The sequence below is a fragment of the Melanotaenia boesemani genome, chromosome 5, assembly GCF_017639745.1.
Source record: "Melanotaenia boesemani isolate fMelBoe1 chromosome 5, fMelBoe1.pri, whole genome shotgun sequence".
Lineage (NCBI taxonomy): Eukaryota > Metazoa > Chordata > Actinopteri > Atheriniformes > Melanotaeniidae > Melanotaenia > Melanotaenia boesemani.
In genome coordinates this window covers 32,792,638-33,946,070 of record NC_055686.1, presented here as the reverse complement: position 1 = coordinate 33,946,070, position 1,153,433 = coordinate 32,792,638, and the positions used below count along the sequence as shown (strand labels likewise).

Genomic DNA, 1,153,433 nt, shown 5'->3' with positions numbered 1-1,153,433 from the left:
GTCGAGGACCCTGGAAAGGCGGTCGTCATGCAGGGCAGTCGACGCGCCATGCACCACGATGTCATCCAGGTATAGGACCACACCTGGGATGCCCGCAAAAATGGTGGACATGATCTTCTGGAAACAGCTGGGGGCCAAGCTGAGACCGAAAGGCATGCGGGTGTAACGAAAGACCCCCATATGGGTCACCAAAGCGGTGAGGTTGCAGCTATCCGGGTGTAACGGAACCTGTAGATAGCCCTGGCGTAGGTCAAGCTTGGAGAAGACCGTGGACCCGTGGAACTTAGCTGACAGTTCCTCCGTGGTGGGTAGCGGGTATCTGTCCGGTATGACCGCTCTATTCACTTGTCTGAGGTCCACGCAGGGGCGTAAACCGCCTGATTTTTTCTTTGCCACCATCAGATTGGATATCCAGGGTGAGGCGTTGACTTGTTCAATAATGCTGGAGTCCAGTAGTTTGTGTAACTCTGCCGTGATGTCGTCGCATAGGGCAAGGGGCAGCCGGCAAAGTGGTTGGATGACGGGACACACGGCTGGGTCTATGAGAGGCTGGTGGTTGAAGGCAGTGAGACAGCCCGGCAAAGAGCGACGGCCAACGTGCCAGGGCGTGGCAACGGTCAGAATAGTGGAGCCCGCATTGTCCATGATAGAAAAGCCCAGGGCACAGAATAAGTCAAAACCGAGGAGGTTGGCGCCCTGGCAGGACACCTGAAAGGTGAACGCTGGGAGGACTCGGGGGCCGTAATTTACTGTGAGGGTAATGGTCCCCACCATGCCAATTTTAGCGTTCCCGTAGCCGTACAAGTCAACGGAGTCCGCTACGATCGGGTGGTTGGGAAATAAACGTCGGACCATAGGCTCACTAAGCAGGGATCTCGACGCAGCCGTGTCCAGCAGCAATGGTAAAGGCACACTGTCCAGTTCCACCGTGCACCACTTAAATGGTTTGGCGCCAGAGCCCACGGAGTGAATGGTGATGGGGATCGATGTCCGGGTCATGCTGGTTCTCGAGTTTTGTGATTGTGATTAGGCTTGCCGCATCTTCGGCACCGCTGGCCCGTGGCTGGGCAGGTTGGGGCGCGTGTGTGATGAGAAGAAGATCCGCAGTTACCACAGGGTTGGGGAGCAGTGGCGCCCTGAAAGCCCGCAATATTCACCGCTAGGTCATCCTGGGGTGAAGGAGGAGAGGAGGGGGGTTGCGGGATTGCAAGGGCCACAGATCGTGTCAGTGTAGCAGGGTGGGCCAGGGCCGGGTCGGGCTTTGGTAACTGCGATGATAGCAGAGCCGCAGACTCCAATTGGAAAGCCATATCAACTGCTTTTGAGAGAGATAGGTCATCTGGTGACATAAACAGTTTTTCCCGCAGCTTCGGGTTGGTCATGTGCTTCGCCAATTGATCCCGAATCATCTCGTCCTCCATGGTTCCAAACTTGCAGGGGCCGGCTAAGCATCGGAGGTCCGCCACGTAATGGCGGACTGACTCACCGGGTTGTTGATGGCGCTGGCGGAAGAGGATGCGTCGGACCACCACGCTCTGTGGGGCGGCGAAATGGCCAGCCAGTAGCGTGACACAGTCCGCGTAGGTCCGTGCAGGGCCGAGCGTGCGGAAGACACGTTGTCCCTCAACGCCCAGGCCGTGGATAAGCATCGCCGTTAGCCGGTCGTCTGGAGCATCAGCTAGGCCAATGGAAGGACTCATAGCAGCGAGGCCATGGAATCAGAGGTTCGCCAGGCAGGGCGAGAAACGGGGGTAAAGGTGAGAACAGATGCTCCATCCTCGTCGCCAATCTTATGTCCAGAAGACACGGACCACAGCGTTACTGTCAATTAGCTTTATTTAGCCTCGTGGCTCACAACAACACAACAACTTCCGGCCGGAAGTTCCCTCACACACGTGTCACACCGTTACGACGCCGTGCTTAACCGTACACCACAATGTTCATTTAAAGTAAATATTTCTTTGTCATTAAAGGACTATGCATTCAGTAAAATGAGGAAGCGTGTCTGCCTGCAGTTTTACCAAAAGTCAGACTACAATCACTACTGCAAAGACAGGTATTTTGTCAGAAATGAGAGCAACGAGGGCTATTTTTGATCTGCTCCTAAAATAGTGCTCAACTAGAAACCCTATAAGAGTGCAGACCTCCGCCAATGTAAATACATTCATTCATTTAGCCAATGATTTTGGGCATTAGGTTTTGAGTTAGAAACTCTAAATCATCCCTATCTTCTCATGGGCTGTCGAAAACCTACATCAGAACCCGACAGTCACGTGACAACGAATAGCTCGCCAGTGAAACGCTCATCGTACCGCCCATATTATAATGTGCAACTTATTCTCATAGTTTAAAGTTTTAAAGGCACAACTAATAGCAGTAGGACTGAACGAATGGCCTTATATCAATCCGCCATCACATTGTGAAGGAGCTGCTAACAAGAAACATGGAGAACTTTACAAACACCGTTTGTTATTGTTACTGTAACCAGACATTATTTAGTATTTTTGCCATCTATACAAAAACATCCATGAGTTTAAAACAGTAATATCATAATAAATGTTTTACTCACTAGTCACAAAATGATCTGAACAAATTGTTAAATATTTAGAAGAAATCCAAGGTACCATCAGTATTGAAAAGCTTGATAGCCACTAGCCAGTTCTTTCTGAATTTGTATCTTTTCAGTAGCATGATTTCTTGCTGTCTGTGTGCCAGCCACAACACAGCATGTTTAAAGAAACTGTGTGAAAATGAAAGAAAAATCTATGAGGATCAACTCTGAAAATCCAATGGTGTTGTGCTTTAGCAACGTAATGTTTTTACAAAGACCAGATTTCACCGATGTTCCCAGATGTTTGCACCTTCCCTATGCCTGTAAAGAATTCTTTAAAATATTGCCTTGATCCAGGCAGTGATCCGGATCACTCCCAAAATCAAATCATTTGTATCTTAATCCATTTAGAAGATTTCCTGCAAATTTCATCAAAATCCGCCCATTAATTTTTGAGTTATGTTGCTAACAACAGACAGAGAAACTAATGCAGCTGAAAGCCTAACCTCTGCCATGGTAGAGGTAATAAAAAGCCGATCATGTGAGGAATATGAATTTCTTACAGGACTCTATCTATCAACCTATTTGTTGTGAACAGTTGTAGACCATCTCACTCAGGTGCATCTATAAGGGTATGCGCTGCTCGCAGGTAGCTGAAGAAAAGATGACTTCTGTGTTATAGATGATTTTGTAGGGGAGAAGTGTATCATAAATATTTCTAAGATAATCTAAAATCATATATTTTATTGAGGCCCTTTTACAGAGTCCATGTTTGATTAGAATAATTCAATACAGAAAAGCCATGTTCATTTTTTTTTTCCTGTTTTGTCATGTTTTGATCCCCATTAGCTGCAGCCAACAACCCCCGTTGTTCTTCCTCGGCTCCAGAATAAAATTATGTATATTTTGTGTGCACTTGGTAGCAGAAACAACACAGACATATTAACCACTAAACATGGTTAAACATTTAATTATTGACATATCCATTACATAAGGGGCACCCTTAGCATTTATGCTAAATATAAAGTGCATGTGTCTACCAGTCATCACAGCACCGAGATGCTCTAAGATCTTCTAATAACATCCGCCTGAGCACAGATAGCTGAAACATTTCAGTCCTGGTGCTGCTAGATCCCAGTGCTCCATTTGACATGGTCAACCATAACATCTTACTAGACCGGCTGAAAAACTGGAAAAACAGGGACTACTTTGTGTCTATAGGTAACTAAAAATCTGAGCGAACCAAAATAACCTGTGGAGTTCTCCAAGGCTCCATCCCGGGGCCACTGCTGTTCAACATCTACATGCTGACATTTGCAACAAAATATGTTACCACAGTTATGCTGATGACACACAAATCTACATAACCATCTCACCAGGAGATTACAGTCTGTTTCAAACTCTGATCAACTGCATCGATCTAATTAAAGATTGGATGTACCAGAACTTCCTTCAGTTAAATGAAGACAAAACTGTAATAATAGTTTTTGGAGCCAAAGAAGAAAGATTAAAAGTAAGTACTCAGCTTCAAACAGCTAAGTTCAAAACTAACAACCAAGCCAGAAATCTGGGAGTTGTCATGGACTAAGACCTGAATTTCAGCAGTTATATTAAGACAGTTATGAAGTCAGCCTATTATCACATAAAGAACGTATCGAAGATTAAAGGACTGATGACTCAGCAGGATTAAGAAAAACTTGTCCCTGTATTTATTTTTAGTAGACTGGACTACTGTAATGCTGTTTGTGTATTAGCTTTTGATTGTGTAAGGTTGGTTAAAGCAGTGAGACTGAACTGAAATAACTGAATTGTGCAAAGAAAAACTAAAACAATTAGCTGCAACATAGAAGCTAAGAAATATCATAAAGGTGATACAACTACTGAGACAAGTGCTACCTTTTACCAACTTAGCATTTATGCTACATTTTCTGATGTTTACCTTGTTAAGACTACTCTACCCTCTCTCTTTCTTTATTTCATCAGAGGAGCTTAATGTAGATTTTTATCTCGTCCCCACTACCTTAATTTTAGTTTCTCACCCATCCTTCAGTCAACTCCTCCCTAATGATACATCATCACAAGATACAAGTTGATATGATCCATATTCAAACAACTCACAAGTTCAACCAGTTTTGTGTCAACTAGCTTTTTAAAAGTCCCAGAAGTACTGGCTCCATCAATAAAACCGAATGACTCTTAATAATGTCTACCAGAAAAAATAAACACACTTGTTTAAAGTATTTAGACAAAGAGCAGCAGTGTTGTTCACTGTGTTTCTCTTGCTGGACGTCAGGCCACGAGATGAGCCCTGACAGCTCATATGACCAGAGATGTGTGGCTTTAAAACAGAATGTGTTATTCATAACGGCTCTACCTCCTCATGTGGACTATGCTGAGCAATGCGAGTGTGTTTGTGTCTCTTTAGTGTAAATTTCTGACCACAAAAATCCTGCATGAACATTCAGTTTGAGATTGAAGCCCACAAGAGGACCTTTACTCCAATATTATTCAGTAAATTAGGACATTTTTAAAACACACTGAACCCATTTTAGACTTTACCATCAGTAAAACATTTATTTCTGATAATCTTAACACCTATCAGGATGTATTCGGGCTAAGTCACAATGAAATTACACTATGTATGGAGACCAATTTTGGGCACATTTCACAGACATGCATACACCTTAACAGTACTAATACACTCTGCCTGAGATTTTATTTAGCAAATTCATGCAACACACAGCACTTTTTATTACATGCTGTGGATCGCAGAGTTCCAGGTCAACTTATTACAAGCATCCATAACCCTGTTTTTAAAAGGACACAGCCCCCCATTTTGGGGGGGCTTATTTTCATAGAGGGGGTTTCTGGATCAGGTAGCCCCACTTTGGGAAAAGTTCCGAGCAGAACAAGACTGTTTCACTTTTGATACACGTTTTGGACCAAGGAAAAACCCAAGTAAGTAACATTCTGTTTTTTGAGGAATGTGGATATAACTGAGGCTTTGGATGGGTGCAGACATTACAGTTGCATGGGGAAAGTGGGTTCTGAAACATAAAAATGACAATATGAATCTAAGTGTTAACTACAGCTCATATAAACACCAGAAAGGTAATATAGTCTTATTCAGCTTAAGGTCAATTGTTGTAAGACTGCTGTGCATGTGTGCCGAGTGGGTATTTACTTGAAGCAATTAAACAGTTTAGAAAAGTAGTGAGAAAATGTCACCTTGGGACTTTCACCCAAGGAAATCAATGCATTCAGGTTTATTTTTACAAAACTTAGGAGACAAGTTCAGTTAAAAGATGTCAAATTTATTTCGAAATAAAATCAAGTAAGAAAATAAGTAAAACCAGGATAAAATGCAGCTAAGCTTGCTAGCTGTGGAGCAGACCCAAAAATTAAGGGCACTTAAAAAAACACTCACTCAGTGCCACCTAAACCAGCTTGTATCATTCACATGCACACGGCTAATGATGAGAGACGCCACCACCAAGCAAGAAAGCCCAGCTGCAAAAAATAAAAAGAACAAAATTGCTAAGAACAAAAATGCTCGTGCCTTGTTTGTTACTGTCGACAGGCTAACTAATCCTACTGTGTCAGTAACATCAGAACTTCTATCCAACTGGGCCTGTAATGAGTTTGCTTCTTTCTTTTCTGACAAAATTCAGAAAATCAGCCAGTGCTTCCATGCCAGGGGCAGAACATATGTCATCATTGTGTCCACTCGGAGACACGAACACCATGACAAACTTTTCTCCAATGTCCTAAAAACCTGGATGAGATCATCAGCCATCTGAAAACCACCACTTGCTGTCTAGATGCCTTGCCAACTGGGTTTTTTTAATGAATGTTTCAGGATGCATGGCCTCAGATATCTTACAGACTTTAAACATGTCTCTGCTTTCAGGTGTCTTCCCACAGACCCTAAAAACAGCCACAGGTCAATATCAAACCTCCCCTTACTTAGTAAGATAACAGAAAAATCTGTTTTTCAACAGCTGCACAGCTTCCTGACACTAAATAACTGTTTTGATGTTTACCAGTCAGGTTTTCAACCACACCACAGCACTAAAACTGTTCTAGTTAAGGTCTTCTAATGACATTCGCCTGAGCACAGATAGCGGAAACATTTCAGTCCTGGTACTGCTAGATCTCAGTGCTGCATTTGGCATGGTCAAACATGGGGCAGCAGTGGCTTAGGCGGTAGAGCCTGTTAGAAATAACTAAAAAAAAGAAAGAAAAAAAGTGCATATCAGTATGACGGAAGGTTTATAACCTTCGATGGAGTTTACCAGAACTCTGTTATGATATTTATCCTGGTATCTTAGAATTAAATTAGAGCTAAAGTGACAAAAACACTTATGTACTTAATGTCTGAATCTACTCTCTGAAACTTACTACAATTCCACAAAAAATATTCTGACCAAAAAATTGTTATTTAACTTTTTTTTTTTTGCCAGATATCAGAATCTGAAGTAATTATAAGCATTTCAGATCATTTTGGCCACATGTTCTGCAGTCTTGCAACATAGCTGGATTCTTGATAGCTGTATGATTACAATCATGAGACAAACAATCTTTCTAGGGCTCAAAACAAATCCAGTGTGGCAGAAAACCCAAACGTTTGGAGTAATCAGCATCTTGTACCTATAGCTCTGTAGGCGAAATTTCCATGTGATGATGGTCTGCAGTGGTAGCTTCTATTACTGAGGAGTTTTGTGTGGTTCCAGTTGCTTCTGGTTAAAGTTGTCTTAACTTTGAGAGAAAGATGCTTCTTCCATCCTCTTGTCTTTTAGAGAGTGTCCGCTATTTCCCAAACAGTTTCAGTGGGAGATTCCCCAAACAAATGTGTCTGTGAAACAAACCATGTGGAGAGTCGGGAAAAGGCATGCTGGGAGAAAAGGGCAACCATAATTGCTCTTACTTACAGAGAAATAAGCATTTAATTCCTGTATCCTAAATGTACAGTTTTCTACAAGAACAAAGGTTTAAAAATCATTATGTAACAACTAAAAGTAACGTCATTATTCTTTCATCAACCTTGTGGTTTAAGGAATTAAACATCCATCCATTTCTTTACTGCTTAGTCGAATTCAGGGTCACGGGGAAGCTGGACCCTAATCCCAGCAATTACAGGCAGGAATGAAATATTTTGGTTATTGTTAGGAGGCTGTGGACTGCATGGGGATGTGCTGATTTGCTCCAGAGAACTGATCAGTCAGTTTGTGGCTTGCAACATGAATGCTCCTGATATTAAGTTTAAACACCGAAAGTGCTTTGCAGTGTTGCATATTTGCCTTCAGCGGTCAGCAGCTCAGAAGCACCACAAGGGACTGTCCTCTCACCATATATCTTCTCACTGTTCACCTCAGATCACCTGTCATCTGCAGAAATACTCTGATTACTCTGCAGTTGTGGGGAGTATCAGTGACGGACAAGAAGCTGAGTACAGAGAACTGGTCAATCAATTAGTAAGATGGTGCAGAAACAATCACCTCATCTTGAATACAAAAAACAGAACTTCATGCAGCCATGTTGATTGCATAATGGCTCACTGTTACCAGGGTTCCCTTGCTAAAAAGGTTTTTAATCTCAATGGGACTTTCCTGGTTAAATAAAGGTTAAATAAATAAAAATAAAAACAGATGATTGTTGAGTTCAGGAGGAACAGGGGTAATCAAAGCACTGTTTACATCCTGGGAGAAGAGGTGGAGGTGGTGGAGGAATACAAGTACCTGGGAGTTCAGCTGGACAACAGACTGGACTGGAAATGCAACACAGAAGCTTCTAGATGAAGAGGCAGAGCAGGCTCTACTTCCGGAGGAAGCTGGGATCCTTCAATGTCCTTTTATAAGTCTGTTGTGAAAAGTGCAGTCAGCTATGCAGCATCAGAACCAGAGACTGAACGAACTGATCGAAAAGGCTGGTTCTGTGCTGAGGATAGTCGCTGGAGCTGATTGTCCAGAGAAGATGCTGCACAAGCTGCAGAAAGTAATAATAAACCATTCTTTACATCATCTACACAACACAGTGAAGAAACAACAAAATGTGCTCAGTGTGAGGCTTCATTAACTCCAGTGTAAGACAGAAAGATCCTGCCATCGCCCTCCGGAACAAATTTTCTTCTAATTAACTACTGTTTTTATTTAAAAAAAATAAATAAATAAAATACTACATTATTGCAATTCCCCTCTGGGATTAATAAAGTAATTTCATTTCATTCATTCACACTCACTTCATGTTCAGGTTCTACATGCAGAGACGCTGAGAATCAAACTACAACCTCCACAATTAAAAGAACTTTAGCTCCTGAGCTAAAGTAAGAATTTATCAATGCATTAAACAATCAGGTAATAGCATCCCGGCATATGGATATTTCACACTCTCAACAGGACTTAAAAAAGGCTGTAAAGACACATCTGTGGTTTTCTAAACTTTGCGCAACTCGTTAAATCTGGAGATTTTAATCATAGTATGATAAAACTTTTGGTAATTGTAGAAAGTGGTTACGAATACAAACTATGAAAAAACAACATGCATTTGTGGTATATCTGTTACACCCTTGATGTGGCTTGAAACTGCACCAGCGTAAACTTGTCACCCCACCACACCCTGCTCCTTTCCACCTGTATCTCCTGACCCCAGGGCCGCATCGTCTTCTCTGGACACTTAATCCCCATAAGCCTCCATAATGCCCCTGGACAGAGAAAGGAAGTGGAGAGGGGAGAGTTTGAGCTTAATGACCTCAAAAGCCGATTACAGGACAAACACGTTTCACAAACAACACTACAAGGCCTCGAACTGAGTGTGGACAGAGAGATCAGCTTCCCTCACATGAAGAAGGAAGGCCAACAATCGACATAGATGCAGCTCCGGTTGAGAGAGACGGAACTGCAAATGTTTGGCATACAATTTTCTGAAGAGGAGAAAGAGGGATATCATCTGCCACTAGAGAGCAGCACAGGCATTCGGTAATTACACAACTGGAGAAAGTGTGTTACTTGGCCAAAGCTCCCTGTTGGGCTGATGGAGCGATGACCTGGCTTAAAGACAGAAAAATATCACTGAGGTGGATTAAGAGGCAGCATTACAGAAGATTAACAAAGTAGCTCGTCCAACCGCAGCCCCTTCACTGTCTTCTGTCCTCCAAATCCTTCTGTTGTTTTGTGACACGTGACACCCTGAAAAGAATCAGTTGCAAAGACATTTCAGGTCAAATATCAGGTTCACTGTGAAGCATCAGTGTTTACCTGTAGAGCAGCTGCTGTAATTACAGTGCAGCCATGTGGATTTATAGAGATCATTAGCATATGCATTGATTTTAACCCCAAAATGCATCCCTTTCAAGGTTGTAATACTTTAAAAGCAGTTTTTCAAAGGAAACAGCTTTGCTATTTTGCATAAAAAATGATCTAAAAACATAAACTTATTGTCTTTTTTTCTCTGGAAAAATATTTATTCACACTACGAGGGGAGTAAACATTTATTTTTTAAGTTTAATGAAAGTTATTTGCTAATTACATAATGAAAACTTGTTAAAATACAACTGTTGCACTAAGGAAACTAAATATTTTATATTAGTATGTACATGTTGCATTAAGGCAACAGTGAGCCATTATGGAATTAACATGGCTGCATGAAATGTTGGTATTGTGTGTCTATATTTACTGTTAATATCCATATTATTCATCATAGTTTTTGTTCTTATTTTTATAATTTGACAGATAAAAATTTGATGTGTAATAACGTCAATCTCAGGCCATTACTATGTTCTGTGGTCTAATATTACTGTCTCATTTGCTCATAATTTCCACACATTTTCCTCCATTTACTGAAGTAATTCAGGCATGTTTCTGCCTCTAGAAAAAATAAAACACCGTAGATAAAAAAACTGCTTGATGTAGTAATTTAAGAATTGAGCAGCAACTTCATGACACAGAAAACTGAAGCAGACGTTCATTAAAAAGAGAAAATGATGCTCAAACTCTGGAATTTGACCAGTTCTTGTTTAGGAAAAGGTTGTGATTTTTGCTTGGATGCACAGTTTTTGTTAAGTTGGAAAAATTATGCTTGTGTTCTTCTAGACATTCATTTTAATAGGTTATTCCACAATTATCCAACACTGCCTCCAGGCAACACTCAGACATGAAACCCTTTCAAAAACTTCCTTTTATATTTATTCTACATTTAAATTTTTACAATATCATTATATAATCGTACATGTTTCTGAAATAAATGTTATTTAACATTTTTATTAAGCATCTCTTTTTCATTTTAGGAACCCCTAAAAACTTATTCAAGAGAAAAAATGGAATTATATAATTTCTTTAGATTATTTTTATTAAGTCTATTTTAAGACATGAAAACACAAAGTAAACTTGTTCTAACTGGCAATATAACAAATGCAACAAAGGATTAAAGCACTCAAGTTCAAAACAGTCCCGCCTGTGACTGCTAAGAAGTTGGTTTTTAAGAAGCCACATAATGTGAGACTGACTTTGTTGCATCAGACACAAAGCCACAGCGCTGTCCCCCTTGCTTGTGTTTTTGCAGTTGTCCTCTTCCGCTGCATGCATCTGTTAGGGCGAAACTGTTTCTATCATCAGAGACTCACAAGTGCTTTCTTACTTGCTTTCTCAATTAGAACATGTTTAAATGACTTAATGTGAACACAACAGCATGAAAATAGCACATTGTGACTTGATGACAGAAAAGACAGGATGTGATACGAGTTCTAAGACCCTGTCAGCTTTGTAGTTGTAATTACACCTACAGCTGCCCTGTTACTGAATATTTTCAGCCTCTTCACTGATCAGCTTACTGTTTTCTTACATCAGACTTTTTTGTAATGACATGTTTAATCATTTGGGGATTGAGAATGATAATTGCTGCAGTTTTGCAAGTGGAAAACCACAAAAAGTGTGTCCGTTCTTACTCAGTACAAGATTTCAGCTGCTCAACAGTCTGTGGTTTTTGTTGTGCGAGTGTCCTCTTTAAGATGCAGAAGTAAAACTTTTCAACCAGACAACACAATGCTGTGTGTTGCTAAAGACATGCTGATGCTGTTTGCTTTCTCCACAGGAGAACTTTAATTTTAGCCAATTTCCCAGCATAGATGTTATCTCTAATGGCCATTTCCCCTCCTCCCCATTTGTGGGTGTTCCCATCAGGATTTTCCAAAGGCAAGTAGCGCATAAGTAGCCGAGCCAAAAATCGTGACATGTCAAGATAGGCCATTTTTTACCATAATTTGACATCAAGGAATGAGTCATGAGAGCAACTCCCGCCATCTTTAAAACCCCTGAGCTGCAACTGGATAACAACCCTGACAGCAGCGGCAGCAGAGATGGCATTTCAAAGACAATCACCATGGTTACCATGGTCCAGCACAGAGGTGGCCACCTTTTTGTGCTTGTTGGCCGGAGAAAAAATCCATGGCAAGCGGGACGGCACAACTTGTAATGAGAAGGTTTGTTAGCAACTGGTGGAGTTAATGGTGGCTCATGTTGTTGTTCTGTGTGTGTGTCGCAAACAAATGATTTCACAATATTTACTAGCTGCCCTGGTAAGATGACCCGACCACTCTGAACATGGCCTCAGTTGCCCTCTATTGTTGTGGGAACAATCGAAACCGGGGTGGTGTGGTGTCTGCTAAATTAATGTAGGGCTAAATGCTGTTACATACACCGCGAGAACTTTTTCTTTGTTCTTGAGGCCACAAGAACAAAATTACATCATATTGCTCTTGCAGACGTGAAAAGGGATAGTTCTTAACACAACAGCTGGCCAGAACTTTCTTCTCATGAGCCTCCAAGAACTATTGTGTGATTGGTCGGACATTTGAAGTGGGCGTGGTTAACGTGGAAAAGAATGAAGTGGAAAGTTGTGTGTTCTGCATTTCCCCTGATCCCCTTTGTAGTTTTTATGAACAGCTGATCGAGGTGCTGAGAAAGTACATAAATGTATACAACAAGTACGATTTAAAAACACGGACAACCCCGCCCTGCCATTGGGCAAAGTTTCGGTTAAACATCAGCTGTTCATTGGACATAAAAACTCAGACATCCCCCTACAGTTCTCCCCGACCCATCACAGACGAAGGTTCTTGTGGAGTATGAAATTATCGGACCAATAAGAAGTTTTTTTTCGTTCTTGCAGCGTCGAGAACATAAACAAAGTTCTGACTTCTGGCAGAGTATGTAAAAAGCTTAAGTGGGCACTAGTGGGAAAGGGCCATTAGTGAAGTGAATAGTAAATCTGTCAGATGATGCTGTGGTTCTAACGTCAGGATTTTAATTAAACAGAGCAACAAACTGAAAATGCTCTACACAGCTGGAAGACGACGGGCAAGTCTTGACGGGTTGTTTTAAGTCATAATGTCTGATACTTTTAGCTGCCTGACAAATCAAACAAAAGAATGAGAAAAGCTTTAAGCTGCATTAACCCTTGTAGGGTGCTTTAATTTAATTTCCTTTCAGGTTATCGGAGGATAAAAAGGGTCCCCTCCCAAAATCTGATATTATAAAAAAAGAATAATTATAATACAGAAAATAATTTTCTGTTTTTTTCTTTTTTTTTCACCAATGTTTCAATCAATCAATTTTCTAACACAAATGAGTTCATTTTCTATGTAATAGATTTTGGATGGTTGAGATCAGTTATTGAGAAATGGCAAAATGGCACAATGTCATGGTTACTGGTTACCATTTAACAGACTTAACTTGGCATTTAAAGGATTAAAATAATTTGAATTTTACATGTTGAACCTTTTTTTGGCAAAAATTCACAGTTCAATCTAAACTTTATCATGCTTATATTATGATATTGTATACTTTTAACAATAATATGTGAATAATTTAATATAAACAGGCTTTTTTGTTACACCATTAAATTCCTAAAATGCAACTCTGAATGTCTTTTAGCAGGTATTACTATTTTTCTACTTGTTTATACTAAATTATGAACTGTTTTAATTTTATTAAACAGTATCAGTATGATTGAACATGGCTAATAAAGCACATCAATAAATAGTTAATAATAGATTTCAGGAGCAAAAAGTTTTCTTGACACACATGGAAACTAGAATAAAATTTAAACTCCACACAACACAAATTCCATCCATGCACCTCTTAGTGGTGCATTATCTAAATTTCTTGTTTCTAAATTCTATCATTTAGTATTATTAGGTTGACAGTTTAGCTTGCCTGGACACGGTTTTAATTTGATAATCAAATGAAGAGTATTGTTTAAGTTGGCTGGTTTCATTTTCACTCAGGCACTAAACAGGAGCAGGAAAGACTGGTTTGCTCTGAGATAAGTTAGCTCTGTATTATCTGCACTATTTACAACTGTCTTCATGTCCTTTTTGCTCTTTCTGGTAAAGGTGAGGCTCCTTTAGGGAGCTCTGCACCAGCAGACAACTGTCATTGCAAACTCACCACATTCTTATTGCTTTCTAGTAAATCAAATTAAATTTTTCTGGCTCAAGCATTTGGCTAGCTTGCTGGCTGGCAAATTATGCCTCCGCCTTATCTTGTGTTTGCAGAGAGATCTCCCCAGACTCTTAAATCTTTTACAGAATTATCCAGTAGAGGTGCTCAAATGACAAAATCTTTTGCAATCTTGCATTGACAATTTTTATCTTTTTAACTTATTGATGATTCTCTAAAGAAGTTTGGCAAAAAAAATAAATAAATACTGAGCCAGAATACATTCTTGAAATAAACCAAGGCTTTATATCTAATACTGACACCCTTACCTGTTACTCAATCTACTGGTTGTTAAATCTTACAGATTTGTATTAAATTTTTTTAAGCTTTTCTTTCTGTCGAATTCACTGGCATCAAATTTCAACTTTATATTCTCCATTTAAAATATAGTTGATCAGTGAAGACATAAAAATGATTTAAACTGTACTCGAGTCTGTTCAATAAAGGTTCAAATAGATTACAGGTTTAAGTTTTTGTTGCATTGTAGAAAACCTGCCAGTCAATTTGGAAAAATAAAGGAAATATAACATGTACTCCTGAAACCTCTTTCCCTTGTTATCTCTTTTCATTGATGTGAATATCTTTTTATTATTATACCAATGTTATATTTAAGACATGACAACAAGGAACAGGTAGATTAAACCATTTATTCAGTTATTACAAAGGAACAATAAGTTCTGGGGATTTTACATCATTGTTGGCACCATTGAGTCCCAGGGTGCGGTCGTCATGCTCACTTTTTGCCAAAGTGATCGTGGGCTGCTAAGGTGAGAGATGCAACCAACACCACATACTCAGTGAAGTCCACCTCAGAGTCGCCATCCAAATCCAGACCTTTCAGCAGCTTGTCCACTTGTTCTGGGTTCTTTGCTGCCTGTGTGAGCAAACAAAAGCCAGTTAGTAATATGGGTTAAAGTTTTGCAGAAGATCCTCAAGCTTACATTTAAAATCCCATTAAATTTTAAGATATTTGAAGAAATAATTCAGATAAATTCATGAAAGTTCATGTCTTTTACTCAGAAATGACATTCAAGCATGAAATCAGTTTTTGTAAAACACCCAAATTAGCACAGCTACAGTTTATTTTCTCATTGCCATCAAAATTAGGTGTTTATTATAGAAATGTGTCATTTTGATGTGATAATATATGATAAAAAAGCTGATCAAATGTAATTCAATGCTAAGGTTTTGCACAGTACCTTAATCAGCGCAGGCAACTCCTTTTCCACCAAAGCCTTCAGCTCAGTTTTGGTCAGCGTGTCCTTCTTTCCTTCACGACCTGCGTATGTATCAAAAACCTTTATCATGAGGGCCATGGCTGTCTCAAGCTGACTCATGGTTGCTGTTTGATGGTTGGATCACTTGGTTCTGAGGAAAACTGGAGAGCTTGACAAGCTGACGGAGAAGTGGATATGCAGGGACTGAACAAAGAGAGAGGAGGCTGTTTTTATATCACGCTGGTGTTTACAGTGGGTGGTGTCTCCAACTGTTCAGGCATGTCTTTTGCCTTACAACGCCCAGTGTACACATTCTCAAAAGGCTCTTTTAGTCCTTATTCAAGGTGAGGCTGTGTAATTACTTCCTTCATTCCTCTATTCACCCATTATGCTCTAAAACGTTAGTGTGACCAGTTTTACTGGTTTTATTGTTTTTAGTCTGGTTTTACTCATTTTGAGCCTTTTGTCAAAGTTGAACTGTGTGTCCACACTTTTTTAAAAGTGGTTTAAATACTGCGGTTTTGATAATGAAAAGTTTTAGTCAGAAAACCAGAGAGGGCTAGAAATGGCTGCCTCAGGACTTCCAAATGAAAGCTTGGAACTAACAAGCAGATCACCAACCTTAAAGAAGACACGTGAAAGCTATCAGAGGAAATAAGGTCTAAGAATGAAAGGGTGAGCTGTCGATGTACATAACATCACCAAAAGCTGCTCTCCAGGATACTGTGCCATGGGGTCCTGCTACCTCGCCCCAGCCTTATTCCAGCTTCACATCGAAACATTTGCCACTTTGGACCAAAGTTAACCTGCTGCACCAAAAAAAAGTGTTTTGGCCTCATTCTATTTAACCGCTTTAAAGGTTTCATCCTTACAAGAAGATGGCGCTCCACTACCCAGCTGTGACTCTGGCTGCCTGAACTGCCGGTTCAGCGCCAACCAGCACTGAGTCCCAACAGTAAACCCAGAGCTCATCCTCGGCGAGGTGTCGAGCAACCCACCTGTTTTATGTATTACAGTTTATAGACCACCAAAAACCTCCCAACCACACACAACATGTGTATATTTTCAGCAGAATAGATTACCGCAACGCCCTGCCCTCTGGTTGTCCTAAACAGAGTATTTCAGGTTTATAATTACTCTATAATTGAGCTGCATGTGTGCTGAATAGGACCTGAGGGTGTGAACACATCACACCAGTTTTAAAATCTATGTGTTACTAGTGTGTGTGGGTGTGTGTGTTTGTGTTTGTGTGTGTACTTGTATGTAGGTATGCATGTGTGTGTGTGTTTGTGTGTGTGTGTGTGTGCATGTGTGTGTGTGTGCATGTGTGTGAGACAATCAAAGAATGTATGATTGCATGCTCTAACTTGAGTGTGTGATGGCTTGTGTTTCAAATGTTTAAAAATAGTAGGAAAACACTTTTTCTTGTTGTATAAAAACAGCTTCATAAATTGAGTTTGATTTGACTTAATAAAATTTGCCATAATTTCCCAATAAAATCCCAATAAATGTTCTGAGCAACCTCTGATTGAGACTTTGTGTTGGCTGTTGTGGTTGCTTTGTTTTTTTTTACCTGTGTATGATAGTGAAACAAGATTAAACCCATTCTAATGTGGTTGGTGGCTGTCTGTACTTCTGCATTAGGGTGAACATAAACAGCTTTCATGCACACAAGTTTGTGTTTCGGCTTGTTTTCTCTTTTTCTACCTGGTTTCCTGTAAATAGGGTCCTATTAAAGTATTCTTTAATAAAAATCACTCTGTGTTCACAAAACCAACAAGTCAGCCCATCTTAAAAGGGAATAAACATGAAAAATTGTGCAAGTATCGTACAAATAATTACTACAGGATGCATAATGGGCTAAATCCAAGGCCGGCTTTACGCAGGGGCAAGAGGGGGCAGTGCCCCCTCAAACAAACATTCTGCCCCCTCAATCAAATGCGCCGAAATGGGCAAATCTCTCCAAACGCTCTCTCCCCTCTGTACTGAACTCTGTGTGTCGGAGCTTCACAGGATCCATTGTACTGTCTTCAACAAGTCCTTCCCACCACCACAGAAAACAACCAATCAGTGTTTAGTATGCAAATGAGTTGACATACAGCCTGATCTTGCGGTGTCATATTTCTCCCCCTCGTAGAGAGAGCGGCTGCTGAGCTCCAGCGGTAAAACTTATAGAGTAAAGCTCTGTTAAATGTGTTGTAGCGATACTGAATAAATACTTATAATAACAGACGTATTTATTGCATCTATTCTGTCAACTGGGGTTTGTTTCTGTTCTATTTAAACGTGTCTACGCCTGTTAGTAGGAGCAGTGATCAATCACGCACGGGCCATAGATGTGACTGCCTCCTCGGTACTAGACTGAGGGAAAATGAGCTGCGCATATGAGACCCCTCAAGCTCCGCCCAGCCTTTAGTTCAGCATGCTAGTTTGAAGAAAAAAATAACAGAAAGTTTCACTCTACATTCCCGCTGCTTTCAGCAGTTCAGCTCAGAGCTTCATGTATGCCTTGTTGGTTCTTAAAATTTTGATGAAGGATCATTTAGTTTTTACTCATTTTCATTTATTATTATCATTATTTCCCCCTGAAGGTTCACTGCCTTATTTTGGTAGGGGGTTTAATTTTTTGCTCTGTTATTGTTGTGCTTGATAGTTATGATTCTTTAATCATTATGGTCTATATACAGACAGAAACAAACACACAGATAGTTGAGTTTATTGTTATTAGTTTCAAATTTATTCAAAATGCTTAGACATCTAATGGCTGTCCAATAGGGCAATTGTTATTTTGTTGGTTGTTAAAGCTTTGATAATGGATCATTCTTTTCTTTTTTCTTACTTCATTTTGTTATTGATATTTTCTGTTCCCCCCCTGAGGGATTGCCACCTTATTGTGGTCAGGGGGTTTGCGTGCCTCAGTGACTCTAAGAGCTATACCAGCAGGAGCTTTGGTTTCAGGTGGGACACCCAAGCTGGACAGGTCTTAGAGTAGAGGCCTGACAAAGTGCAATCCATTTCTTTGAAGTTGGACTCCACTAACAGCACAGTTCCGTTAAAGAAACACTTAAAAAACAACAACAAGAAAATGCTGAAGTATGTACTCATAATGCCCCCTTCAAATTTATGCCTGCCCCCTCATGTATGCATTCCTAGAACCGGCCCTGGCTAAATCATGTATGATTTTACCAAGCTACATGAACATTACAGTTGAGGCATCACTAAAAGCTCTTAAAAGGCCTTAAGTGAGTGAGTATAAGCGCCAGGTTCAGGTTAAATGCAGCATATTAAAAACACTGCACTACGCTACACTTTCTGATGTGGTGAATATATTTATTCAGTGTTTGCTAACTGAGGAAAGTGTGCCATAGTATGAGAACAGGGGGTTGCAGATGGTTAACACTTTTGTAGATCAGTGCAGTATGCATACACTTAACATGGTGGTAATGGGGGCAGCTTTTATTTGTTATTGCTCTCAGTGTTACTGTGTTACTCTAGAGCAGTAGTTCTCAACCTGGGGGTTGTGAGATAATTTCAGGGGGTTGCCAAATGATTGTAAGAAATAAATAGCCTACATTTATCAAATAAATTTAGGCTTTTTACCAGGGCTGTTAAAATTAAACCATTAATGAAGAGATAAATCTTTTTTTCAATCAGTACTTTAATTTTTTAAACACATTAACGCATAAAAACAAAGTTAGTACACATGCCATATTAAATATTTGACATTACTCCACAAGAGAGGCTGATTTTGGGAATGTAGACGCCTTGTCACAGCAATGAACCACCAAAAACCACTTTATCCTCCTTATTTATGAAGCTTCTGACAGTTTTCCTGCCTTACATTTAGAGGATGGCTGAGAAATGACCCATCTGATACATCACACAATTAATCACTAAGTCGTCAGAAGGGGGCGGAGGTCGTGAACACCATCGTATGTTACCCTGGGGATCATGGCTCAAAAAAAACGGGTCGAGTGTCTCTGTATTAGAAAATGTCTTGATAAAAATAGGCCCTCATTGAGATTGTGTTGGATTTAGTAAAGATTCATTTTACTTTATAAGACATTGTTTTTGGCCTTGTCCTATTATTTCTCAGCACGAGAAATACTATGTGGTTGGTGAGCATGTGAACAAGCTAAAAGGTATGTGTCTCACGCCCAATGCCATAGAGTTAATAACTCTTTAGTTATAAAGGATTAGTCATACCCCCAGGAGAAACGGTGTTCTCAAGCTCATAGGTTGCTAACGCTCAAAGTTTAGCATCAGATCATGTCTAATTCTAGTGCGCACTAACCAGGGATTCACTATCAGTTTCTAATATAAAACACATTAATATAAAGTTTGAACAACATGGGAACTATTTGCTCTCTTGTTAGCTAGCTGAAATGTGACTACTAAAGTGTTTCATTGATTAGAATGGAAACTTTATTTACCTTTGTCTCTCACTGTAATCTGTGTTTGTGAATGTGTTTCTGTGAGTGAGCCACGCTTGAGTTCATGCAGCTGACACACCTTCCCTGATTTACCTCAATACCATCTGTAGCTTAGCAACCACAGCCCTCCTCCCACCCTCATTTACTCAGGGTGCTATTTGCATTTGCAGGATAACTTTGTTTTGTTTTGTTTTTTCTTTTGCTTGCCCCACCCCCATCCCAGTATTATGGAATCTATGTAATCTTGCTGGACCTGAGTGGAGGGGACAGAAAAACGAGGACAGCAAAAACAAGCAAAAAGGAAAGCAGAAAGAGGAGACAAAGACACAACAGACAGAAGGCAAAAATCCTTCAGTCCAACCTAACACCACACAGCCAGCTGCTACACCTGTACAGAAAAAAATTGTTACAGCTTTTGCATCAAAACAAAGCTGACAATCACCAGGAGTTTCTAAAAAATAATCAAATCAACAACAAAAATTAAGGGAAAAAATAACAAAAAACAAACATCTATCACAACAACAACCAAGTACCAGATATACACTCACAGAAAATGCAGAGGATGAGGAATGAGGAGTGATCAGAAATGAGTGTGATCATGGAAATGTGACAACACATCTCTGGAGGCTAAAGGCATACTAGGGCGATCAGCAGCAATCCTGGAGCACAAACCCAAGCCACTCCACCACAAAGACCACCCCAGACCCACCCAGAGGGCAGTAGAGGAGAGCCCCAGCCAGAGCCCCCCACGGTCACGTGGCACATGCCCCGGCAGACCAAACCCGACCCCGCCAGGCACCAGCCATCCAGGGCGGCCAGAGCGAAGGGCCCAAGGCCCCAATCCATCCATGCTTTAAAAAACCAAAGCCTGTGGTGGTTTCTAGTTTTATACGCAATTCTGGCACCCTTAGCTGTTACCAGTTAATCTCCTGGTTGGTAAATCTTGCAAGATTGTTATTCATTTTTAAAGCTTTTCTTACTGTCAAACTTTTTTTAGGCTCACTGGCATCAAATTTAAGCTTTTTCATGTTGTCTATTTGAAATAAAGTTCATTAGTGAAGACTCTAAAAATTATTTGAATTGTACTTGAGTTTGTTGAACAAAGGTTCAAATTATGGGTTTAAGTTTTTGTGGCATTGTAGAAAACCTGCTGGCCTCTCTGAAAATATAGTTTGAATGTCATTTATAGGAAGAAGCTTGAGATACTTTGCTAAAATGTCAAGGTAGTGTGTGTTAAGGAACCAAAACCTTCCTCTGTTTACACTGTATCGTAGTATAGTAATCTAGAGTAACCTGTTATGAGTTTAATTCCTTATCATCCAATGATGTTTAAATTATTCAGCCAGAGCAGGGATCACCAACTCTGCTCCTTGAGAGCCGGAGTCCTGCAGGTATTGGATGTTTCTCTACTGCAGCATCTGATTCAAAATAAATTAATCTCTAAAAGTTTGTTGTCAAGTTCTTCACAATCCTGTTAATGATCCATTCATTTGAATCAGCTATGCTGCTGCAGGGACACATCCAATACCTGCAGGCCCTCGAGGACTGGAGTTGGTGATCCCTGGTATAGAGGAAGTACTCCAGCAACCTCTTTCCCTTCTTGACTCTCTTTACATTTATTTGAATATGTTATTCTAATTATTATGATATCACTTTTATATTCAAGACATGACAACAAGGAACAGGTAGGTTAAACCATTTATTCAGTTATTACAAAGGAACAATAAGTTCTGGGGATTTACATCATTGTTGGCATCATTGAGTCCCAGGGTGTGGTTGTTATGCTCACTTTTTGGCACAGCGATCGTGGGCTGCAGAGGTGATAGCTGCTACCATCACCACATATTCACTGAAGTCCACCTCAGAGTCGCCGTTAAAATCCAGATCTTTCATCAGCTTGTCCACTTCTTGTGGGTTCTTTGCTGCCTGTGTGAGCAAACAAAAGCCAGTTAGTAATATTGGTTACAGTTTTGCAGGAGATCATCAAGCTTGTTTAAATTCCTATTAAATTTGAAGATATTTGAAGAAATACTTCAGATAAATCCATTAAAGTTCATGTCTTTTTTACTCAGAAATGGCATTCATTTGTTTGTCAAGTACAAAATCTCATTAACATTAAAATTAGGTGTTTATTATAGAAATGTGTCATTTTGATGTGATAATATATGATAAAAAAGCTGATCAATTGTAATTCAATGCTAAGGTTGTGCACAGTACCTTAATCAGCGCAGGCAACTCCTTTTCCAGCAAAGCCTTCAGCTCAGCTTTGCTCAGTGTGTCCTTCTTTCCTTCACGACCTGCGTATGTATCAAAAACCTTCATCATGAGGCCCATGGCTGTCTCAAGCTGACTCATGGTTGCTGTTTGATGGTTGGATCACTTGGTTCTGAGAAAAACTGGAGAGCTTGACAAGTTGATGGAGCCGTGGATATGCAGGGACTGAACAAAGAGAGAGGAGGCTGCTTTTATATCACACTGGTGTTTACAGTGGGTGGTGTCTCCAAACTGTCAAGGTAAGTCCTCAGCCTCACAACGCCCAGTATACACAAAGGCTCCTTTAGTCATGTACTTGATTCAAGGTGAGGCCCTTGGATTAACTTAGCCATTATTGACAAAGATTTGTAAAGCTACATGCAAAATTATAATAAATCATGGCTGTCTGTACGTCTGCAGTAGAGCGGAGGAGTGAATGCAGAAGAACATGTGGCTAGAAAGAACAACACGTTGGCTTTTTTAAACTATTTTAGTTACAAGAAACATGACGCACAACAAACACAGTACTCTGCAAGACATCTTGAATATTTGTATTAAGCACCAGAAGAAAAATGGCACACTAAAATCTGGAGTTAGCTAAAAAACACTAACATTGAAGACACACTGTGTACCTTTCCAACTTTAAAACTCTGCATTCTGGACTTGTTTGATGGCACAGTTGACATCATGTGCATTTCTGGAGCCGCCGCTGCCCAGCGGCCCACAGCACTGGTAGGATGTAAGATGGATGTCGAATTAGCCGTCGATAGGGGGCGCATCACTGAGAAAATCTGCAAAAGTTCTGTAGTGTGTCAACAGATGTCTGTGCTTGAGAGTTATGTGAGTGAAACTGTGTGTAAGAAAAAAATCAAAGCGGCATCAAATTTTAATTTATCACAAGTCATATTGTCAAACATTTTGTACAGTGTTATATTTAATATATGCTATACTATACACAACTTGCCCTGGACTTTACCAGTATAATGGTAATGAAGAGAGACCAGTATGTCGTCAAAATATCAGCATCTGACAGTATGAAGCCAAACAGGTTCCAACACCACTTGGAGACTTCTCATTCTGAGCACAAAGAAAAGCTCACTGACTACTTCAGAAATAAACATCTTAACTGTCGTAAATAGCAGAGTTGCTTTATCAAAGCAGCATCCGTCTCATCAAACGTTCAACTTACCTCATATGAAGTAGTTTGCCTGGTCTATGAAGCCTCACACTGCAGCAGGGGAATTAACACTTCCTTCCACCACTGATATGGTTTGAAACTAAAGACACTATTCCTCTGCCAAATTAAAGGGGGGACTTGACATTACTGTTGTTGATAAAAGGGGCCCTGCAGAAAACCTTTGGGAACCACTGTGTTACTGAATCTCTAATGTAAGAAGTCACAGCTCACTCTAAATATTATAAAATTGCAAATTAATACTAGACCATATTTCTGGATTTTCTACCCCAGTAAAGTTAAGAACTTTGTGATTACAAATAATGACATAAGACAAATGGCGACACGTGCAGGTGCTGCAGCTCATAGCTTTCCACGTCTCTTAGTGTTCTTCACATCCTAATGTTTGTCATTGCATTTTTCTGCAGTTCTGTCAGGCAGATTTTGTGAAGTCGATTAGAACTGATTGACATCGACTTTTGCACGACATATGTATTTCTCATGACTATCAGAGGATCCAGAGGAAGATTCCTCCAGACATTGCTAGATCACTGAACTCACAGTGTAAGCTGGCCCAGCAGGCGGAGATGATGGTGAAGGGAGCAGACACGAAGATGCCGAGCAGGGCCACAGGCTAGGCCAAGGAAGCGACCGGCCAATCCTGCACTCCTGAGCATTTTCCCTATGACTAGTCATAGTAAACAAACAACTGAGCATTTTAATCATGCAGGACTAAAGTCAGTGCTTCTTTCAGTCTGTGAACTGTGGCACAAAGAGGAGTGCCATGTGGAATGTGGATCAAAATGCAGGCTGACATAGGGCGGGAGGCAGGCTGGTACAAGAATACAATGGTTTTAATAACAAAACAGAACTACACACAGATGTCACTGGTGAAAAGACGATGGGAAAACACGACAACAAACTGCCAAACTGAAAAGGAAACCCAGGGGTGTACACATACAGGTAGACTAACGAGTAATAACAAATCAAATCAGCAGAACTAATGAACAGATAGCAAAACTGAATGTAATACACAAAGGAAATAAGTTACAAAATACAACAGAAAACCAGACAGAACAGTCAAAGAAAACCTATGACAGTAAAACAATGACAACTAAACCAAAAACCCCAGAGACCATAACAGGGAGAACATCTTTGATCAACAACATCCAACATGCATACAAAACTGTCTCTTTCCCCCATCTTGGGCAGTCAGACCACCTTCCTCTGCTCTTATGTACAGTATACAGTATATACACTGTGCTACTTCGTACTGTACCCACACTGTTGCAACAATGCAATTTCTCCACTGATGAAAGTTTTTTTATTCACATTTTTATTCTTATCTAAGCCAGCTACAACTACCATCACAATATACCCTGAGGGGGCTGTATCTCAACTTCAGGACTGTTTTTATAACACACGATGGGACTTCTTCAACCAGGGTGACCTGCAAGAATTTAATGAGCCTGTGTTGTTCTGTGCTGCACAGACAATGTCACAATCAAGAAAACCATCCGTAGGTTTCCCAACTAAAAACCATGGATAAAAAGTAAGGTCAAAAAGCTCCGTAAGGAACTCAGGAGACAAAGTTCTGTATGCCGCTGCAAGACCTAAACTAAAGACAGGCATTAAGGAGGATAAACTGGTTTACAAGAATATGACTGAGGATCCCCTAACAGACAAAAACACTCGGAGGGTGTGGCAGCACCTACAGCAGATCTCAACAACAAAGGCAGATCTGACAGCACTACACTCTCTGATGCCTCCCTGCGCTGAGATCAGTTAATCCCAGAAAGGCAGCCGGACCAGATGGGATCCAGTTAAGTTCTGCAAGCAGGTGCTACCCAGCTCCCAGGAGTATTTACACAAATCTTCCACATTTTTCGTGCACTAGTGGTGGTACCACCCTGTCTAAAATCTGCTACCATCATCTCAGTCCGATAAAGACAGCCAATGAAGATCTAAATGATTACAGACCAATCACACTCTCCCCTGTAATCATGAAATGTTTTGAGAAACTGGTCCTCCACCACAATTATTCCTGTCTCCCACTTCATTTCGACTCATATCACTTTGCCCATAGAGAAACAGTTATTCTTAAACTGCCATAGAAACTACAATCCACACCGTCCTGAGCATCTTAAGAGTTGCATTCAACACAATCATCCCAGACATCCTGATCTACAAACGGCTGGACCTTGGCCTCTCCCCTTCCATCTGCACCTGGATCAAACAGTTCCTGACAGACCCCCACAGCGAGTCAAATCCGGCTCCCATTTCTCCTCTATCACCTTCAGCACCGGCTTCCCACAGGGCTGTGTGTTAAGTCCTCTCCTCTATTCCCTCTATACCCATGACTGTTTTCCTGCCCACTAAACCAATCACACCATTAAATCTGTGGGTGACACAACCATCATCAGGCTTGTCTCTGGAGGGGACGAGGCAGCATGCAGGGACGGGACAGTCGAAAGTGGTGTGTGGTAAATAATTTGATCCTTAACACCATCAAAACAAAGGAGATGATACTGGACAGGAAGAAATGTGATGCACCACCTCTCCCTCTCTGCATCAGTGGTGTGGGTGTGGAAAGAGTGCCGTGCTTTAAATTCCTTGAAACTGAGGACCTCTCCTGGTCATAAAACATGTCTGCCATGACTAGTTCTAGTTAAATAAAGGTTTAAATAAATAAATAAAGATATTAACCTCCACCACCTTGAACATCCTTGGCTCATTCTTCTTCAGAATCTTGAAATTTCCCCACTGGGATAAATAAAATATTTATCATTTCATTTAATTTCAAATACAAAAAACCAAAACCCTAATGGCAGAGTACTCGCTACGATTATTTGGTCTCATTTTACATGCTGTCGTGTTAGATAGTGAAATTACAACATTTCGATTTTTCCCCAAAAATCAGCTTTTTGCTACAGCTGAGGCAGATGTAGCTATGATACGCTAAGTCTTTGAATGGAACCAAACTCAAGCAAACCTTTTAACTAATGTCCTATATATTATATGTGGTTGCTAGCTACCTTGAAATAACTTCATATTTTGAGGCTCATAGAATGCTAATAGCATGAGGGTAGCTTACAGTTAGCTACTGCTAATAAAGGACCAGTCTCTTCATGTAGCTAAACTGTCACCACAGGCTAATTGTGATATTGAAAGTTAATAAAATGCAGTTTGTCTTTGTTGCAGTTAAATGTTTTCTAAGCATGTTAACTGGATATGTGTTATGAACTAGTGTTATATTCGTTAACGAAAACTAAATTAAAATATTTTCGTTAATGCACATTTTTCACCGGACGAAAAGTAGACCAGACGAGACTAAAACCCTCATTAATAAACAATAACTGGGACTAAATCAGAATGCATTTTCGTAAACTAATAAAGACGAGACGAAAATGTAGTTCATTAAATAAAAACTGTGCTAAAATCTATGGACATTTTAGTTCACGAACAAAGACGAGACGAAAATTATATTATTTCATGGTATGGTTTTGTCAAATCCTGTCTCCTCCTCCACCTCCTCGGCTCTTCCGCCACTCACACAGTGACACGCCCCCCACACAGTGACACGCCCCCTTTCAAACCTGCAGCGGGCAGGTGCACAAACACATGGGACAGACAGGAGGTGGATAACGGTGAAAGGTTAAAAGTAAAACATTAATGGCCATGTTTGCACGGAGCCCAAGAGAAAGAAAAGATGTGATATATGGACCCATTTTTACTACATTGAAGCAGAGAAAAAAAACCTTATGCTTGATTTTAGTGGAAAGGAAGGAATGTGGTCTGTAGCTGGAAAGCCACAATAAATCTGAAGAGACACATCGCAGTTCACCACAAAGACATTGTGGTAAGTTAACAAAAAGTTTGGTGGTGGTTGTTTATAACGTAAAATTCAAGCAATGGCTGTAATGTTCCAACAATAACTTTCATGGTGCTGGTTCCTGATTCTTGTTTTTGGTTTTTTGTCTGTTTTGGTTTATTATGCTTTGATCTTGGTTTCTAGTTTTGGTGTTGTGTTCAGCTTGTTATGATTAGGTTTTTGGTTTTTGTCATGTTTAGTTTCCATTATGTTCATACTGTAGGTTTTCAGTTTCGATGTGTTTAGTTCAGTTTTCCTGTTTTCCCTCATGTGCTCAGTTTTCTGTTCCTGGCTCGTTACTTTACTTGGTTTGATTTCTCATTCACTTCACCTGCTCCTAATTTCTCCCTCTGCCTACAAATACTCCCCGGTTTTCAGTTTGCCTTGTCAGATCCTTGTGGTTCATCTCTGTGTTGTTTAGCGCTCTGTCCCTGGGTTTTGGTAAATAAACCAGCTTTTTTCATCACAGTTCAGCTTCTGCATGATCTATCTGCATTTGGGTCCTCACCTCCACTCACACATGACGATAATGTTTAACCGACTGCAAACTAATGCTGGCTAACTTATTAGCTTCGTAGCGATAGTAGTCACTTGTTGATAGAATTGTGTGTGAAGTTGAATTTATTAACTTAGATATGTTATACAGGTCGGGCAACTATGTTTTCAGTTGGATTGCAAGTTTAATTAAAGCAGACAGAAGTATGAGCTAATCTAGGTGCTGCAAGCGAGCTATAGTTAACACAAAACACCAGAGGCCTGTACTACGGAGCATGATTAACATACCCCGGATTTCTCTCCGTTACCTGGGTTGACTTACCCAGACATTCAAGATCTGGATAAGTTGTACTACGAAGCTGGTTATCAACTTGGTAACTCAACTCAGGGTTTACCAATTAAGATTAGTGCGCGTTCACATAAAAGGGGTGTTTGGAGGTTCTGACCAATCACAATCATGCACAAACCCTGCAGAGCAGTGTGTTTTACCATCGAGGAGCAGACTATTATTCTTCAAAAATACAAAGAATTTAAAAATATAATTCAGGCTAAAAACAACACTGTTGCTGTAGCAAAACCCAGGAAGGAATGCTGGTAGAAAACTGCTGACTCAGTTAATGCATAAGTTAAATTAATTAATGGGACAATATAAACTGACAGCCCTCAGATCACTGTATTACAGCACAAACATTTCTGGGAATGCTTTATTTACGTCATATTTCCCAGTTCTTTAAAGGATCTGCTCCCATGTGAGCGTGTTATATGTTGGAATATCAATTCCTCCACCATGAATGCACAGATAGTTGTGTGTTCCATAATTCAATGGTTCTGTACTTATGTGTGAAAATGAATGATCACTATTATTAACCCCCATTTCAGAAGCAACCCCAGTGGAGCTCAAAGGATGAGTTGGATCTGTCCCTAAAGACTTTTTCTTTCCTAAACGCTCCTCTCAGTATCCTAGCACCAACGTCAACATCTTCTAAAAATGGGAAGACCATTTTTCATGAGGTCTGATTGGTCAGGAGGTGACGCTTTTATACTCGATGATCTCTTATCCAGAACATAACCTGCTCTGGACCAGGTTAGCCGTTCAGCGTCTGTTGCTGTGGTGATACAGCTTGGTAAGAAGTGAACCAGTGTTGTAGTACAGAAAACCCAGAGTTAACCCTGAGGTTACCCCGATAAGAGGAAATCCAGCTTCGTAGTACAGGCCTCTGGACAGCTACACATGGATACAAACTAAAAACTAAAACGTACTAAAACGAATCATCTAGATAAAATAAAATAATATGCTACACTTAATTCAAAACAACTTTAACCTAAGTTTTCATACATGAAATAGCCTAAATGTGATATAAAAGTAAGTAAAATTGTGTTTTGAATGTCTGGGGTCACCAGAGTTTTGTGATATCTAAATGTGGTTCCAAGCTAAAAAAAAAAAAAAGGTTGGGAACCACGGCTCTAGAAGTTTGCATCCTAATGTATTTATTTGGTGACTTAAAATGCTGTTCTGTTTGTCTTCAGGTTACCATCACAAGGACATTTGATCTGAATTTGTATCAATATTAATATAAATAAATGCATGTAAACATAAAAATGCCTGCAATTATTTCTGCATAAAATAGAATAGTTATGTTTTAAGTATGAGTTTTAAATGGGTTTGTTAAATGTGGTTTAACAATGTTAAACTTCATTTAACTATGTTCTACTAACTACTAACTAACAATGTAATATACTACTAACACTGTTCAATGTTCTCTGCTGACAGAAAAAGGCTAAAATGATTGTCCTGACTAAAACTAGACTAAATTGTTGACAGTTTTTATTGACTAAAACTAGACAAATAAAATGATGTTTTCTTGGACTAAAATAAAAACTAAAATGCTCGACCTATAGTCGACTAATATTTGACTAAATAAAAGCAGGATGAGGTTGACTAAATGTGATAAAAACTAACAAGCGTGACTGAAACTGGACTAAAACTGAAACTAAATTTAAAAGTGGCTGATAAAATTAACACTATTATGAACGTCACGATAACTCGACATGCAGTTTTGTTCTCAGCCGCGCTAACAGTGCTGTACTATCAGGGTCTGTTGAAATACTAGAAAGTGCACACAGGCTGACGTTCAGACCATGGGAACTAAAAATAACAGTGAAGCATGGTTTAAGCAAATGCATTCAGAGTATTGGTTTTGTGCTGTCTCGCAATAAGCCTTTGACCGTCACAGACGCTCTTTCCACTTCCTGCCATTGCCCTATAATGCAGCGATGTTGTAACACCACACTTTCCACTCAGCGTCCTTAAGGCGGCGTCTCATTGTGAAACTGACATATCTGTAGGATCAGTACTCCCCAATGATGTGGACCACTGATAAACAGGCAGTATAGTTAGATTTGAATAGAAATAGGTCAATTTTTTAATTGTAACCTGATACAAGAGTAATGAATACACACTCAACTTTACATAAAAATAAAGTTAGACCACAAAGAAGTGGAATAATTGGTTTATAGAAAAAACGAAAATATTTACACATGTAAAATCGTTACAATTCAGGTAAATGAATACACACTATATACATGATGAACAGTAAGAATGTGTTACAGGAGCAGATCTTCATCCACTTCCTTTGGTCTCCACTCGCTCAAAGTAATCAAAGGATTCATACACGGGCACCTGGCACTAAAAGGAAATAGAAAAGTACGAGCTGTTACTGTAAACGTACTTATCAGCACATCACAACAGTCAGTGTGTTTCTAATTTTAAGACATGCTGAAACGGCGTGAGCGGAAGATGGTGTCGGACAGAAACCATGCTATTTAACATGTTTTTTATTTTCAATAAACAACAGGAAGTCACACAGTTAAAATGGACAAACTATTCATACTCACCCACTGAGAGGAGCTTCTGGAGGAACTGGTGCTATGTTTATCCATCTCTATCTCTTCAGAGTTGATGTGGGGAACCTCATAAATCACCCTGGCTGCTTGTGCTGATCCACACACACACAAGACACAAGAAATGGCACATGGTGACATGAGAACAGTGAGGATTGTTGTACAAATGAATGAATGAACTTTATTGTCATTGCAACAGGTGCAATAAAATTATTTTACAATAAAACCCGTCCAAACTGGATCAGGCAGACTGAGGCAGCAGCCACTGGGCAGCGCGCCGTTTCAATGCAAAATGCACTGGGTTATATACTGTTCACTTCTTTACCAAATTTTACTTCTAATTTCTGAGCCATCTTCTTCTCAGCCAAAGCAAAAGAGACAACAAGCATCAGTATATGGTTTTCTTTTACCTCTACTTTTTCCTCATAAACTCATCTAAATTATGTTTGTTTATGGACCAGCAACCTGTCCAGCCTGTATCCTATGGATGGATGGATTTTTTTACGCTGCTAAACTCAATGTTTCATATTCACAGTGTCTAATAAAAAAGTTACAAATCATCATCTTCCAAAATAATGGTCTAAGTAAATTTTTTTTTTTGTCTAAATCATCTTTTTGTGACGCTGGCCACCTCTGATAATGTCACCAATATCTTTAGATGAACAGTTCATAATCTGATCTATTATCTGATGATGTTGGTGACATTATCAGAGGTAACTGCAGCCTCACAGCAAGAAGGTCACTGGTTCGAATCTCGGCTGCAGACATACGTGTTAGGTTAATTAGTGACTCTAAATTCTTCCTAGGAGTGTATGTGAATGTTTGTTTGTCCCCTATGTGTTGGCCCTGCAATGGACAGGTGACCTGTTCAGGGTGTACCTGCCCCTCACCTGTTAACGGTGGGATAGGCTCCAGCTTACCCACAACCTGTAATGGACCAAGCGGTACAGAATGACTTGATTTTAGGAAGGTGACAAAATGATTTCAATCCTGTTGGAGCCTTCAGGTCTGTTGAGCTTTTTAGTTTTCTGAAGTTCAGTAAGATTTTACTAATTTTTAATTGTTCATGAAATGAACTTTATTATTTTTATTATTATTATTATTATTTGCTTAATAAAAATCATGAATATTATTGCAGTGAGCTATCAGGTTTTAAATGTTTCATGGGGAGTCGCCACAGGAAAGAATGGGAGGGAAACAGAGACTTTGTATTCTTGCTACCATACAATTGATTTTGTACGTGTATTTGACTGTGGGGAAGGAGAAAAAATTTTAAAAAAGGAGGAAAATCTATGTAAGTGATCTGTACACATTTACATTTTATACAACCTCTCAATAAACAATTGATAAAAAATAAAAAAAAAAAAGGTTTTAAATATTTCATGAAATGAGCTGCATTTTTGATTTCTTGAATTTCTGCTAAACCCAACAGTTGGTTGTCATTTTTGACACATTAATGTTGCGCCATATCTTGAGGTCAAGTCATATTTTTTTTCTCGCTTCCAGACACTAAGTTTTTAAAAGCTGTAAAAGAAAATAATAATAATAATTATTATATATATATATATATATATACATATATATATATATATATATATATATATATATATATATATATATATGCAAATAAATCTTTGCTACTGTCTGTTTCTCATCAGGAGTGTTCAATATGATGAAGTTATATTCTGTCAAAGTGTAAACTTTTGTCTACATTAAAATACATTTTGTTTTGTTTGTAAAGAGGAAACTGACGCAAGTATCTGAGAAACTCTGGTGACTGAATCATCATTGTTCGTGGTTGATTTAGAGATTTGTTGGACTGATAGTGTTCACAGAGAAATGATGAAGCTAATAAATACACTTTTAAAAGCACATTCTTTTGGGTTCTTTTTGTTTTTTCAATGCAAACAAAACATTATTGTGAATTAAATGAAAGCAAAATATTATGAAATCTTATCATGCAAAAATTATCCAATTGAAAAATAAGAACAAGAGTGAGAGAGACAATCTGGATCCTTTGTAATTGTCTGAGGTTTTAATTGCCAGAGTTAGTTATTCATAATTATAATAATAAATTTTTTTATTTTACCTTGATTCCTTCGCAGAGAGCAGAAACAGAGGAGAGCAATGAGGAACAACGGCACCACAACACCCAGGGAGATTATGACGGAGATAGGGGGCTTAAACCCTAAAAAAAAACATAAGTTTAAAAAAATAATTTAATGACAAGTTACACACACATATATATATATATATATATATATGCTGAATATGTTTAAATCAGTCATTTTCACTAAACTGAAACTGCATATATTTCAGGTTACTGGTGTTTGGTTACCTACCGTCATCTTCACGGTGATCTATGTTAGCATGTTTGTTTTCTCTGGATGTAACTGTGATGATCGTACCATTTCCTTCAACTTCTTTAAAAACTGGTATCTCTATAAATACCCTGCAGATGTATCTGCCTGAATCCTTTCTAGTGATATTTGGAAAGGTCAGAGTTGAACAGTTTTCTGCCTGCTGATTCAGAGATTCTTGAGGTTTAATGATAGTTTCATTCTTGATAAATGTTTGGTTTTTCAGCCAGAACACTCTCGTTCGTTCAATGTTCTCTATCCAGCAGCAGGTGATGTTTATTGTCTCCCCTTCCGAGACCGAAACATCAGGAGTCTGTTTCACAACAATCGTGTCTGAAGAAACACCTGTGCAGAGACACAGTAGTGTTTAATACAGAAGGCTGTCACAAGGCTGAATTATGTCAGAATATAATCCAGGGCTACTTAATTAGGTCATACGAGGTCCGCAGTCCTGCAGGTTTTCAGTGTATCCTTGCTCAATAATTGGAGTCTCATGTGTGTTGGAGCAGGGACACCCTGAAAACCTGCAGCACTGTGGCCCTCGAAGAACCGTAGCCCCGATATAAAGCTAACTAAATCAGCGGACATGCACTAAACAGATCTGGCTTTGAATTCACGACTGCAAACACAAATAATAATTACCCGTCACACTTTCAGATTTAAATTTAACAAAAAAAAACTATAATGTCCAGATAGTGTAGTCTTAATTCTAATTTCATGATTTTGTTACAAGACTGATGAATCTGATCAGATCAATCATTCTTAAATCATTCACACACCAAACTATTACCTGTAAATAGGCATAAATGTTACTTATCATTAAGCTTGTGTAGTTTAGCAGAAATTTAAACCATGTGTTCAGCATCTGTAGATCCCATATTCAAGTTATAAGCTGTGTTTGTCTTTTACTTACTCCAAGATGAGGGAGTCCAGAAAGAGCAAAGAAGCAGGCTGCTCAGCAGAAGCTTCATCTTTCCACAATGATTCATTACCCAACACTCGTCTCATCTAGTTGCTCAGAGTCCCTCCCACCTCACACACACACACACACACACACACACACACACGCATACAACAGAAACATCTTTTTTCTCTCTGTAAACCACAGACTGTTCTTCCTTCTTCTGACTGAAGGCAGCTGTAAATGTGTAGCTTAAATTCCTGCAGCCAAACTTGACCATACATTTAGTCCACAGCAATTTTTCATCTGCATTCAGACTTCAGTTTGATAACAGAAGCTTTAAAGGTCCCATATTATACACTTTATTCCCAATCTGAGACCATTCATTAATATCTAAATGAAATATTTCCGCCATGGTATGGACAAATCGACCCTCAGTTTGAGTGCAGCGGCTTCTCTTCACCTCCCTCTTTTTAGCAGCTTCAGAAATGTGCCGTTTATGGTGGGCGGAACCCTGGTGGAGCAGCTCAGCTGTTGGCTCCGCCCATCGCATCGCCCGTCATGAGGTGATTGACAGGTTAATATATTTTCAAGCTATCAGACTAATAAGGCCGAAACGATAAAATAACTGCCAGCTCTTACCTCTCCAGCTGTGTCACGGACAGTTGGTATTGAACCTGGCTTCAGCTTCAAACGGTTGGCGAAGCCTGCTTTCCATGCCCCCATGTTGTGGAAACAGTCCTCTTTGAAATGCTGGCCACAGACATGCAAAACCTTTGGAAGTTTTCCGGGTACATTTCCTCCAAAAATAAAATTAATCCACTCAGTCCTCGTGGGTTCAGTGGATGGAAGTAAAAAAACGTTTTCGTGTTCATTTATGCAGCCACAAACAGAACAGTGCTTCTGTCGCTTAGCCATGTCCGCTAACGAGGGTTGCCGAAGAGGGAAAAACACTGGGCGCTAGGTGATTTTTAGAGGGCGGGCTTTGAGAGCCGGTAGGCGGGTCCATCGCTCTGTGGGGAGTGGTTATTGTCCCTTATGACGTCATAACGTACACGCTTTCAAACAAGCTCATTTCAGCGCTTACTTCCCTAGAGGTGGAGCAGGGGGGAGAGAGAGCGCCTGAAAGAGTTTCACACTTACGGGTCTCCTACACATGCGGGGGGACCAGTATGACTGTTCCAAAACCATTAAAAAGTGAATTTTGCATAATATGGGACCTTTAAATGGTATCCAGTGCAGGAAGTTTAATCAAGACTTTTGACTTTTTTTGGCCTGTATCTTTACATGGCTCTGTGATGGACTGATAACCAGAGCATAGCCCAGCTGGGATTGGCTCTAACACCCCTGCAACCCTGCAGGATTAAACTGATGTAGAAAAAGTACAAAAACATTTCTTTAGATTTGAACAACATGGCAGCATCAATCTCTTAAATTTCCAAACACTTGGAAACATATGTAGTCTCCTTATCCTCACCAGGCCGGAGGGATATTTGCATCACAAAAACCAAACCAATTCCACCTCCTCCAAATCAAAATACATATAAAAGTATATAAAACAACCCAATAAAAATACTTGTCTGCCACGTTCATTAAAACTGAAAGTAAAACAAGATTTTATATGTAATAGTACTAGCCAGACCATAAAGTTTCTCAACAGATAACTCTTCCTCTTCTACTCTAACCCACAAAACATAGCTTCAGCCTCAACTGCTCAGATTTGGCTGTGATCAACTCAACCAAAATAAAGAAAAACAAGTCTTAGTTTGATTTTAGATATTGTCATTAACAGAAATAGAGGCGGAGTAAAAGGAATTAATAAACCTTACCAGCAACTTTTTACCTCCCTGTTTGAACCTCGACTAGTTTCACTCATTTGTCTTTCCATAAAAACTGCAGAAAAGTTCCCACGTCTGTTTCAGTTTTGCTGGAACTTCCTACAGTCTACAAGAATATTCAACCATTTCCACTTACTGTAACTACTGGAGCTGTGGGATGCCCCTGTGGAGGATTCTGGCTTTAACTGTATTTTTAAGAAAGTTTGTTTACTGTTAAGATAAAAACGCTTAAACCATCTTTATCTCTATTGTTTAATTGTCATTTGAACTCCACTACCTCTTATTGTTGATGTTTTTCTGGTAGTAACATATGATGCAGTAGAAAAGGAAAATGAAGCTCAAAGGCCCAGAGAGTGAGGATGTACAAGTACCTGGGTGTCCACTTAAATAACAAACTAGACTGTGGTGCATCTGTGGTCTGCAGTGGTCTGCTGGGGAGGGGGTGTTCTGTAAGGGACAAGAACAGGCTCAAGGCCAAACTGTCCACCATCATGGATAACACCTCCCTCTGCATCAGACTGTGGGGGCCTTAAGCAGCTCCTTCAGTAACAGACTCAGACATTCAGGTGTAGGACGGAGCTTCCGCAGGTCCTTCACACTAAACATCACCAGACTGTTTAATGCTGCACTATAATTCTGTTACTGCAACAAACATTTTCATATCTCAGTAGGACTGATGTTGACTCATGTTTCATCGTTACACTGATGTTTGCTCGTGTCCTAACTATGCACTTTATGGTCCTTTTTTCATTCCACTCATTTACTTACACGGTTAATTCATATCTTCTTTATATCCATATTCACCTGTGTAATAACCTCACCAGTGCACATCAAACTGGGTGAGGCTATGTATATAAATAGTTTCTTTCTTTTCCTGTTATTATTATTTACTATTTATTGTGCATACTGTTTTTGTGTCTTTATTTTTTTTTAATTTTGTCTATTGTTTAATGTCTCTTTTACTTTGTGTTTGAGCTGCTGAAACAGTGAATTTTCCCCACCGTGGGATCAATAAAGGATCTTATCTTATTTATACTCTATACTAAAGACGGCTACAGAGCAGTTAGTCTGTCTTCTGCTGCTTTTGCATGAACAATTTGGTTGGTTAACATGGTCCTTGTGGATCTGTACCACCTCTAATCCAGTAGGTCACCAGTTTAAGGCCCATTGATGCTTCCTTACGTACGTAAATAGGTACGTCTGTTTCAGACATCATACGTCGCAGCCCTCATACTTCCATGTGTCGTTTACGATGTCATGGTTGTAAAGTCAATTCGTCTGCTAGTGGGCAGTGCTGAGTTCAGTTCTGTGTGTGTGTGTTGATGCAACGTACAACGCGCCCAATACACTCACTCAGGCTTTTTTATAAAGCTCCTGCCACATAGTGACCCACCATTTTCTTCTTCCTGATCCTCTTCTTCTCTGGTTTGTTCCAGAAAACGGACCAAATTACGAACATAAGCGAAGCAGGAGACAGAGAAAAACGTCTGTCTCATCACTGGTAAAGTTCTGCCACAGCCAGTGAGATTTACTGGCCAGAGCTCAGAGGTGGCACCCAACAGCCAATGTCTCCATGGAAATGATGTATTAACTAACCTGTCTGGTTAAGAATTGGAGAAAGGCTGATATGTAGTACCGATCTGTGAAAGGGGAGCTTGTGTCTGAAGCTGAATAGTGGAAATCAAGGAAAGTATGTACAGATACACGTAAACAGGATCCATTCATGACTTTGGTTTAACACTTTAGAACATGTTAAGTAAGCTAACAGTATGCTAGTGTTAAAATAAAGCAAGTTTTTAACTGGTTCTGATGCTGTGATCAAAGCAGTTAAAATATTCAGTGTATTCATGTTTGTTTTACTTTGTCCTGCCTTCATGTTGCTGGATTTCCGCTTTCTCATGATGTGCACACAAGGAGGAAGTGACAGCTACTTCAGAAGTCTGTGTGGGAAGTCACACCTTTGCTAAGTAAAGTAGATTCATGGTAAAAATGTCAGAAAGTTACAGATAACTCTTCACCCAGTTCATGAGCACAAAGAAAGGTTGAGGTTGACCTGAGTCTCTTTTCAACAAAACTTAACTGTAAGATGAAAATAGGCCAAAGTTCAGAGCAAAGTTTTCTTGGTCCAGATGAGAGGTAAACATTTCAGAGTTGTTATGGCAAGAAGAGCAAAGGGGTTAATGCTTTTAAAGGGTTGGAAGGAACAACAGCATTAATTGTGAGGGATGTCCAGTTCCACGTGTCCTGCACGTCATAGATCAGCAGAGCTGAGTCAAACCGCTGGGTCATAAATACCAGACTTCCCGTGGGCAGGACACCACGTACGAATGTGTATTTTTTATTCAGCCTTCCTTCCAAGTACCTACACGTTATACACCATTTAGAAAGCTGAAATTCCTGAGATGTAAATGATGTATGTCATTCCAGGTTACAATAATTACTATAGATTTGGTAACACTTGTTTCAATTTGAATTTATCTGAAGACATATTGTACGCCATTAGCAATGAAACTGCAACAAAAGCAGTCCTGTTATACAAGAATGAGTCCAGTCAAAGTAGTCCAGTAAGAACAACAAGTCTTTAATCTATAGTACATAAATAAATCCTGTGCAGAGCTTGATAAACTTTTGGGGAGATCCCTCCAATTTTCATTTAACGTTCAGATACTTTTTTTTTTTTTTTTTGGCTGAGATCTTTATTTATTTTTTTTCAGGTCAGTCGTTCACATAATTTAATCCGACCGTACTGAGACTCCTGTATGAACAGTCGATGGCCCTGACGTGACCCGCATACGTAGAAGACGTAACATCACAGGTAGCACGCTGTGTGTATATGGATGCTACACATTAACATGTGCGATCATAACTGATAGAATTATGATATATTATTGTTTTATCTTGTTAAAAGCCCTGATAGGGGGAATATTTGTGAAAAGATGTACAGACAGCAGCTTTTCTCTGCTCCAGCATATATTGGTGAGGTCAGGCAAACTTATTACATAGCTTACCAGGAGCACAACATGTATCAGAATCAGAATCAGAATCAGAATCAGATTTATTGCCAAGTAACTTCCATTCCAAGGAATTTGTTGTGATTTGACGGTGCCTACATATAAATAAATAAATAAATATGAACCATAAAGATATGAACAAGCCAACTGAACATATAACATTAAGACTGAAAAACTATATGAGTGGAAATAAAAGTTATGTACATTAAATAAGATAAAGTAAAGTAGTGTATTTACATGAAATGTGCAGTCTGTAGTATAAAAATGTACAAGTTGAAGTGACCAATGGAGGGGGAGTGTGTTAATATAACTCCTGTGTGCTTGATGTCGCTAATATAACAAATTGCGTTGTGTCAGTTAGTCAGGTAAGTCTTTAGGTGAGTTCCAAAGCCTGATGGCAGAGGGGAAGAAACTGTTTTTGTGGCGGGAGGTTCTGGTTCTGATAGACTGCAGCCTCCGGCCAGAGGGGAGAGGGTCAAACAGATGGTGTCCAGGGTGGGAGGGGTCAGCTGCTATCCTCCCTGCTCTCCTCAGGGTTCTGGAGGAGTAGAGTTCTGGGAGAGAAGGAAGGCTGCAGCCAATCACCTTTTCTGCAGAACGTATGATACGCTGCAGTCTACACCTGTCCTTGGCAGAGGAAGCAGCGTACCAGACGGTGATGGAGGAGGTGAGGATGGACTCCATGATGGCAGTGTAGAAGTGGACCAGCATTGTCCGTGGTAGATTGAACTTCTTCAGCTGCCTCAGGAAGTATATCCTCTGCTGAGCCTTCTTGATGAGGGAGCTGATGTTCAGCTCCCATCTGAGGTCCTGGGAGATGATGGTGCCCAGGAAGCGGAAGGACTCCACAGTGTCCACTGGGGAGCCACACAGGATGACAGGGGAGGGGGGGGCTGTGCTCTTCCTGAAGTCCGTAATCATCTCTACTGTTTTGGAAGCATTGAGCTCCAGGCTGTTCTCGCTGCACCAAGCCATCAGACGGTCAATCTCCCATCTATAAGCGGACTCATCCCCACCAGAGATGAGTCCAATGAGGGTGGTGTCGTCTGCAAACTTCAGGAGCTTGACAGACTGGTGACTGGAGGTGCAACTGTTCGTGTACAAGGCAAGGCAAGGCAAGGCAGTTTATTTATATAGCACATTTCATGTACAGGACAATTCAAAGTGCTTTACATAAAACAAAGATATTACAGATATTTAGAATAGTGAAAGGCATCAACACATAATCAACACATAATCACAATAAAATAATAAATTACATTAAAATGATTAAAAGCAAGATAAATTAAAAAAAAGTTACCATACAGATTTCATGCATAGGCACATGAAAAAAGAAATGTTTTTAACCTGGATTTAAAAATGTGTTTATTTGCTCCAGACACTGACACATCAAGTCTATTGGGCTGCAGTCATCTGGTGATAGAGACACATAAAGTTGTGTATCATCTGCATAACTTTGATAACTAATGCTATAGTTCTGTAATATTTGACCCAAAGGGAGCATATACAAGTTGAACAGAAGAGGTCCAAGGACTGACCCCTGGGGGACTCCACAAGTCATGGCCACTCGCTCGGATTCATAGCTGCTGATCGTAACAAAATAACTCCGGAGAGAGAGAAGAGCAGGGGAGAAAGAACACAGCCTTGCGGGGAGCCGGTGCTGATCGTCCTGGAGTCCGAAGTGTGGCTTCCCAGTCTCACGCGCTGCTTCCTGTCCGACAGGAAGTCAGTGATCCACCTGCAAGTGGTGTCGGGCACGTTGAGTTGTGAAAGCTTGTCCTGCAGACGAGCCGGGACGATTGTGTTAAATGCGGAGCTGAAATCCACAAACAGGATCCTGACGTAGGATCCTGCAGAGTCCAGGTGCTGGAGGATGAAGTGAGTGGCCAGATTTACAGCATCGTCTACAGACCTGTTGGCTCTGTAGGCAAACTGTAGGGGGTCCAGGAGTGAGTCCGTGATGGATTTGAGGTGGGACAGAACCAGGCGCTCAAAGGATTTCATGACCACAGAGGTCAGGGCGACGGGTCTGTAGTCATTCAGTCCAGTGGGTCCCGGTTTCTTGGGGACTGGGATGATAGTGGATGCCTTGAAACATGCTGGTACATGGCATGTCTCCAGTGAGATGTTGAAGATGTCCGTGAACAGAGGAGACAGCTGGTCTGCACAGTGCTTCAGGCAGGCTGGAGACACGGAGTCTGGCCCAGCAGCTTTGCGGGGGTTCTGTCTCTTGAAGAGCCTATTTACATCTCTTTCAAGGACAGAGAGAGGTGACGGTGGGGGGGACGTGGGGAGGGGGCACTGTAATGGTGAGAGGTGTACAGCCTCTATTGTGGTGGTGGGGGAGGGGCTGGTAGGCTGGAGCCGGTGTGAGGTGTGGTGTGGGGAGGCGTGAGAGCTGTCCAGGTGGTCTTCAAAGCGGCAGTAGAAGTCGTTGAGGTTGTTGGCAAGACATCGGTCGTTAGCAGCGGGGGGAGCTCTTGGCTTGTAGTTGTTCTTTTTGCCAAAATTTACATATCTTCAACAAAAATGTCAGTTTAAATGATAAACAGTAAATAAACAAAATACTTTACTTCAGTATTTAGCTTGACAAATAGTAAATAAACAATGAAAATAGCAAAATAAGCTCAATAAACTTCCAGTAAACTTCAGTCCTAAACTCCTATGCCACAAATACAATTAACAATAGTCCATGTGCATAAACTAACATAACACAGAAAATAGCTACATTCATTCATATTAGTGTTAATGTGTCACTGTAACATGGTTAGCATTAGCTTCAGCTTCTTTACTTTGAAATATAGTCACACCAAGTTGCAAGTGTGGTCCTGAGCAGATATAGCATTGACCTGACACATATTAAAACCTGGGCTCTTTTAAGTTGACTCATATCTGATAAGGGGAATATTTGTCAAAAGATGCACTGACACCAGTTTTCCACCTCTCCAGCACTGAGATGAGGAAGCAGTGGGCTTTTTTTGCATGGCTCAAGGCAAGGCAAGGCAAGGCAGTTTATTTGTATAGCACATTTCATGTACAGGACAATTCAAAGTGCTTTACATAAAACAAAGACATTACAGATATTTAGAATAGTAAAAGGCATCAACACATAATCAACACATAATCACAATAAAATAATAAATTACATTAAAATGATTAAAAGCAAGATAAGTTAAAAAAAAAAAAAAAAGTTACCGTGCAGATTTCATGCATAGGCGCATGAGAAAAGAAAAGTTTTTAACCTGGATTTAAAAATGTCTACATTTGGGGAAAGTTTAATCTCCACTGGCAGTTTGTTCCATTTGTTTGCAGCATAACAGCTAAATGCTGCTTCTCCATGTTTAGTCTGGACTCTGGCCTGGACTAGTTGACCAGAGTCTTTGGATCTAAGAGCTCTGCTAGGTTTATATTCATAGCTGCCGATCGTAACAAAATAACTCCGGCCTTCTAAATAGGACCTGAACCAGTTAAGGTTCAATAGCTGTAACCTCCCCCCTGCTGGAGCCCTCCGGTAATTGTTTATACTGTAATGTGTTGTGGTTAGCATTGATTCTGTGTTACTTAAGTTGCATGTTCATCTGTTATGCTGCAGTGTTAATGATGAGAGAGCGTAGAAGAAGAGGGAAGAGCGTAGAAGAAGAGAGAGAGTTCCGGGCGAAGTTGTACGGCGTGGTCGCGGCCAACAGCGACCTATGTTCAGCTGATTAAAAGAGCAGTTATAAAAGCAACTGATCGAGTCATCCTTACAGTCGAGAAGCCGTTACATTGGTGTCAGAAGTGAACAGCCAATTGCTCCGCACTGTCGTTTTCCGTGGCTACCCCTGTCGTCTTACGAGGAAGATGGCTGCTCGACGCAACGTGCCTTACATCTGTCCTGGGGTGAAGGAGGAGCTGATGAGCGACCCGGACGAGGGTTCGGACTGGGACGAGGAGCTCGACCGGCCGGCGGACCGCAAGGCTCATGTGAAGGATATGGCTATGAAGCTAACTAGTGTGGCTGGGACTGGCTCAGTGGGCGCTGCAGAGCGCGCCGGGAGGGCTGAAAACCCCGCGAGAGTCGCCGAGCATCCCGCCAGACCGCATGTAAACAAAGATGGCGGCGCCCATGGTAGCCAGCTTCAAATGAAAACGCCCAAGTATAATGGGAAGGCGGACTGGGAAGCGTTCCATGCCCAATTCGAGCTGTTAGCACAGGCAGCCGGATGGTCTGAAGAGGGCATGGCACTTCAGCTGGCTCTGTGCCTCACAGACGAGGCTCTGACATGTTTGTTGTTGCTCAGCCCGGCCGAACGGAATGACTATAAGGCATTAGTTGGGGCTCTTAAGCGGCGGTTTGGACAGTATAACCAACCGGGTGTGCTACGTTCAGAGCTGGCAAGTAGGATGAGGCGGGCTGGAGAACCACTCAGGGTGCTGGCTAATGACATTGAGACCCTAGCAAGACGGGCATACAGCCACATGCCTGCCGATGTACAGAGTGAGTTAGCAAGAGACCAGTTCATACGAGCCATAAACCCCAGAGAGCTGCGCGTGCAGACACAACTAGCTCACCCCAGTACCCTGCAGGAGGCGTTAGAACTGGCTGTGGAACTTGAGGTGGTTGGAGCTGGAGCAGGACAGGTCACCTCAAGTGAAACTAGCCTTGATGTGAGAACGGCGACCGGAGAAAGCCCCGACCAGGAGAGACCAGCCTGGGCGACCGAGTTAACCGAACTCATCCGAGCGGTCACACTGCAACCACCACGCAGCAGCTCTCGGCCTGGCCGGGCCCGGGATCCCCCTGTGTGCTGGGTGTGCGGACAGACTGGCCACATCAGCGTGCGGTGCCCGAAGCGCGCTGGGGTACAGGGAAACGGCCCGGGGTCTGCGTAGATGGGACCACGCAGATCCCTGCTGCAGCGTCCCATACTGTAGCCTTGTCATCAGGTACGGCCCAGCCCCACAGCCGGGGAAGTGGGGATCCACTTCCCCCAGAAGCAGGCGATAGGGCTGAATCCGCCAGCGTGGTGGGTTGGACTCACACTGAGAACGTCTGTCATGTGCCAATCATTCTGGCTGGGACTCCATGTGTTGCACTGGTGGACACGGGGTCAACTGCTACTCTGATGAGGCCGGATGTAGTCCCAGCAGGCACACAGTTGGACTCGACAGCTGTGAAGCTTCGGACGGTGACCGGTGAGCTGGCCCCAATGCTGGGACGAGGAGTGGTGACTATATCAGTGGGGGGATTAACTGTGGACTTTAAGGTGTGGGTTGCGGATGTAAAGGACCCTTGCATATTGGGGCTGGACTTTTTAAGGACCATCCACTGTGTCCTAGACCTGGGAAGTAACACGCTGACCGTAGATGGAGGTCATGCAGTCAAAATGATACACCCCGCTCAGACCCCAGGTCCCCAGCAACCAGTCTTGAGAGCACCAGAGACAGAGCAGGAGACCAACCATCCGCTTCAGGCGCCTGCTGTTTTACCGGCACCCCTCCCTTCCAGTGCTACAGTCATGGTCCAAACCCCCACTATGGTCCTGCAGCCCCCAGACGCAGAAACTGTCAGATTGGCGGCGGTGCAGGAGCTATGGAGACGCAACTGTGAAGGTCTGGAGGCTGAGCAGCGGGAGGGGCTGTGGCAGCTACTGCTAGAATTTAGAGACATTTTTGCCTTCACAGACGAGGAAGTGGGTCTGACCCATCTCATACAACATGAGATTGACACCGGAGAGGCCCGGCCCATCAGATCACGCCCCCGGCGCCTGCCTCTAGCACGCCAGACTGCAGCTGACAGCGCAATTGAGGAGATGCAGAAGGGTGGCATCATTGAGCCCTCAGACAGCCCCTGGGCCTCCGGAGTGGTCATGGTCAATAAAAAGAACAGCCAGAAAATGAGATTCTGTGTGGACTACAGGCCACTAAATAGTGTCACCAAAAAGGACTCTTACCCTCTCCCTAGGATCGATGAGTCCCTGGACCTGGTGTCCGGTTCATCCTGGTTTTCCTCCTTGGACATGCGCAGCGGGTATTGGCAGGTGCCTCTTAGCCCAGATGCCAGACCAAAGACCGCTTTCTGTACTGGTAAAGGTCTGTGGCAATTTCGGGTCCTCTGTTTCGGTCTGTGTAATGCCCCGGCCACTTTCGAACGGTTGATGGAGAAGGTTTTGGCTGATGTCCCCAGGCAGGAATGCCTGGTGTACCTGGACGACATCTTAGTCCATGGGAGTTCTTTCGAGGTGGCTTTGGGTGCCCTGCGGCGGGTCCTACAGAGAATAGTGGCTGCTGGGCTCAAGCTCCACCCAGATAAGTGCCGGTTCATGAGGAGAGAGCTGGAGTTCCTGGGGCACAGAGTAGGTGGAGAAGGAATCAGCACGCTGGAGGAGAAAGTGCAGGTGGTGAAGGAGTGGCCCATCCCTGCTAACCTGCGTGAGCTGAAAAGTTTCATTGGACTGGCATCCTACTACAGGCGGTTCGTTAGGGGGTTCTCATGTATAGCGGCACCCCTGTTTCGGTTGCAGCAGAGAGACAGTGACTTCATTTGGACGCCAGAGTGTGAGCAGGCTTTCACTGCATTGAAAAAGGCTTTAACTGAAGCCCCCATCCTCGCCCCCCCAGACCCTAACCTACGGTTCATTCTTGACACGGATGCCAGCGATGTGGGGATGGGAGCTGTACTCAGTCAGAATAGTCCAGAAGGGGAGAAAGTAGTGGCATATTTCAGCAAGACCTTCAACAAGGCTGAACGCCGCTACTGTGTAACCCGTAGAGAGCTCCTGGCTATTGTGAGGGCAATACGCCATTTCCGGTACCATCTGTGTGGCCTGCCTTTCACGGTTCGGACCGACCATGCAGCTCTTCAGTGGTTGATGTCGTTTAAAGAGCCGGAAGGACAGGTTGCACGCTGGTTGGAGGAACTGGCCCCTTATGATTTCAGCGTGGAGTACAGAGTGGGGGCACGCCACACAAATGCAGATGCCATGTCCCGGCGACCCTGTGCTCTAGATGGTTGTCGCTACTGTGAAAAGAGGGATGCTCGTGAGAGTGCGCTTCGTGCTGAGGCTGTGCACTCAGAAGAACATCCAGTCTGCAGGGAGACGCGAATAGTGGACGCGGCCAGCTGGAGGGCACAGCAGGAACAGGATGCAGACCTGCAGCCGGTGTTACAGTGGGTGGAGCTTGGACAAAAACCCCGGTGGGAGGATGTTGCAGGGCACTCTCCAGCCACAAAAGGGCTTGTGGCAAAGTTTGAGACTCTCCGTCTGGACAGTGGGGTGCTCCAGAGGGCATGGACTGACCCGGCCACTGGGGAACTGAGATGGCAGGTAGTGGTCCCGAAGGGGCTTAGAGAGACAGTGCTACAGGCTTCACATGGGACAACAGGAGCAGGGCACTTTGGGGTCACAAAAACACTCCGTCGGCTGCAGCAAAGTTTCTACTGGGGGCAGCAGCGAAGAGATGTGCAGGACTTCTGTCGCCGCTGCGACTTGTGCACAGCATATAAGGGGCCTTCAGACCAGTCACGGGCTCAACTCCAACAATTACAGGTAGGAGCCCCAATGGAAAGGGTGGCGGTTGATGTGATGGGTCCGTTCCCCCGCACAGACCAGGGCAACCGCTATGTGCTGGTCGCCATGGACTATTTCACGAAGTGGCCAGAGGCCTACGCCATTCCAAATCAGGAGGCAGAGACTGTGGCGGACGTGCTGGTGGAGGGCATGTTCACGAGGTTCGGGGCGGCAGAAGTCCTTCATAGTGACCAGGGAAGGAACTTCGAGTCCAGTGTGTTTGCAGCTCTGTGTGAGCGGATGGGCATACACAAGACCCGTACAACACCTTTGCACCCTCAGAGCGACGGGCTTGTAGAACGGTTCAACAGAACCCTGGCAAAGCAGCTAGCCATATTGACCGCTGAGCACCAACGCGACTGGGACTTGCACCTTCCCCTCATCCTAATGGCGTACAAGTCAGCAGTGCAGGATTCCACCTCCTGCACGCCAGCTCTGCTTATGCTGGGGCGGGAGCTGCGGGTGCCAGCGGAAATGGCGTTGGGCAGACCTCCCGACTCGCCAGCAGTTCCACCAGGCCCGGAGTATGCAAGGAAGCTCCAAGACCGCATGGAGTCTGCGCACGCTTTTGCTAGAGACCAGCTGCAGAAGGCAGGTATGCGCCAGAAGCGGAACTACGACGTGAGAGCAAAGGGGAGGAGTTTTGTGGATGGAGACCTGGTATGGGTGTATAGCCCGAAGAGGAAAAAGGGCCGGTGCCCCAAGTTGGACTGCCACTGGGTGGGGCCGTGCGAAGTGCTGGCACGATTAGGTGAGGTAGTATACAGGGTTAAACTACCACCAAGGGGGCGGAGGGTGGTCCTGCACCGGGACAGATTGGCCCCCTATAGGGGTGATGCACGTCCATACCAGCGCCCTGGGCCGTCCACACCTCAGAACCAGGGGAGGGCTGACCTCACAAATCCTCTTTACTCGGCTGCCCGCCCCTGCCCTGTTCCGTCCTCCACTCCAGCCCTTCCGACGCAACCGTCTCCAGTTACGTCAACTGCTGTGCGACCACCTGACTCACCCCCACAGCCCAATGGACCCTCCCCGGGGCGGCCCCGACGTCGGAGAAGACCTCCTGCCCACCTGAGAGACTTTGTCTTTGACCCCTCGGGGCGAGTGGCTTAGTGAAGGGGGGGGTAGTGTAATGTGTTGTGGTTAGCATTGATTCTGTGTTACTTAAGTTGCATGTTCATCTGTTATGCTGCAGTGTTAATGATGAGAGAGCGTAGAAGAAGAGGGAAGAGCGTAGAAGAAGAGAGAGAGTTCCGGGCGAAGTTGTACGGCGTGGTCGCGGCCAACAGCGACCTATGTTCAGCTGATTAAAAGAGCAGTTATAAAAGCAACTGATCGAGTCATCCTTACAGTCGAGAAGCCGTTACAATACTTACTGATACAGTTTAAAACACAAAACAGCTCATATACACTTCATACATATAACTTTGAAAAACATTGTGCATTACAATAAGACTAAATACAAAAATGTCTAAAGAACAAAACTCAAAAAGTGACCAGAAGCTATTCAGTCTTCATATTTACATCCGTGTTTATTGTCACGCCTCCTCCGGTGCAGAATTATGACGTCTGTCTCACTTCCATGACAAAGTCTGATAAAACGCATCGTGACCATTCAAACTGAGGTGCCTTTAACAACTATAAGATACTGTATGTATCTAGTTTACTACCACTTATGTTAATGTTGGTAAAACACTTTGGCCTGCAGTGTGAGCGTTCAAATGCAGGACAGTTGTCCTCGAGGACTGGAGCTGCAGGTTATAGACAGAAACTAAATCCAATGAGTTTGTTAGAAGGAAATAAATCAATTAAATGAAACCCACCCTGACTAATAGTCTGATTGTGATTTAAAGTGGATTTTTTCCTCTACTACAGTTAAGGGTCACAGGTCTACAACTTTTTACGAAACAATTTACTTTAAATTTCCTTTTAAACACACTCTCACTTCTTGTCTTACACTCTTACACCCACAAACACACTTTTTCCTCACAGCATCGACTTCACCTGGTGTATCTGTGCTGTAATGATCTTTATATATCTTTGTCAAATCATTCTCCTTTCAGTTTTAATGATAATACTTTTTACTCTACTAATACCTAAATAATAAATATAGAATAATGATATTAAGTCATTTTCAGACCTGCACTTTTGTGGAGGAGGCCTGCAGGTGCCTTGTGATGCCCTAGGCAGGATCATACAATCAAATTAACATATCCAAAGACAGAGGGCCATAGACAACTACATAAGTGATGACGATTGACTGAGGAAGAGTAAACTATCATGGTAAGCCAAATGGAGGCAGACTTGGTCACGTGTGTGCAGCAGAACACAAGAGACACATGACAAAGAGACACATGTTGCAGTGGAGAGTCCAGAGAAAACAAAAGCTTTTTTTAAAAAAGAGTTTTTAAACTGGAAGCACAGACATCACCTTTCCTTCACTAAAATAAGAGGCATGAGTTCTGAGAAATGTAGGTTATGACCAGAAACAGTTTTTCACCACGTCGGCTGTAAGCAATTTATAATCACATGAAGCATCTAAGGCAGAAATGGAGCCACAACATCCAAGTAGCCTGAGTAAATATTAATGCTGATGTTTTCCATTATTCTGTTAAGTTTCCATTTCATTCATTCATATTATCTAATATTCAGTTTAATTATAAATGACTGAACATACAATTATATATTAAGATTCTGTGAAAGGAAACATACTGAACACTAAATAAAGTAAGTAATAACACTACATGTTAGCACTGCTACTTAGCCTCATGCTAACATCAGGTTAACAGCCTTACACAACCTTAATGCACATGTACTTGCACAGGGACAATTTTTTTTAGAAATGTGCAGCCAAATGTCAATAGTTTTTTAAAAAATGACTAGTTAGAATGTACTTCAAAGCATACTGTTAACTAGGGTGTTTAGTGCTGCTAGCAGCTCACCATCCAGAGGGACGTTCGCTTCCCTCTGGACTTACATCTCCAGACCCCTCTTCTTCCCCGCTTTCTCTCTCTTTCTCACACACATGCACACATGTAGGAATTTGTGCACCCTGTGGCGACTTGCCTCTCAGTTTTAATTACATTTAGACATCAAAACACAAAAAACACAACAAACAAACAATGCCCGGGGGGGGGGCGTGCCATGTAGTGCATGGGGGAGGGGCTGCTAATATGGCCTCATTCCCAGCACAATGTGGTCACTGCCCCTCAGTTTTACTTGCAAACAACACACACACACCACTAACAGTCATGAGCGGAGGTGAGGGCAATGGGGACACCTCTGTTCCCCAGAAAGCCGCCAGGGGCGGGCAGGGAGAGGTGGTTGCCCCGGGGCCAGGACCCAGGGTGGCTGCGTTGATGGGGGCTGCTGGGCTGGGAGATGCCCAGTCGGCCACATCTGGGTGGGAGGTGAAGGGTGGTGGTGGTGGTGGTGGAGACCGATTTGGGGCTTGGTGTCCTCGGGTCAAGTGACCAGTTCATTTCAAGTAATGATGGCACGGTATGTATGGACAGAGTAGAAGACAGATAATCTTTTTACAGATAATTAAAGAGAAAAATATCAGCAGTAGTGGAAACCGACATTGTTGCTCCAAAACACAAAATGTTTTATATCTCCATCGTCCTCAAAGTGGAGTCTCGTTCGACAAGATTTTATGAGAATTATGGCTTATGTGCTAAACACCATTCACTGGAAACACCTGCTAACCACAACTGTACTTTGTCAACATTTTAGACATATCACTATTATTTTGTGAAAAACTGTAATGGAAACACAGCTACTGAAAGGATTAATCCAGAGACCAGGCAGATGTACAGCATACAATCCTCATCTGATAATTAATATCATTGATTGTCTCCGTTTTCTAAAGATTTAAGATGATTCTTACATCATTCAGGCTTGCTTCATGTTTCCATAAAATGTTGCACCTTTACCATTTTCTTGCTTATATATAAAGAAATAATCGTTAGTAAAAAAAAAGAAAAACTAATGGAGAATGGCCTCACAGTTTGCATCCTTTTCTAGATAATGTTCAGAAAGTCCATTGTTTTTATGTCCTTTTTCATTCTATAACAGCTTCGATCACTTGCTCATCTCTCTCCTCTCCTTGTCCCTGGTTGTCCTGCTGATCTTCCTCTCTGCTTTGCAGTGGAGGGAGTTCACTTCCAGGAGCAGCTGAAACAGAACAACATTCATCTCCAGCATGGCTTATGTGTGAGGCATATATGCTATATTACAAGGTCTAATAACTTTAAAATACCTGATGTCTTCTGCTGAGCCTTAGTTCCTTCATGGTAGAGCCAGAAGAAGGCCATGATGAGGGCTATGATGGGCAGGCTCCTCAGGACGAAGGAGAGCACGGCTTCATGGGGATCCTCTGAAATTCATTCACAGATGTGGTGGATCCGAAACATGCAAGTTATTGTTCAGCATTTATTTTACTAAATTTCTGACAAAATCTAGAATCTTTAGACAAAAACAACGCTGAATTTCTGTGGCAGCACAAGCTGCTTGTGATGTTTCTATTCATTCATTCTCTGTACAGCTTAGTTCATTACGGGTCACAGGTAAGCTGGAACCTATCCCAGCATTAACAGGTGAGAGGCAGGTATACCCTGGACAGGTCACCAGTCCATCGCAGGGCCAACACATAGGAACAAACAAACATTCACACACATCCCTATTGGAGAATTTAGAGTCATCAGTTAACCTAACATGCATGTTTTTGACGGTGGGAGGAAGCCGGAGAACCTGGAGAGAACCCACGCATACACGGGAGAACATGCAAACTCCACACTGAAAAGCCACCACCCTCAAAGTTCGAACCTCCCCCCAGCTGAGATTCAAACCAGCGACCTTCTTGCTGTGAGGCTACGGTGCTAACCACCCCACCACCATGCATGATATTTCTATACTAGACAAAAATAGATAAAGTAAAATTTTCAGCATCCCACAATGCTGAGTCATCACTTTTCTGTTCCTTGTCTTTAAAGTAAACAAACCTGCACTCACACGTCCTCATCACACATCTGACACCAAATGATGTCCCTGAGGTCTCAGTTTTCATGTTAACAGTTAAAGTAACATCTTAAAAACTGACTAAGTATGTTTGTATATGTGGGATAGACACTGTTTTTGTCATTTTCTTATATGGCATACCAACTACCTGGCTATTAGTGGTGTAAACCACAAGTTTATCACAATATAATATATTAATTTGGTGGATAATGATTCAATGTTTGATTTTATCACTTATTATGTCACAGTTACATTTTTAATTAAATTTAGGAGCCAGAGGTCAATATCGGATGATGTGCTCATTTAAAACAATCAACTTTGTTCATAACAAATCACAAACAGCAGCTAAACTTGGCTCACTGATCACAGAATTCGATGATCGTCCGTGTGTTTTACCCCACTGACTGATGTCTTTAGTTTAAACATGAATAACGTTACAGTAGGGGAACAAAGGTCTTAAAATGTTCACTTCTTAATACCAGTCCTAAAAATCAGGTAACAATACTAGATGTGCTAGATGTTTAGTCTGAAACTAGAATATGTCTGCCTCTGTTCAAACAATGACTCATGATCATCCATCCAACTTAGATTTTCCTTAAATCTTAGCCATTTATACAAAACTACCAACATTTTCTCTGTGGTATAAAAAATAGGCTTAAAGTAGCTCTATGTAACTTTCTGACCTTAAAAATATGTTTCTCTGTTGTTTTGATGGCACAGTGACATTCATAATGCTCATTCCTATAACTATTGTTGCCCAGCAGCACGCCGAGGCTGAGAAACAGTACTTCACAACACTGTTTTTTTTGTTTGTTTGTTTGTTTTTCAGGTTGCTTCCCTTTTCATACTTTTCAGCATTTTACTTTATGGCACCATGTCACAAGCTAGCAACTGGATATCAACACAATTGCTGCTTTGGGTGCACATCATAGTTGATTAATTAAGGAAACACAAGAGGACATTATAGAAGGAAGAGAGTGAGAGAAAGGGACAGAGCAATAGATAAGACAAGAGTCGATAACAGCCTGACTTTCACTGACTGGAGAGAACTCAGAGAAGAGACAGGATGAAAGTAGATGCTGAATTAGTCGTCCCTAGAGGGCGCCAAGGTGAGAATCTGCTGAAGTTCAGTAGTAACTTTAAAATGAACATTAGCTATAAGAAACTACCTGTTTAGTGGTGATTGTTTTACTACCAGCTTTAGCAATAAACACCTCACAGCTCTGCTAGTTCCAGCAGAGTCCCGTGTTTGCTTCATGTCATGTCATTACATGAAGCCATATCAGCTAGCTGCTGCTTCACCTCTCCTCCACTTCCCGAGCTCAGTTTGGAGGTTGGAGCAGGAAAGTTTAGTACTTACCATTAGCTTTATAGTGAGCTGTGTTGTCATCTTTTTCTCTGGCTGTTACCATGACGTTTGTACCACTTCCTTCAGCTTGATTAAAAAATGAGATCCACGTGGTAACCCTGCAGATGTGTCTGCCTGAATCCTTTCTTATGATATTTGGAAGAATCAGAGAAGAACAGCCATTTTCCTGCTTATTTCCTTGAACAAGATTCTTCAACATAGCCTCTTCCTTAAATACAGCTCCATCTTTCAGCCAGGCAACTTTTTGCATGTCAAATTTCTCCGTCCAGCAGCAGAAGACGTTGTTATGCATGTACCTCTTATGTATGTTTTCCTCTGGTTTGGTTGAATATGTCTAAATCAATCGTTTTCACTAAACTGAAACTGCATATATTTCAGGTTACTGGTGTTTGGTTACCTACCGTTAGCTTCATGGTGATCTATGTTGTCATCTTTGTTTTCTCTGGATGTAACTGTGATGATCGTACCATTTCCTTCAACTTCTTTAAAAACTGGTATCTCCATAAATACCCTGCAGATGTATCTGCCTGAATCCTTTCTAGTGATTTTTGGAAAGATCAGAGTCGAACAGTTTTCTGCCTGCTGATTCAGAGATTCTTGAGGTTTAATGATAGTTTCATTCTTGATAAATATTTGGTTTTTCAGCCAGAACACTCTCGTTCGTTCAATGTTCTCCGTCCAGCAGCAGGTGATGTTTATTGTCTCCCTGTCCGGGACCGAAACATCAGGAGTCTGTTTCACAACAATCGTGTCTGAAGAAACACCTGTAATGAGACACAGTTATGCTTTATGTTGACAGGAGGTGACATATTGATGAAAAAAAATATACAAAATGCATGATTAAAGAAAAATGTAATGTCTGTAATGTGACACAGTGGAGCTTTTGATTGTAGGTATCTGTAAAAAGTTAGTACAGGAGCAAAAAAAGGCTGGAAGAGCAATTGCCATAAATAAAAACAACTGGAGAAGAACTAATAAGGTTAACTGGCACCAGGTCAGTAACATGACTGGGTATAAAAGGAGCATTTCAGAGGGGCAGAGCCTCTCAGATGGAAAGATGTTTACCAATCTCAGACAAACGTTTCTAAAGATTTGGGTCTAAAATCTTTTCTCAGTGTAAAATTGTTAAGTCTTTGAACCATCAACAGAATGTAGAGGAATCTCTGTGTGCATGGGACAAGGTTGGATGCTGGTGATCTTGGGGTCCTCAGGCAGCGCTGCATTAAAAGGACATGATTCTCTACTGCAAATCAGTGCATGGACCAGGACTGGACTGGGACAAAACGTCGGGCCGGGAGTCATACACTCATCCAGGCTGCTCTAATTCATATACTGCACACATATGATCACATGCAAGTACACACATGCATGCGTACACAAAGGTTCCTCATCAGTTTTTAGCCTGGACTAAAAAAATGAGGAACATTTTATTAGTCCAGTCCTCAAAACTTTATTTTTGGGTAAACATCCTGACTGTGTGAAAGGATATTGTAAATTATGCATTTTTAATATTTTGTCACATGCCTTGCCTGGATGTGGGTCACCAGGGCCCCCATCTGGAGCCAGGCCTGGACGTGGGCCACGGAGGCGAGCACTTGGTGGCCGGGCCTTTGCCCATGGGGCTCAGTCGGGCTCAGCCTGAAAGGGTGACATGGCCCCCTCATCCCGTGGGCTCACCACATGCAGGAGGGGCCATAGGGATCGGGTGCAGTGTGAGCTGGTCGGCTGCCAGAGGCAAAGCCCCTAGCAGTCTGATACTCGGCTGCAGAACCTAGCTCTAGGGATGTTGAATGTCACCTCTCTGGCGGGGAAGGAGCCTGAGCTGGTTCGCGAGGTTGAGCAATTCCGGCTAGATATAGTTGGACTCACCTCGACACACGGCTTGGGCTCTGGAACCACTGTCCTTGACAGGGGCTGGACCCTCTTCCATTCTGGAGTTGCTCCCGGTGAGAGGCGGCGAGCAGGTGTGGGCATGCTCATTGCTCGTTGGGTTTTACCCCGGTGGACAAAAGGGTAGCCTCCCTCCACCTTCAGATGGGGGGACGGGTCCTGACTGTCCTTCCTTCCGTATAAGCGGCAGAAGATGGATGGATGGATGGATGGATTTTTAATTTCATATGTGTAGGTACATACAGACATGGACAAAATTGCTGGTACCCTTCGGTTAATGAAAGAAAAATTCACAATGGTCACAGAAATAACTTGAATCTAACAAAAGTAATAATCAATAAAAATTCTATGAAATTTAACCAATGAAAGTCAGACATTGCTTTTCACCCATGCTTCAACAGAATTATTTAAAAAAATAAATTCATGAAACAGGCCTGGACAAAAATGATGGTACCCCTAGAAAAGACTGAAAATAATGTGACCAAAGGGACATGTTAACTCAAGGTGTGTCCACTAATAAGCATCACAGGTGTGTACAATCTTGTAATCAGTCAGTGGGCCTATATAAGGGGCTACAGGTAGTCACTGTGCTGTTCCGTGACAGTGTGTGTATCACACTCAACATGGACCAGAGGAAGCAAAGGAAAGAGTTGTCTCCGGAGATTGGAAAGAAAATGATACACAAGCATGTTAAAGGTAAGGGCTATAAGACCATCTCCAAGCAGCTTAATGTTCCTGTGACTACAGTTGCACATATTATTCAGAAATTTAAGATCCATGGGACTGTAGCCAACCTCCCTGGACGTGGCCGCAGGAGGAAAATTGATGACAAATCAAAGAGACGGATAATAAGAATGGTAACAAAAGAGCCCAGAAAAACTTCTAAAGAGATTAAAGGTGAACTTCAAGCTAAAGGAACATCAGTGTCAGATCACATCATCTGTTGTTGTTTGAGCCAAAGTGAACTTAATGGGAGACGACCAAGGAGGACACCATTGTTGAAAACAAATCATAAAAAAGCCAGATTGGAATTTGCCAAACTACATGTTGACAAGCCACAAAGGTTCTGGGAGAATGTCCTATGGACAGATGAGACAAAAATGGAACTTTTTGCCAAGGCACATCAGTTCTGTGTTTACAGATGGAAAAATGAAGTATATCAAGAAAAGAACACTGTCCCTACTGTGAAACATGGAGGAGGCTCTGTTATGTTCTGGGGCTGCTTTGCTGCATCTGGCACAGGGTGTCTTGAATCTGTGCCGGTACAATGAAATCTCAAGACTATCAAGGGATTCTAGAGAGAAATGTGCTGGCCAGTGTCAGAAAGCTTGGTCTCTGTTGCAGGTCATAGGTCTTGCAACAGGACAATGACCCAAAACACAGCTAAAACACCCAAGAATGGCTAAGAGGAAAACACTGGACTATTCTAAGGTGGTCTTCTTTAAGCTGTGACCTAAATCCTATTGAGCATCTTTGGAAGGAGCTGAAACATGCCGTTTGGAAAAGGCACCCTTCAAACCTGAGAAAACTGGAGAAGTTTGCTTATGAGGAGTGGGCCAAAATACCTGCTGAGAGGTGCAGAAGTCTCAGTGACAGTTACAGGAATCGTTTGATTGCAGTGATTGCCTCAAAAGGTTGTGCAACAAAATATTAAGTTAAAGGTACCATCATTTTTGTCCAGGCCTGTTTCATGAGTTTATTTTTTAAAATATTTCTGTTAAAGCGTGGTTAAAAAGCAATGTCTGACTTTCATTGGTTAAATTTAATGGAATTTTTATTTATTATTACTTTTGTCAGACTGAAGTTATTTTTGTGAACATTGTGAATTTTTCTTTCATTTATTAAAGGGTACCAACAATTTTATCCACATCTGTATTTATGTGTGTTTGTATCAATATACATACATGAACACACAAGTATGTATGTAAGTACTTTTTTTCCATTTATTTATTAATTTCTGTATTTCTTTACACACAAAAAAGGGGTGATAAGGAAAACTAAAGCGAATACATGTCAGGCCCGTCACATTCGGGTCTAAGCCACCGGGAATTGCTCACTTCTCCCATTAGCCAGTCCAAGCCTGGCGTGGGCTAAGGAAGACTTCTAGAAATCACTGTCTGCGAACACAGTTCACCCTGAATTCCACAAATGTGAGTTAGAGCTCTATCGTCCAAAGAAGAAGCCATACGGAAACAGGATCCAGAAACAGCGCCGTCTTCTCTGGATCAAAGCTCATTTAAAATGGTCTGAGGCAAAGTGGAAAACTGTTCTGTGGTCAGTCGGACGAAAATGTAAAAATCTTTCTGGAAAGCACGGACAGCATGTCCTGCAGACTAAAGCAACATCTGCTCCCATCCAGACAACGTCTCTTTCAGGGAAGGCCTTGCAGATTCAGCAAGACGATGCTGAACCACATCCTGCATCCATCACAGCAGCATGACTTCACAGGAGAAGAATCCGGCTGCTGAACTGGCCTGTCTGCAGTCCAGACCTTTTACCAATATGAAACAACTGGAGCTTCATGGAAGCAGAAATCCAGCAACCAAGGTCCAGGACTGTAGAGCAGCTAGAATCCTGCATCAGACCAGAATGCCAAGGTCAGCTGAGGCTCAACGCGTCCCACCAGTCCGGCTACATGAACATGACGACGTAGTATTTCATCGGGACTGATCAGTTTGTGATTACGTGTTCCCGGGTTTTTGAATCTTCTTGCTGAATGACTGTGGAACAACGTCTCCTTTTGCTTCTCATTTGTTTGCGCTATAAAATGCTTAACAGATAAATAATTTTTTCGCCTGCTTCCATGATCTTTTGAAGACACTGCACCATGTTGGCCGCCATTATTGTTCTAAAACATGAAATACTTGCCAGTACTGAAGTGAACCATCAACCAAACTCCACCCTGTGGATTTACCAGCCAATACCACCCCTACTGCCACCTACAGATCCAGAAAAGAAACTGCAACATGATGCTGTTACCCTAGGCTCGAGTACATATGCACATTTAATCTGCATCAAATACACAGACTCAGCCTGATGCGAGTACAGCTCCAGCTTAAAACTCTAGCAGCTACTCTTCTCACTTCCCAGATGTTGCATTTGTTGTGTGGGCTCTTTAACAACAATCCCTCGGTTTAACTTATACTGATACTGAGCTTTATTTAGAACTCTAGTATCACTACATTTCTGTCAGGTACAACTCTTTAACTCTGAAAACCTCATGTTCCTTCTCGTTCGTACATGTTAGTTTATGACTAACGTAAAACATATATCACATGACCTAATAGACAAATAGAAAAGCCCCTATTTGTTCTTATCAGACGTTTACATACACTTGTTAAAAGAAGAGGGGAGGCTACACTATGCTAAACATCACCCTGGAACTTCTTGTTATGGAATATCTGATTTCTTGTTTATGTTCTATCAGGAATAAAATATGTGTTGATAACATTTGCAGATCATTGCACTATGTTTTTATTTGCATTTTACACATCTTAGGAATTGGGAATTATGATCATCCTTTTAACAATGGACAAAATAGAGAAACATAACACTTTGACAGAGGGCCTCCATCTGTTGCAATACAGCTCGTAGACTTGTCTTTTAACCAGCTTGTGGCTTCCTGCCGCTGATGGCTGCAGAAAGCAATGTGGTTGAAATTGCCCAAACTCATTTTTAATTGAAAATACAAAGTATATTTTAAGCAAAGTATCTGGCATTCAGATCAAGTAAACAAAGAATAACTGAAACTTGTCAAATATGAGGAGATTGAGCGTCAACTTCCTGGAAATTTTTCCAGGAAGTAAATCTTCAAATTCAAGTTTCACTAAATTAAAATTATTATTAAATGTTATTTTTTTTGTTGTTGTTGTTCTTTGTTTGTTTGGTTTTAAATTACATTGAATATTACATTTACAAGTGTTACACATCTGCAGAAAATACAAAGTAACATTATTTACTAATACAACATTATAAAAGTCAGATAAGATTTCATCCGAACTGTAAAACATTTCTCACTTCACTCTTTATGTGTTCAAAGTTTCCAATAAATCATTGAGTCATTCAATAAAACTGAAAATCTGATTTCTGTCAAGTTAGGATTTTAAAAAGCAAACTATTAAGATTCATAAAGTTTTTACTTACCCTGAGATAAATGAGCACACAGAAACGTGAGTAGCAGACAACTCAGTAGAAGCTTCATCCTTTGTCTTCGATTCATGTCTGAATATTAATGTCGGTCCCTTCAGCGTCTCTGATGTCTGACACTCAGAATATATGCAAAGGTTTTCAAAGATTTTTGAAGAGAAATACATAAAACCACAGCCTCTGTTCCTTCCTCGACCAGTTGTTGGCAGGTATACGGTCTTATAAGGTTTCTCATAAGTTCTCCCCTTCAGCGCTGAGTTTATTATGACGTCTAAAGACACTTTCTTCCGTTTCTTAATCTAACTTGTTTTCGTATCTAAACTACTTAAATATGATGAAAACATCTGTGATGAATACCTACAAAGGCAGAATGTTCATATAGATTAAATGGAGGTTTATATTTATTAGCTTTTAACTTTTAGATGATTTGGAGCTGAAATGTCAGGCTGTTGTTTAGCCAGATCTGCTGTGGCTTAGCACACACTCGGCAACCGGTAACGCGGGAGTAAAGTGTGTTTTATACCATCATAGAACATCCGCCCTCAAAAATGGTCATTTATTCAAGTTTGACAGATGTGTACTCCAAAAATATAACTACACAGAGGCTTTGGAGCGGATACTAAACACTGGTTGAATGCTGATTGGATGAAAGTTAACTCCAGCTGGAGGAACCAAGAAGAATAATCTACCAGAAAGGATTAAAGACAAAAAAAGAATACAACATAGTTTCACTGGACAAGCTTTATATAAAACTTTAACTTCATTACAGATATCTTTATGCTTTTTTTTCTATGGTAGAGCAAATCTAAAGCGTCAGAAACACAAACACAACCAATCGTGGTGCGTAGATAAGACAAACACTCAACACTAATAAAAAAGAGAGAAATGCTCACAAATTGTTTTACAATCTTTATTTTCAAAAAGAATATTCATGTCATATAAAAGATGTCACTTAGGCCTAAGCATGTGAGAAGGATCACATCTCCCCGGTGATCTCTGAGATAGTCATCAGTGTGACTGACTATCTGTCAGCCCTGTCATCTTTATATATGAACACAAATCCTGGCTCTTCACATACCAGAACTGATCAAAAGTACTCAACACACCGAGTATCCTGAACTGCTCTAACAACTCAGTAGGTGTTTTTATTCCGAGCAACTTATCTATAAATGGAGCTGTCTGATGGCATGGCAACACTCAAAACAATATGTGTGATATGTGATGAATGTAGTGTGAAATGGGTGTGATAGGTAAGACAAACCAGAGAAGTATAAAACCGCATCTATAAAGGGTTAACTTTATTTCACCAATGTGTGAAACAAAATATCACCTTAGGTGTGATAGAGCTAAGAAACCATTTTCATTTACATATTATACCAGAGCATTGGGTTTTGAAAGTATTTCTACATATTTTCATAACTAAATCCATATATGAACATATTTCCTATATGTATATCTGTATAATAAAATTATTTGTGAACATTTCTCTCTTTTTCTTTTAGTTACAATTTGTCTTGTGAGCATTTGTCATGGAATCAGAGTTGTGGGTTAGCTAGCTAGCTCACTAAGCTAACTAGCTTTGCTGGAAGATGATTACTTTGTGAGAACTTATTCTTTTAACATGACCAGCTCAGATTGTTCTATATTTTTCAGATAATGCCACCAAATGGCTGCAAAACACTAAAATATGTGAACATGTGTCTGCAGGAGCTGTGAGAACCAGTACGCAGAGTTAGCCTTCGTGCACTGACTTATTTTGACTCCTCCTTAAATGTTGCCACCACATCCTGATAACCCCACATTATTTAAATGGCCAGCACCAAACTAGAGCATCAACAACTATGTGTTGACATGGAGAAGTAGCCAGAACTGGATTTCATACTCCAAGGGAAACCTCGTCTGTGGCACCTCATACGTTGCCAAACTGGGGTTTCCATGTCTGTGTATTTAAATGCTTCAGACAGCTGTTTCTCAAAATTCTCAATTCTAACCAGTCACACAATACTTACAGAACACCACACAAGAAAAAAGTATCATTCAGATGATGTATCGTGAACTGGCAAACAAGGAATGTGAGAAAAAAAGTTCATTCTTATCTTGCAGTGTGAACAAGAGACACGTCAGATACTGAAGGCACATGACACTAACACGGCTGAATTGGGCAAGTTGTTAATGCGTTAGTAACGCGTGGCCATGACTTAATGTCATTCCAACTTGGTCTTTACATGCTTTACATGATATATTGTATAGATCAGGGGTGTCCAAAGTTGGTCCTCGAGGGCTGCAGGTTTTCAGTGTTTCCTGCTTCAACACACCTGATTCAAATTGAATAGATCCAACAGCCTATTAGGTTTTGCACAATGACTCATTAATTTGAGTCAGGTGATTCTGGAACAGGGACACATCCAAAACCTGCAGGATTGTGGCCCTCGAGGACCGGAGCTGGACACCCCTGGTATAGATGGTCCCACTTCCTCAGCGCTTCGGACAGCTCTTCCTCGAAACTATCAATTCAACCTTGTTTATTCTTTCAGTTTGAAAATGACAGCTTTCTGAAACAAAGCACACTTCAAACTTCTGATCAGTTGCATATTAATTGTCAGGCTTCACACAATCTGGGCAGATGATGTGTCAAGAACTCCAGTTTTTCACAGCTAAGATAAGAGAAGTGAAATATTTTCACTACAAGCAGTGCATAGTTACCTCCACATGAAGACAGAACTGATTTTTAAAGTTTTCTATAACAATGAAAATGTTTCAAGAAATGTGTACATCCACACAAAACCACTGAAAACGTTGTAGTTTACATGCCAGGCCTATAAGTGGCGCTACAACGCTGCCACAGAAATACACCAAAACAGAGAATTAAACATGAAGCATCAGCACTGCAGCTCAGTTCCAAATTTTTTTTGCCCATATGTGACTCATATCAGACTATTTTAATGACAGTCTAACCCAGCCCACTTTCAAATGTGGTCAGATATGTAGCTATCTGTGTGGAAGAGACCTCAGTCTGAACAGTCAGGCCACATTTCATCTGACTTTGACGTCAGAGAAATCACATCACAAATCTGCTGTTCACAATATTTACTGTGGTTGTCTTTCATTTTTTTATTGTAAATAAAACTGTTAAAAAACAATAACATCACTTTAAATATGCAAACGAATTAAGAAAAGTAATGCAATGAAGGGAGGGATGGGGGTGCATTTACAATTAGAAGGTGTTAACTTGCAGGCTGGGTCATGTTTTAAATCCTACATCATCAGATCTGGTTCAGGTTTCTCTGGAAGATATCCACGGGTCGGGTTTGTTAGTCATCCTAACAGGTTCAGGCAGGTGCGTGTTGGTAAAATTGGACCCGTGCAGGACTCTGCACATACGAACTGGGCTGCATTGTCTGTATATGCCTCTGTACAGAAGTAGGAGCCACTGCTCCACAAAGGCCGTTATTAACATTTGTGCTCTCCTTTTTCTCAGTCTCCTTCTTTCATTCATCAACTGGGCATCATTTTATCGGTTCGGAGTGGACAAGTACTTCCACACTGATAAACAGACATGAAGCATCCGATACATCTATAAATACTACGTGACGTTGTGTTATCCTCTGCACATGCGTGTGACTTCAGGGCCACATAGTGTTCACACTTCAGCCTGATGAAGGCTGTGTTAAAAATAATGTAAACACCCACGAAAAAAATCGAATTTCATTAAAAATTGCGTTAACCCCTGCAGTGGGAACGCAGATATAAAAAAAATCACACTTAAGAAAAAGATGAAGAACAATTGATCTGAAAAGCAGGGACAGGGATATCGAGACTGTTATCAATATTTTGAAATCTCAGAATTTCAGATTTGATGCTTTTTTAAAATATCCAGATACAACAAAGTTAATACAAAACATGCAATTTATGTTTTACTCCTGAAAGTTTGAGGTAATAACGATATGTGTGAAAACAAGCCACAGTGTATTCCTGCTGTGTTTTCCATGTCATGTGATTTTAGTAGCCAATCAGATGGCATGATGATGATGATGATGCTAGTGATGAAGATGTCTAAATATTTTACTGGTCCAGTGCAGGTTCATCAGCACTATCCCTTATTATAATTATTGTATTACTCTTATATTATTATTGTATTTACTTGTATTCAGTTTAAGAAATTTAAATAAAAACATATTCATTTGTTTTTTAATTAAATATAATTAATAATTTTATTAGCATTTTTTAGTATTATGTTCATGAGTTTTATTCATATTTCAAATTTCCCTTGCAATAAAGATATTAATGCACACTGTATAATCATGTGTGGGGAAAAAAGTATGTGTACTTGTACAGACACTCTGAAAAAGTACCATAAAAAATGGTATGTCGATGGGGTTGTTTTCTAACCTGCAATGCAGATTCTGAAGGAAAATAGCCAAATAGTTTAGGTTTAATGCTCATAATATCTTCTTTAGATTATAAAACCTTTTAAAATTTAATGCATATATTATTGTCTGTGTATAATATTGTTGCATGGGATGCTGTGGGCTACCCAAAATGTCTTGTATTTGCTTAACAGTGAGTCAGTAATATAATATTTGCTATATTTGTTTATGTCTTGTACAGTTTTGTTACTTAAGATGAAAACCTGAAAACTACACTCAGTGTTTTAATTTTAAATGATGAATTATTTTTACTGCGTTCTCTTACATAAACAGTAGATGCAGCATTGTATTTCAACACACATTTTAAGGGATTTTTGAGAAAGCACAGAATGAAATGTTGAAATTTCACCCACAAAATGAGAAGGTCTAAATCTCACTGAATTCAAAGGCCATTCAGTGTTAGCAGGACTGCCAAGTAGACTGAACCAGTGAGCCTCAAGCTCGTCTTCTCTTCAGGGAAAGACAAGTAGAAGTTATTTTATTCTCAAAATGCAAAGCAGACCACAAGAGATTCAGTACTTTCCTGTACTCAGTCTGCATCATGTCCTGTGTTATCTGGTCTAACAAACGGAAATGGCCTCCTGCTCTGCTTTGGACTGTAAGCGTGATGATAGTTAAAAACAGGAAGACCTCAACCACACAGCTCAAAAGCTCATAACTGACTTCCCCCTATACCAGAAAGTCTTGTTTGAGACATGCAGCATCTAAACAAACAAAAACAGCTGCTAATTCACTGACATATAAATGCTCTTCATACCTGTCAATTCATTTGACCTGAGTCCACTCAAATGTTCAATATTGAGGATAAAAACAAGCTGAGTCATGTTCAGTTATCATTTAGCACACTGTCTTGGTAATGTGTGTGAGGCAGCAGTGATACTGTTGTCTTTTATACTATATGCAATGCAGTAACCGTGCACCTACCATTCATTTTATTTATTTATCTAACTTTATTTTATACAGCTGATCCCATTAAAACCAAATGTCACGTTTACAAGAGTTACAGTTTCATATTTATGTCTGAAAATTTCTCCATAAACTTTAGAATTTATTTTTTATCTGTACCGCTTCGTCTATTAAGGGTCACGGGGAACCAGGAGCCTAACCCAGCAAACAACCACATTCACTCCTAGGGAGAATTTAGAGTACCAGTAATCCTAACATGTATGTCTTTGGACAGTGAGAGGAAGACAGAGAAAACCCACACGAGGAGAACATGCAAACTCCACACAGAAAGGCCATTTCCTCCCAGTTCGAACCTCCCCCAGCCAAGGCTCAAACCAGCGCAGCGCTAACCACCACACCACCGTGCAAACCTTAATTTGTACAGCTGATCCCACTGAAACTCAATGTTGTTGAGGTTGTAACATTTACAAGAGATCCATGTTACAGCTGCATATTTATGTCTAAAAAATTCTCCATAATTTCTTAAATCTAATTATTTATTGATTAAGCATTAGAGCATTAAGTATTTTCTCCCAAACTGTTGACAGGATCATGTGAAAATAACTGTTCAGAATAAGTAAATAATTTTATTTAACCAGGTTTATATGGTCTAGTACCAGTGTACTGGATTTAATAAAGACTCAGCATGTTTATGTCCTGTTGATTTTTAAAAATAATAACATGACATTTCCATAAATAATATGCAAGTAACACTGATCAGCTCCTTATGTTTATCCACACAGTTTGTAAGCAAATATAAGTTACACAATGCTTTACATTTGCAAATTCAGCTGCATCATAAGAACAACCTGGCATGTGTTTGCCATCGCAGCATCGTTTTATACTGTTAAATAAACAATAGTATGTGGTATATTGAAGTCTATGGACTCCATCGTGTCTTTATATACATTCAATGTGCATATAAAGAAACCAGCTTTTTTATAAATCTGTAATAACATACACAGTTTGTGAGATAGTAAATTATACTAAACAATATGGTTGCATCTGCAGCTTACGTGTTACTATGACGATGTTTAATAAGGTAAATGGAGATCCACAGTGTCCTGCTGTTTATATAACACATGTTAAATTGTTTAAGATTACAAACTGAGCAACTTGTAACTGTATGTAAATATGTTTAGTTAAACTATCTGGAAGTTATTTGTGTAGATTTACGTGGATATAAAAAGAGTTGTGTTTGACCTACTTTTAACAGGAAACTTTGGGTGGGGTCAAACTGTGAAGGCTGGTGTCTTGTGCTGAGAACTTGTGGAGTCAATGTGAACTAACAGTTCTCTCTGTGAACTGCACTGCCACTCATGGTTTAATCACCCAGCCCTGCTACTGAGTCTTTCTGCACAGGAAATACCATATGTTCACTTCACAGGGTCAAAGCTTTACAAACAACCACAACAGCACCACCTCCTGTCCAGACACTTTTACATACAATAACATGAAATTATGTTGTGGACCTACTATCAAATCATCTGTTCACTGACCAAAACACATGAGCAAATGTTTGTGTGAGTAAAGAAGACAACATAACACACCTTCAACATATAAAATAAAATAAAAGCAGTTTTACTTTCATAATAAATATACAGTATTTCAATTATTTCACGTTTTAAAAGCCACCTTCTGCTGCCCTCTAGTGGCTGATGTTATTACTTCATAATGTTGGAGAAAAGGATTTTCACTCAATATAAAACAAAATGTTGCTCATGCACCAGAGTTCAGAAAACAGGTTTTCAGGATTTATACTGAAAAATTCCAAGTTTACATACATGACAGCTCAGAATCAAAGTCCAGTTGTTACAAAAGCCTGCAGAAAACCAAAGCTGTTAGCTTAGCATCAACAGAAAGCTGTTTAAATGTTATGAATAATAAACATGATATATCTGCTACTGGTGTTAAAAAATAATAACGATACCTTGAAGTTTACATACAATATACATAGTAAATACAATCAGGTTAACCATGATGGCTGATTATGGTACAAAACACCACAGAATACACACATGACTCTATTTCTAAAGTGTAAAGATTGCATAATGAGCTGATATTTTCCATTAAATGGTCGAATGTTTGAGCATCTGATATGTTGCTGATGGTCTGTCAGGAATAAAATGTGGGTTTTTAGATTTACAAACCATTGCTTTCTGTATTTATTTACATTTTACACACCGTCCCAACGTTTCAGGAACTGGGGTTGTAAAGAATTATAAACATGTTTGTTTTCATGTCCTTTTTCACTCTCTTGCAGCTTCCATCATATTTTAATCTCCTTCATCTCTCCTGATGTTCCTGCTGATCTCCGTCTCGTCTTTGCAGTGGAGTGGATTTGCTTCCAGAAGCAGCTGAAACACGACAGCACTCAGCTCCAGTATGGCTAAAGTAGTGAGGTATATATACTGCTAATGCATGCGTTAACAACTTACAACGTACCTGATGTGTTCCGAGTTTTTGTCCACCAACACTGGAACAACAGGAGGGCTGAGAAGAGGGCAGTGATGAGCAGGCACCTCAGGACAAAGATGAACACACCTGAAATTCATCACACAGGTTGTTGTTATTGTTCAAGCTTTATTTAACAAAATGTCTGACATTAACTAGAAACTTCATACAAAATGCTCACACTTCTTCATCAGCTGTCTTTTCAGGATGAGAAAATGATAAAAATCAGCTGTTTGTGTGGTTTGCTTTTAGGTAGACGTGTCGTCCATAAAGAGAAAAGTAAAGAAAGAGGCTGGACATGAATCTGTGATAAATTTATCTTTAATACTATGAACACAGGCTCATACAGCCTGCGACTCTTTACATGCAGAATACATGCAGAGCTCAGCTCTGACTGACATATAAACTCCTGCAACTTGAGTAAATGTCTCTGTGTTATATAAAGCTTTAATCACGTCTCAAGAAAGAGAGAAAGTCAAGCGTGCTGGAGATTGTAACGTATCCACCAGTTTCTCAGTCATCTCTGATGTTTATTGAGTTTACTCAGAATTTTCATCAGATCAAATCACCTTAAAATCTCTTATTTAACTTAAAACGGTCGATCTAACAGCTATTTTATATATAATATTGTATATCAACAGGTTTAAAGCAAACATTTTCATTAGTCTAAGGACACAGTGCATAACTGGACCTTCATATATTTCAGGTTACTGGTGTTTGGTTACCTACCGTCATCTTCATGGTGATCAGTGTTGTCATCTTTGTTTTCTCTGGATGTAACTGTGATGATCGTACCACTTCCTTCAACGTCTTTAAAAACTGGTATCTCTATAAATACCCTGCAGATGTATCTGCCTGAATCCTTTCTAGTGATATTTGGAAAGACCAGAGTTGAACAGTTTTCTGCCTGCTGATTCAGAGATTCTTGAGGTTTAATATTAGTTTCATTCTTGATAAATATTTGGTTTTTCAGCCAGTACATTCTCGTTCGTTCAATGGTCTCAGTCCAGCAGCAGGTGATGTTTATTGTCTCCCCGTCCTGGACCGAAACATCAGGAGTCTGTTTCACAACTAACGTGTCTGAAGAAACACCTGTGCAGAGACATAGTAGTGTTAAATACAGAAGGCTGTCATAAGGCTGAATTACATCAGAAATTATGTCAGAATCTAATCCAGGGCTACTTAATTAGGTCATATGAGGTCCGCAGTCCTGCAGGATGTGCAGCTACATGAGTCTTATCTTCTTCCACTCTTCTGTTTTTATTTGTTTTTATTTTTTATTATTTAACTTCTCAGCTCTGAATAAATTTTACTCCTCAAGCCACTCAAAGTGATTAGCCATTTCAGTGACGTCCTCATTTACAACCACCTACTTAAACACATCTTGCCATTACAGAGGATTATTTTTTGTGTTGTTAAAAAGGGAATTCTGAAGACAAACTATTACATATGTGTACATGTGTCTTCATTATTTTTAGAAAGATGTGTGTTTACATTCTTGCTAATAGTTTCTTGGAAGCGTTCTGCAGTGATTCATTGAGATTTTAGCATTTCCATCACGTCAGCACCACTTTGAGCTTCAAATCTTTCCAATGTTTCCTGCAGCTCTCCAATAACTACCTGACCAGCTGCATCATTTTCTACATCTGATTTTTATTCTCTCAAACATAAAAATGATCATTTTGTAGTCGTAGTAAAATGAAGGCGTCATTACAGCAGGATGTTTCATGTCTTTAAATGGCTGAAGTTTAAATGAGTCATTGCAGAAAACTTAGAGGTTAGGTTTGTATTAAATTAAAAATGTGATAAGAATAAATGTGACAAATTAACACGTTCATGTTTGCATAGCTGCAGTCGTCTGCACCCACTTCTGAGCTTGCTGACGTCTTCCATACGTTTTTCTGAGCCTACTTAATCTAAAAACTTTATGAATGAATGAATGAAACTTTATTGTCATTCCAACAGGTGTAACGAAATCTTTTTCCAGTACAAACCCATCCAAGAGAAGACAACAACATATAAACATACACAGGATCAGGCAGACTGACGCAGCAGCCGCCGAGCAGCGCGTCATTTATGCTATTTAAACCTCTCAAACATGAAAATGTTCAGCTTTTTCTAAAGATTTATGCTGTGACTTGTGTTTGTAGGTTTTAAGTTATTAAGCAATTTGTCAACCTTTATAACTTTAAAGATCCCATATTATGCAAAACTCACTTTCTAAAGGTTTTCTAACAGTCGTGTGTCCTCATAGCCTGTATGAGGCCCAAAAATGAGAAATTTCTGTTTTCTCTCTCACTTGCTTGCTCCACTTTTTAGCCAATGTGTGTTCAAACAGGTGAGTCTGAGATCTTCCCCTTTGTGACCTCACAAATGGAAATAACCACTACCCCCTGTAGTGGATGCTGTCATTCACCTGCCCCCCAGCTAGCTGAGCTTGTCCTCTAAAAATCTGAATGGGCACCAGTAAAAGCCAGATCTTCTCTAAGAGAGGGGCGTGGACAGGCACCACTCATGAACATTTGGTCCTCTTACACCCATATGAAATTATTAAAAAAATATGTTATGGGACCATTAAAATGATTGTAGAAGCCTGGATTAGATTAGTGTGTGAAGCAGTCCAAGTTGCACCATGAGTGAAACATACAGGAACAGAGATGTTCTCAGTAACCTCAGTTACCTCTCAGTAACTTTCACACGGACACATTTCACTGTCAAAGCTTTAACCCAGGCTGCTGTCTTCAGCTGTGAGGTGTGAATGTGCAAGAGCATGAAAGCAGAGACCTTTTCCTTGTAGTAATTAAAAGGATGGTAGTTATATCTTCTATAAACACGTGTGTTTTATGCAGATACTTTATTTAAAACCTTCTTGAGCATTTGGAACATTTGTTAACTCCTGTTTGAGCTTCAGATCTTTTTGCTGAGACTTCAGCATCAGGTCTTCAGCTATTTTAAACAAGAACTCTGTTCCTTTAGCATCACGAGTAAAACTCATAAAGCATTCATCCTGCTGTTTCACAGGAACAGAACATTCTAGAAATGAACTGTCTTTTGAACCAGAAAGGAGCGAGTGTGAGGTTAAAAACTTCACACTTCTGATGGCTGATGATGCTGTGTGGCTAAAATTAACTCTTTCTCTTTGTTTCAACATCCTGTATCTAACACCTCCTGTTACAAACAAAGTAATCCAAAATTTCATCCATTTTCATCCAAGTACTTTTTAATCAAATCACCTGACGTTAAGATCAAGAAGACAAAGTAACGATAAACTAAAAGTTGGCTAAAGATGAGGAGTGGCAACTTCCTAGAAATGTTGTTTCCAGGAAGTAAATACGAGTTTTGTTATATTAAACTTATTTAATATTTCATTATTACATGTTATGTGTCTAGATTTTAATAAGTCTTAGAATTACATTCAGTATTGTACTAATATTGTACCAATGTTGTTACACATCTGCACAAATTACAGAGTTTTGTAAAATTATGAAGCGATAGAACATTATAGCTGCTGGAGAAAGAAATTATTGAGTCGTTCATTAAAACTGAAAATCAGATTTCTGTCTGACCTGCTATAAATTCACCTTCCTTTTTCTGATTCCTAAAATATGGATTTTTTAAATTAGGATTGTAAGAATCAAAATATTCAGATTCATGAAGTTTTTACTCACACTGAGAAAAATGAGCACACAGAAACGTGAGTAGCAGACTGCTCAGTAGAAGCTTCATCCTTTGTCTTCCATTCATCTCTGAATATTAATGTCTGTCCCTTCAGCGTCTCTGATGTCTGACACTCACAATACATGCAAAGGTTTTCAAAGAGATTCATAAAACCACAGCCTCTGTTCCTTCCTCCTCCACTTGTTGGCAGGTATTTCTTCTTAACCCTTTAAGTACTATAGTATCAATGTCAAGTGGTATTTTGTGATGCAGTAGGACTTAAAGGTTAGTAAGAATAAACATTAGTTCCACTGTAAGCGGCAGGTTTAGATCTTTTTGGTTTCAACTTTTAGATGATCTAAATATCTGATCTCGGGGGAACTAGTTTTTTCTGATTAGTCACCATCCAATCAGATACACGTAAAATGACAGGGACAAATTTCACAAAATGCGCGACTCCTGTCTAAATGCATCCACATTGCAGCTTTCAGCAAACAGTTCTTTAGTTTGCATTTTTACAGTCTCTGCTCTGCACAGTGTTATTGCTTCTCCAGGGTCTTTTAGGTTTGCAGTAAGCTTCAAACTTTTCCGGGTATCTTATTAAGCTTCATGCAGTCGTCATCACTATCAAAGATAAAAATGGTAAAAAAAAAATGGTAAATAGTCTGTATTTATGTAACGCTTTACTGTACCTGGAATGATACCCAAAGCACTTTACAATATACATCACATTCAGCCATTCACACACTGATGGTGGAAGCTGGAATGCAATGCGCTCAACCACGACCCATCAGGAGCAATTTGGGGTTCGGTGTCTTGCTCAGGGACACCTCGGCATGAGCTCGACAGGCCGAGGATCAAACCGGCAACCCTCAGGCTACAAGAAGACCACTCTACCCACAAAGTTATTATAAACTTCAAGGACTTCTTTACCAATAACATGCAGAAAGACTTTAACTTAAGTCTTTTCACTCTTTCATCAGCTTCGATTGCAGCCAAATACACTTCAAAACGTCTAAACCTACTCCAGTTTTCAGCCACGTTACTTATCAGCTGAAGATTGGGCAGTGGGTATAATCCCTCCATCGCTTATTTGACACAGTAGTTATTTCTCCACGGTTGCTGGACAAAACGCTGGTGTTAGCTTAGCCGCGTTAGCTTAGCCGCGTTAGCTCGCTGTGCAGTCAACATACAGGTAACTTGCTGCAGTTGCTGATCTACTTTCCTTCACTCATCCTCTTTCTTCAAAACTATTTTCTGACACCATGTTATGTTTGTTGTGTGGGTTCTTCATTAACAACACTGCAGTTTAACTTGAAGAGACTGAGCTTTATATAGAACTGTAGGTATTCAGGGACTTTTTTTGTCCCTTTAGGTAATTTTTCACTTAACGTTTAGCCTCCATTTTTGTTGTGTTGCCTCATATGGGATTACTAGGTAAGAGTTTTATTTTGAAGAATTCTGAAATTCCTTTTCAATTTCATTCAATGGTAAACAGGTCACCGGGTACAAATTTACTATTCTTTTGGGTCATTGAGTACAAAAAAGTCCCCTCCAAAAGAACTGCTATAAAAAAATAACAGAACAATATTTTTTACCACTTTTGTTTTGCGCAGATGTTTTAATCATCTTCAGTCCTAATCAAAAATACCAAATATGAAATCATTCAAATTATTTTTAATCCTTTTAATGCCAAGTTTACAACATCAACTCACTGTTTTCATAAAACTAAGAACAAAAAATTGAGTTTATTTTCCATATAATTAATTTTGGGTGGTTGGGAACTTTATGTAAAGATTAGACTTAGATATACTAAACATTAACAACAAATTTATTTTTCTGCATTTTTTTTATTTATTTATTTTTTAGCAGACTCAGATTAATGATTAACTATCCTGTCAGGTCATAGTGGGACAAAAAAGTCCCATTGACCCCCATTAAAACCACATTTTTTTAATCCCTCAACCATTACAAAATGTTATCATGCATCTTCTAATGTCAGGGTTTTATTTTAAGAGAAAAATAGTGAAATTGGTTATTTTTACTGGTTACTATGACAGGAATAAAATATGTGTTGATAACATTTGCAGATCATTGCATTATGTTTTATTTGCATTTTACACAACATTTTAGGAATAGGCGTTTATAATCATCCTTTTCACTTTAAATATTTCTCACCAAAACCATAGTTAAAAATGGACGAAATAGAGAAACATAACACTTTGGCAGAGGGTCTCCATGTGTTGCAGTAATACAGCTGTTAGACATGTCTTTTAACCAGCTCGTGGCTTCCTGCCGCTCATGGCTGCTGAAAGCAACGTGGTCGAAATTACCCAAACCCATTTTTAATTGAAAATAGAAAGGACATTTTAAGCAAATTATCTAGCATTCAGATCAAGTAAACGAAAAATAACTGAAACTTGTCAAAATATGATGAGACTGAGTGTCAACTAACAGGAAATAAATCTTCAAATTCAAGTTTCATCACATTAAAATTAATAATACATGTTTTTTTCCTCTTTAAAATTACATTAAATATTACATGTACAAGTGTTACACATCTGCACAAAATTCAAAGTATTGTAAAAGTATTTACTAATGCAACATCTCTGTTTCCTCCTCCTCCAGTTGTTGACAGATATTTCTTATTAATAAGGTTACATAGAAGTTCTGCTGAAAGGTGCAGAACCTCCGTTTAAAGATGTGAAACTAAGGTTTAGGGTTTGTCCAGATCTGCTTTAACCACAGCTGAGCTCTGCTTTTATTTTTTATTGGTCTTAATGTCCTCATTATCACTTAAAATGCAGACTGATATATATCATCAGCATCCTGGTTGATGCAAACATGCTTGGTTGAGTTTTCTCCCAACTAAAGCCAACAACCAGCCTTTTAGAACCAATTCCCACATCACTTTTAAAAATATTTTATGGTTTCTTTAAGTATGAACTTTAAAATATTGTGAATTACTCTCTTCAGACAGGTGTTTTACCGTCTGCATTTAAAACAGCAGTGGTGAGGCTTCTTCTGAAGAAGAGTAATTTAGATCCCACTGTTTTTAATAATTACAGACCTGTATCCAACCTACCGATTTTAAGTAAAATCATAGAAAAAGTTGTTTTTATTCAGTTAAATGAGTTTTGGGATAAAACCAGTATCTTGGAAAAATATCAGTCTGGTTTTGGGACAAACCACGGTACTGAGACAGCCTTTTTAAAGATTGTTAATGACCTCAGGTGTAACTTTGACACATGGAAACTTTCACTTCTGCTTCTACTGGATCTAAGTGACACCTTTGATACAGCAGCTCACCAGATTTTATTAAACAGACTCAGAAGTCTGGTGGGCCTTTCAGGTACTGTTCTTAAATGGTTTTATTCCTATCTCACAGGTTGACAGTTTTTTGTAAGTATGGATACATGCTTCTCAAAGACCCATAAAATCCAATGTGGGGTTCCCCGAATCAATTCTAGGCCCACTTCTTTTTAATTTGTTCTGAAAACATCACCAGAGTCCGCCCTTTCCTTTGTCTTGCCAGCACTGAGGTGCTGATGCATGCTTTTATTTCTAGTAGAACAGATTATTGTAATGCCCTGCTCTTTCCTAAAGAGTCTATTTTTAAGCTGCAATTACTCCAGAACTCAGCAGCACGTGTTCTGACGAGGACCAGAGGGCAGGAACACATTACACCAGTTTTCAAATCACTGCATTGGCTCCCTGTACGTTTCAGGATTGATTTTAAGGTTTTTCTAGTTGTTTATAAATGTCTTAATGGTCTTGGGCCTTCTTACTTATCAGACATACTTTTAACTTATGAACCCTCGCGGACCCTGAGATCCTCTGGTACTGGCCTCTTAGTTGTCCCCAAACTCAGGACCAAATCTTATGGTGAGGCCTCATCTACCACTTCAGTCTTCAACTGTGGAACAGCCTGCCAGAGAACCTCAGGGCTGCAGAGACTGTTGATGATATAATAAACAGGCTCTAAACCTTTCTTTTTAGCTGAGCTTATGGGTGAATTTTATTTGATTTTATTTAGATTTTCACTTATATATTCATATTTTTCTGTTTAATTTAAATACCACTTCTTTTTCTGGCTCTACGTTTTATTGTTTTGTTTCACCCAAGTACGGTTTTTATGAACTCCTTTATTTTACGTTATTTTATTTTTTATTTTATTATTTGTATAGATTATTTAATTATATTTATTTTCTCTTCTTATAGATTCATGGCTATAAAAAGAGTTATGTTTGACTTTTATACCTGCTTTTCACTGGAAACATTAGGTTGGGTCAAATTATGAAGATTGGTTTTTTGTGTTGAGAACTTGTGAATGAGTCATTGTGAACTAACACTTCTCTCTGTGAATTGCATGGTTTAATCATCCAGCCGTGCTACTGAGTCTTTCTGCACAGGAAATACCGTATGTTCACTTCACAGGGTCAAAGCTTTACAGACGAGCACAACAGCGCCACCTCTTGTCCAGACACCTTCACATACAATAACATGAAATTATGCTGTGGGCCTACTATCAGCGCCGTTGTATAGGAGGAAAGTAATTCTAAGGGCCCACAGCTTATTAGGGCCCATATAGGGCACTATAACTAAATTATTATGCATAGAATTAACTAGTATTTATTAATACTAATGCATCTGACTTAAAACAAAGCCACAAAGTCATGCAATATTTTAGTTTTAAGCATTTCAATAACCTCCGATCCTCACAAAAATGGTTTGGTCCACACTTCGTTCTCCCTCATGGGAATATGTGCGAGTGCGATTGAACTCCCACGTTTTAGGGGAATAAGATGATGCTTCCCAAAAAATACAAACCTTGAAACCAGAAAAAAATTAAGAGGGCAGCCAGGAGTAGGAGCAGCAGAGCAGAGGCCCAGAATATTAGACATTTCTTCTCCTACAATGGTGAGAGTAAAACTATAGAGGGCTGAAACCAGGGCTTTTAGGGGAGCCCTATTTTCATGCGTGCACCACAACTTCGCAAGTCACACACACGTGCATATATATTAGTGCACGTAGCGCTGTCAAAAATATGGCAACTAGCAATAAAAACCTCTGCTACAACTGTATGCAGCTTGTTTAATCAGAAACAGGGACAGAGAGCTCTTTTAACAACCACTAAACGAAGCACATCAACTGGTTGTTGTATGGAGGCTCACACACACAACAAACAAACAATGCTGCTGTCCACAGTGCTGAAGGTTTGAAAGATTTAATTAGTTAAATGAATGAATAAACACACAAAGCCCACAAATGAAATGTATTAAATGTATTAAATGTAACCTTTGAGTGGACTTTTTTTAGGGCTCCCCCTTAAAATATCAGCTGAATGTCTTTAGGGGAGCTCCTATGCCTGTCAGGGGAGCCGAGCTCCCCTTAGCTCCCCCGTAATTCGAACCCTGACTGAAAAGATTTTTTGGTCATTCGTTCATTGTGACCACTAACATAGATTTTATGCAGGGGGTCATTTTACAGACTTTGACCTCCACATACATGGCAAAGTAAAGTGTCTGAAGAGAGCCACGGTACAGAGAAGCACATTTAGATTTTGTGTTTTCCAAACCTAGGTTAGTTCATTACTTTCCATGTAACACAACGTTTAATGTTCACAAAAGTAATATATAATGGAACAATAAGCCTTTATGCTCTGCTGCTCCACAATCAGCAGCGGCCACTTCGTCTGAGTCCGACTCAGCAGCAGAGCTTCATCTCCAGCCGTCCAGTGATGCCTCTGAGGGTGAGTGGGTGAGATGGACACTGGTTGGCTGTTTTGGTTTATTAGTGAACTGCTGTACAATTGCCAATTACTAAGACATTAATCAACACATTTAGCTATTTCAATTACATAATCAATAGTAAAATATAGGCTAAATTTAATTAGATCGCAACTTAAGTTGTTGTCGTTGTAGTTGACAGAGCCAGGCCCATGTCCCCAAAGCAAGGCTGCTTCAGATAGTGAAGGGAATTGTTTAAGAGACAAAAAACTAGACTCTTTAAATTGTTGTTTTTGGCACATCTGTGCCTGATTGTTCACAATAAAATACCCACTACCTATTTGTTGAGTGGTTTATTAAAAATATATTTGCAGTCAGAGGTGTATTAACATGTTTTAGGTAGTTATGGGTACCATAGCATGAAAATCTGAGAAATGGGACAACTAATAATACATCGTTTACATACTACTACTACTACATTGTAAAACAGAAAAAAAAATGGGTGCATTACATCAGGCACCGTCAAGAACACTGAAAAACATCATAATACACAAACATAAAAAAGTGGCAACAGTCTTGGGGTAGAGGGGCCCATGGCCATCTTCTTTCTGGGGGCCCAGAATTCCTGGTACCTGCCCTGCCTACTATCCATTCATCTGTTTTCATCACTGACCAAAACACATGAGCAGGTATTTGTGTGAGTCCAGGAGACAACATAACACACTTTCAACATATAAAATAAAATAAAAGCAGCTTTACTTTCATAATAAATATACAGTATTTCAATTATCTCCTGTTTTAAAAGCCACCTTCTGCTGCCCTCTAGTGGCTGATGTTATTACTTCATAATGTTGGAGAAAAGGATTTCCACTCAATATAAAACGGTGGTATTAAAAAAATAATAACGATACCTTGAAGTTTACATACAATATACAAAGTAAATACAATCAGGTTAACCATGACGGCTGATTATGGTACAAAACACCACAGAATACACACATGACTCTATTTCTAAAGTGTAAAGATGGCATAATGAGCTGATATTTTCCATGAAATGGTCGAATGTTTGAGCATCTGATATGTTGCTGATGGTCTGTCAGGAATAAAATGTGGGTTTTTAGATTTACAAACCATTGCTTTCTGTATTTATTTACATTTTACACACCGTCCCAACGTTTCAGGAACTGGGGTTGTAAAGAATTATAAACATGTTTGTTTTCATGTCCTTTTTCACTCTCTTGCAGCTTCCGTCATATTTTAATCTCCTTCATCTCTCCTGATGTTCCTGATGTTCCTGCTGATCTCCGTCTCGTCTTTGCAGTGGAGTGGATTTGCTTCCAGAAGCAGCTGAAACACGACAGCACTCAGCTCCAGTATGGCTAAAGTAGTGAGGTATATATACTGCTAATGCATGCTTTAACAACTTACAACGTACCTGATGTGTTCCGAGTTTTAGTCCACCAACACTGGAACAACAGGAGGGATGAGAAGAGGGCAGTGATGAGCAGGCACCTCAGGACAAAGATGAACACACCTGAAATTCATCACACAGGTTGTTGTTATTGTTCAAGCTTTATTTAACAAAATGTCTGACATTAACTAGAAACTTCATACAAAATGCTCACACGTCTTCATCGTCTGTCTTTTCAGGATGAGAAAATGATAAAAATCAGCTGTTTGTGTGGTTTGATTTTAGGTAGACGTGTCGTCCATAAAGAGAAAAGTAAAGAAAGAGGCTGGACATGAATCAGATCAAATCACCTTAAAATCTCTTATTTAACTTAAAACGGTCGATCTAACAGCTATTTTATATATAATATTGTATATCAACAGGTTTAAAGCAAACATTTTCATTAGTCTAAGGACACAGTTCATAACTGGACCTTCATATTTTTCAGGTTACTGGTGTTTGGTTACCTACCGTCATCTTTATGGTGATCTGTGTTGTCATCTTTGTTTTCTCTGGATGTAACTGTGATGATCGTACCATTTCCTTCAACGTCTTTAAATACTGGTATCTCCACATTAACCCTGCAGATGTATCTGCCTGAATCATTTCTAGTGATATTTGGAAAGATCAGAGTTGAACAAGAATCTTCCTGCTGATTCAGAGATTCTTGAGGTTTATGGTTAGTTTCATTCTTGATAAATATTTGGTTTTTCAGCCAGTACACTCTCGTTCGTTCAATGTTCTCCGTCCAGCAGCAGGTGATGTTTATTGTCTCCCCGTCCTGGACCGAAACATCAGGAGTCTGTTTCACAACAATCGTGTCTGAAGAAACACCTGTGCAGAGATGAGATTCGGTCGTTTAGACACAAGATTTATTCATATTACATGATTTCTAAAGTTAAACCCACAACTCAAGCAGGTCACAGGTTCTTTACTTATGAATTCCTCTGAGTCTGAGGTAAAACCAGAAACACTAAAACACCTCTGATTCTGACTTATTTACTAATCCAAGAGATAAATCTTAGAAACATGTTGGTTCAAATCATAAAATATTTAACTACTGTTTTTGGCCCACTTATTTTTATCCACTCATAAAGATCAACAACAAAGCTAGCTCAGTGCAGCTACATGAGTCTTATCTTCTTCCACTCTTCTGCTTTTATTTCTGTTTTTATTCTTTATTATTTAACTTCTCAGCTCTGAATAAATTTTACTCCTCAAGCAACTCAAAGTGATTAGCCATTTCAGTGACGTCCTCATTTACAAAAACCTACATGAACACATCTTGTCATTACAGAGGATTATTTTTTGTGGTGTTAAAAAGGGAATTCTGAAGACAAACTATTACATATGTGTACATGTGTCTTCATTATTTTTAGAAAGATGTGTGTGTACATTCTTGCTAATAGTTTCTTGGAAGCGTTCTGCAGTGATTCATTGAGATTTTAGCATTTCCATCACGTCAGCACCACTTTGAGCTTCAAATCTTTCCAATGTTCCCTTCAGCTCTCCAACAACTACCTGACCAGCTGCATCATTTTGTACATCTGATTTTTATTCTCTCAAACATAAAAAACATAAAAAAGCTTGCTGACGTCTTCCATACGTTTTTCTGAGCCTACTTAATCTGAATCTTTTATGCTATTTAAACCTGTCAATCATGAAAATGTTCAGCTTTTTCTAAAGATTTATGTTGTGACTTTCATTTCTTTGTTTGTGGAGGTTTTCAGTTATTAAGCATTTTGTAAACCGTTATAGCATTAAAATGATTGTAGAAGCCTGGATTAGATTAGCGTGTGAAGCAGTCCAAGTTGCACCATGAGTGAAACATACAGGAACAGAGATGTTCTCAGTAACCTCAGTTACCTCTCAGTAACTTTCACATGGACACATTTCACTGTCAAAGCTTTAAACCAGGCTGCTGTCTTCAGCTGTGAGGTGTTAATGTGCAAGAACATGAAAACAGAGACCTTTTCCTTGTAGTAATAAAAAGGATGTTAGTTAAATCTTCTATAAACACGTGTGTCCATGTACATACATTATCATTCATTATAACGATCCTTTCTTGTTTTATGCAGATAGTTTATTTTAAACCTTCTTGAGCATTTGGAACATTTGTTAACTCCTGTTTGAGCTTCAGATCTTTTTGCTAAGACTTCAGCATCAGGTCTTCAGCTATTTTAAACAAGAACTCTGTTCCTTTAGCATCACGAGTAAAACTCATAAAGCATTCATCCTGCTGTTTCACAGGAACAGAACATTCTAGAAATGAACTGTCTTTTAAACAAGGAAGGAGCGAGTGTGAGGTTAAAAACTTCACACTTCTGATGGCTGATGATGCTGTGTGGCTAAAATTAACTTTTTCTCTTTGTTTCAACATCCTGTATCTAACACCTCCTGTTACAAACAAAGTAGTCCAAAATTTCATCCATTTTCATCCAAGTACTTTTTAATTAAATCACCTGACATTAAGATCAAGAAGACAAAGTAACGATAAACTAAAAGTTGGCTAAAGATAAGGAGCGGCAACTTCCTGGAAATGTTGTTTCCAGGAAGTAAATACGAGTTTTGTTATATTAAACTTATTTAATATTTCATTATTACATGTTATGTGTCTAGATTTTAATAAGTCTTAGAATTACATTCAGTATTGTACTAATATTGTACCAATGTTGTTACACATCTGCACAAATTACAGAGTTTTGTAAAATTATGAAGCGATAGAACATTATAGCTGCTGGAGAAAGAAATTATTGAGTCGTTCATTAAAACTGAAAATCAGATTTCTGTCTGACCTGCTATAAATTCACCTTCCTTTTTCTGATTCCTAAAATATGGATTTTTTAAATTAGGATTGTAAGAATCAAAATATTCAGATTCATGAAGTTTTTACTCACACTGAGAAAAATGAGCACACAGAAACGTGAGTAGCAGACTGCTCAGTAGAAGCTTCATCCTTTGTCTTCCATTCATCTCTGAATATTAATGTCTGTCCCTTCAGCGTCTCTGATGTCTGACACTCACAATATATGCAAAAGGTTTTCAAAGAGTTTTAAAGAGAGATTCATAAAACCACAGCCTCTGTTCCTTCCTCCTCCACTTGTTGGCAGGTATTTCTTCTTAACCCTTTAAGTTCCATAGTATCAATGTCAAGTGGTATTTTGTGACGCAGTAGGACTTAAAGGTTAGTAAGAATAAACATTAGTTCCAGTGTAAGCGGCAGGTTTAGATCTTTTTGGTTTTAACTTTTAGATGATCTAAATATCTGATCTCGGGGGAACTAGTTTTTACTGATTAGTCACCATCCAATCAGATACACGTAAAATGACAGGGACAAATTTCACAAAATGCGCGACTCCTGTCTAAATGCATCCACATTGCAGCTTTCAGCAAACAGTTCTTTAGTTTGCATTTTTACAGTCTCTGCTCTGCACAGTGTTATTGCTTCTCCAGGGTCTTTTAGGTTTGCAGTAAGCTCCAAACTTTTCCGGTATCTTATTAAGCTTCATGCAGTCGCCATCACTATCAAAGATAAAAATGGTAAAAAAAAAAAAAAGGTAAATAGTCTGTATATATGTAACGCTTTACTGTATCTGGAATGATACCCAAAGCACTTTACAATATACATCACATTCAGCCATTCACACACTGATGGTGGAAGCTGCCGTGCAAGGCGCTCAACCACGACCCATCAGGAGCAATTTGGGGTTCGGTGTCTTGCTCAGGGACACCTCGGCATGAGCTCGACAGGCCGAGGATCAAACCGGCAACCCTCAGGCTACAAGACGACCACTCTACCCACAAAGTTATTATAAACTTCAAGGACTTCTTTACCAATAACATGCAGTCTTTTCACTCTTTCATCAGCTTCGATTGCAGCCAAATACACTTCAAAACGTCTAAACCTACTCCAGTTTTCAGCCACGTTACTTTTCAGCTGAAGATTGGGCAGTGGGTGTAATCCCTCCATCGCTTTTTTAACACAGTAGTTATTTCTCCACGGTTGCTGCACAAAACGCTGCTGTTAGCTTAGCCGCATTAGCTTAGCCACGTTAGCTTAGCCGCGTTAGCTCGTTGTGCAGTCAACATACAGGTAACTTGCTGCAGTTGCTGATCTACTTTCCTTCACTCATCCTCTTTCTTCAAAACTATTTTCTGACACCATGTTATGTTTGTTGTGTGGGTTCTTCATTAACAACACTGCAGTTTAACTTGAACAGACTGAGCTTTATATAGAACTGTAGGTATTCCAGGACTTTTTTTTGTCCTTTTAGGTAATTTTTCACTTAACGTTTAGCCACCATTTTTGTTGTGTTGCCTCATATGGGATTACTGGTCAGAGTTTTATTTTGAAGAATTCTGAAATTCCTTTTCAATTTCATTCAAAGATCAACAGGTCACCGGGGACAAATTTACTATTCTTTTGGGTCATTGAGTACAAAAAAGTCCCCTCCAAAAGAACTGCTATAAAAAAATAACAGAACAATATTTTTTACCACTTTTGTTTTGCACAGATGTTTTAATCATCTTGAGTCCTAATCAAAAATACCAAATATGAAATCATTCAAATTATTTTTAACCCTTTTAATGCCAAGTTTACAACATCAACTCACTGTTTTCATAAAACTAGGAACTAAAAATTGAGTTTATTTTCCATAATTGATTTTGGGTGGTTGGGAACTTTATGAAAACTTAGATATACTAAACATTAACAACAAATTTATTTTGCTGCATTTTTATTTATTTATTTATTTTTTAACAGAGTCAGATTAATGATTAACTATCCTTTCAGGTCATAGTGGGACAATAAAGTCCCATTGATTCCCATTAAAACCACATTTTTTAATCCCTCAATCATTACAAAATATTATCATGTATCTTCTAATGTCAGGGTTTTATTTTAGGGGAAAATTGGTAAAATTGGTTATTTTTACTGGTTACTATGACATGTGGCCATTTTCCCATTAAAAGCCTATGCTTGAAACACTTGCCGTTTCTTAGTGGTAAAACTATTATAAAAACACTGCAATAAATCTTCTTTTTACATTTTCTGAAAGAACTTTAAATCAGCATCAATTATTTTCTATAAGGAATAAAATATGTGTTGATAACATTTGCAGATCATTGCATTATGTTTTATTTGCATTTTACACAACATTTTAGGAATTAGGGTTTATAATCATCCTTTTTACTTTAATTATTTCCCACCAAAACCAAAGTTAAAAATGGACGAAATAGAGAAACATAACACTTTGGCAGAGGGTCTCCATGTGTTGCAGTAATACAGCTGTTAGACATGTCTTTTAACCAGCTCGTGGCTTCCTGCTGCTCATGGCTGCTGAAAGCAATGTGGTCGAAATTACCCAAACCCATTTTTAATTGAAAATACAAAGCACATTTTAAGCAAATTATCTAGCATTCAGATCAATGATGAGACTGAGTGTCAACTAACAGGAAATAAATCTTCAAATTCAAGTTTCATTACACTAAAATTAATAATATATGTTTTTTTCCTCGTTAAAATTACATTGAATATTACATGTTACACATTTGCAGAAAATTCAAAGTATTGTAAAAGTATTTACTAATGCAACATCTCTGTTTCCTCCTCCTCCAGTTGTTAACAGATATTTCTTCTTAATAAGGTTACATAGAAGTTCCGCTGAAAGGTGCAGAACCTTAGTTTAAAGATGTTTGTCCAGATCTGCTTTAACCACAGCTGAATTCTACTTTTATTTTTTATTGGTCTTAATGTAGGCTGCACGGTGGTGTGGTGATTAGCACCGCAGCCTCACAGCAAGAAGGTCGCTGGTTCAAATCTTGGCTGGGGGAGGTTTGAACCTTGAGGGCGGTGGCCTTTCTGTGTGGAGTTTGCATGTTCTCCCCGTGTATGCGTGGGTTCCCTCCGGGTTCTCCGGCTTCCTCCCACCGTCCAAAGACATGCATGATAGGTTAATTGGTTATTCTAAATTCTCCCTAGGAGAGAGTGTGTGTGTGTGAATGGTTGTTTGTCTATCTGTGTTGGCCCTGCGACAGACTGGTGACCTGTCCAGGGTGTACCCTGCCACTCACCTGTTAAAATGCTGGGATAGGCTCCAGCTCACAGTCGCTTCTCAACTTCTTTCCCATTTATCCAATAATAATCTCTATGAGCCTTTTCAATCTGGTTTTCGCCACCGTCACAGCACCGAAAGAGCCCTTATTAAAATTACCAATGACCTTCTCCTTGCAGCTGACTCTGGTTTTCTCTCCATTGTCATCCTCCTTGACTTAAGTGGTGCTTTTGACACCATATCCCATTCCATCCTCCTCAGTAGACTCTCCTCACTTGGTGTCACTTCTACTCCCCTTCTCTGGTTCCAGTCTTATCTCAATGGCCGCATTCAGTTCATCACACTCAAATCTTTCACTTCCAACCCCTCCCCAGTCTCCACTGGTGTGCCCCAAGGTTCTGTCCTGGGGCCTCTTCTATTCATCACCTATCTCCTTCCCCTTGATCTCATCTTCCGTAAATTCAATATCTGTTTCCACTGTTACGCGGATGACACCCAGCTCTACCTGTCCTGTAAACCAAATTCCATGCTCCCACCCACCTCCCTCTCTGCCTGTCTCCTGGAAATAAAATCCTGGTTCACCACCAACTTCCTAAAACTGAACAGTAATGAAACTGAAATTCTCCTCATTGGCACCAAATCCACCCTTTGGAAAGTTAATAGTTTCTCCCTCACCATCAACAGTGCCTCGGTTTCCCCTCCCCAAGGTCATGAGTCTGGGTGTCATCCTCGACAGCACCTTATCATTCACCTCACATATCAATAACATCACCCGCTCAGCCTATTTCCATCTGTGCAATATCAACCGTCGTTGCCCTCCCTCACCCCCCACACCACCTCTATCCTGGTGCACAGTCTTGTCACCTCCCGCCTGGATTACTGTAACTCTCTCCTCTTTGGCCTCCCACAAAAATCCCTTCAGAAACTCCAAATGGTTCAGAACTCTGCTACCCGCATCATCACCCGAACTCCTTCCTTTCATCACATCACTCCCATCCTGCAAGAACTCCACTGACTTCCCATTAAGTACAGGATAGAATACAAGATCCTTCTCTATACATACAAATCCATACATAAACTCTAACCCCCTTACCTCTCAGACATTCTCCACATAGTCACCCCTTCCAGATGTCTTCACTCTTCTTCTTCTATCCATCTCTCTGTCCCTCCTGCCCGTCTCAGCACCATGGGGAGCAGTTTAAGTTGCTCCCCAGCTCTGGAACGCACTTCCTCCTGACCTCCGCAATACCGACTCTCTCCTCACCTTCATCTCCAAACTCAAAACCCATCTTTTCAGAACAGCATGCTGTCTGTAACATTATTCTCAATCACATCCTCGCCACTCTGCCCTTTATGTTTAGGTTTTTAGATTAGGTTGTGTATGTTGCCTTTCCTGTACTGTTAATATTTTATTATTTGTTTAGTACAGCGTCCTTGGGTGCCCTGAAAGGCGCTTTAAATAAAATGTATTATTATTAATGCCCTGCTCTCCGGTCTTCCTAAAAAGTCTATTTCAAAGCTGCAATTACTCCAGAACTTAGCAGCACGTGTTCTGATGGGGACCAGACGGCGGGAACACATTACACCAGTTTTCAAATCACTGCATTGGCTCCCTGTACGTTTCAGGATTGATTTTAAGGTTTTTCTTGTTGTTTATAAATGTCTTAATGGTCTTGGGCCTTCTTACTTATCAGACCTACTTTTAACTTATGAACCCTCGCGGACCCTGAGATCCTCTGGTACTGGCCTCTTAGTTGTCCCCAAACTCAGGACCAAAACTGATGGTGAGGCCTCATCTACCACTACAGTCTTCAACTGTGGAACAGCCTGCCAGAGAACCTCTGGACTGCAGAGACTGTTGATGATATACAAAACAGGCTCAAAACCTTTCTTTTTAGCTGAGCTTATGGGTGAATTTTATTTGATTTTATTTAGATTTTCACTTATATATTCATATTTTTCTGTTTATTTTAAATACCACTTCTTTTTCTGGCTCTACGTTTTATTGTTTTGTTTTACCCAAGTACAATTTTTATGAACTCCTTTTATTTTACGTTATTTTATTATTTATTTTATTATTTATTTTATTATTTGTATAGATTATTTAATTATATTTACTTTCTCTTCTTATAGATTCATGCCTACAAAAAGAGTTATGTTTGACTTTTATACCTACTTTTCACTGGAAACATTAGGTTGGGTCAAATTATGAAGATTGGTTTCTTGTGTTGAGAACTTGTGAATGAGTCAATGTGAACTAACACTTCTCTCTGTGAATTGCATGGTTTAATCATCCAGCCATGCTACTGAGTCTTTCTGCACAGGAAATACCGTATGTTCACTTCACAGGGTCAAAGCTTTACAGACGAGCACAACAGTGCCACCTCCTGTCCAGACACCTTTACATACAATAACATGAAATTATGTCGTGGGCCTACTATCGGCACCGTTGTATAGGGGGAAAGTAATTCTAAGGGCCTACAGCTCATTACGGCCCAAACACACCCCAGGCACTATAACAAAGTTATTATGCATAGATATAACTAGTATTCCTTAATACTAATGCGTCTTACTTAAAACAAAGCCACAAAGTCATGCAATATTTTAGTTTTAATCATTTCAATAACCTCTCCTCACAAAAATGGTTTGGTCCACGGTTTGTTCTTTCTCATGGGAATATGTGTGAGCGAACTCCCACGTTTTGGAGGGATAAGTTGATGCTTCCCAAAAAACAAAGATCTGGAAAACAGAAAAACTCAAGAGGACGGCCGGGAGTAGGAGCAGCAGAGCAGAGGCCCAGAATATTAGACATTTCTTCTCCTAGAATGGTGAGAGTAAAACTATAGAGGGCTGAAACCAGGGCTTTTGGGGGAGCCCTATTTTCATGTGTGCGTCACAGCTTCGCAAGTCACACCCACGCGCATATATATAAGTGCACGTAGCGCTGTCAAAAATATGGCAACTAGCAAAAAACGCTCTGCTATAACTGTATGCAGCTTCTTTAATCAGAAACAGGGACAGAGAGCTCTTTTAACAACCACCAAACGAAGCACATCAACTGGTTGTTGTATGGAGGCTCACACACACAACAAACAAACAATGCTGCTGTCCACAGTGCTGAAGGAAACAGAACCAATCAATTAATTAGTTAAATGAATGAATAAACACACAATGTAATATAATTAAATGTAACCTTTGAGTGGATTATTTTTAGGGCTCCCCCTTAAAATATCAGCTGAATGTCTTTAGGGGAGCTCATCTGCCTTTCAGGGGAGCCGAGCTCCCCTTAGCTCCCCTGTAATTCGAACCCTGGCTGAAAAGATTTTTTGGTCATTCGTAGATTTTATGCAGGGGGTAATTTTACAGACTTTGACCTCCACATACATGGCAAAGTAAAGTGTCTGCAGAGAGCCACGGTACAGAGAAGCACATTTAGATTTTGTGTATTCCAAGACAAGGTTAGTTCATCACTTTCCATATAACACAAAATTTAATGTTCACAAAAGTAATATATAATGGAACAATAAGCTTTTATGCTCTGCTGCTCCACAATCAGCAGCGGCTGCTTCTTCTGAGTCCGACTCAGCCGCAGAGCTTCATCTCCAGCCGTCCAGTGATGCCTCTGAGGGTGAGTGGGTGAGATGGATACTGGTTGGCTGTTTAGGTTTATTAGTGTACAATTGCTAATTACTAAGACATTAATCAACACATTTAGCTATTTCAATTATATAATCAATAGCAAAATATAAGCTAAATTTATTTAGAACGCAACTTGAGCCGCTGTCATTGTTGTTGACAGAGCCAGGTCAATGTCCCCAAAGCAAGGCTGCATCAGATAGTGAAGGGAATTGTTTAAGAGAGATAAAACTGGACACTTTAAATGATTGTTTTTGGCACATCTGTGCCTGATTGTTCACAATAAAATACCCACTACCTATTTGTTGAGTGGTTTATTAAAAATGTCTTTAAAGTCAGAGGTGTATTAACATGTTTTAGGTAGTTATGGGTACCGTAGCATGAAAATCAGAGAAATGGGACAACTAATAATACATCGTTTACATACTACTACTACTACATTGTAAAGCAGAAAACAAATTGGGTGCATTACATCAGGCACCGTCAAGAACACTGAAAAACATCATAATACACAGACATAAAAAAGTGGCAACAGTTTTGGGGTAGAGGGGCCCATGGCCATATTCTTTCTGGGGGTCCAGAATTCCTGGTACCTGCCCTGCCTACTATCCATTCATCTGTTTTCATCACTGACCAAAACACATGAGCAGGTATTTGTGTGAGTCCAGGAGACAACATAACACACCTTCAACATATAAAATAAAATAAAAGCAGTTTTACTTTCATAATAAATATACAGTATTTCAATTATCTCACGTTTTAAAAGCCACCTTCTGCTGCCCTCTAGTGGCTGACGTTATTACTTCATAATGTTGGAGAAAAGGATTTCCACTCAATATAAAACAAAATGTTGCTCATGCACCAGAGTTCAGAAAACAGCTTTTCAGGATTTATACTGAAAAATTCCAAGTTTACATACATGACAGCTCAGAATCAAAGTCATGTTGTTACAAAAGCCTGCAGAAAACCAAAGCTGTTAGCTTAGCATCAACAGAAAGCTGTTTAAATGTTATGAATAATAAACATGATATATCTGCTACTGGTGATAAAAAAAAATAACGATACCTTGAAGTTTACATACAATATACATAGTAAATACAATCAGGTTAACCATGACGGCTGATTATGGTACAAAACACCACAGAATACACACATGACTCTATTTCTAAAGTGTAAAGATGGCATAATGAGCTGATATTTTCCATGAAATGGTCAAATGTTTGAGCATCTGATATGTTGCTGATGGTCTGTCAGGAATAAAATGTGGGTTTTTAGATTTACAAACCATTGCTTTCTGTTTTTATTTACATTTTACACACCTTCCCAACGTTTCAGGAACTGGGGTTGTAAAGAATTATAAACATGTTTGTTTTCATGTCCTTTTTCACTCTCTTGCAGCTTCCATCATATTTTAATCTCCTTCATCTCTCCTGATGTTCCTGATGTTCCTGCTGATCTCCGTCTCGTCTTTGCAGTGGAGTGGATTTGCTTCCAGAAGCAGCTGAAACACGACAGCACTCAGCTCCAGTATGGCTAAAGTAGTGAGGTATATATACTGCTAATGCATGCTTTAACAACTTACAACGTACCTGATGTGTTCCGAGTTTTAGTCCACCAACACTGGAACAACAGAAGGGATGAGAAGAGGGCAGTGATGAGCAGGCACCTCAGGACGAAGATGAACACACCTGAAATTCATCACACAGGTTGTTGTTATTGTTCAAGCTTTATTTAACAAAATGTCTGACATTAACTAGAAACTTCATACAAAATGCTCACACGTCTTCATCATCTGTCTTTTCAGGATGAGAAAATGATAAAAATCAGCTGTTTGTGTGGTTTGATTTTAGGTAGACGTGTCGTCCATAAAGAGAAAAGTAAAGAAAGAGGCTGGACATGAATCTGTGATAAATTTATCTTTAATACTATGAACACAGGCTCATACAGCCTGCGACTCTTTACATGCAGAATACATGCAGAGCTCAGCTCTGACTGACATATAAACTCCTGCAACTTGAGTAAATGTCTCTGTGTTATATAAAGCTTTAATCACGTCTCAAGAAAGAGAGAAAGTCAAGCTTGCTGGAGATTGTAACGTATCCACCAGTTTCTCAGTCATCTCTGATTTTATTGAGTTTACTCAGAATTTTCATCAGATCAAATCACCTTAAAATCTCTTATTTAACTTAAAACGGTCGATCTAACAGCTATTTTATATATAATATTGTATATCAACAGGTTTAAAGCAAACAAGGACACAGTGCATAACTGGACCTTCATATATTTCAGGTTACTGGTGTTTGGTTACCTACCGTCAGCTTCATGGTGATCAGTGTTGTAATCTTTGTTTTCTCTGGATGTAACTGTGATGATCGTACCACTTCCTTCAACTTCTTTAAGAACTGGTATCTCCACAATAACCCTGCAGATGTATCTGCCTGAATCATTTCTAGTGATATTTGGAAAGATCAGAGTTGAACAATTTTCTGCCTGCTGATTCAGAGATTCTTGAACTTTAATATTAGTTTCATTCTTGATAAATGTTTGGTTTTTCAACCAGAACACTCTCGTTCGTTCAATGTTCTCCGTCCAGCAGCAGGTGATGTTTATTGTCTCCCCGTCCTGGACCGAAACATCAGGAGTCTGTTTCACAACAATCGTGTCTGAAGAAACACCTGTGCAGAGATGTGAGATATGATTATATACAAGATATGTTCATAATATATGATTTTTACAGGTGTTTGCACTTTAAAAAGAACAAAGAGTATATCTCTGATAGATAATCTTGTAACGGCATCTTAACAGTTTAAGCACTGTTTTTACATACATTTACCAAATCATTTACCAACCAAAGTTACCCCTTTACAGCTTGACCCAAGAAAATTCAGATTTTCTTTATTCTGAAATTTTGATTTGTTCCTTTAACAAATTCCTAAAAAAAAAACATCAACAGAAATGATTCTCGTATATGTTCCACTTATCACTGCGTGACATGTCTGAGTTATTGTAGTGCAGCATGTGTCCACCAGGGGGCAGAAGACAAGGATCAGATTGTTTACAACTGATTTTAAAGTGATACAATAGGTGTTGTCAAATAAGATCCACATGGCATAAGAGGGTTAAAAATGATGAGTCAGAGAAACATCATGGTTTGATTATCAAATCCACCAAATGCCCCACATTATTTCACTCATTTAAACAGCAGACATATGGAGGTGGGGCAGATTTATTAACATATGCCTCCATATATTTACTTTTATTCTAATAGCTTCCTCTTGAATTCCTCTGAGTCTGAGATAAAACAAGAAACATTAAAACACCTCCTATTCTGACTTATTTGCTAGTCCAAGAGATAAATCTTTAAAACATATCGGTTCAAATCATGAAATGTTTAATTAACTACTGTTTTTGACCCACTTATATTATCCACTCATAAAGACAAACAAATCTAGTGCAACTACATTATTATTATTATTATTATTTTTTCTGACCTCACTTTTGTTCGGTAGTTTTTTCATTTAATTTTAATTTAGCTTTATTTTGCAGTTCGAGCCACTCAAAGTGATTAGCCATTTCAGTGACGTCCTCATTTACAACCACCTACATAAACACATCTTGTCATTGAAAGACTTCCGGGGGCGCACGACCGGGATGGACGCATAGTTTGGTGTCCCTACTGTCGGTGATTAACCTGTTAAGCCCGACGGACCCACCGGTGGGTCCAACAGGTGTAAACACAAGTTCATGTGTGTAAAAAAGTTACTTTAGTGATATAAGGATATTTTATTTATAATGTGTCTTAAAGAAGAATACCTAATGCCACTAAATCAACTATTCAAGTGCATTTAGTCAACAAAGAATTTGTTTAATAACAACTTTAAAATACGTATGCCACAAACAACAGCGCCACCATAACCAGTAACACCCGAAAACAAAATGCAACACAACGCGTGATCCGTTCACTCCACCCACACATATTGGGTATCAAATGAAACTAGAAAAGCTGCACTTTCATATGATACCAAGCATAAAAAGATATTCTCCAAGCACCTCACATCAGTCTCAAAACAAACACAAAGCTAACCTTCGCATATCACAACAGCCTTATCAGATAGCATGTTTATCACCAAATACAGCACCAAATCCCAAAGCTATTCTCACAAACAGCAATATTTTTTATGTCCTTACCTTTATGTGGTCATTTTTAGTCTATCCACACTATTCTTCGACCAAAACTCACAGCGTCGTAATCCATAATGGTGAAACGGCGTCATGTGCTAACATGTCATATGCTCCCATTCACAGCCATTTTGTTGTCTTGTTGTGGGTCTTGGCAGTGTAAATAAAGTTTGGTCAAATTCTACATCTTACAAGCTTTCCGACAATATCTTACACTTGAACGACACTTTATCTGTCAGGTATAAATACTTGCGCGTAAACAAAGGAGCATCATTGCCATTTTGCTGCAGTTACGTACTTGGGCGCACCGGAAAGAGCGAATATCGAACAGCGTTCATTTCTTTGCTTCATTATAACTTTTTATCCATTTAGAACGAAGGATACAAGCTATAAACGTGTCCAAGAAATTACAAAGAACCAAATACACAGTGTTAGAAGCTCTGGAGGAAATACAGACACAGCACAATTTGGCACAGTTTGGGTATCCAAGTGGCCAAATGGAGAGTCCGCCTGGTTCTATCCACACTAAAACCTGCATAAAAGCTATGAGCTTTGTTCTGTTCTCATGAAACTTTGTACAGTTGTAGTCAAGGAGTTGCTGAATGCATGCAGTGGTATCTTTATGCACAGAATGATTTCTGTCATGATGTTTTCATCTGTGTAAAAAAAAACAAACAAAAAAAAAAATTGCCCAGGATATATATATATTTTTTTTGCCTATGGTTTATGACAGTTTACACAGGCATATTAACATGCACAATGTTTCTCACACTGGATTTATATTCCATAGGGTCTTACCTATCCATTGAGACCACGCTTATGTATATTGACCTAAAAATTACAGAGTTATTGTTGATTTAATATTGGTCAGGCAAACCACACCTCCAAAAACCCTAGGGCTTAAAGGGTTAAAAATACCTTCTGATGATGTAATAACTTTATGCAACACTTAAAATTCTAACGTTTTGAGGAGGAAAATGCCCAAAGGCTCAAGAACTGACAAGAAAATGTCCAAACAACAAGAAAACGTCGACCAAACGGGAGAGGGCAGCGATAACGATGCTAACTCTGCTCCAGGAGATACTAACATGGCCGCCCAGTATGGTAAGCTGTTAGAAGCCCTGACACTGCTTTCAAACGACCTACGGGACTTTAAAAAAGATATCAAGCACGACCTGGGTGACTTTAAAAACGAAGTGAGGTCGTCTATGAAGGAGGACTTAAGTGAATTCAAAGAAGATGTACGACGGGAACTGCAAACTCAGAATGCTAACATTACTGCAGCCCAAACACGTATAGCAGACCTCGAGGCGGCGTGTCTTAAAATGAAAGATACATTGCTTACTACAATGAAGCAAAACCCTGAAATGCACCTCAAGATTGTCGACTTCGAGAGTCGTGGCCGGAGAAACAACTTACGAATCTACGGGGTGCCAGAAGAGAAAGAGGGGAAATCCATCCCTGATTTTGTCTCAGAACTGCTGAAAACACCACACACGGAAAACACGGAAAAGCTCACCAGGTTTCGACATAACCACATACCCTCATTTCAGGTGATAACGTAGATTAAACGGGACTGAGCGATCACCACTAAACACGGTTTAATTTGATACATAAAAAATGCTTGGTCAGAGATGCTAGGTGCACTGCAAAATGGTTGAAAGTTCATCTAGATAGCTAATTATCCTTCTAAGGTATTGCAATATCTAACGATCAGAAGGATCGCCGACTACAGCTTTGTTTTGTAAGAAAATATACACCAGATGTTGGACATTTCTAGTATAGGTGGATTACCACTGGTTGGGAATTTATCCTGTACTAGTGAGGGCCCCACACAAAGTGTTACCTTACCCTCTAACAGGGACCAAAGGGGATTTTTGAGAACATCCTCTCTTTTGGAAGTTTCATTGTTCAGTGTTTGTTTAAAGTTCAGTTATTTTTTTATGTTTGTTTTTGGGGCATCTGAGTTAGTTCAACATTGTACTTATATCAAAAGAAATGACAGAAAATAGTATCAAGATAGTGTCGTTGAATGTGAATGGACTGAACAATCCCATGAAAAGGAAGAAAATAATGACTAGCTAATACTAGATAATTTATTTACAAGAAACCCATTCATCCAGACAGGAAAGTGAGAAATTAAAAGGATTTGGTTTTACAAAACTGTATCATAATATATTCAGACATGGATGTAAGAGGGGTGTGACTATACTCATATACAACTCTGTTAAATTTGAAAGTTGTAAAGAAATTAGTGATAAAAAAGGAAGATATGTAATCGTAAAAGGCAATATGGAAAATGAGACTGTAACATTGGTTAATACCTACAGTGCCTTGCAAAAGTATTCACCCCCTTGGCCTTTTACCGAATTTGTTACATTGCAACCTCTAATTTGAATATTTTTTACAAATCAGAATTTTATTTGATGGATCTGCACAAAATAGTCCAAGTTTTGAAGTGAAATGAGAAATATAAATACAAAAAAGACATTTCAAAAATAAAAAACTGAAAATTGCCATGTGCATATGTATTCACCCCCTTTGTTATGAAGGCCCTAAAATGCTCTGGTCCAACCAATTACCTTCAGAAGGCACACTATGAGTGAAACAAAGTTCACCTGTGTCCAATCTAAGTGTCACATGATCTATCGGTATATATACACCTCTTCTGAAAGGTCTCAGAGGCTGCAACATCTAATGAAGGGGCGCCGCTAACCAAACACCACTATGAAGACCAAAGAACTCTCCAAACAAGTCAGAGACAAAGTTGTTGAGAAGTACAAGTCTGGGTTAGGTTATAAAAAAATATCTAAATCTTTGATGATCCCCAGGAGCACCATAAAATCATCATCATCAAATGGAAAGAACATGGCACCACAACAAACCTGCCAAGAGAGGGCCGCCCACCAAAACTGACAGACCGGGCAAGGAGGGCATTAATCAGAGAGGCAGCCCAGAGACCGAAGGTAACCCTGGAGGAGCTGCAGAGTTCCACAGCAGAGGCTGGAGTATCTGTCCATAGGACCACAATCAGCCGTACACTCCACAGAGCTGGGCTTTATGGAAGGGTGGCCAGAAGAAAGCCATTACTTTCTGCTAAAAATAAGAAGGCACGTTTTGACTTTGCACAAAGGCACATGGGAGATTGTCAAAATGTATGGAGAAAGGTGCTCTGGTCAGATGAGACTAAAATTGAGCTTTTTGGCCATCAAGGAAAACAGTATGTCTGGCACACACCCAACACATCCCATCACCCCAAGAACACCATCCCCACAGTGAAACATGGTGGTGGCAGCATCATGCTGTGGGGAGGTTTTTCAGCAGCAGGCACTGGGAAACTGGTCCGAGTCGAGGGAAAGATGGATGGTGCTACATACAGAAGTATTCTTGAGCAAAACCTTTATCAATCTGTCAGTGATCTGAGACTAGGATGGAGGTTCACCTTCCAGCAGGACAATAACCCCAAGCATACTGCTAAAGCAACACTTGAGTGGCTTAAGGAGAAAAATGTAAATGTGTTGGAATGGCCTAGTCAAAGTCCAGACCTCAATCCAATTGAGAATCTGTGGTCAGACTTAAAGATTGCTGTTCATAAGCGCAAACCATCAAACCTGAAGGAGCTGGAGCAGTTTTACCTTGAAGAATGGGCAGAAATCCCAGTGGCAAGATGTGGTAAACTCGTAGAGACTTATCAAAAACGACTTGCAGCTGTGATCGCCGCAAAAGGTGGCTCTACAAAGTACTGACATTGGGGGGGTGAATACATATGCACATGGCAATTTTCAGTTTTTTATTTTTGAAATGTCTTTTTTGTATTTATATTTCTCATTTCACTTCAAAACTTGGACTATTTTGTGCAGATCCATCAAATAAAATTCTGTTTTGTAAAAAATATTCAAATTAGAGGTTGCAATGTAACAAATTCGGTAAAAGGCCAAGGGGGTGAATACTTTTGCAAGGCACTGTATGTACCTCCTAACAGTAGCAAGCATTTCTTTGGAAACCTAACTAACAAAATACTAACAGAAATGGAAGGAACATTGATATGGGGCGGAGACCTTAATATCCTTATGAACAATGATCTTGATACAACAAATAGTAGGAAACACAAAAATCCTACTGCCAAAAAATTTAAAACTACTCTTGAAGAATATGGAATTGTAGATACATGGCATGAACTAAACCCTCAAAAGGACTACACACACTATTCAGCTCCTAATAATAGTTATTCTCGGATCGATTATTTTTTTATAAATAAGATGGACCTATACAAAGTAAAGCAGTGTAAGACAGAAGAAACAAGTTTGTCCGACCATGCTCTGCTGTCTTTAAAACTAAACCTTATTTCTAGGGAGCGTAATACACTATGGAGATTAAATGTAGGATTATTGAATTACAATACAATTAAAGAGGAAATCAGATTAGAAATTAAAAGGTATTTAGAAGAAAATGACAACAAAGAAGTTAACCCAGTGATTTTGTGGGATGCTCTTAAAGCAACTATGAGAGGGAAATTGATTTCTAAAACTGCAGCATTAAAAAAAGCTAAGATAGAAAGTTATAAAAAGAAAAAAGAAAATTGGGAGAGCTAGAAAACCAACATAAGATAACCTTAAACCCAGATTTATTACCAGCAATACAAGAAGTGAGAAACAACATTGACAGATTATTGACTTCAGAAATGGAAAAGAAATGTAAATTCCTTAGGCAATCATATTATGAAGTGGGGCCTAAGGCAACTAGGTTACTAGCCAAAAAGCTTAGAAAACAACAGGCTGATGGCAAAACAGATCAGATCATATATGAACCAGCGGATATAGAGAATGTATTTGTAAATTATTATGAACAACTATACAGCCAACCCCCCTCTGCTAATAGTGAACAAATAAAAGATTTTTGCAGTCGTTAAACCTCCCCTCAATTGGAAATAGACAGAATGAGCTTCTAACTTCTCCTATTACAAGAACTGAGATAGAAAAGGCAATCAGTAGACTTAAAAGCAATAAGACACCTGGCAGTGATGGACTACCATCAGAATGGTATAAGACTTTTAGTGCAGAATTTGCACCACTGTTGGGATCTTCATTTAACTACACACTGGAACATTGTGTTCTTCCACCATCCTGGAGAGAAGCCATCATAACCGTGATTCCCAAAAAGAAGATAAGTGAAACGTGTGCCGACTTTAGGCCTATATCCATACTTAATGTGGACTATAAGATATATATCTCTATTATTGCTGATGAAGATCGGACGGGGTTTATTAAGGGTCGACAGACTCATGACAATATAAGGAGGACCCTTCATATCATAGACCATATTAGGGAGGAAAAAATTAGAGCTGTACTTGTTAGTCTTGACGCAGAGAAGGCGTTTGACAGCGTGAGCTGGGCTTTCCTGTACGAAGTCTTAAAAAAATTGGGATTTAATGATAAAGCTGTGCAGTGCAATAGGACATTATACCAGTCGCCTATGGCCAGAATAAAAATCAATGGTAATTTAACCAAAAATATAAAACTTGAACGCTCCACACGACAGGGTTGTAGCCTATCACCAACTTTATTTGCTCTCTATATTGAACCTTTAGCGCAATACATTCGGCAGAATGAAAAAATCAAGGCCATTCAAATTAGAAATTAACCACATGTAATGTAATAGGATTATTTGCAGATGATGTCATTTGCTACTTGGGAGATCCGGAAACGTCCTTGCCTGCTTTAATCCACAACTTAGAGATTTATGGGTTCTACTCTGGATACAAATTAAATTTGACCAAAACACAAATCCTAACAATGAACTACTCCCCCTCTTGTTACATTAACAAAACAAATTGATAAACTGTACAATGCAAACTTTAGCAAGGTAGACCATGGTATCAGGAGTGACATTCAAAGGTGGGAGGCTCTCACACTAGACTTCAGTGCTAGAATTGAGACCATAAAAATGAATATTTTGCCCCGTCTCCTTTACCTTTTTCAGGCACTTCCAATTGTAATACCAGAGAAGCAGTTTAAATCATGGGACCGACTTATATCAAGATTTATATGGAATGGCAAAAAACCTAGAATAAACTTTGAAAAATTGCAAAATGGAAAAGATAACGGGGGTATGGCTTTGCCAAATTTTAAAGAGTATTATCATGCAGCTCAAATAGGCCCCATAATAAATTTGTGTGATAAAAACTATGAGGCAAATTGGAAAAATATTGAACGGTTTTGAACAAGGAAGGGAACTCTCAAGTATTATTGGTGAGTTGGAGACGATTCGAAATGTATTAAAACATGTCAGTACAGTGACTCAACTGACGTTAAAAGTGTGGCTGTTCGTGATACAGAAACTCAAATTTGAAAAAGAACTCCGCTTACTTCTATGGCCAGCCTATACCAACAGCTTCACCCCAAACACACATGACTTAAACAGTGGATTGACAATGGTATCACAGCCCTTTGTGTATTGGTAAGGGATGGTACATTTAAAAGTTTTCATGAATTAAAACAGGAATTTGATCTAACAAACCACGATCACTTCTGATATTTACAATTAAGGAATTTCTATGATAAAGAAGTAAAACACAAAGTTGATCATAACAGTGGTGGCATTATTAGACTACTAATTGGTACATACAATAATAAAAGATATAGGATTATATCCTCTCTTTGCAAACATCTTATGGAAAAGAGAGAACTTCATACATTGGGTGTAAAATTAAAATGGGAGACAGAACTTGGTATTGCTCTTTCAGATGAGGAATGTGTGAATATTTGGAAAACTCAACAGTCAACAACCTCCTCTCGTGTGTGGAGAGAACACTGCTGGAAAAATGTAATACGATTTTTTATTACACCTGAAATTTCAAGCAAGTACAGGTCCAGGGTACAGCCGTGTTGGCGACAATGTGGAGATGTTAATGTAAATCAGTCACATGTGTTTTGGTTATGTCCTAAAATTGTACCATTTTGAAACGATATTCATACTGTTATTGTCAAGATATTAGGTTACGTTATTCCCCAAACATGTGTAGTTATGTATTTAGGACACATTACTGGAAACATTGTATTAAGAGATGATATTTACCTGTTGAAAATACTATTGGCAGCATGCAAAAAGGCCATTACCCAAGAATGGTGTACCCCCGACCCACCTACAAGAAAAGATTGGATGCAAACTGTGCACAGAACTTTTGAGATGGAAATTTTGACACACAGATTACGGACCCAGGAAGAGCGATGTCAAGACTAATGGGAAAAATGGACAGTTTTGTTGCTTTTTGTTGTATAAAATTGAAAAAGATTTAAAAATAAGGAAAAAAAAAAAAAAACACATCTTGTCATTACAGAGGATTATTTTTTGTGTTGTTAAAAAGGGAATTCTGAAGACAAACTATTACATATGTGTACAAGTGTCTTTATTATTTTTAGAAAGATGTGTGTGTACATTCTTGCTAATAGTTTCTTGGAAGCGTTCTGCAGTGATTCATTGAGATTTTAGCATTTCCATCACGTCAGCACCACTTTGAGCTTCAAATCTTTCCAATGTTCCCTTCAGCTCTCCAACAACTACCTGACCAGCTGCATCATTTTGTACATCTGATTTTTATTCTCTCAAACATAAATATGATCATTTTGAAGTCGTAGTAAAACGAAGGCGTCATTACAGCAGGATGTTTCATGTCTTCAAATGGCTGAAGTTTTATTGAGTTATTGCAGAAAACTTAGAGGTTAGGTTTGTATTAAAATAAAAATGTGATAAGAATAAATGTGACAAATTAACACCTTCATGTTTGCATAGCTGCAGTCGTCTGCACCCACTTCTGAGCTTGCTGACGTCTTCCATACGTTTTTCTGAGCCTACTTAATCTGAATCTTTTATGCTATTTAAACCTGTCAATCATGAAAATGTTCAGCTTTTTCTAAAGATTTATGCTGTGACTTTCATTTGTTTGTTTGTGGAGGTTTTCAGTTATTAAGCATTTTGTAAACCGTTATAGCATTAAAATGATTGTAGAAGCCTGGATTAGATTAGCGTGTGAAGCAGTCCAAGTTGCACCATGAGTGAAACATACAGGAACAGAGATGTTCTCAGTAACCTCAGTTACCTCTCAGTAACTTTCACATGGACACATTTCACTGTCAAAGCTTTAAACCAGGCTGCTGTCTTCAGCTGTGAGGTGTTAATGTGCAAGAGCATGAAAGCAGAGACCTTTTCCTTGTAGTAAATAAAACAGGGGGGCCCAAGTTTGGTCCTTGAGATCTACCATCCTGCAACTTTTAGATGCAACCCTTCTCCAACACACTTCAACACACTTCAACACACAGGTAACGAGCCAGTCATTTGATTCAGGTGTGTTGGAGAAGAAGCATCTAAAAGTTGCAGGACGGTAGATCTTGAGGACTGAACTTGGGCACCTCTGAATTAAAAGGCCCCATCTTGTTTTATGCAGATAGTTTATTTAAAGCCTTCTTGAGCATTTTAATCATTCGTTAATGTTAACTGAAAATCAGATTTCTGTCTGACCTGCTATAAATTCACCTTCCTTTTTCTGATTCCTAAAATATGGATTTCTCAAATTAGGATTGTAAGAAAAAAATATTGAGATTCATGAAGTTTTTACTCACACTGAGAAAAATGAGCACACAGAAACGTGAGTAGCAGACTGCTCAGTAGAAGCTTCATCCTTTGTCTTCCATTCATCTCTGAATATTAATGTCTGTCCCTTCAGCGTCTCTGATGTCTGACACTCAGAATATATGCAAAAGGTTTTCAAAGAGTTTTATAGAGAAATACGTAAAACCACACCCTCTGTTCCTTCTTCCTCCATTTGTTGGCAGGTATTTCTTCTTAATAAGCTTACACATAAGTTCCACTGAAAGGTGCAGAACCTCAGTTTAAAGATGTGAAACTGAGGTTTTTTTTGGTCTCAACTTTTAGATGATCTTTATATCAAGTGTTTGTCCAGATCTGTTTTAACCACAGTTGAGCTCTGCTCATGTCATAAACGTCATGATATTCAAACATGACCACATGCACACAAACCATGGCGGCAGCTCAAGCTCTCACATCCTGCAGACGGGGAATGAAACACATGAAAACTAACAGAGCAGCTGTCTGTGATGCTAAAACTGAGGAGGATGATTGTGATGTTTGGATAAAGTGGTTTTTGGTGATTCTGTTCACCAAAATCTACTTAACCAAAATCAGCTTCTTTCAATGAGATAGAGCCAGTAGTAGTAGTAGTCTAGTGGTTACAGAGGTGGGTCCCACTCTGGGTCCCTGAGCTAGGCTCTGAACCCCCAATTGCTCCCTGGGTGTCAAAACATGGCAGCCAACTGCTCTCTAGTAAATCTAGAGATGGGTAAAATGCAGAGACTAACTGGGATTAACACAGTGAAGATTATTATTACCGGTATGGGTATAAAGAGCATAATAGAAGGAATGCAGTAATTATGTGAGTCATTCGTTCATTTTCTATAGCTGCTTTATCCAAACTGGGCCTATCCCAGCCGCCATCAAGCATGATGCAGAGAACTTTCTGGACAGGTCACCGTTGCAAGAAGCAGGAGACTTCTTTCTGTGAGGGAACAATAACCAACACAACACCATGTGGCCATATTTGAAAGGAGGATGAAGTTGGAAAGTGAAACCAAGTATTTTTTTAACTATAGATTACTTTTAAAATTGGCCACCGTACACGGAACAACAGGAATGAATTTAGTTAATGAGAAAGGTTGACACTTTCTGAAATTGCTTCTCTTGGAGATGTTTTAGAGCAGCACCTAGTGGTCAATAATGGTATTACTCTTCAAAGCACTTCCACAGCAGCCTTCCATCTGAATGTGGATGTCATCGTCTAGCTTTTATATAGAGTCTGTGTTGCTCCCATGTTTATCATGATAAAAACTTGTTTGTATTTTATTAAAAGCTTGAAGTGCTCATAAACAGTCATGGTTTTATTACCACACCTCATGCTTAACATGACCCTTCTCAGAGCGACGTTCCATGATGCTGGGCTCTTACTTTTCCTCTGTCTGCTCCTTATCTTCCATGTATAAACATATGATAGTACTGGCATCATTAAAGTATTTCTCCTCTCTCAGCAGGTCTTCCTGGCTAAAAGTTGCAGTGTCTGCTGGTTTCTTTGCTCCGTCTGTGTAAAACCAAACAGCTTCTGTGGAAGCACCAGCACCGAACTGGTTCGTTTTTGGTGGAAAAAGCGGCTTGAAATGACATTGTTGTGAAATAAATGAACTGAACTAAATTAGAGATGTAACACACTAGGGAAAAATGAGGATTTACTATGTCAGGACGCTCTTGTCATGTGGGGGTTGAGGCCTTTGTTGGCACAGTAACTAGAATTTATAGACTATTTGATACAAAAGAATTTAGCTACTGTTAAAATACTGAAAAAGATGATAACCTATTTATTTTCACATAATGTAGGTTATTTTTTGTCACTGACCTTTACCTGGTAAAGTGCAAGGGAATGAAATTAAATTAAATTAAATTGACAAATACTTTATTCATCCCAGAAGGAAATTTCAGTGTTGTAGTAGATTTTTTGTTTGTTTGTTTCTTGTTTTTGTTTTTTGTTTTTTTGTTTTACAAAAAAAAAAACTACAAAACAACCACACGCCAACAGCCCCCTGGTTCCCAGGGTGTGCGGCTGGAACATCGGGGTGTGTGCTGGCCTACGCCGGGTGGCTGTCTGGGGGGGCCTGGTCCTCCTAGGCATGTTGCGGGCACTCTGCCTTTGGGGGGTGGGACGGCCGCCTCTGGGCTCCTGGGGCCCTGGGCCCTTCGCTTGGGCTGCCCTGGGTGGCCGGTCCCTGGCGGGGCCGGCGGCTGCTGATCTTGGCCCACTGGGGCCTGTGCCCCGGGACCGTGGGGGGCTCTTGCTGGGGCTCTCCTCTGTCGCCCTTCGGGTGGGGCTGGAGTCGTCTTTGTGGTGGGGTGGCTTAGGTTGGTGCTCCGGGTCTGCTGCTGAGGGCCCGGCCCAGGCCCTGGTCTGCCTCTGGCCTCCGTGGAGGCGTGGTCGCATTTGCATGATCTCACTTACCACTCTTCATCACTGACCACTCCTTGTTTCTCATGCTCTGCATGCTGACACAGTCACTGAGTTGTCCAGTGGGTTTTTATACTAAGCGATAATTATTTTTCTTTATTTTTCCTGTGAGTTAGTATCTGGTCGCTGTTATGTCTTTTTGATTTGGTTATTATTTAAAAACTCTTAATGGCTAGTTTTTTTTCTGTGTGTGTGTTTCTGTTTTTGTAAAAGTTGTAGGAAACTTTCTGATGTGTTCATGTACAGGTGTAACAGTTTGTTGTCTGGTGATGGTGTGGACTGAAGGGTCGTTTCCTTCTGTCTGTGATCTTTTTGTCTCCTTTCTTCTTACCCTTTTGCTCTTTTTGCTATTTTCCATCTTTTTCTGTCCCCTCCGGTCAGGTCCAGCAAGATTACATAGATTCCGTGATTCAAAGTAAATAAATAAATAAATGAATCAGATTATCAAGAGGAGCCTTACCCATAGGCCTCCCCTTGGCAGAGCAAATTGTTCAGCACGATACAGCAACCAGATTATCATTTTGCTTGCTATGATGCTGGACAGGACAAGTTAAAAAAAAAAAAAAAAAACACAACTGTTGATGAAAATATATCATTGGCTGTTTGCTTTAATTCAATTTAATTTACTTTACTATCAGATAATCGCTTTAGTTGTAATAATTAGTTAATTAATTACTAAAATCTAGACCTTGTTTGTCATTTAGCCTACTTTAAATAAAATAATAATAATAATAATAATAAAAAAATCTTATTTCTAAGGAATCATTTACCAGTTTTTGCAGTCTGTGCCCCTGCATGGGCCCCCCAACAAAACATTTCTGGCCCGCCCCTGTTGTGAGCAGATAAGGACAAAAGCTGGTTGTTTTCAGTGTTAGGAGCACTGATGTAATATTAACTTTAATATTAACCTGTAAGTTACTGTTTGACGGACTGGACATTTATTTAGTTCAGACCGCGCGCAAGTAGTAAAAACCGACCTGCACATGAGAATGGAGCGCGCGCGTAAACCTGAAAGGAGCGAATGAGATTGTTTCCGTGAGAAAAGCCACATCACGAGGAGACATTTCTTCAGACTATCAATCAACAGAAGCGCAAATGTGGCCCAATGAGCCACGCGCGTGCCGAGCGTGCGGACCCTCAAAGCGCTCCCTCGACTTCTTATTGTATCCAACCCCTGGTCACACCGATATTAGAACTACAGTAGGCGTAAAAAGGGTAAAAAAGAGTAAAAAGGTTTACAACGTTTTCCAAATATCTTTAACTTTTTTAATATAATGATAAATTAAGTTGAATTGTTTAATTTATTACTCATTTTAGTGGTAACAGTTTGAAAAAAAAAAGTTATTTGAGGATGTTTTATTCTCAGGTAACTTTGTACAGAGCACCACCCTGCAACATGACCCGTGTCTTTCTGTTAAAAGGAAAAGGCCTCTTCTCTGTGTGTGAATGTGAAAACATGAAAAACAGGAAGATCCTCATCCACAAACTCTTCAGCTCCCTGCTGACGAAGCCCTACCAGACCTTTAGTTTGAGATGTGCAGAATCTAAACAGACCAACAAAACCAGCCACTGATTCACAAACTGGCCTAGAAATGATGCTCACTTTTGGTTTTCTGAAGTATTTGGTTCCCTTTTAAATTAATTAACTTTTGAAAATCGTTAAAAGCTTGGAAAATGTTTATTGAAACTTTAATCCACCGTTCTTTGATATTCCGTAGACACACCAGTAAAAAAATTATCTTTTAAAAAGTTACTTAAACACAAATGAATGAATCCTATATAAAATAGCAGGTGCAATTAACTGTAGTTATTTATAACAAAGTAATGAACCTCTGATTAGATTTTTGTGAATGTTTTTTCTAAACATGTATTTGCAACTAATTTGGTTTCTGTTTGATTTATATGCAGAGTGACTTTACTGTCTGCTGATAAGTTTAAGTTGTTTTGTGTTTTATCATATAGTGTAATTTTGACCTTTGGATATTTTTCATTGTTGTGACATTATGAGGACCCCAGGAAGACTAGCAACCACTTTGTGGAAGCTATAGGATCCCATTAAATAAATAAATTCCTCAACATGGCATTAAAAATAATTTAAACTTTATAATGATAAACACAATATTTGTGTCACTGAGCTACACAATAAACAATAAGACATTAACATATCAGCACAATCATAGAGCTCAACCTAACTTCTTTTCTGACGTGGTGCATTATCCTGCTGGAAGCAGCCATCAGAAGATGGTCACAAAGGGTGGACATGGTCAGCAACAATACTCAGGTGGTGATTAAACCATTAATGTTGCCTTCCTATCATCTCCTCTGACCTCTGACAACCAGACATTTTGGTCCAGACAACTGCTGCTCACTGGATATTTTCTCTTCTTCAGTCCATTCTCTGTAAACCCTAGAGATGGTTGTGTGTGAAAATCCCAGTTCTTCCTCATTCTGATGCTCAGTTTGAACAAGTCGTCTTCACCGTGGTACATGACTAAATGTGTTGATTTGCTGCCATGTGATTGGCTGATGAGATATTATTGTTAATAAGCAACTGAATTAGTGACCTAATAAAGTGGCCAGTAAGTATATAAACTCTGTGTAATATTGTGATAAGACTGGATTTGATAAAGTATTTCAAGGACTTTCTGTAGAATATTTATTGAGCCTCTGTAGTTTCAGTGCTGCAGACCTGGATCACAGTTTAGTTACTATGGTACTTCTAAACTTTTTACCTTTTCTTAACTTCACAACACTCCCAGCAAGGTCAAAGAAAAGTGCTCAGGAAAAGCAGGTAAGGCGTTTTTTTTTTTTTGTGTGTGTGTGTGTGTGTGTGTGTGTCCCTGGATTGCACCAGCAGAGGGTGCAGGAGACCAGGTTTCAACATTCATTGTCTGAAAAACTCCACTGTAATCCACAGATGTGGTTTCTCTACCTTATTTCTTTTCTTTTTCTTCGATTCAAAGACTTTTGGGAACATTTTTAGATGTTCTGCACCATGTTAACTTCCATTTTAACATCAGGTGTGTCTCAGGCTAATTTTAATTTCTCGTAAATATCAGTTCTTTTCTTTTTGGATTTGACTTTCATCTGTGATCATGAAAGTAGAAATTTCTAGAAAAGTTTTCTTACACGTTTATTTTCTAGGACAAAATGTGAAGTTTTCAGAAGGAGAAAGTTTATACATGTTTTTAAGTTTTGATTGTGACATTAAAATTAAACATTTTGATACAATATTTGTGCAAATCAAATAAGAAGAGCAAAAATTTGATGATTTTTCTGATTTTATGTGAAATACGGATTATTAAAGATTATTTCCAATAAATTGGTTTCTGCCTGCTGGAACAAATGTCCTCAAAATTTGACCCACACACAAAGCCTGCAGCTACCTTAAAGTCCAGGTTGTGATTTGTGCTGCCTGATTTCTTATTTATTTATTAATTGAAGCATAGAAATAAACATCTGCAGAAGCCTTACAGAGTGTCCTGCTTGAGGTCTTCAAGAAGACAATAAAGCTAAATTGCACAGGCTTGCAATTATATGAGGTTGTGCAATGCAGTCTGCACTTTTTCATTTATTTATTTATTTATATATTTCTCTAATAGATCACCTAATATTTAAACCCAGTGCCATCATTTATTTTAATTGACAAAATAATATTTTGACATGAATCATTGTCAGGTGTTGTGTGCTCTTTATTCAGTATAAACTGTGACTGTGGTGAGGCCAGCGATGTTGTTGTATGGTTTTAGAGACAGCAGCATAAAGAAAAGACAGGAGGCAGAGCTTGAGGTTGCAGCGACTAAAATGTTGAGGTTCTCTTTTGGAGTGACTATAGACTGTATGGGAGTGACTTGGATGGACAACCCCTAAAGGGAAAAGGCGAAAGGAAAGAAAAAGAAGATTCAGTATAAAATGTAGAAATTGATGCTGGAACAGGCAACTTTGTAAATAAGCAATTACTTCTGAATGCTTGCAGTTTTGCTGCCATGCAGTATTTCATATTGATGTAAACTACTGATAGATGATGGTGGTTTATCCTGCCAGGCTGGACTGAGTCATGTTGGGGTTAAATGTAAACACAGCCACAGGGCCTCCTCTTCACGTATTTTTCAACCCTTATTTGCCTGTTTGTAGTTTATTCATTTAAGCAATTTTGACTCAAACGGGTTTCCTGCCATGAAATTTAAGATTAAGATCTGCCAGATGTTTCACAATTGCTATTAATGTCTTTTAAAATACATTTTTAGACGTTTTCTTCAAACATAATGAATCTTTAGTTTTTTTAGTGACTTTTTCACTATGAGTTACCCTTAAACTGTTTATTTATCCACTCTTCATTTCCATTTAATAGCCTAGTTAGAAAGAAAGAAAGAAAGAAAGAAAGAAAGAAAGAAAGAAAGAAAGAAAGAAAGAAAGAAAGAAAGAAAGAAAGAAAGAATAGTAGACTCCGCCTCAACCGTCAGTGCCGTTGTTATGGCGCACGCGGCAGGTAGAAAGCCCGCCTACCGCGAGCGGAGAGCACGCGAGCGTGTTTAAAATGCCCGCGTATTTGGGAAAACAGGTGCGCTTTTCTGTCCAACGCATGCGCACTATCCAGTGATAGAATTTCTAATGGGTACGCCAAATTGTCAGAACACCGGAAGTGGTATATTCATTCAGACGGCTGACTGCAGCGGGAGGGGTTTACGTTGGTAGACGGTAAAATTTGCGTGGTAGACGCAGACGAACAAGCTGGCATTCCCGCCACGTGTATGGACAATAGTTACATCAAACCAGCGTTTTGTCAGCCACGGAAACATCTTGGACCTTTTGGATAGCAGAGCCGCTCGTTCCACGGTGGAAACATTGTGAAAATGCAGTGACAGCTTTTTTACAAGGTGAGACCACGTCAAAGTCATCGTGTTAGCTAGCACCGTGTTAACCTACAGCTGCATTGCGACTAGACAGTTTCATCCATATACACATTAAACGTTGGTCGTTATGACTGTTTATTTAATCGTAGACTGAAACGACCAAAAGGCTGTTAAACCAAGTCTGAATAAATCCCAAATACAGTTAAATACTTACCCTTTTAGAAATTATCGGTAAATTTGTATATTTGTATTAATTTAACTTTACATCGTTGCCTTAGTTTCGTATTCTGCTTCTTGACTGAGTTGAACAGGTGCAGTTTTAGCTGTTCATATAAGAGGGAAGGGACGTTTTCTTCCCAGCGATAACGTCTTATTACAACTCAGTAAGTCTTTAGTTAGAGATTCTGTTAGTGAAATGCGTCTTTACTGTAGTTGAATCTGGACTTTGAAGCTTACCTAGCAGCCAGCTTCCCAATAAAGTACTTTAACCTGACAAGGATTGTTTTCATTCAATATTTTCCCGACATTTTGTGTTCATATCTGCATGTATGAGACATGATGGCTAACCTACGGGGACACGTGTGCGGTAAGAGTTTGAATGATTGTAAGGAAAGCCTGGCGACTCAGACACGTAGGCTTTGATTACACCTCAAAGAGATGAATGTGGTCAGTGACTCATTCTTCTGTCCCTTTAGATCTATAATATAGTACATCCTGATTGAAATAAAACTTCACAAGCTTCACTACAGTAAAACTGCCCAGGAGTATTTGATGCCTAGATACATGTTTTTGAGTATTAGATCATGAACAGTTCTCACAGGTGACTCAAAACTGATTTTAAAACTTTTAGATTAGATTCTGGTACAGTTGCATAACAATGAGGGGATTAAAGAGGGACAAATACCATGAGGCTCAAACTAGGAAAAACCTGCCAGAGATCAAATTATTTGGTGAGAAAGAATTGAATCTGTGTCAGCATCGTACCTGACAGTAAACAAGGAGAGTTTGTGATTAAATTCATTCATGTCCAGAGATAGAATAGAGAAGTGTCCACCACGACCATCTGTTAAACAATATCAACCCACTAAAACTAACTGAACCAATTTTACCAGCAGTAGGTCAGAAAGTGGTCATATGAGCTTCTAAAGGTGAGGAGGTGGGATTTCTTTGTCCTCATCTGAATGAGCTGCGTTCCATAAACTGAAGAAAATCCACTGTAAGCAGAGCTGGGGGGGTATTGGCATAGCTTGTGTTTAATTAAATTAACTAGTCAACCTTGGATACTCTGCAAACAGATATTATTTATTTTATTAAACCGATTAGAGGTGGATGACTCACAGCTGTCTGGGCTGATGAGTTTTGACGTGGTACCAAACAATGGCTTTCCCATGTTTCTTTGCTTATTATTTACAGAACCGTTTCACTGTAGGTGAGACTTGAAGTATATGTATATGTATAAAGTATATGTGGTTTTTACACTGATTAATTTTATCCAAAGTGACTTACAAGTGAGGGGTGCAGAGTGGTTATTGTACTGGATTAGTTTGCTGCTAGTTTTTAGTTCAGAGTAGTTTGGACATCAGCTGTCAATGATCAGGTGACTTAGTCCTGCAGAACCGGGCTCCATCAGCAGAGAAACAAACTCATCTGTAAATCCAAACTGTTTTTGTTTGACCTGTTCAGTCTGTGCTCTCAGATATTCTTGATTTATGTAGGTTTTCTGGTGTAGTTTAAAAAAAGACGGCAGGAACAAGGAAGTGTGCTGTTTGAGTTGTTTACGCCCACACACGTGACGTTTCTCTGAACAATCGAGTGGATGCAGTGTTTCATCATCTTGTCCCGACATGCTTGGAACTTCGGCTGAGATTTCATGGTGCTACGATAGCGACAAACGTTTTCTAACTTTCTGTATTTGTGTCGCAAGTATCAAATTTATAAGTACAGATTAATTCTGCAAGTCTAAAAACACAAGTCAGGTTTACAAATGCTAAACTTTTGTCCCACATTTTACATCCCTACTCAAGAACCAATTAGATTTCTCTAATCACTAACCAGTCACAGAGATGGGAGGGTGGAGGTCCTTTGTCTCCATGTTGGTCAGACGGATGTAGTGGTACTTTTCCACTAAGTTTGGTGTTTGGGGTGTATTTACACCAGGGTAGTCCAAGCGACTGAGATCTTTCTGGTGAGAAATGGCTAAAAATCTGCATCTTCATTTGATTTGTGGTTTTCAGATTTATAGATCTGACTTACAGTTTTCTACTTAGCAGAATTAATAGGCTTGATTTGTACTTAAACTTAAAATATGAAAATGAAGTTATGAGGCTTGTATGCCTGCCTGTGTTCTTTAAGATAACACCAGATCAAATATAGGATATTATCTGTTCCTTGGGACTACATACAACTGAATATAAACCAAAACAAAAAAGTGAACGTGTGTACCATGTCATGGAAAAGCAGTGTGACCAGGTTTTGTTTTCTTCAGCTTCTGTGATTCCTGTCCAGGTCACACAGGAGGAACTGATGTTGAAGAAGAAGCGAGTAGTTCTTTGGTGTCCTAGAAGCAGGTCTGAGTATTTCAGCCCGTTACCTTCTACACTTCAGCTCCTGTTTTATTGCCTTTCTGAAAACACTGAAGCTAAACAAGCAGCTTCTGGTAATGAAAAATACTCTTGCGTCATTTTAAATAGGCTGACAAAGCGCCCGTTAGCATTTATTTATATTAGAAGGGCTCAACTGCTTCATTTGGGATGTTATATTTTTCTCTTGTTTGCATGTTTTCCTTCTAAATGTCAGAGCTGGGTTTTACTTCGTCCATATGTCCTGTATATTTTGTAGCTGAAAGAGGAGGTGGGAAAGGCTTTCGTAATAAAGAAGATGGAGAGCCAGAGTGTTAAAGTCTCCCTCTTTAAGTGTATATTTGCTTATTGTTGCTTTGTTTGCATGTTTCATGCAGGATTTAACACAAAAAGCTGTTTTCACATTCCTCTGCTGAGAGAGGGAGAGCGTCTCTAAAATCTATTTACATTCACGACATGTACCAACATGCTAGATTTGATCATATAACGAAGCACGACTGAACGTAGGATGCAGCAAATATCCAGCCAGCCCAAAACCCAGAAATGAACTTTTCTTCCATTTGATGAGGTATTTCAACTATTTTTTTATGTGAAAATATGACTCAGCCGTTCTTTATGAGATCTTTAAAGATTTACAGTATGTTTGATGATAGAAAATCCAGCTCTGTATGCCTTGTGATTTCCTTGCCTTGTGTTTTTACACACCAATGTGCTGCTAAGCCCCCCTGAAAACTAAATATTGCAAGCTATATGGAGTTTTTTTGTTTGTCTCAGGTCTATAATCTGTCTAATCGCCTCCTGATGTGACTGCAACGCTTTACAGTCAGATTGTTTGTTTGGTTTTCTGCTCAGAAATATAACAGCAGAATTGTTAACTTGGATTGAATATATAATCGGGCAAATCACTCGCACACAAAAACAGTTCAAGGACAAAGACTGTACAAAGGGACATAAACAAGCTGCTGTTTGCGTTGAGCTCTGACTTTTAACCCTTAAAATTCCACTTAAATGCTGCTCACACGGAGCGTTATCGCTGATATTATCAGCAGTTTCTCAGGAACTGTGGTGTTTAACTCTGTGGGGCACATTGTGATGGACAGTTTGCCCTTTAGTGATCTACGGAAGTTTTCCAGGCATTTCTATCCCGTCCAGGAGGTTTACAATCCAGCCGCAAAACTCAGTATGGTAAATCCACAATGATCCATGATAACAGCATCATTCATCACATTTTCATAATCAAAACAAAGATCACTGTCACTACTGTTGCTAAGAGACCTCTATTTAGACCCAGAAATCATGATGAATCTGCTGCCTGTCAAATTTCCACCAATCAGAGAGCTTAGATTGACATCAGTGTTCAGTCAGGAGAAGCCAAAGATCATCCAGTGAGCAGAAAGTTCTACGTCTGTCTGAAAAGAAGAAAAATGATGCTCTTCTATGGCTGGAATAAAGCCGAGAAGCACGGTATTTGGTTTGCATAAATAACTGTACATAGCAACAGACAGCTGGAGAGAATGATGTGCAGATGGCTGTTGATTTGTGTGTTATTTCTACAAAGTTCTCTTGGTAATAAATTCTGTTTTGGTTGGCTTTTATGCTGCTTTATCTATGGATACATTCATTTTGGCCTCATAATCTGAGTTTTAGGGGTTAATGCCTTTCAGTGATCGGTGGGACCCTGATGAAAGCACAATGAAAACCAAACCCCTTCCTGAGCACAAACAGTTTAATATTTATCCTGCGGGTGCACCTGGTGTTCTGGTTGTTGTTAAATTTAGAGGAGCAAAGTTATTTTTACATGCTCTGCCACCATCTGAGGCGCATCTCCCACTTCCATCTTCATTAATGTGTCGGACAAAATGAAAGCCACGCGGGAGGTTTTATGACCTTTTATGTCCACAACGTTTTAGCTTCATCTATGATTTACTTCTCATTAGTTCTGCTCAGCAGACTTGAACACGCCGTGAAGATTAATAACTGTGGAAGGAGCTAATTTAGTGGCTTTGAAAGCAATGTCACTGGAAAGGGGGCAGTCTTTTATGGAAAATTCACCCGCTGTACAAACCTGAGATTCCTGGCAAAGACAGGACCGAGTGAGCTGAAGGATGTTGACTCAACAGTCTTATGACTGACTGGATTGTGTGTGTGTGTGTGTGTGTTGCTTCAGGCCACTCTAAAAATGACGTGTTTCTGGTACACCTGCTTTTGTTTGTAGGAACAATGGGAAGTCTTCTGGCTCCTGAAGATAAACCGATTGGTCACAAAGGAAAAACTGATGAATCAGTGGAGAAAAAAAGAAAAAAAAAAGTCACGTTTTCCCCACAAACAACTCTGTTGGATGTTAATGAGGAACTAGTCCAGGCTATAAATGTTATTGTGGCTCTGGCTCACGCCACACAGACGCTGGAAGTGCTGTCAGAGCTTTTTTGGTGAGTGGCTCGATAACCTTTCAGTCATGTTGTTTACACAGCGAGCGGGGAGGTGCTGGACTCAAGTTCTTGATTACTGTAGACATTGAATTTGTTCCCAGCCTCAGGGGGCTGGCTTCACAGCCGAAACCTAAAAGGGAAATTATTGAAACTTTTCTACTTCGGGTCATTTAACTGGACACGTGCTTTAATGATGTCACCATTACAGATTTTTTTGGGTGTAACTGTCAGAGAAATATTCACGATTTATTATTTGTTAATTTTCTAACACTAAATGTGTAAAATTTCATTTATTTCTATGTTTTGATGCAAAAATAACAAAATAATATAGAAAGAAAGTAACTAAAATCTCATTCCAGCTAAATCCCCTCTGCTCTGTAGGGCAAGTATCGTCACTAATTTCCTGATATAGATTAATTTACAGATATTTATATAACACCAATTTTTCAACTTCTGTAAGCCAGGTCATCAACCCGGGATCACAGGGCCAGGAGGGCAGTGTCGTCTGAAAACGTTTGCATATGACAAGATGGAGAACTGTGCCTATAATCTGCTGTGTAAAATGTAAATTGAAAAGAAGATAAAAGCGTCCCCTGTGGGCACCAGATGTATTGATCAGCCCTGATCCAGACGTGTCTGCAGGCCGTTTTATTTGCCGGGATTATTGCAGCCTCTTGCTAGAATGTGAATCCGCTGCAGTAAGTATTAACACTTCCGCAGTCGGGTTTGCTTAACCTCTTTTTTTTGTTGGCTTTGCTCTTTCTAGACTGTCCTGCTGCAGGATGAAGGTCCAAAAAAACGCTCCGCAGGACCGGTGAGTTTCTCTTCCCATTATTTGCTCTCGACCACAGGTTTTCCAGCTGTGACAATCTATAAACTCTTAGACCTTTCACTCATGGTTTCTTTTACTTCCCACCTACAGGGGCTGTTTAGTGGGCATCATTTTCTTCATTTTGGGCCTGGGAACGCTGCTGCCATGGAATTTCTTCATGACTGCATCACTGGTAAAAAAACAAAAAAAAAAAAAAAAAAACAGAACTTAAAAACTGAACTGAAACTGTTAAATTCCTTAAGTCAGCAAATTTGACACCTTGTGTTCACATGTCCATGTCGAGCCTCTTTATGCACGCAAGTTGCACATCTGAGTGCTGACACTTCAGTCAGCTATTTTCAGCTGCTTCCGATGGAGGATGGAGTCACCAGCATCAAATGGAAAGCAGCGTGATTCTAGTCCTGCAATGAGACGCCTCTGGTCCCTGCTTCAGAAGTCTTTTATTACTGATTAACATCCCAGTCTAAATTATTTAATCGTTATACTAATTATTTAGTTTTATATGTGAAATCCAGGGTCTTTATCAGCTGGATATTAGTGTGTGAAATGAAATGAAACTATTCAATACAGACTGGACTTTGTGCTGATTTTTCTGGAAAAGTTTGGAAAGAGGCCCTGTGTAAATACAGCCGGCCGTTAGAGGACTGCTTTCAAAGTGTATGTTGATAAGTTGCTGGTCTCATTACAGACAATGTGGATAAATATAGACGTGCATTGCAAAGTGTTGAGCTGTTTTTTATAGCCTCCAATCAGCCTGACTTTATTTTAATCTTTTAAAGTGATCTTTTTTTTCTTATTTTCAGTCCAGTCCTTGTACCTGACCAGTTTCTCAGGAATCTGTTTTTTTAAAGTTTCTTAGAACTGATTCCTGAGAATTGTTCTGTGAATAAGGCGGCTAATGGCGGCTATGAAGGCTAATTCCTGGCTTCGTGTGGATGAAAGGGTGGATTGCTAAAATACTTTTTGTGGTTTTACTGCAGTTCGGCTCAGTGGAGACGGCCTGGAGCGGTTACAGCTGAGTTTCTCCTTACGGCACTATTTCACATGCCAGCAACTGGATATCAACACACTGGCTGATTCATCAAAGAAAGTGAAGAGGACATTATCAGAAGAAAAGAGAGATAAAATTAAAGACAAGAGTCAACATCAGATAACTGGCAGGAGAGCTCTCAGAGAAGAGACAGGATGAAGATAGATGCTGAATTAGCCGTTGTTAGTAGCGCCTCACTGAGAAAGTCTGCATAAGCTCGCTAGTGCTTCTTTAAAAATGTTCAGAATAGCCAGTGTGTTGATATCCAGTTGCTAGCATGTGACGTGGTGCGTAAAGTGAAACTTAGCTGTAACATGATGCTGCTGAGCAACAACGGCTCCAGGAATATACTTCATAAACGTCTTTGTGCCATAAGACAATTCAGAAAGTGTTTTAAAGTCAGAAAGTTCAATAGTTCTACTTTTACAAGATGGGGGGGATAAAAAAAATAATTTGCATGAATGTGCAGTTTTTTTTAACCATGTGATTTAGTGCAGGATGAATACACCAAAGATTAGAATCCAGTTTGTATACAGCAGGGTTTTGAGCAAAGTTTTTACCATAAAGTGATTTAATAGGTCTCAGAAGAGGTTTGTGTCAAATATGAAACAGTTGGCATTAAGGGGTTAAACTAAAACAGTAACGAATAGATGCAAAGAGGCATCACATTCTCATTTCTTTAGTTCATCTTAAAGATAACCGTTAAATTGAGATGAATCACACAAGAACTGGACTGAAAATCTGCGGTAACACGGTGGAGAGATGAATCCTTCCCAGACAGCAGACCTTACCGATAGAGGTCTGGAGAACTGTTCCCGAAGACTGCTCAAAGGAAGAGAAACTAGTCTAAGGATGGGTTCACATTACAAGTATTAAAAGACTTCATTTTGGTTCTGGCGCTACAGACGACAGCATCCACACCGGCCAAGCCGAACTGAGTTTTGGCTTTGTGCTAATTTTTACCGCACAAGGTCGGCATCAGAGAGCCGAACCAGCAAATACACAGGAAAAAGATTTAGTGCAACACTTTAATATAGTCTTAATAGTCTCAGTATTTTCTCTTTGTATTAAAAGTACAGATTGATGATGATAGTGATGCCTAAGTTTTCAGTTAAACTGGGAGCTGCCTGGTCGAACTGGGCTGCTTTCATGTCAACCACAGGGGATCTCATCTGTTTGCACATTTTAGGAAATTATTTTCAGTTTTTCTGGAAGTCGGTGCAGCATGACTCAGCACATTTGTACATAAATATTGTTTATGTATCAGCAACAGATCAGATCAGATCATTACAGAGAATTAGGAAGTCTCATCGGCCATCTATGAGCCATTAACTAACCAGTGATTTCCACAGTATTCTTTATGCATCAGTGCTTCCTGTGTACTCTTATCACTCACAGATATTTCCTTCCTGCTTTTCAGTTGCATGTAAGATGGCTGTTTTTTATCTTCCTACTATTTTAACATGTGATCTAACTTCTGCCTCGTTTCACTGTGGTTTTGTAGTACTTCCAAGGTCGTCTAAACACGACAGAATACAACAATGGCACAGTGGTGGTGCGCAAGGAGTATTACTTCAACAACTGGATGACCCTGCTGTCCCAGCTGCCCCTGCTGCTCTTCACCTTGCTCAACTCCATCCTTTACCAGAGGTTGGTGATGATGGGGGTTACACTGGGCCTGGCGATGCGCTGATTTACCGGGTTTTTCTATCAAATGCTTCTTTCTTTTACTGTTAAAGTTGACATTATATGAGGCTCTGGATCACTAACACTAAAAATCAAAAGGTGTTACTATAGTCTGTAAGAGCCCCCCAACAAGAAGTAGAAGGCTGACATGAGCCCTCCGAAGTGGTTCCTCCGTGTTTCCGATAAGTTCATGGCTTGTTTGGGTTGTAAATGTGGGTCTGGTCTGCTTTCAGGATATCTGAGGCGGTGCGGATCGCAGGTAGCCTCGTTTTTATCCTGCTGCTCTTCATCCTCACGGCAGTGCTGGTTAAAGTACCCATGGAGGAAGACCGCTTCTTCTCCGTCACCATGGCTACCATCTGGTTCATCAACTGTAAGTCGGTGTAGCTGTGTCTGTGAGAGAGACAGCCGAATCTGTATTTGGGACATGATTGACATCTCCTCCTCCTCGTGCAGCCTTCGGCGCCGTGCTGCAGGGCAGTCTGTTCGGCCTGGTGGGTCTGCTGCCTCAGAAGTACAGCGCCGTCTTCATGAGCGGCCAGGGGCTCGCAGGAACCTTCGCTGCTGTCGCCATGCTGCTAGCCATAGCCAGTGAGCCACCCACATGCACACAGAAACGCCACCAGGCACATAACGCCCTGTTGCCTAGTAACAGAGGACATGAAACGAATGTAGAGCTTGCCAAATCAGCATGACGCCTCATAACACTCTTCTGTTGCTCGTAATGTGATCATTCAGGTGATGCTGACTCTGAGACTGCAGCGCTGGGTTACTTCATCACACCATGTGTAGGAACCCTGGTCACGCTCTGCAGCTACCTGCTGCTGCCACGCCTGGTCAGTCACTCATTACCCACAATCCATTTTAGCCTCAGCTTCATGACACCACCTCAGTTTTTATCCATTTTTGGGGATATGTTGGACATCCACAGAAACACAGTTTTATCTGACTATAAAGAGCAAAGAACTGAGCTAATTTCATCACTTCTATCTGAAAATGTTGCTCCTGCTTGTCTGTAATCTGGTATTTTAGTCCAAACATGTGTGTAGAGGTCAGAAGAATCTGCAGCTTTGCTTCTGTTTTGCCGGTTGTTTGATGTTTTTTCTTTCCTTTGTTTGCACGCAGCGCTTTGCTCAGCATTACCTGAAAAGAAGCAGCAATTATGAGGAAGAAACTACAGACGAGCTTCTGAAAGGTGAGACTTTGGCTGCTCCTCCTTGGTGCAGCTTAACTCAAATGAGAAGCATCTACAAAACAAACGTGCATGTACATTTAAGGTTCTGCGTAAAGACAAACATTTAGTCATTTCTTGTATGAGTATATATTTATATATGGTGGTAAATGTGTATTTATACACACATTGGTAAATGTGTATTTATACACATTTATATTTATAGAAAATGGAGGACAGATGTAAAAGTCAACATCTGAAGGGCTTAAAGTATTTCTTTTGGAAATGACCCATGTTTCATGGATAATGCCTGTGAAATATTTTCTACAGTAAATCACTTCTCAGTCCTTATCCATCATCAATAAACCCCAGCTGTGAAACTTCACTTCATTTTTGGGGAATATTTGTATTTGTTTCCAACTTAAGATGTACATGCATGCACATTTACTTGTTAGCAGCCTTTTCTCTTACACCCCCCTGAAGAATTTACATCCACGTTCCCCCACGTCAGTCTTTCTGTCTTCAGTCTGATTTATTAGTGCGCGCTCTTTAACATTAGCAGGATTAAGCCCATCGGACATTTGTCTGACAGTGAGTTAAAGTCTGTTTGCTTTCCCACTGAGTCCACGGTTCTTTGCTTCACAGTCTGGCTGAATCAGATCAATTCACTGGAACATGAAGTCATTAAGTCAGTTGACCCTCCATTTATCCAATTACAGGCTGTTCCCAGACAAAGACGGGGTCTGTCAGCCTCACCAGGCCCAGAGCTCCACCCCCTCACATAGGACATCACAGCCGATGTTTTACAATAAAGTTTCTATATAACTTTCTGGGATGATGTATATTTACAGATGGCAGCAAGATGGAAAACGGGAAGCTGAACGGTCACGCTAACGGCTTAGTGAGCGATACCGCGGCTAAGCCCAGCAGTCAGGCAGGGCTGGAACTGGTTTCCAGTACAGAGTCTAAGAAGCCCTTCCTGTCACTGGAGCCGGCTGAGAGGGGACAAGCCAAGGCTTCTGTGTTGGAAGTCTTCAGAAAGGTAAATCCAGTGGATAAATGATAAAAAAGAATATATATAAATGCACAGACTGCCTTCATTTATTTATCTTGGACTACTTTAGGACCCATTGAGCATTTAAGTTGTGTCTCTTCAGATTTGGGTGATGGCGTTCTGTGTGACGTTTGTGTTTACGGTCACCTTGTCCGTGTTCCCTGCTGTTACCGTGGACGTGAAAACATGGTTCCCAGGAAGATGGGGTACGACTCAGCACACTTCAGACGAAGCTTTCACCAAGGCTGTGCTGCATCCTCGTGTTTCTAACCGCTGGATGCCGTATTCTTTATATTTCAGAGCGCTTCTTCATCTCTGTGTGTTGCTTCTTGATGTTCAACATCAACGACTGGCTCGGTCGGACCATCACCACATGGATACACTGGGTGAGCATCCTCCACCACGATAACTTTCCCCAGTCTGATTCCACTGTATGAAGTATTTTATTTACAATCAAGTTATTTATTGTTTTTTATACATATATATAATTCAGTTTATTTATAATTCCCCACTAGGATTAAAAGGTTTTTATTTTATCTTTCATCTCATACGCTTGTTTTTAAATAGATATTTTCATTGTAATAAGATGTAAAAAGTGGAGTTGATTCTTTCTGAAACTCTTTGGTTCGCTGCAGATGTGCAGTTATCTTGCATCATGTAGTCATCATCCTCCCACCGAGCTGACTCACTACCTTCTCAGACCGTTGCTCTTTTCCCTGGAAGCTCCGTATGTGATAAGTTGTTTTGAACATGCCTCACTTCCACATCTAAATGACTGTAAGCAGCCTGCGGGTCACCACAGGGCCTCCAGCGTGGTTTCACGGTGCTTTACATGTTGGCTTTTGGTCTGGGGTGTAACAGAGGGGCAGAGTTGGATCATTTCCACTGAAATCTACTATTGTTCTTTAGTTTTGTGTTTTTACATGAAGAGGCTGGTTCACAGTTGTTTGGTATTTTCCTGATAGCTTTTTAATTTATTTATATGTTTTTATTCCTCACTAGGGATGCCTGATTTCACAAGTGATCACAGGATTAAACAGCACAATAAGTTTATTATAAAGATCCCTCAGTACGGTCATTTTCCATAAAAGATGATGTCTGAGGCTTTTGGACAGAGCAGAGCAACGTCTGAACACAACGTCGCAGCGACCTCTATGAGTTGCTTTGTTGTCCATGTGCACTGCAGAGGAGGCGTGTTAGAGTGGGACGGTATTCCCTCCAAACACACAGTAAGGCGTCCTTGTGGGATTTATTTGGTTAGAGTGTTGCGTGGAGGACTCACCGGCCTGTAAAGCAGGACATAAACAGTTAGAGAAAGGAGGAAAAACACTGAATATGTTTGGCCAGATGAGGGTAAAGTTCTGGTAAATGTTCAGCGGTTCGGTTAAATGACGTTAATGTTTATCTGACGTCATGGTGAAATTATGTTTAATAATGAAGTAATTTGTGTCGAAGTCGGTGCCTTTTAGTCGGAACTGTGCAATGGTCTGCAGGAGAAACCATATTTAATTCTTGATATCTGCTCGTTTCTTTACTTCCACTGTTCGTTGTATTTATGTGCCAAACTGCAGCTGTTGTGCTAAAGAACAGCTGGAATTCAGAGCTGTGTGTGTTTAATTTTCCACTCCGGTTTAAAAGCATTTCATGTGCTTCCAGAAAGAATCCTCCCCTGTCCAGGTAGCGGTCCTGTAGCCTCTGGGAGTGGGAATGATTTATTCTTTACAGAGCAGAGGAGGTTTAGCTGGAGCCAGACGTTTTGGTTGCTGTATTATTTTATGGTTGCATCAAAAAGAGAAATATAAAAAATCACTTTTAATCAGATGCAGTTTACACAAAGAAAAAAAAAAAGTTGAATCTGATCAGTATTTGATTTACTTGGGCGTGCTTGGTGTTCGGATCCCACGGGGAGGACGTCTGTTCAGAGATTCCTCCTCCTTGTTTGGTCTTAACTCCCATAATGTCCTCACACTGAGGACCGGGACCACATGATGGTTAAAGACTCGCTGCAGGAGGAGTTGTTATTGTTTTACAGGTTAAGAAATGAATGCAGTGGCCAAACCTCAGCACTGTTTTTTTTGTTAATTTCTCTGCATTTATCGTTTTTTATTTTCTCTAAGCAGTCAGATTATTTGCGTTACAGACCAGAAACGTGTATAAATGGTTTATAAACCCTGTTGGTGCCGCTGTGGTCATCCCAGCATCCATCCACCTGAGGGGTCACCATTAGAAAGAAATGCAGTAAAAACGTGACTGTGCCTCCACTTGAAGGATAAAGTGACATTAAACTAAATGGTTTGCTAGTCTCCGGTCTCCGGTGTAGAAGCTGGTAGCAGTTTTATGTTTGTTGTGCCAGATGGTCCCGTCTCGCCTGCACGGCTCGGCTCCCACGCCTCCACATGTAAATCCCTGCTGTGGCCCATTTCCACACAGTCAGGATGTCTGTTGTTCAGACTGATTAATAAACTACTTCATCATTTTCTGTTTTAGGGACTTGGTTTTCCGTCTTTTCCTCATGTGGTTTTATATCCTCTGACGCCTGTTTTCTCCTGCTTCTCAACAGCCTCGGAAAGACTCGGTTCTCTTCCCAGTGCTGGTCGTGTCCAGGGTGGTCTTCATCCCTCTGCTGATGCTGTGTAACGTCCAGAGCCGCTCCTACCTTCCTGTCCTCTTCCCCCACGATGCTGCTTTCGCTTTCATCATGTCTCTCTTCTCTCTGTCCAGCGGCTACTTCGTCTGCCTCTCCATGTCCTACGCTCCACAGTGAGTACAAGAAGTTTGAGGCTCAATATGCTAAAAACTGGCCAAAATGTGGCTTTATGGAGAAACTTGCAGGACTTTTAAAGGCTTTTAAAGTTGTTGTAGCTCAGGGATGGGCAAAGCTGGTCCTTTAGGGCTGCAGTCCTGCAGGTTTTGGATGTTTCTACTTCAGCACACCTGAATCAGATTAATGGTAAAACCTCTTTGGGCAGAACTTGACAGCAAGCTGCCGAGGAGAGCCAACAGAGTCAGGTGTGACGGAGCAGTTAAACATCTAAGACCTGCAGGACTCTGGCCTTCAAGGATTGGAGTTGCCTACCCCGGTTTTAACTGAAGACTGGGGGATAAGGATGGGATGAAATGGAATAAGTCGACCAGAACTGGTATCGTAATAAAGTGGGTAAGAGTCGGACTGAGGAGGAACCTGCAGCGTTTTCTGGCCTTCAGACAGCTGAGATGAACGTTTCACAGGGCGGGACTCATAATTTCTTTACATTCAGACATCTTCTAATGTCTTTTATGCTAAAAAAAAAAAAAAAAGTTAAATATAATGAATATAATGATAATTAAAACTATCCTTGACGTAAATATACTTCCAGCCTCTTCCAGCTCACTTTCTACCAAAGCTGCTCCAATTCTGGTTCAGAACCAGAGCCGAACTTAAGGTCCAGCATGTCAGAGATCAATGATCGATTTTTAATATTTAATTAAAAATCTTTTTATTGGTATGTAGTCACGTTAGTAGAATAACTGTTCTGTTTTTATTCTCTTAGAATAAATTATTTACATGTACTTATCGTAGGTTCATATACATGCCAGCCGTCATATTGGTGCCACCACTTACGCTACGGTGTCTCTGAATGGACAAACATGTGTAAAGTGAGCTTTAAAACTGCAGTACTGCTTGAGATAAGTAACCATAGAAGAAGACAGTACCCACGTACACAATGATGAAGCGGTTACCTGTGGCGCAGCCAGGCTGCACCTGAGGCCTCTGCATCCGCTTACAGATGAAAACATGTTTGTATCTGAAGGAATTTTGGCCACTGACTTCCACCATCCGTTGAACTTGACATTTGAAGTAATTTCTATGCCCATCTTCACCACTAGATGTCAGTAATCTGGCCTCTAATTTGTACCTAATTGTTAGAAGAAAGATGCTGATGTTGCTCAGGTTAAAACTGATCCAGTTGATGAAATATTTTCTGTATGAAAAGATTTTGTAGTTCTTTATATACTAAAATTTGATATCTGTCTTCAGGATGGTTGATCCAAAGGATGCCGAGACTGCCGGAGCCCTGATGACCTTCTTCTTGGCTCTGGGTCTGTCCATCGGGGCCGCCCTGTCCTTTCCCCTCCGGACTCTGGTTTAGTTCCAGACATTGCAGTACTCCCTCTTAGGAGTGCTGCTGTGTCTGGGACTAGAAGGAAGGATGTTAAATATGAGGAACCCTCATTCTGCTCCTGCTTCGCCACTTTCTGTCTTTCCTCCACGTACCATCAGACGCAGCGACGCGAACTCTGAATGAAGCTGAGACTGTCGGTCAAAACCACGCCGACTAAAGAGTCCTTCAAGAAGTAGGAATAAGAAAAGACTGCATGGAGGTCCAACAGTTGGACCATTTGTTTTTCTTCCATTTTAAGATGTATTTATGTTTTTTTTTTAGTTTAGTTTTATTGAGAAGAGTTAGATTATTACACTGGCAGGTGTGTAGAGAAAGGGAAAAATGGCATTATTATTATTTTCAGTGGTTTTGCTGCCGTTGGGCCTTGTTTCTGACTTTTGGGATGAAATTTTTTGTTTTATTTAATAGCTTGAATGATCACACACAATCGACTTTGATTATAGATGCTTTTATATGTTTTCTCTTTAGTGTTTGTGTTTTTCTATTTTCTAACAAATCTAATGAAATGTTTTGTTGTATTAGAACAACAATCCAAATGTCCAATTGTAACTTTAAAAATATTTAATGACCTTCTTTCAGGGACTTGGGTGGATTAAATGAGACCAGTTGGATAAACAAAAGAAACAAGGACATGCACGTTGACAATGCTCAAACTTCTGACAGACTCACCCCTTTGCAATTATATAACTGGTCACCCCTCCCCCTCTGTCTCCATCCATTTCCTGAGTACATCCACCACCTCCCAGTTTCCAGCATTAAGGCAGCTACTGCCATCTACTGGTCAGAAGACTTGAATGGCAGATACAAAGCAACAGGATGGGGACGTGACCTGTAGCATGTTATTTGTCTCTTTGTACTGGTCATGTTTCAGGTTAACTGGTTACATTAGACTCCGACACCATGACTGTTGCACAGCTTGTAGTTTTTCAGTAAATATTTACAGCTGTACTGTAAGTTCTCCAAGGACTGGCACTTGTTTTGTTTTGTAGTGACTCACAAGATGTACTATAATTATCTGTTTATGTGAGCACTTGTTGAGGGAAAAGTGTCTCTGAGCCATGCTGACAAATTTTAATTGCTGCAGGATTTTCATCATATTGGTCACTGACGTAAGCAGCTCCTGCTTTCATGAGCTGTACTTGTACTCTGAGGCGTGGTGAAAATGTGGAAGCTATTGCTTTAAAATGACCAAGCTGGCTTAAACCTGACAGGAGGGGCCAATCAGTAAGATTTCTGTTTCAGGTTAGAAAGTTGGATTTGACTCGTAGGCTGTTACCACCATTGTTGAAAATGACCCACATTTTCTACACTCATCTGTAAAGTTCAGGTAAGTGTTCATAACTGAACACTTAAAAATTGATACGGTGCAGGAAAAACTTAATGTACATGGTTTTAAAATGGCATTTTTATGGTTTCAGTTAGTGTGTAGTTAGACTTTATTCAGCTGCAGTCATTTGTTTATTCAACCCACACTTGTGCAGTAGGTGTGTTTCAGTTCTGTGCAGCCACATTTTGGACGTTACCTCTGCTTACAGCTCAGCAGTGCTCCAGTCAAACCATTACAGATGAAATGGTAAAGGGAAGTCAAGCTGGTGCATCCTCATCTGTCAATAAATGGAGAATTCAAATCAGTTTTGAGTTTGTGTTTATTTCATTTTAAAGAGTTACGTGAGTTGATGTTTTTCATGTTGACACAATATTTGGTGCTAAATAAATTATTTAGACCTGATGAGAAATTAGATCTGCATACAAGCAAATCTGCTCATCCAGTCATAAAAACATCAGCCATCCTCTTAATGAGCCTAATGTTTGGATTTAAAGTAGTGAAATACAAGTTTTCCAAAGTTTCAAACATTTCCAGATGATGAAAACTAGCGTGAACGTCACAATGATGCAATTTCTAGATGCTGGTGGTCCTCGTCCAGTTAGAGCATGACTTAAATAACTTCGAGCTAAACAAAGTCTTCACGTCGTTTGCATAGACCCTGAATAAGTTGTAAACCATCATACAACAATTTCCCATCATACATTCATTTTGCTTCTTAGATCATCTGTCAGTTTTTTAGTTTATAATGTCCCACCTTTGAAAAAATCCATTTATTAGAAATGGTGTTAACACCAGTCAGGTTTATTACTGCAGAGGCCGTCTCCCTTTTTCCTCCAGAACTGCCTTAGTTCTTGGTGGCATAGACTGAACATGGTGGTGGAAACATTCCTCAGAGGTTTTGCTCCATACTGACATGACAGCAGGTTTGTCGGCTGCATCCATGATGAGAATCTCCCGTTCCACCACATCCCAAAGCTGCTCTACTGGACTGAGATCTGGTGGCTGTGGAGGCCGTTGGAGTCCAGTGAACTCATTGTCATGTTCTAGAAAGCAGGTGGAGATGATCTGAGCTTTGTGACATGGTGCATTATCCTGCTGGAAGTAGCATCAGAAGATGTTACACTGTGGTCATAAAGGGATGGACATGGTCAGCAACAATACTCAGGCTGTGGTGGTCAACCAGGTCATGTTGGTGATAAGGAGCCCAGAGTGCACGTTATCTGATTAACAGGCATCATGTGACTTCTGGGACGCTAAAGCAACACTTCTGCTTCAGACGGTCGATGGAGATCAACTCAAGCAGAACATCACGAGTTCAGTCACTTAAATCCAGTTTCTTCCTCATTCTGCTCAGTTTGAACTTCAAGTCATCTCCACCACGCCTTACATGACTAAATGTACTGAGGTGCAGCCTTGTGATTGGCTGATTAGATATTGTGGCTGATAATCTGACAGTTTAACTTCCCTGGTCCAGACAGCAAACCTGTTGCACCTGGTTAAGAAAATGTCAGGTTGGTAAAGTTAAGCGGAAGAATCACGCAGGACGTGTGGGTGGGTTTATTCCCTTATTTATTGAAAACTCAGCAGCCATCATTAATACCTGTTGTGTCTGTACAGGTGCAGGGGAGGGGGGGATGGGGGTAAAGGTGATGTGGTAAATTAAACTAGCCTCATTCTGTTGTCAAGAAAACAGACCCAGTTAAAAAAAAAAAAAAAAAAAAAAGATGCTACAGAATGAATCCTTGTATTTGCTGATTTAAACACTTGCTTTTAAAAATGTTATATAGATGCAGATGTGGGGAGAAAAAAACATGGAGGAAGAAGAGTATAACAGCAGTTCAAGAGATTAAATGGAAAGACTGGTTTGGGTGTCTTTTAAATGACTGCGTTGATCCGTTTCCTCTGCCAAGTGTTGCTTTTACTTCGTGTTTGTGAAAAACCAAACAGGAGACAATCGTCGACAATCATCTCGCCTCTTCCTCTCTCTCTGTCCTTCATCGTTTCTTTGGAGGCTGAGCTGTGCGAGGAGGAGTGACGGGCCGGCCAGCGTTCATCCCTCCATACTGGTATTTGGCCTTTTTCTCAGATGGCTTCAGGATCTACAAAGAAGAAGAAGTGGCTTTTAACACAAGTCGGCTTGAATGTCCTTTATGAAATACACTGGCCAAAAGAAAGTCACCACCTTGATTTAACTAAGCAAATAATTAGGAGGAGCCTCCTATTAAATATTTACTGATGGTGATATAATACCTGGAAGGAGCACATCAGGGTTTCATCCACGCTCATCATGCCGCCAGCGTTGTCAAACTCTCCACAGTAGTTGGGAGCTGAGAACAGGGTCACCAGCTGGCGCTTAGCAAAGAACTCATAACCATCTTCTACCACCTGGGGGTGTCAGGAACACGAGTAAGAACTGAGGCATCTTTCACCAACAAAGCTTTTTCAAACTCTGGTGCATTTCATGGAGAGAGGGTTTAGACAGTCAGACAAGGAGGCTGCACAGATGTGATTATTGGAAGTTTAACCAGCAGCATTTTGTGATTAGGAGGAAGTTTTAAAGCATCCAGTGGATGGGAGAAGTACCTGGTGGGCTCTACAGATGAGGTCCAGATCATGACGGTTGAGGAACTTGCTGACCACATCGGCTCCGAAGGTGAAGGAGACGCCGCGGTCGTTCTCTCCCCAGCCCTGGACGTCCTTGTCTGGGTCAGACCACAGCAGATCACACAGCAGGCCTGGAGAGAAAAACAACTTAATTAAACTGCTTTTGCACAGGAAGTATTTACATCAGCACCGGCCTGCGATCAGGCACAGACGAGGCCAAACGGTGATACAATCTGCAGGACTTGAAGCTCTCAGACGACAGGAAGTCGCCCCTTCTGTATGTCACACCAACATCCTGACACTTATAAGAACTTAAGACACATTCTTCACATCCAGAGTTGCCATGAAAGGCCAAAAGAGGATCTGAGAGACAGCAGCTGCCAGGGTCTGAGCTCTGGCTGCCTTATAAGGACAAGAACAGGCAGGTTTAATGAGGAGGGGGCAAACACAGATGCTTCACCACCCCCCCTCCTCCAGCAAACATCTAGTTTGACAGTGACCAAGGAGTCAATAGGAAAACGTGGAATACTGTGGAATTTGCTCATATGTGGGTGTAAACCGTAATCTCCACTAATCTGCGTTTTTCACGGTGCCTGAGGCAAATGTAGAAGAAAAGCTGGAAGCCTCCTGTCTGTCTGACCAAGATCAGGTCTCCTTCAGAAGCTCAGCTGTGGATGAGAAGCTGACAGAAACAAAAGGAATCACGCTCGTGTTGGAACAGCAAACTATCCATCAAAAAAGACTAGCGCATAATATAAAAAGGGAAAAATGAAGTGCTGCTGAACTCGTCACATTCCACTGCAAGCCCATCCTGAGTTGACACAAAGTCAACCTTGCAAATGACACGATAACATTAAATTTCAATGTTAGGTTACGTAAACATTAACATTATTAACCGAGTTAACGTTTTTACTTGCATACAAAGCTGCTGGTTATCCTGCAGGTGGTAAAACTTTTTTTTTTTGTCATGTTTTACAGGCTGGAGAGTCCTCCTCCAGCATGACACCTTGGTCATTTTTTCTCTAACCAAATCAATCCAACAAGGCTGACTTACTGTGTTTGTTTGGAGGGAATAACCCTTCCCTCTGTAATCCCCCACCAACATGGCTCTTCTGCAGCTCGGATGGAATAATAAAGCCACTGCAGCACAACAAAAACTGTGGGCTGTTGCCGCTTCTCTGCCTGTACAGTTCGGACATAACCCTTCATGTAAATTGACGACTTCGAGGGATCCTACGATTACTCGAGATGTTTAATACTGTGATTATTTATGGATTCAATCGATCGTTATGTCCCTAATCCTGCATAGAGGTTCCTGACAATAAGAGCATCTGCTCTGTTGTTTGTATGCATGCATGCGTGTTCACGCTGAGCTACCTGTGTCAGGCACGTCTGTGGGTCTCATGATGCGTCTGATCTGCTCCATAGACTGCAGGTCAGGAGAGAGGCCTGTGGACGACACAATCATCAAAACCGTCACATTTCGTCCTCGCATCTATTCAGTTTTCACGTCAGGGGTCATGGACACCTCTAATGTTGGCGGAGAGAGACGTGATGACACGGAAACAATTTAAAAACCCAGAAATGTTGCAAACCAACAAACAGGTTTCACTGTGAATACCTCCGTGACAACAGAAGATCTTTTCGTCCACGATGGCGGCGATGGGCAGGCAGTTGAAGCAGTCGGTGAAAGTCTTCCACAGTTTAATGTTGAATCTGCGTTTGCCTGCAAGATCAACAAGACAAGACGTCAGCGGGCTGCGAGGTTGTTTTAAAAACACAGCGGGAAAAGTCCTCTCACCAAACGTTTACATTAACAAATAAATACTATTTTATTTTACATGTTATGGAAGATAAATAGAAGCAGATCATTAAAACTCCAACCTTGTTTTTTTTTTATGTAAAACTGCTTATAGAAGCTCATCTCTTAGTCCCAGTCAACATCCAGAACAGCCTCCGTTGTCATTTTATGAGGCTAAAATTACGTAGAATGAATGTATCAACAGATATAGCAGCATAAAGACCGACCAGAAAAAGAAAACAGAATTTATTACTAACAGAACTTTAACAGGGACCAAGCCTTTTCTCATCTGCATCATTCTCTCAAGTCTTGGCTTTCATGAGAAAAATATTGACATTAAAGCAAACACTCAACAAACTATTCACATATTTACACTTTTTCCTCCAGATATTTTTAGCCATTTCCAGTTATTTCTATTACTATTCTCACAAAACTAACTCAACTGGTTTTTGGTGCCATTGTGCATGAAAAATGTCTGATTGGCTTTAGTTCAGCTATTATTCTAACACAGAACTTCCTGATCACTTGTTGATCTTTGGCTGCTTCTGACTGGACTTTACTGTCAATTTCAACTATCTGACTGGTGGAAAGTTTCAGAGGAAGTGGCTTCATCAAAATTTCTGGGTCAAAACAGAGGTCTCTTAGCAACATAGTAATGACAGTGATCTTTGGTTTTATGATGAAAATGTGATAAATAATGGTGTTATCATGGATCACTCACTGTGGATTGAATAAACATTACATTTCGCAGCTGGATTGTAAACTTCCTGGATGAGATATAATTGCCTGGAAAACTTCCTTAGATCACCTAAAGGGTAAGCCAGCCATCACAATCACCCCACAGAGCTACACACTAGTGTGTGTGGACCATATAAGCAGAAGTACTCATGCACCGGTGATCTAGCGGAGGTTAAAAACACACACTCATCATGGTGAATGTAAGGAAGCGGGGAACTCACACTCGTCGTAGAAGCCGTAGATGCGATTGATTGAGGCACACTCGTGGTTGCCTCGCAGCAGGAAGAAGTTCTCGGGGTATTTTATTTTGTATGCCAGGAGCAGGCAGATGGTCTCCAGGGACTGCTTCCCTCTGTCCACGTAGTCTCCCAGGAACAGGTAGTTGGCCTCTGGAGGGAAGCCGCCGTACTCAAAGAGCCTCAGCAGGTCTGTGTACTGTCCGTGGATGTCACCTGAGGTGAAGTTTGGAGAGGAGGCACCTCAAAAAACATGCTAAACAAAGTGCTTAGCTGTTTGTTATGCACTCACTGACAAACAGCAACTAACCACAAATTTTGAGTGGAGCCTCCAGCTCCAGGAGGATCGGCTGACTGAGAAAGATCTCCCGCGACTTGATGCAGAGGCCGCGGACCTCCGCCTCCGTCATCTGGACGATCTTTCCAGGTCGACATCCTCGCACTGGTGGGGGGAAAATAAGAAAACCGCTTCAGTTAGTGGACGTGCATCTCTACTGTCACATGACCTCCGTCTGGTCGGGTCTTTGAGTGAACTTCACACTAAATATGGGCAGCCAGATTCAGCCAACAGGAAGAGGACGGAAATAACCTGCATCAGTATTGTTGATGTATCACAGAGGAAAGAAAAAGTACATAAACTGGCAGCTAAGTTAAAGTAAAAACAAATCCAGTGTAGAGGGATTTTTCACAAGCTTTAGCACGTTTTAAATAACCCATCAATGAATCATACAACAATGCGCACACACCTCACAATGTCAACGGCGTAACTGAATATTGTGCAAAAGCCTTTTACAATTAGCAGTCTGGTAACACAAACTACATCGAAGGATTCATAATCATTTTAAGTCTCCTGAAACCAATAGGTCAGATTTACATTAGTTTTCCACCATTTCATTGACTTAAAGACTAATATGATACAGACAGACATTGTTGGGGAATACATCATCATCAATGTACATATGGAAGAAAACATGGAAGAGAAAAAGAACATTTTCATTTTAATTAATTAAAAGCTGTGGTAAATATGAGTTTGCTGGTAGTTTATTGCAGAGATTAGGAGCACATAAACTAAATGTTTAGTGTAAACTCTCAGGATGGAAAGCAAACATGATCCAGATGATCTTAGAAGTCTTGGTGGCTCATATGACATCAGGATATCAGATATATTTTGGACCAGAAACATTCAGAGTCTTGTAGACCAGCAGCAACATTTTAAAATAATTTTGTCTCGCAGGAAGCCAGTTTAGAGATGGGAGAACCGGAGTGATATGTCCCCCTTTTCTGGTCTTTGTAAGGACACAAGCAGCTGTATTATTACAGTAGTCAAGACTACGGAAAACAAATGCATGAAGAAATTTTTCTAAATCCTGTTGAGTCATCAGTCTTCTTATTCTAGACTTATTCTTGTAAGTCTCGGTCTAGGCTAAGACTTGTGTTAATTTGGCTCCTGCTTTAATATAAAGTTAAAATTTAGCTCAGAGTCCAAAGTGGCTCAGAGGTTTCTGGTTTCTCTTGATTTTAACATTGCTGACTAAAGCTAGAAGCTAATCTTTGGACGCGCATCTTGGTTTCCAAACACAATGATCTGTTTTATCTTTATTTAGCTGAAGAAAATTCTGACACATCCACATATTGATTTGACTGAGGCGATCAATATGTACTGCCCCCTTGTACAGTATAGAAGATGTTTGCACACACTAAGAAACACCAATCATAATAGATAGAATATCAAAATGACAGGGAGAAACTCAGCTAAAAAAACTCTACCAAGCATTGGCATTCATATTAATCCAAAGTTCAAGCCTCAAGCAATTATAAGGCATGTAAAACACATGAGAACAGCACTGTCCACTTCAGAGCTTCTGGATATTTCTCCACTTCAAGCAAACAAACGTGAATATGAAAGCAGAGACTCTGCTGATTACAGTCATAGAGCAGAGTGTCATCAGCATAGTGATTAAAAGACTTTGACGAGAGCAGTTTTAGTGCTGTCATCAAAATCCTGAATGAAGGTCATCAAAACATTCAAGTGTCAAGAACTTGTAGAGCTGTTGATAATCATCTTTTCTATTATTCTACTTAAAAATCAAGGTTTGAGATGGACCTGTAGTTAAAGGACTACAACCGTCAACCCCAGCTACAGAACGCAGAAACGCAGAAAGCCACTCACTGCTGTTAAAACAGATGGGGGGGGGGGTTTACATTAAGAATAAACAGCTAAAAAGACGTCACCTTGCCCTGTAGAGCACTATAAACCTTCACCCCCTCTGTCAGATGACTCCACAGCATTATGGTAGAAATCATAGCCTTGCCAAATGACATTTAATATCTGTCAAAGAGGGAAGCCACATCTCCACAGCTACAAGAAGATGGTCTCCTAATTTGTCAATATGAAAAGGTTGAATGTGCATTAGACACCTGCAGGTTTTCCATGCCGTTTTTTTTAAGAAAAGAGGACAGCAGTGTCTGCAGCTGCAGCACAAGTGTGTGTACATGTGCAACATGACCGTGCTATTTCTGCCCGGAGACCTTAAACACTCCCTCAGCTTTTCTGCTGCACAGCAGGCAAAACAACCTGCAGTTGCACACTTGAAAGGTAAGAGCAGGTTATATTTAGACTCTCCAGAAGACAAAAATAACAAAACATGACATAATTTGAGCAAAGAATCAAGTTTTGACTAACAGGCTAAAGGCTACATAATGCATCCTTCACTGAGGCAACGAGTGTCAGTACATCCACTGTGTGTGTTGACTGTTAGTGAATGATTTCACACCCCTCCCCTCCATCTATGCCATGACGTGTTTGCACATCTGTGCTGGCTCAGCTGACAAGGAGGGAGGCTCCATATAGGACGGACGAAGACACACAACCACAACCAGAACTGCCTCCCCGGGAGGATCCCCTTTCATCATATGGGAAAGTCATAGCAGAGCACAGGGAGGGAGTGCACAACAATGCCTCGTTTCCTCAATCTCCTCCCGCGCCAACCCACACACTGATCCAGTGACCTTGACTTCAGATCGTACCACTCTGAAGCTTGTGGGGAGGTATCCAAGCCTCCTTAAGTCTTGTCACCTCAGCACTGACGCTTCAATAAAAGAGGAAAAAAAAGAGGGAGACTGGGGAGGTTGTACCTACATCTGATCACCATGGAAACCCAGAGAGACCAATTTCCAGACTGCAAGATGTGAGTGGAGTGGCTGATGCATCAGAGAGGGGAGGGGGCCGATGTGCAGATAAATTGGCATCTTCCCCAGCCCACACCCTGCATACTAAAGGGTACTGCAGAGTAGTGAAGAAAAAACAAAAAAAAACAAACAAAAAAAAAAGAAAACAACCAGCAGAAAAAAAAAGGATTCCTAATAACGGGAGTATTACTACTCAGTCCAGCCTTCTGCTCGTTACAGATCCATGCAACTGGAGTGGGAGCAATATGCTCTGATTAATCAGCTGTTCATGTTTAGATAATGTTTTTGGGAAACTCAAGCCACTGTAGTCATTACGATCAAACTGGATGACTTGCCAAAGGGGATCCCTGCGCTGCAATCTCAGACCCCCTCCATCAGACTTTCTGCTGAATCTGCTCATCTTTATAGTGGCAGTTTTTCTGGGTCCTCCTGCATCTTGCCAGCGAAGTGTACCGACATCAGAGGAAAGCTGGGCCTTGTACCCCTCCCAGGGCGATATCTGCATTCCTGACAGCATCGCAAGCCTCCTGTACTAGAGCGGCTCGGCCTCAACGGGTCTCTACTGCAACCAAAAAACATGAGTAAAGCAAAGAAAACGCAGACTTTGAACTGTTATAAAGCCAAATTAAAGAGCAAAGCTGCAGTTAATTTGAGTTTTTAGGCTTAATATCAGTTAATGAGCTGATATACGATCACAATCCTCTACTGCTTGCCAACCTTTATGTTGTTAAACCACACCAAAGCAGTGTTATGTCAAGCAGAGTTGGACCAGTGTAATGACAGACCTGTCGGATCAGTTTCAGCACAAAAAAAAAGTCAAATATCTGGAGGATTATGTTGAAACTAAATTCCATTCATTTCACATAAATGCAGTCAGTCACTGGTTGTGAAAAGGTCAACTATATATCAAATCATGTAAACGAAGGCTTCACTACAATAAAACAGCAAAGTAGAGGTAGTAAAAATAAGTCGATCTCAGATGGATTGCCTCTGAAAGCGTTGCCATATATGGGCTTTACCATACAGTGGAAGCAGGAAGTCATCAGTCAGAACAAAGAGGGAGTGCTTGAAGGCTTTAATGCCATATGGTATGGGGAAAGAACCAGATTAGTAAACATAGGCCGGGCCAGGCATCACATTCAGAAAAGGTCCAAGACAATTTGACGATTGTCAGCTGGCAAAGAGCTGAGTAAGCACACAGATTTCAGCTTAAAAATCAGGCTGATGCAAGGAGTTGCCTAGGTTTCATCATCACGTTTTCTCTTTGTAAAATATAAACAAGATGAAACACGTTCTGGAGAATATACCCAGGAGGATCAGAAAATGCTAACATTGAAAATTGCCATGATGTTCTCAAAACAGGATTTCGTTTTAGACATTTTAGACCCTGTAAGACCTTTTTTCTGAAATGCCATCAATCTGCAGGGGAAATGAGATTTACACACAAAGGGGAAACAACTTAACTTAACTTCAGGTCTTTCGCCATCGTAATCTTTCCTTAGGTTGTGGTCAAGTTGCTTATAAGCAACTTTTAAAAGGTTTTGAATGTATCTGAATAAGGAAGCCGTCTACTTCTGCTAGTGCTCCTATCTTTGACCTTAATTGTGTTTATTTGGGTGGCTCCTTTCCATCTCAAAGTGTGGCTAAAAATGAGTCATAACTTAAATAATTTCTATTTGCTTGACTTTTGTTTAACTTGGCACAATATTTCGAATAATTTTCATTTAGGTTTTTTTGTTTTTTCTCTTTTAACCATTTTGCTTTAGATTTCTATTAGTCTGCTGTAACCAGAATTTCCTATTTAAATAAATACCACGTATTAACATTCTTTCTATCCATTTTCATATATTTTGTGGTGGCTTACTGTCTAACAAAAGAAAACAAAATGTACATGAACAGAAAAAAAAAATCAATTTAAACACTGCTTTGATAAGAGACGTGATCCAATTCAATTCAAAAAGTTAAAAAGGTAGTTTATGAGGCATACCTTAATAGTGCTGGGCAGTATGACAAATTAAACCAGTTTTACTGTTTAGTTGTTTTTTTATGTATGACTGGGTGTTAAGCACATTTCCCACTGATTTAGAAATTTACTGCAGTAGATTGTATAAAAACAGCCTACTCCATTGTCATGAAAGTTTTACAAACATGTCCACAGAGTCCCTGAATCCATTTCTTTCGCCACAAAACGTATGGGAACCAGGCCTGTATGGATTGTGACGCCCCGGTACTGATCTCCCATCACCTCGTTTTGACCTCAATCTTTAACCAGGTCCAGCTGCAGCCCTGAAAAAAGCTCTACTACATAAACAGCATCTTCCAATTGTGCAAATGTTATCGACTGGCTCCTTTTTCATGAGCAGAAACATTTGTTAAGGCTAACCCCAACTGCTTCCGGCTACGTTGCAGTCATTCATTAAACCAGACACTGGTGTCTTTTTGTTTCCGTCTTATTTTACTACGATAACGTGAATTAAAATTAGCTAACAATACGGAAGCATTGGAGATGGGCTTTCCAAAATGATGCGCTTTGAGCTGAGTGACATTATAGGCCAACATTAACACAGTATTCACTAATGTGAGCCGACACGCTAACAACCGCTGACACGCATAAATGAAATGTTGCAGGTAAAAGTTGGCGGGGAGACATGTTTGTTGTAGGAAAAAATTTAAAATTTAAAAAAAGAAAACTGGCTTGTGTTTTAGTTTACAGTCCACATGCGATATGCTGTTGTATCTGCTTCTTCCTTGCAAGGATTTTTACAGCAGTAAAAAATATATATATATACAAAAGTGTAGATATCACATCACTGAGCAGAATGATCAGCATGGTTTTCCCTGCTCATTTGGTTCTGTCAAAACAAGCTGAAAGACGCCACATGCTCTGAGCCGAGAGGACTGCAAAGTGTGTAGGTTTCAAACAAACACCTTCATTAACTCAGCAAGTGCAGATCTAGTTTTTCTAACAAGAAATGCCAAGTTCAGCAGAAACCCAATTTTTCATTTTCCTCTAGTTTCCACCATAATAACACTCAGAGGAACTTCTAAGGAGGTCGAGTACCCCATGAATTTTAAAGGAGGCATGACTGTGCATGTTTTGGTCACTTCTGCACCTAGCAGCACAAATTAAAAAATAATTTAAAAAAAAGGCCCTGTCAGACCTTTTTTAGCCATCCACCTCCACTCTGTCAAAACTGGGCATGGGGCCAGCAGCTCCCCTCCACTCCTCCATCTAACCCTCTCCCACACTGGGCCAATGGAAAACACTGACCCTTCAGTGAACGAGAAACACAGCAACTCTGGCAAGAACAGCCACAGCAACTCTTAAGGAAAAAATCCCGACTGCAGAGGCATTTCTGTGCAGGCTCCACGACTTTCTGGGGACTTTTTGTCCGCCTGTAAGTGCCTCGGGTGAATGGCGGCCTTTGTGGGGCGAAAGAATGAAGGGATGAAACTGAGAGGAGAGACTAGAGGAAGAAACAAACAGAAATAGTGGCTACAGTGGGAGAGGTGAGGAGGAGTAGGAAAATGTGAAACCAAAGCTGGAGACATGGCCGTGGAGGGAGTGAATAGAAAGGGAGGGGTTATTGGAAAGCTTAGCTGGCCAGCTGAAAAGCCTGGGTGAGCTCTCTCTGCCATGTTTGGTGCCAGGGGGTGAGCGCTCCCCGCCACACAGGCTCCACCATTGTTGTTTCCACAACAGAGCGCCATGCCAGGACCCTGAACACCACGCAGTACAGCAGCAGACACAAACAAGCAGGGTGACACCGCTTGTAGGCAGGCGTTGCATCTTAAAAACCAATCCCAGAAAAAGTTTGCTCTTAAAACTTTATATTGAAGCTACAACACTACTTAAAAAAAGCTCATAAACATGCATAACAATGCACATGAATTGATAAAAACAGATGGGGACTCAAGACGCACATTTGCAACAACTTCAGACTCAACTCAGTCCAACAATATTGTTTTATGTTTTCCTCATGATCTCCCCTCCGTCCCCAGATGTAACACTGACCCAACATCACAAATAAAAACAATGGCAGCCCCGGCGAGCACAGCTGTTTCCGTCCCACCCTTTGTTAAACTTCACACATAAGACAAAGAAAGAGCTGCAAACTGCAACGTCTGTGGTATAAAAATCCAGGACGCTGGATCCACGTCATCTAACTTAATCCAAAAAAAAAAACCACACCTGGAGAGGTTAGTCACTGAAAGCTTAATGTTAGCATCGATGTTAGCAACGAGCTAAGCCCCCCACTGCAGCGTAAATGTTAGCTTCTTACTACCTTCATACCAACACTATCATGTTAATTCCATCAGTTTCATTGAATATTTTAAAAAGAAAAAATGAGACATTAACTGAAAGAAGTGAGTTATTTACACAAACTTCTGGCTTTGCCATGACCCGCCCTGGATAACATTAAAAGGAGACTAATAAACCATTAGACCAACTGGTTTTTACTGGGTGTGTTTATTAAAAAAAAAAAAAAGTTAGAGTTGTTTCTGCTTTAGCAATGTTAACGATATTTAGTGACCTTTCACTACTGGATCTAAATACATAAAAGATATTGTGTTTCCTTTTCTATTCAATTTTAACAACATTTCAAAACTTTTCTGTGTTCATGTCATTAACCATGTAACACCTAAATAAAATACAGAGAAAATAAGACTACAATACAATTATACAAGTAAATAATTTAAAACATATTAGTAAATACAAATGAATGATTAGATAAAAAAGGAATAAAATAAATAAAAAAAAGGCCGGAAGCAGTTTTTAGCAAATTTGGGACAATAGTCGTCCAGAGGGTAAAGTCATATAAACAGACGTGTGAACACCTCTGCAGGAAATAAGATGGCAACAAAGAAAATGCCACTTCAGAGTCCGTAAAGACTCCAGCCTTACTTGGTCTAATGTGAGCAGCACCTTTTGTTGGCAGGGATGATGACATGTCAGAAAACAACCAACCTACTCATCTGCAAAACACAAGCATGCTCTTTGCCAGATTTAGTTTCCATACTAGGTTACAAGTTGCTGCAGTCTATGTTCATAAATCAAGATGACAAAGATTAAAACCCAACTTTCCATCCTCCCTTCCTGCTGATGCACGAGAACATGGTGCTGATTGTGCAACGTGGAGCCTAAAGGCCACCTGTGCTGCAGAGCCAGACAGAGGAACTGCTGTCTTTACAACCCCGGGTTAGTGTGGGGTTAGTGTAAGTTAGTGTGGGGTTAGTGTAAGTTAGTGTAAGTTAGTGTGGGGTTAGTGTAAGTTAGTGTGGGGTTAGAGTGGTCATGCTGGAAAAGCTAAGACCTGTTTTAGCTGCTTTACTGGATCACAACACATTTCCACAGCAGAGTGCTTGTAAAAACTAATGAGGAGGAGGAGGAGCTGCAGGGAAGCAAATTTACTCACAATAGTACTGAAATTAATAAATACTCCAGGAAATAAATAAATGTGCCAATGAAATAAATAAACTTTTATAAAACAAACAAACACGTTTCGATGGTCAACCTATTTAATGGCTTCATAATAATACATTTATTTATTTAATAGACTGTATTGCTGCCAGCTGGTTGTTACAACCGGCCTCATCAGGACCGCTGTGGTTGACAGCCAAATGTCACTTTAAAAACATTCGTTTTAGTCTATATTTGTCCTTACAAGCGAGAAAACTTACATCATGGCTGAAATAAGAAGGGTTAGAAAGTACTATTTAAGTCCCATTATTAACAGATATAAGAAAAAAGTGTTAAATTATAATTAATAAAATTACAATAATAAAAGTGATAAATTTAATCAAAATTGTAAATATTTGTTACATAATTTAAATAAAATGGACATTAAATAAAACACCATTATGAAATTAAATTACATTTATTAAAATATATATCATTAAATACATTACAAAAAAAAGTGTTAATAATAAATCGTCATTTAATAAATAAGTACCATTATGAAATGAAAATGAAACTGAAATAAAGCATCATTAAATTAATAAGCTTACAACTGAAAAATGTCAATTTTATTAGTTTATTTTGTGTCCATGTCACTGGCATATTTATTTCATGGAATACTTGTTAATTTCTGTATTTATTTATTATTTATTTGTGAATATAAAGGCTCTCCACTGTGTACAGCTTCAGCTGGGCTGTGTAAAAATAAATGTCCAAGAATACCGTGAAACGTCAGTGGGAATGAGCTGCAACCTACCAGGGATTTTTCCTGTAAAATTTAAAATGTTGACTCCTACAGAGCCGTGCAACCTTCCAGTACAACACACCTCCATGACTGGACACCCAGCCACCACTTAGGTATCATGTTTTCCCCTCTTCCATACGCCATGTAACAGAGCTTTAAAAAAAAAAACTTTACATGCAAAGTGAGTCATAACAGTCAGAAAGGTGTCCTTTATAAACATGTAGGCAAATGCCTCTGCACACGAGCCACCTCCCGGCTGTTTACTTCGACTGTGACTCTTGCTGACTGGTCCCAGGACAATATGTGTTCATGTGAAACCAGAGAGCTGGAAAACTGCTTGCTTGGGCTACCGAGCCTTCTGTGATTGTAAAGCATGCTGTCTGTCCATCAGGTTTAACCTGTCAGCTAGATGCTGGATGACGTTTCATCCTTCCACCGAAGGACACATCTGCTGTGTGCACGTCAACATGTCACACAAAAAGGTAGATGTGGTGGACACGGCTTTATCTATGAAACTCGTTTCAAAACTCCCCACACCCCATTTTCCTTTGGAACTTGGTGTTATAATAAAATCAAAATGTTTATCTACTTAATAAATTAATCTTAAAATAGTCCAATAGGAGCATATTTTATCTTTTTTCCTGTATGTGCCACAGTCACGCATCAGAGTTTTTTATCCCCAAACCTCTACAAGGTTCAGCCTCCAGCTGCAGCTTCAACGCTCGAAGTACACGACTGTGATGGAGGCTGCTTTCTAGTGATGTTGCATTTGACACAGAAGACCGAGCCGAACAAAGGGGGCGTGTCCAAATGAAGCCCCCATCGAGGACCGCATTGTTTTTCTGAATATCACATGACCAACGATGCCCGGCTCCTCTGAAGTCACGTGACTGCCTTGTTTAGTGGCCCAAGTCGTTGAAAATATGGGAAATACAGGAAGTGCTCTGTGTGATCCGAGATGATCACTATGAGCAGGGGATTGATTGACAGCACTGACTTAAAGCGTAGTCACCAAAAAAGCTACGGATATCAGCAGTTTGAGAGCCTTCTGACATGATTTCCCAAAAATGAATAAAAAGGCTACAAATAAAACTTTATTGACACGGTTGATATATATATAATTTATTTATGGAGGGTTGATATTGATACTTTGATTAACTACATTCAGCACAGATTCATTTAATCTGACTTTACAGTACTTAATGTGGGGAATCTGACATAACACTAGCATGTTAACGTTTACACTGGCATGTAGCCCACATATATCACAGGACTGGTGTACATTAAATCACCAGCAGATGTCGGAACTCCCAATGAGCTGTTTTAAAGAAATATTTGCCGAAGCAATTGGCCAGAAAGACCAAACACATTCACACATGCCCCAGCAACGCCCCTTCTTGTTTTTAAGGCTTCACTAACTGCAGGTAGAGCCGCTTTGTGTCAAATTTCTTAATTTCTTGGACAGCTCGGCCATTTCTGCCAGCCTCTTAGCTATTGCTGACCTTTTGGAGAAGACTTGAGCCCCACCTCTGCAGGTCATGTCACACAGACGAGGGAGTGCATGGGTCTAAATACGACCTCTTCCAAGCTTTGTTTTTGTTTTGTTTTTTTGCATGGTTGTTTACATTATAATTGTTCAAACGTGACCATCAGGCTTCAGCGTGACCCTGAAGTGGCCCGCCAGCACAGAAGATACGTCACACACAGCACGCTGCACCTATGGATATAAAAATGGATGCTACAGATGTCAACGTGTATCACTTTGAGATTGGTTGTGCAATCAGAGCTGATAAAGAGAAGAAGGGAATGTTTTCATTCATGGTCTGCAGTTTGATCTTGCTGTGTGCCGCCTCCCTCTGCAAAGAATTGTGCCGTCTGCCTCACATCAGTAACGTAAAAGTCTGATGAAATTTGACATAATGGATCAGACTGATGCTGATTTGTAAAAACATCAGACATGCATCAAATTTAGGACCACATATGAAAGTGGCCTGGGTCAGATTTATTAAAAAAAATAAATAAATAAAACAAGTCACATGAGCAAAAAAGTTGGATTTGGGCCACTTTTGCCTGCAGTGTGAACGTAGCTTTAGACTGGTAGGGAAAGCAGATCACACAAAGAGAAAATTCTGCACAAGTGAAATGAGACCCTTGGATCAGAAACGTGATCAGAAAAATTCCCTTTAGAAATACCTTCTCTGTGATCATCATCATTAAGCCTTTTACATCCTCCATAAGAAGCTTGTTCTCATTCTTGAGGCCAAAGTTCTTGCTTCTCATAGAGGATGTAACAGGCTTCAGTCTGCTGAACTACAACAGGCCAGAGCGTCTAAATAATGGTGCTGTTTTGTCACACCGATGTTAGAAATCCATTTTGCTGGTAAAAAGCACAAAAATCAAACGCTGAATCCCCCAAATGTTGCTCACATTTCTATATATACACCACCTGCAATCTCATATTAGATGAACACTATAGAATAGAGGAAATTGCAGAATTAAATTTTATACTCCAAATCTTCTAATATTGCTGAAATAGATTTTAAGGTAAGAAGAGAAAAAAAATTACTGTACTCAAGATTGCGCCACAAGCTGAATCAGTGTCACTAAAAGGTTAAAGTTAATTTCTACCAGGGACAGCTGTGCCTGTTGACATTTAATAGGAGATCAGACAGCTCTCTGTATGTGTTTGTATACTTGAGTGTTCAGACTGACAGCAGCGCTCACTAAAAACCTGACACACACTGCTTAAGTTGTTAAAGGAAATCCCTTTCTGCACTACAAAAGGGTCCTTTTATTTGTGCAGACAAGAAGAAGAGTAAAAAAATAAATAAATAAATAAAAAGACACGCCCCACTGTGGCGGTGTACAAATACTCTGGATTTTCCTCATGTGAATGCCAGCAGAAACCCACTGAAAGGCTCCTCGGTGAATGCCTACAGGAGAGCCAGCTGTAGATGTAATCTAGTCAAGTAAACCAAGATGAGGGATATAAAGATTTCAAGCACCAAGAAGAGTCTGTGAGAGGTCTTTGTGTAGTTGAAAGGTCAAGTCTAAAAATAAAACATGGCTCTAGTAAAGTCAAAATGACAGGCCAAGGAAAAACTGGATTCCTGCATAAGTATTTACCCAAATCTGTTTCACTGTTTGAGTAAAAACGACAAAAAAACAGCCAAGTAGACAACACTTGTCTGCAGAGCTTTTTCCAACAATAAGATGGACACCATACAGTCTGTGTAGATATTTTGGCTCAAGTTGAAATGATCCTTTAATGGTTTATACTGGTCGCAACGTTTTAAGTTTGATATTAAAACTTGAAATATTTCAGGTGAAGACTAAAACACGAGGTATTATTATAGAAAACTAATGTGGGCTGTTAGTCAAGTGATTAGCTGATCAAACAAAAAAACAATTCAATTATAAGCCTTCAGAAAATCATGCCTATTGTCTCCAAAAAATGAGCTTAGATGAAGAGGATGAGTTCGCATCTGGAAACCTTTAGGGTCAAATCACTGCATTTTACCTCCGTGAGGTTCCCAATATTCTGCAAGCATAAAGACCAAGTTAAAGCAGCACACCCTGCACAAGTGATAAGAAAAGCTCACATCGCTGTTTTTCTGTACAGCTCACATCATATACACCAATATATCAACAGTCCCCATTAGCATCTCCACTAAAGCAAACCTGAATGGGTTTACTGAGGATACACAAAGGCTGGCTGTGTTAATGAGAATGGCAAGAAAATGTAATCATCCCTTATTTAGTGCTAAGAAATCATTCACCTCTGCTACCCAGTGCATTACAATAGCCAGGACCAACAACAGCCCTTTCTTTGAAAGTACAGAGGTGCCTTTTATGCCGAATTATCTGACTTAAACAGATGACATTGCTGAAAGAAACTCAGTTTAAATCTTAATAATTAGCGAGGCAGAAAGAACTGTCATCTAAAATTACAAGATTTTCTACATTCTTTTTATTTGAGTTAAAGTCCTTGTGAGACTTAAAGCACAGGATAAAAATTTACAAAACATGGAAAAGAAGAAGAAAAGTTACTAAGTTTGGGAATGTTTACAAGCTAAATTCTCATGCAGGTTTATCTAAAATGGGCTATCACCAAGGCCTGTGTACACATTTAGCAAAATTCACATAGAAACATCATTTCTAATCTGAGAAACCCCACCGACAAAACTCATTTGGAAACTTGACATTTTTCCAAGGTTGTTTGGTAAACACATAAAGAAAACCTTGAAATGGCATGTCTTCCTCGAGACTACATTGTTACATGAATATTTCGGCTAACTTAAAATCAATAAGTGCACTTTAATGTAAACATATAATCAACTTTCTTCACGGTTAAGAATCTATCTTCTATATAATTGAGTATTTTGGTACCAAGGTTGTGACTATACAACAAGAAGTTGCGATTAAGATTTTGAGAAAGCAAAAAACTGTCAAGAACGTGACATGTTGCATCCCAAAGCCAAAACCTTAACTTTGTGGCATTAAAGCAGGCAGACAGGAAATGCTAATAGTTTTAAGCGGGTCCGACGTTCTTCCCCATACTGGACCCGCCGGGATACAAACAGAACCCAGGTTCAAGTCTATCAATAAACCACTGACCTGCCTTCAACTTATATATCTGAAAGCAGTGAAAGGTTTTAGGTAAGAAACTATGCTAACTTGATCTAAAATAGACACGAAAATTACTTTAAGTGGCTGATTAAAAGGTATGTTTATCGACAGTCTTGTTCAGTACAGCAACGGGCTACGCTAACAAAGCGGGACCATTTCTTTTTTCCCCGCGACAAAATTTAAACTTACACCAGTATGTAGGCAAACATCGGACACAATGAGCCAATATGGATAAGATATAATTGCAAACTCACCCTCTAAAAGTCTAGAAATCAACGAGTCGACGTCCAACTCCCCCTCCGCCATGTCTGTAACGAACAGCTCTGCCCGCTGCAGTCCGGAGCAGGCAGTGAAGGCACGCCTTACCGCACAAAGACGTACCAGCTACCTCCTGAGCTGTGCTGCGTTCAATCACCCTGGGATATTTTACTTTATATGATAACGTAGAAGTTGAAAACTTTTAATTAGCCTCATATACTACATATGGTTAATATCATAAATAGTTTACTATAAAATCCTGACTCAAGACCAAATTATTGGTAGTTGCTAAGGCTTTCAGCGATTAAAAAAATAAAAACCTTAAAGTTGTTTTAGCTTTACAGGGTCTACTGCTAATCTAGGTAAAAAAAAGATATTTTAAAATGACCTACGTTAGCTTAGAGTGCAACAGAAAAGCAGAGAAAGTCCATAAATACACGTGGAAACATAAATACTCGATCTTAAAATCTAAAGGTAATTTCTAGCCCCAGAAAGACAATTACTTAAAGCATTGCTGTGATTTTCAACTGTACTTGACAGCATCGGCGCAAAAACTGGCATTTGCAATAGATTACTGCTAAAAGGTTATATGGCTTATTTTAAAATTACATGGATTTTATAAACTCAGTTAAGAAACTTTATCATTTAAATATTTAATGAAGCTAAACGAAAAGGCTGTCAAACGAAAAGGGACAAATGAATAATCTTGTTATTAAGACCTGATTTTTTCACCTACAGCGCCCCTTCCTGGTTGGAGTAACATATTTTTTTTTCTTTTTGATTAACTTATTTATCTTTTTATAAGTTTACTTGCTGATAAGAAAATATATGCCGAATAAATAAAAACAATGCTCCTTCATAATGTGAATTTGGGACTTTGGTTTCCTTTCTCTCTTTCTCTTTTTTTTTTTTTTTTTTTTGTTTTGTTCTTTTTTTCTTTTTTTCTTTATTTTATCTTTTTGTTATTGATTATCAGAAGTATGCAACCTTCAAAATTAAAACCTGTACGCGTATCAGTTTCAAGGCATTCAAAACTTCATTCAGAAACGGATGTCGCACAGAGCAAGGCAAAGGAAAATCCTGAACCAGCCTCCAACACACAGAAACGGATCCAGTCTCACAGTCTTCGCTATGACTACAGCTAGAAGTTATGCTATTGCCTCTCCCACTCAAAACTTATTTTTCTGTTCCTTTCAAGTGCGTCATCTGGGTATTTCCGCACTGTTTTGAGTGGGTGGTGGCAAGTTGCAGGATAGAGGCGCAGCTGCGTTAAGTTGGCCATGTAGCGAAACCGGAAGCGCTCACATCTTCTTTTCAAAATTAAATAACCTTATTTATTTACCTTCTATAAATTCAGCAGCTGTAATAACGAAGTATTTCTGTATTACGCGTTGTTATTCAATTATATAAAATTATCAAATAAATTTATCATCCTTTTTTATTTTAATGTGAGTTAAGAGAAAATCGACACGATGTTAAAGTTGTGATCTCACTGCTTTAATTTTATTAGAGACATGAGAAATAAAATATCCTTACATTAATAATCTGGATCATAAAGTGGAAGTATTTGCAACAAATTAAAACTAGCTGCAAGCTATATTTCTCCACATTTTCATGCTGTAACTTATTTTAAAATCAACTAGCAGTATTGCTAGCCTCTTGTTTAAATTAAACTGGATCATGTAACTCTAGCTTAGTCAGTGCTAAGTAACTTGGATTCTGAGGTACTCTCTGAGCATCTTTGTAGTTTATTTTCACCCTCAATGTGAACATTTTGATTAACTGAGTTGATATGTAGTCACTAAATACACTAACTGAAAAAGAAATATGACATGGTTTTCCCACCTTTTCTTAAAACTAATGAGGTGCTACGAAGCTTCATGCTAACATCAGGTTAATAGCCTTACATAACTTTAGTAGTTGTACTTGCACAGGAGCTAAATCTCTTCTAGAAATATTTTTAAAAGATGACTAAATAGGAAACTACTTTAAAATTTACTTCAAACTGGTGGAGTGATACTGGTGAGCCATACTGTCTGGAAAGACATTTCTATCCTTGATTTCAGTGCCACCCTGGTCACCCCTCTAGCTCCACCACCAGAGAGGTACTACAACCATAGACAGTATAAAGACCAAACTTTATACTGTTTATACTTTATAAAGACTACAACTTATATTGTAGTTCTGTGATAAATATTTTTAAATGTTAGCATGACTTTTTTTGTTTTATTTCAAAGGGACAGTACATATTCATGAACATATAAATGTAAATATGCCAGAATTAGCCCGAAGGCTACTTTACATCTGTAGTCTCTGGCAGGTCAGAGAGACAGAAACATCATATGACATTACAACTTCACACAACAGACATACATTTAGTCATTTATTTCCTTCTCAAATGGTTCTTAAAGATTTTATGTAATATTTTTCATTGTGACAGCACATAAAAATGTTAGCATTAACTAGTTTTTAAAAAACGTGAATATTTTTAGATGTACAATTAAAAATGGCCTTTTTGTTAGTTATTTTATTATCAAACATTATTCTAAACTTATTGTTAATATTTAATAGTGCATAAATAAACAAACAAATAAATACAATTAGGAAATAGTAGTGTTTGCATGTATGTTGCTCCAGCTCATGACGCCATGTTGGCTTTAGAGAGGCGCTGCGTAAGAAAACAAGAAGTTGCGGAATATTTGTTCTGTAGTTGTTGTGCTCTTGCTGCTCTTACCGGAAAACCTAAGCTCGTCTAAATATGTGTGAGTGGAACTTTACCATGTGAACAGACTGCCGTACACAGCTGTAGGTGGAGCGAAGGAGGCGACAGAACGGCTCTGTCAAGAAGTTTTCGGAGTCCACATTGTCGTTACTGCAGCGTCTTTGATTCTAATAAAAACACGCAAACTACCGAGGAAAGACTGTGTACTCAGAGACGCTTGACCCGGACTCGGACACAGCCATGGATGGTAAGTGGAGGGGTTCGGTATTACTCGGCTACGCGGCTGGAGATGAAACTGTACAGGGAGTTGTTTTGCGCAAAGGGAAAGCCCCGCTATCACTGGGGCTTTGCGCTAACGGGAGGAGCCTGTTCCCAGTTAGTAACCCAAAACCGAGAAATAAGTTTAACTTTACTTGTTGTCTTTTTAAAAAATACACCGGTGAGTAATATCCCAGGGAAATTGGATACCACATTTGCTTGATTTCCTTCATGTGTTGCAAACCCACCTGCACGCGCGAATCAAACAGTGACGCTTCGCCAGGAGGCCTGTTGGTCCTCCTCCTGGATTTTAAGCCAAACTTAGAGCACAAGTCTGACAATTTCACTTTTATTCGTCTATTTGAGCCCTTATCAGTTAAGAAACACGCTCTGCTGAACGGAGCCGCCGTGTTACACATATTCCCATAAACTCGGCTTACATTTAATCTCTCTTTGACTTGGTCTTTGCTGCTACAACCACCCACATCATTTTTAGTAGAAGGAAATTATTTAAATCACACCCATTGGCTTGAAATGGGACATCTGTAAGGAGCTATGCAGAATTACTAGTGAAGATCTGGAAACCGACCAATACTTTATCATTACACCGCATGTTTAGCTTGTCTCATAAACACATAAAAAGCCATATTTTCTTATAGAGTTCACAGTAGATTGAAGTGGTTGCCAGAAATGACTTATCTGTCTTGAGTGCTAGTGGGAAGAGTTGATCAATCAATGCCAGTAATATGTCTGATAAAGACCTGAATGAAGGTGTCATGCTGTGGACCCAAAAGCTCCAGCTGTGTTTTGATATCAGTACCTTCAATGGTTTAACAGTGTCTGCTGCTGTGGTAAATATTTACTTTCACTTTCACATTGTATGAACTAAAGCTGCCACAAAGGATGCAATTCACTCAAGAAATCCAGTTTATAACACGTTTATTTACATTTATTAAGTTTTAATTCACATTAGACTTGCGGTGCAGTGATAACATCCCTCCTCCTCCTCACTCATCAGTGACAGCATGTGAAAGTCAAATAAAAGTGTAGCCACCCCCCACCCTAATTTGTCTTGGTTTAGTGTGAGGAAAGCAGGCATGTTGCAGCTTGGGAAACATCTGATTCATCCTTTTGAACTGAGAGGGTGGAGCTTTGACCATCTGATCTCTTGTCATACCTTCCTTGTTTTCCCAGGCACCTGAAACTAGAGTTCTGCTTGCTTTTTTCCTTCGAAGTAAAATACTTGTTGTAATAAAGCTGGTTATCTGATACCAGTATTACACACTGTCTGTCACTGTTTGCATTTCTCTCCACTTCTACCTCTCAGGAGTTCAGGATGTTTAGCTTGGAATCCGTTTTCTACCTACAAAAAGACAAACTCTGAACCACAAATATGTACTAAATCAGTTTTTTTGTGTGTGTGACATCTGTATGGCCTGTAGATAATAAACCACCACCTGATGAGGAGCTAAAATGAGTTTTCTTGTTTCTTTCTCTGCAGTGGTGTATGGATGGGGTCTACCCCCAGTCAACCCAGGTAAGAAGTAATATCTGTGCAAACATTTCTTCTGTAATATATGTGGAAACAAGCAGTGTCTGAGTCTCACCACTCTCTCGCTCTCTTCCATCTGAACGTCAGTCCAAACAGCGAACCCCTACATAGAGATCATCGAGCAGCCCAAGCAGAGGGGCATGAGGTTTAGGTACAAGTGTGAGGGCCGTTCGGCAGGCAGCATCCCTGGAGAGAAGAGCAACGACACCACTAAAACCTATCCAGCCATCAAGGTCAGCTGAATACAACTTTTCTTCTACCAAACCCCTTTCATTGTTCATAAAACATGAAAACTTTCACTCTTCACCTGCTACACTTTGATATATATGTTATATATCCACAAGGCGACATATGGAGGGATGGGCTAGTGTGGAGTAAATGTAGGAAAAAGAAGAAAAAAAAGGAAAATCAATAATAAATGTTTTGCTTGTATAAATATAGTTTGATAATAATGAATGAAAATTGCAGTTGTATCTTGCAGAGAGATGGATAAAAACTAAACTATATTAAAAAAAACACTATAAAACACTTAATTTAACCATTTAATTTATCCTTCTCCCATAATTTCACAACAATAACAGATTCACAAAACCGGATTTATACATAAAAAAACAAAATAACATAAAAAAATATTTCTGGCTTTAAAAACTGTCCTTTCCATCTGTGATTAAACCCATATGTTTATCTGTAAACTGCTCCATAATTTCACCCCTGATGCTGAAACACACATACTTTTTCACTCCTAAGTTACACCCTGTCTTCTCTTCCTGAAAAGCAATTCTTTATTTAATTAGAATTAAACCATTTCTTGTTCTGAATATTATTCGTGCTGTTTTCAACTGAATGTAATCAGGAAATTTTAGAGCTTGTATTTTTAGGAAGAGTTAATTTGTTTGCTCTCTATATCTTGCGTTATTCATTCAGTATTTGCATTCAGTCATTTCAGTATAATTAATTTACTTTAATTTCTCTCATGATTTCCAAACAACATCAAAGTTGTTTTATCTTATTTATACTATAATCCACTTTTTTATTTATTTAGTTAGTTTATAAATGGATGCACAAGTATTTTTCACACATGAATCCTGGAGATTTTCTGGAAAATATGCAGAAAAGTTGTTCCATCATATGTGTAAACTCATGGCTAGAGCACCGAGGAGGTTAGGACCTGATGCATGAAGGATGCTGTGATTTACTTACAGCAAAGCTCCACAATGTATTTGATTGTGTCCAAATTACTACAGAGAAGCAGAAATCAACATTTAGGTTTGGGTGAAAAGAGTACACACATACATGCACAGTGGCAGCTGTCGAAGGTTAACTTGGTGGAAAAATCTCCAGAAGCCGTCCAGGGTGAATGCTGCAGACATCGAAATCCGTGTGTGAAAAGAGCTGCGGACAGAAATACATTAGCAGAAATGTACATATCTATTGCATGGATAAATAAAAAGTGAGCTTAACCGGCTGTTTCAAAGCTTGAGTTATGCATCGGGCTGGAAGTGGCCATATTTAACAGTCACGTGTTCTCTGACAGGTGCACAACTACAGCGGCCCCCTGCGGGTTCGCATCTCGCTGGTGACAAAGATCTCGCCGTACAAGCCTCATCCCCACGAACTGGTTGGGAAAGACTGCAAACATGGCTACTACGAAGCCGACCTGCAGGAGAGACGGATACACAGGTGGGTTTCTTTGAGACGGAAATTTCACAACTTCAAGCCTCCGATGTTTTCTGGGATTGTTGTGGTTCAGGATGTAGTGAGATCTTACTACCAAAAATAGACCTGGGACTGGAATTAGAAATCTGATTATCTTCTAACCAACCAGGAGTCTGGCATGCAAAGCTCTACAATCAACTACAAAATGAGTATTTTATTACTGCATGATCAAAGTAAGAACTTGTAACCAAGACTATCTGATCCGTGCTGCGGTGTAGCTCACAATAAAACTCTAGTTCTCTCCATGGCCGTAGCTACCATTGAGGTCTGGACCTTGGTATTTTTCCACTGTGTATGTAATAAAATTCAGAAAAAAAGACAGTCACTACCCAGGTACTATCAGGTAGTATCAGGTACTATCAGGTACTCTCAGGTACAGAGGAGAAAATGTAGAGCTGTTGGAGACGTGTAACACTGATTTTCATCTGTCTGCTAGATTCAGGTTTTTGTGCTGATGTTCAAACAGCAGGGATTCCCTGCTATCTTAAAACTTCCTATTTTTTCCAGATGTGCAGTAATAAATATGGTTATGATATAAGGAATGAAATAAGTAAATGCTACAATAAAACACTGCATGAGTTCAGTTTGGAGTGATGAGTTAGTATGGACATGGTAATACGTCCCTGAGACCAGCTCGCATCATTAAACAGGTCCAGATACGGTTGTCTGCAGAGTAGATCGTTGCATAGGCCAGATGACACTAAAACATCCAGTACTGGGAGGAAAAAGCCACTGTGAGCTTAAAAAAATGACAGAATAATATTTAATAAGATAGGAAATAACATCAGTCTGACTCATTTGGTTAAGTGATGGTTAACTGGAGATTGTTAAAAGTATAGGTAGATGGATGAAGTTTATGTCCCTCTTGTCCAAAACTAACTAAATCTGATGGCCTCAGTCCATTCATTCAGTGTATTCTGACCACAGAGAGACACCTTTTGTTATTCCAGATAAAGACAAACGAAGCAAGGTTTAGATAGCTTTACATTGGCCGGAGAGATGGGTGAGGAGAAGGAAGTTCAGAGGGAAGTGGAGAGCAAAATGAAGAGGACAAGAGATGAAGAAAGGAGTGAAGAGGATATGAGAGAGGGGAGGTGGTTTGTGTGAGACACAAGTTGCTTACTCATCGACTATTAAAACGACTAGTCAACCAATCGGATTATATGTCTCATAATTATTAAATGGCTCATATTTCACTTTCAGCTTTGAAATCTTGCAGGAGGTTCTTATGTAAGTCCAACGTGCCTCGTCTTTAAATGTTCGAGCATTGCAGATGTACTTCCATGGTACGCAAGGTCCTCTTTACAAATCTCACATGTATTTAATTTATTTTGTAAGTTTAACGTGAAGTTTTCCCAGACTTTTGACATCCTCTGCTGCCGTTTTGCTCCCTGGTCTGCCGCCATATTTTTCCCCTGGTGGACTTTATTGCGTACGTGCAAACTCTCAGCCGAGATTAGAAAAGAAAACGATGTCTCACTCTGTAGTTTTTTTTTTTTTTTTTTGCCGACAGTAGTCAATGACAACATCGACTAATCATTGCAGCACTAATTTTGAAAACCCTGGATACGGCCCTGGTTCTCTCTGCGTTTGTAGGCAGCTTTAGAGACAAGAGAGGAGATGATGCAGCTTCAGCCTCATTTTTGCTGACACATCTGTCGCTTATTCAGAAAACTTTATTAATCCCCGAAGGACAATTTATTTCTGCAGTCAGCCTGCCTGTAGCAACAGAAATACAATAAAGGAGATAAAAACCAACAATGCAACAGTTACAATGATGCCCCGTCTACCAGGTTGACTATGGTTGGCTGTGAAAATGCAAGAGATCTGGACCAAACTGTCTCATCCTGAGCCGGACCATTTGGTGGAAATAAGGCCAAAAAACGCTCTCCTGGCCGGGCTGGAGCATTCCTAACTGTACTTACCTGAACCGTACCTTTCAGCAGAAACTAGGCTGTACTCCCCCTTGCCTCATTCTAACGGCCTGCTTCGTCTTGTTTGCAGAAATAAGTAAACCATTAACAGAACCAGTTGCACTTCCCTCTTCAGGCTTAGCAGTCTGGTTAAAAGTCTCAGGAAGCAGCACAGTTTCTGCTGAGCGTTACAAGGAAAGAAAAAAAGAATTAAAGCGTGTAATGTTCAAAGACAAATATAATTGCATAATGTTCAACTTTAAATGACATAATAGAACCAGTCATTCAGGCTAAAGGGAACTATGTCTGTGTCTTTATCACCAAACTGATGAAATCCAAACAAACATCATGTCCTGCAGACAAGCAGCTATATGGTGAGGCATCATGAGTAAACTCCCAGCTTTATTAGTCATTTGTTTGTCTTATTGACAAACCTCTCTTTTGGTGACTGCTTGGTCTGTCGCAAGACAGAATTGTTATAAACAGTTAATTTAATGAGCTGTTAGAAAATGTTTATTTAATTTTTGTTTATAAATAATGTTGGCTTGGCTTATTTTCAGAAAAGAAATTTTAACTGTTGCAAGCTATTATGGCCATCTTTTTAAAACTTTATTTAATTATAGTGCACAAAGTCATGTGGCTCTCTGGATGTGGTCAGCAACCCACAGTGACAATGCTTTTAATGTTTTTGGATACAGTGACAAAGATATCATAAGTGGAGGCTTAAATTAAAAAAACTAAAAGAATGAAACCTTTTCTGAGACTGTGTTTGCTTTCAGTTTTCAGAACCTGGGCATACAGTGTGTGAAGAAGAAGGATGTGAACGAGGCCATCACTTGTCGGCTGCAGACCAATAACAACCCCTTTAACAGTGAGTAGTTTCATCCTGAGTTTCTGTCTCTGTGCGGCTTCGGCTCGGCTTGTAAATTTGTTTCTACAGTTTTATTGAAGCACATTTGACTGATAAGAGCAAGAATTTCAAATATGTGATTAAAAGACAAATCTTTTCATTTACTTTAAGGTGCTTGAACCTGATGAAAAGAAAAAAAAACCCATTTCTCTGTAGTTTGATTGAACCTTGATGTGAATTAAAAAGCTTGCTTGTAAATGGCTAATTGTAGAAATATTCAAATATTGGCCACAAATTGACAGGATGCCGTTGCTGGGTTGCACCGCTCCACCCTTTCCTTTCTCTGTTTTCACCACAGTTCCTGAGCCCAAAGTGTGGGAGGAGGAGTTTGACCTGAATTCAGTGCGGCTTTGCTTTCAGGCCTCTATCACCCTGCCCGCGGGGGACCTATTTCCTCTTGAGCCGGTGGTGTCTCAGCCCATCTATGACAACAGTGAGTGGAAAACCAAAATACAGAAGCACTGGATCTGCTGATTATATTTTGGTTTAGAGGCTGAATAGTGAAGTTAGCTCAGTGACACCAAACCATATGGAAAGTTTTCCTGCTCCACTTCTGGTTTTTGCTAATGCAGGTGCTCCGTCTGGTCGGACCTGTTCATCAACTGCCTCTTTGTCTGATTGTCGTGCGAATTTGGAGGCAGCTTTTAAAGAAAGAAAATCAGAATCAGAATCAGAATCAGAAATCAGAAAGGTTTTTTATTGCCATATGAGTGAACAGGTTCACATCATTAGGAAAATGCTGCGGTACTTGGTGCAGACATAAAAACAATATAAGTTATAAGTTTAAGCATGCAATAAATATAAAATAAAAATTTTAAAACAAAATAAAGTCTCTACACTTTAACACAAAATTACAAAATATATATATATATATAAAATGTGTGTTTGCTCTGTTTTTATCAGCTCGGTTAGAGGTAATAAAATCAGCTGCGTGGTGTAGTCAGTCGGTGGAGGTGTAGGCTACGTTCTGCATGGCTTTAACAAGTGGAAATAAAATGCAGCCTCCTACATTAGAAGAATATACAAAATGGAAATGATGAAAGATTAAAAGAGGACCGCGAGGACTGACTTTATAACACCACTATAACGAGATTTATACAAATCCCTAACTGTCAATCACCCAGTGTAACATAACTTTTTATTAGGATGTAAACTTGATCCACCCACCCACCCATCCTCCCATCCATCCTCCCATCCATCCATCCATCCATCCATCCATCCATCCATCCATCCATCCATCCATCCATCCATCCATCCATCCATCCATCCATCCATCCATCCATCCATCCATCCACATCCTTCCATTCATCCATCCACCCATCCTTCCATCCATCCATCCACCCACCCATCCTTCCATCCATCCATCCATCCATCCATCCATCCTTCCATCCATCCATCCATCCATCCATCCTTCCATTCATCCATCCACCCATCCTTCCATCCATCCATCCATTCTTCCATCCATCCATTCATCCATCCACCCATCCTTCCATCCATCCATCCACCCACCCATCCTTCCATCCATCCATCCATCCATCCATCCATCCATCCATCCATCCATCCTTCCATTCATCCATCCACCCATCCTTCCATCCATCCATCCACCCACCCATCCTTCCATCCATCCTTCCATCCATCCATCCATCCATCCATCCATCCACCCACCCATCCTTCCATCCATCCATCCTTCCATCCATCCACCCACCCTTCCATCCATCCATCCACCCACCCATCCTTCCATTCATCCTTCCATTCATCCATCCATCCTTCCATCCATCCATCCATCCTTCCATCCATCCATCCATCCTTCCATCCATCCACCCACCCATCCTTCCATCCATCCACCCACCCTTCCATCCATCCATCCACCCATCCACCCACCCATCCTTCCATTCATCCTTCCATCCACCCATCCACCCACCCATCCTTCCATCCATCCATCCACCCATCCACCCACCCACCCATCCTTTCATCCATCCATCCACCATCCGTCCATCCATCCATCCATCCATCCATCCATCCATCCATCCATCCATCCATCCATCCATCATTCCATCTATCCATCCTTCCATCCGTCCATCTATCCATCCATCCATCCATCCTTCCATCCATCATTCCATCTATCCATCCTTCCATCCATCCATCCATCTATCCATCCATCCATCCATCCATCCACCCATCCATCCATCCATCCATCCATCCATCCATCCATCCATCCATCTATCCATCCATCCATCCACCCATCCATCCATCCATGACTTACTTCACTAAATAATCTCACCTGAACGCCTCAATTTCATAAAATATCATCTTTACAGCAGTTTATAGGTAATTATTGGCGCATGAGGTCCAGTACATTAAACCTTGCAAATTATACGGATCATGTTAAAGAACATCTGTAGCATCTCCTACAAACAAATTCTTTAATTTCCCATCAAAGTGGCAGCTGCAGCCTTATGGGAGGCAACGTCGCTCCTTCTCCATTTATTTCTTATGGAACTTGTGCGATGAGGCGAAAATCGCTGCCCTCCTCCAGCCAAGCGACAGGTGTCTTTCGTACATGTGAAATATTGAGCTCGTTCACATAGACGTGCACACGGGGGGTTGCGACGCAACACAGGAAACTTGAAAATTGTTCAACTTTTGTCTTTGTCAAATGGCACTATAACCAATCAGTGAGGGCTGCATTGATTGACCAATGAGCTGAGAGCAGGCTAGACAGCGCAGTCTGCAAATACTTTCAACATGGAGGAACACATCATTTTAGCTGTGTCTGACTTTCCCATATTTCACGCAATGTTTATAGAGATGTAAATGAAAAGACAGCCACGTGACGCTGAACAAGTTTTCAACTTAAATCCTTCTCCAGTCGGAGACTCTACAATGATTAGTAATTATTTTTTTATTTATTTATAAGTGTTTGTGTGATGTTTGTAAACACTTTTCCTCTCTTGCAGGAGCTCCAAACACAGCCGAGTTAAAGATCTGCAGAATCAACCGTAACACTGGATGCTGCAAAGGAGGGGACGAAATCTTTTTGCTGTGTGACAAAGTGCAAAAAGGTAATCATGCCTTTATCGTGCTACACAACTCTGAGCTTGCACTTTCACATTAAACCATCCATAAATAGAACTCAGAAGTGACTCAGCAGATGTGAAGCTTCTGGTGTGTCTGCAGCGGAAACAGTGAAAACTGTTGACACCCTCCAGAGCTCAGGGTCTGCTGACTCTTTTCAGTACATCTTCAAATAGAAACCTGACTCTCATAACAAAGTTAACAGCACAAAGCAGTCACCTCAAAGTTCAGACAAGCTTTGTGCATTTCTATGTCTTTTTCCCTCACGTGATGACCTCTGGTCTTACAACACCACTTTCATAATCCAGTTTCCTTCCTTATAAGGTCAGATGAAAACCAGAAATATGTGCACAACAGGAGATTTATCATTAAGTTGACACAAAGGGAAGCATATAACACACTGTTACATGCAAAATGTCCTTTTCCATTAAAAGAAGGCCTACTGATATATATATATATATATATATATATATATATATATATATATATATATATATATATATATATATATATATATTTATTATAGTGTGGCTGACATAAAATATCCATCCATTCATTTTCCAAAAGCATTAATATCTCACCTGTTGTTAGTTGAGGAATGGGGTTCACAACAGGCAGCTAATTTCAGTGGAAAAAGGCTCAGATAAGGATTTTTATCTTATGACTCAGTGGAGGCTGAAATCGAGATAAAAAATGTGAGTGAATATTTCACTAAAAGGTAAACACCTGGGCAGAAGAGAGGTTTGTTCCTTGTTACAATTAATTGTGCGTGAAACGATGCAAAGCAGTCACGCTGCCTCTCTCATGTTTTAATTTCAGCTCATGTTCAGGTGTCCTCAGTTGTCCAACTTTCTCATACAACAGTAACATGCAGAATGGTGGCGGTCTTAGTGGAAAACAGCTTAATTATTTTCTACTTAAATCACTCGTGTTCACATTACTGTGGTTTCTTGTGTTGGTGTTGTGGCTTTTCTACTAAAAACATTTCCTTGCATTAACTTTACCTTATTAACATGAAGTGGAATAATGACAGCTATTTATTTGTCAGTGTGCTGTAATCCATGTGCTTTGATTAATGGAGCTTGGAGATTAAATGCTCATTACAGCCGTGTGAGAAAGGAGACGTTTTCCTGGAAACTTTCATGCAGCCACTTTCACTGCAGTCATCAAAAAGCTTGCAAATTATTGCTGCGTTTGCATAAAGACTAGAGAGAAGAACAGGCCAAAGAGGCCGTCGCCAGCTTAGATGTCTGCTTAACGTGTGTGATTTTCTTCTTTCCCTGCAGAGGACATTGAGGTGCGCTTCTTCCAGGACTCCTGGGAGGGGAAGGGCACTTTTTCCCAGGCTGATGTCCACAGGCAGGTGGCGATTGTTTTCCGGACTCCACCGTACCGTGACACTAACCTCAGCGAACCCGTTAGGGTCAAGATGCAGCTTCGCCGGCCCTCTGATCGCGAGGTCAGCGAGCCGGTGGACTTCCAGTACCTACCGTCTGAGCAAGGTAGGAGGCAGCATTCCCACGTCATCTTTTTCTCTTCTTTCCACAAACCTATAAGCTTCTATTTTAAACCAACTCTCTCCATTTCCTGCAGATGAATATCGGCTGAGTGAGAAGAGAAAGCGCACGGGAGACATGTTCCAGAGCTTGAAGCTGGGGCCCATGCTGTCCAGTGGTGTGTTAACTTAAAGCTTTGCTTTTCTTTTTGTCTCTGTCACCCTCTAAACTTTCTTCTTTTTTTTTTTTTTGGAGTTGCACTGTAATAAAAACATGTCTGCTGAAATTTCAGTGTCCATTCCTCAAGACAGACGGCACATAAACCCGGCTAGGAGACTGCCAACAGTGAAGCCTCCATTAGTTGGCTTGCAGACAGGTGAGTTTGTTTATGAGCCCATTCATCACACCTTGAAATCTCTGCAGATTTTGTCTTTAACCTTTGTCTAAAACCTCAAGTCCCTCACTTGAGGAATCTTGAGAAAAGATGGCCAAACTACCAAATCACCTTTTTGGAGACCTCACCTAAACTGTCTGTACTAAAACCTCCCAAATTTCGTTCTGCGTCATTTTACCAGAGCTGAGCTTTACAGAAAAAAAAAATTAAAATAAAAAAAATACAGTATTACAATAATCATTATTTTTTTAAAAACATAGGAAAAAATATCTTAAATTATTAGTAAATATATATATATATTTTTATTGTGTGTGTGTGTGTGTGTGTGTGTGTGTGTGTGTGTGTGTGTGTGTGTGTGTGTGTGTGTGTGTGTAAAATTACTATGAGTCATTTCATTATGTAGAGAATCTTCTCAGAATAATTCTGGAAAGTAAGACTGAAAATATCTTGTTGTGTTTTTGTTTCAAGGAACCCAGGCGCCCCCTGCTGCCAGCGGGTCGAAACCCCAGAACCCCTTCTCGTTAAACCAGCCGGGCCATCTATTCTCAGTCCAGCCAAAGATAGAGACGGCCTCCTCCATCTCTACAGCGACTTCAAGCCAAGCATGGAAAATCATGGAGAGCCTGAAGCTGGGTCCTCAGCCCAAAGCCAACCCGGTGGCCAACTTTACAATGAGTCAAGCAACGCCTCCATCCTCCTCCTCCACCACCACCACCTCCACCACCCACCAGGAATACTCAACCGTCAACCAAGCAGACCTTCAAGAATTCTTCCCCAACATTTCCATGACTCCAGCCTCGGAGCCAGTGGCTGCTTCGGGAAGTGCAGCCTCATCACAGATCAGCAGCTCCTTCCCCCTGCAGGGCTCTCAGTTCCGGATGGATCCCCAACTCGGGGACGAGGACCTCCCATCTTTCCCCAGCCTCCCAGAAATGCCCTGTCAAGGCACTCTGGACAGCTTAAACATGGAAGACTTTGAGGACCTTCTGAACCCTGTCCACGTGAGCGCTTCCAGTACTGCATCCCAGAGCACCTCTGACCGTGCCAGTAACCCAGGAAGCACCTGGATGAATTACCCCAACAGCATCGTCAACCTGCTCCAGAATGAAAACATGATTGAACTTCCCAACTTCAGCAACCAGCCCCCCTATTTGGATGACATCGACGAACTGATGCAGGAAGAGGAACGCCTTATTTCTATCGTTCACAGTGGAAGCCAAGCCGGGTTTGTGTCTGGACACCCAACCTAAAACTTGTCCACATCATTCAGTTTTTTTTTTGTTTTTTTTTTAACAAAGACCCCTTGTATCTTTGCCCCTTTAGCTTTCAGAATGGAAATGCCTTTTTAAATAGACAAAAGAAAAAAAAGAGGATGGAGATGAAGAGCTGGAGGAGACAAAAGGTAGCAAAACTTTTCACTGTGGAAAATGAGAAACCAATAAACTTACCATAATTAGCTTTCATCCTGTTTGTTAAGCTCTCATTTGGCCTCAGTGTCGACATGTGGACGGTGATTCGCCACCAGATGTGTTTTCTATCAGGACTTGGCATCGGTTAAGGGTGCAATGGATTGAACAAGTCAAGCATGTTTTTGTACCGTTTGAACAATTTAAATTGAATTTCAGCAGCTGTCGTAGAAAGTGTTTGGATTTGGTTTGCTTTTACTGTAAATTAAAAAGGGGGCGGGCTGGTATTTCTGTATGTAATCAGATTTAGAGGAAACTATGCAAATCAAATGTCTGTGTCATTATCCCTTTGCATTAGTCATGAAGTTAATGTTCTCTGAAGGTTGGTGGAGCCAAATGAAGGTCTACATGTAAATAAAAAACAAACAATAAGTATACAGTCTTTACAACAGCCGCAGTTCAGATTTAGGTCACCTGTAATACTCTAGTGAAATGTATGCTTTTTTTGAAAATGTATGTGAGTGGAAAGATAGGGTAACTATGCTATATGTTTCATTTTAATGGGTAAATAACATATCAGAATCCAAAACACTTGTTTTTTGCCAATAAAATCCACAACCTGTAAAAACGGTGTTCAAAATGATACTTTTATTTAGATGCTGTAATCATAGTTCAGTACAAAACAAGGAAAATAGCTGAACAGAAAAGCCATATGTATATATTATTTAAGTAGCTGTGCTAATTATCTCCTGAATACGTGCACATAAATCAAAGATTTCAGTCTCTTCTGCCGGTCAAGTAAGCGTTAGTCTATAAACAGAATCGATTTTTTATTATTATGAATAAACTAAAAGAAAGTGAAAGCATTTCAGATCATCTTATTCAAAAAGGTTTAAATCTGATTTTTGTTGTCTGTAAAACTGGAAGAACTTGAGATCAGATCAGATACTGAAGGCCTCTTCAAACAACAGTCCTCTTTTTGAGCCTAGTTTATGTTACTTCGAGGTTGGTGACTTTGTTGATGATGTGGGAACGCCTAGGGACACACTCCAGGTCGAATTTGCTCTCATAAATGGTAGGACAAAGCTTCCAGCGATTGTTTCGGTAGATTCCCAGGTATGTGTAAACATCTGGCTTGTATGAGAGGGGGCATTTCACCCCTGTAGCACGGATGATGGAGTCCAACTTTATAACTTCACCCTCATTGGTGAAGTTCTGGTTGTAGGCACATATGACCTGCTTGCCTTCCGCTTTGGGATTGAAGGGACTTACTTTAACAAGGGAGATCTTGCCCTCTAGGGCTGCTCTGGCAACACATTCCCATGCATGGTCCAACTTGAAACCAGAGTCCAAGTGCATGAGCCATTTGCCTGTCAGCACTCCGTGGTTCAGGGCCAGCTCCTTCACGGTCTGAAAGGTGACAGGCCGGCAACTGTCCAAGAGTTTCTCCCAGCTCTCCTGGAGACCCATAACATCCCCTCCACTGGGACAGTGGTTGGGACCCAACACAGCGATCCACCCCACTGGGCTCATACGACCCTCCTCATCGCCAAATCTGTTTACTTGTGAGGGCCTGTTACTTTCCAACCAGCCATCAAACTCGGATCTGGGGGTTCTTCTGGAGTCGAAAACGATCCAGGGGTCCATGTCCGCGGCCATGGCCTCAGCGGCGTAGGTTTCTGCGGAGAAGGAGGTCTCCGGCTCTCCATCTCCTGGGGCCTCCTCTTCCTCCATAGTGCTGTCTATGAAACACTAAGACTTCCAAACTAAAACTTGGAACGTTCCCTGTTAAAATGGAGCAGATGATACGTATTAGAGGTAAGGTTAATCCATATATTCAGACTTTGTGTTAGCTTCTATGTTTGTTAACGGGTGCTTCTAGCTAGCTGGATACATTAGGAACTTATTCAGTAACTCAAAAGTCTTCCCACTGGCTACTCATTTGTTTACAAAAATATATTAATATCAATTTCGACTGTATATAGTCTACGACTGGTATATAATTGAACCCGAAAAAAACAAACAAAAAACAAACCTCAGTCCTACTGTAACAGCTAGCCGGCTATCTACACATTTTACATGGTTTCAAATGAACCTTCTTAACTATTTTCCCACAAATGCTACCTAATTATTGTCGGATGTTCTTCACAAATCGTGTTATGGTACTTTTTTCGTGTAGAACAAAAATAATCTCAAACTGAACATAAACCTTTGACGCTAGCATCAATATACCTGTCGAAGTGGTCGAAGTCTGTTGTTGTCATCAAGCCTTTTACACTTCCGGACAAGCGCAGATGTGTTCCTGGTCGCCGTTTCCAAAAAAAAAAAAAAAAAAAAAAAGTCACATCTGATGCTTTAACTAATAATAATAATAATAATAATAATAATAATAATAATAATAATAATAATAATAATAAGAAGAAGAAGAAGAAGAAGAAGAAGAAGAAGAAGAAATACGTGTTTTTTTTTTTTGTTTTTTTTTTTTTTTTGTTGTTTTTTTTGTCGTTTGGTGGATGAATGCTGTAACGTGACTGACAAAGACCGTTACGGGTCGTTTCTCAGGTACAACTACGTTTATTTGGCCTTCCATAACTCTACTAGCTAGTATTACCTGTCAGAAGTATTAGTTGTCAGAAGTGCAACCTTTTGAGGACGGAAGTACGCAGAGTGCGCAGACTACGTAGACTACGGAGTGTCACCGTAGTCTCCACACTCCAAAGTCTGTTTAATGTTCGTGAAATGGGATAGCATCCCAAGCCAACAAAATGTCCCATAGCAGCAACGTAGGACGTTGAATCACTTAAACCTCGGAAATTACTAAGTTTGCATATCATAAAACACTTTAGTGAACGTTAACACCGACCAGGTAATAATAATAAAAAACTGTCAGCCGCTCTGCTGTTCTCCAGCTAGTAGACAGAATTTTTGCCACCGTTTAACAAACGTTTTTAATGTACTTGGTTTTGTCACGTTACAAACTAAATATCCGAAGAAGTAAAGCTGTCAAACTTCTGATTAACAATCATATCTCCTATTCAGTTTTTTTTTGTGTAATTGGTGACGAAAAGTAATTTTATTATTAAAACTACACTGGTTATTTATGTGCTTAAGAGAGGCAAAGAAGAGTCAAGTAGAATAAAAATGCCATTGATAAACTTGATTATTCATGTTTAAGTATGCTTGCACAAATCGTATTAACAGAAAACTTCTAAGTGTCAAACTTTATACATATAACATCATCATGTCTTTATTAATCATTCGTGTTTCTAAACTATTGTTGGGCAATGGCTTGTCAGGGCACAGCACACAGTGACAACTTTATCGAAAAATCTAACGTTGTGGCAAACTTTTTTTTTTTTTTTTTTGTAGTATGGCAGCGTTTCACACAACACGAGTATCCCATTTTATCAAATATAATGCCACAGGGAAAGATGACGCACAATATTGAGTTGTTTACAACGAGTGACCATATAAAACTTGACATAATACACTGCGGTTGTCACAAGCGTTACGTCACCTGACAAAGACAATAAAATATATTTAATAAAGAAGGCACTATGGTAAAGTTATTTACTAAAGCAGCACGTTTTTGCACAGCTTCTTCCGCATGGAAAGACGTGCGTTTGTTTGAACTTGTCGGCTTTGTGACCCTGCGGAACCAAACTGACCTGAGCTGCTTGCCAGGCAACAAGGAACGAGTGACGACGACGTGCTAACGAGTTAGCCGGATAGCTACCGCTATCTGGTGTATATGCGGCGGAGGTGAATTATATATGATATAGAATTATAATTCAGAATTTGTTGTATATTATTTTAGTTTATCCATCCAGGTTATTAATTATGCCCAGCAAAAAGAAGAAATACAACGCCAGATTTCCTCCGGTAAGTGAAAACTTTTCCTTGAACCGGCGTTAAAACTAGCTGACATTAGCTAACTGTAGTACGGAAAGCTAGCTATTGCTGCTAGCATGAGTGGGATTCGGTCTCTTTTGTTGTTTAGAGAGCAAACGATTCAACAAGCAGACGCTAGTATTTTATAGAATAATTCAAACCATATCAATGAAAGCATGTCAGTTTCATTGAGTCAGCTTAATAACATATTTAGCATTTCGTTTATTTCTAATCCTCATATTAGCAGTGCCATATACGTTAGCAATCACTTATCGTTGTTTTTAGCACATGTAGCTAAACTACACTAAAAGTTACACATCTTGTTATCTGTACGTCTCCTGTAACTGCTCGCTAAGTTGTCTGTATATGTAAAACACAGTACATACAACATACAAACAGATCGTTGTGTTTTTTCTATGCTTCCCCCTTTTTTAGAATGTTGTATTTGGATATTTGGCTAACAAAGTTAACATTTTGGGGTTTTATTTAAGTAAAACACTTGAACTTTTGCATTAACAAACATCTAAAATTAGACATTTTCTCGTTCCAGGCAAGGATTAAGAAGATTATGCAGACAGACGAAGAAATAGGCAAAGTGGCCGCAGCAGTTCCTGTTATTATTTGTATCCTTATTAGCAAAAGTCACGCTTTCCAAAGCTTAGTAGGTTTTTATCATGAATGTGAAACTTTTGAATTGCTTATTGTCAAAAGATAAATGATAATCTCACAGTAATTCTAGCCATAAAATGTTCATGCTTGTTCTACTACCCGTGGTTTGGCACTTTTTTATGAGGAAGTGTTAGTTGTGGACAATAATATGCATCAGTAATATTCATTATGTCGTGTTGAACACTGGCAAGCTGAATCTCAGCATTAGAACCCAGCAGTCCCAGTAAGTAAATTTGTTTGACTTGCATGGTGTGCTTCCACTTGCTGCATTTTTAATTTTCTTTACCGAGACATCAGCTAGAGCCCTAGAGCTGTTTTTGGAGTCATTGCTCACAAAAGCCTGTCAAGTTACCCAATCAAGGAATGCAAAGACAATGACAACGTCACATCTGTAAGTATTTATATATTTGTCTTGAAATGAATTGAAGTTGCTGTGTTTTATTTACTGGTATTAGGATGGTGAATAAGGCCCCATCCTTAACAGTGGTTGTTTTTATGTATATCAGTTTATGTAATTGGACGGATCCAGAGTACTGACTAATGAGTGACATCGTATAAGCAGAGGCCAAGGGAATTTAAATTCCTGTACTTGTTGCGTAAACAGCCAACAACAGTTTCTACATGAAATTTCTAGGTATACCGCCTCACCTGTTCATGTAGCTGCTGAAAGTCTAGTTGGGCAACCCAAACCATCACCTTGAAAAGTTTCTACAGAAGTCCACCGTATTTTTCACTTCACAGCCTCCAAGACAGAAACAGAGTGAAAATCTGGTTGTTAATTTCCTTTTTGTGCTGTAGCTGCTGCAGCTGAGTACACAACTCAAGAGATGAAATACTCATCATAGTTTCTTAATTAAACAAAGATTAAAAAGAGGACGGCAACTGTTTTACTGCTCTAAACAGAGAGCTTATTCCCCCAACATTGCCAATCAATCCCACAATTCTTTGCGTTGTAGAAATATGTGCACCTTCTCTGTACTAGAAAGTGTTTCTGGGAATCGGTGACCTGTATTTTCATTCTGTATGTGCCTTTTAAATGAAAACACTACAAGCAGGTTAGCTGGTGAAGCAGGTTAGCTGGTGAAGCAGGCAGTGTTTGAAAACTGCATCTATCTGTTTGCAGAAAACAGTGCATTGAGCTGGAGCAACAGTTTGACTTCTTGAAAGACCTGGTGGCGACGGTGCCAGACATGCAGGGCGATGGGGAAGAGAACCACACTGAGGGGGGAGGAGAAAAAGTCCCACGCAGGTACGTTGACACCATGAACCTCAACAGCAGGAAGCAGGGAGACTTTTTCACTTCAAAGCTAAGGAAATATAAATAGCAAAAAATGAGTTTTTTGGGTACTTTTTTCCCCCAACTACAGAGTGAGAAGTAATTATTGAGGAATTGTACAGAAGAAACATCAGAATTGATGTAAATTAAATTCAGGCACGGCAGCTAATTTGTTGCAGAAATGTTGGCAAAGGTTTAAAAAGAATTGAAATGAGTAAGAAGTCGTGTGGCTGATTAAATTTGAAGCTGTTATAAACTTGATGTTTGTGTTAGCTTTAGGGAGAAAACAACTGGATCAAAAATTATTTTCACCATGGTATTGGCCATGATGGAGCCACTTTATTAGATGCTGTAGAGCCATTTAATTAGTTTCTAATTTATAAAGATGTGACTATTTTTGTTTCATTCAGATATATGGAGTATTTATGTTTTCCAAACAAATCCTCGAGGGAAAAGCAGCTTGTCGAAAACAGAAACTACTTTCACCTGTCTCTACATCCTGTATCGTTTTTTTCTTCCAGGGGTCGAAAACCAGGTTCTGGTCGCAAGAACGGGGGGGCTGGCTCCAAAGGAAAGGACAAGAAGTTATCTGGAACAGAATCGGAGCAAGAGGTGGGAGGGGGTTCGCAGAGAGATGTTTCATGTGGGTTTTATTTGAGGGAGGAGGGGTTTCACTGTTTCATTCTTCCTTGTGGGAAAAGGACGACTCTGAAGACAGCGAGACAGACGGGGACGAAGAGGACGGCTCTCAGTCAAGCACAAATCAACAGTCTGCATCCAAGTTCCACAGGTGAGACAGGGTTGAGAATTTAAAACATTAAGATTTGCGTAGTCTCACTATGAAGGCAAATAATGAGAGATTAACAGTGTTGTCAGTTCAGAGAAATCGTGGGTGACTTTACAACCAACAGCCACTACATGGCGCTGTTTCTCCACTGGATTAATTGGAAAAAAGCTTTTTGCAGTGTCCTAGATTCACTGCACACACTAATTTAATGCAGGTGAAAGGATATGGTTGTGTGAATATGAAAGTACACCCTCTTTCCATTCTGAGGTTCAAATTTAAGGGGAGTGTATTTTTTCTAATATTACCAGGTCTTAAAATTAGGTCAATACAATCTCAGATGAACAACACATGACATATTGTACAGTATCATTATTTATTTAACAAAAACTGAGCCAAAAGAGCAAAAACAATGTGTGGAAAAACTAATGTAACACCTACTACTTTTTTAGGAAATGAGAGGGTAAGCAGCAGCCAGGTTTTTACTGATAAAATACGTCTGATTAGCTGATCACTCTTATTAAATCTGCTGGTCTGGAGCGTTCAGATTTGTGTTAACACAGTGTCGAGGAGGAAGTACATCAGCAGTGATTTTAGTGAAGTAATTGTTGCATCCAATCAGGCTGTGAAGGTTTACAAGGTCGTCTTCAAACAATTTGATGTCCCGTTTGGAGAAACTGCCAAACGGTCACACTCTCCAGGCCTCATTTAGCATGTTGACTGTTAAAGTTCATGACAGTGAAACAGAAAAGACCAAACAGATATGGCTTGACTGGAAGGGCTGCAGGAGTAAGCCTTTTCTCCCTAAACGGCTGCAACTGAACAGAAGAATATATTTTTATTTATTTATTTATTTTTTAACATGATAAAAAAGAAAGAAAAACAGAAATTGTAACAAATAAAAATGAATATAATAAAGATAAAAAAAACAACTCATTTTCCGACTTTTCTTTTAAATTCTAATGGTCTGAAAATAGGAGTGAGAACTTTTTTAAGATCTCCCTTTATTATTTTATGTGCGTAATATATTGAGTATTTATATAAATTATTACTCAGTGTATTTCACAGAAGTATATCCATATAAAGTGAGATAAAATAATACTTAATACAACCATATAGTAACAAGCAATTCATAGCTGAACATCCATGTTCTCCTAACAACAAATCCAAGACAGTACCAGTGAGTTTATTGGATTTTTTTTAAGTATTTATTTCTAAATTGTTATTTTAATTTTGATTATTTTCCACATTTTTTAATTTAATTGCTGAAGTTAATCTATAAATAAACCCCACGGGTTGTAGGACAAAGACACTTGGCGTTTGTTATTTATTTACTTATTTAAATTATTTTTTCTAACCTCTTTGTGACAAGGCCTATTTTGTCTGCCTCCTGTACCCAAAATAAATTAAGTGTATCTTTACAACTGCTAGGGTTGTATGTATAGTCTTGGTCTCAAAAGAAATCTGAGACATGTGAGATTACTACAGAAGTGTCACAAACAAAATATGTATCTCTGTTTCAGAGTAAGTTCACCTGGAACACAGAAGAAAATGTAAATGGTTATCTCCTTGTGAAAGAAAACCACATTAATTTCAGTGGAAACCAGAGGACAGCAGCCCAGTTCATCTAGGAATGAGTCAAGTAATGTCTGATGAGGAACTGTGCGACAGTAGAAGCTAAGCAAGTGAACCTGAGTAGTTTTCCAGGTGTTTTAATAAAGGTGTTAAAAGGTTTTTGAGCTGGAAAAAAAGTTTTGTCCACAAAACGGCAAAAGTAAGACATGATTTCTGATTCTGGCTGCTAGCTCCCAGATTTCGTCCTGCAGTGAAGAGACAGACATCTTTGTAATCAGCAGAGTCTCAGCTTTCATACTACCCCGTGTTCGTGTGGTTTGCTTGAAGTGGAGAAATTAGGAGAAGCTCTAAAGTGGACAGTGATGTTCTCATATTTTTTACATGCCCATATAATTGCTAGAGGCTTGCACTGTGGATTTGTTTAAATGCCGATGCTTGGTAGAGTCTTTTAGCTGAGTTTCTCCCCACCATTTTAGTATGCTGCACATTAGGATAGCTGCTTCGTAGTGTGTGCAGACATCTTCTGTATTGCACAAGGTATTCTTGTGATGAAGAGGTTAACATACATGCATTATGTAATAAGTAGTGTTTTAAAAGTGACTTGGTTCAAGACATGTTTAACGTTAGCTATGTTGGAAAAAAAATTCAAGTGTAGACCTTTTACATGTTAATGTATAGAGCTATTTTAAGAAAACCAAACACCTCATACCAACTGTCCAGCATGGTGGTGGAGGGATGATGATCTGGGCTTGACCTGGACACCTTAAAGCCATTGAGTGAACCATGAACTCCTCTGTATACTAAAGTAATCCAGAGTCAAATGTGAGGCCATCTGTGTGACAGCTGAAGCTTGGCTCGTGAACCAAGACAATGATCCCAAACACAGCAGCAGAATGACTGAAAAAGAAAAGAATCACGGTGTTGACATGGAAACCGAAACAATGTTGTGAAGAATCACGGTGTTGACATGGAAACTGAAACAATGTTGTGAAGAATCACGGTGTTGACATGGAAACTGAAACAATGTGGGACAACATTTTTACAGAGTGATGCAAGACACTAATAACAAGTTGCTACAAGCTGGGGCATCATAGTTTCTGTACACTGCTTGTGCATTTCGGCCAGTTTTAGATTAAAGAATAATACAACAGTATAATAAACGGTGTTGTTCATCTACAGTAGTTTTTTAACCAGTAAAAAAAACTGCTTAGGACCAGATATATTATTTTATTGTATCCTAATACATGAAACCTTAAAATTGGTAACGGGTATAATTTTTCCACATGATTGTAGTTCATATTGGGAAAGTGAGAGAAAGTAGTGCACTCAGAAGTCAGTATATTCTTATTGGACACTTTCCTTTTCATTTTCTGTCAGGAAAAACTGATTAAGTATTTCTTGTTATAGCAGTATATAGTAAAGGTAGCACCTCATTAAATAAAATCACTTTTATTTATAAAGAACTTTTCCTACCAAAGGCACCACAAAGTCCTTAAATGCTTAATTTAAAAGGGTAAGATTGTAGCACCCAGTTCACACTTTTGCCTCTTGCAGCTCAAACGCCCCCCCTCAGTACATGCACATGGGCAACATGGTGTCTATGGGCAGCCTGGCTCCAGCACAGCCCCAGGGCAGCGTGGCCTTCGCTCCCCATCCTTCCATGATGAGCCACACGCCGCCTCCCCCAGCTCCCGCTCCACACAAACACGATGACGATGACGACGACGAAGACTATGACTCTTAGCTCTCTCTTCACCCCTCCACTTCTCTGTTTTTCTCTCTCACGCACACACAAACACACAGAGAATCTTTCAACTTCATTTTCCGATGCTACAGTTTACCCAGCGGCTGCTGTAACCAGCGGAGGGACAGACTCTTCATTGCAGCCCGCAGCAAGAGACAAAAGTTGTATATTATGTGTTTTAATTTTCTCCTTTTTTTTCTTGAAAAAGAAAAGTTTTATTTCATTGTAGAGAAGAGTCCATTGAGGATGTTTTTTAACAAGTCAGTTGTTGGGTTTTTGACTAGTAAACATGGCAGTCTTCACTGTTGTCATGAGCCCCTGTAGACAGGATAGGTGTGGTTTGTGTTGTTGCAGCTTCTTTTATTTTTCTTTAAATCTTTTTGGCACTTTTCTTTCTTCCTCATTTCTCTGTAGAACACATAACAAACATATCAGTTACCCAGACCCTCAGGTTGGCTGGACATAATCCACCAATGGTGGCCAAAGCCGTTGATTCTTCCACACAGATAACCGGGTGATGAGTTCAGGGCCGACCGCTTGTAAAGATTTTTTTTTTTTTTTTTTTTTTTTGAGGAGGGGGGTCTTCGTCGTCACCGCTGAAGTGTTATATTAACTGCGTTACCTTCGCTCCCGTTATGATGTGAGCTATCCTTCCCCCTGTTTTTCATCGCGTCTCGCTGGTCGGTCCTGGTTAACTGGCTGGAACATAAACAAGAAACCAGGTGTATTTTTACTATAGACGAGGAAGCCACATATTTTCTTTTGAATTAGCTTCTATTTTTAATTAGCGTTTTTAGAACTGTAAAAAGAGAACTGTAAACCTCTACAACAACAGCCCTGAATTCATGTGCATCAGCAGGTTAATGGTATACATTTAGTTTTTTTCAGTCGTGCTGGCGGTAGGAGCTTGTATATTATTTTTTATGACCGTTAAATTCCCCTGAACTGTCCATGAGATGCACTGCAACTCCTGGGACCTTAACTTTGTTTTTAAAAGTTATTTCCTGTCCTCTAATTTTCTATTGGGATACCCACTCCAATTTTTGCTCCCTTCATCATTTCGTCCCCCTCTTTTAAATTGTTTTAAAATAAAAAGACAGCAAAGAAGGGGCTCCCATTTATGTGTCAGTCTCATTATGAAATGGTTGTGAACAGTTCACACTGTATTGTAAACTTTTAAACATTCTTTTTATTTTGTATGGGTGAAATAAAGTTCATATTTCAAATAGAAGTTGAGTTTGTTTATTTTCTGTTTAATCTAGTCCTGTCCAGCATCATAATAAGCAGAGCGATAGTCTGGTTGCCATGTTTTCTTTGCCACAGGGATTAAAGGATATAAAAGAAATAAAAAGCTTTCTGACAAAAGAGAAACCAGACAACCAACTGCTACACCTCTTCACAGCTGCTATAAGAAAACAAAGCAGACAACCACTAGGAGCACCTATAGGGAAGAGAAACTAAGAATAATATGAGTAACAATGCTTGATACAAGTATATGGAGCCATTCAAAAGACTGGCTCGTTCTCACTATATCTTACAAAATTTCACAATATATAAGAATGACAAACAATCAAAATATGTACCTATATAAAGTCTACTATACAAGATAAAAAAATTATAGGAAAAATAAGATAAAAAAAGGATAAACCTGAGCAGTCTGTGCAAATTCTAGTAAATGTTTTGGATAGAACTCACAGTATTTGTTTCCAAACAATACTCTCTGTCCATAGATGCTTCACATGAATGGAACGTGTTGGACATCAGACTTCTATGATGTCACAAATGTCATTTATTTTATTTTAATTTTACTCAACTGTACTACTTATTTAGTTATTTATTCATTCAGTCATTTTTAGCTGGAAGAGGGGTGGGGGGTATGGGTTGGGCTTTGTGTGTGTATACATGTGGGTGGGGCGTGTGACTGTGTGAAAGATTTCATTGAGTGTTTTTATTCTTTTGTTTTTAATCATGTAAAGAACTTTGTGTTGCCTATGACATGAAAAGCGCTTTATAAATAAAGTCTGATTTGATTTGATTTGATTTGATGAAGGCAGTGTCAAAAATTTGTACATAAAAAGAATGGCTCACAGCTATGAGTCGTTCAAAAGAATCGATTCGTTCATGAACGTCACATCTCTAGATGACTGATTTTTTGTTCAACACTAAAGAGAACCAGGCCACCCTGGACAGCCAGCCACTCACCCAAATGCCCTAGCCAAGCCCTCCTGTGGAGCAGGATTCCCCATTCATACCCTAACACATCATTATGAAATGGCTGAAAAAACAGTTCACACTATATTGTGGATTTTTAAACATTGTTTTAATTTTGTTTGGTGAAATAGAAAAAAGTAAAAAGTGACAAAGATACAACAGATAGAAAGCAACAGCAACAACTGTTAAACCAAAACAGAGAGACCAAACCAGCTGCTACACCTATAAAAGAAACCAAGCAAAACATCCTACAGCCTCTGTACAAAAACAAAGCAGACTATCATTGGGAGCACCTATGAGAAGACAAACTGAGTTAAAAATAATAACGTTTACGAAAAAAATAACTAGCTACTGGCAATTAAACCTACATAACATAGTAGCTGTATAAGCATCTGAATGAGTGAATGTGAGTTCAAAATATAAGTTATAAATTGTTTTTATTGATGAGTATTAATGTACAAATGCCACCATGCCCGCTCCAAAGATCAGAAGTAGGCAAAGATGGCCCCAAGACCAGGGCAACCAGCAGCCACCACGGAGCATGAAACCTAGCCAGCCCACCACAGACTGGGGACCAGAGTGCCTCCTCCCATACTCCCATATACTGTTGTGAAATGGTTGTCAACAGTTCCCACTGTACTGTAAATTTTTAACATCCTTTTTATCTGGTATGACTTTAATAAAGTTCCTATTTCATATAAAAGTTTAGTCCTTTGTTTTTGTTTTTTCTTCTATGTTGGAAATGAAAGCCTGAAACTCTTTGGACACACTTATTCAATATTTGAGTATTTTCTTAATTTTGATTGTTGCTAAATTACATGTTTATGCTGCACCTGACAAAGAGGGAGAGGAGGGGTGTGAAACAGAGAAACCAGACAACCAGCTGCTACACCTGTAAAGAAACTGAACAGAAAACCTTCTACAGCCTCTGTTAGAAAATAAAATCAGACAACCATCAGGAGTACCTATACTAAGACAAACTGAGAAAAACATTAGATATACAAAAACACAAGTTTTTAAAATTTGTTTAGGAGAAATTCATATTTCCAACAGAAGTTGTGCCCCTTGGTTTTGGTTTCTTTTCTGTGTTGGAAATAAAATTGAAATTCTTTGAACAACTTTCTTTGATCTCTGGCAATATTTGAATTATCTAACAACTAATGGCAAAGTGCTTCCTCTTTCTTGTTCTAGCCCTGACTTGATTCTGTGTCTCCTTTTGATGTCTTTCTGTTCTTAGTGTTGTAATACAGAAAAATAACTCATGTTGATGAACTTTCCCATGACTCATGCAGCCTCTTTTCTGTATTTGAATCAGATATGTACAAGACAGTACAGGTTTGTGAGAAGGTGTTCACAGCGAGGCAATTGTTCCCATCATGATGTCTTTGCTTTCAGAGCAGCCGACAACAGTGGCCCTCCCCCCTGGGTGTGTGTGTCCAGCCCCTTTCCTCTTCCTACTCCCTACTTAAAACAGTCCATTTTCTCGCTCCCCCTCAACTAAACCAAGCAGCTTGAATCCCGGGCAGCAAAAAAACAACTGCATCCTTCCTGCACAAGCGTTGACTCAGCGGACTGTGAGGGAGGGTGGAGCTCGTGTTAGTGTGTTTGTGTGGGACGGAGGAGGGTGGGGATCGGGTGTAGGTGGTTGACTTTAGGATTGGTATTCAAACAAACTGCAGCAGCAGGGTTAGGGGGGAGCGAGGGGAAGGCGAGCCATCAGAAGGAAGCACACTGTTTCCACACAGCAGCCAACGGGGCCAAAGGTGGCCCTCAGATTCCCATCCCCTCCCATGAAACCACTGTCTTTTAAGCTGTCTGTAGCTCTTTTGCAAACATGGGAAAGTGAGGAAAACAAGGAATTCCCTGACCTTTTTCTACAAAGAGAGCCTTTTATGAACTACTTGGAAAGCACATGTCTTAAGTGCACCTTGTGTTTCAGCTCTTAATCATAGGTCACAGGGAAGCAGCTTATTTCGGTGTCAAATGTGTACTTCAGGGAATTTTTTAATTATTGTTAAACACTGCATCATGTTACATGTAGGTGGTATGGCTTTCTTGTTTGCAGGATTACTCTAAAGGTTATAGATGGATTAGCATGAGAATTGTACCACAGAGGAGGCCCAATTTAGAAGTGATTAACATTTGATGTTGATGTTGATCCAGGGATCTTTGTGTGTGTGTGTGTTTACACACATTTAAGTGCTTATTTCTTGCACAGATCTGTATTTGAAGAAGGGTTTTAATCTTATCTGCATCTAATATTTTATTTCTATCTCAAAACTGTGAATGGTATCTTGAATAAGCATAAATTATTCATATTTATTGTATCATTTATTTATAACCCCAATTCCAGAAACAATTGAGATGATGTGTAAGATATAAATATAAGCTAAGATGCAATAATACATTTTATTTCCAATGAAATATAAACACTGTAAATTTAGCTCATTTGGTGGATTTTGATCTGTAAAAAGTTGGAACAGGGTGATAGTTACCATTGTGTAGCATAGAACAATACTAATGTAAATTAGTTCTTTAATATTTTATTGTGTCAGTTGGGAATAAATAAAAAAGCAGCAATAAAGCAACTGCATTTAAAAATACCCCTTAGTTGGCAAATATGAAAACATGCTGACTTTCCAAAAGGTATCTTGAAAATATGCCACACAATCAAAATGAAAGCAGTGATAATTATCTCTCTTCCTGAAATAACATGATCACATATTGAAATATGAAATGGCTACAGTGGCAGTTTGAACTGTTAAAAAAGTTTGATTGGATTAGTTAAAAAACACACAGTTCCTCTATATGGTTTTTTTAAGTTAGTGTTTTCTGTCAACTTGCCACAACTCCAGCTTTCTGGCAAAGTTGTTGGAAGTTAGCAGTTAACATCAACAGGGACATGAAAGTATCAGGAAAAAAAAACCAACCAAACATATAACAAAATATAAGTTATCAGCAGACTAAACATTAGGGGTGGAACTAGAAAGTTTTTATCGGGGTGGTCAGGTTAAAACCATTAAACGTACCTGGGCAGTTTTAATATTATTCTAGCTGAAGTGCTTCCTTCCTTCACACACACAGTTGTTTGTCTATTCAGAACCTCCGTAGTAAAAAATGACCGTACATATGATGCATGTTATGATCTGAACCCACAGCAAATTATATATAATTCTAAGAGAATAAACACATAACTGTTATTTTAGTAAAGTGAGTAAAGGTATCCATCTTGCATCCTGTCTCTTCTCTGACCTCTCTTTAGCCAGCAAAAGTTAGATAAATGTTGACTCTTCCTGTCTCTTGCTCTGTTACGTTCTCTTTTTTTTTCTTTTCTCCCCCTAATGCCGCTTGAGTTTTCTTGCTCAATCTGCCGTAGTTCAAAATGTGTGTTGATATCTAGTTGCTACTGTGTGGTGTGGTGCCGTAAAGTGAAATGCTGTTGTAACATGATCCAGCATCCTACAAAAATATGTGTGGTTTCCCTGCCTTGGGATGCTGCTGGGATACGATGGTTACAGAAATGTAAGTAATAAATCTGACAATACCATCAAAATTAATCAAACTCATTTTTAGAAGGTAACATAGTCATAATAAAAATTAAATTATTTTTATTTTATGCGCTTGATTATAACATGATAAATGTTAATAATAAGATGTAAAATTATTAATGATATTTTCATTTAAATAATAATTATTTGAAAATTATAATTATTTTAAATAATTATGCAAAAGCATGCATGACATAGCCATACATCGCCACGGAATAAAATACAGTGTCACCAAACATACATCATAGAAATTCATAAAACCCGAACAGATTTATTTACTTATTTGTTTGTTTATTTAAAAAAAAAGATCTTTTAATTCTGAAAAATGTAGTTTTTTTTCTGGTCAAGTGAACGCAACCCACTTCCGTCCATAACTAGCTAGTTAGTCATCTCATTCCTGCGTATTAATAACCACGACTTATTAATGCGTAACCAAAAGTTAATGTGCTTCTTCTATCTCTATCAGCGGACTGTGTGTGCATATTTCAATTTGTTCCTTTTACTTAAAATTTAACGTAATCGGAATATTAAACTAAAGTTTTAGTTTGACGGTTACAACCGGAAGTCTCGTGCATTTTCTGTACTTTGACCGTGGCCATGTCATCTGACTCTTTTCCTGTTGGGACAAAAAAAGTTTTGAAACCCCACCCTCCTCACCGCCTGTAAGCAGCGACGTTGAAGTGGTTCGAGGACCTCACGAGTGAGCGCTGACCGAGGAAGAGGAATGTAATTATAAGTTATGATGGAGTCGTTACGCTGTTTGGATACCGACTGCATCAGCAGAAGAACCGAACTGTACTGGGCCACGCGCTGAACTCCCACCGGGAACTAACGGGATTATTATTTTTTTAACACCGTGTTTCTCACTGGAAAGTTAAGTCGAGCAGGTTTGGAGAAGTCTTCCTGTTACAAAGTTGGCGGTTTCTCAGTTTTTCCTCCTTCCTATGCTACGATAAAGCTCGTCACGGTATTTTGCTCTTCATAACACCGCGAGCATGGATACTCTAACGCAGTGGGATGCGGGATTTCCCGGCTGGGCACCGCAGTGTTGCGTTCAGGCGCAAATAATTCGGGTTTAATACCATGAACTGGTCAGCGCTGAAACTTGTCGTAAAACACTGGTTGTCTGGACTGAATGCTCCTTTCCTGCTATTCTTCTCCACTTCTCAGCGCTTCCTGCTTGTGGTGGCCACTGCACTTAAAGGCTAAAAATACCTAAAAACTCAAAATGGACAGCTCAGTGTTGTGGAAATGTTGATTATGAGTTGCAGTAGCAACAGGGAGCTTTTTGGGCAAATTTAGTCTTTTCCCTAGAATTAACCCAAAAAATCAGAGCTCAACAGGTGGAAGTTTTGGCTAACTCTGCCACAATGAAGGGATTCAAGAATAACAACATGCCGGGGAAATGATATTGAGTTCAAGCTATGTGTTGGGAAACCACACACTGTCTCACTGTGCTCTTCCTGAGACTTGTTTATCCCCAAGATGGAGAACTTTGAGTTTAATGTCAAGACCAATGGAAGACAACTGATTTTCAGTTGTCTTTGAGTCCTCTTGCTGCCCGCTCCAGCTTTTGAACACATTTCATTGGTCCCTGATGAGCCAACAAGAAAGACAGGAAAGGGAGCGAGGTGCAATAAAGTACTCCTTTGTACTTTATTTTCAGACCCCTGTGGGGCAGAATCAGATCCAATCAAAACTTTTGCTTGAGGCTCCATGGAGCCGCTGAAGAACATATTCAGTCGTGGCCCGCTATCGAACTGGAAAAACTTGGAACAATCGCAAAAAGGGAACTTCACAAACCCTATGTGGACGGCCTTATTTGACTATGAGGCATCCTGTAAAGATGAGCTCACCTTGCATAAAGGTGACCTGGTGGAGGTCCTCTCTCAGGACTCTGAGATATCAGGGGATGAGGGCTGGTGGGCAGGTAAGGTTAACAACAAAGTGGGGATCTTCCCATCCAACTACGGCTCCTTCAAGCTAAGCGGATACACAAAGCTTCCCAGCAGCGGAGTAGTCGGTGAGTTGGGCCCAGCAGTGGTGGGTGAATTTGAACCCGAGGATGTGGATTTCCGCGAGCTGAGCTTGGAGGAGGTGATTGGAGTTGGGGGCTTTGGGAAAGTGTATCGCGGTACATGGCGAGGCGGGCTAGTGGCAGTGAAGGCGGCCCGGCAAGACCCGGACGAGGACATCAGTGTAACAGCACAGAATGTGAGGCAGGAGGCCCGCTTGTTCGCCATGCTCACCCACCCGAACATCATCGCCCTGAAGGGTGTCTGCCTGCAAGAGCCCAACCTTTGCCTCATCATGGAGTATGCCTCAGGTGGGCCGCTGAGCCGGGCGCTGGCGGGACGTCGCATCCCGCCGCACGTCCTGGTCAACTGGGCCGTGCAGATAGCGAAGGGGATGTTGTACCTGCACAGCGAGGCTATCGTCCCTGTTATCCATCGGGATCTCAAATCCAACAACAGTAAGTCTCTCAAACCTGAAGATGATGTTTGATCACCTTTATCTAGGCATTTAACCCAATATCATGATGAAGCATTACTTTTAAAAACAAAAAACCTTATGATAATGTATCGTTATGGCAGCTAAGGTGAGCTGCGGTTGAAGTGTAAGGCCTGTGAATACAGGTTAATTGGATCAAGTGCTGTCAAAGGTCAGGAATTCAAGAGGAAGCATGTAATACGTTGGACTTTGATGCCGACTGGAGGCAGGAGGGAATTTTTTTTCTTTTGGCGTCAGTGTATCAGGCCGATTGTGGCAGACACGTATGCATTGGACCTTGTCATTAAAGTGAAACTGCACAGAGATGTGCTGATGAAGCTTTTCTGTCTCCTGAATTTTACATCAGCCGCCTCTTTCTCTGTTATTATCATTCTTCTGATGCAGCAAATTCTTCCCATCAGCTTTGCGGTTTTATCTGTCAGCACCCCAGATAATCTTCCTCCTCGTCGTTGCTGATCCTCATCACCAAATTACAAAAAGACCTTGTTTAACTGAGAATGATTGAAGGCAAAAAACCACGATGGCAGTGAGAGTATGGCCTTGGCTATCAGCGCTAGACGGTTTACGCCCCCGATTCAAGGTTTGTTTGTAAAACAAGACATACTGAGAACAACTTTTTCTATCATTTTTTGTCTTGTTTGTTGATCATCAAGTTGTGGCCCTTCATGGCTGATTCTTTCCCATATGTAAAAAGCATCTCCTGTAAGAAAAACAAAAAAACAAAGAAAGATAGAGGAGTTAATATAGTGTTTGTATCTGAGGCAGCCCAGGGCAAACACAATCCTTGTCTCTGTGCACTGGGAGATCGTATCACTCTTCAGCCTCCTCCTGCTTCTTGTTTTTTAATTCTTCTCTCAATCTTTGTCCTCGGCCTGCCTCTACATGTCTTCCAAAAACAGCCATAACCCTGTTGTGCCACCGAGCAATGTCCTATTGCGGTGGTGGAAAGTAGGGGGGCGTGGAAACGGTCTTTAAAGACTTTAAAAGAGGAAAAAAAAAGATTTTTTTTAGATAGTATAACTGTACAAAATGTCCTTAAGTCTTAAAGATGAACCTCAGAATATGATGTCAGTTCCTCAGAATACTGTAGCAAGTTCTTCTTTTTCGAGGTGCCATATTGTGGCTGCATTCTGTCGTCAAAGAGGAGGCTGAAACTCTTTATCTCCCAACTGCAGCCACATCAAGGACACAAGCTGAGGAATAATATGATGGTCATATATCAGCTTAACCAAAATTGCAGGTGAAGAAAATGACCACCGTAGCACAAGTTATATTTAAAAAATACCCTTTGATAATTAGGGCCATCTGTCAGAGTGATGGATGACAGTGGACGGTCATTATCCCTAAAGGGCTCATAAACAACAGCCAAGAGTTGCTGTTGAAGCTAATGAGCAGCAGAAGATGCTGATTAAACAGCGGCGTGGAAGAAAGTGCATTGTGGGGCGTTTGGGTTGAAGCCGGAGGCCGTAACTCCTATGACATTGAGCTCAGAAGGATCCTGGATCCTGTCTGTGTGTGTTGGGAATGAGAGGAAGTCTTTTTCACTCCAGCTGATGCATGTTTTAGTATCTCATATTGATCTTCGTGAGGTTTTGGGGCAGTTTTTTTGAAGAAACCATGAATTCTTTCATTCATCACTCCTTACCTACGGTGACTCGTGTCTCTGCCTCACATCTTCCTGGTTAGTCAGGCAATATTTTAACTCTCTTACTATTTAAATACACTCAGTAAATTAGTCAAATTAAGTCACACCTTATGTTTTTTTACAGCAGAAAAGGATGCTGGCTGGTTGTATCGTTGTGTTCACACTGTAGGTTAATTTGGTGTGGACCAAAACAAAAGTTTAATTCTGATTCACTTTAGTTTTCACAATGGCATGTTTTTGTTTTATAGTTATATCAGTTCAGTTTAAACCAGTATTTTATTTTAAATCTATTTTAATTATTTGATTCTTTTTCTTTATTTTATTCAGTTAAGTTTGTTGTTCGATTATTTATTAAATTAAATTTTTATTTATTTTTTTTTTTTTATGTCATTGCATTTATTTGATTTAATTTTATTTCTCTTTTATTTATTTTGCTTAATTAAGTTAGTTATTTGGTTATTTAATTTTAATGTTTCAATTGAATTTTGATTTTGTTTTTGTTTTTATTTTCATTATTTGTTTTGTAGTTCTTTAATAAATGTTTTTGAATATTTTATTTTTAATTAAATTTAATGCTTCTATTTAATTATTGATTTTTATTTAAGTCTAATTTAATTATTTATTAAGTAAAATTTTATTTAATTTTGCTTTATTTTATTTATGTCATTCCATTTATTCTATTTTTTTATTTTTATTTGTCTTTGTTAAGTTTTAGTTATTTAATTTGAATAATTCAAGAAAATCTTATTTTTGTTTTGCATTGATTTTTATAATTTAGTTTATATAGTATTTTTTCCAATCTTAATTTAATTTAATTTAATTTAATTTAATTTAATTTATTTTTTTTATTTTGCCTGTAGTGATGTCAGAAGAAGTTTAAACAGGAGCCAAAAGGGAATTCCCAGAAATGTTGTGCAAAACTATAATAACTCCTCTTGTGCAAAATATAAGCTTGAAATCAGGAATCAGGTCACACTGAACACTGTTTTAACTGGAACAACAAACCTCCAGCAGGACCAGGAAGGACAGCCATCTACCCCGACTGGTTAGGGCTGGAAAAGCAAGTATTTTATGTTTGTATATTTTTTATTTGGGCTTTGGTTGTATTTAAATCAAACTGTATGATAGCAATGGTTAGATTTTTAACCTAAACACTGAGGTGAGGGATGCAGAAATGCTCGAATCACCAACATCCTCATGATTTTAATCCAGTCTCTTCCTCAGAGCTAAAATGAGCTGTAGGCTCCACCAGACGACAGAAAACTGACGAGGCTTTACTTAGAGCTGGCGGGGCTGAAACCTACAGGGCTCTTTTCTCAGGAAGAAGCCACAGTTAGATCTTGGATCAACATGTCTTTTTTTTCTGCCATGAGTGAACAAACATCTGATACATCTCCCTACCAGCATGTTTTCATTCAGGGCCCCTACTGCCCCACACTGCCAAACATCCTGAGTGTGTGCGTACGCTGGTGTAAACGCTGGGTGGCTGAAGTGTGTGATGTTTGCTTCCATGCGTGTGGTGAACTGCCCTCTTTATTATCAGGGCTATTTAGATATTTTTGTTCCTTTCTCAGTTGTGCAGATAAATTTAGTGACGGAAGTGAGATCTGAAATCTGATAATGTCCAAACCTGTGCCTGTATTTTTGTTTTTAAGTTATTGTGCAGCGGAAGTGATGAGTGGTGGTAAGGTGCTAAGCTGAAAAAAGGATCTGATTGGCTGTCATATGTTGTCATATCACCTGGGTAAACTGATTCATGCCGTCTTGGTTGAGGAGCCACAGGATACCAACTTAGTGAAAGGGAAAATAAAGCAGAAGATAGCTTGAAATTTGGTTTAATAAACCTTAATTGTCTCTTAACAGACACATTTTTTGTAATTATTGTCAAATGGTAAAAAAAGAAGTATTTAAAACAATTTTACTGCGTGACATGAACTTTTAGGTATTAACCCTTTGAGCCCTGCACCTATGCTTTAGGCCTGTGCTCGAAAACTACACACCTATTTGGAAATGAGTATTCCTCTGCAACCACAAGGTTTATTTAAATACTGTTGGACTCATAGTAGAGGGAACTCCTGTGAGGTCTGTTCAGATGTGTGAATATCATCAAAGGTGTTGCCGGTGAGGAATAAATGAAAAAGGCACATAGCACAAATGAAAAAAAGACACGTAAAAAAATTTTTTTATTTTAACAAAAATATTTGTGTCAACAAGAAAGAAAGCTGAAAAAAATTCTATGCAGATATTAAAGCAGGATATAGTGTTTCCTGTTCAGACTTTCAAACTTATTTTATACATATATATGTATGTATGTGTGTGTGTGTGTATATTTGTATATAACAATAATTATTTTATCATTTTGAGGCATTAAAAAGCTGAAATCCTAGAAGAGCTAGTGTCAGGCTCAGCTATGTAATGTTACATCTGTACCCTCAAAGTCATAATATTTTTTAAAGGCACCCTTCCTCAGTTTAAATGTTTGGTGTTAGTTTCCTGTCTTGAATCACGCTGGACTCAGCTGAGTTACACATGATGTAAAGCATGTGTGAAGGAAGGGATGCTCACACCGTATGATAGTATGCACGGTCAGTGTTTTTACCAGCAGATTTAGAGAAATTACTGCATACACTATGTCCTTTAACCTAGAGTTTAAGTTGGATGAATATCGAATTGAACACATGCATGATATGGAACTCTGTGTAGGCTTACTATGGACATGGATAGCATGACAAAATTGGACTTTAAGTGGTTTGTTTCTGAGGCTGAGGGAAAAAACAAAGGGAAGGAAGACGTGACATCACACCCGCCACACTGTGTGTAGTGATATGCGATACCACAGATTTTCTTTTCGGTCCGATACCAAGTAAAATTCCAGCCAGTATCGGCGATACAGATTCTTTCTAGAAGTGTTTGGAAAATCACTTTCAAAGCAGGCTACACTAGGACGAAAGGAGTTACATATTTGTAGAATATTCTGTGACTCAAACTAAAATTACCAGTAAAAATGCATAAATAAATAAATAAATGCCACAGTAATTACTTATGTTTGTCATCACCTACATATTAAAATATTTAGTTAATGTTTTATATCTAATCTACTGAATATTTATCATCATATTTTTATGTTTTAAAACAGTTTTACTGAATGTTTAATAACAGCCAGCCTCTGCAGCATCCTTACCTGACTGGATCTGGATCTCATGAGTTGAGGTGTGAGATGATCTCAGGGGCAGATATCACTCCATGCAGCACCTGTCCCTCTTCTCTCCTCTTCCTCCTCATCGTGATTTCATTATATACTGTGCTGTGATTTACTCTAAGATGTTTAAGGTTTCTGGTGTTACAATATGCTGCTGTTCAGCTCCACATGCGATGCTACAGAGTTTGGACTGAGTGAATGATCGCCACGCTGCCGCTACGCTGTGCCTTATTACACATATGACTATCGCAGGTGGAAGAAAAAGTAGTTCCTTCCGACTGGGTATAATTAGGACACGATATCATAGTTACTTACGTCTGCCTCACTTCAGTTACGTAAAGGTTGGATGAAATGCGATTTAATACCACATGTGAAAGTGCCCTCGCTCAGACTAGGAAAGAAAGCGATTGTGTTGTTCATATTGTCATAAAAAAGATCAGAACTGGGTTAAAAATGGACAACAAAAGGTCGGATTTAAGTCACGTTTGCCAGCAGTGTGAACAAACAAGGTGGCAGGCCCTATATTTTAAACAACTATAAAAATATGAGTCTGTCACAATACGTGTGTACTGTATATTTTTGACTAAAACTGGTTTGAAAAATACTGTAATTTTGGTCAGACTACTACAAAGCCATGCTGTTTTAATAGAAGTATGTGGTTTAGCATTGTCTTGCTAAAATTTCCAGGGTTTTCTCTGGAAAGTTTGTGAGCTGCTCTAAAGCCTGCAAACTTCCAGCATTGGTTGCGTCTTCGCTGATGTTTTACTTACCATCTGGCATCTGGGATACCATCTTATCAGAGATGCAGGCTTTTGAACTGAATGCTAATAACAAGCCGGCTGGTCTCTCTCCTTTTTAACCTGAAGGACACAAGAGTCCATGATTTAAACAAGGAATTCCACATTTTGCTTCGTCTGACCACAGAAACGTTTCCCAGTTTGCTTGTTTCCATTTTAAACACGTTTCAGTCCAGAGATCCAGCTCTGGTTCTGGATCATGTTCAGATATGGATTCTTCTTTGCATGATTGATAAAGTGGCTCCACGTTTGTCTAAACTCACCATCTAACAATTTGTACTGTATTTGATTTAAAAAAATCCACAAAAAAAATGAAAAGTGATGAATCAAATTATTTTCTTAAGCATTCTCCATCAAATACAGAACTTTTAACCACTTGATGCCTGTTGTTACTAATTCCCTACAAACCGCTTCTGGCCTTAAATGTTATTTCTTTTTCTCTATTTATTTATTATTAAAGTTAATAAATTAGTTTTTTACTATTGCTTATGTATTTTCATGTTTTTTTTTCATTTATTGTTATTTGAATAATTAATTGAATTTAGTTTTATTCTAACCTTTTTTTATTTAAATTTAAACTTATTTATTTAAGAATAGGGACCAGGCATATTAATGGACAGTTTTCGTGATAATATGCAAGGTTATAGCCGGTGGCTCATTTTCCTCTCTGGTCCCTAGACAGGCAACATAAACATATATAACACATATAACATAAAACACAGATGACATATAATTACATTACATGGTTGCATAATTAAAATGTAATTAAAAGTATGTCTGTATATCACTAATGGTAACATATAACAGAACCAAGCATAGTAACACAAAATGGGAAATAATTACATTTTTAAAATAATAATAATAATAATTTTACTGTATTTATTTTGGTTTTATATAATTGTAAATAAATTTTGGCATTTTCTTGCCATCAGATAAGCTAACTGGATGCTGTAACTGATGCATCAGTTCTATTTATGAAAAAAGTAAACACATTTATGCTCATGTTAGGTCAGAATTTAATAAAAAAGCCATCGTGTAGTGACCTATAAATGCAGCAGCAGTTGCACTGGTACCTGGTTTATTTGTGGTTTCCTTAGCGAATGTGAAAGGGATTATTCGGTGGTCAAGCTCTGCAGGGTTACTAAACCACAAAGCAAAACAGCTACACCAAACAAAAAGCAATACAAATTTCATTGATCTAAAAATCTAAAAATATTAATCAATTAGCTAAAACTGATTAAAAAAAATGACACAAAAGACACAGTTGATAATAACATTAAAATATACACTCCATGGAGACAAAACGGCTGAATCACAAAGCAAGACAAAGTAGTAAAAACATGCAGGCAGAAGTCACACATGCATGCATCAGTGCACACGCTGCACACAGAACAGCTGCATTTCCTTTCTGGCACAATGTGTGAAGACTGATATCAATGACAGTGTTTTAACCATGGATATCTACGATAAAGATGGATGCTTTATGGTGGAGCTTCAAACGTCCTCACCCGGCGGCCATCTTGCCACAGGTTTGCTTTCTCGCAGCATCTGCGATATCTGAAGGAAAGTGATTGATCTGCACACACATAAAGACTCTTATTTCACTGAAATCTTGACAGATTTACAAATGGTTTGGTTTCTTACAAAAGTTTTTAACGTGGCTATAATTCTGGATACTTGAACATGTTGAAATTGCAGCTTTTGTCTCTGAAAACGACTTAAACGTGCAGCATAGTTGTGTTCTCCATCAGAAGGCACAGGGAGGCTCGTCAGAGCAGCAGAGCGGCTCATCCGCCAGACATCAGCAACTTCCACACATTCACAGCCCATCAGACTGCTGGAGGTCCTGTACGTTGTACGGAAGAGGATCAGGTCGGAGGATGTGTTTTTGCTTGTGGAGCACACAGTATGGCCGTAGACAGTCACCACCATATGCTGCTGACATTAGTTGTGTGTTTTTTAAGCTGAGGCTGCACCACATTGCCAAGATGACTCCACTTATCTTACAGAGAAACAACATGCACCAGAAGCTGGGGTTGTAATTAAAGGTCTACTTTTAATACGTGAACACGTCTCATTTGGAATAACGGATGAAGAGGCTCTCTCTTTTTTTTCTTTTTCTTTTTAAAGCTATTTTTAAAAATACTTTTAAATAGATGGCTGAATTAATCATATTTCTTTTTTACGGAACATTTACATGTATATACCAACCTTTTTGGTAGATTATTAGTTCTTGAGATGCAGTTCTTGACTTGCCAAAGGCCTTAAATTTATCTGTAGCAAGCGTAACTGAGTGGTCATGTGGTACAGTATGGAGGACTAAAACTGGCAAAATTAAAAATAAATACAGACACAAAATGATTCACTAAAGTTAGTTATGTGGCAAAAAATTATACAAAGTATAATATTAAAAATAAAATGGAAAAATAAATAACTTTGTGAACATACGCAAAATGGAAATATTGGTAAATTACAACAAAATGTAAAGTATTGATAAACTGTAAAGTATTGGTAAAGTACACAAAAAATATTTTTAAAAAGTGTCAGTAAATGAATAAATAAAAAGAATGTAAGATGAAAATAAAACAGAAATAAATCATTTTGGGAAAATACACAGAAAAAGAAAATGTCAATAAATTATACAAATAAATGTTTCAGAAGTGTCAATAAAATTTAAAAAGGGAATAAAATACAGACATAGCTCAAACACAAAGAAAAGGTAAAAGGAAAACTATAAAAACAAACTAGCTAAAAAGAATAAAGGATATATAAATAAGTAAAAATTAAATGTAAATAAGGTAATTCATCCAGGTAAAACAATTTAAAATTGCTACAGAAACATACATTTTATAAGTTACTTTATAAAGAATTTTTTTCTTTATATATTCTTGTACAATTTATTGGGAAGTTAATTTGTAAATCAAGCCTTTTTATATTTCTGTGTTGACAATTTGGATCCTCCACAGTATTTACAGTTAGAAAACCACTGCATGCTACAGTGTACAGCCTGTGTTTGATCCATCAGCTACAACCACAGAACGATGCCTCTGGCTGCTGCTGCTTCCTTGATCCCAGAGCTTCTGGGGTCAGCACAGCAGTGACCCCTTGTACAAGTTTCTAAGGAAGTGGCTCTAATGAAGGTTAAATTTCAACACAGGAACTTTGGAGGCTTGTTAATAAGTTACTGCCTTCTGGAGTCTTTCACCTGGCATGGGATGCTTTGCACAGGGAATCATTTATAACCCCCCTCTGATACTGTGAACATGGATTCCTAGAAACAGAATACTCCCTTGTGTGTGTGATTTGGACAGTTGCTACCATGATGATTAGCTTGTGGATTATGTGTGATTATGTGAAAATACTTGAAAGAAGCAGTTTCTTTAAAAAGAAAAAAAAGTCAATAATATCTAATCAGTGTGTTCATCGCTGTGCTACATGAGCACTGCTGGGAATCTGCCCTTATCTGATGGACCGAGCATGAAAGAGTCACCTTAATTTGGCTTCTTTAAACACAAGCTGTCTCACTTTAATCATGAATTGTAATTTGCTGTGTTTGACAATCAGAGATGGGGTTTGGTTTCTGGTCTGCTTGATTTAGCATTAAATTAAATCTGATCAATATCTGATGGTACGACAGTGTGACATTAAACCTAACACACTTTTTTTTTTAACCCTTTGGGACCTATTTTTGCCATCCAATACTTTTCATTTTGTATTTATATACCATATAAATGTTTACCATGCCCTTGTTTGATATCATTTTTCCGTATAACTTCATCTATATCTGGGGACACAACTCGGGTACCAGAGTTGTGTCATGCAGGTTTTAGATGTTTCCCTGTTGAAACACACCTTACTGAGATCAATGGGTCATTTACAGAACAGTAGCAGAACTTTACAAGCATTTCATTTAAATCAAGTGCATTACAGCAGGGAAATTTCTCAAACCTACAGGATAGTAGCCCTTAAGGACTAGAGTTGGTGACCCTCGATCTACATGATTTGATCATTGATTCTTTATTCAAATCTATTGACATATTGGGTCTGAAAATGGACAAAAATGATTACATCTGAATTGGAAAAAATCTGAGTTGTATTGGACTACTTTTGACTACGTTATTCTGTGGTGAAGTGATAAGAAATGATGACTATACACTGAACGAAATGCAGCTGTTAAGGCTAATAAATAGTTTTGTTCTCTGAAAGTACAACTATCATATCTCCGGTTTTATGTGGTCTGAAAACATCTAACAAAAACAAAGAGAGTTTCAAATCTGCAATTTCGAGGGATCTTGATGACGCCACTCCAGGTGACCTCTGCTTTTTAGTTACACCACTTTGAAAAACAAATGTGATCTGATCACAGCGGTGTTGTATAGACCCTTGAGGGTTCATCTGTACGCCTCATGTGCCCTTTACATTGGTATGGTTGTTAACCAGTACATCCACTAGGGGGCAGTGAGTTCTGAGGTCAGTTTTCAGATAATGGCAAACGCAAACTTGAAAGTTCCCCCCAATCCCAAACCGAAAACTTGAGCACTCGCCCTGAGCCCCTGATGACTAAATGACATCACCTGCGTGAGGAGTCGAGGGTGACAGGCCACAAGGGCTCGAAATGCTTTAAATAGGATTGGGACAGCACTTTGAGACCTGCACTGCAAGGAGAGGGACGCCGTACACACATATATATATATATATATACACATATATATATATATATATATATATATATATATATATATATACACACACACTATATATATATAGTATTTAAAGTAGAGGTCAGGAAGCTCCTGTAAACGCCGCCGTGGGGAAATTAAACGGCGAAAAATATAACGACCCAGCGCCACAATACTGAAGAACATGTTTCACACGTCGGCTTCTCTCGGTAAACTCCGTGTTTCACGTGACATCGCAGTGATTTATGGGTAATTCCTTAGCGAAAGTTGGCATCGATGCTGACTTATGGAAAGGGGGCAGAAAGGGCTCAAAAATGTCCGCCATCATCCCTTGATCACTCACACAATTCCAATTGGAATACCACTGAACCCTCGAGCCCCTCGCGGGAGCGCGCCCGTGAGTGCAGGAGTGCTCAAGTGTTCCATTTGGGATTGGGGGTTCAACTATTTCTGTTTTCTTCTTCGTTCCTCTCGCTGGAGCTACACGGCTCAGCACTGCCCCCATGATTTCTGAAGGTACTGTTCTGCATGCGCCCTTACATCGTGCTGAAATACACAAGACAACAATACAACACGAATGCAGATGATAGGCAGAATGCTCCGATACAAATACAGATATAATGTTGAGGATTAAAGGATTTCTAATAAAATAAAGAAGAAAACAGACCATACACAAATTTTAGGGTAAAGTGTGTACTTTGAAACCGCTGTTTGATAAGTATTACAGCTAGTAGCAATACCAGAATGCATAAAAAAATCTTCTGATCAGTTGATGCATCTCTAGTTTATACTTCAGTGGTCCACAGGATTTGCTTCCAGAGTGATGCTGGATTTCTTTAATTTGTGCTGAGAAAGAAGAGAGCACGTTTTTGCTCTGACAACTCCTCCATTCAGCTCATATTTGTGCAGGTTTGGCTCAACAGATGCACCACGAAGCACTATTGGAGAGTCAGACAAATCTCCCTGAAGGCCCGTTACATCGAAACAGGGTTTATGTTTACCTTCCAGTAATCCTACAATCACTTTTTTCAGTCTTCCAGACATCGACTTGACCTCAGTGTTCCCTGTGAGCTACTGTTTCTGAACTACATTACAAACTGAGGAAACCGAGGCCAGAAAATGCTCTTCCTGCTTTGTGGGATACAGTGGCTCAGACAGAAACATACATAGAGATGTAGACTGGATCCAAGAGTTGGTTTATGGATAATAAAAATAATTACCAGAATTGATCATGCTAAAACATTCCTTAACATTGTAAGTGATATTTGGTCATAGATAACTGATGCTGCTTCATGCCTGCAGTGAATGAATGATTTTCTGCGTGGCCTTGAACTAAGGCGAAACCCCACACATCCAAGACGAAACCTCTGCACTATGATTATGCCGTGTCGCTCTCCATCCCTCCCTCTTGCTCGCTCGCTGCCTGGTCAGAGGTTGCGAGATTGCCTGTCAGCCTATGGCCTTCGTCCCTCAGGGGACAAAGCTCCCGTTCTTCCTGGGGAAAGCCCCCACCCCGCCTGAATTCTCCCATCGCCTACGGGTGCAACACAGAGAGGGGGGAGAGGGAGGAAGGCGGAGAAAGATCAGACTTGACCCATTTTTGGACATTTAAAAAAAAAGAAAGTGGATAATTTTGGCTTAGAACTGATTATGAGTGTCATGGACAAAATGTATTTTTTATTTACTATTACTATTTAGATAAAAATAGTTCTTTCCAGCCAGTATCATCCTCAGAGTTCATCAGTTCAATCTCAACAGAAACTGGACAGGGTGAGGAATGATAGCATTTAGAGAAAAATGCGGTGAGAGACAGAGATGTAGCAGCATTACAGAGAAGAAGATAATTAAGTGAGGTGCAGAGTGAAGAGGCAGAGTGCTGACGTTTGGATGGTAACAGCCTCGATCGCTGCTTACTGTGTATGCTCCTTCAGCAGGGCGTTGAACCTTTGTGAGCTTTTCCTCCATTTGATGGTTTTCCAGGTGCTGTTTTAATTAGTGTTTCTAGCCTTTCTGTTTCCACAAGCCACCAGATTGACTTTGCAGTAGAAAAGTACCACTTTAAGTCCTCTTAACAGATTTAGATAAGTTTCTGATTTCCAAGAACCGTAATTGAGCCTGTTTACATGACCATTGAAATCTGACAACTGGGACTAATCCAGTAATTGGGATAACTGGATGTGACGTGTCTACAAGCACTTCTGAAATGTGATGCTTGAAAAACCCCCGTCTGTACTTTTGGGTCCATAATTGGATATCTTTGGGAGTAGTCACGTATGTTGTGACATAACTTACTGTGTGAACGAGAGCACATGTTTTGGGAATTCAGCTGTGTTATTATATTGTTTTTGGAAAAAGATGTTAAACTCATTAAGTATAGTTGAGCGTATATATGCTTTTCCAAGCTCCAAATACATTATCAGGGTGGGTTAGTCAGGTCAGAGCACTTAGATTTAATATAATTTTGATAATTATATATAAATATATATATATATCTATATATATAGATATATATAGATATATATATATATAATGTATATGTATATTAGGGGTGGAACTCGATTTAAAAAATTAATCTAATTAATTAGAGGCTTTGTAATTAATCTTGATTAATCCCATTTGAATTGTATAACAAGATTTGCCTCAAAAAGCTCCACTTTCTAGCAAATATGTGATTAAATGAGTGAGTCTGAGATCTTTCATTTTGTGACATCACGAAGGGAAAAACCACTTCTTTGGGTAGTGGATACTGTCGTTGACCCGCCCCCCTCAGCTAGCTGAGCCTGCCATCTTAAATCACCAAGCGGGTACCAGCAAAAGCCAGATCCTCTCCTAGGGAGGGGCGTGGACAGGCACCACTCATGAACATTTAAAGGTTCAGACACAGAAACGGCCCGTTCGCCGTAGAGTTCACTAGAACCACATTTGAAATGGCTGAGATTAAAGACCAAGGCGGAATTTGGGGTAATACTCTTTGAAATCAATGTCGTTGGACCTCTGACACTCATGAAACTGTTGAAAAAATGTGTAATATGGGACCTTTAAGTAGTTTAACTAGCAGCTCCTGCTGTTCTCTAAGTAGGAGTCTACAGCATGTTACAGAACTTTAACTCTTTAAATGTTTAAGTGTTTTCATCCACACTCTTCATTAATAGACATTAATATCCAACAGTAAGCCAGGGCGGGATCAGCCAGCAGCAGCACAGGTGAACATCTCCTGCTCTGGAGCTGGGAATGTTGCTGCGAGACTGTGGAGTGCTTTTGGATGGGGGAGGGTCCAACGGCCCAACCGCTGCTCATGGAGAAGAGTAAACGTTGCATGCTTTCATGTTAGTCGTTGTTAGTGTTGGTGATATTTTTTTAAATAGAATCTCTAAATGGGTCTGAAAACTCGCTAACTCCCAAGTTAGAAAAGTAGCTATTGGTTGTCCTCAAAGTTGCTAAATGACGTTTTCATCTAATTTGCATAATGAACGCGGTACATTTAATTGTAATATAGGCTGCCGTGTAATTCCGTGGGAGACGCAAGACGTGATGACCTAAAAATATTTAGAACAGCAAAACATAATAATGATAATAATTTAATAATATAATAAAAATAAATTATTCTGTTAATATTTTCATTGTTTTTGAAGTTTAGTTTTATTAAGTGTAATTTGTCTTTTAATTAGGAGTCACTCTTTATTAATAGAGATTACTAACTGACCATAAGCCAGGGTGGGGTCATCCAGCAGCAGCATGGTCATGACATGGAGGTGATGGGGGGGACAGGCCTGCGCAACACCCGCTCCTCATGAGAATAATAATCTACCTTCTTTCACGTCAGTCTCCAAAAGTCCCCAATAATACCAAAAAAAGTTGCTAGTTGCTTTTTTTTTTTTTTTAAAAAAAAGGCAATTTAGGAATTCTTCAGGTTTTTTTATGGAATAATTTCATTGCATTTCCACAACATAATGACACTAAATGTACCAGTAACATTTTTATTATCTATTTTCCTTTTCATAAGGTTGGAAATTTTTTTTTTTTTTCTTTTTTGGTTCTTTGGAAAATTGGCTGTTTGGATTGGAAAGGTTGCAGACCCCTGCATACTTTTAGTGTCATTATGTTGTGGAAATCCAATGCAATCCATAGAAAAACTAAAAAAATGTTACTGCGTTTGTTATTATATCTGTGTTTAAAAATATTAGTTCTTTAGAATTTTTAGCCTTGTATTGAGAGCCATTGTGGAAGGTCCAGAGAGCCGCTAGTGGCTCCGGAGCCGCAGGTTGAAGACCCCTGATTTAGCGTTTGTAAACCAAAATTTACTGCATTTTCTTTATATAGCTGTACGCCTTCTTTTAAAGGAAAAGGACATTTTGCACGTAACAACGCAAAGATTAATCATAACATTAACTGTGATTATTTCAATAAAAGATTTAATTGTAAATTGTTTATTTGCAAAGAACATTGTATAAGAATAATGAAATGAAGCCTCATGGAAATTTGGAGCTCATTCTTTGTTCAGATGAGATAAAAGAAATGTGGGAGTTTGATGATATGGGGCTACATGAGTACATAAAGTGTTTGGGAGATGGCATTTATAGATAGCACAAGGAATTCCAGTGGATAAAACAAAATACCGGCTCCCAGTCTCAACAAACTTGGTATAAGAGAAATATTCCAGCATGTTGACAATCCTGTGCACGCTGCCAAAATTACTAAAGTTTCTCAGGAGACAAAAAGGTAAAAACTATGGCCTGGCCAAGTACCGTATGTTGCCTGACTTGAAATTTAGCATCTGTGTGCTTGATTTTAAGAAAACACAAGAATGACACAACTTCTCTAAGTAAATTAAGTTACAAAAGAAAGTTTGTTTGAAGGATGGCTTGAAGAAACCAGAAAATCATCAAAAAGATGATATAATTTTTAGTTTGTTGGAGGTTTAAATGATTTTTCACCGGGTTGTACTCACCTCTGTTGTATAATAATACATGATATTTACTTTGACGATGATGATGTTCAAGCAAGTTCTCCTAAACTTTTCCTCTGTTATTTGAAATCCCAGTATCTGTTTTTTTTTTCCCAGGAGGCTGCACTGATTTAGCATATTAGGCTTCGTGTTTGCTCAGCTGGTATTAAATTCAAATAGACCCAAGGCTGCTGGTAAATGATGTGAAGAATCTGTGGAATGTAAACAGTTCATATTTGCCCAGGATTTGTGCTTATGCTTTATCAGTCTGGCAAGCTTACATTAAAACCCGCGGCGGAAGGCCCCATGCAAAAAAAAAAAATCCCTGAGTCAGGGATTCTCAGCCGAGTTAACCGCTGCTTGGTTGAGTCAGCCCCAGCACCAAACTCATATCTAGGCCGCCGCTGGTCGCAGTCGTGTCTGCAGCTGATACACTCTTGTTTCAGAGCAGCAAACAATGTCAAAACAGAGGCTAGTTGCCATGGAGATGTCAGTGTTTTGTGGCTTCAATGTTGGTTTCGCCTCTCAGTCAGGAAGACGCTGTGTCTGGCAAGACTTATCTAGTCACGATGCTATCTGTTAATACATGAAGAAGTAGTAGATTTCTGATCTATCGATCTATCTTATCTATCTTATCTATCTTATCTATCTATCTTATCTATCTTATCTATCTATCTTATCTATCTTATCTATCTTATCTATCTTATCTATCTTATCTATCTATCTATCTATCTATCTATCTGTCTATCTGTCTATCCATCTGTCCGTCTGGTTATAATTGAAGGTGAAAGCCGTCTATACATTGTAGAAATCACTTAAGGACGAGCACCTTCGGCATAGTTCCTCCACGTAGCTCAGAGTTATTACTGCCAGCTTTTCATAGCTTTTCAATGCAGTTTTAAAGATGTCAGCAACAGACTTCATTTGCTGTGTGTCGGTAATTAATTTGACCATTGCACGTTGCCACATCCTGTCCAGTAAGCAGCTGAGTAATGTGGCGTTCGCTGTCCGTGTGATGGCGTTGATAAGAGAGGGAAGACTGAACAAGGGCTGAACTGTGGATGCACTCTGTCTTAGCCCAGGAAGTGGAAGAAGAATGTGGTGTGTGTGTGTGTGCTGAGACTGCTGAAATGCTTTTGTGTGTTTGTTTCTGTGTTTGGTTGCATGCGGGTGTTGCGGACTCATGTGCAAGCATGAGTGAGCATACAGGTAGGCTACATCCAGCCCCACTAGTGTGGGTACATTTCTGTGCATGGGTGGTGTGTATTTATTATTTATGTGTGTGTTATTAAACTGTCAGAACCTGTTATACATGTGCCTGCTGGCTATTGTAATAAATCTCAGGTGGATTTGCGCACATTTAGCTTGACTTTATTCCCAGCACAGGGCTCCAGACTAACATTTTATACGAGGAGCACAGTGGCCCCTAACTTAAATTTTTAGGAGCGCAAGCAGAAAATTTAGGGGTGCACACTGAAATCGTCTCTCATTTTCACTGTATTAGTAATAAATACTTGAACAATAAATTCAGAAATTACAATGTTTACATTCACATTTTATTGTGCAGCAGTTGACATAACATAAAAAAAACATCTTACTGGCTGCACTAATACAAAACAAGCAGACATAGAACTTGTCAGATCAGATCAGATTTGATGATTTGATTTTCACTTTGCAGTCGAAGCAGAACGGCAACTTTGTCCCCATCATCCCTCATAGGACATGGTATGACTGGTCCATGTAGTTCATATAGATTTAATGGATGCTGCCACAAAGAGAGATGTCGTGGGAAAGAAAAAATTAATAAAAAGACAACCTAAAAATGACTAGAACAGCAAAAATAAATAAATAAAATTAAATAATTCTGTCAATATTTTCTTTATTTAAACTATGTTCATTCACGTGTCTCCAAAAGTCTCCAATAATACCAGAAAAAGTTGCTAGATTTGTCGTTAGTCACTTAAAAAAAAAAAAAAGTTGCTAGAGGGGTCTGAAAACTCGCTAAATATAGCGACAAAGTCGCTAATTCCCCCAACACCCGTCTCTCTCCTCACATAAGCCAATCACAGTGGTCGTTCGTCCCACTCACATGCACATTGGCTGTCGTCTTCTTCGTTGGTGTTTGTCTCCTTTTCTCGCATTGAAGTTAGTTTGATTCAGCTAACCAGCAGCAGATTTGTGCATTACTGTGAATTACTGGACTGAAGAGGGAAGCAGACGTATGTTAGCGACTAAATAAATTCAGTTATGACTACAAGAAAAAGACAAGCAAATGTGTTGGTTGCCATTGCGCAAGTAGATGAAAAATTCACACTGTCTCACATTTCACTCGAGCCCTGCAGCATGCCTCTGCCCTCAAACCTCATGACATTGCAGGACGGATTGAATAACAGTCTATTTCTCCATCAGCAACAGTTTATCTGTTGTGAACCAAGTTGTGAATTTTGGAACTAAACTTTTAAAAATTCAGATCCACGTGACAGTCATCAAATCTGTGAATATTCTCCCCTCAGTTCTACACTGGAGGAAAGGGATGTTACACATGGCATTTTAGATTAATAAAAATCTCATAAATGACCACATTTACTCTCTTGGATTTGTTTAAATGACTTAATTTCTCTAATCACCAATTCTAAGCCGAAGGGCGTTCGCATCAGGGTTTCTGGGACCAATCAGTGATTGCTGGGAGTAGGAGCTGCCAATATCAATCACTGAATAAATGGTCTGTTTAAGATATGTCCTGCAGGTTTAGATGTTTCCATGCTCCATCACACCTGATTCAACCTAAATGAGTCTTGACAAAAGCTCGTTAAGTTCTGCACAAGCCTGTAAATGACCCGTTAATGTGAGTTAGGTGTGTTGAAGCAAGAAACATCTAAAGCTGCAGGACATATCTTAAATAGACCATTTATTCAGTGACCCTCGAGGAAAGGAATAGACATCCTTGCCATGATGCCTTTGATTTCGATTAGTTTAAGCCTTTTTTCAGTCTGAGTTATTTGAGTTTTAATCTAGTTTTAGTCAACTTAAAAATGATTTATAGTCCACTAAAAATACTGTTATCTTATGTCTTCCACCACTATGATGAAAAAAAATAAAAAAGAGAACTTTTTTTTCTTGTAATATAATGTTTTTGTTTACCATCTTAGTTTACTGAAAGTGTAGAAAAAAGTTTCAATGCATATTCCTCCAGCCTCAGCCTTCTTCTATCTGCACCACCACTGACATGCGTAAAGGATTGTGGTATTTTCAGAGCACCAAGGATACTCAGAAGCATCCAAAAGCTCCTTGTCCTTCAAAGGATACTTGAGATCGAAACAATTCCTTAGCAGGATTTTATGGCATAGTATTCTAGAAACGCAGATGTAAGGATCCTCCCTTAACTTTGAGAAACATCACACATACCTACAGTAAAATGCGACATTGAAATGCCCAAAGTTCATTATTTGTTACCAGTGGAAGCAGATGCCAAACCACTTCTCTCCTCTACCCGCTATATGTCAATATCACATTAGTAAATAAGGCATATTTTTCACACACACTGTCAGATGCATATAGACGAAGCTTCAAGATGCTCTATGGTCAACTGTAGGTGAAACGAGCTTCAAGAAATATCTCAGCCTCATATAGTTTGTAGTTATGGTAGCTAAACCTGCTATCAGCAGATCTTCTAAGATCCTCGCCACTGACAGGTGAATGCAAAGTTTCAGGTCCAGACATGACTAACCTGATCCAGGTATGAAGCACCAGAACTTTTCTCAGTATCTGAGTATCTGTATTTCATTGTTATTCTAATCACAAGATGATCAGAATAATGAGGACGAATATAGCATGTTTAGTTAAAATACAAGCTGTTTTAGTAGGATAAACTGGCTCCATGGATACATTTATAGGCCACTTTATTAGGTCTACTTTGCTAGTACTGGGTTGCACCTCCTTTTTCCTTCAGAACTGCCTTAATTCTTGGTGTCATTGATTCAACAATATGTTAGAAACATTCCTCAGAGGGCCCAAAGTGGGTGAAGAAAATATATTCCACACCATTACACCACCAGCAGCCTGCAGCATTGATACAAGGCAGGATAGATCTCTGTTTTCACGAGTTTTCCACCAAATTCTGAGCCTACTATCTGAATGTGGAGCTGAAATGGAGACTCATCAGACCAGCAACGTTTCTCCATTTTCTTTTGTCCGGGTTTGGTGAGCGTGTGTGTGAATTGTAGCCTCAGTTTCCTGTTCTTAGCTGACAGGAGGCACCCGGTGTGGTCTTCTGCTGCTGTAGCCCATCTGCCTCAAGGCTGGACGTGTTGTGTGAGATTCTATTCTGCAGACCTTGGTTGGAACCAGTGGTTTTTGGACTTCCTGTTGCCTTTCTATCATCTCCAACCAGTCTGCCCATTCTCCTCTAACAACAAGACATTCTGGTCCAGACAACTGCTGCTCACTGGATATTTTCTCTTTTCAGACCATTCTTTCTAAACCCTAGAGATGGTTGAATCACAGCAGACCAGCAATTTATGAAATACTCAAACCAACAACCGTGCCACGTTTAAAGTCTCCGGTACAGATTTCTACCTCCAACATGTAGTCAAGTGCGTGATCATGTGTGTCCTTCAACGGCATCCTTCTCTCCACGAGCGTTTGCAGAGATTTTTCATTCTCGACCACTCATGTGCGACTAAACACAGAATGTGAGTTCGTCCTTGTTTAGTGTCTTTATTTTGTTTACTCAGAGTGAATAAGTGCTTTGTGTGTGTGTGTGTGCGTGTGTGTGTGTGTGCGTGTGTGTGTGTGTGTGTGTGTGATTCATTATCTAAAAGTCAGCTTTCCATGCTTAGGCTGCCACTTTTAGCTGTGCCCAGTCTCACTCAATCATATGATAAGTATCAACATCCACACACACACACACACACACACACACACACTCACATGTCTGGTTTGTATCGACTGTGGTGAAAACATTCCCTAAACCCTTACCTAACCTAAACCATCACAACTGAATGCCCTTAAAACATCATTTTAATGTCCCCACATTCACAGGAAATCCACATAACAGATTTTGAGCACCCACACTTCTTTGTCTTTGTTGGTGTCTGGACCCATGTGACCCTTCTTAACCCCTATTTCCTGAAATAGCTCTACTCTAGTTGAGCAACAAAAGCAGGCAACGCTAATCGGTCAATACCGACGTCACTTCCTGGAAGTAGGGTCACGGTGCAGCGAACGAGCGCCCTGGTGGAAGCAGGGGTGACTGACCGCGGCTTGTTTTTACCAGTCTCTGGTCGGCCGGAGGACAAAAGAAGCAGAGCGAGAGATCAGGGCCTGTTGCAGTAAATACCATCACTCCCACCTCCCACTCGCCTGTGGAATTGACAGAAACAATGACTCAGGCGTAGATCGGACACAAATTGATTTTCTGCAGAAAGGTTACATGAGCAGGCACTTCTTTTTTAAATCCCCCTTACTGTAGAGGGGCCACTGGCAAAGTTTGCCATTTTATTGTTTATGTCCATTTTTTGAGGCAAAAGTCAATACAAAAGTTTGTGATGTGAGTTTTTCACCACTTAAAATAAATGTTCAGTCCTCCATTAGTTTTCCGTCTTTGCACCTTGTACTTGCAGTATAAGCAGAAACGGGCTAATTATTTTCTCCTCCAAACACATTAGGAAAGAAACAAGTCTCCTATCCCCCCTTGGTGTTCTCACCAACTCGGCAGACAACACAACCTCTTGTGATGCATTCCTTTGTGACGTCAAACTCACTGCCCCTGGGCTACGAGGCGCAGCGCAGGATGTCTGAACAAGAGAGACAAAGACTAAGAGAGAGAGGGGGAAAGAATTGCTTATATGCAAAAGGAAAAGATTAATGCGCTCAAAGAAAATAGACAGTGGAGAAAATTGATTTCTTTTCAGTGAAAGGAGAGAAAAGACTAAAGGCTCAGTAAGTGGGAAAGTAACTGCAAATACCAGGCGTCTTACTTCCCTGTAAGAACTCAGACGTTGCCGCTTCTCCTCCCTGAGTTTTGACGGGCAGCCTTTGCCCTGACTGGTGCCCGGTCTGCCAGCAGAGCGGAAGAGAGACATGGCTGCCGCTCATTGTGAGACATGTGACACAAAGTCACTCTGCAGCAACCAGCGTCCTCTCAGAAACCCGCTCGGTGAGCCTTTCGCAGTTCCACAATATTTCACAACGTCGCCCGATTTCCTAACTGTAATCACATTCTCATTTTTTATTCAGTTTCTCTGTTGCCAGCTAATTCTAAATTGTCTCATATTATGTGTAGGGTTTGAGGTTTGCGCTAATAGACTTCTAATAGAGAAGAGGTCTTGTAAACAGTATTGTAAGAAAAATGTCAATAAATGAAAGAGGAGTTACCAGAAAATGAATAAATGTTTGCAGGAGCATCATCTGAAATCACTTCACGTTTCTGCTGCACAGGCATGAGACACAAAATTTGAATACCCCAAATCTGCTCCAAAGCTATTTAAGCTAAAAACTAGTCAGGTGTTGATCCATCTCATTACAGTGCTCTGCTTTCTGTGAGCATGCATGCAGCTCTGCAGCCACAGCCTGGTTTGCAGGAATGAGACAGATGCTGTAAGATCTGCTGAATTGTCATTAGAACAACAAATTCGACAGGTTTCTGACCGTGTAGTGATTCAGAAAGCGTTAGCACATGACTATATGTATGAGGAGCAGGCTAAGGCATTTCGGAAAAAAATCAGCTGGAAAAATAAAATTTACTCCACAGTTTGTTTTTTTAAATCAATCTATATTAAAGTAAATACTGCAACATGTAAGCATGTGGGATGTTTTCTGTGTCCAGTATTTGGTGAATAAACTAACTTGCCACTTTATTGTCTACACACAGGTTCACTACAAGTTCAAATTGTGCTTGGAAAAGGGGAAAAAAGAGGATTTAAAAAACGTTCAACTAATACTCATGTGGTTGTTAGTGCTATTTCAGAAACTGCTGATCTACTGGGATTTTTACATAAAACCATCAGTTTACAGAGAATTGTCCAGTCCAGTGAGCAGCAGTTGTCTGGACCAAAATTTCTTGTTGATGTCAAAGGTCAGAGGAGAATGGGCAGACTGGTTGGAGATGATAGAAAGGTAACAGAAAGTCAGACAAGCACTGGTTCCAACCAAGGTCTGCAGAACAGCATCTCACACAACATGTCCAACCTTGAATCAGATGGGCTACAGCAGCAGAAGACCACACCGGGTGCCTCCTGGCAGCTAAGAACAGCAAACTGAGGCTACAATTCACACAGACTCACCAAACCTGGACAATAGAAGATGGGAAAGAATTGTCTGGTCTGATGAGTCTCCACATTCAGATGTTATGGTCAGAATTTGGTGGAAACAACATGGAAGCATGGATCCTTCCTGCCTTGTATCGAGAGCTCAGGCTGCTGAGCATGGTTTATCCACCACAGCCTACCTGAGTATTGTTACTGACCATGTCCATCCCTTTATGACCACAGTGTAGCATCTTCTGATGCTACTTCCAGCAAGATAATGCACCATGTCACAAAGCTAAAATCATCTCCAAAATCTCTGAGCAATGTCTCCAACACCTTGCTGAATCTATGCCTCTATGAATTAAGGCAGTTCTGAAGGAGTTGTAGGGGTTCATGAGCTGGAAAGCTTTTGGTTTTCATGACTTCAAACAAAAAACAAATGACAACTTCAGCAGTATAATGTACTGTACAAACAGGAGCTATCAACTGGTTAAAAACTGCTTCCTCTTTGTGAGCGACACATTGGTCGTGCTCAGTGACGACACAGCTCTGCTGTCACAGTTTGGTCCTGCTCCCAGTTAGCTCTAACTGTTAAACTGGTAAACTGTTAGCTGTTGTTTTTGTGTGATAATTGTAGCGGGCAAAGATTTACATGTTGATTAACCAGAAGAAGGGAACTGTAGCATAAGAATTGCAGAAACATGGATTGTCGTGGTTGGTGTAAAAGCAAGAGGAAGAGGAAGTGTGAAAGAAACTGAGAATGTATGAATATGTATGGTAAAGACTAATGCCAGTCCTCTGTTACAAGCTAAAAATGTGGCTAAGTTTACCTCTTCAGTGACTTCATTTACTGATTATATGGACATGGCATATGTGTCTGATGGGTGTTTTTTCCTTTTTCTCCTCTGCGCTCCTGCAGTCCTCCTGGCTCAGCCCATAGAGAATGAATGTATGGAGGGTCTGACGCTGAAGATCACAGACTTTGGCCTGGCCAGAGAGTGGCACAAGACCACGAAGATGAGCACGGCTGGCACCTATGCCTGGATGGCCCCCGAGGTCATCAAGTCCTCAACCTTCTCCAAGGGCAGTGATGTCTGGAGGTGAGCTGTGTGTGTGTTTCTGTATGTGTGTGTGTTTGTGTAGAGATCTCTATTGCAGAAGGGCAAGATGTCCAGGGTTACGGTCAGGGTGTAACTGATAGAATTACACATTTTAATGATCTTGTTTACAGTTTTTATACAAGTTGATAGCTATTAGTTAATTAAATCAATCAAAATTTTTTAATAAAGCCCTTTTTTCAACAGGTGCTTAAACAAAACACATGATAGTAGCTGGTCAGGGTGTGTGTTGACATAGCAAATGATGCTACGAAATTACTTCATTTGATTTGGATCCAGCGATCAATATGCGGTGATAAAGCAATCATTATTTACACAATCACCTCCATCCATATCAAATCATGAAAATGATTACTTCCTTGATGGATTGATCAGTGCTATTGGATCATTGTATCAATGTAGACTGATGTTTTCCTACCAACAAGACATAATTAAATGGATATTAAAATACACTGCAGGTAAGAGATAATAAGAACAAAACAGGTACATACCAAAGTAATGAAATTAAATAAAATGAAAAAAATGAGAAATAAACCAAATTCAATAGTGAAAATAAACGCTTTCATGTAGGATTTAAATCAACACCGCTGACTTAGCAGATTTTTTGTGATGGCTTATTGAGCATCCGTCTTGCATCCCGTCTCTTTTCTGAGCTCTCTCCATCCAGTGAAAGCCAGTCTTACCTTGACTCTTGTTTTATCTCCTGCTCTGTGACTTTCTTTTCTTTGCCTCATCTGACAAGCAGACATGGTGTGCATTCAAAACGACCAGTGTGTTGATATCCAGCTGCTGGTGTGAGACACGGTGCTGTAAAGCAAAATGCTGCTGCCATGTGATGCTGCAGGCTGGAAGACGAAGGTGTGAAGTGTAGTTTCTCAGCCTCAGGATGCTACAGGGCAACAACAGCTCCAGGAGTGTAAATAATAAATGTCAGTGGCCACGGTTACATGGCGTTTTTTTAATTAGAATTAATTATTTAGAATTAAATTATTTGGAATTATAATATTCTCCTTCGCGTTTACATGGAAATAGTAATTCAGAATTGAGGAAAGACGATTAATTGCCTTTACAATTTCTCGTTAGATGTGGGGGTTGGGAAGGGTTCTGATACGTGACATATTCACGTCTACTGGAAGTAAACAAACTCCAGTTCCTGCTTCTTTTCATTTTGGCTACAACATTGAAAACCACATAATAAGAACCATTTTCGCTCTGATTTTGATTCTAGTTTTGAAGCAGCAGCTCATCACCAGCATCTTAAATAAAAAATAAAAATTAAAAATAATAATAAATTAATAAATAAACAAGAAGCAATACAGTTGAGTAAAATAAAAAGAAATTAATGTGAAAAAAATTATGCAAAATAAATTAAGATCAAATAAAATTTAGTTAAAAGCTAAGCTAAAAAGGTGGGTCTTGAGCCTCTTTTTAAAAACATCAATGGTCTCTGCAGCCCTGAAGCTCTCTGGCAGACTGTTCCACAGTCAAGGACCATAACAATGGAAAGAGGCCTCGCCTATGTCTTGGTCCTCACCCTTGGAACAACTAATAGACCGCTACCAGAGGACCTCAGGGTCCGCCAGGGTTCATTATTTAAAAGCAAGTCGGATAAATAAGAGGGCCCAAGACCATTAAGACATTTATAAACTACTAAAAGAACCTTAAAATCAGTCCTGAAACGCACGGGGAGCCAATGCAGCGATTTTAAAAATGTGTGTGTGTGTGTGGTGTAATTCTATCAACAGCATATGTGGTTTTCATCACAATTAAGTAATACTGTGATGTTTACAGCTCAAAAACACATTTTTGGGTGCACTGCCCCTTTAATCAGTCTTAGCCCTGAGTTTTACCTGATGATCTAACGAAAGACCAGCAGATCTGAGATGTGATATTGGTCCTAGAACATTTAATGCTTAATAGAGCAACAGTAGTTGATATGTCAGATATGATGCTCTAATATTATCAATTTCAGAGCTGACTTTTGAAAAGTTTTTATTATTAGAATCATTTGAATTAAAGCAGCCAAATCAGCCCCTGGTCTTCGTGAAGGCCGCGATGGATGAATTGACCATGTTTAAAAGCAATCAGTTTGACAGCTGGTAGTTTATTGAATTTAGAACAATAAAAAAAAAGAAAGAAAAATTGTAAATCACATCACAGAGTTGCTTTATATTATGGTTTATATTTTATTTGAAGATACTGAGAAATCTACATTTTTTCTTCTTTTTGGAGGTGGATATGTGTTTGTTCTGCAGGGCTCTGGTCAGTTTGGTGTATTTGTTTTGGATTTTTGTTAGACAACCCCAAATTTAATCAGAACATTGTGTTGAAATCAGTTATTTCTTTTGGATTGTATTTAAACACCTGTGGCCTTAAAAACTGCACATTAACCCACATACGTTTGGTAATAATGTAGGAGAACAATATCAGCTGGATATTTAGGTACTTCATGCAGTTGTACAATTTGTCATAATTAACAATCTCCAGCAGTCTCTACCTTTTTATGTCTCTCTCTCTCTTTGTCAGCACCTTAGAGACCAAATACACAAAATGGTCTTTAATGTCTCTAAGTAGCCGTTATCAACCCAGAAGCTAGCTAAATGATTTAGAAAATCTAACCACAGTCTGTTCAAGTAGTTCTAACTGAGTTCTTCCCTCGTGGTTTTTAATATTTGCAATACCTCCATCTCACAGAGGAATGTCCAGACAAACGAAAGCTGAAACCAAACATTTGCTTGAGCTCACATGGAATGACCGAATCAGTGATAATGACTTAATCAGGCAATAAAAGTGACTAATATACACAAAGTGGGTTTTTATCCATGTTCTACACGTCTTAAGGTTTTATGACTAAATTTATTCACAGCTTTATTAAGTGCTACAACAGAATGAACTGATAGGTGGTCACAGCTTCTTGACTTCCTCCCATTCCCATGCTCATTTATTCAAAGCAGTGTGTCTGTGTTTGAAGTCAATCCTCCCACCTCATAGCTGAAACTTCCTTTAAACTCTCAGTTGTGCCCTGACCAGCGAGTAAGACAGAGGAGAGAACAGGAGATAAAAAACATCAAACAAATCTCTCATGGTCACGTACATGGCAGGCTGTTACGGCCAGTCTTATAAAAGGAAAGTTTTTATTCTAATCTTAAAAGGAGAGACAGCGTCTGCCTCCTGAACGTAGAGGGGGAGCTGGTTCTTTTGGAAAAAGGCTCGATGATTTATGGCTCTGCCTCCCGTCCTTCTCTGTAGGGACCACAAACAAGCCAGCATTTTAAGAGCGAAGAGCTCTATCAGGAAAATATGGGGCTGTAAGGTCCTTAAGATATGATGGAGCTCTGAATTTTACAGGTAATCAATGAAGAGATTTCAAATAGGAGAAATATGATCTTTATCATGGCTGAATTTAATTTAAATAGGCTAACCTCCTGAAAAATGTCCTTGGCATTTGACATTTGAATTTTATCTAATCTTTAATCATGAATTTTTATTTCAGATTAATTTCGATTAACTTTTTCGTATTTTTTAAGCCATATTTGATTATCAGTAGCCAGCAAGGAAATCTGTGCGTGGATACTTCTGATTTATTAGGGGTGCAACAACACATTAGTCTACATTGATTTAATGATCAATGATCCAGTAGCATTGATACAAATAAAAAGTACTGATCAAACATCAATAAATTAATTATTTGTAAGACCAGAATGCTTTATTCTGATTTAATGAGGAAAATGTCAAAGATGTGTTGTCTAACTACAATAGATATAGTATAAAGTTATCACTATATCCAGCTTTTTAGTTCAGTTCAGCTTTTTTTAGTTAGCATGAGTTCATCGCTTCATCCACTGTGGGGACTAAAGGTCCTGTTAAATATTCATTCTAGAAGTTTGCATAAGTGCTGAAGCTGTCTTGGTAGTTCTCTATGCACCGTAGTCAGAGCTCTAATGATGTGCAGAGCTTGCACTAAACATAGTAGAAGATGATGGTGGGAGCCCGGTGATGAAGAGATGGAGGGCCAGAGTGATAGACTGCAGCAAGGCCACCGTGACCACGTGATGGCGTCTCTTCAAAGAGCTGCTCTGTGCTTTGTTGTGAGACATGTGTACTGCACACTGTCCCATTGTCTCCAGTATAGACAGAGGAGGAGGAGGCCTCACACCAGACCTAACCGAAGCCCTTTATCTGGGACTAGCTCAGCCCCCTGATTATGGTTTGTGGTTTTGTAACAGTAACTTAAATAACTGGGATTTGTTGAAAGGGGAGTCATGATGGATTTTTTTGTTGCAACATAAGAAGTTAAATCTGGAGTGTTTTTTAACTCAGTAGGGAAAAAATGACTTTTTATCCCTTTGATTTGGACCATTTCAACCCTTTTCAGTGTTTTCTCTACAGTTGTTGTGAAACTAGTATGAAAATGGATTCATCTACAGCCCAAGCTGCTTAGATTTTTTTCCCCAATCAGTAAGAGTGGACAGATTGTAACGGGCTAAGCGTCATCCCACGACCTCAGACAATCTGGAAAACAGCTAAATGAGCGAGTAGCAGGCAGGAAGACAGGCAGCTCTCCATGAAAATGAAGGGTAATCTTTGTTCTAGTATTCTCTCTCATCTGTCCACTGCTGCTAGTCTCCAAAGCCGCCGCTCGGGAGACGATGGTTGCCTCGGGGCGAGCCGGCAAGCAGCGTTTCTGCACAGTCACAGTGTGGAAGTTGTAATTAAGGAACTAAATAAAAAAAGAGAGGGTTGTGGCCTGTGATCTCCACTGAGTGAGCCACTGCGGTGCTTTCAGTCGGGCCTGGGTGAGGGTTAATTGACAGTGTGGGAGCGCCAAGTCCTGCTCCATGCTTCATCTTCTGAGGACACAGAGCTGTTCCCATTGTGTGGCCTCAAAAGTCCTGTGTTTGTGTTCAGCAGGAGCTTTTTTTCAGCTATGGCATTTCAATTACACCTTCTAGCACAAGATGCATCCCAGTCTTTAAGGTGTTTTCATGTGTATGAGTTTATAACTACAGTATTATTCCATTCTGAGGAAATGACTCTGTATCAACTAGTCTGCATGTTGGTGTAACTTACAGGAAAGGATACAGCTGAGTGTGACCCAGTATGGTTGCAATACCAGAAAAACTGTTTTCACAAAGAAAAAAAATCTGAAAGTTACACCACTCTGAGGTAAATGTGAGTTTTGGAGATGAAAGAGAACTAAAAGGAGACCCAGTCCACCTTGTTAGTACCTGGCTGGACCCCTTTTCCCTCAGAACTGCCTTAATTCTTGGTGCCATAGATTGAACATGGTGTTAGAAACATTCCTCTGAGGTTTTGTTCCACATTGACATGACAGCAGGTTTGTCGGCTGCATCCATGATGAGAATCTCCCGTTCCACCACATCCCAAAGCTGCTCTACTGGACTGAGATCTGGTGACTGTGGAGGCCGTTGGAGTCCAGTGAACTCATTGTAATGTTCTAGAAAGCAGGTGGAGATGATCTGAGCTTTGTGACATGGTGCATTATGCTGCTGGAAGTAGCATCAGAAGATGCTCCACTGTGGTCATAAAGGGATGGACATGGTCAGCTTTCATGTTGTTTCTACCAAATTTTGAATTTGGTGCTGAAATGGAGACTCATCAGACCAGCAACGTTTCTCCATCTTTAATTGTCCAGTGTTGGTGAGTGTGTGTGAATTGTAGCCTCATTTTCCTGTTCTTAGCTGACAGGAGGCGCCCGGTGTGGTCTTCTGCTGCTGTAGCCCATCTGCTTCAAGGCTGGACGTGTTGTGTGTTCTGGGATGTGATTCTGCAGACCTTGGGTGGAAGCGATGTTTGTTTTTTTTTTACCTCCTTTTTTTTTTGTATAATTTCTAATAGAGAAACAAGGCATTTTGGTCCAGACAGATGCTGCTCTCTGGGTTTTTTCTCTTTTTCAGACCATTCTCTGTAAAATTCAAAGATATTGTAGAATGTCAGAAAGCAAAAACCCAATTTAAAGCAAACATTCACATATTATTCATTGGAAAGGAAGGAGGTTATAGTTTCAGAACACTGCAGGTACGAACAAGGAAAACTTATTCTGTTTCAGTTTGTGGGTTAAATTGTGGAACAGGTTGAAGAAAATGTTTAAATATAAAGCAGTTTTAATAAAAGTGTAAAGAAATTATTTTTACAAGGTACAGAAATGAAGAGGGTGATTGATTATAACTGGGTGTTTACTGTTTACTTATTTATTTATTGTTATTAATGTATTTTGGTGTTCTGTTGTTCTAATGATATTAAGAATAATAATGGTAATATTATTAGTGGTGATAATGATATTAGCGGTATTATCAGTGTTATTATTACTATTATAATATTGATGGGAAGTTAAGTATTTAAACATTATTGATTTAATAGGAATTGTGGGATAATATAAGTTTTTACTTCCTCCCACTGCTTTTCAGATATGTACAAGAATAAAATAATTTTAATTATGTTTTGTATTTTTCATTATTTATGTCTGACCATTATTGTATGATTTTTTTTTAAATGTTCAAAATAAATTATCCAAACTAAATAAAAATAATCTAAACTCTAGAGATGGTTGTGTGTGAAATCCAGTAGATTTGCATTTTCTGAAACCAACAACCATGTCACATTCAAAGTCACGTAAATCCTCTTTCTTCCTCATTCTGATGCTCAGTTTGAACTTCAGAAAGTTGTTTTGATCATGTCCACATGACCTGATGCATTGAGTTGCTGCCATTTGATTGGCTGAGACATTTACAGTTGAAAAGCTGTGTCTAATAAAGTAGACTAACTTTACTCTTCACAATTTTTTTATTTAATATTATGAAAACAGTACAAGTGCTACAGAAATATGTATAATTGTGTTTGTAGTATAATTTAGCTCTAAGTGCACTGTTTCATTTCTTCTTGTTTGTGTTTTCCCACCTCCAGCTATGGCGTTCTGCTGTGGGAGCTGCTAACAGGAGAGGCGCCCTACAGAGGGATTGATGGACTGGCTGTCGCCTACGGAGTCGCCGTCAACAAGCTCACCCTGCCCATCCCTTCCACGTGCCCAGAACCATTCGCGCAGCTCATGTCAGGTGGGATTTTGAAATCCCAGCGCTTTTATTGCGGTGACAGTCAGTTCAGTGGCGTGAGATCAAATTGGCTTTGCCGTCACGCGCTGTTTCCCTTCCCACGAAGCTGTGTTGAGAAAACAGATTCCTGTTTGCTGTTAATAGGATGGCAACAGAGAGGAAGCGTTTTGTGCTTGAGCTACCTTGTGCAATATGCATTTGTTCTTCTTTTGCTCAGTTATCTAGTTGAAAGAAAGTTCACCTGCGTGCTTGCTGTCATGCCACCAGCTGGTAGGTTGATTTTAAACTAAACAGAGATGGTTTACACAATTTCCACCTTCCCTCTTTGCTTTATGTCAGATCTTTGGTTGTAATATAAAATAAGGAAAAAAATGAACAAAATCACCGATGGCCACCTCAGAGGATTAATTAATTAAGGGATTGGGTTTTTGATCTGCTTATTATGCCCAAAGTTTTGCAGCAAATTATGCAAAACTCCCCACAGCAAGTTAATTAAGCATAACACTTTCAATAAGGGATCAGCTTTTCTCTGCTCTGCTGGCATGAGTGCCTCTAACGCTTCGTGTAAATAAAAATTACAGGCATTGCAGGGTATTCATTAAATATTTTAGAGTAGAGATCCATCCATTGAGTCATTTAGTCTAATTTATATATTAAATCTGAGCTGACAGCTTTTGATTCTGAGTATTTCAGTCAATGAGAAAATGACTTCCTCCTTTCAGGCTCAAAAGAAGTGAAACTGTTCTGTGAACAGACAAATCTGTCATGTTTTCCTCCCATTTTAATGAAACCACTGCATAGCTATTGAAGTAAATATATATATATTTTTTTTTACTGAAATCTATTTAGTCCCTTGTAAGTCCACTATTTCAAGGCATCTCATGTTTCATGCAACCTGCTGACCTACTTATTAGGGCTGCAACTAATGACTATTCTGATGGTTGATTAGTCACCGACTATTAAAACGACTAATCGGATTATGTATCTCATAATTATTAAATGGCTCATATATCACTTCCTGCTTTTAAATCTTGCAGGAGGTTGTTATGTAAGTCCGACGTTCCTCCTCTTTAAATGTTCGAGCATTGAAGACGTACTTCCGTGGTACGCAAGGCCTGTGGACACAACATGACAGCTCCTAGAATTCAAGTGATGTGTCAATCAAAAGTTAGTTGTTTAGTTTAGTGCTTTATGTGATTCTATGTAAGGAAAAGAAGGAAAAGGCCTACCTTGTAGGTCTTTTAAGCTACAGGTACATTAACTAGGTGTGTATTATGTATTACAGAGTGCTGGGACCAGGACCCTCATCGAAGACCCAACTTTGGCTCCATCCTGGCTCAGTTGACGGCCCTTGAGCAGCAGGTGAAGGAAGAGATGCCACAAGACTCCTTCCACTCCCTGCAAGAGGACTGGAAACTAGAGATTCAGGACATGTTTGATGAACTCAGGGCCAAAGAGAAGGTAAGATGAAGGCAACTTCCAAGTCAGCATGCTACACTGCAAAGTTATACATTAGTTAAGGCTGGTTATTGATCAAACAAACTTAACTTACCCCCAAGGTCCCACTCTTCACCTTACAAGCTAATATGTATGCTGAAAAAGAAGGAAGGGTTACATTTTTTACTTTTGGTATAAATGATGTGCTTTCTTACTGGATTTGTTTCAGCTCTCACACAGCTGAGTTTACATGTTTTGGAAGATGGTCAGTAAACAGACGTTGGCAGGAGTTGCTGGGTTCTTGTGAAAAGAAGAACTGCACTGTGGTGACATCCTTCTGATGATTAGTTGTGTTTCTGTGAAACTTAGAACTTACATCCACATCCTCGATGATTCATGCAAAAAATGTGTTTGACAGTAGAGTTCATTTTGACCAGAGGAAGGTGTCTTCGATCATGGTGACTGATGTGAAACTTTAAGATATGCATATGAGAAATAAAAAGTTAACAATATGCTTTCTGTTCCTTAATTACTGTGTTGGTTATAAACCTAATGACTTAAAATATGAATCGTTCTGTAAAGGCATGGGATTTTGGCCAAAAATATAATTATTGCATAAATTAAACTTAAACCAAACTTTTAAAATACATGTTGTCATGTTAATGAGGCTGAAACTGAAACTGAACCAAATGGACTGATAAAGTGTTGCCCACTTGTATAGAAATCTTCTTCTGTAGGGTAAAAGTGTTCTTCTCTCAGTAGTGACACCTACTGTTTGGGATGAAGCACAGCAATAAACCGTCATTATTCTGTTTTAACATCTCAATTTTCCTGCCCAGTGACCTATTTGACTTGCAAAACAGTGGCGGTAGTCATATGGTAACTGTTAACACTTCCTCGCTTCTGCCGTGCACCTGCCTTTCTTCCTCCACCAGGAGCTGCGATGTCGTGAGGAGGAGCTGAAGCGAGCGGCTCTGGAGCAGAAGTCCCACGAAGAGTTCCTGCGACAACGCGAGCAGCAGTTAGCCCAGTGGGAGCAGGATGTGTTCGAGCGCGAGCTCAGCCTCCTCATCCTCCACCTGAACCAAAACCAGGAGAAACCCAACGTCAAGAAGAGGAAGGGCACCTTCAAGAAGCACAAGCTCAAGAGCAAGAATGGGGAGAAGATCAGCATGCCCCAAGGTGTGTTTATGTTCTGTTTGTCAGTCATCAGCCCTGATGATATCAACTTAAAAAGAATTTAAACTTGAACATTAAACTCTAAAGCCACTTATGTTAAGTAGATTAAGTAGATCATATTTCTGACTGGCTAATACCTGCTCCGAACAACACTCCTTTACTGTTTACTCCCCAAACTCACCTGACGGCTGCTAATTGTGTCCTCTGCAAAAGCAAAGTCACACAGCCTGCAGCGGTTCCCATCCAGTGTTTCAGTGCACGCTCCAGCGTATTTTGGGCAAAGCATGCATGCGTAAAAGCACTGTCTGTGTGTGTGTGTTTGTCGGTGTGTGTTTGTGGGTCTGTGTGTGTGTGTTATGGTCAGGCCTTTCCCAGCAGCAGTAAGGCGGTGATGTGGTGCCGGTGGTTGGGGGTTGATGAGCGGGGAGGGCGAGCCAACCACGCCTCGATACTTCCTGTCCGTGGATACACTGGCCTCTCTCCCTCACTTGCTCTCACTTTATGCCTCTTTCTCCCACTTTCTTTTTAGGGATGTCTTTCTTTTCCCTGCTGTTCCCCAGTCAGTGTTTTTACTCTCCTTCCAACCATATCTGCCTGAATGCCTTTCTTTTTTTCTCTTCCTCTTTCCACCACTATTTTTATCTGTTCCTTCCTCCTGTGTTGCTCTAGCATTTCATAGCCTAAAGTAACTTCTTTGTTATCTTTTACTGTCTAGAACTGGATGAAGCATAATTTTGTGTTCTTGCACAAGATTTATTTGTCAGAAACTAAAGTAAAACAGTGTCTGCAATTCATTGCACCTTAATTTTTTGGAATACTCTGCTAAAAGTATTTGCTAAAATAATATTTTAACTTCTTTTAGCAAACTTCTTTTAGTGTACCAGGGTAAAATAATAGCTGAGCTTCCTTTACCATACTATACTTAAATAATAGCTAAACATCTTTAGCCTACTCCGTTCAAAGAGTAGCAAAACTTTATTTGTGCTAAAAGAAATGCTAAAATTAATTTAGCATAGTATGCTAAAATAGTAACTAAATTCCACGACCCAAATAGGACTAAGCGGTATAGATAATGTATGGGTGGATAATAACTAAACATCTTTTAAGTTACTCTCCTAAATGAGTAACTAAACTAAAGAATAGCCGAACATCTATTAGCATACTATGCTAAAAGGGTAGCTAAACTTCTTTTAGCAAATTATGCTTAAACAATAGGTTAACTTCTCTTTTCTGTTTTCTTTTTTCACATTACTCTTATTGCACTTACACATAAGTATGCTAAACAGCAGCTTAAGTGTGCAACATGTAAAAATGCAATCATAATAATGCTCAAGAAAAGCTAAATATATTGGGTAGCACTTCAAAAACAACCTGAAAAGTATATTATATTCTTAAAAAGTGTGTCAGCAGTTTCTCTCTTTGGTTTTGTGGTTGATTGTGCAGAAAAACAAACAGTGTCGCAACATTGAGGAAACTGACACGCTGTTTGTTGTGCCACATTTTTTGTAAAAGTGAGAATGAAAAATATTTAAATATGGAGGGCATTTCACCTTTAGTTTCATCTTTTAAATGCTAAATAGCTTGAATCAGGTCATGTAACCCAGAACAACATTTAGCTAGTTTTTCTAATTAACTAGTGCGCTAGTTTAGCGCTTTAATTGAATTTATAATTTGTGCATTATTAAACCATGCTGTTTACCTAATCCATGCTTCCAGTTGCACTACTTTCATGCTGAGATAGAGACCATACTATATCTTTACAATGCATAATTAAAGAACACAGTTTCTTGTTTAAGGACAAAAGCCTTTAATTAAAGAGAAGTCATTCAGAAAAGCAAGGGTACAAATAAAGCATTGAGATAAAGGAAATTAATTAAAGGCACTTTGACTCAAGGTTCATTATATAAGGGCATTAATAATTATGTCTCATTAACCGTTTTCTTGCTGGGATCTATGGTCTATGTAGCCGTGTAGTTTTCTTCAGTGCGTATGGCAGCAAATATTCCCCCTGAACTCAAGCTTAATCTTTGCTTGTCGTTTCTTGCTAAATCGAGCTTGAAAACTGTTAGAGATGAAGTCTGTTAAATTGTCCAGTTAATAACCTGTCACCGAAACGACTTCTTGCTGTCAATCGACTGTTTTGTCCCCTCAGTCAGAATATTCAAACCCTTCTTAATGTCTTTCATTGAATTGATAATGTGTGATTAACTATATACTTTTTAGAGTTTTATACACAATTTTCTTTTCAAAGCATCTTTTACAGCTTATTGTTGGATAGTTTAACTTATTGATTAAACAAAATGCAGTTTGTAAAAGTACAGAAAGCAAACAGAAAATTAAAAAGATTAGGTTAGTTTGAAATTGCTATTTGCCATATTACATTTACACTCACAAGACACTTTATTAAATACATCTTGCTAGTACTGGGTTGGTCCTCCTTTTGCCTTCAGAACTGCTTTAATTCTTCAAGATTCATCAGGGTGTTGGAAATATTCCTCAGAGATTTCGCTTCATATTGACATGACAGCATCACACAGTTGCTGCAGGTTTGTCGGCTGATTCCACCACATCCCAAAGCTGCTCTGCTGGACTGAGATCTGGTGGCTGTGGAGTCCAGTGAACTCATTTTCATGTTCTAGAAAGCAGCGGGAGATGATCTGAGCTTTGTGACATGGTGCGTTATCCTGCTGGAAGTAGCCATCAGAAGATGCTCCACTGTGGTCATAAAGGGATGGACATGGTCAGCAATGATACTCAGGCAGCAATTCAGCAGGCGTATCCTGAAAGATAATCGGCTTTAAAGCTTGTTATTAGCAGTGTGAGCTAGTAGCAAGTAGTTAACAGTAATCGTACATATAAAATTGTTATTTATTAGATAATAGGATGCAAGAATCAGTTGTCGAAAAGGCAGCTTTAATCTGCTTGTATACAGCATTTAACTGTATAAAATAAACTTTTTAAGCTAATTTATTCACATTTTAAAAATATGAGGGTATGGGTGTTTAACTTCCTGTTTTATATGTATATGTTTGTGTTACAGATTTTATCCATAAAATTACCGTACAGGCATCTCCAGGCTTGGAAAAGAGGCGAAACTCTCCTGATTTGGGTTCAGGCTCTTCACCTTCCTTCGGTCCACGTTTTCGTGCAATCCAACGTGAGTAAAAATCACAGTTGCATTTGTTGTACAATTGCATGAAATCTAGAGAGAGCATTAAAAAACAACATGTAGAAACACTCACAATCGTGCTTGCATGCACAGTCTCTGTTGCAACATCACATATCTCTGTTTCCAAAGTCTCTCCTTTCATGTTCTCTCAACCACCCACACATCTTTTGTCTTCCCCCGTTTCCCTGTGGGCCCCCTGTTCTCTTTCTCACACTCTTCCCTCCCTGCTCTGTCTCTCACACACACCCTTTTCCCTTTTCAATAGTCTGTTCCAGTCCAAATATTATCTGACTTCCTCTCAGCAGCTCAGCACTTTTTCTTTTTTTTTCTCAGTCGACTCTGCTGCTAACTTCTGCAGTTACCTACATGCAGCCAGTAGGGGGAGCCATTCAGCCACACTTTCCAAGGAGGAACAGTTTTATATGCATGCAGTGGCTACAATGGGTTGACTGAATTAAAAATAAGCTGGGAGGAATTTATTGCTCTGTGACAAGGGGTTAAGAAGGGTTGCAGCAGCCACAGAGATTTACTACACTGCTAGTTGGACTCGTACACAAACGTCCTGAGATCTCTCCCTTTGCAGGGATACTCGAGCCAGTAGGCCACACTCCCTCCTAACAAAACCCAAAAGGAAATTTGTGGTGTAGCAATAAGTAGTAAACGGGAATTTTACGAAACAGTTACCACAGGGGTTGACATATAAGCACAAACAGCTGTGAAAAATTTAGCAGTGAAGTGGTTTGTAAATCCAAAACATCTGCCAGCTTCATTTATTCATTAAATAGCAGGCTGGTTTCCTTTACTTCCTAATGACTTCTTAATGGTAGTCACTAAGCCATGAGTGTGCCTTTCATTAAATGTGTTTAGTGCATATTTATGCTTGCCCTCTCAGTAGCAAGCAGTGATTTATTTCTACGGTCTACAAACCATATTTATCCTAACAGCTACTGAACTGATTTGTATTAGTCTTTTGAGCTCACTTCCACTGTGTAATTTGCTGAATTAGATTAAAAAAATTAAACTAACTCATACTTTTAGGGAATTAATGGAATCAGTGGTTGAAATAACTAGCATCTTTTACATTTCAGTAAAGTGGCTGTTGTTGGTGTTGGCAGCTCCTGTGGGACCAGGATTAGGTCTAGTTTATTTTGTTTTTTTGTGATTCTTATTCCTCATATCAGTTCCTCTACCAGGGAAACGGGAATCTAAACCAAAGGCTTGATAAAACCTGGATGTAGTGATCCGGTGCTGGACATGAAACCTAACAAAAAGGAATATCAAAATTAAAATAATTTCCACTTCCAACAGACTACCATTTAAGTCATTACATTTCTTTTCATTAAAAGACCATATTGCATTCACTTGAAAAAATTAAAAAAAGCTCTGTTTTTCTGAATTGAGAAGACAATTTTGCATTGCATTAGCTTTTAGCTGATGAACATTGTAAACATTATTCCTGCCAGCCGTCAGCATGTCAGCGTTGACATTAGCATGATCTTTTACAAGCACGCGTCTTGCTTTTTTTGCACTGTATCAGATGGCGGGATGAGATGTGTGGATGTAGCCTGATGGGTGTTGTCTCAACTCTTATTTTATCTGTGCATCCGTTAAGCTGTTGAAAGAAGTTTTTTCCTCACACATTCCTCCCTGTGAAGCATGTGTTATATATAGTGTTTTCTGTGTAAACTGTACCAATGGGGTAATTTTAAGAGTTAATGGAGGCGCCAACTAGAAAAAGTAGGTTGAAGCTTCATGAATTGCAGTTAAAGGTTAAAGGTCTCACAGATTATTGCAGGGCTGTGCTGATTTGTTGGTAAAACCTGGCTTTTAAAACACTCATCACATTAGACTGCAGTTAAGCAAAAGAAATAATGATGATCTGTAAGCTCATTTTAATCCAGCCTGTTTTCTCTTTTTCCGTTTTCTCCACAGTCAGTCCCAGTGACAACAGCAGAACCTTTGGACTCAGCTCGGTCTGGCCCTTAGAGGCCCCATCTCTCAAACAAGCCAACGGAGACTTGAGGTTAAGTCCCCACTGGAGGCCCCAGAGCCCAAAGAGTCCCAAAAGTCCTAAAGTTCTGCGCCTCAGTCCCCAGGAAAGCAGGTACACCAGCATTGACTTTTCCTTCCGCTTTTAAATAGTCACAACTCCTCGTTTTTGATTTACGTTCTGGTTGCTTTCAGTCTGTCGATGAGAGCCAAGCTCCTGGAATCAGACAGCAATGACAGCGGAGAGTTCAGGGATGACTTTGAGGAGTACCGGCCCTCCACTCCAACCCCTGCTCAGAACGGTACTGTGCCCTCCATCGCCAGCCTAACCTCCAACCACACGTCCTACGTTAGCCATGGTTATAATTCACGAGTGGCACCAGTGTGAATTATAAATTGGAGCTGGATGAATAATAAATGTGTTGAGTCATCCTTTTCCATATTGTTGTACTTCTGTCCTCTTAAAACTGTCTCTTTCTGCAGGCTCCTCGGTGAAGGACAGCCTGCGTCTTCCTCCCTCTGACTCGGGCAGCGAGGATGGGAACAGCTCCCCGGCTGGCTCCCCCATGCCTGAGAGGGGTTCTCTCAGTGGGATCATTAAGAACACACACCGGGCCTTGCTGGGAAGTGGTTCCCTCTTGGCCTCCATAGGACTCGGCCGGTGTCTGGACATTCCCCCCAGGGTACCCCCTCGAACTAATCCCCCTTCTTTGGAGGACCGGAACTTCTCCGAACTTGAGATTTCCCATCCTAAGCCCTTAATATCAGACCCCCCAGTAGTGGACGACCTTATTACTTTCTCCACCTCTGAACCGCTCCCCAGACCACTTTTGGATTTAGCCCTGCAGTACCAAGAACTAAAACCTTTGCCCCTGACCCCGCCTCCGCCAAACCCGCGCGAGAGGGGACCCAGGACACCACAAACACCCCAGAGTCCACAGAGCCCCGGGACCTCAGTGCAACAGGAAAGGAACAGTCCAGGTGAATGGACCATCAGTTCCAATTCCAGCAACGGGGAAGTCAGCTGTGAGTCCTGGGAAAACAGCTCAGAGAGGAGGAGGTCCAGCCACGGCCTCCACGCCTCCCAGCTAGGTCTGTTTACCTGATTTACATCTAAACAAACACCTGTCCAGTCGCTAAACAAAAGATTCAATCAAGTTGCGTCATGGGTAGTGCAGGAAATTAGAATATTCTGACTGCTAGTTTAATTATGCCCTTTTTTTAATCTCTCTTGTATGTGTCCTCGCTTAATTAAGTGAAATGCTAAATCACCAGAGAGCTTCTTTAAAGTACAGCCTGTGTCACTGATTTGCTTTTTAATTGAACCGCGTGGTTCATTTGCAATTCCTCACTGAATATGTTTCAGGAGGCTGTGCACTGAAATCTGGATTTTTGATTTATGTACCTCCTCAGAATGACAATGTTCCCTCACCATAATCCTTAGAATTATTATTGTGGCTTTCTTTTACCGAGATTCTTTCCTTTTCCCTCGCGAGGGATTCGTCAATGCTGCCGGAGCTTTGTTACATCAAAGCTGTCTTCTTCTTCTGCTATTTGCATATCTCAGGTAACAGCTGGCCCTCGGTACTACTCTGCTAATACTTGCTAAGCAAAGCTAGCATCACATCTTCTGTTGTTGTCGCCCTCTTTTACAAAACGGAGAGTTTTATTGGAAAGTTAAAGAATACAAAACATGAGGTGGTGCAGTTGAGGTCAGAGAGAAAATAGAAGAACCAGCTTCTTCCCTGTGAAGCATGTGTTACATATATTGTTTTCTTTGCAAGATAGGTTGGGACACCTTAAAATGTGAATAAAAACAGAATGCAATGAATTGTAAATCTCATAAACCCATATTTTATTCCCAATAAAACAACATATCAGATGTTGACATTGAGGCATTTCACAATTTCGTGGAAATTACGAGCTGACTGTGAACCTGAGGGCAGCAACACTTCTGTAAAAAATAGTTCCAGGGTGATGTTTAGCGTTGTGTAGCATCCCCTCTTCTTTTTAACAGCTGTCTGTAAACATCTGGGAAGTGAGGACACCAGTTCTGGAGTTTTAGGGGAGGAATGTTTCTACAGAAGTGCTCGTCTTTGTTCTTCTTCTGCTTTTTTTCCCTTCCTGATCCTCTTCTTCTTCTCTGGTTTGTTTTCTTTCACTGGTTGCATATCGACTCTCCTGCTCAGCACTGCCCCAGCGATTTCCGTCAAGCGATGGATAGATAATTTTCCTGAAAACAGACCAAATTACATGCGTAAGCAACGCAGAAGTTGGACAAAACTGTTTGTCCGTCTGCTTATCTGTCCGTCTGCGTATCCGTCCGTCTGCGTATCCGTCCGTCTGCGTATCCGTCCGTCTGCGTATCCGTCTGTCTGCGTATCCGTCTGTCTGGGTATCCGTCCGTCTGCGTATCCGTCCGTCTGGGTATCCGTCTGTCTGGGTATCCGTCTGTCTGCGTATCCGTCCGTCTGCGTATCCATCTTCTGTATCAAGCATAAATGGACCTTTAGTCTGCAGGACACAGTGTCCGTGCATTCCAAAACAAATTTCACATTTTTATCTATCTGGTCTCAGACCAATTTAAATGAGCTTTGGTCCAGAGAAGACGGTGGTGTTTCTGGATCCTGTTTCCATATGGCTTCTTCTTTGCATGATAGAACTTTGTCCTGCATTTGTGGATTTATAGAAGTGTTCTTGAGCCCATTCAGTGATTTTCAGTAGAGAACCATGTGGGTTTTTAATGCAGTGCTGCCTGAGGGCTTAAAGATCATCAGCATCCAGTTTTGACCCTCAGTCTTGTCCCATGTGCACAGAGACTCCTCCTGGTTCTCTCTAATTGAGGAACTTTTTTCTGAAATTTTCGATTTTTAGATAGTTTGTCTCAGATTTGTGAACCTCTGCCCATCTTTACATTTGAGAAGATCTGCCTCTCTGAAATGCTCATTTTTTTACCCTAATTGGTTTTCAAATCTCTCCCAGTTCTTGATTTGTACCAGTTTTCAAATTAAGCTCATTATTTCCATTAAATGGTAAAATGTCTCAGTTTCAACACATTCATGTTGGATCTTGAAACACATTCACTGTTTATGTTCTATTGGGAATAAAATATGGTGAGATTTGTAAATCAGTTCATTCTCTAATTTAGATATATTTTGGGGGGATTTGAGGTTGTAGTTTGGTATTCATGTATGTATTCATAGTCTTTGACAAGACATGCATAGAAGATGCTGAAATATCACATTCAAGAGGGATTAGCATTAATTTTCCTCACAGATTTATTTAATATGGCTTTTTTTTTTTTAATTTTCAAGTCTTGTGTCATGTCATTATCAGGATATGAGCGGCACATTTATGTATGGTACATTTAATTTTATTCCCCCTCCCCCCCAAAAAGGTTAATCTGCATTTCTTAGAAGCATTGACACCATAGAGCTGGAATAATGTGAGAATTGGTTGTTTGAAAAGCGAGTGGGCTCTAGGAGGCCTTTAAGAGTGCCCTGTTGTAGCATTTCAAACTCTGTATCTGGTCCGATTGACTCACAAAGCGTCGGATTCTCTACAGAGAGGATCTCAGAGCTCTACCCCCAGGTCCTGAGCAGACATGCTTCACCTATTCTGCTGCTAACAGCCGTAATCTCACAAACCGCTTGTGCTCTTTACATCAGAGGAACAGCATCAAGAAAAAAATGAGCTGCATGTAATTAAAAAGCAAATGTTTTAGCTAAACATCTTATTATGTTTATTGAGTGTAATGACTCAGATGCATACACAGACTGCCACAAGGTTGCTGGCAGTGGAATTCAGGATTTCTTCACCGGCTTTCTTTCTTATTTCCGGCTGGGTTCGTGTGATTCCTGATTGCTCCGTCTTTTTGTCAGCTGAATAGCTCTGCCGCCTTGGAGAGTAGCTGTTGATGTAAATAATGCCATTTGGCAGACACATCACAATTTGGAAAATGCAAATGTTCATTCAGGGTGATTTATCCAGACTTTAATGTTCTTGTCAGGACTAATTTACACTTTGTCTGTTGTTGCTGCAGCCCCATCAACTAGTTACGTAGCAGTATGCTGCACTTAATTTAGACTAATTGTATCAGCATTCTTCACTTGTAATTGTCTGTATTTTTCTGTAGCTGCCATGTTTCATGTTTGTGTTTTGCTGCACAAGTTACTTGATTTAGCTGAATTGAATGTAAGTGAAAAGCTTAGATTAGATGGGAATAACAACACCAGAGCAGACAGGAAGACTCATTTTAAAATGATGAGAGTTTAATATACAGTTACATTCACACTGCAGGGCTTCATGCTCAAATCCAATTTTTTACTGAAATCCTTTTTTTTTTCATTGTTCTTCACAATATCATTTTAATGCGACTTTCATCACACTTAAGTGAACGGCACGTGGCCCCGAAGTGTCACTCATACGCAGAGGAAAGCAAGGCATTACACACGGTGTGCTGTGTTTATGGAGGTACATATGGATGCTACACTATGTAGTGTATGTGTGTCAGTTTACGAGTCGTTGAACATTGTTCCAACCATTGTTTACATTTGATCTTACCATGTCCCACAGATTTGTGGCATCTGTCTTCAGTGACATAAAAGTCAGTTGAAATGTACCCCGACCATTCAGTCTGAGGTCACTTGGACACAGATCAGATATTTATCCGATTTAGGATCGCATGAATCTGGCCACTGAAGTTGCTGAAATCAGATTTGTGCCATTCAGACTATCATTAAAAATCTGATACATATGACTTACACATGGGCACAAAATCTGAACTGAGCTGCCGTGTGAAGTAGATTTTCTTATCCAGGCACCTTTTTTGTGATCATTTCAATTGAGTTGTGGCTAATAAAATGAATTTTTTGCAATAATTTCTCTTTTTTTAGACAAATTTTCAAAATCTAGGATTTTTTTCTCTTGTGTCTTTTTTCTACTCTGTTGATGCTTTTTTTCACCATCTGGCCAAAAATGATTTTAATGCACAAAAAAACTATAAAATAATCAAATATCAATATTTTTTCCTTTTTTTAATAAATCACAAACTGGCATTTAGTGTTAGAATCCTAAAAATGATTAAATTTTGGTAATTTTGATATGACTCATGATAAAAACATAATTGCTATAAGATGATTTTATAGGAGTTTGATGGTGCATCTACATTTTCCCCTGAAAAGTCTATAAAGTGATTAAATGTTTGGTTGTTTTGAGAAGATCTTAATTTTTTAAAATAATTTAGATAACAAAAAAAGGAAAAGCAGAAAACAATATTGATGTTTGATGGTTTTATAGCAGTTTTTTGTGTGTGGACATTTTTGGCCACAAAGGTCACCAGAGGGTGATAAATTTGACAAGGGCACATGGGTTAAAGGGCTGATTGATAGGATCCTGAGTTTTTCTGTTTTTTTTTTTTGCATGCCACCCCTCTCTAAATGTTTTATGTTTCTCTTCTTTCCAGCTTTGGATTTGCCGTTATGCCAAGACATGCAGGACTCTGAAGACAAGGCTTCAGTACCCTACTCCCTCCACCCCAACCCCGCCCTCTGGAGTCCCAAAACCCGCCGGCTGGAGGTCAGCGTCATCCCCCGCCCCCGCCCATCTCCCATCCGGCCCCGCATCGACCCCTGGAGCTTCATCTCAGCAGGCAGCAGGAATTCGGCCGGCGGCCGCAGTCCAATCCGCTCAGACAGTAACCCCTTAAGATATCAGCCCTCCCCCACCAACCCCTTTACCAACTGTGACCCTTTCCCTTCCCCGGACTGCGACCCCTTCGCCCTCAAGGCCGACCCCTCTGGCGGCTCGGACATATCCTCGCCCTTCGACCCTTTCTCAGCTCCCTTTCCCACTTCCCGCTCTGCCCCGTGCTCCACCAACGGCTCCCCCACGCTGCCCACATTCCGCATAGTGCCGATTAACCCGGCTGATTCCCCGCTTATTGACCTGAGCTGGGCGGCCTGCAGCAAGCCCTTGGATGTGACCAAAGAGAGAGCCCACCCCCGCAGAATACAGGGACTCAAACCCTTTAAGTCCCCAACGCAACTCAGAGACGACCGTTTCTAAACCTTTCTTCCTTTTAACGGATTTTAAGTTTTTAACCACAGGAATACAGTCCAGGACCGTTTTCACTACTGTCTTTCATCTCTGCCAGGATTTGGGATTTTCCTGAGGGACGTTGCCCCCATGGGAGCACCAATCATGGCAGGTCTTATTTATACACCAGCCTGCTGCTTTAGAAAAAACAGAAAGCCAGTGAAAGGTGGTACAATGAATTGTGGGATAGCTGCCTGTGAACCAATAGCTGGTGCCCATTTCATTCTTCCTGTCTATCTCTGCTACTCCTTCCCTTTGAAGGAGCAGAATACAGATCAGTAGTCCCATCTCCAGATTCTATCAAAGCGCTCATATCACCCGCTTTCATCTCCTCTTACCTTTGAAGCATTGTGACAATGCAGAGGTGGATAAGGCGACTTGCACAGCCTCATCTCCCTCTACCTCTCTGCAGACTGAAAGCATTCAGGACAATGGAAAATTGGAGTGCCTTATTTTTTTGTGAAGTGTTTTTAATATATCTTCTCAAGGTTTCTTGAATGGTTAATCTGGTGCGTAGGTAAGACGCTATGAATTTGGCCTAAATGTGCAAATCAGCTTAAGTGTTGCTTTGTAAGAAAATGCCTTCTGCGTGTGTGAGTGCATGAATGTCTAGACTTATTGTTCAAGGAAAGCTTACTTTTTCCCCCCCAAACTGTGTCTGAATATTGCATTATGGGAGAAAAGCAGTCAGTGTGGACATTCTAGGCCGCTCATGAAATTCAAGACAAAACCATGACCTAGGCATTCCCCTTGGAAGCGAGATAACATTCCAGTCACATTCCCCAAGAAATGCCAGGAATTGGACGGATTTGTTTGGCTGGCAGGCTCCACAGTGCAGGAAACGAGACGGGGGAGCCCTCTGCAGCCCCCTTCATGTGCCAAAGAATGCCTCTCTGACCATGCGAGGGCTAGGACAAAGGATCCTTCATGTGGAGCCCGAGTAGGGTGTTGGGATTTATTTGTAGTGCAGCACAGAAGAGGTTTAGGACAACCATGGAAAGTGTTTACCTTCCTGTGGTTCTAACCTTTTTTCCTCCCAAATTACGGTTGTTTTCACAAGGACAGTTCATCCATCCAATTATTACTACAAATATGGCAATACATCATCATTTATTAATTGTTTTCTTCTCTAGATGGAGCAGACACCCCACGCCAGACTTATTGGAATAGCTTTTGTTGTTTAGGTTAAAAAACAACAGTGTCTCAAGGAATGTATTTTTTTTTTTTTTTGCCCAAACTGGGATGAAATATTCAGTATTGTTCCATGTGGGACTCAAACTTTTTTTTTTTTTTGGTGCATAGAATTAATCTAATTTACTATGATTCGGTGCTCCTTAAAGAGCTTCTGCTGCTATAAAATGGGCAACGTTGCCTTTTTAAACAACTGAGCACACCTCCCATTAGGTCCCAAGTATTGAAAGCAAACCAGCCTGATGGATTTTCTCACTCCAGGTCTTCATCATAGTTATTTTAACATACTTTCCGCTCCAGTTTGTCACTATGAGGTTGCCAGGCAACTAGCTGAGGCTTTCCATAGTCACTGCTCCAGGCAAAGAAATGCATGGTATACACTGTAACTCACCTTTAAAACCAGAGCACAGCCTCAGATTTTTCATTAAAGTTGAGTTAAATCTGCAAATTTCGACAGGCCGATCGCTGACTCGGCTTTCTTTTTCAGTTTTGCCACCAGTATTGATCTTCTCATACAAATTCATTAGAGAATTTGGTTAAAAATCGCAATATTTTCTGGCTCTGCAGTCATGTTCGGCTTTTACCACCCACACATGGCAATACAGGAAGACAAATTTTACTGCAGAGATGTAAAAATGTCCATTTTCCAGCCTCAGCAGACCAGAATGTGCATGACTCTCGGTTCACATTACAGTCACTAATCATCCTGCTTGCCAAATGTAGCATGTTCAGGCACTTTCCAAGAGATTTTTGTGAAATCACTTTGGGAAATGGATGGTGTTTGGCAGGTGGAGGGGAAGTTGCTACAGCAGCAAATGCTTAATAACTTCTGGGGGGTGTTGAACATCACATTTGGATGATGTATAAGCAACTGAAAGAGACCCACTTACAGCATAAACTCTAACTGAAAAATGACAAAGTACAAATTCTGACTGGCTTCATCCCTGACACCGTGTCCTTGGAAGACAATACACTGCTTTGTTCCAATACAGAGTAACAACCTCGTCTCCGAAAGGGGAGAGCGATTAACCTAATAATCCTGACGAACAGAGGAAGCAGATAGTGATAATTAGCTTCTCGATAAGAGCAGAGAGCATTTAAGGGTTCAGATATTTGGTTAATTAATTTGCCCTGATGGTACCAAAATGCCCTGAAAACTCTGGGGCGAGACGTCGAGCCGCTTCATCTCAAATCTTGATTTTAAGCCGTTAACTTTTTTACCGTTACACAAACCGATTAAGAAATGCTGCTTCCTTTATCTGCTTCTCTGTTGCCGATGGCGACAGCTGCTGATCAGACTTTTCATCTTTTTCTGCATTCCTCTCCCTCAGGTCACATGGGAGGTACTTTTCTCGCCTTCATTTTCTCCCACCTTTCCCCCCGGTTTGTATATCCCAAGCATTTGAGTAATAATCATAGTTTGCATGTGTGTGTTGTCCTATTGTCGCCTGAGGCAAAAGGTTTTATAGCGGTTTTAATTGGCCACAACATTTGCATACAGCATTTGTTGCCATTTTGAAGATGTAACTGTGTCAGTGATGTAAAACGGGAATGTAAAAGAGTTCAACTCTGCCTTCTGTCACACAACATCTGCAGAAGAGCAGCGGCGATACAGAATCTGCTGCTAACCTTAGCAAAAACCCTCTACAAACAAAGCTATGACTTTGACACCTGTCATTTCCAGGAATTGATAGATTGGCTTGTCTAAATCTTTATTTTTTTACCTCTCGCCTCCTCGTAGGTATGATCCTCTTCATGTTAATCAAAACTGTGAGGTTTAAAGCAGCCTCAGTAGTCCCCAGCTTTCCTCACTTTCTTCAGCAAACTGGACAAGTGAAGAGTTATTGCCTTGTCTCTTTAAGTTAACACAGAAACAAGAGCTATCTCCTGATAGTCATTACTCCTGGGTAGCTGTTATCAAAAGTGAGTAAAAGAAAGGACTAGAAAAGATATTGAGTTGATTGAAATGTGAAATTTCCCCTGACGTAGCTGGGCTGAGTGGTTGAGAGACCTTTCTGCACAAACTTACTGTATGACTCAGTTCTTAAAGTAATCTTAATCTGATTTATTTGTAGTTTTCCAGCTCTGAGAATGACAGGACTCTTTGCTAGGTATGTCTGAATCTTGGTTTTGGCTGTCAGATCTCGAAAAGCTAACTGCCATTTGTCTGTGTGAAACGGCAGCCAGCACTCCAATAAGAAAGTCTTGATGAGTGTGACGCTCGGCTCTTCCAGGTAACACCACATCCGTCACTGCAAATCAGTCCTGAGAGCAGACTGACAGGTACCGAATACCCTACTGGCCAGATTGATATCCAGCCACCAGCGAGCTGCTCTTATCCCTGCAGTAGCAAAGAAAAAACTCGATTTCATGATCTCAATTCAAAGTTCAAGCTCAGACCATTTCCTCTTAATCAGAGAATAGCAAATGGTCAGCGTGTCACATGAATAAAATCTAATCAGACGGCTCAGTGGAGGAAACAGAGGCCCTGACCTCTCATCTCATTGAGAGGCTACTTGTGAGTGGTTTTTGTGTTTCATAATTTCACAGTTAAAAAGTCAGAATAAAACATGTCAATGGCTACTTATTAATTGGCGTTGTGAAGGAGTTACAGTGAAAAGAGTTGCCCAGTACACCCGTCCACCGGGCTTTCCATCCGCACACTTAAAGCTTAATTTGGCTTTGTGAATGATGATATGTTTACATGCATACTTATTATCAGTTTGAACCTGATTAAACCTTTGATTCAGCTGTAGCAGTAATCAAATAAAGGCTTCCATTAGGCTAATATTATGCAGTGACACTAACTTAGCTATTAAGGCATGAAAAATATGTCTGCTAGGACCTGATAAATCTGCTTTATCTGTAAACTTAAAGCCAGAGTTAGTTAACACTGTTACATGCACAGTTGAGTGGAGACACAGTTTTACAGCAGTGGATTTTTTTATTATTATGCGCATTATGCTCAACACCATCACATTTTGAACTGTGTGAGAAAATGTTCAAGACGTTCTGCCACTTCTTTCTCTGTGGGGATCTTCATACATTAACTTTAGTTAAATTTAGTGCACAAATGTTGCTTTTAAGGCCCTTGAATTGCAGCGAATTGACATTCTGAAAAAGCCAGTATTCTCAGTGGGCTGATTTTCAGTCCCAATTTCTGACACATTTAGCTGACGGAAAAAAAAAAAAATCAGCTATAATGATTTATACTTACACTCTTTTACAAATGGGTCTTTGAAGTATGTGTATCACACCTACCTCCTTTTAAGTCTACATACATGCATGCATTTTAAACGGGGCAGGTTGAGACCGAGATACTACATTCAGGTTTTTTCTAGTCATGTAAGTGTGCTCAAACAAACAGCAACAACAAAACAATTTAATAGTTTTCTGAAATTTAAGGGGACTGTGTGGCTTGTTTGCTGCTCAAGCTAACAAGTTAAACTGCTAACTGCTAAAGGCACTCAGGAGCAGCCTTTTCAACCTTTGCAAGTGTTAGCGGGCTAAAGCTAAGGACTGTGTAGCAGTTTAGCTAGAGTAGCTAACAAGCTACACAACAACTTTTCAACCTTGGCTAGCTTAAGTTGGCTAAAGGTAACTACTTAGTGTGTAAGCATGTTAGCTCACGCAGCTAACAAGCTACACAGCAAACTACTAAGTGCCAGCAGTTTATTCAACCTTAGCTAGCTTTAGCCGGTTACAGCTAAAGACTGCATTGATTGTTATTTTGAGCAGCTAACAAGATGCACAGCTGCCTGCTGAGTATCTTTTAGCACTTAGCTAGCCATTTCAGTCTTAAGAGCCATTTTTGCTCTCTTATGTTTGTAAATAGCCACATCCGTTTCAAACGTTGTCATGCGTAGTCGTCCTCATACTTACATGCATGTTTTGCATTGCCATGGTTGTTAAGTCAGTTTCTCCACTGCAATATGTTGTCAGTTTTTGACACCGTTTAGCAGCGGTAATGCATTGCTATAAAGTTGTTTCCAACCGTCCAACACACCCTAAACATTCACATTTAGTCTTTCTTCAAAAGCTAGTACATTTTATAGTTGTTGTGCTCATCTTATTCTTCTTCTGCTTTTTTTCCTTGCTGATCCTCTTCTACTTCTCTGGTTTGTTTCTTTCGTTGGTTGCATCCATCTATTCTGCTCAGCACTGGCCCTGCGATTTCTGGTGTTGCTCTGTCTTCTGCATCAAGCAACGGAAAGCTAAGTTGAAAACGGCCCAAATTATGTGCATAAACCAAGCAGGGGACGGATGAAACTGTTTGTTCGTCTGCATATCCGTCTTCTGTGTTGAGCATAAATAGCCCTTTAGCTAGCTATCTGGCTAAAGCTAAGGTTTGACATAAAACAAACTAGCCAGGGTAATACAAAGCTTTGTCCGTTCATGTGTCCATTTCCCCTCTATTTATTCTTTTTAATATACTGAGTTTTCAGGCCCCTATATTCCAGGTTCTTCCCTACTCTTTGCTAAAGTTTCCTGACATTACTTTCATTTGTAGCCAGATTGACTTCAGTTCCATCTTTCAGTTTCTTTAACTATGAAGACAGATCAGTGTGATCCGATTCACTTCTATAAATCTGTGAGAGACGCCATGAGGGAAATGACATAAATCAAAGCGATGTATGCAACAGTCACAACATGGTAGCAAGTGATGTTGATGAAAGAAGAAAATGTATTCATAGCCCTCTGGGTAAACTAACCAGGGTTTGGAACAGAAATATAAGAATTCTGATGCTGGGAGGCAAATTGAATATCTCATTTAATAGTCTAAAGGCCCAAACTGAACTGATGACTCAGAGTAGCAGAGCACTGTTTGCATGTAAACATACCCAATTCTTGTCTTTGACTTAAAGTCAAAAGTTTGCTGTATTTTGTGAGCAGCTCCATTTAAAGCTTGTTTTGTCTACTGAAAAAATGCACACCCATTCAATAAGTCTGATTGAAAAAAAAACTCAAGCTAAACATGTGGTAGATATATTTTATTGATTAAACTTTACCTTGACAGGTCACTGAAGAGTAATTCCTGCAATGTAGAAATAGATGGCTTGGCATTTTAGTATTTTTCACCCCATTTACCTTAGCTGCCTTCTCTTGCTTGTGCTCAATTAAGTGTATGTTCCAGATATACCTGGTTTTTCAGCCTTGTTTCAGTTGCCTCTATCCATCAGAGCCAGACACACATTATTACTTGTTCTGGCTCATATTAAGCTGAAACACCTGCCCAGACCTTTGTTTGGCCTTAATAGGTCGAGACTGAATTATCAAATATGACCTTTCATCGACCGTGTTCGAGTTGCACATCCCAAGAGGGATGTGGACAAAAGCCATGCTTGTGACAGATGCCGCCAGGTGCGGCAGCAAATGTTCGTTCTCTGAAACTATGAATATTATTCCTAATTCTTTCTGTGTGTGCATCCAAGGTCACCATCTGTTGTCCTTTTTTTCCTCTGTAACAATAAAAACTGAATGAATAGGAGACGTAGAAGACCAATTTGTCCCCAAGAACACAGCCAGTGCTGCATTTAGAAAATGCACATGGATTTCTGAGGTTATTAAGTCCATTGCCCAAATGCGCTTCCCCCACCTTCACTCGACTGCATACGGCAGCCCTGTGCTTGTGATTATTGTTCTGTCTAGCTATTGACACTCAATTACTCTGTGATCTTCCTCGAGCAGAAGCCATTTAGTCTGTAAATTTCTGTTTCTACAGCGTTGAATGCTGCAACTCAATTGGCCGAGTAAACCAGCCTCGTGTCTCAGGCATGGAGGGTGCAAGATAATTTGATATTGTACGTTTTACAATCAGTGTCTGCTGATGAAAGAAATATATCAGATTTTTGGCATTCTTATCTGATCTGGGTGTAAAAGCAAGCTTACATACACAACAGAAAGTTGTCGTGACATTTTAAGTTAACTGAAACTGCAGTTTGGCCCAGTACAATGCAGCAACAACGAGAGCCAGGGTGCATCCAGTGGTTTCGTTTTATAAGACATGAGGGTTACATTTTCTGAATGCTGACCAGAATAAAAACGAACTAACCAGAATAAAAACGTATGAATCATATATAAAAATCATGGGAGACTATTTGATTGAGACTTGGGAGTATTTTCATGTAGGTGGTCTCTTTCTGGTGCTCATTGTTGGCTGATCTCTAAATGATCCACAAAACCAAGTGAAGGGATTTGGATGGTACAAATCCCAACAAATTTCTGGTAAAATGTTCCACTCACAGCATTGCATTACTGTAAAAAAGGCCTTTTCCTTCTCAGCTTCCTGCCAGCCCATTTAAGACCATTCACAGCATTTTTTTTAATAAGGGGGGAAGAGAATATTTATGACTAGCCATCTTTTAAACACTGGATTAAACTATTTCTCGATGGCTATTGACACAGTCTACATTAAGATGATGGATTAATTGGTTTGTGTAAACACATTTTGACAAGTTTTCACTGGAGTATTTAAAGATGCATGTATGGGTGCTTCAAATAAGGCAAAGTAGCTTTACATTCCACTTATCCAACACACCTACATTCAGATGTAAATGATTTCTCTGCAGGCCCAAGCATTTGTATAAAGCAGAGATTTTTAAAGTGAATTGCTCTAAGTTGTGTTCAGCTGTGCCACCCATACTAAAAACTTTATGTGCAACAAAGCAAAACTGCTTGACGGAGATGAGGTCTTCGCGACTACCATAATGAAGCAGCCAAGCCTGACCTCTTTTCCATCCTTTTCTTTCTTTTCTTTTTTTCTTGTTTTTTTTGTAATTGTTCAGGATTCGTTGCCATGTTTGTTTTTGTGTTTTCTTACAGCCTGGGCAATAACACAATCATGGCATTGTCCTGGTGGCCATGAATCCATTTTTACATCTCTCAGAACTGTCTCTGCTCATGCGAGTTAAAGGTTTTGCAGACCTCCAGGCTTTGAAAATTCATTATTGTTGCATTTATGTGAAATCTCGCACTGGGCTGGGCCTAATCAACTGTTTTTACTGTGCGTCAAGAGTAGTATTTCTGTATACAGTTTGTGAAAATGTTTTTATTTCTCTTGATTATTATGATGGGTTTTGACCTGTGGATAAAAGCAAAGGAAAAGCTAAAAAAAATAAAAATAAAAATAAAAAAAATAAAGAGAGAAGACCAAATAAAATGTAACACTCCTGACTTCGTTGTGATTGTTTATTTATATGGTGCCAATTAAAAAATGTCTTCTCAGGGTACTTTGTTGAGAATGTAAGAAAGTCCAGTCAAAGACACTCTAGTTGAACAAATCCACTTGAAGCCAGAAATCTAATCTAATACACTTCAGTCCTATAACCCAGAGGTCCCCAACCCTGGTCCTCAAGGCCCACTATCCTGCAGGTCTTAGATGTCTCCCTGCTGCAACACACCTGATTCAAATTAAACGGCTCTCTGACAGGCTCTGCACAAGTCTGCAACTGAGCCATTCATTTGAATCAGGTGTGTTGCAGCAGGGAGACATCTAAGACCTGCAGGATAGTGGGCCTTGAGGACCAGGGTTGGGGACCTCTGCTATAACCTGTTCAGTCTGGTTCATTACAGCTGTGTTGAGTCCTTTTCAGTCCAAGTGTTCAGTCAACTATAGTTCAGAATTCAGATCTCTTCATTCTAAGTCATAAATTAATTCTGCCCAAATCTCTAATTTATTATAACCATGTTCGATCCACTTCTTTCCAGTTCACTACAATCCTGTACAGTCCACCATGGTCCAGTTCATTATAACCCAATTCAGTCCACTTAACTCCAAGTCATTTCAATCTAAATCAGTCCAGTTCAGTTCAGGTTATTATAATCATCAGCCTGCATTAACATTTGATTCAGTCCTGTTTTAATCCAGTTCAACCAACAATCCCAATTAAACTAGTATTTAGTGTGATGCTATTTATTAAGAGTTAGTTTGTAAATAGTTGAATGACAAAAGTTGATGCTACAATAGGAATGCTTTTAAGATTTGTTCAGTCTACCACCATTAAAACAGAATTTTTATTTGAAACAGTTTTTAATGAATTGTCAAAATAGGAAAATATTTCAGAAATGAAATTCTGACAGACATGAAGCGAAAAACCCTTTAAAAATAGCTTAATTGTGCTTCATTAAGTCAGGAATGCTTATGAGAGATGAACTAATATAAACTAATGACTTAACATCGGTCTACTAATAATTACTTAATAGAAAAAAAAAACTTGAAAAAAGTAAGACAAGATTTCATGTTTACACTGAGATTTTTCTAAAATGACTAAATTATTTAAATCATCCATGTTGGGACATGAATGTCTGTGCCAAATGTCTTTATAATCCAACCAGTGGTGGATTCCTTTTAGTCTGAATGAAACATTTTTTCCTGCTGATGCCACAGGCAAAGTGTCAGAGTACCGCCTGGTTCAGAAGACCTCATCCTCTGTGGACAATGTAAATTTATACGAGCTGAAATTTTCATGAAGCATCTCTACAGGACAGATGGGGCCATTTTCCTCCAGCTGTTAGCTCTTTATTAGAGCTAGATATAATTTTTATTTTCAATGCTATGGCAGACATGCAGGAAAATGCTGCTATTGTTGTAAAATATACTTTTTTTTTTTTTTACTTATGCCTGGCTCAGTGCAGCCAGGACTCACGAAAACGAATGAATGCCATTGTGGTTCAGACAAAGGCTCTGTACCATTGGTGCCTCTGCTGTTAAAGTGAGCACCAGTAAACTGTTGAGTCGGTGATGAGACCTGCTGCTTGCAGTTTAATGACAGGTGACGACAGGTTCTGCTGTACAACACATTTTGGGCCTCTGCACTTTTTTCCTCAGTAGTTATTTCCTTGTCAGACCATCTGTTCTGCTTGTCACACCAAGTGACTTCTATTCTGGAAGAATATAAAACAATGCAGCAAAAATAAGAAAATTAGAACCTCTTTATAAAGACATAAATGTTTTTGACCTTTATATAGACACAGGTGGAGAGAAACACAGTGATAGCTGTTTTCCTCATGGGCAGTTATAGGGATTGTCGGGATGGCACTAACCACCTCTGAAATCTAAGATAAAAACTTTATTAATCCCAGATGACATTTTTGACACCAGCTGCTCGTGAATACCATAAAACGTTCACATATTAAATAAATATAATAATTACATCTGAGTCTAAACTAAATTTGAATGTAGTTTCCTAACTAGTCATTGTTTAAAAATATTGACATGTTTTTGAGTTTCTTTTCCTTCTCCAAGCACAGTTACTAATTTTACGAAAGGCTATTAACCTGATGTTAGCATGAAGCTATGTAGCAGTGCTAATCTCTCTATGTGGCTGTACTACATTAATTTTGAGATACACTTGGGAAACATCAACTCAGTTAATCAAGATTTTCACATTGGAGCTAAAAATAAACTACAAAGATGCTCAGAAAGTACTTCAGTATCCAAGTTACTTATCGCTGACTAAGCTAGAGCTACATGATCCAGTTTAACTTAAACAGATGGCTAGCAAGGCTGCCAGTTGATTTGATGTAACCTGTGGCATGAAAATGTGAAGAAATATATTCTGTAACCAGCTTTAACCAGAAGATACAGAATGAAGATAAAGGGACGATATTTTTACAACTTTTTTTGCAAAGAGGAGGGACATAATTCAGGCCGAGAAAAACCTCAGCCTGGAGGTCGGGAGCCTGACAGCTCCCAGTGAAGCTAGCTATACAGGTCGTTATGGTCAGACACAAGGATCCAGTCTACCACCAGACAGTAAACCAGAGCTGCTATGGGGAAAAACCATTGATCCCACTATTATATCAACCACTATATCCTGCACCCCAAAACAACCAACTTACTTTTCTATGGATGGACCATCTTAAACATTCATTCATTCATTCATTCATTCATTTCCTGTTCCGCTTTGCCCAATTAAGGCTTGCGAGGAAGCTGGCGCTTATCCCAGCAATAAACAGGCAAGAGACAAGTACATCTGGACAGGTCTCCAGTTCGTCGCAGGGCCTTTTTAAACTTGTTGCAAATATTTCCACTTGGTAATCCAGGTTAGTGATGTAAACATGTTTTATGTCTCTCTGATTTGACCACAGTTATCACAGGAGTGTATATGTTAGAGAGAGGACCAAAACCATTTCCATTCTTACTATACGCCCCCCTGTTAAGTCTTGCCCAATCTCTGACCATCATCCCATGTATAAAATTCTAGCTCCTCCACTGGTTTTACTGGGGAATATTGAAGCACTTGGACTTTCCAGTCCCTGAGCTACACCATTCAGTTTTCATTGGAGATGTTTTTGTATAGATCCAGCCTGCAGAAGCTGCATGTTTGATATAATATTCCATGTTTGCATTGAAATGTCGGTAAACTGAAAAGATCAGTGAGGAAACTTCAGCCAATCTTGTTTGATGAATGGGTGGAACAGTACTGGGAGGTAAGCAGGCTGGGTGGGTGAACTCGATGAAACGTGGTGCCGCACTTCTCATCAATACTGTCAGTCAACTGGATAACACAGAGAATGAGGAATCAGCAGCGTCAGCAAGGACGTGATGAAGAAACTCTGCAGCGCCTGACCCTCCTCTACCCCGCTGCAAGTCTCAAAGGCTCCTGTTGCCATGGACACTACGATTGAGAGCGTACGAGGTGCAGTGGTGTGGCTCTGCAGTGCTTTCACACTGTGCTCCTAATGTTTTCCTTTTTTTTTATAAAGCTCTATTACATTGTCTTTTTTCTGTGTGTTTGAGTGAAATAAGCAGAATATCTGATATTGTTTTATTTTATTTTAGAAAACTATTTCTTATTTACACATCCAGCTCATACAAAGCAACATCCGCATTGAAATTGAATAATTATTCTGCCCATCTGCTTAATGAGGCCAATATTGACTCACCTTTTAATCCTGTTCTGACCTCCACCAGCTCCCAGGGAACAGAACAGCTCTTTATCACATGAATATGTTCAATATTCACTTGTTATTAAAAAAAATTCAAGCAGTTTTAATCATGAAGCTATTGAATATGTTATCTCTATATAAACTGACTGCACTATGGAGCTTTGAGAAAAACCCAGAATGGCGAGGCAATCTGTTTTATTACCATGGTTTGTGTCCACTTGGCAATAGAGGGTCTTTGCAAATCAGTATGTTGTTCTGGGTGATCGCCAATAACCTTAGATGAAACATTTCTGAATTGATAGAAAGTGGTTCTAGATATTTACTTCCAGATGAACATGCATGCCACTTAATGTTTAGCAGGTAGCCAAAATACAATAGAACTTTCATCAGTAGATGCAGGGGCACCGCCAGGAATTTGGTGATGCAAGATAAATATGATGCAAGATTAAAAACTGCCATAAAGATGCACTGACGATCATTATTATTTCGTTAAATAAACATTATTCATTCACTAGATTGCAAACATTACAGTATATATGTTTTTAGTGCAGCTGATTCAAGCTTCAAGGGAATAATAAATATCTATAGATGTGGTTTAATGGCTGTAATTGAATCTCAATGTACACATCTAATTGAACTATTTTAATATTGACTGTCGCTTTAATAGAGGTCACTGGAGGCTTTTCAGTGTTTCCAATCATCCAACCGTCCAGTATCCAGTACAAATAATTACAGGCTGCTGTTTTATTTCATAATGTAGAAAAAAAATCATGTGTTTCAATTTTTTCATTTTATTTTTTTGGGGAAGGTAAAAAGAATGAAATTCCCACAGACTCTGTAATGATGCTAACTGGCATGTCCCTGAACACAGCGTTGCTCACCTTCTTCACTGTAGGCAGTGGAAAGGTTTTGAGGAGACGGGGTTGCTGTTGGCTCATCTGTTTTCAAATGATAAAGGGGCAAGGAAAAGGACAATTCATTTAATATAAATATCTTGCTAAACTTTTACTGATTAAATGTTGGTTAACACTAGAACTCCCAGAACTCCCAAGGCTGGACTCCCTCGATGAGGTTATCCACACCTCATCAACTACGTGTTCTCATGTTAATTAGCGCCACTAACACTTTCCTGGAGGAACTGGACCCCCATCAGCTACGAGTGCACCAAATGAAACTATATTTGTTATAAAATATGATCTCGTACCCCATCAGCGTCTTCAGATCTCTGATAGCAGGATGATTTCACACAGAATAGAATAGAACTTTATTTGTCATTGCAACAAGTGCAACGAAATTACAAAGCCCTCCAGTAAGTGCAAAACCGAATAAAATAGAATAAATAGAATAATTGCAATAATTACGACAAAATACAACATATAGAAATAAGATGAAATAGAGTAAAAATAAGATAAAATAAAGTAAAACTATACAGAGTATAATGTATAATATATAATATAGTTATTGCAATGTCTTCTCATTTTTAATAAGACACAGATATTAAATGATCTGTATTTATATAGCGCTTTTACCCAAAGCACTTTACAATATATATTACATTAACACAGATGGCAGCGGGACCGGTGCAGTTCTTCCAGTGTGAGGATGTGTTTATGACCCTTTGAAGTGACATGCCTCTGAGCAGCTGGTGTACCGCGCACACATGCAGTACACCAAGATGCTCTCCATAGTGGACCTGTAGAAGGATACCAGCAGCCTCTGGGTGATGTTATTCTTCCTGAGCATCCTCAGCAAGTGCGGTCTCTGCTGGGCCTTCCTCAGTAGCTCAGAGGTGTTCACAGTCCAGGTCAGGTCCTCCTCGATATGGACTCCCAAAAAGCGGAAGTCCTCCATCCTCTCCACACAGTCCCCGCTGATGAACGGTGGTGGAATGTCTGGTTTTTTCCTCCTATGTTTAGCATATTTATGAACAGGTTGTTCTCTCTGCACCACCCAGTCAGCCGCTCCACCTCAGCTCTGTATGCGGACTCATCTCCCCAGAAATGAGTCCCACAACTGTGTTGTCGTCAGCAAACTTGACAATGGTGTTACTGGTGTGCAGAGGTACAGTCAAATGTGTAGAGGGTATGGAGCAGAGGGCTCAGCATGTAGCCCTTTGGGGAGCCGGTGCTGATGCTGATGGCCTCAGATGGATGGTCTCCAACTCTGACCCTCTGACTGCGGTCCGACAGGAAGCTGTTGATCCACATGCAGGTGGAATGTGGAAGTCCCAGGTCCCCCAGTTTACCCACCAGTTTGTGAGGGAGGCTAGTGTTGAACGGGGCGCTTTAATTCACAAAGAGCATCCGTGTGTAGTTCCTCCGCTGCTCCAGGTGGGACAATGACGCATGGAGCGCTGTGGCTACAGTGTCCTCCGTCAATCTGGTCGCCCTGTAGGCAAACTGGTGAGGGTCAAAACATTTGGGGAGTAGTGAGGTGATATGACTCTGTACCAGCTTCTCAAAGCATTTCATCACCACCGGAGTAAAGAGTTACTGACTGGTAGTCATTGAGGCTGGAGATGTGTTGCTTCTTAGGCAGGGGGGGCAATGGTGGAGGATTTCAGGCAGGGTGGGACGATGGACTGAGACAGGGACTGGTTGAAGATCTCCAGCCAGCTGGTCAGCACAGTCCCTTAGCACTCGTCCAGGAACACCATCAGGTCCAGTGGCCTTCCATGGGTTGACCGCCCGCAGCGTACTCGTTTAATGTGAGGTTGAAGCTGCTCGGGACCACAGGGTGTGGTATAGGCTAACTCCAAGGTAGAGTTGGGGTAACACTCCGGCTTTGCAGCCCCACTTCGTCTTTTTCTCTTGACGCCGCCTTTGCCTTGTGGGCATGGTGATCAATGAAGACCTGGGGGGTCTTGCCATGTCCTCCAGGATGTTATGTGTGTTGAAAAACACATTATTTTCCCTCTGTTCGACATCCCGTCCTATCCGTAGATGTAATTATTTCTGTTTTGTTTTTTTTTTGGTTTTTTTAAGGCATATATATATATATATATATATATATATATATATATATAGGTGACTAGGTATAATTTTTAATCAGATTAGTAACAGCTTACAAATAATTAATGATGAAATAGGCCTGTTTTTACTGTATTGTATCAACAGAAAGAGCAAACAATTGCTCACTTGGGTTTTTCTTTGCTTTACATTAGATGGTCACTTTAGTTGTAATAATCATAATATTACATAAAATCTGTGATTTTGTTCTTTCTTATTTTTTCAAACCATCGAACAATCATGTAGTTTGTAATTTTCTCAACTGATGAATGTCCCAGATTTAGTACAGACATCCTACAACATTACACTGGATAGTGTTACAGCTGTGTTTAGTTTATATGGTGTTAAAATATACAGACAAATTGAATTGTGGTAATGAAAGTTGCTTTTAGTCCCATTCATCTTAAGTTCACACTGCTTCTTCAAACCAAGAGCTTAGTAGTAAACTCTGTAATCCTAGTCTTGTATTTCTATTTACTCCTAACCCTAAACAACGATAAGAGAGTGAAGTGGAAAAGTGAGTGGTCTGAAGTGAAACGGAAGTAAAAAAGAAATACAAAAGAAAGCTCACAGTGTTTTACATAAATATGACATTATGAACATGTGTGTCGAAATTCTCATGTATATTTATTTTGTCATGTAACAACATATCAGATGTGGACTTGATTACAGTGAGTTGCGTCTATATGGGGAATTGTGAAAAAAAAAAATGTAGTTTTTGTGACTTTACTGGGAATTACCCAGTACCCTGCCTTTCACCTGTCAATGCTGGGATAGGCTCCAGCTTACCCTTAATGGACCAAGTGGTACAGAGAATGAATGAATGAATGAATACTGGGAATTCTTATATTGTGCTGTGAACAAATGAAAATATTATATATTCTGAAGAAAAACAAAAGAAAAAAAAACCCAACAAAAAGCGAAAAAAAAAAAAAAAAAAAAAAAACAAACTGTGTACTTGTGTGTATTAATTTGGTTGCAGTATGTAATTTGAGCCACTAGGTGTCATTAGATTGATGCTTCATTGCTTCAAGCATCAAATTGTCCACATTAGATGCTCTGTCTTATTCCAGCTGAAAACATCTTCTTTTGCTGCATACAGAGCCGGGTGTTAGATCTTGTAAGTTTCAAATGCGTTCAGCAACAATCAAATTAAAACTCCCACTATTCCCCAAAAGAGAAAGTCTTATCAGTGTTAATGAAGAGAGAGAATGAACTTCTCTCTCCCTCTCTGCACTCAGCCATCCTTGATGTGAGACAATTTAGTCTGGCAGGGAAGCTAAATAAAATCAAAAGGAACAAACCCTGATATTTCCTCAGGAGGTGATAAATGTGATTCTGATCCTGAAACCATGAAGGCAAGTGTGTAAGAAGTTCACTACTTTGAGCTGCAGAGACGATAACTGTTTTGAGCAAATTTAATTTCTATCAGTGAGAAAGTTGTCAAGTTCTTAGCAATTAATTTTCTGTGGGAAATTGATTACAGATGCAAGACAAACAAGATAGAAAATGATTCATTCAGCCTGGGGCTGAACTAAATCATCCCATCCATGGCAGGAACACATTAATATCAGTGAATATCTGGAGCAGTCAAAATGTTATGACACATATTTCTCCGATGTTCTCTGAACATTTATCTTCAATATTACAAACATTTAGAACAAATGAATAGACAGCTTAGTATATGATTGTATGTGTTTTGACTTTTAACAGGTAATTGAATCCACTTAGTGTCGTAATATTTTCCTGAGGGTTTAAAAACAGGTTAGATTGAATTCCAGGAGACTATAAACAGCTATGAAAAAAACCAGTCAACCTTTTTTTAGTACACATTGTTCTTCAGAGCTCACAGTGAGAGTATAATCCACATCTCAATGTGACAGATCTAGTCTGACATAATGTTGTTGTCACAAAATAGTTCTGGATTTATCACACTGAACTCAAGCATAAGCCAAAACTGAATTTCTGCCACAAAAACCCCTCAAACAAAAAAAAACATATGCCAACCTAACAATCTAAGCTATGAACTATGGAGTGAAGGGCCATGACTGTTTGCAGCCTGAAGGGTATTGAGAGTCCACATTATGTGAGAAATCAGCTAAGTCTAAAATGTAGCAGCGTATATTAATGCTGACAATCAGTGGAAACACCATAACACATGCGTGCACTTATTGTATGTCTACAACTGTGTAATTATATCTAAGAATTGATCTTAAGCTTTTAAAAGGATGCAACACATGGATGGTACAGTTATTGCTCATTCAAAAGATTTACTATAAAACCTCAATGAAGGGTTTTGATGTTGATGTTGAACAATCACACCCAAATTCCCAAAACTCTTAATACACATTTTGTTTTTGAATGATTTCCCTCAGTTATCCCCTTAAATAAATCTGTGCATTGAATTGTCACCACCATTGAATGTACTGTTGCTTTGCACAAAAACGACAAGTCCCCCATTTTCTTGTTAAACATAGACTCACATGGCTTGATATGCATGCAAAAGAATTATGCGTAAACACATTTAAGCTAATTCTGGTGACACTGGAAGAAAATATATTTTAATAATGGATTAGATTTTCAAGGCACTTTTACATTGTATCCATTATTTATTCATTCCTCACTCATACCTGATGATGGTAAGCTACATGCCACAGGTGCCCCTGGGCAGACTGACAGAAACGTGGCAGGCAACCGGCGCCCACGTCCTCTCAGACCACCACCAACCACCACCGAACATTTATATCCATACATCAGCTAATCCAAGTATTCCTGATTGTATGGTTCATTTGGAGTAGTTTAAACATTCGGACTCTGGTGTGGCCCAGAGAAGTGAACTCTGGTCCTCTTGAAAACTGGGGTCTTGGTTCAGTTTGCAGCGAACCGTGGTGCAGTTTACTTGTAGTGTGAAAGCACATGCGTCATCCAGTGGACCAAAGAGCAGACATGCCATAGGATTCATCATAGAGATTTTCTTTCTTGGTCAAAGGTTTTTTTAGGGGAATATCATCCCTAGTGAGCAGCTGTTACTGCATGACATTGTTCAGGCAGTTTGTTCCTCTCTGGTGAAGTGCAGTGTGAAAGCAGACCGAATCAAAGGAAAGTGTTAGGGTGTTATAGTGGTATGGTGTGATGAGTGGTGTCAAACAGATTAAAAGTTATTAATACTTCATTTAAAATGGTGGAACTTGGAAGACAGACAACGCCACCTGGGGTGTAGGACCCTAGGAAATATAAGGACGCAGGCTTGCTTCTGTTGAAAAGACAGACATGGAGGTAAATATGTATTTAATACAAAATTAAACTAAATTTCTAAAGTTGAAATAAAAAAAATCATACAAATACAAAATCTCTATTCCAGGTGAAAAGCCTAAAAGCTAAATAGCTAAACCAAATATGAGACTAGCTGGGGCCACCAGTGGAGGGCAGCCTACAGGAGGGAGTGCCCGGGTGTGCCACCACTCTCAACTCGTGAACACAACAAACCTCACTGAAAAATTAAACATAGAGCCCTCATGTACCCAGTGCATCAAACCATGTACAAAGTGGGGATTTCCAACCATGAGTGCCCAGCCCATCTACCTTATGGCTCCTAGTAGTCTAAAAGAAAAGCACAAGTTAAAACCACAACATGAATAAAGCTAACGTAAGCAACTTATACAGAAAAAATAAAAAAAAGGAAACTACTGCTGAAGATAAGCTAAACACAGTTTTAACTAAACAACACAGAGCAAAAACAAAACAGCACAAAACACAGCAGGTGACCTGCAAATGAAAAGCAACAAATTAATGCAAATCCCCAAATGTTGCTTTTATAAATATTGCCTACCACCCTACTCACCACCCTTAGAGGCAAAAGCAGACAAGCTAGGGGTTCAAAAAGGCAGCCGCCACCACCACCAGCAACAACCACAGGAAGCAGAGGGAGGAAAGAGGTCAGCAGGTGTCTTAAATGCTGCTGGTCTAATTAAGGGGAGGAGCCAGTGTTGAGCTACATTCAGGAAGTCATGTGCTCACCACTACATGTGGAAACATGAACTCAATGGCTACACGTTACCATCAACAACTTTGTTCACATATTATTTCAGTTTTGAACTGTGAACCTTAAGCCTTCACATTAAGTCATTGATGCTAATTATGACATTGTGCTCAACTCCAAGAGATGGCAGGATACCATTATAACAGACCTTTTCTTATATATTTTAGGTTTGTCCACCCCAGAGTTACTGCTGAGTTGGCAGACTGTTGTATGATATTGTGGTATTTTTGTGGTATTATGTGTGTTTTTTTTAGGTTATGAAGAGAAAAAAGTGGTGCTGCTACTAAATGGTGTACTTGGTGTCCTGTCTTCACTTATTGTTTTGTAACAACAAATAGACAATGGAGAACCACATCCTTCCCACGGTAGTGTGTGTTATCACAAATGAATATATTTTCTTCAAATATTACCGCTTTGTCCAAATAATATAATTATGTGAATAATCTTGTGAATAATAATATTAATAATAATAAGTAATATATTAATATATGTATAATTTTTTTATTTTCAGTGTATGGCTGAATTGTACCTTTTAAATGTTGGGGTGATCTGGACCTCATTTTTTTTTTTTTTATAATTTCTTTTCCGAGAATAAACACAATGACTACCAGATAAATTTGTAGAGCTGTTGGGAACATATTTAGGTAGAGTGTTTGTCTGACCAGCTGTCTAAGCCCATAAATCACTTTAACTGCATAAATGACATAATTCTGATATCAAATGCTTGAAAGAATCTTTTTGACACCGTGTCAATGTATGTTGGAGAAATTAGAGCTTAGATTTGTTCCCGGGGTAAAAGTATCAGTTTGTTGTTTTGGACATGCAGAGTTCATTTAAATTTGAGTGATTAAGGATTTTTAACTTAAGTAATTTACTGACTAATCTAGAGAAAATTTGTTTTGACTTTTTGAACTAATGAGATGTTGTAATTGATCAATGGATTAATTTCAGCTTTTAAGTCATAACCACTCGTACAGTGACTGCTGCAGATGTCTTCATAAATGGGAGTTTAAGTGATATCTGAAAGACGTTTAACTATTAATATAAGTTAAACTTCAAAAACTTCACCTGTGATATAAAGCAATGAAAGTCACATTGAACCAATATCAAAATAAGCTGATTTCTTTATCAAACCCTGTTTGTCCAGGATGCCACAGATGTTCTGAACAAGGTTGGGGAACTGGAAAACATTTGCAGATAGAAGCCACTGTGGATGTAGAGTCACTTTATACAACCACTGACCATGAACAGGGTTTGTCACTCTAACTTTTTTTTTGTGAGTAGTGTATTACAAGTTACTAGAATTCTTATTGATCTTATGAATCTAATTATTATGTAAAATTAGATTTGAAAACTATCATTAAAGTGTAACAACACCCCCTACTTTCTGCGTAAAACCGCCCACTGCCGAATTAGAAAATTGCCTGAAACTGAAAGGGTTGGAGTGGGAGGTGTGGGGTGATCGTATCAGTCTGAGCCGTTAGCGCTGCTACGCTGGCCTGTCAGCAGCTCCAGCAGCTAGGAAAGCTGTGGAGACTCGCAGCAGGTTGTGGCAGCTGCAGGAAGTGCTGCTGGAAGTTGCTGCTGCTATGATTTGAGCTGCTGTCTGTCACCAGATGAGGATCAGCAGGTAAAGAATAAAGTCCGATGTTACTGTTACACCCCTCAAAAGCACAAATCCATCCCAGTGCAGGAATATTTAATCAGAAATTCTTTGAAAGAATAGAAGTCTGAAACTAGCAAATCTACACCAGATAAGTTCACATCCCTTCATATGCGTTGGTGGGCGTGGTTTTCTATGTCTGCAAGGCGAGGACCCGTCTATCTGCATCTGGAGGGAGGAGCTGTGGGGTTTTAAAAATTTCTAGTGACATGTAACAACAAACATAACCTGGTTTTACCCTGTAGAGAGCATAATGAGCCACTTTTTACCCACAAAATCCTGTTAAACAAACAAACAAATTTTATCAACAGCATATGTGGTTTTCATCACAATTAAGTAATACTGTGTGGGTTCACTGCCACTTTAATAATATGAAAACAGCAGCAGTGTATTAACTTTATCACCTCTGCAAAAACGTAATCTATAATGCCTCCAGCTTTTATGTAAGATGTCAGATCCTCCAGCTTAAAATCCATTATGAGCCAATCTGATGTGTGATATGTGCTCCACTGCCAAATTACACCAAATGATTTCTGGGGTTAGTGAGTGAGCCAGAGCAGGAAGAAAAGAAGGAGGAAGGGGTGGTGGGGGAGCCAGTAGTCAGATAAGACTTTGGCTCTGAGCAAACTGATCTGGAACAATGATGTGCCCAGTTCTGTAATAATGGAAAAATCAAGACATCCCAAGCCAAGGAGTTCAACTCAGGGAAAGACCAATTTCAGTCAATTAGCCAGTAGATTCATGGGATTTTTCTTTAAGTTTTAATACTAATGGAGAAAAAAGGGGGAAAAAAAATTAGAGTGGGGGAGAAATTAGCTATGGCCTTAATCTGAAACGATAAAACTCCGCCTGCTTGCATCTATCAGCCTGAGGTTCTTGTCACTTGTGGTTATTACAGATGTAACCACTAGAGGGCAGTGTGTAAGTGCAACTACTGCACCACATAATCACATGAGACTTTGTGTACTAATCTATTCTATTTGTTGTCGCTGTAGTGTGCCATTTTGCCACCGCGGTTTCCCATCTAACTCTGACTGGGAATTTCCAATCAACACTGCATCAGGTCAGAGGTTGAACATGTGTTTCCTTCTTCCTCCGCTCATCTGGAGCGGCTCTGATGAGCCACTGTCAGATATAACTCTGCGTGGAAGGGGCTGAATAATGATGTTTTCAGGGAGAGTGGGTCCTCACCACAGCAGAGCCACACATGAATCTGGAGTCAGTCTGAATGACAGATTGAGATCATGGGAACTCACACACAAAAGGAAATGCATGCAGGAATTAAAATGCTATACAGTTTTTAATCATTAAAGTGACTACCACTGCATGAAGAAAGGCGGCATGAAATGTCCTCTTTAATCCTTCTAATTCCCACTATTGGTTCAAGCTTTGTAAAAACACTTGAAGTTTGCTGCAGTAGCTTTTCTGTTCATAGATTAATTTTCCAATTTGTCTCAACAAGCCTCTGTGCTATATTTGCCACTGTTGCCTTTGACAGGCTAAATATATTAAAGTAGGGAAGAAAAACAAAAACACAAAAACATCCATTATCTTGCTTGATTTCACAACTAAATGTCTTCAAGAGGAGCATATCCGGACTATGAAGTGCATGCCAGCAATACAAAAAGCATTATGCTGCAAAACAGCGCCAGAAAAACCTGCTTGTTTTGTGCCAGCTGATAAGGAAGCCCTGAATAAATATGTCTGCATGCATGAAAGACTTTAGAGGGAAAAGTGTTTGCAGGCTAAATATTGCGGTAGGCCTTCGAGCATGTGTACAGAACAATTATATGCTCCATTGTTGTGACAAAAATGGGGTGAGACAGCAACTATTACTGCTAATTTAGTTTGAGAAGTCTCCAAAAGTGAGGAATAAATCACAATGGAAACTGTGTGTCCTTTTCTGCAGCTTGTTAGGGATGAAATGCTTCAGGATCTCCAGTGAAAGGTTAAAATGTCCAAAACACAGTGGAAAAATGTGTCCGTTGGGGATTACAACATATTTCAGTCATTTTGTGTCTTTTCTGCATTGAACTTGGCTACAAAATTTAAATGTCTCTCTGTTTTTTTTTCATTTAATAATAATTGCTTAAGTTGAGCATTATCAGCTTGTACAATTAAAGAATTAAACATTATTTACTCTGAATCTAACAATAGGAACTGGTATGGTAGCAGATTTTTCAGGACTGTTAATCAAAACAATCATAAAACATCTGTTACAGAGGATAATTGTAATTTATGTAAAATATCTGAAGCTGTTGAAATGCAAGACGCCCCAAAACTGTAACGTTCAGTAACGTGCTGGTGCCATCAGCTTCTAGCATGCAAGTAAGAAAACATCTCAGGTGACCATTTGTGATGTGCAATACGATCTGTGAGATTAAGTCATTCTCTTTGTTTTATTTATTATCTAATAGATCTAATAGATATCCAACTGTATCTATTTAACTTTGTGTTGAGGGATGTTACGATCAAATGGTGTCAAACTGGGCCAAAATGGCCATTTTGGAGACCCCATCTGAACAGTTTGAACATTTTTTGGAAGTTAAACACATTCTCCACAGAAATAGAAGTCTGCATTACTGAACAGCAAGATGTTGAAGCTTGAAGCCAAAGGAACTGAAAGGAGGCGGGGGTCCTTAAGATTGTTCACTGTAGCCTAGTCTCAGTCTTTGCAGGGATAATGGTCACAGAGCTGTAGCTCTAAACCTCCATCAATGATATGATGGAGGTTTAGAGCTACAGCTGCATCATTCCAAAGAGAAATTCGTTTTCCTCCTAAAAGTAGATGTTCACCGAGCCTGAAACTTTTTCATTTATGCTATGTGCCATCTTTATATTTACACATCTTAATAAATCTCAGAAAGATTCCTTAATAGACATTATGGCTGCAAAAATATAATCTTTATGGATGTGTCGATTTTGAGCAAAGGTCTAACAAAGAAGGGAAAGTTGTTAAAGAATTAATAGATGGAAAATGACAAAAGAATAAAATGTATATTTTTTTGTGTTATACTGTTTGTTCCTTTATCAGAATATCCAATAATTCTGGACCTGACTGCATCATTATTTTAAAAAAGAAGGAAAAAAATAAAACCCTGCAATCTGTAGGTGAACCTGGCTGAGGTAATATAAAAGAGCAGCAGGAGTCACAGATTTCACACTGTTTCTAAACTTTGTCCAGGAACAGTTTTCATCATTTCTCGTGTTTGTTCTGTTTTCTTTCTCCATCAAACACAAAGCAGGATGAACGCTGCTCTAATATTCATCACTGTGCTGGAGTATAGATGTTTATTTTATTAACAAACTTTTTAAAGTATTCAGCATGTCTACTCTCACTGATTCCTGCTGACTCACTGCATGTTCCAGTGGTTTTAAGTTTCATGATTGATATTCACATTCAAGGAAGCACAAAGATTTGTGGTGTGATCGTATATGGGCTGGTCTGATGGCGGTAAAAGCACTTCATAGACAGACTAAGAAGTGCTTTATGAGTGTGTGTACGAATGGGTGAATGTGGCTGGTGGTGTAAAAAAAAGCTTTGTTCAGTCAACAAGACCAGAAAAGTGCTGTATAAATACAGTCCAATGACTCCACCAGAGACGCAAGAAGAGGATGAGAAGATGGACAAAGGCGGTAACAGGCAACATTTTATAAAATGAAATATTTTTGTTTCAGAGACGTCAACTAAATATGATGTGGGACACCCGTCTATTACCGTTTGATCTCACCTTCAAATATTGTGGCAAAAGAGAAACATCTGCAAAGGATACAGCAGAGTATCCTCGCATACTCTTACGAACCGCTGCTCGATCCTTGTGAACTATTTCTGGAGCAGCAAGGCAAAGAAACAAAAAGGAGACAAATAAACGGAGTTTTATTAAATAGGATCTTCCCACCACAAGGACAAAGAAATGGGTGAGAAACTGAGCTCACGCCCCACGTTGGACAACAAAAAATGTAAGAAGGAGACACATAAACAAAATAAATAGGGAAGGAAAGCAAATGGGAAATTTTCAAATATAAAAATGCATCAGTACAGAAAAAAGCATAGCTTCAGTCTAGAATAAAAAAGTTTGCTTAAATGGAATAAAAATAATAATTAACAGATAAAGAATAGAGGATTATATCATGTAACTGGTTTAAAATGAAATGCTAGTGGCAGAAGTGCCAATTTATTTTATTTTTATTTTATGTGTTAATTATTATATGATTTCTTTATTTTAAGTAGCATTTCTTAGCTAAAATATCTTCATTGAGCCATCTATGTATTTTGTTTTTGGCATAAATAAGTGAGCCCAACAAACCATTTTTTAATAAACAAACAAACAAAATAAAAACCATGGTGTTGCCTGGGGAAAGTGGAGAAAGGGAGAATAAAAGTAGTCAGAATGCCTTCCATATATAAAACTAAAGAAATAAACAGTGTAAAATAAAGACATTATCACCAGCAGTACGCTGCACTTCTGCAGGGTCCCGGTGGTGCGCTTAATTTTTTTGAGACTCTGTCCTCGGGGATTCGTGAGTCCATATCTTGATTCATGACCAGTGAATGTGCAATTGAACATTTTAAGAGGAACCAGGGCACACAGTGGAGTGTAAGCTGTAATAAATGGTGTTCTTCAGAGTCATTCATAGCCTGTCCCAAGCACACAGAAATGATGATGGATTGGTTTCCTTTGCTATGCCTCATTTCTTATCCAAATGAAATCCAGGAAGTCCATTCATCCCCCTTAGGAGATAATAAATTGGTTGAGTTGTTGGCTGTATATATATATACTGCTGGAGCTGACCCACCTCTGTGCTTACTGTGTGCTGCCATGATTTATCCTCCTCCTCTATATGTACTCTTTCTTTCTCTTGACATCTTTTCTTATATTTCTTTCTCTATTTTGTTTCACACCTGGACAAATAGATTTACATAACAAATAAGCTATTTAAATCAGTGCTTCGAGGCAAATAATTTAAAACAGTTACCTTAGTAATGTTGGTCCCAGCATTGGTTCTTGCACTAGTATAATTCATCCATTTATATGCAGCAGACGGGCTGGATCTGCTCCCAGCTTGTCTTTGGCAAGTCTACAAGTTTAAATACAAGTACTTTCTTGACTTAAACACAGAATCTAGACAGGTGTTTAAAGTATAGATGTACAGTAGATGTTCTGTTTAATGGTTTGGAGCGCCACACACACCTGATCACCAAATGCAACCAGAGATGCTGCAAATAGTTTGTTAAAAATGTTGATTTCTACAGTAAACTAGAGTAATGATGTAAAAATGTATAAAATCATGACTCAATGATTTTGATAGTTAAACTCAACGACTAATTTTTCAGGCCCACCCTGTTAGTACCGGGTTTGACCACCTTTTTCCTTCAGAACTGCCTTAATCTTGGTGTCATAGAGTGAACAAGGTATTGGAAACATTCCTCTGAGGTTTTGCTCCATATTGACATGACAGCATCACATAGTTGCTGTCGATTTGTTGGCTGCATCCATGATGAGAATCTCCCGTTCCACCACATCCCAAAGCTGCTCTACTGGACTGAGATCTGGTGGCTGTGGAGGCCGTTGGAGTCCAGTGAACTCATTGTCATGTTCTAGAAAGCAGGTGGAGATGATCTGAGCTTTGTGACATGGTGCATCATACTTCTGGAAGTAGCATCAGAAGACGCTCCACTGTTGTCATAAAGGGATGGACATGGTCAGCATGTCCATCAGCATGGCCCGACCCATGAAAAAATGGTAACACTCAGGCCACGGGGTCCATAGTGGACCAAGAAAATATCCTCAACACCATTACACCACCAGCAGCCTGATCCATGTTTTCATGTTTCCACCAAATTCTGAGCAGAAATGGAGACTCATCAGACCAGCAACGTTTCTCCATCTTCTATTGTCCAGTGTTTGTGAGTCTGTGTGAACTGTGGCCTCAGTTTGTGTTCAGAGATGCTATTCTGCATACCTCGGTGCAACCAGTGTTTTTGGACTTCCTGTTGCCTTTCTATCATCTCCAACCAGTCTGCCCATTCTCCTCTGACCTGCTTTTGGTCCAGACAACTAGCATGTAGGTAACCTTTATGTGTAGTGCTTTCCACATGTGAAATCACAAAGTAATTTCCAATGAAATCCATAAAGACATAAAGGCAAAGCATAAATTAACCATCAGCTTTAAACAAGTGTGTCTTAGGCTGAGACTTAAAGCTGTATATACTATCTGCAGATCTAACCCTGGTGGGGAGGGAGTTCCAGAGTCTGGGGGGCAGTGAAAGCAAAAGCTATGTCCCCATGGTCTTCAGGTGGGTGTGTAGGACAGACAACAGGTTCTGGTTATTAGAGCTGAGTGGTGGCGTGGACGTGGAGGAGATCTGAAGAGGTGCGTGGGTGCTTGTCCATGTAGAGCCTTATATGCAAAGGTCAGTATTTCTAACTGAACCCTGTAGGTGACTGGAAGCTAGTATACTGATGCTCACTGGATATTTTTTATTTTCAGACCATTCTCTGTAAACCCTAGAGATGGTTGTGTGTGAAAATCCCAGTAGATCGGCAGTTTCTGAAACACCAACAACCATGCCACTTTTAAAGTCTCTGAAATCTATTTTCTTCCTCATTCTGATGCTCAGTTTGAACTTCAGCAAGTCATCTTCACCATGTCTACATGACTAAAAGCATCAAGTTGCCGCCATGTGATTGGCTGATTAAATATTTGTGTTGAGAAGCAATTGAGAGGGTGTCACCAATAAAGTGGCTGGTGAGTGTTTGTGTTTATAATTATTAAACAATGATAAAAAAAAAGATAAAAATTACAGTACATAACTAAACTGCCATTCCTGTGCATCTGCATAACATACAAGCATTCATTATCACTTATATACACACCCGTTAGTGCAGATGGAGTGCAAGGTACAAATGGGTGGGTCCTGGTTGTGTGATGGAGCTGAACTGCCTTCAAAGGTGGTGAGGTCAGCTGGATGTGGCTTCAACACCACAGCAGTTTAATTAGAGCGTTCTATCATGGAGCCCTATATGGAATAAGCTTTAATGAGCACCTAGTTATTCACTGTGTTCTTAATTTGTTCCACATAACTGAGGCCATGAATAATCTCATACTGTGAATGATTACCTAAGGCTGATGGGGTTGGGCATGGAGTGTGAACAGGGGATTGTGGGAGAAGTGTGTGTTTTGGTGTCAATTTGAGCTCTGTCCAGTCACCGCAGAGCTCTGAGCTGTGTGATGCTTGCAACTGTGAGGTGTGGACAATGGAGTTTCTGCAAGATATGTGTCTGACTTTACATTCCTGAAACGCACATGTGCACGCATAAGAATGATGGTTGCTATAGCAACTGGGCAAAAATAGTAGGGGAAAGGATGGAGCAATGGGTACACAAGCTCGTCAACACACATAACCTCAAAGAAACCAAGTGATTTTTGTGATATCGCAACATGTTTGTTCCCTCCCTTTGACATGTCTCTATCTTTTGTTCCTCATCTCACTTCCCATTCACTCACTTTGCTCTCTGCCTCTCTTTCACACTCTTTTTGTTGGTGTGCGGTGTTTGTGTGTAGACAGTGTAATCTGCTGACAGCCAGATTGATAGCTAAGTGTGGTGTGTTTGTATGGCTTCATTCCAGCTGCAGAGGCAGCTACCTGTTCATCCATCATCCTCCTCCTCTTGGCCCTGCAGTCTGAATTTTTCATCCATTCTCTCTCTTACTCAACCAAACATGTACTAATGCTTATGATCGTATATATTGTACACATATTTACCCTCACACATTTTGCCCAATAGAGCAGTGAATCATTGTTAGCTTCGTGATTCAGTGATAGCCATGTTCCTATTAAACTTACAGACTTTAAGTCAAGATGAAAAAGGCTACTGCAGTTTTTCATGTTATTTTTTTTTCTTCTGTACTCCATGTTGAACGACATTTTTTTTTCCATTTCTAATCCACCACAGACTGCATTCCCGCAACGCAACTGGAAGCACTTTTTACAGTTTTTATACATGACTTCTTGTCCTAAAACAGAACTTCAACTAAATTTCAAAACACATGTTCTGGTCCTTTTCTAAACTAACATCTTTCTGGTCTGATGTTGTTGCTGCTTTAATCACAAAATTGATAAATGAGAAAATGTGGGTTTTGGTGGATTTGGTTCACCTCAGTAAAAAGGTGCAAAAAATCAACTTCTCTTGCTAAGATAATGCCAAATGCATTATTATAGGAGTAATACTTTTGTTGTTTGAGTTAATGCATTAAAAAAATTTATGCATTAATTTCAATGAATAATTTCTTAGCATTAATTTTGACCGTCCTAATCAAAAGTATTGGTATTAGTTTCAATATCGGTATCGACGATACACTCCCTTTATTTACTCGGTATCGAATCAATATCAGATCTTGCTGTATGGTGTACTTCTACCTGCAAGTGTAATTTGATTTAATACAAGCAGCTTCATACAGTTGTTGATTGGAAACTTGGGTAGCTTGAGTTTTATCTGTAATTCTATCCTCATAAACACCGCAAGGCCCTAACTTAATATTGTCATTAGTCTTTTTCTTGTTCATACTGGGCTAAGGTAAAAAAAAAAATGGCTTAACAGCACTGCTAAGGCGACCCTGTACCTGATGAGGTACATATATGCTGCTCTGTGTTCTTCTATTACATACATGCACCTAGATTCAATCTACATGAAGTTTGACATTAATGAAATGCTGCAGCAGCAAGACGGACACATTTTTCCCTAATGTATAGGCTTCGCTCACATTCCCCAAGCTCCCTCTGAGATAGACTTTTTTTACTGCTCACCATATTGGATCCAGTTATGTACACGGAGCCTGTACTTCCTTTGCATTCCCAGGTCTTCATGGCTCCCCTCCATTTATGCTCCACTTCATGTACAGATTTGACTTGTAAATTGAGGCTCTATTTGTGTCATGCCCAAGAGGTACTATCAATTAGTCTAAACACTGTGACGCTTCATGTGTGGAGGGAGGGAGAGGAAAGGTGTGAGAGAGGGAGTCAGTTGGGAAAACAGATGGAGATGTACAAAATGTGATATAAATCCAAGGGGATGTGACGGGCTTTTGCTTAGAGTTGCACCATGAAAAGACTAACTTTTCCCTTCAGGTTACAGCAGATCTCAGACCTGTATCTTCAAACATGAGATGCTGAATGTTGGGGAGTGGTGGGATTCATGCTGGAGAAGCTGCACCTGTTGACTGTCCCAAACAGGTGGGAGATACATTCATGGCAAAGGGGACATGAACACAAAGACACACACCTCCTGTTAGTAAACAATGACAGGATGACTCTGGTATCCCACCAAGATTTTTGATCAGGTCAGAAAAATTCAAATTCAGATCTTAAATCTAATCCCTGAAATTGATAAAAGAAGTAAAAGCTTAAAGACGCATTATCTAGTTTTACAACATTAAAACTTGACGTACTGGACTCGTAACATCTTTTATGGGCATTTCTGGAGCCTTTGCAGACCAGCAGCATCCTGAGGCTGAGAAGTTAAACTGTACAACTTATTCATTCAGGACATGGTGTGATGTTTCAGCTGTGTCTGCTTTACATGTTAGTCACACGCAAGCAAGCAGATATAAACACACCAAACGTTCTGAATGCACACACCATTACACCACCAGCAGCCTGCAGCATTGATCCAAGGCAGGATGGATCCACGTTTTCATGATGTTTCCACCAAATTCTGAGCCTAGCATCTGAATGTGGAGCTGAAATGGAGACTCATCAGACCAACAACGTTTCTCCATCTTTTATTGTCCAGTGTTGGTGAGTCTGTGTGAATTGTAGCCTCAGTTTCCTGTTCTTAGCTGACAGGAGCCACCCGGTGTGGTCTTCTGCTGCTGTAGTCCATCTGCTTCAAGGCTGGACGTGTTTTGTGCTCAGAGATGCTGTTCTGCAGACCTTGGTTGGAACCAGTGCTTATTTGACTTCCTGTTGCCTTTCTATCATTTCCAACCAGTCTGTCCATTCTCCTCTGACCTCTGACATCAATAAGACATTCTGGTCCAGACAACTACTGCTCACTGGCTATTTTCTCTTCTTCAGACCATTCTCTGTAAACCCTAGAGATGGTTGTGTGTGAAAATCCCAGTAGATCAGCAATTTCTAAAAATACTCAGACCAACAACCATGTCATGCTCAAAGTGACTTAAATCTTCTTTCTTCCTCATTCTGATGCTCAGTTTGAACTTCTTTGAAAGTCTTCATCATGTTTACATGATTAAATACTACTATGTGATTGGCTGATTAGATATTTGCGTTAATATGTACTGTTACGTCCTCGTATTACGAGGGGTAAAAGGATGGAAAACAAAGCCGGAATGCCGGATTCAAATAAAAAGTTACAATTCATTAATTTGCACAATTAGGTTCAGAAACAAACACAACCATCCGGTGTCGACTATGACTACAAAATAATATTACTGGTAACTCAAAAACAACGAACTAAAAATGTCCCAAAACGGGTTAATAAGGACTATAACAAAATGAACAGAAAGTGTCCCAATAAAAGGGTTAACAATTACTCTTACAAACAAACAGAAAAACCCCAAAACAGGTTACAAGCTCTAAGGCGGAATACTAGAAAGAAATCAAAGATAGATAACAAACAAAAGATACTTCACCTCAAGCAGGGAAAAGATACGTCAATCTCAAACACAAATAACTTACTAATCATCCAAAATTTAACAAACAAACCCACGCAGGGTAACTTCCACAACCAACAAGTTTAGCAACACTCCCAGTCTGGAGAGCTGTGTCCCGCTGTCCAGAGCTGCTCCGAATGAAGTGGATGATGAGGCTTAATAGGCGCATGGGCGTCGTCATTGGTCAGCCGAAGGAACCCAGGAAGTATATCGACCAATCCTGGTGAAGGGAGGGAGTCTTTCGGTGAGGCACTCGTTGTCAGTCATCAGGGCAAGCTGCAGTCTTGTCCTGTCTGTAGGCCAGCATGCAGGCGGTCGTAACAGTACAGTAACTGAACAGGTGTACTCATAAAGTAAAGACACAACCAGTGTCAGTGAGTTAAAATGGTACAAACTGCAACATAACCAAAGATTTGTTATGGTGCTGCTGCTTTCCAGCTTGAAAGTCTGTAACAACAGACCAGTTAACTCAACATTAAGGTCAGTCTTTTCACTATTAAAGCTTTTTTTGGAAACATTCTTCACAGAAACAGAAGCCTGCATTACTGAACAGCAAGATGTTGAAGCTTGAAGCCAAAGCAACTGAAAGGAGTAGGGGTCCTTAAGATTATTCACTGTTGCCTAAAGCTGGATTTGTACTCGTCTGTGTACAGTAGGGTGGTTGCAGCTGATGCCGGTGAAATGTGCTCTCACAATAGAGTGTGTGGCTATGGGTCTTGTTGCAGTTACTCATCTGTGGTAACCCTGTAAATTCAGCAAGAAACTCCCGAATTCTGGAAACACGTAATCACAAACTGACCAATCACAAGTAAATAAACTGCAAGCAGGGGTGCACGTCAGGTCTGGAAGAGGTGTGTAACCCCACCAAGTATTAATCCAGCTTTACAGTGCTGTGAACAGTCTTTTCAGTGCTGGAAAGAGCTGATGGTAAATGGATGCGCATACAGCAGACAACTGTAAAAGCATAGTTCAGACTAGTAGCATTAACGATAGCTCTGTGCCAGTCACATTTTCCTGAGAAATAGCAAGTATTCCCAGTATCGGAAGCCTCACACTGACATGCAATGATGAAATGTGTGAAATGATCTGCTGTGGAAAATGTTGATGTAATCATTTTAGTAACATTCAAAGTGAGCATTTATGGGGGTTTTAGATAGCCCTCCTTCAACTGTCATTCACCTGTATCGGCAGGAATCCAGATAGGGAAAAGGTTGGCACATGTAAATGACCCTTTGAATCCTTCAGTAAGAATGAAAACAAAGAATCCATTTGACAGGAAATAACAGTTTAATACAACAGTGTGTTTTCATCAACCATCATGGTATAGTTTTTACCACTTTTGTGTCTTGCCATAAATAACCGATGATGGGAAAACAACAGCTTTGAGCCTAATCAGAGTCTTATTAGTGTTTATTAAGCATTTTTGACCAATTAACTTTGCACAGTCATCACATCTGGTGGTATTATGATTATTACACCCGCCTCATTAAATGTAAACAATCTGGAAAGACAAGTTATTCCCTGTGTCAGCAACTGGCAGGATAATGCTGCATGAATGCTGCATGATGATCAAGAATGTAGATGTATTGATAAAGTATTGGTAGTATTGTGACATAATTCTAGAAATAATAGAAACAACATGTGTGACAAACCAAACTTGATTTTTTACTTAATGGACATTTCTTTTCTTTACTACATTGAGAAAGGCCTTATTTTTTGGAAGTGAGGGTTTGGGAGGAAGACAGACACTTGGAGGGAGATAATGTAAAGGACCTTGATGCACTGTGACTTGTGTTGACAAACAGATGCTTGAAGGTGAAATTGTGTTTCCTTTATTATAACTGGTTAGTTTTGACTCATCAGCCTGAGTTTATAGTCTAAATAAAGAGTGGATGTAAATCTCCTCAATATTATAATCAAATCTGCTGAATAACTAATTTCAAAAGAACTCAGTAGCTGTAAATCATTTTAACACCATTTGACAGCTCTGATGTCAAGTTGCATTTTCAAACCTAATCCCGGACTCGTTTTCCACAAATGACTGAAAAACTCAGAGGACAGAAAAAAAGTGTGCCATTGGTACGTTCCCCAAGTATAATGGTAGAAGAACCACTGCAGCCTGAACGATGTTGGGAACAGGGAACTGTTTAAGTAGTGTAGTGTTTTCAACAAAGATGTTGGTGACACCAAGTTAAACCACAGATGAAGACCCTGGAGTTTGGTTGAAGCGGGTTTAATTGTCTTCATGAACAATGTGGTGAAAACTGTAATAACGGAAAATAAATCAATCTTAACAATGCAGTCATCACATACAAAACAAAGTGCATCTAGTGCATCAAAGGCATATCTTAGCGAAATAAGCATTGATATCCAATCTCATCTGTATTAACCATAATATAATGGACTTACGGCATTCCTGCCTGATAATTCAGCACAGATGGCATCTGATAACATTCGTATGGTCTTCCTTGCACATGGGATCTTGCTTACAAGCAGAAACTGGGAGACCGGAAATATATATCTCTTTATTTACTGTTACTACTTCATAAGGTTCAAACAGTGAGCGGAAAAATTCACACTTGGTCAGAATTGATCTTCTCCACAGCACTGGAAGTGAACTAAATGCTACAGCATTTTTTCGACCACACATTCAGGCCTATACTTTATTTAATCTTTTGCCAAAAAAGGCAATAGGCAATATAATTCTGCCTACATAATCTTAGACTGTATGCAATATAGATTCAGTAAAAGAATTCTAAAAATAAGTGCAAAGCATCGGCCCAATGGCCGCTATGTTCGTGAATGTTCTCCACATAGTCAAGAAACCACGTTGGTACATTCCCCCAAGTCCACCAGGCTACTAAAGTGTTCTCTTTTTCACCAACTCAAATTTGGTCACCCTAATTTAATGGAGAAGGGGCTGAGCGCAGCTGTCAAATGGTGTTAAAATGATTATTCACATTATTAGTTGTGATCGCTGCACAACTGAACCTGCACAGCAGCTGTGTTATTGGAGATAAATGAAAAGAGAGAAAGTGAAGCTGTAACAGATGAAGACACAGGAAGGAGGAGCTGTGTCTGTTGTCTGGAGATACTTTGATTTTAAAAGGTTGGAAATGGACCAAACAGCTATTACCTGAAAATGATGGAGAGATCAACAACATAAACCATTAGCTGCTCCACTTTGGCTGGTTACTTGCTGGAGTTCCAAGAAGTTTTGCAACTAAGACCAACATCCTCCACATCCTCAGGTAAAACTGGAAAAATTGGAGGCCAGTCGAGTCAGAAATAGCTCGTAGACGTAGTTATTAGAGGTACTGACTATGGAAAAAGTAAGAAGTGATTTAAGATAACCAGTACTATCACAATCCATACAGTCGATCCAAACAATCCATACAAGATATGATTCTGATAGGTTCTGTGGAGAAAAACTGGTTTAGGGCAATGATCAAATCACTGTGGACATTGACCCTTTAATGCCTCATGTATCACATTTGATGCAATCTCAGAGACCTATTGCATCACTATTTGGGAAAAACTTTGCTTAAAACCTGTTAAATACTCGTGTCCTCTGACCCCTGGTGGATACCTTTTGAAATATCACAATTCTGACATATGAGACAGTAGCACACATACACTACTCACTAAAGGTTAGGGATATTCAGCTTTTCTGTGATGTCAGAATGAACTTAAAAACCATTGTAACATTTATAGCTTAATGCAATTTCACTTTCTTTAAACTTTGGAATGCACATGTACAACTTTTCCATGTTTAAGTACTTATTGTACTAACCAAAATAGGTGTCTGAACCTCTGAATGTTCTGGTTCAATAACAGCTTCTCCCTGTTGTAGAAAAATTATTTACCAGTCTGGTTGAGAGAAAGTGTAATGAAGTTTATCTAGGAAAAAGAACAGACAAATACTTGCAGGAAGGAGAGTGTCATCTGACATAAAGGAGACTCTGGGGAGGCAAGAGGAAAACAAAAAGTTATACATTTCTGTTGAAAGAATCCTCCTTCCTGAAGACCTTGGGTGGACACACAACTCCCAGGACTGGCGTCAAAGCAACCTCAAATAGTTGTGTCTCCACAAGAACCAGTCTGAAAAAGGCTCTGAGGAAGGACTAGATAAAAGTCATCTTACCCTCGTAGTGAACTTTTAACAGAGCATATGCATAAAGATCAATGAATAAATGTATATAATGAAAGAAATAATGGGTTAAATGAACGCTTAATGAAGTGAATATATGAAGCAATAAGGCATAATAAGTTAAATTTCTTCCACACTCCTTTTTTTTTTATCACACTTTTCACATTCTGACATCATCAGACAAGACAACGCCAAACACATGAAATTATTGAGACATGTTGTGGTATACCCACCACTGTTAGATTTTGTTTTAATAAATTATTTGAGATGAAATGATTTCTATTACACGATTCTTCTAAAACTACAACTATCTAATTTCCATCCTTAAAAATATAAGTTTTGTTAGTTTTGATAACACAGTGAGTTATTATGTACATTCCTGGAGCCACTGTTGCCCAGCAACCTCCCAGCATTAAACAACTGCACTGCACAACTTTTGCTTCTGTGTTGGTACTTAGAAATGAGCTTCGCTTCATGTCCTGCACCTCACACTAGCAAATGGATATAAATGCATTGGCTGTTTTCTTTAAAGAGAGGTCATCACCGGATGAAGAGAGCAGAAGAAAGTGACGGAGGAAAAGATGAGACAAAATATATATAGCATATATATTTATATATATTTATATATATATATAGGATATAGCATTAAAGTGTTAAAATGTTTTTATTTTTTTGTACAATTTTTCATGACAATGTAAACAGGTATTTTAACCAATCTACTGCAGTAATTCCTCTCTCAGTCAGTATAAGATGTGGTCATGTGTGAAAAAATTCCATCAAGTACTATGAAATGGATATAATAATGTCTCAAAATCCAAAGATTTTGGGGACAAACTCAACATTCATGAGTTTTGATTCACACAGCCTTTCATACAGGCTACTGAAGAGTTTTCATCTGAATTGGGATCTATACTTTTCTAAAATAAAAGGACCTGAGAGATCAAGTGGGATGGACCATGGGATCCAAGGTACTTCTACCCACCCTGGTTGTTTCTTTTTTGTTTTGTTTTGTTCTTTTGGTTCAGTTTGGTTCTTTTCTCCCTACTGTTGTGTTGTGATTTGTATGCAATGAACAGTGGTGTTTCAGAAAATTTGATAAAGATGTTAATCATAAAAAAAATAATAATTCTGGCCATAGTACCCAGCACTATATTGTCCTTTTACTGCGCTGTAAGTAATGTCTTACAGTTTCTAATTGTTCTATAATAATAAAAGAACATTTAACCGCCCAACCCCGACCTAAAGGCGCCTTGCAGCTCATTGAAGCTTTTACTCATAAAGAGGCAGATAAACAAATTTTCTCTCCTTTTCACATGCACTTACACATGCACTGCAGCACAGCGCTGATAGCAGCTGCCCAAACAAGCTGAGATGTTGCTGCTGATTGTATGTCTAACCAGTGATATCATATTTCTTGTGAAAGCAAAGTTCTCATGCCTATTTACAGCCGAACGTTCTGCCAGCGGGGAAATGATGCCACAGCTTTCTTTTCTTTTTCTCTCCAAACTTTCTTCTTTGAATCAATGAATGTGGAGCAGAGCAGGAAAGAAACAAAGCCCTCTCTGTGGGAGGAGCAGTCATCAGTTTTAACAGGGGAATATCTGAGATGTCTCATCATGGTGTGATCCGTGCATGTGTGCACATCATATTTTACAGATTGGTGAGTAAATGGGAAAAAGAGGCCACGGGGTACAACTCTCAGTTGGATAGAAGATTGAATGATGAAATAGGCAGGAAACACCTCACAAAATGGAGCAGAGATGTGTCGTTCTTTTTTTCTCCCCTCTCTTCCTTACCTTTGCTAACCTCTGCTCCAGAGTCACAAATAAAGCCTTTGATTTGGTCCTGTGTCTCTGTGTAGACGCTGATTCAATCCCGGTGGAGACCTTTGAGTCACTGTTTTGAACTGGATAATAGCAGAGTCTTTTGTTTCCTTAGAGGATAGGAAGGCTTGGAAATGTGCAAAACACGAAGGACTCAAAGTTATCAGAGCTAAAGAGAGAAAGATATTTCAAGCCATTTTTAGACCTTGGTAGTAAAACATGATTTATTTATGGTTTTGTATGCAACTTTTCTCTGATGATTTAAATCTTTCCGAGTTTAAATGTTCTGGTGAGTCAGAAAAGTCACAATTCACAGTATTTTTCAGCCAGACTTATTGAACCAACATGCATTTGGACAGAAACACACTTTCTTGCAGTGCTACACTCAATTGCTTGTTAACACAAACAGCTAACCAGCCAGTCACATGGCAGCAACTCCATGCATCTAGTCATGTAGACATGGTCAAGATGACTTGATGAAGTTCAAACTGAGCATCAGAATGAGGAAGAAACAGGAGTTAAAGGTGCAGCATGTACCAAATTCAAAGGTCAGTGACAGAAAAATGTAATTTATCGTTAAAGACTTTGTTTCTATTGGTATCTAATCACTTTCCTAAAATAACTTCTATGTTTTTATTCTCTTAGAATGAGCCATTTATACCTGTTGTGGGTCTACATACATAGCTTTTGTCATATTTGTGCCACCCTTTTGACTACAGTGTCTCTGAATGGAGAACCCTCTTAGCTTTAAAACTGCAGTACTGTTTAGGATAAGTAAGCCTTAAAAGGGCCATAGAAGAAGACTGTACTGTACACAGTGATAAAGCAGTTACCTGTAGTGTAGAGCACTGGGTCCTCTCACAGATGACAACATGTTTATATCTGGAGGAATTTCACAACTCTGCTTGGCATTTGTAAGTAATTTCTATGCCCACATTTCAATATTTCTTACACTCTGTACCTTTAAGTGGGTGGTCTAAGTGTTTCAGAAACTGCTGATCTACTGGGATTGTTTGCAGTTGTCTGGATCAAGAAGAGACTGGGCAGACTGGTTGGAGACAATAGAAAGGTAACAGGAACTAAAATAACCACTGGTTCCAACCAAGGTATGCAGAATATCATCTCAGGTCAGGATTAGGTGGAAACATCATGAAAGCATAGATCCATCCTGCATTGGATCGTGCTGCTGGTGGTGTAATGGTGTGGGGGATATTTTCTTGGGCCTCATTGGGCTCCTTAGTACCAACGTGGCCTGGTTTAACCCATAAGAGCCCGGCGTAACAAATAATGTTACATACAGTTTCTGAGACGTTTTGCTTCCATTTATGGTATAACCTTTGTTCAAAATCCTGTTGAACACAATCTGATACTTGTCTTCTGTCCCCTAATAGATACCCAGAAGCGAAAAACCACATTATAATATTTTTAATGTAATACATAGTAATAAATGGTAAATACCCCCCCCCCCAAAAAAAAGAAAATTTTTTTGTCACATTTTGTTAAAGGGCCAAATAAAGACCTCATATTAAAAAACCTGGACTTTTCTTACCATTTTTTAATGGGTCGGGCATTAATGGGTTAACCACCACAGCGTACCTGAGTATTGTTGCTGACCATGTCCATCCCTTTAGAACCACAGTGTGGCATCTTCTGATGCTACTTCCAGCAGGATGTCACAAAGCTCAGATCATCTCCAACTGCATCTAGAACATGACAATGACTTCATTGGACTCCAGTTGCCTCCACAACCACCAGTCCTCAGACCTATGTGTGTTTCAGATGTTTGCATTGTTGGATCAATACATTTATATTTACTTTGATAATCAGCTCTTTTATAAAAAAACAAAAGAGCTGGTATGATTCTGCTTTCAATCATTGTACAATTTTTTTATCTGTAAAGCATTTTTAATGGATTCACTTAAGAGGTCTTTTGAGTGCCTGAGGAGGCCTCTTCTCTGTGTCAGCATGAAGGAGCCCTTACTAACTTGAGCCTGAATTATTTATGTGCGGTATGTTTGCAGTTTGATCGAAAGCGACTGGAAGTCTTCCAGTGGAAGGTGAATGATGATCAATGTCTCCCCTTTTCTTTTCTTTTCCCCGCACTGAAAGGTTTATATTGCTGTATACAACTGAACTATATACAACCACAGGGGAACAGGCATGTGTCAGCATATGTGAATGTCTTTGATAATTTTATTATTTATTCATATCATCATCACTGCAGACACAGGTGATATCTGACTAACAGTGCAGTTGTGTAATTATTAAATCCCTGGCTGTAAGCAGAAGAACAAACCCAAAGACATGAATGAAACCAGAACATTAATGAAGCTCTCAATGTCCTAGTGTGTTTTTTTTTCTTAAATTAAGGTTAAATACTTTTGTCCTCTTTTCTGGTTAAAAGCAAACCACCTAATTGACATTGAAAATCCAGGGTTAAACCTTATATCACCTTGCTAAGCCACAAATCCTTCTTTATTGGTCTAGGTCTGTACTTTAAAAGTGGATAAATGGTTTAAAGGTGGCAGATGGAAGTCTGTCAAATCTTTAGAAGTACCACAGACTTTCAAATGATCAATGTCCAGGATGCATTTTCTTAAGTTCTTTTAAACGATTGATTTGAAAAATCAGGCAGTGGAAGTAAACATAAATGGTAAAGTTTAGGTGCATTTTAGGCCCACAATTGTCAAGTAGAATAGTTTTTCAGACTTTAGAGGTTTGAGGAAATCACTTACCTTTTGTCTCTCCAAAGCAGTCTCGCGGTTCTTGATTGGAGAGGTGGTGATGATGGTGCTTGAGTTGTAGGATTGTTCAAGAGGTTTGGAAATTTTCCATGCTTCAACCACTGTTTTTTTTTACACATTTATTCACAGCTGACTAGTGAAGACCTCTTTAACAATATTGTTTTTTTGTTTTCAAGAGGGATGATCAAGAAAGACTAGATTTAAAAGAACTGACCAAAACTCAACAAAAGTGGTGTCATAACATGGATTTCAGTCCCCGAGTGAAAAGAAACGAGCATTTTTTTTATGTACAAATTGCTCAAATGCTTAGATTTAAGTAAAATTCTTAGTGTTTTTTATTGTTACTGAAGCAGAACTATTCTCTGGACAGTTGGGGTGTTTTCAGGCATTACTGCCTCCTCCTGCTTGGCCAGGCCTCTCTGTTGGTATGGTACGTGCTGTTTCAATGTGAGTGCTGTTTGTTGTACCATTTCAAGGAATAGTTCATGAGAGTTATTGACATCTTGTCGGAAAATTGAAATCCTCACCAGTTACTCACATTGTTAAGGGGGTAAAACTAATCGGCAAAAGTCAAAGTGCTAGCACGTATACATACTGAAGAAACCACGTTGCAGGAGTTACTACTGTTGTGTTGTTTTGTGCAGAGTCAGTTATGGGGAGTTAGGGATCATCGCTAACAGCAGCCTAATTTTTCACCTGGCAATTTCAGAAACTTTCACTGGAGACAGCTGACATAAACAAGTGGACATAGCTGAATTTACTCTCCCTCCTCGCTACCGTGCTTGCGATATCTGCATCATGGCAGAACAAACTCACTATTTTAATTGCAGAATTTAACAATGTTGTTGACTTAGGCCGAAACTGTAAAGTGAACAAACATCTAGTGCCCGTAAGTTTACCTGTAAGAAGTTTGGTTATGTTAAAATGGCCTCAGCTAAAATTGCCTCAGTAATGTGGTTCATTTGAGCTGGGCTGAGGTCTGTTACTCAGTGTCCAGAGAGGAGACGCCCTTAGTTTCTCAGAGCAGAGATCACTGCTCATTTTCTCATTGGACATTATTTATCATATGTATTTGACTGAGTTGTTAATAACATCATTTTCAGTGATGCTGCAAACACAAAACTCTGCTTTTTTCATCTTTAAGATGAACTCAGAATAATTAACAGTTATTTGTGCAACTGATTATGGCTGTTCATTGTTCCTGAATTTATCTTCTGATGGTCACAATGAATTTTTAAACAATGTTTTGTTACAAACTTTGAGACCTTTTGTGTGATTTTCACCAGGCTTCCCGATGATTAGAGAACATATAGACGTTTCTCTTTCATTCGAAGCAGTTGCTCTTCTTCAACTCTCCCCCTCTGTGACCTCATGAGGAACAAAGCTTTATTTTAAGAACTTCATCTCTACAAGGAAAATGTAACTGAATGAGTGCAGCTTTGATTTGTTTAACTCTGGTCTGCTTATTTTTTGGGGAAAACAGTTTCTTACAAAGACACAATTACTTGCAAAACTATATATCCTTCTTGGACCTTTTCCAAGTTTGTTGGTAAAATTAAGGTTTTAAGCTACCAATTACCATCGCAAGTCACACAGATCACATAGAGGTGGACTTAATTAAGCCAACAGCCCACAGTCACTATGCAAACAGCTCAATAAAGACTAGCTAGGGCTGTCACTATGACAGGGTGCAGACCTGCCTCGAAAGGGCATGAATCATGCAAAGAACCGATCACTTAGAGAGGTAAGTGAAGAAGCTGCAAAACCTCCACACATACGATTAGACTTTCTGTCCATAAGCCCACTTAAGGTTATACACCACAAAAGGAGGGGCTTTATGGCAGAGAGACCAGGCCAGCGTAGTACAAAATGGCAAAAAGCAAGATGGTGTGTCTGGAGTTTCCTAAAAATCATTATGGAGATGCTCTGACTTTTATTTGAAACTAAAACTGAAAGTTTGTTTTTTAAATAAAGGCAATGGGACTTCTAATCACTTGACATTTCACCCAAAAGACTTCTTCATTTCTAACTAGAGTTAGTGGGGGATTTTTGGCTTATAAAAGGAACCTGAATGACCAACAAAAGGGTCAGGGGTGTCAATGACACAGCGTCGCCTTAATGGCTCTTCACATCTGAATATCCCTTAAACGATTAAAAGCCCAAACTCCCCACGGACAAGACCTGAGGAGCTGAAGAAGGTTTTTGGTCTAGAGATGAAATGTCATCAAGAATAAAGGGACAGAAGTTCAGTAGACTGTATTCAAACACTTAGGATTACAGTGACTGAATGACAGAGAACTACACCAACAACTACACCAACATAGCAACTACAGCAACTACACCTGTAATCATCCTGAGAATCTCCCCATAATGAAGCATGTTTGAGGCTGCATCATCTTGTGGAGATGCTTTTCATTGTCAGGACCTTTGGTTCATTGGTCATAACTAAAGGAATGATGGATGGTTGCTAACGACAGGCAAATTGTTAATGAAAAAACCTGGAACAGATGTACATTTTTCAACATGCCAATGACTTTTAACCTACAGTTAAAGCAAATGTCAAGTGGTTTCATTAAATAATTTTAATGTCTTCGGATGATTTAGCTAAAGTTTGGACCTAAATTTGAAATGTATGGTATAATTTACACACCAGCAGATCCCATGCAGCTTAAAGGAGCAAGAGAAGTTCCGTCTTGAAGAATGGGCTGAAATCCCAGTGGCATAGGAGCGAAACCTGTAGAGATTTGAAGCTGTAAGGTAATGGATTTAGGGGTGTGAATACTTACGTAAGCTCACATTTTCATTATTTTTGCTGAGATCTGGTGCTGTGAACAACATACGACATCATTAACATCATATTCAATTCAGTAACCCCTTATGCCTCATGGATGGAAGCGTATTCATCCCATTAGACAGCTCTCCCACAGGATTGAACTTTTTCTTCAAAGGATAAAGTTTGTCCCTCAGAAAAAATGATTTTTCCCTCTAAAGGGACAACTGGGTTCAAGCCCTTCCAGGAGCTTCCTGAGTCGCTCATTGTGGAGGTCAAGTTTGGCTTGAGGCTAAGAATTTTCTGTGAATGTATTTTAGCATCTTTCAGTGTATTAAAATGGGTTTTCTGTGAGTAGAGGCACAACCAGTTGGTTGTCATGTTGGGAAATAGAGCATTGAGATGAGATCAGTGCAGGTAATTGTGTTGAAATCTTCTTCGTGATTAGAAGTCAAGGAGATGATAAACACACCACGAGACTCAGGGAGTAAGAAGTATATAACCAAGTGTATTCCCTCTGTTAATGTACACATATTTAGTCATCTCACTGGAACACTTTACAATAACATTTAGAAAGAACAGGAAGATACTGGGAGGAGTATGCTTGGAATGGAGAAAGAGGAAAACCAGACAAACATGGCAGGAGAGTAAATCGATGGAGTCCCTGTTATGAAACAGCTGCCATCGTGTCTCTCACCGTTACAGGCAGTAATAGATATAAAACAAATAAAATCGGGAGGATTGACAGCACTTGCTTTCTCCACAGGATATGGAACATACAATCTGTCATACGAGGAATAGATGCAGGATGGAAAAAATACAAAAAAATGAGGATTTAGGATGACAGACGGACAATGAAATAAAATAACTTTTCTCCTCTGGAAAAGGAGGATGTGTTGTTTTTATGTTTGGAACCCAAATCATATTTGCTCAATTACCAAAAAGAAAATACATAGAAATTTCAGTTTCCCAGAATCATTGTAATTATTTTTTCTCCAACAGGAATGATAAAAGGGAAAAGACATTTCTTTAGTAATGGGATGAGAGTCAAATATTTAGACATTTCACAAACTTTTTCAGGAATTTTCTTTTCATGGTTCTGTTTTCTTTTTTTTCTTTTTTTAATAGAGTTGAGAAAATTGGAATACTAGAGTTCAGTTGTACATCTTCCAGTTCACCTTTTTCGCTTGTGTGCTTTCCCACAAAGTTCGCTTTGCTGATTGGCTGCCATCAGTCCAGTCAGGCAAGAGAAGGGAGGGGGGCAAAGACACAGTCGCTGTTTCAGCTGCAAGATATATCGCTCTCCACAGTGGAACTCCAGCAAGAATTAATCCAGAATTACCCTAAAATGTCTCATTTCTTCAGAGAATATAATAAAAAATAAGAAAAAAAAAAAAGAAAAAGAAAAAGGAAAGCAAGATGTCTGAGTCTTGCAGTCGGGCTTTTCGGCAGCCACACTGTTCATGAGGAGGGTGAGGGTCTGAAGAATCGGGGACCGGGCGGTGAAACTGTTCCGACTTCAAAAATCCTAAAGTCTATCTTCGCTGTGCACCGTCAGCAAATTCATTTCTAGACTCGCTCATAATTCAGGTCCATAGGTTTCTGCAACGTCTATACATATATTTATAATTATATAGAACAGAGTTCATCTGGTTTGCTGGAGTTTTTTCTGTTTTTCGGTGATTAGTAAGGACGTGACAGTCTCTCTGCTGGCCCACCTGGTGGGAGGGCGGGGGAGGAGGGGGCACCTCGGCACCCCAGAAACACATGATCGGAAACACACATCAGCTGGAACAAAGGACGACCAAAGGGTTTTTTTTGGCCTCAACAAGTTTTTGGCGGCTAAACGTACAAGTTAGCATCTGTTAGGGTGGAGCGGTGGTATCTCACATAGTTGCTACGTTTAACGTCGTTATGATCATCAATTTTCATATTTTTTTTATAATTTTTTTTTCTTTTTTTAAACTCCACAGAAAGGAAAAACTGTTATGTTATCTCTTTTTCATTAATGAATACTACATGCTTGAAACACGGCAGAGTTTACGTTGCATTGGTTGCTGGGCATCGTAGAGAAGGAGAGAAACAGAGAGCTGTAGCGAATGAGAGGAAGAGACAGAGAGATCTGAGCGGAGGCAAGAAATCAGAGGTGTTTGATTAAACACAGTGTTTTTATAAATTGTATATATATCTATATATATATATAGATATATATATAGTAATGCTAAATAGCTAATTTGTGCTTAGTTAGATAAAGATTTTTGCCGACGCTTTCTAAAGTGGTAGTATTCAGCACAGGCTTGCCTGAGATTAAAGCATAGGATGAATACTGTTTGAGATCCTCTCCTAAACTACTCATGATATTAAAAACCCATGAAATGCTAACCCTTGAATCACTGTCCTAACAGCATTTGCTACATTGTTGTTGGCACAGTAAGTGTTATGATCTAAGTTGCTGTAGCCTTTCCTTAAATCTTTCCTGGGTTAACATTGATTCTAATTTAGTAAAACCAATTAATATAATACACGAATGTACAAACAGAACCATGTTTCCGCAATGTCTGTTTGTTTTACTGCCTCCTTCTGATAAGACTACAGATAGTAAGACATGCCAATACTGAGTTTTGAAAGAATTAGCCACTATGTTGTTATCTGCTCTCAATTTTTTGCCTCCAGTCCCTCCTTCTCTCACTCTCTTGCTCTCGTCTCTTTCCTTTTCTAAGTGCATCTGCTGTCGGTCTCTGTGTGTGACGGGGGCAGCAGCGGCGGCGCTGCCTCAGACGTAGTACTCCTTATCTTTGTTCTTCTTGTTCTTGGTGACTGTCTTAGCAGTGCTGGGTTGTTTTTCTTTCACCAGAGCACCGTTGCTCTGCGTGGCTGAGTTGCTGATGTAGTTCCGACTCTGGTCCACCTGATAGGAGCCCTCGTCACGGTTGCGATACTTGTACATGGCGTACAGCAGGATGAGGATGCAGAGGGCGGCGGCCGCCACGATGCCCACCACCATTCCTGTGGTGCTGCTGGACTGCTGGACCTCTACAGCGCCTGGGAGTCCTCTCTCTGGAGATGTTGGGTCTGGAGTGGGAACATGGGGAAAATTTGGGGGGTAGGTTATTCCTGGGATTTTACGGTGGCCGGGATCTGCCGAGGGGTGGGCCGGCGGCAGCAAAACCTGGTCCCGGTTGTCCATTTTTCCGGCGGGGATGTTGTTGCTGCTACTACTGCTACTACTACTGCCGCTGCCGCCAGATGCTTTGATGCGGGGGGTGAGCTGGTCGGGGTTGGCAGTCGGGGTAGAGGACATAGGGGGGCGGTGTGAAATGGGGTAGCGGGAGAAATGGCGGTCTCTGGGGTTCTGGACAGCGCCCTCAACTGCCGGGGGAGGAGGCAAGACAGTCCTGTCAGTAACCAGGGGGGAGTTTTTGTAATAGTCCTCGTCATCCGTCTCAGTCATCTCCCCTGAGCCGTAAGCTGACACCTCAATGGTCTCCTCGCAGTCCTCTTGGTCCAAGGGGCATGGGGGGCGGCCGTTGGGCATTGGGAGGGACTCTTTGGTGGTTTCAAGCAGGGTGAGGAAAGGGCGGTAGGTGGTGGGGGGCGGGGGGATTACTGGGTATCGGGTGGCAATGGATGGGGGCTCTAGGGAATCCACTGTTATTATGGGCAACACTAATTCACCTCCTAGGACAAGAAAGAGACAATGAAGGAAATAAGTGTTAGAGACCATCTGAGAGTGAGAGAGAGACAACCTCTAGCTCAACAAAAGATCATTTCAAATGAATACAGCAACACCAGTATTAGAACAGCACTACAGCTTAACATGAGGTTAGTTATATGTTTAGTCTGTTTTATCTAAAAACTTCATGTGTACTAAATCTGAACTGCAATATATATTTACAAGATGTAAGAAAATACTTTATCCTGCACTTGACTGCTCTGACCTCAAGTCCCTATGCTGCACAGATGTACATTTTCTATTACTAACACAGTAAAAAGTAAGACTACAAAATGAGACTGAACAATTAACATCTATTGTACTACAAAATGCTATTCTTCAACTGCTAACTTAACAGTCCTACCTACGCTAGCGCTCAGATGTTTCTGCTGTGAGTGGTTAAATAAGGTAGCAAACCACGAGGTTCAGGTCACTTACATCAACAAATTGGCCGCATGATTTTTGCATGAAAAAAAAAATTACAAAAAGAAAGCTGTGTAAGATTGTTCTCGAATAGTGATAAACAACCACCCCCCCCAACCCATTATTTACCTCCTCTCCTTATATCTTTCTTGGGGGAAAATAAGTTATGATTAAAAAAATATATATTGATAAATTATTCAATGCCCTCCCACTCTTCCTCTTTTCAAAATTTTCTTCTTTTTTTTTGTTTTATGAAGAATTGGTTCAATCTAATTGTTTGTGTAATAATTTCTGTGGCTCATTTTAAAATTAGGAGCGGCTAAAGCAACTTGATGCCCCTAATTTTTATTTTTAACTCTCAGTACAGTACTCTAAGAGCGCATTCACACTGGTGCTGTTTGGTTCCCTTTAATCGAACCCTGGTCCACTTCCATGAATAGTACTGTTCGTTTGGAGTAGTGTGAAAGTGCATTCTCACTCTGGTTTGGACCAAAGAAATGAACTCTGGTCCACTTGAAAATTAGATCGGAGTGTATCAAGCTCCACCCTTTAGGGTCAGATTGGTAAGACGGTGATGCCAGCGGAAGAATCTCAAAACAACTAGGATGACTAGGATCAAATATTCTGGGACCCTTTCGAGTTTTTGCCTGTAGAAACAAAAAAAGGTATTAAACTATACAGTCCCATGTTAGACCCCTTGGTGGAAATTGGGCTCAAGTGAACCCTGGAGCGCTTCGCTTACAATGTGAAAGCAAACGGACCATCCATAAGCTACGTTTCCATTACAGTTTTTCGCTAAATAAGTTATTCTTCTAAAATTTTGACAAAGTACAATTGCACATTTTTTTTTTTTTTTTTTTTGCAGGTGTTTCCATACAATAGTGTTTAGAGTGTTAGCCGTTATTCTCGTAAAAATTTTTTCCACGGGACTCTGCTTTGAGAAAGATGGAGATTTCTAATTCTTTGTAAAACTCTGCATTTCGCTGTTGTTTGCTATCAAGGATTGCATTCATTTTTTTTCTTTAATTATTTGTAAAAAAAAGATTTTCATCATCTCCTACCACGCTACCTTTACTTGAACTGGTCACATGACCTTCTACGTCATGTCCGGGGACATGTACACTACCGTTCAAAAGTTTGGGGTCACTTTGCCATGGGATTCAACAGGGAAGTGACCCCAAACTTTTGAATTGTAGTGTAAATGCAAAAAAAGTGTGTCCATTACACTTTTGTGATATACTTCTATACAGACATGTCTAAAAAGGATAAAAAAACAACAACAAAAAAAAAATACAACGCCCTATGAGAACGTAAAAACTTTTTTCTTTTTTTTTAATTAAGGTGTTTCCCAGTTTTTTATTGTGATATTTAGGTTATGCACAATTCTTGGGTAATGGAAATGCAGCTTTAAACTGCATTGTCGAGCAGCATGCTGGATATCTTGCTGCTTTTCCTGCTGCTCATACTGGACAGCTTCTAGTGAAAACCATTATTGGGTTTAAACACAAAAACAGGAACAGAATCCCCAAGACCACATAAATTTATTGTCGCTCCACTGTTTACTTGTGGTAAATGAGACATTTTTTGTCCTGGCCAATGGATGAGCCAGATTTCTTTCTTCCTTTTTCTTGGTCAGCGGTCGTTTGGGGGAATATCGCCATTAGAGAGAAGTTGTTGTAACTGCATAGTGTTTCAGGTTGTTTTGTCTGCTCCATTAAATCGAAGTGTGAAAGCAAAGCAAACCAAACACAGGTGCGAAATTTTTCGGAATTTCCCTCCCCATCGAACCCGGGACTATCTTGGTGTGAATGCGCCCTGAGAGACATGCTGCTTGTTTTCCACATGTTTCCTTCATCCTACTTCCTTCCAAAATCACCATAGAGAAACATGGGGCAGTGACGTTTCTCTCAAACAGCCACCAACAGTTAGAAAATTGCCTAAATGAGCCAAAGATAATCTGAACTGACTTAAATATCCTTTGAAAATCCCAATGAAAGATTTCTGGGTGTAAAATGAAAAGGAAAAAAGCTGCAAACACTCAGGAGACATCCTTGTATAACAGACTGAAATGTTACACATATCAGAGGGGGAGTATACAGAAAGAGTAAAAGGCAGAAAATCAGTGCATGTCTCCCAAGTTTTCTGGTCAGTTAGGCAAATACGTCAGGGTCACAGTCAACCACACAGTTGGAAAAACATGGCAGAGTGGATTAGGTTATTGCACATCTTTAGGAGAGAAAAAAGGGAAGGTAACAGCAGAACATGACCAAAGAAATTCCAACATCAACAGCATAAAATCATGACTCTGGCTCTTTGTTTGATTGATGAGGTAAATCAGAGAGACTCGGTTGCAGCAGGGGTTGGATCAGGCAGTTCAAGGATGATAGGAGAAGTATGCAAGGCAAGTTCTGGGATTGTAAAAATTCCTCTATGGCCTCAGTTCAGCACTTTCCCCACCCCCCAAATCCCATGTCAAGTCATACGAGCACACATTTTTGACCCAAATAATGGCAAAGGCTGGGGATGCATTCGAGTTAACCAGGTTACTAGAACATTTCAGGTTAATAAACTTACAAAGAGATACAGAGAGAGAGAGAGAGAAAGAGAGAGAGAAAGAAAGAAAGAAAGAAAGAAAGCTGTAGAAAGAAAAAAAAATTATTGTTCTATAACCCTTTTTATTTCTCTAGCATTTCTGGAAAGGCTCGTTTCCATGGCAATGCTCAGGTTATGTCTGTCTGCTCGCTCTCTGTGTTTGAGGGGTGTTTTTCACCTTGACGACTGGAGGACAGCAGAGCGCAGTGGTGCATTTCAGGAACAGAGAAGTAGCCACACAGAGCCGGACTTTCCAAGTGCTTCTGAGAGCAAACAATTACTTTTTTCCCTCCTAAACTCAAAGCAGGAAAATAGAAAGATTTGAGGATCTCAGCGATACAGGACACATGTGAGATGAGATACTAGTTCAGCTTTCTTTGCTTCGCCATCTGTGGCAGATATGCTGCAAGTGCACTTTCAAGCTTTACACTGCTGCTTGCAGCCCACCCATTACTGTGGAGCTACTTCCACTTATTGTGTGCTCTACTTACAGTGTGTGTGGCTGACATTACAAACAATGTCCTTGTGAGGAAACATGCTATGCAATCCTCTCTGAATCAGAAACACTGTTTCTCTGCTTAAAGTCCAGCACAGAACTACACAGAAAAGGATTTTTTTTTTATATTTAAAAGGCAAATGTTGTTAAAAGTAAAGGAGTGTTGCCCCCACACCGCTCTGCTGCACTCTTCAGCCAAAGCCTGAGGGCCTTATGGCATCATCCCAAATGACTGGCAGGCAGTGGCAACTAAAACAATCATGAATCTCATACACAGAGTGAGCCACACCACTGTACTCTGGGCAGTCTTTTAATTTCCTGTTGTGTGATTCAAGCCTGTTGTACCAGTATTTGTAATCTCATCAACAACTTCTATTGGTTGTCTCCTTTCCAAAAACTGCATCTTATTGTTCATGTATGCAGCTCTGATTCTCCAGGCAGGCTAAGAAAGTTGCGTGTTCTACTACTGAAAGTTGCCAAGAACCACAGACTTATGTAAGCAAACGTAAATATTTTGGTTTTATAGAAATGAAAGTAAGCACAACATATTTAGGTAACTTTAATCTGAAGCAGGCTTTAGAGTCAAGACTCAAGATCTTTACTGTCATTATGCAAGTGTAATGAAATTTTGAATTTTACTCCTTTACTGAGATTAGTGATGATGCAAAATGTTGCTGAAATTATTTATAGCATATTTCTAGTGTATGGTTGTCTATCACTTAAGTATCAAAATAAAAGAAAGTCAGACATATCGGGTCTGACTGATGGAGTTTGAGTCCACTATTTCACATGATGAAATTTCTTTACTTTTAACCAAATGTCACTTCACTACACAGCCCGGTATGACTCCCTCCCCCCCTTCTGTATTCACTCAAAAATGAGAACAGGGCATTTGGATACTGATGCATCAAAGTCGATCTTCTGACATAGTTGTTCTGCCGATCACGTCTCCCCGCTCACATCCATTTGAAATATTTAGAGCATAAAGGTTGTTCAGAGTTTGCACATTCTGTAATTCAGCTTTGATTAGGCTTCAGATGGAAAATGCAGCAGCGTGTCCGAGCATAATGTTTTTTTTCCTTTGCTTGCTTTTTGAATCACACCACAATAGGTGCAATTATCGTCATATTATCTGTGCATCAGGGAACAAACCTGCTTCTTCATACACGAGGCTCCATAAACTGTTTTCAAATGCTGTATTTGTTGCTGTCGCTCTCAGGCAAAGGGATTTATTTTGACAAAGGGAGATGATGCTCTGCTATAGCATCTCAACGGGGGTTACATATTTGCTGCAGTTACAGTCACCTCCCCGCAGTGCTTTAGCACCTGGATTGTCTCCATAAACCTGGCTGGATTTGTTTTTCTAGCCAGCTCAGTGCTTCAGCCTGGCTAAGGTATTAATGTGGGACAGCCACAGAGCATCTCCATGGTCTCTATCGTATCTTGTTTTATTTATTTTTTCCTCTTCACTATCTCCCTTCACTAATTTTTGTTTTCTTTTCAATGCATTTCTTAAATGGTGTTGTACGGGGTTTGGACAGCCTGAGTCACTGTTTTGTTCGCTTTCTACCATATTTCTTCAGTGTGACTGGAAAAAAGCTGCTGAGAAAGCACAACACAGAACCAGCTGCATTCTGCATTCACTGTTGTTCATCAATATTGGATTTTAAGTTATATTTTAATGGTATTTTGGATAATTTACTGCAGAATCTTTCTTTTGCAGTAGTGGAGTGCAAAGAAAATATTTGCAAGGCAGAGTGATGCACTATTTTGCATATAAGCGTTCAACAGATGCATAAGCACCTCTGCAACAACTACGTCCCCTGAACATCATCTCCAAGAAAATTATAATCCCAATGATGTCTTTCACAAGTGTATCCCCAAGGCCAGAATAAAAACAATCCAATTATAGTGGGTATTTAACTGATGGTGCAACATTCACAATATCAGTTATCAGAGAGAAAAAAAAATTCTATTGTTTTTATAACTTTAAAGAGGTTTGCATTTAATTTACGTCCACCCATTACTGTTACGAAAAAGACCTTTTGCACCTATAGTTGGTGCTTAAAGAAAGAAAAATCATAATTCACTTGTAATCATTCCATTTTTATTTTTCCAATTTGATACTTCAGAATTGAGGGTGATTATATTTATTTGAACCACCTGTAGCCTTTATCACAGCAGCATTTTCTTGTAATTGTTTCAATAAGCTTCTGCAATCGTCACAAGATTTATTTCCTGGAACAGAGTAAATCTGGAATCATCAGACCACATGACCTTCTTTCATTGCCCCAGAGTCCAATCCTAGCGAGCTGAAGCTTTACATCTGTGGGAGGCTCTTATCTATTGACTTAGGTGGTGGACAAGCAGTTTATAATTGCAGAAGTAATAATGTGAGAGCTCAACAAAAATCTCTCTCAAGCTGTTGGATAGACTATTATTAGGAGACCTGTTGTTATTAAGCAGAATTAGTGATTTACTGTGACAATTTAAAGCCACCATCATTTTGAAATTTAGGGATTTTGGAGGCACCAACAGACCTAATGAATGAGTGTTCAGACAGGTTACCAAAATGCCAGTGGTCACCATGGATGAGATCCAGAATTCATTTAACAAAGGGATTAATACTAATAAAAAAATAGTATTTTAGTCTGTTTTTAATGTTTTCCTTATTTTATTTTTTTATACACATTCTTTTCTTTTCCTTTACACTTCATCTTTCATTTTTTTCCTCACTGATAGCACTTCCTATTTGTGTGTGCATGTGTGAAAAGGAGAGAGACAGACACAAAGAAACCTCGTGGCCTTTTCCTTTTTCTGTTGTTATTTCTGTAAAGCACTTTGAGTTACATAATTGTATGAAAAGTGCTATATAAATAAAGCTTGACTGATTGGCTAATCAGGGACGTCAGGGACTGAGATTCCAGCTCTGTCTAAGGTGCACCTGTCTGGTCTTTGCCTTTTAAAGATTATCCAGAGATGCTGTTTGAGCTTGTAGACCGTGAAACGTGCACAAAGCTGTGCAGCACATGTGATAAACCCAGGGCTGTTTACTTGTTAAGGGAGATCAATGAAGTATCTCACTCACAAATACCCAAACACCCAAACTCATTGACCTGGCTCACGGCAGGCTCATCGTTCCAGGTCATCCCTCATCTATCACCCTATCTCTGACTTTCACTCCACCTAAAAAAGAACATTTGCTGCTTGTGTCTATAGCATCTGGTCTGATGAATTATTGAGGCGCTCTTCAAAGCTCTGATCTTGTCAGAGTAAAACTGATGTAGCGCCTACAACATCCGAGGACTGATAAGTAGCTGGGAGGTAAGTGATAGAGAAAAGAAGAGTGAGGTCATGCCGAGGTAGAAAAGAGGGAGAAAGGTAAATATGTAAATAACATGAGATCAAATGAGCCAATCCTGATGTGGAAGGGAACATTGTCCCCCTAATTGTGTGAGGGTCTACAGATGACTTTTCATGTATATATTAAATGAGAATATATCTTTAAGTGTCATTCCTCTGAGCTTATCGTCACATCGTAACACTCTCCGTAGTGTGTTTAGCTTCTTAATAGGGGTCCTTCCAGGTACCTGGGTCTTTTCACCCCTCTGACTGAAGCTCATTACCAACACCGGAGGAGCCTAAGCAAAGATCTAATTGGGTGATGTAATTAAGGCTTCATAAGAGTCAAAGTTTAATTGGCCTTGTGGGAAAGGCAGGATTTGTTCATGGGAATATCACCCCCACTCACTCTCCTAATTTTGCATCCTCTCCCTTTTCTCTCTTGCAAGCTCCCAGTGTATCTCTATCCAGCTTTGAGTGCAAAGGAACGTGAGTCACATCTCAATGAGGGTCACCCCCCCCCCCCACTCGTCTCCTATTGGGATCTTTCTCTTGGCACCCTGGACTTTTACCGATCCATTCTGGGTATGTCAGCATGTGTGTGATGGTCTGCTCATTCCACATCAAGGGTCATCATCTGCATATGACAACTGCAGGTAAACACATCTGGAAGCAGATGGAGCTTCACCGGCAGCATACAGGATGGGCTTGTATTGATCCCCATGAATTCACAGCAGTCATATCTGACACAGCTTAATAGAAAATCCACAGCTGTGCTTAACATTTTTTTTGTCCTTCCTGAAGGCAGTTCAATAACACCAGGCTCTTTTTCTGATGTATAATTGAAAACACTGGGAATTGGTCCTATCACACATTGACTGCAGGCCTGTGTTTGCGGAGTGATGATGGAAAGCAGGGGCGGGGGGGCATGTGTAGCAGACAATGTTGTTTTTTCTTTCCTTGTCCACAGCTTATACTGACGCTTATCCGACCTCACTGGCTTGCCTGGTTGGAGCCATTGCTGCATCTGGAAGGTGTGATATGGAGCATGTGCATGTGCGCAAGCGTGTTTTGTTGTTTCTCAGGAGAGTCGGCTGCAGAGAGAAAACTTTACACCTAGCGAGTGAGAGAGGCAAGTGTCTGTCTGGAGAGGTGAACATGTCTGCCACTCTATGTGTGTGTTTGTGTGGGCATAGGAGCGAGTTGCATTTCCCCCCACAGGAGATTAAGTTGGGCATAGCATCCACTGAAATGCTCCCATTTCTCCTTTCGATAAGAGGGGAACTGAGGCTCTATTTCGGTCCGAGCCACCTACAGAGAAAACCGCAGGAGAATGCTGCTCTCTAGTTTCTGAACACAGTTTCAGATCAGTTTCTGCACACACAAACAGTGATATGTCCTCTAATCTCCTGCTATTTACAGTCCAACATGGCCCTAATCCCTGGTCCCTGCTTATATTAGGAAAGTGCGGTTCAGAAACAGACTTTATTCAGTTCACTGCTACTCCTTTTTTAACATTTGTTCTGCCACCGTTTTAGCTTTTTATTCTAGTTTTTTTAAATCACATTTCTAGCTATTAAGGTATCTTTTAACAGCCAGAATGCTGAGTATGTCACAGTTTTTTTTTAGTGTTTAATGAGTCATTCTGAACATTGGAGGCAAATATGAATGTAGTAGAATTTAATGTAAAAAAAAAGTCTAATTGAAAAGCTCAGCTTTTTTACTGCATTTATGTTATTTTAGCAACCCAATTCCAAGGAGTTGGAACTGTGTGTAAAGTCTACATAAAAACAGAATGCAATGATTTACACATCTCATAAACCCATATTTTATTTCCAAATGACCATAAAGAACATATCAGATGTTAAAACTGAGACATTTAATCATTTCATGGAAAATCTTAGTTCAGTGTGAATCTGATGGCAGCATCACATCTGTAAAAAGCTGGAAAAGTAACTGGTACAAACTTAAAACAGCTGGCGGAACATTTGATAACTAATTAGGTTAACTGGTGACAGGTCAGTAACATGACTATCTATCTATGCTTTAGAATAAAATATGATTGCTTTTGAATATGATACAAATAAAATATGTTTGCAAATGATTGCATTCTGTTATTTACTTTTTACACAGTTACCTTTAGGAACTGGGGTTGTATGTGTGGATGCCAAGTCTATGGAATCAAATTTACAAAGGGGGAAATATATATATATATATATAATTTAATTAATTAGAGGCTTTGTGATGAATTAATTTCAATTAATCAAATGTATGAGGCCTACTATGATGCTGACTTTGCCAGTAGACTGAAGCAAAAAGTCAGGAAGTGCGAGTGAAAGCATTTCAGATGTCTGTGTTGTGTCAGCATTGGGAATATTAACACATTTCCCACTAGTAGTAAATTTTCTTGCAACGCACCGTTAGTCCCGTCAGTGTAAACTGGAAATGGAATCTTTTGGTGATGATGACGTATTTCATGTCATCTTGCACACTCAGACCCCCTTAACACGTAAAAAGCACAACAGACCTCCGCGTCATATTTGCGATGCTGCATCTTTTAAATTTATTTGGACTGCTGAAGCAAAATTTGTTTCAGGTAGAGGTTACAGGCACCAGATAACTGCAGGTTGGCAACGCTTTTGTTGTTGTGTTGTGTTTTTCGGCCTTATGAGGATGTGGCGCGTACCTGGTGTGTCGTTGCAATGATTCATTGCCCACTAGAGGCCTGGCATGTGCACTGCATCGTTTCTGGTCCTTTTTATGTTTACCCCCATACGGAGGAAGTTTTCATTTTTCCTGTTGTGTAAATGCATTTTTTTCAAACTTGCAAAAGTTTTACGCTTTGCGTGGAAACTTTGTTGTGTAAACAGGGTCTAAGTGAGACCTGGTGCAACCTCATCCACTCCCCCCCAATCCCACTTCGGAGTCTGGTTCTGCTGGGGGAAAGCGGAGGTTTTCCTCTCAAATGTCATCCAGTGGAGCTCAGGATGGAGGATTAAATTAAAGAAAAGATTTAGTGCAATCCACTGGTTTCTGTAGCTATGGAATCATTTTAATGAATGGCCTAAATATGAACAAAGTTATTATAAATAAGATATTTTGTTGGATACTGAAGTTTATTTGATTTCATTGGCATATGATACCATATAATCCCACCCACACAAGTTAAATCTGCTAACCCATTTACCAAAAACAAGCTTTTGAACCAGGATCTTTGCGGATAATATTTGCATGTTCAGATCGTCTTGCTCCCAGATATTTCAGAGCCCCTACTGTGGCAGTAGGAGTAATTAAAGTCACAGTACGAACATGGTTCTTGGCAGATTTCAGGTTCTTGGTCAACTTAATAGAGCTAGAAACCACGGCGGGCAAGAGGTAAAACACATGGCCTTTAACTGGCCCCTCTTGTCATGGTGTCAGTGAAAAACAGTTTAAGAAATACTCTAACAGTGGCACAGCCACCCGGCCTGCCAGGCTGCAGCTGTGAACAAGCTGCGTTTGCACATTGAAGCTGTCCTGCCTTGTTAAAGTCAAGGCAGGAGACTGGTGCAACAGCTGGGTAAATACCAGTTATTACCACTTGGCTGAGCAATTGAAGAACTACTGTGCAGCTGTCTGCCCGCTGCTATATGAAAACCAATTAAAAAAGAACTTAGAGGGTACACATCTGGCCAATCAGAGCTGCATACAGGGGGGTCTGAACATCGTTTAGAAGTGCAGAATTCAAGATGAATTAATTTCGTTTCTGGATAAAACACAATGAAAACAGAACTCCCTGAGTTGACTCACCATTTCCAGGCTCACACTCCTCCAAATCTTCATCATCACTAGGACATTCTGCTGAAGCTACCAAGAGGTCATCCGCATTCTGCAGGAACAGAGAGGAGATCTTGTCAGGACAGCTTCTACTGGTGCAGGGGATTAACACATCTAAGTGGATTAACAGACTATGAAATGTTTACATCTGCACCGACACAGACGTCAAGTAGAAACAAATGGCAGGAAGTCTGTGGCTGAAATTAAACTTAGTAACTGCCCAAGTCCGGTTCTCGAGATCTGCTATCCTGCTACCTTTAGGTGCAACCCTTCTGCAACACATCTGAATCCAAAGGCTGAATCCCCTCATGCACATGTTATTTATCTATGCAGAGGCCTGGTAACGAGACATTCATTGGATTCAGGTGTGTTAGAGAAAGGTTGCATCTAAAAGTTGCAGGATAGTAGATCTCGAGGACCGGACTTGGGCACGCCTGCTTTAACCTAAAGCTAAATGTTTTTTTTTTTAATGTAAAAATGTACGTAGAGCCTCAACTCTTTTGAGCACAGTCATCATACTAAAATGATATAAAATTAATGTATTAATAGATATAGCAGCATAAAGGCCAATTAAAACAACACAACAGAATCTATTACAGAACATTGTAAAAACAACATAGATCAACAGCTGCTATTTCCCTACTATCTTCACAAACCCAACTCAGCTCGTCAATTTAAGATGTCTAATGTTGGAATGTTTGACAGGAAATGGCTTCATCACAACTTCCTGGGTCTAAATAGAGGTCTGTCAACAACATAGTAGTGGTAGTGATCTATGTTATGATGCAAATGTGATAACAATGGTGTTATCATGAATCACTCATTGTGGATTTACCATTTTGTGGCTGGATTGTAAATCTCCTGGTCGGGAGGTAAATGCCTGATCGTTGATCACCTAAAGGGTAAGCTATCCATCACAATTTACCCCACAGAGTTACACACTACCGTTCCCGAGAAACTGTTGATAGTACAAGCGATAGCTCTTTTTCAGGGTTTAAACTAAAGGCATCAACTGCAATGTGTGGGCAGAGGAACAAGATATTTCATGATTGTTATTCATTTTGCATGCTTTTCTAGTCATATTCACTCATGTTTCTATATATTGGAGCACATTTATCTATTGTATACACACTTGGGCAGCTAAGAGTTGATGAGAGCTCAGTATCTCACCCGACCACACTTTGACATGTGAAATGGAGAATTGAAAAACTGACCTTCTGTTCGGTGGATATCTGTCTTTTTTTATTTTTTATTTCTAAGCTGTGTGATAAGCAGGGTAGTGGACATGAGGTGTGTAGTGTACAGGAGATACAGCAGCAGCAGCAGCAGGGTTCTCGAAGTGAAGACGGATTAAATTTGACAAGGTGGTTCCAATTTAGTGGTCAAGGTTTGTCCTCGCTGCTGCATGACTCACAGAGCTGCACGTCTAGACACCCAAACCTCCTCCCCTCCCTCTTCTCTGCCTCTGGCTGTTATTCAAGATGGGGTCATCCGATAGAAAATGGAGGGCTTTTATCAGCATAATTGATTTGAGCGCCACACTGTTTGGCAGAATTTTCTCTCTGTTATTAATCCACTGCATGGATGCTATCATTTATTAATCAGAAAGTGTCAGTTTGAGTGCATGTCCACATCACCTGACTCTGTCAAATGGGCCTAATGATGTTGCCTTGCTACCCTAGCTATATCTCTATCCAGCAGACATATGCATTTTTATTCAGTCCATGCAGTCAGCTGCCTCACTCTGCCCGACTCCATATAAACAGCACATAATGAATCCTTTAAAATCTGCACCTCTCTAAATTAAGCATCCTGCATGTCAGTAAGTACACACAGCAGGCTGTGTTTGCAGCAATAAATAGAGGAAAGAAGCTTGTATAAACCAAAATACTAGCAAAATGTTAAATAGTTATTTCGGTCTCCTGAAGTTATCACTGGTTTTAATTCAGTGGAACATCTGTGGCACAGATATAAAACCTCCAAATTCACAACATAGCCACCATGGAGCATTCGGAGCAGCTCACAATAGCAACACTGGCTATAATTTATCAGACGAGAAATCGTCATGAGGCCCACTGACCCAGTGTGCTGGTAGATTCTGAAGGAGACCTGAAGGAGCAACTCCAAACACCAGTTTTCACCTGGTCAGAACTTTTTGTTTCATCAGTCTTTAAGGGAGCAATAGTGTTGCACTGTATCCAGTCAAATTATAGGTGTGCACACACACACACCTGGGAGGGCTCTCAGCATATGGGCCCAGGGTTGTCGCCTGTGATCTTAGTTTTATAACATCCCGACACCAAATTTGGGTCAGAGCGAGACAAGTGAAGCCCTCATAATCAAGGGGAGAAATAAAAATATCAGGACCCCCCCCTGCCCCCCCCCCCCCCCCCCCCCCCCCCCCACACACACACACACACACACACACACACACACACACACACACACACACACACACACACACACACATCAAAAGGTAGATCTTTTATTCTGAGCATCAAAGCACATTATTCCAATATGATCAAAGCTGCAGTGCGCTGGGTAGCTCAGAGCTTTTGGAGAAATTGAAATTTGGGTTTCCGCTCGCTTGCTTTCCGCCACTCTGCCTTCACTGAGACTTGCCGGATGCTGGGAAATTCATTAGAGCTCTCTGGTCCCTGTAAGCTTTGCCCACTGCTGTATTTATAACATTTGCTCCATCTTATCTTCTTCAGGAGAAGAAGAAATTGGGTAGACAGCTACTGGGTGACTGTGACTAATCAGACTGATGCAGAGTGTAGATGTAAAACTGTCCTCCGTAGTTTTAGGATATTGCTGTGAAGCTGTTAATTTATATTCTTTTCTTCAAAGGCTTCTGAACAGTTCCTTAAGTTATCCAACTGTGGTTTCAATGTTTCTTTCTATGGTTTAGCTTTGCTATAGACTCTGGCAAAACAAAAACAATGAAAAAAAACAAAAAAAACAATACTCTTCACAGCAATTTAATCTGTAGCTTTCAGCCACAGTGGCATACAGATATTGAAGCTTGATGATTGGATACTTCACGCACCCAGAGAGTTGAACCAGATTGTTTTCCAACAGTCTTTTGACTGATGAGCTATCTGGATGAATTTCATGCTGTTCTGAGCTGCAGGAAGTTTCAAACTGTGAGTCATATTATATGGTTCTTGGCTAAATTAATGAAATCTTCAGTTCCATAAATAGTTGTCATCCAAATATAACAACATACACATTTTAGAGAATTTAACCTGTAAGTATGTGATGACTTTTCAGACTGACGTTATAAAATATAGAGGCAGTCAATGACATTTTCTGGCGTCCTGTAATGCAGGGGTTCTTAACCTTGTTGGTGTTGCAGCCCAACTTTTCCAGTTCAAAGTGGCTCAGGGCCCATTCAAATATTAACACTTTAGTGGTTTAACTAATCTCACTTGTAGTTTAATTTGTAGTCAATCATTATGCCAAATCCTTTTACAATTTAACAAGCTAAAACCTGGTCAAATACATGACATCGTACAATGATGCCATCACAATAACGTTTATTTATCAAGTGTATGTGTAACTGAACAGGCTAACGATTCATGGAATAAAATCAGGCTGCTACAAGAACAAATGTAAAAGCTCAAATCAGCCCTAAAAACACAAAAACGACTAATTAACAGATTTTACTACTGCAAAAACAAAACAAACAAACAAAAAAATAAAAATAGAGGAGGTATTAAAAAAATTATTAAAAAAAAAGGAAATTAAATTAATAATGTGATGCTGTGATAAAATAAAAACATTTAAAACAATAAAAGGTTCAAAATAAATAAAATTAGAGGTAAAAGTTAGGATTCTGGTCAGAATTCTCACATTTTCAGGTTCCATCAATCTCAGAAACACTAAACCACAGATCTTATCAAAATAAGAAACAGCTGACTTGAATCGACACAGAAGCTTTGACATTTTTTACCTCCTTGAAATCATTGATTAGGACCAACCATGACTACACTACACCGGGTATTTTTAACTTGCCATCACAACCCTTGTCAGATAACACTTAAAAAAAAAACCCACAAAGAACTTCTGTTTCATAACTGGTCCATAAGCAGGGCAATTAGTAAAGGAAGGTTTTTCAATTTTTCCTTCCAGGGTTTAACTAGGTTTGGTTAGGGTTTCCTGGGGGCTGAAGGCCAGGATTTTTCACCCAAAACTACCAAGCCTAACTGGAAAGGGAAATCAGAGTGAAAGGTGGGAATTGCTTGTGGGATACGTAGTAGAGTTTACTAACTTCCTATTTCTTTTGGCCACAAGACCCTGTATTGTACACTGTATATGTCATCTGAGCATGTCATGCAAAGACGGGTCAGAAGTTTCATTAACTACACCGCGATCAGCAGAAAAGACATGACTTCGACACTGGATTCAGATTTAATCTGTGAGTTTCTTTGCCATATTTTTCATTTGCCATTTGTTTTCAGCAAGCTAAATAGCAAACTAATTTAATTAAAAGACTAAATCAGAAGCTAAAATTATGAGCTGCAGCCAGCATTAGCTGGTTTTCTCTACAGCTTTGTGTAATTTACAGCTAGTTTCAGTTCAGCAGAAAGCTGTCATGTCCTTTTTATCTGAGTTGAATTTTATTCACCTGTACATTTAGATGTTGTCTATGCAAATGGCTCTTTATGGTGCATATTCACATTCATCTACCTAAAAATGTCTGCGTTTAAATGGTTTTAATTTGAATCTTTACTGGAACTTCAAATAGGACCAAACTTGCACTTGCATTTAAACACAACTGCATCTACTGTACTTTTTTTCTAACTGTAATAGACATTTTACCTTTTTTGTTTGTTGAATAATTAAGTATTTATTAAAGTTTTTTCATGGGAACCTTTGTATTTGTTTATGTTGCTGCATTCTGTGTAAATAGTGCAAATTCAGTGCGACCTTCAGAACATTGCTTACAATCAGTGTACTAACAATTGCACTCAAGTCTGTAACTACATGAATATTTTAATCAATTCAGATTTTCTCTGCATTCCAGGGCACTGAAAACATTGTTTTTTTAGGAAAATGCCATCTAGGGTAAACATTTTTGGATAATCAAGCAATGCCATTTATGTGTTTGCTGCCACCATTAAGACTTCAAATCACAATGTGTGCTGTTAGCTCATTTGTTCACCTGGCAAACATAATCAACAATGTGCTGGCACTAATCTTCCAAAAGGATGTTTTACATGATTGCATACAGTACCTACACAGTTTGTAGCTGACTATACTTAAGAATGAAGATGTCACATGTTTTTAAGGACACATAAAACAAATACTAATTTCTAATTTCTATTATTTACTGGAAGTTCTATTATTTACTGGAAGTTATTATTTAGGGCTAAGTTACTACTGTTTGGTTTTTTTTTGAATGGGTTTTAATTGCTTCTGTGCAAATTCATGTGGACAGAGTTTTTTTTTTTTTTTAGTAAATGTGCCATTTGGACGGGTTGTTGTTTTGGGGGATAAATGAGAAAAACTCTGTGTTTGTATGGACATGATCTAAGATTAAAAAACATTTTAGGATCATAAATTTTAGCTCTGGAAAACAAGCAGCCACATTGTTGATGATAGCTTGTGGCCCAGTGATGTAACTGCAGTGATTAAATGACTTATAAGTTTACCAGGAACACAGAGACACTAATGTGTTTCTGGGAAACTAACGCTCTACTTTTAATTGAACTCTGTTTATTATGGAAAGCCTCACTTAGACTTATTGGCACTGCTGTGTTTATTCAGCATGAGGCAAACAGGGAAAAGTTTGAGATCATGATAAAAAGAAAAAGACTGAAGTCTGAATATACTCTAGACCTGCAGATCATGGTATCAGGTGGCTTTCTGACTGATCTCGGATGAGCCTCTGTGGACATGAATAGTGCTAATTAACACATTTAAATGAGAAAAATCTGCTTGTAATTGGGATCAGGCTCTTGTGTTTTTTGTGACATTGGTGAAAAAAAGGTTGTTAAACAGCTGAAGTTAAAAGTAAAGAACTGACAGCTTTTAAAGGCCAGAGCTTTCAAGGGCTCTGAGCATGTCTTCATAGCAGCAGAAATACTGTAGCTGACATAAGGTGAATCCAGCACAGACATGGAAGAGAAGCTCACAGAGCTTCCAGAGATCAGACTTGGAATTTTGCTAAGCATGCACTAATTTGCAAGCTTGTTATGAATGGCTGTTGATGTAAAGCCAGCTTATCCAGTTTCTTTTCAGTTCCCAGAGTCAGAACCAGACATGGAGAAGCTGCATTCAGCTTCTATGCTCCACATGTCTGGAACAAACTCCCAGAAAGCCTCAGATCAGCTGAAACACTATTTAAATCAAGGTTGAAGACATACCTGTTCTCTGCTGCATTTCAATAGTTTTTATTTAGTAGTCAAAATCTACATCTGGTTCTTTTAAGCTGGAATCATGTTTTAATATTGTCTTTAACTTTATTTCTTGCATTTTATCTATTTTATTTTAGCATATTCCTTCTGCTTTTATTTCATTAATTGCATTTATTTTTTATTTTATTTTTATTATTTATTTTTTAATGCACTTGTCTGCACCCTGCTGTAATGATTTATGTAAAGGACTTTGAATTGTCTTGTACTATACAAATAAATTAGCCTTTTCCTTTGCTTTTAAAGTAGAGCATATATTCTAATGGGATAAATGGGTCCTGTAAGACTTATGAGTATAGAGAACCTGGACCCCTTTGCTTCTCCATCATTATGCATGTGGGCAACACATTTTCCCTACTGCTAATTGTGGTTTACCATCATTGTGACCTCAGCACATATAATTATACCCTTTACATTCATGTGAAGCACATTATAAATACAAGTGTGTTGCAATGGAGGTGTAATAGGGAATCTAATCATGAGCGTATTTTTTCTACTTGAGAGCAAGCCTCATTGTTTTCATGCTCATATATTGTTCTGCTCTCCTTCAAAACTCTGCTTATGCAATCTAAAAATCTCTTTTTGCATTCAAATATGCAAATAAACTCTGCATCTGGATCTCAAATTCAGTGCACGTCTAAATATCTTGTGCTCAAGCTCAAGATGCCTGTGTTCTCATGAAACTTTTCCTCAAGATTTTTTTGTCTGCTTTCAGGCTGTTGTGAGATTAACCTGTTAATATCCATCAAAGCCAAAAGAATTCCAGATATGACTGCAGTTTTAGGATGGCTACATCCATACCAGATTTTTTATATTTACACAAGTACCCATGTTTTTAACAGAAGATGTTAAAAAGATGGAAATGATGCAGTCGAGACGTGAGAGGATTGGAAAAGAAAAACGTGAAGGTATGCTGAAATAGGAAGTTGGAAGTAAAACAAAACACTAAATAGTAGCAAAAGAATTAGTAGTCTATTTTGCAGGCATATTAGCTACCAAGTTAGCACATATAATGCTAAGGTCAAAGGCACTGCCATGTTAAACAAAGGCTGGATACTTTGAAAATATAAGGAAGCTTAAGTATGATATCAACACTCTAAAAGAAATTCAATGATGGACTGGAAAATGTAGGATTTTTTAAAATAATGAAGTTCTGATTCAAATATTACAATTATCTCATTATTCCCAGTCATCAGATTTTGATAGTCATGTATAGAGGCTTGATGCCACATTTGGAACTTTTTAAAAGCTGAAAATGTGTTGACATAACCTGCAAAAAGCGCTACAAGTGGCTGAGGGTCCTGACACTGCAGCCTTTTGTACTGTAAATTCTTGCCTTGTCATCTGCCACCACCGGTTGTACAGTTACCAGGGGAGGCTCATGATTAATCCAATCAGTAGCTGGGTTCATGATAGTATTTCCTCCTGTATCACCTCTCTTACTTTAGTCTATCAACCTTGAAGTTAAAGAGGAAAAGCATTAAACACAACCATAAGTAACTAGCTACGTTCTGGAGTGCACTTTGTGAAGTAAAATAGGTGCACCTACAAAGAGGAAGTGATAGTTTAATTGGCCAGCATCATATCCAACATGATATTTGATCATGAAAACAAGAGTCTTCTCTCAATTAGAAAAACTGTTTTTGACATAGACACTAAAATGCCCCTATACATTGTTTATACTGTCTATACTGTTTTTTTTGTTTGATAAGTAATGCAGATTTCCTTCTCATGATGTTCACCCCTCTCCAGTCTTTGCATTGGGTGTGCTGTAATTTCTGGCATCCCTACGTGCCACATCTCTTTAAAATAAATCAAACTGAGATGTTGATTGATGTAATGGAACCAGCTACACAAAGCTGCTCTGAGTCCCTTTACGGCTGACAGGTTTTTTGAACATCTGAAGGGGGCTGAAGGCTAACAAAGAGGCTGCCACACAACAAGGAGCTGGAGAAGTGACTGTTTGACCTCGCAGCTGAGTTCTTATGAAATTCGCAATCCCCTCATTCAATGAGGGCCATTGGCCTCTTTGTTATGCTCTTTAATCTTATCAGACATTGTTTTCAGCATGCTGAGATTTTGGACGGAGTTTAGAAGTTCATGTAGAAATGACGAGCGATGTTTTATCACAACGTACAACAGCAACCTCACGGCCCATTTATGCTCTAAGCTGAAAGCCCTCTGTCTTCTGCATCCTTTACGTGGGTAATATGGTCTGTTTTCTTGCTCTTGGATCCATGGCCCACATGCATTGTGGGGGCAGTGTCAATCAGTATAGCTGGTTGGTGCCTGGCGGGTTCGGCGGCTACTGATAGTGGCCCACTGGGGCATGAGCCCTGTGGTCTTGGGTGGGTCCAGGGTTGTCTTTGTGGCATTGCTGCTGATTGCCCAGGTGTCTGGGCTGCCCTGGTCTACCTCTAGCCTCCATAAAGACGTGGTCATATTTGCATGATCACTCTCATCTCTGATCTCTGCTTATTCCTCATATTCTGCATGCTGACACAGTCGTCCAAAGTTGGTACTTTGGTTGTTGTTTTGATACATGTTTATTTATTTATTTCCTTGAACTGGAGGTTTATATAGGTGATTATCAAGAAGAGCCTTATACCCATAAAACTCCCATTGGCAAAACAAATTTGTTCAGCACAACACAGCAGCCGGACCATTCTGCTGGGGCGATGCTGAACAGGACAAGGAAAAAAAAAAAAACAAACAAACAAAAAAAAGAACAACATAATTATTAGCAGCACAGAACAGTGCTGTCTACTGCACTGCCTATTTTTATGTCTCACTTTGAGAATGAACATTATCATGATCACCTCCACCGACACATTGCTATTGTCTAAAACGGATGTTAAAACTCGGAGGTGAACTCTGAACTCTGCACTGCCCTCTAGTGGAATTATTACCCAACAACATAATGAAAACATAGAAAAATGAGGGCAGTGACATTAGAAACGGGCATACCTATTTATATGCTTGTAAAACACGTACAAATGAGCCTCAACTCCAACATCGTTGCTCACCTGCGTGACACTGTCCCTCATGGTGGGTGAGCGCTGTTTGCGGGTGGTGGTTGTGGCCATGGTGGTGGTCGTCTCCATGATTGTGGTGGACATATCAGCCAGTGGGGTGGTGGAGGTGGTGTCAGTTGTGAGCACCGAGGGCACATCACCCACCAGCCGCAGGTTACCCTGGGTTTGGACGTTGGGGTCGCCCTCGGCTGCCAGTTTAAGCACCTGCAAGCCGTTGTAGTACAGGCCTGAGATCTGGCCCTGGAAGTGGCGCCCCTTCTCTCCACCACCGATTTTGATAAATGCCTGGCTGTTGAAGATAGTCAGCTGGCGACCTAGTATGCAAAAGAAGCGAGAGCAATGAAGGAGAGAGGAAGTGAAGGTAAAAGATGAGAGGCCATGGAAAAAAGAGGAGGATAAAGAGAGAGGGAGTGAAGAATACAAATCAGCTCATGGTCTCCAGGTGAGCTTGAACACAAAACACAAAGCAATACACAGGCACAGTGTGAAACAGAGGAGACTAAGGGACTGTTTCAATCACATGGGATTTCCTGGGTAACACTTTAGTGAGATTGGACCCTGGCTTGGAGCAGCTCGCTGCCATTATGGAGCTGGGCACATTTTCAAAAACGGCAGCCTAAAGCTGGCAGTCAAATAGATTGCAGGGGCAGTTGTGGATTGACCCTGAGATTGATAGTTCACAGCAAAATGCATCTGATTTGCCCCAATATGGAATATATTAGAACAGTGCCGGTCTGTGTCGTTGACCTCCAATGCACCTGAGCTGCACAATGATAAAGTACGTCTGCCAGCAGAAAAAATGTCCCCTCGCTGCCGCTCAGAGGGGGAAAATGAGATCCTCATTGGAAGGAAATGTTTAATTCATCAGGGGCTGTTCTCCTCCATGGTCATTACCATTCATCTGGATGGATAGATGGATGAAGGGAGGATGGGGTCAACCATTTAACCAGGGCCCAATACTAATGTGTTACCAGGACGTATGGTGAAGGGGAGGAGTGTCTGACAGGTGCAGTTTTTCCTCTCTGTATTTTCTTCAGCTGATGTCAGTTTAGGTTTCATATGTACTTTTTCTTCTTTGCATACCTTTGGAGGGGAGCTTCACATCACTTGGGACTGTTGCAAACTTTGACCCCCTCCATTATGAGTCATGGATATGAGCGAGCTCGGAGGTTAAAGGGACACTTTGGAGGGATGCGGGCTGAAAATAGGCCTTATGAGGTAATTACTCAGAGGAGAGGGATGGGAGAAGCCAAAGAGGTTTTTCTATGGATTAATCAATCCCTGCAAGGAAAGAAGGAGTGTGTCTGTTTGTGAAAGGAATATGCCCCTAATGTGTGCATTTGAGAGTTGAAATATCGACTCTCTTGAGAGTGAAATATCGACGCTATGAACCTATGAAATTACAGAGCCATGTGGCCTGAAGGGAGTGTGGAGGACTGAGTGTGCATGAATATTTGATCTACTTGGCTGTTATGTATGTAATTGTTTTTAACTCTTATAAGTAACTTTTAAATAGTTTAGTTGTAATATTGCAAGCTTGTGAGGACAGCCATGGCCTCATCAGGCCCTGCCCCATTTGTTTTTAATTAAGAGAGATTATAGGGTACTTTGTCATTCTGATTATGATTTACTCTCCTGTATGAGTGGCTCGTTCTGACATCCCTGCAACTCAGGTGGGTGGGACTACGAGACAAATAACGTCTATTAATGCATGTTTGTGTGAGGGACATCAAACCACATGTTTGCAGAGGTTCTGGAGAGATAAATCTACTCCACTAAGATGGGCCATTACCCACGTCATTCTATTATCACATCATTAGGCCTGCTGGAGACCCACAGGGGCACTGACTCCTGTCCCCTAACTTTGTAATGATGATACTTAATGGCTGGCATATGTACTGTTGACATGATAGCTGAGTCTCGCTCGATTATCTCATCACTTAGCATGTTTGTCGTAGGAAGGATGCTACAATAAGGATGGATGGACTGTCAAACTTTCAGTATCAGCCATGAAAACACAGGAGAAAAAACCATGCTTGTGTAAATACAGAGGTTAAGTTTAAACATCATATATGAGAACACAGAAACAGTCAACCTTGTGCCCAACTCCCTCCTTTCACAATATACAGTATACTGTATACAAATACATTCAAATACAAGTCAGCCCAGAGGGTCTCCTATTTCATTTAGTTCTATGTTATGACAACTGTGGTGGGGTTCCCTATAAAGACCTGGACCGCTGTTTTTGGCCCTGGCCAATAAATGAGCCAGATTTTCTTCTTCTTTCTTCTTGCTCAGTGGTTATTTCGGAGAACATCACCCCTAGCAAGCAGTTGTTGTAACTGCGTGACATAGTTGAGATGGTTTGGTCTGCTGAGTAAAGTGCAGTGTGAAAGCAAATAAAACCAAACGAATGTGCAATAGTTTTTGTAATCCCCCCCCAATCAAACCGAGTCCCCTGGACTATCTTGGCGTGAATGCTCCCTTAATAGCTTGGTTCACCATGAGTTTGTAGGGGTGGTGGGCCATTTTCTTTGCGCTCACTTTTCTACCCTTTAAAACTAGTAAGGTTATTGTATCTTCTTTTCTTTTGTTCTGACATAGGTTATCTCCTCTTTTTCAGGCAGTTTTGGTTTGTCTGTTATTTTGACCTTAAACACCCTGAAGCCAGTTAAATTTTTTCAGCTCAATGTGATTTTAATGTTCGTTACAAAAGGTCTTTAACTGGTTAAATCTCCATGAAGTCTCTGTGGCATCTGGAGATCAGAGAAAGAAGAGCCATTTTCGGGTTATGTCTTGGCCACCTCTAGAGAGGGCACAAAATCTGACTCTTTTTAAAGGCTGAGAAGTTGAGGACACGCATAATCGTCTTTATTGTTGGACACTGTTTACCAAACAGCTTAACTTCTCCCACAGATGCCTCACTTTGTCCTGCACGTAAGCAGCAAGTCAGCCGACGATCGGTTCTGTTTACTCTGCAGGTGTCAAGTGTATTGATGTCAGGGTTGCAGTGACACAATCAGAAGTAAGCAATATTGACAAGCACCTCATGGATATGATTCAGCGTAGCTCAGAAATGCAGAGCGCAGGGATCTGCATATCATCATGAATTTCTAAAAGTCCAAACATCCACTCAGTGACCTATTTAACGTTATCTGGCTATTAAAAAATGTATAAGATAAGCCTTGAGCTAAAGAGAGCGCGCTATGGCAACCACTTACATTATCATTCCATCTCAAGGTGAGACAAGCAAAAGAAGAAAGGTGCCCTCTGGACAAGATGAAGGAAAATCAGCATTTGTTTTTGCATCCGTCTGGTCAGGATGAGACTCTTAATAGGGGCTGATGAAGTTATTGTTTCAGGGTCTGCCAGGTCAAATCAAAAGTGACATGCAGTTTTAGAGCCAATTTCAGTGGCAGGCGTGGGTATGGTGGGGTGGAGGGAAAAGAAGCCTCTGCATGACAAGCAATCACAGTCCCTAATATGACAGAGCTGGATGTGGTACTGCTGCAGAGAAGACAGCATTTATGCATGTAAATAATGACTTATGAAATATGTCAGTGATGGTTGGCCTTTTCAAGTAGTGTGTATGCACCCAACATTTATTTACATGAGCATGTGTGTGTGTGTGTGATGATAGCCAGCAGTGCACTGAGGTTTGCACATTGATGAGGGGTCTATTGGAGCAATTGAGTGGGATTGGGTGGCTGCTGCTTCTCTCCCCAGAGCTCTTAAGGTGACAGACGTTTAATGGGGAGCGGCTATTTGAAGGGACCGGATGGGTGGTGGTAGAGTATGGGTTGGGCGGGGGGTGATGGCGCTATATGGCATACAGCCTGCCTCTCATTATAACAGGCGTTGGGAGTCATACACAAAGCTTTAATTAACTGCATTGCAGAGACCAGGATAACCAGGATTCTGCAATGATCCTAAGCAGATACTGAGCTCAGACCAAAGACTGATATAGCTACACTGGTTGTTAAGTTGCATGTCTAATCTGTCTAGTAAATAGCTATAAGGATGCTACAAGGGTTTTCTGGCTAAAAATGCAAGTTACGGTAAAGTTATTGTATAAAGTCTTTAATCAAACATTCACTAAAGAGATCTCCCATAAGGCTCATTAGTGACAAAAACTACATTTTTAGAGCAGGTTTAATCAATCACACCACCACCTCTGATTCGCTTTTTAAGAGCTCTGATTCAGTACAAATGTGTTTTCTTAGTGTTCCTATCTCACCTTGACCTGGTGATAAGGTTAAGTTGCTGTATTTAAGAGACATCACAGGTTTCATTTATCTATAAAATCCAAGATTCTTCAGTCTGGCCTTAATACTATCTCAGCTGTTAAAGACTGAATTTTAGGTTCTAAAAAATAAATCAGAATGTAGTCTGAAAGCATAGTCCGAGTAAAGCAAATTCAGAGATTTGCATGGAAACATATTCAGTAGACAAGAGCTACTTTAAACAAGCTGAAAGAAGTCTGCTGTACTGAACTGCAGAGGTGGACTATATCACAGTTTTTCATCAGTTTTCTCGTCAGGATTTGTAAGACTGGTCAAAAAAACACTGAGCTGCGTGACACAGTGATGCCCTAATAGAGGGAGGATTGAATTCCCTCAAAGACTGTAATGCTATAAACAGGCCTGCTATGGTGTATTTGTGTTAAACTAGCCATCTAGTTGTGTATATGGCAGCTAGATAACTATTCTGCCTTGATCATAGTAATCGTTGTACCTGTATGCCAGTGTTTGTAAAATTATGGCTAAATCTATTTTTACAGTATTTTTCTGTATTTTTGAAAAATGGGAAAATAACGAGATTTTGTAAACAGCAAGTGTATTTAGACCATCCGTGTTGATCCATGTTGTTGTAAAAGTTGATGTGTCTTGATTTTGGTGTTCTGTTTTCTTTTTCCTGTGTTTTGCCATCTTTGAATTGTCTTGATTTATATAGTATAGTGCCTTGTGAGCCCATGTGGGCTTGTAAAATTACATATTAAGATGGATAATAGATTTTAAAATTTATCATAAAACTTTATCACTAAAATATATTTTTAGAAAATAGTTAAACTACTATATGCTGGTTTAATCCTCTTAATACTTTAATAAAACCAATCAAAAACAGCAGTCTTTTTTAATATTTAGACATTTTTTATATTTTTAGCAGTTTTTCACCATACTTACTGGTATTTTGTCATTAAACATGCAAATGTTTTTCATAAAAAAACCAAAAGCTGAAATAAAATAAGAGATGGTGTAAAAGTTTAGTTTTAGTTCTTTTATTTTGTCAGCAATTTTCTGGTGCCCCAGCTGTCGAAAAACTGATGTTTTTAACGCTTATTTCTGACAGTGTACTATAAAAAAACAGAAGGTTGAAGAATAACTGAAATCCATGGAAACTTAGCGGACTGATTCACAGTGAAAGAAAATTGAGGATCACCACCAGTAACTGCCTCCTTTTTATTTCACTGTGACTTTTACAAACCTTTACTGGAAACAACTGGATTTTTACTGGGACACTGACACGCTGCTGCAGCAGCTGAGTGTCGCACTCACTTTTTTTTGGCGCGCTCACACAGATCAAACCTGCTGTGAAAATTACAATGCCAATAATTTGTCAGTTGTAAGGTGAAAGAAATATTTATAATCTGCAGTGTGAATTTGGGATTTCAGATCTGAGCAGTTAAAATAAGCCAGGCTCAGCTAGTTTTGTTCACCTTCTAAATGTTTCTGTCATCAAGTTTTACTTGGTGGTTAATAATACATTCATGCATGAAGTGACAATCTAAGAACAAGTCTGTCTTTCTACTGCAGCCAGAACTTGAGGAGTCAGTCTTAGCCCTGGAGGAAAGGGGCATACTGGAAAGTAGCCTTGCAAGAACTGACTTTTGATTTCCTTGCGAAATTATTGCAGTAATGACCCAAGCATGTCACATTATACTGCGAGGAAGGATGATATTTCTTTGCACAGTGCAATGCAATGTACAACCCCTGCCCCCCCTCCCCTTCCCCACCCCACATAACTGGCAGGTAATCAATTTGATGGGAGACATGAACTCTCTCCTACTGTACATCCTACACCGGCCTGTCATTTCCCACATCTCTCCTGTCTCTAAAAATGGTATATACATTTTAATAGTAATGAAAAACGGTTTAAAGGATATCATCACTATTAAAAAGCTATTAAAAGTAATTTACTTTTTTTCCTCCATTGGTAATAGGGCACCTCCACCGTTACCTATTAAGCACTTGACAAAGATGACATGGAGGGAGGAGGCTGGATGGGAACTGAGAAAAAGGGGACATTACAGATGTCAGAAGGGACGTAGAATGATAAAGAGTGAGCATGAATTAGGACAGAAAGTCAAGGAGATAGCGTGAGGACGTGGGGGTTGTGGTGAGGAGGGGTGATTAAAAGGAATGACAAACAACCTACAAGATTATAAATCTTTGAAGAAAGAGATGGTGAGGTAGACAGAAAGCAAAAGAAAGCAAAAAAAAAAAAAAAAAAAGAAAGGTTCTGAAAGGATATTAGATACCTGGTGAGTCACATCAACCTTCCCACCTTCATTTTCAAGTGCAGTCATCTAATCATTAACGTTGTAGTAATGGCAGGGTTTTTCTATTGTATACTTTTCCCCTTTCCTTAGAACATGACCACTGACTCCTGCTGTGAGCAGTACTGCATGTCTGTTGTTTGACCAGAGGAGGTGCACATATAGAAGCAGCAGGTGTATATTTACTCAGAAGAGGGAGGAATACTAAAATAACCTGCCTGGGTGGATGTGCTGTCAACAACTGTGGGGTGAAAATAGACTCAGAATACAAATTTAACTTTTTGGTTTACTGAAAAACAATTGTTTAAGAAGTGATTTGTTGCTACCTACTAGTAATAATATGGTTTAAGATAATTGAGAAGGTTGAAACACGAGATGATGTCAAAAAAGTGGGAAAACAAACAGGGTGCTGACTAAAATAACTACCAAAGCCAAATATGTTTTATTTCTTTGTTACCTGGTTTTAGCTAAGGGCGTAAATCACAATATATTAAACTGTGTTTTGTTGATCTCAAGTTTTGCCACATTATGATTTTAATTTGACTTGACCCAACAATCAATATTAATCATTTAAACACATATCAACATCATCATCACAAAAAGCAGCTAAAATATGGTTTGACATTTTTTATTCCTGAGCTGAATTAGATAGAAAAATATTCTATTTCTTTTATCAAAAATCCATCATAATGTGACAAATTCTGAATACTGAGCTGTAGAAATGATAACAAAAAAGAAAACTGAAAGAACACATTTCTGTTTGACATTAAAACAGGATATAGTGTAAACTTTAATCTAATTTAGTAAAATCTGACTGTATCATATCTAGTTTTTTTCAGTTTAGACAACTTTATTTACCCCTATAGAACAGAAGAAATATTAACCTTTTAAAAACTGAGATCCTCACCTGAATTAGGGATGGGCGTATCGATACTTCGATAACAACCACTCAAAATATCGAATTTGATACTTTTTTGAATATCAAGATACCACACAGATGATACAAACATACCATTTGATTTAACTTCTGAGTAGCAGGCACCAAAACTGTGTGTGAAGCCCAGCCAGCTATTTCCCTCGGTGTCATGAGTATGGTAGCCTGTGAGATTTCATGATAATGTTGCTGCTGCTACTGTTTCTTTTCTTTTTTTAATTTGTTTTTATTTACTTGATTTAATGCAGGTTTTTGCACATTATGTTTTGTTATAATTATCATATTACTATTACATTTTATAATTTTTTTCTATGTAATAAATGTAAATAATCTTACATTCATCTGTATTTGGATTATTTTATAATTAAGAAATGTTTTAATCTTATTTTTGTTTAATTTTCTAAGTGTTGAAAAAAGGGGCCACTGAAATTTGCTCTAAAACTGCATGTCACTTTTGATTTGACCTGGCAGACCCTGAAACAATAACTCCATCAGCCCCATTTCTTTCAAGAATTGATTTGCTTGAGTTTTATTTATATTTTATATTAATGCACACTGTACAATCGGGATTTTCTTTTAAGGGGCCAATAGCAAGGGATAGTCAGTATCCATAAACTAACAAATCAACAGGAAACATTTTGCTAACGCCCATCCCTAGCCTGAACTGTCTGCTTCACCTTATCAGAGTTCACCTCTGCAGAGATAATGTTCATATATTTTTGTGAAGTTTCCCTCTGGGATAAATAAAGTAATTTTTATTTAATTTTATATTGTTCTATGATTTCATAGAAGTTTAGAGTTACAGCTGCATCATTTCAATGACATTCATATTAATTCTGAAAGTGAATCTCCCAAATTTCCTTTTGCTATCAAAAAAAGTATTTATGGGCGTGCAAGTAGGGACCTAAAAGATAGACACAGGGCTCAAAAGCACATTAATGCTTAATCACATAAACAAAGAGGCAGCACAGCCGATCTATGTGTGACAGTTTGGATAAGGACACCATCACAGCCAAAGTAACATTAGTTGTGTTTCCATTACAGGTTTTTGCAAAATAAAAGCAATATTACAAAAATTTCGACAAAGTGCAGTTGCGATTTGCAGGTGTTTCCAGTGAATGGTGGTTTGTGCATTAGCCGTTACTCTCTTAAAATGTCGTCCACTTTAAGGAAGATGGAGATTTCTAATTAAAACTCTGCATTTCGCTGTTGTTCACTATCAAGAATGGCAGTTATATTTTTTCTTTAATTATTTGTGAAAAGATTTCCATTTTCTCCTGCATCTACTCATACCGTGCAATCTTTACTTGAAATTAACTGGTCACATGACCCCCTGCATCACATCCGGGAATGTTTAAATGCGAAAAAAAGTGTTTCCACAACACTTTTGTGATTTACATTTAAATCGACTCATCTGAAAACCACCTCATGACAGCGTAAAAACTTTTTAGCAATATCTGAGTTTTTCTTTTTTTTTTTTTTAATTTAGGTGATTCCATTATCCAGTTTTTTATTGCGATATCTTTTGGGCAATTCTAGGGGATATGGAAATGCACCTAATGATTATGAGGCAAAGTCACAATAATTCAACGTATGTAATTATAATAAACCTGTCCTGCAAGTTTTAGATGTTTAGGAGGTTGAACACACACAATCCTGTGATACTACATGTCTCCACCTGTGGTTGAAGATGTTTCCCTCATTGAATCAAAGTAAGAAATTTTGTTGATAGAACAAAGCAAATGTAAACAACTCTCCATATCTTTATTAAGCATCTCTCAGATATGATTACTGTATTATTTAGGTTTGTTACTTTTGGCTCCTTTAACAGTGAATTGATGTGTTGGTGCAGATAAATGTATTGTTACGCCTCCAGCTTCAACTCAACTCTGTCTTTCTCTTTTAACCATTAAAACTCCAAACCAGTGACCGAGCTTTTTCTAATCTGCATATCATTCTACCGAGTCTTGGCTTTCAGGAGATTATTACAGTTATATAGAAAAACATAGTTATACAGACAGACATGTACCTTTTTTGTCACTGTTTCTTATTGGGCATTACTATCAATTTAAGTTATGTCATTGGTCCTAAGTTTAATAGGAAGTGGCTTCATCATAATTTCCAGGTCAAAACATGGATCACTCATTATGGATTTAGAGTCTCTGAATAAACACTACATTTTGTGGTTGGATTGTAAACATCCTGGATGGAAATGGTGGAAAAACTTTTGTAGATCACCTAAAGGGTAAGCTATCCTTCACAATTTACCCCACAGGTGACAATATAAGTGATAGCACTCAGGGGCACCGGCAATCTAGCAGAGTTTTCAGAGTTAAAAGTCTGTTTTTCCATCTCTGTTTTAAAAAGAATTTTTTCAGACATGATTATATTAACAATCATCTTCCACAGTGTAAATCTGCTGTGCAAAGAGATTTATTTTCCCCTCTCTATGTAATGCATTACCTGACAGGATATTAAAAAAGCTTTTATCAGTTCAGTTCAAGTCACCACTCAAGCCGATGCAGAGTGCAGAGTAGTATTTAGATTGCATCTTTGACCAAAAGTAAACTGCCCTAAAAGCTGCCACAGTTACAGAAGTGATAGCAGCTTTCTAGCTGCAACATTGCATTGATGCACCATCCTCTCTGAGTTGTTTTTTCCCCTAAACTGAGAAGGAAATGGCTTGTCTCAGATGAGCTGTGGTTGGTAATTACCAGCTGAGCTGAGCCAAACCAGTGAGTGGGCTGGGCTGGGGTCATGCTCGGTTTGCTAATGCACAGATTGCTTGTCGGATGCCGCAGAATAATGGCTGTATGTCTGCTACAACCTCTAGAATGTGCTGTAGGTGCAAAGGAGGTGAGGGGATGGCAGCTTGATGCTAACCTGGAGGAGGTGATTGCTAGAGGGAGGTGTGGCGTGACAGATGATCCAAGTGTATATGAGGGGATGTGAAAGGCACTGCAGCTGAAGTGAGCGGTATCTCTCACCCACCGCCATCATTATGCCTCTCTCATCTTCTTTCCACTCCTGTTATCTCACAGAGAGGAGGGCTGCCATATGGCGGTGAGGCGCTCCTATCTGAAGTGTTTTCTCTTTGCTGAGTTGCAGGGTGGGAGGGATGGCCCTGAATTCACCTCTGTCAACATCCTGCTTTGTCACGCATAAAATACAAAAGCTGGGCCGTTATCGTGTGGTCTTTTTCAGATTTGTGTTCGCAAATCCGTCGTGTTCCTGCAGAATTTCCAGTGTCAACAAACAAGAACGCCCCCATTTCCATTTCCTCTTTTAAAAGAAGAAAAGAATCAAAAGGGAGCAAAGCACAAAGGAGGTGGGGTGGGATGCTGGAAAAAGTCGATTATGAAGTCTTCTCAAGTTATCTCCTCGCCACATGGCTCTCTTTGGTAATTAAGAGCATTTTGCTTTTTTTCTCTCCTCAGGAACTCAGTTGTTCGGCTGGACAATAAGAATTAATTGTGTTTGACAATAGAGATGAGCAGGCTTTGCTACTATTCAGGTCCTGAATTGTAGCAAGGGACTAATGTTGTGCTGAATAATCTGCAGGTCACTGCAGAGAGTAGCTTAAACTTCATCTGATATGGCTCTATATCTGTATGTATCTTAAACACAAGATACTGTCAAGGGAGACATAAAGAGAGATAGCACGGTGGTTAGCTGGGGACATTCTCTCTTTTTTATTCTCTTGAACTGTGACTATGCTGTTTTTGTCCATTTCATGGTCTCCTACCATGAAATAACAGAAAAGAGCCTTCTTGCTGCCACTGCTTCACTCATGAACAAGCAGGTTTGGAATCCATTCAGTTTCCTCTTACTTCTCTCACATAGAGCCCGTTATAGTGCTGCGAGATCAAATGAGAAGACAAGATAATAACTCAGGGGGAGACGAGGCTCATCAGAGTGGCTGGAAGACAGACTTATAGGGACATGCTTTTTAGACCTGACTGCGGTCAGATGTGAGACAGTCTCTGAAATGAAACAGGGTTCATGAATAGCAAATCTGGACCAATGCCTGGCCTGGAGATTTGATTTGGATCTTGGCCCCAAGACAACTGGGAGAGCTTGATTGGTTTCGATTAGGGACTGGGCCAGCGAATATAAGACCATTACACTCTGAACATTCAACCTGATTCTCCGGTTTAGGCCACAGAGGCCTTATATTCCTCCCATTTTTTCATGTAGCTCAACACATAACTTGAACATCAGGGTGTTGTAGAACTCAACGGTGATCGACTATTTACGAGAAGTAAAGCTCATGTTTTTTGTGAGCTTTCTTTTCTTGCCTTCTAGCTCATCAGCTAAAGGAAAAACCTGCAGAAGTTCCATTCTTGTTGGCTATTTGTAATCTTAAGTGAATGTTTACAAAAAGCAGGGTGCACACATTTTCTTAATTCAATATTAATATTTTGTATGTGGTGTAGTGTCCATGTCATTGAACTGAGATTTCCTTAAAATCCTAAACACTATTAGTTATTTATTCTGCATCAGTATATAATTAATGAAAGAACATCTTTAATTCATTAATCTTTTTATTTTGTAACGTTGTAATTAATTGGAGGTTTTTTGAAACTCCAACTTGTAGACCCATTTACGTTGTTCCCAGTTGGTCTTTGCCAGAATCTGTATGGTAGCCAAAGGTTGGTGGCAGGGCTTGAAGTTAAAAAGGATTTTCTACCAATTCTGACTGAGGAGAACTGATCCAAGTCAACTTCCATTTACTTTTAAATTTATCTAGGACAATGAGTTCATTTTGGTAATTTTGTTTTGGAGCAGATGAATGGAAAATATTTTTGGAACAAAGAGTTGGAAATACGTGTTTGGAAACACACCTGTAATGGGAATTTGAAATAACTTGGAAAGTCCATGCATGTGAAATGTGGACTGTGAGCGGATCACATGGGAAACAGCAGAACAGTTGAAGTGGCTGCCATAAACTAGCTCCAAGGTGTCGCTTCATTTGTTATGAACTCCACTCAGTAGCCCCCTGTTGTCATTTGGTGTCACTGGTTTTTTATTCGATCTATTATATTTAGTTTGTGCTAATTTTTACAGAGCCCATCATGGGTCATTATAATATCCTGCAATCTGTTTTTATTTATCACACCCATTAATCATAGATCCCAGCACGATTCATCGCAACAGGGCATTTCAGTAAGAGACTCTTAATTTGTGTAGTGAGTGTGCACAGTTTGAAATTTAAACCATAGGCTATGCAGACATTGGGCAAGTTGTTGATGCCTTAGTCACGCGTGGCAACAAGTACATATTTTTTTTCTACTGATGTCATCAGATGGGCTCGATAGATTTCTGTCTCAGATTAATAGTTCATTTACTTCTGTGGCTGTGGTGTATTTAAGTTTGCAGCTTTGCATAAGCACCTACAGATATGATGATATAATGTTAGCTTTAGCATGATTAGCTTTGCATGGATTTCAAGGTGGGTAAATGTTGCATCAAATTTGTTGTTTTCACCAATAACAGTGGCTCCACACAGTTTACAAAGCATCCTGTTTTATATTATATCAAATGTGAAATGTGGCCATGTGTCTGCTTTCCCCTTTCTTCTACAGTTTAGCGTTTCATCACATTAAGCCTTATTTATCCTCTACGCTGAATACGCATACAGAAGGATGGGTGGCCAGACAATGCAAACACAGCAGTACCACCAGAGACAATGGGGACAGTGTTGCACCGTCAGATGCAATTCTCTGGTCTGTGGAGGTCCCAAGCAAAATTTCACAGAGGGCCCCTCCCACCTACATTCATTGCACTTTTATTACAGTATTCTACACTTATAACAATAACAACAACATGTTAATAATGTTATCTTTGTTGTTACAGCATTATATTCTTCAATTGCAACTTTCAAATGGTCTTTGACAGCTTTCATTTCTTCTACTGACTTCTACTTTATTTTGTACTATTTTCATTTTATTAAACAGGGGAAATATGATTTAATGTAGTTCCAATACAGAATAATTACACTAGAATTAATGTAATTGCATTTACAGCTAATGCAGTGCATAACTAAGTAGTTTTCAGAAACATAAAGCCTACTGGACATGGAAAATAAAATATAAACACCACTTGCACATAATTACTTTCATCCATGAACTTTAGAAGAAAATATCAGATTTTTTGCCTATTAATTCTACAATTTACCTTCTAAGCTTCACAGTTAGGCTGAACTAGACAATTTTAATTTGATATTATCCAAGTCATTTGTTTTTATTTTCAGCCTGGTGGTCTTCAGGACTGAGCTGCTCTGAGCTAAATTAGCTTCTGGATAATCTGCACTACTTACCACTGTCGTGGTTTTTCTATCCTTCTTTTGCCACTAATAGATAGAAAATTTCTCATTTTTATAAACCTGCTCTCTCCTGTTTGTTAACATCGGATGTTCTGCTGCTCGTGGCATGCCTGAATAGTGGAGGTGGGGCCCCTTTCGGGAGTTCTGTAGTGGTCGGTCACTGTCATTGTAAACTCTTCACATTGTCACTGCTCTGTCTTGGTTCAAAGTTGGTTGGTCCTCGGGGCCCAGTTCTGGCTCAGGGCCCCAAGCGTTTGCCTGGTTTGCCTGTTGGCTTGCAACATCTCTGTGCACAGAAGCTTGCATGCATGCAGTAAAAGGAGCAAAGAAGAAGAAGAAGAAGAGACTGCGATGTATTTAATGCACAGACTACTGCTGCACTGAGAATGTACATTATGATGATCTTTTCCACCACCACCATGTTTGGTATCGTCTAAAACTGATGTTCTAACTCAGAAGTGAACTCGGAACTCTTCACTGCCCTCTAGTGGATGTATTGCCAAAAATCCGGCCGTTGGAACATGTGGGCAGTAATTTTTGACAACATTTGACATGGATGTACCTGTTTACGTATGTACTGGGAGTATAAATGAGACTTTAGTTTCATGAGAAGAGTGGAGATTAAGTCCTATCTCATTTTAGTTTCTTCCCAACCTGTCTTGCCATTTCACATGACTAAATTTGACCAAAAGGGAAATCAAATATAATCTAAGAGGTAATCTAATTTCTGAAAAACCCAACACACGAACCAAAATTAAATGTCACTGTGTGGGTGTAAAACTTAGGAATCATTGTCCAGAAAATTTTAAAATGTGTGAATCTTTGAAATAGTAAAAAGATGTACTAAGATAATTGTTTTTATAATGATAGATGTTAAATTAGGCTGCATGGCATTCCTTCAGATGCTATATAACTGAAATTAGTATGACTGTTTTCTTTGTTTTCTTTGTAAAATACATAAATGATTCCATTTTTTCTTGTGTTGATTTTCTTGTATAAGAAAAAGACGCAGGTGTTATATAATCATTTTCTTCAGCCTACACCCTTTTGGTTTATCTTGTTTATTATTTAGTTTATGTTTTGTACTTCCTAGCCTCCATATTAAGAGTCTGACATTAGATCTGATTGACTGCATCATTGCCAAATGTTTTTTTTATGATGGTGGTGATACAGTTCAACATACAGTTTTTGTCTTGTTTTAGGAGTCAAAACAAAATGCTGCTGAAAACACATTAATTATAATCATTATTATATGACATAACTATCTGCAACAAATGATCATTGGCCCTCTAATAAAGGGGAATTCTTGCCAGGTTTTCTTTGGTATTTTTGGTTATTTTTGCTTTTAAAGCAAAAAGAGGAAGAATGAAAAAGGGGTTGAGGATTTGTGTATAGAGAGAGAAAACCTGGATTGAAGGAAAAGGAGACGTATTTGAGTAAGTTTTGCCTCAGATAGAGCTGCTGAAAACTTCTGGGACTTGTGATTTTTCCCCTCCATTGGGTCACTGTAATTGCTGCCATTTTGAATTTAGTCAGCAGGCCCAGATTGGGCTGGAGATGCTCACTCTGATCTGCCTCACACACAGTATGGGAGATTGGATAAGGGCTTCAGAATGAGATCTGGGGAGACGGCATAGCTCCAATGACTTCCATCAAATAGTAGTGTGACCAAAATACTGATTTGTGAGAGTGAATGTGAGTGATTAGCGCTCTCATTCTGCTTCTGTCCACACCTTAAAGTCCTTAAAGGACACTGTTCCAGGAGACCCACTGGGCTGATTGTTTTCTAAACTTTGTAATAAGTAGAGAGTCTTTGAAATGTTTTCTTTAAGAAAGACTTGAGACTAAAACCCCATACTGGCAACCCAGCCTGGACCATAACCGGACATCTGTGACAGGATGAATGATCCAGGCTTTTTGCCACAGCTCTCATTCAAATACACCAGTCAACCTGTTTAACAAACAACATACACAAGAATACACTGAAATACAACACATCAGATTCCTTAGACATGAAAACAATAAACGTTAAAGGGACCTTTATTTATTCTTTAAGCACATTTTGTTGCAATGATCCAAAGCAGGTGTGTTTAACCCTCTGAGTTTTGCATGGAGATTTTTTTCTTTTAGCAGAGGTTAGAACATGTTTAGCTTCTCGTTTAGTTTTTGTCGATTGCCGCAAGAACAAGTTCTTCCAAATACAAAAATCCAGCTTCAGTTCTGTTCAAAGGTTAAAACATAATTTATAACAAGGTTATAACTGAGGGCTCTCTGAATTTTGGCACCAGCAGAAGCACTGCTGGGAAAAATCTGCCAAATTGGTCCAATTTACGGCCATGGAAGATTTAGAGTCCTTGAGAGAAGCCCTCAGTGGTTAGTGTGGGTTGAGTTTGATTTGCTGTTAGGTGGTTAGATTCTGCTTAGAAGTTGCTTAGATTTAATGTCTATCCACTCCCTTATCACAACAGTAAACAGCTTTAACCCTTTGAGCTTGAAAATGTCCTCTAATCCCCTTCATTATTATCTACATTTAAACTAATGTTCAAACAGCATCTTGGAAAAGCTCCTCCAAAAACCATTTTGCCTCTTTGGTCCATGACGTGTGTACGGCATTTATTACTGATCCCACAAATAATCAGCCTCCAACTTTTCTTTATTTTTAAATGCACCCTGATCAAAGCATCTTCTTGAGGTTTGGTGGGTTTATCAGTTTATTTCCCTCATCTACTTTCTCCCATGTTGTCATCGAAATGACTGGATACAGACTCATTTCGAACTTTAGAAGAAAGAGAATAATACATTCAGTTTAAACCTCATTCTCTTTAGAGTTTCATAGCATGCACAAATCATTTAATAAGTGGGTAAGTCATTTTTTATTGATCCACTTTTTCATTCAACTTTCATCTCCCAAGCCTTTTTAATTCTGATTTGTGTCCTAACTACCCTCAACAATGATGCATTTGCCGTCGCACAGTGGGAGAGCAGAGAAGTTGGTTTGTGGAAAATGGATAGAAAGCAAGGATTGTTTTGTTTCCATGAAATAAATATGCAAGGACTTCATATATCTGGTTTGTCTGGTGCATAAATGCTTCATTTTTTCACAGAGACAGACAGACTGAATTTATCCCTGCATGTGTTATTGTTTCACAATAACCTCTAAAGCTAGTTGGGTTGGAATGCTTTATTCATGATAATCTAAAAAAATCTAGTAGTTCTACTGTACACGCCTGCAGGTATATTGCTGTAGGGGTTACGTTCTGATGCTCAAAATGCCCATTTTTATTCACTTCCTCTGTTTTTAAGAATCAACCACCTTCAGCAGCACAAACACACGGCACAAGACAAAGACAAAGAGGTTGGGACATTCAGCACTCAAAGGGTTAAAGAATCGTCACTTTGATGGGACCACATTCGAAAACTGATGGAGCTACAGGAGAGCAATGTGAGGCGGGTAAATGACGCCCACATGCTGCAGTGAATCCAGATTTATCACAAAACACTTCAATGGTCCCTTTAACTTTTAGTGACTTTCAGGGTTTTTTTTTTCTTGAATATCCAGTGAAAATCATGTTTTTCCTTTTTATTTTAATGAATATTTAAATACTGTCAATGCATATTCACATTCAGTCAACAAAAGACACAGGAAAAAAGCAGTAGGCTGTTTACATGTGACCAGGTTATTATGGGTTATGTTTGGTTATTTTGGGGTTAAGTTTCTGAAGAGATGCAGCCCCAGTTTGAGGTTTTGTGGGTTAGGGTCCCCTAGATATAATCTAAGCATCATTATTATTTTACCAATTATGACAGAATACTATGAAGCAAAACTGCCATTAAAAGCAACATATCATCAAAGAAGTTCTCATTTCCAGTTTGGTTTCCCAGCACTGGACACAGTTACTTGTTTATCAGTCTGTTGCTGTGAAGCTTGTTAAGTCAGCATTGGTTTTTGCCTAAGGGACGCCTTAGTTGGGTTTAAGAGCCAAATCAGGTTCACCCTCGCTGCATGGCACTGCACCTCCTCCAGAGTGGTGGTTAACGGTAGGTTAGGCGGTTAGATCATTAGTGGAGTTAAAGGGATTTTATTACCTTTGTCGAGTAGCCACTCGTCAACTACCCGACCAAGTCGGTATGGGATTCTTTGTCTAGCAATAGCCAGGCGTTCATTATCAAAGTTCCCTTTAAGAAATTTGGAGAAGACAAATTAAGAAAAAGGTTACAAGAAAATCTGGAAGTTGAAAGGTTAGAGGTTAGAAGGGCAACATAACAAAAGTTTAGCAGGTTATGTTCTTTAAATCAGCTTTAGTTAGGACAGGAAGAACTTGGTGTGTTTGTTTTTGTTTTGGGTTGGTTTATTTGGTTAGACAAGTTAACAGTATTCTAGTTAACTTGAGTTTAAATGATTCTCTTTTAAATTAGCTACCATGTTAAACAGATTTATAAATGATTTAGACATAGTGTGATTACATTTGAGGAACTTAAATGTGAAAACCCTTTAGAAAAGCATTATCAGTAATGAATATGTAAAAAATAGAATTGCACACAGAATCAGCAGATAACAGAAAAACAACACTAAGAGAGAAGACATAAAAATGACATCTTATTGTCAGAAATAAAGCATTGTTATCTCACAGAAGCATGGGATAATCACACAGTTCCAAAACACATGTCATGGTTGTTCACAAGGAAGACGTTGTTTTAGTTCCCATTGCAAACAAAGCAAATTAGCAAATCACCACCTTCCAAATTCAACAGCAGCGTTGCTTTCTGCCCCTGGAGCATCACTTGAGTTGGAATCTCAACTTCCTCACCTAATGCAAAGAGGATTAAGTAAATCTGTCAGCACTCTGTTTCTCTCTCTCTTTCTCTTTTTTTGTTCTTTATGCATTGATGGAGCGCTTCTCAGTGGCGCTCGGCAATTAGCATCACTTCATCAGCGCATCAAAGAAGTTTCATCGCTGCTGTGCAGACTTATTATCCCTTGGTTTACTTCAATCAACCTCAGGGTCATGCCACATACATCTCCAGCACTGTCAACAGAGACAGGGCTGGAAGTAAGAGAGGTGAGGGGGCCGATGGTGACCGGGGTTTAATGAAGTCAGATGTAGCACCCGTGTCAGAAGATTAATTAGAAGTAATTGTATATTTCAAAAAGCAGTGTTTATGGATTGTAAAAAGGTATGTTTAGGACAGTGACTCTTGGAAAATGGAATCAGGGAACTCTCTGATTCCATTTTCCTTAAGAAACTCTGTGTGATTAAAAAAAAAAAGCAGGAACTTTCATAATTGACCAAAAACAATTCAATTTTCAACATATTTGACTGAGAAATTGAAGATTGGGAGTCTGTAGGGGGGGTTTGTGACATCATGCCGGAGCATTACTGATGACATTATCTGCAGAGAGACGACCCGGAGAGTGAGGGAGAGTGTGGGATCGGTATTTTACCAGCAACGAATGGAGCTCTCAACTTTATACCCCATCCCCATCCCCATCCACCTCACCCCACCCTGGTCTGTGCTGCTGCAGAGACCTAAAATAGACCTCTCAGTGCTGCAATACCCAGCTTTACTCCCCAGGGGTCTCTCTACCCACACTTGCCTGCACAAAAATGGCCCACATAAGGCAGAGGTGTACTTGCATATAGATATCCCCGTGTATTGTATGTAAAACACAGCATGGTTTGTGCATAAAGAGGAGGGGCACCAATGAAAAGTAAATGGAGAAAGGAGAACAGTGGGAAGGTGGATGACTGGAATGAGTAACTGTTAAAAAATCTTGAGAAGAAACATGTAGAGAAGAAAGCTGACTCAATATCACTACATCTGTAGCTCTCTGTGAATTTTCTGACACAGATAGTGGCCAAAGGACAGGACTGACAGGAAATATGTGAAATGTAAGCATTTCTGTGATACATAATTGACACTGATTATGTTTTATCACCTACAATACAACATCAGATTAGCCTATGCAAGAAGATTTGCTTGTCATAACAGGTTTTGTTTTTCTGAAGCTACATTTGCTCTAAATTACACGAAAACTACAGAGCAACCATTTTCATGTCACATTTCTGATCAGGCAGGTACAACTCTGCGCTCTGGAAAGGCAGCACAGCAATTACGGCACTAATACAAGCCTGTTCTGGTAATGACACGGGCACTGTGCTGCAATCACTAAATTAGAGAGGTAGAAACAGATGCTGCTGACAGCAGAGTGCAGAGGGAGAGACCAGAGGGGTGTGGCAGGATGGTAGAGGGGATGGTGGAGGGAATGCAGAGAAAAGGCGATCAACATGATAAGAGAGTGAAAGGAAAATGGTGGAAGTAGCACTTCGTGAGATGAATCAGTCCTCTGTGTTCTCCTCCCACTGCTACATCTACTGGCCTCGTCAAACCCTGACTAAATCTCCTCCCTCCTCTAAGTTTCTGAATCATACAAGACACCTTTTGTAACTTAAGCCAAACTATGACCATTTTGACGCCCCCTAGTGGTTGGGGTTAGACACTACATCCAGGAAATTACCTCTGAACTGGTTTTTACTTCACCTCTTCCTCTCTATTACTCTATTCATGGAGTTTTTCCTCTTTTATTGTTTCCACACTTTTTTCCCTAATCGATTTTCCCCGTCTTACTCGCTTATTCTTTCCTCCCGGCTTGTTCCTTTCCTTCTTGTCTGCTTGTCCCTCCCTTGTTCTCAAACAATCCTTCATTCACGCTTCATTCTGTCTTTTCCATCACCCTCCTGCCAAAGCCCATTTTGATCTCGCTTTTGGCCAGTAACTTCCATGCCCCATTCTCTTCAGCCTTCCTGTTGTACAATTCTCTCCATCTCCATTATTTCTTCTTCCTTCCTCCATTCACTACGCCCTACTTTCCTCCTCATTTTTGATCCTTTCACTTGACCCCTTAATTCCTCTCCTTTAGATGTTTACCTTCCCTGCACTTTACCCCTCTATTATTCTTCATTTCCTGGTAACATACTGAGTTTATTACTTGGAGATTAAATGTAGTACACTGAGGCACAGTGACTGCCATTCATTACTGACAAAGTGCGGAGCAGGCAAAGTAATAAATGCTGAGAATGAAGAGTGTGTACACCATATGCTAATGTGTGTGTACTCCCTTTCCAGGCAAACATCAGTAAGAAACAACATCCCGATCTAGAAGCAACGACTTTGGAGGGATCAGCAAAGAGAGATTTAATGTATCTACAGAAAGAAAGGGAAATTCGAGGGGTAGAAAATGAGAATTAATGGATCCCATTGAGAAGAGTGTGTAACTGTAATTAATCTGAGCTAAAATGTACACAGAGAAAAAAAGAGCCACAAAGTCCTGCTGGGCAGGTTTTTCTTCCTATGTCCTCCACACTGCAGTGCCAGAAAATCTAAATTCCTCTGTGTTCTCCTTGTTTGTTTGCATCTGTTTGACTTCAGATCCTTGGAGAAATATTTCATTCCGAGTGAACCGGAGAAACTTCTCCCATCTCACTCTTCTCCCCACCAGCCGAAGCCTGCTCTGCATGAGAATGGGGGGAGGATAGATTAAACAGCTGGGCCTTTCTCTTCTCCCTCACTGGCATTATCACACTCGCTTTTTCCCAAGACTCTTCCCTTTGCTTGATATGAAACAATGCTATCAGACCTGGCTCTTTGAAATCTGATATACGAGAGAGAAATAAAGTAGTAAATGAAACTGTGGCTTTATGCTGTTTAAGCTTAAATTTTTCATTTGAAAGCTGAGCTTCAGTTATTGACTCCAGTAGTTCACATGTAGGCTCCCATTCCCTGTGTTTCACCAACACGTCTATGGCAGAATTTTTATCTTATTTCTTTTACAATACAGTTCTAAGCCTTTTAATTTCTGAACTGTAAACAGGGCTGTCAATCACAAGTTTGATCACATGAATGATTCACAGATCTGCAAAGATAAGATTTCCATATGATTCAATTCAGGATCCAGCAACTGATAAGAGATCAAAAGCCTAGGAGGAAAAGCAGCCCTCTACCAACCGGAGAGTCACTGGATCAGTTCCAGGCTTCCCCTGACTTCGTGCCGTAGCGTCCTTGGGCAAGACACTGAACCCCAAGTTGCCTCCTCATGTGTCTATCGGGGTATGTGTGATAGGTTAAAAAGCACTTAGTATACAAAAATAGAAGTCCTGTGTGAATGTGACATTTAGTGTAAAGGCGCTATACATCCAATTACCATATGAAATCACTTGATTACCAAAATTACTTCTATTAAGTGATCAAACATGTGCTGGAGACATCATTCCTGGACATGTCCTCTTTTTGAGGGCTAAAAAATGGGGTTGGCTGGAATCGTCTGGGATTTTGCTCTATCTCAGCCTCGTGGGGGTGTAAACTTCCAGTGTGTTGGCTTAATAAGACGAGGCTTAGACGAGGTACAGGTGGGGGAAGAGTGTTCAGTATCTAGTAAAGCTAGAAAATGCATCTTAGTTGTGATGAAAGGGAAGCTCACAGTTCTGCATGAACACAGATGACTTTTCTTGTTTTGTGTATGTGTGTTTATATGTTTGTTGTTATGGTTTGTATGTGTGGAAAGAGGACAGAGAGAGTCGGTACGGAGCTGATGTTAGAGTTTGCAGAGCTTTGGTTGGCTGTCTGGAGTGGCCACAACCAACAGAAGGCAAAGCATTGCTATTACTTTAAAAAGAGAACGCTACATTATTCTACTAGTTTTTCTTTTTGGGTGCTGTCCCGGTACTCTACGCCCGGTGTGCAGCACATGCTGCACATAAATGAAATGAATCACCAGACAAGATTTTTTAAATAATTTGAGTACAAACTACCCACCACGACAGAGCAAAGTTTATTTAGATTATATTTACATTTTTATCATCAAACCAAAAGATTTGGGAAATGGGAACAAATCAAATGTAAACAATTCAACATTTTTTTTTTTAGTCAATACATTTGGATCACTGATCATTGAATCAACTTATTGAATCAAATCGGTGTATTGGTTTGGTTGTTCATCGGCAAAATGTGATGGAAATATATTTTATTATGTGTTACATTTATTTTCTTACTCATGGGGGGATGTATGAAGAACAAGCCAGCCAACATGGCTGCAGCCACCCCACCATCCATCTTTATCCATCTAGAAACCTGTTCATCCATTTGTTGCGTGCTGGGACCAGCTCTATGTAGGTGTCACAGCTGCAGCTCTATTGGGTGGGGGAGAGCGTTGCCCGTCTGGCACCTTCAGGAGACACACAGTACAGTGGAGGACAGACGGGAGGCCCGAGCAACCGCTGGGACTGTAAAGTATCTGTTTCAGTGCCTGTCTGAGATAGTTGGACTAGTGTGTGCTGATAATCCAGCATATGAATCACAATGTTTTGTCTCCTTCCTTATCAGTGCATACGTGTACATGTGTGTGACTACATCTGTGTGTGTGTGTAGACTCTTAGAGGAGCCAATCATATATCATGTAGCACTGCAGGCAGCTAGATGCCCTTGTACAGGACACCCACATTGGAAATCCATCCTCAAGAATGAAGATTACACTGGAGACGACTGGCTAGCGGCCATGTCGGTCTCCCTCCCTCCCACAGAAACATCTCTCTGTCAAGCTAGTCCGAGTCTGTTAAGTAACTTTATATGAATTAGATGGAGAATGGATGGAATTTACACACCAATATGGAATTTAGTCATTTTCCACCCTCGGTTTGTTTCTTTTTGCCAAATTTTGCAGACAGGCTGTGTAGCTGTGAAGCACAGGGGGAGAGACGGAGATTTACCTACCCATCACAACCACAAACCTCACCCAGCGTTCATGTCTCCTTTTCATGTAAAGCAGAAGATTGTCACCACTCTAACTGCTCGTTCATCTTTCATCTGTGCAGCAGTTATCAGTCCAACAGCTCATTTTCAGTCTTTCCCCCTCTCTCTCTTGCTTCAGCAAGATCCAAACCACCTTTCATCTCAGCCGCTGAGGAGTTCTGCACAAGTGGCTGGTAGAGTCAGCCGAAAGAACCCCCCCCATCCATCTGACAACCGATGTGAAAATCAAAGTTGTCACTTCTCTAATTACCCAAAGCAATCTTTTCCCTCCACCGATCTGCACTACTTAACTGTCTCTCTCTCCTATTCATTACTTTTTTTTTGGACAATATTTCCCTTCATTCTCTCTCTCCATCATCTCGTAGCCACAGGGCAATAATTTAAGATACTTTCCAACTGTGCAAGATCCAATCAGAAGGAGTTGCAGAGCACAGGAAGAACCTGCTGTCATCTGTGATTTGTGGCTCATCCAGTCGACCTTACCTCTGACTGACTTTTATTTTGCTTAACGAACATTGGTAACACTTTCAATATATGCACCAAATATTTCATTATAATTAGGCAGCAATTATGGAACTATTTCCAAGTAATTTCCTTCTGAATTACCACAACATTTAACTAAACTTTGCTCAGAAAGTAAAGAAATTATTTTGTGAATTATTTCTTTGTTGTTAAATGCCTTTTGGCAATAAATGTTATACCATTGGAAAGCCGGTTTATTTCCCTTTTAAATGGAACCACAATAATAAGAAAAATACGGATGAGCTGCAGTGTGAATTATTTGGGTTGTGCCAATGAATGTTTCTGCCACATCTTCTCTGCCAAAGCCAACAATGCTTATTCTCCTAATGATTCTTGATTGGGATTGTTTATTGGATAATTCACATCAGAAACAAACAAGGGGCCTTGGTAGCATGTGGAAGAACTCCACCAAAAGCTGTTATCCTGTCAGTGCAGCAATCAACACAGCATTTTCCACATCTTCCACACACTTTGACCTTATGATTTCAACTGCTGTAAACAGAAGCTGGACTCATCGCTGTAGCAGGGCCCATCCTCTGAGGTGCTGACAATCAGGCACCAATCGGTCACCTGATCGTCAGCACCTGAGGCAGAAGCTCAAACCTCATTGAACCAATGTGTTTTCCTTCCCTCCCAAATGTGGTTCCATTTAAAAGGAAAAAAAAAGAAAAGCTTTCCATTGATATAAGATTTATTTTCAATAAATATGTGTAACAAAGAAAAAATCTACTTAATGCAAATTTAATTACTTTCAAACTACCTCAGCGATAATCAATAAATTACATTCTCCTAAACTTTTTTTTTAAAAATGGGTTAAATTTGTTTTTCCAGGAGACCAACAACTACAGTTCATTCAAGCTAAGTAGCTGATGTTAGCCTGACTTCAGCACATAATTTAGCTTCTTCTTCTGTCTGAAATGACTTACCTACAATAAATCTTCAAAACTGCAAGGGGCCGCATGTATAATAATATATAATCTTGGTCTCAAAAGAAAGTGAAGACATGTAAGATTACTACAAATGTGTCAAATGTAAATATAAATATCTTTTTTTTTAAGTGGAGATTAAAAGAAGAAGCATATTACTTACATTATTTCCAGATGTATATGCATAGATTGTCTGTGCCGGATGGATCACTTGACTTTTAGCTGACTGTTAAGCTGACAAACTAAATGGTGAAGTTAAAAGTCGACTTTAACTTAGCCGACTGAATGTGGTTACTTTCCACTGCTGCCTGCTACGCCTACATGGTGACTACTGCATGCTGTGGTGATGATTTGTACTTTTTACCACACTGCTAGAGGCTGCTGCAACAGAGCATATCATATTTACCTCACCACGGCCAAACAAAAAAGCTTCACAAGCTAAAAAACAAAAGGGGTCTTCTTCCTGAGCAGGATGGTAGTAAATATGGTGTCCTGCCAATCCTGACACGAGTTTCACCCCACACGCTCATCTATCATCTTCTGCCCAGTGGACCATTAAAGCTACGCAAGACTGATTCAGTACTTCTTGTTGGGAGGCCCAAGCTAGAGAAGTGAAATCAGCTGAAGTCCTTCTGCCTCCAGCATTTGTCTGACCGTGGCGTCTTCCACAGAGTGCACCCTTCTCCCATCCTAATCCGTTTGTTCTCCCCTGCTTTTAGCTACTTTAACTACTTTTAGAGTGCTCTCATATTGCTTTTGCCAATGGGAAGAGGGAAGCAGATCTTCTTGGCTGCTTCAATCTCCTTTCCTCAAAGCGTCGCTTTATCTTCCGTGTTTATTCACGCTTGGTTTTCTGTCTTTCAGACTCTGGAGGTTGCAGAGACAAAGATGGATGCTGAGAAACAGTGGAGGCGTATAAGTAATGATAAAAAGGGGAAAGAAGAAGGGAAAGAGCACAGCTGAGAGCTTTGTTGACCCCCTTTTCTTACACCATTTATCTGAGAAGTAAGAACATCTTAATAGCTCAGTTGGAAGAGCTGGTGCTGACCTCGCTGGTAGAAAGAGTCTCTCTCTTATGTGATCCGCAAATCTCTTCTTTCTCTAATGGCCAGCGCTCACGCTGAATGGATCCTCTAAATGCCTTACAGAGTGAAAACAGGGAATGACAATAGCCTGGTCGTTGTCCTTTATTTTTCTTTTCTTTCTCTTTTTCAATCCTTGATTTATGATCTGTAGTAAGTGTGCTGGTCTACTCAAGAAGAATATTACTGTGTGTGGACACATTTCAAGCAGCAGAAAGCTATGTTGCCTGTGCCTGCACATGAAGGGTATGCATGTGCCGCATCACACACAAAAGCCTCATCAGCACAACGGGGTCAGAAGCTTGTTTTTCGGCATGCATACATGATCTCACATCTTGTTCGTCCACCAAAATGCTCCCTTCCTTTCCCTCCCACTATTCATTCCTCTTTTCCATTAGTCCATCGTTATTTGGAATAATTGTAGAGGACATTCACTTTCCCTCTTTCCCAGCTCCCCTGCTATCTTCCCTCCCATCCATGCATTAACCCCTCACCTTCCAGACTACTTCCTCATTGATGTCACGATGCATTGATTAAGTGGACCCAAACGCAGGACGAAGAGGCAAGAGGCAGACGACTGCATTAATAAGGTTTCAATGTAAAGAACTAATGGACTTACACAGACGGCACAAGGAAATACGACAATGATCTGGCAAAGATTGGCTGAAACCAAGGGTTATATATACTGAGGACAACTAATGAGGAGCAGGTGAAGCAAATGAGCAAAATAAACCAGGTGTGCTGACGAACCGGAAGTGAAGTAAACAAAAATACACAAAGGGAAAACTCTACAAAATAAAAAGGAAATGATTCAGAAACTAGGCAACTGCAAAAACTAAGACAAACCCAAATCAGAAACCCAGAGATAATGACAGCTGATGCTAATCGATAGCAGCCTAGTCAGAAACTAAATGACAGCTTCACTCTAGATGTGCAGCTTGTAAAATAGAGAAATGAGTAAGAAGCAGTAAGTGTGGAAGAAAGACTGCACACTGTGCTCTTGCATATTGGTCATAATGATACAGTTAGAAGGCAGCAAAGTACGGTAATCACTGCCAATATACTGTGATGGAGACAGCACTGCTATGACTTTGAAATGCATAATGAATATCTAAAGCTCTGGGGCACTGCAGGAAAGTCCAAATGCCAAGTATAGTATGAACCCTCAGGAAATGGATGACTTTTTTTGTTTCTCCCCTGTAATGTCATAATTTACTTTGCTGAATCGCTATGATTAGAAAAAGAGTGAATGCAGAGACATGATGATGATAGAAAACTGAGACAGATTTAAAGCAGAGAGTCAGGTAGGGATTCATGCAACACCTCAACACACACACACACACACACAATGTATGTACCTATACATCTGCACATAAATAGTCCACATAAAACCAGTATATGAAGCCACACACAATTCTCTTCACAGCTCAAAAACATTTTCTCCCTTGGAGCGTTCTCTTTTTCCTGGTCTGTTTCTGGAGCAGCTGCTGAAAGGGCAGCTGGCTTCATGTAAGAGGGGGATTAATGCTGTAGCAGACCCCAATTCTTTAAAGCTGATCGCCTCTCCAAGTGTCTGAGGGCCAGGATGAGCAGGAGTTAAAAGAGATGGCAAAAAATGGCACTGAAAAATCTTGAAGGGGGGAAAAAAAGGCACATGACATTTGTACAATCTGATGTTTCAAACTCAATGTTGCTATTTATTGAATATGTACTGCAGTAACAATATGTACATTATATATGTGCAATTCAACTGAAACACTTTCTCTAGTGCATCATCAGCATGTAAATTCTGAAAAAGTCACAACAGTAATTGTAAGATCAGCTGTGTGAAACTATCTTACAAATAAAATCATGAAACGCAATAAATTATTTGGCTTTAATAATGTGTGTAACGCTGCACTGATTCAGTGGCAGAATTTGTTAAGATGGGTTATCATTTTCAAATTTTTAAATTATCATTAAATTGTAAAAAATCTAATAGTTTATGAGATTATCATCATGGTACATGACTGTCACTTATTATCCGTACCTGGTACTAATGAGTTACTACCACCACAAGGTAGCTTCCATTTATAAAGCTGTTTTATGAAGCATGTTGTGAAAAACATGCAAAGTTAAAGACAACAACCGGGAAAAAGTTGCATGTGAAATGCCTTTATGTATAACAAAAAATGAGGTCCAGTGCTACCTCGCTATGATAAAACTACCATATCATAATATTACCATGGCTATGCACAACCATTAGGGTATCAGAAGATCTTTTTTGTTGTTTCGCATTCATGCATACTTAATGCTACCCATGGATGAAGCTTAACTGTAAAAGAAATAAGTGGCCAAAAGTCAACAAACTTGACTCTGATGTCATCATTGTTAGCTAACGTTGTTTACTGGTAATTGACTGAAAAATAGTCTAAGAAATTTTAATGATTTAAAAGATTATTTTTGCTTGAGCTGCTAATTCCGGCCATTATATTTACTCATTTATAATTATGTACATTATGCTACCAATTAATAGAGCTTTAACATAAACTTTACTCTGAAAATCATTTATCTCTCATTATTTTTAGCTAACTCCAAAACATTATGTTTAGCTTTGACGAATTGAATGGTTAAATTCTTGAAATGCCCATCCCAGAACTATTATTAGCCTTTTAGCATTCATGTACACTTTATGCTAATCAATAATGAAGTTTAACTGTAGAAGAAATAAGTGGTTAAAAGGAAAAAGTCAAAAACACTGATGTCATTATCGTTAGCTAACTCCAAGTAACTCTGTTGTGTTGGCTAATTGAAGAATGGTCAAATATATCTTAGTGATTTAATATAGTAGTTTTGTTTGAAAGATTCGTTCCTTTTATCTTTTAGATGTTTAGCATTTATGTACACTTTCTCTTACCAATTAATCAAGTTTATAGAAGAAATAAGTTGCTAAAGGTAAACAAACTTGATTCTGAAAAGTCATTTATGCCATTATCTGTGCTAACTTTAAGTAACTCTTTAACGTCAGCCAGAAGAAATGCTACTTGTCAGGACTAAAGGTTGTAGAGAAATGCATCTTTCAAATTGAAAGAGGAAAAATGTGTGTGGTTTCTATATGTGAAAATTTTCAATCTGCAGTGACTTTTAACAGAAAAATATCAACTAAAGCACAGGCTAAAACTTTCCGACAAAGAGTTACACGGGTCAAAAGAACCTGCTTGGCTTTTGAGAACTGTGTGAAAGTATTTAATGGCCATGTAGTCATGTGCCATGACTCAGGATTTAACAGTTTTACATCAGCTCCAGCTCAGAATTGTGGGGATCACTACACTTAGCTGCACATGCTAAATTTCATGTAGGATATTGTGGTCAATGCACCAAAAATGGGAATAGCTTGTGTTTTCTTTCCAGAAACACATTTAAAAACCTCACAGCAAAACTCTTAGACATAAGAGATAAGATTATTATTTTTCCAGATTGGACTGACACCTGCCATCCAGTTGATTGCAGAAAACTAGCCTGCTTGTCTCACAGTTGTATGACCACTGCAGTGCAGGGACATTACTTCAAGTGGTTTTAAAAACATACCTGTCCTCTGAGTTTGAGGAATACTAGAACAGTAAGTTGCATCCATCAAAGCAGCAATGATAAAACTGCTACCACATGCAAACTGAAAGGTTTTTGGTTGTTTTAATATTTAAAAAATCTGTTTCAAAACATTACTTTTGCTGTAAGACTAGTATTTTAGAAGTTTAGATAGCACCACGGGTCATAAAAATTTCCAAACCTTGGCTACTTGCTATAGTCCTAAAATAAGGATATTTTTCTGAAACAATCCTGTATGGGGTTTACCTCAGTGTTCCTACAGGAATAAATCCCATCAGCACAAATTCTACTTCAGATCATTGAAGTGGCCATTACGTCCCGGTAAAGTGTGCATCTGGAAAATAATGTACAGACTCAGATCCATCAGAAAGGACTATTCTTAAAGAATAAAAGAAAATTGCGTGTGAAATTGCTCCATTATTGTATTATATGGCACTGCAACCAACATCTGCCTGTTTATCTGTGGCTGGATTGCAGTGCTGTTCAGGGGTTATTATTGTGCCAATTTGCCATTTAAGGAATAAGGGATGTTGGGTGAGCCAATAACTGTTGCTGCAGGACCCACCGGGGGCCACCTGACAATCGGGATTAGCTGGCTGACCGCTTCCTCTGACACTCTTTGTCTGCTCTTTGTCCATCAAGTGCATGCATGCGTACATACACAATCACAAAGCCAAAAAAGAAAGCATGACACACACATAATGCGCAACATGATAGACGTTGACGGACACATGCACTGTCACACATAGAATCAGACATGGACCAAAACACCCACAGACACAGACTCCCTGAGGACTACAAACATCACTTTGTGGGACATCAGGAGACGTGTTGCTTCGCCGTTGAACGCGGCTGACCTGTAACGACCATGTTTGCTGTCAACATCTTGTCTTTCCAAACCATCAGCTTATGATTGTCTGCTGTTTATAAGCTGGCTGCTGGCAAGTCTGGACTTTAATGGAGGCTTTCTGAGGAAAGCAAACACTTCTGGGTCTAATTTGGATGTTGGGTATTTTGCATAAACATTGACGTTTGTCAGAATCTAAAATTACAGAAAGATGATTTGTTTCTCTCTTGTAAAAGATGGTGGAATTCTACTTTATTTTAATCTTTACCATCCTTGTCCTGCCTCTCCCCCTCTGGAAATATGGACTTCGCTTTGGCTTAAGAGACTAGAAATACTTCATGTCTCATTGTATGCACACAGAATTAGACAGGACTCAAAACTGCATGGAATCCCGATAAAACTGCATCCAGCATTGTTAGAGGAAGTAGAAAATTTTGGTAGCTGTTATGCAGCATCTTTCAATGTAACTTTCTCTGTTATCTTTAAACTTCTTCTGGGACAATGTGGCAATTACAGTGCATCAAGACAACTGAAGCAGCTCTCAAAACACTCCCAAAATGTAAATGCCGAGCATTTTGTCCTATTTAGATAAGCAGAAGATGTCTGAATCTCTATTCTGGGTCATATGAACTTGTTTCAAGACGAGAGCTCCTTGTTTTTTCTCATCTTGTCTCTAAAACACATAACCTCGCTCAATCTTCTACACCTCATGTGTTGGTTAAGAAGTTGCAATCCCCACAACCTCCCTTTCCTTCCTCACTCACTCTCCCCCATGCACTCCTCCACCCCTCTGTGCCAAAGCCCCATATAAGTTTTTGCTTCCTTAATGTGTAACATTTCTGTTTTCCCCAGGATGACGCCCAACCAGACACTTAACGTCTGGAGCCTTCAAAGTCGGTGCCCAAAAATAGTCTTTGAGTGAATCTAGCTCGCATAAATGAATCAAAGCTTTTATGTTTCCTTCCCGTGGTCCTGATTTAACCCCCCACTTAAAACTTCAGTTGGGCTCCAACCCCCTCCTGGCAGAAAAAACACAAACTTATCAGATAAGCTAACAAACAAAAACTAAATAACACTCTTTAATTCTTGATCAGTGGAGGAAAAAAGAAAGAAATGTTTGATGAGGACAACAACAGCGACAGGGAGGGCGGAAGGGAAGAGGAATAAAAAGAATACAATATGGGGCTGTGCATTAATGTTTCTTGATGAAACAAAACCTAGATTTGGATGATGGCATTCACTTGCCAGTGTTAACAGGCCGCTCTGCTGTTCTTTTCTAAGCGGCTTGTGCTATTGTTAGATGAAGGCTCCTCTCTGGAGCGTCTTCTGTAGTGAAAAGGGCTGCATTTCCATCATAATAACAACTGAAAAGAGTGAACTGTCACAGGGCGCTTCCTCTTCTGGCTGTGATGCATGCCCCTTGGTCTGGCTTCACTGTGCTGATGGATGAGTAGGAGAATATGCTTCCCTCAATGCCAAAACAAAGCCTCAAAATGTGGGATCACTGCTGTGACAGAGAATGTCACAGTCTCTTTGCTCTGTACTGTATGTCAACAAGTTTAAATATGACCACATTAGCAGCACTCGCCCTGCTGGATTTATACCGTGAGGTTACAGACACAGTGCTTTTAGACAATGAAGACAAAAGGTGACATCCGCAGAGCCTTATTTCATATTCAGGTTATTCAGTTTCTACATCATCACTAATGCAGACGGAGAGTCCAGCTTAGGCTGCTGTTTAGTAAATGCAAGCTCATGCTGGGGGGGGAAAAAAAGAAAAGAAAACCCGTCTTCCTTTGAACAACCATGTACAAATGAGGAAACACAGTGGAGAGAGAAATTAAGTGTGAGCTTATGCACAGCCGAAAATAGCCTGAAAATTCAGGCTGCAATAGAATACCATGATTATGTTGAACAACAAGCGGGGGAATTAGCGCACTCCCAGCAGTAGCTCATCGGATGTTTGCCCTCGTTTAAAGACTATGTGTAACCATGTTGTGCCCCGAACTGTGTCCTCCCAGTCTAAAAGTGTTGCTCACCAGTTGTACCCGACTGGCATATTGTTATTCAGCATGGTTTTACTCAATCTAGGATCCACAGTGCCAGGGGCTACAATGGTAGACTAACTGCAGAAAACTGCAGCTCTTCGATGGGAGATTACTTGCCTCAGGAAGGGTTTTTAGTTTTTCCTGCCTTTTGGACCAACATATGAGTTAATCACCTATAAGAAAAAAATATATAGCAATGCTAATAATAAAAACAAAACAACACAAAAAAGAATAATGTAAATAATGTTTGTTTTTTCTCCAAACCTCACATTTTCTCTCTCCACTGTGTTTTCCAGTTTATTTCAGAATTAAATTTCTTCAAGATTTTATTCAACAAAAATCCCCTTCTCTACAGATCAGGGCCCATCTTCCTACCTGAGGGGAATCGTTCGATGACTGGCTGGTTGTCCACCTGAAGAGTGGCGTTGCCACCACTGCGTGTGAATCGCACCACATGGTATTTGCCATCGCTCACCATCACCGCGCTCTCCTCGATGGTTATGTCGTCTGTTCCCACGTTGAAGATCACGCCGATTTTTCCTCGCTCCTACAGACAGATCATAGAGAACTTTGTAAGAAAAGTGAACCAACATACAAAAGTGAGTCATCCATTGAAAACATGAATACTCCGTCCAATGTTCCTGCCCAGCATTCTCCTTCATAATAGCAACTGTTGCTCAGGAAACAGCGGTTTCCCATCAATCAGAAAATTCATAGATCAAGATACCGAATCCAACATTGCCCCCAGTTAACCCACCAGAGTATGAGTATACTTAATAAAAACCACCTATATAAATATGTGTAAATACTGTTTATAAAGACTAAGAGCTGCAAACATGACCCCATTTACTATTCAACACATCAAGGTGATTTGACAGAATTCATTAATTCATTGGTCTGTTAAATACTCTAAAGGATCTAAACATTTCATGTTTCCACATTTCTTTAACCGAGCAATTGAAACGCTTTCACATCAGCATTAAGAACAATGCGCCACTTTCAATCACACTTTAAAAGCAGCAATGGCAGCAATCACAGCTTTGTTATAAAAAAGTATTTGAACAAATTCTCAATGGACTGAGAAAAAGGAGGAAATATATATTTTATAGATCATGTGTTTTAAAAACTGTTGCAAGCAACAGTTTAGCATTTTACACGTTGTCTGCCTCTTTTGTGTTACAAAAATATTTAAAACATCATTAAAACCAAACATTTATGGAGCATTATTTATTAATATATACCACTTCATTACTGTTTACTCATGGGCTACTTTATTAGGCACACAACTTCAAGTGCTTGTCCACCCAAATATCTAATCAGCCAATCACATGGCAGCAAATCAAAGCATTTAGGCATGTAGACATGGTCAAGATGATTTATTGAAGTTTAAACTGAACATCAGGATGGGTAAGAAAGAGGATTTAAGTGACTAGAACATAAGATGTTTGTTGGTTTGATTATTTCAGAAAGTTCTGATCTACTGCGATTTTTTACACACAACCATCTCTGGGGTTAACAGAGGTTGGTCTGAAGAAGGGAAAATATCCAGTGAGCAGCTGGACCTTGATGTCAGAGGTCAGAGGAGTTGGAGATAATAGAAAGGCAACAGGAAGTCAAATATGCACTAGTTCCAACCAAGGTCTGCAGAATCACATCTCAGAACACACAACACGTCCAACCTTGAAGCAGATGGTCTACAGCAGCAGAAGACCACACCGGGTGCCTCCTGTCAGCTAAGAACAGGAAACTGAGGCTACAATTCACACACACTCACCAACACTGGACAATAGAAGATGGAGAAACATTGCTGGTCTGATGAGTCTCCATTTCAGATCCACATTTGGATGCTAGGCTCAGAATTTATTGGAAACATCATGAAAACATGGATTCATCCTGCCTTGTATCAATACTGCAGACTGCTTGTAGTATAATGGTGTGTGGGAGATTTTCTTGGCCCACTTTGAGCCCCTTAGTACCAACATGGCCTGGTTTAACCACCACAACCTACCTGAGAATCATTGCTGACTATGCTAAGATCATCTCCACCTGCTTTCTAGAACATAACAATGAGTTCACTGGACTCCAACGGCCTCCACAGCCACCAGATCTCAGTCCAGTAGAGCAGCTTTGGGATGTGGTGGAACGGGAGATTCTCATCATGGATGCAGCCGACAAACCTGCAGCAACTGCGTGATGCTGTCATGTCAATATGGAGCAAAACTTCTGAGGAAGGTTTCCAACATCTTGTTGAATCTATGACACCAAGATTAAGGCAGTTCTGAAGGTAAAAGGGTCCAATCCAATTCTAGCAATGAAGATCTAATAAAGTGGTTGGTGGTTGTATATTTCTCCAGTGAACAAAAATGCCTTTCTTTTTGCATTCTGATGACTGAGCATTAGATCTCCCACAAATAAGCCTGGCAAAGACGAGAGCGCTTACCGAGGACTGAGGCACCTTTAGTATTCATCAACTGGGTGACCCCCTCCCCTCTTCCATCTATTAGTGTTGACAGCCGCCCACTGCTTCCAGTTTATTACAGTCAACCGCCTACTTTACTCTGTTCTCCCGCCACCTTTCCTCTCCCTCCGTGGTTCCTGTCCTCAGTCCCAGGAAAGGTCAAAGTCATTTACAGAGTTACAGTCTGCTGGAGAGCCATAGAACAAGGGTGAGAGAGAAAAGAAGAGAGAAACAATGCATACCAGACAGTACCATCACAGATACATTGTCTGTCTGGCAGTAAATCCTCTGTTGCAGTTTTTGCTGTGTACAGCTGTGAGACTCCACTCTGGTAACCAAACCGCTGATTGTCAGACAGGTCAAGCTCGTTTGCAGACGGGGTCACATTTGCACACTACTTTCTGCCCTCTGCTGTTACAACTTCATTGATCCCATTATCTGATTAGTTATGCACATTTAAACAGCATCTTCCCATATGCCGCAAAATTCATAGGTGAATGTGGAGCTTTTGCTCCCAGCGATTTTCCATTATTCATAGCTAAAGAAAAGCAAATAAAACACAGTAATGTTAACAGAACTGAAAATAGTCATTTAATTTAGCAAATAAATGCAGAGGTTGTACAGTAAGTTAATGATGAAGATAATCGTGTGCTCTCTGGGGCTGTATGAAGTGGTTACCGCATTCAGTCAAGGACACAATAAGGCTGTGCACTGATGACAAGCCCTGATTAGGGTATTAATTGAGCATGCCCAAAAGGCGGTGCTCATAGTCATGATTAATGTGGCACAATGTGCTAGATGTCTGAGAATAAACAAGAAGAATTGATGAGAAACTCTCCCATGAAGATCCTCGCTTCATCAGATCTGGATGAGCTTCCCACAGCGGTGGTTTGATGGACTTCCCAACAGATGATCTCATCCCGTGAAGAGACTCAAATGTCTCAAATGGCAAAGTGCTTCCACCTTCTTAGGCGCGTAATGAATTGATTCATGTTATGTACTAGCCCTCGCAGTCTTTCCATCTGCTCTCCCAGTCCAGTATAGACTCTTAAGAATGAAAATCGAATTGAAGCTTGAGATTATTGTTACCTTTGAGATGCTATATCATAAGGAAACAAAATAGAGACTTAATGAAAAATGCTTGTGGATGGAAATGTCAGGATCATCTCCATTACGTCCCACATACTGGGAAGCTTAGAATAATCACAACACCTTTGCTTGGAGAATTAATTCAATTTGCCAGGGCAAAGCAGAATGAATCCGTGCTATTAGGACTGCAAAGCAGAGGAAAGGAAGGGAGTTTTAGTGATATTTACAGAGAGATTAGCATTTGTGTTCCGCAACATTAGGGCTCTTCTCAGAGCAGAGGGAATGTATTGAGTCCATTATGGTGGGAAGCCGCTGGGAACCAGTGCTTTCTTAAAAATGATTTTAGCGAAGCAGTAATGACATTTTAATGGCTATTTCCCTTAAGCGAACATATCTCTGGAAACAGAAGGAAAGAAAGAATAACTCTCTGAATGACTGGGTGCAGTCAGGCCTGCTACACTGAAATGAAAGGACTTCGAGGCAACTTTAAAATGATCTCTAGCAGCTCTATAAACACTCCTGCTTCTCAGCTACTGCTTAGCCATCCTTAATCTCTGCCGCACCTGTCGGCTGACGGCGGATTGTTGCTCTTCTTTTATGTAGAGGATAGCTCATCTTACTTTTCCTTTGTAGGCCAATCAGTATTGTAGGCAGGGGGTCCACTGTAGACTAGAGGGAAAAGAGCTGATACAGTTTCAATTACATCCAATTTCAATCTCAAATGCCCAAGGAAGACAGCATCTCTTTGAGTTACTGATGTTCAATAAAATATTCAGGGATCTAAAGTGGCAAGGGGCTGGAAAAACATCTGCAGAGTGAAATGAGTTTTATCTGTAGCCAAAAGCATTTTTTACTGTTATTGCATTAAGCTTCACAGAGGAAAGTTTTATCCAGGGAGGGGAAAAAAGAGAAATGATGGAACACATTTTTTCAAAGATTTCCTCTTGAGCATTTTGGTAATTACTCAAGCACAAACTCGCTGTCCTCACTGAAACATCTGAAATCTCCGTACAACAAAAGCCATTTATTGCACAGCAGAAACTGTCACTTCATACTGTTTAGCTACCTAAAACAAAAAAGTTTCTGTAATCTTCTTTCAGTCTCTCCTTCCTTTTTTTTCTCAAAGACAAAGAAAATTGGCTTTGGAATTCAGTGCGGCAGCCCCGGCAGAGCCGGAGCGGCGCCGGAATACGAGAGCGTTTCCGTCCAAAATATTTCAACATGACCTTGCGGCTTGTAAGAGCGCGTTGAGGTAAACGCTAGCGTCGAGAGGAGAATGAGAATGAGCCAGAGGCTGCAGCTGGCGTGCGAGCATCAGGGTTATCTGGCACCCTCGCAGAGCTCTCGCTGATCGTTTCGAGCAGAAAAAGGAAGAGAAAAGGGAGAAAGATGGAGGAGGAAAAGGAAGGGGGCAAAATGAAACACTGTGCAGCACAGGGACAAGAGGAACCATGATGATCCTTTGGGGGCCTTAAGGTGTTTTTAGATCAAATCTCCTTCTAAACATGTCAAGATCTTGTTGTTTCTTCCCAGCACTCACATGTAGTCGATTAAGATGGGAGGAAAATAGACAAAGAAGAAGTGTGATGCAGTTATGAAGGATCTTTCTTTGATTCCTGAACAACTCAATAATTTCTTTGAAAGGGAGCTTCCTTCCTACACACCTTAATATGAAGTGTTTCTGTTCGCCCTTCTCAAATTTAAAGGCTCAAAAGCCAAACAAGCAAATTAGAGGGTGAAAACAAAACACGATTAGCCGAGAAGTGGCTTCAGCAAAGACCCCGGTGGAGACAGTTACAGCTGTTTAAATCCCCCCGAGGTTATTCCGCATTTTTGCTGTATCAACGCAGCTCAAGAATCTGTCCAGAAAAAGCGGCTGACCAGTTCGGATAGTTGCTGATACCGATAATTTGATTTGACAGATTTCGTATAAATAGTCCCACGGGTGGTGAAAATGCAAACTATTCATCAGCTTCTTTCTCATTTCTCCAATAATGATCTATCACAGCCTGTATCTGCTTGAGCCTAACTTGACATGCAAGCGTAAGTGTGCAGAGCTGCAATATTTATGAGCTTATGAATCAGCCAGTGGAGCAGAGTGAACAGAGAAATGACTGATAAATAGATTTTTTTGCTGGATGCCCAACGGAAGGCAATCAATTCTTATGCGTATAGATCTGACACTAGCATGTAGTGTGAGAAGACCTAATATTTCATGCAGGCTTACAGTATGAGCAAAGCTTTTGAACGTATACACCACCTCTGTGCATTAATGTTAAAATGTATATGCTATTTGTAATTACAGATCAGTATTGGTGAATCTATTTATGCCGCAGGCTTCTGCAACTGAGCTGACAGACCATCTCAAGATATCTCTGCATCTTTCCTGTTGAAGGTAATTCTGGCTCTGTATGGGTAATCAGCTTGTCAAAACGCATGCATAATGCCTGTGAGTGGAGATTGGCTGTGGCATCTGCTACAAGAGAACAGTGTATAGTGGGGCTAATCTTCTGCTCAAAAACTGCAGCGTTATGTAAGGAGAAAAAATAAAATAGGCCATTGCATAACATGCAGACTTCTCGCCGGCTAAATCTCCAACTGTGCGTCTTTGGGATTGCAGCGTTGTGGCATAACGAGGAAAACAGAGGGACCAGCAGGCATCTGAAACGGGGAGCTCAGACTACACGTCTGCCCCCTCTCATCTCAAATGCTGTTATAGACAGAGCTACGTGTGCGTCGGTTAGATTTGGTCGGCGGTGGGGAACAGACACTTTGCAGGAAGGACACGGTTAGTTTCATTCACCACACTTTCTCTCAGCCAACTCATTTGTATGTGTTTGCCGTGATCCCCAGCAGTCACCTTGAGAGAGTTGCTCCCCCCCTCACATCTCTTCATCTTAATAGCACTTTATCCCCCTTCCTCAACAACTCCACTCATCCTTTTCTTTGCCTCTTTCCAGCTACAGTGGTCATCCGTTCTTACCTGCACTGACAACCAGGACTAGCTGCTCTAATGGTGAATCAGATCTCATTGAAAAATCAATGAGTTAGACTAATGTGGTGTGTGCACACGTGTTTGACTGTGTGCATGTGTCTGAATCCTAAATCTCCCGTCAGAGCATGACTCACGTTGGGTTTGCCTATTTGTCCTGGAGTGCACACAAACTGGAGGCGAGCCAAACTGCTGCAGAGGGAGCCAACATTTTGTTTTGCCACAGAACCAAAAATAAAGGGAAACATAAATCAGACCAAATATCATCATCTATAAGGCCCGGTCCTTAACTTGCACCAAAACTTGTCAGTTTCCAATCTCCAGAATGGGAAAGCAAGCCATACGGCCCACAGTGAGCTGATTTCATGATGTTTACCACTGGGACTGTTGATGGATGGCGTCCTCCAGCACAATGGCCATCAGACTTGTAAGACTGACTCCCACCTGACCCACTCGCTTTCACGCATACACACACACTGGTATGCAAACATGAGAATGTCCTTGTGTGAGGTTACACTGAGGCTGACAACACACTATAACCTGATTTTTAAAAGCTGTACACACAATACACACACATGGATTTATGCATATAATTTACAAGCAGATGAGAATAAAAACTGGGGGGAAAAAAAACACTAAGAAACTGCCCTGCAAAAATGACTTATCTTAATAAAAAATAAATAAAAAAGTAAAATAAAGTGACAATTACACTTGTTAAGATTACCTGGAATACATAGACTTGAAATACTGTAAAACAAGTGGAGAAGCATTCATTCCAAGTTCTTTATTAGGTAAAAAACAAAACAAAACACACACAAAAAAAAAAAAGAAAATCAAAAACCAGCATGTCAGTGTTGTTTCTTTCACACTTTCAGATAATCTGGAAATAAAAGGAACTGAGCAAGATCATTTTTTTAAATTCAATATTTTTTCTGTCTTAAGAGACACTAAATATAATAAAAAAAAAATTACTGGGTTAGATTTATATAACACTTTTCAGCGCACCAAACTGCTTCACATTGAATCATTTACACTTACATTTGAAGAAGCAATGCAAACAAACTTTGATATAACATAAACCTTTGTTTGAATTGAAGTATTGCGAACATGCCCACAAACTCAAAGACTCAAAACAAGTGTTAAAGCTACAAATAAGTTAGAAAGACACAATATTCCTAAACAGCACACTCTAAAAAGGAATCCCACTTAATTCTTATGATCCCGTAGTTTGAGGATAACACTTTTGTTGATTCAATTATCTTGAAATCAAGAAAACTGTAGAACCAGTACAGGGACACCCACCACCTTGCAGTGGATTGAGTTTTTCCAGCAGCAGAAATAAAACTGCTGATTGACAAATGTTGTTGCTTGGTCTCTGTATTTTTACTACAGTAAAATTATCCCATTTTAGTAACTAAATATTTTAAAATATAAATTTAAATATTTTTCTTTTCATACTTTATTGGTATATAAAATATCCAAGTGTAATGTGCATATTAAGTTACTTTGGGATAAATAAAATATTTTATTTGGAACAACTTGAATCTTTTAGGTTTTCTGTGAAATGGAGTCAGAATGATTCAGATTCTTTATTTAACAGAAACTAAATTATTTGAGTAAGTCTGACCCAAAACGGTTAAGCTGAATGAACTTAAGATGGAGAAACTTAATTCACTCACTTTTACTGAATGAAACAATTTATTTAAGTTGGTTCAACTGTTCTTTCTTTACAGTATGTCTTACTGACACAATTTAACCCAACTTGCATGTAAATAACCAATGAACTAAAAAATAGGACATATACTTTCAAAGCAAGATGAAAAAGGCTTTTTTTGCTGGATATATGATGTAAGACTTGGTTAGACAGACTGTTTTTGCAGTGTAAATTCTGTGGCGACCTAATGCCCTCCACTCAATCACACAGATTTACTCGGAGCAAATCCACTGTGTGTGCAGTGATTCTATGGATGCATATTGATTTGGTCTGAATTTTTTTAGCTTAAAGCTACATTAAGTGATTTTTCTGCCACATGAAGGTAGGAAACTGCAAACACAATTCTGACAAATTGAGTCATAAAAACAGAGAACGTGCAGAGCTAAGGAGATAACGTGTACTGTGATATTTTTTAGTGGGTCTGTCACAACTCTGGACACACTACATCGAGTCCTTTTTTCATTTAGACATATTGACTCAAGCATAATAATAATAAAGCTGGTTTGACTGAGAGCTGCATGAACTGGTGACTTAAAGGATATAAAAGCTCTCCATTTGGCTAAAGAAAAGAACTTTTCTGTTGTCACTTCTAAACAAACTCAAAACATAAATCAGAGATGGCCAGTCTACCTCCCACTGCTTTATCACAGGAAAAATGAATAAAACAGCCGTGATATTAAGGGAATAAGCCACCTTAGCGCTAAAATAGACTCATCATTTACAAGCCAGACTGCTGTCAAGAGAGTCATTCAGGCTGTTTAAATTTATCAAGGCACAAAAGTGAAACCTGAACATTTCTGAGAGCAAAGATGCTTTCATGTTAGTGCCTCTTCACTCCTTCCTCAGCCAGAGATGGATGGATGAGATAGACAGAGGGAGAAGGTGCAGGATGAATAAAACACAAGAAAGAGCAGTAAAACGTGGGAATGCAAAGAGAAGATGTAACAAGATTTTAAAAACAGAAGCTAATGAAGAGTTGGGAGCCACAGCACGGGAGCTATGGGGGCGTATTCCTCAAGGAAAAGCCAGGAAAGGATCTCTGCTACAGTTGCAGTGGAAATCGATGCCCATCCACCCACGGTCCATTGCTTACCAGGTTGGTCCAGACACCCATAGATATTTATCAATTTAGGTGACTCAGTGTGGGACAAAGAAACTTATAATACCAACAAAGTTTGCCATGCACTTTGACGCTTTTGTTCTTTTTTTTCTTCCTTTCTTTTTTTCAATTAGCCTTTGCATTTTTCCGCTCCCACTAATCCTTCATCAGATTCTAAGATATGCCACTAATCCCTGTATCAGCCACAAAACCTCATTACACCAGCTACCGTTCTGGGGAACAAAGCACAGTAACAGCAGGTGACTGACATGACATTTCGTGAGTTTTATATAAGAAATTGAAACTCAGCTAAGTCTAGGAGTAGACAGAACATCTCTACTGATAATCAGATTTTAGTGATTTTATTCACAACCCCAAATGCAAACAAAGCTGGTAGGTTGTGTGAAATGTAAATAAAAACAGGATGCAATCACTTCCTAAGCTCATTAAGCCTTGTTTTATTCCCAATAGAACACAAACAACATATCAGATGTTGTCACTGAGACATTTTACCATTTCATGGAGACTATGAGCTCATTTTGACTTTAATGACAGCAACACATTTATTAAAAGTTTGAACAGGGTGATGTTAAGCATTGTGTAGCATCCCCTCTTCTTCCAACAACTGCCTGTAAATATCTGGTAAGTGAGGAGACCAGTTCTGGAGTTTTAGGAGAAAAATGTTGTCCCATTTTGGTCTGATGCAGGATTCTAGCTGCTCTACAGTCCTGGACCTTGGTTGCTGGATTTCTGCTTACATGATGCTCCAGATGTTTTGTATTCATGAAAGATCTGGACTGCAGGCAGGCCAGTTCAGCAGCCGGACTCTTCTCCTGTGAAGCCATGCTGCTGTGATGGATGTAGGATGTGGTTCAGCATTGTCTTGCTGAAATCTGCAAGACCTTCCCTGAAAGAGACGTTGTCTGGATGGGAGCAGATGTTGCTGTAAAACCTCCATGTACTTTTCAGTATTGATGGAGCTTCACAGATGTGGAAGCTGCCCACGCCATAGGCACTAATGCAGCCCCATCCCATCAGAGATGCAGCTTTTCACCTGTCCACTGATAACAAGCTGGATGCTCCCTCTCCTCTTTAGTCTGCAGGACACGCTGTCCATGCTTTCCGGAAAGAATTTCATATTCATCCATCTCACCACAGAATAGTTTTTCATTTAGTCTCAGACCATTTTAAATGAGCTTCAATCCAGAGAAGTGTTTCTGGATCCTGTTCACATCTGGCTTCTTCTTTGCATGATGGAGCTTTAACCTGCTTTTGTGGATTCAGAGTGAACTGTGCTCACAGACAGTGATTTCTGGAAATCTTCCTGAGCCCATGCAGTGATTTCCAATAGAGAATCAGGTGTAGTTTTAATGCAGTGCTGCCTGAGGACCCCAAGATCACCAGCATCCAGTTTTGACCCACAGACTTGTACCATGCGCACAGAGATTCCTCCTATTTCTTGAAATCTTTTAATGACATTATACACTGAAGATGGTGGAATCTTCAAAGTATTTGCAATTTTACACTGATAAACATGTTTCTGTAATTGCTTCATAATCTTTAGATACAGTTTGTCTCAGATTGGTAAGCCTATGCCACTTTACATCCGAGAGTCTCTGCCTCTCTGAAAAACTCCTTGTAACCCAGTCATATTACTGACCTGTTGCCAATTAACCTCTTATTACTTAATTTATACTTCCAGCCTTTTGTTGGCCCTGTTTCAACTTGTTGCTGCCATCAGATTCAAAATGAGCTCATATTTTCCATGAAATGATAAAATGTCTCAACATCTGATATGTTGTTAATGTTCTATTGGGAATAAAATACGAGTTCGAGATTAGCAAATTGTGCTTTCATTTAAATTTTACACAGCATCTCAACTTTTGTGGAATTTGTGGAATCTTTTGTTTTGGCTTGCACTTGGCTTTTTCTAATCTCTGGGCCTTCACCCCCAGCTCTTTCCCTCATCAGAGGCTCACTACTGTTGACTACAGCTGCTAACACGGTGGAATCCAACTGATCCTGCTTGCGAATGATTTGGAGAAAGAACTCATACCCAGCATGCTCCGGTGATGGAGATGGCAGCACCAAGTCAAAAGCAAATAGGTTTGTAGATTATTCCTGCTCAGTAGCATAAATCTAGTCAGCAAACTGTGAAATGAGATAGCTGAGTCCTTGAAAATGGTGCATAAGCTGTGTTTTGTTTAGAGGCTTTGTGTAATAATAATCCTTTGTGACATTGTACGGGTTAATTCTGTGGCATGGCGTTGTCTGTCTTAGCTGATGCCATAACAAGGCCAACAAATTTACAAAGGCATGAATAAATCTTTATCACTGAGCTACTCATCCTGAAAATGACATGATGATACAAATAGGATGAAACAGTTTGGAAAAGATTGCTAAGACGCTTGCAATGTTTTCAAAATCCAGAAAAATCTAAGGGGATGCTCTGTTTTCATTAATTCATGTTACCGCCTTAAAACAGTGAGCGTTTACTAACATGTGACTGTTCTTTTCAGTAATGTTGCACTACATTTATAATTCAAAAATGCAAACAAAGAAAAAAAAAAAAAAAAAAAGAAAAAAGATGAGCCTGCTCTGTTTTATAAATAGACTTTTGTTTAGCTGAGACAGACAGCGGCTTCTCTTTTCATTTACAGTTTGCACTTTGTCATGCCTCTGTTTAACCTGCTGCACAACCTGCAATAGAGACGACTTCCTTCTGTCTTCTCTTTCTGATTCTTTTAACATCTTGATCGTGCGACTTTGAGTGAAGTTTTGGTGAGACATGTCTATTATCTTGTGTGTGTGTTTCGGTGCAGTCAGTTCCTCTCTGTTGAGGAGAAGCACGACAGGCAGCGGGCTGAAATTGAAAGGAATGACTGTGACCTTCAGACAGAATCATAAGCTAAATGTTTTGTGTCGCATTTCTTACTTTCTGTCCTGCGAGCTTCACTATCCCTCTCTTTATTTTCCTCTTTCCTTCCTTTGCACTGCTTCATGGAGCTGCACATGCTGGAACCATGAAAACACCACCACAACATCTTCACACTGTGCTGCAAGGTTACATCCTAATGACAGATGGAAAGGATATCACTGTGATGACTCCTTTCACAAAACCAGTGGCACTGGTGATTTTATTTAGGTACTTTGTGGCTGCATTTATCATATTCTTCTCATTAACTGTGTAGTCCATGAAGTGGGGGTCAACCTTGCTTATTGGTGACAAGAGTGTGTATGGCAAATGTGTTGGAAAACCTTGCGTTTACATCATTTTTGGTTGTTTAAGATCAAAACCATTAATAAGGTAGACTGAGACAGGGGTTTCATGAAAAGACATTAAGAAAAGAGGCTTGAGAACATTTAGTTGAGATCAAAAAGTGAGGTTTGTATATCATTAATTAGCCATTAGCTTCTGCTAGCTTCTGTTTGTGCTAGCTTCTGTTTGTGCAGGCTTCTGTTTGTGCTAGCTTCTGTTTGTGCTAGCTTCTGTTTGTGGTAGCTTCTGTTTGTGCTAGCTTCGTTTAAATCAGAGAACCAATCATAATTACTATAAGTTTCATCTTTAAGCCATAGAAAAGGGAGAGCAAGACAAGGAGTTTATAAAAAAGCGTTGAGAAAAGTGGCTTGTGAACCTGTGCTAGCTTCTGCTATTAGTGCTGGCTTCATTCATATCATGAAATTGATCGTCACTTCAATGTTCCTCATGAAGCCATAAAAAAAAAGGACCGCAAGTCAAGGACTTTATGAAAACATGTTGAAAAAAGTGACTTGCAAACCTTTATTTTGGGTCAAAGAGAGCTGAGGCTTATAAATCATAAATTAGCTGTTAGCATCTGTAAATAGCTAATGTTTATAGCAAATGTTTTTGCATCATTCACCAGAATGTTTTAGCAATCTTTACGTTGAACACAACATAGACTGGGCTCCTATGGAGAATTTAGACCATGATAGAGTAAAACCATCTGTCACAGTTTGTTTCCACCAAACACACGTAGCAACAATACTATAACAACTAAAAAGTGCATATTTATATGAGCATTAAACAATGCAGGAGATGCATACAGAGCCCAGTCTATGTTATCTTCAATCTTTTCACTTGTAAAAGTCCTGTGAATGAATACCAGCAATTCACATTACAGCAAACATTGAAAACTGTTATCACTTTTCTAGTAAGATCAGGCTGCCCAAACCATGATCTTTCCCCTGACTCAGTAGTGTTTGTACCCTGAATACCAACCAAATAGAACTGATGAAGCACAACTATATCCTATAACATCATCCACCACCATCCCAACCCATCCCATCACAAATCAGTGAAACATTCCTTAATTTGTGAATTCAGTTAATCAAAGAGTTTCTCTTTCTGTTGAATAATTACAACATGCCTCCACAATTTACCTAAGAAGTTGTGGTAATTTCAGTTAGGTACAAAAGAAAAAAAAGAAAAAAAAGGTTTATTGGTTTGTTTTCTCTTTCATGTTTTTCAACTCTTTTTGCTCTGTACTTCCTGAAATAGTGACAAAAGTGGTATATTATACTGTTTGTGATAGAAACAGACTTAAACAGTGTACTTTTCTTTGCCTGATGAAGAAAAGCTCTCAGACAGTAAGTGCAGCAAAATGAGAACCGATAAATGCCGGCATCCATCAAAAGACCTGTGGTAGACATGTACCATTAAGTGCAAGAGTACAAAAATATACCTATGGCATCAGTAGAAGACCTTCATCTAAGTATGGTCTAATGGTTTGTTTTGATTTGGACCAGAGACTTCTGGATGATTGTTCAGATTGTTCAGACTCTTTGTAACTCCAACTCTGTCTTTATTCTCTGCCACCATTTGATGCATTTTCAGTTTTTCTTACCTGCCTTTTTCCTTTTACCCATCTGTTTCCCTGATAACTTTCAGCCATCCCTTTCTCATCCTCCATTTTCCCCTCTCTCCCTGCTCTCTTTTTGTCTTTTGGTCTCTGTAGGCAGTGCAAGGTTGGAGCCCACAAGAATGGCTGCCGAGCACACAGGCTAATATTTGCTTTGTGCTAAACTGAGCAAACAGGGATAAAGTGAACACAATCTCTTTCTACGTCCCAGCCGACTGCCTTGTTGTCCTTCCATTCCTGTCCTCTTTCCAGCACTGCTGTAGAGCTGACTGCTGCTTAATCAAGCCACACTTTATGCACATGTTTTCAAAGCAAATCGCCATGTGAGGGATAAATCTAATAACAGAATCTGTTTCCGGGGTGTTATGTGTCTTTCTACATCAGGACATGAAGCTTATTAGCTACACATGTGTGATCCAGTGGTTTCTGATCAAACAGGCCTGCAACAAAAAAAAACTTTTATGAAGCTTTAACAGTTCTGTTCATGGTGACAAAAAGCAGGTTTACAGCATCCAAATATGGCTATAAATCACCGCATATCAAGCGAGCAGATCTCAGTGCTTAGATTTATGTGAAAATGAAACATTTATAAAACTATTCGTCCCCACATAGCTCAGTGTGGTCTAGGAGGGAGTTAGATCTCTAAGCATCTGTGGGGCATTGACACTTGTGTAAAGTGGTGTGCACTTATGAAACCTTGTGATTACATTAATTGGATTGTAAACACTAACTAAAGTCAAATTATCCCCACTTAGATGGATTTATTTTGCTCAGGTCACTACTTTTGTTTTTGCTTTTTCTAACTGAAGCTGCTGGATTTTAAACACAGCTGTGCTCCACAACTGCAACCAGTCAATTCAGAAGGTGTACGGTTGGTTACAGGTAGACTTCCTCAGTTCGTGTTTAAACATTTAGTTGAGTGTAGCTAAACGGGCTTGGGTCCTACTGCTAGTGCCAGATGGGGTGATACCACAGACCTTCAGTTTAGCTATCAAAAGCTTTGCATTGGGGTGATGTTTCCGGCTTTAAGTGCTTCGATTGGACAAACATCCTTACAGCAGAAGTTGCAAAGAACAGTTCTTCTTTACATGGCTCTATCTGGGTATTTACTCAAATGAAATGTCCCATGTATGGGGACAAGTAGTATCTTATCATGTGCCTTCATATCTTACAAATTTATTATGGCCACAGCAAGAAGTCAAAGGACACCTTGAAATGGGATTAACAGCCCCAGCTGAGATGTACTGGAGTAAGAGTAATTTAATTCATTTATATATTTGCATAAAGGTAAAACCGGTAATGATCACATATCATCTAAATTTTGGCATCATGCATTTAAAAGTTGTTTCACATATACTGATCTGTGCTTTATAACTAACAGCTCAGTTTAGCTGAGAAACAATAAATCCACCTTCTTTTATTGCTGGAGCAATATACACAAGGTAGGCACATACATGTGGGAAGTCTCAGAAGAATCACACCGCTTTAAATTTTGATACAGAAGAAAACAAATACAGGGTAACACTGTGAACCCAACACAGAGCTGAACTCTGTTCGTTTGTACTGAGCTGCCAAAGGAATCAAACCATGTGCTACCAGTCTTTAGATGGACTGGTATTAATGTTTGACCATTTGAAGGTGCTGCCCAAACGTATCCATGGAATACCACATTTACCCATTCTCTGAAGACTTTAAGTTAAACCGTCTTTATTTTTCTTGAACAATCCAGGAACTGCTGAGCACTTTACAGACCAGAAGCTGTGAATCATGTATCAAAAGCAGTTTTTTTTTCTCTAAACGTTGAAAACTGGATTAAAAAGGCAATAAAACAGAAGTCAGGGCTTTACCATTAGCTTGGTGATACTATTTAAAGTGGAATTCCTTCATTTCACTGCCACTTCTAAGATTAGCATACCTCACAGTGAGCATGAAAAGCTTATTATGACTAACAATCTATGTAATATTATCTGTCATTACTATCCGATTTCAAATGTAGCACAGATGAATAAAGATGTGTTTATTATAAGAGCTGCATTTTATAAGTAAAAACACTTTGATCATCCAGTTAACACAGGCCACAGGAAGCGTTTTAGTCACACTCGTACCTTGCTTACCCACCCGAGAATCCACACGGGTGAGAAACTGTCCTCTTGGAAAACGTGGGAAAAGTTGTCTTGTGGAATATGTGGAAAAGTTAACTAAAAGCTTGATGGTTTTACCCATCTCTAGATGAACCAGAGCAGTGGGTGGCCTGGGTGCCTGGGGAGCAGTTGTGGAGGGTTAAAGGCTTTTTCAAAGGGCCCACTGTGGTTCACCTCTGTTGGCTCTCCAGGGACCCAAGCCTGGGCTCTCCAGACCCAACCCAAATAACAAAAGAAAAGAAATAATAAAGGAAATGCATTTTATTTAAAAAATGAACAAATAAGAACGGTAACATTTTTACAGTTCAAATAAAAAGAAAAATATAAATATTGAATATTTCCTGTTTGATTAGGTTTGAAGAACAGACTACAATAAAACTGAGAAAAGTGTCATAAAATGCAACAGATTTTTAAAACGGTTGCTTAGAGGGAAAAAGTCATTTTCCATCAACATTATAGAGGAACAAGCGTATTTTATGCAAACTGAAGAGATGATAAATAATCATGACACTGTTTAAATTCTGGCTTCTAGGTCAAAATGAATTGCTTGTAAAAATCTTCAGAGGTGAAATATAAATCGAACGAGCCATTAGAATACTGAAACAGAGCCAGAAGGCTGCAGTCCATTATCCACCTGAGCTATAACAAATGATTGTTGTTCCACGTTACTTCTCGGATACTTACGGTGCAATTACAGTTTTGATGAGATTTTGTTATGCACGAGAAGCAAGAAAAGTTAACTGTCTGTGCACAAGTACCCTTTATTTATCTATAAATCTAACAGTTATATGTCTGTAAATTTCACAGATTAATTAAAAGAGAAATATTAGTGAATAAATTCACGTTTGTTGTAACAAACAGCTAATTTTCTGCTCAATAAATAAGCATATTGCAACAGATAATGAATAATTATTGCTTTCCTCTGACCTTCTGACCCAGGTAACATCAGGGTGACCTGCTTTGACAGGTAATGCATAATGTAGACGAAAAATTCACACACTGATGCAATCACCTTTTAGAAAAGCACACGTATTAATATTGCAGCTCTTAACTTGGCCCACTTTCATGGTTAGTGGATAAATGTGGTGCAGTAATGTGATACATGGCTCAACAGTATGGTTATAGTTAAAGGTAAACAAAATAGAACTTAGATGTTTACGACTTCAAAACAGCGCCTGAAAAGAAAAATAAAATTATTGCAAGGTGTTAATTATAAAGATGCTTTTAAAACAACCATGACTGCAGTCCACAGAAGTCTTCAAAGAACTTAGTTTAACCTCAAGGAAATGGAAAGAGAGAAAATGTTTCGCTTCTTTACTTTCTAAGAATTAATGCAACATTATCAGGATGTGCTTTTTTCACTCCAACCATAAATACCAAGGATACCTGACTCCCACTGACAACCAGCTTCCTGCTCATTAACAATTTATGTGACTAGAAAGTAGGCTAAGACCAGCTTATCACTAAATTTCCCAAACCTTTTACAAAAAACCCCCCTAAAACAAACTAACAAACAAACAAAAAAAAAAAAGACAAAAAACAAAAACAGGTGTTTTTCCCCTAAATAGTCCCCTGCTCAGGCTGTGAGAAATTCCTTCCCAGTAGGTGTAGCTTCTGGCAACAGTCCAACACGATGGGATTCACAATGTACTACGTGGATGGCAGGTGGACACATAAACTCAATGTCCACTTTATTAGGTTCAGTTGCGTTTTAACACAAATAGATAATCAGCCACAATCGTAGCAACTCACATTCAGGCATGTAGACATGGTCAAGATCATGTATTGAAGTTCATGCTGAGCATCAGAATGGCAAAGAAAGGGTTAAAGTGAATTTAAATGTGGCATGATTGTTGATGCCAGACAGGTTGGTCTATTTTAGCTTCAGATGTCCCAGGTGTCAGTGAATGCAGCATGCAATGCACTTCTATATGTTGTCCTACATCAACAGTGAAAATGTCATTGTCTGTTTTTCTAAATTTAAGTTCTAATAAGCAGCTAATTATTTACTAAAATAATCTCATTTGTGCCCCTCCTTTTCCTGGTCAGTGCCCCTGCCTGGCCCCTCATCAAAACTTTTCTACAACTGTCCTTGTATAATAATCCTAATCACCTTTCTAGCTGTCTACCACCTGGTTACAGAAGTTCGTGCTCTGTTTGTATTTAGAACCTGTTCATAATTTCCACTTCACCACATTCATGGCTCCTAAAAGGTAAACGTGCCTATCCAACATCTGTACAGCACCAGTGATTGAGAGGATACACCCCTTGTTTAAACTTCACACTTGTTAAATATCTGAACCTGATCCATCTGGTGGAATTATGTCCGGCAGATTTTACAGCTATGTCACCATCAAACATTAGCTAATAATAAAATAATATGAAATAAATGCAAACAAAAGGCTTTCAAATAAAAAAAAAAAAAAACGGTTCCCGTTTGCATCACCAGCTTGCTAGTTTCCTCCTCCTCAGCATGAGCTGAATGATAAACAAACTGCGCTGGGACAGAAAAGCTGATCAGCTGATCCTGTCATGATTCGAGGAGCAACAGGAGAAGAAGTTGGCAGCACAGAGAGGCCGAGCGACTGGAGCAGCAAAAGTTTATAAGAGAGAGAGAGAGAAAAAAGTGTGGGTGTTGGACCCTCTCACCATCAACAGTGTGGATGTCAAAACACTGACATCCCCCATGGGTGCGACGCCCATGCTGGGTGCCATTTCTGTCAGCTAAGAGCAGGAAACTGAGGCTACAGTTCACACAGTGAACACTGGACAACAGAAGATGGAGAAATGCTGCACCTTGTTGAATCTATGACACCAAGAATTATGGCAGTTCTAAAGGAAAAAGGTGGTCAAACCAGGTACTAACAAGGTCTATCTAACAAAGTGGTAAATGTTTTAACTCTGAATATCTTTCCTTAACTGTTTTGGAATAAAAAGCATTTCAGCTAAAATGAGCATTTAGGAGTGAAACGAGAGACTCCATCAAGGAGCGGAGCAAGGTGTCAAATCATTATCAGTACAACTCTAAGCATCACCTTATCAAACGCTGCACTGACTTCCAGAAACTCATTCATACCGACTTCCCCTGCAAACGAGAGCAGGTTGTATATGTGTGGGTGGTTAGCTCACCAGGTGTGACCCTGCATGCCCAGCGGGGGATAAACACTGCTGTCATGCTGGCCGCAGGTGCCCTTACTTCTTTTGCTGTGTCACCATAGCAACCCTACCATGCCAGTTCACTGGCCGTCAGCCATGATGAGTCATGCACCAAGAAAATGATATGGCAATAATAAGGAACACTCATGACCCAACCTCCAATGTGCTCTGCTTTCCCCTCTAATCCCCTCTTTTTTTTAAACCCAAGAACACAGACATGTATATTTATCTCATATCACAACTTTTCCCAACATACATGTAAAAACACATACACTGTGTTATTAGGAATTAATGGTCACAATGGAAATGGAGAGAGGGGACTACATCGATGTAATCACTGGACTGATTGTGATCAACAAGCAGGAGCTATTCTTTTCATGTATCGGCTGACCCTGCACTGTACAAAACAATGGATGTTCATTTTTAATGGATTTACATCCGTTTCTTACTATTAGTGTAACAGCACTTCAGGAAAATGATTAATGATCCCATAGCATTTGTCCACATTAAAAAAAGATAAAAACAATCTTTGTTAAAAGAGCAAATTGTTTTTCATTTAAATGTCTGAGCTCAGAAATAAAACATTTTAGTTGTTTTCTATGATTTGATATCAGTAAAAATGATTAAATTTGGCAGAATTTGTGATATTGACTCTATTTATTCCCATTAAGAGTTATATTTACATCCCTCACATTCTGAAAGATATTGGAAAATAGATAAAAAAAAGAAAAAAAAAACTACACAACTGTACTATAATCTGATGCACCATGATAATGTTAAAATGTATATTAAATACATGTTTTTTATAGTTATTTACAGTATAACTTTCCCTCTAATACTTAAAATTATAGTAAACTTTTTTTGTAATTAAGAAAATAGTTGCATAAAGTACACTGAAAGATACTGAGAACTATTCTGTAGGGAATGTGGAACTCAATACTGTTTTTAACAGTATTTATGAACTGTATTTATTAATGTGCATGAACATACAGTTACTGTGTTGTGTAGGTTAAATCACAAATAGCTACGGTTAACTTTTCATTTATGTGTTGATTATGTTTGTTATTCTAGTTTTTATTACTCTAGGTGCTCTTGATGATTGTCTGCTTTATTTACTTAGAGAGGCTGAAATATGTCTTTTGTTACTGTTTTCTTCTTTGTTCTACTCCACACTCCCCCTTTAATTGTTTCCCCTCATCCTCTCCAACATAAACACCTAACTTAGCAATAAAAAAAGTAAAGAACAAAAGCCAAATGTCAAGGGAAGCCTTACATCTACAAAGCTTAATCTCCTTTATTTCTATTAAGCAAATCTGTTTAGCACAACGTGGCAGCCAGATCATCATTCAGGTTGCTACGATGCTGGCCATATAACTACATCCCATCCTGACATAAAACAGATGTCATATTAACACCCAACCAACCATTTGAAAACAAGCTGGCTTCCTGCTAAAATAGTCGTCACTACAAATCTTACATGTACACTGCTCTGTCTTGATGTTTGCAGCTGCACAGCTTGTTTCTCCTGTTAATCCAATAAATATTCCATTCTCACCGCAAACCAGCTGTACTTTCCAAATGTCCTCTCATGACACATTAGCAGCTCAAATATTAGCCTCGCAGATGCTAACAGCACAGCATTTCTGCTTTCAATTACAGCCTCAGCATTCTGTGACCTTGTGAGGCATAAAATGTTTATTAGGAAACACTGCAGACTTGTCCATTTTTCTCCACAAGTCCTTAGCAAAAAGTCCTATGTCAAAGGGGAAACTTTATTTTAAGTCTTCGTGCCCTGCTTGAGGCCAGTCTCTGATTTCCGTGCCAGTGGAAAAGCCCACCTTGATCAGGTCGAGCGGAAGGATGCCAGAGCTAACTGCACACACACATGCCCACCTGACCTGTGATGGCATGTGGCGGGAAGGGGAAGCATAAAGGTCGGCTAGAGGTTGGAGCCTTCTGGATGATACTCAGGGCATGCCGTCCTGTTTTCACACACACGCAGGCATGCTGAACAAATGCTGATAAATGTTAACAAACGTGAGGAATATGCAGATTATGAAAAGGCTGATCCTATACAGCATACACAAGCTGGGTGTGTGTGTGGGAACATGAGAAAGACACACACAGTGGGAATTTATGAGGCTGTGTTGTTGGTTATTTACAGGTAGTGCTCTGCTCTATTTACTGTCCATAACTGCAGACCATTGGCCTTGTTTAGCGCTGCTGGGGCAGAACCACTTACTGTACTGTCTGTTTGTGTGTGTGTGTGTGTGTGTGTGTCCCACCCCTCCAGCAGCAACAAAACCTACCTCCCTATAAATCCAAGATGATTTAATGTGAGCCCCTATTTACTCTCGCTCCCTGCATGTGTCGCCACACTTCTCTCAGGCATAAAATATAAACCCCGTTGTGCAAGCCTAAAGGATGACTTAGAATGATTTTTTTAAAGGAAAAATAAATAAATAAATCAAACATTAAATAACAATTTAAATCTCTTCCACTTCCCTCATTACCACTTTGAGGACTGTGGTGGCACAAATGAGAGCTTCCTCACTCGATAGAGCACTCTTGCCCGCTCGTCTCCTCTTAAAAACCCTAACCAGACGCCTTATCAGACAATCAAGTAGAAAAGCCTTCTACAGACTACAGACCTCATCACTCCCTCCCCAGCAAATGAATTTGTGCAATAGAGAAACGACAGATGGATGCAGGGAAGGAGTGGAAAGAAGAGGAGGAGAGAGAGGGTTAAATGAGTAAATCACACAAGGAAAGGATGCTAAAAGCAGAAGAAAACAGAAAGCATTTTCCTGACATTTCAGAGAAATCTCTGGTATTTCAGCTATGAAACAAAACTCTGAGCCTCTTCATGTCTGCATGTTTTAGAAATCCTACTTAGAAATAAGGACAGTTAAAAGCAAAGCACAGCAATGTTTTGACCTTGAATCCAACACAAATGTGAGATAGCTGAAAGCTAAAACACCAGGATGTTCAATCATTTAAAGTGTGTTGCCAGTTTTAAATAAATGCTACACCAGACCCATGTTTCTTTTAATTATTATCATTAATAACAGATTTTTGATTTATTTATTTCTATTCTGTTACTTTAATCTACATAAAAAGAGGGACAAACTGAATGTGATAGACATCAAGGATTTAGTATTAGCAAGTCTTTTTGAGCTGAATCCGGATTTATGAGGAGGCTTATCTGCTTTTATCTGACCATCTGAACACAAAACAGTCAAAAACATTATTATTTTCACTTTCCTTTACTTAAACACCAGATTAAACCCAGTTTTGGAATGAATTAAGATCAATTAAAAGTAAGAATTAAAATGAAGATTTACTCATTTATTGACTTAACTTGCAGACATGTTTGGACGTTACCTGGCCCATTTTTGGCCCTCACAGCAGAGTTCTGGGCCTGACAATTGTTATGTGGGCCAGTCTTGGCCCAAAGGTCCAGAGCCAAGCCACACTTGGACTGTAGCAAGTGTGTTGAAGGCCAGTTTTGGCCCAGAAATACAGATCTAGGCCAAGTTAACTGGATCTACGGCTGAGTCAACAACAAAAAGGGCCAAATTCTGACCACAAGTACAAAAGATGTAGGCCATTGTAAGGGTCACAAAAAGTGCTGTTAATTTCATCTTTAATAACTATACAATATCACATTAAATAATTCTGTCATGATACAATTTTTATTTTATCCAGTATCTAGTGATTGAGATACAATATCACGTGCTGATTATACTCAATCACTTCTATTCATATTAAAACTGCTAAAAAAATCACAATATGACTTTATTTTTTAGCTCAATAAGAGATTTAAACAAATGAATTACCTGAGAAATTACTGTTAGACCTGACTCTCACAGAAATCTGACAAAAAGAGAGAAACATAAACTTGAAAATGAAAGAGTTGCTATTTGCTAGTGATACTTTTATTTTTCATTCGTGAGCTGAGCTTTAGTCGCCTGCAGTGACTCTGCTTCCTTAAGCCCTGGACACTTTAAGCATGGTGTCTGCTACTATGCTTTATAAATAATTTGCAATAAAACAGATAAGAAATTTAAAATTTCTTTGCTTTTCTGTCTTACTGTTGGTTTATGTTTGTGGTGCAGACACAACACACTTACAATACAGAGCTTTCATTACTGAACTGTAACTAGGGCTGTAAATCACAAACAAATGTGATACCATATTATATTCACGCACTGGATAACATGTCATTGTATGTTGATGTCACAAATTCTGCTACTATAGGATTCTGATGCAATTCAAGATCCAGTGATCGATATGAAACAACACTGATTTAATTCTATCACTTACATTTATATCCATGTAGATCAATGTACACACATGGATTGTTACATCCCTATTCACCTATTATATCACTCTTTTATGCAAGAGACTAAATCTTTGAAAAAGAAAAAACCTATGTGCTCTCATCTTAGTGCAAGTTGCTGTTATGTGATATGTTCATGCATTTTTTTTTCATGAGATTTGTACAAGTGTCATTTCATCCCCAAATACAAAACCCTGATGCAGTGAACAGGCGATTGCTGCTTGTGTGCTCATGTGGGATGTGGATTTCCATAGCACTGACATTCAAACAAGCAAACGTCACAAAATGGAGCACTGCGCTCAGAAACAGAGCTCAGCTTTTGATGTTCTATGCTCTTTACTGACATCCAAAAACAATCATGAATACCTTATATCCACAACAGCAGGTACATCAGCTTCTACTGTTACACTGAAGACAGTATGTGGGCTACAATGCAGTATATCTTGTGTAAACCAATAACAGACTGAAAGAAAAAAATAACATTAGCACATGAAACATGCACTTCTTGAGATGAGATCAATGTAAGCTATGGTGCATCACATTATACAGCACTCTGCTGAGCCCTCTGAATCTCCATGACAAGTGAAAGGGCTTAGGAAGATGAAAGATACGACAGCAAAAAGAATACCAGCTACAATGTGGATCCCGGGGGAGCAAATAGAAAATAAAGAAATAACGTGCAGCCTACAGTAATTTAATCAGGAACAATTGCACACAATTATTTAAGAGGCATACATGATGCTTTAGTAGTGAATTCTCTCTCACTTTATGAGTGAATTGGATTATCAGCTCAGTCTGGATGCTAACTGTCCTCTTAGAGAGATAATTATCTGCAGTATATACCTGTGAGTGTGTGTGTTCAAGACACAAAGACAGTGAGAAATAAAAGGTACCTGTCCTTTTCTCCCTTTTTTTATTTATTTATTTATTTATTTTTTTCCCCTCTTTCTGTATCTCCCTGTCTGGTTCGGCACTGACATATAAAGACTAAAGAAAATAAGATTACAATAAAAATAATAAAAATATCAAGGGGAGCCATGTATATCACATGTCTCCCTTGGCAGAGCAAATCTCTCAAGCAAAATATGGCACACAGACCACCGTTCTGTATGTTAGGATGCTGGACAGGACAGGGTAAGAAAAAAAAAAAAAAAGGCACAGACTCAAGCTGACAACTCTACCAGTGCACATCATCACTTAGCTCACAACACACCAATCTCCTCTTGGACCTCACATGCATGACACCTGCCCTCCCCCGCCCCTCGAATGCACCAACCACCCATGACACACACCACCTGCTGCCTACTCACACATACAAACTGATGGATTACGACAGAAAGGCGCACATGGGTACAAAAAGCTGCAGGTTTTTCTGTGTGTGTGATGACAGGTTGCTTGCAGATGGGGAAAAGGCTTTTGTTGTGACGTTCATTGTGGGCACAGAATTAGGTAGACATGGTAGGGGACATGCTTCTTCCAGTGTCCTGAAATTTCTGGTTTGTTCCTACTATTTTCTGTCAAACAAACAGCTGAGAGATCAGTACTCAATGTACTCGCTGCTATAAGTGCTGCCTTATAACAGTGGACCTGTGAAATTACTTTCTCGACTGCTATTCAGTTATTAATAATGCTGATTATAGCGGTGACTAAGCAAAAAACTTGTTTGTTATTTGGTCAGATGACAGAATCAAAGCTGCCTGCCTGGCAGTTCAGAGAGAGGAGGAGATGCTGAAGCTGGTGAGCTTTAATACCTGCCAGAGTTGCGACTTGGGCTACATAATCAATCAAAATTTAATCAAAATCATAAAATAACACTGAAATGTTTACCTGACCTTCACAAAATCCATAATGACCACATAAAGACAAACAAAAAATGTATTTTTGTTTGGTCCAGGTCCCTGGAAAAAATAAACCATTATCAATTAACATGTTTTTCAGTTTAAAAATGATCATTTTCTCTAATAGCACATTCTATGCAATTGCAGTGAGACACAATAATCACATATAGATGTTTCTATGATTGGAGCCATAAGGATCACGGTGTGACAATAGTTGATCACTGCGTGTGCAATTGTATCTTTTAATGGGCACATTTTGTCTTGTGTGGTATCAATAAGTTATATTTTTCAGCTGATAAAAGTGAAGCTGCCAGGCATCACAGAGAGGAGAGGCTGGTAAAGAGGCGAGGTCATAGGTTAGAAACATTTGCTTGTTCAGATTTTCTACCTGCTCTAAATTACATGACATTGCAAATAAGCGTCTATCATAAGTGTAAAATAAACACCTGACCTGTGGGAGCCTCTGTGGCCCATTTTATGTCCCTACCAAGTAAAATTAAACCTAAACTCTTGTTGGAAAGTCAAACAGACTGAATGTATTGATACACTGAAAAAAAATAAAATAAAATAAAAAAAAAAAGACATTCTTGGACTGCAGGCTTCCTCCAGATGTTTCATGTTAAAACCATGGTGAGAAGACTGAGTGCAGTTTTCTTGCATGTGTTTGCATGTATTGTATGAATGCATTGTATTAAATGCGTTGTGTTACAATTAAGGCTGCTGATAGAACCAATTGGCTCTGGTTAAGAAGTACTTTGGTTTTCTATAGCAATAAAATCAGGACAAAATCAAGTCATTGCATCATTTTGTACATCTCTTCTACAACATATGAGACCCTCCCTTTGGTGTATTCTGAATTTCTATAAAGGAGCACAGTGCAGAAATACACTTTATCTTCACACAAACAACATGTCAGGAGTGTTTGTTTTTGTTTCCCTCTAAACTGATGTCTCATGGAGGAGTGGAAGGAGAGTGTGTGTGTTTGTGTGTGTTGGTCTGGGGGGGGGGGGAGCAGGACTGGTTCTCGGGGTGTGCGGCTGGGCGCTGGGGTGTGGGGCTGGCCTCTGGCGGTGGCCGTCTGGGCGGGCCGGGTCCCCCCGGGTGGCGTGCTGGCCCTTGGCCTGTGGGGGTGGGGGGTGTCCCTGCGCTCCTGGGCCCGGGCCCTCTGCCCCGTCTGTCCCGGGCGGCCGGTGCCCGGGGGGGTCGGGGACTGCTGGCCTCGGCCTGCCGGGGCCGGTGCCCTGTGTCCGCGGGGCGGCTCCTGCTGGGGTCTCCTGCTGCTGCCTTCCTGGGCGGGCGAGTGGTCGTCTCTGTGGACCCGGTCGGGATCTGTAGCCTACGGGGGGGCTGGTGGCCTGGGTCTCGGGACCGCTGGCCTGACTCTGGCCTCTGTTCAAGTGAGGTGGCATCTGCATGATCACTCTGCATGGTCACTCCTTCCTGAACGTCTCCACACAGTCTTTGCGTCGCCGTGTGGCCGAGTTCTCCAACACATCCACACAGGTTTCTCTGCGCGTGTTCTTGAATACAGCAGTTTCACTTATATCTATTATCATATTTTTTTTTTCTTTTTTTTTTTATTATTTCTGTTCTTATTATTATTATTATTACTCTTACTCTTATTATTATTACTACTACTATTATTATTATTACTATTATTGTGATTATTATTATTGTTACTATTATCAACTAGTTGTGTAATGACCTACTGGCCAGGATGATCTTAGCTATATATGTTGCAAGTAGTATGGATTACATGGTTTTCTGTATAATGTTTTAAGTCCCCACCCGCACTCCCCACACCCTTTCTGTCCCTCTCTCTCTCTCTCTCTCTGTCCCCTCCGGTCGAGTCCAGCATTAAGAGTCTGATTTAATAAAGTTTTTCATGTCATCAAGAGGGACTTTATACATGTAGTATAAATCCCTGCTTGATAGAGTAAAATTGCCCAGCACCAGACAGCAGCCAGACAATCATTCTGTTTGCAACGATGCTGGACAAGACAGGTTAGAAAAAAAAAAAAAAAAAAAAAAAAAAAAATAAACTGATGTCTCAATATCACCAGTCTATATTTTGAACACTGTTTAAAAAAAGACAAAAAACCAGCTGGTGTTTGTGAACGCTCTCTGAAACGCCAACCGGTGTTTGTGTACGGCAACACAAACGGGATTTCTCTAAGCTGTTCGAGTTGGGTATATAAACACCAGCTGACTCAATTAAAACGTCAGACAATGTCAATGAATGTAGCTGCAAATGTTTATTATGAATGCAGCACTATATGACACAGCAGCATTTACACACGACTGGTGACATAAAACATTAAAAATCAAGACAAGGAGCTTGTGATATTTCTTTGCGGCTTCCTCTTTACAGCTTCCTTTTTTTAAAATTCATTGTTCTCTCTTGTATTAAGCAGATTAAATGCTGCAATGGCTCTGGATTTTTAAAACATGGCCGCCTTAAGGTTTAACCGGTCTGGTTGGTATTCATATTCGTACCCCAAGCCCCCAATATAAGACTCAATTTCAGCATACCCCCAGTTGTTTTTGTCACTGGAGCCAAAGCTCTTGGTGGTCAAAATGGGAAGACTGTAGCCCTGAACCAGTACTGGAACCAGTTTGTTGGCAACTCACCACCAAAGATTAAAACTGAACTAGTTCATCCTCATGGTTTAGTAAATGTGCTGTATATACAGCAGGCTAGTTATGTCTGTGAGTGGAACAGAAATCATTGCAAGTATGCACCTGCAGATTAAAAGCTGCAGGGTGTGTGCTGGAACAATTCAGCATGCTGAAACAATAAATCAGGTTTAATTCATATTCATCAGTTAAAAACAGGCTTTTTTAGGGCCTTGAACGGGAATCATGAACAGGGGAAGAGCTAGAGGGGTGGCCAGGGAGGCACTGCCACATCTAAAATCTAACTGGACACTGCAGGTGCAACCTCAGGTGATTGTCATATCACTTGAGGAGGACAGAAACATCCTTCCAGATATGGATCACCAGTGTCACTACACCAGTTTGAAATAATTTTGAACTACTTACCTAATTATTCACTCTTTAAAAATATTGACTGCACATTTCTAGAAGAGACTTTGTGCCTGTAAGCACAGCTGCTAAAGTTGTGTAAGGCTATTAACCTGGTGTTAGCCTAAAACATGCTAATTTAGTTATATGGTAGCATTAGATTAGTTTTAATATAATGTGGGGAAACCATGTCATATTTAGTTTTCAGTAAGTGTATTTAGGAACTACAGATAAACTCAGTTATTCAAGATGTTTTCATTGAAGCTGAAAATAAACTACAGAATGCTCAAAGAACATCTCAGTCTCCATATTAGCACTGACTAAGCTAGAGCTACATGATCCAATTTAATTTAATCAGGAAAACTCATGGGAAATGAATACTCAACAGGACCTTTTAACCTTTTAAACCTATTTGAATCGGGCATGTTGGAACAGGGAAACATCTAAAACCTGCAGGACACTGGCCCAAGAGGTCCAGAGTTAGTGATCCCTGTTTTAGGATTAATCAAATATTTAATTTGGAAAAACTTGAATCTTTTAAATAGACTTACTATGAAATTGAATCTCAGTAATTTAGATTCTTTATTTAATAACTGAACTTGTATAAACTTAATTCAATCACTTGTTACCAACTGAAACAGCAGATTTCAGTTGGTTCCACTATTCTCTTTTTACAGTGTTGTTTTTGTAAATTTGCTATTTGGACTTCCAGGGTGGCTCAAACAAAGCTAATATAAATGTAGTGTTGCAATCAGAATAAATTTAAATAAATACATATAAAAAAGAGCCTTTCTAAAAATGGGGTTAGTCAAATTTTGCAATATTTGCTCTGCCATATTCAGGACAAGGTGAAAACTAACAAGGGAGCTCTAATAGGAGGATATTTTTAGAGCCGTGGAGGTAAACAAAGTCAAAAGCATATGAAGGAAGAATGAAGCAAGATTCAAAGAGACATGTATTTAATGAGTGGGAACGTCATGGCCGCACTCTGCTCCATTTAAAGCAGCCCTGGAACAACAAACTCTCCGTCCGCTTGCTAATTGCATTGGGTTTGGCAGCCGTGCAACTCGTTCTCATTAATCCATTTGTTAATTACAGAGGAGAAGTAAAATGCAGATTTGCCATTGCCTGCATTTGTCCTAATGAGCCGTCTTCTTTAATTTATTTATTTTATGTAGGCACCCATCCTCTCACTTCTCTCACTCCCTGCCTGCTTTGCTCTGAATCTCACTGCACCTGTGCTCCATTCATGCCAACCACATGCAGGACAAAGTAGAGGAACACTGCAAAACCGAGCAGCCGATTTTATGTGTATATCTAACTACCTGTGTGTATATATATATATACATATATATATATATATATATATATACATATATATATATATATATATGTATATATATATATATATATAGTTTCCTCCTTCTCAGCCGAACGATAAAGAAATGCAACAAGAGAGAAAAACCGTTCAGCTGATCGCGATGAACGTCACAACTCACGGAACAACATGCGAGGAGAGGAAGGAATAAATTAAACAAAACAAAAAAAAAAAAAAAAAATTACTTACCGCTGGTAACAACCCTAACACAAACACACATATATATATATATATATATATATATATATATATATATATATATATATAGCATATGAGCAGTTGCATAAATTTTACATATTAGTCTTATTTTCACTAAATTGCTGCAGTAGATTGGCTAATAGCTTATTCCATTGTCATTAGACTTGTACAAAAAAAAAAAATGTCCTAGACAAAGACGTGTGTATTTTGGAATACAATCATTTTTACTACATTAAATTTGGGATGGCATGTTTTGGTTTCACAGTTTTATTTCCAACATTTGCATTTTCCAAAGCACTTTGTGCTACATTCAGCTTTCTATGGAAAATATAGCACAAATAAAGTCTGACTGATAAAGGTTTTGCCCACAGTTGATGTCTTATTTCTGTTTTCTCCCCTAAACAACTGAAGTAAGAATCATTATCTGCACATATAAAGTCTCTTTTGAGCTATTTGATGCACATTTCATATGAATGCTCTAGTGCACTAGCCTTTATGTTTCTGCCAGATCTTGATAACAGAACACCTTTAAATTCCAATTAATTTCACATTCTCTTTCTTTTGTGCTTCTGAAGCCATTTATTCAAAGTTTTTCATTTCTATTCTCTTTATTCATTTTCATAATTGCTAAATGGAAATTTGCATAAATACTACCCAGCTGGTTGCTCCCTTCCTGCTTTTCTTTGTACTCGTTTCTGTTTGCGTCTCTCTTGATCTCTGTCCTCCTCGATTAATCTTCCTCGCAGCACCACACCCCACCACCATCACCACCACGTTCTCCTCCAATCTGCATTGTAAACATTAGTTAATAGCCTAAACCCTCAGGTGTAAAAATAGGATCCAGCTAATAGCATGACTTAGAACAGTAAAAGTAAACAATATTTAAATCTTCATCCTTTTTGGGTGGCTGTGTATAGTTAATTTGTTCTAATGACCACAGAGCTCTGCTGATGATGATGATGAGAGTTGTGCTTGTGCTCCTGTGTGCTCCTACATCACAGAGATAATTCATAACAGAGATGGATAGCTGCTGCACTGATCGAGGCAGCTGATCTGATAGGTTAGTGCACTCCTGTCAGGGTGTGGCCGGAGATGCTTTATTTAGAGTTGTTTACATGTCAGAGGCTTGCGAGTCGGGCCTCTGCGTACATGTTTGATAGTTGTTGCCCTGTTTGGTAAAGCAGGCAAAAAAGAAGGAGGAAAAAAAAGGAAAGAGAAAGACTGATTGCTGCGACTGCTTTGAATTTGTCTTAGCAGGAAATGAAAGGAAATGTGCACAAGAACACACACAACATGATGTGCTCATCATGACGGGAGGAATGATGGGGTTGGTGCATGGGAAAGCTAATTCAAACACAAGAACACACAGGCACACACACACATACACTCACACACCGATCCACAGTTCAGTGAAGTGACGACACATTAGATACAAGTCCTGTTTCTAAATAACCCAGATGTCTCACACTGTAAGTGTCTTGACAGTGTGAGTGTGTGTGTGTGGGTGTGTGTGTGTGCTGGCATCTGTGGACGTCTTTGTTGGTATCAGAGATTATATCAAATATGACTACAACACGATATCAGAGGTTTGTGTGTGTGTATGTAAATGCATCAGTGTAGTGTTTGTGCCCTTCAGATGGTGGTGTGCGTTGTGATGTGTGGATATAATTCTCGGTATGTGAGCGTGTGTCACATTAAAGGCCTTCTCGCGTTATCTCTCCATGAGGATTAGAGTGCATAAGCTAAGCCTGAGGGCTCTGATTCCTCATATCAAACGCTATCAATGATCGCTGGACGCCAGCTCTGAGCTCTTTATTAAAGAACCTCTCATATCCAGCAGACAGCAATCTAGCAAAGGTAATGGTTTGGAGATAGCTTGCTGACCCAATGCAGCTAAAATGGGATTGTTCTGCTCCCTTGTGATTAAATAGACATAATTGTTACATTAGATTGTAAATAGTTGTTTTAGTCAACAGTAGCTGGCTGCCCTGTATCACTATGAAATCATTTACAATTACAAACGCCCAAAAAGTTTGGACACTGTGTAAAATATGCCTGAAAATATGCCAGTGATTTCTGGAAGTCTTCCTGAGTCCATGCAGTGATTTCCTGTCGAGAATCATGTCTTCTTAATGCAGTACTGCCTGAGGGCCCCACGATCACCAGCCTCCTGGTTTGACCTTTGGCCTTGTTGAGTCCCCTTGACCCTCTGAATCCTTTGATGATACTGTAGATTGTGTTGCCTTCAAAGTCGTCACAATTTTATGTTGAGGCAAATTTTTCTGACAATTGTTTTGGCGATTTTTGTTTTAGATTAGTGAACCTCTGTCCATGTTTACATTTAAGAGGCTCTGCCTCTTTGGAATGCTCTTTTATTACTCAGTCATGCTACTGATGTTGCCAGTTAATCTAATTATTTGTCAAATGCTTCTGCAGTAGGTTTTGATTTGTACCAAATACTTTTCCAGACTTTTATTGTTCATGTTCCAACTTTTCACTGATGTAATGCTGCCATCAGATTCAAAATGAGTTAATATTGGTAAAATGTCTCAGTTTTAATATTTGATATGCTATTTATGTTAAATTGGGAATAAAATATGGGTTGATGAGTTTAGCAAATTATTGCATTGTGTTTTTATTTACATTTTGCACGGCAACCCAACTATTTTGGAATTGGGGACATGTTTGCCACTGACGGCTAAAGGAAAAAAACAAAACACTGCTGCCCTTATTCACACAAAATAAGCGAAGATTTATCGTTTGCTTTCCTGACTTTTATAGAAGACATGGAAGTTATAAGGAAGTTTACAAGAAATAAAATACATTTAAGAAAATATTAAACATTCTTCTTTGAACGTTTACTTTAGCTCTTTATAATCTCCTGAAAACAAAATTTCTTCGGCCACATTATTTTTAGTCCTTAGTTTTATGATCTGTTTCACCAGCGATGTTATTGAGCTGTTATTCTGCGACAGAGGAAGCTGGAGGCCTGAAACACATCGTGCTACCTTTTTGGGGCAAAAGTAATCTTAAATTCCTGTGACTCAGGGTTTTTTTTCTTTACTTTATATTGCCTTTCAGTCACACCCAGTGCATTCGTGCCAGCAGATGATGCAGAGCACAGTGGTGACGCAGGTTCAGGTTGGTATACCTGTAGTACACACCTGGGGCGTGCTGTTGACCTGGCCAGCACATGGCTAAAAACACACTTAAGAACAGTAAATATTGAAACATGGAGGGTGAGAGGGAAGTGAAGCAAAAACCTGATTTAAATTCACTTTTGTGGTGGAAGCAGTTTTGTGTGTCTGTAAAGGCATCACTCTAGTCATTGTTAGCTGTTTTGCAAGAAATCCTGGCTGGTGAATGTTTTAGCACAGCCATAAAAGGCTAGTTAGCTGAACACAAAATGTTTCTGAGCCTCCATTTAGAGTAGCTTTTTTGGGATCGTTTAAACTGTCAAATTCAGCTTGGTGAGTGATGTGTTTCCAATCACTCTGAAAAACAAAAGGGATTGTGAAGGCACCCTGCAATGGATAAAGCGTTATCTGGACTGAAACTGATGCTGGTGCATTTGGATATGATGCAGTGCTGTTTTAACCTGCTCCTTATACAACTACTCACACTGATACAGCTCTAATTGTGTGTCTGCACCCAGTGTGAGTCTGTATAATCAAATTGCAGCACTCTGGAAATGTTTTAAAACAAGATGAAGGCACATTTCTGATGTCTGATAGAAAAAGGATTATTTTGATGCCACAATTCCTGCAGAGACATTTCAGCTTTAGCTGAGTGGCCATTATTTGGGACTAGAATGTTTTCCTCCACCCCGTAATTACGATTTTCTCAGAAGCACAGGTCTAGTGATAAATGGACAGCCACCTGGGAAATATTGGAGCCGATGGGAGCCATTTTGGCTCTATTATTCTCAATAAAGGGCAGGTCAATGCGCCTCCCCCTCCCTCCTGTCGCCCCACCACCACCCCCTACGTCTCATTAAACAGGCTCCAGTGAATGGTGCAGGGGGAACATCATTAGCTGAGAGATGAAAGAGAGGCTCCTCATGTCCTGAGAGGAATGCAATGATGTGCCTCTTAAAGTGATGCTCAAAAGAAATAAAATCCTCCAGATCTGTTTGGGTTGTGTGCGCATGTGGTATATGAGAAGTGATTTGCCAGAAGTTATTTGTTTAAAGGGAGCTCCCTGTTTCATGCACGTGCTCTCCTGGATGATTGCTGGAGTCAATTCAGTGATGTCTCTCCAATCACATGCACACGCACATTTTATTTCTTTTAACCTGCATGTCTTTCTCCACGAGCTTCAGTGTAGCTGCGACTCTTTCCATCGCCAACATGTCAGTGGTGAATTGTTTTTCCTCTTCAGCCCCTCTCGCTCTGCTGTGGCTGGGGATTGGAGTCCTGACCCAACATCTCCAGACTGGTCTCTATCTCTTGCTGGCATCTGACAGCTAATAATGAAAGTATCTGAGGTCTTCATCTCAGACCTCTTTCCTCTCCTAAAGTCTCCCCCCAGCATTTTATTCCCCTCTTTTTTGTTTTGCTTCATCAGTGTCGTTGGTATCTCACTGTTTCCAAACACCCTATGTCTGTCCATCAGTTTCTTGGGACCCTTAACTGCAGCCTTGCCAGTGTAATGGTCTGTCTTGCTAAAATGTTGGCTATCAAAGAGACTGCCGTGTGGTCTGCAAGAGACAGAGTGTAGTATCAGTGCCAGATCATGTAGTACTCCTGGACCCATTCACTCAATGTGTGGGAGCTGTGCCCAGCCACAGCCTTTCAGCTCTCACTCTTATTCCTGTTCATGTTCTCAGTAAACAAACATGTAGGCTGTAAAGATTATAAACTACAGATTTTGGAACACCCAGGATTTATCACTACAGTGCCACTGTAACTGTACTAAAAGAGAAGCTAGGACTGGGGGGTACCCATGGCAAACTAAATCCCACTTGGACTCGGTTGCAAACTCTGCACCTGTCTACACTGAGAGATTGTATGTCTATTTATCGTAATCAAGAGCTATTTGCACATTGTTAGGTACAAAATTCAGCATCAAAAAGTGCAAATCTGTTAAACAGTATTTTATTGTCTAATTGTTGAACATATGTTAGATGGTATATAAAACAACCCAGGAATAATTGCCTTAAGCTGCACAAACTGTCACATTTTGACAGTGGAATGAAAACAGTTTAAAATTTGCAAGCAACTCTATCAACTCATTAAACACATGTCACTGCAAGTGTTGCTGCTTAAATATATTTACTGAAACAAGCAGGCCGTGCTCTCATTGTGCAGCATATTGGGGAGACGTAGGGAGGGTTTTTGCTAATAGATGACGACCTGCTGAATAATAATGTCAACAAAGACTGAGTCACTCACTCAAGTCTTTTGTGGAGAACTTTATACTGTAAAAAGGGAGAATTAAAGAAAACAAACACAGAGATGGAGTAGGAACATAGTGAAGCATCTAACAGCCAAAGAGCCACATGTTTAGTGTTTTTCCTTATTCTAAGTGACTTTTTGCGTGATAAAAAAATAAAGCTATTACTAAATAGTTACAGGAAAATGATCTACTACAGGGGTGATGTTAACCATTTAATGCATGAAATATTATAAAATAGTGCACGTCTGGAAGTGGCCAACCCAGCACTTCCTAACTACAGGTATGGATGATTTCAAAGATTAGATCATTGGGTAAAACCAAGTGCTTTTTTTTTTTTTTTTCTTTTTTGTAGTTTCTTTATTTGCATGTGTGACTTATTTTGAAGAAATGTATCAGAACAGATTCTCCTTTCTTGTAGGTAGGGTTTGTTTGAGTTTCATTACATTAGTAATGTTTGTGTAAAATAAGGTTTCTGGGTATATGAATTTTGGGGAAAATGGTATAGTCTAAGTCAGAACAGGTGTGTTTTCAATTCTGTATAAGTATTTGGTTTTGGGAGCTCACAAGGGGAGGAAAAAAGGTGACATGTGTGATAGGTTCTAGGCTGATATTTTCTGGATTGTACCACAGACACAGGATGGAAAATAAAATGTTCACCTTAAGAAATTCCTAGACTGCTGAGTCTGCCTTCTTCCTACCATTCGACCATCTGAGCCAGACTCTTTAACGACATAAAATAACTGCTTTTTTAAAATATATTTTTTAGGGCTAAAATACTCTGGCATTCAGTCCACTTCCAGTCTGGTGAAAATACATTTTGACTAAGTGTTTTTCTGTTTGATATTTGTCCCTTTATAAAGCAGTAACATAATAAATATATATAAACACAAACACAAAAAAGGAAAAGAAACCTATGTTTTTATGCAGAACTGTTGTGAGTTTCCAGCTCCCTGCTTTTCACGTCATGCAGTGATCTTCTCATGAATCACCACCAAGACAAACATGGGAACTGTTTTTGTAGTTTGTGAATTTAAATTTATGTTTCTGCGTTTTCTGGATTTACTGGATTCTGGACACTAAGATCTAAAACTCCTGATCAGCTTCTTCCCCAGGCCCTCAAGGCCATCAGTTCAAAACATGAACCTGGTCTTTAGTTCATCTTATTAATGTGTTAAATGGCAAAGAAAGTGAGGAGCGGAAACCTCTCACCTTCCATGTGTGCAAAACCCATCTGAGACTATGAGAAGGGAGATTCACACACACTTTTTCCACAGTACAAATTTATGTGTTTGAGTTGTCGTAATTCTGAGCGGTAGGTGACGTGGCGTCATTACCAGGTAACTGCCCTATCAGTGCAGCTCCTCCTCTCCCCCTCCCTTATCTGTTGCTCGTTGTGTGAGAGTGGATTACAATGCAAATCCAGTGTGAATATATTTAAGACAGATAGAGCAAAATCCTGGACTTTTTACCTCTCAAAAAGAGACAGCGGCCATTAGCACGTTCAACAGCTAGCATCTAGTCACTAAATCAGGCTTATTATAGTTATCTGCTGGTTAGCTGTTGTTCGATCCGGCTAGTCAATGGCTGCTCTGCTAACCTTTACATATATTCTCCTCATAGCTTGAGCTAGCTTCTCATTTCATGAGTTCCTCACAGTGCCTACTAACACATGTGTACAGCCCTGTTTGCCACATATGGCCAGAATTAGTTCCTCCAATCTCCCCGATGAAGCATACAGACTGTCTGATGTCACTTTTCTGCTAGAAAAATGGTTTTCTGTGAATTCAAAGCTGAAATCCCCATCTTTATAACTGATAGAAGTGTTTACTTGTGATTAATAATGGGGGATACTTTGATATCGTTGTGCTTTATGTTAACAGTTTTCATTTGGTTTTTATGATGATTAAATAATAATTCTGTTGTTGACTGCTTGAAGGAAATAACTATTGCATGGCACCATTAAGCTGGTCATGAATATATCTTGGCTAAATGTTTTGTGATTGGCAGAGTGAGCCAGTCATGTTCCCTTGGCTACATTTCAAAAACACCTCTGCGACAGCTTGACCTAAAACAAGACAAGCTCCCATGTTTTGCTTATGTAATGAGCCCCTCCACTCACCTCAGCTTGAAATGCAATTATCATTTGGCTGACACCAAAATATGATTTCTCGCCTGTGGCCACTCATGATGCTATTTAGAATTTCTGAACTTCAGGCTAGAAGAAAAGGTTTCTGTCTCTCTCCTGTCGTCCTACTTTTTGGAGGGTGAGCTGGAAAGGAGGGAAAGAAGGAAATGCTATATGAGAAAAGAGGAGGGTAAAGAGGAAGAGCAGGAAGAGGAAAAGAAGAGAGTTTCTGGGAGGCTTTGATAATGAGGGCAGTTAATGCAGAGACAGGGTGTGAGAGGCAGAGATTAGCCTGCTAGCAGGGCGATGCAGTCCGATTTTCTGCTCTGAATGGCTGTCAGTGAAGGCTGAGGGGGCTGGGATGGGCCGCCAAGCCAAGTGAAGAGAAGAGAAGCGACAGTTTTTAATTAAGAAAGTGTTTGGGTAAATATTATGCATTTCCAGGTCAACTTAATCCAGCATGGTGGAGGGAAAATGAAAGGAACAGAAGAAGGAGCAGGAAAGCTAAAATATGCTTTTGATTTATAAAAGATATAACCTATTACTATATTCATCTTTTCTAAATTGACAAAACTGGACTGTTCCCCTCTTGGAGTTTGAGTTATTTCACTAAAGAAGAAGCAGCAGCAGCAGCAGCTAAACATATCCAAGATACGATATTTAGTACAGTCTTCTGTCTGTTAATATATCCATCCATCCATCCATCCATCCATCCATCCATCCATCCATCCACTTTCTGCTGCTTATCCGGAGTCGGGTTGCGGGGGCAGCTGCCTAAGCAGGGAAACCCAGACTTCCCTCTCCCCGGCCACATTAACCAGCTCATCCGGAGGGATCCCGAGGAGTTCCCAGGCCAGCCAAGAGATATAGTCCATTCAGCATGTCCTAGGTCTTCCCCGGGGCCTCTTTCCGGTGGGACATGCCCGGAACACCTTACCAGGGAGGCGTCCAGGAGGCATCCTAACCAGATGGCCAAGCCACCTCATCTGGCTCCTCTCGATGTGGAGGAGCAGCGGCTCAACTCTGAGCCCTCCCGGATCACCGTGCTTCTCACCCTATCTCTAAGGGAGAGCCTGGCCACCCTGCGGGGAAAACTCATTTCGGCTGCTTGTATTTGCGATCTTGTTCTTTCGGTCACTACCCACAGCTCATGACCATAGGTGAGGGTAGGAATGTAAATCGACTGGTAAATCGAGAGCTTTGCTTTTTGCCTCAGCTACCTCTTCACCACGACAGACCGATGCAGAGTCCACATCACTGCAGATGCTGCACTGATCCGTCTGTCGATCTCCCACTCCATCCTTCCCTCACTCGTGAACAAGACCCCGAGATACATGAACTCCTCCACTTGGGGCAGGATCCTATTACAGACCCGGAGGGAGCACTCCACCCTTTACCGGCTGAGGACCATGGTCTCGGACTTGGAGGTGCTGATTCTCATCCCAGCCGCTTCACACTTGGCTGCGAATCGCTCCAGAGAGAGCTGAAGATCACAGCCCGATGAAGCCAACAGAACCACAACATCCACAAAGAGCAGAGACCCAATCCTGAGGCCACCGAACCGGATCCCCTCAACACCTCGGCTGCACCTAGGAATTCTGTCCGTATAAGTTATGAACAGAATCGGTGACAAAGGACGGCATTGGCGGAGTCCAACCCGCACTGAAAACGATTCTAATTTACTGCCGGCAATGCGGACCAAGCTCTGACACTGGTTGTACAGGGACCGGACAGCTCGTACAAGCGAGTCCAGCACTCCATACTCCCAGAGTACCCCCCACAGGAGTCCCCAGGGAACACAATCGAATGCCTTCTCCAAGTCCACAAACACATGTAGATTGGTTGGGCAAACTCCCATGCCCCCTCAAAGACCCTGAAGAGGGTGTAGAGCTGGTCCACTGTTCCACGACCGGGACAAATACCACACTGCTCCTCCTCAATCCGAGGTTCGACTATCCGACGGACCCTCCTCTCAAGCACCCTTGAATAGACCTTACTGGGGAGGGTGAGGAGTGTGATCCCCCTGTAGTTGGAGCACACCCTCCAGTCCCCCTTTTTGAAGAGGGGGACCACCACCCCAGTCTGCCAGTCCAGGGGAACTGTACCTGATGTCCACGCGATGCTGCAGAGGTGTATCAGCCAAGACAGCCCAACAGCATCCAGAGCCTTAAGGAACTCTGGGCGGACCTCATCCACCTCCGGGGCCTTGCCACCGAGGAGCTTTTTAACCACCCCAGCGACCTCAGCCCCAGATATAGGAGAGCCAGCACCAGCTACCCCAGACTTTGTTTCCTCATCGGAAGAAGTGTTGGTGGGATTGAGCCCCCCATCCCCACTGTACACAGTGTTGAAGGAGCACTGCTTTCCCCTCCTGAGCCGCCGGATGGTGGACCAGAATCTCTTCAAAGCTGTCCGGAAGTCATTCTCCATGGCCTCTCAAAACTCCTCCCATGCCCGAGTTTTTGCCTTAGCAACCACCGAAGCTGCACTCCGCTTTGACCGCCGATACCCATCAGCTGCCTCTGGAGTCCCACAGGCCAAAAAGTTCTGATAGGACTCCTTCTTCAGCTTGACGGCATCCCTTACTGCCGGTGCCCACCAACAAGTTCGGGGGTTAACGCCACGACAGGCACCGACGACTTTACGGCCACAGCTGCAGCTAGCCTCCTCGACAACAGAGGCACGGAACACAGCCCATTTGGATTCAATATCCCCCGCCTCACCTGGGACATGGTTGAAGCTCTGCCAGAGATGGGAGTTGAAACTCTTTCTGACAGGGGACTCTACCAGACGTTCCCAGTAGACCCTCACAACACGTTTGGGTCTGCCAGGCCTAACCGGCATCCTCCCCCACCATCTGAGCCAACTCGCCACCAGGTGGTGATCAGTTGACAGCTCCGCCCCTCTCTTCACCTGAGTATCCAAAACATGCGGCTGCAAGTCCGATGACACGACTACAAAGTCAATCATCAAACTGCGGCCTAGAGTGTCCTGGTGCCAAGTGCACATGTGGACACTCTTATGTCTGAACAAGGTGTTCGTTATGGACAGTCCATGATGAGCACAGAAGTCCAACAACAAAGCACCACCTAGGTTTAGATTAGGGGGGCCGTTCCTCCCAATCACGCCCCTCCGGGTCTCGCTGTCATTGCCCACGTGAGCACTGAAGTCCCCCAGTAGAATGAGGGAGTCCTCGGAAGGAGTGCTCTCCAACACCGCCTCCAAGGACTCCAAGAAGGGTGGGTACTCTGAACTGCTATTTGGTGCATAAGCACAAACAACAGTCAGGACCTGTCCCCCCACCCAAAGGCGGAGGGAGGCTACCCTTTCGTCCACCGGGGTAAACCCCAACGTACAGGCGCCAAGTCGGGGGGCAATGAGCATGCCCACACCTGCTCCGCGCCTCTCACCGGGAGCAACTCCAGAATGGAAGAGGGTTCAGCCCCTCTCAAGGACAGTGGTTCCAGAGCCCAAGCCATGCGTCGAGGTGAGTCAAACTATATCTAGCCAGAACCGCTCAAACTCGCGCACCAGTTCAGGCTCCTTCCCCGCCAGAGAGGTGACATTCCACATCCCTAGAGCTAGCTTTTGCAGCCCAGGATCAGACCGCCAGGGTCCCCAACTCTCGCAGCTGCCCAGCTCACACTGCACCCAACCTCTATGGCCCACAGGAGGAAATACCCATGTCACCCTTTCGGGCTGAGCCCGACCGGGCCCCATGGGCAAAGGCCCGGCCACCAGGCGCTGGCCTCCGTGCCCCACCTCCAGGCCTGGCTCCAGAGGGGGGCCCTGTTGACCCACGTCCCGGCAAGGGAAACCTTGGTCCTTGCTTTCTCATCATCATAGGGGTGATTTGAGCCGCACTTCGTCTGGTCCCTCCCCTAGACAGCTGTTTGCCATGGGTGACCCTACCAGGGGCATGAGCCCCCGACAACATAGCCGCTAGGATCGTCAGGACGTACAAACTCCTCCACCACGATAAGGTGGCGGCTCAGGAAAGAGTCTGTTAATATACGCACGTTGACAAGTGATGTCACGCCCACGTGCTCATTGACCCATTTTCCAGTTGGAGGGCAAAAAAGCCGGTGCCCTCCACTGTTAGAAGACGTGAAGTTGACAGCAAGTTATGCTAAATCTAAATCTCGCCCTGAAATATTATGAAATCAGTATGGTTAACACGTGTAGCGCTGTAGCCTGCACAAATAGACGAAAGAAGGACAGTCATGTCAAATTTAATAGGTTTCCAGCGGATGTAAAACGCCGAAAGCAGTGGATAACAGCCATGAGGAGAATGAGACTGGATATGAATTCTTACTCTGCTTTGCATGTGCAGTGGGCAGACACTACGTAGCCTTTTAATTTTTCCAAGCAGATCCACACCTGATATTTCCGTTTCTTGTCAGTTATCTTCTGCGATGGCATTATGGCACACTTTAAGAAACACACTACGTTCATGCGTTCATTGTTGTGGTACAATATCTGCCCCACATGTCCAGACACAAAGAAGTTATAGCCATCTAGTGACTTGTATGCCTTCATCGCTCTGCTGTATAAATTCCTGACGTGTTAATGAAGGTAGTTGTAGATATCGCCATACTGAACTGGCGGTCATTTCTGAGGACTGTCAACCCACAGATCGTCAGCTATTTTAAATGGGTCTGTAAGCTTTTCGCTAAATACAGTTAGCTTTGCACTGTACCTTTCGTGATCATCTGCACAAAGATGATCTAAATTAGTAATACCTAAATCTTTAGTTTTCAGTATGTGAACAGATTTGGTCAAAATGATGATATATTTGTACACTACAAAGTTTTGGTCATCACGAAAGCAGAGCTTTTTGCCGTCCAGCGTAGTGCGCATGCGCGGGATTACCGGACGTAAATAATAACATTCAACGTGCGTATAGTTCCCTGAAGTGTCCATTGAAAAACAGGTAGTTTATAAAAAACATACATTAAACATTTAAAACAGTAACTAGCTCACGCTCAACAGCCACTTTATTATAGCTCCACTTAGTACCAAGCTGGCACCTTTTTCCTTCAGAACTGCCTTAATTCTTGGTGTCATAGATTCATCAAGGTGTTGGAAACTTTCCTCAGACATTTTACTCCATATTTAAATGATATATTATTCTCAGATGTAAGTCGTTTTGGAGAAAAGCATCTGCTAAATGACTGTAGAATAGAATAGAATAGAATAGAATAGATGCTACATTGTGGTCATAAAGGGATGGGCATGGTCAGCAACAATTCTCAGGTAGGCTGTGCTGGTTAAACCAGGCCACGTTGGTAATAAGGGGTCCAAAGTGGACCAAGAAAATATTCCCTAAAACATTACACCACCAGCAGCCTGACTCATCTTTTTATGATGTTTCCACCAAATTCTGAGCCTACCATCTGAATGTGGAGCTGAAATGGAGACTCATCAGACCAGCGACGTTTCTCCATCTTCTGTTGTCCAGTGTTGGTGAGTCTGTGTGAATTGTTGCCTCAGTTTCCTGTTCTTAGCTGACAGGAGGCACCCGGTGTGGTCTTCTGCTGCTGTAGCCCATCTGCTTCAAAGCTGGACATGTGTGTTCAGAGATGCTGCTCTGCAGACCTTGGTTGAAACCAGTGCTTCTTTTTACTTCCAACCAGTTTGACCTCAGACATCAACAAGACATTCTGGTCCAGACAACCCTTGTTCACTGGATATGTTCTCTTCTTCAGACCATTCTCTGTAAACCCTAGAGATGGTTGTATGTGAAAATCCCAGTAGATCTTCCTCATTCTGATGCTCAGTTTTAACTTCACCAAGTCATCTTGACCATGTCTACATGTCTACAATTGCTGACTTTTGTTTGACTGATTAGATATTTGTATGGCCAATGAGGGTATTTTATTATTTAACTGAAGCAAATAAATGCAGACCTCATCCTGAAATGCAACCATCCTCAACCATTTCTTTTTCTTTACATCAAACCTTATGACCTTCACCACTGTTGGAGGGCATGCTCGTGTTTCTCACACATTCCCCTACATCCTTCTCTTCATCCCTTTATCTTCAGCTCAATCCCCTTCTGCTCGTCTATGCTTATTGTCCCAGGCCTATGCCTAAATGCAGCTCTTTCATCTTTGTTTTTATCTGTCAGATCAGCAAGGCAGTAGTCCCACTCCACACAACTTCTCAAAATATAAAGTTAGAAATTCTCCCAAATCCAAGCAGATCAATGGATAAGGGTTGGCAGGCCTTGCTAATGGAATGCAACTTGTGGCCTAGATTAGGGTGTTTTCTTTATTCCTTTGCTGTGCTCAAGTCACCACCATGCTGGTGGATATGTTGGTTGTTGGGTGACAGAGGGAGAGGGAGGACTGCAGGCTTGTTGCTCACAAGTAAGAGATGGTTAAATTGGAAAGTTTTGCAAGGAGAGAATGGCAGTGGTTTTATACTGCAGCTGATAACAAGGCTCATAATAATGAGCTTTATGTATCATCATTAGAGACCTAAATCAATAAAGTACGCATAAAATCCTAAGTCAAAGCAGTGAAAGTTATCAAAATGTCCCTCATGAGTTACTAGTTTTTCTTTATCAAATAAGTGTGATGCACATACATATATCACAAAATGTTAATCACTTAAAGCAAACTAAATCACACTCTATGCCGTTACGTAATGGTAGACCAGGATAAAAAAAAGACAAAACAAACCCCCCCCCTGTTAGTTATCTAGTCCCAGTTCTGCTGAGATGTGATGAGGCAACAAGCAGATAAAAGCAGATTTTCAACAAGCCAAGAGCTTATTAAGATTATCTGCATGCGGAGATCAAACTGAAGCGTTACTGACTTAGATGGCAGTATCCACAAAAAACTGAAAAATAGGGAAAATGGGCAAAATGACAATAACGACCATAAATAAACTGGAAGTGCTGTCAACTCCCAGGACTGACTGTGTGTTTCTGTTTGAATGCAAGCTTTGCAACAGAGAACAAAAAGCTTGTCTGGTGTCCCTTTATATAAACAATGGCAAATGAACACGAAGCCAAATCTACAAAGAGACAGGCGGACAAGTCATTGTCTGCACCTCAAATGGACATGCTGGTCCACAGGTGGCTTGACTGAAAGCCCCAACAGCACAACAAGGAAAGATGAGTCAGAACAGTGCTTGCAGGAGAGAAAGCGAGGATCTGATGATATAAGACTGTCGCTAAGAGGCCACAAAGGAAGAGAACAGGGCAATACTATCTCCGGTGGGTCTTTTATGATTAGATTTCACTAAATGGGATTAGTGAAGAGAGTATACAGTTGGACGCACTCATGAGGACCCAGTGAAAGACTGGGAAATGCTCACAAAAGAAGGATATTGTTCTCTTGTACTATCTCTTCGACTTTATCTTGCTACTAATAGCATTTTCTGTCATTGCTCGAACAATGAATGCACCATCTCCTCGTCTGCAGCACGGCTTTGATGCTAATATTTGCATGAGCTTGTTGAACAGAGGTCTGTCTGTCATGTGAAGCGTTCAGTACTGTGAAAGACATAACTGCTGTGCAGACAAGCTGATGCTGAGACATACTGTAGGGGCCATTTCATCTCTTGCCACTAACACTTAGTCCCATCCCTTTAATTTCTATTGCTAAAGGCTACGGTGTCACAATTCCTTTCTTTGGTTGGTTAGAAGGGAAAAGTGACAGGCTATCCAAACTGAGCTTCATAAAACAAATTTTATGAAAACAAGATGGGTTCATACAACAGCTGTCACTATTGTTTCCAGTCTATTGTACATGCCACAAACTGAAAATGTTGTCATTTTTTATGTTGTTTGAATTTACTGCAGAATGCAGCTAAATGACTCCCATATCTTAAATATGAGAGATCACATAAAGCTAATGATGGCTTGTTAAAACTCTGCATGTCTGTAAATTTTTTTAAAAAGCTGCGAAAACTAGGGCTGCAGCAAATGATTATTTAAATAATTGAATACTTTACTGATCATTCCATCTGTTAATAATGTAATCAGATAAAGATCAATTGTAACTATTCAAAACTGAAAAAAGACAGATCTCTTGACAGTGATTGCTTTTTCTTCCAAGACAAGGAGACAAGGAAAATACAATTGAGAGCGTATGCTAACAACGCAATTCTTGTAAAATTCTGTCAAAATTTAGGCCCCATTTATCCAGCACAATAAATAAAAGTTGCTTATTTTGAAATTTGGTTGGGACAGACAAAAGAAAAAGTCACATTAACCATCAGCCATTAACCTCAGCTAACGTTTAAAACAACATGCATTACAGCTAACAAGCATACTGATTTATGCTAAGGTGAAATGTTTGATTGTGTTAGCTGAGATGCTGTACCATTAAATTAGTGCTACTTTTGCAGATGGGTCATTTTTTCCAGTGCTAGGCTGCAAAACCCAGGCTTAGGTTACACTATTCCCCATAAAAAAAAAGACATAACAAAAAATTAGAAAGTCGCAGTAACACTACACTGAAGCCAGAATTTCCGCTAACATTTGTTTTTGGCCAATGTTGATTACAGCTCACTAGCATACTGATTTATACTAATTTGAAATGTTGGCTTGCGTTAGCTAAGCCACTGTGGATTTGACATTGTGCTATTAATTTGTAAAGTTAATTTGTTTTTACAGTGGACAAACAATACAATGTTTCTCGTTTCTTTTGTGTGGAATAATTGCAACAACCATGGGAATATGGAAGGGGAATATTTCAACCACTACCCTCCACAACCCAGTCTCAGGTGATACTTAGGTAATAGTAAGCTTAATGCTACCAAATTAAACTAGAGCAGTCTATTTCTCTAATAAATATTAGATGTTTTAATTAATATTTCTTTAAGAAAAATACAGAATTCAAAAACATTTTTGTGAAACTTTGTCATGGACATAGACAAAAAACTGCCCCCAAAGGACTCAGAAGCTGTAATAATAAAGTGATTATTGTAATGAAATGAGCCTCACTGAGAAACACAGACTGTAAAAAAAGAAATGTTTGTTCATTTGGCAGTATTATACATTTTACAGGTATGTAAATCATATTTCATTTACATTATTTAATCATCAGTCATCATCAGAAACTCATTAAAAATATTGAAGCAATTTTGTTGATGTGAATTAACACACATAAAGAAACCTATACACCAATAAATCATGACAACCCTGTGAAAAGAGTTCTCACTCACTGGAAGGTGCAGTTGACATCATTTGTCAGAAAAATGGCTTTCAGTCTGACCACCGTGAAATTATGGTGCCCTGCTCTTAAATTCTAACAATTTCAGTTTCTAATATTTCAAGGTGTGTCAAGTGCTTTGTGATTGGACTGAACGGCCTTCCACTTCGATCAAAAATCTTAATTACCTGTGAAGATATTTGCCCTTTAGTAAACTGGACAAAAGTTAGATCAAAAACTGTGTGTGAATCATATTGTCATCATGGTGAAAAAGGCACTTGAGACTTTAATTATCATCCCACTCAAGTGAACTGTTCTTCACAGACGAGGCTCATGTTGTCTGACATCAGCTGATGACAAAGAGAGAAGATGAAAGCAAGGGGGATGTACGCTTACAAAACAAAAAGAGAAGATCGAGTGAAAGAATTTAGTTTAGATAATTCATTAGTGTGACCAGAAAATGTTAAATATACTGCTTATTTAAAAGTTATGCAAGTAGTTTTATTTAATACGATCCCCTGTGGACTTTTACTAAGTCTAAATGCTTTTAAAAACTCTTTTTCACATTGTGAGAATCTTCAAAAAGAGTGTTTAGTGGTTTTAAATGGCAAAAAAAGTTTGTGTTAGAGGCTACAAGGGACTGTTAATGTACCAGTATAAACCAGGACAAGTCTTCTGTCCAGCCCCAGTAAGTAATTCAATTGTCAGTGTTATTATTTGATGCCAGACTGGACTGCAAAACAAAAGCAACGTGTTTAAAGGCGACCAGAGCAAACTCAACTCAAAAAAAGAAAAATTTAATGATCATCTCTCTGCATGCTGCAGAGATAAATAATAATAATAATAATAATAATAATAATAATAATTTTAATAATTATCATTCCCCCTATGTTTACATCAATAATGAAACAACAAAACAAAACAAAAAAACAAGTGAAAGCAAAATAACTTCCATCAATTATGAAAATAAATTAATTATATTATGAAAGAGAAAACTACAGCTGCCATGCTGAGGCAATAAGATGTCAGTCAGCACTGCTGCCGCTAGTGGAAATAGGTTTAAAAAACTAATTCAAAATGGACAGAAAATTTATTAAGTCTTAATTTCAGTCAATTTCTGACTGTTGCTGAATGTAATTTTTTCTTAAAGATTATAAAACAGCAGAAACATCCATTTTATAACTCAGCAGTGGTATAGTTATTACAGGGACTTGTTCTATAGAATACAGAGGCAAATCCAATAGCTGTTTATCTTAGTTAAAGCCATTATGGTTAAATTTCTTTAAGCAATCACAACATTTATTTGTACATTATTACTGCATTAAATGCAGGGACATATGTGAAATAGAAATATACAACTAACAGGCTAGTGTTTAATAGAAATAAATGCCCTAATAATGACAGCTTTTCTATAATTTTGTTTGTAGTCTCACATTCTGGCTGATGCAGCTTATTTTATTTATAGCACAGTGCAGACAATTTTCAAAGTTCTGAGGTCCTGATCTGAGTTGACTTGATTCTTTTTAACGGAGAGCAGACTGTACTGTCTGAAAAGTTAAGGTTAATATAAAAAAGAAATTATTTAAAGTCCTGCAGAGAACATTTCTCCATCACAGTTTGAAATGACTGTGTGACAAGTACCGATTTAAATGTCTGATCGAGTTATTTCTGTCTCAGAAATATGAAGCCTACTTTAGCCATCAAAGGAAAAGGCACGAAAACAAATTGAGACATCGGAGTGTTGCGGTAAAACTTCTGACATGTTAATTTCTTGCTTCAAAGAGAACATGTACACGAACACACTTCACTGCTCTCCACAAACATTTAGCAATATAACATGTATCTTGTGCTGGGGACGTCACAGACTTGGCTATCTTGTAAATAATGTTCGGTAGCTAAAGTGGGTCTTTGAGAATTCAGTAATAACTTGTACCCTCATCCAGCACTTAATGTCAGGAGATAAGAACAGCCCTCTCCTGCCTCCACCTACCTAGACCGTAATGATCATCATCAAAACATGCCTGACATCCTATAGGATAAGTAGTTCAGAGTAAAAACGGGGTTGATGAGAACTCCCCTCAGCCTGGAAAGTGCTGCAGTCAGCACTGTAATCAACTGGCAGCACAGTGACTCAGCAGACTTGTGAGCAACTAAATTCATATTCAAGGCATTCAGCAAAGGCTTTCACCCAGACTGACTTCTACTGATGGAGTGCTTAAATTTGTTTATATAATGACTGTAATTAGACATTATAGGCCAACCATATGCTGCGACTTTTTGTGATTAAGCTAGAGGCCTTTAAATAAAGTAGAATCTGACCTGAACTAAGTTTATGTCCCATTTATTTTATTCATAGCAAAATTATGAGCACAGTTTGGAAAAATGATGAAAAAACAACATGTTTTTCAATGCCTCTCAGATTTTGTTGACTATTCCTTATTGCTGCATTGCAAAAAAGAAATTGAAGTTGTTTGTCTACTGATTGATTCCCCATCTGAGAAACTGGTCAGCAGGCTTAAAAATAATTGTAAACAAACATATCAACAAGTCAGGGTATTGATTCATCACCCCAAAGGAAAAAAAAAATCTTTACAAAAACATATTGTGGACAGTCTATCAAAAGATAAATGTTGCTTTTAAAAAAAAAAAAAAAAGATATGCAAGCTGACAGAAATTGACAGACTCAGCTTCGGGGCTTCAGGGCTCAGTCAGTTGAAATTTTTCAAGTCTTTCCAGCCGGCAGCTGCTATAATCATTTCATATTCATCCAGCCTGGCCAGAGATCCAAGAAATATAAACTTCCATATGCAAGGAAAAATGGATTTGAAAGTGGCTCATTCGTTTTCCAAGTGAATCTAAATGGCATTGATGAATGTTATGATAATCACCCTGGGGGTGGCGTTTACATTTAAGCTCCAAGTTGGAAAGGTTACTCCTTCACAACTGATTGAATTGTCACAGCATCCTCCACCCATCCTCCTGACCTGCCATTCTGTATTCATCTCAATGCAAAACTATCAATCAAAGTAATTAAAAAGACATCACTTAAATGTCAATGTACCATAATAAAGCTTATTAATGGTCCCCATATTTTGTGCTGGAGTCGTCAAATGACAGCAGCCATATGGTTGGCATGAGAGGGAGTAGGAGATGGAGCTTTGATCGCAAACTGAAAGGCCCTGGAGGCTTCTTTTGTTGCCTGAATTGAAAATTATAATGATAAAATACATTTGCATTTGATGACTGGAATCTCCTAAGAGTCTATTGAACTGGCAGAGGATGGAGAGTGGAAGAGAGTCACAGGTCATCAGACGTCAGCAACAAAAATTCAGGGCACTGTTTTCTGGGCCTACAGGTCATCTTAAACCTCTCTTACCACAATGTCCTTGAGAAGCACATTGGGCTTCTGTATTGAAACTGGCCAAATATCACATAAACACACTCAAAAGATACAACATGTCATGTTTTAGTAAGGTTCAGACTTTAATGTGTTAATAATGATTAATTAATTACAAAAAAATGAACGCATTTCATTGCAGTTTGTGTTCTAAACAACGTGGAACATTAGTCAGTGCACGATTTCCAGTACACCAATTAAATTGAGGCACGCGACAGAACTCGTCTGACAACTTAGCAACTTTACCGCTATATTTTGCGAGTTTTCAGACCCATCTATAGACTCTATTTCAAAGAAGCGACTAGCAACAAATCTAGTGACTTTTTCTGGTGTTGTTTGAGACTTTTGGAAACTGAGAGAAAGAACGTTTGCTTCTTTAGCGCTTCCATGCATCCCCCATCCATTCGCGCTCACAGCTGCAGTCAAAGCAGGAGACGTTCACCTGTGGCTGAAAATGAAACATGCCAAGCTGCTGCTGGCTTATCTCGCCCAGGCTTACTTTCAGATATTATTGTCTATTAATGAAGAGGGTGGATGAAAACACTTAAAAAGTTGAAAGTTCTGTAACATGTGGTAGATTTTTAATTAGAGATCAACTGGAGCTGCTAGCTAAAGTACTTAAAATGACACTTTAACTTTAGGTCTGTTCATTTTGGGCAGGGATATGTTCTATTTATTTTTTCACTGTTTGGAATTGAAATTAAATTAAATAAAATTTTTAATTTAATTTTACTATTTTAATTTTTAAATTTAACATTACTAGAGGGCTGTCCACCAAAATCCATTTAAATGAAACAAATGGTGCTTTTTGGGGCAAATATTGTTTTGCCATTAAAATGCGATTAATCAAGATTCATTAATTACAAAGCCTGTAATTAGTTTCTTAATCAAGTTTCACCCCTAGTTTTTAGTCTTGGGTCGAGTATAAAGGTAAAAAAAAAACAAAAAAAAGATTATAACAGATTACATATAAGACAATGTAGGTAATTATTTAGAGGTATGTTACTCATCAATTCACCTGATTCAGTCATTACATGATAGTTAGACCAAATACAAACCCAAACCTCCAGCATACATTTGATAGTAATGGTTGTTTAAAATTATATTCAAAACAAACTTTGATGGAATAAAATTTGCATTATTCACTCAACAATGGCTCTTTCAATAATCTGGGGTGCTCTGGGCTCTTGGGGCTCTGGGCCTTTCGCTCTGGGGCCACCCCGGCTGCCGATCTTGGCCCGTACATCTGTTTTATCCCTTATACAGTCTCCCCGGATACTATGATTAAATATAAAGTAATTAAAGCACTTTTACAAATACACTCCAATTCAAATGAATTCTTTTTTGTCCAATAATCTACTAAAAAACAAATCCATTTTATCATTCACAATAGTTTCATTCATAACTGTGCAACGTTTTTACACATCCTCAGAAAATAATGTGTTCACATATGTAAAAAAAAAAAAAAAAAAAAAAAAAGTAGGGGTGGTGTAGGGTCCAATTTGACCAGATGTAAGGTTGCAAAGGCGATAGAGGTAAACATGGCAGAAAACTATAAAGTTTAGACATAGCATTCTTAGCTTATTGGCTTTACATGTCATCTACAATAAGACTATAGCTTTTTTCTTTTTCTTTTTTTTTTAACTGTGATCTCACAAAGAACCTTTTCTATTGTCACCACTTTTATTTTGTTTACACCCTACAAATTTGACAACTGACTTTATTTTACACAGTGGAATTCTCCAGTAGCAAGCAGTACACACAAAAATATGAATGATTATTCTCATGATAGCGCTGGTTGCCTACGCAAAGGCGAAAAAGGTTAAAAAGTAAGTATATTCTCAACCTAAGATTCACCAGATTGTAGTATGAATTGTTTAGTGCTGACTGTTTAAGTTTTTAAATCCTGCAGCATGCTAGTAGCATAAATTATGTGTCATGTTAACGTTATACTTCAATGACACCTCAGCCTGTTCTGCCTCTGTCCTTTGGCAAATCACACCAATCCTCTATAAAGGTGCATCAAATATGGTTTAAAAAGGATTGTAAAATGATCTAATTTAGCTGGATCTATGTAGAGCTGCTCTGATTAATAATCTGAACTGTGAAAATTATGTGGATGTAAAAAAATAATTGTAACAAGTTTCATTTAGTGATTATATGGTCCTAAAAATTTGGGCTCTTTCCAAAAATATATAACCTGATTCTTTTCAAAATAATAATAATTCTTACTTAATTAATAATTAATATTAATAGTAACTAGCAAAAAACTTTTTCTAAAGGGAAAAATAATCAACTCACTTAATCCTCCATGCACACCTGCTGCTCACAGAACAAGGTTTTGCAACCCAATTACTGGACTGGTAAATATAACCATCCAGCAGGCTGTGCTGAATATGCTGGAGCCAGATGCTTCCATTTTGGCTGGGAGTAAAGGACGGGACAAAAGCCTGGCAGACGGCGCCAAGCAGCATGATGAGAAAATGTGAGCCTGGAACAGGAAGGGTGGGGAACAGGAGTCCATGTTGAAACAGTTGAGCCAACGATACAGCCTTAGTGACACAGTACAAAATTACAAGAATGGACCTGACAGATTCAGAGCGCTCGGGTAAGACTTGGACAAGAGTTGAATAGTACAGAGCAGAGTAGTGTGGAATATAATTGAACTTGACTAGCTGAGTTAAAAATACATATAAAATAAAACAACACTTTATTATGCAGAGAGGCATAATTATGTACATTGGCATATAGTGCTGCATTATGTCATTTTTTGCCTTGGACTAAGTTGTGTGGTGTGTAAATCCCTCTTTTGTTTGTGTGTGTGTGTGTGTGACCAACGCCGGAGGGCTCTGTCATCAGGCCCTAATGTTGGCACTTTTTTCTGCAGTAGTGACAACTGGCTCTTAGGAATTGCACACATGCAGGCGGATACAACCACATACAGAGCCCAGAGCTGTCCCTCTGAATTTACCGGAGCTCTCTCAGCTATGAATATTACATTACAAAGAACTGTGGGTTTTGTTCTTGGAACACAGAACATGCACCATGTGCATGACCATTTATTTTGAGATGAAAACGACAATGGATTAGTAATAATTTCCAAATTTTCAAACAGTCATTTAATTGTAAGAAATGTAAAATATTTCACATAACTACTATCTTGAGACTGTCTTGTTTTAACCAGCACCTTGGTGTCAATTTACAAAATAACCAAAGAGATATGAAATTTGATGCTAGTAGAGTACAAATATATATAAACATGCAGAGCCAAAGACAAAAACAAGAAAAACATTTTTTTTTTTGTGGGAACCCCTTCAAGAGAATAAATGGAAATGAGGCCCAGTTCAGTCATAGCCAGTTAAAATGGACATATAACTATGCCATGACCATGCACACTCATTTGACAGTGAGGCGCACAATACAAGGTCTACACAAATCAACAGTCAATGTCGACCTTTAGCACTGTTCCACCAATGGATCTAGGTTGGTACTGGGTGGGTTGCTACACATTTTCTTGTGGTTCCACAGGGAAAGAATGGAAAACCATCAAAATATCTGACTGAATTAGAGCTGCCCTATGTTTTTGAGACCCATCCACTGGGGTCCTAGTATTACTGATCTGACCATAAAGGATAAAGTTTGACACACTGCATCCGTTGATTGGTAAAAAATATCGTCACGTCCTGTGTGATTTGGCAATAAGAAAAAATCAGGAACAGTGCCGTGTTAGGTACTGTGGGATTGTTGCCTCTTAAAGCCAGACGCCAAGAAAAAAAAAACACAAACTGCTGGATGTCCACCATTTTCTTCCCTTGTTTCTGTGTCGTGTTCCTTTTTGATATAGTTCAAGCTGCAAATAGCGTTGCTAAGACGTCATACTGTTATGTAGCTGATGCATCTGTCGCTATCCGGCTTTGATGCAGCCCATCTGGTAAAAGTATGGCTTTGGGAACACAACAAAGATCACTGAACCAAACTGCACCAAACCTAATTTCAAGATGATAGCTAAAGATGTGCTTCACATCAGTTTTATTAAAGGTTTATACAGTTTGAAGGATTTTGCTGAGCCTGAGTTTACAGTCAAATCAAGAAAAAACATTAGGGCATTAGCAAGACTGATGAAACTGTAGATGAACTGAACACGAAGTTAGCAAATGTTAGAAGAGTTGTATGCAACTGTCACGTCATTACATACTCAAATTGAATATGCACAGTATTGCTTTGCAGACCAAAGCCATGACAGGGTGGCATACCATTAAAACGCTCGCAAATAGACGTTCCATAGTTACTGAGCACTGGGGGACTACATGAGACAGCAACATTGTGTGTACACGACAATGCTAGCAATATGGAGTTACCAAGCACCATACACTTGCCAAGAGTGAATGTATTTGAAGAATGGTTGAAAAATTCTCAGTTATTTTGATAAGTACTTAAGCTTGCAGTACCCATTCTTAGGAATGACAAACACAGCCACATAAAATGAAAGGGGAAAGAGAAATACACATTGACTTGAGCATTTGGAGGATTAATATATTTTTTAGAGTACTTGAAATCCTGCATGTTTGTCAGGTTGTCTGGGCAACTGTGGAAACTAAAAAGCTAAATGCTCCTCCAGATTGTTAAGTGTCCATTGTCAGAGTACTGCAGTTAAGAGGGCTACTGCTGCTTGGTTATTTAAAAAAAAGGAAATGGTGGTGTAGACACACACAGACAGTACAGTATGTCTGATGATGATTGCTTAATCCATACAGGGAATGCCTGGAAAACTCAATGAGATGTCCATAATTTTCAGGCAGGCTAACAGTGGGATGTGCTCTGTAAGCATTTCTGGAAGCAATAAAACACTACGTGCTTTCTAACATACAGCTCATTTCATATCAAAATTTAATTCAAACACATATCTTCCTTATTCCTTTCCATCTTCCCTCATCTACAGCTACAAGATCTGCATGTAGATGTCAGTCATAAGCAATAATCAAGAGGCCTGCACATGACTAGACATTCAAGGAGGAATGTGTTCATGCTCAAGGCGCAGTGGTTCCGACAGCTCTTATTAAAACGTACGTTATATCAGAGGTGGCAGTGGTGAAGTCGCAGCCCAGGGCTCATTTATTTAAGACTGGGAATAATGAATTCTTTGTGGCATCTCATCTTCCCATCACCATTAATCTGGCTTTCTGCAGGTATCTGCACAGCAATCCATACTGCATGGGCCCCTAGACTGGTTCCTCACATACCCAGATACTTGATCCATGACACATATACAGCCCCTCATCCTGAGGATGCTAATTGGGAATGAGTCTTTCCAAAGTTCCTCAAGCAGTTAAAAGTGACATGCCTGTCGGCCATCAAACACTGTATATGAAGAAAGTGCAGCTCTGGTTCTTATTTTTCATAGCAACACTTCATCACTGTTGCTTTGGCTTTCCTCCCTGCAGCCTACATGCAGCCTACTGTCATGTCAGTACCTTTGGTATGGCATAATCTTTATTTTAAAGTGTGCATGACACACACAAGCACACAATCCCTAAACCAATTTGTGCCAAAGGCAGACGAATAAGTCATCTACCCTCCATTGAAAGCAGCTAAAAAAGAAAGGCAGAGATTAACCAGAGGCCAATTACAGAGTTGGATAAACCCTGTCTAACTGGAACAAATATGTGGCGGGGCTCTGGTTTTCCGAACAGAAATTAAGTTGACAATCTTCAGGGGAACTTAAATAAAAAAGGAAGAAAAGGAGTCAATGAAGATGCTGGACAGAAGGAAGAGGTGAAGGGAAGATGAAACATAGTAGGGGATGGGGAAGGAGTCTTTATTTATTTATTTTTTATGTTTTCTTGACAAGTATGTAGAAAACTAGACATTGCAAGGAAAGATTGGCTGACACTGCTGCAAACAGGCTTGTCTCAGCTAACTGGTCAATTCTGTAGATTGTTTGTAGTTTATACCAGCCATTGCCAGCTCTAAGAGAGGTGTCAAATGTAGCTAATAATTTTTAGTATTTTTTAATATTCTGACAATGTTGGTAAATATAGTTGACATTCAGCAACCTGTATGTATTTAGGTCCTGCAGGCCGGCTGGAATCTGTACAGAAGGCTGTTGATTGCCGACTGTGTTGGTTGTGATTCCTAGTTTTCATTGCTTGTTGTTGTTGTGAGTTTGTTACGATTTCTCTGGTGGTGATGCCAACACTGGTGTGTGGTCTTTGTGATGCAGCATCCTAACAACTCAACAGAGGTATAATTACTTCATGCTTTCAGCCATGTGCTCATATCTCCCCAGTTTAAATATTGTAAGTCTCACAGGTGTTAGGCTTTTGGCTAAATCACTTAATTCCACCCAATAAAAGGTTACTGCTGTTGTGTAAATAAAGCTATTTAAGACTATTCAAGCTATTTAATTGGTAGAGCAGCACTGAATGGCTTGGCGTGATATGCATGGGCCACCGATACTTTTAGGAGAAAATGAAGACCCAGAGAAATTCTATTCATTTCTATTTTCTAATGGTTTGGTTAATGATGGTAAACCTGTCTGTGGATTACCCAGTATTTATTTCACCTTAGGAATCTTTAGTTTATTTAACCAGATCATTTAATGTGATCTGTATTAGCATGAAATCAGTGAGACATGCAACATAATCACTACAAATTTTCCCCATGTTTGCAAAAGCAAAGAGGACAAAGTGAGCAAATCAGCAAACATTGATGGATGCAAAGGTGCAACTTACAGTTTCAGTCTTAGAATATGTAATCCAGATGTAGCTAACCTGCTAACTGTCCTCAGTTCATAAGCTTTCAGTGGCTTTCAGCTGTAAGCCAAACTATGTTACTCTTTTGTGGTTTATCTTGTTTAATGCATTTACACAAAAACATCAGCAGAGAATTGAGTGTAACTGCTTTAACAACAGTGGAATTATCAATAAGACTAAGTAGCTAACCACATTAAATCAAAAAGGGGAGAGCTAAGACCTCTGAAGAAGTTACAAACTTACAGACTAAGATGTGCACAGACAATGTGTTGGTGTAAGTTACTCAAGGCAGGTTGCATCCATCTTGATTGTAACAAGGAGTGAATGCTTACATGCCTCCCTGACCTCAGCTAATGCTAACCAATGTGGAGTGACACCAAACAGAGTGAGAAAGACCGAAGACAAGGCCTCGCTGGAGGACACTCGGGGTCATGATTTGTTATGCACCCAAATGACATGAGGGTCAACGGCAGCCGCTTGGCAGAGGATGCTGATGCGGGCTGAGTGGGGAATTCTGTCCTTCTGCTTATGTTTCTAACATGCACCATATTCCATCGCTCACTGACTGTTCAAATCAGGACACGTTCAAACACAGGTAACGTCCTCCTTTGACAGTCCAGTCGATTCATATTGGAACATGAAATGGAGAGAAATGGATAAAACACAATCTTTTCGGTTGGCTGACTTTGAACGCGTGTTGAATCATCTGCGTGAGAAGGAGAATACATTCGGGAACTCAGAGGCGTTGACAATCCTTGATTACCATCAGATTCAAAGTTATTTCTCTTGACATTTCTCTCCCTCTGTTATCAGCTGCAAAATGGCTGCAGCGAAGTTTTATCAGAGACCAAACAAGCTAACAGGAATACTATATAGTAGCACAAAAACAATTGAGTAAATGTACTGCAGGACACAGGAAGGAAGTTTACAGTTTAATTAAAGCTTGTTCTAACTTTTGTGTTCAGTGGGGGGATTTGTTTCTTTCTACCCCTCAAGATCTGACAGTGAGAGAAGGATGTGTGCTGCATCTTTAAATTCGAGAGTGAGAAGATGCTGGTGTATGTATTTATTATCCTCATAGAATAACATCTCTAACAAACATCATGGCAGCAAACATTTATAGGTGGAAATCTAAGGAGTGTACCTAGAGGATACTATAATGAGGCATTTACATTCTGCAGCTGGTGCTTTTAGACAGGTATCCCTCCAGTGTGGTTAATGTCAAAATTGAAAAAAAAAAAAAAAAATCCTCATCACTGATACAGATTTGCTAAAGAGACAATAACTAAATAGATGGGTTTTTCTCACCTTCAAGTCTTCATTGACCAAAGACAGTCATTGGCAAAATCAGTGGTTGGGGAGAGATTTATGTGCAAATATGCATTAAAGCTTGTGCAGGGATTAATCCATCTCCAAAATAACCTGACCTCTATTCTGTACTCAAAAACGGAAAGGCACTTTGCAATAGGGGAGAAAATCACAAATTTGATCAAGATATGATAAATTGATTGATTTGATATTTGCTGATATCAGAAATTCTGATTTAAATTCTGATTTGATTTTTTTTTACATCTGTTTTCTCACACACAGTCTGACATTTAAAAAAAAAAGTCCACAATATTTGCTCCTGACTTCTTGCAGTGATTGTCCAGCCACCTATTTAGTTTAGGGGTGCTAGTCACAAGTTTGACCACCATACAGTCTCACTGCCACGATGCAGTTTCCGATTTGATTCGATTCATGAGAAATCTGTTCTTTTAACAAAAATAGACTGTACCAAATTCTTTATATTGAGCTTTGAAGCAGCACCACGTAACTCCCTGACTTTAAAACTCCATGCTTCTGACTTATTCTAGTGCCCCCCCCCCCCCCCCCCAAAAAAAAACAAAAAAACAACAGAAAACACTTCACCTATATTTTATTATCATTATTTTTACACTTTAACCTACTTTATTAACATTTTGGGCTCAACAATGCACAAAAATGTTCAAATTCAAATTGAAAAGAATCATTGGTCAGCTGAGTCAAATCAGCTGATTTGACTACTTATTTTGGTGACAAAATGACAGAGATGGCTAATTTGTCTGTCCATCCCAGCCCATTCTGGATACATTAAATATCTTTGCACCATAAAATCAAAATGATTATATCTCTAGTCTTACGTGGTCTATCAATGTCAAGCTAAACTGAAAGTGAGTTTCAAATCTGCACTTTCAAGTATAGTTGACAGCAGCACTCCAGGTGGCCTATTTTCTTTGGTTACAGCACTTTGAAAAGTGATCTGATCATGCCAGCATGATCATAGACCCCCTAGGGTTAATGTTATCCTTTTCATTATTATCATAGAAAGCAGCTAAAATATCTAAATAGGATTTTGTTCCTGAGCTCAATCAGATTATTAAGAGGAAATTTAAAATGATTAACAAATCAGTGTGCTGATGTAGATCATTACACATCATCTTTGGAACATTATCAGGTATTCTGAGGTGACATGCAGATTGAATAATGTAGTCACTGAAAAAATAGGGAAAACAAACACCAACATTTCTAAAATTCATGTCCATTTTATAGAGATTTAGTTCTTTAATGATGTTTATATTGAAATCTTTTAAAATGGGAGCAAAATAAAGAAATTTGGAGTGGAAATAATATCTAAGTACATCCAGATGATGACCACAATATGAGTTTTTCGGCCTTAATATAGCCTCTGCTGCCATCTCCATCTTAAAAACACACCCTGCTGCTCCAGTGATGCCAAAGAAAACATGATTTATCTAATGAGGTCGCCCTCCTCATTTGTGCTCCATTTATGACACTCATGCCCATGGAGGGTGGCATAAGGGATGGACAGGGGCCAGTTAGAGCTGCGCCCGACTGGTTAAGACCAACACAAGCTGTGATGCATCGTGTTTTCAAACATCATTCTCCAGTAAGCAGCAATTAGGTTTTAAGCATGTTGTGTAACAGCGTCTTTCCTGTAGGATCGGACTACATGGGCCAGCCATTGAGTCCCACAGCCTGGATGCCTGATTGTCTTTTGATTTATTAGGTCTGCATGTTGAGAACAATGGCCCTGAAACCAATATTACTAGTGTCAAAATAACTCAGAATATCTGGTTTGCTCATTTTTGTGGAGTGGTAGCCTAGTGGTTACAGAGTGGTTAAGTCTGGTGGTGAAGCACTCTGAACCCCCCCAACTGCTACTCCAGGTGCTGGAATACTTTTGGTATGGGTGATATGTACTGACAATTAAATATTTCTTCTTTTCTAGCTTTAGATAAATCATTTAAAAAAATGAACAGTCACTTCCAGTCCAACGTATCCCATCCCCACAGCCTGACACAGGCCCAATGCTATCCAGATCTTTAGTAAATGGGTTCAGTGTTGTGGCTCTTCAGTGGCATTAGTGTTGATTTCATTAACGAAAAATAAGCAAAAATATTTTCGGCAACGCACATTTTTCACCTGACAAAAACTAGACTAGACGAGATTAAAACCCTCATTGATAAACAATAACTGGGACTAAATCAGAATGCATCTTCGTGGACTAATAAAGACGAGATGAAAATGTAGTTCATTAAATAAAATTTGGCTAAAATTTATGGACATTTTAGTTCACAAACAAAGAAGAGACGAAAATTATATTATATAATTATATAATATGGTTTTGTCAAATCCTGTATCCTCCTCCGCCTCCTCGGCTCTTCCGCCACTCACACAGTGACACGCCCCCCACACAGTGACACGCCCCCTTTCAAACCTGCAGCGGGCAGGTGCACAAACACATGGGACAGACAGGAGGTGAATTCATGGTGAAAGGTTAAAAGTAAAGCATTAATGGCCATGCTTTGCACGGGGCCCAAGAGAAAGCAAAGATGTGATATATTGACCTATTTTCGCTACACTGAAGTAGAGAAGAAAACCTTATGCTTGATTTTAGGAAGGAATGAGGTTTGGAAATGTAACTGGAAAACCACGACAAACCTGAAGAGACATGTTGCAGTTCACCACAAAGACATTGTGGTAAGTTATAAAAAGTTTGGTGGTGGTTGTTTAAAACGTAACATTAAAGCAATGGCTGTAATGTTCCAACAATAACGTTAAACCGACAGCAAACTAATGCTGGCTAACTTACTAGTTCCGTAGCTTGTAGCGATAGTAGTCACTTGTTAGTAGAATTGTGTCTGAAGTTGAATTCATGTTAACTAAGATACGTTATACTGATTGGGCAACTATGTTCTTAGTTGGATTGCAAGTTTAATTAAAGCAGACAGAAGTATGACCTAATCTAGGTGCTGCAAGCGAACTATAGGTAACACAAAACACCTCTGCAGCTACACATGGATGCAAACTAAAAACTAAAATGTACTAAAACTAATGATCTAGATAAAATAAAATATAACACCACACTTAATTCAAAACAACTTTAACCTAAATTTTCATACATGAGATAGCCTAAATGTGGTATAAAAGTAAGTAAAATGGTCTGTGTTTTGAATTAACACTAAGTGACATTCATGTCCGATATGAGATGTGTGAAACAAGCTTTGCTGCACTGGTGGGGTTTATTTAAACATTACACATTGTATGAGAAAAAAGGAGAGCTGCCTTAGGGAGGTGTTGAATGTGTGAGACCATGCTCTCTACACCTGCACCCATCATGATATGTCACCTCAGACAACAGACAGATCAGGGCGACCTTACCTCCCTTTATCTCTCCAGACAGGCATTAGACTTTCTAATATGCTTCCCGACTGAGTGGGGAATCTCATTTTATAAAACGCTTGGCTAAATGACCCACTGGTGGTCACGGCTCTGGCTCTGTCTTCACCATTTCTTTTTATTTTTATCATTCCAGGGGATAATTAAAAGTCTGGGACTTGCTGGCAATGGATGGGTGAGGATGCTGGGGTGCCCCCTCCCCTCTTCATCTTCAAGCCCCTTAACTCATCATTCCCATCTGTTAGTTTCTCTCTGCACTGTCATCTGCTGCATATAAATGCACCAGTCACTTTATTAGGAACAGGCGGTCTGATGAGCCTTCTGCAACATTTGGGTAGAAGGGTTAGAATTTGGTGGAAACAACATGAAAACATGGATCCATCCTGCCTTGTGTCAATGGTGCAGTCTCGTGGTGTAAAGATATGTATTTGCATGTGAATGAATGTTCCAGACTACAGCCTGTTTTTGTTGTCACATCTAGTTTTATCCAACTTTATCACTTTGAGTTGCTTCCTGCTTTTTCCCCGCATCTGTTTCACCTGCAGGATCAGAATTATTCTCAGTAGTTTGGTGTTTCCATCATCATTTTGTATGTATGTTTTGAAGGTGCATATCAGAAAGTGTTTGAAAAAAAAATCTCTTTTTAGTTAGTTTGTCCTGATTATGTGACCATCTTATTCAGTTGACTGATGACGGTCTGTTGTTTCTGCTGCCAGAGAAGAAACAAGCCAAACACTTACTGAGAAGAAGAAATGACCCAAATAGAAAAAAATAATCATGACTGCCGTCATCCATTTATCTTTCATCTACAGTTAAGGCAACTGGTTGACAAATGGGGATGGCCAACATGTTTGCAGCACATTTTAACCTTTCATAGGTTGAACAATATGTTTCAGAGTGTGTTTCCCATACATTCAGTCTCACCACTTCTTCTTTGCATGCAGTATTTTCATCATCTTTCTAGATCCTTTGTGTCCATTGTGACCCTTAATCTGTTTATTACAGCCTTTTGATCACACAACACAGAGCAGATAATCTGTTACAAACCAGGTGATGGAAACAAACCATTAAAGTTTGCTTCCTTTCAGCTCAGTGCATTGTTAAGACTAACTGCAGTGGTTATTTTGCAACCACCTCAGACTGCAACCACTTGCAATGTTCCAGGACCTTCCAGATTTACACATTAAAGTACTGCTGCACCAGCTGTCTGTTTGACTCACTCAATCATCTGACCAGATGTGCAACTAATTGTCTATAGAAGCATAGCATCTCAACACCAGGCTGTTACAGCTGTATGTGTGTGTTTACGATGTAAAAAACTTTCCTACCCTTTGTCTCCTCTACACCTTCGAACCCCAGGGATGCCTCGTCAACGGTGATCCACATCTGCTGTGTCAACACAGAGTTGGTTCCAATTCATCCACACACCACGAAGGCCTGATTTCCCCTTAACCCATCTATGATGACGGGAATGCAGAAGGATACCTCAATGCACAGCTGCAAACCTGGCAGGGGGGGGGGGGCACCAGAGCTGAGATACGACACCCCCTGACATCTGCCCTCGAGAAGGCTCACTGATCTGGGCCTTGTTAAAACAGCATGTGGGGGCTGTCAGAGTAGCTCCTGGGTGTTCCATGTTACTGGTGTCACAGTCGGTGCTTAGACCATGCTTCCCAGGGGGGTTGCAATGTGTGTTTTCGCTTGTGTCGGAAGCAGAGACAGAGTCAGGATATCTAGTAAGTGTCTGTTGTTTACTCTTCCCATTTTCTGTCTGATAATACATCTGCTTCTTTTGGAAACGGCCAACTGTTTACCATTACGTCTGTTGATTAGCTAGCCAAATGCTTTTGATCAAGTGGATCCACAGAAAAGGCTTTACTGATGCCCAATGCATCTGCCTTATGATTGCCACTGTAAACAGCTATGGGACTGCTGTAAGCGATTGCTGTTAATCCATCAGGGAAATAGTCTCCCTAGGCCTGACTATAGCCTTTTTCTAATTATTGAGACTGCCAGCTTTGATAACTATACCCTATTTGTCACGTATCTATGGATTGCGCCCCGGTTGACTGAGAGAGGATTGCATGGCAATGTAAACCGGTGAGCAGGTAGAGCAAGCATGAAAGGGGGGGAAAAAGCTTAATTCGTCAACTCAGATGATTGCGGTTTGCTGGCTTGTCCATTTATCAACTTACAGTTGCAGAATTGTTGATCATACAGATTCAAGGTGTTTTTTTTCAGCACTACATCCTGCATACATCACCTAGATGAGTCATTAGCAAAGGACAGACATCCACATGCAGCCTGGTTACTATGTAAGGGATTCAAGCGCAGCAGAGTGGCTGGGAGAAGCTAATTTTCATTTGTGTATTAATCAAACAGGCATGTGGGTTCAGCAAATTGCTCTGGGAAGACATCCAACAAGCATGCATTATTTTCTTCTTGATATTGGCAAAGAACCCAGCAGCAGCTACCAACCCAGTCTTAGTTGAATGTGAAGGCTACTCTTCTTCGAAGTGTAAGAAACCCTAACAAGTCTCCTGTTTTACTGCAGAGATCTGCTGAAACATGTCAGACCATTTGTGAAACTTCCCTTGAATGCTCAGCCTGTACTGATATAGTCTCAGCTCATTTTCCCTTTTTGGCCTCTCTACCAAAAAAACCTGAAAATCAAAACATGCTTGCTTCTGTCTTTGTAGTCAAAATAGCAACTCTTCCTTCCCCTGCTTTGTCTCAGATATATATATATATATATATATATATATATATATATATATATATATATATATATATATATATAATATATATGTATAGAGAGAGAGAGAGAGAGAGAGAGAGAGAGAGAGAGAGCTTGGCACACTGTACATGCAAGCTCTGACTCAGCACAGAGGGGGCAGAAGAGGATACAAACTGAGATATTTATAAGAGAAAATTAAGTTTATGAGACAGAGAATGATGGAAAAAAATAAATTACTTCAACCCACAAGCTGCAGTTATTAATTCTATTTGTAGAATTAAAGTTTTAAAAAAGTAGTTTTCAACAAATTGAATAAAGTCTCTGGTGACTTTTGGATGCCTGATGAAATCAGAGCTCATACTTTATGTGCGGAGGATTACCTTTGCTTTTGTGCGTCATCTTTCCTTCCTTTCACCACAGCAGCTTCTAATTTGTACTCAAGAGATCGCAGATTTCATACATCTGATTGTCCCTTTCCCTACCAGATGAGCCTGTTAAATGGTGGTGCACAGAATTCCTTAAGGCACCAACCGATAAATGAATGATGAACTTCCTACTCCTCCTAAACTGTGCAGGAGAAATGTGGTGACACCAATCCTTCAATCACCCATTAGAGGTTCCTCCCTTGTGGCTTTACTTCCTCTAAATATAAGGAAGGGAAGCGGTAAAACACAGTTCAGAGCCACAGAACTGCCTGGGATCTTCATTTGTCTGAATGTTCCCTTTCTGACACAGTTTGTTTTTATGTGTCACACAATGAAAGGTATTTTCCACCTTCTTGGTTCACACAAAAAAGCCTTTGCCATTTGCAAGCTCTAGCAGCTTGTGTATTTCACTCCAAACTGACCCTCATTTTCAAGAGAAAGAGTGAGACTGAATGGAGGCTGAAGTGAATCAAAATGAGTGAGTTATCCAATTTTTCTCTCCTAATTCTCTTTGATCTTTGATCAAATTCAGGGCCAATTTCGATGACACAGAAGACCCCAAAGGGGAAAGTGATGATTACATACTGCACTGCAAACTGAGGAAGGCAGAGATCACTGATAAAGGGAGGACGAAAGTCTTTGAATGAGAATAAAAAGCCCAAGAAATATTTGTGTACATCTTTGTTGTCACAGTTACCACACAGATGGAACATCTTTTAAATAATATCACTGCCAGACATTTAGGAGTAAGAAGCTCAGATCAAACATGTTGTTTATGTAGAGACAGTCTTTAAAATCAGAAGATTTCTTTTGATTGTTGATTTTTTACCTGTGTTAGTTACCTGTTAGATTTTGTGCTGATTTTACTATCTTACTCTTTAAAGCTGTATATGCCCCAAAAATACACACACCAGCCACTTCATCAGGTTCACTTTGCTAGTACCATATTGGATCCTTTTACCTTCAGAACTGCCTTAATTCATGTGGTCATAGATTTAACAAGGTGTTGGAAACATGTCTCAAACATGTCTCAGAGATTTTGCATATTGACACAATAGCGTCACAGTTGCTGCAGATTTGTCAGCTGCACATCCATGATAAGAATCTCCCGTTCCACCACATCCCAAAGCTGCTCTATTGCAGTGGTTTGTAGCTCCCTGGACCCCCAAGGGAGTCCCCTAAAAAGCACAGGGGCTTTTGACTTTTCAGAGCAAAATGTGATTTAATTTAAGGCCATGTCCACACAGATGAGTTAAGGTGTATTTGCCTACGTCTTTTTTATTTATTTATTTGCTTAATCATTCGGTGGTTTCATTCTCATGGAACCAGTGTTTTGCCTGAAAGCTCTAACTTTCCACCATTTCATTAATGAGACATGTTTGAGACACAGTGCAGATGACACGTCCTTATTTTTTTTGGGGGGGGGGGGGGTTATGTTGGTAACTTAACTTTGGTTTGATCAAAGGAAAGACGTCAGCCAGAATGCATCATTTATGATGGGAAGCATGCTTATGAAAGCATTAAACCAAGCGTGACTTCAAGATGGGGCGGGTAGGGATTTCACAGCTTTATGCTAGTTGCATGAAAAAAAACAAACAAGCAAAAAAAAAAAAAAAAAAAAAAAGGCTGGGAACCACTGCTCTATTGGATTAGTGGAAAGTGGCTGGTGAGTTTACATCTCAGACTTATTGATCAGGTATGTTCCCTCCCAACTCCTGAGATCCACAGATGGAGCTCTGTTTAGTATTCCCAGATCACAGTTCAAGATTTGGCTTTTTTTATTACAGCTCCCACATTGTGGAACTTCCTACATTTCCCACATTTCTCCTTAAGACTTTCCTTCTTACAGAAGTCCTTTGGTAATATCTAATGCATGTATTGCACAAATTTTCAAATTTTTCATATATGTTGCTTAAATTTGTGGAAATCATGCTTTACCATGCTCTAAATTTTTGTCTATGTTGCTTACACTCCATCCTTTTTTCTCAGTCTACGCCTGTCTCCATCTCTGCTATTACCATATGTTCAAACCCTCCTGAAAATGGTCTTTACAGTGGATTTACTGAAGCAGTACAGCAGCTGCAGCGAGTGGATCCTATTTACACCTTATCAGTCAGGTGATGAAAGATTCAGCAGTGAGCATCCACAGGATGGTCTCTACATCAGCTTTGCACAGACCTCAGGGACCCATCATGCTTCGGTTATCGCTGGTCTGACAACAGGATTTCATCTCTTTGCGTATAACAGAGAAAGACAGGACAGTCAGCTTCTCTCGCTGCTCTGGGAGCTAAGACCTCAGTCACCCATATCAGCAAGGATGGATGACTGCGGAATTACTCCTCCACCCATAAAGAAGAAGAAATTGAAAAGAGAGAAGAGGGTGATGGGTCTAAATTTACAGAATGACATTTTAATTTTTTGGACTTTAAGAGAAGTTCCATTATAATGTATTTCACCATTATCAGTAGGAGTAAAATATTTGACATTGCAACTAAACTACACTAATTAAAGAGTGGACAAATCTCAGTAAACTGGACAAGCACCATGGTCGCTTAATGAGACCTCTTTTTACCATAAAAAAATAAATAAATAAATGAGAAATCTTTGCTCCACACTGGTTGCTTTTTACAAGCTTCACTCTTCCGGCCAAATTCATCCTGACGGCTCCAAACATTAATTCTTAATGGCATTCAATGCAGACAACAAAGGCACTGAATCATGAAGTTGTTTTTCTTCGTCTGTCAGCAGAAGAATAGTTGATGGACCTGCAAAGTTAGGAGTGGCGAGTGAGAAAAGATGCATTCATCACCGATGCCCGGAACTCATCACCGAGGGCTTGGAAGTATAGACGTGTGCGTTATGCATGAATGAGCAGATGTAAACATCATTTTTGCCTTTCTGTGCTCGCCAGACATCGTCTTCTGGTTTCTCTGTCTCTCTGTAGTACGTTCATTTCTATTCCAACCTGTGCTCCTATGCCTACATTTTAATTCCTGCTTAGTTTGTTACTACATGTGGAGCGGAAACAGCTTACCAAAAATAGGCCTCATGTACGCTGAGAATTAGGATTTGAGACAGAGGAATGGAAAAAAAAAAAAATCCAAAGCATACTTAACTTCAAAGCTATAAAGACCCAGGGCCTTGTTAATGACAGAATGTTAATGACACAGGGAGCTGATTTTGTGGACAACTGAGATGTAACTGACTCATAGGTTATAGAATCAATAGAAGGCACAAGATTTATGAAAAGGGTACAGAATGCCAGTAGATAAAGTTTTGTGGAAAGGGCAGGGATAAATTTAGGATGTGATATTAAATCGGAATTAAAAGGGGAAAGAAGGGACAACAAAAATCTTTTTTTTTGGTCTGTGTTGTGTTTGATGGAAGAAATGTGCTGTTCTCTCTGGCCCAGTGCTCATTGCAGTGAGTGAAGGCAGGCCTGGCTAAAGTGCATCCAGAGGGAGCTGAGGGCTGGATGTGTAGCGCTGACATTTGGAAAGGACTGCACAGTGGCTCTCTCCTCAGGGCCCCTCAATAAAGACAAAGTAGACTAGATAAATGTACTCTTCATTTTTCCCCCTTCACCATCTTCTTACATGCTAGTAGCTTTCTTCCTTCATGTCCTCCCTCTTTCCATCTTCCTGCTGGTGCTGCTTTGCTTTACTTTGCACAGCACTATAAGGATAGAGCTTCGTTAAACACACGTTGTCTTTCTTGTCTTTTAGCTTCAAATATTTGTATCGTGACCTCATTCTGTGCATGTCAGGCTTATTTACAACCCTAATTTCAAAACAGCTGGGACACTGTGTAAAATGTAATAGAACTTAAACAACATATCAGGCAATGAAACTTAGACATTTGATAATTTCATGGAAAATATGAGCTCATCCCTAAAAAGTTAGAACAAAAGGCTGGAAATAAAAACCAAGTGGAGAAGCAGATGGCAACATGTCAGTAGCATGACTGCGTATGTAAGGAGCACTTCAGAGGCAGAGCCTCTCAGATGTAAGGATAAGAGGTTCACTAATCTGAGACAAACTGCATCTTTTTCCAACTTTTTTGAGATATATTGCTGTCATGAAATTCAAAATTAGCTTACATTTTCAATGAATGATGAATGAATGAATGACTAAAATGTCTCAGTTTCTATTGTAACTGGTCTATTGGGAATAAATATGGGTTATGAGATTTACGAATCATTGCATTATATTTTATTCACATTTAATGAACATTTTGGAAATTGAGGTTCAATTTGATTTGCACAATTTTCTCACATTAACTCTTAAAATTACATAAAGAACAATTGATACAATACAATGCATCAAAAAACTAAAAAAACATTATATTAAAAAGACATTATTCATGTTGCAGAGTCATACAGGACTGATCTAGACTCTTTGTTTATTACAAGTATGGAGACGGAGTGGCAGAGTCGAGTTGCCGTGCAGACAAGATAAAAGACAAACAGGGTATTTTTGCTTTCCCAGGTGATCATTAAAAGCAGGACTAAAACCGTACAGACAGCCCTGCTCCTGCACCCTAACAGTTTATTGATCCAGAAAAGCCATCAACTACTTTCCTCTAACAGGATACAAAGCCAGGGTGAGCACCAAGTACAGTGACCTAAAGGCAGTAAAGATAATTGAGGGCACCTTGTTAACAAAATGATTATTTTTTCATGAACTCATTAAAATTAGGTACTGCTAATAGGTTTTAAGAAGTTGAGATAAGAAGAAAAGGAAATAGACTCGTACTAAATATATATGTATTTAAATAAAGAATTAAAGTGCAGATTGGCTCCAGTATGAGCCAGTCTGAAAGATAGCATCTATCAATGAAATCGACTGAAATGTATTACATTTTGTGGGTACACCTAGGCTTGTAAATCAAAGTTAAAGATAGCAATGATTATCTGGTAAAAGCTACTGTTTGCAGTCACTAGTGCAACCTGGTTCACATTCTTCAATCCAGTGCAATAGCACACAATGTTCCTGCAGTATCTAATTCAGTGTAGATGTGCACTTTCATTCACTCTGCTGTTGCAGAACCGAGTAGTATTGAGTCACTTCCTGGATGTGCTAAGCAGTTTAGATTTAAAAAAAAATTAAGACCAACGACAGGTAAGAGCAGAGGCACAGCTTTGAAGTGGTCATCACAAGTGTTAAAGACTGTATACTCTCAGGGAGCAGTTAACGCCGTGGTGTGTGCTGCCCTCTACCAACATCATCTGTTGCTGTTAGTTCTGAATATTTACACTTGAATGGGGTCTACCAATCTGACTTTTTTGGAAGTGGACTAGTCCCATTTTCTATTCAAAGTTAGCCACCCACTATGAAACTTTTAAAATAAAACCTGCCTCTGGCCACATTCAGCTCATGGCCTGGCTTTCCTTTACTCGTAGTGGCAATTAATTAGTGATGCGAGCGGGAAGGAATAATCGATATGCTGTCAGGCTCCCACCAGCCGAGGAGAGAGACCCTGCCAAACCCACCAGGACCTGATCTCATTACACGTGGCGGCCCACTCTCCCCTTTGCAAGGCAGCTGCATTTATCAAAGCAATGTGTCTTTCTCTACTGCGACTGTTCTTCATCCCTCCTTGAATGTTTGGCTTTTTCTCCCCTGACAAGATGAAGGGGTGTAGGTTGCAGGAGTGACACCCATTTAAAGCGAGAGAATATGCGGGAAAGGATGGTGGGAGTTATGAATAATGGATTAAAAAATAAATCACAGACTGTGCGGGGCTATCACTGTAACATGTAACTGTAGAGCTAATCAAACATATAAGTGCATGCAAAGGTGTCCCCAACATCCTGAGAGCTGTGGGTGATGCTATGTATTAACGACAGCTAGTTAGGAGTCAAAGCAAATATGTAGGTTCATGCATGCCTGTGTGTTACATAGGGCTGGGGTGCAGAGAATAAAAGCCTCTGCCTCTTCCTGACAGTTTTATCTGCATCACCAACTGACTTCATCTGACGCCAGCATCTCTCGGCTCCTAACTGCACTCTGAAAGCTCTTGTCCATGATGTTCTCCTCGCCATCCTGGGCTGTTGTCGCATGTCAGATTAGATTTTCCTGTTCAAAATTAAACAGTTAGCTTAAACCTGACATATAACCTGTGGCTATTAGTAACATAAGACAGAAAAGGTGTTGCTCTAATCAGTTAGGATCCAGAGCAGAAGAGGTGATTCTGAAGCTTTTTAACTCAGATGCTGGATGTGCTGGGCACAAAAAAAGTCTCTCTGCAGAGGCATAAACACTGTGTTGCTCCTGTCCTCAATACTCCTGTCTCTTTTTGCATTTGTCACATGCTGGAGCAGGAGTAAGGGTGGGGCCAGGGCGAGGAAATATATAGCCAAAAATATAGCCAAGTCTCTTGCTGTCCCCCACCCCTTCTCGTACTTTCTGTGCCCCTGCTCAAAGTAGACAGTTGTGTTGAAGGATGGCTCCCTAACGGGTAATCACAGGCAGCTCTTATTTAAAGCTATGAGTCGGGACCGAACAGCCGGTGATGGAGGTACTCAGGGGAGGCACCGCCATGCTCTGCGCACCAGCCCATAACTGCAGATGAGACACTTCCCACAGAGCAGTTAGCACAACAACATGCCAGCTGTAAAATGTAATGACAGCAACATGAGAATGGCAGTAAATACAGAAACCTTAAAAAAAAAAAAGAGCGATGGGGGAGCATTGGTTTGAGAGGTGCATCTAAACAGCGACAACTTTACTCAGCCCTCTGTCAGGCCGTTTAGTAACTTTACGAGCACTTTGTGGAAAGACCAGCTGATATTTGCTCTACTTTTTATTAATGACACATCCCTGTGGATGAAAAATAACCTCAATTTTCTGCTCTGTTTTCTGCCTTTTATCGCTTTGACTGGAATAAAAAAAGACTCCACATTTTGGGGTCTTAATCAAAGGTTGTACTTATGAGCCTGCATGGTCTTTTCTGGCAATCTTTACAAACTTCTACAAACACTATTCAGCTATGGGTGCAAAATAAGAGATGGTCTCTCAAAGGTGGTTTACCTCAGAAGGTTTGTTTACCTCTCTGGTTGGGAAGGCTACATGCACTCCTGACACTTATTGGGAATGGTGGAGCATGACTCTGAAGAAAGGCAGCAGTAGGGGTTCTAACCAGGCTGAAATTAAGGGCAGCTCTTCTCGCATTAGCAATGTTTGTGTGGAGGAAGATTTAGTTGCCACATGAACTGCAGTTTTACACTTAAAGACAAAGTAGGTTGGTAACCAATAATCAACCAAATCTAACCAAGAATCAACCAATAGCAGCTTTCATGAACAATTTTCTGTCTGGTATGTACCTGCTGAAACAGCACATGCAGAAATAACAAATGACCTCCAAGTGGCAACTGATGCTGGTGCACTCACCATTCTCATCCTCTATCTGAGTACAGCCTTTGACACCATATCTCACACTAATACCATGATACCTTTGGTGTGCCTCAGAGATCTGTCCTGAGGCCCCTTTTTCCCCATTACCTTTACCTGTTGGCGATACTTTCTGTAAAATAATAAAGATTTTCACTGCTTTGTGGATGACACCTAGCTATTCCACCTTACCACCTTGATGCCTCTTACACTCTTTCAGTGAACTAAAATCCTTGTTTTTCTCAACTTTTCATAAACTAAGCAGCAATAAAATCCAATTTCTACTGATCAGAACCCAATCTAGACTTTATAAAGTTCTCAAACTTTCTGTTGTAATTGACAACAATCTGCTTAACCTTTAGGTCAAGTCTGGGTATTGTTCTCAGCAGTATACCTCACATCAACAACATCACCTGGTCTGCATATTTTAATCTACACAACATCAATCGTCTCCTGCCTTCCCTCACCTCCTTTACCACTGCTATACTTGTTCATAGTCTAGTCACTTCCTATATTGATTATTGATGTTTCCCATATATTGTCCCCTTCACAAATCCCTGCATGATCTTCAATTAGTTCAGAATTCTTCTGATCATATAATCACCAAAATCTCCTCGTTTCAACTCATCACCCCTGTTTTAAACATCTCCTGGTCAGTTTTGTGAATCCATTTCAAAATCCTTCTGTAAGGCCATCAATCACCTCCCCCTTCCTTACTTGTTTGACCTTTTCCATATTGGAAGACAGAAAAAGTGCAGTAATCTGAGGAATTATCTACCACCAGACATTACAAACATGAACTCTATTTCTCTTTTCCACAATCACGTATTACCTTATTCAGATAGTTTACTTAATTCCTGTTGCATTGCAAGTTTTTGCAATTTTTTTATTGTTTATTGTGCATTAATTTCATGTGTTTCTTATTTGTTTCTGTGATTTTAATGGTCAAAGTCTGTGAGTGTTGTTAAAGGCGCCTCCAAATAAAATATGTCATTATTATTATCCTATGTCACTGACAGGTCTGGAGGTACTTGGATTACATTACAGTTAAAATGTACTAACTCCAGTCTGTAAACAGACAATTTTAGCTACAACAAGCCAGCTACACAGATATGACATGTAAATTCAAGTGAGTCACCTCAGCTGGTCTAACCTCAAAAAAGACAGTTCAATCATTTGAAGTGATAAGAACAAGAGGGTTATTTTAACTGGCAAAAAGGCTGCAAAAAGTCTGTCTTCCAAGGTCTTGCAAGGACATCTACCCTTCCCCATCCTCCACAGATGGGAGATTTATCTGTCAGTATCCTTAACTCCCTGAATCTAACACCCCAGGCCCTGATGGTAGAAATGTCATGTCGAAAATGATGGCCTGAACTCCTGAATGATCATTTTTACTTCTGTGGCGCTAACATCCTGTGAAAGACATCTCACATTTTCCTGAGGGAACTCCTGATTAACCATGGAAAATGTAAATGTTTTACTGAGGGAATGAAGGTTTCCTCTCATTCTATTTCATTTCACATTGTTGGAGGTGTTGCCAAAGGGTATTATCAAGATTGTGGAAAATACTCTTTTATAATAGATCTCTTAAAATTTCAAAGGGACTCCCACTCTTAATTGATTACCACGATGCTGATGGAATAGGAGACAAAGTTGTGGGTAGGGTTGCAGCAAATGATTTATTTACTATGTAATAGAGTATTATATCGATTAGTTCATCCATTAATCTAGTAAGTAGATAAATGAATATTTTTGTACGTTTAAGGAGAAATGATAGCTGCTAAAAAGAAGAATGATGGAGTTTGATGACATCACCACTTGCAACATCTTTGTTTTGATTTTGGTTGCACTTTAATTTAAAACGAGAACATTATTTCTTATTAACAGCTTACAGGCTGAAACCGCTCCAATGGGAAGAAGATGGAGAAGAGGAAAGTACTAATAATCATGATAGCAGGGCAGTTGTGATAACATTTCAACAAAGTTTATATACTATTTGGCAAACAGTTGCTTTTTTGGAAAAAAAAAGATATATGGGAGAGAAATGAAAACATTGCTATATCACCCAGTTTGAGACTCAATGAATGTATTCTTGACCAGAATCCATTACAGCCAACTTGCTGATTTGATTAAAATGCTAACATTAAATGTTAACTCGTGTTTGTTCCACTCTGATGACTGAATGTGGAAACTGGCAACTTTCTACTAAGATGCTATAGCACTGACATTTTGGTAAACTAATTCGGTTTTGCAATGGTCACCTTATACAGTAGTTTGACTTTTGGCATTATTAGATTTTCTTTCTGATTTTGCTCCACATTTTCTTTAGTTTCCTCCACTGCTCTGTCACATTAAACCTGCTCCAAACATGGTGTGAAACACAATGACCACTGAGATGTATTGATGAGAAAAAAAAAAAAAAAAAATACATTGAAGACTTTTTTTTAATTAGAAAATTCAAGTTCATGAGCTATCATTTCAGCCCAAGATGTGTACCACAACCCAGAGATGTGAAGTTAAGACTTCAGCAGGGTTTTGTGTGTAGTACATGTGATGATGCCTGAGCAAAGTCCAGCAGCTGAGAAAGTCCTCAAGGAATTGCTAAAAAACAGAAAAGCTGCCTGTGAATCACAAAAGCATTTTGTTCAAAGACAAACTAATTAGCATCCATATCATTATCTTACAACGTTGAGATAGACCAATGTGACTGATGAAGCCACCTTCCTACTGGAAAACAATTGCTAAGCCGTGGATTACAGTGGCAGCTATGAGATGCCAACATGTTCATGTAATCACAGTGAGTGAAAGGTAAGCTGAACTACTTCTTGAAAATGTTTCACCATTCTTCCAAGAGGCTTAATTACTTCTACAGACTCTCTGGGATTTAGTGCTATTTAACTTCTCTGGGTGATTAGACACAGATGAACTCCCCTCCCGTTACTAAAACTGATGAAGTTTAAAGAAGCACACCAAATTATTTCTATCAAGACTAGATGACAAATTCCCATGTTTTTGTTTGAGTGCGTGATATTCTCTGACCTAAATGACTGAGTCTTTACAGACGTTGGAGCAATGCTGCACTGCAGCATTAATCTGTCAGGTCTGCTCGCCAACAAACCTTTCCTATGACATTTTCCAGATAATATATTTCAAAGCTTTTTAATCTATAACTCTCAAAATGTCAACTGGACTATTTGCAGCACTTTCAGACATGCCACGAGTAAATAATTAGCAAGGTGTAAGAAACAAGGTCTTATGGAGATACAGTATGTATCAGCAGATTCACAATAAACACACCAACTCACATCGTGGACTTTACATCTACCCCATGGCCTGTTGAGAGAATGTAAGGAAGGTAGAGTGAGTGATGTCCTCCACATACATAAATGGATAGAAATTGAAAAAGGGAGCGGCATGAAAGAAAAAGAATACTTGCAAGTGAGGTAAGAGACGGGTGGTTTGTGCAAGATAAGGAATAATGTTATATCACATCTTGGTGGCATGCTATTATCAGACATGCTCACCAGTACCTATATTTATGGTTAGACAGTCAGAGACAACATCCCTCAGAGTTGTACTATTTCCTGTGATGACATGAAATGGTTGGGATCAGAGACTGTGAGCCACTGATTTAATGGTATTGGCTTAGAAAATCCCAATGGATTCCTTGGAAGAGGCCAACCTAGAATGAAAAGTGAAGTATGATTTTGAAACACTGGCCACAGCTAATGAATAAAGCCCAAGGTATTGGACCTCAAGGCCAACATCACAGATTGAACGCAGAGCTGTTTGGTAGTTTTTATTGGGTCCATGAGGCACCCATCAGGTGGGATGATATGGGGCCATGACTCTTAAGGTTTTCAGGTCTAATTTGCCTGTACTGCTTCCCTCAAAGAGAGACAGGCATAATTAACAGGACCAAAACACCCACCATGGGCTGAACAGAGTCATTTAGGGGAGCGACTCGGGAGGAACGGCAGCAAATGAAATGTAATTGCAATGGGAGCAGAGGAGTTGGGCTGGTGTGTCGGAGGCACTGATGTGTGTGTGTAAGAGGGAGTAAAAGAGGGAATGAATGGGCCAGACATGAGGGAATGAGAGACTAAATGAAAAACACTAAAGTTAGATGGAGAATATGCACTTGAGAGAAGAGCAAACTAAAGAATGACTGATGAGGGATCATGAGCGACAGGCTGAGATAAACAGTAAGGACCCAATCCTTCAGGTTAAAATAATGCACCTAAAACTTCACGCAAAGTTTAAGAACCTGTTCTGGGAAGGTGGATGCCACCATATTGGTTCAGCTCTGGTTTAATTTTTACAGAATGTTGAAACTGATGGCATGTTGTCATCAGAGGGTGTGTTTAGGGTTCACTCTAGTCCACCATTCAACTGACATTATAAGTATGCAGGCTTCTCAACTAACTTCTTCTGCATTGCACATGCTCAGATTACCTCTTTCAACAGATTGCAGTCTACTGGAACAACTCTTCAACTGGTCACAAACAGCTAAACTAATGGTTAACATAGCCATACATTAAAGTCTGGGTGTAACGTCCTGTCCACACATATACAGACATTTGAGAAACATTTGGGAATTTAACACAGTTTTGGGCCAATGGAAACAAAGGTTCAGGAAAACATTTTACAAAGTGAACACTTTCAGATAATCTGGATATGTTGTTTACATGTGATCAAGATAGCCAGTGGTTTATGGCTTGCAGCATCAGATTTTCGGCGCCATCTTTGTAACTTGTGCCATATTAACTCCCTTGTGGACATTGTTATGGCAGACATAGCCAAAACTGTGCTGGCGTCAAACTTGGTCAACAAGGTTTCAGGCTGAGAGATCACCATCTACTGACAAATTTTCAATCGTGCCTGTGTTTTCATGTAGACAAAGACTATGTTGGATATGTTTTTTCTGAGTAATGGAAGAGGGAAAACTCAGTTTTCTATGTGTGGACATACAGTAGCTTAAATGTGTTAGTTCATCTTGTGCTGCAAAAAGAAACTCTGCACATCTTGATGTTGTTTCTCCATCCCTTGATGATGGAACATCATTCTTATTCAAGATGCTATTTCATTTTGATATTTTCCTGCCTGTTTTTATAAGGTAACAACGAAGGCCATAACATAACATTTGTTCTGCATCACACTCATCAAACTATTTTTGACCCCTCATGTCCTATGCATGGTGATATTATCATTCTGGAACATGTGTATAAGTGCTTCATCTGATAGTAAAGATGACTCAGGATATGTTTGTTCTGTTTTTCAGCTTCTCTTCCCCTTTGGAAAGTGACAGATTGAGTCAAACCACACCAGCAAAACAACTCCCACAGCATGAAACAGCCCCACTGTGCAGGGTCAAGCATTCAGGCTTGCACAAATCTCACAGTGTGAGCCACACTTCAGTTCAACAATTTGATCAAGATAGACAGCGAAGGGTGGCTCATCTGCCCATACATACCAACTTTATTCCACATCTCTGAAGACCACTACCAATGAGTTTTGCACCACTGAACTCTCAAATGTACATATTTGTAGTAAGTGGTTCAGGCACTGCAACCCTACTATAATATCCACTTATGCAATTGTGGATGGATGTTGATGTTTTGATAAACTGCCTGCCAAAGAGTTGTTCTTTGGCTTTTCCTTAGCATATCGCTGTAATGAACCAGCATCAGACATATTTTTCCCATAGATGTGAAAGAACATAAAACGTACATCCTGAGACACAAGGTTGATAAGCCACCCACTTTGAATATGTCTAAATAAACAGGACCTGCTCTGCATTTTATAAATGCCACAGAGCATGACAGGATGCTAATTGCTTAATTTTACCATGCAGTGCACCTGTGTGGAAGCATTTACATTCATTATGTTCCTCTTCTTCATTCATCCGGGTTCACACTTAAGTAGCTGTAAACCTATATCAAATCTCAATGCAATGGAGGCCAACGAAATTTTGTTGCAGCACTCATAACCTTGCAAATTACTCTGAAACAGTCAACGACATCAACTCATTACAGAAGCACAAATAATAAAACCAGCATGCAAAGTTGTCAAAGTTCTGACAAGGACGGTTTGTTTCAGTGGTTTGTTGACATTTTCTCCAGAAATAAGTATGTGCCACCAAATTTTTGGATAATGTTGAATAAGTGCTGGAGCACAGCTCTGCATAGTGCTTCTCAAGCTCCTGCAAATGTGCAACTACCTGTTTTAGCTTTCCACTGCCACATGGACGCAGTGTTAAAAATATGGAACAGCTTGAACTGTGTAGGTGCTGAACTGTAGATGGAAAGAGCTCATTAGCTCTTTTTTTATTATTATACCAAGTATTTTATAGTACAGATCGCCACCAGAGAACACTGTTACAGGCAGGTCTCTACAGTAACACCTACCGACTTGCCAAGAGTGGGTTAAAATGAACCTTGGTGGGTATAAAGGAAAACGTACTGACCAGTCAAGAGGTGATGAATGAAGAATATTAATTCAGTTAATTGTCCTGGTAGCACAATCAATACATTGCCCATAAACTCTATTCCATGACATATTACACATACATTTACTGTGTGATTACTTTTGCATGCCATTGTTGTTCACGGGCTACAAATGAAGAAGAAAGTGCAACTGAATGAGGAGCAAAATCTAAATGAAGTGACACACGAAATGGCGGTGGTTGGATGGTAAAAAAATAAAAAACATGGCTAGTTAAAAGAAAAAGGAGAATGGGAGAATGCTGACAATGAAAAAAAGTTTCAAAAATGCCTTTCAGCTCATGAGTAGTTGGTGCTTGACCAAGAAAAAAATAGGAGTTTACTGTAATGACTGCTCCATTTACACATTTCATCGTTGGGACAAGTAATCTTAAGGTGGAAACTGTAGAGACCACAAAACTCCCCAACCCAAATTTTTGGTTACTAAGTCAGAATTGTATGATTTTCACTGATGACATGATATGGCTGGTATCAGAATTGGTGAGCCACTGATTTAATTGTATTAGCTCAGAAAGTCCCAACAGATTCCTTTGAAGTGGCTCAAAAGGACAAAGATCACCAAGACAAGTGGGAAAGAAAATGTTGAGAGAATGTTATTAGGTATTTTCATGAAAAAAAATATGACGCATGAATGAGTAAATGAATTTAGTTGGCTCTATAATCTGGCTTATTCCCCTAGGAAACATATTGTCATATTGTCATTATTGGTTGGTAATTTTAGAAATTATCCACAGTTTACCAAAGGGGAAAAAACAAACAAACAAACAAACAAACAAACAAACAAACAAACAAACAAACAAACAAACAAACAAACAAGCAAACAAACAAAAACAACAACAAAAAAAAAAACCCAAAACAAAACAAAATGTCTTTTTATGAAATCAGTTGTTTGCTCGAATCAGTATTTTCTGGTTTAAATTAACTTTCAGCCAATCAATATTTTCTTAATTTCCCTTTGGGATTCTAATTTCTGTTAGTTTGATTTAGTTAATTTAATTAATCTCTGCATTATTAGCTTTCTGTAGCACTCCACATGGGTTCATATGCCTTTACATACAGAAGTATGACCCACCAATAAGAAGCATTAAGAAAAGTTTGTGTTGCTTAAAAAGATGTTGCTGTTGGAAGCACCCTGAGGAAATCCTCTTAGCCTCCAGTGAGTTTGAGTGATCATAGAACTAGAATAAGCACACTACAGGAAAGAGAAAACGTGTGCTAATTTGTGTTAAGTGTGCACACCAAATAGTGCCTCCTGTTCTCTGGTGTTTTATTGATATTCATGGGTCACTGAATCATAAGTGACTTTCTCCAAACAACCTCTAAAACATTAAAAACAGCAGGAACATCACTACTCATCACAGGAAACGACCCGTTACAGTTCTGAGTTGCTGCAGTTGACCTTTGATCCATCACCACTCCAACCATCGTTTGTTGTGTCCATTACATTTACTACTATAATTTTTCATAATTACAGTCATTATAAGTTTTTTACCACTGATGTTGAGAGCATTTAAATTGGCCTTGAACCACTTGGTCTGTGTAACAGCTTTGCCCATCCGCTCTTTCACCCATCCCTCTCTTATGTCCCATCATCCCTCACCCTGTCACTCTCAGTTTACCGAGCACTGGATGAGAAGTGACCCAGGGTCAACTGTGTTCCTGTTGCTTTCAGGCACGGGGAGCCCAAACAAATTGGGGTCACTGTGAAGTTGAAGTGGTGTGATTGCACACACAAACAGCCACTTGTTCTGGTGGTCGAGGGTAGATAAGTGGCGATAACAGTGATAGTGTCCTCTAACGTCTTACTGCTGTAATATTACTTCTAGCAGACGGTACAGTGAAGCACTTACGATATGAACCTAATGACACTCTGTTTAATTGTGTGACATGATGAGTGCATCACAGGCACCAGGTTTAGTCCCACTTGGTAATTAACAGGAACCCCCACCGTGAAAACGACTGTGAGCCTTGAATGGAATATTGGGTAGAGGAAGCATAGGGGTCAACTAGACAATTAGAGCCTTGTTAAATGCATTTTTAAATGCCTGGTGTTTCTTAATTGCCATTTCAGTTTTGTCACGAGAGGTGGGTTGAAATGACCTTTAAGCCTCGAACAGGAAAGTTTTAAAAACAGAATTGATGGTATTAACTAGGAACAATATGTTTAGGGTATGATTAGTCATATTCTGCAATCTTACACTGGTCTTTGGAAGTACTAAAGAGCATAAATCTGAATGCCATTTAAAGGAAAGTTCAGTCCAGTGTTACAAATAAGCAAATGCACTGTAATGTCATAGTTTTCCTCTTGCATATTCCTAGGATTACAAATTTGGCTGCCATCCTGACTGCACTGAATATACCAAGTTAATTCCAGATAAATGTCTTAGAAACCTTAAAAAAGTTTTTAAACAAACCAACAGAAAATGTTTGGGTACTTTCCGAATCCTGAATCCCTCCAACCCACTCCCTTGTCGATATACAACAGTTATACAAATATATGCAACAGTTATACAAATATCTTACTATGTGCAGCTGCAGGTAATCGCCCAATCCCTTGGCACTCTCCACCCTGACCAGAATGGCTTCCTTCAGCTGCGTGCTGAAGCCCACTGCCAGCCGGTCTGCCCGTGTGCTCGGCCGGTCATTGGGTGGCCAGGTGTATGTGATGAGGGCTCCGCCTCGCCCGAAGATGTACGTTGTCCCAGCTGCAAAAAAGACAAAGAAAGTTATAATTGATTTTATACAGAAGAAGACAAAAACTAAGAGAAGTTACACAAGAAAACGATTTAAGTACAAAAAAGTAGGAGTTGACTTTATGGGAACTAATGTAGACTATTTTCTACGTAAGCGCTGTCATAACCTTCATAACCATTTTCGTAACCAAACTCTATTACATGAGAAAAAAAAAAGTTTAAAAGTCAGTCCGTTTCAGCAAAAGATAAAAACCTGTGGCATACACACTCCCCAATCACTTTATAATGTCCTCCTGTTCAATTTTTTGTTAACACAAATACTTAATCAGCCAATCACATGGCAGCAGCTCAGTGTCTTTAGTCATGTAGTCAAGATGACTTGCTTAAGTTTAAACTGAGCATCAGAATGAGGAAGAAAGGGGATTTAAGAGACTTTGAACGTGGCATGGTTGTTGGTCTGTGTATGTCAGAAACTGCTGATCTACTGGGATTTTCACACACAACCATCTCTAGGGATTACAAAGAATCGCCTGAAGAAGAGAAAATATCCAGTGAGCAGCAGTCTGGACCAGAATGTGTTGTTGATGTCAAAAGGTCAGCAGACTGGTTGGAGATGATAGAAAGGAAGTGAAAAGAGGCACTGGATCCAACCAAGGTCTGCAGAATAGCATCTCTGAACACACAACACGCCCAACCTTGACACAGATGGGCTACAGCAGCAGAATACCATACCGGGTGCCTCCTGTCAGCTAAGAACAGGAAATTGAGGCTACAATTCACACAGACTCACCAAACCTGGACAAAAGAAAATGGAGAAACATTCCCTGGTCTGATGAGTCTCCATTTCAGCTCCACATTCAGATGGTTGGTTCAGAATTTGGTAGAAACATCATGAAAGTCTGGATCCACCCTGATTTGTGTTTATAATTAAAGGATGCTGGTGGAGTAATGGTGTGGAATATATTTTCTTGGCCCACTTTGAGCTCCTTAGTATCAAAGTGGCCTGGTTTAACCACCACAGACTACCTGAGTATTGTTGCTGACCATGTCTATCCCTTTATGACCACAGTGTAGCATCTTCGGATGGTTACTTCCAGCAGGATAACACACCATGTCACAAAGCTCAGCTGCTTTCTTGAACATGACAATGAGTTCACTGGACTCCAGTGACTTCCACAGCCACCAGATCTCAGTCCAATAGAGCAGCTTTGGGATGTGGTGGAAAGGGAGATTCTCATTATGGATGTGCAAACGATGAATCTGCAGCAACTGTGTGATGCTGTCATGTCAGTATAGCCACAATGAATTAAAATAATTTGGAAAGCAACAGAGGGGGTCCAACCTGGTCTTAACAGGGACCTAATATAGTGGGCACTGATTATATTTACAAAAGGAAGAAAAAAAAAAAAGTCAAGTTTATCTTTGGTAATAACTACATCCACACCAGTCCTGAATGTTTCTTCAGTGCAGCTTCAGCTGCATTGAATTCAAAATGAGGAACATTAACTACTCAACATCCACAAAGGAAATTGTCCAGCTCTCCTTTTACCTCAGCAACATGAAGAGTTGTGGACCAAAAAGCCCCCAGAATCAAAGCAATTTCATGTCTGAACTCTGACAGTAAGGTGAGGTGTGGCTTGGCTCCAACAAGCCTGATGGGAAATGAGAAATGGTGGGCGTTGGCAGTGATTAGCATGTGGTAATGAAACCACGGTGAACCACTCTTAGCCCTGTGGGGCTGCTTGTCCCCTTCCCTCGTCTGGATTATAAATACATACTTACTGGCTGTATTTCTGGATACTAATGCATGAACAGTACATAGCTACATGAATACAAAATAAACAAGGGATGCAGACACATACAAACCCCTACTCATCAACACACCCGTCAACAGAATTTCAATGATTTTGGTTATAACAGTAACAATAATCAGATAATTACAGGACTTTAGATGACACACACCCTGCACGTGTGTTTTATATTCTGCCTTCTCTTCAAGTGACTTTTTATTTGTGGTAACAACAGAGAAGATGGTAAGATCTGGATTGGTCAACAACATCCACAAGGAAAAATCCGGCTAATGAGAAAGAGGACAAGCCATCCTAATGTGTGCACACTAGCAAACACACACTCACTTGGCTACCTGGCACTGTCATTTTCTAACAATTTGCTGGTAGACAATTCAAATCAGCTGATATACACACCATCTTCCTCCCTCTGTCTCCCTTCCTCTCTCACCACCACTTCCTTCTTCCCTCTAAGTAAAGCTAAGCCCTCCGTTCAGTTTTTGTTTTCTTCTTGAGGCTGTATTATTTCAGAGCTGACTAATTATCGTAGCATGGCAAGGAGGGCTATAAAGGGGCTGTGTGCCGCAGGAGGGAGAAAAGAAAGACAGGATGAAGAAAGACAACAGGGAATGAAAGCAAAAAATATAGAGGATAGGTAAAAAGTACGAATTGTGGATGGTAAAAAGGAGAAGTTAGTGTCTTTTTTCTATTTTTTCCTCTCTCTCCACTGTTGATAATCAGTGTAGCTTTACAGAAACTGGGCAAGAGACTACTGGAGAGGAAGAGGAAAAAAAAGATTTCTAAAATGGCCGACAAACTGAGAGAGAGGGGAGCCATGTTGTGATACATAAAGCTGGAGCCAAGTGAGGGGGGGAAATCTGGGCATGTTGATATTGTATCTGTGTTGTTATACAGGAAAGTGACTTTATATGTCTTATTTAGTATTCTCGTCTAAAAGGTTGCAAAAATATGCATTTAGAAGGCCCGGATGGTCTAAATAAATAAAATACAGCAGCTATTTTTGTCATTCTTTGTATAAAAATTTTAAAACCAGCCAAGGATGACCAAAGTCCTTCACACCATAAAAACAATCACTGTAAAGCCAACACTTTACAATACCCTGAATTCAGCATAAACAATGAAAGATTAAACTGCCATATCGATTCACAACAACATGCATCTCATATCACTGAAAAAATACAGTTTCCTTGGTGACTATTCATTCACATGTCTGTGAGATATAAATGCATGTGGTACTCAATCTTGTCTTGTTTTATATTTTGCATATTTTGAAATAAACTGTGGACCAAAAACAAGATTTGCAGTTCAGGCTGCTAGTGGTGTAATGGTGTGGGGTATTTTTTTCTTAGTCCCTTAGTACCAACATGGCCTGGTTTAACCAGCACAGCCTACCTGAATATTGTTGCTGACCATGTCCATCCCTTTATGACCACAGTGTAGCATCTTTTAATGGCTACTTCCAGCAGGATAATGCACCATGTCACAAAGCTCAGATCATCTCCAGCTGCTTTCTAGAACATATCGATGAGTTCAATGGACTCCAATGGCCTCAAGAGTCACCAGACTCACCCCCCAAATAATAGCCATAATCTACATTCAGGCCAACAACTGACATCTCAACCACATGTGGCACACAGAAGATGACATAATCCAAGTTAGGCTGGCAACTGACATCTGGTCCACTTCTGGCCCACACAACACCCTAGCCAGGGCCATAATTGAGTCATACGTGCCAAAAGTAGCTCACTTTCGCTCCAAACATGTCTGTTATCTGCATGGATGTGCAGACAATGTGATGCCATTATGTAAAAATTTACCAAAATCTCCGAGGAAAGTTTCCGGCACCTTATTGAAATAATGCCATGAAGAATTAAGGCCACAATGAAGGCAAACAGAGGTCCAACCTGGTACTAGCATGGTAGACCTAGTAAAGTGCTTAGGTTTTGCTAACCACTTAATGTACAGCAATAGCAATACAGATACCATGTACAACATCTTTATTTTTTTATCAGTGACAGATGTGAAAAGAGTTATTTAACATGCAGAGGAAAAATAAAATAAAAATACACCTCATTTAGGGCGTGACACAAATTAAACATCATCTCTGCATATCACACTGAGATAGCTCCACTAGTTAGCATCTTCCTCATGCATATCATTTACCATATGCTTCATGTTCCTCTGAGAGTTCCCCATACACCTTATGTCACCGTACCAATCACACCTGTCACTTCGGACTCTGTCTTAATTACAAACACAATTGCTTTACTGCTTTGAAAGGCTCTTTAGTGTTTGTGACAGTGTTCTATGAGACAATCTAGTCGGATAAGAACTTTTACGGTTTAATGACACTCTCTCTTCTGTCTTTAACCACCTGACGGGCTGGTGTTGACTTTGCCTTTTTTTGATTTGTGCATCTGAAAGTGACCACCTGCTGTTTTGTGGACTTGTGTGCCTCTGTGTTTATGTGTATGTGCACTCCTCTTGCCTGTAAATGAGGAGACAAAGAAGGCTCTGAGTCTCTAATGAGTAGTCTGACTGGGTGCATCCATGTGTCACTGTTTCTTCCAGCAAACACCTGCTGCTCTACTTGAAAAATCCCCCGAATACTGCAATGCAACACACACTAATGGGAGGATGAGATGGAGCTAGAGAATAGGGGGAAAAGGTGTTTATCAAATCCAAGAGGACAGGTCTGGAGGGCATTCTCTCCTGGTTGTCTTCAACATAATGATTTCCATAAAATCAGGGGACATTTGTACACACAGTGCTGAAGATCTGTGAGTGCACACACACACGGCTCATTACTTCTCCAGCAGGGACATCACGCCTTTGTCCAAGAAGAATAAATCTGGAAGGTTCAGCATGAATTTCTTCAAATAAAGTGTGGCAGTATGTATGGGGAATTTGTCATTTCTGCTGTGAGGAATACTTAAACACACAAACATGAACCTCTAATTATGAGGTATATACAACAGTCTCATTGACATCTGGTCAAATACTAGAAACAGCCTCACAAAAAATCATAAGGAAGAACCTGATTTTCATCAGTTTATCCTCAACTTCAGAAAGGTTTGACTGTGACCACTGTGGCTTTATTTCCATTGTATTTTCAGTCCATGACCAAAATATCCTCTCAGGATGTGACATTTTAGGACATACCTGTTTGGTTGGTTTCTGTTTAGTCTCATGCTGCTCAGGACACAATTTAGCAATTTATGTACAGCCCCTAAATCCATGAAACATTCTAGGCTTTGATGAACTTAAGATAGACTTAGACTTAGATTAGACTTAGATTGAGCCAAAAATAAACTTTGTTTTTATTTGTTAATAAACATCATGCATTCCGGACCTTAAACATATTAAAAATGGTTATTTTGTCATATTCTTCCTGCAAACATGCCCTAAAGTGAGTCAATATGCAGATGTGTCATTATCGTTTTTATATTGGGAACAATTCAGGTCTGCAGGAGGCTCGGTTCAGTACGCAAACCCTCCTGTTCCTCAAATGGGTGGGTTGTCCTGCAGATAGCACATTTATGCTAAAATTTCAATAAATGTCTCTGTATTAAAGTGAATTATTGCATATGTTTCTAACCTTAAAGCTGCTTCGGACTTGTTTGGTGACTCGTTTGGTTTAACACAAGAGGAAATTCACAAATCTCTTCCCACCATTCCTTGAGAAACATTGTCATCAACTTAACCCCCCCAATTTTCCGTACTGTCCTAAAACTTTTTCTGATCTGGGACTGAACTTTGTTTTTTGGGTGAGGACTTGAAGGCTTGAATATTTGTTTTAGCCCACATGTAGACAGGAATTAGAATTTGATATGTTTCGTATTTGTGAAAAACCAGTTTCTTCTTTGGAGATGTACTCAGCCCAGAAAATGTCTTTTAGTTCTTCCAGACACCGAATGTTAGTATTGATTGCGATTTAAAACTCAAACTAGTGGTGCTTTGGGACTTCTCAACAAACAAAAATGTACCTGATTATGGATTCCTCTGACCTTAAGTCTACTGTGGTCTAGTTAAGCAATCTCATCTGCTGTTGCAACAATAACAGCAGTGATGGAAATGTTTTTGCACTTACTTCTCAATTCAAAAACAGAGGCTAAATATTTATTACTTTCATCCAATTAGCTCTGGAACCATTGATCTGGCCAATCAATCCCACCTGCAGATCATGGGGCAGAGCGAGTGCAATGAGATAAATCAAACCATGCAGGATGCCCCGTTGATTATAATCTCCATTCACGTGGACCGGCTCGTAATTTAGTTTGAACAGAAACAGAAAAAAATACAATTTTCTTTTGTCTACAGATCAGATGGAAAAATAATCAGAAAGGGCTCATGAATCAAAGCTGTCATGAAAACCCTATTGATTTAGATTTTATTTATTTATTTATTATTTCCATGAACACCCTCCCCCTTTTCCTCACCCTTCCTTTTGACACACAGAAGTGCAAGTTTATCATTTGGCTTGCGTCCTCTGTGAGGCAACATTGATTTGGAATAGTGGATTCTAGGCCACAACCATCCACCGTGGGGATAAACAGGTCATATTGAAGAAAGAAGACGCCACAATTTTTCATTAAGGCCTGCGGTCAATGTTGCAGTGTCAAATGCCAGTTGCAAAGCCTCTTGGGAGTTGACAGCATGAAAATGGTGAGACAGGCTGACAATAAATGAAAACTCCACAAGGAAAAAAACTAAAGGAGTGATGGCAGTGATGAAGTCTATACTCAAGAGACAATAAGCCTGGAGGTACTGGGACTTTGTACTGATGTGAATTCATACACACTTCTTATTTTAACCTCTCAAACTGACAAACAACTGAAAAACGCAGCGTTGTTTCCTCTAAACTTTATACGTTATTGCATCAGTGCAGACTGATGCTTTGAAGCTGTTTAGGAGACAGACAGAGCTATTGATTCCTTTTAGAAGAGAAGATTGAAAGTTTTTTTTTAACCACGTCATTTGACACAATATATATTTCTGAAACACTTACACAGAGATGCAGTGACAGTGATAAAAAAAAAAAAGAGAGGGGGGTGGGGGGTATGAGGGTGGGTGGCGGGAGGTGGGTGAGATGAAACATTTGCCACAAACTTTCAGAAAGCTGTTGATCTTTAAAGATGAAGTCACAACTGCACACAAGCTCCTGACATTTTGGGGTCTTACCATCACCCTCCTGTACGCTGATGAAACTTTCTTCTTATATTCTAAAAACCTTGATGACATTGCCACCCTTGGTTGGAAGGATATTACACTGTGGCAGAATATAGGAAAATGACTGAAATGGCAACCGAAAGGTTGGCTGTATATCTAGAGTGGAAACAGCAAGTCATTTTGCTGGCTGGCTCATATTTCTCTTCTACTTTTCGGAAAAGATTGCTTCAAAGGATGAAAAAGCCTCAAAGTTTCAGAGAGGAAGAAAACACAAGCCTCTTCTTTTCTTGCTCCATGAGATTGTGTAGAATTTTACATCACAGAGATGAATTCATAAAAGATAATAATTGGATTGGATCATGAAACTTCAATAATCTTACTATTTAATCATGTAAAAGTCAAATGCAGCCCAAGGCTACATGTCATGTAAATGTGTGTAGAAAGTAATGTTTGCATATTACTTTTATTCCATCCTCTTTCTTATGATACACAGCCCAGAATAAGGTCTGCTGAAGTTGTATCCTCTGCTTTAATAGCTGATCAGGAGACATGGGTTTGGCTGGGATCAAAGGGGACCATGTTATGTTAGAATTCAAATGAATAATTCTCTTTGTCAGCCCCCCATTTGTTATGGAGTACTTCAAGGGTCTATTTTGGGGCTAACCTTGTTTTCATTGTATATACTGCCTCAGGAAAGATTTTTAGGAAAAATAATCCTTTTGTTATTATACTGATAACATCCAAATTTACTTCCTCTCTTGAACTACATGCCTCTGTCTCACTGCAGCCACTGTTGTCTGAAAAAGACTGGTAATGCAGAATTTTCTCATGCTAAACCAGTGGTTTCCAAATTCGGGTAAAAATGACAGAAGTATGACAAGGACGTCTCACCTTGAACGAAAAGCCCATTGTCTAGTTCAGAAGTAAACGACTCAATTGTCGTATATAGCAGAGTTGTTTTACTAAAACAGCATCCATCTTATTGAAAGCTCTATTCACCTGAAGTAGTTTGCAGTTTCCTGGTTTAAAATGCCTCACACTAAAGCGGAGGAACTGATTCCTTCTGCCACTGACATGGTTTTAACTATAGCTACCGAAGAAGCAGCCAATAAACTAAAGACTATTTTGTGGCACATTTCTCCATACGCTTCTGTGTAAGCATTAGGGTGCAAGTGGTAGTGTGATTGGAGGGGCTCAACATTATAGTTGTTGATGAAAAGGGGCCCTGTCGAAAAAGTTTAGGAACCACTGAGCTAAATGAAAACTAGATGGAAGTAATTGTATTTGGTAATTGTTCCCCTTTGGATACACCAACTACTACACTTGGTCCGCTTCCTTTTTTTCTTTTATTTATATTTTTGTTTCTAAAATTTCTTTTCAACAGTTAGGACGAATGTGACCTTCCTTCAAAAGACCTAAAAAAAATGTATAGCCTTCATCACCCCTAGATTAAACTGGTGCAATGCTTTATACCATGGCCTTAAAAGCTAGTCTCTTTATTGCTTGCATTGAGTCCAATAAACTGCAGCAAATGTCACAGAATAGTGATGCGCGGGTCGGGGTTTTTTCCGACCCGCGGGTCCCGCTCTTTTAAAAAAAATTGGACCCCACCAAACCGCCCCGCACCTCTGCTTCTATTTTTTTAACCCGACCCGACCCGACCCGACCCGCTCCGCCCCATTAAAACACATGATATTGACGAATGCTTTTATTTAGTCTGAGAAAGGTGCATATGGTCTCCTAAATTGGCACTGGAAACTGGCAACACAAAATGTATTTTCATTTGAACGTTAAGCCTATAAACATAAATAGGCAAATAAATAAAGTGTTTTAAAGCGTTTAAGTGTTATAAAACACATAGCCAATGCTGCTGCTGTTGTCTGCACTGATTACCTCGTTGAACCTGTCCCAAACCTGTGATTTAGCCATTTGACCCTCTTTCTTCTTTTTAAGGACGTAAACTCCCGAACAAATGTTATTCAACACTTCTTCCATCTTTTGTTGCTTGTCTGCTTGGCGCTTTCTGCACCTGCGTAGCCTACTACGCGCCTAGGTGGACATTACGTTATAAAACGTGACCTGTGTTTAAATAACTGATAAATATTTTGTCTTACATATTATAGTAACAAAATGTAGACACTGATTAAGGTCTTTATTTTCAGTTTGACAAAAAATAAAATTAATAGATAGAACTAGATATTTCAGAATAGTAAACCACACCAACCCGCCCCGCAGTGAAGTGAAAATTCTTTGACCCGCCCCAACCCGAACCGCGGGTAACCCGCGGGACCCGCGGGTTAGGGGGCGGCCCGCACATCACTATCACAGAAGTCATGATCATATCACTGCAGTTTTAGCAGCTTTACACTGGCCCCTTGTACATTTTCATTTTAAGATTCTTTTTCATAGTTTCAGAGCTTTAAACTTTTAGTTTTGTTTATTTACTATTTATCATTGTATTATTATTACTGTATCCACCAGTGGACCGAAGACAAGTATCAGATTGTGTATAACGGGGTTATATGCCAAGTTTTTACTGTAAAGTGATGCAAAGGGTCTCAGAAACTGTGTGTATCAAATATGTTACATAAGGCATTATAGGGTTAAAGAGTCCTATTGAAGATTTTTACATTTTGGCAAACGTAATGAAGCCTAACTCAGCATCCTTCTTACATCCTGTCTCTTATTATAAGCTCCTCCCAACCAGTAAAAGTTAGTCTCATGTTGACTCCTGTCTTATCTCATGATCTATCACTTTCTTTCCTTTTGTCGTCACTTCATCTGAAAAATGTCCTCTTGCATTTATTTGCTCATTCAGCCATGGTGCCATTAACAAAGTCAGTGTGTTGATATCCAGCTGCCAGCGTATTACACAGTGCCATCAAAAGGAGTTAAAGACAGGAGTTTTGAGGTCAGAAACGTATGTAGTATTGTTTCAGACTTTTAAACGGTACAGCATCCAACTACTTACCCAAGCTGCTCCACCATTACAACCCCAGTGGATCGCTGAAATTGCTTTCACCGCAGCCGAGGTCTCATTATAAATATAGAGGGGATTGGGTTGTCGCAGTAGCAGTCTGTAAACTTAGATATAACCAACTGGTAATATTTGACAATTTTACATTTCAAATTCCTTCTGAAATCACACTGGTTTCACTTTTTGGTTTAATTTGAGATAAATTTGAATACCATCAGATTTTTATGTTGTGGTGTCTGGACTACAAAGTCCCTTTAAATGATTTTGGAGTCAGAGTAAATACCCCATGTTTCATATTTCTTAACACTCCACAGTCAGTTCTCGCACACAGCCTTGTCTTATTAAAACATATTTAATGGAAAAGCTCCTGGGGGAGGAATTAACTAACACAGTTCAGGGGGGAACTATCAACTTGGAATGGCAAGGTTGGAGGTCATGTATTTATGATGTTTTACACTCTAACTTTGCTTCACAGGGCATCCCTTCAACCCTACACACCCTGAATCTTATTGAGCATCCCAAATACATTCCTCTCTCCATAAAAGTCTCCTGAGTTTGAGGTAGAACATCCCAAAAGGGCTTTTACTTCACAAACCAAGAACCCTTAACACAGGACCAAGAACTACATGTCAAAGACAAAATCAGTCATTTTTGAGTGTATTTAACACATCTGAAGAAGAGTGATAACAATCTGAAATAAATCAGATGGTCTTAGAAAGGCTTTTTGTTAAAAAAAAAAAAAAACAACACTTTTTGTCAAATTACTTTTGAAGCAAACTATTGCTATATAGAAAAGCACCTCAGGCTCATTTCCCTGAGGTTACGTCATGCATGGCTGTAAATAACCGCTAACTTAACTGAGTTAGCTGTTTATGTGATTAGTCTGTTTGATAAAATGTTTGCTGCATTGGAGCTGATTCAAAAAGGAATTATCTGGGATTAAGATCCCTTCTCTCTCTTTTTCATGTTTTCCATCCATCTTTCCATAATACACAAATACAGAATTTGCTTCAAACAAAACTAATGTTAAGAAGATTTATAGAGGAGGAAATAGAAATTGTCTAATTGATATATTGACAGATTGAAAGAAAGCTAAAAAGGACAAATCAAAAACTTGATTTTTCATATAATAAAACCTGAGCCAGTTTTAAAATTAGCCAAATACATCATCAGCTTAACAACACTGACAGACTAACAACAAACTTTACACTTTATCATAAAACCAAGTCAAAATGCAGAAGGAGTGTGTGAGAAATACTGTGAAGAAAAAAGAAAGAAAGAAAGAAGAAGAAGAAGAAGAAGAAGAAGAAGAAGAAGAAGAAGAAGAAGAAGAAGAAGAAGAAGAAGAAGAAGAAGAAGAAGAAGAAGAAAGTGGGGCATTTGTATGGATTTTGGATTTTTTTAAAAAAATATTTGTAAAAGCTATATCATACGATGGCCCTGAAGTGTCACAGCAATACAAAAAACAACACAGATACAAAAGCCATTATGTTGCCATTTGGGTATTTGTCTTGTAGTTAATTGTGTACACTGCTCAAAAAACATAAAGGGAACACTTAAACAACACAATGTAACTCCAAGTCAATCAGATTCTGTGAAATCAAACTGTCTACTTAAGAAGCAACACTGATTAAAAATCAATTTCACATGCTGTTGTGCAAATGGAATAGACAACAGGTGGAAATTATAGGCAATTAGCAAGTAAAGGAGTGGTTCTGCAGGTGGTGAACACAGACCACTTCTCAGTTCCTGCTTTCTGGCTGATGTTTTGGTCACTTTTGAATGCTGGTGGTGCTTTCACTCTAGTGGTAGCATGAGACGGAGTCTACAACCCACACAAGTTGCTCAGGTAGTGCAGCTCATCCAGGATGGCACATCAACGCAAGCTGTGGCAAGAACGTTTGCTGTGTATGTCAGCATAGTGTCCAGAGCATGAAGGTGCTACCAGGAGACAGGCCAGTACATCAGGAGACGTGGAGGAGGCCGTAGGAGGGCAACAACCCAGCAGCAGGACTGTTACCTCCACCTTTGTGCAAGGAGGAGCAGGAGGAGCACTGCCAGAGCCCTGCAAAATGACCTCCAGCAGGCCACAAATGTGCATGTGTCCATTCAAACGGTCAGAAACAGACTCCATGAGGGTGGTATGAGGGCCCGACGTCCACAGGTGGGGGTTGTGCTTACAGTCCAACACCGTGCAGGACATTTGGTATTATCCTAAAGAACACCAAGATTGGCAACTTCGCCACTGGCACCCTGTGCTCTTTACAGATGAAAGCAGGTTCACACTGAGCACATGTGACAGAAGTGACAGAGTCTGGAGACGCCGTGGAGAACGTTCTGCTGCCTGCAACATCCTCCACCATGACCGGTTTGGCAGTGGGTCAGTAATGGTGTGGAGTGGCATTTCTTGGGGGGCCGCACAGCCTTCCATGTGCTTGCCAGAGGTAGCCTGACTGCCATTAGGTACCGAGATGAGATCCTAAGACCCCTTGTGAGATCATATACTGGTGCGGTTGGCCCAGGGTTCTTCCTAAAGCAAAACAATGCTAGACCTCATGTGGCTGGAGTGTGTCAGCAAGACAAAGGCATTGATGCTATGGACTGACCCGCCCGTTCCACAGACCTGAATCCAACTGAGCACATCTGGGATATCATGTCTCGCTCCATCCAGCAATGCCACGTTGCACCACAGACTGTCCAGGAGTTGGCAGATGCTTTAGTCCAGGTCTTTTGCAGGTGATCCCTCATCAGGAGCATGTCCAGGCATTGCAGGGAGGTCATACAGGCACGTGGAGGCCACACACACTACTGGGCCTCATTTTGACTTGTTTTATGGACATTACATCAAAGTTGGATCAGCCTGTAGTGTTTTTTTCCACTACAAATCCAGACCTCCATGGGTTAACAAATTTGATTTCCAATGATATTTTTTGTGTGATTTTGTTGTCAACACATTCAACTATGTAAAGGGCAATACGTTTAATTTCATAATATCGTGCTCCCTGTGATCAGCCGTTGTGACAGCTGCTGTCAGGGTTAAGGCAGAGGTGGGACTATTGTTATGAAAAAGGTGGTGCTTTTGGGGCTTCCACAACACCTATTCCATGTGGAAAACCAAAGGATTTTTAAGAAAGCTGGAAAGTCTACTTCCTTTTTTGTAAGGAAGTTTTGATAAAGAAAAAATAAATCAGTACAAACATCTTGTTCTATGCCAACAGATCCAATGGTTTCATGTGCAGATGTGTGTTTAAACAGATTATTCACACCCTCCTCCTTAGAAACCCACTCAAAAACACACAAACACTTTCAGTGCTGCAATTACAGCGGAACATTTTCACATTAACTTTTCTAATAACATGCCAATCAAGCAGAAGCAGCAGATAGAAATGTGTAAATATTTCAGCTTGAGGTTCTGCCATGAAAGTCTGCTGATTATTAATTAACCATGATGTGGTAATGCATTACCAGACTGACTCCAACCCGTCAACCCCACCACCATCTTAAAAGCAGATAACTAAAAACACATGAAAAAAACACAACCTAGATACTCATTATAACAGCTAGCAAAGACTGGAATAAGACAGAGAAAAGAATGGGGTAGGTGTTTGAAGAAAAATATAAGTGAAAACCAAATGAGAAGTCTGAAGGATGGCCATGCCAAGCCCACGGGCCCAGACATGTGCTATATGAGGAAATGATAACAGACGTGTTTAGAATAACATCCTCATGTCCCGGGCAGAGTCATTAAGCTGGGCTGTTCTGAAAAGGTCAGACTTTTTTATTGCTGATTGGCCTATGGGAACACAGGTGTGTGCTTGTGTGTGTGTGTGTGTGTTTTTTTTTTACAAATGTGCAAGCAACTGTGCATGCTTCTTGATAATGTTTAATGACCACGGGCACAATTAGTGTTAACATCATCCTAATTACACTGGAGTGGCCTTCAAAATGTGAACATAAACACAGGCTGAAGCTGGTGTTAGCTGTTTTATCTGCAACAGACTGACCTGATGAGTTGGTAAACAATTTTGCATAAAGTGGATGCACATAAATAACTAAGAAAAGTGAGAACAGTGAATTTGAAAAGATAAAAATGTTCAGTTTCCTAGACTGTGCAACTCTCAAGTCAAAGGAAAAACCACCAGTGGTGCAAATTGGGTAAAATGTGACTCCCATTGACTTCCCCTCTTGAGGCTGACGGACATAATGGCCTCTAAAAACACTGCTTGTCAGTTATGGAGAGGCAGCACCTTGTGCAATCACTGTGTCCAAGCAAACATCAACCTCCACTTCAGTAAATCACTATTCAACATCAAACTGTCACCTTCAGAGTGCTTGATTAGTAGTTGCAGCAACATTCTGTAGTCCTTTAATGAAATGAGCTGAGTGTGTCACAAAGCTTCGATAACTTGTTCCTAAAGTTGTTGGAGTAGCTGACAGAACAAAGCATAATGTGCAAAATTGATGGATTAATGACCTTAATCTTGGATGTGGAATGTTTGAGAGGGGTATAATAGGAGCATCTGATTGAAAACAGAGAGCATAAGACAGAGAGCACAGAATAAGAAGGGATCAGTGGAAAGCTTCTTCCAAAGACCAACAAATCCAGAGTTTCATTTCCCAGGACGGTATTCCTCAGACTCCAGGATAACCCACATCAAAGACCGAGGCAGATCAAGCGAGAAGATGAAAGAATAATGTAGTCTGTAGTAGATGTGCGGGATGCATGCATTAAATAGTGTGCGCATGTGTGCTGAATATGTTCTGACAAACATGTGAGAAGCTGGTGCAGGTCAGTCCACACAGGAATTTGGGATCTTGTGAAGATTTGAGTGTTCTTGACACATGAAAGCTGCTGGGTGGGATTCAGGATTGCACAGATGTATGGCTGCAAGTCATTTCCACTCACATATAAGGTCCAATCATATCAGTCATACAGCAATCATGCGCTTGCATCTGCAAACATTAGCCTCAGTATGAAATATGACAACTTAAGCCAGTACCTTTGAAGACTGAAGGTGGTCTTCCCTCCCTATGATTTCATAAGACTTTGAATCTGACACACACTGCTTTGGTGGCAATTGAGGCAAATAACAAAATGCCAAACACTAAGAGTAGGTCAAAATAAGCAGATACAGCTAAAAGCAAACTGGAAAAAAGAAAGATATCTGCATGACATCTCTCCATGGGTAGTCATCTGAAATGTCACCAGTACCTCTGTTCTCTGATGTGGAGTCAATGTTAAAGTGCCCAAAGAAAGCAAAGACAGTAGACTGTATTCTTTTCATCTCTCCTCCCGTATCTCCCCGGACCCATGGGAACTGCTGGACAGGGACGGCTGAAATGTGCCTGTCATATAGCTGACATTTGACATGTAGATGGAGCTAGTAAGCTGTACGAGTGAGGTGAGGAGAGGGAGCTTGAATGACTGTGCTTTGCTGAGAGCCCTTCAATAGAAAACAAATCAAGCTGAACAAATAATGTTGGAGAAAAAATAACACTAGAGAAAAAAAAAGGGTAACAGAAATGGAGATTTACTGTGCTGTGTCTGGAACCACAACATTTAGCCAGAGGCACGTCACTTCCTCCTTCTTTTACTCTAACTGCCCGTCTCTCTTTCTTTTATTCCTTTTCTTTAATTTAAACCCTCCATTTTAGCCCCTTATCCCTCCACTCTCTGTCGCTCTGCTGGCTGGCAGTCAGACATAGCAGGCTGCGGCCATTATGTAACAATCCATTTGTTGGTCGGTGCAGCCCATGCACAGCCGCAAATACAGCCCTTATATGCACAGACGCTGGCGCACACAAACAAACACAAACAAACACAGACTGTAGCAGAAAAGAAAACATACACTGGGGTTTGTGATGGTAGTCACATAACTGGTGCGTCATGTAAGCCAAGGAGCCAACTGGACTTTGAAGCAATCTGTTGGGTTTAAGAATGCTCCGCTGAAGGCACCATCATTTATCCCAATGGGGCTTAACATATCTTGTAAATACAATGAACGCTGTTACAGATGAGGAGAGTGTACAATTCTTTTAATTTGAATTATTCACCAAACAGGACACAAGTAAGCAGGTATTTCATACGTATCCTGATAGGCTTTTACAGACAGAAGCTATATTTAGTTTTGGCAAAGAGGGGATCATAATCTAATCATACTCTTTATATCTCCAGATATGCTATTAATGACTAAAGCAACTTTAAGAGTATGTAACTTCCTAACCTTAAAAATATGTGTTTCTGGCTTGTTTTGGTGGCACAGTGACATTTATTATGTACATTTCTGGAGCTGTTGTTGCTCCGCAGCATTCCAAGCCTGAGAAACAGCACTTCACAACTTACTTTTCCAAGACACTGCATCACTTTAAAGCACCATTTCGCTGTATGACAATGCATCACACTCTAGCAACTGGATATCAACACAATGGTCATATTAAATGCATTGATTCAACAAAGAAACCCAAGAGTACATTATCAGAAGTAGTGAGTAAAATAGGAAAGTGACAGAGTGAGACAGAGCAAGAGATAAGAGTCAAAATGGAACCAACTTACTGGCTGCAGAGAGCTCAGAGAAGAGAGGGATTTATTAGGGGGCACCAACGTTCAGTAGTAAGGGTTTAAGTTGGGCAACAAAATGCCAAATCAGGCATGTTTTTCTCTGGGAGCAACGGCTATGGTGGACTGGGACTAGAGGAAGGGAAATGGTGGTTCAGGGAAGGTTCTTTTAATTTTAGCTGCGACCCTCACAAGATGTTCACAGAATTTTTAGACATACTTTCATCTCAGCAATCCAGGCAACTTTCTCTAAGCATCATAGCCAACTTTACCAGAACCTTCAGCCTGTAAGTTGTGCAGGTCTGCAGCTGTAACAGCCTCTCAGTTACTGCAGCCACACCAAACCGTAAACGGTCATCCGTGATTGTGTGTTTTTTGAGCAACGTACTCAAGATCCTGAACAGTCTCCTGCTGAAATTCAGCCATTTCTACCAGCTTAAAATCTTCATTTCCCTCCCGAGGCCACAGAGGCAGGCAGGCAGCACAGCTCTTCCTGCTGTAACAGCCTGCGACCTGACCAGTGTTGATCGACCAATAAACGACGATCTGCCCCAAGACACGTCTTGAATCAGGTGTGTTAAAGCAGGAAACACCTAAAACCAGCAGGACTGTGGTCCTCAAAGACCAGAGTTGCCTATCCCTGACCTGTGTCTAGGACCATGGTAGTTATGGTCTAGAAGTTTTATCTAGTGCAACTAGAACATAATTAGCATCTCTCACCTAAGTTATTCATAAACTTTACTTACTGGTGTTAGAAGCGTGCTACAGTTCTTGTTTATAAGCTTTACAAAACAACCCAGATTTCTACACACTGAAATGCAGCTACATGTTTCGCTGTCATGGATTTTGACTTTTCCGAGCATGCTCGGGGGAATCTAACCTTCAAAAGTGTACAATTTTCCTTTACTTCAGACCAGAGGGGTGCTTGAAACCTAAACAGTAAATGCAGTCACCGTAAGGAACACTTGGCAAATGCACAGCGAAGCCTTTGGCTTGGGGCTGTTTCAGAGCCTGTTGAGAGTGTTTGGACAATGAATGGCAGCACAGTAAGATGGGGAGTGGCTGTTACAAAGCCATTTCCACTTTTTAAATGTCACAATAGTGTAATTGTGTAAAAGAGGAAGAACTATTACAGTCCCGGAAGACCTGGGAGAAAGTAAACCTCCTTATTGCAAAGATATTTAATCCCCTTGTGGGATCACTCAAGTCTTTTAAAGTAAAAATAAAAACAAACAAAAAAAACCAAGTAAAAGAGGACAGGTTGTAGAAATGAATTGGAGACAAAACAGCTGAAAGAGATGCTTGCAGGCAAATAAAGCACAAATCTTATTTCACCCTGTCTTATAAACAACAGCAAGTAGACAACAGTGCAGTCGCCCCCAAACAAAAACAGAAATGTGATTTGATGCAGCCAGGCAGCCACTGCAGTGTCCACAAGCTCCAGCAGCAGTCCCATCATCACAATAACTCCAGCATCCCATGCCATCTCAACTCATTTCCCAAGCTCGTACTTTCTATGTGCGTTTGCGGTGGCTAATGAGGGAAATTAGACAAATGATGAATACAGTTCACCCTGGATTTGAGTCAACACATCACAGATAACAGCCAGTCTGAGGAGCTGCACAATGGCAGGGAAATATATTGTTCCAGCCAGTTCTCAACTGCAAACATTTCCTCTGTAATTAGCAGAGCTTGCCTGCCAAAGCACAGGACAGGAAGTAGTGATTACACCAATGACAGCAGCCTTACTGTAAAGTTTTTACTGTCTTTCTTAAATTTCACTAGAGAAGTTTCTGTCTTGCTACTCTTTGATATATACTACAAGTTAGCCTTTAAATTAGCACTGAACTGTATGTCTTTAGATTTTTTGAAGTAAAATTTCTTCACAGTACTCTGATTACAATGAGGTACATGATATGTGTTTAGACTTCTAACCTTTAATAATTGATGTTTGCTTAAGAAAAAGGATTTCCACAGACATCATGGCTGAACCTTCCTCTCGGCAGTAAGAGGATCACTTTCAGCCTGGAGCTGATTCAGTACACAGAAAACTTCGGCAGTACTTTCTCTTTTCTGCAATTTATCTACATTTCTTTTCCCGCTCCATCGTTTTCACTCAATAGATTAAAGAAAAAAAGGTTTCATGGGTGTCCGGAAGCATTAGCTTCTTGGTTTTATAGCTACAGTGTGAGGATATGGGGGTAATGCCCTCGTGATCTTGTGCTCTTTTCTTTTTATCTGTGTCACTCTAAATGTTTAGTACAAGAAGCTAAATGGTAGCCCCCTGGCTTTATTTTCCTTTAAAAGAAAGCAAATGTTTGGTTAAAGAAGATTCCCTGGGACAAAATAATCTGAAGGCCTTAAGTCTGTGTTCCATTTTCATCTGAACTTTTTACTGTTTGTTTAAGGCTATGACAACAAAGTGGCTGCATCCTCGATATGTATCAATAAATAATAAAGACAGAATGAGATGTTTGCAAATCTCATAAACCCATATTTTATTCTCAATAGAAAAACAACATATTAGATAGTGAAACTTAGACATTTTAATATTTCATAAAAAAAAAAAATGCTCATTTTTAATCTGATGGCAACAACGCATCTGTTGAAAGATGGAACAGGGGCAAAATAAAGACTGGGAAAGAAAATCACAAATCAAAAACAGCTGAAGGAGCTTTGGACAACTAATTAGGTCAATTAGCAACAAGTCAGTAAAATGACTGACACAAAAGGAGCATTTCAGAGAGGCAGAGTCTCTCAGATGTAAAGATGAGCAGATGTTTATCAAAACAAACTGGGTTTAAAAACAGTGTCAGAGAAAATGTTCCTTGATTGTGAAGACTTTAAGATTCCACCATCCACTGTATAATGTCATCAAAACATCTATAGAACCAGGTGAAATCTGTGTGTGGAGCGAAAAGGGTGAAGATCAAAACTGGTGATCTTGGGGCCCTCAAGCTGCACTGAATTAACAACAAAAATGATTCTCCACTGGAAATCATTGCAAGGGCTTAGGAAGACTTCCAGAAATCACTGTCTGTGAGGTTAAAGCTCTGTCATGCAAAACTAGAAGCCATATGTGAACAGGATCCAGAAACACTGTCATCTTCTCCGGACTAATCTTATTCCATAATCGTATTGGTATTTTCCCATATTTAAAAACACAGGTAAAAACTTCAATAATACAGAACAAAATGCAATATTACAGATTCTTTTACAGTGCTTGAAATGTGCTACATAAATAAACTTGTCTTCTATGGAGGACAATGGCAAAAACAGGCTATTTGAATTCATTTGTTAATACTACAATTAAACATAATTTTTATAAAAATGAACTAGTTCAGCTTGTTGTTATGATGGTGCCACGAGGACCTTCAAGTGTAGGTGAGCTTCAGCCGAAGCATGTGTATAATTTCTGAGTGAAGCTTGATACAAAATGTGAGATGTCGCTCTCAGCAGGTAAAGGTGAGGATAGCCTGAGATTAAGGATGAGTGGAAGGATGAGATGTTGTCAGCCACGACACGGCGTATGTTAGAAATGTGCAGATGGAGCAATGAGATGACAGTTTGCACTCCATTTTCCTTGACAGCTACTAGAGACACCAAAGAGTGTAAGGAATCCTCAGAGAGAAAGAGAAGAAGACAGACTGATAATATCCACCTTTACCTCTGGCTTCATTCTGTCTGCTGACCTTCATTTGCTGCTCCTGTTCTCATTTTGTTATCTCTTCCCTCTACTCTCCCCAATCTCTGCTCTAATTTTCCCTCTGCTGTGTGCCGAGACTGGCCACGCTGGGCCGGCGGGCTCGACTGCAGGTATGTGGAAAGGACCTTTTTCTAATGAGATGCCTTCGGTGAGGTTTTAAACGATCACACCGACCCTCGCCTTCAGCAACACCAGCAATGAATGGCAGACAGGAAGAGGTTAGAGTTAAAAAGGGACACGAGGAGGTGGAAGGAAGTAATAAAAAGGTGAAGAAAAGAAAAGCAGAAGGGAGAGAAAGCCTTTCTAACCTCAATCAACTCAGGTCGAGTCCAACTCTTCTATTCTAAAAATGGTAAGGTTGGATGACTGCGGTATTTAGGTTACAGATAACAGTAGGAAACAATGACTTCCTCCACCATGCACTTTATTCCAAAGCCAAATCCAAGTCCCCTCTAGTGATAAAGATCAGAGGCTGCACAGCTGCTCAGAGAGAGTTCACAAGTACATGAAATAATTTGAGTGCCTGACAAAATCACACTTTTAAAATATTGATCAGTGAAAACTAATGATGTAATGGACAGACAAAGGGGCTGCTGTTACCACAGCGATACTCTCAAAAAAAAAAAAAAAAAAAAAAAAAAACTGTTCTCAAATGGTTTAGCTAAAGTGAAGTAATCTGGTTTATTTCAGCAAACAACAAAACCCCCAAGTACCAAAAAAAAAAAGAAGAAGAAACCTGTCTCACCAGGCGACTATGGTCCTACACAAAACTTAAATGTGTGACTCAGTCACATCAATACTTGGATGTGTCAGAATAATGTCTGAAAAAAGACTGGATTTAACTGTACTAGAAGACGTTAAATGGATAATTGGTTCTATAAAACGACTGAGTGCCTCTGTACAAGGAAGGCTGCAGAGAAAAAAAGCAATATGGAAAAAAGAAGCTGTGATAAAAAGAAAAAGACATCAAGAAGACATTAATTAGAGAAAGAAGACTTGTGTGTTTGGACCTCACCCCCTTTCAGCTCGCCGTCTGTGACGAGATAGCATGTGGTAATCCTGCAAAACCACTTGTTCCACATCCATCATGAGCTGTTTTCTTAACTAGAACTCAGTGCCAAAATTGAGCATCATCCTCTGTCGTGTAACAAGGCTGTCAATTTCTACTGTGAGGGAAAAAGTAAAACATTCAAACAGAAATACCCTGAGTGGGTGAATACATTTACAGAGTACAAGTCACTGATAAGGCAAGGCCATCAAAACACAAGGCTGCTTGACAAATTATTACCGCGTTTCGCTGTAAACTGCAATGAAGGTTAATCTGAGGGCCGAACGAGGCAGCTGAGGATGATGTAACTGCTGGCCTCGTTCTGAAGATCTTCACCAAAAAGATTGTTGCAAGGGTACTGAATTTGAGTGAGTTCAGTTCCTTCAAAGTTGTTTTTCTGACACAAAGCAGCCCTAAATGCTGATACACCCTGACTTCCCTTTGTGCTGTCCAGTGGGATCACTTGCAAATCAGTGTGGCTGGGAGGCAAAGAGATGTGACTAAAACAATGCTGTGGCTGCTCTGTCACAGATTCATTGAGCATCTTGGACTTCAAAAACTTAAAACCCAGCCAGGCTGGCTAGCCTCTAGTCACAATAGCTCTAGCTTAAAGGTGACAAACAAAAGTATCACACAGTCTAAAGGTGTCCTGCAGGTAATAGAAGTTTCCCTGCTGCTACACACCCGACACAAATAAAAGGGTAATTAGCAGACTTGGCCAGAGCCTGAAGTCTGAGTCAGGTGCGTTGCAGCAGTAAAACGTTTAAAACCTGCAGGACACAAGCCCTTGAGGACCAGGAATGAGTCTCCCAGATTCTAAAAACATAGGAGCAGTTACACACCTGCTGAGAGCTGCCACACAGATTATACACTGCGTGGAGGCACTGCGTGGATAGCAAAATTTGATGCAGTGTTGATGGTTTATTACCAGGAAGACACAGGCTGATGTGGGTTGCAAATGTACTAAAAACGAACAAACCACAGCCACTAACATCTGCAACATCAGCCTTGTACTGACACACTGACACCACAAAGTAGTTGCACTTAGGGCACCCAAATGGCTAGCATCAGCCCTGTGACTCCTGTATGTTGCTCAAGGACAAGACCTGCTCGTAAATATCCGAAGGGTTGAAACAAACTGGATTTGGGTTCTACAGAATTAGCTGTTATTGACAGTTAATAAGAAAACCCAAATTCCCTAACATCATAAAATTGTTTTGCAAGACACACCAGTAGCTTATTCGTTGTCTTGCCCGCAGCTCCTTGCAATAAATCCTGCACTTTAATGTAATTTTGGAGCCATATGCTCAACATGTGTAACAGCAGATGTGTTTGAAATACGAGTTTTGCATTCAGAAATGAGAGTTCAAAGAGGAACGACAGCACATGGAAGGAGTGTTGTGCAGTGGCCTGCAGTTTTGCAGTGACCTACTTTACTAATGGGAAGGAGAGGGAGATGTTTCATAAAATGCATCACAGCTTACTCTTTGGTTTCCATAAGGATTGGTGCAAAAACTCCTGTCAGCGCTCTGCAGGTGGTATCATGAGTGAAAGTGGGTGAAAGAGATGTGCGATGGAGACAAGCTAAAACTTGTTCTGGGTGTATCAAATAGCAGGACTGTTGCTCTATAAACCTTTATAAAGCTTCAGCTCTGATCTTTCTGTTCTGTCAGCATTTCAAATTAGATTTTTTTAAATTATTGCATATACAACCAATGTTGATATCACTGCAGTGTTATTTTGATAAAAGAGTGCACAAAGCTTGTGTGAAGCCAGCATTTCGTTGTCTTTTCTTGTAACTACTTCCACACATGGTCATTAAGGGTTAAATCTCACTTGGGTTAATTGAGGCACGGTCTGTAGCTGGCAGTTAATTAGTTATAGATTTTATTTTAAAACAAATGGCCCCCTTTTTTTGTCCAAATTACTCAAGCCAGCCCACTGTGTTTTGGAGGTGTTGCATGATAACTGCATTTTCAAGCATTTCTGGTAGAGAAATCGCAGTTTTTAAAGCAAAGAGCTGTTTCATGTCGGCGGATGAAAAGCTGACAGGGACGTAGAGATGATGAAAGAAGAGAGCTGTATGGTGTCTGCTCAGCTACAATCGGCAAACAAACAGCATGTGAATTAGAGAGCGGCATGCACAATTAGACGGTGACAGAGTGAGCGGGTAATGACAGAGGAGAAAAACAAAAGCAATACAGCAACACGCTATAGTTGACATAAACTTCCATACATACTGCAAATGTGCATATGGCTTTGAGAGAATAAGAGTCAAAAGTGTCAGTCTGTAACCAGTCCCTTTCTTTCTGTCTCTACCCCAGCCTCTACAAATCAGCCAAACTCTGCACAACCACCGCACCACTTGACTTGTCATTAGCATCGAACTAATCAACCATCGACCATTAAAATCCGTTCATTCCCTCGCGGAGGCAAAATCATGACAGGAGGGGAAAGGGGGTGATGGAAATTGGCCTTAATAACAAGCAGAGTGTTTGCTTCTTCCATGTTAGACCACAGTTAAAAAGAGAAAGAATGAAAGAGAGACAACACCGTCGACCTTCATTAAAATGAAGACTTGCCAATGAGGAGATGGTGGCTGATGCAATCGAGACTCGACTCTAAAGGAAAGTTTGTGTATAAGCTGCTTCCAAAAATTCCAAAGCAATTTATAGCGCTCATTTTTCTGGGGGACAAAGTGATGCAGTGATTAATGTCTGACCAAATATTGTTAAAGTCAAAGTAATAAATCACGTCCAGCTAATAAATCACTGAATGTAGGTCAATGAACTATCACCTGGAAGGGTTCTTAGGAGTCAGAGCCTCATTATGTGTAAACAGAGAGATCAACAATCACAAAGCAAAAATAGGTTAATGGCGTGTTTGGTAAAGTTTTTAAAAACATAACATTAAGGAAGACAACTCAAGCTCCTAGCCCATAGTCTAATAAAGGCTAACAGAGGCTAACCCACTTCTGTTAGCCTATATGGTACCTTTTCAACTTAACTAAACACATTTAACAGTTTTATTTTGCTTCTACCTTCTAAATAGTATTTATTTTGACATGGATGTCAGGGAAATCTGATAAAAACGGAGCAGTTCTTGTCTGATCTAACAGCAGTGGTGCACACTGAATAGGAAAAACACAAGTAGCTCGGAGCTTTAGAGCTTAACAGTCAATTATGTAAAAAATTGAGAGGCTTTGCAAAAGTGTAATGTAATTTTCTTTACCCTTTGCTCCTCCGTCAGTAATTGGGGTCCACTGCTTAATGTTGTTAATCCAGCTGCCCGTGAGGCTGTCACTGTCGGCAGACAGCTGAGTGACTACCATTTGATTGCTGTACACATAAATTAGTCACTGAATTTCTCCATTAAATGTCTCACAGTTGATAGCGAATGTTAATGGAAAATGAAGTTATTAGATACAGAGAGGTGTACGTTGACTGTATCAAGGCACAGAAAAATGGAAATATCCATGTTTAACATAATATTTCACTCTCTTTAATGGATATAATGAGACCCAGGTGAAGCTTTTGAAGCTCATTTAAAAGAGATTCTATCCAACGCTAAAAGAAAGATCAGTGTAACTATTGTATTGGGTTGTATATAAATCATATAGGCTTCATACACACTCATCAGCCACATTATTAGGTCCACTTTATTAGTACAGGATTAAAACCCCCTTTTCCTTCCGAACTGCCTTAGTTCTTGGTGTCATAGATTCAACAAGGTGTTGCTCCATATTGACATGACAGCATCACACAGTTGCTGCAGATTTGTCAGCTGCATCCATGATGAGAGTCTCCCGTTCCACCACATCCCACAGGGATGGACATGGTCAACAGCAACACTCAGGTAGGCTGTGGTGTTTCACTGATGTGAATTGGGTCACAATAGCATTCCCCACACCATTACACCATCACCAGCCTGAACCTGACCAGCAACATTTTTCCATCTTCTATTGTCCAGTGTTGGTGAGTCTGTGTGAATTGTAGCCTCAGTTTCCTGTTCTTAGCTGACAGGAGGCACCCGGTGTGGTCTTCTGCTGCTGTAGCCCATCTGCTTCAAGGCTGGACGTGTTGTGTGTTCAGAGATTATAGGCTGCAGACCTTGGTAGGAACCAGTGCTTATTTGACTTCCTGTTGCCTTTCTATCATCTCCAGTCAGTCTGTCCATTCTCATCTGACCTCTGACAACAAGAAGACATTCTGGTCCAGACAACTGCTGCTCACTGAATATGTTTTTCTTTTTCAGACCATTCTCTGGAAACTCTAGAGATGGTTGTGTGCGAAAATCCCAAGAGATCAGCAGTTTCTGAAATACTCAGACCAACAACCATGCTACATTCAAAATCTCTTAAACCTTCTTTCTTCCTCATTCTGACGCTTAGTTTGAACTTCAGAAAGTCGTCTACATCATGTCTACATGACTAAATTCACTGAGTTGCTGTCATGTGATTGGCTGATTAGATATTTGTGTTAACAAGCAGCTGAATAGGTGGCCTGAAAGTGTGTGGTTGACATTGATTCCCAACTTGTTTTCGAGCTTGACCTTCTTACTGATCTTCCAACTGAGTCACTTTCCCTTGTGCTGCCACTTTCTTAGAATCTGGCCCAAATAATCCTTTTCTAGTTGCCTATCCTACCTCCATGCCTGTTAGACATGCTCACTTTCCCTGTTATCACTTCTTTATATTAATGGTGCCGAAGTCTTCAGATACACATGCGCTTCAAAATTTAATAAAAAAAAAAAAAAAACAACCAAAAAAAGCAAAGAAGCATCCATCTTATCTTTAAGTGGAATAAGATCTGAATGACCTGTATAATTCCTAGACTGAAAGACAGAATGGAAACCGAAACATGGCTGAACACTCACATTTCCTATCCAACCTGCTTTATCTGGAGTATTTCTACCAACAAAAAAAAAAAAAAAAAAAGTTTTTTAAAAGAGATATTACACCATTTATTCAGACTAAATTAAGAAAACATCTAACAGATAACTCACTATTGATTTACATTGTGAAAAATTATGTGCAAGGTAAATTTATCTGTATAGAATATTTCAAGACAACTCAAAATGCTTTACAAAAAACATTGTAGATGGATAAAAAAAAAGAGATGAAAATGGACTCACTTTCAGCAGCGTCTGAACATGGATGAAAACTGTGTATCAGCACTTCAAGTCCCTAACCGCTGAGAAATTCATCAAAACAATCATTATCATTTTATTCTGGTCTCACACAGAAAACTATTCATCTCCATCTTCTTCTTCAATCACTAAGAGAGCAATGCTTTGAAGGTGGAGCCGTTTTGTAAAGTATCTGCCCTCCTCCTCTAAATATGAGTATTGAGAGACCAAAGCGAGTGTTGGGATGAGAGCCAGGACAGTATTTTGGCAGCAGTAGATGTACAGGCCAGCGCATGATAAATGAGTGTGTCATGCATACTGTTGAGCCCCAGCAGAGACCTGCCCGGCTCATCCATTTGGTGAACATGACACGAGTCAATTTCCCTACAAAGACCACCTTGGCATTGAAACAAACACACAATAGAACCTTTTTTTTAATTGTTGTTGTTGTGGCTTTTTGTAGTTATTTATGCTACTATTTAGCTACTAACCTCACAAAACCAACTCCAACTCAGCTGCTTTTTGGCACCACTGTGCATCAAAGACATCTTGTTGGCTTTGTTCCAGCCATAAAGGAGCATTATTTTTCTTTTTTTCAGCAATACATAGAACTTTCTGCTGACTTGTTGATCTTTGGCTGCTCCCGATTGGACATTACTGTCAATTTAAGCTCTGTAATTGGTGAAAAGTTTCACAGGAAGTGACATCATCATTCATTGTTCAAAATAGAGGTCTCATAGCAATAAAGTAGTGATAGCAATTTTTTTAGAATGAAAATGTGATAAAAAATGGTGTTATCATGGATCATTGTGGATTTACTATATAGAGTCTCTGAATAAACACTACAATTTGTGGCTGGATTGTAAATCTCCCAGATGGGATATAACTGCCTGGAAGATCTCTGTAGATCACATAAAGGGTAAACTTTCAACTACAATTTACTGAAAAGTAAGCCATAGAGCTCGGGGGCAGATTGCCTGTAGTTTTAAGGGTTAAAAAGAGAGTGGCTTCTGGGATGCTGGTGAAACAGGTTGAAGAGGAAAATATGTCAGTTAGCGATCGAATAAGACAGAAGCCAGAGGCTGTGCAAGCTCCTGGCAATGAAAGAAAACAATGACCAGCGGTGGAAAAAAAAAAACAGAATGTGAAGGGAGTAACATGGATGGAAATAATTAAAGGTGGAGGAGGAAGATTCAGCAGAGCCAATGGTAAATATGTAGAAAAAAGGAAAGGAGTGAGACTAACGTGGTCCAATTTGTAATCACTAGCCATTGCTTTACCTCTCTGGATGCTATGATGATTCCATGTCTACTTGATGGGGTTCACAGCTTCATCAGAGCCACATGCATACAGAGCATGGGCCTTGTTCTCACACTGACAATAAATCATCCCATTCTGACTGTTTTATGCACAGTGAAGCGTTGACTATGACGACAGTTCATTTCATGCCACTTGTTCACTGCCTTTTCCTTCCATCCTCACACCTCCCTTCTTCAGCCCCTTCATTCTTTTTTACTTTACAAAAGCACACTGAAGCCTGCAACACATTAATAAGCTTCCTCACACGCCAGACAAGCTGCTGGCTTTCATAGAGGTGGGGGGTGTATATTGTGTATATATTTATATTTTTGTATATTCATTTTCGACCTGGCAAGACATTTTACGCATGTTTAAATGAAAAGCATGCACAGCAGGTTAAATAAAATTTGGCTCTCTAAACTTGAAATGTCAAAGAAGCTGAACTGTGCAGTGAACCAAAGGTAAAGAACTTATCCAGTGTTGCCTTGCATGAAGTAAACATCACTTCTGAGAAATGGCAGCCAGTGCTTGCCTGCCAGACATATCCCAATTTCAACATCTGTCACTGTGAATATGCCCTCCCAACACTCAATGAAAAGACATATGCTGAAAGCTAACGGAGCAGGACTCAACGGAAGATGGAGGACAGGACGTGGTATATGAAGTGCAGCTTTTTGTGGCGATGCTAAATCACAGCTGTCTCCTTCTGTTGTAAAATCAGTGGCTCCACGTCTACATGTGTTTCTTTGTGGGAGCATCGTGTTCAACAGCAGATGCTGATGTTGTTGTGACGGGAGCTGGCTGTAAATCCTCTCTGAAGGTGGACAGACAACAGTCCATTAACTGCGGTGACTCCTGGGCGCCGATGAGCTGGTTGAACCAGGTCAACCTGTCCTCACTCTAAACAGTCCTTTCTGTTTAAAGCAGCAGTCACAGAGGTGCAGCACTTTGACAGCTGCACCTGACTTAAGAGCAATCCACTCCAACCTGATTCAGAAAATTTTCCATCCATTAAGACTTTATATTTTCCAGATGAATCCACTAATGCAGAATCTAAGCATTTTATCAACTACTTTTAGTTGACTAAATATTGGAAATGGCTTTAAATCTAAGAGAGTAATTAGATCTGTACTGTACCTTTTTAAAAACTGTAATTAAATAACTGAAAAACATGTAGAGACAGGAAGAAAAGGTAAAGAATGAAGAACAGAAACATGTCAGAAGAAAATAAATTATATGTCATCATCAAGTCTCATAAATTAGTGATGTGGTGAGTATGTTTAACTCCACTCATCCATTATGTCATATTATTATCATTATTATTATTATTATTATTATTATTATTATTATCATTATTATTATTATTATTATTATTATTATTATTATTATTATTATTATTATTATTATCATTATTATTATTATTATTATCATTATTATTATTATTATTATTATTATTATTATCATTATTATTATTATTATTATTATTAATATTATTATTATTAATAATATTATTATTATTATTATTATTATTATTGTTATTATTATCTGAATAATAATTAAAAAGGAGGAGAAGGGAGAGGAAGAAGGAACAGAACAAAAAGAGGACAAAAATAAGGAGGAGAAGAAGAAGGAAGAGCAAAGAAGTAGTACAAGAAAAATAAGAAGAAATTGAAAAAAAGAGGACAGTCCATCCGTAATACCCCGGGAACAGAACCATTTGATCCATGATCATTTTTCTGTTCTGACCTTGTATAAAGTTCTTCTGTCCAGCAGATTTATCCCTCCATGTTTTAACTTTTCCTCATACGCTAAATCTTTGCTTGTTCCAGCTTCACGTAGATAACAGGAACATGAGTTTAATTGATTTTCTCATCTAACTTACAGCAAGAACGTCAATAAGCACAGCACTCAAAATGTCAAACTATTCCTTTAACACTCAGCTGCCCTCTGTTTCACTCTGATCTTTGCCTCGGTGTGTGGAAACGTGGCCGGCAGGGTGAACAACATGCACTACAAATGCTGAAAGATTACCGTTATAGTATAGTATAAGATGGTAAAAATCCCTAATGGCAGCTACACCGGTTAGAGCTGCGTGAGTCAGGAGCTCTTTAACTCTCCAGGTGGCTCTAGTTTGGGGATAAATTAAAATTTAAAGGTGTAACTTGTAAAGGATAAGTTGTTTAAAACAGCACAAGCTGTGAACTGAAAGGTGAAAACAGGTGAACTACATTATTAAAGGAGTAGAAAAGCAATAATTTAGTTATACTAAGGGATAAAAGAGGCACTAGATCCAAATTTGTCTTTGATTTTGACTCCTTTATGAGCAATTTAGCATCATTAATAACCCCTTTTTTAGACACGGTCAACTTTTGGAATTTCATTGGTTAATTACAGAAAAGTTGTTCAGGTTTTCTCTTCCTCCCTGATTTATCCCATCTTTGAGAGATTTTACACCCATAAAACCCAAGTTCCTCCCACATGTGTCCACTTTCCAATCTGTTCTCTCATCTAATGTGTGTTAATGCAGGTCATTGTCATCAGAGGACGAGGCTCGACTGTCAGAGAGCATAACAAAGCGCTAATGGCGCGCCACCACATTAAATACCTGCAGTTCTAATCCCACCAGGTGGAAGGTAGCATTGCCTCAAGACACATCAGACATTTGCTTGCTGACATCAACCCTGAGTTTTGCACATTCCTACTGCAAAGAAGATAAAAAAGCCAATACTGCTATGCATCCGTGGACCATTTGACCAGGAGTTTACTGATGTCATTTTCAGTGATGAAGTTCTTAAAGAAAATGCAAAGCATTCAGAATCGCTCACAGGCCCCCTTATCTCCAACCATCCAATCTAATTAATTAAGGGTTTCAGGAAAGGGACCACCCTTAAGGTAAGCTAATTTAAATAATTTTTTTCTGCAGGCTGTTTTAAGTCTTTACTTTTGGAAGAAACAAAATGTGTCTGGCTTCTGGTCCTTCAGAGGCACAAAGTGAAAAAAGCCAGCCGCTAATTTAGAGCTATTCAAGGGTAAACGGATTGCGCGGGGTGAGGCTGGAGGCTTAGTGCAGATTGCAGTGCAGTGTGTTTAATGCAATAGAGATAGCGCAGCCATTTAAAGCCCCACTGAAACCAGCAGCTCCCACTCCCTGCAGCACAAAGCCTCTATTCACACGTCGTCTCTGTACGGTTTTATCTCATCGGCTCGCTAAGAATCCCTTTACCTCCCTGCGCCTCCTTACTGTTAGTCATACCAAGTTTTATTTTTTTTTTTTACTGATTCATAATCAATTGAATTATGAGTATAAAGAACACACTAAGTCCCTGAGGGGTGGATTTATTGCTCAAATACTGCTGTTCACACGGATGATAGGCTTCTCAATGATAACTTTTCCTTGGAGATAGAGATGCTATGATTTTACCTGACCTCAGTGCATTGATTTTATTTTATTTTATTTTATTTTTTTTGTATCAAAAGAGAAATGTTGAATTTCTTTCCGGTTCTATGTTCGAAGTGGTCATCATGATATACTGAATGTGGCTGAGGTCATGCAGAAGTCTGAGGGAACACCACAAAGAGCAGTTCATAGATCTGAACTATTAAAGACTCTCTTCAGATTGCAACTAGGAGGAAACCAAATGATTCAAGACGAGGACAAAAGCAACTCATTTTTTGTGTTTAGTAGACATTAAAAAAGCTGGTATTCTGATGGTCAGTCAGTCCAGCATAAGATAGAAACAGAACATTGAACTTTGATGTCACCGACAGCATCTGTAACTCAGATGAAACTCCACTTAGCAGCTTTCGCTTGAAGTGACATTCTTTAACAGAGTTAATTAAACACACATTTCTTCTGCTGGCTGTACTTATTCCATACCTCTGGGACAAAAAAGAAGACATAAAAAGCTTTAAGCATTGGCCCATCAAAGACATAACATGAAAAAAAAAACTGTTGTTAATTTAAAGCTATTCGGGTTTCTATTGCATCAGCGTCACATTTTCTGTCTTATATAGCACACATCACCAAGAGCACCGACAGAGAAAGCTGTTGTCCTACAGAATATTTACTAACTGTAGTGGATGTAAAACCTTTTGTGGACACTGGATCCATGCCATGTTAAAAGATAATGTCTTGTAATAAGTCATAATCACATTAAAGAATGTGTTTTCAGGGTAGGTTCTCAAATGCGTACCATGGGAAAACACAAAGAAATTTCATAATGAAGGCTAAAGACTGTACAATAGCTACATTGTCATTCCTTAATGGTAAACACACATTCACACATTGATGGCAGAAGCTGCCATGCAAGGCGCTCAACCACGACTCATCAGTAGCAGTTAGGGGTTTGGTGTCTTGCTCAGGGACACCTCAACATGGGCTCTCCGGGCCGGGATTGCACCAGCAACCCTTGGGCTTTACCCACTGATAATAGAATAACGGTGTGGCTGGATTAGTTTTCGTTAAATAAGTACAGCAAGGCCATACGCTGATCAACCATAATGTAGGGAAAGTGGCCAGACTCATCAGGACAGCGGTGGACCCTGCAAAGCCCACCTGGGGACAGTTTTTGTTAAACAGTGGTAATGACCACCAGATATAAAGCCCAAGGTAGTCTCATGTGTCGGACTTCTTGGATGTTCATCCAAACTCTATACTCGCCCAGATACCAGTCTGATGGGGTGTGTAAAAAGCAAACTTCACTCCACTATGCACAGGATGTCTTTGTCCAGAATGTCCACTTTAGTAAATGAAGAGCACCTACTCAATATTAGGGAGGCGTATGCCACATATATGAGATTATCTAAAGCTACGAGTCTTAAACCAATTGACTTAAAGGTCCAGTGTGTAAGAATACTGACTTCTAGGGGTAAAGATGGACGTAGAAATGACATCAGATGCCAAGCATGCTTGTGAAGGGACGTGGCCGTCAGTGGCCAAAATTCTAAAACAAACTGGTAGCTACTGCCTTTATGTAGGTGCTTGATTATGGTGTTGTTATTTACATGAATGCCTCTTCTATGCTAATGCTTGCATGTTCTTGATACAGTTCAGCTTGGTGCTCTGAGGTTCACTAGAAACTACAAAGCTCTTACCTATCATTGTTTTTTGTATGTTTGTGTTGGTTGGCCTTACATGTTCATAAGAAGACTAAAGCATTGGTATACTTTAATTTATAAACATTTTTTGGATCTGCTTCCCTCATATCTAAGTATATCTATCATAGAATAACTAAACTAATCTGAAATCTCTTAGCAATCAGCAGAAGGACCTGGGGTTGAAGGAGCTGGTCTTGCTACATGCTTTTCAAGATATTTTAAATTCATGGACAAATGGTAAATGTGAGTGCAGATGCTTTGATTAACACACTGCTTTTGATCTCACTTAGGTACTTTTTAGCTTTGATGGTGTTTTAGCCCATGTTTTATGCGTGCGGTTTTGCTTTCAGTGTTGTGTGTATGTCTGTAGTGTGGTCAACAGTTGTAATTTCTCTTGTTCTTTGTGCTGCTGCCGTCTTTGCCAGGTCACTTTTGTAAAAGGGATTTTAATCCCAGTCAAATTTCCTGGTTAAATAAAGGCTAAATAAAATAATCCAATTTGAAGACCTGTAGGGAACAGCTTTTCTTAAGCTCCCACCAAAATCGATATAATTTCTGGTTCCCAATCGTTCTGATAAGTGGTAGTCATCAAGATAAGAGCTGTTCATCTCTGCCTTGCAACAAGAACACACAATGTTGTGATCAGTGATGGACATCTGTAATTTTCCTCGACTGAAGATTATTTGATGTGGATTCAACTATCTTTTACCCTTAGATACGTACCTCATTATTTTGACAGCACATCACTGCAAAACCTTAAATTAAACAAAACTTAGTGATTTGAAGAGCCAAAAACACGTTTTCTTCCTCTCCTTATGATAACAGCTTCTCTTTTCATTTTTCCCCTCATTGAGCAAAGATTCAGGCTGAATGTGGAAGAGTAATCAAGATGCTTCAACTGAGCTCCTCAAAGGGAGAGATGTGCTGGTGTTGAATAAAGTTTTAGTTATTTCTTTCTGGTTCAAGTATAATTTTATGCCTTTGGAAGTAAAATAAAAACATTTAGTTGCAGCTCATTCCCCTTGAAACATTAACTTTTTTTTCTGTATACCACAGGTCTCTTATCAGCTGGATCTCTCCACTGTAATAACATGTCACCACGGGATGATTTGGGTCTCATCTTTCTGTAGCACAGATAAGCTGAAATAGAAAGTTGGTGGCTTTTTTTTTTTTTTTTTTTGGTCAATTTAAATTAGTTTTTAAAACTCTGCAACTTGGTACAATGCCCAGAGGGGAATGGTGAGAAAAATGAGAACTTTATTTTTCATGGAGTAAAAAAATGCCTCGGGAAACGTATAATTGCTACAGAAGACTACGACAACTTTAGCTGACACAAAAGGCTTTGACAACTAACTTTTCTCGTGCAAATATCATGATGCAATTTCACTTAAAACATTGCACAGTTCACCACCTAATGAATATATTGTACTGACGCTGCAGAGCATTAACAAGTGTTGCTAAATTTTACCTATGTGAGTTTAGCATTGATCTGGTCTCCATTTATTTTGGCTTTATCCCCATCAAATCTTGATATCCAATTCAATTGTTACGTTTAAAGAGTTGAATTTCTGTCGTGGGAAGAATGTGCTGCTGTAATAGAACAAATGCTCTGAAAGGATATAATCCATCAAATTACAAGCCATAAAGCTAAATGATACTGTGACTGCATATGTCTGCAGATGTGCCTGATGAGTTTATTCGTATCCAGACACTTCTATTGCCTCTGATTTTCTGCCGGTGAGCTTAAGGAGCAGGTTGTCACCCACTCGCACCCTTCACATTGTTGTCAGTGACGAGCTGAGAGCATGCTCAAACAAAAGAGTGTAAATGACTCCAATCACAGAGGGCAGTTGATCTGACCTCATGAATTTAAACAGCTCATGTATGCCAAATCTAGTCGTTTGACAAGATCAAATGAGAAAATTAAATTGGAACGTGCCAGCACCTGTATGGCAACATAAATGCCTCCATGCTCCCTCTTCAGTCAGTAGAAAGTGTCAGATAAATAACAGCATTCTATAAGCATCCACTACAGTGCAGACAGATGATGAGATGGAAATGTGGGTTTCATTGAGATGGAAAAGACTTTGGCAATGAAGAGGAGAAATGAAAGGACAAAAGATGGGATAAACTTGCCTTTTTGGACTCATGAAACAAAGAAGATGGTAGCATGGGCATATGGAAATAAAAGAAGGGAGACTGCCTCTGCAGTCTGATCTGAGCTCTAATCAGTGGCTTTGATGCAGGGGTGGCTATGCAGTGACTTTGTCAGGGGGGCATATACTAAGAAAGGGAATTCTTGTCTTCATCTCTCTAAAACACTCACATCCACTGCTGTAATAACTGGGGTCACATTAGAGAGACATGAGAAGTAAATCAATAATCTGGATCACCAAGTGGAAATATTTGCCACAAGTTCAAAAAAGTCTATAGAAAGCTAATCTGTGATTAATGTCATTAAAAATTGTGATATGTATACACATTGTGGCTTTAGCGATTGCATATGCACACTTTTAACAAGTTGTAGTCTTTTAATTAGCGATCAACTGGAGCTGTTAATTAAAGTACTTAAACTCATACTATAACTTAGGTCTGTTTATTTTGGGTAGTTGTCTTTCTCTGCTGTTTGGAGAGCTGATTGAGTTTACAATATTAATACCTGTGTCTATTATTTGATTCAGTTGTTCACTAAAATACTTAAAAAAAAAAAAAAAATGGGTCATGATGTCATGATTTTGGGTAAGTATTGTTATATGATTAAAATGTCATTAAATATGGGATAATGGCCGACAAGGTGTCCATTATGATAAATTAATGGACGATGCAGAGGCGTGAACCGTCAGACGCAAAGTGCGAATTTATGATAATGGACATCTCGACGGGCATTATCCTTCTTATACCATGGTCACTTATGAAAGAAATAAATACTAATTAAATTATTAATGGGTTAATGTTGTTTTTACCATTAAAATCATAAGTTTTTCACAAGTAGTGGCTGAGTGGACTATTTTGTTGTGACGCGTTACCAAGGTAACCGGCTCTGACACAGAACCTGTAGCTTGGTCGGCCGTAGTTATGTTACGTGACACAAACATTTCAGAGGGCGGGTGCAGCTCTTACAGCTTGTGTGTGTGAGGATGATGCGACATTTTGTTTACAACTATTAGTCTATTTGACTGGAACTTCTTTCATAGGTGTCCATTATCACTTTTTAATGGAGACACTCCAACTAATCAGAATCGAGTATTTACCCAGACCATGGTATAATCAAGATTAATTAATTACAAAACCCCTTATTAGTTATTATTATAAAATAACTATAATAGATAGATAGATAGATAGATAGATAGATAGATAGATAGATAGATAGATAGATAGATAGATAGATAGATAGATAGATAGATAGATAGATAGATAGATAGATAGATAGATAGAGAAACTTTACAACCTCTGGAAAAATATCTATCAGTGTATTTGCTAAATTTTGGTTGTAATGATTGCCTCTTGCATCTGTCTGCTTTATCTTCTCCTCACGCTCACCCTTCCCTTGTTTACCTTGGCCAGGTCCAGCAGTAAATTTAACCTAGGAATATCCAAAGCCTTGTATACTCCCTTAAGCTGCCCTTGGCAAAGCACATTTGTTCAGCAAAACAAGGCAGCAGTACCATCTTTCTGCTGTCATGATGCCGAAAAAGACAAGTAAAAAAAAAAACAAAAAAACAAAACAAAAACAAACAAAAAACCAAACAAACAACAAAAACAACAACAAAAACACTTTGCCTAAATTTTAAGCTACAAGCAGCATTGGCAATTTTACAAGTGCAGAGACAGTGTGCTCCACTTTCATTCTCTTTCAAAAGGGCTAGAATTTCATTGAAAGTCAAAAATTGGTGGGAATGCCTCCAAAGAATTCTAAAAGTCTGTTATGTTTTTCATCTGTATTTGCTGCCTAACTATCACACCAAACAGCTCCTACCTTTTTCTATAAAAAGAAAATTAACCAAATTTAATTTGACATTTCAGCATGCAATATAGGAATTTGTTACTTACCTATTCAGGCGCGTTTTGTATTTTCCAAGGCCAGCAGTGAGGCCGGAGGAGGACACGAGGGAGAGAAAGAATGAGAGGAAAACCTGGTTAGTTCAAATGCACCTGGACAGGATGCACATTAATCACCAGCTGATTAATTCATCACTAATTCATCATACTTAGCCACAGTTTCTCTTTAGAGAATGTAATGTATGCCATCCTTTACACAAAGTTAGTCATCCAGGTGAAAGAGAAATCCAAGACAAAAGATGATGATAAAAGGTTGAGAAATAACTGAACATATACACGCTTTCATCCTAATGATACTCAATCATGTCTTCTGAGAAAGAATGCATTATGTTGTGGTAAAACTGAATATATTTTGGTTGTGCTTCTGTGTAGCAGGAATGCAGGCCTTTCTCAGGATAGACAATCATTATTTTCAGTATCAAGAGTCTGATGACGCAGTTTTTACTGTAGTGATGTATAAAAAAAAAACAGGGCACTGCCTTGTCTAATTTTGATTTTTTTATTTAACCTTTGTTTTACCAGGCAGATGCTTGAGATCAAATTATCTCTTTTTATGAGCACAGCCTGATATGGCCTCATTGTGTCTCCATCATTCAAACAGGATTTAAACATCCTGTCAGTGCACAAAACTTCACTGATGAGTGGCTCAGATAGGATTCAAGCTTTTGGATGCAATAATAGTGTGTTAGCTGCAAGGTTCTTCAATGTCTTCTTTCCTGAAGATACAGATAAATATGTCTGTGTATTTGTGCAGTAAATGTAAATTTATGTATTTAAAGTTACTCTTATATAGCACAGGGGTAAAAGAAAAAAACCTGAGCAACCTTTACTATAAATACTGCCATCTGGACGTGGAACAATATGTGCATGCTTGTCCAACTGCATAACAAAGAGCTAGTCTGCAAGACCGCAAGAAAGCATTTTGATTCCGCTGAAGTCGTGTTTTTCCATCTCCTTGCTTTTCACTATCTAGGTCAGCTAAGGGAGGTATTGAAAAGAAAGCAGGAGAGGGAAATGGTAAAGTGCCAGGAAATAGAGGTGTGGAGGGTGATTTTCTCATCAGATGGGTGAAATGCAAATGTTGTGCTCTCACAGATCTGACATGTTGGAAGCTATACTGCAGTGTTTGTTTAAAAAAATCTCAATATCAAACACCATGAGGAGTTACTGCTTTGTTGAACATTTTGGCCTCTTTTCAAGTGAGGCGGCAGCCTGCGGTTGGGTTGTTGTGGTTTTGGTGTTTGTGAAGGAGGAGGGAGCAGCCATGTTTGAGAGCTGTAGCAGAGTGCCAGCTTTCAAACACCTATCCTCTGTCAACAAGGGAGAGGAATCATTCCATGTTGCACCTCCTTCATTAAAACTGCTATGAAACATGTATGCAATTAGTCACTGACACATGCACGCACACACATGCACCACCTGCTTTACTTTCTCCACCCTGCATTAATAGAATCTAATCTGTGTGTTATCAGATACCTGCTATTTTCTCCTGCTAAATCCAATTTGCTGATATTTCCAGAATGTCTCTCCCTCCCCTCACTTGCCTCTTTACCATCCCTCTCTCCCCCCCTCCCTCTGGTCCATCCTGCTTATCAGGTTGCAAACCAACTGTCTGGCTCTGAGCACACTGATTAGTAACACAGTGGAGTAAAGATGGGAAGGAGGATGAGTAGTATCCATCAGTATGCAAAGACAGCAGGTGAGCTTTTTTTGCTGCAGGGGCATGCAATTAAGGTAGAGAAAAACATGGAAGCAGTCTGATTTATAAACCAGGAGAAAAGACAAAAGAAGTCTAATATTAAATGAGAAATTAAAGCCCCCCCCCCCAAAAAAACTGAAAAAAGAACCTTCATGTTAACTCATTGTCCTGCAGAGATGATAAGGCTCCATGCGAGGAGAGGTTTTTGTGGCTCTGCCAACACCCACAGGCTTCAAAATCACAGTGAAACACCACCAAACAAAGTGGCACCAGTAGGGCATGGCCCTTTCCATCTGTGTCATGCCAGGAGGGAACAGAAGAGCATAAGGGATGCTTGGATTGCTGCAGAGCCCCTACTATTTACTGTCACTTCAGTGGAGAGGAGGGCTGAGTGGGAGGGTTCATAAAAACATGGTTAGGAAGCAAATCAGGATGTTGTGTGGTTTTACTGAGGTGCATGGCCTCAGAATTGATCTGCGGTACTCACACAAATGGACCAGCTCAGTTTAGAGTCATTCACATTAAGTTTGGTGTCATCTTTTAAATACTGATAGGTCATTTTACCTGTTTTATGGCAGCATGACATGCCCGATGTCCAACATAGAAAATGTTTGAAGAAAATTAGGGGTGTAAAGGTGTCATGTCCAAACCTTAACCTATTAAAAAATATATATAAACAGATGATTTTTTACAAGTTATGGGAAAGAGGAAGCTTAACACCTACTTGGGATAAACTTGTAATGTATTATACTGTGTATATTACATATAATAGGCATATTTTGTATATTTGTAATTGCAACACATGTTGCAGATACATTCCAATGTCTGCATGCTCTATCGATACTTAATTCTTAACACTGTGGAATGTAAGGGCCTCTGGTAGCGGCCTTTTAGTCATTTCCAACATCTGTACCAAAACATATGGTGAGGCCATGTTCCATCACTACTGCCCCTTGTCTGTGCTCTCCCTGTAGTGGTGGCATCTGTGATCATGGGTGGGGTGGCTGGTGGTGTAGACGGGCCCCCAGAATATCATTCCCTCACAGCAGTGTCAAGCCAGACATTTACCTCCATTAATAATTTTAGATTTATATTCAGTTAAGCGACTGTGTTAAAATTTGTGTGTATATGTGTGTGTGTGAGACAGCGAGTGGGGTCGGGTGTGTTGAAAGTGTTATATTCTTTTTTAAATGCTAACATTTTTGTTTTTATTATGTAAAGAATGTTGTGCTGTTGCCTGCATGAAAAGTGCTTTATAAATACATTTTTTTATTTCATTTGATACTCTTTGACTTAATCAGTTCAGTCCTTAAAACCCAGCTGAGATCAGGAGCAGGTCCCCTGGTCAAGGAAATGTCCCAGCAGCTGTTTATTGTCCCTGTCTATACATTTCTTCATGAGCTTGCAGCTCATATTTGATCTCATTCTACAGCTAAAATTACTGAACCATTTTGTCATATATATCCCTTCATAAGCTCTTTTTCAACATCTTCATGGCCACAAATGCAACTCCCCTTCCTGAGCAAAGACTTCTACATGAAAATATCTGTACACCCATTATAATGCAGCAATAAAAGGGTGCCCCCTGCTCCCTCGGGACGTTTGAAAATGCAATTAAATGCTGAGATGATAATAAACAAAGAGGTAGTTTAGGTAAGCTGCCTGCAGAGTGGGTATCTGAATATGAATCAGAGGCTTTTGCTAACAGCCAGTTCAATGGAATATGATCAAAAAGAATAGAAGGAAATGTCCATAAAATGGACTTTGTGTTTGTGTGTGTGCTAAATCTTGGTCCTGAACTCAACTTTGGCCCCTGCTTTACTTCTCTGCTCTCTTTAATGTTAGCACAGGAAACAATGTAAAATAGACTCAGGCAAACAACCTCCATCTATTTCTTTGCCTTTTGCTAGCATTGTTTCTATTACCTATCTTTGTAAGATGATTTTTTTTTCTTATTTTTTGGTAAAATAAGGTTTAGATAGTACAAATTAGTTTTCTAACTAGTTCTCTGATGTTCAAGGGTTTTTAAAGTTGTTTTTTCCTCCTTATCATAAGGCCTCTGCAGCCCAGCTGATCTAGGAACATGTTAAGGATGAGCTCCTCGTTGTGATTATTTCTTATCATTCTTTCACAGTCATTGTAGTTTTTACTGCATTTGACTTGGAGTCAGTACAAGACACAAATCCACAGGGGAGAGGGAGTACAAAATGAAGGGTGGGGAAGGCGAAGAGGCGACCAAGCGAGTTTACGTGTTCCCTTCCAGGCCTTTGATGTGCTGGGAGACTGAAGAGAGGAGACTAGATGAAGAGGATGGAGTGGAGGTGCTTTGGGGTAGGTGTGTGTCAAGAAGCTGAGATGGTTTCATTTCTTGCCAGTGTGGGGTTTCTCTCCCAGCAAATTGACTCTAGCGATTAAAAGCCAGTGAGGTGAGTGAGAGGAACAGGGAAGCTGAGGTGCGTGTGCGATGGGCTGGGAGATTTCCCAAGGCTTTTTTTCACTATCTCTTTCTCTCTCATACTTTTCTCTGTTTCTTTCACCTTCCAAAGCATTTTTGTCACTGTGTTGTACTGTAGCAACATCTCACCCTCTTGAGTGCTGGATTAAAACTAACCGAAATCTTGTAATGGCCTTGCCATCACATGTTTACCTGGCAGAAAAAGCTGGATATCACCTGATGTAACAATGTCACAATAATGCAGCAAAGTAATAGTAGCGTGAAAATCTTCTGACACCCTGTTTTGATTATAGAACTTCCTTTCTGACCTTTTTTCTCTCTTTTACTTGACAACATAATTGTAGTTTCTTTCTTTAACCAAGAATCTTCATATTAAAGTGTTGACCTTTTTGAAACCACTTAAATTCATTACATATTAATTTTGAAATGTCAAAAGAATCAATCTTACAGAAACCTGACAGTATTTGGGTGATTTAATTAAAGCCTTGAGAGCATTTATACATTAAGAAGAAAGGACACAGAAATTCATTTTGATCTGATAAGTTTCTGTGTTGAAAGACAAAACCAACAAATACAGACCAGGCAGCAATTTAAGTTTAATATTTTCACCAATTTTATGTTCATTCTGTTAATTTTCTAACTTTAACCAGTAGTTTTTTGTCAGTTACTTTTTTCTAACAAAAACAAAACAACAACCAAATAAAAACTGATGCACAAGGACAAAAATCATGAACTAAATGTACTGACTGTACAAGAACCAGTCAGACTGCAGTACAAATAGCTCTAAATGTTCTCAAGAGCCTATTAATGAAATGTATTACTACCATTTTCATTATACAAAAATTATTTAAATGGATTATTTATAAAAACACAGATATTAGAAATTACACTTATGTGTTACATGTAAAGGACTTGATTTAATTGGATTAATATTGAATTACATAGAACTGGATTAAATTGGACTATCTAAAAGTCCTTTGAGATGACTGTTTTGTGAAGTAGTGCTTCACAAATAAAGCTAAATATAATTCAAAAGATTGTAGTCCTAAAACTCTGACTAAATTAAAGTGAACACTGGTTTCCACTTGTTTTAAAGTCAGGGTCAGATGGTTCTGGTGGTTAATCATCAGCGGGCGAAGCAGCCGTCAGATTCCAGCAGCAGACTGTGTGTTTTGGTTTCAGCACCACGGACAGCTCCCCAAGGCTGCTACTGCTCGTTCTCGCTCATCAGCAAGACACAGGTCATGGACGGGATAAACAACACAGTGGAGGACTGGACATGTCTCAGAGCACTTCAGCTCTGCACCTGACCACAGACAGGTCCCAGGGATACAGGCAGCACAGTGTCGCCGTATGGATGAGACTCCTGACACGACTTTTCCATTAGGTGAAGAAGCAGAGTGTCAAAGTTAAACAACAAACCTCCGTCACTGTTTCAGAGTACATCGTTTTTAAGTTGCATCATCTGTGAGGTTGAACTAAAGAGGCTGGCTTGATTTGTTCAAATCTGGAATTGATTCACAAGAAAACAAATATGACAAAGTCATTTGATTCCAATTCTAGGGCTACTTAATACTCCTACTGAAACTTTTGGGGGTGCCTGGAAGAAAGATAATGAAAAACACAGTCTAGGGCATGGGCGTTGCACCCGTGGGGGATATGGGTGTTTTGACACCCACACATTTCATGGTGAGAAGCTCCAACATCCACACTTTCTTGTCTTTTTTTTTTTTAATATAAACTTTTGGCAAACGTTGCTGCTCTAGCCGCTCTGTGCTGTGCAACCCACTCCCTCTCCTGTTGCTCCTTGAATCGTGAGAGAACTGTTGGTGATCAGGTGATCAGCTTTTCTGTCCCAGCGCTTCTCTCTTGTAGTTTCTTTATTGTTCAGTTTATGCTGAGGAGGAGGAAACTAGCAGGATGCTGATGCAAAACCGGAGCCCGTTTTAATTAGACAGCTTTTTGTTTGCATTTATTTTCTGTTACTTTCATTATTAGCTCAGGTTTGCTGGTGACGCAGCAGTAAAATCTGCTGGTCATAATCCCACCAGAGGGAGTAAGTTCAGATATCTAATGAGTGTCAAGCTTAAACATGGGGTGTCCTCTCTAAATCATTGATGCTGTACAGATGTTGGAGAGGCAGGTTTACCTTTTAGGAGCCATGAATACGGAGAAGGGGAAATTATGAACAGGTTCTGAAATACAAATCCTAGCAGGACCTTCTTTAACCACGTGGCTGACAGGATAGAAAGGATTTACAAACAGGGATGGGTCTAGAAAAGTTTTGATGAGGGGGCCAGGCAGGGGCACTAACCAGGAAAAGGGGGGCACAAATGAGAATTTTTTTAAGGCCTAGATTTTAGTAAATAATTAGCTGCTTATTAGAACTTAAGGGGTCATTTAATGTTAAATTAGGAAAAAAGAGTCGATATTTTTCAGTGTTTATGTAAAACAACATATTGAAGTGCACTGCATGCTGCATTCACTGACACTTAGGACATCTGAAGCTTACCTGTGAAGGTTAGTTTGCACTTAATATTTGTTAGCAATTAATTACCCCTAATCATGTCTTTCTTTGCAGATAAAAAACTCACTTTGCTCACACACTTTGAAAAAGCTGGCTACATCCCTGCTCCAGAGTTATTGTCCATGTTGCCCCTTGAGATTCCCCCAGCAGATGCCACCTTTTTAAAATATAGGGGCTGCTGCTCTGATACAGTCTCATCGCTGCTTTAACTGTATATTTTGTCCTCATTTCTTTTTGACTCCGGACTTCTCCCATAACCAGCAGCTGTTTCTTAGTCTCTCACTTGATTCTCCACTCTTATGACCATCTGTTTGTAATTCTGCACGTCCATCTCCCTGTCTTTCACCAGACTAAACACACATAAACAGACCACATACGCTCACCCATCTTGGGCTTTTTATTAAATATAGCAGTGACAGGTTATGACAAGCTCTTCCAGCTTTTTATAATTTAGCGATGGTGTCCGCCCTCTTCCTTGGAGAACCAGTCTAAAACCTGTCACTGCCGACTGTCAAGGGATGACAAAGTAATTAATAATGTTTCACCACAGTGCAACCAACTCTTTGAGGATCTGGACAGATGGGACCAGCTGGAAAAATAAGGTGGAAAGTATTAGCAGTTGGAGTCAGCCCCTCCCTGATGATCACATGATGTAAATGAACACTAATCAGAATTGAGTTTTTATTCCAAAAAAAGTTTCATACATCCATCTGGCAGTATCCCATGATTGAAATGCCGCCTTAAGATGAGGGGTGGCAGTGGACGTTTTATGAAGCCATTAATCAGCAAGGCAAGCACCCTGAGAAATATTTAGTATCTCTAATGCAGACCAAGCTTGCCACTGTGTTTCATCCATCTCTTGATAGAGCGTCATCCGGTGATCTATAGGTGGCTATATATGCACATTCTGCAGAGTGGATGGATCAATGGCGCTAAAGGGCTGTCTTCAGCCTCTTTGATAGATCACTGATGTCCCTCATAAAGCTAGATGCTGCAGCTAAAACTAGCATGTGGATGCCAGTAGAGATTGTCAGGTGGGTGTTTCAAATCAGCTGAAATGTACAGGAAGAAAAATAACAAAAAGCAAAGCAACTTTTACAAGACGGAACAAAAAATTGTTCTGAAAACAGTCACTGAATTGAAAGATGAGATATTTCAATGCTGAGGCATAATGGAAAGCTTTCAAATGATGGTTTAAAGCCCCATAAGTATTACAGAGTCGAGAAACCTGATACAGGAACTTTATAGTAATATTATTCCTTTCCCAGAAACGACTGGAGAGATGATTTACTGACTTCTTTTTCCTTCCAACCAATACCATCCACTGGCATTGGATTTTCACGGTGTTCTTTCATATTGTTGAATGAGATGGAGACACAGGAGGCACACAGTGGTCTAGTGGGGATGTGCTGTTTAGTTCCTTCTGCTAAGTCTTTGTGATATGTAATTCAATGCAAAGGCAAAACACCTAAATGATTAATCATAAATAGTAAAGCTCCTTTTGTTAGAAATTGTCCAAAACCTGGACAAGGAATAGGAAACCACATACATGCAGGATCTTCTCACCAAAGTTCACATCATTATCATGCAATATTGATCCCAGGAATAGTGATTCATTTGAATTCAACACAGGATGGATGTGACATCTTCCTGGCTGAGTCCGGCAGTAAAGACAGCACTGTTGAGTCTTTTCACCACCACAGACGTCCACAAGATGATGGAATCTTCCCTCAAAACAAACACCTGGGTGTCTCTCTCTTTACAGCCACTCTTAAATACACGCAACTTCTCAATTTAACTTGTTTTTGTTATGTAATATAGCAAGTATGGACACCAGCAGGCATGTGGAGCTGGCATGAGTCTGACACAGAGGATGACACAGATGGGAAGCTAATCATTCCCAATTACATCTAGCCAAAACACAGAGGGGTGAAAGCCTTGTTTGCATGCTGAAAGATTTAGTGCATGGCCTTTGGGGCTGTACAGCAGACATGACAGGAAAGTTTGACCTTTAAGCTTGCTGAACATCAAGCTTGTGATCTCTGTTCACCGTCCACAGCACCGTGCAACCCCCCTGGCAAAAAATATGGGATACTACTTCATGTGCCTTTGTCAAACATCTAAAAAATTTAATAAATTGTTGGTAATTATTCACATTTCTTTGAGAAAAAGAAAACCTAAAAGAACTTTTTTCTGTCTGACAGCTTGGATTTTTCAAAACCCTTTTTGTTTTGTCTTTTCATAATTTTGAAGACTTTCCAAGATGAAATCAAGACTGCTGGTTGCATGTCACTGAAGTGATTAAATGCTTTTTGCTCTGTGGGGAAAAAAAAGCATAATCCTGAAAAATTATCTCAACATCACTAAACCTCCTTTTAAATCAATAACAAATAATGTACACAATAATAATAAGAAACATGCACACAATTTCAATGTGCACTTACGCATATTCCTGTAAAACATCAGCATCATTTACTTGCCAAGTATAAGTTAGTGATTCATAATAAAAAAAAAAATTCATCCAATTATCAGCCCACTCTAACCTTGTTTCTTCTGTTTAGGTGTTAATGGTGGTTTAAATTAGTTTTTTTTTCTTTTTTTCTTTAATGTAAAACTCATTTACTTCAGCTGAGTTTTCTGTCTTCATTTTTTGACCTTTTTTTCATGTCTGCCTGCACGTTCCCCCTTTTTACAACCTTCCCATTTTGTTTGTATTTCTCTCAAAGACCCAAATGACTGGAAATGAGCAACATCTTTCACAATACAAGCAAAAGTTTCTTTTCTGGAAAATTTAAATGAATAAATCTCTACTATTGTTTTAGCTGACAGCTCTCTTGTTGAGGCCACGTTTTCTTTCAATCAGCCAGCTGCAACATCTCATTAATGTCTCTGAATAACCTCTCTTTTATGACTGCAGAGTAATTTGCATGTAAAGCCTTTTACAGATTTTGCTTTAGAAATGAAAATTACAAGGTGATGCCATGAATTTGACTTCTACTTCTACAAAGCTCAAATGTTTAGTTGTTAAATTAAATGGTGTATTTTTCTAGAAAATCAAGCCGCTGAAGAAACATTGTTCAAATGGAGTGAACCCACATTTTTTGCTAGGCCTCTGACATATTTCTCTTTTTCACTTCTCCCTCTGGTCTGAATGCAAGTGTATAAATAATCTTAACTCTTCTCTTCATCACTGTGGTCTTGTCCGTTCACTGCCATTAGCCTGCCTGACTTTCCCGTTTCCCTCAATCACAGTCCACAGTTTCAATTTTCTTTTCCTTTTCTTCATTTCTTTGCCTCTGAGCAGTAAATTAACATTAACAATGCTATTAAAATACTCAAGTGCTCTCTTTTTGCTGCTCACTCTTTGCATTTGATCATCTTCCACTCTTTCAGTTTACCACTATCAGTCCTCAACCAATCACAGGACAAACGACAGCAAACAGTTGCAAGTAATCAAACTCTAGTGCATGCTATACCATCTATTTGGAATCTTTTGTGTTTTTACCCCCCTTTAACCATTTAATTTGCTATGTCAATGCCCTTCACAGAACAGAAAAACAGTCAAGTGTGCTTAGTGTATTAAAAAGACAGCTTGTTTTAATGAACTTCGTTTTAAGTGAGAATATTTTGACCATGCGCTGAAGCTAAAAAGTTGTGTGGTGGCAGTTATTGGTGACAGTCTGTACTGTAAAGCAATAATAAGCTGCAAATGAAAAATGATGGGGAATAATGTCGAGCATATTAAAAATCAAACAACTGTGGCAGTCTGCACTGAGGCTAACACACGCACACACACATTCAAAAAGGGAAATATGGATAGCTGCATCTTCTTTGCATCAAAGACCAAAGCACAGAGATTCTCATTACAGCTCCTCTTCCGTTTCATCACTTTCATCCCAAGGCCATCCACCTCCCAAACACAAATAGCAGAGGCCCCAAATATTCCAGACTACTTAAAAATCCCCCCTCTAGACAGTGGGGGGGGGGGGGGGGGGGGGGGGGGGGGGGGGTTCTGAAGCATGTGAAGATCTTCTCAAATAATTAAGGAGTGGGGCATGCATTACAGATAATGAGTTTTCTAGCATCACTGGCTACACAGTATTCCCATGTCTTATCACCTGCTGCTGTCACTCACTAATGAAGTTGCTATTTCCAATTACTGCTTCCAATTAGGAATCATTATTAGGCCTGGGTTGTTATTGTTGCTGCTTCTGAGGCTGCAAATAGAGAGCATGGAAACAGTAAATCTTAGTCTAACTATAAGTGTGCTGGAAGGGGGGCTTTTTATGTACTGAAAATACTTCCACAATTTATCAGTGAAATGGACCTATAAACACACCACATGCAGTTGTTTAGCATGTGATCAATCACTGAGTTTGTGGTAATGATCAGGTTTGATGTAAATTATTGGCATTACTTTAGAAACAGGTAGTATCTTGTTCTACATAAAGCACACCTTTTGCTCAAATAAGGGATTAAACAGGTTCTTAAAATTAATATGAGCAAACCTTAGAAAATTACAGCTGTTCTATGACTTGATTTTTCTGGTAAACCTTTCAAACTGTAACTTTTTACAACTCATCATTTTTAAGTAATTGCCCCTGTGAGCATCTTTAGTTGCAGGCATTTAAATAAACTTGCATTGGAAAAGAAATATTGAAAATAATTAATGTAAATCCTAACACTTTCTACAGGTTCAATATTATTTGTAAGTCTTGCCCTTAATTTAGAGTGTCCTCTTGCTCCCTGAAACTGACAATGCCATCAGTTATTACAGATTCCTTTTGCATGAACAGACCTTGAAATATTCTGTGTTCAGCACTCCTGTCAGTATTTGTTGTATTTTAAAATGCTTTAAAATAAAGTTGGCTTCGCTTGTTAATGGTTAGGTTGGTTTAAATAATATTTGTCTGTTAGATTTTAATTTGAACATGTGCAGGTTGTTCTGTTTGTTATGATGTTCCTCAGAGCTCTGACCTCGAGACGGTTTTACATGCTTCCATTGGGCCATGTCATTAGTTATGCCGATGACACCCAGCTGTATTTATCCATTAGGTCTAATAAACCAACCAGCTTCTGAAACTTCAGTCTTGTGTTGAAGACATTAAAGCCAGGATGTCTTGCAATGACTTGCTGAATTTTAGAAAAGCAGAAATGATTTTTTTTTTGGTCCTAAGAACCTCATAAATTCTCCATCCAATGACATACAGTAGTGACTTAACCATAGGCGCCCAGTAGTACTGTGAGAAAACCTTGGAGTTTTCTAGAGCAACATTTTATCTGTGCAATATTCACAATACCAGAATCACCCTTTTCCAAAGTGATTCATTCATTCATTCATTATCTACCGCTAACTTCATTAGGGGTCATGGGTAAGCTGGAGCATATCCAACATTTAACAGGTGAGAAGCAAAGTACACCCTGGATGGGTCACCAGTCCATCACAGGAAACCAACCAGCTACTGAAACTTCAGTCTTGTGTTGAAGACATTAAAGCCAGGTTTCCCAAAGTGATACTGAAAAACTAAGTCATACTTTTATTAAATCCAGGATTGACTCCTGTAATGCAATTTTAGAAGGATGCCCAAACAACTCACTTAAATTGATCTAGTTAATCCAAAACATTTATAGGAAGAAACCTGAGGTCCCGATATCAACGCAGAATTACTCCTCTGTCTTTCCAAATATTTACAAGAATAAAGCCACTATCAACTGAGGCAGGAACAGCTTTTGCAAACCAAGTTTAGCCACACAGGTTAATGTTAAATTAAGGAACATTTATTTTTTCCCTAGTGAAAATTGCAGTTATTTGCTCTTAAAATGCTTCAATTCTTCCTCTTCCTTGCACTGCTTGTATGTTTACAAGTATAATTTAAAGTGCTTGCACACAGACTCAGGGGGATGGCATCTATCCAAAAATTACAAGCCATTCACGTGCTATTTGTGTCTTTGTATTGACCAAAAGTAAAAACATGTTTTCTAAGGTTTGCAGTGTTTTACGTTCTTGATATTTACACAGTGGGAGAAAGAAGCTAGCCAGAGTTCCAGATCATCAAGATAAAAACAAAGAGAGGATCTTACCCACTAAACCCTACATGATATTTATCAAGGGACACTCATAATTCACACACACACTCTTTATCTTTCATTTCAGAGGGCATCCATGCATTGGCTTCATGTGCAGCTTTTATTGCTTTGCCTTTTATTTTCACCCTAGCAACTGAAGGACGGGTTGCTGTATTTCCAACAGGGTGAATGTTTGCAGCAGTATGTGGAAAGCATTTGATATGGAATCTGACATCAACTGCAATGCTTCAAGACATGTCGGACATTTTATCAGCAAAGCATGGACCAATAGAAAACATGTCAATGCCATTTCAAAATGTATTTCTTCTAATTATGGGATTATAAAGGTATTTATATATTTGGAAAATAATCTTTTATACTGTACATATGGCATAAAATTTGTAGGTATATAACTGACAGGTAGTTGCTCATATAAAAGTTCCTCCAGCTTCCTCCTGTGCATTGTGAATTCTATTTCTATGGGCCCAAATTCCCAGGAGGATTAATTAAAATGGGTCTGCTGATGTTTAAACAATGTAACAGTAGTGTCTAATTCTCCCTGGATGTCATCCTCTGCGAAAATAGCCAGCAAAGATTTGACTTTGCCATTGGTCTATCTTTCTTTTCTTTTTCAAATCTCTTGAGATTCTCCATCTTGATCGTAGTCAACCCATAGTCAAGTATGAAATAACTATGTTTGCAGTTGCAGAAATCAATAAGATCCAAATCTGCAAGTCCCCAAAAAAGAGGCTGAAAAACACTTTAGCAGGTGTTTGCATGGGTTGGAAGTTACTGTAATTGTTAATTTAAACAAAGGGCCAAATGTATTGTTCGATTAAGAAAATATGTACTATTTATCAACCAAGCAGAAGCAGATTATTTATTTTGAAATGGAGAATTATCCACTCATACATAATTAAAGCAAAAACAAAAGAGCATATCATTGATATACTGTTTAGTATATTCCAATTCACCTGTGACTGGTTTTGTAAATTTATAAAGCAGATCTGTGATGAGGTTAAAGAATTAAAATCAAGATGTTTTTACTTAAATGTCAGTAAGAACAGAAGTGTGCAGTGAATGCGGAAAAAAAGAAAAATACATCTTTCATAAACACACACTTCTTGGTAACGACATTAGATAAAAAGCAAACAGAAAGTTGAGGTTGCTAAAACTTCTGCTAGAGCCTCATGCTCACAGACATTTCAGGGATTTATATAATGCTGAAGGTGAAGATTTGCAGCCATTTTTCCATTTTGTATTTTAGTCAAAACAAATTCAATTTAGTGCAGAGGTGGAGTGTGACAAAGGAGAAAGCGGTGCAAAGTTTGATGCAACTCAGGGTCGCCTTCTTTAAAGTGCAAAACAGTTCAGTTTTAGTGGAGGAGGTGGTCTATGAATGTCCTTCAAGCTCAACCATGGGACCTTAGAGAACCTGAAAACCGAACAAAAAGAACTAAAGAAAGGGAGAGTGAAATGAAAAAGGAACCATGGGCAAATCCTTACACAATTACATATCGAGCTACTATATGCATGCTCTTGCAACTGCTCTTGAGTTAGAACCGGGCCACAGAGCTGTGAGGCAGGTGGGTCAGCTTGGTACTCATGAAGGGTTAACGCTTTGCTCCTTTGTTAAAAAGACAAAAAAGAAAATGGGGTGAGATGAGGAGCAAACAAAGCTATGTGACTGTGGTGATGCATGAGTGGCTATTTCTGCTTTCAGCGCCTCTGCCTCCCCTGAAGGACGTGGTGGAGGATAAAAGGTGAGCAATGCATTCAAGGAAACCAAAGAGGGAGGCTGTGGGTTGCAGAACAATTACTCTAGACCATTACATTTACTGTTTGATTCAGTTTGTTAAATTGCAATAAAAGACTGACTCGAAGTCAAGGTGTTCTTTATAAATACCTCGCAGCAAGTGTGGTTGATGCTAAATAACACATTTTTAAATATATAGCAATGTTTGTTTTATCAGAAAATGAGGTCAGTTGTTTTTGAACAACGTAATGACCTGATTTTTTTTCTCTCACAAGCAACCTTGTGATAAGGTAGATAATTCACTTCTTACAGAAGAAGAGATGCATGTCAAAACCACTGAATTAAGCAGCAGTTTAGCCACTGCAAACATTTGTTGTAAAAATGTCAAAATGTGTCTAGAAAATGCTACGGTATAACTTCCTATGTATAGCTTGGTCAAGTGAATGTATAGAGTAAGAAACCAGTAAGTTACGGGATGGCACAATTAATTAATTAAAAGAGAGAAATCATATCATGTCCTCAGCCCCTGAAGATGAATTATTCCCCTTTACTTACAGTTTCATGGTCTATTCGAGAAAGCTGTTTTGAAGAAACATCAGATTTTAAAACATGAATATGCACTAGAATCTTTACATAGTTCCTGTTATTTCAACCTAATTTTGTTTCTCCCCAACTTCTTGACATATATTAGTATGAGCACCAAACTAGTGCCTTTAGGTGCCTTCAAACTGATGCTAACATTGGTGCTGACTTCCAAAGAACCCTCTTGTCTCAAAAGGAGATACTCATGAGGGCAAATAAGCAGTGTCTGAAATCACACAATTGAAATATGCACTCACTGAGACCCACACACTTAATCTGCAACACTCTATTTACTTGAAAGAGAAAACACTTAAACAATAAAACAGCGATTACTCTGAGCTAATTTAATAAGACCAAGCTAATCATTTGCCCTCAATCTATTGTGCTACAATACGTTTTAAAAAAGAATCTGAGATGGTGAAAGACAGCCAATGCCACCAAGGACAACCGCTCCGCTAATTTCACAGAAGTCCCATCTGCTGTGCACCTCTGCAGCAGACAACAATGGGGTGACCTCAGTCAAATCACTGAGTACAGGTCTCCCCTCCCATTTAACGCACTGACAGACACGGTCGTTTTTGCCTTTAGGGAATCAAAATGTCCTTGTGAGCAGAGGAGAGACAATCTGTACAGAGAAATAACTGAAATGGAAAGGCAAGTGAATTCTTTCTATTACGAGAGATGACATAAATCTATTACATATGCTGTTAATAACTATAAAACAAGACCAATTTAATTTTTGTTTAACTATGCGCTCTGCAGAAAAAAGCAAAGTTATATTTGTAACTACATCGCCTCACAGTGCCCTTTCCCTTCGTTCTTTCTTTCCTCCGATAGGATTTCAATAAAACCTACTAGAACCTACCTTTCAGCTTCCTGTTTCCTGAGGCTCCAGTTGATCTTTTGCCTCTCCAGCCATCCGCTAATCGATTGCAAGTGATGGCATCAGTTAGTGGAAGCTAATAACCTAGTCAATACTGTTGATGAGTGTTGCCAGCAGTGGGCAGCTGTGGTGGCCTGTGAAATCGCTGCTTATCAAGTGTTTTGACTGGTGTCCACTAAGACAAACAGAGGCAGGGTACAAGGACGGCTTATATACAATCAGTTTGATGAGGTTTTGCCTCTGCATATTTTTCTTCTTGTCAATATTGATTCTGATTAGGTCAAAGTCTGCACTTGGCCTATAAATTACACTACTAGATTAGAATACACAAACATTCTCCTTAGTCTTATAGAGCCAAAGCATAAACACACACATACATCAATAACACAAGGACCTGTGGGAATTTTTATTTTTCTACTTCGGTGGTTTCACTTTTCTTGATGCTAACTCCTGAGATAATCATGGCAGCTGAATGGGTGCACCCATTGAGTTGACCTTTCTGTGCTCATCGAGCCACTTCCTCTCAAGCTTCCATCTTATCTGGGTTTTTGTTTGGTGTCAGGAGCTGAAGCCTGAACTGTTTTTTTAATGGCTGTGTGCTTAATTAATGCTTAATTTGACAGGTACCTGTTCCTGTGTTTGGCTACAATGGCACAAAAAACACAGATATTACGTCTGAACTTTAACAGCTTTTCTGAAAACAGATTTATTAGTGAGACCTGTAATTATTCAACACAGCAAGAAACTCATTTTCTAGTCTAAGATTAGTCATTTTTTGCTTTTTTTTCCTTTTTGACATTCTGCACAGGTGATGTCTATTTACCTTTCAGGATTTTTATTTTCTAATGAAATAAAACAGACCAAAGCAGGAATTTACATATATTTGTTACAGGAGGCATTAAGAATCAGACTGTTGTTGATGTATGGAAGGAATATGTTCTGTAAATTACACTGACCTTCCAAAAATAAAAGTCACAGTAATATTTCAAAATTCACTTTGCCATTGTTTCATAAATTTCTGCAATGTCACAAGATTTATTTCTTTCCAGAGTTGCATTATTTTTTCACCAAGATCTTGCAGTGATGATGCAAGAGTATGACTACTGAGGACTCACTCTCGCCCACACATCTCAAAGACTCTCATTGAAGTTCAGGTCTGGGCTTTGTGGTGGCCAATCCACATGATGATGTCTCCTGTTCCCTGAACCACTCTTTCACAATCTGAGCCCCATGAATCCTGACATTGTCATCTTAGAACATGCCCGTGCCATCATGGAAGAGAAAATCCATTGATGGAATAATTTGCTCATTCAGTTTTCAGGTAGTCAGCTGACCTCATTCTTTGGACACCAAATGTTGCTGAACCTAAACCTGACCAACTGCAAGAACCCCAGATCATAGACTGTCCCCACAAGCTTGTACAGTATGCTCTAAGCATGATGGCTGCATCACTTCATCTGCCTCTCTTCATACCCTGATGCTCCCATCACTATGGAACAGAATAAATCTGGACTCATCAGACCACATGACCTTCTTCCTTTGCTCCAGAGTCCTAAGTTTTATGCTCCCAAGCAAACTGAAGCCTTTGTTTTTCAATTAGCCTCACCTATTAGTGGTTTTCTTAAGGCTACACAGCTGTTCAGCTGTTATGCATGTGAAAATGCTCTTATTTTGCAATATTAAATGTAGCCCTGAGTTCTACTGGTGTTTCTTCACAGTTTGATTTCAACAAACGTTTAAGTGATCACCAATCACCATTATTAAACAATTTTTTCCAACCGCATTTGATCTTGGAAGATGATGGCTCCTCAACCCCAAGGATAATGATTATCACAATCCTTCCAGCTTTTCTCCTTAGACTTTTTCTTTGCTTGATACCAATGATCTTAACCTTTTGAAATGGATTAATAACTTTTCCATGACTACAGGATGTGTCTTCCAATATGGTTGTTTAAGGAATGAGAAGCATGTTTTTTTTAAGAGCTGAGAAGCTACTCATTGCAGCAATTAGGGTTAAATAACTTGTTGCCAGCTGAAACATCATCAGTGCAGTATTTATCCGATGGGAGGCTCTTATTTATTTGCTTAATAGATCCAATTGGTGACTTTTATTTGAGGGCTGTATATATGCATGTACTTTGAATGACTGTTGGTTGGTCACAGCATCTTCTTCACCATCTGTTTTAGACAACCCTATCACATCTTTCTGTACTTTGACTGGATAGAAAAACAAGTAAAAACACTGACAACTCCCCCGCCATCACTTCATCTCTGCAGCTGGACCTACTAACGCTCGCTTTTCTGATCTGATATTGCCTGACATTACTGGCCAGCACACATTCCTGCCTGGTAAGCACACTTCAAATTCCATCTTAACACCCCCTTGTGAATCATTTTAAAGCAATAAGATTATGCTTTGCTTTGCAAGACTGGGCTAATGACAGCAACATAAATCCCCACCGGGAGTTTTAACCAGAATGAAGAGGCGTTCATGTGTACATTAGCTTCAGTTTTATTTGCCACCTCAGACTGAAAGCCAGTCCAGTCCAAATTAAATAGTTCTGCAGGTGTATGGCCAAGCGGATGAGAAGGAGCTTCTGAATAATTAACCAGGTGGCTAGGGGTGGGGGGTGACATTAAGGTAAACAATTGATAAGATCAATCAGTGGCTGATACAGTCCTGGGTCAGGCTCACACAAAAGATAGTAAGTGGTAAATAAAAAGGATAAAAGTGAAAGGACATGAGATACAGAAGGGAAAAGTGGGGTCAGAAGGTACTGACTGAGCAACGTAGGTCTACAAACTGTACTTCATATGCACACACACACACGCTGCTGAGCTACCACACAGAAAGTGCTTCATCTGGTTTAGCACTTTTTCTCATTTGTAAATCTGTTTCTCCTTTTAATTTTGGAACATTTCCGGGTTTATGGGAGCTGTGGAGGTGAAGCATGGCTAAAAGGTAGAGCTATTCTCTTTCCTTTCTCTTTTGTACTAAATCAGATCCCCTTCAGGTGTAAATGGGTTGCATCTTCAGAGACATTTTATTTAATATTTAAACCAACACTTATTCTTACCTCAAGCAAAGCCACGTTAATCCATTTTAATGCTGTTTTTTTTTTCCTTCTATTTTTTTCTATCAGCTTAATAATAAAAGGACTACACCTGTATAATGTAGCTAACAGGCTCATATTACCCCAAAGCTTCCTCTTCTTGAATATGAAAGTTAACATATTGATCATTCGGTGCTATTTTGTCAGAATAGAGTAAAGCGAGTTTACACGCAGGAAACCACAACTGTGTTGACCTGGGGCCTCATTTGTCAACTCTGCATACGCACAGAGGTGTGCGTAACGTGTGCATATGAACATTTCTACTCAAAACATGGGATGTATCAGCTTGTACTTGTGTGTAGGAAAATGTGTACATTTTATCACAATTCTTACCATAAGTACCATACAAAACCTAGTGGTAGAACAATGAAACTACAAGTAAAACACACTGAGTGTGTCACAGTGTTAAGCAATCTCAAACCTCACATATTACCTAATAAAAGTTCTCACTTAGTGGTGTAATATATAATTTGAATAATTGGAGTAACAGGTTATAACAGACAGCTGTGACAGAACAACCTGAAAAGAAAACTCATCTTGTACTGTTGGAGCATTTGGAGAAACGTGCACTCCATAGCGAGCATGTTTTCAAAGACTGTGCTGATCTGTTCAGCAAGAGCGTGGCTTCTCAGCAGGTCCCACTTCCCCAGAAATACCCCGTTAAATTTATCAGGTGGGATTTATCAACAGCGAGTACTTGCCATATATTTTGTATTTAGACATTTTAAATTTCAGTCCTGTGCAAGAATTTAAAACTTTTTCTATACATGGTTAATAAATGAGGCCCTGGATACCATGCCACTTTGAAAGTGTTGGCCTGACTATTTCAGGAAACTGAGGCTACAATTTACTCAGACTCACCAACACTGGACAATAGAAGATGGAGAAACGTTGCTGGTCTGATGAGTCTCTATTTCAGCTCCACATTCAGATGCTAGGTTCAGAATCTGGTGGAAACATGAAAACATGGATCCATCCTGCCTTGTATCAATGCTGCAGGCTGCTGGAGGCATAATGGTGTGTGGGATATTTTTTGGGACTCTTTGGGCCACTTAGTATCAATGTGGCCTGGTTTAACCACCACAGCCTACCTGAGCATTGCTGCTGACCATGTCCATCCCACAGTCACCAGATCTCAATCCAATAGAGCAGCTGTGGGATGTGGTGGAACGGGAGATTCTTATCATGGATGAGTAGCTGACAAACCTGCAGCAACTGTGTGATGCTTTCATGTTAATATGCAGCAAAACCTCTGAGGAATGTTTCCAACTATGACACCAAGAATTAAGGCAGTTCTGGAGGATAAAGGCCAGTATTAAAGTGCACCAAACAAACTGGACAGTAAGTGTATGTGTGTAGAGAGAAATAAGTATCTGGAATAAATAAAAAAAAAATACCAGCATTTAATGTTTGACCAAACCTGCAGTGTTTGGTGCACTTAACCTATAAAATAGTTAAATTCCATTTGGCCAGTGGAGAATGGTAAAAATAGCTAGGGTAATAATATGAATTCTTGTCTGAATGGGTATTATTCCATCATTTAACATGTCAGGTATGCCCCAGCAGCATAATGCCATAACTGACTCCCTAAAAAAAAGTTTTTTACAGATTGACTGAATGTGGACAACCTGACAATGCAAGAAATGGGTTATGTGTCCAATTACTATCAATGACAGGCAATTCTGCATAGAACTGGCAGCTATTAGCAGGCCATCACCTTCTGTTGCTGAGGTCATTTCCACATAAACTGCCCTTCCTGCAGAGATGGAGTAAATGTAGTGACCTCTAGTACACTCAATTATGGAATCATAATCCAGGACGGTGGGCAGCTCTGACTAACTCCTAATTGGTGGTTGTTTTATGTATGAGGTTAGCTTTAAGATGGAGCGACAGTGCCGCAAGGAAATCAAAGCCTCTCGACAGGCCTGTCACTCAAGAAGAATTGCTTAAGACTGAATTAATTTCCATCCTCAAACAGACTGGGTAATTGGTGTGCATTGTTTCACACTCCATACCAAACATAATTATGATCTGCTAAAAATGATCCCAGACCTATTTAATCTTTTCTCGTGTCTAACCGTCAACGGAAATCCTGAAGATGAAAAAGTAAAAATGGTGGTTTTAGTGTTGAAATCAGAGGAATATGTTGTGTCTGTGATCTTTTTTTTTTTTTATCCAAAGCAACATTCTTTTATTGCATGAAGAGATCAACTTTGACCCAGCTACAGATTCAACTGTCAGGAGAAAGTGTCATGTTGACAGTGAGGAATGATGGAAAAAACATACCGGACAGCAACTGCTGGACCTTCATGTCAACAGTGATAGACGTCACAATTCCTCGCCAACATTACAGCCGTGGTTACTGGAGTAGATAAAATGCTTTGCTATGTTTCACTGACATAATCTAAATTTCTAAGACAAACGATTGCATGTAGATTTGACATATCTGCTAATTTATTTGACAGTTTGAGATAAAGATGAATCTAGAAAATATATGCACACTCAAAAAAGAAATTATTTTTTAGAGAACTGCCAGTGCAGCTACATCCTACATGATCTGAATCCCTACTTTATTCAATAAAAGACCAGCCGATGTTTGTGCTGAAATATGTTTGCTGCTATTTAAACAACTTTACGTTTAACATTTCCTCTCATTTAGCAGAAAATAATGAAGAAAAATAAACTATTGGAAAGTTGAACAGCAGCAGAGATAGGGGAGTGACTGGAACCTCTACTGATTCCCGCAGATCCAAAGCTGCATTGTGTTTTTAGCACTGAAAAGCAAAAGTAACTGTAATCCCTAATTTCTCCCTGTGAGGTTGTATTATTTTTTATATTTAAATCTAAAATATTTGCCGAGGCAAAGGGATAGGTTTTTACATCGTTGAGGTATTTCATACTTAATAGAGGTGACTTCCGTTTGTATTATGAGTTAAGTAAGTCCAGGTTGTCAGAATTACTACAAACATGAAGAAATGCAGAGGAACGTACATTTAGAATACCTTCTGGTTCTTTAAAATATACTCTAATCATAATGTAAAATACTGTCTTTTATTGGTTCATTTACTATTGACTAAATGTTTTCTGATTTTATAGATGAATTGTGATCTGTAGGGCGTAATGCACATGTTTATGTCTAAATATATAACACACACACACACACACAGTTTCACATTTTGTTGTCAAAATTTCACACACTTGGGGAAAAACACTTTCTACAGAATTTCCTTAACAGAATTATGAAAAAGATAAAAGGACTGTGTAGCTTGGGTCTAAAAATAGGCTTGTTGTTGTTGCATTACAATCATTTATTTAAAACTTGGCCTGTTATGAGCAACAACTCATGACTTCATGATATTCAGAAGAGGGGGGAAGTACCTCTCCAGACTCCACAAAAATGGTTTTGACGTGCATTCGTGTCACATCATGAGGCACAGAAGTCAGACACTTGAGTTCTGCGGTGATGACTATGACATGAGTTCTTACCATGCAGACACCAATCAAGCTTTCAATCAGTGAGGGGGTGATAAACAGAGGGAGAGAGGAGAGGCACCTCTTTGAAGCCTGGCATTTGAGTGTGGGAGATTGACAGACTATCAACACCGTAATCCACAGGGGAGTCGTTCTAATACAGCTAACCGCCCAACTAATGGAAAGCATCCGACAAGCAAACCGAGGCTGATGCCATGTATCAGCAGAGGGCGGCAAGGTGAGCGGCAACAAAATGTCAGCCTCTATCAAATGTGAATGACAGCACTGGGTCTTTCAGCAACAACTTTTACAATAACCCAGCCAGCTCACTCGCTGCCAGCCTAGATTTAACCATTTGTCATAGTTTTTCTTTTTTTTTTTTTTTTTAAATTTAGTTTTATCTTGCACTTTGCTACAGGGCAGCTCTTCTGCAGATACTGAATATTTTGTGAAGTGGTGCTTGTCAGTCTGTAACTAACTATCCACTCAACAGTAGCCACTCAATGCTACACTTTGACCAAAAACAAGGCAAAATTCACTGATAGAGAAAACTACTGAGTTTGAATTGTGCTTGTCTTCCAAATCAATATCAAGCTAGTATATCTTCATTTTTTAAGTGTTTTGAATCTTTTTCAATCCCTGGATGACACACACACACACAGACAAATATGGACTAAATAATTGCCATTATTAATTCAAGTGAGAATATTCTATTAGTAGCATGCAGCGAGGGGGGGGCAGCTTGTTTATCAAACACCATGCTGTGCTTCAATTAGTCTAAACAGTCCAGCCTAGAAATACACGATATTAAGCCACAGGGGTGAGTCCTCCGCATTTGTCTAAATGTGATAAATCTGGGTTAAGCTCAGAATTACAAAGACCATAAAGGAGCTCATTTTCCTCTGAGAGTGGGTGAGTTGGGCTGGATAATACAGGAGTAAAGGACAGCATTGTACCTTTCTGTCAGTGGATCTTTTCATGATCACAGTGAGGAGAAAAAGCAAACTGGGGCAGCATGAAGGAAATGTCAAAGGATGTAAAGGCTAAGAGGTAGCATATTCTATGTCTCACATTTTTACCGGTGCTACAGCACACACACAATCCATTTTATCTAACCACTTTGTCACTTTGGAACAATGCATTTGATCTCATTGACTGCAAGTGAATGCACACAAGTGTGAATGCCTGTAATACGCTGACATTCTTCAGCAAGGTGGCAGATGATGATGATGATGATGATGATGATGACATAGACATCTTAATGCAAATGTGGATTTTTTAGTTTGTCTCACAGAATACGCTACCTTGAATCGAAAGCACAGGCAATCAGCTGTGAAAATGATGGCCCACAAACTCGACATGTCAAGTTGCTGGCCGTGTGCACACATAAATATATGTCAGAAAAAATAATTATTGTGACATCTGCTGTGTGCACACACCATGTCCATGCACTTGTAAGATGACGCTTCCTGCTGGATGTTTGGCTTTTGCATCTGCTCCATCAGTCCATGGTTGAAGAACATTTTTGTGCTGTGAATATGTTTAGTAATGCACAGAAATAGTTTGCTTTGGAATTAAATCACTAATATTGAGTAATAAAAGCAAAGACAAAAAGTACTGCAGCAGATTGCTATTCCATGGCTATATGTTTGCAGTAAGGACTATGGTATGACTTAATCAACACTAACCTCGAACTGAACACATTCCCAAAGGGATGTGGTAACAGGCGCCACCAGACCTGGAATCAGTCATGACAAATCAGTCTTTTCTGTAACCTTCTAAAGAGGCGGCATTTCAACAAATCCACAGTGACTGCACTTCTCCTGAGAGTAAACTAAAGGCCATGCGTGGGTGGTGCAGGTTTGCCTCCAGCACATAGATGGCACTTTATATTAAATTAGCTGCATTGTGGTATAATAAAACAGTCCAATTTGTTGGATTTATTATGTTCATGTAATGATATTGCATGCATAAACTTTAAAATATGCCAGTGCTTTCTGCCTCGGTGGACAGAGACAGAAAATTCAATGTCAGGCAAGAAGTGGTATGATCAGTTCTCACTGCTTATTGTAATTGTGGACATTGTGGGTATCATTACAAAAACAGATTGCCATTGTTTTTTTTTTTTTACTTATTTGTAAGTGTGTGATATCTGCATTTCCAAATATAAGCATATTTGTCTGGAAAAGGTCTGATCCATGCTTACTGCAGTTGAAAAGCAGTCACAGGTCAAGGGTGTTTGTGCCTCTAGAAACGTAAATGTCTGGAGTCACAAGGGCAATAAGAAGGGAGGCAGTGAGAAATATAGGAGCAGAGAGAAAGAGTAAGTCAGGTGGAAAACAACCGCTAACCATTGGTGGGGGATCCTGCCAAGCCTCGGTCCGGTACATCAGCACATGGATTTATAGCCTGACCTATCTTGCTACCCGTCACTGCACAGGCTCTTAAGGTTGGCTTCAATTCCTGCCCTCCACATGTACTTTCCTCCATCTCCCTCCTATTACAAAAGCTGTCACACATCTACTTTTTTCACCATTTCATTTCTGCTCTTCTTGCCTTTCTCATCTTAATTCTTCCAAGCTGCTAGATCATAAGCTATAAAACCGTGATCCAATGTTGTAGTCACCCACTTGTCCTTTACCATTATGCCACCCTGTGTCCCCATGGTGTTCCTCGGTTCCCAACGGAACCTGTCAGAACTACAAAGATGTCCCCTTCTTCTTTTTATTGAGGCAAAAATGTATGTACTGCTGATTGTAGGGGCCGCTGGGAAAATCAATTCTCATTCCAAAAGGAAACATTTGTCTTCATGCTTCGGCAGGTAGTGGAGATTGGACAGGAAGGTTTAGCATTAAAAGGGTAAAAGTAAGAATGACAGTAAAAGAATGAGGCAAAAATTCACAGAGTGATAGAAGCTAGGACACCAAACTGCATGTGGGTGTATGTGTGCAACAGTTGTCTTTGATGTGAAACAGGAGTTGGGGGTAAGGGAACGATCGAAGTCCCCTCTCTTTTTATTGATTGCGTGAGGTCCACAAGGGGCTGAGAACCCTCAGGCAAGGCAATGGACTGGAGGAAACATTCAAAGGCAGAGCAGCTGCATGAGGATATTAGCAAAGGATTCATGGGGGGATGGAAATGTCTCTTAGTTCTCTGACATTTAATGTGGCATTACTGCTTTATATAAAGGCCACCAGAAGTATCCATCTGGACAATATGACCAGGTAGGTGACAAAAACAAGGCCTTTCAGGGTTTTCTTTTCTAATTTTTAAACCAGCTATAGTTATAACACATACTTGCACAAAAATAAATAAATAAATAAATAAAGGCTATGGCTTTTTTTGTTTGCTTAATGAATCTAAAATGTCAATTGTAGTATTCTTTGCATGTACACCTGCTTGAGAGTACGTCTGAAAACAAATGTCAGAGATTGGTGTGCATTGCTAAAAATGGAAAATGAATTTGGTTAAGCAAAAAAAGTGTCTGTAAGAGAAACAATGCATTACCATGACTTCCATTACATAAAGCAAGTCTTGCTGTCCTTCTACCATGCTGCACACTTAGCCATATAGTAAATATCAACATGTTCAGTATATATATATATATATATATATATATATATATATATATATACATACATACATATAGTTTAGCATTCTTCCCCTGAGGTGGATGGCATTTTCACTGGGACACCAACAGAGCAGAACATGCTGCACTTGACCGTTTGCCTGAAATGGACACTGCCATTGGCTCAGCATGACAAGTACTATTCTGAGGAGGAATTTCTTTTGACAAAAGAAACAACATTTTATCTTGAGGCCTGAAACAATCAAAACGGGGTGGTACACACAGAAAGGAAGAGGTAAAGTAAAAATGAAAACTCATAATACCTAATGGTGTTAAATGAAGAGAGGGAAAAGCAAAAAAACTTCTGCATATAACTTATTTGACAAAGTTACTTACACCATGTAGATTCTGCTAATGTGAATTACAGCAGGTAATGACTAAAGCCCTGGCAAGAGGGAAATATTCAGCCTTCCAAGCATTTCACATGATTGAAAACCTTAAAGAGTGACTTCATTTTAGACATTCAGCTACATTCTCCATTTTCTTCAGCTGCCTTTCTTCTCAGTTATAAAGAACTGCTTTTAACCACCCTTATCTGGCAATGTTGCAGCAAGCACCAGCAGGCTCGGGAATGGGGCTAACGCTGTCACACAGCCTACAGATCAAAAGTGTCAGCGAAGTCTAATTTCAGTCAAAGGCTGCAGAGCAGTACACCATGTGAACTTGTGTTCAATCTCACACGGTGAAATGTCAGCAGAATAAAGACAGAAAAAAATTCTATTTACATCCCAATTTATTAAATTAATAGCAGCCTTAACTTTGGTCAGCATTTATTACTCCACATGTGAGTTTATACGTATGTCTTAGAATGTGCACAGATGACAACAACAGCACTAAATTGAATGCATCTGCTTAGGGTAATAACTTATGTGGTGGGAGATGGGGTGTGGAACTGTGGTTTGTAACCTGACTATACCACAAACAAATGAACAGCAATATCATGGGTATACTGCATTATAATGCATGTTATTAGTCTGCCCTGCATTCTAGCAAATCCAATATTGCAGCAATAAAGCCTGGCTGTGATTCTGGCTGCTGACGGAGTTCATATAGGGTATGATTTTGCATGCTGGTCTCCTTACACTGGCTAGATGTAAGGAGAAATGTGTTTTAGTATAATGACCTGCAAAAATTTCACTTGTGTTAAATAGATGCTGAAATAGGAATTATTATCTAAAAGGATAAACAACTGTCTTAACTATACATTTGTCTTAACTTGCTTTAAGGCAGGATTTTCTGTTATACAATGTTTATTCAGCTATTTTATTATATAGAGAAAGAAAAAATCCAGATATGATACAAACACACAGTTTAACTTGAAAGCAGAAGATATTTATTTCATAAATATTTTAAATCCAATACCTTTGGAACTTAGTTTTAAGGGACAAGGACACAAGTTTGACACAAACAACACTGATGAATATTTTCACTATTTTCATATTTTTCCACTTGTATTTGTTCCATAATCTTTCTTTATCATATACAAGCCTGACATACCTACTGTATATTACCTATACCTATATTCTAAAGAGATTTCAGTTCATTTAATGCTTTCCTTCGGTATTTTAATACTTGGTAAAATTTGAATCCTTGTTTCATTTTGAACTATTTATTCAAACACTATTATTTGGAAATATATTTTATTCTTTCTATTTTTATCTTTTTAACTTTGTTTTATTTACTTGTTCCATCCTTTAGTTTTTTGTTTTTATGCTTCCGGTTACACACGTGTTTCATAATGTGTCCGTACGTTCACTGACCACTTTTTATGCTACATCTTTCTAAAATCCGGTTGGACCCACTTTTGCCTTCAGATCACTTTAGGAAAGTGATACAATCAAACCTGACGGTGAATTCAAGTTAAGTTGAATGAACCCTTTAAGCCCTGTGTTTATTTTTGCATCTCCATAATGAAATACATAAATCTCTGCAATTACAATGTCTGTTTACATACTTTTTCAAGGACAGTAAAGAAGGATTTAACAAGATGTGTAAATATCAGTTCATTTGTTCCTGGTGAACAATAAATGAAAATGGCACATATTCACTCATCAAATTATAGAACAATACGTGAACATTATCCTTGCAAAGGTCATCTCTAAAAAAAGCCAAGTAGAACCAAATTACAGAGGTTTTAGTACAGACAGTTCAGGTGAGGTCTTCACAATGGACATTTTGGAACAGTCTGTTCTCAACGTTCCATAATTAGGAACCTTACATTTTAAAAGGTTAAAACTATATGACTAGTATATACAGTGTACTTTGAGAGGATGGGTGAGTATAAATTTATATCTTAAGATATAAGGCATAAGAGATCTTATATATTTTAGTAAATCCAGAACAGTTTACAATAACACTGTCTCTCAACCTTACTCACGAATGTCCTCATATTTGAACTATTTTTGGATGTTTGCTCACTGAGAATCAGTTCAGATTCTTAAACAATCAATAGTTTCATTAAACCAAAACTGACATCCTTGGAATGATATTCTACCTTGAAGCTATTGGAAAAGCACAGAAAGGACAGTGCTGGTTTTTGATATGATGTTTGACCAAATGTGAACAAAAACTGTCTCATAAAAAGTTGAAGGTTCTCAGAGAAAATGTTCATAGACTGCTTCTCAATTAATTGTGTTAAAGGAGTCATGTGGAACAAAACTATATTCATTAAAAACAACATTTTACAACCAGAAGATGTGAAAACATGTATCAACAAACACACATCCTATATTCTATATAACATATTTCTGATCAACCAGGGGCCCTTTTTGAAAAATAATGGTGCACATAAGAGTGCAATAAGCACATATCCCTCCTTATGCTGCCCCAGCTTTAACAGGTTTGCCTTTACAGAGGAGTCGCCTGTGCCAAGCTCTAATTGGACACATGAAACAGGATTGTGGCACCCTCACATCACCCCATCAGCTTCCATGAGAGCACCCGCTGTGGCTGTCTATGACAGATCCAGGCATACAGCTACTGTTGTGTGTGTGTGTGCATACATGATTCTTTCAGATTTTTTATTTTCTTCTGCTCTTTCTACTGACCTCCACGTTAGTCAAGTGTTATCAAAGAGGAGTTCAGGGAAAGCAGATCCAGATGAGGAAGGAAGAGGAAAGAATGGAGAGGATGGTAAAGGAATACAAAGAAGGGGACAGTGTGTGTGTGTGTGTGTGTGTGTGTGTGTGTGTGATGGAAGAGCTTGAGCAGGATAGAAAGTTCATCACCTCTCCTCATTAGGGTTAATTGAAAAGATGGGGACTGGATGAGGAGCTCTGCAGCTGCACAGGGGGTAAATATGCCAAATGTTAATGAGATGTGGAGATATTTATGTTTGTGCATTTCATTTATGGGGTTATTAAAATTTTTAACTCATATGGAGACATGCCTCCACTATGTATGATTGATAATATAAAAGTGTGTGTTTTATTTCAAAAGAAAGAAAGAGAGGCATTACCATTCTAAGACTGCATAGCTGTAAGCTGCTGTGTAAAATCCATTAATGCTTTGGTTATTGGTGCTTCAGATTTCCATTAAACCAGGACAAAAATTTGGGGAAGTATAACAGCAAACATGACAGAACTATCCTAAAATGTGCAGCTGGATTGTGCACAGAGGTAAAATCATATGTCAAAGTGGATGTGACAAAAACTTAAGTGAAGCGTTAAATTGAAACAAGAGAGGAGTCATGTGAAGGGCATATGTGGCAAGGCACACTGTCTGGAGAAAGGCCAAAACCTCAAAACACACAGACACACACACACACACACACACATACGTGTAAGATTTCGAAAATCCATTCTGCCTAAAACCATGCAGATGTCCAGCTGGGATCCTGGAAACTCGGCTGCCAAAAGCAATCTGACTGCTAATAGCGTCTGCGGGGCTAAACCTGCCCTGACCTGGCGTACCAAACCTGTGGCAAGGCTTGGACTATTACTTTGCTACCCCCCCTCACACACACACCTTCATCACATACCTTCATTTCCTGCCTCAGCAGGTGCTTTCAAACATGGCTGAACAGTCGAGCTGTGCCATCTGAACACAAGCAGCCATTTGCAAGACAGAAAAGAGTATATATGTGTTAGCAACTGCAAGGGAGTGTATTGATATAAGATGGATGGATAGAAAAAAAATCAAATAAGCCACCTCCCCAATATTCTGCCAATAAATGCCCATATCAGCCTATATAATGAGCTAGGCCTCCTCTGTGCTGCATTTAACGAGGCCTGTCCCAATCTTGCTCTACATTGTTTGCACAACTACACCTATATCCAGACTCTCTGTGTATCCCCATTTAATCACTGTGATATCTGCTGTCATATGACACCGAGCATGCTGGAAATAACATTTTGTTGAACACAGATGTACTGATGTGGCAGACTTAATTTCTGACAGATAACCTGGAACTAGGGAAACTTCCCCCAAAACTATTTTCACTGCAATATACGACAATGGTTATGCTTAAAACAGACTTACAGATGCTGTTTTACAGCATAAAATAAAGGTAATACCTCAAAATAACACCACAAAACAATAACTTTGGAAGCTAACACTCCCACCCAAAATCTTATGAAGCCAAGTGTTTTCAGAAAATTAAGGTTTCCACAAATGACACAATGGATCCTTATTTATGCACGGGAGAATGCTATACAGCTAACTCTGTTAAGTTTGACTTTTTTCTGATAAACAGGATCTGTCTACAGGTGGAGACAGCACCACTAATAGCCTAATTTTTCATTTATTTCTGCACTTCAAGGTCAAGCATAATATCAGTCCTCATGAGATTGTGCTTGGTAAACCTTCCCAGATAGAGGATGTTATTTATACACATGCACACATTTTGCTTAGTTTCTGTCATAGGCATACTCATAGGCACACAAACACTTTCCTACAGTTATAGAGCATTCCAGTTGTCTTTCGAGGTTGTTTTTTTGGAGGATTTTTTTTTTTTTTTTTTAATGCAAATGACAACAAGTAATCTTGTTTTTCAAAAAGGAGATTCCAGATTTAAAGATGGCTGTGCCTAGTATCACTAGTAGTCTGTTGGGGTATATATACAGAAGAGAACTAACAAGAAACAGGTAAATGAGTTAGCTAAATCAAACCAGGTGCACTAAAGACAGGATGCAGAAAGCAAAACAAAATACACAAGGGAAAACCTACAAAAAAGACAAGGAAAACAGAGCTAAACATGGCAAGACCGGGAAAAACCAAAACCAAAAACTTAGATCATGACAGTGGATATCATGGTGTCTGAGGCATTGTTAACAATAATTACAATGTTATGGCAGGGTTTTTTTCATAAATGTTTTTCATGAAATATATGTGGCTTATCAAAGGTTATCACTGAAATTGGCTGGTCTTCTCAACGGGCACATTTTTTAAATTAGTTTAGCATTTTTTAGTTTTATAGAGTACAATTGTAAATGCTCACAGACTGGTTTTCTTGGAGGTGTCCACTTTTGTGAAAGTTAGAGTTGTAACCAGGTAATAACATCATCCACTCTTAGGCAGTTAAAATTATGAGACAACTGCAACGCACCATTAATGGGTGTAAAAATAACTTCGGTTTCAGGGCTCGAAGTGAACTGCAATTATATATATATATATATATATATATATATATATATCTAAATATATATATACATACACAGCTACAGATGGGTTGATTTCAAGCTCAAGGTCTATGAAACACTATAAAACATATTTTTGTACTGCAGAGATTAAAATGAAGCATGTAAATAAATAAAAGCCTTCAAGATGACCTTCATAATTTACATTAAATTACATTGTTCATGCATATTGGGGAACAATTTGAGCATGAACAAAATATTTGCGTGAAAATAAGCAAATAGATTAATAAATATAGATAGCTTTATTGAATGCTTGTCACAAATAGTTTAGATCATGGCTGAAAAGCTTTTTTCTTTAAACTCTGGGATTCCTGGGCAGCACAATCCTGCTGCAGAGGCTAAAGTGCAAATGAGCGACTGACCCGGCCCCATGAGCTCGAGTCTAGGTTGACGAACACACTGACTCCCATCAGCAGAGAGGTGGAGAGGGAGAACACCTGACAGAAATGCATAAACATGGTAGGAAAATGAGATATGGAAACTAAAGCAAAAAAAAAAAAAAAAAAAAAAGTGCCTCCACACTTATTTCCACCACTCCTCCCTTCAGCATCCGCAGAGAATACTGATAAAGGTGAGGATGAGAAAAGAGAAGACAAGAGGAAAGCTGGATCTTGTTATTTGAAGCTACTGTGCATATATATTTATTTGCATGACAATTTCTTCTCTGTTAACAAACAAAACGCAGATTTCTCATAAAAACCTGAATCTGCATGCAATTCCACTTAAGTGTACTCAGTTTCATTGCATTCCAGAGTGATAGGAACATCAGGGTAAGAAGAGAGGCAGATGAAGTGATGCAGCCATCATGCATAGTGCCTAGTGCTACTGTACAAGCCTGTGGGAGCAGTCTATGATCTGGGGTTGCTGCAATTTGTCAGGTCTAGATTTAGGTCTGGGTTCTGGAACATTATCTGTCTAAAGAATGGGGTCAGCTGATACCTGAATATACTGAATGAGCAGGTCATTCCATCTTCCCTGACATGGCCATATTCCAAGATGACAATGCCAGGATTCATGGCGCTCTAATTGTGAAAGACTGGTTCAGGGAACAGGAGACATCATTTTCACACATGGATTGTCCACCACAGAGACCTGAACCTCACTGAGAAGCTTTGGGATGTGAAGGAGAAGGCATTGTGCAGTGGTTGGACTCTCCCACCATCTCTACAAGATCTTTGTGAAAAATAAATGCAACACTGGATAAAAATAAATCTTGTGACGTTGCAGAAGCTTATCAAAACAATAGCACAGATAATGCTGCTGTAATAAGCTAAAGGAGGTCCAATGAAATATTAGAGTACCACCTTTATGTTTTGGTGGTGACTTTTTTTGGCCAGGCAGTGTATAATACAACAGTAGACACTGGCGGGCTTGATGGATGAGAGAACTCCTTTTATATTTATATCATCTGCCCTAAATAAATAGCAAAGTGCCTGCTTCAAAACAGCCTAAACAGCAAGGCCATAGCAAGACTGATACAGAAGCTACTCATAAAATGAGTATAACCTGCAACAAAAAACATTCAAAGAGCAACTGAGGAGTGAAAAAAGAGGCTGAGAAAACTGTCAGCTTGCTGTAGAATAATGAGGATTTCTTCTCAGTTATATCAATTTATTCTTCTTCTGTGGGTTGTTATACCCACAGAGATGGAATAATGAGGCCCCTATGTTAAGAGTTTTTATTGATCAGAGCATCTATTGATTATGTGTAAGGACTCATAGCTGATTGGCTGTAAGTGAGGATGGAGAATGACACCTAGAAGCATTATTATAGCAATCTGCAAACAACTTTCTCTCTCATCTCTTCTTTATATCTTTGTCACATTATCATTTATGTTATGTTGCATGTTTGCCTTTCTTTGAGCTTAAGGGAGTTATCAAAAATAAAACCAAGCGCTGTGCTCGGTTGTTGAACTAACCTGCAGCAGTTTACACTCTGGATGATACACTTGTTTATTCAAATGCAATTCTGGTGTTATTTATAAAGCCAAACTTAAAAGCTTTCACAAGATCTAAACTCTTTTGCAAAAGAAATATGGTCATTTTGTCATTAAAAGACAAGCAATCAGTTCAAATGTTGGTGTCTTGTTTAGATCAAGCATTGCTGTGCATGTAAATGTAGCTACTGTCTGCAAGGATTTTCCCATTCATTGAATTTAACGACTGGAAGGACCTGCATCACTGCAAAGATAAAGCATATGAGCAGCATAATCAAATCAAAAACATTGTAAAATGCAGCATCTAACCTGTAGTTCCTGTGTGATTGCGCTCCTACGCAGCATTGGGCTTGTTATTACTCCCATTTTCCCATCAGACTTGTGGTAATGTTTTGACTATTCTTCTCTTGCGTTACCACCTTTTTCCCTCCCTTCTTTCTAGCTGCCTCCCTCATTCCCTTTCTCCTACCCCTCCTTCTCTGCTTTGCTGCTTTTCAGCCCCCCTGAAAAACTCATACATACACATTTCATCTTCCCACAGAGTCGAGTGCGTTAAGCACAGCTTGGAAATTAATGGCCCCTGAGCAATGTAGCGGTCTCAGCAATGCCACATGCAACTCTGTGGCTGAGGCAGTGTGGGGACTGCAAACAGTGATGAAAATCTAGAGTAGAAATGGATCTGCATGAAGACGAAAACATTTTCTATTCCAACAGAGAACTAAGATATAAACAGTTTAATTAATAGCAAATGTCTAAAGACCTGAATTTGTCTAAGCGTGCACACTTTATATTAATTGGAACTCATGCAGCATTAGTTATTTGAGTTTCTACTTCAGTAAGGTCTTCTAGTAAAGAGGAAGCATAATCATTTAAGATATGAGAAGCCATGCTGCTAAGAATAGGTTGTTTTTCTCCCTGTATTACAGATAACAGCAGAACACTGCTCAAAAAGGGATAGAGTCACATGTTGGTTTCCGATACTAAACAAAAAGCTTTCTCAAATCTAATGAAAGTTTATGCCTGATACAAACTTCGCTAAAGAACACTAATGCAACTAATGGAACCTTTTGTCAGCTTTGTGAGACTGATGCAAACTGGACTGGCAGCCAGAACAAGATGCACTATTTTGCCAAAAGTATTGGGAAAAATAGTGTATAATTAAGAGCAAGGCCCTTAACCCTTCCCAAATTCTCCCCGAAACATGGCAGATCATTGCCCTGTAGTGCATGTAGAGATGTGTCAAATGCAAAACTGAATTTGCCAATCAGGATTAATAAAGTTAAAATTATTATTTCAATCACCCCAAAGGTTTCTGACTTCATTTAGATGGGATGTCCTTTATCATTTAGAATTATTATTTGTGTCTAAATGGTTGACTGATGCTGCTTATTAAAATTGATAGGAGAGGGAGGTTGACATACAAAATCTGTTATTTATGAGCATCCTAAAAAGTGTGTATGTATACATAATGTTAAACCACTGACCATTTTACAATAGAAGACATGGATGCTAAAACAATAAGAAGGCAAAGATCCACTTTGCATGGTGGTGGGGTGGTTAGAAACGCAGCCTCACTGCAAGAAAGTCACTGGTTCGAGCCTCGGCTGGGGGCGGTTTGAACAGCAGCCTTTCTGTGTGGAGTTTGCATGTTCTCCCCGTGTATGCGTGGGCTTTCTCCAAGTACTCCAGCTTCCTCCCATTGTCTGAAGACATGCATGTTAGATTAATTGACCACACTAAATCCTCCCTAGGAGTGAGTGTGAGTGTTTGTTTGTCTCTGCATTGGCCTGCGATGGATGCGACCTGTCCAGGGTGTACCTACCTCTCGCCTGGGATAGACTCCAGCTTCCTCGCGACCTTTAACTCGACTGAGCGGTAGAGAAAATGAGTGAATAAAGATTCTTTTTGTGCAATGATTGGCTTTTCAGTACAGCTTTTGCATGTAGATGAGCACCTATTTCAATCCATATAAGGATTTGAAAATCCTTACATCTTTTTATTGTTCAGTTGTTTATTCTTTCTAAGAATAAAAATATTTGCATGAATTTCTGGCAATTTTCCATTCCGATAAACCTGCATAAATTTGGAAAAAACAGGAAAATAAAGAAAAGGTATTTATGTTCACACATGTATACATTTACAAAGATACAAACATAGTTCAGAAAGTGTTGCTGTCCAGGTCTTAAAAAACAAGTCAGAACATCAGTCACACTGGCAGCCACTTTGAAAGGATTGGGAAGCATCTGAGAACGCCTGAGAGTGATTGATGATCACAATAAATTGCTATCAAAGTGTGACAGAGCAAACAGCTGCAAAGTTTTATGTGGGATATTAAGCAACTATATACTTCACTTTTTTAGATTTTAAAAGATTAGTTGACAAAAATGAATACAAAGATGTAATAAAATCAGTACACTGAACAATGCAATGTCTTAACACAGCCAAAGTGAGATTTCCACCTCAATGTAAATGTAAAATATCAAAGTGGGTCTGCACTGGTACATAAGCTAAGGTGAGCTGACCAAGCTGAGTCCGCACAACACCCTCAGCCGGTCCACACGCCATATGCTAAACTCAAGTATAGCAGTGAAAGTGGCACATCCGTCCATCATTATTACTTGAGGGTGTAAAAAATAAACAGAATGTTTGATGACCAGTGCTGATGTGGTTTATGATGCACCATCAAATCTAATACCTGGACATCATTTTGATTTTATAAGAAGGAAGGAACATTAAGGAAAAGCCAAAGGAGCAGAGAACAAGGGCAGCAGCATCAGACTGAACACTTACTGGCTGGATAAATCCCTGGATGCCAACAAGGTTTGTACAAGCAAGAGCAACGACACACAAGATAAACATCCCAAACATCAATTGTGGGCTTTTGAGACATTATGCTGTAAATAGATTAAAGCTGTGGTAATGAATGCCAAGAAGGTTGCATTTCACTGAAAAATGTGAGTAAAACAATAAAGTCAGAAAAGGACTATAAAATGCTTGATTGTTTTATAATCTTAAAGTGGCAAAGGCCCAAGCCAGGTGCCACTCCTGTCAGCTAAAAACAGGAAACTGAGGCTACAATTCACACAGACTCACCAAAACTGGACAACAGCCGATGGAAAAACGTTGCCTGTCTGATGAGTCTCCATTTCAGCTCCACATTCAGATGCTAGGCTCAGAACTTGGTGGAAACATGAAAACATGGATCCATCCTGCCTTGTATCAATAATTCGGGCAGCTGGTGGTGTAATGGTGTGGGGGATATTTTCTTGGCATTTTTTTTTTTTGGTTTAACAAGCTCAGCCTACCTGAGTATTGTTGCTGACCATGGCCATCCCTAAATGATCTGTAGTATCTTCTAATGCTACTTCCAGTAGGATAATGCACCATGTCACAGTGGACTTAATAAAGGGACCAAAATGTGTACACTCCTGTGTTTAACTGTGTTTACATGTACATACACCACTGATCTGATTGAATTCCATTCAGAATAAAAATGCATCCATGTCAGCTTATCCAACTGGCCTTGACTTGAAAGTTTGTTCTATCTTTTCAAAAGGGGTCATATAAACCTTTTTACCATCTGACCAACAGGAAGACATAACTGTGAATACATTCATTCTGAATGTTTCTGTGATGGATGTTCTTCAAACTACTATGAACTTAGTTGATGTGGGTTTGAGGAAAGACTTGAAAAAAGGAAGCAAAACAGAAGTGGACTGTGGTGGATACGGTTTTTTTTGGAAACTCTGAGGGTTGCTTTTCCTGCTTCATTAAAAGGAGCATCAGTGAAGCCAAAACCACCTGCAATATGTCATATGGTTCCATCTCGCTCAAAGTCCTGCAAGAGACAATCTTATGCTGAATTAGTACACATTGCACATAACAATACTACTGCAATCAAATCTTTCCATCATATAAACACAGAACTGATCAAAGCACGTTATCGTCCTTGGAAACATGTCTGTTTGAATCACTGATCAGATTGACTTCAATCAGACAGGTGAAATATTTATACATGTAAACATAGCTAATGGCTAATGTCCACTGGATAAGCAACAGAAGGCTACAAAAAGAAAAACCTAAAAGAAAACAGTCGCAATTGTAGCTCCAAATCTTCAGTAGTGATGTGTGAATGTAGATTCGTTCATTTAATCTGCACACAGCAGCTCCTGTAATGTTTAAACTTCATACTCTTTGAATGCACGAATCAAGCCAAACCTTAAACAAGCAACTAATGCAAAAACAAAGTTTTGTTGATGCTCTCTTGTTGAATATTTAATATTTTGTTACATCAAGAGAAAACTAGGGATTAAAATGTCAACTCCAGGCAAGAGTTTTTATTGCAGCATTAATCAAGTCTCAAGCGTCATGAAAAACACTTATCAGACAGGTATAATTTTACTTTTAAATCAGCACAGCTTTTATATCATCATAAGTGATTTCTCCAGCTACTTCAGCAACAAAAAACATCAATAAAAGACAAAACACTGTGTGAGCATCATGACAATAAAATGGAGGTGAAAATGAAATGTGAATACAAGGGTGGGTAAATAAGGAGTGGGTTAAAGAAACAAAACAAAACAAAGAAAAAGAGCGTAGGTAGGTAGAAAACAAACAAAAACAAGAACAAATTCAGGAGAGCAGCACCAAGTTGAAAAGAAGCAAATACTGAATATAGAAATGTCAAAAAATAAACATTACAGTTATAAAATATGCAGGTTTTATGCAAGTTTTAGAGATGTGGCAGCAACATGTTTGTCAGCATGAGGAAGGGGGAACTTCTATCGTTTGTGTGTCCATCACATTTATCTATGCATCTCTCTCTCTCTCTCTCTCTCTCTCTCTCTCTCTCTCTCTCTCTCTCTCTCTCTCACACACACACACACACACACACACAACCACCATAATTGAGCTCACTGAAAAGAAAATTTTCTGAATGGTTATTTGTTTTTTACCTTCCTTAGCTCCTCAATATTTATTTAGTCTCTTTTAAATCTTTGTAGCCAAACTGAGGCTCCTGTGCAGCTATTTAAATGCAGCACAGGAGACCATTAAGACTTCCCCGCCATCACTGACTTCTTTATAGATCAACATTGAGTGAAATTATCTCAGCAGTGCCTCTATTTTTGCACAAAAAACTGCATTCACTGCTCTTTATTTCAGGTTTTTTTGCAACATCTATCTCTTTGTTTTGTCTGTTTTTCTTGTAGCGTCTTTATCTCCATTACTCTCTGTCAACCCAGTTCTCTTTTTCACAAAATTGCCTAAAAAGCAATAATTTAAGAAAGATACACAAAGGACATGGTCAACAGAACATTGTCTTGTCATACTCATGCCCTTGCCTGAACTTAATCACGTTACTACAGCTCTGTGTGTAGCATGTAGTTAGTGGCATCAAATCACTGAAAATCTGGCTCTTTAATCTATACTCAGATAAGGACCAGCCAGGTGTGGAGCTGGAGAGGTGGCTAACACTGGCCACCTCTGAAATCTAATTGGACATCCCAGATTCCACATCAGGTCATTGACAGGTCACTACATCAGTTTCAAGTAAATTTAAAGTGTTTTCTCAATAAATCATCCTTAAAAAGATCATGTTTCTAGAAGAGCTTTTGTCCCTGTGCAAGTACAACTACTGATATTATGTAAAGTCATTAACCTTATGTTAGCATGAAGCTACACAGCAGTGCTAATATAGTTATATGGATATCACTAGATCAGTTTTAAGATAATGTGGGAAAATCATGTCATTTCTAATTTTGGACTACATTTAGGGACTTACATACCGACTCCGTCAATCAAGATTGTCATATTGGAAGTGAAAATGAACTATAAAAATGTTCAACTCAGCATCCAATTTATGTTGACTAAGCTAGAACTACACAATATTGTTCAATTCAAACAGCAGGTTAGCAAGGCTGCTAGTTGATTTTAAACTAAGTTACGACATGAAAATGTGGAGCAATAACCTATAACCAGTCCTATTTTATGTAGGAAAATGTAATAGAAAAAAGAAAGGGAGCTATTTCTGACATTTTTCAAAAGAGGAAGGTCAACCTTCAGGTTGAAACAGTCCATAGTCCCAATGTCAGCAGCCTCAACAGTTTCCATCATGCAACTGGCCACATGAGTCATTGTGGTCAGACACAAGAATCCAGTCATGTCTTTTCAATGTGACCACAGTTACCACAGCAGTGAGGGTGAGTATGTGTTATGGCTCATGTATTCTCCACAGTAATGACTTATATGGAGCTTTCCGTTCATCCTCTTCATCCTTTACGTAGTTTGGTCCATTTTTGGGAGCTTGCGGATGTGTAGCCTGATGCAGCAATCAGAGCACCACCAGAAACCATGGGGGCAGTGGTGAGTGGTATACCTGACATGCGACCAGCAAAGAGAACAAAGAAGAAGCCACACCGTCCGCACAGACCACCGCCATCTACTTCACTGATTCTTTTATCTTTTATTCTCCTTCTGAGAATAAACATTATGAGACATTATGACAAATGTCGAATCCACCGTCACCATGTTTGTTATTGTCTAAAACAGAAGTTGGAACTCTAAGATGAACTCTGAACAATGCACTGTAAAACCGTATCAAAGTAAAGGGGAGTAGGGAGTATGAGGACAATAAAATATGAAACAGACATACCTGTTTACATACGTAAATGGAGCACAGGCTAGCCTTTACACATTTCTTAGTATATAACTATACAGTATTGCCGTCCACTCTGGCCACACCATGTATAATAGTCTAGCTCCAGCACTAGATGCAGCCATGAACATGTCCTCTTATAACTTGAGAGGCATAAAAAGTTAAATAAAAAGAGAGTTGCACAAAACGACAACCACAACAAAAACATATTGGAAATGAAATGTTAAGAGAGAGAATTTTGGTTATTGACCATCAGAGGCGTTACCAAACACTGTTCAGTTGTGGTCATCGTTAGGAGTTAATAATGCTGCAAACATGTTGGCAAAATATAAAACAGCCTGCCCATTTAGCCTGCCAAAAACATTAGCATAATCAGCAAGGAGCTTGGTTGTTCAGATGAACAACACCCCCCACCCCCATCCCCCAGGTGAATCCATTATTAATGCAAATATAGAATCTAAATCTAAATACAATATTAATTATTCAACTATTCTGGACTTGGAGATACTCTTCAGATCAAACAAAAGACCAAGCTAAAGGTAGGCACATTACCACCAAACACACATCTGACAGACTTCAGCACTGTGTCAAAGAAAGATCCTCTTTCTAGTGCTAAGAAGATTGGTTGGCTGAAGCAGGTGATTCTAAAAGCTGCAAATGCCCTGATGAGGACATCAGAAGGACTGAGAGGACCAAGTCAAGATGAAAGAACACAAACGGGACTTAATAGCTATGTTATCCTCCAAAGTCTGCTATCCGACATAGTGGTTGAATGTCGTCTGGTAAGCATGCTGAGTGAAACTTTATCTGCTGGTGAGGCCATTTGATTTGATCCCGACTCGAAGGTTATCACTTTTTTTCCAACTACTATGTGCAGAGTGTACTCCCCGTGTCTTAATCTTTTCTGCAAGAAGAGGGTTTGTTATTCCGTCCTCTGACAGAAACAAGATAATTGTGGGAAGTCTTTCACCTTTAAGTCCGAAACATTTCCTCAGGTGATACCATTTTGTAGTGAATGGCACTATCTGAACAGAGAAGTGGCTCTAAATTCAAAGAAAACTGAGATAATGTCTGTCAGAGTGACATTTGCTGCAAGACAGAGTTTTTAAATGTGTATTGAAAGTAAGAATGAAGGGAAACGACTAAGATATCCAGAACTATAGGTTCACCGGTGTACATGTGAAAACATGATTGTAAACAACAGTTTCAAACTACAATTCTTTGAATAATTCACACACTTATGTTATGCTTCTCATGTTCTCCAGAATGCTGACCCATTACCAAATCTCTGAGCAGTGGTCATCCAACACCGCCTCACCACTTTTAATCTGACAGATATGTGCTTAGTTCAGCCAAGCAATGCAGACATAAAAGAGACAGGTAGAGATCCACTCAAAAGGAGCACTGAACCATCTCTTCATGCTATGCACTGCTAGCAAAATAAGTGTTATGTACAGAGAGACTTAAAGCCAAAAAGATGGTCAATATACTCTATCACTGTCTTTAATTTGGTATGCCTTCATGAAATGTAAAGCCTAATGAAATGTTTTACTTGTCCTGCAGACAATAGCAAAAGTTGCCATTTAATCACAAGAGTGATCATGTTATGTGATGTTGTCAATAGCTATGTTCTAAAAGTAAAACTTTGAGCCAAGAATATAAATGGCTAAAATATTCCCATTGGGAAGGAGAAAACTCAACAAACCTTAAGAATAAAACAATTATAAGCAAAGACGACATGTGCTGCAAACTCAAGACCCATTTCTGTCCAAATCATTCCATGCATGCAAGATAATCCTACATATCCATATTCATTATTCACCACAATGAGATACAATGCATGTACAACACATTACACCCAGATGTCTCCCTGCAGAACAAGCATTAGGGATCTAATGTAGCTTTCTGCACCACAGCTCAGTTGTTTCCTCATTTCCCCATCAACCTTCCTCTTCCATATGGTTATATCCATCAACTACCTAGCCATCGATCAGCCTCAGCGTTACTTTCTTCTCTGTCTGCTTGCTGGGTCGAGCTCATAAAACACCCCAGACATTATTGTGCATTAGACAATGAAGATGTGCTACAGGGAAAACCCATTAGCTTCTATAGAGAGAAGTGGCATGAATAGAATTGTCTATGGTCTTGAGTGAGATGATCCATCTTGCTTTCTTGGGCAGAAATGCTGCAGATTTTGTGCTTTAGGTGACTGAACACATGTTGCAGTTAGTGTTTACTCTTTTGGTGGAGGATTTTCAATGCTAATGTCAAGTAAGTCACATGGTTGACAAGGTGACATGAAGGGAAGCTATTGTAATACACAACTTAGTCCAGAACCTGACACCTTTAGGATTTCCATAAAAATCTCAAAACAGTTAATGTGTTAGTGAGCACCGTGGCCTTGGGCATTAATCACAAACATTTTAGTCTGTAGTTTAGCTCACACAGTGCACGTTGCGGCGCGTCAGAAGCATCCCAGAAGAGTCTTGTCACGGCTCTTCACTAGACATGTGCTTCAGGTCTATTTTTGCATTTTGCATGTGTTCAGACTAAAGCATCTGTACATTTCAAAATAAAAGCCTCCGTAGAGAGTTGCATTTGCTGAACTATGCAAACATTACATCATTACTAGTGACACCAGACGAGAAGTCGGTCGGGGGGTTAGGGGTTAATTGTTTGGACAACAATATGTTTGTCCTGGAAGTGGAGAAATTTTCCAATTCTCCTATGATTTCGTGATCTTGCGGATCGAGCTACGCGGACTGCACTCGCAGGCGCTCCGCGTCTGACATACTTCTGATGTAAGTTGATGAGTACCGGAGGTCAGAAGGAAACCACGGTGCAGCCGGAAAGTGGTGCACTTGGACTTAGTGGAAATTGTAGTAAAATTTTGCCTTCAGTTTAGGTGCACAGCCACCGTTCATCTACTTATGGTGCTCATAGAAACGTACCTAGAATCAGTTAACCCAACAGATTACAATATAATTTACAGAAAACCCTCACATTTGTGTCAAGCTTTGTTTCAGACTTTTTTTTGTTAATGAGAAAGCAACAACAATGATAAAATTTGGTAAAGCTGCTGCATAATCTTTGACATAATTACACAGAATGCTCCCAAAGGTGTTGCTACTTGTCTTGTAGACCTTTGTTGTTGTTAAACATTCATTTATGCAGGACAGTCAACTGAGCATGCATGCTTTTTAACAGCTACACACTGACATTTATGCAGGCCTACTGGGAGCTACCCAGAAAGACTGGGAGGCCAATGCTGGTCACAGCACAGACATGCTGCAAGTGAGGCATCCAAGGTTTGTGTGCCTTGGATGCCTCACTCTATACACAGATAACATTGGTATTTTTTTTCCTTTCTGTGAAGCTTCCATAACCTCGAGGTTACTTCCTGTGTCTACTTACTTCCGCTGTCAACTCCCATTCTCCCAGCTGGTTCCATCTGTCCCTGCCACGCCAGCCAAATTTCCCTCTTTTTGGTTCCCACCTTGTTTATTCTGGGTTATAAACTCAGTCTAATGTATGCTTGTCTCTGGCTTTCAGGGAATTGTTCAATCATCCTGAAAGGCAGCACACTATCTTTTATGCTTATATCTTTTTAATGACTGGATGCATAGGGTTAGCTTTTTTTTTTTTTTAAACTGGACAGGGATTTGACGTGGGATTCTTATAATTTCTATTGTTTTAAATCAATAATGCATGGGTAAATATATTGTACAGGGAACAAAATACATGAAGGGATACAATTTAACAGCAGAAGATTTTTTTTGCTGCATATTTGGTTGGGGGAGGTTCGAACAAGTCTTTCTCTGGGGAGTTTGCATGTTCTCCTCTTGTATGCATAGGTTCTCTCCTGGTACTCTGGCCTCCTTCCACCATCAAAAGACATGCATGTTAGCCCTGCGATGGACTGGCGACCTGTGCAGGGTGCACCCAGCTTCTTGCCTGCTAATTGCTGGGATAGGCACCAGCTTCCCTGTGACCCTGAATTGGAAGCAGCAGTATAAAAAATAAGTGAGTGATTTTTTTCTTTTTTTTATACCTTATCATATCAAATGTCACTCTACAACTTTAGCATAATGACTTCTGAGGCAGCAACCACAATATGTTGATCTATCTAGTGATCATTCTAACTTTGAGCTGTTTTTTCCCCTATTCTCTGATCAATTGGTGATTAAGTCAAACATTCCTTTAAAATAAGCATAAACGTCTATAAAAAAAAAAGGGTGCTGGAGAATCCTTAAGAACTCTACTTCATAAGTGCAAGACATAAAATGCATACACTTCCTATGTTTATATGTGCTCAGCTGTTTCTTCCCATCACTTCCTGTAACTCTAAAAGGTGTTTTCTCCTCAAAAAAAAAAAAAAAATCACATATATTTCCATCACACACCTCCCTCAAGTTAAACATACAGGTTTTCCAATTCCCTAAACATTCATGAAGGATTGTGCTGGCTACACAGTTGAAAAGACTTCCTGCCATAAGCCAACACTTCAAAAGCAGCTTTCATTTCTCTGTTCAGAGCATACAGAGAGCAAATTTCTTTTCATGCTATGCTCCAAACTATGACCTTTTCATCCACTGTTCCATCTGAGGTGCACCTTCACATCACACTCTCACCAGTCTCCCAATAGTGTCTGTCATCCATCTCAGTGGACAGAGTGCCTGTCAGTCAAGACCCACCATCACTCATTACTGGACTCAGTGGCAGGCCTGGCGCACGGTGCCTAACTAACCCCTAACTAGGCTGACTGGCTTCAGTCTGAGACACTGTGTTATTTCACAGCTGCCTTCTCTGTACTTCTCACTTTTGAACATTTTGATTTTAATTTGTGGAAACCCAGCTATGTCTGCAGCAGTCCCCTCAATTAATGGCACGTTAAGTCCTTATTAGCACCTTAGAAACTAGTCAGCGCTTATATTTTGACAATAATCAAACAGCAGATTATGAAAAAGCTTCTATTTTTTTTTTTTTTTTAGTATTTCTAGAACTGTGTTGCTGCGTTCCCTCATTAGACAGCTATGTTAGCACAAAGGGAACAGTTATGAATGGTATTTGGTGAGCTGAAGTACAAATATTAAGTATCAAAGTAAATAGCTGAAAAGGTTATTCTCTGTTTTGACAGACTGACACTGATTGCCTACTAATTAAATACTAGAATTAGTATGTTTAGAGTTAGAGCATGCTAACGGTGTAGCAGATGTGGAGACTATTAGCATGCTTTCAGCACTATAACTAGCTATAAACTGTCATACTGTCATACTTCGGCTATTCACTGGAGTATGACACAATAACCGATACAGTTTGTTTCAGTGAATTATTGTGTAAATGTAAATTATGTGTCAGCATAACAACTTCCTTTCCCTTTGAGGGTTAACTAAAACAGATAAATAGCATCAAGTTTTTTAAATTCTATTTGAGACTAAAAGATATATCTACATTTTAACAACTGTTATAGCGGCAGGGTCAAACTGCTGGTTTGTTGCAGTGTATGGACAAAGTTGTTAGCCATGGTGATAAAAATATACAACTTTGGATCATATTCTGAAGCAAAATTGAGAAATATCTCGTATTTACCCATGAAATTCAAATTCAATAGGTGGAATAGACTAAAACCACTACTGAAGTGAAGCTATTATAAACCCAAAGCATACATTTATGGCATGGTTTCATTAGCCTAATTTGAAATTAATACACAATGATGGATGCATGTTGATGTAGAGCCATGTTTTTCAAGATGACAAAAAGTCACTTTTTCAATGACATAATTCAGCAAAAACTACTGTAAAAGAAGAGCTTCATTACAACCCAAGCAGCTACTTATCACTGGTTTTCAGTGCAGGTGCCACAGAGCAGGTGCACATCTGCTTTGTGCGCACTCTTTGTTTACAAAAGAGAACACAGATGCAGATGTATAATGTTGCTGTAAGGTGCCTGTGTTTGTGTGTGTTTATACAGCATGTACACAAACAACCAACCGGGTGAGTGTATAATTCAGACTGCATGATACCCACGGGTACAGCCCTTTCTCTGCGCTCGGCTACTCACCAGTGAAAAAGGGGAAACACACCCTCTATCAAAAGGCAGCAAGCAAACAAATTGAGCTAAAAGGTCAATCACCTCCCCACCCCCCACCAACTGACTTTAATTAACAAATCAGCTGAAAATGCCAGGAACCAGAGGCTATGAAAATATCACAGTTAAGTTGCTTCTTCCTTATACTCGACGCTAATTAGGTACCACTTCACAGACCAGTGAATGAATGTTAATTATTAGTTAATATACTAAAATTTTGTCCTTATTGGATGCCTTATATTCTACTGATACGCATGTAATTATAACAGCTCACATGTCCAGTATTAAACAAATTCTTCTTTTGTTCCCCCTAAACCAAAACACAGTGTCAAGTCAGGGCAAAGTTCAGTTTCTTGTTTATGTTGAGACATAAACAATAGAAACATTTAATATCCATAAAAAGTCTCTGACAGCTCGGATCTCACATATGGTAGAAGAAAAATAACACAATTAAATTTCTTTTGATTCCCACCATTAAAAGCCCACACGTATGGGGTGGGCTAAAGGAGATGGGAAGCTGAAAACTACATTAGCAGCAAGGAGACCAGAAAATAAAGATAAAGCTTTCCCGTTGTAGCAGCAGAGAGAGAAACGGAAAGACAATGGATGTATAGATAACATAACAAAAGGTGGCAGCAGAAAAGAAACAAGATAAAAATAAGAGGAAGAGAAAGTTTATACACAGATGGAATTTGAGGGCATTATTGGCATATGGCATGACGAGGTGCAGGCTAAATTGCAGAACCAAGGAATGAAAATGAAGGAGAGAGGAAAGCAGATGTATAATTCACCGACTCATCCTTCTGCCCTGGCACTAAGCTGCATGAAAGCAGCAAGGCAGAAGGAAAAAGAGAAAGGAAACATGTATGGATGTAGGAATATTAAGGTAAAGGAAGATCTAAAGCCGAAGAAATGAAGATAAATGAAAAGACACAGACTAGCAGAATATGTGCAGTGCATCATAAAGAGATGATGTGATCCATGCAATGGCTAAGGAAAGTGAGAGCTCTGGGAGAACCCTATTAGAGTGGCTTGTGACAACTAATAACAGAATGGGCATTAAATTGCTATGCTCATCAATCCAACTTTGTTATTCGGTGCAGCAATGAAAGGAAACTTGCCTAGCTGAAAATAATCAACCAAGAAGAATACTGCATGCTTAAAGACATTATCTATTGCTGCTGATTTATTTTCCTTTTGTTTTTTTTTGTTTTTTTATATATATACTTTTCAAAAGCAGCCAATAAATCTAGTAACATAAGCCAGGGTCTTGGTGAGTTTTAAACTTGGCCTGTAGGAGCTTTGGTTCCCATTGCCATGTCACAACTGTAACTGTCCTGCTCTGCTCTACCAAGGGGCCTGCCCCAGGGGAGCCAATTAAGACTGTCCGCAGTGTCGCTGACAGCTGCTCCAGCCACAGCCCCGAGAACAGCCCAGTTCTACATCACTGACGGCGGCAGACTGAAGAACTGGCCTGGAGGGGAGGAGATGGAGCAGAGGGAGTCAGATGGGGGGAAGAGGATCAATGAAAACAGTAGTCAGCCTGAAAGCATCAAGGGATTGTGGTGCGTTAAATGAGAAATAAAACCTTTACAGCCTGTACTGTAACCCCAGACTGTGTCTGCTCCAACTTATCTTTATTGGAGTTTGGTATGGTGGGTTTTATTAAGGCTATTAGATCAAACTCGACTGATCTTATAATCTTTGATCTGGATGTGGTGCTGCAAAGAAGACGGGCACCTTCCCCATGACCGAAATACTTATTATTTGTGTAATTAGACAAGAAAACTGATATAATAAACAACAATTTCCTTAGTTTTAGCTACAGCTTTGTTAAAAATATGCTAAACTCCGATGACGCTCTAGTTTATGTTAACAAATTTTCTCCGAAATTTTTTAGATTAATGGCATTGATTTTCAGTCAATTTACATTAATTACTTTTACAATATATTGCTATTACTGGTTCTGAACTAAAATTTAAGGAAATGTCATGTGAAATGTGCTCACAGGTGGGCTTGAAACTTAGTACCGTGAGAACATGCAGTTCTGTCATTTCCACTTAAAGGTCCTTTTTTTTTTCTATCCTTTATTCTTGTTCATATTTCAGCTGAGTGCAGAATACAAATTTCTTCATTATTCCCTGTCAAACATGGGAGAAAACCACTTAAAGTAGGAGTAAAGTAAGAGTAAGCTGTTTGATGTTTTGATGTCTCTTGAACAATGTTCCTGAATCAGGAGAAGTTTTTTAATTGGGGCCTTTGAGATAATGCTTATGATGCAGCTCCCCAGCAGGGGTGGTGGTGTGGTGAATTATGTATTCCAGAAGGCACTCCTATGCTCCCTTTTTACGTAGTGTAGCAAAAAAAAAAAAAAAAACAGACCAATCCCTACTCTCTTTTTCCTTCTTTCTTTCTTTTTTTTCTTTTGTTTTATAGGAGTTTGCTCAAAAAAACCTCGAGGACCACAAAGGGAGAATAAATTTAACAACAGGCTGTTCTGTAACAGGAAGGTAGCTTACATTGATTAAAAGCTGTGTGTACAGGTATCAATAGCTATGCTGCTTTTTTGGTACATTTTTTAAACTGTGGCTGTTTTCTGGGAAACTCTGACACCCGTGTCTGGACCAGGTGACAGCGGCATGAGATGCAGTCACTCTGGCAGTCTGCTGGGAAGAAAAACACAGTGTCATGTCACAAGATCAAGCTGCCATAACAACACTGGAATTCAATCAGCAACTTCCTGCTGCCGGTCAGTTTGAATGGTGTGCTCTGTGTTTGGATTTAACATAAATCGCCTTTCATTTTCAAAAAGGAAATGTTTAGGAGATATATGTATGACTGCTTACTACCCTCATTTAACATAAAGCGCTAATGCATTCTCAGATATAGAGAACTATAATCATCAACATTTTTTCAGGTACACCTTACTGGTTCCAGTTTGGGCTCCAGTTACCTTCAGAACTGCATTAATTCTACATAGAGTTCAACAAGGTGTTGGAAACATTCCATTTTGCTCCATACTGACATGGTAACATCACACAGTTGCTGCAGATTTGTCAGCTGCACATCCATGATGACAATCTCCTGTTCTACTACATTAAGTGGCCCATGAGTGCAAATTCATCATCATTCCATTGTTTAGATACACTCATGCACAGGGGAAAAGAAATATTTTACTAACTTTATTTTAAAGTCTAATGTTAAAGATATTTTATTTAATTTAGTTTTCTTCTCCATGAGATGGGAAAAAGAAACACTATAAAACACTTTAATTCTCGTGGAACAGTAATCTCTTATCTTATTGCCTCTTCACTGTGTCGGACATCCTTGAGTCTGGAGTAAATATCAGCTAAAGATTAGCCCTGATCTCTACGCTTTTCTCCGTAACAAGGTATCTGTTCACTTCACGCATGCAGGGCTTAATTCATAATCAAACAGCCATATGAAGCAGTTAGAGTGGAGTGGATATTCTCCTGCCAATCAATCCTCAGCTTCGACGGTTTGTTTAGATTGAAAGTCACCTTTCCACTTGCCTGGATGCCAGTTTTTCTGCCACCCACATATGTACACAAGCACTTTGCCGAACTGCACACATGCCTCCCACTCTATGCAGAGTGAGAAACCTTGTGTCACTTTCCATTCATCAAAAAGTATTTAGATGGCACTTAGCAGAGCATCTCTTAACAAAAACTGTGTAATGAGTGTTGTATTACTCTCTACTGTTTCTGCCAACAGATTCCATTTCACTAACTGTATCTTACCAACATGAACACCAGCCCACACAGTAACTTGTTTCTCTTTACCTCCCACAATACAAATACAGTATGCAGTTTCCTCTGAAATATCATTCACCTTTGCATTGTTGTTTGCTGTACTTGTAAACCAGGTGCAGTCGAAGTCACTGCTGAACACCAAATATCTGTCCAGCTGTATTAAATTGGCTTCTGCACCCATTGTCCAGAGCCAAAACCTCATGTCACATCGCCTTTCATATGTCACGCTTTACAGGCTTTGAACATCTTTCCTCTAAAGAGATCCTCTGTCAGGTCTGGCACACACTGATGAAACATCAGCCATGCTTTGCCATTAGCTGAAAAGCTTGGATTCAGAGGATGGTGTTCACTTACACTGTATATAAGGCAAAAAAATAAAAAAGAAGAATTTGATTACTGAGTAAACTGACTGTAGGGTGTAAAAGATGAACAATCTAAGGGCTTTAATGATACAAGAAGCCAATTTTATCTGACGGGCTACATCTGACATGTAATTAAAGAAAGAAAGCAGTGGCTGAGATCAGTGAGATTAGTGCTCTTAGATTCAAGTTGTTCCAGCCACTTAGAAAGCAAACATCTATAGTCTATAATCAAACTTGAACACATCTGTCCTTGGTGCAATCTTGAAAACGTATGTGACCCCTTACATCCATCTAGCCCATTTTGTTGCTTATCTGAGGTTGGGAACCACTGGCAGAAGCTTAGGTATAGACACCAAAGCTTACTTTTCCCCTGACACTTTTTACAGCTCACTTCCAAGTCTCTACTAGGTTGGCTGAGAGAGACCCCTCAGCGTGTCCTGGGACTTTCTGCGACTGACCACAGCTTGTGACCATGGGTGAGTGTAGGAACGTAGATCGACCAGTAAACCGAGAGCATCACCTTTTGGCTCAGCTCCATTTTGACCACGGCAGACCCATGGAAAGTTTGCATGACTGTGGAAGTCGCACCAATCACCCTTTCAGTCTCCTGCTTCATTCTTCCCACACTCATGAACTACACCCTGAGACAACTGAACTCCTCCACTTGGGGTAGGATCTCATTTCCCAACAAGGTAGGGCACAACACCCCTTTCCCAAGACCACAGTCTCGGATTTAGAGCTGGTCCTCATACCAGTCGCTTTTAGCAATGAATCGGTCCAGTAAGAGTTGAAGTTCATAGCTTGATGAAGCAAACAGGAATACTTCATCTACAAAATTAGTCCTGAATCTATTAAACGTGACCCCCTCAATACCCTGGGTGTGCCAAGAAATTGTGTCCATAAAAGTTATGAGTAGAATTGATGACAAATGGCAGCTTTGGAGTCTCATCAGAAACAGATCGGACTCTGCGGACCAAGGCAGACTAAGCTCAGACACTGGTAGCACAGGCAACAGGCATTAGCCCTTATCAGGGGATTTGATACCCCATACTACTTAAACACTCCCCACATAACAATAAGCTCCAAGACATACAGTCAAAGACCTTGTCCAAGTCCTGCTTTCTTGTCCTTAATTCCTGGTTCCACATGTTTCTGTTGCCATAGCAAAATGTTAACAGAAACTGAACACAAATCAAAATCATCCCAGTGTAAATCACTTAACCACGCCAAATATTAAAGATGTATCTGATGACTTCTGACTTTAATCCAGAATTCCTCTGAAAAGCAGAGCTGCCACAAAGATTTACATTGATAGCCAATGTCCCAGTAAAAGGCTTGCAAAGTTTCTATGTGTCACAGCAGTCCATTCAGCAAAGAGGTCAGCTAACCAAAGAGAAAAGATTATAGTTGACATCCTGAGGGAGGAAGCCCTGCACACTCCGGTCCTCCTCCGAGCACCCCTTGATAAATGCATGTGGCAGATCAAAAGGAATGTATAAAAGGATACCAATTCTTTTTTTACTGCCGCTTTGTCAGACGCCTGCACACATGGCAGCCATTAATCAAGGTGAAAAGAATTGTTTTCTCACTGCTGCATGGAAAAAAACAAAAAAACTTCATCTGTTTCCAGGGCGATGGGAGCGGTAATGTTGCGTGACATTCTCTTCATATAGCCGAGCTAGAGGTCACCTCTCGCCGCTGAAAGAAAAGAGCGACGGAGAAAAATAACTCCCTCCATCTCTCACCTTTTCGCCCACTCTGCCTGCGTTCATCAGTCCTCTCGCTACCCCTGTCCTTCCATCTATCTGAACTAGTCTGACACAGTGAGAGTGTACCCAAAACCCATATTGCTATTTTTACAAAGAGCATAAATTGACTCAAATGCTTTGATTACGCCAGAAACTGACCAACATCATCCTCTCTAATTACTGCAAGGAAAACAAATGGAATTGTAATGTGAGTCATAAAGCAGTCTGAGCATGCAAATACCCAGCATGCCTTACTGGGGCTGTAATTGCTCCTCAGTTTTGACACCAAAAATTATTTTTTATTATTATTATTTAAAATTACACCTTGTAATTAATTTGATCGGCGGTGACAAAGTGAAAAAGTAAGAACTTGATTAAAAAGGTTTTGTATGTCATGATGAATGCAATTACGCAGTATAGCATGTTAAGTGAAAATAACTCCTATTAACTCCTATTACTTCCAATCAGGGGCAGTTCAAAAATGTTTTGATGGCCTGGAAATGGGTTCACATGTAAATGAAGAAAAAAAGGTCTAGATCTTTAGGAAATAATTAACTGATTATTACAATTCAAGCGGTCATTTGATATAAAGAGTAAGCAACTATTGTTTAATCAAGGATGATCTTGTAATGGGTGGCATTAATCAAAGCTACAAAAAACACGCTTTGAGCCAAATCACAAATTTTATCAGTGTGTTTCTTCTGTATTACTGGCTGTTTAACTTTGCACTGTCGTCACATCTGGTGGTTTTATGACTTTTACTTCCTCTCCAAAAAATTCTAACAGTTTAGACAGACAAATATTATCATTATTTTAAGCATTTGGTGAGATGAGGCTGTATAAATGCTGCAATATGATCAAGAACATGGTAGTGTTAATGTGGAGCATCATATAGACCATTTAACAATACATTACATGCTGCATTTACTTGCACTTGGATATCTAAGGATTGTAAGGTCCGCTGCACTAAATACTTGTTAGTATTTGATTACCTATTCTTGGGGTGGTTTCAGGGTCAGGTTTCAGAGGTGGCCCCTGGGGGTAGACATCATCTGCTTAAAACTATGTGTCTGCAAGTGCACAGATGTGTGTCTAGTATCCAAAATATAGTCTTTGCAAAGGAAATTATTAATAATAAACCAACAGCTTACAGTTTTTATTCATCACAAGTTGTGTTTCATCTGTAAAAGCTGTGATCCTCTGAGTCACTGACATCTTGATGTAAAAATAGTAAAGAAATCCGACATCTTTCATATGTGTTACAGAATAATTATCACCCCAAATTACAATGAGATGAGAGAAATCAAAGTTAAATGTCATATAGGGACAGAAATTACATTTTCAGTATATGTCTGAAAGAGAACAAAAAGTATTTATTTTCCTATTGATGACTTTACAATAGCACATCCATTTTCTACCACTTAAAGGCCACAGCCAGAACCCAGCATCAATCTCATTTATTACTTCTCCATAGGTCTTACCTTTTGATCTCCAAAGCACGGTTTATGGACAATAGTCTGTACCTGTGAGTGAAAAAGCAATCAATACCTGGACAGCTTTATGTGTCTTTGCACTGTCTGAAAGAGACCACAAAACAGGTCCAGAAAGGAAGATTGGGAGGGGACTGAGAAAGCAAGACAGAAGACTGACGGGTTGGAGGCAGATGTTCAACAAGGAAATGATTCAAGTTAAGTAAGGTGCTTGGAACACCACCTCTGCATAAAGCTATGCAGGCAACAATGACACATCAACCTAGCAAAATGTCGCAAACACTTTCTTTATGAGGCTCTCAACAGAAAAAGAGGATATATTTTACTGTAGCACGGCATTTATTAAGAACAAGTGGGGTTTAGAAACAAACAGACTAAGGTTGCTGCCCAGAAAATGTTTGTGGACACAGAAGGTCAAGCACATCCATCAGCATCTAAGAAGTGATGTCTAGGTGGAGGCTGTTTGTTTGGCTGTGCCTGGATGCAGCCTTAATAAGCTACAACTATCTCTCTAGAAACCCAGATGTATTTTACTGCTGTCAATCTGCAAGTTTGTGCAGCTCCTCCACAGTAACAAGACTTAAGTTGCTTCGTTGTGTTAGATTTCTGGCTCAGTTGAGAGCCTCATAAAGAGGGTGCTTTGGTTGAAAATCTTATGTATCTTGTGCTGATGGTTAGGTGGAAAAAGGGCAGATAACACAAGAGTTTATATTCTTGCTGCTCCTTTTTTATTTTAAAATTTGACTGAGATGTTTGATTTTAAAATTTGGCTTTATTGTGCAGCTATGATGTGAGCAACCCTGTAACCTGATCACTGCAGAAGCCATAAGGACTAAAATTATAAACTTACAAGATTCCTAATGACAAAACAATACCTTGCCTTTGTAGGATTTAGTTGCATAGTTGTCAGTCAACTGTAACCATGCTTGTGGGTAACCCTCTTTCAAACTTGAAAAAGACATGGTAGCTTGTCCAGAGGACAGCAGCTATTTTTACTAAGGAATATGCAGAGAGATAGCTGTGCAACAACTTTGTAAAGCTTCAAGGTTTCATGAGAGACGATGCAAGACTTTCATTTTATTGGAGCCTAAATTAGTTTAGAGACAAATTAAGTGTGAATTCTCAGTATTTAGAAGAAGTGCTCAATACCAGTCTCAATTTATTTGGCCATGAGGCCATTTAGCCTTCCGGCATAAACAAATTAGCAGATGAAATGCCATGTTCGTCTGCTATTTTTCAGGAAGACTCTGTATAAATGCACTTAGCTGTGCATTTATAAATGGGAGATTCTGGAGGAAAAACAATCCATTTTCAAATCCACTTCCAGACCTATTAGATTGCCTATGTTCTCTGCTACTGGCAGTCAATAATCTGCCCAATGTGAGGGAAACATTAGCTGGCATGGAGAAGAAGGAGGAGAGGAAGAGGTGGATAGGGTGAAACTGTGAAAGATGGGTGATTGAATGATTTGCCTTACATACAGGCCATGAGATAAGCCACTTTGTTTCCCCCTTTGGCAGATGAAGCCACCCACATTACAGTTATCATCTTAGACAGATTATAGACTCCCTCTTTTTCTGTGAGTACAGGATGGTGCTGGATAGGCCTTTACTGCACTGCCACCATTATGAATGCTCTAGATGCATGGTTCTGCACGGCAATCAATCACGTTTACAGCCAGTTTGAGTTATTGCTTTCACTTGACTCCCCCTGAGTAGATATTGACCTAAACTGTTCCTTCATGCCATAAGGGACAAGCACACTCCCAATCTGAATTAGATTACAATCCTACAATCCAGTAACTGCTAATAAACCATAAACTACACTGTGGCGTCTCCATTGTAGTTTTATTACTGTAAGTCAGCTTTGTGTTGATGAAATACAAAAGATTGGTTCATCTTAAGCTATTTCAATCACATTCAATCATTCAGGCTTTTATTGTAGAGCACTTTTCAAAAGCAACGGATGCACCAAAGCAGCGAAGGATCAGGCTCCGAATGAAGCAAAACTCATCACAAGGACTGATAGGAAACAACATCAAATTTAGATCTCAGATTTATCTAGAAGAAACACAAGAGGTAAACATAAGAACTGCAACATTTTTAAATACTGAATCTCTTCAAAGATGCAATCTGACTGTGAAGTGGAATAAATTAAATCCAACCCTGATAGCAAAAACAAAAAGTAAATAAAAACAGAATGCAATTATTTCCAGTCTCACAAATGCAGGTTTTATTCCCTGTAAAAAAATAAACTAACTAGATGTCAAATGCTCCTTTAGTTGTTTGTTTTTTTTTTTTTTTTTTTTACTGTTGCCATGTACTTTTACTTGCTCCTAATATTTTTAGATGTGTTGCTGACATCAAATTCAAATGGTAAAATGTTTAATATGTTGTTCATATTCTCTTGGGAACAAAATTTGGGGTTATGAGATTTGTAAATGATTGCCTTCCAATTTTCTTTACATGTTACACATTTTTTGTAACTGTTGTTGTAAATAAAAAATGCACAGAATTATATCTAATTTATGAGCAACCCAGTAGAGAAAACTGATAGTTAAAAATTAATAATACAATTAACTGAATAATGAAAGTAAATACATTTCAAATAAAGAACTATTAAAGGTTTGCAAGTGTAAACGTGTGCAAACTTTAACGCCAAGGATTGCGTCTGTGAAATGGGCAAAAAAATGTGTGAAATCCATTTAGCCCGATTGTCCTTGATGAATGTGCAATATGGCGTCTCTGTCAGACAGCACAAAATATTGGGAGAAGGAGATACAAATAGATCACCGTAACATGCAATGTGATTTAACAAACATGAAACTGACTGCAGTGGCTAATTTTGCATCTATATTTAGCACGTCTGAAAGGTAGTGCGAACTTACCACACAACAGGCTACAGTTATTGTTGCAGGGAGGCACCACATAAGATGACGGAAAGACCACATCTTTTCTAAACAAGTTAATTTTCTTTTGGAATGCAAGAAGCAAAGATTATTTAAACAAATGGCTGTGTTGCTGCGTGGAATGTTATGTTATGCGGGGTGGGCTGTTGGTGGTCTGCTGGGATTTAGAGCACTTACCACCACCTGTACCCCACCTTCCATCCCTCTCTTAAGGGCATTAATGACCATCGTCAGTCCAGATACAGCACCAACCAGCTGCAGAGTGTGCGCTGCAATGCACCTTTATTAGTGCACATTAACACACCTCGTGCATAATAAAAGGTGCCAGAAGAGACAAGGTTATTTCATCAACATGTCTCGGGCTGAAAGTTTTGATTTGTCAATAAAAACTATTGTTTTGTCACATACCTTGTTCTACAAACAGCTTCAGTGCATCATAGCCGGTATTCCAGTCATCTGCTTCTCACAGTAAGTGAGCTGCATCAATATTGGTCAAAGGCATTTCCTGTTTTCCCCCCACCTGTCTTATGTGATGAGGTTTTTTTATGAGTAATTTGTTGTGGAACTTCGTCTTATATCTTGTCCCCTCCTCTTAGCTGCATCTGGTGTTCTTCTGGTTTTGCCAACTGCATTTACTATTTAGTAAATAGTCTTCTATGTCGAAGTCATTTTTTATTGCTGGCACCCAGCAATATTTTTATTTGCTTTGTCCACTAATATCTTTAGCTCCACTGGGTCAAATTTTATTTTGTGTTTACGAGCTTCCTGCTCTGCTTCTAAACTCCCCATGGCAACGCCACAATGCATGCTAAATCCTTATTTGAATACTCCTCATTCTTAGTTGATCACCCACGAATCAAAAGCAAACAACACTTGCAACCTATTTGTGTGCACACGCAATTTTACGCTCGTTATCAGGAATCTTAGTAAATCCTGCCCTGAGTATACAAAGAAATCACAAATGCTAAAAAAGTAAAGACGGCAAAAATTCAGAGACATATAAATAAATAAACTAATATTCAATTAAACTCTAGACCATAAGCATAGATCGTGAATTCTCTTTCAAAACTATCAAGACTATTGTCTTCAGGTCTTCGGGAAGGCTGCTTCACTCCATAATAAGAAATTAATGCCTCACTGTGGGTTTCTTTTCACTTCACATATAATAAAATTACTCTTTCAGAACACCCAAGAATAGAATAGAAAGGACTGAGATCACTAATACTTCCATAAAACAATAACAGAACCTTAAATTTGATGCTGACGCAAATGATGCAGGCACACAAAGGAATAAATGTCAAATATTTCAAATTTGCCAATCACAATTGGACTGAGAAGTAGAGGTTTGTGGCCCCGCAGCCCAGAATGACGAGGCTGAGTGTTACTGGTTAGGCTGAGATGGGACGTTCACCTGGGAGCACTTTTGAATAAACCATTTCCACAATAAAATGACTGATGGGCTGGGATAAGACAGCAGCAGTGCAGAGTGGAGTGGAAAGTAACAGGGGTTCACCTGCCGCTGGTTTTACTCCAGTAGGGTAATGTTCATTTCTCTCCTTTCCCAAAGGCCCTGGGGAGCAGATTTAAGTATGTCAAGACTCTGTGTACAAGAAGATGAGGGGTAGGGTTTCACATACAGCATAGCAAGACTGTTTTCTCTGTAGTCTCCCTCCCTTTCCAACCTTTTCTTGCCTCTCCTGCTGTGCAAGCTCTCCTTCTTTCCCCCACCTTATTAATCACCACTCTTCCCACCGTTCATTTCTCATTTCCACCAGAGAGTTCACCTCCTTCATCTCATGGATGTGGATGCTGCATGCAGGGATGACTTTTGGGCACATTAGTGGTAGTAGCAGAAAAGAGGAACGATGGTGATGGATGCTACATCTGTCAGTCATCACAGTTCTGACACAGATGTGTCAGATGAGGACAGGATCTTTGAAGCTCACTTGAACTCTGTAGTTAAAATTTATTTACTGCTGGCAGAGCGTGTGGGTGTTTGCATGTGTGTACATGTGGATTTTTGTGATACGGTGTTAGCTTAGAAGCAGCTGGAGGTTTCTGTCTGTCAAAATTCTTCAGTGCGTCTTCATTTCCACATCCTGACGCATTACTTCAAACTGTGAAATTTCGTGCCTCTGCTAGAGCAACATATCTTTTTTTTTTTTTTTGCTTTCCACACTTAGTCTTCCATAACAACACAATGCAGCTTTAAAGAATAATTAAGCCAAAAAATCAGTAGTCTCCAAGGACTGCAGTGAAAATAAATCACTGATATAAGAGAGTGTAGCCTATATACGGCCCAGTCCCATGGGCGAGCTTCCTCTGCCAACCAGATGGAAAAAACAAAGGCCAACATAGAAGTCCCTGTTGACATCCAGCTTGCTATGAATGTTCCCTCTTAGGAAAATTGCATTTAAATATTTGAAGGCAATACAACAAAGGAAAGCTTCTGTTTTTAAAACTATGACATGAAGGGGGAACGTACTGAAAGACTAACTGAGCAAAAACAATCTCAATAGCTACAGGTTTAATGACCCATACAATGTTCAGCTTGGGTGGAGAGCAAAAGAAATAAGGACCGGCATCACTGGAGAATGCCATCGCTCTCAAACATGCATCAGTGGATGAGGAAAATCTTACAGGTGAATTGGTTTTCTGCTTGTCTCCAGCTGCCAAACTCAATATGCCGTCGCTTGCTGATAATCCTTGGATAGAAAATGCATGTAAGCTGGTTTTAATGCTGTGGTATGAGAAGTTTGTTTGCAGAAGCTCCTATAGTGTCATCTCCCATCTCTCAAATTTAAATGTTATTTTGTGCATTGTGTGTAAAGGATGTCATCCCTGAAGGACTTTATATGAATAAAGACTGATTCAAAGGCCACTGGAAGTCTGAGGTGGGAGGTAGCAATCGTTAAGTAAGGGATAAGGTGTGGGTGGTAGCATACGTTCAAATAGTTTCACAGCTCATGAAGTGTTTTCTCCTGACTCCTAAAACTCCTTTGGGTCGGGGTACAGTAGTAGAGGTGGCAGTTGTTCAAAGCATCAGTCATGCATAATATAAGCCACTTTGTTTATTAATGGTGGGCACTCCCAGAGGAGACCAAAACACTTGGCATGAGCCCCCAAGTCGCACTGCTTTAATATCTAAGGGCTAAATTATTTAAGCAAGCTTACATCAGCGTACCTTCTGAAGATCCCCCCCCCGTCTCTCCTGTCTACAAAGCTGAGGCGTTGCCCAGATCGTGACGCTCTCCCACTGATGTGCCCGCAAGCCTTTCATGTGCTATGGCAGGGATGGAGGAAGCGAGGGAGGGTGAGAATGAGAGAATATCCTTACCATACATTACAAGGTAGTCATGTCACCTCCTGGGAGCCCACAGTCACGTTTAATACATTTTCAGATGGTTAAAGCTCAAAAAGGAAAATGTTTAGTATTAAAAATCGAAAGAGATTACACCATCTGCTTTTGATAATCACCACAATGTGGTTTGGTGGAAGGTAAAGAGAAAATAATTTATTCACAGGGGTATAGGACTTTCTCACTAACTAATAACAGATGCTTTGGGTTCAGCTGTATCAAATGTTACAGTCAAGCCTTCTTTAATAGGTTACAAGGAACTTCAATGCAATTGCCATACATGTACGGCATAAGAATTACTGCATGGTTTGTCTTGCTTTGGAGAAGGATAAATCAAACCCAAGGCAGAGGAGGATACCAAGCACAATGACAAAGTGCTATTTTTCTTCTCCTCACTTGGTCCTTCGTTTTAATGGAAAAGCTATGAATGGCTGTGTTGAGTGGAATATGTTCATCTGGTCCCTGCGGCGGTGTACGACACCTTATTTTGTGTCTGTGCTCCAACAAGCACCAGCAAGACAGGCCAAATCATTTTCCCTGGCAGGCTGATAAAATGTGCTCACTAGCTAACGGGCTGCATGCAGAAGGGTGCAGAGGTGATGGGTGTGCTGATGTATGTCAACTATTCTGAGCTTCATTACATTCTGACAACAGCATCTTACTGAGATTCATCTAACAAATAGAAGAATGGGAAACTAAAGGAACCTTTAATCAAATTTAAATTACTTGTTTAAGGTGAAAGTTCATGCAAGTGAAAGGAAAGGGTGCATATTTGCATAATAATTGCACAGAAGAATTTTAATGAACTGGATAACATCACTCAAAATTATACATATATATATATATATATATATATATATATAGTCAGCATGTTTTAAATGAGGAAAAAAAAAGTCATTGTCACAACTATTCCACAAGTTAACTCCTCTAACAGAAACACATCTCTGCCTCATATTTGTTCTTATTTTATTTTATGTTCATATTTATTTATTTATTTATTTTTTTGTTCCCTTCAAATCATATTGCCTCTCTCAGACTTCAAACAGCTTCTGATTACTGCGGGTAAATTATTTTTTGCTTTGTAAATTATCTGTGCCATTTTGAATGAAACTAAATTAAAAAAAAATAAGGGTTTTTAAAGTAATAAACAAAGTGTTAGTTGGTTCTATGAAATTAGATTGATTTATAATTCTTATGGCTCTATTTTGTTACTTAAAAATAGGAAAAGTTGGTTTTATTACTCCATATCCCCACACAATAAGTCATATATGAAAACAGCAGAGAAAAATAAAGCATGTTGACATTTTATTTTTACATTGTTTAAATAAGGCTTCCAACAAAGCTTATCAATTATTACTCTAAGAAATGTTTTTATTTTAATACAGTCTTTCAAATTCAGTTCCATTAACCCTGATTGTAACCACGTTTTTACCTTTTCTGGTACCTAAAATGATAAACTTTGTTATATCTACATTCAACAATAACTAATTTATGTCAAACCATCTTTTAGAATATTTAACTCCTTTTCAGCTGTTGTCTGAATTAAGATGCCAGTTTTTGGTAGATTGTCAAGGTTGAACTGCTCAGCGTATAGGATTAGGTGATTTTGAAATATCAATAAAAATAAAAAAAAGATTATTTTTCTGTACAGTTCCTCCTATTTTCAAAATGGTTTACCAAAAAAAAAAAAAAAAATGACACATTCACAAAACAAAGCTCCCTAAGACAGTAAGCAGTTAAACGTCCTCCAGCGGTGGACTCTGCACCCACATACTAACTGAATATGATGACACATTTGCTGTATTCTTGAAGTTGGCAGCTTCCCAGAAGAGTGCAGCCCGGCACTCTTGGCTTGCATATATGTTCCCCTTCACTGTAGCACAAATGCTCAGGTGTAAGAAAGAGGGTGGGTGTGTGAGGTGTGTATTTGCAGGACGGGAAATGTCAAACCAGCAAGCTTATCTTAACTGTCCAGAACACCTGAGGCGTCCTTTCTGTTTTTCATCACGATGCGTGTGTCCCTGCATGCTGCTGTGTGCCTTGGACTTCATGTGGAGAGAGAATCATGAATACTAATGACGTTCTCTGAAAGAGAAGGGTTGTGACTTGACTCTCAAAGGAGAATTCTCAACGGCTTTTCCCCCTGAATAACCTCCCAAACCAAACACACACACAAACACACACAGCACCTGACCTCCCCCTGAAGACTAAAGATAAAATAGTGATAATCAAACATACCAGCTTGTCATTAGCACAGTAAACCAGTGATATAGTAGGTACTGGTGAAAGACAAGGACAAGACTGGAGTTTGGAGGGTCACACACTGGGAGGTTGTTTTTTAACCAGAAATTATGCTGGAACCAACAACACTCCAGTAACCATGCTTGTCCAGGATAGGGTGGTTGGAAGTGGGCAGCAGCTGACCTCATCACTATTCGTGTGCAGTCAACCCAAACAAACAAGACCACACAGAAGACTACAAACAGTCACTGTTCTCTTGAAGGAACTGAATCATTGCTTTTACAATTCATGGCTTCAAGATTGACATGACCCAGTTAAAAAAAAAAAAAGTGACTCATATTGGGATGTTAATTATATACATAAGTCATAAAGGTAAATAAATCAATGCCTCTCCAGTTTATTCAAGGACATTTAAAGGTTGGTCACACAATTAGCAAATGTAGTTAGAAAAGGAGGTCCCTACATTAACATCAGCACACTAATATACTTCACATGTGGCTGCAGGTTATTTCACAATATACATTCATTGGCCACTTAATTAGGTCTACCCACTCTATAGCTTATTAAGACAAATATCTAATCAGCCAATTGCATGTCAGCAGCTCAATGCATTTAGTCATGGAGACTAACTCACATTGTCAAGACGACTTGCTGAAGTTCAAAGTGGGCATCAGTTTGAGGAAGACATGGGATTTAACTGACTTTGAACGCGGCATTGTTGTTGGTCGGAAAATTTCAGAAACTGCTGATCTGCTAGGTTTTCCACACACAACCATCTTAAGAGTTTACAGAGAATGGTTTGAAGAAGAGAAAATGTCCAGTGAGCAGCAGTTGTCTGGACCAAAATGCCTTGATGTCAGAGATCAGAGAATATTGGACTGGATGGAGAGGATAGAAAGACAACAGAAAGTCAAATAAGCACCGGTTCCAACCAGTGAAAGCATGTATCCATCAAGCCTTGTATCAACGGTTGAGGTGTTGGTGGAGTAATGTTGGGGGATAATTTCTTGGCATATTTTGGGCCCCATTAACCACCACAGCTTACCTGAGTATTGTTGTTGACCATGTCCATCCCTTTATGACCACAGTGTAGCATCTTCTCATGCTACTTCCATGCATCATGTCACAAAGCTCAGATCATCTCCAACTGCTTTCTAGAACATGACAATGAGTTCAATGGACTGCAACGGCCTCCACAGTCACCAGATCTCAGTCCAATAGAGCAGATTTGGGATGTGGTGGAACAGGAGATTCTCATCATGGATGTGCAGCAACTGTGTGATGCTGTCATGTCAATATGGAGGAAAGCCTCTGAGGAACATTTCCAACACTTGGTTCCATCTATCACACCAAGAATTAAGGCAGTTCTGAAGGGAAAAAGGGTCCAACCCAGTGGTAGCAGGGTGGACCTGTAATTATAATAACATGTAACTGAATGGACATTCTAACATGCAGGAAATAATTATGATTATTGCCCACATTATACTGTAAAAGATGCTTTTTTTGTCTTGCCTCAATGCTTGATGTTTCAGTTAACACTTTTTTTTAGTTTAGTGAGTCACAATCTGACTCAAAGTGATGATAGTTCACTTTTTATTTTCTACCATCATTTCTTTACATTTCTGCTAACACAGCTAGGCTTGAGTCTGTCTTGTATTTCCTTTGGGACCAATTATGATGGACAGGCCCAGAGATGCTGATTATACTAGAAATTTATCTCTTACCCACTGTGGGACACAATTCAACCTTGGGAGCTTTTTTCTTTCTTTTTTTTCCCTTTAACACTTAGAGGGTGCATGCAAATGCACACTGACATATGCATGTACACACCACTGCACACACCTGGAAACCCCAAATGGATATATTCTGTTCAATGCCAAGGACAAAGTGATCCACCCAGCATTAAAACTCTCTTAGAGGCTTTCTATCTAAAACATCAAAGAAAGCTTGAATTCAAATAAGCTTTTTAATCCCTTTAGTCCAATGCATTGTAGTGTTCAGGTATGGATTACCTTGCATGGCAACCACTTCCCTTTTTCATTTTTACATCAGCATAATGACAAGTGTGCAAAGTGGTGTGCATGTATGGTTGCAAGCGCAGATGTTCTGATGCACATACAAAACCACAGTCATACCAGTGGTGCAAAAGCGTGATTACACATAGACACAAGCCTTGGGCAAAGCTTATTGGTTTAAATTTGGAATGATGTAGGCTGTTAACAGCTCAGTGCAATCACTATCTATCTGGAGTGCTGGTGTATTTCTGCATGTACTGTAAGTTTCCTATATTAAAAACAAGAGGTACTTCAGACACAACACATTTATACGACACTCTTTAAAGAGCTTTTTAGAATCATCACTCTCTATGGGTTTAACAGAGCTTTGCTGCATGTGTATGTTGGGCGTCACTTATTGCTGGGCAGACGGCCCAGTCAAATGCCACAGTTCTGTGATGAGGACTCTAATTAGTCATATTTAGAGCAATCTGAGCAAGATTGCAGCATTTAAATCAAGCTGTAATCAACAAATTTACTTCTAAAAAAAAAATAACAAAAAAATGGGCTTTTATCGTTTTCCTGAATTAAAGGTATTCAAGGGGTTGTGTTCAGGAACACATCTCACATTGGTATACAAGCTTTATGAATTTATGCCACAAATGCATCAGAATACACGACATGCAAAAAAATATCATTGTGACATCCATGTTGGCTAAGAGATCAATCATTCTGCCTTGGTGTGCTGCGTACTCATAGATGGGTGGGTGTATGCTTGCAAGTGGGAACAGCACATCCCTCTAGGAGCTTATACAGGCAGAAGCTACAATAATGACACTATGGGATGAGCATTTGAGACATGAGCCTTGAATATCATACACCTGATATGCCAAAACCCTGAAATTGGTTCAAGGCCATAATGACAGCTTAATGAGTCAGAGGTGCCTACTTACACAGTAGACATTACTTGTTTGGCACACTGCTTACAGGCAGACAGAGAGCCTCTTGGAGGCTTTTTGAAGCTGACACAAGAGCTGACCGTGGCGATATGTAGCGTGTGGACGTGGAGGCTTTGCAGTAGTAAAGACATCTCTAAAGTCTTGCAATGGAGTTGAGAAATAGGCCACTAAAAAATGTTCTGAGTGGGCTCTCATCATCGAGTGGGGTATTAGTGCCAGTAATAAACTGTGCCACTTGGTTGATAATATGTGAAGAGCTGGCATTTCAGGCAAGGATTTGATTTGCCAGGGTGCATTGGAGCTTTAATGATGGCAACTGTGTTTGTCTCCTCACACAAGAGTGGTGTTCTAAAACCTGTGAGCTGTCTTTTAGTTGATAGTGAAAATGTTGGACGTGTGCTACTAAAAACAACACAAACCAAAAGAGAAGCATCACAGTGTAGGCGGATATTACTAACTGCTACAGCGCACTGCCAAGGAGGAAAAACTAAAACAGCAAATAGAAGTCAACCAATCAATATCTCCATTCAACGTCATGTACTTTTTATGCATGACTGTTAAAACTCTCAGCCATGAAAAGAAATGTGGAAGACTGACAGGCTGGCTTAGTGTCCTGAGCCTAGCGTGAGCTCAGTTTTCTATGGAAATGTAGCCTTTCCATTTTACAGAGCTAACAGACCATTTCTCTTCCAGGCCAATATTTCTTGACAGACATAAATCCACAGAGAGAACCAGAGAACATTTTTATGTTAATTATGTCAATTTAAATAGCTTAGCAACTCAAGATGTGAGAGGTGCAATCCAATTATCCAAGCAGGAAGGGAGAATGATGAGAAGCCGCTGGTAGGAGCTGGTAGATCTAGTAGGAGCAAAAAAAATGACTGTGCTCTAACTCTTCATTCTCTCTGACGAACCAACATGTAGGAGTCGATTAAATGATTAAAACCAACACAAAAAGGTATATAATGGGATGGAACACAATGTTTAAACAGAAAAACACGTCAACACTTCAAATGGCACAAACAATATGGATGTGAAAGAAGCCAAGTGATATTTGGTTGAACAAAATTATAATCTAAACCAGTTTCCCAACCTCATTTCCCCCTTCATGCTAATACTAAAAAGCCACGGACCCCCTGCTCCACCTGAAACCATGCCAGGTTTTATGAGTTCAAAAGTGAGCTTTTCACTATAAATAATGTATTCTGGCTGAGTCCTGTAATTAGATAAAGCCAAAGATAATCTAACAACACATAGGCTTTCTTTTTTGTCAGAAAATGGAGACAGTGTGTGGAAATGTGTGGTTCTGAATGTTCAAAGCCTTGGGGACCTGCTGTGTTCTTTAGGGGATCTAAACTATGATTAACAAAGTTGATCCACTTATAGTATGTTTTATACTTCTTTTGTCCTGTTAATGATCATCAGAGTGCCATTACTGAGCAAAAAACAGGATATATTGGAATGTTCTTATTTATAAATCTACGCTTGGGCAGCTCGCAACTTATTAATGGGTTCTCTGAGTAAAAAAATACTGGAACTTACTGCCGTTGTATCAACGATCTGCTGCTGTTATCTGCATTTCTGAACTTGGAAAGAAAAAGTTAAAGCATGTCAACCCCACTCCTTGGAATACACTAAAAAATCAATTGAATCTTTCCGAGCTGTTCATATGAAATTAAATTATGACATTAATTATATTAGCAGCAGATGTGTCAGGTTGTATTTGTTGTATTTGACCAATTCTGTCTCTGTTTAACCTTGAATGGCTGTCGTTACAGTTTATGAGCTGTTAAACTTGGAATATTTTTAACTTATGCTGTTTTGTGTCAATCCTTTTTATATGTTTTTCTTATTGTGTTACAATATATTGTGTTTATCATTGGTGACTTGAGATGCTGCCAATCTTGGCTGGGACCAAATGGAAATAGAAGTGGTCCCACAGAGGCCCTTGGAAAATTACTTGCGATATTGTGTCATTTAGAGTAAATAGAAAATCTAAATGAGCAAAAACTTATAATCCAAAATATTCTATCAAGAGATGATTTTTTTTTTTTTTTTTTTTTGTCTATACTGAAAAGGGGATTATTTTAAATAATGCTTTCTGTAATGCTGGGTTTAAGACAACTGTGATACATGACATGATACAGCATATTAAACAGTTTTTCAATCATAAAGAAATAGAAATCTGCTGCATAAATTCGCCAAATTAATGAAAATTTGAAAAAAAAACGTTTTAAGCTAACATTTTAAAAGAGGACAGCAGATCATGTTAGTGAGAAAAGAAAAAGAAGAGCCAACCATCAGCTCAAACAGATCATGAAGTAGGACTTCACAAGTCAGTGGCTTGTAGCAGATAAAACCCAGAGAGCCCTGATCTCTATGCTGTTTGTGTGATGCAGGGACATAATATGAGGTCCACCACCCATTATTGCCTACACATCTCAAGAGACCAAAATCAAGATCAAATTGAATTTAAAATGGAAACAACTTACAGTCTCTGTTCTCACCTGTCTGCCTGGCCAAAGTGCATCAAAAACCTTTATAGTAAATTGATCTTCACCTTTCCTTAGTTTTTATCTAGAATAACAAAATGTGTTTTTTTTTCTTTTCTTTTTTTTTGTTTAAAGCTCACAATGTCTGTTTTATTCTAGTCTATGTAATGATGTACTCTACAGGTAAGCTTAAATCTAGGCTTGTTGAATTGATTCTCAGGGACAAATACATTGCCCCAAGCTGAACTCACGCAGCTTTTATGTTGTAGCGTTTACTTATTTCATTACTTATATCATAACCATATTTATTACTGCACATTCGAGCAAAATGGAAAGCTTTAGTTTTGAGATAGCAGGGAACTCCTGTTGTTTGAACATCAGCACAGACACAAATCACTTCCCCGAACTTTAGTGACAAAGCTACAGGTTTCCAACAGCTCCACATTCTCTTCTCCTGTACTTGACATTGCCTGCCTGTAACACCAACGGACTCCAGAGTGACATCTGTCTCCACCTCATCATCACTTCTGCTTCTGCATTATGATTGATTTTCAGATGTTTAAGGAAGTTTGCGGTCTTTCCACACATCATCGTGCATCATTTCTGTTTGTGGAGCTGAAATATGTCCACACATGACTGCATTCTGGACTGATCGATCACTGAGAAGTGAGAGAGAAGCACACTAATGTGAGGTATTTCGCCCTATGACTATGGCAGGCAGAAGAAGAAGTAATTCCTATCTATCCTAATAGTTTATTTATTCCCACTGTGCTCATGTTAATGAAAATGATTAAAATTAGAATGAGATTTTGTATTTGAAACAATTCAAGAGTATAAATAGTTGGTATAGGACAGTCTTTCTCAATTCTGGTCCTCGGTGACCACTGCCCTGCATGTTTTAGAGGTGTCCATAGGACACACCTGACTCAAATGAATATCTCATTCAGTTCAGTCAGCCAGGTGTGCTGGAATTGGAAAGAACTAAAAACATGCAGGGCAGGTGTCCCCCGACGACCAAGATTGAGAAACACTGATATGGGAGGAATCAATATTTCTGTATCAATCCACACATCACCAGTAGTTAGTCTTCTCAAACAACAAAACAGATCAAAAGCATTCATGAATTTTAATAACAGCCACATACCCATATGCAAATACACACTGAGTATATACTCTATGTGTATTTGTGTATGGGTGTGTGGATGCACAATGCTGGTTGGAAATTTGGCTTTACCATTGGATCTGGTGGGGCACCATGTCCAGGCTTTTGTTTTGTGGTTATGTTTGTATATGTATGCCTATGTATTAGGGCTGTGCATCTTCACTGGTCTCATGATTTGATTCGATTACGATTATCTTGTCAGTAATACATCACGATGCATCACGATATGTTGCATCCTCAGTTTTTATTACTGGACGTTGCTACTTTCTTCATCAATGAATACAAGGAGTCAGATGAACTCCCTGTTTATTTATAATTATTTCAGAAATCAATCTGAGCATCCTGATATTGATGAGCATCATAAACATTTAAAACATGATGTTATTTTCAAATTCATTGTTGAACTTTAATATTGTGTTGCCAGGAAATCAAGAAACATCATTAATATACTTTGATGATTATCTAAAATGGTGAATCAGCCCTCTAGTGGGAAGATATCTCGCAGTATAGAAGTGTACTTTGTACCTTCAGTCTTTCCGTAGTCAGTTCAGACAGACTATGGAAGTTAGAAGATGATTTTCTTGTTCTAATTTATGGCCAGAAAACACGTGCCTATAAGCATTCTAGTCAATTTGTAATTGAACACAGAGAATATTGATGGGGTAAACATTTGTTGATGGACTAAGTTAATTAAATCCCTTTTGTCCATTCACACATGCTAACTGCTAGCTTGCCAATGGCATTTTCCATTTACATTAGCTTTAAGCTAACTTATCAGAGTTTATATATTTTTGATGTGTATTGTTATGCGAGTTCCCTGAAACAATGTATTTCCAGAATGATACTGATGTATTTTCTGTGTTTGGTTACTTCTTACTTTTTTCCGAAGTAAAAGTTTTGACTTGGATTCAAACTCCGATCTGCTGAGCTGCTGCAGCAGGCTAAATCACACCACACATACTATATACATTACATTACTTATAATCGATTATGTTTTGTTGCATGGATGCAGAATCAACCATGTCCACATTGCGATGCATTGATTTTTTTTTTTAATTTCAACACCCGTATTATGAATACTAACTACAGTATTAGGTGGTGATATCATATTTTTACAAAAAGTCGGGAGGTGACTGACTGGACTTGTTGGCAGGTAAATTGTGTTAATGTGGAAGGTGGGGAAGTGGACAAATAAGTTTTTACTATTCTCCATTCCTTTTCCTTGACATGAAATAAAGTTACATGTCCTTATAGCTTGTGTTTGCATTGGTAGTGACATGTACCTACCATCCCTACCCAATTCTACGCCCACAGCAAGGACAGTCTTAGGAAAGAGATTCAGAAAGACGTTTTAGTTTTTTAACAATGAAAAAATTATCTGTTTACTACTTTCTATATTTACTTGATTTTGATTTTTTTTTCAAATGAAAAAGAAAATTTGCCACTATGACAAGTACTATAATTGATAATAGAAACATAGGAAATTTTTAGTTATTAATAAATCTTCAAATTCTTTTAAGGACTATGGAAAAAAAGTAAATAAAAAAAGTTAAACTTCTGTAAAAAATATATCCTTCATGGATTTGATGAACCATAAAACTCTACCTAATACTTTAAAAAGGTCCAACCATAAATCTTTAATTGACAAGAGATAGGAAATTTCATGCGATTACCTTTCTGACACATGCCAGCCCATATCTGTATGCTCAACCGCACTTCAGCTGTGAAGACGTGTTCATGTAACTGTTGGATGGATACTATAAATGTAATGCAGTACTGAGGACTGAGATAAAGATTGTAAACTAATTGTGTTTACAGAGGCTCACTACAGCCAAATTACTGCAAAGGGGTTCATCAGAGTCTTTTGCCCATTCGAAAACGCTCTGATGAATTTAGTTTACAGCTTTACCAAGTCAGGAGAGAGAGAGAGAGAGAGAGATGCAGAGATCAGCTATAGGAAAAGAAAACAGATACATACAGAAATGACTACGGCCTGTTGGAGAATCACTAAGTGAATGCAAATTGGACGACACAACATGCTGAGGAATCAATAAATGCTATTAACATCTCTTTTCAAAGCAAGGCAAGTACAGGGTATTTTAATGAAGCAAGGGAAATAAATTCAAGAAATAAGCAAAGAAAAAAAAATAGATGTAAAAAAAAAAAAAATACATGAGTGGGGAACATCAAAGGAATCATCAGTGTGAAACCCTGCCTGTCCCTGACAGCTTAGGCTAAGAAAAGCACAGCGACTGATGCACCACAGAACACTGAGCCAAAGACAGGCTGCGGAAAGTAGGACAAAATAAGGAGTGCTCAGGCAATTATCAATGGATTTTCCTTGGTATACAATGAACCGTAACAACAAGCGTGTGAGACTTACCATCTCTTAAACCACTATTTTTTGAAGCTTCCATCATGCATCCACAATTACACCACTGGTAGTGATTACATGAATTTAAATTGGCCACAGTTCCATACATCAATAGGCCCAAGATGGACTCTGGGCTTGTAAGGAAAGTAGTTGATGCTGAAATGCTGGGGATGTGCTGCAAAGAAGCCCAGGAGGGAGCAGCCTATAGAAGAACCATCCACCAACTCAGAGACATAATTCAAGACACTCTGGCCAACAGGGTGCTGACCCTGCGGGACTGGCTGCCCAGGCTTGGCTCTTCTTGCCTTTCTACAGATTGCACAGATCAGTAGTAGGCTAAAAAAATTAATCACACAGGCTCATTTACTCATTTTAAAGCTCTTTGCTGACATATATCAACTACCCCTTCAGTGAACTTCTTATAAACTTTAAGTCCATGTCAGTGCTCTTCAACCAAAGCACCCATGTACCTTTACTTGTTGTTCATGGTAATCTTTGGCCAAATACCGGTTTGAAGGTCCAAAAGATTGTAGGAAAAGAGGAAAAAGAAAGCACAAAAAGCTCTTACCATGACCTCCACGTGTAAGGAAGGGCATCCGGTTGATGGCAATGGGCACAGTGCCATGCTTGTTGTGGAAGTGGTGGACATGGTGGGTGGTACTGAGGGAGGAGGAGACTCGGGCGGCCACGGCTGGGCAGGGGAATACCAGCAGCGCCAGAGAGAGCACCAGCCTGAACAGGAAGGCTGGACTGGCCCACACCACCGGGGACGCCGTTACAGGCCTGGACACCAAAAGCAACCCTCCATCCACCTCCACTTCCACCTCCTGCTCCATGGGGGCGGAGCCTGGAAGGAACGTAAGGCCCCTCCCTCTCATACGACACAAGCAGGAAGTGAGCATCTCAAATGATTCCAGGGCCCATTATCCCCAGCCCTCTAGCCCGGGAAGGAAAAAATAATAAAAGAAAATACAGATTAAAAATATAAGCCAAGACAAAAAACAGAAAACAGATCCTTGTTTGAAAAATCCCAAAAACGCTGGAAAATAAAAAGCAATGAGGAAAAAGATATGAAATCCTTCCCGATATGAGAGACCCCAAAAACTCCAGCAGTCAAGTGTTGGTATCCAAAAGCTTCTTGATCCTTCAAAACCAGAAGAAAAACAAAGACAACAACAAAAAACAAAAAAAACAAAACACACTCCCACTCTTCTTCTAAAACAATCAACCTTTTGTGTAAAACTTAGTGTCCGTTGTCTAACAAACAACTTCCTTTGGACCCCTAAAGCTAATATTCACAGCTTAGCAGCAGTAACTTAACAAACATAAGAGTCCATTTTAGCTCCTTGAGAAATATCTTCTGCCTTGCTCTCTGAGTTAATTGTTCGACAAGGTTTCCTTCCCCTTGGGGAGATCTTCAGAGGATTTCTCCACCCATAATCCAAGCCTCCATCATGAAGAAAAGGACTCTGCCATCTCCTCTAAGCCTTTTCAATTGAAACTTAAATGGAAAGCCATGGAATGGAAAAAAATGCATCTGAAAAAAAACCACAATGCAAAAACGGAGAGGCAAACAAATGACAGAAGAGAAGAAGAGGTGCTGTGATGAAGGAGCAGCCAAATCCTGTTTTGGGGCTTTGAATCCCTGAAGGTGCTCTGAACCTGTTCAGCCTCCAGCTGAAAGCAGGAAAACAAGAGATTAAGAAACAGAAGAAAAGGACAAGGAGGCAAAAAAAAAAAAAAAAGGAATGTCGAAGAGGAGGACAAACAGTTGGCTATTTCAAGGTAAAGAGGTGCTGAATTCCTTCTTCTCTATTCAGAGAAAATAAATCAATATGGGTCATGCAACGTAGAGCGGCACCAAGAAAACACCTTAACAGGATTAAAGCATACCCAAAGCATTAGAGTGGTTGAAAATCAGTTCAATGCAACAATCTTGCCATCCGAGGACTTGTAAACAAGCTCCGTCCTAGTTAAGGTTTGCTCTTCACCCTTTGAGAATCCGTTTCTCTCTGCCTCCTCAAGCACTGCTTTCCAGGGTGAGGAGCAGATGAAAAGCAGCCAGTGGTCTCTTCAACGGAGCTTCGACACAGAGTGCTGCTGCTGGCTGGCTGAGACAGCCTGACGATGCTGCTACTGCTGCTGCTGCCGCTGCTACTGGCTTCGCTGTGAAATTCATGCTAATTGAATCAGAAGCTGCAGCAACGAGCGCATCCTTCCTGCCCGCACAGTTTCTCCCGTCTCGTTTTCCTTCGATCGAGTCAGCCAGTAGACCCCCACCCCACCTTCCCCAAACTGCATACAGTTCAGTACTGGGCAGGGCATTAAAAAAAACAATTAAAAAACAAACAAACAAATAAATAAAAAACAACAGTGAGGAGCAGAAATAGAGCCAATAGGAAGGGGAAGGTTGACACACACTGGTCCTTTGAATGCAAAGACCGTGACTATGATACATAAGGCAGAGCAGAGGCGGAGAGAGTGTGTGTCTGGTTGAAGCAGAGAGAGAGAGAGCGAGAGAGAGAGAGAGAGAGAGAGAGAGAGAGAGTGGGAGGGAATGAGTGGAGAGAAGTGAAGGATGAGAGGACACATGCAGGAAGGATGGGAGGCACACATGTTTGGGATATACATTGCACACACACACACACAAAATATGCACAGGGTGCACATGTTCAAATCAACGAATGCTGTGCTAAAAATCATCCAAGGTTACAACCATAAAACAGTAAAAATATACATTTTTATCATCGTTTACCCCAAAATATGTATTTTGTTTTCTTTCTGCATGCTATCTATTCATACAAACAAATAAAAAAAGAGAAAAGAATGAAGACTGGGGATGTATGAAATGTGAGGGTGGAAGGAGAGAGAGGAACAGCAAAATGTAATATATTATGGTGACTGAATGTAGAAAGAAATGTGGGCACTAGGGCTGCAATAGGAGAAAATGGTGTGAAAGAAAGATGGGGTAAAAAGAAAGAGAGAAATGGTAGGAGATTTTGTATCAGATAAATCAGGGCTGATAGAGATCACAGTAAGGACAGGAGTTTGGTGCTCGAGACAAGGAGCAAGAAAAATGGCCGAAATGGGAAAAGACAGCGTCTGTATTCTGCACTGATGGAGAGAACAGAGTCTGGGCTATTACTCATTTATTCACACACTCATACACACAACAGCACAACACACTCAAGGCAAGCCTGCCAGGTGGGACATCCCGGAGGGGACAAGAGATGCTGTGCTTGCTGCTGTCAGCGTGAGGGAGATGTGACACCCAGTGTGACCGGGACAAGTGTCCTGATCCTGCATTAATACTGAACTGCTGAACGTTGAGGAAGGATTACAGAACTGAGGAGGAAGAAGCTTTCAAAACAGGGAAAAAACTTCAAAAATGAAAGAAACATTAGCATCTATGTTTTAATTATCATTATAAACTTGATTTAACATTTCTTTTTTCTTTATGAGACAGTCAGTGACTTTTTAAGTGTTTCTTTCAGAGAGCAGTGCGTAAACTGGGAACCTATTATAATGGAAACCACAGCGGACGGCTAACACCTGCTGCTGCACTCCCTTCTGGCACAAAAGGAACAAGAAACCCACAGCACACAAATACACAAAGGTGAACAATTAGTCCTAGGTGCACATGCATACATGTTAATTGCACGACATGCTCATAGCTGTCATGTCAGCGCTACTGCTGTGTGATGCAACTCCTACATCTCAGGGGGCAAAAGCTGCGCACTTCAGATGCTAAGTATTCTGCCAATGAAATCACAGACTCCTAAATCCCAGTAGAAAGTGAGGTCATAGATGGAAGAAGGAGGCCTAAGTTGACTGACAAAAGTAGGATCAAAGCCTTTCCTCTACACTTTAATCCTCAGGAAACATCCTTCTGATTATACAAATAATTAATTAGACCTCAGACATGTCTCTGTGTGAAGAAGCAAAGATGACAGCACTGAAATGTGAGAGGATTTTTTTTCCCTTTTTGTGACAGGAACAAATTACAAGTCCAATGATGTTAATATATTCAGACCTTTAAAAGGGAACAAGCTGTATTGACGACTAAAAAAAAATAAAAAATAGAGAAATGACATGCACTTTTCCGTCAGATGAGGTGAATAAACTAGCGAGAGTTGGGTTTATGCTTGTGCAGATGAAGAAAGCAAAGCACAAAAAGGAAAAAACATCAATTTTTTAACTAGTCTCCTGTTTGTGTTATTCAGTAGCTTTCTCCCATACTGAGGCCGGCTGCTTACGTAAGAACACTGCTGAGAAACGTCTTCCGGACTGAACCACAGTGCTGCTACTTATATAATGAAGTGGTGAATACCACATAGAAGACTCTAAACTGCTTTAAAACCCAAATACTAAATAAGCAAATTGATTTTTGTGTCTCAGACTGTGAGCACAACATTGGCTTAAATTCAAGGAATTAAACAAGTTCCACAGTCAAGATGAGACAGAGGATCATGAATTAAAAAAAAGATTATACTTCAGGTTAGGCGTCTCAGGAGCTGTGAGTAGGTGGCTCAGATCAGCCAGGGGATATGCAGTCAACAGTAGATGTTTGGAATCCCACAAGGGTCAGTTCTCGGGTCACTCTTATTTATTCCTTATACTTTTCCTATTTGCTCTGCTCTAAAATAATGAAAATGTTTATTATATGCTGTAATTTAGTGGAACTGGATTTTTTTGCCTTGACATAGTGATACATTGAATGTAAAATACCTCCTTTCGTTGTATTAAAGAGAAGATTAAATAACTCTTTCTGGAAGGAGAAGTTTCTGGAAACTGAGAGTAACGGTTTTTGAGTTCTTAAATAGTTATTCCTAAAGAGTTTATTTAATAGATGTCAAATAGTTTATGTGAAATTACTTTAAATGACTCTCTTGTAAGAGAGTGCTAATACCACCAAAAGTTGACACTGATTTACCAAACTGTTTGCCAACCGCCAGGAAAAGAATTAGCAGAACTCTTTGCTACTACTTGGCTTTGGTCTAAAAGCTGTTGTGCTGAGAGGCTTAATGTTAATGGAGTGTAAATATAAGAAACATGCAGAGCCAAAGACAGCAACAGCCAAGATGCTTTCTGTGGAACCACTTCAAGAAAATAAACCAAAATGAAGTCCAATGCAACAACTTCCATGTAAAGCTAACAAATTATAAGTCTATAATGACCCTAAACAGCCATTAGAGAGTGAAGTATTCACCAGAAGGTCCACTGAGAAATCAGGAGTCATTGGCTAGCTTTGCTACCACACAACATACTGCTGTCAACCTAATGAATGTGCTTTCAGCAGCAGGTATGAATACTGGGAACTAAAATAAAAAGTAATAGCATACTTAGGCAACATGGTGTTAGCTAAAAAAACATACCTGTATTTTGGAATTCAAAATCATGGTTAATAAAATCAACTTTATGTCTAAACAACAGTTTAAAAAAAACTAATGACGGGGTCCCGTGACCAGTTCATTTTAAGTAAAGATGGTGCAATATGTATCGACAGAGGAGGAGACACAATTTTTTAAACAAATATTTAAAGAGAAAAATATAACTGTCATTCTTGATAGCAAAAAAACAGCGAAATGCAGAGTTTTACAAGGAATTAGAAATCTCTATCTTCTTCAAAATGGAGTCTCTTAGGACTTCTCAGACTCAAGATTTTAGAACTCTAGAATTATGGCTTCTGCACTAAACACCATTCAATACAAACGCCTGGAAATCACAAATGCAGATTGTCAAAATTTTAGAAATATCGCTCTTGTTTTGCAAAAACTTTAATGAAAACGCAGCTAGTGTTAAATTAGTACCGTCTTGGCGATGCTCAGGCTTGTACAAAAACTGGAGAAATCTGAGAAAAGTTATTCTCAGAAAGAAAAGTCTTTAGGTCTGAACTCATAAACCTGCTTGTTGTGAGTTGACGATACAGACAACGGCAAACTATGCTGCCCTACAGAATACATTCGTTTTAACATTTTGAGGAGATGTTAATTTGTGTGATTTATTTTTCAGAGAGATACCAATTATACAGCATTATCCAGATGAGTCCTGCTGCTTTCATGTTGTGATCTTCTTAGAAAAGGGCTTGAAATTCTGTGAACTTGCTATTGACCAAACACCATCCTCTTTGAACAATGCACATGGAGAACAACAAGAAAAAAAAAAAAAACATCTTCTTTGAGAGGCTTTAAATTGAAAGACTAAAACCAAAGCTTTCCCCCTGAAGGCAGGTGGGGTTATGTCTCCCTTGACTCAAATGACACATCACCTGTAAAGAGTCTACAACATGCTCTTTGCACTATGGAAAGAAAAAGACAGCAACAAAGGCCTACAGCCAGTTTGTGGCTTGTAATGTGATTCATGTTTATCTACTTACTTTAATATGATGCTTTCAGGGAGGTTTTGTAATTAAAATCCATTGGTTTTCCACCAACCCAGCATCAATTATCTCGCTAGCAGTCAGATGCAGACATTTACCCAACAGTGCCTTTGAAGTAACCCACAAAAAGTAGTGCAGCAGAGTGTGAGTGCATAACACTGAGCCATCTACTGAGCAGACAATTGCATTAGAGTACAGAGCTATGGAGAAGAAATCCATTAATAACATTGTGGCTTCACCAGTTTTGAAAATGTAGAATATGTAGTTAAATGCATTTCTGCGATGATATCTGAGAATGGGGAGGGATAATGAAAGAGAAGTTTAATGCTTTGGTATTGATGCAGCAAAGAAAAAAAGGAAAGGCAGCGGGAATATTTTTGGTAATTGGAGGGGATGGATATAATTAAAACACGCCTCTTTGGGAAACAAAAGAGATCCTTCAGCCAGGGAGAGGAGAGGAAAGCTAAAGCTTCTGTTTCTCTTGGATAGATGAGCAGGATGCACACATTTTAATCATGTAAAATGATATATCCACTAATAAGAGTTAAAGGGAGATGGCAGCCATTACAACACACACACACACACACACACACACACACACACACACACACACACACACACACACACACACACACACACACACACACACACACACACACACACAACCATTAAAACTTTTTCTCAATAATTTCCTTAAAAGTCAAACACTGAATGAGAATACTTGCTGAACTTGTGTAAGCACTTCCTGTCCTGGTAATTGGGTTTTTGGTAATTACAAAGCTCTGATATCCATCAGCAGGTGTGGATGTTGAATGTTTAAACAGGACAGGTATGACTTGCCCCTTAGGGTGCTGCAATGGGTGCTCATCAGCTGAATCAGCTTTTCCCGCCTCAACAAAATAACTCACTGTCTTGGCAACACAGGGCATACTGCAGAAGACTTCATTCAGCCTGGGGTAAGGCGATAGTAGATGTTCCAAAAAGTTCCTTTTTGCATAAGTAATCATTGGATCTACAGAGATCTGCAGCGGAGGTCAAGCCAGGGTTATTCTGCCTTAATTTGCTTGTACAACCCTAATTCTGAAAAAGTTGGGATGCAGTGTGAAATGTCAATCAAAAAAGAATGCAGTGGTTTGCATCTTATAAACCACTATTTTATTTCCCGAAGAACATAAACAACATTATCAGATGCTGAAACAGACATTTTACTATTTCATGGAAAATTAAAATTTAATGGCAGCAACACATCTGTAAAAAGTTGGAATGTTGGCTGGAAAAGTAACTGGCACAAATAAAAAAAAACAACTGGAGGAACACTTGACAACTAATCAGGATTACTGGCAACAGGTCAGTAACATGACTGGAAACAGGAATGCAAACTAAGAATGCTGCTGGTAGAGGGGGAAGCTTTCTAATCTACTCATCCTCTTTCCACTGCTTCCTTCATCCCCCTCCAGACATCCATCCATCCATCTATGCAGCCTAACACTGTTTGGTGAGTCAGCTGTCACTGTCTGTCCCTCCAGCTGCAGACCCAGCTGTCTGGGCCAGATGGGCTCATCTCCACCTCATTCATGATGTTTATGAGAGGCAGCCTAACCTAGAGCTACGGACAACTGGCCCCAGAGTGAATTACTCTCAGCAAGCCAAAACTAAGAAAACGAGATGCTTTTGGTTCCTTGTAGCAGACAAAGGACGTGTTGGTGCAGCTCACTCACTATTACAAAATTCCAAGCTGCAACAACGTTAGCAGCAATGCTTTTTTATTATTATTATTTTATTTTGGCTTAATCTTTGACAAGCAATAACTCTACGTGGTGATTTACAGGTTTCCTGTGACCTGGAAACGATTTCTTTTCTATGCTCCATTGTGAAGGTAATAATCAGTGTACATACTGAAAGGTTGGTGGGGCGGGAGAGCGCCTGCTAAAGCCAATCCAAAATAATACTGGCTCACAGTAATCTCTTGCACACAGGGAGAAATTCTGACAAGGATTTAAGGATTTTAAATACAATTTCTATACGCAACGGAGGACCAACAATAGTCTTGGGGAAAGAGGGAAACAGAGCATGGTGCAAAGAGAGGAAGTTAGGACAGTGGAGGGGGGAAAGGAAGTGTGTATGGGGAAAGAGAAAGAGTCATCTTTCTGGGGAGCCAGATTGCAGAGCTCTAGGGTATGAGGCACCCCAGAGTTTAAAATGCTGCCCAATCAAATGCACTTTATCCACAGTCTGTGCAAAAAGGAATATCGGCTAATGTAAGTTCATGTGTGTGCATAAAAGAGGGTGAAAAATGAGTTATAACCAGAAAGGACACAGTGTACAGTTGCTTATTGAAGTCATAAGATGTTTTGAATGCTCCAATGGTGTCTATATTGATAAATGAAATTGGCTATTGATTTAACCTGCAGATAGAGGGCGCTGAGTCCTGGTTGTTATCACTGAGATAAACACAAAGCAAAACTAAAACATTCCCAAGGAACAGACTGGAGAAATTTCTCTTACCCCTTTCCAATACATAAAGGATACACAGCTTGTACAGAAATTTTTAATACTTTGATAGCACCTTACATACTTTCTGAAACAGCTGTTGTTCTGATGCTCAGGTGCAACAGCAACCGGAGATGTTGGAGTGCAAACATTTACAGAGCTTAGATTTTTGTTTTATTTATTTATTTCACAGTGAGGATCAGCTGATATGAAAAAAAAAAACACGGGTAGGACTCTAAAATAACAATAGTTAAGGGAATCTTGAAAAACTTTTTTAAACTTGAAAGCTAACCTGGGATCAGATGAAATGTGTTTAAAGCTGATAACTATGTTGCACTGAAAGTTTGCTTTTGGGTGTTTATCCAGAAATGATTACTCCATTGCAGAGTGGAAGGTAAAATACTAAAGTGGTTTAGCATCTAATTAGTGTTTTTAGCTAAGCGTTGAACACCTGACTGGCAGAATATTCTGCAGAACAACCTGGGTTTGTTATTTACTGTAAATGACCTCGGAACAATGAGATGAAGAGCCAGGGTAAAAGTGTGTTACAACTCCTTTGGGGTCCAGCAGAAAGAAGGGTGGCAACACAAACTATCACAGACAACCACGTACGATAATACCAATTTATTAACAGAACGTATGCATCAGTCAACAAAGGGATCACATTATGCACTGAGCAAACAAAAGGCCTCTGAATATCCCATAACTAGATAAAACAAATCTCCAAACAAAAGAAACAACTCAAATCGTCTTTGTGATATAATCGTAACAGGAGCAAATGCACACAAGAGCAGTTAGCAAAAGATAAAGGGAAACCAAAAATAAAGATCTGTAATTCTACAGCAAATAAGCTACCAACACAACAAAAACCAGTCAACAAACTGAGCTGTAATCACACTCAGTTCCCTAACCAAAATGGCAAACTGTGCCCCAATCTGACAGCTGCCCAGAACGAAAGTGATTAGTTGCTTTTGTAGCGAGGAGTCATCATGACTGGCCAATCACAGAGGAGAGAGAGTTGCAGGCAGCCAATCCTGTAGGAGGGCAGAGCCGCAGACACAGGATCAGCAGCCAACCACCTGCAAGGACTGGCACAGCCGTTTTGCATAAAGGCCCAGCAGGCCGGCAGGCCCAGAGCTGTAACAAAGTGCCAATGTTAGTGGACAAGGGGCCTCATGCATAAAACTGTGCGTAGCAAAGCAAACTACAGGTGGCATCTGCAGGGAAAATAGGAAATGTGGTGCGCAAAAGATTTACAAAAGCATGCACACTCACGTCCCATGTCTGTTTCCGTTTATAAATCAGAATCAACTCTAAGGCAGGTGCACGCAAAGAATTGCCCTGCCCCACCCACATGGTGGCTATAAAAGGTCAGGTGAACGCTTATAATAAATATTCATCATATCATTTCAATGATGGCTCAGGAGGGGAAAAGAGGGAAGAAGCAGATTTTGTTCGGAATGTGAAACAGAGATCCTGATGGACCACACTGAAAAACGTGACAAGGTTTTATTTAGCGTAGACAGCCTGGCCATTACTTGTGTCAGAAAGGCAGAACAGTGGCAGCATTAGGCAGATGCTGTCATCGCAGTGTCAGGTCACGCCAGAGGCATCAGATGGTGCGGCTTGATGTCTCAGTTGCAAACGCATCCGTCTCTCATGTGGGAGATTAAAGTTTGAATCCCACGGGGGTGAATGTTAATGGCATCCACTTGGGGCCTTAAGCAAGATTCTACAGCCGTTTTGGAGAAAAGTGTCTGCTAAATGACAGTCATGATGCCGTTTTTTTTGTCTTTTGTTTTAATGTCTAAAATAAATATGTACAGATACATCTGAGATTGGTAGCAGTTTATTTAGTGTTAAATAATATTTCCTTATAGTTCCTGGGTTTTCCAGGTGGGTCGGCGGTGCTGCAGCTGTGATTGGTGAGGGTGAGGCTAGAGACTCAAAGCAACACCACAGCAACCGTGTCCTCTCAGAGGAAGTCCTGCAGGTGCAGAGGGACATGATCAATCCTATTAACAATGTGGCCAAGAAGTTGCGGGAAATAGAGACCGTCTGGACGAAAATTGGGACAACAATTACAAAAGGATTGTGTAAGAATAAATAAATACAAAGAAATCAACATCTTGTGTGTTTCATAAGCATTGCATCATTTCTTGATGCCCCAGCCTCCAGTATGCGTCCCACTCTGCTGGGTCTTAGAATAAATGAGCTTTACAGCTTACATTTCACATTTTCTTTTACTGATCGGGTACATGTTGGCAGCAGACTGTCCACCTCATCGTTTCATCGATTTTATTCTGTACCATTGGTGTAGAAGTTTCCCATTTTCCCAGATTTTGTGCGTATGCCATGGTCAGTTTCCGTGGAGGTAGGAACATTCTCCCACCAAGTTTGGTTTTTATAAATCCCAAAAGTTGACTATAATTGGTGTATGCTGGTTTTTGTTCCTATGCCAGCTTTATTATGCCAGCCCAAGGTATCTACCAGGATAAGGAGAAAAAGCTTTGCTGCACACCAGATAAATGGATTTCTGTACAACATCATCACATATTATGTGCACAACTAGGAAGCAACTAGGAGCAATGCTCAACACGTTGTGTTTGGCAAAAGATGGATGGAAACGATTTAAAATTCCAAGGGAATCACAGCCCTTTGCCATGAGATGATGATGATTGCGGATCCAGGCCAGTGAGAAGGCGGACTGAGTAAAAAAAGTCTCTGCAGCCCTCACTTTATGTGTTAAAATGCTAAACTCTGATCCCATGTAATAAGACTTATCTGTTAAAATTAAACAGAAAATAACTAATGCATCCAAGAATTTACCAGAAGAATTTTCTTTTGTAAAACCATTGAATGATATGTATCAGGCCTTAGACTTTGCAAAGTGACAGTAAAGAGATTTTGGATCAAACATGCTGAGAGATTGCAAGACCTCAACACTTTTCCTGACGATGAATGGATAGTGATGTCTTGTCTTGTATCATCTCAATAGAAAAGTATAACTTGTCATGAACATTAATACATGTTAAGCCCAGCTAACATTTTCCAAAAGGTTAAATCAAAACATTGAACCATGAAACAGTATTTTATGATTAAGGTATTTTTTATTAAGTCCATGTGAATTTAAAAATAATAAAAATCTATGTTTATTAAGGGCGTTTATTTCAATACTATGAATGTCAGCTGTAGTTTTGCCCCGTGCATGCACAGAAATCTAGTAATGTCTGTAACTATATGAGCTATTTAAGTTCTAAGCAAACTTGATACTAAATTATGAAAGATAATAAGCACCGTTTAACTCAAAATATCACAGCACAATCTGAATTTCAGGTCATAAATAAAATATGCTCTATTAGACTTTTTAGACTATTTTCCTCCCACTACAGCCTTAGTGGCTAACTTTGCTACAACAGATAGTAAAGCAGGAAAATATGTAATGCCATGCAGTATTGTGGATTTCTGTCTGCAGAGATATCACTTTTCACAGTTTCTCAGCACTGAGCATCCTTTGGGTAGGATGTCACACTCCATTTTCTTAATATATATACCTGTGATTTTAACTTTTTCTCCCCAATACCAGAACCCAGATCCTTTTTTTAATCCTTTTTTATTTTAACTATATTCTACACTGTGATCTTTCTGTGAGGCTGTTTGGTTATAACCCCCCTTCTGATGTTTGCTCCTCCTCGTGTCACCTCTTATCTGAGGAAAAAGCCTTCATATAATCATTTCACTCTGATGGTCATTCTGTGGAAAATTTCTCCTCTCTTTTCTGTATATGGTTTCGCTTCCACTGGGAAAGTACTTTTTTTTTTCTTAAAACAGTGAAAATATCCTTTTAGGGCATATTTTAGGTGAATTTGTGCCTACTGAGACTCTGTGAGTGGACTGTGAGGTATGTACAGTAAAAGTGCATACCCTTTGCTGCAGTGTGGCTCTCGAATCAGGATTTCAGAGTTAATGGACAGGGTGACGGCTGCCTCCTCGATGTGTCAGCCTTTGTTACACGCTCTGCACACAGAAGCCACCGCCATCGCTGTTCATGGCAAGGCAACACAGAAGCTGAATATATTTAAGAAACGCCAAGCACAGAGGAAGACCATTTGCTGTGTCTTGTAGAAAGTCTTTGAAAACAGTGTGTCTGATAACATTTTAATGGTTTTATTAAATTAATTTGTTTGATTTAAGAGTACTTTTATTCAGCACTATAAAACAAAACTAAAATATAAATAAATAAATAAATAAAAATCACCTATCTAATAGATAATCTAGCATGTGTGTCATTGGCAGCTTGTTCTGAACAAGTCCTCCAACTACAGCGGCCATACTGGTGGTTTGTTTCATACCCTTAATTATAACCAGTAAGATGTTACTGTGAATCTAATTTTTCAAAAGAGGGGGAAAAAAGTGACACATGTGTAACAATTCTCAATGGAAGCAGGAGGGGAAGTTGGCAAGGCCAACATACGGCAATTTATGGTAAGAGTTCCCAAGACTGGATGGATGGCGTTTCAAAGACATTTCGTTATGTCTTGGTTGGGTTGAGGAAGTAAGATCATTGTTTACGGCAAGAAATCAAAATGGGTTAGGGTTAGACATCATCAAGGTTAAAATACATCTTTTTACAAAGCTATCGCAACTTCCATGAGCAACACTTTTATAAATCAGATATATTCTTCTTCTAATATTCTTCTAGCATGATTTTTGTTCTGCTTGGTTTGCACAAACAAGCACAACATTAGATATTGTATTTGGACAGAGTACCATCTCTTATTTTGATCTTTAAAATATTTTTATATTAAACCTGAACATAATCTGTGATGCCCAGATTCATCCTTTGGTCAAGCGCTAACAAAACCTGCCACACATCAACACATGTAAAACCAACCTTTGATTGGAAATTTCAAAACAACTGTTGCACTTCAGAAGTTGGGAATACAGACGTCAAAAAGATGACAGCAACAGCCTCTCTCTCTTATAGTTGAAGGTTGTTCCTAATCCAACAAGAGCTCAAGCAGGGCAGAGGATGGCAAATGAAATGAGAAGTTGGAAATGTCCTTGATGTTTCGATACTTCGGTCTATCCAATGACTGCACTCACATTTGTTATCTCAACCACTTGACAACAACTAGTGCCGCAACTCAGCAGAGGTAATTAACCATAATGCAGGCCTCCATAAGTGGCTACATGAGGGCTAATTAAGGCAGATGGAGACAAGCTCAACAACTCATTTGGTTACTTTCAGCAGAGAAAGGTTGACGAGTTAAAATGTTGATGGTACCCAGAGGAAGATGGAAATGACTGCTTCTAATATGTGCACTGGTCTTTCTATCATGTATTGACAACTGAGATATGGGTATTTATACAACTGAGAGCTCTATGAGCAAATTACAACTAATGTGACCTTTAGCTAAATTGATATAAATCTCAAAATTTGAACTGTGGTGTTTCTTTCCTGACCGATTTAACAAAGCAAAGTTTCCTTTCAGCTTGAAATACTGTATAAGAACACTTAAGGATGATAAAAGAACTGGCTGGGTTACCTCTTCCCTAAAGACACACATTGGTTTTCAACAAGTCAATGTCAACTTAACATACTGGCATCATGTCCAAGGAGTTATTTGCTTTAAGAATGTGTGACAGCCTTTTCGCTAGATATAATGCTTGGTTTAGATTTTAAAACAACAATATACTAAAAAATTTTGAGATGCCAGTATTTGCCATCAGCTTTTGAAACATCTGGGACCAGAATAGATTCAGTACTACAGTTTAATTGTGTTTTATACTGATGTAGCATGGCAGCTGCTTGACATTTTGATGGCTTCTTTGGTGTATTTTTACTTTTCAGGACATACCGAGATTTGAACTTGAATTTCTGTTCACTGTCTATGGTTCTTTGCCCACTGGGTTAAAACTACAGTGTGTAGCATTGACTGGTGGTCCCACACTGGATTCAAAGCTTACTGTCAGATTTGTCCCTGACAGCCACAGATGATTTAGATGTTTTCATCAAAATTTTTACAGTTGATGATGACTATCAATAAAGCTTAAATTTTATATAAAGAGACAAAGCTCTTAATTTGTCTATTAGCCTGACCGCAGTCTGTCCCCATGTCTTTACTTCTAAAAGTTAGTTAAAAGGTTTTTTTTGGAAATTAAGTTGTAAATCCAAACAGACCCATATTTTTATACATGCAGATGTTTATAGTCTAGATGGAAATCTATGGCCTTCATATCCCTTAACATGCTCTTTGAGACACTATTACTTATTCACATGTACATAGGCCAAGTAAACACATTAGATGGGTACAATTAATAATTTAGACAAAGAAAAGTGGCTGTGTGGTCACCGTCTAGGGGGAATCTATATTTGAAGTTTGGACTAGGCAAAAACATTAATCCTTTCACTGAGATGTCAGATGGTGTCTCATTGTTTCAAGAATGATTTCCCTGCTGCACTGCTGGCAGCTACTCATAAACTACCAGTAAGTTCACCATTACATAACATTGTGACTTTTTTAAGACATTTCAATACCGTCTTTGACAAATGCAAACTGTACTGGTATAAAAGCACATTTGGCATTTCAATCAAACTGTTCAGTCCCAAAATCTTTAATGAAAACGATTCTGAGCACATCTTTCAAAAAAATGTATGGTAGCTGCATTAAAGTTTTATTTGCCATCATAGTTGAGAAAAAGTGAACATTCATTGTAGGACGAAAACAAAGAAATTAAAACTCTGAATCACCACATACCAATCCATCACCCAAATGCTTATATTCCAAATTCCCTTCATTAAGAGGAAATTTCCTATACTGGTTTCCTCCTGTATGCAGTTGTGAAGATAGATGAGGACAACTTTAGTCCTTTACCAACCATCAGTTGCTGTAGCTGGCAGCCATAATGCCCTGCTGTACTTATCAAATGCCAAGATGACAGATTTAATTAAAGACCCTCACACTCCTTATTCAGCTTGGCCCTGTGTCTGTTATGGCTTATGCACTGCAGGGGTTTACAGAAATCACTCTGTGACAGGGTCTGATAAAGTCATTAGGTTTCCAGACTAATAATAGGAAATGGGTAGGGGTGTCCTTTTGTGAAGCAAGAGATAGAACCCACTGCTAGTATGAAACACAAAAGGATGAATGCCTATGGAAATGAGAGGGGAACATGTAATGGAGGATCACTAATCTAAGATGATTGGAAGTACAGAAGGAACAGTAATATGGAAAAAAGCACATAGGATTAATGGCACACAAAACGACACAGCTGAAATTTAATCAGGGAAGGAAATGGATCCCTGCTTCTCTGGGAATGGTTTATGAGTGAGCTCCAACTATAGGTTACGTAAATGAATCAGCAAATACAAAATTTAGAACCTAGCCTTTGGCATGGCAGTTAATCTTAATGTTTTTCTCATTGACGCTGTTGTCCAAATATGACATCTGATCCATAAAGATTTGAATGCCAAGGAGTGCAAAGTATGGAGCCCACAGGGCCAGACCCAGTCAGAGTTCATGCCCTCAGACCCCCCTAGCAGGCAGGAAATCTTTGCATCTTAAATCACTTCCATTGAATAATCTACTTATTTTCTTTGGGACAGAGAGCTTTGGCATATGCACGGATGCAACACCGTCTACAAAAAAGAACCTCATCTCGCATTCTGGCCTGCCCTTTTCCTCTTTGTCTCCCTTGGTTCAATGGTTGGCTCTGCCGTCACTTTTTATTTTCACTCCCTTGGCTGTTATTACACTGCACACATTTAAATAATTCAATTTGCAATGCCCAGCTGCATAATCATTTTCTTCCTCCTCTACTTTCTTTTTCATGGATGCTTCAACTCCCTGTGGGCAATTTTTCTCCTCTGTCTCTCTTCATCAGTTAAAAAAGTGTGGGTTTGTTAGAGGCAGAGAAACTTTGGATCAATGACAATTATTCTTTTCATCTTATAATCTTAACTCCTTACAAAATACTCCTGTCTGTGTTCTACTTTAAAGAGTTACAGATTAGCAAAGTACAATTATAACTATGTGTCAGTTAAGCGATCAGTAAAAACTTTGTAAACAACAAACAAAAGACTTACAAACTACAAGTGGAGTTGATGCAGTTATGACAATGTATGTCTAAATGTAGTTTCTAAATGGAAGAGTCAGCACCTGTGTGCGGTTCAGACTGCTTACCTGTGCATTAAACACCCATAAAAGCAAATAAGCATGCAAAGAAAACAATGTTGCTTTTATGTTTAATCCTTGTGAAATGACACAAGATACCAAGTTATGGCAACGCTGATGTACAACCTAAACATTTCCTGTGCCCATGGTGATGAGATTTAGATTCATTTTAGCCTCATAGGAGAGTCACTGTGAAGAAAATGGAAACCATAAGCTGTCTTGCATGACATTTATTCCTTCCTTAAGGAAAAGGCCTTTCAGATCGCATTACACTCTGTTTACATCCAGTCTATATAAGTGGACTGAGAAGAAGTGACATTATAGGGGAGGACAGCAAAGTTCACGTGAGCAAACAGAGCAAGAGAGAAGCAGGGGGAGGCAGAAAATATGGCAGTCAGACGGAGTGCTGGCACCCTGCTGTGGAGTTGGCCTGGCATCAACAACCTGATGGCCAATTAGCAGTAAGTAGTGAGCAGGTGGATGCCCATCCGTCTGAAATCTCACACAGTCAGTTCCCAGCTTCCTTTCTTCCCTTTTGTCCTTTGCTGCTTTTCATCTTGCCTGTACTTCTCCTACTCCAAGCATTTCTCTTGGAGGGCCCAGCTCCTCCGTCAGGGCCAGCAAAAGCCAGATGGCGTTCACTCTTGTGTCAGAATCTGTGTTTGCTTCTAGGCATTCTTTTGCTCCTTCCTAGACAACTAGCCACCAGCCAACCAGAGCTGCAGGGCTTCGCTAGAGCTATTGTCACTGATTAAGACATGCTGGGATGTGCCAGGCATTTTATTCATATGCTCAAGCTTACACACTGCTCCCATCAGGTCTCATCTTCTGATGTTTTAATGTGGGCCTGCAGTGGTGTTCAGTGGTGTATTGAGGGATTATAGAACAGGCCAAGAACTGGTCACATGGGGTATTACCTTATTTATCTTTATCTAATACAAGCTATCCTTTAAAATAAAGACCTATCAACTAGCTTGAGGACAAAGCCTTTTATGCATTATCTTGAAGGGTTAACTGGTTGTTGCGTTTGTCCTTCACCCATACACTGGGACGCCCTTTCAAGTATACATTTATGTTACTTTTTTTATGAAATATAAAACCTTTCCACTGTTTTATGACTTTTTGATGCCCTACAGCAAAGAGCAGCCAGTGTATTTTCAATTTATCAGGCCTATAAAGGACTAATTTAAATCTTGTTTCATTTGACTTTAGCATTGGGTTCCATAATGTGGACATGGCTTAAGGCTCAAGTGGTTACCTGTGGTGAATGGATGATCAAAGACAGTCAGTATAGAAGATACAGAGATTTGCCAAAGCATTAAGATCAAAATCAGCAGACATGAACCAGGAATCCTTTGAGGTTGACCACTTGAATGTTTGTTTGTCCCATTTATTAGTTTGGTTTAGGATTAGGACTAAGATTAGAATTAGGACTAGGATTGGGACTGTTGTGGTGCATCTTGCACACCAGACTGGCAAAAATCCAGCTAGCAAGCAGAAACTACATCAGCACTTGAACTCATTAGTCTTCATAGAGCTATTTTACATAATATAGATAATGGCTTGGCAAAATTATATTAAGGAGTAGATGTGTGACTGCAGAATGCTGACTTGGTTGATGTGGAGGCATAAAGTAAATTTTCTGAAGTCGCTTTCAAGGATGGAGGAAAAAGAATCTGAAAGAACCTTCATTCCTTGCATTGTATTATTGTCAATGATGCTTTACTTGCTTTCTGTATGTGTTTCTGCACTGGCTTTGTGACCATTATTGCAACTCCCCCATCAGTCTAAAGGCAATTCCCCTTTCTTTCTTCTTTATTTGATGGCCTCTTTGCACTCCATCTTGTGATAGAGGAAATGGGGATCATCATAGGGCGACACTGTTCTGAGTTTTCCAGCCCATTTCCTCGCCATGCCACTGTCATCTCTCAGCATTAGTATTTGATTACTCCATACCCCCCCAACACACACACATACACATCCCCTGCGTGTCTGAATGAAGATAAATATTTATTTATTGGTGCGTGTGTGTGTGTGTGTGTGTGTGTGTGTGTGTGTGTGTGGAGGTGGGGGGGGGGGGGGGGGGGGGGGGGGGGGGGTCCATTATGGCCACATTTTCATTAAGAATTATAATTTTGTCTGGTGGACAATATATCATGCCACATCAAAATAGGGAAAAAACTATGATAACTAACCATTTATTGAAATTATTTAATAATGGTGCACATAATGACCTCCTCAGCATTGCAAACAGGATTTGCACAATTGTTATGCACTAAGCAAAAAAAAAGGCATCTGAATATCCCATTACTTATATAAAACAATCTCCAAACACAATCAAATTGTCCTGTGACAGGAGCATATGCACGCAACCGCAGTTAGCAAACAATAAAGGGAAATCAAAGCTAAAGATGTATAAGCAAACAAGCTACCAAGACAACAAAACTAGTCCTTGGTGGCAAAACGAGCTGTAATCACACTCAGTTCCTTAACCACAATGGTAAACTGTTCCCCAATCTGACACAGCTGCCCAGAACGAAGGTGATCAGGTGCTTATGTAGTGAGGAGTCATCATGACTGACCAATCACAGAGGAAGCAGAGCTGCAGGTGGCCAGTCCTGGAGAAGGAGAGCAGAGCAGCAGGAATGGGATCAGCGGGCATCCATCAGGAAGCACTAGCAGAGCCCATTTGCATAAAGACCCAACAGGCCGACAGGCCCAGGGCTGTAACAAAGTGAAAATGTTAGTGGACAAGGTATCTACTGGGATAAGAAGAAAAAGCTCTGCTGCACACCAGATAGATGGATTTCTGTGCAACATCATCACATAGTGTGTGCACAGCTATGCAGCAACTAGGAGCAATGCTCAACACATTGTGTTTGGCAAAAGATGGATGGAAACGATTTAAAATTCCGAGGGAATCACAGCCCTTTGCCATGAGATTATAATGATTGCAGATCCAGGCCAGTGAGAAGGCGGACTGAGTAGCAAAAGTTTCTGCAGCCCTCACTTTATGTGTTAAAATGCTAAACTCTGTAATCTTATCTGTTCAAAATAAACAGAGAATAATAATTAATGCATCCAAGAATGTGACAGAAAATTTTATTTGTGTGGTGGACTGATCTTAAACCACATCAAAATGGGGAAAAAACTATGATAACTAATCATCTAACCAAATGATTTAATAATGATGCAAATAATGACCTCTGCTTTGCAAACAGGATTTGCACAATTTTATTAGGTGCAATAAGAAGCTGTTTGTTCGAGTAATTCCATTCTATCCACAGGGATTTTCTGGATTTCTTTCATTTTCCTCTCAAAATGAATTTAGCCATCAAGGTTAAATGGGGCAGTCGCTCTGCCACCTTAATGACAATACCATTTAAGGCCAGGCAGCCACATTTCAATTAGAAATTCTGTAAAATTTTATAGGAAACCAATCAAGTGCTTCCACTATGGGTCATATATGTTCTCATCAGCACATGGTATCAATCAAACTCAGCTCTACAGTGGACAGACTTTAATCAAAGATCATAGAGGAGGAACAGGCATACGCACTCACCATGTCTCTTGGTACATAGACGGCAGTGACTCACATTTCATTTTATTGTTGCAAAAGATCAGCTTCTAAGCCAAATTCTAATCAATAGTGATCAATTGTTGCCTTATCAATGACTCAGATTGATCCCAGTTTCTAATTGCCCACTTGGCATACATTCTCGATTGGATCAGACTAAAATTCAAGTTCAGCATGATGACCTCTTTATCGCTTTAGTTTTGCTCCATCATGCTAAAAAGGAGACAATTCTAGTGCTTGATGCCTTCTTCACTGCAGATGAATCTCTCTCCATGAAGATTAAAATGATCTGGCACATAGCTCTTTCAGGTGCAATACCCTTGGCAGCAATTTCTTTGCAAATACGGCTCTTTTTTCTGTAAAACAATGATGGCTTCACCAGTTCCCAGAGTTCTCTCAACTTGAAGTTTTGTCTTCAAAAGGATCCTATTCTCCATCTATACTCAAACAATACAGAGTCCTGAATTTAGGTGTATAAATCTGTTGAGCCACAACATATCTCTACATTGATGACGTTCACGCTCCACATACACAACTTGCACAGCATTTTACACAATCATTTCTCTTCTCACTTAACTCTCACTTGTGAAAAAGTTTTTTAGTAAATAGATGATTGCATCTCAGTCATGTCACTTTGATGCTGTCCTGCAGAAAACAGCTATTATAGTTATGGATTGTGACACCCCCACTTTGGACAAACATAACTACTACTGAGACCATGCTAGATGCAGTGTCATGATTGGCAGTTTGCTGAAAAGAGAAAAATGTGACTGAGCTTAGATTTTTACTTTATTTTTGTGTCTGCACACATCTATCCCTCTCTCATTCTTCCATATCTCTTATCTTTACTTGGTAACCACAGAAAACAGTTGAGCACCATTTAAATGGAAAGCTTTTGTTGTAACTTCTTTGTGTTTTGAAGCCAGCCAAATCAATATGTATACAGTCACTGGGGATGAGATCCAGTGACTGAAGAGGTAGTTACTGTACTTTTGCAGCTGTGTGAAATCAATTCTTTTTTCTCAGGTGGTATGACCTACTTCTATTACAGACTCTGTTCCTGATTGTTTGTGTGTGTTTGTGAGCAATCTGTGTGTTCATATTATTTGTTCATTTCTTATTAGTGTTGCTCTCTGAATGCAGCGGTGCAATTGTGTGTAAAGGTGCGAGGGCGTAAATGTGCAGAGGTTGCATCTGCTCTGCATAACGCTGACAGACAATGAGTCTCTGCCACACACAGACACACACCCTGATCTCATGCATTGTTTTTCAAGTCAAGTCAGATAATACATGCACCACAGCATTTCTGCTTTTGTATTTATCATATCAATAAAAAGCCTACAGATGAAAGAGGCCAAAGAGAGGTGATGGCTTATGTATTTATACAACAAACTGCAGTCTAGACACTAGAATCAGGAAAGTGATGGCAAATGCTGAATACTAACCAGAGTTGAATGTTGGAAAATGGTGCAAAACATCCATAGGCTTAATAAGAAATTTTAAATATCTGAGATGAACACTTATTCCTAATCCATTCAATCTATGTAAAAGACTGAGTCTTAAAACTTTTGGCAGACACTTGTGCAAAGTCAAATTTTATCAGTTTGGCTATTTCATCTTTAAAATGTGATTTAATGGGGACACAGGGTCCCTGACAAGATTGGTAATGTCCAGAGCAACCAATGAAGAGATGAATGGTAGTAATTCACTTCCTGGTTTTTTGACTGAACGAGGTGCTGACCCTGTAATGGAGAATTGCTCAGGATTTAATTAAGGACCATAATGTTCTTTGAGGAAACAGCTCCTTGAATTCTCTGTTGCCAGAGAAATCGCTTTAATTTCCCCATCAAGGCTGGGTCAGAAGTTATCTAAAGCATGGTGGGAGACTGATTAAACATCGGCAGGAAGACGTAATCACTTTGTTTTTACTCAGCCCCCATTGGCCTCTTAGTGGCGCTCACGAGGTGTGGCATGCACCAACAGGACTTTTTGATGACACGGGAGTGATTCACAGCAATAAGCGAGGGGAAATGGAGACGGAGGGAGACATTTTTCTTTGTCACTTTGCTTTTTGGGCTTCATATTTCACTGCCCCCTGGTGTCCCCAAGAACCGAGAATGCACCTTCCCTTGGCTGCTTTGCCTAACTATTACACCTCCATCACATACGCCTCTTGTCTTTGTCACGCCCCCCATCCCCCCCATCCCCCACCTATCTTTTACCCTGTTTCAAGGCCACCTCCCTTGATGATGACTGCTTTAAATTTGCTTGATCATTATTGGAGTAAATTAGGCCGGTTGGCTGAAAAGGCAGCCTGGAGAATTTTTAAGATGGGCACTCTGAGCAGTGGTGGCTAAATGAGTCTGCTTCCTTGAATTTGGAGACAAAGATTATTCTGGGGGGGCTTGAGGTGAGGAGAGGAGAGAGGATAGCTTTTACATACAAAGGAGGGAGCTGTATTTTATAACAAGGAGGGCAAACTTGTTTGGTTTCATTTATGTGCTGACTCCATCAGCATATTAAAAAAGCAACTAAGCTTCCTTTCACCCAAAGAGATCAATTGCAGTACTTCTTTAATTTTTCATGCATTTTGATCCAGCTTGTTGAGTCAAAGTTCATTAGATTTAAAGCCACTGAAGAGAGCTTCTTACTTGTCACCCTCAATTCTCTGCAGCCCTTCCTTCCCTTCTGTGTCTGGGTCGGACTTGGTAAACTTTCAGTGAAATTGGTAGCAAATAAAAGACTGTAGGTAGTAATAACCGTAGTTTTCTAGCAAATACAAAGGCAGAAGGAGGTTCTGGGGCAGACAGCTGTCCATTTCTCTGAGGCTCCTTTTAGCACGGCATGCAACAGCATCTAGTTACACAGGGCACACACAAACACACATTGTGATTATCCTCAACCTGCACACACATGGAAGTAGGTGTACACTGTGCCTTTTTTCTGTCATTTTTTCTGAGCAGCTACAATCTCCAGCAATCATTACTGACCCCTCTGCAATCAAACAGAAGGGCCCTTTCTAGTCGGCTCTTTCTTTGAAGATCTTGCACTATAAAGCTGAGGATCTGTGGACAGAGTGAAAAAGGAAGAGAGATAGAAGGAATAAAGAATGAGAGAGAGAAAAATGGTAAAAACAAAGTGGCGGAATGGAGCAGGGTCCACTCAGCACACTACACACAAGTTCAAGATCCAAAAACACAGTTGGAGAGGAAATTAAAAATCACACCCACATCTGCTATGGAAACACAAACGTACGTGAGTCTGAAATCAAATTCATATTTCACATTTGTCATGTAAGAGGAAGGAGAAAGAGAGGAAAAGAAGAGGTGAGGTAAGAGCCCCGAGGCAAGACGGTTTGAGTAGGAGGTCAGTAAAAACAGTTAAGGAAGAAAAAAGTGTGGGAAAGAAATACAAAGCTGGAGATAAAACACAACAGAGGCAGTGCTGACTGTCAAATCCACCATTTTCATTTCCACCTTGCCACTTCCACATGAGTACCGAATGACAATGGAAGGTTCAGAAGAATGGAGTGAAGGAAAGAGGAAAGGATTGACATATAACACACATGACTAAGCATCATATCTATGTAGGACTGCACTGGCTATGCGAGATGACCATTGTTTGATCTCTAACAATGAATCCTAACTATCACCATCACTATAACCACAGGGCATAGAGACAGTAGAGCAGAGCGAGGTGAAGATCAAGGCTACAATTAACCGACACATCATGGGACTAATGATCAGACTCAGTTATCTGGCTGGTATGATATTAGATTAGAAGGTTTATGTAGTCATGTGACCAAGTTTAACTTTGGAGTACAAAACGGTCCTCTTGTCTGCAAGCAAAGAAGTTGTTTAGCAAGACTTTAACCCTTAACACGCCACTAGATCTCACATATATTGTCAATAATTTCTCATGAATGGTTGTGTGTAACTCTGTGGGGTAAAGTGTGATCGATGGCTTACCCTTTAGGTGATATATATAAGTTTTCCTGATATTTGGATATTGATGATGGACAGTGAATGGCTTGCAGTGGTAGGAGAGAAAAGTCCCGCTTTAGATCAAGTCCCAAAAGAAACTCTGTAGAACTGGTTCCGAAGCTTTGGTCAGCCTGCGTTAACCAGTTATCCAAATTAAAAAATCTAAATCTAGGATCAATATTAAAAGTCCAAAAGATGCAAACATAACTAAAGAAAGGAGAAGTATCAGCTGAAAAAGGAATTAACTAAACAGAGTTAGTCATTCCAAAAAGTAAATCAATCTTGCATCTTGAATGCAAGCACAAACTTAGTATCTGTACTGACGTTCTTCACATCACGGCAAACTTAATTTTCTGCCATCATCGCTCTCTCTCTCTTTTGCGTTCAGACTAAGTGTCCTAAGAAATCCATGTCTCTAGGACCTCTGAGAGAAATCTAAGTGACTCTGGAAAAGAGCCATGTTGGACGTGAATGTGCAACTCCAGGGGAGGTTGAAGACAGACCAGACTAACTAAAAACTTTTTGTTCTGAGTTCAAAAGTGTTAGTGTGCAAATGCCCAAGGGTATTGGTCTGAAATCCTTTTCAACTAATCATATATACACTACTGTTCAAAAGTTTGGGGTCACTTTGCCATGGGATTCAATGGGGAAGTGACCCCAAACTTTTGAACAGTAGTGTATATATATATATATATATATATTTATAGATACATTAAATCACTTTATTACCCCTTCGGTATGTAAGAAACATTTCTTGGGGTGTTTCCAGATGTCCTGGCCCATTAAGGCTGAAAGCTTCAGCAGGGCCTTATCAATTGAAGAACAACACAAGTTTAGAGAGAAACAGCTTCAAAGTGGATGTTTTGAATGAGGAGTTGCATCTGGGATCCATACACATTTTTAGCTGGTTATAAGATAAAATTTGTTGCAGAAGGTTAAAGTTCAGAAACCTCCCAGATCTTGTAAATAAATTAACAAAGTACTCTCCAGTCGAGGTTGGAGAGAGTCAGCCTTTGTTGACCTGTGGAACTGGAAACCAAGTCATAAATCTGAGTCAGACCCCCACTATTGGAACAAAAGTTCCAATATTTATTTTCGGAGGCCGAATCTGCTACATCCTACTGAGCTACTATCCTGCAAAACACACCTCAATCAAATAAAAAATTCTACACGAGCCTGTTAATAACCATTTGATTTAAGTTAAGTGTGTTCTAGTAGGGAGTTATTAAAAAAGCCTACAGGACAGTAGTTCACAAGAATTGGAGTTAGAGATCCGTGCTCTATGGGCTGCTCTGTGCTTTCTGCTATATCCACAACAAGTGATCAATGATAACATGATTATTTATTACATTTATATAATAAAAAAATACGACATTGCTAAGACATTCCTATTTGGACTCATAAAAGTTTATGAAGTCACTTCCTATCAAAGGTTCGACCAGTTAGATAGCATAAATTGATGGTAATGTCCACACAGGGACAGCCAAAAATCAACATGTGACAAAAAAGTTAAATAATAGCATAAACAACTGTAAACAGTAAAAACCAGATGGAGGACAACGTGTTAATAGATAAATAGTTTCTGCCGTGTGTTTGTTTGTTTCAGTGCCAATTTTTTTCTCCTGAAAGCCAGGACTTGAATGTTGTTTCTACAAAGTAGTTAGCAGTAAATTCAACTTTGTTATTTAGTGTGGTCTTTATGGTGCTATGTCTGTTGATACATTTATTTTACATAATTTAGGTCTCATAATCTGACAACAAAGGTTGTCCTGAAAACATAATGTCTTATAGTTGACTGTGATTAAATAGGTTGAGCTTCTTTTTTACATGAAATAAAACTGGACCAAAAACGTCAAAAAATGGTTTTAGCTTTAGCGGTTAAACCTCAAATGCTCTATACACAGGCTTGTCTTCGTATGGAGGCTGATTGGAGTAGAAGAGTGAAAGCATGCATGTATGCGTGATTGATGGGAGAATTGTTCAATAAAAGCACTAAAATGAGTGCAGCCCTTTTCCATTTTAACTTCAGCAAAACAAAACAAAACGATTTTTATATAAATCTTTTTTTTTTAACAAGTGGTTGAGTTGACAGTTAATAACATAATAATAGTGAAATGGTGATGATTTTAAATAGTAATAGGATACCAAACACTTACTTTTGGAATTATATACCTAAACCCAATGTTAGAGATGACATTTATTACCACTAATTTTTCATAGAAATCTGTGAAATATTTCCTCTACCCACCAGAAAGGTCTGATGGCTTAACAAAAGGTGGACCAATAGTAGAAAAATATTCTTTCAATCTCTGCATTAGACAACATGCGCAGTGGTGGGGAACCCTGGTTCTTGATTGTCATTGTCTTGAAAGTTTTAGATGTTTCCCTGCCGGCACATCTGATTCTCATGGATCCGACAGCCTATTGTGTTCTTCAAAGTGACTCATTAATTCAAATCAGGTGTGCTGGAGCAGGGAAAGATCTAAAACCTGCAGGATGAAGACCAATATATCCCAACACTGATAGAGTTACTGTTTGACAAAAAAGTGCTATTTTCAAGAATAAAGACTTGCTTAGATATTCCTAAAACATGATAAATTAAACATAATGCAATTTAAAATCCTTTAAAAAAACAATCATGTTTCTAAAGCAAGACTTGCCAAGGATATTCTACCACAAATACAAACTCTGACTTGTACTCCTGCTAGCCTAACACTTGTTTTGTTAATGCTCTGCTTCATGAAATTACTTGTCTACAGTTTTTAGAACAATATCAGAAGTACTTTTTTTTTTTTTTTTTTTTTTTTTTTTACAGACCATTGTGGAATCTTCCTCAATGAGGAAAAGGCATGGAGATATATTTGCTTTTGTAACTTTACTTGCACACATGATATTGTTACACTGGACCCCAAAGATTCATTACGGCTAAATGACTTTATGTGATTCATACAGTTAGAGCTAATAAAATATACCCTGAGATGGTCCAGGGAAAAGGTCTTCACTGTTGTAAAGTATCTAGGTAAACACATGCCATTCCTGATAACCATAAGTAATTTCTAAAGTCACAATATTTAACAGGATGACCTGCATATACTTTGACAGTCTTTATCTTTTTGTTCCAATGCAGTTGTTTCATTATTCTAAATTTATCATATTTCTGTATGCCCTCTGAGACTAGGATGAGGAACAGTCTGGTCTTTTTGACTTTTTTTAAATGATCACTTTGGATGACATTAGTTATTTAGCAGCTACCTTGTTTCACTTACATAATCTTGCTAAATGAGGAATATACTGTCTCAAAGTGATGCTTAAGAACTAGTCCAGGGTTACTCAATTTGGTCCTATGAGGGCCCCCATTCTGCAGGTTCTCAGTGTTTCCCTGCTCCAACACACCTGACTCAAGTTAATGAGTCATTGTGCAGAACTTTACAGGCTGCTGGATCCATTTAATTTGAGTTGGGTGTATGAGAGCAGAGAAACATTGAAAACCTGCAGAACTTTGGTCCTTGTAGGACTGAACAGAGTAGCCGTGAACTAGGCCAAGCGTTTCATAATTAGACCACAGCAACGGCTTTTTCTTCTGTCACAAAAACACTCTGAAAAGCCTCCAGCTGATCCCAAATACTGAAGTGAAATTTGATCAGAATTAGGAGGAGAGATCATATTTCTCCAGTTTTAGCTTGTCTTCATTGGCTCCCCATCAAATTCAGAGCAGAAATTAAAGTTGTTCTTCTTACATATAAAGGTCTTCATGACCAAGCTCCATTGGATATTAAAGAGCTGATAGTTCCATATTTTTCAAAAAAGTTAACCTCGCTGTCAGACCGCTGGTTTACTTGTGGTTCCTAGAGGTTCTAAAAGTAGAATGGAAGACAACTCCTACAGTTATCATTCCCTTGCTCTTGTGGAATCAGTTACCAGTTTGAGTTCAGTGAACAGACACACACTCTTCTTTTAAGATTAGGCTTCAAACTTTCTCTTCTGCCCTGAGTGTATTTTGTGTGTTAATATCACAGTTTTCCACTGAAAGTTACTGTCTAGTAATTTGCTTCAACAAATGGTGAAGCCTTTATTTTGTGACATGGGAAACAGGAAGTAGGAACTTTTATTTGACACCTTTTATTAAACAGGAAACAGGAAATAGTTCAGGTCCAAGCTGTGAATAGAGCATGGTTGCACCTGTGTGTTTTCCCTTGTGAATCCAAGGCCATCCTTCTGGTTAATCCGTCAGAAAGCAATGGCTGTAAGTACTAGAAGCTGTTTACATGCCTCACAGTTGGTAGAGATGTTTATGTTCGTATTTTAACTTTGTACAGCAGTATAAATAAGTTTGTGTAACTTTGAATAATTTCACCACATGCTTCTCTGCTACTCTGTTTATCTAGTTAAAACAGACGTTTGTACTTACCTGTTACATGTTTAACACATAGTGCAAACAGTACGCTTTCCTTTTTGATAAAGGTTTTACTTTGGGCTTGCGTGACCTGTGAAGGAGATGCAGACATCCCCTCACTAAGAAGGAGCTCTGCCAATATTGAAGTCCAGTGCTTCTTGTCTTTGGTTGTACATCTCAGGAAGTAAGGTGTAATCCCCTGATTAAACCTTACTTTACCCTTTGCTATCTTATTAGTTATGCTGCTATTGGCTTAGACTGCCTCCCTGCACTTTGGACAGGACCCTCCGTCCTGTCCTCGCCATCTCAAAATGGTTGAGATAGACCACTCACATCACTGGTTCTGTTGAAGGTTTTCCTTCCTGTTAAGAGGGAGTCTTTCCTCACTACTATATGCTCAGGATGGAGGATCGAATAAAAAAGAATCAATCCAATCTGTTGGCTTCCTTAGCTAGACAATTATTTTTATGAATTGGTTTAAGTAAACAAAGTTATTAAGATTGGACTAAGGTGAATCAAATAATGGATTGTTGTAGTTTGATTATAATTGGAAAACACTGAATTTGATTTAATTGGTTCTGAAGATTTTTTTGTTGTGAACTGGTACTACAGAAATAAAGCTGAACCTAACTGAACTTAATATGTTATCCATGATTATGTTGATTATACATAATGGGTTCATTATGTATCAACTTATTTAGTCTTTATTTGGATAGGCCGTGCAGACTGATGCTGATCCACATGTACTTACATACTTATAAATTAAATATGTACAAGGTCATGCTTAATTTACAGAAAATGGTAAATTATTTGTAACCATTGTTCAGGGGGAATTGGTGTGCTGTTCTCATTTTCAAGTAGGGAAAAAAATGGTATATTATTGTACATATTTGCTTATGTCAATATTTGTAAATATTTCCAAATAAAATATCTACATAAAACTTACATGATTTACAAAAAACAAAACAAACAAAAACATACAGCATATTAAAGTTTAAATCAAATTTCTCATATTTACATATTTATGACAGTTAGTAAATGAGAATAATGTCAATGTAGAAATTATTTAAAGATGCAAAACAATATCTTCTAAAGCCCCATGACAGGTGAGGCAGCCCTACTATGAGTCAGAAGTTATTGACATCCTTTCAAAGTGATAGGACAAAGCAAAGCTGCGTCTGACAAATTCTCGTCACCTCCATTCATGTTGCATCCTCACATCCCTTCCTGCTGTCACTGAAAGGGAGTAGCTGACGTCTGAGCAAAGGCACATGATCATTCCCTTTTTTTGAGTGTCCTTCATATCTCTATTTCATTACTGGCAGTCTTTACCTTCTCAGTCAAGATATCAGATTTACTCTCTTTTGTGTCCTTCATCTTTGTACAATCACTTCTAAATCGCTTCTTTTTTCTGCTCCCACTGTTCTGACATTATTTTTAATAGCAGAGGTCTTAAGCCAGCTGTTTCTGTCTCATTAGGGCTGTTTTTAGTGTTTCAACAAGGATAAATAAGGATGGTGTTGGCAAGGTGTGTACAAGACAATAGCTGAGAGATGTAGATCACTAAGAAAACCACAAGAAAATACTGGATTCTAACAGGAGTATACATTTTAAATTTAAACTTTAAAACTTTGAGACTGGACCTTTTAGAACTAATCAATCTCCCTTTGTTTATAAGATGGATATTTTAAAACACAGTGGACAGGCTCATAGAATACAGGTCTTGGGTTCGACCCTTTAGCTTTGTTGAAACCTTTCTTTGTAGAGTTGCATGTTATTTAATGGGCTGTTTAGACAGAGAGCTGGCACAGACCTGTGTGATCCTGTCACAAGTGGACACCTCTAAGTACATTCATTAATCTATCCATCTTCTGCTTATTCAAGGTTGGATCACAGGGGCAGAAGAAGCCCAGTCTTCCCTTTCCCCGGGCATTATTTCAAGCCCATCCAGGGCAATCCTGAGGCTTTCCAAATCCAACCAAGATCCATAGTTCCACCAGCATGTCCTGAGTCTTCCCCTGGGCCTCCTTCCTGGGAGGGGTCCTGGAGGCATCTTAACCAAATGCTCGAGCCTCGTCATCTGGCTACTCTTGATGTGGAGAAGCAATAACTGATATTCTTACCCTATATCTACGGGAGAGCCCAGACATCCTGCAGAGGAAATTCTTTCGGCCACTTGTGTCCACAGTCTTCTTGTTTTAGTCACTATCTACAGCTCAAAGTGCTGATGCTCATCATAGCTGTTTCACATTCAGCTATTAACTGCTTAAGATAGCCCTAAGTACAATCTTTTGAAATGATAGTGTTGTCATGGTTTATGGTATTTGTCTCTGTGATAATTCTGTTCCTTGGTTTCTTTTGTATTTGAGTTTTCTATCTTTTGTTTTCTTGTCTAATTGTTGAGTCACACCCTCTTATGTCCTGTGCTTGTTGCTTCTGATTAAGCTCACCTGGTTCAATTATCTCATTTGCTCCACCTCTTCCCTGTTAGTTTTCCTCTCTATATATACCTTTTGGTTTCTGTTACTCATTGCCAGATTATTGTTGTTGGTTCCAACGTCCCAGTCTGCCAGATTACATCGTCCTTTGAATTAAATCATGGATTATCATATTCGTCTGCCTCCTGCCTTGTCAGTCTACATTTGGGTCCTCACCTCCGCCATCCTGTGACAAGTGTTGGGGATGTTACTTTAAAATAGTAAATAATTATAGTTACTAGTTACTTCTCACAAAAAGTACTTGAGTTAGTAACTGAGTTACAGCATTATAAGAGTGACTAATTAATCAGAAAAGTAATTATTCTGTTACTTTTTCTAAAAAAAAAGAGATAAAATGTTTCATTAAACTTAGTTTCTGGTCCTAATTAAAATTTGTCATAACTTGTCTTTTATCTCTGTGAGGGAAAAGTGATGTCTGTTGTTCTGGTATAAAACTCTTTCTCTGTTTTCTTAGGCCTGTTGCTGCTTTTCTTTTGATTGTTTTGGATGTGGTTCTATGCGTGTCTTCGGCTGCGCACACTGAATTACTCAAGTCTGCTATGACATTTTACTCTTTCTCAGTCAATCATCATCACTTAGGCTATGTGGTTTTTTTCTTCCCCTAAGCCCTCGGTCAGATGAAGACAGTATCCTTGTTCTGAATTACCCGCTACTGAAAAACTGAGTATAATTAATAACATAGTTTATTTTAATGTCACGTGCATCACTGGAAATGATACAATAGAAATATATTGGAATGTACTACACAGACAATCATTTTTGGCAAAACATTTTACTGACCCTAATTGTCCCATGTCAAATAAAAAACAGAAAAAGTATCTGGACAAAGTTTACCAGGCATGTGACCATTCTATCATAAATGGGTTTGCATTAATCAAATTGAAAGAATTGTTGCTTTGGGATGTTGCATCTGCAACTGCTTATGCACAGCTTTCTACTTGTGACTGGATCACTGAACAGGCCGGCATGTGGTATGCACACCTGATACTATAATCTGGTGCCCCGTGTGAGGACATCTTTCTCTTCAGACCTGGTACTATCATATGGACTCGCAGACTATCTATACATTATTCAACAAGTACAACAATCCAAGACATGTTCATATGGTGAGAAATGGCATGCTCATCTGTCATTATATAGCCCTTTTCAAAAATGAACACTGGAGTTTTTCAGGAGAAGGTCTAGAAAATTTGGTCTAATCTTTTTGTTTTGAAGTTAAGGCCTGGTACACACATAAGGATTTTTTTTTAATCTTATGAGATTTTTTTTTATCTGGTCGAGACCTCACATGTGAAGGTAAAAAACCAGGCATTAAACAGTTTGATCGTACTGTGTGTGGTGTGCTCCGATAATCTAATCACAGAACAAGACACACATAACAATGCTGTCCCACAAGTGATCCAAAATCTAGTCCTCCGAGCCGGACATCTTACGTGACCAAATGTCAGCTAACAAAAACATAGAAAAAGGAACATAGCAAATAACCAGAAAACACAACACACTGCATGGAAGGGGATATATAGAACTTTGGAATGATGGTTGTCTTGGGACTATTGTTAACAGAAAAAGCCAGAACTGAAAAAATAACAGACTGGGGATGGTGTGAACATGGACTTTATATACTTCCTTGTTCCCCAGCCAGCTTGCTCTCTGATTGGCTACATTCTGGCTCATGTCACCGTCAAAATTCATCAGTCGTCAGCTTTCCTCACACATATGAAGATATCAGGTCGTAAATATTGAACATGTTCAAAATTTCCAATACCACCCGTTTCAGAGCAGATTATTGGGACAAATCTACTTGTTTGCTGTCCTTGGTCGGGAAGAGGCAAAATTGGACAAAAACAGTCCAAAAGTTCTTGTATGTATCAGGCCTTAGTTATATGCTTGAGATGTGCTCTATAAGCTGGAAATGAAAAAAGACTGTAGCGCGCAGGAGGCAGCACATGATAGAGAAATTATGCAGTGAAGATGTGCTGTATATATATTTTATTTGATCACATATTAAGAATAACAGACGAGGCCCCTTCTTGTACTGATATGAGTATTACATGCAACTGCATGTATTCCCATATCCCCAGTGGGGAGTAAGCAGAAAGCAGCCAATCATGAACTATTTATAGGAAGAAAAACCTACATATAGTGTATTACCAAACACTGAAACTGACAGTGGCTATATACGTTAACTAAAACAGACATGATGCTAATAAAAAGGAATACACATTTTAGTCATTTCAGATCTATAAGATTCATCTCAAACTGGAATAACTTATAACTTTTGGTGCTGAAGGTTTCCTGGGTGGCTGTAACAGTATTGAAAACAAATTCAATCTAAAACTTTCTTAACAAAGTTTTCTTCCCCAAAGCCATTTCTTCCTAAACAGATAAGAATTCCGTAAATGATGTCTCCCCTGGCACAAACCCATCTGGCTGCAAGATAGATAAAGAGAGAAGTTGCACAAAAAACTCTAATTTTTCTTGTTTAGATCTTCTCTAATTTCTTAACCTTGCCTGCCCACATACTCAATCCACTTGGTCACAAGATTGTTCATCCAGGAAGTGAAAGAGAGGGGGTAATAGGTCATTGCTAACACACTCATTGTTACCTTTCATTATTCATGGAGGCTAATGGAGGTTTGGATAGCGACCACCAGCAGACATACTCAGGAAAAAGGGGGCTGAGAGGAGAATGAGTGTTTTGTCTCACCTCTGTATTGTCTTCGGCCCTCCCAGCATCTCTCTCTCTCTCTATTTCCGTTCTCTCAGTCTGTGTCTGATGCTGACACAGGGCTTTAGTGGGGTTTCAATGAGTAAGAGCTCTCAGACTGCAGAGTGAGTAATGGGACACTGAGAGCGTGTGGAATAAATAAAACAAAGAGGGGCAACCGGAACAGCCCTTCTTTCCTTCAGCTCATCCCATCCGCATCCTCATCGCCTCCCTTCTTCTCTCATTGCATTTCAAATGCTGCAGGTTGCAAAATGATCAAAACGCTCCTCTTGAATTCTAATCAGACCTACAAAATTGATTCTTTTTTTTTTTTTTTCCAGGGAAAATCTTTTAAGATCTATGCACTGCTGCTATGGTTAAAGATTTCTAGTTTGAAATACTTTCAATAAAACTTGATCTCAGTGGCAACTTTGTTCCCAGCTTACTCAAAAATGAGTGCTGACTGCTTGTGTTCATCCCCTCATCAGGTAGAGCAAAAAATCTGACTTAGCAGATACATTGCCAGCATGAATTATTCAACATGGAGGAGAATGCTTTGATTCACAGTCATAATGGGAGTTCCTGAGATGGCATACTGTCCCCTGCACCCACTCATATATATTTCAGAGTCTTTGTCATGAAAGCAGTGGAAAGTATGGTATTGCTGGGAAAAACTCCAGCAATGGAAAACCACTAATTAATTAATTTATGTAAAGACAACAATGCCCCCTTCTTTCTCTTGAATGTGAAGCTACTGTCAATCCTTTCCAATCAGTTTGTCCACCTCTCTAAATGCCAATACCAACACAGCTTACACACAAAATGAAAATGATCTGTTTTGGAATAATGCCACGCTTTAAAAGAGGGCTATAAAAGATCCTATATCTGCTGTTAAAAGGATCTCAGAGTAGAGTGTGTGTGTGTTTATGTGTGTGTTTTTTCTCTCCCATCTGCTCTCATTAGATGCTGTGTGTCATCAGTTCCTGGAAGAGAGCATGTGTTGGCTGAAAAAAGAAGCAATAGTATTTTTTTCTTCATTCCATTAGTGAAGAAAAAGGCAGCCTCTCAGAAGCTTCTAAAGATGTAGTGGTGCAGAATCATTTCAGCTTCCAACTTGCCATTACTATTGGCAGAGCTATACATCATATCATAGTGTCTTTGGATACCTCCTTCTTGTTTCCACCCACACACCAACACTCTTGTTTTGTAACATATTAAATTGGCCCTGTTAGTGCTTTCTCCCCTCTCTTTCATTGTCACCGAACACAGGGTAGAGTCTGACGAGGACTATCCAACTCTGAGAACAAGGTGTTGTGTCTGTCTAACAGACCCTTTCTCCATTGATGTGCTGCTTGCTGACTCTACCGTAGATAATTGCCGTCTGGATTCTCCCAGCTCAGCAGATTGGTTCAAGTCATAATGAGGAAAAAGAAAATTTTGTGCTGGTACACGTGTGACTGTGCTGGATAGGTATGGTGGTTGCACAGGAGGTAGGAGCATAGAGATGTAAAAAAGTAGCACCAAGCACCATAGCTAATCAAAGAACTCAATTAATAGTGAGTAATTATGATGCAACTGAGTGCAGGCAACTGTTGTGATGGCATGGGAATTACAAGAAAAGTTATTTGGTTTGCCAGACAGATGCCAGCTGAGGTACAGATTAAAATAAATTTCCATTAGAGAAAATTACAGAAAAACACTTATTTGACACGTGCTTGTTATAAAGGCTACCTGGTTTAAAAGATGGAATGATGCTGCTTAAATTAGAAGTTAAGTTTTCTAACATTTGCCGTAATAGCACAATGGAGCACCACAAGCCTCAACCACTGACACAAGGCAGAAAGAATCTGCGCTTTTGTGCTGGTTCCACCAAATTCTGACTTAACATGAATGTAACAGCTGAAATGGAGACTCATCAGACCAGCAACATTTCTCCATCTTCTATTGTCCAGTTCTGGTGAGTCTATGTGAACTGTAGCCTCAGGTTCCTGTTCTTAGCTGACAGGAGGAACCCAGTGTGGTCTTCTGCTGCTGTAGCCCATCTGCTTCAAGGTTGGACGTGTTGTATGTTCAGAGATACTCTTCTGCAAGTTGGTTGGGGCTAGTTCTTATTTGACCTTCTGTTGCCTTTCTTATTCTCCAACCAGCCTACCCATTCTCCTCTGACATGAACAAGATATTTTGGTGCAGGCAACTGCTGCCCACTGGATACTTTCTCTTCTTCAGACCATTCTCTGTAAACCCTAGAGATGGTTGTGTGTGAAAATCCCAGTAGATTGGCAGTTTCTGAAATACTCAACAACCATGCCACCTTCAAAGTCCTGTAAATCCCCTTTCTTTCTCATTCTGATGCTCAGTTTGAACTTCAGCCAGTCATCTTAAACTATCTCTACATGATGAAATGCACTGAGCTGGCATGTCATTGGCTGATTAGATATTTGTGTTAAACAATTAAACAAGTGTATCTAATAAAGTGGCTGATGAGAGTAAATCAATACTAACAAATGTATATATGTGTGTTAGACTGAGCTTTTAAAAAAAATGTTACTCTATAATCCAGACATGCTTGGTGTGATTCCTGATGATGCTGTTCATGGCGTTCATAACCCTCTCCTGGTTCCTATTGACTTAATTTCTTCTGACAATATTTTGATGAACATTGATTTCATCTTTTCATTGCTAGACCTTTTTTTTTTTTTTTATAACTTGTCCTGTCCAGCATCATAGCAAGCAAAATGATAATCTGTTTGCTGTATCATGCTGAACAAATTTGCTCTGCCAACGGGAGGCCTATGGGTAAGGCTCCTCTTGATAATCTGATTCATTTATTTATTTATTTACTTTGAATCACGGAATCTATGTAATCTTGTTGGACCTGACCGGAGGGGACAGAAAAAGATGGAAAATAGCAAAAAGATGCAAAAGGGAAAAAAGAAAGGAGACAAAAACATCACAGACATAAGGAAACGACCCTTCGATCCAAACCATCACCAAACAACAAACTGTTACACCTGTACATGAACACACCAGAAAATTTCCTACAACTTTTACAAAAACAAAAACAGAAACACACAAAAAAAAACAGAGCTGCTAGTCATTAAGAGTTTTTAAATAACAACCAAATCAAAAAGAGATATCATGAAAGTAGCATAACAGCGACCAGATATTAACTCACAGGAAAAATAAAAAAAGAATAATCTCTTAGTATATAAACCCACTGGACAACTTAGTGACTGTGTCAGCATGCAGAGGATGAGGAATAAGGAGTAATTAGTGATGAAGAGTGGTGAGTGAGAGTGTGCAAATGCGACCACGTCTCTACGGAGGTCAGAAGAAGACCAGGGCAGCCCAGAGACCCGGGCCCTCAGCAGCAGCCCCAGAGCACTAACCCAAGCCACCCCATCACGAAGACGACTCCAGCCCCACCCGAAGGGTGGCAGAGGAGAACCCCAGCAAGAGCCCCCCCACGGTCTTGGGGCACAGATCCCAGTGGGCCAAGATCGGCATCCACCGGCCCCGCCAGGGACCTGCCACCCAGGGCAGCCCATGCGAAGGGCCCAGGGCCCCAGGAGCCCAGAGGCAGCCGCCCGACCCCCCAAAGGCCGAAAGCCCGCGACATGCCTAGGAGGACCAGGCCCCCCCAGACAATCACCCGGCATAGGCCAGCACACACCCCGATGTTCCAGCCGCACACCCCGGGAACCAGGGTGCCATCGACCCCCTCCCCCCACCCCCCACCTACTCCAATCTGCACCCCATATAACCCCACACTCACACCCTCCCCTGTGCCGTACCCACAAGCACTCACCATCACACAGTCACGTCATACATAACCCACCCACTATGCTCCGTGGGGGACACCCCAGGCGGACCAGAGGACAGCGAGCCCCAAGCACCCCCCCTCAACCCAGCACCCACAGCGCCAGCAGTCCACAGCGCAGTCACCCCGGGACCCGGCCCCGGACAACCACCTACTCCCCGCTCGCCCCCGGCCACACCCAGGGGGAACAGGGGTGTGAGAGGTCCCCAATACCCTCTCCCTCCCTGCTCCTGACTGTTTATGTAGTGTGTGTTCAATTAAAATTGAGGGTCAGTGACCGCAATGAGCCGGGAGCCGGGCCGCCCGACATGCTCCGCATGACATGCCCCCCAGGTGTTGTTTGTGTGTTGTGTTTCTTGTGTTTTGGTGTTTTGGTGAGTTGCCATGGGATGCATCCAAGGAGACCACTGAATGCCCCCCTCCGCTCCACCCCGCATGGCGTGCACGGCTCCCAACTCCCTACGTGTGTGTGTGTGTGTGAGAGAGAGAGAGAGCGGGAAATAAGAGGGGTCCGGGGATGTAAGTCCAGAGGGAAGCAAACTTCCTCCTTTAGGCCTCATTGTCAGATACTAGTATAAAAATAAATGCATTTTCTTGATTGCTATTAGCTCAGTCTGCTACACACTAGTAAGTGTACTGATGGGCAACACAGTGCAGAATTGAAGTTGATATTCTGTCAATGACTGGTTCATTGTTTCTTTTTTCTTTTTACTACAAGTCTGACATAAGAGAAAATCGCCACTCCTGAAGTATCATTTGTTAAATTACAGAAAATAGAACAATCTTTTTATTTATAAGAGTTACCTCTTTTTGAAATGGTATAGTTCAGTGTAGTGTACTTTACTGGACTGTATACTGTGGAGGAATGTTTTCATTTGGAATTCAAGTAATAGACAAAAAAGTGAAACTCATTGCAGCAGATGTTACTGACAGGCACAAAAACAGAGCATATGGAGGCGACATTATGAACTAACCACATCTTTGTGACTTGCTTTGTCATTTTCCATCTCAGTCTGTGCTGTCTGCATGTGCACACTCCTTATTGGTTCTCTCAGTCCATCAATTATTCCAAAGTTTAGGATGGGCTTGGCTAATGGGGACTTGATTAATGATGAGGACTCGGCACAACACCATTAGCCTCCCGACTCTCTCAGGAGAGAGCTGACGGATGGAAAGAGGGAAGGAGGGGGAAGTGGATGGGTAGAAGGAAAGGAGGGAGGGTAGTTTGGACTGAGGCCAGTATATACAGTACATGACATAAGGCTAAAGGAGAAAGAGAGATGATAAGGCTGGGAAAAAAGAGCAGAGAAATGTAAAATGTCACTAAAGTAAGAGTCATCATGGCCAGGGCAGCAACTAATCTGCACAGGAGTAGCTAATGATGGAAGACTGAGGGACTCCTTCTCTAAAGAGGTTCACTTTACAATTTAAATGGGGATTTAGAATTTTTTTAATGAGAGAATAATTAGGTATTAGAAGAGATAAAAACTGAAGAGCATAACTACAAAAGCACAAACATCAAAACCATATTTATATGAATCCAATTTGGAGTAATCAGAGGTAAGCAGCTGTGAGAAAACAGCAAATAAGCAACAGTAAAAAACTTATCATGGATGGCGCAGACTGGTGTTATGGCTGCCCCCAGGTCTAACAGATGTCTCTCCACCGTCTGCAGATGCTGTCATAAGATTAAGTTGTGGCTCTGATTTTGACATTGTTCTTTTTACACTTGAAACACACATATTACACATGAAATCTATCAGTTAATAAGCGCAGCAGGAAGGTTCATCTGTCTAGATTGTGCTTCACTCAGGGTACACTGATCTGTACTGCTGTGTTACAAGACCGTTCACAAAGCATGCAAAGGCCATTAAAGTGATTCAACATTGTCACAGGGTTACATGCACAGGGGTAGACTGGAATAGATCAGATATGGATACAGGGAGGTAATCAGAGTGATGGAGATCACAAAGAAAATTTGTGAAGGCATATTACAGGATATCTAAGAGAATTCTTTAAATGAATGCCTTAATGGTAATGTAATTTCCCAGCACCTACTGAGACCTCTTCATTTTGTCTTGAACGCCTCTGTTGGCAATAAAAAGCGCAAAGTCACTGCATTGAAAATAAATATGATATTTTAATGTTGGACATCTCGGTAGATTGTCATAGGTTGTGAAGGCTCACAGAGGAGCCAACAGACCAACATCTCCATGCTGAGTCATGCCAAATCGCGTGCCAAGCAAGCTCTGTGGTTAATTCAGCTGCTGTCAGGATGCAGGCTCCAAAACAGAAGAAAACCAAAACACTGCAGACAAACAGAAAAGAAACTAACACAAATACAAGACAGGAGCTCCTCATGCATGTACTCGCTTACATGCTGCCCAGAGACGGACCATCCAGCCTACTTTATAATGGTGGCACATTCGTTTTGCATTGTCTTTCAGGCCGCTACACTTGGCTGATTATCATGACATGCTGGACTGATAAAGCCACAGAAAAAAAAGCTCTACTGCTCATTACATCTCTACCATAATCGCTCTTGTGTGAGAGTGGTATAGATTGCAGTGTAACTCTCTGATGACAGGAAGAGCACTGACATTGATTAAGGGCCCCTCTATAGTGTTCACTTAAATTACATTACTAATACGCACAAATGACACTGATGAAAAAGAAGAAAAGCACGACACGAAAACCCCTCACTGTCCCCGTCGGCGTTGCAATGAGCACACACCGATCATTGGGTCATGCTTCGTCACACGGGTGGGTGGCAATCAGGTTCGTGTCAACAGGATAAATACACTGCCCTTCTTCGCATTCCTCCTGAGGGGCCGATTTGTATTCCATTCTTGTTCTGTGTTTGTTTTGTCATAATTCATTCCTTGGAACAGATTACAGTGCACCTGCAAAATCATCATGACAGGCACGTAGCAGATAGGGACAAACAGGGGCATGCAGATGATAGAGGGAGCGAAGGAACAAGCCACACACAGACTGCAAATATAAAGGGACAGATAATAGAATACAATAGAAAAAAAATTTAATTTATATGTATTACAGGTAATAACAGGTGGCGCAAAGGCATTTTATTGTTCATGGTTTTATCTCTGGCACGAGGCCATGGGTAAAATGGCATACACATTAGGAGATGTTTTCAATGAAAGAATGAGAGTTGGAGGTGAGAATGATCCTTCAGTTTATTTTAGTCATTTGCATGAGAGATCTTATTTCATATTATAGAAAATCACAAAAATAAAAAGCAGAGCTCTGATTCATATGTTGACAAAGAACACAAAAGAAAAGGAAGAAGAAATGTTTAGTGTTTAAACCAAATAAATACTATGAAACAATTAAAAGAATCGTGAAGACAGGAGAGAATTTGGAATCAAAATAAGGCAATTACATTCCAAAAGAAAAGAAGAAAACGTTTTCCTTGTGATGACTGATTTTAACAAACAAACATTGTGTAAAGCCAAACATTTGGTTTTTCTTTGGGACAATGAAAGAACAAGATGGAACCTTGCTGAGGCTACAACCACAAGGGGAAGAAACCAGTTTAGATTCTGAAACATTTTTCGTGAATGATGAATAAGTTTAAGAAATGTGTGGATGCATATAAAATGAATGCAGTAGTATATACGCCAGAACTGTAAATGGCGCTGTAACGCTGCCACAGAAATATACCAAAACAAGGATGGCATGGAGCAAGCTCAGAAACTCCTGTTACCACATTTTGTGCATGCAGGTTTAGATAGAGAAGAGCCAATGTTGTCATTGATTTAGTAAAGAAAACATTTGGATTTTAAGCACAGAAAAAAACAGTGTCATTTTCAGACTTTTTTTTTCCCCACTTTGGGACCAAGTTTTAAAAATTCCAATTTTTACCTTTCTAAAACACCAATTCCATGTAGATGAAACGTCCAAATGTGGACATGGAAAAGGACATAGCCCTAGTCTCAGTTCCAACTTGTCTCAAACGTGAAGACTTAAGACTATATACCAGTTTTTAAATTATGTTAACAGACTTAGTAAAACCAGATTCACAATAAATACAAAAAAAAAAAAAACTACAACAACAACTAAAAAAAAAACAAAAAAAAACCCTCTTTTCCTACTGGTGGACAAATATTCCAGATAAACCAATTAAAAAATGACATGACAAGATGTGGCATTTAGTTGCTGAGGAAGAGGGGGGAACTGTGGGAGTGATGACAAAGAAAGACAGACAGTGATAGCCTGGTTTAAAATTTCTGAGATTTGTGATACTTTCTGTGTATTTAGTGTGTAGGACAGATGTTTCATTGTTATGTGTGTCAAAATAATTAGGCAACATTTGAATGTGGAGCTTTTCATTGAACTGGAAATAGCTGAAGAAGAATATTCCTGCTTTTTCATTTTAAATAGTTGTATATAACTTTTGTATTTTGCTAAATTATTATTTTATTTGCAAAATTTTTACAAAAGATTTTGAAATTCACAATTTGTATTTGCATTCTTGATTATAAAAATGGTGAGTTAAACATATTTGTGGTTTTTCTACTCGTATTTCATCCTTTTTGTGTGATTAAAATGACATGAATTGAACTGAAGTGCATTAAATACATTTTGCAGCTCACTATGAGCCTTGCTGCAAGCAGAAAAATGGTGAGTATGTCGTAGTATCAGCGTAAACACAAAACTTCCATTAAAGACTATGAACATACAGAATAAATAGAAGTGTTCTCAGAACATTCATCAAAAATTAAATTAAGTGTTTGCCTCTTTCTGTACATGCTGAAATTTGCATAAAGGGCAGTTTGCTAACCAAATAGACAGTATGATCAGTATAAACAATTATTCACAATACTGAAATCTAAATATACTAATAAAAAGCATATCTTTTGGTATTGAGAGCCAACCCTTTATTGCTCTTTGGCTGGTGTGGCTTTCTTTAAACCAAACTGATATTCTGATAAAATATCATTACCATGTAACAACAGGCTACTTTTTTGCTTTGGTACCATTCCATCAAGAGCTTAGGGTGTGAGAAGAAGAAAGAACTAGACCAGATTTCTAGCAAATTTTTCCTATCTTTTAATTTAAAAAGAAAAAAAAAAAAAAGTGTGGGGGCTCCGACCTGACTCTTTGCCCTCAAACTCTCATCGACTAATCAGGTTAAATTTCCCCACCTTTTGGCTAATAACAACTGGTTAACTGTGCTGCTGACATTTGTGTTGAGTGACAGCTTTGCATGTTCATCCTTGACCTTTTCCCCCATCTGCAGTTTTATCATCGTCATAGGAACATCTTTGCTTCTCTCCACCATTTCTGGTGCTAAATGTCAGGTCTAAAAGAGTTCCATCTGCACTCCAGCTAGGTGTGTTTTTGCAGCTGATTTTTCTCTCATAAAAGAAAATCTAAAATTTCTGATCAAGCCTAGTGTTAGACTACACATTGAAAGCCACGTTTCTACTGAAAAGTAATTAAATTGATTGTATTTTTAGTATATTTATGCCTTTTCCTGTAAAACTATTGTATATAAATGAATAATAATTAAAAGAAGAAGGAGAAGAAGAGTACCTTAAAAAACTTTGTGGTTACCAGAGAACAAACACATAGTTCCACACCGAGATAATTGTTTTTGTAATTTGGAGCAATCACTTGAGCACAATAAGTTTCAGTGGGGTTTTGATTGCACACCCTACCTCAACAGGTCAGCCATTTACTTTTTTGCAACACAAGGCAGAGAAAAGAGAAGAGTTCTCACAGTAAATAGCTTTCCATTTTTAAAGAAAGGGCATTTTTGCTGCCTGTTTTTTCTGTATAAGAGCACTTATTAGTTCCAACAATTTTCTGTGGCTCACAATGTTGACTGTGTGTAATTTAAAGAAAATCCAACTAAAAGCATGAAGTGAAGGGTGCTTAAGAAAGCTGGAAAAGCAGACCGTTCTAAGTTTGGAGTAAAGAGAATACTTAATTTGAAAGGCAGGGATGATCTATCAATGATATATTACATACTTTTTTGTTAAAAATGACAGTTATAGAGCATTAATATTTCAGCTGGTCCCTGTTGGACATCAATACTTTTTCAGTACACCATTTAGTAGCTTATAAGTTCATTTCTACATCTGCACTGCGCCTCCTGCTTTCTGTTATTTGTACTGCTGTCACACTTGTTGTTCAGGACTCAGTTTTATCACAATGGAGAAACATGCAAACAAAGCATTTTGGTGCAACAGTCACAAGCTGCCCCTCTTTTTTATTATCTATCTATCTATCTATCTATCTATCTATCTATCTATCTATCTATCTATCTATCTATCTATCTATCTATCTATCTATCTATCTATCTGTCTATCTGTCTGTCTGTCTGTCTGTCTGTCTGTCTGCCTGTCTGTCTGCCTGCCTGCCTGCCTGCCTGCCTGCCTGCCTACCTATTAAGAACACTACTTTAAAAGTCAGACTGTTTAGTAAATGTTACAATAGACTTGAACTACAGCTCTCCAGGTTTGCTGAAGGTCATATAACTATTTTCTTTGGGCATTGACTATGTTGTCACTGCTTTTCAGTTTAGTCCTTGAACATGACCAAAGAAGGCATCAATCTCAACGAGTCAGAGTTGATAAAAGTTTCACAATTTTATATCATAATGTAGTTTTTCCAAAGCAACCTCTCACAAAGATGCATTATTTGTTGAAGAATAATTAACTATGTTGTCAGTCACATCAGCAAGTTTGAATTAATAAAATTTTGTATTTTGATTAAATTTTTAATTAATGCTTTCCATCGCTTTTCCCTTCAGTGTTTACACTTGAGCTTGCTGTGCTGCAACAGAAACTGTCCCAAACATTTGCTCCAACTTTTGAGATGCTCCTCATGCCATAAAAAGTTTCTTCTCATCAACATGCCCCCCCCCCCATGACTCTGACACTGGTTCAACCATAACCACTGTAGCTTGATTTTATGCTAGAAACCTACCAAATCTAATCAGCAATTTGCATAACCTAAACAGTTATAATAGTGATAAGCAGATGATTCATAGAGAACAAACAAACAGAAGTTAGTAACAAGAAATACATGAAGGCATGTACGTTTATTTTATCATAACATTAACAATATTTACTATGATGTACTATTTACAGTGAGGTTTATAAAATTATTTACAGCATGGATCACACCTCTGCTCACATCTGTTGCAAATGTTGGAGGTTTCATTTTTATTGCAGCTTCTCCGTGCCTGGTATTGTCTCCTTTTAGGAGTCTGCTGCACCTTTGAATTGTGCTCCACCTGTTGCGGACCACCTTGTTCCACCTGCCTCACTGACTATTTGTCCTCCATAAACACTAGCTCCACATTCCTCTGCCAGCTGCTGCAGAAACTTTCTCTCAGATACTTGCCAATGCACTTCTTGAAAATGATTTGGATATTTATTCCTGCAAAGTCTGGTATGTTGTAAACTTACTGTATATAAAGAAAAGAGGGGGTGGCCAGAGACTGTGAAGAACTGTGTATGCAAATATTTGGTTAAATTTCTGCTAACTGATCTTTAAACAAATCTTATTCCATACACAATATTTTCAACAGTTGAATTAAAAAACCTCATTTAAAGTGTTCTGTCTGATAATTGTTAAAAAAAAAAGTTTTGGTTATTTCTCTCTGGGAAATCAATAGTGATCTCCTTTTCAAATATTCACTAAGACACTGATTTGGAATAAGGCTTTCATCTTTCATATCTTTAAATGTTCTTGTTTTGAGAAATTAGTTTGTTGTAATTTCATGTTGTACTTAGTGGGTACAGCATCATCTTAGGAGATAAACCACAATAAAAATAGAAACAAACAGCTTAAACCTTGATTGTGTTGAAGCATCAAGCCTCATCTAAAAGATCAAACATCACACTTTGAAGTCCAAACTGTAGCCCAACAAATGGGTATAAACAAAAACACATGCCATTCTTGTCAAATGTATGAATTACTTCTTCAGAAGAGCCCTGAATGTTTTATGCTTTATGATCAATAATTCACCTACAGACTAAATTCTGTTGGCTGCTGTTAGGGACTTTTTAAGTAAGACAAACAGAATTTCAGCAGAATTACTTAATATCTTTCAGATGTGTTGATGAAAAATGTCCAATAATCTTATAGATAATAACAGATAAACATGAAGCAGAATGGTGACTTTGGCTTTTTATCATGTAATAATATATGTGACAAACGTTTCCAAAACCTCACCAAGTGTCTTTGTTACCTAAATAGCAAATAATAATAATAAAAAAAGAAAAATCTAAAATGACAGTATGAGAAAGGTGTAAACTAACAATGTTACACCTGTCACACACCCCAACCAGCATGCCCATAAGATTTAAACTTGGACTGCAGATAACTGTCCCAAATGGCTGTCTGCAGTTTCCACGGATGGCCTCACCTGTGTTTACTGATATAGGTTTCAAGTTGGTTCTGACTATAGACTGTATATAAAAGATAGACGGAGCCTCTGTGATGTCACCCATAGGTTTCTGAAGAGCTGAATTAAAGCTCATTGGGCGGTTCCCACCATCGCCATCTTGGCAGCGTCACATGTGTCGTCATTCCTGGAAAATCCAAAAATGGGCAAAGAGGTGGAGCTGACAGAGGGACTGTGAAGATAGGAGTGGATGATTGACACACATCAAACTCCGAGCTGTCTGTAGCTAACAGCTAACCGAACTAATGGTTGCTAACCAGCTAACAGAGGTAGGCTGGCTAAAGCTAAGGCACGCTGTTAGCTAGCTAAAAATCACGGTTGTGCTGCACTCTCCCCTCTTACTGTTAATGTTGGATACCTGTCAATCAAAAAGACACGCCCTTAATTATGCCAAATTTCAAGATTAAATGACATCCAAACAGATGAGTTAGAAAAAAAATCACCTCCCTCAGAGTTGTCATGAAGGTAAAACTTGATCTATTAATCCTAAAATGGATTTTTGTACCATGCTTTAAATATGTTTATTTCGACTGTGAAGTTCGTCTTTTTAACATGGGAATCTATGGGGATTTACTCTGTTTTGGAGCCAGCCCCTAGCGGATGAGGGGTGAACTGCACTTTTTTGCACTTCTACCAAAGGTTGCTACTTGGTTCTGACTAGGTACCTTGAGCACCTTGAGCACCTTTGGAAGCACCTTGAGTTGCTATTTTTATGTATGAAAGGTGCTATATAAATAAAGTTTGATTTGATTTGATTTGATTTAGGTTTCAGCTGGGGCCCAACTTGGTGAGGGCCCATGTTTAAATTTGCAATGTTTATGCCCATACCCACTTAGCCCACCTACATCCCTTATGGGGCTGATACAACCAGCCCATATGGGGTCCACATATGAGGCCTCACATATGGGGCCCATGTAACTGAAATCACATGAGACCTGCAACATTGGTTCAGGTCCATGCCCACTCAGTACACACATAGCCCATATTTAAGCCTTGTGGGCCTTACATGACATGTTGGCTATAACCCAGCCAGTGGTGAAACCCCTGAAAAGGATTTTCAACACTACTTATATGGACATTTGCATGGTCTTTCTAGGATTTCCTCTACTAATCAGACAATGGTGGCCTTCAAAGAGATTCACGTCAAACATATGTAATAAAACAACTAACTATATCTGAGTCTCATTGGGATAAATGTTCCACAAAAGAAATAATGTGAAAATGGTGCTCAGGTTAGACTCTAAGACGAGTACTACACGAAGTTATATTTTAATTGAAAAAATTTAAGAAGCAACAATTAAGAAAGAAGGAAATTAATTATAAGAAAAGGCAAGACCAAAAGTCTGGCCTTTACTATGCAGTCAGTTGTTACCCTCCTTCCTTTTATTTCACACAGTAAAACACAACAATACCTCATCAGCTCAAAATGCCAACAGCAACCAATTAAATAATGAAAAAGGGCTTTTTAGGAAGCATAACGTCAATCACCCCAGTCCAAGAGAGAGCTTTTTTTGGCTCCTCTTGTTATCTGTATACAAAGATGGTGCATGTACAAAGCATGATCCTGTGTTCCTCTGTCCAGGTTTTTCTTACCAAGCAGAAATCCGCTTTGTGTTTAAGGAACACTGTCATTGTTGGGTTTGTATGGTTTCCATCAATATTTGTGACAGTCATAGATGATGACTATGTGTTTTAAGTTCAATGTAATATTTTTCTTTTCTTGGACACACCTCTTGTATTTTTCTGAGTAAAGACACAAAGATTTAGAACATACAAATAGGTGTCTTTTCAAAGATGAAGAAACAAACTCTCTCTATTGTGGACTTTATGAATGCATTTCCATAACACATTAAGATTCAACTAGAAAAAGTACAGCAAGAAGTTCCTGGCTCTTTTCTAATGCAATTATGCTAATATTAGTGGATTTTGCTTATATGAAATGAAACCATATGAGAGTTATGGAACATTCTTAGACCAGCCTTGGCTTAAAAATAATAACAATAATGCCACTGAATACAAATGAGAGCTAAAAAATAAAATCCAGGCAGCATTTATAGTGGTTTAGTAGGAACACAGAGAGCTGCATCATGCATGGAAATGATTTTGTTCATGATGCATTTTGTGAGCTAAATGTGGACTTAAACATCTTCAAATACATGCAGGACAAGAACTAAGCAATACAACACTAATCAAATATCACTGGTGCAACACAAATTATCCTCAACTTATTAGATATCTAATTCTCAAGTTATTTAACACTGATTTAAGGAGCATGGAATAACAAGAAATAATACCAACACAAATATTGCACATCTGCCCTAAGCAATGACCACTATAATATGAAAAAGAAACAGATGCAGTGGTATTAGAATCATATCATGATGCCTGCATGCTAAAGATTTCTCAAATATCTGCCTCATAACTGTCTCAGAGGGTCAGAGATGGCTAAGAAGAGCAATAACACATTAAAGAGAATCATATTAAATTGGCTGGAGCTGGTTAGCCAGAGGAGAGAGACCAGTGATAAGCGCATTCACCTTTAGATGAGAATGGACATATATGGGGGGTCATAGCAAGGGCGAGAAAGCATCAGAATGCAATCAGTACTGTGCTGGAGGGGTATCAATGGCACCACATAGCAGTCAGATGATGCTAAAGAATGCATTATGTACTAATACACAGTTTAAGGGGTGTTCATTAGCCTTAATGTGAGTATAAGTGAGACAAACACATTGCAAACACATGCCTTGTTAAACCACAATTTATGAACTTTTTTCATTGTCCAGTGGATTACTGTTGGTGGCTTTAGTGGACCAAAATCACCCATGTAGCTATAATAATAGCCTGCAGCTATGCCACAGCTGATACACAAAAAAATGTATCTGCTCAGTTTTGAATTACTGCAGATTCTGTGCGACAGCAGCAAAGATAGAATCTCCTAGTGAAAAATATGTGTATAAAAGAGGCTTAAGATGGCATTAATGATAACAAAAAGACAGGAATGCTGCAAGAGATGGAGGACAATTGAGAGAAAGATGTGAAAAATCCAAAAAGCTGTTTCTTGATTTGTAATAAGCACAAGCTATTGTGCAGCAAGCAAAAAGCTATTTCTTTAAAAAGCCTGCAATGGCGTTCAACGAATATTTTACGGGCTGTGAAGACTCATTGGCTTCTTCTGGGCTTATGAAAAGTGTACACACAAGAATACTGAAACAAGATTGTTTTATAAAAGCCATGTTTTCTGTCTCTGGAGCTGTGATGGACACTAGATGACAGTCTAAGCCAACTGGGTTCATCTGACATCTGTTACTACTTGCTACTACTGGTGTGGTAGGAGGTTCTGCAGCCAAAGCCCACACGTTTATTCACCACCCACTCTCAACACACTCAAACACTAAACTCAGATACAAAATTTGCCTTTTCGTTTCCATTATTTCTCTCTGTTGAACTGGACTAACCTTAAATCTTGGATTGCTACCCCTCAAAAAGATGTCAAAATCAACCCATGAACTCTTTCTCTCTGTCTCTATATAAAAATGCACTATTCTAAATATTGTACATTATATTTTGTCATTTTCTTGTTACTGGTCACTGCATATCATAATCTGACTGTTTATTAAGTACTGTTGCTTTTCCTCTGAGCAGCCCTACTACTTAGCCCTACAACAAATTTTATCCACACTACACAGTAACACACAAACATTTGTTACTCATCACCAGTTTATGGTGCTTGGGTGGTGTAAGGAAAAACATAACCAGTGTACTCTGCTAGTTTGAATCCACAGGGAAGTAAATTGTACAGTGGCAGTTCCCTTTATCCCCTCACAGCTACACAGAAGTAATTTCACAAGTGCCCCAGCTAGCTTCAGACAAGTTTCTCAAGCCACCCCCTCCTCACCCCCCAGATATCACTGATATAAACTTAGACTGGTTATTGTTATTTAATGTAATGTGGAAAATGGAAAGTAAGACATTATGGTTCTTTATTTGGCTCCAACCATTATCACCCTGTCATTAAGATGCACTTAAAAATGATGCTGCCATGATCACACATTAGTCGGATGTAAATGTACCAGTTTTAACTCCAGTCAATGATGTTTTTATGTAATTTTACTAAGCATGAACTATTTCCCCTGTGGAACCTTCCTCAATTCAGATTCAGATTCCCTTCAAAAATATTGGGATAATATCACTGGGAAGTGGAAATGGGGCCAGAAAAAGAAAAAGAATGAGTGGTAGAGACTAACTGACCTCATACATATATCCCACATCATAAGAAGTTCTGCCAGTAAGCCAGCTTGAATAAGGATGGGTTAGCAGCCCTGGGGCTACAGGTCCATTTGTGGAGGCACTGATCTGGACTTTTTGGTCCAGCCAGCTCAAACTATATCCAGCATGAGTGAATGGGGATAATCATGTAGCTTAGGCTCCCCAGCACTCCCAAGACCCCTTTTCATGATTCACTGTCTGCTCAGGCAAGTCAAACCAGTCCCAGGCATATTGCTGGCCAGAGCCCTCTTAATGAAAGAAGAAGAAGAAAAAAAGGAAAATCTTGCATATGAGTGATGAAGTCATTAAATGAAGCTGTAAGGAAGGAGATTGAGGTGGGCCTCTTCGAGAGTAGTACAGGCCTTGTAATTTGTATATGTGCATATCAGTGACAAAGGAACAAGGGGAGCCTGAAACCTATAAGCCTGTCTGACTGTGACAGGCCACTGAACACTTAATGGAGTTCCTGTGGATGCTTTACTGTGGTTATCTAAAAAAAATGCTTTATATTAAGCAAAATGCAAATAAAGTGAAAAAAAATTGCTGAAGATATTTTTCAATGTTCAGTTGCTGTAGATGCAATTAGAGCAAGGTGGAGCTTTCCTTTGTTAGGCAGAGGATGAAACACTCCATTGCCACCAGCAGTGAAGCCATAAAAATAGTCCTTAGTAGAGGACTAAAATGCATTCCTTTATCAGCAAAGAAAACAGAGGATGTTTCACTTTTATAACTGTAATGGTTACAAAATTCATTTATTACCTGGTATGAACTTAGCAGCCCAAGCACGGGGCTTCCAAACATTTCTCTACCTTTCTGTTGTGAGTGATTGAAAGGACTGTTATTATTGAAGGTTACTTTTTATGTCAGATATCCCAGTGGTTTTCAAATCTGGCCCCTTTAAAACTTGTCCTGACCAATGGCATTTTGGCAGGCTGTGAGTCTTTTTATATCTAAAATAAACAGCAGATGGAAGACCACAAAAAATAAAGTGAGAAAACATGTTCAAACATCATCTTAAGGTAGGAACCGCCGAACAAGTGAATCTCATCTGTATTCAGAAAGACATTTTAGATATTCAAAAAGAAATGTATATCCCCAATCAGCAATATGAACATTTGAGGATTTGATTATGGATATATCCACTTCTTAGGTTGACCTTACTATTACTGATTTGGGCCCTTTTTTCCTCCAGAACTGCCTGTATTCTTAATGTGACAGATTCCACAGGGAGTTGAAAACATTCCTCAGAGGTTTTGCTCCATATTAACATGATAGCATCACACAGCTGCTGCCATGATGAGAATCTCCTGTTCCACATACATGTTAGATCTGGTGACTGTAGAGGCCATTGGAGTCCAGTGACCTCATTGTCATGTTCTAGAAAGCAGTTTTGAGATGATCTGAGCTTTGTGACATGGTGCAGTACCTAGCTGGAAGTAGCCATCAGAGGAGAACATCCTGCCAAACCATTACACCGAACAGCAGCCTGCAGCGTTGATCCAAAGCAGGATGGATTTATGTTTTTATGACGTTTCCACCAAGTTCTAAACCTACCATCTGAATGTGGAGCTGAAATGAGACTAATCGGACCAGGCTTACTTCTTCTATTATCCAGTTTTTTGTGAGTTTGTGTGAATTGTTTCTCGCTCTTAGCTGACAGGAATTGCATGGTTTTCTTAAGCTGTAGCCCATTTGCTTTAACGTTGGGTGTCTTATGCTATCAGTGATGGTATTCTGCATACCTTGGTTGTAATAAGTGGTTATTTGTGTTGCTGTTAACTTTTTATATTCTCCAACTTGGAGATGATAACAAGCAATGGAAACTGTATTTAAAAAAAGTGGGCAATGAGTGCATTTGTTTCTGTCATTCAACTGCAGACACAAAAAGAACAAAATACCTTTAGATAAATGATAATTTTTGCAGTGTAAGGTTTATGTTGATGATGAAAAATAAAATAGCTAAAGTATTTCTCACCTTGGGTTGTGCTCTGCAACTGAAAGAATACAGGCGCCCACTTAATCTATCCGCTACATCTATCTGTACGCCAATACATGCATGGAGGGCAAAAAAAGGTTAACAGGAGCAATACTCCTGCAACACCATTCAGCTGAGTTTGCAGTCTCGTCCATGCTGCTTTTCTCGCCTCCTTCCCCGAGTCTCTTGTGTGACACTTTGGACTTTGTGGTTTTGTGAGCGCAGTCACTGTCGCATGCTGTCATAGTCATCCCATCATATGTCTGCAGATTATCTGTCAGTCTTATTTACATGCCATCATGCCGACCTTTCAGGTTTCAAAATATGGTTTGTAGAAAAATTATTATTCAGAAGGAAAATATATATTAAAATAAAGGGGAGCTTGGTTTCTTCCTGCAAGCTCAAAGGTTTTCAAATCCCAAAGACTAGCAGATCCTCCCTAATTACCACAAAAGGCTGAGACGGCACGATGTAAACAAATGTACAGCATCAGAAATAGCAGAAAAAAAATATGCTAACACGCCCATAAGCCCAAATAGCCCTGCAGAACTGAAAAAAAGTGCTTATCTTTAAATAAGCAGCACAAACTCAAGTAACTGTGACAGGCAATTTACTGATCACATTAATGCAAGTGTGAAACATGACACTGTAACTATAATAGCTGTGTGATGTCTCAAACTGACAGCTCTATTTATGTCTCAAGCTAAGGGTGGAGGATGACTCTTTTCTGACCAGTGTGCTGTTACTGTGAGAGCACTAAATGTCAATACGATGGGGTTGGCTGGTGGAGGCCATTGATCCAATGCAGAGATAAGGAAACTGGAGAAAGACAAGCAACAGAGAGGAGAGGGGGAAACCTCCTGTATAAAGAGACACAAAGCTAGGGAGTTGTCTAAATGTGCAAATGAATTCATTGCTCATAATACTTATAACACAAATAACCAGCCAATCACATGGCAGCAACTCCGTCCATTTAAGTCATGTAGACATGGTTAACTGAAGTAACTGAAGTTAGTTTCAGAAAAAAGAAAAAGAGAATTTAAATGACTTAATGTTAGCAGAAGATGGAAAAAGAGTCTTGTCTGATGAGTCTACATTTCAGCTGCAGCATTCAGAATTTGGAGTAAACAGCATTAAAGGATGGATCCATCCTGCCTTGTATTAACGGTTCAGGCTTGTTGTTGTTCTGTCATAGTACGGGAGGCCACAGCCTACCAGAGTATTGTTGCTGACCATGTCCTTCCCTTTATGACGACAGTGTAGCATCTTTTGATGGCTACCACCAGCAGGATAATGTACCCTGTCACAAAGCTCAAATCATCTCCACCTGCTTTCTAGAACATTCTTGAACACTGGACTCCAGTGGCCGCCACAGTCACCAGATCTCAGTCCAAAAGAGCTTCTTTGGGATGTGGTGGAACGGGAGATTCTCATCATGGATGTGCAATAACTGTGTGATGCTGTCATGTCAACACCTTGTGGAATATATCACACCAGAATTAAGGCAGTTCTGGTACTAACAAGGTGGACCCAAAGTAGTTGTTGAGTTTACGCAGATATTTTACATTAAAAAGAATTATACAGACTTAAAATGGGAAAAAAAGATACACATAAGGATTTTCCAATGGTCTGTGTTTCCTCGTTATATAGATTCTTTACTAATAAATTGTTGAGAAAGGGAAGTTTTGTGAACTTTAATGATGAAATGTGTTTAAAAATGAGTAAATTTAAATAGGAAAAGAGAAATCCTATTAATGAAGAAAGAAAATTCTAGATAAGTGGCTACTCCTTCATGAATGCCATAAATATAATCCAAGATTTGAATCTTGGACTTATTCCTTCAGTTACAAACAATCCTTCCTATTAAATTGGAGAGTGGTCTGGTTTCCATTGAAGTTTTATATTCAGCAGATGCACACCACAGAGATGTTTACTGTCTAATTTACAACAACACAACCTTTTGTCTTGTACTGTAAAATGACTGGCAGGTTTAGAAAGACTCCTGCTGGCAGATCTGTGAATTTGAAGCAAAATAAACACGTTATGCTCCTCTAAAGACAGCAACTGCCTTTTAAAGAAATTTTGAGCAACTACCCACTACCAGTTACAAAGCAATGCAACTGCGTTACAGATGAAAGTGTTAAAGACATGAGCAAAAAAAAAAGCTCTTTAAAAGTTTTATTTAAATAATTGTTGTTTGTGAGGCTGTTCTCATGTATGTCATTGTTCTGCATAGCACCCTGAAGCTATCACAAAGCTACCTCGCTTCAGTCCAAGTATCTTTTATTTTTTTTTCTGTTTGTACAAATTCAAGCCATTCTAACGACAGGTTTACATGCATGTTTTTGGCCATGACACAGACACAAACATACAAGCAGACCAAGAAACATACACTCCACCCCATCTGCCTCTTACTGCTGAGATGGGTTAAACTTAGAAATCATCTGGTTATGTTGTTATTTTGGCCTCTTGTGACACTTCAGCAGAAGGGTGTGTAATAAAGCCAGAGCAGTCTGATTCAGAAGAAAAGAAGTAAATGACAGGCTTGGTGCTTGTTGGTGTTTTTCTATCAGCTAATTACTGCAAAGCAGCAGCATGCGATCTGGAGTGTGAAGCACAGGTTTTTTTTTTTTTTTGTTCTTTTCTTTTCTGTTTTTAATAATATCTCAATAGATCATCCAAATGATAGATTGTAATCCTTATTTCAATAGGTTCAAAACACAGAGCCATGGCTGCTAAAAACTATGTCAGGGTAAAAGAATCTATGGCAGTTTTGTCAGTTTGAGGCAAACACAATCAACGTGCTGACTGCAGCAATTAACCCGAGCAAATGGTAGAGCAAGCAATTCTAGTGCACAGATGGCTTAGAGGTCCAGTATGAGATGTAGAAAAGCAGAAAAGGCAAAGCTGTGCTTGAAGTTGTGTGCTCTAATCTAAACTGATATATGTATATTTATAGCATGTACAGCGAAAGAGAACAATAAGAGGGTCTAACAACATACAGCTGAGCTTCCTCCACACCTCCCCGATGGCTTTCCCCCTCTGTTCTTAATGCTGACAAATGGACAGTGTGAGCCAGCAGTGGAGTAGAAAGGTGCTGAGACACCAGCTTGTCATCCATCTGCTCCATTCCCTTGGCAATGCCTTCACCATGGCAAAGGTCACATACTCTCTGGCTCAAATGTTACTACAAACATACATGCCTGACACAAACATATTTTTTAAACATATTTTCCTCCTCTATCCTCCTTTTTCTCTCTTTTCCTTTCTTTGTGTTTCATACAGATTTGTTTGAGAAACAATTCTGGACATTTCTTCCTGACTAATGCAGTGCTTCGATCCTACCAGCAAAAGCTGTTAGGTTTTTTAAAACATATGAATTCAGCACCAAGGACAGCTCTGTCAAATGCCTGCATCCCTGTTCCCTGAACAGAGCAGCATGGATTTCTTTCCTTTTTTTAAATTTTATATATATATATATATATATATATTTACCAATATTTAACATCTGTTGATCAAGTTTTTGCAAGACATCTGTTCTTCAGTGGAAACTTGAATTAACAGCTTTATAGAGCAATTAGCCTGTCTGTTTACTTAATGTTCTCTTGTTACATTTAATACTGAGGAAATGACATTGAAGATGTTTGTTTTGTGCTGCTCACCATACAACCTGACATTATTTTAGCTATAAGAAGTCATGCCATGTTAGTAACTATTTTTTTATGTATGTAAGTTAATAACAATGTAATAGCTGTAATATGCATATCATACAAATTGAAAAGACACCATATTTAAATATTTGTGCTTTTAACTATTGGTTTTACACTGTTTATTAATGGTATGTTAATGCAAGGATTAATCATTATTTCTCTCATAATAAATTCTAACCTGCATACTTCATATTGCCCAAAAATCCATCTCTGACTCGCACGTTGAACACACTGATCTCACTGCTCCTGACTGACAGAATAGTCAGATTAAAATCTTTGAAGACTGTATTAACTGGAGAGTAAATTAGAGTGTTTACTGTGCACAGGATTGGCCAAAACATGGTTATAGACACAATGTATGTGTGACTGAGTGTGTGTGTGATTAAGAAAGAGAGACACAGAGAGAGACAGAGAGAGCGAGGGACCATGTGTTTAAGAGCAGTGAAGTGAGGAGATATGAACTGACTCATTTCGTTAAACTTTGTGCAAATGCTGTTAAAATTTAAATGTTGAATCTAAGATTTCAGTTGAGGGTAAAGGTTAAAGCGTTAAAAACGATACAATGTCATTTATGGCAAATTACACAGCTGACATGTTTTTCCATCTTCTATTGTCCAGTTTTGGTGAGTCTGTGTGAATTGTAACCTCAGTTTCCTGTTCATAGCTGCCGGAAGAGGCACCCCGTGCTGCTACAGTCCATCTGCTCCAAGTTTGGACATGATGTGCATTTTTGGACTATTCTTTGTAGATCCTAGGCATGGTTGTGTGTGAAAATCCCAGTAAATACTCAGACCAACAACCATTCTACGTTCAAAGTTATTCAAATCTTTCTCATTCTGATGCTTAGCTTGAACTTCAGGAAGTCATGTTGACCGTGTCTGCATGATGAAATGCATTGAGTTGTGATTGATTTATTAGCTATTTGGGTTAACAAACACCGTGTATTGAGTGTAATTATTCTCAATGGATTATTGATCTTAATAGTGCAATGCCGAAAAAAAGGAAATAAAATAATAATAAATAAATAAACTGTTAACCCTGTGAAAGCTGTAAGAGATGACAAATAACTTTGTTCTGAAGACTCCAAAATAACATTTCCATATTTCATCCTCTCTTCTGGCTATGCTGCTCGGTTTAATAAACTTCTAATCAGTGTTCTGTATGTGATGAAGTAAATCTAGAAAATAAAGATGGTTTATCCCAATGCTTGTGCTTAGGAACTGTCTTGTAATCATGTCCTCCATTTCTGTCTTTGTCTCAGCTTTTGCATACACACCTATTGTGAAGTTCTTGTTTACTTTACAAAAGGCTAATTTACATGCAATCAGTGACTTACCCTAGCCTCCAACATGCAAATTCCCCACAAAAACAAAACAAATCTTATGTGGGAAGCACCACCTTCAGGCACAAAACACTGAATCTGACTCATGCACCTGCACCACAAGCCATACCTCTGACAATTAAGGATGTTGTTTTCCATGACCAAGGGCAAGAGTGGGAATCATCTGGGAAGCTTATGACACAGAGGGAGCAATTTTGAGTGTAGAGACTCACTGCACGCAATGTTGTCTCCATCGCTAAGGCTGGGACATATTCTGCAGGGAATCTTGCAACCCCAGAGGCCCTTTATTCCACTATTTTTTATGTTTTTTTTTTTTTTTTAGACAACAAAGTTTTATCTTATCGTGACTGTGAATCACAGATCACAACAAAAGACTGAGACTCTAGGAAGCTGTAAATTATAAGCAAAACAAATATTACATAGTATATATACAGTACATAACAAAATAACTCAGAATGGTTCGAACAAATGCTTCAGAAATGTTGACCTGTGAACAAGTTTTATTTCCCATTTCTCCAGGTTGCCATGGTAATGGCGCCTGCCTCAAGAATTCACATTATAAACCACTGAGGCAGAATTTATGCAGTCTTTATGTAAAACATAGATGAATAATTTTCATGCACTGGATGTAACGCAGCTACGTCTTGTGATGTGAGACTGGATTGTGTGTGCTTGTGCCTGTGAAAGTTACCCAGTGTGCAGCCAGAAAGATTAAGCAGCATCTCTAATGCAAACTTACAGATTAACCAGATTTTTTTAAAATTGTGGCATCCAACTGCTTATGGGAAAGTGCCTTAAGGAGGTCAGCGGTGCTTTCTGCAAGGCTTGACTTCCAAGTCAAGACTCAGTACTAAAATTGTTGTAAATCAAACACATTTTGTTTTAGTCAAAGTCACAGCCTTTACAAGCAGTTCAAGTGACCCTAGTCTTTAAAGATAAGGTCTCTGCACTGCAAACAGATGCTAATAATGGGACAAGCCATAGGTGAAAGCGATTAAGGGCACTGTAAGCAAGAGTTTTAGGCTATAAACCTACAAAGTAAATAGTTTCAAGAAAGAAAAAAAGGAATTTAATACTTATCTTGGACCTGGATTTCCATAAAGCTAACTTACTAATTGCCTGAATTGTAGCCGTGCTCTGATATGGTAGAAATGATGAAAAAAATCTAACAATCAGTGGTATAATTTCAGACTATTGGTAAAAACACCATTCTGACATGTCTTCGTAGTGGTTTTGTGAGCAAAGAATTGAGGTCAACCTCCACATGTGGGCTGAACTTTGTGAGAATACAACTGAGAACTAGAATCAGTCTGATACACTGCAACCCTACAGCTCTTCTTGTACATGTGCCTCAACTCTGCCTTCATTTAAAGAGAAAGCAAACCTCTCTTTTTAAATCTAAAAATAGTGAGAATTAACTTTAGAAGACTTGTAGCCTCACATAGTCTTGTATGCACTGGCCAGACTCCTGGACCTCATTTATTAATTGTTTGTAGAAACTGTCCTAAATTTCATCCTACAAATGAGTTTTAGGATGGTTGTAAGTACAAAGGATTTTATCAAACATATGGAGACCAGTCATACGCACATTAGTAATTAATTGGCTGCTGATAAATCCCACATGTTCTAAATCACCTGCTCGCGACTGTTTATGGTGGTTTGCATTCAGAAAAGCTCTCATTTAACCAGAAACAACACATCCCCTTTAGAAGTCACGTGGAAATCATCTCCTCTGAGTGATGGAGAGAAGGAATAAATCTGCTATATTTTATAGCAATGAAACATATCTGTTTATTTCACTCATTCAAGCACACTTGGAGAACTTTAAGTGAAGGAGGTGAATATTATTTTACAATCCACTGGAAACTATACTACATTTAAAAATTAAACTAACATAGAATAAATAAATGCTGCAGAGAAAAATAAGTGTAGTAATAATTCAGGATCAAGTGGAGATCTCTGTAAATTCTTTTTTTTTTTTCTGTTTTTACAGGGAGACATTATTAAATTGCCAGATGAGAAACTATTAAAAAAAAGAACATGTAAAAACAGCACACAGATGAGACGTATCTGCAGCTGAAGGACAGAAACTAAAAGAAGTTTTAATCCTGTAAAGCCCTTTGGTTTACCACGGTTGCTATTACATGTTTTGTAGAGATGAAGGAGACTTGATTTGATATTACTTTCACACACTTTTCCAGAGTCATTGCGGCACTGGTTCAAGAGAAATGTGCTTTGGTCCAGATGCATCCAGCACGAATGGTGCAAAGTAGCTCAGTGATAGTCAGGGCTTGTCAAACCACCTGGATATTCACCAGAATAGTAGTTAATATAACTTTACGACAGTTTGAAATATTATTTGATAATGTTAGATCAATATGATCCTTGATTCTCACCTGTCTGTCACATGAGTCACATGCATGACATCAACACTTGAAAGAAGTTCAACAACTTAACCAACAGCACACTATTTTCACACAAGCTCTCAATATGCATGATGTGTGTTTTTGTGCTCTTTGTGTTGATGGTATGTGGGGAATGTCACTGGTGCTGATCTGCAACACTGGTCAACAGTGTCACCACGTTAGATTCCACTAATCTACAATCCAATACCTGACAACACACACTGCACAGACCAACATCTTTGCCAGTCACCCATCAGCGTGGCACACACTGACCGAGTGAGAGATAAGCAATTAATGATTAGCACTGTTGTTCCCCGTTGATAAGACCACTGTGGTCAGATGTGGGAGTAATGGGGCTGTTGCTGGGAGGAGGTGTGAGTGATGTTCCAGGACAATGATTACACAAGATCTAACGTGAGAAAATAACCTAAAGTCCAATTAAAACTGCTTTGCTAGTACCAGGTTTTTGGTTATGTTCAAGAAAGCAGTTGGAGATGATCTGATTTTTGTGACATGGTGCAATATCCTGCTGGAAGTAGCATCAGAAGAAGCTGCACTGTGGTCATAAAGGGATGGACATGGTCAGCAACAATACTCAGGTAGGCTGTGGTGGATAAACCAGGCCACGTTGGTACTAAGAGGCCCAAAGTGTGCCAAGAAAATACCTTCCACACGTTACACCACCAGCAGCTTGATCAAGTAATACAAGGCAGGATGGATCCATGCTTTCATGACGTTTCCACCATATTCTGAGCCTAGCATCTGAATGTGGAGCTGAAATGGAGACTCATCAGACCAGCAACATTTTTCCATCTTCTATTTTCCAGGTTTGGTGAGTCTGTGTGAATTGTAGCCTCAATTTCCTGTTCTTAGCTGACAGGAGGTATTCGGTGTGGTTTTCTGCTGCTGTAGCCCATTTGCTTCGAAGTTGGATGTGTTGCATGTTCAGAGCAAACTGACCATCCAATGATCAAAAGAGAGGGAGTGCACATCATAGAGCAACATGCTGGACAGCTTGCTCTGCTGCTGCTCATACTGGATAGATTCTTGTGAAAACCATATCAGGTTTGAACTCCACAGTGAAAGCAGACACAGCAAGACTGTATGCATTTAGTGTTGCTCCAATGTTTACTTGCAGTGAATTAGGTGACTGAAGTGGAAAGATTTCCATTCCCGGTCCTGTCCAATTGATAAGCCAGGCTATCTTCTTTCCTCCAGCTATTTTACTTGTCAGTGCTTGTTATGGGAAAGTTATTAAGGCAGTTTGATCCATTTAAGTACAGTGTGAAAGCAAACCAAACCAAAGGTGCAACATTTCTTGGCATCCCCAGCCCAATTGAACCCCAATTATCCCCAAGACTATCCTGGTGTGAGTTACTGTTGCCTTCCTGTCATCTACAGTCAGCCTGCCCGTCCTCAAACATCAACAAGGCACTTTTTTTTCCAAACAACTGCTGCTCACCGGATATTTTCTCTTCTTAAGACCATTCTCTGGAAACCCTAGAGATGGTTGTGTGTGAAAATTCCAGTTGATCAGCAGCTTCTGAAATACTCAGATCCACAACCATGCCACATTCAAAGTCACTTAAACCACCTTTCCTCCTCATTCTGATGCTCAATTTTAACTTCAGCAAGTCGTTTTCACCATGTCTACATAACTAAATGCATTGAGTTGCTGCCATGTGATTGGATAATGAGATATTTGTGTTAAACAAATGAACATGTGCATCTACTAAAGTGGTGGGTGAGTGTATACTCTCATTAGGATATATTTCTAATTAATAATCACCCACTTCTCACCACATAAGACAGTGTTATTAAATGCTATTGTCTACTCATGTAGCTTTGTAAAAATCATGAAGCAGAAGCCTCCCTTAGTGCTTTACATCCTTGTGTTACTTACACTTTCAGAGCTCTCAATTGGCCCTCATTTTCTGAGTACACTAACTCACTTCAGATAAATGGAATATGAATGTTGGTGCTTCCCTTTTGTAAACAATGCCTTATCGTCCTTCTCTACTAAAGCCTCCCTATTGTTTATCTCCAGCACTGGTAATGGGAGAGAGTAATTTCTCATTTGTAACAATATCAAAAAGCAATTACAAGCCTGTGACTAAAAGCCACTGAACAATGTCCACCATCAATCATCAAAGAGGAAAGAGGCAGAGCGTGGGGAGACATTTCCACCCGCTTATTTCCCCTGCCTCTTGCTCTGGTATTTGTGCTCAGCTGAACTTGGCTCCGGCTTTATGGCTGCTTTGGTGCCACTGTAAAAGGGCAAAAGCCTGTTGAAGATAGGTACCTAATTATTAGTATTATTTATCAAGGTAAAATGTCATTTTTTCCAGCACTACCCAGTAAATTTTCAGCTTTAAGAAAGAGTAACACCTGAGAACTTGAAGAATTTATCATTACATGCACATTTTATGTGACTTTGGTTCTACCTGTCTCGCTAACTTTAAAGAAGAAAACCACTTTTCAAAGATTTGTCAGTGTCTATGTCTATAAAAAACACAAAAGGTGTATACGGTAAAAGGTCGGCTCTCACGGTAGGTTTCAATTTTAAATTTCAGCACTTTGATCCCGTGTTGATGAAAAGATGGTCTATCTCAATCCTCTCGACATTACACCATCAAGCCGGCATTAGATGTCTTTGTATCCACCTAATATTTTCCATTTATGGCATTTGTCTAAGGCCAGGGCATCCACTGACTGTCTTTTAAACCCCTCTTTTCATTGCCTCTTCACTGGAACCATGTCTTATTTTCCAGAGTGGAAATGGCAGCCCTGTAAAGAATAATTCCAGACAGGTACAGCACACGGCACATCAAGAGACAGGAGATACAGGAAGAGTGTGGGGTCATTAAGAGACATGTGAGGAAGATCAAAGGGAAAGAAAAGAGGTTGTTTGAGATTGACATTAGGGGATTCAGCTCAGTGAACAGGCCAGGCGTGAGCTGTGCCCTTTACACAGTGGCCAAAAGGTGACAGCACCGAACACAAGGACATGGAGTGGCCTGCTGGAAAGTGAGGATGACACACACTATTTTAGCTAAAATATGCGGACCCCGCGCTATGGACAGGGTGATTGGATGCAGTGCTCAGAGCCCCAGCCTGATATATGCCGCCTGATGACTATTTGATGAGATTTGATGCCAGTGTTTTGTGAGCCTTATTGAACCTGGCAAGGGCACCCATGCATTTTAATGTCCTGTCTCTTTGCTGCTTTGCAGTTGTGTTTCTCTATCATGGCTGCACCCACCCCCAACCCTCTCATTTCTCTTCCCCTGTGTTTTCAATTTCTACATTGAACCGAAAGAATATATATGCTGGTAAATTCAGCATAGATAAATAGAAAGACTGAGTTGGAGGACACCATAGATAACACGTTAGAGACAGCATGTTCGTGTGTCAACACATATATAACACACATACGTGATGATATGTGTTCATCCACCCTAGAAAACTCTAAACTCTATCACATTTTCTACATTCTTTCAAATATTTGATGTCTTCACCTGACATTTCTTCCTGCAGACACACCACCAGGAGGCAACAAGACTGATTCTCTCCAACTTCAACTTAGATATGTATGAGGTCTAAACACAGCACACTGAATATCATCTAACAAAGGTGACTTAAAGCTGGATCCTGCAACAGTTTGATGTGAAACCATCCATTTCATCTTATTCTGCAGAGCAGAATGGCAATAAGTAGAAATACATGTAAAAGGAAAAACATAGCAGTACTGGGCGAGGATGCATTTTTATGCTGAAAAGTGCAAATTCACTTTTGAAAATGAATTAAACAGTCCTGAGGTTGATATTGAAAAACAAGTAATGAAATGTAATTTCACTACTACTGGGCTGCTGAGGAGAATGATCAAGGTCCTCTCAGCTTTCAGAGAGGGCACAATTTATTTTAATAATTTTTAACATTCTTACTTTTAATATTATCATGCAAATTTCTTTTTTATCACTAAAAAGTTCCTCAGGAAAGCAAACTTTTGAAATGGACCATTTGGTTTCTGTTGGAATGTGAGGTTTTAATTAAAAAGAGGCCAGTTTGTCATCCTATCAGATTTCTAGCTGAGTGTTAGTAGGAAGACAATGGCACGCTCTTAGCTTTGTGATCATAGACAACATCACAGTACTATTAAAGTATAAATCTTTTTGAAATGACAGAGAAATTGACCATAATTATATATATATATATATATATATATATATATATATATATATATATATATGTGTGTGTGTGTGTGTGTGTAAAGAGTATCTGCCAATTAAATGTGTGCGTAAACAAACAACACGTGACTTCATTTTTCTGCACGTATTCATTAAAGTAAAACCTATAAGTGTGTGTTTAGCTAGTAGCAGTTTCCATTTGAAGCTCATTATCCCTGCCCCTTGCCCTTTCAGTGTCTTTCTTGGCTTGCACTTGGTTGCATTCTCTGGAACCCCCCCCCCCCCCCCCCCCCCCCCCCACACACACACACACACACACACACACACACACAATGCTATCTCAGGATCCAGGCAATCAATATGCAATGGCTACTTTTTTAATTATGCAATTCATCCTTTCCACAGGCTGTCTACATCCCAATTTCCTTGCATACACTCGCATTCCTCCTGGTTTCTCTGGCCTTTTTCTTTTTGTTCTTCCAATTTCTTTTATTTTACATAATTATCCCCAGAGTGGCTAAACACACAAATGAGAGGCAGTTTGCATACAAATACATATACACACACCTGCATTTTAGCCAAAGTATATTGTTAATTATTTAATACCATTTTGCTTGGCATCCTGCTGCCTGCAGGCTTTATTTCCATGCACAACTAAAGCCTACAAGGAACCTGTAATGTACGGTTATAAGCACAGAAAATGAAATGGGCTGGAAAGAGGTGGTTAAATCACCGTACTATCACATCAAACTTGTTTTAGCAGGTGGTTTTGCGAAGCTGCAGGTGATATTTACAAGGTACAAAGATGATCAACATTAAGTGCAATCTGACCTTGTTTATTTAATGAGGTTGACAGAGAAGCAGAATTCTTTACCCATGTTCTCATTCCCTCATTATCTCTGTGTCACTTTGTCAACTTTCATCGAAACCACATTGTCAGTGTTTTCATATTACTATAATTACACTTCTCAGACAATAAAACAAAAACCGAAAGGAAAACACAGTAAGCCAGGAGCAAAAGTCCCTTTGTGAATACCTTTTATATACAACTGGATATGTAGCTTTTTTCAGAATAAACTCGTAACCCTTTCACAAAGGCCAGGCCCCAACACAGTGACAATTCCTGAACCTATTTCTGAACCAACCAGCACAAAAAAGTTAGTTCAAAATTTTAAAAAGTTGGTTCTCCAGGCGCAAAAATAGTGGTTCTTCTTCGTGAACTGTGACATCATGAGTAGGCAAGTGCTGGGTTCACCTGAATGCCGGCATGCTGCATTCATTATGTTTCAATAAAGTAAAAAAAAACAAAACAAAACAAATAAAGACATCAGCTTGACTGAGACCACTAATTGAAAATAAAGCTCAGAGAGGCTAACTAGTCGAATAATTAATTTTGCCTAAAACCTGCATGCCGCTGTGTTCCTATACTGTCTGGAAACCAATTTCAGTTCCTGTGAGCTGGATTAATGTTAGCTCATGTTGAAATCCTAACTTTGCTGGGTCTGAATAAATAGTTTATTTCCCACTTTGTTTGTGGTTAAACTGGCATGAAGGGCTGGTTTTCCAGAAAGCACCAAGGTTCTGTGATTCCAGTATGAATGTGGAGCCAGAACCAGAGCCAGAATGGTGCCTGTTTGAAAACCTTAACATTCATTTTAAATCAAACAGACGCCAAGTTGAAAGCAAAGCTTCATTTCTCAGTTCTTTATATTTAAAGCAGAAAAATTCAGACTAACGTCTTTGAAATAACAGATAGGTGACATTTAAAGACAGTGTGTAAAAGTGATATGAAGTTGAAAACATCAGAGACGGTTTTAACAGCACTCAGCTAAGAATTCAGTCTAATTACTTCCTTCCCTTTGCCCAGCATGCAGATGAGCATAACCTAATGCTCTGTCTATCTTCAATCTTCATTGTGGGAAAGTTAGTGTGACACACGTTTGTAGACACACGCACACACAGACACACACATCACTACTTTATACATGAAACCATCGTAAAGACAGGGTTCAAAGGCTGAGTGATTTCTTGGAGAAGACGATATAGACTGTATCTTAAACCCAAATCACCTGCTTTCTTATCTTGGTTTTTCACACACCATCTTTTTACTTCCAACACACAAATACACACAATCTGACCAGCAATGTTCAGTCAAGTGATGCTCACATTCCTTTATCAGCCTCCTCCCTGCCCCTGTATCAGTCCTGTTCAGTTTTTTTTTTTTTTTTTTTTTGAAAACCCCAACACTGTTTTCTTGTTTTCTTCTTTACCGAGAAAACATAAGGCCCTGCTGCAGATTCCAGTTAAATTAGAAAGATCGCGTTTTGCTACAGTGATTACAGCAGTCTTGGTACCAAAGTGTTGATGGTGTTGGAGAGGAGAAGGAAAGTATAAGAGGAGGGATTAAAGATTTGTGGGAGAGAAAAGAGAAAAGACTGTGGAATGTAAGGAAAAGGAAAAAAAATCAGTCAGAAGAGATGGAAATAGAAAAATGTAAAAATGTTGAACACCAACCTTGAATACCAACATATAATTGTTTTGTTTTTTTTTCTTTTTAATAATGTTACTGCTATTATGAGTAATGCATCTCATGTCACACTTAATAGATGTGCAGGCAGCTGCTGCACTGTAGCAGACGTTGGTGGTGCAACATGAATTTTGCAAAGACCACGCCAACACAAAGTTCCTGCTGCAAAGCCTGTTAAAAAAACAAAACAACATAAGCCAGTAAATGAATGATTAGGTAAAGTGAACTCGGAAATCAATGACAATGAAAACAAGACTCTTTGAATCTGCCCTCTAATTTACACACATCAAGTTTCTTGCAAAACCTCATGTACTTAGAACGTGTGCATACTGAGTTCATTTAAAGGTGCAGTATGCAACAAAAGCAAAGGTCAATGACAGAAAAATAAAATATATCATTAAAAACTGCGTTTCTACTGGTATCTAATCACATTACTTAGATAACCGTAATGTTTTGTGTCTCTGAATGGACAAATACCTCTGTGAAGTGGGAACCCTCTGAGCTTTAAAACTGTAGTACAGGTTTTGTTTGAGTGGCACTCCACAGTTTGGGTAACACCTTAAAAGGCACCAAGTGCAGCCATTGCTGCACCTGTGGCCACTGGATCCACTTACAAACGAAAATATGTGCCTGTCTGGAAGAATTTTGGCTGCTGGTGGCCACCATCCATTTACAACCACCCTTGGCATTTAACCAGCTTTACCACTAGATGTCAGTAATTCTTACACACTCTACCTTCAAGGTCTACATACTTAAAAAAATCTCAGTTGACACAAGCTTATAAAACTTAATTTAACTGAAGCAAGAGTTTGTATATTTTTTTGAGTAAAGCGAACTAATTAGATTCCACAGTGCAGAAATCCGGAGTGAAACCTTAAAATCTATCCTGAAACATATGGTGAAAGTGAAAGGAAGCAAGTACTGGGAAGATGTGTTCACACAAACTGTGTTAAGAAACAAGCAGCAGCCTGTTAGACTATCTGCAGCCATGCGAAGGTAGTTTGACCAGCACCAGCATCTTCACCAAATTAAGTTTTATTCTCATTAAAATGGAAGAACTTAAGGGCGATCCAAGCCGCAACCTTTTAAACCTGTGCCATATTTTCAAAAAAGCAAAATACCTAAAAGAAAATTAGGAATTGCTCCACAATGATAAGTCTTATATGTTAGATGTTTAAGTTTATCTAGGCCCCTTACAGAATGTATTCCTTGTGTCAAAACTTCCTGTATGCTACTCTGTTTGGGTAAATTGTAATCAAATAAAACAGAAGTTTGATTTTTTTTTTTTTTTTTTTCATATTTGACAGAGGTTGACATCATGCTAACAATGATTCCATGCACACATGCTACCATCATTTCACCTTCAGCAACAAAATTACATTGAATTTCTTGAGGTTATTGTATCAAATTTCTCCCTTTTAATACATTTTTAGGTGATATAAGTTAAAGTGGAAGGAAGCCAGAAGCGACACAACAAAATGAAAAGAGAGAGTCTAAAACGTAGGACTAAGTATAAAGGAAAGAGGTGCAGAGAAGTGAAAGATGACACAAGGCAGAAGACGGTTTTAAAACAGCAACTGCTTGTTATCTAGTAGTGTGTGCACATATGTGTGTTTTGTGTGTGAGTGCACACATATTCTGCTGTTTCATGCTCTTTTTATTGCTGCACTGCTGCTTCATTCTCTGGAGACCACAGGAAGCAAAAAAACAATCTCCCCCTCATACAGTATGGCTTTCTTCTGTCTCTTACTTTTTCATCATTCCTTCACGATTTATTTCCCTGCCAGTCTGCTTCCTCTCTCATCTTTTCAATGCGATGTGATAAAAAAAAACCTATGCAAAGATTTTCCCAAAAAACATCTAAATAAATTATACCCCCCATGTTATATGTATTATCATTACTGTATAATCCCTCCACTGAGGTGAAGTAGTGATGCGTTTTCAGTGCTGTTGCTGACTGCTTAGAGCTCTATGCATCTGGCCCCAGGAGTTTGCATCTAACCTTTTAATACTGGAGAAAAAATGCAATGCACAATTTGAACTTGTTGCATAGATCACCCACCAGTTTGCATAGGCAGCTTCAACCCTCAGTCAATTGTCACCTCACTGTTTCATGATTTCATTCATTTAAAAATGGGTCTTGAACTAAAAGAAATTCATTATTGTTTTACTTTTATTTCTGACCATTAATTATAAATCCAGCTCTGGAAAAGAACTTGGCCATTGTTGTGGAACCACATGTGTTTTCAAGATGATAAACAAGTGTGAGCTTACAAGTTTACATGAGACAAAAATGTAGTTGATATCGAGCAGGTAAAGAAACAAATACAAGACAAGGTGAGTAAAATGCAGACAGAACAAGTAAAGAAAAGGAGAGCAGTTGCAGTTTTGAGGTGAGGTATAGCAGTAGTAGAGAGGGGGGGTGGGAGGGTCAAGCTTTTATCTTGAAGCAGAATATATGAAGAGTGGTGACAGCACTGTGAGCTGCAAACTGCTTCAATATTTTATCACTGCAGCTAGGCCTGGCATTAAAAGTAAGGTTTCTTTTTTCCCGCTCCTTTTCGGTCCTTGACAGCCCCGAATGCCACCAGTGATGAGTGTGGGTGGAATGTGAGATGCTGAAACTACACATCAAATCAGTGTTCCTTCCTTACTTTTTTCCTCTTTTACATCCCTTTCTTTCATTCATCACCAATAAGCATAAAATACTACATGACAAGTTAGACAATGGAGAAGTACCTTATAGTTCAACACGACAAGGGCTCTCGAAGTGCTTGCTCCAAAGGTTCAAAAAGCATTTACTACTTAAATTCTAAGTCAGTAAGCTAGTGTTAGATTGATTTAGTCCTTCACATCAGTGTGAACATGGCTGATTATTGACATATGAGCCAATAATCAGCCAAAAACTGGCCTCTCTAGGATTTGTAAGTCCCAACTCTGATTATGAAGCCACACTAGGGATTTGTTAGCTTCCATGCAAAATGGTCAGTTAAGTCATGTCCATCTTATTGTAAGGATACATACCCTTGGTGTCTCTAAAGAGCCACACAGGCAAAGATAAACTTAACCTGTAAGCCCTTTATCTTCTAGTTGATTCAAATATAGTTTGACTCACCAATCAAGTCCTGACCTCAAGGTTCCTTTGGTTCATACAGGTAGCATGACCTGTTACTACACTTAGTGGTTGCTAGAGTTGCTGCATGTAGAACGTGACAAAATGCCTTCCATGAACGTGATGTTGCTGTAATACATAGACTATTTCAGTATTAATCTTATCCTTGTATTTCTTTTGTTTTCTTACTCCTTATCAAGAGGATTTAATTTTAAATAAGATATTTGCTTAAACCCAATCAGAAATTGCCATAAACTGTTTTTTAAACTGCATACTCTACTAGATAATACACACGCTTTGTCAAACTGTTGCATGTTGCATGTTGCATGTTGCATTGTTGCATTGCTGCATGTGCAACTATTTTAAAATCTGCGGTATATGAAAAATATCTAGCTAGTGTACTGATTTGGAAAAAATCTTCAATGTGCACCTGGCCAGTCTAACAGCATCCCATAATACAATGTTTTGCAGCATTGTCAAAACTGTAAAATTATACTGATTTATTTTTTGTATTACAGTGGAATGACAATACACATGTAACAGCTTCTACGTTTTGTTGTGTTTGTGCAGGTCACTATTCTACTTCTACCCATTCACCCCTCTGTTGGGTGAATACGTAAATATAACAGTTGTATCATGATGATGCACATTTTTAAAATGAATTTTTAAAAGATTAAACAAGAGAAATGCTGCTATGTCATTGTTCACTTATGCTTTTCTGAACCTGAAACTGGCTAAAAAATGCTTGATGAACAGTTTCTGATAATTCTCATGGTTGAAAGAACTGTAAGTAAACACTCCCTCCAATCATCTCACTTCCTTCTTTCAATACCAGAATAATAATTTACTCAGATGTAAAAACATAATGAGTCATATTGCCCTCTTGCTTGCTGTAGAAGTGTTAGTGTAGAAAACAAGAGAAACTGTCTGTTTGATTGGAGGTTTTGTTGTACATATCACCAGTCCAACTTCAAATGTGCTACAATTTCAAATGACAGAGGAAAGAGGTAGAAGCAAGCATTCCTGCTGTTTGACCTTTTTTTTTTTTTTTTGCCTCAGAGCGAGAGACCGAGTTCTGCTGTGCACTGCTGTTATGTATTTACAGGAAGTGAGGCTGGGCCCTCAAGGGGACCTGCAGGCCTTCATCTCTGTTTATACACCTACCTCGTCCACTCTTTCTTCTTGTTCTAGATTTAAAATTAGGTCACTAAATTGTTTTATTGATGTTGGCCTTGGATTAAAATCTTCTAGCTAGCTGGTTATATGCGCCCACCTTTGATATGATGAATGTATCCTGTTTTTTGTAATTAAATATTTACAGTAGAGTTTGTCAGAATGCCTGAGGCTGCCTAAGTAAAACCCCAGATCCACAAAGTAAACACACATTTTCTCAAATGCAATTTAAATATTTTTGTCAGAAATTTTAAGCCACATTAACATGCCTTGATTGATTCAGACTATGTCCATATTTCTGCACTTGCAGCTGCATTAATAGTAATTATATCATCTTTTATAGATGACTTTTAGTATGAGTCAGTTTAGATGCTATTATGGGCTTTACTGAATCACTCAGCATTTCAACACTTGGGGCAAAATGAATCATGAGTTAAGATAAACACATTGTTTCTGAATATGTATGAACATAGCTGAGCCATCCAATCTCCCAGTGCAAGTGTAACTAAGGTGCCTCAAGTTTTATACTATTCATAGGAGAGCAAGCTGCAAAGCACAGCAATCATATTCAATCTAGCTTGACTTAAATGGTTTCGTGTGACCCTTTGGCCTTTTCCCAGCAACGCATTATGGCACCGCTGATGGTTGCTAACTGTGCAAATCACAAGTGGGGCAGAATGCACCTGAGTAGTAAAAACAACCCCACTTTGCAAACTTTCCCTCCAGCTTCTCTTGTATGGGGTGCTCTGTACTTGATGGAAAATAAAAGCAAATGAGATTGATCAGAGCTTTTTATGCTCTCTGGCCTTATGTTCCAAGATCAGAAGTAATTCAGCTGCACGATCGGAGGCAGAAACAGGGAGCAGAGTTATGTGAGGAACTGTGGGGGGGAGTCAGACAGAGACAGAAAGGGGGAGTGCAGAGAAAGAGACTATTGATCAGGTAAAGCTGTGCTGCCTGTCGATAGAGTCCTCTCTCCGGGGAGTGGAATGACACAGAAAAAGGGAGGCAGTATTTATTAGGCTGGGTGTGGATGTATGTGTGTGTACATGCACAAAGAAGGTTTGTATGCACATTTGCACACCGGGGAGAGTCATAGTGATGGGCTTTAAGATCGAAACACACTTAAATGCTTGCATGCGGACTACTCATGCATGCTCCATCTGTGGCAAGTAGGTAGATTGGCCAATTTAGAAGTCTGTCAGCCTTCTATTGGAAAGTAAAGCTCACAATAAAAAAGGAAATTGTTGAAGGGAAGCAGAAAGATATTACAGAGAAACAGCAGTAGTAGTATTTTATGATTATCCATAAACCACACAAGGAAGGAGGGGAACTATCCAAGCAGATTGAAGTGTACTTGGAGCTTAAGGTATAAATGTAAAAGAATTACCTTTGAAAGATTATATGAGGAAAGCAAAATGCCTTTATCTGTCTAATCAAATCTAAAACTTTTCAATTGAAAGTCCTGCCCTAACCCACTTAAAACATAAGAGATGCCAATAATAGAAGAAAATAACTTTTATAACTTAGGTCTACCATTACTAAACACTTCAAGTACACAATCTAAATTAAATACAAGTACTTTACAACTGACATTCACTTCAGTATAAAGGAAAGAGATGTGTTCAGGAGGAGGAATATAAAGCATGAGCAACTGGAAGAGAGAGGTGAAAACCACAATTAGCACAGCTAAATTTAACCAGAGGAGTCATGAGTGATGGTGACTGTATGGGTTGGGTGGGCTGTGGGGCTAACAAACAAACAAATTTTTAAAATAAATAAAGTAAGAAAATTAAAACTCTCCTATTGTCTTTCACTGTCTATCAGCAAGATTTAAAGAGGTCAGTCTAAGAACTGCATATGAGTCAGAGGCTCCAGATCTGAGAGGAGCATTTTTTGGAGGGTGGGGGAGGCAGAGAATCAGTTATGGTCACAGCATATTGTAAAAACCTTGCCAAGCTTTACCACAGCCAACTGGCACATAATCCAGATGCAAAAGTTTATATAAAAAAAGGTTTATATAAAAAACTTATAAAATAATTCATAATTCATTTTTTTTACTGGCAACTGGTGAGTTGTATGAATTGGTTTAAAAGACAGATAGAGACAACTTCTTAATTTTGGAAGAAAAAAATAAAAGAATATCTTTCATTTGCCAGCAACGAGGTGAAAACATACTGAGTGAATACACACATGAAATATTGAAAGATATTATCATAATATTCTCCATTAAATAGCAAAATGTCTGTTTTAAGATCTGATGTGCTGCTTATGTTTTACTGGGAATAAATGTGGATTGATGAGATGTACGGATCATTGCATTCTGTTTTATGTACATTTTACACACCGCCCCAACGTCTTTGGAATTGGAATTATGTGCAGTCAATATCAGAGCCTCACTGTCGATAAAGCCATTTCCAGTTTACCTGAATTATTAAATGCTGATATGGTTTTTAAATCATGTGAGTGAATGGAATGAAAAAGAACAACAAAGCAGCATAAAAATCAACAAGCACACTGTTATTGAATAATTTAACAGCACAGCTGCTGTAAGCACATTTTCTACCATTTTTTGCAAGAGTGGGGACAAAATTAGCTTTTCTTTTTTTTTTTTTTTTTTTTTAGCCAGTGGTTGGTACGTCTTCTATAACTGTGCGTGCAGCTGATTGGTGGGGGTGTGAATTATATGCTGAAACAGTGTTTTCTTTGTCTTTTTTTCTGCTCATTTCCCTCTCATTGGTGCTCTTAAAAGCTCTTACAAAGGAAATGTTTTGTCAGGCCTGCTTGTGGTCCTTCCTATGCACGTCAGCTGACTGGGCAGCCTAGGTGACTCTATTTACAGAGAGCAGCTTTCTCATAAATAATAGAAACGACGCCAAGCACAAGGATGGAGACAATGGAGTGGAGCAGAGGGCTGTGGGTTACTTCTGGCCGGTCAGGCAGCAAAGCACATTTAGAAAAAATTACTCTCATACAGCTGTTGTTAGGGCATGCAGAACCAGATATTTACTGAGAGAGGTCAGCTGCTCTGGCAACAGCATCCCAAAAATCAATGAAAGTCCTTGATTTATTGATTAGTGCTGGATAACAAATTTTCTGACAAGCATAAATATTTAATTTTACAGAGATGCATTTTCAGTTTGAGTTAAAATTGTTGCATTTGGAAGGATCTGGCCTGTCATCATCCAGACATGCCAAAGTGGTTTAAGCTTTGCTCAAGGACACTTATCTACTTTGTTATGCTCTTATGCTTGTTTTAAATTGATCACTGCCCCTCCCTCAGCCTCAAAAAACACATTAGGAGGACAAAACACTCCAGACTAAAACCAAAGCCAAGCTAAAATCAAAGAATTGAGGAAAAACAGAGATAAAAGTTTTCATTACAAACACTCAAACCAAGAGGACAAATTTATCAGGAAGCTAAACATGACGAGACATTTTTTTTTTTTTTTCAATACATAATATTTCCTAAAGTGCTGAGGGGTAACTGACCTTTAGAAAGGTGAGCAGGATGAGAAAAAACAGATTATGGATGCAACTCAAAAGTTTTGCAATAACAGCACAAGAACGGGAGAATTTCAGAGACCAAAGATGTTTAATTTACCAGAACAAATGGACTTCAGGACTGTCTCAATTCTTAATGACATAGATTCAACAAGGAGGTGGAAACATTCCTCAGAGGTTTTCTCCATATTGACATGACAGCATCACACAGTTGCTGCAGGTTTGTCGGCTGCATCCATGATGAGAATCTCCCGTTCCACCACATCCCAACGCTGTTCTATTAGATTGAGATCTGGTGGCTGTGGAAGCCGTTGGAGTCCAGTGAACTCATTGTCATGTTCTAGAAAGCAGGTGGAGATGATCTGAGCTTTGTGACATGGTGCATTATCCTGCTGGAAGTAGCATCAGAAGATGTTACACTGTGGTCATAAAGGGATGGACATGGTCAGCAACAATAGTCAGGCAGGCTGAGGTGGTTAAACTGTGCTCAATGGTGGGTAAAAACCAAGGGGTACGTGTTGGGATGGGACAATGTTGCGTGGTTTGCTTCAGTAAACCCTGACCTCTGCATCACTGTTTTCACAGCCAACTGTACCCTTACTTGGTAGAGTGCAAGTTAGAGTACTGCAATACCTTCCTTGAGTTATGAATATAAAACAGGACAAAAGTGGACTAAATGGTGGAAAAATAAATCTTAAGGAAAAAGAACACTACCTAAAATGTCCAAAAAGGTGGAGGCAAAAAGCTACACTGAAGCCAGAGCACCACTGTTGGGGCAGATGTTGGTGCTTAGGTGGCAAATTCTGCAAACTAAATGATTGATGTTACTCTTAATGGCTGTAATAAGGGTCTAAAACAAGCTATAGTAAGGGTTACATAAATGCAGCAAAAAAGAAAACACACACACATATGTATATATATATATATATATATATATATATATATATATATATATATATATATATATATATATATATATATATATATATATATATATATAATATCTTTTCATGGGACAGCACCATAGAGATTAAACTTTGACATACAGAATACCAAAGTTTAGTTTTTATAGTTTGGTGTCCTGTACATCAAAGGGGTGTACTCACTTTTCCTTTCCTTGTATCAGATGTTGATGGAAGTTGATTATACATTCCAACTGTGAAAGTCAAACTTTCCCTCAGTAACTGGGAATGGGAGAGCTTTGAATATTGTGCCATTTCTCTCTTTCTGAGCTTTTTTCCAGGCCTAGATTTTGCTCTTTCACTGCTGCATCTTTTCTGTTCTTGGCCCATCGCCGCATCATCTGTCATAGTGAGGGAATCAAAGAGGACGAAATAAAGCAGTGAAGGGGTAGAGACTCTGAGCAGAAATCCTCCCAGTATAGTAACTGCATCAAACATCTGTGGTGACATACAAGCACGTACACAGTGTCAACATGTCTTCCATAAGTCAAACACTGAGCTAGGGCAGAGAGGCACTCTGAGGACTTAATGTTATAATACAGTTCTATCACAGCTGGAAATAAAAGGTTCTATGACAGCTCTTGAAATAGATTAAATATCATAACGTTCTGTTCCCTTACAATATAATATAAAATTCCACAGGGTGTTTAATGGAATGGGTTTAGTTAAGCTGGAGGAAAATAATCTATCAAAAGTTCACTCCAGGAATCTGTTGAATGAAATGCACATTGGTGTAGCCTACTATCATTGTATGGAAAGCGATTAAGAGATATTTCTCATTTATCACCTTGTCTGGCATCAGAGATGTGCATCATGTTCTGTACTGATGTGAGGCTGTAATTAAAGATGAATGCAGCAACTAAAGTAAATGTATAAAACATAGATCTATCTGACTAATACCATTCAAGTATGCAATAAAAACTGAGCCACATGCCTTCAAACAAACAAAACACTTGTTGCCGTAACACTTTGTTGATGTTTTACCCTGAATACAGACCCCTTAACAGCCAGGATTAAATACACATAAAACCCACAATTACTTTCTAATATTCCTGCATTATAGAAGCTTATACATGGTGACTGCAGAGAGAGGATTTCCCTCAGCCTGCAGGGAGCAGCAGTGGAAAAGAGTAACCACAGAGTTAAACAGAAGAAAGGCCAGGGAGGTGGAGGAGTTGAAGAAAAGGACAGGATGCAGAAGAAAGACAAGGTGAAGAGGAGACTGTCAGTTCAACTTATCGACAAGCCAGCCCCCAGAGGGACGAATAAAAGGAAGGTGTGTGTTTGTATACGTGCATGTGCATTTGTGTGAGAGTGTGTCAGTCCTGATGATCTACCATGTCAACTTGAGTAAAGGTCTCTGTGCTGATGCCCTCAGGGAACATTGACATTCTCAGCTGAGGTGTGTATTTGTGTGTGTCTGGATGAAGGAGGGTAATCATGCAAGAATGAGACTTTTTTGCCAACAAAAGAAATGTATGGCCCACAGTTTTGGTGTACTTTATACCTAATCAACAACGAAGCCCCTTTATATTAGAAAGTGCTTATGAGTAAGTTAGTGTTCAGGAAGGTGATCACCTTCAGATCCTGTTGTTTGTAATGTTTTTGGAGAAAGTGTCATTTAAAACGTCATATCAATAACTCCATCAGTCTATCGAAGTAATGCAATTCACTGCAACATTACAGTGATGTTGATATAAGGCATTCATGTGTCAGTCCACACTACATATCAGAAGTTTGATGTTTGCTAAAGTTTGAAGTTATTTATAAGATTTATGATGTGTGAAATTCTATGCATAAATAATACTTGGTTCAGCTTGTAAAAACTAAAGTTTTTACAAAAAGCTCCAGAGAGATTGCTCACGGTTAATAAATGAATGTTTTCCACCATGTGTCAAAACAAGTCAGGAAAAGAAGACATGAAATGAATAAAAAATATATATTTGGAAAGATTTTTTGCTTCTGCTTGCCACAGATATCTGTATGTGAACATGTGCTAGCATTCAAAAATCAAACAAAGACCACCTCTGCATTTGCAGCCCTGAATACAATTAGTTTGAGAATATTGGCTCGTCTCAGATGTGCAGTGCTCCTATTTACAAAAAAACTGACAGATATGAAATGTGTAAACCAAACACTTGAGATAAATAATTGCTTTTCCTGTTTTGAGTAATTTTATATTATGACTCTCCTTATGTCCACAAACACATACACCTCCCACCCCCAGTTCTTATTCCTGAGCACAGCGAATGGCTTTTGATAATGCTCACAAGTGGCTCGAGTGGTTTCGCGGCAATTACCAAGCCCCATTAAAAGCCCTTTAATGCATATGTGGTTTAAAAGCTCATGCACTTTTTAATTAAAACCCATACAAGAAAAGAGTGAAAAAACCTGGAGGTGGAGTGGCTCAACACAGGCTAAAACCTCATCTAGACCAACATGGCGTTGATTACCAATTTATACCCAAAAATACAGATCGATGTCTGATTACCCGGTACAGCAACCAGGTTCCGGTAAAGTTTATTTAAGTCTAAAAGTAAATAATTTTAATATTGAAAGTGGAAAAAAAAGAGATCATAATACTGTATTTTAAAGCAACACTATATAACTTCTCAACCTTAAAACTATGCTTCTGATTCGTTTTGATGGTCTATTGACATTCATTATGCACATTCCTGTTATTGTCCTGCATTACCTCCAGACTGAGCAACTGGATTTCAATGCACTGGCTGTTTTGGTGCGAACCATGGCTGATTCAGTTAAGAAAAAAAAGAGCACATTATCAGAGGATATGATTAAAATATAGAGAGATAAAAGAGAGGGACAGAGCAAATGATAAGACAAAATTCAATATCAGACTGACTTTTACTGGCCAGAGAGAGTTCAGAGAAGAGACAGAATGCAGTATAGATGCTGAATTAGCCTTCATGCCACAATGTGAAAATCTGGTAAAGTGGAATAGAGAAAGCGACAGAGCAAGAGATAAGATGAGAGTCAACATCTCACTGACTTTTATTGACTGGAGAGAGTTCAGAGAAGAGACAGGACACAAGATGGATGCTGAATTAGCCTCGGTCATGGGGCACAAAGTGCAGCAATCCAAAGTTCAGGAGGGCCACTTTGAACTAAAATCATAAGATATATGTGAGCTGCTGCCATTGTAACAACTCATATTTACCATATCACATCTATTGCATTTCTACTGTATGTCTTCAAATTTTGAATATACAAGCATCCCAGTCAGCAGACTATTATAGGAAAAGAATTTCTCACACCAGAGTCAAATTTTGGGTCAGTGTATTATCAAGTACCATAGGCTGGAGAATGTAGCCATCCACCCTCAACCAATCCACTTTAAGTTTTTGACATGGTGACTTCTAAAGTCCTGCAGGCTTAGAGCACCCCTTTTCCGATGAAGCAAAAATTGCCTTTGCATGCTCCAACACTATTTCAGCTCTCACCCTCCCTGTCGTTTTTCTGCCCTGCTCTCCGTTCGTACTTTCATTTCTCTGTTCATTTTTACTTTCAGAGTCTGCAAATGGAAAGATAGTTCTCTCTATCTCTCTGTGTCTAATTTGTCGTGCAGCCCACAACTGAAAGGATGAGATGGACCTTGTTGTATCCCTGCTTGTATTTGTGGAGAAAAAAGAAAGAAAGAAAACTGAAACGAGCAATTATTCGGCATTCACACTGTGTTTCTGACTTAATGAGGTGGTGGTTAATTGCTAAGTTCGGACGGCAGCACTTTGGAGCTGGCTGGCAAACAGTGCTGAGAAAAGAGGTGGGAGGAATGTTTCTTAGAATCTCATCAAATAAAAGAATAGGACCTTATAGAACATCTCTTATTAACACAAGGATTGTCTAGTCGGATACCGTCTCTCAGCTAAATTTTGTGTGGGACCTTGCTCGTCTTTGGAGAAAGGATTTTTATTTTCTCTTTGAGACGTTTGCAGCTCCCTCTTTCTGAGTGATTACAGCAGGTGATGAGATCTAGGAGGGGTAAAGACTCCTCTTAAGGCTATCCTGATCCATGCTGTGTTGAGCCGTGAGTCCATGTTGGAGCCAAGCTGACCTTCATCATAACTAGCAGCCTGACAATCGACATTAAGACTAAACAAAGTGCATTACACACATGGTGAGACAGGATTCTATCTCCCTCTAAACATCTGTTGCCACTCTTGAGTTTGATTTGATGTAGCAAACAAATGACCGCCTCTAGACTTGCTGGAGAGGATGAGAGTGAATGCATTTCCATGATCAGGTTTCATTAAAGTGTGTGAGGACACATGGCAAGAAGGACTCAGCGTGACCGATGCCTGTTGAAGCCTATCAAGCTCATCAAGCATGAACAGCAGGCTAGCAATAGCAAGGAGTAAAATACTTACTGATCTGCACTTAGTCCTTCAGAGTCATTTACACCACTTTACTCAGCCTGAAGACCATCATGGCACAAATAAAATAAATAAAAAAAAAATCCTATTTCAGGCAACATGAAAAATACATAACCCAAAAGTTTCCAGATAAAGTCAGAGCTTAAAACAGTCATTACTGACCATCAGCAACAGCATTTTCTAACATGCTTTATACAAACTGATTAGTTCATAGTGATGGCTCCTGTTTTTCTTTTTTTTTTTTTCATTATGTTCAGCTACTGTACAACTCTGAAAATGAGGTTGTGAGAGTGATATTATGATCATATGACTGTGACATATCAGGTATTTCGCAAAACAAGAGATTTTTCCCTCCTACCCTTCCAAAGAAATCACATCCACACTACACGGTTTAAAAAAAAAAACACTTATTTGTCCTGATAAAATGTGTCAATACAATTAAAAAACACTATTCAAAGGAAGCTAGACTAAAAGCTGGTAATTTAATCCCACCTCTGAAGTCCAACATAGCTTTATTCCTGGCAAATCCAAAGAGTTATAGTCAGCTACTAAATGCACATTCATATGCAAACATGTAAAAACTCCTGTTAACACAATTAGCTCCACCACATTAAAAAACAAAGAACACCTCCCCTCAACTAAAACCTAGGTAAAGAAATCTGAGTAAAACTGGTCACAGAGGCGTAGTGGTGCTGAGAGAAGTGGAGAAAGTATTTCTGTCCCAATTTGTCAAACAAAGCACAACTCTTTGTTATAAACTGTAACATGTAAGAGTAAGGAAGAGCACTTTTCAAGTTCAACAAAAAAAACTGAGCAGTATTATTTGTTCAGTCATTTAATCTTGCTGCTTGACATACGTGAGTAAGAGTATTTAAGGAATTCAGTGTGAACATGGAACCTTTAATTAACTAATCAATCCAATGACACAGACTTACAGTAGGCAGAGAAGGGGCAGTCATGTCATCCGGCTCACTAGTGAAAGTAATGCTGATCAGGAAGGGCGTGAAAGTGAGTAAATTCTCTAATTCAAATGCAATATAATCATTAGTGCATAATTAAACAATATTAATTTCATGTAATTTAATGGGCCCTCAGCCACAACCCTGCAGAACTTTAATTTAAATGATCGATAATTGTTTTACACTCTCATTTTTTATTCAAAAATCAAAACACAACACAAAAGACTACTACATTCTAATTTCCCTTCAGTGATTAATAAAGCATATTTTTTATTTATTTGACATTTAATTTAATTACCATGATACATTATCATGAAGATTCAAGACTTCAAGAAACATTGAATCATCAAGTGTATCATAGCCGAAAGATTAGGCCAGCAGTGACACACACCTCTAACATCATGCTGCACCTACATCACAAGATGTCAAGTCATTTCAGTTATGCGGCACTTATGAGCTGCAACCTTGGAGACGAGTCATTTTACAGCATAAACTCCTTCTGCTTTGTTTTATACAGTCTTTGAATGGTGATAGAGAAAGAGATGGAGATCAGCAGTGCTGCAAACACACTGGCACTCAACACTTAGTATGCCTGACAGCACCCAATAACAGCTGGATTCACTGAACACATGCACGTGTTGTGCCAACACCCAGTCAATGCGTACAGTTAAACATACACTCGCACAGACGGAGTCTCCCCTCCCAAGACCTACTCTGTCCCTCTCTGTCTTGTTTTCTCATGCTCGCTCTCTCACGCACATGAGCAGAGAATGGAAAAGCGAGAAAGAAACACAGCCCTCATACGGCACACTCTTACACAGCATCTCTCTGTCTCGGTTGGTTCTAGATGAATAAGGCAGAATACCAAGTGGCCCACTTACACGCTATGCAGAGACAAATAGACCAGTCAATCACTGAAGGCTGCAGCTGAATAACAAATGCTCTCTCGTATGAGAGTGTGCAAGAAGGGATATGAGACAGCTTTCTTCTATTTGTTGCTCCACAATTGCATCTATGTGCATAAACATGGCATTACAATATAGGAAACAACCTCTGGTTCCAGTTGAACGTGACATGTTGTTATAGCAAACACACTGGAAGCTCATACTGTCCATAATAAGAATGAAAAAAAAAGGAGATAATGTCATATAAACTAAATTCTGCATTCCCATGTTAAGGTAACATTCACAGATTCCTGTTATGTACAAGGGAAGAATGCTAAATAGCAGCTCATTTGGGCCTGATTATTTCCTCAAGCCATGTTTCCTGCATTTGCATCCTGTCACACGCCTCTTCTGAGTGCAGCGCAGTCGTCCTTCCAGCATCACTGAGCAAGTGCATACAATACTAATGAACATGCTAAGAGCTTCTCTTCTAGAGTCCCTGAATTACTTCAGATACACAAACATAACCACCCACCACGGTTCAAACCGCTGCACAGAATCTTGACAAAATTATTCAGCAGGAGTACGCAGCAAAGAGCATGCCTTGATCCTAAGGTGAAAGCCAACATAGTTGACCCTGGGCTATGATCACTTTCAATATCAATCTACTGCCTATATCAGACTGCTGGGCTTCCTTAGTAGTCTTTTCATTTCAAGGCCACTCTTATAAAAGAACCATGTCTTTGAAAGAAAAAAAAAAAAAAAATTCCTGTGGGGTGTGGCTCATGGATGACAGAGGTTAAGATAATCCTTTAACAGATAACAGTAAGTTATTAAATTAGAAAATATAAATGTATACAGTCGACTTATAAACCAGACTTATAAACCAGTTATGTACTAAGAATAATAATTAAATATTTCAAGTCTACAAAGAAAAAAAGTAAAGTTAAAATGTGATTACCAATACAGACCCAATCTTTTCTAAACTGCAAATGGATGTCCCAGGCAATGTGTGTTAAAGTGCGGACAATGCTTAGACTGTGCATAGCTACAGATAACCCCTGGATAGTCCCATGATTTTTCCTCTGTTCTCCATTTAGGTAAAAATGTCAAAAATGTGTTTTATCCCAAAAACACAAGCACCAGTTTGTCTGATGACGTTCCAAATTCGCTCATTAAAATGCTTCATTAGCTTGTTTGTTTTATTTATTTAATTTATCTTATAACTTCAATTCTTGATGCAGACTTATCTGATAAAGTGTTTAGACAACTGTGAAGTACTTAAACTATAGGGAAAACACAATTACTAAGAACAAACCCGGAGCCATATGACTCATCTTCATATTCAATTAGGATTCCAGTTGCAGACATTAAAGGGGCAGAGCACCCACAAATGTGTTTTTTGAGCTGTAAACAACACAGAATTACTTAATTGTGATAAAAAAAAAACAAAACAACCACAGCTCCTCCCTCCAGAAACAAATCGACGGGTCCCCGCCTTGCAGACATAGAAAACCACGCCCACCAACGCATATGAAGGGATGTGAACTTATATGGTGTAGATTTGCTTTTGATTTGATTTGATTTCAAATTTCAATTCTTTCACAGAGTTTCTGATTAAATGTTCCTGCAATGGGATGGATTTGTGCTTTTAAAGGGTGTAAAAGTAACACTGGACTTTATTCTTTACCTGCTGATCCTCATCTGGTGACAGATAGCAGCTCAAATCGTAGTAGCGGCAACGTCCAGCAGCACTTCCTGCAGCTGCCACAACCTGTCGCGAGTCTCCACAGCTTTCCAGAGCTGCTGGAGCTGCAGAGAGGCCAGCGTAACAGTGCTAACGGCTCAGACTGATACGATTCAGGACCACCTGGTTCATGTGTAGCTGAGGAGATTCAGGAGAGGAAAGTCGTTCACCTCAAAGACCGCTTTGTGACGTCAGTGCTTTGTGAATCTCACTTTGCATCTTGCTAGTGAGCTAAGCTGGAGTCTATGGGGATTTGCTCTGTTTTGGAGCCAGCACGTAGCAGATGAGGGGTGAACTGCATATTTTTGCACTTTCTCATAGGCTTCACTTTTTACTGGCCGAGGTTGCCGCTTGATCCCAATCCATCCACGCTCCACTCCTTGATCCCTCCCACCCCAACCCTTGCAGTTTCTGGCATTTTTCAAATTTGGCAGCGGGTGGTATTACGCAAAAAGTAGGGGGTGTAGTTACAGTTTAATAAATAGACAAAAAACTCCACAAAGAGTCCGTGAATACAACGTTAAACAATATGTTTTTAGAGTTTGAATAATGCTTTTCTGCAGCTGCACCAAATGACGTAGCCTTGGCTGATGTCCAATAAATAATGCCATTAAATAGAGATGAATAATTTCTGTTTATCTGGTATGGAAAACAGCATTGAAAAAAATCTCCTCTCCTTACTCTTTGCCTAGTGCATCTTCTCTGCAGAACAGTGAATCTGTATTCATGAAAAATAACTGCAATGTCAATAATTTTGACAACCTTTCCCCACTGAGTGAAACAAATGACCCAGGGCTAAAACTGAGGAAACAACACAAACATTTTCCCCACTGAATAACTACAAGGAAATAATGTGTCGCTGGGAGTATATGAAGCTGCACACATTCTCACTGACACTTCCTTTTGCAGGCTTGTTTTAAGTCCACACAAAGGGACAAATACAGAACAATCAAGGGCTACAATGGTCAGCCAAAATGGTCATTTACAAATCAACAGCACAGGAAATAATTACTGTCTTATTGATGCTAATGTGCCTTAACACAAAGCTAAAAGGCAGTGCTGATCACAATTCTTTCCTATTTTTTGAAGGCACCAAATATTTTTCCCTTTTTTTTTCTTAACAGAGTATAATTAATATCCAAAACCAAAACCAAGCATTGCAATCGATGCATCTATGTATCTAAGCCTCACTTTCATTACCCATACATGAGCCATATGGTTTAGAAAGAAATAAATCCTTACCAAAGATATCAGCTTGACAAGCAATGGGTATTTGATAGAGTTTGAAGTGAAAACTTGAAGTCTTCTATGTTACTGGTAAACACAAGCATGTAGACAGATTGCCTGATCTGACAGACTGCCAGATCTGAAGAAACGGTTTTATACACAGACTGAAAATGCTGCCTGATGCGTTTGGTCCTACCTTGGCTTTCAGAGCAGGTTAAAAAAAAAAGTCATTGAAGGTTGGCATGTTCAGTGAAAAAAAATCCTCGAGTGAAACGCCTTGAGGAGATGAGGCTGCTTGTACAACAAGAAGCAAGGAAGCATAAAGAGAAGAGAGAGAGACACCGATGCAGAAATGGAGCCAAAGTTCAGCTTAAGCCAAGGGCTCAAAGTCAAGAAATGAGATGTGTTGTTTTTTTGGGGGGGGGGCTGATTTTCTGCATCAAGCTAGCTGAAAAGATCACAGAAGATGTTCAGTGCGGCTGTGTTGGGGGGAGAAACTGAACCAAGCGACAAAACAAACCAGCTATAATAAAGTAAACACATGAATAAGAGGCAGCAACACTGATGCATAGCACATAGAATATGTGAAGCATGCGGCTATTTTCAAATTATTTTAACTGTGTGGATAGGTTTGAACTTGAGAGCACTGAAGGCATTAAATCAGATTGGCCCCAAGTTAGTAATGTCGGTTGTTCTTGCAGATAAGATGGATGTGCTATGCTGCAGTATGGCAACCCCCTGACAAAATAAAAACACTGTACAAGTTGCTGTGAGGGATGAGTGAACTTTACCAGCAGACTTTTAACTGCAATTTTATGATGATATTACCTACTGGATGGCAAGTCAGTGTCAGCACTGACTGTCCCAAGTGTCTGAGACTTTCACAGAGTTAGAAATATAGAACTGAATTCTTCATAACTTCAGCTCTTTGTAGACCAATAGTTGTTCTGCTTAAATTCTTCATTTTTAGCTAAAGTTAGGCAATTCATTAGATCAGGCTGCTGGTGAAGTATTTTCCCTTTGTTTTCACATTCCCACCTAGCAGACACACACATCTCCTTCAGAACATGTACTGATATGCTCCCTGTTCCTACACAGCTACCTGTCCCCTCTGAGACTAGTAAAAGTAGACCTGTAAACACTCCCACAGGCAACACCTCAACTACAGAAATCACCATCCTCCTCCTTTTTCTCTTCCCTTCATCTTCCGTACTCTCTCAAGCTGCAAAGGACCTCCGCTTATCTCGGCTGTCATGGCGACAGAGCAGTTATCACCTTCTCCTTGCTTGAGAAGAGTCAAAGGAACACCTTTCTAATCTGACTTTACCGTCATGGCTGGTCATATTCTGTATGGTGAATGTGGAAGTCCAATTATCACCAACAATCAAAAATATTTTAATCCAAGAATGCAGAAAAAATAAGTTAGGGTGATGCAGTTTAACTCAGCAGCTACACTTCAGAAGCAAAGACTTATGCAAACAAGTCTATTAGCCTGTCACCTCTTGACACGAGGCCAGGCTATTCATCTTTAAGATATGCTCTAATATTTAGAGAATATTGAGGCAGAGTTAAAAGTGGTGCCTCAGTGAAGCTAACATCTTGAGTTTGTATGCTGTAGCATTTTTACTGCACCCTTATTGAAAACTTTATCCACAATGAAATGACAGCAAAAACATAGTGTCAGACTTGCTGAGAAGGAAATAAAAACATTAAAATAAGCACTGTGTTCATGATAAATCCATTTCGCTCCACATACCTTCTCTTCCCCACTTCTTGGCTGCCAGCCACCCAGCAGGTGACCACATGCCAGCGACACGGGGCTTAAATAACAGTTTCTTTTCACAGCATGCGGTTACCACTGACTCAGGAATAGAGGTACCAATCTCATGGTGAACTTTGAGCCATACAAGGTTTGACTTTGAATAATGTCTGGCTGACAGAACACATAAAATCTAATAGGTAGTTTGTGCAGCATCATCTGTGTAGCTTTGCTAAAATAAATAAATGAGTTGCTGTTAATGATGCATTTTAAAATGTTAACATTAATCTTGTAATTAGCTCTGCAGATACTGTGTTCAATTTGCAACAGGAAAGATTTTAATTATGTGCTTTGTTCAGGAAATGATTAATGTATTTCTATTTCATGAGAAACCTGAAGATTCACAAAGATGGTTTCCTCAAGAGCCATAACAGTTTTGTCATGAAAGAGGGTTTGACTACTCAACAGATACAAAGAGAGAGATTAAATGACTCCATACAAGATTATCATCCTTTCACTTCAACAACAAATAAGAAAAGTTGCCTGTGGAGCCAACTCACATCAATATGAATAAAAACTGGTTACCAAGCTGCTGATTTCTCCACTGAATCACTCACTCCCGCCATACATTCAAACCTTGTAGTCATGGAAAAAAATTCACTTACGATCGTTGCAAAATGAGCCTCCGTAGGACGTCATTGAGCAGTCACAGGTGAAGCCCTCCCACTGCTGGAGACATACCCCCTGATGGTAGCAAGACTCCTCCGTACAGGTGGTACTGGGTCCTGAGGGTGTAATAAAAGCCAAATTAGGGCTATCAATCCAATAACAAAATCAGAGGTGCATCATGGTACATATTAAGCATTTACAACTGACTAAAACATAATCTGCTGGCAGTTCACTTCTAGGAGCAATGGCATCAAAGGACACATCTCAATACTTTTAACTAAGTATATCTTTATTTGAAATACTTTTAAGAATTTGTAAATTGCAGTTCTGAATTTAAGACTAAGGTTGTCTAATCTCCACTATCCATTTTCTTCTTCTTATCCAAGGTCAAGTCAAGAGGTGAGAAGTTCAGTAGGGAAACCCATGCACTCTTCTTTAAAGCACCACTCTCCAGTTCTCCCTGAGGTGTCCACAGGTCAAAAAGAATATTTTATCCCTCAGGCAAGGTCTGGGTCTGCCTGCGGGGCTCCTCCTAGTTTGACATGAATGGGAAACCCCTAAAGAGAGGCGACTAGGAAGCATCCCAATCAGATGCCCAAACCACCTCACCAGATTCCTTTTCAGTGGCTCTACTCCAAGCTCTCATTGAAGGTACAAACTCATGATCTTATCTCTCCACCATTCTATGAAGAAAACTAAGTTTAGCTTCTTGCATCTGTGATCTTATGACCAATTGTCGAAAGTTAAAACATTGATGGAGCTGGAATGAACACTTTACATTTTGACTTCCCTCAACCTTTGGCACAACAGACCTGAGCAAACCCCAAATTCTCCTTTTCATCTTTTGATCCTTCCTAAACAATTCATAAACAGATCCCAAGATACTTAAACTCCTTTTCCTGAAGCAAAGACCAAATCCGTAAGGAGGACTCCAACCTTTTCTGGTTAAGAACCATAATTTCAGGCCATGGTTTGAAGAGGCAAACAGCAACACATCATTCATAGAGAAGAGAAACCCTCTTTTCTCTGACTACGTCTCAATATTTTGTCCATGAATACAACAAATAGGATCAGCAATAAGGTGAAGCCTTAGTAGACTCCGGGGAGCACTATGTAAAAAAACAAACGAAAACAAAACAGACTTTTTGCCAAGGATGCAAAAAGAGCCAACCTAATGACTTCAGTACATCTTATTCCCAAACAGCCTCCAATAAAACTGCCCATAAAATCTGTAGACTGGATGGTCCAACGTCCATGACTCCTTCAGCAAATCCCAGAGGGTAAAGTGCTGGTCTACTGTTGCACAATCTTGACAAAACCCACTGCTCATCCAGAATTCATGGTCAAAGCTTCCATTCCAATACCAAGGGCTAACATTTTCTCTTTAGGTAGGAAAAAGATAAATGTTTCTATGTAATTTATGATAAAAAAAGAAACAAAAATCTTTTGCCTGTAAAGGTACAGCCCTTCAATAAGCAAAATTCTTGAAAGTGGTTTCTTCCAACTGTGGTGGATGCTGAAATAGACTGTCTGGCCTCGCTAGATTTGTTTTTACTCAGTGGAAGACTGGGCACTTAATTAAAAAAATTTCATAATTTCAATTTTCTCATTCCCTATACATGCCCCTGACCCAACAGGCTGTGACATGTGGGCTGGGAGGGCTCAAAGTGAAAGAGTTACTTCATTATTGACTCTCAATTAGAAGCTAGTAGAACTGAATAAAATGAACAGACAATGTTGTCATTAGTTTTAATTTAGGAAAAAACTTGATTTCAAACAACTGCGCTCAAAATTAGGGGAAGAACCCTGAATGGCAGACATATGTCTCAAATGCAGATTAGGTCTTAGGTGGGATAATTGCTTTAAAAATAAGTGTGTGGAAGCTGTTGTGATGATGGCAGTAGGGTTTCTCATTAGAACCTCAATTAAACAGGCATTTCCAAAGACACATGGTTCAGTGCCACAGTTATTTGTTTCAGAACAGATAAACAGACTTCTTACTGTGCCATTTACAAATGGCCCAATTAAAACATGATTCCCACTCTCCATCCCTACAAATAAATAAATACATGCATACATACATTTGTTCTGTTTGTAGTCTACCATATTTGACCATAGATTTCTGAACAGAGGGTGTTTTTCTATAATAAAACCATGCCATGTCATCACTTTTTCACTTTTTATTTAACCGTTTTATTTAAAGCACTTTGAATCACCCTGTCATTAAAATGTGCGGTACAAATAAAAATGGCTTGCCTTGTTGGCCAAACATCAATTTTGTATGGCTGCCGTAGTACCGGCGTGAATTGTTTTTCTTTTTTATGAAATCAATCTTTGCTCCAAATCTTTCAGCAAATCCTGTCCAGTAAAGTTAATGCAAGCCCCCGTTTGACCAGAAAAGCCACATCAACGCATCTTCAATCCTTCATTACAGTCAATTTTGCACTTATAGCTGCATCTAAAGCATCTGCTCACACACAAACTGCACACCCATTTTGAAATTGGTTTGAGGCATCAACATGTAACAGCATGATAATTTAGCTAATTCTTTTACCAGCACTGGTACAAAACTCTCAGTATTGCAGTTGTTTTATGTATTTAGATGAGATGGTTTTCTAGTGTTCCACTGGTTCTCTTGAGGTGTAGAGGGAAGACAATCTTGCTTCCTTTGCCAATATCCTTGTCTTCCCCCCCTGTCTTGTGGTTGTAAAACCCTGAGCTAAAGGAACAACCTAAATTTTAAAGCCCCCATCTGGCCTTTGGTCGGGAGAAATTGGACCAGCAGCCATTTCTGAAGAATGGGGTAATTCAATTCTGAATTTAATTACAGTTAAATTAGACAACCAGTCAAAGCTGTGTATTCTTGTAATATTAACAAGGGAATATATGGATTTGCAACAGTCTTGGGTATAAAAGCGCAGTAATATTTCTCAAAAGAGTCCACTTTTCCATATCTGGCCAGTTACTACGGCTCACTTCCCTGGCACACCAATCATTAACTAATATTAGCATCCATTGCATGTGCCTTTGGGAGTGAGTTTGATAGCTTATTGTAGTTTAAGACTGTGTTTGGAGCAAAATAACTGCAGGGTAGAACTGCAGCAAGGTAATAAGGCTAGATGGCAGAAGCAGTGTCAAGAAACAAGAAGGGGAGAAAAAAAAAAAAAGAAAAAAAAAGTTGGATCAGTGCAGCATGGAGTCGACCAGTGCAGCCCTGGGGGAAATTAAGCCTGTGCTCTCTGATGCTCGGTATGCCACTGAGATGAGGCAGTGTGTGGCTCCAGGGGAAGTGTATGTGGAAGGTGTGGTTGGGGAAATGCTCAAACCAAAAACTACTCTTATACTTAGGATTAACTGTCTGAAATCTGAACCTTTTGGCCTGAGATGTGACAACGAGAGGAGCACTGCAGTACACATGACTGTGATGTTTGGAAGATTGCATGTCTGCCTCTCTTACCGTCGCAGCCTCGTTCCACCTGGCCCACCCTGTGGAGGGCATCTGCGATCAGGTCGGGGAGTCTCCCATTCAGGTCCACAGAGGCCAGACAGCCCTGGTACCCGTCCCGGGATGCAATCAGTTTGGGCAGATTACTGTACATATTCTTCGTCACGCCACCGATGTACAGCTCTCCTGGAAAACACACACATAATAGTCATTAATTTATTTCTCTTTATCTGTATAGAGCAAGTCAAACAATGATGATGATGATGATTTTACTTATATTAAAATTTTTAATAATTTTTGTTTTTTTTTGTAATAAAAACTATACATATATATATATATATATATATATATATACACACACATATATAAATATTAAAATATTTATCTCAATTTCTTTGAGCTATTTACCATTTACCGTTTCAATTTTTTGAGAAGTAACAGTTATAAACGTGTAAAGTTTTATCAAAGAAATTTAAAATGGTATAAATAAATAAATAAATTTTGTAAGTATAAAATAGAATTTTCAACAATATTGACAATTAAATTTATTAAATTAAAACTTTAAATATGAACATGTGACAATGTGCTGTAGTCGTAAAATGCAGTTGAAAATTCTTTAATCTGATCATTACTTCTAATGGTCCTTTGTCCTTTTTAACAACTGTGTGTTTGATATAAAAATGTTTCAACAACAAGACATGACTGTAAAAACTGGCGCAGTCATAAAACAAAGGTTTATAAATAGTCAGCAAATTGAATAGTCAGTGAAACCTGTAAAAAGATTAGTAAATCCATTAGAAAGTGCAGAGACGATCTGTTGTGTCACTGTTTAATTGGGACAAATCTTGCACTGTGAGTTCACAGCAAGTTTTTTAAACAAGTGATGATGTTTTTCCACTGCATATAAAAACAGACTTAATTTAAATCTGCCGACTTCTCTTCTTTTGAACTCCTCATCCCACAATTGCTGCAACACTATATCATTTAACTTTGAGTAGTTCACTTCTACTTAAAATGCCACATGCATATTTTGATAGCTAATTACAATATTCGTAGAAAACAGATGCTATTAGATTGCTAGAAGACATCATTGGTGTAATACTAGAAAATGCCAGAGTCTACCTTTTGATCATAAGGCACATTCACATAACTTTATATTAAAATGTTAATTAACATGCAAATAAAATGAACTACATTGTACTCTGCATGGAAGAAAAGAGCACATGCAAATGAGTAAATGAAAAGGCCAGGGATTAAACTGAACTAATTGAACTTCATATCAGATTGATACTGTACAAAGCACAAACTATTGTCTGTGCTGATTCATTTGTTCACTGTACAATGTTTCATTAGCTGCAGCTGATAAGGGATAAATGAGCAAATGTATTTAATGTATAAAAGAATTCCTGTGAATTTTACCTTGTGCCTTAAGAAAGAAGGTGCAGCTACCACTTACACATAGCAGACAAAATATTACAATCACAATGACACAGAAAAAAATGACATTTCTTAGCCAAGCAAATGTGAATGTTGAGGGCTATGCTCCTGAGAGACGTTCCTGACAAAGTGATTGTTATTACAGAGGCAGCGGAGCGTCTTTTGATGATTACATGATTCAAAGGAGTAGCTTACAGTTGACATGAATAGATTTTACAGCTTCCACCTGGAATACTGCAAATGGCATTTGATGTTTGAAAGAATTTTTATATACTCTACTCTCCTGAGAAGAGCAAGGTGCACACGGTTGCACTTAGTCATGAAGGAAGCAGAAATTGTCAATCCTAAGCAACATGATAAAGCTGACTTTAGGGAAATCTCAGTGCTCAAGTACAATTTAGGTCTCTTTATATTACAACATAAAAGAAAAAAAAGCCATCCACTTTTAAACCCAATTACATTTTCTCTCTATCTACTGCAACCCTCTGTTCTGTAAAGTTTTGCAGAAAATGCCAAGTAAAATTATGGAAAATACAAAGGGGCCTTTGATGTAAGGGCATATGAATAAACACGGTTTGAAATGCTGCAGGCTTTTCATATCATCAAAACCTCCACTTGACGCTTTATCTTTAAGTAGGCATAAAATGAACATCCAGCAAAACCTTCCACACAGGGGTGAGATCCAGCTACAGAGATATGACCATCAGAAAACCTCCCAACTCAAAACTGAAACAAAAAAAATTACAGCTAAAAACCAGAACTTTCAACTGAGAAGCAATGAGCCAGAAGGGCAATTAGATGTGGACTTTGTGTAATGGAATGAGTCAATGATGTTTTCCAACTCCTCTCTAGAATTAATGAGCACTTGACACTTCATATTTCCCATTCAGGGCTCACAGACATTTCAATCAATACAATAAATTCATTAACTGTCCAGCAGAGTGATGTCCTGAAGTCAGGGCTGTAAAGAACCATTTAGCAAATATGAAATTATCAGTGTGAAGTTAATCTCAAAAGAGCAAACACTGCATTTCTGTAGAAGCCTGTAAAACATTTGAGACTTCACCAGCATAACTAAAACTAACATAAGAAGTGCAGCTGTGCAAGATGTGCTGTAAAAATTAGCCATGCAAGTTTTGTTTCATGCCAGTGAACTAAAGATGAAAATAATAAATATGCCGCATGCATACATATGCCCACTCATGGAACTGGGATCCCTTTGCATTCATTTTGGATTTGAAGAATTTATTTTAAATTAGATGAAGATGTGTTTGAGCAAAGTTTAGCTTCTTCTGTTCATTTTGGTCCATGAACATTTTTTCCACAAATATATTACAGTCATATGGACTTATACGGCAAAATTGTCAAGACAGATACTGGAACGTGATAAAAACATTGATTTTAACTTCACAGCTCGAGCTATCTTATCCTTTCCAAAAAAATCCTTATAATACGTAATAATCTAGGAAAGTATCATGAGTAGGAAAGTATCTATGAAAACTAAGTTTCCTCCATTCAGATGGTGTGTAAGCCGCATAGATCCAGTTTTGCTGGTCTAATACTTTGATTTGTGGATGTTTGCATGCATTTAATTGAACTTAAATTTCAGAATCAGTTTTATCCAAAGCAGAATCAAGCTGGGGGAAATTACTGCACTTACAAAAACAACAACAAAAAAAAGAAAAACATCAAGCTGAAAGACAGAAAAACAAGAGATGGATATTTTCTCCATTTCTTTGCTTTGTCTGTGCTCACTGTGCTGCACACAATGAGAAAAACAACGTAATTATATTTCTGGGCTGAATGGCCAACTGAAGTCCAGAGTTGCTTTGAATAATAGACTAACCACCGGGGCTTTAATACTTTTTTCCACACAATTGTAAACCTGATCAGAGCAAGAATTGATTTATTTTTCCTTTGCTTCTTTGGTTTTAATAATTAACCAAAGGGATGCATGAAAAATAAATTCTAATTTTAGTTTGTACCTGCTACACTCTCTAACAAGGGTCATCTAATGATTAGCTTAGGTCATCTATCAGTGGAAACATCGACACCACAGTAGTAGCCTACCTAAAGAGACACCTGACAAACAGGCTAGCAGCCCAGTGACAGTGTTTCAACCACACTCTAATATGACCTGCTTGTGTGCACGAGAGAATATTCTGCTTCTGATCTACAGGACAAATTATGCTAAATGGATCCAGAACCAGCTCCAAATAGTGTCCGAGAGGCCGTACCCTGTTTGAGACCTGCACAGAAAAAAGACTCAAGCAGTAAACATCAGGCAGGACCTGCTTTGAGGCGGTAACTAACGGTCTGGCAGGTAATAGGCTGAGAAATATCACCCCTTAGTGATAATAATTTTCAGGATACAGTTGCCTTTTCTACTGTTTTTCTACTATTCTGCTTTGTCTAACTGAAAGCCAATCCAATGTTGCAGGCTACATAACATATGGGGTGTAGCAATGACATCTGTGCTCCTCAGGGGGCTGTTTGTAGATGACATTGATTCAGCTGCACCTAATCCCACACGAGTGAAGATAACACAACCAGTAGATATGACGACTGAAGTTGAACAGGCAACATCAGTGAAGATAATCTGATAAAACTGGTGATCTGGATAAAAACACGTTTCCCTTTTATCATAAAGTTTAAGTGTTTGTGCAGCAGTGATAAAAGTCCTACAACAGCATCACCAAAAGTAAACACCTGCTGATAAACTATATCATTGGCCATTTTTTTTTACACATTTTTCTTAACTTTTTTTACTGCCTGGCACCCATCAGAACTTTTCTAGACTCGCACCTGCACAGCTCACATATAAATCAGCTACTGCGTTATAGAAGGTCCTGCCAAAAACAAGACTTTAGGGTAAATATGTGACATTGTGAACCATGAACCGCTAGTTTCCTCCTTCTCAGCTAAACAACAAACAAACGCAACGAGAGAAAAGCTGATCAGCTGATCACCGACAGCTGTCGCTGCTCAATTGACGACCAGAGATTCACTAGAGCAGACATGTTGGTGCAAAATGCAACTGGCCTGTCACAAGTTTTAAAAAGAATGCAGAAAAAGTGCAGGTGTTGAACCCTCTCCCCGGGAAGAGTATGTGTTAGGCAACGTGCATGGGTTACTCCATTAATATTGAGTTTATTCTCAACTCCATCCATAGAGCAACCCGGCTGATCCCTTCCATCATTCTTTTCCAGATCCCACCATCATAACATAGAAACAATGAATGTATGGGGCTTGTCATGCCGCACATGTGTTAAAAAATTTTATCCAATTAATTACTAAATTTAATTAACGCTGTTAACATGTTATTTTTGACAGCCCTAATAAAAAAAAATTATATATGATGTAGATTTTTACTACAAGATTCAAGTTTAGATGCTGCTTTACTGACTGTCAGTAATGCTGACTTGTCAGTGCAGGTCACTGACAAGTCTGATGAGTTGTTTGACTAGTCCGGGTATATTTTAATCTAGAAACATAAACAGCAGGACAGGAACTTTAGCCAAGGTTTACAGGTTTACAGGATAAAACATCCAGCTATGAATGGAAGAGAAAACAGTGCAGCAGATACTCGTTCCAGCAGAGCTGTAAACTTCCAAGCCAACGAGATTAAAACTGCCCACAGAAAAGTTGCTCCAATTCCTCATTCCTGCCAATCAGTCTCGATCTAGAAAGGAACATTCTTGAAAAGTCTGCTAACTAAATGTCATCCTGTGTGACAGCGGGACGCACATTAAGCAGGTGATGGAGGCCATGGGAATCTCCAGCTTGGGTGGTTTCCTCATACGCTGCAGCTTGTTGAGGATTACGGACTTACTTCAAAGCACAGCAGTAGCAGTGCTTTTCTAATGCACGTAAACCGGAGCGTTTTAAACGTTTGCAACTAGCAAAGTCCCATTTGTAGGAACTTCAAACTGCAGTAAAAGTTCTTGCTGACTGGCTTCATGAGCGGCCAGATTGAATAACAGCTTCTCTGATGACTTTAAAGCTTATTACAGGCTGATCAGAAATCCTCTTCAGCAGAAATAAGCCCTCTGAGCTGAATCTGCAGACCACAATCTCTCTGCAACTCTGTCAGACTGTCTAGTGTTCCCAGATTTTTCACATACATCCTGCTTCCCTTTCAACATATTCTCTTTGACATTTAATATTTAAAGAGCAGTTGTTACTGCTAAATTATTACTACCTTTGTATTATATTAAAATTATGACGTAACTACATACATCATCCTTGATTCATCTTAGAAGTTTTTTTCTTATAAATTATTTTGGGAAAAAAATTGAATTGGATCAATTTTGTTTATCAGTTGCTCTGTTTTTAAGAAGTGATATGTGATTTACTACAGCTTAATCAAACTGTTCACAACAAGAACAACAGCAATAACCACAATAATCTTCACATAAACTGATTTGGTATTGGAAAATATCGGTATCGGCTGATATCATATTTCAGATATTGGAACTGAATCAGAACCCCAAAATAAGCATGTCGGTGAATCTCTGGGTGGAAGAATTGCAGTGCTCGCTACTAACAGAAGAGATGGTGTCATCCTGGGCATGTCAGTGTTAAGAGGGTGATCTGCACCCAGGACACTGTTGGCTGACAATTTGATTAAAATCTACCCAGACAGTTTGCGTGAGTGGTACTGCGACAGATATGGTCTGCTCAGTCGTTCCTAGGCTATAAACACAACATCCTAACATATTCATGCCAATTTGTGGAGAATTCATCAACCTCAATGAACTGGAATAAAGTGAAGAATCTCATTTGGTGCAAAACCAACAGAAATGTCAAAGTACTGCAGCCATTACGTAATTTGTGGTTCCAAATTGCGTCTTTTCTTGTGTCATTCAACCATTAAAATATGGACTTTAGGTCCAGGCTTTGTTCCATCTGTGACCACACTCATGCCTGATGCCAGGCTCACACCAGTAGACTGGCATGTGCATTGCTGAACTGCTGTGTCACAGCTGCATGCATGGTTTCACACCACTGACCTTTCTGCTGTGGCTCTGATGCATCACAGCTACTGCTTCCACAACTGTTCTTCAACACAACAGCGCCTCTGGTAATAGCTATAACGTTCAGAATTCTGTGTAAATCGCAACTGATATGAGGTCAACATGATGACCAACTAAAGTTTTTTTATGTGCTTTTTGCTCAGAACCTTTTTCCTGACAGTGAAAACAAGGTGCTATGTCACAGCTTTAGATAGCTCATGCATGCAGTGCAGCTTGAGCTGCAGATGTCACCCATGTCTTACATGCATGCCATGCATCTGGTGTGAAACCAGCTTAACAGTTTTTTTTTTCTCTCTCCATCTGTAACTAATGTTGGCTGGTTGTTGGTTAGAGGATGCAGAACAAAGAAAAACAAAATGAGACCATGTGTAAAGCAAGGTAGGGGAATGTCTTCACAGCGTGGTCTGCTGTCTTCCAGAAGTGGATAAACACTGTGAATGTTGCAGTTTGAAGGTTCATTTATGCTCTAATATGAATACACATGCAAACAGAGCAATTGTGGTATAACTACTGTGTCATTAGGTTGCATTTTTTGTTCTGTTTTCAGAGGACTTGCAGATGTGTAGTATAACAAATGGGGCATTGCCACCTGAAACTGTGTGGGGAGTGTTGAGCAGTATAGCTGACTTGCAACCACAGAAAGAAACAAAGATAATGAACAAGCTGCAACAGATTTAATTATCACCCAGAACACAGTCATCCACGTTCTGGACTCATTTGATGACACATTGACATCTATCATGCACATTTCTGGTGCAGTCGCTGCCCAGTGGCATCCCGAGGCTGAGAATCCATATTCTACAACTTCCACATCTCCGTGTGACAATTTAGCTGACTTTCACTTTACACAGCATGTTATGAGCTAGCAAGTGGATACAAACACACTGGACGTTTTAAACACACTGTGGCTGATTTAGCAGAGGACATTATTGAAGGAAAAGAAGAAAAAACGGGAGAGGGACAGAGCAAATGATATGTCAAAAGTCAAGATAAGGCTGTACTTTACTCTCTGGAAAGAGCTCACAGTACAGGTTGGATGCATGATGGATGCTGAATTATCTGTCAATAGGGGTGCGTCACTAAGAAAATCTGCAAAGGTTCTGCAGTGTCTTTAATGTGTCTATTTTTGAGACTGTACATTATCATGAATATTGTACCATCTTAACGTTTGCTATAGTCTGAAACCAACATCAGAACTCAAAAGTGAACCCCAGACTCTACACTGCCCTCTAGTGGATGTATTGCTAAGAAAACCATGCAAATGTAAAGGATGCATGGAAGTATGTGGGCAGTGACGTTTAACTGCATTTGACTCAACATACCTATTTACGTACATAAACAGAGCCTACATGAGTCTGTACACAGAGAACAGCAGATAGTCACTGCGTCTGATTGTTTGAGTTCAAAGATCCATCTCTGGGTGTCTTGGCAGGAATTTGTAATTAGTGTCTAATTAGTTAGATGACTTCTTCCTTTAATTATGGGATTTCTCACATATTCATAAGCTTGCTTCATGCAGTTACTGGTATTTTTATAACAAAGATCATTGTTTACATAAGGTTTGAGACTACCAACACTACTGGCCATACATTTGTGCAAATAATTTGGTCTAAAAATAAACTGACTCTGAAAGAGAAAACTTTGCTGTGCCTGTTTTAGAGATTTTATTATCTTTGCATTACCTGTAAGAGGAACGAATATATGATTTAAAGTCAAAACCTTCATCTATCTGATGTGTTCAATACCTGAAAAATGTTCATTTTTATGAGAAAATAATACTGTTAAACATTATATGATATTGTTAAAGATGTTGTACTGTGGAAATGTTTTTGATAAATTTGTGATAAAATGCTTAAATCCGAGCTATTCATTTTATTTGGTCAGAACACCTTGTCAGTTCAATACAAGTCCTATATTTCATTCTAGCCTATAATTGGCTCCCAAGTGATGCGTTGGTATTGCAGTCTTTGCCCAAGCAATACCCTAATATATATTATTTATATCCATCATTACGAGAGGTCTTATAATGAGAAAAGGGCATGAATGCACAATGTCTGATCTCTACTCAATACTCAGACTCCCTCTTGCCAATTCCCTGCTGAACACAGAGGCGACCATTAACTTTCATTAAACGCTCTATTAAGAATCCCTGCCTCCCTCTCAATTTCTCACTCTCCCCTTTCTACATTTCTTGCTTTGCTCCACTATTGTGCTAGCTCTAACTGACAAAGATTGAATCATTACTGATTAAAAACACACTCGTGCTGTGGGCTGCGTGGGGGTGTTGTGTTATCAGAGGCAGGGCTGGGACATTGGTAACCAGCAAAAAAAGTGGGAGGAATCTGATTGCTAATTAGAAAGGAGCTCCAATGTGCAGACACCACAACAAAATGACTGGTGTATAAAAAATAATGCTGCTGCTGTTTCTGCATTAATTGCTGATATTAAATAGTAAGATAATCATACTGCCGGCCTTTTCTCCTGTTTCTGCCTGAATTTTGCATGTTTATCTCTTCAAATAAGGGATCTAGCAAGACTAAAGGCAGCTGAAGCTGTAGTTCTACTGTTACCCCATGTAGATGAATATGGCTGTTGAAAATAAACACATCTAATATGTTTTGCATGACTCAATCAGCAATAAGTCTTTGAAATTTAAGCTGGATACACAGGGAACTGATGCAGTTATTGTCTAAAGCATAAAATGGGAATAACAATATTCATGGGATTGTGTGCATCATGCACTTGTTCTTTGTTTTGTCTTAAATGTAGCCATATCTGCACATTCTGCTCAAATCTGTGAAATTTGATCAAATGGAGAAATAGTAGAGAATTTTTTATGGTTCTAAGACCACAATAAGTCCAGTTACTGAGCAAAATTTTCAATTTACATTAATATCATACCTTATCATCACCAATACTTGCTTCTATGTAGACATATTCAGGCATGAGCATTCTTATTTTTTGAATATAATTTTTGGGGGTATTTCAAAGTTTCATATTACTGGATATTTGCTGTGTTATGCCTCTGCAAATAAAATTAATTAACTCTTTGATATTGTCTGGAAACATATCTTAACAGTCTTTGTTCCTTTGTAATCGTTAAATGCTTTTTAAATTTTATAAGCTGCAATATCACTAAAACTCTCCATCTGGGATCCGTATCTACATCATTGAAGACAAGCATTTGCATTGATCAATTCTGAAGGAAGCATATGCAAAATATGCTTAATTTCTCAATGCTTTAATCAACCACCCTCCATCAGTTTTTAGACAGTTCTTAACAGAGCCGTGGCAAAATAGATGCAAGTGTATGCTTGTGATTGTCTGAAAGATTGTATAGTCACACATGAAGGCAACATTACACACTTTCATGTTTTCATTCTCCCACTATATGATGAAACACTGTATTCAGAGTCCTTTTCTTTGCCTCTGTTGGACTTTGATCAGTCACCATCTTTCACTCTCCATTTTCTCCATACTTGTCTTCATCTCCCTGCCATCTCATTTTAAATCCTCCCTTTTTGTGCTAGCAGTATCAAGTCCTCCATTATCTCCTTTTCATATCCCTGTGTATCAGTTCAGTTTTACCTTAAAAGATATCTGGTTTAGAAGTCAGTACATGTGGCAGTTCTGTGCTCTTGAATTGATGATGGCTTTAGCTGAACCTTGTCAGGGATGGCCCACTTTTAGCTGAATCATTTCCAGTACATTTGTGTACAATAGATTTTAAATACTCTAAATATAGTATATTCACTTATTTATTCTCTGATTCTTAATGTACATACTGGGTGATTAGAAAGTGCATCTTTCTCAGTGGCTGATTTTAATATGTATTTACAGTTACATTATTCACTGCCAAAGGAAAAAAATGCATTTGACATAAGATTTGTGGGAGAAATAGAGTGCAGTAACAACCAAGACAACACTACGTGGCAGCAGTATGCTGAACAGTCTGCCACAACATAAAAACTATAATGCACTAATGCAGCAGTCAACTATGTTATCTCTAACATGCTAGTTAAAAAAAAATATGTGGGTTTAGTTAGCTGCCATTTTAGGTATAATCCTTTAATTGCAGTCAGCCGATCCATACCAATAGCCAGATTATCCATGCTTATAGTCATCTAAAGCAGTTTCTATCCAGTAGGTCACCAGATGACGGAAGATAGTTGTTAGCTTTTCTAATGCTAATACATAATAAATAACCAATAACTGATAAAATGGGTAGCTATATTAGACCCAGGAAATACTGCGCTGCTAGATTGAGTAATCACCTTCTCAATCACCACCACAAGCTGCTCAGTAACTGATGTTGGCTAATCATTGTTCAGATAAGTAACTAACATGTGGATAGATATAGCCTCCTGCTGCAAGCATGTGGTCACTGCTGGAGGTTAATAGTCTTAATTTAGGACTTTGTACTGTGCAACATTATGATATCCAATTTACCCAGATACTTCGCCTTGATTAGGGAGGTTCATTTGACAGTGCCTGATGGATAGGCCTTTATATAAATATAAATACATAAATATGCTGTCCCGCAAATGATCTACAATCTAGTCCTCCAAGCCGGACAAACGTCGAAACGTAGAAGAAGAACCATAGCAACAACCGGCAAAAAACAAAGAAGAAGAAACTTACTAACAATGGGAAAACACAACATACAGCATGGAAGAGGACATACAGGATGAGGGAATGATGGTGATCTTGGGACTATTGTTAACAGAAAAAGCCAGAACAGGAAAAAAAAAAAAAAACAGACTGGAGATGGCGTGAACACAGATTTTATTTACTTCCTTGTTTCCCAGCCAGCTCGCTCTCTGATTAGCTACATTCCGTACCACGTCACCATTCACGCACTCAGAATGCATGAGTCGTCAACATTCCTCAGAAATCGGCATTGAAATATTAAACATGTTCAATGTTCCCAATTGTCGGCTACGACCCGTTGTGGAGTGGATTATCGGGACAAATCGGCTCGTAACACACCACAGACCAAATAATGATTGGACAGGGAAATCTCACAATGATTGGCCGTTTGCCGTCCGAGGTTGAGAAAAGGAAAGTCGGGACTACGTAAAACAGCCCAAAAATCATTGTTTTAGTACAGGCCTTGGGGGACGCATCTGCAATGCCTCTTTAAATGGACCAAAATATGGATGTAAAGGAGGATGGCCGGATGACCGGAAGGCTCCATATCCGTCTTTAGCGTAGAGCATATATGGTCCCTTAAGCGGACCAAACAGCTCCAGTGTGAATGCAGCCTCACTGTATTTTGTCGTGGTCAAAGACAGAGGCTGTGGTGGTCCTTGTCTGCTGAAAACTGCTCTAGGGGCATTGGTTTATGCAAAACACTGAGAAGCAAAAAAAAAGAAAAAAATAATGCAGAAGAAAAAAAAAAAAAACAGATTTAAATGCCCATTTCCTGATTTTGGTTTATTTTTACAGAAACAGCTTTACTTTGCTTTAGTAATTGTATTTTTGCTATTTGAATTTTGTTTTTGTTCATTTCTTTTGTATTGTTATTCTTTAAAAATTAAATAGAAATAACTATTTGCGGGCTAAGTTCTACTTAACTAACACAACTGACACCAGTTACATCACAGTCCTACCGTGAAGAGCAATCCAAGTCAATTTTCAACAATTCTTACATAAGAGCTGTTCTGAAGTGCTGCTTTTAACCTCTCTCACTTTCTTTTTTTTTATTTTTTATCATATGGCTCTCTTATCTGACTGCTCTCCCATGAGAGGCTGTCTATATTATATCACTAAGTTACTGTTCTCTTGTCTGGCCTTTACATGAGCACGAATGGATAAAATAATAGCTTTTAAGGATGTTAAAGTAATAATAAGAGAGTGTAGCTCTGGATTAAGGAGTGAAGGTAGACAGGAGCCATTTTTGTTATTGTTTTGTAAGCCAGAAGCAGAGCTTTGAATTTGATGTGTGCTACAAATGGAAGCCAGTGAAGAGTGATTAGCAGCAGAGTGATGAGCTCTTTTGGGCTGGTTGAAGACCAGACGTGCTGCTGCATTCTGAATCATCTGCAGATGTTTAACTGAGCAAGCAGATAGGCCTGCCAGTAAGGAGTTGCAGTAGTCAATGCGTGAAATGACCAGAGACTGAACCAAAATCCGTCAGGTAGCGTCTGATCCTCCTGATATTGTAGAGAGCCAATCAGCAAGATCAGGCAACCGAGGCAACATGGTCCTTAAAGGTCTGCTGGCTGTCTACCATGACACTAAGATTCCTGGCAGAAGACATTGGCACAGGTGTGATAGAGTCGAGCTGCACGTTTATCTGAGGAGGTAAGGAAGGATTGGCTGGACAGACAATAAGCTCAGTCTTGGACAGATTTAGCTGAAGGTGGTGATCCTTCATCAAAGCAGAGATATCAGAAAGGCATGCTGATATTTGTATTGAGACAGTTGTGCCGTGAAGTGGGAAGGAAAGGGAAACCTGAGTGTCATCTGCATAACAGTGTTGGAGAAGCCATGAGAGCAAATGACTGCACCGAGTGAGGGGGTATATAGTGAAAAGAGAAGAGGGCCAAGCACCGAGCCCTGAGGCACCCCTGTTGTCAACCCATGCGATCTGAACGCTCCCCCTCTCTAAGTTACTCTGAAGGATCTTCCTGTGAGGTAGGACATGAATCACGAGAGGACAGATCCTGAGATGCCAAGCTCAGAGAGTGTGGAGAGGAGGATATGATGGTTGGCCATGTCAAAGACAGCGGACAGGTCCAGCAGTACGATGTGAGAAACCAGTGCTGTGATGCAGCTAAACATCACAGGTTAAATAACAGCTTTGTCATTTATTATTTGTTAACATTAGCTTTTTGTTTCCACGTAATGGTCTGTTAATTTTCGTAGACAATCTTCTCTAGCCGGGTTGCTGTGCCAATTTCTTTAGCTTCCAGAAAAACAGGAAACACGTGGGGACAATACAAATGTGAGTCATGTAAAAACTTAGTAATTTGATGTTAAAGGAACAAAGGCTAGCTAAGATGGAATGCTGCTGAAAATGCTAATGATGACAGGTGTGACAGGGGTCATGCTGTGATCCTCAACTGTGCTGATGACAGTGCACATCAAGACAAATTATTGGCACAGTGTCATGGCACCTCCCATGCTAGAGGTTTTATCTGTGATGTAGGGTGGAGTCAGGTGCCGTTTGGAATTGAGATGATACATGCCAGCCAGGTGTGACATAGGAGAGGACTGGCAGAAAGTGGAAAAAGCCAGGTGTGACGAGGACTCCTCTGTCCTCTCCACAACCCTGTGTCTAATAAATGAACAGGCAGGTAGACGCCATGAGGGTAAGTCCAATTCTGATGGAGGGGATCCGGTATTCCGGTTTGAGTTCCGGGGATGACCGTCTCTGAAGACCGAGAAGTGGACCTATGAGGGAAGTGATTTGTACACCACAGGTAGGCCATATCACCTTAATTCAGCAGATGGGTTTTCTGGGTGTATTGTAGCCAATGTACAGCACAGAGCTGTGGATGCACCTAGACCGGTAACAGAGTTAAGGTAAAATTACTTGCAGGGTTGGTTGGTGTGTTGGCAGCAGCATGGATAAACTCAACATCTCTACTCAGACAGGAGCAGCTCAGACCATCTAAAACTTTGCAAATTTATGTGTCAGAGAACAAGCTGGAGAAACTGCTTGAGACATTCATGCTGTCTGATGCGTATTGCTAATCGAATTATTCTGCACATGATTTGTTCAGTTATTATCATGCAGATAGTTTCCGGCTCTGCTTTGGCAGATCTTCATTACATGTCGTTCTCCCTCTCTGTCACTCTGATTCCTACACCAGGTGCAATGTGAAGCAGTGTTATGGAGGAAATTGAATTCAGTCATGTTGTAATTCACCCTGTACAGACGCATACCTTCTTCTTTTTTTCTTGCCAATAACATCAGATTACACACAAAGCCTCAATTCTACTCTAGGTTCACCGTTTGTGCACACATCAATATGAGCTAACAAGTCTCAGGGGAACAGTGAAATGTGGTTATCTTAACTAAATGAATACAAATGATAATCACCAACATCACAATAAGTGTCTTTAAGCCATCTTGAAAATGAATGGTAATGTCAGCATGTCCTTTTCCTTTTACAACTCATCTGCCTGATTAGTTCTAAAAACACTGAAAATGGGAAGAAGAAAAATCTCTGAATGAGCATGCTGACATAGAATATATTAAAGCCTTCAAAAAGCCATGTTTTATCACAGTGCAGGGAGACTATACCAACCCTGACAAATAAGTGTGATGGTCTCAACTTAATGAACATAGCTTCTTGCCTTCATAGATTTGTCATAAAAGAGACTACTGAAAAACCTCTTGACACTTAAGAGGATGTCTTCAAAGTTTCATTGAACCAGCTCATGCTGGCCAATAAACAAGCTGTATGTTATAACACCTCCACACAGGTTTGAGAACTCACCTGGGGGGTGGGGATCCCCTTTGCATAGATATTTCACATTACTTGGCTCGCTCTTTTCTGTATATTTTTTTCCTGTAATATTTGAATTGGTTGTCTTCAGATCTGAACGATTCTTTTCTTATGACTGCCTGAGGCTTTCGAGAACCAAAGAGATGGAGACCAAAAGTATTCTACCCAGTCACTGTAGTGTTAACATTTCATTCACACAGAATGCAGTGTAAAGGGAGTACAGAAACATAAGCGAAACTGCTCTTGTAGTTTGGTTTTCTTGTCCACACCAACGTAAAAGTTTAGTCATGCTTTGCTTCACCATTCACACTGGAATGCTTTACTGTGAAAAAAAGAAATTCCACATAAAAGAGATATATAATTTACATAAATCTGATTAGAAAGCTTCCATGACAAATATCCTGTTGACAGAACTTATAAACTTCCAGAGTAATGCTGTATTGCCGCCTAAATACACTTGTTGTACCCGAGTAGAAAATGTTGTGGTATTTATCTAATAATTATTCAGCAGCTGTATTAGCTTCTGTAAATCCATAAATGAGTCACACAGCACTGGAGTGTCTGTGTGGCACACAGATAAATATCTGCTGCAGGAAAAGGCTAGCGTCAGTGTATGCACCAAACTGCAATGAGCAACATAATTCCTATGTTTACAAGTACAAGTTAAGCTCAAATTCAATAAATTGGCCCACTTGTTTCATTGACTGCAAGATTCAGATGACAGCATCCACATTTCTTCACATGATCAGCACTGACAGAGCAACCCAACAGAGTTTGTTCAAATCAAACTAAACTTGTCAAGTGTGAAGACACCCTTAAATGTATGTGCATCAAAAGAGAGTAGCTAGACTTCAATGCTTTCTGTCTATCCTGACAAAGTGATAATGATAATATCATACTACATGGATAGAATTCTCTACAAGGGTGATGAAGAAGAGCAACAGCAAAGCAGCTTTTAGCTGCCTGGGATTCTTTGTCATTTACTGGCTCAAGGACACATCAGCTTAGGGTACACGTGGTAAACAAAGTGATCCCACATGCACTCTCTCAAGTAAACAGAGGATGACTTTAGACTATCTCTGACCTGATCTAGCTGTTTTATGAGTGTTGCAGCACATTTTCCACATAGATTTGGGTACTGAAAGATACTTTCTTGGTAATGATGGTTGGTTCTGGCATTCATCAAAGGCAGCACATGCAGTACAACATGTGCTTCAGCATTTCCACTTCAGCTCAAATGTAAGAGTTCCTTTTCAAACACTATCACGTACCATCTAATGCAAGGCTACTTAATGCAGCCCTACGAGGGCCACAGCCCAGCAGGTTCTCAATGTATTCCTACTCCAACACACTTGACTCACATAAATCATTGTGCAGAACTTTACAGGCTGTTGAATCCAGTTAATTTGAGCCAGGTGTGTTGGAGCATGGACACAATGAAACAATGGATTGCAGTCGTTGTAGGACTGAATTGAGCAGCCCTGATTTAATGCATTATGTATTATATAACAAAGGCCACCAGCATCATCTTGCTTGTTATATTGCCAGGGTGCACTACGTGGTATGGAAAAAAAAAAAAAACCTCAGGCCTTTGCTGAGGAATCTTCTTTAGTTTGCTTGACTTATTTTCCTACAGTTTAGACCAGTGGTGTTAAATTCCGGTCCTCGAAGGCCACTATTCTGCAGGTTATTGTTGTTTCCCTGCTGCAACAGATCTGATTCAAATCAAATGGATCCAACAGCTTCTTGTCAACTTCTTCAGCCCATTAATTTCAGGATGTTGTTTATGCACACACACACACACACACACACACACACACACACATATATATATATATATATATATATATATTTATACACACACACAGTGGTCCCTCGTTAATTGCAGGAGTTACGTTCTAAAAATAACACGTAATAGGCGAAATCTGCAAAGTAGTCAGCTTTATTTATTTTTTACAATTATTTTAGATGTTTTAAGACTGTAAAACCCCTCACTACACACTTTATACACTTTTCTTAGACAGACATTAACATTTTCACACTTTTTTCTCTTGTTTAAACACCGTCAAAGTTCAAACCTTTTTAGAAAAATAAGTCCAGTATTATAGAATCAAACTGCAGGACGCAGAACACAATGCGCTGTAAAAAAAAAAAAAAGGTTTTTAAAATACCCATTAAAGGAAGTTGAATTTAATTAAAAGATGCAATAATTTTACATTTATTTCATGTGTCAGGGTAGATGTGATTGAAAGGAAAGAAAGTTTCTAACTTTGAGACTTAGATAATTGTTTCATGGGGTATAGACACTAACAACAGAGGGTGGTCTCAAGAAAGAATCTCTAACAGCTTGAACCTCTAAGTTATTAATGGACAATGGTTAGCCTGTTGTGATAATTTTCTGACATTTTTTGTAAAACAAAAGAAATAAAAAATAAATACTGACAATAACCTGGTACTATGCATATGTGAATCTAAAAGTTGGAACTGAACCTTGGACAGCAGATTTCACAGCCACTGTATGTGCATTATCGTTTTGCCTTCTCTCCAGCATGGAGGAATTCCTTTTCTGCTTTGTTACAAGGTAAATAACAGAGTTAGTGATTAGTTTTACTGGGTTTGTCCAGACATTGACGTCAGCCATAAAAAGAAGAAAACAAGGCTGTGGGAGTATTAAAAAGTAATCATAACTTTGTTTCCTCCAAAAACCCAGTCTTTCCTCACTTCCATCTCTACACCCAAAACTGTCCTCCATTTTGTGTGAATTTGTCGAAAAATGAAATGTATCTAATGTCACCTCTCTCCAGTTTTGCACAAGTGTACCTCATTAGCAGGCACCTTCAAAAGAAAGTGACATGGTATGCTGTATCACCCCCCACCCCTGTTCCATTTCTTCAAGATAAAGAAAAAAAAAATAGGCTTCATCTACTGATGCTGACGGCCTTCATTTCCCATCACAATATTCAATGTTCACAGTAACATCTTTGACATTGTCTAATTCTCTCGATACTAAAACAGGTTGACTTTCAGATTTCACTGCTTCACTTATAATAATTTAGTCGTAACTGCTGAAGACAAATGATGAAGTCTCCTAACCTATTATGCTATGATATTAATTAGTAAAAGATGTAACAGGATCCAGTGGGGGGTATATATTCTCATTGGCTTTAATAGGTTAACATTATCTAATTAACTGTAAGCGTCCTTGGTTGAAGGTGCAACAGTATGTGCAGGACTAATTAATTAATGATCAGTATATTCTTGTTTTATCAAGTGTGTCAACTCCTACAACTTGCACAAACAATTGAGTTCTATCAGCTTCTGTCCACCCCCAGTGGTGACACTGATGCAAGTGTTTCACAAAATAAAAACCTGTCATATAATCCCTGTTGATTTCACTGAAGCAGATGCTGCTAATTGCTCTTGCAAACTCTCGTGAGCAGGCTGCTTGTAGCTATTTTGATCATTCATATAATGTATTGCACTAATACAGAAATCACATATAAGTATAAGTGAAATACTGTAAGTGTTCTCTGCAGCCAAACAAGACATACTCTCCAAACAAGGTTCAGGCGAGATCTGCAAAATGACGATTTTCACATAGTTTGAAATTGGGGGCTTTAATGCACAGTGAGTCCACTGCAGTGGTGATTAATTAATTTAGCAGGGAACTGTACATGATGGAATAAACCCCAATATTTTAAGGAATTGGGAAAATGAATTATCTTTATAAAAAAATGTTAAAATTTTTTGGGAAGCTATGGACTTTGTTAGTTCTTTTACCCAGACACAGTTCTGGTTCCGGCTCTGGTGTCAGAACATTTCTGCTTGCTCATTAACCGGCCAATATTCACACCAATTTTTAACCAGAAACAAAGTGGGCAGAGTTTACTCTGCGGTAGTAAACATAAACAGCTTGGAGATTTGGCCATGGATGTCACGAGGTTCTATTATAACTTAATAATTCCCCAAAGTAAACAATATATTCAAATGGCAAATTTTATAAGATGTTAAAATATCAACAGAGCTCACAGGTCAGCTAGCAAAATTTAAATTGGTTTCCAGGCATCACAATACTGCTTCTTTAGTTGTAACTGCAGCTGTCCAACAACTCCAAAGATAGACATGTAACACCACACTCAAGTCTTTATTACTGTTGCAGTATTGTTTCTTAATTTCTGAAGGATTTTAATACATTGAAAAAAGTGTGAACTTTCACAGTCAGCATTGGTCTGGCTTCAGTTTTGTTGCCTTCTCTTTTTTTTTTATTTTACTTTATTGAAGCTAATACACCGCTCTAGAATTCAGGCAAATCCATCCTTTTGCCCCCTGATAGTGTCAGAGTTTGCTTTTAAAACTACTGTTTTTTGGTGCCAGATGAAAACCGACTTTTCAGGTTCCAAACCAACTTCTTTTTCGGTCTCAACGTGGCAGCCAGTTCAAAATTAGGTTTAAGAACCTGGGTGAGCAAGTTTCTGCAACATTTTATAGTATATGTTTACATATACTGTTCTGTCCAACCTTTGTCATCTTCAAAAATCCAAATTACACTTGGACCTCATTCTGTTTAATAGAATTAAAAAGAACTTAGTTTCAAAAATGACAAACCAGGAGATTAAAAGCATGAGCTTAGTGTGTTTTTTGTTTTTTCCCGCTGTTAAATGTTTTATATTGCCTGCCACATCTGTGAACTCTGCAAAGTGCGTCTCATACAGCAATGTTCACCATGGTTAACGCGGCTCAACAGACCCCTATGATGAGCCTGATCAGTGGATCCAGGTTTCCCTTGCCCAGACGTGGGTAACCGGGGACCCCTCTGGAGTCAGGCCTGAACGTAGGGGTGGATGAGATCCACCTGGAGGCGAGTTCTCAGTGAAAGGGTGACATGTGGACTTGGTACCAGGACACTCTAGGCCGCAGCTCGATGTAGTCATATCATTGGACTTGCGGCCGCTTGTCTTGGACACTCGGGTGAAGAGAGGGGCAGAGCTGTCAACTGATCACCACCTGGTGGTGAGTTGGCTCAGATGGTGGGGGAGGATGCCAGTCAGGCCTGGCAGACCCAAGCGTGTTGCGAGGGCCTACTGGGAACATCATCTGGCAGGGTGCCAGGAGAGGATGAGATCCAACTGGAGTTTCTTAAGGCTCTGGATGCTGTAGGGCTGTTTTGGCTGACACGCCTCTGCAGCATCGTTTGGACATCAGGGACAATTCCTCCTAGTCTGGCAGACTGGGGTTGTGGTCCCTCTCTTCAAAAAGGCAGCCCGGAGGGTGTGCTCCAGCTGCAGGGGGATCACACTCCTCAGCCTCCCTGGTATGATCAATTCAGGGGTGCTGGAGAGGAGGGTCCGTCGAGTAGTCGAACCTCGGATTGAGGAGGAGCAATGTGGTTTTCAGCCCGGTTGTGTAACAGTGGGCCAGCTTTGCACCCTCTTCAAGGTCTTGGAGGGGATAAGGGAGTTCACCCAACCTGTCTACATGTGCTTTGTGGACATGGATAATGTGTTCAACCGTGTCCCCCGGGGGCTCCTGTGGGGGTGCTCCGGGAGTATGGCGTGCCGGACCCCCTTCTACGAGCTGTTCGGTCCCTGTACAACTGGTGCCAGGACTTGGTTTGAATTGTAGGCAGTAAATCAGATTAGTTTTCAGTGAGGGTTGGACTCCTTCACGGCTTTGTCACCGATTCTGTTCATAAGTTTTATGGACAGAATTTCAAGGCCAAGGCCCGAGGTGTTGAGGAGATCCAGTTTGGTGGCCTCAGGATTGGGTCTCTGCTCTTTGTGAATAATGTGGTTTTGTCGGCTTCACTGGGCCATGATCTCCAGCTCTTGCTGGAGCGATTCACGGTCAAGTATGAAGTGGCCAAGATGATGGTACTCAGCCAGAAAATAGTGAAGTGCTTTAACTGGATTGAGAATGAGGTCCTGCCCCAAGTGGAGGAGTTCAAGCATCTCGGGTCTTGTTAATTAGTGTGGGAAGGATGGAGCGAGAGATCGACAGGTGCATAGGTGTATTGTCTGCGGTGATGTGGACTCCACATCGGTCTGTTGTGGTGAAGAAAGAGCTGAGCCAAAAGGCAAAGCTCTCGATTTACCGGTCGATCTATGTTCCTACCCTCAGCTACGGTCACCAGCTGTGGGTAATGCCTAAAAGAATGAGATCGCGAATAGAAGCGGCCGAAATGAGTTTTCTTCGCAGGGTGGCCGGGCTCTCCCTAGGAGATAGGGTGAGAAGCTCAATGATCTGGGAGGGGCTCAGAGTAGAGCCGCTGCTCCTCTGCATCGAGAGGAGACAGATGAGGTGGCTCGGGTATCTGGTCAGGATGCCTCCTGGATGCCTCTCTGGTGAGGTGTTCTGGGCACATCCTACTGGGATGAAGCCCTGGGGAAGACCCAGGACATGCTGGAACGAGTACAACTCTCAGCTGGCCTGGGAATGCCTCGGGATCTCCCGGACGAGCTGGTAAATGTGGCCAGGGAGAGGTGAGTCTAGATGTCCCTGCTTAGGCAGCTGCCCCTGCGACCCGACCAGTGGTAGAAAATGAATGGATGGACGGATTAGCTTTGTAGAGAAATTTTAAAATAGTTAGGGGATGATCTAGCCATCTTTAAGTTATGCTGCCATAACCTTCTGCTGACATCCCTTGATGAACTGAACACTTTCTTTCTTTTCCATCTCTGTGCTCTTATCTTCCATGCATACATTTATGACATTAATGACATCATTAACTTGTATTTCTCCTCTTTTCGCTCAGCACATCTGCCTGTTAATCCCTCTTTCCTGTGCTCTACAACCAAATCGGTTGAGGAAGATGGCTGCCCTCCCTGAGCCAGCTTCTGCTGGAGGTTTTCCTTCCTGTCAAAAAGGAGTTTTTACCTTTCCAAAGTGAAAATCTGTTGGTTTCCTAAGGCTATTATTTTTTATTAATTTCCTTGCATGAATACAGATTGGATCACATTGAATTGGTTTGAATTGATTTTGTCTGTAAAGTGCCTTTAGATTACTTTGTTTTTAATTGGTGTTATAAAAATAATGCTGAATTGAAATGAATTGGAACAACATTTTGAAAACTGAACAGCTAAAATCAAGACATAAATTCAGAGGAAAAATTAGACAAAGACTGTTTTAGTAAGTATAAAAGCAATCAGGTCATAAAAGAAATTCAGAATAAACAAGAAGGAGGGTCAAACATGCATAGCAGGGCTTTTCAACTCCAGTTTTAATCCAAAAATAAAATGTGTTATCCTAAAATATCTGTTATTATTATGTGTATGCCTTATATTTGATATTATGTTGATGTTTTTTTTTTTTTATTTATTTATTTTTTTAATCACTTTCACTAGTAGTATTTCAAACTTTCAAATGACATTTCTGTATTATCACATTTTTTTTCTCTCAAGAATGTATCTGGATATTTGATTAAATCATTTTAAAATTTATTGTGCTGTAGAGCAAAAAAAAAAAAAAAAAAAAAACAGGCTCTTCCAGTACGGGGATATGGTAATTACTTGCTTCTACTGTGTTGCAGTGTTTTCAAGTGAAATGGGAGAGCCACATTCCCTGTATGGTATGTTTAAAACGCCTTGCATTCACTAACACGACCACTCAGTACTATCCTCGGGGGCACTGTGTTTGCTGTTCCCCCACCACGCTTTAGTTGACAGAAAGGGATGCCTTGAAGATTTTGTGCCTGTCCAAAAACAAAGAGCAGGAAGACAGAGAGCACAAAACCCATTTTTTCCCCATTTTTTCTGCGCAATTACACAGATAAAGCTTGGAGAATTGGGTTTCTCTTTCTTTGAAATCCAGGTTGAAATGGTGTTAAAAGGGAGCAAAGAGATTGGAAAAAATGGCTTATTGTTGCCATTCCTTTTGTTTGATTTGCAAAGCTTTGTGTATGACTGCAAAACACTGAAAAGTACACACAGCAAAAGACTGTGTATTTGAGTGTGTGCAAAACTAAAAGGGGGGAACAACTGTGCTATTGAGTTTTGTAGTATGCATTTATGTATTTGTCAAGAGACCTCTTCCACCACTTTTGGACCTGATGCTTTGCTCTGGTGTTTACAGTGTTTTAGCTGCACATGATATGTTGGCAGCAGGGTTGTCATGGTTGAAACACAGAGAATGTCTGAATGCCCAATTAGACAAGGGAATTGAGACGAAAGACATTCTCTTCTTCCCTCTGAGGTCCTCTGAAGCTAGATTTACAATTCTTTCCACTAACATTGAGAAGCCTCAATCTCCTTCCCCTGCAGGCATGTGCAGCTCAGCCAAAGAATAAGAAAGCCTGGAAATAAGGAAGTATTAGACACAGGAGCTCACAGGTTAATAACACATGGACAGTACTACTGAGCTACATTAGCCATACATTTTAGATTGCACATTGAAGAGCTCCTGTTTCCAGTTGTGAAAAAAAGCATCCAGTGGAGCATCTATAAAAGCTATTGTTGCTTCGTAGTTGTACAGCTAAAGAATTATGTCAGTGCACAGCTAGTTAATAGCATTTTACAAGAAGGATTTACAACTGTCTAATCCAGAACAGCAGTTGTATAAAACCATGGTGCTTGTTTCAGTTATGTGAAGACATGGAGTTTGTCTGCTTTAATATCAGCTGAGGGCATGTATATCTTCAGCTTAATAAACATGTCTCTTTGAGTTTGGATTATTTAACCCTTTAACGACTGACTCAAGAAAAAAATGTTTTGTTTTGTTGTTTTTTTTAATCTAAGGTCTTTATTTGGCCTGTTTAACTAAAAGTAAAAAAAAAAAAAATAATTACCCTTTTTTTGTATCTTTACCATTTATTACTATATGTTTAAATTATTGTAGTACAACAGGTATCCGCCAGGGGGCAGAAGACAAGTGTTACTATGTGTACAACAGGATTTTGAGCCAAGTTTTTACCATAAAGTGATGCAAAAGGTCTCAGAAACTGTATGTATAAAATATGATACATGTGGCATTATAGAGTTAATGATGCATCTGTCTCATGTCTGATTTGATGGAGAGAAGTCAATGCCACACAACAAGTTCTACTGCCTGAGAAAAAGGTAATTCTCCTTTATTTGAGTAGGTTAATCTGCACATAGAATATTAACACAAACTACTAAACCTTCAAAACCCAGGGTTTCCTACTGAGGATTTTCTGATGAAAAAGAAATTAAAAAGACTTCTAAAAGATCTACTGACATCTGATATATATTTGGCCGGAATTTTGCATAGAAGTGAAAGTTGTGGCAATGTTTAAATATGATACATTATTTGGCACGTTAAACACAATATGATGATTAATAGCTTACATAATAAAAGTACAATTTTTTTAGTTAAGCAATAATACTAGGCACTAAACTGCCTGGGCTGAAGATATCGAGGACTAAGTGCTCAGTGGGCTGTTAAATCCAGACTCTATGTTATGGTAGTTTCCGACCCCTCCACTGACTCTGCAGCCCCTGTTGCTTTTTACAAAGAGCAAAGAAAGAAAGAAAAAAAACATTAAAGACCAGAGTAAGCTGGTCAATTCCAGGCTTTAGTTTGCTCTTTTGATTCCTTGCAGCTTTCAACGAGCTGAGGCGCTCACCCTGGCATCTGACTTATAGACAGCAACCCTCAAACAGTGCCAATTCTGGATACAACTCAAGTGATATTGAGGCAAAACATCCAGAGGTAATCTTTAAAAGAACTCCATGACTGTACAGCCCATCCTCCGTTATTTACTGTATACATCCTTCCTCCACCAAGGTATGCCTTGCTCTTTACCTTGTTTTAGATTACAGAGTGACACTTTGGCTTTAAAGAAGGACCTGACAACCTGAGATACCTATAAACACTTGCAAGCTGTGTAATCACAGCTATTATTTCAAAATTATTCCAGCGGCAGGGCACTGTAAGGCTGACGAGATGCTTTTTGTCTAAGTCACAAAGGGAGATATGATTGATTTTGAATTAATGTATAAGTCCTTAAATTATATATATATATATATATATAGTTGTTTCCTGTAAAATGATTAAGTTTCCTGGAAGTTTCAGCAGTACAGAAAGGAATATGAATGAATTACCTTTGAGGTCCAGGTTGCGGGCTCCATTGGAGTGCTGAGTGACGGTGCGTGAGTCAATCTTGAGAGTATGTACATTGTTGGCATCCCGGGACACCACCACGTTGTGCCACTGGTTGTCATTGAGCGGCTTGTCTGAGTTGCCCTTCATCAGTGACGGGCCGTTGCCGAGATCAAAGACATAGTGGACGTACCTGTGAAGTTGGCATTTTTGGTAATTAATAACAGAGATTGTCAATTAAAGTGATGGTTGGTTACAGTCACAAGCATTTCTTCACAAATCACGATTTTTAAGAAAGAATTTAAAAGAATATGTAAATATAGGCAGATAAACGTGTACATATAGAAAGCTATTTTCCTATCAATGCCCCAGATTGCCAATGGGCAGAGGAGGTGGCATAGTTCTCTGGCTTGGACATATATAGCTGTCTTTTGTGTTTTGGATTAAGACTATTGTGACTGTTTTGTCTAAGGTACATTTATATTCTGCCTTGATAACTCTTATGTTGCCTATTGTGTTTGTGGGGGAGAACAATCACAGGCTTTGTGTGCTGTAATGGTGCTAAAAACAGAGAACACAAAGGAAAAGTAAGACAAGACACACAAAAACAGAGCAGCTTGTAAGAATATACGCAGTTCACAGACAAAACCAATTTGTTTTTGGATATATGTATAAAAACACACAGACACACACGTATTAGGGAGGTTTAATGTGTTAATTAAGTTAATTAATTAATGAAATATGAAAAAATAACATATTAAAAGAGTTACCTCATTTAATCACATTTTGCATTCCAAACAACACAAAATGTTTCTCAGTGCACGATTTTCAGTACACCAATTAAATTGATGGACGCTTCAGAGCTCGGCTAAATCTGTGTTGCCAATTTAACTAATTTGGCTCCATATTTAGTGAAATTTCAGACCCACCTGCTGACTCTATATCAAAGAAGCAACTAGAAACAAATCTGTGTCTTTCTGGCTTTATTGGAGACTTTTGTATATATACATGTGTATATACATATATATATATATATATATATATATATATATATATATATATATATATATATAAGTATAAAATACTTAGCAGTTCAATGGGTTATGCTAACAATTACAATTAAGCAGTCATTATTTGCCAACCATACTCCAAACTTAACATGCGTGAGGAAATTATTATTTGGTGGAATACTTCTTTGTTGTAGCAATGCTTTTTGGTAATAAATCTTATATAGCTGAAAGGCCATATGTTGGATGTGCAGCAGAAATGAGTTCAGTGTCTGCCTATGACAGTTGAAGGGTCAAAGTGTGATACGGTAACAGCTTTTGGTGGAGGAAGTGATGGTGTGGGAAAACAAGGCTTGTCGTCACTGGAGGCAATCTCAGTGCAGAGTTATATCAAGATAAGATTCTGTAACCAGTGGCAATCCCATATTTATTCATATATATTGGTCGGAACCCTGTCCTTGAAGATAAAACTGGTTTCTAGAGAGGAGGGTTTCTCAGACACTACCTCCAGATTTTGGGAGTGAAGAGGAGGGAACAGCCTTTCTGCAGTCCTGACATCAACCCCATAGGATCAGCCTGGTCGTGTTGTTTGTGCCAGAGTGACCAACACAACCACATTGTCTGACTTGTGACAGTTGCTGATTGAAGAATGGGATGCCATTCCACAGCATTTTGCGACCAAGCTGGTGAGGAACATAAGAAGAAGGTGCAAGGATATTGTGGCTGTGCATGGCTCTTCTGCATGCTGCTGAAACTAGAATTTGTTTCTTCTTACAGTCCAATTAACACCACCAAACAAGAGTCAACAGCAGAATAAACTGTTGGGCATGGGCAGAAAAGTTTTTTGCAAGACATACTCAACTCTGTTGCTCATCCCACAAATGCATCTTCCTTACTAATGTGGCTCCATTTAAAAGGGAAATAAACAGGCTTTCCAATGATTTATTACCAAGAACCATTGTTACAACAAAGAAATAATCCACTTAACACTAATTTTCTCATTTTCTGTGTTAAGTTTAAGTTTGTGCAACTAGGAACTGAGCTTTTAAAACAATCATTTGGGTTACAACTGCTGATATACACTAAATAAACTAAATTCAGCTTTCTCTGACTCATTGCAGCATTGCATGATTCACTGATCACTGATGAAAAAAGAATAACTGGGTTTGGTTTGATGTTGCTGCAAGAACACATACTGCTTTAACACAGTGGTAGGCTGCTGTGAAAACTGGGATGACTTTATAACACTAATCCAAAGACAATGCTCATAAAATCAATTGACTTAGAAATATTATATCCTTTTTTTCTCTCCTTTGTCCTTTGATGCCAATAAAGGCAAAAAAGGCAAGGAACAAATCAAAAAGAGCTAAAGCAAGAGCATTTAGTGTGTTAGTAGACAAGTATTTCAACTTAATTTTTTCAACTGTTTAACAGAAAAGAAACTCACCCCTTCACTAGCTCCACAACTATAAAGTCGCTCCCGTCGCCAGAGTTGAAGAGCATCAGACCATCAGGTGTGGTGGTTTTAAACTGAAAGAAGAGGTGCATAGAGGCGTAAGCTTGTAATGTGGCCAGCGCCAAGTAACTGCCTTTCGTTCGAAACGTCACCGGATCTGCAATGATATGGCGCATGCCGAAGCGTGCGTTCAGCTCGCAGTATGAGATGTCCCCGTTTTTGCACTGGTCGAGGTACGGCACGCCGTTGAAGTTCAGGCTCTGGAGATGGCCAATGAAGTTTGAGGGCACCACGGAGATGAAGCGCCTCTCCGTCATTATGCCTGTCTCGATGTTGTGGAACTCAAGCCGTGTGTGGGCACCAGTCATCTGGCCTAAAAACAAAGAATAATATGGAACATTACAAAAATTTAAAGTTTTTAAACTAACTGCTCAGTACTTGGAGCAGTCCATCCTTGAACTAAGTTTGGGTTTAACAGTGCCACACTGTAGGTGTTGTTTTCAAGTTTAATTTTTTTTATCATGTTAGTCATGTTACTTACTGCACTGTTGGCACTGGATATAGGGTTCGTGGTTATTATGCATTGATTCATTTAATGATGGATGTAATTCCCACAAAGCATAATGCAGAAAATCTTTTGTTTGTGATCCACATTCCAGAGTTTACACTCACCATCCACTACATCAGTTCAATTGCTTGGTAACACCCATAGCTAATTAGCTAGTCATTAATTAGCTCTGGCAACTCTGGCACCAACTCAGTCTATTTAGCTACATGGACATGGTCAAGACAATGTGCTGAAGTTCAAACTGACCATCAGAATGAGGAAGGGGGTACAAGTGATTAAACATTGTATGGTTGTTGGTGCCAGGTAGACTGATCTGAGTATTTAAAAAAATGCTGATCTATTGGGATTTCCCTGCATTGACTTATGGGGTTTTGCTATGGTTTTATTTCTCTTCCTTAAGCCTGGTACACACATAACAATTTTTAGGCTGTTTTTGTCCCAATTTTGCCTCTTCCGGATGGTAAACGCTCGATCATCGTGAGATTTCCCTGTCCAATTATCATTAGGTCTGTGGTGTGTTACAAGCCGATTTGTTCCAATAATCTGCTTCGAAATGGGTCATAGCCGACAATTGGGAACATTGAACATGTTTAATATTTCAGAGCCAATTTCTGAGGAACGCTAATGACTCGTGCATTGTGACTGAGTGGATGCTGACGTAGTACAGAATGTAGCCAATCAGAGAGCTAGCTGGCTGGGAAACAAGGAAGGATATAAAGTCCGTGTTCACGCCGTCTCCAGTCTTGTTTTTTTTCAGTTCTGGCTTTTTCTATTAACAATAATCCCGAGACCACCATCATTCCCTCATCCTATATATATCATCTTCCATGCTGGGTGTTGTGTTTTCCAATTGTTACTATGTTTCTTCTTCGTTTTTTGCCAGTTGTTGCTATGGTTCTTCTTCTATGTTTCAATGTTTGTCAGTCTCGGAGGACTAGATTGTAGATCAGTTGCGGGAGAGCATCTTTATGTGTGTGTTGTTCTGTGATTACATTTTTGGAGCACACCACACCCAATACAATCAAAACAGATTTTTTTATCTTCAGGTGTGAGGTCTCGGCCAGAAAAAAAACCTCATAAGATTAAAAAAAATCATTATGTGTGTACCAGGCCTTAGTTATTGTTCTCTTTGAGTTGTGTTTTGTTTTTGTTGTCCCTTTTTTGTAGTTACACCCTTGTACGTTCTGCTCTCCTTACTTCCTTTTAAAGTGCACACCTGGTTTCACTTTGCTGATTATTCCACCTGCTCATCATTTAGCTTCTTCTCCTCCACAGTGTATAAATCAGAGGTCCCCAACCCTGGTCCTCAAGACCCACTATCCTGCAGGTCTTAGATGTATCATTGCTGCAACACACCTGATTCAAATTAAATGGTTCTCTGACAAGCTCTGCACAAGTCTGCTAATGACCCATTAATTTGAATGCGGCGTGTTGCAACAAAGAGACATTTAAGACCTTCAGGATAGTGGGTCTTGAGGACCAGGGTTGGGGACCACTGGTATAAATCGCCATTGGTTTATTTTGTCCTCTGCCAGATAATTGTTGTGTTTCCCCGGTTTTGTCTTTGGAAGGCCATCATGCCAAGAAGCCATGGATGTAAGGACCCAAGTGCAGAGTTAAGAAGCGAGAGGCAGACCACTGTAGGTAGGTAAAAGGTTTTAATAAAATTCTAACATACAACAAAAAAAAAAAAAAGACTATGAAACATGGAAAACAGATTATAAACTAAACGTTGCATGAACACATCTAAGGGTAACAATGGACTGGCAGAGAATAAATTAAACCAAGAGGTATATATACATGGGTAAGGACTAATTAGGAACAGGTGAAGTGATCGAGCAAATCAGACCAGGTGAACTATTGAGCAAGAAACCGAAGGCAACACAGAACACACAAGGAACTACAAAAATAAAACAGGAAACAGAACAAAACATGACAAAAATCCAAGACCATGAATCATGATAATGACAGATCAGTTCTATTCATTAAAAACCTAATTCCTGCACCCGTCTGCCTCCTGCCTCTTTCGGTCTGCTTTTGGGTCCTCATAATCCACACTGTGACATTTCATACACAACCATCTTTAGGGTTGACAGAGATTGGTCTTGAAAACACAAAATCTCCATTCAATGGCAGTTGTTTGGATGTCTTGTTGATGCTGGAGCTCAGAGGAGATTTGGCTTGTTAGAGATAATAGAAAGAGAAAAGAAACAACCAATCTGTGCAGAATACACAGAATAATATCACTAAGTGCACAATTTATCCATCCAAGTAGATGGGCTACAACAGCAGAAGACCTCATCGGGTGCCACTCCTGTCAGCTAAGAACAGGAAACTGAGGCTACAATTCACACAGACTCACCAAAGCTGGACAATAGAAGATGGGAAAACGTTTGGCCTGATGAGTCTCTATTTCAGCTCTACGTTCAGATGGTAGGCTCAGAATTTAATGAAAACATCATGAAAGCATGGATCTTTCCTGCATTGTATCAGCTCTTCAGGCTGCTGGTGGTGTAATTATTTGGTGGAATATTCTCTTCTGCTGGCTACTTCCAGCAGGTCAATGCACCATGCCACAAAGCTTAAATCATCTCCAAATGCTTTCTTGAATAAGACAATGAGTGCACTGGACTCCAGCGGCCTCAACAGTCACCAGATCTCAGTCCAGTAGAGCAGCTTTGGGATGTGGTGAAAAAGGAGATTCTCATCATGGATGAGCAGCAGACAAACCTGATGTTATCATGTCAATATGGAACAAATTCCCTGAAGAATGTTTTCAATACCTTGCTGAATCTATCCCACTAAGAAATAGGGCAGCTCTGAATAAAAAGGGGGTCCAATCAGAACTAGCAAGGTGGACCTCTAAGCAGTGAGTGAGTGTGTATTATTCACGGGGTAGATGTGGAAGAATTATCCCGGCAAGCTTCTTTTAAACCTTGGCCAGCCTTGAGGGCATCTCCTCATGTTCCTTTTATAAGAACCAGTTTTTGGATCAGTCAGGACTTTACTGGGTCTTTCTTTGCTTGTAACCTCAGCATGCCTACTTGTTTTTCACTCACACACTTTCTCACCTCCTTCACATTTTTTCTTTTGCCTTGCCATCCTTCTCTGCCTGGGGCATCAGAACTGAGAGAGCCTGTGACTCCAGCTCATCGCTTGACCTTTCATTCTTCTGCTGTTTTCTTAGCAAGCGGCAGCATCCATTCCTCTACATTTTTTTCATAGCTGATAACTCACAGAAGTGTATATACATAAAAATATCTTCATGTATTCTAAGTTGCATTAATTTCATTCTTTCAACCTTTTTGTGTAAAATCTGTGCTGACTTGCTGGGGTTTTCTATCATTAGCAGCTTTTTTTAAAAGAAAACAAAGTGTGAATAAACATGAAGTGTGCATGAGGTTGTGATGGCAAAATAGTGTTAATATTTATTCACTGATCTGTGATTAAATAAATCATTCAAATGTTCATAATATTCTGACATTTACTAAAGATCATGTTCAGTTCCTTTTGTTTTGTCTCAGAAAAAGCTGCTTTATAAAAACTGTGTGTGCCAATCACAACCAACCTTCCACTGTGACGTTATCCACAGACAGCTGCAGGCTCTTGCCTCTCCGCACAACTTTCACTGCGTGCCACTCGTTGTCATTCAGCTTCTGCCCCGCAAACAGCGTTTCGGGTCCTTTGCCTGTGGTGGGAGGAATTTAAATCACAAACAGCACAGTGGAAATGATGTGTGCGCCTACCCAAACACTTCCACCTCAACACACTCACGCAGTTTGTGTTTGCCCACAGCAGGTGACATCAAGAAAACCTTCATGTTTGCAAAAGATATTCACACTGAAACACACACTTAAACCAGACAAAATGGAAAACATAATGTCCTCAAAATCTCAGCAGGACAAAGAAGACACTCTTGAAAGTTAATCAGAGCAAGAGGCAAAGATGACCAGAGATGCTGTTTTTTCTTTTACAAAGGATTTTAATAACTTAGTTCAACAAACAGAAAACAGCATAAGTTGGGGATCTGATGGGCAAGACCAGACGGCTTAACTACTTTCCCTCAATAACTCCCTCATTTTACTTCTGTATTCCCAATTCCCTCAGCTTCTGCTCTCCTCTCATGTGTCGGAGCTGCCGCTGAAGGAGACAGTTCAATGCGATAGCATATGGTGTTGCAGAGATGCTTATTAGAGAAATATTTACATAAGCAGGGAACGGGCTATTTATATCCTGCAAAATGACAAAGCCTCACTGCATCAAATTGGAGAAGAAAAAAAAACTAAACTATTAGCAGGAGGGAGTGACAATGCCAGAAACAGCAGATTATGACTAAGAAGGGAGTCATGAATCCATCTCAAATGTATGAGGATGAGCTGGTGTGACTCATGGATAAGGTCAAGGCAGTGGCTGGTGCTAGGGAACAGCTGTGCCCAGAGTTTGCTTACAGATTCAAAATAGAAAAATAAGAGTGGGGAAGTAAGGAATATGTCAGCATTAGGTAAAAAATTCCTGAACTCATGGATTCAGAAGCTGACATGAAGGCACACTGGTAGTGGACGTATGGAGCGGCATATGCGACAAAGGTAATGAGTGATGAGAGGAGGATTTTGGCAATGCTAGTAAGCCAGAGGATGCCAATCACTAGCTTTAAACCTCTTTTTGTACTAAAGAGCTGCTGGGTGTAGCAATGGCCTTTGGAGTTGCTAAATAAAGACATAGTACTGAAACATATTGGCTTTCTAGAATCAATTTTACTAATGATTAGTTTACTACAGGTGCAATCTTTGTAACCAGACTTCAATATCAGGGTCGGGCACTCTTTCCAGACTGGTTTGGTGACCTCAGTGTATTATACTAGCTACTTGACTCTATGATATAGCAGAGCTATGCAATATATAATTGTCTCCTGTCCAGTTGTGTGCAAAATTATTTAGTCCAGAGGGAAAAGACAAACATTCCATCAATTTATGGCTCCGCCTGGCAAGAACACACACGGTCCGCAGGAGAATTGTTTTCCTGTTTACTCCTGTTACCTTTTTTATTATAGAGCTTTTTCATGGGCCTTTTGTCTTCAGCCACATGAAATTGGATAGAGAGACTTTTGATCACATCATGTGTGAAGTAAATACAGGAGGAACTGACTGCTATCCTGCTACACAGAGAGCAAGAGTGAATGGGGGATGTCAGCAGAAAGGTTAAAGATGAGCTTAGCCACACAGGGGTGAAATATGAAATGAAAGAAAATGAAAAAAAAAAAAAAGAGTGAAAAGATGGCTAAAGAAAATTTGGTAATTCAGACAATCAGCAGAACTGGTTGACTGATGGAAGATGGAAAAATGCAGAACAGGTCAAATGAAAGAGAATGGCTCCCCCTTAAAGGAGTTCATGTAATATGTATTTGGCTTGGCTGCAGCAGGCCACAGGAGAGCAGAGGGGTGGGGGTGGGGGGCACTGCTGCCCAAATGACCTGAGCCATGTGGACATTTTACTGACATCACTTGCAGGAAACAGGCAAGGTTACAATGAAAAGCTGTCTGACATAATAATTAAGATCTCAGATACCATCTTTTAATGATCTCATCAGATTTTAATGTGCTGAAGTCAAATTCACTTTTCAAATGTAGGACTAAAACTAAAATCACATATTGGTGCAAGGGCTGTTTATGTTAAAATACATTAATCTAACTGTGTGTCCATAAATAAAGTAATCATTTGTCAGACAATCTTAAGAACCTGTGACTGTTATTTGATACGAATGGAAGTGACTTTGTTAAATCAGCATGTAATATCTTTTCATATCAATTGCTAGATCCTGAATTAAATAAGCTGGGAATTGTGTTGTAGTAGAATTTGTGATATCAGCAAACATTGGATCATTATGCAATGAGCTACATCACTTTCCCACCTTAAACTTCTGTGCGTCTGACTTGTTTTGATGGCACACTGACATTCACTAACCACATTCCTAGAGCTGTAGTTGCCCTGCAGCATCCCAAGGCTGAGAAACTGCACTTCAGGGCATACTTTTACAGCTGAGTGTAGCTTAATGTCACCGTGTCACACACCAGCAACTGGATATCAACACACTGGCCGTTTTGAACACATACCACACTGACTTTAGCAAAGAAACCCAAGAGGATGTAATCAGAGAAAACAAGGGAAAAGAGGAAAAGTGACAGAACAACTTGTAAGACAAGCATCAACATGACATCACTGGCTGTAAAGACCTCAAAGAGGAGAAATGATACAAGGTGGATGCTGCATTAGCAGTCCCTAAGGGTGTAAAAGTAAGTGTGCCTAAGTTTACCATAAAGGTTCTGAAGAGAATTAGCAGCAGAGATCATATCTCTGATATTTTAGCTTCCATGTTAAATCCAGAGTAGAATTTCAAGTTTTTCTCTTCACATATAGCTCTTCGTGACCAAGCTCCATTGGATCTTCTCATAGTTCCATATATTCACAGCAAAGCACTCTCAGACTGCAGAGCTTTAAAAGTAGGATATGTGGCAGAACCTTGATTTATCACGCTCTTCTCTGTTAAACCAGCTCCCAGTTTGGGTTCAGGAAGCAGATACCCTCTCTAATTTTATGATTAGGCTTAAAATGGTCAGTTTTTGTTAAGCTTTTATTAAGGACTGACTTGGGTAGTCATTAGTTTTGCTGCTTAGACAGCTGGGGAATGTCCCATGATGGGGTGAGCACATCCCTGCGCTTTTGTCTCTTTACTCTTTATTCTTGAACTAGAAATAAATTCCATGTTGTCATTAACTTGAGTTTCTCTTTCTCAGCATGTATACCAGGTTTAAAGTTCTGGTCTTTGTTGACCTCTCTATGAGGTCCTCTACACTGAAATCCACAAGTTTCCTTAGCTAGGCATTTGGACTGTGGATTATATTGGATTTAAGTGAATATCTACTGGATATCTACGCTGAATTTAACTGAAAAGAATAGGGAGCCATGACTGCCTCAAAACCACACACTGACAAATGCCATAAATGTTGAATACCTATTGGTGAAGGAAAGTGAAGCCTTACATCACTGCACAGGTAGCACTCCAAATAAGAACACTGAAAACATACCATTAAGGGCTCAATGAGTCACTAAGCCTTTAATACAGCCACTTGCAGAGTGATCATTGCACTCATTGCTTAAAAAAACAACAGAAATCAGAGCTCATTAACAAAAGAGCTGGCAATTATTAAAATGCAATTAATTCTCCTCCTGCCACTTGTGCCCTCTCCCTTTGTCTTGGGTGTCAGGAGGGCAAAGTGCTCATATCATCTTATTAGAGGCTTGCTATCTCCTCATCTCTCCTCCCTTTAACACCATAATTTTGTACGAGTCTCTATATATGTCAATGGGAGGCTCAAGACATTCCCACATTTTACATTAGTGCATAAATAGTTAACGTTGTGGATTATTTTCATTGACTGTGTCAGAACACCGTGAGAGGTGTGATCTTTGCAGGTGCTTCTATAATTACCAGCAGTCATCCATCATCGGTTGCTGTGTTTTCTGTGTAAACAACTTGATTAATGCGATTGGATCAATGGAACACAAGCCTTCAGCCAAAGGCTGTGGGTTGTTGCCATCAGTCTCTATTCAGGCTGTGTAGCTGCTGCTGTTGCACTGAGTACTTGAGCACAGTTGTATAATTATTTAGTCAAAACCCCTAATCAAAACAACTTGAGAGACTGAAGCTTGTCATCAGTCTGCTGCGGGCTAATGACGACAACATCTCTGAAATGTAAATTTAGGAATGAAAGACGGAGAATGCATGTTTTCCCTCACTGTGTGGCACACATATACAGGTATGATGATGCTAGGACCAAACATGAATATCGTAACCTAGCATAACCTAGCGTAATGAATGCTCATCTTACAGCTTTATGTACACAGTGTCAAGTATAAATCCTCAATCCTAAACTAAGCAAGCCTTCATGACATTTTTTTTCATTTAACAATGACAGCAATTCTGCCCAAACGGACAAAGATGGATCATTTTTAAGCAAATGACAAAGCTGGAGAATCATAATGCTACAGACAGACTGTTTCTGGCAAATCTGCCCCCTGCAGTCATGCATGGGGGCAAGCCATCTAGGCTCAGTGTCTGTCGGGGGTCGCTTAAACATATGTAGTTTGAGAGCTGAGACGGTGAGGGGTAACTGCAGGGTGACTGCAAATTGAAAGGTTAATGCTTTCTAGGATTTTGTGAATGAGTTAACATGACAGCTTATACTCATCTTGCTGCATCTCACTGGTGCCTGTTGACAAAATACTCTGATGAAAATGCAGAGGGAGCTACAATGCCCATCCCAGGTAATGTCACACACTAGAATTTTTATTGCAGTGTATTGCATATTTGCAGTGTCATTTTTCCTGAAGCTTCCAGAAGCTCTGCAAAGTCACAACATTTATTTCCACAATTCTGGACTCTGAAGTGCACAATCTACAAGTGAAAATGATGTCTCCTGTTCCCTGAACCATTCGTTTACAGTCTGAGCCTTGTGAATCCCGGCATTATCATCTTGGAATATGCTTGTGCCATCAGGGAAGATGGAATAACCTGCTCATTCACTATATTCAGGTAGTCAGCTGACCTCATTCTTTCAACACATAATGTTACAAAACTTAGACCTGACCAACTGCAGAAATCCCAGATCATAGACTCCACTCACAGGCTTGTGCAGTAGGCACTAGGCATGATGTTTGCCATCACTTCATCCTCCTCCCTTCTGCTCCTGATGTGCCCATCACTCTGGAACAGAGTGAATCTGGACTCATCAGACCACATGACTTTCTTCCATTGCGACAGACTCCAATCTTTATTCTCCCTAGCAAATTGATGCCTTTTTTCCATTAATCTCATTAATGGAAAAAGTGATCACTGTAGTTAACAGATGTAATCACAGCAGTTTCTCCATTACAATGAAATCTTATTTCCTTTTACAGGGTTTGGTAGAAGCTGCCATCTTTAAAGAAGACAATGCCAACCATAGCTTGTGACTCAAACTGAATGGAAGCGAACATCATCAAAAGCTGTTACTGCTCTGGACTTGAGGGTTGAGAGAAAAGGAGACAGAGAAAATGCAAAGAGGATGGCAGATATCAGATGATGGAAATGGATTTTTATTTTTACTCAGAACAGCAGATAAAACATTGCCAGAGAGCAAATGCTGACGAAGAGGAATAGTAATGCTTGGTGTCTTTGTGGTTCCATGTAAGATGAAGAAGGATTGAAACAGATGTTTTCATAACACACCTGTTTAGAAAGACAGACAGGTGCCGTAATCAAAATGGAAATATGTGTATGTGTTTGAGCACAGGACTATGCTCATAAATTACATTTCACAAGCAGGCGATGGACCTCAGGCAACCCCCCGCCCCCCCCTTTTTGTGCTCCCATCTGGGAGAGCACAGTGTGACAGATGTTTATACTGGTGCATCTAGCTCCTTAAAGACAATATACAACCTATGCATGCTGTTTTAGAAGCATGAACACCTCTCATATTAGCCTCAAGATCAAATTAAACAGTACTAAGTACCTTTTACCTACCACACTCTGATTAAAGAGAAGATTAATAAATTTTAACGTACAAATTTTAATGAGAGAAAAATAATGCTTTAGCTTTGTTTCCCAAAGCTAAGTCAGCAATAATTATGAATGTTTTATTAGTATTACTTTCTGTCTATGCTAAGAACCAGTTAGTCTCATCTATAGATTAAAAAAGCAAATAAATAAATAACACACAGCGCTAATATAAAAAAAGGACTTTTTGTGACTCTGAATGGAAGAAGCAGAAGCTGGTGGGTGTTTCTCAGGTGTACTGTAGGCTATGAACTGAGACCACAAGGCTTCTTTGCGTCCCACATTTGTGGGAGGTGTGTGTGTGTTTGCCTGTGTGTGAATGGGAAAAAGCTTGCTCTTCTGTACCACCTTGCAGAAAAGAGCAGCACAAGCTGTGCACAATAGATAGATCTCCCACACACAGACATGTCAGCCTGTTTTCTGACTGTGCAAACACACCGGTCATCCGATTAGACCCTTGTGAGATGGGGATAAAGCAATATTTTAATGATAAAGGTGCTGCTAAAATCTTAATTTAGGCCTTGGGTTATGGCATTATTGGCAGCGAGGCGTTAGAGTGTCCATGACAGAGTGTGTGTGTGTGTTAGAGAACGCTGTATTGGCGTGGGATGATGCAGCGTCAGCATGGCTCATTTCCTGTCCATAAAAGTGCAGTGAGAACACCTATTGACACGTGTTTGTGTGTTAACTCTGTGTGTGTGCGTGTGTGTGTGTGCCAAACTGTACCAGTGTAAGGACAATATACATGCGAATGTGAGAAGCTGTTCTACCCGTAGTTTACATCACAATTATGAAAAAAAAAACATCTTGAGCTTTAAAGGTTTTTATCTTGAGGTTTGGATATGTTTTCTTGTTGCTTTCAGTGTGCTGCTGTATGTTTAAGGTTTTATGCCAACCTTGTGCCCCCTCTCTCCTCTGCCATCTGTGCTCCTGGCATGGTTTCTCTGAGTCGCTAATGAAGTAATAACACACACACACATACATAGACACACAGATATAAAAAAAAAAACTAACACTCTTTCTTGTTCTTCCTCTTTTCTCTGACTCTCTAACACGCCTTTGCTTTTTCAAACAGTGGTGTTTACTCTCTGCACTGCAAGCTACCGCCTGCAAACACACAGACTTATCAAACACACTCAAACGACTGATCTGTCCCAGGTATCTCTACCCTCTTGAACTGCATCTCCTCTGAATATGCTTGACTTGTGATTGATTTTGTTCTTGCAAACAGACCATCTCAGCATGTTGCCTTTTAAGTTCAAAAGGTTGAACGCTTTCTTCCATCCAAATGAATAAATCCTATAAATACTGCACCGCAAAGGACCCCTGAAGAGCTCCGAAACACACTAATAACACACTCCAGTCTAAGATTATACATCACTTTGCATACATTCACATACATACAAAACGGTTGAGCTTGTAATTTATTTTTTTATTTTTTATTGTTATTTTGTTTTTTAGAATACTGAATTGATTTTCAAGCATTCACAGGATGTTTTATTTCCATTTCCAACTCTGAGCATAACAATAATCAGAACTGCTCCACCATAAACCTGACCTGAAATAACTGGTATGTGATTTCTGCTGCAATCTCACTCTTCACTCAAAACCACAAATGGCAGTAGTCTGATGACATCGTAAAGTGGGGTGAAATTATGGTTGTTGTTATCAATGAAAATCTATCTGATATAATACAAGCAGATATGTTCACAGCTGTGGTAAATTATTCATTTCAAATTTTGGAAGTATACTCACATTGTGCCATTTTTTACTGCTGAAATGGACTTAAGTTATCATATGTAGTGATACCTTTCATGGAAAATAATGCTAGCTCATTTTAAATTTAATGACAACACATCTGTAAAAAAGTAGTTCCAGGGTGATGTTCAGCATGGTGTAGCATCCCCTCTCCTGTCTCCAGACAACTGTCTGTAAACATCTGGGAAGTGAGGAAAAATTTCACTGGAGTTTTAGGAGAGGAATGTTGTCCCATTCTGGTCTGATGCAGGATTCTAGCTGCTCTACAGTTTTGATTAATTGATGGATTTCTGCTTCCATGATGCTCCAGATGTTGTGTATTGGTGAAAGGTCTGGACTGCAGGCAGGCCAGTTCAGCAGCTGGACTCTTCTCCTGTGAAGCCATGCTGCTGTGATGGATGCAGGATGTGGTTCAGCATTGTCTTGCTGAAATCTGCAAGGCCTTCCCTGAAAGAGATGTTGTCTGGATGGGAGCAGATGTTGCTCTAAAACCTCCATGTACTTTTCAGCATTGATGGAGCTTCACAGATGTGGAAGCTGCCCACACCATAGGCACTAATGCAGCCCCATCCCATCAGAGATGCAGCTTTTCACCTGTCCACTGATAACAAGCTGGATGCTCCCTCTCCTCTTTAGTCTGCAGGACCTGGCCTCCATGCTTTCCACAAACTAGTTCACATTTTCATCCAGGTTTCCACTTTGCCTCAGACCATTTTAAAAGAGCTTTGGTCCAGAGATGATGGCGCTGGTTCTGGATCCTGTTCACATGTGGCTTCTTCTTTGCATGATAAAACTTTAACCTGCATTTCAGGGTGAACTGTGTTCACAGACAGCAGTTTCTGCAAATCTTCCTGAGCCCATGCAGTGATTTTCAGTAGAGAATCAGGTCTGGTTTGAATGCAGTGCTGCCTGAGGACCCCAAGGTCACCAGCATCCAGTTTTGACCATCGGCATTGTCCCATGCACACAGAGATTCCTCATTGTCTGAATTTGTTTTGTATATTGTAGAATATAGAATAGATGGTGGAATCTTTATAATCTTCACAATTTTATTTTGAGGGACATTTTTCTGGAATTGTTCCGTGATTTTTCGGCCCAATTTGTCTCAGATTGGTGAACATCTGTCCTGAGAGGTTCTTACAGGTCATGTTACTGACCTGTTGCCAGTTAACTTAATTAGCTGTCAAATGCTCCTGCAGTTATTTTTGATTTGTGAAAATAAGTTAGTCTTTTGTTGCCCCTGTTCCAGTATTTTACAGATGTGTTGCTGCCATCAGATTCAAAATGAGCTGATTTTGTCCATGAAATGGTAAAATGTCTCACTTTCATCATCTGATGTGTAGTTTATATTTTACTGTTAATAAAATATGAGTTGATGAGATTTACAAATCATTGTAAATCCCATTAGTCCCTGTTTTTATTTACAATTTACACAGCATCCCAACTTTTTTTAGGGTTATAACTTTATAACTTTGTTGGATGGTGTGATATTTTTTCAAACATTACCATGTGTTTTACTTTGTTTGTTGGCATGACATCACAGTCAGCTACAGTAAATAAATCCAGAAACTGGTTTCCCAGTGGATCATTGCATTGCAAAAAAGAAACAAAAAGACATAGTCTTAATAAGAAGTGTATCTTCTGAGGAAAAGAGAAAAAATATACTGTATTACTGCTTTCACAGGTGAATAGAATGAAAGGCCCCATTGCATTGAATGAAATTATAGATTTATCGGAACATGTTGTAAACATTTGCGATAGTGTACACACACAAGAGAGCATAACACATAATACTGGTTGTTTTTATATGTCTTTATGTACTTTTGTTACATATTTAATGCAGCGTCAAATATAAGAAAATATTATAGATGTGTGAAATATTATGTTGCCACAAAAACCTCAGTTCTTATTGTATTTGACTAAATTATCACACTCATCCAGCAACTCTGGTAAAATGAAAGACCTCCTAATGACTTGCAAAGTGTGATGTCCACCTTGTCCAACAATGATAAGACATGACTAATTAAAATTACTTAAATAACTTCTAGAGCTGACCAAATTTTAGTTAAGAAGATTTATTTGTTATTGACTTAGAAGAAAAAATCAAATACAGCCTCAGAATGGATTAATTAACGCTTGTTTGCAACAAAGCCTCAGTCTTGGACCTAACTGTCATCAGCACTGTGTGTAAAATCTATTTCCATAATAAAGACATGAACTTTTGCTAAAGGTGAACAGTTCTGCAGCTTGTAAGGTGGACAGATCATCCAACACCACTATGATCCTAGTCTCCACTGAAAACAAACCCACCCTTACACTCCATCACATCCTTGTTTCTCTGAAGCATTTCGAAGGCAGCAGTTCAGGAGATTTTTGGATGTCATGCCTTGCCAAACCCCAGGTCCAATGCCCTTTTTCCTCATGCTCACCCCTTTTGAGTTCTCCATAGTGCCAGCTTAGCCTGGAGCAGATGGGCTGGTTCAGCATGGCATCACACCAGTCGACACAGTGGCATGTCAAACAGGCAGTCACAGGGCTGGGTGTGCCAAGCACAGCCATGCTGTTCTGCCATATGGGACTAATGTGTGCCGAGATCACACTGGATAGGCAGACAGAGTGGGTTGCATGGCCTGATTTGACTGCAAATCAGAATAAATAAATACGGATGCCAGAGTATATATGTGCAAATCTCAAAGTACACACTGAAAGACACACGCACAAAGCAATTACTATTTGCCAGACTGTGGTTCAAACGTGTGTGTTCCAAGCACCGTTGCACACATTCAAATGGAAGTACACTCATGCACAAACAACTGTGGACACTCCTTTCTGCAGATGCACAGATGATACACTTCATCAGACAGCTAAAAAAGATACAGATGCATGATCCTACAATACACTTATCGGCTCTGGCAGTCATCCCCACTCTCTCTCTTAACCCCCGCCCCCCGCCCTTCCGTCTGTCCTCTGTAGACAGAGATGATGGCCTGTGTTTGGGAGGTTAATGGCTGTTTGCTCCTCACAACCTTCACACTTGATTACTCAAGTCAGCTGCTGTCTGGACGACAGAGCCACAACTCTAGCGCACCACGGCCCTCCTTACTACCACTCTCATCCACCTTCTTTTTTAAAAAAGGATAAGGCAGGATTAAATGTACTAACAGAAAAATAATTAAAAGTACTGTGTCCATCCAAAAAAGTGTAGGAGTACCTCTGATGGTCACTGGTGCAACTTCAACACAGTACCACCAATTGATGAGTAGATACAAAACTATTTTCTTGTACCATATGACACCGTTAATATAAATGAGGGCTGGATGTACCCCCAAGAACACAATATCACTGTGACCAGTAACTGATAGATATTGTTTCTGAGACCTTTTGCCACCTCTTTATGGTATCATTTTAACACAAAACACTGTTCTGATACTTGTCATCTGCCCCCTGGTGGATCCTTTTAGCACTACAATAATTTGGTAAACAGAGTCGTAAAAATGCGAATTTTTTTTTTTTTTTTTTTTTTTTTTTTTTTTTTAGTTTTTGGTTTTTATATGTTTTGTTTTACATTTTGTTAAGAAATTACTTCAGATTTGAAACAATATAGTTTTATGGTTATTTCTTCTCGTGACAGGTGTTAAAGGGTTAATGCACTGAATATGTTTTCTGTCCTCACAGGAATGTTTTGCATGTCTTAATAGGATTAGCTAGGTGGATGTGATTCATAATTAGCATTAATAATAAGTACGCATAATAGTGCAATAATAACAGCTCCCTGTAACACCAGTCCCTGTTTATAATTCACATTTAGTGTTCTGTGACACACTGCAGGGTTGCACCCTGAATGATATGGCTTATGATTAAATTTTTGTAAAAAAAAAATATATATATATATATATAAATATATATATATATATATCCTTTAAAGGAACAGATCCATCCATACATCCATACATCCATTCACCAAACGTTAATTTTCTGCATTTTTAAATGGAGGATTGCAGGGTACATCTCTATGCCTCTCAACTACTAAATACACACAGTCGTCATCCAGTTCAATCAATTCTCCAGCTTATTTTGTTTTCCTTTTAGAAAATCCTTGCCTTGCCAGCATTCAATTTCATTAACTTGTTTTCATTTGTTCAGTTTATTCTGCGAGATAAAACAGTGTTAAATTGTTTTCTGACAGTGTGCATACTATGGTAACTGAGTTTATTGAGAGTAATATAAGCCTTGGCAGCATTCTTGTTATGAAAAGATTGTTTTGATAAAGAAGAATTTGATTGCTGACTTCTCAAGCTGAACAGGATTCATTGGTTAAGTCAAAAATAAAGATTAGCCCTTTGAGAAATAAAGTGCTTATTCATTGCGCTTAGTTTTAGGCTCTCATATGAAACAATGATTGATAACCAAAGGGGAACACCAGTAAAGCTTTATGCAGGGTAAATACTAACTTATCAACGGAAGCATGTTGCATTAATGAAGATATACCAATCAATACCCAGACAGGCAGGTGATGAAAACATTCAGAGTGAGTTGATGGTTTGTATGTTTGCACTATGCTCAACATGTCATTCTATAATCTATTCATTACAGCCACTGGTATCTTAATTTGATCTTTGATCAAAGGATCACTGTAGATTATTTTTACAATAAATAATGTTGTAAACAGCTGGAAAAGCAGTAGTTATAATATTGTTGTAAAACTCTAAATTAACACCTAAAACCGAGGTTAAATTATTTTTGGTGGGTAAAAATGAAAACTCAGTCGCCAGTTTGGCAGATGATGAATGAAGCAAATCTTTTCAGTTATTGGTCCTGGCAGGGCTTTCACTATATTATACATAAACACGTCATGCATCCACTGACTGTGTGCTTAATTCAGTGTGCATGGTCTCACTTATTAGCTACTGCCTGACCAAAGTGCAGCTGAATGAGAAGTGAAATTTAAATAAAAAGCCACCTTGTTTTTCTAGAGGTGGCAAGAACAAATTTGTCCCGACCCGGTTATTTCATACTTCACGGAAAACATCATCTGCAGTGGTTTGCATGGGACAGAGTCCATGGAAAGCTGCTTTATTAATAACTAAATATATAAATACTAAAATGAAAATGAATTTTTCATGGCTAACTTTTATTTAATTTAATAACATTTTAATTTATTTGATTAAATGTATTTTATATATTTTATTTATTTAATACTTTATATATTTATTACACCCCTATATCTTTTTTTATTTATTAATTTATCAACACATTTATTTATTATTTATTTAGTTTACTTATTTATTAACATTTTTTTTATCATAATGTTATTTCTCTTCATGTGAAGCTTTTATTTTCTAGTGTGGAAGAAAATAAAATGGGTAGAGGGCATAATTCAGTAAAATGGCGACCTGACCTGTATGTTAGTGTGTCAACATGCTTTAGTCACCACGTTCTGGTAAAACTGCTGAGACAGCCAGCGTTGGCAGAGAAGCCTGATAGAGATGGATAATTCCAGAGTTAAGAAATAAAAGTCTCTTTAAGTGTGTAAACAGTCCGTTGGCAGAGAAGTGCTGTGTGTGTGTGTTGTGTTGTGTTGCTGTGGAATTCTTATTATGTCAAAGTTTGTAAGATAAGATTCATACGCAGAGCAACAGATGAGAAATCTGCATATAAGGATCCCGAAAATCTTTCTCTTGTGTTAGAAAAAACCTATTGAAATGTGCCTGTGCACAAATGCTTATTCTTTGTAATTATTATAAAAAATTAATAAATCTGCTCTAATGATGGGAGTTTCCTGCCTGCTGCATGTTGACTCAGAGCCTGGAAGAGGAGAGAGATTCCTCAGGTCTGTGCTCTGCCTTTATAAATACATAAACTGGTTAAAGGGAACACGAAAATTTTACAACAGTACCAAGTTAATATATTATATTATATTATAAACACAAATCTGGCACTCATGTAGACATGGTGAAGACAACTTAGTTACGATGATGCACCAGAATGAGGAAGAAAGGGAATTTAAGTGACTTTGAATGTGGCATGATTGTTGGTCTGGGTATTTCAGAAACTGCTGATCTGCTAGGATTTTCACACACAACTCCTGGGTTTACAGAGAATGGTCTGAAAAGGTGAAAATATCCAGTGAGCAGCAGTTGTCTGGACCAGCATGTCTCACTGATGTCAGAGGTCAGAGGAGAATGGGTTGGAGATGAAAGAAAGGTAACAGGAATTCTAATAACCACTGGTTCCAACCAAGGAGATTCTCATCATGGATGTACAGCAAACAAATCTGCAGCAATGTGAGATGTTATCATGCCAATATGCACAGAAATCTCATAATGAGGAATATTTCCCATGCTATGAAGAATTAAGGCAGTTCAGAGGGCGAAAGTGGATGGTACTATGTACCTAATAAACTGGCCAGTGATTGTATATATTCTCCAAATACACAGACCTGAGTTGTTTCTTATATTAGTGGCTGGAATTCAATTTACAGAGGTAGAACTATTGAAATGAAACCTCTCTGAGATACCTGGGGCGGCCATCTTATGATTCATGACTAGTAATTCTGTTAACTGCCTTCATTGACTTTCAGATGCAAAAAGTGTCCTGGTTGAAAATGAGATGAGCAATGGCTAAGTTTGAAAATGCTTTTCCCTTTAGCAACATAAACAGTGCTATATACATTGTACTCGTTTGTTTGAAATGAGTTTGTGTCATTAAATGATTTTTTTTTTCTTAAGTCATTATGCAGACAGCATTACAGGATCATCTACCAGATGATGTTACACTGACATAGCACAGGTACATAGGAAAAGTGTTTCCATTGTTGGATTATAGGGCTGATGGTTCTTATCCATGTGGACTTGTTATTTTTCTGTAAAAACAAAGGCTTGTGGCAGAAAATACAACTGTAGAAACTAATATAGTTTACAGGATTTACTTCGCTTTGCAGAGGAATCTGGATAAGACCTCTCTTGACAATATTGCCATTTGGCTCCTATCTTAAGATATATTTTCAAAGTGAAAGAAGTGCAGGCCTATCGCAGCAGATCTAATGAAAAGCTGTGTGTTCCTGTGTGTTTGATGGAGTGTGCATGCCCATGATGTGCATGGCAGACATCTGCAAATAGCAAAGATGCTGTGATAAAAATGGAAGCTAATAATGCTGTTAAAACACAAAAGAGAGATCCAGAGTCAAAACCTTTGTCCATATTGATCTTTTTCATCACTGTTTCCACACACATTTTATTCATCATTCCCACTGCTTCCTCTGCTACCTGTGTTGTCCATCTGAGGGCAAAGATATTCTTTGTGTACGATGGAGGTGGTGGAAGGTATTAGAAGTGGAAGATGCCCCTCCAGCCACATGTAAACTATCACACGTATGGTGGTGCATTGCAAACAGGGACAAAAATAGATGGGATGTGCTTGTGTTTAAGAGTGCAAAACTGTGTGTGCTTTTGTGTGGTTGTGGTGGCAGTGAAGGGTCTCATGAGGCAAGAGGAATATGAAGCAGGAAGGGGAGCTGCAAACAAAATATGACCTGTAGCCATGAATATATACGCCTGCCGCTCTGACCCCCGTGCCAATTACAGAGATAAGGCGGTTTGTGAATGTGCGAGAGTATACACAAGTGGGCCTGCATTCCTCTCTCTGATGCAAAATGTATGTTTGATGGTTGCTCGCTCGCAGAATATTTGTATTCTGGTTGCTATCAGGGGCCACATGCTCTCTGTTTCCCACAGTTCCTGCTGCTGTGTGGGAGGGTGGAGCTCTACTCCTCTCACATGACAAGATAACTGCTGTCGATAGCGTCTAGAAATGAAGATGGCCACTGCAGGAAGACATGTCTGAGTCAGGAAGATGTTGATAGGGCAGCCGATTGATTATGAGAGACAATAAATAAATTATGAAATTTACCGATCCTCCTCAGAGTTTCAGAGCTCCTGCTGAAGGTTTACAGACAGCTAGCTCCCTTCTTCCGTTTCACACTGCAGTCTGCACTCCCTCCTCCCTTCCTCATCCTTGTCCTGCATCTTATCAGTTTTTTTCAACCTGCATTATTCTTTTTTTCTAGCCAATCCCCCCACCTCACATTACCATAATTTCCTCCCTCACTCTCTAGAGGAAAGTATCAGAGGAGATGCTGATTTATGATTGTAACTGCATTTCCCAGCATGCTGTGGAGTGAGGGTGTGAGCCCATTGGCCAGCTATCAGTCTTAGAAAGGTAGCATGAGCCGGGACAGTTTCAGGCTGCTGCCAGTTCTCTTATTAGAATCTCTGTAACAACTTCACATCTAACCTGTCACCAGTGCTATATATATATATATATATATATATATATATATATAAGCAATATGTATTGTAAGGCTTCTATCACTGCGGCACAGACAAACTTCATTATTGATGGAAAAAAAATTAGATTTTGCCCCAAATCCCAAGTTTAATCGGTGTCTCTTCAGCATTATTGGCTGTTTAACTGCACAGTCGTCACATTTGGTGGTTTTATGACTTTTACATCCTCTTCATAAAATGGAAACATTTTTAACAGACAAATATTATCCCTCATGTAGGCAGTTGGAGAGAAGATGCTGTTAAACTCTGCATTATGGCCAATAACAAGGTAGTGTTAGTGTACAACAACATATAGAAGTACATGCTGCATTCACTTGCACCGGGGCATTTGAGGTTTACTCAGGTATAGATAAGTTTACAGTAAATATTTGTTAGGCTTGCCCCCCAGGCTACCTCTCTGGTCCCACCTTTGTGCAGTATACATCACTGGCCTTTTATGGTTACACGTGAAGGATACATGAACAGGTAGAAATGCAGGAGGGGCATGCTAGATTGTTTATAAATTTCACACATGGACTGTACTATTAGCCAAACTTCAATTTGAACTGCATCACAGAGGTGTTTGGAGAAACAGATCTGCTCAGATCCTTAGCCCTTTCACCCCAGAAATACTTTGGAAAAAAGACAGAAAAGGGAATGTGTACTAAAGTACTATAGTACAGGGCTGTATAGAAATTTTATCTTCTCTTATGTCTACGATTTTATGTATTGGTAGCTAATAAATAAAAATCTTAGAAGGTATTAAAAATAGATAATACAACCTCAAATGAACAGCAACTCATGATACAGTCCAGTGAGTCCATATATTTACAAAACCTGAACCAAAATGCAGTGATAAATATAGATGCTTGGAAAAAAAAATGACAAAATTAAACAAACAAAAAAAAATATGAAGAATCAGTCTGGAAAAAGAAGACAAATGGCTCAATGTGATTTAGATGATTAGCTTTCAGTCACTAACGTAATGAAGTTTTCAAAGGTCTCTGAAAAATCACTAAGGCAACTGAAACTAAGCCAGAATAACTAAGCCGTGTCCTCACCATCTGCAAAAAATAAAAAAACAACTGTCTGGTTTTCACATCTTTACACTGGCTAAACAATTGGTTTTAAGATTTTGCTCCATGGTGTACCAGACACTGAACAGTTCTGAGCCAAATTGGGTCTGAATTCTCTTATTTGCCACAGCTTTAAATAAAAATGGTGAGTTTATCCTTTTATTTTTCTCTCTAAATATATTTTCTCCTATATGTTCACTGCATTTTCAATTGATGTCTGCTTGTATAATATGTTACCCACTATATGTATTCTTTTCTATGTAATTTCTTTCTGTTATAGCTCATTCTGTTTCTTTTTAATTTCTTTTTTTTTTCACTTGTTTAAATTCTTCTGTTTTTAAACTGCTTAGCCTTGCCTGACTAATTGTTTTTTTTAAAGATCATTGCTGATGTCTTTCCACTTTGGCAATGTGTTTACACAACCTGAATGCACCAGAACAACAAACTGACAAAACGCAGATGATGCTTTTTACATCAACTTTAGAAACACAAATCAGGAGGAGTGTGTTTAGTTTTTAACAAATTTTTGCTTATGTCTATGAATGTATATCTGCTTGTTTAAGAGGATTTCTATTTACATACTACAGCCTGACACAAAAACATTAGAATTTAGAGACTTGGCTCTTTTCTTTTGACATGGCTGTACATGCGATGTTGGAACTGACATTTTAATTTCTGCACTCCATGTTTATTTAGTCTACAATCGATAGACTAAATAAAAGGGTAATCAGAAAAATGCATTCAGTTTTTTTCTGTTTAATACCATAATAAACAAAGAAAACTGAAGAAAGAAAACATAGCTGAGCAGTAAAGCTAGCTGGTTTTGGTTTGTGAAAAATGGCAACGAGGAAGACGAGCTGACTGACTTCCTGTTTTATCTTTTCGCCGAGCTGCTCAGAGGGTCTGGAGGTCAGATGTAGGCTTTCAAATCATCCAATAAACTCAAGCTTTTTATTTTTACTCTTCTAAGTTATAGATATGAATGTGTGGTCAGTAGATGCTAGAAAACTGGTCAGAACAATGCATGTTAGATAAAACACGTATGTTAGAAGGAAATGTTCTCAGCCAGTTACTTGGACTGAGCACATTGCTTGGGGTGACTCAAGTTCACGGGGAGATGAGGCAGAAGGGAGAGAGGAGTAATGAAATTGGAAAAGGGAGAGTTTCATCATTCTTTTTGCCAGCTACAGTTCTGTCTTTCTGTCCTACCTCTGCCACTGCAGAGGCAACACACTGCTAGTCTGTTTTTGCTTGTCAACCCACGATTCAGCCTAGAAAATGACACACGTTGGCTTGTTTGTACTCTTCTTCTAATGCTATGATTTTTACCTGCCAGCAAAATTGCCCTTTATTCTTTCTTACATGTCTACTCTTCATCAAGCCCTTATTTATGCTGGCACTGAGGAGAAAAAGAAAAGATGATTTTATTTATGAAAAGTGTTCAGGAAAATGTACTAAAGCAATCTTATGACAACATAAACTAAAATTTAAGAGCATTAAAAGAAGCCTGTAAACTTTGAAAGCCTTTCTGGAATGTTTTAAGCATCATCCTGAAGTACAAAAACAAAATAAAAAAAAATAAAAAGTTTAGAAAAACGTAATTTTTTAAGTTTTCTAGAATAAATCTCCAGACGTCTTGTAGGACTTTTTAAAAGTTCTTCTTTTCTTTTTCTACATTTTGTTATTTTCTTTATCAAATTCCCACTCTGTTCCAACAATAGCTACATTTACATGGACACTTTTAATTAAACGTCCATTCAGAATGAAAATGCATCATGTAAGCATATAAGCTAATCCGATCAGCCTCGATCTTAAAAAAATTTTAATCTGATCGAGAGGAATGGTTTAAACCAGGAAAAATAAAAATCATATACACACCTATTCTGATGGTTTCTGTGGTGGATGTTGTTTCTGTGCATGCTTTAACCATTTGGGGGTTATAAGGTGTTTAAATGGCTGCAGCAAAACAGAACGGGACTGTAGCGGATACAAAGTTTTTATTAGAAACTGAAAGCGTTAAAGTTTATTGAGCATACAATGGTCAAAATGTTAAAGAAAACCCTTCTTCAGAACTAGTACACATTCTGCATGTCAAAAGCATTACGATCATATTAGACCTGTCATTCATGTAAATATAACTACTCAAATTACTTTATCCATGTAAACATATCAATTGATAGATGGAATATTTGTCCATGCAAATGTAGTTATTGTTGCCCAGCAGTGTTCCAAGGCTGAGAAAGAGGATTTCAAAACTTTTACATTACAGCAGAGCTCTGCTTTACAAACTGCATCACATGCTAGCAGCTGGATATTAACATTCTGGCCGCTTTGAACGTGCCCCTTGGCTAAGTCATCAAAGAAAAACAAGATGACATTATTAGAGAAAGCAAGGAAAAGAATGAGAAAAGAACCAAGCAAGAGAGAAGACAAGAGTCAGCATTGGACTGACTTTTACTAGCTGAAGAGAGCTCAGAGTACAGGTAAGATGCAAGATGAATGCTGAATTAGCTGTTGTTAGGGCTGCGTTGATGAAAAAATCTGAAAGTTGAAAAGTTACTCTTCTATCTAAAGTTTTTAAAAAGAAAATCTACACTTGAGTTAATTTTATTATGCTTTAATGATTCATAAATCATTGTTAATTGGCTAAATAATAAAACATCTTTCTTGTAAAAATGGCCAGGGACAACAGTTGGACAGAAAATGAGAGAAAAAGCAGCCAATAAAAATAACTTGAAAAGAACTTCAGAAAGTCTGGAGAATTGTTACTCAAGACCACTTTAAAATTTACAAGAAAGTCTGGTTGCTGGGAAGGAAAATAAAAAGAAGTGAAGGGTGCACATTTATCTATTTTTAATATTTAGAAAAGTTCAGTCACCAGTCAAACACAATAATTTATCTACAAACAAACCAAATTGCATGAAACTTTTACATTTTTTTTAAGATTTATATGTAATAACAGGCTATTTCTAAGAAACCGCCCAGACACTGCATTATTAACATAGTGTGGTTTTGCTTTTGTTTTTGTGCTTTACTTTTTAAGCACTACCGCAATATAGATGTCCGTTAACCTTATTTAATGTATCATTTGTTCCCATGGTTCATTGTTAACTTTTGCATGAGAACTGCATGTCAAATTGTTAACTATCCTCTACAAGTACACAGATTTCAGGCATTTTGTTAATAAAACACAATATATAATTAATTTAACATTATAGACATTGGGTGGGAGCTATCCCTCCCTGGATCGCATCTAAGAAACTATTGATCCATCTCTGACGTCTACTTGACTCAGATAGGAAGTGATAGCTCATATTTTAAAGTGAGCAACAGGAAACCCTTTCATTGTCAATATTAGCAATTACCTGGAGAATAAGAGAAAACTGTCTTCTTGGAGGCAAGAGACAGAGAGATTGTTGAAGAAGCACGTTATACCTCAGTTCAATACAAATGAGACTGAAAAGAACAATGGTTTAGGTTTGTGTGTGGGTATGAGCTCACATTTCTTCTGTCTGCCCATAAACATGCTCAATGTGTGATTAAACTGTTTGTGATGTTGTGTTTGTGGGCATGCTAGCTACAGCAGTGGAAAACAACCCCAATAACCTGGTACTATCGCATATTTAATGCCAATAATATGGTAATAAAAAATTTAAAAGATTTGGCCTAAATTCACATAATATTAGTTCAATCAATCAATCAATCAATCAATCAATCAATCAATCAATCAATCAATCAGTTAATCAATCTTTATTTATATAGCACTTTCACATACTATGAAGTACCCAAAGTGCTGCACAAATAAAATAACACTACATAAAAACATCAAAACACCAATAAAACAAACAATAAAAGAGAAAAGATAGTAAAAAGACTGGCCTAATGATCGTGCTCTCTGGAATTAAAGCCAATGTAAAAAGATGAGTTTTTAAAAGAGATTTAAAATTATTCAAGGTCCTGGCAGACCTCACACAAAGGTAGGGACCATTCCAGGGTTTAGGGGCTACTGAGGAAAAAGCTCTGTCTCCACGAGTCACGAGTCGAGTCCTAGGGACTATTAACTACTCATGATCTTCTGACCTCAGAGCCCTACAAGGAAGGGAATGGTGCAGAAGCTCAGACAGATAGGGAGGAGCCAGACCGTTTAAACATTTAAAAAGTAAAATTTTAAAAGAAATTCTAAAAGAGACAGCGTAAAAGACGGAGAGTAGTACTGGAGTAATGTGCTCCCACCGTCTGGTCCCTGTTAATCTTAATAAAAGCAAAGAGGACTGGACGAATGTTTACAAACTGACTAATCATTGTTCGGCTCTCTTAACCCGTTAAGTACTTTAATGATGAATGGCAATGCAACACAGTAGGGCTTAAAGTTTAACAAGGTCCCAAATAAATTATGTCAGTGTATTCATAGGTCCCCAGCCAAGGCTTGAAGTATCCTGATATCCTGTCATTTTTCAAAGTGATCAATATTATTCCACATTTTCCGTTTGCCAGGTGAGAACTTATAATCACTCCTAAAACCAAGATCTGGAGGTAGGAGGGGTGGTAGGGGAACACACCACTGGACCTGGATTGATTTTAGATTTTATTGGCGGGCTTAGTCACGAAATTTCAAAGCAAAAAAAATGCACCTTAAGGCTTGAATAATTTATAACAGCTTTAGAGCTTCTCCATTTTTTTAGTTATAATGGTAACATGAGAAGCAACAATGATAATAGCCAACATCCCTTGGTCTTGTGGTATCTGTTTGAGACATTAAGGAAATTTTGTTGATTAGACTACACTCTGCACCAAAAACTGACATCAAAGGGCTCTGATCAAGTGAGACAATGAGATACAATGTTTTCTTTTTTGTTTTGTTTTTCTGAAATTCAGGTTTATAACTGCTTTTCTCCCCATCTTCTTCATGCATACACAGCCTCTGTGTTTCAATCTGTTTTTAAGTGAGTACTAGCAAGTAGAAAGGCCAAAGTGTATGACATTAGCAGATGGAGCGCTTGCTGCCCACATCCTGGCCATATGTCATGCCAAATCTCATGTCATCTTGCACTAAGCAAAGGTGCTACAGGCGGCTGAAAGGCCAACTTCGCAACAGATATCATCAGCCTGAGACCGTGACCTGATTGGAGCCAAAGGTCACAGCTTTGCTCTCTCTCACATCAAGATACATTAGGTGAGGGGAGCAGGGTCGTAATGTACTGTGATAACAACATGTCTGACGCTTCAAAACCTAAGCCTAGCAAAGAGCAATAGTTGACATACTGTGGTTTTAGCAGTAGCGGCAGTAAATCCAATACAATATTTTGTGACATATTTTTTTACTTCTTTCTGATTTCTTGCTGATTTTCTTGGTAAGGAATTTGAGGGTTCATTTACTGTAGAGCTCTGGAGTGGTTATCTATAAGAAGACAACAGAGTAGTTTGTTTTCTGTACTTCTCCTGGTTTACCCCCTTCCTATGCAGATATATTAGTCTCTCTCCTTATCTGTATGCTTGAACGGGTTCAAATGCTGGGATAGTTTATACTGTTTCCTGTCTGTGACTGAGTAGATATTATACAGCATATTACCCTACAAGTGTGCTTGGTTAGCCAATGAAAATATAAAAATTAACTCACATATTTCTTGCAGAATTCAGAGTTGAAGGTCTGTGACATATTAAATCAGCCACAGTGAAAAAAATCTGATCAATATTTAAAGAGTGCAGCTGAAGAGATCGTTTTCCCCTGCATAAATATATGCTAGTGGAAAAACATTTCTCCTTTCTTAGCATGCAAACGGCATGACTTTGACCACCAAATAAGATAACAGAGCTGGTTTAGAGCCTGGTAATAGAGCGAAAGGGAAGAAAAGTGGCTCCTTTTGTGGCTCCAACTCTTGCTCAACAGAGCTGAAACCACATAGTTTCCCTTGTGCGTCTCTGGCATCTAGTGGTTAATCCAGGGTACTGACATCCTCCGGATACTATGCAAAAGATGTAATCTGCCATTTTACATCCATGCATAGCAGCTATTTGAAAGAGCAAATAAAATCTATAAGGCTGAGACAGATTTAAGTGACTATATTAGCACCTTCCAAAGAAATTTCACTGGTTTTACTTCAGCTGTTGGCTCATTCACAAAACTTTAATGGCAAACCCATTAAAAATGATATTTTTGGTAAGCAGCTTTGCAGTGAGATGACTATTAAGTTAGTAGGGTTTAGGGGTGTAAGAACACAACAATAACCAAGATGTGCTATTTCATTAGGGAAATTCCTATATTGGATGCTGTAAGTAAGATAAAGTCAGACTACTTTGGCTAAATGTAAATAGAAGTAAGGTTTATACGATATTCTGCTTTAATAGCTACAAATAGAATGATTTTCTTTCAGTTTTCCTTAGACATTTTAAAACTCAATATATAATTTGGTACTATTTACAGTTTTTTTAAAGAACAGATTCTTTCTCATTTGAATGTATGAAACTGAGCGGCTAAACTAACATTTTAGTTGCTTTTGGTGATTTAATATGAATAAAAGTTTGTTAAATCAACATGTGATCTTGTCTCATATTAACTGCTGAAATGGTTTCATGCATGGTAATATCAACAAACATAGATTCCCCTATGAATTGATGTATTATCTTATCATAAACAAACTCATTTAAATCCCCGCTACAATTTATGACACAATTAGCCAGTGGATGTGATGATTTAACAATATATCATATTAACTATTTAACTAACAATAATGATGTTATGAACAAATTAATCTTTAAACATGTTTGTGTTTTTTCCCCCTTTTCCCTGAGTCCACAAGATCTGCTTGAAAACATTTGGATTCATAGTAAAGGGACACTTGTGAAATTTGTTAAGATGTGTAAATACCAGTAAATGTGTTACTGGTGAAGAATAATTGAATATCGCAGATGGCACAAATACAAAAAAGTTTCACACTTGCCTGAAACCCCCCATGAATGAATATGAATTTGGAATGATGCGGCTGTAGCTTTAAACCTCTTTCAAATCATAGTAAAATATTTGAAAATTAATTCTGCTAAGGTTAACTCCAATAAAGTGAAACAGAACAAAATTAGAGGTTTTAGTGCAGACAGATCAGGTTAGGTTTTCAAAATAGCCACGTTTTCCACAGTTTGTCATCCTGCAGGTGCTCCTGATGATTGTCTACAATGTTTTCTTACAAGGTAGGAAAATTAATAAATAAAGAATAATACTTAAGTGTGAATGGGAGCCTTATATCCATGAAGCTCCTCTTGAAAAAGCGGATTTTTTTATTGGAACACAGCAACCAGGCCATAATTCTGCTGTCATGATGCTGGACAGGACAAGATCTTAAAACATTAAGGAAGTATGGAGATTCTAAGTAAGTGCCATAAAAGAGAAATAACCATACTCAATAATGCAAAGACAAACAGATAAATTGATAAAAGGCCCACAATGAAGCAGAAACTTAAAATAATCAGATTTATTTTAGGATTAGGGTCAATAGTTGTATACTGCATCTCAGTTTGCTTAAAGGAATAAGTCAGTTCACAAACAATCAATTCATTCTTCTGACTTCTTATTCACTTAAAAGCAAAAATAAGTCAATTAATAAATAAAAACAAATAAAAGAGGTTTACCAAATGCAACCTTCTGAGATGCTATTTGAGCCTCATCAAAACCCCACCCTCCTCCCTCAATTAAACTGAACAATAACCCCCCCAGACACACACAGACACACATCGTTGCAAACATGAGGTTTTCTCTTCCTGTCAGCATGGCTGACGCCACTTACCTGCAGACTAGTTGTTCAATTGTCAGTGGCCATGATAGAAATAACAGTTTGCTATCATTCTGTCTGCATGAGGTAGAAAAACATTAGCTTGCTCTGAAAACAAGCACACACCAGGTGGTGCCGTCTCTCTGTGGATAAGCAATTAGCTTTCTAGGGGCCAAACTACAATTTGTCCCAGACAGAAAAACAAGCAACACCTGCGTGTGCAGCCGTGTGGCACCGACACTCAACGCTGCATAATGGAGGCAGAAAAAAAAGGAACATCCAAGAGAGGGGAGTGTCAAGTTGGCCTTTTTTAAATGCTTTTTTTTTCCTTTTTCTTTTGTTGAGATGGTTGACAGGAAAATGAATAGTGTATGTTATCATCAAAGGGGAGGCAATGATATAATTTCATAGCTGAAGTGGAAGGTTAACATTTTCTGATGATTATGAAAGTAAAACATGAATTAAATCTGAGAAAAATTACAGTGGTATAACTTATGGAAAGGAGAAAAATACTAAATGATAAAGAAAAAAAGAAGAATGTTTAATGCTAATATATATAAAATCTTAGAAAGAAAAAAAAAGATTAATACTGAAAGGTGCGAAAAAAAGGACAGGAGACAGCAGAAAGCGCCACTGTACAAAATCAGGATGGGGGAGACAGATGCATTTTAGTCAGAAAAATGGATAGAACCACTTACTGAGGCTACAGTCTATCCTGATACAATCTGGCGGGAGAGAAAGCGAAATGGTAAGATTGGAAAAAAAGTTAAAGAGGAGAGAGAGACAAAAATAAAGAAAGAAGAGAAAAGATTAAAGAGAAAAAAAGAGACATTTTACATCCTTCAAGGTACATTCTGCAGACAACCAAGCATTTCTCTGGGGCCACCATCCGGGGACAGGCTCTGAGTCAGGATCACCCTTTTTTCTCTGTTAATGCCATCATCCATCCATTGTTCCACTAAGTTCACTCAAAGCACAAGAGAAGGCAAGACTTACACCACAGGAGTTTTCATTTGCAGAGGGACATGGGGAAATGAATCTACTTGTGTCACCTTTTCTTAAAATCTTTTAAAAACAAAGTATGCAAAATAATCTATTGCTGCTATATTAATGCACATAACAACTTATAATCAGAACTTCCAGCATTTATTTATTTATTTATGATGAGGATCTTTCTGATGAAACACATTGCTGAAGGTAAACTTGGCTAAACCTTTTGTTTCTTACTTGGGTCATTATCTGACCACAAGTTTGATACAGTTAGAACTTTTTATTTGGTTGTACTGAGCTCCTCAACTAGGATTTCATTTAAACCATCCTGCATCTACTCTGCCTGACCTGCAGCAGCTGTAGCAAGTCAAATATCTAATTGCAGTCCTTTTTCTTGGTGATTTCAGATCTTCTTGCCTTCTGGAGCACTTTGGTTATGAGAAACCCAACAGTATAAATGTCAAGAAAAGGGTGACCTGCACATCCCAGCCATCACATGCCTAATGCACATGACAAATAAGTTACTCTTATGTAAATATATATATATTTTGTTCGATAACAACACAGTGAACTTTAATGTTTGCCTACTTTTCTTTGAGCAAGCATCTCAAGCAACCCTTCTTGATGAGGGATGAAAAAAGAAGATATAAAATTAACCTTTTTAAACTCATATCTAGAGATTCATTTGTAGCCGTTCTTTCCCCTCTACTACTATGAAGCCAGTGCATGTGGCTGTGTGGTTGGGTTGTGGTCTAGAGCTGTCAACCGCTACAGAATAGTGGACACAAACAGCCAGGGACCGGCAGCGCTCTGTAGAGATGTGTCTGTGTTGTGCAAATCGCATTCATGTACCACAAAATTTGATAAGCAGTGTTGTAAAGTTCTGCAAAAAGAATCAAACCCAAGACAACTGTATTCCAAATTATGCAAATCTTATAGTTAAGCTGTTACAGCTGCCATTAGAGGGTCTGCATGGTAGACTTAGCCTGTGCTTGCACCGCGGACATGTTATTAACACTAGTTATCACTTATAAATATCATTAGGGCTAAATCAGTCAAATTACAGCCATTCTTAATAATCAATTACCAGGATTTGAATTATCTTGACAGGGATTAAGACTAACAGATCAGAAGGATTCCCTCCTGATTGTGGGATGAAATTACACTTTAGTGGTTAATTAATTTTCTTGCCAAACTGCTATGAAAACCCTGAGAAAAGCTAGTAGTTTCTAAAGCTTTATGTCACTGCTAGTAGGAGCAGAAACAAGTGCTTAGTTGGGAGGTGTTCCCAGCAGGTGTAATCAGGTGTGCTGTGAGGTAGATGTGTAACTTTCTGACAGCCACAGCTCTGGGCCGGTCCCTCTGACTGTTTGATCCGAGGGCCGCAGACATACAGGCCATTGAAGGGATGAAAAGATCCATCGTCTGTGTCTTGGCCAGGTGAGGTGTTTTATGGGAAACAGGAGAGAAGAAAGAAGAGAGAAAGAGAAAAGAAAGAGGAAGAAGGACACCTTCATTCATCCTGACACCCCTCCCCTTCCCTGTCTTGATGGTGACTTAAACTCATACTGCAGGTTACACCTCTGTCGCACTCTTCCTGGTTCACTGCTGAGCATCTGGTCCTTCAAAGGGTCAAGACCGAGCTGGAAGGTCGTACCCATCTTCCCCAGAGCAATCATTTTCCTTGTAATGAAATATTAATAATTCAATATGTGTGGATTCCTGCAGCCAGCCCTCTCACCGAAGCCATCCATCTCCTAAACTGCTCTCTTTGTATAATTTTACCGACCTTCTCCTCACTAACATTGCCTTTCAGCTTATTCTACATCCTCCTCTTCTTTTAACACACTCATAATATGCTTATGATAAAGGTTCCTGCCTCAAATTACAATTGCAGCGGAGATGAAGTGGAACCAGCCAGCTCTTTAGTTAAGTCCTTTGAAAAATACTGTATATTGAAAAGAGCAGAACCGCAAGGAAGAATGAGACAGGAGTAAAGTCACCTTGAAATTTTCAGAGACAGGTTAAAGGGGTTAAGGCTCAGGGTCAGGCCATGGATATTTTTAGAGATGGAGCTTTTAAATTGAATGATCAGCAATGGAGCATCACAGAGTACAAAATAAATAAATAAAATAAGGGGGGAAATGCAGAAGGACTGGAGGAAAGATGACACAGGATTTGGAGCATAAATGACTGCAGGGTGGCTCCCAAAAGAGAGTAAAAAGACTTTGTAGAGGGGATTCCTCTTTAGAGGAGAAGTTTCTGTATTTGTACTTCCTCATTTAATCCCATCAACACTTACAAACCAAAAAACAGTGTTGCAGTCTAATGGACTTGTTAACTTAAATTTATAAATGAGACACAAATCAAGAAACTTTTCCCCTCATTTATCTGACAATCAGGAAATGTCATAAAATGCAGTGAAGATGAGGAGACAGAGGAGGGAGCGTGGTTAGCAAGGACTTTAGTGATGAATCATGGCATCCTACCGAGGTTGACAGTGAGTTTGATGCGTCCTCCGTCCAGTTCCAGCCGCAGGGTGTCAGCTGACTCCTTGGAGGTGGTGGCCATGAGCAGGCCGTATGCCCGCTGAGACATGAATCGCAGCGCCAGGTCCTCAGCCTCAGTGTGCATGGTGAGCGGCATGATGATCTTCAAGTACATGCTGCCGTCATAACTCAGAACCGTTGCCTCTGCACAGGATGAAGGAGAGGACAGAGTGGGTGAGACATAACAAGAATGCAGGCATGAAGGCTGGATGGAGACAACCTTGTGTCAGCATCCATCTAAGCCCAAACAGAGTTTAAAAAAGAAATATTTGAACATATATTTGGACAAACTTAACATTGGGTATGTTTTTGTTAGAATTTTTCCATATTTTCCATATTTTATGTGTACAAACATTGTAATAATTATTATCACTATTAATATATGAACACTGTAGAAAATGTATTACTTACAATAGTGTAATTGCTGTACAATGTTTATGTAAATACTTTTAGCCTGAGCATCGCTGCCTTCCACTTGCACATCACTATAGTTATTTATAGAAGGACTTATACACTCAGACTTTGTTCATTTTCTCCTTTTAAATGCTTAACTTCTCACTTGCTGGTGTAACAACTAAGATTATCTTATCTCATCTCATCTTGGATGAATGTATGAATGACAATATTTAATTAATTCCCTAAAAGAAAATTTAATGCTATAGTTTCTTTTTATTCAAGCTCAGTATTAGAAATTATTTGTCTGATAAAATTCATCATTGTAGAGTTTAATTTTAGCTATTGTTTTAGTAATATTAAAATATATCATATAGTAAAATATTTTATATATAGTTAGTATATCTTGTATATTTCTTTTTATATTATATGTATTTTAAACTATTTTAATATTATTTAATATTGAAATTCCAATGTATTTTATTATTTATTTTATTTTCTAAATATTTCAATACACTTTATTTCATATAATTCATATTATTTTATCTAATAATATTTTCATGTTACAATTCTCCTTTTTAAATTCAGTTTAGTTTTTGTTACAAACATATTCCTAACATAAAAATTAGGGAGTTTCATGGAGAGAATGCCGATCAAAGCCATGCATGACAGAAGCATGTGTGAATGGATGTAAAACATGGAAGGTGCACACCTACGCATTTGTCTTTGTGTGTTAATTTATTTCAAACTAATGTTTTCAGTAGTGGAGCTTATGTAACAAGGCACATTTCCTTTGACTCCTCACAGGAAACAGCAAGGAATAACAGTATAAATTTTCAAAAGAAAACAGAATCAGATGACGAGTGGTTTCAGACTCACTCTTATTAACATGAGCTACAGCTGTGGTTACTGCAGCTATAATCAACCCATCCATAAACAGACTACTGCAGAGAGTGACAGCTCCCTGAGGGCTGCTCTTATCTTGCAGTGTGGTTCGATATGTCTCACCATAGGCAAACATGAGTCACTGTCACAGGGTGCTTGAAGCTTTTCAGTTTTACAAATACATGATGTTTAAAGATGTGGAAAAATCCCTGCTTCAGGCCAACAATCAGGTAAAAACAGCGACTTTTTCACACTCACAGAGATATCCTGAACCAACACGTCTTCTCTGCTCTGGTGAAATAAAAATGAGGCATTATCACTCAATTAATGTAGCCAACGACATTCCAAGAATATTCATAATCAAACGAGGCCCTGCTCTAAGCACGACTTCCACCATCCTCTGTCCTCCTCAAGTCAATATTATAGATTTTTTTATTTATTTATTTATTTTTTTTCGACTCGGTATGTGCGGTTGGTTATGAGAACTGACTTCTGCAGTCGCATCAAGCTCCACTAGATGGCAGAAGAACCTCACAGAAATTACACACCTGTCAGCAGAGCACCAAGGACTAAACTGATAAAATATCATCCTTCAAATGAAGAAATGTTATCCTCTGCTTCAACTGTCCTGATTTGGATCCAATCTCTCCTTACCTCATTACCCTCCTTGTCCCTCAAAATCTGATGCTGTCATGGCTCAGACACCTCCACAGACGTGCAAAGATGAACTGTGGACTCATGTGCCTGCAGCTAGCTGGGATGAATCAGAAGCAATGTGGTTCTATTTGACTAACTCACCGCGTGGCGTATGCACCACCCCGGTTTGCGTGACTGGCACAGATGGCTGCAGCAGGCCCGGCTGCACTGCCACTTTGCTGTCTCGATTTCCCCCCCGCCTGCTCCCAGTCACCAGCCCCTATTTTAACTAAGCCTGCAGAGACTGTTAGCTCCTGCACAGCCCCAAGTGAAGCTTATACTTATTCTGTATCAGCGGTTGCATGGTTATGTATGAACATGTATGAATCTCCTCATAGATGTCTTTTGCACAAAGGCACTCTCTTTCTTCTCCTTCATCATCCTCACCTATCTCACAGTTGCTGCCCAGGTATCCAGTGCCAGTGCAGTCACATATGTACCGGTTCCAGCCCTCTTTGCACAGGCCTCCATTCCCACAAGGAGCGCTGCTGCAGCGCTTCTGCAATTCACGGGTACAGAAGCTGCTGACCCCAAGGGCGCTCTGGATCTCAGCCAGACGGCGGACATCACGGCTCTTGCCGTCAATAAAGAGGTCACGGACGCAGCCGACGTAGCCATAGTTCAGAAGTGCAGTCCAAACCTCTGGTGGCAGGATAAGGTCCGATTTGGACTCAGGCAGTCCGCCGAGGTACATGTCGCTGTCCAGGTCCAGGATTTCACTACCTTCCGGGGAGCTGAAGGGCATGCTGCGGCTGTTGACTGAGATGGACCCTAAAAGGAAGAAACACAAACAAAAACAGACATTAACAGGAGGATGCTGAGATGTAAATAGATCTGAGTGCAGCCAACATGTTCATGTTTTTGTATTCTTGTACTTAGTGAGTGATTGAAAGTGCTTTTATGGCTCAAAGGAACAATGATTGCGATTAAAGAAGCGCACGGTCTGGATAGGTGACTGAGTGGGAGGGAGGTCAAGTGGGTGAATAAGTGTGAGGGGCCGTAGGTGGCTAATTTATGGGTGCAAAAATGAGACTGAAGGATGTACAGCAAATGGGGTATATATGGCAGTTGACTCTGTGAGTGCACGTGTGTGTGTCTAATGTGTCTATAATGGGCTAAATGGGGGAGAAGGGAAGCAGAATGCAGCAGGGAGTGGGTGAAACAAAAGGCCCTCTCTCTCTTTTAGTGATTAACGACTCCATCTTAATTTTCTATTAAAAGCCAATTACAGCAGGAGCAGCAGTGAGATCACATGCGTGCACGCACACACATATACACACATTTTACACTGTTCCTTATTATAAGAAACCATTAGGAGGAGATATCATGTCCAAGGTGCTTCAACACCTACAGATGATTTATCAAACACCTCACATTCGAGCATGTGGACGATCCTGTTTGAGCCCACACATAGGCAGAGGTATTTGAATGCATCACACAGCAATAAAAACATAATAATATTGGGAAATACCTTTCGATCCATTAAAGTGGGTTTATGTAACAATCACTTTTTACACAAATGTACCTATTTACGTACACTGTCAAACATCACTACCCAAATACTCCAATGCATTCTGCATATTGGCATGGTTGTTAAGAAATAAATCCTCTAGAGGACAGTGCAGAGTTTAGCGTTCACCTTTGAGTTTCATACATCACCAAACATGGTAACGGTGGAAAGAGGTCACAGTAATGAACATTTTCAGAAAGACACATAAAAAGAGGCAGTAGACAGTGCTGGTCTGTTCAGCCAATAAATACGTTGTTTTTTCTTCTAGGTTCCTTTCGCTGGTTACATGTCAGCTGTACTGTGCAACGGTGCCATCACAGTTTCAGATGGTACTGCTCTGCATGCAATCTGCAAGCGCTTTGAAAACTGACCTAAATACACATGTAAAGAGCACAGAAGACAGATTAAAAGCTCATTTATACTCTCTGCATATGCAAACACGCATATGCATGCAGACAGAGCCTATTGTCTCTTGTCTGTGGCTTACACATCTTTGGTACTGTGTCAAGTGTGGCTGGTCAACTAATAACTACAAAGATGTAAATGTTAACAAATCAAATTCTGTTGGAATTCATCATGTCTTTTTATACATGTTGATTTCTTTTTTAGTCTGGATTCAGAGTGCATAACAATCCTGAAAGTGATGTTAGTTAAAGTTATAGATGATTTCCTTATTTCTCCTGACAGTGGTCTTGCTTCTATGCTGATTATTCTAGACGTTAGTGCTGCTTTTGTCAATATTCACCACAGAGTCTTGTTGCAAAGACCAGAAGATCTAAGGAAATTCAAGGGCTTTGCTTTGAACTGGTTTAGATCACATCTACCAAACAGATTCCAGATCCTAAATTCAAGGTTTTATTCTTGGACAAATTCTGTTTTTACTGTACATGCTTCCTTTGGCCAACATCATCAGAGAACATCATCTTAATTTCCACTGCTATGCTGATGATTCTCAGCTTTATTTATCAATGAAACACAGTTAGTTACTTAAACTACAAACTTGTCTCAGAGAAATTAAGGCCCGGATGAGCTGAAGTTTTCTTATTTTAATTAACTTTAGCATAACTGAAGCCATTGTTTTTGGTTCTAAGAAGATAGGAAATTGTCTGTCAATGCATATACTTTTTTTTTTTTTTAAAATCCTTGGTTAGACTTATCTTATATTTAAAAAATATCTCATTGTATCAACCACAATGAAATCTCCAACTCAACTTTATTTTTATTTATATAGGAGTTCTACAGAGACCAGCACCCTGGGAATAAAGTTGAGTCTTTAAATGACAATCGACCTCCTGATGTGTTAATAAGAATAGACAGCTAAAAATATGTTAATGCAAGTGTATTCCTTAGTTTCAACCACAGATCTGTCATCAGTTGCAGTCTAACTTAAGTTTAGTGTGCTTACCTTTCCTCCCTTCCCTCTGGAAGTCTACATGGCACCATTCCCCGTCATTGACCTTCTTGTTGCTGGCCTTGAGCTTAGTTTTCCCAGAGCCCATATCGATCAGAAGGTATAAATACCCATCCAACAACTCTATGGCGAAGTAATCAGTCTTTAGTTCCCTGCCAGGCTTCTGCTCTTTAGGACCTTGAGGGCGGCCATGGCTGAATAGCAGCAGGCCGCTGGGCTCTGTAGTGCGGAAGTCAAAGGATATAGATCCTGTCTTCTTGGTGTTCCATTTGGGCAGAGAGATGTAGGACTCAGGGGTCTCAAAGGTTACGGGATCCAGGGCTGCCACATCCTCACAGCGGAACACCAGATCCCCATTGAGGGTGATTTTAGGGTCACGTTCGATGGCCAAACGGGAGAGCTCCAGCTTGAAATCATTGTTCTTGTACACCACCTAAGGACCAGACAGCAGAACAAGTGGTTACTGTATTATGATTATTAATGTGTAATCATATCACAGCTGGGACTGGATGATGTACAAGCTACCAGGACATGCTATACTGTCTGCGGTGAAAATTCTGTCAGCATTGGGAAATGATCCATGAAAACAGAAATGAAATGCAGTTTTCTCTTGAACTGCAGTGAAAAAAAATATCCCCAGGCCAGACGCTGCATGAATCTTCTAATAAGTAATCGAGGTCAGATAAATGCTCAATTTATTAATGTTAAATAATTTGGTAAGGAAAACTCTACTCTGAAAAACTAAAATGTGGAGCAACCATTTGGGACCACAGAGATTCCCTGGACAGGATTTCATTCATTTTAATGATGTCTGTGAGAGCTGTGGTTGTGTGCTTGCACAACACATCCGGTTTATCGAGCTCTGATCAACACTGGTTGAAAATCCAACTCATGGTAAAATCCATAAATTATACTGAGTATTTGATGTTGTACATGAACTGTAGCTAAGAAATGTAAGTAAATATGCACATTGCACAATTGGATAAAAGAAATTAAAGGGCTCTGTGGGATGTCCAAAACAGAAAGCTGTGAATGTTGCCTACAGCCGTAATGCAAATGTCCCTGACCGTCTTTGATGAAAAGCTGCTCTTTGTTTGAGCTCAAAGTGTGTGCCTATGCCTCACTGTGCATTCATAATGGATTAGGAGCTGAAGGCAACATAAACTATTCGTTTCTTTCATAGTTTTACTTTTCTTTTTATTTGTTAAACACACTGTACACAGCTTTTCAGAGGCCATCCTCGAGGTAATAGTGTGAACCAGCTGACTTTTCACTGTTTTTCTCTTCCTGTGGCAATCACACCCACCCACACATATCTGCTGACAGTTAACAAGGATGACTCCTTTACATTTCTGTTTTTGTTGTCTGCTGCAGTCTAAGCTACAGAATTGAGCAGATTGTCTCTTATTGAAAAGTTTCACAGCAGCAGATGTGCTCTGTGAATTGTGACAGTATAGAAATGAAGAAAAGCTACTTTCTTACTGTCTTTAGAGAATATCACTTGCTTTGACGCATGGTAGACCAAATCTGCTGCATTCATTGCTTTGGACAAATGAAATCCCTGCACACAATATTCATTTTATATAGATGTTTTTTACCTATTTGCTATTTTCCAGGTAATGAAAATCCAAAATCCAAATGTTTGTGCAATTATATACAATTCATATGTACATGCTATGTGACTAGATATTTAAAATGAATCGTAATGATCATAACTTCCCATAGGGAATTAATAAGGTCTATTTCCTTTCATTTCAGATTATAGTAAAACATAAAAGAAACATCCTGGTGCTTCAGATTATTTCAATATAGATATTAACATGAATGTAATAATTATTTCTCCCATATTACTTCCCAAATAATTTGCAGTTTCATAACTTCCTCTAAACTACTATTTGTGTTTTTTTATTCTTTCACTGGTCTGTTTTCATATTATTGTAATTTGGTGTTTGCCTTGTGCAATGCAGTCCACCAAATCACTTCTCACCCAAGAGTTTTATAGACCGGTGCTGCCATTCTTCATCAACCTTTAACAGATCTCTCTAAAATGCCCTCAAATGTCAGCCATATTTCTCATATGCAGGCACACTCTATCCTTTTCTCTCTACCAACACCACACCGACACACAGAGCATTCAGCAAGAACACAGGCGTGTTGGGTTATTCTTGAACTTAATCTGCCTTTGGTTATCTTCTGCATTGGCCATGCTGCTCCATATACTGTAGACCTCATAATGTTGTCATTAGCAGAGATTAGTCCTGGTAATTAGCCATGATAATGCTAAAACTGGCAGCTAATAAGGCATGAACTTGCCTGGCATTAGGTGCTAGAAAAATATTAAGAGTTTTAGGTACAAGTGACAGAGAAGGTAGTGGGAGAAGAGGGATTTTATTTATTTTCAGGTATTTATTTTGTTCAGCTTCAACAAAAGACAGTCTGATGTAGTTTTTTTTTTTTTTTTTTTTTTTTGCAAAGGTTAACACAAGATTTTAATTTAGTTGCTGGAATTAAAACTGGAAATGTGCTGGATCACTTTCACAAGAGGTTTTAATATTGCCCCAGATCCTGCTTTTATATACAAGTTTAAATGTGCATTAATGAATGAAATGAATGAATTAAGAGTCAATGATGAGAGTAGCTGAACTTTTTGAGCATCACCCTCAGTAATCTATAATTTGTGGTGATAAATCGATCTTGACGGTACTCAAAAATAGTTTTTACTTTTCAAACTAGCAGCACATCAAACTGAGCGCACAACACTTGGAGTGTCATCCACCCACCAATCCTCGGTACTCATTCTGTCATAGCTTTGTTCAGTTTACATCAAGGTACTCTCAGTAAAACACTTAAGGAGCACTTGACTCGAATGTTACAGAATGGTGGAAAAACTCAGTAAGTAGAAACATGCATAACATTTAAAACATAAATGTTTAGAGATGTTAACTGTGTTAGCCAGATTGCAAATAGGTGTACATCTAATATTAAAGGTACAAATCTAATCTAAGTAACTTTTTTCTCATTTACCAGGTATTTAAAACAACCTTGGTGCATTTCCATCTATATTACCCAGGTTAAAAAAAAAAAAAAAAAAAAAAAAAAAAGACTCTTACCACAAATGGTCCTGGGAAAAACACTTCATAGAGGAGTAATGACTTTTCAGATTCCCCAGAATTCCTGAGTGCAGGAGCTTTGTGCTGAAGAACTGACTGGTGGATCATACTCGCAGCGTTTCACACTTCTGTTTACTGTATGTTTCAGCTGGTGTGTGGCTGCAAACATGTTTATTTTACTTCTACAATCATAACTCTGTGTTTTGAAAAATAGAAAAATGGAGCTAGGAGAGGTGGATGGATGACAAGGTCCAGCCTCATTTGAACACATTTGCAGAGGACAACATTCAGTTGACTTTACAGTGTGAACACCAGTGTATGAAAGAATAGATGATCAGCTGGAAGAACGTACGATAGAGCACACAAAGAAACTAATTTGGTAAATGTTAAAGAAACTAAAACATAATTATAGGAAACTGAAGAACCACTACAAATGAAGTAGTTCTGACCACTGAACTAACAAGTTAAATATAAACCATGCAGATTGATAGAAACTTTTATCCTAATAAGTAAATTACATATAATTAAAAATAAAATCCTGGAAATGTTGGCAGATAACCTCTAAATAACCCTTGTTCCCCCACTAGCCTGCATACATACTGGCTCAGACCAAACAATAAAAAGAGAGCAAAGCTTCCATTCATAAACTGTCACTTTATTATGTATCATTAGTCTATAAAGTCCCGGTGCAGTCTTTTGGTATTATAATTCCCGTGAATGGAACACTGAAGCTCTGAATGCGTAGAAAGGATGTACAGTACCGTCCAATTCAAAATCAATCACTATAGGTGATCCAAGACTAATAATAGTCAACAGTGGAAGCAGGTTTCAAGTGAAAGAAGACTCAAAGAGGAATAAATATGTGCAGAGAAAAAGTGGAACTGACTGGTTTGTCTGCAAACATTGTGTCCTGTACCCAACCATGAGGCCAGTTACATAGGACAGGACCCTGAAGACTAAAGGTTCTACCAGAGGCTCTAGTCTCACAAATTCCTGCAACTGCAAGAAAACCTGCATGCTGAGACCTGTTGTTGGGGGATATACTCTTTAAAATAGTTGGTGCTTGGCAATTAAGTGCTTTGAATGTAATGAGGGGGGTTAAAAAATCTATTCTAGATTTTATAGGGAATACATGTGGAAAAGTTAGAGCATGAGAAATGTCATCTCTCTTTGGTTGGTCAACATTCTGTCTGCAGCATTGTGCATTAGTTGGGCAATTTATTATTCAAGGAATTATGCATACATCCATCTAAAACTGCATTACAGTAGTCCAACTTAGACGTCATAAATGCATTAACCAGTTTTTCAGCATTATTTTGTGACAGAATGACCCAGATTTAGACAATGGCGCTTGAATGAAAGGCAGCTCTAGAAACTGGTTTAATGTGAGAGTTAAAAACAAATCCTGGTCAATTATTACTCTGAGGGTTTTCACAGGGGAACTGGAAGACAACTTAATGTTGCCTATGGTTGGATTGTATCTATCTGAGGGATTTGGGGAGAAAGATATAATCTATATATATATCTGTTTAGTCTGAATTCAGAAGTCCTCCTGGAGCTTGTTGTTAAATTAAGGTAACTGACAAGACGGAGTTAATCTGTTCAGGTAACTAATGTGCTTTAAACACAATATCTGAGAAACTCAAATTGCACCATGGCTAGTTGATTCAATTATGTTAGCTAATTTCCTTCCAATAGCGTCATCAGTGTCTAAGTACTGATACAAAGGGAGGTGAAGAGGGGTTTTACGAGCACAGACTAGTTGATTTAAACAGAGACCACATTCAGCAGAAAACTGAAAACTGTTTATAAACAGATTTTCTTTCAAATCTGTCCATTTGTAAGCAGAAATGTCAGTGACTGTTGCACAAATAGATGCTAAGGTACAGTAGGGTCTAAAATATTTCAGACTAATTTATCCAAAATATTGCTTAATTACATAAGATTTACTTTTCCCCACACAGAATGATCCTTGTTGCTATTGGCTAGCCAGATTCTGTTCCACAAGCCCTTACAAACCATGTTTGGTTTAATCCGATCATCTCTTTTTCCTTCATCCAGTTTGTTTAGTTCAGTGATGCTTGGAAATATTACTACAGCCAGTTGTAGGCGCGTAAACAGTTTGCCAGTGTGTCGATAACAGAAGAATAAAAATGTCAAGAAGAGGAGCAGCCAGGGCGACAAAAATAAAATCCAGGCAGTGCTGCTGAGCAGAGATGGAGGCAGGGGAAGGTGTTCGTGAATGAATGTGGGAACTAAAGAGTGTAATACATGAGGAAATATCAAATAAATGGCACCACCAGAAAACATCAATCATCATTCAGCCAAGGCCAGGTTTAACAAAAAAAGACATGGGCCTCTAAAATCAATTAGACACCTGCAGCTGATTCAAAACTCAGCTGCTCGAGTCCTCACTAAGACCAAGAAAGAGGACAGAAACTACATCAGTACAGCTCTGAGGTCTTTACACTGCCTGCATGTCTGTCAGAGGATAGACTTTAAAGTTCTGCTGCTGGTCTATAAAGCTCTAAATGGTTTTGGACCAAAATACATCAGTGACCTCTTGACCCAGTATGAACCTACCAGACCCCTCAGGTCATCTGGATCCGGTCTATCATCAGTTCCCAGAGTCAGACCCAGACATGGAGAAGCTGTATTCAGCTTCTATGCTCCACATGTCTGGAATAAAGAAGCTGTATTCAGCTTCTATGCTCCACATGTCTGGAACAAACTCCCAGAAAGACTCAGATCAGCTGCAACACTCAGTTAATTTAAATCCAGGTTAAAGACCCACCTGTTGTCTGGTGCATTTCAGTAGCTTTTATTTAAAAGGCAGTGGCATCTTTATGGTTAGAGAGGTGGGATTGAGTCTGGAGAAACCTGGGTTCAAGTCCCCAGGCTGGCATCTAATGTAAAAAACCACTGTGGCTCTTCTCCCCAAAATGATCCCCGGGTGCCAGGACCTGGCCTGGCAGCTCACTGCATCTAGTAACTAGGATGAGTTAAATGCAGAGAAAGAATGGAATTAATAATGTATAAAAAATAGCACTGTTTATGTTAAGCTTGAATTTTTAAACTTAATCATGTTTTAATATGGTTTTTATTGTTCTTTTATCGTTAACGTTCTTCCTTTTTCCACCGAATTGTGCTTCTTATTTTAATGCCTCTGTAAAGTACTTTGAATCACCCTGGTGTTGACATACAAATAAACTTGCCTTTCCTTATTTATGTGCCTGTTTTTCATGTCTTGAATTATTGTTAGCTTTGCAGAGACATTTAAAAATGTAATTTTAAAACACAGTAAATCAGTCAGTGTGTGGCTCTGAGTCTGACTCAAACCTCCCTCTGGGTTCATTCATTGATTTATTTTGTCATTGAGAAACTCAGTCAAGCTAAAACTCTTCAGGAGTACAAAAAAGCAAGAAAAATTTTTTTTTTGCACATTTGCATGTGGATCCAAATGTTTGATGAGCCAAGACAAATAATCCACCAGTACAAAATATTCTACAACTAAGTGCAATATTTAAGTGTTTTATTATGTCCTGTCAGCAACGATATATTTTGTACTGTTAGCTGCTGCATTGTTGTTAAGGAAACCATGGGGGGAAAAAGCAGAGGTCAGGCTGTGTAGCAACAGCCTGCAGATTCTGAGTGAAAGCTGGTTGTGGTAGGTGGGTGTGAGTCAGAGTGATGGATGGTCCCAGTAGGTTTTATAGAGCAACAAAAGTGAGACTAAAGGGGAAGTTGCAACAGAAGAGATAGAGCATCAAGAAAAAAACAAAAAAAAAAAAGGTGAAAGAGGGGAGGGCACGAGCATTCACCCAGCGTGTGGAATCAGTCAATGAAATCAATTTTTAATTTGGCCGTCGGGATGGCAAAAGCTGGTATACCAGCAGCACAGCCATAGACTTAATTACACAAAACTGCCCCTGAGAAAGGCAGGATGAGATTCACAGAGAGGGAGAGATGAGGAGAAGTGATGAGGGAGGGTGACAAGGACGAGCAGGAGGAGAGAGACGGGTGGAGAAGGTGGTGTGAAATGGGTGATAGCAAGGTCAGGGTCTGAGAGAGTAACAGAGCGGCGGAGGTTTCAGAAAAGGGACAGATGGCGACATAAAGAAGAGAAAAGTCTGTGGAAAAAAGACCGAGGGGCTGAGGGAAAGAGACCTGATTTCACACTCCACCTCTCTGACTGGGGGGGCAGAAAACACATATATACATCACAGAGTGCCTGATCATAGCATGTGGGTGACTTTGAACACACACACACACACACACACACACACACACACACACACACATACAGCAAAAATAAACTCGTTAGGGTTTCAATGTCTTTTCTGGTGCTTTTTTTACTCTTCTTCTGCTGTGCTTGTCCTTTGGATTTCTGCCGCCTGGGGGGCGCTGGCCAAGCATATCAAAGGCATTTGACCATGGTGGCAGCATGAAAGCCTTGCCCCAGACCATAACACCACTGATAATCCAAGCTGGGCCACAGAACTAGCTCAGGATGAAACACACGGCTGTCTAACCACCCCCCACCCTCCAAAAGACTCACTTTCTCTTTTACTTCCAGTGACTACAGAGCTGCTCTACCTTTTTCTCTGTGCCTTTCTGAGTAGTTACCTTTCTGACTCAGCTCAGCTCATGAAATCGTCGAAGCCTGACAGCAGCTGAACATTTTGGGCCATAAAACTCAGATACAAGCAAAACAACCTCAACTCAGGCATGTAGTAAAGTTACAATCAGGTTGAAAGTCTCTGTAGAGTCACAAAATGGAGTGAAATTCATGTTGTAGACAAAACTATTATGTCTTCTTTGCGCCTCTTTTTTTTACTGTTACACAAATTAAACTTTTTTTTCACTCCTCCTCTTTAAAGAATTTCTTCCTCATTTCCTTTACTGTTGCTTTGTCAGTTTTCTGTTGATGTCTTCATCCATCTGCTCCAACCTACCATTTCCATCTCTTTTTCCCCATTGCTCCATTTCTTACTGTTAACTGTCCACCTTCCTAACACCCGCTTGTCTTCCTTCCTTTACCATGCTCAGTCAGTACACAGACTGTAAATCCAGCTTCGTCTTGATGAGGGGGAGCAAGAGATGATGGTTAAACGCCTTGGGAAGTTTAGGACCCACTTGGGATTCTTTCCGATAGCAACCCAAATAATGGAAATGGAAATCTACAGGCATAATTAAGTTAGCGATTGGGTGATTGCTGAGCAATCCATTAAAAGTGATGGCAAAAGTAATTACTTATTCAATCAGCGAGGTTTTATGAGGAAATACGATGGCACCATGTTGCGTTGCCTCTATACAAGTCATTACTTTTACAACTGCATAATGCTTGAAGCTGTGATCGGTCGTCATGACGACTTGTTCAGTACTAAGTTAAAACCAGAGTGATATAAAAGTCAGTTTTCTCAAGGATGAGTTTAAATTAAGCTTTTAAAGTTGATGGTCCTTTACATACATCAATATATGACTGTAGGGGATGTACAGCATATGCTTGCAGGGTTCAATGAGCATAAAATCTAAAAGTGACTTCTTTTAGATTGTCGTGTTGTGTTTGGGCTACACAGCCGTCAGAAGGCAGGTGAAGAAAAAACATGATGGAAAAAAACCCTTGTGGATGCTACACGTCTGACACCTCCTCCTCTCACATATCTGCCCACAGTGATGGGCCTCAAGAGACTGTTCCAGTCAACACAAGTGTGCCAGATGTCTTTATGTGTGTGATTTTCATTCTGCTTGTGATTTGTACAACAGGAAATGTCCCTATAGATTTGTAGACACCTGGGCGCATTAAATGTGTAAGAAAATCTCCACACAATCTGTACTCTATATTAGGAATGTGTGTAAATAGAACCACAGTTCTGATCATGAAAATGGAGAGAATCTAGTCGTAGAAAAGGTGTAAAAATTAACTGTAAAAAGAATTGCTGGTGTCAGAACAGGAAGTCTAAGCATCTGCATATGCTCTTTATCTAATTCAAATAATACTTAATTAAAAATTGTGTTTATTTTTAAATCGATGTGTAGCATAATGTGTGATTTCTGAATAGGTTTGTTAAATTTATGCTGCGATTCAGCGCCAGTGTTGGAGATTTCATTTTCTATTTCTATTGAAACAGAAAAATAAATCTATATATTTTTTCTATATTTCTATTTCTTTTTTCTATTTCTTTGTTAAACCTAAATCACTGACTGCACTCCCATCTGTCATTTAATTCTTATTTTCAAGACACATTATAAAATATATATTTTTTCTGTTATCTACAACTCTGGTCAAACATTTTAGAAAACCAATTTTTTTCTTTTTATCGTTTGTATTTTTTTTTTAAATCTAAATTCAACCAGTTGAGTCCAATAAATAGCTTGAAATAGTACAAAGTTACATGTTTAACTGAAAAATATGTATATCAGAACATGAGAAAGGAAACAAAATGAGGTTAAGAACTTAAAGCTGTTTTCTAGCAATGGAGGTTGATTAAAAATTGGTGTTACCAGGTCCTACATGTGTCCCAGGTAACTTCATTACTTAGAACCCTTCTGTCTGTATAAAGTGCTGGAACACACTGTGGTACCGTACCCTTGTGAGCATTATTTAAATAGTAGTGCAGACCTTGCATGAAAAACAAATTATAGGACCATTTTTGTTTCCAAATTAGAGAGAAAGCTAAGAGAGAGTTCAGGAGATATCTGCCAAAGTTGGCTACTTTATCAACCAGAAGGTTTAAGATTTTAGTTTATAAATGGATTCTGTCATTTATTTATTTTCATTATGAGCTTTGAATATATTTTTTTATTGTGTATTGTGTTGCCTCATGCATGAAATGCACCACATGAATAAATATTACCATGACTTGAATAACTTAACTGAGTGTATTAAACAATTATGGCAAGCAATTTTCTTTTTTCCTCATCATTTCATGAAGGATGCACCAGCCATCTCTATGTGATTTTTAAAGATGTGTCTTGTTACCACATGTGGTTAATTGAAGGTGTTACTTAATACAAATGAATATGAATTGGCCTGAATATGATGCTGTGGAAAAATGTGAGATTTTATAACAGCTTATATTAAGTCATTTTTGTATGCATGTTTGATAAATACAGATATTTAAAATGTTTTTCTTTTTTTTTTGAAAATTGGATAATTTTCTACAAAAGGCTGATAAATGAAGACCATGTTGGATAAATCTCATACTGAGTGTTTATACAAACATTAAAAACTTATTTAAAAACTTCCTCTTTCCTCAGTTATATATATATATATATATATATATGTATGTGTGTGTGTGTGTGTGTGTGAATGTGCACTAGCAGAAGAAAGACTTTGTAACAAAGCTGAAGGGAAGAAGGGAAATAACAAGGGTGTATAACAAATAAATCAAATAAACAAGAGAAAGGAGGGACATTAATGTAGAGATCAAAGAATAAATCTGTTAAAAAGAAAAAAGAAAAAGAAAAAGTTTGACAGCAAACAGTGGATTGGTGTTGTCTAATGGACTTAAATGCATTTTGCGATGAGAGACATGACAACATCCAGCAGTAGTGTAATCCAGCTCAGAGATGCTTGAGTAATTCTCATTCTGGCTCCTGTGTTACAGTGATGAACAGAAAACGTGGAGGAAGTTTTAGTATTGTTGCCCGTTTTTTGTGCATTGCATCGTGGGAAAAGGAACCTCAGTTGAGTGCAAAAATGGTGGAGGACAGATTCTGTTTTGTTTGGACCTCCCTCACCGTAAACTTTGGTTTGAAAGCTTCCCAGTAATGATTAATTATTATTTAATGTTTTATATAAACAGTGTCTCATTACTAAACCAAAGAAGTTATTTTTATTACTTTTCGACATTTTCACAACAAGTGTGATAATGATTAGCAAAGACAACTAAACATGTAAGGTTTTGTCAGAGGAGGTGGCTCTTTGTCCAGAACGTGTCATGCATGGACTCCTGTGTTCTGGGATTAGTTTTTGTACTCTCAAAATACAACAACTGAATTTGGCATAACTTCAGTATCCTAATGACATACACTTTTTTTCCAGAGAGTTAGTTTTAAGAAATTTAACCTTATATTATTGCTACCGTATAAACTCAAGTTACGTTGTTTACTGCCCAAGTTGTGTTTACATTTAGCAAATGTTGTTTGAAAGTTCTGGTATTTTTTAATAAAAGTTGGAAACATGACTGTGAAAGACGCACAGAGAGAAACATCCACCACTAGCACTCCTCTATGTGTTGCACTACAAATTAGTCTGGGTATGAACTTCATGCATGATCTTAGATAAACTTGATTTAATCACTTCTTACAAATAGAAGCAAATCATTTCATTTGGTTCAACTTTTCCCTTTTTTCAGTTTTTCTGTTTCTGTTTTAACAGAAGCGAATGGAAAAATGTGCTGGTAATTTTACGCCAGTAAGTTATCTATTTTCCCACAAACATCTTTTCGTAGAGAGAACCTGCTCTTAGTATCTCTGCAGCTTAGGTCCCAAATCGCAGAATAAATTTGACAGGATCTATTTTTGGGAGATGGAATGTACATAGTTTTTACTACTACACAAGTTTTTTCCACCAATTAGGCTTCACATCTGTTTCTAACTCTGAGTAAATATCGCTTCAAATAGCTAAAGAACTTATGTAAATCCTGAGATTGCTGTTCCTCTTTTACACACATTCCTAAGTAGAAGTACAAGTTGGTAAAGTCCACATTTTACTTGGAAATTAAAATCTTTGTGTAATTACTGATAAATGATGGCCCAGGATGGACCATAAACACCTTCACAGACCACAGAAACATGTCCTCCAAGAGCTGTTATCTAATAGCTATAAAGAAACACACATCACAAACTCCACAATCACACACAGGCACTCACGTCTTTGAGGCAGCCCATGAAGTTGTTGCTGACTGGAGATCCAGGCAGGTCTGCTGTGTTGGGGCTTCCTCCGATGTAGAAGAAGTCATCAGAGCCCAACATGGTGTAATCTTCCTGGGTGTAACCCGTAGTGGTCAAAATACCATCAACTGAAATGGTCACCTGGTAGGGAAGGTGGGCCATCGGCCATGAGAGAGAAAAATAGAGAGATAGATAGGAACAGACAGAGAATGATAAGAGAAAACAAGGAATTAGAATAAAATAAGATGAGAAACAGGCAGGTGTTTTGACAGGTAACGTGTTTCATTTGGTTGGTTGCTTTTGGTGCTGTTCAGACTGAGGGCTGTCACTCTGGAGCGCAGTTGCTACGGGAACGGAAAGCCACCTGAACATAGCTGTGCTGCCTGTGTAGCTGTAGATAAATTACAGCTTTAACTGGAGTCTGTGGTGGATTACATTAACCCAGAGGACCTTTAAGATTCTGGGTAAGTAAACACTAATGTTTATCCAAACTAAACATTCTCAATAAAATCCTGCAAGACATAAAAAAGTTAAATGTCATCTTTATAGATTGGTCTGTGTTCCAGCTTTAGACTCAGTTTTGTATGTTTATTAAAATAATGGAAAGTGGTGGCATCAAGAAATCAGACACTCAGCTAACATCTGAAAAAATGTAATATTCTATTTTATTTTTTAATTATTTCAGTTTTTAACCTATATTTTTTAAATACAGAGAATTACCAATAAGATTACAGAACCAGTACGTTTGTGTCTGCTTAAAAATAACATGAAAAACCTGTAAAATACAGAAATATACCATTTCACATCAGAAACCTTTTAAAATTGATCATAATTTCAATACAATCTCATTTTAAAAGAACATAGTTTAACTGCTGATTTTAAGTTTTATATTGTTAATCATGTCATATTATTGTGAATGTTTTCATACTATAAATTTATATTATAATACACACATATATATGTAAACCAATTCATAACAGCAATCTGTTGTTATTTTTAGACTCTTTTTGTATTTTATTTATCATATTTACAGGTAATTCAGCTGTTTTTATACATGATAATATCTTTCATTAAGCATTAAAGAGACAGAACAGAACAAAATAGCCTGTTTTCTTTTTATTGTGGACTGCAGAACAACTTTTTAAAAGTTCCCTGGGAGACTGTATTTTAAAGCCTATTTCTGAGTTTCTGAAAAAACAAGATATTTTATTTTAAATTACAGTATAATGTGCAGAATCACCTCTGCATAAAAGCTGAGATGAAGCAGTTTCGACCTGAGGTGAGACTAAAAACTTGTGTTTTTACAACAACTTCACTGCAGGGAAGCAAACTGCAGTACTTAATGAAAAATTTAAATAAGTATAATTTGGCTAACTGTTCTCTTGTACTGAATAGAATAGAATGCCTTTTATTGTCATTATACACATGTACAACGAGATTAAGCCATCCCCAGTGTCAGTGCAGAGAGAGCAGTATAGAAATAAATAATAAATAAAAGATCTAAGGTATAAAATATTTACAGAAATAAAACAGATGTGCACACTCTAGTTATTTGCAGATATAAGTATGATGTCTATGTCTGAAAAAATAAAATATATTGCACGTTCAAAGTATTATTGCAAGGATCATGATATGTTGTACATGTCATGTGACAGAATGTATTGCACATATGTTGTTAGTGTCCAGCGTATTTCAGATTTGAAGTCCTACAGGAGTTCAGGGCAGTTATTGCTTTTGGAAAGAAACTGTTTTTGAGTCTGTTTGTTTTAGTCCTGATGCACCTGTAGCGCCTCCCAGAGGGCAGCAGGGCAAACAGATCAGAGCCAGGGTGGGAGCTGTCATTTATGATGTTTCTGGCTCTGCTGAGGCAGCGGGAGGTGTAAATGTCCGTCAGGGAGGGGAGAGGGCAGCCAATGATCTTCTGTGCTGTCTTTACCACTCTCTGTAGCCTCTCCTTGTCTGCTACAGTGCAGCTGCCGTACCATACTGTGATGCAGTATGTCAGCAGGCTCTCAATGGATGAGCGGTAGAAGGTCAGCAGCAGGTTGGAGTTCAGTTTGTGCCTCCTGAGGACTCTCAGGAAGTGTAGCCGCTGCTGAGCCTTCTTGGTGATTGACGTGATGTTCTCTGACCAGGAGATGTCGGCCGAGATGATGACGCCAAGAAACCTGATGGTGTGGACCCTCTCCACACACTCGCCATTTATGTAGAGGGGGGCTGGGTCTGTGCTGAACCTCCTGAAGTCGATGATGATCTCCCTGGTTTTCTTGGTGTTGAGAGCGAGGTTGTTCTCAGAACACCAAGCAGCCAGCTTCAGGATCTCCTCCCTGTAGGCAGCCTCATCACCCCCGGAGATGAGTCCGACCACTGTAGTGTCGTCAGCGAACTTGACGATGAGGTTGTCATTGTGGGCCGGCCTGCAGTCATGGGTGTAGAGGCAGTACAGGAGGGGGCTCAGCACACAGCCCTGTGGGGAGCCGATGCTCAGCGTGCTGGTGGAGGAGAGGTGGGGACCTAGTCTCACAGTCTGGGGTCGGTCTGTTAGGAAGTCCTTTATCCAGGCACATGTGAGAGGGGGGAGGCCAACAGTGTCCAGTTTTGTGCATAATCTGTCCGGGATTATTGTGTTGAACGCAGAACTGTAATCCACAAAGAGCATCCGGACGTAGCTCTGCTGCTGCTCCAGGTGGTTCAGCGCAGAGTGAAGAGCTACAGCTATGGCGTCCTCAGTGGATCTGTTCGCGCGGTATGCGAACTGGTGGGAGTCGAAGTCTGGGGGGAGATGGTCCTTGATGTGCTGAAGAACAAGTCTCTCAAAGCACTTCATGATTACCGGCGTGAGGGCCACCGGTCGGTAATCGTTCAGGCTGGTGATGGGAGATTTCTTCGGCACCGGGACAATTGTGGAGGATTTGAGGCAGTGTGGGATGACTGCCTGAGCCAGGGAGAGGTTGAAGATCCTGGTAAGGGTGGGGGCGAGCTGGTGGGCGCACGCTCTGAGCACCTTGCCAGGTACTCCGTCTGGGCCAGTAGCCTTCTTGGTGTCTGCATTGTTATATTAGATTACAGCTGTGTATCCTCAGTAGCACACATGCTAAGTTGTTATGCAGAGATAATGCCAAATCAAGCTGTTGATTCAGGACAGACCTTTGCATTTAATCATAAAATGTACAGTGCAATTATCCTGAAAGAGCAGGCCTGGCTGAAGGGAGGCACTGTGGGGATTCACATGTATGACCATCTGCTTTCTATTACCTGCTGTAGAATGTGGTGCAAGCAGCAATCACACAACTTTACCTTTTGATTGTTCATTGTGCCATTTTGCTTACTGTGTGGCTGAAACCGTTTATGTTTATGCAAATTCTTTGTTTTTGCATCATTTTGAAAAGCATTTTCAACTTTGGGGGAATGTGAACACTTTCTCTTCCACTAACTATGAATCATTAATTTCAACTAGAAAAAAACAAAAAAACAAAACAATAGCAACTGCACCCCACAGATCAGTCTCCCCAGCTGAGTTTAGATCATTATATTCCTTCAGCTGGGTTTTTGTTGATCTTTTTACCAGTACTCCCCTGCTTAACAGGGCAACTCATTTTTATGTCTGCTGTCAGTGAGAAATATGATCGATATTAGCCAGATGCATCAGTGCTGGTATCATCATTGGGGGCCGGGGGGTCTTGGATGGGGACTATAAGCATGACCAACTACGACGACAGGGGCCCGATGTGCTAAAGAGGAGAAATGTGCAGTTTTAAACACTTCCATAAGGACTTTGGTGAAGATACAAACTGCAAACTTGCTCTGTCCAGAGTGCAGCTCCAACAGAGTTAAGGCTTCTGGGAGAACATAGTTTGGAAGCTGCTTACGGTGCATATTCCAGGCTGAAGTCTACCCTTGACTAGCTGCCAGACACCTATATAAGTTCCTAGCTAAAACGGGAAATCCGTTTTTTTTTTTTTTTTTTTTATCGACCTCCCCCTCATCACAGATTCCACCCCACAAAAATTTTATCAGACCCTTTATTATAAGCACTTTATTATTGGCTGGGGCACTTCTATATCTATGGTGCCACTTTATCTGATCAGAGAGTAGATCTAAAAAGCAAAAGAAACCCACAGAGACATTGTGTCAAAACCCCAAAACAAGTACGTGAAATATCCCTGCAAAAAAACGAGAAACAAGAAACTCAGGTAACTGTGTTTACTTTAACCTGTGCATCCGACTCACTGGCAATGTTGCAGGCAGTTGCATCATTGATCATAAGAGTGAAAGGGTGACGGTATCATAGTTTGCCACATGAAGCGCTTTCATGCCTTCTAATTCAAATGGTTTGCTGTCAAATGCAAGCTGATTGTTTTTTAACTGAATCCTCAAGAGAAAGGTGGTGAGCTTCTTTGTTTTCAACATTATTATTTAGAGTGGATAGATGTGTGCTGCAGTCGTAATCAACAGAAAAAAATTAATACAGCCCATCATCCTGATCCATTCAGTAATACCAACTGAAGCATAGCAATAAAATCACTTATTCAAAACTTTACATTTTTAATGCTTGAAAACCTTTAACTGAAGCTCTAGGGCTGAGGACCAGTTACCAGACACCTTGGTATGCTTTTTGTCCATAAACATCACTGTGTTCTAGGTTTTCTTCTTTATCAGTGCAGAAAAGAAAACCTTGCACTTCCTTTCAGATGCACTTCAAACAGAAAAGGAAGCAGCTTTTAATTCAAAAGCTCACCTGCTGCACGTTTCAGATTCTTTAGTCTTATCCAGCTGATCTTCAAGTACCTTTTCAGTGCTGTACACACAGCACTCAACAGACTTTGGTGGTCTGAGCTGAGCTGAGACTTTCTGGGCATCACACAAAGCACTGTTGAACGGCTTGAAAAATCAAATCTCAAGTTTTCTATTTCAACCATTCACACAATGCTGAACTGCTTCCCTGTAATGGTGGAACGCTTTCATTTATGCTTTTATCACTTTGTTGTGTGCTTGCTCCTGATTACCCATCTACTAGCAGCACACTGATGATTGGATTTCACATGGTGATGTAACCTGCTCTCTCTGGAGTCCTGCTGTGTGCTCAGATAAGCATGTTTAGAGCTCATTGACCATCTCACACTCATACTGCATTGCTGCTGGTGGTTTCATAAAGTGAATCAACCCCAATGTGGGTCAGCATAGTTCACACTGAACAGGTGATTGCAATAAAAATACTTACATATACCCTCACCGGCCACTCTATTAGGTATAACTGTTTATTTGTTTGGTAACAGAGAAAATCACATGGAAGCAGCATCAATGACTTGCTGAAGTTCAAACTGAACATCAAAATGAGGAAGAAAGAGGATTAAAGTGACTTTGTGGTTGTTGGTCTGAGTATTTCAGAAAATGCTGATCTACTGGGATTTTCACAACCATCTCTAGGGTTTACAGAGAATGGTCTGAAGAAGAGACAATATCCAGGGAGCAGAAGTTGCCTGGACCAAAATGTCTTGTTGATGTCAGAGAAGAATGGGCAGACTGACTGGAGATAATAGAAAGGCAACAGGAAGTCAAACAAGCACTGGTTCCAACCAACGTCTGCAGAACAGCACCTCTGAACACACAACATGTCCAGCCTTGAAGGAGATGGCCTACAGCAGCAGAAGACCACACCGGGTGCCTCCTGTCAGCTAAGAACAGGAAACTGAGGCCACAATTCACACAGACTCACTAACACTGGACAATAGAAGATGGAGAAACGTTGCCTGGTCTGACAAGTCTCCATTTTAGCTCCACGTTCAGATGCTAGTCTCAGAATTTGGTGGAAACATCATGAAAACATGGATTCATCCTGCCTTGGATCAATGGTTCAGGAGGCTGGAGGTTATATTTCCAACACTTTGTTGAAGCTATGCATACACAGAATTAAGACTGTTCTGAAGGCAAAAGGGGGTCGGACCTGATAAGGTGGACCTGATAAAGTAAACAGTGAATTTATGTGCAGTTTGCTTTGTCCTTTTATAATTTAAATGACCACACTGACCACATGAACCAGAGGCCAACTCTGTTTAAGTTTAATGAGCTTAGGGATGGTTCACATTATGTCTGCCATGCTTGTACACAATCCTCTTTGCATTAAGAGCCCTCACAGCTAACCCACTGTGTATTGATCCCCAGAAGTTTGTTAGCAACTTATGTGCTGACTAGAGAGAAATTTACAGTAAAGAAATGAGCAAGCTCATACATGCAAGACGCCACAAGCACAGCGGCCAGTACTCCCCTTCAGTAAGTGCACCAGAATGAATCCAGGCAGTTTTGGGAACTTAGATCCAGTAAAGGAAGCCCTAAAGCTTAGTTAGCAACATTGTTAGAAAAAGACAAAAAACAAAATAAAATAAAAATAAAAAGGAATGACAGTATTTAAGACTAAAATGTAAAAAAAAACAAAAAAAACTGGAGTCCTATTATTATTAAAATCGCCCCTAAATGACTGATTTTGTCTGTAATGGTGCCAATACGAAAACAAGCATGTTCCTCCACAAGTTCCCCTATTTTTCTTCACTTTTTATACCTTATGTAAAACTAATTGTCTGTGCAGCCATTAAACACATCAAGGCTTCTTCTTTATTGCAGCATTCTGAAAGGAATCAGATGACGGCAGAGTGCTCCGTCTGTATGCACATGGAGCATAAAAGATAATTGAGACTTAATATGAAAGTTTGCATATTTATATAGTCACTATCTTCGGCACATAATTCCAGCCACCATTACTTTGAGCATCTAATCTACTTGTGCTTTATTTGTTGGCAATGTCTGACCTATACATGAAAACAGAAAGAAGTAGAGACCCGTCATACACCAGAAATGGAAGGCCACAAGCTTACCTTGAAAATGCATCACTTACCTATAGTATGTTGGCACAATTTTTTACCCTCATAGATCTTTTGAAAGGGAAAGAAAGCATTATATTGTACAATTATTACAATGCATTAAACAGATAAAAACCTGCACATATCTCCACCATAATCTTAGACAAGCTGGAAAAATGAGGTCCCATCCAGCACTTGACTTCAATAGGTGTCTGGCAGTTTGTCATATTTACCCCAGTGGGTGCAAATTAACACTGAACTAAAGTACAAACCTTGGCTCTAAGCTATAATCTTATGTTAGTAAATACATTAGGGAGGTGTTGGGAAGCTTAGGGCGAGCGTAGTTTTGGTAACAGTTGAGGACAAGGGGACAAAAAGTAGGGGAGGAGCGGGGTGTCCATTAGCTGAATGCCGAAAAGAGTTAAAGGGGTTGGAAGGTGAGCGAAATCAGTTAGTATTTTTGTAAGTAAGGGAGAGTCAGACACAAAAATGGTTGTTAGTACAGTTAAAACAGAGGTTTCAATCCAAACTGTTGATTAGTAACACTGATTTAATCAATTTAGTCGAGGTGATAAACGTATGCAAGTCCTCTGAGATCAGACTGCACAAACCAGATCCAGGTTTCAACTGAATTTGTTATTACATGTAGAAGGGTTTGTTTTAGTTGAGAGGTAACAAAATTAATCCATCCAAGTTAACAGGGTGACACACAAGCCATGCATTTGAATTAAAAAAAGAGATGGCAGGAAGAATTAGGATGGAGGAGAAGATTTCATTAGGAACTGCATATTACAGAAGAAAAATGTAAAAAAAAATAAAAATTAAAACAAATAATTAGACGAATGAACCATCTAGCAAGGCGCAGCAAAAATGTGGATGAGCGGGGAAGCAAATTTAAATTCCAGGCACCACCAGACAAAATGGGAAACGGTAGGGAGCAAGCAGTCAGTGCTGAGGTTTCTGGTTATATTTCAGAATGCAACATTAAAACCCATCAAGACACGTGTGCAAGAGACTGACGTGTGTTGGGGCCAGGGCGGCATTTAAAGCCAAAGATGAGGGGATGTTCAAGCCAGCATAAGCATGCAGAGCACAGGAATGCAAGCACTGGATACTGTCAGTTTGGAAGTAGAGGGAGGACAAAATGTATCAACGACCACGGATGGGATCAACAGAAATAGGAGGATTTTTTTTCTGTTTTTAACAAGAATAGAGAAAATTAAGGGGGGAGAAAAAGACTGTCTTGTTTTGGTGAATAGTGCAATATGAGTTCCAAGGTGTGCCTCATTAATAGCATTGTGGATGTACAATCATTTTTTTTTTTTATCATTTTTGACAAATATGAGCGGACTGTGACCCAATGTGAAGCTGCAGTTATGGATTTATTTTTAACTCGTGTGTTATCATGGACTGGCCAGATTGGGCATCTGTTCACCAGAAAACTAAATCTGTCTCCCCTCTTTATTTTTTCCCTATTTTTTCTTTTCATTTTGATGAGATAATGTGTGAGGTCATTATTTATTTTAGTAAGTTAATTTTGAACTTATATAAATAAAAACAAACATTAAATAACTTAAAGTCAAATCAAAGAATAACAATAATAAAAAAGGGGGTATGGCTAAAATGTCTTATGGCCATATTGATAATATTGGGACAGTTAATATATGTATGTATATATGTTAGCTATGATATATATACATAGACATATATTCTAAATGCAGATTCTTTACCAAAAACCATGAGGAAAAAAAATATCTGGAACGGAAGAGGTAAATTTCTTCATGCAACAGGTGAGGCCAATAAAGTATATGATATAAAAGTTAGTGTTAGTGTTAGTCAGGGGAGGTCAAACACACACAGCGTATTTTGTCTCAGGTAGTTCCCTTAACGGTCTGCATCAATGGGCAAACAGCTTGATTTAAAGATTGCAAAGACCAGTGAAAGTGAGTAAGACTGACTGTAACTGCACTCTGAGAGTGGTTAACTGGCAAATACTAGTAACACTAAATAGTATGAAGACTTTAGGACACAAGATGCTTTTGTTCCCTAATGTTAACAGCTAGAAGTTAATTCCCCCTGTACGAAGTTTAATTTCTTTTGGGACATTTCCTACAGTCATGGTGCTAATTTATATGTTTTTATAACTTTAATAAGAAAAAGAAGAAACTGAACCTCTAAGTCTGAGCATGTCTTCACTGTTCTTTAGGAGACTACTGCCTCATTAAAGTTTATTAAGTGTGCACATGTGAGCAAGGTGTAAGTCTGAGAACAGCCCTATCTGGATCATAAATCAATATAAGGCCACTAATAGGATCAAGCCCTCATCTGAGACCTGCTTTACAGTGAAGGCTTCAAACACTAAATCAGACGTTGTAAATACTCCTCATGGCACTGTAAATCATAACAGATTACAGGTGCTGAACGGGTGTAAGTGAGACTATGGGAAGGATCAGAATTTTTAAGTGGCAACTCCAGAGTGTAAAAAGAAAAAGCTGTGCCATGGTAATCTGCCTAAAACCTTGAGCACCACAGTTAGACAACCTTGTGTAACTGTGGCGCACAAATGGGTGAAAGTGCAACCACGTACAAGCCAACCCGTGTTAGTGGCAGATGCTGTGGAAACCTCTATCTTTTGGTTTTGCTCATTCAACAATGTTCCAACTCGTATTTACTTGTTCGAGAATGACATTGAGGTGGGTGCTGTTCAACCCATTTATCATGTTTCTACAAGGTGTCAAAGAAAAAGCGCAAGAAGAGCGAAATTAAATATGTTGTAATGGTATAGCTCAGGGGTCTGCAACCTTCACAATCCAAAGAGCAAATTTTCCCTGAGCCCAGCTAAATAAAGCTTTTTTAGAGCTGCATATGTTGCGAGACCTTTTGAAAAAAGACAGTTTATAATTTATGATAAATATCTACTATTGGAAATTTGTTGTCATCTTTGAAGAACATTTTTATTTGTTTTTAGGTTTTAAAATAAAGAAAAACATAAAACGTTTGCAAAATGAAGATAGGCAGACTTTCTTCTATGGGATGAAGATATTTGTGGAAAATTATGTAAAAAAAAAAAAAAAAAGAACAGAAAATAGCTAAAACCCTGCATTTCTTACTGTATCTGTATTTAAAAACATTAGTTAGTTCTTTAGCATTTTTAGCCACGTATTAATTGTGGAAGGTCCAGAGAGCCACTTGGTTGCAAACCCCTGGTACAGCTGAACCATCATTTAGTTGGGCCTCTCTGTTTGTTAGTGAGTGAAGCAGATGATGTTGCACAGAAGGTTCTGAGGTAAATTCAGTCTCAAAATCAGATGCTCATAAGGTGCCCTATGTTGATCATGCCGACTCAGCTCGTTTTGTGAGAAAATCTGATCTACTGAAACAATATTGGCAAGTCCCACTAGCCATGTTTACATGGAAATGAGGATGAAATAAAGTCTTTATGTAAACTTCAATCAGCAGAGTCTGATCTGATCACATGCGTTTGGATCAAATTTGGATTCGGATTGAGAGAGGTAGGTCAGCATGACAACACAAAATCTGAAATTCAGGTGGAACTGCGCATACCTGTTACATCAGCCGTACATACAAATACTGTCATTTCAAACATTAAGTTGACATTAGAGTTAACTTTTATTGAACTCTTTGGTCTCTATTTATATTCAGTAATGAGCTTTGGGTTCCATAATGCACCTGCAACCTTTGAGCAGCTCATGAACCTGGTTGATTTGGGGCTTGAGTGCTATACCATGATGAGGTAGGCCAATATTATACTTGCAATTTAACTTGCATTATAGGAAACCAGCTCCATCGTGAGCACATTTGCTCACATACTTGCATGTGAACTGTTTGTTACCAGAGGATTCCATCAGGGGGGAGTATTAGAAAACTCAGAGCAGTTAAAATTCTGCAACCAAAGCGTTGTAGGGTATAAACATAGATAGATAAAACATGGTAACAACAGGCTGGGCTAGAATTACACAGGGGCTTTTGGGGGAGCCTTATCTTGGAGGATGTTGCAAGTCACATACATTTATTCATGCATGGCAGCATGGTTTAAAACAGAAGTACTCCAAAAAAACAGAGTTGATTTAAATAAAATTAATTAATAACCACACAACGCTGACAAATTAATGCATTTTAAAAAACTTAAGGAAGTGTGTGTAAAAATTAAATGTAAGCTGAAAGTGGACTATTCTTAGGGCTCCCCCTTAATCAGCTGCTTTCAGGGGAGTCAAGCTCCACTTAGTTCCTGTCTCTTCTCTTCGAAATGTTCCCTTTTCTACCACTGTCGATCCTCTGACCTCACGTCCACTCCAATTGATCCCTCCACTGCTCTTAGTGGTTACTCGCATATTCCAGCTTGCAAATTTATCTAATTTCTGAGAACGCGTATAAACAGACACAAAATATTTGAGGCAACTGTGATCATCATGCATATGTGCAATTAAAAACAAATATATTTTCAGCCTTAGCAGCAAAACTGGTGAAGATCATGCTAACGGTATTAAAATCATAATGGTATTTATTTATTTATTTTACTCCCTTTCACTGGTATGGACGTAGAGGATTAGTCTGCTTGAGTAGTTTGCTGCGTATGTTCAACTCATAGGGGTCTAATGAAAAAAAAGAAAAAAAAAAGAAAGAAAAATAAACAAAGCGGGAGGAAAACTGGGGACCAACCAAATGTAAAGGTAACACTTAAAACTACTCTAAGTTTAAATTAATAAACTTTCTTGTATCACGATTCTTTATTTCTTCATACGGACAGTGTTTCAAGTAGAAAAAAATTAGAACAGAAAGAAAATAAGGAAAAAAAATATAAAAAGCAAAAAAGAAACAAATGATAAAATATATAATTTAAATCTTTTTGGGCAGACCTCTTTGAATGAAAACATTAAGTCTCAGGAAAGGGAAATTAGATGGCAATAAAAAGCAATAACATATAGAAATATATACAGAGAGAGGGCTAAAAGAAAACAGAAAGGTGGAGTTTTTGGCTACCTTGGAATTGATGGAGGATTGTACTTTCAGTTAAGCAAACAGAATAGAAAGAGGTAACGGGAAACCCAGGGCAAACCAAAGTGTAAGACAATTAGAATGATATCTACCATATAATGCAGTTTGTTTACCATAGCGTGTCCAATGCCTGCGTGCTTCAGGAGAAAACAGGGGGAGGAGAAAGAAAAAATAATGATAAACCTTAAAAAACTCAAGAAAACATATTTCAACCCCAAAAAAGTGGGAAGAAAAGAAATATCGCCTTTAGTAAAAGCAACTTCTCCATTTAATTGGCGATCTGACTGGAAAAAGGCAAAAAGAAAATCTAAAAAAAGTAGTTTTTTTTGTTTTTTTTCTCTCTATTGCGTGTTATAAAACATCCAAATAAAGAAATAAAGAAAGCAATTGTAAGCAACTGTTTGATTTTCAAGGGTCTTTAAAATAGAAAGCAAAAGAAATCAAAGAACAAAGAAAAGGAATAAAGGGATAACAGTACATTTGTTAGTATGTAAGTCGCAAGTTAAGTAGAGAAAACAACAGATGGTACACATTCCGTGAATGACACAGTGTTAGTTGTTTTAAATTATAAAAGGGGAGGGAAAAGAAAATTCACCAATGAAAAGAATCAAACTGTAAGAACTCAGAAGCTTGTTAGTAAGAAAGACAGGAGTTAGCAAATCAACTTCCACGTGAGGGGAGGTGGAGGTTTGGCTAGTTTTGATGGGGATGTTTATTTTGAGGAGAAGGGAACGAAGAGGAGGGAAGTGCATCCGTGTTAGTACTGTCTGACAGCCTAATCTGGCCGCGGGCTTTCTGTCGGTAGTGTCTAGTTATTCTCCATGTGGCACTGTTTTGGCTGGGCATGGCTGATCATTTTGGATCAATTAAATTGATGCAATATTCATAAGCAGTGGCTACTGTGCTGCATGCAAGAGAAAACAAATAAAAAATAGACATTATTTCTGTGAATATCATTAACTGTAGTAAAAAACTGCAGTCTTTTCACAGTTAGTGATGTGACATCAGGTGCATTTTGACCTGATTTAGACTGTTCTTGAAAAGAGGGGAACAGATGACAGATTGCAAGGGACAGAAATAGCAGAGGCATGTCATTGACAGTTCTGGTGTCTGCAACATCCTGAAAAAGAAGAAAAATGTTCATTTAGTTGCTGCTTCTGAAAATGAAATGGTTTCTGCCTCTAGGAGGAGAAAAATGTGAAGGAGAAAATGAACAAATTCATAAAAATGACACATGCTAGGATGATCATGTGTACGTTCAATTCCTTTAAAAGGAATGTTTTGTGTACTTTAGCAGAGCTGCAATATTATAAGCTTTGATTTTAATCTACTGAGCAATTAAGCATTTTCTGTCTCAAATTTCAACCTCAATTCCTAAAAAAATGGAATGCAGTGTCCAATGTGAAAACACTTCAAAACTATAGTTTGCTAATTTTATCAACCCATATTTTATTCTCAATAAATCATGGACGTGTCAGATGTTGATACTCAGACATTTTAACATTGTATGGAAAACATAATTTTGAATTAGATGATGTCAACACATCTGTAAAAGGTTGGAATGCGGGCAACTTAAAGCTAGAAAAGCACTTCAAAATTATTTTAGAAAATCATTGATGCTGTGGACTGAAAAGGCGAGGCAGCATCCGGCTTGTAATCAGCATAGAATTCAACAGTCTGCATCTCTGATGGTATACGGTTAACACATGTACTCATCCAAATAATGGGTAGGTGTGCACAAGCTTTTACCATGTACTGGATGCTTCCATTCAGATAAAGTCTCTTTTAGGGAAGGCATTGCATCATTCAGCAATAAACTGCTAAACCACATCCATCACAACAGCACAGCTTAACAGCAAGAGTTTGAGTACCTTCACCAATAAAAAAAAAAACAATGACACGTCATGGAAGGAGAAATTTAGCAATCATGCAAGGTCCAGGACTGCTGAGCAGCTAGAATCCTGCATCAGAACAGAATGAGACCAAATTCCTCTCCTACAACTTCCAGCAACTGGTTTCATTTCCCCAAAGTTTACAGGTGGAGGAGCGGATGCTTCACAATGCTGAACATCACCATGGTCCAACGTGTTGCTGCCATCAAATTCAAATGAGCTCAAATTTCTCAGTTAATCTAATGTGATGTTTATGTTCCATAGGGAATAAAACATGGGTTTATGGATTTGGAAATCATTGCTTTCTGTTTTTATTTACATATTACACAGTGTCCCAACATTTTTTTTTTAATTGAGTTGTATCTTAAGTCTCAAACTTTACAGTTTGGGAAGCATTGACCTCTCTAACTGGCAGCTCAGTAAATGATAGATGAGATGACCTCAACCTCAATCACCACAACCTGACCTGAGTTTAGATTTTTATCTTTTTCTTTTCTCTATTTTCTCAACTACATATGAGGTCATTCACTCAGTCAGATTAAATTCCACACTGTCTGCCTCTCTTTTTTTGAGTCTGAGTCAATATTAATAGAATTAATATATATATAAATACATATAATAAGTATTGATATACCATTAAAAGATATTATAATGATATATTATAATGGTAGTATTTTGTTTTCCTACAGAGAAGTTTGTGAAAGAACTCGAAAAGTTGACAGATCTAGTAGGCAACACCACAACTTAAGTCTTTGCTGTATCGATCTGTTATGCAGGAAACGAAATGTGTGGCTTTCTGTGTGTGCATGAGGGAAAGAAGTAAAAATGATTCTCTAAACAAATCTGATAGTGTGTGAGAAATCCCAAATATTGTACATGTTACCAGCACGTAAGTCAAAGGTTTTCTGATGTTTAGAAGGGACAGATCTAAATAAACATTAAACCAAAGCTATGGCTGTTACTCAAGGTGGCCATGCACTTAAATATGCATAACTTTAGGCTATTTTAAATTTAGGTTTATGGGGCAAATTTCCTTTTAGAGCCAGCAAAAACAGTTTAAGGTTTATCTTGGTCCATTTGCTTGAGGTAGTCTGTAAGTCGGTCCATGTTGTGCAGTACTAAAGGCAAATGTATGTGTGGGATGGGTGTTTGCACCAGCTGTGTGGGAGCTGATTTTAAGTGGTGACCATAAACAAAGTCCTCCCCATGAGGCTAAATGGCCAATTTGAAATTTCATGCACACCCACTCTTTGATCCTGGGTCATAGCAAAGTGCTGTCACCACTCACCCACTTTGTCTAATGACGCCGCTTAATCCATTAATTAAGAGAAAAAGATTCAGTGGTGGGTGTGAATCTGCATAATAGAACTGCACTGCGCTCCCATGTCTCTAAGCTGTCAGAAGAAGAAGAAAAAAACAAAACAAATCAGCTTAAAGAATGGATGTAATAAAAGGCCAGAAAAAGTCAAAGCCTGACACAGTAATCTCCATAAAACATCACAATGCCAGTTGGGTTTTAGGACTGTATTCATAGATGGCCTCTGAAACCAAAGAAGAAAATAAATTAAAGGTAACATTCAGATTCCTCACAAGCAGTGTGGCTTTAAACTTATCTCTATTAACCATCACTTCTCTGACTCAGCAGTCTGGAAAAAACAATTAAACATGCCTCAAAAACTGCTGATAATCTCTAAAATGATCTTTACATGTCAGTTTCTGCTCTGCTCTAAACAGGATCAGCAGGGGAATGTTTTATTTAGATTTACGCAGATGGGTCTCTGATGTGTTTAAGTTCATTAAAAGAAAATGCAGTGCCATTTGATTAGACTGAAATTAGACTGAAATCCATTTTTTTACACTAAGCCAGCGAAACTTGTTTGTTGCACTGACTTGCAAAAAAGAAAGAAAAGAAAACCCATAAGTCTGGGATTGTGGACTTGGATTATGACTTAAAAATGAAAGACTAAATGCACCAACAGACAGGATGTATTAAAGTAGATGTGTAAAAGATTGAGAGGTGCAGCAATACTTCAGGCTTGAAAACTGTAAGTACTGCCGGAAAGTGCTATGTTGTCAAGATCAACCGTGCAGAAAATTAAACTTTTGTTTCACTTTTGCTTCCAAACAGCAGACAGGATGGCCTCTTATCTAGGTGCTTTAAAGGGTTTCTGTCATAAACAGCCCGTTTAGTGGTGCAAGAAGGGGTGTGTGCAGAGCTGCTGCAGGCTGGAAACAGTGCAGAAATGTATGACATGGTATAAGTGAAAGATAAGTGAATCTCATGTTGGACCTGATAAAACTGGAAGGTTTTTGAGGATCTGAACTTGGTTTTAATGGTTTTAGAGTCAGAATCAGGTTATGAATGAGATAAAGGTGAGGATCTGGTCTCAGACTGATGCAGAAAAAAACTACTGTATGGATGTATTAATTTAAGACTGGACAGAGGGTTCTGACGAGAATTATCAACAAAGATAAAATTTCTCCAATTTTATCTTCTCTTCATCAGCTCCCTGTTAAATCCAGAATAGAATTTAAAATGATTCTCCTCATATATAAATATTTTGTGACCAAGCTCTATTGGATCTTAAAGATCTCATAGTTCCATATTTTCCCAACAGTGCAATTCACTCGCAGACTGTAGGTTAACTGGTGGTTCCTAGAAGTTCTAAAAGTAGAAAAGGTGGCAGAACCTTAAATTATCAGAGCCGTCGCAGTAGAATCAGCTCGCAGTTTGGGTTAAGGAAGCAGAGACCAACTATACCTTTCAGATTAAGCCTAAAACTTTTGTTTTTTTTAATGAAGACTGGCTCGTGTAGGCAGGCGGCTTAGCCATCCCTTTAATAATGCTGATACAGGCAGCTGGGGAGGTTGTCCCATTTTATTCTCAGTTTATAAATATATGAAATTATTACTGTCATTAACTAGTGTTTTTCTTATCTTCTTCGACTGAACATTTTTCCTTCATGTTAAAGGGAAAAATTTTCTCTACACTGCCATCCAATGCAGCTCAGGATCAACAAGAAGATTCTATTCAGTCTGTTGGTGTTCCTTAGCTAGGCAATCCTCGAACTGGTTTATGGGAGAATAGTTATTATAAATTGGGCTAATGTAGATCATGTAATCAATTTGTGTTAATTGGATAATAATTAGGCTACAATAAATCTAATTGAACTAGACTGTGTCTAGAAAAGTGCCTTGAGATGCCTTTCTCTTGAAATGGTGCTGTAAAAATTAAGCTGAATTCAAATGAAATGAATCGATTGGGCATTTAGTTGTAATGTTGTGTTGGGGTAAGTATGAGGATTTGGGAAACACTGCATTGGTCTTAGGTAACAGTATGTGGAAATTTTGATGGTCTTTAAAAACAAAAAAACCTAGCTGGGTATTTTGGGTAAAGTTCAATTGGGTGGGGAATGCTGAGGAATACAGAGAAATGTTGCACTTTATTTTGGTTTGTTTTCACAGCGCACCAGCTTTCATGTGGACCAGAGTGCAAATGAGCATTCACACTGTTCCACATGCAGTGAACTACCCCTGGAAGTAGAACAGGGTTCATTTAAAGCAGACCAACCAGCACCAGGGTGAATCCATCCTAAACTTTCTTTTAGCCTCCAACCAAATATGCTGCTGTGAACCTCTGTATGAGGGAAATGAGGGCTGATGTTACTAATGAAGTATAAAACTCCCCACCTTGTAAACAACTACAAGTGCAAAAACATAACTTTGTGTTGCCTCATCAGCCCCAGGGCTTCGAAATCTCTGTATGTTAAGCAGCAGGATATGAAGAAGGAAAATGTGGCAATGAGCTAATTACAATGCTGTGTGCAATCCTTTTGTGTCTATCTGTTTTCTAGGTGTGCAAACAGTTCCTGCAGTTATGTCAACATATACGGAATAACTACCAGCTGTCAGCCGGGGTGAGATAAAATGCATAATGATGTTTTGTTGAGTTGCTGATCTTTTTCACACTCATCATGGTAGCCATTACTGAACTGTGGCCACCAGTGAATAAGCTGAATAAATATTTAATGCCAGAGCTGTGAAAATGATCAATGGATAGTGCAGCGGAGCCAAGATTTCCAGGCCGGATAATTTATCATTGTAAGTGAGAAAGTTCAGAGACTGATGACCATCCTCCAGTAAATCTCCAATCTGAGACTCTGAAAATTAGAAATAAAATAAGACATGGCTATTGTATCGTCGGATGGAAGGAGGGAGGGAATCGGTGCTATCTGTCATCAGGTAAAAACTTCAGTCTGGAATTATGATTACCAACACACCAAAATTCAGCTTGTGTGTGTGTGTGAGTATGAGTGTGACCATCCATTGCACATGCACACGGCTGGCTGGGTATTTCTGCATTCGTGGTGAATCAGGCAGCCCGACGGTAACACATTTTCTGAGTGACCCTGTCAGACGACGTACAGCTGAGCTGCCATTCAGAACGGCTCTTTCAGGTACATTTGGTTCTGTGTCCGTTCCAATCATCCAGCATTCAGTCCAGTCCGCCTCTCTCCAAGTCTGGCTGCGAGTAATGGAATCTGGCAGACATGCTTCAGGTGCAAATATAAATGTCACTGCGTTTATGGTGGAGAGAAGTCTGCAAACAAACAGCGGGAGGGTGTGTGCTTTGTGGAAATTGCAGCAGAGCATCGTGGCTGCTGCGGCGTCCTCCATTTCCCATCCTACAAATATGTTTTCTCTATTTTTAATCTTACATCTGACTCCTTTTCTAACATTTCATTTGCATCTAAAGAAGGAAAATGAGGATGTGTTTGTCATCTCATAACTCTCTGTTTTCTTAATGATATTTTGAATAGTTTTGTGGATACTTTGTGTGCATGTTTGTCCAGCTCTTTCAGGAATGCTGTGGAGCTATCTCTCAGTTATAAAACTGAGGATATTCTTAAAATATTTCTTACACAGATGGTTCATTTGACTCAAGCAATCACTGTCATTTCAGAATTTAAACCAACTTGGGGAAAACAAAGGTTAACTTTATGGCTAATGTTTATTTCCAGCCCTTAACTCTAAAACTATATTCAATCCAGTTTTTGAGCACAGCAGCTGAACATGAATATGCATGTTTCAGGGGGAGTAGCTGCAGCTGTTTGGTTTTGTATGATCCAGTGGAAACCATTTATCTGAAAAGTTGTAACAGCTAAGCTTAAGTGAAGACAAACAGAAGGGAGGAAGTAAGGGATGTTTCCATGAAAACAATTAAATGACAGAAAATTACTCTTGACAAAAGCATGAGCAGTCCAGGTATTGAGATGCTGTTTATATCCTGAATTACAGTAAAAGGCTGTCACTTCACTGTCAACATTCAGCACATATACTGAATTATGTTGTGGCAAACAATGTAATATAATGTTGACATCTTTTGTATGAGCTACCACAAAGATAACAGTTTCCAGACAGTAGTGGCACCGTAGACTTAATGACATCTATAACGTCATTCAACTGACATAGAAGAGCAGGCATCAGCAACAATTACCACAGTTGTTGCCTTTTCTTTCTTTCTTTCTTTCTTTCTTTCTTTCTTTCTTTCTTTCTTTCTTTCTTTCTTTCTTTCTTTCTTTTTGTTTCTATGCAAACCACAATTCTGTTACTGGGTTGTAGTTTTATACACTCACCAGCCACCTCCTCGATTGCTGAACACAAATAGCTAATCAGCCAATTACGGGCAGCAACACAATGCATTTAGACATGTAAACAAGATCAAGATCAGCATTCTGGTCAAGATGACACGATAAAGATTAAACTAAGCATGGATCCATCCTGCTTTGCTGGTGGTGTAATGGTGTGGGGGATATTTTCCTGGCCCATATTACACCCCTTACTACCAACATGGCCTGGTTTAACCACCACAGTCTACTTGAGCATTGTTGCTGACCGTGTCCATCCCCTTATTCTATTCTACAGTCATTTAGCAGACACTTTTCTCCAAAGCATCTCACATCTGAGAGAAAGAACAGCACAAGCAAGAAGTCAAAGAGGAGGGGACATCATAATTAATCAGTAACCAGACTGCTGTGAGTCCAATTGCACACAGGTGCTATTGTGTGGTGCTAGAGGCGCTACAGACATGACCATAGTGTAGCGTCTTCTGATGTCTACTTCCAGCAGGATAATGCACAAACCTCTGATCATCTCTAACTGCTTTCTAGAACATGACAATGAGTTCACTGGACTCCAACGGCCTCCACAGCCACCAGATCTCAGTCCAGTAGAGCAGCTTTGGGATGTGGTGGAATGGGAGATTCTCATCATGGATGTTCAGCCAACAAATCTTTTGCTATCATGTCAATATGGAGCAAAATCTCTGAGGGATGTTTTCAACACCTTGTTCAATTTATGACACAAAAAGCTGAAGGAAAAGGGGCCCAACCTGATACTAGTAAGGTGGATGTAGTAAAGAGGGCTGTGAATGCATACATTTTAATTTATAATTGATAATATGTAATCAACATTTTAATGTCATTTTAATCTATTTCTTTAAAGGTCCCATATTATGCAAAATTCACTTTTTAATGGTTTTGGAACAGTCATACTGGTCCCCCCGCATGTGTAGGAGACCCGTAAGTGTGAAACTCTTTCAGGCGCTCTCTCTCCCCCCTGCTCCACCTCTAGGGAAGTAAGCGCTGAAATGAGCTTGTTTGAAAGCGTGTACGTTAAGACGTCATAAGGGACAATAACCACTCCCCACAGAGCGATGGACCCGTCTACCGGCTCTCAAAGCCCGCCCTCTAAAAATCACCTAGCGCCCAGTGTTTTTCCCTCTTCGGCAACCCTCGTTAGCGGACATGGCTAAGCGACAGAAGCACTGTTCTGTTTGTGGCTGCATAAATGAACACGAAAACGTTTTTTTACTTCCATCCACTGAACCCACGAGGTCACTGTTTCTACTGTTTGTATCCGGTGCCATTGTGCATCAGATTGATGAGCGTAGCTAGCTGTGTTCTCCGTGCGTCGCGGTTTGGGTCGGGATATTACTATTGATTTCAGTTACCATGTAAACAGGGGTAACTGTCTGCGATGGGCGGAGCCAACAGCTGAGCTGCTCCACCAGGGTTCCGCCCACCATAAACGGCACATTTCTGAAGCTGCTAAAAAGAGGGCGGTGAAGAGAAGCCGCTGCACTCAAACTGAGGGTCGATTTGTCCATACCATGGCGGAAATATTTCATTTAGATATTAATGAATGGTCTCAGATTGGGAATAAAGTGTATAATATGGGACCTTTAAAGAAATATGCACTTCTTACTTTAAATTCTCTACATTATAATTTCACAGCAGACACAGACTAAGTAACCACATGCTTTAACGTCTTTATTCATTTTCATTTCTAATCAAAGTGTTTTAGATACTTTGTTCTGGACTGTTGACACTAACCTATTTTTACGTCTTGCAATCTTCTTCATTCCTTTCCTAAGACCTTTATTCCTTCTTAGTTTCTTTTTTGTTTAACCTGCTGACTTTTCCCATGATCTTCCATAATTTATGTCTCAACCTCCTGTGCGTTTCTGCCTCGCTAACATTTTATTGCACCTGTTTGAATGTGCTAATGTCACAGAGATTTGTTATCTGATTACAGGTCTGTGAAGGCAGGGGGATGAATAAACATTAAAGTGGTGGAGCAGGTAGTGGCAAATGAGGCTGATGAGCAAGTGAGTGAATGTGGGGACACAGGCGGATATGCTAATTCCCCAAAAATATGATACAAATGAGAATTTTTCCTTTAATCCTTCAAAATGCACAGAAACGATTGGTATTGAAATCAAATGACTGTACTGGCGTTTCAGTACAGGGTGTTTGAGGTCTTAACCTATGATCAGAACAGGGAAAGAGACAAACATAAAAGAAAAAAAAATCCTATATACACAATCGCCCACGCGTTGATGATGACTCGACTCCCACTTCCTTGCGGCATGGCTGGAGCACATTAGGAATACTTAAAATGTCGTTGGCAGTAAACTGAGAAAGGATTACAGGGGTGTTAGTGTGCTGTTATGTTCATCAAACAAATCCACTACTCCTGCCTGTCATGAATAGTAAATTCCATATCTTTGTAATACAAACATGTGAGTAAGAGCTAATCCATGAGATTGATCAGTAAGTCACTTATACTTCCTTTCTAGTTGCACTTTTTCATGCAAAGAACAAGATGTGATGCAACAAAAAGAGTGATTCCTGTTAAATCAGGGGATCATTTTATCAATATTATCGCAGTGTTTAACTGGAGGACATATCTGAACGGAAGGGGTTAATACAGGACCGCAGTCAGGGATGATTCACTATCCAACGGCGGAGCAGACTCCGTTGCTAAGTGACAAATTGCTACTGAGAATGGAAGCGAGAGATAAAGTGAAAATGAGACGGAGAACGGAGAGGGGAGGGGAAGACGTGTAGGAGAGGAAATGATTGGCTCCATCTTAGGAGCTCTAGCTGCTTTTGGAGGAGGGGTGGGTAAGAGGGGAGCGAGCCGATGGATGGACAGACAGAAAGGGTTCGGGTGGGGTGGGAAAGGAGGATAATTGCAAGTGATCATGCAGAAATGGATGAAAAAACACTGAAGAAGTCGGAGAGGGACAGAGAAAGTAGAAGGAAGAGAAGGGGTGTGTCCAGGCTTTCACCATTGATTGAAGTGGGAGGGAAAACATTACTTACTCTGTGACTTGTATGAAACAGATGGTGAAAGTGATTATTTCTTCTATGTGCTCAGTGATGTGACTCTTAAATATGGCAATGTGCTCGCAGAAGCAGTTACAACATCACAGTGGCTGAATGATGAATGACGAGCATTAAATACTCAGACATATTTGAAAATTCTTCACACAGCATGTGAAAAATCTTACAAGGCCAAGGACATGTAAGATTCTGGATGGCATAACCCCCCCGCCTCTTAGCTCTGTTATTAAACAGAAAGAGACTGGTGACAGGCACACTAGGTCTGTGGCAAGAGAGGATTGTATAACACCTCTTAGGATGAGTTCTTTTGGACAGTCAGCTTTTTTTCAGTGGAAGCAGCCTGCCAACACTTATCAGACACTCTGACACATATCACACACAATCAAATGTGTGGATACCCAAGGAGGCTTTTATATCTTTGGTTTTTATGCATGCTGTGGTCTTGTTTTAAACTATTTCATGTGTAATTATGTGGCACGATCTGAAATACACAGAGAATTGGTTTAATGTCTTAAAATGAGTGTCGTCATACCTGCCCTGGGACTTGAGATGAAAATGAACCAATTAGCTTAACTGGCACTTCTACTGAAAAGTTTATCAATGTGCACAGTCCCTGTAATTATGATTTATAAATAAATAAATCCATAGAATGATTCTCCTTGATGACATTTTAATGAGTCACAGCAACTGAGTTGTGACAGACTTTCATTTTCAAATCCATTTTTTTTTCTTATATTTTTAAACTGAAATGTCTAGTTTTAATCAAAAAATGTTTCCCCCCGTTGACTCTCTCTATATAACAACTATTGTGACAGGATGTGCAGACTATGTGAGAAAACTGATGTGTGAAAGAAGTAAATAAACACAGCATAAAAAGTAAGGAAATTTGTGTTAGACTCTCATTATTATGCAATGCTTATTGGCAATAAATCTTACTCCATTGGAAAGCCTGTTTATTTCCTTTTTAAATGGAGCCACATTTGTAAGGAAAATGCATTTGAGGGATGAGCAGCAGAGTGTGTGTAAGCACCAAATCTTCTCTGCCAAACAGCTGATTTTGCTGTTGACTCTTGTCTGTGTTGTTTGTTGGATTCAATGATTGAAGTCTGATATGTTGGCAATTTAACTATTTCTCAGTAGCTTTTAGAAGAACCAATTACAGCAACAACAGCTTGGCAACTCGTCCTCACGCTGGTCCCCAGCTGCTGTGGGATGGCATCCCATTCTTCAATAAGCATTGGTCACAAATCAGCCAGTGTGGTTGTGTTGGTGACTCTGGCATCAACAGCACATCCAAGCTAATCCCACATGCCTATCAGGCACATACTCAACTCTCCTGCTCATCCCACAAATTCATTTTCCTTACAAACCTGGCCCAATTTTAAAGGGAGTAAACTGATTTTCCAATGGTGTAAGATTTATTTCCAACAAGCATTGTTACAACAAAGAAATAATCCATTAAACACAAATTCCTTAGTTTTTATCTTAAGTTAAGTTATAGCTATGAGTGAGCATGTTTGTTGCTGTAGCTTTTTTTTTTTTTTTTTGTCCATTATTTACTATAAGGTCATGCTTGGATCTCGACCACTATTAAAAACAACTTCTTCCAACTGCACAGTGCTCTTCTTCTTATTCAAAGTGGCCACTGCCTTTGTGTTAGAGATTAGAATTCTCAATGTGAACTTTATAAACTCTGTCCCGATAGAGATCTGTGCCAACTGAACTGTGGACTTCCACTTGCCTATTATGGCCACACATTCAGGATTAATGCAAGAGAATATGACAGCATTTGTTTGTTCCAGTCATAAATCACATAGTTGCTTGGAAACAGAACTGCAAAAGGAAAGAGAGGCGGCCAGAGATGAAAGGGCAGATGATGCTACTGATGAAAGAAATAAACACGATAAAGGGTGATAGCAATACACAATTGGAATATTCAAAAGAGACTTATTGGCCTTCTACTAGACCCAGATTTACTAAATAGTGCAAATTAGCTTGTGATTGTAAATCCTAAACAGTTCAGTTCTGCAGGTGACACACTAAAACTGCAGGTGCAACCAGTTTATTTCAGTTTTGAGTAAAGCAGTCTACCTGAAGCAGGTGTGAATAAGCGTTACAAACAAGCAGACCTGTGATCAGCTAAGAAGCCAAATTAACACCTTAGCAAGTCTATTTTCAGAGTTAATGCATTGTAATATAAGCTAAACTCAAACCCTTCATCCACATCTTTCAGCAACACCTAACCACTGTGCTTCCACCGTACACACAGATAAGGAATTTTAATGAAGCCAAAATGAGTGATTATAAATCTGCCACTTGGTCTTGTAGTAGCACCAGTACTATTCTTTTTTGCTTCTCACAAACAAAAACAAAGAGGTACACATTTCCTCCTCTGTGTTTGTGTGTCATGTTTCTTCTGGCTGATCATATTATCTTGTTGGGCCCAGATACCTGCTGAACACACCAGCAGCATATTACCGTTACGCCTGTTCTTCTCAATATAAAATGTTAGCTTTCTAAGAATACAAAGGAATAACTATTCAGTGTTAGTGTGTTTTTGTTAGATGAAAAAACAGCACTTTGGAATGGCGTCATAGTAAACCGAACAAATTACTGATGACTCAGGCAGCTTGTAGATCAACAATATGCTAAATGTCCTTAATTAGCATAATTTTTCCCTCAAGTGTTTTCGTACATTGTAGTCCATCTGTGAACAGGTGTGTGTAAAGGTGCGATCCTACTTATGAATCTGAGGATTTGTACATGAAACAACTTCAAGACGTTGGAGATCTTCTATCAGTCTGTCGTTTCTGAAATAGCAGGCTGGCTATGCCTTTGGATGCAACTGGAGGGGAGGACACTGGAAAAAACATCAGCCATCCTGGATAATCCCAACTACCCTCTCTACAAACACTGGCTAAACAATCTTCTCTACAGACAAACACAGCTCCGTTACTTACAGACAGATGTAGAAAATCTCTGTTCAATCACTCACCTCTAGCACACACAGAACGAAAGGCAGTAAGTTGTTACTCTGTTTTCTTAAACTTATTGTTGTTTATGGTTGCTGCATTATTACCTTTGCTCTGCATTGAACAGTTTTTTTGGGTGTTTGAACATTTATCATAATTCACCTGCACATTTCACAAGATAGCATACTCTTGGACATTTGTATGTTGGTTATTATTTTAATTACTTTACCAAAAGTGTATCGGACCACCTTTAGCTTTGATTCCAGCAGCATTCTCTGTGGCATTGTTTTGATAAGCGTGTGCATTTTTTTTTTTCTTTCTGTTTTTATTTAATTTCTTTTATTTCTTTAAAAGTTTGTTCTTAATGCACTTATTGCTTCCTGCACCCCACTGGCTTGTAATGTTTTATGTAAAGAACTTTGAATTGTCTTGTACATGAAATGTGCTATATAAACCTGTCTCGCCTTGCTATGTCATTGATTTATTTCCATCAACTGTTGCATTCATTTATCTCCAAGATCTTGTATTGATGATGGACGAGTCCGACCACTATGAAAAGCCTTCTCCTGCACATCTCAACGATTCTCAATGGGGTTCAGGTATGGACTCTGTGGTGGCCAATCCATGTGTGAAAATGAGGTCTCCTGCTCTCTAAACCGCTCTTTCACAATTAGAGCCCAATGACATCCCAATTTTCCATTTGTTATTTAATAACCTACAGTTGGTTTGGATCGAAATATTTTCTAATATTGGTGCAAATTATATTTCATGAAACATATTGAGATTTTCAGCCTCACACCTAGCCTAACTGAATGTAGCACCATACAAGGACAATTCAGAAAAAAGAGGGAAATGTAAGTCATTAATAAAAAAAGGTGAAGAGACCAGCTTGAGTTTCTTTTGTCAGGCATATTTGCATTGTTGGTAATGATTGTAAGTGGTAAATATGACTGACAGATGTATGAATAAGTTAGTAAATAAAGAAATAATCCAGTTACTTACACAATTCTGATAAATGAATGTGTCTGTCTAGTAAATCTGTAGTATTGGTGCACAAGCTCCCTGAGGGCAGGTGACTTGCTCCTGAGAGCAGAAATAAGTTCTCTGGAATGGCCTGCATGAGAGATCAGTTGTAGAAAATGACATGTATACATTGTGTCCTGCGGGGGTTCCTGGGAAAATCAATATAGAATTTGAAAAGAAGAAAATCTTTACTCTGTCAACATACAGCGTGGCAGCAGTTTTATTTAAGCTGAACACGGCCTGAATTAAAATGACGACTGAAAGTCTATGATGTGTGCTGACTGGTGTGTCATTGCATGCTTAATATTTGACCCATTTGCCCAACTCATTCTGTTTTTTTTGCAGCTGTGCATCTGATATATCATCCTTGACACACCTGACACGAGGATTAAAATGTTTGCCTCTGGCTCCTTTCTCTCTGTGGTGTGTTTAGACAGTGTGTGTGTAAGTCCCGTGGGAGGGAATGGTCACAGCACCGAACCCTACAAGATATCCATGATGGTAAATCATGTCAAGAGGAGCAGAGGGAGGCAGAGAGGGTGAAGGAAGGACGCCTTGCTGTTTATGCTAACTGATGTGCACAGTGAATGGTGCTCACAACGTGTGGGAATGTCTGTGTGGTGGGTAGAGACTTGCACTGATAAAAGGTCAAGACAAGTGTGCCTGCCTGCCAGTCAAACATATACCACAAGGATTAGTTTAACCCTCAAAGTCTGTATCTCATTCACACTTGCAGTTCTGCCAAATGCCACCAGGGGGAGCTCAGAAGCTGTGATCGTTTGCTAAGGCACTCTCTCTTCCCCCACACCTCCTTTTTCTCAGCAGAGTCCCTATCACCTCGCCTAATTCTGTCTGCTTCATTTTATCCCACACAAAGCTGACATATTCATAGGTTTTGTAGAGAAAGACAGTGAATATACACATGGAGGACGAGAGGGAGAGAGCTCACAGGCTTACTTGTTTTGGATCGTACTGATGCAGGGGCAGATATGCATGAAGCTGCAAGAGACATTTAGAACAGAAGATACAGAATGGGTGAGACACTATAGACCATTGGGGCTGGGGCTGTGCCATGACCTCAGTTGATATCCAGTGCTTTTCTTGGAGACTGCCAGTTATTTTAAAGACATCACATTGGCTCCTGTGGGCTGAAGGAAAGACATTTTGCCTGTGTTGGTACTCGTTTTCGCTTGCATGTAAAGAATGAAACGCAATTCTTATTTGTCAGTGGTCAATATGCACAGACAAACCAAGTGACAACCAGAAGGGATGAAAAACAAAGACTGTGCAGAAGTGGTGAAAACTGCGGGTCTTTGAATGGCCACTTGAGCCTGACTGTGGGAGTATGGACCCCTGTGTAAAAACAACTTTACAGCAGAAATAAACATGTCTACGGCCTGGTGCATGTTTTGGTCGCTATACTATACAGTCTAAGGACCACTTTTTTTCTTCTGTTAACAACTGCCGCAGTATAAAAAGTGAATTCTTATATCTCACTCTATTAAACACTGTCAGTCAGCTGCTGTTATGGACAGGACCGCTTCTGGAGATATATGAGCTCAAAAAACCCAAATAACATGCTTGAGGTTTCAGATTTGTTGTCCAGAAATGACTGATATCAAAAGAGTTCCATCCAAATTCCAAAAGTAATTTTGTGCAACCAAGAAGAAAAAATTATACTTAAGTTTTTATTTTCTTTTGTTTTTAATATTATTTCGGCCTGGGAATGCAGTGTCCATCACGTCTAATTCATCATAAATGCTCATTATTTCTGATCGATGTCATTCTTTTAGATACAGCTCCGTTTGTACGGATGGATATCACAGTTAATTCAATATGATATAATTTATACAAGTAGTCTCTAAAATGGTCAGTTGTGGTTATTTTTGTGCTGTCACTTTAGGAGAACTCTACATTATAAAGTACATAAAGGTATAAACAGGAACTGATACAAACTGTAATTTCATTTTAACATTATTGATGTAAATAAAAACTGCATACACAGGCATGTTGCATATTGTTTAACAATTCTACCATTAAAATCCAACTGAATATGTTCTTGCTACAGATCTTAAAGCCAAAGTGAGACTTGAGTATTAACAACAGAGAAAAACGTTAACATTAGTGGTTACTAATGAGAAGATTCTTCATACCATTTAACCCCTCAAGCCCTAGCCATATTGGAAGAAAAAAGGAATTCCTAGAGCAAATAAAGAATTGCTTCATAATGATGCCAATATTCATGTTCTTGGTATCTAGGGACTTCTTCGGACCTTAGAGAATGTGTTACCAGTCTCAAAAAAGTTGTATCTGAGTAAATTACAATGAAACAAAGAATACCATCAAATTTAAACCATTTAGCACCATGCTAACCATAATTCCATGTACACAGATGTCTTGGATCACCTTCAGCAACAAAATGATTTTTAAACATTAACGTTTGCACTAAATGCACTTTCGGTCTTGTTCTGGTGAACATTAGCGTCTACACTTTGAGCACCAGTTGAAAACAAACACTACTGCTACCAGTGGGGTTTAAAGGGATAAATGGTGAATCTGCTGGCTTGCCCGTCATACCGCACACAGACTTAGAGGTGAAAGCTGCATACACACAGCTACAACTGGAAAGATAAACATAAAACATGTCTGACAACAAAAGAACATGAGGGTCTGGATTTTATAAGGAAGAGGGACCACTGGACACTGATGAAGTAACGAAATAGATCCACAGATATGATTAAGTCCTGTGTAATTTGTACTCTCTGGATACTAATACAGTATAGAGTAAATCTCTGGTTATTCAATTAATATTTATATTATATAATTTCCAAAAGAAGTGGCACTGATGTTAAAGAAAATTTGAAAACTGTATCTGTCTGAGAGATTTAATCACGTAACAATAAATTTAAATGCATCATTCTGTTTAAATGAATTGTAAATTAGACCCTGTTTGTAGATATATTGAATAATCGTTTTGGAAAGAGACACACCCCCAAATCAGAATGAGAATCAAAATCAGAAAAGGCACCCCACATGTAAATGTGTGTAAATGTGTGTTCTTTGGGATTTTAGAACATAAGTAGCCATTGATCCACTGGCCATTAGCCAACAGTAAACATGTCAGGCTGGTCAGTGTCATTCTTACCTCCCCCTTGTCTCCCTCTGCGGGGGATGGTCTGGTGTAAATCTAGAGAGCTCTTTATCACGTCAGCTGCCTGTTGAGTCGATTACAAAGATCTACTGGGGATTCAAGCTGTTATGTGATCTGATGCTGATCACCTGGACGACATGATATGGGTGGTTAATTATGAGTTAAGTCGGAGAGTATCATAATTTCATACCAGCTCAGCCATTTCCCCCCTCTAATTTAAGAGGGACACTTTGAAGCTAATTCAAGCAAAGATTAGCTATCAGTTTCAGATAAAAACTAAAATTTTAACTAATAGAGTAAAACATTTATGTTACAAACTGATGCTCCTGCATTGGATGTAAAGAGAAATGCATATAGTCTGGTAAACAACAATACTTTGAGTACGTGCACGCCTTTGACAGTTGCCTAATGATCATTATGGTGCAGTTGGTGGTAGGTGGACTGGCTCAAGCTGTAAATCTTTAAAATCGTGTTGGCCTCCAAAACTCATTAAGCTAGTCTCACTCTGCTGATCACACACAGCTCCACGGCATAACATATTTGACCCCAGCTGTGCGTGAGTGTGTGTGAGTCAGAGTTTCTGTGTGTGGCCCAGTGTGTGATCATTTTCCCTCATCTTAGGGAAAGTACAGCGTACACTAACACAGATCAGCTCAAGAAATCATCCTCACCCAACTTGCAAGTGTATAATAATATCAGTGCAATGTGAAATAATATGCAGATTGTGGCAGGCATGGGAACATCTCCGTGTAATCTAATTATACTAAGTCCACATTAAGAGTCGCTTTTCCCTCAGTTTTGTATCAGGCCTTGATGTTATCGCCTGTTTTGCCCCACCCAAACTTCCTTTTTTTTTTTTTTCTTCTCTTTTCTGCAGACACACAAAGAAGCTGATTCACCATCTTAGTGTTAATGCATTCACATTAGGCTTTTTTTGCATTCTGGGCTGCTTACAATTTCCATTATTAGTACCGACAAGCCATTCATTCCAATTACATTTACCAAAAAAAAATGTGAAGAAGTAAGCACAGCAAGTCTAAGTGAAATTGATTGTATCTCACTGCTGGTATCTGCACCTGCCAACTGATGACTCGGTGCATCCTGAGGGTCCCATATTCTCAGACTGTGCTGTGCGTTTTTGCTATGCATGTGCGCAAACAGAACGAGCCAGCATGAGTGCAGCAACATTTCACACAGATCACGCCCCAGTTCACTCCCATACGCAGACAATCGTTGTGGTGCTGCTCTTTTGTTTTCCATTAAAGCTCTGTAAAGATGTGTGAGATTATTTGTTCAGAGTGGTTTTAAATACTCTGTCACCTCTGATAAATTAGGGCTCTTTCCATTTGTTTGGCTGAGTACATGCATGGCACAAATACTGAGCAGAGCACTTTCTTTACTTTTTTGTTAATAGTACAAGGACAAAATATTCTTAAAGATGTAAAATGTGATTAAATGTGTGTAATTGCTTTTGATATAATACTGATTTCACTGCAGCTCAGTTTATGACTAAATGACATAATTATGAAGGTGAGATGTATCTGGAATGGGATGAAGTGGATTTCTTAGAAGGAAAAAAATAGAAATTACAGATTCTCAGCTTGGCTTCCTTCTGGGGGAAAAAAAGAAACTTTAGTTATGAGGGAAAGGAACAGATATTTAGTTTAAGTGGGGACGACGAGGCAAAGATTTTTAATGTTCTCCATGTGCTGTGAAAAAAAAGAAGAAAAATGCAAGAAGAGAGCATGAACACCACCTTCACTGCAGCAGAGCTGAACCGTGCATGTCTCGTTTACCTGGCGCAGGTTGCGGGTGACTCGCACGTCATGCCAAGCATTGTCGTTGAACTTGCCATTGACAGGCTCTACCAGGGCCTCGAAGGCCCCTGAACCCAAGTTGATGACCAGCCAGACTGCGCCGCTCTTCAGGGAAAGGTTCACGTAGTCAGCTGACTTGCCGGTGTGCAGCATGAGGCCGTTGCGTTGCAGCGTTCGGAAGGACAGCGTGATCTCGTCGGTGCTGCTCTGGATTGGTGTCAGGGACAGGTCGTAGCAGAAGAATTCATTCCCCTTGAAGGTAGCGACTGACTCTTCCTTACCTGGAGAAAGAAGGCAGAAAACATTAACGTCTTTATCCAAAGTATGTGCATGTACACTTGGCCAATTAACATTTAGAGATGCTACTACATCAGGTTACAACACTGATGCTTTAGAGATGTTTTTATCTTGAAACATTGGCAGATTTTAAAAACACTTTTTTTTTTTCTAATTAAATGAACTTATGGAACACCTTCAAGGTGGGATGATTCCGCTTCCTGTAGATAATTAGAAAACAAGTCCAAAGTAGATGGTCAAGATAAGAAAAAAAAAATCTGCCTTTGAATTATAAAAACACTGCTGAAAATAAAGTGAACTCAAAGAAAGACCGAAGAAGACCAAACAGAAAGGATTGCCTGCCAGTCATGGCATCCTTCCACTGCATTAAGCTTTGCTCACACGCTACCAGTGAAAACAGACAGCTTGTACATTGGACAAATGTCAAACATCTGCCTAACAGCAGCTGAGAAGGACAATGTCTGCATCTGTCAAGGACAGAAAACACACACCTGCAGTTGCCACAAGAGAAAAAGGCTGCAAGTTCACAACACACTTACTGTCTGTTCAGTCAGACAAGTCAAAATGTGGACACTGAGCTGGAGAAATAACAGAGTTTATTTAATTCCTGGGATTATTTTCATTTATCATCAATTAAAAATGTAGTGATTACTTGATTTCACAGTTAATCATCATTTTGCATAGACCACAGCCGATATGGATTTTTATAGGCCAATTCTGATATTTTGCAGAAAACAATTCTAATAGGATTCATTTGACGATTAATTTAAAAAAATACATATGAATGAAATATATAGTTTTTATTTTTTTATAATTTGCATTGTGAATTTTTTTTTTTATGGAGCATACATTAATAGCTACCAGTTTTACTGATGAATTTATCTTTGGATTTAGGCCATAAGTGTACGCTTTGAACCGTGCATGTATACTGAGTGAAGTCACAGGCAAAACATTATTTATGTAGCCCTCTGATGCTCTTTCACATTAAATCTCATTTTCTCTACTCCATTATTTTTTTGGTCATGAAGTCATGACTCATATGACCCAAAATAAAAACCAAACACTTTACTTGGATGTGAAAGCATGTCATCTTTAACAAAGTTGCATTTTAAACCTGTGATAGTCACAAATATTCTTGCACTTATGTTACTCCACAACAGCACAGCTAAGTTGCTCTTACAGCCTGAGTCATGTTCTAGTATTTTCTGACAGTACGTGACAGGACATCATGACAGTTGCTGAACAGAGAGTAATGTTCATCATTTTAACTTTTCCCTTCTCTCTGTTCTCATCGCTCCTCCCTAAATGTGTCTCAACATGCAGCTGATGGAGTGATTTTTTTTTATTTTTTTTTGTACACTTATGTTATTTCTGAAGTACTGCCTTTCAAGCTGTTAGCCAACACTAGTGATGGGATGTTCGGCTCTTTTCAGAGAGCTGGCTCTTTTGGCTTGGCTCCCAAAGAAGAACCGGCTCTTTTGGCTCCCCAACAGCTCTTAATTTAGCATCTTTTTTAGCACCATAATTTACTTTAACACAAAATCTTATATTGCACAAATGAACAAAAAAACAGCAAACAAATCCGCAAAACAGAACAAAAACCAAACTTAGGAAAGCTGCATTAATGTCCTCAGTGCAGGTTGGCATTCAGAAAAATAAGATGCCTCATCTTGGATGGTTGTACAGGTTTCTCACCTCCGTGAGTAGGGTTTGATAACAGACACACTCACTCATGTACTCTCCTCATGGCTATCTGTTTTCTCACTCACAGTGTAGAGCCATCTAGCCCCTTTCTGTTTTCATATAATGGTATGATCCTATATCCTCACATGTGATTGGCCGCCTGTCCATGTGGGCTAATCCAAATAAGGCAGTGCCATGGGCAGAGCTGGGGCTGAGCACTAAGAGCTAAACATGCAGCAAAAGGAAAAAGAACTGGGAGCCGGCTCTCACTCGATGGGAGCCGACTCTTCTGATTCACTACAAAGCATCGGCTCTCAGAGCCGGCTCTTTCGCTCATGGCACATCCCTAGCTAACACTATGCTAGGTTGGCATAACCACAGCGATGTTATGGCTAACTAAAGCTAGGTTAGCACAACTTTAGCAATGCAACGTAAATGAAAAGCATGACAGACGCAACGAAGCACAGGTCACTATGACCCGTGGCAGAGTTAAACTGAAATTGGAGACATGTTGACGTTGTTACCCGGCATTAAGCTCCGCTATCAACCTCTGTAGTGTTGCCTGGCTGAAGAAATGAGGATTGAATGGTGTTAAAGCTCCACCTAGTGGACAAACGGCGCAACGACAAAATTCTGCACTTCTCCGTCACTTGACAACATTTTCTATTTTTTATGAGAACTTAATATATGAGCGTTTAATCGGCAAATCTCCAGCCGATGATTGTTTTGAAAAGCTATAATCAGCCAAGTCAATCAGCTGGCTGATCAATCATTCGGGCTCTAAGTACCACAATTAATTTATCATAAAGACTTCTTGATTTTGCACAGAACAGCACAACTTGCGCATGGAAGAAAAACAAAGTTACACAACGTGAGTTACAGAAGAGGTAAACCGATGTATCAGTGTTTTGTTTTGTTTTTTTCTTTTTGTTATATAACCAGAAAAATGAACAAATTATTGACAGATAGCTTGCTACCCTGTAAAGCATGCCATAAAAAGTTGCAGTGGAAGGACAAAATACATTGAATGTGTTTCGCCACCTGCAGACTAAACACCAGCTTTGTATTCTAAAGTAAAAGTAACATTCACATTAAATGTCATCATGTCATTTGGAATCTGTACATCTGTGTATGACTAGGACTGGGCTTACAGCACAGTGTGATGAGATGCATTCACTTAACATTATGTTATGTGGATGAGAAAAACTGAAACACTAACAATTTTTTTGAAGGATAGCTTCTCTGTTCAAACATGATCAACTCGAGGTAAGGTTGATGCCCTTTTCTAAATAGTGTGCAATGGCCTGTAGAAGAAACTACATTAAATTTCAGACATGTGGTCTTGTTTCTTAAATCATTTTCACTGTTATACTTTCTTATGGCTCAAACTGCAGCTATTCTGCTAAAGGGAAGCTGGACGTCAACAGCAAGCTACGTGTTTTCTCCCTGTGTTTCAGTGACATCTTTACCTCCATCTGGTAAATACTTTTTATGGCACAGTTTCTAAGTTTTGATTGTCTTTTAATGTGATGACCTCATTTGGGGGGTTACAAAAGCAGATAAAGCAGATATTTCATTAGCAACAGCAAAAATCCTCAATCCCCTCTCAACTTTTACATATCAGCTGTCTTCTTCCCAGAGGTGCAGGGAGTGCAGGCCTGAGAATCAGCCCGGGGTAATGAGGTTTAGGGCTCAATAAAGGGCAAAATACAACAGTCAAGAAAAACCCAGAATGGGTGGATCCATCCAGTTTATCCTAGAGTTTCATTACTGCAAAACCACTATGAAACCTCTGTGCATTTCCCTGGAGACAGAGCCTGGACTGGCCAGAGACTGGGGAGGGAGGGGTGGTCCATTTCTAGACTGAAAGCTAAATCTCATAAGAAAGTGAGTTTGCCACAGCAGCAATCACAGGTGAGAGAAGAAGAGTGGTGGAGGATAATGGCACATCCATTTGATACCTGTGTACTCTGACTGGCATATGACCATCTTTTTTTTTTTTTTTTTTTTTTTAGATTAGTAAAAAACATCTTCTATGCTGTACACATGAAAAACGGAGTGAAACATCCATAACAAGTATGTTAAATGACAAGCTAACAGCTGCACTTGTGGAGCATTTAGCATGATCGTGCTTCGCTTGAAGACAAACACAACAATGTAATATGGGTGGATGCACTCACATAAATAGAAACATTTTAGGGAAGGAGAGAAAACAAGGAAGTGAGGGACAAATGGGATCCAGCCACAGACAGCTACTTAAAACAGTGCTTTGGCAGAAATCGAAATTTAGAGCAATTTCAACTGAAGTGTGAATTGTTTTTTGAAAAGAAAAAAAAAAGCCATCAGAGGAGAAAGGGAATGAGATGGAGAGGAAAAATGACACAAAAGCAAATCCCCCATGAGCAGCGTCTTGGCTGTGCCTGTGCTGCTGATGTACGGAGAACAAAAGCGTAGCAAATGGACCACGGCAACCATTTTCAATTATATACTAAGTTGGACCCCCTCTCTTAGAAGGAGGGGGCTGTTTACGGTAAGCAACAAACAGCTTTTGATTGCTTCCTTGGGCTCAGTGAGATTGAGCCCCATGCAATGAAGAGACACAAGCAGCAAACAAAAACTTCCCTTTGTTTATGTCTTTTTAATGAACAGAAGGCTGAGAGGAGGAGATAAAGCCAGTGAGGAGCAGAGAGTGACAGGAAAGGACAGGGTGGGAGTCTTTATAGCAGCAACTGTCAGTCTGATCATGATGCCAGCACAGCTCTTCCGTAAATTATTCTCAGGTTACTACTAGTGAATGATATCATGGTCAGAGGTAGAAGAACTTAATGTATTGGTATTTCATTATCCTATTGAAAAAAAAAAACACTGTTAGGTGTGTATTACGTTCACTGGGTAGGGTGTACATCAAGATGACACATCCCTCTAGTATCCCTCTACCAGTCAGTCAGCCTGCATCTGGTTGTCAGAGTGCAAAGCTGAAAACAGCTGACCAGAGAATAATAATATAAAGAAATATGAACTGATTACGTTTTAATTGTTATACTAACTTAAAAGTTTTTCAGTTATCATTATTATTATTTCAAATTCCACAGATGGCTGTGAACACAATTTTTAAATCTCCAGAGCTTTCTTGACTTCTAGAAGTCCCTCAAAATCTTATTCAGCATTTCCGCAAAATCTCCAAACTCATTTTTAAAAGTGAACATGTTTAAAAGAAACTCTGTAATCTGGTCTTATTTCATCACTTATTTTTAAATGTACTATATGAAGAAAATGTATTTCTGAATGAAACATTGTTTAAATATGAAGAATGCTAAAAAGCTACACAAACTCATGTTAAATGAAGTCTTGTTCCTATTAGAGGCAGCACACATACATACAAAAAAATGACAGACTGCAAGATTTTTATATTCATTAGTTAATATTACAGCTGGTAACTGGTTAGATCAGAGTCATCTCCCCATTTCCAACATTGTGCTCAAACCATCAATTTTGACCAGGAATTTGGAGCTTGCTTTAAAGGTTCTTTTGAACTTGAGCTCAGTGGATAATTTTAAGTAGCTATATTTTTATATGACTGATGCATTTAATGCAAATTGATGGCTGATTATTATGATTATTATGATTGGATAACTGTGATTGAATTGGATCAATCGTAACTGATCTTAATAATGCTCTGGTTCTGACTTTAAAAAAAAGCTGAATTAAGATGAATTTAAGTTTGAATTATTTTATTTCACTGATCTTTTCTGATCAGCAAACAGAAAAAAAAATAGTTGTGCTTAGATGTGGAGGTTGGATGTGCTCTTTGTATTCAACTGTTATTTTATTTAATAATTTTCGGATCTTTTCAAAAGGCTTGAGTTATTTTGTTACAATCAGCAGCTATGAATCTAAGCGAGTGGCCATGACTTGCGGAGTCCCCCAGGGATCAGTCCTTGGACTTCTTCTGTTCAACTTGTATGCTACCGTTGAGTCAGATATTACAGAACTTTAACATTGATTGTCAGTTATGCAGACGATACACAACTTTAAGTGTCTTTATCACCAGACAACTGCAGCCCAATAGACTTACTGTGTCAGTGTCTAGAGCAAATAAAACCTGGGTAAGAGAGGCTTTTCTACAAATAAATTAGGACAAAATAGAGATTATTCTGTAGCAAGAAGAAGAGGGTCAGCATGGTAAACACCTTGGAGTGTTGATAGTCTAAGATCTGACTTTCAGCAGCCACATCAAAGCTGTCACTAAGACAGCTTTTACCAGCTCAGAAACATCAACAGAATTAAAAGTTTAGTCTCTCAGAAAGACCAGGAGAAACTCATCCACCCATTCATCTCCAATAGACTGGATTACTGTAATGGTCTTCCTGAAAAGAGCATTTAACTCTCTGCACTTCATCCAAAACACTGCTGCTAGAGTTTTAAGCAGGACTAAGAGAACTGAACACATCACACCAGTTTCAAAATCTTTACACTGGTTTCCCGTCAGTCACAGAATAGTCCCAGAACGATTTAGCCCCACAATCCACCTGTGATATGTTCAGAGTCTATAAACCTAGCAATGCTCCTAGATCCAAACAAGAATTCAGACAGGATGGGATGTCATAATTAAGTGGTAGTCAGAGTGTTGTGTCGTGTAGTGCTAGAGGCCGTGCTTCCACCCCAGACAGATTTAGCTGAAGGTGACTAAACATGGAGAAGCAGCATTTAGCTGTTATGCTGCAAACAAGTGGAACAAACTGCTTCTCTCATGCACCATTGCATTAAATCTGTAATTTTTAACTGATCTTGCTTTTAATCATTTTAATGTAAGTTATACTTTTATTATAATTTTATTGTGATTTTTGCTATTTGTTTCTGCTTTTAACTACTTTTTAATGCTTTCTTCTTACCACCTGTAATGCTTTTAATGTTTTATGTAAAGCACTTGAATTGTCTTGTACACAAAATGTGCTATACAAATAAACATGCCCTGCCTATGACTTGAGCTGTGATATTTGGACCAAGATTCCGGAAAACTGATCTTGAACAAATCTGCTGACAGATCGGGTGGGATAGGCTGAGTTGAAGTGTTGCATTTAGAAGCAGTGACAGAAAACAGCATTTTTAGATGTCTTTAAATGTGTAAAACAGGCTCATACAATGTTGAAGATGAAGTAATAAAGTGATTTAATGACAAAGCATTTTTGGCTAGAAGAAGTCCTGGACAGCCCCGGCCCAACTTCAGTCCTCCATCTCACATTAAGAGCCCGGTTAAATCACTTCCTGTTTGCCTTCATATGTAGTCCTGCTCCATGCTGAAAAGCAGTAAAAACTCTATCATCACACTTTTGAGAAATGACAATAAACTAATTCAAAGAATGTCTTTTCTCTTCTTCTTTGAGAATGCTTCAGCTACTATAAATACGAGCTTGTTCCTATATATTTTCCTCGACTGCACATCTCTCTCTCATCCTCTTGCTCCCATGGTGACACTCATCTGATGATATGTGCATACACACTTGCAGTATAAATGTTTCACTTAGATGACATCTCTTTCTGTAAAGCCCTGGAGCAGACACTAACCGGAGGAAAGATGAGACACATGAGAGTGCAGAAGAGATGAAAGTGCTGTCAAGGTCTCAATTAACCTCACAGAAAGCCCTGAGTACATTAGAGAAATGACTCATTGGAAATGGAGCCACCTGTAATAGCATCTTTATTATTAATTAAAAGTTTAGCTCCGCTGGTGTTTGATTTTATAATGTTTGTTCCACAGACCTTTAGCGCTGAGTATTTTTAGAGGTAAAAAAAAAAAAGGTTACTCCCTGTATGCAGGTAGTGGGATCAAACCAGCAATTGCTTCTCAGATAAGCAGATGTAATGAGGCAAAGCAGTTTTTTGTCATCTGCTCTTGTGTATTAACCTGACTCCAGTAATGCTGCCTTTCCCTCAGGGAGAAAACACTGACAGACCATCACCAGCTACATGTGTGGAAGAGGATGGTTGTCACCCCATTTAAAATAAAAAAGGGATGGAAACTTTCTGCTCTTAGGACTTATAACAAGTGTTAGTCACTGTCACTAATCAACTTAAAATTATATTAAATTTTATTAATACTTTTAATGCTAAAACTAACACAAAATGCTTTACATAGAAACAAGCTAACAAATTAAAAACAGAACTGATCATAATCTGTTTCACATTTACTCCTTTACACACACAACATGCATTTGCCATACGGCTGCGGTGCAGGACCCACAGCCACCCAGACAAGGGTGATCCCCACAGCAACAAATCTGCAGACCGAGCAGACACAGCCTCTGGCATGAAAGATCCCCATGAAGAAAACAATGGAGAAAAAGATGTAAAAAAATGAGAGCCAAAAAGAGCGACAGGTACAAAATATAAATACAAAAGTTCATAAAAAACAATGTACTTAGGTAAAACAAAACAATAACAACAGAAAGCCACATAAATAGGTGGTATTTAAATTAATAAGGAAAGTATCTAATTTAAAAAATGTAAAAAATAAAATCATAAAAATGATGATAAAATAAACAAGATAAAAAATGCACACACACAAACACACACACACAGGTAAGCACACTTCCACCAGTGGAAAGAGTAAGCGGGTCAGAAAACACATCCACCACCTGATAATCAGACAAAAATATCAGCATTTTTAAACTCTTCCAGGGAGATGAAGACAGAAACACAGCAGCAAAAACAGCATTTTTCTTGCTCTGGAAAATGTCATGTCCATTGCAGGGATGTGCACAACAACCTGAATTAACCATCATCGTTGTAACTTGTCGTATCACGGCTTAAAATGGAGATTTATAAGTTAACATGTTATCTGAGACCCGAACAAGAGCGACTGAATGAAACGGTCTTCATGTTTTTGGTCATTTGTGGAAAATTAGTCTGTGATGAAGTTAGAAATATGGCTTCACAACTAAATGTAGCTGCCACATGATGTTCAAGTTATTTTGTTATTATGTGTTATAATTACACTGTAATGCTGTTGGTAGGTTACGGCGCTCATGAATACATGATTTAGCAAAGCCAATTTTATGGATACTGAGATTGTACCTTCTTTTTATTAAACTTGCATGTAGGTTCCAGTTATGAAACTAACACTGAAGAGTCAAAACTAATTTTTCTTTAGAATACAATGTCTCTGTTTCACCACCTTGTGGTATCACCCAGGCAGTACTTTTAAGAGTTTGTGTTGGGTCGTTAACAAAATTGACAAAAACAATAGCTACTGTCTATTAATTGTCTTATAACATCACTATGTCCTCATACTCAGTTACAGATTAGGTTATACACTATTCATCTAGCCTTTTGTATGTGAGTTTTCTGCCCATGTGTTGGTGTACCCTGTCCATTCGCTCCAGTGGGTGCCAACACAGGATTCATTTTAATACCACCCCACTTGGTTTTAAAGGACTCCAGAGCCAAGTTGTGAAACACATTCTGAAGAACCCATTTTTTTGTCCAGTCTTTCCACCTTTTTCATCAACCTTGACCTCTGCCATCTCTGTCACGATGTAGCACCAACAAAAGCTAAGGACTCTGCATCAGACATTGTGTCAAACAACTTGTCCTCTGCACTCTGTGGCCTACATTGTGTCTGTGAAGCTCCGTTTCTATGAGCATATGAGGAGGAGAATGGAATTCCAGCCTGAGTCAAATCATTGCCACTGACTTGCATGAGCGCAGGCAATAACCAACGCAGAACACCCATTTAGTCTTGTCAGTGCGGTTACAGCATCACTACAACTATGACTGTGAGTCTATGCACGAATACAGATGAAGCTACAGGGAACTGATTCTCCCAATCAAAGACCAGTCTGTTTCCAGCCAATTTCAGGCATAAATCTTGTAAAGATTCATTTAGGAAGTGAATTGCTCCTGCACAAAGCCACCCATTCAAATCTGTAATATGCTACCAAGCTTTTTTTCCACCAAAGTCAGGATTTATGGTGTTTCCAGAGAGGCTTCACATTCATAAAACAAAACAAATGTAAACAAAACATTATGAGAAAAGGAATGCAATCTGTGTTTGTCAGTGCTACCTCAAAAGCAGCAGTTTTGACTAATTTTGTTGGATGTCACCGTAATGAAAGTGCAGTGTAGCATGTATTATTAAATTTGATTCAGCTCAGAAAGAGAGCAGGTTTAGTAAGATGAGCCACATGAATGGCTCTATCCAAACTTGTGTGGTGCATTAGTTAATGCATAATGAAGCTTAATGTACTGATTTTTGGCCAATTGGATGGGTGCACTGGGAGTGATTAGGTAATTTAGGGGGAATTTGAAAAAAGAGAATGGAATAAGACAAGACAAAGTATGCATGCAAAAGCATCCAAAATCTAGATGACCACATGCTGGCTAATCCACTCGTCACATCACATTACCTCACTGCTTTCTCTCTCATACACGTGTGCATAAACAGTCACCCTCTATTAGCTTGCAACGAGTGCCATCCACCCTGTAGAGAGACTATCTGACAGATATGGAGAAGCGTTTTAGCAGCAAGATGAGAGGGGGCAGTGGGAAATGTAAGGGGCATTTCAAAGCTTAGATGGTGCTTTATGAATCAAACAGGCCTGCTGGGTCCACACAGCACAGCTGCAATCCTATGCAGCTGCGAGGCACAGGCAAAGGCTTGTGCTTTGCTTGTTTGCTTATTTAACATGTGGCCGGTTTTAGAACTTGCATACGCTTGTAGAAAAAAAAGAGAAAAAAAAACAAGGCAAACTGAAGTACAACTCATCCCAAATGTGAAAAAAAATCCTTCTACAAAAAATGTTTCTAAATCAACTAGCTGACTTAAAGTTAAAGTGACTACTACAAAAAATTTAAATAAACAAAAAATAAGAAAACCATTTCAAGGAAAAAAGCATATGGGACGCTCAGACAATGCAGCTTTTAAAAACATCCAGGGAAGGAGGTTGGAGTGCAGAGAAACTGCTGAGGTGGGATCATTTATCCTCAGCAGATCTCTGTAGGTCCCATCTGCATTATGCCTTACATTCAGTCTCCCTCACACACAAATCTCAACTGTCAGCTGTCTTTACCTAATAACACTCCTGGTATTCCAAGTTCCAGCAAAAGCTGACGAATTACTGTCCCTGCAGATGAATCTCACAGAGCCTGATGAAAGAAATGTGCTGCCCATCACGGGACAAAGGAAGGTCTTACAATGGCATCACATCATCTTCCTAGAAAGTCTTTCTGCAGCACAAGTTTTTGCATGAAAGGTGATCTTAGTTCTCCAGAGTGGGAAACATATTCAAGTGTTTTAAGGTTTATCAAATGTCAAAACAAAGCATAGTGGTACAAAAAGGAAATACTTGCATATATTTTTATTCCTGTTTTGACTAAGCAGTCAAAACCTCATAGACACAAAGTTATACTACAGGCTCATCTTAGTGGAAAAAACTAGTGATTTAAAGTCAAAGAATATTTCTACCAAAAGGGGAAAAAAAATCAAATAATATTATTGCCAAGCATGTAGTAAATTCACAAAATGATACATACATTTCCTTACAAATGACTCATATCTGTGAGGTGGCAAAGCATGACTTGGCCTGTGACTACTTAGCTGCATTGGATGAATTACAGGAACAATGTTCTTACAACCAATCCTCTTCACTCCCCTCCATCTTCAAAGCTGGTGATTACTACAGGTATTGATCCATGGACTGATTGTGATCCTGTGATGAAGGTGCAATAATTTGCAGTCTTGGCAGCCAATTTACTGGAGGCCAAAGTTCTTTGTTGCACAGACTATACCGCTGTCCTGTTGAGATTCTTGTTAAGCAGTACTGAATGCTCCATGTCATTCACATTTCTTTTTCCCTGGAGTATGCTGCAGGACTGTCAATACTGAGTGAACTTTGTCTTGTGAGGTCAAGAAAGACATTGAAAATACTTTTGGGTTGTCCTCATTGCCTATTTTATATGAATATGAGCCTGAGCCTTGCTGAAAATGCAGACTTACTGTAAGTCTCGGTTAGGAGGGTTTATCAATATATAATCCAGGAAGAATAGCAACTGATGTGTCAGTCGCTAATGGGAATCTTAATAAATGAAATGAAATCAGTGGATTTCAGGTTTCTAGAGAAGATAGAGGTGGATGAAGAGCTATAAAAACTATTGTTTACTATCCATTAACAGGGGCACTTAATTTGGTCAACTTTGCTAGAACCAGGTTAGACTCCCCTTTTTCCTTCAGAAAACCTTTAATTCTTAGTGTCATAAGTTCAACATTCCTCCGATGTGTGACAATAGTGCATTATCCTGCTGGAAGTAGCCAACAGAAGAGGACCATAAATGGATGGACATGGTCAGCAACAATACTTGGTAGGCTGTGATGTTTAAACGGTGCCACGTTGGTAGTAAGGGGCCCAAAGCGGGACAAGAAAATGTCCCCCACATTATTACTCCACCAGCAGCCTTAACTCATAGACTGATATACAGAGTGTTGGAAACATTCTTCAGACGTTTTGCGCCATATTGACATGACAGCATCACACAGTTGCTGCAGATTTGTCAGCTGCATCCATGATGAGAATCTCCGGTTTTCACCACATCCCAAAGCTGCTCTACTGGATTGAGATCTGGTGACTGTGGAGGTCATTGGAGTACAACAAACTCATTTTCATGTTCAAGAAAGCAGCTGGAGATGATCTGAACTTTGAGCCATGGTTCATTATCCTGTTGGAAGTATCCCCCACACATTACAGCACCGTACGTGGTACATGGTAGGATGCACTCATGCTTTTATGATGTTCCCACCAAGTTTTGAGCCTACCATCTATGGAGCTGAAATTGAGATTCATCAGACCAGCAATGTTTCTCCATCTTCTATTGTACAGTTCTGGTGAGTTTGTGTGAATTGTAGCCTCAGCTCCCTGTTCTTAGCTGACACGAGGCACCCGGTGTGGTCTTCTGCTGCTGTAGCCCATCTGCTTCAAGGTTGGACATGTTGTGTGTTCAGAGATGCTGTTCTGCAGACCTTGGTTGGAACCAGTGCTTATTTGACTTCCTGTTGCCTTTCAATCATCTCCAACCAGTCTGCCCATTCTCCTCTGACCTCTGACCTCAACAAAACATTCTGGTCCAGACAACTGCTGCTCATATGTTCTCTTCTTCTGACCATTCTCTGTAAACTGGTTGTGTGTGAAAATTCCAGTAGATCAGCAGTTTCTGAAACACTCAGACCATTAACCATACCACGTTCAAAGTCACTTAAATCCCCTTTCTTCCTCATTCTGGTGTTCAGTTTGAACTTCAGCAAGTCTTCTTCACCACATCTACATGACTAAATGCATTGAGCTGCTGCAATGTGATTGTCTGGTTAAATATTTGTGTTAACAAATGAACAGGTGGACCTAATTACATGTTGGTTGACAAAGGGTGATTATAGGTTGTAGTTTGGTAAGAACTATTTTAGAAAAATATAGTTCAAGTTTATCTTCTTGTACAACGCGTGATTATTGCATGTCTACTGTTCATGTGTATGCAGGAGATGACATGCATTTTCATCACCCATGGCATGAAAAATCTTCATTAGATTTTTTTGGCTCTTTCAACTTTAAAGTTTGCTGCACATCACAGTCATGGTGCATGGTTTGTTAATTTAACCCCTCATTGTATTACCTTGTTTGAGAGCAATCAAAGGTGGCAATTATACAAAAAAATAAAAAAAAAGTCTAAAAAAAGTCCTCGCAAGTAAAATATGCAATGTAGCAGTAGAAGTCATACCAGTAGGTGACCGTGAACTTCTTTCAGGCATATTTCCTGAGAGCTTTCTCTCACGTTTCATAATTTATTTTAGCTGATTTGTCAATGGGGGTGGGGGTAGTTGTCTTCCTTGTCATACAAAATACAGCAAATATGGTTCTCCACCAAGAACATTATCAGTGCTTTTGTGCTTATGAGGGCAATATTATCTTGTTTAAGAAAACAACTGTCAGTCCGTATTGAGCCTATCCAGCTTGAGTTAGCTTTTAGCCAATCAGTATTCGATTAACATGTAGCATCAGCTCTGGGGACTCTCGATTGTAAGGTTTTTGGAGCACAGCAGACAGATAGAATATCTGTCTGCCTGCACTCTGTGGACAGAAGCAGCCGCGTACCTTCATAGAAGTATGACCCTCCCATGAATCAAAATATCAAGATATCAGCTTGTGAACTGTATCTTAAAAGAAAGTGGGTATTCCTGCAAGACAAAAAGGAAAAAATCCTTAGAATGTAAAAGAATGAAAATGAAGAAGAGGGATTATGTTTTAGATTTGCAAAGTCTTTAAATATAAAAATGTTGTGCAGGAAATTGAAGTGAGTAGTTTAAGAAAAGAAACCCATCAACATTCCCAGAAATCAAACTTCTCTGTGTGGAGAAACAAACTATAATTTCTTTAAGCTGGTATGATCATGTGTAGCTGCAGTTTGTGCTCAACAAGGGAGCCAATGGTGACATTATCCAGTGGAAGATTCACCATCCTCTGCTAGTTTTGCTAATTAGAGGTCCATCTGTTATGCTTACCCAGAGCAAATAAGTATTTTCAGTCAATGTCATCTTTCAAGGTTTACAATTAACCTTTTTAATAGATACTTCATCTTTTTACCAGTTTTTTCACTTCTGCTCTTCAGGCTAATTCAAGGTAGAAAATGAGTAGACAAAATGGGAAGAAAGCTGTTGCCTCAGATGTCTGTCACCTTGGAAACAATAGATTATGTTCTTAGAACATCCGACGCCTTGACAGTCTACCCACTGCCCTTCTCTCTCTCCCTCTGGTTTGTCTACTTTCTTATTCATTCTCATTAACATTTCTTCTCACCATAGGTGTCTGGCAGGTGACTATTACCACAGTGAAGGCTGTTCAGTCTGGATTAAAAAACATAAAGAAAACATTGACTAAAATGACACTAAAAGCAGCCTTGGGTAAATCAAAATGGCAGGGCCCTCAGCCAACAAGCAGCTGCTAGAAGCACATAATAGGCCATTTTAACTCGGATAGACACTTCCCTTGAGCAAGTGCCAACTTAGAAATTGTTTTGATATATTTGCACATTGGAAAATCAGCACCAAGAAAAGGAGCATGACGTCAGATGGATTCAAAGGTGAGCAACTGTGGCATAAGAAGGCATCGTCTTTGTGGGTGACAACAGTTTGGAGCATAACCATCTAGGGTTAGTGTATGATTGACTTTCACTTTTGTTTTTACTTTTTGTATTTCACTTTTAAAACAGTTTGACTTGTATTATTTGGTATAATTTATTTCAGCTTGACAGTTATTTATTTATTATTTTTTTTCATTTTGGTATACTGTATTAACACATTGAACCTAAAATCACACTAAACACATACGAGTAACAAAAAATGTTTTTGTAACTTATTAATTTAAATATTAGTTGATTCTAAAAAGTTATGTAGACATTTAGCAAACAACAAAGTTATAAACAACTAAAATCCAAATGTAGGCAATATCTCTGGCATTTTCTATAGAACTATTGACAAAACAATCAGGTGTCACAATAACATAGCACATAAATTATTTATTCCACTCCAAAAAAACAATATCCACTAAAAGACAGAGAGAACACCAAAGATCTGCAATCTAATCAATGTGTGCATCGACAAGGTGTCTTCAAACACACTAATATGCATGCATTCAGGAAACAGAAGACAGACTGGAGGCTCCCTCCATTTCCATATTTAACATGGAGCACAAATGAGGCTTTTAACTGGCAGAAGATAAATATTGATGTTGTTGGATTTGTGAGCTGTTTGTAGATCACATTTACTTAATCTAAAAGACTTTACCACAGGTTATAAATATCATTTAGTCAATTGTTCAAATAACTTTGTGTCCCAATAAATTGGTAAATACATTTTTCCAAAATAAGAGCACTCAAACACAACTAAATGGTAAGTATAGGTCATATACCATATGCAAAGTATTTATTTACCACATCAATAATGTTCTTATTTATCAGTGTAAACCAGGAGTGTCCAGAGTCTCATTAAATTGCTCTCCTCCACAGCTTGTTGTCAAATTGTGCCCAAGCATGTCCACCCATTAACCTGATTCAGGTGTGCTGCAGCAGGAAATGCCACGGCATGCCGAAAAGTATCCCTCAAGGACCAAGTTTGGAAACCCTAAGGCCCATTAATGTTCCCTTACGTATGTAATAGGTATGTCTGTTTTAAGCACCGTCAAATGTCACTGCCTATCATACTTCAGTGTGTCTTTACATTGCCATGAGGTCAATTCACCCACTAGTGGACAATGCTGCGTTCAGAGTTCACTCCTGCATTATGACATCAGTTTCAGACACCTGTTGGTGGCGGTAATGTTTCGCTATAAAGTTGCCTACAATCGCCCAACACACTCACGCAGCCTTTCTGCAAGAGCTCCTGCCATCTATATAGGTGTTGTCCTCGTCATCTTCTTCTTCATCTTCTTCCTGCTCCTCTTCTTCTTCTTTTCTGGTTTGTTCCTTTTGCTGGTCACATGTCAGCTATACTGCTCAAAACTGACTCCATTGTTTCGGGTGGCATTGCTCCAAGTGATGGATCCGTAAGACTCCCTGAAAACGCACATAAACGTAAACGATGCAGGAGATGAACAAAAGTATCTGTCCCTCTGCGTATCCTTATTTTTGAATGGAGCATAAATGGGCCTTTAATGGAAAAACTATCAGCTAATGTTGTCAACTCATAAGCAACATGACAACATCAATGAGGAAGTTAGGGACATTTTATTTCCTTGTCCAGTTGCAGTGAAGGTTGATTTATCTTTTCTCATCAGTTATACACCAAGATGTCACAGATGTCATAAATATTTATATGATTGTTTGCACAAGGGTACTTTAACTAAAGTCACTCATAAGCGAATGTATGGGTTGTGTGGTAAAATAATTAAACATCACCTAACTGAGCTAAAGCATTGCTATAAGTATTACAAATTACTGTTAATAAACCGGAAGATGAACGAGAAATCATTTATTTGGAAGAGCACTTGAAGTTATATTATTGTACCCTTTTTATTTAAATGAGGGTCATTGACAAACTGCCTGAAGAACGATGCATCAACAAGTATGGAATGAACATGCAGGTATATTTTGTGGTTGTCTGTAATTTACATTAGAGCCCATACACTCTGCAGCCCTGAGTTAGCTAGTACTCTTTATTTACCTTTATTTTACAAGGATATCCTATTGAGATTAGAAATAGCTGTTCTAGAGACACCTGGCCAAGGTATTAGCAATACAAAATCAAAACAACATGAAACATGCATAGGATGCACAACTGACCAATAAAACAGAAAAAAACAGCTATTTATGCACAATGGCCTCTCAAGTGGAACACTGACATCCCTCCTTCACTGTATTATTTGTGATACTCTCATATTTAACACATTTTTTAAGAGTATTCCAAAATGTTGCTTTACCAAACTATCAAAGCTCAGGGAACATTCATGAGCAACCACTTAGAAGTGTGCAGATGGTACCGGAGCAGACAGAGTAGGGTTGCTGAAGTATTCTGGGAGTTCAGCCAGCAGCTCTTCATAAATGAACATGTAAAGTATTTTTAATTTCTCACATCAAAAGCATTTCTATAGGTCAAGTCGTTAACCTGTTGGTACCAGATGTCCCGTGGGCAGGACATGACAAATAAATATGTATTTTACTCAGTTTCTTTTCCAAATAACACACATGTTATACACCATTCTTGGGGTGTGAATAATGAATACCAGTTCAGGCTACAATCATCACTGTAGATTCAGTGAACACTTATATTAGACCAGTCACAAATGGAATGTATCTTTAAAGCCATACTGTCCTCCAGTAGCAGATGATTCTGCAACAAAAGTGCTCCTGTTAAATCAGCAAAGGTCCAGTAAAATAATTAGTCCAAAACAAGTTGATTTTCTTTAAAACCTGTTTCAGGTGAAAACTGAAGGATTTTAACGGGTTTAAAAGTTACCAGTGTTGTTTAAGCTGCATAAGGTAATATGACTTTGGTTAATTTATTTTTGCTCATAGACCCTCCATTTCAAATACAGACTACAATAAAAAAATTAATAAATAAGTATTTTTTTTCTAAGAAGAAAAATCGAAAATAGGAGGAACAATGACCACTAACAGTTTAGACGCTAACTGGAATCTATGAATTCCTCTCTGTTTTGTTAGGACACAGCCTCAGTCCCTAATCACAAAAAGTCAATATTAATGCAAGAAAAGTTGGGAGAAAAATAATCCAACGTGATGAAGCACTAATTAGTCATTCTGTTAGCTGAGAGAAAGCTTTAATGACTGAAATTCTGCACTAAATGTGTCTGACCTCTTGGTCCCAGTACAGAAAAACAAACTGCCAGCAGGCAAGAGAAGACATCGCTTTTACAGACAGGTAAAGAGTTTATTTTGAGACAAAAAAGGAGCGTCTGACCTTGTATTGTATGCTGTATCTGTAAACTTTAAAAGTATTCAACAAATATGAGAGGAACGAGGATTCCAAATGAACACCATAATAACAATTTTGGTGGCAACTAAACTTTAGAGGGACTGTGCATGTGTGTAAAAATGAAATACACATCAAATTCATGATGAATTCCTTTCGTTAAAGTCTAACACCGGATCAATAATCCACCTGACATTTAAAAGCGATTGTTAAAATCATTAACTCAGAGTTCAAAGACGAGACAAAAAGCAGAATGCAAGAGCTTAAACGGGATTTATTCCACCAACATATTGGAAACCCTTTAGCTAAATGCTAACCTTTCCCTCTGGAGGCTTGTCAGTGATAAATGCACAGACATGAATCAAACCATATGACAGGCAGTAAGGTCTGGGGAGATAACTTTTTCCAAATATTAGATTATAGACAAGCGGGTAGCATTTCTGCTACTGTCTGCTCTAAGAGTAAAAGAAAAGATGCTGACCATCAAGTATCAGGTAAAAATATAAACAGATCACTGTATTCATTCTAATGGACATGCAATACATCTGTAAAAACTCAATATTAATACATTTTATTTTCAGCCTAAATTCAGCCTAAATGATCAGAACAGGAAAAAGGTGATGGGACCAACAACATGCTAATCGAGCTCTTCACACTTCTTTGGTTAATAACGGAGATCTTCAATATTGTGGTGTAAAACAGGTAAACGGCAGTGAAATTTTATTACAATATTACCATCAAGTCGCAAAAAGCTACCCTCCATGTTTACAGATGTACTAAATTTATCATCAAAAGTAACTAAAGTATTGTTGGTGGATTGTTTCTTTGTAGATGTGTCTTGGACCATTAGGAAGCCTGTTTATTTCACTTTTAAATGAAGCTACATTTGGAAGGAAAAAGCATTTATGAGATGAGTAGCAGAGGTAAGTATGTAGGTTTTACCTATTAAAAACTTTTCTAAATCTTCTCTTCCAAAGCAAAACAGAATCCATCTGGTGACATTGAGAGAAAAAATAAAAAAAAATAAACAAAGAAACTGTACTCTATGGGCCTCTGAATTAAGTGTCTCTCACTAAAGTGTCCTGTGTGAGAAATAATGTGATCTGTGATAAATCTGTCATGATAAATTACCACAGAATATCAGTGTATTGAACCATCTCGGTATATAATGTAAGTGTCACCACAGGGCTGTAGGCAGACTTTTTGTGGGATTTGTAGTTTTTGGGGAACAATGCCACTTTGAAACCACTGTTGAATGGTGAACCTGGTGTCCTGTCTAAATTTGTTAGATGGAACACCACACTAAGTTTGTTATTTTGTAGTTACACTATTCAGCTAAGAAAACCCAGTATGCTTAGTTACAATTCTATAATTCATCTCAACATAGAAAATATAATCAATCTAAATAATAACTGCCCATAAATATGCTTTAAACTCACATGCAGCCACAGGTTAGTTTTCTTGTTCCCATGCATTAGTAATCTGGCCACTAACACATGGCCAGTAAGTCGTGGCCTTGACTCGATGAGTGGCCAGGGCTCAACATCTTGTGGCTCGGTACTAAACAGCTTATTCTGCAAATGGCTCTTAATTTAAGATTCTGGTACCCGACATGCTGGCATTTATGTGCCAAACAGCACCTGTAAGCATGGGCCCTAATTCAGCAGTTAGATAGGATCATAATGTTAAAGTGTGGAGAAGGTGAGGAGACAAAGCCAATTACTGTTACAGCCTTTGGTGGAGACAGTGTGATGGTGTGGGGGCAACCTTTCGCTCACTGGAAAAACAAGATTATTTCATCATTGGAGGCAATCTCAGAGTAGAAAGTTATTGAGATTAAATGGTAAAAAAAATGGTAAATGGTCAGTATTTATATAGCGCTTTACTGTACCTGGAATGACACCCAAAGTCCTTTCCATTATACATCACATTCTCCCATTCACACATACATTCACACACTGATGGCGGAAGCTGCCATTCACGGTGCTCGGCCATGACCCATCAGGAGCAATTTGGGGTTTGGTGTCTTGCTCAGGGACACCTCGACCTGAGCTCCACAGGCAGAGGATCCAACTAGCAACCCTTTGGCTACAGGATGACCACTTAACCCACTGAGCCAAGCCACCCATTAACAAGATTAACCAGTAGCAATCCCATATCTCAACAGTCTGGGACCAAACTCTATCTTCCAAGATGACAATGCTCAACCCCACAGAGCAGGATTTATGAAAAAACCTGCCTAGTCCTGATCGCAACCCCACAGAACACTTGTGGTGTCAGCTTGAGGGTGCTCTTGGTGCCAGAGCAAATACTACAACCAAGATGGCTGATTTGCTGCTGGTTAAAGAACGGGATGCCATCCCACAGAAGTATGTGACTAAACTGGTGACCAGCGAGAGGAGCAGGTACCAGGCTACTGTGGCTGTGTTTGGTTCTTCCACATGATACTCAGGCTCCAGTTTGTTGAGGAAACAAACTCTTAAATTACCAACATCTCTAGTTTCTTCAGTTCAATCATCCAAACAAATAAAAGGCACTAAACAAAAGTCAATAGCAGAATCAAAGTTTTTCATGGACACAACCCACATGCTCAGCTCCGCTGCTCATACCTCAAATGCATTTCTTTACTAATGTGGCTCCATTTGAAAGGGAAATCAACAGGCTTTCCAACCTTAAAAGACTTTTTGCCAAGACATGGCAATAACTAATTTCTTTGCTTTTTGTGGAACTTTTATATAAGCCTTTAATAGAATGATGTGGGCATGACTGCTAATTACACAAACAGTGATTTCTCAAATTTTTCTCTCTTTCTTTACTGATTGATTACAACAATTAGAGATGACCCATGAATTCAGCTTTTCATTTAAAATGTTACAGGCTGATCTGAACTGCAATAATTGGAAAATTCTGCTGAATCTGTCATTGTTTTGCTGTTTATTGCTGTTCTTCTGATTCTTAACGGGTTAAGTCTGAAGTTTGTATGTAAAATTACCTTCACCAATACATTTCTGCCACACTGAGAGCATCACATACAATAGACACAGTTTGATTCTTTGCTTTCCTTTCTGTGATCTCAGTCACAGGACCTGGCAAAAGCAGACATGCTTTTATCAAGCCAAGGTCACCTGTTGCTGATTCTCTGTACTATTCTCTTTTGAAGGTTGGGACTATAATAGTCCAAGTATAAATGGTTACAAATGGTTTTCTTTAATAAAAAAAGGGCAGATAGTTCAAAGGGCCAAGTGAAGCGAGAGCTACCCACTTAGTGAACAGACACAGGTAGTTGACCACCCATATAGCATTACTCCCCAGCAGCACTGCTACCATGCTGCAACCATGAGAACTTTTGCTAGTTCTCTGTCTCTCATTTACACACATTAAACAGTTTTTGCCCCCTTCAGCTGTTTCACATGTGATATAGGCCTACTTCCAAACTAAAACACTAATTTCTTTTTTCTTTTTATTAGTACCAACTGTAAAATTTACCCACACTGTCCCAAAGAGTGATGCATCGAAATGCTTACATTATCAAGGTTTTTCCAAATTATTTTAAAGCGTATACACTTATAAGCCACTTTATCAGATGCACTTGTTCACTTGTTTGTTAACGGAAAATACCTACTCAGCCAATCTCAGCCAAACTCAGCTAAGAACAGGAAACTGAGGCTACAATTCACACAGACTCATCAACACTGGACAATAGAAGAGGGTTTGATGAATCTCCATTTCATCTCCACGATCAGATGGTAGGCTCAGAATTTGGTGGAAACATCATGAAAACATGGATCCACCCTGCCTTGTATCAATGGTTCAGGATGCTGTAGGTGTAATGGTGTGGGGGAGATTTTATTACTACACTTGGGCCCCTTAGTACCGACGTGGCCTGGTTTAACCACCACCGCCTACCTGAGTATTGTTGCCGACCATGTCCATCCCTTTATGACCACAGCGTAGCATCTTCTGATGGTTACTTCCAACAGGATAAAGCACCATGTCACAAAGTTCAGATCATTTCCAACTTCTTTCTAGAACATGACAATAAGTTCACTGGACTCCAACGGCCTCCACAGTCACCAGATCTCAGTCCAGTAGAGCAGCGTGGGGATGTGGTGGAACCGGAGACTCTTATCATGGATGTGCAGCAACTGTGTGATGCTGTCATGTCAATATGGAGCAAAATCTCTGAGGAATGTTTCAAACACCATGTTCAGTCTTTGACACCAAGAATTAAAGCAGTTCTGAAAGCAAAAGGAGGTCCAACCCAGTACTAGCAACACAGACATAATAAAGAGTCCAGTGTGAGTTTGTGAAACATTTCCTGCATCTTTAACAGCAATGAAAACTGTGTATCTGAAGTTTTGATGGGAGGGAGGACAGCATAAAGAATACCGCTGCACTCTGTTTACCATATGGATTATAAATGAATCTCCTTCAAAGGTTTTTGAGCCATGTTTCATGAAGACACCAAGGCAAAGATAAAGGAGCAGTCTATTGTCAGTATAAATCCTCAGAGTGGAGTTTAGTGGGAAAATGAGATTCTTTAGGAAACAACAGCTTCTTCAAAACACATTCTTATGTAGCTCCAAAACAAAAATCTGCCAAAAATATAGTGAAAAACCCATGATCAGAATTTCTTAAATCCCATCCAGCTGTCACACCTGGAGGGTCCACTTTGCATAACTCCATATTCAGATCCAGTGTGAGTGAAACTTTCAAACTGATTTATAATATTTAATGACTACAGTTGTATAGTTATGGGAATACACTGCAGATTGCTGTATGTAGTAAAAATAGGATTAAAAACCCCAGTTCTGCTTATATGACAGCAACAATAGTGACCTGTAGGAAAAAATCTGCCTGAGAATAAGTTGGATTTCTCTAATCCCTTACTGTGATTACAGAAACCTGATTTCTCATTTACATAACAGTTTAAAAAAAAAAATCTGTATAGAGTTTGCAGGGGACCGTGTTGACTTGGAGTGGTCGCATGCTAAGCGTGTGTTTGCATGTGTAGAGCTTCTGACACTGCAAGCACATAGCTGCATCAGTTCAGCTTGCAGCAAGACTCAAAATAGTTAGGCCAGAGTAATCACTCTGATGTGTTCCTAGCCCAGCGGGATTTCCCCAATCCTCTAGATTATTATTGTGCTGCTGGTTGTTGCTCAAGTTCATGTAAGGTAGACCACTGCATCCTTCCCCACTGGTAAAATGGATTCTCTGAAATCAACTAGATCCAATTCAGGCGCTACAAGCTGGCAAGTTCGTGGAATTTTCTATATATTTCTTTTTATCTAAACCTATTTTTTTATTTATTTTTTTTTATGCATGGCTTTGTCTTTGAGACCATGAGTTAAGTTTTTGCAGCACATTTAGGATGTGCAGTAGAATAATATATACTCCAGCTGTTTGGACATCCAAGCTGTGTATGAACACTATACTGTAAAATAATATTTATTTGACTCTGTCATTAGATTAATGGAATTAAATTGGATATTTAACCAGAATTGTCTGCTGCTAAGCATTAATGCATCACGCTAGTGTAGTGGTGCCGAAAGCCAAACACTCACACTCACAAACCCATAAACTTGCACCAGCTTTCAGACTCATATAGGCATACACAACACACAGAGCTTTTTTTTAATCATCAAATGAGTTGTGTTGTTAGTTGATGCTACAGTGGCTATTGACAGTGAACTAGCAGTATGGGTGATAGGCTGTTTGTCTAATAACCAAGGCTGCATTTCAATTTCACAACTCAGTGAACAGCCTGCTTAGCCACACAAGAATGATATGACACCGGGCTTAGCAAGAGGCTCTATTTGTGTGGGGCTGAGCTGCGGCAGAGGATGATAATAGGAAAAAAATCACACATTAACCTCACGGTCTACAGTCAACCTTGAAACAAGTTGAACACAGGGAGACTTAACATGAACACACGCTCACAGAAACAGAAATAAGAGGAAGGGGGGAAAAAAGCATCCCCTACTCGGCCCCACGAGGGCCCCATTATATTAGTGGAGCTTGAAAGTGACTTTCCCTTTATACACCTCCCTTCAGGCCTTGCCTGTGTGATACATGCAGACAGCACACTATGACTGGTCTAATTAAAGACTAATTCACTGCCTCCCTCTGCTTCTGCCTCTGCATCTCTTCCTGTCTGTCTTGTGTGTCTTACTGAGTTTGTTTTTCAAAGTTGCACAGAGGGATTTTTTACTGTCATAAAAGCCATTGACTCTCATGTGAAATGTGAATGTGGAATTGCAGAGTTAAAGTTAGGAATAAAAGGCTATAGTGAGAATACCGAACAAGTGTTTGCATTGAACTCTAACATCCATCACTTAAGAAATCACTGAGGGCGCATTCACACTGGCGCAGTTTGACCTGCTTTAAACAAAACCTGGTCTACCTCCACGTATGACATGGTTGTCATACGTCTGGATGCTTATTCACGTACTGGTGCAGAAGAAGCAAACTTTATTCCACTTGAAAACTGCAGGTCTCGGTTTACTTGCAGCTCTCATCCAGTGAACCAAAGAGAGGAAGTGGCTTAGAAAAAAGTCATAGCACAACATGCTAGCTTGCTGACTCCTGTAGCTCCCGAGACTAATTTTATTGCTCTTTTATTTTACTTGTGGTGGACGTGTAGTTTTTGGTCCTGTCCTTCTTCCTGCTTTTCTTTATCCTTGATCAGTGGTTGTTTAAGGGGATTTCACCCCTAGAGAGCAGCTGTTATAACTGCATGACTTTAACCAGACGGTTTGGTCTGCTTGCTGTGTGACATGAATCCCACAGACTATCCTGGTGTTAAAATATCAGCGTTCTCAATTTTTTTAATAGTCATTTAATTTTAAGAAACCAAATAGTTTGTATGACCATCATTTTCATGCAACTTTTTAGTTTTAACAGCACCTGGTGGTAATGTTATACCACCACAACAAGGCATCAATTTACCAAGCTGTTTCCCAACTGCCTGACAGAAAAACACAAGAACACATCACTGTTGCTGGGCTCTGGAACAAAATATTTGGCGATATTGCTGGATTACAAATATAAAAAAAATGCTCAGAGCCAAAGACAATAACCATCAAAGATCTGTGGAAACCCTTCAAGAAAATAAATGAAAATGAGGTCCATATTAACTTTATCAGGCAGAGGTTACCACTGCCCGAAGGCATATGACTTAAGGTCCATCTACAAATTGAAGTCAAAAACTAGCTTGGTAACTAGGCCATATAAGTTAAATGTTAGATGGGAAGAGCAAGCAGCAGACCTCAACTCAAAGATGATAGCTAGATAAATACTGTATATGCTTCTCATCAATTCTGTTGAGGGTGAAGGTTAGTTCAGCCTGACTTTACAGGACTGAGCTTACATGTGAGTCATCTGCAACCCTCACACATCATTACGTACTCAGCTGGCAAAAACACTGTGCTGTTCTGCAGACCAGAGCCATGCCTGAGCTACATACAGCAGAAAAAAATGTGCTTTCTACAGCAAGTAAATACTGAGGGCTAAATAGAAAAGCTACTGCATTGATAAATGTGAATGCTAGCAATATGTTGTTAGCTGTCACCAAAGACCTGCCTGGGAAAATCCAAAGAATTGTTGAATTAGGATGGCTTGAAATGCCCGTCCATAAACTCTTACCTTTATGTTCATTGCTCTTCCACACATAGAAAAGATTTGTGCGAGCAAATATTCGAGTGTACTTTCTTTGAAAAGTCTTTTCCTTGCCAAGCCATACAGTGATACTTTCTATGACATGTTGTACTTGTCTTGCTGCCCCCTCCCCTCCTCCATTTCCCCAACGGTCATCATCTGCTTTGGATTTAAGGAAGCACGCATTATCCAGAGGCAGTACGTTAATTAGACATCAGGCCCTCTATGTCTGACTCTTTCCATGTCCCCTGACTATCGCCACACTCAGAAGACTATTGCTGCTTCACTGAAATCTCTAATGTTTACACACAAACACACACACAGACCTCCTCAATGCAGTGTGGTGTGTAGATGTTGGGTGAGCGTATGCAGCTGCAGCTGTGTGTATTTGTTTTCCGAGAGATCAGTAAGATCAGTGCAATCTGCAAACAGAACTTCTTCCTACCCATTCTTGCTTAGCACTAATATCTATAGCGACTATGAAGTCCGCCTCATCATTCCCTTGTCAAATGTGGGAGACATGACTGTACTTTGACTCCACTTGTCAGTGTCACCTCTCTTTACTTTGTAGACATCTGAGGTTTTTTTCCAAGGCCACGTTAGGTAACCTTGAATGAGACGTAAAATGCTAAAGAACATTGAACACTGTGGGGTATATTGTCACAATTTCAAGCATTGTTTAAAGTAAAGAGAAAGTGACAATCACTGAGCAATATGGGAAACTCCATGTGGTAATGGTAGAAGAAATAATTATAAATAAATAAAATGTTTAATATTTGCAGTAAAATCTTTACTTAGAAAATGATAATTGTAACCCAGGCCTCAGTTATCTCATGTGATTATTCTTTTAGTACTGTTTGGGTATCTTTTTCTGTTTGGACCTGAACAGAAAAGCTGCTATGTTTTCATGTTTAGATCCATAACTAAACTACTTTGCAATGCATTAATACAGGTCATTGACATATTTAATGCTTGATTTTACTAAAAAAAAACACAAAACATTTCATATCCAACAAGACAAAATTCAATCAAATAACCCCAGAGACGTCAACAAATGTTTTGTATGCAGACTAGAAAAACCAGGCTGGTAGCAATCGTCTGAGGTCCCCCTTGCAGGGCAGTTAGCATCTGCTATGCCACAGCATGCCAATATGTTCTTTTCACTTGGAGAACAGAGCAAATGGGGATCCTCAGGCTTGTTTCACTGTTAGTCGTGTTAATCAAAAGCTGAAAAAAACAAAAAAAAAACACTAAAATTAGAATTAGTTCTCTTCACTTTATAGCTCTATTATTTTCCTAACAGACTGCAGGTTTACTTGTGGTTCCTAGAGTTTCTAAACGTAGAATGGGAGGCAGAACCTTCAGTTATCAGATCCTTCTCTGTAGAACCAGTTCCCAATTTGGGTTTTGGAAGCAGACGACCTCTCTACCTTTAATATTAAATGTCAAAATGTATTTTTTGATGAAGCTCATAGTTAAGACTTACTTGGTGACCCTTAACTATCACTTTAGTTATGCAGCTTTAAGCTCAGGCCTGGAACACACATTTTTTTTTTTTTTTCCTTTTTATGTTTCCCACCAGGTCCATTGTGAGTGTTATTGTTTACATTGCTGCTTATGAACTACATTTTGTTCCTAATGGAATTCCTAATTGGTAGAGCAGCTGAATTTTTAAGGTGTAAACAAGGTGATAAACATGCCAACAATAGAGAAAAGTAGCATTTGGCTAATTTTGAGATCACAACAGAAAAAAACAGAAAAAAAAAAAAATTTGTGGTATTATAGATGGTATTTAAGGCTATATAAGACCCCTAAACCACCAAGCATGTGTTCAAAATTTTGCCATTGAGAGTCCTCTTTCCTCACTTCCAGTCAAACTGACTGTGACTCTGCTGCTCGCGGTTAGTCACGTATTGCAGCTGGTGAATGCCAAGCATTCATTTTTTATGATGTGTACAGTAATGTTTGAAACAAATGCTAGATCTCAGAGGCAGCCATGATTATTATACATATGTGTAATTAGTATTCAACATATTAGTATAGTCAAGGCCTTAGACTGCTGTTACAAGGGATTTTTTTCTTTTCCACTATCACCTTGTGCAGGTTAATGACGGGGGGTTGAATAAAAGAAAAGAGTTGATGCAATCTGTTTCTTTAGCTAGGGATACTTTTTCTGTTTTTAATGAATCAACACTATATGAATTCAATTATTATGAACTGAACTAATGTGTATTATGAAAAAAACTTTGATTAAATTGGACTACAATTGGAATAAATTGCCTTAAGATTACTTTGCTGTTAATTGGTGCTTTACAAACAAAGCTGGTTTGATTTGATTTGACATCTCGGGCCCCTTTTATCCATGAGATCATAGATGACGTACTGAGACAATGTGATAGATAACAAACTTGCATGTCAGTTATATGTAACTTTTATTTCAACATTGTATATAGTCATCGTGTTTACTTATTTGCACATACTTATTTTGACTCTATTCGTGAGTTGTTTTTTTTTTTTTTACTTTACACAACATTTAATTTCACTATGTTTGATTTTATTTAAGTTTGTATTCTGTATTTGTTATAATTTTAATGCTACTGAGTCCCCATATTTCCTCTGGTATCTATAAAGTATTCAACTATCCATCTCATCTATCTATATTTTATGGAAGGACTAAACCAAACCCTTGGAAGCAGAAAAGCTCACTGTACAGGATTCTCTGATAAGGAATGTTAAAATTTACAATAGATCAGCCTCATGAGGCAGCATTGTGATACAGTGTTTAGTCGGAGGAGCACAAAGTAACTCTTTGTACTCTTTGTACTTAGTCTTTTTCAGACGTGTGTTGAATTACAGTCCCTGTGAGTGCATTTCAATGAGCTGCTTCTTGTTTCGTAGTGTGGGCTGGTGCCGTCTCAGAGGGAACTCACTGAATACATTTTGGGGGAAATCAGTCTTCTTGAGACTGAACCACATCTGAATTTGTGGAGCCGTTGTATTGTGGATAATGTAAGCCCTCCAGATTATTTAACTGAACAGAACAACATATGAGATGTGAATTGCACAAGAGTGAGCCAATTTTTTCAAAGTGTACCAAAATAAAACTGCCTAACAGGGGAGAGGGCATTAGGGGCCATTTTATGTTAAATCTACAGCCCTTTCCTCACTACCACCCAAAGTTCTACTTAGAACCATACTCTACGCATCAATATTACAGAAGAGACATTTCTATCACAGTTTCCTCGCCCCCTTCATCTCGTCTCAAACATCCTCCCAGCATCGCCTGTCATTCATATTTCATTAATATTTCAGAGCGGAGGATTCCTACTGTATCTCGCTGCATCTCCGCCTCCTCAGAGCCTTTCTTGCTCATACAGCACAAAGTGATCCAAAGGAGCTCTGACACCAATAATTAAAGAGTTATTGAAATTAGCATCGACTGGCCATCTTGTTGAAGCCGAGTGCCAACAAAGATTCCCTTTCTGCTTTCATCGTTTAAACCGTCTCTTCATTCTATTAGACAAGGCTCTCATGGTTGACTCACAGAGTCACATGAATAAACAAATGCAAGGTATTAACACATGCTCCAAAATATAAATTACTCAATTTGGAGAAGGAAAAAAAAGGCACGTCTTTGCTAATAAAGACTTCATCATTGCCTACATAAATCTTGTGTACAAACAGTCGGGCCTTTCATTGCTCCTGTCTGCATCTGAAGCCTATTATTTACAAGGCAGAAGTAAAAATGCTGAAACTGTGTACAGTAGCCTATCAAAGAAGGAGAAAAATAATGTCATATGGCATGACATTACCTTTACCATCAGCCCCACGCCCACCCAAATGCATCTGTCAACATCTGTTCTCCATTCCAGCATCTATCCGTCATTCTCGCTCTTCATATTGGATCATTCAGAAATCTGATTTTGAGTACCACTCTTTTCTTTCCCGCTTGCTCTTTGTCCACCATCCCCCCCAATGTTTTGAATTTCTCAAAGCTAGTTCCTTTTGCATTAACCTCTTTTTAGCTCTCACTTCCTCCATCCCATCTTTTCTCCCCATTGTCAAAGCTCAATCTTTCCCTCCTCCACCAGCTGTGTGCAGTGCAATTCCTGCTTTGCCAAGTGCCATTCGATTAGCCTCTTTCTGGCTGTAGCAGTAATTGCGTGGACATTTTGTCTTTTCCGTCTTTCCTCAATTTTTTTATCAGTTGTGCTGGAGATGCAGCATCATCATAAAAATCATCATCCTTCATGCTGTATCTCTTTCTTCTTTCCTCTCCCAAACCTCCTGCATTTAGCCAGTGACACCTCATCTGCTCCCACATCACTTTCACATTTTTTTTTTTTGTTAAGCTTTGTCCTGCATCTTCTCAGTAACCACTTTAAGAAAGTACAGTTTTTGTCAACAAAATGTTTCACTCAGTTCACATAAAGCTCATCTCTGAGGAAAGAGTCGGCTGTCAGTCTTCAATAAGCTGCAACTGCTTTACAGCGACTCTGAGGTCGATGGAGGGATTGAATTTCTTCTGTCAATAAAACCATTTCAAAACATCCAACTGTTCACCAGTGGATGCTCTACACTGAGTGCTATTCAGCTCTGAAGTGAAATTTTATGCCAGTGAATACGCTGCTACTATTTAGGTAGGTGACCTACTGGAAGCTGCACAAGAAAAATGTCATTTGGTCATTTCAGTGAAAAGAAATCGACTTCTTTTAAAGCTTTAAGATTTTTTTTTTTTTTTTTTGTTTTGTTTTTGTTTTTTATTTTTAATCATTTTTTGCAAATTTTACAATGCACATTCGAAATTCCTTATCGTGTGTTTCCATTTGTCAATCAGGGCGGCTTGACAAACTTTTGACAGTCAGTGGTTTTGACATGGTTGACTGGAGGGGCAGCTTTAAACAAGGGTGACTACGGGGGGGTCCTGTGAGTAATCACCCGGTTTTACTCATCAATCTCTGCATGCTGTCTCCTTTGAGAACAACACAAATGTCACTTCAGCCCTGGAGGTTCATAATTGTGGCCGTTGCAAGTGAGTAAAAACTGAGTGCATTCTTGAATTACTGAAATGCCACATGACTTAAAGTTACATCATAAAGATCTTTGATTATTCTCCAGTTGAAGAGCTGCTATTGATCGTGTATAGAATTGAAAAAAAAAAAGCTGTTAAACTGCAGGTGTATAGCTTTTATTAAAACTGTTGATTTTTGACATTTTTTATGGCCAGCTTTATCTTTGCTTGACAGAGCTGTTCCTCCTGGGCATTGATAACGCCGGTCGTGCACAGATATGTCACATGTTACGGAGACAAATTTCCCAGAGATACGATGCGGCCAAAGGTCAGAGTGTGTTTTAAGATTCTACTTTAGTTCAATTTTAAGCATGCTGCTGGCAGAAGTGAAACGTAACTAACAATGTTATGTTTTCATTTGTATCTAATTACATGAAAATAAGACTGGAGGTTTGCATTGCATCAAACTCCACATTTGCAGACAACAGTCCTGTTCATTTGAATCTGCCATGTCATGCTATCATCTTTCTACTAATCTGATAAACCAAACCTTGGCTCCAGAGCAGGATGTTTGCATGAGGCAAGGCATTTTCATGTGTTTAAGATCAGCATATTTATTGCAGTACAGCATTACATCCTCCACCAGGGATCTCCAAATCTACTGTCTACTGTCCTGCAGGTTTTAGATGTTTCCCTGTTGCCACACTGTAGGGGAATATCCAAATCCTGCAGGACAGTAGCTCACGGTGACTGGACTTGGAGATGCCTGTCCTACACAAAGATGAATAAATGTAGAAATACAAATTGTAATGATTTTTGCACAGCCGCTTAAAGTCAACCAAAGTCAGGAGAACTTTCTTCGACTAAGCCACATATAATCCTTCTACAATTTTTATTTAGTTATTTAGTGCTTTAAGTTCAGCTGGATGCTGACTTGCCTTCTGCTTACTGAGGCAAAAATGAATCATAATTTAGCAGTCCATATGGAGTCTTAATTAGTAAACATACACCTGCATATTACCCATGGCATTGGCTAATATGTGACCCCACTAATGTCTATTAGACTTGTTTGCTCTTTATTCCCCTATTTTCTTTTCAAGTTCTTGACAGGTTAAGGTAAATGTCTCTGCTTACTGACATGAACATCAATGTCAAGCCTGACATACATCACAGCCTGGAACACCATGTTACAGTTGCATTTTGCTTTACAGCATTGCATCACACGCCAACAATAGAATACACTGGCCATTTGGACGCACTGCAGATAAGAAATGCACAAAGACATTATTGGAGGAATCGAGAGAGAAATGTCTTAAGTTAAGTCTTCAGACAAGACTTAACGTCAGACTGAATGCTACTAGCTGAAGAGACCTCGGTGAAGAAACAGGAAGCCAGATTGATGTTGAATTAGCCGTTGTTAGGGAGTGTAAGTGAGGAATGTTGCCAAAGTTAAGTTGTGTTGAATAAAAAATATATAAAAAAAAAATAAAACAGCATAAGAAAGGCCCTGTATGGATTCATATCCACATCATAGAACTGAATAATGCATAAATGTCAATAAAATGTTAACGGAAATGTCTTTTCTTAACACTATGCACAAATCTCTGACACATGTCTATAAATATTATTTTTCTTAGAAACAAACATGTGGACATGCACCATTCTTACAAATCTCAATAATAATGACATTTAATTTCCACCCCCATCTTTAGCTATTTATATACAACTCTGGTATGCACAAGATCAAGGAACAACAATAACAATAATAGCAGCAACTATAAATGGATTGTAAAATGGGCATGGAAGTATGCATGCATATGCATGTGTAAATATATATATATATATATATATATATATATATATATACATGGATATTCAGCTACAAGCACGCATTTGAGATTGCAATTGTGCAGAAAATTGTAAATTTGTAAATCTAATGAAGTCCATCTACATATTTTCTTGCACTGTTTTAACTTCATTCTGTTTGTGTATTGAAGCGCTATGCAAAGCATTGCATTTATATTGCTGAGGGGTGATCTTCATTTTGAGATACTGCATATCACATTCAGATTTAATCTGTCATGCTGCTCTGGTTGGTCATGTGTGAAATGTATGGATGTTTTTTGAGAGGCACCTGCCTCATCACATGCAAAAGCTGATCAGCCCAAACACGGCAGCTGCTTTTATGCTACTTAACCAGAATGATGCAGCCAGCAGAGTGTTGACATTGTAATTATAAAAATTCATGAAAAGAAAAATGAGCTTTAAAAAGAAAAGAAAATGTGTTTAATATATTAAAGAAAATAAATACAGCTGGTTGACTGTGAAAACTTTTGTTGTAAAGTTGAAAGGTATAGGTAAAAATTGAACAACAGCTAAAAAACAATGAAAATAAGAATAAATTAGTTGATGCTGTGACTGCCCTTTTAATTTCCTAATAAAAAAAATTCTCTTTGAAAAACAATTCAAGTGGGTTGGATAAGCATTACTAGTGCATTTCTGATAATAATTTACATTTCAAAATAGCATCTATTTTGCAGAAACTGACCCAATTTGTAAGTACATCCTGTTACTGCCAAGTCAATAAGCAGATAATGACTCCCACTGCTGTAAAATACACAAATATATTACAGTAATACCAAAAAAAAGAAAGAAAAAAAAAACAAAAACCAAATATGCAAACAGGTAAAGTAATGACAAAATGCCTTCTCCATCAAAGAAATGCAACATGTTTCATTTCAATGATGTAAAAGTTGAAGAAATAACTATTCAGGTTGCTTTGAAAAACACAAATTTTAAATCTGACTTAAAACCACATAAACATAAAAGTGTAAATAAAATTGTTTGTGTTCTTTGGATTTGGGAGTTGTGTCTTCATGTAAATGAATAACACCCGTTTTTTTTCATATTTAAGATGAAACTTTATCTGTGGCAGGGCAGGGTTGTGCACACAGTGGTGTCGGTGTCTTCAAATACCAAAAGTATTTTTTTGTACTTTCTCAGCACCTCAATCAGCTGTTCATTAAGTGTAATAATGACACTAGTTCTCCCTCACATTTTGAGCAAATCCTGGAGGAAACCCTGGTGTTACATTAACATAATGTGTGCTATTGTGTAGTTAAATAACTTGCCTTTCCAGATTGAATGTTGGTTCTTGGTCTTGGATTTTGTGAAATAAATTTCTAAATAAGTGCGACTTGTAGTCCAGTCCCACTTGCAGACCTTTGACATTCTAGCTGTCAATTTGTTGAGGTAATCTGAGGAATTTTCACCCCATGCTTCCTGAAGGACCTCAAACAAGTTTGATTGGCTTGATGAACACTTCTTATGCACTGTGCAGTCAAGCTGTTCCCACAACATCTCAGTAAGGTTGAGATCTGGTGACTGTGCTGCCCACTCCATTATAGACAGAATACCAGCGGACTGCTTCTTTCCTTAATAGTTCTTTCATAATTTAGAGCTATGCTTTTGGTCATTGTCTTGTAGGACAAAATTGGCTCCAATCAAGCGCTGTCCACAGGGTATGGCATGGCTTTGCAAAATGATAAGTGATAGCCATCCTTATTCAATATCGCTTTTACCCTGTACAAATCTCCCACTTCACCAGCACCAAAGCATCCCCAGACCACCACATTTCCTCCTCCATGCTTGACAGATGGTGTCAAGCACAGCTCCAGCATCTTTTCATTTGTTCTGCGTCTCACAAATGTTCTTCTTTGTGATCCAAACACCTCAAACTTAGATTCATCTGTCCATAAGACCTTTCTCCAATCTTCCTCTGCCCAGTGTTTGCATTCTTTTGCCCACCTTAATCATTTCCTTTTTTTGGCTAGTCTCAGATATGGCTTTTTCTTTGCTACTCTGCCTAGAAGGCCAGCATCCTGGAGTCGCCTCTTCTCTGTTGACGTTGAGAGGGTGTTTTTTAACATGAGAAACTTCTATTAGCTAACAGAATATACCACTGGAACACAAGAGTGATGGTTGCTGAAAATGGGTACCTGTACACCTATGTAGATATTCCAATAAAAAAAAACCCAGCTGTTTCCAGCGATAACAGTCTTTTACCACATTACCAATGTCTAGGCTGTATTTCTGGTTAATTTCATGTCATATTAATTGAAGAAAATGGTGCTTTTTATTTAAAAAATCACAACATTTTTAATGACTTTTTTAAAAGTAAAAAAAAAGCTGTAAAAAGAGAATATTTGAAATGGTAATTCCATAGTACGAGCACAGTACGTTTGGAATGATATTTTAGGAAGAACACACTTTTCCTTCGTATGGAGAGAGCAGAAAATTTGAGGAGGAACAAAAAAACAGAAAACTGGTTCATGTGAGCGCGTTATGGTCACATGTGATGCTCTTAATTATTGGACACCGTCCACTCCAGTATCCCTGCCTGCATTAACCTCTTCCAGTCAGTAAGCAACAACTTTGTGTTTAGGTAAAATAATTGTCTATGTTGATTAATGCTATAATGTCATAATAACATGCTCAATCCTAATTGGTAGAGAGAAGGTTACTGTGTAAACCTTAACCCTTTTAAGAGTGTTAAACTACATTTTTCCAAGAATAAAGTTGTAATAACAAATTTGCTACAGTCTCAATTTATCATTCCGCTGAAAAAAGGGAAAAAATTTATATATATTATGTATTCTAATTTATCTATTGTTTTTTTTTTCCTCTCTCTCTCTCTGCCAGTTGTCAGGTAAAAAAGATTTCCACATGCCTTGCAAAAACCATGACTTGCCATCAGGCTTATTACCTGGAGTGAAGCGTCCCTCTGCACAAGCTGCCAGCTGCTGTGCAAAGATCATGATACTGCCACAGCAGATATAACATGTCGGTATAGGCTTGGCTAATTATGGCAACATATGCAAAGAGGCCTTTCACAGCTGGAAGGCTGGCACATAAAGAGCCATTTAAAACTTGGCTAAAACAAAAGCGTATTCCAGAGCCAGGACTGTATTATCTCTAACGGTGCAATGATGTTTTTTTCTTCATTTGGGGAGAAAAAGATATAGTTTATAGAGGCTGATGAAATCTAAACAACAGCTGCATGTACCTCTGATTTTTTTTTCTCTCCTCTTGTGTAGAGTAGACACTGAGCATGCACCAAGGTGTAATCAGACTGAAGATGAAAGGAAAACAAAAAAGTCTTTGTGTTGCTCACATCCAGTTTAGTCTTGCGGGATGCTGTCGCCTGTGGGGAAACTCAGCTTTGTGTGCTGGCAGCGTTTTAAAAAAGAGCAACCCATCCATTTTTCAGAGGCTTGCAAGCCTCACCTTTTTCGTGTTCTGTGGTGACAACCAAAATAGAAATCAATGTGTCTGGGGCAGCGATGGAGCCCAATGAGTTAATGTGGAATCGATAACTAATGTCACACTCATTTTTCCTCATCTACCATCCAAAAGCCACCTTGTGGTGGTCTGTACCTCTGGGGAGAGTGTGAGGGTCTGCATGGGGCAAATATGAAGCAAACAAAGAGGATCTTTCCTTTTAGTAAGTCTTGATGGATAGTTTAGATAAAGTTTATTGTTATAAGAAGAGAACTAAACCTTTAATCAGCAGTCTTAAGTTGTAAACCAGTTCAGCATTTAAACCAAACAGAGTTCCAAATAGCTGCCCAATCATCACCCACCAGCCTGTCAATTATGTTTTATGTGGTCAAAATTGTGATGAAACAGACAAAAAAGATCACACAACACATCACAGTTAAAAGCAAGAAAAAGTTTCAGCTGGAGATAAACATGTGACACAGATGGAGAGCTCTGGATATGCAGTTGTTGGATGCCTGATGCCTGATAAAAAGAATAACAAATACATCAATACAAATATGTTGGCGAAAGGCGTGGAGCACGACACCAAGGACAGCAGAAAATGTGCACAGGCACACAATCTGAGTACCTCCAAGCCACAGCATCTAAAAATCAGACTTCCCATGAAACTTGGTAATAACTGTAGTTCCCCAATCCCCAACCACCTTGTTATTTGTGACAAAACATTATTTTTATATTTATATCTACTATTCTTGTTCATTATCGGTATGTATAAACAAGTGGAAATAAATATGAATAGATTTAGATGAATTAACAAATAGAGAAAATAAATAATTAAATAAATAAATAAATAAATAGATAAAAAAGTACATAAATAAATAAGAAAAGAAAAAAAAAATATGGGTTTCATTCAGTTGATGGTTAAGTTCATTTTACAAAGTGATTCACTGCCACATTTTTTCAAGATTTTGATAACAATGGAACAAAGAAACAAAATGTTTACTTTGATTATACTTCCTTGTCAGTTTGGCTGGATGCATCACTGCCAATAGCCAACCAATAAATGGTACGTCAACAGTAAATAACATACTGCATCATTTATTTTATATCTCCCAAAAATAACAACTCAGTCAAGCACAGCAGAGAAATGCCTGGGCATGCTATGTCCTATATTTTGTGAAACCTGAGCATGTTCACATAATGTGATTTAAATTGGCTCACAGATTTGATTACTACACATATGGTAGGGAGGGGCAGAACTCTCTTAAAAAAGTATAATATATATATAAAGATTTCCTATTCTGGGTTCTGTCACAACAGAGGCAGGAGGCAATGAGGCAGCTCTATGCTTACTTGTCCGGTTGGGGCCAAAGCAAATCTGTTGGAGCTGCTCATTATTAGACATTACTGATATATACTTCTCTATCTCTCCCAACCACTACTGGCTGGGGAATCCTGGGCCAGATTACCTAAATGAAATAATCCTAATCTCTGTTCAGAGTTAATTATGGCCACAGGAAAACAATTCCAGCTAGGCCAGCGCCCTTTCAGCATGCTGAATGGGTCCTTCTGTAATATCTAGCAAGTGACCTTCAAGCTCTACAGCTATATGTTGCTGTGAGCATGAGATTGTGTGGGTGTTTTTTCTTACAGTTACCAAAGAGAATTTGCACCATACAGTAGCTTCAGTATTATATCTTAAGCACCTTTTTCCATAAAACAGCCATTTGCAAACCTGTAAATCTTTAGTTTTTTACATCCAGCCCATATCATTAACCCTGAATCAGATGGGCAACACCAGCCAGGAGATAAGTCACACACCAAATACCTCTGCTGCCCTCTCCTTGTACTGGGCCACATAGTCATCGCTGCAAAATCCTCGTCACCATCGTTCGCTTGTTCTAGTCTGCAGCAAGGCCTTGGAATTTTAAGCGTGTGCTTGTGTGCATGTAGAATGACATGCTGGGAATCAGTTGCCTTGCAGTTGGCTATAAAATGCCACACTGGCATCCATACCTCACCAATCGCCACATAATTACATTTCAAAGACACAGACTGGGTTGACCTCTGAGAGGGTCTTACTGCGATAAATAATGGGCCTACTAAATCTCTCAGCTCTGCTCTCAGAGAGCTCCATGAGATCACATGTGCACACACCAGCCACCGCTGTCATTCACAGGGCCAAATGCTACTGTACTGTTCTGACCTTTGGTGTCTCAGAGATGCAGGAAGTGCTTTAATGCCAGGACCAAAGGAGTCCAGCTAAGGAGGTTGTTAGGGTGATGGTTAAATAATAAGTTCAGGATCAGGGAGCAGATGTATAAAACAGTGTGTAGTTTTATGACAAAGCGATGACAACACCGAATGGGGAAATTTGACACTAATCAGTGAAGTAAAGGTAAACAGATTTATTTTATGTGGAGGTCTTATGTGGAGGAACACAAACAGAATAAAAACAGAACTGATAAGAAAGTACATATGAGAAAATAAATGTTTCATCTGGCACTAAGACTCCATTTGAACTTTCACAGCCAGCCAGGAATGAGCAGTTCAAGTGAAGCATGTCCTCCTTTATCGAGGGAAATATTTATAGCATTGGAAGTTGTGCTGCAATGCTCACAACTGGATACTGGGTCAAACATGAAGGATTAAGACATTCATCATGGATGTAGAACTAGGTTTCTAAATCAATGGGAAAATGAGATCTGTTCTGAAATCCTAAAAACTTGAGGTACTAGTAGTGCCATTAGTACCATCAATCATAGTCATTCGGGTACATCTAGAGTTCTCTGAAAAGTCATGCAGCTCTTTAACATTAGTAATGTTCATCCGTGCAGCATGACGTCTGATTCCGGGACAAATGCAGTGTAATTGATTGTTTGGTTTGACTAAGTCTTCAATCCACAAAGGACAAGGTCTGATAATAGCCCTTGCACAACAGCAGGGCTTGTTCCTGACCCTAATTTTGAATCAGCCTTCATGTTCAGACTGGAAAAAAAGTTGGTTTGGGACTTGAAAAGTCTGTATTTAACTGGAACCAAAAAAAAGAGACTCATCAGTGAGCAAAGGTTGACATCACCCAAATAAGCTGTTAGATTAAGAAGAGTGGAAAGAAAACTGTAATAATAATAATAATAATAAAAATAATAGTAATAATAATAAATGATAGATAGATAGATAGATAGATAGATAGATAGATAGATAGATAGATAGATAGATAGATAGATAGATAGATAGATAGATAGATAGATAGATTATTGGAACAAAAGACCCATTTAAAAACAGGAAAACAAAAATCAAAGGAATATACAAAAGAAGAAAAAAAAAAGTAAAACAAACTCCAAGTCCAGACTGGAACGGATGATAACCTTTCCATCTTATATGATGTTAACATTTCTCTAAAATGTGTGTGTGTGTGTGCGCATAATCTCAAAAAATCAGGAGGCATGTATAGTCTGATTACACACTGTTAATATATGGAAATAAGGAAAATGTGCACAACTCTTATGTATATAAACATAGTTCATGCAACTGGCCCCAGGTTGGGACTGATGTACTTTTTGAATTTAATTTCCTTTTGATTCTAATTTTACTTTCAGTTTTACCTCGTTTATAAAGCCATACTAAACCATGGTTAGTTTGAAAAAGCACTGTGGTTTGTTTAGAATCCTACCTTTTAAAATGTTAAGCCACTGTCTAGGATAATAAGAAAATTTGGCATGATGAAAACTGATCAGAAAAGCTTTCTTCTGTCATGGTTAATGATATGTTGGCCTTAACAAACCAGCAGTGTGTGGTTTATACAAACCAACACTGTTGGTGCTTCATATGACTACAAATACTATACATGCAGATGCAAGTTGTATCAGTGACTATGCAGGAAACAAAAGGCATGGCCATGGACAGACTAAGGCCATGGAGCTTGTGCATCATATAAGCTCAAATCATACTTGGTGTTGCAGTCTGATATCACTGTGAGGAATTTGCTCTGATTAGTTTGACTGTGATGCTTGGGTTTAAAGACATTTGCCTTTTGATTGCAGCAAATAAACCTGAAGGATAAGATTATCTCAGACTTTGTAGTGGTGGTCTATGAAAGTTTATTCATTGGTCAATCACCTTATCAGTGTGAGTCTCAAATGAGAGGCTCTGTACCCAAATTTCTCTGACTTCAATAGAATTACACTTCAGAGGAAAGTTACAGACATCTAATTTTGGCATGACATATAAGCTCAGAATATTGCATATTGGCAGTCCATTGACATCAAAGCTTGGAATCTATAGTAGAGTTAGTGACTAATCCATTTAAGCTTCTCTAAATGGATTAATACAAAAGACGTAGTGATACTGTTTTCAAAGGCCTTCTAAGGCCAGAAACATCACCCTGGCTGCTAGTGGATTCTGAGACAGAGGATGAGGAGGATGTGTTGCTTTTGTCTCGTCTCTCTTCTCTCTCTCTGTTTTCCATCTATTAGTACCTGACAACTTTGACAGGTTAGAGAGAGAAAGCATTTCTATACCGCTGGGGCCAGATAGGCAAGATACAAGCAGAAACCTGCTGTGGATCTGTATGTATGTGTGTGCAAGCAGATGGAAGGGTCATGTTCTGCCACTTACCACTTCACATCCTCATCCCACACATTTGATTTGTTGACAGAGAGACAAAAACAAAAAGGCCAAAGAGCACATATAAGATTTTGTGTGTTTGTGTGTGTGTGTGTGTGTGTGTGTTTGCGTGTGTGTGTGTGTGTGTGTGTTTGTGTGTATGTGTGTGTGAATGTTTGTGGTTTTTGGCGTTCGGGCTAGTGCGATTTCTTTCTATTTTTTTTTTTTTAATAAAACACAAAATCTGAATGTAGTATTTTGTTTTCTGAGCTGCTACCAAATTGTGCTTTCATTGGATTTAAAGACAGATTGACCCCATTTTCTGTAGCAGGAATGTTTACTACACTAATTAAAGCTAGATCCATTTTAGGGATTAAAGATTCTTTAATCATTTGTTGCATGAAAATTTGTGTTTTCATTTTATTGGATGGATTTTGGGTAATGTTTAATGCACTTGCAAAAAACGGACCATGTTGGTGAATATGTCACTGTTTTCGAAGCCTTGTGCACTGTCACAAGTGTAAAAATACAAAGTCAGAACAGAGAAGTCGAAGTTTATTCGTTGCTAATATGCTTCTGAGCTTGCAAGGGAGGTAGTAACAGTCAAATCTTGCCGGCCTTACATGATTTCACACACCACACATCAAGCTGGCATTGCAGAACTTGCCACACAAACCATTCATCCATTTTCTATACCTGCTCACTCCAGTGCAGGGTCACAGGGGACTGAAACCTTCCCCAACGTCTACTAGGAGAAAGGTCTTTGTATAAAGTCCTAGAATCAAAACATTGTTCACCACCAAGCATCTAGAAATGTCTGAAACTCTGTATAATACAAACCATTTAACATTTACCAGTACCATTTAAACCATAATATATATAAAAAAAATAAAATAATGAAACACGACAACAACCAAGCTCAGAGCACCATGTCAGAATCCATGCATGCATCCACATTACATAGTCTGATCTTTTCTTCTTTATTTTATCATAAAAGCCCTTTTTTAGAATTAAAATTTTGCAGAATCAGTTAATCATTAATAATTAATTAAGTAGATTAGATTAGATTAGATTAGAGAGATCTTTATTTATCCGTCCCTGGTGAAATTTGGTATTGCAGACGACTGCATACACAGTATACACAGAACCAAAAAAAAAAAAAAAAACACATCTATATTATATATATTATATTATATTTACATACAACCTGTACAAACTAAAGGTAGTAGTGCAAAGGAGAAAAAGATGAGTTCTAAATACTGTGCAAAAGAAGAAATATTCAGTCAATCAGCTGTCCCATTAACATACATTTATTTTTCTACAGACATAATTGAACTTTTCAGAATTTTGATATACTGGCTTAACCCCCTGCCAGGAAACGACAGCCAGCCAGGAATGAGCTGTTCAAGTGAAGCATGTCCTCCTTTATCGGGGCAAATATTTATAGCATTGGAAGTTGTGCTGCAATGCTCACAACTGGATATTGGGTCAAACATGAAGGATTAAGACATTCATCATGGATGTAGAACTAGGTTTCTAAATCAATGGGAAAATTAGATCTGTTCTGAAATCCTAAAAACACTGGTGAAGCAGAGTGATCCGCAGCTCCCACCTAACAAATATCTGCACAAACTAGTACCTCAAGTACTAGTAGTGCCATTAGTACCATCAATCATAGTCATTTGGGTACATCTAGAGTTCTATGAAAAGTCATGCAGCTCTTTAACATTAGTAATGTTCATCCGTGCAGCATAACGTCTGATTTCCGGACAAATCCAGTGTAATTGATTGTTTGGTTTGACTAAGTCTTCAATCCACAAAGGACAAGGTCTGATAATAGCCCTTGCACAACAGCAGGGCTTGTTCCTGACCCTAATTTTGAATCAGCCTGTTGGTCTGGGACTTGAAAAGCCTGTTCTTAACTGGAACCAAAAAAAAGAGATTCTTCTTTGTTAATTATGATGTCATAAATAATCCCAAATAATCTATTAGATCAAGAACAGTAGAAGGAAAACTGTAATAATAATAATAATAATAATAATAATAATAATAATAATAATAATAAACATCATAATGGGTCATTAACCAGCAAGCCAGGTAACAGGAGTTCAGATTTCAGCCACTACAGCAGCTATAACCCAAGAGGAAGGCAACCAAGCACATCCTTCCACCCCTGCGTCGTCCACCAGATGAAGACAGAACTAAAAATAAATTCAAGGTAGGCTAATTTGAGTCAATCAAACACAGTAATATGTAAAACCTGAATGTCACTGCAGTGGTCTGTTGCCTGGCAATCAATTTAAATTACGCAATATTTAAGTAAGGATGTGTTGACGCCCTAACATCTTTGAGAGCTTTGGTTAACTGGACCAAGGTTCTAAGACTCCGGTAATTTGGAATGTGTTGATGCACAACACTGACTATTGGATACATACCCCTTTAAAATCAAGTTCTATCTCATTTAGATTAATCTTATTGAGGAATCTAAGTTGTTCTCCCATTTTGATATTTAGAGAAGATGCGTTTTATATGTAGGCTGCACAATCAGGAAACTGTTAATCATCTAGTAGACAGTAGGCTAGTTTAAGAATAATAAATCATTGTTACTCTATCAATAATATCACCATCTCAGGATAGGGGTTGACTAACAGTAAATGCAGTCTGTTAAATCATAGAGTGTGGGCTTCTTAACAAGTCTGCGGAAAAATATTTAGTATGCAAAGTGGTACTGTAAAATAATGGCAGTTATTTTAAAGTGATTGAGATTTAAGTCTGATATTATGAATAATATTTGCTGAAAAAACACTTATCCACTGAGAAAATGGCAAACAGATGTGAAATCTTTTGTGAAGAGTGGAACAAAAGCCCTGAGTGATCCCACGGGAGACTGTAGAGAGTCTGACCCTCTGAGAAATATCTTAAAGCATAGTCAGCTGCAAGGAAAGTCAAACACACACAAGCATGCACACACACATGCACAGCATGTACTGAAGAGCCATATGGACTAAATAGATTTAGTAACAGTAGATTGCACTGGCCTCCTGGGCAGGTGAGTATACACTAAAAACTGAACAGATGCTCCTCAGAAGGGTGTGTGGGCGTATATTCAGGAATATGGATGTGTGTTTGGGGTTATGAACAATAGACAATTCTCTGCATGTGTGCCCAACCACATGAGAATGCATATTTGCCTGCATTCATTAACATGCAAGCATGTATGTAACTTGGCGTGTCTTTGCACTTATTAAGCACATACTGTATGCAAAATTGAAAACCAAAAGGAACCACAAAAGACACACACACACACACACCCTGGAGACTCAGCTGCCCATCATCTTAACAAACATGTATGCACTCAGACTCTACGCTTTTCCAACATCGCATCCGGAACGCCCAATCACAGTTAATAAAGGAGGCTAATGAACTCCTCTCATTATGTAGATGCTAATCATGTAACACAGTCTTGTAATTTGACACACTTGATTTATAGAGGGGGGCACTTTACCCCCACCACTGTGATCACTATCTGTGCACACTGCAGATACACTTGCAATCCTTTAGCATTAATAATGGGAGCCTATCACAGCTGGAAGCATGTCAAGCTGTAACACGCATAATGAGACACTGAGGCTATTTACAGCACTCAAAGTTCATATAAGGCAGTAGATGAGGAGGAGCAGATCACAGTTGGAGCTGCCATTATAGAAAATATTACATCTTCAAGGTGAATGATTGTTAATATTGAAGTATCTGTACAGGTATGTGGTAATACTTTAGTGCACAGTATTTTATACTCCACACACACAAATTGTGTTAAGGTGCAACATCAGTAGTTTAAATCAGTGCATTTGGAGCCCAGGGTCATGTTTACACAGGAGTGTTTGCTCCATAAACATCTAACAGGATGTATAGGTTCACTTTTTATAACTTTATATAAAACTGCTATTAAGAATCTAAACTGCTATTAAGAATCTAATTGATTTTATGGTTCTGGACTTTACACCTGCATTAAACGCATATTAGAGAACCAACATGTACAGATTAACATATACTAGCACTTTTTTTTAAATCATGCTGCTAAGGTTATACATCCAATACAAGAAAAATGACTACAAAATAAGAAATAGTCTTTTAACCATGTCAGAAATTGTGGGGCTGTAACACAGATCTAAAAGCTCAGTGGAGACAAAGAAAACAGACACATCTGACAGTAACTGTTTGGATATGGGTGTATAGCCAAAGAAGCTGTATCCACCTTCTTAACCATTCAAGAATATTTATCAGTATTTGACAATGATTTTCAGCACACCCTTTTCAGAATAAATAATTTACATCATTGATTTAGGGTAATCAGGAGAAAACCGTTTCCTATACTGATGGATGAACGTCACTTAAATATGTTGCATTTGGAAGAGTACTGTCATTTAAAGTTTACAAACATGCATGTAGGAAGAAACTCTTATACTATGTACATCCATCCATGGTGTCTAAGAGCACTTTTTTTGTTTGTATTATGAAGGTCAGAACACGCAGGCACTGGATGACGGATCTCAAAACAAACACTCCCATTATATTCTATTATAGCACCTCCCACACAAGCAGTGACTTGGAGCATGACAGGGCTAAATGCCACTCTGCATTCACAAATTAGGCCTGCTCCATCCAGGAACTAGCCCTTATAAATTAATTTGTATACTTTTTGGAATATCATTTTCACTTATCTAACCCAGCTATTTTATAGTAGTACTAAATCATCATGATCAGAATCCATTCCTTTTTGTGCCACTTTGGCTCTGAGAAAACTGATCTCTTGACATATTTGCAATTAATCCGTATGTGTCTTTGTGTATTAAATCTATGCTCTTACAACGTAAGGGGCACATGATGTTCTGTAAATTATCGCAAAGTCCTTGGCTTGCTTTACTGAAGTAGTAGACTGATACCTTTGTACAGTGGACATAAGAAAATGGTTCAACAGCCACATGAAAAATGGAACTTGTGTCAGGTGTAACATTGTAAGTATTAAACACTTCCAGCAGCCTGGATGATTCTAGCAATGTGACAAAACCTAGCAAGATAGCAACCATAGCAACCACAGGTGTGTATCCCTCCTCGTCCTCTGCCTCTGGCATCATCTGCAGCTGGATTAAACTCAGTCTGAGTCATCCTTACTAAGTGTAGTAAGTCACAATTATATTTTTAATAACAGTATTTTAGTATGTTGGGTTTTTGTCTCTCTTCAGGGTCTTTGAGGGGGCATGGGAGTTTGCCCAACCAATCTACATGTGCTTTGTGGACTTGGAGAAGGCATTCGACCGTGTCCCCCAGGAACTCCTGTTGGGGGTACTCCTCGAGTATGGAGTGCCGGACCCGCTTGTACAAGCTGTAAATCGGAATCATTTCCAGTGCGGGTTAGACTCCGCCAAGGCTGCCCTTTGTCACCGATTCTGTTCATAACTTTTATGGACAGAGTCTCTAGGCGCAGCCAAGGTGTTGAGGGGATCCGGTTCGGTAGCTTCAGGATTGGGTCTCTGCTCTTTGCGGATGATGTGGTTCTGTTGGCATCATTGGGCCGTGATCTTCAGCTCTCACTGGAGCGATTCGCAGCCGAGTTGTGAAGCAGCTGGGATAAGAATCAGCACCTCCAAGTCCGAGACCATGGTCCTAAGCAGGACAAGAGTGGAGTGCTCTCTCCAGGTTTGCAATAGGGTCCTGCCCCAAGTGTAGGAGTTCACGTATCTCGGGGTCTTGTTCACGAGTGAGGGAAGGATGGAGTGGGAGATCAACAGGCGGATCGGTGCGGCATCTGCAGTGATGCAGACTCTGCATCGGTCTGTCGTGGTGAAGAGGGAGTTGAGCCAAAAGCTCTCGATTTACCTGTCAATCTACGTTCCTACCCTCACCTACAGTAACGAGCTGTGGGTAGTGACCAAAAGAACAAGATCGTGAATACAAGCGCCCGAAATGAGTTTTCTCTGCAGAGTGGTCAGGCTCTCCCTTAGAGATAGGGTGAGAAGCTCAGTGATCCGGGAGGGGCTCAGAGTAGAGTCGCTGCTCCTCTGCATCGAGAGGAGCCAGATGAGGTGGCTCGGGCATCTGGTTAGAATGCCTCCTGGACGCCTCCCTGGTGAGGTGTTCCAGGCAAGTCCCACCGGAAAGAGGCCCCGGGGAAGACCGAGGACACGCTGGGTGGACTACATCTTACGGCTGGCCTGGGAATGCCTTGGAATCCCTCCGGATGAGCTGGTGAATGTGACCGGGGTGAGGGAAGTCTTAGGCAGCTGCCCCCGCGACCCGACTCTGGATAAGCAGCAGAAAATGGATGGATGGATGGGCTTTTGTCTGCTGCAGATGCTTCATTGATGTTTTACAGAGTTTAAGAGAGTTGCACAATTTTAACCAGGATCAGTTTGGTTGAGCTTGATTGGCCTTTATCTGAAATGAACCTATAGAATATCCACGTACTTGTAGAAGTTAGTCCTCCTTGACTGAATGAAGAAGTTTGTTGAGTAGTGAGAGCCTGATGAAAACATCTGTGCTGAGCATCTGTGTCGCTCTGTGTGAAATGTGATCCATGAGTCTGAACATATCTCTCATAATATCGCTGTTTAGGCTCTTTGATAAGTGGATCTCGCCTTAGAGAGTCTGTCATTTATTTGATTATAAAGTCTGATTATTGGTTGAATTTATTAGACTGGCTTTGCTATTCATGAGTGAAAAGTTCTGTTTTATCTGTCGTTCACAGCTGATATCAGCTGCATTCAATTTAATGGCTACGTGTCTGCAAAAGTCTTTTTTTTTAAATAGAAAAGGAAAATACCTTTCTATACCTAATCTGCTTTGATATGGTTCAAATATTGAATTATTAATCTAGAATTTCGCCTATTATTAATTCAAAATTCACTTGATAAATAGGGCCCACAGCGATCAATTGCCCGACCTGTTAATGTACCATGGTGCTGAGACTCATTAGTAATATTTAGTATACATCAAATCAGATACTGTGTTCTGGAAACCATGTAAATACAAAGAACATAGACAAGCAATGAAGAAAAAATATTATATAAAGCTGATTAAATAGAATAAATGAGCAGTCATAACCAATAAAGACAGAGACATACTCAAGAATGATGCAGAGAAAAGCTTCCCAAAGATCCCACTTCTTATTCAACTGCATATGAATAATTTTCTCTGTTCACTCTTTCCTTTGCCCTTAAGGCCGACATGTTTAAAAGGATCGTAGATGCATTGGCAAAGCCTTAATCATGCAGTCAAACCCCCTAAAGGGAATCAGGAAGATTGTATCTGTTACACAGCCAGAGGGCGTCTCCTGTTAGAAATGCAGGGGACAGGTTAAAAGCCAAGGGGGACAGGGACGACCTTGATCTTGGACTAAGAGGTGTCACAACACAGCTCTTCTGTGTGTGTTTTAATATGAATAAATTTGCAATGTGTTGGAAATCTTTTTCATTTTGTCTATATGGCTTTCTTTTTTATTTTAATAGGGAATCAGTGAGTACAGAAAGAAGAGGCATGGGGTTAAAATTTGTATAGTCTCTCTTAATATGTATGATCCACAACTCAAGTGGAAGACGCTCAAAACTACTATTTCTTGCAGCTGTCTCTAATACCACACAAAAGATTATACAGTGCATATGGATTTTTAACATAATCTAATCTACTACTCGCCTGGACATAGGCTTAGTCATGAGTTTGTCAGGAGACCATAGTAGCTTAATGAAAAGATGGGGATGGTCTATTCTGCCTGCTGTGAATGTTTTTTTTTTACAGCTTCAGCTTCCAGCTTGGTGGAACTGGGTGAGAGTTGGGTGTGATGGCGGAACCAGGCTTGGGACATTTGATTTTGGACGGAGTTTTACCACCACTGCAGAAGACTTGAACACCACATGTGTAGCAATGTACAGAAAAGTTTATTAATAGGTTTTTCATCAATAATGAATCTCCAGTTCTTTAGATCTTTTTTTTAATTTTGAACAATGAAAACATGTCTCACTGCTAAACACAACACATAAGATGAAGTATAAACTCTGATATCTGGGTAAAGCCAAACGTGCTGTCTACAAACAAAGGTCTACACATTGAAGGCAAAAGTACTTAAAAGTAAAGTGTTGAATTTATGGAAACACTGCAAACTCCACAATGTGTCACTCATGGCATTAACAGCTTTTCAATCCAACATATTGGCACCTACAACGAGGCGAGCTTGGCAGTGAGCCTAGCAAACTGCAAATTTCTGGAGTGCTGATACCAGGCTGTGGAAGGGACATCTTATCACCATGGAGACCAGGACCTGATCTGGAGGTGGACAGTAGGATGATGAGGGGATCAAAATAATAATTAAATTGCTTGAAAAAAATAATAGTAACAGTATGAGTTGCTGTGCCTTCAGGGAATGTCAGTTAAGGACTGAAGTTGGAAATACTTTTACCTTCCATTTTATACATAAATGTCTCTTTCTCCTACATATTTTCTATGTGCATATTTGTCATCATGAGCTCAGCGCTATTGGTGTGGCCCACAGTGTGCAAGAAATTTAAGCAGCAACATTCTTTGTAGAAGTTATGACCCTGCAGCAGATGTTGCCAGGCAAAAACCATTTCTGCAGGTCCAGTCGTCCACTGTTCTAGCTATTTAGTTCATGTTCAGTCCCTCCCTAATTCTATACTGTAGCACATTATAAATGCATGTACATCCTTTCAAACCTAATGGATGGAGTGACAGCATAATTACTAAAAAAATAAATTATAACAATAATAATGAATATAATAATTAAAAAAAACATACTATAATGCAAATTCTCTCATGTACCTTCATAAGCGAATATCAGATGCAATGGCACATCTGGCTATAAAAACTTTATAAGTGATGCCACAATAAAAAGTTATGGCACCAATTTTAAAATACATAAATAAAAATGAAATGAAATAAAATTAAGCTAAGCACTATTATTGGGTTTTCATTACTGTCAATAATTTGGCTTTATTATTAAATTGTTAATATGTTGATGTGAAGAGGACACAATGCTGCCACGAACAAAGAAGCAATAGGTGAATACAGAGAAGAGATGAAACCCTTTTATGCAGACTGAAAAAGTAACTACTTGGAAGGCCAACTTAAAGAGAGAAAATATTGGCGGTTTTCTCACCTGTCAGGTCGGAAAAGTCACAAAAAAGCAAGAGCTGCTGAAATGTGCAACAAATTCTAACTCAGATTAATTCCAGCTTCTTTCACTTCAATATTCAACAGAAAATGGAGTATTGATTTTTCATCATGATCACTGCTAACACGAGCATAACCCCACTGTAGAGGATTTTAATCAATTATGCATACACTGTTCAAAGACGATCCGCACATTTGTAATTGCCTCCCTCCTGATCTCCATGGCAACAAAGGCTGCAAGCTCCACTGCTGAGTTTCCTCCTAAGACCCTGGTAAAATCACACATATTTTCTATGACCCCCACCTCGCTCTAATTTCTCTCATTAACTGTAAATCAGATATTGGGAAAAAAAATGCAGTAATGGTTTTATGATTTTTTGATAAATCTTAATGCTTAAATATGAGTTTTTTTTAAATACTTAACTAGTGCCACCATGCACTCTGTCATGATGTTTTGTTTTTAAGAATATTATTTATTTTTTTCAATTTTATTTATTTATTTTTTATTTTTTTTCTTTTAACACAAGAGAAAATAATTGTATTCATACTGAAAAAAAAATAAAAGAAAAAGTTTAGGTACCATTTGGAACAATAAATGAATAAATAAATAAATAAATAAATGAATAAATAAATAAATAAATAAATAAATAAATAAATAAATTCCCTCTGATTGCATGGAAGCTGCAACCTGTAGGCGTGTTTCTCACATTGTTTAAATTCTTTAGAATATTACTGTATAGCATTGTCATACAACATGGAACACAACTGTGAGAAAGGGCAACCGTTGAAAATGGATCTGGCATGTTGTTCTAGCGATGAAAAGTCTAATCAGTGCAGTGACCTTTTCACAGTGACTTCTGTCAGAACATCCATTGAATATAAAAGTTTGACGCAAGGCTGCCTGTCAAATCAGTTCAAAGAAAGCATTTCAGCACATGAAGAAGATATCAGAATTCAGGAGTCATAGCAAAATGTCTCACAGTTTTTTTTATTATTAATATCATTATTATTATTTCTTTTAAACTTTTTTTTTTTTTTTTTTTTTTTTTGGTTTCTGCTTGTGAACTCAAATTGACATTTACACAATTGAAGCCATGTCCCATCCATCCTCTAAGCCACCCTCTACATCATGCCAGCATCTAAACAGTACATGGCTGCTAACAAGGTCTCCCTTTGGCTCTAAGTGTTGATTAGGGCCAGATAGTCAATAAAAACACACAGCCACAGCCGCGTGTGTGTGAATACCGCACACACTTAGGCGTTTTTTTATCAGTCTCTTCCCAGCCTTCAGCTTCGCCAGCAGTCAATAGCTGGAAGAGACTAATCCATAACTGCAGCAGCAGCGGGGCGTCTGACGTGAGCCCACATGATTAAGAGTGAACAGTCGAGCGGCATTAGCACAAACATCTGCCGAGCCGGGAGCGACACTCGCGTCCCCATATAGAAAATAGGCCGACCATAAAGAAAACAGATGAACGGGCTTCGCTCTACACATACACAAACTCTCACACACGCATAGACAAGCGCAAAACAGGCATCCTCACGTAAGACACACACCCGTGGTTCATTTGACACACAGCTGGGTGAGTATCAGGGCTGCATAGATAAATGCTCGCCCTGCAGCACGGGGAAAGCAAAGGTGTTTCCTCTGAAGAGGAGAAACCTGCAGTGAAACAGAAAATGCAGACACACATTAGTGTGCACACTCCAATAAACACATGAAGTCTGGGATGGTTACCAAGTACTGCTCTTAGACCACCTCTTCTACACATTTATTTAAGCAACAGCAAAAACATGAAGTACACAAACTATTTCACTTGTCCTCACAATCTTATCAACTCTTTATGGACTCTGGGGTCACATCAGCGTTTGTAAATGAAAAACTGTGAACCAACATCACCGTTTTGACTGTGATAACAGGATTAGCTAATCAGAACAAAGTAAATTTGCTTTTCTATTTAACTTTTGCAAAATATCTAACCCAGTCAGTCCCTCCAGAAATTCACATTGTTACAATCGCAAATTTCACGTGGCTTGTTTATGCCCACTTTATGTAGGTACATCCATGCCAAACGTCCAACATCACTGCCCACATACTCCCCATGTGTGCTTTATATTGGCATGGTTATGAGACAATGCATCCACTAGAGCAGTGGCTCTCAATCTGTGGTTCCTGGAGCCCCAAGGGGGTCCTCTAAAGACCACAGGGGGTTCCTGAGGGTTTAACTGCTCAGAGCCAGTGTGAGTTAAAGGAAGACTATGTCCAAATTGAGGCATATTAAGTTTTTTTTAAATCTATCAGGTGTTTTATTCACATGAAACCAGTGCTTTGGGAACCCAGAAACACTAGCTATGCACCATTTTATAAATAAGAAACATCTGAGAAATGCCACAGTGCAGATGGTTCATCCTGATTTTGGAAAAATAAGTAATGTTGGTAATTACCTTAACTTTGGTTTTATCAAAAGGAAAGGGATTTATCCAGAATGCACTATTTATGATGAGAAGAAGCTAATGAAAGGATAAAACCAAGCATGGTTTCAACACGGACGTGCACAGGGTAAACAGCATTTTGGTAGTTGCGTGAAGGAGATCATCAAGGAAAAAAGGCTGGGAACCAGTGAACTAGAGGACAGTGTCGAGTTCAGACAATAGTTGATGAGAGCATGATCAGGTAGATTCTCAGAAAGAGACAAGAGGCAGTAGATGCTGGTGGTCTGTGCAGCCATTATAGGCATCGTGCCATGTGGATGGTTTTCTTCTTCATTCCTTTTACTGGTCATATATGAACTATACTACACAACACTGCTCCCACAACTTCCAGTGGTACTGCTCCATTTGTTGCATTTAGGTAAGCATCAGCAAGCTCTCTGACAATGAACCAATGCACAACATTAACGCAGAGGACAGACAGATCAGTACGTATGTGTTAATGTCGAGCATAAATTGGTCTTTATACAAATTCAGACAATGCTTTTGAATTCTGCAAATCCTTGCCCAAGCACCACAACAATAATGTAACCTCACTCAACTTTACGTTCGTTTTTCTGATTAACAACATGCAGATGTGTTTGAGAGAAGTGTTTAAAATCTATCATCTAAAATCACTGCCGCGGTCAGTGCACAACACTTTCCTAGAGTTCTGCATGAAAGTAGAGGCAAACCAATTTGTGCAACATGGGAAACAAACAACACCATTTTTTTTTCAGCAAACCACCACCAGAGAATGTCTGAAATGTGCAAACAGACTATAAAGGTGACCATGAGTCACACGTCTGAATAATTATGTTTTGGGAGGATTTAAGCAAGAGTTGCAGCTTCAAAATAATTCTGCTGAAAGGTAAAAAAAAAAAAAAAAAAAAAAAAAATCCCAGTGTGCTTATTTCTATTAAAATAATATTGAAATATCAGAATTTGAATGTTATTTAACTTATGTCATCAAATTAAATATGTCAATAAATATTTTTAAAAATCCTGGCTTTTTTCCAAGAAAGAAAAAAAAACAAAAAGCATGGGAACTTTTGTCACACTTGTTCACAAATCTGAACTATTAGGTCACAAAAATGACAGGAAAGGATTAAAGCCTAATTAAAAATATTATTCATTTGTCAGAATAATAATTTGTAAGAACATGTGAGAACTGTTTCCATTTACTTTATTCTAATAACCAAACTGTTTTTTTTATAAGGAAAATGCCCATATCCATGTGGTATGTTATTATGACAAAGTCAGACTGTACTGCCTTCGTTTTTATAACTAAGTTGAAAAATATTAGGTTTGAGAATCTAAGGCGTATGGTTTACACTGTATCCTGATTTAATGTCTACAAATAAAGATCTATTCTTTATGCATTCTTTAAGTTTACAGAATATGATACAGTCTGTTTTCATTTAAATGTTAGATATATCTCAGAAAAAATACCTTTTAGTTGCTATTTGTGATTTCATATGAATGAAAGTGATTGTGTTACGTCATGCAATGAGGAAAAAGAGGGACCTAGGGGTGGGCTACTGGGGGTCAATGAGCTCTAACCAGAGTTTCTCAAGGCTCTGGATGTTGTGGGGCTGTCTTGGTTTACACACCTCTACGGCATCACATGGACATTGGGGAAAGTTCCTCTGGACTGGCAGACTAGGGTGGTGGTCCCCCTCTTTAAAAAGGGGTACTAAAGCGTGTGCTCCAACTACAGGGGAACAACACTCCTCAGCCTCCCTCCTAAAGTCAATCCAGGGGTCCCTGGAGAGGAGGATCCATCGTATAGTCAAACCTCAGGTTGAGGAAGAGCAATGTGATTGTCGTCCCAGTCGTGGAACAGTGGATCAGCTCTACACCATGGGAGTTCACCAAACCGGTCTACATGTGCTTTGTGAACTTCGAGAAGTTGTTCGAAACTGTCCCCACGGGAACTCCTGTGGAGGATGGCAGCGGGTGAGGGGGTACTCCTGGTGGTCTAGGAGCATGGAGCAATGGAATCAAATCATATCTGAATTGTGGCAGAATTTTGAGATAAACATTAAATTGTTATCCATTGAATCCATATATCTTTATCAATTTGTAATCTACATGACTAATCAAAACTTGTTCCTAAACGCACACGACGGTTTGTGCCATTATTGCTACTGGACAGGAACATTATGATGACTAAATATATATATATATATATATATATATATATATATATATATATATATATATATATATATATATATATAAACCAGCAAAAACATTTAAATGACAGAAATAATCTGATAAAGAACATGTTGAAGCAGCAGCACCTGCCTGCTACATCTCTCCACAGTGAAGAGTGTAATAGAGTCTGCAGGCTGATGCACAGCAGCCTCTGGCTGTGATCAGCGTGTCCTCTGCGGGTATGAGCCCAGCATGTGAGCAGTGTGTTTCAGTGCTCGCGCCTGCCTGTGTGATGGATGCCCCTTTTTGCAGCACAGGTTAGAAGGCATCCTTGATGGGATAGGCCAACTGTTCATCACTCCTGCCTCTCCTTAGTTGCCCCACTCCATCCCCCCTCCTATTCCAGCTGCACATGACGAATGGGCTACACAAGAAATGTGCTCTCCCATATCTAGCTATTTTTCCTTTGGCACAAGCTTTTTGTACCCCTTTTGCCATCCCCATCCATACATCTCCTGTGGAAGGTTGCAGGTTAATGAATCTCCAATGTTTTTTAATTTAGTTTCAATCTCCAGCCCGACAAGTTAGACCCATCCTTGCTGAACTAAGCCAAATAACGTCTTAGATGTTCAGCTAGTCTAAAGGTATACGAAGCAATTTGTCTTGTAGGTTGAAATGAGCTTTTAACAGTTATATATTGACGCTTTGGAGCCAGAAAAGGAACACCATTTCACAAACTCTTTTTTTGTTTTTACGACCAATGTTCATTATTATTTTTCATCAGGGAAAAACAATACTGATCTTAATTTAAAAAGAGGCAACCTTGGACAAAAATCACTGTGAACAGAGCTCCAATAGCTCAAATAAATCTTCTTCATCTAAGTACACATCCTCTCCTGATGATTCAGTCGAACAACATTAATCTTTGTTTACCCTGAGCTGCCAGAAAAGATACCCCGGGATTTATGCACACTCCAGCAGCCTCACTTCCGTATAACTGCTCCTTCTAGCGCTCCTCACACCACTTATCCAAACAGCGAGATGTTAAGTGAAATGCATCAGACTTGAGTATCACACCTAGCCATTAGTGGAGCTTGTTGAAGTTTCACTTTTCGCTCAGATGACAGACAGGCAGGAAAAATAAAAAAAAAATAAAAAATAAAAAATGAAATAAAATCTTTAGGATCCAAATTACCATCCACTGAAGCCAAAGGAAATATGTTCTGAGATGGAGATGGGGCCGTCGGCAGGCTTGTTAATGGGGGTGACTTGATAAACAGAGCAATTCATCATCAATTTCCCTGGCAAGGCACTGAAGAGACTAATTCTCTGCTCCTCTGGAAGGGAGGGGTGGTGGAAGGGTGGGGTGGGGGGTGTCCTGTCCTTGATGATTAATTTGAATAAACAGAGGAACATCAACATTAACGTTGATTGCTGATTAAGTTCAGATCCATTATGTTCCCCCAGCTGAGACCCCCCACCCCACCCTTGCTTCTGTTTTTCTTTATTCATCACTTAGCTGATATCCTTCTGTCTCATTCTCTTCTTCTACATCTCAAAAGACTGACAATCCCTTAGACAGTTTGTGTGCTTGTTAGCATCTGGTGCTAAAAGCTCTTGAAGCAAAACTATATTCTGCTTATTGACAAAAAAACAAGCATCCAAACGGGCGTTTACTGGCTGCTTCACTCCTTTCTTATGTTTTCTAACTGATCCAAAAAAAAGAGAGAAAAAAACTAAACAAATGGAAATAGAAGAAACTTTCTCTTTATTTCAAATCCTGACATAGCTAAATCCACCTGACCTGGATGAGGGCGTATTAGTGGACACTGAGTCCTTTAGTGTCAAATGCTCGACAAAATGGTAAATGGGTTTGTATTTATAGTCCTTTTGACCACTCAAAGTGCTTTACACTACCTGTCACATTCACCCATTCACACACACACACACTCCACACACATATCACACATATGTGTCTGGTACACACATAAGGATTTTCTAAATCTAAAGAGATTTTTTATCTGTTAGAGACCCCACACAGAAAGATAAAAAAAAAATAAAAATCAGGCACTGATTGAACAGTTTTGGTGTGTGGTGGCTCTGATAATCTCATCACAGAACAACACACACATAACGAATCTGTCCCGCAACCGATCTAGAATCTAGTCCTCCGAGCCATCTTCAGTAATCACGTTATCTAATGAAAATGAAGAAGAAGAAATTGCTACAACCGGAAAACACAAAACTCAGCATGGCAGAGGACATACATGATGAAGTAATAATGGTGTCTCGTGACTATTATTAACAGAAAATTCCAGACCTAAATGAATATATCAGACCGGAGACAGCGTGGACGCGGGCTTTATCATCCTTCCTTGCTCCCCAGTCAGCTCGCTTTCCTCACACACGTGAAGGTTTTTGGTTGTGAACATCGAACATGTTTAATACTTGCGATCATCGGCCACAAACTGTTTTGAAGCCGACTGTTGGGACGAATTCGGGTGTTTGCTGTCCTTGGTCAGGAAGGGGGAAGATTAGGACAAAAGCAACCCGTTAATCTCTATGAGTGGACCCTGCTGAGGTGTCTTGCCCAAGGACACCTCAACATGTAGTCAGAGAAAGCCTGGAATTGACCCAGCGACCCTCTAGTTGGAAGATGACTGCACTTTCTCCTGAGCTGCAGCTGCCCTCCAAAGACATGACATGGCAGGTAAACTAAGGTTAGTAATACTAGGAGGAAAACACAGTTTTACATATATGTGGCCAAGCTCAGACCATTACTCTTATATAAGATAAGATTGAAGGTATATATTTCATTTTACTTGGTCACATTGGGAGCACACTATTTTTATGTAAGCCTTGATTGACCAGAAACTATTTAACTTGTAACCCTTTTAACGCCTGTCCCAAAAAATAAAAGACAGATTTTTTTTAAGTATTTATTTGACCATTTAAAAAATGTAAAACAAACAAACAAACAACAAATCCCCCAAAATAAACACAAAACAAAACAAACAACACCAACAAAAAAAAGTAATAATTGACATGTATTTACAGTGTGACGTCAAAATTATTGTAGTGCAAAATGTATCCAACAGGGGGCAGAATACAAGCATCAGATTGTAAACAGCATGATCTTCAGGAAAGCTTTTACCCCATGCTGTTGCAATAGGCATGCAGATATCATACATTAGCCGTTACAGGTTTAAATGTACACAAAATATTTACGCAAAGGTATTGCTTAGCTCGACTGTTTTATTTGTTTATTTATTTATTTTTTATAATAAAAATAAACAATTTTACTATTAAATAAACTTTGCTATATGTGATTCATTTGTGTATTTAATTTCTAATAAATCCTAAATAAAAACTATCTGATTTAATTTAGTTTAGGTTTATGGTCCTAAATCTCTCCTTAAAGACTTTTTTTTTTTTTTTTTTTGTTAGTTTCTTCTTAAAGTAAGAAAAAAAATAATAAATCCCTTACTGGTTTGGGATTGGATTTGGGTTGAATATGTTCTTCAAAAGTATGGTTTGAGGAGTTGTAGTATCATATTTTTAATACTTCTTTTGCACAGGTTTGCCTTTATTCTCTGTAAATCTATGTTATATTCTGTTTGCATAAACAAAACATTGTCTGTTTGACTTACTGACTGAGAAAATAAGTGCTTCTAGGTTATGTGGAGCTATAAGGGTCACAGCCACACCTTGGTTCCACCTCAGATAAAATCCAACTTTGTTGAAAACGTCCACTCTGAAAATAAGACCTTTTACCACGGAGGATTATTGACAAACAAATCAAAGAGGTAACTGTACACCTCAAGAGGACAAACTAAATTTGGTGCAGCAATGACACACACAGTCAAACACAAAACTGCCACAAGCAGTGTATCAGAAGGAAAGCTGCTTTCATTTATTTATTTATTTATTTTTGACTGAACCTGCAGGACAGATCATGACAAGATTACAAATTCTAAAGAAATAAAAGTAATTTCTAATTGGCTGTGTCTCGTCAGATCACACATTCTGCTGACAGGGATTATACTCCACCTAAGTAGTCTGAGCTTTAATCTATACTCTATTTTTCATCTCGTTCACATCTCAAAGCACTAAATCAGGTCTCCTTTTTTATACATTGCTGCACATCGTCCTCTACACACACTACTCTTCCCGAGCAAAATGTTTCATGATGCATTGAGAGTGCATCCTTCAAAGCAGCCATGTCCCTGCTAATGGTGAGCTGAGAGTGAAGAGTGGTATTTAAATCAACTGAGATGTGCCGTCTAAGTCCCCTGTTTATCACTCTGTCATGTTGCAGCTAGTGCTGATCACTAGAACCCAAACATGATCTCTTCCTGACACCAAAGCCTCTGCGGGTTCTTAATCTCCTGGGTTACCCCACCCCATGACAGCAAGACTGTTTCTGTGCATACAAATTGCTCCTCCACTCTCCTCTCAGCCCATAATGTGATGAGTGGCTTTGGTTACCGGTGAAGACAGACAACTTTCATTAGAGGGTTTCAAGGCGAGCGCAAATGGCTCCGGGGCCGTACACAGGTCACAGCAATTTGGATCATCACCTATGGAGAGCCTCTTCTCATATGTATGGATAAGGATATGATATATGCGTACAGTGCTTTGCACTGACACACACACATACACACACACACCTCAGCCTGGTAATATCACACAAATCACATACATACTCAAGGTATTCTGAGTGGCTGGAAGGTGAAGGCACCAGAGTTACCCTGAGTGGTTTATTCCACAAGTTGCCATGACGATGGCAGAGTTAAGATGTGCCCTTAGCCCTAATGAGCTGCATCAACTGACATGGATGTCAGGCCATGAGGAGGTTTCCAAAAATACGCAGGATACAAATCAACACATTAGCATGGTGGCAAAAATAGATTTTTTTTTTGTCTTTAAAACTTTACCTTTCAATTTAAATATTTAAAAAAATTATAAATAAAATGTGGCTGTGTAAAATAACATGTTAATGGCAGTAAATAAATTATGCAATAAATTGTGTTAAACTTTTTAATGCATGTGCAGCATCCGTCATTTATGATGGCGAGGCATGGGGGTCTCTAAGCATGAGCTGGCATCATCCCTGATGGGGATGGGGATGTTTTAACACCCACACTTTTCCTGCATTAAAAATAAATAAATAAATAAATGGACATCTCTGTGTCTGCCCAGTGCAGCCTCTATGAGGGGCCGTTTGAGACATTATTAAGAATTACCCTCTCACAGACACGTGAAATTTAAGTCATTCACACAGTATACTGAAACCTCTCATATATTATACTAAAATCTTTCACACATTATAATAAAACCTCTCATACACTATACTGAAATGCTTTCACATACTATACTGAAATGCTCTTAAACACTATACTGAAACCATTCACACACTATAGTGAAATTTCTGAAATCACATTTCACTAGTATGTATGAAAGGAATTCTACTAGTGTGTGTGAGAGGGGGTTTTAATAGTATGTATGAAAGGAATTCTACTAGTGTGTGTGAGAGCAGATTTCACTTGAAAAGGAAGTCATTTCAGTTGAAACGGAAGTCACGCAGTAGAAAAAACAGGAGCACATTTTCAAAACAAATTGAAGAAGAAGAAGTTGGAGAACACCGTGAGAGATGTTTTGCGAAGACTTGTGCTGTTTTAATATCTGTTCATTCACCTGGAAGTAATCTCAGTAAATCAGCTGGCTTCTTCGATACTATTCTGGCCTCAGCAGAGACTATTAAGGGTTTACACGACATCAGCCGGACAACCAACAGTAGTAAGTCTGAATGAGGACATGCTAACTAGCCACCTAGCATAACTCGGCCATTGGGATATAAAATGCTGTAAAATGAAGACCTGGACAGCACTGTGAGTCATATCCTGGAGAATACACCAAACGGAGGTGAAGGGTATGTTGTCCAGTGCCGTCCAGGTCTTCCTTTGATAGGACTTCCTTTGAATGATTTCAGTATAATATTTGAGAGGTTTCAGTATAATGTGTGAATGACTCAAATTTCACATGTGTCTGTGAGAGGGTAATTCTGAATAATGTCTCAAACGGCCCCTTATAAGCCTCCTCCTGTCCTCCTCCCTCTCCTGTTTAGAATCATGACAGCTGACATGATCAGATAATCGTCTTTTCTGTCACTAGTACCGTCTCTGTTGTGCTTGTTTGTCTTTTAGCTGAGAAGGAGGAAACTAACGGTTCATACTGTATTTCCCCAAAAGTATTGTTTCTGGATGCACTTCCAATCATAAGCTTAATTTATCCGTTTTAATGTCAATCAGACCCATGTCATCCATCCTCTCATGTGAAGCTGAAGAATGAAAAATGTTAATAACAGCAGCCTATTTCAGTTAGATATTGTTTGCCTTTATTTCATATAACTTTTCAGTATTAATAATGTTTGATGGTGACACAGCTACAAAACGTACTAATCATAAGACAGCCATGTACACATACAGTATATAATAACAGATGAGGTGCAGATAGTATCTAACAAAAGTGAAAGAGCAAAAAAAAAAAAAAAAAAAAAAAAAAAAACAAGGGGGTGACTTCAGTGAATTACTGATGCAGTGCAAAAGTCAGAGAAGTTTGATCATTTATGGTGAGAGAAATTATGAACACATTCTAAAATACAAGTCAGAGTAAAACAGAAGTAAATGACAGGTGGTAGTAAGGACTTATTACTTCAGATGTACAAGGGTGGGTCTAGAAAAGTTTTGATGGGGGGGGCAGAAAAGAGCACTGACCAGGAAAAGGTTGGCAAATATTAGATATATTTTTAAGGTCTTCATTGTATGTCTAATTAAAGTGACTATCTAATGTACAAACTAAAGTAATCACTGGCTCTTTCTGTTGATACAATACAGTAAAAATGGGCATATTTTGGTCAGTGATGGTGTTTAATCATGATTAAGTAATTTGTCAGCTGTGATTAATTTGATTAAAAATTTGAATCATTTGACAGCCCTAAAATAAATTCAGCTTCCAAAAGAAAGGATTAAAGAAAACTTAACTGTCACATCACCTGTTAGTCTTGACATCACCACACTTGGTGAAAACTCATACCAACTGTCAAGCATGGTAGTGGAGGGATGATGATCTGGGCTTGTTTTGCAGAGCAGGGCCTGCACTTCTTGCAGTCATTGAGAGGACCATGAACCACTCTGGATAGCAACATATTCTAGAGTTACATGCAAAACCATCCGTCTGAACTGGCTGGAACTGGTTCTTACAACATGAAGATTTTTCCAAACAGCAGCAGATCCACTTCATGGCACACTTCAAAGTCAGACCTCAACCCTGATGAAATGATGGTGAATCCAAACCTTAGTGAACTGGAATCACACTGAGATGAAAAGCGGAACAACTGTTTTTCCATGACAAATGTAGAAGGATGATAACTTCCAAGGTTAATTTTGTTTTGCAGATGATTTTTTTTGTGTGTGTGTGTACCACATGCATTTAGACCCACATTATCGGCAATGTTAAAAGATCACAAAGGCCAGCAGAAGATGTTTCCACCATCGCCACCAGCTGTGTTTACCAAACTGCTTAACCAAACTGCTAAGTTAACTTTATAAAGTGGTCTGCTTTTACTATAATATCGTCAAAACCAACCAATTAGTTTTGGTTTCTAAACCTAACCAGAAAATCCTCAATTCAACCAGCCAGTGAAACCTAAAGTTAAGAACAAGAATAGCTTTGTAATAGTGGTTTCATACTCGGTTCTCAAAACCTCCAACATTGTACCTCTTCTCACTACTCTATATGGACATTATTATTGGTTCCTCAGCAAACACTCCAGTAAAATGTTTATTATGCTGTTAGACTGTAATTTTGCAGCATCTATTGCGCCAGACACAAAAACGACATGCGTCTGTTTGAGAAGTGCCAAAGGGGACAAAACAGCAGAAAGTGGTGCAGTGGGAATGAGAAGGGGTTGCATCAGCACACGCATTTATTCACCAAGAATCCTCCTGACAATTAACTGCTCTGTTCTCCCATGGATTCCTTTACACATCTTCAACACCTTGTATTAGTTTGGAGTCAAGGTTGTGATATTGTCACATTTTCATCACAAAGAACCTGTCTGCTCCCACATACTTCCACACATTTCATAGCACTTTGTGAGACTACATAATTTTTTAAACTTTTCTGTTTCAGCGTCAGTCTCATGCGTGCCTTAAACCAGTGGATCCTAAACTTTTTTCTGCAGGGCCCCCTTTCCATCGACAAAAATAATGTCAAGCTCACCCTGGATCCCACTATCACATGGACCCCAATGCTTACAAAGAAATACACAAAGATGTGCCACGAAATAGTCTTTAGTTTGTTTTTAATAATTTACAACAGTCAAGTAATTTATTTGTAAAGTAGTCAGTCAACAGACTTTTCTTAGTGTTCAGGGTGAGAAGTCCCCCCATTATAACTTGTTTGGCTTCATACGATCAGATGCTGATATTTTCAGACATACAAACCACTGTGGTCTCCCTTACCCACCGTTGACTATTGTCTTTACTTGACCATTACCTGGTCAAGCCTGGGACATGACATGCCTCAACTTATATAGTGGTCTTTTTTGGGGGGGGTTGAAATGTATGTTGTTAAATAATCATTTTTGTCCATTGATGTTTTAACAGATTTGTCCATAATTTGCTATCAGTGCCAAATCAAGTTTTATTTAGCCAGTTTAAATAACTATGCCCCCTCCCTCCAATTTGGGAACCACTGCCTTAAACATTCATGATTCTTCATGATTCTCTACCAGCAGATTAGGGATCTGACACTCGATCAAGAGATGTAAAACTCTAAATTTACTAATTATTTTTTTCATATTAGATTCATACAATATGGATCAAAGTTCCATATTATATTGAACTAATCAGGCCTATTGCTCTGTTGGATTTGCTGGAACCACAGAATGGCAGATAATTAAATTACTCTGAGAATTAATCAGCAGCAGTGGATATGACCTGCTTGGACAAAGGTTTGTCACTTGAACTTTTAAATGCAATGGTAAATGTTGATTTCAAATGAGGAGACAGCAGCTTTACATATCCCTTTGCTAATAAGAGAGTGGGGAGATTACAGCTTCATTAGTGGTGAAGGGTGGGGGGGGCGAAATGGATCCTTGCATTTGTCATTTATTGTTCGCATTCACTCAGTTAAATTTTGTCTTGCATATGGAGCTCAGTGCTTGGCTTACTGAGCCTAACTGTCATTTGGGACAACATGCAAATGAAACACAGGAGTGTGCAAGAAGCAAAACACACATACAGAAATGTTAATCCACTATAAATATATATAAAAAAAAAATGTACTTTGTATTTTAAATAATAAAGGTGCAGCATGTAACAAAAGGTCAATGGCAGAAAATTTTAATTTTAATTTTCACGTATCTTTAAAAAGACAAAAAAAAAAAAAAAAAAAGATTTTAACAGTTTGCAAAAATATGGAATAATAACAGCTCAACTTCTCTTAAAAGCAAGACTGCAATCTATAAATAAAAATATATTTTGTCAACAGAATTAGCAGCTATATCTGAGATCTATCCAAACTTTTTTGCCATGGGAACCTTGACACATCAAGCTAGCGAGACTGCAAAAACACACATTTCCTGATTTCCTCTCATGAACTCTGTTGGGCTGAATGGAAAAAAATGCCCCTATAGCAGGATTTAACAGGACAAAGGAGATCAACCTTAGCTTTACATCCTCACTTTCTTTAGCCTATTTACAGTCCTGAGTCCATTACTGAAGTTAAACTTACCCAAATTCATAAGGCAAAACGAATGAGTCAAGCAGCTCTCATAATGCAGTGACATTATAAAATATAAAATATAATAAGTCTATAAAACATTCCTTATCAACAAAAAGATATGTGGCTTTATAACTTGAAGTTTGAAATCAGGTTCAGCAGAAATGAAAATTAGCTCTTTTTATTTAATGCAAAGCTCTAATTACATTGTAGGTGCTTGGTTAAAAAAAAAATAAATAATTAAACATGTATATATATTTAAGTGTTATGTTGCTGCATCTACAACCATGTTTCTTACATTCAGTGTTAATTAAATGAGATGGTGAAATTGCTCTCCTGCCCACCTCCTGCCCTTTGCTGCTCTCCAATCTTCTTTTCAATGCTGCCTAAAGAAGAAAAGCCACTTCACCCTTCTGTCTTTCTCTCTTCCTCCAACGCAGTGCTGCTGCCATCATCTCACACTTCTCTCCAGCCACTCATCTCTCCTTGGTGTCCATCCATCCACCCACCATCCACCTTACCTGCAGTTCATCAGTCACTTAACCCTGTCCATGATGTATGTTTCATATCATAACATACATGTATGTTAACATACTGATAAATACATAACATTCTGTAATGCTAAAGATCTTCTTCAGACTCATGTCTGCACACATTTGGGTTTCTAGAACTTATTTGTTGGTCTTTCTAAAAAAATTATTTAACTGCTTCCAGCATGTACAAAATGTTTAAGCAAGAGTTTTGACAATAACTAGAAATATTTTATTTGTCTACATCTCAGCCTCACAGCTGTGGTTACAGTGATACTGATTTTAAATTATACTTCGTGTTTTTAAGGCATTATTTGGTCATTCTCCGACTCCTGCAAGTTTTCATATGACTGTGATTGTTGGACAGATCACTGACGAGACGACGTGGAGTACAGAGGACTGACGCAGGACTTTGTGGACTGGTCAGCAAAACCACCCCTGATCAATGCAGGGAAAACCAAGGAGATGGTGGTAGATTTTTCCAAATGCTGGTCTGCTGTCCCTTCACTGGTGAACATTCAGGGAATGGACATTGACAGATCCAGGGAACAGACGATGAGAGAGTTGACTCTTATAAGTACTTGGGTCTTCATCTAAACAATAAATTGGACTGGAATCACAAGACAGACACACTTTACAGGAAGGGTCAGAGCAGGTCTACAGTCCAGCTCTGTCCTGGGCTGTTCTCTGGACTCAGTGCAGGACATAGGTGACAAAAGGGTCCTGGCAGAACTGCCCTCCATGCTGGACCATGAGTCCCACCCCTGCAGGACGCCCTGTCTGTTCTGGAGAGCAGCTTCTGTGACAGACGGATGCATCCTCGCTGTGTGAAGGAGATACCGTAGGCCTTTCCTCCCTGCTGCTGTCAGACTTTTCAGTGAACACATGTAACCTATGTTTACATATTTATGTACATGTTTATATACACGTTTAAGTACATATTTATATACTGTGTATAATCACCCTGTCAGTCCATATACTACACAAAATATTAATTGTGTGTGTGTGTACTGTATGTGCGTTCTTATTTGAAATCACCTGTGTGCTTCTGCTTACTGCACCTGTACTGTTGCAACAAAAAAATTCCCCCACTGAGGGACTAATAAAGGTTTTTCTCATTCTTTTCTTATTCTTACACTATTGACCTCATGACTACTTACACCATTGCTTGTTCTCTTACGCCTGAACAGTTGTACCCACGGTCAGGTTGGAGACGGGGTAGATGTGTAGAATAATCTTTGAAACAATGACTCATTAACATTAAACTATTTTTACTGGATATGGAGAGATGCAGGTGAATCTTTTAGGTGGATCTTGGATGCATCACTATTACCATTATATAGGGTAATAAATGGATCACATGGGCATCATATGTGGCTGAGGTTTATTCCTGACTTGATTTTCAGCTTGACTTGCTAACCAAACTTCCAACTGAGTTACTTTCCCTTGTGCCCAACACAAAATTTTACAGTTTCCAGAATTTGGCTCAGTGCAAAAATAAATAAATAAATAAATAAAATGCTCAGAGATTCATAAGGACTCTGCACCTGTTCTTACTCCCTTCTGTTACTGCCACAGAGGCATTAACATACACATGACAGATAAAAAAATGTAATAATCTTCCAGTTAGAATTACACAAGCTACTTCAGTTAGGGTTTTTTTTTCTTTTTAATTTGGAGGGGAAAAATAAGAACACACACACAAAAAACACATGATAAAAATGGGGAAATTTTACCATTAAATATTAGATGAACCACTGTGTTAAAGGAAAGGAAAAAGACCCACTTTACAATTTTTATTTTTTTTTATCCCACTCTGAACAGCTACTGGAACGCTCGGCAGCATGAAGACCTACTCAGTATCTTGGTGGTTATGGCTGATCAGTGTGTTCCTGGTATACAGTTAGTACCTTAGATATACAAAAACGAAAGAAAAAAAAAAAAAAAAACCAAACAAATGTGACATGAAAAGGATGCACGAACTTGATCTGCAGAAAGAGGAGTGTAAAGAATTACAACTGAGATAGATACTAAACATCTAATCATTAAATTTCTCTTGAGATCTGACCTGTTTCAAATGAAGAACCTGCTATGGATGGATGGAAATATCTAATAAATGATATTCATTTGTATATCTTTGCATTGTTATCAGTTTTACTATCTACATACAATCATTCTAAAATCTAGATTTATACCTAACCCTGATTTCAGGGTTAGGGTTGAAAATGTGTGGGATGTATATTGTGTAAAGTGTTCTGCTTAACAGAGAGTCTTGGCATTATCATGCTTGCATTTGCCAGACTGCTACACAACAGGAAGTTGTTTGGAGCAAATAAAGTGACATTTCCTCATCGGTTCTACTGTTTGTCTCAACTCATTCTGCCAGCTCAACAATGGAAATGACGAATCTCTTCATTTTACTGCCAAAATATCCAACTTTAATCAAAAGACTTTGTAAATCACCTTTGGCACACACTGTTATTTTAGAAAAAAAAATGCATACAATTTATTGGATCACAATTTATAAATAAAGATGTTTGAAAGGTGGTTAAAACCAACACAGACATAAGCCTGCCATTGTCTGGATATGAGCCAAGATACCGGGGAGTCTGGCGATTGGCGAGCAACTGAATAGATCCATCAAATGTTTTTTTCTCCCAGCGTTTTGGTGCCTTACTGATGTTAGCAAAGCTGGGACGGAAGTCTCATTAGTCTCGATACATCAACATGTGATAGCTAACAACCACATGTGAAAGCCCTCGACAGCAGTTAGTGTGTCCCTGAACCATGGCAACACAGATGCTAGCAAAAAACTTTGTGTTTTTGTTCATAATAGATAAAAACAAGTGTCAGTAATTCAAGAAAACCATTGGGATAACTGTTTTGTTTATGGTCAACCCTTACCCTTTTGTGAAAATATACCAACAAAATGCACTCACACCATCTGATTTCCGCTCTTTACAAGGTGCATTTTCCCTTCAGGTTAAATTTCAAAATGGGGCTTGGACAGCTTTATTTCCATCGAAAGATGCAAATGTAACTTTAACACTTTCTGATGCAAATGGAGCATAATGGAATCTGCAGGAGGTTATTATGGCTGCTGATCAAATCCCAGTGGCATTCAGTATGGCAGTTGCTGAATTCACTTATTATTATATTGAGCCATTTTAACTTACTTTTTTTTATGAATACTGTCAACATCAATATTGAGTGGTTGCTGATGTGGATATTGATGTTTTCCTTCTGGAGAAGTCAGAAAGGCTCATCTGGCAGCAATCACTGCCCAAGTGCTTCAAATCACAGCACTATTGTTTGTCCAAAACCACAATCAGTGCTTCATTGTGGGAAACAAAAGGCCTCTGGTTCCCTAACACAATTAAAAGTCGTTGGACAGTCAATTGTAGCAGCTGTAGCGCTGCATCAAGTGTTCAGAAGTTTTGTGCAGACACCAAAGCTGGATTCAGCCTGAGGTGGCCTCGCTGTGAAGAACTCAGGGGGAAGAGGACTGTGAAAACTGAAAGAGCATGCATGAGAGAGAGAGAGAGAGAGAGAGAAAGCCACAAGACAAATCAGTCCTGCAGCCTAAACACTACTAAACTCAAGCTGCTTGCCAACATTTTAGGAGTATATGAAAAAGAACTAAATACATGTCCCTATAAATACTATGGGAAGCAACAAAGCATCGATCAACGAATGACCAATAATCCAAAAGTACTAACTTAAATCTAAATTAAAAGTCAAAACATTAATAATTTCTAAGACACCCTTGCTCGTTCTGCTGCAGGAAGTATGGCCAAGTTTTCTTCTATAAGGGTGAAAATTCAGCACTAAAAAGGGCCCTGAGAGTACTTTTCAAATAACTGTAAATCTTTAGGGAACATTTATAACTTCATTTACCCCCTTGTACTAGGGAAAAGCTGTACTAGAAAATAGTGTTTATGGACAAAAAATGCAAACACAGACCATAGACAGAATGAATGAGGAGGCAGTGGTGAGGGGGGGTTTCTTACAGATTTGACTGCTTACACGTGAAGGCTCATTTATGCTTCCTTACGTACGTAAATAGGGACATCTGTTTGAAACGTTGTCATACATTGTCCTCCTCATACTTTCATGCAGTTTTTGCGTTGCCATGGTTAAGTGAATTCTTCCACCAGTGAGCAGCCCGAGGCTCAGAGTTCGCTCCAGCGAGCCGGAGTCAGTTTCAGACACTTTTGGCAGCTGCAATGCGTCGCAGTAAAGTTGTTTCCAACCGCCCAATGCGCCCTAAACACTCGCATTATGTCTTTCATCAAAAGCTCGTGCAATTTCTACAATTGTTGTCCTCTTCTTCAGTCTTCTTCTGGTTTCTTTCCCTTTCTGGTCTTCTTCTTCTCTGTTTTGTTTCTTTTGCTGGTGATGTGTCAGCTATTCTGCTCAGCACTGCCCCTGTGTTTTCAGGTGGTATTGCTCCATCTTCCGCATCAAGCGATGACAGATAGCTAAGCTTCATGAGACCTGACCAAATTACACAAGTAGCTGACGCAGAAGATCCGTCTTCTGTATCCGTCTTCTTCACGGAGCATAAATGGGCCTTTAGAGTCGGACCTCTCTTTCACAGAGTTTATGCACCAAGGTGCAAATAAAACATCATAAAACTCAATGGAAACATGTAACATGGACAAATGTTGACTTAATACAGCCGAAGCATTCTTCCTAGTTTTACTGTGGGCTCAGCATGATGGTGCCCACACCCTAGCTGGCACAGATGGGGTAAAGTAACACTCACTTTAACTAATGTTAAAGCTCAGATTTTTATAGTTATTTAATGTATATTTTTCCAGGTGATCTTTTTGACAACCAATGTCCATTTACAAGAGAGACCTGCTTCAGCTGAAACTACCCAATTAACCAGGTCTGACCACACCCAGACCTGAAATGATCCTTTAGCTGCTGAGGTACTGTGGGTTGAAATACATCATGAGCTAAGGGTGTAATAATACATCCATCAACACTGATCTACATTAATTCAATGACCAAAGATTCAATATTATCTATTTGATTTGAAAATATTGATAAATCATAAATACAGCAATTATTTGTAAGAAAGAAGATGTGGAATTGTTTACATTGGCTTTGTTCCAAAAACCAGCATGTTTTATTTACCTTTAATGAGGAAAATCTCTGACTGAGTTAAGGAATTAAGTCATATTTTGATATTATAGAATCTTTCTGTGTTAAATCAGCTTGTTATATTTTCTCATGTTGATATCTGGATCCTGAAATCAAGTAAAAAATGTCATGGCAGAATTTGTGACACTGGCAAACACTGATTGAATCCATGGAATATCGTATCATGAGCAAACGTGTGATTTCCTAATAAACAGTGTGACTCATTTCTGTACAACATAAAGTCAGCTTTGTTTGATCGCTTCTGTTGGTTTTGACTAAACTTAATGAGTCAGACAGAAAAGGAACAAGAGACACAAAAAGAATCAAAACACTTTTTAATTTTCAGACATAAGCCTAAGCAAACGCTGTAAAAAGGAGCATTTCTTCAGACTTTGAAAACATTAAATGACAAAAAGAACTTCACAACCCTAACAGACTGCAATCCTAAAAGGCCTCCAGCTATAGAAACACCCTGCTGAGAAAGAGCAATGAGCTCATCACCTCTAAAATAAGGCCACAACTACTATAGTCTAAGAATTGCTACTGCTGGGAAAGAGAAGCGCCGAAAAATACGTTGCTAAAACCTATTATTCTCTGTTTGTTTCTCTGCCTTGGTCAAATTTTCTTTGTGTTACAGCTCATTAAATTTTCATGTCATGCTTTGATGTTCTTGTCAAAAGGTTGTTAATAATTAAAGGCAAAGGTACAATTGGCGTGCTGTTGGATGAGTGAGATGGCAACAAGCAGCACAGCTTTCTGTTTGTAGTTTCCTTGCTCACTGGGTCCAATCTTTGTTGCTTTTGATGTCAAATAGTCACTTTTCTTTTCAGGAAAAAACATGACATTTCTCCCTCCACCATTTTTTTTTTGTTCTGACCATTTCTATAAATCCAAACTCAAACTGTGATGGGGGAAAAATCCCCTCATGCAGTGTTGCTATCAGCTGGAAGGCTAAAAGCATGTTAGCCCAGGGTTTCTATCCAGCATTCCCCCAGCCAGGTTGATGAAACCTGTTCAGAATGCTGATTATTTAATGTAATCTTGGGAAGCTTTTGAACATCATAACACGTGTGGGAAAACAACAAATATACCAGACTTCTGAGTGGAAAAACACGGCACATAAAACGCAAAATTAAAACTAAGTGGCAACCATTATTACTTCTGAAACTGCAAATTCCCGTTATAAACGCTATTTTATTACACAATTTTATACTTTTAAATATTTTGAAAGTCATTATTTGTTAGGCTGTATCTGGATTCCCATCAGCATTAAAATGGCTTGTTATCAGTGCCTTAAGTGAACCAGGGAAAGAGATAATTTTATCTCCTCTCTTAATGAACCAGATAACTTTAACGGCAAATAATCTGCAGTCACTACTGCTCAGCCATCCAAGTCTTCATCACTTGCATCATATAATATGATTAACAAGCAAAGTGTTCTACTTTCCCTGTAATATCAGTGTGGTACAAGTGGGAAATCCAAACAGCAGGCCAGCAGAGAACCAGTAAAACCACCCAGTCTCCAGAAGCATGAAGTCCTGGTGAATAATCAAAGAGCTGCCTGCCACTGCAGGGAGAAAGCTAACTGTCAGACCTTTCTCAGTACAGCCTGATTGGCTTCAGCTGTGATACTGTCTGACACTAATGGCATCTGGGGTGTCTCCACATTTTGCTGAGAAGAACTAATGAGTTGAGGCATGGTATACTACCTTAACTTCACAGAAAGCTCAAACTACGCCCTGCAATACAGCAACAAAAGGCTAACATCTCAGTTATTTTCATCTTCATTTTCTCTGAAGATTCCTGCCTGTCAAATGGTATTTCCATAAATTTAGGCTCAGGCAGGAAAGTGGCTCCTGTCACTTTCAAAAGTTCCTATAATTTGCCACGTGCTCAGCAGCTTAGCAACATACCTCGTCTGCACACCAAACCTGATGAATAGCTACTATTCTGCAGTTGTACATATCAGGATTTACACTCAGACATGCTGCAAGTAAAAAAAAAAACAAACAAAAAAAAACATTGGCTTTAAAAGTGCCTTTTCATTATCTACTTTACTTTCATAAACTAGAATTTGCACTCCAACTTTCTTATTTGTTTTAATTGTGGTAATTCTTATATTGTTTTAGATGTGTTGTGCTGGTTTTATTGTTGTGTTGCAGTACACCTTAAAGAGAGCCAAATTTCTCCCAAGCAAGACAAATAAATAATTTTTAAACTTTAAAATGTTGACATAATGTAAAGAAAAAAGTTTTTTGTTTGTTTGTTTTTCTTTTTGTAAAAAATTAAGGTACAAGGATCAACAATGGAAAGAATGGAATCATTATAGAGAAGATAGCGTGCTTGATTCAGAGGCCTTTCAAGGCTAAAATGCAAGAATATTCTCAGCCTAAGTTTCAATAATCAAGGTGCAGTAAAATAGAAAAAAAGTGCAAGGGAATTTCCCTACAAACTACTGTATTGTTGTTTGGTATTTGTTTGATATTTTTAATTTGGATCTATACTTTTGATTGGTTGACTACTGAATCTTTGTTTCAATGACAATGGACTTATTGTTCTGTAAACTGACTCTAAATTTGCTGCTCTTAAATGACCTGAAACCTTTTAGAAACTGCACCAAAACTAGTCTGAATTAGACTGTGGTTATCTGGAAAAATCCTGCAGAAGTTTTTACTGTTATGCAGATGTTTTCAAAGACAGAATTACAAGTGGCAACATAAAAGGGACTTCAGTCCTCCCTCTAGACGATTTTCATGGCATAAAACACAGATTCCTGCAAGAGGAGACTACAAAAGAAGTCCCATCTATTCAACACTTTTCTTCATTGATCATTAAGAAATTTGATTAAATGTGGCTTTTGTAAACATTGGGCAAATAGAAGAATCAAGCAAACAATTTAGTGATTTTAACCCACCGGGTGGCATCAAATCATTAATAAATATAGTGCTGTATTACTTTGACAAATGGTTGTTTTTCCACACTCATCTGACTCAGACCCTGAAGAAAGGAAGTAACCAGAAAAGTAATTTGGATAACCCTATGGCTAAACATATCAATGATATACAACACACAAAAACAAATTGTTGTTTAAGGCCTGGACACCATCACAAAGAATATTTGTGATTGACTGAAGCAAAATGCAGTCCACGGTTTATGCAGGCGTAAGCAAAGAAATTGATTTCAGTCCTTTTTTGTTGTGTTCTTGATAAATGTGCTCTGTGTTGTTATTGCTATCTATTTTCCTCTTTTCTTCTTGTTTTTGTCATCTAGCATTGGTATTGGTTATATGTCAGCTGTAAACCAGCCGACCGCTTATTCAGCTGTTTGCAATATATTTTAACAGGATATTCACTGTCTATTTAAATGAAGACTATTTAACATTACTCCAATTAAAGTATCATAAACCTTTTTCTTACGTGGAATTTTGTGTCAAAAGTTTAAAGTTTAAAGACATAAAATCCCCCAGCACAGCTGCCCACCATCATACAGATATGATGGTGTATGTTGCGTGGAAGGTCATCCACTGTGATGCTAATAAAATCATATTAGATTTTTCTGATTCAGAGCAGTCATTGCTCCATTTATCAAAACTTGCCCAGACAACACAGTATCCTTGGAGGAGAATTATTATTTAGGCCACAATGTGCTGCAGAGGACAACACGACTGTGCCAATCCATTGCATAAGTGAAATTAAAAAGGAGAAACTGTAAAAGTCTTGCAGAAGTAGCAGAAAATGTGAAAGATCACAATTATTTTTCTTAGTGGAATAAATATTTGTACAAAACATTCTTTGAATGGGGAGTCAACAGCATTTACATATCAATTCTTCCCTTTTTTAGAAGTTAACTTGCAAATAGTTTGTTCATTTACATTTCCCCCTGCAGAACACCGAATTGTGCTAATAACAAGAGGGTAAGCGGGCAGCATCTTCTGGTAGAAAACAACAACAACAAAACAAATCTTGATTAATTTCAAACCAATTTCCAAAGAAATCCTGGCTTATTTGAATGAATGTCCATAAATATACAAACTATATACATTTATGAGCAGCAAAACTTTTCAAAACAAAGCCATTCACTTATTTATTTCTTCATTTTTCTAACAGTAACAAACAATTATCTGTCAGCACTTTGCATGACAACCTCGGCCTGTTTTAAATTCCTGTCAGGGCAGTGACAGGGCCAAAACAAAATGAAGCGATATTGCTGTCAGATGCTGTCAACGCTTTTATAACTGAGGGCTTCTCTTCTTTTCTCATATGCTGACAGGAATGCAGATATTACCTTTGTCAGTTTCATTGTCCCTTCTGTCCACTTTTCTCCTCTTGGTCCTTTCAGTACTCCCATCAACAAACTTCTTTTTTTTTTCTCTCTCTCTCTCTCCCTTTTCCCCACTCATCTTTTTCCATTTCCACTTCTTCACTTCTGTCCTTGCTTCTCTCCCTTAAATCACTGACTGTTTAGTCTCCCTTCCTTCCTTCCTTCCTTCTCTTCTGATCTGAAAGGCTGCTCATGTCTCTTAAGTCACTCTAATCTTACAACATCAGCTCTGTAATGCACCTCATTATGAGTGGTGGGCATGGCAATCAGAGTTATAAACCCTCACTCTCCTGCAACCCTCGTCTCTTTTAAATCCACTTTAATTCAAACTCCTGAGTAATGCACACAGATTTCAGGATGAGGCTATATGCATCCAAGGCCAAGACGCCAGGCTCATTGGGCTTTTACACAACCTCACAATGTAGCCAAACGAAAATGCACAGCATCTACCATTAAAGCGTACTGATTTGCTATAAAGGTGTTACCAAAGCCTTTTATTAAATATATGGATTATGCTGTGTGAGCAGATCCTTTACCCTTCACGCATGAAATAGGGTGACATCCTGTTTCTTGAGGTGTGAAAAAATACACCAGATTTACACATGAAGATGAAAAAAATCTCAGACATAAGCTACTGCTGGTGCCCCACATGAGTATTTTTACTTCATTATCATGTCTAGTGTTTTATTGCATCCACAAACCTCCTCATGGTCTATCCTCCCATGTGACAAAAGGTAAATAAAGTCATAGTGTCATAGTCATAGTTTTTCTCCAAGAGCTGGCGCCAATTAGTATAGATAAAAAAAGAAGGGAAGAAACACATAAAAAAGGCGGTTTAAAGAGGGAGATAATAGGATGAGCTATGAAGAAGAGAAAAATGCATGCAGACTTGTTTGTGCAGCTAACTGGATGACAACACTTTCGCTATATTACTGAGCAGACAACACATGCAAATTAAATATGTTTCTCCTTCACTGTCCTCCAGGTAGAAAATGTAGCCAAAACAGATTGTCAGTCTTTCTGAATCTATGAAAGTTTACAAATTAAAAAAGATTCCTTTACTCAAACTTAATATGTTGGCTTCCACGTTGCTCAGGTGATGGACAAAATGGAAAAAGAAATGTGGCATAACAGTACACTGATCTGCATCAATACATTGATTCATTGATCATTGATCCAAACTGGCTCCTGAATTTGTAATACCAGCAAACACTGAATCGTTTTCCATTGAATCAATATCATTAACAGTGATCAACTTTGTAATTTACAAACATAATTTTGTAAAAATGGAAGTTTGCATTGTCATAAAAGGCTGATCATGAGTAGAAAAAAAAAGTCTCTTTTTTTTTAAAGAAAAACTATTTTATTTTGTCTTCTTATTGCAGCCAAGGTTATCTGCAGTGATACCAAAACCTTGGAAAAATAAAAAAGCTGAAGGAACACAAAGACAGTGAGAACAAGACATCTGTTACATAACCATCTGATCCACTTTTTTTTCTTTATTTCTTTTTAGTGTCTCAGAGGAAACATAAAACAACACAGAACTGGAAAATGTTAGATAAGTAAGACTAATCAAGCCACTGTAACACAAACTCTGCTAATCAGAAGGAACTTATGTGAGTTAAGCTACCATCTTAACAAGAGTACAGCACGCCATCCTAAAAGAGAAAAAAACGCAAACAATGGTAACAGAAAAACCTTCAGAAATATTCCAGTTTCTTAACTTTCTCCTGCTTCATCTTTAATATGAGAAAACACTGAACACAAACACGTTTAAATTTTAACTACACCCACTACTTTTTGTGTAACTCCACTCACTGTTAAATTTGAAAAATGCCTGAAACTGCAAAGGTTGGGGTTGGAGGTGTGGGGGGATCAGGGATTGAAGAGTAGGCGGGTCGGGATACACAGGTAGAAATGACTGACAGACAGCAGCTCAGCTCACTGGCAAGTTACAAAGTGAGATTCACAAAGCAGCTACAACACAGCGCGTCTTTGAGGTGGAACACTTTCCCGTCCTGAATCTCCTCAGCTACACATGAACCAGGTGGTCCTGAAGCGTATCAGTCTGAGCCGTTAGCGCTGTTAGCTGCCTGTCTGCAGCTCCAGCAGCTCTGGAGAGCTGTGGAGACTCGCGGCAGGTTGTGGCAGCTGCTGTAAGTTGCTGCTGCTACGATTTGAGCTGCTGTCTGTCACCAGATGAGGATCAGCAGGTAAAGAATAAAGTCTGGTGTTACTTTTACACCCTTCAAAAGCACAAATCTGTCCCATTGCAGGAACATTTAATCAGAAACTCTGTGAAAGAATAGAAGTCCTGAACTAGCAGATCTACATCATATAAGTTCACATCCTTTCGAATGTGTTGGTGGGCATGGTTTTCTACGTCTGCAAGGTGCACCCATCTGTTTGCATCTGGACAAAGGGGCTTTGAGGTTTTTAAAATTTTTTTCTCATGAAGTAGATAACTCTTCATGTCATGAAAAACGTAACCTGGTTTTACTCTGTAGAGGGCGTTATGTGGCATTTTTACCCACAAAATCCCGTTATTAAAATAAATAAAAAAAAATAAATTATCAACAGAATATGTGTTTTTCATCACAATTAAGTAATACAGTGATGTTTACAGCTCAAAAAACATATTTTTGGGTGCACTACCCCTTTAATAGATGGACACATTCTAAGTAATATGCTGCCTGTTTGCAAAAGAGCACAAACCTGGATGGTCCATGATGACACTAGCTATGTTTACATATCACACTTTTAATCAGACTGAATGTTGACTCAGGATAAAACTGCGTCATGTAAACATGTCAGATGATCCGATTGGCCTCGATCTGAAAGAATTTTCAATCTGATCAAAAGGGGTGATTTAAACTTTTCACTTTCGGATCATTTGAAAAAAAAATAACGGAACACATATTCCGATGGTTTTGTGGTGGATGTTGTCCCTGCACCTGCTTGAACCACATGACATAATGAGTTTTAGGAAAGACAGCAGAAAAACAAAATGGAACTATGTTAGAAACTGAAAGCGTTAAAGACTATTGAGCATTTTGACAATCAAAAGGTTAAAAACACTTTCTCTAAACTAGTAGGTACTGCGTATGTCAAACATGTTGCGATCATATTAAATTAGTACATCATCCGAATACAGCTGGTCCCTTTAATATTTCTCCATGTAGATGTAGCTACTGTTGGTACAATGTTCTGCACAAATATGACTGTTAAACCTCTCAATAGTAGAATTAATTAAACATACTACTTCTTTTTTAGCATGCAAGTCAATGACTGTAGTCAATGACAGCCCATCTTCGGCTCCATGAACAGTCATTTTCTCCTAAACAACATTCTCTGAGGTCCATGCAACATGAATTCTATTGTGATTTTACAGTGATATATCAATCCTAGCCTCATAGCATCGCTTTGTCCCACCCCGCAGCAAATTCTGCATTCCTCTTAGTTTGTAGGCCTTAGTGCGGATAACATCTGGAGCCCAGCAGCTCCCATTAATCATCCAGCAAAATAAGCTCAAGCTATAACCACAGAAACACCAGAGGATAATGGTGAAAGAGCTGACCGGAGTTGGGACACACAGATCCATTTCAATAAAAACTGGTATTTCTTTAGCTGAATGGTGATGGCAGAGAACATTGTAACTGTGGCTTGATGTGTGTCCTCTGTGCAGTTCTGCAGAGCTGAAAGGCTACATCCATCCATGAGCCGGAAGAAGGAATAACCTGCATGCTCACTGCTTTCTATGTAATTATATGTAATTATTCCACACAGTGCAGATGTTACTATCATGGCATAGTTTATATTCCCTCTTCTCACATTTTACACCACAGAGTACTCTTTTAGGTTAGAAATAAACATTTATATGTTCAGGTGGGGGAAGTTTTACAAGAGAGATAGTAAAGGAAAACAAAAAGGTATTAAACCAGCTGACTTTAGTATAAGCTGCATGGCAGCAAGATTAATCATGTGCGCCAAGTGTTTTATTTTCACAATGTATAGAAATGGAATTTAAGGTAAACTAAAATGCAACTTTTTACAAAAAGAAGCTTATTTGGGTCAGAATATAGACATGTCCAGCATTGGTGATGCAGCATGAAGGAAATGTTTATTTGCAGTCAACTGAAAACTGATGGGAAATTTCTCTTGACGTCTATCGGGCTATCTCGCACAGTGACAAATTAAGCCGATGAAGACCCTTTAGACTGCAAAGTAACTCCAAGGAGACTTAGTGACAACTTAGGAGTGAGAATACGGGCACAAGGTTTTGTGTTATTAGTATTTTTGGATTTCTAATACAAATCTCAAGGTTGTGATTTTGGTCTTTTAAAAAAACAAGGTTTAGGTTTATTATCTTGTTTGGAAAATGTAATATAAAAATAAATACAGTATGTTTTTGTAGTTAGTTGAGACCATTTTCCTGTTGTTCCCCAGTGAATAAGTAAATTACAAAACACTGCATCATATAACTCCATTAGAGACTATGTTTGAGAAAATTCACAGAGCTGCTATGAATTATCAATTACACTGTTTTAGATTTTATTTCTATACTAATACTAGGGTATTAGTATAGAATACTGGGATAACTTACTGTAGTTTTATCTTGAGTAAATATTAATTTAAAGACTAACAGACTCATAGAAGGACACAGAAAAATAGAGGCGCTGAACTGCAATAGAAAGAAAATGAATGCATGACACCGATGTCTATACCTTGTATCAGTCTGCCATGAAGTTGGTGTTGTTCTTCCTTGAACTTGCTTCAGTTAAATGAAGACAAACTAAATGAATTGTTTTGGAGCTAAGATGAAAAGTCAGCTCTTTAAGAAAAAAATCAGAAATCTGGTTGCAGTCACGGACCCAGACCTGAATTTCGGCGTCACATTAAGATGGTTGTGAAGTTGGCCTTTTACTGCTTAAAGAACATATCAAGGATTACTACATTTCTGCATTTAGCAAGATTTCTGCATTTATCTTTAGTAGACTGAACTACTGTAATACTGTCCTCACAGGTCTCCCTAAAAAGTCCATCAGTTAGTCCAGAACGCTGCTGCTCGTGTCCCCAGGTAGACCAGGAAAGTGCATCATATAACTCCAGTCCTCTGATCTTTATGCTGGCTTCCCGCCTGTCAAAGAATTAACTTTTAAAATCCTGCTGTTAGTTTACAAAGCACTGAACGGTTTAGGACCAAAATACATTCAGGATCTTCTGATTAGTTATGAACCAACCAGATCCCTCAGGTCATCAGGGTCAAATCTACTTTCTGTACCACAGTCTGAACTAAACGCAGAGAGCCAAATATTTTAGCTTTTTTCTGTCTTAATTTAATCTTTCTTTCCTCTTTTTAAGTTTGTTTTAATGTACTTTGTGATGCTTCTTCTGTATTGCGGCAGGATGTTTTAATGTTTTATGTAAAACGCTTTAAACTGTATGTGAAATGTGATAAACAAATAACTCTGCCTTGCACTATGCTGGGTAATTTTACTGGACAACAGCCTATAGAGTGTGAACCATTTGTATGTAATGCACATAGAGGCAGAGGAAGGGATCAGCTTTGGTAAACTTGTGAGCCAACCAATAACATCCAAACACCCATCTAGCAAGCACTTACAATGTGTGAGACCAGAAAACTGGAAGCCGGGAACAATAAACACTATAAGTGCTTCATAAAACAGGAGACATGCACAACACAACCAGCAAAGCTCCTGGCCTTTGTGCTGGTGGTTCTTTTTCTTTTTTTATCTGCTGTGTGATAAAACAAATGTGGCTCTAGAGGTGGTGTAGTACACCTTGTTTCAGACCTATAGCACCTTATTATATGAGGTAATATGACATTACTATAAATCCTTTTCAAACTGCAAATAAATGGATGTATGTTTTAGTATGTAAAATTTTAATAAAATATATATCAAAGTATATATCAAATGCAATTTTAAATTTATATTCATACAACATATTTTAATGATGATAAGTAAACATGTATACATAGCTGCCTATATTCTTGTATTCATAGTTTTTCTACTGATAACTAACCTTTATAAAATGTAACAATGAACTTTAGAAAAAGGGCAGGTTTTTACTTGTTCCCACTCCTTTTTGAAAATATAGATTTATCTTTTGTTCTTTTTCTTTGTTTAGTGATAATTTTATTTCTGTTTGTCACATTTGTTTTGTTATTTTGAACACGTGTAAGAAATTAAGACATATCAATTAAATAATAAAAATCAAGAGAAATGTAAAAAAAAAGAAAAAAAAAAAAACAGCTGGTACATTTCAGACTCTCCAGACCCAAGTTAGCATGTTAAATGTTTATGTTAATACAATCTGAATAGATTAGGGTTGCAGGAGAAAACTCTTCTCTCTAAAGAGAATGTGGCAGCACAGCTTCGGTTTGCAAAGCTGCATGTAAAGAAACCACAAGACTTCTGAAACAATGTCCTTTGGACAGACCAGACTAAAGAGGTTCAAATGCACAACAGCAGGTTTGGAGAAAACCAAACAAAGCATATAAACTCAAACAGCCCATATCAACTGTCAAGCATGGTGGTGGAATTTAATGATCTGGGCTTGTTGCGCACCTTCAGGACACCTTGGACCAGCCATCCCTAACAGCAGCAGATCTACTAAAGAATGACTAAAAAAGAAAAGATTCAATTTGCTGCAGTGGTCTAGTCAAAGTCTAGACCTCAACCCGATTGAAATGCTGTGATAAGACCACAAAAATGCACAAATAAATAAGAAAAGAGATTTCTTTTCTTTGCTCAATAAAGAGTATAATATGGCATGTGCTGTTGTTTTTCACGGTTCTGTTTACCTGTTTTACACACTACTTAAGACGCAAATCCTCTCTTTCCATTAAAATGTCCATATTTAAATCCATAAAATAAATAAAAAAAACACTGTTTGTTGACATGTCTATAGTGTCTACTCAAATTATGTATACAAACAGTTGAATTCAATATGAAGCTAAACACGAACACCATCACTAATGATTCACCACTACACAGACAGGCTGCATTGCTTTTACATATTCTGCAAAGTGACACATTTCTGTCTTGAAGATGAAAGACAGGCACTAATAAACAGTTTAATGCCTATTTCGAACCTATTAAAACAAGCACTGCAAACACAAGCTGCACTAATTTGAGGTGTTAAACACCAGAAGATGCACATAGTAATTGGAGGCACCAGCTTAAATTTTAGATATGAACCATTTTGTTTTCAAAGCAAAGATTTTGGGCTGCATGACCATGCGCAGTGTCTGCTGTATGCATCCTGCTGTAAATGTACACATGTGTGAGTCGGTTCATATCTAGACAGCTTGATTCATGGGTCTTATCCCCCCAACTGGGTTCCCTATCGATCAGGTTGACTGTGGGTTGGTGCTGACCGAGGCCTTGGAGTCACAGAGTAGTCAGCGCTAAGAGATACACACAGCTGCCAGGGCATCTGTGGGTGTCCGAGGGGGTGGACAGGAGATGGGTGGGATTAGATGCTAGTGATGCCATTATGCATTGAAATCCATTATAAAAGGTCAAACTGATGCAAAGATTCTGGGTTAAAGTAGCATCAATTAGATTCCTGAAACAACAAATGAAAACGAGGAGCCAGATAAGTGAAGTTATAACGTTACATCTGTTAATGTTCAGCTGGGGTTGAATTTTTAATATTCCTTGGAGGATTTTGTTATCTTTGCCTTTTTTTTTTTCTTTTGTCCACGTCATGAGTTTCCAGTCAGTGTTGTCTTTGTTATATCACTAAGCAAACACACTATTGTGTTGCATATGAGGAGCAGTGTTATGCTGTTTTTTTTTTTTTTTATGACACAATTTGTATTTTTCTTTTATAAAACAGATTTCCAGGAAAATAAAAATAGTCTACAATAGAAAATATTTGACACCCCACATCAAATCAAGCCAAAATGATTCAGTAGAATTTGAAAACATACTTTGTAGTAAACAATTTTTAAATCATTGTTGCATTTGTTTTATTCACATTTTTCACTGCACTACTTCCCTGTAAGCTTCCTTGGACATTTAATATTTAAAAATGGTCTTTTTATCAGTACGTGTGGCAGCAAAGAAGACAAAATCCATTCCTTATTTTAAGATTAGTAAAAGCATCGGTCAGATCAGATCACTGATATGGCAACACTCAAACTGATCCCAGCCTTGCAGCTTAGGTTATGCAAGACTGACAAAAGTAAAAGTTAGTTTCACTTTTTCTTTTTAACTAAAGAAGAATAGACTGTCTAGTTCCACTTACAGCTCAACTGCTCTTAGATTCACATATATGGATCCAAACAGCAACCCATTCTCATTTCCAACTTGTAAAATTTTCTATAACCACTTGGTCTTTGTGTTGTTTCCAACATCCATGATACCCTTTTAGTATCAATATGCAACATGTCATGAGATCTGGTGGTGCTATGATCCCACAGATTAATGTTTCCTGCAGGATATGTCAATGCAGCCTAGGAATTAGAGAGGCTTTCTGCTGTCCAGTGAGAAATTTTACTCAAACACCTAGATGTCTTCCTAAACCAAATTAAATAGCTATGGTGACCAAACCTAAAAATTGTCTGGAAACAGAAGTGTAGCAACCTCAAACATTTATTTGTTTCCACTTAAGACTCATTTACGCTCTCTTTCATCTGTACATCCACTCGAAACGCTGGCAAAGTCACTGCCCACATACACCCCATGCATACACATTGGAATGGTTGTTAGCCAATACAGCAACTAGAGGGCATTGTAGAGTTTAGGGTTCACCACCAAGTTCCGACATTCATTCAGACAACAGCAAACACAGTTATGGTGGAGGAGATCATTATAATATACTTTCTACACATAAAAACGACTAGATAGCAATGGTCTATACAGCCATTAAATACATTGCAACTCCTTCTTCTTCTTTGTTCTTTAGACTGGCTGCTCATCAGCTAGACAATGGAACGCTGCCCCCGTAGCTTCTGGTGGTACTGCTCCATTTGCTAAATCTGGCTATGCATCAGCTCTCTGAAAACGTACCAAAATATGTACGTAAAGGAGGGAGAAGATAGACAGAAGGCTCTATCCAATGTGTATGTATATTTAACGTAGAGCATAACAAGCCTTTTTGTGTGTGTGTGTTTAGTCAGTTTTATATTAATAACTCCATCCTAATATTCAATGTAAAGGAAAATTTTTGGGGGTTTTCTACCCCTTGGAGGGATGAACTTCACTTCAACAACAGGAGGTTCCTATGTTAACAAATTTTCTATCCATTTTTCTGAAATATGGTCATGGAATTACCATGACAGAAGAACACTTACGACACGAGGGGTGGCATAAGTTAAAAAGGTTGCCCAGCTGTAATTCTTTAGCAAGAAACATTGGAAGATCATATTTCAAACAGATGAGCGAGGTTCTCTTCAACTTTGCCAAAAAATTCCCTAAAATAAGAAATTTGCATAGATGTGTTTGGGTGATACTGTGCATGAGGAGTACCTAGCAGCAGCTTTTGGCAAACAGTTGTCAGTACATCCTCAAAGCTTTAGGGCATCAGTGCGTATCCACAGAAAAGCCCAGGTATTATGTATATATATATATATATATATATATATATATATATATATATATGTGCGTGTGTGTGTGTGTGTGTAAGTCTTATAGTTTAGAATTTGGACTCTTGCTACTCCCATGAAACAAGATTACCTTGCACTTTTTTCTTGCATGCTACTTATTTCTTAACCCCAGTCATGAGTTAAATCTGCTTAATAGACCTGCAGTGAACCTGCAGAGCACTGTATCGATATTCTGTCTTCAGCTCAATACAACCTATATGTGCAATTTAAAACATTAGGGAATTAGCTTGAAAAGTTTGGTGAAGATACTAAAGGTACAGCAAACAAGTAAAGTTTTCTGCAACTGTGTCTTACAGGAATGATTGTGCATAATGCTTGCTCTAAACACAAGCTACCGAAGTTGCCCTTTTCCCTGCTCATTTCTCTGATTCTTTAGTCTGAGGACATTTTTTTTTTTCATCTTTCTTTGCATTTGTACTTCTAAACTCACTGATATTCCCAAGAGATACAAGAGTTTTTTTCAGAGCGAGATGTTAAGTCAGATGATACTGTGGGGTTAATGAATCTTCAGATTCACATAAAAAATACCCCACCTCTCCCAAAAAAATGTAATCTCTACTGCCAAACAGCCTGCACTGAGCGGAGGAAAAAAGAAGTCTTTGAAGAGCCTTGATCAAATTCAGGCTAATCAGTAAATACAGGAAGTAAGTCATCTTTGTGCTGTGATCTCTGAACAAGATAGAAAGATTAAGTTACTTTTTTTGAGTGAGGAAATCAAATCTGAATGCCGTTGGTCTGTGCAACTTCTCTTTGATTTGAGGATTAGAGCTATGGACTGCTCATCGCTGTCTCAACAATTACCCTGAGACTAATGGAAGCGGACGCCATTAATCTTCACATGCTGGCACCAATGTTCATCTAGCGGCACACTCTATCTTATTCTTAGTGCACATGCTGGCGCTGCTCCGCTGAATACTGCTCAGCTCAATGCTCGCACGTTATCAACTTGGCATCGTTCCTAACAATCCAATGCAATTTCTCAGCGGTCATGCTATTACCATTTAATTTATTCGTGTGAGACAGCACAAGCATGAAATATAATGGCAGTAGGTTTGAATGATTGCCATGTCAGGGATTTCTTCAGCCTCAAATAAAAGGCTGTAGAGCTGTTGCACACTCCTAGTTGACACGTAATCATTTCACAAGTTTGGATTTATTGCCATTAATGTTATTTATTTCTAAACAACTGCACAGTCAGACTGAATATACAGTCACATATAAAGGGTTTTATGTACTGTTGTAAAACGGTTAGAGATACTGTTTTTTTTTTTTTTTGTTTTTTTTTTGTCTTGTATGAACACCTATCATGATTTCTGAGAGATAAAGACCTAAAAATACAAATGTCAATAAAATCTTAGAATCATGCCTTGGAATTGGAAATCTATAGGACTCTACACAGAATTTATGGGAAATGGTGTTTGTTATAGTGCCACGGAGGCATGATGCCACGGAGTAGGTTGCTAGCTTTGGCCACTGGGTTGGAAAAACAGGTGAAGCTGTGAGGAAGTATAAAGCAGAACTTCAGAGTCTGTCACAAAGCCTACGGGAAGAAAATAGTTAAGGGACTGTTTCCACTCTTTGAGTTATATATAACTCATCTTTTTCCTTCTTTTTCATTTTGTAATTGGCAAACACTTTATAAATGCATTACTACTAACTGAAGTGCGTTATGAGGTTTTACAATTTAGTCAAGGCAAGGCAGTTTATTTGTATAGCACACTTAATGTATAGGACAATTCAAAGTGCTTTACATAAAAAAAGGCATTACAGATATTTATAAATAGTAAAAGGAATCAACACATAATCACAATAAAATAATATATTAAAATGATTAAAAAACATGTTAAGTTAAAAAAAAAAAGTTGACATGCAGATTTCATGGATAGGCGCATGAGAAAAGAAATGTTTTTAACCTGGATTTAAAGATGTCTACATTTGGTAAAAGTTTAATCTCCACTGGCAGTTTGTTCCATTTGTTTGCAGCATAACAGCTAAATGCTGCTTCTCCATGTTTAGTCTGGACTCTGGTCTGGACTAGCTGACCAGAGTCTTTGGACCTAAGAGCTCTGCTAGGTTTATATTCTCTGAACATATTACAGACGTATTCTGGGCCTAAACCATTCTGGGATTTGTAAACAATCAGAAGGGTTTTAAAATCTATTCTGTGACTGACTGGAAGCCAGTGTAAAGATTTTAAAACTAGTGTGATGTGTTCAGATCTCTTAGTCCTGGTTAAAACTCTAGCAGCAGCGTTCTGGATGAGCTGCAGATGCTCTTTTTAGGAAGTCCTGTTAAAAGACCATTACAGTAATCCAGCCTACTGCAGATGAATGCATGGATGAGTTTCTCTTGGTCTTTCTGGGAGACTAGACCTTTAATTCTGTTGATGTTTCTGAGCTGGTAAAAAGCTTCTTAGTGACAGCTTTGATGTGGCTGCTGAAAGTCAGGTCTGAGTCTATCAACACTCGGTGATTTTAAAAGCCCGAGTCTCCAGGTGTTTGCCAATGCTGACCCTCTTCTCTTTGCTACCAAACAGAATAATCTCAGTTTTGTCTTCATTTAATTGTAGAAAATTCTCCTTCTTCCAGGTGTTTATTGCTCCAGACACTGACACAATAAGTCTATTGGACTGCAGTCATCTGGTGACAGAGACACATAAAGTTGTGTATCATCAGCATAACTTTGATAATTAATGCTATAGTTCTGTAATATTTGACCCAGAGGGAGAATATACAAGTTGAACAGAAGAAGTCCAAGGACTGACCCCTGGGGGACTCCACAAGTCATGGCCACTTGCTCAGATTCATAGCTGCCGATCGTAACAAAATAACTCCGGCCTTCTAAATAGGACCTGAAACAGTTAAGGACCGCTCCAGAAAGTCCAACCCAGGTTTCCAGCTTGTGCAATAGGATTCTGTGATCTACAGTATCAAACGCAGCACTGAGATCCAACAGAAACAGGACTGATACTTGACCAGAATCAGTATTCAACCTAATGTCATTTAACACTTTGACCAGAGCTGTTTCAGTGCTGTGATGAGGTCAGAAGCCGGACTGAAATTTATCAAGATTTCCACTTTCATTTAAAAAGTCATTAAGCTGGTGAAATACAACTTTCTCAATAATATTGGAAACAAAAGAGAGATTAGAGACAGGTCTATAGTTGTTCTTTATAGAGGCATCTAGAGTCATTTTCTTTAGGAGTGGCTTAATAGCAGCTATCTTTAGTGACTTGGGAAAAATGACTTTACTATTTTTTTTTTTTTCGTGCAGATATGGGTTGGTAAAAGAAAGTACATGAACTTAGCACAAAAAGTAAATATTTTTGTTTTTCAGTTAATTATTTCTCACCACTTGCTGTTGTATTACAGATTGATGGAAAGTCAAAATAGTCACCTTTACCACAAGTATAACTTGTAAGGACCATGTCTCTGTGAGGTGGGAAGAGCAATACAGTTAAATGTATGGGTATAGCACCATGATATGTTCTAAAATTCCCTGCTATATTGTCATTGCACTGTGATGCATAAACACCAATTATTATTAAAGGAGCGAAATAATCAACCTAACATACATTTCCTTTATTTTTGCCCCAAGTTTGTAATGTTATGCTTCTTATGGCCAATTGACCTTGTATTTGTGTTTCCTCCTTGTTTACTAAATAATGCAGCTTACATGTGATTTAGAAAGCTAACAAAGTTTATGTTTATGTGGCTTTATTTCAGCACTTTTTAAGGGTGTCAGAAGACTTAAGTATGCAAAGATCAATAGTTTGGAGCCTTTTTTAATCACTACAAAAAACAACATGTTTGCTAAGTGATGTACATAAAGCAACCGCATTAGATCTACAGGACTCACATTAATGGAGTGGGTAATGTTGGAACAAAAGCCAGTATGGATTTAAAAAGTCCCATATAGAACTTTAGCTGGATGTACATACAGGGCAAATTTTCAAGGGTAGGCAAATGTCAAAAATAACTTCCATCAGGATAGTCATTGGTTGGGAAATGACAGAAAAGGCTTGTAGAAAAGGATGAACATTTTGATAAGGGATGTTATCCAGCTAAATTAGATAAGGATGTAGTTCACATGTGAGATGCATATCAACGCCAAAGGAAATTTAATCAAGCAGCAACTGCACACATGTTGCCAGGGTGCTGTTTTAATCTGGAACAGAACGCAGAGCTTAAACCATTAGTACCTCTGCACATCTATCACATACCAGTTTCCAAGTAAATATTCCATGCATCCTTCCACATCTGCTGGTCCAAGCTTTTGCTCTCTAAGCCATTACTTTGTTAAAACACACTGGAGCATAAAATGACATTAATTGTGCCTCAAATGGAGCAAATGAGTGGCCGTTTAATTGTAGTGAGTTACACTGGTTCCCGGTGGTAGGGGATGAGAGCCAGATGCCTTGAGTAGTAATTATCTCAGGTAGCTATCTCATTACCATCCTCCTGTAGTATGTAAATGCAGCTATGGGCTAAGCTGTTATATTGTGGACTTCCCATTTTGTTGTGCTCCTCCGAGGCTGAGTTGTTTATCAGCAGATATAGAAAACATGTTAAGTGCTGGCTGCACTGGGGATAATGGAGTGTTTTATATTGTCTTGCTTTTTGCACTTGCATGCTATGTATTGAGTTTGTTCAGAATAGTTTCCAGGTTGCAGTGATCACACAAAATATAGAATCGGCAGGCAACGTTTTAATGACAACAATGATGAAAGCTGTTTGGAACTGGATAAATGAGAAGCAGGATAAAAAACACTTTATACTACATGTGCTTCATTTAAATCTACAAATAAACATATTTAGCATTTTTTGACAGCAACAGTAGGTCGAGGTCTTTAGTTGCCATAAACCCACATTATTCTAATGATTTACTACAGAGTAGGACACAAACAAATGTTTGATTTATTGTGCAACAAAAGCTGAAGAAGGGAAAAAAAAAAAACTTAACTGTCATATGTAGGAGCTTGAAGACATTAGGTGTTTAACTATTGGTTAACTTTTACTCTACACAATGTTTAAAACTCACTTGTCACTTTTCCAGGTCCACCTGTTCAGTTGTTTCTTCACACAAATATCTAATCAGCCAAAAGCATGGCAGCGTTTAGTCATGGAGACATGGTGAAGATGACTCGATGAAGTTCAAACTAGCATCAGAATGAGGGAAAATTGCCCATTGGTGGTTATTTAAATTATTGTTAGGAAGAAATATTTATCTTTATTTGAGGAATGTTAGTTAAATACATGGCTATGGTGACCTCTCGTCAGTAGTTCTATCAATTAGTTTTTTGTTTCTTTCTTTTTTCCCCTACAGATACGATAGCCTCCAGGTGCAGCTCAAATACACTGGGTGAGTTTGATGGAGGCTGCTCTTGTTTCCTGGTGGTACTCCTTATTAGCTGGCATATTTTCAGCCTGATGCTTCATAAGAAATGGATGCAGCTTTTTTTTCTACAGCCACTTAGGGTAGTGCTGTTTAATTTTTTGGGCAACATTGTCTGTTTCTGCTGGCCTCTTAGCCTCTGCTGAGCTTCTGGGGGAGATTAGAGCCCTGCCAGCACAGGTCAGGTCTGATGGGAGCTTGGAAAATTAAAAATATGTTCGACTCTCATCTTCATTTTCTTGTTCATTTGGTCCAGAGACAAGGAAAACTCTTAAATTAGTCAGGAAAGCAGCTCACTGTCAATAAAGTGACATGATACACTGTAGTCATGCAAAAAGCTTTGACCAACCTGTGGTTTGCATTTAGAGGAAGGAGAGAAAAAAAGGGAAAGAGATATACTAATCATCTGATCTGCATGGAAGATGTGCAGAAGAGCTGTTCACAGAAGGATCTCCATGCCTTTGTCATTTTTTAAGTTGAGTTGAAATTCAGAAATAGGATAATGATCTTTCCTTGTAGCCAACCTTACTGTTACAACAATTCCCTCTGCCACCGCCTGCCTCTTACACATGGGTATAAAAGGAAAAATTCGTTCCACACCTTCTGCCTATTAAATTTCACCTGTGAGGATATGTTGACATGCATCCCCAAATAGATTTATCTGTACGTAAACAGCAATTTAGTTTTAACAAATGTAGAATAAAATCTGTAAGTTCGTGCACTGGTCATGCAGTCTGTTGTGCATGACTACCACACAATAAAATATTAGTTGTGTAAAGTTATTGACTTTTATTTGCTTAACAATTCCTTTGCGAACATGATTAAACTCTCATATTCTGACTGCAGTGCCACTGTTCTGCTAAATATTAATGCCTACTGTAGTGTATACGAGCTAAATTGTGTTGAGCATTATGGAATAAACATGACGACTGGTCTCTTCTTTGAAAAGCCTCAAAGAGCCACAGACATATCGCCTCTTAACCTTGCAGACTGATCCAGAAACAACTTGTATTTCAAAAGAAAATCTGAATTATCTTTCTCCCCATATTTTACTGACAACTGAACTTAATTTGTAATCACTTCCCTGTTCAAAGTTTTATTCCTCCTCCTATCTGTGGCTTGATCTTTGCAGAAATTTGAGTGGTATACACCCTGGCAAGATGAAAATGTCCCTTTCCAAACCTCTTATCCCCACCCAGTTTCAAAGCTGCCGCAGTCAGACAACACTGCACATTAGTATTCAGACGACATCACATCTCTGGGCCAAACACTCAGTGGACAATCCTTGACAAGCAGACACACATAAATAGCTATTAATGCATACGGCAAAGGAGATGTGCCTGAATTGTCACAGAGCAGACTCTTGGGGGGAGGGGATATGTACCATGGAATTGGTTAAAAAGCATTTTTATCGTGATGGAATAACTGTATGTCTTTCTCATTATGTGCAGCATATTCTGCTGTGCTGTAGATTATTAGTGGAAGTTTATAATGCATAGTGGCTCCTGGAGCAAGACAAAACTAATTATTAAGAGGCGGGGAATAACACTGACACATCACTAAAGCAATAGTTACAAAGTGCTGTGAGCAAGAGTTTTAAAGTCTACTCATCTCATTTTCTTATTGTTTGAGAGAGGTGTTGATACAACCCATTAGCTTGTCCATCGCTGCCCCCCCAATACTTCCCCCGCTCATGTCTTCCACCCCCACTGACTCCAAATGATGTGCTGATGGAAAGCTAGTGTACTGTGACATGTCAGCATATTAGAGATAAAGCCTCCTTCATTTTCAATAAAGGCCTAGGTCTGCCGCTGTACGCAACAAACAACTTGATCAGAGTGCTGAGTTTCTCACTTAAAACCTTTATAAATGAGAGGGTCATTGTGGAGATGAGGAAGCTATTACTCAAAGAGAATGAGCCATCAGCGGTTGTGAAAATTTGGCATTTTGCCTCTACAACTCAACCAGTCCTTTTAGGAAAAAGGAGAACACTCAACTACTCAAGGCAACCAAACAATAAAAGAAAGGAAGTTGTAAAACATCAGGAGCGTTGCAGCAGGAAACAATAAAGTTCAGTATTAAGCCTTAGTCAAAACACTTCCTCAAACTTAATGAACATGATAACAAAGGTACAACTGGCTGAATAATGGGGAACAAAAAGGAAGTCATTGGAGCATAACTGCATATGCTATTCAAACAGAATTAGCGTTGGATCCCAAAGTGGGTGGTAATTCAATGAAACCTTTAGAATTTGCATTTACACTGGAAGACAACACTATTTACGAGCCTTGCAAGGAAGGCATTAAGACATTTTATCTTTTCACTGCAAACTGTGGAAATCCTTCAATAAACAGAGTAAAGAACTACAAAGTGTTGTTTTATGCTAAATCAAATAGCTGCAATGCATGAAGAATAGGCGGCGAGGAAGAGAACGAGCTCAGCAGCTGTGTTTTCATTCAAGGGTCAAAATGTAGAAGAAGTTTCATTGTTTGTTGCAGAAAAAGTGAACTCAATACAAATGCAGGTGGAAATTAAAACAGATAATTGGTGGTTTGTTTGTGTGCATGTAAACACTGACAAATACCTGGCTGCAAGTGAAACAAGTTTAGGTTGTATTCATTCAGGCCCCAGCATAGGGAAGAAAAAAAAAAAAAAGAAAAGCACTTACCAGCTGGAGATGGGTCACCTGTAGGAAGAAAAAGAAAAAAATCAGTCAAAAGAGGAAATTAGAATATAATTTACATCTGATCATCAGAAGAAAGTCAGGACTACAAGAGGTATAACAAAGATTAAAAAAAGAGGAATTAGCGCCTCGACACAAAGCTGCTAACGGAGCTGGATGATGTTCAGAAGACAGAATTCAGGTTTCAGTCATGAATCCAAGAGCTCAAATAAAAACTGTTCAGGCAAATGCAGCCAACGCCTTTCACTCACGATACAACATATTTAAAAAAAGAAGGCTTTGTTGAATTTATTAAAGCATATTCAGCATATTTACAACATAAACTTTGACTTTAACACAAGAGGTTCATCAAAAAAGTTATTTTAATTTATGCACTGAGAAGAGGAGGAGAATAAGAAGTTAGAGGAGGAAGAGAAGAGGCTGAGAAGGAGAAGCAATCTGGAGGACGAAGATGCAGAAAAGATGTATGTTGCAAAAGAGAAGTATGTGGAGAAAGAGGAAGAGAAGGAGGGAAGTATGTAGGGGAGGAGATTAAGTTGGAGGAAGAGGATGTTAAGACGACGATGAATGAGAAGAAGAAACAGTTGCAGATAGAGAAGAAGAAGAAGAAGTTGGCGAAAAAAGAAGAAGCCACTTGGGAGGAAGAGAAGAAAAAGAAGTAGCATGTGGAGGAGGAGAACAATAAGCTGGATGGGGAAGAGGAGGAGAGGAAGATAACAAGGAGAAGCAGAAGAAAAAGTAGAAACAGATGAGTGGAAGGAGAAGAACCCCTTGCTGGAGAAAGAGAAGAAGGAGAAGAATAAGCTGGAGGAGGAGAAAAAGGAGAAGCGTATCAGTAGCAGTAATAGTAAAGGACAGAGCTAGTTGTTCCAAACCATAAAAATACATTTTACTTAGAAATGATTTTATTATAAAGGTATATATAATTGAAAGAATGAAAGAAAGAATGCATTAAATCATTGGTTAACAGACTTTGCACCACATACATGATGTGGTAAAAGAACACAGAGTAAGGGAAGGAGGACGATTTAAAGATCTTTTTGATTTTTGACAAACAAATCAATCAAAAATAAAGAAAAACATGGATTAAATATATCTGGAATAAATGTTTATTCATGAAGTAAAGTATATTCAATCATTATTTATTTATTTATGTTTTGCCCCATGTTTCTTATGACCTGTTATTCAGGTCTCTATGCATATTTCATCAGAAAAGGGTGTTTCAGTATTTAAGCCAACAGTGTCCACTGTGTGTAAGGATGCATGTTTTAGTCCAGGGGTGGCCAACGTCGGTCCTCCAGAGCCACAATCCTGCAGGTTTTCCAAAGTTCCCTGTTCCAGCACACCTGACTCAAATTAAATGGATCCAACAGCCTATAAGGATTTGCACAATGACTCATTAGTTTAAGTCAGGTGTGTTGGAGCAGGGAAATTTGGAAAACCTGCAGGATTGTGGCTCTCGAGGACAGATGTTGGCTCTGTCAGTATTCTTTGTTGCATGTTTGGTGCTGCCAGAAGGATGGTAAGAACCCAACCCAATAAGCTTCTCCTTAGAATTCGCTTATATCAGTGCCAGTAATAAAGTGGTTCGGGATAAGCTGTCATCCATGTGGCTGAGATTACTACATTTTAAATCTGTGGCGAGATCCAACACATGGCTCAGAGCAAAAACCCCAGACCGACGGATCATGGGATGCTTTGTCTTGCAGTCCCAGTCTTCATCTTAAGGTTGAAGATCACAAGAGCTGAGGCAGAGCTTTAAATGTCCAGAGGAGTGGATGAAAGCGGCCATAGAAGAGGTGCCAGAGGAAGGAACATAATCAATACACCTCAGTCTCCATGGCCTCGTTTGCTAATATCCTGGATTTAGACAAGGGTATCTCCAGATCCCAAGTGTTATCAGCTCCCTTGCTCTTTCTCACATAGAAAAACATGCTCTAGCACACGGGGTACAGCCAATGATAGGAATGAGGAGGAATACAGTGTATGTGTATGGGACAAGGAGGCAGCGATAGTGGGATGGAACAAATGAAGAGATAGTTGGTCAAACATATCTCATCCATCATGCCTCCTCACCTCTCCCTGGCCCCAGCCAGCTCATGAAAGGGGAAACAAAGATGTACAAAACAGAATACCTGCTCTTGTGTAATACAGTGTCAGGTCAGCCATCTTCAGTGTGGGATACAGAGCGAAGGTAATCATGTTTTACTGAAGATATATCATTCTGAAGAGGCCATGGATGATCCATAAAGTGCACAGCGACCCTTGTGGTACAATAAATAACCATAGCTGGACTCCAGCAGAATCTACTCATGAGGGAGCTTCATTAGGGAAACAAACATGGAGGAAGATTGGTGAGTTGCAGTTTATGCCAGCAAACTCTGGAGCTGCAGCTTTTATAAGCCCAGCAACCTTCTCCACCAACTCTCTCCATCGCATGACACACCTCATTACACACAACAATGCTTGGACACTTTTTGTGGCCATGATGCCCATCAGAGGGAAAGCAAACAGGAAAATGGCTGTTGACCACCTTCTCCTCTTTTATCTTTTGTTTTCAGAGTCAGCGCTCAGAAGTAGTGACCCCTGTCCGCCGTCGATTTACTTTCCATCTCTTACTGCACTACACACACTTCTCACTCAGCACCGCTTAGCTGTCATACCTTTTTTTCCCCCCGTAAATGTGCAGAGGACACAGCACACATGAATGATTTAGGTATAATACACACACCTACAGTTCACAATAACAAGGACATGCTGAGGACAAACCATCCTAGCGTGCATTTCGGCTTAGTTACAACAAAATCAAGGAAATTCTGCTTTGAGTTTTTTCGCTGCTTTGCTCAAAAAAGCATTTTAGCAAAATACAAGTACAATAATTTGATATGTTCATTATTAAAATTTCATTCTAATACATACACATCACAAAACAATTAGACATGCTTTTCAGCTTACTTTTGATGTATCTTTACTGATTATAAAGCAAAAATAATGAAAACACAGCTCAGCTTTTTGTTCTTTACCTTAATGTTTCTCCATCCTGGTCCTCAGAACCACTTCCCTGTATGTTATAGATGTTTCTATATTTTAACACACCAGGCTTGCAAATAACTAGAAGATGAGTTTCTTTAATCTGAATCAGATTTGTGGGAGTAGGAAAACTTCTAGCTTTAACTAAAGGAGGGAATGTCCTGTCTGATATGCTTCTTCATGTAAATTGATACAAGCTTTGTTTAGAGATGAGAAAAAAAAAATAGTTTAAATATCAATTTACTTTTTTCTTTTGTAAAATTTGATGCGCAACTTGCAGACTCCTTTCCAAAGTAATACACAATGTTTTGTAGGAATGTGTATTTTAAGTTGATTATCAACTGAGCGTGTTTAGTGCAGAAATGTAGAGAAAAAAACTATTAAAGGGAATAACAGGCACTTTTTTTTAAACTACATTCACAAATAAAAGAGATGCAGAACTTTCAGAGGTTTTTTTTTTCTGAAAATGCATTTAGGGAAGCAAAGATAGAGAAAGTGAGTTTTAGTCAACAACATAAACAAGAAAACAAAAATCAATAAATGCAGCGAAACAAAACAAAACAAAAAGTAAACTCTGCATGACTCCTGCTTGAAATGTTTCACAGCTAATAATTTGTCTCAACACCCCGCCTCTATCGACCGACATGAAACAGTTGCTAAAACTTGTGAGGTTGCTTGTAATGTGAATCTAAGGTTTAAAGTTCCATCTGTGGGAGAAAACAGATTGGTGGGGGAGTAATTTACTAAATCCCTAAAAGTCTGTGGGTTAAGACAAACAGGGGAAATCTATTAGAATTCTGTCATAATCAAGCTTATATTACTGGTGGAAACTTTGTAATAAGCCAATCAATAAAAAATCTTCTCAGTGTGGTCTGGTCATTACAGAGGTCCAGAGACAGTACCTACTGTTGCACAGTTTACAAAATTGAAATTTCACGGAAAAACCACTAAAAGCTACTTCTGAAAACTAAATTCTAGTGAATAACAGCAATGATGTGATGCAACCTCCTGAATGAAAACCATGAACCCTGAAATGTCGGTCTGTCCCTACAGAGCGGGGTTAATCAGAGACTACCTCTAGAATTTGGGAGTGAAGAGGATGGAAAAGCCTTCCTGCAGTCCTGAACACAAGTCCACTGAACTCCCGTGGGATCGGTTCAGACATGCCCCCCACAGCAGTGTGTGACCAAGTGTGAAAGAAATTTTGCTGCATATGGTAATCACTCATATATACTCATATAATAACCACATGTATCTTCAGTTTTCTTTATTCATTTATTATTGTTAATCCATTCACTATTACGTTTTCATATTGTGTGTTTTCATTCTACAGAATACTGAAGTTACAGTTTTCATTGTGTATGCGTGTGTGAGGTCAGACTGACCACTTTCTTCCCAGAGCTCTGATATGGCAGAGTTGAGACTGGTTTTCGACCTGCTAGACAGCAATAGTTGTTTGGGATATCAGCTTGTTGTGGTATGTGGGCTTTGTCTGAAAACTGGAAGAAAGTGGCGCCACTAAGTCTTCTATTCCTCATATTATTTAGCTGTTTGACCTTCAGCTGGGGCTATGATGAATCCCCAGAGTCTCTCCCGACTTCACGCGAGTCGGGACGACTACTCTCATTACTTGCAAGTAATTCTTTATTCAATATTTCTCTTGTAAATAAACCTTATATACTTTTACTCATTCCAGACTCTTGGTAATTTTTTCTACAACACCAAGCTGGTGACCAGCATGAGGGGGTGGTGCCAGGCTGTTGCGTCTGTCTATGGTCATAACACCGAAGCACCTGTTTGTTAAATAAATAAATTGTCAAATTGCCAATATGCCTTCTATTTTTACTTCTAGCATTCAGTCCAAAAAATGACACCAAACAAGAGTCAATAGCAGAATGAGCTGTGAGAACCCACATACTCAACTCTGCTGCTCATCCCACATGTTTTTTCCTCACACATGTGGCATCTTTTAGAAGGTAAATGAACAGACTTTCCAATGGTATAAAATAGTTTGAAAAAAGAAATAATCCACTAAACACAATGTTTCTTAGTTGTGTGTAATATGCTTATTTAACATTAATTCTTGGGTATATGGATTATTAATAGACAACAGGAACACAATTTATACTTAATATTTGTATTCAAACAGTGTCAACATTTAACATTTGTTTGTGCTTTAACTACTGTCTGTTCCCTTTAACTTTTAATAAACTGTTAATACAAATTATTCCCTAACAGAGGAACTATTTTTCTGCTTCTTTAATCAGATGAGAAAATGAGTCAGACTTAAATAAAATGACAGAATTACTTTTTTTTTTCTTTGCTTGAAGTATAAAGTATAGGTCAGGTTGTTGTTGATAAATGCTGTAATAAGTTAGCTTTGTCATTCAGGTTTTGTCATAAGTAAGTTAGATTCAAACACTGGCATATCTCTTACAGGGGATCCAGCAAAATACAATGTAGGCTACTCAGCAGTATCCATCTCCTCGAGCAATCATGCTCCTTTGCTTTAGATTTCATGGTAAAAGATGAATAGCTTTTAGTCATCTGTGAGACATTTCATTAACAGCTGGCTTTTAACCTCTTAAACCCTCCGGTTTTTGGAGGTGTAGTTCACTATGAACAGACATACCGAAATTAAATCAACAATAACTCTGTAATTTTCAGGTCAGTATGCATAACCTTGGTCTCAATGGATAGGTAAGACCCTATGGAATATAAATCCAGTATCAGAAAGATTGTGAATGTTAATACGCCTGTGCAAATTGCGATAAACCATAGGTAAAAATAAATAAATTATAATCGCCTAATTGTTTTGTTTTTTTTTGTACACAGATGAAAACATCATGATAGAAACCATTCTGTGCATAAAGATACCAATGGATGCATTCAGCAACTCCTTGACTACAACTGTACAAAGTTTCATGAGAACAGAACAAAGCTCATAGCTTTTATGCAGGTTTTAGTGTGGATAGGACCAGGCGGACTCTCCATTTGGCCACTTGAATACCCAAACTGTGCCAAATTGTGCTGTGTCTGTATTTCCTCTAGAGCTTCTAACACTGTGTATTTGTTTTTTTGTAATTTCTTGCACATGTTTATAGCTTTTATCCTTCGTTCTAAATGGATAAAAAGTTATAATGAAGCAAAGAAATGAACGCTGTTCGATATTCGCTCTTTCCGGTGTGCCCAAGTACGTAACTGCAGCAAAATGGCAATGATGCTCCTTTGTTAACGCGCAAGTATTTATACCTGACAGATAAAGTGTCGTTCAAGTGTAAGATATTGTCGGAAAGCTTGTAAGATGTAGAATTTGACCAAACTTTATTTACACTGCCAAGACCCACAACAAGACAACAAAATGGCTGTGAATGGGAGCATATGACATGTTAGCGCATGACGCCGTTTCACCATTATGGATTACGACGCTGTGAGTTTTGGTCGAAGAACAATGTGGATAAACTGAAAATAACCACAAAAAGGTAAGGACATAAAAAATATCGCTGTTTGTGAGAATAACTTTGGGATTTGGTGTATTTGGTGATAAACATGCTATCTGATAAGGCTGCTGTGATATGCAAAGGTTAGCGTTGTGTTTGTTTTGAGACTGATGTGAGGTGCTTGGCGAATATCTTTTTATGCTTGGTATCATATGAAAGTGCAGCTTTTCTAGTTTCATTTGATACCCAATATGTTGGGGTGCAGTGAACGGATCACGTGTTGTGTTGCATTTTGTTTCGGGTGTTACTCGTTATGGTGGCGCTGTTGTTTGTTACATACGTATTTTAAAGTTTTTATTAAACAAATACTTTATTGACTAAATGCACTTGGAGAGTTGATTTAGTGGCATTATGTATTCTTCTTTGAGACACATTATAAATAAAATATCCTTATATGACTAAAGTAACTTTTTTACACACATGAACTTGTGTTTACACCTGTTGGACACACCGGTGGGTCCGTCGGGCTTAGTTACAGATTTTCTTTAATAAAGAAAACAAACAAAATTGTCCTTTTAAAAAGAAAGAGTATTTTCAGTCTTTAACTGGGTACATTGAAGTTTTTACCAAAACTGATACATAACTTTAGACATTTCATCCGAGCAAGGCAAACGCTGGAGTGCTCTGTATTCCAAAATATTCATGAAAAGGGATTGCTCTGTTAGTGGAATATTTCAGCTGAGAAACCACACATCACGCTCTCAGTGACCTTGAGGGTGTTCCCAGTGATGTGCCAAAGTACCTTTTCGTTGTTGGTGTTTTATGTTTGCAGGCCTTGTTTGACCAGTGTTTCAGACACCCACACACACTCTCACACTGATCCCCTTCTCCACGTGCGTTTGCACATCTCTTTCCTGGACCCAGGTCCTATTCTCTAATCCTCTGGACTCAATGCTGAGGCTGCAGCCTGGTAATTCACCAAATCCCTTTCTTCTCTCCTCAACTCATACCTCTCCTGCAATGTCAAGTGATCCTTGACTACACACATGCAAACAGACACACATTCTTACAAGCATATAACTGGGAAAATGGCATTAAATGCTAAAAATGGTGTTTATTAACAGATCAAATATACTTGGGAAATAAGGATAAAATCTCTAGGATTCACATTGTTTCCTAAGACACAAAAATCAGAGTAAAACCCTATTTATGCTCAATGCAGAAGACAGATGCACAGATGGTCCAACTGTCTTCTGCATCGGTTACACATGTAATTTGGTCCGTTTTCAGGGAGCTTAGCTGTCTGTCGCTTGACGCAGAAGAAGAGGATCAGAAAGGGATCAAAAAAAGGTGAAGAAGAATAATGATGAGGTGACAAAGGCAGAAACTGTGCAAGCTGTTGAAGAAAGACTATATATATGCGAGTGTTTAGGGTGTGTTGGGCGGTTGGAACTAGCTTCATACTGGTGCATTACCGCTGCCAAACGGTGCTTGAAACAGACATCAGGCTTGCGGGAGGGAACTCTGAGCTGCTACTAGTAGAAGAATTGACTTAACCATGGCAAAAAAAAGCACATGGAAGAATGAGGACGGCGACAGATGACAACATTAAACAATAAAGTATTTTCATTCATTCATTCATTCATTTGAAACGGACATCGCTGTTTATGCACATAAGGGAGCCTAAATGAGCCTTAAACAGTTATTTATCTGTTAATTTTTGCTTTGTATCCTTTCAAACACATTTTTTTTTCTAATTTGGGAAAGCATGACACACACATTAGGGATCTGTTTTACATCCCTAATACCAAAAATGTTGGGTTGCTGTATAAAATATGATTAATATAAAATACAATGAATTTATTATATAATATAATATAATTATTATATATATATAATATTATAAACCCATATTTTATTCCTGTTACATTATAAATATGGTATCTGATGTTGAAACTTGAGCATTTTACCATTTTTTGGAAAATATGAGGTGTTTTTGAATCCGATGGAGACAGTACACCTCAACAAATTTGGAAAGGGGCAACAAAAAAAAAAAAAAAAATGGAAAAGTACAGAAATAGCACAAATCAAAAGCAATGTCAACTCAAAAGATTCAGAGAATGGGGAGGAATCTCTGTGTGCATGGAACAAGGCTGCAGGTCATTTTTGGGCCCTTGGGCAGCACTGCAGTGTTTTCTTCTGGAAAACACTGCATAAAATCAGGAGGACTTTCTATCATGCAAAGAAGAAGCCACATGTGAACAGGACAGGAAACACCGCCATCTTCTCTGGACCAAAGCTTATTTAAATTGCTCTGAAGCAAAGTGAAAACTGTTCTGTGGTCAGATGGATAGAATGTTTATTCTGGGAGGCATGGACGGTGTGTCCTGCAGACTAAAGAGGAGAGGGAGCATCCAGCTTGTTATCAGTGGACAGGTGAAAAGCTGCATCTCTGATGGGATGGGGCTGCATTAGTGCCTATGGCGTGGGCAGCTTCCACATCTGTGAAGCTCCAGCAATGCTGAAAGGTACATGGAGGTTTTAGAGCAACATCTGCTCCCATCCAGACAACGTCTCTTTCAGGGAAGGTCTTGCAGATTCAGCAAGACAATGCTGAACCACATCCTGCATCCATCACAGCTAAAACTCCAGAACTGGTCTCCTTACTTCCCAGATGTTTACAGACAGTTGTTGGAAGAAGAGGGGATGCTACACAATGCTTAACATCACCCTGGAACTACTTTTTACAGACATGTGTCTGCCATTAGAGTCACTATCAGCTCATATTTTCCATGAAATGTCTCATTTTCAATCTGATATGTTGTTTATCTTCTACTGGAAAGAAAATGTGGGTTGCTGATTCTGTTTTATTGTACATATCATGCCATCTCTTTTTGAATTGGGATTATAAAGTATCTAGGCTTCAGATTATTTCAGAGTAAGGAATAAATTATTTGTATATTTGTTTTTATTGCATTTTCCATGAAAACTCAATTTTTGATCTTTATAACCAAGACTTCACAAGTAAAAAATAAACCTGCACGAGAATTTTACCATTAAGAAAATATTTCACAGCGACTACTTCTAAAATTGACATGAGTTACTAGTTGTTTAAGGTTAAAAAGAAAAAGGAAATCTTTTTCCAACATGCATATGTTAGGTCTCTTTTCTGCCTCTTTTTTGAAATGAGTTTTTTTTTCTTCAATCTCAAAACTGCCACTGAAAATCATCCGCATTTGACAGCCAGTTTCATTAAATGCTTCGTCTTTTTTCCAAGCAAAACACTTAAGTGCCACCCTGATGTGCCATTAGAGTCCCTGCAAGAACAATGCGTAATGTTCGCCTGCCACTGACACGGTGCGAGCCATCAGTCATGAGCAATATTGTTGACAAGAAATGCCAGGGAAGAACTTTACATAGAAAAGATAAATAATAAAATATGTTAAAACAGTATGTTCTGTTTTATCTTTTTTTATATTTTCATTTTGAAAATCAAAGCCATTCTCCTGCTTTCAGGATGTTTTTTTGTTATACAATAAAACCATTTGGATTTTTATTTTTTTTAAAAAAAAAAGCAGCAAGAAATTGCAGAATGGATCAAATATTACTATTTAACATTTTATATTTCACTGTTGTTCCCTGTTCAAATGCTTTAATTTAGTTGGAGTTTCAATATCTTTGCGATAAACAATTCTAATTAGTTGCACAGTTGGAAATGACCCACCGTCCCCCTGCTTTAAGGAAACATGATTGCAGCAATGAAAAGTCCTAAATCATTTTTAGCGTCTCCTGCAGAATTCTTTACTTACCAAGCAAACTGCATTAATGCCACAAAGAGAGAAATAAGGGGGTGAATATGAAATGTTGAAAGAGAGAATGCAGATAAAGGAAAAAGGAGGCAGGAAGAGAGGAGAAACTACTTTAAAAAGTATTTTGCGACTTGCAAAGGAGATACAACAATGATATGAAGGCCACTTTGAAGGCTCTTTTAAGTGCAACATAGCAACAATATTCCAGTATGATTTGCTTTGGAAGGGGTTAAAGAGGGTACTTGTAAATGCTAAAGTGCTCCGCCTTCTCGCTTTTTCTATATGATTAGTGTGCTTGCTCTGTTAGATGTGATTAAACTAATGCTGTAATGTTCCACCCAAGTTAATGGACTGTAGTAACTGTTGCCAAGCTCCGGTGCTCGACTCAATAGTTGGCTTAAAATGAGAATTTGTAGATTAATTTACCAATTAATTGGCTAGGTCAAAGTGAATGTAACTGAGACTTTGTGTTGACTCAACATTGGTGGTTCCATTCATATTCAACAATCCAACCCTTGATCAAAGAGTTGGCATAGCACTATTTAATAACAATGTGATGGTAAGATTAGAAGTGGATTCTATCCAAAAAGCCCTTTGCTAGGTTGACCTTCTGCTTCATATAGTTTCTAAAATGGGGTTTTAGTAATACACTGTCAACTTATTCAGTGATCCATTAGCACTGATGTAAATTAAGATAATATCGAGCATTGCTGCAGTAATTATTTGTACGATGCACTTAACACATACTCAGATTTTGACAAAACAACCAAGACTATTGTGTGACATAATCCTGTTTCACAATGCTTTGCCAGATTTAATCCAATCTGCTGTTTAATTCAGTAAAGATAAAGCTGAAATCCAAAGCTGCGGCGTGCAGCTAGATGAAATCAAACTGTTCTAGCTTCGTTTTCATAGCTGACATTATGTCTAAACACCTTAATTGGAGAAAAGTTTAGACTATATGCTGCAAGATTACCTGTAAAAATGAGAGAAAGTACCTGTTATAACAGATTAGTTTTTATTTCCATGTCTGACTGAGCTCAGGACAAAAGAGAGAAAAAAATATTTAGATATTTTAATGTCTTTTGTGATTTTACATGAACAGAAGTGATAAAGTGTAAAATAAGGATGTGACATTGTCATATATTAAATCACTGGATCCCTTAGTTGCTTAAAATGTTTTCATGTTGGTTCAAAATAGTTCAAGAAAATCTTTAAAACATACAGACGTGGACAAAATTGTTGGTACCCTTCGGTTAATGAAAGAAAAAGTCACAATGGTCACAGAAACAACTTAAATCTGACAAAAGTAATAATAAATAAAAATTCTATGAAATTGAAACAGTGAAAGTCAGACATTGCTTTTCAACCATGCTTCAACAGAATTATTTAAAAAATAAACTCATGAAACAGGCCTGGACAAAAATGATGGCATAACTTAATATTTTGCTGCACAACCTTATGAGGCATTAACTGCAATCAAACAATTCCTGTAACTGTCAATGAGACTTCTGCACCTCTCAGCAGGTGTTTTGGCCCACTCCTCATAAGCAAACTGCTCCAGTTGTCTCAGGTTTGAAGGGAGCCTTTTCCAGACGTCATGTTTCAGCTCCTTCCGAAAATGCTCAATAGGATTTAGGTCAGGGCTCATAGAAGGCCAGTTAAGGATAGTCCAATGTTTTCCTCTTTGCCATTCTTGGGTGTTTTTAGCTGTGTTTTGGCTCATTGTCCTGTTGCAAGACTCATGACCTGCGACTGAGACCAAGGTTTCTGACACTGGCCAGCACATTTCTCTCTAGAATCTCTTGATAGTCTTGAGATTTCATTGTACCTGCACAGATTCAAGACACCCTGTGCCAGATGCAGCAAAGCAGCCCCAGAACATAACAGAGCCTCCTCCATGTTTCACAGTAGGGACGGTGTTCTTTTCTTCATATGCTTCATTTTTCCATCTGTAAACATAGAGCTGATGAGCCTTGGCAAAAAGTTCCATTTCTGTCTCATCTGTCCATAGGACATTCTCCCAGAAGCTTTGTGGCTTGTCAACATGTAGTTTGACTTTTTTATGGTTTGTTTTTAACAATGGTTCCTCCTTGGTCGTCTCCCATTAAGTCCACTTTGGCTCAAACAACAACAGATGATGTGATCTGACACTGATGTTCCTTCAGCTTGAATTCACCTTTAATCTCTATAGAAGTTTTTCTGGGCTCTTTTGTTACCATTCGTATTATCCGTCTCTTTGATTTGTCATCAATTTTCTTCCTGCGGCTACGTCCAGGGAGGTTGGCTACAGTCCCATGGATCTTAAATTTCTGAATAATATGTGCAACTGTAGCCACAGGAACACCAAGCTGCTTGGAGATGGTCTTATAGCCTTTACCTTTAACATGCTTGTCTATAATTTTCTTTTTAATCTCCTGAGACAACTCTTTCCTTTGCTTCCTCTGGTCCATATTGAGTGTGGTACACACCATGTCACCTAACAGCACAGTGACTACCTGTAGCCTATATATAGGCCCACTGACTGGTTACAAGCTTGTAGACACCTGTGATGCTAATTAGTGGACACACCTTGGATTAACACGTCCCTTTGGCCACATTATTTTCAGTCTTTTTTAGGGGTACCATCATTTTTGTCCAGGACTGTTTCATGAGTTTATTTTTTTAAATAATTCTGTTGAAGCATGGTTGAAAAGCAATGTCTGAATTTCATTGTTTCAATTTCATAGAATTTTTATTTATTATTACTTTTGTCAGATTCAAGTTATTTCTGTGACTTTTGTGAGTTTTTCTTTCATTAACCGAAGAGTACCAACAATTTTGTCCACGTCTGTATTTAGCCTATTAGCTTACAAAGTTGCTTGATTTTTCATTTTGTGTCAAACATAATTTTATTTGTTATCACAAATTAAACAATGTTGGAATGGCTTGGTAAGAAAAATCTGTAAATATGCCACAATTTCAGAATTTGTAATTTGTATTTGGTCTTCTTTGCTGTGCATTTTGTGTCCATATTCATCGCTAGAAGAATTCTACTCAAAACTGCCATAATTTCACCATCTTGGTAAATAATCAACACTTTTACCACTTGATATTTTTAATACTTTATTAATCTCTCCTGCTTTATTTCTTTAATGTGACTTTGTCACAGTTTATAACTTCTTCTGTTTTTAATTCAGTCTCCTTCCTTGCAGAGTTATACAGAGTCCCTCTGTATATAAGCACATATTGTTAAATGATCTAACTTTGTGCTTCAGCAAAGGTCACAGTTCGTCTTATCTATCTATCCATTCACTAATTTATCAATTTCCCTGTCCCCACCCAACTATACATGCAAATTCACTGACCACAATCATTCTGCACAGCCATATCCTGCCAACTTCAGAGAGCTTACCCCACAAGACATTTCTGGCCAGATAATGGCCTTAAACTATTATGAAACGCCAGGACCTGATAGGTCAAGAAAAAGCTAATGTTATAAACTGAATTTATCCTGAAGCTGAAGACATTGTAGTGGGTTTGGGAAGTAGCACAGCAGAGCCTGAATAATTAATAAGTGGATGCAGGGCAAGAATTATTGGATAAGTAGACTCGAATAGGCACTGACCCAAATCTCCTTAAGTTGCACACAGTAGGAAATAAACTTCTTTTGACTGTTCTTCTTGAAAAAGAAAAGAGTTAAATGTAGATGTAAATCTATTAACTAACAGTGCAAGTTTGAGAATCCAAGTAAATGTAAGCCTTTGATGAAGACGACGTGATCTTCCTCTCCTTTGAAGGCTCAAAGTTAATTCAGCTTTTTGTTCAATCACTGTGAGAGTGTCCCCAGAGATCGTAATTCATTGTGTTACACTGATCTTTATTTCTCAAAAACTATCATGGACTTTCTCTCTATTTGCATGTAATATTCTCTTTTGTCTCAAAGGGAGATTAATTATCAGAAGTCTCTCTATACAAAACATACTAACCTGTTAAACCCCAGGGGTCTTTTGGGGGGTTTCTGCTTGAAAATGATATACACAACAAGAATTGATTATTTCTCTGTCATTATAAACCTTGTGTAAAGAATCCTGGTATCAAAAATAAGCTTTTGAAATCTGTGGAATGTGTGGAAGTTAAAGACCCACCTGTCCTCCAATAGTTTTTATTTAAAGGAGTCCAAATCTGCATGTTTCTTTTAAACTTGAATTTTAAAACTTGATCATGTTTTAATACTGTTTTTAACCAATGTTCTGTCTTTTTACTTTCCCTGCTTTTTTTAATGTTAAATTATGCTTCTTGTCTTCTGTAACACACCTTAAATCACCTTGTCATTGAATTGTGCTGTATAAATAAATGTGCCTTGCCAACTGTGTTTAGTGGTCATAGAAATGGTTTTAATGTGCTTTTAGCTGGCATTCTGGACTTTCTGTGATACCACACCTCTAGTTTTATTACAAATCTGATGACACCTGCAAAATCAGAAGTTAGTTGATTATTCCCCCGGGGGGAAGCAGAGTGCCAGAGGCCAATCAGAGATTCAGAGGGCAGCCATTTCATCACATGTGACCAAAAATTTGTTTGGTGCAACTCATTTTTTTCTTAGTCATACTGGTAAGCTAAACATTTCACAGTTTTGAGTAAAGTACTTTTATAATCTGAACATCTGTCTGCATATTGTGTTCATGCCCTCCTTACCCACCCTCAGATAGGAATTACAGTAATAAAAAAGGCAAGAAAGGGGTGGCTCTGATCCACAGCTGGACACCTCATTGTGTGTTGGTTTGAAATTAAGACTAACATCTATTGGACATTTGGTATGACGGAGAACCATAGACGAGAATCACAGAAGCTGGAATAAGTTGGAAAACATGGAATTTGGTGACATTTGCTCATATGTGGTTGTTATCTATTTCTCTCACTAATTCAAGAGTTTTCCACCATACCTGAACAAAATGAAGCAGAGAAGCTGAATGAGAGTTGAATAAGTTTGGACTGATGCAGCTCCCTGTCTGCGTGATGTCACCTGCCCTGATCTCCCCCAGTCTCCCCCACAAGTTCAGCTGTGGCTAAGAGGTTGTATAAACAAACAAACAAAAAAAGTCAAGAAATACAACATTATGCAGCTCTAGAAAAACTGAAAGAGCTGCATCCATTTAGGGAGAATTTACTGGCTGATAAACATCACCAGAAAACAAAAGCAGCCTCCATCAGTTTGCTGCACCTGGAGGCTTTCCTGGAGAAGATCCGTGGAAAATAAATATTAATCGTGGTTGACACTACCACTAGTATGTACGGTTGCCCTGTATTTAGAAAAACAAATAAATAGAAAACCAAAAACCCTGGATGTCTCTGGCTGTTTGAGCAGCCAACAACTTGGCTCATAATAAAGCCAGCGAGGGGATGCCTCACACAAAAATTCAAGTCCAAGTAGATAATTATTATGGAAAAGATTGAGTGTAAATCCAGAGGAGGGGAATTGGGCAGAGGCAGCGCAACCTCATGAGCTTTTTCAAAGTTTAAAATGTTTAGTTTCATTTAGTTCAGTGACGATAACACTTTAAATTATTATTTTTTTCTTTTACTTAATCATGCTTCAAATAAAGACTATTTCTAAACCTCATTATTGTTCATAATAAATTGAATAACCATCAATCTTTATGTGTAATGTTAAAACAAAAGAAAAAAAAAAACAAAAAACTTAAATATATTGAAATTACCTGGTGATAGCAACTCTGTAAAAAAAAGAAATTGGGTGCACCTAAACTTTTTTTCAAATTAAAGTTACACTCACCAGTGCAACACTAGTAAAAGTTAGTCTGCAGCCTTGCTAATAATAACACATAACATGAATTCACCGCATACTTGACAAGTTAATGACTAGTGACCCTGATTACTTAGACTGTCTTGGAAGAAAATGAGCAATTGCTCTTTCTAGTGTTTTGTCTGTTACATATTCCCGTTTTTTATTTGTGTTTTTAATGTTCTCAATCACATTATAAAGTTATTTCACAGGAAGTTATCCCCTTGCCACGACACTACTACCTCCAAAAGAGAAGCTAAAAAAAATGACACAACAAATTGGACTAAGCCAAATCTAGCATTTGGATTAATATAAAAATACATGTAAATATATCGGATGTGTGCTGACATAGTGGGTTTGAGATAATCAGCGTGCACTTGTTTTACTTCACAGGGTACGAGTGTCTAAGGCTGCTCGTTGATCTTGTTGCTAATTTGCTTGTACATACTTAAAATAGAAAATTGGGCAAAGATGTAGAGTACAAGTCATTTATAGGCAAAAAGGCATGTACTTGTTTTGTGTTTAATTGAGAAGTCTACCTAATTTATAATTTTGATCAAATATGCGGTTTTAATGGCTAAATCAATGTCTGAAGTTCTAAGAGCTGCTCTGCTAGATGAATCATTTTTCATGAATGCTCACTGTTGCATTTGTAATACTGTAATGATTTGCTGTTAATGTACTCTGGATGAAGAAGATCTTCTCTCTGTATTGCATAATAATTGTAAATTAATGCAGTATTTTAAGCACTAATAGTAACAACTGATATAAGTGCTAAGGTTGGACTGATACTCAGCACAGATGGATAAATGTTCAGAGGAGCACCGTTCTTGAAGAAATGCTGGTTTGACAGAAAATAAAAGTGCTAAGTCAAATCAATCTGGGAACATGCTTTCTGCTGCATAGGCTTCATTATATATGGTGATAATGAGTTATGTTAGATGATTAATTTTAAAAAAATGCCAACAGCCTTATTGAAAGTGAAGGTGAGGGGCCACAGAATGAGCTGCGAGCCCCTGTTATCAACAGGAACTAATATTAGTGATGATTTTAAAGTATTTTGTCTTCTGTATTTGCATGTTTGTCACACATTTCCTCATATAACGCTATACCCCAGCATTATACTCAAATGGTCAAACTACAGAGTTGTTGGTTTGATATCTGTGTATTCTCTCCACAGAAGTTACAGCTGCAGGTGCATCCAGCAGGAGTCCAGTCCCAGGTAGTGGTCAAAACAACTGGTTCTGCTAAAAGTTTAACAATTTTACTTGTGCATCATTCACATGACCTTTAAAACTCAGCACTACATTTTCTGATAAGGTCAGTCTACCCAAACAATGACTTTTTCATTAAAGGTCCCATATTATGCAAAATTCACTTTTTAATGGTTTTGGAACAGTCATACTGGTCCCCCCGCATGTGTAGGAGACCCGTAAGTGTGAAACTCTTTCAGGCGCTCTCTCTCCCCCCTGCTCCACCTCTAGGGAAGTAAGCGCTGAAATGAGCTTGTTTGAAAGCGTGTACGTTATGACGTCATAAGGGACAATAACCACTCCCCACAGAGCGATGGACCCGTCTACCGGCTCTCAAAGCCCGCCCTCTAAAAATCACCTAGCGCCCAGTGTTTTTCCCTCTTCGGCAACCCTCGTTAGCGGACATGGCTAAGCGACAGAAGCACTGTTCTGTTTGTGGCTGCATAAATGAACACGAAAACGTTTTTTTACTTCCATCCACTGAACCCACGAGGACTGAGTGGATTAATTTTATTTTTGGAGGAAATGTACCCGGAAAACTTCCAAAGGTTTTGCATGTCTGTGGCCAGCATTTCAAAGAGGACTGTTTCCACAACATGGGTGCATGGAAAGCAGGCTTCGCCAACCGTTTGAAGCTGAAGCCAGGTTCAATACCAACTGTCCGTGACACAGCTGGAGAGGTAAGAGCAGTACTGTTAGTCTTCTTGCTCGAACTTCTTCAGGAATGGGTTCCGGTGTTCCGGCGTTTGTTTATCCTTCACTACGCTGTAATCAGCGTCTAGTAACCGCTAAGGCCTAACCTGTCAATCACCTCATGACGGGCGATGCGATGGGCGGAGCCAACAGCTGAGCTGCTCCACCAGGGTTCCGCCCACCATAAACGGCACATTTCTGAAGCTGCTAAAAAGAGGGAGGTGAAGAGAAGCCGCTGCACTCAAACTGAGGGTCGATTTGTCCATACCATGGCGGAAATATTTCATTTAGATATTAATGAATGGTCTCAGATTGGGAATAAAGTGTATAATATGGGACCTTTAACTCATCCAAGTAGTTTTGTTTCCTAATCACATCGAATCCAATCTGAATGATGTAAAACGTAATTATAAAACTTTTTTTTCTGCTTATTATTTTCGCCTTTTAACTAGTTTACTCCTTTCTTGCAAGGTCAACCCACACCATATATATCCACAATGACTAGAATCCACATTAAGATGTAAGACGGACAGTGCTGGAATAAACACCAGGGTTTATGCAGACTTAGGTGTAAATTTTCAATGAGATTACTAAATTTACATTCTTTTGTTTGGAAAATTATGTTTTCACTTAACCACTGATTGGAGATGTTGAAGGAAATTATTTGAATGAACTTTTGATACGACTGAAAAGCATCTGAGGACATAACCTTCAAATGGCTGATGGACAGTATGCCAAGCTGCCATTAAAGCAAAAAGTGATCTCAACAAATCTTGAATAATGCAAAACCACTGAAATGAAACGGACTAGTACTGTGTATACACATTCACAGGCCATTTCATTAGGATCACCTTGGTTGAACTTAATCGTACCCCTTATTACCGCCAGAACTGCTTTAATTCTTGGTGTCATATTTCCAGGAGGTAGTTCTAAATTGAAATGTCAGCATCACACAGTTGCTACAGATTTGTCAGTTGTACATATATGATGAGAATCTACCGTTCCACCGCATCCCGAAGCTGCTGGCTTGAGATCTGGTGACTGTGGAGCCGCTGGAGCACGGTGAGCTCATTGTCATGCTCAAAAAAGCAGCTGGAGATGATCTGAGCTTTGTGACATGATGCATTATCTTGCGGGAAGTAGCCATCAGAAGATGCTCCACTGTGATCATAAAGGGATGGACATGGTCAGCAACAATACTCAGGTAGGCTGTGGAGGTTAGACCAGGTCAAGTGAGTGTGCTGAGAAAATATCCCCCACACCATTACACCACTGTCTGCCTGAACAAATACAAAGCAAGATGCAAGATGCACCATGCTTTCATGATGTTTCCACCAAATTCTGAGCCTACCATCTGAATGTGGAGACAATCTTCTATTGTCCAGTGTTGGTGAGTGTGTGTGAATTGCAGCCTCAGTTTCCTTTTCTTAGTTGACAGGAGGAACCTGGTGTGGTCTTCTGCTGCTGTAGCCCATCTGCTTCAAGGTTGGACGTGTTGTGTGTTCAGAGATGCTGTTCTGCAGACATTGGTTGGAACCAGTACTTTTTGACTTCCTGAAATGATTTTTCTGAATCAGTCTGCATAAATAATATTTATTTATGAGAAATTACATCTCAATTTTAATGTAGCTCTAAACATTATGAGGGAAGATACTGCCCATCTCACATGAAGGCTTTGATTGTATTTGATTATATATATATATATATATATATATATATATATATATATATATATATATATATAGCTTCTAAATCAAAGCTCTGAATTTAACTCAGAGGCTGTGCATGTCTGTCATTCAAGAACTTTGCTTAAGCAATAAAGAACTGAACAGAAAAGGAAATGTAGAGATACACAAAAAAAAGAAAAGATTTGAATAAGTCCTGCTTTGGCACTGTTTTAATCTCCACATTCTCAGGAGGGTATTGTTATAAAATCTACTGCTTCTCAAGGGGGTGCTTTCAGGAGAGCAGGGAACTAAGCCTACCGGAGGAAATGGAAGCAGACCTATTGCATGAGTATGAGTTATTGTAAGGAATGCAACTTAGTGTATATTATTTTTGACAACATTGACAGAACTGCACGCAATTCTGTTTGCACATGGCATACTGATGTAGAGGATAGGCTTTATCTACCCTATATACCCCCCTGACCCGGATTTGATTGAGTTGAAATGAATGAAAGGATTAAAAAAAGTAGGTCTAGGAAGGGACTAAATTAAATCATATACACAGATAGCTATAATATATCAGTAATAAAAAAAGTACCTTTTTTGTTCTAATATATACATATATAAAAAAAACTAAAAAAATCCATCATCACTTTTACCATTCCTTTTTAACCTTTTCAATTACTAACAACTGGTTGTTTAACCTGGGACTTCCTGTGTGATTTCAGCTAGAATGTGTTTTTCCATTAAGGCCTGCATCTTTGCTGACATTTTGAGTAGCAATTATTAGTTATGCTCCGGATCAGAGCCGTCAACACAAATCTTTATTCCCCCTCAGCCTGCTACCAACTCCATACCTGCTCTGTGGGTTTGCAGTCTAAAGCAGCAGAGTCTAACGTTCTGCTTGCCTCATTGCCTCTGCTTGTATGCTCCGGCAAGCACAAAACTACCCACTGCCCTGTGAATTCTTAAAATTAAGAAGAGACTAAATTGATGTTGAGGATGGTGCCCAGTGTAAAACATTCCTTTTAAAAGGGTAATAACTACTTAAAAAAAGGGGAGAGAGCAAGATTAAAGCATGCAGTTTGGTATAACCACAATTCCAAACAAGTTGGGAAACTGCTAAATGTTGAAACACAATTTAATAATTTCCAAACATCATAAACCTATGTTTTTTTTCCCCAAGAGATCATAAACATCAGATTTTGAAACAGACATTTTACCATTTCTTTGACATTGTTGGTGTTTTGAATACGATGGCAGCAACACATCTTAAAATGAGCAACACAAGGCCGGAAAAGTAACTGGTTCCAATTAGGTTATCAAATTATGGGTGGGGGGTGGGGGGTCACTGGGAGAAAATTGCAAAAGTAAGTTGCTCTTCTTCCTTCAACTTGATGACTGACAGCTCTATCGACCAATCAGAGTCAAGAGAAATTCACCTCCAAAACGATTCAGTAGGAAGTAGACCCAAAAGGAGTATATTGTAAATAGAGGGCATAGTGTATCAAATCTCACACAAAATCATTTTAAAAACTGCAGTTACTTGAACTTTACTGTGTCAGCAGCACTACGGCTGAAATGGACCTCTGTGCAACCAGACGCTGTGAAGCTACTGATTATGGGATGCTTTGTGTTGTTGTTGGTAAATAACCCATGAAGTTTGACTTTTTTATTGCTAATCATTGGATATGTTGTTCTTATTCACATTGTTTTTGTTTTACTGCAGGATTTTATATGATATAATTATCGATTTTAGGCCTGATGTTCAGGGAAGAGACATTAACACTGCAGGCAAAATTTGACTTTTCTCTCCGTATATGACACATATCCCATTTGTTTTATTGCCGTCTGAAAAGCAGATCACTGATTTTTCCAAATCTGACAAAGTCCATTGTCACTTGTGGTAGTAAATAAGATATATCTGTTTTTTTAAAGTGACCTCAGTCTGAATGATCATGTCACGTCATCAGACTTTTACGTCATTAATTGAGTCTTACGTCAATCTGTGCCGGAGGAGGTGGGACACACGAAATGTAAACAATGGACAAAACAACATTATATCCTAATTTTATCGGCTCTGACCGGACAACATCTTCAAAGTTGGTCCAGAGGATAGGGCAACTGGATTATGTATAGGGGGTCACTGGTTAAAAACAGGTAGAGAATAACCCTTCTATAGCATGTGATAAAAAAGCCAAAGGTTAAAACTGGATGCACATTATCTTTGGCCCCTCACTGCATTAAAAACAGACACGATTCTCTACTGGAAGTCATGCATGGACTCAGGGACACTTCCAGAAAACAGTCTTTGAACACAGTTCACTCTGCCATCCCAACCTTTTTTAGACTGAGGGTTTTCATGTTCTTCTTAACTAAACTAAACAAATTAGTTGTAATGTATTAATGCCCATTGGGCCATTGTACAATCCAGCAATAAAACTTTTGGACAAAAAGCCAATCTGCTACTAACACTGCAATAGTCTTGGGAAGTATAAATCACTAAGCTTTGCAAGTTTTACTTGTACTTTCTCAAATAATGTTCAAATGTATCAATAATTTAGCACCAGAGCCACTTAGTTCATTTGTTTGGACAGAATAGCAATAGAGTCACCAGAGGTTCCACCAACCAGAACTGTAAGCTCCCACACTGCAGAACTTCGTTTCGTCACTCTGCCTTTTCTTACAAAAGTGCAAATCTGTGGAATTCATTACCGACTGAACTGAAGACCATATCTGAGTTTAAAACCTTCACTTTGAGGTTTAAGTCTTGGCTGAAAAGAAATTAAAACTGTACCCATTTATAAATAGTCTGTATGTATGTGTGAATGAATTATAGATTTGTATTGTGTGTATAGGTGAGTTTTATATAGGTTTTGTCAGATATCATTGTATTTTAATGTAGTGTAGAAAGACCCAACCAGGGACAAGAGTTGAGAACTAGCTCTGTTTAAAATCTCTGTTTGCATCAGCTACTAACTTTTGTGACTATGTACAAATGCAATGTCCCGGTTAAATAATTCAAATACTTAAATAGAAATACATATTACTAAATGTATGTAATATGTGGGGTAGTGGTCACAGAGTTGGTCAAGCGTCTGGAGAACCTGGGTTCAAGTCGAGTGTCGACAGGGGTGAACCACTGAGGGCCCTTGAGCAAGACCCAAATGGAAACTGGTGAAGTAAAAATGATATAATTATTATAAATATTTTAATTTTTTTAACAAGGTTGCATCAACATGAGCAAATAATTATTTAGAGCTATATCTAAAATAAAAACCCACGAATCACCAAAAATGTTGATTAGATACTTGACTTTTTGAACAGCTCACCTTGACACAGAGAGCAGAGCAACTGCACTGAAAGCACTGCACACAGTTGGCTCTAGCTTATCTGAACTAGAGATAATTATTTTGGTTCACCAAGCATCATGTGAAAGTCTCTCTCTACACAAATCATCTGCCCAATTAGGCCCAATCGGAGATAAGATAGGTAGCTTTGATCAGTAGTGCACACTGAGTTATTTGTAGGACAAGGTCATGGTGAGTCATCTTGTGACAATTTGGAGAGAATTTTTTAGGCTGCAGGTTTAGTTTGAAAAAGCGACAAGCAAAGCCATTTATTCCTATTGTGATCTGCACCTTGAATATTTTAGGTTCCAGTTAATGGAAAATAAGAAAATAATAAATGCTTTGTGATTCTTCCATGCTCATCTAAATAGTTAAATGAGTAGTTATATCCACAGGGAAAAAAATGTGGCAATTTATTTTGTCAATAGTGCGAATAACAAACAGCAAATGTTCGCCATTAAATGAACCTCCACTTCTGCTGCATGTGAAGATGAATCACCACTCCTCTGCTAAATTGTCTTGTTAAAATGCCAGTTAGGGTTTGCAGGTGGTGAGTGAGAATCGACGTTTTGAAAAGTGTAAATATCAAGTGATCATCTAATGACTGAAATACTCCACAGGGAAGGACCGGGTGTAGTCACAATGTGGCACATTATGATCCAAGTGACCTTTCATTAGTGTTATTTTGCCTTTTGGCATCATGCATCATCACTGCTTCTTTTTCACAGAAGATACTTGTAAGAGGGCAGAAAAAGCTCAAGAAAATGAAATCTAAATGAAGGACAACAACTAATTTGACCCAGTAAGACCTGAGACAGCATGAGAGTGTTTTGGAGTAAATGCTAACAGGGCACCTTAAGTCTTAATTGGATAAGGAGTGCATTAGGCACAACAATGCACCAGTAGGCACAACAGCTGGATTAGATCAAAGTGGAAATGCAGCTACTGTACAATTTAGACATGAGCATTTTCTGTGTCGACAGGCTAAAATGTCTGCTGGGAAAATGCTTTATGTTATAATGGAGCTTGTAAGTTCTAACCATGTAAGCTCGCTGCAACTCGAAAGTCCTGAAATGACAAATAAGTACAGGGTAAGGTAACTGTCAAATTAGACGTGTGTACAAGTAAACATGAATGCACATCCATTAAAACTTGTGCTTAGAAATGAACTTATTACTTCTTTTGAAATGAGAAATAAGTACAGGGTAAGGTAACTGTCAAATTAGACGTGTGTGCACAAGGTAACATGAATGCATCTAAAGTCGTGCCTAAGAACAAAGTTATAACCTCTTGTATGACTAGAATCATACATGAAATTATTAAAAAAATATTTAGTTCACATTTTGCCTTAGAGATTACGATTACACTTTAACAGCAACACTACAAATATTTAGTCATTCATTCATTTTCTATACCGCTTATTCCAATTCCAGGTTTGCAGGGAAGCTGGAGTCTATCGCAGGAATTACGAGGCGAGAGGCACTCGCACTCATTCCCAGGGTGAATTTACAGTGACCAATTAACATGCATGTCTTCAGACGGTGGGAGGAAGCTGGAGTACCCAGCAGAACCCTCATATACACTGGGAGAACATGCAAACTCCACACAGAAAGGTCACTTTTTGAACCTCCTCAAACCAGCGACCTTCCACCTGTGAGGCTGTGGTGCTAACCACCACTCAGTCGTGCAGCCGTGCATTACAAATATCTAATGCAGTTTTACAGTTGTGTATTTTCTTAAAGGAGTCGTCACCCAGAAATTGTAGTTTCTCAAGTTCAAACATGTACTGTATTGGTGTTGGACGGAAGTGTTAACTTCCCTGAAAGCCTTTCTTTTGAAGACGATCAAGTTTTTCCGTCTGGGCCCTTTGTTCAAAGCAGAACCGTCAACAAGGGTAAACTCTCGCAAATGCATGATTTTAATTTACTCCTGCGATTTCGTCATCATAGAAGGCTATCTGAATAAGCCAGCCCCTCTTCCATGCCTCAAGTCATGCTCTTCCTGTGTTTTCTTTTTTATTAGTGGGGTGAAGTGCTCTGCCACATACATTTTTGTAAACATTTTGTTGTGAAGGCACTTCTTCCACCATCTCGGTATCTTCACCCTCAGGTTTGGAGTTTGGTTCAAACATAAATAGCTGAATTGTGTAAGCTGCTGCTTGGTCAGGTTCGCTCACCATCACTAAGCTGTTGATGTTTTTGAGTCGGACGCGCTGTGCATGTACTGGGTCAGTCCCCCTTCCCACTCTGGCCTCCCTGCGGCCAATCAGCACACACCTCCTTAACATTAGCCAATTCTCATGAGACAAAGTTGTGGTATGAGCAACGGGTCTAAACAAACTCTGTGTTTGATTCCTTTTATTTAATAAGTTTTCTAAAAATATTTAAAGACACTTAGAGGACAGTGGATACATGAAAAGACCAGATGAAGACACCTTTAATTAAAATATGAACGAGCCATTACTGGGAATCACACCAGCATGCTTTCCTGGATAGTTTATATTTCCTCCTGCTTCAGCAAACCTAATTTAAATTAAGTTTCTTTTCAGGCTCAACCTTTTGATGAATCACTACTTTGACTTTTTGAAGCAGTGAAACACATAAAAGATACAGACCAGTAAGTCCTCAGGGTAAAGTTGAGAAACATTGTTCATCAGGAAGAGCGGCACATCAGTTTTTAATGCTACAAAACTAAAGCACTACGTACTCATGTGATTGTTTACTTTTATTTTTTGTTCTAGGAACAGACATCATAGGAACGCAATAGTATTCTTAAATATACTCAGTCTGTATTCAGATTCAGTAAATGATCTGATTAGTTTTGAGATTATTTTAGTAAAGTTAGAGATAACAATGCATGCAGTTCATTCCTGCCTTTCATGGTCAAGAATACTGTACATCACTGGTACCCTAACCCTTCTTTGTAAGTTGTATTTTATTATGGAACAGAATAATTAATAGTTTCACTGTTTTCATTCCTTTATTTATTTATACAATTATACTTTTTTTTGTTTTGAATCATAGTCTCACAGACTAAAAACACTCAAACCATTTTAAGTTCAATTTAACATTTTTTTTTTTTAAGGTACAACTTTAGCTTATTATATTTGCCTGTTTACACACTTATGAAATTTACCTTAAAAAAAGTCAAGAGCAAACTCAAGTTTTATATTTTTATTTTAAATATTACCTAAAGAGGAATGCATTGATTTTTAATAATGATTTGACTTTCATTGCAGGTAATAGTAACTTCATGACACTAAATTTTAATTTAGTGATGTAGTGATATGTATAGAATCGTACTTTATACATGTTTTTTGTTTCTATTCAGGGAATAAAACTTAATCCATGTGCAATTAAGATTAGGAATGAAAGTACTTTAACCTCAATACTCAGCTGTGCTTTAATAAATTTTGTCATAATGCGTTCATAGATTTGAATGGTGAGGCTTTTACTTACTGAGTTAATTTAAGGGTGCATTCAAAGCAGTATAGTCCACTAGACTCGGTACGATTGGGGACTTGGTTCAGTTAGCAAGGTGCAACATTCTTCTGAACCAAGTTTACATTTACGCTGCAATACTCAAACTAATTAGACCTTTAAAATAACGTATTCCACTCCCCACCAGAGGGGGTGCTGTACCAAGAATTACTGAAGGAAAAGAAGACACACAATGAAAAATAAAATTTGTTCATCTATTGGTTAATGCAGAACAACTTCTGTTTCTACCACACAAGAGCAAAACAATGAGCCGCATTAGATCCTAGAGGTTTTGGGTTAAACCAAAATTTTACCACGTTCCACGACATCTGACTGCGAGTCACTTCTTCCATATTTTGGTTGCATACGATGCTGTACACTGAACCTACAATGCACTTTGCTTTGTAGTCATTGCCTGTATTTGGTTCACTTAAAGCAGACTGAGATTCGCCTTTGTAGGTGGACCAAGTCGGCTTCTATGATCCGAATCAGAGTTTGTTTGCGCATTCTCAATACCCAAAAACGAAGCGGTATTTGTCAACAAATGACGGAGAATTTAAATAAAAAAAATCTGCTGTGACTGCACCCTAAATATAATAATATAAGACAGGTTGAAAATAGTATTCCTATGGCCATGAGTCCATACAGACACACGGTCACTGAAAGTTATAGCATTTTTCTACAGTTTTATTTGCTAAATTATATTGAGTAAACCAGCCTTACAGAAAGCTGTTACATAATGAGGCTGAGATGTTTTTTTTCTCTTTTGCAGGTACTGATTGTAATTTAAACTTTTTCCATCTTTGGAATAAAATTGCGCTTTCCTAATTTACAAAATGCCATCACACTTCCTTTCTGTTTAGAGTTTTATAAGAAACATTTTCATTAAAGCGTTCATGCTTGGCCCAATTTATGTAGTTACTAGGCATCAAAATGAAGAGGTATAAACCGTCAGTAGTTATATGCAGTAACAACTTATCAACACCAGATATTTCACTGTTATCATGAGAAGCTCAGTTGCAGTTTGCAGGTTTTATAGGAGCCGGATTTTGTTCCATGAATTATTATCCTTTTGGGCCTGTTAGTTTCTGTGCAGTTTCACGTACATGTGATATATGAATTTCTTTGTGAAGATCTCATTGTATTGTGATATATATTTTTTTAGATATTTTCATCATCTCACATTTCACAAGGTTCTACTTGTTAAATTGGAAGTGGTTTTGGTTTAGTTCTTAAATACAAGGAGAGAAATCAATTAAACCGACACAGTGTAAATATCTGAATGGGCCCTGGACCACTTTGTACTGGAAAAGCTGGACGGCAAAATAAAAACCTTAAGAACTCCTGTCCTGGACAAGGTGATTAGTCCTACAGAGGAACTGAATATGGACCATATTAAATAAATGATAATATAAAATATCATCATTGTGCTTTACATAATTAGTTCATTTGATAAAAATTGAACTGAGAGCATTTAGATTTATTTTGTTTAATGTTTTTAACACACTTTTATGTTGTATGTTTTATGTATGTTCGTTCTGATGAAGGATCAGTTGTTGGAATTTCAGGTAAAAATTGACAATGTGTGCATTTTTTACTAATTTTATTTTTGGGGGCACCATGGTTGAGGTTTGCCTAGGGCTCCACATTACCTTCGACCAGCTCTGCTCAATATCGCTGGGATTGCATTTACTTTTTGTTTTTGTTATTATTATTATTAAATTGAAAATAGTCCAAACATGTGAGCAAGCAGAGTCTGGAGGGAAACAACCAGAGAATTAATTCTGAGACACCTTAAAGCAAGTGTCTCTACAGTAAATGGCAGTTTAACTCAGTTAGCTTTTCCTCTTTTCTTTACTCTTTCAAACCCATATGCATCTCAATAATGCTCTCTTTTGTCTTTTTTTTTTTAATCCCTGCATTCAGTTGTGCCAGTTTCTAATACATCTGCCAACATGTTTCATTAGTTGGGCTTCTCTCTCACAAAAAGATTAGCTGTTTACTCTCTCTTGTTTTTTGTATTTACTAAAAGCAGAAATATAATTTTCTCCTGGACAGTGTGGGAGAGCGATTATTTTTGTTCATTACATTTTATTCTGCTCTGCCAGCCGGAGCTTTCTTTTACTGGGGAAAAGAGAAACCCATTAAATACATGGCATGAAATTTACTTATCCGGCTTTCAGGTTTTGCTACAGTCTTCATTTAAATTCTCAGAACATTAGGAGGAAGGAAGGAGTATGATACTTAAGTGCAGTTTTAATTCTTGGTCCTCTGAATTTCTTGCCGTCAGTTTTTTTTTATAACAGAGGGAGTTTTAATAAGCTCTATTTGCCTAAACAGTGATGAAGATGTGAAGACTCCATCGCAATACATGTGGATGTGTGTGTGTGTGTGTTGTGGAAAGGGATGATTAATTCTATAAGTGCATGATCCCTTTGAAGTTTGGTGTGCCAATTCCTGTTCCCTCAAGGGTTTTACAGCTGAGTAGGAGAGTACAGCAGCATATATTGGGATAGATTCGGTAGGATGGCCTATGCATTTATCCCCAGGACATTGCAGCATTAAGACAGAGAGGCTGAGAACATGAAGTCATTGATCACTCATTATTTGGTTAAACTTCAAACACAAGGGTCAAATGCATAAAAGTATGTACACACAAAAACTTGCATTTATATAGGAGGAATGTGTGGCAAGAACAGATGCACATTTCACATTCAGCACATGATCTTTGCACATGATTTTACAGAAATGCAACTTTGAGGTGGAAACTGAAAGATGCCACATAACTTGTCCTCTGGCTAAATGCAAACTTTTGGGTGCTATAAATTCATCTAGTCTTGCACTGTGTGCATTGTGGCTGTGGAAGCTGTCGCTAATGATTTCTTGCAAATGGCCATCTCACAGTCTTCCATTAGACAGTGTTGGGAAGATAACTAGGGGGTGTGGAGGACTGTGGGGTGCTGGACGTGTTTACACCGTTCTCAACCTGGAGTGTCGGCCAGAACACCACTTGAGGCCAGGACTCTTTAGGATATGAGGGGTAGACTTTACTAAGGATGATGGTGGATGAAAGGATGAGGCAAGAGGGTTGGTTCAACTGTTCTGTATTGCATCCTCAGAAACATTACAGCATCACTTGGTGGGCGCATATACACACAGAAGTATGCATATAGGTGTGGGTGGGTGTATGTGTGGTTTTCTGTAAAAAACAGAATACAAATACTTATTACAATTGATTCATATAACCTGTTATCTTACATAACACAAAACTGATATACAAACCAAGATCTATTCACACCAAACAAGTGTAAACGTATATAGGCCGGAACGGGCCGAACTTCACGTGCCTTCCGGCTAGCATGAGTAGCATTTAGCTGCTAACATCAACCACCCTCAGAATTATTAATTACACCAAAGAAGAACTTTCCCCCTCTGAAACGAACACACGAAACGGCAGCCTTACTTGTCATTAACGCACACAGATGAGGGAAACAGTTCTTTGTGCAGATAATAGTCTGAGGCCAACTCTTTCCAGCCGTTTTGCTGCTGTTATTTTGCGCTCGGCGGCGAGCATTAGCGATGACGTCATAGCGCAGTTACGGTGTCCCCACAGGGACAAAATGCTGCCCCGACTCTTTACAATAGATAACTGCAATTAAGAACAATGCAACTTACGGGGCCTTTTGTACAGCCGCCCCCAAATGAATGTAATACATTTGCTCTAAACAAAAGCGTTAATATTTGCCTGGTCCTCCTCAGGAAGGGCCGGCAGAATCACCAGCCGGGCGACAGGTCTGGTGTAGGTTCTGTCCTTCACCTTGACGTCAGCTGATCTAATATGCCCATCAGTGCTCGGGTGCACCTTCACAATTTTCCCAATTGGCCAAAGAGCTCGAGGGAGGTGGGGATCCACTATCATGGCAACAGAGTTCTCCCTCACGTCGCCGGATGAAGAGCGCCACTTCTGACGGGGCTGCAGTCCAGGCAAGTACAGCCTTATGAAGCGGGCCCAGAAGTGGTCGGCAAGGATTTGCGTGTGTTTCCATCTCCGGCGACTCAGCAACTCATCCCTGGGGTAGACCACTGGCGGCAGGGACCCATCAGGCCGCCCCATCAATAAGCAGCTTGGAGTTACTGGATCCACATCACCAACATCCGATGAAACGTAGCCCAGGGGCTTGGAGTTGAGTATTCCTTCCACCTCAACTAGCACTGTACGAAAGACCTCTTCTGGTAGCGGCTGTGCTCCAACAGTGGTGTACAAGGCTGCCTTTACACTGCGGATCTCGCGCTCCCATGCGCCTCCGAAATGAGGGGCAGCTGGAGGGTTGAAATGAAACTGGATCTTATGTGGCGCTAAGAGCTGCTGAAGGTCTGTTGACATGGCTGCAAACGCTCGCTGCAGCTCGGTTTCACCACCCTTAAAGTTGGTTCCTTGGTCTGAATAAAGCTCCGCAGGCGTCCCTCTCCGGGTGATGAATCTCCGCAGTGCCATCAGGAATGAGTCTGTGTCAATAGAGGTCAGTATGTCCAAATATACAGCTCTGACAGTCAGACACTTAAATATTATTCCCCATCTCCTCTCCAGACGACGTCCCACCTTAACACTGAATGGCCCAAAACAGTCAACACCAGTCGAATAAAAGGCTGGCTTGAACAGGCGGAGGCGAGCTGGAGGCAAATCAGCCATTTTCGGCACTGTCGGCTTTGCTCTCCATCTGCGACATTCCGTACAGCCCCTTTGGAAGCGCCGTACAGCCTCCCGGCCTCTCAGAATCCAGTATTTACGCCGGATCTCAGCGAAGACACGCTCCGGTCCAGGATGTCGCAGACGGCTGTCATAGTCCCGGATGAGCAGACTGGTGACTGGATGGAAGGGGTCCAGAACTAAGGGATGTAAGTCAGTATAGGCTAGATCCTCAGATCGACGGAGGCGACCACCGACTCGAATCAGTTCTCCGGTCTCATCAATCTCCGGAGACAGGGCCGAGAGGCGACTGCTACGTGGAACTGATTTACCCGCTTTGAGAAGGCGTAATTCATCTGGGAAGCTGTCTTGCTGAGCCCTTTTCAGGAGAAGCGTCTCTGCAAGGCGATTATCCTCAGCAGTTGTACAGCGGTTTCCAGCCGCCGCCCCGTGCAACTCCTGCACTGTAGTAGCTAGAAGCTCCTGCCAGGTATTATATCTGTCCAAATCGGCAGTGCTTCGTGTCTCAGAAGCGGATGATACACCACAGAAGGTCACCCTACGTAACTCAGCAGAGTCAGACCCATCTGCTGGTGGACAGATTGGGTCGGTTGGCCATTTTCCTGGGGGTGCGGACAGAAAGGGGGGTCCTTGGCCCCATCGGTTGGGTTCCACCAGCTCCTGCAGAGTCTTCCCCCGGGTGATATCATCAGCAGGATTTTGAGCAGAGTCGACATATCTCCAAGCATGCAATGGGGTCAGCTCCTGGATCTCAGCGACTCGGTTGCCAACAAATACTTTGAAGCGACAAGACTCGGATCGGAGCCAAGCTAGGACCGTTGTGGAATCTGTCCACATCACCGTCCTGTCAATCTGCACAGACAGCTCATTCTCCAAAAGTTTTGAGAGTTGGGCTCCAATTAGAGCCCCACAGAGTTCCAATCGGGGGATGGAGTGTAGGCGTTTTGGGGCCACCTTGGAACGGGCCATAACAAAGGCCACGTGGGTTCTGCCATCGTCCCCAATGATCCTCATGTAGGCCACAGCTCCATAGGCCTGCTCAGATGCGTCACAAAACACATGGAGCTCTCTCTCTCTCACCGGTGTGGCAGTGTTAGCAGGTAGGTATGGTCGGGGCAACTGGATCTGGGGAAGAGAATGCAACTCCTCCTCCCAAGTGTTCCACTGATGGAGGAGGTTAGGTGGCAACTGTGGATCATCCCAACCCCGATTCTTGTCCCAGAGATGGCGCACTAACATCTTAGCTCTGGTGGTGTAGGGCAAGATGAAACCTAATGGGTCGTACTGGCTGGCAAGCACTTTATAAATGCTACGCATGGTGGGAGCCGCATAGTGGACTGAACGGTGTTTGTACCCCAGCATGTCAGTGGAATAATGCCAGCTCAGACCCAATATAGATTCTGGGCTGTCTGTCCTGTCATGCGCCAGCCAGAGCTCAGCATTAGTGGATCTGTCCTCCTCTGGGAGGTGATTAATCGCTTCTGAAGCATTACTTGCCCATTGTCGAAGGAGGAACCCAGCAGAGTTGAGGACAGCCCTTAGCTTATCCACCAGGTCCCTTGCCGCAGCGGTGGTTGGCAGACTTTGGAGACAGTTGTCAACATAGAAGCATCTTTCAATGGAATTCCATACCTCCTCTCCAGGGGGACCATGATCTTTGGCATGGCGCTGCAGGGCAAATGTGGCACAGCACGGGCTGCATGTGGTGCCGAAGGGGAGTACTTGCCACTCGTACACTGAAGCTGGCTCCTCCTGCTTGAGGTCGCGCCATACAAAGCGCAGGAGGGGGCGGTCTTCCGGGAGCAGGCGGATTTGATGGAACATGCCCTTGATGTCCCCACTAACAGCTACGGCATGCTCACGGAACCTCAAGAGGACTCCAACCAAAGAAGCACCCAAGGTAGGGCCTGGCAGGAGATGCTCATTAAGGTTTTGGCCCTGATAATGGAAAGAGCAATTGAAAACCAGCCGGTGTTTACCATTATGAGTAACCAGGTGGTGAGGGATGTACCACGCTTCTCCATCATCAGTCAACTCGAAATGTTCTATCTTGGCAACATATCCAGTCTCAATCAGTTTTCTGACCTCTGTCCGATATATCTCTGCCTTTTCAGGGTCTTTCCGGAGCCTTCTTTCCACTCCCCTCAAGTTTGACATGACAGCAGTAGGGGTGGCTCGCAGGCGGGGCATGTCTTTACGACGTAACAAAGGGGTGGCATAACGGAAAACACCATCAACTTCCACTCGAGTCGTCCTGGCCTCCAGCAGACCGAGAGCTAGGTCATCTTGCTTAGAACGAGTCACTGCTTTGTCACTTTTAAGGGGTATGGTGTCAGCTTGCCACAGCTTCTCAACGTGCTTTATTAACTCCGTCACCTGAGGCGGGGTTGAAGTGAATAGACACTGCTTTGATGAATCCAGCTTGCAGATGACACTGGACGGACCCTGCAGCGTCCAACCCAGCCGGGTGCGGATGGCCGCAGGACCTCCAGGGGGGCCTAAGCAGACCGGCTCAATGGGAACGAGGAGATGGGGGTGGTCGCTGCCAATAAGGAGGAGGGGTTTGATCCTCTTGAACCCCTCCAGGGGAATCCCATCCAGGTGTTTATACTTCCTCTGAAGTAATTCGAGGGGGTAGGTGTGATCTGCTAGATCAATGCGAGCGGCAGTGAAGGCATTGTTAACCCGATAACGAGTTCTTGGCTTAGCCTTAGGGGAGATAGTGAAGGAGACACAGTTACCATGAAGAGTTTGTACATCCTGTCTGATGGTTCTTAATGGCAAGGTCTCCGGGGTGCCTTGGAGCCCTAACTCCTGTGCAGCAGAAGGCAATAGCATGGTCCTCTCTGACCCGTCATCCAGCACTGCATAGGTGTACATAGTCTGGCTGCCATGATGTAAGAGAATGGGGACCACCTTCAACAGCACTCGACTTCCCTCTGTCGGTCTGTCCAAATATAATACACCTGTTGAGTTCCCATCACCCTCCAGAGCCCCTGCAGCCTGTGTCCGCCCCTTTGGTTGACCACTGTTAACCTCGTGGAGAACTTGTAGATGCCGACCTCCACACAGGTTACAGGGCTTCTTCAAGTTGCACTGCGCCGCCTGATGGGAGCGAGCACAGCGCCAGCACCGCTTATTAGTCTTTATCCAGTCGGACACCTGGGCTTTGTTGAGTTTAGTGATGGCACCGCACTGACTCAGATGGTGGTCTCTGTTGTCACAGAAGGCGCAGTAGGATGCTGGTTTTGTTCTATTTGGGGTACTGTTTGATAGTCTTGGCTCTGGAGGTGGATTGTCCGCTCCGTGGAGTACGACAACAGAGCGCCTTCCTGACTGTAGTTCAGATCTCGGGGGGTTTTGCCTGTCTCTTGCTCCCCGGGGGGCTAGCTGTCCATCGAAGTCTTGGCACCAGGACTCGTACTTCAACCAGTCAGCCAGGTCGTAGAGGGTGTAGTTACGACCGGAGCGGTTAAACATGCTTCTCCGAAACTCAGCTCGCTGTTCTGGTGGTAGCTTGCTGAGTAAACGAGCGACATGTGACCCGCACTGTAACTCAACCTCCCCATCTGGACCCAGTGTTCTCAGCATGCCAACCAGGGATTGGATCTGGAGGGAAAACTTCTCAAAGGCAACCACATCACCACGCCTAATGTCAGGGGAGTCCATCACTGTGGTGATCCGCTTAAGCGCCAACTGATGGGGCTGCCCAAATCTTTCATTTAGGGCCATCATAGTATCTGTGAAGGGTGTTGGGGAATGAATGTAGGCCTCTGCTACCAGTCTGGCCTCCTCCAGTTTCAGGTGGTCTACTAGAACTTGATATTTAAACAGTTCTGAGGTGTCGGGGGGCAGTAGGTTTTCGAGGGCAATCTTAAGGTGGGCAAACTCACTGGGGTCCCGACGACACAGGTTTGGGACCGCTGGACGGGGCCCATGGTAGGCTGAATCCAAGCTAGAACTCTGAGTGGGCTGAGTGGTAGGGGGCTGGAGAGCACGACCTGGTACAGGTGGTGGATGATGAGCTGGCTGAGGTCGGGAAGTGGTAAGATTTATTGGCACCCCATAGGATGTGTTAGTGGACTGCAAAGGGGGTGGGGCTAGACCTGACCACTGTGGGCGCTGGTGCGTGGCTCCTGACTGACTATGGTTATTATGGTGATGAGTCGCCACATTTCCATAGCCTCTAATAGCTGGTGGAGGCTGGACAGCCGTCAGCTGACTCTGGGTGGCTGCTAAGGTCTCCTTCTTCAGGATCTGGAGTTCATTCATCATTCTGTCGAGGCGCTCTAATAAGGGTTGTTTGCTCTGGGGTCCATCCTCATCCTCACTTACTGGAGGTGGTGGAGGGGGCCACCCCTCATCCTCATTATTAACTGGATCAGGGAGGGTAGAGTGTACCGGTTCTGCTGACTGACTGGTCTGAAGAGGGTGAGCCGTGATCATCAGCTGCCTCATGTCCCTCTGTACTGCTCTTAAATGGGACAGATCTGCTGACATGCGCTGTTGTGACTGCTGCAGACAGAGCCTTTCATGCTGAATCTCATCCAACTCTGTTCTTATGGCTGCTGTTTGTGTTGTAGGGTGAGATGCAACCTGATGTTGGGTAAGCTGGCTCCAGTCGTTCTTCTTTCCTCCATCTGGATGCAGCTGGTGAGGGAGCTGCTCATATTGCTCATGTTGAAAACTCTGGTCCAGGTAGCATGAGTCCGTGCTGTGATCTGTAGCATCTATTCTCTGGTTTGTGCGCGGTGATGGTGCATATAATGGGAAAGGGGGGGTCACTCCAGCCGCTTCCTCCCTCAGAGTCCTGTATTCTCTTTCAGGTTCATGCCTCCAAATGCCGAGATCAACTTCATAATCCTCATAACGGATAGGAGGGTGGATATGACGGCGAGGGCGGGCACCTTGGGCATCAAAATCGTCCATCTTGAATCGGTTGAGTGCGGTTATCCGGCTCGAAGGACCATATAATGTTGGGAAGATAACTAGGGGGTGTGGAGGACTGTGGGGTGCTGGACGTGTTTACACCGTTCTCAACCTGGAGTGTCGGCCAGAACACCACTTGAGGCCAGGACTCTTTAGGATATGAGGGGTAGACTTTACTAAGGATGATGGTGGATGAAAGGATGAGGCAAGAGGGTTGGTTCAACTGTTCTGTATTGCATCCTCAGAAACATTACAGCATCACTTGGTGGGCGCATATACACACAGAAGTATGCATATAGGTGTGGGTGGGTGTATGTGTGGTTTTCTGTAAAAAACAGAATACAAATACTTATTACAATTGATTCATATAACCTGTTATCTTACATAACACAAAACTGATATACAAACCAAGATCTATTCACACCAAACAAGTGTAAACGTATATAGGCCGGAACGGGCCGAACTTCACGTGCCTTCCGGCTAGCATGAGTAGCATTTAGCTGCTAACATCAACCACCCTCAGAATTATTAATTACACCAAAGAAGAACTTTCCCCCTCTGAAACGAACACACGAAACGGCAGCCTTACTTGTCATTAACGCACACAGATGAGGGAAACAGTTCTTTGTGCAGATAATAGTCTGAGGCCAACTCTTTCCAGCCGTTTTGCTGCTGTTATTTTGCGCTCGGCGGCGAGCATTAGCGATGACGTCATAGCGCAGTTACGGTGTCCCCACAGGGACAAAATGCTGCCCCGACTCTTTACAATAGATAACTGCAATTAAGAACAATGCAACTTACGGGGCCTTTTGTACAGACAGCAAATATGTTCCATCTCTGACCATCTACATGGGTCAGGTGTTAAATATTTAAGATGAACCACAAATTTAACCACACTGAAAAAAATGATTTTGTGGTGTAGTAATATGTATTAGGTTAACTGTCATATTTTTTATTTTCTAATTGTAAGTATCTGTGAGAACTGGAATTATTTAAGTAAATCCTATATATGTCATCAATGTAATAAGCAAACTCTGTGGGGAAGAATAAGTTTTACTATGCATTTCCACGTAATATTCAATGCCTTCATAGTCATTGCAATGAACTTCTAAATACCAAGTAGGTTTTACGAAGTTTGTGCTGCTGCGTGCTTTGAACCCGCGCATGCGCCTTGTCAGGTGCATACAGGACGCATGCGATTCCTTGTTCCCCAAAAACACAACGGCAGCAGTCAGGTCTAAGGTAAGAAATTCAAATTTTTTTTGCATATGTAACGTAACAGAGTTAAATGTAATAATACGAAAATATAAACTGTAGTATTTGCCATTATCGCACATTACGTATCACTGGCTTAATTTTACTACGGTCCCTAAACGAAACGTCTCTGTAGACTTGGCTTGTGAACCCCTGGGATATGTGGAATTTTTTCTCCCCTTGGTAAGTGCACACCCCATGAGCTCCACCATCGTTTTGTTGTTTATTAACGGTTGCGTACTTTATTTAAAGTAAAGTTGATGGCGGCTTTATTTATATTTTGATACAACGTGGCCAGTAAGCACCGAATGTACAACTTTTCCCTCGGCGCGCCGAGGCAGTTTCTATCGGGGCTGTAGCAGACGGTATAGCTGGTCAGGTTCTTGCACGTTGTGGCTGCATGTAACAGACAGACGTGTTCAACAACAGGCGTGTTCCAGAATCAGACCGCGAGTTCGACTGCAAGCGACACACTGTACAATTTGCGCGATTTAGCCCCCAATTACCATGTATTAGCCGCCAAGCATATCTTGTCCACGCAGTGCACCCGTGTTGTGGGTGTTAGCGCACAAGTGCGTGTGCGAGAGAGACGACAGGTGCAGGGTCTAACTGCTGTCAGGGATAAGAGAGAGTGAAGCGCTGTTCAATAAATAAATAAAAAAAACACGAGTTAATTAATGAGAAGCGTTGGTGATATTTTAAAAATACCATTACAGTATATTGTCAAAAGTACATTTGTTTGACAGTGGTGCAGTTTATTTTAGTTACATGATTCTTATTATTTTGTCTTTTTTTCTTGTCCTCCTCAAAGCAACAACTTTCTGCAGCTTGCAGTGCTCTCTCAAGCAGCAACTACATGAAGCATTGTCACAAGCAAAGCCATCTGGGTATTCAGGTAAAAAAAAAATGTTTAGTTGTCTGCACTTCATATGCACTTCATAAGTTATAGGTTTACCCTCATCACAGAATGCATAGTTACCATTCCAAATTGAAATGAGGTGGAATATATTTAGAATTTTGAAGTTATGTATTGTGATGCATAAAATTTAATGTATACAAAGTTGAAAGGACAATCTTATGTTATTCTAGTTATATGAATATAGCCCAAGAAATGTGGCTTCTCCATTACTCCTGGCATTAAAGATTAAAGTAACATTAAACTAAAGTATGATGCTTTAATGATTATATTTCTTTGTATTTTACAGCCTCCACTGAGAGAGTTCTCCTGCTGCAGCATATAATTTGAACGCCTAACGTAAGGTAAATCTTAAACCTTAGTTACCTTTCATTCTTTGTTTTAAGTTGACTTTTATACTTATATGAAAATCTAGCTCAGATGAGGTTTGATTTTTTTTCTTTCTGATTTTTTTCCAGATTAAAAAAAAAAAGATGAAATGGTCTTGTAAAACGTGTCAATTTGAGGCAGACACACGGACAGAACTTTTGAAACACTACAGACTAAGACATGGAATAGTTAGCCGTGGCCAGACAGTGCCTTGCCTTTATAAGGATTGTCCTTGTTCATTTAAGACTTTCAATGCCCTAAATATTCATTTATCTAGGCAGCACCCTGAGTCAGTGACAACAAAAGAGATTCTATCTTTTAGTTGTATCCTGTGCAGTTCAGCTTGTTTTGATTCAGAGAGGCAGTATTTTGAACATCTTGGAAGCCATTTGAGGAAATTCGAAGTAGTTCCATGTGTATTCAAAAGCTGCACCTTCAGCTCAAACATATATTCAACCTTCGCTTCACACAGACATAGGAAACATTCTCCACATGGCCTTGAAGACTTTAAAGATGAAATATTGACAAAGTACTCAGATCCAGTTGGTGCTCAGGAGGAGCCATTGGTTGACACTGAGGAGGAAGATACTCAGCCTTTGATTGAGGAAGACAATGATCTCTCTCAGATCATAAAGGAGAAGTTTGGCAGACTTTTTCTTAAGCTAGAGAGTACCTTTAATGTGTCAAACAAGTGCATTGATGAAATTGTTAATGAGCTTCAATTCATATCATGCACAGCATCAGTTCCTGTTGTAAGGGAGTTGATCGAGTCTACTTTAAGGACCCATAGCTGTGAGCTGGACACAGCTGTAATTTCTGATTTGGTTAAAACTCTCAGTGAGGCACACCCAATAAGCTCAGCTTTGGCAAGTGATGGCCCCTTTTCAACATCCTACAAGAGAAGGGAGTTCATGAAGGAACATTTTTCAGTTGTTGAACCAAAAGAGTATATACTTGAACAAAAAGAGGGCAAAACATTCCAGTATGTACCAATATTGCAATCTCTATCACAGGTTCTGAACAACAAACACAATCAAGAAAAACTATTTGATACTGCTAGAAATTCAGCCACAGCCTTACAGTACCAATCTTTTCATGATGGATCCAACTACCAGAAGAATGATTTTTTCTCTGATGAGGACAGGCTTAGTCTTATCCTGTACATTGATGACTTTGAGGTGTGTAATCCTTTGGGAACCTCAAAGAAAAAACACAAAGTCACAGCTGTGTATTGGATCTTGGGAAACATTCCAGCACAGTCCCAATCAGCATTAACATCCATTAATTTAACTGTTTTGTGTAAGGCAGTGGACACCAAGACATTTGGATACCAGAAAGTGTTAGAGCCATTGCTAATGGATCTTAGGACTTTAGAAAGAGATGGCTTATTTGTTCCAGTTCTGGGAAAGGTTCTCAAAGGAACTGTTCTGTGTGTGGTAGCAGACAACTTAGGCGCTCACTCAGTTGCAGGCTTTGTTGAAAGCTTTTCTTCTTCTTATCATTGCCGTTTTTGTCTTGCTGAGCGGTCAGACTATCAGTCAAGAGAAGTGAGATCTGGTTGTTTTCAACAGAGAACTGAGGAGGAACATGCAGTACATGTCCAGACTGCTTTGTCCAGTCTGAATAATTCCCCATGCTATGGTGTGAAAAACCATTGTGCACTGTCTGAAAAGCTTGACCACTTTCATGTTACATCTGGGTACCCCCCAGATGTTTTACATGACCTTCTTGAAGGCATCATTCCATTGGAAATGGCATTGTCTTTTGATGTCTTCATTAAGAAGAAGTATTTTTCTCTCACTGAACTAAATCATGTCATCCATCAGTTCCCATACAAGTGGAGCGATAAGACAAATCGCCCTCATCTTGTCCCCTGCAACTTTTCAAACCGTAAATCGGTGGGAGGCAATGCTCATGAAAATTGGTGCCTGCTACGACTGCTGCCTCTGATGATAGGTTTGAAAGTACCTGAAGATGAGCCTGTGTGGCAGATGCTAATGACTTTAAAAACCATTGTGGAGCTTGTTATGTCACCAAGTCATACAGAGGAAAGCATTTGCTATCTCGACAGTTTGATATCTGAACATCGAAGTAGACTTCTCGAGGCTTTTCCTCAACAGAAGATCATCCCCAAGCATCATTTTCTTGAACACTATCCTCAGCTTATCCGAGCATTTGGTCCTGTGGCTGCTCTTTGGACAATGAGATTCGAAGCGAAACACAGCTTTTTTAAGAGAGTTGTCAGACACACAGGATGTTTCAAGAATATCTTGCTTTCTCTTGCAAACAAGCACCAGCTCATGATTGCAAACCATCTCCATGAATCAAATGCAGTCAAACCATCACTCTTTGTTACAAAAACAACAGAGGTGTCTTTGGATGTTCTGAAGAATGACATTAAAGATGCACTGAAATGCAGATTTCCAGGTGTCACAAGAGTACATATTGCCCACTCTGTGAACTGTTCAGGGACAACTTATGCTGCCGGAATGGTGGCGTGCCATGGTTCTACTGCTGGGTTGCCAGACTTTGCAGAGGTGCTACAAATTATGATAGTTCAAAACAAACCAGTGTTTGTTGTTAGACTAAAAATGACATGGTACAACGAGCACCTTAGAAGTTATGAGTTGGAGAACACAAGCAATGAGCAAGTAATTGAGCAAAAGGATCTTCCAGATTTTTATCCTTTGGTGGCATACACTCTGGCAGGAAGACGTCTGGTAACCTTAAAGCACCACATTTGCCTCCCTTATTAGAGGTCAAAAATGCGGAATGTTTGATGAAATTTGAATTTGAGCTTTATTTTCGTCTGGACATTAAGCATTCCTATCCTGTCTACATTCACAAATGCATTCACGGGGGTTTTAAAGTCAACAGCCTTAGGTGTTGCACAGATTGTTCATCACATCTAAACATATTTGTAATAACCACCATTTATTTCTGGTCACAAATGAGCACTTTTTCTGGACTTAAATGAAAAACTGCAGATAATGATAATATTCTAATGAGTTAGGCAAACATCAGCACACTGTATATAGTTGCAACTTCACATCTGCATGAATGTCTGTAAAGATTAACAAACATTTTTTGTGTTTATGTTTCAGATTCCTCTGTCAAGATGGGCACCCCAGCAAAGCTCCGCATCATTTTTGGAGATGATGATATTCACAAACTCATTCTACCTTCAGGCATACCAAGCAGCCTCACAGACCTCATTTGTGCTCTCAGAGATTCTTTTGATATTCCAGGGGATTTTTCTGTGCTTTACCAGGACATTGACTTCAATGGTCAATTTTTCACTTTAACCAGCATTGAAGATGTGGAGGATAAGTCAACATTAAAAGTTGTGCCAGTAAAGCCAGTTGTCCTCACTGTCAGTCCAGTGGAAGAAATGGCGTTTGACTCTTCACCACAGGAATCCTCTGGTACCGTCTCCACACACTCATCATCAGACACCATCATTCTCTCCCCCTCTAATGAAGGCACAACTTCTCGACGCTCTCAACCATGGCCAGCCAGATTTGAAATACCAACATTTTCCTTTGATGTAGAGCAACACTTGCAGGCTGGAAACCAAGCATTCCTGAAGGATGGTTCCCTCCTCAACAATCCAAGTTTGATAAGCAGCATACTGGAGAAGCTTGCAGAGGTGGTGTTTGGTTACACGGCATACCCAACAGGGATTCAAATTTTGACAGTGGTCGAAGCCTTAATCGAAAAGTTCCCATGTCTCAGGGAACCAGGTTCTTTTAATGGCCTTTATGGGTGGCAGCAGAGGATGAAATGGAAAATGGGGAATTACCGTGCAAAATTGAGAGGCCGTCAACTTGCCTGTCCAGAGCTAGAAGTGAACTCGCTGAAAAGACAGAGGTCAAATGAGAGTGGTTCAAAGAAAGGCATCAAAAAGCCCAAGAAAGCAGAAGTAAACTACCTGCCTCCACTGCCAGTTGGGGATACAGAAGCCACTTTAGAGAAGGAGAGGGTAGATATGCTGGAAGAACTTAAGAAGAAAAACAATGAGAGGATAATATCAGAGAAAATGGAAAGAACTTTCTCCATCCGAAGACAGGAAGTTGTAAAGCAGTGCCCCACTATTCAAGATTTCAGGGAGAGATGGCCTGCTCTTTTCTCCGAAACTCAGGTAAAACTGTCTGTGTTGCATTTATAATCCATTAAGAAATAGGGTTTGTTAAAAAGAAAAATGTAAATGGCATAATCGTAACACCTTTTTTCAGATCAAGGAGGAATTCAAAAGAATCACAACGGTTCCCTTGGAAAGAACTTTTCTCACGAAGCTGGACTTCTACACTCCAAAAATGCAGGAAATATTCAGCAAAAAAGGCGGAGTAGCTGGGACCAAAATACGACCGCTTCTGGATTCCTTAAACCAGGTAAAGCCGGAGTCCCCACACCATCTTGCTGGGACCCAAACCAGACCTCAGTCACATGTGCATGGGACACTTTTTAAAAGTACAGCAGACGTGGAACACACACACACACACACACACAGGGAGAAAACAGGGGGAGGTGTGTACAGGAAGAGAGGGAGAAAGAGGGGGAGAGAAATGGAGTGCAAAACATAGAGACAGAGAGCTGAACATACTCAAATCATGATTTCAGTCTACTTTAATTTGGAAAATAAATTTAAAAAATTGACATTTCACTCTGATAACTGGCAACCTAGGCAAGTGGCCCACTTTGGGTCCTGACCCAACCCTGCATACAGTTACTTTAAAATGGATATACCTAGAGCAGTTAAGAGTAATGCCTTCAGAGGACTAGCAAATGCAGATCCAGGATGTCTTGTATGAAATTTGTTTTTTGCTTCTATTGACATGTATAGATTAGTGGATTTACGGTACTTCTTACACAAGTTTCTTCTGTCTATTAAAACAGCGACACATTGAAGCAAGACGGGAGGCCATTATCCGCGCCCTGATGGAATTCCTGGGGGAGTCTTCAGGGGAACTCATCAAGGACTACAAGGTAAATTCAAACATTTTCAGATCACAAAGTTCACTTGAGTACAATATTTTGATTTATATTCACTTACCCTTTTAAAATAAAACTAGCTTGAACCATCAACTAATTTTCAAAACATTCAAATTTTTGAAAATTGTACCTTTTTTTCCAGAAATCTTCCAGATTAAAAAATGCTTCATATTTCTGTTTTTATTTAAACAAAGAAAATTCGTTATCCTCTCTCCTCCCTTTTCTTGTGTTCTTTAATCTTTGCTCTCCTCTCTTCTCTTCCCTCCACTTTCTTACACTCTTGTTTCTCTCTTCTCTCCCATTTTTCTCTTCTCCTTTCCTCCCCCTTCTCTCTTCCCATCTCCTCCATCCTCTCCTCTCTGCATGGTAGGATACATACACATCTGTATTATTCAGTTTTTCCAATAATGAGAGACAGTAAATGAAGTTCAGGAATACCTAGAGTTAAGATCCATTAGGCCTGATTTGTTGTTTGTGTGTATAAAAGTGAGTGCAAACTTCAGTTGTTATTGGTACTGAGGAATATTTTCAGAATCAGAAAAAGTATTTCAAAATGTGTACAAATTACACAGTACACAGTTTGAAAATGGGTTGGAATAATCAAGCGTTTGTTTCCAGACAACAAAAATGCATACACAAAAGAGAAAAAAAACAACATTACTATGTAGGATGCACTCTTTAGTTCCTTGTTACCCCCTCTCCTCGTTAGTTGGCAGTCTACTCCTTTTGTATGATTCAAAGACATTTTCCAACTTTCCTAAACTTAGTGAAATCATTTTAAATGTTTAGGATCCTTAGTTATTGAAATATTGACATTTTTGACACTGGTCTGTAACTTAGATATGCAATTGAGCTGTACTATGTACCTGAACATGGATTCACATATATATTACAGGATATCAGCAGAGAGGCGGCTCAAGAGGACCAGGCTGAGCAAGTCCTGAGGATCTGTGTCTTCCACACATGCGAAGAAGATGGAGGTGTATCCAACGCAGAGGTGTCGATTGTCGTTGAGGGGACTGAGGTACTTCACAACTGTGGAAGTGTTTCCAAGGCCTGTCTTCTGCTGATGGGCATCATTTATGCCATGAACTTGAGTTACCCACCAAAAATTAAGTACACTTTTGAAGTGTTTCAAAAGCTTCTTCTAGAGCTTGATGTCATTAAGCTGTCTCCGAAAATCCTGTCTCTGCGAAACAAACTTACAACTTGAGTCCACATGTTTGGCCCAAAAGTTGACCCTTCAAAGAGGGTTCTAAAAGAAAAAAAAAGGCTCACAGTTGTTTATGTGGTTATTTGTCTGTGTTCTTCTTTTTCTTCTGTTTTAAAGGTGTTATTTGTATTTCAACTTGTTCCACTGTAACAAAGTTAAACCACAGGTTCTAAACTGATTGTAGAACCATTTTAATGGGTCACGCATGTGAGTGTGGACTTGAAAAGAAAGAGGAAATATGGCACTAGTGTCAAGATGCTCTACACTGAGGTTCTATACATGTTTCATTATCTTAACCTACAAAAAGCTGACACTGTTCTTGAAAAGGAAATGTTCTAGCATGTCTTTTATACACTGAAGACTCCTGAAGGATGTCAATTTTATTTTTTTTTTCCAGGGTGAAATATAGCTTGTTCTGCAATGCAAACCCTGCTGGGTAATGTTTCATAAAAAAAAATCACATAAGAAAAATAAAGGTTTTTTCATTAAATCAGTTGCCTCATTTTTTTAGTCTTTATTTTTTAGTAAAATTAAACAAATTTAGGCAGTTTAAAATTGCATAAAAATTATGTAAAATATTGTGTAAATGTTACTCATTTATGGTTCATAAATAAAAGTTTAAAAAAGTATTTTGAAATTACCTAAAAAAGCCATTGATTTTAGCTGAGATTTTTTAGTTTGAAATAGTCAGAGTAAGTAAAACTTACTAAGAAGGAGAGAGTAAAATTCAATAACCATAACAATAATCAACAGTAAATTACCTGAGGTTTGCGAGTAAAATAAACTGATATCTGCAAGTAAAGTTTACTTGATGATCGCTCTTTACTTGCATTTTCTAAGTGCAAAAACTTTCCTAAGTTTTCTTAAGGAAATATCACTCCCGATTTTTTTCAGTGCACTGAACTGGCTGTGAAAAGAACTATGGAGCCCGTAAGGGAACATTGAAAAGAATGTCAAATTTTAGCTTCTTGTGTGCACAAGAAATATTTTTGTGATGAGTTTGAGTTCTTCAGTTGACTTCTTGTACAATTAAATATACATACTTGTTCTTAAACCATTTTCAACACACTTTGTTTTAGTGAGAACGGGATACCTTCTTGTTTGTTCTCGCTTTTTCATGCACATGAGAAATCAGTGTTTCAATTTTTTCCTTCAGTGTTCCCTTACAATCCTCTTAAAGAACAAAACCAGTAGGGGCATTCAGAGCCATATAAACAGTTTTCTTAAATAAAACATTTACTCTTCACATCACACACCCAATAAAAATACACAATCTTAAATATATTTAAGGCATCAACAATAAAAACAAAGAAAAAATGGCTTGGGATAAAAAAAAAAATCCCTTGATGTCTATGTGCATTACATCCTGACATTTGTAGATTTTTTGGAGATTGTGGCTGTATCTTAACCAGAACTGGCTAAATGGTCAAAAAACATTTACCATAGTCATATTTGAAATAGTCCTACAGAACAGCAGATATTAGCTGATGCCAAGCAGCCAGCAGTGAAGACCTTTTTGCTTCTCTCCTGCTGGCTCTAATGTCATTAAGTGTAACTTATTGCTCCTGAAATCTGTACATTTATTTTCTGTTAGCAGCTAATCAGAAATGGAGACTGAAGTAAGAATGGTAGTTAAAACAACTTGACCAGCAGTGACTTGATTTCACAAGTGGAACGTCATCTGATAAAATGACTGTTGGCATTGCTTGTGTGTTTTGTTTGATAACTTTAACAGATGCAGGGCAAAGCTGCTCGAGACAGACATTAAAACATCTCAAATCGTCCAGCCCAAGCATCAGCTCAAGTATGTTCTTAACTAGCATTCATCATAACAAAAGAAGCAACTGATTTACATTAAAATACTAAAGAAATGTTATCTTGTGTTTGTTCAGCTGTGAGGACCACATGTGGAAACTGGCTGCTTTCTACTGAGATGTTGTGTCATTGATGTTGTGCTATTCCAGTAAGCTAATTTAGTTTTATGGATTTAATGAAACATCAAGAAGATTAAAGTATTATAATTTGCATCAAGGGTATTTTCTAATCAAGTTGTTCAAGCTATTTAAGGAATTGTTTCGGAAGTAAATGAGACCTTTTTAGTCATACCTTTCTGGTTGTTTGCTCTGAACTTACAGAGTAGATCCATTTTCACTTTATTTCAGCAGTTTTTGTTCTGTTTGTGATTAGAGTTTAACTAATACCAATACTAGCATCAGAGATACTGGCATCATTACAAAACAGCGACATGCCTAATATGCAGAGCTGAAGTTTCCTGAGGCGGCATTAATGCTGTAACACCAACCACCATTTTAAGCTTTTGTGTTAGCGATGCTACTACCACTGTGTGTATATGAACACTATGATGCTCTTAGATTTCAGGAAACATTGGAAATACATTGATAGTGTAAAAGGTCAGAGAGTTACGGTATTTTAAATAATGTTAGTCATTGTCTCTCAAGGCTCTGGCTTTAAAGGGTTAAACCAAAAGTGTAACGAACTGCAGAAACAGCAAACACTGGCGAGTGCTTTTATAAAATATGAGAAACTTGTAAAATAAAGCCAGAATTCTTTTTCCTGTCCGATGTGGAGGACGTTCATTGTAATTCTACTGTATTTACTTGTCATTGTAGGTCACGTGTAAATCTGGAAAAAATGTTTCCATTACACTTTTGGAATATACTTCTATATCAACACATCTGAAGAACCACCTCATGAGAGCATAAAAACCTTTTATCGATATTCGAGATGTTTTTTAAAATGTAGGTGTTTCCATTACCAGTTTTTTTATTGCGATATTTAGGTCTTGCAGAATTTTAAGGGTCATGGAAAGTCAGCTATTGTGCCATCCAACAAGTCTGGAACACAGAGTTTTAAGGATGGAAAGTTATGTAGTGTGTCTTTGATAATGATTCTGTAGATGCAAAGCATAAATTTCCCTGGTAGGAAAATGGCAAATCTGGGGAGTGACCACATCCATTCATGGCTCATAATGGGCAGGGAAACCATGTTGTTTTATGTGCATATAGTCTTAATGAGACTTACTTTGTGAAACTACATTTTTATGAATTTCATTGATGTACCACTCTCACTTTGCTCCTTTTTTGCCAGATAGTCCTGTCCTCATTGATTGCCTCTCCACCTGATTTAGTCTTACTGCAGAGAAAGGGTTACAGATTGAAACAGGAGAATGGTGAATTTATTAAATTCTCCCCTTATCCTTAGGCTATTCTTATCTTACTAAAGCATGTTATTTTTTGTAATACCCAGTAGAAATGCCTCCTCATGTTTAACGTGCATCATATACACTGTTTTCAGTGTTGCTTTCTGTGAAAAATGAAAATGTAAAAAATCATGAAGTTCACATACGGACCAGCTGCAAAGGTGTTAAATGCACCTTATCTGATGTTTCATCATAGTAAGTATTCTTAAATAACATTACTGTTTGAGCTGATTTTATGGGAGGTGTTCTGAAATGATAAGGTTTGGAGTTACCTGAAAAGGAGTGAAATTTCCAATGCAATAAACCACATTTCTTTCAAATCACAGATCAGTTCTTTTTTTTTTTTTTTTTTAATAATTATTTTAGTTAATTTTGGGGGGTTAATAATGTTTTAATCATTGTTGCATACATCTGATTCACACATTTGTACCTCCCCCCACTCTTCTAGCTGAGCATATGATTCTGCCTTGCTTCTGCTCTCTTATATTTCTTCCCTCTTGCCCTGAGTGACCTTAATTACAACATGTAAAGACCTGACCTGTATCCAATTTCCAGCCTCTGACCAAACTCTCTGAAGATTAATTCCCAGTGGGGTAAATTGAATTAACTTACCCTCAACATAATGTCTACAAATTTAGTTCAATATGAGGTGAGGGGGTGAAACAACAGCTTTATACCACTCAAGAAAGAACAAGTCTTTATTCACTGATGACGAATGACCGTTTTCTGGTTAATTAAACACTGTTAAATAAATATGAACATTTTGGGGTTTTGTTTAATTTAGTGGATGGAAGATTTTAGTGGATGAAAAATGCTACAACTTATTGGCTTTGGATAAAATGTGTCTGATAATTCACTGTTAGGCTGGTCATTTGTGCACTGTAGCTGTGTGGGTGCACAGACTGGATTTATGTACACTCAGTTTGATGGTTAAGTCATTTTAAGCAGTGACAAACACAGTTTTCTATCTTTGTTAACATAAAACACCTGAAAAACTTGTCATTGATATAGCTTATCTGTTACAGATTGAAATGATCCTGGCTTCATTGTATTTATTTATCTATCTACTATCTTCGTTGGTCATTTCTACCAAAGTGTTTGTGTCTGCTTTAATTGCTTTGAGGTGATGATCTTTGGAGCGAAAGAGAAATGATTAAAGGTCACCAAAGAACTTCAGTCTATACAACTAAAAACCACCAACCAGGCCAGAAATCTGGGTGTACTGATGGACTCAGACCTAAACTTTGAAAAACACATTAAGGGAATCACAAAGTCAGCCTACTATCACCTTAAGAATATATCAAGAGTAAAAGATCTGATGTCTCAGCAGGACCTGGAAAAACTAGTCCAGCTTTCATCTTTAGTCGGCTTGATTATTTTAACAGTGTTTTTACAGGTTCTACCTAAAAAATCAATTAGACACCTGCAGCTGATTCAGAACTCAGCTGCTCGAGTCCTCACTAAGACCAAGAAAAAGTGGACCACATCAGTCCAGCTCTGAGGTCTTTACACTGGCTGCCTGTTCGTAAGAGAATAGATTTTAAAGTTCTGCTGCTGGTCTATAAAGCTCTGAATGGTTTAGGACCAAAATACATCAGTGAGCTCTTGACCCACTATGAACCTACCAGAACCCTCAGGTCATCTGGATCCAGTTTCTTATCAGTTCACAGAGTCAGAACCAGACATGGAGACGCTGCATTCAGCTTCTATGTTCCACATGTCTGGAACAAACTCCCAGAAAGCCTCAGATAAGCTGAAACACTCAGTTTATTTAAATCCAGGTTAAAAACCCACCTGTTCTCTGCTGCATTTCACTAGTTTTTATTTAGTCAAAATCTACATCTGGTTCTTTTAAGCTGGAATCATGTTTTAATATTGTCTTTAACTTTATTTCTTGCATTTTATCTATTTTATTTAGCATCTTCCTTCTGCTTTTATTTCATTAATTGTATTTATTTTACTGCTTTCTGCACCCTGCTGTAATGTTTTGTGTAAAGCACTTTGAATTGTCTCGTACAAATAAATTTGCCTTGTCTTTGCTGATACGTGCCAGCTAACCATCCTTTATGTCTAACAAGGGTGACCATACAGATGAGGGCTGATCCAAATACTTAGTGAATAAACATTTTAGCTTGTCATGTAACTCAGGAAAGTTTTTATTCTTATTCTCCTCAGCTTTGGATTCCTTAGTTTGAATCCAACTTCATCCACCAACTTTATCTATTATTCTGTATTTTCCTTCCACAGGATATTTTTGTTATAATTTTTTCATGTTCTTTCTGCCAGTGTAATTTGTTTCATACATTCTGAGTTTATTAGGCATCTGTTAGATCTGCTATTCCACACTTCTTCCTGGCCTCCTTTGATTTAAAACTTGAGACAAATAATCCTGCAAGATGGGAGATTCAGGTAACTTTAACTTTTTTTTTCTTTGTTTTGTCTCTGCCCTTGTTTTGTGTTTCCTTTGATGGTTAGCATTAAGTATACATGTGAATTACCACCAACTAGTGGGCTGGTGAGAGATAAACAGCTGGCTCCGTTGCTGAATCGATTTAATTTTAAGATTGTTTTATTGCCACAAAGTGGTCATCAAACAGACCTGCAGCAGCTGGATATGCTCTATCCAAAAATAAATAAATAAATAAAAAAATATAGTAATAATAATAATAAAAATAGTTGAGAATAAACACAGGAACCATTGTTAAACCTTTTAATGGCTGCATCATGTTTGCCAGTATGTTCTGTTTTACTTTCTACGCCTATTTATTATTATTTCTGACCTGACCGAAGCCCCTTTACTCCTACTGTCTCTGCTAAACTTCTCCAGTGAAAGGCATTTAGCAAATGGATTTGTTATCGGATTGGGAAGTAGCTGACATCCTGGGAATTTTATTCCTCCCTTTTGTCAATGTCAATGACAACGTTAACCATATTAATGCTGTGCAATTCTATTATTCTGTCTTTTCTCATCAGATTGGTTCAATGCACATTTCCAGACAGCAGCTGGCTGCATTGCTGCTCTGACTGCAAAATACAAGTTTACAGAAAGAATAAAAAGAAAATATATATTTTTTTTACATTATTATTATCGTTATTATTTACATTTTATTATGAATTTAAAAATAATATATATTTTATGTGAAAATTTCCCCTTTTTTTGACTGCACGAGTGTTAAACTGCTGCTTTTTATTTCAACTGTATAGTTTTAAAACCAAATCTTTTTCCACTATCAGTGGAACTCTCTCAGCTTTGTACCATGATGCTGTTCCCTTTTGTGCACGAGGCAGATATGGCACACATTGTGACTCACTGTGCGCTGCCATATGGTGATGATCTGTGTTTTCATTACAGATTCACAGGCGGGGATTCCGGAGAGAGCCCACACTGTTAATGTCTCGTAAATACCACCTTCAGTCAGACATATTAAAGTCAAGGTCGAGCGACTGGCTCTGAAGAGGGAGAGAAAGTAACAGATATGGTGTGATTTACATTATGTTGGACTTTCAGATATTTTTGTTTTTAGCATCACTTAGATAACTGATCATTTAATGATCTACAAGCTGGACTGAAGTTCCCCTCCCTCAGGTGCCAAGGTGATCTAAATAAAGCCGTACAAATGTTTAATTGCATGCCGTGTCGGAGCAGCAGTGGGTTCTCTTTGCATAGTAGAGCAGGAGTTCTCTGGGCGTATGATGTGTCCTGTCAGTTTCTCTAAGTGAGGCTGCCAATAACCAGGCGTGACTCGCCTGGGATTCACAATGACCACCTCCAATCAATTTCAGATGGAGGACACAGGGGCCGACTGTCACACACCTCATGCTGCCATTTGCTCTACCCAAGGGTCCAACTGAAGGTCATGCAGCGTAGCCTCAGTCCAGCACTGTCAGTCAGCATTAGCATCATGATGCTGATTAAGCTATGGGACAGCAATAATGAAGATTAATTAGAAATTCTGATATTACACTTAATGAATAATGTTAATCAAGCTGTATTAATCTTATTTACACGGTCAATATCATCAACTTAATTTTATACGATTCAATCAGCATGTATGGATGAAGTGCCTTTGTAAATTTTATTCACATCTTTAGTTTGATTTTTAAGAAGCCATCTATAATAGTGGCCCAATGGCAGAAGCTGTAGCTGGAATGGCTCCACACCCACAGGTCTATACATGCAGGGCTTGTGTTTAAATAGCTGGGCTTGTGTGAAGCAGTTGCAGTCTGCTGTAGAGCTCCGTCCATTTAAGCCTGCTGCTGCGTCAGGAAAATTTTCTGCCTGTGTGAGGACTTCTGTCATCCCAGCCTAATGTCTCTGCTGTATCCTTGCAGGCTTCATAGCAGTCAGCCCTGCCATATCCATGCTGTACAGAGTGGAAACGGTCAGTCCTGCATTTAAATGATCCCTTAGGAATTTATTTTCCCTTTTACTGGTTTATGAGTGAGTTCTGTTGTAGCTGACACAGTGTTAAATATTTAACCAGGTTATTCACCAAAAACAATTGATAACATTGTTAATTGTTCTTGGGATTTAATAAGGCTGAAATGTTATGAATGTTATCAACATTATTACGATGAAATCAGTTTTCAGATTGTTTTTTTTTTTGGACATGAGATAAAAACAGTCAACTACCATTAAACAGATTTTGTCAATACCTAGATGTATAGTAATGCATTTAGTCTCCTATTTAACTGACACAATGAAATACTGCTTAGAATCTTTGGAAGAATGTTTAACCTCGGCTTTAATGTTTGATCATCCATCTCAACCAAACTCTAACAATATATAAATTCCAGCCCACATGTTCATGAGTAGTTTGACAAAAACAGATTTTTGCATTTGCCTTCTGTCCACATGCAAAGGCAGTTTGAGACACTGATGAGTAACTCTTAGGAAAATACTTTCCAGATTGAGGATTTCAGCCGGTCATGTGTGGACGAGATAGCTTTTTTTTTTTTTGGCTTGCAGTGCCAGATTGTGTGTCATTTGTGCCATTTACTCTTTTGTTTACTTGCCAATGGTAAACTTAGCAAAGCCTGTGCTGGTGTTCTATACAGTTAGTCCCCAACCATACTAAAAAATAAAGGCATTGCAACATATTCTTTATTATTTGTTTTTATTTATTTATTTTTTTAAGAAGCATTAATTTTTTTGCTTTCTGATTGGCCAGCATGACTGCAAATGTGGGGCTGGATCACCATCTTTTGGTTTGGTTTCTGACATTTTATTGATGCAGGCAAAAATTTTTTTGTTAAACTGTATTGGATCAATGTGTTTTTGTATTTTATAAAATATTTCTTGTTTACATGGCCGATGTCTTTAGCAAAACATCAGACAATAGATGATGTTGTAACCTTAGATGTCACAAAGTTGCAGGTTTTTTGTGATTGGTTTAAAAACTAAAAAAAGTCAAACAAAATAAAATTCTATTCTGTACTCATGTTCATGCTAGCTGCTTTAGCACCAGGAATTCACCATCATATCTTGCTGGGATAGTGTTTACATTGATCAAACTGTGCCACATCAATGCTCTACAGACAAAGCAAGTATTTGCTTTCTACTGGTCTTTTTTCAAATGAGGAATGAAATCAGAAAATACTGTTCATACTTACCACTGTCTGAGTTCACTGTAAAGCTGCATGGTGGTGCCACACTGCTATTTTCTGTCCCTTTGTATTTGTGAGTAACACACCGAGCTACACTTATCACGTCTCTACATTATCTGATTTTTTGTATAGCAACCACTCTTACACATAGCAACATCTTGGACAAACTGTGGTGGCCTAAGAAACTGGCGTGGCTCAGTGGGTAGAGTGGTCATCCAGCAGCCCTAGGGTTGCCGATTCGATCCCAACCTGAAGAGCTCATGTCGAAGTGTCCCTGAGCAATACACTGAACCCCTAATTGCTCCTGATAGGTCATGGTTGAGCGCCTTGCTTTGGATAAAAGCGCTATGTAAGTACAGGCCATTATTCATCCATTCATCCATTATCTATGCCTCTTCGTCCAATTAAGGGTAGCAGGGAAGGTGGAGCCTACTCCAGCATTTAGTAGGTAAGAGGCAGGGCACACACTGGACAGGTCACCAGTCTATCGCAGGGCTGGACTGAGGTGTTCCATCCATATCCTGATACAGATATGGATCCAGGCTACATCATCTGATGTTGTTACTGATGATAAAAATCCTGACCCTACGGTCAGGGGATGTCAGCTAGCCTCGCTGAACAATAAATATATTGTTCAAAAAGGCGTCAATATGATAACAGGTGGTTTTTTTCCATTCCACTGTTGTCTGCCGCCCGTGTATTCTCGGAATTGGGATTGAACTGAAGAAAAAAGTTGATGTAATCCATTAATTTCCTTAACTAGGCAATTTTTTTTATGAATTTTCTTGAATGGAGGCAGTTATAAATTGGACTAATGTGGATTTGTTTTAACTGGATCTCAAAGAATTGTCTTGAATTGATTATGTCTGTAAAAGTGCCTTTAGATTGCTTTGTTGTGAACTGGTGCTATACATATAAAGCTTAAATGAGCTGAATTAAGTTTAATTATGTATGATACTGTATGATATAATCAGATTCCAACATGCACATTTTTTATTACATATTATTCTGAGTTTTACAGTATCCTACATGGTTGCAAAATTTATTTTTACCACTTTTATTGTCTGTTAATATTTGTTAAATGTTTGCTAAAATGACTTATTTCACTGTGTGCATGATTCTCTGTTTCTATGCATGATGCTGCATTTCAGTTAAGGAAGGCAAAGACAGTTTTTAGTGTTCAAATGAGGTCTGGTGAGGATAACATTTTAAATTATAAAAGGGCCACAATACGACGTCATACAAACCGTTGTAATGCAAAAGCAGCATGAAAGGAATATTTGATTGTTTGTTGTTGGAAAAACAATGTTATAAATGATAAAAGAGGAACAAGGGTTCATGGATTTTAAATAGTAACCTGTAAAGTAAAGATGCCATCAAAGGAAGAAAAGCCATCTACTTTTTAATTCACTGAATAACTCAATGTACAATCAATAATTCACATCAACATATGATTTGCCTTTAAAACACCACAAATTCTCTAGAAGACACTGGAGTGCTGATTATTTAGAGAACGTATACAGACTTTTCTGGATAAAAGGTGATATTAATGTAATTATATTGCTAGCATCCTTCATCATCTCTAAATTGCACATGGAATCCATATCCAACGTCCTCAGACAGCTCAGACAGAGATAGGTCTTGTTTCAGACCTTGTCTACTACATCTAAGGTTAGGTATAGATCATCTTGGAGATTCCCTTCATTTTTGTCCATTATCTCCAATGAAATCTGCATTAAACCTGCCAAGAAACAACCTCTCAGGATCTGGTTAATTTAATTCCCAGTATGTATCATTTTGGCCTTTTCCAAAAGAAGAGGTGCTTGTAGCAGCAGGGGGCTTCATTCACACAGAAATTAAATGGTCCGTGGGCAAAGCATCTGCAACTCCAAAGCCAAGGGGCTGGAAATGTTGCCAATTTGGAGCCATTAACTTTTTTTTTTCTACCCTATTTTCCTTTTTTCCACCCCAAATTGAAAATGGCAGTTTATTTAGGGCTCTTTAATTAGTTTAACAAAGCTGAAACAGCTTCAGGCTAACTGTTTAGTGCAATACGTCTACACCTTGGAGATTGCTGAGCTGAAGTAATAGCATTTGCTATACTGACAATTTTACTGAATAGGCTATAAGATATTTTAAATGCAGGGTAAAATAGACTGATGTAAGGATAAATTAAGAAACATGAGACAAAGAACTAAAGATCTCTAATTATCTAAATTACACTTATATTAGCCTGGTGCAGTGTGGTGTAGAGTTGTTTAGCTTGCAATTTAAGGAATTTATTAAATAAGAACCTAGCAAAAGACAAAAGACAGATGATAGATGAGGACAACAGTGACTGGGTTCTGCTTCCTAGGCCAAATAAGCAGGTGCTAACTAAACATGGTCCAGACTAAACATGGAGAAGCAGCATTTAGCTGTTATGCTGCAAACAAATGGAACAAACTGCCAATGGAGATTAAACTTTCACCAAATGTAGACATCTTTAAATCCAGGTTAAAAACATTTCTTTTCTCATGTGTCTATGCATGAAATCTGCATGTTAACTTAAACTTATCTTGCTTTTAATCATTTTAATGTAATTTATTATTTTATTGTGATTATGTGTTGATGCCTTTTACTATTTCTAAATATTTGTTATGTCTTTGTTTTATGTAAAGCACTTTGAATTCTCCTGTACATGAAATGTGCTATACAAATAAACTGCCTTGCCTAACAGTTAACTGACAGGACTCCTTCTGAGTGGACAATAAACACACGAGGTAGAGAGAACTTGCATTCAGGTTGATTCCCAGCTACAACTGATAACTCAGCAGCTCAGCTCATCGAGTTAGACAGCGATTGCTCTGCAGCTGCTAACGGGTGCTAGCTGTTAGCCATCACGCGCCTGTACAGGAACTAGCCGACAGTAACATGAACCAGACTGTTCATCTTGAGCCTATGAACTAAATTCATTGAAATTACATGAAATGAACTGAATTGGATAAAATTGGACTTTTTTAAGGAATCTTGAGGATTTTTGTTGTGAATTTGAGCTATATGAACACCAGGCTTGATGGAAGAATAGCCATAGAAAAGTCATAAAGCTTTACTTTAAGATTTATCTCCTCAATTAACTTACTTAATGTACTTGCCTGGAACAGTGTGAACAATTATTTAAAAGTAACACTTAAATTATGACCACATATTAGTGTTAATAAATAAAATGTTTCCTTCTAGCAGGGAGCCCACTGTGTGGGACTGAAAGCTGTCTTACAGGCAGTGAGATAGGGATCAGACTTCCGGGAGATAGGGACTAAAGCCTGGAGTTTGTCCTTCTTAAAGCTGTGAAGGGCAGCTTTGGCTTTGAGAGAAGAATGACATTGATTTTTTTGCGGCCTGCTTATGAGATGGCTGAGGCACCTGCCAACGCACTGATTTATAAAACTTATCAGTGTGTTTCTTTTTTTTTCTTGTTAAAATCATGACTCTTCGTGACACTCCCACCTCCACATATGCACTTTTAGGGATGCTTTGAAAATGTACATTTGTTAAAATCTTGATGCTAAAAAATAGCAGGTTATTAATGTATGAAACTAAAGGATTAAAAATTGGGGACTTTATTTCTATTTTTGCCCCTTTAACATGTTTTTTCTTCACCCATGAATGCTGTTAACAGGACTTTGTGACATTTGACTTTTTTTCCTTTTATTCAGCTTTAAATTTAATCACAAAGGATCTGTTAGATTATCACCAAATCACCTTTTTCTATTCCTCCCACCAGAGAAGTGTTTTTTTTTTCACTTCATAATGCTTTCTCGCCCTCCTACATAAGTACAAATGCTGCCATAGTTACAGTCACGACAGAAGTTGAGATCCTGCTGTTTGGCCAAGACGTTCATGCAGTGCCCTTTTTCCTTTCTGCAATATCAAATATAGGTTGTATAATGTTGAGTTCAAGGTGGTTCTCTGGTGAAAATCAAGAAAATCAATGAATGCTCATATGTCAGATTTCCCATATCTGTTGCGTTGTCACTGTGTGGTTTTTTACTTATGCTCGAGTGGCTCTCCTAAACACACAGCCCAGTTTGGGATGGATCAAAGGCTTTGGTATAAAGATGAAGAAGGTTTTGAGAAATGTTAAAGGGATGGAGAGATGAAGCTGCATAAGAATTAGGGGATATGCTTCAAAATACATCTGCTGGGAGTGAATGCCTGCTGGGCAACTGCCTGGGTGCTGAGCCATATAATGTAATAATGAGCTGCTAACTAGCTAGGTCAAGTCAAAAAGGTAGCTGCTGTGCTATGGAGAGGAAGCTTTTTTTTTTTTTTTTTTTACTTTTTTTTACAAGTTATACATTGTAATGAGCTCTGCGTTGGTTGATTTATTTATTTATTTTTTTGTTTAGCGTTAACAAACCTTAAACTGTAGAGCAGGGATCACACACTCTTGACCTAAATGTCTAAACCAGGGATGGTAAACATACGGCCTGAGGGCAAAAATTGGCACATGAGAGGCTGTAATTTGCCCCGTGGGAGGAATATTGGTAAATAAAGTAACACATTCAGTTTGTATTATATGGTGGGTTAGTTCAGGTGGCCGGGGCCACTACACAGTGCATGTATTTATATTTAAAATAACTTTTAGCTCTTGAAAGGCTAATTTTTTAAACTATATCCAGCTTCCTGTGATTAAATGTGTAGTAACTGTAAATCTTTTGTTATCTGTTAGTCGTAATACACGTGAAGTGATAGAGGCAACATATTATTGAACTATTGCCCTTATTTTTGTCAAAGGAATTTCAGGTTCATGTTTTCTAAAAAGATAATTTATTGAATGTATACATCTTGATAATGTACTTGTACTTCTTTGCACTAAAACAAAGGGATCAGTTTTTGTTCTGCATAGGTGATTATGCTGTTTTTTTTTTATGGGTCCATTTGACATCAAATAGCTTTTTATGTGGCCCTGAACTAAAATAAGCTTTACATGATGTAACACCTGCAGGACAGTGGTCCTTAATGCTTGAAGTTGCTGATCCCTGCTGTAGAAGATGCACTTTCACTTCATCATGTTAAATCATAGCTACAAATGATCTAAATGTCTGTCTGAAGTAGATCCCACTGGCAAAACTAACAAAAAAAATATTCCATGGGAAAAATCATCTTAGACTCAAACTAAAGGATAACACAGAGTTTTAATCTTTATCATTCCCTCTCTTTTTGAAAATGGTAATTTCGTGAGAGTGGTGAGTGGGCTCCAGATATTGAGGAATTATACTCCTCAGCCTCTATGGAAAATTTTACTCATGGGTTTTGGAAAGGAGGCTCATACTGATTGTCAAACATCAAATTCAGTAGGAGCAATCTGGGTTTTGTACTGGTTGTGAAACAGTGGACCAGTGGAACAGTGGATCAGAACAGAGTTGCTGAGGAGGTCATAGGAGTTTAACCATCCAGTCCACATACATTTTATGGACTTGAAACAGGCTTATGACTGTGATGCTTTGGGGATTCTGGGCCGATTGTATTTCCAGGGTAACAGGTCCCTGCAAGAGCTCTGTCCACATTCTTGGCACAACGTTGAATTTGATCACATTAAAAGATTAATCTGCTCAATATGGCAAAGGTCTTTAATTTTTATTTATAGCTTATTTTTCAGAAAGTTTCTGCAGATTGTGTTGTTAAATATCTAAATGACACCACTATCCAAGTGTTACTAATAGTAAAGAAGGTTTTCTTCTAGCTTTTGAGAGACATGAGCCAGAAGGACAGAAGAGGACAAACTGACCCCATCCAAGTCCAGTTCAATACATTCAACATTTCCAATTAGTATCCCTCACTGAGAAGCCTGAGAAAAGGAAACACTCAGATTAATGCGTACTGTGAGGTTTAAAATTAATTGAAGCTAAATACATCCTAAAAAGACATAAATATTTTTTTTTAACTCTGCTGCTTATGAATTAAGCTTTTTTAAAAAAAAGTTAACGTAGGTTATTGAAGCTGTCGTGTGAGGTGTGATTGTGCTGGAAAGAGAAAAAGCATAGCATCAACAACATCCAGTGTTCATTTCAATGGCAAAACAAAAGCAGACACATTGTCTCATAATCAGAAGAACAGTTATAATTCAGCATTGATCAGAATTTGAACAGTTGATCTTAAAAAGAATTTCATTGCCAAACAATAGGAATGTAAGCAGAGTGGTGACGAGAAACTCTGCACATTCGACAACACTTTCACCTTGAAGTGTTAGTGAATGGAAGCCAGAACACATTCTTCTGTTCTAACTTTGACCAACAAACACAGAAAACTAACAGTTTCATTTCATTGTCTTTTTTTTCTCTCTCTTTTAAAAGCCAAGCAGAAGGGATAGCAGAAAAGTGTTACCTTCAGCCCCCGGGGTCAGGTCAAAGGTGGTCAGAGGTGAAATCCAGGACGTGAGCCATAGGACAGGACAAAGGGTGGGACACGTATTGGCAAAGGTCACAAAAAAAAAACAAAAAAAAAAAACTAAAAATAAAAATAAAACAAAAGTACAAAGATATGGCAGCAAGGAGAGGGAGAAGACACGAAAAACCCAAACAAATACAGGAGATGTAAAAACTGACAAAGAAGGGGGATAAAGATGTAAAGGACTAAAAACACAAGAGGGCATTTGGAAAATGGAAGACTATGGCACAGAGGGGAAGGTATAAAAGCAGACGAGGAAGTTGTCGGGGAGACAGCAGTTTCGAGCAGCTGGGAGCAAAGAGGCTGATTCAATTCCTCTTAAAAAGGAAAGAAAAAAGAAAGTAAAACGGGAGGAGAAAAAAAGTACCCAAATAAAAAGGATTGAACCCATACCTTGGTCGTTTAACGTCAGGTGCGCCAGACCTTGAAAGGGAAAAAACAGAAAAAAAGAACAGAAAGAGGAAGAAAAGAAGGTCACAAAAGGCACGGGAAGAAAAAAAGCATTGTCACAACGTTGGACTGCAGTTTGTGACAGACATCCTGGGGCAGACTTGGATGTCAGAGTTCAAACCAAAGGAGGAAAAAAAAAATAAAGGAAACAAGGAAGAAAGAGAGATAGACAGATAGAGCGAATAGTAACAGAAAGCAAGCAAACACTTCTTGAGTGAGGTGTGGGGTGTGTAGAAAAAAAAAGCATTTCATTGGCGCAACCCCCGAAGGCTATTGCTCACACAAATGCTTTTTTTTCCTCTGGAGTACTTATGGAACACACAGAACTGTTTGGCAGAAAAGGCTTGAACTGAATTCTTCATCTCCGACTGTACTCAAATCATAAAACAAGAATCAAAACTCTGCAAGGCTGAAAGGTCTCACTAAGAGGTGTCAGAGATGCATCTCCAGAGAAAAAAAAAAAAAAAGTCAAGATAAAACAGTACCCACAATCCAACATGCGCCTGCAGCATCACCACAGCCCCTTTAATACCAGTGTAACCAACTATAAGCTATTGTGCACAGATCCATCCAAACATGCAGATCAATAGAGTGAAAACAGAGCCGCACACAATGACTGTCTGCTGCTGGTGCTGAACACAAATCATTAAATAACACCTGAATAAGGCCTAAGCACACAAAAACCATTCACATATTTTACCATTCCATCCTAGAAAAGGTCGATCTTTCCATGAACCAGTGTGAAAACACACAAAAAGGACCATCAGTTGCTCTGAATGGCAGTGCTTTGCCATCGAGTACTCATTGCTTCTTATTCTTACTTATTTCCACTGTAGTCTGTGAGAATAAGAAGATATTTCTCACAAAAAATCCAGAGCAGAAGCACTGACATGTCTACAACCACAACGACATGTGCAGCCAAAGATCCATTCCCCCAACAGGCAGCGAGGACCTGCCCGGAAAAGCTACATCATACTGGATCCTGAAGGGGAACAGTGAAATATTTACTGTAACAACACAGAGCATCATGTCTTGTGGATAGAAAACATTTTAACAGAGAAACACAACTATAAGGAAGAATTAAATATCATAGCCTAAAGCAAGATTAATTCCCCAATGTCTGAAGGAAAATGGATTTATCCCCAGGCAGGCCAGGATATAAACAGCATTATATCTGTTGAACTACAAGATTCTAAAGGTCAAATCTTTTTAAGTCAATCTGTCTTTCAGTGATCAATACCATTTCAAACATAATCCTCTTGGCACTACCTCCAAACAGCAACAATTTTAGTATCAAGGATAAGCAGTGCTGAAAGTCATGGGTTTTGCTCAGTGATTCTGTTTAGAAAAATATAATTTCCCAGCATGAAGAGCAGTCATACAGGCAGAAAACATTCAGGCTTGAGAAGTGTCAAAAGCTCAATAACCAACTTTTAGAGGAAACAGTATTTTCAACTGGTTGATGCTGATCTAATCAACAAGCCTGTTAATACAGAAGATATAGAGCAAACTACAAATGGGAATCGATCAGCTTTTCACTTCTAAGAAATGCTTTAGCAAAATGGAGCAACACCCTCTACAGGCTCATTTATGCTCCCTTTACGTACAAAACTCGATTAGTCTGTTTCAAACGTCCCGGTCCTACCTCCATCTGTCCTTTATATTGGCCTGGTTGTTTGGCAATACATCCACTAGAGGGCAGTGCAGAGCTCAGAGTTCACAGTGTCAGACCGTAACAAACATGGTGACGGTGGAGGAGGTCAGGATAACGTACATTCTCAGCGAGAGACATTAAAATAGGCAGTCGAGTAGATGGAGGTGGTCTGTGCATCCCTTTTAAAACGGGGCTGCTGCTTCTTCTTTGTTACCTTCACCAGTCATATGTCAGTTATTGCTCAACACTGACCCCACGGTTTCCAGTGGTACTGCTCTGTTTGGTGTGCTGGAGGAGACGTCCACAAGAGAACTTATTCACGTAAAGAATAGAATAGAATAGAATAGAATGCCTTTTATTGTCATTATACACATATACAATGAGATTAAGCCATCACCAATGGACGCAGGGGATGGGCAGTAGGCTCCATATCCACCTTTATCCACCTGCACAGTAAATCTAGAGAGGTGAATCTGTGTATTTAAGTCAATAAATGTCTAACTTAGAAACTTGATGGCTGTGATTACTTATACAATTGATCAATGTTTAGTTTTTTCATTCTTTTTCTTCTTGGAATCAAAGAAAAATGCACTATATTTACCAAATACAGTGCACTTAAAGTCTGAAAGTCCTTTAGACTGCAAGAAAGATTCACCCATTCCCAAAAACACATAGAGTGATTGCACAGAAGCTACCACCCTTTAATGCTTAGATCTTATACCTTCTTCACTACAGCTGCTCAAGAAAAATATGTCCTAAAAAACTAACAAAACCAGAAACCTACAGATAATGTTTGTCTACAGTGTTAATGCTTAAGCATTTACTTTACAAGTGGTAAAATAAACAGGATATATCTTTACTGGTTGTAAGGATGTGTCAGAGTGCAAAAGCTACAGAGATTTAAATCACTTTTAACTACAAGCTGTTCCTGTTGTCCTGGTATCTTTGTGTGTGTGTGTGTGTGTGTGTGTGTGTGTGCGATTGTGATTCAGGTGCAGAGAAAATAGACAGAGTTATTTATTCATCTGGCAGCAGTCCGTTTCCTGCTGGCCCTTTGCACAAAGTCTAATCATTCTCACTCTGCCACCTTCTGTTTTTGTTCCCTCGCTCATAATCCATTAAGGAGATAAGGCAGAGGCCCCTGCAATGAAACAGAATGCCACCGTCGTTGCATACCAAATCATTCAAATACACTCCACACCTCCCATCCTGCCATTCCAGCCTCATCCAGCTCCGGCAAAAGCAGTGGAACGATTACATGGCAAAGAGCGAGACAAGAAAAGGCCAAAGAGGAGAGGGTAAGAAAAAAGAGAAAGGGAAGAGAAGGCAGATCAATGGCAGCAAGTTGTTTAGTGGCATATTTACAACCTGGGTTGACTAAAGTTTCACAGATAGGTACGGTGTGCACATGACAATGAGAAGCCTAAATTGCACCACAGGAGCTGCTCATTCCCAAGTATGACAACAAGTATGACAACAAGTGGTGAAACAATTACATTCATGTTTTCTTTTCCTAAAGCAGCCAAACACAAACTCACATTCATACCAACCCCTACTGACATGAGCAATGGATTCTAATCTGTGCTTTAAGAGAAAAGAAGTATGCTGTACATAAAACAGACAAAAAGAAAAGTCCTGTCCATCTCAGCTTTAATCAATAAAAAAAGAGGAAATCAAACTATCACAGGAACACGGAGTATTGCTTCACACGTCCTGGGAACATGACATCCAAGTTTCTACTTCCCCCACCTTCCTGACATCTGAGCGCTGATTACATCCTTATTGTGTGGTGAGCACAGATGGGAGTGCCGAACGGAACCGGCGCTGTTTGGAGAACGTCTGCAATTGGCTGGTGATGATTGAGTGGCAGATGGAGCGGCGTCATAATTCTGCCATTAGAAGGAGACATGCTTGCGTCTTATCTGGCAAACTCCTGTCCCCCTCTGTTTCACCAGTTTTATTTCCACCTTTTCTTCCTGCCTTTCTCCACATGCAGCCCTCCATTAGCCATCTGCAGCTGCCTCCTACTCTCTACTTCCTTATCCGCTACTTTCTCATTCTCCTTTAAGGCTGGAGACCACTTCCATTTTAGAAATTAAAGACTGTCTCTGTCAGTTCATACATACAGCAAAACTCAAGTCTGCACATATTGTTAAGGAACTGAATTATTAGGTAATGGTTTGTACACATTGTTCAGGACAAACTGAATTCTGAAGAATCTTGTTCCACTTGAATCTATCACAGCCCTCGCAGCATATTTACACAGTATGGCCATAATCCCTCTACACACAAACAAACAGATGTGATGGTCTCAGGACAGCAGCAGCAACGCACCACTGAGGGGGACCAAGAAGAATGGGAGTCATCAACATTATCTCTTTCTACCACTTTTTGCACTCACTTCCTCTATTTCTAGTCATCAGATGGAAACAGACTGAGTCAGAAGGAAGAATGTGCTCACTTTTTAAGCCCCCCCGGTTGTGCCGGGATGGCATGTTACATACTATTTGACTTTCTCAATGACTATTTTAAGGTTGCATCATTGTAAACAACCATGATCAAAAGTAAAAATGATCAAAATATCATTTTATGTGTGGCTTGTTGTACTTTGGGGACAAAAACTACATGCTGTTCACCAAAGAGTTTGTGGTTTTTATCAGTAGTGGAAAAAGATAAAGTTCTAAAGACAATTTGTCCAAGCATATGCTTTTAGATGTCTGGAAACTATTCAGTATGCATGAACATTATTTCATCCAGTGTATAATGTATAGTGTCTTTGAACAGCTTAAGTAATATTGAATCTCTGGCAGATTTCAGAGTGCTTTAATAATTCATTGCAGATATCTATTGTATGAGGAAGAGAAAAAAAGGGAGGGCTATGAACACCTCTACAATATTGCGTCTATGTCTTCTGTTGCTTTTATTAACATAGAGATGGCTCTGTTTCAAAGAACGAGACGTGCAGTAAAATGTTTTACTTTAACATCAAATCTAGGTCTATAGCAGCTTATTAGCAGAGTAAGGTCAGGGGTAGGTGCTCAGTGTGTGTGTGTGTGTGTGTGTGTGTTGCTCAAAATACCATATTACATCAGTTTAATGGATAATGATTCAATGTTTGCCAAAGTACAATCTCAATTCCAAATAAGTTGGGATGCTCTAGTTCAGCGATCATCAACGCTGAGTCTCTTGGGCCTCTGTGTCCTGCAAGGTTTCAATCTTCAATCAACACACCTGGTGAAATTCAAAGGTTCTCCAGCAGCTTGTTGTCAAGTTCTGCACAAGCCTCTTAACAACCCATTAGTTTGAGACAGGTGTGTTGCAGCAGGGTAGCATTGAAAACCTGCAGAGGAATGGCTCAAGAGATCATGGGTTGGTTATCCCTGCTCTAGTCAGCCTAGTCATGAAATCTCCTCCAGTTGTTTTTTATTTGTACCAGTTACTTTTCCAGCCTTTTGTTGCCCATGTTCCTACTTTTTACAGATGTCATCTAATATCAGATTTTCAAATCTGCGTATAACATTTTTAACAAAGTGTCCTGACTTCATTTGGATTTGGGTTGCAGATGAATGTACTTTTACATCCCTATCACATGTGTGTTGTGCTGACTTTGCAGGCGCTCCTCCTCCTGTTAAGTGGTGGCCTCTTCCAGCCAGTCAATGCCTATAAAGGGACTGAGGATCTGCACACAACAGCTCCTAATGCTAAAATAAAACTGTAACTACCTGATTTCCACACACTGATGCTTGGACTAACAGTTATATGAATAACAAATCAGATTGGAACAAATCTTAGTATGTTGAAGTGAAAGCAAAGTGTTATAAAACTGGATTATTTCATGTAATACAGTCTTGGTGTGGAAACATATGGTTGAAAACTCTCTTGTAGAATGGCAGTGATTCTACTGACAGGAGTAAAGAGTGATGTCACTGTAATTTGGTGCAAATATTTCCGCTAATGAGCCCTTCAACTGGACAAAACAAAGAATACAAAACCAAAAGGAAAAACTCCCTTTTCAGTATATTAGAATAGTCTCCTTTGTGTTTGTGTGTGTATGTTTGTGTCTCTAAGTATACATTTGATTCTCCAGGAAATACCACAGGGAACAGTTGACCCCAGGTGAAGCACTAAGTGAGTGCAGCATTAAATCTTTATGGCTGCTTTCCACTTTACAAAGTACCACCAGTCATCATCTGTCAGGGCGATACTACTGGATGTCTGAAGACCCGTCAAATCATGTTTCAAAGTTACAGTTACACAGAGACACATAAAACATAATTAAGACTGCTTATAGTGCAACTAATGGTGTTTGAAAGCTACTATGAGAGACGATCCAAAACAGTTTATTTTTGCCTCGATATTGTGAAACATAAACATTAAAAAATCCTACCTCTGAGCTGAAACCATTAGGATAAATCTTACCCATAAAAAATAAAAAAAATAAAATAAAATTAATGTAACCTGTGTATATTTATTAAGTGCTGGCCATGCCACAAAAAAAATTATTCTTTACATAAAGACTAAGGGTAATAAAAGAATATAAGAAACTAATAATAAGAAGCTTCTTCATGTATCCTAATTAACTCTGTACCTAAAAGCTAAAAATTACAAGTCATGAAATAGGTTGTGAAAAACGAATAGTGTGTGAATGGGGGTGATAGATCTTACAGTTGCTCTTCCATCTTAATTAAACAGTTCATAAATAAATTGGACTGCCATATGTCAAGATGGAGGAGTTGGATTAATTTCACATTACAGGCAGTGGAGTTAACGCACATAAGGGATTGTTGATGATTTCTTCACTTATGCTAATTTACGCAAGATTGACTAAAGATCCTCAGAGGGGCTAGAGTGTTATAGCAGCATTTTAAAAATAAATGCACATCAGAAGAGAGGCTCTGCAAACACTGATGGAAAGATAGAGAATTCTTTGCATTCCCATGTTAAAGAGAGGATATACTACAGTTAAACTGGTACTATTGTCTGCATTTCCCCTCAGTTATATTCCCAATGCTTCTGGCTTGGATGAGCCACGTCACGTTCGTCTTGCAAAAACCCAATAAATTCACCATCTGACCTTTATTTTCCTTTTGTTTATGAGGTCAAAACTCATCAACAGTCCCCAAAGAGCTCTCTCAGAGAATCCATCTGTCCTTTCTCTCCTCATCCTAGTCTTTAACTGCCAATGCCACAGATGTACGCAACAACCATTCCCTGCTTCATCCGCCCTCTTTCACCAGCCAATTTCATGGCATAAATGCCTCTGATTGCCACTTCTGGACTCTGCTCATTACAGAAGCTGAAGCTAGTGAGGGTGGTGAGCAACACCGTGCATGTCATCTGTCTTCTTTTTGTCTCTTCTACCATTTTTTTCAAGATGTGATCATTTAAACAGCAGTGGTGATAAAAAATAAAAAAATAAAAAAATAATAATTGTAATAATAATATAAACAAAAACTGATCGATGGAGGAGGGAAGTCAGCTTTCAAGGAGATAATGATTAAATGCAAACATGCCCCGTTTCTAAACGTATAAAACCATATAAACAATACTTTATAATAATAATAATAATATTAATACTTTATCCGTATAGCCCTTTAATCAAAGTGCTTTACAAAAGATAAACATCTTTAAAACTAACCACACAAAAGCAAAAAAATACAGAAATATAAATAACCAATAAAAACAAAGCATTAATGAATAAAAAGACAGATGAAGTGGAATGGGTTGTTATATATTAGAGTTTTTGGAGTTATCCCACATTAGGTAAAAATAATATATAAAAATACAAATAGAACAAAAAACTATAATTATCATCTGCTAAATAAATAAATAAATATAAATATCCAAATAAAATTTAATAGAAAATTTAAAAAAATAACTAAAATATAAATAGTGAAAATTAATAAATGAAAAATGTTTTTTAATATAGAGAAATATTTTAAAAAAAAAATTTAAATATATGGAACGTATTATTACAAACAAAAAAATAATTAAAAGAGGGAGCAAAGCTCTTGCACCTTGGAGCTATGAAGCTCCTGGCAGAGGCAAAGTGAGCTACGGGGACATTACAGTGAAACACCTTGCCTCCAGCATTTGTTGATGTTTACTGCTTCATTTTGACAATTGTGTCCCGTGAGCCTGCATTTAGCAGCTCAATCCTGTTTCTCTCCACTAACAGCGGAAAGAAACACTGCAGATTTGTATGGGGAAGCAGGAGGAAACTGTTATGAGTTTTCCTGGAAATGTGGCTTCCAGTGAGGCAACCTCCCGCCTTGTGTCTATAGGTGGCTGTCAGCAGGTAACCGCAACATCATCGCATAATGGAAAATTAATGTTTTCCAACTGAGACAACACGCTAACTCCATTTGACTCATTGCGCTGGGTAAACACCATTAGATCTTGCATTCTGCAGTGTTCCTGGAAGTTTAGTCATTTGAGAGTGCTGGGTAATTATGGGAAAACTAATGGAAATTTGTGTAACAAATGTATTCATATTTCATGTGCTTATTCAGTGAGGCTGGAATCTGCATAGTGAGAATAATCAGAACATCCACACTGGAGTTTCTAAACATTATAATAATGGTTTCTTTGCTTCAAAATAGTGTATTAAAAATTAAAATAGTTATATAATATGATGATCAGCACAAAAACTGATGCCAAATAGTTTATTCTCATAATCAATCCAACATGTTTAAATGTCCTTCAAACTGTGTAATCGTTTCAGTCTGATTTTCTTAATCATTTAAAAAAATATATACGGACTTAAAATGTTTTTCAAAGGAAATTGAAAACATGACCATCAGTTATCCTGTTGCTTCATTTGAGGTTGAAGCTCAGGAATAAAATGAATAAATAAAATAAAATCTCTTTCTGGAGATAAATGCCTATTGTTTCGTTTCAACTACCAAACAAAAGCCCTGCTGCTTGCTTTTAATTTTACCAAACTCTAATTAGGCTAACTAAACAAATGACAGCAAGCAAGAAGTCCTCTGCATAATCAAACAAAAGGGCTCCTGAGTTCCAGCGAGCAGAAGGAGCACAGCAGAGGGAGAGAGCGAGCTGATCACAAGAAAATTAAACAGTACTGAACCTTGTAAACAAATATTTCAACAACGTTAAACACTGTGTAGGAGATGTCTGGTGCTGCTGTGGTGTGAAATAACCTGACTTTGTTTTGAAAGGAGGTTTCACGTGTGACGGACGCTGAGGAAAAACTTGAGGTAAAAAAACTGTAGCCAGCAGAACAAGCTGAGGTAGCTCTCTTTGGAAAGTTGCAGCAGAATCCATATTTCTGCACAATCATGCTTCCTGTTTGGAAGAGCCGAAAGTTCTGGATTGTTTTCATCGATATTTTCTCCTTCATTCACACGGACCTTGAAGTGGTTATATTTTCCTGGAATTTATGGAGGCACTGCAGTATTTTTAAGCAATGTTGAGGTGAGAGAAAAGATGGTTGCACTTTCTTTACAATATACAGCACAGATATTTCTCCCCAAGTTAAGTCTTTCTGAAAGTCATTCATCACTCTTTAGGCCTTGTGCAGATGCATTATATGCTACCATAACCATGTTGGCATGGAAACTGGCACAAATATCTCCCACCATGTTAAGACTGGTGTTGTCATAGTCCTCTGCTTTCTCCACATCTTTCCTCTGACATTTACATGTACTGACATCTGTATTATTTGTTCCTTTTTTATAAACTTTAATCAATTTGCTGTTTTTGTCAACCATTTCTGTTTTGTCCCATAGTTTTGGAGCTCATCTCACCTTTTTCTGCAAATAATTAATCTTACAAATTTGTGTTTTCCTCCATCCATTTAAGTTAGTGCACAACTCAAAAAAGGCCAATGGCAATTCACAGAAAGGCTGTATAACCAGCAAGGAGAATATTTAATCAGATCATGTATTGAAGCCTATAAAGCTTTTAAAAAGATCTCCGTACACTGCCAAGTAAGATAAACTCAGCAAAGACTTACAGATGTACAAGGACTGTTCACGGGATGTACCATTTCTGAGGATAAAACTTTGTAAATATAAGAATCCAACATCACACTGCGGTAAAGACACTCTGCAATGATGATGGTTTGGAAAATATTACTCTGATGTACATCAGCTTTAAAACAAGTGTAAGTAAGTATATACAAGATACAATACATACACAAGATGTACAGAGCCAGTTAGAAGCCTGGATGACACGTTTAAGGTTTTCTCAATCAATCACTCAATCAAATATTTTATTTATATAGCACTTTTCATACATAAGAGCAGCACAAAGTGCTTCACACAACAATAACAATCACATTTCAACAACAAAACGGAATTAAAAAAAGTCTTCACATACTGAAGCATATAACTCAAACAACTCACACAGGTAAAATACACAAAAGCTCCCCACCTACCTACCAATCCACTAATCCCATACCCTAGAGACAAACCCCAATTACCAATATCAGGCTTAATGCTGCTATGAGGAAGCAATATCTTGTGGATCAAACTGGGGGAACCCCCACCCATGACCACAGTGGTCACCACCGCAGGTCGCCACCACAGGGCCCACCCTGATCATGGCTGGCAGGGTACCACACCACAAGCTTTACTATGCAGTGCAGGACGGCACCAACTCTCCAGACAAGGTGGCAGCGAATCTACAGACCGAGCAGGCATAGCCCCTACCGTGAAGGAGAGGAAGTGCTCATGCTAAAAAAGGTGGAAACATCTTTGAAAGATAAGCCGTTGCAAGGTAACACTAACAATCTGAAGAAGTGACTGATTTCAAGAAAGCTTGTCACTGACTAGAAAAGGCTAGTCTAAAAGATAGCACACTAATTGTGACTGCACAAAATCTGGCACTAAGCATAAAAAAGATAAAGGCAGAATGTTCTACACCAGACAGGACCCCATGTGCAGAGGCATCAAATAGCAACTGGGTGGAAGATGCAGGCAGGTATGACATATGTCAGTGATCACCTACTCAGAAGGCCAGAGTCCGGCAGGTATTGGATGTGTCCATGCAGCAGCACACCTGATTCCAATGAATGGGACATTAACAGATGTGTAGAACTAAACAACAAGCTGCTGGAGATCCATTTTATTTAAATCAGATGTTGCAGCAGAGAAACATTCAATACCTGCAGGACACAGGCCTTCAATGAGTTGATGATCCCTGGCATACATGGAATGCTATCATGAGGTGGCTGGAATTCTTAACAGGAACATCTGTACAAAGCATGGGTAAGAAGTCCCAGGTTCAAGATGAGAGGTACTTCCTAGAGGTGGTGGAAAAGGACAAATCCTGTCAGACTTCAGGATCACTCAGGAACAATAAACTCAAGACTAATAAACTGGGAGAGTGGCTCCAACAGATCCCAGGAACAACATCAGCGATCCCCATCCAGAGGAAGGCAGCAGAGATACTGCTATAGAGGCCTTAAAGCTTTATGAGGAAGACATAAAACCCAATAACTGCCATATACGGCAGTATTTTTCCTAGAAGCACAGAGACATGTACCTTGAATGAGGACATTCTGAATGTGTTCCCCTCATGATATCACAGATTTGTTCAGTTTCCAGATGTTCTGTCTGTGTAAAGACTACAGAAAAATATTGCTTTCTAGTCCATGCTTTTACACACACAGACACACACACACTCTCTCTCTCTCTCAGGTGTCACAGAAGTTGTTCTAGATTTTCTCTGTCCAACAAGATCATGAAACACTGATGTATAAATAATTAGAATGGGTTATTTTCATTTTATTGGGACATAGCAAAGCCAGTTACTAGCCACTTACTTTCAAATTCCAAACACAGCTCAGTTTTAACAATCTATTCAGAACAAATCATCATTTTGCTCATAATTGTACAACCCTACTGTAAAGATTTAAGAGGCAAAAACAAACTTAGAGGTGTGTGTATTTTTACTTTTAGTGCTTACATTTGTGGTTAGTTGCATGGTTTTCTTAAAGAGCTTTCAAAGTCAATTAAGGCAGATTAGAAAAGAAGAAGAAGAAAAACATCGGACTGCGCTGCTGTATCATAATTCACAGTTAAATTCACAAATTAAAATAGAAAACTTGCCTGTGTATAAAAATAAAAAAGGACTGCCCCAACTAGGTCTAACACAAGGAAGAGGTTTAAGAGGTCAACAGGATTTCAGAGCCACATCTGCGTTTGCAGAAATGCAGTATTGCCAATTCCCTCGAGAATTTCATTGAATGTTGTGATCACCACTACTGCCAAAATCATCACTGCCACTGTCATTTCGGTTAGCTGTTTTAAAGTGGAGGACAGCTTAATGAGAAAGAGCTGCTGCTCTAGACTTCGCTGATCCCATCTGTCATAAATTCATCCTTGCATCCACCATGCTGTTTTGAGCCCCACGACAGCTCTGTAAGAAAAAACACTCAGTCTGTTCTCTGGGTTATTTTTGGATCTTTAACATGTTTTTTCCACTCAGAGATGCAGCAAAGAAAGCTTTGCATAGACCAGTATTTTCACATAGATTCAGGAAGCCCCCTGCCCTCCAACACACACACAAAACCCCAACCTAGCATCCACTACCTGGACCAGACCTCCATGGAGAGGTCTGGCAGTAGATCAGAGGGCTTTGCTGCTGCCTGAATCACCAGTTATTTGGCACTCATTGACTCTCATCCTCTCCATGGCAGCCACTATGAACAATATGTCAGGGACTGAATACTAGTCCCTACTGGATTAGCTCGTCCACAGAAAGCCTAAAGGAAACTGGATTAGTGGCTCAGAACACAAACGAGAGTCTCCCCTAAATTTGTTCCTCCCCCCAGGCTCATTACTTGGTCATCGGTTTACAAGTTAGAGACAGATAAGACATTTAAGAAGCTGGTTCTAATGGATTTTTCATTGTACTTGCTCTGATAATACTGGATATTAGCTCGACCTAATATACCCAACAGTGTCTAACAAACAAAAGTTCAGTTTCCAATGATATGATGTATATGTGTGTGTGTTAAAAGAGAAAGTAACAAGCACAAATTAATTGTGACTGAACACATCTATTAACAGACAACAGCATAAACAAATAAAGCCAGCTCAATTTTGTGTTGGAAGTATCTTGAAAATCAAAAAAAATAAAAACATTTGAGGATTACCTCTATAATCCATGATACCCTATGAATGCTAATGCTGCAGCTTGAGATACAAAGACATCAAATCCCTGCATCCCACCACTGGCTTCCTTTACTAATTGCAACTCTTTGGGTAAGTAATAAAAACAGAACTGAAAAAGAAGGTCTGGTTAGCACCGCCGCGTTCACTGCTGTGTCAGAACAAGCTAAACATCGCTGCTGCTGTAAGTCTATTAAGTCAACAGAAACCAGCCGACATGACTTGTCTGGATCATTTTGTTGCTCAAGACAACCACAGCGTGCACATTCACATTAGCCACAATGGATGATCAGTCCTTCACTCAGAGAATGTAATATCAAGTCCAACAAACTGACCACAAGGTCACTGAACTGCTAAATCCAATTATTATATGCAATTATCCAGTGTGTACCAAAGAGAGGAGTCTTATCTGACCAGGCGAGGAGGGTAAATTGAAAAAGGAAGCTGTTTTCTTTGCAGACTATAAAATTTTCTCTGGTGGCTCTCTGTTGGCATGTAAGTGTGACGTGTGTACAGTTATTTCATAAAGACAGTTCACCTTTCTTTCATTTCCTTCTTCTTTTATTTAAAGTTTTTACATACAACTAAGCCATAATACAGAATCAGCACATGAAAAAACTACAAAACTAAGTCCACCCTTATTGTTTTCAGATGACTTAAGGCCTGTACAAAATGCTCTCAACGTAGCAGCAGGGGCGAAGCAGACCTTCCAGCTCTGCTGGAACTAGCAGAGCTTTGTGGTGTTTATTGCTAAAGTACCTAAAACATTTGCAACTGGCAACAACTGGTAGTTTCTCACAGCTAACTCTCTCTGCTCCGTCTGGAAATGTGACATTCATGAACGAATCGATTCTTTTAAACGACTCTTTTAAATGAACGATGGGAACTGAGTCACAGCTATGAGCCAATTATTTGTGAGCCATTCTTTTTATATACAAATTTTCCACACTGTCTTCGTCACATTTGTGACATCATAGAGGTCTGATGTCCAACACGTTCCATTTATGTGAAGCATCTATAGGCAGAGAGTAACATTTACTAGAATTTGCACCAACTGCTCAGGTTTATCCCTTTTTTATCTATATTTTTACTATCATTTTTATAATCTCGTATAGAAGATTTTATAGAGGAACATATTTTGATTGTTTGTCTTTCGTATATATTGTGAAATTTTGTAAGATATTTTTTAATGGCTCTTTGAAAAGAATGGCTCCTGAAGATGAGGCTCCCTTCAAAGTGACTTAAATCCCATCTCTAGCTCCGACGTCCCCACTTCTCTCCCTAACGCTCTTACGCTGACCTGGATTATGCATCTCTCTCTCTCTTTAATTCGACCTTTAAGGGGCCACGCTGTTCTTTTAACACAGTGCTGTAAACAGCACCATGTCTGCGCATTGAGACATAATCGTCATCCAAACATTAGTCGGCTTTTAAAAGAAGCCGTTGACTTTGTGCACGGTTTCGACTAATCAGTTAGTTGATTAGTTGTGCACATCCCCGTTATAAAACCATTTCCAAAGAATTAAACATCCTTCATTCCCCAGTGAGAATAAAATACAAATTGTAAAAACATCCAAGATTTAAAGTTGACAATCTTCCCAAGAGTAGATGCCCATGGACGTTCCATAAGTTCCATAAGGTCAGACTGTGCAATACTCAGAGATCAAAGAAAAACCTACAAGCTACATCTCAGACTCTATAAGTCTCTATTAGCATTTCAAATGTTAAAGTTCATGACAGCATAATAAGAGAAAAGTGTCCCAATAAGTTTGGCTTGTCTGGAAAGGGTGCCAAGAGAAAATCTATCTTTACACAAACAAAGTAAAACACAGATAAATTGCCAAAAAGCAGACTTTTACTTATAGTAAAATAGAAGTAATAGATCAGCACTGAAAAAATACATATACATATAAGAAAAATTCCAATCAATGTCGTCAACACAAGCAATGATTAATAAAGGAATCAGATCCTTGTCAGAATAATTTGGTATTAAAAAAAGAAAAAAAAGAAAAAAAAGGGTTGTCTTTGGCCAAACAATCAATGCTTTGCATTCGTGCAGTTGCTGGTGGTGGCATATTGTAAGGTTACACAACATTTTAATGATCCAAACTGCGCAGTCAGCTATTCGGATGAAGTTCCTGCCTGTATTTATGGCTGTATCTATATTTACATTCATTAGAAGCCTCGTAATGATCGTCTCACGTCCTTGTCAGCTGCTGAGCTGCTTGTCCTCTGCCGCTCTAACCAGAATGAGATCGTGATGGTTGCCGCAACGAGATTAATTAGCTGCTCCTAAATTTGGAAGAAACTCCATTTTCTTATCATTATGTCACTGTAACACAAACCGAGTTTCTTCTCTGTGTTTTGCAGCTGGAATGTGGCAGCATGGTGCACTGCCACAAAAACAAACAAAACAAAAATAGATGTGAATTTTTGGTTTTGTGTTAATCAATATGCAAAGTCTTTTTTCATCATCTCTGTAACTTTAATGCAAGTTTTAAAACAAATGCCAGTCTTTGGATGTTTGTCTTACACACACCAGGTTTTTTTTTATCTCTACACCAAAATATCTCCAAACCGAGAACACGCTTTGCTCGGAGGCTGTTTACTCTGTGGCAGGCTTCTGGTCAAACTGGCTGCTGGTCTTACTGGCTGGGACTGGTGGCAACCTCCATCTCTAAACTTCAAGAAAATCCAAATTAGTTTAAAGACAAGTAAATATACAGAAATGAGACAAATAAGTTATTCCACTGATGTATGGCAAATTCTGCAAAATTAAGCTGAAACCGGCCTTTTTTTAATTGTCAGTAAGGTCAGTTTTGATCAGATTATTGAATATATATAATTCTAAGGCCCAGCCTTTGTCTCCAAAATATGTTGGTCTAAGTTTTTTTAATGATTCAGTTCTTGTTTTAGGCTTGTTTTTTTCAATCAGGCTGCTTCTCTTCTGTCAAAAGATCTGGCAACAACTGCCACAACAGCATTGCAACACAGAACAATATGGGTGCAAGTAAAAAGAGAAACCTAAACAAGGTTTAGTGTTTTGGGAGATATGAATGAAAATATGTCCCACATGCAACTCACATAAAGACTGGAACTGGAAAGCTGTGTTATATGAAAAAAGGCAAATAGTCAATATTAATAACATTTTAGCTTATAATATATTTAGTAAATTTCTTCAAATGTAGGGCCATTCATCTAAAAGCAGGAAAAGCCCTGATGGTAAAATAAATAAATAAATGGATGACATTGAAAAATAAATACATAATAAAAAATATAGTAACAGAAAAAAAGGCTTTTATTGACCAAGTCAAAGTGTACATGAAGTGCTCTGGCAGGATCTGTGATTAAAAATTTATGTGCAAACGTTGAAGTAAAGCAACACTGCTCGTCATTTGTCTAGTTTTAGAATGCAGGTTAAGGAGCAGGTTCTTTTAAATGGATAAATCCCATCCTAACACATAAAACCTTAGACAATTAAAGGTATAGTTTCCTTGTCACATGACTGCATAAACGTCTCAAAGAAAAGCTGTTGTAGCAGAGAGCTTTGTGTCTGGCTTAAAAAATATACTACACCTTTATGTTGGAGTATTTTGTGACTAGTTAATGAGATGGTGGTAACAAAATCCACTATTATGACTCCCCCACAAATATCTTCTGTCCAGTATAGCCAATAATAATGGACATGTAGTGTTAAAATCTAGCAAAGTATTGTGATGAGAAATGACAAAATGTTTCCAGAGCAATGGCCAGGCAGGGGTTTGGTTTCTGTTGTGTGTTTCAGTGTGATCCCATTTTTACCAGATCTGGGCTAAAGCTGTATTTAAAAGAATAATAAATCAAATACTTACAGTATCAATTTTAGGTTATTCATTATATGAAGTGCCATAGAAAAGCCCATATTGCTCTCATTCTATTAATAAATTTCTATATAAGCTCTTGTAATTAAAACTAATTGCTTAGCTGAAGAAGCGCATAACGTTGGAACAAGATTGATACCAGCTGTGCTGGAATAGAGCTGCTTTAGAGGAAAAATCCAGTTTCCCAATCAATAACATAGAATTTCATCTGAGCCAGTAACAAAAACATGCAATTAGAGCTGCCTGAGAAATACCAAAATCAATCAGGAGGTCTTTTTTTTCTTATTATCTTTCTCACTCTTTTCTCCATCCTGATCACTGACAATCCGACCTTTTTCTCTCTGTTGTTTTTAGTTTACAAGGTAGTAGCGGTGTTGTCTGCACCCAAATCCCCACAGATGCTTCCATGCAACGACTCAGGTTTGTCTGCATAGATCTCCCATACTGTGTCTATTCCCTCATCCTTCCTGCATCCTAAGTAGCTACTCTGCATTTACTGAAAGCACACAAGCTGATGGAGGAGGCGAAGAGTGATCAGTGTCATCTCCACTTCATTTCTTTGATCAACAGCACCTCTCAGGGTTCCAACCAACAAATCTGGGTACTCGGCACTTCAGAACAGCCGCCATCTGTTGTTGCCGTCCCCAAGGCTGCACGGCAAGCTGGGGTTTTACACTAGTGCTGTGGAATATGAGCGTACATGTGTGTGAGCACCTTGACGTACAAGGTATAGTTATACATGTTAATGAGCATCTGTAGTTCATAGAGACTCAAGTTGAAATGCTTTTTGTGTTTTCACAAACTACAGAGGTAGAGAGAAGCGACAAGTGTGCGTTTAATGTTTGCGTCAAAAATCCAAACTGCAATTTAACATTTTAACGAAGTCCCCCTAAAGGAGAAACTAACTTGAACTAAGCAAACAGTTCAATGCGGCTCCTGCAATGCAAAACACTTCGACAGAAATTCACATATCACTTTGGAAACATGGTTTCAGGCTGACACCGTCATAACTGCCAACATAAATGTACAAAGGATCCCTTACAAACAACATGCCCAGAAGATTTCTGTCTGTGTCTATTTACGGTAAATATTCTATAGATATTTGCTAAAGGATACCCATTTCCTTTAAATTCTTACTCTGTAATTCCAATTCTTATCTTTTTTTTTTTTTAAAGCATGGACAATATGCATATGTGCATGTGCGGGAATGTGTGTGTGTGTGTGTGTGTGTGTGTGGCCGCCTTCTCCTTATCTCTTTCTACCAGGCCACTCTGCCATCTTGCACTCCAAAGAGCCTCTAGTTGTCATTCATGTCAACACACAGCTTCCAAAAATGTCACCATAAGAGGAAGGTGAGAGACAAAGAGAGAAATACACAGAGCAAGTGGTGAGTGGTGTGTGTTTGAAGCCCTGAGTACCTTCAGTAGGTCTACACCATCTTTTCTGTTCCTTGTTACCCTTCCTGTAGCACCTTCCCCAAACACAGTGACAATACTTTAGGGAAACTCTGCTTTAAGTTCTTGTACATGTACAATGCTTTCTGAATACAGTGTTCTTCTTGCCACACCTGAAATGGTGTCTTGTATGGTGTTTATTTGAAACATCTGTGCCTAAAATGCGAACACTGCATATACATAACCAGATTTATACCATTTACTCAACACAATGGATGGATTTACACATTCTTCAGATCATGTAAACACAAGTTCTTAGAACAATTACAGACTGATGAAATTAAAGACTCATAAAATGAGATGCACATATTCATCAGAGATGAGATGCTGTCAGGCCTAATTTGGTGTGTTTGAAGAGACGATGCCCATGTTCCCACTGCAGGACTTTATGCTCAATTCTGATTTTGTCTTTTTTTTTTTTTATTTGGATTGGTTGGTAACCTTATAATTTATTATGACCACAGTCAGAGTGAAAAATCTGAAGCCCTGACGTCACCTGAATATGCAGAGGAAGACCTGCAACACGCTGCTTAGGTAAATATGATGCTACACATGCTACTGTGTATGCATCAGTTTTGACGTTGTGCAGTCGGAGCCAACAAAATGACCAAATATTGTTTGTTTGTTTACATTTGATCATGGCGTGTCTCACTTCCTCCAGGTGAAGTCTGATGAAATGTGACACAGCTGTTCAGACTGAAGTTACTTTGAAAATTATTGAACGTGTTCGATCTAGTTAGATGTATAAAAGTGGCCTGAGTCGTACTTGAAAAGGATGAAAGAAATAAAAGGATTTGTGCTGTTCATAAAATGATCAGATATGGGTCACATGTGGGTAAAAAAGTTTGACTTGACAGTAAAACTACCTTCCTGTATCCCCATGAAACAAATACAACACACTGTTACTTATGAGTTCAATAACTAAACGCAGTAATGTGTTACGGTTGTGTGCATGGGATGTGGAAGACTTTGTTAATCCCAATTCTAATTTCACTTCATCCACTTGTGGTTTATAAGTACTTCTGAGTTGTTCTTACTTTACTGTAATTTACTTTTAATTGCAAGTGCTTTCTTGACATAAAAACAATATTTACTTGACCACATGTTCCAGTGGTTCAGGGAATCTTTCTGTTTGACACCATCGTCACAAGTTTCTTGAAGACATGTTCAGTGTCAGGTTTTCCAATCAGATATTTAACTTGCATGAGGAAATGTGTCCAGTTTAATCTAGAAAGATGATTTTTTTTTTCTTTTTTTTTTTTTTACAAATATGACATATATACATATGGACATTAAAAAAAGATAATAATAAAGAGATGAGTCTGCCTGTATCAAAACTCGCCTTGCTGGCCAGTTAATGGCCTTGTTTCAGCTTTGGATTAGAATTTTGACTACTTGATTATGGACGGAAAAGGCCCATTGTCCACCATAAAGTCAGGTGGCCAATATGTGATGAGTTTTATGTGTTGGGCTACCTGTTGTTCAGCAGCTTATGCACTGAGCCCTGTCACAGCCGTGTTTGGCATCAGCAAATAATAAACTGACAAAGGTTCCAATTGTTGCCATCAGCTGTCTCCACAGCAGCTCCACATTACGTATAACAAGGCAACAGCCCAGGAGATTAGTGCTTTTATAACTCAGACTGGCTTGTGTTACTATAATAGGATGCCCTTGTGTTTTTGTGATGCCCCAGCAAAATTCCAGCATTTGATGAGTCTGGTGGTGGCCTCACCAGTGGTGTGTTGCATTTTGATGATGTGGTCTTTTCAGCAATGCCTGGGAGGGTCATTAGCAGGGGAGACGTGCACTATTTGACATACTGGTGTGGACACAGTCAGCCATGAATTTGTCCAAGTGCTAATTTGCAAGGGCCACTGTTTCCTACTTAGGCAAGGTGTTAGATCGGGGGGGGGGTGTGAGGTTAATGTGGACGTCATAGAGAATTTTCTATATCCCAACTAAAGTTTTTTTTTTTTTTTGAATAATCGTTGATTGAGAGAGGTATCCTGTCATTAATCTGGGGATTACAGCAATTTGATGTTTATCTTAGTGGATCATAATCCTCTTACTTTTTTTGTTCTTTACAACTTTTGGAAGTTAATTAGATGGTCTGTATTTTGTCTATTTTATCTGAATATTTAAAAAGGTGTTAAAATACAGTTCTTTCCTTAAGCCTTTGTTTTCCTATCTCCACTTTCACTTAAAATACATTCTGACGTTGTGCATAGATGATGACTATTCGGAAGGATGATAATAAGTCGTTAAGTTTTTTTTTTTTTTTTTTTTTTTTTGAAAAGACCAAAATCAGAAAGTGATTTTTTTCTTCTTTTTATTGCTGTGGCTTTTTAATGAAGGTATATTACTATCAATAATCATGCAGAAACATTGTATTAACCTCAAAATTTAATGGACTTATAATTATTGTGGGTTTTTGGGTGTGCACCACAACTTCCCATCCACATGCACGACAGCACTGTAAAGGGACAATAACACAGAAGTCATGGAAGAATTTCAAAAGTTGGCAGAGCATGCAAAAAGCAACAGAGTCAATCTGCATGTAGTCTAACATTTTCTGTCTGTATTCATAGCCCTCCAACAAGAACAAATTACCTGAATAAAACAGTTGAACAATCATCAAGTAACCTAAATAAACCTCACAGTCAAATAAAGCAGTTGTCTGCAGGTTACAGCCTCTATGTTTGCCTTATGCCGCTTTTCTTTTTAATGTCTTTCATTTTCCTGACATTTTCATTTTACCTGCGGATTGCAACAAAAATTGAAAACTGAATAGGGGTCGAAAACCTATTTTAACAACCACAAAAAAGCAAGCAAGTTCAGTGGTCACCACTCGGATAACGTACGGCTCACAAACAATTCTACTGTCTCCGGTGCTGAAATACAAGCTCGTGTAGTGAGAGAGTCTTTGGAACAGAATATATCTTATGCATCTTGGTTAAGAAACTCACTTGCATTACCTTAAAAAAAAAAAAACAAATTGGAAAACCCTAGGGTTGGGAATAAGAAGCCATGTTTTTAGATGCATTGCAATGGATGATTTGGAATCAAGGTACATTTGTTAAGTGCCAAAAGATATATTTATATATATATATATATATATATATATATATATACATATATATTTATATATATATGTATATACACTACCATTCAAAAGTTTGGGTTCACTTTGCCATGGGATTCAAAAGGGAAGTGACCCCAAACTTTTGAACGGTATATATATATGATTTCTCACAAATATGAGAAATCATGTTAAACATTTCCACTCAGAGAGGGAATAAAAACTTCCAGAGGACCTTGATGGTCTCGGCAAAGACAAAACAAATCACAAACTCCCATTGCATATTGTATTGCCAAGGATTTGCATCCATATTCGTTTATTGAGAACCTGGGCTTTCGCACTATATTGTCTATTATCGAGCCAAGATACATCATCACATCCCGAAGACATTCTATTAACATGGTGATTCCCAGACTCCATGACAAGAAGTCATTACTTGGAAACTGGGATGACGTGGTGCATGGACATCCGTTCCTACAGAATCTTACATCATCATAGTCATGCATTTTATAACCGATGAGTGACAGCTAGAGAGTCACACATCTATTTACTACAAGAATGCTACCACAGGCATATTTTCCCTGATTATTATTTTGCAATGGTGGGATGTATCCTGGCATATTCAACGTTCAAGGTGATTGCCAAATCCCCTCTGTCTGTTAATAACAAAAACTGGAAGCCGATTAGTCTTAACAAATACTTTGCTTTTAAAAGTATCAAGTAGTCACACGGAAAAAAAAGATGCATTAAGATGCATTAATAATCCTTTTTTAAGCACATTGCAGCCAATCAAATTGAAATTGTGATGTGCCTGAAGATTTCTATCATCAGTGATGAATAGGACTAAGGTCAGTCCTGATTATAGCCCAGCCTGAGACAGAAGAGGCCACAACAGCCTTGGCTGGAAAACTTATTATTACAATTTCCCAGTTACAAACTTGCTACTCACCCATTCACTCATGGGTGGCTAAATACAGAAATATGTTTGGAAATTAATTGTAAGAAATGAATAAACACACAATGTTGACAAATGAATTCATTTAATTTAAGAAACGTCAGGAATCTTATGGAAAATAAAAGAAAATTTAACTTGAAAGTGGGCTATTTTTAAGATTCCCCTTAGTTAGTGCAGGGGTCTTGACAATCCTTTACAATCCAAAGAGCCATATATATATATATATATATATATATGTATAAAGTAAATAGTTTTCAACCAATGACAAGAACAATAGATAAAAAATATTAGTTTTAGTGTCCTTTTGTTGTGGAAATTTAATGCAATTGTTCCAGAAAAAAACAAAAATAAATAAATAAATAAAAATAGCTAGAAACCTGCATTTCACTGCTCCTCTGATGTCCAAAACTGTTATTTCTCAAGAAATGAATAAAACTGTATAGTTCATGGTGTCCCAGATGGACATAATGTCATCAAACTTGGTATTGTGTTATACATCATATATCTTTTGTTAAATATTTGTAAAACTACAGACAGACATAAAGGGTGACCAACCGTGCTGATTTATGAAGGAAAAAAAAAATCACAGATTTTGGACACAGAAGTTTTGTATCAGCAAGCAGGGATAGCAGGGATTTGTTATATCTTTATTTGAAAACATTAAAAAGTTCTTAAGCATTTTTATCTATGTATTACGAGCCATTGTGGAAAGTCCAGAGAGTCACTAGTGGCTCCAGAGCCACAGGTTGTAGACCCCTGCATGGCTTAGTGTCTCAGGTGAGACACTGAGGATCACAGAAGCTTTTAGGGGAGGGAGGCTCCCCATATCACCCCATTAACCATGGTAGTAATCCTTGTTTTCACACTCATGTACTGCACTGCTAAGAAAAGTCTGCACTCACACTCAAAGAAACACTTTCTCTGGGTAAATATGCTCTATTTCACCTCAAAACTGTGTTTGTGCTCCCAGATAAAGTGTTGCTTGAACAAATGTCACGATCTCTACTCTGAGCCCTTGTCCTTGCACTCTGTGTTCTTTCATGTAATTGCAAATTCCTCATCTTGTATTTGCTCAGATTGCTCTCAGATTTAAGACAGTCATGCCAAAATCCTCGTTAGGTTCAGTAGATAATTGGCCGACATGGTTAGCTTAAACCGGCAAAGTCCCTATATAATTGAATGTGAAATCAGATAAAAATGAAAAAAAAGAAACTTTATTAATCTCAGGGGGGAAATTCCAGGGCAGTGCATTTCAAAAGTATTCAAACTGCCTTCGGTGTTTCACCATTTATGCTGCAGCCTTACAATATAATTTAAAAATCAACCTATACTTCTAATTTTTGCAAACTAACTGAAAAAGAAAAAACTAAAATATCACAAGGACACAAGTATTCAGACCCCTTCCTTAATACTCAGTTGAAGCACTAAAAGAGTGCTAACAGCGGAAATAGTCTTCTAGGAATGATGCAACAAGTTTTTCATAACTGAACCTGCCCTCTCTACAGATTCTTCCCAGCTTTGTCAGGTTGGATGTGAAAAGTTGCTGGACTCTAAAGTCTCATTTGTTCAGTTAGGTTTAAGACCAGCATTGTGAATGCATGAATATCTGGGCCAGAGCTCCGACTTCCTTGTTATTCTGGCCTTTCTTCCAGTCTGAGGTTTGTCTAGATGGCTCACAACCTCCTACTCTCAGCAAATCAAGACAACATTTCCAGGAATATTAAGCATTAAATACTGGTGTTCCATCAATAATTATCATTATTATTACTATTAATAATTACTATTAATAACAAAATAATAATAATTATTATTATTATTTCTTGTACAAAAATTGAGTATATCAATAAGTTTCATCATTACCAGTATTTTTGCTGTAGTATTAATTGGAATAATAAGATTCCCTTAACTTCATCATCAGTGTATTGTGCATGTTTTCCTGACCTACGCAGTCATTTTCGTTTTTTCTTCCATTCTCAGCTCATAACCACTGACATGCAGATAATGGAACAGAGCCATTAACTGGACTGAATTGGATTATAATCAGATTTCCCACAATTGGATTTGAATTTAACTTTCTCCGTAAAGCACCCTTTGATGGCATTTAATGTAAATTAGGGCCATATAAATTAAACTGATTGAAGTTAATTCAAATTTTGTGTGATCTGCTGAACCTAGTTAACCAGCAACTTGGAAAAGATTAAACAAGTACAATTTACAAAGCAGTGATTTAATTTTGTGAAAGAAAAGGGCTAAATTTATTCAAGCAGTAATGTATCTCAATATAGAAATGTAGGATTATGGTGAAACAGAGGCTATCTGCATGCAAGCACAGATTTCTCCTTTAGTATAAGGACCTTAGTTTGGCTTAAGATTATAGCGAAGGTTTTAGCGAGGCTATAAATCTGAAGGAAACTTGTCTAAAGTTGTGCTCCTCCTTTCCAAAGGAGTAAGCTGAAGTGGCCGGATGAGGACGCCTCATTAACACTCCCTACTGCAGGTATAGAAACAACCAACTGGGAGGAAGCCCCAGGCTAATCCTTAAATTCAGTTAAGGGGATTTCATATCACATCTGGTTGGAAGAAGCTCAGCATCCCCAAGGGGAATCATCAGAATGTTATTGAAGAGAGGAACATCTGGAACACCCTGCTTAGTCAGGAATTTCTGAAAAAAACAGGAAAACATACACTCACTGGCCATTTTTTTTTTCTTTTTTTGTATTTAGGTCCACCTGTTTAAATGCTTGTTAACACAAATATCTAATCAGCCAATCACATGGTAGCAACTCAATGCATTTAATCATGTAGACATGGTCAAATTAATTTGTTTAAGTTCCAACAGAGCATTGCAATGCACACAGGAAGTCAAATAAACACAGGTTCTAACCAATTTAGGCAAAATAGCGTTGAACACACAACACATCCAGCCTTGACCACATTGAGAACCTGGTGATGCTGGCAATGCTGATCAGCATCTGCTACAGGTGGGAAGATGACTTGTTGTACATAGATTTGCTGAAAAGAATGTTTGAACCACTGTTCAATAATTTGAACATAACATATTTGTAAATAAAGAACTTGAACTCGTTCAGATTTTGTGAGGTCTGCCAACAGTCACAGCCTACATTTTTGAACACTGCACTGATTTCACAGTACGTTACCCACCATGCATTGCGCATTCTAGCATAACAAACCGGCAATGTTTCTTGGCAACATCGGTGCAGTTGAGGTGCAGACGATGGGTGTGCATCACATGCTTCGTGTGCTTTTTATTACTTAAGGGAATGTTGCAAACCGTCTGAAGAAAATTCAGACAGTAAAAATCTAACATTACTTTGCAAGTTCTGTCTGCCTGCACTTAAAAAGCAAGTCAGAACATCAGCCCCATCGACTTCTCATTTAAAAAGATGTGGAAATCAAGCATCTATCCTGAGAGAATATCTGCAGATCCCCAAAATAAAATAAAATAAAATAAAATAAAATAAAATAAAATAAAATAAAATAAAATCATTAGGAAAGGACAAGACCCCCTGTCATCTAGGGATGGAGAGATTCACCAATTTGAATCAGTGGTCCAAAACATGCATTTGCAGTGCAGTTCATTGTGCATCGGATACAGCTGTCGGCTAAATGAATAATTAACCTTTATTAGCACATCTACATCGATAAAACCCATAGTTACAATTATTATGACATTGTGTATCTCCTCGACGCCCGTGTTTTCGATGCAGCCTAAACGCATCGTCACAATCATTTTGTTTCATTCAAATTTGAAATAATGAACTATGAACATGAACTATTAATTTTAAACTGAGTGAACTTAGTTCATGAGAAGCACGACACTGGTTTGAACTTAGCTAGAAACCCTCACAGTTGTTGAGAAAGCTGAGACCGTGTTTTTTAAATAATGTAATTTCTGACCTGTACCAAGCAATATGGTTATATAATCCACTACAGTGTGGAATGTAGAGCCATAATGCCATAAACCCACTATGCAAAGTTAATGATGCAAGTACAACAGCTGAAATTGTTGCAGCAGTCCAACATTTAGAAAGCAATCCATCAGAGTTACTGCAGTCCAGAGTAAAAACACACGTGAAAAGTTAATCGCAGTCCACATGCTGATATGGAGAATACAAATAGCTTGTTTACAATAATTACATAGTGATAAAATGCTATATTAGAGACACAACCACACTCAGCCAAGCATCACCCTCAGGCTGAAAGCTTTCGCAGATTTAAATTGGAAATCTAATCTGTTAAATGCATATGATCAGAGTGAAGAAGAGTCCAGGACTTATCTCACTGGGGGACACATTCACACAGAGTATAGCATGCATGCTGTTATTTACCACAGATTCTTATCTAAACAGGTTCCAGCCAAATGGTATTTCTGTGATTAGCATCTAGTGGCAGCTGAAAGCTTACGTGGTGATGTGTAGACAGTGTCATAAATAACGAGTGCCATCCATTCTGACTGTCAGGATGAGCAGCCTCTAACAGTTACACAAAATGTGCAATATATGCTCACACACAAAATAAAATTATTTAAAATCTTTCTAGGTTCTACATGCAGGTACAAATAATACCAAATTACACATAGCTCTAAATACTAAAAAAATGTCCCCATTGGAGCTTCCCTGCACTGAAAGCCAGCTAATGTGCTTTCTTTCAGCCTTGTTCCATTCATCCTATATAATTTTATATAATAAACTAATTTTATTGTAAACATGCCCTGTTACAGATCCTTGTCTCCCCTCATATGCTGGAATAGAGAGGACCCTCCCAGTTTGATGGACAGCTCTATTACCATCTCTCCTGGTCCCTGGCACATGTGAGATTAGCCTTCCATGTGTTAATGTAAACACGTGTGCTCCCAGCTGCAAGTCCCTGCTGAATGATTTCCTACTCTGTTGGTTTGAAGAGCTGCAGCACATCTTAACAGATAAAACCAAGTGGCGGTGATAAAGGTTTAATTTCAGTGTGTGAAATGTTTAAAGCAACATACTCCATCTGAATGTCCTTATCTCTACCGCTTTAAACTGAGACATGTATGTCTCTGTGCAAACACACACCATCAAGAAAACACACTTATAGGATGTAATTGAGATAAATTTTAAGTATTTTCCCCAACTGGGTCCCAGACTAAAACTTATCACCTCTAGCCTGTCTGTCTCCTACAGAATGAATGGATGAGTGAATAAATGAATAAATAAATTAAAAAATAATAAATAAATAAATAAACAATCGAACTGGAGAAACTGAGCCAGAACTAAGGCTGCAGGTCCAGATGGTGTCAGCGCCAAGATTCTGAAACCTTTAACAGTCCGAGTCAGAAAAGAGTTCCTGTAGTGTGGATAACATCCTCCTTTTATTCCAGCAACTAAAACTATCTCAACCGAATGACTACAGAGCAGTTCTCTCAACATCTCGCATCATTAAAGTTCTTGAGAAACGGTTACTGCCTCACCTCAGTAAGGAAATGAACACCTTTCAGGTCCCAACAGAGTTTGTAGGTCATAATGTTTTTGGGGTTGAATATGCCACCATCTACCTGCTTCAGAGAGCCCTCTCTCATCTGGACCAATCAGGTAGCACATTGAGGATCATGTTCTTTGATTTCTCAATCACTTTTAACACAATAATCAAGCTGCTCTATTAAGTGAGAACCTCCATAAATTCCAGATGGATACCTTCACAACCACCTGGATGTATGTCTACATAACAAACAGCCAGTTTATAAGACGGAAAGGTTGTGTGTCTGAGATGGTGGTCAGCAGCACTGGAGCACCACAAGGAACTGTACTATCACCATTTCTCTTCACACTATACAGCTCAGACTTCCAATACAACCCTGAGTCCTTTCATCTACAGAAATACTCTGATTACTCTCCAGTTGAGGGAAGTATCACTGATAGTCAAGAAGCTGAGTCAGTTTTTGAGGTGATGTAATAATAATAATAATAATAATAATAATAATAATAATAAGAATAATAAGAATAATAAGAATAATAAATTAGATTTATGTTGAGCTTTATTGCTGATAAATCTCAAAGCGCTAACATTGGATCAATTATTCATCCACTTCTCATTCATACGTGGCTGGAAGCTACATGTGTAGCCACAGCTGCAGAGGGGCAGACTGACAGCCACCTGCCTCTCCGACCACCGCCGAATCATTTACACACATTCATACACCAGCGATTCCGATGGAGGCAAGCAGGGTGAAGTGTCTTGCCCAAGAACAAAATGACAGACAGACAATAGGAGGAGTGGGATTTGAACCACCGACCGTCTGGTCATTGGACAACCTGTTCTTCCACATCAGCAGTACAATCCAGTAACAATCACATCATCTTGAACAAGTACCTCGGAGTTCAATTAGACCACAGAATAGACTGGAAACAAAACACAGAGACATATACAAGAAGGGACAGAGCAGTCTCCACTTCTTAAGGAAGATCATTCAATGTCTGCACCAAGATGTTGCATATCTTCTTGCATCAAAACCAGAGGCTTGAAGAAAGTGAACAAAATTGATCCAGAAGGCTGGTTCTGTGCTGGGGATAACTCTGGATCCACTGGTCCTGATTGTCCAAAAAAGAATGCTGCACAAGCTGCTGAACATAGATGTCATGTCAATGACTGCCAGTAGTCATTGATATGACATTTATGTTTTAATTTAATTGTGTATTTCTTATTTAGACATGCACATGATCAGCCATCTCTTACTGCATTGACTTCTAACATTATTTTATGTATTTGACAACAATGAACAAAAGCTAAAACTAGTATATTCACCAAGTCTTCTTCAAATACTTGGACCAAATACCTGGAGACTTGGTGAAAATAATTGTTTCAGTTTTTCTCCCAAGTATTGAGGTTATTATAGGATATTTTAAAGGTAATTTAATTGTAATACCCTGAACAAAATATCCTATGAAAATACTTGGAACAAAATTTAAAATAATTGTCTCCACCAAGTCTTCTCCAAGTATTTTTACCAAGTATTGAGATTATTATAGGATATTTTGATCAGGATTTTACAAGTAGAATGGCCTTTAAAATATTCCCTGAGTCATTAGCATCCAATGATCCAATTGAAAAATATCAAATATGGAATCATTTGTTAGAAATTCTTGAAAAGAACATGTGTTAACATTTTTTTTTTTTCACAACCTCAGTCTCATTGTGATCTGATGAGGAAAATATCCAAAGAAGTGGTGTAAAACATTTAATAAAGTTAGACAGCACTACCTCGGTTATTATAAAAACCAGAAAGCAGCTATAGAGGACTTTAGTGCTTCACCTGGGGGTACCAGTTACTTGTATATTTTTGTTTTTTTCTCTTTTTATTTTTTTTATTTATTTACTCTTTTTATTCAGCTCCAGTGATTGTCCAGGGCTGGGATGTCTGATCATTGAGATTTTAGATGTTTCTCTGCTCAACACTCCTGATTCAATAAAATGGATCTCCCCAAGAGCTCGTTAAGTTCTGCACATTCATGTTAAAGACCCCTTGATATGAGGCAGGTGTTTTGGAAACTTCTGAAACCTACAGGACAGTGGCCCCTTGAGGACTGGAGCTTGAAATCACTGCTCTAGTTCATATCACTAGAAATTTGTGAACCAAATTTTTAAGTGTAATCATGCTGCAGCTTTGAACACAGTCAAGGTTTGATCCAAATCAAGGCTGTATTTTATGATGTAATTAAATTTCACAATACTTTGCTTTTTGTTTTGCAACCCAGCATCAAGATCTGAGCCAATCTGAAATCTGCTCACAATACTTCTGGTTTTTGTTTATCAGATCAAGTATCAGTGTATGTGGCCATTAGGCAATTGACAGAGTTCCATCTCAGCATTAGGGGGTTGAACAATAAATCATTCCACATAAAGACATAGATTCAGAAATGATGCTTAACTCTACTGATCAGGATCTATCAGGATGTAAGAAGACAGATGCAGGCCTGCTATTCTTTAATAGCACTGATGACATTTAACATCATTTCTTCGTTGTCCATTTCCTGCTCAAACTACGTCCCTGGTCTTCAAATCTCCTGACTGACGTGCAGTGACACATGGGAGAGGAAAACTTCCGTGACACCTATGGCTTTGTAACGTTTCTCTGATGATGGCGTCTCTCATGCTACAGCCTGGAAGTGCATTTGTGCAATGAACAGCTTCGTGATGAGAGTTATAAAAGAAAAACAAATCCCTTGGTGACAACTTTACAATGGCCAGGAGTGTCTGACTGCTAAGTTGCCATGATCTACGTTCAGGTGCGGGGGTGTTGTTATGCGGCTGTAGATAGCAGTTTACCCTGAAAACCACATAACATCACTTTGTTCCCATCACCTTCATAGCAAGCTGTTAAGGAAAGTGTTCACCTGTTTTTCTATGGCAAAAACCTCTCCTTTCCTACCCTGCTCTGCTTTTTCTGTGTTCAATTATGTCACAATTTCAAGCATATACAGAGAAATTTGGGTCCAAAGTCAAGGTTGAAATGTGTGGGTTGATCCAGGAAAATGCCTGGCCTCATTGTACACAGTGTGTCAATAATTGAATTGAAAAAAAATGTAGACGTATTCACTCTGAAAAGCTGTTGAATAACAGAATGAATACAGATAAATTTCTACTTTTGCTCTGCAATCAAACAGAATACATCTTTGCATGTGTCAATTTTGAAAAGAGGGCTCAATCAGAAGTGGATCAGACACCGTGGGTGTTTCTTACTGTTAGAGGTAACTTAAACAAACGGTTTAAAGATGCAAAAGAGAGAACATGGATTTATTTTCTAACTGGTTGCTTCTCTGTCTTTGAAAGACCAAGTGTGGGTTCACTGCTGCTGCACAAAGAGTCATCTCATCTTTTGAATCTTATTAAATGTGTGGGATCTGACAGGACCACATTCTCTATAATTTGTTTGACCTACGCACATATAAATGATGTTTTACATACTTAATGAGCTTAAGAGGGTTATAACAGGTACGATATAGGGTGAGATATAGCAACGGCCAATAAATGCCCTAATCAAGCCACAGGCTGACATCAGCAATGCCTGAAGTGGATTTGATTTAAAAAGCACCGGCTGATTGGGCACTCATTGTGTGTAAGATTTGTTCTGCTCGTTGTATTAGTGTCCATTAGCTTTTGATTGGCCAGAGTGAGAAGGGGAAATAGAAAGACACTTGAAATAAATGTTGTAATAGACCTCAAATACCCATTTCCTAGTCAAGTTTGTTTTAAAGGGGCCCTTCCTGAGGAAATATATATTCAACAGCCACTTTATTTGGTCCAACTTGCTACTACCAGGTTGGACCCACTTCTGCCTTCAGAAATGCCTGAATTCTTGTTGTCAAAGATTCAAGAAGGTGTTGGAAACATTCCTCAGAGGTTTGGCTCCATTTTGACATGTTGCCGTAGATTTGTCGGCTACACATCCACGACGAGACTTTCCCGTTCCACCACATCCCAAAGCTGCTTTAAATGGTATCAGTTGGTACTAAGGAGCCCAAAATATGCCTCATCGTTACATCACCAGCAGCCAACTATTGATACAGGCTGCTGGTGGACCAAAGAGTTGAGGGACTTGCAAATCTTACAAATAGACAGAACATTTAAAATATCAGGACATAACAAAAATAAAGATAACAGGAGATAAATACTTGAAACTGTTGTTCCACTGACTTTTTTCAGTAAACAGTGGTTTGCAAACATGTGCTTTAGCTCTGTAGATAAATTTTCTACTTTCTGTTAGGAAACGTAGGATGTGTAGACACGCTGGTGTAAGAATAATGTAATGGACAAACTGAAAATTGTTGAAAATGTTGAAGTTAAATGCAAAAATAGTCATTTAAAAAATACACTGCTCAACAAATAAAGGGAACACTAAAATAAAACATCCTAGATCTGAATGACTGTTATATTATTTAAGAGGATGATTTTTGTTCTTTACATAGTTGAATGTGCTGACAACAAAATCACACAAAAATTATCAATGGAAATCAAATTCATTAACCCATGGAGGTCTGGATTTGGAGTCACACTCAAAATTAAAGTGGAAAAACACACTACAGACTGATCCAACTTTGATGTAATGTCCTTAAAACAAGTCAGATGAGGCTCAGTAGTATGTGTGTGGCCCCCACGCGCCTGTATGACCTCCCTACAATGCCTGGGAATGCTCCTGATGAGGTGGCGGATGGTTTCCTGAGGGATCTTCTCCCAGACCTGAACTAAAGCATCTGCTAACTCCTGGACAGTCTGTGGTGCAACGTGGCGTTGGTGGACGGAGTGAGATATAATGTCCCAGATGTTCTCAGTTGGATTCAGGTCTGTGGAACGGGCAGGCCAGTCCATAGCATCAATGCCTTCATCTTGCTGACACACTCCAGCCTCCTGAGGTCTAGCATTGTCTTGCATTAGAAAGAACCCAGGGCAAACTGCACCAGCATATGGTCTCACAAGGGGTCTTAGTATCTCATCTCAGTACCTAATGGCAGTCAGGCTACCTCTGGCAAGCACATGGAAGGCTGTGCGGCCCCCCAAGAAATGCCACTCCACACCATTACTGACCCACTGCCAAACCGGTCATGGTGGAGGATGTTGCAGGCAGCAGAACGTTCTCCACGGCGTCTCCAGACTCTGTCACATCTGTCACATGTGCTCAGTGTGAACCTGCTTTCATCCTTGAAGAGCACTGGGCACCAGTGGCGAAGTTGCCAATCTTGGTGTTCTCTGCCAAATGCCAAACGTCCTGCACGGTGTTGGGCTGTAAGCACAACCCCCACCTGTGGACGTCGGGCCCTCATACCACCCTCATGGAGTCTGTTTCTGACCATCTGAATGGACACATTCACATTTGTGGCCTGCTGGAGGTCATTTTGCAGGGCTCTGGCAGTGCTCCTCCTGCTCCTCCTTGCACAAAGGTGGAGGTAACAGTCCTGCTGCTGGGTTGTTGCCCTCCTACGGCCTCCTCCACGTCTCCTGATGTACTGGCCTGTCTCCCGGTAGCACCTCCATGCTCTGGACACTACGCTGACGTACAAAGCAGTTCTTGCCACAGTTTGCGTTGATGTGCCATCCTGGATGAGCTGCACTACCTGAGCAACTTCTGTGGGTTGTAGACTCCGTCTCATGCTACCACTAGAATGAAAGAACCACCAGCATTCAAAAGTGACCAAAACATCAGCCAGAAAGCAGGAACTGAAAAGTGGTCTGTGGTCACCACCTGCAGAACCACTCCTTTATTGGGGTGTCTTGCTAATTTGCTATAATTTCGACCTGTTGTCTATTCCATTTGCACAGCAGCATGTGAAATTGATTGTCAATCAGTGTTTTTTCCTAAGTGGACAGTTTGATTTCACAGAAGTGTGATTGACTTGGAGTTACATTGTGTTGTTTAAGTGTTTCCTTCATGTTTTTTTGAGCAGTGTAATTTAAAAAACAAAATGTTCATCCGTCTTTTAATTTTTTTACTGTATTTTCTAAGGGGGTAACATTGTGCTAAACTATTTATAAGGCTTTGATGTCATCAACTGCAGACACAAAGGGAAGCAGGAGCTCCTGTAAGACAAGGGGAATAGTGCAAGTACAAAACAAAAAAAAAAAGAAATCTTCACAGTGAAAAGAGGCAGGATGTTTCAGCTCCAAGCTCGGAGCATTGCCCCCCTTTTTTTTTCATTAGAAACACCAAAAGGGTTTCCACACAGATATCTGGGTGAGCGGGGAAGCCAAGCTGTGATGTGTTATGGCATCTTCCGACTCATCCTCAAGATTTTCTATCTTCTTACAGCTTCCTCTTCTCTCTCTGACGTCAGCCTCCTACTATTTGAAGTACTTGGGGGTGCTGCTAGGTAACTCCTGACTGAAGGTGGATGAGACACTGCAGATAACACATCTGCTTGAGGTTATCTATCTGCTACTGCTGGAAATAAATACTATGTATACTGCAAATTTTTAGAAGCTCTATTTTCTCACATACAGGTCTGGTCCCAGTGTGTCACAAACAGCCACTTTGTCTGAGCCCCTCAGTGTCAAATGCCAAGCAATCATCACTATCCGCACCACCCTGCTCTTTACATATTACTGGCTGCTATATTATTTAAGCGGATGATTTTTCATTTAATTGAATAGTAGCAGCAGATATTATATAAAGTGTTTTCATTTTAATTGGGCGACTTAGAGTTCCTTACATGTGCTAATATGTGCCTGGGAACAGTAGTACTGAGAGGGGAGTTGGACAGTGATGTCTACAATTCACTATGGAAAAAACTAATGATTACTAATATCATCTAGTTAGTTTACAGAGTTGCTGGAGGAGAGGAAGGGGTGCGGTGTGTGAAGGGGTGTTTAAATCTTGACAGTAATTATGCAGGAGGAAAATGTAGTACCCAGAGATGGCATCCTCTGTGTTCTCTCTCTCCCATTAGACATTGTTGTGGCTGTAAATATTGGAAAATTAGACTTTTCAGGGACTTTGGTGCTGCTTGGCAAAATAAAATTGCAAACTTGGCTGTCTTCTTTTACAATACACTTGTGTAAAATAAATAGAAAATAATATTACTATTAATTTCTGCAAATATTGAGGTTTCAAACAGTCAACAGCTTACTTATATTCTTTATTTTAACTTTGAAATTATTTCTAAATACTAAATAGAAATCAAAAGAAAAAAGTAATCTTAGAAGAGCGTGAAGGCTTAAATGTTAACACTGCAGTCCTGCTGTTACTCCTACAAAGATGAACTAAAGTGGAGTAAAATGGGAAGACAGTAGTTTACATTGACAACAGATTGCCCCACCTGTTTAAGAGGTGTATGAGTCTCTCCTGTTATGTTTAAAACTGGGGTCAATGCTGCAGGAAACGGAGAACAACTACATTTTAAGTCCTTTTCCCAGTTCAGGCCAAGATATTTAAAATGGAGGCGAATTTTATAGCCGAAAGTATAAACAAGAAATTTAGTAGGAGAGTCCAAAAGTTAGAAGACTGGTAATTTATTCTTGGAACAGTGGATGGTTTGAACAAAGTGTTTCATGGATATTTATTGAAGGACCAACTTACAGTGATGCTTGAAGGTCTTTATTAAAAAGCCTGAATGAGTTTGTATGCAAACTGCAACACTTTAAACTCGAACTGAACTTTGTAAAGGCAGGATTTATTACAGACCCAGTGTAAATCTGCATTATTTTTATCTGTGTGAACATAATAATCCAACAACTTAGTTTATATGAAAGCATCATCCTGACCCTCACCTGAGCAAATGTGTAATCAGTGCCAGAATCACTATGCTAAACCTCATGTAGGAGTCGGATATGGTGACTTTTCTGCTCTTAATGCACCAGAACTCACTGCTTGACTCATTTCCAGTTTCACAGTCTTCTTTAAGTGGCATGACCCAGCAGAACTAGGTCCTTACTATACAAATTTAAGGTCCACATTCGGCAATGAAGTTCAGTTTACATCTTGATGCAATGATAATCTCCTTATTGCCTGAATCTATGTGCAACAGCACAACAGACAGTCAGTTAGGATGGTAAATAACAAGCTAACCTCAGTTAACAATAGTTCTGTTGGGGTCCAGTGAATATGGGGGCTAACATTAGCTGACAGATGAGGAGGCAGACGAAACAGCCACATAATAAAAACAACAGAAATCAGCCATGATATTACCTAATCAGGGTTCTTTTCACCGCAGAAGAAACAGTACAGAAATAAAAATCAACCTTTTTCTGTGCTTGCATAAACAGCCATTATCTTGGCAAGTAATTATTCACAGTGTGTGTAGATGTTGATTACAGCTTCCCCCTGTTGTGTTGCAAAGGGAGGGAGACATTCACTCATCAAATATGGATGAAATAGATGTTGATAGTTTCCATAATAGCACTTAATCATGGCCTTGAGTGAACAGCAAGGGCAGGCAGTATGTGATATGGCGACAGCAACAACTCAGTCGGCACATAAACACTGGCTGGTTTGCCTGTAAGGTAGCCGAACGTGGCGAGCAGTGCTGATCCTGTTCAAGCATAGCAACTCGGTGATGTGAACGTGAACGTTTGGATTGAGTGAAAACGGTTCTTGGCATACTGACAAATATAAAGTATAAATAGAAGCTATGACAATTGAATGGGGGATGAAAACAGACAGTATGTGCTCTCATTTTTGCACAAGCTTAATCCTGTTACAGGCTGCCACACTGGTGAAAGCTGACCCCACATGACTGTTGTCATTGCATTTGTTCACAGTGCTGGGATGCAATGACACTTAGAAAACTACAAACCCCCTCAGATGTAGATTTCATGTAAAGCTGAATGCTGACTTGGAGCGCTGCAAACAGATATAACACATTAAAGCACAATTTTAACACAACATCAACCCACGGAGTGCAAACTCAAAGCACAGACGATGACGATATGAAAGAAAGTGCACCACCACAGAGACTAACCCCTTGATTCCCACTTGATCTTACTTGTCTTCAAAAGGCAGCATCAGTGTCAAACTAAGGTCAGAAACTAAAGGCAGGGGCCTATAGAGAGAAGGGATCAGGTTTAGCCCTAAAACCAAAGATAAGATCAAGTTCAGGCAGAGGACAAATCAGCAAGTAAAAAGAAAGAAAAAAAATTACGGCAGGAGATGAAGAGTTTGAACATAAACAAGTAAACAAAAGACTTTTATCTTTTGTTTGAGCTGTAGCTGAGGAGGAAGAGCAGTCGTCTTTCGACCGGAAAGTAGGCGGATCGATTCCAGCCTTCCACTGACTACATGCCGAAGTGTCCTTGGGCAAGACACTTAACCCCACGTTGCCTCCTGATGTGCCTATCGGGGTGTGAATGTGTGTGTGAATGGGTGAATGTGATAACTAGTGTAAAGTGCTTTGAGTGGTCAAACTGACTGGAAAAGCGCTGTATAAGTTCAAGTCCATTTACCATTCATCATGGTGCTTTAAATCAAAATCATGCTAACACACTAACAGAGCTCCACGGATAAGCTAGCGTCTGTTATCCAGGAAGCACACCTCAGCAGTGTTTGATGGTACAAATGCATCATCTGATAGTTGGATTGTACTTTCTCATTTACAGCTGAGACAATGCACACACATCCACACCCATGCACAAAAAACCTGTCTCCATTAGCTAATTACTATGCAGGAATAACTAATGCTTGCTGAATGCTGTGGTGTTTATTTTTAAAAGCCATTATGTAAGGTAATGAATATGTAGAGACTCTGGGGACAGGAGCTCAGCAAGCTGTTTAAGGGTGCTGCTTATATTCAGGTCTCATTCTGAACTGTTTTATATTTTGGAAAAAGAAAAAAAAAGTCAGTGGCTATAATTCACACATCTGTTTTGTCCTGGAAAGATTCAATTAGTAAAATATGTCACAAGGATTGTATTTATTTATTTTGACTGAATGAAAAAATGACTGTTTGCCTTACTTATTTCCTGTTTGCATAAGCAGTACTGTAATTTACGTTTTGTCTGTGTAAAGCACTGAACTGATTTTGTTTGTTTTTTCTTATATATATATATATATATTGTGCAGTCAGAAGTAACTGATAGTAACTTAACCAAAAGCATGTCTGTAGCAATGATGTTGGGAGCAAGTACACTTTGAAAAGACAACAAAAAAAGGGATTGCAGAACTGTACAAGACTAGAGATGAGGCTTAGCATGACTGCCACGTCTACTTCTCTGACAACTAATTTGCCCTAACATTTCAGCAAAAAGGTCAGACAACCCTCTGACCAAGTTTATGAATAGTGTATAGGGGCCCCAGCTGACTGAAAGGAGAAACAGCGAACAAGACAGGTAGAAGGTCTCTCCATTGACTTAGCTTAGGGAGAAGAGGAAAGCTTCTCCTGTCAGTGTCCAGATGGGAGCTGCTTTGTTTCCTCTAGATCATGAGTGGAGCTCTGACCTTATCTTATTCAACTGGTCCGCTCGCTTAAGGGGTTGGATTGCTCAACTTGCTTTCTCTAGTGCCTGCAAATTTTACAATAGGACCTTTGACAGTGGCAAAAAATTAAGTGCACCCATGCACAGGAAAAGTTGCTCTGTTGTAAGAAATTCTGCCTGCATGCAGAGACAATACCCTTGGGCGGTTTATGGCTATACTTTTAGTCCTACAGGATGTTAATAAATGTGCTTTGGCACACGCTCTCCACTGCTGCATTTTCAGCTCTTAAAGAACTGAGGCCACAGCACATGCAGAGGCTTCATTTTGCTTTAAGTTGTGGCTCTGACAGAAGAGGAAGTGTGCTTCCAAATGAGGAGGCGGTGGCTGGACTCAATTTTAACAGCTGGCAGTACAATCCACCTACACTGGCCCTGAGAGCCAGAGATATGGACAAAAGACACACACATGCACACATAAAGGATAACTGCAAAAAATTTTAAAGGAAAAAACTACAAAACAAGCACCCTACAATCTGCCCATGCAAGACTATCCAACACAAAGTAGAGGAGTTAAGAGGTAAGCCTCACTGAAAAGCTAAATGAAAGAACTTTTGATTAAATACTTTTGCTCATCACATAATTCCTGTCAGAAGAACAAAACAATGCAGAAATACCGCTGTGATGCTGGTGAGCCAGGGTGGGAGAGTAGCTCACCTGTGTGTGTGTGTGTGTGTGTGTGTGTGTGTGTGACACAGCTGGTAGAGACATGACGCAGTGTTGACATGGAAATAATATAAAATAAGGCTCTTTAGATCATATATATATATATCAAGGTCTGAGTCAGGGAAACTAGAGCACCCTGGTGAGAAGTGGGCTACTGGAACAAGACGGAAATGGACGAGAGGCGAGAACAAGGCTCTGTCGGAATGCTACTACTCCAGTAACCCTAGTCAGAGGGGTTACATGCAGAGAATGTGGGAAATATGGAATCTTTGAAACCAAAAATCAACACTCGCTGCCAAGTGTGAAGGCAACAGTGGTGCCCGTGGTCATCGGAGCACTCGGGGCAGTAACCCCCAAACTGGAAGAGTGGCTACAGCAGATCCCGGGACAAACCTCAGACTTCTCGGTCCAGAAGAGTGCAGTCCTAGGAACAGCAAAGAAACCAGTGTTGCTGGTTTTGGATACTATTACATGGAACCTTCTTACAGCCTCTAGTTTGAGTTAAAGGGCAACGTGGCTCCAAAGTGATGCTTCCTCAGCAGCCATTCAGACCACCATGCACACAAAAACACCCAATTCCCTGGATGCTTGCTGTCCAGATGGGCTGAGCCAACGACACTTGTTCAATTAAAGGCATCGGGGGAGACCTAACCACTTTATTATTTGCAAGCTGGGACCACATTGATCAGCATGCCTGTGTGACAGCTTAATCTGGGCCCTGCACATGTACAAACAGCGTCTTTCACGCTCACACACAGATACTCGATTACACATGAACAGACCAAATCTAAAACCCTCCAGCTGTACGGATATAGTTTGCAAAGGAGTCAGCATGTGGATTTCTTTCTCACATAAATGGAGAAAAGTGGTTCTGAGGACTGGATCAGTTTTATTTATTCCCATTTTGTTTATAAAATACACCAGTTTCTCTCAAAATTTTCTGCAAATTGCTGATTTAAAGCGATGATATGGCAAACAAACAAGAAAAATAGTGGTAACAATACATCGATAAATCAATTTAGTGATCAATAATCCAAAAAATATATAGATCCAATTTGAAAGTACTGGTCTAACATCTATACAGTAATCATTTGTAAGACACACTAAACTCCTCAAGGTAAATTCTAACATTGTCTTGAGTCACCAGCTGCTCCTTGTTAAGGGAGCCACGGAGCCACAGTGTAAAACGAAGGAGTCATGTACTCCTCCCAGGAACCCAGAGGTTCTGATATTTCACATATGATGGATATCTATGGATCTGGCGAGGTTGATTTAATGTACACATGTGAGCAGTCTATTGCACTAATGGTTTTAGAAAGACCAGTATATCCAGTCTAGTCTGTAACTTGTCCCTGAAAAAACGCAATGAATGAAAAATTGTTTAATTTTCTGCTGAGGGAAGTTAAAATATTACTGTACGATCTGCAATATTCATGAACATTATTTTAAAATGACAAAATCCTTTTAAATTACCAAGTTATTTTAAAAATCTGGGAAAAACATTACTGTAAGTTTATTACTGTAGTGAGTGGAACAGCATAAGACAACACAAACTTTATTGTCGCTGGGTATTTGTAGGATTTATTGTTACCTAAGAACAAATCCAGGATAAGAAGATTTTCATGAATGCACCAATATTAAAGAATAGCTTTTAAGTAGGACTTAAGAACAAATTAGTTTGTACGGTTGATGAATGAGGCCCAATGATTTCGTGCACTCAGATAATACTGATCACTTCCAGCAACAAAATCATTTCAAAACATTAATGTTTGCTCTAAAATACACTTTTTGTCTTGTTTAATAGACATTAGAGTCTAAAATTAGAGCAACAATTGAAAACAATCACCACTGTTCTATTGTATTATTATTTGTGTATTATTATAATGTGTAATATTTTCTCCACTCATAAGGGTCAATACACTAAAATCTAATTACTTGACTTTACTTAAAAATTATATGCAAACTTGTTGCCTCAAAAAATTAAGTTCTTGTTAATTTGAATGATTGATTTCAATTAACTAAAATAGTTTTAGTTTGTCAAACCTGTGGGAACTTGATGCTTGGTGTGGGCGGGGTTTCTGCTAAAACTAATGCCAGACCACAGATGCCTCTGTGCAGCAGCAGCCTGGATAACTGGTTTAAAACACATGGATGACCAGTAGGCAAACTGGAGAGCAGTCACACGACAATACCAACATTTATTAAAAACACTTTATTTTCATAATCAACCAACATTTTAACAGGAAAACTGCATTTGTATATCTACAGCATGCTGTCTAGACACTGAAACTGGTGAAATTGTTGCTGATATGAGGTCAACATGGAGACCAGAACTTGTTTTCTCATCTGTTTAGCTGAGAACTGGTTTCCTCACAGCGGGAGATTTGGAGCTAGAGATCAACAAGGGTGACGTGATGATATGTGTTTCTCTTTTTGTCTTTTTAAACATTTTATTATTCCTGATTAATATAAAACAAGAAGATAGACGAAAACGAAACAAGAGAATTTGAGACATTTTAACTTGGATGATGGAAAACGGACATCACTGTCTATTTTAGAATTTTTTATACATCTTTCTGAAATCAATCAAACCTTTTTGTATCAAGTGAATTACTGATAAACAAAAGAAGTAAAAGATAAAAGCAAAAAAATACTTTAAAAAAGGAAGTGTATTTTCAACTATCACTAATTTGCCAAAATAAACATAAAAGAGCAAAGTTTCTTACAGTGAATTATCTCTCATTAGTTGGTGATGGGAACAGCATTGTGGGAAATCCTGCTCCCCCACTGTCACAATTCCTCATGTACTTATCTTAATTACACTGATTTATTTCAAGTATATTACATTTTTTTTTTACATTTTATCCCCCTAAGTTCACATAACTTAATTTTAATCTAGTTGTTAGTCATACTAATCTTAAGTTATTTCCACTGGAAATATTCTATTAAAGCCAGGGTAACATTTTACAGGGTGAAGAAATAACACTTTGACTTGTTTCCTTTTGTTTTGTTCTAACAACCGAAATGTCTTCTAATAATTTGATGAGGAAAATCTTGATATCTAAAGGTGTGGTGGGTAACTCTGACCAAGTTAGACGGCACTACTTTTATAACTAAGCTGTAATATAAAGTAGTTCCTGCTTTAATGTGTGCAAACAAAAATGTATTCAGTTATCTTTTACATCATGAACAATTTTTAGCTAAACATACAGAATTTGGCACAAAGCTGGTTTGTTTTTGAAATAATTTTATTTATTAAATGTAATGACTTAATTAACAGAAACTTTGCCCTCTGAACATTTACAAAAGTGAATCCTTGTGAAATATTTAGGCCACATTTCCTTCCACTGAGAAAGCCTGGTGCTGTAACATCTCAGCTCTAGAGACACCCATAACCCCCTCTGATTCCTATCTGTAACCCTTGTCGCTTTGTTTTTATCCTTATCTCTATATGCCTTGCTTCTTGCTCTCCACTCCTTTGCTCCTTGACCCTTATCTTCCCCTAAGCCAAGTCCTTCCTTTACTTCCCTCACTGCTTATTCTTCCTCCACACCAGAGTGGAAAGAAGCAGCCAAGGCTCTAACACCGAGTCAGTGGCATTAGAGCTCATCCTCTCTGGCTCTCTCTGGTGACAGATAAATAAATAAGAGCTGTAGGGAGTGAGGCTTTGTGGCAGCTGCTGAACAAATTTATAGTGTTTCTGATAACAACTCATCATAGTGCTCAGGCCACACTGACAGCGTGGAGAAGAAACAACTAAAAGGGAAGACCTGTCTGCACTGATGTTGTAAAAGGGACAGTTAAACTATTTATTTTTCACTAAGATGTCAGTTTTGTTACTTTATCAAACCCAAGTGCAAACAAGATGTCTATTGAAGCAAACTTTATATAAGCAATCTGTGTAACCTGCAGAATAAATGTAGCACGACACTACATTTTCTTAATCATACCAAATTAAGTATATAAACACATTTCCAGTCAACATTATGGAGACACGTACCCATTAGCCCACCACAATACCTTAAAATTCAGTCTGTTGTGCCAACTAGAGAAAACAGCAAAAGGTGACTGGTACTGGTTTCATAAAGGGGTGAATGCTACGGCTGCTAACCTGCTGGCAGCAGCAGTCCAACAAGGCATGGCAGACCAGCTCTGGGCCTCCAAGGCGGCAAATCCAGTCAGGATTGTTGTACTTCCAGTTTTTCTTTAAAAAGATGGGATTTCTGAAAGCAAAACTGTGCTGGTTTCCTTTGGTGCAATAAGGTTTATTGAAACTCTTTCCCAAAGATAACAATGCCTATCAATGAAGGATATTGACGAAAACAGTTCAAATGTTCATCAGTAGATGAACCTCTGCTACATGAACAGACTCAAAGCGACTGCTGGCTGATCCCTCCCCTGCTTACACTCAGATATTAATACCTTTTAATGAAGTGTGTGCAAAATTTAAAAAGTTAAAAGTGCTCTAACATGTTGTAGACTCTTAATTAGAGAACAGCTGGAGCTGCTTGTTAAAGTACTTAAACTATCACTTTAACTTTAGGTCTGTTCAATTTTCACCAGGAATATTTTCTATTTCCTACCAATAGAAAATTCTGTTTGGTATTAAAATGCAAATAAATGCATTTTCCCAGACATATTAGAGCTTGAACTTACAATTTTGATGTTAGTGTCGAATATTTGATTCAGTCGTCTACTAATATCCATATAAAGTAAAAAAAAAATGTTGCTCTTTGGGGCAATATTGTCATGTGATTAAATGCATTTAATCAAGATTAAATAATTGCAAAGCCTGTATATATATATATATATATATATATATATATATATATATATATATATATATATATATACAGTAAACATACAGGTATATCTGTTGATTACTTCAGCAGGTTTCTTGTAATGTTGCCTTTAACTGTGAAAAATAGACAGGAAATAAGGAAAGAAGGGGAATATTCTGTGAAGATTTCCTCCTCTGTACCATACCACCTTACGCAAACCATCTGAAACTCCTTTTTTAGAGTAAAACTACCGACGTTTCTGACCTTGAAACTCTGTTTCTTCAGGCACATCATGATTTAATTTGATTATGATTCAGATGGCCATGATATTATGAAACTATTATTGATGCATCTTGATGCACTTTCCAAGTGGAAATGTGTAACATAGGGTGTCTTACTTGTTGTGACAAACAAAAAAAACACCTCTTTCATCTACTGGTTAATGCAGGAAAACGTATTTCCACCACATCATTGCAGCTGTAGCCTAGCAGTCTCAGGTTGACCACATCAGAACCTTTACCGTGTTCTTCAGATTGCATTAACTCCATTATTATTTCCATTTGGAACTTCCATACAACAGTCTGCCCATTGGAAACAGGCAGCCTGTTGTGTCTGTTTTCTTTCTTTTTTTTTTTTTTAAGGTCTACAGATGGAAGAGGTTGATGTTGCCTGACTTTTTGTTCAATAAAAGCAGATAAAGAGGGGCTGTATGCAGGAAGACATTGGCACATTAAATAGTAAACACCTTCAAAATAAATAAAAACCTCAACAGTTTGGAAGGATAACGCAAGTTCGCTCTCAGTCAGTCTAAACTCTGCTGTGGTCTCCTTCCTCGCTGGCAGCGAGAAATGGGCCAGTCTAACGTGATGGCCAGAACACTGCCTGTTGTCCGTGAGATCAACATCACTTTGATTTCAATCAAAGATAATTTTATCACCCAATACCAAACCTACGTTTACAAGCATGATCCTTAAAATGTTATATGTGGATTGTACCCATATGCTAAACTGAGCTGCTGAGCCTGGAGTATATGTTAGTACTATGGTACTATGATACAATATGAGCCTGGTGGTGAGCTTTGGTAAGGAAAGAAAATGTACTAAGGCAACAACATTAAAATATAAAAGAACCAGAACAATATATGAAAGCTAAATTTAAAATGGAGAAAACAATTTGAAGAAGGGTAATAATAAAAAATAGATTAAGCTTACTAAAGCTGGTAGGTGGGAACAAAAGAATGAAGAAAGAAATCTCTACCAACATGAATCCCAAAAGAGGATAATTTTCCATTCAACTAAAGGCAGGTCCTCTGTGACAAACCAGGCCCACTCAAGTGTTACTTTTTCCTATTAAAAGAGTCAAAGCGAGGATGAGGAGAAAATGGTTCTATTCTTCATTGTCCTTCTTAGAGACTATTGATCACAATTTAACCAGATCTTTCTCCCTCTACCAGCCATCAGCAGCTTCTCATTCATAATCACAGCTAAAAACAAAGCTTCTTGTGATTAAATCATCAATGCAGAGATCCTGTTTCACTCAGAGAAACAGGAGAAAACTCATTTTCGGCCGCTTGTATTCATTCTTTCGGTCACTAGCCACAGCTTGTGACCATAAATGAGGGTAGGAACGTAGATCGACCGGTAATTTGAGAGCTTTGCCTTTCGGCTCAGCTCCTTCTTTACCATGACAGACCGATGCAGAGTCTGCATCACTGCAGACGCTGCACCAATCTACCTGTAGATCTCCCGCAGGAGGAGTTCAAGGTCTATAATGTGTAGAGGATAATTATATGTACATCCTACAAGATCCTATAATCCAAAAGAAATAGTTTGGCATCTGAAATCAACAAGATGCACTCTGGACATGATACCATTTTTAAAAGCTTACATTTAAGTTAAAACTCACTGGTATCAGGAGGATTAAGCTTTTCCTAAAGAATAGAACCCTAGACACCTCTATAATGAACAACTATAGACCTGTATCTAACCTCTCTTTTATATCCAAGATTATTGAGAAAGTTGTAGTTTTACTACTTGTAAATACTTTCTTTGCACCATCTGTAAAACTTGTTTTATGTATGTTTTATGTAAAGCACTGAATTGTCTTGTACATGAAATGTGTTATAAAAATAAACTTACCTTGCCTTTTCAGAAAACTGTGTACAAATCAAGAAAAAGGAGAAAAAAACAAAACAAAAAAAACTAACAAACCACTTGCCTGAACTTTTTGGTTTAATGTAATGGAAATAAAAATCCGGTGTTTTCTGAGCACTTACTGTCAACTCGTCTATGGACAGGGGATGCCTCTGCTCAAATGCAATATATCACGGTGTCACCTGGCTAGCATGCACTCAGCTACACAGCATGTGGCATTTCATGGTCTAATTGAATTCAGTAAAGGCTGTAGGTACAACAGGGATCTTCTAACACTGGAAATAATAACTTTTGTGTGAGAGAACGAGGGAAATATGAAGAAGAAGTGACTCTTGACATCAGTGGTGGAACAATCTGGTTATGAAAACGCAAGTGGCAGAAGGAGGAATGTGTGGATCCTGACTTCCTAGTTCACACACAGATGTTTGTTTACATATATTTGTCTGATGACACTTGTACTGGTATTAATCTCAGCTTTCCGTGCATTTTGGCATTTACAATGAGTCCCGACTGGTGTAAAATTGGACAAATGTAAAGATGCACACACACACACAAAAAAAAAATACTCAAGTGTTAAAGAAACTACACTCTCCATCTTCATGTCATATATTACTGACATTAGTGGGCCTCAAATGTCTTTAAAATACAAATTTTAATGCATATTCTTTTATAACAGCACAAAATTTTATGAGTTTACAATGGGAAAAATAATGGTTTAATTCATATGTTACTATTGTATCGATATGCAACTGTCTTGTTTTAACTAGCCATTTAAAGTAATATGTCACTGCCATAACTATTTGGCTCTAATTTACCAAAGTGTTTGCCGACTGCCAGAAAAAAAAAAAAAAAAAAAAAAAAACTTTTGCTGGTTACGAATTATGTGGTGCCTGGAGATTTGATGCTGATGGAGTACAAGAAACATGGAAAGCATTAAACAACCATCACCAAAAAGTTCAGTAGAACCATTTCTAGAAAATAAAATTAAGGTCCACGTCGACCTTTATTAGGTAAAGTTAGGATATAATAAGTGGACCATGACGGTCATTAGAGAGTGAAGCATCTGACAGGATGTGCAAATGCAAATGTAAAACTCAATGGCCAACTTTGTCACCAGATTAACGAAGTCTGAGACCGGACCCAGAAATGTGGACTCAAGTCTGGGACTCGGACTCGATTTAAATCACATTTGCAGTGACTTGAGACTTAATCGGTAGAGGGGGAAAAAAAATAATAATTAAATGGTTGTGTTTTCACCCCGAAAATCTAACAACTTACTCCATTTCTGAGATTTCTGAAAATGTAATCAAAATCCATCCCTAACTTTTTGAGTTATGTTGCCACCAGAGAGACAGACAAACCAACACTGTCAAATTCATAACCTCTGCCTTGACTTGAACTTGAGCTATACGACTTGAGACTTGACTTGGACTTGCAATAAAACTTGTGAACATCTCTGACTGGATGTCATGTAAAAAAATAATAGCTAAAGAGATGCTTCTATCAGTTTTGCTAAAGGTTTTAATGGTTTCAGCAATCCAATTGCGTTGGGTTGAGAAAAAAAATTATAAAAGAAACTTTACTATTAAATACACACTGTGGCCACCAACAAATAAACCGCTTTACACCTTTTATTTATTAAAGCTCTCTTACTCTGTCAGCACCATAAACTTCCAATAACCCAGCTTCCAAAGGTTTGTCTCTGCAATACTCCTTTGTGCTACAACCTACAAGTGTTCATCTCCCAAAACAGGGAAACCGATAATCTAAGTTAAGAAGAGAGGACAGAACATAAATAGTGAAAGAACTGGTACAAGGCAATAAAAGAAGAGCAGTCTAGCACACAAATAGGTTGCAGAAAGAGGAAGCAAAATGACTGAATCTTGGATAAAGGAGAGAGGGGAAAAAATCTGAGTGATAGATTTAGAGGGATCAGAAAGAGAGGAGGATTACCAAGACTGTATCCCTGACTGGGCATAAATTAGTGGGCGAACACAATCAGATAAGACATATGAGGCAATATAAACTCTAGTCAACCCAAAACCCCGAGGTCCCAGAGGAAAGACTTGAGACTTTTGTCCTACTATTAAAAATGAGAAATAATCATATAAAAACAATGAAATTCTTTTGGGAAAAAAAAGTGCAGGTATTGACTGAGGATCTATAACTGCAAAATCAAGTCAATGCACAATAAATAAATAAAAATAATGAAACAAAATACAAAAAATGAAATTAAGTGAATTCATTTAAACTACAGACATACAGCTTTATATTAAGATGATGCCGTTTTCATTGTGTTTGTAATAAAGTGTTAAATACACAATTGACTCTGATTGGAAATAAATAAATAAATAAAATAACCTACATAGAATAAATACTTTGTAGCGTCCTGCTAGCCTCCAAAACTAATATATTCCCAAAAAGAATAGCATCCAAATCTGGCTATCCAAAGGGACTTTAGAGAAGCATGGCTACAAAAAGACAAAACAACAAGAGAGCTTGATGCATTGTCCAATCCATTTCTTCCCATCACAGCGAACACTACTGCCTAAGGCCATGTATGTTGACACCAAAGCATTTAGAGTCTCTCCCAAAGGGGGGCCTACTCCATTCCTTTAGAACCCATTATCAAAAAGCTGAGAAATGAAAAGAGAGAAAAGAGAGAGCTCTGGGTGCGGTTAAATTAATGTCTTGTGAGAACAAACATGGCTGGACTCCTCTAGGATCTGAGGAAGCTTAATCTCACTGCAACATCTGGACAGGCAAAGGAAACATCCCGGCATCCCACTGTCAAAAGGCTCCTGCATAATTTGTGAACTGCCATCTAGTTATGTTTTCATCCTCTCTGCCATTGGTCAGTTCTCTTTTTAAACAAGGTGACTGTGCAGATGCTCTCCAACAAAAACTCACCGGCAAACCTTATTTGAACACAACTAGTCTCAATTTTATTAACTGTAAAGACTGAAGAAATTTGATTTTATGTGTTTCTGTGATAGTGTTAGAGATAAAAGTACAATCATACAGAATGATGAACTCAGACTATTTGCTCGATGCCTTTTTGTCTTCAAAATCTGATAGCAAAATTCATCTTCTAAATAAGTTTCTGTAAACTATGTTAAAGCGAAGTTTTGTATGCTGTTTGTCAGCAGAAGAAAATATTCTTTAAACGTGAAAGTACTGATGAAAAAGCCATGCCTCTCCCTTTAGGAAGCTGATCTAGTGGGTAAATTGGGTAAGATGCAGTTGCTCTGTGAGAGACTCTGCTTAGTGTCTTACAGGAGAAAACAAAGACCAGGCTAATGTAAACGCAGGCTATGTCTCTCTTTGTTATGGCAGATCACACGTCCGGAAAGTAAATCTATGAGCCAGGTTATAACAAAGACGCCTTGCCGAGTTTGGTACAAATCTGAATTGATTTCAGCACCTGTGTAGCCAGGTAACTGAAACAAGACTTATATTATGTTAAAAGTTGTAAAGACATCCTTTTCCACTGAGCACTGCTGTGTGATGTCTCTTTGCTGATTTGCAATTTGCATCCCCTTTTTTTTATATCTTTTTTTCTTTATTTCAAACAGGATTCAAGTGCATGTGTTAATCTGTTAATGGTGACAGACTTGCATATTACTTATGTGTTATGGACAAATATTTTTTTGCTCCAGAGGGGGGAGGAAAAAATATCTAGGTTAATACCACGCTGACATCACTACATCTAATATTTGCTTCAAATTACAATGTGTGTTCTCTTTCTATTGCCTTGGCACACACTCATAGAAAACACTTTTTTTGTAGTATTGTTCCATTTTATTCTTACTGACCAAATAAAGACCAAAATCCATAATCTGGTTTGGATGATCCAAAGTAATCTCTCATAACTACAGGACCCACTTAAACCTATAATCCTGCATGTCTGCAGCATCAGACTCCATTTGTCATTGGAGGATAAAAAAGTTATTTTGCTTCCCAAAGGGCAAGATTACGTTGGAGGTCTGCATGGCTCAGAGAGAAAACATCATTAGCCTTGATCAGATTGATTAAGATCAGCGTGAGAAGCTCAGAACATCGGTCATTCGAACACAACTGGTTACGAAATCTATCATCCAGTCTCTGAGGCCAAAAGCAGATTTCAGGCCTTTTTTCTCCCAACCATGATCATGGTCATCAGCATAGTCTGTTAGACTTTAAGCTGTGTCCAGGCACTGGATCAAACTGTTTATTTTATTTTATTAGTTTTTATTATATATTCTGCTCTGAATCTGCAGTTCTGTGCAGCACTTTAAGCACTTTGCACTGTTTTAAATGTGCTATATAAATAAATTTGATCTTGATCCATCTCTCCTTACAAATGTATAACTACTTAAATTTGTTTTCTATATTTAAATCATCAGGTAGTGTCAGCAAATGACAGAAACTTCTACAAATATGCATTTAATTTAGTACATGAATGACAAAATTACTTCATATTCTTGACTATAGCCCTAGTGGACCAGATTAGGACAAAGCCTGATCTACACTATAGGTTAGAACTGCCTTCAGCATTATTTCCAAAGAGCACCACTGCAGCAGGCAGTAATGTAACCCTGTGCTACATAATCAAACTATACATCACTAACAGTACATGGTCCCGCAGGGACAGGACATGCTTTGCTGTTAGTAAACAGACAGCATAGCGTTACTGGCTTCCTGGTAAAAAACAGGTCAGGTCTCAGTAACATCATCAATTAAAGACCTAAAGTGTTACGAGCGAAGGCCACCAGCCACCTTCTGAGGGCACATGCCTCCTATGGGCTTTCAAAGTCTCATTGTATCATCACTCTCTGCCAACCTTTGAACACATGGCCACAAACACTAATTAGACCAATCCTGGTCACTGGGAAAACCTAAAAATGGAGCACAAAGGAATGCACAAGCACCCAGAGTCTCACATTAAAGACAGTGGCCCAATAAAAAGAAAGAAAAAAATCTATCACACTGTCTTGTTGAAACAAAACACATTAAGAACTGGGAGCACACCTCCTTACTCTTAATTAAATTGCTTGACTTTGGAGAGCACAAATTAATTCAGATATTAACACAGGGACTAAAAGACCTTTCAATCAAGTCTCTTGATGAAACTACGTGAGTTAAAATAAACTTGAACCTTTTGTTTTGATGCAAATCCAGAATAAAGCATGAGTGATATCAGCCTTGTAAATAAGTGGGCACCCACTCAACAGGACACAGAACCAGTTGGTTTTTCATCATATTACTCAGATCTTTGACAAAACTAAACATGTAGTGGACAGTTGGGGTTTACCTAGGTTTCCTAAAATCATGATACATGTCTAACATGTAAAAAAACATACTCTGTTCTGTCGACTCTGTCAAAGATTTCTAAAAGGATTGTAAGAATTATTGCTGCATACAAAGTGTTTACCTATCCCAGTCTTCTGGAGCTGATGTGAAACCTGGCTGTGGCAAAGTTAGCAATATAAGCAGTCACCACTACAGGCGTATGCCTCTCGCTGAGGTTCAAACTGAGAAAAACTTTTACAAATGCAAATTAATTTAAAATGGTAAATGGTCCATATTTATATAGCGCTTTTCTGTACCTGGGATGATACCCAAAGCGCTTTACATTATACATCACATTCACCCATTCACACACTGATGGCAGAAGCTGCCATGCAAGGCGCTCGACCACGACCCATCAGGAGCAATTAGGGGTTCGGCGTCTTGCCCAAGGACACCTCGACATGAACTCGACTTGGCCGAGGATCGAACTGGCAACCCTTGGGTTACAAGACGACCGCTCTACCTTGCTGAGCCACGCCGCCCCTAAAATTTAATACTTTATAGAAGCATAAGCACACAAAGGCTGTGAGTATGCTTATGTGTCTTCACCCTCTTAAGATAACAGCCTAAATAATATTTTTCCCCAAGTTTTTTTTCTGAAGACAAAAAATATTTTTTTTAGATATTTTTTTTTTTCTGTTTTTAGAAAAACTTTAGAAGATAACTTGGGCATTATTTTAAGAGGGTGACAATGTGTTTATCATGGCTTCCTCACATAGTTTGCATTTGTTTGAAGTATTATTTGTACACATCCTACAAAATAAACTTCATATGATCGTAAGGCACAATATGCAAGTAACTGGTAGAGTTAGTATGGGGACCAATTTTACAGGACAGCTTCCCATCCTGTACAAACCGCTGTCACTGTGGTAACAGCTGTAAATATGGACAGTTTCAATTCAGTTCATTTCTATTAACTGTAATCTAAAGGCACTATGCACACATAATTAATTCAAGCCTGTTCATGGAGATCCGCTTCATATGAATCCAAATTAATAACTGTGTCTGTACAACCCAATTCATAAGAAAATAATTGCCTTGCTAAGGAAGACAAGCTTTAGAAGACAAGCTTGTTGACCAATTTTGAAATTAATTGGATCTATGTGGTGCATCACAGTCTAATACTACGCTCCTTTATTGTTGCCGGTTTACCGCTTTGTTTACACCCTACAAATTCAACAACTCTACCTGGTCTAAGTTCTCTAATGTGCCCACTAGTGGAAGTAATAAAACAAGCGTGGTGCACAAGCAGGTATGTGAACAATTATGATCAAAATGCAGGCAGCTCCCTGAGATGTTAAAACACAAGAAAGGCTAAATCCCATTACTTCCCTTTGGCTCTGCCTTCTACATTTTACTCTTTTCAATTTGGAAATCCACAATAGTGGCCATCTAAAGTCATATGGAAAACTCAGAGGCTTCATCTGAAGCATGAGATCAACGGTTTGAAAGTCCCCAAAAAAGATGCATCCTCCTTTCCTTTCACTTTCATTTATGTCTGCAGTCTGGTGCTTTGCCTGTGTGAATGCGACACTGTTTCCTTAGTTTGCTTTCTCCTAGAAACATTTGATACTGAATTTGTAATGATCTGTGGGTTTTTTGGGATTTACTGTTGTTCAAGTTGCTCTTCTGGTTTACTGTTTTTTTTTTTTTGTTGTTTTTTTTTGTTGTTTTTGTTTTTTTTTTTTTTTTACCTTGTTGGAAAATCTTTAAAGTTGGTACTCTAGTTTGGACATTAGAGGTATCAGGAATCAGCTTCTCATGGGAGTGTAGATACGTCAGCTTTTAAAGGTCCCATAATATACATTTTTTCAACAATTTCATATGGATGTCAGAGGTCCAACAGCATTGTTTTCAAATTGTATTTCCCCAAATTTAGCCTTGGTCCTTAATTTCAGCCATTCCAAATGTGGCTTTATTGAGCTCTAATGAGAGGAGGCTGTTTCTTTGTCTGAACCTTTAAATGTTCATGAGTGGGAGAGGATCTGGCTTTCACTGGCGCCTGCTTGGTGATTTTAGAGGACAGGCTCAGCTAGCCAGGGGGACGGATCAATGACAGTATCCACTACTTGGGGCAGTAGTTATTTCCCTTCATGAGATCAGAAGGGGTTACAAGCAAGAAGGTCGCTGGTTCGAGTCTCAGCTGGGGGGAGGTTTGAACCTTGAGGGCCCTTCTGTGTGGAGTTTGCATGTTCTCCCCGTGTATGAGTGGGTTCTCTCCGGGTACTCCGGCTTCCTCCCACCGTCCAAAGACATGCATGTTGGGTTAATTGATGACTAAATTCTCCCTAGGAGTGAGTGCGAGTGTGAATGGACTGGTGACCCATCCAGGATGTACCCTGCCTCTCATCTGTTAATGCTGGGATAGGCCCTAGCTTACTCGCGACCCATAATGGACTAAGCGGTACAGAGAATGAATGAATGGATGAAATCACAAGATCTCAGATTCACCTGTTTGAGCACACATAAAAGTGGAGCAAGCAAGTGAGAGAGGTGACAGAATTTTCTCATTTTTGGGCCTCATATACAGGTTATGAGGACATATATGACTGTTAGAAAAATAGTTTGCATAATATGGGACCTTTATATTTAATTTAATTAAAACATCAGACCACCATAACGTGTACAAGGAACACTTCATCTTCATACATGCAATCCATTGGCTTCCTTAGCTAAGCAAATGTCTTTTATTAAGAAATCCGAACTGCAGAACCCTACTAATCTGTAAATCCCAGAACAGTTTAGGCCCAGAATTAATCTGTGATATGTTCAGAGAATACAAACCTAACATAAGGGCTCTTAGATCCAAGGATGAACTTGTCCAGATCAGAGTCCAGACTAAACATGGAGAAGCAGCATTTAGCCGTTATGCTACAAACAAGTGGAACAAACTGCCAATGGGGATTAAACTTTAACCTAATGCAGAAATTTTTCAAATCCAAGTTAAAAACATTTCTTTTCTCATGCACCTATGCATGAAATCTACATGGTAACGGGCTGTTCCTGTGTCTAAACCTTTAAATGTTGATGAGTGGTGCCTATCCATGCACTTCTCTGGGAGAGGATCAAGCTTTTGCTGGCACCCCACGCTCAGGAATTTTAGAGGGCAGGCTTAGGTAGCTGGGGGGGCGGGTCAATGGCAGTATGCACTACTGAGGAGAGTGGTTATTTCCCTTCATGAGGTCACAAAGGGAAAGATCTCAACTCACCCATTTGAACATACATTTGCTAAAAAGTGGAGCAAGCAAGTGAGAGAGGTGACAGAATTTTCTCATTTTTGCACCTCATAGACAGACATGAGGACACATATGATTGTAACAAAACCTTTAGAAACTAAATTTAGCATAATATGGGACCTTTAATGTTTCCTCTGCACCCAGCTTTCAATGTTTTGTATAAAGCTCTCCTAACAAAAACAAACTTGCCTATTTATTTGTTCATATGACAACAGTTATAAATTGGGCTAATGTGGAGTTGTTTAAATTGGATCACAGTGAATTGACTGGAATTAAGCACCGATGGCTGCTGTGAATTGGCACAAAACAAATCAAACTTGATTGAACTGAACTGAATTAAGTTGAATTGAATTGAAGCAAACTGAACTGAATACAGACTAAAGGCTGTTACATACTCTGCAAGAAGCGAAAACTTTTTTCATGTTCGCAAGGTCACGAGGACAAAATGACGTGACGTGGCAGATGTGAATGAGGGCATCTTATGGCTTGTTCTCGATCATCATCCAAGCAGAACTTTCTTGGGCTCCAAGAAGTATTGTGTGATTGGTCTGACATTTGAGGGGGACGGGGTTAACGTGGAAAAGAGTGAAGGGGAAAGTTGTCTCTTCTGCATTTCCCCAGGAAGTTTAAATGCTCAGCTAATCGAGGTGGTGAGAAAGTACGAAAATGTAAAAGACACATGGAATTTAAAGACAGGGAACCCCCTAAACTCTGCATGCATTTCCAATGTAGAAACTACGGTGGCTGAGAAGTGCAAAACACATTTAAATATAAAAAAAAAAAAAAAATTAAAAACAAAATGGCATTTTGGAAACACATTTACATTTTGAAAACATTTATTTTTCTTAAAACACATTTAAAACAAATCTTCATTTTAGGAAACAACTTTACAAAATATAATCACTTGCAAAGTGTTCAATATTTTGTGGATTTGTTTCCTAAAATGTGATTTTTTTTTTTCAAATTGCCAAATGTGTTTGATGAAACAACTTTTTTTTCTTTTTTTTCATGTAAATGTGTTTACTAAAAGTAATTTTATTTTCAAATGTGATTTTGAAATATTAATGGGTTTTGCACATCTCTGCCTTTGTAGGAAACCAGTGGGCTACGTTTTATCACAATTTATTGATCCACAAAAGAAAAAAGGGCCTATTTTCCATGGAAAAACAAGCTAAGCTTTGTAAGACCAAGGGAGACAGTCGGGATGGCGCCTCTATAGTACTAATATGCTAGAAGAAAAACAACTCTTACTTGGTAGAAAGATTAAGAAATATCTATGACAACAACCTGCGGCCAGGTTTTCTTTTTTCTAAGTGATTTTCCCCTGTGGGATCAGGTTGTAATAGGTAATCCATCACCTCACACCCAGTAAGGAAAAAATATAACTCTGAAGCATGCGAACATACACACAAGTAGGCACCCACACACACGGACACAGCTTGAGAGCAACCCCCGTCTAAATGCATAAAAAAAAAGAAAACATGTTTCTGTATCTGATGCAACTGACAAGCAGATCCAGTCAGACAGACGAGCCTCTACCACTGCACAGGGCAAACGGGCAAGTGTCTGCAAACAAACAACCCAAGGCTGATCTATGGCTAAAGTCTGTACTATCCTGCAGGGCCCGAGGGTGTATGAAGTCCCTCAGGGTCCCCAACCAGCAGCCAATGCTGCTCTTTATAGGAGATGCAGAATAGGGACTAAGGCAAGAAGGCATCATGTCAAAATTATCCCAACATGTTGACTTTCACAAGATTACCAAGCTTTACCATTTTGTGCATAAAAATACTACAGAGTGAAATACAATGCAGAATTTTTATCTACAAAAACATAAACCACAATTAAAATAAAGCAAAATAAATAGAGAGAGATCAAATAACATGAACAAAAGATTAAAAGGGATATTTTCATTGTACATGTATCCCATTTATCCAGTTCAAAAAGTGTAATTTAGGCCCCCTGGAAGTCACTTATAACCGCAGTCCAAGCTGACAATGCCCCTCCCCAGAAGGAGGGTAAACAGTATTAACAAGCAACCAGCATCGACATCCATGAGAGCAGTAAGGGAGGCCATCAGACTGCCTGAGGAGAAAAGCATCAATCTTACCTTCAACAGCATACTCTTCAGCTGCAGGATCCAAAGGGAATGCATGAAGAAGAGAGAAAAGACAAAGAAATAAATTCAGATGCTACATTATGTTTAAGCTCATGTCTTCCAACAGCCCTGTAATGCCACACATGTTATTGTCTCAAAGAAATGTCCTATGAGAAGGTAAAGAAACATCAAATAGGTTACTGTAAGCATTTCCCATTGCGAACACAAGGCTTGAAGAAAAAAAAGATCCCCAACTGAGTGTATGAATCTTACACACTTGAATGATAAAGCAAGGGGGGGTTAGGGAGCTCATGCATTAGCAGTACATTCAAGTTAAAACAGCAAGGCCTTAGCATAGGCTGATATTTAACAAAAAAGGAAAAAGTAAAAGCACATGACCCAAGGACGTTAAATGGCCTGTCTAGAGGTTCAAATGTTGGTCTGCTGGTATAGCTGTTGGGTCTGGTTCTTCATGAAAAGGTTCCTATATGAAGTGGTAGCATAGTTTCTAACATTTTAATGCAGCTCTGCTCTGCCCTTTCAATGTGATTGTCTAGCTTAATATTTCAGTCAGACTGGCAGAAACAGCATGCGGTATCCTCACAGGGATTTGTGACATGGCAGCATGAAATTTATGGAAAATCGTGAGGCAAAGCAAACTGGAAAATAAACTGTATTTTACAGCAGCAAAGACAAATCTATTTTTCATACAGCATCCAGGTGCCAGGAAATCTGCCTCTCTTAAGTTGCTTTTAGCATTAAGATTTGATGATAAAAGGAGACATTTGAAATCTGAATCACGCTATTGGAGGTTCAATGTGGCTGAAAAGTAAGCAAGTCATCCAGATTTCCCATATCGGCTCAACAGAGTTCCTGAAAAGGAAATCTCTTGAATGCATTCTCCAGTCATGCATAAACCAACCTATACAACTACTCTTGAACTCTGTGCCAGTGCTGACTAGGGAATGCATTTTTTAAAGGAATATAATCTTTGACAGCAATATTAAAGTCAACTAGAACCTTTTACCCGCATATGCAGAAAAGGCAACAGCTTTTTGTTGCATGACCAATTAAAGTAGAGAAATAGCACATAGCATCTAACACAGATTTTAGGCTTTGACTGTTTTTTTTTTTTTTTACTTAGGGGAATCTGGAATTATGTATATTATTTGTTTGTTGTGGGCCTTGCTATTTGTGTCTAAAAGAAATTTGTTTATTGGCATTGTAGCTTAAGAGTGCATTTGCAGCAGCATAGTCCACTAAACCCTGTATCAGGGTTTGAATTAGGGGGGAGCTAAGGGGAGCTTGGCTCCCCTGAAAGGCAGAGGAGCTTCCCAAAGACATTCAGCTGATATTTTAAGGGGGACCCCTAAAAATAGTCCACTCTAATGTTTCATTTAAATTTTTAATAAGGTTCTTGGTGTTTCTTGAAAAGTATAGTATTAATTTGTCAGCATTGTGTGTTCATTCATTCATTTAACTAATTAAATCTTCCAAACGATGCAGGTGATCCGTTCTGTTTCCTTCGGCACCTTGGACAGCAGCATTGTTTGATTGTTGTGAGCCTCCATACAACGACCAGTTGGTGTTATTCCTTTAGAGATTGTCAAAACAAAAACATTCATGCTGCACAACAGCAAAACACAGAGCTGCATCATATCTTAGCATCTTGATCAGATTTCTATCAGAACTTCTCCAGAGTTCCTCCACCTCTGATGGCAAGCTATTTCTCCTGCCAAGAGCTATTTATTGTCACACAAAAATACACACACATATGTTTTGGTTGTGTTTACCCACAATGCACTTTGCTTTGTAGTCTGCTTTCTGCATTTGGTTCACTTGAAGAGGACTGAGATTTGCCTTTGTAAGAAGACAGAGTATGCTATTTTGATCCAAATCAGAGTTCATTTGCACATTCTCAGTTCTCCAAACAAACAGACTTTCTAGGCAAACATCTAGGATGTGAATGAAAGAGGCTGGTGTGTACGCTCTCTAATAGTATGAAAGCTTCACAGCCTACTGTTTGTAATGATGTTTCTGCTATAGGTTTAGTATATTGGTCATAAATAAAACTGGTTTGAAAATCATCAGGTTTGAGTGGAAATATTGCGTCAGCCTCCACTAACAAGGCAGAATTTGAACCTTTTCGTTCTCCCCACATGTTTCCGCTGCTATGACTAATTAGTAAATCCATTGCCTTCTTCATGCAAGTTTAAATATTCTCATTAAGCTGTTAACGAGATTGTGGCTGGTCTATAAAAGTAAAGTAGCTGTCCAATTAGTTTTATTGTTTTATTGTGGTATTACATTTGTGTTATTAGTAAGCTCTATGTAGATACCCAGAAAAGCTGAATGTAGGTTTTTATATAGAAGGATTAACCTGCTAGACACACTGACTTTTTACTTCAAAGGTTGGTGCTCAACTTTAACTGCACAGAGTTCAGGTTGATGGTGCATCCATCAGACTGTTTATACCAAACTTTACTTTTTTTAAATATTCCACTTTGAGATGCACTGATGTGCAGTGCACAACATCGATTAAAAAGCCTATAAACACCTGAGAGTCTGCCAGGCTAAAGAATGGGGATTGTGTTTTTTGTCAGATGTTGGGTAGCAGTCGTTTATATAATCCATGGCCAGGACTACCTTCTCTCTCATCACAGATCACAGCCCATCATCCTTCACTGCAGACATTTCCCCCTCTCTTCTGGGCTGGAGTAAAGAATGCTTGATGTTTTCACATCTACACCAAACATGACTCTTTTTCACTTCCAATTATCAAATTTAGTCCGGACATCCTTTTTTTCCAGTGTGCTCTCCTTGTCATTTCACTAAAGACTGTTATGTCTTTAAAGACCATGGACCTTACTGGCTTTAAGAGTTCAGGCAACACAATTTTCTGTTTAAGTTGATGTTAAAAAAACTAGTTGGTTGGTTTTACAGAGAAAAAGAAAATGGTTATGTTTTGGAAAACATACTTGTTGGGTCTAAAATGCATTGCTTTGTAAGACTTTGTATAAAAAAAGGAAAATTTCCCTAGCAGTGAAAATGTTCTGGCTTCAGCTTTAGTTTAAGCTTATTTTCACTGACATAGAAGGACTTTTTTTTCTCTCAATTCTAAAACACTTAAAACAGCATTCTGCATAATCCTGACACTTAAATGGAGAGACCATTAATGTTTTGTGTGATGTTCAACTAAAATGCAGAGCAACGTCTTTTTAGGAGGAGATAAACTGTTATTAACATCAAAGCCTTGGCACCATGGCACACTGCGTTCAAACAATTAACCTTTACAACCTGAAGCACACCTTTTCTCAACACAAGAGGTGTGTCATGTCTTGATGGCTTAAGAGCTGTTGAAACAAACAAAAAAAAAAAGTGTGTTTTTTTTTTAAGTTCCACCATCTCCAAACCATCTCATCTATTTTGCATTTATGTAGTAAAAAGTAAGTACTAGTAAAAGAAGTTGAACTCATAAAGACTGATCACTTAGAAGGAATGCAGGAGGAAATTCTGAAAATACCTTATAGAAAAAGCTCTCCATACTAGTTTACTGTTGTTTTTTGGTTGTAGTCACAGAATCCAGCTATAAACAAATTGCCTTTCAGTCAGACACTTGTTGGGATACAAACCACCTTTGTAAGGCTTTGTCACCTTTATCCAATTTAGTTTCTATAGTCCTTAAGATCCTTTATCCTTTATCCCAACACTAGTCTCCATTAGGATGTTTCCACATAGCCTCTGGCTTACAATTCCACAGGGTCTTTTCTGTGAACATGGCAATTGACACTGTCACAATGCTAAAAATATATATCTAAAATAAATCTAAATACATTATCTGAGAATTTTGTATTGCAACCCATTTCTGATTTCTGCATTTTATTTTCAATAGTCTTCTTAATGTTCATACAAAATCTTGACAGAGCATGTGTGCATATTTTTCACTGGTGTGAAAATCAGGTATAGGAATACAGTCCTATTATTGCTTTAAAAATTAAAAAAGGAGGAATAGGAATTCATTATGCAACAGTTTGAACCTTGTGCAAAAGGAAAACAAGTAAATGCTGAATCTATGAACCTGCATTAAAACTGACTGTTGGTTAAATGTGACAGGTCCGTTTTATTCTCAAAATAATTGTGCAGAACATCCAGCAACCAAAGCATGAGAGCTTTAATTAATCAAAAAACAGCCAGAGAATACAAAAGAGAGCAGAAATCAGACTTAGACAGCAATAAAAATAAATACCAAACTGAAATTCAGAAGGAAGCAGAGTGGAAGCCGTATGTCTTCACCAATGAATCCCCAAGGGCTTGGGAGGCAAATGAGAGACTTTTCAAACCTAATCCTCACCAAGCTAACTAAAGGATTTACCAAGGAGAATAAAGCAGGCCTGCATTGAAAATCTCTCACTATCACCCTCCATCCATCCTCATATCCATGTCTTTGCACATGGAGAAAAAAACTAAACTAACTGATAGTTAAATAAAAACAAAAATAGGTTTAATTGTAACAAATATTGCAAGGCAAAACCATTTTTATGTAAAGACAACATAATTTAACATAAACCACTAATAAATAGGTGCTAAATACAAAATTCTCCACTACATGTTATGAAGGGCATTTGCATTTTATACCATTTTAAAACCACTTTTGATTTCATATGGTTTAATTCAGGCTTAAATTAAGAGGCTGTTTATTCTAAATTTGCATCATAACTGGTTGATCACATGTTTTATATGTCAAGGAGATGATTGTGGATTTCAGGAGGAACAGGAGAAATCAAAGCACTGTTTACATCTACAGAGAAGAGGAAGGTATGAGATACCTGGAAACATCAAGAAGGACTTGAGCAGGTTTTACTTCTTCTACACAACACAGTGAGGAAACCGTGTTCAGTCATGGGCTTCAAGTCCAATGAAACACAGAAAGGAGGTCGTTTTCTGCAGTCATCGTCTTCCAAAGCAAAGATTTATTAGAAAATTCCAAAATGATAGTTATGGATTTATATGAAACTATACAGCAACATTATAGTTTGTCTTTGAGAAGTAATAGAGTAGTTTTTTGTTTTGTTTTTTTTTATTAAATTTTTCGTAAGAGTATTTTTATTTAACTAGAAGCACTCGGGGAATGAAGACCTCCACCAAGCCACTGTTTTTCTGTTTTGCCAGTGATTGTGGGCTTTGTTTTTTACTTCCTTGCTAACAGACAGACAAACGCTGCCGAATACATAACCTCCACTTTAGCGGCGGTAATAACCACAGCTTGACAGGAGATATTTTTCTACTGGTTCCAAATCCTCTGTTTTACCACTATCCAAAGAAATAGTATGTGTATGATAATTCCTGTTTATGACAGGTCAGGTAGTCCTTTTAGCTAAGACATGCACTTATGTCAATTGGGGCAAACTAATTCCAACATCACTGTTATCCTTTTTTTCTTTTTTGTTATTTGACTAACAGATAAACTCAAAAAAAATTTCTTTGACATTGAGAGAAGTAAAGCAGCACTTCTTGCAACCCTTTCTTTCTGTCAGGCCAGTCTGTGCTACACACCCCCGGAGTAACGGTCGATTGGGCATCAGTCTCTCTGAACTCCTCAGATAAACTGTTATAGTTTTTCAGAGGACAGGCCGAGACCGACTGGGAGCGCTGCTGGTTAGACAGAAAGCTTGGAGGGGGCTCCACCTCTGCTCTGATCTTCCATCTTCCAACCATCCTCTGAATGCTGCTCTTTGTCAGTGTGTTTAAAGAGGAAGCAGCCTCATTCTTAACCCTCCTGTTGTGTTCATTTGTCAGGAACAGCAATGATGTTGCCGGGTAAATTTGACCTGGTGCATGTTTAATTATCCTAAAGATGTCCAAAAAAAAAAAAAAAAATCCTAACAAGCGTTGTTAATATTTAATTACTAACTTCATTATTAACTATTCTATCAATATTTAGTGCAATGGTGTTCCTTACCTCTCACAGCTAATGGTTCAATTAGGATAACTCACTAGTTTTTCATTAAAAAAAAAAAAAAAAGGTTCAAATTAAATGTGTTTTGTCCAGCTCCTTCCACTTCTCCCCCAAAACATGCCTCCATTCTAGATTAGTCATTTCCAGAATGATTTTCTGTACTGAATTAGGCATGACCAGCTCAAAAGCTGACTTGGTGTCTGTCACACGAGTGACTGACATCCTAGTGGGCTCTGGCACTGTTTTTATTATGTCTTCTGCAGGAAGTCCACTGTATTTCACCATTTTTTGACATGAATGTCTTGATTGGAGGAGTAGGAATATCATTTCCCTCATCTGGTTCAAAATCAGAATAGTTAGAATCAGAATTTAACTCAAGATAGTCTTTATCTTTAGACACATCCTCCTCTATTTCACTGTCATGATCAAAGATGACTTCCAGAGCCTCCTGGATGGTCATCTTTTTGCGTCTGCTGCTCATTTTGTAAAGGTCTGCCTGACAGAGTGTAACCCTTGTTTTACACTGGGTGTGTGTGCGGCATGTTACGGCCTCCGCTGTTATTTGCAGCTGTTTTAGTCAATGGTTTGGTTTCCACCGAGGCACCACAGCGCATATGAGAAGTGTCCCAGAAGCGCATTGTCGCTGCACTCCGCTAAATTTACGCACTGAGTCTATTTTTGATGCTTCACACCCAGAATGCATCAATTCCGCAGTTCAGATAAGGACAGACAGGAAATCAGACACAGGAGCAATCACCATAGACAAGGTTTCCACTGGATAACATTCTTCACTTCCATGATAAAGACGTTTATCATGGAAGTGAAGAATGTTACACTCCTCCTGTGCTTTCGTGATCTCGCAGATCCTTCTGAGTGGACTGCACTAGCAGGCGCACCTGACACGTGCCACGGAAGTCGGAACAAAACTGTAGTGCAGCCTTAATGTGGTGCACTTGCACCCAGTGTAAAGGAGGGGAAATCTTGGTAGGACTCCCATGCAGAGAATTCTTTATATTTTTTGCCCCTGCCCTTTTGAGTGTCCACTTAATGTGGGTGGAGTTTTCCCATGAGACAATAAATAGTTCCTGTCAAAAGTCATAACATCTGCACCTGTCTGTATGTGTGTGTGTCTCTGTGTGTGTGATTGGGGTTAAATATATCTCACAGTTGCAAAGAAAGAAATAGTCTGACATTTTTGACACCCGTTTACCTCCAGTTTGACTGCCGGGTCAAATTGACACAAACAGTATCTAAGTGATATAAACATGCAGGAGGTGGTTGCAAATACATGAGATGAACCATTTTTATTTTATATGTTGATTACACTAAATAAGGCAAGCATAAGAAGTTTCATACTGAAAAAAATACTTTTAACTATTTTTTCCTAGATCTTCAAACTTTAAAATGTGTCAGTTTGACCCGTAACATAACAGGAGGGTTAACAAGTACAAAAGTTAGTTTTCAAGATTGTCGTGCTTATGTTATGCACCAGTGTACAAAAATACACCAAAGATGTATGATTAGTCACGTTTAAATTAACCTTTTCCAGTCATCATTAAAAATGATGTTAACATTGTTTTATATTGGTATTGTATTTGTTTCTTTTTTTCTAACCCTTAATGGAGAATGTACTAGACTTTTAACTTATTGGTAAATTCACCAAGGGGTTCCCTCAAATCTGCCCCATTCTCTTATGTTTAACCTTTACATGCTGCTGTGCTTCATCACTTTCCTTTTCTAATGTTGCCAAGTCAACTTGACTTTCTGAAGGATTGTGATCAGCAAAGTGGAGTTTTGAGCAATTAAAAGCAGCGCACCAAGAGGAGAGGCAACACACAGACAGACCTGCAACTCATGTAGCACTGAAATGTCTAGAAAGTCTGATGATCCACATGTAAGATGTCAAATTGTTTTTCTTTTAGATTGAGAGACCGATTTGGGGTAAAGATAGCTTCTATCTCTACTTTTGATGTTAGCCCTAGCTCATGCCAGATTCCTAAACTGCATATTTTAGCAAATGTTTTACAATAATTTATGGTAACTTGTTAAATATACAGTATGTTTCTACTTGTCATGGTACAACTTAAGGCCCTTTTAATGCTTGACGCAGAAGACGGACACACAGATTGACCGACAGCTTTGTCCGGCTTCTGTATCGGTTACACGCTTAATTTGGTCCATTTTCACGGAGCTTGGCTTGACGCAAAAGATGGAGCAATACCACCGGAAATCACAGTAGTGTTGCGCTAACACACAACCAGTGAAAAGAACAAACCAGAGAAGAAGAAGAGCAACAGGAAGAAGATGACGCAGAGCCGCCAAATAAAAATCACCCGAAGAAGAAGAACAAACAGACAAAAAAGTTAAGAGAAACTTTTCTTCATGGTTATCTTCTTCTTTTTCTGGTGTTTTTGGATGGCTGTAAGGGCAAGGTATCCAAAACTAAAAGAAAAATAAAAAAGCCGCATCCTGTGCAAAAGTGCAACCTGACAGGGTGCTGACTCAAAATTAAAGTTTAAAGGGAGGTCAGGAAAAGCCATTAAGTTGAAGTGAGCATTCCTGTCAATGTCACAGTGCCATAATAAAGCTAGATGATTAGATCAAGACAATTGCTAACAGGACAGGACCTTCAAACAAGGAAGAGGGAGACTGAGCAAGTAACAGAAAATAGGTGAATATCATTATGTAAAACTGAGATTTTAGGTTAATGATAAAAAAGTAGCAACTGTACAACAACACTGAAAAGACAGTTTTGTGTAGTAAATCCAGTCCATGTCCAGATGTTAGAATCTATCATGCACACCAAATACCTTAAATTTATTATTAATCACTATGTTGCTAATTTCATTTTACAAAAAAAAAAAAAAAAAAAAAAAAAAGACATAATTTACCAATCGTAAGGGAAAAAATAAAAGAAGAAACTCAACATAATTCAATGCACTAGCTGACATTTAAATCAAGAAGCACACCTTTTATTGCATACAATTACATGGATACTACAGCAACTTCCTTACAGGCAATTTACAATGTATTAGAGATTAAAATCACACTAAAACATCTAAAATGCAATTTTATTGCATTTGTAACCACAATGCTATGGTGATTTATCCATCTATTTTCTATACGGCTTAGTCCAATTCAGGGTCGCGGGGAAGCTGGTGCCCTGGACAGGTCGCAGTCCATAACAGGCTGTGTTGATTTAGTAAAATTTTTAAAAATTTAGTCCACTATATAGTCGATCCACAATGGACATTAACCTGAACTCAATCTCTTTGAATGTTAAATCCACATTCTGCATAATTATTAACAAAAGGAATTTATTGTATAGGCCATAAAAAAAGCTTGTTTACCTCCATTTTGTGCCACAAAAGGTTTGCAATTGTAGTAAAACTATTGGCTATGCATAATCTGAGCTATGCAGTTCATGCGTTGTTGTCCATATTTTCTGAAGCAGCAGTTCTGCACAGCAAATAGTGATTCAGTGATTCAATCTGTATTATTATTAAATGAATCCAATGCATTACTTAATCATATTATAAGATAAATCTTGTGATGAACAGCAGGGATGTATAAACTATTTTGACCAGTAACTTTTTGCTAGCATGTCCTCTTAATATTTTTGCTTACTACTGCCCTTATATCACATCCATTTTCTACCTGATTCAACCTGATTCATTGGCCTTTTTAGGTGAGCATTCAATAGAGAAAGTTAACTTGACAAAAGAGAATTTTTCCATTAGTATTCAACTAAGGAGAGCAAGGAAAGACACAAATAGACAGTTATGGAGGAAAATGTTCCACAATTCCATTCCTGACCTCTCTTCTGTTGCAAGTTGCAATTAAAAACCTTCAAATGTCAAACGCAGCTTAAAATCTCACTGCACTTACCTAAATTCAATACATTTGTGAAGGTATTTGAGTGCCTCAGTGTCCAAGTGCAATAAGTACATAATAAACAAACATTATCCTCCAGAGGGAAATCCAATGTCTACATCAGTTTGAAAACATCTGAAAGGTGATGCTACTCAATAAAGTCTAAGTATTGTTGGCTGACTTCTTTTCCACAAGGATGCTCCAGCTATGTCCATTGCAGCTCATTTTTCACTATATTTAACCTTGATTTTTTTTTTGTTAGGTTTGTAATGATATGATCTACAAATGCCCGAAGTTAAATTCTGAAATGACGACTAGTGCTCGGTTAACAAAGAGATTCACTAAAAAACATGATGAGAAGTGTTTCCATGTCTCTATTAATGCTTTTTTTTCTTTTGATCTGCTTACTTTACAGTCTTACTAATACTCTCATCAGTGGGAGTCATGCTTTTGTTGTTGTTGATGAAATTTGGGACGTGGACAAATAAAGTAGTTTTAATCTATGAATCCCTTCCTTAGTCCAAACAGCCAAATGTTTATATCAGACAGAGAGGACCAACATTTTTCAGATTGCTCACTCAACAGCAACAGACAGTGCAGCAGGTTGTATGTGTGGGTGGAAATAACATCAGCATATCAAGCTCCGTCCAGTGAGAACAAGGTGAACAACTCCACAAACCATCCCTCTGGCCCTGTAATCATTTACAGGTGTCAGAGGCATAGATCTAGACTAGAATGGGATGATAAAATTTAAAAACTCTTTCTAATTTTATTACTTTTTTATCCATTTGTTAGTCATTTTATCTATTATGTGATCTTCGTCTTTATTCTGGTAAGAAAATGCACAGTAAAATGGAAAGAAAAAGAAATAGAAGAAAAAGGGAAATTACAACCCAATATTATGAATCAAATTTTTGGAATATAATGTACTGTAATGTATACTTCATGGACACCTTATAGGTCCACCTGTTAAGATTCTTGTTAATACAAATATCTAACCAGCCAATCACATGGCAGCAACTCAGTACATTTAGTGACACGGTGAAGATGACCTGCTGAAGTTCAAACTGAGCATCAGAATGAGGAAGAAAGGGATTTAAGTGACTTTCAACGTGGCATGGTTGTTGTTATGAGTATTTTAGAAACTGCTGATCTACTGGGATTTTCACACACAACCATCTTCTGGGTTTACAGAGAATGGTCTGAAAAAGAGAAAATATCCAGTGAGCAGCAGTTGTCTGGACCAGAATGTCTTGTTGATGTCAGAGGTCCGAGGAGAATGGGCAGACTGGCTGGAGATGATAGACAGGCAACAGGAAGTTAAAGAAGCATTGTTTCCTACCAATGTCTGCAGAACAGCATCTCTGAACACACGACACGTCCAGCTTTGAAGCAGATGGGCTACAGCAGCAGAAGACCACACAGGGTGCCTCCTGTCAGCTAAGAACAGGAAACTGAGGCTACAATTCACACAGATTCACCAACACTGGACAATAGAAGATGGAAAAATGTTGCTGGTCTGATGAATCTCCATTTCTGCTCCACATTCAGATGGTAGGTTCAGAATTTGGTGGAAACATCATGAAAACATGGATCCATCCTACCTTGGATCAATGCTTTAGGCTGCTGCTGCTGGTGTAATGGTGTGGCAAATATTTTCTTGGCCCACTTTGGTTCTCTTAGTACCAACATGGCCTGGTTTAACCACCACAGCCTACCTAAGTATTGTTGCTGACCATGTCTATCCCTTCATGACCACAGTGTAAAATCTTCTGATGGCTACTTCCAGGAGGAAAATGCACCATGTCTCAAAGCTCAGATCATTCCCAGCTGCTTTCTAGAACATGACAATGAGTTCACTGGACTCCAATGGCCTCCACAGTCACCAGATCTCAATCCAATGAAGCAGCTTTGGGATGTGGTGGAACGGGAGATTCTCATCATTAATGCAGCCGACAAACCTGCAGCAACTGTGTGATGCTGTCATGTCAATATAGAACAAAATCTCTGAGGAATGTTTCCAACACCTTGTTGACTCTATGACTAACCACTGGCTATAATACAGTGTGCACTTCTTACATAAACTCAAGCCAGAGTTTAAAGATTAAAAGAAAAATAAAGTGGTAATCAGAGCAGTTAATCACACTTTGTCTTTAGACAATGACCATTTCCTCCAACAGAGAGCTCCAACAGGCCTTTAGTAAAGCAGGAATTTCTAGTATTTACATAGACTGCCGGCAAAGCTGCTTTTGAAAGAAAAGCTGGGAAACAAGATGACATCTTGGCTTAAAAAAAACAAACCTCTAAAGTCACTGCCTATTTGCAACTGTTTTCTAAGCCATGAGCAACGATTAGATATCCACCATGAATGTAAATGCACCACTGGGGAGATTTTATCTTTTTAGTTTCATTCAGGTGTTAAGTCTGCATGCCTAATGCTACAGAAAAAGGTCAAACGATTCTCATTTGATGTCAAAGTATTGCAGTGATGTTTCCCCCTCTAGGGCTCGGCATCTAGATGACAGAGAAAATGCAAATTCACTTTTATGTGTACTGTAGCTCCAAAAGTGGAGAATAAAAGTAACGTTGCAGTGTTACTTTAAGTTTAGCAGTGTTAGGGGTTCCCATTGCTAAACATATCCACACTTATGATGCAGTGATGAGATAGGGATAGCAGGGTTCACCACCAAAACACTTGTTGTTAGGTTTAATCAGCAGCAAAGGATCCAATTGCTGATCCTACTCAGTGCTCACCCATGACCCAACAAAGACACACATGAACACATCCAGTCATAGCTGTTGCTCCATTTTTACATACAATATATTCGCTTTTTAAAATGTAAATCTTAAATTCTCTGCAAATCTCTTGATGCACAACACAAAATCTTTCAAACATTGTGGAAAAAGTGCATTTTAAGCAAATAAAAATGCTGTGTAGTTTGTATTGGTTGTTACAATGGTGCTAACTAAATGCAAGTTAAAATTCTTTTTACGTATAAGAAAGAAAGAAGGAAAGAAAGAAAGAAAGAAATTTGAAAAGTTATTTCAGTTCTGGCAGCAACACTATTCCATCACATATCATCCATCCATTGACTGCATGCATATTTTAGCATGTGATTTCATTTATGAGCTACTGCCTGAAGGAAGCAGGTGAGGGAGGAGAGAAATTTAGAACAAAAAACAGAATGCAGTTAATTTTCAAGAAGACAAAAGAGGGAGGGGAAACAGTGTTGACGACTAAAGAGGACGTTTAACCCTTATTTTGTGTTTGGTTCAAATTTGACCAGTTTTCAAGTTTAGGTATCCTCAGAAACATCTTTTTTAACACAAATAAATTTTCACAATTTTGGTAAATTTTGAAGGCAGAAAAAAAATATTGGCATTTGTGGTGTTCCAGGTCAAATTTGACCCAGCAGAGAATGTTGGCTGTTGCATGCACCTTTAAAAAGCTTTAGGTTTCTCTACCAGGTCAAATATGACTCAATATGGCAGCTCTACCACACACACAGACACAAACACACATACACACACAGCCTTGTGCACACACACAACAACACCCCACCCCTCTCCCACATATACACAAACTTTCAGCTGACTATTGATACATTGTGACTAAGAAAAAAACTTCTATAGATACGGTTTGGGTAAGATGTTATCTGTTTCATTCTGCAGAAGTTTCCGCCAAGATTTGCTGTCTTTGAGGGTACTGATCAAATCATTGGTCATGAGAATGATATTGATGGCAGAAAGCTCAGCACAATTTAGGAGGATGTGTCAGAGGAAGAAGTTGATATTCTCCATCTTCCTGGATAAGAAGATATATTTCTGATGAACTGGAAAACCAAGATGACACAAATGCTCTAAGAGAAGTCTTCAAATCTAGAAATGTGATGATTCATGGTCATTAAGCCCCTTGTAACACCTGATGCAGAGCACCATCAGAGAATACCATCAGAATGACTCCATGGCCTACTAAATATGTTGTGTTACATGCCCAAGAAATCAAGACAATGATTAACCACCATCTCCTGAGAAGAAAAGAGACTGATGACATTGACTTTCTGTTGTCTTTTTTTTCTTTCCATTTTATGTCTTCTGTTCAAATAATTCATAAAGTTGGACATCCAAATAGGACTGAATTATTAATGATTTAAATTGAAACTATAATTTCAAACAGTGCAATTAGCTAACCACAGAAAAGTACCTCATCCAGGTTTCAAACCAGCAGCGTCTACTGTTTTACAAATCCCCATTGCTTCAGTCGTGAGTACTGTATTTAAACTAGGGTGACCAAACTTCCATTTTTACCCCGACATGTCCTCTTTTTCAGATTTAAAAACTGCGTCCAGCTGGGATTCTAAATCGTCCAGTATTCCATCTCAGCCTCACATATTTTTACATCCTATTTGGATTGCGTTTTATTCCCCACATTTGCTTTTTATTATAGAAATATATAGAAAATATATTTCTGCATGAACACTGACCAGAAGATGGAATTTTAAAAATTAAATTGCAATATTGGTCATAAAAAATGCAATTAAATGTTTCCTTCATATTGTTCCCAGCCTATATCAAAATGTCTTGTTAGTAACACTAAATAACTTTTAAAACTCTGTGCTTCTGAACTGTTTTGACATCACACTGACATTCATTATGTAGATTTCTGGAGCCGTCATTATCCTGCAACATCCTGAGGCTGAAAAACCGCACTTCACAAATTTGTCTTCTCTCCATCACTTTACAGCAGTGCATCACGTTACAGCTACTGGATGTCAACCCAGTGGCCGTTTTGAACATACACCATGACTGATTCAGCACCAAGAAACCCAAAAAGGGCATTACTGGAGAAAGCAAGGAAAAGAAAGAGAAAGTGGAAAGCAAGAGATAAGACAAGAGTCAACAATGGACTGACTTTTACCAGCTGGGGAGATCTCAGAGAAGAGACAGGATGGAAGATGGATGCTGAATTAGCTATTGTTAGGGGGTGCCAAAGTACAAAGATCTGCAAAAGCTCAGTAGTCCTACTTTAAGTAATGTTGTAAAAGTATATTAAGCTCAAGTTTAAGTTAGTGTTTAGAGCAAAGGTTACTTACAGCAAAATAGAATAATGTTATTTGGCATTTCCATTAAAAAAACAGCACAATTTTAATCTTTTAATTACTTTCAGTCTATGTTAGGCTTTTGTTATTTAGTCTTTCCTTCTACTTTATGTAATTTTTTATTGCTTTTAGCGTATTTTAGTCTTTTAATTTCTTTTAGTATCTTTCAGAGACAGCTTAGTGTATTTTTTTTTTTAAGTCTTTTGGAGTGCAGAATTTCTTGCTGTGTGTGGAATGTCATTATGTCTGTATGTTCTTTCATTATCTGTACTGCTTTGTCCTTTATGGATCGTGGGAAAGCTGGAGCCTAACCCAGCATTTAGCAGGTGAGAGGCAGGGTACATCCTGGATAGGTCGCCACTGCATCATAGGGCCAACACAGAAAGAGACAAATAACCATCCACACTCACACTCATTCATACGGAAATTTGGGTTAGAGTGACCAATTGACCTGACATGCATGTCTTTGGACGGTGGGAGGAAGCCGGAATATCCAGAGAGAACCCACACATACACGGGAAGAACATGCAAACTCCACACTGATAAGTCATCGACCCCCCAGGTTCGAACCTCCCGCCAGCCGAGGCTTTAACCAGCGACCTTCTTGATGTGAGGCCGTGGTGCTAACCGTGCACGACATGTCTTTATGTCTACAACAATAATGTTTATATGTGTACAGCACATTTGTAGTTATTTGTTTTTATAATGTGCGATATAAATACAGTGGGCTGGATTGGCATAAAACTAAAAATAAAGTATGAAATAATGCATCCGTTTGCATCTATAATCAATCGTTTGAAATAATGAAAATAATAATTTCATTAAAGGTCCCATTTTATAAACTTTTTCAACAATTTCATATGATTATCAGAGGTCCAACAACATTGTTCCGACCCTTGCTGGTGCCCACTCTGTGATTTTAGAAGGCAGATTCAGCTAGCTGAAGGTTGGGTCAATGACAATATACCAGGGGCGGTGGTTATTTCCCTTCACGGGGTCTCAAGGAAAAGATGTCACTCACATGTTTGAGAACACTTTCACTAAAAAGTGGAGCAAGCAAGTGAGAGAGATGACAGAATTTTCTCATTTTTGGGCCTTATACACAGGCTAAGAGGACACATGTGACTGTTAGAAATTAATTTTGCATAATATGGGACCTTTAAAAGCAAAAAGAATAAAAAATAAAAAACAACAGACAAATAACGAATTGTGTTTAAATGACAAAATATCTTAGAAGCAGCAGACTTTTAGCACAGCCATCAATAAGAAACACCTGTTCTGCATCTGTCATTGGCTGGAAAGAAATTGGTTTATGTGATAAATGATCTCTATGAATCATGAGAATTAGAGCAGCAGCAAAAGCTGAGCCAAACCGTGTGTGTGGGCAACATTTGACATTTACAGAAATCTAAGCTACGGTAACATTACCAGATGATGTGCAAGGAACAAAAGCATCGATTTGCATCATATCCTTCTTGTTCTGCTGTCAGGAGGAATAACTAAATTCAAGGATTTATGACCAAATTCCATTTAAGTCAAACTCTAAGTGTTTGCTAAGAAATATTATTGTTTTCAAAGGGGTTTCAGTAAGCAAGTGAGAGGAAAAATCTTTGACTCATGAATATGTTTCAGTCCGATGCAGTTAAAGTCATGTCTGGAACTTTGGGGCATAAGAAATTTGTTCTGTTGATCTTTTGATTTTTCTGAGTGCTGAAGGAAGGTCATGGGCAGAAGGGTGAAGAAGGAGGTAGGGGGCGGTGGTTTGACAGCTCATCAAGATAGCAGCACATTAGTATCGACACCAAGAACTCACTGGGGGGAGCGAGTCTTATCTTTGCAAAGCTAGGAACAGAGGAGATGGGAGAGAGGGGAGATAAAGGGAAAGAGATTGGGCAGGGGGGGATCTTTTGCGGGGTGGGGTGGGAGGTATGAGCTGTAGGAAGCCTTGGCAGATGTCTGATGAGGATTGAGGTGGATGAGACTGAAGACTGCTTTAAGAGTGGAGCATTGACTTAAAATCTGATTTCTGTCAGAAGTCAAGCATTGAAAACAATGTTTAACTTTCCCTACCAATTTATTTTAATTGTGTAACTGGAGATGTCAAAATACAGAAAATGTACAGACAGTTACAACGGTACTGTGACCCACTACAGGAAGCTGATTTATTTTACCTCCATCTTTTTTTTAAGATAATAGTAATCCATAACTTATTGTGCCAATAAAATCTTTCTGTCATGTTCATGTTTTGATTACAGAACTCAAAGTTTATGATGCCTTTAAAAAGGTCATGTTTGGTCACTAGCATCACTAAAGCTCTGGCAAATACTTAACCCCCCACAGTCATTCTTAACACATATTTCTACCTTTTTGCTTCTTTAAAAAAAGCTATGATGATCTGAGTTATTCCTGATATTATTCCAACATGCTGATAACCTAACAATTCACTGCAGTGGGTTAAGGCTTGACCTTTCAGTCCAGAACTCCAAATGAACATAATTTCACAGTGTAAAAAATTTCAAGTACACATTCACAGCAAAATCACTTTACAAAGTGCAGACGGCAGGAAGAATGGACAAAAATGCTGCAAGCAGGCCTGACAACCACTGGCCCGCCCACTATCTCTCTCTGTACAACTCCCACTGCTGCTGCAGCATCTCTTGGCAACATACAGTGTATACAGACAGGTTATACTGATATGAACCTGACAACAAGCATGCCTTTAGGCCTAGATGACAGAGCTGCAGACTCAGCAGGTATAGGCTCCTTTGTTATTTCTCTGCATTTCATCCAAAATCCTATTCTTGTCATTGGTACCACAAACCCCAACGCCTGACGTGCACCAGAACTGTAACTGTTAGCATGGAGCAATGGCAAAGTTGGGCTGAATGAATGAATGAATGAATGTATGTTGCAATTGCATTAATTGCATAAATTCTTTGTTTAAATGCATTAGGCCAGCTTTCCTGTGATGGTGACCTGTCCAGGGTGTACCCGGCCTCTCATCTGCTAAATGCTGGTTTAGGCTCCAGCTTCTCTGCAACCCTTAATGGACAAAGCGGTATAGATAATGAATGAAAGATAGGTACACTTTAACTCTTTTTCTTAATGGTCATAATTAACACCATTACTGACTTGTTTTTATCTTAAAATATGTAACTAGCAGGGACTATTTAAACACTGAAATAACTTCATGTTATTAGACTGCAAATGACATTGTTGTAACAAAAACAATGCTTTGTGTAGATTAAGATCTGAGTCAGAAAAATGTCTTTTTCTTTGCAGATCTTGAGTGAAGTAGAGGACAGTAAAACCAACAAGGTAATACCTGAGTCAAGAAGCAGTGAAGCAAGGATTACGATATTCAAACAGTATATACTGGAAGATCATTGTTACCTTTCCCACGACATTCCTCTCCACAGCAGCATCCATTACATCTATATTTACTAGGCTATTATCGTTACTGTCGGGCAAAAACCTACTATCTCCAAAATTCATAATTTTTTTCTTCCTAAATCAGTACTATAGTACAACACTGCTGGGATCATTCCTGATTTTAACTTCAGGGACTCCCTTCCCCAGAACAGAAATGTCAGGAGAAGCGGTGTCCGCTCTGCAGGGACCCTTTATGTCTGTAGTTTTACAAATATTTAACCAAAGATATATGATGTAAAACATAATACCATGTTTGATGACAATATGCCCAATTATACAAAAACCATACAGTTTTATTTATTTCTTGAAAAATAACAGTTTTTGGACAAAGGCGGTTTGCCCTTGACCACAGCGTTATGCAAATTAGATGATGCCATCATTTAGTACTTCTAGCGACTTTTAGGACAGCCAGTAGCTACTTTTATTATTTTATATTTTATTATTATTAGTATTTCTCCTGCTTCAGTGTTATGCCGAAAACTTCATCTCCATCGCAGGAACGCACTTTTAAACAATATGAAGCTACGATCATTGAAGTAATTTCTGAGTCGCATTATGGCTTAAAATAGACCCAATATTTGTTGTAAATTTCATTAACCGCAACATGTTATTATCAAGAATATTTAGATTGACTCCGCCCAGTGAAACAGTTTCATCAGGACATTAAAAAAGGTAAGCTGTCTTCTGTCCTGAGTGTTTTTATCACAGCATTTCTGGCTGAGAACCTGGCAGAAACACAATGATCTTTCAAATATTGCATTTCAACAAAGTGCAATTGTGATTTGCAGGTTTTTCCATTGAAAAGTGTTTAGCTCATTAGCTGTTATTTTCATAAGATCTCGTCCCCCGAGACTCCACTTCAATGGCAGTTATATATATATATATATGTATATATATATATATATATATATATATATATATATGTATATATATTTTTTTTAATTATTTGTAAAAAGATTTCTGCGCCCTGCTGTTTACTCATATTTACTTTAACAGTTTTACTTGAAATGAACTGGTCATGTGACCCTCTACGTCCCGTCCACGGTTGTGTACATACGAAAAAAAGTGTTTCCATTAAGCTTTTGCAATATACTTTTACATTGACACGTCTGAAAAACCACCTCATGAGAGCGAAAAACGTCTTAGTGAAATTTGAGGGTTTTTCTAAATGTTGGTGTATCCATTATCGTTTTTTTTTTTTTTTTTTTTTTGGTGATATTTAGGTTTTATGAAATTTTAGGGGTAATGGAAACACATCTAGTGACAGGACAAGTTTGGTAATGAATTTTGTGTGTCTGTTTTATGAAGGGCTTATTTCAGCTTTAAAAAATTTATGTTTGTTCACTCCTGGATGCCACAAGCTTGAAAATATTATTATTATTATTTTTTATGCTCATGGTGCACTTCTTTACTTTTTAAATCTACTTTTACTCTCAGAGCCCTTGGGGGAAGAAATTAAAGCACGGCATGAGACCAAAGTATAAATATCAGTCTCAGTGGAGCAGAGGAATTTTAGAAATCTTTAGAAATTTAAGGCAGATACAAGAGGTAGATAAATAAAAATATACATAAAATGAAGTGGAAATGTGGTATGAAGTGATGATACATGGCCAAAACAAAGCAAAAAAAAATGGAAAGAAAACAAAACATGATGGAACGGTGGAAAGATAAATCTCTTCATCTCTCACTGGCTCTGTTTGTTTTCTGATGGTTTTGGCCTTAAGTCATCTGTCGATCCTCCTGTAAATTGCCTGTGTCGATCCACCCTTGCGAGCTTCCACACACTCCCCAAGTCTCCGTTAAAATGGTCACGCCAATAAAAACCCATCCACTTGTAATGAATTGAAAGAGAAGCTAAAGACTGAAAGGGCTGATTTGGTGACAATTGCTGATGATCCTCTATTGAATTAGTATTGCGTTAGCCAGCATCGCTACGTCCAGCAACCCTGCTGGGATAGGTGTGGATTTTGTCAACAAAGAGGCTTTTGCCCCTTTGGCCTAATCCACCCTTAAAACTAGAAAAATACAACATGGGAAGAAATACCTCCTAAATTTACGGGGATATAGTATGTTTGGAGCAAAGCACTGCGATTAACAGGGTTGTGCTCTGTGACTCCGGACGTAACAAACCTGCAGACAAAACAGAGGGAGTTAAGGGGAAAAAGTAAAAAAACCTCAGGTCTGATGCAAATTATTTACAGTTTATTAGTTTATTAGTTTTATAGAAGAAGAACGTTTAGTTTAGTTCAACTTTGCCACAAATGAGGAAAATAGAAATAAAAAAAGATCCTGGCTTCGGTGTAATGGCAGTCAAATCCTGTGGGGCTGCATTGTGAGTGAACTGCTGATGCTGTAATCTCCAGGTAAGCTCCTGTAAGGCTTGCATCCTTGCTCTTCAGTCTCAGCCTCCTGTTTGCAACACTATTAACGTAGACCAAGAGACTCTTGCAAAACACTAACCACCTGCCTTTCCCCAGAGCCGATTACAGCTGTGGGGTCAAGAGAAGCTAATGTGACTTTGTCTGGAACTGCTTGCCGTGGCTCTGAGGTGCTGAGCTGCACGCCCTTAGATTACATGGACGGAAGGGATTCTAAAAAAGAAAAAAGTCAACGCAGGAATTATTATCAAGTAGTGGGAAACATTTGTCTTTGTTTGCAAAAGCTAAACTAAATGCAAAAGCTAACAAACACAGGTGAGCTGTAATTCTCATTTTATTTCTTGTTCTGTACCTACAGAGGCATATTGATTTCTTCCTTCACAGCTTTGATGTGCTGTAGAGTGAATACCCATCATTTTACTCTGGCTTAGGGAAGTACTTTTTTAATTTATAACAGCTAATTTGCCTGCAGGTATAACTAGTTCTTTCTATTTAAATAAATAGAAACTGAAATTTAAATAATATTAATAAACAATAATTTTAACACCTGTACTGCTAAACAGCTGAGGTTACCAGAAAACCCCAATACTGTATTATCAACAAAGTAGAAAGTTAGTTTTAATCTCAGTGGAATAAAAATGAATTGAAGTGTACGTTTAACACAGCATGTGATTTTGGATTCTGAATTTTATCAGATCAAGCATCCAGCTGTAGGTTTATAATGCAGGTTTTGACTGTATGGCTTTCTAAATGGCACTTTAATTCACATACATATATCATACTTAAAAACTGGACTGAATTCAGCAAATGCCCAGTTTTTTGTGAAAAAAGGGGGAAAAAAACAGAAGAAAAACTAAATTTGGTGCAAAATTAAAGCATCTTTAACTCTCGTTAAAGCGATCTCTAGAATTTAAACACACAGAACTTGATGAGCATACTGAACCACATCTGCTGATGCTGTCAGTGTTTTGAATTATAAACGAGAAATCTGAACTTGCTTTATGCATTATTGTACAGACTTTTAACCATATAGAGTGATTTGTTCTTTTTTTCTCAGTTATTCTCAGTCAAAGGCGACACTGTCAGCTAGTTTACATAAGCATCAATAAAACACATTATCCTTTATTGCTGCACTTAAACCTTAGAGTCCATTATATATGACCTGTACCATCTACTGCTTCCAGTCTGAAGAAGCCACTTTGTACACAAGATAATCCCACATGCTGGCTATTGTGACTGTTGTTAACCACATTTTCCACAAACAGAGTGAAGAATCAGTCGTTTGGCTGAGAATGGATTATTCTATTGTCATGAGAATTATACAAAAATGAAACAAAACAAATAAACAGAAAAACATTTTCATGTATCTTGATCTTCACTCTCATCTTTTTCTACCGAGTTTATCAGGACCAGGTCTTTTGTGGTATAGATTGTGTTGTCGTTGGTTATCTCCTTCCATCTCTTGCTATTTTTTGGTCCTAGTCAGTACCTCAAGCAAAAACATTTAGAACATTTAATTAATGTCCCCCAGCTTTTTCAATTTTCCCAGAGGATGTGGCAGGTAATGATCTTAGTTGGTGCTCCAGCATGTTTACTATTAAGGTGGTGCAGCAAATTGCTGCACCGACAACTTTAGCTAACTAGCCTTTGCAGTAAAGAGTTATTTGGTCCACATCCGACCTTATACAACCAAAATATCTCCAGACAGTGGATGCAGCTCCTTTTTTTGAGTCACAACATATGTTACAACTCCCCTTTCTGAACTTTCTCAGTAACCTCTCACTGCATCTCCAACTGCACAGCTGCTCTGCTGCACACGTTTACTGGTGCAGCAGTGATTATGGTCCCTCCTCAAACATTGTCCTGCTGCGCCACATTCCTAATGTTGTTTAAACTGATGTTTCGGAAAAAGAATAAATTGATATCATAATAAAATTTTAAAGTGGTATACTGCCCAACGCTAAATCCTAACTTCAAAAAGCTGGATAAAATGAACTGCCACCCTACCATTCATGTAACACACTCACTCTCAAAGAAAAAAGAGAAACACTAAAAATGCCAGAAGAATCACCACACATCGTCTGCATCGCAGCCATGCTGAAATAAATTATGTAAAAATCAGAATTCCTGCACAAAGCACATAAAGCAGATAACGTGGCATTTTTGGATAACAGTGAATCTGCTCTCCATTCAAGGTGACGACAGAAAATCCATACTCTGTCTGTGTCTGTTTGCATTGCACGTGTGGGTATGCGAGTGTGTGTTGACCTACATTATCTCAGTGTGTGCTAGTGGAAGTGTCTGCTTGGGTTCAAGTATGTTTCACTGCACACTGTCACAACCCACAAGAGATTTCACATCTGAAAATGGATGAAGCTATTTTAGAGAAGTATGTCACAGCAGGAGCTTGTTCTCCTGTAGAGATCAAGTGGTCTGGTAATAAGGCTGTTGTCTTCTGTGGAGATTATCAGGACTGCTAAAGATCAAAAAAGGAAGCCAGCTTGTCGGTACAGAGTAGAAAATAATTCCATTATACATGATGGGGAATTTCCAGCCAGGAAGTTAGCAACAGCCACATGTAACAAATCCAAGCTTTATGACCATTGTCTTTGCTAACTAGTAACAGAGCAAAACTTTAGCATTGTTCATTAAAAGAACTACTTTAAATGAAAAGGAAAGAGAAAATGTTCCTTCTGGTCATTCAGGTCCAGGTTGGACCCAGTTTTGTCCTTCAGAACTGCTTTAATTGTTGGTGTCATACATTTTAAAAGGAGTTGGATACGTTCCTTAAAGATTTTGCTCCGCTGTGCAACCAAGTACGTGCGTATGTGTATCGTGTATGCAAATCACCATGTGTCATCACCTGGCTGGGATTGGTTGCACTCCATCAAACCTGGTTCGCTGCCCTCTGGACCAATTGCTGCTGCTGCTTCCTCACTCATCAGATAAAAGGGCGCAGCATCCCTTCAGTCAGTGGCAACAGCATTCATGGTCTGACAGCTTCCCCTCTTGAAGAGACCATCGCTTGTTTGGCTGTGTTTTGTGAAACTTTAGTGATCTGTGTCTGACCTGTTTGGTCTAGAGTTGAGGCATTAAGACTGTTTTGCTTGGTTTCTGTATGCCTATTGTAATTGTTACTTGTTTGGAGATTGGACCAGTTAGTTTTGTCTACTATCAATTTTTGTTTATCTTGTTTAGTTATCGGTGCTGCTCCTGTTGTGGTTTTGTTTGTGGACAATTCAGTGCAGTCAGTTAGGTTTTGGTATCTTTGATTTGAACCTTAGTTTGCCTGGCTGTTGCTTTCCATTTATTTGGTCTGTTCTGTTTTATTTGTTTCTTTGATTTGAGCAGCAACATCACCCCTTCCACCCTGTGTTTCTGATATTTTACATTCCACCTGCCACACAGAACAATAAATTCTCCGTTATTCTGTTTTAAATCTGGGCATCACCCTTTTAAGTTACTTCCTCCTTCCCTGGCTAAGCAGGGTCGTAAAATGAGTGTTGGCTCGTACAGGATCTGAACCCGGAACCCCTTGCACCCCAAGAAAGAATTTAACCCCTTGACATTATAGCATTACACACTTGCTGCAGATTTGTTGGCTATACATCCATGATGAGAATCTCTCATTCCACACATTCCAAAGCTGCTCTACTAGATTGAAAGTTCGGTAGTCCAGTGGTGCATTATCCTGCTGGAAGTAGCCATCAGAAGAGGCTACACTGTGGTCATAAAGGGATGGACATGGCCAGCAGCATGCTCAATTAGGCTGTGGTGGTAAAATCAGGCCACAAACTAAGGAGCCCAATGAGTCCCAAGAAAATATCCCACACACCATTACACCGCCAGCAACACTGTTTCCACCAAATTCTTGGCCTACCATCTGGATGTGGAACTGAAATGGAAACTCATCAGACCAGCAACGTTTCTCCATCTTCTATTGTACAGTTCTGGTGAGTGTGTGTGAATTGTAGCCTCAGCTTCCTGTTCTTAACTGACAGGAGGCGCCCGGTGTGGTCTTCTGCTGCTGTAGCCCATCTGCTTCAAGGTTGGACATGTTGTGTGTACAGAGATGCTTTTATGCATGCCTTGTTTGGAATGAGGTGTTATTTAGTTTAGTGTTGCATTTTTATTATCACCAACTAGATATAACTTTATCAATTCATCTTGAACATGTCTACATGACTAAATACACTGAGCTGCTACCATATGATTGGCCAGTTAGCATTTTGTCTAAACAAGTGATTGAAAACGTGTATTTAATAAACTGTAAAACACAACTATTTTGTTTTCTAATTATGCGATCAGAATCTGGGAGCAACCTCCACTTTAAGCTTTTCCACTTCACAGTGCAAACTAAACCTCAAACCCAATCTCAAAAATACAAATCCTGTTTTAAGAAAATTGCTATTACAATAACTGATATGAGATTCCCTCATTCTTACATTGTGCTATTGTAGTTTTAAAGCAGCCCTAACCTGAGCTGTGAGGACATGTTCTAATCCACAGATCAGCTTTTCAATGATCTCATTTGTGAACGGCTCAGAAGACACCCATTATAACATAAGTTGGTACATCTTTAAAAACAGAGGTGTCGCAACCAGAAGTCTAGCATTCACATAAGTCAAATACAGACACTTATTTATCATGTGTGAGCACAGAACCTTCAAGATGACAATGCAGATATGATGTAGAAACTGAAATGACAGCAAATGTGTCTAAAATCTGAATTCAGAATACTGCTATTAAAAATTATTTCAGTATCACTGAAAGAAAAACCCCACAAAATCATAATGTCAACTATAAAGGTCCTCCTATCTGGGTTTTGGGTGTCAGTCACAATTACAGACTGCTGGAAACAAGCTCCGTTGTTAAATTTGTAAAACTTTCAATGATTGTTTGAAGCAGCCCAAATCAATATAGTGCATCATGATCAAGCTTATTCACACCCCAACACTTAAACATCAGCAATAACAAAATACAGAAACTGAATTCATAATGATTATTTTAGCACATTCTTTGGAGCCTATTAAGTGCGATGAAATACCTTTTAAGCGTTATTTACTGGATATAAGCTGTCTAACATTACTGAGCACCAGTTGGTGAGTTTGCCCAACACCAGAGACAACATTTGGTTTCCAACAACGTGAAGCGGATCAGAGAATTGAATGTTGTGACATTACCTTACAGCACATATAGCTCTCTGAAAAGGTCAGAACAGCAGAGCCTATAAGAGTTGAGAGACTCGGATTCCTAGGTGAGAGAGTGAAAAGGCAGAGAAGAAGAGCGAGGGCATCTGCTTTGACCTAGACAGGATATAAACAAACAAACAGGCTGCCAGGCTATCAGCACACACACTGAACAAACAGGGAGGCTGACAAATCTCCCTGCTATCAGTGGAAGGAAGCCAGGTTTCATGCAGGTTAGAAAGGTGACGTGTTGCAACCACAACCAAGTGCTGTTGACACACCCTAAAAGGAAATATGATCTTAGCTGTACTGTATTTATTCCAATCATTAATTTCTTATTAAATATCAAACATTATTCCCATCTCTCAGCATCACTGCTTCATCTGAAAGTTGACAACAGATATACCAATGAGGTGATTAAATTGACTGAGAATTGATTGCAGTTTTCCCGTCTTATCAATCTGCCACCAGGCATCATTCATCATTTATGGCTTAGCTAATGTCACACACAGTGAGAAGCATACTTGCCTGTTGTCAATAATATATAGCAAGAAAGGACCAGTGTCCAATTGTGTCCACTTAATACTCTGATCACGTAGGGCCAGAGTGTGCAATTTCTCCTGAACACGGCATCAAGCACATTCTGCCAATTAGTTCCATCTCCTCAGGTTGAATTGTACTTATTACTGAAATCAGTTCACGCTGCCTTTTTGGCTGCAGTGAAAACCTTCTCTGGGCCTTTGTTAGCTTTCAGTGCCAGAGAGATGGATAGGTGATATCTGCAGAGCATCCTTAGAGCCAGAAATGACTGTGCCCAATTCTCAATATCTAATCTGCTAATAAATAATATATGTGAGCCTCCAAGGAGCCCATTTTTACTAAACAAGATACAACAATTGTAGATAAAAATCAGTTTGATAACTTGCTTTTTTTTCCTTTTTTCTTTGTAAGAGATATCTTTTTAATCCTACAACCTGGAACCCAGATGCTTAAATATCTAGCATACCAAAAAAACAAAAAAAAAAAGAAAAAAAAAAAACATGCTTATGACTAGAAACTAAACAAACACCTAACTAAAACAGTGGGGGATCTACCTGCATCTCCTTCAGAGGTCACCTGTCAGTAATGTGCAGTCCTGTTTGGGACACGTGTGAGCTCTCCCTCATTACTTTTTGGTTCCACTCCACCAATGTTTCTGTAATTTCATTAGCTCAATCTCTGTTATTCTAATTAAGTGGACATATTTTTGAACAAATAAAAGTTAATGAGGTTTTATAAAAATAACTTGATGTGACCTTTTTACTTATTCATTTACACGCCCACCACCACCTCCCCCCTCGTCTTCCTGCTCCTGTCAAATTCCACTTTTGAAGGACCATTGATTTTGTGGAGTGTACAGCTGTCATCCCCACCCCTACCCACCCCCACCTTCCTGTTTTCCATAGATCATTTAGCCTTGTCATCCATAAATCTGCAAAATGCCCTTTTCAAGCTACTCATAAACACCCTCATAGATCTCCAAAAATGCCACCACTCTGAGGCAAGAGCTGTTGAAGGTAGTGAGCACGCAGTGTTTCAGTTCCCCACAGAAACCAAGTAATAAATGACAGAATGAATGTGTATGTTACAGTCAGAGTGCGAACCATACCGTGGGCTTAGGGGGAGCCGCTCTTTTGCATTTCCTATCTTTTTTCGGCAAGTAAGAACATGATGCCAGCTGATATTACAGCTTGCCCCACAGAACATAAGCGTACCAATACATAATGGTTAACAACTCTTATGCAACAATAATACATAACAGGTGCAAATGTCCCTTTCAAAAAAAAATTTTACCACTCTTTTTGCAAAGATGAACTTACATAGTTAATATTCCCCACATATCACACACGTACACAGCGAAGCTTGCCATACACAATATAATGAGCAATGATAGTTTCCCATATTGTAAATAGTTAAAGCAGGTCTTACCTTTTACGCATTTACTTCTTTTATTTTGTATTTAACGTAGATCTACAGGAAGTTTACCTTTGAGCGCTGCCACGCTTCAGTGGTCACAATAATTATAGCATCCATAGTCATACTTTAGGCTACAGTGAATTTGTGAGCAATCAGCATACATTTTATTGTCAGTATTATATAGCTCCCCCAACATTTCATAAATTCTGTTTCTAGGGGAGCTCATGTTTCATTAAGGGGAGCTATAGCTCCCCCAGCTCCCCTGTGGTTTGCACCCTGGTTACAGTCAGCAAAGCAAGAAAAACATTTTTTTTTTTTTGTAGCAAGCAACAAGAGAGAAAAATTATTTTTAATCACAAGATGTAAAGGAAGTATAATACTAGGATAAGTTTTGGAATACTTTTTTTTTTCTTTACCATAATTGCACCTAATTCTATTAAAAATCTCACATAGGGCTGAAATGGTATCACTAATAAATAATTGATACAGTAGCTAATTCACAAATAGCTGAGTTCAATGGGGCATTTTTGTTTAAAATTTATCTGAAAAATCAGAAAGCCTGTTTTTAAATCACTAAATGTGGACTGAAGAAAAAGGCTTGGATTCAACAGAAAGACATAGAGAAAGAGGTAGAGTCCTACATCTCTACCTCTCTCAGCTTTCCCTCTGTCTCATGCACTATTGCTATTAAAATCATTATGTGTAGTTTATCTAGTAAATGGCCCTAAAGTTTATTTGACAGCTCTTTGCTAGCATGAGGTCCATTAGCTTATTGCATGTAATGACAGAAAAAAGGGGGTAAGGTGGGAGATAGCTGTGCTTTGGGGCACTCAGAGAGCTGAAAATTCAATATTGTAGGAAAGATAAATCCTTAGGAGGAAAAATAGATCTTAGCTCAAAAGCTGTTACAAAGTCTATTGTTTTTCAATACTGACAAAAATGACTCTGAGGAGCTTCAAGCTCTGCTTCGCATTCAATAATTCATGTTTCTTCCAAACATATTCAAGTGAGCATTTGTGGAACAGATATATAAACATGACTAGGCTAGTACAACTGTTGCTACTGGGATTAGGCTGAAGTTCTTGAAATCCAATAAATATGATGCCAAGAATCAAGCTTTGCACAAAGATGGACTTCTCCTAATCATTCAATTAGATTTGCTGCTCTTCTTCTGTACCCAACAAACTTTGCAATTAAGCGCTCACTCGATGTGAAACTGAACTTCTTCTCTCTTTTTTTCTTCTTCAGTAAGATTTTCAGACATTTAGGTGAATTTCTCTTCGGACATGAATGTTGGAATATAACAAAAATATTGTAGTTATGGTTCCAATAAATTTCAACATGATTTGTATGATTATCAAAAAGCATTTTAATTTGAAAGATATTATCCTCCCATGAATGTATATAAGCATCATTGTCCTGAACCTCCTCCCGACCTTGTCTTGAGCCACTCATTGGTCCCACTGGGCTCACATATTCATCACTTTTTAATATGAACGTTTTGCAAGAACATAGGCTCCTCTCCATCGCTGAATGAGACCATAGAAGCAGAAAAAGGAGGGAAGTGGGGGTGGAAAAGTGTTGGGGGTTAGTTGTTGAGCAGAACAGAAGTAAAACTAGCTGTGGGTGGTATGTAAAGGGACAGTGTGCAGGTTTGTTTGCAGCTAAGAAGTCAGTGATTCACTAAATGGAAAGGATCCAAAGGTTATGCAGCAGGAAGTGTAATTACAGGTGGGGTGTCAAACGATGCAATGAGAGTATATCTGCCAAACAGAAACTGTTTCACAGTCAGAAACTTCCATGTAAGTCAAGTTCAATGTCAGTCTAAATGAAAAAGATAAACTACTCACAACTTGGCTGAGCAACAGAAATGGAATATCAGTAAAGATAAACACATGACATACTTAGTAGAGCTGGGTAAGGATTTCAAAAAGTCCTTCAATCATAAGGAATTGAATAGTGTTTAATATCTTGACTTGTGATGATGCAAAAGCAGGGCTGTGCAATGTGTCAAAATTAGATTTTTATTTAAAACAATAAAAAAAAACAGGGATATCAACAAACAACAACTAATATTAAAATAAAATTTCCATATGGCGAATCCAGTTAAATACCAGAAGTAAAGCTTCCATCATCTTTTTGTTGAAATAGCTTATACTCAGACCCCTCTAGCAACTATTTTTTGTTAAAAAAAATGTAATTAACTATGTTTTTTTGGTTGATATTGGAGACGTATGGAGTCTGACGTGAAAGCATGTCGTTCATATTCTCACTCAGCGAAATAATTGCCTCATCAAGCTATGAGCACACCATTTAATTTCTCACATTTTTTATTCCTACAGCATGTGGGCAGAGGCCTATTTGAAAATGCTCAACATTGCTGCAAACTAATTTACTTGAACAAGATTCTGAGGTGTGGATCAAAAATGTCTTTTTCTGCTGAAATTTAAGGCCATAAATAAAGAAAGTTTCAAATGAATTTTAACTGTCACAAACTTTATTCAGTAATATTGCTAATCAAGAAGTACTGAAAAATCTGACATTTCTTCCTTATTTCACTGCACGATTCTTTTTATCTTTAAAGATCAACCTGTTAAATTGTCTACCTTTTCATTAAAGTACTATTTATGATTACAGAGCATCTATGCCACATTATTTATATTGTGGCACATACTGTTGGAATAACTATATAGGTCAAAGCTATTATTAAAATCAACATTTCTTCTATTTAAACTTTATATATTAAATGATAAAGCAGTCCAAGTACAGATAATAAAAAAATAGATTTCCACTTATCTTTACTATCAAATGAAGTCAAAATGGTCAACAAATTTCGAATTCTGGGGCAACAGTGGCTCAGGTGGTAGAGCGGGATCGTCAAATATGAAGGTTGGCGGTTCATAATGGATACAATGTAAAAGCACTTTGGGGGCCTTGGAAAGCACTATATAAATCTAATCCATTATTATTATTATTATTATTATTATTATTATTATTATTATTATTATTATTATTATTATTATTAATATTAATACATTCCTCTTTAAAAGTTTCAGAATCATTCATTTCTGGCGTGGTGTCAGCCACTGTGGCCGAGTCTGTGTGTCATTTTATTTGTTGTTGAATGCAAAATAAAAAATAAAAAAAGAACAAACACCCAGACTGCTGAACTACCTGCCGGCTTGCTGGTCCATCTCTGAGGGAAATTAACTTAGTTGCTGAGGAGAATTGCCTCTGATGTGAGAGGTTGAACCAAGGGCAGACCTTACAGGATACCTAGCGCTAGCCTTACGCTCACCTCTCACATCTACCCTTGAAATTCTATAGGAAGGGAGTTTTGAGCAGCTCTCTGAGCTACTGATGTGTCACAGACAAACAACTGTGATGAAAGCTGACTGAACTTGAGACCTGCTGCTAAAATCCTGAGAACAAAGGATGGGGTTTTGAGCAGACAGGAGAGAAGAGAGTATCCTTTATTCTCATCGTCCTTACAGCCACTTTCACATTCCCAATAGCTTCACTCATGCATGCATGTCAGACCCAGTCAAGCATATACCACCTATCCTAAAAACTGAAAAGGACAATGTAAATATTAGACTGCCACCACAGCTCTTGAAGATGGAAAAAAAAGAACAACTGCTGAATTCTCAACTATGAACTGTGCAGAATAAACAAACAAAACAAACATGCAATCATACAAAAAAACACTCTCAGTCATGTGTGAAGACCCACAGAAGTGTAAATCTATTTCCCTGCAGAGACACAATCTTCTGTCAATGATCCCCTTCTTTCTTCTTATCTTGGCATTCAAAAGATATTTCTAGGCTGCCCTATCTCAGCCTGTAGACACCAGCCTTTGACTGCCTGCACCTATGAAGACTACAATTAAAGAAATAAAATCACTTAAAATCACTGTCATGTGTATGAACACACACACATATGATCTGGCAGAGATTTTACTCAGATAAAATCTGAAACCTACTGGTTTGTGTAAAGGTCTGGACTGTGACTGCATGAAACAATATGAAAATAATATTTAATTTCTCTCTTCATTAGTGTTCTTGCAGCAATCCCGGGAGTTTTGGAAGTGGAATGGTTTTATCTCTACATCTGGTATGCCTAACTGGTATAATTCCTCCATATAAAAGCTGTATAAAAGCTATAAAAGAACCTGTCCTTTGAATATTTTATATAGTATCTTAGTTAATACATGCATGGTTGATTCAAACGTATAAACCCATATGAACAACTCCAGCACAGACAGAGCAACAGTGTGTGGTCAACACTACCAGCAGTATTTCATGCCAGCATCTCAAAGCAGCATAGTCCAGACTGTGATTTCTACCTCAGTGATATTCTACCTACTCACTGGCCTGCTCCTGTCCCTGCTGTTGGCCACCTGTGCAGTGTGACACACACTGCCCTGCATGCACACATCACAACAAAACCAGGCCATATCACAGTAGTTACCTGGCTGAAGACAGATGGAGAAAAGAAGATGAGTTTCTAGCTCATCAGCTCATGTGGAATTTGTGTCTAGGTAGGTAGACGCGTCTGTTCAGGTATGAAGAAAGCATGCCTAAATTTACAAACAACAAAAAAATCTAGTTATAGTAATATTACTATTATGACTGTTAGCATTGTCGCTGTCACGTTGCCAGTTGTTGCCATCGCTACCATTCTTAGTCACCAGTATTGTTGTTGTCACCAGCCCTGATGTTTTTGAAGGTGAGGTTTGTCTTAATGCACCGACCCACAATAAATTCCTCTGCAATCAAACTCCAAAGCTACTAGGTCAATATGCATAATCTTGGGTCTCAATGAATAACCAAGACCTCAGAGACTAATTGTGATGTTACTGACTATGACTGAACAAACTGTGATGAATCATTAAAAAGAAAATAAAAAAATCCTTGCTTTATTTTCTTTTTTGTTTCTTTGTTTTTTAGTTTACACAGTGGAAACCAGCTTGATAATAATAATTCCATGTATAAATACGCCAACTCTTGAACTGCAAGTGGACCAAAGCAGATGAGAATATGAAAAAGCACATTGATTTTACAAAAGTTTTAGAAAGGACTCTTTATTTAGACACCCAAACCGTCGACTGTTTGTCTTTCAAGTTAATCTTAATAAAAAGTGATTTCCACTACAGGCAGCTTTTTACAGACAATGCATCCTTTGGCCATTAAAGACTCACAATAGGTCTGAATCTTGTTCATTTTGCAGGTTGCCAAATAAAGCACTTATTACCTACAAACACAAAGCAAGCAAACTCCAAACATCACACTACAAGGCATTTTTTTATTCTTCTGTCAAGCTTTATGCTTAGAAACTAAAGAAAGAGAAGAATGCTGACAGTAGATCTCAAGGTTTACACAGAAAAAAAGGAAAATAAACAAGAATGTGCTTAAACTGATAAGTGGAAGTGAGCTGTGGTGGGAAGAAAAAGACTGCAGCCAGTTCTGAATCATGATTATCTAACTGCTTCAACCACCTCCAGTGAAAAGCCAAAGAGTAGAAAATCTACGCTAATATTGTCCAACAGAGGCAAACAGAATAGCTGATGTAATACTAAATGTTGTTATTGTTATATGGATTACAGTATTGTCTTTAATCAGTGAATGCAACTGTATATATGATGGAAGCTTTCACTTTCCCTTTAAAGATAATCTACTCGTTTTCATGCAACCTGGTATCATTACACATATTCTATGTTCAGTAATGAACTTTTTTGATATTCAGTCACATAATAAAGGAACCATCATTCCTGGTGATTGCTTTTAAGTAAGGTGAATGTTGGTACTTGTGCTTACTGAAACTCCAGGAGCAGGGAAAATGAAATCGCACAGAGGCCAGTGCTCCTTTTTCATCACTATAAAAGTGGGAGCTGGTATTATCCTCCCAGAAGGAAAAAGGGAGAGGTGAACTGTCGGTGCGTAATAGACCTGATGGGGTACAATACTGAAAAGGTCACTGCTTCTTCTTGAGTTAAACCAGGGAGAACAGCTCCAGTGACAATAAGTTAATAGCATTTTTAAGCTTGATCAGACGTGTGCACAGCAGAACAATATTCTCCTTAGAACTAGTTTCTTTTATCCCTCATCTCTCTTTACTGTCTTGTTCTCGACCGCAAATTCACTACATTATTTTTTGATTATCACATTTAATTTTTACTCCGCTTCAACATTGGTGTTTGTGACTGTGCTACTTTGTTGATAGAGTGGACTAAACTCAAACCATGGCTAAACAACGAGGATTAGAGAAAGGCTTTATCTTTATTGTAACTCTAAGCTCAAAAGATAATTCCAAAGGAAAAAAAATCATCATAATAATAATAATAATAATAATACATGGATCAGTGGGGAATACAGACAACAGTTGGCAGGAAAAACTGGGCTAGAAGCTCTGCTCATTGTATGGCGTTGGCATGACTTTACAGCATAACAAGATTAACCCTTCTTTTCACATGAACTATATTTTCAGCATTTACAGTGAAATTGTGTAATTCCAAACATCCGGATTGACCACCGATTTGATTCAACAATCTAAGTTATCCCTTGGCAAAAGCCACATGCAATACAGAAGAGGATAAAGGTTGACCATCATCACAAACAAATGTTATTCACGGCTTTTAACTTTTCTTATGTCCTTCATGTCCTTTTTCAGGCTCTGATGTCAGAAAGCACTTTAATAAAAAGATTGTGTGAATTTTCCCTCTTTGCTTGGCTTATGAGCAGTGATGCCAGAAGATGTGTGTCAGTGTTTTTTTTTTTTTTTTTTTTTCTTCTTCTTCTTTTTTTATTTTTTTATTTATGGAAATACGAGATGAAGGCCTCTTGAAAAAAAAAGGCTGTCAATAAATGTGATGCTGAGTTGTGATGACTGCTCCAAAACTGAAAGATGGGACTCATTTATTATAGAATTACATTGTATCAGCATATTGATGCTGCAAACTGACAACTGTCACCCCGGATCATGCTTAGGTAGGACTTCTTTAGTCGCAGGGAGAAAAGGTAAAAGTCCTTCAAACACATAAACCACCATCTTGTTTAGTTCTTTGTTGTCCTTTTTTGTTTCCATTTCATCCATCACCCTGCCTAAGAGAGGGAAGCCATGTTTCTCATCAGCCTACATCAGTGAGGTCTGACAAACACACACACACACACACACACACACACACACACACACACACACACAAATTCCAATTTCAATTCAATCCAATAGACACACAATAGACACACTGGCATGACAGTGTGCCCTCAAGCTGCTCCATTTTCCCTGACAAATATCAGCCTGGGCAATTCATCAGAGACATAAGGTCATTCTTAAGATGCTGGCAGATTTTGTCAATAGTACTGCCATGACTTTATGTCATGCAGCATCTTTCTGTCCAGCAACTCATTTGAGGATCTTTTCATGAATTCACTCTTACTTAGCAAATGTAAACAACAGGCTATGTGCACATAACAGTTCTTAATATGCAACTTAATTTTTGTGTGCTTGTTCACATAAATTTAATGTTGCCAACATTAGGCTCCAGCTCTGAAGTGACCCACATGCACAGAAGGTGTGACGTGAAATCCAACATGTTGTGTTAACAGAAATAACTTGCCATGTTCCACCACATCTGACACAGAATTGAGACATCTGTTTCCCTACATTGGATAAAAGTTGAAGAAATGAGACATGAATGCTCAAACTGAAGTCACTTTGAAAAAGATTACAAATGTACCTGGTTTAGGAGCACATATGAAATTGGTCACATATGGGCTTTAAAAGTTGGATTTGCCTACAGTGTGAACATAGCCATAAGCCATTACTGTATCTGTGTTGATCGTTACCATAATGTGGAATTTACTGGAGCAGTTTACAATCGAGTGTGAAGTGACTTGCATGAGGATCAGAATCTCCAAATCCAACATTATGGTCCTCAGTTGGAAAAGTGTCCTCTCCTGCTGGGGAATGAGATGCTGCTCGCAGTGGAGGAGTTAAAGTATGTAGGCATCCTGTTTATAAGTGTGGAAGGTATTGAGCAGGAGATTGACAAGAAAATCGGTGCAGCATCTGCGGTGATGTGAGCTCTGCATCAGCTTAGGGGTCGGTGCATTGCTCATAGTGAAAAATACAGCTTTTGAAAAACAGTGTTGGATGAATAAAATGACATAATTTTGGTCTATCTAGCTTGAGAAAACATATATTTCTCTGTTATTGTGGAGTTTGTAACAGCCTTTAAAGATAGGGTGGAAAGCTTGGTCATCTTAGAGTGGCCAAGAAGAGAGCTAGTGCTCTTCCACACAAGCTTAAGATGCCTCCGTGTGAGGTCTTTTAGGCAGGTCCCACCAGTGCAAAGACCCAGGAAACGATGGAGGGATCACATCTCTTGGGTGACCTGGGAATGCCTCAGGATCCCCCAGATGAGCTGGAAGAAGTGACCAAATGGAGGAAGGTCTGGGTCTCCCTTTTTACACCGCTGCCCCCACAACCTAGCATGGATGTGTAGTAGAGGATGGATGGATGGATGTTTTTAAATTTGGATCAAAGCTATTGGCTCATTGATCAATATATCTATGTAAATTGAAGTATCACTACACCCCTAATTAACTTTGCTGTTTGCTGTTCACAGGGAAAGTGCCCTAGGCTAAACAGGAGCTTTGCACCCCACCCCATGTGGCAAAATGCTTACCAAAACTAAAGCTACATAACTCTGTCACACATATTTTGTAACTAATGCACACATTCTAGTCTCTATTAACAAACAAAACAAAGTCACACTGAAACACTCTAAACTAAGCAAACTGCTACAAAATAAATACGATTTAGTTCAAAAGTCCAGATCAAGAAATGACACAGGTGCAAATCCTAAAACAATGTAAAACGGTGCAATAAAAAAACACACAAACTATAAAAACTGCTACAATTATGATAAACAAAACACAATGAGGCCGCTGTATAAAACAAAAAATCAGTCGAGCAATCAAATAAAATTTTTGAAGCATGTTCATATGTAAGTTGTAACACAAAGTGGTTTAGTTATTACAATAATTCCCTCCTGTCCTTCCAGCCACCAGGCCACCACTCAGAGACACAAACAGGCCTTCTGTCTGTATTCAATCATCTTTATGACATTTCTGCATTCAGTGTTCTTCATTTAGATCTGCTGCTACAGATACAAATATTATTTAATTATTGTTAGATAAAAAAAAAAAAAAAAAAAACATTATAAAATGTAATAGTACCGCAGTCATTATTCTTTTTGAATTAACTTATATTCTTCACTGAGAGCCTCTGATGAAGACAATGAGGCTGACGCCTCTTCTCTAGCAGCTTCTACAGGTGCCTGTTGTGGCTGCAAACTTTTTCTCAGTGCATCTGGACAAATACAAGTTTTACACATTACTTAAAGTTTTATATTAGTAACATTAAATAGCTGTAGCCTACCCTTACAAGAAACAGACAGCTGCAATAAACACTGCTTCGCGAATACAATTAGAACATTTTTTATGTTGTATGAAACCTTTACTTTATGTCATTTGGACATTATGACATGCATGCTTTTAATGGCCTAGGTGGTACTTTATTATATTGCTTAGATATTGTTACGGTGCAGTAGCATTTATCTTAGTTATCTTAGCGTTAGCCCACTGTCATGTCAAAATAAAAAGTTAACACATGCTGCCTTAATGTTTAGTAATTTAAACATACTTCTACTTTGGGTTAGTTTTTCCTTCTCCTACGTTTTCTGTAAGCAGCACCTGACGGCTCGGATTGTCTTCTCATGATAAACTTTTTTGAATAATTTTCTTGTTGGCAACAGACGACATCAGTATTATCATTACAAGGCTGGATACGCAAGAAATAAAGAAAAAAAAGAAAATCTGGACGCGCCGCTCCCCTCCCGCCATTACCTTACCAAACCACAGCAGCAAAAGCAGCAGGTCAGGCGAGGAGGTCGTCATCATCACAGAATATTTTAGCTTCTTTTAAGTTTTAGAATTTGTTTGGTCTAGTTATTATTTACGATGAAATGAAACGGAAATCTCTTTTTTTTTCTTTTTTTTTTTTTTTTTGGCGCCCCTTCAGACAGATGGCGCCCTAGGCAACCGCCCATGCCCAGGGCCGGCCCTGGCTGCACCTAATTACATTAAAAGTAATTAATTTCTCTAGGTTATTGCAAATGAAATTCCTTATTTAATCACAAAACCAGCGAAGATATTCTGTGAACTTTTTCCAGATTTTGCTCATGATGATGATTTTGCTTTTATAAAACCAGATCAACCCACTTCTTCAATGAGCTTCATCATTTCAAGCAAAAGTGTTTTGAAATAAAACTTAAAGTGTTATTCTTTGTGATGTGAATTCTCACCGAACTGCTGATGAGCCACCAGCACAAACAGCTTATACTTTGAGTGACAGCATTACAACAGCAGGCACATCTGCAATCACGCATCATTTCCGAGTAATTTGGTCTCGCCTGAGCAGTATTAACTCCATAGGTGGTCCCGTCTGTTCGGAAGGGTGAATTAAAAAATTTATGTCATAAACTTGATGGGTTCTCAGGAGATCTATAAACTAATAATGAATTTCACCCTGTTTGTGCACAAATCAGCAATGATGGCACCTTAGTTCCCGTAGGTGGTCTCATACGGCCCATATGAGTCCCACATGCTGTGATCAAGGCCTGTTCTTTACATGCTTGAGTGTAGTGCTTGGTATCTTGCTATGGTATTACCAGACACATATTCAATTGGGACACAGTGAGGTGTCAGAATTGTCTACTTCATACGTTATTGTAAAAGAAGCTAGCGGTCTTTGGTTGCTGAATGAGGGGGATTACAGTGCTCTTTTGAAACCCAGCTGACAGGTGTTTCATTGAAGTGGAATTGCAAGCAGAGGAGGGAGGAGAGAACTAAAGAATGGTGAAGGGTTTCTCACAGCATGCTGATAGCAATGTTTTCTAGCCCTCCCTTTGGTTTCCCCCAACCTCTTTTCCTTACCTCCCCATGCGAGTCATTTCAGGCTAAAAAACACAAAGAAGTTGTTTAGGAGGAGACCACAAGGGGTCACCTGATGCATAAGGAGTTCCAAGTGTAGCAAATTCTGGTTGGACAATGGCCCAGCAAGAAGAGGCACACACTCAAAAAGCCATGCTCTGGAATAATCTTGATCTACAGATGTCAAAATCAGAAGTTGAATAGGTTACCAGAGGATTAAATGTTCCTGAAGGAGACAAATCATTAGTCTGAAGATGGGAGGCTTGAGGGAATTTAGGAAAAATTTGCTATGAGGAATTACTCCTTTCTCTGCCAGTGGAACCATTCACAGTCCTCTCTAAATTCACAGAAGCATCAGATCCTTTTTGGGGGTTTTCCTCCCCCATTTTGGCTTTACAGAAATGTTTGCCCGAGCACTGCATTGCATTCCTGAACTTATCTCACAAAAACTGTCTCATCAGCATTTAATTTTAGACGTACTTTAAAAGGCTGCAAAAGGGGTTTAATATTCTTATAAACGTGAGCTCATGTTAATCACCTGAAGCAGAGCTTCCTTTTGATGCAAATCAAAATCTTGTCAGACAAAGGATCCTGAAATAGAGAATGTGCACCAATGTCATCAACACACAGAATTGTGGGAGTAATTTGGCATTTTGGGTGTACTCCTGGTCTCTTTACATTAGTTCAGCAGGGGCTCTCATCTTTTTAACATCCATATTTTATTGTTTCTTTTTTTTTTCTCCAACCTCGGCTGCAGCAGCTTGATGATCAGCTCACAAAAATGTAATAAACCGGTGTATTTTCATCCTCTGTTGAAAGGCAGTGAAGTGATAAAACACCCAGAGAACAGCAAACTTCTACAGAAACTTTTCCATGTGATGTTTTCTGGATGACCATGGACTGGATGTAAAGCCGTTTGGGCTTCATGTGAGCAGAAGTAAAGATGGCTGCATTTACAACGTGTCTGCTACGAAGGTGGTAGCCTACACCAGAGAATTCGTGTAGAAAGGGTCACTGGCATGTGACTTTAAACACAGCGGAACTGATCTGGATGAAACTCCCATGGGCAGATGAGAAAAACATGTTCTTCCAGCAGATTGTGATGTTTGTTGTTATTGGATCTGTTGCCATCAGATCCAATAAAGTTTTTTGTATATTTCATTGTTTTAATTGTAATAAATACTTACTCATACTTTTGACAGCTTTCACTTTTTTACTGCTCATTTAGCACATTTTCTTATGTTCATTATGAAGGTGTAGTTGCAGCCAACAGTTTGTAGACTCATTAATTCATTTATTTATTCTCTCTATCGCTTTGTCCATTAAGGGTTCCAGGGAATCTGAAGCCTATCCCAGCCTTTAACAGGTGAGAGGCAGGGTAAGCCCTGCACAGGTCACCAGTCCATTGCAGAGCCAGCACAAAGAGACAAACAACCATTCACGCTCACAGTCACTCCTAGGGAGAATTTAGTGACCAATTAACCTAACATGCATGTCTTTTGATGGTGGGAGGAAGCCGGAGTACCTGGAGAGAACCTACGCCTACCCAGTTTGTGGACTCGCTGGTTTTAATCCAACCGGTTGTAAAATGGCTGCATGAACATTTAATGGTCTGTAGGTTTTAGATTCAAGTGTAGGAACGTACAGCTAAACAAACATAAACAATCCTGTCTGTGACCGAAAACGGTGGCAACACATCTAAACACACACAATCTAAGTTATTAAATAATTCATGTTTCTGCAACATGACTCGTTATTTCTCTAGTGAGCTTTTTTACCATAGTTATCAAATAATTTGACAGTCAGAAAAAGGAAATAATGACTTCATTGGTGTAATAATCATGTTTATGTCACCATGATAACTTTAAACTAACCACTGTGTAATAATACATAAACACCTTATGGAGAATAACAGCTTCATAGGGGTAGAGACAGCTCAAATATAAATATGAATCATAAAGCCATGCAAAACAAAACTGCAATCTCTGACTTGTAAAGCAAAAACAATGACATTCAAGGATTTTATACCCATCCAACATGTATGTAAATGCTAGTTTTTCGTCTGTGTTGAACAGCTGCATTTCTTACCAGAAAGATGTTGGACCAATGCAAATGAGGAGACATGCGTCATTGAAAGTACACCAGTCTGCTGCTCTGTCAAACAGCACAAGACAATGTGAAACTGGCATTTAAGCTTTTTTTTTATTCAACTGTTAGAAGCGAAAAAAAGACGATTATGTAATAATCGTGAACCAGGCAGTCAGAGTTCACACTCTGCAGCCTGAAAATGGATTTTTATTCCAAAGTAGCTGAAGCAAACTTGAGAAGAAATTGTCAGCGAACAAAAGCAGGAAGAATGATGCTGGAGCAGATATTGAAATAGAGCATGTCTTACTGTGCTGCTGATTACTTGCCCTTTTTTGGTGACTGCAGCCTGTGGGGAGCTGCCTGTCTGTTAATTAACTGTCTACACAAATAGAAGACCTGAAAGCTTGAAGGGGGGAGCGGAGGAGGGAAAATAAATAAATAAATCAAACCTAATTGCATGATGGTTTGCACCAAGCGCTCTAAAATCCATGCATATGAAATTTAAAGCCAGTGAGGTGAGTGCATTAGGATAACAAAGCTGGATTGTCAACTCAGTAAAACAAGTTATTGATTTGCTTTGTTTTTATATTAGATAAACTGTCTAATTTACTCCTCAGGCAGTATACCACGATGCATAGAAATGGGATTTTTCATCTATCATTTAATAACCCCTGGCAATCATAAATGGGTGTGCAAATTTTAAGTAATTACTTCTATGCTGTACACTGTGTTTGCATCACACACTGATGCTGCAAAAGATTTGTTCATTGGTTCGTTTAAAAAGGAGTGATTATAAGGATAGATGCAATGATGCAACGGGGATATGTGAGTCTGACCTCATGCTACATAATCTATTTTAGGAGGGACAGCAATGGTTGAAAACGTGATTGAATTACATCAGAGAGACAATCTCACCTACAGAGACCTGGGAATTGGATGAAGGAGCAGAAGGAGGAGCAGGAAACATCAAACCAACACCTTCATTAACAGATTCTTTCTACTTTCCTGCTTCTATCCCTCTCACCCCCATCCGCTTATTGCTACATACAAGTCAGAACAAATGTGTTTTGAATTTGCTTAACACTCACCAGCTCTTTTAAGTCAGACAGATTATCCTAATGCTTTAAGCCAGTAATGCTTACTTTTTGACCCTGCAAAGAGAGTCAATCTGCATGAAAGTACTCACATTCAAAAAAGAAGAAGGAATTGGGAGATTAAGGAAATTTCTCATCTGAGGCAAATGCTCACAGACTTTATTTTTCTTTTTTATCCCTCAACACTTATTAAAACTAAGTTAACACACGATCCAAATTAGTTACTGGATAGTTGATTAAGCTACGTCTTTCCTTTACTGTAAAGAAACTGACCGCACAAAGAGGGAGACAAAAAAAAAAACATGAAAGTAAGATGAAAGATGACTGCATGGAAAGAGATACCATCTAGGAGATCACAGAGGAGAATTAGGAGCACATGTTTAACGACTTTGGTGTATGTTTAAGAGTCTGAAATCAATCAGACAGATAATGAAAGTCCAGGAACCTGTAACCAATCCTCTAGGGTTTACTCAGCAAGCAAAGAGGCTCTACAGTCAAAGACATGGGAAAAAAAGATAGGTGATGGGTGAGGAGTGACATAAAAGGGAACAAATTAAAGAGTGACTGAACTACAGAGTCAATATAGATCTTATAGACGAATATATGTGAATGTGTGAACAATAATATGAGCATAGGGATGAAGCAGGGATTAGTCAGATGCCTACAGGTTTGAAGTCAATCGGCTGCAGTCAGACAGAAAAAAAAAAAAATCTCCCATATAACTTTTTTTTCTTCCCTGAAGCTGCAGCAGTTAATTTAGCCTGAACATGTTTGTGGAGTTTTCAGTTTTCAGAGTTTTAAATATGGGCTGCAATATATTCAGACCTTGACCCCCCCCCCCCTCCTATAATTTTGGTAATATACTCTTCTTTTAAACAAAATGTGTAAGATATTAAAATCATTAAGTTTGTATAATCCTCTAAAGTTTGCTATTGCCTAAAGTTATTACATGCTTTTTTAAATAACATAAACCCAAAGACAATGATCCATTAATGCAAAACTGCCAGATTTTGCATCACTACTGAATTTTTAGTTGAAAATGCTCTGAGTGTTTTTTAGACTTTAGAATTAAATAAAATATTGAACTTCTTAATTAAACTCTGGCTTGTCTGTGAAACAGCATCCGTTCACAGCATATAACATCAAAACATCTACACAAGCTACAAAAAAAAAAGGACTTTTTGCGGCTGATGCCTTGACTCCCTAAACACAGCTGTGTGACTCTGTTCTGCAGCCAGAAGCTCGTCTTAGGTCACAGATTCCTATGGTGAGATGGGAAGCACCCCCTAAGCATGCAGGATCCAGGCCGGTTAACCCACATTTCTGCTTTATCCTAACATATATATACAATTAGAAGTGATGATTAGAGGGAACTGGACAGTAGTATGCTTTAATGAGCTAAAGCCAAGCCAACTTTATTTATAAAGCACTTTACGACAGCAGCTACTGAACAAAGTGCTGAACATAATATAAGTAAAAACAGCTAAACATTAAAGTGAAACAAAGAAGTGGCTGGGCTCTCAATGTTTCTTCTTTGCTAATATGCTATACATGTTTCAATGTCAGAGAGCATTCAGTCATGCTCTCAGACATTAACTGTAAAAAACTAAATCTGAGTGACTTCTGATTCCTCCACATGCCAACCTGTGTAGTCCAGTTGGGAGGTGTGAATCCTGATCGCTGCACCTGTATTTCCAACTATCTTGGCTTGAACTGAAATGTTAAAACAAACAGGAGCAACACATTTGCCGAGAAGCAGCAGCAGCAGCAACTCCAGCCGTTTGTCATTGTCTTCAGGATGCATTCAGGCTCTCTACTATAATTAGGTCAGCCGAGTTCTGGCAGTTCTCACAGCCCGTTGTTACAGTAACAGATGCAGCTCAGAAGACATAAAAGTGCTTCAGGACTTGCTGCTTCCTGCATGCAACACGAGTGAAATGTGAGCCGTTACCTGAGTTGACAGCTGGACTGTCACCACGATGACAGGGATGAATCAGTAAAGAGACTCAGGGTTTCCAAAATTCATTGACTGGTGCCTTTGAAAACCAGTAAAAACAGTGGGCAAAATAATTTCTCATATTCTTCTATTTCAAAACATATTTTATGGCATGTAAAATTTTGATACTTTTTTAATTTGCTTCTTTAAGAAAACATGAAGTGGTGGTGGTGACAATGTCCACATTTACTGTTTCTAATAAGCAGCATAAGTTTAAAAGTTAAATCAGTTAAAAAAAAGAAAAATAAATACTAAGAATGGCTGTTAAGTTGTAAATACAAATCAGCTCTCACCGCCGCCTGAAAGACTGTTAACGGTTGCTGATTAATTAATATAATATCACAGCATTCATTCACTTACCCTCTAATTACCCCACCTTAAAACTCATATGTGCTTCGCCCTGCACTGCTGTTTGGAGGTCAACACACTAATAAAGCTGAGGCCAGCATCAATTAGAAAAACAATGGCCTATAGAGTCACATAGCTGCTTTAATTACAACCACTAACGGTGGAAGGAAGATGCAGAACTGCTTCAAAAGGCTTTCCATTAGGATGAACACTACAGGGACCTCCATACATTAGGTACATCATGGTTTCAGCTAGTATGTCAGTTTACTCATCAGTGACATTTATTACAGCATTTAGAGATCAAATCTGAGCTTTTATAGACATTCTGCTTATTGAATGATGTTGCTTTCACTTTGCTTTGAACAACTCCTCACTAAACCTGAGACAATCAGTATAATTAAAAGAAAAAAAATGGCTAAACTTTTCTTTTTTTACTGAATAAAACTTCTACTTCTTCGAACTGGGAGGACATTATGATGTGGAAAGGGTTCATTCCAGTACACTCGGACTGATATTGCCTTTTTACTTGTGTCAGTGTTGATACTGACCTATTAGGGGATGACTGCAGATCTTCTGAAGCCAGAGTAAGGTCTGGTTGTGATACTGCAGATTTGGACTCAGCCATAAACTAAGAGGCATCCATGAAAGAATTTGGAGAGAGATTTTCACAGACATTTTCTCCTCATTGGTTATTGTTATCTCTGCTAAATTAACTTTGAGATAAGTCCCTGCTGCCACTCAACGACACCCATATGTCGGTTAGTTAAAATACAATTTCTCTTTGAAAATCCCAATTACTGCCGTCCCCCCGCCTGGCATGCTCTTATGGTTCATGCTAGCTTATCCATTTATCCTTTCCTCGCAGCACATGCTGAATGGCCACACAGCCCAATCCAGCAATAGTCAGAGGAGGTTCCTTGTAATGTAGAAACTTCCACTTTTAAACTGGATCTAATGGAGAATGTGCTCACTGTATCTAGAGTACACTGCCATGAGCAAACTCAGAATTTAACCCTATAAGGAAATCTGGGAACTATGATGTGACAGTAGCCAAGTTACTGGGAAATAGAATTCCTCCTGCATAAAAATCATATGCATTGGACTAGCTCTTTATTATCTTAAAGCTTTGAAGATATTTAAGGTAATAATACATTGGTTTGGACTTTTGACTTACTTGTTGACTTAGGTATCTTACTGGAACTAAGAGGCTTTTATTCTCAGTGATGTGTGTTCATTACTGGGGTTGTAGGAAATGTTATACTTGGATTACACAAATGTCCAACATTTTGATAGCTGAGACTATTTATAGTTAATTTATGCATTGAAGTCTGAAGAATCTCAAAGCACTCATTAAATTTAATGAGTATAATAATAAAGTTGAATATTTCCTGTATAGATAGCCCTAGTATAGATCTGCTTTGATAGTACCAGTTAATGTTGGAAGGCCTTTCACCTTAACAATGAGGTAGAACTTGTAAAGCTTGTGCTTTTGTGAAATGAGCAACACAATTAAATTTGTGGGTAGCGCACCCCTAAAAATGTGCCAAAATCCTCTCTAATATTCTCATTTTATACTCAGAGACTTGGTAGCGTGGGGACGTTTTGCATGCAGCTACAGCAGCCTTGCAGCTCCTCATGATGCTCACCAGTCTGGCCACATTTAGCCATTTCTCTACCGCGGGTTGTTGAAGATTAACCCGCGTGGTTGTGTTTGTCGTGAACAGAATCTCTAAGCTGATCTCACAAATGTTTAATTGGGTTTTCGATCTGGTCTCACAGCAAACTCCATCCACTCCACTCCTATATTCTGGAGGTTCAATCCTGGCTCTGGCACTGTGTTGCTCATTCCACAGAAGCAAAAAAGTTAAACCTCGTTGTAAAGGTGAATAATCAGGTTTTCCAGTGATTTATAATACAAAACCAGCTGGTATTACTTAAGGGGAGAAATAATCAACCAAATGCTGATTTTCTTACTTTTTGTGTTAAGTTTGTTGGCTGTCTTTTAAAGATGTGTATCTTTACATATCCAGAATAATTACTTGGAATAAATTAATAATTTCATTTATTCATTTTTTTCTGCACGCTCACATCAGTGGATGGATCACATCCATGTGTTTTTCTGCAGCCAGATGTGAGTCAATTTCTCCTTCAGTTTGTGTTTTGTGTTGCACCAAGTTAACAGTTTTTTCTCTCTTAGTGGCCAGAATGCAGACAACAAGGCTATAATATGTTTTTTATATTACTGGCAAATTGTTTTTTAATAAATTTTATAATAAAAGATCTCAAAGAATTTATTAAACTATATACTATATATACTATTTACAACAAGAGACCATTTTCCTTGTACACACTGGGAATGTGAAAGAAAAATGGAAGTACTGGCTGTGCAACAGTGACAGATACAGCAGAAAAGAGGACAATGCTTGGTCTGCAAACTATTTCCAGTTGGGTGGCTGATTTTCAGGGTCAGCTGTTATCAGCGTCCTGATAAAACCAGGATTTTAACTCTGTCTCCTGCCGGAAACACAAATACCTCTGCTGTGAAAAACAGCACCAGGTTACTGTCTGGTCATTAACCAGCATATTATGTCTTGTTTTGAGCTGCACATACATATTTTTCACATCATCATTAAAAGCCTTCCCACGAAGTGATGCACTCTTCCTCTAAAATGAGCAGTTTTAAAAATAAGCTTTCCTTTGACATGGCCCCATCTCAATAGAATGAAGACACCAAGACAGGGATTTGTTTGTACAGACATCTGAAGGTTCCTAAAGCCGTGTGAAAGTGTAAGCAAAAGAAACCTTTACGTTCCAACCCACGTTAGATGAAAGGAATAAATACACCGCTGTACTGGCAATCAGCTTTAATGACCCAATTTACAGTCCTCAAACCAAAGAACATCTCTGAAAATAAATTAAAGCCAAGCAAATGAATGTACTCATGTTATTCTCGCTCTCCTATCCATTTCTCACCATTAGCTCTCTAAAACCAATTTCCATCTAGTGTTTCTCTCCTCCTTATTTCCATCTCCCCTCTCCCTCTCGATCTCACCCTCTCTCTCCATTTCAAAAGGACAAATGTTTCCTGCAGTCACTGTCGCACTACATTGGTATTCTGCTCTCAATTTAGCCAAAAGCCAGGCAGCAGTATCTGCTTCCAGCAACCAGACAGCAATTTGACACAACGTGCAGACAAAGAAAGTGGGGGGACGGCTTGAAGTAATAAAGGAAATGTGACCATAAGACCGACAGACCTGTATGCTCTCCAGGAGCGACATTATGGTCTGTGCTTTCGGGTCTCTGAGCAGCAATAACTCTTGGTCACAGGTGAAGCCAGACGATGCAGCTTCTCAAGTTGTTCAAGTTCTAAACTTTCTTTTGTCTAAATCAGGCGAAAAGCATTACTGCTTTTACTGCACAGGACTTTTCGGTCCTGTCAAAGCTTATCTGTGAGTCCCACAAACCTGCAACACTTCAGACAGCTGGTACAGCTGGTACAGGATGGCCATCTACCTTTCTGAACACTGTAATTACAAGTTATTTCATCACACAGCACAAAATAGGAGCTTCAAAGTCTATTGATTGTTCTGATTGCTGCAATACAATATTAATAAGATGTGGTGATAATAAATGATGAAGGGCTTTATCCCGTCACCCTGAACCCTCCTATAAGTATAAATGGCCAAGACAGAGGGAACGATTTCTGATTTCTGCATACAGAATGAGAGATTTCACAAGTAAGATGGGGGACTCAGGCGCAGATGAAAGAAAGAGGTGGGAGATGCAGGAGGAGGAGGAGAGGCAGGACTGAAGTGCTGACAGCGGGTAGAGGTGAAAGAGGTAAGTGGAATCAGGGAGCCAAATCAGAAGGAGCAAAGACAGGCAGTGAGCTGAAGAGAGGTGGAAAGCCTGGATGGGCTTGAGAGGAGAAGTTAGGAGGTGAGCAAAGATAATTTTTTGCAGGACAGAGAGGAGCAAAGAAGAAGTACAGATATGGAAATAGGATGTGTCGTTGAAGGAGGGAGCGAGGGGTTTAAAACAGAACAGAGTCTGACACGAGCTGACATCCCAAGAGCAAAAGAAGGCGAGAACAGGGTGGTTGCTAGAAACAATGTGCTTGGAACTGAAGGAAAGAGAAAAAGAGTGAGAAGAGAGGAAGAATATATAGACAAAAAAAAAAAGCAATAGGCAGTGTAAGAGCAGATCTATTCCCGGGCATACTTCAGCAGCTTTAGTGTTAAATATCATTTTCAAATACATCCAGCCATGTGTAACGTGCAAAGACAAACTCTTTCATGAGTCAGAACTCCAGAAGGAAAGCTGGGCAGTGTAATAGTGCAGGTGAAGAGACTTTCAGGAAACAGGCTTGATGGCATAACACTAAAAAACTGAATGACTGCTACAAAAAGCTTCTTTAGAAAACCTCTTTCATATTTGCACCAGCTGGTTCTGCAAACACAGCCACCCTAACTGCCTCAAAAGGAGATGTTGGCATCCCTGATCTCAATGTAGGAAATAAAAAAATAGATATAATCTCCATGATGCGAACACTGAAAACCTAATCTGGACGTTTATCCATGTATTTTACTTTAAATGTAACTTGTAACTGGACTGTACTTTTACCTTTGTCGTTAACTTTTAACTTTGTTTATCTTGATCAAAAAGCCTAACCAAGGACGGGGGCTGTAAATTAGCCTTTGGCTAGAAGCCTTGTGTACACTGCATCTGTTATCTAATGGGTGATAATATTAAATTGTACTGTCCCTGCAATAAATAAATAAATAGGTTCAAAGACATTTCTTTACTTTTCAGTGCAAACACTCCTGTCTGGTTTCTGGTATGTGTCCTAGTATAAATCTGCTGTGACCCCATTAAAACATTCAGTTTTATAAGCCTCTACATTTAGAAGTAGGTTGATTTAGACCGATAGCAACATAAATAAAACGTCAAGCTGCGGTGCACATCTTGTGGTCCATAACTCGTATTCTTTACAGACATCTGAGTGGGGTAACGTGTGCATCGTTGATGCATGTATGAAATGCGGGAATTCATTTACTGGCATGTCACTCAACTTCAATCACAATGCTAGTAAAAAGATTTTAAAACACCTTTGATCTTTCTATCTGTTTCAGTTACAGACTATAAACTTTTGGGAAGTATCTTTTTTTACCTGCTTCTGTTTGAAAACCAACACAAGTGAATTTGCATTCAAAAATCATATATATAAAATATACAATGCTGTGCACAAAATCTTGTGACGCTGAAACTTACCGGTGTTGAGTAACATCACTTTTAAAAGTCATTAAAAGACAGGATAAACATTTTAATTCTACAAATTAATCTATTTTTGCATGAGTGCGTTCATTTTTACAGCCATATTAAAACATAATGACCTATAAGGGGTGTTGATGTGATTTTAACAATCATAGTGTTGGGAAATTAATTGATGCATACTAATTGTGATAATCGTAAAACCATAATCATAACAAGAAAATCTGTAATCGTGACTCTATAGTGCTGACTGGAGGTCTGTTACAGCTCTGACTAGATTTCAAACTAAACTAAAATGTTCAGATTTTTAAAGGCTTATGATGATGAAAATTGAACTTAAAGCATTTTCCTGTCAAGTGTTGCTGTGTCTACTTTTATAATTGCTGTAAATAATTTTGAATACCTCTTGGTTTGTATTGACACTGTTTCCATGTATAAACACTATTTACGGAAAGTTAAGGATATTCAACTTCCACCTGAAATTGATGCAAAAAATATAAATGTAGAGCATTTAAGAAGAATTGTGTAATAGTAATTTTCTTAAGCCCCATAAAATTGTTGAAACAAACTCTTACAGCAGTGGTGGGTAACCCACAACAAGAAAAGTCTGGATCATTAACTTGTCATGTATTGGATGTCGTCTTGGTCTTGTAATAAAAATGTGAACAGAATGATAAAGATAACTGTTTAATTACAAGTCCTCATCAAACCAAACCATTAAATGGTCGATTCGTGGTTCAGACACTTCTTTTCGATTTTTTTGTGGCGGTTAATCATCTTGTTGTTGTTTGTGCATTAAGTACTGAAACATTCAATAATTGGACATTTGCAATGTTTAGAAGAGGTTAAATCAGCATACGGTGGCCCAAACGTGTCACAGCAATACAAAAGCCAGTATGACTATCAACAATTAGCAACACAAAAGCTGCAATAGAAGTTACACAGATTTCTTTTTTTTTTTTTTTTTTTCTGCGAGCTCCTGGTTGCAACACAAAAATCAATGCTCATCACCGACTCTTTGCAAATCTGATGCCCAGATGCAAGAGCCCATGAGCTTCCTGGGAAGTTTCTTTTTTTTTTTCTTAAGATACACCACACAAAGTGGGCAACTGCAAGAGTTACCTCACAGGAAGTGAGTGGCAACAGAAGTTATGTCATGGTTCAGGGTTTCTGTTCTAACTTCATGCGTTAGTTTTGGTCATGTTTGTAGTTTTTGGTCTTGGTTTTTGGTGTTCAGGGCTTAGTTTTGTGTTTCTTTGGTTTCTGTTCGTTAGTGCACCTCTTCTGCTTGCTCATTCACGTCACCTGTGTTTAATTAGTCAGATAGTGTATTTAAGTCCTGGGAATTCAGTTATTCCCGGTAATGTGTGGTTCCCTGTTCCTCAGTTTTTGGGAAATAAACCCTGTTACCAGCACCTTTCTGCCTTCTGTCTGAACTGCCTGCATTTGGGTCTTCACCTCTACCGCTACACATAACAAGTTATTACACTGAACATCCAATGACTCAGTATCAACAGTATGTGTATTTATCCATCATAATTAACATTTATTGCATACCTAAATTAATAAACTTTATTTATCATTAACATTTTATTCACTTCAAGCATCCATTTGAATTGAAAATTGCCCAGTTCCTGTGAAAAAAAAAAAAAAAAAAAAAAAAAAACGGTCTTGTGCTTTTGTGCAGCTTTTGTGTTGTGGCTTATTGTGGGGTGTTTTGGCTTATGTATTGCTGTGACACTTCTGGGTCACTGTATTAAAAATGACCCAAATCACAAAACTAACTAACTAACTAACTAACAAAACATGAACAAAACTGATGACCACATAAGAAGTGATCAGACTTCTGCAACACATCACAAAGTAATACACCCAACATTGAACCTCAAAGTAAGGAAAGATTCCTCCAAATAAACCATAACATAGACTTTGCCATCCTAAAGGGAGCTCAATATTCCATCCAGTGGTGCAGCAATCTCACAAAAATCAAGGTATAAGACAGTTTCTTACCTTCCTTGCAGTACTTCCCCTTGAAGCGGGTGTGGGTGCAGTCACAGTGAACTTCTCCGAACTGAATAGAACAAAACCCACCATTGAAGCATGGGTTCTGTTTGGTGCAAAGGTACTCCAAGTCACTCTGAATGCCCTGGCTATTCAACAACATAGGAGGCATCTCCCCCACTTTTAGATTGGAGATCAAGCCCTGGAAGGGTGGCTCATACTTCACCGTGCTGGACGTCAGTGCAGAGAGGCGCACGTCAGGTGGGATCCCTCCCACAAACAGGTCACTGACCACTGCCATCTCCTTCCTCTTTGACTTAACTTCGGCCACTTTTGTTTCCCCATCCACCATCAGCAGGGTATCACGAAAGTTGCGGGTAAGCAGCACCATGTGCCAGCGGTCATCATTCACCCGTGTCTCCATGTGCAGGATTGCAGGCTCGGCACAGTGAATGGCAAAGCGCAACTGAAGGCGCCCGCCAGCAATCAACAGCTCCAAGAAGTCACAGTTCCCACCATCATCCAGGTAGAGTACCAAGGCTTGGCTCACGTTGGTCTTCAAACTGAAGCTTAGCTCACCCACTGATCCAGCTTCCCAGCGCCCATAGCGTGCATACTGGCCTGGTGCCCCACCAAATTCCAGCATCTTGACTGTAGTGAGCATGCTGAAAAGGGCCAGAGACCACAAGGGCCAGCACAGGAACCTTAACCACCTTGTCATACTAAAAAGTTCCAAAGTTTGCCCTTATATAATTAATGTCTTGAAGGTTTAAGGGACCACAGAGCGAAGGGCTACCTTCACTCAGCATAAAATATTTGAAATGTAAATAAGATGTTCAAACTACTGGCTTGGGATGTAGATGTACTTTAAAAGGAATTTTCACAGAAGCTCCTCCAGTTTTACTGGCCAATAAGCACTTTTCTTTTCTTCCCGTTCTCTGCTGCTCTATTTCTTGTCCTTATCCTGACTCTCTCCTTTGTCTCTCCATCAGTTAGTGCCTCTGGGACTGAGGAATAGGAGACCAGGAGAGTAAAAAAAAAAAAAAAAAAAAAATTGGGGGAGGGGGGGAGAGATTTTCTACACAGCAATTTCTTCAAAAGCTCATATGTCTATTCTTTTCCAAAAGTATAACATTAGTTTCTAGAATGCAGATTTCAGAGCAATTTCCAGGAAATTTGAGCTGCTGCAAAAAACTTGGTAAAAGATTATGATCTTTAATACAGAGATATAGAAGAGAGGCAGCAGTAGAGCTTCCGGGTGTCTGCAGGAGCATACGATGCATTCATCATTTCACTATGGATCCATTCTTCTTCCAAGCCTTATAGAATATGTAGATTTACTCAGGTTTGGCATCCATGATGGAAGTGACAGGTGGCAATCTGTACAGAAAACAGAAAAAGACAAAAAAAAAGTTTTTTAAATGATACAAATTTAATTTATATATATAGATATATATATATATATATATATACACAATTTATTTTACATGGCAACTATATTTTGTTCTCTGTCTTCCATCTGTTTTGCTAGTCATTTCATGAAACTAAACATTTTTTAAAAGGTTCTTATAAGTATTTAATAAAAAAAATTAATTAATAAATAAAGTTCATATGGTTATATACATCCTAAAAAGACCTGGACAAAAGGAATGTTATTTTAGCTGGATTTTTTTATTTATGTCAAGCCATGTAATGAACTTAATGGGTTCATAGTTGGTGCAGAAAGCTATTACAGAAACACATTTATAGCAGAAAAAAAAAAAAAAAAAACGCCCCTCTACTGTGCCACATTTACACACAACAGACCTGCACGTGCAAACACACACACACACATATGCATCATTAAATCAAATGCATTTCAAAGTGGAACACTGCAGAGTCAATAGCTATGTGAATAGCTGATCTTGACCCTGGGGCTCGACCTAATCCCAAGCCATTAATTCTTGAGTGAGATTTAATTTCCACCACAGAGTCTACAATTAAAGACAGGCTCAGCCCTGCTCATGCTCTCTCATGCTATCCTGCGCTGCTGCGCTGTGACAAAAAGGAAATAACGCAGACATACATGCAACTGAGAGCAAGTGGAATATGCAGAGATGGGGGGAAAAAGGCTGTATAATCATGATCTCAGAGGGGCAAAGCTCAGCATCAATAGAGACAGATTAGGGAGGACAGAGGGGACAGGCAGAGCTGTGAGAAACAGAAGAGCCAGGAAAAATAAAATTGGGCCCTTTTGCTTGAGGTGATGTTCTCTTTGCAGCACAGCAAATGCATACTGCAACACTCCAAATAAACAAAACAAACCAACAACATATTAACACCTACAGTATAGTGTAATATTTTTTAAAATCATGATAACCTGTTGAACACAGAAACCTCACAAGAACATGTAAAACATGATCTGCTGCCTGTGGTGGTTCTATGGCATCCTGGAGTACAGCAGTAAGACTCCTGCAAAGTGCCACATTTCATGACTTCTGCCTTATTTAAGCAAAAAAGAAAGAAACCCCATGACTTAAGACAGTGATTCTTAATCATGGGGCCACAGTCCATGCTTGGGTCTCGAGCGCCACCCCAGCCACAGAAAACTTAGAGTTTTGCACCTGTCGGCCGCAAGGGCCACGTAACAATTGAGGACACGAGACATCGCTGTTAATCATGAGAAGCTCGGTTGCAATGCAGCTTCCCACCACTTGGTGTCAGTAATGTGTCAGTCAGCTGTTCAACAAACTCCAATCAGCAGAAGAAGACACTCAGCTAGCAAATATCCTGTAGTGAAAGTTATGAAGTATTTAGAATGAAAAAAATAATACAAAAAAAGTCCCAATCCCTCCAAAGTGAAAAATATTGAAAAATAAAAATCCAATTAATAAAATATGGTTTAGTAAACTGAGGTAACACAGCAGAGCAGAGAGATGTGTAGAAAATGTTTGCTTACGCTATCACCAAAACCCTGAAACCTTCAACACTAAAGCAGCGTCTAGAAACCAAAGAAGGAAAATGAACTACAGATGTAAGAAAAACAAACTAGAAAATCTATTAACAGTTAATCTAATTTAAACATTTTCTTATTTTCAACGTATTTTATTACTGAATAGTTTTACTGATCAAATTTCCATCTTTTTTCCACCACTTTTTTTTCCTTAAAGTCTTTCTTTTTACTGTAGTAAAATCTAATATTTGGTTGATTTAGTGTTAATAAGCCGGATATGAGCTTTGAAATGTGCTCCTGTAGAAGCCTGGTTTTATTCCAATATGTGAAAAAAATCAGACAAAATGACCAATAATCATTACCTGTTAGGTGTCTTGTATGTGCAGTTTCATACATAAATGTCTTTGTATCGTCATACTTTTAGATTTTTTTTCTATCATATCAGAATTTTATAGGGTTTTAGCTGTTAACTGCAAGTGGCTTTGGTTAAGTTGTTGAATAAAAATTAAACCAAGAGTAATATCAATTGAACCAATACAGTGTTAATGTTGGAATGGGCCCCGGACCAGTTGTAATGGAAAAGTTGGTCCCCAGTGTATAAAAGGTTAAGAACCCCTGGCTTAAGACATTTCAGATAATTGTAAATATCTTATAACAGGTGGCGGGAACATTATTCCTGCAGCATGAATAAAACCAAGCTGGTTCGTATTGATCTTTGTATGACATCATACTGGTGCGAATGACAGTGGCCAGAAATGAGCAGTTCAGTGGAGGCTGACTCCTGCTGACTTCACAGTGATTCGGCCAGTCTAAAGGCAGATCTTCCACTGTTCAGAACTGGTTGAAGGGAACTGATGTAGCCAAGAAGCTATTTAATATCATTTGATTGTATGTTGATTCATATTTACCTAATTTTCTCTGTATTTCACATTCACTTTTGCTCAACTGTCTCTTGAAATGTTACATTTTCATCCTACTGATCTTATAGTGTTTATGCGAAAATAAATGCTATATTTTTAAGATTGAAAATGTGTCTTATTTTTCTAAATACATTGTTTATTGATATTTACACCAGCAAAAAATGTGTCTGTGTGATTCCTCTTCCAACTCGCACCATGACCATATCAAGAGTGATATAGCATTAAAAAACATTTTCATTCCGTCAGCTCATAAAACTTACTTTACGTTAATGTGATGCTTGAAATCATATAGCTGAAAGTGTACAACACACACTACTTTTTGCGGAACTCCACCCACTGCCAAATTTGAAAAATGCAACACAAGTTGCTGCTGCTACGATTTGAGCTGCTGTTTGTCACCAGATGAGAATCAGCAGGTAAAGAATAACGTGTTACTTTTACACCCTTCAAAAGCACAAATCCATCCCACTGCAGGAACAATCAGAAACTCTGTGAAAGAATAGAAGTCTGAAACTAGCAGATCTACACCGTATGAGTTCACATCCCTTCATATGCGTTGGTGGGCGTGGTTTTCTGTGCCTGCAAGGCGAGGACCCATCTGTTTGCATCTGGACGGAGGGGATGTGGGGTTTTCAAAAGTTTCTCATGACATAGATAACCTCTTTATTTCACGAAAAACATAACCTGGTGTTACCTTGTAGAGGGCGTTAGGAGCCATTTTTACCCACAAAATCCTGTTTTTGAAATACATAAAAAAATACTAATTTAATTAACAGTATATGTAGTTTTCATCACAATTAAGTAATACTGTGTTGTTTACGGCTCAAAAAACACATTTTTGGGTTCACTACCCTTTTAATGGGTCAGTTTTCTTAAATCTGCTGTAAAATACACACACACACACACCAAAAAAAAAAAAAAAAAAAAAAAAAAGTCTGCCATCCATTTTCCATATTCATGAAAATATTGATGTTCATGTTTTTGGTGTGGGCCTCCAGGACATTTTGTTTTTTTTATTTCAATAAAAAAAAATCATATAAATAAATAAAAAGTTATTGTGCTACCTGACAATTTCTGAGAGGTATTAGAACCCATTTTTATTAAAAAATAAATTTGTTTCATTTATGTTTTTATTTTTATTATTAACTTTCCCTCAAAGCAAGAATGCGTCTTTTTACTGGCATGGGCATAAATAGCTCAAAACAATTCTTCATGTCACTGACTCCTGTAACAGCAAACCTTGTGATTCCAGGAGTCATTTTGATGACATTTGTAGCTGCTGATCTACATGATGAAGTACTGACCGCCAACCAATCTCACCGTCTTTGGATTTGAATCTTTCTGGAGTAGCAACTTTACTAACAGTATCCTCATTAGACTCATCACATGCGTCCCCTGGATGACACTCCACATCGTCTTCCTCATCCGTATCACTTTTTATTTGTTTTCACCAAAGATATTATCCAGAACTTGACTCGCACTGAAAATGTTCTTCTCATTTTTTAATACTGCATATTGGAGATGTGCATTTTGCAGTCACGAATTCTATACTGAACGCTGGACACGCCCAGCTTTCTTTGTTTTGTTTTTGTGCAGGTACACAGGAAAACAGCGCAAAACAAGATACTTCTGAGACTGAAATGATTGGGAGAGGAGCAGGGTGTCAGTGTGTTGCATGATAGTGCACTTATGATTGCAGTGTTGGCTCTAATTATTGCTTTATAGTCGTATTTTTTCACCGCACCTCACAGCAAGGTCGCTGGTTCGAGCCTCGGCTGGGGGGAGGTTCAAACCTGGGGGCAGTGGCCTTTCTGTGTGGAGTTTGCATGTTCTACCCGTGTATTTGTGGGTTCTCTCTGGGTACTCCGGCTTCCTCCCACCATCCAAAGACATGCATGTTAGGTTAATTGGTCACTAGGAGTGTGTGTGACTGGTTGTTTGTCTCTATCTGTGTTGGCCCTGTGATGGCCTGGGGACCTGTCCAGGCTGTACCTGTATGCCGGGATAGGCTCCAGCTTACCTGCGACCCGTAATGGACTACGCGGCACAGAGAATGAATGAATGAATCTTGTTTTTACAACTGGGTCAAATCTGACCCTAAGATTATAACTTCAACAAGAGTGTTTTGTAATTTTTTGTTTATTTATTTATTGCTTTATTTTGATGAGAAAGAGGTTCCTGACAAAGTAAAAAGTCCTCAGTGCAGTATACATATTTATGTGGTTCTTTTACTTATTTAAACCCTAAAAAACAGACTGATGCTGACTCTAACACAAGAGGAAGGGTAAAGCAGACAGAGAATTACTAATCAGGGTTCATGGACTTAGAATGGTCTACCAAGCATATATTTAACAGCCTTGACATCTCTCCCCAGGCAAATTGCCTCATATGATGTGTGAACAGCCCACATGCACCCTAAACAATCTCAGGGGCCTACAGAGCAGCTGGGTGGCTTTAAGACACAGATGTAGCCCTAATAAAATACAAATGTACTAATGACCCCAAAATGGTTTAAGTACTTGGAACCCCTTACCAGTCACAACAGGGGAAGCCTTATGGATGAGGGGCGCAACAATCAAATAATAATCCTGTTACTTTTTACTTTAACTTATTAGATGAGTTTAGTGTTTCTGGTTCAAAATGCTTCTACTTTAAAGTGCAATTGTTTGTTTACATAAACACAAAATGTCTGACCAGACGTCAACTCCAAGTAAAGCACTGTGGCCTTCTAAATAACCCAAATAGATATGTGAGCCACCACCACCCCCTTTCCTCTTAACATCATCCCTTGAGGAATGTTAGCTGGGTCTTGATAGAAATTCGCCTCCAAAGAGGTCCTCTGCAGCATCAACACTGTAGTGCAAAGTGTGCCAAATGCCCCGTTTATTATTTTTATTTCCTAACTTGAGACAAAATATGAATGTCTTTAATGACAGATTATTTTTTATTCTTTATCTGTGTTTTTGTTCTGCAGAGATGAGCTTTGGTGCATGCAAGGTGCCTTGGCATAAATGTGTGTTTTTCTTTTTAATCCCTCTCTTGCAGATCTCCGCCTTGGCCCCAGGTTTTCAGATTCCCCACAGACAACGGTACACCTGTTGTGTGGAGCAGTGCCAAGCTTTCATCTTTCTTCTGCTGCAAACATTCAGCTCACAAACAATTTGAAGAAGTCTGGCTTGAATAATTCACTGCCCATTAGGGCCACCAAGAGTTCAATCTTTTTTCCCCCTCTGTCCTAAGCAGCAACAATTTATTTGCTATTGTAAATATAACAATGAAACATTTTAGGTGGCATAAAAACAGCTGAGGTGAATCAAACATTTACACGGTGCAATAATTGTGATCGAGGTGTTGCTCACAAAATATTTACATGTGCAAATAGCTTTGCTGCAGGCTAATACACCAACGTATGCATTATAAAGCGTCTATTTGAAAACAGATATTCACACATGTATAACCCAGACGAGCATGAGCCATTAATTCTGGCCTGTGAGAAGCTCACCAGTGTACCATCGGTCAGGACGAAGCTGCTGCTGTGCTCTAATTACCCAGAGCAGCATGCATAGCCACTCTTAATATTCCTGGTCACGATGAACATACAGGATTTAAACCAAGGGAAAAAAGAGAGAGACAAACAGATAATAGAAACATGACAAGAGAGGCTGGTGCCATGACACTTTAAATACTGCAAATTGATTTAAATGCAAAATTAGGAACAAAGTTGAAAAATCCTTAAAAGGTACATCTGCTATATTATAACCTTGTAAGCTGAGATTTGACTGGACTAGATAGAGTCAAATATGTTTCGTAAATAATCTAAAGTATAACAGTAAAAGCATTATTTAAGAAAGCTTCATCGTAAATCGAATTTAATCCAAGTAAAGTAAAAGAAGTATCTTGTGCCAAACTAAAAAGTATATCACTCCTCAACAGAGAGCAAACCTGACTGCAGAACCTTTTTCATTTACAGACTTCCAATCCAACCCACAACCCACGGGTCATAAATCTTCAGGTTAAAGAGTGTCAACACAGCATTTTAACTAACTTATCAACAAGTTGCAGTGGTAGTAGGCTGGGAATAAAAAAAATAAAATAAAATAATAAAAAAAAATCCCTCCACCTTCTTCTAAATCAGACTTTGTCTTCCAAACAGGCCACACGAAGACAACAGATCTCTGTCAATGATCTGAGTTATCTTTAAGGCAGGACTGGGTGATGTGGATCACAAATTGTAGCTTGATACTTTTTGGCTAAATAACAATATATGATATTTTTTCTAATTTTTTCCAGTAAAGCAATAGCAAAGACAGACCAGTCAGGCCGTAAGGCTGTCCCTCACATCAGTATACATTTTTAGCTCTCTTGCTAAAGGGATTTTGACTTGGTAAGCAATGTCTTGAATCGAGGGTTCAAAGCAGCTGTTTAAAGCTGTTTAGTTCCAGATGGGAATCACATACTTGGTGATATAATTGTTCTGGCCAGGCCACCAGCTGAAAATAATAAAATAGTAGTTCATATTAACAGCTTACATTGAAACATAACCCTTAAAGCCTGCAGGATGGGCTACAGTGATAAGCTAATTCAGCACACTGTACTTTTGCTTGGATTGGTACCAAACTTAATTTTTTAGTCTTCTCTGATTTTGGGCCTTGTTTTTTTTTCCATTTTCCTCCACAATGCCATCAAATCAAACCTGCTATAAACATACCGCAGCACATGAACCTATGACTGACCAGGTAAAACACTAACACTTGAGGCAAAGCAAATAATCTGCATCAAAAAATCATTTAAGCCAACACCATCACCACCAACATGAATTTTAAAGTCGGAAAAAAAACTGAAAAGAAAGCAAAACAGTGCTGATTGGTCTGCTGGCTGTTATGTTACTGAGTGGAAATGCTTCACTGGCCATGAACACAGACAGAGAGAGAAGATGTAAATGGTCTTGAAAGAGCAGCAGCCATTGACCAAACTAACTCTGCTGGCTGACCAATCATGACCAAACACTGGCAAGTGCTGTGGAAACAGCGCTAAAGAAAACAAAGATCCTAGAAAAGTAACTGTAGGTTTACCACAGTTGTGAATTACAGCAGACAGACTAAAAATATGGTAAAAGAAAACAAGCCTACATTTCAAATGAGACAGAACGCTTGAAAGGAAGAGGCAAAAGGAAAGAATCAGTGCTCAGCACAGTCAAGTTGAGCTACCACAGAGGCAAGCAGGCTTCTATTCATCATCACATTAACGTGTTTGATCAGCCTCGTCAGAGCCACCGACTGACTGTTAACTGCATTTAGTCCTGATGAAAGGAGGCTACTAAAACACATCAAGGGCTTAAGCACTGTTTTTAGCTCTGTAAGAGAAAGATTATGAAGGACTTTAACGTGACTCCATGTTCCTTCTTTTACAGCGACTAAGTGTTAAGGCTGTACGGAGAAGGCAATCAGAGTCAGAGTGAGTACACTTATCAGGACACCGTGTCACTCGTATACCAACATGTTACCCGAAGTTCTTTGTTTCTAAGTCAGTCAATAACCTGGGCTGTCAATAGGAAAAGCTATTCAAGGGGAGAGTTTTTGTCAACTAGTCCAGATACCAAAGACACACAAATTTCCTCTCTTGAATAAGACATGTATTGAGCAGTCGAGTGACAGCAGAGGTCAGAGGAATCAGATCCGTCAGTGTTAGCAAGTTACTCAAGGGCATGATTACATCTTTGATCAAGCTCACAAAATGGCGACAAAAGGACAGGTAGAGGGGAGAAGGAGACAGGCTGAGAATAAGGCAGATAAGCTGAGGAAAAAAGAAAAAACAAAAAGAAAGAACAGAACTACCCACGACACCCAGCCCATCAGGTTACTAAAAACACAGTCACAGTACACTGCATCTCTCTCATGCACACATCGTCCTCCAGACAGTGCTGCCATTACATCTGCATGCCTTCTGTCAAGCTGTGATGTATCAGAGAGAATGAGAGAGAGTTTTTGCACATGCACTATAAAATTAGCACATGGTTGAGTGCTCATCCAGGCTCTATCATTTTCACATGTCCTTCCGTAACCCCTTTCCTCTCATCTGTTTCACACAGATTTCCTAATAAGGCCTTTCAGTTCACATCACACTTCAACCTCAATGTCCGGAAGGATCCTGCCATTCATCTAGAATTGGGACTTATTTGATGTAAAAGCAACATCACGCTACAATACTGCTAAAAGATTAGATACCAGACTGATGCCACTGAGCCATGTCTCGTAGCTTAAAGCAAAAATCCAAATGCAGAATTAGTTAATTATTAGTTATCTCTCTATGAGACTAGATAAGTTACACTATAGAAGATATTAAGTGAGATTATGATTAATTCAGTGGAGGACAATTTAATGTTTGCTGATATCACAAACTCCGCTTGAAATGTGGATTTAATTGATTCTGAAGACAGCTGTCGATATTAGACGAGACACTTTCATTCATATCAACACAATTAAACCACAAAAAACAACAAAAAAAAAATATAAAAAATTATTTTAATCTTAAGCTCATTTAGACATTTAAATGAAAAACAATCTCCTGTTTTAACAAAATAAACTGTGCTACATTCTGTATGTTGAGGTTGAAAAAGATCGATATTTTCTGTTTGGATCGATGCTGCGTCCATCAATAACCTCAGCATGGTTGCAGGTTTTAGGGTTTACACTAAAAATACCAAAACAAATTCTCCTTGTAGCAATACATCACTGACTTGATGTATTCCCGCATCTCTACTCAACAGTTCCATTCAAAAAGGCGGATGTGGAGCTTGTAATGTTGGACCAGCAGCATAGTTTGGTCCAAGATGTGCTGCATTTACAATAACAACAATAACAACCAAAGGAAAACATTTTCTGTAGGTGAGTCTTCCAGATGCTTCCCAAAGAAGCAATGATGAACTTCAGCAGATAACACCATGGTTTTAAGAATTATGCTGGAAATGCAGCTTGTTGAGAAACTTCAGAATCTTTATTTACCATCCTAGAAATACAGAAACTACTACACCAGAACTATACAAGTATCATTACCGTTAGCCATGTCAAATGCATTAAAAGATGTTAAGGCAATTTAAAGCAACACAACTTTCCAACAGTAAAACTCTGTGCTCTGTGACTAGTTGTGATGGCACACTCATCTCTTGTGTTGAGTTTAGAGAGGACGTTATCGAAGGAAGCGAGATAAAGAAATGGACAAAGTGAAAGAAAGAATCAACATCGACCTGCTTTCTACTTGTTGGAAAGAGCAGGATGCAAGACGGATGATGAATTAGTCATTAGAGGGCACCAGAGTTCAGTAGTGTTGCTGTAACACAGGCCAGATACATATTCATATTTTTTATTGTTCAAAGTGGTAAAGCTGAATTGTACTGTAGAGAGAAGTGTGCATGTTGGCAGCACTTTAAATACCTGAAGTGGTACAGTACTCTTTCTGTTTATCAGTGACAAAAAGTATGGATATCAGTACAGTCAGAGCAGCATGGACCGTTTACAAAATATTTACAGTTTATGAGTTTGGAGACATGTTTTACCAATTACCTTCGTTAAGTTTGCACGATTCTGAACCCCACCCTGTTTGCCTGATCTAACTGTATGCATGATATACAGAAGGCTTGCTGCAGGGCACGTGAGATTACCAGTACAAAAAAACTTGCCGTGTACAAGTGTGGGTGCATGTTGGCATGCAAGTGACTGTTTTGGTGCCCGGAGATGTTTTGGTAGGAAGCACAAACAAGGCTCACTGGCCAGGCCTCAAGACTCTCCTGTTCCAATTAACCAGCTCAGCAGCTTGCAGCTCTGCTGGTCTTATCTGTGAGGAAAAGGAGGAGGAGGAGAGACAGGTATGAGCAGACTGAGATCGTACATAAACACAGAAAGAGGCAGGAAGAAACGAAAAGACAGGCTTGAGAGGGTTAGAGGAGGAGGAACAGTGACAATCTTCCCTGGTAAAGCTAGTGTCTGCTTACTAGACATCTTTCAACTTCTTCTTCTTACTGTCACACTCAGATTTCATCCTCTCATCAGCCTTTTCTGATCAGAAGAACCACCATCTTAAGAATTACAGACCTGTTCATGCTTCAGTCAGGAGAGAGGAAAACCAGTTGTGTCTGTTTTATTTACAGTGGAGACACATTTGTAAGTATAAAATCCAAGTGAAAAGAAGTGACAGTTTATCCCACAAATGTCTGTAGTAAAACTGAAAGGAGCAAATGTGATTCTAGCAGCACCATGTGTGAAGATCTCCTGCTCTGCATTTTGGACTTAAAGCTGAGGTGATGCATCAAATTACTGAAACCTCTTTTGCCACTTTGGTTTTTCCACTGCCAGGAATTTCATGATTCTCAGGGCAGAAGTCCTTCCTCCTCCATGTCTGACACCAGTGAAGGAGCAGAACTATGCTATCACCAGATTTAACGGCTGTTGTTTTGCTTCTATTAATCGTCATGCAAATCCAAAAATATTTATATGCTTAAATGTCCTTGCTGATTAGCGTACATTCATAAAATATCCAAACCGTTAACAAATTAAGTTTTTGAAGCCCATTATTGGCTAACCATCTCTATCTTATAAAACATGGAGCTTAAACTCCCTTATAGGGGAAGAATTACTGATAACATTTGATATCTTCTGTCACCTAAAGGTCAGAAATAAAAAAATGGATATTCTGGGAGCTGAGGTGACATGTTTACATAGTTCATGTCTGTCATTAGGTTTGTTCTGGATATTTAGTCCACTCATGTTGCACTGAGGTGGATGTCACAAGCACTTTGCCTTTAGGCATTTCTGCTCCCTTCACGAACGTTAACAAGTACGCCCGTGTCAAACGTCACTGCCCTCATACCCCAAATGCAATCTTTACGTTGGCATGGTTGTTAAATTTATCCACAAGAGAGAGTTCACCTCCAAGTTCTGACATCAATTTCAGGCAATATTAAATATGGCAAAGCTGGAGGAGAAAATGACAAAAGGTTAAAAAATGTAATAATAAATAGGCAGCATAGTAGACTGGGGTGGGCTGTGCAGCCATTAAATACGTTGCAGCTTCTTCTTCTTCGTTGTTTTGACTGGTTGCATGTTAGCTATATTGTGCAACACTGACGCTGTGGTCGCCGGTGGTACTGCACCACTTGCTATGCATTCACAAGCTATCTGGAAAAGGACTAAAATCCCCATGTAAAGGAAGCAGAAGACGGAGAGAAGGCTCCACCCGTAGGCGTATGTCTCCTTAGCATAGTGCATAAATAAACCTCTACCCTCTAATTTTATTTTGGTTTAATATACTGTATTTGTATACTGCATTAAGTCAGGTTTACGTGTCTCTTAATTTGCCGTATCTTTGTTAAAGATATATCTACCTTGTCTTTTTACCATGTTTGTTTTTAGCCTTTATCTTTGTCCTACATACATAATGTTTGTTATACAAGATGTTTTCAGTATTAGATATAATACTTGGGCAATGTATTTTAAAAATACTATGTTTTCTGTATTGATCAAGCTCAATCTTGATCACAATATACAGTAGTTTGTTAACGCTGTGATTATTAAAAGTTTACCAGTAATGACTGCAACATAAAATAAATATAATTAAACATTTTAACATTTAAAATAGAGTTTAGTGCCACTGTAATCTCTTCATTGTGAATGCTTTCAAATGGGTTGGCAGACTTGAATGATGACACTATTTAATGCATGCGTTGCAGGAACTGCAGCACGAACCCGCATCTGGTTTTTTTTTATGCTTCTGTGTAGTTGCTTAGGTGATATCTATTCAAGTAAGTAAACCGATTGGTTGTTTTTGCCATTTTTGTGTTCATCAAACAGGCTAAAGTTTGCATGTTGTATAAATCATTTTATCCTTCTTAGTTAATCCAAACCACTTCCTTATGACTGACACACTGGGATCTTTTTTGATTCTACTTTAACATTTTGGGAAAAATTACATGAATTCAGTTCCAGTCTTACCCCTACTTTCATAACTGTCTTCGGCTCCACTCATTCTCTTCTGTTTCTGCTTAGTATCCTTCTTCAAACACCTGGCAGTTTATTTTTTTCTCTCCTTTTGGGTTTTCTTGGCGTTAGCAACCAGCTGAGCATTGCATCGCCATCAACAGTGGGCTGGAGCGTGATGAGGTATACACAGCTGGTTCTGTAGATGGATTGACTGACAATATTTCATGCTTACCACAGATATCAGCGTAAATTAGAGCTCTTTAGCTCATCCAGCCCCACTCTGTATGGTTGTGCTAAGTAGCAGTGTGTTAATTGCTATAGACTGACCACAACTATAGGCTGACATCAAACAACAGACATCAGGAGTTGAGTGAATTCAATTAATCTTATACTAATCAATCATTCATACACCTTGATTAGGAGCCTGATCTGATCTCAAGTATCAGATCGGCTCAAAGTATGACACTAAAATCATTTTTTGGTTATCACTGACATCAGCGTAAATTTAACTGATTGAATTCTGAGATTGTTTTAACGTGCAATGCTAGACAATCATCTTTTACGAACAAGCACTGGAACACATGACTTGATGATGTGAAATGAGATCATGCTGTACATGGGACCAGACTGAGGAGCTGTCGCGCTCACAACATCACTTTGTTGCAGTAAAGTAGTCTGAGTAGTCCTGCAGTGTGTGAGCTTCTCTTGCTTTACTTCACTGGCTCATGGGGAAAACTATGTAATGAAGACACGTTTGTGTGTCATCAGTGTGCATGATGTGTTTCATTGAACATTTAGAAAACTAATAATCTGATTTTCTAAATTACTTTTTTCTGAATTGTAAAGCTTCCTTGTGAATGGGTTACTTGTGCTCAGCAATTAAAACATTCAGGATGACATGCAAATCAAACAATAGTGTAATTTTTTAAGTCATTGGTGTGGAAAGTTCTGTTTATTTAAGCCATGCAACTGATTAGGATTGTTGAATCTTAACTTAGTTTAATTAGAGATAGTTTGTGTAATCACAAAATGCCTCGGCGCACCGTTTGCATACCATTAAATGCTGTCGCATTCTAGCTGCACCTTCCAAGTTTCTTGTTACAGTGTGATTTCACACCATTTATTTCTGCATCTCAAATAATTTTCATTTCTTGTGAGCCAAGTCGGAATATTCTTTAAGTATAAAATAACTTGGAAGCATGTTTGGATTTGAATCAGATAATTATGAGTTGCTTTTGATTGCCATTATCACACTTGCCAATGGTGGTACATGCCAAAAGTGATATAACAATAGCTGGCTTATCAGGTGTATTGGTGTCATTAGTAAGTCCTGCAGCCTTTTAAGCACATCTTTACCTCCAGTCAATCCAGGCATCAATGCAACTAATCAAAACCTGCAAGGATGAATGGATCAGAAATGCTGTAAATACACAAGAAAAAAGCATGACTTCTACTGCTGTTCCAGCAGACCAGCTATCCTCATCTCCCATTCTCTGATTTGCTATTTACTAATTTCCTCACGTTTTTTTGTCTCTTTCACCTGTCCAGTAATCCAAGTAGTCAGGGTAAGTACATACACAAGGTGAGAGGTCACAGGCAAACTAAAATGACCTTTCTTCAGAGCTGTCAGTTTAAAGTGTTAAAAATTTGGTTAAACTTATAACCATAGGTGTCTCTTACAACATACTTACTTTAAATTCAGTTTGCAGTGCAGCATTAACATGTCACAACCCTGTTCTGTTCTCACAGTGGCTGAAAAGCAGATTAGAGCCTGTCCAGGAAGCCTCGTTTCTTCTCACTCAGGCAGGTGGATTTTAGGAACCGATATTAACTGTCAATGATTTCCAGGTCACAGGTGGGAGTTCAGATGAGCAGACAGACAAAGACACAAGAATTTGACAAATGAGATGAGCCTTAAGTAGTTTTCTTTGTAGAGACATCAGGATCAAGACCACAACAGGTTGAGGGCGCGTTGAGTGCTGGTATAATCTAAAAATGTGTTGTGCTTGACATCATAACAGACTACTGCAAAGACAGATGAGTTATTCTTCTGAGACTTCCTCCAGAAAACTACAGCCAACATTAAAAGAGGACATGAGCTACTGTTCCTGATGGCTTCCTTCCCACCTGCAGCTGTATGTACACACAAGCATACTATGGAAATTATGTCTTCTTCTATGTTATAATAATGAGTTATCTTAATTATGTGATGTGCAGCAAGGACAAATAAGGACATTTTCAAACTGGCAAAGTTGCTGTGCCTGTATGGGGTGTGTGGGGAGTGTTATAATTTGTCAGTTATGGGAAAAAAAGAGGAGAAATTAAGGAAGAGGTGTGTGTGTGGTGGTGGTGGTGGGGGGGGGGGGGGGGGGGGGGGGGGGCTGCACAGTTAGACATAATTCAGAGAGAATAGTAAATGACAGCCAATTACCATCCTGAATACACTCTCAAAAAGCAATTTGCTTTGCACAAGCCTGCTATTTGCACCTTATTAGGAGCTCTGCCCCATTTTTTTTTCTCAAGGCAGCCTCCCAATTTCCAAAGTTTCCATATAAGATGATGAATAAATATTACTTTATTATTATTAGTATGATGCAATGCATTTCCTCAGTCAATGAATAGAAATCTATAAAGACTACAGCTGGTAGACTACAGCTGGTGTCTCTTCCCACCAGCTGTAGTCTACCTGTCATTTCATGACTTCAGTATGAAATGAAAAGGGCTAAAACTAAGACAACCAGACTCAAAATGGATAAGATAAATCATGTAAGGTTGCATTCAAGTGGGTGGGATCGGGATCAGAATGGTTCTGAATTCACTTTTCAATTATCTTTTTATTCATTTAAGCTATAATAAAAAAAAAACACCAACCAAGCCTGACAAAAGCTCCAGACATTCCCATTTTTGCTGACGTGTTTCCTGGTTAAACTGGAAGAACATCATCAGACTTAATAAGAAGTGGGTTACTTATAAAACGGCTGTTTACAGATCAAACTTGAGAAGCCGGAGGTGGAAAACGACATATGCAGACCTTTATCCTCTGGTGTATTTGATAGTACACTGTACAGTGTCTTCATTTCAGCTAAATCCACTTCTCCTGTAGCTTAACATCCTTGGGTAAGACACCGAGGCTTTCAGATTCTGAATTCTTGCAATAACAGTTGTTAACAAAATGTCAGGTCTATAATCTTTACAAGAGCAAAACTCAGCAAGCAGATTCTCTAAGGAGCTCTCTATAATTCATCCAAAACACATAAAAAAATTCAAATACGAAAAGTTAAATAAAATAAGACTAATATAACCTCTCACTTCTACCTGCCAAATCACTCACATTTTTATATATCCAAACGAAACACAAAATCCTTAACACATATTCATTTAACAAACTGACCATTAAGTAACTCATTTTACAGAGATACACCATTCCTTCAGATGAGTCCTAAATCAGGGTTTATTAAAAAGTCTTCCCCAGACCATCACTGACCAAACACTGATTACCAGCGGTTCCCAAACTATTTTCCCTGAGGGACCCCCTTCATGCAACAACCAAAAAGCAGTGAACCCCACCCGCCCCGCGTTGAAACCATGCTTGGTTTTATTTTCATTAGCTGCTTCTCATCATAAATGATGAATTCTGGCTAAATCATTTCCTTTAAAAACCAAAGTTAAGGTTATTATCAAAATATAGCCTTATTATTTATTTATTTATTTTAATCATCTGCACTGTAAAATTTCTCAGACATGTTTTATTAAAGAAATGCTGCAAAGTGTTTTCAGGCTCCCAAAACCCTGGTCCCATGTGAATGAAACACCCAAATGATGAAAAAAAAAAAAAAATTAAATAAAACAACTCAGCTTATTTCAGTGTAGACATGGCCTTAATTAATACTCTGAACAGTCAAAGCCTCGGGGTCCCCCTGTGCTCTTTTGGGGAACCCCTTGGGGGTCCAGGGACACCAGGTTGTGAACCACTGACCTAAATAATCCATTCCTGCAGGAATAGTTGCAAATTTTGATTGTGGGACCCCTTTGTAGTCCAGATTCCTCAGAGTTTTGATCAGCTTCTCATGTCATCAGTTTCTCACAGCGCAAAGAAATGAGCTGTAACACGCCACCTAGCAAGCAATCAGGAATTATTCCTACATGGTGTCAACGGCCAGTCTGACTTCACCTTACTGAGACCATACATGGTGTTCCCCACAGTTTGCCCCAACCCAGTTTCCAGTGGTTACTTTTGTGCATGAAATGTATCATAAGACACACAAAAAAGACATCCTTTTGATGTTACATAGAAATGGGAAATATGAAGTTATAGAGTTTCAGTCTCACTGATTGTTGACTGTCTGCAGGCATCATAAAAATACCAAAACTATTCTGGTTTTAAGGAAGGCTGCACTGAACTACTTTATTCTTATTGGCTTTTCCAGTTTACAGCCATGCTGAGCAGGTTTAAACCTCTGAAAATTATATCACCACTAAAGTTTTGTAAATACAACAGACATTTCAATACTCCATGTAAGGCACATGGAGGGCTGTATTATTGAAAAACAACGAGAAGAAAAAGGGGGAAAAAAAAAAAAAAACTAAATCACAAAAATAGAGAGAAACACGCAGGGTATCTGGAGACTAACCAATGTCATAAACTAGGATCCGGATATTATTCTCAGCATTCTAGCTTAGTGATTTTCTCTGATGTAGGGATAGCAATATGATTACTAAGAGTCAAGGCCCACAGATATCTGCAGCAGGTGAGCAATGTGTTTAATTTCAAAGACCTTGTAGACTCACTGAGCTCATTATTGGCCTCTCAATTCACTCACTGCACTTCCTATTGTGGCATATTGATTTGGGTAATATGGTTGAAAGCTGTGTCTTACAAATGGCTTCTTACCAAGCTGTTCTCAAACACAGTCCTCAGTATCAAGCGCTCTTCTCTCTTTTGAGGAGCCATGAAAGAAGTAACTAAGAATAAGTGATGAAAAATGGACCTGACGCAGCTCTGAAAACATTAAATCAGGTCCTCTTTAGTTCAGCTCAGTATTTGAAGGAGTGGGAACATGCATATTCATGTGGTTATGCTTTGTGAGTCAGAACAAAAAAGTGGCAGGAATTTGGCTTGAAAAGATTTGAGGTGACAGCTATGTGCATACACATACATGTGGGAAAAGGGAAAAAAAAATGAGGGTTGACTGGGGGTTTAGATTATAAAAGACCATCCTAACTCCCTCAGTACCCACAAAAATCTGGAGACTGAACTTACAAGACAACCCGCATCCTCTACAAACAGCCTCAGTGGGGCTATTACAGACATGATAAATTATGACCTCTGGAATAAAATAATATTACACCAGCTGCCTCTAAGGCCAATTGAAACCACTCAGTGTCTCAGGATTTACTGCCCAAACCAAGTGGAACAGGTGAAAAACAGGGCTCCTTCTGATCGATACAAAATGCACCCACTATGACCTTGTAAAACCCGCCCGTACTGGAGAGAGTCTGGATGTTGTCTCGGAGGAGTAATGTAAAATGCTGATGATCACGTTATTTTGAAATGAAGTCAATATGTTCACGTATTGATTCTGCATCTTAACAGATGCTGGAGTTTGTTTTGTGCAGTGCATCGGCATGAACTCTTGTAAATACTTTATGCTTCCTCACATATGTTCCACATCAGCCACAGCTTTTGTCACTACAATGCTCAATACCCACTGCGTAAACACATCAAGCACACAGGTAGTTAGGCACTGACAAAGGTTAGACTATCCATGCATGTAACACATTAGTTTGAAAGAGACAGTGCATATTAATGAACATTTATAGCAACAAACGTAATGCTGGATTATAGTTAACAAGCTAACTTGCATCCGTAGTCTCTAGGTAAGCAAAAAAAAGAATACAGAATACAAAAAAACTAAAATGTTTGCATAGTAAAAATAATCAAAAACATAAAATATGACTAGATTTTAAATTGTTTCCATGTTAAAAATGATGTCAAAACTGGTTTGTGTTTGGCCAATGTTACCCTGCAGTGCCCTGAAGATGAGAAATCACTTTTTTATCCAGCTCAGGGCATCACATGACAGCTGCATTTTGCTTTGTGCCACTGCACCACGAACAGTGGAGGTTGACACACTGGTTGTTTTAAAGGCACACCACAGCCGATCCAGTGAAGAAACACAAGAGGCTGCTATTGGAGAAAATGAAAGAGATAAAGTATCAGAAGATGACTTAAGACAACAGTTAACATAGGGCTGATGTTTTCTGGCTGGAGAGAGCTCAGAGTACAGACAGGATGCAAGATGGAGGTCAATTTAGCCCCACAAATGGGGCCCCCATAAGCTCAGTGTTGCCTTAATTTTAAGAAAATTAAAAATTGATATGCTATGACATGTCAAATTGTTTGTCTTCACATTGAAAATGTATTTTCATGGATTTTGTTACATGTACAAATCTGAAACTATTTGACCCATTTGTTTCTCCACTGGCACTAAACCAGAGATTATGCAGCGGTAATAAGATAAAGCATCATGGCACTGCAAATGTTAAACATGAAAATAGACTTCTGGGTCTCGCTTATAAAACAGCACATAGAATCCCAACTAAAAGAATCTGAATAAAGGGCAGAAATGGCATGTGCAAAAGTTTCATTTATAAAACTGTGGGCACATCTTCAAGTAAAGCTGGCTGTAGAAATCACAGTCAATCAATATTAAATCATACCCTCTTCTGGTCACATTTAACATAAAACAGTTCAGATGAATCCACCTGCAACAAAAAACTTTCATTCATGTTGTATCCTACCAATGCAGCATATGCAGTTATTTATTTATTTAGTTAACGTTGCACAACTTATTTAATTAAAATGTGGAGTCGGATTCTGAAGAGAAACCTGCGTCCACAAACAACATTGTGTACAGATCATACTACAGTGTTTTTATGCATACTGCAATCTAGAGATGGGTAATGATTTTCAAGTTGTCAAATAGACATCTAATAGTAAGACATCCAACATAGAGCCAGTGGCTCCCAACCTGGGGTCTGGAGACCCAGAGCAGCAGTTGTCCCTGAGGCTTTGAACATGAAGAGCCTTTGTGATTAATGTTCACTTTTTTAACTATAAGGAAAAAAAATAAGCCTATATGTTAAATGTATTAACTTAATTTAACTTTGGCTTTATTGAAGGACAGGACTCAGCCAGAATACATTATTTATGGTGAGAATCTTACTTTTGAAAACATAAAACCAAGTATGGTTTCAGTATGGGTTGGGGCAGGGGGTCCATGGCTTTTTAGTACATGCATGAGGGGGGGTCCCCGAGGAAATTACATTGGGAACCACTGGTTTATGCAACTATGTCTTCTTTTAAGCAGCAACTGATAGTAATGTGTTACTACTACCACCACCAGGTGGTATCAGTTTACCAAGCTGTTTGCCAACCGTCAGGAAAATAAAAACACAAGAAGGCTTCTTTGTTGCTAGGTTCAGATAAAAAGTGTGTAGTGCTTTGAAATTTGATGCCAATGGCAGACAAATCGAAAAGAAACGTAAGAACAAAAATTTGCTCCACTACAATCTCTGCCAGGTAAAGCTGGCCAATCATCCACAAATCAGTAGTCAATAACTAGCATTATCACCAGATGAAACAAGTTAGATTTAAGACTTGAAGAACCAGTGGTCCTTATCTTAAAGATGATCGATGAAGACATGCTTCCCATCTGTTTTGGTTAAAGTTTACAGTCTCATCAAGAAACACTATTAGCACAAGACTGAAGTAACTGTCCATTGAAACTGTAGGTGAGCTGAACACTTAAGAGTTGAAAAGACTTATAATTCCTGTCCCTGATCTGCAGACCAAAGCCATGACAGAGCAGCATGTGTTCTACTAAATGGAAAAGTAAAGCATGTGTACAGCAATGCTAGCAATATGGCGTTAGCCACCACCAAACACATGTTGACATGGACGGGTTGATATTTGAAGAACAGTTTAATAACTCCAAGCAATTTGTAACACTACTTGATATGTCCATCCCGTCTGCAATCAGACCATTTTGGACCTTACCAACATTATCACAACAATCAGTTCAATCTTGCAACAAGAAATAATGATAAAACATGAGCTTTGACATTAAAAACCAATAATTTACTCAGTTTTTCCTTGAATGTGTTTTGACGCTGACTCATAGGAAGGAATTGAAATGTGACAATTTTGTCCAAACATTCAAAGTTTAGTTATTTGGTGTTTCTAAATTCTCCCTTCAGTGAGTAGTTGTTTGTCTCTTTTTGTTGGCCCTGTGATGGACAGGTGACCTGTCCAGGGTGTACCATGTCTCCTGCCTAGTAGTTGCTGGGATAGGTCCACAGCTCTCCAGTGACCCTGCACTGGTATAAGCAAGTATAAAAAAAGGATGAATACATGGATGAATGGCAGTTATTTTCAACACTACTTCACTCAACAGATGTTAAAGAAGTAAATGTGTTGTAGGTGAAATGACTCCAAAAGCCAGCTTGGGTTTTTTAGTTGTGTGCTTTCATTATGTGTTCATTGTAGGGATTTTATGCAATGAAATACTATAAAAATTAAATCTTACTTGGTGATATACTGCATGCACAGTGGTCAACGATACTGTTAACTTCCAGCTCTCTCTTGAGTAATTTGTAATGCCATTTAATGAAAAACTAACTCAGCAACACTGCAGCTGTTGTTAGTGGATCTGTAATGTGTGATGTAAAAGGGCGAGGCACTCACAGTTAACCACCTGAACTCCTGCAACCCCTGCTTCAAAATGTCTGTACAAATGGGTCAGAGTTTCCCTACCAGCTGCAAAATGTTTGCTCTCAAGTTTGCTTTTAATGGATCCTAACCTCTGCAGGAGAAGTGCTGTATGGCTCTTATAAGTGAAGCCTACACCTTCTCAAAAAACATTGTATTTCAAACAAGACTGAAGCCAAAGGACATGCTTATTTTAAATCTCCAGGGCTTCTAAACTGTTGCTGCTTTATGTTAAATTTGTTTTTAAAGTCAGACAGTGAGTGAAAATGTCATGTTTGAATGTTTCTTCCATAAACTCTACATAAAGTGTTGATGTCAAAGAGCCTTCGGGAAGATGGTGGATGTGTGACTTGTTGGCCCAGAGGCAATAGAAGTGATGTATGTGAAGTTAGGATAAAGGAGCGGAAGATGAAAATGTAGGGGGGGAAGAAAATTGTGTTTAGTGTCTATATTTTGACTTTTATCTAAATGTGATCCAGCCGATGTTTTTTACCATTTCATCTAATCTTTCTCTTTAATAACATGTATGCACACAATTACCTCAAGTGTAGTGTTTACCCTCTTAAACTCCAGCTAACTACAACTAAGTCCCATAAACAACAGCAGAAGAAAAGGCATGACACCAACTGGGGCATCAGGGAGCTCAAACAAGCCCTTCCTTCCATCTGCAACTATTAGGAGAGTAGAGTGGGAAACACTGCATGGGAGAGAGAGGGAGGAGGGAGAAAACTGGGAGGCACGAAGAAGCAAACGAGATTGTTTGTCAAAAACCTGAGCTCATGGTGAGATCACAAAAGCACCTGCAACACAGATGGGATTTGAGGAGTGCAGATCTATACTGATAGCTTCCAAGATGGCAGAAAGGCCATGTGTGAAGAGATTTAAGGCAAGGTCAGAAAAGACTTAAAGCAGAGACACATATTGGAGAAAGCAATAACCTGGTTTAAAGAATAATAAACACTGATGGCGTTGGCAGTGTAAAAAGGAGAAAAAGATGAGAAGGACGAGTGTACAGGGAGCTTTGGGTTATGAATAGAGGATACTGTCTAATTTTTGTATTTATTTTTTGTGGATAAAATGACAGAATGTGATCTGTTATACAATAAGGGCTGCACACACTGCATCCTCGCAGCAAGAAGGTTGCTGGTTTGAGGCTTGGCCAAAGGCATGAACTCTAAATTCTCTCTCTGTAGAAAAATGTTTGTCTCTGTGTTGGCCCTGCGATGGACTGGCGACCTGTCCAGGGAGAACCCGGTTTCTCGCTTGTTAATTGCTGGAATAAGTTCCAGCTTCCCCACAGCAGTGAACTGGACAAAAAGGTGTAGAGAATGAATGAATAAAATTACGTGAAACAAAATAAAATTACATTAAATAAATGACATCAAATAAATTAAATATAAAAGGAAACAAAAGACAAAAATATACACAAACTTCATGAAGAAGGGAATAAGCTTCTGGTGTGGTATATATATGTATATATATATATACATATATATATATATATACACACATAAAGGTGTATACTGCCAACCATTCATAATCTATCAAAGTGGTAAGTCAATACTATTTGTGGCTCTGTGTGTTTTCGTGGCACATTATCCAACCAGGTGAGGGGAGCCTGGGAGCATTTACATGAGTGCACAAAAAAAAACAAAATAAAAAAAAAAACATGCCTGAGTACAGAGACACACAACGTGGAGCATTGTGAGGAGGAATGCAGGAGATAATGGAGAAAGCCCGAACCGTGTTGGGAGCAGGAAGGTAAGAGGAACAGAGCGAGAAGAGAACATCCAATTCAATTTGGAAACTGTGCCGGCTCAGAGTACAAACACAAAGGCTTCATTACAGGCAGATCCCTGTTGAACGCTGGAGCTAATTCACAGTCTTCAAGCACAAGAAAAAAAAACAGCACTGAGGGAAGGTGGGAGTGGGAACCAAGGCAGCAACAAGAAGATCGGAGAGGCAGAGCGGTGGTAACATCAGGAGGGGAGAGCTGAGGAAAAACCCAACAGCAGTTAGTTTACACTCAAGAAGAAAGTGTTCAGTACCAACATCTCTGCTAAGAGCATACTAATGCACCACTAGGATGGAGTGCTGGGCAGAAGAGTAATGACTTCCATTATGTGTCTCCACACATGTGAGAACCAGAGGCATGTTATTGCATTCATAAATCTGGTTCCCTATTAAGTAATCAACATCATATATTAATGGCAGGATGCCTAGTGTATGGACGGAGATAAAAACAGATTTATTGGTAAACACACACCACGTAGTTGTTGATTAAGGTGTTGAATAACCTTTGTAATAACCTATGAAGTGTTCAAATGCAAGTTTTTATTCTCTTCTCTTTTTAAAGGCATAATATTATTGTAATTTAAAAAAAAAAGTAAAAAAAAAAAAAAAAAAACCTAAATATTTCATTAGGCCAAGGAACTTTTTTTTTCACATTTAAAAACAACCAAGGTTGACCAAAATTCACTACAGGTGAAAATAAAATCTGTCCAAAAATTGTACTGCAAAACAAAGTAAATAAAAAACTAACAACTAAATATTTACAACTCTTCCAAACTTGAAGGTCAGTGGGTAAAAATAAGCTTTCAGCAGAGCACAACTATGAATGGAAGATTGTTTTCATTAAAGGTTGACAGAGAAAATGGCAAAGGTCCAAAATTAACCCGTGAGGTACACCACAAGAGAGAGAAGGGCCACCAAGCTCTACAGAAAAGCTCCTGTCAGTTAAACATGACTTGCACTAATAGAAACATATACCGGCACACTGCAGGATAAAAGAATTGCTTGGTTTATAGCATCACAAGCAGCCATCAAACTGAAAGCACTGAAGTGGCAGTTTCCTGAATCAACAATAAGAAAACTGAAAAATCAAGGCTTGTTTAGGTACTGTGATGAGACTTCAAAGCAAACTGCAGATAAATATTAAAATTTCTAATTGATTAAAAAGTGGGGACAGAGTAAACACCACTCCCACACAAGTATTTAGCTGCAATAAACATTTTTTATTATTGTTGCATCTGGTAGTTTTTGCTCCCAAAATGCAACATTTTTGTGTCAGTTTAATAAACCAGCCCTCATAATGCTGGTAAAAACATGGTAAACTAGCATGTGCGTTTGACTTTGTTTTCCATTTGCATGAAATACTGCTACGCCGGTTGCATCTGAGATGCAGGGGAGATGAAGCTGCAGCTAGCCTCAGGCTCAACTCCCTTCACTTTACACAGCAGATGGAAAACAGACATGGGATTCTGCTTGCAACCAGAAGGGCTGAGGCATTTATGGCTGGAGCTTACAGCAAAACAACTGGACATTCACCTCTAAAAGGGCAGGTTCTAACAGCTAACTTTTTCTGCTTCGATCTCACTCAGACAACCAGATATACTCACAGAGCTACACCTCTTTTTATCTGTCGCTCCACCACTTCTCACTGCGGTGCTCACTCTTAAGAGGGTCACACCATTCCTATAACAAGGCGATGCAAATATTAGCTCCATGTCTGCTAAGAGAAACAATCTCCTCCTGCCCCAAACAAAAATTGAGTCTAGTCTTAATAACAGTAGTCGACTGTGTGCGCTGCACCAGCTTGTTGACTAATGAACTAATCGACTGTTGATGCATACATTTAATTAAAAGGCATTAGGTGTCCACATACCACTGACTCTACACAAACTGATAAAAAAAAATATCTTGGTATAAACAGCTTTCCATCTATGAAGGCAGAGCTTATTAGTGTGGCATACATAACTAATAAACTGGCAAATGATGGAAAATTCTATAAAAATCATAATAATCAATTTCATCATAAAGCATATTACAGCCATTTCTTGCAATGACCAAATCCATCACAAATGACAATTATCCACCATGTGTCCTTTCACTGAAACCATTGATTTTGACACGAGAGGCTTCAGTAAAAGTGCTATTGATTTCATGAATTGACATCCATCTACAGTGGGTAAACTGTAAGAGTTGACGAGAGCAGTTCATCGCTGTTGCTTGAAGGTCAGTGGATCAATGAATGCCGACCCCCCCCCCTCCGACTGAGCACAGATACACTGCAGAGGTATCTGCCATTCACAGGCGCAAAAGTACCAGTGGCAGACAGAACACTTAGGTGTGTGGTCCCAGTTGGGGATGCCTCTCTCCTGGGTGAAAATCAGGCTGTGGTCAGAATGCTAATGGAAACATGACAAAGAGAGAATACTACTGGAGCAGATTAAAAATACAATGCGGATAAAAATGAGTGCCCTCGTTTGTTGCCTGTAACCTCTAGAGCTCATGCAACAAAGGGGAGGAGGACAAGAACGAGAGGAATGAAAAAGGTGAGGGAGGGGATGCAGAACCAAAAACAACAAAAGTATTAGAGGAGAAACACAGGTGAGCCATGATAGCAGAGATGGCACAAACTGAAATGGATCTACAGGAGCTCGGCTGTCGGCATTTGACAAACAGCCCATGAAAAGCACTATTAAGGACGACAGCCTCTGCAAATCACCACTTGCACTCACAACTTGGCTAAACACTTTTCACGTAGGGAGAATATGATCAGCATGGCAGCTGAGTGAATACCGTCCTCTGCAACGCTCAGATGGTGTCGGTTCAATCAGCACTGCAGTAAGGAAAACTGTGCTAAAAGGAGGAAGCGATGACAGGTGACAACAATCCTGTGGGACTCTCCTCAGCAACCTTGACAGAGTAAAACACACCAAAGGCATAAAGGGTAAAAGTAAAGACAAAGTAAAAACTAAGAAATGAGGGAGGGTTTTACAAATGATCGATACACGTTGATACGCTGAAGTCAAATATAAACTCCAGAAAGGCCAATAAGTACACGGCATACATGCATAAAAGTTATATGACCAATGGTGCAAGTCAAGCAACTCACCCCCACTGTTCAGTTTGGGGCTGCAAAGTTATACGGGATCTTTAAGAAAATGCTTAACACAGTGAAGTCCCCATTTTCATTTATTTATCTAGCTAATATTATCATTGTAGTAACTGACAAAAAACATAAAGAAGTCAAGAACGAAACAAAAATGCCATGTTTCTGGACATCCTGCTCCCTTTAAGTTGGTTCAGTCCAGTGGTTCCCACACTGGCGAGCGAAAGCTAAGTAAAACTAAATTAAAAAAATAGTTTTTGCACTGCTAGCAAAACATGGACACATTTGTAAAAGTACCAATAAGAAAACGATGGTGAGAGATTTCCCTGCAGAAAAAGTTTGGGGACCACTGGTTCAGCCCAACTTGTCTCAAACACCAAAGCTAGCCCACTTTAAGTATCAGTGAGTTTGTCAGTGTTCTGTACAAATGGACGGGCACATTAGATTAATCTGTTTGATCCCTCACTTCTGTCAAACCAGCCTGTGACAACTTGTGTCTGTGCTGATCAGACGAGCGATTAGCTCACTGGTTAAACAGTTTTAAGATGAAACATAAGAAATTGGATCAGAAACTGCACAGTTAAGTGTTGCAGTTGTGCTGTCATAGAGTAACAACACCGAGGAGAAAACCTTGTACAACTTCATGCTATTCAATGAGAAGTTATAAATATCTGTAGCTCTCTATAAGTTATTTATTCACTGGCCCATATTATTCTAATCTAAATATACATGCACATACAGGTGTGTGAGCTACTTTCAGATCAGGAGCGCAGTGTGCATTGCTTGTACTCTGTGTCACGGCTGATAACAGGGATGCTGTGTTTCAGCTTTTTGGGTTAGTAGGCTGAGATAATGCAGAATCATGAATGCAGGCACATTAATGATAAAGCCTGCACAACAAAAGTAACTTTGTTTTTATAAAACATGGTTGCTGATACAAAAATCAGTCTTTCAAATGTCAGCAAGCTGTACATCCAGTCCCTTCTTAAAACATAATCATAATCCAAGTCAAATAGATCAGAGTAGTTTTTATTTAAACTACTTTATATTCAACAAAATATAGATAATTTTCTGCAGGATCAACTTTCTTTGAACTATTTTTTGCCTGTCTTACATGCTCCAGTTTATGACATTAAAACAATAGAAAGTACAAACCACAGGACATAACCTTTTTGTTCCACAAAAATAACCATGAAAAATTCACACAAATTCAAATAATTTTCTAAAACCAAAAAAACAACAACAACAAAAAAATCAACATTTCCACAAAGTCCACCACATATTTTAAAAGTATTTTTTTGCTAGTTCTTTATAATCCTTTTTAAACTTACTTGCAACACTTTAATGGTAAAACTGGTGCATGTAAAACAGAAAAACAAATCTAAAAAAAAAAACATTTAATATCAGATGCTAATTGTTCTGTAATGGTATCAAACGCAGCATCTGTTACTGTGATGAAGCTGAACTTTGCTGTTTGGACACTGTTATGTGCTTTACTGCAACGCACTGCCCATCTCCTGCTGATTCAGTACAAGTACCTATTCAGCTGAGTCAGCACATTTCTTGTTTCCCATTTTGCTGTCCACAAGCTGCCAACAAAGTTTGCATGTTGTAATAATGTGCTCTTTATTTTTACTGAATCCAAACCCCTTCACAGGATGATGTGTTTAGTTTGAGCCTCACCTCACTTTCATGGCACTTTTCCACTTCTACTCATTCTCTACTTTGTTTCTGCTCAGTTTCCCTTAAGTGCAATTTAAGGACCCGGTAATCCTTAATTTAACTGCAGTCTAATTTTGGGATCATTTGTCATTCTTCCCCACTCTGTATTGATATCAGACTGCTAAATGACTGTACCGCTGCAACACCTAAATTTCCCAGCTTGGGATGAATAAAGTACTTCTATTCTATTCTATTCTATTCTATATGTTAATTAGTCATCTGCTAATCATTTGACATTGACCACAACAACCGTCCTACATAAACATTGACACAAATCAGTCTTTTAAAAAGAACATCTTTAATCAGAGGCTTGATCTGTTTGGCCATCCCCAGTCATTATCATTTATTACATAATAATCTTGCCCTGCCTGATTCTAATTCATGGTGGTTTTATGGATTTTGAGGAGTTTTCTGGGTTTAACCTAGGAACAGATGCATGTCACACAATAGTCAATGAAACATTTTAAGTGAATTAAATCTGCCTGCAAGAACATTAATGTTTTAGAGTGGATGAAAGCTTGTTGAGATATATATATATATATATATGGTTGCACGGTGGTGTGGTGGTTAGCACTGCAGCCTCACAACAAGAAGGTCGCTGTTTCGAATCTTGGCGGGGGGGTTCGAACCTTGAGAGCGTTGGCCTTTTTTTTTTTTTTTTTTTTTTTTTTTTTTTTCTATACAATTTGACATGACAAAAAACCAAGACAGAAGAAGACCATAATTCAATTACAAATACGTAGAAACACAACAGGGAAGAGCAAAAATAAGTGTAACAATTGTGTTTAACAATTTAAATGGTCTCAGAAAAAAAGAAACAGTGAATAATAAATAAAATAAGTAACACATACAGAGGGGCAGAAACAAAATAAAAAAGTTCCAGTCAAACTTTACCACTCAGAGTCAAAGGTATACCAAAATGCATCTTTCATATTTCTTACTTTGTAGGGGTCAACTGCGGTTTCAGATGGTCCAAAATTGGTTTCCATACAGTGTAAAATTTCTGTGGGTTTCCGGACACCTCATACCTTAATTTTTCAATATGTAAAACTCCTGTCAGTTCCCATAACCAAGCCTCAAAATGAGGTGGTGAATCAGATTTCCATAATTTCAAGATACACCGTTTTGCAATACCCATCCCATATGAAATAACTGTACATGCATTACGATCCATGTTCTCTAATGGGCTAGAAAAGCCAAATAAAGCCGTTTCAGGGTCAGGATTAAGATTTACTTTCAACGCAGCCGAGTACCATCTAAATATTGAACACCAAAAGCCACTGAGTTTGGGGCACAGCCAAAAGTGGTGCGCAAGTGTGCTGGGTGCAGCCTTACATCTATCGCAAGAAGGAGAGGTCTGTGGGAAAAATTTATTCAACTTGGCTTTTGAATAGTGTAATCTATGCATGACTTTAAATTGGATCAGTTGAAGTCTGGAGTTGATGGAACAATGATGAATATCATTTAAGGCTTGTTTCCAGATATCATCCTGAATTATAATATTGAGGTCTTCCTCCCATATTTGTTTAATTTTTAAAGCAGGTTGCGAAAGTTTGTATGAAAAGATGCGAACCAAAGATGAAATCAAACCTTTAGCCTCTGGAGGGCCCAGCAAGATTTCAAACAAAGCATTATCCTCAGGGGGGGGGTCAAGCAAGGGAAAATTCTGCCTAATATAATTTCGTAGTTGCAAATACCTGAAGAAATGAGTTTTAGGCAGTGCAAATTTAAGTCGTAATTGTTCAAATGAACAAAGTCGTTTATTAATATATAGGTCTTTTAAGGATACTATGCCCTTTTGGCTCCATTCCCTAAAGACCGCATCTGTGAATGATGGGGGAAAGGCGTGGTTATGCCAAATCGGGGCATGCACTGAAGTATTAGGAAGTTCACAAAATTTCCGAATTTGTAACCAAAGTTTTTCGGAGTTAAATAAGGTGAAGTGTTCTCCTTTACGAGAGGATGATAACCTAGGGGACGAAAAGAGAAGTGCCTGAAGGGATGTTTTTTGTGTCAGACTTTGCTCAATTGCCAGCCATGAGGGTATATCTGTCGATGGATTATGGCTCTGAGCCAATTGCCAATAGACCATCACCCTAACGTTGGCAGCCCAATAATAATGCAGGAAACACGGCAGGCCTAGACCACCATGTTCCTTTGGTTTCTGCAGATGTTGTTTAGAAATTCTGTGTGCCTTATAACCCCAAATAAATGGTAAAATAGTAGAATCAATTAATTTAAAATAGGATTTTGGAATATGAATTGGAATGTTTTGAAATAGATATAGAAATCTTGGTAAAGAAACCATTTTGATTGTATTTACCCGACCTATCAAAGACAACGGCAGCGTTCTCCATTTATCTATATTTTTCTTTAAGGCATTTAATCTCTCTATAAAATTATATTTAAAAAGTAATTTTGGATTTTTAGTTATATTGATGCCCAAGTATTTTACTACATTTGAAATATTAAATTGAGTAGAGGATATAAATGTTGGATCCAAGTCAGCATTAACTGACAAAAGGTCACTTTTCTGCCAGTTTATAGTGTAACCCGAGACTGCGCTAAATTTGTTTATTATTTCAAGCAACCGCGGAATTGACTGCTCAGGTTCTGACACAAAAATGGCAACGTCATCGGCATAAAGTGATATCTTATGATCTCTACCACCAATAGTAATGGGTTTAATCATTGGATCTTCTCTTATATTGATTGCCAACGGCTCAATGGCAAGTGCAAACAGTAACGGTGAGAGGGGACAACCCTGACGGGTGCCCCTCTCAAGACAGAAGGGGTGTGATTTTTCCTGATTAGTTACAATCGAAGCAGTTGGGCATAGGTATGCCATTCGTACCCAAGAAACAAAGGAATCCCCAAGACCAAACCCCTCCAAAACCTTAAACAGATACCCCCACTCCACTTGGTCAAAGGCTTTTTCCGCATCCAAAAATAATATGCCCTTTTTTGAACCTGAAGGAAATTTATAATGTATAATGTTCAATACTCTTCTAGTATTAAAAAAGGAATATCTATTGGGTATGAATCCCGTCTGATCTATAAGGGCGTTGGCCTTTCTGTGTGGAGTTTGCATGTTCTCCCCGTGTATGCGTGGGTTCTTTCCGGGTACTCCGGCTTCCTCCCACCGTCCAAAGACATGCATGTTATGCAGGTTAATTGATTTCTCTAAATTCTCCCTAGGAGTGTGTGCGAGTGTGAATGGTTGTTTGTCCCCTCTGTGTTGGCCCTGTGATGGACTGCTGGCCTGTCCAGGGTGTACCCTGCCTCTCACCTGTTAATGCTGGGATAGGCTCCAGCTTACCCGCGACCCGTAATGGAACAAGAGGTACAGAGAATGAATGAATGAATATACATATATATATATATATATATGTGTGTGTGTGTGTGTGTGTGTAAACATGACTGAATAAAAATTTGCAACGAAGTCATGAGAAAAGGAGGTGACAATGAATAGAAAATGTGGGTCTGTGGCTGGCAGCTCCAGAGATGAAGTTCTTGCTGTCTCACCACAGATATAACTCTCTCTGCTTCCACTCAGTTTAATCAGCGACACAGAGACACAGGGAAGCAGCAGCAACCTCTCTGAATCAACTGTTTGCATATGCAGAATGCTAATCTTGAAGTTTGTTACCCAAATAGACACTGCTGTTGCTGCAAAGATGCAAAGCACTTATTTCGCACACAAACATGGCTAAAACCACAGCGCAGGCACAAACCTTTACTTCCACGGAGCAATATTTTTTCAGATGACAGCAGTTATAATGAAACCGATAGATGCTACTTGCAACAACACTCTTGTACCTCCTCTACAGTAAACAATCATGCTGATCAACCCCACAAATCACTTCAATTGTCTCGCTACATACCAACATTAAACCTCCCAAATGAAAATATTTTTTCAAAATACTTTTTTCTTTTTTTTAAATATACATTGATTTGAAATATGAACTTCAAGAGGTAACATATTTAAATTCTAATTATAAGCTAAACCAACATCAACATTCAGGAGGCATAGCAGCACCAGAGATAAGCTTTTCTTTCTTGTAATCACTCAGAATGAGTCACACAAGGGCTTGGGTTTGATTTTGACAATGGCAAGGACATAAGTGGCCCACACAGACCCCTGGATGACAGGTCATTTTTTGCACTTATGATAAAAGCTTATTTGTTGTGTCACGCTATGAAGCAATCTGAACAAGCACAAGTTATAATCCCAAATATTCCACTCAGGGACAAGAACTCTTAAAATGACTTAAATCAGTTAACTTAATAAAACCTGAATGGAAAATATGCCCATTAAAAGAAACCATTGTTACATAGTCCATCATTATTCCTATAGCTGTGATAATTTAGAGAAACACACATTTTTGACCCCATTTTCTGAATAATAATACCTTGTGAAATCCAATAAAAAATGCTCTCAAACTGAAATATAGCAAAGATCCTTTATCAGTCTATCTCAGATAAACAGTCACAAGTATCATCATAAACTGGTTTTTCTTCACTAAAGTTAATATTAAAAACTTTTGCTCATTACAAGCAGAGCACTGGATTCATCCATTAGAATTTCCTTCTCACTTTCTTACAGCAGCATCAGAAAACTCTTTGGCCAAAATGCAAATGAGCAGAGCTGTGAAAATGAGGATTTGACCGGTCCTGTCATGCGTAACCAGTAAAGCAACTCTCTAGTAATGGGATCCAGTGGCACCTGTAGAACACCAACGTATTACCATTAACCAGTGGTGATGAAGTTAAAAGAAGTGGAAAACCATCTTAGTCAAATGTATGTCTGCTCTAAACCTTAAAGATAGCAAATGCTATATTCATACATGAAAAGGAAGATCCACATGCAGGCACCTTTGGGCCGATTTGGAAAACTAGAGCATTTTTTTTACCATATGGAGTCAAACTCAGCGTGTGAGATATTTCTTGCACTTAGAGACCCCCTCTGAGGCCAGGTTGCATTAACTCACATTACAATGTGCCACTGGGTAGATGCTTGTATTCAGTGCACTTAGAACCACTCTGAAGGTATACATTTCATAATAGGCCCCAGTGGAAATGATGCCTTTGCCTCTCACAGTTTACATGGGCCACTGGACCTAGAGAGGAATAGAATCACTCATATAAAGCAAAATCTTGGGAAAGACGTCTCGTATTGAAGTTCTGTTTGTAAAGAAGTAAGCTGGTGCTTGCAGGAGGTCAAACATTTTGGCTGTTACTGTGACTGTTTGCCATCTTCTTTCTTTTTATTGGAAGATGAGCATGTGAACCAAAAGCCCAAAGCATGTGGGTTCGGCAGCTCAGAACACTGGGAGTACAAACACACAATTTCTGCCAATAAAAATAGTATTTTTAGGCTGTAGATGCCCCATAGCCGGCTGACCCAAAGCTTCACTGGGAAATACAGACAAATGCTGGTTGCAAGCTGTGAGATACAGAGAGCCAAGATGAACACATGTGTTGACTCAAGGTGAGAAACAGTTCTGTCCTCAAGGAGTTTTGTGCATCTACGTCCTCCTACTCAAGCTCATGTTTTTTCCCCCCCTGAACTCAGTCTCTGGTATGCAGAATCACCATCTGAGGATGAATAGTTGTTATCTGTGTTAATGCTCTGAGAGGATCTTTACTTTCAGAAGAGTAAAAGGAATACTGACAAAAAAAGATATTTAGAAAAATGTAAAGACATAACCATGAGCCCTTAACAGTACCAGAGCACCTTGAAGAGTCACTAAATAATGTTCATGTTCAATTTAAAGTTTATTCATTATAAAGATGTTTTTTTTTTTTTTTTCCACAAATTGCCTCATATTACTCCTATAAGACATATTTTACTGTATTTCAAGGGGCTTGTTTAGCAGCATTTCTGGAAATTGATATTTACTGGTGCATACCACAGACACATCTGATGGAGTTGATTATTTCAAACTGTGGGAGTGAAAATAAGACTTGAAAGTCTAAACTTGAAATGCATGTTTTTTCTCTTAGCAAATACTCAGCAGGGAGAGCGTTTCATTTTGATGGTATTTATGATGGGATTATAAAAGCATCATCCTTATGTATCACCCTACAGAAACAAATGCTTTTTCTCATTTCTTTTCGATTTCAATTTTCAGGGACTGACTTTTACAAATCTAACACTGAGCTGCACGGTGGAAGACACAGCACAGCACGAAGGTTGAGGCTAAACATGAGAAGATCCGTTAGTCTCCTGCATCTCCTCATGCATGTGTGGGTTCTTTCTGGGTACCACTTCCACAGTCCAAAACCATGCATGTTAGGTTAACTGGTGATTTACTTAATCACCAATCCACCCTTGGAGTGAGTGAGTGTGCATGGCTGTTTGTTCAGTCGTCTTTGTTGTCTCTATGTTTGGTCAATAATGGGCTGTCAATCTGTCCAGGATGTACTCTGGCTTGCTAGCAGCTGGGATAGGGTTCAGCCCCCACCGTGACCAAGAACTAGAGTAAGTGGAGACAGAAAATGGATGTATGTACTTTCTACATGCTTAATTTATGATAACCAGGTAAACAAATCCTGTTTTATTTTTGTTTTATAATAAAACAGGTACAACACGTTTTCAAGATAAAGCCAGATAAAACTTAACTTGTTTTAGACATTAAGAAATGTGTTTGTGTGTTTGCGCAGAGGTATCCGCCTAACTTCGTTTAACTGTCTGAAAATCATTAAATGTCAGATCTTGAGTTTAACTGCTTTAAAAACACAATTAAAATAAGTTAAATGCTACTGTGGCTTGTGTTGGACTGTATGTACTGTACAGACTGACAAACATGTGAATAAAGAGAACAAAGATGAAGACTAGTCTAGGCCATCTTTAGAGGATAAAGGTGGGAAAAACAAGATGTGGATAACTAATTTCAGCTTAAACTGGATGCAAACATTTGGGCAACGTCCACAAAACTGCTAAGGAAATCCCATATCTGATGCTGATACCAAAGGGTGAAAGATAACAGCAAAGCAACCGTCTTTTAGGATTATATTTTTCTTCCTTACAGCACAGTAACTCACAGATAAAAAGCTCTTGCTTGCCTCCATTTTATCTATCTATTTATTTATTTATTGATAAATGTATGCAGATCAGCTTTCACTAACAAACAGTACAACTTCTTTTTCCTTTAAAAATCAAGCAATCAAGGCAAAAATGAAGCTAGACATAACATTTTAACATAATTGCCGTTTGGCTTTTTAGACCCAATACGTGTTGGATGAAGCACTGACAACAAATCATTAAAGAAGGAGGGAAATGCAGTTTTATGGAAGCTGTAGCTTCCTGGGGAATCAGGGTGAAGGATCCATTCAATCGACTGATGACTGCCTTTGAAGCGGATGGACTCGATTAATTATTAAACACAATCTTTTAACGATCTAAAGTGCCTTGACTGGTGGCTATAAAGCTAGTCCATAAAGCTATGTATAAGCTGTCTGCACAGAAGAATAATGAATTCTAAAAATAACAAAATGCATATTTAAATGCAGTGAACAGCACCTTTGGACATCAGGGTCAGTGTTTGTATCTGCTAATGTTTCATTAACCTTTCACCTCTGTCTGTACCAGATATACCACACAGCTATGGCAATGCTGATCGAAAATGTGTTGTGTCTGGAATATGTACATTTTCTATTTCATAATATATAAAAACGCCTTTCCATTGATGGATTCTGTCATTTTTTCTTAATAGATGTAATTGTTCTTCAATCATCTAAGATTTAATAAGGACAAAGGGTATAGCAGCACAAACCAGACCAAACTATATCCCTCCAGCCATCCATCCATTTTCTGCTGCTTATCCGGAGTCGGGTCGCGGGGGCAGCTGCCTAAGCAGGGAAACCCAGACTTCCCTCTCCCTGGCCACATTCACCAGCTCATCCGGAGGGATCCCTTGGCGTTCCCAGGCCAGCCGAGAGATGTAGTCTGTCCAGTGTGTCCTGGGTCTTTTTCCGGTGGCCTCTTTCTGGTGGGATGTGCCCAGAACACCTCACCAAGGAGGCGTCCAGGAGGCATCCTGACCAGATGCCCGAGCCACCTCATCTGGCTCCTCTCGATGTGGAGGAGCAGCGACTCTACTCTGAGCCCCTCACCATCACCAAGCTTCTCACCCTATCTCTAAGGGAGAGCCCGGCCACCCTGCAGAGAAAACTCATTTCAGCCGCTTGTATTCGCGATCTTGTTCTTTCAGTCACTACGCACAGCTCGTGACCATAGGTGAGGGTAGGAACGTAGATCGACCGGTAAATCGAGAGCTTTGCCTTTTGGCTCAACTCCCTCTTCACCACGACAGACCGATGCAGAGTCCGCATCACTGCAGGCGGAGCGGGGACCAAACTATAACCCTGCATAAACTCTTTCTTTAGGAGAGGTAAGTTGGGAATAAAAAGGGAATAAAATCAGCTTTAAGCCAAAGAAGTGATGTCAATAACCACTGGCATAGCTCTGTGTGCCCCTTCTTTCACTACTGGATTATACACACACATGCACTCTTGCATCCCTGACTAACAATAGCACAGTATTCTATAATCCTTTTCACCACTGCTCTGCCTGTCTGTTTTCACTACTTCTTTGCCTTTCTCTGCCAACCTCTCAGCTCCTCATACCTCCATTTTCTGGCCATGTTTCAAACTCCTGAAGCCAAAGAAAAGAAAGGATTTTTGCCAATACGAAAAGGGGTTTGTGTACAGTCTTAGTGACAGAAGGGCAACTACAGAATATAATCATGAGCTTTTAAACGCACATTTTCAGATTATAATAAAAACCGACACACAATACCTTCTTGTATTTGGAAGAAGAATAGAGTTTTTTCTTTGTACAGGGAACTTTAAACATCTAAACAAAAGTTTAATTAGCAAGACAAGAATTATGGTCCCCTTGTTTTTAGTTCACAGTGACCTGTGACAGTGAAATGTCAAGAAGTAATAATACATAGAATAGAATAGAAATACTTTATTAATCCCTTTGGAGAGCCCTCAGGGAAATCTCTAAATTAATAAAAGTGTGCCTTCCTTTTTTACTCTAGAGAGCGAAATAAAAGCAGAAATATGGTTTTGGATACAGATTTAAGGTGTCATTAAAATCACTGCGTTATGACCGAGGTTGCAAAAGTGACTAAACAATTTTAGCAACTCGAATAGCTGAACTCCAGCTCAGTGGTCACTTTGTACAACATGCTGATGTGCTGCGCTATGCCTGTAACAAGCTTGATTTGACATTAGTAAAGAATATGTAAGCTGAAGATCAGGCTGGACGGTACAGCAACTTCACATTTCTGTCCCTTATTTATTTATTTCAAATAGACAAATAGTCTTATTTGACATGACAGTTCAACCAAAGTCAGAAACACAGATGTTTTTTTAGGCTAATTTATATTAAACGATGTTTCACTTGGAAAATCAGTGGCTGCTGGTTTTTTGTGATTTTAACTGTTTGGATTTCAGTCTCTAGTTCTGATTCATGATTGCCAGTATAATATGTATGTAACCAATATAATAGATAATATAGTGCATGTTTATTTACCATATCTGATGGTTTAGCTATATGTATGAAACATCCTACAAATGTAATAAAGGTTTCCACGAAGACAGATGTTAAAGTTTGTTGTTTAGTCTTAAATATAATTCATACCTTAGAATGACTAAAATGCTGTGTTTTTGATAAATTATAGCCCTGAAAAGAAACAGAAAGCTTCTGCTTAACAATTTAACTCCGAAAACAGTAGCCTGTAACCAGCATGTCGCTCTCAGACCAGCCGCCACAGGAATCCCAGTACAGCAATATAAGGCAAAAACTCACCTTTAACAAGTCTTCATCTACATAAGTTGAAACAAAAACAATAGCTAAAATTGATCTAAACAAACAAGAATAAGTTCATCATGTGAGGGGCATTGTTACAACACTAAACAAAAAGGGAGATTGCATGTGTTAATGAAAATAGTGATTACTTGCAGCTATGTTTAAAAGGAAAAAAATAAATAAAATTTTAAAGTTCCATGTCTGAAGCTCTGCATTATAATTTTGAACATGTTGCCACACCACACATCCAGGCTGAAGATTTCAGCAGGAGCAGGAATCATCAAGCTCATCTCTAACCTCATTTACTTCCCTTTCACAGCGCACTTTACCAAATAACCTCACAACAGTCAGTTCAGTTAATTGAACAGGCAACAGAGAGCAGGTTGAAGGAAAAGATTAGATTTGATGAGAGGAAAGTCTGTCTGCACAATTACAGCTTTAATTAAAGCCAGGAAAGACTGTAGAGACAGAGAGGCCACTGGCCAATGAATGAAAAGGTTATCTTCCTGGTGCAAAACAAGGTAAAAAATAAATTTATAATCACCACTTGGTGGAACAAATGATGATTAATATTTGGCTAGTTTCATCAGCATGTCTGCAGACATGATCGAATCTCAAAAACACAGCAAAGTGATGTAGGTGGTGAGGTTAAAATGGTGACAGGTTGTAAATGTTGAGATTTTAATGGACCTTTTTTAGCGTCTTAGTCTTTAAAGGAGCTCCTACATTAAAAGCTCATTTAAACTAACACAAAATGAAAATGGGAGAAAACATATTCTGTACAAACGAAACAGTTGCAGTGAAAATGTTCCTCTTAAAATTGTTTCATGCACAAGTAATGCAGCTACATGATTGCTGTTTAAAGCAGGGGTGGAAGTAGTTTAAAATTCTTGCCGGTACTTTTTCCAAAACCTTTATCTCTCTCTCACTTCATGCATTTTAAAATAACAAAATAACAAATAAAAACATTTTTAGGGTTTGGGATTCCCGGTCAAAGCTCCGTCCAGTATGGACTAAAACAACACTGGCAGTTCAGAAACAATTCGAAATGAAGGAATTTTTAAACACACGAAGTAGCTTTTAAAACTGCATGTTGCTAATGGATCTGTTGTCTGACCCAGAGTGCAGTCATGACTGGTGTTGGCCTTTATAGCAGGCAGCCACTCTCCCATCGTATAGTGGTACGCAGTACCGGACGGTATCGGCTTACTTTCACCCCTAGTTTAAAGTTTAAAGGTAGTATTTCAAATGTATAGACTGGCTAGTAACCATAGACATTAAGGCTGAAGCATTCTGTGAGTAACTCAAATAATTTGATTACAAAAACACCTCTTTGCAAATTATTTGCTGACACTTGGATTTGTTTGTCTCAGTAACAAATATTACTGTCAGACAACGTGCCTACATGCTGCGTTTCAGTTTCAGCTTCATTTGATGGAGGAAAGATGTCCACTGTAAAACCAAATGAACTTCCAGCAATGTATACACTACAGTATAGAAGCCAGTTTCTCCATACGGCTCTCAGAGTAGAACAATCATGAGCTAAAATGAGCATTTTAATGTAAACCAGCCTGTGTGCCAGCTGTCATGGAGGCTGGTGAAGAACATACAGTATGCTAGCTGTGACATGATAGCCGAGTCTTAATCTCTGTTCCATAGTTTCTCAAATGAGAAACAACTGGTGTAAATTCTGTTGAAATACCATCAAAATGGTCCTGTTGCTCCTTGGACATTCATTTCAATGAAATTTATTTAGATTTCTGAAAAAGAAACAGACTGTTTTCTTTTTTTTCTTTCTTCTCTGAACAGCTGCTTCTCTTTAACAAAGATAAAATTACTTCTTATCTCATCACTCAGATGATTAATTGATAGAGCACCTGATTACCTATAATAACTGGTTTCCATTAAGGTAGTAGAAATGAAAACTGAGGCTTTTTTCCTCCTTAATGCAGTTTAATTTTTCCAGTTACACTCATTTCAGTTCTAATCATTTTAATCTTATTGCATTTGCTGGGAAATGTGGGCACAGTTATGTGAATGATCACAGACCTATTCACCCCATTATTTATCTTTAGGAGTTTAAATCCTGTCCCAGCATTATTTGCCTTTAGGGATTAAAATAGTATTTTTTTATTGATCTGAATCAATTTGATTTCAATTGATTCCTTTAATTTCGAACATGGAAAATAAATGTCTGTATATCAACAGGAAACATTTGTAGGGCATTCAGAGATGAGCAACAGCAAGTAAGACTAATTATCACAATGAATGTTTCACCTGCAAAGGTAAGGCCTGCAAAGTTAGTGACAATATATTAGGAGAAAACGTTTCATAGGAGCATTTTCTACTGATTCGTGATCATAGTAACAGGGTTTCAATGATATTTCTTTGGACAGTGTGTTTGTTGTTAGGGGAGATTAGATCCAAGAACATTCATCTGCCACGTTAGCCACAGGCTGATCCAATCCCACATTTTTCCATTATTATCACATGGTGTAGTAGCTTTTTCATGCTTAACCCTTCGGTGCATAGTGTCCACTACAGTGGACACATATTTAAAGGCTGTTTTTAAATGTATGCATGGCTGTGGATCGTAAATTAGCAACTTTATTGGACATTAGTGAGTCACCAATACTCTGCCACGTATAAAGAATAACTACATTTGATATAGTAAATATATATATTTATACATTGTAATTACCAAGTTTGCCTCAGTGATAAACAAGACAAGAAAATGATCCCGGCGTTTTTATATTATTATTATTTTATAAATATTTTCATAGATAAAGTAGAAAAATCAATACACTAAGTAAAAGTTAAAATAAGATTAAAAAACAGAAAAACATCAATGTGCATGTCTGTACAAGTAAAATATTTTACTTAAAAAAATGTGGTACTGTTTTGTAATAATTCATGCAAAAGAGGGTTAAATGTGGTAAATCATAAAGATGGAGCGACTGATGCATGTTTCTCTCCAGCCATCAGGGCAAGAACAAATCAACTAGCCAACATTTAACACCAACTCTTCCTTTGCTACCTCCAGGTTTCATTATGACTGCAATAATAAGCAAATGAAAAAGTAGAAATCATCAACGTAACCGTGACAAAAAGCCAGACAGATCTCTCTAGCACTCAATAGCCCCCTCATCCAATTCAGCACATGGGCTCATGTTGTGAACTACCTTAAAACCTCCATCTTAAATCTTTATGACCGCTATCCTCATAAACCTCACCACAAATACATTTCTCCAGGGAGGCTCGCTGGCACCTCACACAGCTTTTATTAAGAGCTGTCTAAACCCATGAACTTGTAAGAGGAAGGAGGTGAGAAAGTGTCAAAGTGCCTCACTTATAAAACATGAAGTTTAATTTCCATTAAATGAGTTTTTCAATATCTTTTCCAAGAGACCATTATGATATGTCAGAAAAAACCTTTAAGACCTAACTGAGATCTTCCTTCTCAAAAAGTACATTTTTAATATGAGAAGAGAACTTTATGGTTTAATAGTTAAATAAAAACCCAATGTCCTTTTCCCTGAAACAAAATGATTTCTAATGCATCTGGCATAACCTCGAGACCACCAATGAGCATGATCGCTATCCATTATTTGTTGTCTCAAGATATTGCTCAAAAACTTGAGTCTTGGTAACTTAAAGTGTATAAATTGATCTCAGTCACAATTTTGGCTTTCAAAGATTAAGATATTTAAAATGCTTCCTCTGCCAACTGAATACAAAGCAGAAGCAAATCCAGTCTCCTTAGTTACTGTACGATGGCATATGAAGCTGCATTAGACTCACTCTGTCTGACATGACAGTGAAACATTTGTTTAAAAAAATCCTTTACATTTTCTGTTTTTCATAATGAGACAAATTGGCCATTTAAATGTTGAAAACAGCTCAAGTCTTAATCTATTTATAATAACTTGATTATTTATCTTCTGTTCATGACGGAGATCATAATGGAAAACATGAAAGGACGCTACTTTCTTTCATGCTGTCATAACTGAAACATGAAGAATTCATTTACAGGAATTAAACTTTAACTGTCTTCACTGATCTGCCTTAAACTCAAACCGTTGCTCCTGGTCTACATGGACTAGTTGTAAAAGCACATGCTGGTTTGTGTGTAATCAACCAGACTTGGACTGCTTTCAGTTTTGGGTTGTAAGCTAAAACTTCCCAGCATCACTTCAGCTTAGTCTGAGACTTCCCGACGTTGCAAAGACTCGTTTCACCGGGAGGAAGTTGCACTTCCTCTGCTCTGACAAGGCCTCTGCCTGTGTTACAGACTTGTTAGAATAAATTCTCTCAAGGCCCTCAGTTTATTGCTCTTATAAGCGCCATCAACCAATGGATAGGGAGATACATCAAGTAGCCTACACTGTGAAAGTCAGTGATAATGTCCACACTGACCTAACAACGTTTAAATATTTGCACACTCACCCACACTGTACAGGGGTTTACTACAGATGATCTGGGACTGGTTGATAATGGTGTTTCTGTAAACTGAATACATCAACGATGCATCTCTCTGTTAAACAGATGAGACATGAAGGCTTGTAGATTTTTACATCTTTGTTCTTTTATGAAAGAGTGAATTAGGTTGAACATGGAAGCCCAGTTTAATTATTTGGAATGAAATGTAAATTAGGTGGAATGCAGCATAATCTAGATGTACAATTTTAATAAAATAGAAAAATCCTGAGCAAAATTTAGATTTTGATTGACCTGGCTGTAAGTCTGGTTCTGTTGGAGGTTTTTTCATCAAATTAAAAGAGAGGTTTTTTTATTTTAATTATTTTTTTCTCTCTCCACTGTCGCCTGGTGCACCTCAATAGTCACAGTAGGAACTGAACATTGATTGGAGATGCACGCTGTTGAATCTTTGGAGATTTTTTAGCTTCCTCTGTTGTAAAATTAAAATAATGTATTAATGTATGAGTCTTTGTCATGTTGGCCTGTTGGTTCACTCAGATGTAAAAAAAAAGCTAAAAAAATATGTAATACTCACTCCTTGTACAAAATTAGAAAAATACTGTATTTCAACTGGCATTATGTAAAAGACGCCAAATTGAATCATATCAAAGACATGTGCTTCCTATCCATTTAAAACAGACTTATGTCCTCTCAGCACCTGTTATTTTATCATTTAATAATATCTGTGGAACAGCCGATATCTGATACTTACTTTTGAAGCCGATATCGGCCAATACCAATATCATGGATCTCTAGATTTACTCAAAGTCATTAAGTTTCCTCATCATATGAATCGGTGCTCTATGAACACAGTTATCATAAATTGGACAAATGGGGATCATACATTGTTCAAAAAATTTAATCCGGATAAAAGCTATCCAGATTTGGTTTGTAAGCTAAAAAAATTTGGTGATCATTTTTTTCTGGACGGATGATCACATAATCCGGCTTACTCAACAACAGGTCGAAACGGTTTGCATGCTTTGGGAGAGGAACCAGAACGAGCCATATCGTCCTGCAAAACATTCCGACCAGGCGGAATCTCCCACTTTGTGACAATGTTTTCAGGATGGCAGAGTAATCCGGCTTAATATTTTATTGATTTTATTGTGATTCTATTTGTTGCTGCCTTTTACTACTTTTTGTGTAAAGCACTTTGAATTGTCCTGTACATGAAATGTGCTATACAACTGCCTTGCCTTAATGATGCACCTGAGCCCTGTGTTGAAGTACCGTCCCCAGTCATTCTGTCAGAATGACAGACTGATGAGACGTGTAGTGAGGGATGCAATCGTTAGAAATTTCTTTTTTTTTTTGGCAGGTTCTTTTCTGATTATGCAGTTATGAATAACAGGAAAGTTTTTCCTGAAATCCGCCTTGTAATCCTGCCCTCTGTTGGGATCAGGATAATCCTGTTTTTTTGGATCAAAGTTATCCGGATTCTGCTCAAAAGCTTAGAACAACCCAAACTCAGGGTTTTATCCGGAACAACCAGTACTGGATTATGTGATCCAAGCGGATTTCAGAATTTGGATTTCTGTTTTGAACAACCTATTTTCAAGATTTGATCCTATTCGATAACCAAAATCTGATAGGATTACGTTTTTTTTACTGGCCCATGAGGATTAGTTTTTATTTTGGACTGTAATTGGATGAAAGAGAATTCGATTAAATTATAATTGAATTTAACTGTTTCTTCTAAAGTATCTTCAGACAACTTTATTGTGAATCGCTGGTGAAATTTAATACTTGGAAGTCCTAAATTCACTCAAAACATCCATTCTGATAAATTTAGGAAACATTATAAAAAAAAAAAAAAGAAAAAAAAAAGATCATTACATGGTTGATCTCACCCCAGGTCACCTTTATTTGACCCTCACAATTAATTTGCAAGTATGAGGCACCGTCTGGCCGAGTGTGTCGCAGAGTCTGAGTAAATGCCATCCACCTAGACATAAATAAATTCATTAACAAAGTGCCCTCCACGTCTTTTCCAACCTTATTGAAATGTAAAGTGCTGATTTGAATTTATCCTTGAAGTCGCTCCATATTCCATTCAATTATTGGCTTTGAGGTGGCGACCTCTCTCTTTCCCTCTTTCCCATTTTGCCAAGTTTCTACCTTTCCTTATACTCAGCAATTTCTTTTTGAAAATAGCAACAGGCAGCGATATTGTAACAGAAACTTCCTGTTGAGACTAAGATGAAAGTAACAATCATTATAATAATAATTCTTTAATTATTTCTAATTAAAAGCCTGTTTATAAAGCCAAGCGTTTTTCAAATACAGCAATAGTGTCAAGGCAGTGCAGGTGAAGAGGAGGAGTGTTGCACAACCTCTGTGCTACTGCTTCAAAGATGCACTTTTCTTGTGTCCTTTAAATAAGCTTCTGGGACTACAAGTAATATCTGGCCTTTTGACCTCAAAGCTGCATGTCAGGGATGAAATTCGAAGAAGGTCAGAGATATAAAGTCGAGCCTGACCATGCAAGGCTATCAACGTTAGGGTCATGATTTTAACAAAATGTTTTTTTAAAATTCGTTTGTAACCAGCACAGGAAGGCTGAAAACAGATGTGATATGGGCCTAATCGTGTGTCCCTATTAAAAGCTTTGCAGACTTAAATGTGGTCAAATTTCAACTTATTTAAGAGGGTGAAAGTGCTTTTATAATAGCCCAGATATGAGGATATAAAAGCATGAATAATCATCTTTGATTTAACCTTGGACAGGGGATTTCAACTCAGAAATATTGCAGAGATGGCAGTGAAGTTGCTAGGTACGTGTCCTGCGTCCCTCACACAATAAAATCTGAAAGGATGCAGTAAACTCTCTATCAATGCATCCCAGGGACACACCTAATTTTTCCCATTAAAAACGATAAATTGTGAAAAAGAACTCGTATAAAAAAACTTTAGTGTTTCCCCTACACCGAGTCAGCCGCTGCTATATTATTAGCACCACACTTTCAAAATGCCGAGCATGAAATTGATTCACATGAACATCAAAAGTACCTAATAGAACTGGCAACCTTCAGAAGTGCTGCAGTGCTGTCAAAAGTCTGCTCTGCACGTGAACACAGCATGCAGAGTGCTATGGCATTTCTTTAGTTTCAACAGGGCATGCTTGAAAACTGACTGCACGCACAATAAACACCAGGCGCATGTATGTGATATGAGGGAGTAAACCAGTACCCACGAGTTAAAACACACATCGTGAGGAGGCTTTTCAGCACTGTGAGGGAATTATACAGTATCTGCAAGCAGAGTCCCCCTCGTGACAGCCGATCAGTCTGGACCCAATGTTTGACAGGCAGGACTAGACCAAGGGTGCAGAACAGCCTGACACAGGTGAGGTAAAGGAAGCATGAGAGCCAGGTGGAGGAGCAGGGGAGGCGTGTGGTGTAGGAGACGATGACAAAAAATAAAATGCCAACAGCCAGAACTGACACATTTAACTTACATATGTACATATTGGTGAATCACAATTTGTTGTTGTTTATGGAGCCTGTTGTTTAATTGGTTTGTGTTAATGATACAAACAAATAAATAAGTTAAAAATTAAATAAAATAATAATAATAATAATTTAAAAAAAAACAAAAAAACATCTGCAGTAGTTACAGGAAGAGTGATTTCTTGAGAGTGGGTTCCAGGGACTCACTACATTGAAAATCATCAACATCACCAGATGAAAAAAAAAAAGAAAACACTGTTTGGTACCAGGTAACCAGGTGGTTGCCCTCTCATTATGAAGTTGGCATCCTGACTCTCTGGTGTTTACCTTCTATTTTTGATGATGTATAACACCAGTAAACATTGCTTTCTCTTCTCTATACTGTGGATTACATAACCAGATTAGGTAATGAAAATGAAATTTAAAACAATATTTCAGCCACGAAACTGTAGACTCACAAAGAAGTCTTGCTGTGAATTCTAATCACACTCATTAAAAACAGACCACTCTAATAAAAGCTCTTGCTCAAACTTTTTAATGTTTTCATAAACCAATTCTGCTTTGCTATCTCGCAAAAAAAAATATTCATGATTTTGTGTTGAGCGTCTCATTCAAAGCTTGTTTTTTTTGCTTTCAAAAGTGAGATTCTGACCATAAATAATGTGTTCAGCCTGAGTCTTGTCTTTAGATAAACCAAAGTCAAATTAACAACATATAGCCTTATTTATTTATTTATTCTTTTCTTAAAATATGGAAAATGTGTGGATATTAGTCACAATTGCTCTGAATGTTCAAAGCCTCGGGGACCCCCTGTGCTCTTTGGGGGGACTCCCTCGGAGGAGAAATGGTCAACATCTTGCATCATTGCAGATACTTAGGACCTCAAAAAGTCATGTGATAACAAGGAGACTGTTTTTCTTACTTGAAGTACATCATTGGAAGTACTGCCACAATTAGAAACAAGAGGCAAATACAATTCAAATGTACAGAACAAGCTTCATTCTCAAGTGTTTTTCTTTAAGGCAACACTACAAGTTTCTGACCTCAAAACTCTGCTTCTGACTTGTTTTGACAGCACAGTGATGTACATCCTTTCAAGTGGCTTCATCCTGCATCATCCCACGGATGAGAACACTTTGCGACTTCTCCACTTGATTACTGCGTTTCGCCATACAGCACAATTTTATAAGGCCAGTGAATGGATATCGATGTGCCGACTTGGACATGCACCTTGGTTGATTTAGCACAGAAACTCAACACAGTGTTATCAGAGGAGCATTAGACTGACTCTCACTCGCTGGAGAGAGTTCAGAGAAGAGACAGGTTACAAGACAGATGCCAAATTAGTCTTCATGAAGTCTGGAAATCTTCCAAAATTCAATAGTACTGCTTTGACAACCAATAAAGTTCCTCATAAATGGCATTACAGTATGTTCTACTTCAATGTCGTCATGTTGAAATTTATTCTTCCAGTTGTTTTCCACATACACAGAATGTGGCACAACCTATTTCAAAATGTTTTTCATTTAAATGTCTGATTGAGCTCAGGGATAAAATTTGTTCGATACCGTAGATGTTCATGATTTCCTGTGAATGGAAGTTATTGTGTTAAATCAGCAGGTGATATTGTCTTACATTAATCACAGCATCCCGAATCCAATCAAATCAAAATCATGTGGCAGAATGTTTTATATCAGCAAATTTAAAATATCTATATATTGAATAGCTATATCCTTTCATAATCAATCCCTGCTTAATAATATACCCCTGTTACAGCTAGATATTAAAATTACTTTAGCTTACAAACACCATGCTTGTAGAAAAGCACCACCTTTTCACAACATAATTGCCTTCTTGGGTGTCATTTTTACAGTTTACATATGCTGTCATAGTCAGAGGTCACATAGTTTTTTTAACAAAATTATAAGTGGTTTTAGTCTGTCTGAACAAACGACCCATGGGTCATGTTTGGGAGAACATTCGCCTCAAAGATCCATGCTGCACTGTAATTGAGTGTAAACGGAAGACAAGCAATATTCAGGAGAAAGAGAGTTCATAGAGGGCTGCTGCCTGCAGTCACTAACCCCGGAAATGTTGAGAAAAAGCTCCGTCTGAGGGAGCTGCAGCCATAATTAAAGTGGAGTCTATGGAGACTATTGTGCTATGATACTGGTGTTCTGTTTTATTTTTAAAGGACAGATCTGCAGGTCTTTTTTCTTGTCTTTATGTTGAGAGACTGGGAGTCCATTTCAGTTTGTTTACAGAAGGTCTTTTAAAACTTAATCAAAATTATAAGTGTTTTGTCAGCTTAGTTTTTCGTGCCAGAAATTATCAGGGCTTCTATAATATGTTTTCCTGCCAACAGGGAGAAAATTGAGTGTCAGAGATGATAAGCTGGAAAAGACTGGAAATTCAAATGCATCGCCTTTTAGAAGCATAAAAAAAAAAAAAGGTGTGTACAATTGAGGTTAATAAATGTGGACATTAGAAGGAGGAAGAAAAAGATGGAAATTGTAGGCGTATTTTATAACTAGACTGGTTATATAAAAAAACAAGCATATTTCCAATTATATTTGCCATTATGAAATTAATAAAGACTAGGGGTGGGACTTTGATTATGATTAACTAATTATAAATTAATTCCTTAAGAAAATTAATGCATTTAATTTGCATCCCAAACAATGTGGAACGTTTGTCAATGCCCGGTTTCCGGTACACTGATTGAACTGATGGACACCTCAGAGTTTGGCTAAATCAGTGTTGCCATCTTGTCTACTTTGGCACTATATTTAGTGAGTTTTTAGACCCACCGAGTGACTCTATTTCAAAGCAGTAACAAATCTAGAGACTTTTTCTGGTGTTATTGGAGAATTTGGGGTCTGATATGAAAGCACGTTTACCTCTTCTCAATGAGCAGCGCTTCTGCAACTCCAGCCAGAGCTGCGAGTTAAATTTCTTAAAATGGGACTTTAACTTTAGGACCGTTCATTTTTGGGGGGTAGGGATATATTCTTTTTCTATTGTTTATAGTCTAAATGTAATTAAATACATGTTTCTAGACATTAGAGTCTATTATTTGATTAAGTAAAGTTCACTAAAATCCATTTAAAGTAGAGAATTTAGTTTTTTGGGGCAAATATCGTTAAGCGATCAAAATGTGATCATTCAAAATTAATTAATTACAAAGCCTGTTAGATTATTTTTAATCAAGTTCCACCCCTAATAACAACCATTAGAAAACTATATTTGCTTTGTACATATCAAGCAGTTGTCAGTAATTCTCTTTCGTACCGTCTCTGCTTTCATAAGCTGCTTTTAATGCAACTAAAATCATAATAAAGTCTTTTATGTAATACTTTTTTTTAATATCTTCAGTAGTGATTCAGAAATCGAACCTGAAATGAAACAGTTGAGATCACATCTTAACCAGCAGTCACTGTTTTTACAAATGCAACATTTTCCGATATAAATCAACTTCAGCAACATCTCTGTTTAAAATTTGGATGAACAAAATGAGAATATTAGTTCACAATAGCAACTTAAAGTGTGAAGCTACGGTCACAGGCAGATGGAGGTGAGGGAAATGCCAGTGCTGTTGCTAGCAGTGATGTTCTGGAAACATTTTAACAAAAAATGATGCATCATTTGTCTAAAACAAAATGTACATTTCTTAGACGCTCCCAAATGGCTTCCAATTTAATATGACTCAGAGCGTTCATTGTCAATGCTTTGTATGTTGATAGGCTATTTTTATTTAGAGTTTTAATAAAGGCCCTTTCCTTCCATGTTTTAATCAAAACTTTAAGTGAACAACTGAACAAATAACCACAACAAACAAATTAAATAAATAAAGCACAAATGAATAATATTAGATTCACTAATTTCTCCACCTTTTTCCAACACATTTTCTATTTAAAACTGCGCTTTGTCTTTCTCTCACTCTGTGTACCTGGCCCGTACCACTACATTCCCCGTCTTCTGACAGTCTGCTCCTACTTCCTTCTTTCACATAATGGTATGATCCTGGTCTTTCTTTGAATGCAATTGGCTGCATGCCCAACAAAATAAAGTCCCACCCACTTTTCTAACAGGAATTTGATCGTCTCATCCACTACAAAGAATCAGTTCTTAGAGCTGATTCATTTGTTAATGTCATTCCTGCTAATGAAAAATATTTTATCACAAAGGGAATATTTTTTCTAAATGTTCCTACTAAATGTAAATGGTTGTCCTGCTCTATGGACTGGATGTGTAAACTGTCTGCATTGATGCTGAATTTATGGTAAGTTAATTTGGTTTTACAAAAGCATTCTTTAAAAAAAATTTAAAGAATCATCTTTTAAAAATGTAAAAGCATTTTCTCCAGTTTCCTCCATCGCTGTCAAATTAAGCCTTTTACAAGCATAACAAACATAAACATGTTGTACAGTGTGACCACTGGACAGGTTTAAGGTTACTTGGAGTTTTTTTATCCATATTTGTAACAGAATAGACCTCAGTTTGTGTCTAAAAACCTATTTCTGCTTTAGCGATTCTCACTGAATTAATAGAAGAAGCCACAATTGGAGATTTGCATAAATGTTCTTTTTAACATTTACCTACCATACCTGAGAAAAATGGGAACCATAAACAGTGTTTTGCTAATTAAACCATTGCTCAGATGACTGCTCACATGAAACTTGCATTAGCTTATGTTTGTTCTGCTCTGATATCGCCTAATTCAGATAAAACTGCACAGTCTTCCACTCTTCGTTTGTTTTTAATGTGACATCCTTTTCCTGATTCTACTTCGTTTCCCCCAATCTCCCCCAAAACACCACCAAATCACACCTGTACAGTTTACAGTGTGATTACTAGGCATTACATATTTATGCTCATTAACAAAAGCATCAAAACAAATATATTTTTTTAAAGATTCTTGTCATCGAGTTACATTTAGTCAAGGATTATTTTAGCTCCATCATAAAGAGAATGAACAACACAACTCAGAGGAAAAAGCTAAAGGAGGACTGGTTTAAAGGCTAGCTTCCTGTATAGTATTATTTTATTTAACTAATTTGTTATAATAAAAAAACACAGTATGTTCTTTTATTATAATAAAATATAGTCTCTAATACAGTTTCTTTTACTAGTGTAATAATATTAAAATAAGAACCATTTCCCTTGCAAGCACTTGTTACTTTAAACTTGAATAACTATACTCCTCAATCTCAGGATGTTCAAATAATTTCATCTCATCCAAAATGCAGTAGAAAACTTCTGCTGGGACCATCAAGACAGAACTTATTTCTCCTGTTTTAGTTATTTGAAGTCCATGTGAAAAGTATTTAAAAATATTCTTTTCACATTAAAGGTCCCTCAGTGACCAGCGCTGCTCTATCTTAAAGACCTTGTAGAACAATATTATTCCAACAAAGATCTTGAAAATTCCTCTTATGTATGTTAAAGTAGAAATTAAATAAACATTTACTGGAAACTGATTGTTACGCTGGCATAATTTAAATTACAAAATAACATCAGCCTCATCAGATGTTATTTCACCAGTCATGAAAGTAAACAAAAACCGTGCTGCTGGGAACCTAAATCTGAGCTGAATGCTAATTAACCGTTAGGTTAATTCAAGCTTTAGTTAAGCCATGGGTAGAAAAGTGAATCATCCACAGACACACAAGGAAACAAAACACCTTGTGCCAACAGTCAGCTTACCTGTACACACTTACATGTCCACAGTAACACTTCAGAGCACTGCTGCATCTGTGCCCACCATGCCTCTTCGCTGCATGTGTTACAGTCGATTATACAGAGGAAGAGAAGCCAAACACAGCAGCTGTTCTGCTGAATGCGTAGGAGCTGATAACAGGAAGCTCTAAGACCCGTGACCCCAAATGCATGCTTTCATTCTGGCCAGAGAGAGAATAAGGGTTAGCTTCTCTCGTCATGAATTATTCCATGTCTATGCCTCCCTGAGTACCTGTTGTCGGCTCTGTGGAGACGAAGTCAAGGGGCTTTGACTGACAAAGCCTTTGATCCCACAACAGCCATGCTCTCTATGATCAATGTCTCTCAGAGGGAGGGAAGACCAGAGCTTTCTTGACACTTTCTGCCAGTGAGCTCGCTCTCTTCTTATTTTTTTTTTATTTATTTATTTTTTTTACTTCTTCCATCTCAATCTATCCATCAGTCTCTATCTGAACTCTGAATCCATATATATGTCTGTTGAACTCTGAAGCAACAAAAGGACTACAGGCCAGCCTAGACGTGCTACCCTTTCTTTGTTAGCTTTAATCAATTAGCACATCGTGGAACATTGCAGGTGAGAGTTGCACAACTCTGTATCCATGCTTGATTTCTTACTCCTCTTGTGATTTTGTAAAGAAACCATTTCTTTTTTTAAGGTTTCATAGAGTATCCACAGACTTGTATTTTATAATAGGGTCCATTTTCTGTCAATGCTTCTTTTCATGGCCCCTCCCTGTTGATTCCTTTAATCCAATTCTTACATAAACCAAACATTATCTGTCCCTGACACTATCTGTGGCTGTCCTCTTTTTCAGGCGTACATTTTTCCACCAACAGGGTTTACATTCATGCTGTCTGCTTTTGTGATTTTCTATCCGAAAGGAGAATCACAGGAACAAGAGAAGCAGACCTTTTGTCACGAATACATTGGAAGAGTCAAGATGAGGTGGCCCTAACAAGAGCAATCCACTGAATTTATTTACCACCAAAAAAATACACATTTGTATTTTTACTATTTGTAATTAAGTTTGACAGGTTTTGACAGAACAAGTACCTGTAATAATATAACATGATGATACTAGTACAGCCATATTCAAAACCCATTACTAAGCATTCATTCAATACCATGTTAATCACCGAACACATTATCACAGACACCTGTTCAGTTACTTGTTATCTAATCAGCCAATGAATAAACCGATGACTTGCTGAAGATCAAACTGAGCATCAGAATGAGGAAGAACGGGGATTTAAGTGACTTTGAACGTGGCATGGTTGTTGTTCTGAGTATTTACTGGGATTTTCATACACAACTTTACCTAGGGTTTACAGAGAATGGTCTGAAGAAGAGAAAATATCCAGTCTGAACCAGAATGACTTGCTGTCAGAGGAGAATGGGCAGACTGGTTGGAGATGCCGAGGGTTTATTCTTCTCTGGATAGACCAAACACCTCCACATACCAAATGTTCTTCAACTTCTCCTCCACCTTTAACCTGAGCCAAGCTGTGCAGCTGAGGGAGAAGTTGGAGAACATGCATGTGGATGATCTCCTGGTTGTGTGGATCAGTCACTAACTGACAGACAGACCACAATTCATTAGACTGTGAGACCAAGTCACACTTCTACCACCACCACCCAATGTGTATAGACAAACTCTCAGGACTGAGGTGATCATTAAGTAAACTACTGCCTCACTATGTATAGATTTGTTGTGTGTGTATGTATGTATATACAGTACTTATACTTTAACTATGGTGATTTTAGCTCTATCCTGTGTAAATACTGGTGCTTAGTGTTGCTTTTCTTTTCAGTTCTTATTTTAGCTCATATTTTTAGAAGCACCTTAAATGCTGCCAGCACCTTGAATGTATTGCTGCTGCTATGACAAGCAATAGAAAATTTTGCAAAAGGCAGCTAAAACTGGCAATTCAGCCATTTTTAAACTTTACTAATCCAATACAGTTTGCTGAACTCAACACTGGGTGTCGGAAATCAAAATGACTGGGTAGTATGTATGCAGAGTGTCACTCTTAATCACTAGAAGACGATATTTGTTATGTTTATAAATTAAACACAGCGTTACAGTAAACCTAAGATGTGAACTTCATTAGAATATACTTAATAGGTAGGGTAATCTGCAGTTATTATAAATTCTACATATTGATGTATAATGAGCTGTAAAGTATTACACACAGCACATCTCAGCCTTATCTGCAACATCTTATTGATAAATGATGCAGTGTGTGGACAAACCAGTTTACAGGTAAATGTCTTGGAGTGAAAAAAAAAAAAAAAAAAAAAAACTTCTGGATGTGTATGTGGGTGAAACTGGCCAGACATCACCATTTCTCCCACATGGTATCAGGAAAATAGCATACAATTAGTTTGCAACCAATGGTTTGAAGAGAATCAGAAGAAATCAGAATCAGAAATCAGAATCAGAAAGGTTTTTTATTGCCATATGAGTGAACAGGTTCACATCATTAGGAAAATGCTGCGGTACTTGGTGCAGACATAAAAACAAAAAGTTTGCTGTTGTTCTTTACTTATATTCCAGCCCTTTTTGCCACAGGGGGGTTCTGTCCTAACCCCAGATCCAGCTGCATGGCTTGATAGCAGTCACCATTAAAAAGGCTGAAGGCAGTTGGCTCAAGCTGTTGCCAAATGCAAGGACAAAAAGATGAGTGAGTGTATGGGTATATGCTGCCATTTTTAAACAGTTATCATGCGCAAGCAAAACCAAAATTTAGACAGAACGCAAAAACCTCCAGAACTCAACATATTGGAAACACACATACAACCCCTCTCCTTCAGCAGTCCCCTCAAACTCTTTGTTGTGCTCTAATTTCCTCATGCTGCCTGTCCCTCTCTTTATGAGGACAATGAACCCGGGCTAAACTCTGTTAAGTCAGTTGGATTTTTTCTCATTGCAGGCACTATAGCAATGGTTGCACTAGCCTCATCAGAACTTTGGTTAACCCACCAGGGATGATATAAATTGACTTCTTCCAACATAACACAAGAAATATTCAACAGACAATTCGGATCATTTATTACAACCGGGAGCAATTCTCATGTGTGGATAATAAATTACACTTTTTAAGAGCAGGTTGCTGTTGGACTGACAGGATTCTGGTGATGCAATATGAGAAAATAGTAAAATGACTGAAAATAAAAAAGGAAAATATATATTCTGCATATGCTTAAACTACATTTATGTCTGAATAGAACATCAGTCATTTACAATGTATATAAAAGCTTTGGCTGAACTAGTCCCCATTTCGCACCACTCAGAAACAGACTGCTACTGTACTTGATCACATTTAGTACAAATGACATGACTAAAATCTATTTAGTTTCAATTTGTTTTTTACACTGAAAACGGGTCAATAACCAAATAGCCTTAATGACATAACATTCTCCAAATATTTATTTTTCAGATTTCTCTATATATATCTCAAAAGGACTTTACTACGAAAAAAACATTAAACAAAGCAAATACATTAAGGGAATGTTTGCAACTGATAAGAGATAACACTTGAGCCTTATGGAGAGTGATGTGTCAAAGACATATTCAAATTACATCTTGTTATGTTTATATGTTTCAACCTTATATTTTCCTAAAGGGTCGTTTTAATTTCTGACTGTAAAGCTTAATTATGGCTGCAGGACCACATGCTACTGCTAAGGGATGGGTATTTTTAACAGTCATTTCGTTGTTTTAAAAAAAGAAAAAGTCAAGTAGTCTATTTAACAATCATCTCCATACATTACATCTTGTTTTAACCAGCAGTTGATACTAATGAGTGACAACAATGATAAAGTGGCATCAGTTTACCAACCTGTTTTCTAAACACATGTAGAAAGGAATACACAAAAGAAAAAAAAAAACAAAAAAAACAGAATTTCTAGTACAAAGTTACCACTTCAAGGAAATAAAAAATTAGGTTCAGTGGATCCTTTGCCAGGTAAAGCTTGCATGTCAAAAGTCTACCATGTACCGCCACTGGAGAGGGAAGCATTCAACAGAAGGTCCATTCATAAATCAGCAGCCAGTGGCTGGCCTTGGCACTAGAAGAACAAAGTCTCATTAGATTTAAAGAGCAAATAGAAGACCTCATCTCAAAGGTGATAGGTAAAGACATGCTTCTCATCAGTTCTGCTGAAGGTGAGGGTTTGCTGAGCCTGACTTAATAGTCCCATCAAGAAAAGCTGTCAGCACAAGACTGGAGTAGCGGTACTGTATGTGAGCTGCACACTTCGTTAGCGAGTGTTGAAAATCAGTCGCTACCACAGATTCATGGACAGCGCTTACAATGGAGTTGTTTGTAACCATCATCTGGAAGAAGCACAGAGCTGTCCTGCAGACCAAAACCACTCCAAAGCAACATACTGCTTAAAACAGAAAATGTGCTTTCCATGGCTGCTGAACACAGGGGAGTAAATGGAAAAAGTAACAGCATGTGAACATGACAATGCTAACAACATGGACTTACCCAACATGAACACCTGCTGCAGAAATAGTATTTCTTCTTCAAACAATGACCCCCTGTGCTTTCAGCATGAATGTTATGTTAGGCCTTTTCATTACTCCACTACAAATTAGCCCTGTTTAGAAAGAAAATGAACAGGAAGTTAAGAACAATTACATCTCCGGTCTAAGTGGAAAAATGGAGACATTTAACAAGTTGCTAAACCATTGGTGTACCATTGGTAAAATTTTAAATGAAAGGTCAAATCTTGGAAAAAGTCAATTATGATTATTTAACACCACAAAAGTGGGTATATATATATATATATATATATGTGTGTGTGTGTGTGTTGTAATGTTCTTTGATCTGAAGTCTTTAATTTGGCCCTTTAAAATAAAATAAAATAAATAAAAAAAAATGTACATTTACCATTTATTACCATGTGGTACTTCGATATTACTGCAGTGCAAAAGATATCCAGCAGGGGGCAGAAGTTAAGTATCAGATCTTGTTTTGAGCAAAGTTTCTACCATAATGTGATGCAAAAGGTCTCAGACTATAAATCAAATATGATACATATGGCATTAAAGGGTTAAAATGTAAATCAAGAAGAAATGACTTGAAACTATGATTCCTCTCATTTCATCTATGATGTTTTTGCAGCTGAAAGGGTCCTACTAACTAAGTCTCTATGATTTCTGGAGAACGTTATATAAAAATTAATTCATCTCCAAGTCTGACCTGGAACAGCCTTCTGGCTACATCCAAGTACCCATGACAACTTGACTTAGAGTCTAAATTTGCTGTGAATAATATTTTGTTTTGCTAGTTTTTTTTAAATAAAGCTAAACATCAAGAGATCAAATGCATCTTTTTGAGGTGATTACTGTTAGCACATGCTCGTAAGTAGACATATGCAGCTGCATGCTATCTCATAGCTAAGATTTAGGAGGTTTAACTGATGTGCCACTACTTCTACAATGAAGGCAGCTGAAATAAGACAGGGCTTGTATAGAAGAAGTTGTATTATTTTAGTGAATGAATAGCAAGGTTCTCCAGCAGGGACAGATATAACTAAATGAAATAAAATAAAATAGAGTCATGAGGCAAAAAATCTTGGATGATCTAAAAGCCATTTCTGACAGTTTGTTTTAATAAAGAGTCTGTGGTAGAGGAGTGCCAGTCCTCCACATCACATGATATATGTAGTGCAGTTACAGGCTTTCTTCTCTTTTTAAAGTCCCAGGCTTGTTTTAGCTTGTCTACTATTTGGTGTCTCTGATGTCACTAAACAAAAAACAACCTTTCATCAAGATCCATTTTGTTTGGTCTCATGGGATCATCCCGAAACACAGGACGGGGATTAATTAATCATTTCTTTGTTGTTGAAATTTAAAAAAAAAACAGATTTTAAATTATTATCAGCACATCAAGGTAAAATGAGCACACTCTACTTAAAGCGCTCGAACAACAAAACAAAAATAATTTTGTGTGATCAAGATTTAGTGACTTTTAAGCTAAAGGCTTGAGGGCTACAGGCCTTAAAAGTACAACAAAAATAATTATACTCAACAAATTCATGTTGTTTAACTACATTAATATCAGTTTTAACAGAATTATATTTTACTACTTTTTTAACAATATAATGAACTTCAATCACACACTTTGTATGTCCTAATATTAATTTCATCTGTCATCCAGCCAAAACACTTGCCACACACAGAAAGGGAAATGATAGGCTCTATCTTGCAAATGAGGAAGGGTCAATTACAGTGTAATGCATAATCCCAATGGAGTCATTATGTTTATATTGCCACTGATAAGTCAGGGATAATGTCTGTGTTTAATGACTCCACAACCAGCATTTGCAACATGCATAGAAGTTCCTTGTGTGTGCATGTGCACTCCAACCTATTGGTAAACACACAAATACAGAAGAAAATGAGTGTCTAACCGGAGAAAAGAAACACCATGAATAATTCATTCATTTTTGGCTGAGTGAAATATAATGTGCACGTGTGCCTTTCTATGCACGGATATACAAAGTGTACATAGATGATGCACAAGGGCATTTAGAGATGCAGCGATAAAGACAGAAGAAGTGAGATTTTGCACAAAAAAGTTAATGAGGCAGAGAAGGAAAAGCGAGAAAAGAGGTGGGGATAGACAGTGAGGAAGCGAGCTCAGGTTGGTGTGCTGATCCAATATGTCTGCAGCCTCTTGAGAGAGCTAAGCCTATTAACTAATAAAGAAGAAGTGGATGAAAACAAGGCTGAGGTGTCCTAATCAGGTTGGCCTGTGGTGTTGAGGCTTAAGTAGTATCTCGAGACCCCAAACCATGTAAGCCATGGACCTAACGCAGAGTAAGTTGTCTCATCACCTCTCTCCTGCAACTGAAACCGTACATGGTGTAACAAAGTTTCGTTTGTGAAACCCAAAGGAGTTTCAGCATTTTTTAATGGTTAACCCCAATCTTCTACTTCACTGTCCATCTCATCAACAGAACAGACAGGAAACAGAAAAGAGGCCAGTGCACTGGGGGTGGGATAGCCTTAAAACACATCATAAGACAGAGATGGATAAAGAGAACCCACTAAGCAGTTCTTTACTACTAGCTCACTTTGTCCTGAAACAAATCAGGAATTTTCCGATACAGATTCATCTGCACAGGATTTAGGCTCTCATCCGTGATACAGTATCATCAGGTGGGCACCTAAAGGCCCCCTCATTTATTCTGCAGCATAACATTGACCACAAACAAACCACACGAGTTACCAAAACTAAAAAAGATCATGAAGTCTAAAATCTGGTTTGGCCTGCATCAGAGCTCTTATCATTCTGCAGTTAATTCATGTTACAGATAAACAAAACAAATTAAATAAACGGAAAAACTACGGCAATCTCAAAGATTACTGTCAACAAAACTTCTTCGTTCTGCACCTATTAAAAATTAGCCTGAGCATTACGTTTTTGATTTTATGTGACCTAAAAAGTGTCGTAACACCACACAGTGGGAAATGAATTGCACTGCAGATTTCCAATCGGTAGTCAAACGCACCCAGTTCCAGCTGACATTTTAGATTAATGAAAAACAGCTCGGTACCTGAATAAATTCTTTTTTTCCTTCTTTTCTTAAGTGAGGAAATAATGTGACAATGACTTTTATTTATTCTAACACAAGATAACAAGTATACGTTCGACATGATCATTAGACAGGTGAATGTGATTTTACAAGCCAGTGTCAAATATCTTTAAAAGTTTCTTAAATCCTATTTTTATAAATCATCCATCTGTTTTAATTTCATTATTGTGTTATCTGTTAATTATATTTATACTTAACCACAGTTTAATGGTTAAGCATTTTGCCTTAAAGAAATAATAAAATTAATGCTCTTACAGTAGAACAGGATATTTGTGTCAAGCAGCCGAGGGTGTGAGAACACAAGTGCAGGCAGATGAGGCAAGAGGCGGACTGATGCAGGAACAAGGTTTAAATAAAGTAAAACTTAACTCACATAAAAAAAAGACTCCGGTAGCAAAACTCTGACAACCAACAATGGCAAACATGTCAAGGACTACAACTAACTGACAGCAAACAAACAGTAACAAGAAACAATAGACTGGCAAGGAGCAACTGAAACCAATACACTGAAGGATTAACAAGGCACAGGTGGGGTGAATGAGCTAATCAGACCAGGGGAACTAATGAACAGGAACCAGAAAACACAGAACTAAACATGACCCCAAACACCAAAAACCAAGAACCTAAACCATGAACATAAAAAAAAAAAAAAGAAAACAGGGAACATAAACCATGAATCATGACAATTTGTATTATTTATGCTATTATAGCATCATTATTAAAGATGGACTTAAAATAACGACAAATTAAAATGAAAATATCAAAAAATAATATTATGACAGTAGTTATATGCAGGAAATAGCAATTCAGGCACAGTAGAAGAAAATAACAGAATCAAGAATTTTCCCCTAAAAACACTGCAGTTGTGTACAGTAATGCATTCGTATGCAACATCAGAAAATAATGTAATTTAATGTGCTTTAAACTGCGTATGAATTAAAGGAGACCAATCCCAGAAATCCACAACAAACAGAAAAACATACAAAAAAAAAGGCAGTTGATATTTTTTGTTGTTGAGCTTAAAAACCTAATAAATGCTCATAATGCCACGTTGAATCCACCAGTTAACTCCACATTCTAGAAAAGAAAGTATGTCATACTAAGATTTAAAATGTGATATGTGTTGTATGTGCTTTTTACAATATCTGCGGGGAGGCGTCACAGTTAACAGCTAAAAGCTGAATAAGACACGGAAGCTTAAGACTAAAGCACAAAACCAAAAGGAAAGAGAATTTGTCAACTACAAAGATCCACAATTATTACATCGTCTTTAAAACTGCTTTGGCCAAGATAATCAGATATTGAAAATCTGATATTATTACAGTCGTGTGCAAACATGAAATCATGGACATAACAGTAATAAAAACAGGCAACTATAAACCATCGAAAGGAAAATCATCCTACCTGCTTATAAACCTCGGGTTTGCACAGAGACTGTGTGCACAGTTGGGTGTAACTAATTATGTGGTGCATGTATAAATACACTAGAAAGTAAAGCAAATTAGATCTGGCACAAAAAAAAAAAGAAAAAAAAATTAACTGCACTGCACTTTTAAGTCCCAGACAGGAGAAGGCACTCAGGGATCTCTAGCAACATCACGCATATTTTGAGAACGGATAAATAAAAAATAAATTAAATAAAACATAAAATAAAAAGGACAAATGTCATTTTCCAGACCAGGAAATCCATGCCAGTGGGAAAAAATTGTCCCTGTATGCCCCTTCAGAGTAGACCTTGAAACCACTTGGAGGAAAGATGGGGAAGAAACATCCAAGCTTTATATCTGAATAATTTCAGCTTGATGAAACAGAGGACAGCTTTGCAAAAAGAACTCATCTTTGGACTGTGGGACAGTGATTGATTTGGCACATTCACTGGAAAGAGGCGACCATTAAAAATTGACAAAGGTGTCTGTGACAAACGTTTCATGTATTATTTCTTATGTATTGAAGAACTTTTATATTGGCAGATGGAAATGCATTATTAAAAAGCTTTAACCATCTTTCTTCTCCTTCCTCTCCCTCTTTCCCTTCATCTAGTCTCTTCTTTACTCTTGCAAGAACACCCCGGCTGGTTTAAAGAAAAGCTAAATATAAAAATCTTTCATTCTTCTTACTGAGTCTGCTGAGGACATCTAAGTGGATTTGACAATTCAATGTTCTTTTGACTCAGCTGTAAAGCTAAAAGATCAGATTTTTCTGAATATTACACGAGGCTGTAAGAAATATGTCCTCTTTCATTTACAATCATTTGCAAAAGTCTTGAGTCATTTCTCATTTCACATTATATTGCCAGGAAAACAGGAAATAAGCCCCTTAATTTATAAAAATTGGGTGTCAACTTAAGTAGAAATGCAGAATTTAACCCCCCCCCCCAAAAAAAAATCTTATGAGCTTGAAACCTTACACCGTACCTGGACCTGTCACACCTCCACTGTGTCACCCTGCAGCTCAGTCAGCCTTCCCAACATCTCCCCCACAACAGGACATACTGAGACCTCCTGTACCTCCCGTTCCACTGTCTCCTGCAGTCCACTGGAAAAGCAGCTGGAAAGACTGAACCAGAGCAACGCTGCAGGTCTAAGTGGAGTTGACTATCTATAGCACCTCTTCAACATTAGCTTGAGTCAGGAGAAAAGTTGCTTTTCCAGTACCTAAAGAAATCTCATCCATCCGTTCTAAATCTCATCCATGTTGTCCTAACATCTCACATCATGAAAGTCTTTGAGAAACTGTTATTGGCTCAGCTCAATAAGCAAATGAACACCTTTTAGGACCCATTAGAGTTTGCTCATCGTAATGGGCTTGGGGTTGAAGACGCCATCAAATGGTGAATGGATTATTTTCATTCATTCATTCATTCATTCATGACGGAACACATCAACCATGAGACCTTAAAAGAGGACCTCCTATTAATCATTTTCTCAATACCCCTGACACCAGCAGTGGATGTCTGCATGATAGTACTCTGCGATATGCATCTTCATGCAATTTCACAGTGTCCCAGTTCATGTATCAGCACACCTGGGGGAAAAAAAAATATATATATATATATATATATATATCTTTTTTTTTTTTTTTTTTTTTTAAATTCCCTCCAATCCCATAGCAGCTGTACTAGTGTGATGTTGTAGTCAGAGAACGACTAATAAATGGTAGCTTACCAGCTATGTTGGGTGTTCTGCTGCTACAAGATATTTTACTGCTGAAAATAAACCTTTTCTGTGTTTCAGTGAAATATTGACATGAACTTTGAGAACCTTCACCACAGCTCAAGATATGTGTGGCCGCACTGCATCTGTTTATTAGTGCTAGTGACATCGCTTGAGGGAAATCATATGATACACCACCAGCCTTTATGCTGTCACAGTACCAGATCTGTAGGCCATGAGAAGAATGGGAAAGTACACAAAATACCAGTGGAGGATAATATAATTATTAACTAAATCATCAATTATGTCTAAAAATGTTGAACATGTAAAGAAGTGTGGTGAAAAGCAAACATCAAAGGGTGTGGCTGCGGAGATGGCGATGTCAGCACTAAGAGCTCAGTCTTTTATAATAAAAATAATAAGAATAAATTATTTTTACTTCATTGATCCTGATTGTGAAATTCAGCTCTGCATTTGACCCAACTTTAGACGTACTAGAGAGCAGAGGGTGGCCATGCTTTGGCGCCCAGGAAGCAGTTGGGGGAGGTTAAGGGCCTTGAGCAAGGTTAAATAAATTATTGGTTCTAAATGTTGGTTTTGATTAATTGTCCAGGTAATTGCCCAGCTCTAACCTAAGCCCACCTCTGCAAACACTAAGTTACACACACCCCCACCCCAAAACCCTAGATACGCTGGGCCAAACTGTCTTGTAGTTACACTGCTACTTTAACCATTTCCTCTCCTTACCACTGCATGGTACTGTGCCAGTCTTGCCAACCACCTTGATGTGTGGGTGGATTTTTAAAAGCAGAGCCTCTCTTGCTTCCGTCTCCTGTGGTGGCTGTGGTTTGCGTGGCTAAGTCTTTTGTCTTGGCGTGTTGTCGGTAAGGTGCCAGCTTTCTCCATGCAGCATGGCTGGCTGTTGGGTGGAAACTGACTGCTCTGCTGAATGCTGTGCGCACTGCTAAATGTCCACTCTGGTACTCAACTTCCAGCTGATTATTGCTGTGTATATAATTTTTATATATATATATATTTATATTAACATGTTTCTGGCCCATTGTATATTCGTGGTATATATCGCTTTTAGCGTAGTTCCTGGGGTGGAATCCAGTTAATTACCTTTCCTACTGTATGCACTGGCCTACACTACTACACTTTTAAGTTTTCTTTGTGTTTCAATCTTTCTCTTTACAGTTTCTTCTTTTACAGCATTGTGTGGGCCGAACTCATTTATCCCACTTTACTGAGAATAACAGTGAAATAAATGTGACCATAAAAACAAGTCAGTGACAAACCATGAATTATTTTTTCCTCCCCTCTCCTTACAAACCATGTTTTTTGTTTTTTTTTTGTTTGTTGTGTTTTTTGTTTCTAAAGAAATATGAGCAGCTATGCTAGGAGATCTCTGTTCTGTATTTAGCACCTGCCTTGATCAGGATGAATACCAAAGACTGCCACCTCTGGTAATGACTTTCACACATCTGGCTCCCAAGTAAAGTGATAACATGGCCATCACTTTAACAAAACTATACAGCTGTTCATAGAGAAACTGCGAAAGTCCTTATTTAATTTAAGAGCATCAAAACTCTGTGGCACTATTACTAATGTTTTTGCATTTAACGGATTTGTCCTGAGCATTGATTTTGATATAAGAGCTTATTTCTTTGACCTAATAAGCAGCTCACTGATTGATGCAAATCTTAATTTCCTGGTGGAAAAGGATTAGGGCAAGACGAAGCATCGCTGTGGGAGTTTTGAGTACTGAAGATGTCAGCTTTGTAACCTTCCCCAGTGGAAGAAAGCAAGGATCAATGGAGGGATCCCATTACCCTGCTTGCATAGGTAATGACCTGAGATGATCCCTACTAGCAGTCTCTGGATGAAAATCAAGAACTGCAGACAGTCAGTGGGATAGGAGAGGAGTGGAGGAGGATTACATGAGGCCGAAACCAGTCAAGGACAGAAGGAAAGCACTGCAATTTTGCAATCAGTTTACTTTTAAAGTGGGAGTTGCTGTATTAGTAAAAGTAATGCAGAAATTAGCATTTAAAACAATTACAAATGAATAATCTGATGATTCTGGAACTGAGAATAGTACGAGGCATGTTAATCCTTTTTTAGTAAACTGAAATAAAATTAACTTTTTTATTTCATCACTTAAAGGTATACAGATTTAAATAAGGTGATAGGCTGTAGGTAACAATGGTTAGATGTGGCAGCTGTGTCATGACATATAAGATGTTTAAATGACTGCTAAAAAGCTTGGACATCTCATTTAAATGCTTTTCTCTGTGTGTCTGTCCTCAACTTCCCTCGCTTGCATCTCTGGTAAGGGACAAAAACAGGAGTGGAAAGATCCTAACAAAGAAAGCAAAAGAAATAAAACGAGGGGCTAGTCATAGAACTGTTTTAATTTAATGTTGCTATGTACAATGGCTTTGCAAAAACATTCCCTATTTAGCATTTGTCATAATATTTCTTATTTTCCTAACTTTTTTTTCATTATGTAATAGATTTTTATCAAAAGAACAGAAAATCTAAAAACTACAAAATATTACTGTGGCGCTTGCAGATGTATCCATGACCCTGTTTGCTATTGGGTCCCTAAAAAGGATATTAAATTATTTTAAAAAAGGCCCACTTTTGTGCAGTTTACGTGAGTCTACCCCCAGTTAAGAGTCATCATTAAACAAGCAACTTGTGAAAACCAAGGAGCTCTTCGAACAGATTGGGGACAGTTTATAAAAAAAAAAAAAAAAAATCAAAACTTTAAATTCCCTTTCAAATTCCCTTTCAAAAAACCTATCAGATTAAAAAAAAAAAACAAATTGAGATAGAGTCATCCACCAAAATCTCACAGGAAGGAAAGGAAGGTGTTAGAGAGGCAACACAAAGACCAAAGATAACCCTGAAGGAGCTGGAAAAACATCAGTATCTGTCCACAGGCAACTCACAAACATCACCATGTACCCACAGTGAAGCATGGTGGTGGCAGCATCATGCCTTGGGATATTTGTCATTGGCAGGGACTGGAAAACTGATCTGACATAAGGGAATGATAGATAGTCCTTTCACCTTCCAGAAAATTTCTGGGATGGAAGTCCACCTGCCAGCAGGACAATGACCCAAAACATACGGCTAAAGCGACACTCGAGTGATTTTTGGGGAAATGTTAAAAGGTCTTGGCATGACCGAGAGCAGTTTACACCTCAATCCAACTGAAAATCTGTGACATGATAGTAAGATTAAGGTACACCAGCAAACATATCCATGTTTCATTTTGCTTTTCTATTATTATTATTTTTTTAATAATATATACTTATCTATAATACTGTTTGTGTATTAGGTTCATTACAGTTGAGTGGGATCCTGTATTGTCTTATGGTTTGACTGAATCTGAGTCTGTTTCTCATTACTACTGACCAAATTTAGTGAAATTAGGATTTCAGCGCTACTTTGTTTTATTATGACAACTAATAATACAAAAAAAAAAAACATTATTATATTGAAGTTTATATACAGTATATTGGCAAAATACTCAGCATTAGTCTTGTTTCGAAAACAGAATACTGTTTTATAGGATGTAAAAATGTAACATTTCATGTGTTTAATTAGAAAATATGCCTAAAAGCCACTTTTGTTCATTAAATGGTCATTTTACTGTGATAAAACAGCTGGACCTGGTGCATAATTCTTACCAAAAAGCCACTCTATAGTAGACATTTTATAGTACATCCTGCTTTTTATAAGTGCATTTTCAAATGAAATATTCTCTGGCCTGAGCAAATAAGTCCATAACCACACGCACACACACATTCACACCTGCTGATAGAAGGTGACACAATTTTTCCCATGAATAAAAGCGAAAACAATGTCTCCTTTGGTCATGTAATAGAAAGGAGTACTTACAAGTTCTTATCTCCTGCATCTGCAGCTTTTCCTTTCGTTCTCTAACCCCTACGCTCCTCACTGCTGCTGCAGCTCGTGTACATGTGTACACGGGAGGAAACATGAGCAGGATCCATTACGCTCACAGTCTCTGATGCCAAATTTGGTGCGTGCAACACTAGGCTCAGGTATGCATGTGCACATCTGACTGTTAGAGTCTCAGCTAAAATAAGTCATTATCAGGCAATACGGACCCTTAAACTACTGTTTCAAGGCAAACTACTGTCTCTGTATATCTGAGGAGGTAGAAAAAAGAAAACAATGGACAATTAATAGTTCTGTCCACATCTCTAGGGGGTAAGCTGGTTAGCAGAGAGTGCCAGGCTCATAAAGACAAAATCTAACTAGGTTATAGGATTTTCCATTTTGTCCATTAGCTTGGTAATGAACCACAGGCCTTTTATGACTTCCCACGATAGAGGATCCGTCCACATTAGTAGTATCTCTCCTCTGTGTTGCTCACATCAAGTGCAAAAGGAAATTTCATGTGCTGCAGTCAAATAAAAAAGAGTCATGTTCGCTCAAAAGTAACAAATCATTTATGTTTTGAAGGCTGCATCCTTCAGAGTGATGAGCAAGAGGCAGCCGGCCTAAATTACAAACACAAATGCCTTGTAGTACTTACCTTTAAAAAGGATCTCCCACATTTGCCTGTGTGTCTTTTTTTGCCGGTGTGTCTTGTCCAGTAAGGCACTTTGTGTTGCACTTTCACTTTAAATGTGTTATATAAAATATCATTAACCTAGAGAGTTCAAGTGTTCCATTTGCGTTGCAGTGAATATTTTACCTTTAGCTTCTTCCAATGCTTTGAGTGACTTTATCAGCTCAGTTGTTGCCAGGCAACAAACATATGGGTAAATTACCATCTTTAATCAAGGAAGTATTATGCATGCATCACATTATGACCACTAACCTAATACTGAATAGGTCCTCATGTCACCAACGATCACTGGCCAGTCATAGTAAGAACAAAGGGTGTTGAAGGCCAGCTTAGAGTGTCTGGTACGGAGATACTGGCAATAGATCCTTCAGATTTTTAGGACTGTAGGGTGAATTAGGAAGGAATGCATGCCTTACATATATTTAGACAGAATCCTGCAATGTTTGTACAGGCTGTTTGGTTTTTAACTGTCTTCTAATCAGACTTTAAGTCACTGAATTACTCAAGGCAACCACCTTGTGCCCTGTAATTTCTGGAAAACAAAGGATGGAACTGCAGAATTTGACACTGAAAATGGAATCAATTGTTAAACGTGGAATATTATAGCATTTGCTCATATGTGGGTGTGATCTGAGTTTCTCACAGTCCCTGACCCTGTGTTTCTGGTGAAGCATCAGGCTGAGAATCTACTGACTATGTAACTCACCCCATGTGTTTGAGCTGCACCTGGAGGCTGTATTGAAAAAAAAGGTTATAAATAGCAATCAATAAATTTGATGAAACTACCAACACGAAAGTGCTGTGTGTTGAGCAGAGTCCATTCCTAGGTCTCTTTGCTGCAACCTCCTCTTTCTCTGTCCCCCATTACTGCCAAAAATACAAAGTAATAAATCCAACAGAACATAAATATGATACTAAATATGATAGAAAAACCTACAACATGAAGCCCATACTGTCTAACAACTGAATTTCAGGAGACAGAACATTGTCTTTTAATTTGGAAATGTCTTAAGTTCCACTGCAATAAGGACTAGTACACAATGAAAAGCATTATCTGCATTTTTTGCATTTGTTATTTTCATTAGCATTGATACAAAGCAAATCCCCTTTGACATGATTAAAGAATTGTTCCATTCAACACTGAAAACTGTTAAAAATATCCAATTTTCTATAAAGAAAAAAATTAAAATGGTGCATTTTATAGATGTATTTGTGCAGTTTTAACAAAGCTCTTGAGGTCCTTTTCTAACAAAACCTCAGAACAAAAATAAATGAAAATATCTTCATCTATAAAAAGTTAGGATATGAGGGAAAATATTATTCCTTATATATACATGTACATACCCTGAAGGCACTGCTTTCCTCCCCAGTTATTATAGATTTGTATACTGTATACAAATGTTATGTGCACTTGAAAGAAATAAAAAAGAAGAATTGTTTAGTGTAGAAAAAAGAAAAAAGTTTCTTAAACCAGCTGTCAGTTCAAGTCAACAGGGTTGTGTAACTGAGTGGCATTATACAGTTTTTTGGACATGAAAGTAATGAGCTGGAGTCAACAGAAGTATGAGTGAATCAATAGCAGGCATGGCGATTTCATGTGTGTGTGTTTGGACATGTGTCTTTCTCCCCCATCAATCCACAGCTGGACAGCTGCTTCTTCTGCCCTGAGGCTGAATCAACCTTAGTGGATCACTGCAAGATAAGGGCTCCAAACCAACACTGATACAGAGCACGCTGAGACACAGGGAGGATGACTGATTGAATCAAACCTTAAACTGGTATTTCAGAGCAAATACTGCAGACAACAACAGCTCAGCCAGCCTCTATCAAACAGACAAAAAGGCTCAACACAAAGCTCCAAGGTTAAATGGAAGAAAGGAGGAGGGGGGGGGGGCACGATTTTGTAAGAAAAAATGTTATTACTGCTTGCTGGGAGGTGAAAAAGGCAGACAGCTCATATCAAATACACTGCAGTGTTTTGGGGATTTAAGACTGTCAAGTACAATGTTTGCTCTTTAAAGAATTAATCTGCGCTTACAGTGGATGTAAAATGCAATGTTTGAAACCCACTAATGGCCATCAGGAATTACTCTTTTTTTTCAAAGTGGAATATTGCTGTAACCTACAGAAAACTGGCAAATGGATTTAATGTTATTCTTACAAATAGTCCCTAGAGGGCATCTTAGGACAGTGTACCTTTTGCTGATTGCGCTAAAGGAAATAAAACAAAAAAACGTCATGTAATATAAGCAGAGGAAATAAATCTAGATTTATGCTTTTCAAAAGATTCTCTAGGCACACAGCTAGAAGTTCTGTGTTAAAATTAGACTGGTAAACTTTGGAGGGTTTATAAGCTGAGATAACAAAAGGTTTTCCTTTACATTTTGGATTTACTTGTCGCTCTTTGGTGTTTTGAGGTATTTAAATATCATTTGCAAACTAGCTGTTTGTCACAAGTGAACATGGATGTAAAATTCCACTTTCGGACCAATGTATTATTTTGTGTGATATTTTTTTACCTTGGGAATACTACATCCTTATATGTGAATAATTAATGTTTACAGTAAATGAAAAAGGGAAGAGGATAACACAGCAAACTTCAGTTGTTCTCCGTAGTTTGGAGCAATAAGCTCATGAGATCTAAGCATAGCTACCACACAACAACACAATATTCAAACTACACATATAAACAGATTGTTGAATTTGCAAAAGGTTTTATGGGCACGACACACGGGAGGCGATGTCGTTCCTTCTCCATTCATTTCTTATGGAACTTAAGTGATGAGGGAAAAAATGGCTGCCCTCCTCCAGCCCAGCGACAGGCGACTTCGTGCATGTGAAATGTTCCCATGTTTATCATTTTATAATGATGAGTTGAATTTTTAATAAAAAAAATGTAAGAAATTGGGCACGTGTTAATATAAACTGTTTTAAGTGGCAGAATTATATATGAATTTTAATGTAATCCTCAGGTCCAAATAATCAGGCTACATCTTGTTTTGTAATTAGAATTGTAATAAATACAGAATATTCTTTACAATCTTCATCAATGTCTACATAAACTTTCCTGACATCCTTTATTTTTTTAACTGGAATAAACCATCATAAAAACACAAGTTCCTGAAACCTGCCTGAACCAGATATTACCATGGTTACCAATAAACCGCATTGTTTTTCATATGGCACAAAGTCTGGCTTTCTGTACTGTTAACAGTGTCATTCTGTCTTTTGGTTCAAATTCCATAGAAAAATTTCTTTTTGTAAGAAAGTTTAGACTATAATGTCTACGTTTACCCTGATCCATCGCAGCAACATCATCTGACCCTTCTGAGGATGTAGCCAAAACATGTGAGGGTAAACACGGACCATAGCTTCCTAACTGTCTTACAAAACAGAGGTTATGTATGAGGGTTAATATTGTATCATAATATTTCTCATTATCAGTCGAGCAGAGCTTTGGTATAATAAAGAAAAAAACATAATTTAATATCATGTTTATATATTTTTTTATAGGAAAAACACAATTACTTCTTCACTGGACCGTATTTGTCATTTTTCTGATCATAATTGGATAAATGGATTATGAATAAAATATTTTTGGCTTCCTCTCTTTGCTTCCTTAAGCAATTAACCATTTTCAATATTGCCTGGAACAGTTCCAACTACAAGAAACTGCTTAGTAAACATGGAACTTTATATACTGGACTTCAGTATCATTAAACACTGGCTTTAGAATTTGATTTAAGATTTTAGTAAATTCAACTGCCTTCTTGCACAACTTTATTAGGAGGCAGCTCATGAAGACAGTGGTTCATGGCCTGTTGCTTAATAAGCTAGTATTCCCTCTGCCAAATATTAACAATTACAAGAATGAGATCCAGAGAAAGCATACCTTTTTATGTCTCATTTCGATGATTACATCCCACAGAATTTAATCCATTTCTCTGATTAACTATCTAAAGTATAAAAGAATTAACTTATTTAAATCTTTAAAAAATGCACTGGCTGTCAACATCAGCAGTATAACAGCTACAATCAGCAGCTCAGAGCTTTTTGGATTTAAAAACATTATGAATAATAATGATAATTACAAGATAAACAGCAGTATACAGTATACCTTTGTAATACTGCAAAGCTGCTTACATTTGAAAAGTTAATTGAGCTCATATCCTGAATATAATTGAGCATTTCTAGAATATAAAAGGTTTTGTTAGATTATTTCTCCAAAAAAAGTTAGCCTGCCCATGTTTCCTTGGTTTTTAATACAAAAATCATGTTCATCATGTTTGCTTGATGTTTTTGAGTTTTTTTTTATTTTTATTTGAAGCAACACTAGATAAGCGTGTGATCTGATTCATTCTGAAGTACAGTGACAGTCGTGAAGCACATTTTCAGACCTGAAACTGCCCCACTTTAGTCCACTTCACAGCTTTGGTCTCCAGCTCAGCATCACAACATTTTGTTTTATGGTACCACGTCACACACCAGCAACTAGATAGCAGCACACTTACAAAAAAGTGTAAGAGATTAAAGACAACATCACCTGAGAAAGTGAGGGAAAGGAGATTAAGTGTATGCACGCAAAACAGGACAAAAATAAAGAAACTAGGTTTTACTGTTAGATCTCAGAGGAAAGAAAACGGGATGTAAGATGGATGTAAACATTTCTTCATCATTACTCTCTTGTTATTTGCCATGTTGACTTGATTTAAAGTTGCTGACTTTAAATAAGTTCTTCCTATAAAACATAATATCAACATATCACTTAAATTTGCATCTATTCTAAAGTTTCTCTGCTAATTTCCAACACTCTTACATATACTTTGCAGTGTTGCACACGTGTTATTATTTCATGCAACCACCAGACTCATATTATTCAAAAATCAGAAAAAATAATTAGTTTTTCAGAAAAAGTAGAACTTTGTCTTTTCGTAAGTGTGATTGTTCATCACATATGTAACACCTTGCCATACATTTTTGTCGCCGCCCCTGATGGCCTCTTCAGTCCAACAATGAAATCGTACGTATGGCTGTGCATGTGCAGGGCTTAGACTTGGGCTAGGTACACACATAAATGTTATTGGGCTGTTTTTGCCTGGATTTTCCCCCTTCCCAACTAAGGACGGCAAACGCCCCATTATCTTACATCTTATAAGATTTTCCTATAAAATTATCATTTGGTCTGAGGTGAGTTAAGAGTGCAGTTGTCCCAACAATCTGCTCCAGAACAGGTCATGGCTGACAATCTGAAGTATTGATCATGTTCAATATTTACGACCAAATTATCCTCACGTGTGAGGGAAGCTGACAACTTCTGAGGTGTGACTGTGTGGATTGTGACGTGGAATGGGATGTAGCCAGTCAAAGAGCGAGCTGGCTGGGGAACAAGGAAGGATATGAAGTCCGTGTTCCTACTGCCTCCAGTCTGATTTTTTTCAGTTCTGGATTTTTCTGTTAGCAATAGTCCCGAGACCACCATCATTCCCTCGTCTTGTATATCTACTTCCATGCTGGGTGTTTTGCTGTTGTCATGGTTCTTCTTCTTCATTTTTGTTAGATCACCTTTGGTCACGCAAGATTTCTGGCTTGATGGACTAGACTGTAGATCAGTTGGGGGATAGAATCGTTATGTGTGTGTTGTTCTGTGCTCAGATTATTGGAGCACACCACACACAGTACAATCAAAACTGTTAAATGCCTGATTTTTTATCTTCATGTTTGACGTATGGAAATAAAAAAATCTCTTCAGATTAAAAGAATCTTTATATGTGTACCAGCTTTAGATTCAGCTTCATAACATTGCTGGTTGTGTTACATCCCATAACTGCAAGAGCAAAATGATTACCAGTTTTTCTAGTGTTAGTTACTACTCTGAGCCTTTTTTTTTTTTTTTGCCTTCATGAAACCTTTTAAAACATGTTGGCATGTTAAAATTCAATATGAGGTATTATTTAAAAAAAAAGTCAAATTACACTCCCTAAGCTCAATTATGAGTAAAAATAATGATTATTGAGATTTATAAATCATTTGATTCCATTTTTATATCTCACGCATTGTTGCAACTTTTTCTTTTTTATAATTGAGGTTATATGGACATAGATAGCATAAACAAACAACACTATGATGATCATTTTAAAATGCTTGCATGTATTTAAATGGACAATGTAATTAGATCAGTTTCACAGTGTTATCATAGTTAATTTATATGTTCTATTATACCAACTAAGTGTGTAATTTCTTAGAGTTCACTGTCAAAATTAAATATTCAAACATCGTATTTGATCCCAGGTCTTCTTATCTCCATGACAGGGTGCCTGTGCAGCTTTGCTAAGATCAAATATAAACCCCCATTCTTGTTTAAGTAACCGTTCTTTTATAGCTGGCTGCTACAGCAGTTCAATAATTGAAAATTCAGCTGAGCAATCATAATAAAACAGTGACTATAAATACCTCACAATTTCTCTGCACTGCAGCAGTTAACAGGATCTTTTATTTTTACTTCACATCTAAAAATAAGCACTCCAGACTCCTGGAAAAAATAGTCTGTACAAAAAAAATCAAGATGAACATTTTATCCCTTTTTGCATCAGTTTATGTTATAAACTCTTTACAAATGTTAAAAAAAATACCTTCACAAAGTGCTATATAAAAAAAAATAAATAAATCTTAATAAATTTTAAACTTTCAATAAAGTCCAATGAATTTAGCAAAAACTGAAACAGGTGCACCAGGCAATGAAAGCAGCTGAATGCTATAGGCGAATCTTTGTTTACATCTTTTTGCGCATGCGCGTGTGGTTGGGTGGCAAGAAGACCTGTTGAGATGGCGGAACCTGCTAGCATAAACAAGAAAGTAAGCGGGCGAAATCCAAATTATATAAGTACGCTAAGCTCCGAAGACCAGAGGAGGTTTAGAGAGAAACAAAAAATTTGTGTTGCAGACAAAATCGAACAAATACAAAGCCCATATGAAGTCTGGGATGACGAAAAATACTGGTCTGACTCACCTGCATCTTGGCCACAGATGTGCTGGGGAGATATTTATTCTTATTTAGTTGAAAGCCCTGGACCATTCACCCACGAGAAGTTAAAAGCTTTTAAAAGCCTCGAAGCTTATAACTATTTTGTTTCAAGAAAGGTTGGGCCAATCTTTTCGGTGAAACAAAAATCAGTGGTCGTGCTCAAAGCGGAGGTCAGACCCGGCCAAGCAGAGTCACAGCGTGATTCGCATCTTCCGTGGGTGATCGCCCAAGAAAACGGTGAAATAATCACATGTCACTGCGACTGCAAAGCCGCTAAGGCTAAGCCGTAAGGCTTTATTTATCAGTGCCTTTGAATTTTTCATTTTAAATCTAATGACTGTTTTTCCATTTTATTGGTCCTGTTAACTATAATTTAAATGGCGTTTGGTCTATCGTGAAAAACGATCATAACATCTTACAAAATTTTTCTTTCAAATCCAGTCTAGGAGAAACATGCAGTCATGTAGCAGCTTTAATGTTTAAAGTAGAAACAGCGGTCAGGATAGGACTTACAACAGCTGCGTGTACCAGTGAGGCTTGCAGGTATGCAGCTTCTTGCCACCCAATACCGTGATGCAATGCGGCAAAAGGTAAACACTGACGTCACGAAAGATTCGCCTATATCTATCTGTCAGTAGTTCTAGTTTTCCTAATGGGAGCTTGGCTTTTTTATTTTTTATATAATCTTCCACACTGCAGACATGATTATAATTGAATGTGTGCAGCTTTCTGCAACATTCCTTGATCTGACAACCGGTCATAGATGTATGAAGCTAAAAATTTCAGTTCAAAAGAAAATAAGTTTTACAATATGGAAAAATGGGTAACAAGACAAGGTTTCTAGTTGCTACCCTACAAGAACAGTTGACACATTTTATTTGTGTTATAGTGAAGTGTTATAGTTTTAGTTTCTGTACTGTTAACTGCTAGTGCTAAAACCCCATAAGGAATCCCATTCAGACACGAGGCAGAGAAGTATCTGAGGTTACTCAGCTGGCATACTCCCTTCATGTGTTGCCGCCAACTAACTGCTAACAGTCATCAGAAATGACACTGAGAACACACAGTGTGATGGTGATGACGCCCAAGATCACAAAGAGTGACAACGATTGACTTTTTTTTAAAAAAAAGCAGCCATTGTGCCAGAAAGGACTAAAAGACAGTAAAAAGTTCAGCAGTCTTCTCGAGCTAATCGCTCCATCTGCACTAATCTGACAGCTGACGCGCAGCAGCTTCCCTCAGAAGTTTCTTTGCTTTCATTCTATTTTACCCAAATTTTGACAGTAAAATTCACCTGATTTCTATTTTTACCTTTAGGTATGGTTGTGTTGCTTCCCCATTTGTGTGTTTTATCCTTTAGCTGATCAAATAATCAAAAGTCATCAGAAAACCACTTCAGTTATCTCTAATCAACAGGCTGAAGATTGTTGAGTGATGCTAAAATAATCACGCCATCTCAGAGGACAGGCTTTAAACCTCATCAGCTTGCAGCTGGCAACCACCTACCCCGCTGGTAATGTACATACAGAATACTTCCGTCTTCCTGGAAAAGGAATATAAAACAAGATTAGCATAGACTGAACAATCTAAGAGTGCTGACTCATTTCTTGGTAAATTATATGACATCACCACTAGCCTAGCATTACCTCAGTCACTGCTACACCACACACAGCTCATTAAACTAATTGAAAGGTTATATAAGTTAAATGGCTTGGCTAGATCATTACCGATTGATCAATCCATTGGCTGATTGATTTAAGGGAGTGCTGCTATAGTTGCCAGCCTAAAAATGCTGATGCAGTGAAGTCACTTGCTTACATAGTCAGAACACACTGATTCATTCTTTGTTGCCTGTGATGGAAAAGCTGAAAACACACCCACATAGACTGCGTATGAAAGACCAATAGTTTTATCAGCTGAATATTAGTAGAAATAAAACACCAGAAACCCAACTTATGTAATGCAGAAATTTCTCATATTCACCTATCGTCCTCGGTCACCTTCCAGCAGTCAGAAACAGAGTGCACACACTGTGTACAAACACTAGACTAATAAAAACAATCACAATCTTTACTTGCAAATGCATGTGGTCTCTGCTCTGCTTTATAGTGTTTCAGTAGCAGGTACATTCCCTTCATTCAGAATATTCAACATTTAAGTTCTCACTTATTTACTTTACAGCAATCTAAGTTTTACAACTCACTCACATGGCCTAGGACAAGGAGGTACACCCAGTAGCTGGTTTGTTTGGTGGAGTTAAACAGGCAGTAAACACAAAAAAAGATAAATGACTGCCAATGTGGAGGGTCCCAGTGACAACGCAACACTTCTTGTGCCAAACAAAGAGCACGTTTCCCCGTTTTTTGGGCTTTAAAACAGACGACGATGCAACAAAGCATTATCTGTTAACAGAGTCTCTCCAACCCCCTGTAATGTCAGTAAGAAGAAGAATATAGCAGGAAACAGTCATTAAGGACAAGGAACAAACATCAGAAAGCACCAGTTGGAGGAATATAAATATCCATAAATCAGATGTTACATAGTGCATCACTACACCCTTCAAGCTAATGCTATTGTAAATTCTCTTGGCTAAAATGATGGTTCTACTCAGTATAATGATAATGTACTGATAGAGACAGCATTATATTCTATATTTTTCATGTCAATATTGTATGCATTTCATGATCATACTGATTTATTGTTTACAGCATTGAATCATGATGTCAATTTGCATGAGGAAAAAGAAAAAAAACAATCACATTTTATCAGGAATCGTGCAGTCCTACTGCACACCAACAAGTTGTTGCCCATTCTCTCATCCTAAACTATGATGTGTCATCAGTATGCTGACTTTACAACAGCTCGCCAGTTGGAATAGTCACTTCCCCTCCTCCAATAGTCTGATAATTAGCAACAAGAGACGGATGATTATACCGTCTCTGTGCACTGATTATCACTGTTGATGAGGTGTGATTAAAATGGAACTGTCAGTCATTTTTAGCCTCAGTGTCAAGAACTGAGGCGACACCAGCCGTCTTTAAATTTCCTTGATGCCTTTTCAATAAATAAATAATTAAATAAATGAATACATAAAAAATGCTGTAAAGTTACAACAGAACTGGTAAGAAACTACTGGTAGTGGATATGAAAGACTTTTCTTTTGTGTGTATATGCTATTGAAGCATCCTGCAATTCAGTAGACTCTTCCACAATTAGACTTATTTTCACAATAGTCCACTAATAAAAACATACTTACAAGGCATGGTCCCTTCAAGTAAAAATACCTTTTTAAATGACGGAATAATTCTTCCAATTCCCCCACCGCCTCATGTGGCAGATGTTCAGTACTGGCCAGTATTACGTTACTATAACTGTCACGTACATATGATGTTACATTTCCTTCTAGTCCTCATTGTTCAGTGGCCTTCATGAGGTTATCTTTTTATTTTATTTCATTTTCTGTTGGTTTCCAGCTGAGTAAAGCTGTAATAAATTACTACTGGCTGCTGGTTAAAACCAAACAGTAATATATTAAAATAACAGTTGCATTAATTATTTAATTTCTTTTAATAAAGTTGTTATTTGAAAATGATTACCTCTCACTCAAACTTAAAGATTGTGTTTTTCCAAACAGTCACCTGAAATTTTAAAACTGAAACCTTACAGGTCATTTAGTTTTTCTTGAAGACTAGAAGATGCAAATACAAGAAAAGAAAGTTTTCAGGGCAAAAAACCCAATAATTTTTAGCCTTCTATGTCATTTTTCACAATCTTAAATTCTGAATATTCTTCATGTTATATGACAACAGAAAAATATGAGGGGTCTTTGAGACATTATTCAGAATTACCCTCTCACAGACAGATGTGGAATCTAAGTCATTCACACATTATACTGACACCTCTCATATATTATACTAAAATCGTTCAGACATTAAAGTAAAACCTCTCATACACTATACTGAAACAGCCTCTTATATACTATACTGAAATACTCTCACATACTATACTGAAATGCTCTTAAACATTATACTGAAATCATTCACACACTATAGTTAAATAGTGACTTAAATTTCACATGTGTCTGTGAGAGGGTAATTATCAATAATGTCTTAAACAGCCCATCATTTTTTTTTTTTTTTTTTATTTTGTAAAGCACTTTGTATTGTCTTTGGCATGAAAAGGGCTTTATAAATAAAGTTTGATTGATTGATCATATAAAAATACTTACTGATAAATTGAAAGTCTACTTCATTCAGTCTGTTGCATGTAAAAAGGCCTGGTGAGGCGAGTCATACATGCCAATGACATAAATAGGATTCACTAGATTCTAGTGGGCCTGCCATCTTCTCTCCATCTGCAGACTGAAACATATTGGCCAAAAACATAAGTCTTGAGGAGGAGTGTGGCCTGGCCCCTGTTTTTGGCCATTAGGCATTTGATGAATGTCCTCGGGAATGTCACACAGGGAGAGACATGTCGCCCGAGCAGCAGGCAGTCATAATGACTTGCTGCAGTTCATATAAACAGATCAGTCACTTGCCAAACCAAACACAACTCAGAAAGGAGAAAACACTGCCTGTGCTATCATAATTATGCATTACATGTTTTTATCAAGATACATACAGAGACATAGAAAAAATACATTTGAGTTAATGTAAAAGTAGCTCAGCAAACCCAACAGCCAACACACATTGCCATTGTCATGGAAATTCAGCAGATGTTTATTCTTATGAGTCATTAAATTTTATTCAGTTGCATTCAGACTGCAGAAATCGGTAAAGTCAAAGTCCAAATAAAACTGAATATGAAGATACTACTATACATCCATCCTTTCCAGTAGTTGATGTATCACAAATAAAATGCCCCACAGGCAGCAGATGCCCTGAATGAAAGGGTTTTAAACCTGTTCCTCGGGAGAGAAGAGACAACAAGTCAGTGAAACCAAATGTAGAAGAAGGAGAGAGGAGAGGATGGAGAGGACAGCTGCTCAAAGAAAGCCAGAGGGAATGGAAACCACAAGCTTATATTTGAATACCATTTGAATATCAAATGATAAGAATTTTCTCTGCCCGTCTCACCCATAGGAGTTGGTAACAGTACTTTTGGAGAAATCAGTCACCACAGTGAATATAAGCTCTCCTTTACATGGTGCCTATTACAATGGCTTCCAACCTCCTGCTTCTTTTTTTTTCTTCTCCTTTCCAGCCCACCTCCTCTCCCATTTCCCCCGTCCTTCCTACGTTTTCCACCTTGTCATCTCTCCAGCTAGGCTTCACCATTTCACATTTGATAGCCCAGTTAAATACATTTGTGTCATTAAAATGGTTCTAAAGGGCTGAAAGCCTGTGTTGTATAACAACATTGTGCGACCAGATGTGGTGAGTGATACTTCTTTAGATACAACCTTCAACTTGTTCAAATACATACAAGGTTTCCTCTATGTAATTTCCTTTATCCTTGATAACAATAATACAGTATGTTCTTTTATTTAAAAGCAAAGTTTACCACACTTCACACTTGGCACTTTTCACCAAAACTATTTCATCTTTCATGGCTGGAAATTTTGTTGATCTTAAATAACATTTTCACTTTCAATTCACAGCTTAGATTTACTCACTCATGCATATCTTTTGCACATGAATTACATCTGACTTGATCCAAGACATGCAACACACACAAGGCATGACCATCAAATTCTAGTCGGGCTACTTTACGCACAGTGACATCATATGCACGCATCTGCCTACTATGCCACGCGCCCAAAAAGGCCTCACTGTGCATGTGTGTCTCCACAAAAATCCAAATAACAGCAGTGTCTTGACACTGTACTCCAAAAAGCTCTGGAATGATTTAATCCTCATTATACATGGTGTTATTCTCCACAGCAACAGCGTTTCAAACCACAGTCAACCAAACCGATTTTAGGTCATTACAAGTGAATGCATTACGCCAGGCGCATTGTGTGAAGCAGAAATGTATCTTAAGCAGATTTGATGCGATGCATCGCTCGGTTGCAGTGTAAAAAAGGACACTTCATGAGAGCAGCCAGTATGTAGAAATTTGCTAATTTACCAACCGGCAAAAAAAAGAAGAAAAAAGAAAACTAGATGCATTTAAAAAAAATAAAAATAAAAGACAGGATTTGATGGATGGCATATAATATATAATCACAGAGTGATGTAATGCAGTAAACAGTTGATCAAGAAAGGCAAAGTGGTGCCGAGCCAATATCTGAGTAATGGCAAATCTGCATATATTTTTCATCAATCCTCAGGTGATTACGCTAAACTGACAGAAACTGATTAAAATAAATGATAATGCCAAAGCATTTTCGGCTGTGACCAGCCACTGCTCTGCACAGCATGGGGTGTAAGCATGTGTGTGCGAGCAGGCACATGTGTGAGCGTGACATGTGCCTGTGTGACAAGGCGCACAGATAAACAGAGGGGGCTGGTGCAGACTCATAAGTCTATTAAGACATTTTAACGTTTGCTTGTCCATTTGCTATTAAAACACATTAAAGTTAACACTGAGCCCAGCGATTAAACAATAATTTAAAAATTTCATGGCAAGTCATGTGCATCACACAGTAAGTAACATGCAGTTTTTTTTTTAAAGTTCCTTCTGTAGTTAGACAAAAATGAGAATAAATCCTTTTATATCTTGAGTGGAATCTGGAATCACAATTTTATCTTTACAGATTTTCCATTTCTCAAGTCTTGTAAAGTGGTACAAGTTAAAAGGATAAAGCCCCACTGAATAAGCACCAAGTTAAACACTAGAGCCTGGTCCATTTGCATCGTCTGGACCTATGAACATGTGGTTCATTTTGTGGAGATCCCGGCTAACAAGCCCCTTTCTCCAGACAGCTTGAATGTTTTCTGATCACCTGTAGAAAGCTGGTAGTTTGAAGCAGTACGCTCTGATGTGCGTAGGAGTCTTTAACAATAAAAGGCACCATAACTCTCTGATAGGGCTCTGCTTTACAATGTGACCACATGTCAGAAGTTGGAGAAAACAATGCTGTTTTTGATGTTGCTGCTAATCTGTCTGCACTTTTTCTCCAAGTCAGCTGTGACAACCCCACTGAAATGTGCAACATGATGACATGCTGTACTACTTATCCAGTGTGTTATTTGAAACTGTGAAACCAAACTTGGTCACAGTGTGAGAGGCATCACATCTTTCACAAAAAGTCTTTAACTGAATAAGTTCCATGTACATTTTCAGCTGTATTCATATAGTGTTAAGTTAACATTTGATACACAGGTGGTCAGCAATTTAGCGGCAGCTGTCACAGACAGCTTTGTTTTGTTTTGTGGTTCTTAAAGCCCCAGAACTTTACTGACTGGATCTATCAGCCAATAAAATGAAGTTTGATTTTGTCTTATTCTCTGCTCTTCATTCTACAGTCATTTTTAGCAGATAACTTACCTCTGAAGATGATTGGCAGTAGCGTTAAGGGTCTTGCCCAAGGACCCATCTGGAAGGCGTTAATATTCGTCCCCTGTGGGATTCAAACTGAAGTCTCCTGCATGGGAGACAGATGCCCTGCCAACAGAGCCATCCAGCCGCTTTCACTTTCTCTCTTTCTTTTCTTTTTGTCCTTTAATAATGCATTTGCATTTCTTTGCTGGATCTACCATGTTGTGTTTCCAAAATGGTCTGTGTATTGATATCCAGTTGCTGGTGTGAGATGCAGTGTTGTGACGAAAATGCAGCTATAATGTAAAAGAAAAAAACAAAAAGACAAAAGAGCAGTTTTAAAGATTGTAAGGTTATGTGGTGTTACCGTAGTTCATAGTAATAGTGCCCCCTAGGATAGCAACAGTAACAAGGCAGCTTCGAAGTGATTCCACAAAACTGGCATCCTGCTTGTTTAAGCTGCTCGTGTTCCTGTGGTGACAGATTTTGTTGAGGTCTTTCAGCACAAATTGTGCACCTACTTTTGCAATTGTAGCTCTAGAAAATCTTGTTTTGTAAAATTTCAGTATTTTCCCAAATTGATTTTTCGGTCCTTACGCACACACTCATCAGGTTTATATTGCCTACCGAACCTCCACACATTGCATTTACCCAGTCCCTAACCATCATCACTGAATTCCTAATGTTAACCCTCAACCTGAACCTTTGACTCTTTAACCCTTCTAAACTTGTTTTGAATGCCAACAAAACACCATTTATAATTTCCTCAGATGCAAGATCAAACCTCCAAAATCTACAGCCATTATTTATTCAGGGTTATGAAACTCAAGTTAAGTTCCAGTACAATTTTTTAGGAATTATACTTAATTTTCAACTGGTAGAAAAACTCAAGGTAAAACAGTTTTTTTTTTTCTTTCATTTTACAATCACGCTGTCTATCTTTTGACACTAAAAAGAGACTTGTTTCAAGTATGTGCTGGATTATAATGATGTAGTTAATATGAATGCTTCTCAGGAATGTTTGCATGCAGTGGACTCAGTCTAACATGGAACTCCGAGGTTCATCACAAAGCTCGAAGCATCTCTTTGGAAGGTCAGACTGAAAGGTCTTCTCTGCTCCTGTTGTAGAATCAACGTTAGTATATTACAATTTCCCATTGGTTTTAATAGGAAAGTGTGTCCAAATATTTGACTGGTCGTGTTTAAAACTAATCTTGATCTAGTTCCAACGCGTCTACAGAATTTGATCCTTAAATTAAAGAAATTACAAAAAATGTACTGGAACTTGTTACCTATCCCAAAAGTCCAGACTGTATTGGGTTTAAAATAATAATAATAATAATAATAATAATAATAATAATAAAATGATGTATGTTTCACCCTCTATTTGGAAACCCATGCAAAATCACCTGAATCTTGAGAAGATGATTTCACTAAATGAATTTAAACCTATCACAAACAGATAAGTCTAGTTTAAACACTTTGAACAATCAATTACTCCCTTTATTTGTCCCCAGTGGGGCAATGGTTGGCTTGCCATGGCTGTAGCAATTGTTCTGTTATTTTACCCTTTTTATGTCTTTACTTATATGTTATTGCTTCTTTTATTATGTTTACATGTATTTTTTGTTTTGTACTCTCTCTATGTGCTTTCTTGCATTTATTTCCTGCCGACCGGAGCTGCTATCTTGGCAAGTAAACTCAGATTTTAAATCTCAAGAGCTTTTAAAAGGTTTTTTTTCATTCATATTATTTCAAAACTTTAAACCCTTAAATGAAGTCATTACCCTCAAAAATCACATGGGACAAAATTGCTGTCCACTTGTTTACAAGAAGTCTCCAGAGGATTTTTCAAGTGTACTGAAAGTAAAACCAAATTTTTCCCGAATAAAAAATGCACACAATTTCTCCATCTCAGGAAAGTAAACACATAACAATAAATGTCTACCACATTAAAAAGTGGATGCTCTTTCCGACCTCCTCTTATAAATCACGACCAGTGTTGAGATGAAAGTCAGCGTGCCTCTAACATCGGGCCATGAGGCCTGAACTAATTCAATTATAAAGTCTTCACATACCGATGGGCAGAAGCTCTGTGGAAGACAGCCTCGACCCTGAGACATCCCTTCTCTGTAAACAAGAAAATATCATATTTCCTGCCTACAGGCTAGAATCCAAGAATACTGTGTTCTGCTCATTCTCAGACACATATCCTTAGTCACACACAGACAAAAATATGACGACATTTATTACTGAACGTCACGACACACAGAATCCCCCTGGGAGCATTAAAGTGGTACAGACCACGACACAGAAATACAGCTGCAGAAACACACACCTGAACAAGAAAATCCAGAGTTCAGGAAAGTAAGCGATGAAGCATACATCCTGCACTGACTGACCTTTTTAATCCAGCACTGTTGGGCATTCCTTATTCCATATGTCACTTGTACAGTCATGACATTACTGATGAGCAACCATGGCCAAGCCAAAAGGTTTAAAGCACTGAAAATGTTGTTCAGTCTCTTAACTCTAAATACATTCACACTCCCACATAAGATTTTACACTTGATCCAACCCAAGAAGTAGGTCTGTCACAGTGATTATGTCACATTATGACCAGAAGGGATGTGTGCGGCACAGGAGGTACAACAACTAAAGAAACCCAAAAGGTTGGTCGCTAAGTACGTATGTATGCCAACGTGTCCATGGGCAAGCTACCGAACCCTTTTATTTATCGGTATATGTGTGAGCGTATATATATATATATAGTGTGTGTGTGTGTGTGTGTGAGATTGGAATATTTAGTCAATGTATTAAATAAGAATTTTTTTCATAAATGCACATGGATCTGATTTGTGCTTTGAATAGTCAACAATCGCAAACAAGCTACATAAATTAATTGAAGTAATTATCACATATATGAGGGCGTTTGCTATTATTATAATAACCACAGTAGCTTTAGTAACAAATTACCACATCTCTATTACCAAATTAAGTAAATTACATAATGTTCCACACATAATTATAGCACACCAGCGGCATTTTAACTTCACCAGATATTTTTTAGTTATATGTTTGTTTATATTTGCATTTATCCGTTTTTGTTGCACATCATTGCACAAGAAGCAGCAAAAAGCCTTCATATTTCACATTCACATCCATGTCAGCTGCCATCACATTCTTAGCAATTTCTACTTTAAAATTGGCTTGTCTGTATTCTCATCACTACAAAGATGTTTCAGTGCAAGTTTCCCCACCCATCAGTATACAGACGCTTTGTACACTGTGTGGAGAGACTATCACTGGTGAAACTACCCTGACGCAACATTAACACAAAGCTAAACAAGCTAAAGTTAATGTTATAACTTGAGCTATGGGTGTTTTGCAAATTTAAAGAAGACACAAATGTCATGTCGGTGTTGCTATTTAGAGAAGTAAATGTGTTATTAATCTGAGATTGAAATGAACAAATGACCAAAAAAGTGTTAAAAAAAAACTTGTTTTTCTTTTTCTTCTAATTCATGTCATAGAAACCAGATGGCACAGTCGGCTACTGAGTTTAGCCAATAACAAATTAATAGAGAAGTCATTTCACCTAGGTGGTAATGATTTCTGAAATAATGTATTACCCTTACAGTTTATATTATAGTCAACTAAATCTACTGTAGATTTAGTTTTAAGGAACTCTGCTGTAGAGACTTCAAGGGATAAGTTCGCAATCTATGGAATTTGCTCTTTCCAGGGCCTCCTGGGATTAACTGGACTAGAATCTGGATAACTCAGAAGTGGCCATCACCTCAGGCTGTATGTAGTGCTTCCTAAGCCTTTTGTGTGTTTGTGTGTGTGTGTATTAGGATGAAGCTCATTACCTTGCTACTGCCCTGGGCATCAAAGTAACATCCACATGAATATCAAGACTGAAGGTTTCCCAGCTGAGCAATCAATCCGGACTTCCCTGGAGATGATCCGAATTAATCTCTTCAGCCTTGAGCAGTTTCACTGGCTGATCAGTGTACACTCAAAGCACATATGTTCAGATAATAAAACCCTCTTTACTGCCACTTTTCCCCATAAAGATAAGAATTAAACTTTTAAATCACATGACTGACAACCCACATATTTACTGCTGCACTTAAAGCATGAAAAGAGTTCTTTTCAAAGCGACACTTCTACAAGTAAAAGCTACTCTGGAAAAATGGCAGCTTATTTCAGGCTAGTGCAGGTGACTGCCGATGTTTTCTCAGACAGATGACTGACTGATATGCCTGCCTTCACAAACACGGCAACCACAACAACTACCTGACGCAGCCTTAAAACCAACCAGTTCAAAAACAAGTCAGACATCTGGAACTGGAACTGGAAAACACATGGGAATCATCTGTGTAAATTCTAATTTATAACCAAAAAATAGAATTAATATGTACAATAAACTTGACATAACAAAGCAAGAGAATTTGTGCTTGGACATTTATTTTTCCCCTATAAAACGATAATTTGCAGATGATTTGATGCAGTGGGAATTTGGCAACAATATTTGACAGAGGATAACTTATTTACTTTCAAGTAATGTAGTTGATTTATGTTTTTGTGACAGAAAAAGCATTTTTCAGACAAAAGTTTGCAGTTACTAACATCAGAAATCACTCCTAGAAATGTCTCATAACTTTGTGAAAGTGATTAAAGTCATAAATGCTGGTTCATCCTAAGTAAAGAGTTATTTATCAAAAAATATCAGGGACTATTTGCTTTTATTAAGTTAGCTTTATGCTTTGCGTAAGATAATCGCTTTAGTTGTTATAAACAGTATATTTCCAAAAATCCTCAATACGTAAATGGGGACAAAAAGGTTGTTTTTTGTTTGGAATTTTTAAGGTCTCATTTAGATGTGCCATCATTTTTTCCAGTCTTTGCCCACATGCCCCCAATCAAAAATCTTCTAGATCTCTTTATTTATCTATCTAGATCTGTTAAGTACTCAACTCTTCGTGTAACCCACTCTCTTGTAACCCAAACTCAGTCTGCCAGCACTCCAATTAGCCTCAAGTGAGAACACCTGTGTTAACATCTGCCGCATTTACTTGTTTTTGCCCCACGCTTTCGAAATGTTATAAAGAAAAATTCTATTAATTAGGATGTTACAAAGCATTGTCCTTAGATAGATAGATAGATAGATAGATAGATAGATAGATAGATAGATAGATAGATAGATAGATAGATAGATAGATATCACTTTCCCTGATACAGTGAAGACAGAACTGATATAAGATAAATAAATATAACTATTACTCTGGATATGTGACACCAGTTATGTTGTATTTAACAGAAATATCACTTTTTAATGTTCATAAAACAAAAATGTAGAATTTAAATTGATCATTACTGACCAAACTGATGTGACATGAATTTATAGCTTGTATTGTGCCATCCCTTAAACAGGGTTTAGATAATTTTGGAACAAAACTGCAGCTTCCTCTAAAAATAATGCATTAATACTAATCATTATATACAATATCTAGCTGTCATCATAAAAGTTTTATCTTAAAATGGCAGTACCCAGTTAATGTGTCTAGCTTGTTTACACCATAGGTTTAATTAGAGAAGTAAGCTGCTCTGTAATTATATTGAAATTATAACGATTTATTTACCAAGGTCACTGAGCCAGTTACCATGGTAACACCGAAGTGAACTTCCTCGCTGATAGCATCAACATAAAGAAACTCAGAGTTTCGACCTGTCCCCTCCCATCTGAAGCAGCAGGCAGACATGGGTTGTCCAGTGATTTAGAAGCTGAATTAATACAAAAAGATTTATGTGGGGAGAAGATTTTTCAGCACTCGAACAAGCGTGTTGTCATTTCCTGATCAATATCAAAAAGTTTTGGAGTCACTCAGATTCTACGACTGTACATATGAAACATCACACACCGTGAAGATGTTACGACATCATACTTCCATGTTTCTTTTGAGTTGCCATGGTTGTGAAGTCGGATCTTCCACTAGTGAGCGATGCTCAGAGTTTATTCCCACCAGCTGACGTCACTTTCTGACACCATTTGGCAGCGTTAATGCTTCACGGTAAAGTTGTTTCCAACCATCCAACAGACCCTAAACACTCACATACAGTCTTTCTTTAAAAGCTTGTGCAATTTTTATAGCTGTTGTGCTCAACTTCATTCTTCTTCTGTTTTTTTTTCCCTCTCTCATTCTCTTCTTCTTTTCTGGTTTGTTTCTTTCGCTGGTCAGCTATTCTGCTCAGCACTGCCCCCGCGATTTCCAGTGGTATTGCTGCATCTTCTGCATTAAGCGATGGATACCAGAGTTCCCCAAAAACCGACCAAATTATGTGCGTAACCAAAGCAGGAGATGGACGGAACTGTGTGTCCGTCTGTGTATCCATCTCCTGCATGGAATAAAAAATGGGCCTTTAGTCCCCAGTGGGACTGAACCTGCAGAACACTAACATTTTGTTCTATCCACCAATATTTTAACCCACATGCTACAATTGTATTAAAGTTAAATATTCAGTAGACCAATGGATTCAAACAACTAAAAGCTTTCAGATATGATAGCATTTTTTTGTATCTGATGGCAGGGTTTTCCAAAAGTCTGGACATTTAAAAAAGAAACAACAATGTCCAAACCTTGTCCTGTACCTTACTGGCTTTCGGTCTCCAGCTGCTTCCCTTGCATTGGCTCCTGCAGCAAGGCAACTATTCCATTTGAAAATAAGGTGAATGCCTCTAAATGCATGCAGGATCCCAAAAAAACAGCTAAGACTCATTTGAATGGTTTTAGATGTTTTCCCAGTATGAGCCTAGACATTTAAATGACAGTCCAAAAGAAAACCCAGATTTCTGATGTCTTCTACTTTCTCAGTTCCTCGTTGTGCAATTAAGACTGTAAAATCATCACACGTGTGTGATTGTAAAGTGCATAGGAACTGTTTTCTAAAATCTTTTTGAGATTTTTGTTACAATTTTATATATAAAAAAAAATACATTCTCTGAATAAATCAAAGTCTTTCTTTCAAGATATAGTATCCTTAGACTTTGGAAGAAGTCTGTCCATAATTATGATTTCCATGCTTTTATCCATCATGTCAATTTCATCATGTAAATGGAAGCACCACACACTTATTTTCTTTTTTTAGTACAAAGTGGAAAGGAAAAGGACTAAGCTCTGTGTAAGGAGAGGAGTAGCAGTAAAGAGTATTGGATTTAATAGCAGTTCACACGTTTAAACACGTGTCACCGACGTCCTCATCACCTTCATAGGAACCAGGGCAAGAAAAAAGATGACCTAAAGCACTGAAGCGCAATGTCCTGCAGCATATTCATGATTTAGTCTCCTTATTCTCAGCTCTGTTCTGCTCTTGCTTTCTCTTCCTCCTGGCTTCAGCATGAATGAAACGATGAGTGATCACTTCCTTCTAACGTTGCCATATTCTGCCCCCCTCTTATTGACTTAAAGTCTCTCTCCTCCATCTCCCTAAGGGGCCTCTGACCTCTCTTTTCTCCTCTCATAGGAAGTAGTGATAGATACAGTCTCCTCTCTCCGCCACATCACTTTCAAAACTTCGCACCCACACCCTGCAGCTCATCATCCTTCTCTCTCTGCAGATCCTTCCCTCTGGGTTTAAGGGTTGCCTGTTTGATGCAGCGCGGTCCATGCTAATGAAAGATTGGACAGCTTGGGAGCTTTATACTCAGAGGGAAAGTAGATAAGAGAGAAAGTAAACTTAAAAACCTTTTAGCTTTTTAGCATTGTTTATTTTGCTGGATTCTTTAGAAGTTCCCTAAATTCTAGCAGGGAGTTTTGTAACCATCCAATTTCTGAACTTCATAAACAAGTGCATTAACCATCCTAAAGCCTCAGTAAATTCATGCAGGGAGTGGAAAACAGGGGTAACAACTAACTGACAGGCAATTTTAACCAGTGTCAAACTGAAGGTTGCACTGTGCACCTTCACTGAACTTAATTTCCTCGGTCCATGTAAGTCTCTTTTTCTGTCTCTTATTGTGTGTTGCAAAAGGAACATTTTTCTCTCCCATTTGTCCTCCCATTTACAGAATCACTCCCCCCTCACTCCTCCTCTTCCACCTCCTTCCGTCATTTCCATTACCTTGCCCTATTCTTTCCTCATTCCTTTTTTATTGTTATCGCTTCTCTTTCACCTTTACTTAATTTCTCCACTTTGTCAACTTGTCTCTCATTCTCCCTGACCTAACATCCGAGCTCGAGCCAACACTCTCAACAAGCTGGTTGTGCTTCCTGACTGATTTCACAGAGTGTAGCCACACCTTAGCTGTATCTCCAACTTCTGCATGGGTTGCTGCAGCATTGCAGTGGTGGTGAATTTCTATTCTCCTGTTTATAAAGGCATTCACAGTGGATGATTATTTCTCAGGATGCAGCACTGCATTGTGATATTGTTGTGCAAAAATCTGTGAAACGTACATGGAGTGTCTTATTAAAAAGAGAGAAAAAAATGCTGAATTTCCCAACTTCAAATGAGTTTTCCAAAAAAAAAAAAAAATAACATTACTTTAGAAAAAAGAGTGGAATTTTCAAGCTAAGTTTATGGCTTGCAAGATCAGCAATAAAAAAATAAAAAAAATGTCTGAAGAATCATTTAAAAATATAATTAGTCTGTGAAGTCGTAGGTTCAAAACCTGAGGTCCCGCAATTTGGTGAACAGATGCCAAACTGTGAGACCTTACCTGAATTGTCTGTACTAATTATGCATGATTTTCAAATGTTGTCTTAAAAGGAGGACTCTAAGTCGTACCACCAATGCGTTATCAATGACCAGGGGTGCATTCCTTCTCCAACACACCTAAATCTAATGGCTAAATTCCTTCATCTGCACGTCATTCAGCTCTGCAGAGGCCAAATGAGCCATTCATTTGATTAGGCGTGTAAATAAAGATTGCAGGATTGTAGATCTCTGAGACAGGACTTGGGAACCCCTGCCACAGACTCTAACATATCATTTAAAATCATGTTAAATGGATACAGTCATTCATCTCAAGGCAAATCACATCATCACTGCCAGAAATGCAGCTAGAATATAACCCTGATTTTTTCACATATGCTCATATGAAATACTGTTTCCCCAACTGGTCACTAGCAGACAAGACTACCACATATATGAAACTGTTTTCAAACAAGCCTTAAAATAGTTGGATAGTTGGATTCTTCCATCATTGTCCCATATTTCAGAAATACAACAGGTTAAGTTTTGAAAATTGCCTCTTCTATTCATAAGACCTCACATGGACTTGCTCATACATCCATGGGTGAGTTCATTATGTTAGTGGGAAAGTAACCAGACACATAACTGAGTAATACCTCATAGACATCATAGACTTTTATTGCACTGTGATTTGTTATTATTATTATGCAGTGTTTTGATGGTGTTTTATTTCTCTTCTTTGTTGTTTGCATCTGATCTGCATGGAACTCCAGGTGTAAAGAAGCCTTTTGGTTAATTCTGGCATATTTATTGATATGTTTATTAAGGTGCATTTTCCATTTTAAACAAGTAAAAAAAGATTCTGCTTCTCTTTATCAGAACTGGCCCTTGCAGAGATAATGGTCATACATTGTACTATATTATAGAGATTTAGAGTTAAGCATCATTCAAAGGATATTTTTGTTAATCTTGATTTTCTTTTTTCTTTTTTTTTTTCAGGCAAGCCTGAAACTTTTTTTCATTTATGCAATGTGACATTGTTTTTTTTAATCACCAGCAACACATGCAGTGATATTTACACATCTTAATAAATCTTCCAATAGACCTTGAGCAACGCTCCTGTTATTATGGGTATACTATTTTCAAACAGAGGCCTAAAACATAGGCAAAGAGCTTAAAGGATTAGTAAAGCAATGACACTGAAGGTAGATTACGCCTGTGCAAACATGAATGCTACTTTAAATGGTCCTATCCTTTGCATGAGTCACATTTTCTCACCTAGCTGTCTTTTTTGTTGTGGGTGTCAACCTTAGCAGCTGTGTCATGTCACATGCCATCTGTAGGCATGGGAAAGGCATCACTGACAAGATCAGCATCTGCTAATGGTACCGTACCCTTGGTCACAGGCGATATAACAAAAAATCATTTTGGCTTTAAATTGTAAACACATATTAATTTGCATATGCATTCAAAGGAATGTGAACTATTGCTAAAATGAGCATTGCATGCTGTTATTTTGTGCAAATTTAAGCCTTTATAATGAAAACTTAAATATTCATACATATCCACACACAGACACATACTTCTGTGCCTACTGCGTACACTGAGCACAATTGCTGGCCCATGATGCTCCATAAATCATTACAGTATTTCCTTTCCTGAAAAACTTCCAACGTTGCACATGCCATCAGACAAAATTTATGCACTTCAAAAGAGCTTACATAGATATTCTTCAGCTACCCTAAGTGCACTAAAAGGTTTGGGCTTTGCACTCCCTGACCTCATCACTACATTTACACCATGGCCTTACATAAAAAAACAGCAGCCAAAACATCAAAGGGCTCCAGTCAGCAGTTCTTGCCCTAGGCTTTCCTTATGTTAGAATCCAGTTTGGCCGATTAAAACAGAGAAACAAATAAAGTTATCAGTGCAGGATTTAATGCATAACTGATGTAAGGAAGGGCAGGGAAATGTGGTGTGAATGAGTGAATAAAGAGAGAAGGATGTCCTACACAGTCTTCACGAGAAGGTCTAAGAGCCGTAAATCAGACATAATCACAACAGTCTTATCCCACAAGGGCCGCAAGTCCTTCCCACTGGCTTCATGAATCAATAATTAATACAAAAAAACAGTAGATTAAGCTACTACTAGTCCATCACGTTCCTACACTCGCCCACAAACACACGCACACACACAACCTACGCATTGTATTCAGAAACGCAGTCTGAATGGGTCATTTCATGGCTGTTTACCTCCTGAGACCTGTCATTAATTTCTGCAAAAACAATGAGTAACACACAAACACTGTTAGGAAGGTAAACAAAAACAGACTCAGGCGCTGAATAGAGAGATAATAAGTTAGTTAACACACACCTTAATCCATCATAAAAAGAAAGAACAGCAGTCCCTCTGCAGGAGATGTCCTGGGAGATCTACTAACGACATATTTACAGGATGCATAGTTTCTGGTACACACAGCTGCATTCATACACACAGAAGTTGGAACCTGTGATGGGAAGTTTGTGGAACAAGGTGCTGAAAGAACAGTTACTACAGTAACAAACTGAACATAGCGGCGCAACAAACAGCGGGCCAGCAGCGGGAGCTATCCAAGGTGCTGAAACCATCTTCCTCTCAGATATAATTGGCTTTTTTCGAGCAAAGATACTATTACAATCGAGGCAAGAAGGCTGAGGAAAGAAATTGTCCAGGGTAAAGAACCTTCATCAAGGCTCACATCTCTGCATCAGATTTCCACAAACAGAGAAAGCCGCAGTGACTGTTTACCTGTACGCTAACAATGTGTCTGATGTACTTGAAGCTGTGAATTTAATTGAATATTCATACTGTACCCCTTAAGCTCCATTCACCAGCCAGTTTATCAGGGCTACCTTGTTAGTACCAGGCTGGACCCCCTTTTTCCTTTAGAACTGCCTTAATTTATGGTATTATAGCCTACGTTCACAACACAGCTCAGTTCAGACTTTTTGCCCATATGTAACTCATTTTGAACTTTTTAATGACAATTTGAATGGCACAAATCTGATTTGTTTTTTAATCTGACCCAGGCCAATTTTATATGTGGTCCTAGATTGGATACATAACTGAACTATGTCTAAGCAACCTCAGTCTGAACAGTCATGCTGCATTTGCAATTGCATGGCAATATTTCATTCATCATTTGTGCATAATTTTGTTGGTTCAAACCATGCAAGTGCTTCCAAATTGATACACAAACAAATGAAGCATCCATATTTACTTCCGTAAAAACTATGCACTGCTTGACATCGGGCTTTCCTCTGTGCATGCATGTCACTTCGTGGCCACATAATGTTTACACTTAAGTGTGATGAAGGTAGCATTAAAATGCATTAAAATGACCACGTACAAAAAAAATAAATGAATAAAAATTGGATTTGAGCATTAAACTGTAGATGTGAACTGTAGAAAGCAGAGATGATCTGAGCTTTGTGACATGGTGCATTATCCTGCTGGAAGTAGCCATCAGAAGATGCTACACTGTGGTCATAAAGGGATGGACATGGTCAGCAACAATACTCAAGTAGACTGTTTTGTTTACCAAGAAAATATTCACCACACCATTACTCCACCAGCAGTCTGAAGCATTACTACAAGGCAGGATGGATCCATGCTTTCACATTGTTTCCACCAAACTCTGAGCATCTGAATGTAGCAGCTGAACTGGAGAGAGGCCATGCAATGTTTTTTCCAATCTACTATTCAAGATTCAAGATTAACTTCATTGTCCCAGCAGGGGAGATTTGTCTTGGGGCTTTCACCACAGCTGCAGCCACAGTTCTGGCAAATTCTAACATAGAGACATACTAAAACTTAATCACACAAAGCATAGCAACAGACAAATATAATACAATAAAATGAATACATTACACATGTAACTGGGATAAAAACACAAGAAACAGTCATTAATATCAGGATAGTTCTCTGTTATTGGCATTGAGTTGCTGCCATTTGACTGGCTGATTAGATATTTGTGTTAACAAGTAACTGAACAGGTGGTCCTGATAAAATGACCGGTTAAAGAAATGAATTTGGTAACAAAACTACAGATATCAGGCTCACCTTTGTTTAAGTGACACAAAACACCAGTCTCTGTTTGTTGACACACACTGTCTGTATAAACAGTGCAGATTAAAATTCCAAATTCCTCAAACCAACAGGCCATAACAGCTGCATCCAGCCTGTTATGGCCTGTCTAGCCCTGATTTCTGATTTAGAATTTTGGTTGGTGAAGCTTACAAACACAGATCTACATTTGGTGTGAGGTAAAAAATAAAGACAATGCAAGAGTGGAAAATTACAGTTGCATTATAGAAACAGCAGGCTACTAATCATTTTGCTGGCTCAATTACTAAACCACTCTTCAAGGCATTCAAATATGTAATTAAAATTTTAAAATATCCATTAGACAAAGGCACATTTCACATTTCATGTCAGTTTGGACAAGAAAAACACTGCAGAAGTAAAAAGAAAACAGCTTCTCCTGCATGACTGAAAGACTACTTGTAGTCAAGCACAGATGGTGAGCATGCATAAATCAAAAACTTCAAATAGAACAGAATTATTAACACAATAACACACTTTACTTTCTATTAATACTGCACTGTGTATTGATTCTGTAAGGAGATTTCTATTTAAAAGTTGGTTTCATGTTCTCCCAAGCTGCAATGATGAAATATGAGTGCAACAGTTTACACTGGACCAATCGATGATGGGAGTTTTGTAGCTCAATTAATAGTCTAAATCTAATCAATTATTGATATCCATGCTCAAACAGCTTCAATCCCTTACTTGTTAGGCATAATTTTCACAACTAGAGAGAACAAATGGACTAAAATGCATAAAGCATTGACTTCGGTCTAAAGCAGAAATGTTTCAATCCTGACCTTGCCCATCTGCAGTACATAAGTGCCAAATTATGCAGCATAAGTAACCAGCATGACATACTACAGTTCAAACTCAGACATCTGTATTTTACTAGAAAGCCACTGCTGATCTCAGGGTTAGCAGACACACCAAATAATTTAGCGTTCAGAGACCAGCAGCAGGTATGCGTGTGGGCAGGGAGCTCTCCGTGGTGCTGAATTGACAGTCGCTCTCAGCATAGTGGCAGCCCTCTGAGCTGTCTATGAAATATGTAGTGAAATGTAGCAATGGACTGTGTGCACAAAGCATGTCCTTTTTGGGGGGTCATTGACACCTTGTGACATATTCTACAGTTCTTGCACCTGATTTTTCCAGTTCAGTTGCACAGCTAACTGGAGAGGCAGTAGGTGGTAATGCCCTGTGGAATGTGCCACAAGCTTTCAATGACATCAAGGAAGGTCGCTGATGTTACCACTTACTGGATATATGAACCTCCTGGGCTCAAACTGGCTTTATATTCTAGATTGCATAAAAATTCGAGCAGTTATTTTGAAAAGTTTCTACATTTTTAACTATCCATATTGTCTTTTTCTAGACAAATATTTACCAGCAAAAGAAACTGCTTTTGCTACTTAGTCTGCAGTAATTTAAGTATGTAGTAATGGCCTGTTATGCCTTACATTTTAATCTACTTTTACCAGCCACTTTATCTGGTCTATCTTGCTAGTACCAAGTTGGACCCCTTTTTCCTTTAGAACTACCTTAATTCCTGGTGTCATAGATTCAACAAGGTGTTGGAAACATTCCACAGACGTTTTGCTCTATATTGACATGACAGCTTCACACAGTTGCTGCAGATTTGTCGGCTTCATCCATGATAAGAACCTCCCATTCCACCACATCCCAAAGCTGCTCTGCTGGATTGAGATCTGGTGACTGTGGAGGCTGTTGGAGTCCAATGAACTCATTGTCATGTTCTACTGGAGAGCTATGGAGCCGATATGAGCTTTGTGACATTGGTGCTTGTTTGACTTCCTGTTGCCTTTCTATCATCTCCAACCAGTCTACCCATTCTCCTCTGACCTCTGACATCAACAAGACATTTTCGTCCAGACAACTGTGTGTGAAAATCCCAAATAAACCACTCTGCTTTCAAAGTAACTTAAAACCCATTTCTTCACCATTTTAATGCCTCTACATGTCTAAACATGCTGAGTTGCTTCCATGTGATTGGCTGATTACCAGTTCATGTTAAACAGCAATTGTACAGATATACTGAAAAGATTGGCCAGTTAGTATTTACATATTTATGCTGAGCCTAACTTTGTTACATACTCTATAAATTCTGATATAAAAATATATTTATATATATATATATATATATATATATTGCTTCACAGCCTTAAATTAATTATTACAATTCAATGTCAACATTTCAGAAATCAGAAATCCCAAAGATTTTTATAAATCTATTTTATTTTTTTTTAGCTGCAAAAATGTTTCTGAAAGAGTTTTTTTTTTCTTTCTTTCTGTTTTTTTCAAATATAATCAACAGGAGACCAGTTATGCCTTTAGTATTATTGATTTAAAGTAAACTGGGAGGGAGCTGACAGAGACTAAGACATAAATGTTGAGGAAGAAAACAAAAGACTTGCTCTTCACACTGACTTGCTCTGAGCCACACAGGTGTGACTAAGTCTTATAGATTCCGGGCTGATGGCACAGCAGGGTTAGTGAGGAAATAGTGGGTAACTAGAGCAAAGTGCATGGCTTGCAGATAGTGAAATCCTTGGAGGATATGGCTTGGCAAGAGAGTTAGCTTTCTCAATCAATAATACTCAGAAGAAGTTAGATAGGGATTTGGAGGGGCTGTGTTTTTGGGAAACCTACGAGGTCTACTGAGTTCCTATCACATTTCTCTGTATTTCTTTTTTCTCTGGTTTGTCCATTTTCTTTCTCTCTCTCTCTTGTTATCTCTGAATTTTGGTCAACCTAGAAGCAATTCCCTAAGATGATAGGGGCCTTTTATCTTAATGAAGCTGCATTACCGATCTGTATTTCTGATTGAATTGTGTTGCATTTGCACCTAAAAAATACTTTATCGATCTCAAAGGAAATTTGGGAACTAGATCTAGAATTTTAAATAAGTCGAACAATGCATCCACCATTTCATTAAAAGGCAAACAAAGCTATGTGGCTAAAGAGGAGTGGAAATCTGCTCTGTCAACATATCCACTGATCCGCCATCTGTGACACACAGTTCCTGTCCCAAACACTCCACAGCTTGTTGTACACCAGGGGCCATGTCAGCTAACAGGGTTATCCCAGGGACTCGCTGAGGAGTGGGAGGCCAGTGTCACGATACATGCCAGTCCTCAAACACATGAGCCAAATGCTGTGTCACACCAGCATGGACAAGAGGGGATGCACAGATGAATGTCGGACTGCTCCATTTGGAAAAGGGAGAGATAGACAGAGACTTGGAGAGCTGTAAGTGCTAAACCCTCACAGTTAGCAGCATTGAAGGGAACAGTGGCTCTGATCCCAAAACAATCAGATCTGAGGTTTATCTCATTCCTGGGCTGAGTTCGGAGAGGCTACAGTTTCAGGCAATGGAACCGTGAAGCACCACAAAAAATAATAAACTCTTAAGAATGAAAATATGTGAAGAAAAATAAATATATGTAAAAAATAAACACAAAAAAGAAGGAAATTATTTTTGAATATGTTGAACGTGTTGAGTTTTTTCCATCCAAATGAATCTCTTTTGTATATTTTAGATCAATTCTAGTTTTAATCATTTAGTTTTGCAGTTTTTAATGCTCTTTTTCCATTTTACAAAAGTTAAAATGATTTATGTAGAAGGACGATGCTTTATTTTATATGCTGCCATCTGTTCTCTTATATAGGAATACTTGTGATTAAAATTAATTGTAAAATTAATCAGAATATGAGATGAAATGGATGAATTGAAGCAAAACAAAATTAGAACTTTTTTTTTAATACACACATTAGAAAAACATGAGCAGATTTAATCATTTCAATGCAAATAAATAGATAAAACACATTCAAGAAAACCATAAATATAAATAGTAATACATAAGCATATTTATAATTGTTTTTTTATGTTTGAATAGTTATCTATATCTATAATTATGTGTATTTCTCTTTATTCTTGCATTATCCTTATTTATTTCTTCATTGATTTCTATATTTTAATTCAGGATTTATTTTTATGTTTCCTAATTCATTCTTTTCTTCTTCTGTTTTGTTGTTTTATTCTTTAACAGATTTGTCCTTTTTCTTGGAACTCCTGTCCTCTTATGTTGGGAATTTATCCAGGGTTATATTTTCTGATGCATAAAATCATTTTTAACTCAGCATCTTATGTCAGCGCTGTGAATTTACACTGATTTAAAAGCTTTAAACTTTGACACATTAATGAAGCCCAGAGCTTTGTAATATATTGTTTGTTTTCCTCACAAATATTACAGTGTCGTCTGACCAAACTACCAGCACTGCAACCTCTTTAAAGCCATGAGCAGAAAATCCAGTATTACATAGTAAATTAAACTATATAATAGCAAATAATGCACTATGTTGACACTTGAAGATCTTTTACTAATGGACACATATCATAATGTTTAACTCGTTAGCTTTAAAACTGTTTATTTCCCACAAACCTGCCACTGACATTGTCAGCAACACTGGTAAAATATAAAGCCAAGAAACAGGTAAAACAACACAGAAGTTAAAGATATTGTCACATTGAGAACAGCTGCTAAAAAATGCAAACTTTCCCCATATTTATCTCAAGAATCTTAATTAGCATGACAGCATGAATTAGCTCAGCTTCCCTCTAAATCATACACAGTGTGAGGTCTTTTACTGAAGGAGATAGGAAAGAATGAATTCCTCAACATTTAGAGAGTTTAACTGATTCTTAGCATGACTCTCGCTTAAGATACTTTTTACCTAGAAACTTTCTGAGCTAAAACGACGGTGTGTCAGGGTTTACTGATGTCCAGCAAGCAAAACAAAGATTAAGAATGTATCACTCATTTTTTTCCTCATTTCTGCCACCCAATAAAATCAAACGCATTAATAATTTAATCAGTCTTCATTTTGTTTGTTCTATTACTTCACAGTTAACACAAGGCAGCTATGTCTCTTTTTAGAAGCATTTTAGGAGGGATTTAATTAAACTCCACATTAAAATGTGCAAAAATGATATTTTAGTCAATTATTTCTATCTTTTAATAAAACCAACTGGTCTGATATTATACATTGTTGGAGAGCTTGATTTGTCACCTTTACAATGAGGTGTAACTTCTAAGAATCAGGTTTCTCTGGAATGAGCAGCACAGCTAAATGTATGTGTAGCGCCTTCAAAACGTGCAAAAACCTGCTCCAATGTTGTACTGTTTTGAAATTTAAGTTCTGCCAGGTGTGTGATAGTCTAAGTTACCTGACTGGTACCTAAATGATTTAAAAATCCGAATAAGAGTCTGGAGCCAGTGGTGATTCCATATCTAAAGAATCTGAGAACTAACTTCATCCTTTGGGAAAACAACATTCTATGGAGCCAGGATCATAACAGGAATTTGGGAGTGGAGAAGATGAAATGACCTGCTGTTGAGTCCAGACCTCAACCCAACACTTAGTGGATCAACTTGGATATGCTGTGTGTGCCTGAGTGGCCGACATAACCATGATGGCTGACCTTCAACAACTCCTGGTTAAGGAGCGGGATGTCATCCCACAGTGAAATGCAACCAGACTGGCACATTGCTGTAACTGCATATGGGTCTTCCCCATGCTACCCTGACAGTGTAAAATGATATGTAAAAATGGCCAATGTGTGTTGTTGACAGCAGCAGCAAACCAGATGACGTTCCATGACCTGGACATGATCCAAAGCAGTGAAAAGAGAAAACAGTCTGCCCTGCTTCAGAGCAGTTAGTCAGCAAGTCTCACTGAAGCTATCTGCATAGATGGCTGGACTGAAACAGCTGGACTGAGACGGAGGGAGGGGAGGATGCTCTGTGACAGAGCTCTTCCTCACTCCACTCATTCCTACTCCTCCCCCTCCTTTCTTCTTCCCATCATCCTGACACATTTAGACTTCATCTCTCTGCTTTCCTCTCCAAAACTGGGAAAGTGGCATTCAGAGTGGCAGATTGTGACACAGGCACCATTTGCCCCTGACAAATAGGAAAATGAGGGTGTCAAAAAGCCCAAAAAGTCACATCATCGCCAAAGAAAAGTCTCTTTCAGTGCAGAAAAATGTACAACTCAAGAAAATCATTGCTTGAATGAAAACTACATAACTTAGGAAGGATAATGGAACTAAATGTGATAGAACTTGAATGCAAAATTCATTCTTGGGTTTCTCCTTTTGAATCTCAAAATGGTGTCGCAGTCATCACTCAGTGGTGCTTCTCTAGTCCTGCCTCATTACAGCAGAGAGAATAGCGGGTAATTGTTTGACCCTGCCTGCTCAGCCTACGTCCTTTGCTGCTGAGAGCTCTATGGGGAAGAAGATGGTTGCTATTCCTCAGCTCTGCTCTGTCTGCAAACACAGTGCGGTGACAACAGAAGTCTGATGAAGGAAAGCTGCACAAACCGAAATCAAGCCGCGGCAGATGCACCTCCTTTTAAAAACAACCATTGTGTAGAGCCAAACGCCTTTCCCTCTCTGCAATGAGGTGGCCATCGCGACTTGCAGGAGTAATCATCTGCTGGAGTGAAGCGTGGCCGTGGTCGCAGCAGTAGACAGTACCTCAGCATCGTGACCCTCATCAAGCTCCTGAGTACCCCCTGTCGCTCAGTTCATTCATCCCACTCGTAGGGGGACAATCCAGATCCAATTTCAGTCGCTTATGGAGCGCGAGCAACAAGTGCACTCTGGGACTGAAAACAGCCACATTTCAAAGTTGAGATGGAGGTGAATATTGGTTTTTGGGAGGAATTACTCAAGTTTAGAAGCCCTCTGAAAACACAGTATAGCCCTGGTCTCTCTGGGATTGTTGAGATGATAGAGAAATCTGATTGGTTCTTCAGTAGGTATATAAAATATGTGGCAAATGTTTTGTACTGACTTGTGTTTTTTAAATTTTGTTTTATAAACTTGTGTTTTCTCACTTGTATTTTTTCATTATATTTTCAGGCTTGTTTTTCCAAGTATTTTCAGATTTGTATCTTTTGCCTTTTAACATTTACTTGCATTTTCAAACTTGTATTGTCAGACTTGCAGAAGCAATCCATCCATTCATTTTCTATACTGCATTATTAAAACTTAGGTCCCTATCCTAGCTCCATAGAAAACAGCTCGGGGGAGCGATAAACTGGCAGTCATGACTTGACTGGAAGCAGCACTTCTACTTTTTTCAAGCTGCTCTGCTGAGATTCAATGAAAGAGGTGGGAGGAGGAGTTAAAAGAAAAAGAAAACATCTGAGGAAGCTCTCTGGAATGAATGACTGACTCAGTTCAAGTCAGAGTGTGGTACAAAGTATGACTATATTTAATCTAATTAGCTAAGATGCATTCCCTAAAATGAAAGTCTGGGATTTTAGGTGGAATAATGTGCATATTTGTACATAAGACCAAGCCAGAGTGGTCAGTGGATAGTAATGTCCAGAACTTGCATTAGAAAGTAAATACTATTGTCTTCTCAGACATGCAAGTGTTATGCAAACAAATTGCCAGATTATGCACAACTAGAAATAGTGTGGATGAGTGATATCCCACATCATAAGGATTAGTTACTAACACCCCCACTTCAATTATGAGCATAAAACTCTTATGTGGGTTTTTGTATGTGTGTGTGTGTGTCCCATATCCTTGTTATGCAACCTGCTTCATTTTGAAATCCATTTCACAGCTAACTGCATGTGAACATATGGATGGGAACAGTGTAGCTGTTCAGGTATAACAAAATAAGTCCTGAACAATTTGGTCTAAGAGGCAAAAGGGCCTACAAAAGAGGGATTCTGTAGGTAAACGTGATGCATCATCAGCAGCAGCACGGTTACATCAGCTTATTTTGCCTGGAACGTGTCCTTCCTATGGTAGAGGTAGATGTGATATTTTTAAATGGGACATATAGCAGCTGTCTTTGTGCGGGAGTAATTCAGGTTAACCAGCTCCCCAGCAGGTGCTAAACTTGTCCACACACCTGAAACCCTAATTGGTCCTGAAAAACTCTCATGTCAAGGGTTTTTGCAGGTCTAGACTGGGTGACCCCTAAGGGATGTAGCATATAGAGATGAGGCCAGTGAAGCAAAAAGAGGCTTGTCTAGTCTGGTTTTATTTGTCCTTTATTAACACAACAATTCAGTTCAGGAGACTCCAGCTAAGCCATGCTGCTGCTCATATTGCCCCAGCTTGTTAAAAACTAGCAATATGGTAATGCAAATATTTCATATTAAGCTCTCACTGGAGGCTACATTGAACATTCATTGACACTGCCTGCCTTTATTTTGGTGGTAGTAGTGATGGTGGTGAGAGAAGGCAACAACAAAAAATCCTCATTCAAGATTCAATTGCACTTGCAAGCTTGACCAAATGAATTCATGAGGCAATCTTTGTGGAAGACAGTAGAGTATGTGGCACAGATCCAGATTTTCAAGTCTCACAACTCCTTTTCAGTTAGAAAGACCAAAGGAAAGTTCTTAAAAACCGCATAGAGCTTTGAACTTAAATGGTGCCATCGCACAACAATTTTTTTGCCTTTTTTTTCCTCTGCAAAAGATGCACTAGCTTTGACATACTTAATAATAAATGTCCTGCCAGACTAACTAATATTAGTCTCAATCTAGAAACTGATATCCTGCCACCGAGACCACACAGGGGGAAGAGTGTAACATGATATGATCAATAGGCCATAGTTCCCTTTTCTCTCTTTGTGCTTCCCCTTCCTTTCCCTCACCAACTGTTTCATGCAGTAGAGACCTGCATCACTTCATCTCTTTGTCTCTCTTTTTACTTCTTTTAGGCTTGGCACAGCTTCATCGCAACCTCAACACAGCTTCACCACAGCTAGAAAGAAAAGAGGGAGATCTTTTTTTTCTTTACTGCTGATGAAGGAGTCTGCTTGTTTGATACAGTAAGCCCCCTCAGCTCCTTTAACCTCTTCTCTCTCCCACTCTGGGGGTGAAAGCACAGAAAGATGGATGAGGGCCAGGCAGTAGACAGTAGTGAGTGAGTTAATGAGGCAGATTGCTCTGTTTACTATGCAAAGTATTACAAAAAAAAAAAAAAAAAAAAAAAAAAAAATATATATATATATATATATATATATATATATATATATATATATATTGATTATTTTCTATTGCATTTTGCCCTTTTTGTCTCTTTGGAGTTAAACTAAAGAGGCAAGGCCATGGGCGAACTAGGACAAAATATCAACTCTGGCACTTTGGTCCAGACCGGCCCATAGCAATGATGCACGCCACGCATCTTTGAGCTCCCTTAAATGTGAACGTAAACCACGCAACTTCTTAAAACCACTAAAGCCATCCAGTTAGTTAGTGGAAATCTGTGAGAGAAAATGCAATAAATATGTCCAAATAGTTTGATTTGCTATAATCCAGCAGTGGTGAATATTAGAGCAGAAGTAACCCTACTTTGTGCTTGAGGCAGAAAGAAAATATAACAGACATGAGAAATGATGGATGTGTTTTCATCACTTCATCATAACTGTGGTACAGAACCAAGACGAGCTTGAAGTATCTGATTGGCTCAGCCAGTTCATCAGTCAGTCAGTTAAGAATGGACGTGTTTTATGGGCCGGTGGTCAGGAAAAGAGAGTTCTGTGCTAACTGTTTAGATGAATGCATTACTGAGGCACCGGAACCCCAGGGAAAAGGGATGGTGAGTAGAAATTTGGGTAAACCGGTTCAGTGTTGGGCCTTGTTTACACGACATTTCCATGCATTCGTGGAATGCATGGAAATCGTGGGAAGCTGGAAACTATCCCCGCAATTAGCAGGCAAGAGGCAGGATACGCCCTGGACAGGTCACCAGTCCATGGCAGGGCCATGTTTTCACGCAAAAGCCAAATTTTTCCCTTTGCGTTTTTTAAAAAAGTTCCAATAATATAACAGCGGAGTGAAAACTACTTCCATGCAGACTGAAAACGCAAATAGGACTGGAAACAATGTAATGTGCATGCCAGGTCTGTACTGGGCGAAGAACTTTGCAGCGACACACCCAACGTGTCCACGACATCCTCATCAGACTTGAAGACACAACAAGCAGATGTGTAGAGGTGTGTTGGTTATCAGCCTTTCCCAAACTGGGGGTTCCAAGATCATTTCAAGGGATCACCAGATCATTGTAAAGGAAAAAGAAGAGTCTACATTCATCAAATAAATTTGGGATTTTTATGAGGGCTGTCAAAATGAATGCGTTAATGCAAAGAGATTAATCTGTAATATTAACACGTTCATTTGTTAACACATTAATGAGTAACAAAATCATTACTTATGCCATATTAAAAATCGTAATTTTGCGTTATCTCGGCAGGAGAACTGATTTAGGACATGTAGGTAGTTTGTTACAGCAATGAACCAAATACACCAAAAACTACTTTATCTTCCTTATTCATGAAGTTTCTGACTGTTTTCAAGCCATAAATTTTGAATTTCTTATCATTTGGTGTCCAGAAACAAAGTTATTACGGATGCTATTTTAAAAATCCAAATCTGGCATTATCTCTGCGAGAGAAGCAGATTTTTGGTATAAGGATGCGTTGAGGCTGCTCACATAATCCACCAAAAAGCCAGTTTATCCTCCTTATTTCTAAAGACTCTGACAGTTTTCCAGTCTTGCATTTAGATGATGTGACATATCACAGCTCATGAACACAAACGTGCATATGTTGGGGGTTGTGACTCAAAAGTTTGGGAACCACTGATCTAACACATGTAATCTCTGTGTCTTTGCTGGTGCCATAAACCTTACGTTAAAAAGCAGGTTTTCTTTTAAGAGACCAAAATAATAATTAGTTAAAAGATTCAGCAGCACAAACAGGACATTGTAGTCCGCCATTGTTGTTTAATTGTGCTGTTTGTGGGTATAAACAAGACCTGAGTGCACAAATGCAAGATGACATGACAGATGTCAAAAGATTCCAGTTTGTGTTTAAGATTCACTTTCACTCTGCAGCTCGTTGTCAAATCTTTGCACCTTTTTCCACCCAAAACTCTGTTACTGTGTAAACGAGAAGCCAAAACTTTTACTGTGTTAGCATTGTCGTGTAAATGTGGCCTTAGTTGGGTCACCGATCTACTGAGTTTTATGTACCACTCAGACCAATAAATAAGCTGTGTTGGCCCACAACAAACATGCAGAGTGGTGTGTGGAAGGCACCAACTTGGTTGTCTATAAGAGGAAAATGTCAGCTGCTCAACACATTGAACAACGAATAGATCTTCTACCTCATAGGTGTAAACTCAGAGCTGCTTTGAGGGCTGCCTTTTGGCTGAATACACTTATCGTGAGAGTGAATATCTCACCTTAATTATATACCAGTAAGGACCCAACATCAAATCCACAAATGACTGTCCACATATTTCCCTGTAAACAAACACTACAGACGCGTTGACAATAAATCCTACATCTGAAAAAGGTTGTTTCCCAGCCACAAACAAATGGCATGCTGATTGTGTCGACCCAGAATGATGGCATTTGAGTTGAAAAGCAACAGATTTGTATTCAGGAAAGTTGGAGGAAACCTCATGTTGAGATGAGCAAAAGCTTTTTTTTTTCTTTTCCTTTTTGCACTCAGTGAATAAAAATGTATTCAAATTGAGATGAAATTTGCAATTATTATAACCCATCTCAACCAACAAAAGCAATGTCAAGCACCTTTTTCTGATGGCTGCACTGAAAGCGCCAAGAACAAATGTAGAATCAAACTTACTGGATGAGTCCATTTTATGTCTGCTCAGTTCATTTTACAGTGATTGGGAGAGGCTGTTTATGTTTTCCTGAATCCAACATCAAGCTGAAGACTCAGAAGATGGCAGTCGTTTTTTTTCTCTCTTTTTTATGTTTTTCATCCTAAAATGCCAGAAAGACCTACTGGTACTATCAATCATTACCTGACGGTGAGTATTGAAAAAGACAGGATAATTAAACATCCAGTTATTAGGTGTCTGTTTAGGCCTTCTGTCATGACTTTTATGAGTCTGCTCCTGACCTTAGAGAGTATAAACAGAAAATGAGTCACTTCTCCTGATTTCTAGATCAGGACTTCATGTGCATTAAAAGTAAAATAATAATAATAAATAAATAAAAACAGACAGAAAGAAAGGTGGCTCAATATGTGCAACACCGTTTTGTGTTTTCTCTGAGCTCCTCAAGATTAATTTCAGGTCAGTCACCCAGAGCTTCTTCTGCACCCCTCTGTTGAACACCGCATTACACTAAGCTCAATTTGTCACTGATATTTTTTAGCAAGGTCATAAATATTCAGTACAATTCAATACAAAATGTCTCACAATAATGCAAGCATAGAAAACTGGGACAGGCTTTAAGCATGCAAACGCTGTAAATAATGCCTGTGATCTTCATATTTATTCTGAGAACGGCAAAAAGAGCGACACAGTCCTCGTGTGGTGTCCTTCCTATCCGCCACTGCGCCGCCGAACCAGACAAACCTGAGCTCAGTTCAACAACTGCTCATACAGCTGACCACTCTCCAGACCCGCATCTCATAACCAGGGATTTTCCCCACACACATCTGTAGTGCTTGTTAATTATCATATGCTTTGGGGTATTATGTGTAGAGACACCGTTACGCACTCAGTGGGCGTTTGGCGGCGGCGCGGTGGCGCAGCGGTCGCGTGTACACGCTGAATACTCAGCGCAACACAGAGTCCCAAACATCTACGCACTTGGAAAGGTGACTTTATTACTTATCGAGCTGATTACATTTATTATAGTACAGAAACACTTCCAAGACTGCTTCCCCCTCCATTTCTTTTCTGCGAGAGAGAGTCCGGTCACAGCCAGTCTGCTGAATATAATGCAGCTGTTAAAGTATACCCTCCGGTGGCCTAATTTGGCGTGCCACAAACATTTCATTGTGTCATTTAAAAGATAACTTCATAATTGTAAGCAATGGATAAATAATAAACCCTCAAGTGGATGGTGCCAAATATCAAGGAATCGATTCCCAAGTGAGCTTGGCATAGCAGAATATTTCTATTTTAAAAAATATAGTAGTGAAGAAGTGGAGGTGTGTGTGTGTGTGTGTGTGTACAATAATCACCATCATAATGACCAACTGATCTCACAGCGCGTCTCAACAGCTACAAAGAAAGGTGTGTGATATGTTCCACACCAGAGCTCTTCTGGATTAAAAACGATTCCTCGGGCTGATTGTCGGAACCTGTAAGAATAACCCGCACGAGTCGTCTGGACATTGCGTAAACAGATCTCTAGATATAGAGCAGAGAAACAGACTTTCTCTGTAACATCTGAGGGATTCTTATTTTTATTTCTCTTGTTTTTTTTATTTATTTTGTTTTTATTATTATTTAAAATGTCCTGAATTCCTCAACTCTACCACGCGTGGCTTCAAAAACATGCATGTGCACAAATTCCTCTCAGCGATTTTAGCGTGTCTGATCTAAGAGGGATGGAAAAAAATTTAACAAACATAAGACTTCATATCCTGCTCAGTTTCCAAAATCTCCTCCAGATATTGACCCATTACGCACCATTTGCTTCTGGTTCCTTCACACCAGAACAATGCAAGCATTTTAGAGTATGTTTAATTATTTATTTATTCCTGAAAGCATCTGTTATGATTTGGAGAGAATATACAGAACGGGACTGTTCCTAACAGAAGGAAAGGGAAAAGAAAAAGAAAAAGCGTTCAGTCATCACAGTAAAAAAGAAAAAGTCCTTACTGGTATTTTGCGGCAATCCCGTTCTCCAGACTAGAGGGAGATTTTGTAAATATCCTTGGTTATAGCCTGGAAATAGTTCACGCTTAGATGCTTGAATTTCTTTTTATCCAGAGCGTAGAGGAGACCAGCTTTTCTTCCCCCCTTCTCTCCTTCAAGACAGATGTGAACGGTCTTGCCCGAGTCGCTCCACCTGCATCCCTGCTGCCAAGCGCGCGACGAAGCCGGAAACGGGACTTTAAATTATCTTTTCTTTTTCAAATTAAAACCCAGGGTAATATACCCAGAGCTTATGCTTTTGTTATGAAAGTTCCGTTGCCCTTTAACATGTGCGTTTTCTATTGACGCACCTCCACCTGCATCTAGTGGAAGAGGAGTCACAGCGGCATCAGCAGCCGCGCATCGCACTGAAGAGGCCGCCCACAGAGGCACGCCCCACTACAGCTGGAGAGGGCTTCTTCACCCCGCAGGGGGGACGGGAGTGTGAAACGAGATGGGCAAAAAAATAAATAAATAAATAATAAAAAGAAAAAAACCCAATAGCCTACCTCCCAACCCATGCATTGGTAGGTTATAAAAAGCGAAGAATTTCGAGATAGAATCTTCACAAATGACGATAGATGACACCATGGCTATGAGTGGCCTTTTCTTCAAGATGTTGTTTGGGGGCCCCTCTAGTTTGACCAACCATAAAGAAGAGATGCCTAATCTCTCAGATGACCCACAAACAAGCCACAATCAACTTCACAAGCCAAACAAGCTACAGTCATAACCTTTATTAACCTCTTAAATTGAGCCATGAAAGATAACTGATAACAATGACATTAAATGAAAAGCAACAATGCTCTCCATGTTAATAATATAACAGAGATTTAGTGTTTAAAAAACCAGCATAATTTTGAAAGCATGAATGCAACTCAGTTTTCACAGCAAAGCATATTCTGACATTTAAAAAAAATAAAAGAATAAATAAATAAATTGGGCCAAACCCAATGTCATCAAAAACAAGCTATAGGTCATTTCCATATCAATGTGTAAAAAGAGAAAAAAATCTACCAAGTTTAGAGCGAAGTGATAGCCAGTCATCTGGATCTACTGTTTTTCAAAAAACTGAGCTGCTGAAAGCCTATACATGAAGACGTCCCGGCTGCTTACTGGTCAGGAGCTTTTATTTCCTGGTCAGGAGGAAGTTCTGGAAAACATGCAGGGCTCAATCCCAAACCGCCCCACACCGCCCCTTCACAGCAGAGTGTCACTCCAATGAAGTCACACTCACAGCTGTGAAGGGCACTGTATTTGAAGGGGGAAGGACATAAATAAGATGGGCAGGAATGGGATGTCCTCTTCCCATCACCTGAAAAGGAAAGCACTTGTTGCCATGGCTACACAAAGATGCCCCAAATTTTTTTTTTTTTTTTTTTGTGTGTGTGTGTGTGTGTGTGTGTGTGTGTGTGTGTGTGTGTGTGTGTGTGTGTGTGTGTGTGTGTGTGTGTGTGAAAGGGCGATCGTATAAATTGCAGAGCAACACCAGCTGCCTCATGTTTTCCACTGCAGCAGCATTTACAATGACAGGAGCTACGTTATACTTTCCACAGTGATTCCACAAGTCCTTCAACCCCATCACCATTTCACATCTCCAGTCAAACAAATGAATGAATGCTGCTAATTGTGCTTATACCAAACCAAACTTCGGCATAGAGTAAGATTCGCTAGTTTTGTTTCATCTTCCTAAATCATTTGTGATTTTCTGTAGTGTGACAAACATGCAGGACACATGCAGAACAATTTGAAGGCTGGTTTCTCCTCCATTATGCCATCGCAATGCAAAATTGTTGAATGTGGAGCGTTGCAGACTCGATATTTGAGGGCTGAACAGTTCACTTGCCCTCCACACTACGTGGTTTTTGATGGCTCCTAATATGACGGAGCCCCTGTGAGAACAGGGTTAGTGTGTAGTGGGCGGTTTGGAATTGAGCCCATGTCTTTGATGCATATAGCTCCAAAACCACTCCAAAACACTGACCACTATACAAATTCTGGCTAGCTAACATTTATCGCTCAGCTAGCCGAAAACCCTATCCTGACTCCTTTTCTTTTCTAGTTCTTGGGTTTGTCTGCCCCACTAAGACAACTTCGTCTTGATGCCATAAAGTCGTTTTCAATCCATATCCTCACTTAAAGAAATGATGAGTACCTGTCAATCATTCCAATTAGCTGACAACACTCACTGTATAAAAGTGGACTCAATGATTTTGACTTTATCCCACAAAAACACCAGCCACAGCTGATCATTTTGGCTTGTTTTATTTATTACTATTTTATTTGCTATTAACCTACAATTATTTTCAAGTAAATAAAAGACAAAGACAAACAAGCCTGGATATTTATAAAGCTTTGGGCTCCATAGTGTTTCGTGGGACTTTATGTATTTGCATAGTCAGCATATAGCAGGAAACAGCTCTGGATTACATGTTGAAAACAGTGGTGCCATTTCAAACTACTTTAAGATGCAACAAACAAACAGTTTAGCCAAAAATTCCTTTCAATAACTCCAACAAATGCTCATGTTTTTCTACAGATGATAATATAAACAAAACAGTAATATAACTGAAACTGAACAAAGAACATAAAGATAATATTTTCTTATAAACATTATTTCATATTTTACTTGTTTTGATTGCAGATAAATTATTCAATATAGCAAAATGCATCTCAAACAGGATGGCAAACAATAGCATACAGATAAAGAGGGGAGAATAATGAGTTTGGGATCCCCACAAGCCCTTGAATATGTTCAATACTGAAAAGGAACTAATCACGATAAGAATATTGGCATGCTGTTGTATTCTCACAAGCAATTTAAGCTTCTCTGTGGTAGTCACGATAATGATTGTATGACATACTGTGAGTGGCCTAAATTGTCTTTCTATTGTTCTAACTACTGACTTTATAGTTTTTCCTTTGGTGAATGTATAAGTCTTTTTAGCTTGATTGTAAAATTCAGCTCATCAAATATCAGATGTATTCAAAGAAATTCAGTCTATTCAAGTCCATCTTGAAAAAGTTGCTGAAATAATGTAACAACCACATGAACCACTGTGCTCCCCCCACAACCCCTTGAACACCCATCCCAAAGATCAGTGGGAGGACAGGCAATAGCACCCCCCTCCCTCCCACCATCACAAGACAGGAAGTCAGCAGGAAGCTGAGGCGTCTCCGCCCCAGTAAAGCTGCAGGTCCGGACAGTGTGTGTCCCAGCATGCTAAAGACCTGTGCCATCAAGCTAGGGGAGCCTCTGCAGCAGATCTATAACATGAGCCTGCATCAAGGGAAGGTACCCTCCACATGGAAGGCATCCTGTCCGGTTACTGTCCATAACAGGTCACACTCAAGCCAGCCAGAGGACTTCAGACTGGTGGCCCTGACATTGCACATCACAAGAACCATGGAACGGCTCCTGCTTCAACACCTCAGGTCCCAGGTTCAACACATCCAAGATCTCCACCAGTTTGCCCACCAAGAAAAGATGGAGTGGAGGATGCCATCCTGTACCTGCTGCAGAAATATTCTGATGACACTGCAATCGTTGGATGTGTTGCAGATAGATAAGCGAGAGAGTACAGGAGCCTGGTGGAGAAATTTGTGAGATGGTGCAGCTCTAACCATCTGCACCTGAACAACTCCAAAACTAAGAAGATGGTGGTAGACTTCAGGAGGAAGAGACCCCATTTTCTGCCATTTACCACTGAGGGCTTGGACGTGGAGCCAATCAGGACCTTTAAATACCTGGGACTTCTGCTGGATGACTGACTAGACTGGTCTGAAAACACAGACAGAATCCATTGAAAAGGTAAAAGTCTACATCTCGAGGAGACAGGAGGTCCTTTACCATCTGCAAGAAACTGCTGCTGATGTTTTACCAGTCTGTTGTGTCTAGTGTTCTCTATTATGTTGTGGTTTGTTTGGGGCGTAGTATAAAAAAGAAGGATGCTGGATGATTAGGCAGACTGGTGGGGAAGGGTGGCTCTGTAGTGGGCACAAAGCTCGACATTCTGGTAGAGTAACGGACCCTAGAAAAGACCTGTCCATCCTTGACAACACACAGCAACCACTGCATCGGACTCTGAACAGACAGAGGAGCATGTTCAGCAACAGGCTGTGGTCTGACCTGTTCCACAAACAGACACAGGAACTATTTCCCTCCCCTGGCCAAAAGACTGTACAACTCTTCAAAGGGTGGCCGGGGAGGATCATGATCACATTCACATTCATCTCTGGACTCTTTGCACATGAGCACATTGCAGCACACCACACACTAACTGATACTTCAGCAGAGGATCAGGTTCTTCACACTCCATATTTCAACATGACTTCAGTGTAAACAAACATGGCGGACAAACAGAAAGAAGCAATAGTTGATGACTTTCCAAAAAAACACACCAAAAAGAAAAATGATTATGGAAAAAGTCATGGAGACAGTGGGAACATGGGCTGTATGCATTACAGTGTGGGTTGGAAGTGAGTAAAAATTGTCACAATTATTACAGAGAGCTTGGAAAACAGGGCTGTGAGCTAGATGCTAGCACCAGTGCTAGCAAGTCAGGAATATTACTAAACCTACAGCAATCATTGCAAACTACCAGTGATGGAAATTACGATGACATAAGTATCTCTTTGTATGTTTTTACTTCCTCTTCCATCAGTAGCTCATGTCCTGATTGAGTTTTCTTCCGGTAAACGTGATCTTACTCACTGCATGCTTAGCTCTTCTCTATCTATCTATCTGTCTATCTATCTATCTATCTATCTATCTATCTATCTATCTATCTATCTATCTATCTATCTATCTATCTATCTATCTATCTATCTATCTATCTAGCTGTCTGTCTGTCTGTCTGTCTACCTGCCTACCGATATATATATATATATATATATATATATATATATATATATATATATATATATATATATATATATACATAAGAGCCCGACGTGACATACAGTATTTGTCACATACGTTTTCTGAGACATTTTACTTCAATTTATAGTATAAACTTTGCTCCAAATCCTGTTGAACATAATGTGATACTTGTCTTCTGTCCCCTAATAGATACCCAGAAGCAGAAGACCATATTATAATATTTTTAAGACATCACATGGCAATAAATAATAGACCCACAACACCACCACCACCAAAAAAATAAAATAAAATAAAAAAAAATTACTTTTTTGTAACATTTTTGTTAATATATATATATATATATATATATATATATATATATATATATATATACATAGCTTTCAGTAGCTTAATTTTGTGTGCCAGATGGATTAAAACCTCTGTATTTATAAGGTGACAGAGCACTCTGTTTTTAATTCTTAATATCAGTTAATTGCATTTTATGTAACTCCTGAGTGTAAATCAGCACCCAATTAATCGCTGAAATGAAAACCCATGGGACTCTGAACCACTCTGGGCTCAAAAATCACATTTGCAGCATATTTTGGAGACAACATGTGAGATCAGCTCTGACCAGCCAAGCCATTTAGTCTCTGCTGCACCGCCATGTGTTATACTAAAGATTGGCCCATTGCCAAGGCTCCTGGCAAAACCAAGGCGTCACCTGCAAAAGTGGGACCATTTGATTCTGGCAGAGAAGGGGGTCATTTGAGCAAGAGAGAGACCATTTGAAGCAGAAATGGCCTGTCTCCCTGCTCTCACTTTCCTTCTATTATCTCTGCTCATCATGTTAGACACAGGTCTAACAAAAGTCCTCATTAGTTGCTATGCATGACCTTATTGCCTTAGTGAGAGAATAACTGGATCTGCTCATCATGCTTCTACATCAAGTCCTCATTTTATCCTGTTATACTTACAGAACTGCATGGGGTGAACACAAAAAGCCACATTGTGTATCATATTCCTTAATAGAAACAAGCATATTCAAAAGCAAGCACTGTTTATCTTACAGTTGCAGTTAATCAATCATAAACCACTGGGATCCATTTACACACATGTGCAATCGACCTGCAAATCAATCTTTTGTCTTTCTAGTATATTTGCAGTTGCTTCCATCAATTTGACTTCTAACCATCAGCATATTCTGGCTTAAAGGTCTGTCCATCTGAGAGGAAAGACGTATGTCGACAGAGAAATCACAGTGATAGTCAATGAACCCGACAGAGGGGCATCAATCACAGGCTTATTGAACTGCATGGTTGAAAGAAGCCACTCAAAAGATTATTGGTGCCTCTCAGAATGAGTTTATTAGGCCTTAATATCAGGTTTTAAAGAGTAAGAAAAAAGAGAGGTGAAGCATGTGATTTCTAAATGTCAGGCTGGATGGATGGTGTGTTGTGGGGAACGAAACTTGCTTGATCAGACACTGACGTTAAAGGAGTCATCACCTGGAAATGGCACTTTTTCAAGTTAAAACATGTGTATTGATGTTGGACCGAAGTGATAACTTCCCTGAAAGCCTTTCTTTTGAAGACAGTCAAATTTTTCCATCTGGGCCCTTTGTTCACAGCAGAACCACAAACAAGGGTAAACTCTCACAAACGCGTGATGTCAATTTGTTTCTTGGATTTCATCATCACAGGAGGCTATTTGAATAAGCCAGTCCCTCCTCCACGCCTAAAGTCTTGCTAATGCTAAGGGACGAGCCTAAAAGTTTAACCCCCTGCAATGTACAAATGAGCCCCTTGTTTTCTTTTTTTATTAGTGGGGTGAAGTGCTCTGCCATGTACATTTTTGTAAAAATTGTGTTGTCAACATGCTTCTTCCACCATCTCGGTATCTTCACTCTCAGGCTTGGAGTCTGGTTCAAACATAAATGGCTGAATTCCATAAGCTGCTGCTCGGTCAGTTTCGCTCGCCATCACTAAGCTGTTAATGTTTTGGAGTCGGAGGCACCGTGCATGCACTGGGCCAGCCACCCTTCCAACTCTGGCCTCCCTACGACCAATCAGAGCACAGTTCATTAACATTAGTCAAAAGCTTGAATGAACTTTCACGAGACAATGTTGTGGCATGAGCAAAGGGTCAGAACAAGCTCTATGTTTGATTTTCTTTTTGTTTAATAAGTTTTCAAAACAAAATATTTAAAGGCACTTAGGAGAGTGGATGCATGAAAAGACTAGGTAATGACACCTTTAAGTACACATATTCAGTTGCTTAAAACAAATATCTAATCAACCAATCCCATGAAAGCAACTCAAGATGACTTGCTGAAGCTCAAACTAAGCATCAGGATTAGAACGAGAAGAGATTTGTGTGGGACAATGGTCTGAAAAAGAGAAAATATACAGCAAGCAGCAGTTGCCTGGACTTGATGTTGGAGGTCAGAGGAAAATGGGCAGACTGGTTTCCAACCAAGACCAGGTACGTTTATTTGTATTACACATTTCATGTACAAGGCAAGTCAAAGTGCTTTACTTAAAAAAAAAATAAACGCTGTACAAAAGAAATAGCGAGAAAAAGAATAGAATTACCAAGAGAGAAATGAAATAAAACTCATATCAAATGCAGTCGTCACTGTGAGTTCTTCTGTAAATGATTTCATTCATGCACATCATCACTTACAACAAATGACCACCACACTTTGGCAATTTATTAGTTTCATCATGATTAAGCATAATATTCATATCACCATCAAATATATGTAGAATAGCATCCAACCTTGAAGCAGATGGTCTACACCCGCAGAAGACCAAAGTGGGTGCCTTCTGTAAGCTAAGAACAGGAAACTGAAGCTACAATTCACACAGACTCACCAACACTGGACAATAGAAGATGGAAAAACATTGCTGGTCTGATGAGTCTCCATTTCAGCTCCACATTCAGATGCTAGGCTCAGAATTTGAATTCAATATGAAGAAAAATCTCTGAGGAATATTTCCAACACTTGTTGAATCTATGACACCAAGAATTAAAACAGTTCTGAAGGCAAGATGGTGTGTGTGTGTGTGTGTGTGTGTGTGTGTACTGTGGCTTATTTTAGAATTGACATATCTTAATCAGAAAAAAAAAAAATCATGACAATCTTGCTTTAAAAGCAAGTTTAAATCCACAATATCCTCGGGTACGTCATTAGGCTATGTATCAGAAATATACTGTTCACAAGACTGAGTATCTCTGTGGTCACTGGGTGTTACGACCCAGCTCGGCTAGGGAAGGAGGAAGTTACATAAAATAATGGCATCCAAATGTAAAATGGAGCAACAGGGAACTTATTGCTCTGGATGGATTAATTAGTTGCACAGTTGACAGCCGTAACACTGAATCAGTGTTAATAAGTACAAGTAAAGTTTTCCATTTGAAACAGCAGCTAAAAATAAGTAAAAATATCTCACAGTGCTCACATGTCATCCCAGTGTATAACTTACCAAATAGCATCAAATAACTGCCGTCCTGTTATCATGATCTGATTTGAATCCAACAGAGATTTCATGCCTTTTAAGTATCAGTAAACGTCATTCCATTCGTATGTCTTCCAGCACGTTGATTTAATATTCTGCACATATAAAGCTGGCTGATTTGATAAGCTTTCACTCATGAGTAATTCATTTCATTGTTGGAGGACCCTGTGAGCTTGTTGTTGTGCCACTTTCTCTCCATTGCGCTAATTTAATTAATTGAATTGAATTGATGGTACTGAGCCCCAGAATCACTGCGTTACCATCTCAGTCCTGCTCATCCCTGAAATTAGACAAATCAAGTGTGCCATGTAATCAGACATAAAAAATTAAATAAATAAATTTTTAAAAAAGCCACCACACAAAGTTATCACCCATATTTGTTGTTTGTGCATATCATCACATTTCCATCAAGTTCACAAATAATATTTGACATGAAAGACAGAGGAGGACTTGTTTAAACACAAGTAAATTTGGTTTCTTTAGATATGACTAAAGATTCCTTGGGTGCTTTATTATTATATTTTTCTGGAGACCTGGCCTGAACTGTCTGTACTAAAACCTCTAATTTAGTTCTGCTTCACTTTTATCAGAGCTGGCCTTTGCAGAGATGATGTTCACATATTTCACTATGATCTGAAATTTAGAGCTTCAGCTGCATCATTTCAGAGACACTCATATTCATCCAGTATGATTTTACTGAGAGCCTGAAACTTTTCCCCTTTGTGCTATGTACCATCTTCATTTATTCTTCACCAGTAACGTGACATTTACACATCTTAACACATCTGACAAGTCTTGCCTTTTATTCCGACTCTGAAAGGATTTAAATAGATCTTGTAATTGCAAAGATGTAGTCATCTTATTATGAGTATGCTGTTTTGAAGAAGCTTAAAAAATAAACACGTGGTTCAAAGGGTTCATCAAATAAATAAATAAGATAAATAAATAAATAAGTCTGGAGACTTTTGAAAATAGATCAGTCATGGCAGGATGCACCAACTTTTCAACAGCAGCCTTCATCATTAAAAGGTGGCTGAATATTGAATAATTTATGTTATTGCTCCACCAAGCTAAGTACATGACAGTCTAATCAACACACACACACACACACACACACACACACACACACACACACACACACACACACACACACATTTTCAATTCTCTTCTTATTGATGAAATTTTGCTCCTATAACTAAGTGATCTCCCCTCATTTTAGTGATTCAAAGAATAATAAAAAAAACACTTGCTATAGAGGGATCTTTTGTTCTGCTCTTATTTATTTATTTGTAAAAAGTGACAATGCACATTATCATACACTTTACATGTAAAATGCACAGGATTTAGCCAGAGCTACATTTCATCCCTGGTCCCTTTGTGGCAATGTCAGCTACAACACACCACAGCACAAAGCAGCAGTGCAATAAAGATTGTTTCTATATACGTACAAATAAAATACTTCATGACAGTACAAATTAGTCAAGGGAAAAATGAGGACCTGATTTACCAACACCCGTGATTTCAGGTTTTCTTTTTGTTTGTTTTTTTTGTTTTGTTGTCTTTTGTTGGGCTTTTTTTGTAAAGGAATTAAAAGGAGATCCTGAATTTCAGCAGGTAATGTGTTCCAGGTTTGAGAGGCTGGCAACAAGCGTGTTGATTGACCAAAAAGTGGAACATGACAGTTACCTCTGCTGGCTCCAGTGGGCCTGTTTTGGGTTTCTTTTTACTTAATATATTCTTGTTGTGGGGATGAAGCTAAATCTTGGATGATCTTAAAAACCAAAGAGGAGTGTAAAAACTTCAGTATGTTTGCCATGTTTTTGTTTGATCCTGCAGTGATGGCAGGTTTTTCAGTTTTTAGGGCTTGTTTGTGGACTTAGACTCAACTCAGTTCAAATTGCATATCTCTCATCTTTGCTCATTTCTTAATGCATCCACCTGTTTGTTGTGAGATGAATTTGACTTCCTGATAATTCATCCAGCCCAGGAGTTAAATCAACTAGAAACAAAGAAACAGCTGCTACTAAAAAAAAAAAAAACAGCAAGAAATCTAAACTTAAACACTGACAGGATCAAAAGAACAGTGATTCCAAGCTTTAATAAGTAAAAGAAATAAGATCATGGTACCAAAATCAAAGTTTTGCATTGAACCCACAGACAACAAGGAGAACATAGCAGTAACAGTAAAACAGAAGTGGACTTGTCTTAACACGGAGAGAACCACAACAACAAAGCCTGTAGAAAATAAAAAAAACCTGATTGTATGTGTTGTTGCAAATATGCACACTTTTCCCACAAAGATCATGAAGAGATTCAACCTTTCAAAGAAAGAGAGAGAGAGAGAGAGGATCTAGCTTCTTAGTTTAAGCCTAATCAGCCGTTTTTATTGCATACAGTAGTAAAGAATAGCAGGAAAATGGGCCCCAGTAGAAGTATACATCAGCCTATTCTCCTCTGCATTCCCAGACAGCCATCCCAGCTGTTAATCAGAGGACCAAATGTGAGCGTTCTGTCAGCCATTCTTGATATACTTTGAATAAACATCTTAGTAAAAACTGCGTCACTTTATCCAGTCTGACCTCTCAGAGCCTAGTGGACTATCCTCTGCTTTAGCATTAGAGGGGATTCCAGCAGGACTCTGTACTCCTGAGAGATGTAGAGCAAGTTTTAACATTTTACTGCTGGAAAGAAGGTTTACCTTCATACAGATTCTTGCAGCGAAACATATATATATATATATATATATATATATATATATATATATATATACATATACTGTATATACATGTAGATATGTATCTCTTTCTCTCTCTCTCTCTCTCTCTCTCTCTCTCTCTCTCTCTCTCTCTCTCTATATATATATATATATATATATATATATATATATATATACACTACCGTTCAAAAGTTTGGGGTCACTTCCCTATTGAATCCCATGGCAAAGTGACCCCAAACTTTTGAACGGTAAGTGTATCAATGTTGTTTATTTTAACTTTGTTATTCCCATCACTGGCGGTAGCACCGTGGGTACTGAGGTACTCTTTAAGCATTTTTTAAAGTTTGTTTGACCTCATATTTACCTTGCCTGAGTTGATGTTCAGCTTGTAAGACACTCAGGTAAAACTACATATGGCATAGTTTTCCCACATTATCTTAAAAATTAATCTAGTGCTAGCATATAAGCAGATTTACACTGCTACGTAACGTCATGCTAACATCAGGTAAGCCTTAGTAATTGCACTAGCTGTGGGACTAAATCTCGTCGACAAATGTCCAGCCAAATGTTAATATTTTAAAGGATGACTGATCAAGAAAACTACTTTAAATTGGTCATGACACTGGTGATCAATGCATATCTGGAAAAAAAAAATTCTCCTCCACTTCCTCCAATGACATGTGGGTCACCTGGGAATGCATCCTGGGTGGTCCAATCAGATTTCAAAGGTAGGCAGTGCCACCCTGTACACTTTTGACAGTGTCCAGGTCCTGAAAGAACTCTCTTCACCGTCCCATAACAAATACATATTAACATGGCCTGTACTTTTTCAGTTGCCTGATTCCATAAAAACACTATTTTCTTGATTTGACCCACACTGGCTGAGATAAAACCCAACTCAAAAGAAGTCTGTCAAATTTATGTAAGGCTTAACATTTTACTTGTTGTGTTTATACTGTTTCTACTTTGCAAAGACTTTAAAAATTTCTGCAAATCAACATTTTTCACTGTGTCCATTTTTTTTTCTAAATGAATTTCAAGCCTTGTTCATTACAGTCTTTCACACTGGGAACTCTCTTTGTCACACTTATTACCTTAACTGATGCAGAAATCCATTGTTCCACACAAAATCGACACAAATTATTGGGCACAGGCATGGAATTGAATGAAATTTTGATTTTGTTTCAGATTCTCTGAGAATGCACAAAAACAGTGGTTAATTAGAATTGAATATGTATCCACAAACAACAATATCCTGCACTTGTCTGGTGGTAGAAGCAGGAAATAATAGCAGTGATGGAAAGAAACTCAAAAACACATCAATTATCTCCTCCGACAAAGAAAAGTGTCACAGCAGCACCTCATTTTGTTGGTAGGCTAAACCACCTCTGAGATATGAATCTGTAGAGATGAAGGGCGTTGTGGTAGAACTGTGTGATCAGCAGGTACTGTTTTTGCGAGGGAAAAGGCCTGTTCTGCTCCCTGAAGGCTGAGTCATGATTAGATGATCAAGCATGATGGCTCCTAACATATTTACCCTACAGTGCCCTTTGGACGTGTGTACGTCCACGCCTAATGCAACAGTGACAACATCAGCATATTTGCAGATAACAGCTTCTACACAGGAGAAAGGGATAATCGTACACGGCAGATTCACAGACGCATTATGTTAAATATCAATCAGAATTCTTACATCCAGATACATCAGACAAGGAAAAAACAAATGTCTGCGAGATTGTTGTCAAGATTGGACCTAAATTCATGTATCTGTGTGGTGCATTATGAGTCCTTGTCCCTGAGCAGCTCCACTCCACAGCAAATGCATAGATCTTCATCTTTTTTTTCTTATTCAGGTTGCAGTGACTGCTGTTGCAGCACCGAACTTGTACAGCAGTGGTTTGTGTTGAAAGAAGGTGGGGTGTAGGGAGAAAGCGACCACTATTGCCTGGCTACTGAAAGGAGACACACTTTGCACACACAGTGAAGGTAAGCAATTATTCCCTCTCTCTTTTATCCCCCTGAGATGGAGAGCACCAGACACTGGTGAACAATGCTGCTTTTGTGTTGTATTATCAATACTGAGAAAATCAGGGAAGAATCTCCCACCATCCTTTCTCTCTAAGGCATGTGTACATGTGCTGGTGTTTGTATGTGTGCACGCATGCTCTTATATGACATTTTTCTGTCTGAAGCAGACTTTTGGCCCTTTCTAGGCTCCGTCATGTTAGTCTTCAGTATGCTAGAGGCTTAATTTCATAGCAAAATTCGGTTAAGATCAGGACATGTAAACAGACTGCAATTAGAAATAACAGCTTTTGTTTTTGACATAAAAAAACATATTTTTCAGTTATAAATGTGGACATCAAATTATTTATGGGGTTTATGGTCTTGCCAAAGGATAATTTGAGATGTGGACTGAAAAAGCCAATATCATTAGGGCTATTTTCTAAATTTTGAGAGGCCTTGCAACTGCACATTTAAACAGGTAAATCCACTTACTGAGATCAATTGCAAACCAAACAATATCTTTTAACTTGGCAAAATTGGTAGAAAACAGGAGATGCAAGCAGAGAGCAGCGTTTCTGTATATGTAAATACATCACCACACACTCCTAGTTGGTCTGAATACAGTCATAAAAGGGATGGCTTTTGTATGAATGCATGTTTATTAGGTTCATACTTAACTTTTTAACATGCTAGCATCCAAAGTTCACAACTTCTAACAACAATGAGGACAGTACAGATTTATATAAATAGAAACAAGCTGTAAATACCATTTTGTTGATATTTCAAGCCTGTTTGCAAACAGCTGGTTATTGGCAATCCATATAGGTATTATAATGTGCACAACTTTGGTTTCATTTATAAATATATTTGCATATACACCACCAGTCAAAATTTTAGAAACTCTTTCTCTCTCTCTCTCTCTCTCTCTCTCTCTCTCTCTCTCTCTCTTTCACTATATATATATAATTTAACTACTGTGTGTTTCTGTGAGGCCTAACTTCTAGCATATTGTTGCTGTACTAATCGTACAGAAAGCATTTAAATTATTAAATGAGAAAAATGTGTGTGTGTGTGTGTGTGTGTGTGTGTGTGTGTGTGTGGGTGTGTGTGTGTGTGTGTGTGTGTGTGTGTGTGTGTGTGTGTGTGACTTCACTTTCATTGCATGGAAAGATTTCAACCTCATGCCTAATCTTCTTGCTCTACTTTTTGTCCATCCTACTGTGGGGCAATCTCTCACTCAGAACCCCCTTTTTTCACTCTGCACCTCCAATTCAGTTTAATTTGCTTGGCTGGCATGGAAAGTATGCATTTATGTCAGCTCGGCATCCGCAGGGGTAACTGATGGTGCAATAACCATAGGGAAACAATGCTCTCAAACAGGAGGGAGTAGGTACCGCTATTGAACCATTAAATAAGGGAGAGCTCAATGCACCGTGTGACTTTCTGGGAGGGAAATGACTGTCTTTTTACTCCAAATGACTCTGCTCTGTACAACAGCAGGACTGGCCTGGATCAAAGGGTGATAAAGTAACTTCTAATTTCTGCAGTTTTGAGGCTCTGCGCCGTGAAAAGCCATTCATGAAGGTGGATGAGTTGACATTGTGTGGATATACTACATGCATGACTGACGCTAATGTATTGAGGATGGCTCTGATAACACTTAGAAAATTGATATATGTATTTCACCAGAAGTTCTGGGCAGATTAAAAAGAATAGGAATGTAAGAATAATTAATTGTCTTATAATTTATGGATACACCTGCAAAGAGGAAGTTTCTTGCCAAAGGACACAACAACAGACTGATTGGGGAATCCCCATAATGTAAGAAAAACATTAGACAACTTAAATGTGTATTCAAGCACAATTTTGTTCCCATAGATGGTGGTGATGCTAAGACCTGGCAAAGGGGCCTCTTACTGCTGCTGATTCTTCCTGACTAGTATAAGAGCCAAAACTCTGAGTTAACATTCTGAGGCCTTTCTCATATTTCTCAAATTTTGGTCCACTATCAGGAAAACTTGCACACCTCTTTTTTTCAACCTCCTCCCTACCTTCAGAGCAATCTTCTCTTCCCCTATCTTCATCTACATCCTCTTTCTCTTTCTAAGAGGAAAGCAGAATAGATGCTAGATTATCTTCACCTGCTTTTAGCAAAACATGCAATAGAATAAAAGCTGCTTGGTAGATGTGTTACTGACATTCAGCTTAAAATACGCCACAAATGATTGATGATAAACTAAATAACTTCACTACCCAGATGAACTCATATTGTCTGATATGGTTTCTCTCAGTGATCCTCTGGACACAATGAAGCTGCTGCTGTGTCTGAAACTGTGGACAATGTGGTTCATGACGTTAAGCTTGGCTATATGATATATTGTAATGTTACAGTATTGGTAAAAGATTAAATATAAATGATCACTATGCTATGAACCAACAGACACACAAGTAATGTTTTGTACTGAACCTCCTGTCTGACTGTTAACTACTACTCTTTTACTAATAACATGCAGGCTGGACATCTTTCTGATTCATGGCATTGCCTTATTTTTTAAGTTAATGCACTGAATGAAATAAATCAGCAATAATTATAAGACAGCCCTTACCAAGGTCAGATATTTTTTATAAGGTATTAAATCTGACTCAGATGTACCAACAATAGGAGTTGTATTATCAGACTGTCTAATTAATCATCCATTATGGCCTAAAGTTGGAATATTCTCCTCCTGTTTTCATTTGTTTCATTTTAAAATTATGGTAGATCATTGGTTAACATTACAGTTTTGGGGTCGGGGTGCATTCAGATGTTTTCCAAATAGTGTGATGACAGTGACATTATAATCTTGAAATAAGAAGGAATCTATTCATACTAAATATGTCACAATTGATGACAGGAAAAGATGTAAAGTTTTTATTGTGAGAGCAGGAAGTCAAATGATACGCGGTAGTAAGTGATGAATCTCTGACAGTAAGTAATTAATCTGCGTTGTCCCTAAATGAATCCTGTGTTAGTTCAGGTGCAGCTCTCCTCTTCAAAAAGAAATGAAGAAGAAGATGATGCTCGTCTTCATTTTCTCTCCCTCTGATTCTTCTTTATCTTTGTTGGTATCAGACTTAACTTTTTCTTCTAGCTCTACCCTGTGGAACTCTGACCGGTGCAGGTGTAGACTACACCATTTTGCACAGTTTTAGATTAATTCATTATTGTTAGTGTTAAATTCAGTATTACAACCCCTTCATTCAACAAGACTGGCTTTCTTTATGAGATCATTAATTAGAAAGTTGGAAATGGAACACACAAACTAGTTCCCTCTGCAATGAGACCTGGGTAAACAGTACAGTTACCGACACCTTGAGGCACTACGATAAAAGACACATCAAACTCTGTTTAAGTGTTCGATTCAACATCCTTTAATCTTAAAGGATCGTAAAGTGAAGCTTTTGATTAATTCAATGCAATATAGAAAAATAATTAATGAATGTTTTAATGATAAATTAGGCAAACTCTGCCTATTTAAAATTTTAATAACTTCCAGAAACAGTGTGTGATGTACAGTTTATTTCCTCAGAATATCCACCGAGATGGTTTTCATCTGTACAGAAAAGTGATGGGATTAACAAAAACAATGAACATTTAGTGATAAATTTGATTTATATGATTCTACGTGTTTGCTCAGACTTAATCCACAATTATTTTTTGCTTTTGTTTTTTCATCATGAACTAAAACAGTTCCTTAGCTTTCACCAATTCTATCTGATTTGTAATGTTATTTCCTTTTATCTGAATCGAATCTCACAATGTTGCATGTGAAAGTTAAAAAAATTCCAGATCCTAATGATCATCAAGAAAAGAAGAAGGATGCAATGGCAAGTAACACACAGAGGATTCAGGAATAAAATAAACTTTATAAAACAGAACTACATGTGATGCAGGTTGTTAACTACATAAAAAACACAGAACTGCATGAGGCAGAAACTTGATTAATTTAAAACAAACACAAATATATAAAAAGCACAAACATGTAAATACAAAGACAAAAAATTAAAAAGACAGAGAGGAAGAAAGAACAAAACAAAAACCCCACAGACCATCACAGGTACATAACCAAAGGAAAATCCTCCCAAACATCATGTAACGTATGTAATTTTGCCCCCAGCTCGTTTGCACATTTTTCTTTTGTCTCTTATAAATGGAAACAATTTGCAGCTGATTTGAATATCTCGCTGAGATACTTCCTGCAGAGATCTGACAGCATCATTTCTTATAAAAAATTCAAACTAGTGGTAGGTGTGAAATAACAACGGCTTCTTTGTGAAGATGTCTGTTATACTGACATTTAACATCCATACTGAGCAGACATTAGTATGATACACAATGGATCTCTCCTGCAACTGAAGCCTGTTCTGCGGCATTTATATAACTAATCTGACACTTTACAAAATAAAAACGAAAATTAAAGTTTTGAATATTTTGTGCTTTGTTGGGGTCTTTTGTGACTACAAGCTCACAACATACTGAGGTACAAGAGGAAGAAGATGTTGACTTTATGTAAGATTTGCCTTGCCTCCATTTTAGCTCCACATTCAGATGGTTGGGTTAAAAATTTGGTGGAAGAACGTGAAATCAAGGCTTCATTCTTCTTTGTATCAACAGCTCAGGCTGCTTTTGGTGGTGGTGTAATGGTGTGGGTGACACAAGGTGAAGGGTTGTACCAAAAAAACATATCTAGAGTGAAAAGGCAGATAAAAAGAGGTTTATTTTAACAGCTTATACAGGAGGGAAATCACTGCTTCTTAAATTCTTGATGACTGAAGAGCCAGGAAGCAGACATAGAAGTTGGAGAGCAGACAGACAGGTGAGTATTTTAGTACAATGGGCTATAGGAGGGTCCCAGAAGGTCCACGAGTGACTGGAGGAAGCCATGAGTTTATAGCCGTGTTTCCCAGTACTATATGCAATGGCTAAGTGCAGTAATATGGTTTGCACTTACAATAGGAACTTAGATTTATTCTGGGCCTCAATCAGAAGATACTCGACTCGACTAGGGAGGTAGAGGTAGTTGCAATAATTAAGGAAACACACATTAGACAGGGAATGTTGCAAACAGGTACCTTGTATTAATATATATGTACAGGAAAAGAAAATTAAAGCAAAAGAAATTAAAGTGACACTTGTTACAGTGTAGTGTACAGTAAAAATACTGTTCAATAAAAATAAAAGTAAGGTAAACAAATTAACCACAATATTCCCTGCTAACCAGTGAAGTTTGTTTCCTTGGTGCACGCGTATCTGAATCTGGTATTGCTTTTAATTACCAAGGCTGGATCCTGACTGGTACAAACTTAACAGTGTTTGTACATTACCTTTAAAGCCTTAACAATCGTAATAGTTCAATCAATAACACAAATCATGAGCAGGATCTCCATGTAAAGTAACTCACTTGAGGACAGATCATTTCAGTCCTTCCACAGGCACAGACAGTGTGGTTGACAATGCAACGCAAGAGAATGTCTTTCTGGGTCAGGCAGTCAGTCAAATAACATTAGTTAAGTCAAAGTCTGAGGAGTGGGTTCTGTGACAGTGGGACAGAGTTTGATGTATGGAGGTGCTGGCTGCTTCAGTTTGTGGTGTTTTAATCCTACCACTGTGGCAATGAAGAACGGAGGTAGCTGATTCAGCTATTGGACCAATCCATTCACAGGTGCTTGGATCACGAAGTCTCATCTGGGATGGCTCGCCATCAGTGTTTTTAATTCCAACCCAAAAACCTGGCCAATTCGGGAGTTCAAACCTCATCGACAGCGTTTAGAGAACAGGAAGGTTACGTCTGAATCAGCTCAGCTCAGCAGCACGGCCTGCTCACACAGCAGCAGCGTGTCACCAACATGTCACTTTCGGAGCAGAACCTGTTCACAGAGCTCAAGCAAGTGCTCTGATTGGTTAAACCACAGCTGCATTAGTAGCTAGTGCTTTGATTGGACAGCACAGCTTTAGTAACAAGGACTCTGATTGGCTTAAGTCCAACCGCATCTTTAATCCTGTTACCTGGATTACAAGTTGAACTATCCAAGCTGACAAGACAAGCAAAGCTAGCAGAAGGAGACACAACTGCTGACTGACACAGATCTCCAGGATTCTGGCAACAACGTTGCCAGCAGGAATCTCTTAAGAGAACAGAAAGACTGGATTAAACAGGGGTCAAAAACTGAGACAGATATTGCACATAAAGATGGCCTTTTGTACCACATTGGTGTTACAATGGTGTAGCGACGGATGGAGCTGAGTCTGGAGAATTTAAGCAGCCAAGATGATGAGACTTATGAGCTGCCGCTGCTAGACGAGTAGGTTAGCTACACCTACACCACACTGAATGCACCTCATGCTTACAGTGGCAGGAGACAACACACATTGAAGGAAGGGGGAAAATTCAAGAGGGAAAATGACAGACACTGGAGGACCATGAAAATACGGGATATGTTTTTGGCACACTTAGGACTAACGTGGCATAGTTTAATCCCCACAGCCTTATTATGGTCACCCCAGTGTAGCATCTGATGGCTACTTCCACCAGGAAAACACACCATGTCTCAAAGCTCAGATCATCTCCAACTGTTTTCTTGAACATGACAATGAGTTCACTGGACTCCAATGGCCTCCACAGCCACCAGATCTCAAACCAATAGAGAGCTTTGGGATGTGGTGGAACGGGAGATTCTCATCATGGATGTGCAGCAACTGTGTGATGCTTTCATGTCAGTATGGAGCGAAACCTCTGAGGAATGTTTCCAACACCTTGTTGAATCAATTACAGCAGGAATTAAGACGATTCTGAAGGTAAGAGGTGGGTCCAACCAGGTATTAGTTCACATCATAATAGTGTCATATTATCTACTTAGTGTTTCCTCAAGACAAAAGTAGATGGGAGTAAGAGAAATGAGCCAAGAATATATCTGGATTTCATTGCAGCTGGTTTGAGGTGCAGGAAACAAACAAACAAAACAAAAAAAAAAAAAGAAAAAAAATAGAGCAAGAGAGAGAAGAGAGGATGAATTGCCAGAGGTGGGTGAATTAGGGAGGCAAGACCACTGGGGTTTTATCTGTCACTGTGTCATGAAATGGAATTTCTAAAGTTAGAGAGCTATGTGCTTACAGATACAGAATGCTTGACATTAACTCACAGTTAAAAAAATCATCAACAAAAAATCGTGGGGAAACTTTGACATCTACTGCAAGCACACCATTAGTGTCTCTGTTAAATGATGTTTAATGCAGTGTGCAGTCTTCTTTTTCAGCTGGGTTTGATGAGCAGAAAGCGAAAAAACACCTCCTATGCAGCAGCCAGAGGTAATACCTCAGTGCTCATTTGTATGTCATAAAAAAGCTGCTGTATACTTACACATCCAAGTTTATGCAGGTATGATGCTTCAGCAACAATTCCCCCACCAAAACACCTGTTTACCATATGACGGTATGCCACTCAATTTTGCACACAGGAGTTGAAAGCTGGATGCTCCAAAATACCCCTTAACAATTTCCTTCCTGCTGGCTTTAATTATCTTTTTTTACTAAATAATTCAGTCAGAAAATGGCTGTCTAACTGAATGGCTGCAAGAAAAAAAGATGTGCAATTGGTCTATCCTTTCAACCGGAGCAAATATGAAAATATATGTATAGCATGTGTACATTGGAGAATAGTCAGAGCTACTCTCAGTTTTAGCCCCTGGTTTCCACAGCTGGTAGGACACAAGGTCAGTTGTCTGAAACCTGCAGCATTCTGCCTCCAGAGGCGAGACATCTTCATACCCCTGGCCTACTTTTGGATGTGAGCTTAAGGGAACTTCCAATCTCTCCTCTGTCTTCCCATCCAAGGCCACATCCACACTAATGAGTTTTATTCCAGACAAACATTTTAGCCCAGTTTTAGAAATAATACACATTTACCTGTAACGTAGTTGAAATTGTGACTCATGTACTTACAGCAAACCATGGTTAACAAAAATGGCTAATGAGCAAGGAAGAAGTGACATGTCAAACTATTTTCACTTATTATGCACATACCAGCAGTTGTTACCAGCAGCATCCTGAAGCTGAGAAACAACATTTTGCTTTACAGCACATCACATGCTAGCAACTAGATATCAACACACTGGCCATTTCAAACATACACTGCAGCTTATTCAGCAAAGAAATGCAAGAGGACATTATTATTGAAAGAGACCGGGCAAGACTCAAGACAAGAATCAACATTGGACTGACTGACTGGAAAGGCCTCAGAAATGAGAGAAGATGCAAAATGGATGCAGAATTGGCAGTCAACGGGGGACACCTTTCTGTGAAAATCTGCTGAAGTTTAGTACTTCTTCTTTAAAAAGGGTGTGAGACCACAAAGGTCCTTATGAGCAATCCAAGAAAGGTTTAAACTTTGAATTACGAGAAATACCTGTCAATTCAGTTGTCTGGTATCTGGAGCAATTTCTTGCATGGACAAGAAAAACTTGTCCATGCAACTCTTTCTAGAGTGCTGAATGATGCCGCTCAAGTACTTACTAAGACCAAGAAAGTAGATCCTAGAACTCCAGTCCTCAGATCTTTACATTGGCTTCTTGTCCATCAAAGAATTGACTTTGAAATCCAATTGTTAGTTTACAAAGACCTGAATGGTTTAGGACCAAAATACATTCAGGATCTTCTGGTTCATTATGAACCAACCAGATCCCTCAGGTCATCAGGGTTAGGTCTACTTTCTGCTCCCAGAGAACTAAACGTGGAGAGGCAGCGTTCAGCTTTTATGCTCCTCACATGTGGAACAAACTCCCAGAAAACTGCAGGTTTGCTGAAACTATCAGCAGTTCAAAATCAGGGAAAAAAAAACTATTTTTTTCTGCCGTTTATCAAAACTGTTTAATTCCCCCCACTGGAACTTTACTTCTTGCATTTTATGTATTTTGTTTAAGCTTTTTTTTTTCAGTTTATTTAAATTTCTTTTATTTCTTTTAAAGTTTGTTTTTAATGTACTAGTTATTGCTTCATGCACCCAGCTGTAAAGCTTTTAATGTTTTATGTAAAGCACTTGGAAATGTCTTGTACATGTAATGTGCTATACAAATAAAATTTCCTTGCCTTGCTTCAGACGAACTTATACTCAACCAAGCACATGAAAGCATGGAAAAGCTTGAAAGTCTGTAACTTCATCTTTCATCTGTACAAATTTAATGTTGAACCGATTATTTCCTTTATTTAATGTTGTCACAAGGATCAGCTTTGTTTTCCATGTGAATTGCAACCTTGCATTGCTTGCATCAGTCTTTCCATTTTTTTCTTTCTGCTTCAAATTGGTGTCAAAACTCATAATGAACTCTATACAGACAGTGGTTTCACTATTATGGCACAAGGGAACATGGTGCATTTCATGCTTTGTGGCTTTAGTGGGTATAAACAGGTCACTGGAGCCCATGTTTGCATTTCTTTTTCCCAGTCCGGCTGTAACTTTGACCCTGTTATTCCACCATAATGGAGACAACACCATGGCCAGCAGGGAGATATGAGAAGTCATTTCTCTGAAGGCATTAGGGCTCTCCTATGAGAGCTGTTAGAAGCTTGGTGCATTAGATTCTGCACATGTTACTTTCACAACCTTTTACATAAAAATAAAAATTTTCTCTTAAAAAAAAAAAAAAAAAAAGGTGACTCCAGAGTAGCTCAGCTCAAGTTATGTTTAATCGCTGCTTGGCAATCCATAATTCACTTTGTTTTTTTGTTTTTTTTCTTTCAATCTGTTTGCAAATCACAAAGAAGGGTAGAGTTTGAGCTGTGTAGACGCTGCTGCTGTCTGGCGGATGTGCAGCTCGCTCCACACCTCTTATGTAAACATCAAATTAAATAAATTTATGTTAACTTAGCACCAACAAATACTTCCCTCACTGGCTGTTGTGCAAGACTATTAAAACTGTGCAGAAGTCAGAAGCCATTTAGGGAAGCAACCATTTCAAGCTCATGAATGGGGATGATTATGACCCTATTTTGCTTTCCTCCACAAACAAGTTCTTCGTCAACACTTTTTTCTTATTTTTTTAAATAAATGTTATTGGTGTCAGCTAGTCAGAACAATGCCTATACTGATTGGCTCATTCACATCATTGTTGCACCCCATCCCATCCTTCCCTGTGTAAACCATTAATCTGCTACTTCTTGCTGCTAAGCTGATGATTAAATCATGCAAACACTTCAGTGCTGCATAGTTCCTCTATTTCTCCCGTATTCTTTTTTTCCATTAAGCATGTCTAATCTACCAGTGAACAAGTCTACAGATGGATGTTTGTTTTGGTTAAAGCCTAAACCATTCAGGCTTAAGCACTAAATGATTTTGGGGTCAGACATCAAAATGGCTTGCCAGTTGGGTTTAGGCATCAGAAGTATTTGGTGAGGATTATGAAAAGATTGTGCATAAGCATAAAAGAGACATTTGGTCATTTTGGCTGGCAAATGTTGAAAAATATGACTTCATTATGAGATTCCATGCATTCCAGTAGCTGTGTCAGTAGAATCCCTAGTGCTTCTTCAATTCTTTCCAAAACAGGAGCCCCTTTCACACAGACATTGCACTAAATCTCCACAATGAGATGGCCTTGTAACACTGCCTGTTCTCATTCATACTGACCAAAGAGAGGCGTTGTAGTGCCCTGTCAGTGTGTGCCTTCAAACAGAACGCTGGCGTCACTGAATCAGAGGAGTGACGGCAGCATCGGTGCCCAGAGCTCCGTGATCTGCCATGCCGGCTCTCCTTTACACACACATCAACTCGGTTCTATGACGACTTCCTATGCTGAGTCAGAGGGACGCCACATTTGACCCTCCATTCTGCCTCCTTACATTACAAACACGGCTGCACGATGATATGAATGCAGAGAATTCTTGTTTTGCAAGGCCGTATAAATCTATTTTTGCTTAATTACACAGGACTGTACTGTATTACAGACACGGCCATAATTTATTCTTCTATTTACATAATATAAAATAATTTCACCCATTTAAGCTGGCAGCATGAAAATAAATACAGATAAGACACATGATTATTATCGATTATTCTGCACTCACCAACCATTTTATCAGGTCCACCTGCGTAATTGCTTAACACAAATTTCTAATCAGCCAATCACGTGTCAGCAACTCAACGCATTTAGTCATGTAGACATGCTGAAGACAACTTTCTAAAGTTCAAACTGAGCTTCACAATCAAGACGAAATAAGATTAAAGTGACTTTGAACGTGGCATGGTTGTTGGTTTCTGTATTTTAGAAACTGCTGATCTGGGATTTTCACACATTAACATCTCTAGAGCTTACAGAGAAAAAAGCGAAAATATCCATTAAGCAGCAGCTGTCCGGACCAAAATGCTTTGTTGATGTCAGAGGATTATGGACAGACTGGTTGGAGATGATAGAAAGGCAAAAGGAAGTCAGAAAATCACTGGTCCCAACCAACATCTGCAGAACATCATCTCTGAACACACAACACGTCCAACCTTGAAGGGGGGCTACAGCAGCAGAAGACCACACCGGGTGCCTCCTGTTAGCTAAGAACAGGAAACGGAGGCTACTATTCACAACAGATTCACCAGAACTGGACAACAGAAGATGGAGAGACATTGCCTGGACTGATGAGTCTCCATTTCAGCTCCACATTCAGATGCTAGGCTCAGAATCTGGTGGAAACATCACGAAAACATGGATCCATCCTGCCTTATATCAGTGGTTCAGGCTGCTGGTGGTGTAATGGTGTGTGGGATGTCTTCTTTTCTCACTTTGGGCCCCTTAGTACCAACATGGCATGGTTTAAACACCACAGCCTACCTGAGTACTGTTGCTGGCCATGTCCATCCCTTTACGACCACAATGTCAAGGTGTAGTGTGGGGACAGAACCCAAGTTGCTGAACGAGGCAGAAGGAAGGTGAATGGAGGCACTAGATTTTTATTAGTCCAAAAAAACTAAAGTCACTACTACAGCGCATTACCAGCAAAACACAAACCAAAGTAAAAGAAACAATGATAAACAGACTGGACTGGGGAATAAAAACCTATTAAAACAAAGAAAAGGAAACTGTGCAATGACGATGATCTGGCAGAGAACAAAAAGAAACCAGTAGATATTTATACACTATGGTGTGAGGTGGGAGAACTAATTAAATGGGAAGCAGGTGGAGCAATCAGCAAAGTAAGACCAGGTGTGCTCTGAACAGGAAGTAAGAAGAACAGAACATACAAGGGTGTGACCACAAAATAAGACAAAAGAAAACAAAACACAAGACTCAAAGTGAATAAAAACTATAAAACAAAAATAGAACTGTACCATAACCTGATAAGCCATGACACAGTGCAGCATCTTCTGATGGCTACTTCCAGCAGGATAATGCTCCATTTCACAAAGCTCAGATCATCTCCAGCTACTTTCTAGAACATGCCAATGAGTTCACTGGACTCCAATGGCCTCCACCAGGGGCTTCATTTATAAGGCTGGCGTAGGTACAAAAACTGGCATATGCTAAAATATAGTCAGCTTTTGGGATTTATGAAAACCAAATTTGGTGGGAGACTGTCCCTACCTCCACACAAACTCTGACCATGGCGCACACACAAAATCTGGGAAAACAGGAAACTGCGACACCAACAGTACAGAATAAAATCAAGGAACTGATGAGATGGAGAGTCTACTGCCAACATTTACCAGTCAGTTAAAGAAACTGCAAAAAGTAAGCTTTGGTCATTTATTCAGAGATCCAGCAGAGTGGGACAGACTGGAGCATCTAGATGAGATGCAACGCTTGTGAAACACACAAGAGGTGGATTTCCTTTATTTATTTACTTATTCTTACACAATCATTTTGTAATTGTTGTCCCAATTTCCGTCAAGACAGTCTCCATTTCCCACAATTCCTTGGCTGCATTGTTAATAGCAGCGATGGTGTCGCTCTGCACCTGCAGGACTTCCTCGGAGGACACAGTTGCTGTGGTGCTGCAAGTCTCTCTGATCACAGCTGCAGCACCGTCGAACCAGTCTGAACACCCAGTAACTATAAAGAAATATTATTTAACACTAACTTAACTGCTACCAATCTCAGATGTATCTGTACATGTTTATTTTATACATTAAAACAAAAGACTACATTACTGGCATTTAGCAGTTTTTCTCCAAAACAATTTACTGTGGGCTGTAGCGTCTTGTCCCAAGTGGAAGGTGTTACTGTTCAGCCCTGCGGGATTCGAACTTCGATATCCTGCATTACAGACGGATGCCCTACCGATTGAGATATCCAGCTGCACGTTCCGATGCCTCTGGCATGTCTTCCCTTCTGACACTGCGATGACTTGATTGAAGATTCAAGATTCAAAGCGTTTATTGTCACATGCACAGTAAGGAAACAGGTTTCCCTGTACAGTGAAATTCTTACTTTGCCGTCCACACTGAATGCCATAAATATTCAAAGTATAAGACTAATTTAAGAAGAGCATGCAAAAGAGTAAACATAAAATATAAACTATAGGTAAAATATAAGTAAAGTAAAGTAATCTATGTACATAATGTGCAGCGTGCTACATAAACTGTGCAACATTCAGCATTGAATGATTAATTGTGCAAAAAAAAAAACTGTCATGAGGTAGACGGTATGATACATGTGTAAATACTGAATAATAATAATAAGGTGCGTTGATAATGTAAACAGTCAATATGTGTAAATGTACAGTCCATTGTTACAGACTCCAGTCTGCTGTTAGCTGTTAAGGAGTCTGATGGCTGAGGGAAAGAAAGAGTTTATGAGTCTGCTAGTCCTGCATTTCATACTCCTGTACCTCCGGCCTGAGGGGAGGAGAGTGAACAGTCCATGTTGAGGGTGGGTGGGGTCTTTGATGATGGAGGCAGCTCTCCTGAGGCCTCTGTGCTGGTAGATGCTCTGCAGAGAGGGAAGTTGAGTCCTGGTGATCTTAGATGCAGTCTTCACCACTCTCTGCAGACGTTTGCAGTCCGTGAAAGTAGAGCTGCCGTACCACACGGGGATGCAGCTGGTCAGGATTGACTCAATGAGGAGGCTGTAGATCAACCACCTGCTACCATTATTCTGCCTTTCTGACACAAGTAATGCCCACGCCACGTCCACTAATTAAACATTTTTACATTTTTCAACGTTGTCCATCAGGATCTCTATCTTATACACTGGAAAATTAGCTTTTTTCTCTCTTTTTCCCTCTCGAGCCGTCATGGAAATGATGTGATGAATATTTATTATAGGCAGCCACCTGACCATTTATAACCACCACGTGGGCATGGGAAGGCATTCCCTCACGTGCACCCGCTTTAGAGTTGATTGTCATTTGTAAAAGGAAACAGTCTGAAAGGTGAAGTGCGCAGCATTTCCTTTTTGCACTGCAGACACCACCTGTAGTTTGCTTTGCTGTGCACAGTTTGATAAATAAGGCCCCTGATCTCAATCCAACAGAGCAGCTTTGGGATTTGGTAGAACAGAAGATTCTCATCATGGATGTGCAGCAGCTATGTTGCTATCATGTCAATATGGAGTAATATCTCTGAGGAATGTTTCCGACACCTCGTTGAATCTATGATACCAAGAATTAAAACTGTTCTGAAGGCAAAAATTGATCGAACCCGGTACTAGCAAGCCATAATTCATAAAGTGGCTGATGAGTGTGTATTATAATCACTTATCTGTTACTGGAGCTTTTTGTTTTGCTGCACTCTGCAACTTATTCTTATTGTGACTGCTAAAAATAAAGAAGCATGGCTATACAAGTTGCTGTGTCATCACATTAGAATGAACAATCACCCGAAGAGTGATGGGGCTTTCAGTACTGTCACCATAAGTGGAGGAAAGCAAAGTTGGAAGATGTGTGAGGGTAGTGGCGGCGATTCCAAGACTGGTTGATGGTAAGATAAAAAGGATTCTTCACTTACTCACAAACAAGCAGCAAACAGCACTATCCCCATGCCAAATGTTGGCCTTAAGTAAGTGAGTTAGTGCACTGGAAGGCTGAAAGCTGGTTGCAAGTCTTTGTATTTATGGGCCCATTTCATTTAGACCAGCAATGGTGGTTTAAGCTCCTGCATCCCATTCTATAATGGCAATTATTGTCCATAAAACTTAAATCTAGGACAAGGATCGGAACTCTTAGTCATTGTTTTTGGTCATTTTATAAACTGCAAAAGTATGGGTTAGACATTCTATCTGAAATGGAAGAAAAATGCTGGAGATGGATCCATTATTTCTTATTAGGTCTCCCACTGAAAACTGCAATGTCTTGTTTTTGTTGTGGTTTGAATTATGCTTCAAGAAAAAACATTTTATTTGAACAGATCAGTAAAATAAACACCAACTGCTAAGTGCTGGCAGAGAGTGCTGCTGGGCCTGATACCACTGGAATATTTGACTTGTTTATTACAAAGACTGACCAATTCTTTAAAACGTGGATGCCTAATCTAGTTTATGTAGAGCCCAGGGTCTCTGTCATCTTGTTGCAACGATTTTCTTAAATTTATGTTATGCACATTGTCAGTGCAGCCGCATTGGGTGTACAAGCCTGACCCAACTTTTCTTTAAAAGTTTCCTGATGAATTTTGGTGTGTTGTGTTTTTATAATCTGTTTTACTTGGAAATACATAAACACATTTATGGAATAAAAAATGCTCAGACACTGCCTGCATGATTGGCTAATCTGGACAGAAGATCACCTTGGAAAAACTGTGTTTTCCAGCTGATCCTAAGGATCAGTGAGGACTGGCAGTCATCTTTCTGAGGTCAGTGAAAACCCTGAGGGCACCTGTTCAAAGCTCCAGGGACAGACGTTGCTCTTTAGGCTGCTGTCCCCAGAACAGGCACCTTTCCAGAGGATTAGCAAAGGGCATGTTAGCCTGTCAGAATCAGAGTGAGGAGAGCCTGTGCCGACAATTCAGTCTCAGGGGATCCTCATCCACTGGTAACCATATACTTGCGGTGCTAAACCAACATGCCAAGGTTTAAATACAAGCAGCATCACACATAGAAAAAGGACAGAGAAAGAACAATCAGATACTGAATGCTAACACTCACACAGCAGGATTACACAGACAGACTAATCATGCTAATCATACTCTCTCCCCTGAGTAAGAGAATAAGGCATCCGCTGTGAATTTAGGTCACTATAAGAGAATATAAGTGAACCATAATCTTCCCTCTCCTCTTTCTCTCCTTTGCGCAACACAACAGCCACATTATTGAAAACAAACATTTTTGGCAAAACGCTTTCGTCAGCTAAGTTGTGAGCCCAATGATGTCAGATTTGGGAGCTTCTTTCCTCTCTGTGATTTTATTTATTTATATATTTTTATTATTATTTCTTTTTTTGTTCCCCAGAGCTCCTGTGTTGAAATCGAGCCAGAGGGACAGATTATTCTGCCACACTCTGTATCAGAGAGATTTGGCTAAATGAGCCCACAGTTTGACTATTTCTGGCCTAACTGAGTCTAGCCGTCCCAACGGATTGGCTGACAGAGGTCCTCTTTATGAGATCCACACTGGCCTCTGGCACCCAACCCCATAACTACATGGGCTTTGGAGGTGGGGGATCCAAAGTGGAGTCTAGGCTGAAAAGCTGCTTATCATGGTGCCTCCCACCTTGGGGAAGGGGGTTATAGGCAAGGTCAGTGCTTCCATAATGAAAGCATATATGGGATTTGTTTGGAGGCAACGGTTGTCCCCTCTTTGAGGGATGGACATTCGCTTCATCGGTGTGATGAAACACCACAGAGGATTCAGTTACAGACAGAAGGGACATTCAGTCCAATTCAGATTTATTCGTATAGCTTCAGTTCGCAACAAAATCATTTCAAGGCAATGTTAAAGATCCAGTCCAATTCAATCCAAGTCTCTGCAGTCCAGTTATAATTAAATTAAATTAAAATAAATCAACTATCATCCACATAAACAAAGGAGAAGAATGACAGAGATCTAGCAGTTTGTGTTCTTTCTTCTTGGCAAGTGGATTTAAACAGAAAAAAAATCAATGGTAAATTTAAACATTGAGGTTGATGTTTCCAGACTTCATTTGAGCCGTTTGATGATTATATATATATATATATATTTACACAAAATAATGTCAAACTAAATAAATGTTTCTGCAGAACTTTGCATACTGGGTATTTTTTGTCTTGGATGTGTCTGTAACATGTCAGAGGCTTTATCCTAAAGACTGGGTGTCTCAGGTGCTCAAGAAATTAAAAAAAAAAATAATAATAAAATGGCAATCCATCATTCCTTTAAGACATGGAAGCCAGTTAGTCTGGAAAATTGGAGAAACATTGAATTGGGACCTCAAATGTAATTGCCCAATTACCCTGAAATATTCTTTATGTTTATGTATTTATGTTTAAGTATTGTTTAGGTTTATGACAATAAAGCTGGAACTTATTCCTTATTATTTTTATTTTTTCATCTGTTCATTTGTAACAACTTTTTGTAACAGCATAAATACATTATCCCCTTGTAGCCCACACTTTTGGGCTCCTTACTGTATTATCACACCTTTTTGCCATGTTTAATGCATCTCTGGCTTTTGCAGACAAATCTGTACACTTAGCTGTCTTTGAGTCAAAAAGGGACATCTGCTCAGAGCAGGTGATCTCTGGCATTTCCATCAGAAAAAAAATCAAGTACTCAAGCAGCGTAGAATAAGAGGTCCTATAGTTTAATGGCATAACAGACAATAGTAAATTTAAAAAAAAAGAGAAAAAAAAACTGTAAGAATTTAAATTTAAGCAAGTTTTGACGAGCAGCGAGGACATGCAACAGCTGTTTCACGAGCAAAAGCAAGTGCAAACACAGTTTTAGCCGCAGACAACTATGTGCATGACTAACCAGTGGAAGCTCTGAGCATGTCAGCGCTATCTTGCCAGTCTGGTTATAGATCTCACCAATGCAGCGGCTTGTGGCAGCGACTTTTTAAGCTTCAAGACTAATAGCCTGGTGTACTGAGCCCTGGGAAATTAGCTGCTCGCTGAAGCATGCCGCAAGTAGCATGGCGTACCTCAGTCGGAGGATTAGCAGTCACAAATAGGTCAGAAGAATCGATGTTCTTTAGAGACGAAGGGGCCAAGCTTGAGAGCACTGAACTTGCTCTAACCTCAGCCAATGGTTGCAGTGTAATTATACAGGTGCAGGGACAGAGGGTGAGAACTGCTGGGGGTTCCGGCTGAAGAGGAGCACCAGCTGGCAGCTGGATGCCATGGTTGAGATTTTTATCAAGATACTAGACTGAAGCCAAAGAACAGATGGAAAGTATTGGTTTGTTACTGGTTACTACTTGCTGAAAAATGTCCATGTGTTTTTCTATTCTAACTTTTAATAATAAAAAGTAAAAGAGAACAAAAATTGCATAGTTGCCTTTCCTGATAGTTAAAGTTCTCTCAATAGTTGTAAAATCGTTGGCATCGTTTTTTGGTTATTTTATTTATTTTTTGTTGTTGTTGTTGTTTTTTTTTTTGTTGTTGTTGTTGTTTTTTATATCAGTTATTTGCTTTCCATGAAGAGGCAGAGAGTTAGAGAGTTTTCACCAAAGAAAAAATTGGTAATAATTAAAAGAAAAAAGTGAACTGTTTAAATGAAGATAACTACCATTAGCACCCTCACTGCTGGTGTAACATGCTGATGTTCACGCTGAACTTTGAGTCATATACAGTGTTCAAGAATTACTGACATCTAGTGGTAATGGGCATAGAAATTACTTCAAAGGCCAAGCTCAGCTGTGAATGGACGGTGGCCATCAGTGGCCAAAATTCCACCATGTGATGATTTTGTATATGCTTCAGTCTGGTTATGGCTGTGGTGGAGGAAACTATGCTGGGGATGGCTATGGAGTGACTTTTTTCCATGCTGCTGACCATGCTGTGCCAGAATAAACACACCCTTTGTTAGGCTGAACTGAAATGTTGGTGTCCTGGTTAATCGCACAACGCAGAGTGGACGCTGTAGTCAGAGTAGTATCCTGGACACACTGGTTGCACTAGCATCACCTTAATGCTGTGTCATTATAACAGTGTTAAACGTGTTTAGTGTATTATTGTAATCCTTCTAAGTGTTTGGAAAATATCAAGAGCGACAGAAAGAACTTACTCCCGAAATGTTCTACTATCTTACAGTTAGTTAAAAAGGTCATTTTTCCATGGAGCCACAGTGCCTCCTAGTGACCATAATCATCAGGCTATCTCTACATTTTAACCAGTGTCACGTTAAGTATTTAGCTTTGTCTTGATCCTGAATCAAATAAAAAAAAAATTTGTGAAATCCGCAAACATTGAATTATCATCCACTGAACTGTGATCAAACTTATTATTTATATCAGTTTTATTTGCTGTGGTTAAATACTTACGTCAAACTCACTGTCATACTATAAAATCTATAAAATGAGTAGAAGTATTCTATTCTTGATGTTTCTTGATAAAGCTGCATCAAAATTGGTAGATCAAGGCACTTCTCTATTTAAATAAGAGTGCTGAGTCCCAGAAGAATCCATAGATTATATTCCAGCAATATCCGCTGAGCTTCATTCCATCACAAGAGCACTCAGGATGAAGTCAATACTGTTTAAAAAGAAAAGGGTTTGCTAAATGTCATTCACAGCACAATAAATACCAACTTAGTTCTCTTTACAATTCTGCATTAGCTCTAAAATCACCCCTCCATCTTTTTCTAAAACTGCCTGTGCATAAATGTTTCTTCTGCTTTCTATGTAGGCAAATTTTGCTGATTGTCAGCTTTAATGACTAAATAAACTGTATATCTCTTGACACAGTAGCAATTAGTGTCTCCTTACAGTTCTGGCAAATCGATTAAATCTTTTTCAGTCACTTCCCACGAAGGATGCAGCACACACGTTTCAAATCTCAATAGGGGCTATTTGCAAAACATAGACAGGTCCATCTGCTAAGCGCATTATACATTATTTTTCAATGTGGCAGGATGATTAGCTGGAGTTACTGAGCTGATGGCCTTGCTAACAAGAAGAATGTGAGAACAAAGATTGCTTTCCAATATTCACACACAAAGAACTTTTATTTTTGCATGCAGAATGATTAAGTTAAATTTATTTGATTGTCTTAAGTTTCCTGCAGGTTTTTGCCAATGTTGAATTAAAGTAGTTATCCACCCAATTAATAACTAAATGCTTTTTTGCTGAACATTTAATTTGCTGTATTTAACAACAAAATTCCTTTCTATTTTTCCTCTCACCCAGTCAGAAAGTTTAATAAAAAAAGAAAAAGAAAAAGAAAAAGCCTCAACATGGAGATCCTCAGGGGGACAGCTGGAGTGAAATGTCAAGAAAACAGGGCAGCAAGCTGTTAATTTAGATATTTGGTGAGCAGACAAGCATTATAAATGCTTCACTCTGAAAAGGAAAACATGTCCAGGAGAAAACATTTTGTCCCAGAGGAAAACATTTAACTTGCATTGTTCCACTGCAGCTGAATTGCTGACTCCATTTTTCTGCAGTCACAAATGGTACATCGTAATATTCAGTTTAAATCGAAATAAGATGATAGAATACAGGCAAAAACTCAATAAAAGATAAACAAAAAAAACAACAAAAATGCACACTATATTTTACAGACCAGAGGCCTCAAAGACTTGCATGGACTTCCCCCTGAATCATGGTGTACCCTCAAATCCAGAAAATTCATACGCATGAAAAAATCCAGATGTATGAATCTGTGCGCATGCATGAATCCAAGCACATTTCCTGTGTACGTCCTAATCAACGTGAAATAGAGTGCATGTTTAAATACGCAAGTCATATTAAAATGAACCTGCACCTGAGATTCCCCTCTCTGCATGATCAGAAAATTACAAGAAAATGAGTGCGCCAAGGAAAAGGTGAGGTTGCTCCAGACATTTTACACTTTTGCAAGGGGTTATTAACAAGAGAACTTTGCACATATATACAATCAGGGGCTTGTTAGAAAGACCTTGAGTTGTAGTTTACCTACAAAAAATGAACAACAAAGATGCTGTAAAGACGGAATAGAATTTGGGGGCGCATGCTCAATGTGCATCAAAGGGATTCATTTATGGACAATTACACGAATATATTTTCTCACCAAGAAACCACCCATCGCGCACAGTGCCAGCATGTAGTCTGTTCCCAACCATGCTGTTACACAGAATGTATGAGTCAAGCGTTGAACCAGGCCACTTCGTCACAATGTTGGTTGGCTGCATTTGTGCATCACATCTGATCTGTATATTGATCCAATGAAAATGTTTCCTGTTGACATACAAATTCATCATGTGATGGCGCTTTTATAGCAATGTGTGTGCAGTCGATAGCTCCGATTACATTAGAAAAACCAGCCGTCGCTGTAAATTGTGCTTTAATGTTGACCAGTTCAGCTGCATTTTGGTGATTTAAGATACCAGGTTGACATGTGGATAATTTTGTCCCACATGGCTGTCATGACTCGGCTCAGGGTCAACTGACACAGTCCCGATTGGTCTGCCAGCTCCCTCTGGAATGCCCCAGTTTCTAGGAACCCCAGTGTTCCTAGCAACTGTCTCCTCGCTGTGTTGCACCAGGGCCAGTCACAGCTCTGCACACAGTTCCAGGAGGGTGCCCTTTGGAACCTAAAGCAGCTGATGAGCCAGTTGTCATCAAGTGCCAGTAAATCCTCTCTGTCTCTGAACACACGCTCTCTTCGTATTGCACCATTCCCAACGTCTTCTAATAATCCTTACGCAGCCGTTGGTTTTAACAGCATTTTTTGCACCACGCTGTACATGCTTCTATAGCCACTCATGTAACTGCAGAAACGTAGGTTTGTTAATTGCTCATCAATGTTAACTACTCATCTGTCTTCAATGTGCACATCACTCAGTTTGAGTTTCCCAGCATCACCTCTAAGTATTGTCAAAGCATCAACAGCTGGAGAAACGTGTGTACACCAGCCATGACGTTCCCGTGAGGCAAAGCACATTTCACAGTCACTCTTGATACATCTGAACTTTGCTGTGACAAAGAGCGTACACCACATTTTTGTGCGTACGCACCCTTTGTACATGAGTGACCTTGGGCTTTCATCTGTTGCATAACCTGTATAAGATCTCCAGAAATAAATGAAAACGAACCAAATGAATATAATCAGAATTTTATTATAGGATTTCCAACAAACATCATATTTAATTTTCTTATTTTAACTTCAAAGAGGAAACACAACATGGGCAGTGATGAAGGCATCCCACCTTAATATTTGTTGGAACACTCTTTGGCAGCGATGACTTCCACCCAACATTTCTTCCAACCATCTATAAGCTTCGTACACCTCTCAGCTGGTATTTTCTCCCACTTCTGCTTTGCAATTTGGTGCAAATTTTTGAATTTTTGTGAAATTCCTTCTTCCAGTGGCAGATTTAAGTTTGCACCATAGATTTTTGAACAGACTGAGATTAGGATTCATAGATCTTGTGATGGCCCTCCCATAAGGCGGATTTATGGTCGTGTGGAGTCTGCGTAATTGTCGTAGGCTCGGCATAGGTTCGCAGAGGCCTGACACGCACCTCTTCCAAACCCGACGTGCACCCCTGCTTCGCAGACGGTTACGTGGAGGTACGCCCTTGTGATTAGTCTGTTTGGGATTACGTGTTGCCGGATATCTGGATCTTCTCGCTGAATTTGTGTGGTGATCACCGTTTTTAAAAACAATAACCAGTGGATCAAGTTAATGAGAGGCTGATTGAATTATTTCTTTGTTTTCTTCCACAAGCTAATAACGACAATGAATCACACCATTGTTGTTTTAAAACAGAAAATACCCACTGAACTGAAGTGAACCATCAAAAGAACTCCGACTTGGTGAGTTTACTGGCCGATACTACCCCTGCTGCCACCTTCAGATTAGGAGAAACTGCAACACAACACCAAAGTTAGAGCAACTGGCCAGCTCTCCCAACAGTCCTTAAATGCTAATAAAGTCTAACAGAGTCTGCTCGCACCTTGTTTTTTCCCTTCTTTCCCTTCCTTCCATGAGTTAGCTGTAAACAACATGATTTGTTTGCTTGGCCTTGGGCTGTAGAGGTTTGCATTTACACTTTCATCAGTGCATGACATTATTTAACACCCACCCATCTGCTGACACGCTGATACTATGTACTGCCACACCTCATATCTTTGTTTCGTTTGGCGTTTCTTATTTGTTTATAAAGTCTGTTGTTATATTTGGTTAAAAACGCTGTCTAATCTCTGTTTTTGTTGTGGCTTTCGATCCAGTTTAAAGCAGACCTTTTGTTCCTTTTTAACCATTCCTGCGCGCATTTGGGTGTGTACTTTGGGTCTTTATGTTCCTGAAGAACCCCTTATCTTTGACTCAAACCCAATTTTCTTACACTGGCCAACACCTTACACATCCTACTATTTTCTGATCTCTATGATGCAGCCTCCAGAACCAGTTGAAGCCAAGCAGCCCCAAAATATTATGGAGCCTTCACCATGCTCAACTGTGTTGGTGTTCTTTCCTCTATGGGCTTCATTTCAATGTCTGTAAACAAAATGTTGCTGTGCATTGCCCAAAAGTTCTACTTTTGTTTCATCTGTCCACAGAGCATTTGTCTTTTTTCTTAGCAACAAGGTATTCCTCGGCTTTCACCCAGAAAACTTTACTTAGTTTAGTGTGCAATGTGTAATACATGTTAAAACCTTTACCCCAGATTGTTCCAGGTCATATCTTAGGATACACAGTGTGTTTTTCCTAGTTTGCACCAACTTTTAAAGACTTTGATCAGTTTCCCTCTTGACCAAGGAGGTAGTGATGGTTCACCAACACATGCTCTGTAACTTATGAACCACAAAGCTGAAGCATGGATGAGGATCAGCAGGTAAAGAATAAAGTCTGTGTTACTTTTACACCCCTCAAAAACACAGATCCGTCCCAATTGCAGGAATATTTCATCAGAAACTCTGGGAAGAATAAAAGTCTGAAACAAGCAGATCTACACCATTTCACCATTCATATGCGTTGGTGGGTGTGGTTTTCTATGCCTGCAAGGTGAGGACCTGCCTATCTGCATCTAGAGGGATGGGCTGTGGTTTTTTTTTAATTTTCTCATGACATAGAAAAGCACCAGTATGGCTCTTCATCATGAAAAGCAAAACCTGTTTTTACCCTGTAGGGGGCGTAATGAGCCATTTTTTTACCCACAAAATCCCGTTATTTAAAAAAAAAAAAAAAAAATTTAATCAACCGTATATGTGGTTTTAATCACAATTAAGTAATGCTGAATTGTTTACAGTTAAAAAAACACATGTTTGGGTGCACTACTCCTTTAAGCCTTCAGTAAAAAATAATTGTTTTCAATCAATTGTTGAAGTTTCAACAAAGCCGTCCTTAACAGGCCCAGAATTCTTTTAAAAAATCACACTGTTGAAACAGAAAACAAATGTGCTTGGGGATGGAATTATACCCTTTAGAGGTCTTGTGTTAGCTAATAATAGCACTTTTAATGTCAGTGGACAGGTCCTTTGTCTTCACCACCGAGACAAAGAAACAGGAAATTGGAAACATGGATTTTTAAAACATTTAAGTCATCTTTCACAACCCAATCCCTCCCCATGCTTATTTTCATGACATGGTCAGCAACTGGAATCACTGTAGTCATTGAAAACACACACCCAACTTACTCAGTGGAGCACATCATGTGGACGTGTTTGCCTGTGGACGAGAGGAAAGAAACCCCCTTGTTATTGGTGACAGGGGTGACATTGCTCTGAGCTCCCATTTCTGCTGGCGACTTCTCTGTCTGACCGCTGCCTTTGACTGACAGATCTAAATCTACTCTCGTTCTTGTTTTTTTTTTTTTTTTTTTTTCTTCTTTTTCGTTTCATGTGTGTGTGTCATGAATTGCAGGCTCACCTGTGTCTCTCCATGCATTCTTTTGCCAATCAGTGCCAAACACAGCTACCCTGAGTGTGATTGTGTGCTATTATGGACCTTTCTCTCCCCATCTGGTCTCTGGATGATGAAACGGCTTCTCCTGTGTTCTGACATGACTTGTCTCTTCTCATCAGGAGCCTGCGATGGAGACTGTCAGTGTGGCATGTTCACATTCGTCCCTGACTCATAAATTGCCCTTACAGACATGTGCACTTCCTCACACACAAGACACACATACATACACCACCTCTGGCTTCTCAACAACCTCTTGTACCTTTCTTGCCCCATCTGACTGTCAGTCAATCACAGCTCCTAAAAAAAACAAAAAAAAAACAAAAGAAAAAAAACAGATGAACGAATCTGAAATGAGACAGCAGATACTTGACATCTCAGCCAGATCTCAAGTGGACACATGCACATACACATCAGATACACACACACTTGTCTTCCCGCATTTGCACCTGCCTCAGAAGTCCAAATATTACATCATTACATCAATCATCACAGGGTCAGGCATTTTGCACATTGCAAACATGCCTGCACAGACATTCAGACGTACGTCTAGATGCTTTACTTCTTTTGATATGAAACATGGCTCAGCTGTGAAAGCGGCTTGACTGAAACTGTCTCTGCTCTTCAGCTAATGGCTGTTAAAAGTACCTTTTATCTCCTAGCAGCTTGTTGCCCAGACATTCTTTCCTTTCTAAGCAGCCCTTTCTAAGAGGAGGAGCAGTGATAGCATAAGAGGAAGGGTGGGAGGAAGATGAAGTGTCAAAGCAAAAAGGAATCTGATCCTAATACAGTTACAGTAACACAGGTTTGCTCCAAATCTGAAGGCACAGAGAGAGATTTAAATAGACTATTGTTTCCTGTAAATGGAAGATTAGAAAGCTCTGTGGTTTCTGATGTCACTGGAAGGATCAAGGGAGATTCTGGTGTTATATTTTCAATAGAGTCTTTTGCCTGTTTTACATAAGCTTCCATGAAAAAAAAACATAAGTACGGGCAAAAGAAGAACCCATCAAACATTTAGGAATTCTGCAACTAAAGCATTTAGAGAAACTTAGCTTTTTAGGTTTCGTGCAGCCTAGTCTAACTAAAAGAGCTGCAGGCTCACATACATCAGACAAGTGAAGTGGTGGTCAAAAAAAAAACAACAAAAAAAACAAAAAAACAACTGTTGTGTAAAAAGTTCAAGCAGTATTATCTTCTACATATTAATTAATTTATTTTTTCCTATGCACTTTTCTATGTATTTGTTTTGTTTTGATTATTCTTGTGTGTTTTTATATTTTTTTTTTTCCACCTGAGACTGTAGTTCTTGTTTATTTTCTGAACCCAAGGGATACTAGCTGATGTCTTGACGTCAGCTAATAGGAATTCCTTTGAATAAACAAATCAGTTCTCTGATATCCTAAACTATCTGGTCTTTTCTTTGGTTTGGTTTGTTTTCACGCTGCCCTTTACTCAAGTTGACCAAACCACTTGGAAAATATCATGCAGTTACAAACAGCCACTGACCAAGAGGAAAAACAGCAAGGTGAAAAAGGAAACCTGGCACATTGACGGGCTAGAACTGAAACGGAAATGCTTTCCCTTTATCTGGCTTCTTTAGCTCGATTCCATCACAACAAACGATTTGCAAGCCACTTACTTCCATGTTTCTTTTTTTTTTTTTTTTTTGTAAATCACTCTCTCACCTTCCTTTTACCGTGACTTTAGGCAACATTCACAGAGCACGAAGAAGCTCACGACCCCTAAATAGTAAAATGTGTAAGCTGCAACTATAATTAATCATAACAATGTACTTTTTACTCCAAGTGCTAACAGTTTGCAGATGGCACCAAGAAGAATCAACCAAAGCAAAAATCTCAAACTGAAGCTCTCTTGTATAGAAATCTGTGTAAAAACGTTGTCTAGGACGAGTTTCAACATAACAATCTCATTGACGTTGGCAGAGCGTCATAATTTCAGAGTGTCTTTATTGAACATGAGTGAGCCAGAGCTAATACTGAGTAACTGTACAGTAACACAACAGGATTCTCCTATTTTGGGGATATTTTGATGTCTCAACACTAGGGCATAGGCCCACTCCCAATTCTCTCCCTGGACCAGAGCACATGACTTAATCTCTCCATTTTTAAAGGACAAGGTAACCCTTTTCCTTTTGGGCATGGAGGAGTAGTAATGACCTAGTCCTTCAAATTTTGCATTTGGGGCTGTTTGGATGGCTGGATAACCACTGGATGATCCTTGAGGGTCAGGGCCAAGTGGTCGACCCAAAGGGAGGAAATGAGCGTGGGTCCAAGTAGAAAGATTTGTTTCCATTCATCGCACATTTTTTCTTTTTCTTTGAGCCTCTTTAGAGATATATTGTTGAAAACTGGGAGCCAAGCACTGCTGGTTGTCAGATCAAGGTGAAACTTTCTCATCTTTCATCATCTCTGTGCCTTTGCAATATCTCTGAACACAGCAAGTTTCTGTTTGAGTGCAGTTGGCCAGGATAGAGTCAGAGCTCTACAAGCCAGCACTTACTGCACATACTGTACACTCCAGCCTTCTTTTGTATGCTGTCAGTTGTGTAAAAAGATATTTGTTGTTGTATCTGTTGAGCTTTGCTGAAGGTAAACCCAGTTTAACTAACATGGAAGAGGAATATCTGAAAATGAGCCAAAAACACTTAAATTGATGTTTTTATGAAAATATCTGCCAACATTGAGTCTTTTGTACTGTATCCATGGTGACAGATTACCTTCTGATGGTGTGACTTGTTGAGACACACAAAAGGTAACTGAAAGTGAACTGAATGGGATTTGTGCTAACATACACCTAAAAGACAAACACAAAAGACAACAGAAACAATAAACATTTTACATTTGCCTTTGCCTTGCAGTATAGAATTAAGGGCTTGGATAACTCACCAGGTTTCAGAGGTTTAAGGCTCTTTCATGCTCAACAACATATGGATATAGATGGAGCCTTCTGCCCATCCTCTGTGTCATGTTGTGCATACTGTATTTCAGTGTGGATGCATCCCTAAATGCAGCAAATGGAGCAGTATCACCAGAAATCATGGGGGCATTATTGTACAGTGATCCCCAACCCTGCTCCTTAAGGCCCACTACCCTGAAGGTGTTGGGTGTTTTCCTGCTGCATCACGCCTGATTTAAATTTAACGGATCTCTGACAAGCTCTGCACAGGTCTGCTATTGAGCCATGAATTAATTTGACTTGGGGTCCCTGGTGTAGCTCACATGTGACCAGCAAAAGGACCAAAGAAGATGACAGCAGGAATGACAAATGTGCCTGTGTTTAGCAAACTTTAGCTACAAACTGATATGTGAATTTAGTAAAACAAAAAAATAGCGCATCTCAATATGGAAATGAAGGAGAACAAAAGTACTCAAATTTGAGTAATTTATTCAGCTCAAAACACATGGTGACTGTAGCTCAGATGGAAAGGCAGTCATCTACCAACAGGGAGGTCAGTGGATTCCTGGCTTCCCCTGAACACAGAGTAAGTATCCTTGGGCAAGACACTAAACCCCATGTTGTCTACCAACACATCCATTGGGGTATGAATGTGTGTATTAGTATAAACTGACAGAGGTGTAGTATAAGTGTGTGTGACTGGGTGAATGTGATGTAGTGTAAAAGCTCTTTGAGTGGTTTTTTTATTTACAGATAAAAATTCATCAGATTCATTCATCGTCAAGTCTGACAAGTTCAGCCACAGAAAAATCATGAAATGTCTTGTCATGATCTCCTCCACTGTCACTGTGTTTGTCTGAAGCTGACCTCTGAGCTCTGCACTGCCCTCTAGCAGCTGTATGACCGAACAGCCATGCAAACGTTAAGAATGCATGGGGAGTGTGTTGGCAGCGACATTTGACTTTAAAACAAAAGTACCTATTTACCTGTAGAAAGTAAGCATCAGTTAGCATACATGAGCTGTAACAATGTCGTAAGAAATCTTTCCTTTTTTTTTTTTTTTTTTTTGGTTTTCATAATTGTGATCATGTTCATTTACAAAAGAAGATGAGAAATGAGATATCCAAACATATCACAACATAAAAGAGAATGTCATAGGAAATTTTAAAGAACTGATATAAACATCACTATTTAAAAAGAAGTAGAATATATATAAAAAAAAAAAAGAAAAATATACATACAATTTTTAAGATGAAGGGAATATGGATTTGGTTAAATGTGTTTTCTTCTTTTATTCTTTTCTCAACGCTCTGTTTCAGATTAAGGTGTTTAAAAAGTGAGTAGGCTCAGCCAATCAAATGGCACAAATAGTTGGAAGGGGTGGACCACAGTGTGCCATGCTCGCCTTGTCATATGAAATCTAATCCAGCAAAAATATCTGAATATTTGTTCTTGAGGGACACGCTATGTAATACAGAGACGAAGATCTCAGATCTCTGTCTATTGTAAATATCATCCTCTCTTGTTCTGACACCCTTCAGACGTCACCTGTGATCATATTTCCTTGGCAAACACCCCGCAGGATGTGAACAGACAAGTTCAGGGTTCAGGATCTTAACTGGAAAAGGTTCCCTAAATGTCTCAGCCTGAATCTCCTTTTGACATCCACAGACTGAATAAAATATTCCCCAGGTTTTGTCAGCCTTTTGATGTGCCTTTCTCCTCACTAGAAAGACAAAGCAGCGAACAAGCTGCAGCTTTGAGGTTTGTTGATAGCTCACGCACACCTCTGATGGATCGTTCCTCACTGAGACGAAAGCTTTAATCAGTGCTCCTCCCATATGTTGGCAATGGTTGGATACAGAGAGAGCTTAAAATAGTTACCCAACAAACAAGCAAGCATGTTTTTGTTGCAATCGAGGCCTGCTTTACACCGATGGTAGCAAGATGGTGCTGTCATCTAGTTGTAGGAAAGCTGTGATGGACAGATTGTCTCACACCTCAGACACTGACAGGTTGAGAGGTGTCACAGAATCAAGGATGCAGAAAGGGGGCAGGAAAAGGCAGATTTCTGTCAAACCACATGAGCAAGAGAAGATGTAACAGGATATATTTGGCCACCTTCTCTGTCAGTCCACCATGTGTTGTGCTCAGCTGAAGTGCCATGAACGGGAGTTTGTTAGGAAGGTGAGAGTGATGGCAAAGCTGTGAATGATGTCAAAAACAATTGGCAGGAGCTCTGTTTGCTAAGTGATGGTGTCCATCCATTTAAGAGCAGGGAGTTGAGGCTACAATTTACTCTAAGTTGGGGTGTGTTGAAACTCCAGCTGTGTGATCTATATCTCCCTCAGGGTCAAACACTCTGAGACCGAGTGGAGTCTGTGATCATCCTGGAGCCCCCCCACCCACACAGACGGACAGAAAACTGTCATTCACTGCTCATGTTATTGACTGACAGAGGTCCTTTTATATCATCCTAATTTTTTAGGCGGTGCCTGACTGATGAGTCAAACACTTCATTATGATGCTTCAACCTAGAGGCTTGGAAAGCCCCTTTTACATGGATTGAGTGTAATTAGAAACGCTTTTCATTCTGTGAGGTGAACTTTTGCGGAAACAGTTATTTCATCTGATGTAAAATGAGACAGTATTGATTATGAGTAGAACCGCATGACAAAAAAAAAGAAAAAGGCTCTGACAGACGCAGACATGAGCTGCATCAGTCAAAGGTCTTTTTATTTATTTATTTTTTCTAATGGCACATGGTGAAAAAATGTAGCCAGATAAAGATGGCTTCATCCTGCACTCATATATAGGAATTTTTTTATTTCTAACAGTAGTTTGGTATGTATGTGCTCGAAATAAACTACTACTAAACTAAAATAAAGTATTTTAATTGCCTCTGAAACAAAAGTAAATGAGCATTTTTTTCTAATTTTATTTGAATAATTCAATATATATATATATATATATATATAGAGATTCATTAATTTAATATTTAATTGCATTAAATGTTTAAAGGCATGTCACACATGAGCAGCATCCGTCATTTATGATGGCGAGACATGGAGATGTCTAAAGGTGGAGTTATACTCACGCGGCGTCTGCATACCTCTTCCACACCTGATGTGCAGCCTTGCTATGCAGACGGTTATGTGGAAGTACTCCCTTGTGATTGGTCTATTTGGGATTACAAGTTTCCGGATTTTTGGATCTTCTTGCTAAATTTGTGTAGTAACCGCCATTTTTAAAAACAACACCCAATGGATCAAGTTGATGAGAAGATGATTGAATTATTTCTTCATTTTCTTCCACAAGCTAATAAAGACACTGAACCATACTGGACGCCATTGTTGTTTTAAAACAGAAAATACTACGGGAACTGAAGTGAAGCATCAAAAAAACTCCAATCTGGTGTGTTTACCGGTTGATACCACCCCTGCTGCCACCTTCAGATTAGGAGGAGAAACTGCAACGAGACAAAAAATTGATGCGCACCCCCTACGCTTGAGTGTAAGAGGCATCAGCTACGCCGTAATTGACTGCGCACAGAAGCCGTGCGAGTATAAATCCACCTTAATAGTGAGTTGGTTCACTCTGTGGATGGATTTTAGGGCTTCGCCCATGTGGAAATGAGGATATTTTAACACCCACACTCTTCCTATATATTATAAATAAACCTTTTGACATAGTTTGCACAAACATTACCGTTCTGGTGGTCTCTATGGCTGTGCAGTGTCGCAGCAGCCTCCTCCTCCCCCTCCCTCCCTTATGAGTCATGGCGGTTGTCGTGATCAGCTGATTGGCTTTCCTGTTGTTATTACTGTCTCTCTTGTTGCTCTTGTTTATCATTCAGGAGGAAACCAGTGGTCCATGGTTCCCACCATCACATATTTACCCAAAAGGATTGTTTTTGGATGCACTAGCTAAAATACTAAGCTACATCTATCTGTCTCACGTCAGTCAGATTCATGTCACTGTCAGGTGAAGTTGAAGAATGAAACATGTTGAAAACAGCAGCCTATTTATTTTAGATATTGTTTGTCTTTATTTTCTATAACTAATCAGGTTCTCATATCTAATGAGAGTTAAACAGCAACGGAAGCAAAGGGATGTCTTCCCTAAATTATTGTTTTTGTGCAGAGGTGTTAATCATGATTAATTAATTTGTAAGCTGTGATTAATCTGATTAAAATTTTAAATAATTTGACAGCCGTATGTATACACACACACACACACACACATATACATATCTATATTTATATATATATATATATATTTTATTTTTTTGGGAAATAAATATATAAATTTTAATATATACAGGTGTCTGATGAAATGATGGTGGTAAAAAGATTAAAATAAATAAATAAAAAGTGCATAACAGCTATCTAATTTTGCATGAGCACATATCAGCCCTCCAGGCAGATCAATTTTCTGCCCGACCTCATCAGGTTTAAAGAGGTGAGACTCTCCTCGCAGTCCATTAAGCTCATTAGGAAATGAGTGAGAAATTCTATGTGAGAAGAGAATAATCTGAGAGAGTATTCAGTGTGAAATCTCCCCCACTCTCCCTCTCTCGCTCTACCTCTCCTTCTCTCTTTTTCTTCCTCTTTTTGTGGCTTGATCCCGTCAGTCCATGTAAACTCACATGTCATATAAGTCCCTTAGATTAATGCTAACATGTACAATGTTCATTTCATCTGGCATGATAAAGGGTTACATCAAACAGTGTCAGAACAACCCCAGCAGAAGGCATTTAAGTATATGTTGTTTAATATTTAGTCACCCAACAGTGCTACTTCCTGTAATAATAAGGAAAATAAAGCCATATTTATCTCAGTTTCCCTAAAGAATTTTGATGCAATGTAACTGACTGACAGAAGTAAAAGATGGCTGTTCATTACTTAGATAATAAGCAGTTAATGTCATGTTGAATGTAAAGTTGACATGGGGGGGTTCATTGCTTGATTATAATAGTTCTACTACAGTCATCTTTTTCCGTCATTTCCACTCTCTATCCCTTCCTTCCTCCAACAGATTTGACTTTTCTGACCCACTTTTAGTGAAGAAAAAATACAAAACAGAAAAAAAGCCAACATTGAAAACCATGGGAGCAGTCACAGGTAGCTTTACAATCTGTTAAATACTAATTGTTAGTCTGTTAACAAGCAAGATTTATACTGTAAGATATGACTGTGGAAGACAGATAGGAGATATATGTGAATTTACTCATGAGCCACTTCATTTGCTCACCTTGCTAGTACCAGATTGGACCTTTTCCTTTCAGAACTATCTTAATACTTAGTGTCATACTGTGGATTCACCGCTGGAGCTGTCCAAGGTGCTGGAAACATTCCTCAGTGATTTTGCTCAAAATTGACATGATAGCATCCCAGAGTTGTTGCAAAAATGGATTTATATTAGCAATCACCCGTTCCAACACATCTCAAAACTGTTCTGTTTGATGGAGATCTGGTGACTGTGGAGGCCACTGGAGAGCTGTAAACTCATTGGTATGTTCAAGAAAGCAGCTGCAGATCAGAGATCTGAGCTTTGTGACATGGTGCATTATCCTGCTGGAAGTAGCATCAGAAGATGTTACACTGTGGTCATGAAAGGATGGACATGGTCAGCAACAATACTCAGGTAGGCTGTGGTGGTTAAACCAGGCCACGTTGGTACTAAGCTGTCCAGAGTGGGCCAAGAAATAATTACCCTCACCATTAAACCATCACTAGCAGCCTGAACTGTTGATCCAAGGCAGGATGGATCCACGTTTTCATGTTGTTTCCATCAGATTCTGACCCTACAATCTGAATGTGGAGCTGAAATGGAGACTCATTAGACCAGACAACATTTTCTATCTGCTATTGTCCAAAGTTGATGAGCATGTGTGAATTGTTGCCTCAGTTTGCTTCAAGGACAGACAGGTTCCTTGTTTGGAATCAGTGCTTATTTGACTTCCTTTCATCTTTCCATCATCTTCAACCAGTCTGCCCATTCTCCTTTGACCTCTGACATCAACAAGACATCCTAGTCCAGACAACTGCTGCTCACTGGATATTTTATCTTCTTCATGCAATCCTCTGTAAACCGTAGAGATGTTTGTGTGTAAAAATCCCAGCAGATCAGCAGTTTCTGAAATACGCAGAACAACAACCATGCCACATTCAAAGTCACTTAAACCCTCTTTCTTCCTCATTCTGAGTCTCATTTTTAACTTCATCACATTGTCTTCAACATGTCTATATGGCTAAATGCTAGCATGTAATTGGCTGATTAAATATTTGGCTCAGCTGCTTGTTAACACAGTGGACCTTACAAGCAATCAGTAGTGTTTTTCCCTCAAAGTTGTAGTGTTAAATGATTCATGGAATTTGGAGAAAGTTCAAGAAAAAAAAAGAAGAAATAGTCCCCAAACACTGGGGAATAGTCCAAAAGATAAACTCTGGGATGGTATGAGGTTGTGTCAGTGTTCTTGGTGATGCCCATTTATACTTCTGTGATGACAGCATTAATGCAGAAAACTCACTAAATGATTATTGAATGTAACTCTAGCTGTAATAAAATAAGTCACGGGGTATGTAGTAATCAGTGTTTGTTTTTTTTTTTTCTTTTTGCATCCTTTCTATTGTTTCAAATTTTCTTATTTGAGATACATGAGCTGTCACAGCTGGATTTACCAAAAGTAAGTTGCTTTGTGGTTGCTTTAGATTTTCATCAGAGGTCTGTTGGGCAGCTGTGGATATGTGATGAAAACCACATCATTTAAAAAGAGGGATCTTTTCACTAAACCTACTAGAAGTTAACTCAGAGAAGCTTTAGACTGTGAGTATTTGTTTACACTTGCTGTTTTTAGTACCGTTGTGCATTGTTTGTGAAGCAGAGCCTTGACTACAGGCTGCTGGGTGAATGTCATGTCTAACACAACTGAAGATTTCTCTGTTTATTTCCTCAGACAAAAGAACAGTGTTACAGAAATCTGCAGACTTCTTCCAAGTAAGATACAATGCAAATGAGCTGGGAGTGCTGAGACAAATTGTCTGCAGACGGACAAGCTCACCTGGTGTGCAGAGGAACATGAGAGGATATCGTTATCTGTGCTGAAGCTTCTATGCATCTGGAGAACGCTAACAGGCAACAGGCCTGCCTGGAGTGAGACAGCAGCCTTATCAGAACTTCAACAGATGACTGGCATTTTTCTTAATTTATTTTCACCAGATTTCCAGATCAAGACTGGCATTTCCATCAGGTGCTGCAGGTTTTAAGCACGCCATTTGTAAGCCTGTGAGTTTGTGTGTGCTAGCATGTGTGCCATTCATTTTACGTGATCTAAATAAATATGAAGGTGGCAGCTTGGGTGTTGTAATGAGTAATCTTTTTAAGTGCCATTTGATTCCTTATTAATAATTTCACACAGCATGCAGACGTTTGCTTTGTAAAAGAACATCTGTCTGGGACTCAGCCCTGGAAATGCTATTGTTCTGTGTTTTATGCAACGTGTGTGAAAGTGTGTGCATTTGTCTTTCTCTAAAATTCCTCAACCTGTCTGCTTCAGTAATTCCACTTTTCTAATTTTCACCTATCCTCTGCTTCTTCCTCTACTGCCTCACTAATTACCTTTTCTTCACCATCATTTCCTTATTTAGCATATGAATTGGACCCAGAGCGTCCCTGTGTGGTGCCCTTATTATGTTTGCACCTGTATGGATGAAAGACTATGGCTTCAGTAATGAAACACACTGAGAAATGTGTGATAATCAATTACAAGTGTGACTACATGACAAGTTCAGAGAAGGTAAATATGTATTTTGTTAAATGTTAATGAGCTTATAACACAATTTGATATAACACATAGCTAACTGCCTTTTCAGCACAGCTTCTATATTTATTCTCTCTTCAATTTTAGACGTCTCTCTTTAGGAGGAAATACCCTTGATATCATTATCATATGATTAATAATTAATCTTATGCATGAGCTGCTCTTATGAGAAAGCAAAACTGAAACTGGACGATAAAAGCTGGTTTCTCCAGGTGTTTCTCATGTAGTGTTTTTAATTTAAATAGCACTCACTGTGAAATATTCACGCCTTTCAAGCCAAACTAAAGCTGAGCAAGGCCGTGTCTGCTAATATTTATTTTTGATGTTGTTATTTTGAGATCAAGAAGCTTTTTTCTTGTCATCTCAACAAACCTGCCTTGTTTTCTCAAGATAACCACCTGCTGCAACTGATAATGAGCATGGTTTTCTTGAGGTCACAAGGCGATCAAGGTAAGTTAGGGAGTTAGTAGTTAGCGACTAATTTAATTGTTATGGAAGTTGGACAAAAACTGGGACAGAAAGTTAAGACATGCACGTTTTATTCTCTTTACTTCCTGGTAATGATTTTCCTGAACTTTAAAAAGAAAAACCTCTTTGTTTTATCAGTTTTTGAAGATAATTATACTGTTATCTAAAAAACAATCCCTGTTAAACAACAAACAAGATAATTTTTGATCTGTTAAAAAATGTTTCAAGCTAGACTGCTTTCATTTAAAAAGAACAAAAATTCAGTTCAGCATGATAAGAACTATTAAATAAAATGCTGCTATTAGTAATAAAAGATAAGAATTTGGGTAAATTATTTTGCCTGCTAATTGTTGGGATGGGCTCCAGCTTGTCCATGACCCAGAATTGGAATAGGTTGTATAGAAAATGTATGGATGGTTGGAAAACTATATTGTGTTTTTATTAGTAGAAGGACTAAATCTTAAATATGATTGTAAACATCTTAATACTGTATTAATCTTAGGCAAAACTAAGCAAGGAGACCAATGCTGGGTTCTTTTTGGTGAAAGTTTCTGTTTAACTGTCCTGTACACTCACTCATTTGGAATATTAGAGGTAAGAAAAGAAATGTGGCAGAACAAGAGACTCAGCACCATTTACTCAACTCTTTAGTTCTAGACTTGCCTTCATACAGCCCCACACACACAGATACCTGTTGCCTCCAGTGATCGAGATAGAAATAAGCTGAACCTGACAGCTTTAAAAAGATTAGCTTGCGTCACCCATTACCCATCAACAGTATTTATCAATGCTAGCACTAATCAGAAACATAGTAATACCAAAGAACAACACATATTAGTTTTAATAATGATGTGGCTTTTTGGAATGACAGATACAATGTTATGCTCCATTAAAGTGTTACAGAAAGCTAAATGTGTTTTTTGTACAGAAGGATTTCATATCTTCTTCAATGGACATAATAACACAGAAACTCAGGCACCGCTCACTGTCTGACTCAGCTGACTTAAAGAAGTAAAAACAAACAAAAAAACATACCCCTCAGCTAGAGATCTAGATGGTCTGATGAAATAACAGCTTCAATTACAGCAACACACAACATTTTTGCAGTAACGGCATTATATTGATGGGAAGAGTACTCAATTAGATCACTCATTTCTTAAGAAAGGAACAGTGTTAGTAATGATTTAATTTACAACGCTGTAATTTATAACTCTGTTATTTGTAATGCCGTTATTTATAACACCATTATTTATAACACCATTATTCCCATCACTAGTTGTCTTAATGACTTTTTTTCCATAAGTGGTTTTTGCTTTTTTGTGTGTTATTTTAAAACAACCATCATTGCTTCTTCTGCCATGATTGTTTACACTGAAGTTGCTTTTGACTGCATGAGATTTGAAATATTGAGTGTAAAGAACCAGAGACTGTTAAAGAGATGGTTGGTATGTGATGTGCTCATTAGGGCACATCACACAATACAAGACCAGGGACTTCATTTACAAAGCTGGCGTACAGCAATTATAGTCAACTTTTGGGATTTATAAAAACCAAACTTGGCAGGAGAATGTCCCTACCTCCACGGGAACTCTGACGCTGCTGTACGCACAAAATCTGGAAAAACAGGAAACTGTGACACCAACGGTCCAGAATAAAACCAAGCAAATGATGTAAAATGTGAGACATTTGTGCAAAATCAAATATTGCCTCTAAAATATGTTCTGTCATTTCCCCCCACCTGTAGCTATTTAGAAAAATGACTGATAGTTGGATATACAAAGGCACCCCAGTGCTTATTTGGCACTGCTAGACAACATGGCGCCAGACTTTGGATTGGGCGGATTTTCGTGGACCAGCAAGACTTGCTGCATGGCTCATGAATCGGTTCTGACTGCCGTGTGCTGTGCTCTTGGACCTCTGTGATGCTTTAGGCCGGGCATTACAAAGACACACCAGGAGGAACCATGCCATGCCAGTCCCTCTGTAAGTGCTGACAACAGTGGGTTTTCTAGCAATCTACGCCTTCCAGAGGGAACTGGCTGACAGGTCGGGGATATCACAGCCAACCTTCAGCTGTGTTAGATGGCATCAATAGTTTGTCACAGCGTTAACTTTCCTACACTTAGGGAGAACAGGCTAACAAAAAAATACAGTTTGCAGCAATATTCGGTTTTCCAAGTGTAATTTGTGCTACTGACTGCACTAAAGTTGCAATAAGAGATCCAAGTGAGAATGAAATGAAATTTTGATTGAAAAAAACAAAAAACAAAAAACAAAAAAAAACATATTTTCTCAGAGAGAAATTGGAAATTGAAAATGAAATCTGGTGTCATTTAGGAATTTTAATTCTCTAAACGTCCAAATCATGTTTTATGCAAACATGTTGCTCACATCTTGGATACACCTATGATTCTTTCATTCTAAGACCCAACAGAGTGGGACGCAGACTGGAGCTGGAGCAGCTAGAAGTGATGCAACGCTTATGAAACCCGCAAGAAGTGAATAAGAGTTTTTAAATTTATTTATTTATTTATTATTCACAAAGAATTTTTTGTCCTAATTTTTGTCCAGACTGTCTTTATTTCCGGCAACTCCTTGGCCACCTCATCCATAGCGGTGATTGCTTCTCTCTGCACCTGCAGGACTTCTTCTGAGGACGCGGCTGCTGTGTGGAGACCTAGCTGGAACACTCAGGTGCTAGAAACAAATACTATTTAACACTGAAATAAACTAAATAAATACATTTTATAAATTAAAACAAAGGACTACATTACAGGCATGCAGTGCCTCTGGCGTGTTTTGCCTTCTGACACTGCGTTGACAGCATCTGCCACCTGCTGTCACTATTCTGCCTGTCTGACACTGGTAATGACCATACCATCCCCACCTAATAAAACCCTTTTTTTTTTATGTTTTGCAACGTGGTCTATCAGGATCTCAGTCTCACATTCCGAAATAAATAAATAAATAAATAAAGTTTTTTCATTCTTTTTCCAATCTGAGCCATCATGGAAATGATATATAAATATTTATTATTGGCGTTCACCTGACCTTTTATAGCCACCAGGTGGGTGGGGAAAGATGCTCCCTGACATGAATCAGCTTTAGAGGTGATTGTGATTTATAAACAGAAACATGCGTGGGATGTGCGTTCACAATCCATAACTTGCAATTTTTTGTGCCCTGCATTTCCTTTGTTACGTACGTAACCTGTAGTCTGCTTTGCTATGCACAGTTTTATAAATGAAGCCCCAGAAGTGAGAGATCTTGCGTGATCTGTCTTTTGTTATCATGAAGTGTGTGGTCTCTAAATCTGTAAAGGTTTGAAGAATCCTGTAATGCATACCAGCCCTGAGAAAGACAAAGTCAGATAGCCTTTATGTTCAAAATAAAATCTTTAGAGGAACTAGTACTAACTAATCCTGGTTACTTGGCATGGAGCTATGAGTCAGCACAGGACTGGTGGGGAGCAAGCTAACCATTGTGCTGTAGGAGGTTAGAATGACTGGGATCTAACCATGGAGGCCACAGACATAAGCAATGGATTAGACAGGGTGAAGAAACAGAATAATATAGGGAGAGCATAGTGAACTCTTGGCACACAGCAGAATCAAGACCGCACGCTTTGCTAGCAAAAACTTTTTTTTCTCTCTTTAACCTTGACAGGTAGTAGCATTAAGGCACATAATCTCATTTGCTAGAAAGACCTGTTTGAACAGACAAAGAAACATTTCATTTCAGTTCCAGACAATACAATACAGAATATAAATTAAAGTTCATTTGAAAGGCACAAGCAGGCTACATCTAAACAGAAATAAACCTGCTTGTTCCAGGAGCTAGGCTTGTTACCAGACCAACCAAGCCTGGCTCTGCCAGATTCAGTGGTTGCAGCAATGAGTGGGCTTCCTGTCAGCTCCCTCTGCTGCTTCCAGGCTAAACCAGCACTTCTGGAGCAAGTTAGCTTCAGGTCAACTCACAGCTTGGCCTTGCTTCCGATAAATGCTGCTGATCCCTAGAAATAAACTGCCTTTGGGAGCACTGGGCAAGCTAGCAACTCTAAGTTAGCTCACCTTTTGTTAACTGCACCTTAAATGTTGGTAACATACAGAATGTGAAGTTATAACTATAATGAAACTTTGATGTGCATATATCCTCTGGTTATATATATATATATATATATATATATATATATATATATATATATATATATATATATATATATATACATATAGGCTTGGCTTGGCTTCTTTGGACATATATTCGTAGTACATTAGATATAAGTTAATATATCAATGTAGAGCTTACTTACACCAATAAATGAAATGTGTAATTGCTTAGCAGAAATGGAGTTGTGTTAAACAGAGTTTATTCATAGATCTTTCAGTGAATGAGGATGAAGAGGTAGAGTCTATTGAAAATGCATTTTATGTGGGTTTTTTTAAAGACAAAAAATTCAAAATGTACTTTTTGGATGGTACACAGATGAATGTTTAGAGAATTTATCTCTCAGTGTGAGACTTTAACTGGCCCTGCTAATGGTTAGACATTAAAAATTATGTTTAAATAGGCAGGTTTTCCTCAGGGTCAGTAGCTATATAAATATGAAGTTAAATTACAACACTCTTGATTACAAACCAACACACTGAGGACAATGTCAAAGTTATTAACGATCTGAAATCACGTTTCAATTTAATTAGCAACTACATTTCCCTTACTATGTAACTGGCTTCACTTGCATATTTGAATGAAGCCAGTGTGTCTAACCGGTATGAATAAAGTGTCCTTTTATACCCTCTCTCTATTAACATCCACTCAGATGCCCTACTGATTACCTCCATTGTCAGTACCAATGCTACAGGGAATACAGTGCATCCTGCCAAGTTACCAGTTTTCAGGCTCTGTCATGCTTTGTTGAGTATCAATCTAGTGTTGTGAGGCATATTAAGCAGTGCACATTGTCTTCGGAAAATGTGCTTTAACATAATTTCTGTGGCCATTCACGTCTTCGCCCAGAAGGCAGTATAGTGCTGAGGCATAAGCTGCTCGTAGGTCTACTGAACAACATGTACCTTGGCTGAATAAACTAAACACCTTTGGAAGCAATGATATCTGCTCAGGGGTATTGATAAGTTAGCATTTTTTTATTTAACTTTATTCATCTTCGCTGCCACAATGCATCACGCATACTGTGGTAGTAAAAAGTGACTGACTCTTCCTTCAGCATTGCTTTTGCTTCATATTTTAGCAAATATTAGACATTTCCCTCCATTTTTATGAGCTTCGAATAAATCTCCCAACACCTGGAGCACTTCTGTTAACCTTCCAGCAGACATGGAGATTCTCATTAATATTTTACTATGTCAGTTTTTCATCTTTTATATCTTCCAGGGCTATAATTCTGAACTTTTTTCCAATTTTTTTAATGGATCTTCTTAAAAATGCCCTAACCTTTTTGACTTAATCATTGTTACTGCACAGGAAGGTTTGTATGTTCTTCTAAGCTGGTTTCAGACTCATTCCAGGCTATTTGATAAATCTTAAAGGGCTCCTAGAAGACCCATGTTGCAAACCGATTCATCCATTTTCCATACCTGCTTAATCCTTCTCAGGGTCATTGAAGTACTGCCCTGCAGTATGTCCTGACTCCTCTCTGTGGTGGGACACACCATGGACAGGTTGCCAATCCATCAAAGGGCCAATACAAAGACAAAGGAGGCAAACAGTCATGCATACACACTCACCGTGATCATGTCTCCCTCTGCTCTGCACAGCACATCGAAGGAGATTAAAGCTGTAGCTGATTCCTTTATTAAAACTGTATAAACCTGTTTATATTCTGTGGACATTTACTTTAGCGCTCTGCATCAGCACAATATGAAATAACACAACATTGCATCAGCACCGTGTTTATGTTAAGTTGCTTATCAGGGAATCAACCATGAAATATAATCGCAGGTGAAGCTGCACTTAGCTGCCTCAGTCCCATTTCAAACTAGCATACAAAGTCCTTCTCATGTCAAAAGATTTGGTTGATTGCAGATTTCACACCAAAGACATTTGTAGCCTTTCCAAAGATTCTCTGATGGTTTGCAGTACAATACATTGTACAATGTGAATTTCAAAATATATATTTTCACTGCAAAAGTATTGATTTTACAGATCTGCCACATTCAAATGCTTCAAAGACTGTAAATAAAGACAATAACAATAATAACAAGAAGTCTTAGTAAACAAACAAAGCTTGACCATATTATTTTTATGCTTGTTTGCTAAGATATATAGTTAAAAGAGAGAGAGAGAGAGAGAGAGAGAGAGAGAAAGTGAGGAGTGTTTTTATTGTTAGGTATTGTTAGGTATTGTAACACTACCATACCTTGTTGCTCCACATTTTTGGTGATTCTGTCCGTGTTTTTGCCGAAGTTTTAACCATTTCAACTAATTATTCATCAACAAACTGGGTGCAGACTGTGATTTGATTTTAGAGCAGTGGCAAACAGCAAAAATAGCCAAACTCTTAAATTTCTGGGGCTTCAATTTAAAATAACTAATTAACCATTTAAAGGCCCACAACTGAGATTTCCACTAACAACAGATAATTCAGCATCTGCCCTGCACCCTGTCTCTTTTCTGAGATCTCTGTAGCCAGTAAAAGTCAGTTCGATGTTGACTCTTGTCTTATCCCTTAATAATAATAGATTTTTAGAGCACTTTTTCAAGGCACTCAAAGCGCTTTACATTGTATCCATTATTCACCACCAGCAGTGCCAACACTGGAGGCAAGGAGGGTGAAGTGTCTTGCCCAAGGACACAACGACAGATGACTGGGAATTGAACCACCGACCTTCCGGTCATTGGACAACCTGCTCTACCGTCTGAGCCACTGCGGCCCCATGCTTCCTTTCTCTCTTTCTATTCCTCGTTTCCTCTGATAATATCCGGATTTCTACAGTTGGATAATTATGTTGCGTTTAAATATGGCCTTGTCCCCATTGACAAAATTTGCTGCTTTCCTGCTCTGCTCACTTCCTCTCTCCCCTACACAAGCAATCCAGCAATATCCCATATATCTGTATCAAAGCTCCACTGCTCAGCTATCAGACTACATTAACAGCATGTCAGTAGTGTGACTGTTTGAGGAATTACAGTAATATAAATTATAAGCATCACTTTCTGTCACTGGCAACATAGTTAGATTTAAGGGTTAATTTAGCATGCATGAGTATTAGGTAAACTGCAGGTAACCCGTTCATGGACAGGGAGAACACACAACCTCCACAATGAAAGGGTCCTGGCAGAGATTCAGACCAGGAATCTTCATACAACATGGTTGCTGAAAGGCAAACCAGTTAAATACTGTCTGATTTAGCTCCCTAAGCTATTCTTCTCTGAGTAGTTAGACGCTCAAAAAAGTCACAATCAATTTGACACTTGTGCCATACATTTTTTATTACGTTTTATATTATAGTTTGACAGGAGGACATTGTTTAAAAATATCTTTAAAAAGTGAGAAAGTTAATTCTTTAAATAAGAATTTACATTCTGCATGTTACCAGTAGGCATTTTGGTGCATGTGAATCACATCCAAACAGACATGAACCTTCAGCTTGTAGCCATTTTCCAGATTCTTCGTCTTTGAAGAAACCATATTCTTTAGCTCAAAAGACTCCAGACCAAGAGAGATAATCCCAGATTAAAAAGTGGTCTGGCTTCTCCAAGACTGAGAGCCACATACTGCACCTCCAAATGAAAAACAACATAAGGATGTCATTTAAACATTTACCTTTGCTTACTAATAAACCATGTAAGAGTAATACTGAAATGATGGTGTTTTCTTGATCTGACTGAAAGTGATTCTCATTTGCTGCTGATGTTGTGTCTATACGCACCCACAAAAAACACATGAAACCTAGCACAGCTCTTCACCAGATGCATGCTGTAGCAAAGCTGCAGAATCCTGTATATCCATTGCACTAAGCAGAAGGCACATGGTAGAGTAGCAGCCAATACTTTACGGGTAGCTGTTCAGGACTGGAAGATCCTCTTACGGTAAGCCTCTCACACACAGGTTTCCTCGAAGTGATAACAGCCCAAAATGTTTCCTCCTGGGTCAGTTGAGCATGCATCATGTCTGTCCCCTCTTTGTGTCAGATATTGTACTGATGGGTTAAACATTTTAGTGCAATAAGAGTTCAAAAGATTCCAATTCTTGGGAGTTGGGCATGCAAATATCTAGATAAGCATTTTCTGTCTCATCTTTGTCATCACGATTGGTACAAACCAAGAACTTAATTTAACATGTGCTCAATAAACTGTTTAATTATACAATGAAGTGGCAAAGATGGCAAATTAGTGTTTCCTTTACAACAGTAAAAGCCACAATGTGCCCTCCAAACGTCTAACATGTGATTCTGCACTGTGCAGCAGACTTGCTTTTACCTTCATCTGCATGGACAAGGGTAAGACAAGGGCGGAAAAATAAAGCAAAGCTGTCCATCTGTCAAGTTTTATTTTGTTTTGCTGATCTTTGCTTTATGCAACCTCTCTGTGTCCCAGTCTTTCTCTTTGTATTTATCTCCTGCATTCTGACTTCTGCAGTTAGAGGATGGCTGTAAAATGCCAGCTGTCAGAGTGACAGACGCAGTGTCACCTCTGTACAGCCACGTCACAGAAGTGACAAGCCGTCAGTGTCTGTATTGGTGGATGCATGAAAGAGAGTTGGACAGAAAGTGGAGGTGTTTGTTCAGACTGACATATTTAAAAGGGGGACTTGATAGCTGGTTGTGCTGAGATTTCTCTTTACATGCAGGTTAGGATGAAAACATCTATTAAACGAGCACTGGTCTAAATAGAGAGCGGCAATGATGAATATGCATATAAAGCATAGTATATGTGCATATGACTGATTGTAAGGCAAGAGCAAGAGCCTGCAGACAGAGGATGAAAAGGTCACGACAGAAGCAAACAGCGAGGGGGTGGGTAAAGGGAGGAAAAATGCCTGGTTGAAGGGCAGCCACACTGGAGCAGTAATGAATAAGAGTAATGAATACAATAAGGAATAAGAAGAAGTGATAAAGACATGAAATGCTCTGATAAAGAAACTAAGTGTAGTGCAAGTACTGTGTCTTCAAAGAAGAGAAGAAGGGTAGGAGGATGACAGAGAGGCTAAATGCAGAATAGAAGATGGCAAAAATGACAAGAACTGCAGAGAAATAGAAATGAAACATATTACTGCAAAGCCAAAAAGTGAGATTCACAATCTGTATCGACACGACAGAGTCTGCGTTTTGGTTTTTGTAGAAAAGAAATGTTTAAATATTACAAAACTGCAAACTAACATAAAAGCTGAGTTACAGCTATCAATAAAGTTAGAAAAAGCAATACCTATGATAAAAAACACACACCCTTGTACAGCTGACATGTGACTGACATGTTGTGACATGTCCCACTGTTGTGTGTAATCTGCCCTGAGAGAAGACATAACAAGAGATGGTTTCCAGTGTCGCCAGTAAATGGACTGAACTTATAAAGTGCTTTTACACTGAAAGTCCCCCGTTCTCACACACACACATCCATACAGCACTTCTAAGGAATTATCTATAGTATTTTTTACTTTCAAACACCTGTGAGCACATTGGAGGTAATGTGGGGTTCATATGTTGCCCAAGGTGCCCTAGGTAGCCTAAGAAAGCCACTGACCAGTAGCAAACAAACAAGCCGGCACTTACAAAAGATAGAGATGAGGAGAAGTTAGTGAAAAGCACAATGATTGACCAAAGTCAGAGGCTTCTTCAGGTCCGCTGTGAGACAAAAAGGTACATGATGTCCATCCATGCCAGCAAGATGGACATAAATGAATTATTTTGTTTGTGTTCAAGAATTAAGATTTCTTATTTTCTTTAATTTCACCATATCCCACAAGGAAACCATATACAGTAGCAAAGGTTGGTACTATAAAACACACGCACGCATGCACACACACACACACACACACCCACACACACACACACACACACACACACACACACACACACACACACACACACACACACACACACACAGAAGAAACAACCAAAACAAAAGTAAATATTGAGCTGTTCCAGATTTTGTTAAATTGTGGTACACAGTACGCAACCAGTGAACTATTTGCATCAAAACTATCCAGAAGGTGTACTGATCTGAAAAAATGTATTTATTTATTCATTCAAAACATTTTCTCCAAGTATTAAACAATGTAAACACAGGTACACCATTATTTGTTTCTGCTTGTCTTAACTAGATGCAGTGTTGCTAAGTTAGCCACTCTGTTACTACTTACATAGTTTTTTGGAAAACAAAAGTGAGACCAATAGATCCGGTGATCTCTGGTGTTATTGTAGAATTCTGGAGACTCTGACTCGGCTGTGTCATGGTCTGTGGGTTTGGGTTTTGGGGTTTTTGTTAGTCTGGTCTATTTTAGTTCTTGTTTTTGGTTTCTGCTCATCAGCTCACCTGACACTAAAAATACAAAAATCAATTGTGGAAATTCTGACAATGTCATTCATTTGAGATCAAAAGGCTTTAAATTGAGATAATATTTACTGGCAATACTTTTAATTTCACACCCAGCAGTGGCAGTCATGTATTGGGTATTTTGACAGGTATTTTTGTGTCTGGACAAAACACTGAGTTTATTTCCTCTTTATATCTTAAATGACTTATTTTGTCCTTTCTGAACAGCATTCATTTAGCAGCACTATATTCAATTTGCCCATAGATCAAAGTGACAATTTTTCAGACAGATTATTTCACAAAAACCCTTCTCTGACCTATTTTAAATGTTAACCCTACATTTTTCTGATGTATTATGCCTCATCTGAGAAATCCTTTCAGGGGGCACAGGAAAGAAAATGGAGTTAATACAATTTGTTCAGAAAGAGGTAGAGTGCATTAATAATGAAAAATCTCATGGCCAGTCCTGCAGCCAAAAGAAATAAAATCTTAAGAGGTGATTTCTATAGTTATAAAAAGATTGAATAAACTGAATAAATAACCAACCTTTTTAGTTATTTCTGAGCCAAACCATGCACTAGTGGCAGCTGACCACTTGATATTGGAATACAGTTCCACTCTTTATTTTATTTATTTATTTATTTACTTATTCACGCATGTCAATCACTTCTGGATCTGTTCCCCCATAAATAGTAATGACAACGAAGCAGAGGAGCAGCAGTTCGCTGCTTCTGCAATCAAACAAAGAGGTGGAGAAGATAAGAAAACAAGGAAACTGACAAGAAAACAGAATGCCCTGATACCTCTCTGAGGTCTCAGACGACATCACTCTCCCCTCTGGGACTGGAAGAAAACCTGGCGGCTCTTATTTACCTGGAAAACGCTGAAGTCTAGGTAAGTACAAAATGAGAAGGATCAGGTGGGTGGGGAGAACAGCACACAGAGAGTGAGAGATAATGATGAAAGAGCTTTTTTAGCCCCAAGAAGGCCATGAGTCATCCAATCATGCATCCTGACTCAGTGAGGTCTGGATACAACCCCAGCCGCAGGACATCTTTGGTCACCGTGGTTACGGGGCACAAAGACTGAGGAAGAAGTAGACTGGAATTTCATGTGTCTATATTTACATGTATGTATTCTACAAAGCACACTTCCAGAAGAATATGATACAGAGGCAAGCTGGGGAATATGTAGGTTGCCCCGAAGCAGTAAGGCATCATTTCTAATTGCTGTGCAGTTGGCTGTTATTTCAGTTCATGGCCAGCGGGGGGATGTGCTGTCAGTATTGACAGACAGACTCTGAACGACAGCCCCACCTTCATCTTCCTTTATCTTCCAATTTTCTCTTCTTCTCTTTCTACAATGATGTTGGCCAGCATCTCCATCTGCCTCTGTGTTCCAGGGCTTTATAATGAAATTCATTACTGTTACAGATAGCAGCGTAACACCCGTTTAGAGATCTGTGTAGAAAATCAATCACCGGCTGGTTCTGTGTGGGGAAAGTTCACTGAGGTTTCTCTCTGTGTGTTTCTGTGGTTGATGTCTGTGGCCTCTCCAGCTTTGATATTTGCAGTTGTCTGAAGGGGGGATTTCTTGCATCAGCAAGGTGATACCTCCACTGACCTTGTGTATCTCTGATATGTGTCTGCACAAATAAATCCAGAGCATAAGAGGAACTGTTTGATTTAAGAGAATGGGGCTGAGCAGGGTTAGACTGTGTGCCGCCACCTACATTGATTTCAGATGTTTTAAAAAAGGAATAATGACATTAAGAGCTGGCTTCGTGAAATGAGGGAAAGAGATTAAGAGTTAAAGACATACTCACTGAATTATTTTTCAATTGAACGGCCTATGACATGGTTTTCCATGTATTCAGGCTAATCTGTAGTGTTTAAACAATGTATTATTACCTTAAACAATACCAAAAACTAAAAAGAGAAGCTTGTTTTAGCATTTTTATGCAGAAAGTAGTCAATTTAGTTTCATACTCAAGAGACTTTTTCCGCAAATTGGTCATTATTGCATCATAGTTTGTGAATTTCCTTGTGCATTCAAATTCTCTAGGCATTGCACAGCAGCAAGTGCATGCATGTTATCCCCTGAAGGGGAAGGTTTTGCACTCCAATAAACAACTTTTGACTTTTGCATGTCGGCCTGTACAGCAGTTTAGCAAATACTGTGAGAAACAGATTGAAGGTGCATTCACTCTGATGCTGTTTGGTCCACTTTAAATGAATCCTGGTCTGCTTCCATGGACAGTACGGTTAGTTTGCAGTAATGTGAACGTGTATACATACTCTAACGAGGACCAAAGAAGCAAACTGTTCCCCTTGTAAACTGCGATCCTTAGTTCACTTGCAAGTGAACACTGCTGTTGTTCACTAGGTTTGAACACCAAAGTAAAAACAGAAACCCCAAGATATCATAAATTTATTGTTGCTTGTTTACTTGGTCAGTGGTTGATAATACCGTTAATGTAAGTAGGTAAGTAAGCAAAGTTTATTTATAAAGCATTTTTCACTGATACAGTTCACAAAGTGCTGTACATAAAGTAAAACAAACAAGGTGAAAAATTTTTGAAAGTCCCTACCTAATCGATCAGAGCCTCCTGGAATATCCTGGTGTGAATGCACCTTAAATAGGCTAGCACATACAACAAAAAGCACAAGTCAAGGGACAGTAGTAGCTGGGATCTGTTTATTTAGTCTGAACAAGCCGGCACAAGCAGTTAGCCACGGGGACTGGGTGTTGCTAACCAGCTTCTAGCTAGCATCTAACTAAACAAGGCTAAGCAAGCAACCAATAGAAGCCATTGATGTTCAGACCAAATCCCAACTACCATCAGCTGCTCCCCCATTCTTCCTTGTCCAGGCAGACTGTGGTCATTTCCTAAAAGCAAGTAAGTGCTGCGTAAAAGTTCTCATTCCCCTGGACAGATGACAGCTGCCCTGAATCAACCTGAACACCACCTGCCTGATTAGGCAGGAAAGCACCATCAAACCTTTCTATTGTGCTAGCCTTTCACTCACTAGTGTAAAGGCTGCTACACTGGGGGAAAATTTCATTATACAGGCAACTGAGAACCTCATTCACAGCTGGAAGTAAACCATGTCCTGGATGCCTGCAGGCATGTGTTAAGCTTTATCTGGAATTGAAAATTCCTGATTCTTGTCGCTCTACTGTCAGAAGTGATCCCATACTGGGATAGGAAGGGTCTACAGACTTTGGATCAGAGCACTGTGGGAGTGATTAGAAGTTTTTAATTCCAGATACTGCCTACCTTCATCTAGAGTATGGTTGTTTCCTTCTGTGAATGAGGATTTTACACACTCAGATATGGACATTTTGTCCCTGTGCTAAGGGAGCTAACACTGAGTAACTTTGTGAAGAGATGTGTTTGTTTATTAGGCAACCAAATATATCTATTTGTTGTGTGTAAAACTGCTCAGAAACATAGAGTGACTCACAAACAAACATAGCTTGGACCCCCCACCCATTCACACTTTACTAACAGAAGCCATTAACAACTTAACAGCAAAAGTAGAACCTGTTTAAGCAACATTACCTTTCTATTTTTAAAGTGGATGGTTTCTGCATCACGGGGCATTTTCCCAGGCTTCCCACATCTGTACCTCTTAACATGGGCGATATAATAACAAGAAACTGGAAGACAATCTGCAATGTTCCACAGGTGCAAGGATTATGAGAGCAAAGCTCAAGAATCACCAAAGACTAAGAATTAATTGATTGGAAATTATCATTTCCAGGTCTAGTTTAATGAAAAACAAAGCTGCACTGTGGGGAGTAATTTTGTTCTTTTTTAAACTAGACTCAGAGCAGTAACGCACCATTGTATTCGACTTTTATGTTTTTCTTTTTTAAATCTCATAAACTTCTGATTAATCTTGTCAGTGTTTGGCTTTACTGAAACAAAGGAAATGACTGTAGACTGTGGGGCCTCTGAGAGATGCTGCAGCCATATTTCAGCTGGAAAGTGGACTTATGATCCACAGGGGCTTGTATATTGTAGGCCACATGTAATTATTACTTCTAGGCTAGGTCAAACAGCTTCCAACATTAGAAGTGCTTCATGAAACAGTGAAGAAAACGATGTCGTGAATTATAAAACAAATAACTGAATGCTCCTCATCAGCTGTTATCAGTGGACAGAATATTTGTTAGGTTGTGGTCTGTAAAGAGCTGGAATTTGCATGATGCTCTTCAGTTTACCTTTCAGTGAGTTATTACTACCCAAAATTGTGGTCTCAAGCATAAAAAAAATTTTTTTTTTTAAATCATTTTTCCATAATGGAAGAGGGTCCAATCCTTCTTGAGAACACCGGTTCCAGAGCCCAAGCTGTGCGTCGAGGTGAGTCCAACTATATCTAGCCGGAATTGCAAAACTTTGCGCACCAGCTCAGGCTCCTTCCTCGCCAGAGAGGTGACTTTCCATGTACCTAGAACTAGCTTCTGAAGCCAAGGATCAGACCGCCAGGGTTCCCACCTTCGGCTGCGGTCCAGCTCACACTTCACCCAACCCCTATGGCCCCTTCCACAGGTGGTGAACCACAGAAGAAGGGGCCATGTTACCCTTTAGGGCTGAGTCTGACCGGGCCCCGTGGGCAAAGGCCCGGCCACAAGGCCTCCAAGCATCACCTCCAGGCCAGGCTCCAAATGGGGGCCCAGGTGATCAGCATTTGGGCAAGGGAAACCTGGTTCCATTGTTGTTATTCATCATAGGGGTCTGTTGAGCTGTGCTTTGTCTGGTCCCACCCCTAGGGCCTTGTTTGTCATGAGTGACCCTACCAGGGGCATAAAGTCCCCGACAACATAGCTCCTGGGATCTTCAGGACGCACAAACCCCTCTGCCACGATAAGGTGGTGACTCAGGGAGGAGACATGAAAAAAAGACAAAAAGCATTATATTATTTATTTATTTAGTTATTTGCTGTAAGTTTTTGAGTACATGACTCTTTTAGCCTTGCTGTGAAAAAAATGGCCCAATCATTCTTGTTTTATCATAAACAGTTAGTTTCTCAAACAACTTAGATCATCTTTATTCAACAAAGTGACTACAACTGACTCAAAGAAAATATCAGTTATTACCCAGCAATGTCTCCACTTCCTGAACTAGTCTTTCAATTTCTGGGCAAAATTCAACTGAATATACATATATAAGATATAAATAATATTCTGATTTAAATGAATAACTTTTTTATTTCATTGAAGCTCAATCAGAAAAAAGAGAAGCAAAGTAGTCTTCCATTTGAAGAAAATGGTTAATTTAACTTTTTTTATTATTAAATGAAAATATTTTATATGTATATGTAAGATATTTGCATTTTATGTGTACAAATATCCACAATATTGTTTCTACTTTGCAGGATGGAGCTTTAACCTGCATTTGTGGATTTCAGGGTGAACTGTGTTCACAGACCATGGTTTCTGGAAGTCTTCCTGAGTCTGTGTCGTGATTTCCAGTAAAGATCTGGTCTGGTCTGGTTTTAATGCAGAGATCACCAGCATCCAGTTTTGACTTTCAGCCTTCCTCCATGTGCACAGAGATCCCTCCTAATTCTGTGAATCTTTACATATAAAGATGGTGGGATCTTCATAGTCTTCACAAATGTACATTTTTCTGAAATTGTTCCAAAACCTTTAGAAGCATTTCATTTCAAGTTGGTGATCTTCCCATCTTTACATCTGTGAGACTCTCTCTGATGTATTTGTTCCTTCTATGCTACTGACCTGTTGCCAATTAACATATTAAGCTGTCAAAGGATCTTCCAGTTTTTTATTTGTGCCAATCAATTTTCCAGCCTTTTGTTTTGTCTGTTCCAACTTTTTACAGGTGTGTTGCTGCCATCAGATCCAAAATGAGCTCATATTTTAATGAAATTATAAAATGTCTCAGTTACTACATCTGATTTGTTGTTTTTGTTCCGTTGGAAATGAAATATGAATTGATGAGATTTGCTGATTTACACAGCATCCTTACCTTTTGGAATTTGGGTTAAGTAATAATGAAAACATAATTGTTTGTTCATAAGTCAATGCAGAACAGAAACTAATAGCAGACAATCCCTTGTTTTCCCCCTGAAATTCTTTCAGACTGTCATTTTCTGATTTTACATTTCTGTACCAGCAGAGGTTTCCCATCTTTTGGGATATTGTACTGAAAATTGCCACAATAATTTTGCAGAGCAGAAAGAGAAAAGGTAATAGTATCCCATCATAAAAGAAAACACTTGCCACAGTAAAGCAAAAGACTTCTTCCTCCTAAAGAATATTAATGGCTGAAAAAACAAGAAAAAAACAAACAAACAAAAAAAAAACATGTAAGTTCAAAACACAATGACAGCGCTACAGATTTTATTAAGTGTATTTCTTGAATTGTACTGGCAGTAAAAGTCCTTGAAACTCCCGTCTGGTAGACACAAGAAGCAAAGAGAGGCCATGCTTAGTTCATTTAGTCTCTATCTAGCTTCCTGTGTCAGTCTGAAGTCGACTGAGTGAAGTGACCCTGCTTTTTATTAACTATGACTGTAAATGTGTGATTCAGAATCCCAGTCTTATCAGCTTCTGGAGACTAAAATAGGGCCCGTCACTCTGCCTGCTTAATGCTCACCCCAGCACCTTCAGGGGCAGTCCTGGAAGTTCGTCACTGCTTGTCAGCTCTTCTATCAAATCCCCAGAGGGCTAAGCAGCCAGTCACCAAACTAAAACTGTATTTCTTTTTCTTTTTCTTTTTAAATCTAATTGTACGTCTGATGATAAGACAGTATGACAGTTCAGGGAGCTTTTGATTATCAGCTTTACTTTTCTGTTGCAGATGGAGGAATATAGACTTTTAAATGTGACACTCCCAACAAAAATGTGTTTGATTGATTGAAAAACCACAAACCATTTTTCTTTCTTTTTTTTTTTTTTTTTAACTCGTATTGTGGTAAGAACATAAATTATAAAATGAAGCTTGAGTCTTCATTGCGGCCTTTATCAATTTCTTTCCTTGCCAACCATTTTGTAGGTTTGTAATGAGGTAACAAGGGGGAGATAAGGAAAAGGCAACTAAAAGCACACATGCAATCATCGATGTGCTGTTCCCTGCATTACATCCAATCTATGATTAGGGATGAACTGCAGGAGGAGGGGAAAATGGCCTTCAGTTGAGTGGTTTGTTTACATGCTACTACAAATGGTGGCTTGGTTTACAAATCACCCTGATGTTACCGCCTCCTTATTCTGCCTCTGGTGTTTTTCTGACTCAGTCTCTGCAGGTGGTAGTTAGCTTGAGTAAATAAGAAATAACTATTCCTTTGGCAAATGGCAAAATTCCAAATACACCAAACAAATCAGGAGCATGGTGTGAATGTTTTCTGCTGCTTTTTCTAAAAAAAAAATAAACACAGGAATAAAAATTTGAACTCTTACAACTCGCTTGCTGTTAGCTTGTAAAAGTCGGAGTGGAAAAGTTGTTTGGATACTTTAACCATTATTACAGAGTGTGTTTATGTACCTTTAAGGTTTCTACTTAATGATTTACAGATTCTCTCAGATTGTTTGCAGCTTTAAAGGTAAACCACCTTAATTATTTATTATGTTTCTAATATTTTACTTTATTGTTTTTTGTATATTTTATGTATCTGAAATATCTTAACATGTTAAGTAGTGATAAGTATTATGTTTTTAAAATTTTTTAAAGCAACTTAAGCAGATAGATAGATAGATAGATAGATAGACAGACAGACAGACAGACAGACAGACAGACAGACAGACAGACAGACAGACAGATAGATAGATAGATAGATAGATAGATAGACAGAAAGACAGAAAGACAGACAGACAGATAAATAGATAGATAGATAGATAGATAGATAGATAGATAGATAGATAGATAGATAGATAGATAGATAGACAGATAGACAGATAGATAGATAGATAGATAGATAGATAGATAGATAGATAGACAGAAAGACAGACAGACAGACAGACAGACAGACAGATAGATAGATAGATAGATAGATAGATAGATAGATAGATAGATAGATAGATAGATAGACAGAAAGACAGACAGACAGACAGACAGATAGATAGATAGATAGATAGACAGAAAGACAGACAGACAGACAGACAGACAGACAGACAGATAGATAGATAGATAGATAGATAGATAGATAGATAGATAGATAGATAGATAGATAGATAGATAGATAGATAGATAGACAGAAAGACAGAAAGACAGACAGACAGATAAATAGATAGATAGATAGATAGATAGATAGATAGATAGATAGATAGACAGATAGACAGATAGATAGATAGATAGATAGATAGATAGATAGATAGATAGATAGATAGATAGATAGATAGAAAGACAGACAGACAGACAGACAGACAGACAGATAGATAGATAGATAGATAGACAGAAAGACAGACAGACAGATAGACAGATAGATAGATAGATAGATAGATAGATAGATAGATAGATAGATAGATAGATAGATAGACAGAAAGACAGACAGACAGACAGACAGACAGATAGATAGATAGATAGATAGATAGATAGATAGATAGATAGATAGATAGATAGATAGATAGATAGATAGATAGATAGACAGAAAGACAGACAGACAGATAGATAGATAGATAGATAGATAGATAGATAGATAGATAGATAGATAGATAGATAGATAGATAGATAGATAGATAGATAGATAGACAGAAAGACAGACAGACAGACAGACAGACAGACAGACAGATAGATAGATAGATAGATAGATAGATAGATAGATAGATAGATAGATAGATAGATAGATAGATAGATAGACAGACAGAAAGACGGACAGACAGACAGACAGAAAGACGGACGGACGGACGGACGGACGGACAGATAGACAGACAGATAGATAGATAGATAGATAGATAGATAGATAGATAGATAGATAGATAGATAGATAGATAGATAGATAGATAGATAGATAGATAGATAGATGGATAGACAGACAGACAGACAGACAGACAGACAGACAGACAGACATTTAAACTAATCGCTTTTTTGAGTTTCCTTCGAATTGTACAATAATGAGTCAAATCCTGTGGGTAACTTTTCCCTAAGCTAAGCCCTTCTCAACGTGGCTAAAAGTGCCCTTTAAAATCATCAGTCATTTCTCACATTTGCATTCAGAAAGCGAGGTCATCTCAGATTTGTCTGTAAAGGTCATCCGTGTGGAGCCGTTTGCCTCAGATTTACATCTCACATTATCACATGTGTCGCAGTGGAACTCCCTTAGAAGGGAAGTGTAGAGCAAACCGAGGTTTGTTCGACCTGCATATGCATGAACATCTCGCAGTGTGTTCCAGACGATCGTGTGTCAATGACTTCCTCCTGAGTCATTATCATAAACTGTGATTTATTGCAATAGTATCACGGCTGCAGCAGTACATGATTACCCAAAGCAGTGGCACATAATATTCTAACCTGCATAATCAGAATCTCTCACGAAGCAATATAACTTGAAATGTTCTGATGCTCAGTGTTGTTTCACACTCTACCTGAAGTCTAGAGGGGGAGGGAAACGCCTGTCAATTTTCATATCGCCTCTTGATTTATTTTGAACAGTTATTAAAGTTCTCCTACCTCTGAGGATTTTCATAATGATCTCTCTAACGTTGGTATATACGAGTCACAGGCTGCTCGGGCCTAACGCCACATCTCTTATTAAATCTGTTGAGCTGTGAATTTACTCAGAGGCATGTATGATTAATGAAGGTAAGGATTCAATACAATATCTCAGCCCCTTTCACAACTCACAGCTTTGCTGTCTTTGAGCGGCAACCAAGAACATTTCAAGGTACAGTAGCTGCTTTTGTTCACAACATCTGCACCTCTTGTTTGGAAGTAGGTAAGCATGCCGACCCCCTCACTTCAGAGACCCCCTGGATCTCTCACGGGATAGTACGCTAAAGCAGTTTCAGCATGCAGAGGGCCAAATGAATGATTTCTCAGTGTGCATTCAAAACTGGGCGTTGTCTGTGGTGGCGGGGGGGATTGCGGCTACACTGCATGCTGTAAAGAAGTAAAAAATACGTTTTCCCTCCCTTCCCCTCCTTCTTTTCTGCCAGTCTTCTCTCAGTGAGAGATCAATTCCATGTGGAGGAGAGAAACAAATTAAGTAATACGTAAACGCAGAGAAATACCTCTCAGCTGCACATTTTCTTAGTGCTTCCCAGGAGGCTGACGGAGCTCTTGCTGGGACCTAAAATGGATGAAAACATCTTGACATCAAGACATAATTCGCCTCAAGATCCCACAGCCTTGCTCCTCAGCTCCTGGTGTGGTGCAAGGCAGGTTGTGATGCTTTGTCACTCCCTGGTCAATAAAGCCAGAGCCCCCTATGGCGTCTCACTCTTTCACCTTTTAATTACATCCTGTTAATATTTAAACAGAATTGAAGGAAAAAGTTTGAGTCCAGGCAGAAAGAAAACACAAACTTCATGTACTGTCTTCATCTTTCTGACTTTCTCAGGACCTGACACTTCCTCGCCACTCCTTTTCTCAGCGTCTCTAAACAACTTTTACTCCTCACTCTGCTTTCACCTTTATTTTTATCTTTGTCAACACCACTTCCCTCCGCCACATGTCATTGTTGGCTGTCTCCAACTTTCAGCTATGGGTTTATAAAGGAGCAACAAACAGACAGATCTTCACAGATGAGTATTTGGTGGAGAAGTCTGCGTGCTCACCTGCATCCATCAATGTCACTGTGCACAGTTGGCGAGCCCCCGCCAGCATCCCGACATCACAGCGGGAGTTACAAATGGATGTGACACCCTTGTTCCTTTTCTCAAAGCCCTCTCATTGCTTGTGTGCCTCCCCAGCTAAAACCATTCCCTTAAATATAGTGGATATCTCACTCAGGCACTGATGTAAAGATGTTTTCAGTCTTTATTCTACAGCATTTTAGAAATGTGAGCTTTCTACCGCTGTTTTAAATGGTTCCCAGCATTTGGGTTTCATATGTGGGAAAGATGGCACTGTCACTTCACTCCCTCTCCGGCCTCCACAGTGTGAGAAGGAGTCAGCACTGTATGTGAATGTTTGGACTCTCAGCGCGGGGGATAATTGTGTGACCTTCAGCCATAATAAGGTTTGATTCTCATAAGAACAAATTAATGTGTAGACAAGAAGTTCGAGAGTGCTGCGTGGGAAGAGGCAGAGCTGTAGGATCCACCAAAAGGTCGTGATTGCAGTCATTAAGGAAACATACCAGACTGAGGAAATGAATTAAATCATCGACATTCTGATTCAAAACATATGTTTAAAGGAAATGAGCAGGTTAGACAGCTCTTGTGTGTTTAAATCACTTTATTAGTGTGTTTCTTGTGTTGGCAACAGAGAAGATGCTGACCAATATTCTGTTTGTACAGATTGCTTTTTTCATTGATTTACTTTTTAAAGCATTGCCTTAAAGGCAACATACACAAGCCACTTTATTATGTCCACCTGTTCAACTGCTTGTTAACAGAAATAGCTAACAAGTCAATCACATGGCAGCATGTAGACAGTCGATATGACTTCTTGTTCAAATCAAGCGTCAGAATGAGGCACAAAGGGGATTTAAGGGACTTTGTCAGACAGTCTGATCTGAGTGTTTCAGAAACTGCTGATCTAGTGAGATTTTCAGACACAACCATCTCTGGGGTTTACACAGAACGGCCTGAAGAAGAGAAAATATCCAGTGAGCAGCAGTTATCTGGACCAGAATGTCTTGTTGACGTCATCAGAGGAGAATGGGCAAACTAGTTGGAGATGATGGAAAGGCAACAAAAAACAAAACATTATAAATTTCTGATTTTGTGCTCAGACCAACAATAGAAAAATTGCATATTGATCATTTACATTTGATTTTGGAATTTTCATCTGGGTCCAGTTATGTGATCCTTAAGTTAACTCTGTTCTGTGTACTCTGCTTTAATTACGTATCCAAAACTGCGTTGAACCCATTTTATTATCATGATAAATACACACTGAATGCATTATTTCCTTTCTTTGCTTTTGATGTGCAAAATATAAAAAGAAACTGTAGGTGCAGATTGAATTGTTCATGGTTGTCCATAAGCCATTCATCAGTGCTCAGAACTCCTTAGAATGGGTTGGATATAATATGTAACTCTTTATTGTGATTTATTACACACCCACAAGGACAGTGGTGTATGAGCACAATCTGTGGCTTTGCAAGCTCAAAGTTTCCAATGTCATAAAGTCAGCTCTGTTTGAACCTACTAGTCACCACGGTAACAGATGCTAGACTCATAACTTCTGTTCAAAGTTTCACATAAAAACATCTTTTAAGAAAAAAGCTTCATGTTTATTACAGTTTGTTCATGATCATCCCACAGCAGCGACGTGCTACTAGGAAGTGCTACTAAGTGATAGAAAGAGTGTAAGGTCATTAAAAGTACAAAGTTATAAAAAAAAAAAAAGATGGATAGTGTTAATAGTGTAAATTTGTTAATTGGGACAGACTTGTTTGCTCAGACTCGGTGCATATGCATTAATGTTTTTATGCCCAACACAGCTGCACTTTCTCAGTGGGCCTGAATTCAGCATCAACACTGATACTGAAACTTTATCTAATATGATATATCTGAGTTAACCTGTTGACTCAACTCATGTTAAAGAGCCGCAGGCGCCATAGATTACATAAACTGTTGGCCGACCATGAACTGTCGATCCAGCTGCTTGGTATCCATGGCTACAGATGGAAACAACAAACAACCCGTCATTTTCTAAATGCACATATGACACAGAGTAAAGATATATTAGATTCTTTATGTATTTATCATGTCTACATTTACTCACTTCAGAGGAGGCCGAGAGGCTGTTAATACAGACTTTATGGAAAAGTTTGCACAATACATCTGAGCATAACCTAAGCTGGAGAAACAGGGCTTTGTTTAAATTTTGAGCTCATATTGGACAACCTCATGCAAAGGTTTTGGTATAATAGAACAGAGCTGGGTAGAGAGAGGGGGGTGAGGGGCTCGGAGAGCTGAGCTGATGAATCAGAATCCTCTTTATTTGCCAAGTTTGTTAACACAAGCAGGGAATTTGGCTGTGGCTGCTGGTGTTTCTCTAGCAAAACATACATTGGACCATTTACAGTTCACGCAAAGTACACAATTCACAATCAACATGCAGATTGTATACAGCAGCATTGTTTAGACACAATGCTCAATACCCATAAGCTGCTATTTACAACATGATTTACATGAAAGTGCAAAGGGCAAGTGCAATGTTGATATTGTGCAAAATAAGAAGACAATGTGGTGGAGTGCTGTTTGAGTTTAATACTGCCAAACATGGTAAATGACGCTGGTCAGTTATTTAAGAGAGTGATAAGAAAAAGGAAGTTGCGATTATTTTTCCTGCTGGCCTGCTGGAGTAGCATGAGTCCTGGAGGGAGGGCAGGGGGTGGATTTGTTTATTTCTCTCTCTCTCTCCCCTCCAGCTGACATGACTGTTTGCAGCAAATTGTTTGTGTCCTGTCTTGTGACTGCTCTGGACCAGACTCTGATGGATGTGCAAAGGACAGATTCCATGACAGCTGTGTATAACTGTGTGAAAAGCTACTGTGGCAGGTTATGCTTTCATAGTTACCACACCAGTGCATCTTCTGTTGGGCTTTTTGGAGGATGGTAACAATTCAGGCCTTGGGAAATTAAGTCTCCAAAGTTTATATTGGTTTGTAGGTAATTATAATATACGGTGTTCACTGTCATCTCATGTTGTCTTGTTTTTGGACATTAATTGCCTCTAATTTTGAAAGCTGTTGGACAGAAAAACTAGGTTAAAATATGCACATGACTTCTATATAGTGGGGTATCAGAAAACCTGCATCAACCAAACAGCTCAACCATCCATTAATATGCAAGCTCTTCATCACCTTATTAGTCTAGAGACTGTTATGATAGCTTGTTTCATGAAGCCGTATCATTAGTGTAGTGGAAGAAGAGGGGTAACCTGCAGAGAACTGGTGCTGACTGCACTGAATGGATGCCAAATGTAATTTTTCTGGCATTACATGTTGTTCCCAGAAAGCTGCAGGTGCACTCAGGTGTTGAGCTAAAATACATTTTGGAATGATAATTAAATGACAGCCTATAATGAATAAAATGGATCCTGCATAGTCAAGGAATACCAGGAAGTAATGCGTTCCCATGTTCCCATTTGAAACAGGATGGATT

The 1,153,433-nt window shown here is 39.0% G+C and overlaps 11 protein-coding genes and 2 long non-coding RNA genes across 22 annotated transcripts; 6 read left to right on the top strand and 7 right to left on the bottom strand.

Moving 5' to 3' along the window:
• Window positions 1–14,676: 14,676 nt before the first annotated feature.
• Window positions 14,677–22,145, bottom strand: LOC121639329 (protein MRP-126-like). Its single transcript, XM_041984491.1, has 4 exons — window positions 21,911–22,145; window positions 21,482–21,619; window positions 15,243–15,401; window positions 14,677–14,917 (listed from the first exon to the last, which is right to left on the bottom strand). Exons 1-4 carry the CDS (start codon window positions 22,046–22,048, stop codon window positions 14,777–14,779), a joined length of 576 nt encoding a protein of 191 aa, XP_041840425.1. The 5' UTR covers window positions 22,049–22,145; the 3' UTR covers window positions 14,677–14,776.
• Window positions 22,146–29,986: 7,841 nt separating this feature from the next.
• Window positions 29,987–33,799, bottom strand: LOC121640387. The gene is made up of 5 exons (XM_041986102.1): window positions 33,661–33,799; window positions 32,730–33,092; window positions 32,477–32,575; window positions 30,382–30,482; window positions 29,987–30,172 (listed from the first exon to the last, which is right to left on the bottom strand). The coding sequence occupies exons 1-5, from the start codon at window positions 33,734–33,736 to the stop codon at window positions 30,107–30,109; spliced, it is 705 nt and encodes a 234-aa protein (XP_041842036.1). The 5' UTR covers window positions 33,737–33,799; the 3' UTR covers window positions 29,987–30,106.
• Window positions 33,800–76,950: 43,151 nt separating this feature from the next.
• Window positions 76,951–80,143, bottom strand: LOC121639328. Its single transcript, XM_041984490.1, has 4 exons — window positions 80,031–80,143; window positions 77,605–77,967; window positions 77,119–77,217; window positions 76,951–77,030 (listed from the first exon to the last, which is right to left on the bottom strand). Exons 1-4 carry the CDS (start codon window positions 80,104–80,106, stop codon window positions 76,951–76,953), a joined length of 618 nt encoding a protein of 205 aa, XP_041840424.1. The 5' UTR covers window positions 80,107–80,143.
• Window positions 80,144–106,712: 26,569 nt separating this feature from the next.
• On the top strand, window positions 106,713–123,488 carry LOC121639961 (equilibrative nucleoside transporter 2). Of its 3 annotated transcripts, none has more exons than XM_041985558.1 (13): window positions 106,713–106,937; window positions 112,688–112,735; window positions 112,844–112,925; window positions 115,288–115,433; window positions 115,703–115,842; window positions 115,926–116,060; window positions 116,208–116,305; window positions 116,595–116,664; window positions 117,492–117,682; window positions 117,798–117,900; window positions 117,995–118,080; window positions 120,255–120,454; window positions 121,713–123,488. In XM_041985558.1, the coding sequence occupies exons 2-13, from the start codon at window positions 112,704–112,706 to the stop codon at window positions 121,822–121,824; spliced, it is 1,395 nt and encodes a 464-aa protein (XP_041841492.1). In that variant the 5' UTR covers window positions 106,713–106,937; window positions 112,688–112,703; the 3' UTR covers window positions 121,825–123,488. The 3 variants fall into 3 exon arrangements, with proteins under 3 accessions (XP_041841492.1, XP_041841491.1, XP_041841493.1); XM_041985557.1 differs by lacking the exon at window positions 106,713–106,937 and adding an exon at window positions 109,963–110,060; XM_041985559.1 differs by lacking the exon at window positions 106,713–106,937 and adding an exon at window positions 111,590–111,921.
• Window positions 123,489–124,736: 1,248 nt separating this feature from the next.
• LOC121640378 (serine/threonine-protein phosphatase PP1-beta catalytic subunit) lies at window positions 124,737–142,982 on the bottom strand. The gene is made up of 8 exons (XM_041986092.1): window positions 142,839–142,982; window positions 128,874–129,005; window positions 128,549–128,779; window positions 127,410–127,514; window positions 127,166–127,237; window positions 125,768–125,919; window positions 125,435–125,569; window positions 124,737–125,283 (listed from the first exon to the last, which is right to left on the bottom strand). Exons 1-8 carry the CDS (start codon window positions 142,888–142,890, stop codon window positions 125,179–125,181), a joined length of 984 nt encoding a protein of 327 aa, XP_041842026.1. The 5' UTR covers window positions 142,891–142,982; the 3' UTR covers window positions 124,737–125,178.
• A 2,618-nt stretch (window positions 142,983–145,600) lies between these two features.
• Window positions 145,601–158,237, top strand: rela (v-rel avian reticuloendotheliosis viral oncogene homolog A). The gene is given in 12 exon segments (XM_041984651.1): window positions 145,601–145,811; window positions 147,324–147,359; window positions 147,462–147,607; window positions 148,909–149,054; window positions 151,783–151,874; window positions 152,212–152,346; window positions 154,871–154,975; window positions 156,275–156,490; window positions 156,582–156,662; window positions 156,777–156,860; window positions 157,347–158,083; window positions 158,085–158,237. Coding segments are annotated over 12 exon segments (1,872 nt in total). The 5' UTR covers window positions 145,601–145,804; the 3' UTR covers window positions 158,172–158,237.
• A 680-nt stretch (window positions 158,238–158,917) lies between these two features.
• Window positions 158,918–160,604, bottom strand: c5h11orf68 (chromosome 5 C11orf68 homolog). Of its 3 annotated transcripts, none has more exons than XM_041984653.1 (2): window positions 160,517–160,604; window positions 158,918–160,069 (listed from the first exon to the last, which is right to left on the bottom strand). In XM_041984653.1, exon 2 carries the CDS (start codon window positions 160,016–160,018, stop codon window positions 159,275–159,277), a length of 744 nt encoding a protein of 247 aa, XP_041840587.1. In that variant the 5' UTR covers window positions 160,019–160,069; window positions 160,517–160,604; the 3' UTR covers window positions 158,918–159,274. The 3 variants fall into 3 exon arrangements, with proteins under 3 accessions (XP_041840587.1, XP_041840589.1, XP_041840588.1); XM_041984655.1 differs by having other exon boundaries at window positions 160,409–160,527; XM_041984654.1 differs by lacking the exon at window positions 160,517–160,604 and adding an exon at window positions 160,320–160,507.
• A 1,197-nt stretch (window positions 160,605–161,801) lies between these two features.
• Window positions 161,802–169,454, top strand: drap1 (DR1-associated protein 1 (negative cofactor 2 alpha)). Its single transcript, XM_041984656.1, has 7 exons — window positions 161,802–162,166; window positions 162,726–162,798; window positions 163,142–163,235; window positions 163,968–164,093; window positions 164,642–164,732; window positions 164,822–164,910; window positions 168,034–169,454. The coding sequence occupies exons 1-7, from the start codon at window positions 162,125–162,127 to the stop codon at window positions 168,221–168,223; spliced, it is 705 nt and encodes a 234-aa protein (XP_041840590.1). The 5' UTR covers window positions 161,802–162,124; the 3' UTR covers window positions 168,224–169,454.
• Window positions 169,455–174,608: 5,154 nt separating this feature from the next.
• Window positions 174,609–229,394, top strand: LOC121639679 (mitogen-activated protein kinase kinase kinase 11). Its single transcript, XM_041985080.1, has 10 exons — window positions 174,609–176,455; window positions 199,925–200,105; window positions 207,048–207,196; window positions 208,479–208,654; window positions 209,566–209,812; window positions 212,850–212,966; window positions 214,911–215,082; window positions 215,163–215,269; window positions 215,451–216,059; window positions 220,432–229,394. The coding sequence occupies exons 1-10, from the start codon at window positions 175,699–175,701 to the stop codon at window positions 221,031–221,033; spliced, it is 3,117 nt and encodes a 1,038-aa protein (XP_041841014.1). The 5' UTR covers window positions 174,609–175,698; the 3' UTR covers window positions 221,034–229,394.
• A 35,112-nt stretch (window positions 229,395–264,506) lies between these two features.
• nrxn2b (neurexin 2b) lies at window positions 264,507–1,079,561 on the bottom strand. Of its 6 annotated transcripts, none has more exons than XM_041985417.1 (23): window positions 1,079,381–1,079,561; window positions 970,333–971,703; window positions 918,661–918,681; window positions 862,239–862,268; window positions 801,691–801,708; window positions 709,378–709,679; window positions 689,967–689,990; window positions 677,963–678,124; window positions 665,970–666,408; window positions 663,442–663,825; window positions 661,021–661,224; window positions 658,240–658,266; window positions 632,600–632,719; window positions 628,455–628,836; window positions 626,003–626,193; window positions 601,028–601,201; window positions 597,567–597,686; window positions 401,931–402,112; window positions 320,858–321,029; window positions 305,755–305,844; window positions 287,845–288,167; window positions 278,373–278,451; window positions 264,507–267,696 (listed from the first exon to the last, which is right to left on the bottom strand). In XM_041985417.1, the coding sequence occupies exons 2-23, from the start codon at window positions 971,042–971,044 to the stop codon at window positions 266,792–266,794; spliced, it is 5,061 nt and encodes a 1,686-aa protein (XP_041841351.1). In that variant the 5' UTR covers window positions 971,045–971,703; window positions 1,079,381–1,079,561; the 3' UTR covers window positions 264,507–266,791. The 6 variants fall into 6 exon arrangements, with proteins under 6 accessions (XP_041841351.1, XP_041841356.1, XP_041841355.1 ...); XM_041985422.1 differs by having other exon boundaries at window positions 264,507–267,090; XM_041985421.1 differs by lacking the exon at window positions 305,755–305,844.
• On the top strand, window positions 613,682–631,705 carry LOC121639929. The gene is made up of 3 exons (XR_006010275.1): window positions 613,682–613,829; window positions 630,509–630,515; window positions 631,695–631,705. It is a non-coding gene; the product is annotated as an uncharacterized LOC121639929 (long non-coding RNA).
• LOC121639897 lies at window positions 843,880–846,884 on the top strand. Its single transcript, XM_041985493.1, has 4 exons — window positions 843,880–844,525; window positions 844,620–844,775; window positions 845,281–845,370; window positions 846,272–846,884. The coding sequence occupies exons 1-4, from the start codon at window positions 844,163–844,165 to the stop codon at window positions 846,587–846,589; spliced, it is 927 nt and encodes a 308-aa protein (XP_041841427.1). The 5' UTR covers window positions 843,880–844,162; the 3' UTR covers window positions 846,590–846,884.
• Window positions 937,117–957,148, bottom strand: LOC121639936. The gene is made up of 3 exons (XR_006010282.1): window positions 957,134–957,148; window positions 954,235–954,242; window positions 937,117–937,184 (listed from the first exon to the last, which is right to left on the bottom strand). It is a non-coding gene; the product is annotated as an uncharacterized LOC121639936 (long non-coding RNA).
• Window positions 1,079,562–1,153,433: the final 73,872 nt, after the last annotated feature.

Bases quoted from the DNA above. Each gene is read 5' to 3' on its own strand.
- LOC121639329 (XM_041984491.1), bottom strand. From the start codon at position 22,048: ATGAGTCAGCTTGAGACAGCCATGGGCCTCATGATGAAGGTTTTTGAT. The intron at 21,620-21,910 runs GTACTGTGCACA...TTGCTCACACAG, and splicing joins AGTTGCCTGCGCTGATTAAG to GCAGCAAAGAACCCACAAGA. The intron at 15,402-21,481 runs TGAGCATAACAA...AGAACCAAGTGA, and splicing joins ACGATCGCTGTGCCAAAAAG to TCCAACCATCAAACAGCAAC.
- LOC121640387 (XM_041986102.1), bottom strand. From the start codon at position 33,736: ATGAATCATTGTGGAAAGATGAAGCTTCTGCTGAGCAGCCTGCTTCTT. The intron at 32,576-32,729 runs GTAGGTAACCAA...GTTTTTTTTTAG, and splicing joins AGATCACCGTGAAGATGACG to GGTTTAAGCCCCCTATCTCC. The intron at 30,483-32,476 runs GTAAAATAAAAA...TGTGTGGATCAG, and splicing joins CTCTCTGCGAAGGAATCAAG to CACAAGCAGCCAGGGTGATT.
- LOC121639328 (XM_041984490.1), bottom strand. From the start codon at position 80,106: ATGAATGGAAGACAAAGGATGAAGCTTCTACTGAGCAGTCTGCTACTC. The intron at 77,968-80,030 runs GTGAGTAAAAAC...ATCTCTGCACAG, and splicing joins GTGTGCTCATTTTTCTCAGT to GTGTTTCTTCAGACACGATT. The intron at 77,218-77,604 runs GTAGGTAACCAA...GATGAATTTCAG, and splicing joins AGATCACCATAAAGATGACG to GTGTGTTCATCTTTGTCCTG.
- LOC121639961 (XM_041985557.1), top strand. The intron at 115,843-115,925 runs GTAAGTCGGTGT...CTCCTCGTGCAG, and splicing joins TACCATCTGGTTCATCAACT to CCTTCGGCGCCGTGCTGCAG. The intron at 117,683-117,797 runs GTAAATCCAGTG...GTGTCTCTTCAG, and splicing joins TGTTGGAAGTCTTCAGAAAG to ATTTGGGTGATGGCGTTCTG.
- LOC121640378 (XM_041986092.1), bottom strand. From the start codon at position 142,890: ATGGCGGAGGGGGAGTTGGACGTCGACTCGTTGATTTCTAGACTTTTA. The intron at 127,515-128,548 runs GTGAGTTCCCCG...TTGATCTTGCAG, and splicing joins CTACGGCTTCTACGACGAGT to GCAAACGCAGATTCAACATT. The intron at 127,238-127,409 runs GTATTCACAGTG...TGTCGTCCACAG, and splicing joins GATCTTCTGTTGTCACGGAG to GCCTCTCTCCTGACCTGCAG.
- c5h11orf68 (XM_041984653.1), bottom strand. From the start codon at position 160,018: ATGGAGGAAGAGGAGGCCCCAGGAGATGGAGAGCCGGAGACCTCCTTC.
- drap1 (XM_041984656.1), top strand. From the start codon at position 162,125: ATGCCCAGCAAAAAGAAGAAATACAACGCCAGATTTCCTCCG. The intron at 162,799-163,141 runs GTATCCTTATTA...CCGAGACATCAG, and splicing joins AGCAGTTCCTGTTATTATTT to CTAGAGCCCTAGAGCTGTTT. The intron at 163,236-163,967 runs GTAAGTATTTAT...ATCTGTTTGCAG, and splicing joins ACAATGACAACGTCACATCT to AAAACAGTGCATTGAGCTGG.
- LOC121639679 (XM_041985080.1), top strand. From the start codon at position 175,699: ATGGAGCCGCTGAAGAACATATTCAGTCGTGGCCCGCTATCGAACTGG. The intron at 209,813-212,849 runs GTGTGTTTATGT...TTTGTGTTACAG, and splicing joins GAAGATCAGCATGCCCCAAG to ATTTTATCCATAAAATTACC. The intron at 215,270-215,450 runs GTACTGTGCCCT...CTCTTTCTGCAG, and splicing joins TCCAACCCCTGCTCAGAACG to GCTCCTCGGTGAAGGACAGC.
- LOC121639897 (XM_041985493.1), top strand. From the start codon at position 844,163: ATGAAATGGAAAATGGGGAATTACCGTGCAAAATTGAGAGGCCGTCAA. The intron at 844,776-845,280 runs GTAAAGCCGGAG...CTATTAAAACAG, and splicing joins TTCTGGATTCCTTAAACCAG to CGACACATTGAAGCAAGACG. The intron at 845,371-846,271 runs GTAAATTCAAAC...TATATATTACAG, and splicing joins AACTCATCAAGGACTACAAG to GATATCAGCAGAGAGGCGGC.
- nrxn2b (XM_041985417.1), bottom strand. From the start codon at position 971,044: ATGACAAGGTGGTTAAGGTTCCTGTGCTGGCCCTTGTGGTCTCTGGCC. The intron at 663,826-665,969 runs GTAAGCACACTA...TCTTCCTTTTAG, and splicing joins CCAGAGGGAAGGGAGGAAAG to GGTCCATCTCAGTCAACAGC. The intron at 601,202-626,002 runs GTAATTCATTCA...TGTGTTTTCCAG, and splicing joins CCGCAACCTGGACCTCAAAG to GAGAGCTGTACATCGGTGGC.